Here is a 1017086-nt window from a genome sequence, read left to right as displayed (position 1 = left end):
CAAATCATTAAAAATATCGAGAAATGACAGTGCAAGATAGAAGCAGTTGGAATATTATTTCATGCAAGACGGAATTAAGAGTAGAAAGAGATATGCCATGAAAACCTCAGAAAGACGAGAGCGAGAATGCAAATTTTCATTAAAATGGCGTTATTGATTTTGTAAATGTCTCGCAACCCATGGTTATTTTATTATTTTTAAGCATTTAGATTTGTAAAATAAATAAGCTAACTGCATAGACGTTCTCGAAACTTCAAAATAAACTCTAAATTAGTATTTAGCTTGAGTCACTTTTTCTTGCAGCAAGAGCCACTTCTCCAATATTTATCACAGAGCCACGCTGACCAATAATTGAGATTCCCAGAACACAATCATTAAAGAAACTTTGAACTGCCTTCACAATAAGGGAAGAGATTTTTTGTAAAGAAGCTAGCGGGAGCAGCGATCGACCAGATAGAGTGCAAGGAGGGCAAGGAGAATAGAAATATATATTATGTGACCTGTGCAGCACATCTGTTGTTTTTCACGCACGACAAAAATCCTTCTAGGTGAAGAAAATGTTAACAATAAATTATGCAGTAATAATTTCTAACGACGGGAAAGGAATGTCAAAATACACCAATTAAAAAACATCATACCTGGACCCGAATTGTATTGCAAAAACTTTGTTTTTTGTGTTGATGAAAAGGCTCAATCACTTACATTAAAATAAAACAGCGTTAAAAGTTATTAGAGGAAGAAAGAGATTCTTTGGAATTATCTATTTCGACAGTTGTCCTCCACCTGCAACAAGCGTCGAGAAAAAATTTAACATATATCTTCATCGTAATTTGTAGTAAAAAAGGAATTCGATTTTTTTGCACTTCACGTGTTTATCTTAATAATTATCAATTATTTTTCAGATATTTTTGTTTCGCATATATATAGGGCATTTATAATTCTGTGAAATTGGCTAAAATATTTTTAATGTCGTTATAGTGTGAGAGTATTAGCTCCGCCGTAATACAATATCCCGCCTGTGAGGTAAGGTGGATCTGCCCTCTGGATTGAAACGTCGCAATTTCCAGCAGCACCACCTGTAGCATTGCTGCGACCTGGCGTCGAGCGAGAAAATCTCGACGTCGTGGCTAATAAATTCTGATTCACTCCTTTACCTCTGGCGCTTTACATTCTACACATACCAACGAGTCATAAAATGAATACAAAATATTATATTTTATTAAATTAGTTACACCACGTTTCCTATCAGAGTAGCATAAATTAAAATTGGTCAAGTTGTGAGAATTATTGCTCACAAAATTTAATTTTAAACCATTTTATTCATTGATCAATTAATAAAAACAGAATTTGCAACACAGGCATATCTGCTAATAAACGTGTCTTCTAATTATCTTATACACTCTGTTGGGAAAAAAGTTTGTTATCCAAGTGGCGTGTAATTAAAAAGGAAGAAGAATACAAGCCCCAGCGGCAGCGCCTTAATGATGCGCTGAGGAATGTTTGCCACGGCGCGTCGTGTTTCAATGAAGGAGAAAATAAGCGCGGCGGCGGGGGTCAGGTGCGTAATATACGTGAGAGTGAGCCTTTCTGATTCACGGCGGCTTTGGCCGCAGCAGCACAGGACACACAAAAAGAGTTTCTCGTCGCAAGAGAGCGAGGAGAAAAGAACAGAAAAACCTCCTTCGCTAGCTCCCCTTTGGTCCCCAAAACGCGACCTTGGTTCACGAGCCACCTTATAAATATAATGACGTGTGTGTGTGTGTGTGTGTGTGCTTCTTTGGACGAAATCCAGCTTTTGCCGGAGAAGTGATCCATCCACCTGGGGGGTTTCACGGAAAATAGAATTGGAAAACCACAAATAGTATTTTTTTTCTGCTCCCTGGCAAGGTTCCTTTCATCTTAATCTTTTATAGACTACGCCGTCCTTCCTGCACCCAAAAGACGGAACTATTAGGTTTGAATCCGGAGTCAATGAACTTCTGAGAGACGTACTTGTGCATGAAGTGCGCATATATTTTATATTCTGTAAAGTTGCGGCAAGGGAAGGTCTGTTACAGGTGGGCGGATTTTCAAGTTGTTTGAATTTCACGATCAGAATTGATTTCACGTTACAAAAATACCAGGAAAAATTGAGGAAAGGTAAAAATGTCTTTGATTTTATTTGCTTTGATCACATCTCAACGTTCTTCAAAAGCATAAAACACGATGCGACTTTTTTGTGATACAACAGGATACCTTTCACTGACTATACCATTCAATGTAAAAAATATCCTTGAAAAATGAGATGTTTGCTCCAAAAAGTCGAATCTGTGGGAAACCAAATATATGTGTAAGCAGATAACTTGTGTGCACCTCTCATTGATTTCTTTTCCAAGAGGAAATTAATATGGCGCATGAGGAAAATTGTAAAAATTTCATCATATTCCTCGAGTCGCTTTGCGGGTATTGATTAGGTTTTTTCTCATCGCTAAAAAGGCTGATTTATTTTTAAAAGCAATTTTCTATTTCCAAATATTGCTCACTCGAGAGAAAAATTAATGAGCATGTAGCTTTTATTCGTTATTATTTTTTTAGGAAACGTGGATTGGAAGTCAATATCATTTTCGTTATTTTTTTTATTTTCTTGGTAAATATCACAAACAAGCCATTTTTTCGTCAAAATGAAAATTTAAATCATATTAGTAGAGTTAAGAATTTTAGATATTGGACGATCAAATGAACTCGAATTATTCATTTTTAAGACGTTTACAAACACTTAAACCATCTAAAATTGTTTTTTTCATAAAACGCTTATTCAAATGAAGTCTGATCCGATTTGATATCTTCATTAGATGCCAGAATATGGTTAATTTTTATTTTGGTTCGAAAGTTTTACCAAACGCTACCAAAACATGAGAAAATTCAAACAAAAAGATGTAATTTTTACTAACGAGTTATAAGGAGTGCCATTTTAATCGAAAAACGTGTAAATTTGGCTAAAATTATGCGTCAAAAACCAAATAAATCCGTCTAAAATTCACAGCCCCACCCATCAAACTCCTTGAGCTGATTTTTTTAATCTCTCTAATGATGCATGGAAAAAATAACGTTAAATTTTAATTCTATTTTTAAAATGTCTTATTATCTTTCATGTTCCTCTGTTTAATTAAGGACATTATTAGCCGAAGAAAACCATCAGCCTTCTTCGAAACTAAAACACCATAAGAATAGAAAACAATGAAGCTGGTGCGCAATTAGCAGCGCATTCGCCGCTTCATTAGCCTGGATTCTGCGACACTGCCGCGACGATCGCGTCTCGCGCACCAGGATACAATACAAAACGAATTTCACTGCAAAGAGAGAATGCATTCAGCGGGCCAAAAATTTGCTTGTGAGAATAGGAGGAACCTTGATAACAAAGGAGGCACACAAAAAAATGGTACACTATATAGAGGCGTGAAGCACACAACTTTATTTTTATTTCCCATTGAGGAGATGCAGTATAGGGAAAAAATATATTTTCTCGGCTGTGTGTTGTTGTGTGCGGAGAGCATAGTTTCGTTTCGTAATCGCTGTATTCTCGGCAGGCAGGCAGGCAGGCAGGTAGGCACGCACATAATACCTGCGATCCCCTCCCTTGGTCCACCTGTTGAGGGGCTGGCAGTCTGCCTACCTGTTGGCGGCGACCGCTGCAGGCCCTTTTCACGAAATTCTACTCTGTGTGAGTGAGCTTGGGCTTGCAGTGCTGGAGTGATCGTGTTCGAGTGCAGTGTCAGTGTTGCGCGCCGGGAAATGCGGCGCGAGTGCTGAGACCGCTGAAAGCTCCGACGACGCGATGGGCCGCCCGTGGGCCGCTCAGGGCCCGCTGCTGCTGCTGGCCGCGCAGGCCGTCGCAGCACAGCAGCAGGAGTGCTTCACCGGCGGCGACATCGTCGGCGCCGTCGTCGGCACGGTCGTCGCGCTGGCGTTGCTCGCCGCCGCTGCCTACTTTTTCTGGAAGTACTATTGGACCAGGAGACAGGACGGTGCGTTTAATTATTCGACAAAAAGGGGAAAATTGATTCTGAGAAAAACGCGTCGATCAAAAGCAAGCTAAGGGCTTCCTCGTTTTCGATGCGGCGCGGATAGAGCGGAGGAGATCTCGTCGGGAACACATATTTATATAAAGAGAGGCGTGCGAGGACCGGCTTACCTTGAACAAAATCATTACATGCCTCTTATACATATACGTGTATTCTCTCAGCGGCAGCAGCCATCTCCGATCGCGAGAGAGAAGAAAACGTCTCTTTCGCTTCCACCGGGTGTTCGTAAAACGAGCAATTTCCGCCCTAGATTAAATGTCAATCGCAGTTTCACTGATGAAAAATCGATACATCATGGTCAAAAAGAACCTCATTTAGTTTTCAGACATTTTTCTCGACAGAAAATATTTTCAGGACCGAAGATAACAATTTAACTAGTTCATCATTAAAGAATAAAAAATGTTTTGATATTAATGCTGTATAAGCTGCTTTTGCTAATGGGCTTATATGTAAAATGTAGCGAAAAGGAAAGATTTACAAAAGAAATCCCAAATGCGCATTTTGACTATGATTATATATTTCATCTCTTTCCTTTCATAAATAGTAAGGATAGCAAATTCCTTTGAAAATTGATGATGATGACTTAAATATTAAACTTGTATTAAAAAATATAATGACAACAGCAGACACTTTAAAGAGCGACAAGTGGGCTCGAAAGAGTCCCTGAGCGCCTTTTTCCCACCATAAGAACGATATTATAAATGGCTCTCGTAGATCTGCTCTCGATTGTTTGGTGTCTACTTGCAGCTGAAGAGACGGTCTATCGATTTTTAATTCCAGAAACACATTAAAAGTGGATTTAAATCGATTTAATAAGACGCAAATCGGAGAAATCAGTAAAAGCCCTGCTCGGGAAATCCTCCATGCTGATTCGCTGACGCAACGCGCATGTCAGCAGCTCCCGCGCGATTTACAACACTTGTGAGCTGCATTGAGTGCATTGGTGAGGTTAAGGAGCTGCTGATATGCGCGTTGCGTCAGCCAATCAACGTCAAGGATGTACCGAATTAGTTTAGACCAACTTTTTATTAATTTCTGCGATTATCGATGGACCGACTCTTTAGCTGAAAGTAGGCACCAAACAATCAGTTTTAGTTTTTATCAATAGCAGAACTGCAAGCAATTTACCAGAGGAATTTAACACGGATAAATTTCCTTTATCTGAAAGCAAAACGACGTTATCTCTCTCTATAAAGGTCTCTAGGCAACGGGGAAGATGTATATATTCTCTTTCCGAAAAGCGCCCGTTGAACAATTAATGACGACGGTAATTCCCTTGACTGTTGATAGCTACGCAATTTGTTTAAATCATAATAGGCAGGAAAATTAGCCGCGAGAGACAAACCAGTCTTTTGAGAGCAGCACAGCTAGTATACGAATTGCGATCAAGTCTGCTGACATCGTTACTGTGGAAACCAAATCCTCGCATCAAAGCGAGTTGCCAGTAATGAACATGGAGTGTGCTCTTTTCCTCTTCTTTCTCTCTCTCTCTCTCTCTCTTTCTCTATCTCTCTCGTCGACTAAAAGATCAGAGGCACACATTCAACAACTACGCGTCCAACACTTTACCTAAATTTCCCTCTAGAGCAAATTGGAATAAACACGTCTGGAAATAAAATAAAATTTTCAGCTCCGTTCACGGAAAATACAATTATGCCACTCTCACACGGAATTCAGTGTTTTGTTCGCTTATCTCGCGCTGATAAGAGCGATCCTTTCGTTGCAATGCTACGCTCGTTGGGCAGGAAGCCTTGCACCGTTTTCACGGGCGAAAAATCGACTGACGAGCCGCATCGGAAATCGCAGCTAGCGCGCTAAACGGCGTTCCCCCTTTGGTGCTAATTGGAAATGCATATTTGCGCGCGACGACAAGATATTTTCGCCTTTGGGGAAGCGGCCAAATATGTCAGCCAACCTGTGCGATTCGAAAGGCAACTAAATAGTGTATGCAGCTCACAAAACACACGTCGCGCCTACAGCATTGTGTACCCATAGGGTGTGCGGTGCGCTGGCACAAACTACGCCTTATTTGCGCTTTCATTATTTCGATTCGATCATTATGTGTGACTACCTCTCTGTTGCCATTGTGAGTTGCTATATGAGACTAAAATAAATTCAAACACTTGTCTCGTTCGGAATCAATTATTTTGTGGATTTTGTGATGTTTTAGTGCTTTTAATCATTTCTGGCAATTAACGAGGCATTAAAACATCTGTCGTCGTGATGGTAGAAATGTTATTTTTAAAATCAATATGATTGGATGGTTTATTTGCAAACGCGCATGCAATTAAAATCTTTTTGCCGGATAGTTCTTCTGGTCCGTTTAATAGTCTGCGATGCCGAGTGGTGCTGCCCGTGTAATTTTTCATCAATTTTGCACTGAACTTTTTGTCTGACCGCACCCCATGGTTTGCTCTTCACTTTGAAGCACTTCAAAGGAACCTATTTGATAGCAATTCAAATAAAAACACGTCCTTTGGGAAGCCAATATTTTTATTTATAGTTTTCACGTGTGACTGTTCAAAACATCATTTCTCTTGCCTTTCCCGAGCTTGGTCAAATCAATCACGCAAATTAAAGAGTTTAGCTTGTGTAGCAATTTATGAGCGTAAACCTGTCCGCGGCAAAACAAATATTGACAGAAAAAAACGATATTAGCCAAAATTGCAGCATTTAGATTTGGAGTAAAAATTTAAATCCATTTTTCCTTTATCTCACATGTTCTTTTGTAATTTTATTACAAAACCATCAAATTAATTGCCTATATATGTTTTCGCTGTCAGAAGAATTGATTGGGGAAGTTCAAAGAGACGCGGAAGTGGTTTCCAAAGTTACTTTTGGGGTGCACAATCTTAACAACAACAGAGTTGTTTATTCAGTGTCAGTTTACGTACTACGTTTTCTGTTATGTGTGGGGGTTTTAAGGAGCGTGAGAGAAATATCAACTGTTCTAGAACAAATAAATTAGCAGTGTAAAACAAATATTGATGCCAAAAACATCTTCATCTTTTTGTACTTTTCCTGTTCTTCCCTAAAAACATCAAAACAATTAAGGAACATAAATTTTAATAGCTTGAGCAGAAATCTATAGTTATATAAGATATAAAATTGGAATTCATGTGCTTGAGCAAAATTTTTCACGCAGTCCTATCAATATATAAAAACAATTAATAAAAATTGCTGTTTCTATATCATTTGAATTTTTGTTTTTGCAAAACGTCTTATACATAAGAATGAAACTCTATGAGCTGCCGAGTTGATAATAATTATGACTGATTGCATTGGATCAAAAAAATCGAAACTCACTTGCAACAGACAATGCCAAATTAACAGGTATTTAAATCTTTGTGTATTTTTTGCTCCAGGTAAAACGCTGACCCTTGTTACTAATGACCCAGAGGCAGGCCTGACTGACGACCACTACGCCTTCGATAATCCTGGCTTCCTCACGGAAGACAATTCACCCCAGAAGAAAACACCTCTAAAGACATCTTCAAATGGTTTGTATTTTTGCAGTTTATCTAAATTTATTTGTAAATTTATTGTCCCTGTACATTTTTTATATTGTTTCTTTAGAAATATCGGAGTAGTTGCAGGTGAATTTATACTGCAATGGGAGGAGAATTTTTTTATCGATTTTACTTTAAATCTCCTACCTATGACTATTGTATTGCTTAAAGGTGGGAAAATTCCACGATTGAAGCCTGGGAGTAGCTTTGGTTATTTCAGAAACTTCCTATAATAAAATAGCGTAACCTTTAATTGAGTCGATGAGGTATCATGTTAAAATGTTTGACACCCAACCTCCTTTTTGATCCTGAACAACTATTTAATTAATAAAAGAGTCACAGTGGTCAAAGGACAAGGTCACTTTTTTTAGGATATTCGATTCGTCAGGGCGATAGCCTCCTTTAATTTTTTTAACTTGTGGCCAAAATGTAGCCCGTGAAATTCTGCACTATCACACCAGTTTCTTGGTGGCGTAATCTTAGTTTGAAGTTGAAAAACCATTTTGAAATCGCTTTGTTGTGTATATTTGAGATTTAAAATGTGCATATCTAACGTTGATGAAATCAAAATTTTCATGTACTATTTTTAAAGCACTCTCGGGGTAACCATATTAAACCTTTTAGGGGAATTAAAACCTTCAGGGTCAGACCCTGACGTAACCTTGAGGGTAAAAACATAAAAACAGCCCTAAAGTCACCAGGTTTGGCGTCAATTAATGAGTTTTCGACCCTGTGGAGATCTAATTTAGTTTCAAAGTAATCTTTATTATGGTTCTGCAGGGCTATTTTGCCCCATACATTGCCATATCCAGACAAAATAATATCAGTTTGAACATAATTGTATAAAAGAGAGGTGATTCAATATTTCTTGAGGTACTGTTCTTTTAATTTAGAGTCAGAAATCCAACAAGAAATCCTATGGACACCGAATTTTTAGCAAGTCGGGAATAATTTTTTGAATTATTTTTTATCCAAAATGTATTTATGGTTGCAACTTATTCTGGGATGATTTATTTTATCACTCGCAATTGATTCTTCCAAGCGGGACGACAGTAATTATGGCGTCTGGGTAATTACTCATCGCCAATCAGCAACGATGCGAATGCCATTTTGAATCTGCAAGTGCAATTATGTAAATTATCCAGGTTCATTAGCTTACTGAAACTCGTGTTTCCAGTAGTTGCTGCACTGCTCTCAATTTAGCTGAGTGAGCCCGTAAAAAGGCATTCCCCCGAGAATGGATAAAGCGAGTAAACCAGAGAAGGAAACAAAGAAATCTAACGTTGCATGTCAAGAAATGGAGAACCAATATAATATATTTAAATCCAAAAGGAAGAAGTGCCGGTGCTGCTGGCAATTTATTTGATTTGGGTGCGCCGCTTGGAATGTGTTCCGAGTGGCGGAGGCGCGCGCTGGCCACAAAAAGAGCGGGGTCAAGGGCACCGCCGCGGCTCTGCGAGCGAAAAGCACATGTCGGTGCCGTATTGTTCATTTAGCTCCCAGCAGCGTAACGAGCATTGTTGCTGTTTCCTTTTGTTGCAAAAAATATGGTCTCTGCAATACGCAGCTCATGCGTTTGCTTCATAAAACGTTGCATGGCATTTTTTACTGCGGCCGTCTGTTGTCATTGTACTAATTTATTCACTCTAAAACAAAGAGAGGTTGTGATAAGAACGCGGCTCGCCCAGATTGCCACGGATTTTCAAAGCCTGAATGACTCTGGCAGAAGGAATTGTTTCGGGGATTGATATGAGTGAAATTTAAGTAGCGAAGATGAAACGTGGCTAATAAAAATTTCTCGCTTTGTTAGAATGTCATATATTTAGTTTGAATTTAAGGTAGCTTAAACCCTTAAATTTAATGTAAAAGAAATAGATCAAGCAGAACAAAAATAAAATTATACAGAAGCTATTTTTGAATTACATTTCATTCTACAGAAAACAAATACAATTAAATTAGTTTCTCACTCAAAATATTTCAATCAAATCTAGGCTAATTTATTACAAAATAATAATCTTCCTTTAAGGACAATTACCTCTGTGTGTGCTTATTTTTAAAAACCAATTAGACTAGTCGTAATAGATTTCCTCTTATAAATTTAAAAAATAATAATTAGAACTTGATTTTGTTCCAGATGGTAGATCGACAATTGAAAGAAATAACATCAACTCTGATAATAAGGTAAACTTAAAATAAACTCATGCTTCAAAACTTCATGTCTAGGCAGGGTTTGTAGACATTAATGAATTTTTTAAATGAAAAAAAATGGCATTGAGAAAATCCCTGATAAAAATTTCAAAACTCGGTATTCAAGTGCCCTTAAACCCGATAATGTGGCAATGTTGGGGGATTTCTCACTAGCGTTTAGTTTTTAATAAAAATTTACATCAAGACCTTCAGATATCAGACCCCTGCCAGATTGATGTACTTTTCCTGTACATATAGGCTCCAGTTAAATTGCCCTCTCTTGATGCTCATCAAATAATTGTTGGAGATAAGGATCAAATAAATTTATGTTTATATATTTTATTTTACCTATCTTTTATATCAACCCAAAACAGGCTAACAGAAATAAAATAGAGCCTCCAACAAAAAATTTCGACTTAATATATGTCATATAGTTAATTAATGTGAATGAACACTTTTCATTAATTTAAGTGAATGAGGGTAGTACTTAATAATACATCACAAGTAGAGAGAATCTGTAAATTGGAGAATTATTTAGATCAATATTGATGGCCAAACATGGAGAAGAGCAGTTGTAATTAATTTCTGTATTGATTCATTCATTATGATTTCTCTCTCGACCCCTTTTAGTCAATTTTATTCAATTACACGATTAAAAAATGACTAAAATTTTCAGAAGGGCGGAAAAGTTCAAGGAAAATGGCAAGCGTGGGCTCCGTTCTCGGCTTTCGTCGGCGGCAGCAGCGGAAAGGGGAAACACAACTCCTTCAAAGCAATGGACGACTCGTTTGTTGGAGTAAGTTTTAATCTTTTTCAATCTCACGCTGTTTTTACTATGAGAAAAACGTCTCTTTACTTAGGAGCCAGAGCGAGATTTCGTTCCTCTCAGGGGCCACGATTTTACCGGGCTGGGATTTAATATTTGCGGCAACATGCGAGAGGGAATTTACGTTCGAGACGTTCTGCACCGCGGCCCGGCCTCTGAGTCAGGACGAATTGCAGCAGGTTGGCCTTTTTTATTTATATTTTTACGTCTGTAATTAAAATGTTGTGTCATCAGGGGACAGAATCGTTAGCATCAGTATATCGCTGCGGCACATGGTGTTCGAGGACGCGCTTACGATTCTCAGTTACGCCTCGCCCTACGACGTTCAGCTTGAAATCGAAAAGCGGCCGCATGGGAGGACGATCAGAGAATCTGGCAGCGGCAAAAGGTCGCCGTCGGTTGGGCCTCCTGACAGGTTGTGCCATCCGTTCTACCGTAGCCAATCCATTGATGACCTCAATAAAGTAAGTACAAATATGAGATTTTAAAATGTATACAAACATTTTTTTATAAATTATTGCTTTTAGGAAACGGGTATAATATTATTTAAAGTAAATTTAAGACGATTTTTGTCCCAAAATAGACGATTTTTGTCCCAAAATAGACGATTTTAGATTAATTCTGAGCTGATTTTTGGCATAGAATTTTAGCCAGATTTACACGATTTTCAAATATAACGGCACTCATTTGGAAAATCTTGCGTTTGACGGAATTTAAATGTATATGTCCTTTTTAAGGATCAAATAAATCAAAGTCACAAACATAAATACTTTCAAAAGAGAAATTACAAAAAAAAACAAGATTTAAGCATAATATTAGGTGTTACCTGGTCACCCTGATGGCCTCCAAAGGGTCAAATTGCTCATACGCTAATTAAAATGTTTAAAATATATATTGCCATGTTATAGTACCAAGAATTTCATGGACGCGCGCTAAAAATAAGTACTATATGCTATATAGAGAGAAAAATAGCTTCACTTTTATCGCATTTTATTTTCCTGCGGCATTAAACTTTTAACAAACCAGAAATTAAATTGCGGTTGACAATTTGAGCCCCAAACAAACAAAAAAGAGAGTAATGCCATTCCTATCGATTTTACTTTCAGATGAGGATGTCAAGCATGGGTGCCCGGCAGGCCAAATTGAAAAAGTCTGAAAATCCAGCATCGACAACAAGCGTTGTGAGCACCATGGACCGCAAAGAAACGGCAAAGCTGGAGAGGGAAGCGGCACCAGCAACCAAGTCAAATGTGTCCATGCAGAAGCCTGAACGGTCTAAAAAGCCAACTACTTCAACGACGTCTCTTGGGTCCGAGAAGAAGCCGCCGACGTCGGCAGAGAAAATGGCCAAGTTCGGCGTCAAGGTTCTGCCCTTCAATCTGACGAGTGAATTGGGTCAGAAACTGGAGCCGAAGGCAGCCACCGAGATGAGCCAAAACGAGCAGAACAAGAAAATAGAGGAGGAGGAGGAGGAGGAGGAGGAGGAGGAAGTTGTGCACGAGATGGCCGTGGACGTGCCGGACAAAATGATCCAGGTTGTCAACGAAATGAAGCACAAGGTCGAGCAGGAGAAGCACAACATCCCGACGGAAATGCCTGAGGAGATGAGGCTGGCGGCTCAGGCGGCCGTCAGCCACAGAAAGAGTCTGAAAGAAATCCCGGCGATGGCGGCGGAGGATGCCGAGCAGCAGATTTCCATCGAGGAGAACGACAGGAAGAAGAGGCGTGCTCCGCCACCTCCAGTGGCGACTGCGTTCTCGGACATGCAGCTGAAATTCGAGGAGAATATGTCCAAGGCCGAGGAGGTCCTGGACGCGGAGCAGGACAAGCCGGTGACCATCGAGCTGGGGTCGTCGCAGGTGACCATCCACCAGGCCGGCAAGGAGGAGCAGCAGCCGGAGGTGGCCAGTCCTGGCAAGGGGAGGGAGCGAAAGGCTGCCTCCCTGGGTGACCTGTCCCGCTTCGACACGGACCAGCCGATGAGCATCCCCCTGGAGAGGGCCGTGTCGCTGGACATGGTGGACGTGAACGAGGTGGAGCGGAAGCAGCAGGTGGCGCCGGTCGTCTCGGAGACGGCCATGACGGACACGAGCATCGAGGAGGAGGACGATGACGAGTTGACGCCGACCAACACGCCGCTGCAGCGCAAGGAGCCGCTGACGGTGACGGACGTGCTAGCGGGCGCGTCGGACACGTTCAACCGCAGGCTGAAGAAGTCGTCGCAGTGGGGCACCCTGGAGGAGGCCCTTAGCATCGAGAAGCAGCATGAGCTGAAGACGGTGATCGCCGTGGATGAGGAGTCGTCCGGTCCGGCCAGCATCACCTACATCACGCCTGACGACGCGCCCGCCGCGCCACCCAGCCCGCCCACGTCCCCTCCGCCGACGGTCACCTTCGTTAGCACAGCCTCCCCCACAGTGCAGCACGTCACCGAGATCCAGGTGCTGTCTATGGGCGACAACGCCATCGACTTCCCCTCGTCCACCACCATCAGACACGGCACCAGCGGCGGCAGCCTCCTTGTCGTCCAGTCGAGGGATCCGCCAGACGAGGCGCCGTTCACCAACAACCACCACGACGGGGAGGCCGACGACAACGAAAAGTTTGAATCCGACACTGACGTCCAGGTGATGGCGACCAACGTGACCGTCACTCCGGTCAACCTGGAGAAGGAGGTGATGCAGATTTCGGCCGCTGAGCTGGACGACATCATGATGTCGCACTCGAGCTACCTCAAGACGGCCGACAACCAGTTCAACACGTTTGAGCAGTGGGTTTTCCTCGAACCGCCGACCTCAGACGAGAACAGTAAAAACGAAATCATCCCCCCGGTTGTGAATCACGAAACGAACCACAAGGAATTTCAATCAAAATAACCGTGCTCTTCCATCTTAATTGTTGATTTGTGAGACAAATTTTGCTCAAGCCCTGCGACGGCTTATAATATTTGTAAATAATTTATTTTTTTGTGTATTAATCAAACGCCAGAATAATTATAATTATATTATACAAAATGACACTAATTTTATTCAGAGATCACAATATATTTTAGTAAGAAATCTGATAATCTATTTACATGAGTCACCGCAGCGCCATCTCAAAGGAGTCTTGCATCTCAGATTCTCGATTCCAGAGAGCCCCACTGCGACCACTTCATCAGCCTTGAGCAGGTGTCTGGGTGTGGATGGCTATCTTCATAGCACAGTCATGAACTTCTGCACCGCATCAATCAGCAGCACCAAAGTCTTTCAAGTTCAACGGTTTGGATTTAGTAGTGAAGTCCACCTTGACTTCTGCATTCGAGGTGTCCCACGTTGGTGGATTACTGCTATTTGTTTGATCGCCGAAAATTCTTAGCAAGCGCCTTGCCAAACGAGCAGAAGAACCACCATCTTACACCGCTGACTGCTTATAGTTTTTGGTGTCGATGATTTTCTTTCCGCACATCGCGCAGATGCCCTTTTTGTAGGCACATGACTGAAACAATGAAAATAAAATTTAACATTATATAGTTATACACACATTAATAAACGAAAATAAATTATCACTTCGTCCACACGTGTTTCAAAAAGCGTCATACCTGGCAATAATACGCTCCCTGCTGATGAATTTTCGACCTGCAGATCCTACATTTCTCGAACTTAGTGCCGCCGTAGGGGTTGGAACGTGCCCTGGAAGACAGAGCTTTATTCTCGTTGATTTTTCGGCCGCCGCCTTCGGTGGTGTTCCTCGCTCCTGTCTTCCAAGGGTCGGGCGTGATGACCTTGCCGACCTTCGCTTCGCACTTAGCGCAAACCATGATGAGGATAAATTCAGCTAATCAATCCTGAAGGAAAAGAGCATTCAAATTCACTATCGACTTAAGCGTAAAAGCATTGCATACAGATTTAAAATGGAGGAACGTTTATGATTAAAATGTAAGCGATGCGGCGCTCGCAAAATTAAAAAGGGATATCGAGCATTAAAGTTTCATGATAAATATCATACACACCTTGCAAAGCCGTGAAAGGACTTGGAAAAGCCGGGAAAGTCACTCAAATATTGCCACAGCAAAGGAGTGTGCGTGATCTTTTTGTTAGACGATATCGATAAAGCTCACACTAGTTGGCCAGACACTTCGGACAATGATGTGATGTTTCCTTTCGTAGAGCAGTGGGCGTCAGCTGTTAGTTCATTATGAGTTGATAAGATGGCAGTGCGAGCGCTCTGCATCTACTGATTGCCACAAAGGGCTTGCAGGTAAGCCATTTAATAAAAATTATGACGCATCCCTTTATCCTTTTTTATGGACGTCACAATCGTTTACAAGGCCCGTGGAGTGGGCGCGTTTTCCCCAAACGTAAAAATAAAATGGTGCATTCGCTTGGTTTCACTCACAATCAGTTTTATTGTCCTATCTTGCTGCTTGGCGCTCTGTTTACAAAATAACAACCCACATGGTCAGGGCCGGGTCTAGAATAGGAACACTGCAACATATATCATAGTACATAATTGAAAAGGTTTGAATGGTATATACAGACATAATATTACTCATTTGATTATTGTCCTTAAATAATATGTTAAAATTACAGTTCTCGCCACCCATACTTTTATGTGGGATTCTCGTAAGAAATTTATTGGCAAGATGTGTAGTGTAGCCCGGCAGAAACTGTAACTTTACCAAAATAGATACAACGATTTACGTGTAATTTTTGTTTACACAATATATTTTGCCAGCAAGTTTTTTCATGTCAATCAATCAATCAATTTGTTTTAAACAAGTTGTGTACAATAGATTATAAAATACGTCATATAATATTTGGACAGTCATTTAGCTGGCAATTTTTGCATTTGTGTGCATGTATATATGTATCTATTTCTAGAATAATAAATTATATTATTCATTTGGATTTCACATAAAAAACAATTCATGTATTTTTTTAGTGCTAATATTCTGAGGAGAGCCACGAAAACGCTAAAAAGAAATGGCCACACTCGTTCATTGCCTTCGTCTGTCGACGAAATTTGCTCTTCGGGGATTCCACTGTAGTGTTGTGTGCCCTGCAAGAGGAAATCGCACCCCACGGCTCCCAGTCGAGTTCATTGAAAATAGAAAACATGAACAAATTGCCGTCGGAGCGCCAGTTACTGCCCCCATCGATGAATGTGAAGCACCTGTAATTGAACTGAGCAAAGAGGAAGTGATTCGTGAGATCGAGAGCAAAAAAGAGCAGCAACTCCTATCGCAAGAAGCGAATGAAGGTCTTCCTCCCTTTCAGAGGCTAACAGACGCTGACAAAACTTTGAGGTAGATAGGTTGATTTTTTGTTAACATACATACATAATTCATGACTTGAATTAATTTTAGTGTTGCGATGCAGAAAACGATGAATATTAAGAGTTCGAAAACTAACAAGAAATTCATTGCTGTCGAGGGAAGGCGTTTAATCGAGGATGCCATTCATGCTGGGATAAAATTCGAAAGTATTTTCTTTAGCCAAAAAGACACAATTCGAGGGATCCAGCTTCCAGAAAGTAGTCTAACCAGGTGCTACAAGGTTCCGTACTCAAATCTGAAGATTTGGTCTACCTTGACTACTTGTCCTGGGATAACCGGTAGAAATTATTTAAAAGAAATTTAATTCAAAATTATTTTATTTTAACTTCGCTACAGGGATTTTCAGTCAGCCAAAATCTCAAATGCTGAAGTCTTTGAAACCTGGGGAAGATAGGAGTGAAGACATCCTCCCTCTGAATTTGGTTTGTGATCAAGTGCGTGACCCTGGAAATATGGGAGCTATTCTCAGGGTAGCAGCTGCTGTTGGATGCAACCAAGTCATCACGACGAAAGGTAGGCTCAGTCATTTTCACAATATTAAAAGTTAAATAACAATATTTCCACTATGTTTTAAAACACTGAATGTAGAATGGTAATAATAGGGTTTTCCCTAAATCTTAAAATAGTTGATAATTTTGATGAGTCTTATTTCTAGCACAAAATAAATAATAATTATATCCGAGGAGAGTAGTCGGTTTAAATTTTAAAATTGGGCTTAAAAGTCCAGCATTTTATTTATCTGGCACATTGTATTATTATAATTGATGCTTATATTTATATCATAAGTGGAATAGCCGTGTGTTTCTTTGCAACTTAAAAGCCAAATGATTGATTTCTACGAATTAACCGTTGGTAAAATTTTGACCTAATTTTCTGAGAATGTTGCAATTTTTTATCGGAAAAAACACGTTTACCTGCAGCTGCCACTGTAAGAGGGCGTAAATCGCGGAAATTTAGAGTTGGCGGCGTGGTTTTCCTGAAATGTATAACAGAAGGCGTTGTATGTGTTGTCAAGTTCGGGAAAATCAGAAAAATTGACATTTTACGTGAATTTTCAGCTAAAATCCTTATTTAACTTTCGATTTTTCTGGTTTTGGAGAAATAATGCATTTTAAAAATAAGTCAATATGCTTTGCGCTTATTTGATGGCCTGAAAGGTTTTACGCTTAGTTTTTTTACATGGAAAAAGTCAGATTGATCTTTGTACATATGGATTTAAGTTCTTAGAAAAAAAATTGAAAAATACTTTGTAAAGTCAATTCAGATTTCAGAGAAAATATAAAAAAAACTATTTATACAGTATAATCGCCTTTTTTCTGTGTGGGTAGGTATGGGCAGATCTGCTGGCTCAAAATATTAAACAGTTTTTAACCTGAAGCTCTTATGTGTGGGATTCTAATGGTGGGTTGCTTTTTTGTTCCATTGACAGTAAAAATTACAGTCAAGATATTAATTTTATGTGGGTAACCTTTTTTAAATAGTGACATAATCGCATAATTTGTACTCTTTACCAAAAAACGGCATTTGAAGAAATAATAATTATTTTTTGTTTTTCCCCAAAAAGAAACATTTTAAGCCTTAACCCCATATAACTCCCGAAATATGAAGTATATTTTTGGCATCAGACATGTAAACTTTCATAATAAAAGAAAATAAAAAGTTTCTATCCATAGCACGAAATTTGAGCTATGGATGCAAATCTGGGTATGGAGTCCTATGCGGCGATTTCCATGATAATTATTTTAAAAAAAATCGGCAAATTTTATCCAGTCGTTGTGAAATTTGGTATGCAGAATTTCCTTGTCAAGACAAATCAATTGAAATTTTGACCTTTCATCGATTTTTTTTTTTAATTTATGTAGTATTTTATTTCAGAAAATATGAATGAATATATAATGGAAAATTTACATAAATAAAAATCGCAACATTTTTTCAAATTTCAATATTTTTAAGTTTTTGGTGTAACTTTTTTGTCCAGGAGTGACCTCAATGTAAAAATTAAGTGTTTTTTCAGTGATTCAAAATGACGGACCAAAAATCATCGCGATTGAATAAAAATTGGATTTTTAAATGTATTTTTAAGGTTTTCCAAAAAAAAATATGTCCAGTACATACCTATTAAGTATTCAGTTTAAAAATAAAAATGATTTTTTGTCAGATTTAAGAGCTCAAGAATTTAAAAATGACCGTCATAGTATTTATTTATATATTTGTTTTTGAAATAGTAGCTGAATGTATAAGGCTCTTTAAAAGTTAATTACCACCTTTTGCACCTCTTGTTTGAAGCGTTGAGACCTTGTGCCACATTCATTTTGTATCTCTGTTTGTTCCTTTCTGCTTTTGATTGACTTGCTGGAAACTAAAACTCATCATGCCACTTAATTGCGCTGGCAGTTTGCTATTAAAAAAAATTGTTTGCTTTGAATTAATCGAGGTCATCTGCATATTTAGTGCGTGGGTAGCCTGTAACAACTTAATTAGCATTACTCAGTTCGCAAGCCGCTTAACGCGGGTGTTTATCTAAGATTTGCGGTGGCTCCAGCTAGGTATGAATAATGCTCGACTGATATTCAGGCTAAACTTCCATATTTTAAATTTACTTTTCCGCCTTCCTTGTATACCAAGAAATATGCGATTTAGCATTGCGAAAGAGCGATTATTTGCCACCGTGCCACCAAACGAGTTGCAAATTAAGGGCTCTTGTGGGCGTTAATAGGCGAAACGTGTAAGCGCGCCCACACAGTGACGACTAGCAGCGTTTTGCTTACCAAGACGAATATGTCAATACACCAAAGGGATTGAATTTGGTCATCCGTAAATTTTCCCCTATTGGTTCAAAGCTAAATATAATTCAAAGCGGACATGTGACTCCATAGTAATGTGACTTCATGTGATAGTAATCTATATACAATTTTGCCAACAGGTTGCGTGAATATTTGGGACCCTAAAGTGGTGCGAGCGAGCATGGGATCTGTTTTCCGTGTTCCGGTCATTCAACAACCTAGCTGGGACGAACTTGGAACCTTGATCACTTCAGAAAACGCTTCCCTGTACCTTGCCGACCATAGAGAATTCTTGGCCAAAGGTCCCCGAGATTACACAGACGTTTCGTTCAGTGTCGCGAGCGGTCCTATTGTGTTGGTCGTGGGTGGCGAAACTCACGGACTCAGTGCGCGCGCCACTGACATTGCCAAGGCAACCAGAATTCGTATTCCATTAGCGTGTGGGGTAGAAAGTCTTAACGTAGGCACAGCCGTTGCCGTGCTCGTGTATGAAATTCGTAGGCAAATATCGCATAGTGCTGTGTAGATGACAATAACTAATGTGGATGAGATTAAAAAATACCAATTTATTTGAGAAACAGATTCTTTTTATTCATAAACACCCCACTTATAAATTTACAAGATACGACACAAAAATAACCTCCATTTTATTGATCCACGTAATGTAATCAACCACTAACAATAAGAAGTAACACTTTTTATTTCAGCTGCGTCCAATTAGTAAAACTTTTTGCTGCTAACACTCCTGCTTTGTCAATATTTATTCATTTCTCAACCTTCCGATAGTTGGAACACATTGGCCGTTTGTTTTTTTTTACACTTTTTGTGAGATCCGTTCATTACGATTTTTGGTTACAAAGAGATAGCATAACAGTTAGACATCTTTCTTATACAAGAGCGCTTTCAGGAATGTTTTCCTTATTCAATAACAGGGTTATCAGAAATCACTCTGAGAGGTCTCACAATCAGCCAGCCGGCTAATGTCATGTGGTCAGCATCCAAATGCCGTGAATGTGGCTAAGCTGCACCAGCCGCCTGTCAAAAAAAATAAAAAAATGCCGGAGAAAAAATCGACCTTTGGACGGTCAAGCACTTGTCAAACTTCTTTTTTTGAAGGGCCACGCCAGCCGCCGGCTATTATGTTCTGTTGCCGGCCCAAAATTCAGATGCAGCCAGTTCAGCGAGCCGCCGCCAAAAATTACGCTGCCGAGACCTCTATATTCATTATTCTCCGCATTGGGTTGGTGAAAAAGCGTTTCAACGTAACAAACGGATTTTTATTATCAATCCTGCGTTTTGGCGTTGATAATTACAAAATTTATTTGATACACTGAATGAAGAACGTCAAGTTTGCTGATTAAATTATTTACTCCATTTGGCTCCCTGTATTAGTACATTATAGATATAAAGATGTGGAAAAGTTACAACATAGGAGAAGTAGAGTTCCTCCAATGGAAAAGAAAGCTAGTGGTGAAGTGTCTTTCACCGCAGTCGGAAAATTGATATCTGCGGACTTTTTCCTGAAGGCAATGTACGCCCGTCCTTTATTTTGTGCTTGTGACAATAGTTCCGGTGTGCTACCAAAGCTCTCTACTTCATAAGACAAAACGAACAATCATATAATAACAAAAACTCATTCCATTATAGTATTACGTTCTATTTATTGTATGATTGCTTTTTCGGGGTGGTTTGTCTAGAGAAGAAGAGGCTGGGAGAGGAGATCCTCTCTGGAAGAAAAAAAATGAAGGGCACAATATTCTCCATGATGCAAGTAAATCCTTGAAATCAAGAATTTTCATCTAAACCAACGTTTTATGGAAATAAAAATACATGTTGAGAAGTTTCTAATGTGCTAAAAACTTATTTTATGGTCCTTTGATAAAAATTAAAAACTCTACCGAATTTTGCAGGAGGGTAATTTCAAACAAATTTGCTTACGCTTCGAGCACTTTTTCGAGTGCCATATTAGTTATTACCTAAAAAGCTCGGTTTTTTACGCACTTGCGATTACATCGACATCGCAATTTCCGTCGCAAGAGCTGAATTAAACAACGCCGAAATGTAGCGCCGTAAAATGAATAGAGCAAAAAGTTAATGCTGAAGTTAGTGTAAAAGAGCAGCATGCAAAATTGCTGTACGCACCAGAGATTTGATGGCGCCGCCGCCTCCCAGATGGAATAAAACAGGAAAATGTACAGCCTAATGACATAGCTGGAAAAACACGAATGGAAATAACGGTTTTTAAACTTTCGATCTTTGCATAAAAAGAATTGGGAATCGGGGAAACATGTACATACGTTTTGCAGTCTTTTATTTTGAAATTAGGTGTTGAACTGAACGAGCTTACCTTGGCATATTGAAAACGAGAAAGATGGTTGAGGTGAGTAGCAACATTTTTGTCACACTTCTCTGCGTTTTCGTTACCAAAATGCTGTGAGGCGAGGGACGAACCAGATTCTGACAGTCTGTGACAGAGCGTAATATACACATCATCAAATTCAGCGAGAGCAAAGAGACGTGTGAATGCGAATAGTTTCTAACTACACAACAAAAAGCGCACAGCATGACAAGAGCTCAAGTGAAATTGCACAATATAAACCGATCAAAGTATAAAATTTCATTCAACGAGTATGATACTCGTCCGTGTTTAAAATCAAATTGAACAAGGAAAGTGTTGCAACACTAAATTGAGTATACATAGAAGGATATTAGAGATTGGGATCCGAATATGGGCCAAAAATCCTCTTGCCCAATAAGACTTATATTACAGGATTGTCGGATCCTAATCTCCACCATCCTTTAGTATACACAAGTAAAGTGTTACTTACTTGATAGGTTAAGACAAAACCTTTCTTTGATTGGGAGCACGTACTTTGTCCGGAAAGAAATCGTCTGAAAAGGGTTATCCGGAACTTTTCGGAACGAATCGGAAATTGTCCGAATGAATGGAAATAGTTTGAAAGGATTTTATTTGAGGACAGAAATGGAGTTTGTCCAAAAATAATTGTGTGTCCGTTAATTTGATTTTTATTATAAACAAAACAACAGATGATACCTAATGAATGAAAGCGATTCTACTGAGGATGACAAATTATTCATGGTAGGCTACTGCACTAATCAGGAGCAGGCTGTGAATCTTGGGCAGAGACTGATGCTTAATGAGCTGTCAGAAATGTACATTCATGTTTTCATGTTGGCACATTGATATGCCCCGCGTGTTGCCTAGGAACACCAGCGATTAGACCACTTTTGATTAATACAATTTCTTGAGAGAGACTATATATTATATAATATAAAAACTCTAAGATTTGGATACCGCTCGATCATTGATATTTTTTAAATTAGATTTTTCATGCTCTATATTCTGCTTTCTTCAAAAACTTACAAAATTATATTTGAAGTATTTCGCTTCCTAAAGTTTAAAGTAGTTCTCATTACTCAATACTGACTTTAAATTGGCGGACGCCTCTGACTGGCTGCCCCCTAAAATCCGCGATCAGCCTAGCATTATGCGTATATTAACGCTGACGGTAACAAATATCTAATTTTCGCGTGCGCTTGCCTTGCTTATTATATATTTTTATGATATATACGACACCAGAAAGAAACTTGATAACCACCTACCTTTTGGCGGTCCAGAAAGATTGGTTGACGTGTGACGCAAATTATCTGCGGTGTTAGAGGTCAAATTTTGAGGACGAGAAGTCCCTTGCAGATTTGCCTGAAATCATTTGAAATTGAATCTTATTAATTAAACCCTCCAATTTAAAAGAAAATTTTGTTTTGTAATACGTACACTTTAAAATCAACGTACCATGGGAATACTATTTGAGGGCGATGATTCGTCATTCTCAACAACGCCAAGTTTGAACTGGTTGCGGAATTTAATGAGACAGTGCAGAATGACCGTGTTCATCACACCAATGAGCACAGACGGGATGATCAGAGTCATCACGCTGTCGGCCACCGTGATCACCTTCAAGACGTCCCGAAAGTGTGGCTTCACGTCGCACGACTCCAGTCCGTTGCTGCGGCGCACCACTCCGGCCGTGAATATTCCGTACGAGTTGAGCAGCAAAGAGACGAGAACCAAGCCGAGAACAACCATCTGAATCAAATGATTTGAATTTTTATTTCGAGGCCTATTTCAGTTCCGGACGGCAACGTTTTATAAACTAATTACTTTTGATATTGTGAGGTGTTTTTCCAGTAGTTAAAACCAAACAATTAAAATGGAGCAAGGATGCATAAAATGCTTTTCAAAATTATTTTCCTTTTGTGAAAAGGGTGTACAAAAAAAGTGAATTTCACTGTAAATGAGAAACGAGATTTTTCGATGACAATTATCGAGAGTACCCATTTTAAATAAAATAGATGTGTTGGCCCTTTTAATCGCTGTGGGTTGTATTCAGAATAAAAAAATCCTTGTTTGTTCAATCCCTTCTCTTTTTGTAAATACCTATAATCAACCCCTACGGGGCAGTTACAGGTGAAGTTGGGAGGTAAAGGGCGAATTTTTGGCGTGTAAATTTTTTTAGTAACACAATTCGCCTAATTGCCATGATGTATGGAAATTAAAAGTTTGAAGTACGGGAAAAGGAGCGTTTCCATTGTTTGATTTGAGAGGTTTAAGTTAAAATGATGATATTAAACCATCATAGATGGGTTCTAACCATCAACCATGAATACATAAGCTACAAAGCGATTTAAAAAGTCTTCCAAAATTTCGCTATATTTAGTCTAGGATAACTTTTGACATTTATGGAACTAAATTTGAACTACACAAGATCCAAACCTAATGTAATGACACCAAACTCAATGATTTAGGACAATTTTCGTGTTCTGTTACTTACAGTCACGTCAGGGTTGGACCCTGAAGGTAGGAATTGACCTTATATGGTCCAATTTGGTTACTCTTTAGTATGATACAAGTAAATTGGACAAGGAAAATTTGATTTTATTAACGCGCGTTAGGCATATTTTCAATTTATGGGTCACATATGCAAGGCAAAGCGGCATATTGAGCCGGTTTTAAAACTTCAAACGAAGATTGCCACTTAACTATCGCAATAAAAAATTACTTTATGGCCCTTTGATAAAAATTAAAAATTCTGCTGAATTTTGCAGGAGAGTAATTTATTTCAAATTAGCTTACGCTTTGAGCACTTTTGCGAGTGCCATATTAGTTCGCGGCTACTGAAACTTAGTGTACTTGTGCAGATTTTCTTGAGCTACATTTTGGCCACAAACCGAAAATACTGGAAGGGGCTATCACAAAATAAAAATTGAATAACTTGAAAAAGGTCGCTACTATGGTTCTTGACCTAAGGCGAGCGATTTTTTTGTAAATTAAGAAGTGGTTTATGGTCAAAACGTAGGTTGGACGGAGAAATTTTCAAGATGATATCTCAGCTAAGAAAATGACATCCCTGCTCTAATTCTATAGTCTTTCTTTTTCGAGATGCTCCGCCACTGTAAATTTCTCTTGAGTTTTCCCATAAACTGCTGATTAACCTTTGATGCGTAGCATTTTAATTAAACGTACGCGGGAAAATTATTCACAAAGTTTTCCCTTTGAAAACTTTATCGCTAGCTAAAAATAGCTTTGATCTTTTGTCCATCGCACCAGATAAAAGTTTTACCTTCGCCTTGGCCACGGTGCAAATGTGCGATTTCAGCAGCGGATAGCGGACGGCAACGAATCGCTCGGCGGTGAAGCCGACGGTCAGCCAGACGCTGAGGAAGCTGGACGTGGTGCTCAGGTAAACTACACTCTGGCACCAGCCGTTTTTGTTGAAGGTGTCGACCTCGAAGGTGTCACCGACCCAGATGAGGCCGAGGGTGACGAGGAAGCAGGCGTCCGACAGGGACAGCGCTGCCAGGTAGTAACTGGAGCTGCGCCTCCTCAGGTACGTGCTCTTGAAGACAACCAGGTTGAGCATGTTGCAAAACACACCAACGAGCACGATGCTCGGTATGAAGTAGATGTGCAGCAGGTCAAAAAAGTCGATCAGGCGGTCGCACAGGGACACGTCGGGATGATCTTTAGTCGTTGACATCGCGGCTTATTCTTATTTAACTCAATCCAGAAGGGAAAAAAGCACGCGTCATCGAATTCTGAACACTGACATCGCTAACCAACGTCATTCTCCACTGGCAGACGCTTTGCGAATGCGACGGGTGCGATCGCTCAAACGCGGAAAGGGTAGGCGGTGCGCGTCGGCATGCGCACTTTTGTTTTATTTGGGTCTTTTTGGCTCAATGGACAAACAAGCAAGGTTTGATCAGATAATTTTTAAGTGAAAAGTTGCGGCCTCTTATGACTTATAAATGAAATTGGTTCAGGGAAAAGCAATCATAGTGGCTATCAATCCCTCTCGTCGGTAAACGTTTTAGTTGGCTATTTATCAACAACAAGTTCCATACAGTACATAGGAGATTGCAAAAAGTTTCTCTATTGAGCAACAGAATCAGTGAGGTTACTCGTTTTAGTTTTTTTGCCTTTGACATAGTTTGATGCAGCTTGTTCTTGTTTACTTCTGAATGAATGATGCGTATTAAAGTATCAATTTATTCAGATTAACCCTCTTTTAAAAATAACAACTAGAATTCAAATTTTTGGCCTGAATTTTTCATTAAAAAGACAACACGCTAGACAAACATAAGAAAATTGTTGCTGGTTTAACGATTTTACGCTGCTTCAAAAATAAAGTTTCGACCACCCGTGTAGAATTGCTTGTTATACGGTTTCTGAGTCGATTTAGATGTTTTTTGTGATATCATTTTAGCCCAGATACCACGTTTTTTGCTACTAAAATTTTTATTTCGGAAAATCTTGCGTGTTTGTCTTGAGATCAAGAAAGTTATTTTTAAAGGCAAATTTTGCAAAATTCAAGAACCTCAAAAAAAAAATATTTAAAACAATTTTTCCATGCTTTCTGTTTTTTACCAACACGCGCGAAAAAAAAGAGAACACGCACTGTGATTATTTTTAGCATAAGTTAATCGCTTTCTGTTAAAAATTACAATCTTAACTTAGCTTTTTAAAATATTACTTGCATTACCATCAAATGAACAAAGCTTAAATTTTACTATGAAAATTTATGAAAAGAAAATTAACTTTCATTGAAGTTCAACCTGTATTTTAGGAGGGAAAAATAACATTATAAAAATTTATAGTTGAAAAAAACGTAAAAGAAATTCGCAGAGAATATTGTTGAATAGTAAAAGTAATAAAATTTACAGTAAAAAATGGAAATCGGGAGAACCATTTTGGCCAGGATTTTTTGGTTCTTTTTTCAGGAAGTCGGAATAAATAATGAATTGCAATGCAATACCATCCCGTTTTTGTTGTTTAAAATACATGTACATAATATAAATCTTGTTTAGGAAATACACTCTAGTTAAAAAAGCGCCTGCTCGTTGACATGCTGCAATGTGCTCCACGCCAGCGACGAGCAGGTTGCATAAAACAACGCTTTTTCAAATTTAAAAATAATAACGCCCATATATGGCTAATTTTTTGCTCTGGATCTGGATGATGCGAGGAAAATTTAGAAATTGAAGTGCAAAATTGTCTTGCACAGCAGTTGTGCCTCCTTGCCTTTTCTTTCAAAAATTCACCAGCAGAATATTCCATCCATTCAAAAAAGCAATTTAAAAGATGTAGCATCAGCATACAATTTGCATTTATTTAGAGTTAACTTTATTTATTTCGTAAAGGGCTGAGGACTACTCAGAGAGAATTATTTGGTGGCTTTCTCTTAAGCAATATATCAGTTAAAGCTCTTGAGAGGATTTCTGTTTTTAACCATCTAAAACATTTTGAATAATGAATTAAGTCCCATCTTTTTTCCTTACATTACAAATATCTCTATTTTAGTGACTTCATTCAGTCATTCATGTTTGTCTCTTCAAAGAGGGACAAGCGCGGACTATAAAAAAGTCGCTTAAAGTGGATTTATACCGATTTAATTGCGAATGAAGAGGCGCAAATCGGAGAAAGCAGCAAAGAATCTGCTCGAAAAATCCTCGACGCTGATAAGCTAACACAAATTAACGCATATTATGTCTGCAGCTCCTGCCTGATTTTCAACTAGTATGACCTGCATTGCTAACGTTTATGAGCTGGTGGCATGCGCGATAAGTCAGCCAATCAGCGTTGAGGAGATCTCGAACAGAATTCGCGAGTAAATCGGTTTAAATAATGTTTTTTCGTAATTATAAATCGATAGATGACTCTTCATTTGCAATTCAAGAGACCAAAAAATCGGGTTTCCGCTCATCTCGGTATAGCAGAATAATGGCAAGAGATTTTCCCTAGGCATTTAACATGGATTATATCTGGGAGCAAAAACACGTTTGGCGACTTGTCTCTTGCCTCTATCCCATTGTTTTCCTTAAACATTTTCAATAAAAATCAATATTTCATTATCATTTATCATTCAATTTGTTGGATTCAAATGAGTTCGTAAAGGAAAATAGAATTATACATTAATATCATAAAATGATTATTAAAATTTATGTGGCACTTTATTTGATAATGTTCTACGTTCAAAGGGAACAATTAAATTGATGAGTTACGCTGCCATAATTCGAACGTCGATATTTCCCCATTGCATTGTTTTTCATTTTCTATGAAACGAACTTAACGGACCCGTCACTTTCAGCGTGTGGGCGAGTTGAAAATACTATGTAATATAGCACAATACTACTTCAGCAAAACTGATACTCTCGCTACATGAGAATACTTTTGTAATGTGCTCTCGCTACATGAGAATATGTGTACTTTGGTTGTAATTTTAGACGTTCATCAAGGGAAGCCAAATCACAAACATGGTGTTCATCGCAACAAAAAGACGGCTTGTTTCGCAACCCACACAAATGGCTCGCATTGCAGTGCGGTCATGCAAAAGCCACGCTGAAGAGCTTATTGTTAGACTTTCAAAGATTTTTTCAGCTTAACTTCAACAATTTACCTCGGAGTTTTTTTGCATTGCGGCTTTCATGCGGGGCTTAATTTTTGCTTTGATGCATTGTTTGTTGTAAAATTAAAAATTATCACTATATGGCGTTTACATAGAGACATTTAAAGTAAGACTGATGCAGGGCAATAATTAAAATTAATTTGTTGACTGCGATTAGCAGATCTCAACTTGCATGCAACTATCATATTTTTAATGTACCAAAGTATTCGAAAAATTAATGGGTTATTCGTCAATGATTTTTCGCTTTATTTTATTCCCCACGTCGCGATCTATCCAATGGTGTGTGAATTATGAGCAAAGTAACCCTCCTGACGAAATACATCGTTTACAATAGGGAGATAGTGATCACCGTTTTACTAGCATGCAAACTTTGGGGCTATTTTTCAGAAATTTAATGGTAACACCAGGTTAAATTTTACCTCTCTCCCAATTTTTTGAGAGGCAATTGAAGGCAGAAATTATTTCCCAGTGTAATATATTTCACTTCATATTATTTTTTACAGTAAATCAGGACTGAATATATCCACGTTCCATATTATATATTTGTAGAAAGGTATAAGGAAAATGAATTATATAATAATAGTTTTTAAAGCGTTTGTTTTGTCTGTTTCAGGTATGGAAGACTCGCACTCTACGCTAGGTTAGGGCATTAACATTGTTTAATTCCATGTTTCCAATAGATCGAGAAGTGTGTGAGTGATCTGAAAACGAGAGTCCCCCATAAATAATGCAAATTTCATCCGCGTAATATCAAGAAGTTACGTAACAACCACCAAAATAGTCGAGGCATGCTTCTTTCCTGTTCCTCTGGCTTTTATTCACTTGCGGTTGTTTTGAGGAGCATTGATCTTTTGTCAGCCACTTATTCCAAATGAAAGCAAAGTAAACCAACCCAAACAAGTAACAAGCGCGAAACTCCTCTCCCGGCTACCGATTATCACGACTCTCTGCTCCGCTCTCGCTCTGATCGTCTGCTCTCTGTTTTACTGGCAATGAGCTGCGAGTTGCAAGCTGGCCAAGCCGCAAAAGCAACACAGAAACACGCAGCGTTACAACTCCGCCCGGGGTCCCCCGGTACCTACCGCTCTCCATCCCCTTCACTGCTTCTGTTTGTTTATAGCTTTCACTGAAACATCAGTTATTAGCTTTCTCGGTTTATTTTCCGCATCAACTTGTCGAGAACGATGACATGTTTGTCTTCAAGCTTCGAGTGAGTTTGTCTAAGTCAAAAGTGCGATATTATAATGCAAGGCAAAACAACAAACGAAACGGAGTAGATTTAGTGAGACTGCGAGTATAATCATTGCCTGGTTTGAGTGGTTCGGTTGTTCGATCTGGTTAGTTTCTTCTTTAAATTATATTTATTTTTAAATTTATTGCGATCTTCAATGCACATAATAATGATACATTTTTATTATTATGTATCTCACATCTCACATTACTGATGAGCTGATGTGAGATCAGGGACATTCCAGACATTGCATACATACATGCATTGTTTAACATGAATTTATTATTCCTGCTGCTACATATATAACTATACGACATTACGACATAACAGCAAGAGCAATGCATTTTTCCAGCATGCTAGAATGATTAGATTTGTGTTTGACGGATTGGTCAGTGGTTCAATACTGCCCTAAGGAAAACGCCTTCTGAACTACGAACCATGAAACCTTGTCAACCAAAATAATTATTATTGGCCTTTGAATGTACAGTGTGCTAACCAGGTGCTAACTGCTTAATTTACAATTATTATTTTTGTATTGCATTGTGTGATTCTCCTCACTATTAACTTCTATCTATTTTGAAATATGTATTATGGTAAAGTTTAAGTTTCTGCTGGGTTACATATATATATATATATATATATATATATATATATATATATAAATGTGTGTATATTATCTCGCCAGTTCTTTGAAAATCCCATTGAAAAGTAGGGGTGGCGAAAACTGACTTTTCCATACATCTATTCCTAATTATTTTAAGTTTTTAATTTGAAGCGGAATTAGGGATGACCGAAAGTGGATTGAAATTAATCAAATGAGGACTGAGTAAAATTTTTATTTCAGATATTGCCAAATTGCTCGAAAAATTAAACGGTGCTATTGTCATTAAAATTATCTCTTGATTTCGACTCCTCCCCTCGCGACCTGCATATCTAACGGGTGTGTGCGATTAATTGAGTTGAATTCCCCCCTTAACAAATTAAATCGTGATTTTGCTATGAGACAGTGCTTAATTTACATGCACACTTTGGAGCCTATTTTAACTGAAATTTAAATGGCAATCTGGGGGTGAATTTGAGCTCTTTCCTAATTTTCAGAGCAAGGTATAAACTAGAGTTAATGTAGCAATACATAATATGTCCACTTTCAGATCTTTGATTAAAAAATTCTAGGAGGGAAATATTCAAGTGCATTAATTAAAAATTTATTAGTGCTAATAAATTTTCAATTAAATTGCGATCGTTTTGTTTTAATACCACTTTTCCAATCTCCTATTGCTGACAACAGAATTAAATGGAGTGTGTTCATAAATATAATTTGATGTTACAAAACAAAATTATTTCTCAAATTCGCTTCTATTTGCTCGGCGGAACATTGTACATGGCATAAATTCGCAAAAGCCTCTCTAATTTATTATATTACAGGTGCAATTAGCTTTTTGAAATGGATTACCACAACAGGCGGGTGGTTCAACACGCGGCATCGCAGCCCTGGGTGCGTGGCTTTCGACTGGATGAGATCGACTACAACAATGAAGCCTATCAATGGATTTACGATAAAATGCACAACTCCATCGCTATCCACAATGGCGTCAAAGTTTCAAAGTACCACATTGTCAAGGTAAATGAGAGAATTGGTGATTGCAGAGTGCTTATTGATTTATAATTTTGTTCAGATTTACCAGGTGAAGAATTCTTTTCTGTGGTCAAAGTACACTGCAAGGCGGAGCGAGGTCGCTCGAGATTTTCCAAGAGGCCAACTTGTGCCGGAGATCAGACTTTTCCATGGCACCTGTCATGCAGACGTCATTGTTCGGAATGGGTTCAACGTCAAGTACTCCAATGAGCTAAGCATGTTTGGCAAAGGTAAATGGATGCTCGGATTAATTTGAATCAAAGCTGGTTTCATGTGGGCCATTTGATGATTAATTCTTTATGGCCAAAAGATGAGGATCAAAATATTTATCAGTTGCTCTCCAACAAACAAGAGAAAAATTTTAGGAATAATGATCAGCAATGTATTAGTTTTATTGATGTCATATTGTAGTATCCAATGAGTTTTGACGGAGTTTGCAAATTCTTGACGGGTAGACAGTACTTTATAAGACAAATCGATCGATTGGGTTCCGGAAAAGTAACTAATTTTTTAACTTTAGCAGAGAAATTTACTAATTGCTCATTAACTCTTTGATATATCATTTTCAAACTTTTAGAGCTGACTGTTAGATCATTTAGTTTCATTTTTGTCAAAAATAAAAAAATTATTTTCATAAATATTTTCCAGAGCCTAACATACATTCATGCTATAGAAATAAAAATTGTTCCAATAAAATTTTCTGAAAATGAAAATATTTGGCATTTTTTCAGTTTTCAGGTTATATTAAGTTTTTCTGCTCTAGGATCAATTATTAAAAACTTACCAAGTCCAGAACTAACCATTGTGCGATTGTAGCTGTTTTTTAGGAACGTAAAAAATAACCCATTATCTTTGGTCTCATCACACCAATCACCATTAATAAATTAATTTTGTATTTCTGGAACATTTTCCGACCATAATAATGTTTTTAGGAATTTATTTTTCTGATGTGTCTTCTAAGTGCAACCAGTACACCTTCGAGGCTGGGGGCAGTGGTGCCTGCAAACTCCACAGATGTGTCCACTGCACGCTCTGCAAAAGAAAGATGCTTGTGTGCAAGGTCACTTTGGGGAGAAATTTCAGAGCTTACACGCCAATGAACGGAATTCTGCGCCCTCCTCAGGGCTGCCATAGCGTTGTCGGCTACCCTGCCCCCAATTTCCTCAAATACCCAGAGTATGTGATTTACAACAATTACCAGGTAATGTGAACAACTGAAGGCATTTCTTTATTTTTAATGTCTCCTCTATAGGCTTTCCCTAGCTACATGATTGAGTACAAAATTTCGATATGAGTGTCCAGCGCCGCTTTGAGGATTTAAGCAACTTATTATATGGAAACATTCATTCCAGGCCTTGAAAGTACATTGTCAAATTTTCCGAAAGATTTTGATGATACTGTGTTCATTAATAATTAAATTCAGATTTTTTGTTATCACAAAAATTCGAAAGACAATAAACGTGATTTAAAATAAAATGTAACTTTCTGTCGTTATGATTTCCCCGTTTAAACTTCTCTGATACAATCCTAAAGAAGTGTGAAATGAACAAAAATCATCTTATTAAAACAAAACGCTATATAACTGCCCCTAAAATCAATGCGATTTTGTTGTGTATTCTTGTTTTACATTTAAAACTGAAATATATCCACACCCATACTCCAGACTAATCAGAAAGTTAATTACTAAACTAATCACATTTTCATCACTGCTCTGTCTCTTCTACATTCAGATTAAAGAGTCCTAGACTCTTAAATAATGCCGTGAAGTGGATTTTGATGAACAAAGTACAACATCTTGCGACACAAAAGAGCCCGCGGTCTTTAAACCATATCAGGTTTTCAGCGCCATCTGTGCAAGGTACCTTGAAGTACTTGACTTAAAGTTAAAGTGGGCGTTGCAGGAGGACTGGGAGTTTATTTTCCGCTCATTGACAGATTTTGTGTCTTCGTCATCGGGTATGATTTTTTTATTATTTTAAAGATATTTCGCCAACCCCTACACCAATGTTCTCATGCAAACTTTATCTGATATTTAAGCTTCGATTTCCTCCTTTCCAAAATTTCACTACTTGTAGTCTAATTTGTCAGTTTCAAATCAAACATGATCTGCCCCCAAACCCAACCTTAATCTGATAAGTTGTAAAAAAATTCAGAATCCAGGGACCCTAAATTGCTCATTGCCTCACCTGTCATCCTAGCCGTCTTCTTATTTGCTCTGATAAAATAGAGATGAAAACGGGAGATGGCTGGGATAAATGGGTTAAGAGGAATAAATGCACTACATAACTTGTTGTTTGCCACTCATTTGTTATTCTTTGAACGAAGTTTCTTCTTCAGTAAATGAATAGGAACTAAGTTTTGTGTTTAAAATGTACATGAAGGAATTGACGTGGATAACTCTCTAGTATATTTTATACAAATCTTCTAGGGAGATGATCGATTTAGTGATACTTGAAACTAAAAGCGGTACTTTATTGTTAGTCAAAATCGAACTTGTTTCTTCTTGTGCTACATGATCATGAAACCACCCATGCTCCATTTTGAACAGTTCCGTTATTATTACCTAAACTGTTCTAATAGTAGTTATAAATCAATTAACATAAAAGGTTAACAAAGGGTAAAACAAGAAAATGTTAAGAAAACACTTAAATTTAATTTAAATTGCTTATTAAAGTCTGACTGAACAGAGTTCATTTAATCAAAATCTGCTATCATTCTGATTTAATTGATGATTTTTACATTAAATTCAGATTATCATGGATGCTTTTGGTGATGACGATTTTGGTGGATCAACTGAGGTTGATCCCGCAGCTGAGTTCCTGGCCAGAGAACAGGGCCAGTTGGCTGGACTCGAAGATGAAATTGAGCCAATCGCTGCAGCAGCCGACCCTGTGATTGAAGGTATGTTACAATTATTATTAGATAAAAACTCTTCATGTATTATATAAAACTATAGACTCATGCAGTTGCTATATTTCTTTATTTCTCTTTTCCTTCTTTTTTGATGAATGAATTTAATATTTTAACGCATGTTTTGTTGAGTCAGTTGAGAGCTGTAAAATTTAAGGTACAATTGTATATAGAAGGCACAAAATAAATTTAAGCATCATCTGATTTAAGTACACAATTAGTTATGAGAGTTAAATTTTTTCTCTCGTCTCTTTTGGTACCTTGGGAATGCCTTTTGATAATTTTGCATGCAGACCTTCCTCGAACAAACGAATGGGAGGTAGAGACACCCAAAGAAAACACTGCACCAAACGAGGAAAGCTTTGAGTTTGTTGAAAACTCCAATGAACTCGATTATTTTGGTGAGTACAGCGACTGTGGTGTTCGTTGTGTCCTTGCCACTCCGCCAAAAGCAGAAATCCTCACCTGCACCCTCATTCCAATTAGAATGTGGCTTTTTCCAAAGAATGAACGTGCATTTCACCTGGCTGCTTGCAAAATAACCTGCTTCTCTAGCAAAATAAATAATCGTTGCTTTACTTGTAACAAACACTTGCTTTGTTTTCTCAGAATCTGAGCTCCAGACTCAAAATGATGATACTAACGATGCATATGAAGGTATAACTAACATCTTCTAAAGGGTCACCCAGCAGATTATGAACCTTGAACTTGGTGCTCGAATTTCAGAGCCAGCAGTATCTTCTGCTCCCAAGGTGATGAAAGAGGAACCTGAGAAGATTCGCAAGTGGCGCGAGGAGCAGAAGCAGCGTCTCGAGGAAAAAGGTGAGCAGTTTGACATCGATATTTCGCTCTCCTTGAACTCACACTGGTCATAATTAGACGCGGCCGAGGCTGAGGCGATTGAAAAGCTGCGCCTGCAGGCCAAGGAGGAGTTGGACGAGTGGTACAAAAATCACAATGAAGCCAAGACCAAAACCAAGGCATCCAACAGGTAACCTCTTTTTCTCTTTTTTTAGGGCGGGAGATTTACATTTTAAAGAAAATAGGACAAACTAAAGGGCTCTTGAAAGTTGTAAATGGCATCATTAGGTTTGGGATTAATTATGACCATTAAGTTATCTTTTTTAATTGATATTTTGGAACCAATTAAGTAGGGCCTGGTTTGAATGGTCATTCTAACAAGGAAACTCTTAGGATTCGACGTTTTAGTTTTTTGTGAACTAATTAAATCCATGTAGCCCTTCCTGACATGATGTATTATGGTGGTGTAAATTATTTGTTTCGACGATTTGAGCTATTTTTTTGGATTTTGAGAAAATGATGGAATTTATATCTTACTTCACATTAATATTCTTAAAGACGATGATAAGTCATGGCTTATTTATTGCGTCATATTTATTACTTAAATATTACGTTAAATGATAAAATTAAAATAAAGTGAATTAAAAATATTTTTGATTTTTATGGACAAAAAATAGAGCTAAATGATCTCACACCATTAGCCCAAAACAAGTCTAAAATCAAGGGACTTCTCCAAAAAGTAAAAAGTGATCCACCGATCGTTTTGTCTTGTCAAGAAGAGTCTACTTACACAATATCACCTTGATTAAACTAAAACTTACTTAACAATTCGAATTTCAATGATTTCACTTGATAAATTCCTTTAAAGCTTCATAACTCGCAAACTCCTTCAAAACAAAGATTTTCCCCTGGTGATACCTCTGAACTTGTTGGATATTTCACAAATTCAATAGTTAGGCCTGATAAGCCTCCGAAAACTCAAACGTCGAAAAATTCAATTATTTTCGTATTATGAGTTTCATAATTACTTCTTTCAAGCTCATGACTTATTTAGAGGATGAAAAATCATTATAGGTCAGAAAATACTTTGTTTTCTACGTCTAAATCTTTCATTACATCGAAAATAAACCGACTGCTTGGGAAGGAAATCAAGATTTCACCAAAAATAATTATTAAACCGCAGTCATTTAAATCAATCAATGACAATCAGAACAGTTGATAACTGGATTATATAATAAGGAATGGATAAGGTCTTTGGGTCGGAATAAAATGTGTTTACACGTATTACCTACATTATGCCACTATTTGCATTACCTTAAACAACTTCGCTTTCGCTTTTATGCATTTTTTTAGAAACAATTTCTTTTATTTTAACACAAAAATTAATCCTTGAAGGACATTTAAGGTGCAAAATTAGAAACACTTTTTATGATATTTTTAATGGCGTTGGAAACGATCGCTAGAAATTGCATAGCCAAGTCATCTATCCCAATCATCAGAGTTTTAAATCTTTACTTGTATTATCTTGTAGCAACAATTATTACCATTTTGAAGGGAGAATATACATCCTCTCTATTTGTCTAGAATTGCAATCACACTTCATGTAAACATGCTGGACGAAATAATCCATTAAAGCTCAAGAACTCGCATTAAACTTCGTAACTAGGCTTACGTAAATCCCTACTCTTGTTGCTCCAACTCCACTTTTTACTTGCAACCTTCAGTAATGTTTTGTCCTTCAGGTTTGGGGATAGAGAATATTTAAAAATGCACCAATGCAAATTTTTGTTGATGGAACTTGATTAAAAAATTAACAAATCGATAATTCTATTACTCAAATGCTCTCTCAGGGAGTCAGCAGTGTAAGTAAACGTCCGCTTTCTTTTTATGTGTGTTGTAATGTAGGTAACTTAGATTGTCGGTATTTAGAAGACGCAAAACTTTGAAGATTTGCACTCACTGCTTGTGTTTTCCGACTCATTAAGCCAGGAGAGCAAAGTCTTAAGTCAGCGCAACTTTCAGGAATGCCGAGAAGCAGTTTGTCGCCTCAACCGATGAAATCGAGCCTGGAACTGAGTGGGAGCGAATTGCCAAGCTGTGTGATTTCAACCCCAAGTCTAGCAAGGGCTCCAAGGATGTGACCCGCATGCGCTCCATCATTCTGCAGCTCAAGCAGACGCCCTTGCCCGTCACCAAAAGCTAAGTCTTCTCTTCCGATCCAGTGATTAGAATGAAAAATATATTTATTCTCAAGTGTTATATCACCAGGGAAAAAACCCTGCAGCTTTTTCATAACACATTCCTTGTATATGTTTAGGCCAGGAATATATATTGATTTTGTTGTCATTTCGCTATTATTGAAAATAAAATAGACCATATTGAATACAGACCATACCACTTAGTTGTATGATTTAATTCAGACAACACAAATGAAACAATTAACACAGTTTTATTTTAAAAATAAGTTGATTCACAACAACACCGTCACTTGACTACAAACTTATTTTTTCTGGTGAACAACTCTCAGCTATATTACAGTTTTCAATATCAACAGTGTATATAATACGTAACACTAAAATTTACAACAAACAATTTACACGCCTTGTGCTGAAATCAACCAAGGGAATGGAAAACTTAACTCTTAAACAATATTTGCACATTTTTCTCAATAAAGTAATAACAGTTTCAAATGAGGTAGAGAATTCAATATAATTGCAATAATTGGATTTAATTTTCCAAAGGGTAGCCCCTGTTATGAAAAAATTGAAAGTCAAATAATTTTTGTTCCCTAATTGGACCTTACATCGTGAATTTCCCAACTGCGAAAATGCAGCCCATTTTTTAGATTAACCATATCACCATTGAATAATGACGAAATGTCACGGGTCGCAGGACAAAATTGGCATGCTGTCAAGCAAACCCATCGAAAATTATACTAGAAATAAGTCATTGCTTCTAGCAGATTGCGTCATGAAGGTACTTTGACAAAATATTGTGCTTTGGATTCCTCTTGCCAAGCCCGATCGAATTAACATCAAATTTGATTTCCTAGATCAAGGTCAAACTGCTAATTTTGGTTTCCAACTAAAATTTTTGAAGTGAGTTCGGTATTTTAGAATTTTAAAAAATTGTGAATTTCAATTGTCCCATCTATGACGTATGTGAACATTTTAGAGTGGTTTTATTTCATGTTAGTAAAATTTTCCACAGTTGTCCTGCAAAACTTAATTTATTTTGTCGCCAAATATTTATGATGATATCTTCTAGAAATTAATGATTACTGGTGTCAATTTCTTTAATTTTGCTCGACCTCATGCCAATTTCGTCGTCCAACACGTGACATTTCGTCTAATATCAAAATGCCAAATAAATATATTCACGCATCGCACGCATCGTTAGAAACCAGAATGAAACAGTAGCTATATTATGTATATATTGTTCCTTCTTTGGTGTAGTTGCTCCGCAATAGTGCAAACCGTCCTACTCGAGGAGCATTTTTTTGGAATTATTGAAAAGCATCTCTGTTATTTCCCTTCAAAAGCCGGAGGAGTCGTACGTCTGTGGTCCTGCGGTGTTCTGCTAATTTAATTTGGGATTCTCAGGCTTAGAGCAGCTGGCACGTGTTGCTGGTGACGCGCTGCTTGCCGGCGCCGCCGCAGCAGTGGTGCTGGCAGTGGTGGCACGTGGTTGACTGTCCGGCGCTCGTCCGCGCTGCCGGCCGGTCGGCGTGCCGCACGCTCACCTCTGAAGTGGCCGTCGAGGCCATCTGCCGCCGCTTGGCCTTGTTGCGCTTGTGCGCGTTGTCCCACACCTGCGTCCACTCGGGCGACGCCAGCGGCCGCGCCTCGCTCTCTACTTTCATCTACAAATACCTCTGAACAGTCAATAGGCCCCGGTGTCGGCCTCGATTCAAACTGCCCAAAACCCTCTGATCGCTGCATTTTTTCTTGATTTTTTGATATTGTTATTTCCTGATCTTTTCGTCATTGCCTATGTTTTATTTTGATTGGTAGAGTGAATCAATTGCGGATTTAATTCTACCCTGAAGAATCGATTGGCAAAGTCAAAAATGGAATTCCAGAGCTACTTCAAAGTTTCGGTTTCAATCAAATGCAGCTTCCTTGGTATGCAATTAGCGGTATATATTTTTCCATTTTACTACAGAAATTTCCTGTTCAACTATTATAGGCCACTGGGTGCTGTCCTAATTGATGAGTTTTAATTAGAGTTTGGCAATAAATTTTCATGCAATAACTTCAAATCAGCATGGTTTCTAAAACTACGTATTGTATATTTGAATAGACGTCGATGTGAAATTAATTTATGGAAATTTATAATCAAAAGTAATTGAATCTCATATTCCATTCCAGCTCATGAATTAGGGATGCAAACTACTGCAAAAACTAGACGAGCAGGAAATTTCAGCAGAAATTAATACACCGAGGAAGCTTAAATATTTTTTTGGCAACTGCAAAAAATGTTCAACCTAAAAAAAGAGGATTATTATTAGCCCTCTGGATTCGTGCAGTTTTTACTCAATCGTCAGGTATTGGAAAAAATTCAGAGCCAATTACAAATCGACGGGGAAAATTTTTAGAAAAAAATCGTGGTTATCCGTTTTACCGAAATTGAACAGAAAATGAATGATTTATTGAAAAATGTTTCCTGTTTCCCCTAAACCTAGGTGGATTATTCAATCAGACGAAATAAATTGAGAAAATCAAAATGTGAAACAAGTGGCATTGAAAACTTTATTGCTCAAATGGGGCAATAAAAATAATCTCTATAACCTTAAAGCAGCACAGTAGAAAATAAAATTCCGGCCTTAACAATTTTTTTTAATTATTTGAGGTCTATTTTAAATTATCTTGTAAGATACTAATTTTCCTAGTTTAAGACATCCATTCAATAACCTATTTCCGGGATTTTTACTGTCACGAGATAGAAATTTGCGAAAGGAAATTTATTCGTTATTGGCGGGTTTCAAGTTATGCGCGCTACGTTCATATCTTGAATGATGGAGACTTTACGGCTCTAAAAGCTAAAAGGCTCTGAAAAATATCATAAACTTTTGCCAAAGTATGCAACTGGCACATCATTTAATTCGTCTCACAGATAGTGAGCACATTTTAAAAAATGTGACGTTTCTTGAAATCCGATTGATTTTCAAGAGATAATGATAGTGTGGAATTTGAAAAAATTAACTATTTAATTAGAGAGGTGTGGATCTGGTGATACATTCCTTTAGCAAATTTTCATCTTTAATCAAACACTGTCGATTGGTAGCAAAAACACCATATAATTTTCAGATTGAAAGGTGCGATTATCAAAAGAGTCATGGCCATAAATTGTTTTATATAAAAGTTATTTTTATCTTTTCACTAATCCTCGTTGTCGTTATCAATTTGTGGTTTCTTTCTTCATAGTTAATGCTTTGATTGCAAAGAAAAGAGTGTTGACAATGTTCTCACTTGAATGACTTCCCCAAAATGTGTTGCGGCGATCAGTGGGGTTTCGGGCAAACGTTCAATCAAAACTCATTAGGCAGCTCACCCGATTGAGAGGCACTCCAACTGGAATTGGTGGTGACTGCGGTGGAGACCCTCCCGGAGATCCTGGCGGCAACTTGACCGAGAGACCAACTTCTATGGGGTCTTTGAACACACTGCTCGGTCTCCTGCTCTGCACTTTTTCTGCGTCGACGGGGATGATCACGTTCGGCGTGACAATAGTCGGAGGAGCAACAGGCGCGGCCAACGAATCTGGTTTCAAGTGTAGTTTAAAATCATTCGCAAATAGCGACCCTATGTTAACGAAAAGTACATAATTCTGGCAGTGGTCTTGATGATTTTTTTTACTGAAACTAAGCCTTATTTGACCGATATTACAATTGGGAAATCCCAGACTTTACCACATTTTGCGGGTTTCACGGGCATGACTTGAATTTCGAGTTGTGGAATTTTAGAGCTTTCTTGAAATCGGTTCAAATTGGTCTTATAATATAAATTCGGACACCGTTGAACTTGTCTCATCAAGTGGAACAACTTTCCTTGGGATCTCAAATTTGTAGGTCAAAGGTCAAGGTTACCAAAATTCAATATTGAAAATGGAACTTAAATTTAAAAATGGTTTATTAAAAATTATTTTGATGTTGCCAAAAAATGAGCGTAAAAAATTAAGTACAGGTGGATCGAAATCTGGAATGGTGTTTTGTCTTATTTTTTTTTATTAAATAACAAAAACTACTAATTTGTTGCTTTTACACGCCCAAATCTTAGCTTCTATTTGTAATTTGTTTTATTGTCAAGAACCGCACATCACTAGACTAGTCTCAACCTTCCCTAGATTGCCAGAATAGTCTAAGGGCAAAATTACTTCAGTACATCATACATGGGACATGAATTCGAGTCGAGTAGTGCGCAGTTGTAATTCTGAGAGGCTAAGATTTGGTTAAAAATATTTTTCTAAGGCCTGCTTTACCAAAATATGTCAACTAAATCTCAGGTTTCATGAGTCGCATTTTCTCGCAAAATGAAATTCGACTACAGCACTGTGGCCAAATTTCCCTGTGTAAGAAGCATCTTTAGAAAGTGTACAGAAGACTCAACTCTTTCTGTTTCGGCTCAGTGCGCCAAGAGATTACTTTTAGAATCGTTTTTTTTAGCAAAACAAATATTCTCTCTTAAAAAAATAGCTTTTACGCACTGCGAGATTAAAGAAGTAGGAAATAAATCGCTCATAGTGTTTGCTACGGGCATAATCCTTTGAGTTTGAAAACTCAACCGTAAAGAAAAGCACTTTCATTCCAAAAATAGAAAGAAAATGATTTGGCCGAAATATCATCGTTGTATTCTTACGTCCTTTTTACCTTTTCGCAATGAAGACTTTGCGGGCGAATTATTGGCTGATTTGTTGACGACGTCGGCGTGGGTGACCGGCGAATATCCGCGATCGACTGGAGTCGGCGACATTTGTGCCCTGGTGTTGACGAGTATCACGGTGGTCTCGTCGTGCTCCAACGGCAGCCTACCCTCTTTGCTCTCGAGCCAGTAGGTCTTCATATCGCCTGGGAAATGTCATTTCTACAAATTGCGTGCGCTGTCGTGGAAAGTATTAAGAAATACCTTTCCCTTTGACCGTAATCATGCCGCGCTTCTCGGTTTTATATATATCAGGAAGTAAGTCCTTTGTGCCCTGCGATATGTGGATTTTCATCGCGGAGCTCGTGGATTCCATTCTCGACGCTTTCGTGCGGCAGCAGAGTTAGTTAACGAGCGTTAGCATGAATTACAAGCCGGAAAACTCACCTGTATTCACAGAGTCACCAAACAAACAGTACCTCGGCATTTTGAGTCCCACGATTCCGGCAACGACGGCCCCGGAATGCACACCTACCCTAATCTGCAAGTGGCTCCCTGCACATCGGACGAACAAAATCGTTAGGGGGTTTGATTTAAGCATTGTCCTACACTCTCCGTTGGCATGAGCTCTCAGATTTGGATGAAATTTGCTGGGGGTGCTGTTCTAGTAGTTCTAAATCGCGCCCCAAAATATTAGGCCAAAATTTCAAATATTGCCAAAGGTTAAAAGTGTGCTGTTTTTATAAAAGGTTTTTTTTTCAGTGCATATATTAACTTTTACCTGGATTGGGGGAGATTATAGAAATTGTTAAGAAAAATAATAAGTTCTACATTTGACACCAAAAAAGTTGCAATTTTCAGAAAATTATAGTCAAATTTTAAAAAACTTGATATTTAGGATGCACTATATTAAACACGTTTTCTCAACTTTGACATCGATTTCCTCAAAAAGGATAAATATGCATACTGTAACCCATTTTTTAATAGGTTCGTACCACATGTAGAGGCTATTTTGGATTTTCGAAATTTTATATTATTAGGGTATGCTATAAATTTTTGAATAATTCAAACTGATTTTAGTGACTGTAATATTTGACCTACGAAGTTGGTCACCATAGGCCAGTTGTTTGGCGTCAAATTGAGAACAAGGCAAATTTTATTATTTTCTGAAAAAAATCGCCTTTTAAAAGTAATTAACTTTTATCCCCGCTTTTATGAAATTTGGCCCGTTATTTTAGGTTGCGACAAAGGCCTCCTCCAGCAAATTTCGTCCAAACCTGAGGACCCATGCCAACAATCTTTATTTCAAACCTTACTAAAGTCGCGGGCCACGTTATCAGGCTAGAATTCGGGCAAAAATAAAAAGACCATCAAACGAGTTAAGCGCGGCGGCCCGCTGCTACATTAATTTTTCTATGGCCTCGAGTAAATTGACCAAGTGCTGCCAAATTGCAACTAAAAATGAATAGCTCTCTCTCTACTCGGTTAATGCCAGAAAGTTTCCGTTGTAAAACACTAAGAATTTCTGGATGTAAATATCCTTAAGATTTTTTAGGGATGATTGATGTTCTTTTTGTAATATCACATCACGGCCGTGCAACGCAGAATGAAAAATTGCGGAATGAGGCCATAGATCAATACGGCAAGATTGATTGCCTTTTTCAGTTCGGCTTGCAAAGGAAAGAGCAAAATTCAAATTACCGGTTGATGGATCCTTCAGGTCGGTGATTGCGTCCACCATGTCTAGCGCCATATTGCAAACCAGCTCTGCGTGTTTGGGGTTCTTTTCCGGCGCACCTGACACAACCATATAAGCGTCGCCTATTGTTTCAACCTGAATGACAAAAATTAATAAACAATGTAGCCGATTTTTTCAAGGGCTTTGACGTCAAAAAATTGTATCTGTTCTGATGGAATTTTTTGAATATGTCGATGCGTTAGACAAAGAGAGCGGCCGCTGTATGTGTGCAACGTGACGTCAATACCGCCTCGGGCAGCAAAGTTAAGATAAGGATGCGCCGACAGCTACAGCGATTGTTGAGCTGACAGTTCTCCTTTTTTACCCTGTTTTTTTACCAAACAATCGACCAGGACCAAAATCAGGGCAACAGGAGGTGTATATTCTTATATCTTTACCATCCTTTGAAGAGGATCTCTTAGCTCTTGCAAGTGGCTCATTGAATTCTATTGTTTGTGGAATTCAGCAACAATTATTGATCTCTGTTCTGTGTGAAATAATCAAAGTACGACTAAGCAACAGTTAAATTTAAAATTTTGCCAAATTTCTCAATAATATTAACGGATTTTCATTGAATTTTTTCTTGACTTCGAGTCCTTTGGTCGCGATCTATTCAACAGTGTGTAAGTTATGTATGGTAAATTTCTTTCCCTAATGAAATAAATCGATCGATTTCCTCATGCAACCTGGGAAAATTTAAACTCGTTCCAACTTTTTAGAGTATTTTGGGCCAAGATAGGGTTTTAAACAACTTTTTATAAGCTTATCTGATCACGTCGTGATATACTGACCACTCTTGTCCTTATGCGTGGCATTCTGATTTTCAGTTATTTATTTTTTGCCTAATTTACAATAGTTTTCTACGTCAATGCCCTTTAATATCAACTCACGTACCTTATAAACCCCGTTCTTCTCTGTCAGGGTGTCGAAAATTGAGTACATAGCGTTGAGCATTGAGACCACCTCCATGGGAGTGATTCTGCTGCAAATTTCAGTGAACGTGACCACGTCAGAAAAAAGTACGGACACAACGTCGAATATCTAGATGGGAAAGAGTGTGAGGAATCGAACAGATTAAAATGTTGAACATTTTACCTGGCACGTGTCTATCGGATTTTCGCCCTTGCGAAGACGGTCTGCCACTTGTTTTGGAATCATTTGGTAGAGGAGCTCGTCGGTGCGTCTCATCTCCTCGTCCAGCTTTTTCATCGATTCCTCCAACTTCTTTGATTTTTGCTGCTCCTGGTCCAAAGCCAATTTCAGCTCCACAGACTGCTGCGTGCCGGCGAGCATGAGGTCTCTACGGAAAATAAGTAGCTTTTTTATCTTTTCCTCGAAACTTTCAACAATACGACGTGTCCTATTAGAGAAGGAAACGCACCTACCTGCTGAAATCGTGCATCGAGAGGTCGTTTATAAATAAGCCGGTGCAAATGAGACTGTTGAGATCAGGCATAACAGGGGTTCCCAGGTACATAATCAGTTGCCAGTCCTCCATGTACACCATTTGGCCTAATTATTTTAAAGTTTTTTTATATATATAAAATTCTCAAGATGGCCCACTTCTTGGCATGGGTTTTCAGATTTCTATGCATTTTGGTGGACCCTACAAAGGGCAAAATCTCTAATTTTTTTGCTTCAAAAGGGCTCAAAGTTTGGGATTTTCACCTGATTTTTATCAAAGGTGAAATTATTGTCCTGTTGTGAGTGAGGTAAATTGAAAAATTTTGGGTCCACTTTAGACGAGCACAACAACTTGACCAGGTTTACCAACTTCTAAGGTCAGAGGTCAAGGTCACCTACTTAAAACTCACAACAGAGGTTACAGCCCTCTGAAATGTACTGCTTTGTTAAAAATCACGCAGCATCTGTAAAATAGGTTATTTTGGTATTTAGGCTAAATATTTTACGGTCTACAAGGGCAACCTCTCCACCAAATTTCATTGAAATCTGGAGATCCATACCAAGAGGTGAGCGATCTAATTTTTGGTCTTGAAGAAAGAAAAACCTTTTAAGTGTAGGTGCTTGTCATTAACGTCTTCAGGCTCTTCAGAAAACATGGCATTTTCCAGTCGCTGCTTCTCCTCCATTCCTTTTTCAGTCATAATCGGCTCGACGGTTACAAGTTCAAAAATATTATTAGAGCGGTTCAGTATCTAAAAGAGGAACGTCAGGGTGTTTTCTCATATCCGCTTTTTGTTCTAAAAAGATCTCACCGTTGTAAATCTGAACTCTATTAACGGTCTCACCAGGTCGAACCAATCTGTGATTTTTTTGCCAATCAATTCAGGTACGATTTGCGTTAAAGAGTTGCCGATGCTTTTGACTTTGAGGTCGGAGCCAAAAACAATGCTAAACGGGAAAATCTCGAAGAGGAGATTGGCGTTGACACTGGGCAAGTGCTTCTCGTCTCTGAAGAGCACCAGAGTGGACTCGCCGAAAGCGCGATTGTCGAACGTGAGCTGAAAGGTGACGTGCAGTGTGTCGAAAACCATTTCCTCCTTCATCAGTTCGATCTGCATCTCTTTGCCGTAGAAGTGCCTAGAAACCTGCGATAGAGAGGAAGGACGCAATGAACCTTGACCTTATTTTGATCGTAAGTGCGGGTTAATAGCCTATCCGACCTCTCTTATTTGGCCCATGGTGTAGTAAACGAAGCCCCTTCTTTTGCTTCGATAGTGGACGGTCATTCCCTGCCGGCTTTCGTTCTCGCAAATGAAGGACGGAGCGCGCATTCGTGGATACGAGAATTTGAGGTACTCGTGTAGATTGTCTAGGCCTGAAGCAGAACATTAATAATTCAAACATGCAGATAAACTATATGCTTCCGTCTGCAGTGGAGTCGGAAAATTTTGTTCAGTTTCATTCGTCAAAAATTCGACAAAAATACTATTCGGTTCTGTGTTATCATCCATCGTATTTGATACAATTGATATTATCGTCGGATTTGTTTTTAATTTTTGTAGAGCACTTCTCCAATTTTTAGTAAATTTTTGGAATGGTATAGGGGTGTTGAAATAACGACGTTTGACTGAAAAATATGAGGCTGTTTCCCCGGAAAATCAAAGCAAAATCTGGGAAAATTAGCCTCTCGAAGATTACGAAATTATGATTAACTTGAGTTTTAATGAAGCTAAAACGAATTAACCTTTAAGCCAAAAGATGCCTAAGACGGCAAACAACAAGAATACAAGATAAAAATACAGTAAATTGGAGTAATTCCAATTATCTGGAAAATTATTGCAGTTTTTTATTCAACACAAAAAACTATTTTTATATAAAAAATTAGGTTAATTGCGGAGTTGCAATGAATTAATAAGATATTAACTGTAAAAAGTGGAAAATACGTCGGTTGGGAAATACACATTTACTAAATTTTTGTTTGAATAAATTTGAGTTCTCGTATATGCTCGAATTCGGCAACAAATTGCTCTACAGCACATGACTTAACAGCTCTAATTTAATGCCGACACTTATGCAAATTTTTCCTGGTAATAGAGACACGTAAAGTGCTCTCCGAGATTCCATGGTTACAAAAAGAAGTTTGACATCCGCATAATTTGCGCGTAAATTATTATATTCCAACTGCCGCGCTGAAAATTGTTCGTAAAACTCAAAACTAGGGCCCGAATAGGGAGGAAAGTTTGCTGCATAGATGCAAAATTAAATTCTCAGCGGCAGCGCTGCTCCATCTAAATTACTCTCTCTAAGGGGAGGGTAGAATTTCGTGCAATTCTCGACAAATTATTAAAGAAATGCAATTTTCTCCTCAATGGTTTGAACTTTTTTGAAATGAAAATTCCAAGAACAGGGGAAATTGCTGTGGCAGGGCTCGTACTACAAAGGTTTCCACGTCACACCATGAAACGCTCCGAGAAAGTTGCAATTTGTGTGTTAACTCGAAGGCTTTCGGTGTAGTTTGCAAAGCGAAACGCAGTCGTCGCAAATGAAGGGCATCGGAAGCAACTCTCTCTCTCTCTCTCTCTCTCTCTCACACACACACACTCACCGTTTAAGAAGTCTCGCATGTGCCTGCCAAGGACGGAGAGCACTCTGTCGTAGCCGTACTGACCGACAAAGCGCACAAAGTAAACACCCATTCCGTCGTAGAATTCTCTCTCGCTTATGCCCAGCACCTGCAATCACAAAAGATTCGTTCCAGCGGTTAGCTTCTCCCTTTCGTCTCTCGTCACACGTAGGCTATATGTGTTTAGCGAACCTGCATAGCCTTTTTCGCCAGTTTCGGCACCATGCTCTCCGGGTACACCTGGTGCACGCTGAAGCTGGGCTGCTCGACATTGCATAGCCGCCTGATCTCCTCCCATTTATCCTCGCCGTAAACGAACTTTATGAATTCGGAGAGGTTCTCCAGGAGTAGCCCGTACATGTCTGAAACACACGCAGAGAATAAGAAGTAAGTCTGTGTGCGTCGACCAGAGCGCCTGCAAAGGGGAGAGTTATGCAACCGGTTGTGCTCGCGTGTGCTCGCGACAGCCTATGTTGTCACAATGCAGGCGCTCGTAAAATGTCTCCAGTATTACCCTTTTAACAAATTAGTTCGAAAGTTACTAAAGAAGAACAGATTTTACGGTTGCCTCGTCTAATCTACAGCGTATATATTTGACGCCGGATTGGAGAGAGAGAGAGAAAAGCAGAATTTTATTGATCTCAAAAGTGTGCAACAGACAGCTTGATTGAGAGTTGGGAGTGATTTACTTTAAGACAAAGTTAGATTTGTTTATAACGTTAAATAACAGTTGAGAGAACTTCACACAGATTTTTTATGTCTCGCAAGGAAACGAATCGTTCTATGGGTAATTTACTATTTTCCAGAGTAGTCCTTTTGCCTAGAAATTTTCAAATAGCTCATCAACGGTTCAAGATAATGTTTTCACAATTCCTGAGCTGACTGCCAGGTCACGTAGCTGCATTTGTTTTCAATTTACTTTATTTTTATATATTAAATAAACAAAATTTTCCGAAAATAAATAAAAAATGATGCAAGAAAGTTTGATCCACAAGTGAAAAAACCATGGTGGGCAATTTTTAATTTCTTACTGGAACGTAAAAAATGGTTCAACGTTGGATTTGTCTTATTGGACAGTTTTTACAAACTAAAATTCAGCTCAGATGATTTAAAAACTGCTTTTTTTATTAATTTGTAAATTTTGCACCAAATGTTGCTATAATTGTCCAATCGAAAAAGTTACACCCCTATGTACGTGGTTCACATCAGGAAAGGCTACACGAATTCAATGGTTTCGTCATAAACTAAAACTCCGAATCCTTAGAGTTTCCTTTGCCAGGATGTTTGTAAACACGATCCTCAGTCGCATCGCATGAGGTTTTGGTGAGGTTTCAATTTTTAATTATTAAAAAAAACTCGCCCCGTGAAGTTTTGTCTGTTACCAATATTGGTTCAACGTAGCAGAGGTGTCAAAAAACTCTGAGCCAATTTCAGGGGCTTTTTATAGTGCTTAGCTATGGATCAAAGCGAAAGTCACGTGTCGTTGGATTTTCAAGCAAAAGTTATGGAATGAACACAAGTTATCAGTCTACATGACATGTTTGTTCTAGTGTGTTTATAGTAGCATTATTTTCTATGAAAAGCAAGAGTTGGTGCATTTTAAAAATATTATGTGCTTTAGGGTTCCTCTCCTTAAGTCTGATTAAATGAAAACCAAATTTAAGGTCATTATCCTCGATTATTTTGATGTGATTTTCGTAACTTTTAAATCCAGAGCATTTTTTTTAATCTGAAGCTACTCTAGAAAAGTCATAATTTTTATTATGCCCATATCCAATAGAAAACACGTTTTTCATCAATTCTTAGCTACTTTACCATCATATTTACAAAAACTGAACATCGTTCGACTCGTCAAGATTTCCCCGAAACAGCTGAAGCAGTCAAAGAGTATCCATCCCATTTCAACCCCACGAAGAATGGAAATTTGTATTTTAAATTAAATACAGCCTCCTCTCAGTGTGTGGGATGCACATTTTTCCGTTTAACAGAGGGAGAGGAAATTTCTGTAGAAATACGAGAATATAAAAAGCTTGCTATACATCGAGGAGGCCAAAAAACCTTTTCACAACTTTTTTTTCAAATATTGTTACTGCCCAATCTCAACATCAAACAGCTAAAAATGTAAAACCCGAGCACCAATCTACTCGTATTTTTCGAGGTTCCCAACCACATCCACAGCAAAAATTTTAAAAACGAGAATGTCCAAAATAGTATATTTGAATTTCAGCAAACCAGCCGGCTGTTGGCACAAGTTTTGGAATTCGATTTAAAATCATTCCGCTGCTCTGCACACTAACTGTTTGTGAAGCACTGGAAAAGAAGAATTACACACGTAATAAGATCATTCCGTTGGCAAGTTTGCTAGGAGAGATTTGCATTTATGTCTGTGGGATTTAGTAGCGGGCGGTGGATCGAAATAAGCCATGTTTTGATGTTATTCAAAGGAAAGGAACTCGTCTGCGTTGATCCAGACTGCTTAAAGGTCCTGTGTGCAGATAACGCGCGTTTGCCCTGCGAAATTCTCTATTTTGCCCAAGCCTATATAATAGAATACAGAGAGTTGTGTTCCGCTCCCCCGCTTGAACCTGCGCCCGAGATTTATCTGCCAATAAAATTTCGGAGAACGCAGCAAACTTGGGTAAGTAAGTTCATTCATTTTATTTTCTCGGACTTGTGAGTGGTTTGCTGAAATTGCCTTGCTTTCTGCATAAATATTGATTCAGCTGTTGAGAAAGACGGCGGGGGACGCGCGCGAGGAGCAAGAAAAAGAGGTGTAAGCGTAAAAAAGAAATGGAAGGCCCGGCGCGTTGGATGGCACAGAGAAGTGTCGAGTGACTCCGCCGCGTGAGTGATATTGTTGAGTGTGATCGGAGATGGGTCAAAATTTATGCGCCCGCCCCTAATAGCAAATCTTGTTTTCGGGCGCTGTGCGATTTTTCACTTTTCGCCCGCCAGCACAATGACACACGGTGGTGATCCTCCTTTTCTCAATTTTGATCAAGTCCCCTTTCTCCTCCAATATCGCAGTGCAAGAAGGCTCCGGAGTTGATAATCCCGGGTCCAGATAAGCTCCTTTCCGTCGATTCTTTTTCCAATCCTCTTGCCGCCAATTTCTTTTTTACGTGGAATGAGCGGCAAGACACTTCTTGCGATATTCATGTGTGACGTTAATGCTCGTTAGAGGGATATAAAAAGCGCCAGGAGAATTATTTCAAAGGAATGGGGATAATTAAATATTGTCAAAAAGTGGGTTTGTATATTTGATTAAATACACCCACACCTAAAAATTAATTGGTAGTTAGCTCTACAAAGCTTATGACATTTACCCACGTCTGTCACGATGCTTACTATTTAATTAGTAAAAAGTATCCACCGCTCCGGCGTTCCAATGCTTATGCTGTTACACATATAAATTTAAAAAAAAACTCTTGCCAAAAAATAATGAAAATATTCTAGTCATTTTTAACTGTTCCCAAATTTTAGTCTAATTTCCGGAAAAACTGCCGTATTTTTCAGTAAAAAAAACTGCTCCAACATCTCTATACCACCTTAACTGCTAAAAATAAAATAATGAAAAATTGCAGACCATATAATCATTAAATAGCGTGGAAACGCTATTTTATTTTCTCCTTTCTCAATGCGTTTAATTGCCCGTCAAAGAGAAAATGTCAAAAACAATAAATTACGTTCCAACACAGAAGATAGTCTTCCTCGGGCTTTGTTTGAATGCCAACATCAGGTACAGAGATTACGCCTGAATAAATGTTTGACCCCCAGCAACTTGGAGCTGTGGAATGCGGCTGAGGGGTTATGCGGGCGTGGGTTTATAAGCATCCAAACAGGCCCTAACTGTATTTACAGCGAACTACCTCCGTCGATGAAATTTATATGGAGAGACCGAAAGCTCTAATCTGAGGGAACCCCTCAAAGAAAAATGACGCCATAAAACTCACCACTTGCAGAAGTTTATAGCACATTAAATAATCGTATTATGCCCGACGAGCACGTTCACCAATATGCACAGGAACATCGTGTCGATTTTCTGTTCCAGAAGGAGGCAGAAATCTCCGCGAGTACAAACTTGGAATTTGATATTTCTTTTCTTTCTCATTGAGCGGAAAAAGATTCTTTTCGCTGCCAGCACAGCTGCAGGAACCTACTTTATTCGCGAGAGGGAAAACACATATGACGGCATGCTGAGCGCGAACAACGGAGTTCAACAGTTCTTTACGTTAAATAAATTTTTTGCTCCGCTTAAGGTTTTACATCACTTACTTTATATACGTTTCGCCACTGATGAAACTTTCAAAATACCTAGCAAAATTGGTTGCTTCATATAAAGCTTTGTTTTATGGCAAAGAAGAGGACATAAAAATGATGCAAAAATTGGAAAATAGTTTCTTTTCGTGTTGCTCTCGAGTGGGAAGCATTTTTGTATTACGAAATTTTTCTCGCGGGAAAAGTTTGAGCTTCAATTTTGCGGAAAGCGCAGTAATGGAAAAAGGCAATTTTAATTTCCGTAAAGGGAGTGAGTTTTGAAAGTCTAGTTTTGCGCGGTGCGAAAGCGAGCGGAAAAATTAGTCACAAATGGAAATCTTGGAGCTGATCCGCGCGAGAAAGAGCCTTTTGTGCGAGGCGCCGGGCCGACTTGGCAAACATTTGGCTTTTCAAAAGTTTGAAAAAGACGTGCTGTTGAAAGCTGCTCCTGCACTGTCGACCGACACACATCTGTTTGTTGTTCGCGTCAAGTCGTCGAGACATTGTTTTGCTCGGCGGCGTGGCAGCAATACCCAGAGAGCGTCTTGTCGCCTGAGGTTCTCACATACACACACACACACACCCGGTGGGTGACAAGGGACGCGAGCGCCCCCGCGGTTAATTAGCCGCTATTCATGTGTCACACACGTATCAATTTCTGGCCTCATCAAAAACTGAGCTCGGAAATGGAAAAGCCGTCGCCACGACAGGAAATAAAAGGAAGCAAGCGCTGGTCGCCGACTCAATTGTGACACGGCAGTCTACCCCGAAAAAAATGCTGTTTGTGGAATTGGAAACATTGTTAAATACTTAAAGTTGATATGTCTTGAATAATTCTGAGGAAAAGTATCTCTGCATTAATTCTCTGTGAAAATTAGGAAAATTTTTAAATTTACAAATTGTTTAAATTTTTAGAAAAAAATCGCGTCCTAATAAAGCGGTAAGCACTATCTTTCTATTGAAAATCACGATTTATTTCGCCAGAAGGGGATTTACCTCTTAATTCGTACATCATTGGATAGATCGCGACGAGGGGAATAGAAATCAAGTGAAAAAAATCATTGACAAAACCTTTATTTCGAGAAATTTGGTAAATTCTGAAATTCGACTTGTTACTCGGTTCTAATTAAGGAGAGCTTTACTCTCTTTAGTTCTAATTTGGTCATCGCATATTATTGAGATTGTTATTCAAATAACAATTTGCTTTACAATGTACAATAATCAAGTCCTTGCAAAAGTTAAATTCAAATGTCCGAAATTTACAACGTTTGACAATATTTTCTTGACATATGTAATTATTTCGATTCCTCTCGTCGAGAACTGTCCAACGGTGCATTCAACGTTTTGAGGAATCTTTTGTTGTGAAATAAAATAGGATCGTGATTTTTTATGTCACATAGTGTATGCTATGAAAAAATCCACATTTCGTCCTGTTGCCGGTAAATTGCGCATTGCTCAACAAACGAAGCTCAATTTTCCTTGTTGCAAGAAAAGGGCTGCAACCATTTCAACAATTAAAATTTGAGTGTTTGTTGAGCGAAGCGCCAATTTTACCGACAAAGGACGAATTCAAGCATAATTTTTACGGGCACTCCATTTTTAACCATTTCCGGAACTCCGCAACTTCGGGGTTAAACATTAGTACCTGCCTGAAACAGTTATTAAAACTTGTGCTCTGAGTTTCGTTTGAAGACGCTTTCGGTTTCCTCGGCGACCAGGTCACCTTAGAAGTGTGCATTCATAATTTAGAGCGGCTGCAAACGAGACTTTTCGCGCATTAATTGCACGCCCGCACTACGCTCGAGTTTCTGTTTTGCGTGGAGCTACGCAACACACCGCCTTTTTCTCTCACTTTTCCGGGCTTTTTTCTTCTTAATTAGCAAAGCTCTCAATTATGTCATATCTGATTACGCTGTCGGCGGCACCACCGCTGCTGCTGCTTCTTATGATGACTAAGTCGCACATAGCAAAAACAGCTCTTGTTTAGCACACAAAGGGTGCCCGCGCGCGCGACCATCGATTTTCTCATCAAACGATTTGCGCGAGATGATTTAATTAAAAGTTGGAAACCTGTAGAAACGGCACGTCAATTAAAACGTATTCACCGCCACGGCTTTTACTGAATTTCCTCTCTCCCCCTTTATTAAGAATTTGAAAACAGCCATATTGCCGGGAAGGTGCACTGCACACACCTGTTCCTGGTAATTTAAGTTCCTGGTAAAGTCCACGCATACTTCCTGCTGAATTTTAATTACTTTTGGCAAAGCGAACGGCAGGTGAAACAAGTGATATTGTCATTTTGGAACCATCTGCCACTGGTTCCATATACAATCATGAAATGCTGCCATGGCAACTTTCAGCCCAAGAAATCCCAGAATTATGACCCAGGCGCTGCTTTGACAATCAAAACCCACTTAATTAGCTAAAAAGCGTGGATTAACACCGATTCGGTGAAATTCGAACATCACAGCTTTGCTGCTTTGTGAAAGCCAACACGCTGCACGCAGAGCTAGAAATCGGCACGTCTCTGCTATTCTCAGCTAATGAGATTTTCCAGCGGAGTAAAATTTCTCTCTCGTAATCTTCAATTCAAAGCATATTAGTTTTCCTGCAAATGTAAGTTACAAATTATATACGATCAAACTCTTTCTACCAATCAGCGTTGATAAAGGAAAATATCGATTAATTTTCAAAGTGACCTTTACTTAGCTGCTCTGTAGAGCAGCTCTGACCTACACATCCGCGCAGCAAAATTAGCAAATACAAACAACATGATAGCAAATAAAAATGTCCACTAATAGCTATCCGTCCTGATATTAACTCTACACAAAGTAAAATTTTGTATACATTTTTTACAGATTCAAAGTCATAGGAAAATGTTTCATGCTACTTTTCCCTTTTAATTCTTTTGATAGGGAAAAAGTGGGTACACGGAATTTTGACGTTCTAGATTTATTGTGATAAAAGGAAGCAGTTTCTCTCTCTTTGAAACAGCGTCGAAAATAATATGAAATTTTGTGCTTATAAAATGTTGGAGGAGAGTTTCGTCAGAGGCGAAGAACAAGATTTCAAAAGAAATCACCACCCGTCCCTCGACAAGAGCTTTCAAAATATATGTATTTTAACCCTTTAGGAAACACCCTGATGTGCCAAAATATCTCTTGGGCTATAAATTTGAAATTCTTTTGAAAGTAGCTACACATTAAAAAAATATTCTGTAACTTTAGTTTTATCTGGCGTAACAACTGACAATTCATAGCATTACCTTCACCCATATTGCTGTGAAAGAATTATTTGATTGAAATCATTAAAGAGCGCCATAAGAGATGATCCCAGATCCAGGTCGAGGAGACCTGTCGTAGCGGAAAGAAGATCGCCGAAGTTCAAAACTTAAGATGGCTCGAATTGGCGAGCGACGGAGATTGCGAGGAATCCTAAAGTAAGCTGGCAATTGCCGAGAAAATAGGTTCAAAATTCTTAATATGTTATTTGCGAGCACGCTCTGCTCTCCGAATAAAGAGGAAAATTTGCCTCTGCTGTTGGTTAGATCGCACGTTGAGAAGAATTGTAGTGTTGCCGCGCTCATCGAGGTCGTCAACAAGTAGCATCCGCGAAAACATGCTTCATATATATGCATTATCAATTTTTAGAGAAAAATAGTTTAATCTTGACTTTGATTGTGGTTTGTATCAATTTTGATGTCTGTACAAAGCAGTCATAAATTTTAGAGCTATTTATTTATTTTTTGTTAACTTATTGACTATCATGTGTAAGTGCTTAATTGCTCTGGAAAATTAGAATAAAAGATCAACTAATCTCCTTGGACGGAGGAGACTAATGACAGCGCATTGTCGGCTTTTCAAATGCAGCAAGTGCAATTAATCCGTGCGCTAATACTGGCTGACAATAAACACAACGCGCGCCGTCAATTAGCCGGTGCTATTTTCCAGAGCGGTTTCTGTGCCGTTGCCCTTAAGGGGCTTAAGGGGCAATTGACGGCCTCCCCCAGTCGGCACGATAATTCCCAACTTTTGCTGCTTTGGTGCTGAATAATGAAATTTGGAGATCGAATAAGGAGCGAGCGCAAGAACGGCCCCGTCCCCAACGAGCGATCGTGTCTACGTTTGCGTCGAGACTACGCAATTCGATCAAGGATGAATTCGCTCTCGTGCTTAGCAAACGTTGAATCAAGGCTTTGCAAACTCGCTCGAACACTTGATTTGATTTTCCGTCCTATTGGGAGCTCGCCCTCGTCATTATAAGGTGTTCAGTGCTAATGTATACACTTACTCCTGCTCAAGTTTTGATTTTCAAAGTCCTCGATCGCTCTGATTGGGCTCCAGTTACCTTCAAAACTAATTGCGCGATGTAGCAAGCAGGATTGCTCTCCTTTGAAATCCTTCTCAAAATTTGGATGTAATCCGTGGGGCTTGTGAATTTTTGCATGGAGGGAGAGCTGGCGACATTCATGAAATTCGTCTCTTGTTTCTCTCTTTGATTCCATTGAGCAGTCAATCGTTTCCAACTAACGGCGAAGCAAAATCCTCTGCAAAATTGCTGCAGTGTGGATATTTTATTAATACAGCATGCGGTAGCTGTCAAGGGTGAATGGATTCAAGAATCTGACTTTATGTTTAAATGTGACAATGTTCATAGGAATTTCTTGGACGAATTCCCTTTTTCGACCTAAATGCAAAAGGGTAAAACAGTTTTCGAGCTATGAAAATTTTTATGTTCAGCATGTTCCAATCTAAACTTTCCTTTCAATGCTCGAGTGAATCATGAAGCCTTTATCTTGAGGCAATAAGATTACATTTCAATAGCCGCAATCCTCTGCTCGATATAAATTTCATTATCTATACAGTAGTCAGGTGATATGTGACGTCAGATTAACGCAGGAGCTAACTAAAATGAAGCTAGGGATAAACCGGATAAACGAGCAAATCCTTATCTTTCTCTTATAACTATCTCGCTTCAAAAATGCTCTGATGAATCAACCAAGTATTGATCGACGTAATTCATTAATAACAAAACGCACTTTGAGCAAAGAACAGAAAAGAGCCATGTGATCTTCGCCGAGGCACAAGAGGGAACTCATTTTCATATTTGTACGCAAAAATGGATCGTTCAGATAAAGCAATAGCTGTTGCTCTCTGCACTATATTGTTTGTAAGTATATTACTTAATTGCTAAAATTAATTTAAATATTTTGAAAACTTTTTATCAAGGCATTTGCGATTATTGATATACGCATCACAGCAGTGGTTTATGGAACTAGATCCCTGGATATTTTCTTACCACTTAAAGTAATGTGTTATAATTATTACTATTCTCATATCATTTTTATGCAAATTTAAAAAAACGCAGAATCTGCCAGAAATTATGATCCTCTTGATGACTTCCGGTGTTTTTGCGATTATTTGCTCTGCTATCGGTGCAGCAGGCTTCGTCAAAAATAACAAAAAGATATTTCTTGTGGTGAGTGTCAAACACTGTAAATATTAAATAGGACATGGTTTGATTCTGCCATTAAATTTCCAGTTCATTGTTGCGGCTTGTGCGAACAGTATTTTGCAAGTTGTGGGTTTCAAAGCGGCTTTATCTACCGACGTTTTATCTGATGCATTTGATCTTCTCAAAAGACTGAGAAATCTTTACGACCCTTCTGAGCCAAACGTGCAACGGATGTGGGATGACATGCAAGAAAGGGTAAATAAATGTACACATTAATTGCATTCAATTAATGAAAAAAATCAAATAGCTTCATTGTTGTGGGTTTTTTGGCCCAGCGGAATGGGGAACTAATTATCCAGATTCGTGCTGTGTGGATGGAAACTGCTCGACGCAAAATGCCTATAAAGACGGCTGTTTATCTGTTGCTGAGTTCTACTTCTCTTTTTTGGTCAATGCAGTGTTAGCTGGATTCTCCGCTGCAATAACGTTCCTACAGGTTAGATCTTGTGATTTTCTTCTATGTGCATTGACCACAAAACATCTGGTAATTTTGCAGCTCATCCTCTGTGTATTCGCATATAAAGAGTTGCGCCAAGATGTCAATGAATATATACGTTTTTGATGGTATTTATTTAACAATTTATAATAAAAATGGTGAGAGCAAACGACTAATAAAATCAATAAAACATTTTAAGTTTAAATAAAAATGTTATTGTAAGAAAATAAAAAAACTACATTAAGGCTTGACTTTCCTCGCATATTTCGAAGAAGAAAATCCACTTCCTCTTATCGTACCGCCACTGTTTTGAGCCCTATAAAGACTCATCAAAACAAATTTTAAAGCCACAGAATAAACTGTAGGGGATTCTGAAACACCGACTGTTTGAAACGATAAATTGCACTCCTGGCTAAACACAATCTAAAAATGATCAAAAAGGAAATTTGGCGAAACCCTGCTGCCTAAATAACTTTTTAAATAACGAAAAATCTGTACCGCACCTGTAAGGTTGCCCAATCAAAACGGATTTTGTGACAAATGAAATTTTTTCTTTCCGACAGAAAAATTCACATGTAACTTTCCTTTTCAGTTTTCAGTGTTTAAAAAGAAGAATTCCCCCCTTAGTTATAAAAAGCTTCAAAAATGGATGCAATTTGGAGCTTGTGAAGTTGTGCGAGAGGATTTTTGTCGCAGCAGGGAGGGTGAGTGTGGCGATGACATTCATGGAATTCGTCCCTACTTGTCCTCTTTTCGATTGCATTCGCAGCTGTCAATCGTTTCCAACGGATGCAATCAGGTTAAATCCTCTGCAAATTGTGTGGATTTTGTTTTGCGTGTGATGAGTGTCAATTATTCAGCTGCTGTCTAATACTAGAAATATATTTTTCTCTTTTGCTGCTCATCCGAAATTTTAGCTGTTTTTTGTATTAAGAATTTTACTTGTTATAATATTCATCTACGGTCTCGATCTTAGGCCAGAGGTAAGCGCAAATCCGAGAACCGGTCCCTTCCCTGATTGGTCGCCTGTGACACTTTTGTTGTTTTGTTACATTTTAATAGATTCAGACCAAAAACTGCCAAAAGTATCGGTTTTAACCTTTCCAACGATTTTCGGCACGTCAAGTTATTCGGCTGCCTAACCTAATTCTATACCTTCAGGAATTTATTAGCACTGAGAAAAATAAAATTCCAGTGTGAACTTAAACTTTACTCTGTTGCTTCAAATCCAAAATTTTAAAAGCCGATTTTATAATTTGATTTTCAGAAATTTGATATTTCCAATCTTGTTTTTACGAAGGGTGGAAAATTGTTTGGGCTGAACGCGCGCACTCACGTCATGTGTCTTCCTCATGCTAGAGTGGCATTTTCGTCCGCTGGCAGTCATAAAGATCGGCCTGCAGCGAGCGATCGAGGAGACTTTAGCGTTCGTGGAAAGGGGTCAGCGCCTTTTATAGATTAAGAGCACTTAATTTTATTAACAGTTGCCAAACACGATTAAACTAATAGCCGATGAGATCAATTTGTAAATTTCACCGGCAATTAATGACATCCGCGCGCACTGACGAATAATGCCGGCGCAGCCAAGGTCGTCTGCCCTATGCGCGTAGCGAATTCATAATCGCTTTTTAATTGCACCAACGCGACTGATATTGTGATATTGCAACGTGATTTGCTGCTATTGCCAACGTGCAGAGCGCAAATATTGAGCACTCGGCTGCAAAATAATAATTTACAACCAGCGCAGCTGCCAAGAGGGAGAAAATGATTTGGCCGGCGGTTTAATTGGCGGGCGTTTTGCTTAGAAATTCGCTGAAAATGAAGGAAGCGAGTCTAATGAGGGAAAATTTTTACGAGACGAGGCATGTGAATAAATTGAGGGGGCGATTTGTCTGACAGCCAAAACGCTCGCTGCAAATCCAGGAAGTTCGGCCGCAGCAAACGGACTCTCTAATTAGCAAGAGCCCCTGCGCGTCGATCTACAGGGTGAAATGGGTTTTGTTACATGCTAATTAATTCTGCCACTGGCTCCTTCGTTTATATAAATAAATACTCGAGAGCTGTTGTGAGCAGCATGGTAACAAGGGGTTACATCGCAATTAACGAGAATTCGGTCTGAATAAATAAATATTATTCAACCATTTTGCACGCTTACTTTGTTTTATAATCAAGTTTGAATTATTCCTACATTTGACGCCAAGGCGCATGTTTTTGTTTTGATCATGCACGACCGATAATTTGCTGGGTGGAGATTTTGCGTCTAATGAAGAGGAGAGCACTTGAGCGTAAGACGAAATTCAAAATTCGTGTCTTTGACAGAGTGATGAGCGATTTCAATTAATTTAGCAAAGAGCAAACAACGGAGAGAATAACAAATCTCAAAATATAAATGAGAAAAGATGGCGAGGTGAGTTAAACTTCAGAGGAGCAGACTTAATTCAATTTTTAATCAAAAAGGAAATCTTGTTTCCGTTTCGTTTCAGAACTTGACAAATAATAATTTACTGTGGCCCTTTGTTAATTTTTTGCTCTTCTTCCACATTTTAGAGTTCTTTCAAGCTTGAAAAATCACACAATCAATACATTTTTATATCATCAAAATACACATCCGACGGAAATATTTGGCGAAGAGAGATAAAAAAATGATTTGAATATCCATAGTTGACAGCACAACCTTTGGACTTCTCTTTGATGAATGAACATACACATCCAGCAGACTCTTGGCCCTTAATTTTCCCCCTAGTGCACTTCAGAAGCAATTTTCAGTGCAAAGCAGAAATTTGCTGCAGCCCCTTGAGGCTTGACTCGTGCGAGCTCTTAATGATACTGAAAGTTAGCTGCAAATTACACTGCCAGAAATGCTACGTGCATATTAGAAATTGGTATCAACATCATGAACTAACGAAAGCAAATTGTCGTTTCCTTTTTCAGCACTTTCTTTCGTATGAAATTCTCATTAAAATTAGAATTGCAGAGGTTAGAATTTAGAGAGGTTCTCTTTTTTCTGAGCCTCCAATCACCAATGGCCCATAAAATGAGCACGAATCGCTTTGCATAATATTAAAATGCCATTTGAACCTCATTGGTATCCTTTAAAACCATTTCAAAATCGTGAAAAAACTCCTACTTAAACTTTGGTTAGTACTATATCGGGTTAATTTGAGATCAATAATTCGGGTTTGATCGGTTTTCCAGTCCGGACTTTTTAAAGACCCACTAGGTTTTCAATGTAATGCAACAATTATGTCCAAACGCACCAGAAAAACATTAACCAAAAAAGTGTTCAGAAAATGCTACAATTCTCAAAACAAAGTGTGAGGAAAATAAATAAAATAATATCATATTTTTGCTACTCGTTCCAATTTTGCAGCAGGGTCGAAATATGTTCAAAAACTGGAAAATCATTTGATAGTTTCACCTGTTAAAAAATTAAAACCTAAAAATGTTTAGCCATACTATTGGTAAGAAAATAACACTACTTTAAACATACTTAGCCGTTTGGCTCGTATTGTTGCTTCGCATATGCACTTGAATTTTTAAATCCGAGTGAAGTTTGAGGGCTCCATATATTTATGCACTTACATTCGACTCTCTTGCATTATAATGACGAGTCCATTCGTATTTGGGAGGATTACTTTTGGAAGTCCGACTCACTACTTGCTAGTTTGCACCTTTACAGCATGCATAAATGAATTTCACGGGGGCGAAAGTCTAGCGTTTCAATAAAAGATCCCGGTGCAGGGACAGGAATACGAGCTGGTTCTCTTCTGGACTGGACTTTAAAGAGTATGATAAAAAAATCTAAATCGACTGAGAACCAGTCGAAAACCATCTCACGAGCAATAATTTAAGTTCCACTCGAAAAAGTCGAAAAAATAGTTTGCCAGTTTATTTCCCCAAAAACCATCTATTCCCAGTCCTGTGCGCGGATTTGGAAATGTGGCCAGTTGATTTCCATCAGCAGCACGGAAAATGTGGAAAATTGGAATTTATGTGTCAAAATGTAGCGGCACACGTGTTGATTTCCCCACTGCAGGGGCTCCAGATATGTATTATGAATGAATGCTCCTATATGACGCTTTACTATCTCCACCATGTGAGTGTGAGTGTGAGAGAGTGCGGCACATTGCGGGCAACAGCTTTAAAGGCATTATTAATTTAGTATAGCCTCCGCGCACTCTGCACAAAGGGTGCTCTGATTGCATTTGCATAATTGTTATTCATGACACTAACAGGCCCACTTACAATTAGTTAGCAACAACACCGGAGAGTCAAACACCAAAATGACGATAATGACGAGAGGGCAGGCAGGAGAACAACACAGGCTTTCGCAATGCATCTTCTCTTTTCCAACACGAAAGGCATTGAATTGATTCATTTCGGAAGCCGGTCGATCCGAGCAAAGCGATGATATAATAGCCGCCGTGCGAACGTAAACTCTTTCCTCGCGTCCGCCGGCGCAGTAATATACGAGCTTTTTACCCCGGGGGTACTTTCCATAGGGACGGGGTTCGCGGCGGAAGACACATCTCTGACGTGAGCTGAACACCAAAAGAGCAGGAAAAAAGAGGGTTGTTGCTTGTTTATTTGCGGCTGGCCATTTCTCTCTGCGAGCTCGCAAATAATTCTGTTGCCGTCATGCACACACACACACACGCAGCCGCGCTCTCCAAATGTATGCATGTATGTACGAATACGTATGCAACAGGCGCAAAGAGTCGCGTAATGCACATCATCCTAGTTTTCTACGCGCTTTGACAAACAAATTTGGTCGAGGGGGGAATTTTACACTTTCATATAAAAAAAGATTTAGAATAATTTAGACTATTATTTTCAAGCAGAATGGTTGAATTTAGACTGCTTCAGACAGAAATTACCATTCCTATATACGAAGTTCAAAGCTATGATACGGATATTATATTCAAGAAAAGTTTCATTTCCAGAAGCCAACTTTTATTTCATCCCAGACAATCTTACTAATTTTTACTTTTATTTTAATTATATAAGAAATGTTCAAAATTTTTATAAATTTCACCGATAGAGGAGGAAAATTAAATCATTATAAATTTATTCCTTTAGCAGTGAGAAGCAATAAGCATCTAAAAGTTGTGAAATTATACGTATTTTAGGGTGCAAAAAGGGGATTGAGGAGTTGGCAGCCTTATAGGACTACTTTGGCTGTCTAGGGGAGGCAGAGAATAGTTTAACAGTGAGTGGTTTTTGAAAATCTGGCAGTTAGAAGCTGAGATTTGGGTGTGAAAACTTTTCTTAAAAACCCAGAAAAAACAATTTTTTTATATTTTTGAATTAAAAATCATGGGAAAATGCCATTCCAGATTTTGACTTAAATTGCCTCTTTTTTGCGCTCTACATGTCAGCTCAATCAAAATTAAAAATTTCAATAAATTTTATTTTTTGAGTTCATTATTACAAAAATTCAATTTTAGTTCTATTGACCTTTGAGGTTTACTGGAAAGTGTTTTCCCTTGACGAGACTAGTACAACGGTGTACAAATTTTTATTTTCCGAACAATTTGATAAGATTTGAGATAACTCTAGTATATTGAAAAACTCGATATCCAATAAGTGCCCGTAAACCCACAAAAGTGGGAAAGTCGAGGTGTTCTCAACAGTGTTTTTTAGTAAAAAAAATATAAATAACTATAATTAATATTAAAATAATCAAGATGCTAGCCAGGACTATGCACCTCTCCTGGATATAGGCTCATTTGTGGTAATAGCAAAAATATTTTTCATAATTTAGCAGTAAACATCCACTTTAATATGATTTGAATAAAGTAAGGCTCATTTGGTGGTCCCATGGTGATAGGAAAATCAGCAAAAATAATCGACCACTTAATATCACAACACTTTTGTGAAACAAAAGCATTTCTGCTAAAGATGTGGAGCAAACTGCGCATATTAAAAATTATACACCCACTCGCAGAACCTAATTAAATACATGTTTAATTAAGGAAAATTGCCATATTTTTCCTTCCAGAGAAAACTGGCATTTCGTCAGCAGGGAATTTTCAATATATGCGTAAAACGCGCGTTGGTTGCGAGTTTCAACTGGATTATTCCCTGGAAAGTAATCGTTGAAATTGAGGCACACACACATATGTACATCTGTCTGCCAACCATTCATCGGGGAAAACAAAACTCGGCCTAATGCATTCACGTACGGTTTTAATTTGAACGCGAGAGCTCGCTGCCTTTGTCTAAAACGCACTGCAAAACACTGACCTATAATTTCATGCCAGCACGGGCCGTCATTACTTTTTACGAGAGCAGTGAAAAGAAAAGATGTAACACCGGCACTGGCAACTGGCACTAATGTTGCGCGCACTCCTTGAAAAAGAAAACAAATCGTGGCAAAAATTCTTCAGCTCAGCAACAGTGTGGCGAGAGGGTGATAATAATCAAAACTTGCCGGCAAGTCAAAAACAGTTTTAACCCTATTACCCAGCGGCCTTTTTTGCGGGTTGCAACTTTGACAGAGTGGGTGGTTCGGCAAACGTGCAGCCTGAAAGCGGTTCAAAGTGTGTTACATGAAAGGCAGATCTCTCAGGGGAGACTGGGGTGAAAAAAGGCTGCTGTCTGTTGAAAAGTGCTCTTTTAGCCGAAACCAAAGCTTGGTGTAATATAGATGGAAGGAGCGCGGGTCCAAATTAATTAGGAGTTAGTTGCGTACAAAAGAGTGCAATCAACTCACCTAGCGCGCTGGTCGTCCGTCAAGAGCTAGAGCGAGCCGTGGACGCGCGCAGATGTGATCCCTGCCTGTGAAAGCGGCCGACTGGTTCGCCGCCACAGCCTGAGAAATGAGCGAGAGGGAGGCTGCGGGGAGGTGCACCCTCTGCGCTGCTTCCCTCTGCCCACCGTCGCCTCCGCCACCGTGTGTTTCTTCTGAATCGCCGCGGACCCGTCCCGCATTTGTACCAATTAACGACAGATTCGAGAGCTTTTCACTCTTTCTCTCTCTTCGCCCTTTTTTATAAAAAGGCCGTAAATTGCGGGATTGTCCTCGGCTCTTTGCGGAACCAGCGGACCGCACGACACTGCGCCAAAGTAAGAAAATTGTGATTCAACTATCTCGGTTGGCGCAGTTTTATTTTTATCCACGCGAGTCTTTTGTTCAGATTTGATTCTACTTCTCAAGAGCGACACTTCTAAAATTAAATTCCGATCTCCAATGGGACCGTCCCCGAGGAGCGGGAGGAGGCAGGCAGGCGGATTTCGTGTTGCTGCAAGTTGCATAATCAAATCGGTGAAGCGCGCGGCATTCCACTACAATACAGATATTGATCAAAGGGAAGGGACGACACGAAACACACACACACACACACTTCAAAGAAAAATGAACAAAATTTCTACGAACAAACGCCTTTTTCTTTCCTGAAACAAAGCAGATCGAGGAAAAAGGGATGAAATTTCATAGTCGCATCAATTTTTACTAAATATGAAGATGTGAGGACTTAAATAAAAAATCTGATCCAAAGTAAAATTTTATAGTGAATTCGAAAGTCAAATTCTTACACGCGCAGCTACAAAATTATTCAACTTCTTGATATTTCTCACCAATTGATTAATTCGGCATTGAAGCGCTGTGACAACTTTTAACTCTAGAAAGTTTTAAATCGCAATAATTTAAAAAAATGTATGTCAGTCGATTAAATAATGAAAAGTTTAATGCCTTCGGTATATAAACTAGACCCAACTGATTACTTTGTATATTATGATCTAAAAACAAAATTCTCGCTCCCTTCTACAGATGCACACAGCAATTTTGTATCTAATATAATATGTGAACATAAAAGCAGATTCAATTGATTGTAAATTTTACATTACGCCAGCAACGTTGAAAGATCTTGGAAACAAGCAAATTTCCTGTGTTGCAAATAATTTTAGCTGACAGTGCAACGAGAAATATTTATTTAGGCATTTAATTTTATTTTAATTTCCTGAGTTGGTAATAATATAGGTAGGCAAAACATTAGGCAGTGATGAGAATTTTGACAATATTATTGTTTCACATTCTTTTCAAAACTAACCTATAGGACAGACAACTAAATCTCGGTTTCCAAGAGGCGTATTTACCAAATTTGCATACTGTTTTCACATTCTATGATGTACTTTTAGTAGTTTCAGGGTGACAAACAAAAAAGTTATTTTCAAATTTCAGTTCCATTTTGAAAGTTCAATATTAAGTGACTTTGACCATTGACCTGCCGCTTTGAGGTCAACAGTAAAGTTGTTTAATATGACAACACTAGCTCAATGATGTCTTATTTTTTACCCAATGACCAATTAGAACCGATATGGAGAAAACTCTAAATTTTAAAAAAGTGCCCGTACAACTCGCATTATATGTGGGAAAGTAGGGTTGGCCAAATCAGTAAAAAATTACACCAAGATCTTCAGACTCCTCAGAGGCCTCTATATCAGAACCATAATTTTACTTTCCTGGAATCGAGCTCAAAAAGGATTTTTATTGATTAAATTGAAAAAAAAATATCTGAAATAGATTGTTTTGGCCTATAAATATCCCTCTTAATTGGTTGAATGCGGTCTAACCTTCGTCATATAGAAGTGCGAATAAGGCGAAAATATTGTTTGTGAAAAGGAAAGGAGCAAACCGTTTGCCGCAAAAATCTGTCCAATCTGCATTTTTAGTACCACGCGAGCCTGCAAAAAAATTGCTTGTACATCTTTTATCACAAGGGACGGACATCTGCCTGAGTCGGCCGCTTTTTATAATTGCATCACCTTGTTTCAGCAAACCAATTAACTACTGTGAAGCGTGTCAGGTGTTTGTTCCCTAAAAAGAGCTGACATTTTCACTTGGCGCAGAGGAGCATTTTGCTCATTAAGAGGGGGAAAATCGATTTTAATCACCAGAGCTAGTCTTTCGCAAAATTAATTTCTGCGCCTGCTGACCATTCTCGCAATTCGTATCAAAGAGTAGGGAAATCGTATTGTGCGTTGTTGTAATATACGCCAACATGATTCGTCGGACAGCTTTTGGTCAAACGTATAATAATATACAATACAGTCATATGTACTATTATATTATTATTATGCAAGCGCCGCACGTTCCTGCGTGCGACCTTTCTGCTTCGACCGCCACAGCTTTGTGGATATTGCGTACATATGAACAAAAAACAATACGAACAGCTAGCACTGCTATAGAATTGTATTCCGGAAGGGCTGTGTTGATATATAAGCCTTCTAGGTGCTAAAAGCCATACCGCTGGATTGTCGATCTTTACCAAAAAGCGGTCTCTTTCCCTATTTATTTCCCAAAATCTGGGCTCCCCAGGGAAATTAGCTAGTCCGTCCGCCCTCTGAATATGCGATCCAATAACAATATAAGCAATCTCTCAAAATCATTCTTAATATTGCGTGATCGTCGTCTATCCCACTGGCAACTGCGAGTTATGCAACACACTGCGTCCTACAACACAATCATTATATATACACACTGACGTTCATTCAACTTCTGACTCTCTGATTGGAGGCATTTTATTATATCTCAAACGCAAAACTGCAATTATCTTTAAAATTTAAAAGAAAATATTTTTTACAAAAATTTCCAGTCCAGCCAATATAGATAAATTATCGGCTGGTTATATATAATAATATAAAATAATTTCTCTGTTAAGATGGCCTGCATTTAGCAAATATGAAAAGCATACAAGAGAGGTCGTGATTTAATTCTCATTTTCTAATCTTCAACTGATGTTTCTTTCTTAATACACCGTTCGAAGTCTCATTAGTTTCCTACTACTCCATGCTTTTGAAATATTTTCAATTTTTTTAGCGTTTCCAGTTGATCTTAGAACCATACAAAAGAGGAGAGCATTAGTGTCAAATGATCCAAAATCATTAAATCTACCAACAGAACTGTGTTTCCGGGCGTTGAGGGAAGTGGTGTTCAAATATAATATTTCACAAAATTTTATAAAGATCATACTTTATTTCCTTCACTAGGTAAACGGATTGCATATTATAATGAAGTATGACGTATGATTAAAATAAAAAAATGCGTGTTTTGATGAATTTTGTACCCGTCCGGGAAGTTAAAAATTAAACTTGTGATTCAGTGGTCAGATCTCCACAAATGCAACGGCAAGCTTACAGAGCTTGCCTCATATTTTATCTCGGCGTCAGAGGTCCTCACACAGATTTCCAAAATCAATCAATAAATGCACTATTTCGAATACAACCTATTGAGAAACAATCGCAGTAATTATTTATCAAAATGGTAGTGCGCCGAAGGAGACCGTGTCTGACCACTGTCTGTTATACTGTAAGAATTCAACAGGCTTATCTTCATTGGCAGCATGCTTTGTTCCTGAATATAAAACTATTCTAGTCCTCATCGCTGGAAGAACTGCCGTCCTCGTCTTCTGAGCCACTGTTGTCTGAAGAGGAAGAGGAGGAGGACGACGACGATGACTCCTTGGAAGACTAAATACCGGTTATTAATTTAACGCTTTTCGAGTGATTCACGCTTTGCTTACATCGCTATCGTCATCCTCGTCATTGTCATGATCATCTTCTTCGTCTTCCTCGCCATCGCTTTTAGCTTCAGCCTTAATTTTCTTAGCATTAGTCTTCATGATAGAGTACTCCTTCAACTGCTCTTGGGTAAGACTCTGAAAATTAAAATGCTTTAATGGATATCGCTTGAAAGACGACTAGTTGTACCTTCAAAAAGTTTTCGTATTTGCTGATGTATTTGGTCTTGGCGTCCTGCAACTTTTTGCGCCACTTGGACCTATCAGTTTCAGTCATCTGGTTCCAAAAAGCGTGCGAATCTTTGACGCGATTGGCTTCTGGAATTTTCTTAGCACTGACCAGAAATTCATTTTGGAATAGCTTGAATGCAGAGCTGTGAATGTGAAAGCATGAGCCAATTATTGGAAAATGACGAAATGTCACAAGATTGAGGACAAAAGTGGCACGAGATCAAGCAAACTCAACAAGAATAATTATTAGTCTTTGCTAGGTGATTGCATAAAAAAGTTGGACAAAATATTTATATTATAGGACAATTTTGGAAAACTTGGAGTTGGTCAGTTTGGTTTCTAATTTAAAGTTTGGAGTTTAACTCTGGACTTTGGAAATCTGAAAATGTGCTCAAAAGTGGTCCCATGACATCCGTGAAATACAAAGACACGTTCACTTACGGTGGAGGTGCTTCTGGCTCTCCCTTGAAAAGCTCAACTTTCTCCTCTACAGGATAGCTTGAAGATGACTTGGAAGTCCTCACTGGATCATCCTCATCGTCGTCATCATCGTCTGAGTTGTGTGCCGCCGCCTTCTTGGGCTTGTCAACAATTTTCTTTTTCTTGCCTGACAAGACATCAGCCTTGCGACGAGTGCCTGCCTTCCGCAGTGCTTCTTCCTTCTGTTCAGGGGTGAGAGTCTCTAGGTAAGTGGCGAAGTCCATCTTGTACTGCTCTAGCATCTATAATGCAACAACAAATTATTATTATTTTTTATTTAACTTAAATTTTCTAACGGTTAAATAGAAGACTTCCGTGAAATTAGAAGAAAATGACCACCAAGTGAAATGATTATAGCACCAAAGGTGTACTATGGACATACGTCTATGTAGATTTCCATATTATTTTTAAAATACAAAATGGTTTAATCCAATCACAGTATGGTGCACTCTCCTTGACGAGACAAATCGATAAGTAAATTTTACGAATTTTTTAAAATTTTCGTATGCTCGCTCAGAAAAAAGCTGACAACTTGCCAACAGATTGAAATATTTCAAAATAAAAAATCTGCAAGTAGTAATTTTTAAGAGTTAAAGAATTCAACTATCTAAATTTTTTTTTAATTTACTTTCAGCAAATATTTATCAGTTCTTAGAATTTAATAATGTTGTTAGGGTCAATTATTAGTAATTTTTATAACATTTAATAGGGCCAATGTAAAAATGTGTTTCCAAAAAGTAAAAATTACCCACCAATCTAGTAGACTTGTCAAGAAGAATCTTTACACCAAAATTCATAATTCAACTAAAATCTGATTTTAAAATTGATTTTTAAGTATTCAAAAAATATTCTAATGGTTGTAAATTGAAAGCAATGCTAAATAGAAAAAATTTGCCTGGTGGTTCATGTTTAGATCACAAAAGTGGATGTTTTAATGGGAAAAAATTTGTTAGGGGTGGAAGGACTGTGGCGTTGCCTTTTCTATTAACTTTAAAAAGCAACCAACCTGCTGCACTTTGTCATGGTACTTCCGCTTGTCTTTGGGAGACAGGTTTTTCCACATGGACGAAATTTGAGTCATCCTATCCTTATGGTTGATATTTTTAATTTCTTCACTGCTGAGCATGATTCTTGAGAAGAGGCTGTAGCCTGAGTTGGGAGGCTTCTCTGGCTTTCCTATAGACTTTTCGTACAACGCCCGTTCTTCCTTATTTAGCACAGACTTATGAAGCTGATCCGCAAAGCCTGGATTTGCATCTTTGAACTGGGCAAGCTCCATCTATCATCAACAATGTCACGAGTTCTGCGGTTGAAGTTATGAAATTAAACTTACTTTATATCTCTCTTCGTCCTCCAAGGCCATTTTTATCCAGTGGATCCTCTTTTTGTCACTAAGTTCCTTCCACGCTAGTTTGTACTGATCATTCAGTTTCTGGCGCTCACTCTCCGGTTCATTGCTGTGCTTTTCCATCTTATCCTTCAAATAGTGCGTGATTGGGGTGGAAGGTTTGCGCGGCCCTGGGTATTCCTTGGCAGACTTGGTCCTTTTCGTCTTGGTTGGTTTCAGCTCTGGGAACTCTTCACTGCAATTAGACCACAGGGTTTGATTGATAGCTACAGACACTCAATTCTGATCTCACTAGAATTGCTCCATTTTCCGCGTGTACTCTTCCCTCTGCACCTGAGCCTTGTCAACATATTTCTTTTTCTGCTTTTCGGGCAGGACTTTGTACATTTCAGCTATGATCTTCGAGAGTTGCGTCTAAAAATATTAAAAACCTTGATTATTTTAAAAATAAACTAATTTGATTAAAATACCATTTCAATATTGGGCCTTTCTTTAGCAACCTTGTCTTTCTTCTCCATATAAAAGAGCATGTAGGTTGACAGAGGTCTCTTGGGCATTTTTGGATGCCGGTTTGTCTTCTGACTCCTGTAAAAGTTGGTCCAGGGCTTGTACACCCATTCTTTGGCATCATCCAACAGCTCCTTCAGCAGGCGATAGCGCCTCAGCCGAAGGGACACGGCCGCCCACTTCAATTTGCAGTCAGCCGCCGAGAAATTGTCGAAGGCAATCTGCAAAAAATCGTTTTAAATTGTAATTTTTACCTCAGGTATTTCAGCTCACATCATTCCAGTCTAGTTTCGCAGCGCAGCTTTCAAACTTGCTCTTGTCCCTCTCAGGTATGTGCACTTCCATTCGACTGAATAGCTTCAAGAGGTCTGCTTGCGTCCAACCCTTGCCGTCATCATCATCTGAATTTTATCATAAGTATCGATTTGGTCGTTTGCGTTCAAAATAATACCAAAGTCTTCCACTTCCTCCAATTCTTCTTCCTCCAGGTCCTCCTCAACTGGCTTGACAGCGACTTTTTCCTTTTTAGTTGACTTGGTCTTAGCCTTCTTGGTCACTGGCAGCTCATCTTCTGACGACTGGACTGGAGGAGCTTCGTTGTCACTCTCAGTTGCTGTTCTCTTTTTGCTTCTCCCCATTGCTGCAAAAATTTTACTCTTCTAAACTTCATATTTTTCGTGCGGCATACAAAAATATATTTTAAGCAATGAATTACTGTTACTGACGATTACCAAAACTAAACTTATTTTGAATGAGTGTTTCGATGCATTGGCACGTGCCAGGCAAATATAGTTGAAAAATAATTTGAAATGTCTGGACCAAAAAATATATAATTATTATTTTTTTCTATGGTATTTGACTCTAAAGATGGAACAAGTTTTCTTCTTTTTTACATTCGTAAAACACGCGAGAAATTAAAGAATTATCTTTAGAGATCTCAACCAGCCTCACTGCGCCAGCCGGCTAATTCTGGGTCAGCCACCAGCCGCCCCTTTGAGCCGTTAAGCACTATAAAACTAAACTTTTGAAATTTTGTTAGCCGCGAGAGCCGCCAGCAAAAATGCTAAGCCGCCGCCAAGCCAAAATTCGTCTGAAGCTTGCCCAGCCAGCCTCCACTTAAAATTGCCTCTATTTAACCATCAAAATATTTTAATTGATCTTAATTAAACGCCTTCTAGGCTGGTGAAAGTGGCGAAGGATTATATATTAATTGTGCTGCTCAGAAAATGAAAGGCTAAAGAGAAAGAATGATTACAGTTCATGACTTGCTGAAGAAATATAAGTCTAGTGTCTCACTCTATCAAAGTGTCATCACTTTTCCCCGTTCACAAATCCCTTCAGAATAAAAAACGATGAGGTCTCATTGTCAGCTAGCCGCCAGCAAATATTGGACCACGTGATCAGCCATTAGCCGCCGTGACTTTGGCCAAGCTACATCGGCAGGCAGTCAAAAAGTAGGCAAAAATCGACTAGATGTCTCACAATCAGCCGCGTAATTTTAGGCGGCGGCTGGCTGAACCGGCTGCGGCCGAATTTTGGTCCGACGGCGGCTGGATTTTTTTTAAGCCAAAGGGCAGGAGCCCAATTATTTTTCCGGCACTTTTCGATAGTAATTTAACGATGCCAGGTGCACCATAATGGCCAAACTCACAGCGGCTGGTTACGTGACCCAAAATTTGCCGGTCTCTGGTCGTCAAGCACTATCAAACTTCGCTTGCTCACTTTTAAAATTTATTCAGTTGCACCAGGCCGGCCGCTAGCAAAAACCATCGGGCCAAATTTCGGCTGAAGCCGGTTCAGCCATCCGCCGCCAAAAATTACGCGGCTGAGACCTTCACTCTTTCCTTCAGACCGCAGCTGGTTTAAAGTTAATGAATTTAGAATTTTAAGTTATGAGGAGTTAAAAAACAAATCAAACTTGATCAATACCATCTTTGATAATTATATCACAACGGTAAACATTGAGATTGGTAATTGGATCAAGCCCAATTCTTTTAAAATTTAATAACAGGCATATTGATTAAAAGATCATTTGAGTCCAGGCTGTCCATGGCTCTAATGAAAACGGCGCTAGACGGCGACATCGTATCAAAAAGTGGCATCCCATCGGAACGGTTGCAAGTGCGGTCGAGGCGGCGGGAATGATGCGCGTCTGCCACTGTCGGCCGCCGCCCTACCGTCAGCCCGGCGAGCTCTCAGCGGCGGGGTCGTTGACGGCGATCGCCTACGTGCGACTCGTTGACGAAACCCGTTTTTCGCCGCTGATAACGCATATGCCGCTACAGAACCTTTACTCATTGCATCTACGCTCTGAAGGGCGAAATCAGTAGGAGGGTAAAGGTTGGCGGAGGGCGCAGAGAGACCAAAATTAAAGAAATCGTACAGAAGGGCGCCTCACGCAAACCCGGTTGTCGGCCATCGCTTAAGCGACAGCGGAGAGCGGCCATATTGTTCGCTCTCGGTTCAGCAACTAGCTCCCAGCATGCATTTTGCCGATTTAAAGCCAATACGGAATAAAATTCGGGCATAGGCATTTTTCATTAAATTGTAACGATTAAGGTAAATGAAAAAATATGCTAGGATTTACCAGTGTAGAGTTTCTTGGCGTCCAAATCTTCAAAAACCTTACTCGCGTGCACTGTAAAGCCTCAGAGCCGATCCGAGCCAAACAACATTCTCACTGCCGGCGTGCCGCGCACTAAGTTAAAATTATCGGTAGCGCTATATTAACCGGTTATTTTTTCAAAGCACTTGCAAAAAATTTACTTTGTGTTTCCGTTTGTGATTCATGTTTTTCAGAAGTTTTAAATACTTTTCTAAAGAGAATGTCTTTATTTTTCATCTAGCTATCCGGGTAAACGTTTGAACTCTGAAATTGAGTAATTCATTATTAAGTTATGGTCGTAATTTCTTCACCGGTAAATATTTTACTGACAATTTTGCCAACCACGTAAATTATTTCTGCAGCAATGTTAAGCCAAAATTTATTTTCAAGGGAATTAAGATTGAGAAAATAAATTTTTATTTTTAATTTAATGCGTATGATGCACTCAATTTTACGCAGAGAGGAGAAACCCTTTTATTTTTACGGTGATTTTCTCTTTATCATGTTGGTGCTTCGTAGAACGAACGAAAACATAAACAAACAAACAAAATTTCTATGCGGGTTTTTGCAAAGGAAAATCCAATTCTATAAATTATCATTACCATTTCAACCAAATCCCAGTCTTTTTCTTTTAAACATTTTGCATTCCAACAGCCATCTAAGCTGTCATTTAAAAATGGAACGAAATGTTGAAATCAAAGCTCGAGTTCACGATCTTGAGGACCTGTTGACTCGTGCAAAATCAGTCAGCGGCGGCAAAGCGGAGGAAATCTTGAATCAAGTTGATGTCTTTTTCCCATCGAAAAATGGCAGGTTAAAACTTCGTGATGAGGTAGGCAAGTTTAATTTAACCCTATTGTGCAAAATTAAACTACACAGCAATCCATGAAAGTCAAAAAATGAAATTTAGCCTTAAAGCCGGGAGAAATTATGTATGTACATACATACATAATAGATACATAAATATATAGAATAGATATATGTATTATGATAATGTGTGTTACACTGGTCGTTCATATGTATTAATTATATTTTCCTTGATATCTCAGGAAATCGGAGGCAACAAAGAAGCTTGGCTGATATATTACGACCGACCGGACACCAAAGGACCCAAGCTAAGCACCTACAAAAAGAGTTCAGTCGGCTCATCCGGAAGTGAGCTACGTGCCGTCTTGGCGGCTTCCTTGGGTGAGAGACTGGTTGTCCAGAAGAAAAGACATCTTTTCATGGTTGACCAAACCAGGATCCACGTTGACGAGGTCAAGGGCCTGGGAAATTTCATGGAACTGGAGGTAAATTTTCTAACAGTTTTAATGGTCTCTTTGTACTTTAAAGTGCTGATTTAAGGTCACGATTTTAATTTTATGTATACGTTTTGAAGGTTGGATTGCGAGAAGATCAAACTGTCGAAGAAGGAAATGAAATCGCTCAAAGTTTGATGGCAAAGTTGAATATTGCTGAATCTGACCTTTTAGATGTTGCTTATGCTGACTTGTTAGAAAAGGATCTTTAAGATTGATTTTTTTACGCAATAAAGGTACGAAATAATAATGAAGGTCACTTTATTTTTTTAAATTTATTTATCCAGTTCAACTCATAACATTGCGCGAACAACTGCTAAAAATATATGGTATTAAGTTTATTGTTAGAAGCAATATCGGGTTATTTAGTATATTTGATTGTTCCCCCAGAAAACCTGGCTACAATTAATTAACAAATGAATACTCAACAATAATTTAAATATGTACAAATCGATAAATACATAGTGGAGCTAAATATTTGGCATGGAGCTCTTCGCTCAGATTATAACTATCTTTTTGAAATTTCCGTCTGGAATGTTTGGACTTTTAAAAACAATTGACATGGTAAATAATTTAAGTAAGTCTTATATAAAGTCAAGTCACAATTTTGTGACCTCTAGAGTTTCTGACTGTTCAACTAAAGGCACGATTTCTTCTGTCATTTCTACATTCTCATTGGTTGCTTCTGCAGCATTTGCCAAATGCAAAACTGGAATGATGGGTTGAGTGGGTTTTTCCCCACTCCCGTCGTTCTTAGATTCCTGGCTTTCAGGAGGCTTTTCTTGACTCACGTTCAGATAAATTGGATCTTGATTTTCCCCAGGAGAATTCTGTTCCGCGCTTTTCTCAATTACGGTGGCCACCTCGTCTTTAGCATGATTTTTTATTAAATCAATGTCAGTAGGCTTTTGTTGACCAAAGTCAGACGAAAAATCGACACCGACGGCAACCTTGTCCTTCACTTCATTTACCTCTATTTTAATGCTACGGGGCCTTTCTTTGTTCACGTTTTGGTAAATTTGGTCCTGTGTACCCTCAGTCGAATTCCCCTCTGCGCTTTTCTCGATCTCGGAGTCCACCTCGTCGTCGATTTCATTGATCTCTGTTATGATGCTCACAGATTTTTCTTTGTTTAAGTTCTGGTAGATTGGGTCTTGTTTGTTTGCTCCGCCATTTCCAATTGCAAACCATTGTCCTAAAAAATCCAGAATCAGAATTCCAAATTTACTGGCAATTTGATTCTTTACCATTTTTCTTCTCCTCTTCGATTGCGTCCCGCACACACTCGTGAATGAACTTGTACTGCGCCTGTGGTTTAATTATTCCAACTTTTTAAATATTCATCAATCATACTCTAATCTTACCTCAGTTTGCACCATGTTAATTCGGTGGTATCGCATTTGCAAAATGGTGTCGAAAATGTTGAATGAGGTGCTCACTCTGATCTGTTGGAGCAGTATGTCTAGCGCTATTAGAGTTCCGGTGCGGCCAACCCCAGCACTGCAGATTTTAAATTAGTTTTAATGATCATTAAAAGTGTACAAATTTTTATCTTACTAGCTCGAAACAGGCTAGTTTAATTAATTTTAACGAAAGCGAATAATAAAAAGCTCACCCGTTCGAGCGGGAATGATGCATAATAATATATCGTTCGAGAATAATGTAAAAAATATAAGTTGAAAAAATCTTTTTTTAGAGGTGCAAAAATCTTCTATTTTCTCTCAGGTCGGGGAATTACAAATTTAAATGACTCTTATCCAAAATTAAAAATATTTTCAACCATCCCCAGACATTTTTGGCGCTTTCCAAACTTTCAGAAATTGAGTAATAATAATTGAGCAAGATACATTTAAAATTAGTCCAGTTTGGAATTTCTGATGGCCTTAAACATATTGTGCCCTCATATACAGTGTCCAACAGGGTCCACACTAGGGCAGCACCACCATCAAATTGTATCAAAAATATTCTCCAACTAACTTGCTACCCGTGCTCACAATTCAAATTTATTTTTATCTATCGCATTGAATCTGTCAAAAAAATAATTTTCGGGAGAGAGATTACTTTTTATTTAGATCAAACTAATTACGTTTAAGTCGTTACTCACCTGCAGTGCACCAGCATTAACCCTCCCTTATGCTCATTCGCGGCCTCTCTCACGTTTTTGGTATAATTCAAGAGCAAATCGGTCGTTTCAGGACATCCAAAGTCAGGCCACTCTTTGAAGTGGAGGTGGATCACGGTTTTCAAGAGAACTCCCTATCGATTAAGGTTGGCATTAACAGATCTTTGCTATTAATTTACAAAAACTTACGTTGGTCTCTTGGACCAAAAAGGTTCTTCTGGTAAAGACAGGAAAATCCGCTTGCAAAACACACTTGACTGCTACCATTTCGTATCGAATCGTCTCTCTCATGTCTGGAAAGTATTTGTGGCACTTTTCCTGGAAATTGCAGTGGTTTTACAAAAATATCTAGTCATACAGTGCTATTCAGTAGCCACTTACTTTTCCCTTCTCCTCCAAGTGGGTGACCATGGCTATTACGCAGACGTCTTTTTCGAAAACCATCCGCCAAAAATCCTCGGCCGTGTCGGCACGTGGGCCTTGGCAAGCAATATACTCCGTTTCACCGCTGAAACCCTTGATTTTGAAAATAGTTAAAATCTGCTTATTATAATTTTAAAATTGTCCTACTTTCACGTATGATGCGTTGATGTAGTCCGATTCCGGGTCATTGGGGCTGATCTGCTTGAGCACAACGCGCGTGCTGTCATCTAAAATAAGTTGCAGTTAGAATACAGTTTATTCTGCCGAAAATTCAAGTCTTGCATGGCAAAATGTTGATGTATCGATTTTTGTGCTTGTTATACTGGATCATCGCCGCCGAATAGTTTTCAGGATGCGTCGAAGGCGGGGGTGGGCTTAGCAGAGCGAGTTGTTTGAACTGCTCGGCGAGCTCGTTTGTCTCCTCGTTTTCATCAATATTCAACAACTCTTCCAAGTATTTGGAAAACTCATCCTTCGGAATGGCTTTGCTGACAAGTGGTCTCTTTTCTTGCATTTCCAAAATTGGATCCCGAGACTGTCTCAGGGGTCTGAGATATATCATGGCTTTTTGTATGCTGGACAGATTGCTCAGTGAATTATCGTGTTAAACAATTTATGCTTTTTACCATCTTGGATGATTCCTCCTGGTGTAGTACAATCCAAACATTACCACTCCAGCTATGGCGATGAACAAAATGGAAACTACAATTTGGCTCGCCACCCCCGTGTACTCTCCTGTTTCAACAGACAGTGCACGTGAGTCCCTGAAACCAATTTTGCTGAAGCCCCTGATTTTGTATGTGTATTTTGTGTTTGGGTTGAGAAGTCCGTTGCAGTAGTCTTTTTCATTATTGCACTCCTCAGTGCCCACCACCAGGAAATATTTCCCTCCTGTAGCAAATATTTTAATTTCAAAAATCCTCTGCATTATTTTACACACACCTTCTTCTTTAGGCTTCCAGTCGTCTTTTGTAGGCCTGTAAAACCCTTTTTGGCCCTGGGTAAATTCAATCCATTTGAGTGGCTTTTTTGCATTAACTTCATATCCCCCTGTCTCAGCTTCGCTGTCTGCAACCGAGCTGTTTTGTATCAGTACTTCCCATCGAACAATTTCTTTCGATCCAAAGAGATTTTTAGGCCAGCTAATAACCACTTGTCTTGACGGTTTTGACGCGTCAGCGGATCCAGTTATATTTGCTTGAGCACTATCGGAGGGCTCTGGCGGAACTGTTGATTTAATGGTATTTTAGTTTGGTCGCAAAATAAAAACCACAGTTCACTACTTACTGTCGTCCTTTTTGGTAAAATTTACTTCTGCTGGCTCGCCAGCTTTGTCGCTACTGTCAAGAGGTGTGACCACTGCTGTCGCATTTTCCTGGATCTCTATTACGTTCTCATCCACACGAAACTCTAGCGAGCCTTCTTTGGTGTTATAGGTTTTATTACCATTGATTTTAACCTAGAAAAATGTTTTAGAATACATACTAATCTTACTCTTTGGATACATACTTCGTAATTTTTCACTGAGCCACAAATAGTTTCTGGTTTTTCCCACGACAGTAAATTTTTTGAATCGTTAAATTTGAGATTTCGCACTGCACTGGTTCCTGTTTATAACAAACATCACAAAAATGATTCAAGATAAGTAATGCGAGGATGTTGTACTTACCGTTATCATAGATTTCTGATTCACCGACAGGTATTGTTACTGACTTGTTGTTGGTAAAGCTAAGTTTTATAATTGCTCGCTCCTTGAGTTGGAGGTCTGCGTACTCCACTGTTGCCGTTCCAGAAGTCGCCTGTCAGCATCCATTTCATGTGATATGAAATTATGTTTCATTATATACATTGAAACCTACGTTTATTTTTTTAGTCTTGGTCATGGATATTATTTCTATGTCAGCAACCTCTTCGGATTCTGGAATCCATGAAAGATTCCATCTGCATTCTGCTTTTATTTTCTCCACTTTTAATTCAGCATTATGTTCTAAAAGAACAGTGACAAAGAAAATAAATCGCTTCTTTATAACCATGTTTTTTACTTCTTAGACTCGTTGATTCTGATGTAACAATCATTGCATCATTGGTCGCATCATTCAAGAGACGAGCGGCCACACTGAACGTGTAATTGCAATCGCCCCTCAAACCAGTGTCGAAGATCATGCTCGTTTCGTTTGTATTTTTGGTTTGCGGGTCAGCAGGATTTAAGCAAGTCTCATTCTTAGTGATCTAAGTAGTTCGGTTGCTTAAAAATAATTTGATGATTTTGATAAACCAAGATTTTACCGAAAATGTGTACTCTTTCCCTTTGCATGGTGATTCCCAGCTTACTATAATCTTCCATGTTTCACTAGATGTGTTCAAGTTTTGAACCAACTTGGAAACGCATGTTGTGTTGTTTTCAGTGGCTGTCAAAAAAATTCAGTAATTTTTACTGGTTAAGTGACCAAAGCAATAATCTTACTATCTCCGAAAACGGCTGTCGTTGTTGGAGCGTTGTCAGTACTTGTATCAATTGAATTCGTGGATAGAGAGGATGCATATCCATCACTGGTAGTCGGTCGTGGATCCAACATTCTTACTGTTAAAATAAATGATAGCATAAGAACAGTAGCTTTTATCGGGACCACAATTTGTATGCAGATTTTTTTTGATCGGTTTATCTCTTGAGAAATGATAGCGAACAACTCGCGAAAGCTCCGCGTCCCAATAACATTGCGAACGAATAACCAGGGCGCACAAGACTCATTGGAGGAAGCCCAGTGTCCAGAAAAGGACCAGTGACTTCCCCGCAATTGGGTCTTTTATTGAAACGCTAGATACTGTATTCGTCCCATGAAATTAATTCACGTATGCTGGGAAGGTGCGAACCAGCAATTTCGTAACCCTCCCAAATTGAACGGAATCATCATTGCAATGCAAAAGAGAATCTAATTTAGGCGCAAGTCAGCCCGCACTCGATCCCCCAAACATCGCTCGGATTCTCACAGTGCGAGTGCACGCAAATCACGTAATAAACGATGCAAGCCAACGGCTTGGTAATTTGCTCGTCTAATCAATAATAACACAAAATGAGTTCAAAATTACGATTGGGCACCAACATTTTGGCTTATAAAGACTATAATTCTGATGGAACTGGAGGAGTGCTAAATAATGTTACTTGTCTCATCTTCGCTTGCTGTAGAGGATTTCTCTGTGGTCTGTGCTGGTCGGGCAGAACTTCCATTTATTTCGCCATTGTTGGTCCCGACTGTACTTGTCTTCTCAGTTGAGGCAGCATCTAAAATATTAAATTAAAAATTGAATCAACCCAATACACAACTATTTGCAATCAAACTTTTTGATGTTGTGCGTGCTGGTAATAATGCCACAATAAACAAATTGTTGCATCAGAGATTTCTACCGCTTTAAGCGAATTTTAACATCAAGGAAAGAGGAGCTAAAATGAAAAAATCCCCTATTTACCATTTGCATTATTTTTTTGGGTGGATCTTGCGGAAGTCCTGTCAGTTGTCGTTGGATCAGATTTGGCCGCCTTGTTAGTTGTTGCAGATAAGTCGTCTGCATTAACGGCTTGCGGTGAGGGTAGAAGTTCACCTGGAGTCATGGATTCAGTCAAAAGTGTAGAGCTTCGCGGTTTTTCATCAGCAGTTGTGGCCGTACTGAACTTAGTGTTTTCTTTGGTGCCTGTAAATAACCATTGGAAAACTGTAATCAGTATAACCGCTTCTTTGGAAGTATTGTGCATGGAGAGAAGGCTTAACATAATAATCTTACTTGTTGGTCGGGTTTCTGTGATGTCGGGAGAAGCTGGCTCTTTGCTGGAGTCGGTGGAGGGAATTCCAGCGCCAGATGCGCTACTGTCAGTGTTTTCCGTTGATGTTTGGCTCTCAGATCTGATAGAAGCAGTATTTTCCTCAATTTTTGAGTTTTCATCTTGGGATGTAATTAGTGTTGAAGAGACTTCTTCTGTAGCCGTAATTAGAGTACTTGTTGATGGAATCGGGGTTGTTGATGACACAATAGATTTGTTGGTAGACAAGGGTCCATTTGAAGGAGCAGAACTTTGCTTTGTCATGACCGCTCTAGGTTTTGACGTGCTTCCCATTACAATTGTTGTTAGAGTGATCGTTGATGGAAATGCAGATGTTGACGCATTGATTTGTTGGGTAGTCGGGGGTCCATTTATAGGAGCAAAGCTACTGGCCGAAGTTTGCTCATTTCCTGTCGTTACTCCTATAAAATTGAAAATCACATCAAAATCAATGTATTGAGGAGTAAGATACTGTACCTGCTGGCTGTCTAACTCCCAGTGTTGTTGAAGAAGTTGACCACTGGCTGGTAGAGACTGGTTGAGTGACTTTTGATGCAAGCGATGTGTTTTTCGTTGCTGGTGTTGTCACAGGGGCTTCTTCAGTAGGATCTGAACTGGATAGATTTGAGCTCAAAGAATCATTTGATTTATCCAAAGCTTTTGGTCCATTATTTTTGCCTGTAAATTGTGTAGCTTGGTATCATAGGGGAAATGTTATAATAAAATATATCCCTCTCACCTTCTATGGATTTATCAGCGTTAGCCTCCGTTGACACATTGTTCCCTTTCTAAAATTATTTAAAATTATATTATAATACTTTTGCGCATTTTTTTGCTACTCACTCCTCCTTGGATTAGCACAAGAAGAAAAAGAACCAATGCAACCTCCCTCAGCTTCATTTTACACATTGCCACACCTAGAAACATACGCGGAACTTGTTCAAAAAAATACGCAGCGATATAAACCCTTGCATGATTTTAACAAAACGTATTTTTTCCTATTTAAATAATTAAATATAGAAGAGAAAAATTTGACTGGTGCTTCTTGTGCCGTATAGGGTCTACAAAAAATGTAACCCAAGATAAAATATTCCCAACTGACTCGACGAGACGCATAACTTAATCACAAAATTTGATAGGTAAACATTTCTCTAAAACTCAAAACCACTCAAACCTCTTCATTATCACCAACGCAAATCGCCTACGCGCATAATCTCTCATAGTATTTGCACTCGAATTAAAATCAAACAATGTCTTTGATATAAATGCAAAAAATGTTTGATTAAGTGATAAAGAGCACAACGAATCAATCTTGAGAAAACTCCGTAATGAGTGACTATAGTGACATGGTCACATTGTTTTCAACCGAAATTTGAATAGCTTAATTGAAATAAAATTAAAGACTCACATAGTGCAGATGAAGCGTGAGTGGTTGAGGCTAGAAATCGGCCCAAGTGTACACTCGAATGTATGAACCAGGAATAAATGCACGATTGTGGTCAGCGCGGCTTATCACTGTGGGCCTCACGCCACTTCCCCGCTGAACTTTTCCTTGTAGAAGTATAAATTTGGATTTGAAAAATAAACCAAAATTTGTTTCACTTCTCGCACACGTCAAACTGCTTTCAACTTGGCTGGCACACTGCTCTCGTAATAATAATTAAGAAGCACATGGCTCAGCCAGGTTTTGTTATAGATAACCCCCAAGCAGGCGACACTCGAGCGCCAAAACGCCTCCCGCGACGAATGTGATGCTCTGCGCTCGCTAGACTGTGCGCCCGGACGTTTGTTTAATACACACACACACTCACACAAGCTCTCGTTTTGAAAATGTACATCTTTTATAATACACACACTGTCGCAACTGGGTGTATTATAATCATTTCCTGTTTCCGAGCACTTTTAACATGGAATTGATAAGCAGCTAGTTTAATCGTTTTTATGTTCTTTGAGAAATATTTTTCATTTGAAGTTGGTTGCATTATTGAGAGGTTGATGATATTATATTCGAATAAAACTTTATAAAACCTCATTAATTTCAGAGTTATTTATTTGACGGACCAGTTTCAGCGAATTTAATCCGCCCCATTTCACAACATAAAAATGCAGTCTTTCATATTTCTTGGTTTAGAGTTTGGAAATAAAATAAAATGATAAATAAAACGAGCTTTTGTGAGAGGCCTGACAGGGATATTTCACAGTCCCGCAATAGTTTGTTTTTATTTTAAAGTGTAGTGTAGAGGAAAGATGTTGATCAAAATTTTTGTTGATTGTATTCCTTTTTACCCCCCTCCCAACTGAAATGAACTATCAATAACTGTAAATTCCACATAGCCAAGAAAGATAAATTAATTAACTTATTTTCCAGGAATTCTAAGTCAATAACTAGTATCGAGTAAAATCTGTTTTGTGTTTACAAAACCCACACACACAAAAATCGTCTTGAGGAAGTTGAATTTCTGTCTTGTTTATAGGTTGGGGTTGCAAAGGGGTTGTTTAGAGGTGGTATGACCGAAATATGAACAACCCGCCCAGATGAAAATAAAACGAAGTTGATTGAGACTTAAATGAACTGCCACCCTAGTAAGTTTATCATCGTATTTCACATTTTAGAAGCAGAAAAAGTCGCAAGCGGTGGGTCATACTTGCATTTTAATTGGCATACCCTCATACACACCGCATGAAAATTTCATGGCGATTTTACAACAACTAATTATGGCTCCAGTGAGAAAGCAATCTATATGCTGCCAAAAATATAACCAATATGAAATTTTTTAAAGTAGCACTTCCATGAAGCAATTTAAAAAAACATACATTTTTGTCTGAGGAACACGCGGCCGCGCCGCACGCGAAAGGAGGGCGAGCTCTCGCGGGTCCCTCGGCCGCCAGGGCCCTGGAAACCGGGGGTTTCGACTTCCACGTGTGCTTATGAATTAATTCGTCGTGGGCTCTCGGACTCCGGAGGTATTGGGTGCGCTGTATGTCTCTCGGGAATGCCTCATTTGGGCTAAGGGGGTGCGAGCAGGGAAAGGAAAACAGAGCAGTATTACCTTACGTAATGTTTATTGCGTGTCGGTCTGCTACATTTCGGCTGCTCAGGGCTGCGAGGAGGGAGAGAGAGGGCTCGACTGCTTGCGCTGGTGGTTCGACTTCGTCTCTTCTCTTCTGCAGTCTCTCCTCGACTGTTATAACTTTCCTCCCCCTCGTGCACCCTGAGCGCCACGACGTCGATACATTCAGTTATATGTTACAGTAATATTGCTCGGAGGCTTCCGTCCTGACCACTTTTCAAATATTTTATTAAATATTTAACAGAGTAATGTTAGTCACTATAAAACAAAGAGAGATTGATAGGAAAAATATTGATCTAATTCTTGAGGCTAATTTTATCCCATCAAAGATAATAAAATGCTCTCACCTTTACAACACGAAGTCGACAGGTTCCTCCGGTCATTTTCTGAATAATTAATAATTAAATTTCAGACGTAAACACCGAATATCACACGTCTAATCCGTCTTGAAGCACGTGGGCGACTAATGGTAGAGAGAAGTGCGGTGCTGCTGACCAACTCTCGCTCCCATCCCGAAACAATTACGCCATAAATTTTCATTGACAGCTCTTCTGTTGCTTCTTGCGATACAAAGAAATATTTGGAGGTGCAGGAAAGCGATGAGCCAGCGGCAAGTTCATTGCAACAACTAAAGGCAGCGCACTTGCTGCACCCCGCCCGAGGCATTCAGTATAATATTCGTCTCTTCTCAATATAGAACAAACTGATTGATAAACCGCATAAAAAGGGAATCAAAATTAAATGACAGTTTTAATTTGTTGGCGTACCAAGCGCGGTGTACAAAGTCGAATGCTCATTAAACAATCCTAAATATTATCATTGTTTGTTCATAAACTATAAATGTTGAAAACGAAAATTATTTGAGCAAGCTTGTATGAGCGATCGCGGGCTCGCCATATTTTGTTTTCTCCAAGCATTTCCCTCCCCCGTTTCATTCACCCCTGACTTGAAGACCTGCTGTGCTGAACATACAAAACAAATAAGAGGCTCTGTTTTTCCAAGGCCAGTTTCACCAGATTTACGAAATGTCACCCGCACTAAAGAGTATAATATTTTACAGCAAGAGAGGAGCTTTAAACAACAACAACTGTACCCTCTGAATTCATTTCTCCACACACGAGTCACCCCCCGAATCAGTTTAGGTTGCACAAGTTACAGTAATCTGTTAGCGCTTCATGAACCCAAATTTTTTTTAAATTTATCACGCAATATTGCATACAAATTGAACAATTTCATTAACAAATTTGGAAGTTGATCTTTGCAATCACATTGCTTTTCAGAGGATGAATTCTCCTTATTATTATTTTTATAACTATATAAGGAGTAAAGATATTAGTTTGCTGCTAATGTTCGAGCACATGCTCCGATGTTTGCGACCAAAATTTTATCATAAATGACGCAATGTACCATTCAAAAAATTTCCAAGGTGTCGTTAATGAGCAAAATTTGTACATAATATGAAAAATAGGTACTCAATTGCACAATATATTGAAAAATTTTAACCTTAATTTAGTGACCTAACAAAATCTTTAAGGTAAGTTAATACATTTTGAAATAGGCGACCACTCGAGGTTGTTTTCATGTTGAGAAAAAATAAAACCAGGCTTCATCCTCGTCGTCCGACGTTGAAACTGGCCGAGAATTAAAACGACGAAATTAAAAAAAAGCGAGGATGAAGCCTGGTTTTAATTTTTTTCAACGTTAAGTTAATAAGCTACACAGAAAGGCGGATATGTCACCCCGATATCTTAACTAACGACCGAGATATCCTGCATTATGACGAGTGTTTCAATTACCGGGGAATAACTATTTTTCCCATAAGCTTAAGCCTATTTGTATTCAACAACTAATGTGAAAAACATAATGGCAATTTTCCATCAATAGTGTTTAAAATAGTTCCTGAACTCACTCTATTGTAAATTGAAATAAAAATATAACAATTAATTTAATTATTTTAATGAAATTTTATTCAAAAATCTAAATGTTAGATTACAATATTATTTGATCTTCTGGCGGGCTTTCTGCTGAATATTCTCGACACCTTCTTTCTGCAACTGTTCTAGAGTCAAAAGTGAAATTCCCAGCTGATCCTCTCTTGTGAATGGCTGGGCCATCTGCTTCAGCCATCTCTTCGCACACTAAAATATTTTTACAGTGTTATTTATCAAATTCCTTCATGTCTTTTTTCTCAATTTAACCTGAATCGATTCTTCAGTCGATAAGTTGACAAGGTTGTCAGTAAGATATTCTTGTATCCATCTAGGTAGTTTCGACCTTTTGTCTTCACTCGAAAACCGCTATTAAAAATATTTTAAAAAATATACGATCTATTCACTTAAACAATACCTTATCAGCAAATATCATAATGCCATAATCAGTTTTGCCTCTGATAGCTCTTCCAACGCACTGAGCGGCGTGTCTCATAGCGTCAAACGTCAGAAAATCATTCTCCCTAATCTAAAATGCACAGAGTAAATATTTGTTTAAAAAATATATGCAATTCAAAGGCCAAACCTGAAATGTGTCCCTCAAATACTCGAGGCGGGCTTTGAGAATCCTCGACTGCGTGTACACATACGGGATTCCAATCATGACCACGGCCCTGCCGAGGTGGTGGTCGAAGTCAACTCCCTCGCTGACCTTTCCTCGCGCCACCGACAGCAAAATCGCGCCCCTGCCGCGTTCACAGGCTTTGATGTAATTGAGCAATGCCAGGCTTGTCTCTGCAGGGTCTTGAGTCTCAATGAACAGCAGTTTGTGCCTCTGCAGGGTGGTCACGATGCCCTGATCGTACCACGCGGCCACCACGCTCTCAAGGTACAGGTAGGAAGTGAAGAAGCAAACCACACCGTCTGGCACAATCTTGACGATCTCCACCAGCAGCTGGCCGTAGTTTCGAACCACGGATTGGTCCTCTCGACTCTCGAACTTTGACGAAATCGCCACTTGATCGTTGCCTTTGGATACAATCTGGTAATAGAAAGAATATACTTTAAGGGTTGCGATCTTTTAGTTGGAAACAACATCAAGAACGCTCAGTTCTGACAAAGATAGCTTTACTCAAATTCAGCCTATGGGGAAACCAAATTTGTGTCAGTCGCTTGAAAGCTGCACAAAAATTGACCTGTTATCAAATATGTAGAACACTCTTGTCAAATATTTTATCTACCTCAATACAAGCAAATGTGAATTTCTGAAAGAAATCGCCTTTTCAAAATACCGCAAAATTTGAGGACCTAGACAACAGGGTGTCAAGTGTTTTTTCTAATACCTTTTTATCCGTATCTGAAGCACGATATTCTTCAGGAATATGAATCATCTTAAAATAAGGACAAAAATGTTCTATATGTATCATTAAAGAGAAATTAAATATTGTTAAAAATGTTTGGAAATCCCTCCAAACCAATAAATAAATCAACCGACAAAATCTAATTATTTTGCTTTGAATCCCATACTTTTTAAATCCTAATTGCTATTTACCATTGGCAGTAAGCAGGGTCTGGCCAAAGTCATTGAGAAGGACGTCATGACTTTAGGTTGGAAATCCAGGATTTTTGGGTACATGTCCAGAGGAGAGAGTGTGCCTGAGGTAATGACGACAGTTTGAAACCGATCAAAAATTGGTTTCACCGCAATGGACGCATCTAGACAGCTGTAACAAGTTTTCAATGAATCAGAAATACATTCAAAATTTAACCCTACCGGAAATGGAGGATTGGATTTGGAATGTTTGGCGTTTTATCCTCAAATGGTTCGACAATGATGATGAAGCCTTTAGTGTATGTTGACACCAGAGTAGCTAAATGGGACACAACCACTAATGCTGAAAAGTCAGTCTGGTCAGCGATTTCGAGGGTTTTCAAGAGTGACGCCAGACGCTCAGCTGCAAATCTGATGTAAATTTTAAGTAATGTTTCTAAAAATCATAGCAAATCGCACCTCAGTGGCTTTCTGTCAATGCAAACTTTCTGCATTATATCTTTTAGAAACCCAGCTGGGCTCTCTTGCACGACAAACTGCACTCTAAGCCTAATCTTCAAATACTCGACAAATCTGCGTAGGAATCCAACAAAATGCTCAGCATCTCGGATGTTTCCGGGGATCGCCTCTGCAGATGTTCATAAATTAAAATTCAAAGTGTTATTTTAATTGTAATAGTATACCTTGTAGAATTTGGTCAGGTAAAACAGGGTTGGCCAACACCATATCTGTTTCTCGCGCCTGCTGCGTTTCTCTAAGACCATCTACCATCCTCTGATATTCTTCTGTCAGCCTTCTTGGACCAACTTCTTTCATGCTAAATAAAGTCAACATAGTGGCTAGCGAAATATTTTTAAAAGATCTTACTGTCTGATGGTTTTTGCCAAGTCCAGTAGATTAGCAGAAGCTCTTTCAATAATCCTCTTTGTGATTTTCACGCTCATAGAATCAATGCAAACATTGTCTGAAAAATAAAATCCATAATTAGGAGAACAATAAGATACAGGAGGGTATTTCCAAGAGATTTATCCTGGTCTGCAATTTTTATTTTCTGTTACTACCATCCTGAATTTTTGGCATTAAAGTGTCGAAATAACCATAACCATGTTTGCTGAAAAATTCTACAGCAGTATATTTTCTTATTTTCCGAAATTCTGGTGAAATGGGCCTTTTGGCGTTCTTGAAAATGAGAATATCTCGAGTTCTAATGGGGCTAGAACATTGAACTTGTGCCAAAAATGCCTCTAAACTTTTAAATTTAACCCACTATTTATGGAATTTACCAAATTTGAATGATATTCAATTTTTAAGGATGGGATTAAATGTTGCCCCAAGTGAACGTAACATGGCTAGAAATTTTCACAATCTTAGGGCAAAATTTTATCCCATTATCAGTAAATATAAAATGCTATTTTTTTAGTTTTCAAAAATTAAAAATATAGCCAAGTATTACTCAGGTTTCAGAAAAAAAGTGGTTAGTTGTGGGCTGTTATAATAGGCATCTCTTGGCACAAAATTTGATATTCTTGGACCATTAGAGCTTGTGACATATTTGTGAACGGCAATTTTCTCCATATTTCACTGAGATCCTCAAGAAAAACTGTATAACAAATTTCTGGAAAATTTGGTAATATCGACAGCTCTTTTTAGCACCCTAACACCATACCAAAAAAAATCTGGATGGTAGTAGGAAAAATTAAATTGCGTTTTGAAATCTGTCTAAATTTCATAATTAACATCATTAAATACCAATATTGTGAGCCTCGTCAAAAACAACAACAGAGTTTTTCGGAATGTCCTTAGATACGATCTCGGCAATTTTTGGGTCAAGCAGGTAATGGTAACTGTAAACCACAATGTTCGCATATGAAACCTGCAAAATCCAGAATATAAATTTACATTCAAACTGGGATAATAAAAAGATCTCACAGCGTGTCTGGCGATGAAGTAAGGGCACCAGCCTTTCTTAGCACCGTAGCTTTTCAAATCATCAAGGGTGTAGACGCCTGGTTCGAGATAACTTTCATTTCCGTAGTCCTCAAAATCCTCAAAGTAGGTGCAGACAGGGACTGAGTCGTCAGTCAAGTGACGCTCGCGCACGTGCGACGCTGTCAGGTTGTGGCACCTGCCGTCCACGATCTTGCCATCCTTCTCCTGACGCACGTCCTTGTGGATGCACAGGTTTTTCCTCGAGCTGAGCACTACGCCCGTGATTGGAATCTTTTCTTTAAACTGCTCCTCGTAGTACTGCAGTAGCCGACGCAGTTCCTCCAGCACCTTCTCGATTTCAGGCACAGTTCGAGAGCAGTAGACCAGTTTGCAGAGTTCACTGGGATACTGCCTCATGTAGGCCACGATCAACGCGAGAAGAGATACTGTCTTTCCAGTGCCTGAAGGCATTTCCAGCAAGCAGTGACCCTGTGAGGAGCAAGAGTTTATTTTAACCAAAATAAAAGTCACGTGGAACACAACCTTTGCATCGATCGCCCTTTTCAGCTCAACCATGTAAGAATACTGCTCAGGGTAGATATACTCGTAGGGAAAGTGCACGATAAGGCCTTCAATGTCGAGTCTGAAATTGACCAAAATTGCAGATTTACATAACATATATTATGATTTATCCATTTGTTTTCATGTTTCGAACGGAACAAAGAGTACAAACTATCGAGAATGACGACTCATCTTGAAAGTGTCAATAAAAAATAAACGAGAGCAGTGTGTTACTCGTCTTCCTGTACTTACCTCATTTTCGCGTCCAAATTTTCTTGCTCCGTGGGAAACTAACAGACACCGGGGAGGATGGTCTTATTCAGTCTTATTTGCAGCAAACTGTAGACATCCTTTTCAATCAAGTAATATAGATGCTTAATAGCTTTGCAGTTCCCTGAACCTTCAATTTTCTTGAGTAGAAAAGGTAGGAATGATAAAAGCACATGGGCCGTAAGCAAGCACACGCACATCAACGTTTTGTTGTGTTTTGCTTTCGCCGGCTGGTGGGCGGTGAGCTGGTGTATAAAAAGGAAGGGAGGGGAATCATGTGCTCTGACCCCCACTGCTCTGGCAGACTACTACTCTTCTTGCTACGCTTTCACGTTCATTCAATAGAGAAATATGAGATGATCTTCTGCACATGCTAATTAAAATCCTTAATCGGCGACAGACGAAAATGTCTATTGGGCTGCGAATTTTAGGCTGTTGAATATTTTTTTCTGAGCTTCTAACTGTCATGGCATGATCAACAAGTGAACATAATTTATGCTACTTAATTTTTATTTATTCTCCACTTTACTCCTTAAATGCTTAAAACCATCCAATATAATCTATAATAAATTAAGAATCATCAGTAAAATTTATATAAAATGGCCCGATAATTTTTATTTATTGTACAAGGTCAATACAAAAAACGCTCATACATTTATATAAAATAAATTAAATATTTTGATGCGCGCGTTTAATTCTGCAAGTCGCATTTGTAATGGTTGCAGTTGCCACCTGCAGCTCCGTGTTTTACCGCCTTCTCCAAACCCTCGACAATGCCTTCGTAACGTGGACTCACCGGCATAATTCTGCAGAAAATCACAATTAAATTAAAAAAAACTTTAAGAATAAAAAATTGGGACTTACGGGCTTATAACCCTTGCCCCCTTGAGCAGCATGCGCGCAGCCTCGAGGTACCTGGGCGCCTTGCCGTCAGGGTCCTCGCAGGCCACCATGTTGAGGCACTCGTAGTTGCCGAAGGCCTCCCCTCGCAGGTAGCTGAGCACCAGCAGGGTTTCGCGCTCGGCGCCGTACGCGTCGGACCGGTCGAGGGTGCGCGGCTGCGAGTCGATGGGCGGCATGTAGGGGCCCGAGCGGCCCAGCAGGCCTCCGAACGGCCGCCCACCCGTACTATACTGGCTGATTGCGAAAAGCACTGCCTTGATCAGCAACAAGATGAGCACATTGCTCAGGTTCAAGCTCAGCACCTGAAATTTCGATTGTTCCAAATTTATTTTCCTGTTAAATGTGAAGGGAACTGAATTCTTAAATTAACAAGGAAACCTTGCATAAATTAAGTTTGAAGCAAAATTTAAATCTGCAGTGTTATCACCTGGCTGTTAGAGTACGACTTGGTGATCAGTTCCCTGGCCATATTGGCGATCATTGTTGTGGGAGACCCATGCAGGTCAATCTGCTTCCCATCTCGTGCCGGCTCCACGTCATTTTGATGAGTAGCGCCAACAACCACCAAATAGCCGAGCACCACCGCCAACACGCTCTGTCCAAGAGCCCGCGCCATCACTATTGTGAGTAAAATTTTTGTTATTTTTTTTTAAATTAATAGAGTCTGCTTAGAATAAGTATAAACCAAGTTAAATAAAACTTATTTCAAGAGCTCTACGGTAATTAATTTTATTCATAAAAAATGTTGGTTAAAAATAGCTATTAATGGAGATCCACTTTACTCCTGTCACTTCCATACGTGTTTAAAATAATCTTCCAGGAATTTTCACATTCATCAAGATATTAAAAAAAACTCACCTTTTGGTGTATGGCAGCCGCGACAGTCGCGAACGGAGTCTGAGACAGCACTGTAGACGTTGAGGAGGGCGCGAGTCACTTTAAAGACTCAGCCGGTCGCGCCTCACGTCCTTGCAACAATGCGTCCATTGTGAGGACACGCAAAAAAGCAAAAGTTTTAGACTTGTCTCCGGCACTCTTTGGAGCAACGCATGCACTCACGGAACGGTTTTGCGTGCGCAAATAATGTCGCATTCGAGCTATTGTTTTATCTGCCGCATGTCACAATGTCCAATTTTTGCTGAATGCATTGTGCGAGAGCATCTTCAAACTTCCTTTTCGCGTCATGAACACTTTCATTTCTTAACACGTGCATAATGTGAATTGGGATTATGCAAAAATTTGCTCAAGCAGGCGTACGTCTCACACTCACATTACTGCATGAGGGGAAATTATTTTATTAATGTGGATATTAGTAGTGAAAAACTCTGAAAGAAAATTTTTATCCTAAATATTCTGTGAAAATTGGGAAATAGCTAAAATTTCCCCAGGATGCCGATTAAATTTCTGAGAAAATCGGCTCTAAAGTGTGCATGCATTAGTAATCACGATTTATTTTGCCTAAAGTGAAATCTACCCCATAATTCGCACACTGTTGGATTTTTGATGTAAATTTCCAAGAAAATCGTCTCCAAGCAGTTTCCGATAAAGGAGGATGATCCCTCACAGCTACACCACTCACCAAAATATAATTTGAAATTGGCACGAACCAGAGAACACAAACGTTTTTGCTACAAATCACTCGGCGCACCTATAATTTGCGAGTATTTTTAAGTGAAGTTTTTCAGTGCCATTTTTCATTTTTAGGAAAGGATTGGCAATTTTTTAACTCTTTAACCGGCAGCTGGCGTGGCAGGCGCAGCAGTAATTAATTATCTCCATGCGATGAGAGGCTATCCACGCGATCTAAAAATTTCCCTGTGGCACGGCGCGCAATGTGGCGGCTGGCTGACAGTGAAATATCAAAAAATGCCTATTTGGTTCACCTTCTGTTTTGAGCAAGCAAAAAAACGCTTGGCTCAAAAGACTCCGAGTAATAAAAAGGTGTGATGGTAGACGGTGCATAACTTTTGACCACCTGGAAATTGGTTAAAACACAAACTTCTTCTTTTGAAATTGGAAAAAAATATTAACAATTTGTCTTGGATTGGAAATAACAATAATAATTGTGTTTTGCAAAACAATTAGTTTATTAATTAATAATCTTAACAGTGTGAAATAAATCAGGACCAAGTACAATAGTTCAATTTCAGAAATACCCGATTTTTTTTTTAAAAAAAAGAGTACTGTCATTAATATTTTTGCTTGATTTCGATTCCTCTTGTCGCAATTTATCCAAAGATGTGCAAAGTATGCGTGCTAAATTTCCCTCCTAGCAAAATAAATCGTGATTTTACAATTTTACAACAAGGAGGCAGTGCTCGTAGCTTGATTTGCATCAAAACTTTGGAGCCGATTTTCTCAGAAATTGAACCTTCAAAACTGGAAATTTTTAGTAGATTTTTCCAATATCCCCAATATTAAAAATTATTTTTCAGTACTGATTAATTTTTTCTCACAATCAGTTCCCTATGCAGCAAAAATTATTTTTTAGCTGAAATATCATTTTATATAATATGGTGTGTAGACAAGTTTATCCCGCGAACGGGGTTAAATTTTTTGTAATAAAACACTCGGATCTCTCCACATCTTATAAAATTTTATTAAAAATTGTTCAGAGTAGATGTTGGGTAGCTATTATGTACAAACTTAACAATAAAAAACACTCACTCGATTCATACAAATACATTAGCCCACGTTTGTGATAGTAAAACTCAATCACACTTTTCCAGTTCCTGTTTGCTTATGAGCATAACGCTTGGCACCTCAAGAAAATGCTTATTTTAAACTGTTCTGGGTTCATTATAGTTTACATAGTATAAATATCGTGATCTGTAACTTTCCTCTATAAATGCACATGTAGATGTGTACCTGATGGTTTGAATAGTTTTTCCAAAACATTTTTAAGTAACAATAATAATTGTAGTTGTGCAGCAGCTGGAATTTTTCGAATTTTCCCCTCGACGGGACGGCGGTTTACATTCATAACGCAATCCTTCGCAAGGTGCGTTTCATGCGCTCGTGCACTGACTCTTTCGATACACATATTTTCTTTATCTGGGGCCTGCAACCGCTGCCCTGGGCTGGAAGGCAAACTCGCTCACGCCGACGCCCATACGTCGCCTTCTCGATTCAGCCTCGCAGGTGAATTGAGAGCAGTCCTGCCTCCGGACGGCGTCCATCACGTCGTTCATGTGGTTCGAAAGCATTCGCGCCACGCTCGGGTTGACACTGAAACAATATCAGTATTTTAGATCTCATAGACTTGAAATGGATGTTTGAAACTGGAACTGGAAAAATCACGAGTTTATTAAATTCTAGCTATAGTAAAGGTTTAAGAAATATACATAATGTGAAGAATAAAGTTTGGCACAGCAAAACATATGCACGTTTCGGCAAGGCTTGGTTTTCGTTTATGACCTTAAAGAGAGACAAGAGGACTTAAAAAAGTTGCCAAACACATTTTTCCCAAAAATTGTTTTTCAATCCTATTATAATTTTGGGTGGTATGTAATATCCCGCATCTCCATAAGAAAGCTACATTATATTTACGACAGCGGGATTCTTACTCATTGTGTATTGTTAACATGGAAATAAATGCAAAAACTTCCAGCTGTAAATTTCAAAAGAACCAAATCCGATGCGCATATTTGGTTGTTTGTATAAACAACAATTACCCCAATGTAGATTTATGACCATAAGCTAACTCTTCAGCTACAAGTAGACGCCAAAAAATCGGGTTTCCACTTATCGGTAGCAGAATGGCAAAAGTGATTTACTAAAGGAATTTCTCTAGTTTTGGTAAAAAAAATGGTGTCACATGATATTAATTTCATTGAAAAAATTAAATTCCTATTTTATTTGGCCAATGCCTTTTGAGTAATTAAAAATATATGCAAATTACTCAAATAAATGATTTGCTAATTTAATTTTCATAATTTGAATTTAATTTTGCTACCAAGCTAGAGGAGGCAACTATGAGTCACTGTTTAATTTAATTAGAAAAGGGAAGAGTTAAACCATCGATCCCCTCCAAAAATCCTCTTATATTTAAGTTTCTACGATAGAGAGTTGAGTGAGTACTTTGCTAAAAATTCAACAGGTTGCACGCACGCAGCTTAGGAATCTGCCGGCTAAATAAATGGCAATGAATGTGAAAGTGCGCGCGACGGGATTAGCCTGTTTTGAGAGAGGGCTTTCACCTCTCGCTCGCGAGAAGAGCCAGCACGCGCATTTCTCACATGCACATTTTAGAAAAGGATGGAATACTTCAGATGAAATCAAAAGTCGTATTAATGTATTCAACTCACAAGGATAGGAATGTGCCCATTTTCTTCTCCATGAGGATGATCGAGTCGCCTGACTGTTGCGTCATGACATCGCAGAAAATGCGCTTGGCGCACGGCGTGTCTTCGCTCCAGCTGTTGTGGCCGTATTTTGAGAGTTGAGCAAGGAAGCTGTCCGGCTGCTGTCCCTGCATGGCGTTAACCATGTTGGAGAACATGACATCTTCTTCATTGCTGTTACGGTTCTGTAATTTCCAAAATTGGGTATCATTCGTAATTTGTCACACATGCGCGTGTTTTTAAACGACAAAACCTAATAGAAGATACAATAAAATTCATTTCATTTAAATTAATTTCCCTGTGGGTTGCATTTAATGAAAAAAAATAAAAAAAATGTAAGATATGTTTAAAATCTTTTAAATGCCCCCTGAATTTAACAGTTGACGCAATTTTATGGTAAAAAATTGATTAAATTGTTATTAAACATTTTTTTATTGATAAAAATGAACTCTATCTTTCAATAAAGGGCTTTTATGATAGAGATAATGTGCAATTGCCTATTTTTTTCGAAAAAAATTTGCTTTTTAAGAATGCATGAAAATAAAATTACCTGGAAGTTGATGAGAGGCGACCCTCCAGTGACGAGCGATCTCCTCGACCTGCTTTTTCCATAATCGACCTGTGTGGTCTCGAGCATCCTAGAGATGGCAGCGGCTCCGAGTCCAAGGGCGGCACCGCCGGCCACGAGTCCGATGGCGGGGGCGAACGCAACGGGTCCAGCGAGCAGGGGTGCAGCGACTCCAACCTTCTCCTGGGCCCGTTTGCCAGGGAAGCCGAGGTTGGCACCGATGGACTGCGTGGCGGACATGATCGGCTCGACCATTGGACGCGCAAACTCGGTCATCCTTATGTAGCCGGTCTGCACGTTGTCGCGGATCAGGTCGCCGAAGCGCAGCCAGAAAGGTCGCGAGTCGTCCACAGGAGAATAGTAGGTCGCGTAGCTTCCGCTGCTCTGCTCTGGCACGTACTTGTAGCCCTTGTTCTTGTAGCGGTACTTGTACACGTCCAGGCCGTCATCGTTGAACTGGTAGGGCAGAGTCTTCTTCGGAGCCTTGTTGGCCGCGAATTTGGGCAGGTCGTACGGCTTGGCGGCTTCGTAGGCTGGTTCGTACGAGTAGGGGCTGTGGTCGTTGTGGATGTCCTAAAATAAAGGGTTGAAAAGATTAATTAAAAATATCGTGAAAAATTCTGTGAGGAGTAAAACAACAATATTTTGGAAAGGAACTTTATGGAAAACTTAAGTTTTTGTAGAGATTAAAATATTCTTGATCAAAATGTCCAACTGATTATGCCCAACAACTTTACTACGGTTCAAGCTCACAACATTTCGAGTTAATATTTTAAAAAATTTCCTCATATCGGAGAACAAAAATTTTTAAATTTGAGATATCAAAAATTTGCGTCTTTTAATATTAAAATAGAAAAATGTGCTATGTTTTTCGTCCTTCTTGAGATAATCGCGGTCAAAGTTGGAAAAACGTGAAATTTTTGCCAGGCAAGTTGATGGTTCGAGTAAATTTCCCCAATTTTAAGTCAAATTTTATCTCAGCTAGATTCATTGCAATTATTTTATGCTTAATCTAGGTGGTAAATGGTGATGGAGATCTGCATTTCCCCTCAAAAGCCCCGAGTGTGAGCTTTTAAGCTAATTAAACTAAAACAAAATTTGGCGTTTTTGAGGTTGATTCAGAAGTTTTCTCAGTCACCAGGAACTCAAATCTGGAGTTCATTTTTACAAATAATATTGATCTTCATGCTAAATTTAATCTCGTTTTTCTGCTCTCTTCTTCTGCTTGAAATTTGCTCTAATTTTACCTGAGGATTATCCTTAGCGAAGTAAACAGGCGCCTGGTCCACCTGTTTAGCGACGTCAGCTTCGCGGGCCATGAACGTAACCTGCTGGGCGCCGAGTTCTGGGTGAGCGTACTGCAGGATGGGGGCTCTCACGGCCGTTGGTCCCTGGTCCAGCACCGTCGGCCTGATGGCGTTGGCGTCCAGGTCGCTGGTCTTGCGCGCACGGCGCTGCTGCTGCTGCTGTTGCTGCTGAGGGGCGTCGTAGGGCACCAACATGTTCTTGATGACGCGCGCGTTGCGGTAGGTGTGCGTGCGGTCATGCTCGTCATCCGGCACGCGCACACCCGTGATCACGGGGATGCCATCAGAGTCGATGGTCATCTGGCGGCCAGACCGGCTGCTCGCGGCGGCGCTCGCCTCGTCCTTGATATTGAGCAGTCGCGAGGTCACTTGGACCGGTTTCGGCACGGCCTCCTTTTTAAACGATTCCGGCGCTCTCGAGCGCTTCACCACCAGGGTGGCGCCATGCAGTTTGTACTCCTCCGTCTCCTCACCGTTCTCAGCAACTGTTTTTATTTAAGTTAGTAATTTTCACATAAAAAATAAACGCAGTTGATTATTAATTCGTAATAACTCTATTTTAATTAGAATCAATAAAAATTAGATTAATAAAAAGCCCTCTCTGTCTATATTCAAGAAATCTAGGCTCCTTTCACACTTTAGTTTTTAAAATATGCCAAAAACATGCTAATTTTTTGTCACCCCTGCAATGGTTGACCTGTACTAGAAGCCGCCCTCCTCATAAACAAATCAAAACTGAACCACGAGGGAAATATTTATACTTTGAAGGTTTTTTTCTTAAATCGAAAGGAACTCACTGGTCAAAAGTTTGGGGACCTTAACTTCCTGCTGCAGGGCCCTTGCGATGGTCAGTGCGGCCGCAGATAAGGCCTTATCCTCTTTGGGCTGTTCCGTGTTGGACGCAGCAGCAACCGTAAAGAGCACAATTACCACTCCTATTATTTTCTTAAACCTGAAACCAACGAGATAGGGTATTTCAATTTGATGCACTTTTTTACAGCTAGAATGTGAATGAGAAGAAAATATGCGTCAATGAGTCGTCGCTAACGAGACATAGCAGGTGCATCCACTTTCCTTTCATAATTAACGACCAATATGATAAACACATAGATTGGAATTCCGAGACGTTTTACTTTCAACGCACCAGCTAAACCACTTTTCATGCTCCTTTTAGTAATTGAGAAGCGGAAAATGCGTAGATGATCGTTTGACTTCCATAATCACGCTCTGCTTTTGAAGGGCAAGAGCAGGAAATAAATATTGTTGGAGCGGCACGGCTGCTGATGATAATTGATAATCCGTGCTTTGGCCTATACATCCACTTCCTCCTAACACACATTTTCTGCTCGCTGCAGTATCTGACCTATGCGGTTGCAGCTCTATTAGAATTCGTTCGATGCAAAAGCGCTGAGAAAGTAAATCGGATATGTATGAAAGGTTCAAAGGGCGCCCACACCTTCCTCACTCATGGCGTCGATTTCATTTATTCCTTTTTAATGAGCGCGCGACCGGCCGGCCGGCTGCAGAGTTCGAGAAAGTTACTCTTTCGGTGGCAAAGGTAAACAAATCCTTTTCCTCACTCGCGGGAGTGATATTCAAAATTAACGCGGTCACAGAACTCGCGGTAACAAGGGCATAGAGAAATAATTTGCGCGCCTGACGCGGCGCTATTAATAGTGCGTGTCATCCATCCATGGCCCGGCCGCGATGACAAGAGTGCTGCACGGAAAGCGCACAAGAAAGTAAAACTGGAGTGAGTCTGATTTCCATCCAAATTCGTCGCCGCGGTGCTCGGTGAATCGGATTAACCGAGAGTAAAGAAAACAAAACAAGAGGGAAAATCGAGGCGTGCTGCGAAACCATTCGTTATTCGCTTTGCCTCTCCGATTTCTAGACCGAAAAGGAAGAGGCGACTGCCGCGCGTGTTAAGTGTACATTCGTAAGCGACACAGATTTTCGTTCGCCTCTGCTCTCTCATTAGCTCTGCCGATTTTAACCCAATTGGGAAATTCTATATTTACGGATGATAAACCAATCACGTTTTTTTCCATGAAGTAAATTATCTTTTAACCAGCTAAATAACGCTCTTAAAAGTAGCCCGGGGATTAAATTTTTGACCGTTCCAATCGATTCCTGGGGGTTGAATTAGTTTCAGCAGCCGGATAACCCTATTGAGAATTCGACAAGATGTGCAATGTAAAAACCATTGCTTTGGCGGTTTTCGGTCTGAACCTTGCAAATTGAGCAATATGAATTCCGGCAATCCATTTTTTCTGATATGGAAGTCTATACAATTTCACGAATTGATTGTGAGGGGAACAAACCGCCAGCCGCAGAACAATGGAAATAATAATAATTATTGTTCTATTTTGGAATGTATTACATTACATTATGTTCTTGCAACAGCACATTCTCACACATTAAAAGAAATGAGTTTTTTTTATTAATTTCCTCTATGCTCTGCTTTCATACCACAAAAGAGAAGAGAAAATTTGATTTCCAGCATATAGCAGCTGCTGCTGAGCGAGCAGCATGTGTGTAGAGGAACTCTCAGCGCGTTTGGCTGAAGGCCAGAGAAAGTTTTATAGGGATACTCTCATTATCGATATACAGTGGGTCGGCAGAAAAGAAGGTGATGAGACACCGTGAAAAAACGTATGTGCAAGAACGCTCTTCCAGGTGCGACTCGATCTCGTCGTTGTTATGTGCGTTGTTTCCCTTTCTCATCAAACTCACGCCGACACGAATTTCAGTCACAATTGTAACACTTTTCATTCATAAATTTCACGAAACTACCGTTTGAGAACGTTTTGTTGCCGGCTTTTAAATATTTTCGTTTTGTTCACGTGCAAGAAAGGGTTTGGAAAGTTTCATAACGGTATGTGCAGCTGATTGTCAAATTTTACCTGGAAAAGGGTTTAAAGGAATTCCATGAATTTTTCTATAGGATTTTAGCGTTATTTAATTTTAAAAAATTATCCAAATAAACATATCAACGTGTGAACGAAAATGTGTCAAATGTTCGCGCTTAAAGCTAAGTGAGGAGGATCTTTTCTAGCAAATTATTTGCAAATGCATATAGACAAACTAAGTTTATCTTTTCCACTACAACGAGCTGAAAGAGCACGTGCGTCCAGGCCGCACAGAAATTACTGGCTGGTCTGAAAATCATTACACATTTTAAATTTGGAAATCTTGGGGGTCTTCGGGTTCACCGACTTTCTGAACGATTGCTCTAGGGCATAAACCACTCATCTCTATAGCGTGAACGATTTCAACAGGCTTGAGCGATTCAGATTTTTCCCTTTTTCACAATATTTAACATAAGAATAAAAAAGCTTAATTATTAGGCCCCAAATTTATATCCGTTTATCAAGCCAATAAATTTGAATTAAAAAACTGCTCACGAACTGCAACTCACATATTTTTTGGTACTCTCTTTTGATAAAACTGACTAATATCCTGTAATTAAGTGCAACTCACCTGACATCCGTAGGGTCCGTCATGTTTGGCAAGTTTAGTGCGCTCGCACAACCTCACTTCGTCTGCTTACCCGACTGACTGACTGTCTAAACGAAACTCGCGCAAGGAGGAGCATCTCAGCTGTGCCGGCTCTCTCTTTCCAGCCCACTTTTCCTGACCCACTATTCCTCTCATAAAGCTTCTTCGGTGTGGACGGATGAGACAACGAACTGTACAACCCTTTGGCTAAACAATCTCCCCGCTGGTATGCGTCAAAATGCGTGCGTTTGGTATGATCGGCTTCATTAATTTCCTTCAAACTGCACCACGCGTTTCATGCTAATCCGTGCGCGGCACTAATTAAGAAAAGCAAGGCGCTCAAACTGGAATAATTTCACCTCCTGATTGCTTATGCAATTCAACGAAAATGAGTCGACTTTTAACGCACTTGACTCTCTCCGCGCGTTCCAAATATGTAGACGCGCGCACTCGATTGTCAATTATCAGAATTTATGTCTAGCGGTCCGGGCCATTACCCGTGCCGACGTTTATGTCTCCAACGTCCTTTATAAATAATGGAAACAAAAATGGCACCGGGTCCTTCAAGATTTGCCAACGCAGCTCCGGATATATATATATAAGGAAAATGGACCAGATTTAAAAGTGCCGAGTGGAGCATCTGAAAAGAAAATCTGCGCGCGTCCACCTTGACCAGTGACGCCTACTCGATCGCATTATTTTCGGCCCAATTGTAATTTACGGTCGGCCGTGCTGTCCGCACCGGATTACCACGCAAATAATAAAAATACTTGCTCTTTTTTGCTTTCTAAATAATCGCCAACGATGAATAACTATTTTGAATATTTAGATAAAATGTGACGGATTGGAGTGTTAAATTTTCATGAGGCCTAGCAAACTCATGAAATTTATAGCAGAAATCAGTCTTGCAGAATGCGTCATAAATATTAATTTTTACGGATTTTACGGGGCAGTTTTGGAAAACTTTGAGACCTCAGTATTTTATCTTCCCCTGGTCCAATTTAAAAAAATATAAATTTTGGATTCCTCTCGCCGAGTCTGATGGAACTATCACCTAATTCAAAGTCCTAGATCAAGGTAAAAACTTTAAATTTGAGTTTAAAATAGATATTTTGGAAATTAGAAAGTTTTTTCGATTTTTTTCTGTTTTGGAAAAATCATGTCAACTCCAACCACCTTCTAACCAACAGAATTGCAATAAACTGAACACCGTTGAACTCGTCTTGACCTCCCAAGACCAGCCGAAGGGTTTTAAGGGTGCTTTCCACAATCACCAACCCCCTTAAAAAAGTAAAACAATAATTTATAAGGCTGCATTTAACTTAAGTATTTTACTGTTTTAATATTTAAATACAGAATATGGGGTTTGTAATATATCCCTATGCTATTTTAGCATAAGTATAAAATAAATTTTCGCAATTACTAGTGGAATGGATAGGTAATTATAATTAAGTTGATTAGAAGGCAACGAGGAGAATCCAAACTCAATTTGTGCAGTGAATAATGAACAACCGGGGCGACCAGATTTATAAATAAAATAGCACAAATTGGTCGGCCAGAAGGAAATTATTTATTTTGAAAATGTCAAAAGACCGTGAGAAAAAGTCAAACGACAGTTTCTCAGGGAGCATCCCTTAAAGAAAGATCTATTATATTTAGTTTCAAAGTTTTCTTTATTATATGGTTCTTCAGAGCTATTTTGCCCCATACATTGTCATATCCAAACAAATATATTTAGGACAGCGGGGCGTTACTCATTTTCATTGTTAACATGGAAGCAAGGAAACTATGCATTTCAAAGAACCTAATACGACGCGCACATCTGGTTGTTTGTATAAAAAGTTTTGGATACTTCAAAATATTTTTGAAGCTCTGAGGAAGCATGGAAAATTGAGCATATTTTCATTAAAATTATAGCAGCGGGGTTGGAAGGGCTATAGGGACAAGCATTCCCTAAACTCTTCAGCTGGCCAGGGTATAGGTCGAGATGAGTCTAACGGTGTGCAATTTTTCAATTCTGATGGTATGAACCAGAGATTTGGATTTGACAATATTTGCTAACGTGAAAAACAATCGTATTTTCGAGTTTTGAAATTCAAAAAGAAAATCCACTTTCATACAACAAATTTATTCCAAAATATCAGTTTCTAATGTTTCTATCTAGCGCAGGAATAATGTAATTCATTTTTATTGTATTTTTATTTTTTAAATTTACTTTAAGCTATGTGGGAAATATTACTGCTACTAGAAACAGTTTAGGACAAGGCTTTTAACCATAGTATATAGTCACCTACATTGCTGACAGCAATGAAGGTGGAAAAATATCCTTTACGCCGTGAAGGGGAAAATTCTTACTGCTCAATAAACCAATCCACTTTAAATTCTTTAGTTTCTCTGTTCAATTAGGATTTCGCAGTTCTCTTTTTCCTTTTGGAACTAACTTAAACGCTCATATATGTTCAAAACTGTCATTTTTCCAAAATAATATATGTTTCTAATTTAAATGTGAAATTTTCTTGGAAAATAAAAATTTGTTTAGTAGGCGCTACTGCGCCCAGTACTAGTGCCTCATTATGAAGTGAAGTATTAATGCAAAAAATTACTGTGACGTTTTAAGTTTAAAATTTAAAATGTGAAAAGTAACTCTGACTTTCGATCTCATTAAAACGTGTAACGCAAAAAAGTTGGTAAAGGAATTATTAATGCCAACACGGATGAATAAATTATGGAAAATTTTAGTTTTTCGCTGCAGTTATTTCTGATTTTATTGTTAAATATAGCCAAGCTCCACTAACACAACAAGATGATTCAGCAGCCTTCTAAGTGATTTTGAGTGTTTATCAATAATTTTTTTATAAAATTTAACAGTACATAAACAATTTATCGATATTTCCATGGCCTGATTTTTCGGCTATCATGACTGTCTAGTTTATTAATAAACATTTCCCTGAAAATTGTTACTTTTCTACTGCTTCTTATAAATATGACGTGTTTGATCAAAAAAAATCGTCATTCCTGAACATCCTTGAAAAAATATTATTGCGCATCCTTCTGTGACTTAATACACTAAATATATTGTTTAATGATTGATGCCTGTCACGTGTACTTCATTGATGTATGTTAATGAAAGCATTGCTTCCAAGAACAAACTCTAGTGCAGACAATGAAACAGGACGCAGCCAAAAACCAAAATAGCCATCGTCACCTGACGACAGGCGTTGTTTCATTTTTACTTTCCACTCGCATTCCACCAGTTAAAAGAAAAAAACGCCAAAAAAGAGAATAATCGCGGCGCTTCCCAAGAACCAAGAAGCACGACTGCCGCTGTAAAAGTGTATTTAATTCTAAGGATAAGGATGCCCCCTGCGTGCTGCATTCGAGTGTTATCAAACAAAAATTGGCCTTGGCCGCAAAGCAGCTGGTGGGGGCGTAGGGGAGGGGGAGCGAAAACAGGTAGGTAGGCACCGCTGCTGCTGCCGCCGCCGTCCTATGCTCTGTCGGCGAGTTCGCGAGTCGCGAGTCAACACCGCGGAGACAGCGAGCGAGCTGGCGTGTTTGTCTCGCCAGGTAGGTCAGACAGCGTCCGAATCAGTGGACGTGGCCTTGCGAAACCCGCGGCCGCAGACGCCCAAGCCACCCTGCGGAGGCCATTTCAGCGGCGTCAGGTGCCAGGTGCCAGGCAGCTTCCCCTCAAAGCAGTGCAGTGCGTCTAGCTCTCGTCAACAACAGGTCAGTGCCGCTCGCCGCTCGCGTCATTACGAGCGAATTAATATTATTGCAGTATTGTGTGGAGTCAGTGCGTAATTGCACCCGCTTTTATGGCCCGGCAGGCGACAATTTTGGCCTACTGCTCAAATTGTGATGTGTGAGTGTGTGCTCTTATAAGCCAAGGACGGCGCCTCGCGCCCGCGGCGATTGTAATTGCGACGGGATGCACGGCACACAATCCGCTCCTCGCAGGCGAATAACGTGTGTGTGCATTTTTAATTCGCTTGAGTGTGACGCTGGAATTCCTGATCTGCCTACGAGAGGATGTGCTGCTAGCCTGCCGGTTTTTGAAACATTGAAACGTTTTAGTCAACCCCCACAAATCTAGTCTATTTAAAGTGATAATTTTTCGAAGAGAGCAAGAGTAAACTTTGATTTCGAAAATACTAGTTTTCTTATGATTCATCAGAGCGCTACGGAGCCTGCCTTATTTAAAAAATATTAATGCAGTGCGCCTTCTGCAATTTGCTACCCACACTATTGTTGTACTTGTTGTCTTCAACAAGTTTCTTTAATAGGACGGTAACCATCATCATTATAATGGAAATTTGAATTAACAACTCATGCAAGGAAATTCAGTCCATTTCAGGTAATATAAGTTTGAGCTGATTGCGTGGGACCCTGATCTGACAGCAAATTAAATCAATGATCATCTAATCAGAAAAAAAATAAAAAGCGCGAAGCAATCTTTGAGTGGACTGATACTGGATAAATCCATAAGCTATATTTTTAACTAATATTAATGTTATTTATAAAAAATTTGACCCAGTTGAAGTATTTTTTGCATTATTTTAAGGGGCAAGCGCTGTCAATCCCTACCGAAAATCATGACTCAACGAGAATATTCCTCGCGAGACACAGAAAACAGCGAGAGAAATGATATGAGACGCAGAAGTACCGAGAAATTTAAAAAAACTGGACCTTGAATTGTTTTCCTGTTGTATAAATTCTTTCCAAATATTAGGATAGTTCCGGATTATCGTGAGCGTCGTCAATATTCACAAAATATAAAGTAAATTAAGAAGTTAACATAAACATTTTAATCTTCTGTGAATATCACCCTTCCTGATTAATATGACTGACAGGCCCGGCCATCTTCAAAATCTATTTACGCTTTAATTGGAATTGCCATAACAAGCACCAGTGTTGCTATACTTAAATTTTAATCGGCTTTATAGACGTAATCTGATAAAGTCCCTTATTCCTTATCTCATCAACAAATCCCATCCATTCGCGAACAATAATTTCGGCGTCTGCAATAGTCTTGGGTTCCAACCTGTTCCGCCATGCATGAATGCAAATTTTTGTCATCACTATCGTTGGTTTAAGTGAAATGAGATCTGCTCTGAAAACGGCGCTCCCTGAAATTAATCTATCCGTCCTCGTCGTGCATTTATTCGCCGCTGCGAGGCAAAGTCACGCTTGTGATGCTTTGTTTCTCATTCCGCCCTTCCTGTGCGATGCTGCGCCCACCAAACGTCCGTCAATCCACCTCGAGAAACGAAGTTTGTTTTATTTTTAATACCGCCTTGACAACAGAAGCCAGTGCGCCCGGCCATTAATAACTTTTCTATTTTTAAGAGAATAAACGTGATGAATGAAAAGCGCTAAAGAGCCGGAAGAAAATTCAAAGGCGTGTTTCAATTAACTTGGATTGTTATTGTGCCAATAAAACGTGATATACAACTGCAATAATTACTCCAGGTTTGAAAATTAACACTGTCGACACTCTATTAATACGGGTCCTCAGATTTTGACGAAATTTACTGGATAGGTTGCTATCTCGCACCCTAAAATATTGGGCTAAAATTCACTTTTTACAGTGGCTTTAAGTGTGTCGTTTTTTGAAAAGGCGCTTTTTTCATAAGAATAACTTTTGAGGAAGATCATGAAATTGGTGTCAAAAATGTTCTAAATTTGACGCCAAACATATTGCACTTGGTGACCAATCTCTTAGGTCAATTTTCAAGGTCACAAAAAATTAGGTCAAATTAGCAAAAAAAAAATCTGGCATACGTTGGCGCATAAAATTTCAAAAGTCGAAAATAGCCCAAATGTGGCCCATTTGCGTGGCAACAACTTTTTACAAAAAAGGTGTTATGCTTTCTTCTTTATTTTGAGAAAATCTTAGTCAAAGTTGAAAAATCGTAATTTTTAGTTTTTTTCTACCCTGAATAGTTAATTTTAGCTTTTCGAGGTCATGGTCGGGTGTTGTCGTTTCACATGTTTTTTCGCCACAAGAAACTCAATTCAAGAGTTAATAATATAATCGTATCTCATTCCCTTTGGTCGTAATACCAATACAATTAATATATGTACATGAAGTGTTAGTTGCAGTGGAGTTTTATTTTTAACTCTCGACAAAACTCGTCAAAATTATGCTTTTTTGTTTGCAGAATATGAACATATCGAACTTATGATCCAAGGAGCTGCAATGAGGATTAAAGGGGACGATGCAGGTCCCTCATCTCCATCAGCGACCTCGTCAGTTGAATTTGGTGAGTACGCCAATTAAATCGTGTGGTTTTTGGTGGGGAATTATTCAACGTAAATGCAAAAATTTTATAGCAAAATAATGAGAGAGAAAATATGTCTTTAAAAGGGCCTCTCAAATTGTCATTATTCATCTAAAACAATTAAGTCGTTAGGTTTTTTTTGGTAATTTCAAGTTTTCTCAGGATGGAGTATTAAAAATTAAGATTTTTATCGCTGTGAAATTAACGAGGCTGTCATATACATTTCAATTTTTTAACTTACGATAAATATGTTGCAACACTTGTGATCAACAAACGAAATTTAAAACGCTAGAAATGTGTGTCAATGATATTCAATAAAAATAAGAGCTTTTTAACAAGGAAAGTCTCGAATGTTCTTTTATTTCGATCGTTGTGCTGAACTTCTTTTTCATCTCGACAAATCGTCTATATTTTAAAATTCCACATTTTTTATCTTGACTCGGCAATTAGATGCTGACTAAGCGGAACAGGGATGATTGGTGCATTGCAAATAATGGTATTGTCTCGCCTGTTTGTCCAAATGGCGCGAACATGAGTGTTTTGACTTCCCCTGGAAGGCAGCAGTAAACTTTGTTATCTTATCTAGTTTTCTAGCTTAGCCGCTTCAAGCGCGGATCCTTATCGGCAGCGAATGCCAATTCCCGACGCTACTTTATTGTGGTGACACAACTGTAGTCTGCTGCATATTTTTTTTCAATTGGAGTGAAAAATAACGAAATATCACATTTAATCCTGAACGCTGGGCACGCCCAGCCCCCGCGTTCTATTGTGCGGCGATAAATTAAGCTGTTTTATTCACGGCCTCCTGGTTAAGAACATTAGTGCCCACCGTTTTGTCAATGAATTTGCATGAATTGTGTCGGCAATTCCAGCCCAACTTGAATGGACTTAATGTAAAAAACAGGCCGTAAAACCACTGAAGCGAATACATTAACTCCGCCGCCACTCAGCAGACCTCTGAATCCGCGTCGTTGCAATGTGAAAAAAAAATGAAAGACACTTGTTATTGGATTGAAAGCTAGAAAACAAAGTGTTTGTTGGCAAATGCGAGGCACCGCGAGAACGCATACGTGGTCTCTCTCACAATCAGCGGCGGCTTATGGCAATAATGAACTCGCACTCGTGACCTCCGGCCGCTTGCTTTCTCCTGCTGACTGACAAAAATGTGCGACTTGTCGGCCTGCCAAATCGCAGCAAAATTAGACCTGGTCACTCGCGAACGGACGTTATTATCTCCACTGCCCGATTACAAAGTCACGACGTGCGAATTAAAAGGAAGGTTGCAGGAGCGAGCAGCCAAGGAACAGCTGCGCTGCCGATTTGACCGTTCTGACTCAACAGGTTCGGATTAGGCAACCATAAAAATGCTGGCTAAGTTTGGTATTAGCTGCGCATATGGTAATCCGCGTGAGCGAGCGAGCGAGACAAAGGGCCGCCCGCCGATTGTGAACGGCTATTTTGTATCGATGAGAGAAAATCAAACCCATTGTCGTCTTATACGCTGCTGCGTTCCAGGAGAGGATTTATTTTGAAAGCCGATCACTTTCCTAGAATGGGTTTGTTTACTAGCGCCTTTTCCTTTCAATGAAATTAACTGTGACACTCAGCAATATAAAAAATTGATGCAGTCTAAAGAAGTGTCAATCAATGTAGACAACAGAGTTAGCTCACTAGGGCTGTGAAATTTAGGTACGTTTTTTACTGGAATTCATCAGGCGAGTTTTGGGGACAAAATATGCAGCTGAGTTCGGGCGTTTCTAGGAGATATTGAAGATGGTCTGGAATTTTCAATGTTTGTCGTTTCTTAATTTTAATTTTTTGATATGTTTGTGAGGTGTCGTAATCACCAGGTGTTGTGAAAAAATTTAAGGTACCTTTCGGAAAATCAGGGTGAAATTTAAAAAAAAAATGGGCCGGGTGGAGTTCACAAAATCATGAATATTTCGGATTTTAATGAACCACAACCTTTGCACTGAGTTATGCCTTAATTAGATGTAACACAACTTTTATCTAGTCAAAATTTTTTCATTTGAAAATCCAAATTCAAGTAATTTTTCAAATTCTTCTTTTCACAAGTAAGGAATCTGCAGACTTTTTCGCAGTATGGGACAAAATGTTACGCCTAGTGTGCATAACGTTCCTTTAAAAAATGGGATGGAGAAATTAGGTAGTTTTTGAGATGCGGCGGTTCAAAGGTTTAAAAGGGCATTTTTATTTTTCGAGTTCAGGCAGTTACTAAATAAAAATTTTACAATCGGTCGATTTTTTCCTTGGAACATACTTTGGGTCAGACATATTATATGACCATCAGAACCAGTAATAAGTCGAACCCTGGCTTCAGGGTAGCCCTCGAGGATCGATATTCTTAAATTCATGCGTATATATAGCCACTTTTTAACGACGCCATAGAATTGCACACCGTTGGAACGGCCAAGTCACGCGCTTTCAGAATTTAATATGTGCAACTCTATCCTTTTGGAAGCTACCAGGGTGCTCGCTAAACGCCCTGATGAGATCACAACCTCTTTACCGAGTTCCCTTCAGGTGTGCCAAGGGTCAAATCAGGGTCGCTGGAAAATTCTGACAAACTTCTCTCTAGAACGTGTGTTTGTGAAGAAAGAATAAGGCGCTCCATCAAAAAATCCTGGATAAATTTGGAAGAAAGCTTCTATAGCCGTAACAGTCTTATAATTTTTTAGACACACAAATAATATATCGAATTTTTGCCGGATTGATTGCTGCATCGCGTTTTTTGTCTCCAAAACGGTTCATACGCATGATAACCACATTCTTGTGTTTAAATGCCCAATCATTGGCATTCCTAACTGCAAGCAGCGGTTACTGTCGAGCGCAGAATTTGCATAACTGCTGGAGCTCCGTCATTTCCTATATAATATCAGAGACTATTTTGCATTTTCCCATCAGCGGCGATTGGCTAAGCGAGGGTCACCTTTGTACTTATTTGTGCAATTATTATAGCACCCATCAGCAGCAGCAGCGTCGCAGGAATTGCTCTGGCCGAGCCGAGCGTGAAGGGGAAACAATAAGTCAGTTTGTGTGCGTTTGCCGCGGCGGCTGTCGCGTTTTTCAGCCGCGCCGCGTCCCGCCAGCTGCGAGCACGCATGCACCAAATGTCGAGATGCGCACTCAGCTGACTGCGAGGGGGTGTTATCGCTGCCGATTTGCGGGGCTGCTTCCCGTCTGCTCTGCTCGCTCGAGGCCAGTCGATAAAACAACGGCGTCAGCTGCCGTGAATGGCCCGTGAAGCGGCCGTGGCCGCTAGATGACATGGACCCGGTCAAGTCCAGGGACCACACCATGGCCGCCGTCGAAGAGGCCTGGAGTGAGTATATCTCGAGTGTCCGTCCATTCGCCAACGCACGCCGCTCGATCGGCATGCTAATCAGCAGAAATCAGCTGACGCCGAGCGGCGAGAGTGCTTCAAATTAGTTTTGCACTCATTAAAACTAATTTTATTAGTTTGATTCAAATTTTTTTCTCATCTGAGAGGCTTTTGATTAATTTTATTCCCTCGTTGGGAATAGTGTAGTGTTAACTTGTTTTTGTTCTGCCGCAACACACGGATTGCTGTTTGTTTTTGCACTTTTGATTCTTTATAATTAAAGAGCTGTGGGTAAATGCAATTGTGGCTGATGGCTGACGTGTGTGCAAGAGAACGAAAGAATGAGTTTGCAATTATGGCGTTTTTGTGCCTCGTTAAATTTTCTGACTAGTGAGGTCGGCGGAGGTTGACTCTGTGGCCACCGCAGCGAAGGAAAAAAACCATTGTTCGCCCAGTAATTGTAACTAATAGCGTGTCTATTACTTCCACCGGCTTATTGATTTTCGCCGTCGTGACAGACACCGGTAATATGGGCCAATATGTTTCAATAAAGTTCAATGATATATCACGCACGAAGGTCCAGGGTAAAAAGTTAAAATTAAATTTCAATTCATTCATGGCAATTTGCCACCAAAGTCCACTTTGATCGGATTACTATGCTGTGACCTTTACAAGGGAGACACCGAATAATAATTTTCATTCGATAGTCAGGATTTTTCTCTTTCGATTTTGAAAAATAGATAATATTTTGGGCTTGTAAATTTCGTAAGAGAGTGGGGCATTTTTGTCTCTTTTGTCCCACTCAGCATTCAATCGTTTTCCATGGCTGCGTCGATGCAAAATCCTCTGCAGTGTGCTGCAGTGTTGGTTTTTTGCTGCTGATGAGGCGTGGAGGTCCTAAACAGCTGCTTCCCATCCTGTTACGAGAAAAATATTATGGCCCTTATTCTCTGCACTGTAGGATGAGCGCCTATTTGTGTATTTTTTCATTATTCTGTGTGAAATGGATATGAACTGCAAATTTATGAAAAGTAATTTTACCTTTACTTTAAATGTTCTCTCAGGTTTTGCCTTTTAAATTTCTGAGAAAATCGACTCCGAAGTTTGCATGTTAATGCGCTGAGCACTGTCTCCTTATTGCGAAATCGTGATTTATTTCGTCAGAACATAATTTAGCTCATAATTTGCACACCGTTGTATAGATTGTGACGAGACGAGGAATCGAAATGAAACGACAAATCATTGACAAACTGTTTAATTTTTGACAAATTTAGAAAAACCTTAAATTTAACTGTTACTTGTTCTTATTTGTTTATTGCAGACATTTCAGCATAATTCTAACTAACAATTTGATGCTCGTGTGTTGTGTATCAACCCATTTTAAAACAAAAACTCACTTCAAATCTTCAACCACCTTTTTTAATTTGTAATTGAGAGGACTCGGTATATTAACGTTATATTTTCTAAAAAAGTAAAAGCCTTCTAATTTGCTAAACCTTTGTTGTGAAATTTTATTTCTATTAGTAAGAAACGCAACAAATCTGCTGAGTCGAAGCATTCGGATGGAACGCCGCTAATTAAACTCGACGCAACACACATTTATAATAGGCGTAATTTCCACAGCTCAATCACTCACTGACCAAAAGCGGCCTGGTCGAAGGGAAACCTGGAATCGCGGCGCAAAATCGATCAGAATAAGTGGCAAGATGCTCGCGTGCCTGCTTGTTTAGGTGTTTATTTCTGTTTTAAAGGCTTGCACCCTCGCGCTGCGCTGAAAATAAGCCTACCAATGAGCGATTAATTCGCGAGACGTGCTCGCACTGCACGGACACAACCTCCTGTTCCGCGGCACGCATATTAAACCTATCAATCAAAACAACAAACTTGCCTACTTCTTCCGAGCAATTTGCGAGCGGCTGAATGAATGGGACGTGAACTTAATCTCCATTATGTGGGATGAACACGGCGGTGATTGATGTCTCGATAGGCTCTAGGCGTTCGCTCACATAATTTTAGACCTGATGCCGATAATCACAATGTTTTCACGCCCAATTCCCAGCCTATTATAATTTTCATTCAATCCTACTCATTCAGACCTTGTTAACGTTTCTCTAGGATTTCATATTTGACCGTGCCAATCGATTCCCAAAAAGATTAAATTAGGTTAGGCAGCCAAATCGATTGATCGACAATTCGACACGACGTGCTGAAATTCGTCGAATACGTAAAAAAACATTAATTTAGCGATTTTTGGTCTGCACCAAGAACGACGGCGACCAATCAAAGAAGAGAGTGGTTCTCGGATTGGCTCTTTGATTAGCGCTAGCAGAATAATATCGAGACAAAAGCGCCACCGCGACAGCCAGCACAAGCGACACAAATGCTGTCTATACAGGCTTTGTCGCTTCCTCTGGCTGCTGTCTCGATTTAAGTCCAATATATCAGAGAACAGATTCCTTCACTGATTGTCACAGGTCGGATTCACACCAAAAACCATTAAAGTATCGGTTTTAAAGGTTTCCGCCGATTTTCGACAAGTCGTGTCGTGAGAATAGGCTGCCCAACCTCATTGGGCTCTGTAACAAATGAAATTCCTACGCTATTTCAAGCAAACTGATGAAAAGGGGCTGTATATGTATCTTATCTGGCGTTGCCCTATTTTTTACTTTTTAAGGTATTTGTAGCTCTCTAGCTCTCTCGTAAAACAGGCCCTAAACTAGTTGAGCTCGAACGAAATAAACATCTACAATGAGGTCATGTCCGTTTTTCCTCTCCTAAACTGATAATTACAATACCTCGTTTCAACGGCACTGTTTGAACTAATTAAATGCACACACCTAGATGTTTGAAAAGCTGCTGTCATACTTGAAAGAAGAAACAGCAATTATTATCATGCAGAGAGGCTTATTTGCGGCTTGCCTCGCCGCCGATACGAGGAAAACACAACAAGAAGTAAAATTTTGTTCCTTTTTTTCGCAGATGAGATGATGGAGGCTGACAACGAGTCTCTGCGAGAGAGGGTGGCCGCTCTGGAGCAGAAGGCGCTGACGCAGACTGACGAGATCGTGTGCCTGCGATCAACGCTGGCCGACGTGCTGCGTCGCGTCAACTTGCTCGAGGGCCAGCTGGCCTCCGCCGGCGGCAGCCTACCCTTTCGATTGCAGCCCCAGGTGCAGACCGGCGCGGCCAGAAATGGACCAGTCAGAGGTAGGATGGCACAATGAGTTAGTTGTTGTAAACAAGTTATGTGCAAAAGCCGTGTTATCACGGCAAACGAAGGGTACTGTACGTGCATGACCCAAAATATGTACATGCTCGGTGAAAGGCATGAATTGCGTTACTTATGCTTATCTCACGGAGTTTGCCAAACAGTTTTTGTTTCATTTTTTACAGGGAGTAGACATATCTGGAAAAAAATACCAACACAGTATTTTAACATTTTTGCGTAAAAATATTTTGTCTTGTAATTAAATAGATGCAATAATTGTTTATTTGTATTTTAAGAAATATTTTTTTGCCCTAAACCAGTTATTTATAAATATTTATGTGTAAATTGTAGTTTTGGTGCAGTATAGTTTTTGCACTCGATGAATTTAAATTAAACTTCTTTGCCAATTTTACTTAATTAAAAGGCCTAGAAAAATCAGCTCATTTATGGTTCAATAAAATGTGGGGAGGTGTGGAGCAAAGTTGCTCCGCTGATCCGCAATAAAATCACTTTGAATCTAAAATTCAAACTAAAATTTGGCGCTTTTACACGTTTTCAAAATCCCAAAAATTTCAAACATTAAATTCAAGTACCCTTCAAACCCACTAATGTAAAAAGTAGGATTTTTCTCAATAGCGTTTTCCATGAAATAGGGCCTAGATACAGAGAAAATTTTTACCAAGATCCTTATACTCCTTATCTTTGACTAAAAATTAACTCGAACGACCCTAAAAACTGAAAAAATATACTTTAAAAATTACATGTTTACATTTTTAATTTTTATTCTTGATGAAAAGTTGTCTCATTTATTATTTTTTGAATTTAACACGCACAAACATAACACATTAGGCAGTCGTCATTACATAAATTAAATATAAGTGACAGTTTGTAAATTAGGATACTGAAAAAGGACTATAATGACTGAACAACAGCATAAATTGACTTCGACAGTGTTAAATATTTTTAATATTTATTGCTTGCTCTGAAACAGATTCTCCAGTACTAGCTCATTTGTCATGAACGGTCCCTGTGACATTTCAGTGTCTGTGAGCGGCCCGAAGGAGAGCCCAGGGCCGCGTCTGCGTCCGCAGCCGGGCATGCGGTTGCCGTCGCAGCTGCCGCAGCGGCGCGCCGTCCACTACCAGAGCACCGGCTCTCTGCACTCGGACTCGCCGTCCTCAGCGTCCGGCGGCGGTTCTCCGTCGCCGTCGCCCACGCACACGCCGCAGCAGAGTGCGTCGCCGGCGCCCCCTTCGCGCTCATCGGGCCCGACCCCCACGCCGCAGTCTCCGGGCCACCGCGCGGCCGCCCTCTCCAGCCTCAGCCTAGCCAAGCGCTGGAGTTCAACGGGCGACTTCAACGGAAGCAGTGCTTGCTCGCCGCTCACCTCGCCGCACAGTCCGATGGCTGCCGCCTCCAGGTCAGACGCGGCCTCCCGAGTCCCTGATTTTGCCATAAATTTTTGTCTATTTTTCCAGGTTTTAAAATTTGATTTTAACTCATGTTTGAGACATGCTAATTTAAAAAAAAAAATCGTTTTTAATTGAACTGTCATACATGTTATACATTTTAAAAATAATGCTGTCTTTTTGTTAGAGCTTTCTGTGTTTACCTAAACTTAATTTACGTGTATTGATATTAACTGCATTCCCTATAACTTGTAAGAATTCGAGCACGTTTTGTATGTTTCCATAAATTTTTTATGGTCTGTAGATTAGCGACCAAGTCCTTGTTTAACCTGTACATGAAGCCAGCCAATCCACAACAGTACAATCACAACAACACTTACAAGCATGGGTATGATTAATGACACTCGTCACTTTTTCAGTTACATCTTCATTTATTTCTATCTAAAAGGCTGTGAATTTTAGACGTGATTTTTCTGGATTTTTGTGCATAAAGATATTTTTGCAACCCATTTCGTCTGGATTTATCTAGATTCTTTTTTATTTATTTTTTCGTAAAGACAAGTAACTCCACTAAAACTGGAGAAAAATTTGTTCAATTTTTATATCTTATTTTGAAACAAAGAAATCATAGTGGGATTTTTCAACCATTTAAGCATTAGTTATCAGAACAATATTTTTTCCCAAAGGAAATGCACATTTCGACCTACAAAAACCGATCGAAATATATTTTTGAACAGATCAGGATTTCTAAAGACAAAAATATGCGTTTTTCCAAGGTGTAAGTTCTTTTTAAATTTCATAATCCGGGTTGGAAGCTCAGAAAAAGTCTAAATTTCACATCCTCCTTATTATTACTCTTTACTGCACAAATGTGAATCGTCTGTCTCTTTTGTGATCTCTTCCCCATTTGTCTCGCACCGCTCAGCACAAAACGCTAGTACATATAATTTGCACAATTTGCACTGCAAACAAACTGCGCTCGTTCAAACACGGCTGACTTGCAGAAGCTGCTTCTGTGCGTGCTAATCTCTTTATTTGCATTCTACAGATTTAAATCTAAACAGTTTCATAATTATTATTTGTCCGCCGCCCGCATAAGATGCGTGTCGGAGGCACGCAAGTGGGCACTTCTCCTCACGGCCGCGCCGTATACGGCATTAATATCAAAGGCCAAGGCTGCCCTCGCATTGTTAAAGCCAAATTGTTGTTAACACTCTCGACAAAATGCGCACACTCCCTAAAAGAAGCATATTTCACGGAATGGAGGTGGAAAGAGATGGATTTGGGATGCCGCAGTTTGAAAAATTGGACGGCTCTTTTCACGCCCTCTTTTTTCCGCAAGCCGGCTGTTGTACTATTAAATTTTATCGTGTTAATTCAAAACCTCGGTGATTAGCGAGAGTCACGTGAAGTTAATTAATTTCACGCGTGATGATAAACCATTTTAAACGAAAGCCATAAATTTTAATCAGAAAACGAGCCCGCCTTTGCCATTCCCATTTGTGCCTTTCACACTCGAATTATCACTCATTACGCCAGCTGCTGCGATGAGTGCCCAATTTAAAACCATTTCTCGTCAATTAGCGTGCGCGACGCGATTTACAACGAGGAGGATGGCTACGTGCGCATGTTCCTCCGCGGCCGTCCCGTCATCCTGCACGCACCCTCGGACGTGGCCCCCTCGTTCGAGATCACCAAGGTGGCCACGGCGCCGCAGCAACGCCTCAAACTCGAATGGGTGTATCCTTTTCCGCGAAAATACCCATAATCTCGTGTGCCAAACGCGGAGTCTGTTATTAAAATTAGCTTTTTGGGCAAATGCGATTATTTTCCTTAGCTGGCCGTGCACAGATATGGCTACAGGGGCCGCGACTGCCGTTCCAACGTGTTTATGCTGCCCACGGGCGAAGTGGTGTACTTCATCGCGGCCGCCGTCGTGCTGCTCAACATTGACGAGCAGTCCCAGCGGCACTACCTGGGACACACGGACGACGTGAAAAGGTAGGTGAAGACACGCTTGTTAACTCGTCAAATGGGCGGGTTCGGAATTTTTCTCGTCTTATTAAAATGCCTATGGCTTGACAACAATTAATGTGGAATTTTTACAGTTTGGCCATCCACCCTAACAAGTTGCTCGTCGCCAGCGGCCAGACGGCAGGCCACGACAGAAAAGATGGCAGGGTGAGTTGATTATTTTTTACGACAAATACGCAGCATCAAAGTAGAGTAGCGTAGTGAGAACAGATTAATCTCAAACTGAAGTTGTGGGGGGAGTGCTTCGTTGTACAAAACGATCAGCTTCCTGCACAGCACCGCCACTTAAACCTCAGTTAAAAAAGCGAATGTATTTTCACCCCCCAGTCTTGGAGGTTGAATCCGCCCCCGGACATTACTGCGCCAGAGGCAGACTACTGGGTATGTCGAAGCGCTCTGTGTGTTCCGCAATCATTGTGTTGCTGGCCCTGTGTTGCGAACAGACGACTCTACCGATTTTACCGCTGCTAATTAACCGCACTCACACGCACAAACTGCTTTGACTAACCAAATCCCAGCTTGTTCATTAAATTTGTTGCATCGTTTTGTAATTAACATGCAAAGTTATTTGTGTTCAGCTTTACCTCTTCAGTTTTTTATACGTTTTTAACGTAAAAGACTTTCGATCTTGTCGGTAATATATTTCCAAATCAGTTAACAATGTTCTGCTTCATTAATGAATTATTTATCTCCCAAAAATTCAACATTTCTGGACGCATTTGCAGCCTCACGTCCGCATCTGGAACTCCGTGAGTCTTCAAACTCTGCACGTTATTGGTATCGGCGACTTTGAGCGGTCAATTTGCTGCCTGAGTTTTTCAAAAACCGTAAGCATAATTTCAAATACTTGAATTTAATTTTTGACCCTGACGATCGATTCCTGAGGGTTGGATTAGGTTAGACGGCTGAACCATTCGGCACTGTGTCTAATTTTGGACCGAGTGTTTAATTTGACCCTAAGGAATCGATTGGCACTGTCAAAAATGAAATTTAGTCATAAAATTTAAATCTTAACAATCGAATCTATTCAGGACGGAGGCGCTTTGCTGTGTGCTGTTGACGAAGCGCCAGACCACAACATTTCAGTCTGGGACTGGCAAAAAGGAGAGAGAGGTCACAAAATCTCAGAAACCAAGGTAACCTTTATCTGTATGTGCAATTCTTCATTTCAAAACGACTCGTTGCAGTGTTCAAATGATACTGTCGTTGCTGCCGAGTGGCACCCCGTCGACCGGGGCGTCATTGTAACGTGTGGGAAGTCGCACATTGCCTTCTGGACGCACGAGCTCGGCGGAACGCTGATAAAGAGGAACGGAATCTTTGAGGGCCGCGAAAAGCCCAAATACGTCACTTGCCTCGCTTTCTCCCAAAACGGAGAGGTACTTTCTGGCGACTCCAACGGACACATTATCGTTTGGGTTCGAGGTCAGTTAAATTATTATTATTTCATTCCTTACATCAGTTAGTGGAGTTGTGCAACTCCAAAGATTATAAATCCTGATGGGATTTAACATGGAAATAATGTTTCTAAATCGAATTTTGGAGTCAGTAGTGACATTTTGACTATCACACAAATTCTTTAGATTTTAGATTTCTGTTCGGAAATTGGCTCATTAACGGGTTGAGATTATTTGTGAACTCATTACCACAGGTCACGCAGATTAATTTTTGTCGGTAAGAAATATTCCAAGAAATTGTGCAATTAAACTTAATTTTTACATCTATAACTGACATAATTTTTACGGTTATATAGGAAATTTCACCAGCTTTCAGAATATTAATTTTTTGCTCTATGATCGACCATTAAAAACTTACAAATTCCAGAACGAACCCTTGAGGGAAAGTTTTAATAGTTTCCGGAACGTAAAAAGACCCCTGATTGATTTGTTTCATTTAACAATGTCTACAAGCCAATTTTCAGTTATTTTTCATCAATTTTGAAATATTTGGCAATTTTCTTAATATTTCCAGAAATCTCTAAACTTGTGGAATCAAAAAGTTTCCACCACTTTAGATGGTTTACATCAGGAAAGGCCACACAAATTCAATGGTTTTGCCATGAACTAGACGCCAAATCCAAAGAGTTTTTTTGTCAGTTGTAATTTATGTTTTTATTGCATCTATTTTTCAGGAGGCAACACGGTGTCCAAGGTGGTGAGAGGCGTGCACGAAGGCTCAGTATTCTGTTTGGCCGTGACTAACGAGGGCCAGGTGATATCGGGAGGAGGCAAAGACCGGCGGATCGTGCAGCTGGACCACTCGCTGAGCTCGAGCGGCGCCAGCGCGCAGCTGTCGGACGAGCTGGGTGGTGTGCGCGCCGTGGCCGTGGGCCGTGGCGGCCGCCTCGTCGTCGGCACGACCAAGAACTGCCTGGCGGCCGGCTCGCTGGCCTCTGGTATGGCGGCCGTCGCGATCGGCCACACGGAGGAGGTGTGGGCGCTGGCCGCGCACCCATCGCTGCCGCAGTTTGTGTCCGGAGGGCATGACTGCTGCGTCCGCCTCTGGGACAGCCAGTCGCGGTCCGTCGTGTGGAGCTCAGACCTGCCTGAGCGGCTGCAGTCGGCCGCCTTTTCGCCCGATGGCACGGTGCTCGTGCTCGGACTCTGCAGTGGCCGCTGGCTCGTGCTACACGCTGAAACCAGAGAGCTGCTGGTCCAGATGGTCGATGGGAATGAGCCTATCCAGGTGCGCTAATTTTTTTTCGTCTCCTATTATGCTAAAACTTGTTGATGATTTTTCTATATGACGAAATGTCCCGGGTCGAAGAAAAAAATTGGCATGCGTCATAAAATCAAATCAAATACACATTTTTATGGGTTATAACGTTGAAACCTCACTATCTCATCTTACCGTGTTGCAAGTTTATATACACAAGGCATTCTTTGTATTTCACACAAGCTCAAAAAATTACCACTCGAAATAAAAAGAACGCTGAGAAACAATTGATAAGCAGAAAGGAATTTTGAAAGGACAGTTGAATGTTTAAATGAACAGTTAAAATATTACGAATTGTCTCTCATTCTCTTCGCGGAACTGACCAAGAATGAGCGGCTAAATGTGTGAAATTTTAAGGAGAATAAATTGAACAGTCGCGCTGTACGGTTTACATGCTTTGGAATTATATGTTTCTTCTCAAAATGACGCCAAGAGCCTCCCATCTTTAATTCCGCTCAGTGAATTTCTTTGTTTGTTTCTGTTTCGAAACTTGAGTTTTTCTTTGAACACAAATTAGGGTTAATAGCTACGTGTTAAATTATAAGATTACTTTTCTGCATCATTTCATGCTTGTGTGACGGAATCAGTCAGTTGCCGAGCAGTTATAAACTCTGCAAATACAAATGTGTGCAAAATATTTAGCTTTTCAAATATTTTAACCTTTTTGCACTTGATTAAACAATCTTTTGTGTTCACAGGTGGTAAAGTTTTCACCAAACGGCAAACTCTGCGCGCTTGGCTCCAGGGATAACAACATTTACGTGTACCAGGCCAGCGATGAGTATAGGAAGTTTGAGCGAATAGGTCGTTGTGTGGTAAGTACATTTCGTCACATCTCTTTATTAGCCGTAATTAAAATTCAGACCACTCAGAATACTGTTCATGTCACGGTAAAATCTTTTCAAGCGCACCAAATAGAACCAAAATGCAAAATTTCATGACTTATAATATCACTTTACTATTGGAAAATGTGTAATAATTTCTCCTTTCATCAGCCTGAACGAAAGCGCAAGCGAAGCGCCTCTCTTCTAGCGTTGCTGGTATGTCGAGAGTGCTTTTTGGTCGTGTAGAAGTATCAGTTGTTTACTAGTTCTCTAAAATAAACCCTAATTTTATTCTACTGACTGAGTTGTGAGTTGGAAATTAGTTTAACTGTGTCCTTTGAAGGTTTTTGCACGGTTTTATGCAGTTAATTTATATTCACCCTTAATTTTTGTTCCAGCAAAGCATTGGTGAGATTCATTAATTTATTTTATTTTCAGGGTCACTCAAGTTTCATCACACATCTTGACTGGTCCGAAGACGGCTGCTATCTCCAGAGCAACTCTGGCGACTATGAGCTCCTCTATTGTGAGTGTTTTAAATCGCAGCTGAACATATATCAATGGAATTCCGCTCTTGCAGGGAACGCAAGTACCTGTAGACAGGTGACCCACAGCAGCGATATGCGCGACGTGTCCTGGGCCACTCTAAGCTGTCCTCTCAACTTCTCGACCCTGGGCGTTTGGCCCGAAGGTGCGGACGGCACTGACGTCAACAGTTGCGAACGCTCACACAGCGGGAAGCTGCTCGCGACTGCTGACGACTTTGGCAAAGTCAAACTCTACGCGTACCCAGCTTGCCAGCCAAGAGTGAGTATTTTTATTTTGATTTAGAAAAGAAGAAACTCAATTTTGCTGGCTGGAATTATTTCTTGCTTCATTAAAACCTTAAAAATAGACAAGCGGTCTCAAAAAAGTCGCTGAACGTCTGTTAATAAATTAAAAATGCAGCTCACACGTGTTGTAAATCGCGCGAGAGCTGCTGACAAACGCGTTGCGTCAGTCAAGCAGCATCGAGGATTTTCTGATCAGATTTCCCCTCTTTTAAAATTTACCACTTACATGGCTTGTCCCATTGTCCATCTGGAACTGACTCAAATTTGGAATGGTCTAATTGATTTGTATGAAACTGTGGCATGTTAACTGCCGCTAGAAAGGCCGGTGATATATTATTTTCCTGTAATCCAAAAATTACCTCACTTACAGGGGCACAGTTTTTTTAAATATGATTATCTTAGTTACCATAGAAGTGCAAAATGAACAAACTCAACGCCATTTAAAAGCTAGTTAAAATCGGTAAAGGTCTCTCAAATCTGTCCGATTTCTTTAAATCGCCACCAGATATCGAAGGCCCGAATTTTTTGACGCAATACACAAAAAATACAGCGATGTAAAAATTTGAAATCAGTTTTCCATCCCTCGGGGCGTCTCTGATGTGATTTTTGGGCCGCAGTAAACTCTCGCCGAAATAAAGTAGCGTTTTTCTTTGTATCGTTTCTATGTAGTTTCCCATCAAAATCAGAAGCTCGGATCTATTTAAGGCAGGGTCGTATTTGCTCATGATCACTCCCCGGTTGAATTTTTCCATTTTCCCCCTGCTAAAAATCTAAAATTTGCGATCGTACTGGTCAAAATTTCCTCTACTGTGCAGATTTTTTTCTTTTAAATTGCCATTTGCTGCCTCAATTTCTCCAAAAACTTATCTCCGATAATTTTTCAAGTTGAGGTCATGAGCAAATAATTACAAAATTAATGAAAACTGGGGTTCAAATATTGCCTGCAAGATACTGGTAAAAATTGATTAACCCTGTTTTAAACCACTTGATTGCATTTTTTTAATGCGGGGTTTTTGCAACCCTGATTAAAGGTCATATTACATCAAATGAGTGACCATTTTGATTTGATTTTTAGTCCTTGTGCCACACTTACGGCGGCCACAGCAGTCACGTCACAGCTGTCCGTTTCCTGAACGAAGACTCGAGGCTCATCTCAACTGGAGGCAACGACAACAGCATCATGCAGTGGATGGTGTGCTGAAGCAATCTCTGCGATGGGTCAGACGCTGAGTGATCTAAATCTTTAGTGTTGGTGATTTTTTAAACTATGAGTTGCTGTGCTACCTGAGGCAGCACGCGAAGAGTTAAGATTTTTCTATTAATTTTGAGCTGTATTGAGTTGATTGGTGACCTCAAGTTATTTATTCTATTAATAACCAAATATATTGTTAACATAATTTGTAGTTCTTGAGCCGAAAATCACTGAAATGAACTAAGAAAACTTAATACAGTAATGGGCTGTAGAGGGACTGCTGCTAAATTATTTTCACTGGGAGTTTGTGCTAATGAAACACGTCCTTTTTCGTGTAGCTACGTAATTACGTACCCATGGAGAATGCGATACCGTATTGTATTATGATGCTTGTTGGTGTGCATTTTTTGACAATATAATAGCGCATCATCATTGTGAAGGTATTCTGAAAATACGAATAAATTCGAATTTTGAATATTCTCACTCGTTTTACTTTTATTTGGTGTAAACAGACGCACGCGTTAATACGCTCTCGTATTTTATTCTGCTCCAAGTGCAAACACAATGTGGCTCTTATATCTTGCTGCACGTCAAATGACGTTAAGTTTCACGTTAAATGCACATAAATACTGCTTATTTGCCACACAGAACGTGCTTGTTTTGGCTTATCGTGGAGCATTCTGAATAAGAAGGCTTCTTTAATGTTAATATTTTTACAAAAAGATTGACGTGCGAACGCAGCTTAACTTCCTCCCTGCGCAGCATTGAGGTTCACTCTGCGTCCAACAACGGAGGTCGTTAGTTGGAATTTAGAATTTTCATTAAGATGAAGACTAGATTAATGATTTCAAAATTTTTACTGGTCCTGTCGTGGTCGAGATATTTTTCCAGCGTTAGAACAGCTCCAATCTCCGATTTAACAACAGGTGAGATGGATTTCACTTGCCTATTTCAGCCTTGTACTAAATTGCAAAAAATAGATTTTAAATTTTGGAATGACACTGATACCTGGGTCAAAGACACTGTTGAACCCGTGGAATACTTTCCCAAAGACGAAGGCTTCATTGAGATGCCCAAAGAGGCAAGCATCGTCACCACGACGAAACCTACAACGACGACGACGACCACTACTACCACTACTACTACAACCACCACAACTCCTACTGGTAATTCTCATAACAAACAGCATCCCTACTCTTTTGATATTTTTACTACTTCACTCTAATCTACCTTTGATTATTGATAGGGAAAATTAAAATTGACTACTAAGAGCCATGGCAAAATTTTAACTGGGTGTCCTAGGGATATAGTGTTCTGAACGAAAAATCATACAAAGTCCTCACGTACATGTCCTAAATAGGTTCCTCCAAAAATGTCCTAAAAATAATGTTCTAAACAAAGGAATCCGACAATATCCTAAATTAGTCAAATTCAACTGCTAATTCAGTGAAAATTTAACTGTCATAACAAAATGAATTAAGAAATGTGCCGTATTTTCCTTTTTCATTAAAATAAATATGTATACAAATTTAATTTCAAATTATATACATTTCACATTTCCACCAATTTATATGATCACGTAAATAATTGAATTATCCAAAAATTAGCAAGTGAGTATTATGAGAAGTATCCAAAATCCAGGTATTTTAGGACATTTTATTCGTTAGGAATAATGTGCGCGTTAGAAAATTATGTATTAACAGCACCTAATTTTTACAATATCCCGTTCTATTTTTCACAGACTACTCAAATCTCAGTGGTGTAGTAGGACGGAAATTACTCAGTTTTACGCTCCAAGAGGATTTTGGGGAAAGCAATTTGTAAGCGACCCTCGATTAAATTTTTATAGAGACAATTTAAAGTTCATGGTTTAAATTGTATAGGCCCATCGTGAGAAGAAAGCGCGGCATTCCTGCTTCGCGCCGAGGCAGAGCAGCATATAGCCAAACTGCATTTTCGGCTGCACACGACAGATCTGATTATTCTTCTTCAGAAGAAAAAGAAGAGGTAAAAAATGAAGCAACAACCAAAAAGCCAAATCAGCAAAGGACGGCCAAAAAACTTACAACGATGATGACACCAGCACCAACTCTCCTGAGTAAAACAACAGTGACGACGCAGATCACGAAAAAAACACTCGCAAATCAAAATCAAAAACCTACAACCACCTCAATACCAGTCACAACGACAGCAATGCCGACAACGACAGCAAAACCGACAACGACAGCAAAAACGACAACGACAACAACCAAAATGCCGCAACCTACTAAACCAAGTCAGACAACAACCTCAACTACCGAAAAAACCCATCCTCCTCACCCCACTTCCCCCTTTCACCCAACAAAACCAGCAAAGCCTTGTAAAACCCCGAAAAAGACAAAAAGTGAAAAATCTTCATCCAGAGAGGTGATTGGAGTGGGCAGTGACGAAGGGTCAAGTGAAGAAGAAGAGTGTTCAGAGGATGGTAACCTTGTAACGACACCAGCACCAACCACAACAAAAGCGACAACGACAGCAACACCGACAACGACAGCAAAACCGACAACGACAGCAATGCCGACAACGACAGCAAAACCGACAACGACAGCAAAACCGACAACGACAGCAAAACCGACAACGACAACAATGCCGACAACGACAGCAATGCCGACAACGACAGAAAAAACGACAACGACAACAACCAAAATGCCGCAACCTACTAAACCAAGTCAGACAACAACCTCAACTACCGAAAAACCTCATCCCACTCACCCCGTTCACCCAACAAAACCTACGAAGCCTTGTAAAAACCCTAAAAAGACTCGAAGCAAGAAATCTTCATCCAAAGAGGTGATTGGAGAGGGAAGTGACGAAGAGTCAAGTGAAGAAGAAGAGTGTTCAGAGGATGGTAACCTCGTAACGACACCAGCACCAACCACAACGAAAGCGACAACAACCAAAATGCCGCAACCTACGAAACCAAGTCAGACAACAACCTCAACGACCGTAAAACCCCATCCCACTCACCCTATTCACCCAACAAAACCTACAAAGCCCTGTAAAAACCCGAAAAAAATAATTGGAAGCAGTGCTGAGAATTCATCCGAGGAGGGAGGTGGAGAAGGTAGTGGCCTCGGGTCAAGTGAAGAAGATTGCTCAGATGAGAATGATGATATGGAAACACTCCCGTTGATTCCTGAAGACTTTTGATATTGCAAAAAAAACAGTTTGTTGGCTTTAATGAATTAATAAATCTCTGTTATATATAAAACCTTCATTTTAAATTCTAGATCAAATTAATTACCCAAATAAAAATTTAAAAAAAGTGAATTGACTAATTGTTAGTTTCTCATGCACAATAAACTCTGTGAGAGCATAACATAACAAAAGCGCCGCTCTCTTAAAATCAAAAGTGAAACGGTTTGAACAAAAACAATAGCCAGTTAAGAATAAAGATTTATAATTTTCATTACGCGACTAGCACAAAAGATATGCAATTTGAAGCGCTAGAGAGCTGCGAGTCTGATGTCAAAGGAGAATCGAGAGCTCTGCAAAACGCACTGTCGCAGAGAGAGTAGTGCGAAAGTGAATTAAAAACGGCACTCAGCAAGGGAACAATATGTGTGTGTGTGCACGCGCTCAAGATAAATTTTGGTCCTTCGTCCGTAACCTGACAGACGCAACGAGCTTCAAAAAAAGTATTTAAACCAGCAGTGACGCACAAAGCGTGACAGTCGCACACAGAATGCTGAAGGTAAGTGCACGTCAGCGCAGTTTCCTCCAAAAATTATTTGCTTGGAAAGTGAACAGATAAATTTTAAATTTTGAACTTATTTTTAGCGTTCCCTATGTTAGTTCAGTTTAAACGGAAAGGTTAAAATATCGGCAAATATTCAATATAAAATTTTTTTTCGCTGACCCAAGAGTAAATTGGAAAAATCCCCTATTTTTCGAATGAAAACGTTTTTAGTCTTCGAAACATTCCCATTGTACACGGTGAAAAAGTTATTGATATTCAGAGGTTTCAGGTATTTTCATTTGTCAGCCTCATGGCCCTGGTGACGTCAGGCGCGGTGCTGAACGAGCCGCGGCCGACGTCCAACCCCATCAAGTTCACTGACAACTCGCAGTCTGCCGAGGAGAAGGTGATGAGCACGTACGGCACCAGTGGCGCGCACACTCCGCACATGATGGTCTACAAGCCCGTCAAATTCGACGGCGCCTCTGGAGGCTCCGCCGCCGCTGCGTCGGCGCCTCATCCCTACACATACGAGGCGGCGCCATCCGGCAGCTTTGCTGTCCCAGCGTACGAGGAGCCGCCCTACCCTTACGGTGGAAAAACCGCTCACGTCTCGCCGCACAAGTTCGGTTTCGGCAAACTCGATCTTCACAAGTAAGCTTGGCACTTTTTTCTTTAGTTCGTTTTTTGAGACCACAGAAAAAATATTTTTTCAGGCTTTCTCTGAATGATCATCTCTAAATTTTTAAATGAAATCTATTGAAAAATGGGGAAAACATCCTTAGCTGGACAAATAACTTTTTTAAGTTGATTGATTTTAGTTTCATTTTCTGCCTAAAATGGTTGTATTTAGAGATGAATGGGGGCGATTTTTATGATTTTCTGGGAAGTTAAAATTGCTCATTAATGAAGCTTTATCAAAAATTAGTCCAACATGGTGTGCAATTTTTGCAATTATGTTTGAACAATCCGATAATTAGACTGGAAAAAATATGAAAAACAAAAAATCGAAATAATTGTTGTTTTCCCGAGATTTGAAGTGGAATTATTTCCCTAAAACGAAAATGAACACCACTCTGAAAATTTCACAAAAGTGCACACATGTCGTGGAACAGCTTTTAAGTACATTTTCAACATTCTTAAATTCTGAGCCCATTTCCAAAATTTTAATTAGAAACTAAAAATTAATAGAAGTGGCCTTTGACCTAGGAAATAAAATTTGATTTGGATCGGCGAAAGAAAACCAAAGCACACTTTTTTTTAATTTCCAATAAGGCGAAGATGAGATATTATACTGATATAGGTATCAAAGTTGTCCAATATTTTCCCGTAAAACCCGTGAAATTATTTTTTCGAATCTGATTCTACTATAGCAAAGACTAATTAATTTCTGGTGCTAATTTCGTCGAGTATGCTTGACGTCATGCAAATTTTGTCTTTCGACCCGTGGCATTTCGTCTTTTCAGAGTCAGAGCGTATTATATAATTGTATATATTTTTAATTATTTCAGTTCACTTTTCCGTCACGATGGCAGCCCGTGGAAGAAAATTGTGAAGATTCTGACAGCAGCAATCCCAATTGGACTTTTCCTCGCCGCCCTCCCACCAAACGTTGTGCACATCAATGCAACCCAGTAAGCCCGTAAATTTTATGAATATTTCCAAATTTAATTAAATCTGCCCATTTTAGAACCGTCAAGCCCTTGGGAACGGTGCAAAAACAGCGCTCCACGGAAGACGGGCCAGTGATTGAGAGCTTCCCTGTGTTGGAAATGATCGAAAAGCATGGTGGCTTCAAGGCTCTCAACAAGGACGAGTGCGACGCATTTTTGTTCTGCCAAATCGCTAGGCTGGGCAAAGAAGCTAGCGCCAACTCCGTGCAGCAGGGATTCTGGGCTGTGGCTCACGAGTGAGTTTCGATCGCAAACGACACTACTGCAAAAAATTCAATTTTTTTTTGTTTCAGGACGCCCGCCCCATTGGCCGAGCTCCTCAACGTCGGAACACTGTTCAAGGCAGTGAGGGACGACGCTTGTAACTTTTATAACTGTCCTGCTGTGTCGAAGGAGGAATAGAGCAACAAAAATAGATCAATAATGTTTTATATGAAAATATAGTCAATGAATTAAAATAACTTATTCCCAATTTAAGACGAATTTTTTTATTTAATTGCAAAGACCCTCAGTCGGTACGAGTGCAAGGCGATTTGTTATACAATAATTATGAACTTTGGGAGTTGTAAAAATTAACATTGGATTTAATATCCTTGCTCAAAATGAAAAAAAAAACGAATTCCGCTCAACATAGTGCCCATGACGAGAGATGACTAGCTTCCCGTTGTTGTGCGCAGAATCTGATTGGCACAGTTGAACAGAAATTTTAACAAAACGTATTTTTGCTGATGGAGAGAGGTGATCACACGAAAATTTGATACGCCTGGTGGAGGCAATATATCCATATGATAATTCTAGGAATGGCCTACATAGTAAGACATACCATTTGAAACTATCTGAAAAATTATATTCACAAGTTTTTGTAAATTCAGCAAGTCGTTGTGCGAATTTGGATAGCAATCACAGTATTATGGGTACCTGTGCGTTCACAAGAAACGACGTCGACGCTCTCAGAGGATTCTCAAATGACAACTCATGGAGCGATAAATGCCGCACAAGAAGCAGGGGATTACTCACTAACGACGCCGCAAGTTTTCAACCCTTTCGGCTCAGAGTTTGATGGCCAATCAACAACTCGGTACCCGCTGGACGGCGAGCAAGAACCTTTCAACCCAGACCAAGAGCTTCCCTCCGACTATCCAGAGGGCGAAGATACCACCTTCTCTGGCTGGACGTCTTTGACCGTGGCTTGGACGGGCAGGTCGACCACATCCAAATCTCCGTGGGCCAGCAACAGAAACAAGCGGAGGCGTATAAACAATGTGGACCAGTCTAGAACCCAAAACAGAAATCGATGGCCTACTCAAACTAATAATGGTCAAAAGAGCAATGACGCAAATAGAGATACATTTCTGAGAGCCATGGCGCCTGCAGAAAAGTGGAACCGCAATTCGCTGATTAAGTCTGGCGATTAGAATCTTATTAAAATAAATTTTGTAACAATCGTGAATAAAAGTTTTAGCGTTTTAGCCCAAAAATTTTGTTTAAATAATTTAAAACCATATCATAAAATATATCATCCGAGTTTATTTAAAATTGAGCGACTTAAAATTTCATCTTTGGTTGAAAGCTTGGAAAAATTAAAGAAATAAAAATGCAGATGATGAGTAACGTCAGTCAATTTTTAAGGTGCCTGGGCTACAGTCACATCGAATAGAACTTTTGATATGTATTTTTTATTACTGTGCCTGGCGGGATGAAACATGGCTGCGAAATTTCCTGTGACGTAGACGAACGGAAAAGCTGATCATATGATATGAGGGAAACGTGATGGAAATTGTGTCAGTCTGCAATGTAACCGAGAAAATGTAAAATGGAGCGTTCGTTTTTAGTGAGCATTTTAATTTTTCATTATTCCAAATTTCCATCTTAAATTTTCCAGATACTTGTCATGGCCAGTTTAATAGCCATGGAGTTGGGGGTGCACGCTGGAAAAAGTGATGGGCGGTGGAAATACATCAAGAAGCCAGCGTCCAAGAACAAAGTCAAAACCAGCAGTGAGGTAACAACTACGAGCTCAGATGACCAAGACGAGAAAAGAGCCGAGGATATGTTGGACGAAAACGAAGAATCCCCACAGCCGGAATCTGGCGATGGAGATATAGGAGGTGAAAATTCTGGAAATGCAGTGGGAGAGCCAGTGGAAAACCCAGCATCGGGTATTGAAACTGCAGTTTCAGGAGATGAAAATGGAAATTCAGAGAACAAGGACCCAGCTTCAGGAGACGAAAATACAGTGTCAGTAGCATCAGGTGATGAAAACCCAGCTCCGGTAAATGGAAATGCAGCGTCGGGGGATGAAAATCCAGCGTCAGGGGATGAAGCTGCAGTAGATTCGTCTGCCGATGGACAAGCTGATCATGGTGCTAGTAATAATCCCGATTCAAATAGGGAAAGTGATAATAATGGAGGCGAAAATCCAGAGGGAGGTGCGTTATCATGAATAAATTTTTAAAATCGTCGCCATTTCATGCAATTCTAAAAAAAAACGCTTTTATTGTTTCCCATAACTTTGTAGGAAAATGTTAATTTACGTTCTATCCTTCAGACAATCCCCACTCAGCATCGACCAAGTTTTCGTTGACTGACGAAGAAGAGCCCATAGGAAGCACGACGCCAAAACTGACGGCTCTTTATACAAATGAACTAGGAGAACCAGTAACAAACTATAAGCCTACTCCAAAGATATACAAAATGCGGAGAACCTCGACCACCATCATCAATGGCAGAAGAATCAAAATCGTGAACAACAGGCGAGGCTGGAATAGACAGACCATTTTACATTCAGGAGATTGAAAGAGTCTGTTTCAACTTGCAATAAAATAATTCAAAATTAGTAAACAATCAGACTGAATTATTTTATTTGAACTCCTCACAAGCACAATGGACTTTACGAAAACATTTCCTCTCGTTTAGGCAAAGTAATAACTGGGCTTTCATCGTCGCTAAAATCTTCCAGCGCTTGGTTAGAATCCTCAATTGGATAGTCCCAACTGAAAAAGTCGAAGTAGCTGTAGTCGTCCTCCTCTTCCTCAGTGTCAGGCGAGTCATCGTCGTCTGTGTTTTCCGAAGAAGACTCTGACGACTTAGAATCAAGCAGCCGCTTCCGAGTGAGCAATTTCGTCTGCTCAATGTGAAGATTGTAGGGGTTGTATGGGCGCCGCAGGAGCCTGGCCATCCCCACGCGCGGCACCCACAGCCCCCTACCCTTCGCTGCGCCCATTCCCGCCACCAGAATGAAAACTAAACACCTACAAGAGCGGCGACAAAAGAGACACTTAAAGTTTTCACCGTGCAAAGGTATAGCGTACCAATAGTTCTTGAAAGCTAACATGTTACTCTTCTCTTCCTTTTTTTTTTAATTATAACTAATTAAAACACGTAGCAAATAATACCCAAATTATGGCAGTGCGAGATTCACCGCAGAGGTTTGAAATGGGAGTGGAACTAACTATTACGTAGCTACAACTGAGCGCTTTGGTTTTATGCTCACTAACCTGCAGGTTGGCAAATCCCCACCACAAACTTAACGATTGTTCTATTTCCCGTTATATAACAATATCATTATCAATTTTGCTGACATTTCATAGGTTTCGACCCTGTAGAGTTCAAATTTGAAGTATAAATTACTGTATTAATCTTCCTAGATAAAGTTCAACCATAACTAATTTAGTTAAAATCCACGACTGAATCTTTTTCTTAAGTTTCGACTTTCAAATGTACTTAAAGGGGCTAATTGTAAACTAACTAAAATTGTGGCGTCAAGGATTCCTTGGTAACTTATCTGTCGCAGTTTGAAATCTGCAGGGTTGAAAGCCTAAGAAATGATACCACTCGATAATAAAAAATTTGACGCCAAAAACTTGCGTCCAAATTCACCTGAAACTGCTTACGAATAAAATTAATTAGGGATCGTGCGTTTCAGTATTCAAATTTGCAGTTAATGTAGGCATTAAAAATCCAGTAACTTTATTTGAATTTCAATTACCCATTACAAAATTTCATCTATAATTACAGTACTCGCTGAGCAAAATAAACAATGTGCAAAGAAACAAAACTCCAACTGACGAATGAAACGCTTGCTTGGACATTGAAAATTAGTCAATTTGAACATCTCCATGACCGGTCGAAGAGAATGAAAATTTGCAAAAAGAACTGTTAAATTACACGGAATAATAACATAGAATAATTAAAACAAAATTTGCGAATGTTGTGGAAATTTATCGTCACAGTAGAGGCAGGCAGCATGAAATGCAATGCGCAGTGCTGGGTCAGGCTGAGAATCAATAGCCGTAACGCTCCTGCAACATTTTTTAGTTTTTGAGTATCGCGGCGTAATGAAAAAAACTGGCGCTAAAAAGGATTGTTCAGTTACCTGCAAATTGGAAACGACGCGGTTCTAGAAATAAAAAAGCTTCGTGAACAACGAGCGTGTCTAACATGCCTTAAACTAAACAAACAATTTTATTGGGGAATTGTGGGAAAAATATTTTACTTTGCGAACTATTCCACATGAACAGGGAATGGGATGCAGACGAGGTATTCTCTGCCGTGAAATTTATATATGCACAAGAGACCATAAAGAGATTGAAGTGGACTCGAAAAAGTTGCTGACACGCCTTTTTGCTCCCATAATAACACCATATTAAATGCCACTGGTAGGTAAATCGATTGCCATTCTGCTACCAATAAGCGGAAACCGATTCTTTATTGGTACCTAATCGTAGCTAAAGAGTTGGTCCATTGATTCATTATCGCATAATCACATTCAAAGTTTGAGTTCATTGCGAATGAACAGTCACAAATCAGAGAAAGCAACAAAAGCTATGCTTGGGTAATTTTTCTGAGATTATGAATCGATGGATTAACTCTTCAGTTGGAAATAGAAACCTTACATTCAATTTTATGCTCATTGGAAGCATGGGGCTCTAATGGGAGCAAAAAGGCGTTTGGCGACGTTATCAAGTCTACTTGCCTCTCTTTGTGTTCTCTAATTTGCTCTGCACATATGAACGTGGCAAAGGATTTTGTCAACAAACGCCAGTATAAAAACATCTTTTGGTCTTCAAGCAAATCAGTGTAAATGGGAGAAATGCACAGGAACCAAAAAAATTGCTCCTTCAATAAAGAAACCGTATATTCTTCATCATTGATTTGCATATTTGAGTGGAACGAATCCAGGGAACACTACTTACTACTGATTTTAATTTAAATTTTATATTGGAGTATTGGAGGAAAAAATTAAATTTTTAGAAATGCTAATTGGCAGGGTGTTAAACTGTTAAATCCCACAGTATACAGTAAAAATTTAAAAATAGTTTGGACTGACCTGGAATGAGTTCATCACCCCGTTGGCCAAGTTACTCAGCTTGCCAGCCACTTTAGTCACTCCTTGTCTCACACTCTCACGAACATCTTCCAAATCGGGTGAGTTGTAAGAAGCGGAGGCGGCATTACTCGGACGGCTGGAGCCATCGCCAAAGTAATCAGCCGATGATATGCTTGACGATCCCTCGAAGCGCTGCAAATTTGCTTTTCTCTCCCACTAAACAACAACAGAGTGTGAGAAATCAGCATCAGGACAGCAAAATAAACCTACGTTATTTGCGTCGGAATCCTGGAAGAACTGGTCCGATGATATGGCCTTGGCGCCTCCGAACTTCTTCTGGGCCTCGTTCCCATCGGCAGAGGCGGCTCCGGCAGTGCTCCTTGGCTGGCTTGGCGGCTTCACGGGCTCTGGATCCGACCACTTTTTGCTGTTGTTCTGGCTGGAGCTATTGGACGCTGGCTCGGCGTCGTCAAAAGTGCCCCAGGCACTGCCGGTGCTCTTGGGCTCGCTGTTCTTGTACATGGAGAAGCCCGACTGAAACTCTTCAAAAAAGTCCGATTCAAACGTGGACCGCGAACTAGGAACAGAAGACTGCTTCTTCTTCTCCACCACTCCCTCCTGCTCTATGGCCTGCATGTCAGTGAGGGCCGAGTGGCTGATGCCTCTGTGAGAATTCGATTTAGAAAGAAGTAAGGCTTACATTATTGGGAATGAATTACGATCTGCTGGCGAAACCCATGCCGAGACGCTCCACCTGCTGGGCTTTGTTTTTGTCAATGTGTTTCAGGCGTTCTTCCTCCCTCTTCTGTTTCACGCTCAAATCTTGATAGGCCAGCCTCATTGAGGACATCTGACAGCGCAAAATAAATGTTGATAAGAGAACAGTAATAAATATGCGCGGTAACTAACCTGTTTCTCTTCTTCCTCTTGAGTTGGTTTAATCACTTCTTCCACTGCCTTGGTCTTGATTTCGTCGTTCATCTGAGCCTCACGTTCTATCTCTTCAAAATTCGCTTTCACGCGCTGAGCACCAAGGCCTCTTTTAGCACCAAGCTGCATCAAACACAAATTTTAGAATTTATAGAAATGCACTTAAATTATTGGTTTTCCATTTGTCATTTAAACTGTTCAAGCCAAGACACCAATAAAATGGTGATTTAAAATAGAAATAATCACATTTTACAAGGTTTCAGGGAGAATAATATCTAAAAATAATTTCGTTGAATTTGCTTGATCTCATGCTCATTTTGTCTTTTTAAAGTTCTAGAAACTGAAACCCCCAAAAGAAATGAACGTAGATTTTAGAGAAAAAAACGCTCTCGACTCACTCCACTTTTCGCAGCAGGCTTCCTGGCTCCAATTGTCGATTTCCTGGGTTCTGGAGCATGTGCAACAGGAGTGGAAACGCTTTCTATTGTGCTCACACTTGGTTCTCTCTCTCCAGGCTGACTTATCCTCTGAGGCACTGGTTTCTGAAGGAAGAAAATAATGTAAATTTGCTCTAAGTGGATGGTTTTTTAGTAGTACCGAAACAGGCGTTGGGATTTCTGTTATAGGCTGACTGATTGGAGCCATTTGAGATGAAATGTTCTCAAAAAAGTCGATTTCCTCCTCTTCCTTTTTAGTTGCCGTAAGATCTTGAGAAACATCCAAATGGACCTGTGAATAAATGTTACTTGTTAGAACAGATCAAAATTAATTTTCAACTTGGTTAGTTCACTCGTAAAAAATCAACATAGTTAGTTATTTTCCTGGCCTTGAGGAGTTTAAAAAAAGTGCCACAAACAGTAAAACAAAAAACACAAATAAACAACCCTGAGATTTTCTCACCAAACGTTGTCCAGAAGCTTTCAAGGTTTCTTTCAGGTTTATCTGATAACCATTGAATTAAGCAGTTAGAAAATATGGCCTTTAGTTAAAATTATTAAAAAAATAATCCTGATGGCGAATTTAGCAAACCTAGAAACAACAATGTTATTAACCTTGGTGCCGTGAATCCTCATTGCCTGGATGGCCGACTGGTGCAGCTTCTCCCTGTACAGATGGGCCGCTCTAGAATTATACTTTTGCTGGGCATCATTAGCGTTTAAGTTGTGTTGGCGGAAAAACGTGCTCTGCAAACACAACAAGCATGATTGAGATTTAGAAAAACTTCCCATCTCACAAAATGCTTACAGCATTAGAGTTTCCTCCCAGCTGCATTTGCCGGAGCTGAATCCAGGTCCAGTTGGTATCTAGCTGGGTGGACCGCACAAACGTGAGATGCACCCCAAGGCCGCGGTGAACAGCTGAGCAGTCGATGCAAATGAACACCCCGTAAGTTACACTTGACCATGTCGGATTTTTGGCGTTGCAATCAAAGCAAACCTGGAATTGATACAACATGTGATAAAGTCGTTATGTACAAAATATAAAATATTGTTATGTTAAATTTGAATGTTTGTAATTTGTACACCCTGGCATGAGTCATTATTTTTACACGTTATCATTTTTCATTTTAGGTCTAGGTCAGGTGTTTGGTGTTACTCTTAACCGCTCTTAACTGACTGGTTTTATAATGAAACAAACTGGAAGCGTATTAAACCCTCATGCAGGCTGAGAAATAATTACACCTCCAGTTTGAGTAATGATACAATAGATTACATACAACGATTCATGGGTAATATCGGTGATATAAAACATTACAAAATGTTATGGTGTGTAGAATTGAGCCTGGGAAAATGCTTGTGGGGAATTTTACGATCCCTTTATTAGCAACAGGTGCGAAATCCGTGGAAAATCCGGTTAGTTAAAATTAGAAAAGAGATGATGTGGTAAAGCAACAAGAAGGAAAATTTCCAAAACGATGACAACAAATCTGTGTTGTCGATGGCGATGATCAATCATAGGAAAACAGAAAACAGGGACACTCAAGTTTGATAAAATCTTCGCAAATTGTCAGGAAACTAGCGACGCTTACCTTGTTGGCTGGTAAATTCCTCAATTGCTTGAAAACCGCAGTAATGTCACTTTTATTCGGGCCAGATTCAGCCATGATTGCTGCTTTGGCTGGTGGCTCACAAGGCAATGTTCCAGCTCGAGGTTCAAAGAGAGGCCACTCGACAACTCACCATTCGCCGGCCAATCACCGCCACCCTTAAATGCACGGATGATTTGGATACAAACCGCGCGAAATGTTGTGTGCACCAAAACCTCGCTTGCGCGCATAACTCACAACGCCAGAATAGACTGTGAATAATTTGTGTGATGAAGTGCACCATCCGTTTATAACAATTCAATCATGTATTTAGCCTATTTAGCAGTTCTGTTTGACATTTAAGTCCCTTGAAAGATTACGAAATTTTTCGGTCCATATTGCTATTTATCACCGCCTTGCTCAAGTCGTTTATTGTTTCGGTATTTTAATTATATAGATTTTCTTAATCTCGTTCCTCTTCGATAAAACGATTGCATTATTTCAAGAATTTTCTAATGAACAGATGATGTTTTTTTAATTCCGTTTAGAGAAGACCCATTCCTAATAGTCACTATATATAATTATGTTTAGTCTCTATTTAGGTTTTATACGTGATTCCAAGAATGATAGCCGTAGTAAGTTTTGGTCTAATTTTTATTTCAATTAAAATCACAAATAATGGCACTCTCAATCACAAACAACAAGATAGTAACAAGAGAAATGTGTATAATATAGCAGTTTGTGTATACTGTAGAATAAATAAACCGGGTATAACAGTGCAGTGAAATGCATCTCTCGCGGACATGAATCAACAGTTTAATATCACTTTCATGACGAGCAACACAACCAAAATAAATTCCATTAAAAAATCAACATTGCACCAAAAAAGATTTCTTTGAGTGTGTATACAGTGACGCTACATTGTCAACTTCTATCATTAAAGTAGACGATGAAAATCGCACCCAGATGTAAATGCAAAGAGTTAAATTATCGGCTATTTTGATCTGAGATGTAATTGTATTGAAGTGGATTGCAGAAAAATTATTCTAGTCTATAGCTTTTTCCTATTGAAACAAAAGGTTGGCGAAAGCAAGTTCATTTATCAATTTCTCGTTAGAGTGAATTAACCAAATTCTTTATTCGTGATTATTTCAAAGCACTTGCTTACAATGAGTAATTATTCACCAACCTTGCATAACAATAACATTTTTAACAGCGATGAGATAAATGCACTTGATAATTTTTTAAATTGTATCATGACCGAGTCTACAACTCGAAGATAGTGACCTAAAGTAGTTATTGTACCTTATTGATTGATATAATATTCACCAGAAACTCTAGTTGGGAACCCACTCGGTAACTGCTTTGCAAACTTCGCATTTATAAATCTATGTTTACTGGACCAAAAAGCTTTAGAAAAGCCAATCTCACTAAATTTTAACCTTTTAAAGACAACGAAGTAAAAGCTAGTTCTGCTTACGAATAAAACTAGAATAATGGGTTTTGAAAAAGTCTAGATTATGTCATGGTTTCGAAATGTTTAATCACAACAGATTGATCACGGAAAAAAATGGATGGTCCAAACGATAAAACCCTGCTGATGCAATATTATGTTCCGACTATAAAGCATGCAGCAATAATTTTCAGTGTAACTGAAGTGCTTTAAATTCGGCAAGTAAAGTCTTCTACTGCAATGTTATAGGATCATGGTATACTCTTTGAATATAAGATAGTATTTTGATGCCATTATCTAATTAACAAAGGCTATAAACTGTGGTGATTTCATGGATTTAGGAGTAACGTTATATGAATTCTGACTATTCAACCTGCTATCAATTTAAAAAGATACTTCACTGATTGTTAATATACTCCACTGATTGTTAATATACTCCAAACAAATTTAGAATCAGGATCCTCTATAACATTCCTGCCTTTTACATTGCAAGAAGAGCCTATCATGTCAGGTAAAATCACAAAAAACAGTTTAAACAACTCAATCTACACCTCAGGCTTCCCTTTCTTCATCACAGCCTCTACATATTGGACAAAAACCCTGCACATGTAATCCTCACCAGGTCTCAGCGCATCCATGAATCCAATGTGTCCTCCGCGAGCTGTAATTAAAATCGCCACATGCTCCGACTTGTGAGCGGCATCAACAGGAATAGCTGGAAAAAAATTAATTGAAATAATTTATTTACTATAGGATTTTTTTCTGGCCATACCATCCAGTGGTTGGAATGGGTCATCAGCGGCACTAAGACACAGAGTTGGTACTTTTATACGATCCAGTTTTGTGTGTAAAGTGGCGGCAGAGTAGTATTCATCGACATCAGTGTACCCAAATTGCTTGCAGGTGAATCGCGAGTCAAACTGGCGCACAGTTGTACTCTAAAATTCAGATTTTAAAACTGCAGGAATACTCTTTTGAGATGAATCACCTTTAAAGCCTCTTCAACGTCCCAAGGCATGTGATGTTTAACCCTGTCAATATTAAATTTGTAATTTCAAATCATGCAGAGAGCATGTGAAAAATTACCTATCTAGAGTTTTGACTAGACTTGTAGCAAGGTGATAATTCAGAAGGCGGTTCAGGCCAAACTGCTCGATACTCTCAGTGGCCTTAAAAACGTCCCATGGTACGGAAATGATCATTCCAGCGTCAATCTTGTCCTTTGCCTCTTCTCCGTGAGCAGCAAGGTAGTTTCCCAACATGAGCCTGCGCAAATTTTGTTTAGCTAAATTAAATACAAAAAATGGAATTACATTGTTGACAAATTTTTTGACCAATCCATTGCTGAGGGCAGCGAAATCACTCGATTGAATATTCAACAAAACGAGCCAAAAACCGGCGGAAAGGTAAAAACTGATACTTTAGCGGTTCATGGTCTGAACCTAGTAAAAATCGCCACAAGAACGCCTGCGACCAATCAGAGATGGGGGCGGTTCTTTGATTGATCATCAGCGTTCTTGGAATCGATTAACACTAGCTGTCAATAATGAAATTCAAGTGATACTCTTAAATCAAACAAATTTACCCTCCCATTGATATTCCAACAACAATTAGCGGGGTGTTCTTGGCGCAGTCTGTCTCTCTCAGGTGGTCAACAACCTCGCCCAAATCCTCAGAGTTGGACGCACAATAAGTTCTAGGAGTCTGTGGGAAAAATCGGAATAAGCATCACTGTGCAGATGAAGATGGATTCTATTTCTACTTTGAGATCAACGCCACCGAGGCCTCTGTTGTTAAGCACAACGCATCTGAATCCCTGAGCTTGAGCAGCCCTCATTAGACTTTTGATGTATTCAGCTTGACTGTTGCCAGTGAGTCCTGGAAGCACCAAAACTAGAGGATCCTTCATCGAGCTATCATCAGGGCCCAGCCAGTCCAACGCAAGTTCGCCTCCATCTTTCAGCCGGAAAATTTGCCTGCATTGATCCAGTTACATAATTGAATAATATAGGACACTCCAAAGAATTATCTCAAATAGTGGATGAATCAGCAAATTACGTATCTCACAATCAGATTAGGAGTAGGCTTGACGTTTTATCAGAACACCGCCCATGTGAGTCAAGAATAATAAAATTTTGCATTCAGAGAAACATTATCTAAGAAAATGAAAAAATCTCATTGAACTGAATGCAATTTGAAGTGCATGGCGAGACAAGTACGATTAGTTAAAAACTTTGGCATAAAGGCACGGTGAAATTATTTGAAATTAAATGTCTCATGCTCAATGAGGCCGTTGGCTCTTGAGCGACATCCTCTTTTGATACTCAATGAGAAGTCTGATTGAATTTACCGTCTGTATTCTATATCAGGCAGCGTGTGTTGGCGAAGAACGCTGGCAAACACCGTCTGCAGTCTCGACTCGAAGCACCACACGGTCGGCCAGAACTTTTCGCGTATCACAGGAACATGATTTTCCAGAAATTCGCGGAATTTGCTATTTTGTGAGCAGGCAAGCGTCGGCAGCTGAAACATAATTATGAAATTTTCATTTGAAATTGTTTGGAGTTTACTGGCTTAAAAATTGTACCTGAATAAAACAGTGAAAATTTAATTATAGTGGAAAGATACTGCAAAATTTTTATTATTTTCCTATATTCTCTGAAAGTTGGGAAAATGCTAAAATTATCTCACGTTGCTGTTAAAATTTCAAAGAAAATAGGCTCTAAAGTTTGCATGCTAATCGAGCGGTGAGCACTGCTCCATAATTGAAAATAAGGATTTACTTCACCACGAGGTAAATTTTTCCTCACACCGTTGGATAGATTGCGACGATAGGGATCAAAATCAAGCAAATGATAGTATTTTTTTATATATCTGGCAAACTCTGCAATATAACTAACTGCGATATCGGTTCTCATTTGATTATTGCACATAGTTCAAAGTAACAATTATTTGATCGACCGTTAACTATCCAAATTCATTAAAATGAATTTTGTCCTCATTAATCTACTTACACACAAAATTGACTTCGGAGCCGTTCAACAAGCACAATCTAAAATGGGGAACGGAGCACCAGCAGTTAGACGCGTGATCGCTTGAATTGGAAAAATAAATAAAACCAGAAAAGATTTTGACAAGTTAAGTCCATTATTTTTATCATCCTAAAAATAAGAAAACGATCGCTATTAGCTAAGATACAAGGTCTAAAATAGAAAAATCTATCAATTTTTACTTGATCACATTTACAAAGGTCATCCAGACTCGTCGACCTCGTGGTTTCCCTAATCGCTTTATTTCCCTCCATACTGGATGTGGATTCTGTTTTACGGCCAACGACACCAATGTCCCCAGTTATTGTGAGTTACATTAATTATCTTAATCAGTTCAATCAGTGAAGGCCAATTTTTTTACAGTATGCGCGCGTGTGTGGAAAGTTAAAGCAAAAAAGGCAACGAAAAATGCCCTTCTTGCATAATAACTTTACGTAATCATAAACATAGAAAAACCACAAGCAAAAATCTGTTTATGTGCTATTGTTAGCACAAATAATTCAGCCTTTCCTGTTTTTCGCTCGATAAACCAAGTAAATTTCTGTTCATGAAATAGGGCTTCGGGTGTCGGGCAGTAGCCAAAACAAGTTGAGCGTAATGAAGGCGATATAGCTTCGAGAAAAATGTCCAGCATTTGTATCCAATTTAATTTAAAGAACTAATCCTAATAAAAGCAAAGAAAGAGTCAACGCGCGTATCGTGTTTGTAGTTTGTGCCGCTTAGTTGAGCGAAAATGCAATTGGTTAAAGGTCGTCGAGGTAAGCATTTTGAGAGTGTGCGCGCGGTCAATAAAAAAGTGCGGCAAGAGCGCCGTTCGAAATAATCAATGAAACACGGAAGCTGCTAAAGGCGGCTCTCGCATTACCATCGGACTCATGCAAATATGCCTGGTATAATATTATCGATAGTCCCCTGTGACTCTGGCTAACAATAAGTAGCCAAAAATACATGCCCGATTCAGGGGACATATCAGCTAGTCACAATCAGCAACAAAGACCGTGTATTATGCAATGCGCTATGCAGAGAATAATGGGCCTATAGTTCAATGGGTCTTTCGAGATCGATTTTCTCGGATATTTCTACTTCGTAAACGTGCATTTTTAAATCCAGTTTACAATCATGGTAAAAACTAATTTCCCCCTCATACCAAACAAATAAAAACATGAAAGTAAAAATGGCTGTTCTTTTACGAAATTTATAAAATGACACAGCATTTCTGTTGGCCTTTTAAGTTTTGCGACTTTTTTAAAGCTTAGTAAGGCCCAAAATATTATTTTTTAACTTACAGTAATTAATTATGTCAACTCTTACTACCATTTGTGCAATATGTAAGAGCAAAAGGATTTCAGTACATCATATTTATGGTTTCAGTTTTTGATATCCAACATACATAATAATATACATTTCAAAAATCAGGCTGAAAATGGGTCATTGGACTATTTTGTCGAACAGTTCTGCACAACATCCTGTTGCAAAGAACGTGTCAACTACTGTATAGTGGAAAGTGTATTATATTTTACGAAAATAATGGTTGATACAATAAATACACCTCTAAATTGATCTGAACTACCTCTGAACGAAAACAATTTAAGCCCTTTAAAAGGTTATTCCAGCAAACATTGGTTTAATAAGATAAATTTAATAATTATGGTGAACAGCAGCGGCTTGTTCTCACTGCCGCAAAATTGATGTGAGCATTATTGGAGTATCAAATTTGTACGTGGTGTATAATAGACAGCTTAGGTGACGACGAAATAACAAGATAACAGTGCATTGGGTATTGGGTCAACCTCTCTACTTGTGTTCATACACCTATTAAAGCACCCGAATTTTGGCACGTTTATAGATAAGGGAACTATAGAACTACTGGCAAAGGCCATAGTCCTCAAAAGCTTTGAATTTTATTCCTATAAACGTTATTTTTAGTCGTGATAAACAGTTTTCCAAAAAAAACGTGCAAAATTAAATATTTTATTAATAATTATATAACATTAAGAAAAAAGAATAAAGCGACCTTGAAATAATTTTATCGTGAGCAGATTGTTATATAAACATTTTCAGCTCTCATTTGAAATATTATTTAAGAAATCCACCCTATAGAATAACCATTATTTCTGCAACATGAATGGAAAAGAAATATAAATAAATTTTCAGAGTCAATTTATTAAGTGATAATTTCCATTCCATACAATTGTGAAGAAAATTTTCGATCACTTTTGTTAATATTGATACGGACCTTAACTGCTTCGTATAAGTAGTAGGTGACGAAACCCGTCCCCAGCAAAAGTCCCATCGACCAGCGAGGGATTTCAGGGAAGCCTTCAAGAGACCTCGGTAACGTAGACGTCAGCCAATCCATAACGATAAATTTTGAGCTGGATTCCAGGAAAAACGGGAAAGAAGGCGAAAATTAAATAAAACTATTGAATGAACTTTCCCGGCGCAGCGAGACTCGTCCACTGCAGACAACATGCAGTAATCGTGTTGTTTTCCATTGGACGAGGGTGGGAGTGCCGGCGTAAAGCCTGGTAAAGCCGCAGAGGGGGACTAGCCCTCTTGTTAGAAGGGGGCTACTATTTGCACATTAAGCCCAGTTCAAGGGTCCATGAAAGAATATTCCGAAATAGGCTTATTTTAAAGGCTTAAACATCTAATCATAATGTTTTTAATTTTTTGTTTGATGTAGATACACCGAGTGTCTAAATATCATGGTGTGTATATTTAATTTGCTATTTACACGAGCACTATTTACACCATAGCCCTGTGCGGCGTGCGCACACCATTATAATGACGTCATGAAGGTGTCGTTAGGCTTAAGTATGGCGGCATGTTTGTTATGGATCTGATACTGTCATTTAATTTGTGTTATGGGTTTACCTCTTTAGCTTATTAGTATCATTCCATCGAGCAACTGCCGATGGGCAATGAAGACTCAAACTTTCTAAAAACATATCAAGAATTGCTGGAAAATGTGGCACGAAGCAAGAAAGCAGGAGAAGAAAATCCGCGGCATGATAGTCGACTACAAAAAGAGGGCGGAACGTCGACGAGAATTTTATGAAAAGACGGTAACAATTATTGTGCAATTTTGCTCCATGTTCTTTGAAACCACAAATACTTATGGCATGTTTAAATGATAATCAATACATACATACTTATATTTCAGAAAGCGGACCCAACGCAATTTTTGCAACTTCACGGCCGTAAATGCCGCATTTATATCGACCCGGCAATTGCTCAAGCTGCTGACAGTAAAGTTAGCATGTAAGTTGAGCTTATTTTGCTTTATATTGAAAAATTACAGTTTCTTCCGGGTTATGAACACGTCTCGCCAGTTCTTATGAGAATATTATATAAAAGTAAAGGTGACGAAAACTAAGTCGCGGCGAAAAGTGTAATTTTTTCCATAGCATTAGAAAGTTAGATTTATGATTAAGCAAAAAGCAAACACGCCTTACAATTTTTACACATATTTTCTAGGATGCCATGGCTAGGCCAAGCTGACAATCTTATTGATCGTTTTGACGTGAGGGCCCATTTGGACCATATTCCTGAAGTTCCTGCCAGTGTGGAAACAAAGCTGTCCAAAGAGGAAAATTTAGAGGAACGTCAGGCTAACTACGAGAGATACAGGATACTTGTTCAAAACGAGTTTTTAGGAAGTGAGTCTTGCCCGATTGACAAAATGTCTCGATGTAGAACTGATTTTTTTCCTTCCAGATCTGGAAGAAAAGTTCTTGCATCAGATCCATATTGAGGAGCAGTTTGGATCAATTGGCGCTAATAATGCTAAATCTAAAGAAGAGGAGAAAAAGAAATTAGCAGAGAAAAAAGCAGCCATTGGCTACGTGTATGAAGATTCCACGCCCCAAGTTGCAAGCAGACAATCGTTTGCTAGCAATGAAGAATCTGAAGATGACGATGACAATGAAGACATCGATTTTGGTACAGCTCAAACAGCTTAACAGCAACAGATGTAATAATACTAGCTATAACTTGTAGATTTGAATGTGGATATCAACCAGCTTGGTCCAACCCAAGCGAATGAAATGAACAAATTTGCTCACAAATTTGGCCTCGTGGGAAATGACTTTTATAGTATGCTTACTAAAGATGTTGAAGAACAGGAAGCTCTAAGAGCAGCACGAGAACAAGAAGAGGAAAAAGCTCTTTATTCAGTGGGAATCTAACTTATTAAGAGGAGTGCAATTTTAACTTCATTGAATTTTTAGGGAAGGAAGTCTCGCCGAGAGAGGCGTGCTTTTCGTGAAAAACGCTTGTTGGGCCGGAAAATAAGCCCACCTAGGTAAAGCACATCTCCCTGTCATTGCTCTCACGTGCTGATTTTAAATCATTTCAGCTACGCTGCAAAAGAAAGTCCAAGCAACAATAGACAATCAACCTCCAAATCACGATCCCGTTCACATTCGCCAGTGAATTCTGGCCAGATCACTTACATCACGAGCTTTGGGGGTGATGAATCTGACAATGAACCTCAGGCTGCAGTCCAAGGACCCTCGCTGCCGCTCTCTTTGTCTAGTAAATCACCAACAAAGAACAAAAGTTCTAAGCAGTCGAGCCGGTCCGTAGTCAAAAAGTTCTTTTTCTCCATAAAAGGGCTTCTTTAAATGACAATGACGGGACTAACTCGTCGAAAATGGTATTTCCAGACCGGCAACAAGTCCTAAACGAAATTTTCGGTCAAGTAGAAGGAGCTCATCATCTAGCTCCAGATCGAGAGAACGGAAATCCAGCAGGAGCAGAGGCCGCCGCAGATCAAGCAGCTCGAGGTCGAGAAGGCGGCACAAAAGCAACTCACCCAGGTAAAAGATTTTACTAAGATTTGAATAAAATTATCAGGAAACTAACCCTTTTACCTCTTAGGATTGACATTTTAGTTATTTGCAAAGATAATATATAGTGGTGGATATTTATCAGTTCCACAATTTTAGAGACTTTTTGGAGATTTTTTATACTATGACCTGATATTTAAAAATTCATTTTTTGCTCTATTTTGCTGAAATTGGCCCGTAAACTTTGTTCAGTGCGACAAATTGATTGGTGGGTGAATTTTGACGTCCCAAAATAAACTTTCCATAACAATTTGTACTAAGCTTTGTAATGATCAAATAACTCCTAGTGTCAAAAACTAAACATTCTGAAAGCTGATAATTATTAATGTTCTTTATGCAGAAAAAAATTTCTTGCTTCATCATTGATATCTGAAAAAAAAATTGTAAATACGAAATTAGGCAAATCAGTTTTTTTAAATGACGATGAACTCAGAAATTAAAAACAAACAGTGTGGACTGGAATTGGATCCACTAAAACTATTCGAGATTAGTTAAAACCAATCTGGAATGAAATAGGATGAAGAAGTCGTGCTTTTCATTTTCTTCCTGAAGAAAGCCATAAATGCCATCCAGTCTTCATTGAGATTGTTACAAAGAGTGAAAAACTGCGTATGATGTTTTTACAATTTTTCCATCCTTAGGAGAAGCTTTTAAGAAATCTGTTTTGAAGAGTTAATTTAAATCATGGTTTTTAGCCGGAGGAGGAGAAGCAGTTCCAGTTCATCTTCCTCTTCGCGCTCCAGAAAAAGAAGTAGCAGCCACTCAAGCAGCAGCAGCAGCAGCTTGAGGTCACGCAGGAGTCGTAGGCGAGTGTCCTCATCCTCATCGTCATCTTCTTCAGCCAAGCACCATTCCAGAAAAACGTCAAGGTCAAAGTCCAAGTCGCCAGCAATGGATGTTTCCCCCAAAAGTCTGCCTGCACCTCCGGTCAAGCGATATTACGGGAGAAAAAAAGAAGACTTGTCCTCTGATTCCAATATAGAAGTAGATTCTGACGAAGGGAATGACAAATCCAATGCTAGCTCTAGCAATAAGTATGCATGCCAATTTATTTTAAATTTACAATGGTTAATTTGTGTATTTCAGGAATGATGAAAGATCGACCTCTGGTAATTCGGGTGCTGCACGCAAAGTCAGTAAGAATAATAGAAATCATAGAATAAAGGCTAGGATTTATAAATTGCTCTTTTGCGACACAGTTTGTAAACTAAATCGTAGTGTATGCCTAGTCCCAAGAGAACAGTCTAACAATCCATCTTCATGGTTCACAAACGCGCTCTTAGTAGCTTTTTATTTGGTTTAATATTTATTTATTTTTCGGAATGAATATCTGACTATTTGCTTAATTTAGCTTGTCTTTCCAAGATTAAACACCCCATCACTACTTAGAAATAAATCCAAGTGTCTGACATCTATTTTGCCTTGTAGCAATCGTCCAGCAGTTCTCGGCAGGAGCTGCTTAAGAAGAGGATGCAAGTACTACTCAACAGGCAATGTAAAACGACGCCCAATTATTTTGAAACCAATCCACTGATGAACTTTTTGCATTCAGATCGTGCGGACAAGCGAGCCGAGAAAGAGCGACAGGAAAAGGCTGAACAAGAGCGAGTGGATAGAGAGGAGGAGCTCAGAGAAATGTCCATAAAACTACGACGACGGATGCTGTAAGGAATAGATGATATCTTAAAATTTCTTCTCTAAATATGGTTGTTCTTCAGGGAAAGAGAGCGGCTGATGCATCAAGACTCTGACGAAGACAACTTCAGTCTGTCTGGTTCAATTTCTCTGTCTCCAAACTCTGCGATTCATCAGGCCGGAGGGCGGGGGAGGAGCAAGAGCAACTCCCCCAAGGGCAGGAGGTCACCAAAAAGGAGAGAGCGCTCTCCTGCCAGACGCCGCAGGACTTCATCGCCCAGTCCAAGACGCAGCAGAAGGCGGTCTCGTAGCCGGTCCAGGTCGAGATCCAGAAGAGACAGGTAAAATTCTGTTTCCAAAATCTTAACTGCTTTTCATACATTTATTTATTTTTGCAGCCGAGGCAGGTATGACAGAGGGGGTAGATCATATCGTAGAAACCGAAGTCGCAGCAGGAGTAGAAGCCCTTATCATAGACACAGATAAATATTTTTTTCTTTAGTTTTGGTATTTCTTTAAGGGATGGTTCAATGACTTGTTATTTTTTTCATTCCTGTGTACATCCACAGAACATCAACATTGTATGTTCCTACTGCATGGGGTGTTCACAACATGAGTTTCCATGCATATAATTTTGGTTACGTTAATTTTTTGTGTTCATGAAGGTTTGACTGTATCATATTAAGGTTAATGCCGTCTCATCTAAAATGTAAAAAGTCTAGAGAACACACACGCAAGCAATTTTATGAAATTTAAACTGTCGAAGTCTTTCAAGCTCTGGTTATTTACTATGTCAGACAGCTAGCAAAATTCTAAGAGGAAAAATGCCTCTCGTTCTCGACAGTTTTAATTTCATAAACGAATACATTTTAGTTATGTTCTTAGTTAAATAAAATATTTTGAACGACGTTCTGACAATTTGATCTAATCAAATAAAACCCATACTCTGTATAACCGTTTTGTAGATAAATAAAATAAAGGGAACTCTTATAGGAAAACACCTAGTTATGATAATTTCGAAAATACCCCTTTTGAGATTGAGTACATACGCCAAAATGTTAATTTCAGTAATTTCGCTAAATGAGTTTTGAAAATTAGATTTGCCGAAGCGGAGCCAGTTGATTTGCGCTCAGTTAAGACCTAAAAATAGAAAGCAGACAAAAATATCCCCTAACGCTATTTTCCTCCCATAAAGAACCCTAAATGCCTCTATATAGTTCTAGTAAATCGCTTTTGCCATTCTGCTACCAATGAGCGGTAAACCCATTGTTTGGTCTCTACTTGCAGCCAAAGAGTTTGTCCATCCATTAATAATTTCATAAACACAATAAAAGTTAATATTTAACCGTTTAAATTGCAATTATAAAATCGTTAAGTGGGAGAGGCGCCACTTGCTGGTTATCGCACCTTTTCAGAGGCTTTAAGGGACAAATTTCTGGCGTTTCAATCGAATGAATGTATACATTCAGCAAAATGCTATACAAGTAGAAATGATTTGTCCTGAACGTGCGATTTTGATTACAGTTTAATTAAACAATTTTATAACACTTTCTTCAACTAACAATAAAACCAACCGCACAGCACACGCAGAGATCTCTTCCGTGTCCTTTTTGGTTGGCCATGCATTGTCAAATATCTGAGAAGCTCAAGATTATCCAAGAAAATATATCAGCCCGGTCGGCACAAGTAGTCCTTTTTTACGGGTAAAGGGCAAAGATAAATCGACTCTTGTGATCCTTTTCGAAGGAGGGCGTAGTAGAGGAAGGACTAAAGGAAAAAAGAGGATTTCGAATGGGGAAATTTATTGTTGTGCAGACCAGTAGTTCAATCAAGCAACCCTAGCGGTAGCTCTTTATCCTAGCATCGTCTCTCTTTATTCAGCTCCTTCCTTTATGGCCGAGCGTGGTATATGTGTCTGGGGAAATTGGGATCAATGGCTGCTCCTCCTTATTTTCAATTGCGGACGTATTACATAATTATGAGGCCGTGTTGCAAACAACACTCGTTCTCGTCGGTTGGGGCGGAAAAATTGACCCTGTTAGATTGAGGATTATGACTTTGAAATTGAGAGCTGAAGGGGCATCAGTGGCATCACGTATTCCACCTGCTGGCATTTAGAAATGTTGTGCTAATACCAGTAGTTGAGGGGGAGAATAATACCCTCAGACCAGAATGCTGCGATAGGTTTTGCATAATCATCCAAATCTCCAAATGCGAAACTAAGACCCTCGCAACACAATTAAGATTTTTAGACAGCATAATATACATACATTTATCGAACTCTAAATGTTATTCACAAACTCAAATAATATAAGGCTGTTATAAATATTTAGACGATCGATTAGTTTTTTCGGTTTTTTCTCAGCTTGAAATCGTCTAAAAGCGATTATAATTGATTAAAGAACGTGTCCAATTTATACAGTTTAGCATGGAACCTGTCTTCAAACAATCGAATGTTTAGGAAGTTCGACGAGTGAAGAACGCGCGCACAAACCGTTTCTTAAACTTACTAGCAAGGTAGCAAGACGTCTGGAAGTTTTCAGCATACAGAGAGAGGGAAGTCAGTCACACCACAAATATCAGTCTAAATAGCAGAACTAGAAATTTCATCGTATTTATGCTGATATTCTTTTTATTGCGGTGGTAGAAAAAGACGAATTGGAGATGGTGACAATCACACTTGAAACCCATAGGCTATAGAGAAGGTCAAGACGAGTTAGAAACGGTGCTCAGTAATTGTAATTCTGATTGCTCAAACCCAATTTTTGGCGAAGAAAAAATGTTGGCAATAATTGAAAATCTAAATTTTGGTAATATTGCCCAGGCCTAATCATTGTGCTTGATTAGTCGGTCCATTAAAACATAATTATCTTACTAAGCTTTCAATAATTTTTATTATAATTTAAACGAATCCCAATCATTGTATTAACTATTTCTATACGTCTGTTAACGCACAGACTCTAAAAAAGCGCAAGGAATAGTGTTTCCATAAATATTAATTTCTTCACTATGACGCTCATTTTACAAAAAAGTTGCTCCAAAAACAGCCTAAAAGTAGTCGAATATTTTAAATATGAAATAACAACCCTAGATTGATTAATCTCGTATATTAATTAATTAATCGTTTATTCCTCTACCAATATCATCTTACTATACAAAAAGAGTGAAAATAAGGCAAATGCACAAAGTGATCAAGTCACTACTGAAACGTCTATGTCTATTCAATAAAAACAATCGAGTTACGTGATCCGAATCTTTAGTAAACAATTGTAACGAATGATTTAGAATGCTCTATACTGTAGAGGTCTCAGCCTCAGCCAGCCGCGCTGCGCCGCGCGAGTCGGTAAATTTTGGGTCTCGTGGGCAGCCGCCAGTTGCCGTGAATCTGGCAAAATGTAAGCTGCGCCAGCCGCTGGTGAAAATGGCCAGCCACCGCCGGTCCCGCCAGCCGCCGCCTTACATCTCGCGGCTGAGACCTCTTTCTTAACAGTTGACTGCGCTTCTCATGACCGAACGCCTGCTGAAAGATAACTTTATGCAACCTGCTCGTCTCCTTTATGCAGCGCTCTGCATAAGCAACGCGAACGAGTCGCTCTCGTTCGGACTGCGGTAAGCTGGCAGAGGATATCTGGCGCAGAATCTATTTTGTTGTTTCGTTCATGGGACTAGCAATAAGAGTGGTGCGAGTACACCTGCACGTGGGTCTTTTCTTTTTGATGCTGCAGGACGAGCGGTAATTGGATCTCGGGAGACTTGTTATCCGCCCAGAGAGTGAATATATGGAGCGGAGAGAGAAAAACAATAGGAATTCAGCGAGAGGAGAGAAAGAGCGCGGCGGCGGCAGCACACTGAGCAATATCATAACCTATACACAGTTATAATAATAACAACGGATGGAAAAACAGCAGCAGCCATGGCCCTCGGCCATCATCCGCCCGCCCGCCCGTTTTTTCTACCTTTTCCTTTTTCTCGGAGAATATTATGTGCACGTCTGTCCGCTTTTTCCACCACTCTGTTATTGTTGTGATAAATGTGCGCGCAGCAGCCCATTAGTTTGCCTTTTGTGAATAAACATCCTGCTACGCTCCGAGAGCTGGAAGAGAGAGAGAGAGAGAGAGAGAGAGAGCCGGCGACTCGCCGTTTCGAGCGACAGGAAAATTTTTGCAACACACTGCCACATGGGTTGCGAAACTGAGAGGGGAAGAATTATCATTTGATTTTTATTTCTTTGTGTATTATTACCGGTTCAAAACGACTTAAAGAGGATCATTGATACCGCAAAATCCTGGAATATCCTTGTTGCCATTGCATGAACTCATCCCTTTAAGGATTGAGTTGAAGCCAAAATTGACATAAGTATATAGCACTGTAAATATTTTGGAAAAAATCTGCAAAGTTTCCATGATTTTCAAATGGTGAGAGAGGGACTGTCTCATAATTTGAAATCCTATTTTATTTCACAGCAAAGAGTTTTCCTAAAAGGTTTCATGACCTGTTGGACAGATGTCGAGGAGAGGAATCGAAATCTGCCATGAAAATGTGGTCAAATGCTGTACATTTTGGAGAAAATTGTAAAAATTGTAATTTTTACTTGTAGCAAGGTTCCTTTTTTATTATTGCAAATTGTAGAACAAATTGTTTATCGATCAACTGCTTATTGCATCCAACAATTCAAAGTATGTCTTGTTGCCCTGTATCGATCCACTTGAAGGATGGAAAAACATCTTTAAAATGATACATATATTTTCGTTCCTTATGTGTAAAAAATTGTTAATATTCAACAATGACAACAAATGGTATGTATTGATATTAAATTGGTCATTCTTCAATAACTGACTTTTAAAAATGGAAAGAGTCAAAACATAGGTATTTCCAAGCATAATAAATCTCGCTTTGTGTAGCGAGAAGAACTAGAGAGGTCAAAGACTCAAATTTAACCTTTTTGTTGAACACTTTTTTATCTATGGTATGTTTTCAGGGTGCTAAAGAGACAAGCTGTTTTTTTTTTCGAGAGATTTCCAGATTATGTTACAATTTGACCCTTTGGAAGCCTCCAGCGGGCTCAGGATACTCCCTGATGTCGTCATACTGTGTTAAACTTGATATTATATTGATTATTTTTAGTGTTGTTCGCCTTACTGTTAGTGTCTTTCCTAAATTGTTTACTCCTGAAAAGATCCAAGTTTGTTAATGACTAACGCACGCACCGGAGTTTTCCAAATCGACGGGAAATATGCATCGATAACTTAACTCGCCAGAGCTGCTTTGCTTCTTGTTCAAAACTTGTAGTCTTGATGGTTTGCAGTAAACAGAGCATAACACAGCACTTTAATTAATTTAAAACTAAAATAGTGCTGCAACGAAGTGATTTTCTCTTGAGCTAGCAAGTGAGCGAGGCTCGCTTCTGGGCAGAGACGAAAATAGTGCTCATCGCCACTTACCGGTTGATTCAATCAAGCGGCAATTCGTACTGATGAGGCTTTCAACAAGAACATGCAGCGACTGGCTGTAGTGAAATGTGATTAGGGCAACAATTTGAATGCGGCCGCAATAAAGTGAGTGAGCTGGTGTTAGCCAGTCGGCGGCACTTGGCATGCAGCCCCCGTGCCGGCGGTGCACGCAGAGCGCGGTGGAGAGATATAGAAAAGCAAGCGCAACATCACGGCTCATCAGTATGGAGGCCGACGCACCGGCCAAATGTCCGGCCGGCACTGCGGGCGGAGCTGCCATGCAGCGGCTGAGCGCGGGTAGTTCCCTATCTTTTTTCTCGCCAAAGAAGAATGCCCCATTGGTATTCCACACGCCAGCTTTCCAATTTTGTCCTTTTTCTGCTGAGCACGCGCTGCTTTTCTTCACAGCGACCCCTCGCGCTTTGTTGCAGCCTGAATTTCTCAGCTCACTCACCCAGCAAATCTGCAGATAATTTTTATCCGAGTTTTGTTTAGAGTTTCCACAATCACGCCAAAAAACGTTGGAAAAAGTGCGTAATCAAATACTCCAGCGCTAAGGGATGTGAAACACCGATCATTTATTATTTTTTGTGAGAATTACGTTTCTCGTCTGTCATATGAGTGCAAATAATTACTTTTCAAGTCACTGGATTAGTCACACATAAAATTCTTTGCAATAATTTTACGCAAAACCAATTAATTGTTTATTTTGTTTTGGTTTCACAAAAATATTCAAATTTCTTTGGGTTTTCGCTCCTGCCACACGCCCTCTTCAAGATATTTGGGAACCATAATATACCCATTTAAAATTCGCACATTTAAAGTTACGCCCCCTCCAAAGGTCACTTTTAAGAGCCAATGTATGGTGCGTTCGTGAGAAAATTTCAAAACGTGCACAGATTTTTGACAAATTACTTTATTTAGAAAGTAAAACGACCTCATGTTATTAATAGCCAGAGTAAAACCACCAAAAATTAAACGAATGGAAGAACGTTAATTTTCATGCAAAAAAAAACAATTTTCAAAGATATAGGAAACTAATTATTTGCTTTTAAATTGATTGTAAAAAAAGAATGTTTTCCTGTGTTGAGGAACAAAATATAATAATCGATTATTTAAAGTTAAATTCTAAATATTTTTGCAAATCCCTAACGATTGCGTACAGCGAGCGTTTTATATAAAAAGAATGGCGAACGACTAAATCCGCCGACGACCCCGGCAGCATGAGAAAATCCTTCTTACGGCAAATTGAAGTCCGTATAGCAGTCGGGAGAGATCTTTAAGAGCCATCACATGACGTTTCTCGTTGATACAGAGAGAGAGAGAGAGAGAGAGAGAGAGAGAGAGAGAGAGAGAGGCCGTGAGCGGCTCAGGATGTCATTTTCTTATTTCCCCTGCATAAAATAAGCCTCCGTTCGCCCATCATATTATGACCGACCATTCTTTGTAGCCAGGGCTCTCCCTCATTTTTTATACAACACTGCATGAAGAAGCAAAAACCCTCCAGGGAATCAGCTTGAAAAAGTTCGGAACGATTATTCATGTCACCTTTGCTGCCTGACCATCTTATCTGTATGAGGCTAGTTGCAAAAAAATACAAGGAATTTTTGTTTGGTTTCTTTTATTATTTTGAGACTATAGAAACAAATTTGACTTATCTGCTGTCACAAAATTGGCCAAAATTACAGCAGTTATCACTCATGCAAGAGGATTTTAATTGTCTTTCTACTTCCAAATTAAAATAATAGGCGTCAGGAATTTAAGACATTATTTTACGAAAAAGATAGGCACATGGGTTAAATAAAATAGGAGAAAATATGATAGCCGACCACTCCGTTCAAAAGCCTTTTTAGAAGTCGATGGTGGACGAAGGGCACAAATCTAGTTGATAAAAAATGAAAATATATGTGTATAAAATGAAGGGATGACCAGGAAAATATTTTGTTTATGAAAATCGAACAAAAATTTTCCATTTTCTCAAGGACTCCGCAAGTTTTGCCTTGAAGCTCAAAACCTTTGGGCCGAAGACCGTAAAAAATCATTGTAAAAATTTGCAAGACTTTTCCTAGCATGTCAAATTCTTTTATTTTTGAAATGACCAAAGTAGATTTGAAAAAGTCGCCTGTAAAAAATCAACGTATTTGCACAAGCCAATAACCATTCCAAGCGTAACTAAAATATTTTTATTCACTACATATGCAAAGAAAAGGATGTCTGGAGTTGAAATCTACAATGGATAATTATTTGACGATTACATTTTCTGTTCCGTATGACCCCCTTTTTGTAATTACTATTACACGCATGAAATGAGTGTAAAGAACATTGAGAAAAACCGGAATGCACTAAAGGGGTCGCCGCCTTGCGTTGCGCGCGTGTAACGTGTGTTCTTGGCTCGCTGAGCCAGCACGTGTCCCGTGTTTTACAGGTTTCTTCACAAGGTAATATTTTCCTATAGCCAACAGTAATATATGTGATGCGGCAGTAAAGAAAGAAAGGGAGTCACCCCGGGCTGCCGTGGCGTCGTTGCGCCGAGGTGAGCGCACGGGATGGGCAACACAGAAACACCGGCGCTAGCTTTCTTGATTATCCTTTTATGTATCAAGATGGAAACACATTGTAAACATGTTGGACACTGGGTGTTGCGGCGGTGCGACCCCCGGAGAACTCCTTGGGCGGCTGTTCGTCGAGCAGGAGGATCGGCGTGGCTGGCGCCGCAGAGTGCTCCGGCGTCTCGCCTCAAACTTTATAGAACCTAATGTGGAAAGATGCTCACGCGCGCACTGCATTGATGTTGTTCGGGGACTTGCGTCTTTTGGGATCTTTACACCTTCCAGCGGCGACGCCACACGCTGCTGCAGTCTTATAAAGTTGACAAATTTTATTGGCGAATTTTACGCCCTTCCGCTTAACGACTGCTTTTCCTTTTTACGCGCCGCCCTTTGCCGGCCGGAGAGCGCGCAAAAGGGCAAATTGTTTTACATATCTCGCCGCGCGTCTGCAGCCCGACTGTCCGCCCGCCCGCCAGCAAGAGGCAGTAAAAATGAAATTCTCTCTCTCTCTCTCTTCGCGTCTAATTTATGAAATCCATACCCGCACGTCTTGCTTTCAAAATGCCGTCATCGCATTTGAAACTCAATACTTTTATGTGTTCCACGCAAAAATCCCGGCACAAAGCGCAATCATGCCGTCAGAAGACAACAAAATTTGATCTCGCCAGCGCGTCGCGCATCCCTTTCATTATAAATATCCAATGGCAGTCTTGCGTCATGTAATCACAAATTGGAAGGCTCGCCGTCTATTTTGACATCGTGAAACGACGAGATCGGTTCGCCGTTGTTGAAAACCCCCTTCGAGATGCAATAATGGAATGAGAAAAATGAAGCCATTAAAGTAATTTGTGATTTCCTATGAGCTTCCCCCGCGCAAGCATATACGCATGTATATACCCGGTTGAAAATTCAATCGAAGTCGGTCCATTCATCTAAACAATTGAGCGCACGCCAGTTGAGAGATGCAATTTCCACAAGCTTTTATTTTGCAGAGCAGATGAGCTATTATCGATAATTTCAGAGATAGCAACAAATATGTACTGCAAGAAAGCATCAATGGTCGAATTTAATATTTTCCTGAAAGATTTTCAATATTTGCTGCTGCTGGGCTCAACGACCTTTAACAACAATTCCCTTCTTAGACCCTGATGTGCGTGGATTTTAATAATGTTGATTTTTCCTCTCTCCGAAGAGACAATAATTATCCGAGCTAATGCGCTGTCGGGAGCTGCTTTAATTGCGTTTTAGAGAGCTTAATGAATCCACGCGTGGCTGCCGAGATGCGGAGCGATAAGTCCACGGTGGATTTTTTCAAGAACTAAGTAAGCACACTTAGAGCGCGCGTCCTATACATCTCGCGGCGGCCGCATCGCTGCACGAGTGGAGAAATTTCCTTATTGCGCCGTCACTCAAGAGCTTAATTACGCAAATGGAAAATTTTCATTAAATGGCTTTTAAAATGTTAGGTGCGGCATAAATTGAAGAAGCTGATGTTTGCAGCGAGAAGCATTTTTTTCACCACCGCACCGAATATCGCTGCCGCCGTAATTCGACACTTTTATGCAATCGCGTGGCTTGCGGCCAAGAAAAGCGCGTCCCTCGCATAAATTTCCACTCAATGAGCTTCTATCTGTGTCCCCTCGTGCCTTTCGGCCGGACTCGCGCGCGGCAATTGAAAATAAGTGCGAGTCTAATTGAATGTCACTCCCTCTGGGTGTATAATGGCGAAATGATTAATGCTCCGGCCAGGATTAGGCGCGCCTCGGAATAAAGGTCCGTCATTAACAAAAGCAAGGGGTTCTCTCTTACAATTTAAGCGCTGACCCTTGAAAGCTGCTGGTCGATAGGCGTGCCGGACTTAAGCCGAGGGTGCCACCGACCAAACACACACCCCCGCACCGACCGACCGGCCTTCCGTCTTGTGTAACTTAGAGCTTTTCTCTCGGTGCACCCTTTCGCACCCGGCAGCGCCCTTGAGCAGATAGATCCACCCTCGCCCCCCTTGTGTACACTCTTGCTCTCGCTCTCCTTACTTTGCAATTCCTTATCTTAAGAGATTGTGGCGAGTTTGAGCTGCTAAACTGGCTGCTGCTGTGCTTTTCTTCATATTTCACCCGCCGCCACCCAAAGGAGCAGAATTAGCGCCGCCGATTTCAGAAGACGGGGCTACAGTGAGGAATATGAGCACCTCATATTTCATATTTTCTTTTATATTCGTATTCATATTCACAAGGAACATGTCAGATGCTAACATTTTCGTTTGGAGTGAATAATTATATTCGTGTGCACTTCTTCATCGATCTGAGCTACTAAAAGTAGAATTTCATATTTGATCTGAGCGTCGATATGGATGATCTGAGGCAGTTGAATCACTCGGTCGAAAATTTGAATTCAAGAAACTTTTTAAGTATCGAATTTAGAGGCCAGGACGGAAAAGCCGGAATGATTTTAGATTAATAAAAACATGATAAATATCATAATTTAAATCTTTTGTATCGCCTACCTACGCCTTGTAGTGGGAGGGAAGCCATGCCGCCGAACAGTCTGTCAGTGCGGGTTGCATATCTGACTTTTTTCGGGTCAGGCCAAGACTTTATCTTGTCGGACTGTGCCCTTATTGGTAATGCAGAAGGAATTAATGTTGGATATAATTAAAACCAGACTTCATCCTCGTTGTCAATAAAAGAGAATCCAACATGAAAACAACCTCGAGTGATCGCATTTTTCAAATACAGAAGGAATTAATTTCATTAAAATGTGATGTACACAATTTTTTGCTAAATAAAATTTCGTTTAATAACTGTCCTGAATATTTGCATGATATCAATTATTTGTTAAGCAGGTCGCGGGCGCATCGAATGCGCCTTCTGGCCCCCTTAGTAAGTGTAACAGTGCCTGAGCAGTGCTATCGTCTATGGAACAACTTGTCGCCGAATCTGTGCATGAACGAAAGCTCGAGTGCATGCAAACAAAAAGTTAGCCAGATATTTTTTACAGATAGACTTATTATTTTCCCTCTGTTACAAATTAAATATATGTTATTTTTGTTTTAATTGTTCTGAATGTGGGGATGTCCGGGGCATTGTTGCTCTGCTGATCCGCAGTAATATTACTTTTCAATCTAAATTGATAGGAAACCAAAATCAATTAAAATGAACACTTACTAGGATCAGAGTTTTAATATAATTAGCAATTTTGCAGAGCTGCGTACATTTTCGAACAATAACCACCGAATAGACTCAATATATTTCCCACGTCTTCACCTTTTTTCATAGGTATACAAAGAGCAATGCTAATGATGAGGGGCTAAAACAAGCTGACCAGTGTGAGATAATTTTTATATAACTCAAATTGTTCCCTTTTGCTACCCATTCAGAATGTAAGTCGCACAGTCATACTATACATTCTGATGGTTGCGAACAATCGGTGCACGCGTGAGGGATGTAAATTGACCGAGGACCTAATAGAAAATTGAGGCGGGCAGAAGTTTATCTCCCCCGGCCGTGTTTGTCCATCGGTCCAAAAAGGCACTTTATACTACTTTCCCTTTTCATCCAGGCGTATACTGCACAAGACCGGGGCTGAAAAAAGAGGCGCAAGACCGCACCACTTTGGAAGTTTGCGACAAGCAAGCCCGCCCGCATCGGCAGCGGGGCGCAGGGTGTGTGGACCTTTCTCTTCATCGCTCTTTGACAACTTGTGCGTTTGTCACAACAAAAAGGGCCGCGCCGACCAAACTAACTTCTTGCTGCAGGACAAGGGCGGATAAAGTTAAGGCCTCGCCGCAGCCGCCCGGCGAGAGGAATAAGAAAAGGCGGCTGTCAAAAATATGTTGAGCCACGCCGATGACAAATTATCGAAAGGAGAGAGGAAATCAAGTTTGACATCTGCATGCACCACTTTTCCTGCGGCGCACACAGTCCACTTTGTAGCTGGGCGACTGAGCGCATTGTCGGCTGGCTGGCGGGCGGACGGACGGACGCAGGAAAGGAGGAAAATTGATTTCGGAGACGCATGAAAGAGTGAGCGAAGAGAGGTCGACGACGGACCGCTCTTCGGTTCCGCTTGCTTGACAGAAAGGCCAGAGACGTGTTCCTCTATTATTTATTCATATTTCGCACCATTATATATCACACACACACGCCTCCTTTTGTCGTCCTTTGTGAGGCGGAAGTCGGCTCGAGTGCAAACCATGCGAACCTCAAGATGCGAAAGGATCGCAGTCATTTTGCAAAGAAACTGGGAAGTTGTCAATGTTTTTAGCTTACAAGAAGAAGAAAAGAAAAACGTTTGGAAGTTTTTAGCAACAGCTCACGAAAGTATAGCGCTGAAATGTTAAAAATTAAATTATTTGATTTTCTTAAAGTGGATCTGTATTGCAGAATCATGAAAAATCATTTTACCTATGATACTCTTATAAATTTATGCGCAATTGGGGATGAGAAAATTGGCTCTCGACAAGATAGAAATCAAGCGAAATACGTGCTGGACATACTGGTAATTGTTTCGAGAAAGAAAGCATAATGTGAAACATAATTGTCATTCGGTCAATATGGAACACTTTCTTGATTGCTTGATTTAAATTTATTTACTTGAAAGCCCCCATCTCAATTTAATATAATATGATCTAATTTTAACAGCCATCATTAAAAGGAAAAAAGATTGCAGTGATCCATTCTCATCCCCTATACAGTGTATCTTTCAGAGTTCTTCTTTCAGAAAGATTTGCTTCACGAGATTGATTCCATTTCAGCACTATGTATTTCTGCCTTACTAGAAAAAAGCGCACATATTTTAGAATTTAAGTGCGAGAGAAGCTATAGCACATCAGAGTAATTTTTCACGTTTTATGGCGCGAAACTGTCCTCTCGCAAACGAACACGGATGAAAAAGTGCAGCCCGCGTGCCCGAATAATAGCCATGAAATTGCCACTTTTAGGGTGGCGTGAACATTTCCACCAAATCCTCATCACATATGACAAAATACTCACGGATGATTACATTTTTATGGTAATGCCGCCCACGAGCGAGTGCTTCCGCATAATTCAGACGCGCGCGCCCGTCTCCACCAATCTCTCCGTGCCAACACAAAAGTTGAAAAAGCCAGAGCCGAGTCGTCGGACTTTGTGTCGCGCAACACGACTGCTCGCCGCTTTTCTAATGGCATCCTTTCTAATACGGCATGCGAGCCACGAAACGCAGAAATAGTCGCAAGGGGGAGAAATGAGAAAATAACCGCACACATGCACAGATACATTTACAATAAATAGCTCTACAGAAAAACACGCATCAACCAACACACTTGCAAAGCGGTCGTCGTGTCAAATTGGCAGATTTTTTTTCAAAATTGTTCCTAACTCAGATTAATTTGTTTTTTTGACAGTGCAAATCAATTCCTGAGGGTGGAATTAGGTCTTAATGCCAAATCATTCGGTCGAAAATTCGACACGTCGTGCCGAAAAAATGACTTTCCCTGCAAACGTTGAATTAAAACATTGATGATTACCATAAAAATGTAATCATCCGTGAGTATTTTGTCATATGTGATGAGGATTTGGTGGAAATGTTCACGCCACCCTGGCCTCTTTTCACGTAAACGTGATTAACCCATATATAGAGAAGCCGATACCTTTTCTTTTTGATCGAGCCCAACTCAAATTTAGTCGGAGCGAACACTAATAATGCAGAAGCAAAACACGCAGCTCTCGCTCGAGTCGGTCAAAATTCCGAGCCAGCGGTGGTGGTGCGGAGCGTCGGCCGGCCTGGCTCGCTCGCTACACCTTGAGGAGACGACACATCTATTATTTTTTATACATGGGGATGTAAAAAGATGCACCCCCCTTAAAGCCCATCTCTATTCCGGGATAGTTTTTCGCAACCCCTGGCTACTTTTATCCCCATCTGAAAGCCCACCCCTGGCAGGACAGAAGTTAGAGGGTGGAAGCCATCCAAACATGCATGATTCATGCCACTCACCCTCTCCCTGCGTGTGCCCGGCCGGACATGTGGGCGCTACCATTGGCCCTGCTGGCATAAAAGTAGCCAATAGAAATGTAACTTTTTCCACTTTTTCTCGGATATTTCCCCAACTTTACGTCTGTGTGTTTGTGGGTGATATGCTCCGGCCGCCGCATTTATTTGCATTGCTCGCGGACAAGAAGTTAGCGGCCGACTATTTATATATGATGTCACCGCCCGTGTTTGCGCCGTCTTGACTGCATTTAATTTATGATGCAAACAAAACATTGGTGTTTTTTTTTAATTGAACGTCATTAAAAAGATATTTTTTTATTCGTTTTCACCTTTGGTAGACTAAAAAGTAAATGCGTTAACTTTGCTGAAATTGTTCGTTATTGGATCTTAAATGAACGTTCTTCATTGTTGACTCAAGCAGGTGGTTCATTGAATCAATTTCTAGTGGTAACTGCCAAACATTTATCTCTAATTATTATTAAATTAATAATTTTGATCGTTAAAGAGCTACTATGATAGATTTCGATTTCTCGCCTGTCATTCTGATTGTTTTTATATCTTACCTCAGGGGTGACTCAAGCATAATGTTTTCCCTGGTAAAAATCAACCGATCGTGCAATACTGATTTTCTATCACCTAAAAACACACACACCCGTTTTTCAACTTTTGCTCTTCTGTGTGTCTCAAAAACTAAAAATTTCAACCTATGAATATTTCTAGGCATGGCTCCCTGATTTTGATTTTCCCAGATTTTGCCCTGATTTTCCGGAAAAACGGGCTCACATTTTTGCGTCTGGTTCTTATAGCACCTACTCAAAGTGCCCTTAGCAGCATACAAAAATAAAACAAGTGCTAAAAAAGATGGGAAATGGCGAATCTCTCGTGGAAACACCCTTTAATTAGTTAATCTTTTGTACCTTTTACTATTTAATAATATACTGGTTACATATTTTTAGAGAACGTTCACGGTGTCGAAATCTCTATCTTATTGCAGTGAACGATTATTTGCCTTTTAGAATTCACCGTGGCCACTTGAGTCATACACGTCGAAAAGAATCCGTGGACCACGCTCTAATTAATAAAATAATTTGTTAATTAGCGCTTTTATCGAGGGGCTGCTGCAGTTGGAGTGGAGATGAACAGACGCTTTGGGCCATTCAGTGGCACTGCTTGCGCGGTGCGGTGCTAATTAGCACCCTCTGTGCAACTCATACGAACGTATTTACGCACTCTTCGTACGCGCACGCTTCTTTCAATGCGTTTAATTGGCTGCGTGCCGCCTGGACTGAAAAAATACAAAAAAGAAAACACATTTTGCACTGCGCGTATAAGAGCTTTTTCTTTTCAAAACCACGCTGCAAGAAGCTTGAGCGGCGGCCGTGATGAAAATTTTCATTTTCAGACACTTTTCTCTCACCCTTTTCCATTAAAAGTCGCGTGTACAGCGTGCGTATTAATTGAACTGATGCTGTGATGACACTTATTTCAAATAAAAGCGTCCTTTGTGTGAAATTTGCGAAGCACACGCAGTCTCAAACAAAATGAGAGCCCATAATTAACACTTTTCTGGCGTGGAAGTGCCACATATATATAATAATCAAAATATGTTAAAAAAAAGAAACAATAAAAGCATGAATTCACACAATAAATTGAAGTTTGTAACACTCAGTTCGATATATATTGCTTTTAACCGTCACGAAAAGAGTGCTGCGTGCTCTTTTTATCCTCTCTCGTGCGTTGTTGTATTCGAATCTCCTTTACAAAACGAAAATTTTGCTAACCTCTGACCCTAACGCAGTATTTTACAGTGCCTGTCAATCCGGCTGATACTTGTGTACAGATTGAATAAAGGGGTGTGTTATTTGAGCATGGTTGCATTTTGTTACAAAAAAACGACCGAGATTTTTTATGTGAGTGCTGTTTTAATATTTCGATCAACATTCTGGATTTTTTGCTAACGAATCTCTAGTTGAATAAAATAAATAAAACTATTAGCAAATTTATTTTTCCTTCTTTTAATTAATACAATTGAGTTTATATATGTGCTGAAAATCGGTCTGATTTGAAAAAAAAATTGACCAGCGAATAATATATTTTTTGGTTGTTGACGCGCATGAATGAAGCGTTTGAACGAGTTCGTTCCAAATAAAATGGATCAAAGTTTAATGCATTAAAAAGTCTGGCGCTGTCTGGCCGTCCCTTTTCTTTTTTCGAGGGTCGCCCCTCGCTCATCCGGACTAGCGGCGCGGCAGTTTTTTATGCCGCACCCTAAAGCGTGAGACGCATTAAACTTTTGTTGTAATCCATGACAGAAGAGAGTTCAATTTAAAATTTATTGGCGATCGGCAGCAGGACTCTGGCCGCGGACGCATCACCGATATGAATCGTCCTGGGGTGCAGGCTTTCCTTTTGAATCTTCCGTGCGATATTGACACTGGCTGCTGCTATGCACGCGGGTGATCCACATTATGCTTTTGTGCCACATGTGTGTGTTGCTGTGTATTCAGTGCAGTATTATGGCTTGTTCGAGTAAACCCAATCACATGTCATCCATTACCATAAATAAAGGCGAGAGAGACGCACACGGCTTGTGCATTTTTCATAAGACTGCTCTGCCATGTGCCAGAATTGGACGCTCTGCAATTTATTTCCCCACTGGCGTAAAAACCTGCAGCAATTTCGACTTGTAATCATGTCATCAAATCATATAGTGCTTCCAGTCGAGTGCGACAAGAGTTTCACTCTTGCGCGCCTTATCTTGATGAACAAGGTGAACAAAGCAAAGCAAAGAATGGTACATCGACAGCTTGCCCTTTATTCAAAACAAGCTGCAGTTTAAATGCAACCAGCTGCATATGCGATGAGATTATCTAGTCAAGCAATTCAAGGTGATTCCGAACACTAAAACCAGCAGAAAAAATAATTAAAATGAGTTCCAAATATTCATATTAGCTTAAAGAATATTGGTACACGGGCGTCGAACTATATATACAAAAAACGAAACGCCACCCCCCGAGCAACCCTCTCCGCGTTCCATCTGAACCCTTCTCTCTGAATGCATATTTCGCACAATCATGCCAAGAGAAACCAACGCATTTGACTATGAATATATCGCCACTCGGCTGGGGTCCAGCTGTTCACAAAAAAAGATGCCCTCGCAACTCTTTCCGATGCACAACGGGTGCATGCACGCACAAAAAACTAACCGAAAGCGCGGTCGCAATTGAAAGAGGGATTTGCCGCGTGAGGACCCGAACTTAATATACGTATAAGCTGCTTTTTGACTAGGAATCCAGAATAAATTGTGTGCAAGCAGCGGGAAATTTCTTAATGAGGCGTTTGGATAAGCCTGATTTGCGACGGTCTAATGAACGAAAAAATTATTCTGAACAATAATGAGATTTTAACTTGCCACCCTGACCCACTAATTTGAAAAATTCTAGTGTCATTACTAGAGGTCTTAGCCGAGAGATTAAAGGCGGCGGCTGACCATTTTCACCGGTGGTTGGCGCAGCTGACAATTTTAAACGTGCGAAGTTTGAACAGCGCTTATAACGCCCCGCGGATCGCGGATGATATTTTTACTCCTGCACTTTTTTTAATTTTTAACCCTTTTTCACCGGCGGCTGGCGCAGGTTAGCCAGATTCACGGCGGCTGGCAGTCATTACCAAATTATAGTCTTATATAAAAGGGCTAATTTTTGGCCAGTTTCAACTTTTCAGGTCGATATATAATCTCTTTTTGTGTATTAGCTTTATTGTATAGTATCCAACAAAAATTACTAAATTTAAATAAGAGAAAAGGTATCTAAATTGTTCGTTTTTGAGAAACAAAATGCTCAGCATTGGGGCCCTTAAAGAGAGACAAGTGGACTAAAAAAATCATCTTTTTCATCCCTATATATGTTAACTGCCTATTAAATCGCTTACTTTACTGCTATACTATATACAAATGAGCGGAAAATCGATCGTTTGGTATCTATTTGCAAGTAAAGAGTTGAAATATCAATTTACGATTGCAGTAACCCATTAAAAGTTGATTTTAATCGATTTAATTACGGATAATAACACTTAAATAGGAGAAAGACGATAAAACGCGTGTGAGCTGCATTCCTTAGATCGAGAAACTGCTGACATGCGCGTTACGTCAGCCAATCAGTGTCAATGATTTCTCGAACATATATATAGATATATATTAGAGCCTTTTTATGCCGCTCTCTCCGATTTGCATGCTTTCGTTCGGAATTAAATCAATTTAAATAGATTTAATGAGTTTCTGCTTAGGGCTGCCAACCGAACCTTGTTAATTTGAATTTTTGCAATGAGAAACGGTCAGAGACATTTGTTATTTGACCTAGAGCAGGTGAGCCATAGCGAAATGTTTTCTTTCACGCCGCACCCTATGCGCACGGAAACTCGTTATTCGAGCGACCCGCTCATAAAAAATGGAAGCCGCTCGCTCTCAAATGGTCAGCATGAATAAATTATCATCAGGCTGGGCATCATTGCCAACGAGAGAATGGGCGTTTGGAAAAAAAGCTGTGAGCAGAATTATGGCGGGCCAACCCCCGGCATCTTATGTCCGGCCCGGGAAGTTTTGCCTTCTAAAGACGTGATAAAAGAGAAAAGCCGCGGGGATAGCAAGTAGCCACCTGGGAAAAGCATCCCCTACACAAATAATCAAGCAGCGGCGGAGGGGGCGCGAAAAAACGGACTCGGGGCCGCTTTTTGTGCTGGCTGGCATTTACGGCCGGCCGGTTCTATTGGTCAGCGGGTGAGTGTTTTATTTCCGACAACTCCACCCCGCGCCCATAAAATAAAAGCTGCTCTCTGTGTGTTGAAGCGACGTAAAAAAAAGAAACCAGCCCCGGAACAAGTGGAGCAGCAGGCAGGGGACATCGCGCGGAGCAGCGAGGGTCTCTCACTAAATTGACAAGCTGGTCGCGTCATGGCTACTTTTATGCAAACGGACTGCAGGGGCTGAGAGCAAAAAATACACTCACTATCCGCCTATGTGTACTCGTACATACATAAAATAGAGAAATAAAACACAAGGAGAGCTGCCTGCCGTGATCCCTTGGGGTAGTAAAAGCTGCTGCCGCCGCCACTGCATGTGAGAATGAGGCCCCGGCACTGCCGACCGGACGAGAGAAAAAGCTTTTCCGAGTCTCGCCAATGCCACCGAGCTGCTAGCTGCTGGGCGAAAAATAAATTCATAAAAAATACATTTAGCACAACACGGGATGGGCGATGTGCGTCGGTTAAAATTGTATGACCCCTTTGTCCTTGCATCCAGCAAACCCGCAGGCGAGAAGCGAGAAGTATGCTCGGACGTCACGCACAATGAAAATATGCGTATACAGACAAACGCCACGCAGCAACTCTCATTGTTTAACTTGCAAATCATTTCACGCCGCTGGCTACATTGTTGGAATTTTAAAATTTTAAATGGTATATGAATTCTTTCTACTTTAAAAGAATGCTTTAAAAATGATTCAAGATGGTCTGTCTAATTTCATCAATAAAAAGAGACAAAGCGGAGTGAAGACAGTCGCGAAACGCCTTTTTGCTCCCTCAAGAACCCTGTTGCCTTTAGTATAGGTATTTTTTTAAGTAAGTCATATTATATTTAACTTCCCAGGTCCAGCAGAGTCCGGAGAATTATTGGCTGGTGCTTTATTCGGCTGCACAGGGCATACATTCAAGTGTTAATTAAAAGTAATAGAAATTAAAATTCAGCGTGTGGATGGTAAACAGAATCAGTCATATTCACAATCCAATTTTTAATTTTGTAATGTACTATAATATGCTATTTTAGCAAGTATAACATAAATTTCGCTATAAAAATTGAAATCAAATAGGTAATTAAATCGAAGGAAATAAACCAATAATAAATTAAATTCAATTTTTGTCTAATGATAAATTATCCTTGGCGAACAGGGATAAAAACACGTTTCATTTTGCATCATTTCATTTCCCTATTGGTATCATATTATGTTATACACTCTATAGGCAAAGTTTTTTTACACCCAAGACGTTTTGCAAAAATATTAATCTTCAAACATTTTAGTTTGACAACAGGATCAGATACAACAATCGCTTGCAATTCTGCTAACTGATGAGCAGATGGTATTTTCTTACAGTTGTAGAATTATTAATATATTTTTTTTTTAAACAGCAGGATCAGCATTTAAATTCATCAATTAATTGATTTTACGCTTTCACTCTGATCAAAGACCATTTAAAAGAAAAACCATATTTATAAACCGATTAAGACATCATTTAAGATTAAGGTTTTTCTCTCACAGCATAAATAAACTTAATTATTTTATCATTTAGTATATCCAGTTCCAATTTCAGTGGGTGAAGCTCCGCTGGCTGCCGGAGTGGGATGTTCTCCTGGCACCGTGATTAAGATTAGAACTGCAATAATTCCTCCATTATGAATAATAACAGAAGGGAATGCCTCGGAGAGATTGCTTTGCGAGGCGAGCGAGGGCCGGGTTTTGTCTGCCACCGCGGCGCTTCACCTTTCCCTTTTCCTCTCTGGCTCTCTCTCTTGTAATAATAAGCAGGCACAGCCAAGCAAACCCTGCGCTTCCAGCGGCGGCACATACATCCCCATAATACACGCTGCTGTGTGTGTACCACCTATACATAGAAGCAAAGAAGTCTCGTCGAATAAGCCGCGGCAAGACCCACGGGGAAACGCTAAGGAATCTTAACTATTTCAAAATGAAACTGTCTTTCTTTATTTCGCGTAGCAGTGAATATGCAACAAGCAAAATACCCCTGCCCACATACACACACACACACACACACACACACACACACACGGCATCAACGGAACGGAGCGCGCACGGCAGTCCCACTTTTACACCACAGCCACACTCGCTCGCTCGCCTGCATTACTGTATTATTAACCAAGTTGGCAGTCCCCGTATAGTCGTCCGCACTTCTGTGTGTAGGCATTTCTGCATTTCCACGGCACGAGGTAGCTGCCAGGAAGGCTCACTCGCTGCCGAGAGCGCGCAGCCCCCAAAGTATTTTCTTATTGTTTTACGCTCGCAAAAAGAGCGGTCTGGAATTTGCACCTCTAATCATTGCGCGCTGCATGGAATATGTACGCCCAGGAATTTTTATTTCATCACAGATTTGCATTCAAGAGCATGAAAAAGTTTTTATTTCTTATTACAATCTGTAATCAGGATTATTGTCACCTAATTTTTTTTCAGATTTAAAGAAAAATATTATAACGTAACAATAAAAAATGGCAATAATCGTTATTATTAAAATCTAACAAAATAAGCGATTAACTCAGCCCATAGAATCGACCCTTTAAATGAATTTAAGTTGCTGGTGTATGTAAAAATTACAAATCAAACAATTATTGTAGAAAAATTATTGGTGTAGTCGGAGTCGACGATGTCGAACGGTGACGCTCATTAGAGCAGAGGACGTTTCCGATGCCGAAGTCGTGTGTATTAGGCTATATAGGGAGCCAGAGTCCTATACAAAGTATCTCCTTAAGCTGCCGACCACTTTGCAGTGTGAAGGGTGCCGACCTAAACGACTGTAATGGTACACCAACAGACAGGGTCGCACCAGGGGTTACGAGGAAGGGGTTACCTGAGGGACACATGCGTAAAGTCGACGCACCAATATAAAATTAAAATGAGTATTCAAAAGGTTGCTCAAATTTTAAGTCACCCAGAAGTATTGTTTGAATAAGTTAAAAAAATACTATACCCGCAAGACAGCGAGCTTCAGTTGGAGCCATCCTGTCAACGGACTAAACGTTTGCCGGAACCTTTCTAGAGAAACCATTATAAAGGTCGGCGGACAAGAGGTTATTAGGCGACTGACTGATTCCGAGCAAAATATCCTCTGAAGACTGCCTTAAAAAATGTGATTTTTTAGCCTGCTGAGCTCTCATGGACGGTTTGTTTCTTTTTGGCTTGCACTGCCGCTTTGGTAGCATAAAGAGAAAAGGCAATTTTACATGTTATTTTTTCCAAATATATAGCATGCGAATATAAAGAGCGACGCACCCTTGGTCGGAGCCGAAATCTTGTACACGTAAAGCCGAGCGGGGCGATTCGTGCAAAAGAAAACAGCAAATCTGCTCGATGGCAAAACGCAAGCACTTTTAGATATAAATGTTGCGAGATAGAAGGAAAACGCATCATCCGTATTATGTACGCGACAAGATTTGAATTTCAAATCTATCTTTTTCCGCTTTTTCCGATATGTGACATTACTCGCCGCTGCCGCTGCCGCACTTTTCCGCATTTAGTCTGCGTGAGACGCAATGACGCTCGGGTTCTATAGACGAATAAGGCGAAAAAGCTGGGACAATCAAGAAATCTCGTCTAAAATTTGCATTACGACGGTGGGGAAAAAACAGCCATTGAGCTGAGCAGAAAATCGGCCATTACATCTCGAGGCTAACCACCTAGCTTGCACGCCGACCTGACCCATATACGACCTCACCTACCCCTAGATGTCATAACTCTCTCACTGCTCTCCCATTTCTACATGCACCCGGACCAACGAGCTGCCAGTAATGTACACCACTCTGCTCGCTCAATTTGCATAATTGGACTGAAATTGCACTAGAGAATTATATAAGCAACGCTCGTCCCTCGAAGCTCAGCACAATGTATTCGCTCAAATACCAAATAATACAATATATATATATATATATATATATATGAGCCACATTCCGTCAAAGCAACAAATTTCTGTCCGGGGGTCGATGGATTTTGATGAATTTTTTTTGCGGTAATTTGGCCCTAATTGTACTACAATACAATTGAGAAAACTCCGACTTTCCAATTTTTGCGGGTTTTGCGGGCGTTAAAGGGTCAAAATCTGGGAATTTTGAGTACTTCATAACTTTGCTCAGGGTGGTCCTAGAACAAAAATTAAAAAACCCGCAAACTCGTCTTAACAAGACAAACAACTTTTACATTGACCTCAAAGTGGTAGGTCAAAGGTCAAGGTCATAAAAATTGATTTTTTTATTTTGAACTCAAATTTGAAAATGAATATATCGAAATTTTTTATTTTTTTCATGACCAATTTGTAGAGCATAAAAAATTGAGTTAAAAACGTTAAAATTTGGAATGGCGTTTTGCCTCATTTTTTTAATAAAAAATGAAAACTTCGAAAACCCTTGTTTTTCGAGGTTGGTAAAAAACGATGATTGACCAAATCTCGACTTCTAGTCATCCGAATTTAAAAAACCGCATACCGTTAGACTCCTCTCGACGTCCCTAAGTGCATTAAAGGGGTATGAGACCCACCAACCCCCAACCCCCTTTTAACCCCCTAAATAACGTGAAATTTAGAATTTTTCGTCCGTTTCAACACCTTATCATGACGTTGACGAGTAATTGTCTTCTTCAAACCAATTCATTAACTTAGTTCACTCAAAGACGAGTCAAATGGAACTTATTTTTTGTAAATAGGACCACCACAACCTGAGATTCGGGTGCACAAAGATTTTTTTCCCAACGCGATGCAATAAAATTCTGGATGATCGACCAAATCTCGACTTCTAATCATCTGATTTTGAAAAACCGCATACCGTTAGACTCGTCTTGACATCCCCAAGTGTACTAAAGGGGTATGAGACCCACCAACCCCCAACCCCCATTTCGCCCCCTTAATAATGTGAAATTTAGCATTTTTTCGGTCGTTTCAACACCTTATCATGACGTTGACGAGTAATTATCTTCTTCAAACCAATTCATTTACTTAGTTCACTTCAAAACGATTCAAACGATACTTAATTTTTGAAAATAGGACCACAACAACCTGATATTTGTGTGGCACAAAGTTTTTTATTAAGACGCGGATGCATTAAAATGCTCGGTGAGCACCAAATCTCGAACAAAACACAAAAAGGTGGTCCTATTTACAAAAATTAAGTACCGTTTGACTCGTATTGAAGTGAACTAAGTAACTAAATTGGTTTAAAGAAGACAATTACTCGTCAACGTCGTGCTAAGGTGTTGAAACGGACGAAAGAATGCTAAATTTCCCGTTATTAAGGGGATTAAATGGGGGTTGGGGATTGGTGGGTCTCATACCCCTTTAGTACACTTGGGGATGTCAAGACGAGTCTAACGGTATGCGGTTTTTCAAAATAAGATGATTAGAAGTCGAGATTTGGTCGATCATCCAGAATTTTATTGCTTTGCGTTTGGAAAAAAATCTTTGTGCACCCGAATCTCAGGTTGTGGTGGTCCTATTTACAAAAAATAAGTTCCATTTGACTCATCTTTGAGTGAACTAAGTAGCTGAATTGGTTTGAAGAAGACAATTACTCGTCAACGTCAAGATAAAGGTGTTGAAACGACCGAAAAAATGCTAAATTTCACATTTATTAAGGGGGCGAAATGGGGGTTGGGGGTTGGTGGGTCTCATACCCCTTTAGTACACTTGGGGATGTCAAGACGAGTCTAACGGTATGCGGTTTTTCAAAATCAGATGATTAGAAGTCGAGATTTGGTCGATCATCCAGAATTTTATTGCATCGCGTTTGGAAAAAAATCTTTGTGCACCCGAATCTCAGGTTGTGGTGGTCCTATTTACAAAAAATAAGTTCCATTTGACTCGTCTTTGAGTGAACTAAGTTAATGAATTGGTTTGAAGAAGACAATTACTCGTCAACGTCATGATAAGGTGTTGAAACGGACGAAAAATTCTAAATTTCACGTTATTTAGGGGGTTAAAAGGGGGTTGGGGGTTGGTGGGTCTCATACCCCTTTAATGCACTTAGGGACGTCGAGAGGAGTCTAACGGTATGCGGTTTTTTAAATTCGGATGACTAGAAGTCGAGATTTGGTCAATCATCGTTTTTTACCAACCTCGAAAAACAAGGGTTTTCGAAGTTTTCATTTTTTATTAAAAAAATGAGGCAAAACGCCATTCCAAATTTTAACGTTTTTAACTCAATTTTTTATGCTCTACAAATTGGTCATGAAAAAAATAAAAAATTTCGATATATTCATTTTCAAATTTGAGTTCAAAATAAAAAAAATCAATTTTTATGACCTTGACCTTTGACCTACCACTTTGAGGTCAATGTAAAAGTTGTTTGTCTTGTTAAGACGAGTTTGCGGGTTTTTTAATTTTTGTTCTAGGACCACCCTGAGCAAAGTTATGAAGTACTCAAAATTCCCAGATTTTGACCCTTTAACGCCCGCAAAACCCGCAAAAATTGGAAAGTCGGAGTTTTCTCAATTGTATTGTAGTACAATTAGGGCCAAATTACCGCAAAAAAAAATTCATCAAAATCCATCGACCCCCGGACAGAAATTTGTTGCTTTGACGGAATGTGGCTCATATATGTTTTTTTGTTACACAGAAGCGACTGTCTTTTTAATATTAAAATTTTGATTGCTTTAATGTTTGATTTGACTTTAATAGCCATCGCATCAAAAACATATTTTGTTTTAAAATATTAAAACACTCCATCGCCTTGACTTTATTTCATTAATAAAGATTTAAAGCTGTGGTGCTGGCTGGCCATTTTCTCCAGCGGCTGTTGGCTGTCGCGGCTGACAATAATTTAATAATTTAAACGTGAAGTTTGATAGTGCTTAGCGGCCCAATGGTTTAGAAGATATTTTATCTTCTGCGCACTATTTAATTTTTGACTATTTTTACCGGCGGCTGGCGTGGCTGGCGCAAGTTAGCCAGATTCACGGCGGCTGGTGACCCAAAATTTGCCGCCTGGCGCGGCGCAGCGCGGCTGGCTGAGACCTCTATTCATTAATATACAGCACGGATATTTTAAATATTTTTTTTCAACACTTACCAATTAAAATTTTTGGAGCTGAGCAGTTATTTGCGAGATTGGAGGTCGATTGGACGCGATTTTTCAGCGTGGAAATTTTTAGGTGGCAGTCATATTTGCTTAAAGTACTTGTTAATAGATGGTGAAATTCCAAATTTGAAGCTCGGGAATGGGGGCGTTCCCTATTTTTTCGGTATCTCAAAAATACCCAAAAAACGAATTGTGTTAATGAATTCTAAACTGCAACTCTTGACTGCATTGAGGTATCACCTTAAAATTTTCACTGCCCAACCTAGTTTTTGATCCTGAACAACTTTTGCATTTACAAAAAATTCGCAGGTCGAAGGTCAAGGTCACCTTTTGCGACCTTTTTTTGAAAATTCAAAATTAAGGGATGATAGCACCCTACGATTTTTTTGGGGTTCAGGGCTGAAATGTAGCCCGTGAAATTCTGCACAAGTACACCAAGTTTCATAGGTGCAATCGCGATAGTTTTGCTGCAATTCGAATATGAAGTTTGAAAACCTGCTCGAGGCCGCTTGACCGCCCATGCACTTTGAGCGGCGAGTTTGCCTCTCGTTCTTCAAGTTGATTTTTTCGCATTTCACTTGCTTAGAAACACCAAGAGGGCCTAGGGTAGACCAAGGAAGGTCAAAATCGACCTTCAGGGTCTGTCCCTGACGTGACCCTGAGATATAAAATTTCAAAAATTTCCAATTTCATCGAACTTGGTGTCTTTTTATAGGTTTTCACCACTGTACAGCTCAAATATACAGCCAAAACTGCCGAATGAAAATCCTGAAACCGGTTCTTGAAGTAATTGTGGTAGACATTCATCCAGACGTGATGTGCAAAATGGTCAGGTTTCAGGATTTTCATTCGGCAGTTTTGGCTGTATATTTGAGCTGTACAGTGGTGAAAACTTACAAAAAGACACCAAGTTCGATGAAATTGGAAATTTTTGAAATTTTGTATCTCAGGGTCACGTCAGGGACAGACCCTGAAGGTCGATTTTGACCTTCCTTGGTCTACCCTAGGCCCTCTTGGTGTTTCTAAGCAAGTGAAATGCGAAAAAAATCAACTTGAAGAACGAGAGGCAAACTCGCCGCTCAAAGTGCATGGGCGGTCAAGCGGCCTCGAGCAGGTTTTCAAACTTCATATTCGAATTGCAGCAAAACTATCGCGATTGCACCTATGAAACTTGGTGTACTTGTGCAGAATTTCACGGGCTACATTTCAGCCCTGAACCCCAAAAAAATCGTAGGGGGCTATCATCCCTTAATTTTGAATTTTCAAAAAAAGGTCGCAAAAGGTGACCTTGACCTTCGACCTGCGAATTTTTTGTAAATGCAAAAGTTGTTCAGGATCAAAAACTAGGTTGGGCAGTGAAAATTTTAAGGTGATACCTCAATGCAGTCAAGAGTTGCAGTTTAGAATTCATTTACACAATTTGTTTTCGGGTATTTTTGAGAAACCGAAAAAATAGGGAACGCCCCCATTCCCGAGCTTCAAATTTGGAATTTCACCATCTATTAACAAGTACTTTAAGCAAATATGACTGCCACCTAAAAATTTCCACGCTGAAAAATCGCGTCCAATCGACCTCCAATCTCGCAAATAACTGCTCAGCTTTTTTCGTGTTAAATAGTAGTTACTCAAGATCAAACATTGCAAATTGTTTTGAATTATGAGTCCTTTTAAAGAAAATAGGTTACATAAATATTGCCTAAAGCAAATTTGAAGAGATCATTCGATTATAGCTAATATCCTGATGATGAAGAAATAATAAGACTTTTCCTCGTTGATGAAGCTGAGATTTTTGTGCCTGAAAAGTGACCCTCATGACCGTGGGAGTTAAAATGACGAGAAAAAAAATATATAATTCAATCGATGGGGACAAGCCCGGTCACCAAAATTGCCTTGATCCAGTGAAAACTTCAAATCTTTTTTGTATTTCAGGTGCCCTTGTCTTTCACGTGATTGATGAGTTTTTTACGCATCTTGACAACAAGAAGCAGTGACTTTCGAAAAACATAAAGAGAGAATTACCAGCCTTTTGGTAATTTTCAAACAGTTCTCAGGAAAAATCACATTTGTCTTAAAAAATAATATGCTAAGCAAAATTCATTTCATGAAATATGTGATGGATGTGTGTGTGTGTGTGTGTGTGTTTATATATAAATATGAGTGTGTCTAATTCATCAATCAAATACCGCCAAAGTGAAAGGGGCTGGTCAGTCCTTACACCATCTCATATTTTTTGTTGCCCGATAGAAAGCCTGCTTCCTTAACAACCTCTCGTGCAAACAGGTAAAATTTTGGAACAATAATTTCAATCTAATATATCATAATAATTTATTGAACAACTTGCTAAAACTCATTATTAAAATACTGGCACATTCTACCACTGTTCGATTTATTGGAATATTGCAGTCCACAGAATGAAATCAAATGAACCGAGGTCTGTGCAAGGAGGAATAAGTTTGTGCCCGCCGTCCACCTTTTTATAAGTAGTATATGTTCTGTTTGTCTATTTGGTTTGGGTAACGAGAAGTTTATTAACGCTTTAAAATTTAAAGTATAGGTACACCGCCCGGCGTCAATAACTTTAAATATGTCATTGATATATATATATATATATATATATATATATATATATATATATATATACACACACACAAGGGAACAGTTTGAACACACATTTATTTAATTAATAAAGTCTTACACACTAAAATTCAAAATAAAAATCGTCTCATCTATTCAATGTGTTTATTGTATTGACCATTGCAAGAATAAACAAGAATATCATAAATAATAATACTTTAAATTGTCTTAAGCTCGTATAGGAAACATGATTTCTTCAATGACTTATCACAGGCCTATCAGTCTCATTTGTGCAAGAAGATTATTCAAGGAACCATCAAATAAAATATAAAAGCTAATATGGCACTTACATGAAGTGAAATTAGGCACTCAGCACGTGCATTGATCGCCTATATTGAATCTATGTAATTCAAAATAATCTTGTTCAATTTTCTGAGTATTTTCGCATTAATATATAGTGCTTTCCGGTATTAGCCGAAATAACTGGATGGATAAAACTTAACAAACAGTAGCCTGCATGAATCAAGGTACCGCCAGCCTCGTTTCCAGTATTTTCTGTTAATTTTGCGATTCAATACAATACATAAGATAATATATTAATTACATTTCAGTATCCTGGCTATAGAATCTTGGAAATAAACACCTCATATTAAGATAAAATGTTTCCTACCAAACACTGTAAAACATTATTGCAACATAATCAAAATATTTGAATAAAACATATATATCTCAAAAATTTATTTACATTTCTTACTTCCATGGGTGAGCTACATCAAGGTTTCCTGTCTCAAAGCATTGAGATTCTCAGGAACCTAAAAACCAAGGAACATATTGATATGCGCGCGCACCCCAACCAACTGCAGCGACCATAACCGTATGGCATATGTATATGCTAAACTTTGTATAATCAAATTCCGATAACGATTCGTAATGTGGAACAAGAGGATTTTGAAAGAAAGCTCAAATCATTTATGTATATACCTGATCAAATTTTACAAGATGAATGAATTTAAAAATGCTAAATGAGATGATGTTATTTATTAATACTATGTGATTTATTTATGTATTTGTTATTGACATGTATGCAAATGTTCGGACAGCAATAGATGATATTATACAACGTTGTATCGAAGATAAATGAAAATAAATACAATTCCAATCCCAACGTACCGTGCGCTTCCAGGTTTCTTTTCCTTTGTGAAATACTCGTTGAAAAAATCACGAAAAGTGGCTCCGGGACCGATTTCATGGTGCGGTTATCCAACGCACAATATCCGCGGATCTTGCGCCTTACTGGCTTGCGCCCAACGCACCGTGCACAATTTTATGCTTCGGGACGTTTGTTAGAAGGACCAGCTTCATCAGGGAGGTCATTCTCATCTTGATTTGGTGTATTGGTGGATGGATCATCGGCATTGGAAATTTCCGCAAAGTGTTGAATTGCACCATCGTAATTTTGGTAATTTGCAATATCTTCATTATTCGGAGGTCCATACACATATCTAATTTCATCAACATTGGACAAATTGCTTTCGGGCAACGGCTGCGGCTCGTTGCAATCATTACAAAAACCATGATTTCCGTGTATTGTACAATAGTTTGGCGGATACTGTTCAAAAGTACCATCTTCCTGCGAGTAGATATTAGGTGCCGATGAAAAGTACTGCTGCTCCATAGGTGGATTTTGCAGCGGTGCCATCTGTAGATACTCCTGCTGTTGAAAGGGCATTCCGGGTTGCGTCATTGGTATCTGTCTCTGCCCTGGCAACTCTGATATTAAATGATTCTGCATTGGCATCTGCTCTCGTGGAGGTTGAATTTGCTGCGCGTATATTCCGGGAGGTTGCGGAGGTTGCTGATAATTCATTTCTCCACCACCATTGTTGAAATGTGAATTTGGGTAGTATGCGTTGTTTTCATAGTGCGGCAGTTGATTCTGGATTCCAAAGTTGTTTCCGACAGATGTCTGCGTTGATCTAGGGATGACTATGTCCTCTGGAGGTGGATAGCAGTTCCGTGGAACTCTCTGTGGGTTGCTCATCTGCACTGTGCGTGATCGAGAAACTGGATTAGGTTCGCCTTTTTTTCCGCGCTTCTTCTCGGGGTTGGTGCCCCGCTTGCGGTTACTCTTTCCACTCATTTCGTTAAAGTTTATGCTCCACCAAGAGGACTTGCTGGAATTCTCGTTGTGCGTGCGTTGAAAGCGATTATGCAGCGATAGATTGTGTCTGATAGAATTCTTCCAACCTGCAGAGGCAGACGGGCTACTCCTCTCAGCGAAGTACGGAATCGTTCTGATCAAATAGTCATAAATTTCTGAAAGAGTGAGTCGTTGGTCTTCCGAAGATAATATGGCCTTAGTTATCAATTCCGCGTAACTCAAGTTGCCCCATCCGTTCCTCCGGCTTGTGTTCTTCGTCACTTTTCCCAACTTCTTGTTAGCTTCATTGTGCTGCTGCTGCTGCGGTCGCTGTTGATTGTAAGATGGTTGCTTCACTGGTGCAGATCGGTCCTGATGACAAAAAATAGTGGTCAAGGTCAGTACGTATGGAAAAGAGTTAAAATTGTATTAGAGTTGAGTTTTCATGTTTCAAACACACTTGAATATGGAACCCGTTCCCAGTGAAAATATTGCCCCGAGCTATAAAAAATATTCAAAGCTAGGGCGTGAGATTTCCGGCTGATAGAACGCCGGACACCTACGAGATCAGATTATACATCAAACATTTTTCTTATATATATTCAAGTCTGATTGGAAAACAATTTACACAATTCTGCACTGTTTTAGCTCTAGCACTTGGTCCTTTGAATCTCCAGGGACAGGTACATACAATTCATAGGTTTAATCATAATTCATTACGAGCTCCCTAATTGGTCAAAAATTGGCATTGATATTAATTGATAGTGAAAATAAAATGTAAATTTTTTTTGCATTCGACATGGTAGAGAGTTGACGCGTATTCCTTAAATACCGTCTGACGAAGTTTCTGAGCACACCAATCGCTTCTTGAGGGTCGAATTATGTAAAGTGGATATTTTTCCGACCAAATAGTTTCGCCCCACCAGCATAATGTGTCAGAGCTCGTCAGCCGCCCCACCAGTTCTGACGCATACGCAGTTATCGCATATAGGTTCATATTGTTTTGGCGGTAAAAAAGTTCTTCTTGTGCGCTACGCACGTCACGCTGGACTTTTTGGTCGGAAAAAATATTCACTTTACCTAATTCTACCTTCAAAAATCGATTGGTGTGCTCATAAATTTCGTTAAAGACGGTATTTAACAAGATCGTTGTTGTATGTTGTATATTTTTTTTATTCCTTTTTTACCTTTCTTAACAGATAAATTATAAGTTTATATTAGAGGTCTCAGCCAGGCAAATTTCGGGTCAAAAATTAAAAATTGAGGAGAAAAGACGTCTTTACACTGTCAAACCACACGTTTATTATTGTTTTCAGTTATTTTTGTTTACACAGCAGTTTTTGACAGTGAAGACGTTTTTTCTCCAAAATTTTTTATTCCTGACCCGAAATTTGCCTGGCTGAGACCTCTAATATATAAACTTATAATTTATATATTGGCTAAACTGATCCCGGCAGCCACCACCTTACTTCTAGCGGCTGAGACCTCTACTTTATATTTGTGTGCTCCAAAATAATTTCTAATAGCTTTGGAAAATGTGCAAAACAAATAAAAATTATATAGATTAACAATAATATACGTGGGGGCTAATCGGTACCCGTAATGAAAAACAAGAACATATATAACCATTCACTATATTGGAATAATTTGTTGAATTAATTACCTGATAAGAAGTAGATGGTTCCGCATTTGAGTGACTTGGTGGCTGTGTACGACGTTCATTCCTTTCTTGGGGGTCTGCCGTTGGAGGTGGTTGCTGTTCATCTCCTTTGTGCATTGCCTCAGAATGTTGATTATTGGAACCGTGATTACCTTCAGGCTTTACCATCGTGTGTGAACTATGGTATCGTACGAAAAATAGTTCAGGCTGTAAACACTGCCACGAAGAAAAAATAGCTCAGGCTGTAAACATTATCACAACAACACTTCAACTTTCTTTAATAAAGTATGTTGCTGCCATGGACTTATATATATATTGTTATGATCAGTGGCTATATTGTAAAGAGGGGAGGGGTAGAGGGGAAGAAAAAAGATGGGGATTACTTTTTGAACTTATCCTTGAGGATGAACTAAAACTACACCCGCTATGAGATCTGATAATTATATTTTTAACTTTCAGAGCTGTATAAAACGCAAAATACGTATTGATTTGATTATCTGCCTCTAAGGAAAACTCGTTGCTTACTCCACGATTATTTCAATAAATTTGGAAAAAATCTAAAACGTCGAAACCTAAGAGTTTTTCTGTTAGTATAGTTCATGTTCTTTAAATGCTGTAATTGAAAGACCACCTGTTAACAATTTATCTGTCACCAAACCCAAAATTAATAATGTAATTTTTAGAACCTCTGCTCAACACTTCGCATAGGCTATGAGCCTCACCATGTGAATGACGCAAAGGGCCGTAGTGACTGTAGAGGATCTCGAGCCCATTGAACTTTGAGCATTTTGAGTCACTTTCATTAATCACCTTTTGTCATCTCAAATTAGCCACGTATAATAATAAATTTAAGACACGTCTAAGGATTTGAATCAATCTTTTTCCGGTTTATGACTGCCGCACTTTTCCAGCATTGATCAGAGTCTACTCGCTCAATTTGCATAATTGGACTGAAGCAGCTCTGCACAATGTACTCGCCCAAATATATACATATATATATATATATATATATATATATATATATATATATATATATATATATATATATATATATATATTAATGCTATAAAGTTTGATTCGACTTTAATAGCATCGAATTGAAAACATGTTTTGACTTGAAATATTAATAACACCACTCTTGATATTATTTAATTAATATATAAACGGACATTTAATACGATATACTTTATTTTCCAAACTGACCGCAATTTTAATTTTTGGAGCATATTTCGTATTAAACGTGTAAACAGAAGACGCAATAATATGTTACTGCAAATTGTTTTAAATTGAGTAATTTTAAAGAAGTTAAGTAACATTTCACCCAAAACAAATCAGAAGAGATCATTTAGCTAATATCCTGTTGATGAAGAAATATTCATGGTATTTAGCCCAGTCATCAAAAATACCTTTTTTCCAGTGGAAACTTCAAATCTTTTGTATTTTAGGTGAGAACTAGGGGAGGAAGAGCCGGTCAGCCCTTTTGAACCGGCTTATATTTTTTGCCTCCTCAAAGTCTGCTTGCTAAAGGTTTATTCCTTTCCTCCCTGAGCGGCCACCCCACATGTTATTCAACTTGTCTCTGCCAGTGTTTAATAAAGCTTTTAATTCTCATTATGCTGGCAACCTCCCGCATGTAAAGGTTAAATTGGAATATTATTTTCAAATTCAACATCAATTTATTTGAACAACTTGCTGAAACTCATTATTAAAATACTGGCAAAATTTACCACTGTGTTCACCTGTGCACAGTGAAAACAAATATGAACTGAGGTCAGTGCGAGGAAAATGTTTGTGCTTGCTGTCCGTCTTCTCATTGTTCTGCCTCTTTCCATTATGTAATGAATAGAGAAATTAGGGATCGATATGTGAAGTTTATAATATGAATTTGAGTAATGAATCAGTAGAAATACAGAGAAAAATAAATGAATCGGGCTAGTCGAAGTCACAATAAGATTTTTCCGAAGGCGAGAAGGGGCACCGGTTCGCGTTTTCTTTCTCTTTTTTTTTTGTTGTCAGGGCAGGGGCACTGTCTGCGAGCTTTGGCGCTTGCCACCAGCAGCTGACGCCTCTCCCATATAATTTTTTAGAGCGCCTTTTTCCTCTTCTTGATATGTCCGATGCAAGTTGTTTGCTGTGCAAAAGAAAAATAACCCCTGGAGGCAGCGAGCGCGCGCGGCACTGCTCTTTTCAGAGTGGAGAGCGCTGATTTGTTTTCGCTTCGATTTTTCATTTCGAAAAGTTTGTTTTTTGTACGTGAGCCGAGCGAGAGAAAGCACAGGGCAGGCAAACGAGATGCGCTTTCTCAGTGCTTTTGCTGCCCTCTTCTCTCTCCCCGCGCCGCGCACTCTTCGCCAACATTAAACTCCCTTTTCATCAGAAGCAGCAGCAGGCGCAGCAGCATCGGCAATGAATGCTCTGGCAGCCAAGTCTCCACGTCCCGTCATCATCATTTCTTTTGTGTGTTTCTGATACACGTCATTAATACCTGCACACATTCATCAGCAGCGTGCCTTTTTCTAGAATCAGCCAGCCTTGCAGCTCAAAGGCTTCAAAAGTGCTGTGGAATATTGCATTTTGATCTTTGACACCGATCTTTTTAAAAAAATTGAATATTTAAATTTTACTTCGACTGTTACTATGCACTTTAAACCTATCGATATTTAATTAAGGTTTTAACCAGAAGGATATATCAAATTTAATTATTTTATAATTATTTTTGAATGTTCAGCGCACTTTGGAAAGGTAATATTCTTTTCGAGGGACCACTGACTCCAATATTAGTTTTTAACATATATGTTAAAAACTAATTGCATGAAAATGACCATCACACCGGCTTTAATTGTCTCACATTCTAGAAGTAAAACTTCAACAACATTGTTCTAATCAACTTAAATTGACCCTTTAAAAATTAAATTCTTAAGAAAAATTATAACGTCTTTAGTGTCGGTTTCTATTTAAGAACCAGTTTTTTTGTTTCAATTTTTTTGGCCCGCAACTTGTCAGTCCTTTCAATTTTGGAATTCAAAGGTACACACTGCGTATGTACATAATATATTAAAGAGAACAATTTTAATTTCATAATACAAATTTTCACGTTATGAAATCAGTGACAAAACAAACACACCGCTAACTTATAAATATAAATATCCATCGAAAAGACTTTTAATAAATTTATCTGCTGGTCGCATCAGCAAACTCTCCATTGAGCGAGCTAATCTCCCCATTCTATGGGAATGCTGCGAGGTGCTATGGGAAAAGGGTGCGATATTAGATAAAATACCATCATTCACCTCTCCCCTTGGTTCATAACAAGAAAATAGAAGCAAAACGATATTTTTTTCCTGGTAAAAAGTCTCAATTTACACAATTCTATACTTCCCATTGTATCCCTTTTTGACTTGTGTGTGTTGCGCGACATCCCCCATACCCATTGAACGATCGTTTGCACTCTTCTCTATTTGTTATTGCTGCTTCCCAAATTGGTGGAAAAATCGATGCATTGTTAACATGCGGCTGCACCCTTTTACCGACAAAAAACGAAAATAGGATTTCAAGGGTGAAAAGGCAGTGAATTGATTACTCTTGACCTGCTCCTGTGTGTAATTTTATTGTTATAGATCATGAGTGCGCATAACATACCGAAAGCGGTCCTCAATTGTCGAAGTAGCTCAAAAGTAATTTCACAGCTACGAAAATGCATAGGAGATATATTTTACAAATAAAAAAATGAGACAATGACTCGATTGAAGAAACTGACACGGATGCAATTTTATTTATTGATTTTACTTAACTCTTTTTGCGAAAGTGACTCTATTACAGTTGTCCGAGCTTACAATTTTTTGAATTTTATACTTATAGAAACTTCAAGAAGTTAACGAGTAAAATTGAAATTTAAAGCAAAAATGACAGGAATAAGTGATTTTAAATTACGATGATTTTACATTTTGGAGGTATAACAGAAATCTCATTACAAAAGCATCGACTGAGGCCAAATGTGTTGCACTTAAGAGATCTTATCAATCAAGCAATTATCATCATTTTAACAGCTTTGCCGTGATAATTTTATTATATTTTTCTGTTAAGTCAATGGATTCTAACAAAGACAACAGATAAGATTTTCTCCTTCGTATTTGTTGGCGACGGCTTTTTTATTCAACTTCAAGCTCGGCAAGTTTGTTTTTTTGTTCAAGGTATGTAGAGATAAAAGCCAAACCTTTCGGTAAGTACATGAAAATATGATTGCTATATTAGCAGCATACCAAAATTTGGAAGAAAACGATGCTTATATTTTAAATCCTATAACGAGAGTGGTGCAGGAGGCAAAGCTTTATGAGCACCGTCGACTCTGCAGAGGCAGAGATCAATTGGTAGCGCCACAATTTGATCCAAAACTCATTATTGCCCGCCGCCCGGCATCCTCTTCGTAAATTGGTTTGACCTGCAGCCGGATATTATTGCAGATGTTGAATATTGATAGAATTTCATCTCCACAAATAGCAGTGGGCTCGGCTCGCCCAGAGTGAGTGTGGATGTGGATCAATCATGCCTCTCCACCTTCAAGTAGCATTTGCCCATCATCTCGCTCATAATCGCATTCGCCCCACCAAGATGTGTGCTCTATATAAGGGTGGATGACGTGACGTCACAAATAGAATTATGCCCCTATGTGATAAAAGGAAGCAGGTTCTCGAAAACCGATGATGTTAAACTTCTTTATTTTCCTTCTAAAGCTTCTGGGCTTTAATTGCTTTTCAGCAATAATGGCTAGTAAGATTTAGTGTGAGCTCATAATTAAGTTTTAATCACTTTAAAAATGCTTTTAAACACTCATTCGTTTTTTTATTACTTTTTTTATGTCCATGAATTTAAGTTTATATTAATGACGCCTATTTTTTTCGAAATTCCAAGTAAGGCCATACAAATATACAATCAAATGTGAAACATACAAGAAGAAAAAACGATTGACGTCAGAATAACGCACCTCCCGCAACATAGCTTACTACGTGCTTTAGCAAGAACTTTCCTAATATGAGGTGTAAAGGCAGATAAATTAATGTAGTTTAAACTAGAATCGACCCGGTGGACACAAAATATAAAAAATTGACTTCTTTAAGGGGCTGCCTACTTTAAATTAAAAATTTAAAAAAAGGAGAATTTCTCCCGCAGTTTTTCTGTCGTTAAGCATAATATATAGTATTCTCAGTATTCTAGAATGTATATTTTTACTGACCCTTACAGAATAGTTTTACAAAACACATTGAATTGAAACTAAATTCAGTTTCATTCTACACATTAACGATGCATTCCTTACAAAGCAAAAAATTTGGTCACGCAGCTCTTTCTTTATATTAAGAGCATTCGTTCCAGCAAAAATTTGGCCTTGTTCACCTCCTGGAGGGCATTATTAGCAATTAAAGAGGATTGCACTCTCAATAACTCGCAGTACACAAGTAAATCCTGTTTGGTGCCAATATTTAAACCAATAACCCTATAAAAGATTCAGTGAAAATGTCAAAATTGACCAATGTTGCACTTGAAATTTTCGAGAAAAGTATAGCTGGCAAAGTTTCCCATGCTTTTCAAATGGAGAGGTTGTTATTTGTTATAATAATTTTCAATTGTTGACCTTGCGTCAATCAACTTTAAAAAGTACTACAATGTTTCAGAAAGATCTAGTGGACTCATCCCTATATTCCTGCAGCTGCGAAAACGCGTGTATTAATTCCAAATTAACGACTCTCTTTAAGCATTCCGAGAGAAAGTCCAGCGCGCGTCGTGTCCTATATAGTGATAGCAGCATATATATTGTATGAAACTGAATCTGCCAGGCTGCTGTTTGAGCTGGTGGCTGGTGTAACTTTTCTGCTTGGCAAATACGGCCGCTCTTTTGTTTGCCGTGCGCGCTGCGAGAGTGCTACCAAGCGCCGCAACCCGGCAACCCTTTCTTAACAAGGGTGCTAAAATTCCCAAATAAATTTGCGCCGACGGCACTCTGTGCGAGGCTCTGCGCGCACTCTGACTAAATCTTAAGTGGATCTATTGAATATGCAAATGGCCAGCCGCTTGGACACTAATAGGATCAGGCAGCGGTTTATGCTGCATTTGCACTTCTCAGCGCGGCGAGAGAAACTTCGCAATGCTTAAGTGAAAGAAGCCAGCAACCGCAGTTAAGAAAAAATGGACGGAAAAGTCATTTGCATATGTGGAGCAAACGTATTGAGAAAGAGAGAGAGAGAGAGAGAGAGAGAGAGAGAGAGAGAGAGAGAGAGAGAGAGAGAGAGTGGCTGCGTCTCTTCTTTGACATAAAATAGACCCCAATTTCAGTCGCAAATCCTCCCTAAAAAGGACATAAAAGTCCACCAAATCCTCCACCCGCCCGGCACAAGCAAATCAGCTTTGGAAGGGAGAAGGGCAGCAACGATAATGCACGCGCGCCAGTCATTGACAAATGTGACAGAAAACTGGCGTAATTTATATCAAAATAGCAGCAGCAGAAGAAGCGGCGGCGGCATTATGTTTTTATTACGCCACTATTTGAAGTTAATGGGCTATGTCACTAGATGGCTTGCTCCCAGTCATTGTCACTTGGCGAATAAATTTAAATTGTTTAAGCGGTGGCAAAAAAGCTATAGCCCGCGCCCCTGCAGTCGCCATCAGCCGTCCGTCAAGTCGCATCTTGCCGACGACTACTTGTCGTGTGTTGCTTCCTGATGCTTCCAAGGAAAACACCCAACATGTTCTCTCTCTCTCTCTCTCTCTCTCTCTCTCTCTCTCTCTCTCTCTCTCTCTCTCTCTCTCATTTTTTCAATCCTTTGAAAAACAAATGATATTTTTATTTTGGGGATGAGGCAATAAAATTTCTTTTGTTGATACGTTGATAGATGCTTAAATGTAGGCAGTACGAGGATGTCATAATTTTTTCTGTTGAAATACAAAATGTGGTTTCCTCAAAGTCGCGAGCTGTGTTTTCGTAGAAATTTCCTGCTCAGTGTTTGACTGCTGTAGTTAGAACCTCCCATGAAATTTTCCTATACCGGTTGTTTTTGAAAGATATACTTGATGTTTTCATTTGATGGAAATGTATATCCGGTTAATTCAATTTTCTGATACTGCTCTGACTAGGCATATCATCATTAAAAACTTAATAACATTATATACGCACAAAAACAGATTGCTGTTGAAATTTCTATGGAAGGATCTAAATCAAGTGACACCCCCCTTGGCAAGTGGTCTTCAGATTTTGATAAAATTCGGTGGAGATGTTGCCCTAGGGGACCTAAGTTGAACCCTAAAATATTAGGTGAAAATTCCAAAAATTGCCCATTTTACGGGGGTTCAAAATTTGAGATTTTTGAAAAAGGTGATGTTTTCGGCGATTTGTAACTTTGACTCTGTTTGTGGTAAACACAAAAATTTAGTATCCAAAATAATCTACGTTTAATGCCAAACAACTTCCCCACGACGACCAACTTCGTAGGTCAAAGGTCAAGGTCACTAAATTCGGGTCAAATTTTTCAAAAAAATCCCACATACCCTAGTACATAAAATTTTGAAAATTCAAAATAGCCAAAATGTGCCTCATATTCATGGTAACAACATATAAAAAATTGGCGAGACTTATTTTTTTCTTTTTCGAGATATTTTGAATTGAGTGTTAAAAACCGGTGTTTTCCGGGTCTTCTGATCGCAAATAAAAACACGTTTTCCGCTTAATCTCAGCTTCTATGGGTCCGATTTAGAAAAACCGCACACCATTTGATACGTAATGACCTCCCCTAGGTAATGCAAGGGATCATAAGGGTGCCCACCCCTTTCAAACCCTTAACCACCCCCTGGAAATCCGAAATTTTTTTTTTCAAATATTTACTCTCTAACTCGATTAATTAAGCAAAATACTAATCAAACATGATTTAAAATAATTAAAATGTATAATATTTTCATTTACTTTGTAGAAAAATAACTTTAAAAAAGTAAAATTGCTATTAATAAAATAATTTAAGTTTATTTTAAATATATAATTATTTTGGGTTTTTGTTTATTCAAAATAGCTGATTTTTTTATTTTTTTTTTAAGAATTTTAGAATATGTTTTATATTCTAGAGTGTTCTTTTATTATAATAAATAAATGCAACCATTAATATTTGTTAAACCATAAGCATTTGGTAAAAATTGTGTGCTTAACAAATTATTGGTATTGGTTGCATTTCTTTATATTTATAAAGAAACACTGTAAAATATAAAAAAATTTTAAAATTCTTAAAAAAAAAAAAAATAAATCAGCTATTTTGAATAAACAAAAACCCAAAATAATTATATATTTAAAATAAACTTAAATTATTTTATTAATAGCAATTTTACTTTTTCAAAGTTATTTTTCTACAAAGTAAATGAAAATATTATACATTTTAATTATTTTAAATCATGTTTGATTAGTATTTTGCTTAATTAATCGAGTTAGAGAGTAAATATTTGAAAAAAAAAATTTTCGGATTTCCAGGGGGTGGTTAAGGGTTTGAAAGGGGTGGGCACCCTTATGATCCCTTGCATTACCTAGGGGAGGTCATTACGTATCAAATGGTGTGCGGTTTTTCTAAATCGGACCCATAGAAGCTGAGATTAAGCGGAAAACGTGTTTTTATTTGCGATCAGAAGACCCGGAAAACACCGGTTTTTAACACTCAATTCAAAATATCTCGAAAAAGAAAAAAATAAGTCTCGCCAATTTTTTATATGTTGTTACCATGAATATGAGGCACATTTTGGCTATTTTGAATTTTCAAAATTTTATGTACTAGGGTATGTGGGATTTTTTTGAAAAATTTGACCCGAATTTAGTGACCTTGACCTTTGACCTACGAAGTTGGTCGTCGTGGGGAAGTTGTTTGGCATTAAACGTAGATTATTTTGGATACTAAATTTTTGTGTTTACCACAAACAGAGTCAAAGTTACAAATCGCCGAAAACATCACCTTTTTCAAAAATCTCAAATTTTGAACCCCCGTAAAATGGGCAATTTTTGGAATTTTCACCTAATATTTTAGGGTTCAACTTAGGTCCCCTAGGGCAACATCTCCACCGAATTTTATCAAAATCTGAAGACCACTTGCCAAGGGGGGTGTCACTTGATTTAGATCCTTCCCTATGTTTTCAAATTTCCTTATTTTCGTTAAATTGGTCAACATTCGCCTTGACTGGGGTGCGTATAAAGAATTTGTCAAGTGAAAAAAATGAAAACAAATATAAAGGCGGGAAATTTCCATTGCAGTTATAAATTCGATAAACAATAAATATCTAAGATGGTAAATTTATAAAGAAATTTTCATCAAGTGCACTACAACCAGAATATGTACTATATATCTATGTGGCATTGAGGAAAGACAATTCTGGACAATTAATAATTATTTTTCGAAGCTAAAGTAGAGGTTTTCAGTCGATTTCGAGTGATTCGTACAGTTGTGTAACCTAAGGAATCGATTTTGGCTCTGTCAAAAATGAAATGCCATTGTTACTTTAAAAAATACGGCATAAATTGATTTTCAGCGTGCATTTTTTTTCGAGCGGGGACGAAAAAGAAATGATAAAATTATGAAGCAGCAACACTTGGCGTCATATTCCCCAGGCCTTGTGCTCGGTTTTGTCGTCGCCTGCTTTCTCAGCCAGATTTGCCGGGCGAGAATGAGGGGTCTTTTTGCAGCCTTTTCTGACGCCACGCTGTCCTTTGCCAAACTGATTCATAAATAATAAAGGAGCGGCGCAGGAGCCAGGCAATAAATTTCCATGTTATCAGTTCTTTTAAAAACATATTACCGACCCCGACGCCGCATCAGCTTCCGAAGCCAGCAGCAGCAGCAGCAGAATAGCAGCCGCACTGCACTATTTGTTGTGCTTCCAAATAGGCTCCCGCAGGAATTGCCCCCGGCATTCGAGATTAAAATTTGATCAAAGTTAACCATAAGGGAAATAACGACGGAGTGGGTGGGTGGCCGGGTGGATGCTGCAGCGCGTAGCTCGCATCGAGGGGCGATCTGCCATCAATCTAGATCCACACCGTGCCCGCCCCCAGAGGATGAGAAGCCTGATAGCACTGCTATTGCTGCGCTGCTGATGGTGTTTATGTGGTCAGCTCCCTGCAGAAGATGGACGCCCACTCATCAATTCAAACGCTGACCACACCGGCAACTAATGGAGAGCATGCTACTGCTCTGGGGAGATTTATTATAGCATGTCTACACCGAGCTGTTGGATTTGTGCCATTTCTATTGTTGCCTAATCTGTTACTCGAAGAAAATGAGACGTAATAAAATTTAATCTTCCAATACATTAAAAGGGGCAACAATTTAAATTCATTTTAATTTTTATACTTCAATTAGTGGTCGCTCAAATTGCTAGTTTGAATGTTAATCTGTTTTATATATGTGCAAGAATGAAATCAGTACCAAGTTAACAATTTATTTTCACGAAATTTCTCGAAAAATTAAACAGGGTTTCAGTGATTTTTCGCTTGATTACGATGCCTATCGTCGCGATCTATACAACGGTGTGCGAAATAATGAGCTAAATTTCCCTGTGGAAATAAATATCTTATTTACAACAAGGACACACACTGCTCGCCGCCTGAATAGCACGCAAACTTTTGAGCTAATTTACTCAAAAATGTATATAGACTGCAATGTGGGAAACATTACAGACATAAGAAAAAATAAAAAACTTATTTGCAAAAAATCCACTGTCAAACCTGCTATTCTGCTCAGTTATAATTTGTATTTTACATGATCGATAGGCATATAAAAATAAAAACTCATTCAAAGAGTAAATCAGATGCAAATTGATATACTAACAACACTGATGAAAATTTCAAGGATCAACAGACAACAAAAAGCAATATCCCTTTTCAATTTCACGGGCCTCACATTAATTCGAAGAAGCATCCCTTTTCTTCCCGTACCCCATCATTACCCTTTTTTGCACCTTCTTTTTTCAATGCGGACATCCAACTGCGCGCGGCTAATATTTATTAGGTGAGCAATAGCAGATGTTAAGCGCGCCGCGCGCACCTCACATGTGAAAATCGGGATGCTCGGCACATCTCGCTGCTTTCATGCACAGATGACTTGCTGTTGGACCGCTAGCCAAACCCTTTCGCCATTCGGTTCAATCGACCTACTCGTCCCAGCAGCACACCGTGCGATGCATCTTTCCCATTAAGCGCACAATGGCCTCTATTATCAATAATAACAAAACGACGGCGGCCGCTCCAGGCCGCCGCCACCAGAATATGAAGGGGATGCTTTTTAAATTACACCCTGCGCGCGTTGGTTAAATAATAATGAAAAGTGGAGCATGCTGTAACGGTAAATGTTTAAAAATTGCCTGGTTTAGATTGTTATAACACATAATATTCCTTAATCAACCCGTTACTTCGCTGCAAAGGAAGCACGCTTTAAAGTAAAGCTGCAAAGAAAATGTCTCAGAATATGCTATTGCCTATATTGTAAGTCTTTTGTGAACATTCAGAATATAAATACATATATTCGCAGCCAAACTTTTGAACACTGTATTATTGTGTATGCAGGGCGTGAAATTGAAAATGTAAAATGCTTTTATTGTTTACTGTTTTTACAACCTTGCATGCAGTATGTTGACAGTTTCTTTTGGGTCATTCGGTCCTAAAGTTTTTGTGTGTCCGATATATATAATCTCAGTCAGAGTTGACCAATTACAGCAATCAGTATATAATTGATTGCTCTCAATTGCACTCTCAATCAAGCCCGTTGGCTCGCATTGTTAGGGAATTCTCAGGAGTGTCAAAGCAGTAGTGAGAGATATTTGAGCAGTTAAGGGAATATAATACTGGCTGCCCAATGTCAGAGATGGCAAAAGGTGGTTATAGTTTAGTGACTCGAATGGCTTAAATAACCCAACGGACTGGGAGGCGCACCGGCGTCGACTCGCCACTTGCTGGTTTTCGCACCTTACCAGCGTCTTTAGAAACAAATGTCTGGCATTTCAATCAAAGACCTCGGTGCGGGGAGGTGAAAAAGATGGCCACATTGGGCCCGAGCTCCTCTGCAGCCATTCGGGCCGCAATAATATATGTTATCCGCTCGGCGGTGTTATTGGGACCTGGTGAGCTCATAGCCTACGGGAAGTGCTGAACAGAGGTTAAAAAAATCGATTGGATTCTTCGAAGCAAACAGGTTCACGACAAACTTCAATTAAAAAATGATTAATCATTTGTCAATCTACACATTACTTTCAATTAATTACCAATTAATTTCTCATAGGTTTCATCAAAGCATCGAGTTTCGTGTTTGTGCATATTTATTGGCTTGTGGTGCGTACTGTACGCATAAAGTTGTACGCAAAACGGGGGGTGGGTCGGTCGGTGGGTGGCTGGGAGGAGGGTGTTCGCCCTCGCTCAGCGTCCGCGCACGCAAAGAGCTAGGGTCCATCTTAACATTTTTCTCTCTTGATCCTGGCGCGCGGCGAGGCGAGGATGCTCAGCAAAAACTTTGCCAGATCAGCGAAAAGGGGCAGCAGGCGTTTTATATGCATATTATACACACGCGCAAGGCCGAGAGATATAAAAGTGCTGAGACAACTAATCTAGCGATATTATGTTTACCCTGCCGCTCGCAAAAGTGAGAGCACGCAGCTTCCCGCGCCACACGCGCGCAGATCCCTTCTTTTTTATACACGCGTTATTTTACGACCGGCCGCGCGCAATTTACCTAATTGGCAGGCTGACTTTCTTCCGAACTGGCCGAGAGACCGTTTTGTCGATATAAAAGTTAACGAGGTTTGAAAGTATTAGGGTGTTTATGCGAAGGCGCTGGCTGCGTGCGTAAGTACGGCAGAGAGCATAATACATCGTGCATGCTTACATAATTTCGCTTGGATCTGCAAGTTTGACCTGCTTTTATGGTGCCGCCACCGTCAACCCCGCAGCAGCAGCACCTTCTCTTTTTATTCTCGGGACGCGAAGTCTTTTCCGAACCACTGATCTTTATGAATCGGGTGACCCAAAGCTCAATGTATTACGCACGCACGCCGCGTATTATAATATTCTTGGCTGCTGCGTGTTGTGCTATATCTAAGTTCGGCACCCGGCACATTATTTCTGCCGTATTGGAAAATGATGGGTAAAAATGATCAAAGGAAGAAGTGCGTATCACGAGAATACGAAAAAGCTTCATACTGATGGGAGGAGAAGAGAGCAGCTTTTTGAGTACACTTTCGTTCTGCACTACCACAGATTATTATTTTTCATGTGACGTTCTTCAAAATAAAAAATATCAATAATAAGGATCCTAGACAAAGTTAAAAACAACATCTCGATTATTAAATTTATACTTTGTTATCGCCCATGAAACCTGAAAATAACATTTTAATGAAATTAACATGACAAGATAAAAATTTTGTTTTTAATATTTTATACTATCAAAACAAGCTATAAGATAAATGGGCACAATTTTCTGGTTGAAATGTTCCTTAAATTTTTGGTTTGGTGTTGGTTTCGTAGTAAGCAATGGAGTAATTAAATTTACATTTATGTCATTAAATTTTATTCAACATTTTTTCGTATATTCTGCCTTATACGGAGAAATTTGGCTCGTTTGGTTTCTCAGTTTTAAATCTGACAACACAGCGTCGATTTCCAACCGCTATCACCGGCTTAAATATTACAATTCGACATTTGAGACATTGTAATATGCACATCTAACCCTTCAACGTACGCACCCCACTTATTTTTTACGCGACGTGCATCGAGAGTTGAATAGGTGCGCGCTTGCATTTGAATAGTCGCGAAAAGAGAAATCGGCTGCGGCAGCGGCGGCGATATCTGCCCTTGCGTAAAAAAGAAGCGTTGAAAAAAGCTGCCCTCCCGGCCGGTTGTAGGGACACTTTCGATTCATATTCTAATTAGATTTGCCCCCCGTCCTGGAGTTTTTCAATACCTGCTCCGTTTTTTATGCTACCTGCGACAATAGAATTATGTACGGCCCTACCCCTTTGCTCTCTCACTCTCTCCGCATATGCTCCTGCCTATGCTTTATACATGCCATCAGGTCCCGCGCCGAAGAACAAGATAAAAAAATTATTGTGTAGAAAATTCGGAAGGGGTATCAAGGTGTGGGAAAGGTTGGTTGGTAGGTATACGGCGTTGTTAGTTTTAATTCAGCCTCCATTATCGGCGGAACATCTTTCCGAAGCTGCTGCTGCTGTGCTGCTTCCACTCGTGCCGCCCCGAGCATATTGAGTGCATCTTCTCGGCCGTGATCAAAGCGAGTGACGCGAGGTGCGAAAATCACTGTTACACTCGTCTTGACACACTTTTCCTTCCGCCAAGATGCATCCTCAAGTCGCAGAAATTGTGCCGTGCAAAAGTGACTCGCGATGCAATGAGTGCTCGCGACATTATCCTGCAGCGCGGAAAAAATCATTACCAATGGAGGTGTTAAAACAATAACCAAGAGGTGAGTGAACTGCTTGAAAAAAATTTAACCTTCCATCGGAAAAAATCGTTAAAACAAGAATTGGAAAATTAGGGAAATTAATAGATTTTCAAGCGAATCAGTATTGAAAATTTAAAAAAAAATGTTTATTATTTTCAAACATTTTACAAGTCCAGCGCAAATTCACATGAATTATCGGATGGTGTCCAGTGCGATCAACTGCTAATCGCAGGTATTTCACAACAAAAAAGTACAGTGTCCACACAAAAATAATATCGTGACAAGAAAAATAATTGATAAACTACAAGAGAAGACATTTTTTTCATTCTCTGTTTCACCTGGATTTTTTGTCTCTGAGCTCGTGATATTGGGGATGAGCTATAAAAATCTACTAAAGTTACCATTTTAGTTTCTGTTAAAATTTGGCTCCAAAGTTTGAATTCTAATTAAGCGGCGAGCACTGCTTATAATTGTCTCCTTATTGGAAATCATGAGATTTATTTCGCCAGAAGGGACATTTAGCTCGTAGTATGCACACACTATTGAGTAGATTACGACGAGACGGATCGAAATCAAGCGAAAAATCGTTTACAATAACCGTTTAATTTTTCGGAAAATTTGACAAAATCCAAAATTAAACTGTTATTACTAAAGGTCCTAATTTAATTATTTTAGTCACTGCGTAGAGGTATGATTAAAGCAACAACATGGTCATCGTCTGCTAATTAAAGCCAAAAATTATAATTATATCATCACTGTATCAAAATACACTTTAATTTAGTCTTGAACTTTTACTCAGCGTGCTCAAAGACGTTAAAAAATTTCAAGTACAACCTGACCAAATTGCCAAGTTGAAACAGCACCGCAACGATTTCTCAACAACGCGTTAATGTGTGTGACTGTGTTATATGTAGAGGTATATTAAAATTTCCTGCCGGCGTGTGTGTGCGAGCTGTATGTCTTGTGTGCATTTCCTTTGTAAATTTTATAAACCTTGTGGGTATTAAGAGCAGTTACTCAAGTTAATTACCCCCAAAGTGACTCCTTATAATACTTAAAACTTTTTATTCGCTCCGTACAAAGCAGCAGCGCGGCAGTGGCAAAAAGCGCCTAATGCAAGTTTTCGCTCGCTCTCTCGCAAAACTCACTCGCTGCCGCCACCGACGCCGCCACCTTATGCTGAAACGATTATTCTTTTATTCGCGCCAATTTCATGAGGACTAATTAACAACTTTTAATTGCACTTTACAAGGGAATTGTTGTGAATAAAATATGAGCGCAGACGGCAAACCTCAAACAGAAATTACACCGACAAGAAGAGTTATTACTCTACGGCGCCTAGTGCTTTTTTATTTCCCTTTCAAATCTCGACACATGTAAAGCACGCGGTAACTTTAATATCATACAAGGCACAATCTCTCTGCTTTTGCGATAAAACGAGTGTATTTTCCACACGAGGATTGCAGAATTAAGAAAAATAAAATAAATATTTAATTTTATCAATTACTTTTGCTGTCTTAATAATACTGCCGCCCTTATTCGTTTCAACGGCTTTAATTTTAATGACTTTCCATTCTTTTGAGGTGTATAGAGCATATATATGTAACCAGGAAATATTCAATGCTCTATCAAACTATTATTTCAACTAATGCGTGGCCTCAAAAAAATATTTTGTAACACACATTAGAAAATTACAAAATACAGAATTTTTTTAACGCATTGAAAGTCGATTGAAGCATACTCGTGAGCATTTTTTTAATAAATCATGCGTCTATTTTGGTTTGTGAAAGAGGTATTGTATATATATTCCCAGTGTGTTTTTTTACTATAACGATGAAATGACAGTGTCAGAGGGCGAAGAAAACTCAACGAAATTGACATTAGAAATCAGTCTTTAAACTATAGTCGATTGGTTCTTACAACTTTTCGACAAAATATTCATTTTCACGTGTTTTATTTTAGAAAACTTTGAGACGTCAATATCTCATCTCTCTTCTGTGCTATTTTTTCGCAAAAAAGATGTGTGCTTTGGATCCCTCTCGCCAGCATATATACGAAATGTCACCAAATTTGACTTGTTTTTGGCAGAGAAATTAAAATTTAAAAAGACATTATAGGATGAATCCTGGCGTATTTTGTATTATTTTGTCGTAAACCAACTATAACCCTCACAGGGTGAGATTAAACATTTTGGCTAGACGCCCAGACAGATATTCTTGTTGGTCAGTTCTCTTTTTTCAAGTGTTACATTTTTTTATTCACCGTTAAATATTAATTTTGACTCATGGGTTCAAAATTTTTGTCAAACCACTTTTGCTCGCGGCCATGTTTGCTCGGCCGGCCGCGTTTAAATGCAGGGAAGACGCTAAAAATGTGCCATCAGCTCGGCTAAAAGTGCACGCGGGTGGGATTTAGGTTGATGGACTTCATTAGGGGCGCAGCGTTGGGGGAGGAAATACGCGACGCGCGCTATGTACGCATTTTTGGCGTGGCGAGCGAGAGTGGTAGGGGTGGAAAAAAGCAGCTCTGCGCGCTACCGCCGTGTCCACCCTTGTTGTCATGCGATAAAATGGCAAAATGGTCGGTCGGGCCGGCGAGCGGGCGGGCGGCCGGTCCATCAAAGCAAAAAGCGGCGCGAGGCGCGCGCGTAATTACCAGAGCCGCTTTTAATAGTGCATTTTGCGATCCTGCGAGCGAGCGTTGCAATTAGCCAAATTGAGGGACAAAAAGCCGCCACGATTGGACTCTCAAGAGATGCAAATGCGATCTTTATGTTTATGGCTGCTGGCACGCAAACAAACTAACACGCTTTCCCCGTTTTTCCTACGCGGGGCGCCTGGCTACCCTCAAAAGGTCAGAGGTAGTTATTTCTTATTACTCCGGCCGTTAGCACCAGCGTATAATTTGGCAGCACACAAACACACGCCGAGCGCATATTAGAATAGGAAACTGTCTGCAGCTATTAGTGAATTTCATTAGGAACATCATAATATACACCTCCTAAGTGTGAAATTAAGACGATTATCTCAATATCTGAGACGCTTATTTCTTTTAAATAAAAAGTTTCGAATTATTGCAAAAGTTGCGTCTTCAATTTTAATTTAATTTTCAACTGATGATGAAAAACTGGCGAGAAAAGAAAGCCAGAGCGCGGCGTGAGCGCCGAGCGTTCTGCTGGGTGCCGGTAGGAAAAAAGGTTGTCTGATTATTGATCAAGTCCAGTAGAGTGGATATTCCTGGTGCTCTCTCTCTCTCTCTCTCGCTCTCTGTGGATGGAGGTGAGGCCAGCCAGTGGTATATGGTAATGCGCAGGTCAACCCTTTTGCTTTATCCAGTAGTAGCGGCAGCGGCTCTGTTGTATCCACTCCCGCGTCATCAGCACTTTTATTCTTTCACGTGGCTCCTACACTCCGCAGTGCTCATCGCCGGCACTATATCCGCCGTGCTCAGCAAAAGAGTTAAAATTAAATAATTGCATTAACCATTATTTCCTCAAGATATTTTCCTGGAAATGTAACAGTCATACTAATTTTAGTTCGCTTTTATTGTATAAAATATAGGAAAAAATTACTTTTCGCACGTTTTCAAAATTAATCTGCAAACAAAATTTTGCTCGATTAATTTGAAGACGATTTCGCCTCACAAGAGCGCCTGCATTTCAGTTGCTGAAAGTGAAATAAATTGAGTTGTATAAGAAAGCCATGAAGAAATATAACTATTTGAAAATGTCAAAGTTGTTTTTCTTCATCCAAATTTAACGAAATAAAGTCTCAATGAAAAATTTCCATTAAAAGTGTTTTCCAGGTAAAAGTCTTACTTAGTATTTTTACCTTCAAAATATGAAAACATTTAGAAAGTGAAAAATCGTAAACAATAAGACTGCTATCGCTTTAAATAACATGGCCAAGGTGTTTTCCCTTGGAAAGAAATATGCTGGTTGTCAATCGAAAGTGTTCCCTATGTCTCGTGACAGGCGAAGAAAAGTGCACTATAATGCTGAACTGGTTGCAATCATAATAATTCTCTCAGTCAGAGAGTGAGTGCATCCCTGCTGAATGTGTGTACACGTATATACAGGGGCGGATGAGTAAGTGCACTGATGACGCGTCACTATTTCGACACACACCTCATTTTTCAGCCAAGCTCCACACCGCCCGGCAGCAGCCCATTTGTTGCAATCCCGCCCGTTTGGCCGAGGTTATATGCAGTGTGTGAAATAAAATATGAAACGGCAAAAATGAGAAAGAGAGAAAAAGTGGAGAGCAAGCCTCTTTCTCGCCAGCCACACACCGCATACATTAATCATGATTTTTTTACTTCGCATTCGCACCCCCGGCCGGTTGCGTAAAAAACGAGCAAGGGAAATCTGGGTGCCTCTGTGCAGATGCAAAAACGCATTTTCACACTCGGATTTTGCTGACTCACAAATGGACAGCGCACGTTGAAATCAGACTCTATTAAAATGAAATGTGCATGCAACCCCTTTCAAACGGAAGACACATAAGTTTATTTCTTAAAATTGAGAAACATTCAGTTTTATAATGCATGCAGCTAATTTTTCGAATATTTTATGACTTTTCCTGGCGCTGAAACAGGGAGTATGTATAAGGGGTGCTGCGTGTGGATTCAATCAGCAATTTGTGTTTACAACCAAAACACAAAACAAAAATCAGGAAAATACTCACATTTTTTCCTAACACTACTGAGTTTAATTCAAAGCGTCTTTTTATCAAAAACTTCTGTGGATATCAAAATAAAATTTTTAAATAAAAAATTAGAATAGAATATTTATTCAACGCCAACGGCGTAAACTATTTCCAGCATTTATATGAGGCAGCTTTGGTTAAAGTCAAAGGTTTCAGAGGACAATCAAGAATATGGTACATACTATACAGATCAGCATTACAATAACTACATTTACATTTGTCAGTAACATCCAGGTGAAAACAAGAATTTGTGCAAATAAGAAAATGATATCCATGAAAAGAATATCTGGTTAACATGGAACGATCCTTACAATTCGTTTTCTTCCAATCAGTATTTAACATTGCGGGAGTATAATAGAATTTTGGATCAATATTTTGCTTTTTGATATTCACATTACTTACAAACTTGACAAAAGCTTCGGAACAAGTGAGAGAGAATTTTGATTTTAGTTCATTAACGAATAGGTCGGTCTGTACAAGTTCATAAACCAATCTAGAACGCATTCGTTTATCAACTCCTAGCGCCTTTTTTTAAAAAAAAAAAATTAAAATTAAAAAATTTGTACACATACTTTATATTTATCTTAAATGTGATTTTCTTGATTTTTTAAATTTTTATAAATGCTTCATAGTGGAGCCCTTCCTGAATGTGTTTGTTAACTCTGTGATAAGATCATGCATGGACTTCTACCATTTTCTGAGCTGTGACAGAACTCAGATGAGTCTGACCCAAGCTGCAAAATTGCCAGCTAAATGACTGTGCAAATATTATTATATATAATCTGTTGTAAATGCACAACTTGTGTTTAAATAAATTGATTGATTGATAAATGCTTGATTATGGTGATTTGTGGTGGATAAATAAATAACCGAATTAAAATTCCTTAAGAAAAATTAAAAATTGAGAGTAATAATTATATGACAAAATGCGAAATTTATGAAATCTAAATTTTTTGTATATTTCAATTTAAAATTTGTGATTACTTTTGTTTTGGAACAAAAATTGAGAAATATACATGAGTACTACCTAAGTGCTCTCATATGTTTTAATTTACTTAATTCAAAATAAACTTATTTAATCTTAAAAATAAAAAATTAAACATAACAGAAATAACTCTGATCGCTTTAAGAGAAGCTTTACTTTTTTATGAGTAATTGGCCCATTGCTCAACAAAAACGAGCATGATGAAAATAACGAGCAGTGTGTGTAGTCATTTTTTTACAAAAGAAGATAATTTCAAACCCCCAAAAAATAAATAAATAAATAATAATAATAAACACATATGTTTCATGTTAACAAGATAATAACGATTAAAATGTTAATATTGATCAATCATGTTTTTTTAAATTCGTCTTTGGTGTTCTCACACGATAGGATTTATTGGTCGAAAAGTGTATGCCTGAATTTAAAAATATATTTTGAAATCGAGAAGTTTAACCACAAAGACATATAATATATTTAACACCTTGGTATTTTTTTATGTTATACTAAGTTGAACGACCGCCGCAATTTTATTTTATCACGTGAACCTATAGTGATTGAGAATCTAGAGTTCTTTTCTTTCAAAAAGTAGAATTTTTTACAATAGTGCTTCAGTTGCCTTCGCAGCGACACCCTCTCTCCATTTCCCGGATAAAAAATTGAGATTGCAGAGGCAGCGAGCGAGCGAAGGAGCAGATTTGATGTGTTCCCAATGTCCATTGATACATTATGCAAGCACGAGTGGAATAAAAGTAGTCGGTCGGACGGGCGGGCAGGCGGTCGGTCGGTCTGCGCAATATTGAACCGTCTGCTGGTGGGCAGGCACGTCTATTTCCTAGCCGAGGACCAGTCATTTTTCATGCAAACCCAAATGTCGGGATGTGACACTGCGTATAAAATAAGCTGGGGGATGTTTAAGGCATGATACGGCAGGGGTGCGTGTGCCGAATGGATGCTGCTGACCTCGCAGGATATGCAAAGTATATTATATGTGCTTGTCCAGCAAGATTTTTCAGGGGCCACCCTCTCTACTTTTGCTCCATGTGCCAGAACGACCAGAAAGAAAAAGAGCACGACTTTTATTCAAGCAGGGGAGCAAAACAACTTGCGCTGAGGGTTCTGTGTCGCTAGAGATAAGACGACCAGCGTTTTGCACACTGCCTGCACGCATCAAACATTGGAGAAAATGTATTTCTTTTAAAATTATTAAATATATATATTTTCGTATTTGTCGTGGTTTTTTTATTGCAAGTCACTTTGTTTGCGAGGAACTAAAATTATTTTTTAATTGATATTTTATCTCGTTTTTTCTTTATCGTGCAAGCGTTTTAGTTATATTTTATCTAAATTGTTCTTTCTCGCAGCTCTATACAAAAAACAACCTCTCAGATCCCAAATAAAAAAATTTAATCCCTCTTAACAACACCAAAATCTTAGGCTGCAAAGTGCGAAGAAAGAACCATAGATTTTCGATTTCGATCGCATACTTTATTCGAGAGGAACTAGATTTTGGGCACATCAGGGCGTTGCCGAGCGCCCTATCAATGATTGCTTCCAACGGGTCAAATTTAACAAATTCTGAAAGCTGTCTTGAATTAGTCGTTCCAACTGTGTGCTGATCTTGCAAATCTAAACAATGCAGAGGCCGTCAGGCGTCGGTAAAGGGGCCACACACGTGAATTTAATTATATTATCAATCTCTCAAAGGCTATCCAAACGTTCTATAAATTTAAAAAAGTTAATAAATCGAAAATTTTCAGCTTAATAGTCTTCTCGCGGCAGGCTACACGATTTGATTGCTTTGTAAACAATTTCCTTTTAAAATTTCAATGCAATTTTCGAAAACACCTGCAGATTTATATTGTTGAGAGAGCCAACAGTTCAATTGCACGTACACGATCCATGCAGCATGAACGTATATAATCAGAGACAAAAGGCCATAAATTCATTATTCGCGTAGTTCGCTGGGGCAAATAATAATAAAGCCGTGCCGACTGGTGTGACAGAAAACGAACTGCAGAGGTTTGGAGAAACAATCGCTCCTTGTCCCGTCGCCGTCCTTGTCGTCGTCGGCACAACAAGCGAGCGATTCTCGCTCGACAAGGAAGTAGAATTTATGTGTAGTGCGGCGACGAATACGGACACGAAAGCTGCGCTCTATTCAGTCACTTGTGCACCACTCCATTATGGAGAAGGTATCCCGAGCGCAGAGCAGGCAGACAGGTCATACTATGCGTACACACAGGGCACGAATAGCGCGTCTAGCCTACAATCGGGCCGCATTAATCCTGACCCGAGACAAAACCCCTTCGCCTTTGTCAACGCGTTCAGCTATTTTTCGCTGCTCCCCGAATGCACACGTGAGGGCAGGATATCTGGAATTACTTCCGCGGTGTGAGTCTCAATGATACACGCCACTTATGTTGACACTCGACGTTGACAATAAAAGAAAATTAGTCAAAGCTTTAAGCGGATTTAAGTTCAAACAGGAAGAATAAGAAACAAGAAAGGGTTTACAAAATAAGTTAAAGAAATGCTGTCCACAGAAAATTGAAACAATAAATTGTTTTCAATAAATTTCAATCCATTATTTTATTGAAAACGAATATTTTGGACCACATATAATCATCATTAAGTTCCTAAATGGCTGGGTGAATAAACTGCTGATCCAAAGGAAAAGAGTTTTAGACTGCTTTTTAATCTTAAATAGAAGTGTAAAATCAAAGTTTTAGGATTTTAAATAGACGTTGAAATATTTTTTAAGAATTAAAATGTGGAGTTGGTTTATCTAATCCAGAAGAAAATAATTTTTATTGCTAATCAGTTTCAAGAATCGTTTTTTTATTGGTTTTATACATAATGTCATTGTCTTATAGTGCATAATCCATTTGAATGCCAAAAATAGAACTTGCGTAAAATAGTATCCATTTAAATATAAAATTTCGTTATCATTGGCAGCTGCCAAGTCAAATTTCCTCTCTGAATTTCCCAATCATATTAAGGCATAATACACGCGGCGGTCTTGGCTCCACTCTCGCATTGCAGAAGGGGGAAATGAATATCTGGCAAACAACTCGGATGCAAAGCGAAGCGAAGGCTGTTTTCAATTTGGTCGGACTTTATGCAGCAGCACCGGCCAACCAATTCCCCAAAGAGAGAATTTATTTATTTTGTGACCAATATCGACTTCTTGCTTTGCCCAATGTATTAGCGTGCCGAGTGGGTGGGTGGGTTGCATATCTGCTTTTGCCGTGAGTGTGTGGCAGGCTGGCTGCAACGCGCGGTTTGTAGTGGCTCGGAAAAGCAAATATTGACCGGAGTGCTATTGGCAGAAAAAGAAATGAGTGCTGGCTGCTGTGCCGCTGATGCTCCGCTACATAATCGTACAGCCACACACACACACATATACGCGCGCGCTGAGCACAATACCAAGCAGAGCGTTTTTTATATTTATTTTTTGCTCTGCGTCCAGAGAGCTGGCTGCCTCTGAAAAATGAAACTAAGTTTGTGCTTGGTGTGCCCCTCTATGGTAAGAAGTTCTTTTCCTTCAAGGGGAGTTTTTCCCGAATGAATCTGACGGTGCGCTACTGGGTATAATATATTTACATTTGATGGTCACTGAGCCTGCTTGCTGAGATTTATAATGGCTTCTGGGGTCCGACGTGTATACCGCTTCCGGCACAAAAGTCTGCGAATGATTGCTGCCTTTTGCCCCTCCGGTTTTTAGACATCACAATGATGCAAAATTTGGCGTGAGAAGAGACACACAGCACACAGGGTGTGTTTTTGTTGGAATTTTCGGCAGATTTTATTAAAAAAGCACTGGGATTTTATTTATGAGCGTCCAGAAGGTTGAATTATTAGCTTTGGCAGCCAAATTACTCGGTTAACAATTCACAACAGTGTGCGTCCCAAAAATGGGAGGAAACGTCATTTATCGGCTTTTGGACTTAACTAAAAGCCTGAAGTACGCCGTGACCAATCATAGAATAAGGGATTTAGCGCTGGTCTTATTGAGATAGATGCGAAAAGGTCTGGCCTGCCTTGTTGCCGGTGTTCTTGTAGAAATTTTTAAACCAAAAAGAGCCAAAATAACGATTTTTTCGTTTCTGCCGATTTGCCAAACCTAATTCAACAATCATTTTGGCAATGTCAATAATAAAATTCCAATGTTAATTCAAAGAAAATGAATCAATATGCTTATTAATTTATGAGCCTGAAAGTTCCTTTAAAAAATATTCAGTGAGTGTTTCATTTCAAGAGAGTTAGGGCAGTGGCAAGAAATGAAAATGAGAGATACTGCAGGGCCGATTAGAATGAATTTATGCCCGTGCGGCTAGCTGCTTATAATGAGCACAGGCGAGAAGGGTTTGTTTTTAAGCACGCGCGCCCCGGCTGGCTGGTCGTGGTGGACGCCGCATCTTCTCATAAATAATGGTTTTATCTAGCTGCCGGCCGAGCAAGCGGCAAGCGAGCGAAAGAAAGGGCTGCTCGAGCAGGAGGCGGCACGCGCGCGTTTTGCGTTGTGGTCAAGTGAAGAATGACCAGGCGGCGTAATAAGCAGGGATGAGGCTGTTCTTAACACGTTTAATGGAGGGTCGATATTTATTGCGTCCCCTCGTACTCTCGGCTTCTTCTTCATTCTCTCTCTCTCTCTTGTGTATATAAATGCCCCCGATTATATTTTATGCACAAGAAAAAGCAGCGGGCGCACGCGCTTCCTCCCGGCCCTCTTTGTCCGGTCCAGTCGCACGCTTATCTCTGCTGCCTCAGAGCGTACGCTTCGAATTAGGGGCGATATTTGTTTTGCATTCGCCGCTTTGATGGCCGCCAATCACGCAATCAGTCGTTTAAATCTCGAAGCTGCTGGGAATTAAAGCAGGCGTCCAAGTCGTTTAGATTTTCCACGGCTCATTAAGTAGAATTGCATTAAGTCAAACATGGTTTACTCATTCAATTCAAATTGCTAAGGTTGTGATGATCACAAGAATTTGACACACAAACATTGTATACCGCAAATGAAAAATGCTATTGACAGGGATGGAATTCAACAAATCACTAAAATCATGATTTTAATCAGGAAAATGCGCTCTATAACTTGAAAATTTTTGTTTAACCTTGATTTTTATTTACGCAGTAATTAATTAACGACATACCCTTTTATTTATAATTTGAACAAGCTCAGCAAGATCGTATCTCTTCCGCAATGTTATTGCCGAGGCACATGACTGAAGTGCGAGAGAGCAAGTCGCGTGGAGGGATGTTATCTGAGTTGAATGTGTGGCACAACTGCCTTATTCACCCCGCAAGAGCACTACCGCGCGCGGCTATTATCATTATTAACCAGCATCATTTTTTGCTCCGTCCCACTTTTTTACTGCGCACCTTTCGTTCACACTCAGCAGCACCATGCAAGCTCATGAGTGTGAGCAACTGTTTGCTCGGATTAAAAAAGATTAGAGTGACGTAAAAGCGATTAAGCAAAGTCGTAAGTCGTAAACACAGAAATATTATTGCAAAGTGCTCCGAAATGAAGAATTAAAAGAATACGGATAATTGATTTATAATTATTTTATTTTATTTTCTAAAGTAGTCTAATTTGAGATTCGTCAATTTGAAAGTCATGAGACAAAAAATCGGCTCCCATTTTGTCCACCCTTGATCAATATACCACCCCCTTTTATAATCTACAGTGGCCATTATAGGGGGAGTGCGCGCGATTAAACGCACATTGCCGTCCATGCCAACGGTTTAAAAATATCTCTCAAAGCAAAAACCTTTTTTTCTTTTTTTTCCAGATTCATCCGATGATTGCTTCAACCTGGGTGTGATATGCGAGGTAAGCAGCATCTCCGTGCAAAATATTGCGTGCAGAGCAGAAGGCGTTGATTTCGCTATTGGATTATGCAGATGCGCCGAAACTCGTGCCCCTGTCTGCTAAATAATACGCCCTGGGGCTGTCCGCAAGTCACTCCTCGGCGTCTGGAGGAGAGGATGGCCGTCGGGATCCGCAGGTGAAGTCAACTTGAAATGCAATTTGCGATCGTTACCGAGAATAAAAAGTGGAAAACCACAGCCGTGGGGGCTGTAGAGGGCGCTGACCGAGCAAGCGAGAGAGCGAACGAGCACACAGCTTGGCAAAGTTGCGGAGCCGGCGCCTCGGGCCTAAGGCTGATTTCAATTCTAAATTAAAAAAATGGGACAAATGGATATAGAGGGTTTGAGATATTTTCCACGTGAAAAATACTATCTTGCGTAAATACGGCAAATACAAAATTTTGACGTAATTGTAGCGAAGCTTAAAAATACGCTGCTTTTATTTAAACTTAATTAGATACTCCTCAAAAAGTGGAATGAAATAGGTAATTAAAGTCGATTGGAAAACCACTAACAATCTTAGATGAAGTTATATGAAAAACATGTGACTTACCATTAATCTAATATGAAAACACTTCCTACAGAAAATTTTAAATGCAATTCATAATTTTATTGAAAATGAAGATTTTGAACTGTCGTTGGTAACCATGAGCACAAAGTATAAAGGCAAAAATTAAAAAAAGTAAAATCAGTATATAGATACGAATTCTGGACCAGAGTCATTTATTTTTATTTTGGAGGAAGCAAAAATATGCAAAAACCAGGAGCTGTTGCTGAAGGAAAAGTGGCGCGCTTCCGAATGGCTCTCGGCGAGTATTGGGCCGCGCACATCGGCTTCTGGGAAACACACCAATAACTCAAGTTCCTTCCTGGGCGTCCTCTGGGGCTGGGTGTGCAGGCAGGATGAGGTCCTGCACGAGAGGATGCTCCTCGGGCGATCACTCCATCACTCCCCTCCGCAAAATTCCTTTGAGACTCACCTGCTCTGAGCAATGACTCCTGCCGGACCCACCTATTACTCGGCACACGCAAACTTTTCTCCTAAACTTATTAAACTTGAATTAATTATAATTAAAAGTTTATCATCGCCCGTTATTGCATTACTGACTCCACCGCTCTGCAGGCGCATTTCGCAAGCAGATAAGCATAGCGAGAATTTCCCTTCGGCCAACTTTCCGAACGGAAAAGCCACAGCCGGCCGACGGCAGGCAGCCAGGCCCTCGCACTTTATACGCCGGCCTTTTCTTTCGTTTCTCGTTTTCCCATTCCGGTCGCGCGCGCCTGCTGCGAGCTCTTTTCCTCTCTGCAGCCAGGTCTCGCGGGCATTATTTATCACACCTCCTGGACATCTAATTTCGTGTGTTTGTGCGTAGCCAGCGCGTGCCCAGATCGATGAATTATGCGGTATTGGGTAACACAATATGCCCAGTGCGTGGATTTATGACCTTCTTTTGCAATGCGCACTGACACGCCGCGCCAGCCGCCCCGCACGGCTTTGAAAAGTGAGCAGCAGCCGCCGCCGCCGCCGACATCCCACTGAAAATAAAATAAAAAAATCCATTCCGAGCGCGCCGCCGAGCACTGTGCGGACATGGAAATAGATTATTCAATTTGTCTCCCGCTGAAACGGATACTCCTGTGTGTGCTGTGCGCGCAAAAATCCCTCCTGATTTCATTTTTGGAAAATGCTAATGCGTGCCGCTCATCGACAAAAGAGGAGGAAGATCAATCGTGCGGTCGATGTGGCTATAAATTATTTGATTTGTTTCTTTTATCAGCCATGTATATAAAAGCTCATTTCTTTTTTTAACATGCGCTCCACAGTTCCTTTGAAATTGAAAATATCTATTATATTTGGTATAGTGAATGCCGATAGCTCTTTGATCAATGGAATATAATTTGTTATTGAAAAATTAATAAATTTTAACTTGAAACGAAATTATTTGTTACCAGCGGTGTAACATGATCCTCTCACATTCCCACGCGCATTTCCTCGTTAAATAAACGTTGTTTATTGTTCACAGCTCCAACTATAGTGAGATATTTTTTAAAATATATAAGTCAAAAATACAAATATGTGTTAACAAACGAGGACAAAGGTCTGACGAGTGTCATTTTACACTGCAGCGTGAACACGTTAAGAAATAGTCTTACCTGTTTTATTATATAAAGAAATATCTGGAAGAAGAGTGAAAAGTTCAGATTGCCTGCTTTGTTTTTTACTTCAAGTCGTTTCCATGACTCGGGTACACACGTGTTTTTCCTTTAAATTGTAATATGTAACAGCTGTTATTGTATTTCTCTTCATGAGCTTGCATATATATAGTTGGAAAATAAAAGTGTTTATTGCATATTTTTCTCTAAGTTTTGTTTGTAATGAATATTTCCTGAATAGTTTTCCTTCAAAACAAAAACCTTAACACTGTTATGATGACAAGAAAAAACGCGGGAATCTTTTTTTCTATAACAGTATTATTTATTGTACAGGCGCTTTTAGAACTATAGTAAATTAACACATAACTTTCAAGCACTGGAAATTCATAATTTTGCAGTGCCAAATCGATTCCTGAGGGTCGAGACAACCAGCAGCAAGACTTGTCGCTTGACCGCTGGCTATCGATGTGACGCTGCTGTCTCGATCTTACAAATAATATAGATGAACACTTACATCCATTCTAGAGAACATATGCAGCTCGATCCTTTCTCTGAATAGTATGCCAAATTAACCTTTTACAATACGTTGTGACGATTTTTCGACCGAGAGATTCGGCACTCTCTATTCTAATATTTGAATATAAGGAATCGATTAATGTTGTCGAAAATTTACATCAAATGCTACTTTTAATTCAAGGAAGTTATTAACTCCGAAGTGGCTATTCTGCATATATAGATTGTGAAGATGGTCCTCTCATATGCATTTATTTGTATTTCTATCATTTTCTGTTTTTAAATTTATAAAACTCTAAAAACCTAAAAATAATGCTCGTCTTTTAGAAAGCATACAGTTATTATAACTAATTTGGGGTATATTTTTTAAGAAATTATTTTGGTCTGAGGCTGCAGCTAGCTACAAAGGGTAAGATTGTATTTTTTTTTTAATAAAAAATTTAGATTTGCCTTTTTGTAGGCTGGGCTCTTTTGACATTCGCAGTCATTGAACTCCTTGATGCACACACACAGCACCGTGCGCTTCTGCTGACAATGATTGCGATGAGTCAAACACACTCCAGAGGCGCGAGGCGTGACAAAACGATGTGCCCGTCAAGAGCCGAGGCCTGCCGCTGCTTCTTCTCGCACTCGAGTGGCGCGCGGACCAATTAACCTCAGCTGGCGCGTTTCGCAATTCCGCCAATTGACCAGGACGCATGACCTTTTCGACCCCTGGCGCATTACGCGTGAATTTCCAGCAGTGCGTCGAGGATGTGCGAAAAGATGCGTCATTTGGCCAGGAGGATCACCCCTTTCCTGCTCTGCATGCGCCCTCATCGCCGCGTCTGCTGCATGCTTAATTATGAGAGTCCATTTCTTGTGTGATTATTCTCACTCGGAAAACGCCTCCATACTTCAACTAAATTAGCCCTTACAGCGTCACACTCTCTCCATTACACGACAGAGCACACTCTCCGGCCGGCGCAGCGCTACTGCCTGTTATAATGACCATCATCATTTCGCAGCCGCGCCGCGCCGCTTCTTCTATCAACCAACCCTTCGGTGCCGCCGGCTCCGCTGCTGCCAACGTCGTTCGCTCCAATTTTTAGCCATCAGAGCAGTGTGCAGTGATAAAAAGCTGATGCTTTTTGCCTTTTTCTTTCCGGGGGACCCGACTTTGCTGCGGGGGAAGGACACACCCCGGAAAAACTTCTGTGGAATCGTTTTCACACTTGACGAATCAGTCAAAATTCTTCAAAGCTCGAATACACGCGTGTACACATTTGGAACGGGAGTTAAGAATATAAACAAAGGTTAACAATTCATAGAATGGTGCAATTTTTAATTAAAAAGTGGAAAGTTTGGGTAAAATTTAGGCTGATCTAAATTTTGTTGACAACACACCTTTTTCATTCATTCATTCATTCATTCATTCAATGCGCTCATAAAATTTCAGCAAGATAAAATTTAAAATTACTCTCATGACGCAAAAGGCATTCAGAGTAACATAAACTTTGAGGAATCAACAAACATTTTTAACAAAATTTAATTTTAAATAGGGTGATTTATTTATAGATGATATTTATGAAGTAACCTGATTTCTAAAATATTGTTCTATATTTATGTTCTCAAGCAACAAGGACTTTTCAAAGTTTTTTTCTGCATTCCTGTGTAAATCTGCAACGCACTCTTTTCAAATTGTTTAGATCAAAGCAGTCCATGATAAAAAACGAACCAAATAAATAAGAACGAAAAGAATTTCCGCATGGTGTATTGCTCGAAATGAATATGCGCCCGTTGGAGTGCCAAATTCGCTAATAAAAGCTACCTTTGCGACATTCGGTAGCATCTTCCCAGGCTAAAAGATTTCCAACATCTGCTTTCCAATTTTCCGCTTCACATTGTCCATCTCGTAAATTTTCACACGCTGCGTTTGTCTCCGAGAGTGCGTATACCCCTTTTTATGGGTAGGAAAATGCACCAGCAGCAGCATCCGCACTCACCCCGATATATATTTTTCATGCCGCGCGCGCAGACGAGAACACGGCAACCCTTATGGATGACTAACTTGCTTTCTCATTTCCTTTTGTCCATCGTGCAACCCTTTTTGTAGGAAAACATACCTGCGCGAGCGACCCTCTCTCTTTTTCATCTCATTCCTAGACAGATCATATTTTGCGTCACTTTTTTACCCCGTACGAGATGGATCGAGCGCGTTTGCACCCCTCTAGTTGATCGAGAGGGTGCAGAGGGTGCGCAGGGCTGAATTTAACGGTTAATTTTAATTGTTCTGCTCTTGAAATGTTTGTGCAGACGAGTTAGGCTATATGTCGAACAGAGCTATCAGGCGGCGCAGCATATGTTTTCGGGGAGTCTAGCTCGTTCACCTTTCGGCCGTTGCTCTCTCCAAAAGATCAGGGGATAGCTATTAAAGCGTATGGTATCGATCTGTCATTTAGGTTAAGGACCAGTTCCCCCTTGAGGTGTGTACTATATTTAGAATAAATTATGGATGGTTCAACTCTTTGAAGGTCGTCACTCTTTTTAATTTAAAGTAACACGGGCGTTAGAATTTTGAGACAGAATCTCAATTAATACCTTGCGGGTTGATTTCGGTTAAACAGTCGAATCACTAATAAATCAATCAAATATTCAAGTTTTGCATGATTTATTATTGTCGTTAGTTAATTTATTTTCATGGATTTAATAATTAAACAAAGTCTTTTACTTTGCTTTTTTATAATATTTCACTTTTGATTTTCCTGATTTTTTGATATATCTTATTGTTGCTGCATAATTATTTAGGAATGACTCGATTAAATGGGTCGCGTGGGTTTGTCGAGCTCTAAACGTTGTAATTTAATTCTCAGAAGAGGCTATTCAGTCTCTCGCTGCTCCTAAGAGCTCTGCACCGGCGCACCCTTAATAAACGCACACACGCACCGGCGAGTATTCTTTTTCTCGCACAACATTTGCATTTACGGAAGAGACAGACGCGAGAGCGCGTGGTGCGCACACAATGATATTTGCCTTTATTCTTAAGCAAATAAATTTCGCCTCTTATTATTTTATCCCCGAGTTAGAGGGAGTTTTTGTGTTGTTAGAATATTTTCTTAGCTCTCCATTGAGCTGGCTACTGCCGCGAGCGGCCTCGCTATACTCTTTCTGCGCTCCTGTTTATTTTTAATTTTTTGTTCCTTGCGTACGCGCTTGTTAAAGAGCACACCGGTGTGCTGTTTTCATTTGTTTATTTACCTCGTTGCCGACAAGATCGATTTTTCTCGGCGTGGAAAGTTATTCTGAGATGAGAGGGTGGTTTGATGGAGAGCTGCTTGCAAAAGCACGTGACAAAATATCGGACTCTTAATTATTTAAAGACATTCTTTGACGAAATGCCACAGGGCGGAGGACATAATTGGCTTGAGGTCAAAGCAAAGTCCACCACGTGACCCAAAATTATCAGACAAGCGGCTGGATGAGAACTCTTTATGATTACGATGGACTTTTTATGTTTGCACAATATTGACAAAAAATATGAAAATTACTTTAATGTTTATTTATCTATGGTATTCATTTCAAAATAAATACACACAAATTCAAATTGTTTTTTTTTTAACAAATGATTGACAAATATTTTTAAGGGAACAAGGTTTAACACACTATTATTAAACTAAGGCTTCAACCCTGTAACTAAAAGTAAAAATCGTCTCCAAAATACTATAATTTGTCTTAATACATATACGTATAGGAAAAATGGTTCCTTCGATGTCTTCAAACAGATATGTTCAGTCTCACTTGTTCAAGAAGATTATTATATACACTCTAGGAACCATCAAATCAAATATATGGCTCTTACATGAAGTTAAATTACATACTCAACTAACGCTTTGATCAGTCTTCTTCGCTTATTGAAACTGTGATTCACTATGCATATAGTCTTGTCGAGTTTTTTCACATTAATATATCACGCTCTCCTTTACCGAAAAAACTTATCGCACAGTGGCACGAATCAATGTACCAGCCTCGTGTCCAGTATTTTCTGTTCTTCACCAATGCTGTCATTTTAGGCGATACAATATAACACATAGAATATGATATATTAATTACATTTCTGTTTCTTAGCTACACAATCTTGGAAAATACCTCATATCCATATTAAGGTAAAATGTTTCCTACTAAACACTGTATAATGCTATAATATTTGAAATACAATTAATTTACAATGGCTACTGCCACTGGCACATTGGTGAACTTCAAGGTTTCCATGCTCAAAGAAATGAAATGTATGTATTTTCCCGTATCTCCAGTCTGGTCTACAGCTGGACCATTTTATCACAGTAAATATATCAAATATTATAAAAGAAGTTTCTTATTTGATGTGGGCTCACTTTTTTGGTAAGGCCGTTTTGATTTGACTATCAAACACTTCCAGGAAGCTGCAGATGTAGATTTGTTGAAAATATGTTCATTGGTTAAATTTCTTCCTGAGGTATTCCGACAGCCCAAGTTATAAACTAGTTTTTAAAAAATTATTGGCTGTTACATGCAAGTTAAGGTCTGTTAGAAGGACCAGCTTCATCAGGGAGGTGCTCTTGATTCGGAATAATGGGTTTTTCATCGGCATTCGAAATATCAAAGATCCAAAATCTTCAAATTATGTTAGTCCATCCTCATTCAAAATCTTCCATGTATTTTGCCAGTTCTTCATCATTCAAAGTCACAAGAAAAGAAGGTTCAAGCTGAATTTCATCACTAATGGGCAAAGTGCTTTCGGGCAGAGGCAGCGGCTTGTTGCGATCAACCAAACTTTGGCTTTTGTGTGCTGCACAAAAATCTTGCAGATACTGTCCAAAAGAACAATTTTCCTGCAAGTATATATCAGATGCCGATGGAACGTACTGCTGCCCCACAGGTGAATTTTGCAGCGGTGCAATCTGTTGATACTGCTGCTGTTGAAGGGGCATTGCTGATTGCAAAATTGGTATCTGTTGCATTTGCAGATTCTGTCCTGGCATCTGCTCTCGTGGTGATTGAATTGGCTGAAAGTTCTGTGTGTACAATCTGGGAGGTTGCTGATAGTTAATTTCTTCACCTCCACAATTGAAAATTGGATTTGAGCAGAACTGTGCATTGTTCTGATAGTGCGACAGTTGTTGCTGCTGGGTTCCAGAGCTGTTTTCGTTGGACTGCTGCGTTAACCACTGGAGGTCTGTGTCCTGCGGAGAAGAATAGAAGTTTCGTTGATCTTGCTGTGGGTAGCTCTGAATCGGTGGAACATGATATGGTTCAACCCTTTTTTTGCGCCTGGACTTCTTCTCAGTGCCGGTTCTCCTCTTGCGGGTATTCTTTTCAAGCATTAATATATCATAGTCTATGCTCCACCAGGATGTCTTAGCGGGATTCTCATTTGGCGTGCGTTTAAAGAAATTATGCAGCGATAGATTGTGCCTGATGGAATTCTGCCAACCATTATCTCGTTCAGCACTCTTTCCAGCAAAGTACGGAACGTTTGTGATCAAATAGTCATAAATGTCTGACAGAGTGAGTCGTTTGTCTGGCGAAGATAATATAGCTTCAGTTATCAATTCCGCGTAGCTCTTGTTGCCCCATTCGTTATTACGACTTGTGTTCCTTTTCTTATGGCCAGTGGCAATGGGCACATGGGCGTCGTCGACCTCCTGGATAACCTTCTCGTTAACTTCCTGCTGCTGTTGGTGCTGCTGCTGCTCATGTGGCTGCTCATGCGGCTGCTGTTGGTGCTGGTGCTGGGGCTGCTGTTGGTGCTGCGGCTGCTGCTTCTCATGCGGCTGCTGTTGGTGCTGCTGTTGTTGATGCAGCTGCCTCCCTTGTTGATGGTAAGATGGTTGCTCCTCTGGTGCAAATTGGTCCTGATAGCAAATAAAAAAAATATGAAATCGTTTTCAAGGTAAGCGTATATGTATGGAAGAGTTAAAATTGTTTTAGAGCTAAATTTTAAAAACACACTAGAATATAGGACTGTTCTCTTCGGCCAACACGACCCCACCAACCCTCGTTCTCCTCCACTTCTCTCACCGAGAACGGTGGGAATGGGCAGCGGGAGCGCGCGAATGACAAGTGGCACGAGATGGAAAAAGAAACTTGAAAACCCCTGTCGGACCTTGCTTTCGGGGCGCGGGAACGACCCGGGTAAGACGCAAGAACTCCGTGCGATAGAAAGCGCTTGGAACTAAAACTCGAAAATACCGCTCGGCCTCGAAACGACGCCTCTCGGGCTTGCTGCGCCCACGACAGGACAATGGTCATTTGGCGCCTTCCATCCTGCGGGCACCTGACTGTCGAGACAATCCCGCTGCAAGGGATCGTACTTTGCTTATTTTCCATTTAGCGTGACTCATATTGAAAAAAGTCCGTAAAATCCCGAGCGGAAGTTGAGAATCTTGAAAAAGTTGGCAAAGTGTCAAAATGGTCGGTGGCTTTGGAAAAATCGTGAAAAGTTGATCTGGTACTGATCTATCAGAATGCGTTACCTTGAAAAAGGTCATCAGGGTGGGTGGTGTAGAATTTGGCCTAGCATGGCTTAACTGTGCTCGAAATCAATGAAAAAGCATAAAAAACCGGCCGTGGAGAGGATCTCAGGTTGGGGTTCCCTTAAAAAGGTCGTTAGGGCATCTCAGTTAAACGTCGAAAAAAGACCTATCCGATGAGGGGTCTTGGTCGACAATACGATGAGTGGTCGGATGTAAATAGAAAGAAAACAATTTTCGCGTGCACATCACATGACGCGAAAGCCGGCAGCGAAGATCAATCTAGGGGTGTAAATTGCGCAAACCGACCATAAGAAAGGCCGTGTGCACGTTGCACATCTCCACGAGTGCAAAACCGAAAAAAATCGTAAAAAAATGCATTTTAGATAAGGCACAGTGGCCCAGCTCGAGATTTCAGTTATGGTTATCTCCCCAGGGATGATTCAATCGCATAAAGGGAAGGTTATCCAGGAGGTCGACGGCGCCCATGTGCCCATTTTCGATGGTCTGTGGCCATAAGAACGCGCGATAAACTTTCAGCTATGATAATAACAGCGGGCCCTGAGCTCAGGTGGCGCAACCTGGCGAGGTCACCTGCAAATGATTATTCGCGATAGGGCCCAGGAGGATCACCAAGTAGCCGGAGGCTATGCCATCCCGTTGGAATAACTTGTTGAATAATTAAATACACATACCTGATAAAAATTAGATGGTTCCGCTTCCAACTGAATTTGCGGCTGTGTTAGATGTTCATTCCTTTCTTGAGGATTTGCCGTTGGAGGTGGTTGCTGTACATCTCCATTGGTCATTGCCTCAAAATGTTGATTTTTGGAATCGTGATTGACTTCAGGCTGTACCATCGCGTATATGAAGTAAAGTCACCGTGAAATTCAATTTAATATGATGCTAGCTCATATTAACAACACTCCGTAGTTCAGAAATAATAATAGCTCAGGTGTAAACACTATGCAAGAGTAGTTTAACTTTCTTTGAGAAGGGACGAACTGTCACCAAAAACTTATTATACTATATATATATTATGCTGTTCAGTAGCCATAGTAAAAAGAAGGGGGGGGGGGCGTGAATAACAGAAGTAATCCGATCGGAAACTAATCATGTTATACCAGAACTGAAATTGTTTTAACAACAATAAATGACAAATTCTTTTACTAACTGACGGTCGAACTCACCCCTTTGAATCGGGCTCTGATCTATTAAACGACCCGCGAATACTATTCATCTAATTTTTGAAATCATTTCTCTACTCTTAAGCAATAATGAAAAATTGAAAAACAAATAAAAATTAAAAAAGTATTTACACAATTTTTGGCTCACGAAAATGGGGAAGGCCAGCGCTCCTGAACCGCTACATATAACTAAATACCTGAATTGAAAGCACACCGGTTAACAATTAATTTTTTGCCGAACCCAAAATTAATATGTGTATAATTAAGTAAATTTTAGAACCTCTGCTCAGCACTTCACATTATGAGCTTACCGGTGGGTTCGCCACGTGCAGATGACTGGGGCCCGCTGTAGAAGGAGCTCGAGCCCCTTGAAACTATTTGAGCATTTTGAGTCACTTTAATTAACCACCTTTTGCCATTTCTGACATTAGCCAGTCCATAATAAATGCCAGAAATATTAAAAGATTTGAATTTCAAATCTATATTTTTCCGATGTATGACACACATATAACTCGCAGTCGCACGTTTTCCGCATTTAGTCTGCTTGAGACGCAATGACGCTTAGGGTTGTAAACGAAAAAGAGCGCAAGAGATAGGCCAATCAGGCAATCTCGTCTAAAATTTGCATTACGACGGTGGTAAAAGCAGCCAGAGAGTTGGACAGAAAATCATCCATTCCATCGAGGCAGACTTGCACGCTGACCTGACCTACCTCACCTATCCCAAGATGTCATAATAACTCACTCGCTGCTCTCTCCTCTATTTCTGCATGCACCCGGTCCAACGAGCTGCCAGTAATGTACACCACTCAGCTCGCTCAATTTGCATAATTGGACTGAAATTTCTCGCAGCTCTGCTCAATGTACTCGCCCAAATACCAATTAATCTAATTATGTCTGTTGTGTTACAAAAAAGCAGCTTGCTTTAATGTTCAAATTTTTATTTCATTCTATAAGATTGGGAAACAATATCTTTAGATACCCATGCTAAATGCTATAAAGTTTGATTTCACTTTAATATAGCATCGAATTGAAAATATGTTTTGCCTTGAAATATAAATAACACCTATTTATCTTGATATTATTTCATTATTGTACACGGATATTAATAATACTTAACTTTCCAAACTGACCGGAATTTCAATTTTTGGAGCATATTTCGTATTAAACGTGTAAGAAGTAGTTACGCAATAATAAATTATTTCAAATTGTTTTAAATTTAACAATTAAAAATAAATTAAGTTGCATATCGGCACAATCAAATTTAGAGATACCATTTAGCTAATATGCTGATGATGAAGAAATTTTCATACTTTTCAGCTTTTATTAATTATTAATTAGTTATTTTAATATCACCATCGGCGTACGACTTAATTACATTTTTGTTTCTTATAGCAGGCAGTTTGGATGATGATATAGGTTTTGTGATACAGTCGAGTAAAATGATGCTTTCTAGTATAACCGAAGAATCACAACAGATATACATTTACAATTTACAGTAACTTTCAAGATGAAAACATTTATAAGAACAGATGAGGAAAAGATAGCCACACAAGAAAGGAAGATCTTGTTAACATTATATGTATATATAGCCCCTCTTTACAATTTTTGTTGGTCCTTTCAAATTCAGACATAGCAGGGGTTTCATACAACTAGTGGACTGTCGTTTGTACAACGGATTGTCGTTTTGCAAAAATTGCCAACCCCAAATCTCGGGTTCTAATTATCAGAATGACAAAAATTACACACCAAATCAATTTCCTATGATCAGCTAAAGGGTTTAGAGGGTTATTATTACAGTCTCATTTAGCAAGCAAACCTTCTTGGACTTCGTTAATGGAAAATAGCCAATTTTGAATTATGAGTCGTGTGCTATCTATGAAAGGCACGAAACTTTGAGTTCCCACACAGAAATGTACACCGCATTATAGCAACCTGTCAAAAGCGTCACTTGGTCATAAATCAATATTTGAGTCTCCTATTATTTTCTATAAGCAAACACAAGTGCACATCGAATCGGTCTTACCTGATTCGGTCTGTCACTTATTAATATGTCAACTAAGAATGATTGCATATACAGGGAGTGACCATTTCTCATCTATACCGAGAAAAATAAATTTCTTTTAGCCGTCAAAGCAGTGTTTTGTATCCCTATGGTCAAGTGGTCACCAATGATGATTTATCATTGAGCAAAAGTATTGAATTTCGTTAAATTTATTGTTTTCCATTAAATTCAATTACCACTTTTATTCCACTATATTCTCATTATGAAATAATTTATCTTATACTTCATAAAAAAGCATAGGTTTACAGGGTGTCGCATACAAAGAAATTAATTTAAGTTTTGAAATGATTTTAAAATTTATTTAACTACATCGAGGTATGGATGCTATTAAAACAATTTTGAAAATCAATTCATCACCCGAAATTGCCTGCTGGCATTTCTCATTTTCGTTTAGCTGCGAAAGGCGACCGCAGGCAGGCAAACAAAACAGCAGAGAGGGATTGGGTTGTTCCTATAGCACCCACACGCACGCACATACCTTGTCCAACAGCAGGCTGCAAATGCGAGAGGATTGATGGAGATTTGGACTGGCAGCCGAGATTTTTGCGGCCGCTTTTGTGTCGCTCCTTATTAGCGGCAGCCGCGGGTGATCGATGGCTTTAAAGCCACAATGCACTCTCGTGCTGTTAATCCTTTCTCCGCGTTGCCGAGGTTTCGAGCACGCACGCACCTTTCACTCACTTGCTCGTAATTACACGCCGGATAAAAATATTTTGGCCGTCACCGGAACGAATTTTCAGGAAAGACTGACGCTTTTCAAAAATCAAACACACAACCCCCTGCATGTCACCTATGCGTGGCGATTGAAAAGGGTTGAATTCGTTTGGCGCGGGCCGATCGGCACACTCGTCGCGCGAGTATCGGTGGCGTCACTTCAAACCAGTTTTCTATACTATAAAAGGAAAATGCAAATAGGTTTGCAATGGACAGAATGAGAAATGAGTCGCCCTCGATTAGATTATAATCTGAAATTCCTTGCAAATATACTGGCTTTGAAAAATGCTACAAAACGATTTATTGAATTTTAATTTCTCCATAATGAGAAAATCAATCAATTTAAAACACAGATAACAGTATTCTTGCCACAGGCAATTAAATCATGATTAAAAAATGATTTTGGTAATTTAAATTTTAGCGAAAATATTTTTCACGTTTTACCGAGCTTTTGAAACTTCTTGTAGCATATATTTTCGGCGTGGTTTTGTATTCAAAAGAGTTGCATAATTAAGGTGCCAGGTGTTGCAGCTGCGTCGGAGCAAAATAAAAATGCGGAATTCGACTCGCCTCCCTCGCCAAAGCGCGAATTAATGAGAAAAGGGGTTGGAGGGCGTGGACTGGTATGACCAATCCCTGTTGTTTTGAACGGCGACAGCTGCTGGACACACGGTCCGAACGCACCCTCGAGCGCGAGCCGAATGGGGGAAACGAGCCGCTCTTACATTTTCATATCAAATGGGGGAAATCCAGCAAGTCAGCTGCTTGCCTCGTTTACTTATTCACGTTTCAAACGCCGTTTAGCAGCCACACGCGACTCTTTCAACGCGTGTTTCTCGAGACAGCTAGAGCTGAATAGAGGAATATGGAAGCAAATATATTTAGTTTTTCAAAAAGGGTTCTAGCATGATGTATGCAAATTTATTTGTTTCACTTCATTTAAATGTGATTCAAATTTTTGCATTTTTTTATGCTTTCTTCGATATAAAATCAAACATAATCTTAAAAGTGTGGCTTAATCATAACAAGAGATTGATAAGTGATCTATTTACGGTTATTTTAGCATTCAGTTAATAACGTATAATGTTTGAAAAATTTAATTTAATTTAAACCGACTTTACTTTAGAATTAGTTATTGATATTACTTGACTTCAGACAAAAAGTAAAAATAAGAGTCGTTTTAAATATAAATAGCGACGAGGAGGAAATTAAAAAAAAAATTGCCAGAGTGGATTTTATTCAAATGTAGCTGGCACTTTTCTTATATGAACCTCACCTTCTTTTTCTTTCTAACGTGGAACATCTCTTTTCGTTTTATTCCCTTTCACCGGAAAGTCAAACCGAAAAAGTAATGGCTACTGGCAGTCGCAGTTGTGTTGTTAGAATATATCACGAAGAATGTGATGACGGCCGCCGCCACGGCATACGCACGGCGGCGTTTTTTCCTCCGCGGTGCAAGAGGGCCGAGACCTTTGGCATGCCGGAGCGCAATATTGGCTTATAACAAGTTTCCTGGCTGCTCCTTGGGGAAGCATTCAGACGGAAATTGAAACGACTGCTGCTGCCAATACGGCAATATTATTGCGTAAAATGCAACATGTGCGTCACATCAAAATGCAAAGCTCCGTAAAACGCGCGTCTGTCCGTGACTTAAGCAAATTTCAAAAGGAATTATGCAGCCGGTGACAGAGTGTTGTCTGGATATTAATTTTAATGTTTGGAATTTTTAGTATCCGAGGAATTCCAGCTTTCTCGTGATTTTGGGATTAGTGAGCGGCGCACTGGAGTGACAGGAACGAGAGAGATCTGTTCTGCTCTCTCGCTGGGCGAGGGAGCAGCATTAAAAGGGGGAGCTGCAGGACTTTGCCGAGCACGGAGAAGGACTTTAGAGCCTTGGGTTATTTGGGCAATAGAGAGGTGCTTAGGAAGGAAGGGACAGATAGACCTGCTGTTGAGCACGGCTTGCTAAGGCTCGGGGCGAGCGGCGCTCAAAGAGGGCCAGCACCATCTCTAGTACCTTTGTAATTTGCAAACGTGACCTTGGCATGATGCAAGTCTCGTTACACCCAACGAGACGCCGCCCCCATTGAGTGCGCTCGTTAAGTTTGCACTCGAAGGAAAGACTCATCAGCACTCGTCGCGGATTTCGAAACAATTTGGAGAGAGAGCGACATACGAAAGAGCCGGCATGGTGCTGAGGTTTGAAATGAAAATAACCACGTGTTGTAGTGAGAGTCACCCCGTGCAATTAAAATTAATACTCCAAATGGTCGCCAGTAAGCCGCAGTCGCGCGAGAAACAAAATGGAAAAATGGGTGACTCAACGAGAGAATGATATAAAATAATCAAGTTTTATACGGTAAAGTTTCAACTATAGTGATTCTCCATTAGCGAAAAGCCCTTGGCGTTCGAAGCCGCCAATAGATGGCACCAGCAGTTACCTTAGATTGTAGTGTACATCCGCTGTGATTTAATAAGACTCAATACTGCTGCTGTGCATTCAGCCCCCGAAATTATTTCATTTGATGTGCTCAAACCCAAATTGGTTCGGCCAATCAATGACAAACGCAATTATCGACTTTTTAAAATAAAAAATCTTTGCTGACGTTTCTACGGCCATTGGCTGCACTAATTATTTGTCTAAAATCGTAAACAGCCAGTGGCACAAAATCGCGTTTAACAATAATTATTATTGTTGTGCGTTTCAACCAAAGTTTTATCAACATAAAAATGAAGGAAAAGAGAAAATTTCCGTTTGAAATGAACCAATTTATTATCCACGTAATAAAACACGGAGTTAAGAATTGCAAAGGCTACGTCGTCGTCGGAGCATCTAACAGTGCAGCCGGCGGAGAAGGAAACCCATTAGGCGGACAGAGAGAGATTTATCGGCTGCGCGTCGGATTAGCAATTTAATAAAAATGAATGAATAGCCAGTGCGTAATTTATTCGTCAACACGACGACGACGACGACTGATACTGCTGCTGGCGAGCGGGGCCATTAGTTGGCCCTCTCTACACACAGATAAATATTTTTTGCGAGGGCGCAAAAAAGGCGGGCTGTGCGGCGGGCTGCAGCAGCAGCAGGCGCCCTCTCACTCAACCCACCGCCACCCCTGCCGCGCGTCCGAACCGCTCGCAGCTTAAAATGCAAGCTTTAATTGGCTACTACCCCTGCTGGCTAGTCGGCACAGCGGCCTTTTTACTCTCGGCCTTATTGATTTTCTCGGCGAGCCCGCTCTCTCACTCCGTGAGTGCGAATGGACCCTCGCCGACGAGCACACACACACACACACAAGAGAAACTTTTGTGCCGTCGCCGACTTAAATTCTAACCAGCCACCCCCCGGAGGATCTGACCGTAGCACCCACCCTGAAGATTCATTTGCATATTGCAGGGGAGAATGAGAGAGAGAGAGAGAGAAAACGGGAGGGATGAAAAAACATCAGCAGCCCCGAAGGAAAGGCAGCCGATGCGCCACTCATTCTCTCGCTAGCTCGCTGCGCTGCTGCTTTTTGCTCTGTGACATACACACACGTGTATTTTAATTACTAAAAATCCATTTGCTTTATTATACTGGGAGAAGCAGACGGAAAAAAGCAGCATGGCTGCTGACCAATTATGCCGAACGAAGCCGGTGCTGCTGGCGGCTTTTGTTCGCGGATGAAAAAACTTTTCGCTCTCCCGACGGATTGATCGGCAGTCGGAGCGAGAGAGACACTCGTCGTTCGCGGCATTAATTAATTATTTAATTAGTCAATCGCTTCAGCGTGGCGAAAAAGACGAAAAGCGCGCGCCGCGGCAGTACATCAATTAATTTAATTAGCAAATGTTTGGCCGGGAAAGGCTTCAAAAGATTGCTGCTGGAGGCAGAAGTGGTCTCAAATTTCCGAATCGAATACGCGTCCCGCACCCCATCCGCACATACACACGGACCAAAAGACTAGTTTGGCCGGTGAAGCGGTGAAGGATCACCCTCAGCTGCTTTTCCACTTTTTCTGCGCCACCATGGCCGGCCGATTCAATTTCACCGGTCATTTGTCATAAAAAATGGCCAAACCTGTTTCCTGTCCAACGTGCAGCTTTTCCATTTTTTTCTCTCCGCGCGCCGACTCGCCAAACAGCAGGGGTGACCGGCGCGCGAGAGTGGGCGAAGGGGTGCTTTTTGCCACAACAGGGGCTGCTTGAACGGTGGTGCTGCGTAGCGGGAAAAGCTTGAACTCTTAACGTGATCCCTGCTGACTTCTGTTACATTTTGATATTACTGTTTCTGTAAGACGAGACTTGGACAGTAAATAAAAATCTCGATCAGAATTATAAAAATAAATTTTTATTGAAAATAGAAAATAGTCAAATTTCCCCTAATCTTAATTAGAACTAGCAGACTGCTTTCTTGGGAGAAGCGAAATTCACGTTTTAACTCTTGATGTGATTAAGTTTCGACCGTGTCTTGAATATATCGCTTTTCGCTGTCAGTGCACCTTCCTTCGCTTCTATCTCTCTCGTCTCTCGCCTGACGGCATCGTGTACACACGCACACAGTTGATGGGGCATACATGACTACTGACTTAATAAGACGCGACGCAAGCCTCGCCCGAATGAAGATTAATGACTGTCAAATTTCTTGCCTACCTGACATAATTATATCGCATTCGCGAAACCACACGAGACCTGGGCCGCAGCACGTAGAAAGGATTGAACGGCCTCTCAACTTCTCCGACTGGAAAGTAATTTCGCCTCAGCACTAACAGCTCGGTTCACAGGAGCGTTAATAATTTAGAAAATTAATTTTCACGAAATTTGTTAATGGGCTCCGAAGGAATTAATTGCCATTCTTCAAATTCAAGATAATTTGTGTTAAATAAATTTAAATATATTGAGTGAGTTAAATTTTAATTATCTGGCTTGTTAACAACCAATTAGCAAGCTTGCGATTTGCTCGACAATCATGCACACCACATGATGTGCATATTTTATAAAAACTGAACGCGTTCTTGAACGGGGAACGGCGGCGACGGTGGCAACTCGAGCGTTATGAGACAACACACGGCTGAATATTACTCTCTGTGTGCACTCTAATACCTGAGCGAGATTTTCCCTTTTCTTTTATCACCAGGCAACACAGGCGGCTTATGCAAAACGCGCGGAGACGAGAGCGGGAGAGAGTTTGGTTTGCGAGAAGGGGGACCGCGATATTAAAAATACGTCGCCGTGTATTATAGATTGATTCACCTGCATAACAACGAGACTCAGGCTGGTAGGCAACCTGCGTTTCCGTGCTCCTCCACCTCAGCACAGCGAGAGGCTGAATCAATATATTAAAACCAGTGCTGATTTTAGTTTCAAAAGTTCCCAACTGAAATGATTTCGTTTCTAAATTTTTAAGACAAAATACTTTATTCAGCGAGACAAAACACTGTATCATGATGAAGTAGGCGGTTATGACATTCTAACAAAAATGAATATTATTCGATTGTGCTGGATGGATATATTGGGCTGTGTGAATTTGGGATAATCGACAATATTTTCTCAGCTTTCCAATCGTCACTGGACTATTTATCATGCTATTTTAAAGTCGTTTGAACCATCCTTAAAATCGTATTAATCCTGATATTTCAACGCTCTAATGTGCCCAAAATCTCGTTCCTGAGCACCCTGATGATTTCCTTTCCTCCTGAAAGCTCTTGACTTGGCTACTCTGCTAACGGTGCGCAGATCTTGCAAATCGAACCCTTACAGAACCCGCCGGCGTCGGTTATTAATTAGCCTGCCACGCACATGCAAAAATTAAAATTATATCGATCCCTCGAGGGCCACCCTGACGCCTGGGTTCGATTTCGCTGTTTTTGTGGTCTTGTCTGGCCTCTGGAGTAACAAACCAGCATGTTCTGAGGGTAAAATCAATTGATCGTACAATTTTGATTTTCAGTCATTTAGCTGAACTAAAAAGTTCACTTTTTTCAACCTTTTGACGTTTGACCCTATCTGTATCTTCCAAACCAAATGAGTTTCACCTTCCTGTAAACTTTTGTACGTGTTACACACTTTGGGCAGCATTTATTCCATAATAAGTAAAATAATTTACAAAATGCCGTTATTAAGACATTCAAAATATTACAGTTCACATTCAAAAATTCAAAAGATATTGATTGAATTTAAAAGTTGTGCTGTCTAAATAGGCATCTTTTGGAACTAAGTTCAATGTAAAACAGCACCATTAGACTCGATCAATACGAGCACAATCTCATTTTGCAAACGCCAAAAGGTCTGCTGTTTCTCCAGCTCTCCGCCCGATTTTCTGGAAAAGTACTTTAAAATTTTACGGCAAACTTGGATATTTCGACATTGTTATTCCACCCTAACAGACGTCAAACAATCAGGATGGTGCTCTTAAAAAATTAAAAATATTTCGGATCATATATATCGAATCTCTTGTGGAAACACCCAATAATGAATATGTTTCATCACTGGAAATGAATAAAACACACTTAAGCCTAAATTTTAATGACAAATTTAGTAGGATATATTTCGCCATCGCAGGTGTGCCTGCAACAGAATTTTATCAAATTTTGAAACTCAAATTCAAAAAGATAACCCAGAGGTTTGTAAAAAAGCTCATGTAACGCGTATAAAGATATTTTCTGAAAAAAGCGGGTCTCTCTCTCTCTCTCTCTCTCTCTCCTAATTTAAGCTTGACAAGGATCAGCGGACGTGGACCCTCCTTCTCCACCCCTTTCATCTTCGCCTTGGTCCCTTCAATGGCCCTTTCCTCTTTGTTGTTCTCTCTCCAACTGCAGTGGCTGCGGCACGGACAGAGAGAGTGGGCCGAAAGGGCGAAACGCATGCGCCCCCGTCCACCCCCGCGCGCGCCAGCGAGGGTAAACAGGAAAATTTATTTTTCATCATCATCGTCGTCAGCACCCCTCTCGCTTTTGTGCTGGTCAGCCATATTAAATGATGCTGCGCCATTCTATTTATAACCTGCGCTCGCTCTGCGCGCTGCGCGTTATTATTTCATGCGGACACCGCACGCGGTCCTCTCGCGCTCAACCCTTTCTGCTCGGCAGATAAGCAGCGGCAGGGGCATCATAATAGAATTTTGTATGAGCACGATAATATCTATCTCGCTCGCTCGCTTGCTCTCTGCCCTGCTGGCTACAGCACGACGAGATGAATTTATTCACCAGCCCCCGACTGAACGGGCACATACACACTGCTCTTATGCATCTTCTTAAATTATTATTCTATTTAACAATCAAGCAGTTGAACCTGTGCCTTTAATTAAGTGCCGTATCGCCCCTCGCAATCGTTTAGATTGCGTCCCTCTCTTTGAAGCTTTCATCTGGCTACAATTTTCGGAGTGGAAATGAACATTTAACCTTGTAAGTATTCTATGAGATATATTTTTACTCTGGATTATTTTTATTAACAATTTTATATTAGCTATAAAAATATTAAAGATGAAAATAGCTAATATTTGAGGTTAAAATAATGAGAGATTATCACTGTAACTACACTGTAAAAGTTGGTATCTTCTGAATGCTTTCTCTTTTAGATACATAATGCTACGCAATAATACAAATATGCAGTTTTAATTCAGAGCCAATATCGATTTCTGAGATTTGAATCAGGGTAGGCATAGCTGAATCTCACGGTAGAAAATGCGACCTGATATGCAAAAAATCGGTGGAAACGTGAAAATAGTTACGCTGGAGGTCTGAACCTAAATAGCAAAAAGTGCCACATTATAGAACGCTATGGTGATCAATCAGAGAAGGCTCTCTGATTGGGCGAAGAGCTGGCCTACGACCGAGACTGCAACTCCACACCGACAGTCAACAACGCATAATTAAGCGAAAAGGCTGGCTGCTATGGCTACCTGCGCTATTGCTGTCTAATTGGCCACCAGCACTTTATGTGACACGTGTTTTACCCAAGGCTGTGTTTTTTTATGTATTGGATTTTACGTTTCCCTTTTGATTTTCGGCACGTTTTGTGTCTATATAGTTAATTTATTCGGCTGCTCGTCTATATTTTTTTTTATTTATTTCACTGATCACCAATGATACAAAATTGAAAAAGGCGCACATGTAAAAAAGCGAATAGGTTGCTGAAACGTCGGCAAATCAAAAGATAGTCGAGTCGGACCATATGCCTATAAACACGCTAAAATTTAATTTGACCCTCAGGATTTGATTGGCATAATTAAAAATGAAATTTCTAGTGCTAGTCTTACTTTGTTTAATTTACCATAAATATCTCTTGCACAAGAATTTTTTAATTATTAAAATAATTCACATATTAACTATTGAAAGAAAATAAAGTTTTCATCAATTTAAAAATACGAAATTTTGTAGAATAATTTGTCCTCTCTTCCATGAACTGATGCTGTGGTGATTGACGCAAAGTGGAATATTGCATATTACGTCAGGCTGTAGAGGCAGCAGGCAGAGGCCGCAAAGCATTTGTGCGTGCAGCTGCAGAAAGCAAGCGAAATATAGGCGCAGAGCCAGGCATACACACATATACACACAATTAACAATACCTTTTGCGAGTTGGCGCAGCATTCAAAGGGGCGCCGCTCAAAGTCCAGAGAACTACACAAAACTCTTTTATGTACAAACTGCCTGTAAGTTCTGGCTGCGCGCGATGTGGTTTGTTGGAAGTTGGGCGCACAAAGAGAGAGGCCAAAAGTTTGCACCAATGGACCGCCGTCCGCCGGGCCGGAATCTGGCTCAGCCTGCCTCGCTCATCATCATCTTTCTGACCGGGCTGCTTCAATTAAAACAAGTGTTTACCAAGGGTCTGTCCTCCTGCCGCCGCCGCCGCTTTTGATGCTTGCGCTCGCTCGCTCTCGCTAGCTTTGCGGACCCACCCTGCAGTTATTAGGACCAAACCGACCATGCTCCCGGCTCTCTCTCTCTCTCTCTCTCACTCTCTCTCTCTCTCTCTCTCTCTCTCTCTCGTTCTTCCTGGCTTTGTTGGCAGACCAAAGGGCACGCTGCCGCTACTCTCGCCTTCAAAAGCAACCAAGTTTGTGCAGCATTCAAGTGTATAATATGTTTTATGATGATGTTTTGATATTATTAGGAGGCTTGCTCACTCGCTCTCTATCTTGTCTGCTTGGAATTACATGCGCCTGTTTTGATGTGGTGTAGCACTCGATTTTCCTCATTACACCGTGCTCCCGAAGTCGGTAGCAAATGTGTATTATTTGCGAAAATTGCTTGAGTTGCGAGCAAGTGGTGCTGCAGGCTGTTAATGGTTTTTTGCTCTCCTATCGATACCATCGTCTTAAGTGAACTTTGCGAACAAAGGTGGTTAGTTTTGTACGCACATACTTTTTAAGTAAAATAAAGATAAAGATTTGGACAACATGCTTTATTAAAAGAGGAATTTTTAAAGATATAAACGAATTCTGTTAGGCTTAGGTATTTTGGTATCACCTTTCATTTTTTAAATAAAAAAATTACTCAGTGACATTCTTTCCAAACACCTAATTAAATTTTCAGACTGCTATAATATATACTTACTGTAAATCTCTAAAATTGCAGCCGTAAAAAGAGAAGTTCCTTTGTAACATGCAATAATAATAAGTTTGAAGGGTTTGTAGATTAAACCATAAAATGTTCTCAAAAGAAGAACAAGAGTGTACAGTGGTGGCGCTGCTGCCTCTCTGAAGTAGCTAGGGCTGTTCGTCTTTAACCCGAGAGGGAGCAAATAAATTTTTTCCCTGTCGCGCACAATAGAATTCGCGTCTGGTGCCTCTGCCGCTGGTTTAACAAGACGAGCAGATAAATAAAATCAACGACGCTGGCTGCCGCGCCGCTACTGCTGCTGCTGCTTCGTCTCTACATTGTTGGCAGTGACAACCCTCTCGTCCCTCATTTCGAGCGGATTGTGTGGGCACATTGATTAAAAAGCCGGCTGCCTGTGCAATCGAAGAAGCTGCTGCCGAGCGCGCGAGAGAGAGAGCTACAATGCGGAGTGCGGACTCGGCCGACGAGGAGCTTTTGCATTGTGTGCCGCGGCGCACTCTACGCCAGAGGTGTCAAAACTAACCCGCACTTTTATTTCGAGCACATTGTTGTGCAGTAATACGTGATTGATGCTGCGGATCAAGTGCATCCCCGCGCGCCATCAGCTTTTGTTGCTGCATGCACGCCGGCCAGAGAGGCGTGAGAGCACGGAGGAAAAAAGATGCTGATGAAGGATCGAACACCATTGCCATACAACTTGAGGTCAATAAACACATACATGCACATACAATCCTCACTGGGGTGCGATTAATAAGTCTCTTTAAAGAAAAAAAGAAAAACAAAAAATTGATTTAATTGTAAGAAGGGCGCATTCTCAAGAAACTGCACAAACACAATGTGAGATTTTATAAAATCATGACGCACAAATAGACGTAGTATTTTGAACGTTTTAGTCTTGTTATCGAGCAACACCTGTGCAGTGTTATTAAACATGACCGGATGTTTTCTTGAAATTCAACTCCTTGCTCAATAATAGCAGTCTGAAATAACATTAACTGTGAAAAACAATTTACCTTTTGAGAAAACAGTTATTGAAGAAATTCTTCAACAGGAAGTGACCTCTGTAATTAGTTTAATAATGACCTATAAAAATAAAACACATTAGTGGCTGCATAAATATTCTTATCAATAACAACTCAAACATCCCAAAACATTTTATTTATGTTTTTAGTTAAAATCAAAATAAATAATGAAATGTGCTCATGTGGCAACGATGTAAAACTAATCAAGATCAAAGGTGACAATATATGTTTTGATAATCGATATTGAGCTATTTTGAGCTAACTGAGACCAAAAGAAAAATTAAAATTTTCGGAGAGAATTTAAAACTCTATTAAAATTGGTAAAACGTAAATAAATCAAATGCCATCAAAATGTTATGCAGTTTTTTGCCCTATGATCAACACTTCATAAAATTAGCTAGAACAGAGCCCGATATAAAACCACTGTGGATTTTTTTGAAGCGCAAAAACTTGGCAATATTGATCAGATGTTTTCTTGCTCCTGCAAATTACCAGTACATATTATTTTTATTTCAGTTTTGAAATGTATGACGAAATATATATTTGACCGTTTTTTCAAAGCTCTTCACAAATAAAAAACCATTTCTTTTTACATCAGGCTACACACGAATCCAAAATCCCCACTGGCAAATGAAAAATCTTTAAATTACTTTGTGAGAACAATATAACCAATAGTCGATTGTCTCGCAATTTTCTTGCGTGAACTTGCAATATGAAACTCAGAGCGATGTTTGGCGGTCGCATGCGAGCTGATTTGAGCCTACATTTTACTCCCTCGCTACTTGCTGGTTCGCACCTTTCCAGCATGCGTGAATTAAATTTACGGGAAGAATATCTAGCGTTTCAATAAAAGACCCCGTTGCGAGGGCAGTAACATAATATGAGCAGGTCCTTTCCTGGACTGAGCTTCCTCCAATGAGGCCCTCGTGCCAATGCAATAATTCACCCGCAATGTTGTTGGGACACGCAGTTTTCGCGAGTTGTTCACTATATCAGGAGGTCTCCCATCTCAAAAGTGGCAAAAAAATAGAAAAGTCAATCGAAACAAATCAGTCAATATGCAAGAATTCTCTAAATCCTAAATAGAACGAGATTTTGCACGGCACTGATTACGAAATACGACTTATGCAACCCGCAGAAACAAGCAGACCTGCCGGTTGCCTGCACCGGTCTGGAGTTTGAAGAAGTTGGGCTCACGCGGCAACTCAAGTTCGCCGGCAGCAAGCACTTCTTGCCAATTTAAAGCTGCGGCCCGTTTTAACGATCCATTCAAACACATTATCCGGTCCACCATTTTAATATTCAATGGCGCAGCGTGGAAAAGAGAGGAGAGAATGAGCGAGCAAGGCCCGGCAGCGAGCAGCCAGACCAGAGCAGCCAGCCAGGCACAGGCCTGCTCTCTTTATTTATAGGCAGTCAGTGCGAGTGACGTCCCCGAGCATTGTTTCAATGGTCTTAGGGGCTATTTATTCCAAAGTTGGTTAACTACCGACCAGAGAGGAGAACGAGCGGACCCGGAATATAATAGAATTTCATGCTGCCGGTTTGCTTGCGTGTTGCAGCGCCGGCAGTTTAGTTATGTATGGGTGCCAACCAGCCAGCCTCTCTCTCTCTCTCTCTCTCTCTCTCTCTCTCTCTCTCTCTCTCTCTCTCGCATTGTCATTTAAAGCAGGGTTCGCGCGAAGAAGAAGTAACTGACAAACTAACTTGGCAATAAGAGCCTCCGATTTGAGTTAAATGAGAACCAAAGTCTCGCCTGTGGCTGAGAACCAACAATTTAACGCCGGCGCGAACTATACGCTGCTTTACACGTGCACGTGAGTCCGTCCGCGCGCGCAGACAATGAAGATCTCCAGTCTCGCTGGCTGCTCGCTCTCGGGAAGAACGAAAATGAATGAGAGCTGCTGTAATAGCGCTAGGAATTCCTCCGCGCCGGCTCTAAATGATTGCGTGCAATTAAAAGTTTTGGATTCTTTGCATTCTCCACTCTATGTGCATTAATTTTCGTCGGTATTTGCATTTCCTAGAGAGCTATTTGACCTATTTCATGCGATGCAACCGACACACTCCACCAAACCATAAACGCGAAATGCAATTTGCTTGATATACAGAAAGATCGTTTAATCATTGCAAGAATTTCTTAACCAATTAGGGCAAATCCTACTTGCTCACAATCTGTGTTATAATCAAAATAAAAGTAAAAATCATGCACAAATACCACCTGCGTTTCTCGACACCCCATAGCTTTGGCCAACTATTTGCCGTCTTGTTTTATATATGTAACAGAAAAAAATGTTTTTAAGATGCGTTAGCCACAATGTTAATCGTTATATTTTATTAGTACAATGATTTTCAAATTCAGAACATAAGTAATGGGAACTGTAATTTAATCACATAATTGGTCACAACCAAAAATTAATTTCTGGCATTAAAATTTTCTTAGCATATGTCCACATGATGAAGCTGCAAAAGGAAAATGAATGTTTGGAACAGATTCAAATTTTTGATGGTACCCAAAATCGAGAATGAGTGCGCGTATTAAACTTTTCTAAAATTTTAAGTGTTCTAAAAACTAAAAACAACAAAATTTAAAATTAGTTTGATCTCCTTGCAACAGGTGATCAGGTTTTGTCCAAGCACTTCAGCTCTCTTTCAGGTTAAAACTAAAATCACGGGAAGTTAATTTTGATCCACACATTTTTACCTTGTGCAAACACTGAGAGCGACGGCGGAACACTGCGAAATTCGCGAACGGAAGTGCCTGTGGCAGCAACAAGGCAATTTTCGCGCCGCGAGCTGGGCAAACTTCTCCCTCTTTTTCATATAAACGCGCCCGGCGTCGCCTCCACCAACATCTTCGTCTTCTTTTTGCTCTAATTGACGCCACCGTTAAGAGGCGCTGATGACGTAATCGCATTAAAAATTCTCTCGCGCCACAAAACGCGCGCGGCTGAGAGCGGGCGAGTGCGCGCGCGAGTGAGTGAGAGAGAGTGAAGAGAGAGAGAGAGGAACGCGCGCCGAAATGAAGACAATAAGGCGAAAAAGTTTTGTCTTCCGCGTTGTCGGAGGTCGCGGTCCTTTTACATTTTTGAGCGCGCGCCGCGTACGCACACTCGCCGCGCGCAGCTTTTCCTCTAACGTCATTAAAAGTTCAAGATTCGCTAAAAAATACACACGCCGGCGTCTCGCGCCCGTCGCCGCTGACGAAAGCAATATTCGCGCTCGAGGAACAACGCAATGAAGACAAATAAGCTCGGTGCGTCGACTGTTTCGGTGCGAATAAAAATTTCAATTTGTCAAAACAGAGCTGGCACGGGGGAGATGCGCGCATTCTTCATTTCGCAAAATTAAATCTTTGCTGTGAAAATGAGAAAAAGGAGAAACAAATTATGCTTGTCAAGCTTTAATAGAATCAAAATTGGCCTTATTTGTTCTCGCGCAGAGCAAAAGCGACAGTGACGGAAATTTGACCGAAATTCGGAGCTCGTTTTTTGAGTTTGGAAAAATTTCAAATGAAAATAATATTTCACTTGTCAGTTGTGTAAAGTTTAAAAAGTAAACTGTTAGATTTTGGGTCGTTATATTCTCACCGATCGAATAACAATACCAATAACGCCTTTTTCGAATGATTATGTGGCGCCTTCTCGCCACTACTGTCCGAATAACTACTTTGCATTTAACCTATATCGCCAGGTGGCAGTATTAAGGTGTGCGACAAGCAGAGCACCCTTACTGCACCTTATCCCCCACTGCACAATCAGGCTCGCACCAAAGCAATCACAGCAAACGAACTCTCTCCAGCTAGGATGAGATTTGGTCCGAGAAAATTCCATAAAAAACTATTTCTTATTAGACCCGAACTACGGGGTAAGTTGTAATAATTGTTTGTATTTCGAATGTGATACTTTTACTATTTGTAAATGTGATTTTTGATTATTCATGTAATTTCGCAGTCTTGATTTTGATTACTGATACCTCAACTACGAGACATGAATAAAGGACTTAAGCTATTAAACGACGCATTTCTGTCACGGCTTCCACGTACCCATAATTATATATATTTTATAAGCTTTTAAAGCACACAGATTTTTTAATCTGAAAAGTGTAGTATACCAAAAGGCATTTCTGACCTTATTTGAAATTCCGAGAACTTGATCATCCTTCAGCCGCCGTGACTTTTTCTAATCAGCGCCATAAATGCAGTCACGCCAGCCGTTTTAGTCGAAAGATCGAAAAGCTCTCTGGTCCTTTGGTCCATGTATATAGCTCTCAGGGGTCAGCCGCCTTAAAATTCGGCTGAAGTTGGGCAGCCAGCAGCCGCCTCAAAATTGTGCGGCTAAGATAGATTTTACCTGACGAAGTTTTAAATGTTATCGGTCAACCATATCGTTCTTTCTAGTATATTTAAAAATGAAAAATGGAAAATGCCTTATTTAATATATCAAATATTTCATATTCATACACATTCAATTTTTAAAAAAATGTAGCGAATAAGAAATAATCAAAATATGAGCCCACTGTAATTGCAGATTGATATGATTATGCTACCGCACTGTTGAAATATTAAAAACCATATATGGCGTGCAATCATATTTGTCACTGTTTTGATTTATTTATAAAAAATCGAGGAGAAATAATGAACGACTGGTTGCTTCCAATAAACACGACCGCTCCACTTTGAATATTAGGGTGCGGCTGTGTTTTTTTATTCGTGCACCCTCGTGCATTGTTCTAGAGCCGGGCTGTCTGTGCTCCGTGATTAAAATTCGAACGAGCGATTTTTCTGCGACGCTCGAGTGAGAAGAGGTGCGTCGTGTACAGGCATATTTATGAAAAGAGGCTAATATGGATGTGTGCGTACGCGAGGCCAAATCAAGTACGCTTCAGGGGAAAGGCAGGCGCAGGCGGCGGCGGTGGCAGCTCCTTGCAGAACACACTCACATCTGCACCACAATAAAATGGAAATAAGTTGAAATTTGAGCGTGCAGCAGGGGCGTTTTGCTGTTTGACTGCAAATAAAGAAAGGATTGAGAGCACGCCGAGTAAGCGAGAGAGAGAGAGAGAGAGAGAGAGAGAGCGAGCGAGCGAGAGCGCGCGAGCGACTTTAATTGGATTCAAAGGCAAGCAGAGCGTGCGAAGAAACAGCGGCAGGCAACTCCATGTCTCATTACAGCAGCCACTCAGGCAGAAGCTGATTTAACGCGAAAATTGATGCTTTTCAAATTAAGTAATAATCGTCGGCGTCTGCTTGGCTGGTGATATATAAATATGCGTTTAATTAAAATGAGCAAACTGCTCGGCGCGCGCGTCGTGTCTCCGCGCTCGCGGGCATTCTTCGGCGTAATTATTTTGCCCCAACGTTTACATTTTAAACATAAACACACGGCTGACGCGGTAAATAAACTCTCTCGGCGCACACATAAAGGAGAAAAATTGTTAATTTTGCGTGCGTGAACGCGTTGCAAGCAGCCAGCACGTTTCCTGCTCACCGCTCTGTGAAATAAAATGAAATATATGTCTCGGCGATTGTTCTTGTTCACGCTGGCGGCTGCCGCACTGCTGCTGAATACATAATCAACTGCAGACCCGAATCACGAGACTGCAATGAATGACCGAAATGTTGTCCAACACGCGTTTAACAGATCATATTTCATTTTGGCGAGGAGTCAAAGTAAACAGAGGGAAATTCTGCCCAAATAGCATTAAAGTTTGCCCCAAAAAATTCTGCTAAATATTTAATGGAAACGAATTCCCATTTGTAATCAATTAGAATCCCAATTTGGGCTCGGGAACGTTTCCAACGACTAAAATCGAAATTCGAAAATTATCCCTTATAGAGCCGCCTTGTCGAGAGTGGTGTCATCCCCTCGTTGATATGTGTTGAAAAGGGGTGTAATACAGGTTTGTATCAGCTTGCACGTTGACCCAAGAGGTCAGATCGGCGGCCGAGCATTTAGTAGCGATTAAGGTCAGTCGCGCACCTGGCCACACGTGCTGCTTCCGCCGACGGGCCGCTCGGCCGGCCAACCGCCCTCGCCGCACGCATGTGGGGGGTACGTGGCTGCACGGCACGTAGGGGATGGTTGGCCGGCAGTGTCCGCCAATAAAAGGGCGAGCACAAAACACGCTGGCTGGCGATTTCAACACCATGCTGCCCCTTCACAACGCCTTTCGAGTGCTCTCAAGCGGTCTACTTTATGAGGTGCTAAAACGCAAATTTTTACGACACGTGAAATACGATTAGAAAGATATAGTCCCGTCATAAATTCCCCGTCTACTTTGTTTGCAGGAGCAGCGAATTTACTGGCTGATTTAATTTCCAACTCCTCGTCACAGGGTAAGTTCAGAGATTTCAAGTTTGGAACCAGCTTATAATTCTGTAAAGTTTGGCTCTTTGTCCTTGGCTTGGTCTTGCATGGCTTTTCTTTCTCTTTTAACACAACAACAAGCAAGATCCATATATTCCTCGTCACTCTGAGGGGCCGAGCGTGCCTTTGACGTCTGCGAACCTAGCACAAATGCAGATCCCTTTCTCTGCTCTCGTTCGCTCTCGCTCGCATGGCACACACAAGCACACACACTTTTCGCTGCAACAACCGACTCTGTTGGTTGTTGGTAAATCGCAGCGTGTGATAAAAGAGCCAGAAGGCCATGCCATTAGTTGGTTCTTATTGATGTCGCCTGCACGGCACAGCCAGCCTTCAACTTATCAGTTTCAAACAATGCCCTCCTTATTCTCAACGGCCTCTGTTTTGTGTCACCGTCGTCGGGCTGAAATTAATTGAGAGAAACCCTTTCTTATTCATCCTGATCGGGTTTCTCTCTCCAGAGCACACTCACACGCATGTACCACACATATCCGAGCGCCGTTCGCCAACATAATACATTGCATCTCACGCACATGTTTACTTGATCCACTTTTCTGCAAAAAGTGCTTTCGCAGCTGCCAGGTTTAATTTGCTTCGCGGAAAATGTCATGTGGGACTCCATATCAAATTTGCAGAAATTTGTTTCCTTCGTTGACTTATATTTTTTATCCTTTCTTGTGAACAACCAACGCGATATAATAGATTACATGTTAAATTAATAATGATACTATTCAAACCTAAATTGCTAAACTTCAACCCCCTAGAAAAAAACAAAAAAATGTAGCGTCTTACAGTTAGGGGTGGAGGGTAAACACCCCTAAACCTTTCAGCTGGTCAGGGAAGGTCGAGACGAGTCCAACGGTGGGTAGTTTTTGCAATTCTGATGGTTAGAACCCGAGATTTGAGATTTACAAAAATATCAAAATTTGAAATATTTATATTTTATTTTCGCGCGCCGCTATTACTTGAAAAGTTTGAAACCAAAACAAAATTTAAGCACACCACTAGAAAGCTCGTTTATTCTTCTAGGTAATCATATGCATAACATGTGGGTTACATATCAAATTCCGACGTAAATTACGAAAGTAAAATCGCCGGATGATATTGTCGTCGTGCCGGACGCCCGACACGAATCCTTAAATTCAAAATATTTCGCGATCTATCAGAGTCTCCATCGATTTCTCTTCACCATTCGATTCTACAAATTCAGGGCTACATTTTTTACGTTTTCATGAAAAAAATCCGAGGGGGCGTATTTTGCGATATTTTTAATTGAACATTTTGCACGCGAATTTGTGACCTTGACCTTTGACCTATAAATTTTTGACCAATGGAAAATTTGTTCTACTGAAAAAGTTACGTGTGGAAGTGAAAAAACTATATCGAAATTCCAATCTGGACCGAAGATACCTTGATATTTCGGATTTACTATCTGAAATTTTCCGTTTTCGAAAATCGCGATTTCCCAACAAAAGCCCCCGAATTTTTTGCTCAAAATTTCAGGTTACACACTATGAAACACCCCTAACAACATATGTAAAATTCAGGATGGAGAAATAAAGTCGGTAAAATTGACAATTACACTTAAAAGACTCCTGAACACACACGGCTGCCTAATATCAAGAGAGAATGGCAAAAGATGATGTTTAGTTAAAATAAGTGACTTGAAATGCTCAAAATATATAGCTCAACGGGCTGCCGACTCGCCACTTGCTGGTTTTTGCACCCTTTCCAGCGGCTTTATGGACAAATGTCTTTTGCGTTTCAATCAAAGAACTCGGTGCGGGGAGGCGAAAAGATGGCCACATTGGGCCCAAGCTCCTCTGCGGCCGCTGGGGCCCCATGTTATCCGCTCGGCGGTGTTATTGGGACCCGGTGAGCTCATAGCCCATGGGATGTGCTGGGCATGAGAGTTTTAAAAGGATAAATAATTTATTTGACATTTGGCATGAATGAAAATGATACATTTATAAATATCAAATTCCTTCAACCAATTAAAAAAACAAAAACAATACACTTTTTACTCGATCTTATAGAGACCTAAAAAGCTACACGTTCAATCAGAAAAAACCACTCCTTTTCCTATGATTCTTTGTAGCAGTCCTTCTGAAGTAACGGTTTTTACGTTTCTGCCGATTTGCGGCACTTTGTGTCGAATTGTCGACCGAGTGATTAGGCTGCCTAAAACCTATTCAACACTCAGGAATTGAATGACATTGTTAAAAATTAAATTCCAGTGCCGTATATTTTAATTTTTTCTCCGATGATCCTGAAACCCTTAAAATTCCACGTAATGTTTTCAATGAGGAAACGCACGTGTTGAAAACTCGTAACATTTTGGGGGGTGAAAAGTCGTCATTCAATTTTCGTGGGCGGCAGGTCTGTCTTTCACCGTTCCTTAAGAGCTCAACCGAGCCGCTGCCTGTGTGTTATTTTTATTCCCCTCAGACGGGCGTGCAAAAAATGAATGATGGCGCGAAAGAAAGAAAGTGAAAGATTGATTGATTTTTGCTCCGCAACGCTGGTGGAGGGCTGCGAGAAAAAGGAAGCAGGGCTTTACGCACTTTTCTCGACAGCGGCGCAAGGGTGGAGCTTTCTTTCCCGTTTTTCAGAAATAATAATGCACTCACACGCGCGGCGAGCGACCCAAGGGCACACATGAGAGCTGCATTGGCTCTCGATAAATCTATGCAGCCGACCAATCCCGCGGCCAGGTCGGCTCGGCCCAAACTTTTGATCCTCAGCTCGCTCGCTGCCGCACAATCCTCTCAGGGACGCCCGTTGAGCGAGCTACCCCTTCTTTGTTGTTATCTCCGATAGCGCAGGTTACTTGATACTCTTGCACCAACTTCAGCCAGCAGCACTAATTTTTGAGCGCGAAATGATGTGAGGGATTTTAATCCCAGCAGCAGCAGCTTTGACGGCGGCTCTTGCGCCGGCCTTTTAGTTAGACGAGCCGGCAGATTTCTCATTTCGAGTAATTATTATGCATCAGTTAAATTAAAATACACACACGCACACACTCACCGGGAAGCAGGGGAAGCTGCTAAGAGAGTGGTTAATATTCATAATGGAGAGCTCCCAAGCTTGCTGTTCGAATCAGTTGCTCGCCGCGTAGACGGCCGCATTGTTTTTGCTCACTTGGCGTTTTGGCGAAAAATCGTCCCGCACCGGCTAGTCTATTGCTGTGCTAATCTATCACGTCTCGTATAATTGCTGCGCTGGGGGGACGCGAAAAGGCGACGGTTTTGCAATTTTCTTTCTTATTCTCACTGTGAGAACAAGGCCGTTGATGTGAAATTTAAAACGAGTCCCTTAAAAATTAATTAATTTGATCCTATAACGAAAGATAAAGGGTCACCTTGAGAAAAAATCAAGCATCTTTAAACAAAGGCAAACTTGAGTGTTGATCTTGGCTTTCAAAATGTTTTCACACAGGTCCAAAAATTAATCTGATGAAGATTTCTCAATTTATTAATTTAGTTTATAATATGAAGTATGATTCAAAATGCTCGAATTGCTGGTTTTGCACCTTTCCAGCAGCTTTAGGGACAAAATGTCTGACGTGTCAATAGAATACACATATCGATGCGGAGGCAAATTATTGGGACCCGGTGAGCCGCTTAGCCCACGCACGGAATGTTGCTGAGCAGTTCTAAAAACCAGATGATATACATATGTATTTACCTCAAGCATGCAAAGGAATTAATTAAAAAAAAGTAATTTTATTGCCTAATACGGTTCAGAGACAAAATAATCCGAAATTAAAAAATATTTTTTTTATATAAGAATATTTATCATCCTTCCTCATTCTCGATTGTGCCAGATTAAAAGAAAAACCTGGCGAGATGTTTGCCAGGAATGGTGCCTTTTCTCACTATGTACTTTCTATTTTTTTTTTTAATTTTTGTCAAACTGTTTTTAACATGTATGTACATTTTTCTTGGTGAGAATAAACAAGCAATAATAATAATAATAAAAATAAAATCAACGGAGCTTTCAATTTGATATTCTTGTGCTGTTTTTTTTTAACCTCGACATTTCACGTCAACCAAAAATTACAACATTTTAACAACTAAACGAAGGGGTATATTAGAGTGAGTCAAGTAGCAAAATCCTTTGAGGTCAAAAGGCAGCGACCGCTTGGCTGCAAGCAAGGAACCCCCGGACGGCGCACTTTTATTCCTTTCGCTCGGGGTGGCAGCAATGAAACTAGTTTAATTTCCAGCCATTGTCATTTGCTCCTGGGTCGCACGTGAAACGAGTGGAATTCTCATCAACTCTTTAATAGACGGCGGTCGGGCGCCATAAAAGCAGCGGAGGGCAGACCGTAAAGAACACGCACGCACACTGCCGGACACCTAAAAATGCAATTTAAGGACCCTTCCTTCCTTCCTTCGTTATTCTCAGCCAGATGAAACGAAAGTTGGCTACGCGCTGTCGCAATTAAACGCGGCTGACTGAGGGAAAACGACCGCCGTCGCACGAGACTCCATTGGCTACTCTCGGGCGTCCAACCAATCGACTCTCCCCTAAAAGCACCCTCGGCTGCTGCAGCTAGCCGTCCGGGGGCGAGCCAGACAGCCACCCCCGAAGGCGAAATATCATTTCCCTTGGAAAAATTTATGACTTCTGGAAGCTTCTTATTTCACTTATATAAGTCACAATTTAATTTAGTTATACAGAATTTATGGCGGTGCAGAAGGAGCAAAAGAGCTTAACTCTCTGCGCGCGCGACGAGTGTGTTTGCTTGCTTGCTCGTGCAGTGCCGATTTTAAAACACGCAGCAACGGGCGGAAGAGGACCTCTGCCCTTAAGGAAAACCGGCTGGGCCATTGCGCAAATATTTGTTGCGCGAGGGGCTTGCTTTTCATTTCGACCCCGAGGCGATGTTTGGGATAAAACTATTTGGAGAAGAAATGCTTAGTTAAATACAGATTTTGTTGGTTGGCAAAAAAGCACTTTAGAATCTGCACACATCCAGACAAAAAATTATGGGAGGAAATGAAATGATCACAGTTATGCGCATTTTAGACGGCAAAGAAAGCTGGAATGGAGGAATTTTTAAATGTTTTACTTGAGCAAGCCAGTGCAGTTGAAAACTGAATTTTCAAATTAATATCCAGTGATAGCAAAATTTTAATCAATGTGTCTACTAAGCAATTATTATTTTATAGAGCCAGGTTCAAAAATAAATTTGAAAGGAAAGACAAAAAACATTTTTTTCAATTCAAAATTATATTTCTGATTAACAAACAACGAAAAAAATTTTTTTTCACAGTTTCCACATTGAATTATTCCTATTCCTTAATTTTTTTTTTTTTTTTGGAAACTAATACAGCGGTGAAATTTTAAATTTGGACTCAAAAAAACGTTGTCAGGTTCCTCTTCATATTTAACTTTATATTTCCCTGCGGCCCCTTTAAAGTAGCTCATTGTAGCTTTATTCTCTCTCGCTCGGTGTGCATCACAAGTGCCGATTTTCAGCGAAATCCGCCTCTCAAATCAGTTCAAGCGTGAATTTTAAATTTGGCGCGCGCCGCCCGATACAATATAAATTTATTACGCAGAAAGAAGGGACACTCGTCTCGCATGCGACGCGCTGTCGGCTCCTTATTCATCTCTCTCGCGGGCTCTCTCTCTCTCTCTCTCTCTGCATATTGTTATTATTATCATGATTCTCATACGCTCGCTTCTTCTTCTTCTTATATCTCTTTTCAAGAGGAAAATAATAATAACGTCTTCGCTACTGCTGGTGCTGGTGCCGCTGCTGGAAAAAGGAGGAAAATGCCACTGTTATATTGCCAAGCTGCTCCACGGGCGCGTACTTTAGATATAATATTTTCTTCCTCATCGTTTCCTTGTCAACTCCACTGCCTGCCTGCTCTATCATCATAGAGAGGGTGGTATGAGGAGGGTTGCCTGCCTACCAGGCGCTGGCTCGGCTGGCTCTGCTACATGATATCTCCTTGTACACGTGCGCCCACCTCACCGTGGACCAAATATCTACTGCTCCTTCTTCTGACGACACACGGCATTCTTCTTCTTGTAAATCTGCACACTTCAAAGGAAAATAACTGCCTGAGCACGCCGCGTGGCAGAGCCAACCTCTCTCTTTTCTTGCGCCAGCGACACAAAATACGAGCCGGCGCGTCTTCGATCATTATTTGCTGAATATTGCTCGCACCGGCTGGGTGCTTGATCCTACCTTTTGCTCGCGCATATTTTTGTTCCGCTTGTGCCCTTTGTTGTGGGAGGCTCATCGACACGATGCCAGCAGCCCCCAGCCACCAAGCAAACGTGCTCCGCGTTTTCGGGGAAAAATATCGCTCCTTCAGCCTACCTCCTCCGCAGATATTGCACGGATGATTATATACGCCAAGAAAGATTTTCTTGGAATAAATCATCGGATTCCAACTTCTGAGGAAAGGCTATGATTTGTAGCAACATTTAATAAATCAAGCTCAGACTGTTGTTAACGTCTTCGTGAAGTGAGGAAATGATCGGAAATCATTTAAAAGAGCTTTTATGTCCAGGAAAGGTACATTAATAATGGTTCTGGCACGGGTATAAATATTTTGATCATTTTATTTTACGAAAACTAGGCCCTATTTGACCAAAAACTCCCAGATTTACTATATTTGTAGGTTTTACTTGAATTTCAAAGTTTGGAATTTTAGAGTTTTCAAATTGGTCTCATGGTTCATATCAATGAAAATCTTTTCTTATCTCTAGAATGAGAGTGCTTTGACCTACCCAAAATCAGTTTTAATTAGAAAATTACCGTTTTTCAACAAAATTAGCAAGCATTTATCAATTTTCGATGGGGTTGAAAAAGGGTTGATGACCTTCGACTATATAGGTGAGGATGAGATTAGTCTAATAATGTGCGACTTTCGTAAATCCAACCCTTATCGCATTTTAACATTTTAAATTCATTTTTCCTTTTTCTTTTGAAATATAACTCTCAGCAATCTCTCATAATGCAAATCTAAGAACTTGTAACCTAACTCTGAAAGGTTAAAAATAATCCAGCCAGTCGTTTGTATCAAGTTCTCTTGCGTAATAATTTTAAATAATTACATACTGCGCTGCAAAGGAATGCTATTTCAAAACATATCCTTTTGGTTTCGCAAGGGTTGTGAGAGCATTTGAAGAGAACGTTTGCTGTCACACATGCACCGACGAGAGATGAAAATATAATATTATATTCTCGACGCCCCAACAGTGCAGGCGGGGGCACTCGCAAAAAGTGTATGAATGTTTACCCTCTGATGTCCCGTCAGCTCGAATTAGAAATAAAAGGTTCTTTGAAGACGCCCGCGGCTCGGCTCGGCGATGACTGCTGATGCAGACACACAGAGTGTATTTAATTCCTCCCTTTCCGCCAGGTAAGAGCCACCATTGAAGCGCTTTATCAATTTATAATCAAGTCTGGCCTCGCGTATATGCATGTTGATAAAGGCTACTCGCTCCAGCCCATAGGGTTTGAGTAAACACACCGCGCGCACTCGTGAATACCTGCCTGCCTTTTAAATGCAGCGCAGCCCTCGGACAGAAATGCGAGTGTGTTTGCTGCTCCGGACGACGACGACGAGGAAAGAAAAGAGAGACCTGCAGCCGCCAGCACGCGTTTTAAGTGTTTTACCGAGCCGTTGCCGTCGCCACCGCCAACGCCAACGCTGCTGGGGTTTTAATCATTCAGCCGAATGGAAATGAGAGAGGAGAAAATTCTGTTTTAATCTGAATATTGCTCTGCGATAAGGTGGAACCGCTCTCGCTCTGCTGCGCTGCTATTTTGCCGGCGCGCACGCCAATCTCCCTCGAGGCTCACTCGACCGCTCGTTCATTTTCGCATTATTTTTTCCAAAGCGTGTAAGTTTTATTTTCCCTCCCTTCGCTAGCTATATAATATTTGTGTATGGAAAGGGTGCATTGCTCAAGGCTCTCATTAAAGCCGTATTTTTGTTCGAGAAATATATATATATATATATATATATATATATATATATATATATATATATATATATATATATATATATATATATATATTCCAATGCTTAATACACTGCTATGGGTTTTATTTAGTTGATATAATTATTTTAAATTAGTTTTAATAAAATTTGTAAGTAAAGTTAAATCTGTAAGTGAAAAATATAATATTTATATACCATTACTTTAATTATACTTTGAAAATTGGGCAAAAGCTTAAGTTTTGCCCAATTGTCCCGTTGTCGTTTAAATTAATTAAAATTTACATAGTTGATGTATTTATTGTATTTCACCCTAGCTAGAATAAACAAGAATATATTTAAGTTACTAAGAAACTTGACTGAAATGTTAATTTAGCAGCTAGCAATATATAGACTTCGTGATCCTTTATTTAGCAAAAATCGTTAAATTTATTACGACAGAAAATTTCTCATAATCCGCACACCGTTGGATAGATCGCGACGAGAGGAATCGAAATTAAGCAAAAAAATCACTAACAAACTATTGAGTTAGTAAATTCTGAAATTTAACTGTTCCTTGGTCCTGATTTAATTATTATCACACACTGTTGAGATAAATATTCAAACTGGTACATAAATAATAACAATCTATTAATTGTAGTAAGCAATTCTAATTCATTCAAATTGTTAAATTTCATCAAACATATTAATTTATACCATTTTGGATCTGTGAAAATTATTTATAAAAAGATGATCGACCAATCATTAATTTAATTAAAAATATTAATTACTTACGCATAGCTTTTATAGGAGCTGCTTGTTTTTTATTGTTACACAAAGAGGGTGTTTTTTTGTTTGAAAATAAAAATGGATTGTGTAATATTTAATTTGAATGGTGATGATGACTTTCCGAAGCGCAGCTAATAGGCAAGGTACTTGGAATATGAATCGAGGAATCGAACGTGAGCAATGAAGGCGAACTAATTAGTCTGATCAAAGGCCCCGAGCAGCCAAGTGAGCACTACTTGCGTCGTCCTTCTCCGCCTATTTGCAAATTGCGCCTAGAGTACACAAGTCATATAGCCCTGATGACTGGCGTCCGTGTTTCCATAAACAAATTTTTGTCAAAAGCTCTCGAAACCGCACTCTCGTTTTTATATATAGCTTTCCAAGAAATTTGTATATTCACTATTTCCGGCCGTAGGGAAAATTGCTTTTTATTTCGCAGTGGGTGGATGCGAGAGAGCGTGCAACTGCGCGGAGGGGCTTCTTGAAATTAATTGGAAATAGAGAGGGAGCAGCATTGCATGCAGGTGCACGCAGAAATTTATGTACAAACACGAAGTCGAAAAGGATATTATTACGATAATGACGGTGAAGGTTCCCCAAGTATGCTTATACAATGGGCGAATGCTCCGTTTGCGATCCGAAGACGGAGTATGCCTCCAAGTTGTATTAATATGTGTGTGAGTGGGCGATGGGGAACAAGAAGGACGAGGAAGTCGGTCCTCTCTTCTCCACAATGAAGGCAATAATGGACCATTTCATGTTTGAGTTTTTTCCGCCAGTCAATTAATTCTGCCGGGCTCTCAGTACCAAGTTTGTTGTTGAAAATTTTCAGGAAAGTTAGTTAGCTTTTATGTGTTTATATATTTTGATTGATTTTAATGCGAACAAGAAGAAATTTCACGGGTCGGAGGACAAATTTGGGCATGAGGTAAAGCAAATTCAACGAAATATACACCTGAAATCCAACCTCCAGTATCCATATCCACGTAGTATATTGTACAATTTAAAAAATATATTGTGCTTTGGATTCCTCTCGCTGAGTCCAATCGAACTAACGCTAAATTTGATGTTATAAGGTCAAAAAGGTAATAACGTTTATTTCGTTCTCATTAAAATTTTGGAAACGAACTGATGATTTTGGAATTTACAAACGTGCTTAAAAGTTGTTCCAAGGTGTATGTGAACTTGTGTGATAATTTCAGATTGGTAATTATTTCGTTTTAAATAAAACGAACTGCTTCATGACTATAGGAAAAACATTTTTTTATGTTTTGCTTGTTTTGAAAATTTTGTCAACTCTAAAATTTCGGAATCCAACAATCAGAATTGCAAAAACTCTGCACACCGTTAGACTTGTCTCGACTTCCCCTGACCGGCTGAATGGTTTAGGGAATGGGAATGCTTTACCTCCATTCCTTTCAACCCACTGGTAAAATTTTAATTCCAAAAATGTACTTCTAGATGGATGACACATTAAGCAAAAGCAATAAAAATTAGACACTATTTTTTAAGACATTTTTTCTGGAATTTTCCTAGCCTCAAAAAATAAAAAAAATTCGCCAAATAATGTTCTACTTAAGAAAAGATAAATTATTTCTGCGAATTAGTCATGTCCGACGCCAGAGGAGTGAGCTTCCGTTTGCACGGCCGGCGCTCCATTTTAATACACCCATCACATAAAGCAAGGCTTGTTGGTCCCTCGGGAGTCGTCTACTCAAAAAGATGGACGACGCTCTAACTAATAGCAAATAAGCAGCAAACTTTGAGCCTCAGTGCTCATTAGCCAGCAGCAGGCGAAATTTAACTAGCGCTGCCAACCCTTTCCAGACGCACGCATAAATAAATAAATATACACACGCAGGAGAGAGAGAGAGAGAGAGAGGGATAAACACACACCCAAGCGGACATGCACATAAATTTCACTTCAATTTGCGCACGGCTCAAACGGGGCAAAGAAACGCAAACGGGGGTGAAATTGAAAACAAAAACCAGTTCAGGAATTAGCGTCAAGCGCAGACAGGAAGCCCTCTCGTTTCGCGTCGACACTCGCGCGTTTTGACTCGCCGGCCGCCGGTCAGACCGTCTAAAGGGGTGCGAATACTCACCCCTCCGGCACAATGTCCACTAATAGTGGTCAATTTTATTGCTAAGCTCGCGTGCTGACAGCCCCCTAGTCGGGGGGTGCGACAGCGGAACTGGACTTCATTAATCTGATGAAAAGGGATGTTTAGGGTGGAAAATTAAACATTTTTTCGTTCGTGTAGCGCGGCTGCTTTCATATAAAAGCGAACGCGCGCTCGTTTTGTTCGCGAGCCGCTTCTGGTGAATGGGCCTGTTCAGCACTTGCTTATTTTTATTATGATAATGTAATTCGACTGCCGGCGCGGGGAAATGAGTTTGAATAGTGTTTTTTGTGAATGTGTGGCTGCGAGAGTGGAATGATACCGCCAACGCCGCGGCTGACGCGATGAAAACAATTCTGTAAAATGATATATGGCTTTTGTCATAATCGGTAAATTTGTTTGCCGACTCAAAACAAGCAACCTTTTATGCATATTATTAATTTTTTTCGAGCTATTAAAACAGGGGAATTTTATATATTGATTTTTATGTTGAAATTACTTTAAGATCCACAAAATGAAGAAATTTAACGTGTGCGAATGTAAAAATCGAGGAGGGAAAATTTAATTAATTTTAATCTTTAATGTGCCTGCAAAACCTCCTGTAAACCCCAGTGAGAAATGTTATGCTTCACTGACTGATCAAAATAAAATTATTGTACAATTTGACTAGTCATAAATTTTGCGAATCGTATCGCTCTACCTCCAGACACTTCTGATTGTGTATTTTGCAAGTCTATTTAACTTTAATAAATTAAACCTATTATTAATAGAATGGAATACATGAAAAAGCATTTTTTTTAAATTATGTAGTTCTATTAAAAAATACAAAAGTTCTGGTTGCGTATCGTTTCTTATTGCTGTCGAAGTGCTCCTACACGGATCATTAAATTAGCAACAGCCATCGCACATTAGGACGCGTTGGTACACCTGCGGAGAGACGGGCCACCGAGTAATTTAGCTCTAGGTTGGCGTGGCCATTACTGGGCGCAAACTTTGAAGCCTGGCGTTCTCGGCGGGCGGGCGGCAGCCATAATTCTTGAAAGGGGCTGCTGGTGCAACTCTTAGATTACGCTCCGAATAATTAATTAGCAAATGGTCAAAAGTTTTGCGCACGAGTTATAAAGTGTCCCGTCCATTTTAGTGCCGTTATTCATGTATTATTGATCAGAAAGTTGGTGGCAAAGTATTATTATTATTAGAGAACGGGCCAGGGAGTTAGCGAGCGAACGAACGGGCGAGAGAGAGAGGAAAACTGTAATGTGCGCGCGAGGGTTTGCGGGCGGGCGAGCGAGCGAGTGAGAGGGCAAGAGAGCTGCTGCTATATAATAGCTAGCTGCACTAATGGGACCTGGGTCGGCCATGTTGGCTGCCACAGCCACTCGAGTATCCACAGCAGCCAGTAATGGATGCAAAATAAGAGGCGAGAAATAGTACGGAAGCAGTGCCGGTAAATGAGAGCCCGCCGTCGCCCGACGACTAGACATGCACACGGTGTATTTCACTCGCCGCCCTCAGCACTGCCGCGCCGCCCTGATGATGTTTTGGTCGACGCTTTCCCAATCATTTGAGAGCGGAAAAGCAGCCACACCGCTGTGGCGGCAGATCTCTAAATTCATGCCTGCATTTAGTATTTAATATTCGTCGACAGAGTGATTCGGTTGTTATGAATGAATGAATTTATTATTAAACGCATATATGCGTGCGACACTAATCCTATACAATCAATTCTTACAAGTCTTCGCTGCTGTTCTTAAACAAATATTGTCATTATCTTATATTCAAATATATTTTTTTTGTAATAATTCACAGTGATTTTTTAAATTTACAAATCATTTTTTTTAAATTTCAAGAAAATCAACCCTTTTGGTATTCTATGGAAATGGCATCCCCAAGGCAGCAGAATAACACCCTTCACATGCACATCCTACGCGTATATCGAGCGGATTCCGGATGTGCGCGACTGCTTTTCCGCTCTCCGCTAATAATCAGAAAACGCTAATGGCAAAAAGCCTATACGCGCGCGCGGACGGTGCTCTCCATCCATGTTGTATCCATATTAAAACCTGGCTCGGCGTCTGCTAGCAGCTCTCTCTCTCTCTCTCTCTCTCTCTCTCTCTCTCTCTCACTCTCTCGCAGCCACATGAAAATTTCAGCAGCGTGCTGGATAATTAGTAAACGGGAAATTATCTTGGCTGCTGATATTACAAGCGATCATCACCTCGCTTGCCATTGGCTCTTTATTTATCCGCCGCGGCGCTAATCGCATCTCCGCACCCAGTGCAATAATTGGTTTTCGCCCGCGCGCCCGGCCAAATTAGCTCGGCCGCCATCGCGGTGGCAACACGCGAAAAACTATTGCAACGTCGTGCCCTTGGACCTGGCCTCCGCAGCTCACGTCCGAACACACGCTCGCAATTTCAGTCGGGCAATTGAATTTATGGCCCGGCCAGATTAATATCCGGCGCCCTGCAGAAGGAATTAAAGTTTATACACTAGCTTAGTCGCCGGAAAATAAATGTACCTTTCGCTCCGCACCCGCCCGAATAGAAGTTGCAGCTAGAGCGGGGGCCACCCCTTTCGCTTGATACTCACTGGAATTAATTTTGATCTTCTTTATGGGCGCTGGATTAAATTAAGTCTTTTTCTGTTTAAGCCACTGAAAGTGTCATATGCGGGAGAGTGCGTCCTGATTAAACATCAGAAAAGCATTTCAAAGATGATTAATTTTTGTAGTTTCATTAATTTTTATAGTAGATGCTATAATTTATAGAACAAAAATTTTGGCAATGTATTGTGACAGTGAATTGTTTATTTGAATTGATGGCAAGTTGGAAAAACGTGCAAAATTTGTGCCAAACGATACAATGTTACACTGTATAAAAGTCAAATAAAGATTATTATTATTATTAATACATATATTTAATTAACAAATGAAGAAAACACCGCAGTGAGCATTCAGGAATTGTTTTAAAAACTGTTGATAATCATGTTTAGCAAATACCAAACCAGGTAGAAATCAACTTGCTCGCGTCGATTTTGTGTTTTTTGGGTTATAAGCACAAAATTGATTACATATATCCCTTCATCCCCTTACACATATGTTTTCATCCCCTAACTGCACGATGACAAATTGGTCTATGTTAATAAATAAAAGAGGGAAGATTGAAGTAAAAGTTTTTACATAACATTTATCTCATCTTTTATTTGGTGAAATTAAAAAAAAAACTATAGGCATATACTTTGGATCCTTCTCGTCAATTTAATTTCGTCATCGATTTTTTTTAATCCTTTTCAGCACTGGAGTGGACATCAAATTAAATCATTGAAGGTAGAAAAGAAGATATATAGTGCCACTCTCAAAACACATGTCATTTGCATGCAAGAAAAGTTTTTGCCTTTTGTACAAATCGTTTCTGGTCGTCATTTGAACGAATGCGGCCAACTGCTGCGATTGCGGCTTCGGCGAGGCTGCAGGAGGGCTCGACTGGAATGAAGTTGTCGCGTAAAACAAAAGTTTCCTGCTGCTGCGCCGCTTCTGTATGTGGTGACGATGGGGTCAACCTAGCTATCTGCCGGCGAGCAAGGGTGTGAAGATTGCAAGCTCGCAACCCCTTTCGCCAGTGAGAGAGAGAGAGAGAAGAGAGAGAGAGAGAGAGAGAGAGAGGCAGAAGGGATGTCCGTTCCGGAGCCATGTTCGGAGGAAGTCATATACCATGATAAGGGGAGGAAAATGGTGGGTGGGTGGGTTGGTTGGGTGGGTGGATGGCGAGGCCAAGGGCTAGTGGAAGAGAGGCGAGGTAGCGGCGGCACAGAGGACGACCACGAAAAGTTTATGTCAGTGCCATGATAATGACGGTAGCCACACTGCTGACAGTGAGAGAGCGAGCAAAATAAAGAGCAGGCAGACGAGGGCGAAAGTTCTCTCTGCCATAATTACGCTAATTAAAGCTGCGTCGCTGTCAAAAATGAATGCCATTCTCGAGTGCTGAATGCGAGTGGCTCACATTTGTCTCGTTTCAATTGCAAAGGTTTTTGTCAGTTTCAAAACTGTTAGGGCGCTGAAAATTGTTGCTTAACTTTGCCTATGAAAGGGGAGCAGCAAAAAAATTATAAAAAAATTACTGCGGCCTGGATTTATATCCTCTGGATAGACGGTTAAAATGAAAAATGGAAGAGGAAAATTGCATCGTAAATAATATAAACAGTCTCTGAATTCGTTCCTCAAGCTTCATCAGCAGATCTTCACCTGAAATCCAAAATGAAGACAACACCATAATCAAAGACAGAAACAAATCAAAGGATGGAACAATCTTGTTAAATTCCCTGCAACACAACTTCCTCTTTTAAAGAGGAAAATTCTGCTTCATTACAAAAAAAATCTATATAGGATATTTTTGTAATTTAAAAAAATGCCTGTCAGAAAGGATTATGTGGCAAATTTACAAATTAAACCATCAGAGAAGTCAATTTTGAATTAAATCTGAAATACAACACGCACAGGATGTAGTGAAAAAGCTGAATTATAATTTTCTTCCATGTGTTCTCAGATCCGGCAACGAGGCGAACAGAGGTGCAGAGCGGATAGCCTATCTTATCTACACTGTGCGTTGGCGAAACAAAACGGAGATGCCCGCTCGAGTTTCTCAAAGGGCAAGGCGCGTGTAATTCCGCTGGCATTCCTTGGCGAGAGGTAATATTTTAGATCTCGGCCCCATTGGATGGAATTTCAATCTGACCCCTAGCCCTTGCCTTCTGCGTGCCGCTCGCAAATAACACACCTCAATCCTTTGAACTCACGCCAGCAAGAGAGGCATACAAACAAAAGTTCTTTCCCCAAAGCAGATTTTTGAACTCCTCTTCAGCCATGTTTGCAGACGAGCATTTTGTTTCGAGTTCCAGCATTCTTGGAATGCTTTGAAGTCAGGTCCAAAAAGCACTTCTTACTTGTTTGATAACACCAGAGAGTTAAATAGTCTCGTAATTTAGAAATAAATTTTTAAAAACGTTACCCTCATTTCTCAATTTTGAGTAATAAAACAATGGATTAGAAGAAATTGATTTCCTTTGATTTAAAAACAAGTATGAAATCCAGATGTTTCTTAATATATTATTTTTGAGGCAAAATGGACACCTTGTGCGCGCAGCCGTAAGATTACATTTTAAATAGATTGAAAACGGTCACATAAGTGGCACAGATAACAGCTATGACTATACCTATATATACCTTCAAATATTTTTTTCATGATTCAAATTGATTTACAAACGCAAAATTGGTAGAAAGAGGATCTCCCCTTAAAAAAACTGTCTTTAATTTTCAAGTCAATCGACATTTTATGCATAAAAATTTTCTTAGAAGCCTAAGAAATTATGTAAAATTTCTACCTCTTAACAAGAATACTGAAACTTCAGTTATGGTCAGTTTTGAAACGGTTTTAGAACTTTTTTTTAGTTAAATACGAACGGCTTGAAATTGCTTAATTCATTCTCTTTGATTATGTTCCTGACAATTGGAAGCTTAGCAAACAACAGTTGATCGTCGATCTGCATTTCACACTGAGCCCTATCCAAAACCTTTCACGCCCCTCTCTTTCAGAGGCTTTTTCCAAGCTCGCCATATTGAAACGAGCTCTCTCGCGTTTCGTACGTACGATGCGTGAAACGAGCTGCTGCGTTGGTGCTATTTCTAGTGTGAAATGTATTGTGCAAAACTAATCCCGCAACAAAGCAGCAGCGTGCGCGAGCTCGAGCAACGTCTACCTGTCTTGAAACGCGCGCATTTCACCAGGAATTCCATATTCAAAACATTTGCTCTCTCCGTCTTGCTCGCTCGTGCGCGCGTGTATGTGTGTGCTTGGCGAAAACGCTACTCTTAATACCAACTCGAGCGGAACAAAGCTCCTCGAGACGTTTTGCAACATAATAAAATTTTTATTTATTCCCAAACTCGCCTCGAGCGAAACAATATTAATGCTCACGCACTGTTGTGTGTGTGTGTGTTTTCGCCGGGACCTGGCGGGCGACGGCGTCGTCGTTACCATGGCAGTTAAACCTTCCGATATATTTGCACACCACAATTGATATCGCCACGAGACATTTATTTTCAGCACTTTCTTCTCTCTCTCTCTCTCACGTGCTCACTCTTCCAGTACTTGCTGCGTATTTATTTTAAAGCCCAGCCTTCGTCGTCGTTGTTCATATTTCCCTTCGACTCTCTGCTGTGTTTCTCCTTTGTCTTTTGCCAGACGTGCGAAAACTCCTTGCCTGTTTATTTCCCATCCAGAATAACTGTATTTCAACGCTTGGAGAAGCTTTGGAGCCAGCTTTTAATGTGCTGATTAAGGGCAATATTCGCGTCGGGGCCATTTTGCGCGCAGAATCCATTTGCTGGATGAAAAATGAAAAAATCGCACTGCTAGAGCGCGGAGGCGGCACATCAGAGGCCTCCACACACGCATGCACAAGAGCGGCAACCCTCAACACACACACACGCATGATAGATGGGAAGACGGAAATAATAAAAAGGGCAGAAAAAGAAAAAGAGAGGATGATGAACGCTTGCTCCTTGGCTCCCGCCCGCCGCCGCCTCCGTTGATATTAAAGTGAAAAAATACTCGGAGCGAATTTTAATATATATTTTTCCGGCTGCAATATCTGCTACCTCTCTTCTATCTCATCACTCTTCCTTTCTCTTTTGTCAAGCTCTCGCATATTGGTGGTGATGTATGTGAGCAGGTTTCTTTCTTTTCAATCCGCACCGAGCTATTATGTGCTCTCGCATCGCATCAGCTCCATGTGAACAACAACCGGCGTCCACGACCTCGCGCATTCAAGAGAATTGGAACGTTTGAAAAAGAGCTTATAGCGATCTCCTTTGATTCATGGTAGTTTCTGTGGCTGAAAATTTCCAATTCGATTCAAGGAGTTCATATAATACAAAATACGCAGTGACCATTTTTTAAAAACTGATTTATAAAAGTGCAGTTTCCGTCAAATTTTTGCAAAATTTGCATAGTAAAAATATTTGATGAGAAAATCGATCGATGGGGCATATTTTTTGGAGTTCACGGAAAAGAAATCCAACATTTTTTAGTCAATAAAACTTAACGCTTTGAATTTGCCCCATGACAGGCGTGAATTGTGTGAAAACTTCAATGTTTTTTTCCTAAGAAATATATACCACTTTAAACCCCGAAAAAGCACATTCTAATTTTGTGTGTCCGATCCAAATCACGGGTTCTATCAATGAGTATTGCAAAACCTTAACACTGTTAGACTCGTCCTTACCACCTCCACCCCAAATTGCTATAATATATTTCCCCTCGAAAAATTAAAAGCTTTTACAACACTGGGATTTCGTATTTTTTGCATTTAATTTAAAATAAACTTTTAATGATGCAATAAGGTATGGGGGCAGTGTGAGATTTTTAGATAATTTAAAATTTTAGTAGTAAGGAAGAATGCTTTTACATATTTGTTACTATAACTTTAGCAGGGGATTGAAAGGGGGCTTTCTCGAGCTTTTAATGTAATAAATAAATCTAAAAGGCCAGATAATTGAAAATAAATTCCGTACAAATTAACCTTAAAAATCTGTTTTTTTGAGCTAACCTTTTCTGACTCATCTGACTCATGAATTAGTGAGCACTTAAGAAGCTGAAACTGATCGAGTTATTAAATTTTTTTTAAAACAATGAGAGTGGAAGTCTCTTGTTATTCCTTTCCCAGCGCACAATATCTTTCAAATAGTATATAGGAGTGCTCTGAAAACAAAATAAATAAATTGTGTTTTCTGTATGGAAATAAACATGCTTGATCAGATGAAAAAATTTTAATGGCCACCTTTTAAATTGTTCCGAGAAAAGGCGGATATTCAACCCTCTTCCTCTCATTTTAATTGAAACAATCGCCGACAGTCTTAAGCTATTAGCAGAAAAAAGCATGACGCGTTGCAATAAATCAAAGCCAGCCGCTGTACCGCTTTCATTAATTCTCGTCAATTTTCTCGCCATGGCTGCGTAAAACAAGACAAAAGGATGGCGGAGGGACGCGGGACAAAGCAAAGATCATCAGCGCCGCCGTCGCCGAATCGCGCTATTCCGCAATGAATAATTGCCCGCGAGCAGTGCACGCATGCTGAGAAGAAGAAGAAGAAGAAGCATGCAGTGTGTCACACACGCAGAAACGGAAGAGAGAATTAAGGGACAGCAGCAGCAGGAGCTTTGGAACGCACGTCGGATTTTGGCAAAACACGCGCGCGCGCATGTGATGCATGACTCGCGACACAATGCCCGTCCGACGTCGAGTGATCTTATTACCATCAATTAATTAATTCCCCCTTCAGTGCGATGGCACCGAGTGACAGCCGATGTCTTAAACAGCCACCGAGCGGATCTTGTCTAATAGGCGTCACGCCATTATACGTGTTATTAAGGCGCATTCGCTCTCCCGAAGTGCTCCAGCCAGCTGATTTGAAAGCACTCGCTTATATAATATACATCTCAAGAGTTGAGTGATGAAATTTTATGATTAATTTAGTCAAATTTTCTATGCTTAAATTGTGAAATATTAGCACAAAATAAGAGTAAATTGATTATTTATAAGATATTGTTAAATGAAATTTTCTTAATTATATATTTCATGGAACCAATTATCCCATCGTAATAATTTTATTTTTTTGACAAAATGTTTATACATTTTTTACAATTTTTACAGAAAGTATATGTGATTTCTGTTTTTCCACTAACGAGCGTCATGAAGACTCGTTTCATGCTGGCTGAGGATATTTTCCTATTTAAATAAATGCAAAATGCAATCAAATTGGCTGTCCGTGGAGTGGCAGTTAATTAGGTGAAGTTTTCAAGAGGCTCATTCACCCGTGTACAAAAGGTTTTTCGAACAAAAAGTGCGCAAGTGGGATGCGTTGGGGAGAGAGCAGAAATGTTTTTTAAGCATTAGGACTAATTAGTTGGTTTCTGCGCAAAGGCAAAAGAGAGAAAGAGGCAAAGAGAGACGACGAGTGAGTGAGCGAGAGAGAGAGAGAGAGAGAGAGAGCGCGGTGGGCGCGCAGGACGAGCTCGCACAGAGAGAGCAGAATTCATCAGCTCCAGCTAACTATGAACTAAACACGCGCTCTCAGCCAGCTTTTTTCTATGCAGGTTTTTTTTTCATTGTGCCGCGCGCGTGAGTCCCTCACTCGACTGGCTAAATGAAAAGCGCGGCGGCTGCAACTCGCGTTTTTCTTCCTTTTGTGATCAAAAGTACAGCGAGAGCATAAATGTAAATTAATTTCTGGCAAAAGTTGCTGCCATTCATAATTGCAAACCAGTGCTTTTCTGGATAATGCATCCACTGAGATTGGTACTTCACATGTTTCAAAATCACAAACTTTTTTGCTGAGCACTAGTTGTTTATATGGTAAATGGATGAATGGAAGTGGAAAAGAGCAAAAAAAATAATGTACAATAATATATCCATTGCATAGCTGCAACGGCTGTGAGATTATTTCTGTAAAAATCATTTTAAATTGATAAAATATAAATACCATGATCACATATGTGTAACTGCACAAATGCGACAAATTTCAATGGTTTTCAACAAGTTTAATTGTAAAGCAAATAATAAATTTTCTGCGCAATGGAGTTTATAGCGTGATTTTATCACCCTGAAACTACTGAAATAAAGTATCATAGGACGTCGTGAATATCCGTCATACGGTATTCAGTTTTCGCACATGCGATTATTCTTGAAACCCGAGATTTAGTTGTCACCACTACTTATTTTTTATTATTCCGCCCTTCGAAAAAAAAACGTTTTCACTAAATCTTTTTATCACTAGATTAAGATTTACAACAACTGCACACCGTTTGACTCTTCATAATCTCCCCTAAAGGTTAGCTGAAGCAGTCAGAGGGTGGAAATCCCCCTTTTCATCCCTATGAAGGTTAACTCCAAAAGTGCAAAAAAATTATTAAATTTTTCGTTTTTAAGGTAAAAAAGGGGGTTGAAGCGTTGGTACTACAAATTACTTTGACTATCTAGGGGAGGAAGAGACTTAGTCTTTTACAATTAGTTTCATCAAGATCCTCATTCACCTCTGCCATCACTGTACTTTATGGACCTAGGCTCAAAAATATATTTTTATCGATTTGTTGGAGATGCATTAAATTAAAGTCTGGTGCGCCCATATTATCCGTTCACGGTGTTATTGGGACCCGGGTTTCAGCATTCGTACTCTAGTACAGTGCGCGCCCCCTTCCCGGTTCTCGGACAGGGATAAAAAGAAAAAAATCATTTTTAATTAATAAATATATAGCCACTACAGGTTCTGGTTTGCAATCAAGAAAGAAATTAAAATAAGCGCAATTGATCTGGAAAAGCTGACAATTAGTGCACCCTCCCCATGCACACTCGTGGCGAAAGCGACGTTTTAAATGCATATACGCAGATCTAAAAGTTTCAAGAGTGGTGCTGAATCAAGAATGCGTGAAAAAACTAGGCAGCCCCTCGACAATTTCATTAATTTGCTGGCCTCGCTGCTGCTGCAGTGGTGGTGACTCGAATGTATGTGTGTCTCCTTGAAACTCTGTGCCGAGTTAGAATATGTATAAATGCGTACACAGTTATTCGCTCTTCGCTTCACACACAGCGCAGAGTTGAATGCGAAAACGGCCTTTAATTAGTCGGTACATACATGAGTAATGAGCAGGTCCGTGGCGCATGCATTTCAAGGCGCCTGCCAGAGAATCCACCCGCCACTGCTTCAGTGTATTCATTCATTTTGCGCGGTTTCGTGCATAAAACCAGCAACCCCCATGCGCGCGTGGTTTTTATTCTGCCCTCTCGGCAGGAGCGAGCGAGAGAGAGAGAGGGATGCTCATCCCTATTTATAAAACCTGCTCGTGCTCATCGCCGTAAACAGCAGCGCCGCTTCATTTTAATTGTTAATTAACTGTAATTAGGACGTAATAATTCACACTCGCACGAATTTGAATCGCATGAATTTGACGGGCGACTGGTGTCGTCGACGCTGTCAGCCGCGAGACACCCCAGACTCGAGACCATATAGCCACTCGCCTCCTCCAAAATTAAACTCTGAATTCCATTTGAGTAAATATATATATATATATGTGTACATTTGGCAAGGGAAGATATTTATTTGTGCTTGAACGACTGGAAACATTTAATCTCCTAGAGAATTGAAAATTTATTGTAAAAATGGTTTATCTGAGACAAATAGCGCGTGCGGAATATAAAGAAAAATAGCAATTATATTTCTCTTATTTTTACTGGCAACTTGGAACAAATTTGGTTCGATACAGGTGGAAAAGGAATAGATTATTTACAAATGTAGGCCATGTTCCTACTGGAGTGAAGGCAAATTTTAAACAAATCAAATGAAAAAATGCGACTGCGCTGTATGTGTGTTTTATTGTCAGAAAATTTAAAATTATCCAATGTAGGTATAACGTATAATATATGCGGAGTGGTTAAAAGAGCATTAACACTACTGGGAGGAAATTAGGAAAAGAAATGATTTTTACAAAATATTTGTGTTTTTTAATCTGGGGAATGAAATTCAGCTGTTATGTAATTATAATTACATATTCAATTAATTTATGATTTTAAATTGTTTCAGACTTGGGAATTCCACATCGACCGCCAACATCGAAACGTGACAGCAACATTGAGAAAATTTATATGTATTTGTATAATGAGAAGCTATAAATAAATTATGCGTTCAAGTATTATTAGCAAGCATATAATGATTTCATTGTGTGCAAAAGTTACAAAATTATCTGCTATTTAACATCATTGGTCGCAGATAAAATATTGTTGTTATTATCTGATAATTTCATTGATGTAATAAAAGGCATGATTGTGTGCTGACAACAATATCAGACCTCTTGGTCTTCAATAAAATATTATTATATTTTGAGTTTATTTTATTTATCAAGTGTCCCAGATTTTTCTCTCATATTCTTCAGCAATGAGACCTCAGGTCCTATACTATCAAGCATATAATCACCCAAATGATTTCTTTTAATTATCATTTTCGTTAAATTGTTAATAATTTAGAAAGTTAAATTATGAATTCATTATAACTAAGATAACAGCACCATTGAAACTCAAGAGCTTATGAAAAAGATATATCGAATGATAATAATGAGCTCTTCAATTTTACAGTAAAAATAATTTCAAATTAAAAATGAGCTGCCCAATTATTTCACAAAATAGTCATCATCTATTTTCGTAATGTTTCTTATCGCAGCATAATAACAGATGGTTTTAAACGATATGTCTACGCTGATTACTTAACTACCACTACTGGAAAAAACATTTATTTACTGGAAAAAAAAATTAAAAATGCCGAAAAATAAATTGCGAGGATAATCTCACGCGAAGACACTTTCTTCTGATTTTGAGGCGATTTAGATGGTTTTTGCAGTTTTATTTGAATTTAGATTATTTTAAAGTGCGGTCAAAATTTTAATAGTTTTAAAATAAAATTGCATGTTTTGCGCACATTTGATCGTCCGAAGGTCAGAAAAAATAGTCGGGATCATCCAGATTCACAGCCCTTTTGAAGTTCAGTTTTGTGCGCTACGCGCTTTTAATTGGATTGTAAATCAATCTCCATTTAATTCAAATTTTACAAATAGTGAAGTGATATACAACAACAAGCATATCTTTTTTTATTATTTTAACATATTTTTTACAAAAATATAACTGCTAAAAAGTTATTTGATTTTTTTGGTGCGTATAAAGATAAATTTTATATAATATAAATTATGTAACAGATCATTATGAAAAAATTACCCCTGAATCTCATTTACATCAGCATATAGCAGGTAGGTGGAAATAAACGATGATAAAGTGTAGCAGCGATTGAGAGCGGCTTAAAAATGCTGTAGCTCGACATTTGATTAATTGATACCGGTCTCTCTCTCCAGTGGCAAACCTGTTTAATGCAACACACACCGCAGCCCACACCGGCAGATGACAATGCAAAGCACATGTTTCGGCGTGTACGTATATAGTGTTAACAGTCGCGGAGAGCAAACGCCAATAAATGTAAACTCGGCGGGGGCAACAAGTATACGAGTGAGTGCAAGTGTAAGAGAGAGAGAGAGAGAGGAGCGTTTTATGCAAATGAGAGGCGACGAGATCCGAGCTGTGCAGGTAGAGCGTGGTAACGCGGCGGCGAGCCAGTGCATGGCCAGTGCCCGACGAGTGGCGGGCAGTGCGCGCGCAATAAAACTCACCCCGGCCCCGCCGAGGGTTGGTCCAGCCGGCCCGGATCAGCTGTGGCCGCGACCAATCGGCGCCTCGGATCGATCCCCGCCCCCCTCTTTCTAATAAAAATCACATCAAAAGCAGCGGCGACCGCTGGCTGCCTCCGCACCCCCGAGTTTTTTCCTTTAACAAGAGCGAGCGCGAGCACCTGGTGACTCAGCTGGCGGAGGGGCAGTTTTTCATCGCTCCAACGGTGTTGTTTTCTCTCTAATGAGCGCGCCGGCCGTGCTGGCGATAACTCACCCGGCCGTTGAGCCGAGAGTAATAGAGCTGAGAGCAGCAAGGAGGAAAAAATAATCGCTCTGCATTGACTTGGTGCGATGAGACATCTCTTCATCCACTGACTCGTTCATTTTTTTAGAATATAACCGTCTTCACGTCTTGTTATGATTTTTGATATTATTTATAGCTATTACAAGAAAGCCAACCAGATAGTTTCTTAGAGCGGAAATTTTAAAATACAAAAATGTAAAGTATGAGGAGCAAGCTATAAATTTAAAAAAATTATAAATTAATCTTTGTTATTTTCAAATTAAAATACATCAGATCTTTATGTAGTCAAATTCGTCAAATTTATTATAACTATTTTTTAACTTTTTAAATTTTTTTTTTGCAATTACTTAAATATTTAATTGAATTTTTAACTGTATATGATGAAAATTATTATTTTATGAATTTATGTACAAAGACTTTATATAATAATTAAATTCAATCTATTTAGATAAATCTTCGTATGACTTAATGTCCTACTGTCATCCTAAATTTTTAAACTGATTAATTATTATTATAGACATCTAATGCCAGCATTTTTCTAATAGAGTTCACAGTTTGCATAGATAGCAATATTTTTATGCTTATTGGTCATAAATATATCACATATACCTGCTAAGGCGTTTTAAATAAGTTGCAAAAAAGTTCTTAAATGGACAAGTAAATTATGATGAAAATATAGCTAACATTTAGGGCCGTTAATTTTAAGACGATCGACTTTTTCAGAGCTTCCAACCTTCATGATGTTATCAACTTTGCATAAAGTATATATATAGTCTTTAAAAATGATTATATACTCTTTAAAAATTTAAATAATGAGCCTCGTGTGTGAGTTTGCGTGGCCTTAACTCGAGATTTGGAGATGAAATAGAAAGTCTTAATTTTTGGTAATATTGCTTTGGCCAAATACTCTCTTTTAAGAATTCGGCATCCCAACCTGGTTCCCGAAAACTCAAGAAAAATCGTCAATAGGCTGGAGAAAGTGCACTTTATTTATGGACAAAATCCAACCACCAGGCCAAGAGAAAAACAATATATGCTGTTTCCCAGCCGCTGAAATGACGTGAACTTTTTTAAAAAGTGTGAGTGCGGAGAAACGAACTTAGCGCGTGCGAGAATCATTGAAGGTCGAGTAATGAGAGGCGATAGCAGCCAGCACCCCCGCCTCCAGCCATCCCCAACCCGAAAGTGTGTTCTCTTTCAGGGCTGTGAAACCCTGGAACGATTTGCCGACGGCGCTCAAAGATTGCCGTGCAATTCCACGCTCTCCTCAAGCAGCAGTTTGAAGTATTGTGACGTCAAGATTATTTTTAGTGATTTTCAACGGGTGCATGATTAATTACGATGACTACAATCTGTTTATCGGTTATCCGCTTAGCTTTTTGTAGCCTTTTCTCATCTTAATTTATATATATTTTTTGTATATATATACTATAAAATATAAATATTATATACTATTTTTGTTTCATCACCATACTTTTAACTTGAATGGGTAAACATGGACATCATTGTTGTTGATTAGTCGGTTCAATACATCATTTTTATCTTACTATAAGCTAGCTATAGCACAGCTTTGCCCTTATAGATTGCGCAGCAGATGGCATATTATCCCCTTTTGACCATCTTTAACAGCTAATGTTGACAAATTAATTAAGAAATGGTTAACCGTTGTTGATCCAGAAGTCAATTGTATTGGATGACCTCTGGATGAATTGTCTGACAACCTGGAGACGTTACTCGTACAACGGTTTGCTGTCAGAAAGACACCTAGGGGATGTCGTTTGATAGTCAAAATGGAGATATCGTTTAATGTTGTCTATTTGTATAATATGCGCTTTACTTTTGCTGTTCAAGATTTTTCATAGTATTTTACTTCAATTTTTTTTATTTTTAAAATGCAAAAGAATCTCAATAACTAATCCTAAGCTCCTCTGCGGCCACTTTGGACCCATGTATATCCGCTCGGCGGTGTTAGTGGAACCCGGTGAGCTCATTTTAATCACACGGGAATTTATGGTACTTTATGAAGATTATAGAACAGAATTGAAATTTTAAGGTGTTTAAGTAATGTTTGCATTTGAAAAATATAAATAAAATATAAAAAAGAATGAAATCAATTTTGAAATTCATTAAGGGACAAAATTAATTACAGAGGGTCGCTTTCTACGCGAATTCGCCCACTTTTTGCGGCTTCAATATCTGGGAGGCGCTCATCCCTATTCATACAGAAACTAATGCCTGCGACGTGCTGTGTTTACATAATTAATTTAAATATTCGTGATTAATTTAGCGCAAAGTTTGGCCCGCTGCCGCTAACTTGTTCCTTTCGCCATGAGGGCGGCGGTCGGGGGTGGCAGAGGTGCGGTTGCGCTGCTTTTTAGCGCGCTCTCGCTCATGAAAAGTTGCTTCTCAGCCGCACACCAAGGGTGATCGCCCGCTCTCTGCTCCTTCGCGTCACTCTGGGTGACATGAACCGCGCGTTCGCTAATAAGTTTGTTACTTTTCTTGTACGGCCCCCGATACTCGCTCGCCACATGCTCCCCAGCACCCTCGCAGGGAAATTTACTAATCAACTCGACGAAGAAACGCGGAGAAAAACACTCTGGAAAGTGGCCAAAAACGATTCTAATCGTTGTATGGGACAAAACTGAGATGCATGAAAATCATAATAAAGGTTATCTTTCGAGATTATAAACCTACAAATTTTATATTTATAAAGATAATTTTTATTAAGGAACAGCAGTTCCGGTGATCAAATTTTTATTTTTGATAATGTTTTTTTGCAAGATTAGTTATAGAACACTGATGACAAATTTAAGAATTAATATAATTACTACAACAGGCAAGTTTTTTGCTAACTCCTGTCTAAAATTAACATTATTAGGGGAAAAGGGGGTTGAAGGGTTGGCTTTAGCTCTAGGGAAGGTTGAGACTATAATCTTGCAGTGTGCGCTTTTTTGAAAATCTGACAATTAGAAGCTGAGTTTTGGCGTGTAAATATTTTTCAAAACCCCGAAAAGCAAAAAAATTTTAGTTTTTATTTTGTAATAAAAACTTAAGGCAAAATTCCACTCCTAATTTAAGACTTAACAAACCTATTTTTTGCGCCCTGGAAGATAAAAATATTAAACTTTTAAATAACATATCCAGTATACAAATGTTCAAATTTAAGTTGACCCACCACTTTGAAGTCCGGAGGAGAGTGTTTCAACTTGGCGAGACAGGGTTATAACGGTGTCCGAATTCTTGTTCTACGACCAACTTTATCCGAATGAAATAAAAACAGAATTGCCTTTAAAAATCAATATAAATATGTAGAAGCAGAAATTTCCTGTAGAATTTGGCCATTGTCCCTCTTGGTTCTGTGCAGTGCAGCCAATTTATAAATAAATTACAATTTTTTGCAGCAAATAAAAAGCTCTGCTGGCAGCAACAACGACGACCGCATACTCGCCTTCCCGCAGTCTCTGGCCGCGCACGCATAATTCATTTGTCTTTGTCTCTCCCGCTCGTGGTCTTGGCATGAGTCTGCAAAATTTTCGATCTGATAGCCAGCAGGGCGCCACTTCATCAATGGCCGTGGACGCGACAGGCGGACGCACAACCGCAAACCATTCCCAAGCACAAACAACACAAACCCAGTGAGCCGCTCCCCTTTTCAAAATGCTGTCAACCGCAGCCTGCCTGAACGCGAGAGTATAGAAGGCGCGGAAAAAATGAGAAATCACCTACTGAAACCAGCTTTAATTACGATTGCACTTGAAAGAGCACAAGGGTGAATTCGTGCTCACCTGCTACGTAGGCAACGCCCGTATACACGTGGACTATGCAGGTTGCATAACTTTACGTGAATTAGTATGCTAATTGACGATATAATGTCACGGGTCGCATGACGTAATTGGCCTGAGCACAAGCAAATTCAAAGAAATTTACAGTAGAAATCAGTCATTTTAGTATTTTGCATTTTAAAAGTTTTCGACAGAATATTCATTTTTACGGGATTAACGAGAGAATTTTAATAGAGAAATTTGGAATCTTCCTATGGTTCAATTTTAAAAATAAGGTCTTCTTTGGATTCCTTTTGCCAAATCCGATCGAACCAACACTAAATAAAAATATCCTTGGTCAACGTCAAAGGTCCTGCTGGAATATTTTATTCTTTTGCATTTTATTTCAATATATCATACATCATACTGTTTTAATCGTGAAAGAAGGTGTGGGGTAGTAATTTAAAGTGAGTTTTTGATAATTTAAAATATTTTTAATTAATTAAGGAAGCATGCTTGGAGGAGTGGAGTTGAAGGGAGTCCAATATTTAATTTCATTGATCAAATTAAGAGTGCTCGCACTTTCAAATCAAAAATCATTTTTTCTATTTTCTTGCATATTTCCCTGTTAGATTTTAAACAATACAAAACATTTATGCAGCATTTGCTAAAATTTCACTATTTTCAGCAGCAGATGAGCTATCATCTTCATCAATCAGATGCTGTCATTTAGCTGCGAACACAAATTGAGTCAATGCAAAAGAAATCTAATAACAGAAAAATAAAATTTGGATCATCTTTGTTTACCCTAGAAACTCTGTGGTCATTGCATAAATTCAGAAGTGTCGTCGTGGTGAAATTCGGTGTCAGGCGATCTTAAATATGAAAGGCTTAATCAAAAGTTTGGTGTCGCAACCGCAAAATCCCGGCGTGGCGGGCGACGCATTAGGAGCAGGGCAGCGACTTTTCTGGTGCACTTGTGCGTCCGCCCGCGAACTCTCCGCCGCACACACATATATTTTTAATGAGAACAGCGTGCAGGCAGGCGGCAAACGGCCGAGAAGTGTAACGAGGCGCTATTTTTGCCACGCGGGGCGACGCTTAAACACGAGAGAGCGAGCCAGAGAGGCTACTTAGTTATTGCCGTCGAGTCTTATCTGGTATTCCATTAAAATCTAAGACCTCGCTGGCTGGCTCGGCTCGGCTCGCCGCGCGCGCTCTTTCACTCGGCACACACAGAGGCTGATGGCGAAAAGAAGCGCAGAAAGAAGAAGTTAGACCCCTAAAACTTTATCACCGCCGTCTTATCTGAGTCATAAGTTGCCTGCGAAGAAGGAAACAGAGCCACAGCATGCATTATGTACATGCGGCGGCAGCGCGGCCTTTATCTTTTAAGTGTAACAACTTTTATACCAAAAGAGCCGCCGTCGCCGCTTCGCTGTTGTTGTTATACGCTTTGAATAACCAAAAAGATAATCATAAACATCCAGCCGAGCTGAGCGTGCGTGCGTGTGGGCTGCATAGCTCGCCGGATGACACGGACGCGGGGCACGACGCTGCATGCGGGATAAATTCACTTTATCAGCCGCTTTCAGACCAAATGGAGATGAATCCAAATTAGCTGCGCCTCCAAACTCGGCCGAGTGTAAATTAGCAGAATCCGCAGCCACAACAACCCATCGCTTTTAATATGTATCAAATTTATTCAATAACTCATTAATTTTGAGAAGTCAAGCATATTGATAGCGACAAACATTGCATACGCCGACAGGTGGCCCCCAAGCGATATATTGCAGAAATAAGATTGAGCGTTGATTTCTCCTGACCATGGCTGTAATTTTTAGATGGTTAATTTCGACAAAATAGTTTAGACTTGTTTGGAGCAATTTAGTTGTTTTGAGATGGTTTTTAGTCAATTTAAATGGTTTCTATTATTATCAAATGTTTGTGATTTGAAAATTTTATTTTTTGATGGAAAAATATTTCAAACGCAATTTCCAGAGTCTTTGCGCTTACAGGTGTATAGAAATAGTTCAGCGAATGGTTATAGTTATTGGGATAAAATAGCATTTTGAATGAATAATAATTTTACTACTGCTTACAATAAGGGAACACTAGTTAGTTAGTATGTTCCGCTGTAACATGCAATTTTTACCTTTAACTTTTAATATTTTGTGGGATAGTGGGTTCGAGCCAAAAGGAAATGCATCTGGTTCCTTTGGAGACGTAGATTTAATCCATAATTAAGACTGTAAAGTTTTACATAATAAATATTCACAATAAAATCTCAAAGGAAAGTCAATATATAAACAATTAATTAACGCATATCAACATGCGAGTCGAGAACATAACAATCAATATCACAGTTAAATACAATGCTTACCCCGGTATTATCTTCGGGTCTATAAGTTATTATCAGCGTCAAATATGCGCACGACATTATACTCCCGGCCGGAGAGGTAAATGTGACATGACCGTATGCGTGCGTAGGTGAGCGGTCAGTGAAGGTGTATTATACAGGGTAAATGAGAAAAGCTTATCATACAGTTACAAGTGACATCTAAAGGTTACAAACTAAGTTAACGCCAATAAGCGGGAACCGCTACAATTTGATAAATTAGAAGAAATTTACCAATAAATACCTTCAATCTATATGTGGCAGCAGACCAAGAATGCAGAATATGGACTGGTGCTCTAAACTCACTTTCAAGAACGACCCCGGCTTTTCTGATTTTTTCCAAGCGCCATTGCATTGTGTTTTTCCATGACATAAGTATTGAATATAATATAAGAATCAGTAAGCCTTAATTAGGTGGTGGAAACACAGAGATAACATAAGAATAAAGTTAAAAGATAAAATAGAGAATTGGAAATTCATTAACCCACGCTGCGGTCGCCTAAGTATGAATAGAGTTAATCGAGGCTGTATGCTTTCAGGCAACATGAATGCAGAGACCACGTACGTCGCGGGAGCACCACACGACAGAAGAAGCACCGCACCGCGTCGAACGTATAGGAAATAGTATAATTTAATTTGTAACGGAATTTGTGTATTTTTATTGTATATAAAAGGCTGTAGGAATTTTTCTTTGATTTTAAATTGATTTTACCATAAAATAGGGCACTACTATGATGCCAAAACTTGTCGGAAGAATAAAGAAGGAGGTTTTTTGACTGCAGCGAGGTTGAATTCCGTTTCAACCGACTAATCAATCACAATTATTAGGTTTTAAAAATAATAATACTTGAAAATGTCAAGTTTTGCCAACGTTATTGTCATCGCCATATCTCGGATTTAAGCCATCAGAATTACAAAAACTGCGCACACCACTTCATCTCGTCTTAACTTCCTCTAGAGAGGCTACGGGTTGGGGGGAAGGGGGTTGCTTACCAACCCCAATTTCCTTTGTTCTATACCTTCGTTGTAAAAATTGTTTATTACAAATTTCTGTTTCTAAACTATTTAAATTTTTATTTTTAGCCTTTTAACTCTCTATTAAGGGTAAAAAGGTGGTTTTTTTGGGGGAAGATTTTTATTAATTTTAGCGAGTTGTGATCTGTGAATAACTTGCTTAAGTGAAAGCAACACGATTTTAATCGTAACTGCAAAATGCATGGGGGTGGAAGGGGCATGAGGGTTTATCAAAAAGGTTTACTAAAAAACTTCGAAAACTAGGGGATGTTTAAGATGAGTCGAACGGTATTCAGGTCCGCAATTCTGACGGTTAGAACCCAGGACTTGGTAATGTCAATATTAGTAAAACGCATTTATTTTCACATTTTATTGTAAAATATTTAACATTTGTCACAGTTGTCACAGTCTCACCTACAAAATCCAATGATTATTCGTTCATTCCTTTGCGCTGTAAAACACGCTTTTGGCAGTTGGCAGTCACTGTTGGCTGCGGCAGGAAAAGTTTGCTGTCAGCCCTGGAGAGTGCCAAGCGAGTGAGCAAGCAACTCGGTTATCTCAATTACGCGTTTTTGGTGCGAACAATTAAAGCCGGTGGCGATTCAACAATGGCCGCGGGCGGAGATGCAGCCAAGGAAGCGCAAGAGAGCGACGCGGATTCCAGCGCAGGGTTGCTATTCGAGCCAACTTCTGGCGCCGGCGACAATAATAGCTGGGTGTGCATGAGGGTCTTCTCGCGTGTGCTTCGCCATGTGTGTTGCGCCGAGATAAGAAGAGCCGGCTAAAACTAGACCAAAAGTTGCTTGCTCCCTGCATAAAAGCAGCCGGCACCTCACAAAGAAGGCTAAAACAATTGTCACAAGTCGTTGCTTACCCTGTATCGCATTATCTCGCTCTCTTGGCTTCCCTCTTGCATGCGCGCCGCAGCATTCTCCCTCCATCCCTCGCCAGCCGCTGCTGGAATTTTGATTGCAACCAGGAATTCGACCGTTGTTGTTTCTGCTCGCTCACTCTTCCTCTCTTTCTGCCATCCGCGGGAATTCCAGAGAAACGAGCAGAGCGAGCACTGAGCCGTGCGCTGGCGGACAGGTGAACTGCAAGGTAGGCAACTGGCTCAACAGCCTCGCGCACCCGGCTGCATACCACGGATGTGCCAAGGTGTATTTCATTCATTTCTTCGTTTAATTTATAAATTTGAATCAACGACTAGAATTTAATTCGAGAGATCAGAATATTAAGCGAAATCTTAAGGTTTGGTTCCTGAGAATTTTGAATACATATCTCTTTTTATGTTCTTCTCACAACATAAAAAATAATTTTATGTGAAAGCGCGGCTATGAATTATGCATTTAAAATAAACAAATTGTGAAATGACAATGAATTTTAACATTTTAATTCAAATTCAACAAAACAATCAAACCAGCGATTTGGCTCGCCTCATTTTTTTAGCTTAACTTTAATGAAAAATGTCTAATTTTTAAATTAATAATATATTTTAGCATCAAGTGAAAGGTAAAGCATATCTTCTTATATTTCCACCTTTGCAATAAATACGAGAAATATGAGACTCATGACAATTAAATAAAAAGAGAAATATTTATCCTGATTAGACCTATACAAAAAATTCTAACTTAAATTTTTTCGTGTATATTATTTTTTAAGAAATTGCTCGGGATGTGAAAACTCGATTATCTATCGAATATTGTTCTCAAATTATTTTTGCACTATACGCTGATAAAAATAACCGAATATGCACAAGTAAAAAATTGATTTTTTACATATCCCTAAAAATTATGTGCGTCAAAAATACTCTCAGACACATATGTCCGCTAAAATAAAAAATAAAATATGAAGTACACGACGGACATTTATTTAAAAAAAAAAACATCGTTCACCACGCTGTGGAATTTCCTTTTTTGAAATTAATTTAAAATAAAAAAGGATATCATTTTAAGGCTTGTGATTCCTTTTTTAAGGACAGTTTTCAATATAAACAGCGATATTGCTGCTTGTTTTCATTTTTACTTGTGCTCAATGCTTTGGTATTTTGAGCAAAGTCAAAATCATTTTCATCGCATGACAATTACAAATTTAATCCTCTTCCTGATTGATTTTTCTGAATAAATTACTGGTCTGAAACTGAGTAACCACCAGTACGATAATTTTCATTGTTTAAAGAAAATTATTTTAACTTTTTCGCTCACAATAAATAGCATAAAGTTACAAAATAAATCTAATCTAATTTAACTTTCCAAATGGCTCAGTACTAAACTAATTATTAACAACTAACATGAGAGAAAAAATCTATAAACCACAGTCATGGTGTCTATATATAAATATACATATTATACATTTCACACACACTGAAAATATCTCCCAGCGATATGCTGAAAAAAGTGATTGGTGCTGATGTTTGCTTGTGGACGAGCGTTCGGCACAGCCCACGTTTTTGACGCAGGACCATTAATTATTCGCGGTGATGGCGGTTTTTTTCCTTCTGAACGGTTCTACGCGCAGACAATGGTTTTGCACGGCTTGTTCAATATGGCTGCTGCTGCTGCTTTGCAGACCTGCACTTTCTTACGCGGCGCGGTTTTGAATAATGCTGGGCGTTTCCTGCCTCCTCATTCATGCGTGCGGGCAAGAAAACTTGTCTTGCACAGGATGACGATGGAGCCAAGAAGTTTAAGTGCCAGTGCAACACAGGACTAGGCGCGAGGAAACAACACTACTGGCTTTTGTCCCTTCCGCGAGAGCAGCAGCAAGGGCCGTCCGAGGAGCAGCGCATAAAGGGCTCGCGTTGCGGTGACACATTGAGTTATTACACCGCACGCCAGTGACACCCTTCATTCAGGGATATACACTACACTTTTTGCTCACAGCCAACTGTCGTTGCGTTGGGCGGGCGCACGTTCGCTTTAATTATTGTCCCCTTCGTAGGGCAATAAATCATGTTGTGCAGACGCGACAGGAAAAAATGAGCTCGTGAAAAAATATTATTTTATTACATTGGCCACCATCATGTCCAAATTTAAACATTTTGCTCCTGTTGATTTTAGAGTGCAACAATTGAAATTAATTAATTTGACCACAAGCGCAGCAGTAACAGTTGAATTTCAAAATTTGCTAAAATGTTTGAGAAAAGTATGGCTGCAAAGTTATTAGCAAGTTTTTCAAATGGTAAGCACTCTCTCCCTACTTGACATCTGATTTTATTTCACACCAAAGAGTTTCGCCAAAAAGTGTCACACTGTTGAATATATCTTGACGAGAGGAATCGGAATCTGCAACAAAAATTTGGTCAAGAACTATATTTTTTTTTTAAATTTTGAATTTGTACTGTAGAAATGTCCTTTATTACTATTGAAAATTACAGAACAAATTTTTTTATCATTGAACTGCTTATTGCATCCAACTATTCAAATAATTTTCAATTATCGTCCTGTATTGATCCTATTTAAACGAATTGTCAATTATTTTTTGCTTGATTTTTGTCCTGATTTTTGCAAACGATGAAATTTCAATGTTTTTATTCTATTGGATTTGGCCCAGGCTAGGAATTTCTTAACTTTTACCTAAATCAAAGATCCAGAAATAAACTAATTTAACTATTGATTCTAGATTTGGCTTAATTAAACCAAATTTTTTCACGAAATGTCATTCCAGAGGAATTCTCTCCCGTCCCCGATAAAATTTTGTCCAAAAGGTTCCAGTTTCCATAATACTGTAACATGTTTGCTAAATTAAATGTTGTTTGTATAAGCTGAAGTGTGACGAGTGGTCGAATTAGCAGCAAATTTTGTTGCTAAATTGATCGTGAGGTTCAGCGAGTTGATCGCTGTAATACTATACTAAAACCTATAATATTTCTCTAAAATGTGAATGTGGTGTATTTATCAATTTTAAATTACTTATTAACTGTTTGGAGAAATTGAATTGAATGTTAGAAAGAAACAAACCGATTGACAAAGTTTTTTATCTATTTATTTCAGAATATTAGCATTATAAATAAAATCTTCCTCGGTGCACCTTTGAATCATCATGTTGAAGATAAAATCTTCTACCGCTTCTCGATATCATAGTTCAGCCTTTCTGCAACAGATGGCGCCGTCGGTGAGGTCCGGTGGTATGCAACTCGCAAAGCACGCTCGCCTGTGTGCTGCGAGGGGCCCGCCGAGCATTCTCCCCCCACAGGTTGCCTAAGCAGCAGGCAGTTCATATTCCAGCTCTGTTTTTCTCTTAATTTACTTTTTTCCTTTTAAACAAATTTTTATTTAAATAAGGGTTTGACTAAGTTAGGAATTAAATTCAGTTCGATACTTTTTTCATCTTCTCTATTAAAGAAGCCTTTAATAAAAACAAACTGGTTTTTGACAATCATTATAATTACACATATTAATCGTCGTCATTCTTGATTTAATCAGCTACCACTTACTTAAATGCCTATTATACTTTTCATACAATTTAGAGATGATGTCTCCGTTTCTCTCGGAAGTACATTACATGTACAATACACATCGTCCGTCAAACAGCGGCATTTTAAATCTTTCTTTTTGTGAGTGTGTGTGACAACAGAAGAGTTTGGTTTCAACGTCGAAAACATTTTATTCCACATCGGAGAGACAAAATGAATGAGAAGTTTTTGCTGCGCTATTGGCATGACGATGAGATACAGTCACACGAAACAATCAGTGGGTCGGCTATATTTTTGTTCACCAATTGTGTGATTATTTCTTCCTCTTTTTAAGCTTACATAGTCTCACATTCAGGGCCGTTCGAATATCAAACGGCGCGTCTTAACGTTATTTGATGACAAAAATCTGAGAGTTGGCGATGCAGTCGACGCCCCCGGTAAGTACAAAAGGTTCCTCCAACGGGACCGAGGGCGCAGAGGCGTCTGGTACACACTAAGTAACCGCATGTTTAATTATAATTAATCAGTTTGATGACTTCTTTTCATTTATACATTTTTCCGGGGGTGATATAAACATTATTTCCGCGGGGAGATAATTCCGTTCGCTCTTTTCTCGCTATTTTACCCTGTAAGAAATACAAATAGCTATGCTGCTAGTGATTTTCCGATTCTTCCATCAGTAATCGCGATTACAATTAACACTTTTTATAAAGATCTGTGTGATTGGATGTGGAGTTTGCACCGCGGTCTGGCGCCCGAGAAGGTATATTTGTTTGGAAAAATAATTATTTATCAGCTATCAGGGAGTGTATGTCGTGTGTGCGTTTAAGAGGGGTGGGCGGGCGGGGGAGCAAATTACAAACTATGTGGTAGAGAATGACGTGTCCCTATGATTTACATTACAACGAGAAAATGCCGTGTGTACATCGCGTCTTTAATTAATTATTAAATAACATTTACTTCGCCACGCACAATCACTCTCGCTTTATAGGAAATATACTGTAGTCGATTCTTGTCGAAACAAGTGTAAGTAAGAAACTAATACTTTTTGGTAAAATCGCGTGCCTTCGACTTTTAAGTCAGAACTATAAATTAGGAAATCAAATTAACTTTGGATTCTGATAACGATCCACTTACTTAGGTCAAGGGAAGATTTAATAAATTTCAATCACACGATACATATCAATTATTTTTGAGAAGTGGTGGGTGCGACCATCTTAAACGCAGGAATTGAAGGAAGAAGTTTGCAATTATAATAATAATTCAACACGTACTCTTACGCAGAAATTCTTGTCTGTATTATTTACACAATGTCGATACTGTAAACGTCGAGAAAAAGTATTTTGAGCCATTCATTGTAGGAATTCAAATGCTGACGGAACATTAAAGTTACGTTCCTCATGCGGGTATTTCGTTTGAAAATTCGTACACACGGAAAAATAAATCATCGTATAAAGAACAGTCTTCCGAAAAGGAATTATGTATTTGACGGTGTATTTTGAACGAAATTTTCACTTGATGCGTCGTGGTGCTTTTTCGTCACAAAAAAGCAATTAAAAGGAATGTGCGTTGTGAGTGAGAGAGAATTCAAATATATGGTATCAAAAGCAGATTCATAAACTAAAACGCGGCTTGCGTGGATTTTTAAAAGAGGAGAGAAATGTGTATGCTGGAGCTTTGTGGACAGGCAAAAGATGAACACAAACAAAAAGACAGCAGATTCTCATCAAATAGGAACCAATTCGTTTTTTAAAATACCTTTGGTCTTTCTCTAATATAAATTATAATACTAATTGATAAAAACAAATTCTACGTCCTACACAGAAAAGTAATCAAAGAGTTTTAAGTCTGGAAAAAGATGTGAATGATAATAATTTAAAATATAATACAAATTGTGAATATGTGAACATTTTTGTGATTACAGGTTTCCTCGAAGTTGAGATGCTCAAAATTTGTGAGTCTTTCGATTTATTTTTGTAGTCGCGTTGAAAACAAACAAACAATTCACAAGTGTCTGCGTGCGTCCACCAACTTTTCATTTGTTGCACTTTTTGAAAAGTGTCCAGGCCGGTCAACCCGGTCGGGCTGAGGCCGGCGGGAAGAATTGACTCGGGTGACGCGGATTCCGCCAAGGGAGGGGCACGGGCAGCGGAGGTAGATACATGGGGGGCTGCAGGAGGGGCGGCGGGAAGACGGCGGGGGCCGACCGTCAGTAAATGCTCTGCGGCGGAGGTGGCGGGGGCGGATGGCGGAAGCCTCCCCACGGGAAGAGTCATGTGGTGTCCTTGGAGGCGGATGCGCTCGAGTCGCCAGTGTCGTCGCCGGCCGCAATCATCGAGGCCATCAGGCCGCTCGCGTTGGCCGCCGCGGCCGCCTTGTTGTTCTGGTTCACCACGCACTTGCGCATGTGCTTCTCCAGGGTGGACGGCACCGAGAAGGGCATCTCGCAGAAGCGGCACCGGTATACGTCTTTGCCGAGCCTGCCGTGCGTCTTCATGTGCCTCGTCAGCTTGCTGGACTGCGCGCAGGCGTAGCTGCACAGCTCGCATTTGTATGGTTTCTCGCCAGTGTGCGACCGCCGGTGCACCGTAAGATTGCTACAGTTTTTGAACACTTTGCCGCAGTACTCGCACGTGTCGTTGCGACGGCTCTCCTTGCGGCCGGGCACCCCGCCCACGCCGGAGCCCAATCCGAGGTTGAGGCCGGCGGCCACGGCGGCCGCGGTCATCGCCGACGGGCCGGCCTTGGACATGTCTCGTGACGACTTGTCGTGCGATGACTTGCGTCCACCCAGGAGGTCGAAGTTGGGGTGGTCCACTCCAAAGAGGTCACGCGGCGTCGGGGCCATCGTGGGCAGCCACGAGAGGCCGGCGTAGATATCTCGCTCGTTGCGTGGGTGGTTTTCCAGGTCCAGCTTGAGGCGCTTGGTCGCGTCGAACGGCAAGTCGAAAGGGTTGAACATGTCCATCGGTGGCTGGAGGATTCGAACCTTTCGCATATCTTCGTGGAGCTTTTCCAGTCCGTTCTCGTGCCGCTTCTTCATCAGGCTGTGAGGGATGTTGTTGTTGTCTCTGATACGCTCGTTGTTGTTGCCGTGAAGCGGCTTGTCGTCGTTGCTTAACATACGACTGCTGGACTCTTGCAGAGCCTGTTTGTAAGCCTCGTTGTACTGCTGGATGTCGGTCAGGCCGTACTTGCTCATCAGCTCGCTGACCAGCGAACTGGCTGCAGGCAGAGAGGGGTGCGTTAGCTTGATGCGATCGTGCTCGCCCTTGTTCGTGTTCTGTGTTGGTGTGGAAGTGGCGCTCGACGAGGACTTTGTCGTTAGGTCCTCGGGAGCGTCGCCCACCACATCTTCGTCTGATCCTTCTCCTTCATCCTCATCCTCCTCCTCCTCGAGGTCCATCTCCTCCAACTCATCCTCGTCGTCGGTCTTGTCTTCGTCCGAGTCCAAGGTTTCGATGGATCCGCCTAACGAGTCGGTCTCACCCGATTCAGGCGTGGAAGTGGTGCTGCCGTTATGGGCACCGCCGTTCTTCTTGGTCATGCGGTGGATTTTCATGTGCCTCTTCAGCTTGCTGGCCTGCGAGCACGTGTGGCTGCAAATGTGGCAGCGGTAGGGCTTCTCACCGGTGTGCAAGCTACGGTGGACCTCCAGGCTGGAGGTGGACTTGAATCGCTTGCCGCAGAACTCGCACGATTTGATATTATTGTGGGGGAAAGAAGTGAGGTCGGTGGCCACCTCGGCCGCGGCCGCGCCTGCCACCTTGCTGGGGTCTGGCGGGGTTGACTGGGCCCGCGGAGTACTGGGCAAGGGTGTCAAGTCCGACTCGTGTGGCTCGGAGGTAGGCCGTAAGGAGCTCAAGGGTTGCGAGGGCGGCCGCATCTGTGGAGGACTCAGAGACGCCCGCCCCACACTCCCGTTTCCCGACGACGACGAGTTGTTGAGGGACTGAGATAGAAGGGACGAAGAGGAGCCCGACGTCGACGGCTGGCCGGCCTTGTGAGAGGCCGACGAGCCGGCGGTCGGCGGCGTCGTCTCCTGTTGAGACGACCGCGGCGCCGAGTTGTTATTTGGGCTTGTAAAAGGGGGAGTGAGGATCGGTTTTCGGCTCGACGGGCTGGATCCTCCGCCAGGGCTGGTAGTACCTGCCAACTGACGCAGCCGCTGCGAGTAAAAATCCAGCTGCGGCTCGAGATTGAGTGCTCCGAGAGCGGTGGCCGTCGCCGTGGGCGGCGGTGGGGGCGGCACCGGGGCGGAGGAGGGTGCGCCCGATGAGGATGTGCTTCTGGTGCTCGGCGGTCTTTCGAACGGGTCCGTCGCGAAGTGCGGTGGCCTGGCCTGCTCGAGGGCGGCGGCCAGGTTGAGGCCGTGGGAGTTGAGACGGAACTGTTCCGAGACTAGTTGCTCCATGCGAAAGTCGTGACTAGAAGGAGGAGGTCTCGCAAACGGGTTGAGCGCGGCGGCGGCCGCGGCGGCCAGCGAGCTGTTGCTGAAGTTGCGATCGCCGCTCATGCGAAGAATGTTGAAAGGATTGTGAGGGTCCAGTGCCGACGGCAGCGGCGGCTGGATCGGGGGAATGGAAGAACGCGGAGGCAGTTCGTGGAGGCGGCTGACCACGGGCGGCGCCAGCGGAGCCATGGACGGCGCCGAGGTGATCGGTGGAGGGGTGCTGTTCGCCTCGAGGTCGATGTAGATCTTGATGCCATGACCCTCTTGCACGTGCTTCATCAACGTCCAGGCCGACTGGAAACGTTGCTTGCAGGTGGAGCAAACGTAATTGCTGGGCTCTGCAACAGAAAGGAGAGAAACGGAACATTAGCGCTGGAAGCAAATGACAGCCCAGGCGGGCAGTGAAATGAAAACCGATCATTACGAGAGCGAGACACACACACACGTTTGCAGCGCACCGAGAGGCAATGTGAAATGTGCAGGGGGACGCAGTTGAATCAAAAATGAAAAGATTAGTCGTAGCGGAAGAAAATGTCGATGACAGTTTTTTAGCCGCGACAATGCTCCTGCCGCGGCTGCTGCTCACGTGAGCTGCTTTTTAATAAAACTGGCTCTGCGCGACCTTTCGCTTTTATTTTTGCTCTCTTCTCCTCCACCCACGGCAAGAACAATGAGCTTGTCTCGAAAAAGGGTCCACTCGGCTGCGGCCTTTTATATAATCGTGATATTGCATCACCAGCCCGTCCAAACCCACCCCCTGGCTGCAATATTTTAATGAGTTTTCATTTCCTCATCTGTCCTCTTTGTGTCGCCTCGAGTTCGAGGACATTTTTATTCGATTGACGAAATGCAGTTGAGCGTGATTCCTAATCGCTCTCACAGCGCAGCGACTCAAGTGGCCAAATGTCCGCGCGCACGCTTTCATTATGCTCTTTACGACACATTGTGTTATTGACTATCGTGAATTTTATTTAGCGACACAATCAATTAAATGGGGGCTCCGCATGTGCACGTACGCGCGCTATTTGCCAATCAAGTGCTCGTCGCTGTTTGATACCGCGACGTGGTGCAACGAAAGTGTTGAACTTTTCCATTAGCGCCGCTTGAGTAGTGCCGATGAGTCGGCAGAAAACGCGACAAAAACGCGCAGCAGAGAAAATACAGTGTTTTTTCTGACATTCACTCACACTTTGGCAAATATTGAACGCGCGCTTATTTTTAGCAAACGCGTTTATTTCCCTGTCGCTGCATTGGCAGAGCGCAGCTCTCTGCTTCTCTCGGTTCTTTTATGACCTTTCCACCACGCATTATGCACGCTATATATGGTGGTTTTAGTGTCCAGTAAAATTGACATTAAGACGATACAGAAATATGGCCCTAAGTAGCCCGGCCAGAGTGCTTTTTTACTCTGCGTGCATCTACATTTTTTACTCAAGACGCAATGTGTCCAGCTAGCACGCCGGCCTAATGCACGCACAGTTTGCATCTTCTTACGCTGATGGCTGCTAACACCCTCATCACTTTTATAACGCGCCCCCGCTTCTTATGCGCGCAAAAGGGATGACGAGATGGATGTGAGCATCGAGAGATTTTACCACATGCAGATTATCAGCACCAAGGGGAGAAAATATAATGGATTTTGTCCGGCTCAAAGATTATATTAAAGGGAAATGCGGAGGCAAGAATTTCGAAGATGAAAAATACTCGCGTGATTCAATCAAGAAATAATCTAAGCTCTTTGATCTCGTCGGTGGATAGTATTAATTTTAATGTCACTCGCCGAATTTGGTCGGCACGGTTATTTTCTATAGCGAATGCTTTTGTTCGAAATATAATGATGTCATCGCGGCCACGCGCAGTATTGTTTTTGCATGTAGCTGAACAGCTGCAAAATTAATGAATTAACAAAAAGGCCGATTGATGAACACATCACGCGAGCAACAAGACAATGCACCTTAGCAGGACACCACTCGTCAAAACAGTTTATTGTTTTTGACCTGTTTACAACGAAAAAGGCATGCCGCGCAGAGAGAGCTAGCAGGCAAAACTTTTCGCTATATAGCTGCGCTGCTACTGCTGCTTTTATTCCGCATCCATTTCTGAGGGCGAAGGGAGCCGGCTGCTTGGGCGTTTGCGCGGGTCATGCTGCGAGGTCACGTAGTGTCCAAAAAGTAACATTGGCGACGCAGCTGGGGTCCTTATGGCTCAACTCACTTAGCAAACACTCTCTGCAGAGAAAGAGGAGCTACTCGCAAGGGGTTGAGGAAAGACGGCGAGAGAGAGAACGAAAGAAAGTGGATGAGATTCGGAGCAGCACCGACTGACACGCGGTGGCGGATCGAATAGGGTGGAAAATATGCAAAAACACCGCCACCGTAATCCCTCGAAACAGCGCAATCCATTATGCGCGGCGGTGGGAGAAACTTTTTCAAATACTCAAATCCCGCTTTATTATTAGCCATCAGAGCAAGTTTAATACTTTTGACAATGATGCATTCGAGTTTTACGAGTAGGTAAGAAAAATAAACCCTGAGAGATGCACTCAGCCACGCCGGCTTTGCATTTGCGTTTGCCATACACATAATAAAAGCTCATAATGCAACGGGAAACAAACATTGCGAGAAAGCTGAGCGGCGTTTCCTGCCCAAAAGTGGCCCACTCGACGCATGTGAATTTAAACAGTGGCCAATCGACTCGCGTAAGTAACAATCGTGATTGCCCTCTCGAGGAGTATAGAATCAAGGAGCCGCGCGATTTCCGTTTAATTCGATCTGCAGCTGCGTGCTTTAACTATTCGACTGGCCTGGCTGCTGTGCAAAAAAGAAAACACAGAGCGCCCCTCTCGCGGATTCCTTTATCATTTTTCTAATCAAAGCGCGATTAAGCCATAAAAGTGCCGGCGGGAGAGTAGTGTTCAGCACATGATGCTGAGCCGCCGCCACCGCCGCGTGTGCAGGTGCTTTTGATTATGTTTATCACGTTCCGAATTTAATTAGCGCGGGATTTAGCCTTAATGGCGGCGTGCACGATGCTTTTTTTAATTGTGCCGCGCTGCTATTAAGGTCCTGCGGGACCAGCACCGAACTAATTGCACGCCGAATGCCGCTGCCGCGCCGCCGCGTGTTTCTCCATTAAGGTTAATCATCCCGGTAATAAATGTAATGAATAAATTACACCGCGTAAACCACGTGACAAAAACGCGCCATCATTTTTCACGGCTGCCTGAAATTAATTATTAAGACGTCAAGAGACAGAACGAGTTTAGTCTCGGCCGCTGAATGATTATTTTCAATTATGAGTGCGCGTCGAAGGCGATTTTCAATTTGCGGGCAGCGGGGCAAAAATCTTTTCGCGCAATAATTGCTGCGAGAGAGAGCACAGCACACGCCCTTCAACTGTACATTTCGAGAGGTCCGCTGACTGTTTTGAATGCCGGCTGCTCGCATAGAGTCCTATTAATCTTCTTGCGGCCTGTCAGGACTTAATACACACGTAAAAAGATAAAAAGGAGAGGCCCGCGGCGATATAAAGTGTGCATGCGTCGCGCACGATATCATGCACACATCAAAGAAAGAGAGAAGCTGCCCCTTGACCGAATGACCAAACTAGCTCGTTATCCCCTTATTCAATCAACAATAATATTTACGAGCTTTTTATCGCTGAATTTTTAAGCAGGAAAGCGGCTCGAGCTGGCCCAGGAAGGGGATCATTCAAACGTTTGATTTACGAGGGGTCGACGCTTCTGTGCGTGCGAGAGAGCAGTGCTGAATAAACTGCTCTTCAGACGAGCCAGCCGTCTTGACCAGCAGAATATTTTTTATCTCCCTCCGCCGTCGCCGCTAGGGATGCCCGCCCGTCCGGCCCCGTCGAGTGAAAGTGGCGCGTTTATCGCGGCGGATGCTTCATCTGCGACAATATTGTGACAAGGGCGGCCGGCAGCTTTTTCGTAAAATATGAAAAAGCGGCTGACAATTGAGCTGAGGGTCAAAAGCAAACTCGGTGCTTTCAGCAATAAGGGGGAGAAAAAGCTCGTGGAAAGGAAAGTTTGCAAGCTCGTGCAGATGCACGATAATTCGCACTATCAGCAAAAATCGCCGATATTAATAATGTGCCAATTAGCTCGGGTTAAGAGCTCGGCAGGTATTGATTGCTCGCGAGTGATACAGCAGCTGGCAGGTCGTGCGTATGGTTTTAATTCAGTGAAGGAGAGAGCGAGGAAGCCCGTCTTAAAGTGGACTGACCACATCCCTTATCTGCAGATGGGGAGAGGGCTCTGTGGTTTTGGCAAAGCTTTTAGGGGCATAAACGCAGAGTGGTGTCCACAACGCACGCACTTCTTGTGTGTTCTGTGTGCTCTTAAGGCTGGGCAATGTAATTATTACGAGTGGAGTCCGTCTGCGTGTGGCGGGCATTCTTTCGCCGCGCGGCAAGGGACCTTTGCTCCTTTGGTTTAATTTCTTGGCTGCCGACCGCAAGCCTCAAACCGGGGGCTTATTAGGTTAGTTGCAGGAAAAGCAGCGCCAGGGACAGAATTTTCAAAGTGCTCCCAATATGTTGAGATCTGAGAGTGAAAAGAAGATAAGTCCGTCAAACACGTGTTCTCGTATATAGCTTCTCGAAAGGCCAGCAGCGGCAAGTTTGCAAATCGGAGCAAGCATCTAGCCGGCTTCTTGTTGGCGCAGGAATGAGAAGATTTTGGCGCTGACCGCACACTCGGCAATGCTTTATCGCGCGGGTTTTGTTTAACCGACGCGCCTAATTTGATGCCCGCGAGCGCACACTGAAATTACGCAAAATTACTTTTTGCGTGCTGCAGGTTAATGTCTTCACTACCAAGAGAAATGTCAACACCGGTCGGCCCGCAATATAAAAAAGGTATCAACGAATATTCAGCCGCAGCAGCAGGAGAACAATTTAATTCCATGATAATTACTGCCAAAGATAAGCACCGAGGCCTATAATTTTATTTGTATTTAATATTATCCCGCGGGCCCCGGACGCGCAGAGAGCGGCATCATGATCGCCAGGCTCCTGTGAGAGGGCGAATTACGAATGCACGCCGCGGGCTATATCGAAAAATGAAATTCCACCGATACATACATGAACGTGAACATGCCCTGCTGTCAGAAAATAATAACAAAACGCAAGCAACCTATGATTTGCGCTTGATATCGAGTTCCATCAAATAATAAAGTTGTTCCAGCTGCACATTTAGCTCGCGATCTATATCATTAGTTATGAAAATTAGCGTCACTCTGGGAGTGACCACCGAGCAGGACGGTTGAAAAAGTTGCAAAAAATCGCATTGCCTTTTTGATGGGCAGAGTCAATAAAAAATGTGGACTGAAAATCGCCAATAAATTCATTAATAAAAGCCGCCGGCTCGCCCTCGTCCCTCCACTTTGATGTGCCACGCGGATTTTATGGAATTTGTTCCGACGCGCACATTGCGTTTTAAATTATGCGAGCCGCTCTTGGGTCCACATACAGCATATTGTCGGAAATTGCAGACGAAAATCAATAAAAAATGTGTCAACAGTATGTTACCTCGCGGACTCGAACGCGCAAGGGGGTGCCGTGATGGATGCACCTCGTGCGGGCCAGCCTGTTTGGTCATTTTACTCTTGCGGCCGCGCACGTGGTTCGGGTGTTAAGTTTGAGATTATGGTGCATGCAAATGCGAATATTGACCAGCCAGCTGTGCAGCACCTCCTTCATCGCTGATGTCTTTGATAAAAGCAGGGGATTCGACTCGGCGGAGGGGATTTTTTCAGCAGGCTCGTGAGGAGCGAGAAAAATAATCGAATTTCAAATCCGTACCGTTGTAATTTGAGAATTGGATTTCTATCAATAAATGACCGCAAGGCACTTTCTCCACAGCGAAGCAAATTCAATTTGGTCCTTTATTATTTCCATCTCTGGGCCACGCGTGAAATTCGTCCGCGTTTCGCCAGCAGGGGTGGCTGATTTTTCACATTAAGCCCCCGGAGGGACCCGCAGTCTCGTGATCACCCTTACATTGTAATATTCGCATTTCGACGAAACGAGTTGTGGCAGCTGTCAACCGATTCGTTTCCAAAACAAGCACATAAATTTGGACCCAAGTGATAAAACCAGTCGAAATCGACGCCATTAATCGAGGAGTGAATTTAAAATTGGTCTGTCCAATAAAATATAAAAGACTCCGTCGTAAAAGTAGATCAATCCATTCGTAGAATATAATGGCGCCGGCAAAATTTATGGGCAAGCTCATTAATAATCGTGAATGAGTGTATAAATTCGGGCGTAATTACAAAACGCGCGCGCCCGCCAAGCGCTCGTGTGCATATTGATTGTGATAATGGCGATTATATTCCGCGAGCAGCTGATCAAAATTGGAACGCTCAGCATGACGCCGTGGCTGATTATGGATCAGCACTGCGGCTCATTTCGGCTCGTTATTAATAATTTCGGTAACAAATTGGCACGGCAAAGTTTAGGCCTGGCGCGTGGTGCACGCAGAAACGGAAAAGAATGTACACGCTTTTTGCAGCAAGTGTTAACTTTCACGCTGGCAAAGATAAGAATGAATAAATTACGCACCAAACGGCTGCCAAGCAAGGAAAATATTAGCCTCCTCTGGTTATAACATTCAAAATTCGCTTCATAACTTGGGCACCTGCGCTCTCGATATCAGCATGTCGCCTAGCGCAGCTTGATTTTTTCCCCAACACCATTATTATGATGAGTTTCACTTCATATCGCGAGCGAGCCACCCGTCTGTCCGTCTCCTCTCCATTATGACCCTTTATCACCTCCTTACATCACCGAAAGGTGTAGGATTGCTGCTGCACATTAGCTTTGTAGAAGAGTTCTAACGCACCACCTGCTATGCATTATTAGAAACACACGGGAGCATCAAGCTAATGTTCATCGTATACGCGCATATAATCACATTCAAGTTCAACAAACTGCGTCTCCTAAATAACGAATTTTCTTCTCAATTTATATCGTTTTACCAGGCAAACGTGTCGTGTGTCCGGTTTGCTCGCTTGTTTCCCCGGCCGCTAATTATTGCTCCACGATGTCTAACCTTGAATTCCAAAGTAGCCCCTTGAGGTGCTTGTGTGATTATCGAGTCTGGACACTCGGGCTAATGGCGGCGGTCATCACACATAAATACTTGGATAGTTAAGATGAGTTGAGAGCGAGCCGGACACCCCGAGGATAAAACCACTTGGAATTTTCAAAGTCGTGAAGCAGCCCAGCGCACGGCATATGCAAATTCAAATATTTCCATTTAAAATGTTCGAACCTCGTGCATTAGTGCGGAGCTAATGATCGATCTGCAGATTTAAAAAAAAACCTTTTAATGAGGTGTCATGCTGCTTTCGAAGAAAAAAGGGATAATAATTGGTAATGATTCTGCACTAAATTTAAAACGTTTACAAGTGCCAAAAGACCGAGGAAATTAATTACTAGAGCTATAAAAATTCGCTTTACGGGAAGCGGCGCAATTTATGTTTTATGCGTTCTGGTATCCCTTGGCGTGTTGAAACTTGTTGCGATAATAAATGGACATAGGTTGTAATGAGATTTTTTGACACCTATGAACATGCAAGGGTCACAGGTGGATATTCCGGCTGGATGTATCATTTGTCATGGCCACTCTGCGGCTTATCTGCACAAGCATCGGCTGCTCTCGCAACATTTGACACGCGGTGCTGTCCAGTTTGAAGCGAAAAAAGCGCAGCCTCTGTCTGTCCGCCCCTCCAGCGCGCCGGAATAGTTAATTTCCAACTCGAGCGCAGCACCTGCTGCTTCTGCGCTCAACCCTTTGCCGCACCAGCCGAACGATTTGGAACTGATTAAGGAGCCGCGCATATCAATTAGTGAAACCGGCGGTGTATTCTAATTTTTATCAATAAACGTCGTCCCTCCAAATCGTTGACCGCCCATCTTGGAATGTTAATCTGCCAAATGAGTAATGGGTATTTCTGATTCTAGAATGAACAGATGCCTCTTTTGGAAGGAAGGGGAAATATTTGGTAGTTTTCGTAAATAATTAATAATACGAGCCTCAAGAGATAATTTTGAGCGGCTGTTTATTCAAATATGATGAGTTGGCGCTTTTCATCCATTCTCTCTTCGGATCTATCTAGCCGCGTGAAAATTTGCTACCGGGAAGGATTAAGATTACACTCTTCTCTCGCAACGCAATTACCGGCACCTTCATTTTTTTATTTCGCTGATTGCAGCAGCAGCACCCGTGGACAACACAGTCGCGCCTTCGCTTTTTCACTCGGCGTCCAATTTAAATTATTGTTGCGGCCGTTCGTACGAATGATTAAATGATAATCTCATCAAATTACAAATGGAATATTGTGTTTTCGCAGCTGAGGGCTGGCACTACAAATGAGATTCATTATTAATCCTGATTGAATCACAATAATAACGACAGGCAGCAGCGACGGTCGAGGTGTTAATACCCATCAGGGCAGACTTGTTCTATTTGTCCATTTCACTCCGCGCGAGTTGCCGTTTGTACAAGCAGATGCCACGTAACGACCGTTTTGGAAACTGTGTGCAATAAATTTCGTGTCTTTTATACATTACTGCGTGCCATAGCAGTAATTATATAAGTTTTTTTAGGTTAAAGCGCTCTCGTGTTAATTAACTCCCGCGGAATTTGCTTCTGTAAATGCGTGTTGATAGAAATCATATTATTGCAAAATTAATTTCCGAAATTCCAGCTGTCGCGCAAACCGGACCCGCCTGCAAGTTAATTGCGACGCGTGCGTTTTAATGCCGCAGAAATTAAGTATATTCTACTTTCCTCTCGGCTGGAGAAAAAGGTGGTGATATTAACGACATAATAAATTAAATTGGGAAGGCAACAAAGGAAGAAACAGACCGTTCTCCAGCCGTATGATGGAAATGGGAGCCGGCTCTATTTATATTTTCGCAATCGAGTTTTGCGAATCCGCGTGTCTTGCGGTCACGTCTAGGTGGAAATTTAGTGCTGCAGGTCCTGGCCGGCAAAAAATATATGGAGCGAAGAAATAACTCGGCAACACCTGCTCTCTTGGGCGTCGAATGGACTAGGATACTCTCCTAGCCAATACATACAAGGCAAAAAAAGGCTGCAGGTGCCCATCGCCCTCTCTCTAAATAATTTTCGCATTTAATCGCTAATTAATAGGGCTGGGCTCGTAGCAGAGACTGCTGCTTAAGTATATAATCTTGTTATTTTAACAGGACGCAAACTCGGGTGGGCTGCCCGTTTTAATTGCAAAACAATCGCACCTGCCAATTGCTGCATGGTCAAAACATGAACTATTATTGTTAATCGTCGCAGCGGGTACTTAAGCAAGGTTTGGTAACGCTCAGTGTGTCTTTGCGACAGAAGGCGAGTTAAGATTGAGGAATCAAATATTTGCCAGGGATTAAGAAATTAAAATGCAAATTAACGGGGGCCGATGCGAAAAGGCACTTTAAGACGAGGAGTAAATATTTACGACTCGAGATTGGCCCGTCCATCTCGCGGCTGCCGAGAGGAGCGAGCGAATATTCAAATTGATCCGCGAGCCCCTTTCCAAAGCACGACCGACGTCTCCAATTACTCGCACATCGCGCACAGCCAGAGAAAGAAAAGCCGTCGACGACGACGGGACGGACTAACTTCTCGGTTTCTTTCTTAATCTACAGCGGCGCGGCAAAACTCATTTGAATCGATGAATCATTCATTGTTCGGTGCACGGTGCACGGCGCACGCACGATTTCTCAACTCAACATCCCAATTGACCAAATTTGATCCTTTCTGCTTTCTTAATATGGCGGTGGCGCTTGTAAATATGACGATTTTGTCCCTTAAGTGCCGTGCATGCGCCGCCAGACGCACGCAGACTGCAACTTTTTCAGTGTGCGACTCACGTCCGCCTTAATTCACGTGCCTTTTTGTCCTGAAATATCACGGCGGCGAGTGCTCATTGAATATTTTACTTCCTTATTAGGAAGCTGGCTTCTCGAGGCGCGCGATCGAGTTTCATTGAAAGCGAGCGAGTGAATAAAACGCCGGAGCAAATATTTTTAATGACCGCGCCGGCCAGAGACGTGGTCGACATTCCGAAAGAAAAGTCGCGCGCAATTTGTTTGGCTTGGCGCGGGGGAGAAAATTTGATTTTTTTCACGCCACGCGTGCATCAGGCGTTGGCGATCTTTTTATTTTTCCATTATGTGGTCACATAATGGGTGAAAAAGTTCCGCTTCGAGGGATGCCAAAGAGGATTTTCACGAGCTGGTCTTCATAGAGGAATATAATGCGCGCGGCTGCATGACTTTCAAGGGCCGAGTGGACCAGTGAATGTGAGAGAGTGTATGCAACCCTCTTAACCACTTGGCGCTTCTCGCCTTTTCATCCCTTTCATGACCAAATAAAAAGAGAAGTTACCAGCGGGGTATGTGTGCATGTATAATATCCACAGAGGTGGCCGCTGAAGCACTGCCAGCCTCTCTCATTAAAGGTTTCACACAGAGCTGGAAAGGAACGAGGCGCGCAGAGGCCTATACTGAATAAAGACTGAACGAGACACGCACTAATTGTGTTAATTGTGTTTTGCGTTCGCCCTCAATTGGGGATGATTTTTCAATTGCCCACAGCGTGAGCCGCACCGCAGTCGTCGCGCCGCGCCAGCCGCGGAAAAAACTCCCCGGCCTCGTTCTCGTCCGGCTGTGCATTTGCGCCGCCGATTTGCTCGCCGGCGCGGCGCTAATGATTGCCTTGTTTGTATTTGCGGTGCCGAGTTGCTCGCTTTCCGTGTCCATCTGGGGATAATTGAAACTGAATCCGCGAGCCAGCCGCCGCGAAAACGTGACGAAACCGGTGCAGCTAGCAAATCAAACGCCGAAATGCAGAGAAAAACAATAAGCGCCACACAGACGCGACCTGAGATGCATTTCCAATGAGCTGCTCGCGAGGCAATCGAATATTTCAGGTGTAATGAAGAGAAACCCGAGCAGATGCATGCAAAGACTTAATTGGATCAGATTGATTTGAAACATTGTAATGGACTGAGAGCGTGTGCTCAACTAGAGGCAAAAATCTTAATGATGAATTAAATGAAATTACACGCTCAGGGAATTTAAATTAACTCTAAATGGCTTTCGAGCGTGCTGATTCATTAGCAAGAACGAGAGGGTATACTTGTAGAAATTTTAAGAACAAAATTATGGAATTTAAGTAACTGCGTAATTTCCATTTACATTAATAAAAGGTGCTAAAGAATTTTGTGACAAATAGCCACCCATTCTGTTTAAAAATCTGCCCAGTGTTCTGTCAATGGCTAATTTGTATTAGAATAATCTTACAATCAAATTTTAGCCTGGTTCGCAATATTAGAACACAAGCCAAAAGTGCGTAAAGATTTTGGGAAAAATAATGGCTTGATTCACCAGGTCCAAAACCGAACACCTGCTCACAAAGTGTCGACAAGAACGAGATAAAATCCTGCACATAAATACTTAATCGTCGCCTGCAACGTCAGATGTGCCAATTAAAACGATGATTTATGGGCGGTTCGGATCAATAGACCGCTGTTAAGTTTAATTTTGTAATTATAGGGTTGCCGGCCGGACATCCAAATTTTCGCCTCGTCGCGAACAAGCAGCTTCCGCGGCAAAACGCGTTTTTTCATGCAAATGCAAATTCTTACCAGAAACAATCGTGTTGGATCCAGCGTCGGCAACATCAGGTGAACGAGAGGCTCGCGACCTCTCGATGTCGGATTCCTGTTTGATGTGCTGTGGCTTGAAGTCCCTCTCGGACAGCTGGTGGGCTCTGGAAGCCGGACGACTGTCCATGCCAGAGGCGGAGAGGAGGGCGTCGTGCGAGGACGAGGCGCCAGGGTGCTGCGGCGAGGGTGGCGGCGCTGTCACGCCAAGTCGTTCTTCGAGCCGCGAGGAGGCATCTAGCAGGGAGGAGGGCGCTAATGCAGCAGCCTGCGGGCCCTGCTTTTTGCCCGAAATCGGCGCGGAGATGCTCGGCCGGCGTGAGTTTACGCTCACTGCCTGAGCGCCATCGTCGCTGTCCTCGTTCACGTCCTGGTCGGTTCCAGTGAAGCTGCATGAGTAGTTCTCCTTGTTGCACGTTTGGCTCTTGTGGCCGATGAATTTGCAGATTTCAGATAGCGGATACGATTTCTGGCAACCTCCGCAAGTTAAGGTGTCCTGGACTATTTCTGCGTCAGCTGCAATGAGAGGAAAGGATTTTTGTTGTAATATTATTTCAAATTTAGATCAGTTTAGAATCACATTCTACATTTTTATAGTTATTTAAAATTATTAATAAAATCCCCGTAGGGCAATATGTAGTCACCGAGTTTTAGAAGCTCCTTAAACGTCTTAAAATTTATACGACGGAAAAATGATGAAGCAAAGAAGCAGTCCATTTATCTGATTATAGCGTATGCACTGTCCTAACATTTTATTCAACAATGTTTGGATTTCAAATCTGCCATTTCCTATCATACTAAAACATAAATAGAGAGGAGTATAAAATAGACTTAAAAGTTATGTAGCAAAACAAAGAAAATGACAAATATTCATGTTAAAATTAAAATATATTGCCATAAATTAAAACGTTCAGCATATTGTTGATTAATGTTTTTCTGCGTCTAAAAAAATATTTCGGTCTCTCGAGTCACCCCTTAGTGGCCATCGGGAATCAATGAGCGGGGCCGTGCGTGGGCGGCCAGACCCTCCCAGGTGATCGACATTTGCGAGCACTGACCAGTGGCCAGCCAATGAGGACGAGCCCCATTTTTCCGCGATCGACTGTGCGCAGCTGCCGCCGGACCCGGGGCAGCACCCCACGATTAATTTCTGCCCAGATTGATCCGAGTGGCCACACCCTGCTCGGACTCGATTCGAACGGGAAAAAAAGAAGTCGGGAGGTGAGCGAGCGGCGGAAAGGAGGTGCCGGCGGCCGGGTAATGAAAAAGAAAGAATAAAGAAAGGAGCCAGGCGGCGAGTGGTGCTGCTGGGGCCAGCGGCTGGTGCATGCGGTCGTCTTTTGTAAATATTGATCGCGCGCGCCGCGGTGGCCATAAGCAGGTGTGGTCTACCGCTTCTTTTACTGCAGTAATCTATAACATCTCGGTTGGACAAGAAGCCAACAAGCCACCATCAAGCAAGGACGGACCTTTCTTTTTTATTAGTTGGAGCAGCAGTGACTTTTCTCTTATATTGCACACGCTCTCGGAATATATCTGCCGCGCCGGCCATACGTGAGCGGAATCGGCAAGCTCGCGCCGCGAGTGCTTGCTCGCTTTTTACGCGCCGGGCCGACCGACCGGCCGGCCGGCCGGCGCTCGCCTCGCTCGCTTGCTTCTTATTGAATGACAAAATTGTATTAATGCGCGAGTGTACGCGCCGCCGCCGTCGCGTATCCATCCGACAATTATTATCCGCCACCGGACGCCACCGGCCGCCGAGCACTCTTTAAAACCAGTTTCGCGGCTGCTTTTTGTCCGCGTCTTGTGTGCTGCGCTGATTTTTCAAATCTCGAGCACGCATCTATGCACGAATTTCGGCGGCGAAACCGCAAAACTGAGAGTCAGCACGTTTGCTCGCGCCCCGCACCCCGGAATAATAATAAGGAAGGGGTGGTCCAGAGAGGGTGGACAACATAAGGGATGCCAAATTAAAGCGTAGGGGTGAGAGCAGGGGGCTGTTGTTACACACGGCTGGAAGGACAATAGAGGTGAATATGTGGAGCAGCAGCACGATCGGAAACGAAAGGTGCGATTTATGTGTGAAGCAGCCATATTGCACATAATTTTTTTGTGACAAAACCAACCGATATTTTTTTACAAAAAGCAGTTCCTTGCGGAATATTTTGCGCGCACAAAAGCCCAGCGGGAGGGTTGTCGGCGCGCACACATGACCAGTCGATCGAATTTGCATACATCAACCCTTTCGATGCCGCGCTGACTGCCCCACATACATAATGCTTTATCCGAGACACGTCAGATGGTCGAACGTGGGAGTGAACCGTCGTCGCCAGTGTTTGATTATTTATCGCCCCAGCCAGCCGGCTAGAGCAGTGATTGAAGTCTCGTTTAATTTTTTTACAATGTCCACCCAAGTGCACTTTTCAGCAGTCATTATATCCGCGGGCACAAAGGAAAGGGCCGAGCTCACCCCCTTGTATTAAATGCATCGACGGGGGCTGAAAGCCGTTTTAAAATCACTCAGGCACGCAAGAAGTAAAAGTGACGACGTTGCTGCCGCTGGGAAAAGAACAGTAAGCTACTGCTGAGATATGAAAAATTTCCTCCGTTAAAGTTTGTCTTCCGCCGAGTTGTTTATTAGAAAAACTAGAGTTGAAAAGGGCTCGTTTAATAATGACCCCTACTTACATCAGACACTCCACTGGTAAATTAAGAGCACTCAATTTGCATATCAAATGCTCGCCCTTTTAATTTAGAGAAATCTCCACCGAGCAGCAGGGCAGCCGTTTTTTCGCACATGTGCGGACACCGCGGGGCATTGAAGAGAGAAGTCAGCGCGGCACCCCTTGCGTATTCACACCCCCATGTGAATCATCCCAGCAATTGTCCGGCAGTTTGTCGGCGATGAATGTAAAATTCGCTCTCGAGATAAAAATCCAAACCCTTTCCCAGGCACTCGAAGTGGCGGACGCCCCGTGGCGATCGGCAATGGATGGAAAATATTTCAGCGCGTCCTCGAGCAGCCAGTCAAGCGGACACATCATCTTGAATAAATGCGCGCGGTGCGCGTTGCCTGCCTGCCGCTGGTCAATAAATTAATTAATCAATCAGGCACTGCGCAATATGACGACGACGGCGGTGGCAGCGACTCTTGATTGCCCCGGGGGCGCGGAAAAAGAGAAAAGAGGGCGAAGAGCGAGCGAGCAAGCAAGATAACTTTTCGGGCTGCTGATGCTGCTTGCCTGCTATATTGCAGATGGACATATTGCGAGAGAGGGCGGGAAAGTTGTGTTTGTTGTGGTTGCATATGTATGGACTGAGGCAATCTCGCGGGCGATATATCAGCGCGGAGCAATTTGACGAGAGAAATAAATACGCGGGCCAATTTACACATAAATATCCTGCTTACAGCCGCAGATAAAGCGCCGCAATCAAAAAACATAACCAATAAAAGCAGCGAGGCGGCGTGGCAGATTTTGTCTCTCTCTTTCTCTCTGCGAACAGCTTTTCCATTTCGATAATTGGAAAAATATACAGTCGCGTATAGCAACTTTTGCTGCGTAGAATAATCCCTTTGAATCCATGCTATGCGGTCTCCAATGAAATTATATTAATTTGCGAAATTTCGTACGTGCGGAGGCGTATGCTATGGTTGTTGTACGGATTCAGAGCTGCGTCGGCGACGACGGCAGCAGAGGCAGTCGGTGACCCTTTTTAGCATTCGATATATATACATATAATTTTGTTTGTAAGGGTTGCTGGACAAAAAGAGCACAGCATCGAGTATAATACACACCAAACAGCTATAGCGCTAACCAATGACAAAAGAAATATATTCGTCGTCTGATGGTTGTGTGTGTTTGCCTCTTTGAGCACAAATAACGTATATGGAGTGTATTTTTCCATTTGGAAGCTGCAGCAATCCGAATTGCGCGCGCGACCCCTTTTCTTCTTTTCTGGCTCGCCGCTCTTTTCCCTTCAAAGCTCAATGAGGCTTAAAATTTGTTATGTGTAACAAATTTTCGGCGTATCTCGTCGACACTTGGATGGCCAAGAGGGAATAAATAATATTATGTGCTGCATGCATATACGTGTGTGGAGTGTCTATGGCGCGAGAGCGCCGAGCGAGAGAGCACATTGCTTTCCTTTTTTATATTGGAGGCAATCTAATGCATCTGCCACAATCGTTAAAGTGACATGACCACCAAATCCACGCCGAACACAGCGTGGCGTAACGCGCCAAATTTTTATTCGTGCACAAAACACATATCAGATATTCAATAACAACACACACGCGCGCGCGCTTGCCCGGCTTGCCGTCCTCCCTTGATGGCGAGGAGTGTAAAAAAAGCTGCGACTAGAGAAAACGAAAATATCATTTTTCTTGTCGTGGAAAAGGCCAGCCAACTCCCTCTGCTCTTTTGACAAAAGTTGTTGTGCCCGCGGACGAATGGAAGGAAACAAGGCGTGCAATATTGATTAATAAAAATTCAAACGTCGCACTTTTCCTTTCTTTTCCAGCGCCTTTTGTGCGCGCCAGCCGCTTGGGGAACCGACTTCTCGATGATTAAAAGAGAGGAGAAAAACAGAAAAGCGTTTCCTGTGAAGTCTCTCGCCCCGCTGATGCGTGCTGAATATTCTCAAGCGGGGGGATTTCTAGCGCCGGATTAAGATAAATCGACGCACAATTAATCCCAAAGAAACGCTAATGGCCAATAAAAGGAAAATTATTCGAGCACGCGCGTGAGCGAGCGAGCGAAAGGTGTTTTCTCAGTGCAGCAGAAATCCAAAGGGGTGTGTTTTTTTGGATATTTTTTATTCATCCATCAACCCCTATCTGGGTTAGACAATCGATTAATTGACGAGCGAACGCGCTGAAAGGGGTTATAGATTATGAAAAGATGCGCCTGGCGCACGAATGGGCGCAAAAAACTCAGTGAGTCACCCCCGTGACAAAGAAATTTCAACAAAAATCAACACCATAACACTGCTCGGGGGAGGGTCAGTTTTCGACGGTCTGGCCGGTCTGGCTCGTGTCTGGCTGCTTTTTTAATAAGTGCACCCCTTTGAATCCAACGACCCTGATCTGACTCACTGGTGTGCCGCGCTTTAACGGACACTGCCGTCGGGATTAAGTAAGCTGCTTTTTGTGCACGCGGCTGCGTTTCAGCAGCTCGTGCTGCTCATTACACCTAATGTAAAAAATGGCCTTGAGCGTTCGCTGCTGCTGCTGCTGCACCTTTTAAGGTTTATTAAAAATATCAAATGAACGCGTATTAAGCTGCTGCCGCCCCTTCACTGCGCACGTCCGCCTGCGTGTGACCATTAAAATTTTAACCAAATTAATTTCAACATAATGAGCCGTCCGCATTCAGACCAGAATTTTACTTTATTTGCCGACTGCAAACATGTCCCAATTCCCTGCGGGAGAAAGTGACATGCATTGCGCCAAGCAGCTGGGCTAATTTTTATATCAATTGATAAGAGAGGGATGATGTTGTGTCTCGGAGCTGCCCCCGAGCGTGCTTCACTCCTGTGATTAGATTAGCAGTGAGTGAAAGATTGGCACAAAGGCCAGCCGGAGAGTGCGGGCGTCCAACTTTTGTTTTCTGCCTCCTTGTGCGCGAGGGGGCAGGGGGGACACTAATAGAATCAACCTATATTGAAATAGTAGAAGTGTGCAGCCAGGAGCTTTTCTGCCGAGAGGTGACCTTTCCTTGTTTTACACGAGGTCCGCCGCTGCTCACCGACAAACAACGCGCACAAACCGGCGTCCGCGCTCGGCCCCCAGGGATTTGTGATGAGGCGAATGGCAAAAAAGAGGAGAAAGAGAGGAAAAGTGAGTGAAGCGGCGCAAGCAAGAGTGCCAAGAGCTGACTGTCGCTTATTTGATGATGTCAATCAGGCGGGGAGCAAAAAATGCTGAGACGCAGGCGACGCGCTTATTCCTAATGAGATTGTTTGGATGTGCCGCATGGTGGAAAATACATAAATATTGTGTTTCTGGCAATGATTATGGCCAGTTATCAGAATTAAAAGGAAAAATGAGGTTGAATATAGACATTAAAATTGTTGACTATTTTCATCTTGCTCATTTTCATCCATAGCATATGTATATCTACACTTTTAAAAAGCAATGATGATGCAAAACTGCAATAAAAACTACAAAATGCCAAAAAAGGCAAGGTAAGTCACGAACCATAATCGGCGGTCAAATGTTTTGCTAATTTTTTGCCGCAGGTAAAGCGTATGGTAGAGATTTATCTGCCGTAATATAAGACCAAGCGCAATCAATGCCCGCAAAGAAATTATTTAATAACCAATTAGCCCAGCAGATGCTCGTTTACAGTAATAACTTGACGACTAATTACCATGCATATTATACTATTGAGCTTATATTTTGTTTTAAAAATTCTCAGAAAAAAATTGTGTGGTTGGGCTAGAGGAAAAAATCTGCAAGTGATGCTTATCACTTTGGGCTGGCGGTGCGTATATTTATGCAAGTACATGTGCGCAAGCAGCGTAATTACGTTTAATTCCTGCGTCTGCGGTGGCCAATTAAGTGTGGCAACACCTGCGTTGGCCGGTGTCCATAGCCGCAAAAGATCTGCTTGCGCAATTGTTGGACTCTCACTTATTTACAAAAAACATATCGTCACCTGCCAATTAAATGGGCTACATTCACCACGTGAAAACCCTTAGTGTTTGAAGCCGCTAACAGATGGTGACACCTTATATAGTTCCAATTTGAAGCCACCTCCGTTGCGTTTCAGACTCAATTAACCACAGACCAATTTAACGTAAAGCTACTTGTATTAATTTTGCTTGCCACAATAAATCATCGATAGTTCATTTTCAATTAAACCCGCAGCTCACTAAAAATTCAAAACGAACTTTTAATCAATATAAAGAATAGAATTTTGTGTTTAAATCTCACAGCGCAAAGGATTTTTTTGGCTAGAGCAAGGTTAACCTTTGTTGGTCCATTTGTAGTGCAGATGGCTAATAGGCTTTAAAATATTTTCTCATCACTCTATGTGTCGAAATTAAACTAACAATTTTGCCAATAGCGAGGCCCTAGTGCGAGAGTTTCCGATTCCCGATCAGTCCAATAAGCCTTCTCGGCCTTCTCTTGAACAGTTTTCCATTTGGCGCGTCTTATTTGACTTTATGTGGGGGACAAGCTAACTTTTGCCATAAATTCATTGCAGTCTAAGGTGATTCACACCCCTTACAAAAATCAACACAATAGTGACCATTACACAACAATGCCCAGGAAGGTGAGCAGGTGAAAAATTGAATAGGCTTGGTAAGTGGGATGCTGACCAGGACTGCGGGGAGAAATGAACGTGGAATGTGTTGTTCTGTTTTTCATCATCGCTATGGACTATATGGACGCTATGTTGTTCTCTCTCCTCTCGCAACCCCTAAGGAGGTGTGGGGGTGAACGTCGCTTGTTCGCTGGTTGTTCGCCCCCACCCCTTCCCCTCTTTTGGTGACTCTGGCTGTTTATTCGCATCTCCTACCTTTACTCTCCTTAGCAACCCCATCCTCCTTTAGGTGATAGGTTATGCGGTGGTTCGTGGACTCTACCGGTAATTTACAGAGTACCAATATAGCACCGGATAAATAAATGATACCGGTATCCGGTATTTGACTCGTTCAAGCCGGTAAAAAGCAAATAGTACCGATACCATTACTGCTAGTAACCGGTACTTTTATAGTTAAATTTTTTTTGAAGTACCAATTATTAATCTTTAATTGATCAATTTTGATATTTTAAGAGTGTTTCAGGGGCAAATTTTCGTGTGAGATTTCGTATGAAGCCCCCCAATAACCGCACAAGGCATCGATTTCTAAGAAGGCACACTAAGAGTCGGTATAAAAGCAATGCATGGGCACGTGTTCATTCCATCCCATTCCAGAATCTCTCTCATTTTTTGGAATTATGCTTCTATTTCCTGGCTGCAAAATCTCGGAAAAATGTCTCATGCCATCTTAAATATTAAACAAAATGCTTAAATTTTAACAACTTACAAACAATGCGTGCAAAGAAATCTCACCTAACGCCTCTTCAGTTCCTTCTCAAATTTCGTAAAGTATATATTGGAGCGATGTGATCTCTGCGACATTCGACCAACGAATAAGGCTACTGCTACTTCACCTTTATTATGGTACCTGGCTCCTTTTGAGGGGAGGGGAAGGATGACCATAAGGTCCAAATATGTGTTGTTCGGATTCTTCTTTGATTCCCAGGGTGTTTTTCCCCTGTTATTTCGAACTTTTGTTATCGTTCACAGTGGGTAAAATGACCGACTGGATACTACATGATAAATTGAATTCGGATTTGATATGAAAAATGACCCTTCGCTACGCTTCTCTTTTTGTAAGAACGATTTCACGGGTTCCTGCCAGCAAGATTTTGCACAAAAACAAGGTTTTTAAGCAACCTTTGAACTATTTATATACATGTGTGTGTGTATGTGTTGTAGCCACCTTTCTCCCTCTTATAACCTGTAGAACGCGACCCCTCTGTGGAGGGAGGAGGATTAAGGAGAGTAAAGGTACTACTGTCCTTAAGGAGGATCATTGTAACCTAGGCCGTTGCGTGCGGCGGTCATCTCTTTGCATTTGGCGCATATTGCAGAGCAACATTTGGCTCGGACAGTGTTCAAATAATGAAGACTTACGAATTAAACAAATTGTTTCAAGTAAGCTTACTATTCTGCTCCGGGATTTTGCAGAAATATTTTAAAAAATTTCTGGGGATGCTTTTAGAGTAACAATCTAGATTTATGCTTCAAAATGTTTCTTAAAATATTTTTTCTTAAAACTTTAATTATAATTTTAATAATTTTTCTAGAAAATTAGTTGCTGTTATAATTTTTACCAAATCCCCAAATCCAAAGATATCAGAAATCTCATTGGTTTAAAAAAAATATACAGATTTTTAATCCTAGTTAAATTTTAATAATTTTGACAGGAGCAAACGTGAACACCGTTATAAGTTTTCAAATATTTCGAAAAACACTTGAAACTACATCTTTAACATATATTTTTAACACCCAAAAATGTTAGTTTCATGTTTTTAAAACTATAAAAATCTTACAATTTTAAGAAGTTTCGCTTATTTGATCTTGAAATTTTTAAAAATTGTTTTCAGATGTGATATATTATCCACGTTGATAATTAAGCAATATCGAAAAAATACAGGGCATAAAGATATGCCTATAATAACATCCCGTTGCAATCTGCTCAGGTTTGTGGGTACGTGGAAGCCGTGACAGAAATGCGTATTTCTCATTGTAGTAATTCGTCTTTTATTCATGTCTCGTGGTTTAGCAATTAAGATCAAGATCAAGACCGAGACTGTGAAATTACATAAATAATCAAAAATCACAAATACAATAAACAATTATAACAATTAAAATATCACTTTCGAAATACAAATAATTGTTACAGCTTACCCCGTAGTGCGGGTCTTATTAATTCGAGATCAAAGTTTCTAGAACATCCTCGCACGAAAACTCATCCTAGCCTGAGAGAGAATATTGTGTTGCGACTGCTGTCGTGCGAGGCTTAAGGTGCAGTGGGGGAGAAGGTGCAGTAAGGGTGCACTCCTTGTCGCACACCTTTGTACTGCCACCTGGCGATACAGGTTAAATGCAAAGAAGTAGGACAGTAGTGGCGAGAAGGCGCCACAGGTTGAATCAGCGCTGTGGCACTGTGGGTTCAAAAATTGTATTAAAAGATTTTTATATATTGTAGATGGAAAGAACCACTGAGATTCAAAAAAGCTTTTTTTCTTGTTCAACTGCTGCTTTTGTGGTCAGTTGTTTGTAATGGCTTGTTATTTTAACTTGATATAGGTTCTGGAATTTGATTGACGTATTGACGGTTTCGAGAGGTACAGTTTTAGACTGTCATTACTAAAAGATTTATTTTTTCCGCTCGGGGCTGGGCACAAATAGGTAGCTGTGGCTGTTTACGCACCATGGTCAACACAGGCCATAAGGTCCATTCAGATGATGTACAGAATTGTATCTTTTACAATTCTCATCTCACTGCGCGGATAGCAGATGCGAATGCAAGATTGGAGCTCATGTGTAAAATGATAAATGGCGAGCTGTTTTGTGAGTGAGGCGCATAGATTCCAAATCCCTATTCAACCCAAAATTTTCTCACACTCTAGGCACAGGCCGGGCTATAACTCGAAAGGGTTCGTTATATAAATGAAAAGGCACACACGCGTCTGTGGATGCTGAATTGGCGCCCTCCAAGCAATTTCCCTGGCCATAACGTTACATTTCTGATTTTTATCCTATTCACGAATAAAATTTTCCCAGGATCGGTCGAGGGTCCACAAAAGGCGACCTGTTATAATTCATTATTAGCGACAAGAAAACAGGAAAAGACTCTCGTCAATAGATGAGCAAACTGACATTTCGACCAGAAAAACAACTTTTATCAGTTCATATTTCATTCGGGAGGTGGTCTGCGTATAAAAAGGCCTCCCTTACATTTTCTGTCAGGTCGGTGCGGACGCGGACCAGCGATAAAATTTATCATCCGCCGTTAAACTACCACCAGCTATAAATCTCTTGAGAATAATTAGCTGTACGCACAGCAGCAGCCTACAATTTTGTTTTAAAAATATTCGCATAATTAACGCACTCACACGCACATTTCAAGAGCCAAAAGGATCATCGAGAGCGCGTTCTCAACGTAAACTCTTATCACATGTTGGTTTTCTCGGGAAAAATGCAATGACGGTGGCACAAGAGAAATTAAGTACAAATTTCTCGCCGGCAAGAGGTCACTGCAGGTCACAACAACGCTCTGGTGACAAAATCAGCTCCGCCACTGGGAAAATCCCATTGTTCTCGGCGAGCAATTATAAAATGTCTAACTGCAGATTTCGTATAAGATGCGTGTCCGTAAATTAGAAATTTCGCGATGCTCTTTAATTTTATTAACCCTGTTGCTCCGCGTTGTCGTCACACAGCGCGCGGCAATTAACACGCATCTTTTCATACGAGTGTTTAACTCGCGTCACGCTTGCTGGACTCACGACACGCTTTTTGGAAACCACATGGTTCAAGCGAAAAAAAAATATAACAACCTGTGCATCCCACGTGTGGCGAAATATCAGGGGAGTGATCAGGGGTTGCGTGTGTGGCGACGAGATTGAATGCGCTGAATGGACTGACATGTGTAATTGGACAAGCACACGTCACGTTTGTCACTCAACACATTTTGAAAATTTAAAAGTTATATATTGTCACTTGTATAGAAAACTTGACATGAAAAGAATTAAATGTTTAAAAAATGGCAGTTAGGACACTACGACATGGGGAGAGTCAAACAAAATTCCCGCAATAAGGCAAATACATGATCAAAGTAACGCGCTAGCTCGCTCGGTTAACGTACTGACCTTGGTTATCAAGGATGACTGTTGAACTCTTCAAAAGTGCACTTAGCAAAACATATTTAACTCCTCAAATTAAATTCTCTTAATTGTCATTTTTTTAATTTTGTTAGAGTACCATCCTGATTGTTTGGTATATATGTTGTTAGGGTACTAAACAGACGTCAAAATAAGTCTGGGATGAAATGTTGTCGTAAGTGGGTGCAGCAAGCCTAGTTAATTTTCAGGATGGTGAAATTATCAGTTTTTGAGATGCAGTTGGCCAAAGATGGAAGAAATGGTGTTTTTGAGTAGAGGGGAATTTTGAGGAAATTAAAATTGCACAGTTGGTTTTTTACCATCGGAAAATGCTTTGGATCACCCCTTAATGTAAACCATTGTAACGGTCAAGTCAAGAACTCTCAGATTTAGACCCTTCGAAAATTATATAAGTGCTCAGGTATTAACGCTCTGATGTGCCCAAAATCTTGTGCCTGAGGACCCTTTGGGCGCGTGGAGGATCAAATTACGGCACAAATGCACAAGCTTTGAAATGACTTAATATTAACAAAAATTTAGCTGGTGATTGTGATGGTGTGCAAAAGGCGTGTCTTTTAAGTTCGCACTGCAGGACAAGTACCCCGGCCGGTAGTGCACATCTATCAGCAGAAATGCGCCTAATGGGCGGATACTTGAGCATCATCATCATCATCAGCAGCGGCGACAAGAACACACATCGATGCCGGGACATGCACGCGCACGACGGCAGCGGCTCAAGAAATTTGTTTTTCGACGTTACGCTCACACGAGTATGATTCCTGCGGGATATTATTAAGAGAGTGACACACAGGACAGACATGGTGCACGCAACGCTGTCACCTCGACTAATGACATGGTCATACGCCCGTGGTTAAGAGACGCGCAGGACGGCTCGTTAGGTGGTGATCTCGAGGAGAACAAACAGAACGAACGCGAACGCATGCACGTACGAATCGCGGCCGCCGCGGCAAAAAATTGGGCGAGATTTTTAACTCACGAACCAATTTGACAAAAACATGCAGGCGGCTTTTCTGTTTATGGTTTTCCGCGCGACCCTGAGCACACTTCGGCTTTTGATCCAATTATCGCCGATTTAATAAAGGCACACGCTTCTTGGAAATAGTCTGCCCAAATAAAGCAGATATATTTTTTGGTTCGAAACTGCAGACACAATGCAGCTCGCCTTTGCTGTCATTCCCACAATGATACACAATCGCATTCAGGCGCTATCGTTCCACGCTTACCTGAACAGCAAATAAAAGTATCGCACGGCCGAGATTCCCTAAGATAAAATAAATCCCTCAAAAATGGTCACTCAACAAAACAATTTGGGTCCCTTTCCCACACAATTCTGCGCAACGCACTGACGGAGCATGACTCGGGAGATCATCGCATTGTTTGAGAAAATAAACGCACACACGAGGGGCAGAAAAAAAATTAAATCGCGCATCAGAGAGCACGTCGCCGGGCGTCTCGCGCCGAGAGCATGTGAAGGGGTTATTATTTTCATATTACAAAAGGACGCGGGTAACTTTAATAGAGTGGCACGCGCGAGCTGTGTGTGTTTGCAACAAGAAGTTGCATTTTACATATACACACACGATGAGTGTAGAAGAATGTGTCACGCTTTGTTTGCGTGCTCATTGGCGGCGGCGCTGGCGGACAGAAGACAATTAGATTTAATTTTTTCACCAAGAAAGAAGTCACCTCGTTGGCGGAAAAGCTAACTCAGGACATTGATCTCGCGAGGACGCGGAGATGGCCCAGTCAGGCCGAGGGACAGCGCTCGTGAGAACTGATTAAGATATCCAGCAAACGGCGCTGAGAAACAAAGCAGGAAATCTCACACTTTTCGGACTGTAGAGTGAAAAAACGCGCGTGGTTTATCTCTCGAGTTTGTAAATTAATTTGTAACGGGTCCGCGCAAGTTGCCGCGGCACCGAGGTTAGGCAGCACGCACGACAGCGCAGCGAAACTGATTGTATAATCCAGAAGCGATTTTTTTGCTCCGCTGCCGGCCATTTGGCGGCCAAAGGGGCAAATTTTGCGCGAATTATGTAGCAATCTAAATATCTTACTCGGCCGGGGCGGATGCAGCGGCCGAAATAAATAAAATAAATGTGTCGTTTCTCGTGTTTTTATTTGCCCCGGCAGACCGACCAAAACGAGCGACCCTTCCTTTTTCGCTGCTCTTTTATATTCACTCGCTGGAAGTTATCCAGAAACGAAAATAGAATTTCTCAGTGGTATATGGCTTTTTGGAATGGACCCTCTCGTTTGGATGTAGCCAGAGAGTGACATTAATTCTTTTTGTCTGTTCCCGCCGCTAAGAAAGTGGAAATAGACTCGTCTAGCGACTGAAAAAGCGAGCTGTCCACCGATAGAGTATGTTTACGTAAAAACCAGAGAAAGCAAGTAACGGGTTAACGAGGGGAGCAGACCCTTATTGACGCGACGACGAGATCAAAATCAGCAGAAAAGACTGAATTTCGAAACGCCTGTTGTTGATCTCGCTCTAACAATTATTTGTACGTGGCCTGCACTTGCGAGTTGCATGCTGATTTGTCACTCGAGAATCCAGCCACGAATTAGGTTGCAGTGTGCAACTCGACCCAAGGCTGACCCAGAATTATGAAATTTATCTCGTGTTTGTGCAGCAGCAAATACGCGTTAGCTCGGTGCTCGCCGCGGCGATTGCAGCCGCAACAGCAGCAGCCAGTTATAAATTATCCGAGCGCCGCGCACCGCAAGGAAAAATTTATTAAAACAAACGAGACAGCGGCCGAGGAAAGAAAAAAGTAATAAATGGCGTCCACGGCAAATTACACAATAAATCACGCGCTAAGAGGAATTGTCTTCGCCCAAAGATTTATTTATTTGCTGCTAAACACCCAGCAAATTTTGAGTAGGATTTCTCGCTCGAGTTATTTATTGTCTAGGCCGAACCGTCGGCAGACTTTTCAAGTAGTTTTTGCCTTATTTTTTATTATGTCCAGAAATGAATTTAATGAAATAAATCTGCCCGTGCGTGCCAAAGTTTTATTCCCCATGTCTAATGCCTTTATTGCATTGCCATAAAAAAATGAAGAGGCTCGTATTTTACTCAGCCAAACACATTTCAAGTTGCAGCGGCCTTGGCAGAATGCTGCACCTGCTTGGTAAGCGCCCAAAGGTTTCAAAGGGGAGAAAAACTTGCGCTCAACTCTGACCAAGAGTGCTTCCTTTCTGGGAATGTCCGTATACTGCGTGTGGAAAAAATCCAGACGCTCTGCTACAAAGGTCCAGCCGCCTGCAATCTTGATTGCTGCAATTACAAACTTCCGCTCTCACATGTGGCTTTTTCTGTAATTGCGGAAAAATACAGAATCGAGCTCGTCAAGATAAATTTGATACTTCACTTGAAGCGTCCAGACCGATTTATATATTCACTACATCTGCTATTTTTTCATTCTTTTAAAAATCCGAACTTTCTCACACTTGGCGTTCCCACGGCTTAAAAAACTTTTCTAGATTTTTTTAGATTGAGAAAAAATTTCCACAATCTTTACATTATTTGGAGAATGTTGCATTTTTTATAAGTGCTCTGTTAAAAATCGCACCCTCGTTTCCGAATATGAAAATGCGTCTGCTTGTATATCGCAACTATATATCAATATCCACGCCAGCCGCGTGGGGTGAAAATGGGGAGTAAATCAGCAGTTGGGGGAGCAGAAATTTCGGCATCGCCGCTGCCACTGCGCGCTGATGAATAACAAAAACACTCGGACGCCGCATAAAAAATAACTGTGCCCATTCCGGCTACACAATGATTTTACGCGGTGATTTACTTTTATTTATACTTGGCTGGCTCATAGCTGGGGCAGCAGATAATTTTACGATGTCCATAACCGCAGAGAGCGAACCGAGAGGTTGCCGCTTTGACCTTTCTCAGGATAAGATCAGAACACATCAATAATGTGCGCAACTTTTCATCATGCATGTGAGAGGAAGAAAAAGGAAAGATGTGGTCACCACCAACTCGCTGACCGACAAAAAGAGGCGAAGGCGAGAATTCCATTAGAATGGCAAAAATGCTTTCAAGTGCGTGGCCAATTAATAAAGCGCTGCCTGCTATCGTAAATTCCGTCCGAATCTAACGAGGCAGATGGTCAGTGAGCGAGCGAGCAAAATCAAAGGTATAACCGACTATTTTTTTTTTTTTTTTCGAGAAAGAGACGATGATTTTATGTAATTCAGCCACGGTTGCGTCTACAAAAAGGTGTCTAGTGTAAACAGGTAGGCAATCAGCAGCTCGCCCGTTCGTGTGTGATAACTGACCACTCGACTGCTGCTTTTATGGATATCTCTCGTCGACACGCCATATGGCTTACGTAAACGTTGTGGAGCGGCGAGACGCGCTTAATTCAGAGAAAGATATCGCATTGAAGCATTGGTAAATATCGCCTCGCCCGTTCCCAACCGAAAAAGTATCATACGCGCGGGATTAGCAGCTCGGCAAAGTGTCACTCCCGTTTTTCGCATTCGAGCACCGTTGAAGGGGCGTTTGCGATTCCTAGAAATTTATAATTGAGTGGTTCAAAACTGTCAAACATATAAATCTGGTTGAAATCCCATCTATCTGTGATTTTCATTAATGTGTCTGAAAATCGACCTTATTATCAGAGCATGCAAAATTAATGATTTTCTGAAAGGCAAAAAATTTAAAAAATTTTGCTCGTGTTCCCGGAATTTCTTGGGCAAGAATAAAATTCTTCTCGTCGCGTTGCTTCAAAAAATGTGACTTGTGAAGAAGATACTCCTTTACCATGAAAGACGATTTTCTTTCTGCTTGAAAAATCTGATTTTATCGAAAATCTAAACAAAAGCAGGGCAGATTTTAATTTAACTTTCATGGGATTTGCAACAAAAGTAGAAATGATCGATAAAAAGTTTAAATTATTTCCGAGTATAATTTCTAATTAATTTGAAACAGTAAAACAGAGTACAAAATTAACGCCACACAATACAAAGAAGTTATTTGGTTTCGATTTGAAACTACTGCATATAGCTTCAGCCTGGCTACAAATTGAGTTTTACGTCTCAATCGGAAACAATTTTGCGCTCGAATAGCTGCAGGCGAAATTAGCTAATTAGCGGTGTTCTGACGTGCCGGTGATTTATGGGGGTCCAATTACACGCGGCGGCGAGAACAAAATATTTATGCAGCCTCTCTCTCTCTCTCTCTCTCTCTCTCTCTCTCTGTGAATGGGATCTTCTCTGCGCCTTCGCACATGATGTTTGTGAGAGCCACTTTGAGAACTACTCTCTGCTTACTTATGCTGCATACACATAGTGTATAAATTCTATGCACAAACACACGGCGTATATTAAGGGACGCTCGGCGGCGGAGAAGTGAATGTGCGCGCGGCGTGTTTCACGTGAATTATTATTTCTCTAAACATGCACTGGTGTGTGTACAAGAAAGATATCGCCATACAACCGGCGAGTAGTCAGTTGCATTATTAGAGAGAGGGAGCAAGCAACCCGCCGAGAATCGCGGGTTCTCACGACTCTCGCCAAGAATAAACACTGCAAATTTTGTCGGCAGATAGTTTTTTAGGCTCAATCCGCCCTGGATTCTGGAGAGGACGATCTTATCTATTTTATTATCATGTTATATACTTTCGAAAGTCTTTAAAATGTACGTCCCGCGGCCACAAAAAATGTGTTTGAATACATTATACATCGAGCAAGTTATTACCCACGGGTGGCTTTTTTGTAATTCCAACAAATTTAGTGATATCTGCTCGGGTTACGTGCATATTATTTTATTGCGCGCGGCATTGCGCAAGTACTTACAACTCAATTATTTCACCAATGCTGGCGAGCAATAAAGCAATTTGGTCGCGCCACCGGTGAATTTATAGAATGAATCCCGGGGCGGCTGGCTGCAGCGATTGTAATTGTTTTTGACCAGCTGTTTTCGAATGCATGATTTGCATCTGCCTGGAAAGAGGAGCGACAACCGAAGGCTCATTATATGCAGGCGATTTGGTGTGCAGAGAGGTAATTTCCATGCGGCGGTTTTAGTGCTGGACACCGGCATAAAATTTTAATGTTCTTTTCCAAAGGTCTGTCTTTCTCAGCTCCGGCACGAAGACAATGCTGCATATAATTCACGCAGGCTGCTTGAAAAAATCGCGCCGCTGAGTAAAAATAATGAACGCTCAGGTCATAAATGCGACTGCGACGGATATTATTATGAGAGCAATTATCAAGACGGCAGCATCTGCTCTCGTTGTGCATTTTTCATTCTCCGCGACTGAAAAAGTCGAGGAGAGCCAGTGGTTATTTTTGTACAAGTTCAAACGCGACGTGGATTTTTCTCATGCGGCTACTTATTCTGCAAACGCACTCGACGCTGCGTTTTTTTCTGCTAAACAGGATGCTGACGTCTTAAAACTTTTGTGTCTCACACACAATCGCCGCTTATTTAGTTAAGAATCGCTCTCTTGTGAACGACGTGAGAGAGAGCCAGAAAAGGATTCGCAAAAAGAGATGATTTTGCAGAGATTTTACCGCCGCAATTAATAAATTACCTACATATAAAAAGTCTGCAGGCATTTTGAGCACGCGGTCTTGTCGCGGAGACAAAAGGAGCCCTTTTAGCGTTTCCCTGCTTTTTCTTTCTCTTCAAAGAAGAGGAAGTGAAGGAGGTGTGCAAGTATCATGAACTCTCTTAGCGTTTTATACTCAATTAGGGTTAATTTTTAATAACACACTCTCAAAATCCCGGCGCCGCCTTTCTGAACGTTGCAGAATCGCGGAAAATTGTAAATTGGCTTACCTGCTCTGCGCGGCAGAGAGCATTTAATTCGGCATGAAAATCGGCACTCACCTAAAACAAAGAGAATGGAGGAAATTAAGTCATGTGGCTGCGAAAATTGCTCGGACTCGAAAATCAAGTCACGGCGATATATGCATTTATATTCAAATCGCGGCGAAAATCGCGTCCAATGAGACTGCGGATCGAATGGTGATTGGTCATAAGGCCGAGAAAGGAAGCTGAAAACGCGTGCTGGCGACAAAAACGAGTAAAAAGTGGTCCAGGGGGTACTCCTTTGTGCGCCGAGCCAGTTTTTCGCAGGAGGGGCGTGGTGTGTCAACGGTTATGACCAGAAGGACCAGTCCTGACGCGCGAAGCTGACCCTGTGCGAGTCGCGCGCGCGACTCAAAAGAAACAACAGGTCAGCCGGCTTCTCGCCCGATGGCCAAAGTGCGAGGCCAGAAAGACCACTTTTTTGGCCGGCGCACGCGATTTTGCTGCCAGGGCTCGTGTCAAAAACAAGACAGACACACACACTTAATGGTTATTAATCAGAGAAGAGCGCGCGTCTTGAAAAGAAAAACCGGAAATCGGCACGCTGCGATAAAGTCGAGTTTGCAATAAAATTAACTTGTAGATGGTTTCTAAAGTGTTGAGTGGAATTATTTAACAGAGAAAATGAATGCCTATGGGATCACGGAAAATGTCGTTAAAATTAGTGAAAATCTGCTCCACGCTTCCCCCATAACGTTTTGCTTTCTATATTATGATAATGGATTTCATTTCGATCCCTCTCTCCACAAACACACATGGCCTTTTCACGATTTTCGGCCACCATCTTTTTTCGCTCATGCACTCACGTATGAAAATTGAGCATCAGGAAAATGCAAATAGAATCCGAGAATCGCGCTGCGCAAATCCCGTTACGAGATTGCAAAGCTCGCGTTTCTTTTTATATTTCTCACACACATACACACACTCGAAAGAAAAACTCTTTTGCTAAATCACTGCTGATGGCTCTTCTCTCGTCACGTTTGTTTTCCTTCGGTGCCTTTTTTACGGAGGAGTTCAGAGGTCGTGACACCGATGCGCCAGCGGAGAAGGAGAAAAAATTACACACGCGCGCCCGAGCTGGCGTCCAAATAAGAGAGGCGCGGGTGTGACCCCTCGCTTGCGCGGACCACGAATATTTATTTTCATTCAGGGTGTGGTGGGACTGTCCACCGATCATTAATAATACTCGGTGTGTATGCGGACGGACGTCTGTGCATTAGGCGCAGCAGCCAAATACGTTCCACTCGACCTGCTCTGCCTGTGTTCCGTCGATAAATTTATTCCTTTATGCGCACGGTGGTCTCCCTTTTGCCTTGGGACGCGGCTAGCGATTCTTAAAAGTTTGAGGGAAAAGTCTCGAGTCATCAGAAGGTAGAGCAAAACGATTTTGATTTCAAGTACGTTCGTGGAAATAAACGGCTCGTTAGGATATTCAATCAACATCCTCGGCAAATCGCGACTCCTCTCGTTTGGTTTTGTTCATTGCGCGCGCTGCTGGCTGTTCTCCGTGAAGAATGAAGTCACCGGATGGCGAAGGCAGGAGACGCCCTGCCTAGGCACAAAAGTCTGCACTCTGCCTGCTTTTCTTGCGCCCGTCCGGCGCGAAAAAAGAGAGGAATTGAATAATCATCTCGCTCTGGTCCACCCTGTCTAATTCCGTTGGCCGTCCTGCCGAGCCGCGTGTTTAGTCATGCATTGTCTTAGCCGGAAAGGATATGGGGAAGACAAAGGAGACAGGATTTTCTTTGCTCACGTTAGATTCGATCCAACGGATTTCTCAGTCTGCCCTGCCTGCCTGCCTGGCTGACTGCTGGCTATATAGCTGCGCGGCCTGGCTGGAAATAAATATTTTCGCTCTCCGCGCTGGAGCTTAAAAGCTGCTTGCTACACATTATATAACCTCTCTTTGGAAATAATTACCGCGTGCTCTCTGCGAGCAGAAGTAATTCACACCGCCACTTTAATAGCCAACAAGCTGCTCGAAAGGCAATTGCATTTAGCGAACGACCAATTATTTTTAATCTGATACTTGCGCCGCGTTGAACACCGAATGCGAATAAAAGAGGCGAACAAGAACACACTTTCTGAAAATGTTCTCCTCTCGTGCTGTTGGTTGTTTAAATAAAGCAAGGCAGCTCTGGTGTGCCATCCGCCCGCCGATAAACAGGCAAAAAGTGTAATGAGCTATAATTTAAAATGGACTGTCGGCGTAATTACAATTCAGCGCGCGGCGTTTGATGCAAAAGTCGTGATCTGCCGATTTGCCCGCTGAGCTAAAAACAGCACCACTCTCACTCGGTGTGTCTTTACCGCTTTTGCTTCTCCTGGTGACCGAATAACGAAATTTTGAACACCTCAGCCAGCATAGCACTCTCAGCGCGTCTTGCCGGGGATTGTTTCCTGCCACTTGCGCTCTCTGTTCGCGCTTGCAGCAGGGCATGCATCAATAAAATGCTGGTGTGTCTGCCGACCTGTTGTATTGTCACTCGCGCAAAGTGTGAAAACGTGACTTTCGACCGGGTACAGCACAAAATAAAAGCAGAGAGTCCTCGCAGAGATGCAATACGGATTTTCTGGCCCGCCGATGTGAAATAAAAATACGAATCAACGGCGTTGTGTTTGAATTTATAATGCTGCTAGTTTGATTTTGCTCTCCAGGATTAAATCTATACAATATTTCAGTTTGGAACGGTACGAGGGTCTGCTGCTGCACAGCTTCTTGAAAAGGTGTTGGGAATAAACGCCTTTGCCTGTTTTGTTCGCTGCAACAGAGATGCAAGTTCTTAACGCCCCGCACTTAAATTATTACCCTATCGTGCACTTGGGTTTATTTATTTTCACGCTAAATGCAGCAGAAGCATTGTGTTTGTGAGAGATGTGGCTGCCAGCATCTGACAAATACATGTTCCGAGCGGAACGGGGAGAAGAGATGCTCTCGGATAAAATATTGGGATGCTTCTAATTTCGCCGGCGATGGTACGGAGCTAAAAGAAAATCAGTTTGGAGCGCAGCCAATCACGATAAAATCCCAGTTTGTGCCGAGAAAAGTCGGTACGGTTTCGAATTAAATAAAACTTCCGCCGCGAATTAATGACGGTGTTAATGCGAACCCGATATTTTCCCGAGCCCGAGCGGCGAGCCAATACAGGTTAATGGCTTGGGTCCGAGATTAAAAATGCAAATTCTGGCGACGCCGATTCTTTTCACCGGGCGAGAGAGTTTGCAATAAAAGCAGAAAAGCGCGCGCGAGGAGCGAGGGGGAACATCTGCGAAAAAGAAAAGGTCGAAAGAAAGAAAAGAAAGAAATAAAAAAACGGCGTGGAGACTCGTGCTTTTCAGCCGCAGCCAAACACACACACATACACACACACTCTCACATCAGCAGTAGCAGTTATAATAATGTATTACGAGCAGGGCCGGCCATCTTGGCCGCGCGCAAAGATGTCATTATGCAAACTAGCAGAGCGCATGGAAAGATGAAGAAGTAAAAAGGAGTATAACTCATCTCTCAGCAGTTTAAGACATCGACCTGCTTTTATATGTATAAAACCCAGCAGCAGCAGCAGCAGCAGGGAAGACGCGCTGTCCGATGCCCCTTCGCTGCTCTTTAGGTATATTATATGGTGCACGGTCGCCGAGAGAGAGAGCACGATGGATATTTCTTCTTCTCTCCGCGGCTCTATCGATTAGTCCGGCTCCTTGGAAGCGGCGAGACAAAAATACCCACAAAAGAAGCATTTCAAACCTGCGATTGCTCTGGAGCGACGCAAGAGAAGGAAAATGTAACACAAAAACGAATTTCTCCGCAAATAGAAATGATCATTGCACGCGTTTGTCGCCCAGGCATGTCGATCGAAGTAACTTCTCAAATGTACAGTTACGCCAGCAAGAGAGTGATTAATGCTGCTCTTTTCATGAGAGCTTTGGTGTAAATTGATTGCTTCTCACCGAAATTAATGGATGTTGGTTAACAGAGTGAGGAGTGGGAGTCGGAAAAAATCAGGAAATACAAACAGAGAAACGTGTGTTTGCCGAGAGAGCACTGGTCAAGCGTTTTAGCCGAACCGTGACAGTGATTGTGTCAAATGACTGCAGCAGCGCGCACGGTTTTTCGACGTCGTCGCGCTTTTAACTCTTGGCTTTCTCTGACTTCTTTTCGGTCGTGTCTGTCGTAGGTGTGTCCACTTTAATGTGAAACGCCAGAAAACCAGTTATGTTGTTTGCTCAAGAAATTCGTCATAAAATTTTTTATGCACGCAACAAATCATCGCACTCACGTCGTACCCTGGCCCCTTAAAAGGCAGAAAACCGCGACTCTGCGCGGCGCGATACCAATCGCACACACATAGTCGGAGGAAATCGAGCGTGCCTTCCCTAAGATTTTGTCTTTCAAATGCCAATTAATTTTGATTTGCAAGTATATTGACACATCTCGTGATTTTGCAAGGTTAAAGAATGTGGTGCTGATGAGTCGGGGCGAATCGGAGCGGAGGCAGCGTGGTGTCCGATTCTCCTGAGCTTGCTGAAACGCCCAGTCACCAGCAGAGCAGATGAGGGTATCGTCTCCATTCGCAAAGAGAGTGTTTGCTTTCCAGCCTCAGCCTGGCTGGTCAACAAATTATGCATTTTGTGTGTGTGCAAGCATTAATTTTCTCACGTCTATCCAGATTTAATAACACACGCTCGCGTTCACAAGAGGGGGAGAAGAAGTGTTCCCGACTGAGAACATGCAGATCTCGAAAGAGGAGAGTGAGAGAGAGAGAGAGAGAGAGAGAGAGAGAGGCGGCTTTTAGCGCAGCATGAAATATGCAAATATTGAATTTGCAAATTAACTCGTGACCAATGAGCGATTTAGAAAACGTGACCTAACGGCGCAATTTGCATTTTTCCAATTGCTGGCTGGCGTTTCGAATGAGTCGTAAAAACAAAGAGATCTGTACACGGCGCCACCGTCAGCCAATGGAGCATCTCCTCTCTTGCGATTGATTTGCATTCGGTTAAACAATGCCCTCTCTGTGGCGAAGCAGCTTCCTGTCCGTGCCCGTCCATCCAGATCTTTACGTGCAGCCGCCGCGGAGCAATTTCATCATTAGTCCCGGCTCTTGTGCCGAGCAGATGGATCGATTGATCATTTGTATTTTCTCCTTGGACGCCGCCGCCGCCGCCGCCGTTTTCAAATAATAATACGTGACCAGTTTGCGGCGATCTCATGCTGAATGTAAAACAGCACTTGCCAGCATCGGCGGCGGACGAACAAAGCTACGCTGCTGCTGCTGCTGATGCGCGCGGCTGCCGGGACGCGCGAGCGGGATGGAACACATTTTATTGCGCTAATAACGCGCTGCTAAAAGCTTTCACCGATCACGAAAATTGATTTTACCATTGCTGTGTATAGCTGATCGTTTCGTGCTGCTGATTAATGAATCCACTCTCTGCCTTAATTTTTAGAATTCCAACGCATTAGAGGACGGATAATTTTTATTTTAAATAAATGTTTAAGAATTTCAAAGGAATACGATGGAACTAAACATTTTATCTCTAAATTGAAAGGAAGACGATTGAGGCGCTACAGTGAGGGATTGTGACATCGTGGGGCGATAAAACAATAAAACGTGATCGCCTTGGATTACAATGCACTGACTGAGAGCAGAGAAATAATAAGTCGTATGACTCCATCGCTCTTTCCCAACGGACGCGGGAATTTTAATAAAGTTGTGTGCGGAGCCATGACTTTTGCCGAGCGGAAAACATTTCAATTCGGAAAGGCACTAAGTGCACGCACTGCGCGGGTTTGACGTTTTTAAGTCAATTAAGAAATGAAACGATTGTTTAGCGATGCAAGATTGATTGTCTCCGCGCTTGCTGCTTGTAAATCAATAAAAACAAACATACGGTTGCTCTCTTACGTCTTATACGCACACGGCTGATGGGATTACATCCTCCGCCGAGAGGAGCGACAGCAGCAGATGAGATGAGCGAGCGACTCTCCATCGCGGAAAGCCTCTCTGATTGCCGCGCGATAAATAATTACGCAGCGCGAATGTGTGTTTTGAATGTTAATTATCAATTAAAATAACTTAATGCGAAGTCCGGCGGTAAATTTCCGCTTAAGTGCTGCACGCGTTATGAAACATTTTGCATATCAGACGGAATAACTCAGGAATTCCTGCCGTTTTTTTTCGGCGCACTCGACACACAATTATTTATACCACGAGTTGATCCCGCTGACAGAATATAAAAGAGCATCTCTCCTCACGCAAGGAGAAATTTTTGAAAGAGCTGGATATTCGTGCCCGTGTGTGTCGGTGTCGTCGAGCAGAGTTTTCTTGTTTTGTTCCGCAGACTGGCGCCGGCGTGTACATATACGAGTGCAGCTCTCTTTCTTTTCTTATTATGGCATGTGGACACAAGGTTTTTCTCATTTTATTACACCACTCATCAAAGCGCAGTGGAGAGCGCACAATATGACTGCTCTGCACCTTTTTGGCGGCGACTGCCCTCTTGAGCCGCCCCCAGCCTCTTGAATTATGGCCGCCTTATTTGTCGACCGCGCGCGTCCATAAAACAAGAGGCTCCCTTATCATCAAACACCGAGTTGCTGACCCGAGAGTATGCACATTAATACGACGCGAGATGCCTTATCAAAGACAAACTCTGGGCTGCTCACCTCCGCCGCCGTCGGTGCTGCTGCTGGTCAAACGAAAAAGCAGTGCACTCTTTGAAGACACACAAAAAATATGCTGCTCGGGCCCGCCGCCGCATGTGCACATTGTGAATCGGAACAAAGGCTCGTTTTGCATTATATGTATATATACGAGCTGCGCGGCGCGGGTCGGCGGAATTTGATTGAATTTCGCGGCCAAGCCGACGTGATAACTTTGCTAATAGTGGCATGACGCACGCCACAAGACCCCATTGTTCGCACGAGCACTAATTCATGCGTAATTGCATCAAGTAAGCGTCTTGTAAACAACACAGAAGGTGACAAATAACGAACGTACGTCCTAAAAGGTCCGGTGGTGCTCAAAAGGTGCCAAAAGTAAATCTCGGCGCGTCGACCTGGCTAAAAGGTTCTTTTGTGCCAGGCGGTCAGCCTATTTTGGTGGGTATATATATGCGTGATTAAAAAAGATTTACCGTAAAATTCTCACCATTAAACGCAAAAAATGCACCGCAGACTGTTTTGCAACTTGATGGGCCGGCACGAACTGTCGACGCGCGGATTCGACCGGTAAGGCACGTACGAGAAAATGCCGCAATCAAAGTTGTAAGTTGATTTTCTTTGTGAGTCTCGCGTGGCTGATTAAAAGGCAAAATGTGTCACGATAAATAAGACGCACTGCAACGATCCCTTATGCTGCAGCAGCTGCAATTTAAATGCAAATTCGAGTTTAACTTTAGTAACATGCGTCGGGATTGAAAATTAATTCGCTGATTTAATAAGCTCGCTTTTCTCATTCTTCTCGTGCGTGTTGCAACTCGTTATTTTTTAATTTGACTCGCTTTCGATGCCAATCAGCGGGCAATCAGGCACACAAACATCATCTTTTTTACGATTCGCGAGCCAAGCCAATGGAGTAAAGAGATACACAAATAAGAAAAGCCGCGAATTCGAATGAATGACAGCCAAAGCACACACAAAGACGGCAGGCTCAACAATGAAAGGGTCGATGACCACGGAGTAGGCAACCTTTTTTCGAGCCAACGCCGTGCTCCAGCAGAGCACCATAATAATAATGATGGTGCTGATTTTCGGTGTTTATTGACGTTTGCAGTCAGGCCCAAATCAATAAATAACCCGCGTAATTGCCGCAGCTCAATAATAAATTCGGAACATCAGGCTGATGGTAATTAGGGGTCAAAAGGTCGGCCTAAGAGAGCTCCATAAAAATATTTCTCGTTCCTAACTGTCAGGAACTTTGCAAATTTCATTAAGTTGAGTATTGAAACGGGTTTGGAAAGTATAGCTATGCGAGAGAGAAAGAGACGCTTTTCGCCGGTTAGCGAATAAATCATTGGTTTTTTGCTCCAATTTCCATGATTTACGAGATTATTAGCCGCATGCAGTAATGAGGATAAAAATTAATTACTCGCGTTGGCTTAATGGAACGAACATACCACACACGCATCTCAAATATAATGCCGTCGTCCTTGCTGCGGCCATGCAGCTGCGGGCAATGAAACGGATCGCCCGGGGCGCTCGCTAGCTCGCTGCACATGCGGATCGTGTGACCAGTGCAATCGAAGAATCGTCGCCGAGATCACATGAAAAAGTTAGTGTACGATGGCCATAACTAATCTGCAGCCGCGAGAATGGTAAATATTTTCTGAGCGCGCGGTGCAAGCAATATGCACGGACGGCTTGCTGCTCGCCGAGCGGCGGCTACCTGTTGTAATCAATCTGACGGCTGCGCTGCAACCGCGCTTTAGAATAACCAACCAGCTCGCTCACTTTGCTTTCTTTTATTACTTCCAAGCGACTGCGCTTGTGACTCTGCGTCTGTCCGGCTGTCCGACTCGGTTATTACCAATTCTGAGTCGCCAAGATACGATCTGGAGACATCCGTCACTCTCCTCCAGATCGCATTCAGATTCGTGCATTGAAATCTCTGATGCATTCCGGATGCAACTGCGCGATGCACCGCGTCCGAATTAAAAGAAGGGTATTTCGCCCTGCCTTGCTCGTGTATGTGTATAATTAAATTAATACCCGTCTCATTACTTTGTAATTTATGGGCGCGCACTTTCCATGGCATATCAAAAGCGTAATCATTTGCTGAAGAGTGGTGTTCATCAAGAAGTATAGCAAAAGTCGTGCACGCGGGTGAAAAAAAGAGAGTTCACTAGATCAAAGTCAAATTACAGTCTGCGCTCGCTCCTAGCAGGCAATAATTTGATTATAGACTCGATTACTCGCCGCGTAAATGCACTTTAGCCGACAGAAAAATACAAGGTGCACTTGTAAACTCCGCAAGAACTCTCTAGAGCCACGCAATTATTAATTTCCCTGCTACCCAGCGATCACCTTTTAAAATCCAATAAATTTCTCAAACGTTTGGCCGGAGAGCGATAAATTAACAAGCTCCGGCTCGTTTGAATAATATATTATTGAGAAAAGAAATGACCAGGTGGAGAATTTATAACTTAATTGTCTCGCAAGTGGCTCGTAAAAAGCCAGAAGTGGGTCCGGCGTGTCGTAATTCAATTTAATTAAATTTGGAAGAGTGTGTAATTACTCTCCATGCAGTAATAATTGCGGTTGGTAAATTAAAAATCCACACAGCAGTGGGCCGTCCGTTCGCACCTTGCTGGCGAGAAAAAGGGAAACCGTGTGTGCTTCTGACGAGAGTGCGAGAGAGAGAGAGAAACGTACACCTGAGCAGCAAATGTAAAGAAAGATTTCTGATTTGGTTTGTGTTGCTGTTGGCTGACCACATTGAAAAAAGAACCTGACCGCTCGTTCGCCTTCAGTCTACCGTGTTTTTTTGCACGCGGCGCGGCAATCGGCAGCGGAGATGAATAAATTATGACGGCCAATATTCAATTCGCTGCTCGCTGAAAAATTAATTTCCAACCGAGTGCTCAGATATGTAATTAAGATTGTCTACCGCGCGTAATAGGGGCTTAGCCACTGTCCTGCTTTCTTTGCGCTCTTGACTGATGTTTGTAATATTACAAATCTGAGAAAAAGTGACACGCGTTCATTAATCGCTATCAAGCTGCCTTTTGCAGTCATGTGTGTGTTATGATTGTTATTGAGTAACATGTCAGAAGCATCGCTCTCAGCCACTCCGCTCTCATCGTCTAAAAACCAACGAGTTAATTTAAGAGAAAGAGACCTTTTGCCAACCATCAATCATAAAACGTTCCTGCCCGCTAACTGGTGAGAACGGTTTTTAAAAGCTGGACCAAAAGTGTATACGCGTAGTTTCCCGGCATAATATTGATTAATTTTCAGCTCAAAATTAGATCTTGGATTTGAAAACCTTGTCTTGGCAGGTTTGTGCGTGGAGAGTGGAACAAAATAAGGCTGTTGAAAGTTTTTGGTGGGGAGGGAGTGTCTCAATTCAAATAACAGATAGTTAACCACTGATTGATGCTGTGAAATTTAATCACTTCTCTCCGCTGTCTTTTGCGGTTATCCGTATATAAAGTGCAAATAATAATCCACCCTGATGACAGAGTGTAGATGAAAAAAAATCACGTTTGTCCTTTCTCTCACTTTGTAAGAACATAATAAAAATGACTTTATTGCCAACAGATGCCGCGAGTTCAAACGAGGAGGACAATAAAAATTTGCCACATTTATTAAAACAAATTTTGTCCGTCGTAAAAAGTACACCGCCGCGTCGGCCAATTTGTAAATTTCGTACGTGCAATTTTCCCATGGAAAACCGGCTTCGGCGTGCAGGTAATTGGACTGGAAATTAAGTATATATCGCGAATTCCTGTGGCCAGCGCCGTGATTTGATGACCATTTCGCGACCGCCGCGTACAAGTTTCATTTCATTAAATTCCATTTATCACTGTCAGTGCCGATAGAATCGCCGCGCGGCTCTCAAATCGAGCGGATTATTTCTTAACAGCTATAGCACATATTCGTTTTATTGGTTTTATTGCCGGTGAGCGCACAGCACTTCTCTTTTTTCGGCATTTTCGACGGATGACCACAACATTAGCACGAGCAAAAAGGATGCTGCGCGCGATTGTAAATGGATCCGCCGGCCGTTCGCCGCGCGAAATGTATAAAATTCATTAAAGGACAAGTCACGATTGTATCAAAAGTCTCGACTCGGCACGCCGTCTTGGATTTCACGGCGCGACCATTCTGGCTGGTCTCTTGCTCTCGCGGAAATATTGCGCGACGGCGGCGGCGGTGGCGGGCGTTATTTTCATGGGCCGCAAATTTGTTTAGAATGGTCAAGTGGCGGCATTAAAAATGAGTCATGGTCAGAGCGAATTTCACGCCAGGCGCCGATTTGAATAATTTCGCGCCTCCGAAACCGGCTCCGGTCGCGGAAACACGTAGAAGCCAGATTTTGTGCAAATCATCACAACCATTTAGCGACGCGATATCGATTTTGCCCGTCACATATTTTTCCTTTTCCACACCAACAAGCATATCAGAGGTGGCTGAACTTTTCCTTCAATACCAGCTGATTGTTGGCCGTGCATGCACGCTTTATTGTTAAAAGCGAATGTATGCTGTGTGCTTTCGTAATGAAACGCGCAAATAGCACCGCAGGAATAACTGTGACGAGCTAGCGTGCTGTAAAAAATGGTCAAAAAATCGCTGCCTGCTTCTCAAAGGAAGGTGAGAATTAAGCGACCAGCCTTTGAGAAATTATTTTCGAGGCCAGCGTGTACCGCTCGTGTGGGAGATTGATTGTTAGCTTCTATGTATAGAAAATAAAAAAAAAAAATCGTCAGCTAATTCTTTCGCAACCCTCGATGGAAAGCAGAGGGTCTTTCTATAAGGCACCCTCCAATAAAATTTACGACGGTCCAGAGTAAAAAAGTCGCTAAAATATTGGTCTTTAGTTTTACTGTCTTATTCACTTGGTTATGAATTTTTCTCGGAGGTGCACTTCAGCGAGGGTGTGATAAATTTAGGATTTTTGGGGCGAATGTATACCTGCTGACATAGTAACGGACACTATATTACATTAAAGGTCAGTCACCGTCGCTGGTCGCATAGCAGTAAAAATGCATGCATATTTATGGTAGGATATCTTTGGAAATTGTCTCATAAAAAATCAGCCTTGCCGTCCGACGGTTTTTTTTTTGTTAGAGCGACGACGCAAGAGTCAGTTTATTATTATATATTTCGTTAATATGAACGCGAACACAAATCGGGTTGGCTGCCGGGCGCAACAATGAGGTGTTGTTTTCGAGTAGGCGGCTGAAATAACGAGGCGCAGGAAAGCGTACTTTTCTCTTTGAGTTACGAGCGATACATCTCGCCGATAAGACGGAAATTACTATGTTAATTTTATGCCAGCATCCATTGTTGACTGCAGTCGCGGCGGCATCTGTCACACCAACAATTTTCCGCCTCGATTAAATATGCACGCGCGCGCGTCCGTCGCAACTAAAACAATTAGCAGGCCCAACAGCTAGCTCGCGATATTCAATTGAGATACGATAACTGGAGTGAGCAGAGCGGATAAACACCAGCTTGTGCGCTGCGTTTCTACTTCTGGTGGGTCCGAAAAATACATTGTGAATTTATTATAACGCGGTACTACATTAGCGACCGCGCGAGCAGAAGAGAGAGTATATAATTTTTAAATTACCCGGCTTAATGTTATGTTATTACTGACCAAATAATAAAAAAGCAGGGCTGCGCGCGGATACGAATCGGCGCACTGCTCCCGAAGGCGTTTTTCTCGGTGAAAATATCGAGCAGCTGTCAGGAAAAGGGTTATAACGTGTGTTCGTTGGGCGCTAAAATTTGGTACGCTCACGCGCGAAATTCATTCGAATGCTGCATGGCATGTATTATGACACGTAATAAAACTATTGTGCGCGCTCAAGATAAAAGCAGGCGAAAGAGGAATAAATCAGCAGCGAGGGCCGAGAGCGCGCGGGGGTAATAAAATTAAAGGAGCAGCCAAAAAGCAAAAGGCCGGGTCATTAAAACGCGCGCGGCTACCGCTTTTCGCTGGACGCGACACCTTTCGTATTTCCTTTCGCGCGGCCCGAAAGGAAAAGAAAAATCACGCAATATTTGCTCGGCAAACACGCCCGAGCTGTAATTTCTGGTGAAAAATGAAGGTTTCTCTTTTCGTGGGGCAACGAAAATGATCGCCTTTGGTCAATATTTAGCCAGATAACCTTCGCGTCCGACCTTTTTTTCAATTTCTTGCTGTTTACGAGCGAACTCACGGGCAATATAATATTGTTCACAAAGAGGGTCTTTTCATTCTCAAATACAGATGTGTTATTTGTTCGTTAAAATTGACGCAAACATTCCTTCGCAGCCTCTCTGATCCATTTCGGCCCACACCTCTTAGCAGGTCCGATAAAATTTCTGAATACGAAATGAGGTGACCAGCCAATTAAATCATTTTTAATACATCAAATCGTTTGACAGTTTCTTTTCACTGTCCGTTCGCGATGCGATCAATTTCAAGCGCAATTAACACCTTAATAGGGCCAGTTTCGCGGAAATCGGCCAGCCAATCAATTTAATTTCGCCGCGCAATTAATTAATCGGCGCAAAGAGAGGTTATTTTCCGCTGACCAACCGAAATGAAAGCGTCCTTTGATTGGGCTCACGGAGCCGATGTGCCGAGTCATCCTAATCAACGCCTAGCTCACTTCGAAATAACAAAACACGCGTTGTTTGGCAAAATGCATAATTGTCGGCGCGGCGGCTAAATTGAAAATGATCAATAGAGCGGCGTGAAATAATGATGTGATACCTCCAGTGTTGTTTCTTTTATTTTATTACGGCGGCGACGACCGCTTTGGCGGCCCCTAGATTTGGACAATGCGTAATTAGAAAGATGGATTTCTATCTTGCGGTGTGAATTAAGAAAGTAACGGTGTCTTGCTTATCATCGATCGGCGGCGGCGGCTGGTGACGATAATTATTCGCAAAGACGGCAGGAATTGATTTTGTTTTCCGACGCGTCGTCGTGTGATTTGCATCTCAAAAACTCGAGCACGACAAATATTTGCCGGCGAGCACAACCGCAATCAAGGTGTCAAAGTGAAATTTGCATGCCATTTTCGATTTCACAAACGCTGATCAAAAGTGATTTTTGTTGCGAGATGCAAAGGCATTTTTCGATTTGTGTGGGTACAGGTTTGATTGACTGTCAAACGAAGAGAAGGAAAATTACGCATTGCGAAAGGCGCATAATGAGCGATGGCTGACGCAGGCAGCGTCCCTGTATATATTGCTTCCTCTCGCTGGCGCTTATTAAGGATTTCTCTGTGCTTCTTCTTCTGTTACGACAACGCAGAAAAAATGCACCGGTATTGCAGCGAGCAGACCAAACTCCCGCCGAGAGTGCGAGAGAGAATGTGTAAACACAAGTGGAAAACATGTGCAATACGATCTTTTGATGCAAGCTGACCACGATTTGAACCCTGCTGCTGGAGTCGATTGCAAGAAATGTGTTTTTACCATGGGTAGAGATTTTGCTGTCAAATCTCGCGCGGTTTCTAATTTATTTCCGCCCAGATGCTAAATGAATTTTTCCATTCATTTCGGGAAAAGAAACAAAACCTTAAAGGCGGCGCGTGCATTCAATGGCAACGAAAACATTTCCCTTAAAGTAATCGACGAGGAACGAATTCTTTTCAAGTCTCTCGAGCACTGCTTCCCTCTCCCAACCCCTTCTCATCCCCTCGCCGAGCGAGCGAGGGTGAGAGTTTCGGCAGCAAACTCCCACATCCTACACTCTGCTGCCATCTTCAGGTGAGCCGCGCAGTCAGCCCCCCGCACAATGAGGCCGCCGGAACGAAAGTCGCACTTTTCCACCTACGAATGCGGCCAAGTTTTCAAAGGCGACCGTCGCTCGTTTTATTGCCAGATATGGATTTTATGGTCGCGGCGGCGAGGATTAAATACCTGCGGCCACACTCTTATCTTTCGGCGAATTCATCTCTTTTTGTTTGGACAGCAGCGGTCATTAATGTGCGATTAACACGATAATCCCACCCAATCGCTGATTAATGAGAAGAATGAGTTGCTCTCGGGAAACAATGTGTACGTGTGCGTTGGTCAGAGGAGATGACGAGACCATTGGTGGATTATGCGAGAGAATTTCGAGCAGTTGCGTGACGAGGAACACAGTACAATGCAGTTGATAATAAAAAGTCAACAGATTAATAATTCCCTTCTATTCTCCGTTTCTCACGCAGTCAATTTCCTACGGATTAGCAGGCGATAAAAGTTGCGCGGAATGATCCGAGCAATTTGTCGAGTGCAATTACTAGGTAGGTGCCTTATATGTTTCGCCATACCGAATTTCAACATGCGCGAATCTTACTTTTACGAGCAGAAAAGCTGCTAAAAACTCCATCGATAATTATTGGTTGCCGAGCAAAGGTGAGCGGGGGGCAATTAATTTTATTTTTATATCGAATCATCTCGCCGGTCGGGCCTGTATAATGAAGCAGAAAAGTAGTTTAACCTCGGTGGCCCTTCGCATTTTAGCGGCTAATTATCCTCAAAAGAAGTACAAACGCGCGGAGGGTTGTGCGCTCGATCATAAACACACACCGTTCGCAAAAAACTCAGTCGGCGCGAGCTGCACCTTTTAATTTCTCTAAGCGGACGGACGAGAGCGTGCGAGCGAAATGAAAATAACGCAAAAAAACAACGACACGACCCTTTAAAACTGGCCTTTGTCCCGCACCGGCCGAGCGAGCGCGGACCGTGGCCGAGCCAAAGACAAAAGCAAATGCAAATGCGACGGACGGGTTTGAAAAGCTGCCGGACGGGGTGGACAAAGCAGAGGGGTTGAGATGCATCAGGTCTGACCTCACTTCGAGCACACGTTTTTTGACCTTCGGCCCCGAAGCACGCGACTAGTTCGTTTTGATTTTTTGCCCTCGCCGCACCAAGCGTGTAATCCGAATCCAAATACAAAGTAACCGAGCCAAAAATCTGTTTGGGAAAATCAAAGTTGCGCGACCGTGAGGCAGGGGCATGAAGGCGCGCATTTTTATCGGCACTCGTCCTGTCACCGTGGGAGGACGACGGGATTTGCGGGCGGCGCTAAACAGGCAGGAAATTTCAGAGGAATTCTCACAAAACGGATGTGCTCTGACGAGATTTCAAACTCTGGCTTAGTTTGCGTGTGACTTTTTATCAGCATTTATGAGGAAAAGAACTAATCTTTGAAAATTGGCTGGAGTAGGCAAATTAAAATATTTGCGAAAAAAATAATAATCTCAAAGTTTGCTTTCACGTAATCTGATATAAAGATTGATAAATATTTAAACATTGGATTAGCTTCTAGTGAAAGGATTATAATTTAAGAAATGACATTGACAGATTTGACTAAGTCCTGAAATTCGCAAAACAGGATAAAATTTTAAAAAACACGAAAATGCAATAATCCTACCTTGCGCAATGCGCATAGCCGGCATTTTTATCCTCATCTTGACGTTTTCTACCGCAAAACAGTCCAATGCAGCGTTGAAAATTCACAGTTTGGGAAAATCAAACTTGGGCTGGCACGCACCAAGTAGTGTCAAAACTCCCGGAATTGCAGCTCTGGGAAAGAATAAAAACGTGTTCGGGCACTGTCACTCTACACGCAACTTCTGCGACGGAACTTGCTGCTTTTCCTTTTGTTCTTCATGGTTGTCGGAAAAACAGCGACGAGCTGCTGCGGCCCTCTGTTGTGCGGGTGGAAGCGGCTCGGCGAGAGCGGCGGTCGCAGTGCGTTTGGTCTGGGGGAGCGCACAGGCCACACTGAGTGATCCCACTCGGCCTGCCGGCTACTCGGTGAGCGCGGGCGCTGGCGACAACGAGCGACTGTCTAACTTACAGGAGAGAGAGAAGAGAGCGAGCCGGCAGGGGCGATCTGCGCCGTGGAAGGCCACCTATCCACCGGTACAGCATGGCTAGCGAGAGAGAGAGAGAGAAGGCCCCACCGCGCATGAGGAGAGCACGGCACCCTCGGAAAAAAAACACCTCTACCCCACAGCCAGCGTGTGTGTATGTGTTGTGCGTAACTTCCCCTCGACCGTCTTACTGATTCGGCACACGCATATTATCTGAGCCAAAAACAACAATAATTTTCATCCTTGATTATTTAAAATTCCGTTGGTTCTGCTATTACAGCTTTTTTAATAAGTAGTTCTCCTCATTAAAAACCCATTTCAGCCAAAAATTTATCTTAACATATTATTGCTTTGTACAAAAAAGATAAATTTAAGTTACTTGAAGATTAAACAATTTTTATAATTTTCGACACTTACGTCTGATTTATCGGTTTTCTGCTACATTTGTAGCGTTTTTCACGTCTAATTTTAAATATTTTACAAAGTACAATACGTAGTTTGACATGGGAGAGAATCGACATTCATAAATAAATCAGCATTATTTACAAGAATTTTGTTTGTTCTATTTTTACATTTTTAACTCCAAAATAAATATTTTTGACAAGCAATTTCTATTATTTATTTATTTTTACAACAAATTCAATGTTTAAATTTAAAATTTTATCTTTGCTCTTAATTTTATTATAATTTACCAACAAAACCCGTTCTCCCTGGCTGCTGAGCGAGCCGTTGGAAGGGGTAAGTATTGTGTGTTGCATATGCCGTTAGGGGTAGTAGCACACACGCTGGCTCGGCCGAGGGTGGGGATGGTCCGGCTGGCGGCGCGCAGGCTGGTCGCGAGCGCCATCCTCCTCGCCTGCGCCACGTGTGTGCCGGGATTTCATCTCAGCCAACCGCACGGAAAGGAGACACGCGAGTGACCACTGCCGGCCAACCGCTTCGCCACTGCCCACTCACCCCCAGCATGCGCCTTTCAACCCTATCACGTCCACTCTCGGCTACTCCCCCGCGCCACTAGCCATTTTGCTCTCGCGACACAAAAGAAATAGGCTACTCCTTTTCAACAAAAGAGGCTGAGCCTCCAGAGTTTATTTTAAAAGGGGGTTTCCGAGAAAAACATCAATAACTGTTATTAAAGACACCATTTATTTATTATGAAATATTTGTTACCATCAGAGCAGTTGGAAAATGGAAAACACATCTATTAATCTTTACTAATTATGAAATATAGTCTGACACAAGAATATTGCATTTAGGATGTGGCTTCCTGTTTTTGTTGAACGGCCCAATCAACACCTAAAAAGCATTTCCAGTTTTATTCTATTTCCCTTTACAATCGTATCGTCTTACTCTCTGTATTGCGCGCCAGCACAAATGATATTACTCCAGTGATAAGCTGAAATTAAACTTTTTGAGGTGCGATTAGAGCGGAATTTCTGGCAGACGAACCTGTATGATGGCCATTGACACAGATAGAGCAGCCGCGCCAAGGGTGAAGTCGGAAGCGTACCAAATGATTGCATTAAAGCAGCCAGTTGTGTAGTATGACTTTGGGCCACAGTTTTTCGTAACTTTCATATCGCAAATACACAATTGTTCTTGTTTGCCGGCCCCTAATTCGTCCGGTCCGGTGACACCGCAACAAGACAACTAAAGAAAATAATTAATTTGACCAAAATTCATCATAAGATCATTTCTTATATTTACACTTTGCTGCATTTTCCACCACGAGGATTCAACAAATGTTTTGTCATCTTTGCTTTTGATCTCCGCAAACGCGTCGGTGAGGTACTTCACCAAGTTGCTGGAGACTGAGTGAAATGCCGTGCTAAAGCCAGCCACTTGCAGAATGAAAATGACGACGCTGATGGCCAAATACTGGAAGGAAATTTCGGTTGAAAAACAAAGTTAAAATTTGATAAGAGGCTGGAGATTTCTCACAACGAACAGTATCCATCTCATATGTAGTTTTAATCCAAAAATTCCGAACGCAGAACAGAGAAGACTGAGCACTCCAGCGGTCATTAAAATTATCATAGCCGATGCGTTCTGGAAAATGCTCATGTAAACACGGAGTACGTTGTATTAAGAAATTGTACAAGTTTATACCAGCAGAGAGGAGAGCATGTCCAAGGCGTACACTCTGCCGTAAATTACTGCCGCGATCACAATCTCTATTATTGCGCAGGCCTTGCAGTGAATAGTAATGAGTTAAAATTGCTAATATTGCATAAATGAAATTAACGCCGTAGAGACTTACAAATAATATGGAGTTTAAAACAACGAAGCACACTTTGTTCACTGACTTGCAGGCCATCCTGCGCCTCTGAAAAGAACGTCTGGACTAAAGGGCTGGCGATAAAAGACTAAGATTTTTATGCGTACACACATTTTATAACGCGACTTATGACACAGATTTGCTTTGTCATGCGCTAAGTAAATTTAGGATAGTGTAAGATAAGGCATTAATGCGCTAGCTTGGCTCATTTCTTCCCAGCGTATATGCAAATATCGTAAATGCCCAAGGATGAGTGAGCGCGTGAGTCACACATCTTGGTGCTATGAGTTAATTTGTGTCTCCAACTTATTTCATATTATTTAGGTAAAAAAACGGAGTAAGTACAACAAATCTTTATAGGTACAGAGCAAATTTATTTTTGCACCTAAAATAATATATATCTTCTTCATTCCATTCCTCGTTATTTCTGTATCTTAAGAAACAAATATTAAACAAGGTGAAGTCATCCACATAAAAAAGGGCATGTAAAAAAACAACACTGAGACGTTAAAAATAACAATTAATCTTAATACAATAGAAAACAAAACAAAAAATTTGAAAAAATATACTATCAGTAAGAGGTCAGAATATTCCATTTAGTTCTGCGAAAACGCATGGCCCGCGCAGGTTATAAATTAAGCGCGCCAGCGTACTGCAGCCGAGCGCACACTTCATAAAACGCGATAAGTTTTATTCGCGGTGGCGTTCTCGCTAGCTCGACACAGCTGCTGATAGGGCTGCGATGATAAACGCCCGCATAATTCTCAAAGTTTTCATCTTTCCCTGCAGCGCACGGCATTTATAAATCCGGCCCCAACCCATAGCAAGAAGAGCAACTTTCGAGGCTAATTTTATCCGCTAACTTGCGGCCTCATCAGCATGAGAGCAGCAGGCGCCAACAGGTTTCAATACGCTCTCGCGAGAGAGCATTATAGTGCCTCTCTCTCATATCAGCTCATATTTTATTATTTTATTAAAAAACAGAACTCAAGTTCATTTGTTAGCGCAAAATAATGCAACAATTCCGCGCACATCTTGTTTGTTTGCGACGACCGATCCATCAAGAGCGCGCACGTGAGGTTGAGAAACGAGCGTATGGCACGGCTTCACGAGAAATAATTAACGTAATTTGTTCAAACGTGCGGCTTTTGCTTGATTTATGCTCAGAAATGGCCGGTGACACCGCGAGTGCATTGTGTTCGAGCCTATAGCAGTGCGCCGAGTGAGAGAAAAAGAGGCGTGCTTGCACCAGCCGCGCGCGGTGATTAAATTATGGATCGGCGTTAAAAATACAAAACGACCGGGCACGCATTGTGCACTGAGAGAATGAGAGGGAATTAATCATGACGGGCATTGGGAATGCCATCGATGGATATTAATTATACAATTAGGTATGCATGCACAGCACAGAGCTTCGAAGAAACCAACACGGTATTTGCTATTTAAATTTCTATCTCGCAGGCGCACTCAATACCGAAACTCTTATAGACATTGTGTGTTTTATTGTGAGAATTATTATTGTCTTGATCGTATGGCATGCTACCGCGAATCGCGCGTTTCCACCCGTTCGAGATGCACCCATTAGCAAGACCGTCAATCGTGTAAATGCCTCGCCACCGAGGTCTTTCAATTGAAACGCCGTGCATTAGCCTCATGCCTGAGAGTCTCAGGATGCCCAGGCAGGAAAGGTATCGGCGGTGAGCCCATGCAGATTGCTCCACGTACATCTTCCTATGCATGAGTCCAAGAGCTAGAAGTCGCTTGGCTGGAACTCATGCTGACTGAGCATTTAATTAATAAGCCAGCAATGCATAAGCATTACATAAACTGCACTCTGCCACACTTACAAAAATAATAGTTTATGTTATACCCTTTTGGCAATACCTTTGGTCTTAAACTATATAATATTTTTGCAATATTTAAATATTTTAAAGTGAAAATTGCAATATTTTGCACTTAAAAAAATATATATGAATAATCTCGAACAGCAAAAAGTAAAGTGCATTAAACAAATAGAAGGTCTATAACGATTGAAAGGCAGTTGAACAACAAGACAATCAAACGACAGTACCTATAAACTGTCCCTATGCTGTCCATAAACTGTCCATCGGGACAACAACCCATGGACGAGCTTGTCTCCCAGAAGTCAGACAGTTGATCCATGGGCCATCCATGCCAAATGACCTCAGTTTATCGCATAGTGACGCCGAAAATTAATCCCAAGGATATCTTTGGCGATTGTACCGGGATGACAGAAAATGTTGTCTGCAGTGTAGTCTGGGGCCTAAGCAATGCTGGCTGGGAAATTTGGTGATAGTTCGAATGGGCTCGTCGATACGAATTCAAAGCACACTGTATTTATATTAAATTGCACCACGGGGAGATGACTTACCGAAGTTTCAAAATTTTACCGTTAAACCTATACAAAACTGAATATTTTGTCGGTAAATTTTTATGGTGCAATCAACCAGTAAAGACTAGTTTCTAGTAAAAATTTCGTTGAGTGTGCTTGACTTCATGCCAATTTTGTCCTTTAACTCGTGACATTGAGATTAATACTATAATTATAATAAGTTCTGAAAAAACATATCCAAAAAAAATAAGTAAAAAATATATATCACAGACATTTCCGAGTAAATTAATTGATATGCATCCCTCGTACACGCTTATTCTCACATGCTAAATATTGAACACTTCATATTTACGTATATCATTGTCACACGTTTTTCCGCGCAATTACGTGCATTTTGCACTCTTGGCGCGCGACTTAATGAGTGCAATACTCGGAGCACAATCCGGCGCCGAGTGCATCAGCACGCACACAATGTGTGATAATAATTACTCTCTCCGCGCCCCTTTCTTTTGCGCTGCCGTACATATAGCGAGCGGGAGTGTGTGTGCATGTGCGAGGCCGTTCTAATTACTTTTTACCCTCGGATGAGCATAATTTGCGCGCGACGCGTCCGCCACCGCCGCCGCCGCCGCTGAATTCGCAAGAGCAGCGCGTATTCTTTGCATTATGTTTTTTATTACAGCCACACATACACACATCCACACCACGCCGCACACATATCATATCAAAAATCTCTCGCCACGAAATGTGCCTTAGGTGATAATTTTTCTCTTATGCTTTTTATATTGTGTTATGCTGTTGGAAAACGGCACAAGCATCTTGATGGTAGCGGAAATATCACTGACACTTCTTGTGCTATCATTTGAAATTTATTTATTGAGCAACTTGATAGCAATATGCATCTAAAAGTAAACAATAATACTTTATTTAAATGAATTGTGTTAAAAATGGAAAATCTATAAAATCAGAAAATATGGACAAATTAATATTTAGTGCATAACTATAGGTTTAAGTCTGTATAGTGTCTGGTCATAAATTTATTTTTTGTCTTCGCTTTTGAGATATTCAAAAATTGAAAATGTAGTGAATAAATCAAATTTGAAAAAATTACAAAAAATGCAATTTAAGTTTAAATTTTGTGAGCTGTTTTATTATAGGCATCTTTTCATCTTTTGTCACAAAGTTTAATGTTCTGACATTATTATAGAACTTGAAACGTGTTTGCAAACGCAAAGAGGCAGAGAGTCTTCAGATTTTATTCAAATTTTCCGGGTAATGGGCATTAAATTTACCGGCACACTTTGATATTTCAACACCTCTAACAACATTTTATAAAAATCAGGTCGGTACTCGAACGCAAATTAAATAATTGCAAACCATATCAAAAACATCTCTTAGAAACACGTACCAAGCATTTTTTGAGCAAATAAAAAATTGAATAAAAATTGAATAATTAATAAAAATAAATTCATACCAAAAACTATAATTTACTGATTCCACTTATTTTACGCTTAGAAAGTTGCTGGAAAATTACTCACCAACTTTGTTTATTCGCATACTAATATGTTTGGAACATATGAGTATAGGACAAAAATCCGCAGCTTTGAAGCTGTCGGCAGCAAGCAGTAATTAAACAATGCGCACATATAGTGGAAGAGAGAGAGAAAGAGACATCCAACACAGCACGCAAACAGAGAGAAAGGCTCATATTGTAATTATTATCGTATATGTCCCATTCTTTTGTGCATGCAGCCAGCGCAGTCGGAGGAAAGGGTAGAAAGAGGGAAAGAGAAAAAAGTGACACTCGTGATAATATGCATAGGAGTGATGCTTTGTGCAATGATGATGTGCTATTCTGGCCCGAGGGTCGCCAGTACAAATATTAACACCACGTCCCGGCGTGTGTGTGTTATGTGTTGTGTATGTGTCTTTTATTCGCCAGCGAGTGTTGCATGCGGTCCACGGACCTCTCTCATGTCCTGGCGAATTGCAAAAAGGGAAAAACATGCAGCCAACAATGCTGAAATATGGCTGACGAATTGAACGTAAAGGAACTAAATAATAAGGGTTTGCCCTGAAGGTTGGGTTGTGGATTTGAAGTTTAAAACTCTAATTCAATAAAAAACTTCAACAAAATATTTAAGAAAACACACATGCGCGTTGATGAAAATAGGAATGATATTATTAATTTCACTTATCTCGTATATATCTCTTATAATATTTGTATTAAAATTATAAATACAAATTTGGTATTATATGTTCCGATGTTCCTGGTAGATTACAATATTTTAAATGATTGCGAAGAAATTCTTATATGCACAAATCAGATTATTAGCTAAGATGAGTTGTCTTAGCTGATCCAAGATATTGTGGAAATTTCTCACTAAAATACAGTTCTGAAAAGTTTTGATCTTATTCCATTGAAGTTTTTAAGTTTCCACCGATTTTTGACTGCTCAACTCAACTCGACCTTCAGGAATCGATTAGCTTTGTCATAACTCATATTCTGGTGCTACTTAATTCAATTCGCTAATTAGAAATTTTCTCTGAGACTATGCTTGGTTGGACAGATCACCACGAGAGAAATCGTAATCAGGAATCAGTTAGTGTAAGTTTTCATGGAAATTTTCAAAATCCAAGAACTGATTGATTTTTTGCTTTTAAACTTTGTTTGAGTTAAACCTTTGCTAGTTTACTCAATCTAATGATTCAATTGTAATTTAATTCCTATCCAATTAAAGTAAATATATTTTTTAATTGATAGAACTGCATTAAATACGACTGTTATTTATGCAATAATCCTTTCTATGCTCAATCAAAGTATGCAACCCGGCGGGTGGACAGTTTCTTTCGAGTCCGCATGCCACACACATGTACAAACGATACAGTTCATAATAACAAACTCACCAGAAGGCATTGTATGCATGTTCGTATATAAATCACATCGTATACATTTTTCACATTAGCACACGGGCGACAGCAGTGGAGTAAAGGGTATTGTGCGCCGTGCTCGGCAGGCTGATTGTCTACATATATATGCTTTGAGTATTAGGCCGAGTGTAACGAAAAATATTTATTGTGAGGCATTTCTCCAGCGCGCGGTGAATAGATGAAAGCCCGCGGGGAGAGAATAGGCCGCTGTCTGTCGACGCTAGTCATTTTATTTTGTCTTTCTCTGCTCTCTCTGCCGCGATATGACGGGACGCGCCTGTCCTGCGAGCATGTTAACATCAGCCGTTGCTGCCACGCAACTCTCCACACGCGGACATCTTCCAACAAAGAACCAGCTCGACACACCAGCCAGTGTGTTAATTTTTCTTTATGCGACTTAACACCCAAAGCGTATTTAATATTGCATTGTTTGCCAGTGATCTCATTGTGAAAGTGAAATGCCTTTGGGCGGAAATCTACAGTTGGCTTCATTCATTGATTCACATATGGCGACAACTGCAACAGTTAGGAGTTGGAGATTTGCAGCTCAAATAGACAGAGAGTTCAGAGGATTAAATAATTAATTAAGTTGATTTTTATTAAAAAAAATTGCTGGATGCAATTGCTGATAATTTTCGCAATTTTCTGAAAGGTGAGAATTTGATGTAAAATAAACTAGCAGACTTAATCCTTTGCAAAACCTTTACTCTGCTGCAGTAAATTTTTATAGCCACTTTATTTTGTATTTTATTGTTAACAGTGCTTTTTATATGATCCTTGAATTTACTCGCGTACTCTTTTTTTCTAAGAACAAGGATTTTATTATTTTAGGTGGAATCTAGGAAAATCACCTATCAATGGTTTTGATCCCAACAGTAAATTTCCTCGTGTATTAAAGGTCACAGTTTAATTCATAAAAGAACATCTGCGTGCATACCCAAGGAGGTCCGCGTTCTGCTGCAGTCGACGTGGTTGCATTTGCGGCCTTTCCGAGAACACTGCATTTTCCGCAAGAAAGCAAAAGAAATATATGTGCCTCTCATGTTCTATTAAGATAAAGAATCTAATTTATTTTTAACTCGAGTCGAAAGAACATCTCTCATCCTCTTGCATGCGATTTGTTCCCATAGCAGCAGTGGAGCACGCCGCGATTGCGAGGAATAAAAAGTATTTAAAGGCGCTACCAGGCTGGAAAGCAGTTGAAGAGGAACGCGAAAGAAGAGCAGCAGATAATCAGCAGTCATCGACATCCCATATGGTACAGTTACCGCCACGTAAAAAATCATTGTCAGAGACAAGAAAGGAGTATGGGATGTGGTGGAGCTTCTACTGGATTTATCACAAGATTATCTCAACTTAAAATTAAATATAATGCTGTAGATTTAAAGTATATGGGGCTGTGATTTCTTATAGCTTTCAAATGACGAATTATGCAATATAATGAAATTTGATCATAACAACAGACTAACCATAAAATTTGTGTATTTTTCTATAAGATTAATTTTAAGTTGAGCTCAAAAATAAAATAAAATTGCTTTCCTGAAAACCAGCCTGTTGGCTCGCATTTTTTGGAATTTCTGGGAGTGGTACAGTAAGGCAATATGAGATATTTGAGCATTTCGGGGTTGGCTGCTCATGTTAGAGATGGCAATAGGTGGTTAATTAAGTGACTCAAAATGCTCAAATAGCTCAACGGGCTGGGAGGCACACCAGCGCCGAAACGCCACTTGCTGGTTTTCGCACCTTTTCAGCGGCCTTAGGGACAAATATGTCTGGCGTTTCAGTAAAAAGACCTTGGTGCGAGGAGGCAAACAAATGGCCACAATGGGCCCAAACTCCTCTGCGGTCACTTTGGCACAAAATTATCCGCTCGGTGGTGTTATTGGGACCAGGTGAACTCATAGGGGATGTGCTAAGTAGAGGTTCAAGAAAAAGGGAAGAAGTGTAATAATTACAATTTTAGAATATTCGTTCTTGCAGGGATATAAATTTTTACAAGTCTTGTGTTTATCGAATAATTCTCTTTTTAATGAATTGAAATTTACAGGTCATTTTCTACACTACAAAATTGGGAAGACTATAAACTCGCTTTACTTTGGAGCTCATTTTTTACTGAAATTTCCACAGTAGCTCTTGGATATTTTTTGACCCAGTTTTTATATTTTAGGCAAAACAAAAATTAATTAATCTCCCTAAGCTATGTTGCATTATTGAATTATTGAATCGAACTATACAAAACTATTTCCAAAGTGTCTTCAAGATATGAAATGTTGCGCACCAAGTGTTTGTATTATTTGTATTGTACAATAATATCATTTGGTTGTAGCGTGCAGAGAGCACATTACTTCTCAGCCATAGTCCTGACTGAAAATAATGCACTCTTCGCCTTATATGTGTTTATTGCATTTCTCATTCACGGACGGACGGACGGATGTATGGATGCGAGGCACAGCGCGGTGCAATATAATAACAAACGGCAATTAATTTCTCAATTTCCAGTCGGACTACACCCTTTATTGCTTGCTTAGCCGACGCGTCCATCAAGCAAACGACCAACTCTGATGGGCCATGCAAGATCATGTTTTTCTTTTGTTTCGCTTGCTCGCTCGCACACCGCAGAAAATTTATGCTTTACGACTTCGCGTGAATTAACTTAATTGACGCGCATATAAATGACGAAATTATTAAATGGGTTGTGGCTCTCGTTATTAATATGTAGAAAAAAATAATACTTCGTCGTTAACCCTTGCATAGTTTCCCACTTTCACGCTCAGTGTTTGGTTTCGCTGGTAATTAATTTACGCTCTGCAGGTCGTGTAATTAGCCTTTAAGTGTTGTTTTTCGTACAAAACTGAATTCATCAGGCGCACAGCAGAAAGTCCGGCCGAAACTTGACTCCTCGTTAATTTCGGTGAGTCGCGTCGTAAACAATTTTTGGCCAATTAGAAGTGACGCTAATCTGGTCCAAAACAAACACGGCGAGAGAGCGATAGGCGGCGGATTGGGCAAAATGAATTATTGAACGCGCTCTCAGCATCCACAGGTCGCGAGTGCCGTAATTTTTGATTGCCGTTTGTTATGTAAATTTTATAGCCTCCCCTGCAGGAGATCCGCGCTCGCGCGCGCGAAAGAAATAGGTTCGCCTTAATTTTCCGCCAAAAATCTCAGCCAATTTTGCGTGCGGCGATTAACCGTGGGCACGTATTATGCAAATGGATTGTCTATAGAATGTACACAGAAATGAAGAATCGCCAACGATCATTAAATTTTACACAATAAAACGATGGATACATTCCAAAAGCTGTTGGTACGTCTCCACAGGGTTGTGAAAAACAGTCGTTTACTTTTATAAGCGTATCACATTATTGGATATTAATGACCTGAAATTATGGTTAGCAAAACTACTAATTTCAAATTTTGGCATAAATTTTACTGACAAAAAATTGAGTACGAGTCAATTTCCTAATTTTAATTATGCAAAGAGGAATACATGACACGAGACACTTAACGAAACTTGCATAAACAATAAGATCCTTGAAAATTTATGAGTTGATGCTCAAAATATCAACCAGGCAGCTGATAACTTATTAAGGAAATTGCATTGGCTTTTCCAAAAGTTCTGAGCACCACCTCCTTACTTTAATTCTTATTTTATTTCGCATCATTCGGTGAATTAATTTCCTGTGAGCTGAGTTATTTTTCTTCTTCTATAATAATCTTTGAACTTGCATGCAAAAAAATTAACAATAAAAGTTGATGACATGTCTGCAAATATTTCAGGCTTCTCTTTCACGTCCCTGCTGTGTTGTTACGTCCAATAAATGAAAAATGAGTGGTGCCACCATTGCCACGAGAGAAGTATTATTTTATGCATGTGTGTGTTGGGAGCCGCGCGTAATGATGATTTTCTTGCACACGCGGTGGGCGTTCGAATCATCCAAGCCCTGGCTGCCTCGCTCATTCAAACTGCTGCGTCGACTCTGCGGGTTGGGTCATCTTGGCAATGATAGGGTCGGGCGTCGTCACCGCGCGAGCAGTCACAAAAGGATGGTGCTCACTCACCCCTGACCCCTACCCCACCCTGAATAATAAGGCGGCATGCGAGCGGTCTTGTTTCATTATTCATCACTGGCGCGAGGATTTCGCCAGGCAAAAGAAACGACTCGATTTCCATCTGTCCATTTTTCACCAAAATTTGGTTAATTCTTTACAAAGAGGAGGGTAGCCAAAAAATCCAGCAGAAATAAATTTACGTTACTTTTTTAGCTGAATTATTGCAGGTAAATGAAATTATATTATTAAAATTCATTTTTATTTGCCATGTAAAAAGTTGAAAATTTGATTTTTGGCAACAGAAGAAAAATCTAATAAAGTTTTACTATACTATACAAGAGTTTTTGTGTGCAATGGAAAAAAGACCTGATAATTTTTGCTTTATATGTATAAAGCCACGGATATGAAATATGAACATAAACAATTTGAGAAATGCAAATATGCTGGCTGGATCCGTCCCAAGCGGTGCCAGCATGAAAGAAATTACACAACTCGGCGTGCACTCAGCACAATGTAATAATTGTCACACATAAAATTACGCGGTGCGTGTGTGCGCTTTTAAAAAGCAGCACACACTCACAATATGTGCATACAGCTATATAATATAATAAGTCGGCGCTGACTCTTTTCGAGCTGTTATTTATTTCGTCACAATAAGCTGCCCATATACAATATTAATACGCGCATTCTCGGCCTTATTTCGTCTCGGCCGCTGCCGCCGCCGCGAAGGCTTGGTGATGGACAATTCCATTCTATGTAAATGGCCGGCCACATCACCATTACACACTTTTCGAAACTGGCTCTGGCTGGCTGCTGTTTTATTTCTTCGCGCGCGCCACACCTCTTTCACATTCAAATTATTCGAGAGTCAGCGCGCTGCACGACTGGCCATTATTGTATTTGTCCTCCTCGCCCATAATATTGTCATCTGGAGGTCAGAGATGCGATCATTAAATTTTATAAATGATTCAAGGGCCACGCTGATCCATTTTTGGACGTGACGTTTTCAATATCCATCGGCAGTTCAGAGGGAAATATTGAAATATAAAAATTTGGTCGCTCTCCTTTTATAATTCCTTGGAATTCAATCAATTTTTTTATTTTAACAAGAAATTATTTTTCATTTCAGCTTAATTCTGGAAATACGGGCGTTCCCCATCTCAGACCTATTTTTTTAATTATAATTTATAGTTTTTTTTTTTAAGAAAACCTCTTCTTGGGCATGAACAACTTGTATCAGAGCCATTCTTTTGAAATATCATCTTGAGAATGCAATGAACTACTTAAATTTAAATATTTGTTTTCAAAAGGGTATGTTAATGGTTGTTTAATATTGAAAATGAAACAGATATCAATTACTCAACCTTGCTCTTTCGTCCATAAATTAATGTTATAATTGCAAATAAAATATCACACTTAGTATTTTTAATTCTAGATGATATTTCTCAGCACACTATGAATTATTAATAATTATACATGTATTTCCCCTGCAGGTTGCGATAAAAGTGGCGTCAACCAACAATTTGCTTTCCATGATTATGGTCACTTTAAAGATCATCCAACGCACATTTTTATGAGTGGCACGTCCTCAACGCAGCTCGATATTGCGAAAGAGTCCAGCCGGCTTTCTCTGCTGTTGGCATTCGGTGTACGCTTGTTCGCATAAATGCACTTTAAGTTGGCGCGCTCCAGAGAGCAGATGAATGTTAATAACAATGCGATGATGTGCAGCAGGGCAAGAAATGTGCGGCTTCGACGGCGTTTATGCGACGAGCCGAGAGGTTCCCCGCTGCGGACGAGACTGCATCAAATCTCCGAGCCCGTGCAATGAAACGCAACTCCTTTTATGGCTCTTGATGAATGTTGCGTTTTATTTATGTCCGAGAAATATGTGTATTTCTCGACCGCAGTCGCATATCATCAATATTCATCTTTGTGTTCCAGTTAAAAATGCAGGAAATTAGTGCATGCACCTCTAAATATTTTTCATTTAGTGTGGAAAATATAGAGTTTATATAATTTTTTATAATCCTCCAGCAGCAGAACTTCAATTAAATATTTCCGCAAGGAGTACATCAATCAAGCTAAATCATAGCCGTTTACCTGACACCCACGGCAAAGACTGATTAATAATAATTCTTGACTCGCAATCGCACACATTTATAAAAGTAGCACTCGAGAAACTGCTCGCAGCTCTGCTCTTAATGTTGGGAATGATGTTTAACAGCTTGTGGCCCTCTCGCTGTGATGAATACGCGCCGATTTATTGCACACGCTGATCGTTACCGTGCACAAGTGTTCAATAATTCGCTCGCACGAAATTATGCACCTCAAAGGGTGGTAAATGTAATATAAACCTTTTTTCTGTCTTCCTTTATTATTACCCGAGATGATACTTACATGCAGTACAAAGAATTCAAATATATTTATGCAATGCAATTTTTTTAATTTGATAATTTTGTCAGGAAAATTGTTTCATTTAGACATTCTAGTAAATTTGAAAGCCGTTTTGATTTTCTGAAAAATAAATCTATTTTAAAGAGTAAAACTCGGTTTGGTTTCAAATCCACCAGATTTCAATTTTTGGCCACGACAGAAACCCTCTTTAACCTTCAGCTGGTCAGGGGAGGTCCAGACGAGTCTAATGGTGGGTAGCTTTTGCAATACTGATCGTTACAACTCGAGATTTGGAGTTGGCAATATTTGTAAAACAAAACAAAGTCGTAAAACACTTTGAAATTTTCCCACAAGGTCAAACATGTCAATAGAACAACTTAAGAGCACATTTTTAAAATTCTAAATCCGCTAAATCCTTAGCTTATTTTCACAATGTTATTAAGAATTCAAAATTAACATTTACCTTGACCCAGAACAAACAATTTTGTGTTAGGTGTTATTGTCCCCAAAAAACTCGTAAAATTAATATTTTGATGAAAATGTTATGTCGCGATCTATAGGTGAAAACTGATTTTTGGCATAAATTGTGTTGAGTTTGATTTTTGTTCTCCAACCCATGGCATTTTGTCATTTATAATTATTACATCTATACTTTATATTTGTTGTTTGTAAATCTCCATATATATATAAGCTTTGTGAAATCTGAGGAAACGTCTCCATCGCGCAACCTGAACGCACAACCTTAGCTAATTGAGCAATGCATAATTTAATTGGCCGCGACAGCAATGAGAGCAGTGTTGTCCATAAATTATCATCAAGCGTGTCCGACGATGGCCGCGATGAGACTCTCGCACGCTCATCACACACTCATGATGCGCGAGTGCTGATAAAGCCGCACCGTGCGTAGTTCCCAGAAAAGTGGTTAGTGGTTATTTCTGCCGTGTCCTCAGATTTCCGCGCGCGACTCCCAGCAGCAGCAGCAGCATTTCACCTGCCGATGTGCATGCATGTGTGCTCTTGATGGTGCCGCTGATGCTCCTCTGCTGTCACCTGTGCGAGACTAACCTCGAGCCAAGCCAAGTTTGAAAGGCAAAGACCTTTGCCGCGACGGTTCACCAATTGCTCTCGAGCGCAAAACTGCCGTCTGCCGCGTTTGCACGCAATTTTTACCCATTTCAATCAAATGCTTCCGTTCGAGCGGCTGCCGGTGGAAGGGGGTGCGATTATACAGTTCTTTACGAGGACAGTTATTACGCACTCGCTTGATTATTGCCTATAAATAACTCGATTATTAATTTGCCCACCGCGCGTTCTAATCAAGATTTTGGCCGGACACCTCAAAGCAGCAATTTGCAATTCAATTGAGCAGCGCGTGGCGTCTGATTAGACTTGCGCTGTGTTATTAAAAATATGAAGGGTTACATTGTGTCTTTTGCTATTAGCAGGCGAAGCAGTTGTTCTCTCTATTTACGCGTGGCTCATACATACAGGGATATGGGAGAACAGGTTTGCTAGATTCTCGTGCAAATTAACAAGGTGTAGTTTTGACCTAACTTCGTTAATGTGAACGAATCATGACAGCTGAGTGAGTTTGTTCCAGTAGATGTAGCGTGCTAAAAAATTTATTAAATCAAAATAGGAAGGTTAGGACATGAAAACTGAAAAATAATGTGCGCCCAATCCGTTCACGGTGTTATTGGAACCAGGGTTTCAGCATTCGTGCTAGTGCAGTGCATGCCCTTCCCGGAGAGGGATAAAAAGTAAAAAAAATTATTCACCCAACTACTAGTTATGCTATTATTTGTTTAGAAATATGATTTTGGTACGTCCATTCAAAAACTAAATAAAAGTTTACTGCAATTATCTGTTGTTAAAGTCCTAAAATTTGAATTTCATCATCATAATAACTTTTATTTTCCCACATTGAATTAGCAGGTCCAATTTTATTTAATTTTTTAATTTCAGAAAAGTGGCATTTCCTTATTTGAAGGTGTTTACAGACCTATAACCGGGTCTCTTCTGGAAATTTCCTAGAAGATCCTTTAGATAATCTGTATTTTGCCAAACCCTGGTCTTTAAACTCTTCACCTCTTTTTCAGAATGAAATAAAAGCTGGGGGACGGATTTAGCACCAGGCTGTCAAAATAACAAATCGAATGTGCATGCAAAAGGACACGGACAAGTTTGCACGTGCTATTCAATATTTTTTGCTCGCCAATCCCTGTTCTGAATATGAATGGTGCGGTTTTCGCTCATTATTCACACACGCCGGAGCGAAAGGCAAAGGGCCGACGAATGGAGAATGGACACGACGCCGCCGGACGACCGGCAAAAGGCCGCCGAGAGGGCACAGGCTGAAAGGAGCTATTTTGAATTTCACATAATGAAGTCGCGGCGGCTTGACTCGTTCGGCCGGCGAGCGCGAGAGCAGCTCACGCCGCTTGAATAAAAAGGCTAATTGACTGGTCATAACGCGGACGACTTTGTGTTGAAGCGCGCGAGAAGGTGCATTAAAGGAAGAGAACGAGCAGATCTCTTGTATGTGTGCATTATTTTGTACGTACGCGCCGTGCCGCCGAGTGAGAGAGTAGTGTCACGCTGATTTATATGAAGACGTTGTTTTGCCACGGATTGACGGGTCAACGTGACTTGTTACTCCGAGATAATGAGCGCAAAAAATGCGCAGTGTGATAAAGCAGAGCGGAAAATAAAAGAGCGGTGGCGGCGGCGACTTCAAATCGAGCATGGGAAAATTGCCGCTGAGAGAGTGGCTCATTAGCCTGATTTCAAAGGGCGCCACGAGGTGTAAATTGGATCGTTATCGTTAAATGAACTCGTGTTCCTCTCGTAACAAAGCTGGTAAAAACGGGAAATTTTCAGGCCAATCACTTTTAATTGTTAATTCGTATTGCTTGCTTCACCGACTTACTTTCTTCATACATCATATTTCGTCCCCAAACTTATTCGCATTGTGAAAAAAAAGATCAGGTCCCATCCAGTAACGATTTTCTTACATTAGAGAATCAAAAGATTTTCATTGTTGAAGCAAAGATCAGAAAAATAAATATTTTAAATAATATTTTGAATAAAAAATTAACGTAGTTTTTAGTTGAATATAATATATGATCTCTCTCGCCAGAAAGAAAATTTTCAAAGTGAACTGCTCACCCTTGGATTTAGAATGCGAAGAAGAGGAACCTAAATCAAGAGAAATAAAGTGTTTAAATTATTCGAGATAATTGGTGAAATCTGGATCATATTTATTGCAAGATCTAGCCATTGGTTAAGTAATTTTTCTTTCTTGCTAAAGCCAAGCAATTGAAAAATTGTATTTTCAATTGTCCTGTATGAATATGAATCCTGTTATATATGGTGACAATTTTGCTCTTCATGAGGCCCAAAAACATTTGTTTTGACAGATAAAATACAGTTAAATTGCCGAGAGCATCCTATATAGTTCAAGGCCGTGAGGGACCTGAAATCAGGGTACATAGAGCAAGTCCTTGACCTGGTTTCCTTCGCCCAGCGTCCAACACCCGTCGTTTTGAGGGAAGCAAACGACGTGTAAAGTAATCTGATGCTCATTCTCCAATAAAATTGATCCACATGCCGTTATTGTCGACTCGTCTCAGGCGAAAAGAGCATCTTTGACGGGCTCTCACAATAAATAATTGTGCATCGCGCATAAAGGTGTAGTGTTGCCCATTATGAAAGACCACCTTCAGAGCTAGAGCGTTTTCGCAGTGATTAACGAAGGAGGGTGAGTTTTCCCCAAAAAACGGCGCTGCATGGTAACACAGCACCATATATAGAATGACCCTCGCGGCTGATGGATTATGTATCGCTGCTGCTGCCTTTGTCGTAAAAGGCCTATTTTGACAAGATTTCCATCTAGGGGGCCGTAAAAGAATAAACGCTCGCGGAATTTGGCAGATGAAAAGAGAATGATTTTCAGAATTTAATTAAAGCTCAGGTGTTTTCGTTTTAATAGCTCAATCCCGCTGTGGCCACAAGACGCGCACGTTTCTTCTTTTGTCACTGCGGCGTAAAAAAGGCCAAAAAGCCACCGCCGTGCGCGCGGCGGCGCAGGTATGATAACAAAGATGTTCCAACACCATAGTCTAGACCGTTTTTCTGCGGCCTTTATCGTGGCGGGACGAGTCAGAGGTGATTTTATTGCTTTCTATGAAAAACACCGTCAGCCAGCAATGATCATTCCTCACATTCTCTTGTCATCAATTTTTGACATTGGCCTCCTGCTGGTCATGGAACAGGTGTCTCGGAAAGTGGAAAATTATTCAACTTTTATCTCCGGCAGCTCTTTTGACGGCTTGTAATAATAGAGTGATTCTGCAAAACAGTTTTGGCCCAAAGAAGATTTTTAAATGTTAATATAGACTTTCTTGGAACTTGCATTACTGAATGCATCTTGTATGAAATAATTTTAATGCAACTCACGCATGATTTTAATTGTTGAGTGCACCAAAAATATAATCAGGAGCAAATTAGTTGAACTCTTTCTAGGTTTACAATCCAAAAATGAAATCATTACAAGGAACAATTTGATTCAGCAGCAGTTTCAGCCTTCGTTCAGGTACATAGTGATAATTTCCTATACTTGACGTTTTGTGAATAAGAAGCAGAATTTCTTTACGTTTCAAAACTTGAAAATATTATTTATTTATTGGACACCATCGGCGTACGACTGAAAACTTTAAAATAAAGAATAAATTATTACCTTTCAATCCACTTTACGTAAAAAAATAATTTTTATTGTTGTCCAAAAACATTTTAACTAAACGGTATTTGAAGCAAAATATGGCGGAGATGTTTTCAATAATAACTTGAAACTTCTTAATCAGCTTACTATTGGTAGAAAATGTGGTGGTAAATTTTTTACACCTCTCACTAATCCAATTACGAGTAGTACATTTTGCAAAAAATATTTTATAGTGTTACGTTCGCACCCTAATAGCAGTAAGACTACATTAGTAGTTGTTTATTGCATGCCAATTCCCACCTTGTGAACGGACTAGAAAAACGTGTGGACCTTAAGTAAAAAAGGAAATAATGCAATTTCCGAGAATCGCAGCCGCGCCAATAATTACCTCGGTGCGCCCGGCTAGCGTTGGTTCTCCGCTGCAGGTGTCTCCTGCCTGCCACTCGTTCTCATCAGCAGGCAAGAATCCACAGGCTTTTCTTCACTTCTTGATTCTCGTTTTTTGTGAGTGCTGGAAACGGCAGCAATGCGCAGTTGACCACAAACCTGCCCGATGCGAACGAACACCGCGAGGCCGAAAACCTCGCTCCATTCGTACATACGTATACACACAAACATCAAACGCTGCTAATTATGATTGAGCGGCGGGCGATTCGTGATTGCTCGCACGGTATGACCCTGCGCGCTTCTCCTCGACGTAATAACAAGCAAAAGGTTCGTTCAATCAGCGCCTTTGTCTGTCGTAAAAAAAGCGGGCGGCGGAAACGAATTTCAAACTGCGCTCGGGCGATAATTCGACCGATCGCGTGCAATAAGCAATTGGCCGGCCGGGCGTCGTTAAATGAGCAAAGGAAACCAACCTTTTATTACCCTGGCCGCTTTAAAAGCAAACGCGCGCACTTCGGCGGTCATTTTTTTTATGCACGCCACTTTGATGGACGCGGACGGATGGGTGGGTTCCATAATTTGCCGGTACACACCATTTTTCGGAAAGGTCCCTTCCTTGAAGATGCTGGCTGGCGTCGCCGCTTGGCCGCCGGCGCCTGCATATGCGGCGGCGGTTTCGTTTGCAGTGCTAATTAGAAGCAGGCTGGACCAACCCCTTTTGAAATTCTGGAGCCGGGGAGGGTCCTTCCCTGCGCCAAATTGCCGTGTGTTTGTTCGGCAAGCCTTTCCAGACGCCCGACGACTCTTCAGGGAAACGAGAATTACTAATGCAGTTGTACATTTATCCCTTTTAACCGCACACTGCCTCAAATTGTAGTAATAAAATAATAATGAATAATGCACAAAGCTGCCAGTTTGGTAATTGGAAAATAGCAGAGGGTTTCTATTATTTTAAAGATCAAATATTTGTTTTCTTGCCTGTAGTTCGAGAGATCAATTTCAAAAAGCAACAAAATTTTCTCTTATACAGAGAAAAAAGGCAAAATATCCAGAGCAGCATTTTCTGCACTGCCAGAAGGGCACAGACCGACAAGATATCGTCTCGGTCTGACCCAAAAATGAATTTCCAAAGTAAACATACAAATTTTGTCCTGCATCACTCATGACAAAAATCTGGACTGAACATGTCCCGATTTTTTATAGAAAGAGTTTAAATATTTATTCAAAATTATTCCATTCACAAAATCTTTAAAAATTAGCACTTTTTAACGAGCATCGTTTAATAGCATTGTCATTGAGTTTTAGAATATGGAATAAGAGTATATTGAACACGTAGATGGGCATCCGCAATTCAATTAGAACCTTTTTTTAAATGAACCGCATCATTCACTCATAGACTTGACGTAAGCCATTCCCTTTTCTCGCGTCTGCCATTGAGGGGAGATAAAGGTGAAAAATTGACCACCCTTAATTTAAAAGTCCGAGAAAGGCCACACAAACGGAGGAGATTCCCATCGCGTAAGGTGATTATAAGGGTTAACACACACACGCAGACAGACAGACGGACCAAAATAACTGTATGCGTTGCTGGCCAAGTGGAAAGCTGTGTGTGCAGTAAAATGGAGGGGTCTCATCAAAGAAATCGAGAGGGAGGACTGCGTCCACACAAAGCCGAATCTAACAGGCCAGGGAAGATTTCTTTAAAGTGATTTGAAAAGATGCAACATGTGGATAAGAGGACGCTTGGAATTTCTCATCCCTAACGTGCAGGGCATGGGGGAGCTCTGGCGGATCTGTTGAATAAAATATAAACGAATAAGAAGAAAAGGACATTCCAGTGAGTGGGCATTGCATTTCAGCCTGCATCAACTTGAGAAGACGCAGGCAGGCAGCTCTCTCCAGATTGACCTACCCCAGGCCATGTGATGTTGGCCCGAGAACAACTCTCCAATTTTTTGAAGCAGCAGAAAACACTCGGCAGAGCGAGTAAAACACCGGCACTTGGACCAAAAACATCCACTCTAATGTGCAGTTGGGACTTTCGTGCAGGACCTTCTCAAGTGGAAAATTTGGCCGAGAGCACTTAAAATGCAGCAGTCTGGAAATTTTCGCTCACACGTACTCAGAGTAAAGTTGAATCTTGGAAATATGTTTGATTAGAATTAATTTTTAAAATTTACCGTGTGCGGCAAGACTGCAACAAAGAAAAGAAAGAAACCACTCAATGTAGTCTTTGCAGGCGACGCTCCGAGAGTCACACATAATTTTTTGTGCAGCCGCACGTCTTTTATGCGGCAAGACAAATGGCTGACAAGTGTTTGGCTTAAATAAAAGTAGAGCGCGTGTGTTTGGTGTATATTTTATGCGCGCTCACTCGCGCTCCGGCAGTCCAAATAACAGCCCTCATGTGCAGCAAACAAACACACACACACAGCGTAACTCACCCCCGCATGACTTTTTCAGCATCAGCTCTTATGCACCCCTGCCTCTCTGCGCCAGTGTGTTTATGGAGATGCAGAGTGGAAAGAGAGTAAAGTGAATGTGTAACCGCATAACGCGTGTCCGCCGCAACCACCCTCTGAGGAGGCGAAATCGTAAAAAGCGGTTGTCACCTTAAAATAAAGCCGCGTCCGTTGCAAGGACAGGTGCAGTGCTGCGTGACATTTATTCTTGCAAAAGAAACAAGAATTTTAAGCGTGAACTATAGTCTTTTATTAAACTTGAACATTATAATAATTTTCCTATACATTCAATTAGAATCAGGTTTAGACACAGAAGAGGAATTTTGGCGTGACGCTATAACAGCAATCCCACCGAGGATGAGCTGCAAAGTTATCAGATAATAATTTAAAATTATCAGTACATGCTTAAGCTAATTCAATCCCAACTCACCTGCAAGATAGTCATTGCAGCGGAGAGTCCAGCCACTCCCTGGGTCAAATCAAAGAAGTAGAACTCCGTAACAGTGAGACAGGAGTCTGAAAATACGGTTTGTGCTGTGCAATCTCCATCCAAGCAGCAAGAATCTGGATAGGAGTTCCATTCCGATGGGTCAACGAATCCACAACATTGAAGCTATTTGAATCATATTTTTAATTTTTATTCAATTAAAATTTATGAAGATTTACACTCTTTTGCATATCGTCCCACAAACGCACCACAGTCGGCTCATTGAAGTCGTAAAGAACTCTTAGTCTGACGAGAAGTCCAGCAGCTTCGGAAATAACGTTGGAATGGAAAGCGACACTGAATCCTGCAACTTGCAAAATGATGCTGGCACAAGCCACAGCAATGTACTAGAAATTTTGGGAAGGTAATATATTTCTTCTTGCCAGTGAATATATATCATACTCACCACAAGAAGTAGCTTTCTGTTCTTCATGAAACCTACAATGCCGATGGCCGAGCAAATAAGGGTAAGGACACCAGAAGTCATCAAGACTATCAATGCTGCCCGATTCTAAATTATTTGGATTTTTTACATAAATGATAATAGGATATTTTGGATGCAGAAAATACTCCTTTACCTCAAGTGGCTCGAAAATCTCTAGGGAGTACATGGTTCCAAAAGCCACTGCTCCGATGACTATTTCAATAATCGCACACGCCTGGTGAAAATGACTCGATATAATCACTGTTATAATTTACCATGATAAAATTCATTTTACTTACACTCAATACTACGCAGAGAGCGAGTGGAACTGATTTTGGCAAAGCCTTCATGGTATATGAGTTAGACAAGTGACAAATTTCAAAAAGAGTTCCCTCCGACAAGTTTCTGCGGCAAATGACTCCTGCTCTGCGCGCTCAAAATATTATATGGCCAGCGTTGAGTTTTGTTATCAGTGATTAACGTGCGTTTGCGTATTTCGTTGATGCATCAGTGTATGTGTAAGCAAAAATCATAAAGGGGCAAGATTAGAGATGCCTCTTTATCCTTTAGCTTATGTTCGATATTGTTGCGTCATTTTTGTTCCTGTTAATCCAAACGAAATCCTCAAAAATTGATATCATAAAGAACTTGCTGCTGTTGTAACGTGTTTATTTGTCTCGAAAAAAAAAGAAATCACGTGACCTTGAAAGGACAGAAGAGATTGCTGCATTTCTTGCCAACAAATTTTTATATCTTTTTATCGCATACTTTTTTTTAAACCTGTGAACGTTAAAAATCAAATTATTGTATAATTTTTGGGCCATTCCAATCACCATTATCTGAAAAAATTATATAAATCTCTTTCAACACAAGATTTCCAAGATTCGTCCCTGAAAGTGCCGCGCACTGCATGTGTGCAAACACATCACGAGTGATGCTGCATTTTGTCGGCAAACACTTTTGAAATTGACACCATAAGTGCAATAAGCGGGATGCTTTTATGTGTCAAATATAGACCAAACGCAGCTCAAGAGGGTTGTCAACACACGTTGTTTGCACCAGATTTGAGGCATGCAAGAATTTTTTGCCATTTATTTATTTAAAAATAAAGTTGATTAATATTTTCATGAAGCTGCAGGCATGCGAATATAAATTTACAAGAATTTATCTTTATTTCTTCAGGTATTGGTGAAGATAAAAAATTAATTCCTGCATGCGCCTGTGAGTATATTAAAAGCTCGTATATTTCTCATTTTTACTATCAGGGCCGAAGAAAAAGGTTGCGGTGTCGAGGCATATAATTTTGAGTCGCCTAGAGGTACAGACTGACAGGACCGAGCTTCCAACTTCTTTTCTCCGCTCCGCACATTTATTTTCTCTCCTTTCCTCCAAACGCGTCTTGGACCTAAGCAGACGCGATTTTATATCAAAATCTGTTGTATATTTCATGAAGTTCTTCATAAAAGGATCTTTATCCGGTTCACTCCTCTATAATCACAGCAGCTCGGCTCTCGGCTAGTTTTTTCTCCATCTCCCACGACCTTTTGAAAGAGCTGCGCTGCATCTATGGCGATTGCAAAAGTCTCATGTGACCTGTTTGTTGTGCGCGGTGAAAAAATTCTAATTCAAGCCTATACTCGCGATCCCTGATAGAGAAAAAACCCTCTCGCGCTCACGCAGCAGCATCAGACAATTTCCTTTCATCCCCTATCCCCTTCTTATTTTTTACCCTTGTCTTTTGACAATGTCCAAATTTTTTATGCCGCTAGTCCACCTTTTGGCTAACGTGTCCTACCCCAAGCGGCATTCCCTGATGCTTCACCAGCCCCTTTGATAAGTGTGGAGAAACCTTCTGTGAATAAAAAAAACCGATGCAAAGGTAGGCAGGCACACAAGAAATCCCCTAGTCTCTTTTGATCGAGCGAGATGAAAAAAGTACCCATCCATGAAAGGAAAGAGAGAGAGAGGCTAAAAAACTGTAGGTAGGGGTGAGAGCGGCAGTCGAGCGTCTCTAAAAAATGTTTTATATAAAAAGTGATTGGGGTAAAGAGCTGCAGCGCGCAGATGCTGTTGCCGCTGCTTTTAGCGGTCACCCGCTGTGGGTCACAGGGAAAAAATTCGCTTCGGACAAAGGAGAGTCGAGCTAAAGAGCTGAGTGAGGCGGATGAGGAGGCGGCGGCCTCGCCAATGAAAATTCGAAATTCCACCTCTTCCGCTCCAACTTTTCTTATTGCGTAGCTGTAAGGATTTAGGATTGATATTTTGTTGTGCGATGAAGGAACAGCTCTTAAATCCAAGCATCTATTTGTACTATAATACCCTTTAAAAAAGACTGTTAAAAAAAACATTTGGATCAACTTGTCAAATAATGAGGTGAATGTTTCATTTCATTTCTATTTATTTTATATTAAAAATCATGCAGGACAAAAATACTGGCATAAATTTAATTTTCAATTTTTTTAATCCATACAAGCCCCAACCAATTTAGAAGAGTATCGTGTACAGGTGCTTTGAAAATTTAATTTTAAAATTGTTGCCTGTATAATACGAGTTGAGCAAATTATTAGTTTTAATCATTTTCCACATTTTGTAATAATCAAAATAGGACTTTGATACATAAAATTCAAATTTTGCCAGTTTACTCCAAAATGTACAGCTCTTGACCTATTTTCTTAGTTAGATTTCAATTTCTCTCGTCGAGATCTATCTAACGGTGCATGACTCTTTTTGGGAGAACCTCTATTGCAGCGAAATAAAATAAGATTTCAAATGGGATACGGTCCTCACCATTTGTAAAGAATGCTTACTTTTTGCAGCAACCTTTCTCGAACATTTTCAGTGCTATATAGACCTAAGGGAAAATTTTGCCTAAACCGAACTATGCATTAGCAACCACGATTTTCCAAAGTTTGACGGTCTTCTTTAACTAATCGTACTAATTTGGTTTACATTAATTTTATTACTGTTTTCGTGGCTTGATTTTCACTTCAATTTGCTATTCAGGTAATTCAAACAGAAATGTGGCTATGTTAATTTTAAGGACCTTTTTCTTCCTGAATTTTCCTTTAAGACTTTGTCTGATTTCAACCAATTTAAAATATTTTTTAGCCGAAAATCTGTAAAGGTAATTAAAAAAATAAACATTTGATTGTCCTTTACAAATAATTGGTGCTCATTTATTTATTATTTCCCCCTAAAATCCAAAGCTATAAGCTAACGAAAGCTGCCAGTGAAATGCAATCTCTGAAAAACGGCAGGCTGCAATGATAAAGAGTTTGCAGGAATAAAAGAAACCCTCTCTTGCATCAGTAGCAATTCTCTCTGGCAGCCGCGCGAACGTTTGAAGGAGATGATGCTACATCATTTCTCATTTATCAGTTTCGCCGCTAATTTCACTCGCCTTTTTTTAATTCGGTCCTATCACAATCCCGCGGCCGGGAACACGAGAAAGGTGTTAAATTGATGGTGCACAGCGCACAAGGGGCCGTGTGCTGCGCTGGGAATAAAAAGGATAAGACGCGAAATGGCATGGGTCTCGTCTCGGTGGGTAATACAAAAGGTGATTTTGCGTGCAAGTCCATTAAAAAGCCGCCGACCTGGTCGCTGCATTAAAAAATTAATGATTCCCCCGCGCACAGCTTGTGTGTGTGAAGAGAAGAGAAATTTATCTCTAATAATTTTCCCAAGTGCAGCCGCACGCTGCTGCTGGGCAGACAAATGCTTCTCGCGCCGTCTAATAAGCTAACCAGCAGAAGCCAGCCACACACACTCGATCAAAAGGGTCGCAGATTAATCAACTTTCAGCCAGCAGCAGCACACGCTCGCTGCGCTAATTAGAAATTTTCACGCGCACACATATAAACACACTCGCTGCCCTGGGGAAGAAAAATTACAATGTGTGCACATTTTAATATTTAAATAATTATTGGTGTTGGCTAATATTCATTAAAACATAAAGAGTTCTAAAAGCTGTAATTATCCAATATACAAACAAGAGACTGATTGGCAGGTTTTAAATTGTATTTTTAATTTAAATATTAATCAACGCGTGAGCTACATTAACTATTTGAAAGTTTTAAATTAAGAACAATCAATAACATCTGGAATTTTAAGAAATGTTTTTATTCCATTTAAAAAAGGTCAAAAAATTAATCACGAACAATAAACATTGACGTCAGAATTTTTTGTCAGGTCATTGCTGCTCAGCGTGGTCCATTTCACGGGTTTTTTAGTAAGCGAATCCATTATGGAACATCCCTTTGCGTCTCGTATTGCGTTCGTATGACGCACAAACGGCACTCACGAGCTTTAGCGTATGGCACTGAACATTCGCTAACGCTCTTGAGTAAACGTTTGCAACAACAATAAGTGATTCATGCTCGTTATCAGAGTAGGAAGGAAGCTGTAAATCAAAAGATTATTCAACAATGGTTTCTATCGCATGCAACGTTCAGTTTTTTGACGGAAAACCGCCTTTTCTGGTATGTAAAAAAAATATACGATTTTTTTAATCACCATATGATCGTTTTCTGCATATATACAAAATCAGGGAGCTTTTTTGGCATTTCACGAATATCTTTTGCATTTTAAGCTGGAAAACTTTCTCACGCATTTTTTCTGCATATCTAGGGAGAGTTTTTATGCATTTGTCAATGGACGCAGCAGCCAGATTTTTTTACCGACTAAAAAAGCGAACAAGCTACATCAGTGCGGGATAAAAAACCGCAAGAACTTCCCCTGACCAATCACGCAGACAACAGGTATGGCGGGGTGAATTGGAGGGTGCTTTTGATGCTGCCAGTTCTCATCATCTCTGAGGTTAAGGTTCGGACACGCAAAGCATTGAGGAAATATCGCGATGAATACACGAAAAAGTAGGGAAGCTAACTGTAAAATGCTATTGATTTTTGAATTGCGCAAGGATGAGGATGCACTTTTCTACAGTTGGCGCTCTAGTTTTTTTATCATGATTATTTTTTTTACTGATTTTTATCTGATTTTTTATTTTAAAGTTAAATTTAATATCGCTTGCTTATACGTGTATAAAAGTTATGCAACTTGTTAGGAAAATATTAAAATGTTTAAATACGAAAATAAATGTTTTGACGGAGTCAAAAATCTTGAACGATCCAGTATTCGAAAAAATTATTGAACTGATAATCTCAGCTCATTTAATCTAGAGATTTATTTACTTTTCTAATGTTCTTCAAAAGTTTTACTGTCTAATGTTTCTTCCATAGATTCGTTTGCGGGCTATGATCGGAAATTTTACATCATTTAAAAAGATAATTATATAAAAACCACTAATTTTTTCACAGATATTTTTCACCTCTATTTAATTAAATAACTCCTTGATGCAACGAGGTTTTTTATACTTAAAAGACAATAAATTTCACTCGGCGGTGTTATCGGATGAGCTCATAGACCACTGGATGTGCTGAGCGGATGGTTAAAAAATGGAAAAAATTAATGAATGTTTTTATGAACAAAACGGCTAGTTATTTTCAGCAGTAAAAACGTGAGATAATATAAAACAAATTTGTCAACTGACTATAAAAAAGTGAAATCTGCGGATACCTCTCACAATCACTGAATGATCGATTGCATTAAATTTGTTAGATCGATCGCACTCTCCAGCACTCACTTCAAAGGCATGCATTTAAAGCGAACAATGCTATTGAATAAGTGCTGCTCCTGCCCCAAATCGCCGACTGTGGACCCCACGGGGGACACAGATTACGCATAATTCACTTATAAAAAGCAAAGCAGCGGCGGCGATAGCCTTTCCTGCGTGACCCCTGCGCTCGCTCTCCACACTTGATGTAATATAATGGGCAGATTTTTTATCGCGCCGCCGACATAAAAAATGGAGTTCTCACGGCGTTTTTTACGCGCGTTAATGCATGCGTCAAGGAAAAGTGACCCCACACGCACACATGTATATTTATTATAAGCGCGAGAGAGAGAAGGGAGGACGCGGCGAGCTCACACACACACAGATGCATAGTGGAATAACAACCGACACAAAAAAGTCATCCAGCCGGGCTTCATTATGATTGTGCGACGTGAAAAAGTGGCATTGTCGGCCAGGGGATCGGAAAAAACCGTCCTGCGTGGATCTATATGGGTGCGCGAGCGGTACAAAGAATTAGTGCAGCGTGTGTAATATTGGAGGATCATGTTCTGGCCATCAATAAGCAGGGAAAAAGAGATACGCACGTATTTTCACAGCGAGCTGCTCGCGCAACACAAAAAGGGGATATTTATTGGAGCACAAAAAGATATAACTGTTTGGAAATTGTTCCATTATTGACCGACACCTTTATCTCTTTTGTTGGAACCTTCTTAACCTTGTAAAATTGAACTACGAGTCCATAAAATTGATTCAAAATTTATTTTAAGCGGATTTATCTAGAGATATAGAAAACGCAAGTATAATAAAAGACTGTCATGAACAAAATAGCAACTAAACCACAAGGCTTGACAAAAGAGTTTCCTCGGGAGAGTTGTGAAACCATATAGATGTATGAGCACAATATATAATAAGTAATTTCAAGCAAAATTTAATATCATATAGAATAAACACTTTTAAACCTGCAAAAACCTTTCTTTAAATATGAAGTGGGCTAAAACCCTCAGAAATTCGTATTTTTAAACGTCTTTCCCCAAAAGGTTGACCTTTTGGTTGAAATTTGTTAATCAAAATTACTACCAGTCTCAGTTTATTTATCAAACTCTATATCGACGAGTATTCAGATTTATTGTTTGTACCCCCTTAACTCTTCAGCTGGTCAGGGTTGATAGAGACGCGAGTCTAACGAAGTGTATTTTTTGCATATTTGATGGTTTCTACCTGAAATTTGGAGTTAACATTTGTAAAACACGATAAAAGTAATAGTAAAATTGTGTTTTGAAGTTTCGAAGTGAAAAATTTAAATACAATTAAGAACCCCTCTAAATTTTCACACAATAAGTCCAAGCTCATTTCTAAATTGTTAATTAGAAACGAAAATTAATAGTTGGCCTGTGACCTTGACCTAGGACATCAAATTTGTTTTTATAATTTGATCGGGCTTGGCGAGGGGAATCCAAAACACAGCTTATTTATGAAATTGCACCACGGAGAAAAGAAACTGGGGTTTCAAGGTTTTCCAAAATATTTCAGTAAAAACCACAAAATTAATATTTTGGCGGGGTCTATGACGCAATCCAATTGTAAAGACTGATTTCTGGTGTAAATTTCGTTGAGTTTGCTTGACCTTAATGCCAATTTAGTGCTCTGACCAGTTATATTCGGCCATAATTACAATTATATTTGATTTTTGTTACTAAACAAATAAAAACAAAAGCCGAGAGATCTCTTCTTCAGCGCTATACCCTTATCACTAAACATATTTTTGGGATTTATTCTATATTTATGCGATGTGAAATTAATAGTGGCCACCGCGTGTTGAAGTTGAGCCGGAAAGGTTGCAGAGCTTTTCGGAAAAGTCCACGCCGTGTTATCAGTATCGCTGTATGTATATGTATGCTTTTTGGGGGCGAGTGGGAGATATCAGGGTGAGATTCGGTCCATGCGCGCAGCTGTCAGCTGCTCGTCAGCCAACTCTTTCTGCCCGCGCGCTTATCTGCGCCGCACATTTGTACGTACCAAGGCAAGAACAATAGCCGGCTCGTAATGGGATAAAAATGCGGATGGCAGTGTCTAATTATTAAAAAGTCTCGGCGCCGCCGTGATAACCAACGCACCGTGTCTCTGTCCTCTGCATGCGTCTACCTGGCGCTTTGTGCCGCTTTTGTTCTCGCAAACAAAAACAGAAAACAGCCCAGCGAACATCACCAACGAGCAAGCAAGCGGAGCCGCCACAAGCATTATTATTATTATGAAATAATATGCAAATTCCTCTTTTTATTAAAACGTTAATCAATCAATTTATGACAACTGCAATGATTAGAAAATATAACTGATGAATCAACGCAGTTATTTCTCAACTTTCGTTTGGAATAAAAAATAGGCAACTCTCTGTTCAAATACAATAATGGCGAAATGTGAAACGTTCGGGAGGAGAATACGGGAAATGCCTGATTGTATTGGCCATTTTGGAGATTTCCAAATGACATTACACGGGATGAACAGGCTGCTGCTAGGGAATTAGAAAGTCGGCGGGATCAGATTAGACAGGAGGACGTGTCTGATGGAATGCCGGCCGAGTGCTGTTTTTTCAAGTGATAATATAAATGGGGCAGCAGCTGCAGAACCGCGCGCCGGCATATTATATTATTACGAGGGAGTATCCATCCATAGAGATCACGACTGGCGTAACGGATTTTTTATGTCTCAGCCAGCAACATAATGCAATCCATCCGTTTAGCCACGCTTGATCAGAATTTGTGCTGCATCATTTCTGCACACAACACCGCACGCCGAGTTTTGCTGTGAAAACACACACACACACACACACACACACACACACACACACACACACACACACACACACACAGCAAACCAACAGCGCCCGAGTGATGGACGATTCTCGCTTTTTCATCCGCTCGATGCATTTTCTTATTCGCTTACCGATTCAAGTGAGGCAGCGGTCGTGGGGCGACACGTTTAGTTAGTAATGGTCACTTTTGGGACTCATCAATCACTGCAAATAAAAGTTCACTGTTGGTATGTCAATTCTTGCGTGTTTGGCAAAGGTGAGAGGTGAGCGGTTCAACGACTTGCAGCCGGGAAACTGTAAAATCTTCAGACTCCGTTGCAAAAATCCGGTGTAAAATATTTGAAATTCAAACATGACAAGACAAAAATAGAGCCCGGAGTGCTGGTTTATAAAAAAGACGGCTCAATATTTAAATTTATTTTAAATTTTTCCTCCCGATGAGATGTATAAAACCTTAAGTAAATTTGAGCTTCAAAAGAGCTTATTTCGAACATGAATTATATCTTTAATCTGGGCGCTTAAATTCTAACGATGAAAAATAAAAAATAAAATCGATAATTTAAATACAAAAAATCATCAACCGTCTCGTGATGTCCAAATAACTCATAGTTGTCAGGATAGTAAAATACATCTTGAAATGAAAAGTAAGAGCCCGAGTGCAAACCACTACTCGTCTAAATTGTAATCAGAGGTGGGTGGAGGAGCCAACTACTGCTTAAACACCGCGCTCATCTTATCCCCTGTGTACTCGAGTTGTGCATGAAAAGATAAGCAGCATCGGCGAGGCGGCTGTTCCAGCATCAAGAGAGACAGCAGCAGAGCAAAAGCACAAAGACGGCTCAGAAGAATGGGTTTTCTTCTTTCTCTCTCGCTCTCGCTGCTAACTCTTTAATATTATTGCACACAAAGCTGAGGGAGAGGACGAGAGAGACTGTGCGAGAAGAGAGAGAAGGCTAGTAATTAACTCTACATCATAATCATCTTAAGCAGCAGAATTACCACCATGATGCTGCAGCCAAGAAAACAAAACTTCTCTCATTTGATCTTGCGGCGCATTGAGGAAATAATGCACAAGAGCGAACAACAATAAATATTAAATATGCTCGCCGCGCAGAGATAAATTAGATTTGCACATTGTTCGTTTTAAACCAACATCATGATCGTTAACCATGCTACTTTATATCTGTGTTTGCTGTGCCCGCTGCCAGATGGTCGCGTGCGTATATTTGAGAACTATGGCGGAAAGATTTACTGTTTATTGTTTCGTTCATATATGAATATTTCCTCAATGGTAATTTTTGATTTAAAAACATTCTAGCCTTTATATATGCTCAACAGTCTATGGAAAGCAACGGAATTTTTCTGCTGAATATTTAAGATGCACGAGAAACGGAATGGACGTGAAGATATAACTTTTAACTGCAATGAATAATTTAAAAAAATTATTTTATATGAAATATTTTTCTGATTCGAATCCTGTCCTTCCATTGAAAAAAGTCGCTAGCAGGGATGCGCCTTTTGGCTTATTTTTTAAACAGAGTTTTTCTATCTTTATAAAGAACTAAAAATTCATCTGTATTTTTAGTGTGTTAGTAACTTTTGATTGCACTACTGAATTTGATTAAATGATATTTAAAAGTAGTATACATAATATACAATTGGCCACTTCGGCTTTGCTCTCCTTGTCAGTAAATTTCAATCACGCTGTTTGCCAGAAGCGGTGCTTTTATTCACTGTTTTATTATTATTTTTTAAAGTGGGAATAAACATGATTGTTAAATATAATTAAACATAAGAAAAACTGAATGGATCTACTCTCCGTGGAAAATTAATTCTGGGTGGCTATTTTCAGGTGGTATTGGGGATATCCAAACTGTTTCAAATATGTTTCGACGCTCTTAAAATGCTCAGTATTAGGTGTTTAGATGGGAGGAAAATGAGATGAACTGAGAAGATTGCTATAAAACCTATCAGATTGAGAAAATCTATTGCGCAATTAATTACTTATTAATACTCAACCCTGTAGAATTGTTGCATTTTAAACTGCACGTCAACAAACCTGTTTTGAAGCAATTTGCAAGTCTAAAATAAAAATGAAAGGGGGAAAAGCTAATTCGGACTGCACCTCAAGGATACAAGTGTGATTATTTTTGCTCTGTTGGGTGAGTTGTGTGTGTACTCCTCCTTGGGCTTCATAAAAGCTGACCCAGGTCACGGCACACCTCGTTTGATTCTTCCTACTCAATGTACGCGCGGCACACAAAAGTGAATAGAGAGAAAGAAGTGACTCGCCCGTCATATACACGCAGGCAGGCACACACACGCTGCTGCGCTGCACTCTCATTATTGTATTATTTCGCCGGTCCGTTTCCATTGTTTCCAGCGCCCATATCGAGAAAACGCCGGCCGTGGATAGTCTCATTAAGCCCACTTCTTCTCGGTACTCTGTCATTAAACAATTTATACACACACTAGACGCAGAATGGAAATTCACCTTTAATTAGCTGAGGTGTGACTCGCCCGTCGATGCGGACGCGGAGGGTCAGCAATTATTTTATGTCCTGCACGCGCGCAAACGACATTCCGAGACGCTGAACTGTCACTCCAACGACCCAATTTCCCTTTCATTCTTAGGAATCATTTAAGTTAAATTTTTCATATGTAGAGATGCTCATTAGGGATATGCCAAAATTAATAAATTATTTATTTTTTCAGCGTCTGCTAATATGATGTTCAGACCATAAAACAAGTACAAATCGTGATATACATGTCTGTTGTACACCTTTATGGTGTCTAATAGATATTTTCATTCACAAATCGTGAGAATTTAAGTAACTTTATAGTCGATCGTTATCAACTTATTCTCTGTAAAACCAGAACGTCGGTATTTGAATCAAGAAATTGCATGAAAATCTTTATAAAAAAAGTCGTCGAGATTTACAAATTCTTTGCGGCAAATGCCATGCATATTATTAAAAATTATTATAAAGTTTAAAAAATTATTTTAGTTTAAAATCAAACGTTTTAAAATAATTATTAAATCAAAAATTTATATTTTTTATTTTACTATAAAAAAGACCAGATGTATTTCTAGTTCTTGCATGTTACAAGGTAATTATGTATATTTGATCGCTTTGAATCGTTGTAAACTTGCATGTTCAGCCTTTGGGATCACTTTTTTGTGGCGAGGAAAGGTGCGTGCGGTGGCTCGAAGAAAATGCGATGACATGCCGATTTGATCAGGTGCAGAATGTCAAAATTATATACCGTTTAACTAATATGATATGTGTATCAAAGACATTTGCATGAATCGAGTGAAAGGAAGCAACTGTCTGTCGATTCAAAAGACGCACATTTGCCGCGAATTTCGAGAAAAACAAAATTAACAAACTGGCTGCACCAGTTTTTCGCCAAGGATATCCTACGCTTTTATTCCTCAAATATTGGACGCTCCAGTTTCCCAGAAGTGGCCGTTAATGAACACTATTGCCGATTTTACGGCCGTTTTCCGTCTCCTGTGCGAGATCGTTTTAAGCAAAAAACGCAATTTCCTGCCAACCAATTTGACGCCAAACGCGTGCTTGGATGACCCGGGGCGATCGACCGCGCGTTTCAGCACAAAATTCGAACCTGCAAGGAAACCTGAGAGAAGGATATCAAAAACATTAATATCTTATGTTTTCTCGAGACACTTTGTTTTTATTTTACAGCCGCCTGATGAATTATACTGTAGTGTCAGATGCTAAAAATGGAGCGCCAAAACGGCAATAAAAAATTTATGCTTCCACGCGCTCGTCCGCTCTCTGCGGAGAAAAATGCTCGAAAAGCTTTTGTGTATATTTTGCGCTCGCGGATTTCATGATTTTCTGAACAGGTGAAAGAAGACAGCACGCCGCGGCGAAAAATACACGTATAAATTTTTGATGGATGACTGCCGCCGAGATACACAACACACACACTGAGAGGTGAGCAGCGGTTTGTTGGCAAGCAAACAAATTTCGCTGCTGATAGGCCGCAGATAAAACAACAGAAGGAGCTGGAGGGAATTATGCAAATTCGGGTCGGACGAATTAAGCCGAGAAAAGTTGCACCTTAAGTCTCTTCTCGCCGCGGTCAAGCGAAAGATATCCTACGAGCCAAACCGCAGCGTGGGCATGTAATTAATTCACTCTAAGGTTTCATATTCAGGCGGCTGATGTCTAAAATTTTCGCTTAAAAGGTGTCGCGGTAACAGGCGTGCCAGAAGCAGGCTGCCTTTTTCAATTAAACTGCCAAAACGTGGAATTGCTAAAATACGCATGAGTCAGGCTTTTTGTCAGTAAATCACGATGTTCCATTGAAATAATGATGTTCGCAGAAGAAAACCGGGAGAAATTTATTCAGCTGATGTGCACTCCACGATTTTCAGCCGTGTTGAAAAGTTTGGTTTCTGGTAATTGGTTTATGATCTTGTGCCGTTGCGTTCGCAATTTAAAACTGCAAAATAGTTAAATTTTCGAGCAGCATAAAAACTATAAATGATTTTTTAAGTTAATATATGGAAAAAGGGAGATTAGAAGAAACATTTAGGAAATAACACAGATTGCTATGCAAATTGACTACTCTCTAGTTATATACTTCTCATTTTAATAATAATAATCAAATAAATTCAGTCCTCTAGAAGTAACTCAAGAGCTTTTCAACACCCCGGGCCTGCGCTAAGATCAATCAAAATTGAAAAGTAAAAGTTGGAAGAAAAAGTTCGCAATCCATGATGGGGATGTCCGATTTTACAATTTGATTATATAATTTGTGAGAAAGGGATGCTGATTTTAATCCTTTTCAAGGACATAAAACAAGAATTTCCCTTTTCACCGACCAGGTCAGTTTTATTATAGCACTGCTCCTCATATTTTATTGACTCTGGACCTTTCAAATGGGGAATTCTTGAAATTAATACGCAGGGAGGATTTAATTATATCAATTCTGATCATGTGTGGACCATGAATGCAGTTAAGCAAATTGCTAGATAATAGATTCCAATAATGTTCTTAAATGTGATTAAAATCCATGTTTCAATCCAAAAATTAATGTAATTTAAAATGTCTGTCCTCAAAATGAATTTCATCAAACGATCACGCTGTTTAAATCAGACGTCAAAGTGAACAAAAAAACTAGGTCTTCATTTTATCTCGACCCTGGCAGAATGTCCATCAGCATCATCATTTGAGGCGTCAACACTCGACCTCATGTGCTCGCTTGGTGCAGCACAAACACGGACGAATTTTATTACTCCACGTTAGCTCAAACCATCCGCCGGACGTTGCAAAAAGATGCAGGCAGAAATAGTGGCGGGCAAGCTGAAATTCAATCTATTTTTAAGAACTCCAGCTTTACGAATAAAATTAATCAATGTATATAAGCGTGAGCACGCTTTTCCCGGGGAAGGGCCAAAAATTGAGATTCTGCGGTTCCCAAAGAAAGATTTGGCCACGGGCGCTGAATCTTTCTCAGTAACCTCGTGTAAATGTGCACGAGCGTCCGGATGACGGACAGAGGATAGCGTGAGGGCCGTATTTACATTCATACGCTCGCCGCCTGTGTCTTGTGTTGAGGAGCTGCTGGTCCTCATAAAGTGGGGGAGTCTGTATGTGTGTGTGTGTCGTGGGAATGCCGAACCAAACGGCAAGTCTGCTGCTTTGATTTTTCTTCTTGGGGTAGCAGGAGATGCGCGCAGACCTTGCTTGGTGGGCCCAACATGTGTGCAATATTATATCATCTCGTGTCGAGATTGCGTTGCTGGGGAGGCCTGCAAATGAAAATGGTCCAGCAAAATGTGTAACCAGACTCCCGGGCACCGCATATGCCGCGTTTTTTGGTCGAAAATCGCCGATCGAATTTTCCAGCCCGCCTCTACATTACGCTTACTTTCGCCAGCTTGTTATATATATAAAATGATGTGTTTACGTATTTCGGGCTTAACACCTGTCCATGTGTGCACGCTGTATTCAAATTACATGCCCGGCAACTGCGTGTGCATGCTTGTGTGTTTAACTAGGGCTCGATTTCTGTGTGAAATTTGCGTGTCTGGAGCAAAAATGCCAAGCGTGTTTCGCATGAGTTAGCGGCTGATTCACCAAGTTATAATTCTTTTTATACCTCTTCAAATTATTCAATTGCAAAAGGAAAATTCACTTGAGCCATTCATTTAATTTACAATTAGCTCAATTAGCACTTAAAAGCTCTTAATCTGTGTCAATATACTTCAATCAGTTTATTTTTTACCTTAAGTAGCAGCCCAAACCCAAGAATTAAAAATCATAATAAACACTTACTTAACCAGAATGTAATATAATAATCGTTCAAAGGAGAAAATCCAGTTTTTCAAAGTATATATATATTCAAAAGCTGTTATCTGTAATTTTAAAAAGCTCAGCAATTTTCATTTACTCTCACTATATTTTTAATTACACTTCTAATTTACATAAAGGTATTTCTGGTACTGACATCAATTAAAACCGTTAGATAATTGAACAAATATTTAATTAATTAAAAAACAAATATGAAATTTGTTTGTGTATCTATTTTACTTTTAACAGACATTTTAATTTGGGCTGTATACAACTTTTAATGACTAATTTTAAAAAAAAAGTCTTAAGCTTTTGCGCCCAGACAGAGACAAATCTAGGAGGTCACCTTTCGCGGGTGATCCCGGAGCTAAAATTGTCTCCGTGTCGGACGGGGGAGATTTTTTCGGGGGTGAGTGCGTGCTTGCAAGTGTTTTCCAAGCGAAGACCAGTCAGTTAGCTCTGCCTTCCAGATGTGCAGCAGACACAGTAAAAATAATGCGCTCGGGCTGAACCCATTCGGTGGCGGCGCGGTGTAATGTTTGGATGCGCGCGCGGTGATTATGCTGACGGGACGGGGAGGGCGGACGGGCGGCGGCGGCAGCGGCCCTCTCATTTTACACCCACAGACAGATAAAGTACTCCACGTACGCGTAATTAGGCTCAGCGTCTTGAAAAAATCGGCGCAGTAAAGGGAGCTGCATGACGATGAGACGGCTGCGCGACTCATGGCATATTATACAACAGTCTGTGAGACGACTCTGAAAATTCTCTTGGCAGCTCTACACTCTCCTGTTTCCAACATTAAAGTAGACTTGTACTGACAAATTCTGAAAAGTATTGTTTCTTTAAATATTTTCTAAAAATTTTCCCAGGATGCCGTTTAAATTTCCGAGGAAATAGGCTCTAAAGTTTTCTTGCTAATCATACGGCAAATAACTGTCTCTTTATTATAAATTTACAATTTATTTCGCTAGGAGGGAAATTTATCTCATAATTCGCATCAATAGATTGCGACAAGAGAAATCAAAACCAAGCGGAAAATCATTGGAAAACCATTAAATTTTGCAAAAAATTTGATCAATCGCTTTGGCAGTGCCTTTCCCATTATCCTTTGGAAAAGGGTTGGTTTTTTATCAATTGTTCAGCGAATTTTGCAAAACTCAAATTTGTGTTTCATTGTGAGAAGTTACTGCTTGGGAAAGGCGCTGTCAAAGCGAAATTTCTGAAATTAAACTGTCACTTGGTCCTGATATGATTGTTGCACAATGAAGAGAGTTATTCAAAACTAACTGCTATAAATGTAGTCAACAAATCAAAATTAATTTCAATTGTTGATCTGTAAAAATCTACTTTAAATGATGAAGATATGTATTTATAATGATTTATCAGCTTTTGAAAGTGCAACAACTCTGTTTCTTCTTCTTTTTTAGCAATCCTGCACCAGTGAAACGTATTAAGAAAAATTTTCCTTTGCGGTCAAGCCTATTTACAGTTTTGATAGATTTAATATTCCTGCTCATTACGAGAACTAATTGAAATAATTTAGGGAGAGGACGCAAATTGTTGGCAGCAAATCTTTTTTTGTATAAATGCTCCATATATATCCGCAAGATTTATTTCTCGAATTATATGTAAAGTAGCAAGTTCAATATAATAAGCTTGAAATTAGCAAAAATTGCGAATACCCAGCGAAAAGGACACATATCGGTGCGGCGCAAACGCCTTTGGCTGGAATTGCCAATTAGGCAGATCGTGGTCTGTGCCTTTAATTAGCATATATACGTTGCTACGCGTTCGTTCGGCGTGCAGACGCGAAAAGCACGAGCGTGTCTCATCGTTTTTCTTGACCATCCGCCGCCGCGCGCAGTCGTTTTGTTTTATGTGTGTTCGCCGCCCGTGAGTGTCCCTTGGGTATTTATGGCTCGCAATAAACAGCTCCTCAAATCATTAGCACGCTACCTCCTCCTCCAACTTGACTGACATTCGCTCGCTCTCTCTGTGCCCATGCGTTATTTCATTTATTGCTCTCGTCGGCTCGCCATCCATTGTAATCTCGGCTCTGCAGATTCACACGGCATTCTCAATGGCATTTCTAGGAAATTTTAAATTGCTGCCCGACGTTTTTGCACTATAAATAATTGACAGGATGGAGAGGTGCGCGCGCGACGAGTGAGTCTTGCCGCTTTTTTATTGTTTTCTTATTTATTATTTGCCTCTTTTTGCTTTTACTGAATGAATTTTTATTCATGGATATATTCGGTGAGTGCACTATACCCCTCAATCAACGTGTTCTCACATCAAAAATCAGAAACTTGCTTAATCGCTATATTTTTACCCGTCATTCATTTTGAGACAGAGAATTGGGTATAATTTCGTGCTAAGTTCATGTTGGTGTTAAAGAACAGATAAATATGTGAGAAACAGAGGGAGCTTCATATTGATGTTTCAATTTTAGAACGATGCGTATCAAAAGGAAAATAACGTGTTAAACCTGTTTGGTATTATTTTTCCGTCATTTCATTTGTCAACAAATTTCAGTCAGAATATATATTGTATAGTCAACCTGATTAAAGAAGCACTGGAATTGTTTTTATCGTGCCAATAATTTATTCAAGGTCGCATTAGGCTTGGCAGCCGAATCACTAGGTCGAAAACTCGACACGACGAAAATCGGCGGAGTGGTAAATCCATTAATTTAGCGATTTTTTTTGCAAAAAGTGACACACAAGAACGCCGGAGACCAATCAGAGAGATGGAAGCTGTTCTCTGATTGGCTTTTTGACATAGCGAAATGAATGAAACACGACAAAGAAGATTTTTATCCTAAAAAATATGGCCTGGACTCTATAATCAGTGCGCGTAAGCAGCCAACGATCGCAAAAAATGTTTGTGCAAACCTCCAAATTGGCAGGCATGCTTCCTGCTGGCAAAAGTTTAAAATATGCTATTCATCATTCTTTAATCACTAATACGCACAAAATGATATTATTTATAGCGTTGATGAGTATCGATAGTAATCTCGAAACTTTGTAATTTCCATCCAAAATTTACCTCTCCCAAGCCACTTTTTTGACAGTTATAAAAAATTTTCCTCTGCTGATCGCTCCGATATCTGTTTTCCGATCGTGTGCGTGATATCAGCTCAGGCCAACGAAAAGTAAACAACAATATGTGAAGAAACCCTTTCCGTCGGATTTTTTAATATTCATCACGAGCCGCCAAAAGGGAACGCCAGCGAGAAATGCACCTTTCGTGGGCAAAACGCACTCTTAAGGAGAGAGGATTTATAGCCGCGCACAGCTAATTATCCTTGGCCAGCGCATTTTTCTCATTTCACATCGATTACCAATAAATTACACACGAGTTGACTGCATTTAGCCCGTTGCATCACGCATATCAGAAAAATATGCGCGAAACAATGTGTTATTACGATTTGAGATTCATCTCCCAGGGTCGCGCCAGCCAAGCAGAGGTCAGTGGCGGGTGAAATTGCTGATGATTGTGGGTAATTCCTTGTTACTCGGTGGCCAGCCGAGCTTTTTATCTGTGAGTGCGCGCAAGCGGTTATTTTACTACCGCAACAAATTGGCGTTTCTCTTTCTCTGAGCATTTCATTCAGATTTATTGGCTGTAAGAGCAGCGCGACTATGTGCTTTTCCGAAGCCAATTGTGAAACGAATATTAAATGGAATTTTAAGAGCCAATATTCATAATTGAATATAACGATGTTTAAAGATTTTTTTGTGTTGAAGTTATTTCAAACAGTTGATAATTGAAATATTTATAATGATTGCTATTAGAATTTAAAGGAGATTGATTCTATGGGCAAAAATTTTAATTTCTGTGATGCTACTTAATTTTAAATCTAAAACTATATAGTACAAACTCTTCAAAGAAAAATGCAGGAATTATAATACTTATTTCCATACAGTAATGCTAAAGAAATAAAGTAAAAATAAGGGCAGTGCAACTTCGCAGTGACATCAGCACAAAATTTGAAGGAACATTTTTATTTTTTACAAATAATCGATGATATCAATTTTCTAGCATATATGTTCATTTGTTCAGACTCAGACAAACTTTCACTTCAAAAAATCATTACTGCTAGGAAAAGTTAAAATTTCACGGGTTGAGGTATAGATTGCTTCCTATCAGTGGTGGTGGCCGAACAGGCCCATTTGACCCATCGGAGCCATAGGGCGCATATGCATCATAGGACCCATTGGTCCCATAGGTGGCCTCATTCCCGGCATCATTGGAGGCATTCCAGGGGCCATCATCGCGGCAGGCGGCATCCCGGAGCCCATCGGGCAAGGTGCCATTGGGCGTCCTGGTCTCCCGGAGGAAGCATTTCTGGGTGAAACATCGGGGGACGCTGGTCCATAAGTGGAGGGATCTTCGTGTTAGGTGTTGGGATGGCTGCATCAATGCTACATAGCAGCGAAAAGGTTATTACTCTGCTGTGGTTACGTCGATCAGATGTGCTTGCTCTTCCAACCAATTTTGATAGTAAAATTTCACATTATCTTTGTGTTTTTGGCCTTGGCAGTGCGTTTTTCTCACTGATGGCGAATTATTTTTGTTAGTATCACAGAAGTCACAATAATTTTTATTTTTCCGAATTGGCATGTTGATCTTCTCTCTAACTTACGGCTTATTGGTAAGAATAGCTTTAGCAAATATAATTGACTTGATAATCCCGTGTTGGGTTGCAGGGTAAAAGCAAACTCCAATCAATTCCTCACAAGGCATAGTGTACTTGAAGCAATTTAACTGTAAAAATTCCAACAATAAATATTTCACATTTCAAACACGTAAGTTTTAATGTAAAATAATCAAAAGGAACACAGGATACGACAATCGATTTGAAGTCTATATAGTTACTTTGCTATTGTTCGCAAATAGCGAGTGACTAGGAACCAAGTCAACTGTCGTATCCTGTGGGTATCATCCTTAGACTTTGCAGTGAAAATTCAAAACTATCCACAGCGATTGAATAAACATTTTCTTGGTATATATATATATATATATATATATTCCTCACATTGAAATCTATCCAAATTTTTGGGGGAAACTCTTTGTTGTGAAATAAAATATAATATCAAGCAGGGAGGCAGTCCTCGCCATTTGAAATGCATACTTGCTTTTCTGCCATTTTTTTTATCCCTGTCCTCTCGGACCGGGAGGGGTGCGCACTGCACTAGCACGAGTGCTGAAACCCAGGTCCCAATAACACCGCGAACGGATAACATGGGCGCACCAGGCCGCACAGGGACCCAGCCTACTCAAGGGCCACTTGCCTCCGCACCGAGGACTGCATTGAAACGCTAGACATTTGTCCCGTGAAGCCAAATCACGCATGCTGGAAGCCCGTTGAGCAATTTGAGCATTTCGAGTCACTAAACTAACCACTTTTTGCCATTTCTGACATTGGGTAGCCAGTATTAGAACTCCGAATTGCTCAAATACCTCCCATTGCTTTGACACTCCTGAGAGTGCCTTAACAATGCAAGCCAACGGGCTGGTTAAAATTTTCTAAAAAAATAAAAAATTACTGTGATACCAATAGGTAAATTTTAGCTTTAACTGTAACCTTAATAACTAACCCCCAAATATATTAGGCATTGGCAACAAGGATTTTTCGAAGTATTGCGTTATCAATCTTCTTTAATTTATAAGAGAGGATGAATATTTATCAAACATTGGGATTATTTTCTTTATCACATCCTGTTTGCTAGAACAAAGTCAAATTTCGAAAATACGCCATAACGCAGAAATGTAAATTTGGTAGCGAAGGAACTGCAACAGCAGAATATTAATTTCGATTTTCAGCGCGTCGTGTTTATTTCCAATCAAAAATGAAAAATTCAACCCAACGCTTCAGCTTTGATTTGCATGTTTCTGAGTGCACTTTGAAAGGAGTGGCACCTCAATTCTTTTGTTGACCCTCAATAAAAGATGTGATGTCATTCGCTATCCACGCAGTTTCCTATGCAGGATGCACTCATCTTATTTGCATGTGTCGACGTGATACGCCTGGTCGCGGCATGTGCGACCATTTCCTCGAAAATAATGCATTGTTCCTAGCGTCACGCAGCAAATTAAATTATTTAATCTGGGATTTGGCCTTGCCCTTCGCTAGATTTTTTCGCTTTCAATGCAGTGCTGACTTGAGTTTTAATTCTTTTCATTTTTTTAGAATTCCTAAACCGATCAAACATGGCAGGCTCTTTTTAAAAAATAAGGTGTCAATAAAGACCATAAAGGTGTTATTTATTTCACTGTCGAGAAGATTCGCTTTCAACGTAAAAGCGCAGGGAGCAGCAGATGAGCCAACGCAACAGGGGTCTTTTTCAAACAAGCTCTAGTTGCGAACACGTCGCTGACAACACAAAACATATTGATGGGGGGAGTCTTTTCATGTGTGTTGAAAAGCGGGCTGACCATGACCAGTGTCCATAGATCAGCTTCCCTGCTGGCGCGACTTGATTCAAGTGTCAATAAAATTTACTCTCCGTTTTGTGAGTAGTATCCAAACAAATTATTAAATAAAGCGGCGAGCGAGTTTGTGATGCAACTGCTGTTCTGTAAATATTTTACGACTTATTGTGTGTTTGATTTTGTTTGGATTTGTGTCAGAGCAACATAAATTTTGGAATAAATGCTTCCGTGGGGGTGGCTTCAAAAGATATCTTTTAGCTTTTTCTGTTCGCGAGATAGTTCCCTGGGTTTTTTGACCAGCCGATTGCAAATGGGTTAATTGCCCTTTGTGCACGAATCACCGTGACAGGTAATTAACGCTAATCTTGATGAAGGGCCGCAATAACAATCGGAGACCGAAATTTTCACATGCCCTACGCTGCAATTTATCGCACACACCGTAGCCACTGAATCACTTTTGAGCTCAATGAAGATGCCGTGCGACCGAGCAAGCGGACTTTGACTCGCCTAATGGTGGAATTAATGAATGAATTAACGAGGAAATATATATGTAGCAGTCCCAACGCGATGATGAATTACAAATTCAAAATCTGTGGGAACCGAGCGGCGTATATATATGTGATATAATTATTCAATCCCGAGCCTGCTAATTTGCGGGCAAACACACGCAGACCACGCAATTATAAGTTAAAATTAAAAAAAAACTTTCAAATCATTTGCATGTATTTATGACATCTTTGTCTCGTCCGTTGACACAGGCTTCTCAAAACCATGTCTCTCGACGACGAGCCAAGGGCGCGACTAACTCAATAAGCGTTTAATTTTTGCCTATTCGAATAGCAATATAAACTTTTACGACTCCTACGCTCCCAGCGGCAGTCCTTTATTGTTATTAATGGACGAAGAGTTTAATGAACGAGCTGTGAATGAACACCACAAGATGCTTTCTTTTGATGCGCGCCACATTTTCATATCGTAAAATGATAGTAAAAAGGAACATGAAAATGTCGTGCTGCGAATATATGGGAGCTGCGCGGCGAGATAAAATAATGCCGCCGCTGCCGCAGTGCCGCGCGGATAATGTCCGTTCACATCATTGTTTCGAACAACTGGGCACAAACGTGATGATGAGCGAACGCGCTCATAGTAATGAAGGAAGTGGAGCGGCGGCGGTGCCATCAACAATGAATTAAAATTTTACCCACCAGCTAGACCACCACGTTTGCACGGCACTAACTATATCCAACTTTTGCAATCTCCCGTTGGAGCCAGAGAGAATAAAAAAGGCAATTAGGAAAGCTTCTCTTTTACTGACTAACTTCAATACCCAAAGAATATTAAAGATGGAAATTAGAAAAAATACTCATTCAAGGAATTACATAAAATTAAACCTGTAAAAAGTTATTAACATAATTAGATTGGGGGACAATAAAATCGTAAATTTGAAAAAAAACAGCATATTCAAGTATATAGGACAAGCAGCTGTATCAGTCTCAGAAACATTCATATGCTGTACTTAAATATCCGAAACAAAATCTATTAATAAAAAATATTAAATAATGCGGAAGATCTGATTTGAAAACAAAATGGGTCATGGGTCGGAGGACAAAATTGGCATGACGTCAAGCAAACTCTACAAAATTAACACCAGATACAAATTCGGAGTGGTATTCTGGTTTGTTCACTTCAAAGCTCGGAAAAAGCATGATTTTGTAACATATAATTTTTTCAAACATTGTCCCAACTCCAAATCGTGGGTTCTAACCATCAGGAATTCAAAAATTTCACACTGTTAATAGACTCATCTCAACCTCCCCTGATCAAGCCGAAGGGTTTTAAGGTAAATGCTATGCTATAGAGTGCTGCAACTCTTTCCTATGAAACTAAAAATATTTTGAGCCCATAAGTTTCTCTTTTGCTACCTTGTACTATCCTCTCAGTGTTAAAGATTTAAAGGTTAACTAACTAGTTTATTTTAAAATTTAAATACTACCAATTAGCTAGAGCAAGACTTCGGTCCTTTATTGTGCAATGCAAAAAAAATACGGCTGATCATTACAAAATAAAACCGAAAGTGCTCTGGCAGCGCGCCAGAGAAGAAATAAAGAAAGGCTAACGGAAATCGCGAAACCTATCCGGCGCACACAAAGTTCCCAGCCAGATGATCCGAGTGGATTATTTTTTGCTCACCAACACGCGTAAATAATGAAAGAAGGAGGCCGACTTTATGCGCAGCGTGGTCCATACCGTTCACTCCGTCCTTAATGATTCCGGGAATGCGCGCGAGTAACGCTCTTCAACATTTCCTTTAATTTGCTGTGGCACATCAAACGCGCGGGAATGAGCATAGCACGACTGCAATGAAATGACCACACAGATTCAATTGAACAAAAAAGCGCGCCAAATATAATTAAATTCAATTAGTGCATAAATCAATTTTCATTGTTGCGGCGCGATAAGCTTTTTTACAGAGCGTGGCGAAAAGTGGCGGCTGCAAATGATGTCCAATAAGTAGCAGCGCACGGCTCGGCAAATGAGCGGGATTATAATGAGTGGTTTATTTTTAACAGATGATGGACTTTTCCTTTATGGAGATGACATCAATCTGAGCCACCAGTTCCTTGAGCGCACATGTGCGCACCACGAGAGCGGCAAAAAAGACGAAGGGGTTTGAAAAAATGTCACATTCCGAATAATATATAAGGCGGCGCTGGGGCCGCGCTGAGGCCTCTTGGAAAGAATGTCCCCTGCACGTGGACCTCGCCGCTTCCTCTGGCCTGAGAAAACGGATAGCGTCCCGCCATTAATTAAATTTTCTTCACTCAACAGACGCCAATTTGGGTTTGGTGAGCTGACAGTGTCTCCTATACACGAGGCCCCCAAAGATTAAAAAGATTTTGTTTTTGATTGATTGCTTCATGAATTACTGTCAGGGATGTAATGATATTAAAGTGGATTGATACAGATATATGATTCAAAATTATTTTATTTCGTCTTGGTAGCACTGAAATTTCGCAGCGCTCAACAAACACCCAAATTTTTACTGTCGAATGGAATATTTTTTATGCCCTTTTCTTGCAACAAGAAATTTCGCATTTGATTTGAGCTTTTGTGTGCATTTCCCGCTACCTAGATGAAATGTTGGCTTCAGAGTGCGGACATTTGAATTTGATCGTTCGGTACATTAATGCAATGCAATAAAAAATAATAATTTTTAAGACAGATTTTGCCTATTTTCTTAATAACTTCCTTTTTGGAAGATTCGATTCCTTTCGATAGACGCATTATCCCAACACTTTACTTTTCTACAAAATTTGCTGTGCTGCCTGTTTCAATTTTAGCTTCTATAGTCATCAAGGATTTTCTCGTGCACTGACAATAATAACCTTTTTCTGGTTTTCTAAATCATTGCTCTTTAAATTTAATACATTTATAGCCGTGATTTCGTTTATCCTCGTTCACAAATCCGATTGATGGAAACTGTACACGCTGTTCTTTGTCTTATTCTCGTCGTACAAGGATCACTTTCCTCCAGCCGTCTGTCTGAAATATATTCAACATAAAAAGTAACGACTCTAATAGCATCCATGAGCATCTCAATAAATTGTTATCTGTTGTCCAGCATGTAAACGATTCCTTTGATCAGTGCGTAGCAAAAAACGCAATCAGCCAATTCAAATTTGCTGTAGGGACACTGATTTATTTTCAATGTGCGTGGCCGGCGAGGCTCAGGCAACCTGCCTGGCAAGCGAAACCTGATCCAAATAGCAATTTTTCACGTTTTGCAGTCGGAGCGACATGTTTTGAGCCTGGTGGTCATGCTAGCCGATCGTAAAAATGTTGCGATGTGATTAGAGCAGGTTGTGGCCTTTTTTGAATACCGCGTGTCCGTCGTTCGGCCACACAAGACGTTGTCCATCAATAACACCGCCGGACAATTTTTCTCCTCTCGCATTTGGGAAAGAAGTCGAACAAGACAGATCGATTACAAATCACTATAATGAAGCGATTTTTAACAAGCTGCCGCACCAGCTTATTATTATGCAAATGCGGCTGACGAGTAATTTCCTTATTTATGTGGTCAGCTGCTGTCATTTTTTATCTGTGCGTTGTGTTCGGTGTAATTATTGTCAGGCTATTCAATTTTGGTTCGAGATCGGTGATATTAATTGGATATTGAAATTGAGACAGATGTCCCGTCGAGCAGTGGTATATATATACACGCAAAAACCCGAAATGTCTGTTTTAATCGGTGTAATTGGCATGTTACTCACTTTGGCGTAATTAAAACCGAAGTTGATTGAACGATTTTGATCACCTTTTGCCGCGATATTCGCGTCTATAAACGCCGAGCAACATCGTAAACATGCCACAGTGTAAAATAAATAATTGCTTAAACGTTTGATTTCAAATATATTGGAGGAATATTTTAAAGAGAGTCGTTGGAAAAGCCTTTGGGACATACTTAATTGCTTCTGTTGTTGCTTCGTTGGACAGCAGGAAGAGTAATTAAAATAAACAATAAAACAACGTGTTGGGCCAATAATTTCAACGCGGCGACGGACGCGTGCATACAAAAAAGTTGGTCACTGCTGTGCTCTTTCTGCTATAAATGGAACCAGGAGCAGCTGCTTCTCAGACGCAATTTGAACGAATTTTAATCGCTCCCAATCCAGATGACATATTTTTCAGGCCGAAACGAAAATTTACGTTCTCTCTGCATTTGCTTATCAGGAGGAAGGCGTGCGCGCACGTTCAAGGTTTTTTGCTGCTCGCGGGGGGTAACAACTGTTGTCATTTCAGCCGGACGATAAATATTCTAAAGGGTTGACCCGCGACGTACTGATATCAAACATGCTAAATCGGCTAATTTGTCGTAATTAAGTCACGACCAGTGATACATAACTAATGAAGGAAAAGGAAAAGTGCAATTTGTGACCGGCACGCGACATGTGTGCGGGACCCACCGCACCGTGCGCGAATGCAACTGGACAACTGCGGACAACTGCAGGGACATCCTGCAGACGGTTATGAAATTTAAATTTCGAGATAACACTGTGATCCATCTTTTACCAACTCGGTGCTTATAGCAAAATGATTAATAGCCTTCGAGCGAACAACAAAGTTACATTATTTATATCGTCGTAAGATCAGTTTTATTATTTACTTTTATATTTTTACCTTGTAAATGAAACTTTTATGCAGCGTGAATGTCTAGATATACTTTCCATTAAACGAGAAGCTCCACTAATAAAAGGGATATACAGCGTTGGATGGAAATGAAAGCAAAACGACTGCTGCTCTCTGGTACTAAACAAACCAGTCACTCTTTTTATAATCGCGCTGGCTGACGTCGCAGTTGGCTGCAGCCGCTGCAAAAATCGCACTTCTTGCCTAATTAAAGATAAGTAATCGGCGCTGTGAGCAGTCTAATGTCAGTGGCAGCGCAATTACAGCACGGACAGCACATTCTCAGGATCAATTAACTCGCTCAGCTCCGATATTGACAAATACATGGACTAATTAATTAAAAACCTCAATATATTTCATTGGCTGTCGTCTGTTTTATTCGTTCTCCGCGGCGGCTGCCAATTATTTATGAATCGTTTCAGTTTGTTTATACCGGCGCAGACCTGCTGTCCCCAGGCGAACGCTGCGCTTATTTAGAAAGGAACTCGATGTCCTAGAGTGTCCATCACGCACATAAATACAAATTTATTTACACAAACTGAGGGAAACTGTGAAAATTAATGATATTGACGACTTATAAATAGAACGCTTGCTCCAACCTTGCGCAGTGGGATTGTAAATTGCGTTATTTACACTTTTTATTTGAATTCGTTAATGGATGAGTAGAGGCACTTTAAAAGGCTAACAACTTGCAAACACATTTCAAGCTTTATCGCATCAATTGGCGCATAGTTTATGACATACTTAACTGCCCGCTGCAAGATAACAAATATATAGATGATTAAATTAATTGAAGAACACGATAAGTAAGTGACTATGTTTGAATTAACTATAAGTTTGAAATAATACAGAATATGCAAAATCGGCTTTAAAGAATAGATTTCAATTTTTTCTGCAGCTTTCAGATAGTTTATAATAACTATAACAGAAAAGAAATAGGCTCCATTTTAAAGTTTTACTGAAATTTCATAATAAAACGTGCCAATCGGTACCTGTCAGTCTAATTAGGTTAAACAACCGAATAATTAAGTCAACAATTCAACACGACGTGCCGAAATCGCCTAAACCTAAAAACTGTTGAAGTTTCAGGGATTTTATTTAAGTACTGCAAAAAAAAGAAACTCAGCATCTGCAGCTCACATTCGGCAGGGCTTTTAAATTTAAATTAAGAGAGTGCATTGGCTTACTCAAGCGCAATTAAGTCGCACAGCGAGTTGAGCGAAAATCGCGTGAGAAGCGCATCAGATTGCACGCAGAGGTCACCCAGCGGGAGGATCTGTGGAGATGATCGCGTCGCCTCCGTCATTATATAGCGGCGTGAATGTGTGTGTGTGCCTCTGCTCTCGACGTTTTCAAAAAATATGACAACAATAATGTAAAAGGAGAGCTCGCCTTTCTGCTGCCTCTCATCCATTATCGCCATAATTATCTCTTTTTAATTGCCGGGCACAGAAAATTAAAAGCGTTGTCGCATGTCGCTGCTGCTGTGTATGAAATTCAGCGCTCGTATGTTTTCGGTTCAGGTCAGTGCGTCGGCTGAATGCAACTATATCACAAGAAAGGAGCAGTAATTTGATTGCCTGGGCGTCGCGCACATTTAATTCCTCGCCTCTGCACTCAAATTGCACTCTACTGTCGCGCTCTCCGCACCACGGCCACGCGCTTTTTGCCGCCGCAGGCTTTTGTCGCAAGACCGCTCTTTGGACACTAATTGCCGCGAAATACACCTCTCGGGTTCATGACAAGTCGTGCGCCATACCCTGGTCTACTTCAAGGCCATGCACTCAGGCAAATTCTAGAAAGACTGGAAAACCTAATTTTTAAGGGAATTTATTGGGAATTTGCTATAATAATTGACTTTACAAACCTTTCTATAAAGAGAGTAAAATTGTATATTTGTAATGAATATAATTTGTAAAAAACATTAATCCAGCTTCGAAACGTTTAAACCCTATTAATTTTGCAAATGAACGATATGGCTCTCGAAAATTGTAAAATTTCAGCGTGCTTTTCACGAAACGATACAAGGCCATTTGACACATGCGTTTTGGGCAGCTATTAATTCTTGGTATATTGTGTAATAATAGACCATAATATATACACTATTGAAAAACACGTCTACCGGATTCGCTGCAGGTCGTGGGCATTTCAAAATTAGGAGTGTGTGTGTGTCCATATATAACGAAGTGCCCTTACCTAAGATAAAAATATGATTTTTTTTCACAATTTTCTCGGCCATGGTCAAGTATAAACACTAGCATAGTTTTGTTATTAATCGTTTTTACCAGAAAGATAAGGAAAGTGATTGGTTTTGTAGGCAGAATTAAAAATAAATCAATTTAAAAATGCTTATAACAATGTTTACTAATATTCAGTAATCGTATAGAAAAAAAATAGTCGGTTTTGCACTTATAGCTATATAGAAATAGACTGAATTCAGGAAGATGCTAATTTCGAGAAACACTTTTGATTTATGGATATTTGCATCATTGAATGGCCGTTTTCACCATTCTTCTGAGTGATGATTTCACGAGGCATGAGGGAAATTTGCAAGGAAGCAAATCACCTCTTTAGCATCCAATTTTTGTAATTTTACGATCAACATTTCAAAATCCCTTATTCATTTGTGTTGAGTTGTGCAGTGTGCCCGCTCCACTCGAATTGAATTTTCCATTCTAATTTGCAAGATCGTGTCCGCGTTGTTTAGCAAAGGAGTCGTATCATTTTCCTTTCTCATCATCATCGTGCTGCTCGAAACAAGGCATAAAAGTTATTCCTTTTTTATTGCAGGCTCACATCATCTATTTTTCTATCGGCACACGTTTCGTCCTTCCACACACACAACACATCGTGCGCTCCATCAAAGAAAAATGAGTGCATGCGCTACCTGTTTTATTTGCCTTTGTATATGTAGTGTGACTGGATTGTCATTGAGAAAGCAGCGAGTTCGATCGAGCGGGCTGACGCGTGATTTATTGATTGATCGGCCGCGCAAGCTCCTCTCGTGTAAAATCTTAACACATTCTTCATTGAATCAGAGATAAGTTGACTAAGAATTTCTGTAGGCTGATTTAATATCTAGAGAAAATCTAGAAAAAATTAAAACATTGATATTAATTATTCAATCAATCAGATCGAACCATCATGATCTACTGTGCTATTTAATCATGTAACTCAAAACTCCACGCCTGATTCGGCGTGGACAAAAAAGGGGTTAGGTGGTCGCGAGCCATTGACGAAGGCAGCCGCCGCGTGCTCATTTTTTTGTGCCATGGTGGTGTGGGCGACCAGAGTGCAAGGTGTGTGGGTTGATGCCTTTTAAAAAATATATACAGGTGCACCTGCCTGCGAGTAATTATATGGGCAGATGACCCGCGCGTGCCCGTCGCTCCATATAAATTACACTATTTCGAGAGTGCAGCTCGCCAGCACCGGAACAAGTTTGTGTGTGTGCACCACTATGCGGGGCGCCAATTATATATTTCTGCTTTTACGAAACTTATATGCGTATGTGCTGAGATAATTGCTGAACGCGTACCACTATATTTACGCCGCGGCGATAAGTGTGGACGCCGGTCGTAATTGTTTGATGATAAATTTATTATTGACTATTCAAATCGCTCGGAATGCCAAGAATGTTTTCTCTCCATAAATTTAATGTGAATCTACCTATATAGACTTTATTTCATTTAATTAGCTTCGTGTAATTTTCTTAACGTAGTTTTGTTCCGCTAAAATATTAATGCATCTCATTTATTTGTTTAATAGACTATAGAGTTTTATTTTATTAGCAATATTATGGAAAAGCACTCAATTCGAGTCTCGCGGCGCATGGTCTGGTGCACAGGCAGCCTGCTGTATGTCGAAGTGGGGTCACTCAGGCTATCATTTCATTCCCGCTTGTTTATGTACCTATCAAGAGAGCAGAAAGGAGAGGCGCACAATTCACTTTTTATAGTCACCTGTGGGCAGGTGCTACGTTTTTGCTGTGACAGCAGTACCAGCATGGCAAAGGCTTGATTAGTGGGTGGCACGAACCAGCACTTTGCATTCGCTATCAGCTAGCAAAACAAAACGCCACACGCGACTAATCACGGACACCAGCCGCACACTCGCTCCGCATACTGATATCGGCAGCCAACCCGATGAACCGCATTAATCAAACCCAAGCACTTGTAGCCTCTCTCCTTCTACCTATGCTGTGGTCATTCTTTTGCTTAAAAATAAAATATTCCATAGCTCTTTGAACTATTTAGATTATATATTTCATAATTATAGTGGATGTCTTACAGTTGAACAGAAATAAATTTAAAAATTAACAACAAAAACCCTCTTTTCCTTGTAGCATTTTAATATTATTTTGTAAAACAAGGAATACTCGGTCAACTGGTTTGATATACGAGTGATCGCAAGGTTTTTTAATTTCTTATTATTTCTTTTTTTTATAACTTTACAAGACATGAGAAAAAGAAAGCAATACACAGGTAATTCATCCTAAAACATTTTCCATCCAGAGTAGAGCTGTTAAGTCCATTAAAATTTTAAAGGCATATATTTGTTTGGAAATTTTCAGCGAAAAGGACGACTATTTTCAAAGGAAAATTGTTAAAGGTATCCCTGCAATAAAATTGTTTGGTTGTTTAAGCTTTCTAGGGTGTTTTAAAGCTTTGCAGGAAATTGTTATGGTTTTTAACCGTTGTTTTTTTATGGATTTGGGCCTTCGAGACGGTTTGAGATGGTTGTAGGTGTGTTTCAATCCTTCTAATTACGTGATTCATGTTTGAAAATAATTCGGATCACACAGTCAAAAATTGTTGATCTTTTAACCCTTTTTACATCTGTTAGAAAAATTATTTGTATTTTTACATCACAAAAAATAATAAATAATCTTTGAACATAGAGAAATGTTGATAAAAGACCCGTTCTCTGCATTTCGAAGGAAATTGTCGATCTCACATAAAAACCTTCTTGCAGGCCAAATACAGCGCAACAATGAGGCTATGTGTTTTATTGTTGGCTCGACTCTTCCAGTGTGGCGTGTTGTATGCACAATGCGCCGCTCTCATGGAACATAGTGGTTAGTATAAGGCGAGCACACAGGCAGCCACATTGTGTCCTGATGATGATCCTCTGCTTTTCTTTGTACAACCAGCAGCGGTCATCTCGTGAAAACATGAGCGTGAGAAATAAAATCTGGCGAGCTGGCTGCCTTCCAGTATGTGTGCAGAGTGTGTATATATATATATATAAATAAGAAGATAATTTTATCACACAAAAAGAGCGGAATGGACTCTCGCTCGGTGATTGCGACTAATAAAATTTATATATCACGCCGAGACTAACGCCTCGTGATGAATTGGCTGATTTCTCCTCGGCTGCCCGGCTACCCGCGAATATCCTCCCTATTTACACACAAAAATAACCACACACTCCGTTTGTTTCAGGCAATTTCAACAGGTTCCTGCGGATGATTTCCGAGCGTGTAATGCGATATTAAAGATGCAGTGGCAGCAAATTAATGGCCATTTGCAAAATTCTCTCAGACCTGCTTACACCAGTGAAGATAAGTCAGATTTCCGCAGCACCGTAACCTAGCATTATAAATTTTCTTTGGCGAGTATGTGTGTGCAAACTGCGAGAGATGCTCCTTACGAGATAAATGCATCTGGCTCGTACATCACCAGCATGTTTTTTCGCATGCACGGTATATTTGCCTTGTTATTGCGAAAGCAGCCGCGCCAAGCAATTGTTAACTGAGCTGCACGTACAGTTAGCCAAAATTTGTACTTTTTATCTGGAAAATGTGAAATCGCTGCTGTTGAGGGATTTTCACCAAAAGCGATTGCAATCACGCCTTTCCCCGCAAAAATTCTGCTCGCTGCATTTTTCCTGAGAGGCCAAATACCAAAAAAATGTACAGCACAGTTATCAAAAGAAAACATCTCTATTAGGAACAATAATTTAATGCTTAAGAAGCCTATATATCGGAAATAGGCTTTGGAGAGCGTTCCGGAAGGTTTTTACGTTCCTGTACTGTCTTGTTACGGAAAAAAGCAAATCCTGAATTTTCCTTTCTTGTTCAGGTATCAAAATTTCCGGAATTTTCCGGTTGGAATTGTTTTTAATCACATTAGGAAGTTAAACATTATTAGAATTCCTTTCTTGTCTTGTATACCGGTAAAATATTTCTTGTCCTACCGGATTTTCAGGAACAGTCCAGAAATCCGGTTCCTGGTTCCAATTTCTTGTCCTGAAATACTCCCTAGCCGGATTCCTATGGCGAGCGTTTGAAAAAAAAACACCATATATTTAGTAGATATTTTTAACGTATCATTTTTCGTAATCTTATGTCGATTTTAATAATTTTTCATATGATTCATATTTCAAGATCCTACGCATCGTTAAAGGCCAGTTGCCTCAAATGACACAAAAGGCTGATGTGTCCGATTGTGCCTGCGCGATTAGAATCAATAAGGAGGCTCGGCGGCGCACATCATTTGCGGAGATCAATCGATTTGTAAAGGCGCTCTCACTCAAGAACGCAATTGAGATCGCTGCCGCCGCGTTGTTAAATTGAGTCTTAAATAATTTATCACTCGATCAAAGGCTTCATTTTATTCAGTGCGGCGAGTGTGTATGTGATTGTGGAATGAAACATCTTATTACCGGCTGCCGCGCGCTCTATACCGGAGTTGGTTGGCTCCTTTATTTGATTCTGCCGAGATGGAAGAAAGAAAGAGAGAAAAGATGAACAACCTACGACTCTTCTCTCCCATTGAGTAGCTTTTTGCATTATTCGATCTGGCGATTAGGTGAGCATGCTCGCGAATCACTGTTAGTTCCAGCCTAAGTGGGACAACCAAATGCATGAGGGGAATGGTCGGTTTTTAACTCCTTTCGTTAGAAATTCTTTTAAATATTTTGGATTAGATCTTTCCTTTTTACACAAATCTGGGATTAAGCTGGTGCATGTTGACTATATTCTCGTCTCCCAAATTTTTAGCCTCTTTTCTGATTATAGGGCCTTTTTATATTCTCAAGTTTCTTATGTTGGTTTTACTTTCCTTAAAAGGGCTTACCTTTATGATGAAAACTATTATCAAATATAAAATACTGAAGCTGTCACAAATTTATTGACTTAATGTAAGTTTTGAATGCTCAAAAATCGTTTTTTGGGGAAAAACAGGCATTCTAATTTTACAGTTTTTAACTATAAATAAATTTAGAAATCACGATACAAAAAAGTAAAAAATATTTTGCACAAGAAAATAAATTTCGCGTATACAAGAAAAAAAATAATGTTGCAACATGAAATACGATTTTACGTTAGTGATTCAGTGATTCATGTAATGAAACAAAAAAAATTAGTATAATGTTTTCACTAGATTAAAAATCACGTTCGCGTCAAACTGCGATGTCACGAAAATACCAGAATTCCCCCCCCCCCCCCTAATATTTTTTAATTAAAGTTTGACATTTTTGATCAAGCGATGTTCTTATTTATTTTCTTCTGAAACTACTTGCATTAACTGAAAGTCATTTTGACTACCTAATTAGCCCAAATTAACTCCATGATTTTTTCTAAAATTTAGGAGTCATTATATAAAAATTAAATTTACTAAACTTATTGGGTTTCTTAGCTCGTGAATGCATTTCCTAACGTAGGTACGAGTAAATTCAAATTTTATTTGATGATAATCACACAACATTATCCTACACACTACTCAAGCTTAATTCATGGGCCTATTTCGGATTTACTCTCGCACGAGTGAAGTTTTAACACGGGTGATTACCAGAGGTGAGAGGTGTCATTTTTATGGGATGCAATTGAATTAATTAGTTCATTTCACTGAATCAGAATAATATGTACATTATTGATAGTCGAAAAAGTGAAAATGGCACAATACAAAAGCGGCCAAGTCGCTGAAATGTCAGCAAATCAAAAGGTAGTCGAGTCTTACACGGCCTATATGCTATATGAAAACACATTCACACATACACGCACGCTAAAATTACTATACCACAATTGATTTTCGAGTTCAGACAGGAAAAATCGACACGGATTTCTTGAAGGGGGGTTCTTTCCTTATGTGATTTGTATACTTTAACAAAAACTTATTTGTAAAATATAATTGCACTAAAATGCTTTCTACAGTTTAAAATTTCTGAGCTTTGTCATGAATCGATTGAGTTCAAATGGTGATTATCTTCTCGCTGTTGAAGATTTCATACAAAATGCAATGCATTAAGAAAATAAGTATCTCTAGGCGTGTGCACGTATTAACAAAACCAAACAAACAAACAAGTATATACAGTACAGTCAAGGAGGCCCCGCATGCACAATGGTGCAAACACGCACAGCAAAACAATCAAATTATTTGGGCGCAGTTATTATAGCTGCGATTGTGAAGAGGATTACAAGTTGCTGGCTAGAGATCTTGTTTTCTCAGCCGCGCGTTGGATGCATTTTAGCTCTCTTCCTCGTCATGACTCTTCTCCAAATATGAAATTTAAGCGCATTGTGCTTTTCGACTGCTCGGTTGGCGCAGAAGTACTGATCATTAACATGTCATTGCTCCGCGCGGCAGACTCGGCGCCGTGTGGGAAAGACTTGGACTCGTACTTTTCGATTTAATTCAGCGACTTCACGAATTTCATTCATTGGATGTACACCGCGAAACATGAGCGAAAACCCGCCTAACGTGCAGTGATTGTATATAGCAACTTGAATGAACTGTTGACTTACTAATCACGTGCTCATACATGAAATCGTATATAGATCGTTTCCGTTTCCCGCTGAAAATTTAAACTTTCATTGAGTCTTTTGTTATCAAAGAAGCACCGCGCAGGATACAATTAAAAAGACTTCTGCAGTTGTATTTTAAACAGATATGGCAAATATTTTCGGCAATGTTAAACGTATAAATGTTGTATTATTTTAACTACATACATTTTAATAAAAATTGTGACTGATAATTTGTCTCGTGAAATTTAATAGAGCTGCGGCGAGCTCCTTTTAGCTTGATGAGAAATCTGGGTCAATATCAGAGAAATGAAAATATTTACCAGGCAAATAAAATACCATGACTATATTACCATTTCAATTTATTCTTTAGTGACTCCCAGTTAGACGATTATCCTGAACATTAAAAATTTAATTCTTTGTTATAAGTTGATGATTAAACTTAAACTATTTAAAAAAATCTAAACAGTCCGATAGTTTTTATCATATAGAAAATGTCCGAATCCGGACAGGAGTCAGCTCTTTTCAGGCAAACAACAGCCAATCAGCTTAAATCAAGTGCAGATTTGCGATGGTGGGCACTGATGTGAATTATCTGAGCGGATCCGCTCGTTTTTATTGTTTGCTCGTCTGTTAATTTGCGGTGTTTGCCCACGGCGTGCCACTTCCCGATGCGCCTCGCCAGCCGCAGCGTCTCTCTCTCGCTCAGCATCACACGTCCGAAAACAAATGGATTGTGTATGCACGGGGCGCGCGCGAGAGAGGCCGCGCGGAGAGATATTTCACGAAATTATTCGGTTGATCGGGCAAGTGATGAGTGCCGCGAGTGAGCGAGCGAGCGAGAGAGAGAGAGAGAGAGAGAGAGAGAGAGAGAGAGAGAGAGAGAGAGAGAGAGAGAGAGAGAGAGAGAGAGAGAGAGAGAGAGAGAGAGAGAGAGATGGAGAAATGTGTGCTCCGCGGAGACGGGCTGTGGGAAGCAGCGATAGCGGCCACGCGGGACCGCCGCCGCGCGAGAGGATGAGCGCCTGACCTCGCGCCGTGCTCGCCCGCGTGACCTTTGACCCTGGGATTCTCTCGTTCCGTGACTGCTCGTCCCACGCAAAACCACTTGCGCCGTCTTTCTCCCTTAATAATCAAACCACAAAATAATATAATCTAATATGATTCACTGCCGCCGCGAAAAGTATTTATTGCTTTTGAGCGAAAGGCCGCACCGCGCGCGGATATAAATGAGGGGAAACAAAAAAGTGGAGCTGCCTTGATTGACACGCGGTTGTCGTGCAAAAACGAACCACATGACAGGCTCGTACAAAATCATTAATTTTCTCAACTTGAACTGATTGAAATCATGTAAAAAAAAATCCACTCCCACATTTTCTATTTGAAGTTGAAATTTTTTTATTATTTGGTTAAAGCAAATCCAGATTTATGAATTGAACATAGCTTCTGCCATGTTTTTATTTTACCTATTTTGAGTGGACCCCTTTACAGTGAACAATTTCGTGTCCCAGTAACATTATGCGAACGAATAACAGAGTGGCGTGTTGGGCCTCATTGAAGGAAGACCAGTCCAGAAAAGGACCAGTTCGTGTTGTCCCCGTACTGCTGGTGTAATTCATTGAAACGCTAGACACTCGTCCCGTGACATTAAATGCACACATGCTGGAGAGGTGCAAATTATTGTTGAAAGTTTTCGCAACCCTCCCAACGGACTCTCATTGCAATATTTGTTTATTTATTCTTGTTTATATCATTACAAAGAGAGTCAAACTTGGGAGCGAATCATCCTATATATACACTTGTCGACCCCTAAGCCCTAAACATCGTTCGGATTCTCGCATTGCAAGTGCTCAACAATGCGATCCAACGGCCTATAATTGCAGACATATAAATTGATCAGCCTCTTATGTTAGTTTCAAATGTGTTATGTATTAAAATATTTCTTAAATATATCTATAAAATAATTTATGCCTTCAAACAAGTTTTAATGTAAATGGCTGTATACTCATCTTGCGCACTCGCTCTAAAAGACACATGACAGCAAATTTAGTTGTACAGATTCACCAAAGATAAGGTTTTTCAAAAAGATGATTAAAGAACCTTTGCAGGCCTGTACCTGTCAAGCCTGGTAGCCCTTCACCTGAGAAATCTGACCTCAAAGGTTGAAAACTGGGCAATTAACTGTTGCCCAGAGTAATTAATATTGGACATGGGTGGCCTGCGGAGACGACACAGCGGCAATAATCAATGAAAGATCACTCCTTGACCCCTGGCGGGTCAAATCGCAAGACATACACACTCTGACACACGAGATTGTGTGTGCATGTGAGTTGCTGCAGCGCTCTTCGCGTGCGTGCCTCGCCGACAATGAGATGAGAAAGCGTGCGTTTACTACAATATTACAAACGTGCGCCTCTTCTCTACGATCTGGACACGCATACTAATTTTCTTTCGCTGTGTGCAACAATACAAAACCCTTTGCATCACCGAAATGACCACGATGAACTAGAAACTTTGGAATGTCAGGAAAGCTCTCTAGGTTTGGTCCATGTTACCAGGCGAAGATACAATATTCCTCTTACGGCTTCACCTTTGATCTTTGAACAGGGATGTGAAAGTGTGAAGCGTGTATTTTTGCAACTTTTCCTTGTTGTGATCATTTGGGGGTTGGTATTTTTATGTCCCATAATTTTTTTAACCGGAGAGAAAACTCTTGTGAAGGACAGGTATTTGATTGTTTTTATCTACTATAGGTATTTAATTATTTGCATAATAAGTTTAATCTTCAAATTTAAGTTCTTCAAAAATTCATTAACTTTAAATTTAAATTGAACATTTGGATCGTGATTGTGAATTGTTATGTAAACAAGTCAGTTGTGATTGTATCGTATATTAAAAAATATTAATGAGCAAACGTGTAATTTTGAAAAGGGAACAAATAACATCAAAAAATTATGAAGTTTGTTATTACTTTTGTTGGATTATGATAAAGTTTTCGAACTTTTACATAAAGAGTTCTTCAAGACAACTAATGAGTGATGTTTTTAATCAGTTTTTAAAGTGATCAATTAATTACGCTCAATTAACAGAGTCGGCAGTAAAATGCCTTGTACAGAGTGACTTATGGAAATGATGCGAACACCTGTTGGTTTTTATCGGCGATGAATTCATTTGTGCATGCGGTGTTCATCTGTCTCTCTTTCTCTCCTGCGATCCGTGTGCGCGCGGAATGAAGGAGTGTGCGTAATTATTAGAAGCGAGTGACACTCGTGCATAAATCAGCACGCGGCGGCGGCGACGCGAGGCCGAGAGCGAGGAAGATGCACTTGGCGGCGCTACAGTGCAGGCGACGCCCGTTTTTATTGTCATTCTGTGGACAATAAGAAACGGTATTAGCAGCGTTGTTTTCATTAAATGTCACGTTATGTGCGTTCGCGCTTAATCCCGACAAGGAGGACAACTTATCAGGACCAAAGGGAAGTGACACAATTAAATGTATACTCGCAACTTTGAATAGATATCCATTGTTATATACGCACATACAGTACAAAATTGACTCTTTTCTATTTTCATAAACCCTTTTTAGTTTGCCATCTTACAAGGAAAACCCCGTGGTCTGACCACCACAGCATATATTTTTTGTTTCATCAAACGTGTACACATTTATTTTTGCTCTTTTTATCCCTGTCCGAGGACCGGGAAGGGCGCGCATTGCACTAGCACGAATGCTGAAACCCGGGTCCCAATAACATCGCGAACGGATAACATGGGCGCACCAGGCCGCACAGGGACCCAGCCCACTCAAGGGCCACTTGCCTCCGCACCGAGGATTGCAATGAAACGCTAGACATTCGTCCAGTGAAGCCAAATCACGCATGCTGGAAAGGTGCAAACCAGCAAGTAGCGAAATTTTGTGATGCAATAAGCATGAGCCAACATTCCAAATTTTTCTATCTAGCTGTGCTTTCGAATTACGGACTGACAATATTTTGGATTTTTTTTTCAATCAAGATATTTTGGATTTAATGGATCTTCTTGACGAGACAAATCGATTGGTGGTGTTTTTTTACAGTATATGAAATGAAATATTAATTAAATAAATAATATAAAAAACAATATTTTTCAATTTGATGGTGAGATATTCCTATAACCTATTAAAAATTACAACAAGTAGTTTTTCAAATATTTCAATCTGTTTGCAGGTCACCAACTTTTTACTATGAGATAACTATGAGACAACAAAACAAGTATCGTAAAAATTTGAAAAATAAATAAGGAAATGTTCAAAATACAAAAGTTAAAAATCGAATAAGAAGTGTCTGCATATCATAATTTTCACAATGATTGGACAAGAATTATTATTTAAACATCAACATGACATTTCCTATGACTCCCATACTGCACTGTTATAACGTTTGCCTCCATAGCTCACTGCCTTTTTTGTCAATTTTTTTACGCAAGCTGAAATAAAAGCTGTCTCCTAGGAACCGTGACTCAAAGCTAAAAATATCATTTCCTCGTTTAATAACATGGTCTGTAATTAAATTTTTATCAGTAACACAATGAATCATGTGCTGTTGGAATCCCGATTGCAACTCATACGACAATGTTGAATAATGACAGATGTATTAGTTCAATGTTCTACTAGGTGTGACTCGTTTCCCTTCGTATGTTAAGTATGGTGTGAAAGTGTTGATTTGATCAAACTATATTCTCACACTGCCCGTCTCATAAATAATTGATCCGTAGAGAATCACTCCTTCTCAATAGATATCCAACGAGGATCATTTTTCACGCTAAACGCCAACTCGCTTAATTGAATTGCATGAGCTGAGTTATGGAAAGTTGCAATGCAAATATTAGCAATGACCAACATCGCATTAGCTTTGCTTTATTATTACTGCTAGAGACGAAGGGACAATTTGCATTTTTCTGAGGACGCCACTTCGGTCAAATAAATAAATAATCGCAATTAATTGCAACAGCAATAAAGGTGTGTAAGTTGACAATCGACGCGCGGCGTGCGTGATTGCGCCGAAGAGAATAAGTTGTTGGTTATTATTGTTACTTTAATGGCTTTCAGAGCCTTCTAACTCATTGGATCTGCAGCTCGAGTGTCGCCAACGTGCGGCAGTGCAAATGCAAATGCAAACACGCCCATTTGCACTTGCCGTGACGTTCCCTTTACGAGCACGTTACGTGTATATTGATATCAATGTTGTCCTTTCCACGCAGGAATTTTATTCAAGCACGCACACACACGCACTCCTCGCTCGTCATAATCTAAGCTTGCGATCTGTCGCTGCAGATACGATTTATATCGTTCTGCAATTGCTTCCACGGAATTCATATATACTTTATATACTTTATTATGTGTGCAGTTACCTTTCAGCACTCCATATGTGATTCATTGGAATTCCCTAACGAGGCGTGTATAACTTTTTATCTCAATTCAATTAAATCCTTCGATGCGATTGTAAATGCGAAATTATGTGCACAAATAGACACATTCTAATTTTGTAATCCAATAGTAGAAAACGCTCGAATGACTTGGAACCAGAAATTTAAATTTTTAATTCAAAGAGACTGATATTGCGATAAAAACTTGTCACTTTTATTTCAACAGCCATTTAGAATAAATTCTTATGAAACGCTTATGATGTAAACTGTGGTGTTCAATTAAAGGATTCGATCATTAAAAAGAATTGACTATAATTATTCATAAAAATTTCCATTGTTTATCGATGTAAACGAAGGCTGCACACGAGGTCGTCATAATTCGTCAGAAATTAAATGCAGATTCTTTGGTTCAAGTCGGGACGTCTTTGGAAATAAAGAAAAATAAACAGCTCAACATACATCGAGGAAGCTGCATTTTAATTCCAATGAAAAATAAAATTATTTCCTTAACAAAAGTTCCGAATAAGATTCCATTTGAGTTAGGAAAAGTGTAAAAACCACATTCTTTATACAAAAGGAATTTAGTCGAATCATTTGGAGCCACCAAAGTGGTTGAAACTTCGATTTAAATGATACAATAACCTTTTGAGCCTCCGCGCGCGCCTCTAATGAAAAATAGATGCACCTTTTAAAAGTCCATTACGCACGCTGACCGACGTTAATCATTCGGTCCAAGAAATGGATTATTTTCTGTCATCGTGGCAGCACAAATGTTTTAATACCTCTCGGCTCGCGGCTGTTGATAACAATTTCACTACGGTACATTAGGGATTTAAACTGTTTTCCAGCCAGCCCGACGAGCAACTGATACACTATTTCGACCTTCAATCTGGAACAAGGAATTGTAATTTGGACCTGACGACGGAGGCGGCGCGAGCACGGGGCATCGAGATCAAAACGCGCTGAGCTCTAAATCGTTTATAATGCTCTCTCGGCCAACTGGTTCATTAAATCGTAAACCACAATATATCATTTATAGAGTGCTGGAATGAGATGAGGAGATTTATTCGTGCCTGAATTAAAATGAGTAACAGAGAAATTGAACCAGAGAGCGAGGAGGGAATGACCGATATTATATATTTCCAGTGACCAAAGCCTTAGATTTCCGATTCAATTAATTTTATAGTGTGCAAACGGTCCATACAAACGCGCTTAAAAAAGTCTCTATACTCTTGGATTATCAGTAAATTGCTTTTGAAAGTGCACTAGTAGATTAATTTAGGAAAGAAAAAATGTTCACCGTCAGCATGTGATGAAGCTATTATAATCCCGTGTAGCGAATTATATTGGGCCAATCGAACAAGCTGCTGAGAAAGTTGATTGCCGCGCGGCTTTACATGTATAAAAAAGTAGTGCACCCACCGACCGAACACGACCTCTGATATCTCTGTTATTAAAACACAGCAGCCGTGGACCGACAGCATAATTCTCATCATCAGTCGATTTTCTCACATGCTCGCGCACACGGTAGCTCATTATACATGTATGGAAAAAAGAAAGAGAGGTAAAAATTGATCATTATACTATGTGTGTGTGTGTGCCAGCGTTCTTACACATATACATAGAAAGACATAATGTAATAACTAGGTCGAAAAGTATGCGGCTCGAAATCATATGCGAATAACGTGCGCGCGGCGGATCGCCTCTCTCGCGCTCCTTCTGCACGCCTCATTTAATCCTAATCTTGCAAGCGAGAGGGCAATTAAAATTAGTGTGCGAGGTGGGAACTTAGATGATCGCGAGATTTGATCTTGACATTGTGGTGCGTGCTAGAAAATTCGCAAATTTTTACAACTACTAATTTAGAGTGAGTTTAGGATAATTTTAAATGCTTTTTAAGCCCTGAGAAAGCATGAGTAGTAGAGCATTTCTACTATTAAGATTGTTGCAGGGAGGTTAAAAATCAAAATTAACAGTAGTGATATTACATTTGACATCAAAATTGATGTTAGATTTATAGAGTTCGGTGTGAGGAATCCAAAGCACACTTTATTTTTGAAATTGCACCATGGACTGATGAGAATAGTTAATGAGGTCTAAAAGTTTTCCAAAACTGTCCCGTAAAAGCCATAAAAATGTATATTATTTTAAACAAACATTTTAACAACGCAATCTTGGTTAAAAACTGATTTGCTTGATTTCAAACCAATTTCACCGTCCAACCTCATAAATTATGTTTTTAATTTTTAATTGATAATTGGTATTAATAATATATATAAAATATTAAATTCAAGTTTTATTTACAGCAATATATTTATTTCATGTTAGTCTTTAGATAAAAAGACAAATAAATAAAAAGTCCTTTGTTAAAGGTTTCCTCAAAGCTACTTCCAAAAACAAGAGGCAGTTTAATTTTCGTCTGACGCCGGTTTGAAATTACGAGCAGTTGACCTGGGTGCTCCAGACAGAAAGTCATTACTGCACGCGTATAATAAATATTGGTATTGTGTGGCCGGCGTGCGATTACGCCGGGACAGCTTTTTCAGATTAAAAAGGTTGAACCACAGGGTCGAACCCTGACCAAGGCAAATAACAAGTCTCGCTCCAGGAAAAGAGGTGTTTTGTGTCCTTTTTGCTGGCGCCTAAACACCACCTTGCTCGATTTTTCTCCCCAAAACCGCAGAATCGGAATTGAGTTTGCACCGGACCTCTTATTACCGTTAATTCACTATCTCCTCGGAAGGAGACTTTCAAATATTGTATCTTTTGCCACTGAGCCCGTGCAGGGTCGGAAAATAAATGAATTGAGGCGTCTGCCTGCTTCAAAGGGGCCGAACACGGCTGGATTAGTTTTTGGACGGCTCCATTCACAACAAGAGAGACGGGAAACGGTCAAGAGCGGTCACTTTTGTGATGGATCGCCTGTCGGACACACCTCTTACTGTTGAATCATTTTTACACCTGTTTTCTGACGAATCACATCAAAAGGTGCTGTTATTTACCCCAATATTAAAAAAATCCGGTTCATATTTTACCTGTGTTTGAGATTTCAAATAGTTTCTGTTTCTAAATTTATCCTGTGGCCGTTAAAGCTTTTACTCTTGCTGCGGGACAAACGAAATATAAAAAGAACTCGTGTGATTATTAATGCAAACGGCAGCTGTTGCCTCTTCAAATGTCATATTTGTATGCCACGAGACCGGCCATATAATACCGTGTATATCATGCAAAATATTAAAATGTCATCTCGTCCGGCCGAGAAATATCATAAAATGCTTGGCTTGACGTGCTGCCTGCGTCCTCTCGCAAGCCTCTGCAAAATCGCCAATACCTTTCCCAACTTAATTGCGGCTATCAAGAAGTCTCTGTGCCGCGCGTAAATCATATTTCCCGGCGACGGCAGGCACACAAGTAAATCGTGATCGCATAAGTAGATAATTAGCTTCAGGTGTCGTCTATCAGTCCACTGCTGTTGCTCGCTCATGGTCAAGGCACGCCGCCTCTCTCGTTTTCCTAATTGCCGACATAATTCAATTTTACATCAAGGTGGATTGGAATGTGGTTCGCAGTCTGGACAAAAAACCTGGCGAATTTTATTATTTATAGAAAAGTCAAAGTAGGGCAGCTGTGCTGTCAACACAAACAAATCAAATGTTTATATAAAAGCAGCTTGTACTGTCTGCCATTTATTTGCTAATTATACCAGCACCATTAATATTGGGCTGACTTGCAAAAAAACGAATAAATTATCGGTCTGCAAACATGCAAAAATTATTTTAGCAAGAGAATTCCTGCCTTTGTGTACCCACGCAGGAACGTAAACGCAATCTTAAGCGTATATATTTATAAACACTGAGAATGAGAGATATGTGCTATGCATCTTTTATGTGCAACCTGCAGTCGTAAAAGTTTAACCACCCTCTGAGAGGTGATGGAGGAGAATGCATTCATTATACTGTTGCGTGGCGATTCTTCTCGGCAAGGTTATCGTAGAAAATGACACTGTCCCCAGTGAATCACAGTCTTGGCGGTGTAAACTCCTTCAAGATTTCATTCTTATTATAAACCACTGGACTTTCCCGCTTGAGTTGTTGCTTGTTGAGTATAAAAGTTAGCACAATATGTATAAATATTGCTTCTTACATTTTAATTACTTTTGCAGAATGGAGTGTCTTGTAAATAAACTATTTTATCCCATTCTGTTGAGTGCCATATGGATTTTCTTATTAAATTTATTCATAACTCTATTTTAGTAAAATTTATTGCTGACCGATATTTATTTAACAACACAATTCAATCAAAAATAATGTATCTGTTAATTGAAGGAAAAATTTAGATTGCAAAATTAAATTATTTTCCGAGGCCGATTTAATCATTTATTTAAAATTCAAAGCACTTGTAATTGTATTGCTGGGAACGCCCTGTGAAAACTGCAACTTTTGCGCTCTTCACGAGTGTTGCAACCCCGCGCCCGCTGTGAATAATAAAAAGGCAAACCGGACCATTCTGAGCTCTCGGGGAACAACATAATAGCGAAAATAAATTGAAGACGGACATTATCTGGCGAGATGCACTCGTTGAGTGCTGATGACATTTTAATCATATTTCACGCTGTTTCCACGTCTTCATATTTATAGCGTCGTCATCCACGCCGAATGAATAATATTCATCGTGTGTACGTGTTCATGAGAGGCTGAAAGAACGAGTTGATCCTTCCTTTGCCGGGCTGCGCCAGTAAAACGAAATGCTTCTGCAATTTTTTCCTGTTCGCGGAAAAGCATTTCTCTCGTACGCACACACGGCTCGTGCAGTGCATATGCATACATTGTGCTATTTCTTGTGTAACCCCCGTGCAGCGACTGACATCACTCTCGGCACCAGGTTAATTACTTATCCGCATAGCAAGTGCACTTACTGCTCCTCGCTCGCAATTAACAATTGAAATTTTAATGCACATCTTGACCTCCTCTCGCCACTAACTTCGACGGGGAATAATGAAATGTGTGCTTCCTTTATTGGCACGAACAGTATGGGTACAAAATGTCAATGAACGCTCTTGGCTGTATCAGCACTACGTATATGATTCAACCACTGTTGTGAGAAAATTGTAGGAACAATAAAAAGTGAATTTTTTGTTTAAATAAGAGGGTGTATAAGTATTGAAATGATCTAGACCTCCTGATCAAGTTGGAAATGAATGGATTTTTCTTTAAATTTTAATACCCATAATATATTATTTTATCAGGTATAAAAATAAATTTTCGCATTTAATAATGGAATAGGTAATTTAATTATTTATTAGAAGGCAACAATGAAAAACCAAACTCAAGACTTGTGCAATGACTAATGAACATCCGTGACGACCAGAGATATATCAAATAATACAACTTTTGGTCAGCCAGAAGAAGGTCATTTATCTTGGAAATGTGAAAGACTGTGAGAAAAGGTCAAACGATAATTTCTCAAGGGGAATTCCTTAAGAAGATGTATTTATTTAGGATTGCGGGTTTTTGCTCATTTTTATTGTTAATATAGAAATAAATAACGGACCTGTAAAATTAAAATAAACCGTATCCGACGCGCACATCTGGTTGTTTGAACAAACAGCAATTAAAGAATTTTATCAACCAATTTTTGATATGGTCGTAGCACTTCTTTCATTCTATAGGGATAAGTTGAAAGCATGATTTATTAAATTAATTTTTGGGGCTTCAAACTGTTTACATGCTCGATTAGGACGATTCTTTGCGTCGGTCAGTTTCTTTTAACTGACAAAAAACATTTCCCATTAGTGATGGGGTTAAAATATTGTTGCTGTTTTTGCACATGTTTGGACGTTTGGAAGTGAAAAAAGTGTCGAGGAGGCTGTCGTGATAATAAACAAGTTTGACAGCTCGGGTTCTTAAAACTAAATTTACAAAAATTGAAAATTATTCCAGCAGCAACTTTATACTGTTTCGGCTATATCAAAGGGGAAGCTGAGACAAGTCTAGCGGTGTGCGGTTTTTGAAATTCAGACTGCTACAGGCTGAGATTTGGGTATGAGAACATTTTTTTAATCAAAAAGCAGATGTTTGTCGATTTTATTTTTAAGTTAAAATTCAGGCAAAATTCCATTCCAGAATTGTAATTGCCTTGACCTTTAAATTTGACCCACGACTTGGAGGTCAACAGTAAAGTTTTTAATATGTCAACACGAGTTCAACGTTTTCCAAATTTCTGTTCTACAACCAACCTGAACAAAGAATTATATTATTTAAAATTAACCTTTGGACGCCCATTAAATCCGTAAAAATAGGAATTTAGGGGTGTTCTGGATAATTATGCCGGTCAAATGAGGCCGATCTTAGGCAAAAAATTACCAAAAAACCCGGACCCCAGGCCAGAACTTTGTTGCTTTCAGAGATTCTCAATTATTTTTCAGAAATTTCTAAAATAAACTCTTTATAGGCTTTGAAAAAAATTGATTTAATTCTTTCTTTGATTTATATTTAGTTTATTTATGGCTGAGGAAAAAACGATATATCAGCAGTTTGAAATCCAGCTCTCACTCTCCTCTTGCTGGATGAGGTTGCAATTTAATTAGGCGCGTTCGCATCACGATGGAGCGTGAAATGAAGACGACACCCAGAGTGATAAGGTCACTTGCCCGGGTGATTTATAGGAAACACTGAACGTCGCTTTCCTTTCTCACTCGGGCGGCGTGCGGGGGTCAGTAGGCGATCTTTTTCATGCCTGACCTTTGGCTCACCGCGCAAATGTAAAAAATACATGTTACTTTTGTATTCCGATTTTGAAAAGGATCTTCACCGCATACTGCGGTGCAAATGAAAGCTTGAATTCGCAATATAAAAGTCTTTTCAGTGCAAGCTGGCCAATGCTGCACCATACTGTATGGATCCATTATTCAAATGCAAATTTCGCTGCTTGCGTGATGAACGTATCAAAGCTATTGCGTTTTGCGTACTGCATAACTATCATATTTCTTCAAAATTCATAGCTGTTTTTAGTTTTTGATTCATATTATTTTCATATCTTTTAGCTAGAGCGCAACAAAGAAGTTAGCTCCGAGGAAAATTCGCAATTTCGATTCAACATGAAGCAATTGACTTTGTTTAAGGATTAGGGAAGTGAATTAACTGTCCCAAAAATTTGATTTTTTTCAACCAGACGATAGTTTCCCTGAAGCTTCCTATTACCTTTCCAAGGCAAAATTCCAATTTTGAGTGGTCACGGTGTTATGAGGCGTCGCAAAAAGCGATCAAATTTCACGCAGCGAGAGATTATATACGGACGTTCTAATTGACCGGAACAACATTGTTGGTTGAAATAAATTTAAATTTTTAGGGAAAATTCGTGCGTTTCCCTTGTTAAACACATTAAATTTAAAACTGCGAGACGATATGTGGTAATATAATTAATTTATATTAATTCTTGCATATTGCAATCCCTTCTGTTTCCTTGCACTCAACCACTTATCACCTTATAATTATCCGCAAAGTCAACAGAGACTATGCATTCGCATTTTACGCAATCAGAGGAAGCGAAATGCTAATTTATTACAATTTAACGCTCTATAGCTCTGATTCAGCATCGTTGCATGTTCGGACGTGAGCTGGACTCGGGTGAGAAGCTAATTAATTACAAAATTACACAGGATGAAATGAAAAATGTGAGCTTTTCTTGAGAAACGGCCGAGTGGCGGCGCATCTCTCTCATGACGTGATAATTAAATAGCCATTTGGCGGCGTATTTAAAACTATCAGCTAAGCCATAATTAATAACAGCAACAACTTAATAACGCCGAACACAAACGGGGATAAATGGGTAATCTCGGCGGAAAAGAGAGGTGTTGCATTACACACGCATTATTTCATTTTCTCCGAGGCAGCGAGCGAGCGCCGCCGAACGAACGAGATGATTAATGTTGCCAGCAGGAGCAGAGAAAGAAAAGGCGCGCACGCCGACACCTCGCTCTCTCGGCGCTGGGCAGGAAAAAATAATTATTAATAATCCTTTTCTTGCGCCAGATCGGCGGCGATATTGCGTCACATACAGTGACACATTTTTGCGGGGTGTGCGGGGTGCGGAAAGAGACGAGATAGCAGTGGCCTGGCGAATTAAAAGGGTGCGAACGGCTGCCAGCTCTGCATGGTGTTTTCCTCCTCTCGCCAGTGTGTCGCGCCGAACGCGTCGCTGTTCCGCTCTTTTGTTCTCACCCCCGTGTTCTGAGTGACCCGCCACTATCTGCGATAACCAGTTTGACGGACAGCTTAAACCTGCGGCATTCATTCTTTGCAAATTTGCACAGCAAACACTTCATCTAGATCAATAATTATTACAAATATCCAAAATTTTAAATGATAAAAATGGAGAGCATAATTGGCATGAGGTCAAGCATACTTAACGAAATTTAAGCCACAAATCACACCCTGTATAGATTGCGTCATAAAAATATGTTTGGGATTTTACAAAATTTTCAAGTGGAATTTTTCAAAAACAGAAGAGAAAATATACAACAATATCCTAATTGTATGGCAAGTATTATTAGAAAAAGCCTTTTCGAAAGTATTTTCTACTAAAATCCCTCGTTTAATCACTCCCTCATTGTGCATTAACTTGCGATTGACCAATAGTGAGTACTGCTGGATTAAACTCTGGTGCGATGCTTAATAAAAACAGAGCCGACTGTTTCCAAGCACAACAATCGTGTCTCGAACAATAGCCTTTTATGATGCATGCCTCAAGTTCATCGTCACAGTGAGTGTACGGACGCATATATGCGCACACTTGAATCAGGCCATGAAGAGGCAAATAATGCAACTTTTCGCCTTAAATCACTCTCTCGAGCGTTTTCCTACCACACAACAGCACACGGTGTGCATGTGAATCCACTTAAACACGCCATATCGCCTCCCACTCACTGGACATTATTGTTGTTTTTATTTTTTCATATTTATAATATAAAAGGCTCTCGAGGGATAAGCCGGCGTGCGTGTGTGGTCTCTCTCGGCCTTTCGCTCTTTTATTGCTCTAGCTGTCCGCTCCGGCTGGAAACACAATAAAAACGCGCATAATTCTCGCGCAGCAATGTGTGTGTGTGTCTTCGTGTGTGTGTTTATGATCTGGGGACATTACTCAATGTGATAATTGAATGCTGGCCAGCACTTTCAGCCACACACCGTCGCTTGTTTATATTATTAATAGCATAATTTTCCACAGTAGCGGGCAAGGCGATTTACGATTTTCTCTATAAATTTTATGTAGGAATAAAACACCGCCGAGCTGCATTTTTTCGAGGCAATAAATCGAACCCTTCGCACGTTGGTGTTAAAACGGCAGCAACAGCTCTTTTATCTTAATAGGTTGAGTGTGTGTGTGAGTGGCAGCGCCAGCGAAAATAACACTTGCATGCGTTTGTTTTTGTACCGAGTGTCAGCTATGCTTCTCTACCTCTTCATCCTGCTCTCGGGCCACACAGGGCGAGAAAGGAATCGATTGGATGCATTTGCCTTTTACGGGATCGCACGCACAACAGAGCCAACCGAGCAGGAATCAATCAACCTTTTCTGCCAATCATTCGTTAACTTTGGAAAATAAAATTGCTCGGAATTGCCTTTATAGAGTTCACGTAGATTTTTAAAATAAACTGACTGAGATGTCAATTTCTGATGTTATAAATTCTATATAAAGAAAATTTATTATTTGCCACTGAAAATCAAGCTCAATTGATAAGTTTTTAAGTTAACCTAAAAATTCAGGTTGATGTATAACATTTTTAAGTACGTTGCTCTCCAAAGTTGCAACACCGCAGAGAATTGAATTTAAAAAATTCATGTCTGATCAAGAGTTATTTGACAAAGGTTTAGAAAACTCTTAAAAACGGGTGTAATTGGGTTAGGAGGTTACTGTAGCCGGGAATGTTATTTGTTTTGTGTTTTCAATCAAAACACAAACAAAATAAACGCGAGAAAGTCAAATTTTTAAATGGTTGTGTGTTTAGGGGGTTGTGAATGGCTCTTTTGGAGGTGTTACGGTCAAAATAAGAACATACCCTGATGAAAATAAAACTGGAAGATGATTTCGACTCAAATCAACTACTTTCATGTTTCTCAAATATGCGAAATATCGGAAATTCATAAGTTAGGAGGATGGAAAAATCGTAAGAGGTGGGTTAAGGGTTAGTTTAGAAATTTAATTTAAATACCCTCAAACACATCCCCTGTAAATTTCATAGCGATATGACAACTATTAAGATTGCAGTGAAAAAGCAAAACCATGCCAAGCAAACGTCCGCTATTGTTCGAGCAACGCGCTATACAAATGGTAACTATTCATGAACAATTTCCTCAAATAATTTCTGAACGCACACAAAAAATTAAATGTTAGTCAGAATGAAAAATATTAAAGTCGTTTGTATTTATGACTGAAATATTTTTGTGTGCAAATTGTTGTAGGTTTTCGTGCTCAAAAGAATCGAGCCCTCCTATTTTACTATGCTTGACTGCTTTGCAAGGGCCGCATTATTTGTTTCGATTTCCAATCGCTGCAGCAGCAGTGCTGAAAAATTTACATTCGAATCGAATTTCCTCACAACACTATAGCTTGGGTCGTCACTGTGGCCCGCACGTCCGTGCTAGTCTGTGCTCGGACCGAACGAACCACTCTCCGTTCCGGCAGCGCGACTTTCCTTTTGCACAACAATTTCCGAATGACCGATATTATTTCCGCTGAGTCTTTAACGCCGCAGAGAATCGAATCACCAGCCCCAGCAGCAGTCGCCGGTCCAAGGGACAGGAGATGAGCTTGTCTCTCTCTCTCTCTCTCTCTCTCTCTCTCTCTCTCTCTCTCGACGTTAAAAAGGCAACCGGACGGTCGAATTCGCTCTCACCAGCTCATCTCTAGGCGGCGGACGACGAGTCATCGTTTTTTCCCAGTGAACAAGAGAGCAGAGGCAGTTTCCTCTTTGGTCACTCGCTCGTCAGTGCGAAAATGAGATGAGAGCAGGTGCCCTCTCGGCTGATGGAGGTCAATCGATTATCGTTGGCACGATTTTTGCTTCGCTCAACCTCGAATAATTGCAGGGGTGGAGGATGCGAGAGCGGCAGAGAGCGTATATGGTTATTTATAACCAACGCAGCATGAAATTTTCCTCGTCAATGAAACGAATTAAATTCGAAGAATTCGAGACTTTTATCCTTCAATGAAAGAGCAGTTTTGCAAATTATTTCTTTATAGAGATTAGAAGGGGCAAAGAACAGAGGAAGACGAGTGTTGATTGTTTGCAGATCCTTTTGAAGAAATAAAAGAGGCACTTTGGTGTGTGTTAAGCGGTTTCATTTAATTTTAAAGTGGATGTTTCATTCATAAGTCGCGGAAAAGAATATGCACACTCTTTTAACTGTACGCGCGGAGGAATTTCATGCAAATTAGTCGTCGTTTAAATCAAGCAGCAGACAAGCGAGCAGGCGAGTCTTTAAAGAGAGACGTGCGCCTCTTTATTCTTTCTCTGCTCTTTTCCACCGCCACGAGAGAAGAAAATACGCCGCTCGCGCGCGAGTGCGAGAGACCAACTCTCTCTCGCTCGCTGGCTCATTGAATTTATGCGACGAAAACAACGTGTACAATGTCAAAGTTTCATTTTTGCTAAATTTATCGGCGTCACAGACCTCGCAAGTGCTCTTTTGCGTGCCGACGAGTGAGACGTAAAACTATTTGCGCGCTGTTCAAAGACCAAAGCAATTAATTGCCCGTTTTATTGTTTTGCTCCTTAGTGGATCGTTGTCATTCCTCTCCTAGATTTACGACAGATGAGCATGCTAAAAACGAGACAGCCATCGCGATAAATACTATTAATTTGAAATTAATGTCACGTGCCTCACACTTTTTACATTAAATTATAAAATTCTATGAGTTAGTCATCGGCGTTGATTTCACTCAATTTTTATTTAAATAACGTAGTCGTTTCTGGAAAAATAAGCAATATTTAAATTAGGGAATAATAAATATTTCTGTTTTGTAACATCAAAAAATAAACATTTTCAGACTTCAAAGAAACATACATATTTTGACACCCCATTTATGTAAGAAAATATTTCTTCTTCAAAGCTGCCTTTTCTTCCCTCTTATAAAATATGAGGCATAACGAGCGTGGTTTTAAAAAAACCAGAATCAGGGCATTTTCAACCCTAAGAGGTGTGAAAAATTGCTATTGATAGACATATTTTTTGGCATCATTTTTCAATTTCTTCCTTAAAAATTGTGGACCTCTCACTTAAGGGGAAAATTTTACATATGAAATCCGATATGCAATTAGTTTTCAAGCTGCGGTTTAATTTATTTATTTTCTCATTGAGACATACCGTTTAAAAGGGTAAGGATCGGCTTGTCTCTTTCCCAGTCAACGCTTCTCAGATAATAATCAGCGGGACACTTGTCGACAAACCGCTTTTCGATGCTGTGTTTGTGCCTCCATTAATTGGAGGCACCTTTCTAATTAAGCGGGCTCTCGCTGGAGATAAAATGCGAGAAACTTTTTTTATTTTTCTTTCTTGCTGCGAGTCAGTTGGTTAATCCAGCAATTCATCATTCGGCGGAGACGCAGGCGAAAATCCGCCACGGCGGAGGCGGGAGAGCATCCAGATGAGCTCAATTTGCAGCGCGTTCTCGTATCCCGGAAGTTCCAGCAGGGCGCGGGAGACCAGCAGTCTTACAACATCCCCCAAATAATGAATCTCGAGGACAGATTTTTATTTATATAGGGGAGATGCTCGATGCAGCTTGCATATTTCACCCCCGCGCGTCGAGGAAGGTGTAAAAAGATCTTGTCCGGTTGTTCAACGTCTCGCAAGACGATCCGTTATACACTTTTTTACTTGAAAATGGTAAAAAATATGAATCACACGTGCAGAAAGTTTTTTTAAAACCTCATATTTCACTCTTCCCGGACCGTTTTGAATACAAAATTTCTACTGCCGCACAATGCCTCAGCGCAGCAGTAGCAATTATTTTCACTGCTGCAGCCACCTTTCAATTGGATGCATTTCCTCTCGATCCAATTAGTAGCCGCAAATAAATCAGAGCTGATTTTGTGATATTGCGTTCGCCCGTGCGTGATTTATGATATCAGGATGTGAACATCAAGCCACTCAGATTAGAAGTTCTCACGCCGGTCATCCTCTCATCCGAATATAACAAATGCAAAACTTTCTATCTCATCCAGAGCGCACGAGAGAAGTAGATTAGTCGCGTACGATCGTGTTGCACAAATTTCCATATTTTTTTTTTCAATATGTGGTCCAGGTGAAACACGTGCGTTTGCAACTTCCAAAGATCTGCTCCGTTGGGACAGGGTCTTGACCTTTCTGTTTGGTTGGTTTTCCGATTGTATCACTTCATAAAACGGCGAATTTATGCGGAATTCTGTGAAATGCGATGATATAAAATTTAGCAATTTGGATACGATTGCCTCAAAGATTAGAAACGGATTTCAAGGTGTTAAATGTCTCGAAGAAGATTGATTTCATATTATTTAGGAAAACAGTTTAAAATTGACGGAATTACAGAGTAATAAGTTTAAACTTTATTCAGAATCATTCAAAGAAAAAATTGTTGCCTTAAAGCTGTAAATTTGAGATATTATATCTTAAAATTTTCACCATCCGAAAAATATTTTTATCAAAAACAAATATTTTAAATTTAAAAAGTAGTAGCAGGTCAATCAATTTTCGCTACTTTTTTCAGAAAATCTATTTTTCTAAGTAAAATTTTTGTGGCTAAAACAGAGCCATAATGAAGTCCGTGAAGTTCTGCACAAGTACACAAAGTTTCATAACACTTGGCAATCGCCATAGACAAGTTTGATAGACTTAGTTTGAAGGTTTTAAATCCAGTTTGAAGCCTCTTTATCGTGCATTACCCTTAAAATTAAAAGTGCATAACGTTGATGAAATCAAAATATTCGTGTCAAATTTATTGCAGCGCACTAATGATAACCAAATTGAAACATTTGAGGTCTAGTATTAACCTTCAGGGTACGATCCTGATGTGATCCTGAGAGTTTCGAAACGCACAAAGCTGTCCTATATATCATTGAGAAAATTCCCAAAATTTGCTCAGGTTGCGTATTTATTTTAAAGCATGCAGGCTACTAAATTTGTCTGTTTTTTATGACGAGGCTTTACACCTTCCATATATCTCTGAGCATTTTAAAACAAGGAGTTTACATCGCCAAAATGCATACTTATCTTTCACGCATTTCCAAAAAAATGGACAAAGTCTGACATTTTACTCTTACTTGCTCGTATTATAGTATTTAACTTCGATAAGATTATATCAGTTAAGACTTTTTACTTCGCAGGCACCAATAAAATTAATTTTTTAGTGTTCTCCTGTTTCAATCCTCTTATGTAAAACAGAGCGTGCCTTTCTAGCAGGTCAAAGGGTTGAGGGTCACCCGCTTTTGAATGTGATTAAGTGTCGCGGCCGATGTGACACGCGGCTCACGCGGTTCACTTGTTACAGTTAGCTGCTATTTGCGTTATATAGGTACGCTACACCCGCGGCTCGCTAACTCAAATCCAAGCGCCGTATATCTGTGTGTGAGTGTGCTATTGTAACACCTGCTCCGCAGCCAGCGAGTTGTGTGTGTGTGTGTGTGTGTGTGCGCCGGGGCCCACAGCATTATTTAAAACCACCATTACTATCTGCCGGGGCGCGCGCTCCGCTAAAGAGATGTACAGTGAAATATTGCACCACGGCAGAGATAATAATTTATGGCCCCGAATGACTCACTGAGAGCAGCGGCAGTGGCGGCGGCAGGCGATTTTATGCTAATCTCAGGCGCTGCTCTGGATATTTTGAATTTATAAAGCCCAACACACGGCCTGCTGTGCATGTGTATACACGTCTATTTGTGATATGTCAAGGCTGCACACCTCGCGAGCAAAAGAAAACAATGGCGATTAAAATCATCTCGTACATACGTATAATACCCGATGGCCTGCTCTCCAATGGAGCTGCTGCTGCGCCGATGATGAAATCAGCGAGATGCTTTATCAGCAGAAGGACGGGGAAAAATTGTCACGTTATTCCGCGCGGCGCAACGTTCGCTCGCAGCCGCAATCAGATGATGTTTCTCCTCATAAATCTCAGGAAATAGTTAACTGCTATACAAGTTTTGGGTTTCATAGTGAGTTGCATGACTTCAGATGGATTGTACTTATTATTCCATGAATATTTCAACAAATTAAAAGCAGGTACTTGAGAGAGAGAAAATATTTGAGGTCCGGTCAGAGTAATTAATCTGTCTGAAAATCTCCACTAATGAATCACATTTTATCCAAGAGAGGGTATTTTTATATTAAATTTTCGTTGTCATTGAGGCGGAGCACTGCAATTAATCGTCCGCATTTTTGCTACGTTTGTCAGCATAGCAGAGTGGCCAGACACTGGGAATTTTTGCTGGCCGAAAAAACCGTGAGTCAGAAGTTCCATTTCGGTCGGGTTACATAAATTGAGTTTGTATATAAGGTGGGGTCGTCACACACACAATTCGGACGATTTTCGGCTGGGTGTTTCGTCGTAGCGATAAATGCCGCGTGAATGCTAATCAGACAGTTTCTCGGGAGATACGTGGACCAGCGCGTTTAATAGGAAAATTATATTGTGACATTGTCGTGTGATGGCTATCTAGCTCTACAAGAAGAGCGGTCCCTGCGTTAAAATGCGCCCAGCAAACGTGATCGCGGCCGCTCTTTTGAAATTTCGAATGGGAAATGCCAAGTGCATGAGATGATGTGAGAAGTGAAAGGGTCGAACGTGAGAAATTTTAAGTATGCAAAATGCACTTACTATATGATTCGGACTAACAAATTTTTGTTTTAAAATTCTCAGCGAAATTTATCGCAGAAATTTTTATAAATTTTGCATCAAACAGTGGATCAGGTGCTATTCATGTTCTAATTTTTACTGTGCTCAGCAATTAAGTACTCAGTCAATCGTTTCCCTCGATTGATGAGGCAAAATCCTCTATGCATAGCCTTGATTTTGTTTGCAGGGAGAAGAGGACTGTTATAGTGTGGAAAAAAGCTGCTGGTCGATCATTATACGAAAGCGTGCAAGGCTATTTTTCTTTTCAAATTTTCTCGTGTGTTACCCATTCATTGAAAAACGATTTTTTAAAAAAACATTTGAACACTTTTATTTTGGCTCCTATATTCTTTTTTTAATTTGTCTGCCAAGTTCCGTGTATATTCTACGCTTGATTTTTTCTCATGCCGGCTTTAAATAATTTGACATCTATCTGGCTACAAGAGGCGCTTTAGATCCAATCGCGCCGAAAACCTGGCAACATTATTTGATTACATTTTCTTTGCCTTTGCTTTTGCCCACTCGCTTTTATACATATTGAAATAGGCCACTAGTCAAGCTGTCTGCTTATTTTCGCTTGAACGTAATTGATGCCCAGCTTATCAGTCCATTAATGCGCTGATTTGAATTCTTGACCAGCGGCTGCTGCTGGAAAACGATTTGCCTTAATCCTGCAAAAGATACCGCGCATTCGAATCGCACGACGTTCGAACAGGTCGACACAAAACCTGAACTTGCGGATGTAACATTATATAAGCAGTTTTAAAAAAGCTTTATAAACGTATTAGTAAATTCATCCTCCATACACAGTTTCTCATGCTGTATGAAATTCGATAAATTATAAATATTCAGTTCCGTGTCATCAGATAGAACGTCGCAGTTAAAATATTTGCAGAAATAATTAAATCACCGGGCATATTCAAATTTTTGGCGTATTTCTCAGCATGCAAATGAGACAAAACCAAGCATGAGACTAATTGCGTCCAATTCGGAGAAATGATAACTTTTCACGTGTGTCTGCCGGTGCGTCGTGTGCCGATAGCATCTCCGCCTGCTTTTCTCCGACTCGTCTCTGCGGAGAAACACACAGAAAATGACAAGTGCACAAGGTGCGGCTGCCGTTTTCTCTTGGAAAACTAGCTACTCTCAGTCAGTCGAGCCAGCCAAACACACATTTCTTCTTGTATTTTTTCGGCTACGTGGTGGAATGAACCTGAGGTGGTAGCAGAGGTCACCGCCAGATAACATCAAATGGTCAGCCGCGCCATTTATTTATGACGCGCGGCGGAGGCGAGAGTGTGGGATGATGCGAGAGCATGAGAATAAACCCAAAAGAGGTGCCGTTTTGTTGTTGTCGTGTTTGCTCGCGGGCTCTCAAGCATCAAGAACCAACCGAGTGCTGAAAATGCCTGAGCATTTTTGCTGACCGTGCAAAGGATCGGATTTCAATAATGCTTATGATAGCTATCAAGAAACACGTTGAAATGATTATTGTGAGACAATAAAGGCATCCATGAAAAAAGGATTTAAAATTCAATTATTATTTCATATTCAGACCAGGAAATTCAATGCAAAAATATAAATATTTTTTACGCCTGCATGATACCAAAATTGTAAGTTTCACTGGGTTTGCAATTTTGACAGTGCCAATCGATTCTTAAGGTTGGGATTCACTATTTGTTCAAAGCCACCAACGCAGCGCTGCGTCACAGAAAGCCAATCAGAGAACCTTCTCTGACTGGTCACTGGCGTCTTGTGAAACGCTTTGCTAGCTTCAGACTAAAATCCGCCAAAGCAACGGTTGTTATACGTTTCCACCAACTTTCAGCACGTTGCGTTGAATTTTTCCTAATTTGACCCTCAAGAATCGACAAAAATGAAATTCCAGTAATGCAAAAGAAATTAATAAAGTTAGCAAACTATTAAAATTTTACAAAAGCAAAACAAATCTTAGTTAAATTATTAATATCATTAATTATCCTATTGTTTTATACGATGGTGAAGTATGTTCTAATATTTTTAATGTGTAGTTCCTTAAAACTTCTATATGTGTTCACCGAAAGAAATAATTCATGATGTATTTACATCGCTAGTCAGAAAGAAGTCGACAAATGAAATAATTAAATTTTGATATCGACGTCCGCGTGCAAAATTAGCGCGAATAAATAGAGGCGAGAGCAGAGAGACGAGTAATTACACGCCAGGCTCAGCGAGGAAATTAATTACGAGCACCGCTCGCTCGTTCGCTCTCGACCGCGAGAGCAAGAAGAAAGAGAGAAGAGAGAAAGAAGGAGCTGCTTATTACTCACATAATTTATAATTAGTTGGCGCGACCTCGGTGCGAAAGAATTGCAGCGAGCTCGAACACAATGACCAGCAGCCGGCAAAAAGCGAGCGGCTGGCCGAATAAATATTTTCCCATCATCTGCCGCTGCTGGCCGTAAATTCGCTCTCTTAAATTATGATTGCCAAGCGCGATTTCCTTTCCTGCTCGCCGCGTCCACGACTTATCAATTCTGGAATGCCACTCTCGACGGCAATTATAATCGCGCGCGGCGCGAACAATGTGCTCTTCCCATGGGCTTCTCTCTCTCGCGAACGAGCTCGCGGAAGATGGAAATTTCGCCGCTTTATTGCCGTGTTCGGGTGCCAACAGGTTTACGCCAATTATTCAGTCATTAGCACCTTCTTTCTCTCTCACTCGCATCCGGGCCGCACCGCAGTCGATTCGCGCACTAGCTTTGACCCTTTAGTCAGTATAAGTCTCTCACGTTAGCAAACGCACTGAGCACACGTATAGAGGAAGTAGATGATCCCACAATACCACTATTCATTTCATGTGAGCTGCACGGCTATGATACCGATATCGCATTTTCTCTTGGTGTTATTTACTAGGAAACTCCGCATAACAATTTTTTAATTTAATTTCTTTCATCAGAAATTTTGACTTTCGTGAAATAAGTGGAAAATGACCAATGGAAAGTTTCTATCTATAGCACTATATATGTGTGTGAGCTATGGAGTATATGAGGGTACACCTTATAGTAAGTATAAATGGTTTTTTGTGTAATTTTTATCACGTTTTAAAGGTCCAAAGTGACCTCAATGTAAAAATTAAGTTGATTTTTAGAAAGTCAAAATTGACCTACCATTCGATTTTTCTCTTCAAGAAGAATCTATGCGCCAAAATTAATCGCGATTGAACAAAAATTTGATTTTTTTAATTTTTTACCACAAATTTTGTACAGTATGTTAGAGAAAAAATTGACTGATGACTCATGTTTACATCTCACAAGTGTATACGTTTGATACAAAATATAACTATTGTTGGCAGTGACCAAAAGAGAGGGACGGCTGGTAGAAAAATTGATCGACGAGCGTGCGTGCGTGCGGTAAACGCATTATCGGGTGGGCAGAGGGATTTTTATTTGTGTCGCAACTCTTGCTGTTATTTACGCGATGAAAGGGGGCGAATTACGCGAGCGACGCAAAAAGAACAGGAGCCAAATATATGCACAAAGCATGTCCGAATAAATCCCTTTCTGTGAGTTTGGGGAGAAAAAAACAGATGGTCAGTCGTCCGGATTCACTGCTGCTCGCATTGTGCCTGCCAACAACGCGCATATTGGACCTTTTACCCTCTTGCGTAACGTCCCGCCGACACCCCTTTCACCTACTTTTTCTGCTTTAATTGGCCCCTATTGTTCAAGTGGGACGCGTTTTTTCAAGTGCATGTGTTGGCCGCTTGAATATTAAACGTCCCGGCAGATTTCAACATTTCTAGAGCGGCCGGTGCTCTGCTGTATAGTGAGATCATTGACGGCTCAATGTTATTTATTTTAATGTGGATTGCGTGATGCTGGGTGAACAATAAAATCACGAGCAATTAGCGACCAATCAAAGAGCATAATGAGATTTCAGAGCAACGAACCGGAGTTAACTGCTGCACGACGGAAGTTAAAAAACCGATAGCAGAGAAAAACGACAGAGAAAGCTTAATTAAAGAGTGTGATCATCGCGGCTCTTTTATTTTTTATTTTAAGAAAATAAACCTGTAAACGTGTGGCTTGGAGAGGAAGTCGGCGTAAAAGCGATTTAAAGGGATTCGAAATTGGTCATTTACAGTCTCACCGCTGCTCTTTCTCTCACACGAAGCCCATTTTGCGTGCGTCGTGTCGTGCCGTCGCGAGATGATCTCTTTTCATCTGAATGCGGGACGCCAGAGAATGACGGGTCGTGAACTCTGGCGCGTTATTTGGTGCTCGCTTGATTGCACCTTGGCCGTAACGGTGCACTATGGCTCGCTTGAAAAGCGCAGGAGAAAATGTGAGAGGAGCAGTCGAGAGACACACACTGCTCAAAGGTCGAAACGCGAGTTGCATATATGCTCTCTAGAGACAAACAATCAGCTGGTCAACAAAGGGACGAGAGCCGAAATTATGCAAAACACGGCGAAACACAATGGAAAGTCTGAGAAACGGATTTTCTCGAATTTAATTGAAAACGCTCGCTGCTTGATTATCATGAAAACCGATTCTACGCGTACACGGGTGTCACCATAAATCAAACTGCTTGCGGCCGAGAGGCTAAGTGGCACAACACAAAGAAGTGACCAATTACGAAAAGCCATATTGAGAGCAGCGGAATTTATATGCATGAGATGAAGTTGTATTCCGACGGCCGCGTCCAGCTCGTTGCCGCACGCGAGAATAAATCAAATTTGAATTGAATAATGATTAAAATTAAAATGCCGCCGCCGCGGCTTTGGAGCACGTGTGTGGGCAGTCGGGGCTTTGATGGATGGGATGTGACAGCGCGTGCGGCCTGAGGAAATGCCCACGAGTTCTTGTTTGCCTCCAAGCCAGGCTTATCAAACGTCCGGCGATTCGCCGTTATCGAACAAACGTCGAGTTGTTGGTCGACGGGATGCTGACGCGTGTCCCAATCCACGCTGCCAGATTACTTCACTTACAAACCAACTGCATCCTGTACCACTCTGATAGCCCTTGTCCCAAATGATTAGTAGGAGGAAAATTTGTGACCTTTTTTCAATCTTTTCGGTCTAAAAAAGCAAATTTCCTCAAAAATCTACTCTACGTCACAAATTTAATATACCAAAAACCTCAAGTGTAACTTTATTTTTAAGGCCTCCACAATTACTTTCTTTGTATTCAGCTCTCATTTCATGTATTCAAAAAATATTGGTCTCTCAGGGAAATATTTAGATCGTTACAATTTGACACACAGAAATAATTCACCCCGAGTTTGGTTATTTAACGTATAGCGCATGTTATGGGATTCATTTATATTTTGCCTACAAAAAATTTGCAATCGTTGGACCTATGAGTGATAAAGAGGTCATATTATTATTCATTATTGTTTTGATAAACATTCAGATAATTATTGCAGTCACAATTTTAAATGTGTTCCAGCAATTTTTTATATTTTTATTAAATTACGTTTGAGAGTTAAAAATGGGCACAAGAAGAATAATAATTTACATTAATTAGCCAAGGATGATTTTTAAATAAGTACATCAGTCTCAGTACATTGAAAATTTTGATAGCATAGTTGACTGAAAAATGTTTCACCTTCTGCTAATTTGTTTAAAAGCCTGATATTTTTTACGTTTGAAAGAAATAGAATATGGTCACTTGGAGAATTTATATTTCAACGTTAGATTTGGATTGATCCCCCACTATTTTAAAACATAAATAATTAAAAGCTGATCAATTAGAAAAAGAGTCGTGTAGTCGGCTGATTGTGAGTGCCGAGTGTCACTAAAGTTCATCGCTTGAGGAGGAATGAACGGACGCTACTCCACCGAGGAAAGAAATTCACATCCTGCGCAGTTAAACCGTGAAAATCTCGTTTCTTATCCTGTCATTAAAACAGGACCACGTCGTCTTGGTGAGCCTCCTGATGCCCGGGCTGCGGGGTGTGCAGGAAGCATAATTCACACGGCAAAGTGCTGCACTGCTAAAATGGCTTTTTATTATTGTTATGACCAGCGCAGCGGCGGCGGCGGCGACGGCGGCGGATCATGGCAGCGGCAGCTAGTTTTACAGTGGCAGCCAGCGGCGTTCACAAGGCAGTTAAATGTAATGAGCCGATTCCCAGCATCCATCTCGTAACGATCATCCTGTTGGACTCTGAGCACGAGGGACATGATGATCCCGGTCGCCCCTCAGAGTGACCGTGCCCTCCTATTGCGCACCAGCGTCCTTAATTAGCTCCAAGTCATGAACGCGCGCCGCACACACACACACACACAACCAACTGCTCTCTCTGATGAGGAACTGCTGCGCGCTGATACAGGAAGCACTTGTAGCTGCTGCCACGAATAAATCTCTGATTCCCTATTGTTTACACAGTCCACGCGCTGAAATTGCTTCTTTCTCTGCTGCCTACGAACGAGAGGCGTAATTACTGCAGCCTGGAAATTCTCAAAGAACGACTTTGATGCCTGGAGAGTATGCAACCGGTGCATCTGCACTTGAAAGCCTTAAAAAGTCATGAAATATTATGCTTTGGTTTTAAATTATAAATTATGTTCTTTGTCAATACTTTAATTATTTCCTAAACTTTCCAGCTAAAAGTAAAGCTACCAGATTATTTTTTTTAAATTTAAATCTTTATTTTTAAATTCAAACCAAATTTGTAATTGAAAGCTTGCTAAGATAGTTACTGTATACAAACAAAAATATTTTTACAATGCATACGGGGAAAAATAAAATAGTTAAATGTTCCCTGTATGCGTCACTGCCCGTAATCCCTTCCGTGTTTTGTGACATTTATTTTATCACAGTTAAGAAAGTTGAAGTAAGAATCGCTCAAATTGATTATTTGCTTTTCACAAATTAATCGCAATCACAGTCTTTCTGGTACTTGAGGAGCGTAATACAGCTTTTTTCCAAAATGGATGATTTTGTGTGTGGTTAAAGACCTTGTTTTAAGTTCCTGAATAGGAACACCTCCCATGGTGAAAAGAACGTTAGAAATCCGGTCCGTCCACATTGCGAGCTTAAATTTTTTAGCCCTTTTAAACGGCACTCATGTGTGAAACGTTTGAAATCGCCAACGTCCCCCGCCGCCCGCGTCTGATCACATCAGAAATAATTAGCAAGCATTGTTTGCACTTGAAACGAACGGCTCGGTCCAAACCAGATCTGTCCATATCTGGACCTCACTTCTTTTGTGGACGAGCGACAGATGAAAGGGTTGCACGCGTTCCCAGCCACCCCTGCCCAGCTCGGCTGCTGCCTGTCTGGCCAGCATCCCCCACACGCTTGCTTTCCAAATAGAGGAATATTCGTGAGCCGCGCGCGTCGAATATGTTAGCTGTGTACCGGCTGCGGCGCAATCTTTTCCTTTTTGGTCAGCTGTGAATGACGGGCATTACGCAATAAATAGGGTGGAATTTTGACGTGCTCACTCGCTAGCTGCGTGACATTTAAGAAAGAAATGAATAGATAAGGCACCCGTTCTCTCCTCTGCGTCCGTGTTTTATATTTTAGATTGGATTATTTCCCATGCACAACATCTATGTTTGTTACGTGGTTCTGCGTTTCAACGGCTCAGCAATGATTGGCACAACCCTTGCGTGCTTTTCAATTTCAATCTCCAGCTGAATTCGCTTGCGATACAGAGGAAAACTATATTGTTTCAAGCATTAAATTTCAGTATGAAACATAAATGCATGAATTTTACAAAGAAAGCAATAATTTTCAGCTGTTTTCTTAAATTTCCATTTCTATACTTGCAAAAAGCACCTACAACCAATGATTTAGTGGTTTTTCATGCATCACTTTTGCGGCAAAGTTTTTCTTGTACGTATTTTGCTACTATTGTTTTTCTATCAAGATTAAAAAAAAGGATAACCAATTTCCCCGTAGTACTTCAATAAGGACCAATTTTGCCATAATTTCAAATAAGTATCGTTTTCTTGTTTTGTATCCATTAAAGGAATCCAAAAGTTAAAGGGGTGTAAACAGTTCCCTCGACGAGTTTTGGTCCGTATAACATGCAGGAAGCCTCTTGAGGGGTTTCGAATTTCACACTTTGGACCGCCTACCTTGAGAAAAATCAGTTGACAAAGAGTGTGGCTTCATAAATTTCCAATTACGAGAGCATCGACTTTTATTATTTGCGAAGGGCGATGCAGTGTGATTTTCCAATAGTGAAAAAAACAGCCCTTGCACAACCCTTTTTCAAAATCTTTTGCTCTTCAATTACCAATCACACACGCACATATAAAAACCTCTCAAATTACGCAGCAGTCTGTTCGATTATTTCGAGGACCCTCTCTCGCGACATGATACTAATTGCGTGCGCGCCGCTCACAAAACTCGCTTTATAGTTTGACGATTTGTACGGCGAGTTGGACGCATCGGTGAATATGGGAATAAATCGACCAGCGCGGCAACTTCCCCTCGGAATCGGACGTGAAAAGCTTTTGCTTTGCTGCTGGAGGTGATGCAACCCCTTTGGCCGGCTGTGTGTAGTTGCTGATTTTATATTGCGTCGACAACTCTGCACTTGCATATCGACCCGATCAAGAGCTTTTGAAACGCTGACCTAAAATTTCAAACACACTTCTTACTCACAAAACAGAACAGCTGAGCAAAGATCAGTAAATCATAAAATGAAATAAAATAAATTCTTAATTAAATAAGGTTTGTATTGTTTTTAATAAATTATATATTGTGTCTTCCATCTCTTTCTTCAACTTTTCATTTTAAGCAAAGAGTTCGCAATGGATATATACTTTGATATATTTATTGAGAATTATGGATGGGTAATGGGCAGTAATAGTGAACTATCGAAGAAAAATTTCGGACGCCCTGCACTGCTTTCGTCTAACAACAGCATTTTTCCAAAAAAATATATATGACTTTATTAGAGAAGACTCTAAAGAACCGGCTGATCAAACGATTGACCCAAATCTTTTCAAACTCCCAAAGCTATACTTCCTACTATATACAATAATTCCAAATTTCCATCCTCATTTATTTTTAACATTTTGCAATGAGCACTTTGAAAAAATTAATAAAGATAAATTTCTCATGAAAATAACTTATGCATGTAAAATAAATGAGAAAATTTGAAATCAGCTGTTTTTGTACGTCAACATGGCAGCTCTGTGTGAGCCGAGGAAAGTGACAGAATGATGCATTTTCATGAAAAGTCGCATTTCAAATTGACAATATACAAACAAGCGAGAGTATAGTCGAAACGTTATAATTGGAGCCGTCAATCGCGGGCGCTGACAGAGGTTAGCCGCATAGAGGCCGGTGTAACTTGCAGCGCGCACAGCTAGTTGCACACAAAGCGAGCGTAATAAGGAATCGACAAGGATTTAATTGAGTGATTGCTCTCGAGATACGCGCTCGGAGACAATCAGCCCGCGAGTGTCATTTTATTTATCACGGTTTGCATCTCGCCTTGAGTGCGTTTGTTGTTTTATTTGCATCCGAGCTACTGGATGAAATAATTCATTGTGCGCAGCCAGTTTATTTCTCATTAGCATATCCATTATTATTTTGCTTTTAATTTCAGTTTTTTGCTGCCCGACGCAGCTACAAATCTTGCTGGCTGCAGCGACGTGACATTGTTTTTCTGCGTGGCGCACACGTGATGCCACCGCCGCTTTTTGCCTCCAAACAATAATGCCTGCAACTCTTTTTTTACGCTTTTTTGTCCGTGTGTGCGTGTCCCGCTTTTCACATGCATTATGTGGGCATTAGAAAAAATCATGTGGGGCAGGACTGGTTTTTTCTGTTAATTACTAGACAAGAATGCGATATTTCAAGTAGCACCAGATAGAGCGAAGTATAATATTTTAGAAATATTTTGGGCTTCGTGCGTGTTCCAAATATTGCAGAAGACTTTTAAAATGCTATAAGGTAAAGTATGTTACCTAAGTAAAATTTTACCATAAAGTTAAATAAGCCGCATTTAAATTAAAATCATGCCAGGCTATTTTTATAAATCATGCAAATAGTCCACAGATAATTTTACAGAATTTAGTTTATTTCTATATATGATAAAATAATTAAGCAAATATTAAAAACAGAAATGTCCCCGTCGGTACAAGCTATAACAGATAAATGCAGTCACGCATCGGTGCAGCAACGAAAGTAAAACCCGAAACTTGCATAATTGCATCCTGATTTTTTCCGGTGCAACACAACGGCAGACGACGAGATAGAAAAAATCATCAAATGCAAGCAAACACAGTGGCTTGGCTGCATGGTGATGCTGGGAAGAGAGAAAACCGGACCCAGATGAGAGAGCAGGAAGCTGTGCCAAACAACCAAGCGTTTTTATCAACACGCTCAGCATCTCATGCAGGTATGCGTTTTTTGGACGCGCTACGAAAAAAGAGGCAGCGAGGGGTGCATGATATTTGGTCACTGCATAAAAAACCAACCCCTATCGCAACGGCAGCAGTTAAAAAATTGACACACACGCAGGCACGGATGGAATAATGAAAGACGTCGGGGAAAATTAAAAAACACGTCGCAGGGTCACACAAAGACTGCTGCATAAATTTCGGGCCAGCAACGGCCGCTCGAAAAAACTACTGCTTCTTTTCTAATTTCAATAAGGGTGATTTTTTATCATTACTATGCGCACGTATGAATAAAAAAATCGATGCTAAATGCGTTGCCAAGCAGTGAGCGGGATGACGAGAGATGCTGCGCGAGGAGCACGAATGCGGCGTCCTTAAAAGTAACGAATATCTGACAATTGTGTTCACAGATTTTGCGTCGCAGATAAGGTGATTCAAAAGCAAATTCGCGGTGGGCAATAACAATAATAAGAGCAACCATCAAGAGGCTTCTTTTTACAAGCAATGAGAACTTTGTCAGGAATTCCTGTGGCAATAGAATCGATACAATGCTCTTTTGTAATACTTTTTGACGGTTAAAAATATGAAAAATACTTCACCTGCATAAAAATTGAATATTTTATGGATTTAATTTATAGCTGAATTTTGATTGAATTTTTAGACATTTACTTATCTAATTTTTTTCAGTATAAAATTTGAACCAAATTATTGGCTGGCGAAATCATTATTTTAAGTTGCTCAAGAGAGGACTGGACTTGAAGTGCAATTTCTCCACATTATTTCAATAATTTTATGCATGGAAAACATGAGCAGATTATTTCAGCTTATCTGGATTGCATCTGCTTTTCAATCACTCACAAATGACATTAATACATCTCGTGTGCAGTTATCCGAGTAATTTTACTCAAGCTTGTGATACAAACTAAGAATAACTACCCGATTGAGGATTTATTAGCTACTTATCCATCAGGTCAGGCAGCTTTATTTACAAAGGCTTGAGAAGAAGCTGTGAAAATTTCAACAATAATTACGCCTGTAAATTACCTTGCCTTGTGAAACATCATTGTGTGCAATCTAATTGCAAGCGGCACAGGTAATTACGTTCGCTGGACTGAGCGTATGCGAGCTCGTTTGTAAATGCGTGTGTATGACACTCGAAGTCAGCGACCAACATTCCGCTGGATCATGATGGAATACTTTTAATTTATGCGCTGGTCAAATTGTAAATTACTTACACACAGAGAGCTCGCCGACTCATGCTCCTCCTTTGCCAGTGTGCTATGTGTGATGTGGCAACTTGTGCTGCACGGATATATAAATTTCCAACGCGTTTACACCTTTGCAGCGGATAAAAGTCGTGTAAGTGCGTCTGTAAGTTTTCTTAATACGTATACGTTCAGAGCAAGAGTGTAAACACTATTAGAATATGTGAATAAAATACACAGAAAGGAGCTGCGACAGTAAATCACTGCGCTGGACTCGGAAAAATTATTGCTGCCTGCAAGAAGCAGCAAGACAGTTAAAAACGTTAAGGATTGTTGCAGTGAGCTAATAAAAGAAATTTTATGGTATTAGGATTAAATTTTTTGCTGGGCTCCAAAAGTGAAAGGTGAAATGAAATCCTCTAATTCATAATAAATTTGATAATGAATTTGCATCACCAGCAAAAAATACGATTAACTATACAATTTGAGTTGCTCAATGCAATCAGATCGGCAAAAATTGATTTTCATGATTTTCACCACTCACCCTCTCAATGGGACAACATGTTTTGAACAAATATACTATAGGTGAAAATATTATTTGAATGAATCAGTATATGGCCTATGCTCATATGGGGGTTTTAGGGTGTCTTCAAATCCTGTTTCTCAAGGCTCGCAGGCAGAAGTTGACCTTTGTACACAGGAAAAATGGCTTAATGGGTTTAAGGGAAAGAATCCAGTGCTCTTTCTGGCAGGGCGGGTGTAAAACGCATCACTCTGTAGCCAGCAGCGTGCGGCTGGTCTAGATTTGCCACGTTACTCGCACGGCCGTGGTGGTGGTCGGTGCCTTTGAAGTCGTTTCTTCCTCCTGAGCTAGGGGACCCAACAAAACTCTGATCTTTTATAACACCCCAGCAATGCATCAGCACCCTCGCCACGCCGCATTTTGATATGGTTACTCTTTCAGTTGGGAGAAAATCTCATTAAAAGTAAAACTTGCTTCGAATTTCTGCGCACTCTGGACAAACACTGCAAGCCGTGTGACTTATCTCCGTATAATTTTTTTCTGACCGTAATCCAGTGACGTGCAAACAAATTTTCATGCGTCAACACAACCTGGATAAAATTTACTGCGTTTGCGGCAATTTTATGCCTGATTGGTAAGCGGTGAACACGAGCCGGCAATTAGTGGCGGAGAAATTTAGTGCCGCGATAGTGGCCCTTAGTCAGCGGCAGGAAACCAGATAGCGAGGCGGGCGGGCGGCGGACGAGACACAAGGATTGCCTTTGTCCAGATGGATTGCACCTTTTGTGTACTCACACCAGCCATAAAACGATGCATGCAATCTGCGACACCTTGGCATCGCACATACACACACGCAGGCTCTTTCTCCGCGCGACATGTTATTCATTCCGCCTTATCACTCTTCTGAGAACATCCACACAGGCCCCAAGCATTGTTCGGCCACTGCTCATGTGTGCGAGTGCTGGAAAACAAACAGTCAGCAGAGCCGCCGGCCGACACTGGCGATGGGCAAATGAGAGACGACGAGGGCGATAAAGTTGCGAAAGCTTCGGCGGCATTCTTTCATATGCCGAATCACTCTGTCAATCCTTTCATTAATTTTTTTCTTACAAAGAACTCATCCTGATTTGTTGGTCAACAAAACAATTGGCTACCAATTAAGAATCCAAGGTGGTCTCCTTGCAATTCCAACCATTCGCATAGTTTTAATTCATCGGTAATTCAGTCTGACTCAAACAGGACGACGTCCATAAATTCAATATACAACTTGTATCTATTTACCTCTGAGTGAGTAAAGTCTGCTGGGCAGGAATCTTTGTAGAGCGCGGACGTGGGAATGCGAGCAAAAGAGGAACAGGGTAATAAACTAATATGACGGGCAGACTCGAAAATTTCTACTCTGGTAGAATTTCGGCGGCGCCTGACCTGAGAAAAAAAGTCACCCTGTTAACAGGGGGCGTTTTTTTAACGTTACACAGGAGAGAATTCATATATGTGCTAGTGTGTTTTATGAGGTTCGAGATAACAAAGAAGGCTATTATCAAATATTGAGCTGTAAAAAGCAGCGAAAGCCAGCCAGGCAAGGTGAAAAAGGCGAGCTAGCAGCTCACAGGACACATAGCAAAGCGGCAGTCCGTACAATAAAATAACAAGGCGGGCGGGCGGCTGGGCGGCGGCGGCATCTTTTCACAAGGGGCTGTCTTTCCCCGCACTGCCTGCCGTGGGTGACGCGCGGAACTTTGTTATAGAGGCTTGGGCAAATATCATAAAACGCACGACGCTCATATCGCCTAATAACCAGGCCACCTGCAATAAACGGCCGACAGACCGGCTCTCGCGGCTAGCCCAACGCACTTGCCCTTATCAGGCGGATGGCAATCCAGCAAGCACCAGGGGCCGCTCGGTTTTTAACAGGACACTGGAGGGTTAGTCATCGTTGTAGAAATTTCTATTTCGAAGCATCATACACGGGAGAGGAAGTTGAAAAATTTATCCTGATATTCATTTGGACAAGTGACAGTAATATCAAGTATTGCATTTTTCGACTCTCTAACTTGGCTTAATTAATATTTCCTAAATATATTAAAATTAATATTTCAGTAAACTTGATTCTAAATTCATAAAATCCTAGCTAGCTTACTCGAGCTAATTTTTGAACTGTGATCAAAATTCTGAAGCTTTACGTGAAGCCACCAATGTGAAATTGTGAACGCCTGTATTTATTATTTTTGAACATATCTGTTGTAAATTTTTGTGTTAAGTAAACTGAAAATTGAACAGTCATATATGGTTCATAGATTAGTGACCATTCAGGACCCAGATCTAAATAAAAACACAAACAGCAAGGTGTTGCACGCCTATAGCGTGCGCTCTTGATCTCTGATGCTTCCGCATAACTGCGCCCTGCTGCGGTGCCTCCGCAGACCGCGAGAAAGTCGAGCACTTGCGATGTTTCAGATAACAAATCCAAATTTAGGTGCGGCTACAAAGCTCGCATAGGTTATCCATCAATGTATAAGCACTCGTTCACTACTTTGTAAGTCAGATGGACACTTTTATCTCATTACATGCCAATAAGATTTGTTCCACATCAAATACGTACGTGTATCCTTGAAAAGTAATCGTGATTAGAAAATAAAAATATATTTGTTGTTTGCTCAATGTGTCGATATACTTCCTTTTTTGCAACTGCAGACAAGCAATAAGTGTGCATATGTAGCCATTTGTTCAAGTCGCAATAACAGGATTGTGGCTGGACTCCAGCGCTCATTATTCATGCAAATTATTGTGCGGCGAGTTGATATCAATTTTCATTTAAACAGAGCTTTTACAGGAAACCGAATGCTTGCAGGCATGCATGCAAACTTTCAATCAATTCTTTTTACCTTAAACAATCAATGAAATCGTTACACTTGCGCTTGAAAGTCAAAAGTGGCAATTTTATTTAAATGCTATTAACAAGCCCTTTAACAAGCTCGCATTATTGAGAGCATGCTACATATTGCGTTCACTTGCAGTGTGAGAATCCGAATGATGTTTGGGGCAGCGCTGGTGAGAAAGAATTATTAAGTTTCCTAAAAACAAATGGGTACATTCTTAATAATATTATGTAAAAAATTATGCAACAAAAAAGGTTAAAACTCTTGTTTGATATCTTAAAAAAATGTTTTTTGGTGAAAACCTTCACCACATTTTATATGTTTCAAAAGCGCACAGCTGCCAACACATTTCATTTTCATAGAGTGTGCGGTTAACAAGGAGGGTCAACTTTTCCTCCAGCGGCATCGAATCGGTCCTGGGATTGTTGAGCCAGCAGTCGGGTAAAGAATAATAATGAGCGTGCGGCTATTTCGTCAACATCGGCATTAGCATGATTATTAAAGCGACACTCCTCGGCGCACAATCTTTGACCGTAATCTCTTTTTTTCGGGCGCAGAACGACAACGGCGACTCGCGCGCGCACATTGAGATTGAGGGAACGACGAGAGAGTCAACGCCCAAAATATTACACCCGAGCAGAGCGCTATATAGCGAGAAAGAATTTTTAAGTGACGCAGAGTGGCGACTGCTGCTGCCTTACATTGCCACAGGTCCAAAACAACTGATCCGATTACGAGAACTCTTTCCGTAGGTCATTCCAGCTGCGACAGATAAAAAATGTTCGCTCGCTCGGCCATCGCACGGGAGTAATAATCGCGCGCCAGCTAATCCGCTACCGTGTCTCGTTTTTTAAGAGAGGCGAGCTCGCTTGATTCAAATAAGCGATATCATTCTATTCAAATTGAAGCAGACAGGCCATAAAAATAACCAATGACTCAATATGAAGTTTTAAACAGACACTATCTTGACGCTACGCCTGACGAGTTGGGACAAATTGACAAAAGCAGCAGAGGCGCGACTTCGACGGCGGCCGCGGTCACCCGCTGATGCGAGATGAGGCCATGGATTGTTGATGTCAATGTTTGGAATTGTTGTAATTGCAAGCATATAAAAACAAATCTTACGGTTCAATCAATTTAAGTTGATCTTGACCGCATATGTTTCCGCTCAAAAAATTTTGGACTTGGCAAAAAACTCGATCAGATTAAAAATTGAAAATTTTGTTTTTTTTTCACAAAGTACTTAAAATGGACAGAGCTGCAGTTAAATATACATTTAATAAACTTTGAGAACTAACAGGCATAAAAACAACGCTTAAATTGAACTCCTGATGAAAGATCATACAAACACACGCACCAGAAATGAAGACATGGTTTTAATTGTGGTTAAAAAGTCCTGAAATTGCGTGATGCGTGCTAATTTGGTGTCAGATATTGAATCACATAAGCACAGAAAAAATGGCCAACTGTCTTCAATTCCCAACTTTACTCTTTATCCTTTAATAAAATGAGGCTGCCACTGCCCTGGGAGTATAGTTTTTCCCGCAGACCCAGCATAATAAACACTCTATAGATTATACAACAATATATTTTGTCCGCTGAAAATGCCGCTGCACTCAAGATTCTCTGAGGAGAGCACCCCCAAAGCGCGTAATTCTTGCGCCCGCTTGCGTTTCATCTCTGGTCCTTTGTCAAAAGGACTAGAGGGTCGTCGTCTCTCTTATTTTCTTCGAGAATCTTTCTCATGATTAGAATTTAAATGAGGCTACTTTGCAGCTCACCGGACCGCTCTCTCGCCGGTCTGATAATGACGTGGCTCAAGAACAAGGAAGAAAGTTGCGTCCGCTCGCTCCCCTCAAGTCGGTCGAAATTAGCTGCAAAGTGACCACCGGCCCGATTTATTCCCCCGTGGCCTCGACACAATCGTGCAGCAGCAGCAGCGAAGACCCGCTAATGTCCTCTCCAGAGATATCGCCGCCGCCACCGTTGTGCTGGCCCTCTCGCAAAATCTGGCCGTCACTTTATTGATTAAAACAAACGAACCAATGCCCACTACACCGAGGGCAGCAGCTCTTTTGTGCCTTGCACTGCCATTTGTGTGTCTCGCCGGCTTCTGCCGCCGGGAAATTGGGTGGCGTGAGTGGAAATAAATTATTGGCGGCGCTGCGAAATTGGACGGGCGAGTTTTATTTTACGGCCGGGGCGGGTGGCCGTCGCTGAATTTGTGACTTTGTCCTACCGACACACAGAGAGCAGTGCACGAGGGCCTCTCACTGGCGTGCGGCCTGCTTTTTGCTTACCTCGCTGACATTCGGCGTTGTTTATCGAGCAGCCGTTTCAATGAGCTGTAAAACATGACAAGGGAAAAAAGCTGAGAGTTACAATGTTTGCGTTGAAGACTGCAGAAACCTCCGCTAACCTAAATTATCAAAAACGAGATATTGCGTAAAATGCCGAAGTCAAAATGAAAAGCTCATATATAAATCAACAAATGTTTTCGAATTGTATGATGTTCCATTTAATTTAATGTATCAAATTGAGGCTTATATTCCAATTTCATCCATTCGCGCAGGATTGTTTTGAATGCTACCTAGCTAGACCTAATGAGAATTTGATTGTACTTTTGTTTTAACAACTTTTAAATATCAAGAATTGAAGGCGCATGCAACAGAATAATTTATTTTGATCAAATTGAAATATTAGGGTTGAATCCAAAGTATATGGCAAAACCAGCAAAAAATTAAACTAATTTTCAAGAGTTAATACACTTGTCTGTCTTAAAATTAAATGGAGAATATTCCTGACACGCCACGCTGTTTGACAGGTCGTGATGAGATTAATTAATATTGGAAACACGAATGGTCAATCTGTGCCATATATATTATCGAGAAAAAAACGACGGAATCTCATTTTGATTGTTGTTTGGTCCTAAAATCATTCTTGCTCTTTGTAGAAATTCCACTCCAGTAAACAGACTCTTACAAATTATTAAGAAAACTAAATAACTGTAAGCAAAGTTAAATTAATCTATATCTTGTAAAATATGTTACCAAAATAAAATCACAATTTAAATAAATTAGCCATACGATGTGGCAATTTATAGCTGCTCTTTTATCGCTCACAATTTAAATTTTAATGCTTTTTGTCATGGTATATATAAGGACCGACTGGCTAAACACAAAACTGGCCAAAATAGGCCGCGTGAGTGCGAGAGATCTAATTTGAAGGTGTCTTTCAAATCGCAGGCTCATCGGGATCAACTACAACTTATTTTTCATCACTCGCTGACCTCGCCCATTGATGAACAATGGAAGCAACAACAATGGACAAGCAAGGCCCTTTTAATTTGCATACTGGACCTTATAGACAGCGCGCACCCTACACTGCATGCTGTGCCGCGTATAATGAGAGAGCGAGAGAGAAAACGCCGTACGCGCTCGCTGTCCGCCTAAAGGGCCGAGCAGCCGAGAGGAAAATATTAAAAAAACTATACATATAACGCTGCCCGAGATGGGTTTTTGAAAGAGTGACTCCACCTTGTGACGAATCTGTTCGGGCCGTGATGCAGCACTTTTGTGGCGAAACGGACCAGGTCCTGCCCAGAACGCTAAGCCATTACAGCTCAAGAATCGGTGTGTGGTCGAGCGGTTCTGACAGATTCACAAAATATTGCTCTTTTAATAATTTCTTAAATATGCTAATTTAATTACCAGAGTTAATAAACAAACATATTGGTGCTTAGCATTGTTTATACACACAACGTAAAAAAACAATATCTGTAATTCAATAATGTTAATTACGATTTTACTTTTAGAGCTTTTCATTAAATTTTAAATTTAAAGGTTTTAAATCAATTTTAATATTTTTAATTATCAAAGCAAATTAAAAATTATATATTTTTCTAAGCTAATAAAAACATAAGAAAATGTTGCTTATTAATGTTAAACAAAATGGTATGGTATAAATAAATACTCTAGTTCTCAATGATTGGAAACGATTGTAACAATACCTTGTACGAAATGATATTCTTATTTTCTTTTTATATCCAATGATATAGAAAATTTATCACTCATCTTCATGACGCTTTCATTAATACACTTATAACTTGTTATCGAAACCAATGATAAAAATTTATTTCAAGCTTGAGAAACTTCCATTAATGAAACAACAACAACAATTTGAACCGTTGCCTATTGATGAAAATCAAATTCTTGAAATTTAAATTCTGAGAGTAAATATGGCTAGAATTTTATTTCTCTAAAGGTAACAATAATTTCTCTCCAATATCGACAACCTAATTTTTTAAACAAATATTTATTGCTGACGTAAAATTTTGACAGCTTTCCGACCTAGTTTATGTGACTTTTAATGATGATATTTTTATAGCAATGCGTTCAAAATCATGAGCGATAAACAGCAATCTAGTTTCTACAGGTAAAATTGGTACAAGACAGTGCCAAAAATATCTAGAAAGCTGTCGTGTGCGAGCGCCTGCAGGGTATGCAACACGGCCAGGCACAGCAGCGGCAGCGGCGTGTCGCGGGTCGCGAGCTGAAATAATACCGCGGCAGCGTGGCTGTCTGCCTGCCTGCGCGTCCTCTGGCCGTGATATATACTGCAAAGCACAGTCTCTGTTGGCGACAGCCGCAGATAAGATAAGGGACACACGGTGTCGTTTTTATTTAGCTTTCTTCCCGGCCAACGCAGAGCCAGCTTCCAGGCTGCAGGGCTTTAATAGTGCGAGCAGTTGTTGTCGTCCGTCGTCGCGGGGCTGGTATTTAGCCGCGCGGCTGCAGCCAGATGAGGATGCACTCATTATTTCATAAATTTTATTATATAAACACGCATAGCAAAGCCGCTGCAGGGGAAGGAAAGTCCCACTATAGAGGCCGGCTTATCACTTCGTGAATTAAAACGTCTTTCCGGGCAAGCGTGTGATCCTCGGGAGCCGAGAAATTGTTGTAAACTGGAGCGCAGAAATAGGAGGAAGGCCGTGTGTCTGTTGGCGTTTTGTGTTTGCGCTGCTTGACTGAACTCCCGGCACATGACGACCACAACAAAAGCAACTAGCCAGGCATTAAATGACCTCAAGTTAGTCAAGCAAACGAGCGAGCGAGCGCGCCGACCAAACCGAAAGGAGACGGCGCGTGCCCCTTTTGACGGAGATGAATCGGAGTAATTGGGCATAATGGGATTGTTGTCCACTTGCAAGCAGAAACCGCCGTCTTCATTTGACCACTCGCTTGCATGAATGTTAACAAAGTTTAATTCATCCTATGCGCGGGCCAAAAATGTCAGTCCAAGTTTAAACTGGCAATGACTTGTAAAAAATTTGCTCCTCTAATTCTAATAAGCCAGTTCGCAAGATGCTATACACACGTTTTATTTAATGCTGAATAAAGACCTTAAAGAGAGACAAGCAGACTCTAAGAAGTCGCCGGACACCTTTTTGCTCTAAAGAACCCCCCATGTTAAATGCTTTCCTTTTTTCTGCTACGATAAGAGGAAAAGCATTTTTTGGAATTTATATACTTGCAGCGAAATAGTTGGTCTATCGATTTATTAGTCACAGAAACAACTTAAAAGTTGATTTAAACCGATTTTATTGTGAATGAAAAGACGCAGATCAAAGGAAGAATCAAAAATATTTTTTTGAAGCTCCAGGTTTGCCTTTGGTAAAAAATAAATCAATTTGATTTTGCTACAAACTTGTTTTTACCAAAAAAATCAGAAGAAATATAAACTGCCTAAAAAACTGCAACCATGCTTTAATCGGCATGAAAACTATAAGAAGTTTTATGCAGGTTTCTCTCAACGGTTACAAAAGTTTAAGATCCTTAAAAATACTCATGAAAATATTTTAGAATTTCCGGCACGTGTGAAAATAACCTATTAAATTGTGTAATAGCCTTAATTGCCAAAACACTGACAAAACTTTTGTGTAAATATTTTGCAATTTTTCTAAATCTATTAAAAATTTTAATTACAGTGTTTCGGTCAGGTTATACGATAAGCCCACTATGTCAAAACATAGAATCCTGAAGATTTTCCTTTCAAGCGTTAAGTGTTTTTTGATGTTTAAAAGGGAATTCCATACCCCTAGCCAGACAACATATTTGTTGTTTACATTTGAACAGAAAAACGGTGTCTGCTCTTGAAACGGTCAGCCTGAAAACCCCCTTTCGCTTTCAAAAGCGCACGCACAAGTAAGAAGAAGCGAGCATTCTGAATACAAGGACCGCCGTCCATGAGCACTTGAAATGATATAATAATAGGAGAGGGTTGAAGCGGATCAGATGATTGAGCGGGCGGACGAGCGAGCAGTCTCAAGAGGGTCAGGGAAGACTAAAAAGAACTTGTCCGTCTCACGTCCACCGAAGAGCTAGGGGCCCTCCTAATGCCGCCCCGGCCGGTTATTCAATAGCTCGAAAAATCTCATGGAAATTCGATCTGAAATAATGTGGGTGGTTTTATGCAATGTGGAGGAAAAAATTCAGCAGTGGAGAGCTGCTGGAGCAGGCCTTTTGTGCGTGTAATCCTTTGTCCTGTCACGCTTCTTGGCCTTTGCGCGCTTAATGAAAAGACGCGGCTGCTCTCGTAAACAACGTTTTAATTCCTCAACGTTCAATTTCTAAACCGTTGATTTTGCGTGATCAAAAAGATGATATTATTGGAAGGGAAATTCGCGACACACATGCGGATGCGCAGAACATCTTATCCGTCACATTCAGCGCCTTTCAGTAAGTTTAGTGTCCTCGACGCGAAAAAAATGTGCGCGTCGTGGGAAGGACGCGCGTCTCCTTGGAGGCGATTGGAAGCATTTCTTAAGCAGCGCTGGCTCATCAGCCATCACTAGCAGCTGGCCCTCACTACTCACCCGCCAAACCAGGCTAACTTAATTTTCATGCATGTCTTCTTCCCTCATCTCCCTCGCTTCTATGCCAGCAACTTGGAACACGTGCTGCCGCTCGGACGGGAAAAACGATCGCTGCCATGAGACTAGACACCGGGCCGACACGATTATGCAAACAGCAGGCAGATTAAATATTTAAAAAGTAATCACTTAGAATATTTTAAATTAAATTGTTGGAATTGGGTTTCATAATTTATGCCGTAGGAAACTAGAGCGAAATTTCTGCATAAATACACTTAACCAGACGAAATGTCACGGGTCGGAGGATAAAATTGGCATGAGGTCTAGCATGCTCTACGAAATTTACATTATAATTCAGTCATTGCTAGTATAGATTGAGTCATAATAAAGATGTGCAAGGTCAAGGTCAAAAGTCACTATACTATAAATATTCGTTTTTATTTTAAATTTTTGAAATAAGCATTATGATTTTGTAATTTTGAAAATGTTTCTATACGCTGTCCCTTACTATGCGTGAAATGGTGTAAAAATTTCAGAATTTTATTTATTTTCATGAAATTCTAATTTAAAACTCGTACTACACGATTTTTTTCGACTATTGTGTGTTTGTAAAATATCAACTCCAAATCTCGGGTTTTAATCATCAAAATTTTAAAATTTTGTTATAGACTTGTTTTGGCCTCTCCCGACAAGCTGAAGAGTTTAGGTGGTGAGGTGAGGAATTCTAGCTGACCAAAAAGATCAAAGAAATTACTGAATTAATATTTGTAGATATCACACCAAGCGTTGCATTAAAAGGGGAGATTCAAACCGGTCAGCTCTGACTAAATTTGCACACAAATATCACCTCTTGCATAAAATTTCAACTAATCTCGTCGGCTCAATTTGAATATAAACAACGAGGAATCATTGACCAAAGCCGGCGAGGCACACAGTGCAAAACAAACACGAGTGCAGTGTCCACCAGACTCTGCAAAATGCAAAGTGTCAATATGTGCCGTGCGCGCTGCAAACAGCGATTTGCACGCTCCTCTGCAAAATCTGCGGCTTCGACCTGCACAGCAAACACACTCGTTGGCAACACCTGATCCGCGCAAGCGGTGCGAGTAAGAGGCGATAATTCAGAAAAGAAAAAAGCGACGAGTAACCGGACGAGCGAGAGCGGCTGGCTGGCTGGCTGGCTGGCTTAATCAGCGCAGACGGGGCGGCGAGCCATTGTGGGGGCGAAACGAATTTTATGTCTGGCTGGTGTTGACCTCCCTCTTGATTAGCTGGCAGCTAAATAGCGACTATAAAAGAGCCAAGAGTGCCGTGTGTCCGACAGTTAGAGGCAGTTATCCGTGATACACTGCCCGGCGAGCTACTTAACCGCCGCTGGCGCGCGACACAGGGGGCTGGAAAAGGATTAAGAAGCGAGGACCACAGCCAACCAAGAGCACTCGTAATGAATCAATCTTTGCTGTCTTTTGTGCAGACCGCAGTTCCAATGGCGAATTGGACGAAAAATTTGCTGAAACTGCAAGATCAAATCGAAGAAAGACCTTACAATGACAAAATTTTCGTATCAAATAAAGTAAAATAGTTATGGGATTAATTTTGATTCCTGTTTCAAATAACTACAAATTTTCGAAATCATATTTCCGTTTAATTTTCATCGGGGATTATGTTCCAATTCTGGTCAAACACCTCCAAACCCCCATACACAAGCAAATACCAAACAAAATATATAAAACTTCAACTTGCTCTCAACGATTTTTTTGTGTTTAGTTTTTAAGCACAAAAATGATTAAATCCCCGACTAAAGGAACCCCTCTCATCCCTTTAACTCCTGGTTTTACCCCTAATCGCTTGAAATTAATTATAAAAATTGAGGCATTTATTTTGTTAGTGGAAATTGATTAACAGATTTCATCCTCGTTGAATTCAGAGTTAGCTTGTGTTAGATTTTTCAACTTTAATTGGCCTAATGCACATTTGCTGTCTCGCCAGTAAGAGAGCTTATACTCTATATTGTTCCAAAAATAGTGTGCGTCTCGTGGCGTTCTCTGCTTTATTGACATCACCCACGGGGAGGCTCTCAAGGGCAAATGGATACCATCCAAAATAAATCCGTCTGTCGCGCGCGATGTTTCAATTTGGAGGGCCCAGGCTGCTGGTGCAACGGTCTGTCTAATAAAGCACCGTTTTCGTCACGTCTAGCGCGGCGCGAGAGGACCCAAGAGGAAGTTCGGTGTTAAAGGGCAGTTTTTGTCCGCGCTATATTTAGAAGGCGAGAGCCGCTGCTCCGCGTCTTAGTATAGGGAAAGAAAATCAAAGCCCGAGAGCCAGACTAAAACTCTCCCACAGTTCTGTTACAATTTTTTTTATCTCGATCGGTCTGCAGTTGTCCAAACATTTGTTGCCGGCCGATATGCCATCTAATTAATCGAAACGTCTGGGCACCCTCCGCGCACTATTAGCCAAAAACAGTTGCCGAGCCAAAAAGATAAAATCCCCCAAAGCCAAAAAATGCTGCATAACAAAGCCCGGCGGCGTAACAATGGCCGAGAGAGTCCCCTCGCCGATGCAATTCTTTTATTGTGTCCAGCGTGCATCATATATGCAACGCTGTGGCCTGTCCAGACGAGCCACCCCTTGCTGCGCAGGCAGGGGTGATTGCATTTGTTTGTGGACTGTCCCGCCGGTTGCATACATTAGAGGGAGCGACTAATCTGCCGAATCAAATTAGCAGCGCCGACCTGCGTGCATTTGTTAATCTTAATTATAGATATTCTCTCACAAACGGACACACACAAATAATGCACTGATGCGCCGAGTTCGAGTTCAGTATAAAAATATGTTGAGTGTCCAACGTGCTTCCCTCTTTTCAAAGGTGTAAGCAAACCAGTTTTTCAATCCCATCGAGAGGGTGATTATAAAAGGAGATTATTTATTAACTGTTGATTTGAATGAGTGTGTATACTGCACGTGAATTAGAAATTAATCTGGTCGGCCAGCTCAATGAATGGCACTAACCACTGGTCAATCGAGGGGTATATTAAATTTATTATTATTTCTGTCAATAAGTAAATAAAGGGCGAGTGGAATCATTAATATTTTATAAATATTATCTCCCTATTATATCACATTCTTGATTTTCATATATGATGGTGGTGTTGTCCCAAAGAATATTCAGTAAAATTTTCGAACCAAAATTTTGATTTTTTTTAAGAGCACAAAATCGACCATTTCTTGGAATCTATTGAAGACATCAATTTGAACCAAACTTCACACCATTTAATTCGTCTTGATGCCCTCTGACGAGCCATAAAGGTTTCAGGGTGGTAATCTCCACCCCTTTTGATCCCTCCTCCACCTTCTTCTGTAAGGAATTATTTCATTTTTTCAGCTCTAATTCAGCTCTAGTTCAACAATAGCTGACTCAAAATATTTGAAATCATTTTAAAACTTCATTAACACATCTTCCCTCATCAACCCATTACTCAAACCTTCAAAAACTGCCGTGTGGATATACAACTTGTACTCTCTCATTGATAGTATTTTCTTAGTTCCTTAGCTAATCATTTATTTTTTTAAACATAAATAAAACAATTGAATACATATATATTTGAAAAAATTAATGTCGCCAAAACTTTCCACTGGTGCTTTAAAAACAAAACGAAAAATTTTCGAATACCAAAGAAATTTGAAATTACAATTTTTATAAAGGTTTGAAAAGCTTTTATTTCACAAATTTAATAATTTGATTTAAATTGAAGATTTTGGTTTTTTTCTTTAAAATTCGAGAATGAAAATAAAAAATGGAAAATTTTAGTCTGGCGTGTGTAAAGAGTTTTTCATGAATGCTTTAATCGTTATTCCCCATTTTCATTTTAAAAATTTAGCCTACTGACCAGTATATTGATGGAATTGCTTCATTTACTTCACTTTTATATTTTCAGAATACAAAAACAGAGGCATACAATGTTAAGTAAATTTTATCAGCGAATAATTTCAAGATTTTGTAGTTTTATGCCACAATAACTGCGCAGAAGCCTTGGTTTGGCAGAGGGCCGTAAAATTAACTGTTCATTACATGCTACCCTGCCATAATGACCAGAACCCAAAAACAGCCATTACTTAAGGCGGAGGCAGGCAGAAAAGCTCTTCATATATTTCGGCGTTGCGGCGGCGGCGTCGCGCGCGATCCGGCGAGCAGAGCACATTACCGAACGTAAAAAATCGCACAAAGAACGATGGAGAGGTCAAAAAGTTAGCGGATACTATAAATGTAATAAACAAGTATGGTCACGAGAGAGAGAGAGAAGGGAATAGACTTATGGTCCAGCAACGTAATCTGCGCGCGGAGCTCGTAAAGCAGTCCTCTCCTCTTCTTTTCCACCTATATATGTTTAATAGCTAATGATGATGAGGCCGTTCTCTCGTATGGATGGGAAAATAATAATTGGATTATGATGCTTTAATTACCGGGCCGTAATTTATTTTCCCCCGGGGAGGATGGCTGTGTGTCCGTTCGAATCTGCGCCTCCTTCTTTTATTATTTCGCTCTCTCAACCAGTCAATCACGACTGTGAGTGTATATGCACACTCGTCCCTAATATACGTATTGGAGGCTAAGAAAAGTTGCCTGCTTGCTTGTTTTATAATGAGCAGTTGTGCAGGCGCTATTATTATTTCTCTGCTGACCGCTAATAATCAAAATGATAATTTATTATCTCGTGTGATTGAAAATCACGAACTGTCAAAAATGAGGCACGACTTTTTCACATACACACTCATCGAGAGCATAAGTCGCACGTTAAAGTTTGCTGTGTGTGAGAGAGAGTTAGATCCCGAAATTTTCTCGTACCTTCAAGTGCACACAAAATTAAAAATAACATATTTATTTCAAATAGTGTTGCTTTTTCATATTTACCCCCTTTTGCCTGTATTATTTGTACAATTGATCATACAAAAGGAGTTTCCTTGATAGTTTATTTTTAGATTTTAGACGACAGGAAGCAACAAGTCGCCACCGATGATGCAGGTGTGTTGAATCGTTTTTTCCCACAGTTTGCTGTTTTCCCTTTAACTTTATATAACCTCTCCCTCCTGTCGACCTGCCACACTTAAGGTGTTTTATTCACCTGGATAACTGGAAAAGGTCAGTTTTTCTCACACATATCTATGAAAAGGACCGACCCACATAATGGAAAATATTTCCTCTGATATGCCTAAGGAATGAAAAGCACAATCTGATAAATAGGTTCTTTCTGATCCCTTTTCTACTCATCTGATGGGTGGAACGAAATCCGTGAGCGATCCTGCAGCCCGATTGATGTGGTCCAGGGGATGAAAGATGAGGGGGAGAGGAGCTATGAGAATACCTAGCCGCTGATGACCTTTGGCTTTTCTGTGCCTCGAATCTGGCACTGTGTGGAACCCAAGATATCAATAAATCATTAGTCAAAATAAATTTTTAACTTGAATGTGTAGGACAATAATGTGCCAAAATGAATAATTCACCTGCGGAACGAAATTTACTTTTCATGCGTTGCGGAAGGCAATGTTGAAATCACAGCGTTTAGCGAATTAATTTGCTGATTAAAAAATACCTCGATAAGACCCAAAACGCTAGACTATAGTCTTAATATTCCCTATAAGATAGTCAAAGTAGTATAAGGGTTTCAACCCTTCGACTCCATTTTTGCAGCCTTAAAAAACGTAAAAATAATGCACAATAATTATTTTGTTGTTTGCACATCACCACGCAATGAATTTAGAGTTGATTTAAATTTAAAATGAAAAATTTCATAACACTTGCAGCCATTTATGAATAAAGAAGTGCTTGAAATTTTATTTTTGCGTGCCCTGCAATTGACCCCCGACACTCGATTACTGGCCATTAGCACTTTGCGGGGTCAGTGCATCGGAAGATTGGGAAGGAGAGCATCTCTCGCGGCGTGATGTTCCCAGCGTGTCACGCCGGCCTCATCAGCAGCAGCTGATCCAATCCTTTCTTTGCGAGAGGCGAAAAGGTCCGTGAGAGAGCCGCGCGCGAGTTGTAGCCATCAGCCGCTATCGAAAGGTCATTCTCTTGGTCACGAGTTACGAGGTCACGGGTCATAACATGCTGGTAACGTTCCTCCAAAACACTGAAAGCAGCATCCAGCCGATCAGAGCTGCTGATGGCAGGACCTTTCTTTCTTTCTTTTGTGCGCGGCGTGGACAATGCACCTCCGCAACCGGCCGCTAGACACATCAGCATTATGCATTTTGTCGAGGCAACGTGGTGAAAATTGCGGTGAAAGTTGCGTTTCTGCTCGCCGTGTTAACAGATCAGCTTTGCGATCGTGATCTTACATTTTTTATGCAAAATTATGAGAAAAATTCAGCCCGCGCTTCTATTCACCGATAACTCTCTTATGAAAGATTCCCTGAACAATACATTATTGTAGGAAGAGTATTTTTCTGGGAAACTATGGTCAGTTACACACTCAAGGTTTTCCAGCTTAAAAAGCTTTTACACACAATAAAAATAAAAGGTGTTAGTTTTACATAAGACACCTTTCGTCACGCAATTTTTTTATCTTTTGGGTGCTGGTCACCTCGAAAGTTAGAATCATTGTTTCTTAACAAGAGGGTAAAAATTATGACATGAAATACCATAAAACTTAACATAATTGAACAATAGCACACGGTTCGTAAGCAGCATTTTCTCGAAACTTGGTCATTTGTCCACCTGACAAGTATATATACGCTCAAATAAATTTTTATGGTATAGACACACAAAACAATTTTTAACAAAGAATGTCAGATTTTCAAAATTTCATATTAGAAAATCCTCGAGTGCTACTTCCAATGACATAAGGACATTTATATTAAAAGAACAGATTCGTGTATTTTAAACTTTTTTAAATACAAAAATCGTGGAATGAATGTGACATTTATAAAAATTTGAATGAATTGACGAGCAGACGCCGTCCGGCGTGTGTCTGTCGAAGGCTGCTGGCAACTGTCGTTCCTCCTGCCAAGGTGTCAAAGGTCAAATCATATTTCCCCGCTTTATTGTAAACACGCAGAAAAAGTGCAGCTGGACACACGCGCTCGCTCCATTATGCGCATTACGCATTTATGTGTACTTTATGCGCTTTGTAGGAAAGAAAGAATACACATTCATTGCATTCATTTGCGTACATTCGGTCACTCGGCCATCAAAAGCACTCCGACGGCGATCGAATAAAAAAAGCAGGGGAGCAATCATTATTATGATTATTGATTATGATGAATGCGCGTCCGTGCATTTCATGACAGGGTGGCGGCGGCTGCCAGGGGGTGCAAGGTCCACCGTTTCCTCTTTTATTCCGCGCGGACGCAACGCATTATTCATACGCTAACAGAAGTGCATATGCAAAAAGTGGCCGTTTTGTCCACTTTTTCCGCACGGGAAGTGACGAAATCCTAATATTAAACATTGTGCGGGGGGACGGCCGCCCCACGTGAGAGTAAAAAAAAATAAAGCTTTAACGCAAATATCTGCAAACACTCGTTTCGTGGGAGTTGAAACAGAAGACTCGAAATTGCTGGATGAATAAATGGATTTGAATGAATGAATTTAATATTAAACGCATATATGCGTGCGACACTAATCCTATATATACAATCAATTCTTACACAAGTCTTTGCTGTTTTTCTTAAACTAATTCTTTGTACTACACATTTCAAAATATGATATTTTTCACACTGTTCCCCACAAAATCTCATTTACAAATCTCCTGAGGTTCATAATGGTACATCTGAGTTGAACAGAACAAATAGTGATATCCATGGCATGCAAATCGAGTAAATACATGTCTATCCTCAAAATTCGGCACCCTCCAATTCCCATTCAACATTGATTGAGTTTCATAAAATGCATCACAAATCAAGCGTCTATTTATAATCTTCATGTTAACAAACTTCTTATAATTATCAGTTTCAGGGAGATCATATTTCATTTTTAGATCTGTAGCAAAAAAGTTTAAATCTTTGGCCACTAGTTCATAAACGTAACGCGATCTATTGTATTTAGAGATCCCCAGCACTTTCTTTAGGTATCGGGTTTTGAATCGCTCTAATGTTTCAATTTCAAAATCATTAATAGTAAGATAAGGCCAAATAACTTCTATGTAATAAATGAATTTGGTGGAAGTTTTCTCTGGGATTCCTTATTGCCTTAGCCACTGTATGCGCATTTTCTTTGTCAGTGCCATGCACGAGGGCGCGGCCGTGTGTACGAAGCAAAATCGACATTCCATCCTCTGCAACACAAAAGTCACACTGCCCATTGAAATCACAAAAGGCCGCTATGACTGGCAAATTTTTCTCTTTGCGGCTCGCCAGCTTTTACGCCGCAATAACGTCCAATCTCATCTGCCCTTACATATTGCGCGCGTGAATGCTGCCGAAAAACAGTAAATTCTTTTCTTGGCCGGCCCGCAACGTCAGAGGTCATTAAAATATGGAGCTCGGACCAATTTCGGAAAGTAATTTGGTAATTTTATTCACACACGACCACTCCATTAACGCATGGAAGCGTTAGTGAGAGCACATGCAAATTCGTGGCGGTCGAAGCGAATCGTGCAGGGGCGCCTCTGCGTTGCTGCGATGCTGCGGTCGAAGTGATGGCAATAAAGGATAATAACTCTATTACAGGTAATTGCGAAAATGCGAATTAGCGTCGACCTTTTCCTGTAACAACAGTTTACTTGACTAGTGATTTGCATTAATTCTTCGTAAATCAATTTCACAGCTCGAACAAGGCAATTAGAATAAATTGATCACGGTTAATTCCTCCTCTAGAATTGTTAAATTAAAAATATTTTAATATTGGACGAAAAGTGATATCTTAAGAGGCCACACATCCGGTGTTGCGGCAATTCAGCTTTCTGCTCGCAAGATGACAATTAATATGCAGCATCGGATGCGTGTGAGCCGACGATAATGTGCACCAGCAGAAATTGTTTAGAAAAAATCTCCCCCGCCTCAGCAAAATATATATAGCTGCCGGTGTCCGCTTGCACTTTTTTAGTTTTTTCTGCTTCAACACGAGAGCCGAAAGCCGGCGTTTTGGGATATTAAATTGTCCTCGAGAGCCAGCAGCCCTTCTCATCTTTCGGGCCCATCTGGAGCCGAAAATCCAAACACTCACGGGCGTTTAGCACCACCATTCGTCTTGTGGTCATGCTACTCTTTTTCCTTGCTCGCAGACAGTTGGCTTTTGATAATAAACAAACTACGCTCGTCAGCTTCAACATTCCCTTTTAATAAAGTTTCGGAATGGTTAGAAATGCTTTCGAAAAGTGTTACGCAACACTTGCCTTTTCATACAATGCTGTGAGTTTAACATAGCATTCATCGATCTGCAATAAATACGTCACCTGTTTCCGTGTGTATAAACACTTCATGTTTAAAGCAAATAGAAATTTCAAATGTGACCTTTAGATATCACGGGGGTGGGCTGTGGAATTTACGATTTGTATTGTTGGTTTGACAGTAGGGTTGACGTTTTTGAAAAGTCTGCGGCTGCAAGTATAACGTTATATTTGGCATTATTGCGTAAAAAATACGGGAAGGAGTGCTGCGTACAAAGAAAGACGACAAAAGGATAAAATACACCCTGCTTCTTTGCCGTCGACGGGCAGCTGCTGTTCCCGATCTTCTGCACTCGCCCACCGACTTATAAAATACATACGTGACGATTTCTATGACCACAGGATTAATTGGCGGCCGCAATATCCTAATTTATGGCAGCGCCTTTTTATGTAATTTACGACCGACCGCAGCAGAAGCAGCAGCAACAGCGGGTGGCTTCCAGACAGGGGCGATATCACCCCCTGCGTATGTTGTGACCAAATCATGCGTTTTTTACTACTACCGTTATGTCGATTGGATTAAAGCGAAACCAAAGGGATTTATTGAATTTTTACGAAAAATTTTAGCTGCTGAATATCATGGGGCATCATCGCTTTGCCGTTGTGTAGAAAAAAAGGCAATTTTCAAACCAAGTGCAAACATCTCAAGGCTACATCGACAAATGGGTCTCTCCGCTAGCTTTTTATCGCATCCTGCTGGTCAAAAATCCCGCGGCTAATGTCTCAATTACTCCTCAGAAGCCGCACACATCCGAAATGAGCCGGGCATTATACAAAAGTTGAGCGATGACGACTGCGATAGTTGCAAGCCGCTGGATGCTGAATCATTATGCAGACGCGAGCGAGATAGAGACCACACGCTCTCATCACCAAATTTTTTTCCTCCGCGCACACTGCTTCTTCAGAATCCGAATCTCGGGAAGCAATCAGCCGCTTTTGTATAATGAAATTACTAATACTATAGCTGGGGTCTCCTTTATTGCTTCATCTCACTCGCTGGACGCGGAAAGCTCGCTTGATTTGCGCTGCTGGACCTTTATTACGACAAAAACGCCGGCTTCAAACAGATTTAGTTTTTAGCAGAGTGAGCTTCTCCCTCTGGTAGTAATACCAATAGTTAACGCAGTCTCCGTGCTCCAGGTTTTTATAATGTCAAAAATAAGAACAGGACAAATGTATATTTTAAGGTCCATTCATAAATTTTATTTCGTTTTGGTTAGTTAATTTTATCATCACTATTTCTCTTGTCCTTAAGGGCCTGCCAATTTGTTGCCAACATATTTCGGATAATTAAACATTAAAAAGATATCAACTTCTTCGTCATTGAAATAATCAAATGGCAGAAAATAATTAAATTCAGCCAAAATAATTGTTTTGTTCTCGCAAGCTTGGTGTCCACGTCCCGGTCAGCGTACCCTGCGCAAAATCCCCACCTTGGCTTTCGACTGTTGTGAATAATGAGTCGAGGGGCCGTTGTATATATAGCCTGGTCATTTGTGATAGTTCGCCGCCACGACCTTGCGGCGATTTCCCACAAGAAAGAGAGATGCATCTTCTCTGCCCTTCCTCTCTTGGAGCAATCATCACGTCGTGCTCGCTCGCCGCTAACTTCAGTGAGCTCAGACCACCTCTAGGTTTTCAGGTTCTAGAAGCGAGCCTCATCTTTCAAAAAAATATTCGTGGTCTTTTTGCGGGTTGGAGTCGAATTGAATAATTTTCGCACACAATCGGGAACAGTTAGCCTTTGGTCACCTTACCGCCGCTCTTCACTCTCGAAACTCCCACGCTCGTCGCGAGCGTGAATCTCCTCTCCTCCTAGAGATCACGCAGATTTGATAACAGATGCACCGTTCACTTCCTCCCAGCATTCCTTTCTTCGCTTTAGTGAAATCCATCTCGCACCGGACAATCTTGCCATTGAATTGATTCTTTTTATGCACCAGACTCTATTCAAAATGTTCCTCCTGTTGAAAGAGATACTGTGCAGATTTCACTTTAAGTAATGGGATTTGCAGCATTATACAAGTTTAGAAATATTTGGATCCGCTTTTATGCCAACATATTATTTACCTTCAATAATACTAAGTTGATGCCATATCTAACACGTAGCTTGATATGTATGATACATATAATTATTTGACTTTAAATTTCTTAATTTAATAATAAGTTGGCGAAATGACATATTATTATCTTGTAGAAATGTTCTGATATGAATAGTACTTATGGGTCTACGCATTTTCAGATCTATTAATTAATTAATAATTTATTTAACTCTATCATACAAATAAATGAAAATCAAGAAAATTTATTAAATAAACTAAATCTAAGTCAAAAATTATTTTGACAAATAAATATACAGGATGTGAACTCTATCTTGAATTTAATTTAAAACAAAATAAGATATATTTATTTACAAGAAAATCAACACCAAGACTTTATATATACTTATTGATTTTAACTAACTCAATCAGTTTTGGTGATTTCAGTTCGTCATCTATTTCATGAGTATGCATGCCACATAAAAATCTTTTGAATCAAAATTAAAAACAAAGCTATTTGGAAATGTTACAAATTAAATTTACATTTTACTTCATTCAAGGAACTAAAATTCGTAAAAAATATACTTACTTACTACCAGCAAAATTCTAACTTTCTTGAGTGCCCCTCTCCACACTCTCAAAACCGTCCCTTTGCTGCGCTCACATCAGGAGGAGAATGAAGAGGAGCAATTAACATCAATAAGTAACAGTTGCATGCAATTTAGAAGCTCAACAAGATGCTGCGTGCAAAACAAAGGAAAAGTCTCCTCTTACCAAGGCCCTTTTCTGCTCAAATTATTCTCTTCAGCAAAATACTGCTTTTGAAAAGTAAGAGGAGCGCGCAAAAACAACACCGGTTACCGCTGGGGACTTTTTTATTGCGTAAAAAATGAATGGGGTTTTAAGCACGGGTGCAGTTTCATCAAGGAGCAGAGGAGCCCATACGCACTGAAAAAGCTTAAGGTTGCATAATACATCCTCAATTAAGTGCGTGAATGAGAGGAAGCAGCGAAGGTTGCTGTCAAACAGATTTTTTTTTAATATGTACCATTTCTTGCCTGCTACCTGGCTTGTATAGGATAAAAGGAAAAAATTGTGTTGACCTATCCCAAGAAAAGATATATCGTTCCAGTTTACCTTGAGCACAACCTTGAGAATGAATTTCTCTACCTTAGCAAGCAAAATAATTTTTGTCTGGTTAGAAATAAAAATTACTAATTTTAAAAATAATCTTAAGTTGAAAAATTCATTGTTCTGACTTTATGTCGAATTTTTCCATCATATATCAAATTTAGTTACTTTGTTTTCACCTCCAGACATGGGTGTAGAAGCTGTGAACAAAATTGAGATCTGGTCCAGATGTTGCCAGGTGATCCAAACGTCTCTCACACTTCTTTTGATCTATAGCTAATAATTTTTTTTTGGCCCGATGGTTCTCTGTTGTTCTTGGGTAGCAGGGTGTCCACTTTTTCCTTCGCCGGCGGCAAAAAACTGATGGATTCTAATGCAAAAACTGGACCCTCGCCTGATTTAGTGAGCGCGGGCTTCCGTTTTTTGTCCTCTCACCGAGGGGATCAATCTAATAATATTTGAGCAAGCCACTTTTTGTTTTAATCGCGCGCAGCGGCCTATTCATGTAGGTATAATAGATGCGCAGGCATATATGCAGACAACTTGCTTGTGCCGCTTTTCACCCAGACCATTTTTTAGAGGCGCGTGCATAAAAAGGTGCAGATGTATTAAGCTTTTTAGTCTTTAATGCCGCTAATCCATCTTTCTCACAGATCGCAGAGGCTGATGAGAGGATGCAGCAAAAAATTTATTGCCGCAGATGATCATCAAATACAACAGTTTAATTTTCTTCAATGCTAAAGATTTTGCAATATTTTTAATGCGTAATTAATTAAGCTTTACAGGTCAACAATTAAGAACATTTTAAATTGTTGACTTTTGCAAGTGGTTAATTGAGTATATTATTTGTAATTTTGGTATATTTTAATAAATGTTTGTTTCTACAGTGCGCGTTAATAAAATCGGGTCAAACAACAGTTAAATTTCAGATTTAAATTTCAAATTTCACGAAAAATTAAATGCTGAGTATTCATTTTTTTTTTATTTCAATTCCTCGTAATGATCTACCCAACGGTGTGCGAATTATGAGCTAATTTTTACTTCAGGTTAAATTAATCATGCTATTCGATAGAGATTAGTACTCACAGATTGATTATCATGAAAATTTGGAGCCAACGACAACATGTGAAATTTTTGGTTTCTTGATTTTCAGACTACTAAAAGCAAATGTAAAAAATTCACATTTTTTCTGCACAACTTCACTTAACGGGAAAATTTCCTTTCAAGAAAATTATTCGACAGCGAAGAAGCAATTTTTCTTGCTTAAAAATTATGTATTATATAAACTGACAAAGACTGCAGCAAACAATGGTCTTCTAAGAATGGAGTGCAATAAAATCAAAAGAAAGGTTTCCATGAAGCTTCGGAGTACGAAACAATGCGTCCACGCACAATATGATATCCCAGAAGAGACTGCTATCTGATGCAGACGGATCAATATAAAATTGCTTAAACACAAAATGTTTGCAGTCGTATTAGATCTGCTTGTTCTTCGCTGCCAGCAGCAGCCTCAAAAGAGGGAGAAAAGAGCTGAGAGTGGCTGCCGGGCTCACAGATGTCCGTCATCTCTCTAGGTGAAATAGGGCTGCATTCAACAGATGGGCCCTCGATCAACAACCAGATGTGCAGGCCAGGTAAGTTTCCTACGTGCACGGGGGATATCAAGATTAGCGATCCCTCGTCTCATTTTTATGTATAAAATACACTCCATGCCGCAACACACACACACATACATTCTCGGCCCGCCGGAGGAAAAAAATCAGAGTGAAAATAACACAAAAGGGAGACAATCGTGCGGTCGGTCATGCAACCTGCGTGTAATTTCGCTGGCTGGAATGTCCAGCATGGGAAAAAACGGGCAGCGGCAGGTACTCACATAGATTTTATAAAAGCACACCGCGCCGCTTTTTGCGTGCACCTGCTTTTCTTACCTCTCCACTTGTTCGAGTCCTTAAAGAGTAATTACACCTGTTTAATCGGAGCCTGCATCGCGCCGCGGTGACCAAAGCAGGATCCGCCTGCTTGAAATTATTTCTTGTCGCCGCTGCCGCGCGAGTGTGATTTTTTCGCTGAGAACCAACTCGCATTGTTCCATAAAATCCGCTATGGAAATTATCGGAGGTTGTTCAGCCAATGTGTACAGTGATTTAGTTTTTAATTGTAGCGCCGAAAATTTAACAGAATCTCATTCTCAGTAATTCAACCCATTGTTCCGTTTATTCTGGGCACATTTCAATTCTTTGTCAAATAATTTATTTGGACAGGGGATTACTTTGTTGAAACGCATTCTTTGAGTTATCACTTTATGTTAATACACTCCGCGATGATAATCAACAGCGAGTTTAAAAATGAAATGTATTGCTCCATAGATCGAGCGCGCAACGCATGCATCCCGCCTTTGAAATTATAAATCAGAGCGCAGGCTGCGATCACAATCGCGGCAGTCCGTGCTCATAACTGCATCTTTGTCCATTTGTGTCAAGAGGCGGCGGTGCATTAATTCAAATCAAGAAGGCAAAAGGTCCGCTCGCAGGACCCTTTCCGTGCATCCCTTTTATTTTCTGCTCATTGAATTTCAGCCCGCAGCACACGAGGGTCACTTTAGCCTGGAAATTTCTCGTAAGATAAGCTGCTTTTTAGCGCGAGGGGGTGACTCGAGTGCACATAAATAATTTCCATCCCCGAGCCGCCGCGGTGGACCTTGAAGATGCTGCTTGCTTTTTATTATGATTAACAAACAGGCACAATGGGGACCCTTTTTTATATCACACAGGGTCAGCGCAGCTTTTTTTATATTTATTTAGCATCCATCCATCGGCTGCGTTTTTTAAACACAAGACAGACCGTGGGACGTTTTTTAAGCAGCATCTCTTCTTGCCCCTCACGGCTTTCTGTTTGGCCAGCCAGATCCGATGCCGTTTTTTTTACAGCAACCGCCCTATAGCCAGCAGCAGACCCATTTACCAGGAGCGCACATAATACAAAGGAAGTTAAAGAATAAAAAATGAAAATCTACACTTCCACAGCCAGATTTCTTCATCCCCTCTCGCACATTTCATTCGTGCCGTGTGTGCGCTATAATAACCTAATGTTTGCCGCCGTTCATGGCCATTCCTTTCTCTGCTCTTTCTTCCCTTTTCACGTGCATGTGCGTGAATTTCGAAGACCTTCGACACAGAGGAAAGCTGGAGTTTTTGAGCGACGTGCTCAGCTTCTTTTATGCTCGCGAAATCTCTCTGAAACGAGTGGAAACTCCGCGATGCATTCTCACGTGGAAAGTTAACGACTGGTTTTGGATTACATGATGTGCGCTATACTCCCGTATCAAAAAGCAGCGCGCCGCGCTCTTTCCTTAAGAACACACTCACTAAAAGGGCGATTTTCGCAGAAGACTATTATTGCCGCACATACAAATTTGGTACAGAAACGTGAAGAGAAACAGTAGCAGTTGCTATTTTTGAAAAGGGATCATTTGGCAATTTCATCCGAAGCCAAAAATACTTATAGCAACAGTGTTTGCAAAAATTGGTGTTGAGACAAGTTCTTTTTTTGCCTGCATGATTTTGTCGATCTACGAATCAATTTTTAACGAGGAACGTTGTAACAGTTTTACTCATACACTTTTTGTAATGTTCCAATCCGTATTTGAAACATCAAGTTATAATTTTTAATTAAATAGAAAATAATCGTTTTGATTTTTTCGTGTAGGATAAATATGTCTATGACTATGGACAAGTAGCGCCACTTTGCCCCTTACCATATAGACAACAGTTTCTTGAAATTGGATTTAATTATCTTTTTGACAAGACAAAACAACCAACGTGTAATTTTTAAGTCCCGAAAAATACCCTGAATTTAAGAACTGGGCATAATTGGGCTGGGAAAACTCGCAATTTATTGAAAAATTTATAAACATTTTAGGACCAACAATATAGCAAGTTTATATTTATTATGATTTGAGATCATTGGTCCAAATTTTCTCTACTGATAAACAGGTAAACGAACAATTTTTGCTCTATGTAACAAACAATCTAAATTGCTATCTGAACAATATTTACAAAGCAAACAACTTTTTAAAATAGGGCCATTTCATCCTTAAACTGTAAAAATCAAGAAATCTCAACCACAGGTCAATGTGGTTCAAATCATGACAGGCTTCATGAGATTGCTTTTAAGACGTGAATTCTAAACATTTTTTGTTCAATGGAGACTCATTCATTGATTCGCTTATATGCGGAAAAAACGCCGTTTAAAATATGGTAATTGATGCTGCCTTAAGTGTTGACAATTTAATTTCACACTTGACAAGCAGCGTATGCGTGTTTCTTTCGCTAAAAGTGCGAGTTTGCCCTTTGAACCTGCGTTAATCCGTCCTAATTCCGCATACTTATCGGACGACAATCGCTCCTAACGAGTCTGCGAGAAAAGGCGCGCGGCAGCCGCGCGAATTCTTCCATAAATCACGGAAGAACAGGCGCACACAGCCTGTTTTTCGACCTTTCCCTTTTTAAGCAGGACACTTTTGCACACCCAGGTCTTTGGCATTTAATCGCGCACATACAAAAAAAGCGAGCGAGCGAGCCAACCAGCCACCTGCCGGGCGGCAGACATGCACACTTTATGCTCTCTCGTGCACAGTACAAATCGCCGCGGCTGACCCGCTAGGCTGGGGTGACGTGACCCTGGCAGCACCACAAGGCACCGTGACCCAGCCCCGTTCTCTGCCGCTGGCCACCCGACTCACCTAATTGTCTCCTTTGCCGCATGAATTACTCCTTCCTGTTTGTGCTCAGTAGGCGTATATATACGTGTGTCACGTTAGATTTCCGAATGATGTAAAAAGTTTGCTCTGATTTTCCTGTTCTCCACCATGCTCCAACCCAAAATGGTAAAACTCAGTTAAGCTAATACAACTTAAGAGATTTCTTTCATTTTAAAAATTTCAAACAGCCCAAATGCCCCAAATGTCCTATTTTCAAATAATGCAGACAAGGCCGAGTTCTAGTTGGCACCGTTAAAGATTTTTAGAAGTAGTTATGAAATTTAATTTTTGACCGTGCCAATTGGTTTCCGAGGGTTTTGCTGCTAATAAATCATTCGGTCGACAGTTTTTCACGTAGAGCTAAAAATCCATGGAAACGTAAAAAACGTTACTACTACGGTTTTAAGCTTCCGCCGATTTTCAGCACGTCATGTTGAATTGCATGCTGACCAAGTAATTGGCTACCAAGCCTATAATGCGACCTTAATAATCAATTGGTACGGTCAAAAATGAAATTTCTGTGCTAATTTAGTATTTATGCATACGTCAAAACAAACATTTCTTAGTTAATTATATTTTTAATTACGTTTTAGTAAGATGCTAATTCACCAATTTTAGTATCAAGGATATTTATCAAGTAGTCAGAAATCAGTGCTATTTCATAGTTCTGTTTTTACCTCCTCTTCAAATTTTATTTTAACAACTTTCACTCTGCGGCCATTCGATCAAATAGAAAATTGAGGAAATTTCCAATTCCATCTTGAATTTTCTTTTCAATTGTTTAAGTACCTACATTTTTGCTGTCCATTTCTTGCAACTCTTAACAAGTGAGAAAAATACTTAACAATTAATCGTTTCAGCCTTCCTCCCAGCTCTGCTTGGCCGCCTTTGTTGCTATTAGCGTCCAATTTAAAGATTTTTTTCAAACGGAAGAATTCTACGGATATACGTTAGTAACACAGAGCCATATTTAAATAATTGCTAATGTTTAAATATGAGAAGTTTTTTAAGCCGATAAAATGACTTATACGATATGTTAACATTTAGGCTGATTTTTGCATCTCCTACGCATGTAAGAGGCGCAAAATTTTATCTTCACGGCGAGTGCAAATCCGTTTAAGCGCAGCGAGAACCTTTCACAGTCAATTAATCGGTTGAAAACTTTTTAATTAGCGGCAAGACGGATGACGTCATTTTCAGGGCTCTCCTCGAGCGGCGGAAAAGATACATATATAGGCGTTTTCATCAGGCAGACGGCTCGTCAGCGGCGGTAGCAACAAGTAGTTGGAAATATAAATTTTCGGCGTTTAAAGTGTGGAGCGCTATCAATTTAAAAATAAGCGAGAGTGAGGAGCTCGTTTCGAATGAATAATTGTGCGCAGCTATTCTTTATGTAAAACAGCGCGGCAGCGGAGCAAATTTTAAAGAAGAACGACTGTTTGGCTTGCTTCCTTCGAAACGAACTCCTTCATTTCCCTCCTCACACTTTACTATTTGTGTTTGTGGAAATTTTGTGCGCCATTGAAAATGAATAAACCCTTAAAAAATGGATTTTTGACTGCCAATTTCGATTTTAGAGAAAAGCTTTTCAAATTATAATTTGACATGTATCAATCCAGATTTTTGCATTGCATCTTCCCCAGCTGTTTTAAAAAGTTATGTGTGCTCTATTGACGCTCCTTTATCCGTGAATTCATTTTCTCTTCTCAAGTAAAAGTTCAGCCTGGACAGATGTCCACTGCGCATTATGCAATCGATTTTGCCAAATCATTTCTGTTTGTCCGAACGCAGCGTGGTGTAAGACCCCAGGACGCGCAGCGTGGCGCAACTAGACAATAATCGGCCACTTCCTCGCATGTGTTTGTGTATCTGTGACACTAGCGGCGCTGACCATTAATCTTGCGACTCAGATTGAATGACTGATGATGTGTCACACGTCCCGATGACTTTTGCCAGCCGAGAAATCAATGAGCTTTGCTGGCTGGCCCCTCGTCATCGAATCAGAACTATCCCCGGAAGAAAAATATAATTCACAATGAATAAATCATGCATGTGTTACAGTTCAGGTTTTCCTCGAATGCATTTTCTGAATCGCTGATTTTCCTATGCATATGCCCAGCACGCTCGTAAAACTCGAGGAGATTATTTTTCAAGCACAGCACACGCGTAATTCAAGCAGTGATTTGATAAATGTACATAGCTCCAGCATTTCATTTTTTTCCTCTCTGTCAAAGTTTATCTATGTGTCTGGATTATTTTTGTCTGAAACCTGTTCTCGAGCAAAAGAATTCTTTTTTGATTGTAACGTGAGCTACGTGTGAGTGCGGCAATTACATGTATGGTTAAATATTTTAAAAAGTGCTTTTAAGAAGTAGTGAGAGCCCTTTCATTTATTCGGGCATGAAAAGTCGCTTCAACACTCTCTTACGTCAACAGCGATAAGTGAACTGGCAAAAGTTGGTCAAAATATTTTATTAGTGCTCAAGTCTCTTTATTCAGCCGCGTAAATTATTACAGCTGCCGGATTGAGCAAGCCGCAGCGACAAGCCATTAAGATGGAAATGCCTCTCAATAACTGTCCGCTCGACGAATGCTGTTTAAATCGCCGCTCTCCACTCATCGAATTTTACAAGTCAAAAAGCGATCGTCTCTGTTTTCCGCAAATAATTTGCATTTAATGAGAATTTATGCACGAAATTCGACTCCCGCGCGCTTTCGTCGTGGCCTTTTCTCCCACTGAAATCGGACACTGGCGGGCACGACGCCGCAATTTATTCGTTTCGCACGAAGCAGCTTTTGATCTCCGGCTGGCCCAGCATCCGCATTGCGAGAAATGTCGCTGATCAGATATTTGTCAAACCGATGTCTTATGAAATTTTTCAAATCATATTTTCCACTCAACTTATAAACCAAACAATATATTATATTATATGGAAAACTTGGAGTGTTGATACAAAATTTAATGAAACTATAGCTGAAATTTTTATTTCATGGGAGAAAGGGGTGAAAACAGGATTTAGAGGGTTGAGGGGGTCTCTATAGTCGGGGATGTAATGAGTTTACAATCCGAACAAGACATGAGCATGATGAATTTCTATACCTGGTCTGGTGTTTGCGGGTAATTGCTTGTGTTTTTTTGATTGTAAAGAGGCGGTTTGGTGGTGGTATGGCCAGAATAAGAAGAAAATCTGATGAAAAATAAATCCGGGGATGATTTCGACTCAGATTAACTTTCCGTGTTTCCCAAATATCAAAATTTCATATTTTTGGGTGTAGTAAATCGCATGGTGTGAGTAAGTGGTTGAATTAGTAATGCACTTTAATATTAAAATATATACCCTCATACACATCTCCTGTCGCTCGATTTGAGCTATTAAATAAGCTTCAGTGAGAAGGGAACCGAATGTGTTTGCCTAGCACGCGCTCCGATCTTTGCAGAGAATTTTCTCGAAAACGACGCAATGTACCAATCCAAAATTTTCAGGATGGTTAATCGTCTTATTGAGCAAAACTTTTACTGTGCATGACAATATATGATATTCAGAAGGCACATTTTTGGTAAATTTAATTTAAATTAGTGTCCTTAAAATACTGACTTTGACCATTGGCCAATACTAAAATATTTCCTTGGGGTAAGTTGTCAAGTTTAAAAAGTTATAAAGATAATTTTATCCCAATATCTTAAGTAACAACCTCTATATCCTGCAATTTGAGTTTTTTAAAAACCCCGTAAAATACTTAAAAGTTTTCCCAAACTCTTTTGGGTTAAATCAAAGAGAATTTATAAATATATCGTAAATGAAAACCAGAATGGTAAATATTCATCATTTTCACCAACGATTTGTTTTTATAATTCCTGGACGCACTTTTCACAGTGGAGTTTAAAAAACCTTTTTTGATGACATTCCAAATTTAAAAAAAAAATAAACTTAGATGGTTTTATAGTAAAATAATCAAACGATTTGCAATGCTTGCTCAAAATTCGCTCTCATACTCGCTGTTGTGAATGAAGACATTTATTCGTTATTAATTCACATCACCTCCTTTGCGAAATGATTTAGGATAAATTTATTGAATTCAGAGCAACACCCTGCTGGACAATCTGATTCTACCTGCGTACATGAAGAGGCGGATGGACTCAACATTTTGTGTAATATTTATAAAAATAAATCTGAGAATAAATTTTACGAGCGATTTTTAGGGCACACGGTTTATGAAATTATTGCTATAAAAGGAAAAAATTGAAGGAAGTAAATTAAGCTAAAATTAACTCATGGCCAGCGGACATTTAATTTTGATTCGTCTTCCTCTGGGCGAGCTCTTTATTTGAATTGCTGAAATAGTACGCGGCAGGCTGAAACCCATTCTTACACGCGCTGCTTTTCGCAAACCTGTTCGAAAACGGTACGTCTGTGCAAATAGGCATAAATTACGTCGCCGCGCAGATTTATTTTTAATAATGTGCTTCTTTATTTTTCGCGTCGGCTGTCGCAATCGCCAGCAGTCGCAATTTCTCATCTCTCGTTAATTTAAAGTACTAAATAATCGGGCAATTACAAGCAGAGGTATGCCGCAAATTACAGGATTCCACCTCCTTTTGGCTGATTCACGGCGACGGACCGTGTTATTTTTGCTTTATTTGCACGCTTCTGTGGAGCTGTCGTGTCGGACGCATGTGAAATGAAGTGGCCAGCCGGCAAAGCGCGTCTAGCGACCGAGACTTGCTCGTAACTTTCAGGCGGATTTAGCTTTCGGTATAAGTATGGCATGCAGGTCATGACCCTTATTTCAGATACAATGTATAGAAGCGGGGAAATTAACTAATGGAAATGTTTTATTTCTCTTTTAATCATCTCATCACATATTAAAATAATTTCTCAAGAGAAAATCAAACACAAGAATTGATACAATTTACGATTTTTAGGGTGCAAAAAGAGGGTGGAAGGGTTAGACTTCATCGGCTTTCTAGGGAAGGCTAAGACTATATAGCGCTGTGCGGTTTTTGTAAACCTGGCCATTATATACTATAGCTGAGATTTGGGCGTGTTTGACATTTTTTGAAAACCAGAAAAGCACCTTTTTATTGTTTTGTTATTTATTTAATTCATTTCTGTGAATCATAAACAGTGTACAAGCGATCAATTCGATGCATTTTTTTTTTAATAAAAAAATATCAAGGCAATTTAATTTCAATTAAGTACTTTAAATGTCAGTCACTAAATAAAATCCATTTTATTTTTACATCCAGTGTTTATGAGTTTTGTCTTTACCACTCTTCTTCCTTCCCTCAAACATATGCGAAGCCTTTGTTTCCAAAGTGCAAGTGTCCCCTTTTTCCCATCGCATCGATAAGATAGGTTTTTGTGTGTACGGCACGGGTATTTTAAATACCACGCGAGATCGCGCGCACCCGCTGAATAATGGCGTGTGTCTCGTGTAAAATATGACGAGTGACTAATGGCTAGCACGGCGGCTAAAGGCCGCCGACTCGATCCGTGGAATAAAATAAAAGATTGGTGCAATGCAGCGACTGGTGGTGCCGGGGATTTTTTGTCGGGGCCGCGCGTGTGTGGCCTGCCGGCGCTGGACACAGGCCAGACACTGGCTGGTACCCACATTGACCCGGCCACCGCGAGCGTGACGTGATAATGGGCACCGGGGTGAGCCAGCCAAATAAAGCAAGGTAAGCAGCTACCGCCTTCGCGCTGGACGGGGTCACCCTTTTCGCTTTACGTGTTGATTTCTTTGACCTCAAAATGGACTATTTTAGGACAGAGAATCGGAATTCGCGTTGTTTTCTCAGTGTTTCTTTTTTTCCTTTTGTTATCCGTTCACATGGGTAACCCCCTGATATCGAACATCTCGCGAAAACTCCGTGTCCTAATAACATCGCAAACGAATGACATGGCGCACGGGCCTCATTGGAGGAAGCCCAGGCCAGAAAAGGACCAGCTCGTGTTACTGTCCCCTTAGCGGGATCTTTTATTCAAACGCTAGACATTGTGAAATTAATTCACGCCTGGTACAAAGTTGCACACCAGCAAGCAGCGAGTCGGAAAGCTTTCGCAATCCTCTCAAATCCGAATAGACAAGTAATTGCAATGCAAGAGAGTCAAACGTAGGTGCAAATTAGCCCGCACTCGACCTCCTAAACATCGCTCGAATACTCACATTGCAAACGTAATAAAGCATGCGCGCTCCACAATGTAACCAAATGCTTTGTTTAATTTATTTACATTACAATCATCAAAATATGAAGAAAAAAGCTAATATGTTCTGATTTCATGCTGAATTCTCGTTTTCTTCTGTAACTAATATTTAATTTAAATTCCTGATAGTAAAATTAAACACACATCTTCAAACCAATTGTGCGCTTCTAAATCATGTTTATTCTAATTTGAGGCAAAATAAGGCTAATAAGAATATTTCCAATAGATCTCAAGACAAATGAACTTCTTTTAATATTAGATTATTTTTCTTGACTCTGATCTCGTCTTTTTTCATTATGTGAAATTTTCAATAGGTCTATTGAAATCCCATTTTAAACAATTTCTCCGGGATGATTTTTAAACCCTGCAGTATGTGGAGCACTTTTTCGAGAGAGCTTATGTATTTTAGACTCTCATCTTCAAAGACGGACATAATGGTCCAAAAAGCACGAAATTCCGGCGCAATGTTGTGTCTATCCGCGAAGAGAGGGCGGAAAAAGGAGTCAGCTGCGTGCGTCTGTGGGGTGTCTTTCATCCTTTTTCTGGAGCGAAGCAAAGCAACCCTTGTCGTCTTCCGCCGTGCGGTTCGTACAAATACATATATATCCTAGTCGCCCCCTCGTAATGACTTTGCTAAGACGCGCGCAGTCCAGTTTTAGACTCAACAAACCCTTGTTTCAGAGCAGCGCATTTCTATGTTTAGAGGAGTGCACGCGCAGCCCCCAAGAAGAACTCCAAATGGCTCCTCGTGGACGCCAAACTATAAACAGTCAAGTTCGGGATGATTTTCCACTGCCCGGCGAAATCGATATAGGTGCGTTTATTGATCATTTTACACACGCTTGCACAAGAGAGAGCGGCGTTATTTTGACCGGAAGTTTGCATGCAGCTCACGTGAAGAACGACCAGTGTCCAAGTGCGAGTGTTTGATTTCACTGACGGTGCAGCCGACTCGAATTTCAAGCCCGACATGCGGGAGGATGCACGCATTTTGCTCAAACTCATGCTGTGGGGGTGCATCACGCAAGCAGCACGTTTATATCCCTGCTGTGACAGGCTTTTGGATTTTTCCTGCGCGTGAACCACAACTAAATAGACCGTTAATCTTTAAACAATGTGAGGGATAAATTTAATTTTATGAATGATATAAGTGTAAGAAATCTTAGATAGTTAAAAATAATTATTGGAAGTGCTGATGAAGCATGCGTAAGTAGTTCACTGAGCTATTAAAAATCTATCTGGGGGTTGAAAGGGTGGAAGGTAAGGACCCCCTAAGGCCTCTAAACCCTACAACTGGTCAGGGGAAGTCAATTAAAGTCTAAAGATGTGTATGGTTTCTAAAATTCTAATTGTTATATCCCAAGATTTGGAGTTTATGCAATTTACAAGAAACATTAAAAAGTAGAAAAAAAATCATGTTTCGAATTTTGAAGTTGAATCACTCAAAGCCAAAAAAAAACACATTCTGCAATTTTCACACTTTTCATGAGACAGAGACAACCTTAAAGCATATTTTCAAAATTCCAAAATTTTAAGCTCTTCTCCATAATTTTTAATTAGAAATGGGGGGTTGAGACGGGACAGGAAGCTCATGAATTATGGCTACAACCCTGCAGTACCCGAAAGAAATGTGGAAGTAAAAATCTCGCCGCACACCGAGGAAACTTTTGACATTATGGTAAACACACGTGCTTCTGCCGTCATTGGTATCTACAACAAGTTTTCCAACATTGTCTCTTAAAACCCCCGGAAAAAATAGCACATTCATCAATTTTAACCTTACATATGAAAATAGTATAAGATGGCGTAACAAGACAAAGATCCATCCAAAATAATTTGAGATAAAAACATTAAAAAAAATCGCTGCAGACACAGACATCGCACAAATGAAATTAGATACAGTTATGATTTTTTCATCACACGCATTGTTAGCATTGGGCAGTGAAAGAGCACGAGAAAAGTCATCGCGCAGTTCCTATCAATCGTCCATGCAGCTAATGGCGAAATCGCGGCCTGTTCGTGCGCTAATTTTCTTTGTGCGTGGTTCGTATCCGACGCAGTTATGTGATTTTCGGCGATGTTTGTATTTTCTCATGATGATTCACGCAGCATACATATTTGAGATGGTATCACAACGCGGACGTTGCAATTGACCTGACGAGCGTTTCTCCACTTAAAAGCAAAAAGGTTTCTGCTATTCAGTCATAATCCAAGTGAGTTGATTTTTCAATGACTCGAGCGCAGTGTGTGAAGTTGATTGTAACAGAATTTGTCTCAGAGCTTCAGACATTCTTAATTCCTTGATGCTGTCACAGTGATTTTATTTTGATATGAAAGGGTAATCAAGTTGAATGAAAACCTCAGATTTTCATCGTCGGGTGTGCAATAATTAACCTAAGGGGATAATCCGTCTTTACTTTAGCGCGGGCAAATTGCCTGTTGGCTTCTCCGCTTTAAAAATTACGTACCGCGTGCTTCAAAAGATAATCTGCTCATCTAGAAATTTATTTCTCTCCTCGCGAGTGAGCGAGTGAGCGAGCAGACGCGCGCGCGGGGTTGGCTTGCGCGCAGCAAAAAGAAAGAAAGCCAAGTGTAATACGCGCCGCTTTTAATATCCTGCTCTTTTTCAATTCATCCCTTTGATATGGGGAAATTATGAAAGGAGCGAGCGAGAGACGCCGCACGCTCCGGCAACCAAGACGGGATAACTCGCTCATTTCTTCGGGCGCCTCGGATTTTTTCCTTCCCTCTCTGCGCGGCGGCGGCGGCAGTGGCGGCGGCGGGTAATATGCTACTCGCATGCACTCGGCTGGAAATGCACGCGGAAATAACTTTGTCAGTCTATTTGTTGCGAAAAGGAGTGCCGCGCGCAAAGGCAAAGGGGAATATTGGCTCAAAGTAGGCTGCGAGCGCAAAAACGCTCGCTTGCTCGTCAACCAGTGCATCCCTAAGACCTTTTAAGAAATATTGCAATTGCACTCTTTCGCGCTCGAGCGAAATGGTCTTTACCGTTTCGTTCCCTCCCGTTAGCACGAAGAAAGAGCCGCTGCACGTTTGTGCCACCCCCGTCCAGGTGGCAGCACCGGGCGGCTGCAGCTGCACCCCCAGACGACAAATAGACGACCCGCGCTACTTGCATGAATTAAAATCCGATGAAATAATCCATAAATTGAGATAATTTGAAGAAAAATAGTTGTATTATTTTTATAATTTACTTTGTAATATTTAGTTGTCAACAGCATTTTTTGCCGACGGATGGCGAAAATCAATTCAACATTTTCATTTTAAAATTTCTTAAAAAAATTGTTTGGCTCTCTGGTTAATTTTAAATATCAGATTGTTTGCTCGAGAAAAAAATAATTAATTTAAAATTTAGAACAACTTGAAAAGTTTTTAGAATCTCTCGCAAAAAATGAACCTAAAGAATGCATGTTAGTCAGCACAGAAAATTTGAATCCAGCTCAGAGTTTTAGTGCTTCTAGAACAGAAAATTAGCCAGGAACCTGGGTTTGGGACAAATACAAATTTAAAAAAAATACATATATCCGGGGTCATTTTCATTGGTTTGAACATTGTCGACGCCCTGTTGGAAAGGTTCCTTCGATTTTGAAAAAATTGCTAGAAGTGTTGCCCTTAGTAGTATTATGTATCGCCCTGAAATATTGGGCCAAAATTGAGCCCAAAATTGCTTATTTTGCAGGGGCTCAAAGTTTGCCGTTTTTTGGAAAGGTGATTTTTCAGAAAATAATTTACTTTTTCCTCGATTGAGGAAGAACTCAATTCTGGAATTGATTGATATATCTCACTTCCTTTGGTCAGTAATTAATGGTAACGCCATCTTCGAGCACCAGGTTGTGCTTCGAAATAAGGAGGTGGATTTTACCTTTAGCATTTGAAATTATTCTTATGACATTAAATATTTTTGAAAGATTTACTTGCCAAACTCCTCAGTGTTTGTTGTCAGTGATTGATATATACAGCTTTCATAGAATCAAATTTTCGGCTTCAATATCAAATTACGAGATTTTCCACTCCTAACTACAGGGGCTTGGAAGCTTTTAACGTGATCAATAAATTATGCAGCAAAATTAACTCACCCCGGCAAATTGAGCAAAAGAAAAGTTTCGCCAGGCGTCGCGAGTTGGTTTTTAAACCGCGGCCTGATTTAATTTCCCTCTGTTAAAAATTATCATGCCATTGAGGCACCTCTTGCTCGCAGTCTCGGTGCGTTTCCTCTCCGGTCATTAGCATAATTTGCTCAGTCTCGTTAAAAAGTGAGTTGACGGCGCGCGCGGCGGCGGCGGCGAAGGCGGCGGGTGAACGAGCGGGTGGCATCAACACTCACTTCACCCGCTCTCTGCTTCTTTTAAACTCTCTTTCCACCGCCGCCCAACTTTCAAGAGGAAAAATTGTGTAAACTGATACTCAATGGTTGTATCTCGCAAGAGAACGAGCAAACTTGCTCTTGCGCGCTCTCGCTTTTTCCTCGCGCGCGAATCTTTCCCGCCACTTGTTCCTCGACAAAATCTTTCGGTGTGAATGAGGCGGAAATTAATTCATAATAATTTTCCACCCAAAGAGGTTCAATGGGAACTTTTATTGCAATTCAATGTGCTAAGAGCATAGGCAACCTGCTCAACGCGCGGATGCAGCGGGTTACATAACTTCCCAGCATCTGCACGTTTTTCACACTCCGTTCGCTATGTCTGATTTGCATGCGTCTCTATCACACGTTGAGCTTCGAGCTTTTGTCTGGAGAGGCAATATCGCACTAAAGCTTTGAGCACTATACATATTTGTACATTTCAAACTAATAGAAACGGTGAGGTTGGTCTTCAAATTTTCACCGATTTTTCAGAGGTAAAATTAGTGTTTTCGACTTTTGCGCAACACCGCAGGCTACAGAAAAATTCACCTAGATTCCATATGATGCACCTCATTTTTTGAGAAAATTCCTGGAAAATCTGAAATTTAAGCCAGACCAATTTTCAATAATTAGCCCTTCTGAAAAAATTGCCATTTTAAATTAAAAAATAATTCCATATTTGGATTCTGCGTTTGTAATAAAATGAACCCTTTGAAACAAATTTGGAATTCGCTTGACACCTAGAGATAATGTCACTTTACAACTATGTAATGCATGACGCTTCCTCAACTACCTTAAATCTAAAACTATACGTTTTTGTTGACTTTCTATAAGCAAAAAAGCTACCGCTAAAGTAGAAATTTTCAGCCTGCAGCAGAGCCAAGTAACAAAGAGCACGGCCATTATTTGTGCAAATCAAGTGCGCTCTGGCAGTTCATGAAGCGCGTCGCTCGTCGCTAATAAGAACAATAAGTCTAATTGCGCGCAAATATATACCTAAGACGACGGCGGAGGAAGCCTGGGAGGAGGAGAGAGGAGCTCGTCGGTTCCGGAGCAGGCTCTGCAGGGAGATAAAGGGGCAGAAGAGGCGATCTGTCACCCTGGCGCTGGCGAGGATTAATCACCCCAGCAGAGGCAGCCGAGCCGGAGCGAACACCCCAACCGCCCCAGCAGCCTTTGCTGGCTCTTATCCGCGAATAACAAATGAACCACACAATCCTCGGCTACATCTTGACACGTCCTATGGTAACTCGAGCTGCCGACGAAAAATCCTATTATCTAAAGTAACGCCACCGCCCGCGCACCGGAGACTGCTCTGATCAATACTAGGTGAACTTTGTCCAAAATTTGATTAAAACCCATCACACAATTATTGGATGAAAAACAAATCACTTTTTAAGAGTGAAATATAATTTTAGCTGATCATAATCTAGTGGACAACAATATTTTGTCGTATGGGAACAGAAAAATTGTAAAAAAACAAAAAATGCTGTAGAAGTTGTATATTTTGGAAAGGGGAAGTTGTTGCGTAGTTTTTTTCTCAAGATTTCATTGATTTTGCTCAGAAATTAGTTTAGTCAACGGCCAGTGAATAAGAATACTTTGGAGTATGGATTTTGTTTTGCTGATGAGGTCTGGAGCTGGTGAGCCGAAACACCTGCTGTTCAGTACAGGAACGTGTAAGATAATTTCTCTCTTCGATTTTTCTCTTAAGCCGTCTTTCACTGCTATAAAAATCCACTAAGAGTAGCCATAAATTTATTAATTTTTCTTCTTAATTAAAAAAATGTCTCTATGGAAATTTTATTACTTAACAGATTTTGGTTTTCACCAAGTCAGACAAAACATTTTCACATCAAGAATTCAGAGTAGCAGGATTAGATCTATAGTGTCCTATAAACCCGCGAAAGAACAGTGGTGCTGTTTGTAGACGGCTTTGAGTACAATAAAAATACTGCTAATAGAAAGTTAAAAAAAATCCTGATAGTCACATTTTCCCATCTTCCCGCCAAAACCCCCAGAGAAATGTGGATCTAATGCAGTGTCCGCATTGTCCGCAAGCAATTGCTTCAACGAAGGTTGGCAAACTCAAACTGAATTTGCATGGAATCTTTTATTCAGGCACGGGCGGCAATTTCCCGGCCGCCGGTGATGCGTTGCCCGCGCCAGTAAAGAAGATTGATGAGCGCCCAGCAGTATTATTTATCCGCCCAGCAGCAGAGCAAAGCACCCGATATGAAAGTTGGCCCAATGGAGGGTGCTCGCTGCTGCTTAAACTTTCATATTTGCGTTCGCTCACAACGAACGGCTGCCGCGTTTTTTGCTCCTCTTTGAAGCATTATCAATAGTTTTTAAAATTCATCATCCGCCTTTGCTTGACTGGCTAAATGTTGCGTGGCAAAAACAACTCGGCAGAGAGGCAAAAGCAGACGAGCGTGCATTTTTGAAGGTTATTTATGACCGCGACTGCGAGCTTTGCCCAGCACTTGATTTATGGCAACGCATCAATTTGCATCACACGCCGAGGCAAAGAAAACTACTGACGTCCTGTCCAATGGCAAGATTTCAAAGATGTGTGGATGTGAGTGGAATTGCGATAGTTAATCTCAACAATTTGATTTAGCAGACGCAGACTTGCTTTCTTAAGATTTTCACTTTCAAAGCCCACTATGGTGAACTCTTTTCGCAATTTGGAAATTGAAACAAAGTGTTGAAAAACCCTATGTACCTGTTGGAATCAAAAGTTCACCTCAGAGGGCTTTCAAGAGATCGATGGCTCGTCAGTCTTTTAAAGTCTTTTAAATCGACCCAGATAACTTCAACACCCCTGCCATAGTAAAATGTTAAATGAGAGGCACATGTTTACAAGATATGCCTGTCCAATTAGCCGAGACCCAAGACCGACAATCACATTTACACAAAAGTTTGACAGTGAAAAAGGAGGCGAAAGGTCTTGAGCATCACGTGAATACCGGGAAACGAAGACAGCTCTATGGCGATCACGTGAAAAACAGCTTTTGACATTCGTCGCAATTTTCTCCTTCTGCTTTCTGGGCATCCCCATTAAGGTTAAACTCTCCAGAAAACAACCTGCAGTAGTCTTTTATTTCTTATTTGGAAAACAGAATAATTTTAGCCAATGCAGTAAGAACAACCTTATCGATTAAAAAGGATTTATACCGCAAAAGTAAGGAAAATCCTTGTTGCCAATGCATGAACTCATCCCTTAGGATTAAGTAAAAATTGACCTAATTGTAAGAAGCGGCATTATACATTTTTTAGATAAGTGGCTGCAAAGTTAACATGCTTTTCAAATGGTTAAGATTGACTCCCTACTTGAAATCTGATTTAATTTAAAAACAAAGAGTTTCCTCAAAAATTTTCGTACAATGCTAGACAGAGAGGAATCGAAATCTGCCATGAAAATGAGGTCAAGCACTGTAAATTTTGGAGAAAATTTGAATTTTTACTGTAGCAAGGTCATTTTTTATTATTGCAAATTGTAGAGAAATTGTTTATCGATCTACTGCTTACTGCACGCAACAATTAAAATAATTTTCAATTGTCGCCCTGTATCAATCCACTTGAGCCACTACTTTCCGCCAGTGCGTAACCAGGCGAGTGGAAAATTAAAAGAGGCAGGAAATTATGAGTAAAATTCATTAGATAAAACTCATCTTGGCGGACTCGTCGTTCCTTTTGTCGTGTCCCAGTGCATGCGGGGAAGAAAGGAGTGTGACCAATTATTTCAGTAATGGCTGCTGGCGTAACTGAGTTTGCGAGCGCATAATATTGCTGCGAGAGGGACACAAAGGGGGACATTATGGCTGGCTGGCTGCTCGCTCGGCAGGCGCAGGAAACATATATATGTATATGTATAGATACACGCGGCGGCGGCGGCGGCGGGCGGCGAAGGAGGCAGGCAGGCAGCGAAAGCACCTTGCAGCTCGGTGGCCCGGGAAACAACTGGTCACATTCAATGCCCATGCGCGCATATCCTCCGCCCTATCCAGCGAGTATCGATCCAGTGACCATTGGCGAATCAACTAGCGAGCGAAAGATCACCGAAAACCATTCGGCTCAAATTGCTGGCGAAGCGGGCGGGCGAACTCGCAGGCGGCGAGTAAAGAGGAGAGAATGACGCTGATGACGCGCAAAAATTCAGCAATAATTGGGCCCGACCATCATATCTCCTTTAAAGCGAAAAAATGAAGCGGAGCAGCGACGAGAGACGCGAGTGCTTGAAAAGAAAGTTTTGCCGGTGAAAAATAAATAAACACCATCTCCGAGGGGATGGATGCTCCTTGAGAGTCCTGCGATCGATTAGCCAAATTACTCGGCGCTTTTTCGCGGCTCCCCGCCAGCGGGCCAAATTTACAGCCAAATTCGCTTATCAAAGTTGGGCAAGCGTTCTCTAGTGTTCGTTTATTTTGGTGCAGACAACCTCCACTCACGCAAACACTAAAGTGTATGTTGTCCGTCGTGCACAGCTATTCACCGGGTTGCCTAACCAGACAGTCACTTTTCTATCCTTACGTTGTTGCGGATCAGAAACAAGTTTTTGTCGTTGTTCGTGTACATAAATCATTGAACGTAGTTTAAAATTTGAAGGTTTAGATTTCCAACATGTGCAATATTGTTTTAAATCTCCGTTGTTCAGAGTTTTCGATGCTTATAAATTGGAAAACTAGCTAATTCTTTTGATAGTAAACTACTCACTTATATTAAAAGTACAAAACTTACTTTGCTTCAAAAATGTTCGAAACGTTTTAGTGCAATTGTTTTCATTTAACAAAAAGGCTTAAATTTAATTTTATCGCAATAATTAACACATTGATTTATATGGATGATAGCTTTAAAGATTTACTAATGATTAATATTTGTTTCTCAAGTTGTATTTGCACTTGCCATTTCCAATCTAAAACGTTTTGATAAAAAATATTTCTCGACACACTGTTCAGTGTGCGTAGAATTAAAGGATTTAGAGAACTTGATGTCAAATGTCTCGCCTTCTGCTTTTCCATCTCATGCTCATTCCGGTACTTTCTGGTCAAATTTTCAATGGATGTTTCAGTGAGTTATCGGCATGACTATGTAAAATAATAATTCCCTGGGATATTAGCACATAAATTTACAAAATATAATTTAAGTCCATGGATCAAACTATACTCAACACATTATCAGTATAGTTTCAAGCGAGATACAGTTGACAAGGCAAACAAGGTGTTGCAACGAGATATTTAAATTATATCGCAAACACGAAACAATGGTTTATGCAGAGCTGGCTGAAAACGGTTTCATTTCGCAAGCAGAAATTCACGCCAATTTCCAGCGAATCAGGCGAGAAAGCTCGTAACGCAATTAGACTCTTTCTGACAGACATAAAAAAAAGAAGAAGGTTGTCAGCGTTGCGTCCTCGACAGGGTTTATGTCTCTCAAAGTTCTGCTTTAAAAACATGCACCATCATGCACGTACCCAGACATACGAATGTACAAAAGTGAACGGGGCGGGCGCGTGTAAAAAAGATTTATCTCGCGCATTATATTTCGCAGGAATGAAAAGTTGTAGCCATAAAAATAAGAGAGCAATAAAGTATGAGGCAAGAGCGGAAGATGAGAGAGAGAGCGAGAAGGAGCAGTCATCTCTCGCTCTCTCGTGCACCGAGTGAAAGATCAGGTGTTAAACTGGCAATAAAAAAGTAACTCTTGATCCTCAATTTTATCCTCTCTCGCACGCACCCTGGCTGCTGCGAGCGAGAGAGCGAGCACTTCTTTTTATTATGCACGTTCCCGTGTATGCTACCCACTTGGCACAGCAATCGGGCGGCAAGCATAAGTTGCAGATTTACAGCAGCGGCGAACTTGTTTTCACTTTTGTCTCAAGTTCCCGCGATACCAAGAGCCAGGAAATGAATCAGAAAAGAACAACGGCATATTTTGGAATTTTTTGCACTGCCTGATATTTTTCCTCTTCCAGCTTGCCGAAACGCATGAGGTAAGGATAACGCGTGGAACCCGTACTTCAAATCCACGAGGCCACTTCTTGACAACGCAATTTCCACGAGAGCCAATTTCCATCGGCGCTACGCGAGGGACCATCCGACGGAGCGCAATTTTATTTTCCCTTTATCACTCCCACGCCGGCTGCCTTAAATTGAATAAAAATTGCTCGTAAATCAAAATACTCCTCGGCGCTCGCCTCAAAAGGGAGCGAGAGAGAGAGAGAGAGAGAGAGAGAGAGAGAGAGAGAGAGAGAGAGAGAGAGAGAGAGAGAGAGAGAGAGAGAGAGAGAGAGAGAAATCTATAATATTTGGACTGCAGGCCTTAACGAGGGGGTGAGCGAGCGAGGGGGTGAGATGTCCTTCTTGGTCCAACGAGATGTGGCTGGGGTCTCTCACCCAGGGGTCCATATCTGCGCATGTCACGTGCTCAACCCTTATGTGTAGAGGGGGCAGTTACCATGGAAGCTAGCCACCATGTTGCGATGGGGCGGCTGGGGGATGAGAGATCTTGTAAAACTGACTGCTGCTGCTGCTGCCGAGGGGGCGTGCGGGGGTGAATATATTACCAGGGGCGCCCACCGCACTCCGCCTGACGCTCAATCTATACTCACCACCGCCGACATGCTTGCTCCAGGCGCACATGCTGTACACACACACACTTGTGCCCTTTCGCATTAGTTTGCACGAGACCCTTTCCTTTTAACGCTGCGGAGGAGGAGGAGGAGGCGGCCAGGAATAACAGTCTTTAGCAACTATATCAGTAGCGTTTTTAAATAAACCGACCAGTGCTGTCAATATTTTTTAAAGACTGCTGAAACTAAAAACTAAAAATGTTTAAATGACAAAAAATACCTATAGTGCGTTTCATAAAACAAGAAAAGAAACAACTATTAAGTTCATTGGCTCATATAGGTTTTTCTATATTCTTCCATTAGAAATTGGTAATTTTTCTATTTTATAGGTGTTTCTCAGAATCAGAAATGGGTGCAGTTTGACGTTTGTAACGACCTAAAATGGTTTAGAAATGTCTGCATCTCACGTCGTAGTATGAATTCTCGTTTTGAAAGTTTTGCAGCGAGCCACACAATACAAGAATGTGTGACATTATTTTCTTTGCAATTAATTTCACTCCGAGCCACCAAGTTCTTATTTGTTTGCTTATATTTAAGAATGTTGTAAATTATTTTCTAAATCCAGATTCGCTAATTTAGATCGAGGAGTAAAAATTTTAGGGTGAGGGTAACAAGAAAAATGATTGCCTTCCAAATTTTTCTCTCTGGCTGGCAGCTTTTGTTTAAAGGAACTTGAATCGCCTGAACTCAGCACTTCAAAGTGCCTGTGGGTCCGGAGCCATTAACTTCCTGAAAAGGAAAATCCGCCTGTGATGCGTGCTCATAAAAAACCACCACCCTTTTCATTCAGAAACAATTTCGCCGACGCCCCGAAAGATACACGCGTTGCTTTTCCTGCAGCGGAAGGGGCCGAAAAGAATCGTTCCGTGCGCGTAACCCCTTCTTGGCTTTTCATTTGGCGTGCCGTTTTATTTTTAAGACGCTCGCGAGTATTTTGTAAACCCATTAGGGCGGGTGGCGGTGGCGGCGGCTCCGGCGGGGGATGATGAGTAGAAAAAGATAGCAGCGAGTGAGCAAACAGCGAGCAAGGAAATTAGGATTAAACTGGAGAGCTGCCGGCGAGAGATAGACCAGGCAGGGTGTGCGTGTGCACTTTCATATTCGGCCTTAAAAACTCGCCTCCTACCCCCTGCAAATTACTTTTGCGTGCAACCCCCGGTGTGTACCTTGTTCTCGGCGCGAAATTCCGAGACCGCTGCGCGTGCCGAGAAGAAGAGGAACAGCCGACGATTTATGAACGTCCTGGGAGCGCCCAATATCGCTCAGCAAAAAATGAGTCTGCAGCAAAGCAACGCGGCTACGGCAGAAGGGGTGGATTTTTTAGACCCTTGCGCTGCCGAGGCCACTCTCTTCCTCTACGCAAAAAGAGAGTGTGAAGTTTCTCCCCGCAGATTAATTCATTTTACGACGCCGAGAAAACCCCTTCACTGTATTTTCATTTATTATACGCGCACACCGTACCTTGCTCGCTCGCCTTCGTCTTGCAGCCGCAACCCTTGCGTATTCATAAATTAAACCCTTACCTGCCTACCCGCGCGCCAATCTATACACACAAATATTTCCCTTGTGGTGCACGCGAATGAAGAATTGTTGCCAAGTGCGGGGTCAGACCTTAAAACTTTTTTCACTTGTTTTGCTTGAATTTCGTCAGGCCAAACACGTTGCAAAGCTTCCTCTTCAACTTTCACTACAGCTGGCACGCAGCCATATACTATAATCAAGCAGAGGAAAATATTTTATCTCAACTTTTGTGTGCGGAGGAACGCTTCTAAGTAATTATTTAAATACATTTAATGTATTTAACATTTAAATAATAAACATTTAAATAACATTTAAATAAACATTTTAAATACATTTAATGTATTTAACGCAGTTTACTAAGACGTGACTCCAAGCGGCTCACAATATTTCCTTACCGAATATAAATGTTATCTTTCAAACGAACCAAATTAAACCCATGAAAATGCAAGAAAATTGTGCTTTAAAAATAAAAGCAAAATTATTTCAAAAATAATAACGCCTGGAAAGAAGAGAAAAAATAGGCTAGAGAAGAAATGTGTCTTTTCGAAAGGATTGAATAAAAATTATTCTCGTTTTACGTACTGCTCTCTAGAAATCAACGGAAAGCTCTATGATTTCAGTTGAAATCTGACAATTTTTGTTGAACCTCTGAAAAATAAAATAGGCTGATATAAATCAGACAAGTTTGAAATATTGAAAACATTTTGTCCTTTGTAGGATATAAGTAACTAATCAATCCTCTCATTGCAATATCAGATGAAACCTTCCCCAAATATTATTGAACCAAGCGAGAATCGCATATCTTAAGGAAATAATTCACAGCAAAGAATCTTCGCTGAAAGGGAAGTAAACGGTACTCGACGGAAATTAAAAATTCTGCTACGCAGAGGGTGATTATTAAAATTAAATTTTAGGAGGGTCGCCGCCGAGTCTCATTGCAGTTCATTTTTACACCCTGTTTAGTGAATAATTTAGTGCGGCTCGAAAGAAGCTGAAGAAAAGTGAGCAGTTTACTGGCTGAGTAATTATTTAAAAATTCATGAATATGCATCGCTTGTCTGGCTGCCGTACCTCTTACTCACTCTCACACTCTCTCATTGTCTTTTTGCCTCGGCATATTAAAGAGTGAGCACGCACTCATTTTTATCTTTATTGCTACTTTTATCACGCCCTTGTTTTAACACCCTTTATTAGTGAAATGGAAAATCCCACTGTGTAAATTCAATCAGTAAATTAGCTTTGAAAAATCTGTTTGAAAGATCTGTCATGCATGGAACTAATATATACTTACAGATATTAATCAGATGAGGAGTTCAAACTTACGTTTTGTCTCCTTCATTGAAAATTTTTCCAAACAACGAAATTCTATTTTTGGAAATTTAGATATCTCTTTCAAATTTTGCGATAAAGTTTTAGATTTTCTTTGCAATGCAGTTGACAAAAAGAACATATAATTTAACTCTTCTAAATGATTCGTCTGCTCGCATTCATATTGAGCGATCAGACGTGCTTCTTTAAAGGCAGCAAACTTGATTTACAATTCACCCTTAGCCAATAATCATCGGACCCCGTCGCAGCATGGCGGCCGCTGCGCTGTGCGGATATTTAATTGCTCCGACTGGCAGGCGAGTGCAATTTTCAGTTGCTGCTGCCGGCGTTTTTCAACTTTGCTGCGCTGCTTAATAAGCAAGCGACAGCCAGCTTCACCACCAGCAGCTCCTCTGATTCACCATTTAGCAGGACTTTGCTCCAATTTTCCTGTAATTTCCTGCTTGCTGATTAACAAATGAGGTTTGCTCTTAATAAAATAAAAAGGCAATCTGGCGGATAGTTAACCGTCTGATTTTCCAAGTCTGCCACGTCACTCTAGACTGCGGCCTCAATGGGGTCTATTCAAAATGTGATATCTTTTTCCCAGAAAGCAAATGACATCAGAAATCAAATCGAGTTTTTCGTGTTTTTAATAAAACTGATTGCAATTTTTAGAGTTTCACAAAATTAAGATGTCCCGATTGCTAAATAGCCGCTAAAATGAAACCCCATACACAAGAATGAATGAATACCAGCGTCATTAAAATAAATATCATCATTTGTGTTAATTAATATTTATTTATATGCCATCAATGAATCGTTCAATAGCGTCTTATTGAAATCTTAATGAACACCGGGAGTGTCGACTTCACTGAACAAAGAGCATTATTTCTTTAAACGCTCGAATCCTTTTGTTTAAGTGGTGCAAATAATATGATGGTAGACGCGACGACACTGGCAAAATAATGGCAATAAGAACACAGCACGCCAGCAGAATTCCGCTCTTCCCTCTCTCATCAAGCGATCTGCATAGAGACGTCTTAAGTATAAATAAAGAGCTGGTTGCTCGCCCCGTCTACTTTTCTTCCTCCGTCGCCTCACTCTCGCTCGCTCTCTCGCGAGCGCTCCTCCACTTTTCTTCTCTCTCGCTCTTCTTAATTCAACAGCCAGCCCACGACTCTCTTTATTATGCAAACAAACTTTTCCTCTTTAAAAAGAGACTTTTAACTTTCTTAACGAATCGATTTTAATTGGCCTTGACATTGAAGCGAAAAACTAGGCTAACCTTTTAAAGAGTGTCTCGTCTCGTGCAATTTCCCTTCTTTCTCCGCGCTGCTCGACTTGAATTGGATCATGGATTTATTAAACTAACGCAACGCTTTCCACACAAAGAGTTGAGAGTGTCAAAATACACCATTTTTATAGATTTTTAATTTGGTGGAAATTTTAGTCATGTAGAAAGCACTTTCAAAATGTCCAGTTTTCGGTCTGGCGACAGAGGGGAATTTCAAAATGTAGTTTTGCCGGGGTCCGCTCTGCTCGCTCCTCTCGCGTTTGGCGGCAGCAGCTTCCAATTCCGGTGCTTCTTCGTTCGCAGCATCCACCTTGGGAGCTGGGGTGCCTCGAAATATCCACCGATATGGATCGAGCGCGCGGCGTGTTCTGCTGCCGCTTCCACAGACGCGGAGGCATCATTAATAAATTGCATTACTCAGCCAGCAGAAACTTGACGGACGAAGAATGAATTAGATTACAGACAGTTGACGTTGCATTGAGTGAGCGAGAGCAGCGAGTGCCTTTATATAATGTATGCAGGGCCTATAGCTCGCTGCTCTCGTGCGGTTCTCTTTTAGCCGAACTACTCTCTGCATCGTACATATATACATACGTGCTTCTATGTATTGGACGTACGTACATACTCTGAACGTTAATACATTTTAGCAAGGCGCACTTTTGTGCGGCTGCCACGAGACACTATTGGTCCTTTCCGAAGCATACCCCTGCGCTGCCCTGAGCTGTATCGACCACTGCTCTGTGCGCTGTGAGTGATTATAATGCTCTCGTTGCACTCACCAGCAAACTATTGCTTTTAATCAAGCTTTTCATCTTCTCTTCGACAAATAATTCGATTTCGTTCTGAAAAAAAGATGCCATCATAATTTATTTATGATTGTATGATTCACCGTTGTGCTTTTCATTTATCATAAAAGATTTCATGAGGTTCGAAAATATATTTCCTTCGCAAAGTCAAGTTTAAAGATACAAAATTTAATGAATTTTGAATTAAGGACATCCCACCTTTCATCCCGCCTCCAACTTTTTGAGGCATTAGCCAGATCTAAATTGTAGTAAATAATATTTTAAACAAATTAACTCATTACAAAAATATGATTATATTATTTTTTAATACAACTATGTTAGTATGGTGGCTGCCGAAAGGTGGCGCTCTCTCCTACCCTGGCTGCCTGAGTATATCCGTGTTAACCTGATAAGGAGTTATTCTAAACTCGACGATAAACGTGTGCGGTAGCAGCAAATATTGCTCCCTCGGCCGCACATTTTAGGAGTTCGTTAACCTTGAGCACATAGCTCCCTTTTACGAACCCTATAATTGACGAATAATTGAACTACCCTGTTTGTATATTGCCAATCTCTGACAACTCCCTTTTAGGGACTAAATTACGGCAAATACAATAAAGGCATTGCAACAATTTGTGGGGTTTGACTTATCTCGACCATTCCCCATATTAGTATAAAACTTTATTTTAAATGACATGTAGTACATTTTACGTAAACTTTTTATTCAATTTAAGTTCGTTTAAGGTAGAAAAAAGATTCCATTGTATAAATACCAAAAAATTAATATATTTGTGTAGAACAACCGTTAAGTCCATGAAATTTAATTCATTTTACAATGGTTACGGTCTATTGAAGACATTGTCTGTTTTTAAATTACAGTTACTGATAATTCTAAAGTGATATAATGATTTTTACTGAAAGTTCCACAAAATTTCCAAAATTTTTTTGAATCTATGACGTGGCACAGAACGAGAACCATCGGAAGCATTTTACTCTTGTGAAAATAAAGATAATCGGATTTCTGCTTGAGGCCCCCTTTTTCCTGCGCCTCTAGCAAACGAATGGAGCGCATGGAAATGAGCCGCATTGTCGCGGTGCATCTAATTTTTTTCGACGCGCCGCACCCATCATGCAAGACTCAAATATAAATAACCCTTGTACGTGTAGTGCCATTGTCATCTGGAGAGCATTTTTATTCCATTTCCCGAGATAAGATCTCGGCACTCTGGCCGAGAGCGATTGAATAAAGAGAATGCATGTGCAGCGTACGCGAAAGGTGCGATTTGCACTTAACTTCCCCTCGCACTCAGCAGCCTGTCGTACATTTGCATTTTCCAATTACATCATTTTCCGCTCATCAACCGACAATGAAGGGTTCTGCGTTGCACCGCATGCGGATCTTTTCCCGGATTATTTCGCTTGTGCAGAACAGAGCAGGGCGATGTGTGAGCGCGGCTCGCCGGCAATCGAAGCACACATTGCGGAACGGAGGGACCTTTGCATACGCCCCCAACATATCATTCGCCCCGCGTGCGCTGCGCAAACTAGAAAAAAACAAATTTTCAGAGCCTTTGCAATTTTTGCTGTAAATTCTTCTCCAATAATATATTTTAATTTTGAGTATTTATAATTTTTGCTATAACAATAATTTGTGATAACAGCTGTTGGGGGTAAAAATTATAGGGAATAATAAGATTTTCTTATTTTCAATTTACATTTGCTTATCTCAGAGCAATTTTGTTAACCTGAAATTCAACGTGCGCTGCTTTAATTAAGCAAAGATATTTTAAAATTCCTTAAAGTGAAATTAGATACTGAGGTTTCAAAAATTTCCCTATAGTTATCCTGTAAAACCCGTAAGAATGAAAATTTAGTAAAAAAAAATTTACGCGATCTATATAAAGATTGATTTCTGCTGCAAATATCGTAGAGCTTTCCTTACCACAGGTCAATGTTGTCCTTCGACCCGTGACTTTTCATCATTATTTACTGCTCTTTACTTGGAAAAAGAACATAATAAGAATTATATAATTAAACTTATAATTGCGATTCAATGTCTTTTATGATTAGAAATTTTCGTAGAAAAATTAAATCAAATTAAGTTAGATAAATCCATTAAAATTCAGTTTGAAACTTCCATTTCTTATTCCATAGTTTTTTCTACGTGAGTTTAAAAACCAGTGAAAAATAAGGGTGTGAGAGCGCATCTACGTGAGCGCCGAGGGCCCGTCGTCGCCCCCACCGCGCTTGCGGCCCAAGTCCAAAAACGGAAATGAATGTTTGGCAATAAGTGTCACGTCCAAGTGATGCATGCATAATGCAAGATTTAATGCACAAAAAGGTTGCCCGGCGCTGTCAAAATGCTCGTTAGGACACGCAGCGCGCGTGCAGGCCTGGAAATCAACAAAAGCGGCGCAGGCAGACCTCCCTCACCGACAGACAGACACTTTTTTGTGCTCGTACACATTGTACGTACGCCGAGCAGATATTTGAATAAAAAATCAAAACCCTTCCTTTTGTTATGCGAGCGCTCTGTAAAAATCAAGTTCGATTTTCACGCGACGAGCGCACAAAAAACACGCTGCTTGTCAATGCGCCCGCGTTTAAAATGATAATGCGCGCCGGGGAGAGCGAGAGGAGGAGGACCGACCAGCCGAACAACGCCAAATCACAATAATAAGCATAAATCAAACAGAATCAATCAGATATGTATGCGTTTTGTATGTCGGCGTGTTACTCGACCTGAATGACTCGCAAACGAACACCCATTGTGCCCGCGCGTCGCGTGAATTACGAGTTTAAAATGCAAAATGCAAAATGAGATGCGCTTAACGGCCTCGATTTGAATTTCCAAGCGACGGAAAAAGAGCAAAGAGGCATTTTTAAATCGGTCATTACGACACTTTAAAGAAGTGCTGCACGTCTTATCGAATGGTTGACCGAATAATTCTGATACCTGAGATAGACCTATACCGACCCTTAGAAATCGATTTTGGCACTCTCAATAATGAAATACTATAGTGCTACTACATAAAGAAAAAATACTATGACTTATAGATTGCAAAAATTATTTTATAAGGTATATTATAATTTAACACTTGTCACTTGAAATTCCTAAATATTTTTGCATATTTATTGACTTAACCTCGAATTTAATCTCAAATCTTTATGAAAGAAAATAAATAATTGAATGCATAAAATTGCCGTCAAACCCAATTATTTCTATGAAATTTTCAAAATATAATTGCTAAACAATCATAATAGAATTTAAAAAAATAATTACCTACACTCGCGGGATATTTTATGGTATCAAAATTAAAAAGTCATTATTCAGTACGAGAACGTGGCATTGAATTGTTTGATCCTCTCAAAATATACTATTCATTATAGCCTTATATAGCTATCCATCATATTAGTAAACTGATCCGTGTTTAGAGAAGAGCCACATAATCAGTTCAAATTTTAAATAGTTCAAAACCTTACCCTTTGGCTTCTCCAGTTGAAACCGTTAACAAAATAATCTAAACGCATTCTACTCGAATCAATCAAGCAATTCCAGATGCAAAGCACTTTCTCACGGAGTTTATAGGGAGTGAAAAGTATCCGTTTGGCGATATCGTAATATGTATCTACAAATAATACCAATCAGCCAAATAACGCATTCAAAACGAGAGCAGGTAGGAGGAAAAAATCGAGAAAAGGGTTGCCGTCGAGGGGTTGATTTTATTCACACTTGTATGGAGCAAGAGAAAGGGGATTCTGGCTCCTTTGCATGCTCTCACAATTATGCAACGCATGCAAAACACAATGAATGCACTCGCAGAGATCTCGGAGGCGCAGGTAAAAAATGCACGCGGAAGGGTTAAAGCCGTGTGAGAATTTTTTCTGCGAGGAAGGGGGTTAGAAATTACGCACACGGACCCGGAGGTGGCGAAGGGGGAGGTACGTGCACACTCGAATCTACCTTCTCTTGTCACTTTACCCAGATGTCCTCATGAATAGGCATCGGGACGGGCGTGGTTAGCGCAAAAAAATTATATATGTGGATCGCGCGCTCTCTCTCTCTCACTCTCTCTATTATATGTATATGCATGCAACGGGTACAAAAAATCACACGCTGCATATATACGTACACGCATACATTAACCCTTTTCCGATTTTTTGCTCGGCCCTAGCCAGCCAGCAGCCAGCATTCACGTTCGCGGCCTTGCAGTATCTCTTTGAATCATGCAAAGGTGACATCGGAGTGAATGTGCGCAGGAGGAAGCAGAACTAAATTGGATCCGAGGTAATTTACCAGCAGGCAGTATATCGGTTCCTCATCTGTAGGCTATTTGGGTTTGGGCTGTATCAGTGAAAGTTAAACAATTTTTTAGCTTTTATTAAGTAACTTGAAATCGGCTTAAGGTTAAATTAAAAAAATTCTAATTTCATAAACAAAAATATAAATTTGAAGCAAAAACTTAAATTAAGGTCAGGGTGTTACGTTTCAGTTGGTAGCGAAAGCGATAAATTTTATAGGCTCCATTATTGCTTGCAAAGAAAATGTCCACAATTTTAACCTATATATTATTATCCAATAAATTAATTTTTTAAAACTGCAAATAATTACACTCGATATTTAAAAAAGATAAATATAATCAGTTTTTAGAGCACTTGGAGCATATGTAGATTATTTCTCGGTCATTCTAAGTTGGTGGGCAACTGGCGTCGCGTTCAGACAGCCGAAAGTGAATTTTCATAAGACAATCCAGTTTTGTTCACCGAAAGCAGAAGTCCGGAAAATCTTGCAAAAGACCGATAATTTAATTAGGTCGAAATAGCATGAGACCGAAAAACGCCGAGTGGCACTCCTATGGAAACCTAAACGTGTCGAGAGAAGGTTTAAATATTTTAAAAACTATGCCAGGACAAGACTCTTCTGCGTGACAAAAGATGATGTAACTGAAAAGTTGGACAGTGGTAATATTGGTATAGAGTCATTCTTGTACTATGTTTCAAACAATTGTATTGGTTGCGTAACAAGAAAGAGACCAAAGACCACAAAAACTCACAGAAAAAGAGGTGGACAAAAACTCAACACTCAGCTTAAAATGACTCACTCGGCACAATGATAAACACTGATAAAAAATTGTAGTATAAATAATTAAATTTATGCATAATCTTCAATATCATTCTTTCGGTCTTGTGAAAATAGAGCATAATTTTTAAGCCTCCCGCTAGGAGAGCATTTTTATTCAGCCCTATGATTTTTTTGTAAAATAAATGTCGGCCCCCTGAATTTTGGAACTGCGAAACCCAACTATATGAAGGTGGGTGGTCTCAGAGTCGGTAAAATTTTTAATTATACAGAAGTTTTAGAGCTGAGACAAAATCTTTATTAAAATATTTTTAAATTTTAAACTAAAACCTTTAATCAATTTGTCTAAAAAAAATTTATTAACTAATAACCAGATGCATAAAAAATTTTGATTCAATTAAAAGGGCTTGGGGTGTGTGTGACTGAAAAGTTGCCGTTGCTGTTAGCGGTTTTCCATTTTTCCCCCGGCTTTCTGAGAATTATTGGCCCGTCGGTAGTATACCTTGGAGAGGTTACACAACGTGACTTGACTCGAAAGGCTGGTGCTTTATGATGTCTGCGAGCGCGCGAGTGGTGGTGTTGAGTTATAAAGAATCACGTCATCCTCGAGTGCCAATTGATTCTTTTTTACACACTGGAATGACGGAGTGACATTTTTATGTGCGCAACGCACCAATCCTGCTGGGAACAGTGCCGTCACGACTTAAAAACGCCGCTGCATGCGCAAAAGCCAAATTGAAATTTTAATCAAATCAAAATGAGGAATTGATTTGCGGTGAGAACTGCGGGGGAAATCTCGGTCAAGTGGCAAAAAGAGTTTCTCTTTCTTTCTTTCTTTCCCCTTTTTGCTGCAAAAACCCACCGGCTTCTTTTACGGATTTTTCTCGGCGAACGCTCCAGAGAGTTGGCCCTTGATGAGTCCATAAAACGAGAAAGTGCGGAAGGCGAGAAAAAGTTACTTTTCCGCAGAGAGAAATGCTGTGCCGCCGCTCTCGCCAGCGTGTGTATATTTATTTATGCCGACCGAGTACATAATAACGGCGTACTTGCGAAAGAATAAATTACTTAAGAGCGGGAAATATGGGCTATTAAGTGGTCTAGCAAAACGCCGCGAAAATTGCGTTGCTGCGGGCGTATATTTAGGCGCAATCTTTCCGTGCGGCTTCCAACTTTGCTCTATTCTTAAATAGAAAGGAGAGATGAACAGGGGGCTAGAGCAGAAACTGTAAAAATCAACAATAGCACTTCACTATTTTAATTTTTTTACAACAATAAAATTAATAACATTGCAATAATGGCTTTTAGAATTCTTAGAAACAAAAATTATTTTGAACCGTCCATTCTTGTGAGATCAAAGCTCCGCGCGTGAGATATTTTTCTCGTTTCGCGTTGAATCTAAGATGGACTCGCACGTCAAGAAATTCCTGATGTACATATCTGTTGCGTTGGCCGCCATTTGGTCCTTCAGGGTCACCCTGGACCTTCTGCAGAGCGTCGTCCAACTGGTGCTGATTGCCCTGCTGCTGTACATCGTGTGCCTGTATCTTGGTGGACGTGGGATCACCTGGGGAGAATTGCAAAGGGCGATAAAAGATGGACTTGGATGCGCAGTTGACTTCTTCAATTATATTCGTAACTTTTTCACCGAGTGAATATAATTAAATTGCCTATTCAGGCGCTTGCGTTTTATCAAAAAATAGTTTTTATCATCATCATTCAGAAAATGTTTGATCCCCTTTTTTAATTTCTATGTTCAGCTAGGATTTTTGAGCAGATATAGGGATGTTTTAACTTTCAATCTCTGTGAATTATAAATTTAGACATTGGAAAGATTTTAAGATCGATTTTATGCTTATGCTGGAGGAGAAACATCATACCTTTTTTCCTTCAAATACACTTGTTTTTACGGAGTTTTCTAACTTTCACATTCCGTCTAGTTTTAAATTCCCCTATGACAGTTATCAACAATTCAAAAGCGTTTCTCTGATTTTCAAGTGCTACGTGTTAAATGTCAATTTTTTCTTTCCAGAAAATCTCCTATATTTTAGACTATTGTTAGCCAATGTTTTCAAAATATCTGTCACGTCAAGTAGCTAAATTTTAGTCGCTAAGAAAAAAGAAATTATGCATTTTTTCTTATTTTACATTTTCAATTAGCAAAATAAAACATGATGCTAAATTGTGCAAAAACCGTATTTTTAAATTCATTTCAAAGTTTTGGACCATTTTTATGAAATTTCAAAAAGTCACTAAAATTTCGAAAATGATCGAAATATTTCCACCACTTTACGAAGTTCACATTAGAAAAGGGCGACACGAATTTAAAATGGATTCGTCAAAAAATTATAGAACGTCAAATCCTAATGTATTTTCCGTGTCAGAAATTGTGTTTTCCTAAATTCCGATATATATTCAGAAAAAAGACAAAGGAGTATGTTTGTTTTCCAATCGTTGTGCATTAGCAATGTAGGCACATTGTGGTCAATATATTTGCCGACATGTGAACACGGCCAGAGTCAATTAATAAATCACCCGGCCGAGCCGCGTGACTGGACATTAACACGCGTGGCGTCATTATTTATGTTTGTGCGTGTGTGCACACACTTTGCGCGCACTTTCTTGGCGCGGTAAATTGAGTCTGACTTTGCGATGGGGTGCGCGTTTGTGGACGCGTGGAAGCACAAACAAATAAGTGGTCAAACTGGTATGAAAAATGATTCGGGGGTCGTCGATCAGCGCGTTCGCCCCCTCGTCTCGCCAAGGGGCGATTCGAACGAACCCCTTTGATTTGTGCCATTTATTGGCTCGCGCGCGCTGGACACGTCGGCCGACCGGTTCCTCCGCCGCCCCACGCGTGCAGCCCTGTGACCAGGCAATTAACTCGCGTCCACCACTTTATTTAAGTCAATTGGTCAGTTTGGCTGCTTTCAACCCGCCTGCTCGAGCGAAAGTAACGACTCACTCAATATGTCTTTTTCATTTACTTTATTTGGAGTGCGGAAAGCCGACAACTGTGATTTATGAATTGAAGCTTATTATTTAGAGATGACATGATGTTGCTGCAAATGCAGAATAGGAGAAAATTAGGACATTAAAATTCTCCAAAGTCTATTATAGTTAAGGCATAAATTAAAAGATTGACTATATATATTTTCAAAGAGAAATATCCGATTTTTTCTTGTTCCATTCAACAAACAATTGGAACACGCTTTTTTAATTTTTGATGTATGTATGTGATTGGATTTAGTGGGATCATCCAAGAATGCTCAGTATATCTATCTCTTCAAGGCCAAAACTCATCTTGGATCAGAAAATATTTTATTTTATTAGCATAATATAATTTTTAAAGCACAAAAATACTGACAGCTCAAGAGGAAAATTTACGTTTCTTGTAGAGTTAAAATTGCTTTTTCTGCATTTTATGCAATTAAGATGGTAAATTCAACAGTTATTTTTAAACAAAAAGTCTGCTTCGTATAACTAAAGCAGAATTTCATAATTTGTAAAGATATTACAGATATGTTTTCAGTTGCCAAATGCAGAATTTACAAAATAGTCAATCAACTAATTTTCCAAAGTTGCTTGCTTTTCTCGCTCGTTATCTAGCCTCTTTCCAGACCTATAGAGCCATATAAAGATCTAAAATCAATAAACAGCATAAAAAAATCAGAATGCCCCAATTCAATAATTTGAAAGTTTCAGTAATATATTCATCCAAACAAACTCCACCCTCAAAAACCAATTAATCATAAAATGTAATGCAGTCAATCAATCAACGTTCTTTCCCGTCAAACAAAGATACAAAATGGCCTCATATATTTAATGGATTTGCTGCATAAGAGAACTTCCCCTCGCAGTTAGCTGATTGTAAGAAATAATAATCGAAATGCAATTATCGTGGTGGGAAAATTGATTTGGCGCAGCCTGTTCGACACTATCTCTCATCCACTGACTTAATCCCGTTAACAAAATCAAAGTATTTATACATCGTGCGGCGGGGGCTCCTCTGCAGAAATGCGAACGCGGCTCGGCGCGAAGGGAACACAATTATTTCCGGATTATAATAACTCGGGGCAGACGAGGGACGGTTCGCTTAGTTCAAAGGACAGGCTAATTGCAATTAGCGTCGGGATTAAGGTGCTCGAGTAGAACTGCGCCATAGGCTTGGTCGCAGCTCGCGGAAAGAGGGACGCATACGCGCGGCTCTGGTTAATAGAGGCGCGGCCCTGGTCGGCTCGATCGGCTCAGCAGGCAAGCCTTGGAATACACCTCATTAGATCTCTAGAGATGTACGTTAATAACTATTTTGATTGGACGCCCGCACAAGGCGGCCCAGCTACCAATGAGAGGTAAATGCCGCCGCCGTCGTTTTCCTCCTCTTCATGTGCCCGTGTTTGTGCCGGGCTTAATAATAATCGCGGTGAATTAATAGAATTCCGTGCTGCGTGCGCGTCCCGGCCCAGCGAGCGAGCGAGCGTCAAAAGCCTCTTACAATTGAAACAATCCGCCCGACGACGGCTCTATTCATCCCATAGCTAGGAATCGTCGAGCACGCTGCTGTGTTTTGTTTGTTCAAACGTCGTGGAGAAATCAAAATCATTTCGCTGTTTCGGCAGCCGCCCTCGCAAATTCCACCGCAGCAATACAAAAGGCCGCGGAACTAACTGCTGATGCGCGAGGGGTGCGTTCACTCTTGATTTGTTAAGATTTGATTCGGTTCGGATGGGGTGCTCTATGTTCACGTTTACAGAGCATTGGGTGCGCGATGTGAGAAACGGGCCAATTTTCATCAAAAGTCATTGAATTCCGTCTCAAGATCAAAGCTTCTTGCCAAAATAGCACCTATGCGAAAATCCGCTCAACATAAATTCATTACAGCAAAAATATAATTAAATGTAAGATATGAAGGAAATTAATCATTTTCATTTTATTCTGTTCTCTCTAATATGAAAATACTTCTCGACACTGTGCCATAAAATCCTTTCGATTGAGCAGCAGTTCCAGATTAAAAAGAAGCAAAACATCACTTTTTGAAATAGTTAAAATTTAAGAATGGCCTGTAAATTTTAGGGAGTTTGGTCTAAGGGAAGGTGAGAGCCAAGTTTGCACGAGCATTATTTTCAGCTAAATTAATAAATTGTTAATTGAAAGGAATTTTATGTTGCAAGCAGTGCTGCTGCTGGACCCGAAGAGCAAAAACATCTGGACATACATATTTAATATGAGAGATAATATTTTTTCTTTTACAAATTTTAATCCTTAGAAATCCACACAAAAAAATAGTGTTTTTAAATCCTTTTAATAAAAAAATACAATTTTTACATTAGCAGTTCGTCAACATCCACTGGCCATCTGGCAAAATTTTTCGATCAATTAACCTTCTCCGCCTGGCACTGGTAAGAAAAATAAATGACCGGTCGCGGCAGCGGCAGCCTCGGCGCGTTAATTCACTTTTCGTCTCGTTCTTTTTCACTCCCCCCGCTAGAGGTGATAAAGATGCGCGTTGGCGGTGCGGTAATTAAAAAAAGTATGCCAACTTTTCACCCCATTTTCTGATGACACGCCGCCGAGAGTCCTTTATTTAATTTTCATTTGGGAGTTAATTTTTCTCCATTATAGCAGCTGCCGCCGCCGAGGGCTTTTAATGCGCGGGAGCGAATTCTTTCTCCGCGCGCTGCTCATGTCGTCGCTCTGCTCTTATTTTAAAAACAGTGCAGAGCAGCATTTCTGGCGCACGCCACGCTGATGAGTTTACCAAACAGAAAGAGAGCGACGGCGACGACGACGACGGATTTTAAAGCGGTGGCGGCGGCGGAGACAGCCGCCTAATGACACTTTCTTCCCTTCTCATTTCGCGGCGTTTTAACTGCTCGCCGTCTTTTGTTGCTTGATCTTTTCACTCGAGGGGTGATTAAACGGTGTACTTATCAGATTTCGCGCTCTCTTCTTTGATGCCGCACGCGATTAACTTTCGTTCAGCCAATTGGAAAAGAAATTGTTTGTTTGTTCCTCTGCAAACTTTTTTTAAAACCGAAGCATGTCACTTTTTGCTTTCGTAAAAATTTCGCAACGAAGGAACAAAGTTAAAAACTCGACGCAATAGCAGTGTTGGAAAAATGCAACACATTTCACCCCTTGAACTGCCGCTCACTCTGAAAGAAAATTATTTCTTCAAAGGGCAAAAGGCAACGCGCGCGGTCTTTTATTTCAAACCAGCTAGGTTGCAAGTTGCACGCGTTTCTTAATTAGCCGTCACTTTGCCGATTTCACATGTGCGTCTCTTTCAAATAAACACTCTGAGTGTGAAACGTGCACGCTAGGGACAAAAGGCACAAATCGCAGCCGACAAATCACGCCAGGCTGACTCGTCAAGGCGACGGTAGGTTCAAAAACGGCTAATTTGCATTATGGTCCTTACGTGGTGCATGCCCAGGTTCTTGCTACATGTGAATGAAAGCGGCAGTGGCAGCGCCAACGAATGTAACTTTTTAGCCGCTTTGAAGTGCACGCATGTAGAAATTCGCGCAGCGCTGGTTGACGTCGTTCGCTTCGTTTTATGTCGCTTATCACCGCGTGCGCGTTTCGCAAAGTGCCCTCTGGAAAGCATCAGTTTTCACAGTTTTAAAAAGCCACGTAATTACACGCCGGCGATGTGGCGGCAAAGAGAAAAGCCCCTCTTTTCCACTGCTCTCTTTCACTCTTGTGCAGACGCGCGCGCGCGCCAGTTTCGCCCGAGAATGAGCGAAAACTTTTCAAACGCACGCCGTGCCGAGGATTAAAAGGCCAACCAACTCTTTTGCCCGTCACTTGCGCTTCTTCACCTCCAGCCGAGTGGAAAGAAAGGATTGAAATTGCTTGTTATCTCAACACCCACCTCTAAAAACTTGTTAATCGGTTTATTTTAACATTAAAAAGGCAAATTGCGGCTAATTATCTTTTATTGAATATCGCTTTTAAAACTTCTAACATTTCCCCAGAGTATTTTAACTCCCCAGTGATACAGACTCATGTTTAAGAGTCACGCCTGTTACAATTTTATTTATTATATGTAGCACTGATACTTAATTTTTGTCAGTGGTGATTCCTGCGGGTGTCGAATTAGGCGAGGCATCCAAAGTATACAAAATATTACAAAAATGAGCCCCAATATAATACATTTGGCTTTATGAATATATGAATTTTTATGGTGTTCTAATTAGAAAGAAAAATTTAATACCAATTCAAGTCTTTGTGAGTTCATTTCCAACGTGCTGGTTGTCGCACATCACGTTAAGAAATAAAACTAATTGTTTTGACAGCGTTTTCCTGCTTCTCAAGCCACATATTCGCGACAGCAAAAATTGCTCTTGCACCGGCATGCTCCATTCTTCGCTCTTCCCTTGCTCCGCGCTGCTTCTCTCTCTTCTTTTTCACGCTAGGTTGGGGATTCAAGAAAATAGAGTTTATTGAAGCATTCATGCATAATTTCTGCTTGTCTCCATAAAGGATAGACGCGATGACATGTAGAATATAAGAAGAAGAAGAAGAAGAAGGGCAGGAAAGGTTCTATATTTGAGAAAGCTGCACAGATGACAGAGACGCCGCGTGTGTTCCCGCTGTTATTTTACCTCCCGCATGCACACGCTCATACGTATGACACATGTCGTCCTTTCAAAAGAGCACACGACATGTAGATTGCACCGAGCTGTGTACTTGTTTGCTGATCTAATTCCAACGCCTTATTCGAGATGAAAAGAGAGGAACGAAACGGCTCGCATCTCCTATCAAAGTTTTTTGCATGGCAATCTTCGTTTACTACTTGGGAGGTGTGCTTTTTGTTATTGGTTGAGGCAATTAAAGGGCATTTACTGTGGAAAAATATTCTAATTATGTCGCAAATCTGACTAGGAACATATATGTGAGGTTGCTATATATTTATTCAGTTGTGAATTCAATGAATTCCTGTTTGTTTCAACGATGTAAAATAAGGTTAATAGTTTAGAAAGAACTGCTGTTGGAATGATAAATTGATTCATTCGACCGTATTTTAACTTAAAAAAAAATTATTTAAACTACCGTACAAATTGTAAGAAAAAAATCCGGTTCTTTTAACGCGAGCCGTCTTAATTACCGCTGGTAATAAAGGCGCCCGCCCTCGCATTTTCAGCTGTCTGGGCGCAATTTCAATGATGGCGGCTGCTTATTATGTACATCTAATATTTCTTGCGACGCTTTCGCTCCTCTACGTGTGTGTACATTAATATACACACATGTATATATGCACGTACGTATATCGCTCGCTATGTGTATGCGCACGGAACAAGAAGCAAGTTGAGAGCGCGAGCGAGAACCACAAGCATGTCTCGCGGCTTCACTTTGCCGTTCTCTGTGCGCGCTCCTATTCCTCCCTCACTGCGCGCTTAACCCACCCCCGTTTATACATCTTTCCATACATATTCTCTTCTCTAACTTGGCTGATACTAGCTAGTGAGTGTACCAAGTTCTAACCCAACTTCTCCTCCTCTTCTTTCACTTTGCTATCAAGCGAACTGGCATGAGAGAGAGAGAGAGAGAGAGAGAGAGAGAGAGAGAGAGAGAGAGAGAGAACCGCCGCCTCTGTGTGTGTTAAGATTTTCCTCAAGGAAAGGCAGCCATACATGCAAAGTTCGAGCTGCAAAAAATACACACACAGCCAGCCAACCAACCCCAGCACACACGCGCGCGCCAGGATGCTGCTGAGGGGCTGAGGAGCAGCTCTGCGCGTCTTGAGCTTGCTTGCTCGCTCGCTCAAACTAATACAACGACTTTGAAAGACAGTGCATGTTACGAAAAGACTTAGAACCAGCCCAGCCACCCTTTATTATACAAATCCCACCCACCCACCCGACCACCCCCCGCCCGCTCGAACGGCGTGGGCTGCTCGCTATCTCGCGCATCACATACGCACACGCATGTATATACATCAGCCAGGCCGGGTGAATTTGGGGAAATGGTTCTCGATCTTGTCGTTTGATCCTTCAAAAGACGCTACAACTCTTCTCTGATGCGCCATCCAGGAAAAAATATACAATTGGAAAATATTCGGCGTTTATTTATGGAAAACTTTGAGACCCATTTTCTCAAACGGTTGTTTCTTTTATTGCTTTTATTGAAAAATTTGTTGCTGCTACAATTTATTTGGAAAATTGATTTTGTTGAGTAAACCTTCCCTACCCTAATTTCATTTGAAACTTTTAGAGAGGAATGATGCTGCGAAATTGACAATAATTATTTTTGCCCTTGCATAACTCATTCCTTGAGGATTGAGCTATATTCTCAAACTTTTTACCTCCCTAATATCTTTAAACTGTATGTATTATTTCAGTTAATAATAAAATTAGCTTTGTCTTTTAGTTTGGAAGTTGAGCATTGTTGTTCAACAAATTAATCGACCGCTTGCCCAACAATTAAAATCGAAATGAGTGTAGTTCAGAAAACCAATCCACTTTGAGGAATTCAAACTTCTTCCTTATGAGGTACATTGGATAAAATTAGTGCATAACAAGGAAGTAGGGAAAGTGAAGACAAGCGTGTCTGATAATGAAAAAGCATGAACGCGGAACTTGACATTATTCATCGGGAAATCCAGCAAGTGCTCATTCCAACGTAACTCTTTGGTTGTATTACGAGCCAAAAAGTGGCGGAAGCGGTGCTTGAGCAAAAGTTGCGCGGCGCAGCAGCAGCGGCGGTGGCAGTGGGAAAGCTGTTGAAGAAGTATTATATTTAAAAACGCGCGACGCCGGGCGGGTGAACTTTTCTACTCGTTGAAAGTAATAAAAATTCCGACGAGTTAGGCACCAGTTGCATCATCAAGCAACTTGTAGCACTTTTTGCCTATATCTCCTGTTACCCCTTTGGCCGTGCCCCGCTCCAGAGACGTACATATACAAAAGTGCTTGCTGCGCTGGCGGCGCGCGCGGAAAAGAGAAGTGTGAAGATGTATAATAAGAAGAATGAATGATATCATGAATTATTTATCAGCTCGGCAAGCAGCAGTATTATAAAAAGCAAAAGCAAGCAAGCGCTTTCGCCTGCTCCGACGTCGACGCGCCAACTCATTCATTTAGTCATTTACACCGCCAAATCGTTCTTGTTTGTTTCCATTTATATAACAAAAGAGGAATGATAGACTGCAAACCCCAGAATTATGATCGCATAAAACAATCCAGATGCCAAAATTTACTCTAGAGGTAGAGTAATTATTTTTAGAATATCGGCTACAAAGTTTGAGTGGTTTTTAAATGGCGAGCTCCCCACTGCTGGATATCTTATTTAATTATATATATAACCAGGAGTTTTCCCATCGTAAGGCTAGCACCATGAATGAATCTCGTAGAGTGGATCTGAAATTTGCCATTAAAAATGCCTTTAATTATTTTAGAAAATTGCCATAATCTAAATTTCTACCGTCGAGTTCCTGTTTTCATCCTTAATGATTCAAAATAAATTAAAACGACCACTTATCAAATTTGACATTGTCTCAATCTTTTACTTATAAATATTTTTCAACGCATATTCCACAAGCACGTCCTTCGCTTGTCCCCTAAGTTCACTGATTAACTTTGTTTAAGGTAACAAAGCAATTACTCCAGGTTACCGCCCACCTCGTTCATCCCATGCCTTTATGAGTAATCACCTAAGACAGAGCCGAAATTTCGGTACTCGCTGTGTAATTTCACTCGCTAGAGGGAGGTGCGTGTGCCTTCTCTTCTTTATAATGAATTAGTGCCATTACGCTTTCCAAAGTTATCATTATCACAAGTAAAGAGATGCCTTCGCATTATTACAAACCTTAACTCACGACGGTGTCTTTTGATGATGCAAAATAGGCTCTTAAGAGGGAACGGAACGTCTTCAGTTTCTCCGCGCGCGCCTCGCTCTTTTGTAATTTTGATGCCTGCTGTTGTACCGTGGTTATTATTTTACACACACAGCCATAAGTCACAAAGTCGGCGGCACATAGCCTTTGTTGTTATAGTTAGTCACATTCACCTTCTTGGGAACAAGCTCGTCTTGTAATGTGGAACTATGCACTGGCTTAATTTTCTTTTAAGCTTATTTGCTTGAAGGGCAGCAGAAATATTTGGAAGCTCCCTACTGACATAAATATAAATATAGTTCCAGCCAAAAACTCGGCAACAAAAATGGGGTTAATATTAGAGTATAATTTAACACACTGCATGCATAGATTACGTATTAAAAATAACCCATATCATTAATTTATATCGCAGACTCACTGCTTTGAAATTTTTTGATCTGGCAATCAAGTTAATTAGAGGATTTAAGTAACCTAGAATGACTAAAATCAAAATTTTTTAAGAAAGCACTCTGCCTCTCAAAATTCATGAAATATGTCCCGTCAAAAGGATTTGGCACCCTCACTAGATCTTAAATCAACATTTTTGTTGGTATTATTTTCTAAGCAAACAAGGTTGTGCATGTTGAAATGTTGAATCGCGGTCTTGCAGCCTGATTTACGGTCTATCAGTTGTCTGATATTTTGCTAAAAATACAAGGCTAATTGTGTTCCGGGAAACAGTATTATTGTGCATGCCTATTTCACCTAGAGTGGTTATTTTGACATTTTAATTATTTCAAGTCACACTAAAAATTTTGCGGGTAAACTCTAGGGGCAGCCATCACGCGCGACCCGTGATAGAGAGTTTAATAATTGGATATCGAGAGCGCCTGCAAGTTGGGCTGTTAGGCTTTTTGCTGAGCACCCGTGTCTGGCCTGCTGCATGCATATGCTTGTGCGGGTCTTGTAAAATTCTTACCCTAAATTCTGCTGCTGCAAATTCAAAACCATAGCACCTGAGTTTCCGCAATCGAGAGACTTCTGTGGAGGCCTAATTCATTCTTCCGCTTGGTGGTTTTTCATAATGCTGGCGCGGCGCGGCGGGGCTCGGCTCGCGTTCGCGGCGCGAGAAAAAGAAAAAAACGCGGGCGCTCGCATGCTCGCTCTCTCCTGCCCGTGCAGCTCTTATTCAATTCCGCTTAAGTATGTATCCGAAAGAGAAGGGAAAAGGACTTAGGGCTAAAAAGGAAAATACGGAGAATCGATTCTTTATTCCGCCGCACATACACATAAGAGCTTTACATTTTATGCGTGTGTTCGACGACGACGGCGGCGGCAACGGCGGAGGTTTGTGTTGGAGAGCGCAGCGCGAGTGTGTATGTATGTAAACTTTCCTTTCTGTATATCCACCATCTCGCCAGGCAGGCAAACCACCCTCCTACTCACTCACCCACCCAGCCAGCCACCCACATTTTACTTCCACCCCTATAGTTTCCTGCGAGAGAGCCTCAGGACTTTTGCAAGCTTCCCCCGCACTCCCCCTGCTCTGTGTATGTGTGTGTGTGTGTGTGTGCTCGGCTGCTACTCCAGGCCACCCCCATCTATACATGTTGATGAAGGTGAACACATACAAGTGAAAACCAAACACAGGCCACGCCCTTGCCGGTCTGCCCCGGCTCGCCTGCTCACTCGCTCGCTGCTCTCGCCCGTTCGCATATGTGTGTGTGTATGTGTATGTGCCTGCATGCATGCTGCAGTAAAAGAGCTAATTACCGCGCCGCCGACTTCAAAGGCTCCGCTCGCCATTTTAGCTATTTACACAGTAAATTTGAGCAAATATGAAAATTACTAGGCGGGTACCACCCTTCTAGCTGAGCGAGTGCATGCTGATTATGCACTCCACGAGTTATCGTCCACTTCCCCTAATTATAAGTGTGACGGTGACTACCGCTCAAGCCATTTTCTTAAATTGATATCGAGCATTACGCCAGGGAGAAGCTATTCTATTTGTATTTTAAAGGGGTAAGATAAGATAAAACTTGAGTTTCCAAAGTAATTATCCTATGATGATTACACCTATTGTTATATAGGAAGGAATTATGATGCGCAGTGGTATCCTATATTAAGAATTTTATTAAAGCTGTTGTTGTGGGCTGCGTGTGTGGACTGCGACTTGTGGTAGATGGGACGACATCGGAAATATGTAGACTGGGCTGCGTGGCTGAATATATGTGGTAGTGAGGCTCGGAGAGTGGGACGGAATAAAGACTCGGGACGTGTCCGAGTGGGTTCGTCAGGGACTTCGGTGAAGCGTGGCGCAGCATCCGAAGTGTGGTACCGCTTAAGCCCAGGCGTGCGATCAACAACATCGGGGACGGAAGCTACATCGTCCTGCTGCGATGGCGATCTTTACGTCTTACAGGGTCCTCGTCCAGTTTGTCCTCAGGGTTGGTCCGGTCGTCTAGGCTGCTGCAGGAATTCTCTCTTTTTGAATTGCGTCGCGTCGGTTTATATATGCTCGTCAAACAATGTGATTAGTCTGTTGTGTGAATTTGTGTGTTGCAGAATGGTCATTGTTTGACGGAATGTAGGTACCCTACAGTTATTATAATTTTATTTAGAATTTAAAGTTAGGTCCTAAACAACATTTTTTTTTGTATAAATTTTATAGCGGTTTCTTATACATTTGCTGAAAAAATAATGCGAGAATTAAAGTGGTAAAATCTTAGAAAATAAATATTTAAAGATTTAGTGCTATTTTATGGTGGGATCTTAGCAAATATTTTAATGTGCTGAAAAAAGGACTAACAAAAAGCACCGCCCGAATCAATGTGCTAATTTTCTCAAACAATTGCACGGCTTAACCACGATTTCTTTTCGGATTTTCATTATTCTTATCGATCTTACCAAAGATGTGTGGCTCGTTAGAGAAAATCACAATTTAAAAAAAAATCAGCAGAACTTTCCAAAGCATGTTTAAGTCCAGAGTAGATTTTTTCCACCAAACTGTTAGCATATTTTGACATTGAACCACTTTTTCATGCTATGAGGTCTCAAATCCTTTATGTTGTTTTCTCAAGCATTTTAGTTTAAAAAAGGAGTTGATGTTTGTTTCAAGCAGTAATTTGCATATCTTTTTGAACAAAGGACCGTCGGCATAGAATTGTGGTGAATGTGTGCACCACGTACTTTTGCTGCGGCGTCAGTTCCTCAGGAAACATGAATCTGTCGGGGCCCGGTCCTGGCTAGATAACCCCGGGCACAGCAGTGGCACAAACTCCACCACATTGGAAGAGAGAGAGAGAGAGAGAGCTAACTCCTCAGAGACCCATGCATAATATCGCGCACACACTCGCCGCCGCCTACGCTTCCTACGTTCAAATAGCACAAACACACACACACACCACTCTCTCGCGTTATAGACTCCGCTATTTGTGCTCGAATCCCACAGGAAACACTCTTGCAGAGTGACTCTATCAAAAGTCATCTTGAAACGGCACAAAAAAATCACCTGCTTCGCCGGTTTGGCGCGTGTTTCCCTCTCGCCTGTGTATGGAATTCGTAGCGCACGGCACACAGGAGGCGAGTGAATTGAAATGAGCCCGCATTGAGAACGGTTGACAAGAATGTAAAGCGATGTGCCAAGGATATAATTTTCTGTTTTTGATTCCAAATTTGTTGCAACAAAAATCTAAATCCTCTAGAGGACACATTATATACTTATGCTGCAGACAAATATTTTTTGTTGTATTTTCTTCAAATAGATTTAATTAATTAAAGCCAAAATTTACTATCTGTATGTTTTATAAATGCAGAGCTGCAATTTGTATGGATTTTTAAATATAAATTAATGTGCCTCTACTATCTCTCTAATCTATTTTTTCTCTAACAATTGCATAACTCGTCAATAGCCGTTCACTGTTTGATAAATTTTGTGTCTATATTAGAGGAATCTAAATCTGCCACAAAATGAATTGGTTAAGCCCAAAATCATAGGAGAAATTTAGAACATACGAATTTTTGTTTCGGTTTAGTTCTCTTTTTTATAATTGCGCTCTGATAGGTTCATTTTGTTAATATTTTTTTCTTTTTTTGTCCAGTTTAAATCCACCATTCCAATTTTTGACGCCTTATTCTTATTTTTTGAAGCTATTAATAATTTATTTCTCATATTGTTAATAATTTGAAAATACTCTGACAGGTATATCGCATTGCTGGAAATATCACACTCTGCGTAAAACTTATGTTGGGGAAATTAATCTTCAAACAAACAGTTTCGCAGCCTCTGCACAAACTTTCGCGTAATCCGATGACGCGGAGCAAATCATAATAAGTATACCTACACTTATATCTCGATCGATTAGACAACGCATGGTTGGCAAAGACGGGTTTCGTGGGGCTTAATGAGCGAGTGCATTATTGATAAACAATTTATAATGCATACCGAATCAAAGGCATGCAGATTATGATGAACTGCCGAGCAGGCGAGCGCCAGAGGTATTTGATTAATACCGCACTGGATTAAATATTCCATCATCTCTACTTATTAGTCTTCGTATACACCTACACGCTTTTGCCCGAGCGATGTGGTACCGCATACGCATAACTCGCTCTCGCGCTCGCAAATTCCACCTCCGTGATTACGCTGATTAGGCGCAGAAACAATCATTAAAGTCGTGTTTATGCTGCCACCGCCATGCTGCTCCAAGTTTATCAATTATCTATAGAGCGCAGAGAGTGTGTGCGTGTGAGAGAAAGAGAGAGAGAGAGAGAGAGAGAGAGAGAGAGAGAGAGAGAGAGAGAGAGAGAGAGAGAGAGAGAGAGCAACTCGCGCCTATTCGCCGCGCCCATAATTATAAAACCACTGAGAGAGGTTTTGCGCCTCAGTGGCAGGCAGAGTCGACAGTGAATTCGCAATTCTTAACAATAAATGAGCCAAAGTCGTCGAACCGAGAGTGGGAACTGATTAAAATCGACGGCTCCAAGAGACTTCGCAACTAATAACGTTCGAGTGAGCCATTGGGAGTTGTGTAATGAGTTCAACAATTGACGCGAAACTTGGCAAAGAGAAGCGGACAATGAAAAGGAAGAAAGTACCAAACAAAGATTTTTCGCCACAAAAGATTCATTGCTTTTGGAGATATTCTTAAAGCCCTAAAATATTATCCACTTCATATATGTTCTTCACTTTTTCTCTTCCCCATAAAATGGATTTCATGGTTTTGATTTAGTGGAATAAGTGATTTTGTGATTTATTAGTGCATAGAGTCGTGGCACGCCTAGAATAAACACTCTCATTTAATTAGCACTGGAATTTTAATTAAAATTTAATTTAATTGCACAAGAAAATAAATTCATTTTGCCACAAGAAATTCGATTTATGATAATGGTTCAAGTAAAGAAACAAGAAATTTATTTTCTTGTTTACGCTAGATCAAAAATCACGTTCACGCTAAATGGAGATGTCACGAAAATACACGAATTTTCTACCCTGAAATTTTTTAGAGTGATATATGATTATCATTTAATTAGCACTGGTATTTTAATTTTGACAGTGTCAATAAATACCTGAGAGATGGGCGCATTAGGTTGAGCAGACGAATCTTAGTCTAAAATCCGACACACAACATGTCGAAAATCGGTTAAGGTTAAAAACCATTGCAATCGCGCGCTCTTAAGTCTAAATCTAGCAAAAAGTGCTAAAAGAACGCCATATAAGATCAAGACAGTAGCCTTGTTGCTTGCGTTGGTTGTCGCTGTGGCGGTGCTGTCTCGATTTGAAGAACAGCGTTCTTGTGGCACTTTTTGCTAGATTCAGACCAAAAACTGCAAAGTAATTGATTTTATTTTCCGCTGATTTTCGGCACATGTTGTCCAATTGTCGACCAGTTGGCACTGTCAAAGATGAAATTCCAAAGCCTCTTTCATTAGAATTATTTTTCCTTTGAGAAACAAATTCCTAACCTTTTCCAACAGAATAGGAAAAATTATACAACAAAAACCATCTTCAATGCACCATTTTTTAATTCAGCCAATAACAAAATATTGCTGTTTAAATAATTCCTAGCCTGTTTCTATTTTCACTGATGAGACGTAAACTAAAAGTACCACAATTTTCATTTATAGAACGATGTTTTCTGAGAGGTTATGCGCTGTTTAATCATTAATTTCCCATGTAGATATGCACTTAAACGAACAAACAGCTCGGCCAGATTTAAGCACAGGTGCCTGAGTGCGTGTGTAGCCGCGCAGCAAGTAAATAAGAAACAATCTGCTTAATACAAGGTGCCGTGTTCCCAGAGGTAGCAGAATGAGATGCGACTCGATGGCACATTCGAGTCGTTTTCTGCAGCTGTTTCTTAACAATATGCTTAATGTGTCGCGCCGTGCGAGAGACTCACCGCAGCTTTAATGCCGACACAGACTTTATTACGGAATTTCATGCCTTGTTTTGCACACTAAATTCTGCAATAAACTCGCAGGCTACAGTGTTCCCAGATATAGCAGTGAGGCGAAATCTCTCCAACAGCTTTCGCTTGGAAATTTCAATGGAATTTTAATCACGCGAGTTTGTACGTTGCGATGAGGTATTTTTAGCAGGGTGGCAGAGAGGCTGCGACACACACGCCACCTTTCACGGTAAAACGGCGTTAATTCATCCTTAAAATATAGCTAGCTTTGAAACCTGATATTAATTTTAAATCAATTGTTTTTTGACATCTTGGTGACTTAATGAACATTTCAAATATGCATATATATAAAACTAACAAAATATAAATTATTTGAATTCATTATATTACAAGTTCCTTCTTTATATAATTCAACATAAATTAAAAAGCAACACAAAGAAAGTAACACTTCGTAGCTGTTAATTAAAATTTACATCGCATATTCCTCCCCTATAAAGAGCAGCCGCTCTAATTTTCAGGGCACCGTATTAAAATTATTATCAATTATCGCGCTTATTAGCTCCAGGAAAAAAATGCACCCTCAGCAGCAAAAAAAAATTAGGATCGTCATAAAAAGCGGCTGCAGCAGCGCAAAAGGTCCATTATTAATACACCGATGCACTTGCTGTGCGTGCCTTTTCCTCCTCGCGCCAGCTTTTTCATCCCCCGCGCGCTTTCTTTGTGCATGCATAATCTCGCCAGGCCGGGCCGGGCGGCGTCCCTTCCTCGCACGGGGGCGAGATTAGCGGACCCCAGCAGCAATATTCCGGCGCGCTGATATGCAAAGCGGCGGGCGACGAGCTGCTGGCCAACTTTCATTAAGTTCAATGAGGCGTCATTCTCGAAAGAGACCGTTTGTGCAATAAAGGAAGAAGAAAGATCGCCCGTCCCTCCTCAGGGGTGTTTTTGTGCGATGGGGGTGCACCGTTCGTGTGAGTCAAGTGCCCAAGCGCTTGCTGCACGCGCTTCCAAAAGGAAATTCATGCATTACGCTTTTGCTGCAGATGCAGAATTATTGGAGGTAAAAACTGATTCAAGAGAACTTTGCAGGATATTATATTAAATTAAATTATATGCACTGAAATGCCTGGAAAAAATGCAGATAGTTCGTCTCATATAGGATTTTTAAAGACGCTTTTTTATAATCTTTTCAAAACTGCAATTTCAAACAAGCAGTTTACATTTGGACCAATCGCACTACTTTTGATATAGCTTTTTTGTCCAAGATGATTTTATTTCTCAAACGGTCTCGTATTTCTTTTAAGAGCATAGAATAGAAAATTTATTGATTACATCGAGTGTTACTATATATACAGCACAGAAATAATATCATTTTTAATATCGATTGACGAGATATTCATAATTTCAGCGTTTTTTGCTTGGCCGGGATTTTTTTAATTTAATTCCCAACTAAATTGAACTGACCTGGAAAATATTAATTAAATTGGCCTGCATGGATAAAAAATATAGAATTTATCTTTATCTCTTTAAAGAAAACTTTGTCGTGACCGAACTATAGCAAGATTGAAAATAGTATACAGAAAATTGCCTCTGCATCAATTTTCGAGGGAAGGGCCACAGATTTGATATTTGCCCTTTTTACTGCATATGAAATTTGTCTGGTAATTATTTATGTTCTTTCAAATTTCTATAGTCATGCAAAATTCGGTTTTAAAAATAACCCTTAAAAATCAATAGTATCAGGTTTCTGTTGAAGTTTGATTCCTCTTTTAAAGGCTGCGGATAAGTTCAGCTAAATTCTATTAAAAGAGGTAGAAAATACTCGCACCAAAAACCAGTCTCATTTATCAAATTGAAAATTTTGTAAACAAATTTAGTGGAGAACCTGAGAACTGTAATCTTATGCAGAGTTTGTGTATAGAAGGTATCAACTTGTGAAACGTATTCACAACTACCAGCAGAGATAAACACAACCCTCACGTTACGTCAATTTCTAGGCTTAAAAGTAATGTTAGCTCGTATCAAAACTCCAGTTTTATTTCGTTTAAATTTGACCACTGCTGTTAAGAGCCGCCGCTATGAAGTTTGAACCCAAAAATTAGAAAGAAAAGCGCCATTGCAGTGCAGCAGCCATGGGAGAGGCGGTGAATTTTATTTTTCGATCGTGGGTCGCATGCATGCATGTGGCAGTTGGCTGTGGGGCTGCACGGGGTGGTCTGAATTAGGGTGAGTGGGCGGCAGGGGTGATTTCGCCCGTCTAAAGGACTGCTGGCTGGCGTGCGGCATAATGGTTCTCAGGCAGGGGTGGTCGGGGGGAGAAAATGCCATCTTATGGGGCGGGCAGGCAGGCAGGCACACACACACTCACACAGGAAGAGTATAGTCAAGGCGAAATGAAATCCTATAAAACTACCCGGGACCAAACCCCCTGAAAGCTTCATTTTCTAACGCGCGCAGCAGCGGCGACGGCATTACAGTGGTCTTATATGTCTGTCACATACACGTGGGTTTTAAAATTATTACCATAGTAAGTAGAGAGAGGGCGAATGTAAATTCCAGCCCTCTCTTATTCGCGTGTGTGTGTATGTGAGCAGCTAGCCTATAATACAGAGAAGCCGGGCGGGCGGGCGGGCGGCTGGCATTCCTACCGCTTAAAATGTGACCCACCCTGCGTCTCTAAAAACCTAATATATTATCCCGGAGATGTTGACTTTTAAGGGTTGCTTGCGCCAGCAGCCAGCCAGCCAGCGTTTGTTACGATCTTGGCCTGGGCAAAAACGCCCCTCGTGCGCGCCGAAATAAAGTGCACATACCGATGGCAGCCACTCATGCACACCAAGCCCAGAAGCGGCCCACCACATATGCACGCATGACTCACCCTTCATTCGCGCCAATTTGGCTTTGAAATCGCAGTCCTGATTTTCCCTTTTATGACCGGAAAAACCAGAACGACCTCAAAAGTATGAGCGCCTGGGCGAATGAAGGAATGTCAACCAGGAGACCTCAATTTTCAACAAAAGGGCTGACCGCAGCAATAATTATATCTTAATCCTGCAAGGATTTTATTTCTACGCCGTCTTATAAAATCAGATATTTTTCAGAGATTATTTGCTAATCATGTATTTTTACTTGATTCAAAAGTTCGAAAATCTGCTTTTCAATTTTACAAAATTCTCCCCATTAACCATATGAATTATTATAATATCGGTTTTCCTAGGCTATCAATGAGTTGTTCATTTAATGTTGTAATAAAAAGGTATGAAAAAATAGCTTAAAAAGTTTGTATACTTTTTTCAAATTGAAAAAGGCACTTCCCACTGAAAATGGTGAATTTATATTTCAAAATAAAAGTTTTTATCACGGCACACAAAAAGTTGAATTTAAACAGATAATTTTAATTCGTATGAGTAAATTTGGATCTCGTTTTGATTGCTTTTAAAGCTATCATTTCATTTTATATAGTTCTCAGGAAAAGTCATTTAATATTATTTTGAATTAGCGGAATTCAGAATAAATAATAAAGGAGAGTCAGAAGATACGACTTTATTCCTGATTTTTTCCATTTTTTCCCCATTGAACGGTTATAGCAAAAGAAATCTTAAAAAAATTCACACTCTTAGATGTAACTTTGACAGGGGAACGTCAATAAGCAATATAAACAAATGCACGCGAAACAACAGCTCACCCGGCGCGCACTCCGTCTTTATCTTTTTGCGCTTTTTGTGCGATGCATCGCTAATGCGCTGATCTCCAGTAAGTGCTTTGCGTGAAAAATAAATCCTCGCGGCCGTAAATAAAAAATAAACAAGCTTTTGCTCCGGCGAAACACTTTTCCGCTCGTTCGCTCTGCTCGCGTGTGGATGAAGAAGCGCTGTCTGCGTGAAATATTCGCTCGTTTCTCTCAATCAAATGTCACGCCTTTTAAAGAAACTCGCGCTCTGCTTTTTTTCTGAGCGGCGACGTCGGCGGCGGAGGCGTCTAGGGAATAAATTGCGGGTAACAAGTTTTCGTTCGAATACTCGCTGTGCGTCTTAAGACACACACTCACAACAGTAGGCAATCTCGATCCAATAATCCAGCCGGCAGACGAGCAATCAAAACATTCATTGCTGAAAAAGTCGCGCGCGCGGCAGAGCATAAGCAGTACACGGCGCACGCACACGTCAGCCTCCTCAAGGGAGTCGAAAGTAATGCCGCGGCGGTGTGTTTTGCTCTTAACTTGGCGAATGCAGCGAGTGTGTAAATCTCCTTTTTGCTTGTATCAGATTGGATTGATTCTGCTAATGCAAAAGCTGTGCTCGAAAACCTGCTAAATAAAAATAAGGGTGATCTTTCTCGGTGAACTCACTCTCACCACAATTTGAATATCATATTTGACCTTGCATTATTTTTAGATTGTCATTTTTGTTTTTAAAAAAACATTGCAATTAAAAATGACCCAAAAGGAACAAAAATATGTTAAAAAATAAGAAAATTTTGATATCAAAAGGGCTGGACAAACATTCTAACCAAAATATAAAATATTATATAAAAAATTATATATATTATATATATATTAAAATCAAACACCCGTTGCATGATTCTGAATATGATATTTTTGTATAGCCACGTCCAGATCAGTCCTCTCGTGAGAAATTCGCCACCTCAAATTCGCACACTGCTTGAGAGCACTATAAACTTTGAAGCGACTCCATTTGCAAAAAGCCCATATATGCGTGCGAGTGTGTGTGTTCTGTGCCTGGCAGTGAATGAATTCCTTCGGGCGGGAACGAACGGGCCGAAGCAGTAAAAGTTGCTTCGACGAATTCCTCTGAAAATGAACTGGCAGCGAATTGCCACGGGCGAGTCGTCAAGTGTGCATTTTGCATGGGCGGAAGAGCAAAAGCAAAGCACTCGCTATCTGCATAGCCTCTCTCCTTCGCCTGCTCGCTCGCTCGCTCGGTCATAAATATTAAAGGTTTCCTTTTCTCGAGAGGTTTGCAACTACAGCGAGAGATTGTCGTAATGGCTGTTTGGACCCTTCAAATAGCGGCTGCAGGCGCAGGCAGGGGAGCCCGGCTACATTTTCTACATATACATACGACGCATAGAAGCAGCACAAGCAAGAGCGAGGGTGTTTTCCTCTCTTTCTCTCCCCCGAGGGGGATGAAGCCGCCGCTGCTTCTGCAGGGGAGAGTATCGGAAAAAATGACCACCGCATTACAGAGGGGGATAAATACGCCTGCGTATACAGTCCACTCTCTCGCCGCTCTCTCTCTCTCTCTCTCTCTCTCTCTCTCTCTCTCTCTCTCTCTCTCTCTCTCTCTCTCTCTCTCTCTCTCTCTCTCTCTCTCTCTCTCTCTCTCTCTCTCTCTCTCTCTCTCTCTCGTGTGTGGGATGGGGCTGCCTGCTCCGCTGTACCTCTCCCTTATGGTCGGCCTTAATGTCTGCACGTACACCCCCGTAATGCCAAAATGGCGACTGGATCTTTCCCCGGCCACTCGTCGCCCTTGCTTTGCCATTTTGAATCGAAAATTCCGGTATCGCCTTTGTTTCACGGGAAAGATTTCCGCACGTGATACTTGACCAAGCGTGACAATTTTTCTCTCCATCCAGCATCTCGTAAAAAAGTATTAAGTGAAGTATATATATGGGATAAAAAACCATTTAATTGCTTGCATCAATAAAATTTAGATTTAACTCCTTTTAAACCTGTAAAGATGGATCAAAATTATAAAACTACAAAAACGAAAGCAAAAATGTTATTATTTCAGGATTTTTATTAAAAAATTTGTGGCCTAGTGAATTTTAGTAACCATCCAAATTGATTTAATTCTCAGTTATTAATTATTTGAAATGATTCGATATTAATCGATAAATAATCCAAAAATTGATTTTAAATTTAGCTAATAATTAACTAAAGCGCTATAAAAGCTTAAAACGCTCAAAAAAGAATAGGAACACTGGTATGTATTTTTTATTTCCTTGATCACAGATATATAGATAAATAAATAAAAAATAAGCTTATTTTCAGCTCCCTTTTGCATATCCGTGTTGGTAAAACCGCTCTCTCAATAATTTGATTTGCACCCTATCCATTTGTATATTGACAAGGACAGTAAATTTTTAGAGTAATTAAATTATGTCTCTGCATGTTAGGAACCTATACATCTGACACACACTCTCCTCTTTACGCAGTATATACATGCATTTTGGATTTGTGCCCCCCATGCTTATATTTCAAAGTCAATTTATACAAAATATACAAAGATGGTCCAAGCACATACATTTTGATAATAATGGAATTGGAGTGTCAGTTTACGAAGGCATCATTGAGTAGATTAAATAAAAAAAGTCTCTGTGTCCTATAACTCCTTTACATTTATTTTAATTCAGAACTCTCATCAACGTAATTTTTATGTTATATAGGAAAAATAAATTTTAGATATATATGTTGTTGATTAATTATTAAGATCAGACCGAACTTGAAAATATGAACTCTAAGATATAAAATGCTTTTCAGGATTCGCAAAGAGATTTGCACGGGCAAAAGTAGTGGAAAATCTGCACACACACATGCTCGCGAATAAATCGCAGGCTTAAAATCGTGTGCTCAGCAAATATTGACAAGGCATAATATGAAACCTATAACATCCGCAAACACAAATATTACATGTGAGTGTGTGTGTGGAAAGAGAGCTCCCCAGTGCGCGACATATAAAAAGAGATGAGGTGCATGCATGTATATGCGAGTGAGAGCGGCAAACACTGAAGCTTTATATACATCCTTTTAAACGCGGATCCTAATCTCTTGTAAATATCTCAAGCGCAATTTAAAAAGGTGTCTGCGCTCAGCTTGTTCGTCCCGGCCGCGAATTTATGTACGTGCTCTCGTGTGTATGTTATAGCAGGCTAGGAAATATTTCTCGCGAGCGCCGCTGCAAGAATAAATTTTATTTTTACGGCTAAGCCAACACTATTATCTCACCTCGGCACTCGTGTTTTCGCACATATTTCAGCTGCAAGGCATGCTGGTGCTCCGGCGCAATCTGGTATAGGAGGAAATGTGGTCAGATAGACCACTCTTTAACAGTTTTAGCACCACCCAGTCGATATTGCTTTGCTCCCAAAATATTTTGCTTGCGGAGATGATTTTAGATCAAAGACATCCGTTATTTTCAGTTCAATGTTACAATCCGCCGTGTTTAGTCAATTTAAAATTATTGCGTCAGTTTAATTCCTATTTTATCAGAAAATTTTATGTATTGACAAGACCAGTTTGGATAAATTATTAAAATATTTGTTTTCTTAACGGAACGGCAATCATATATATGGCTATAGGCATTAAATTTGCATTGATGAAGTTTGAGAAAGTTTTCCTATGTAGGCACAATTTTCACTAGATTGAAACCAACTGCATATTATTTTATTCAATAAATTTAACCTAAATTAAAATACTATCCGAAAATTAGATCAATAATAATTTCAAATTTACTCGGGTAGCTGAATACGTTTTCGGGAAATTTAATTCAAAAGTTTCATGCTTTGCAAAAGGTGAACAGGAAAAACTCTCTGTCCACTGAAAATTGTGATTAATTTCGTCAAAATCGCAAGTCACACACCGCATAGCCAATTGATTTCGACGAGAGATTTTAAATAAGAAAAAACGCTATTATGTTGTGTACTCTTTGGAAAATTGCCAAATTCTGACTTTCTGATTATATTAATAGATATAAAATCTACATTTTAAAAATGTATTGGGGTTTTATAAGCAACCTTATTTTCATGCCATCAAGAGCATCTCAAGAGTGTTATGGCTGATGAGCTTGTAAAATTAAATAAATAAATATTATCTTAAAAAAGGAATGCCTTCCCTGGAAGAATCACAAAGGACACAAATTGATTTATTGTGGGGAAAATTAAATTTCTAAAACTTAATAACCTCCCTCTCGGGCCATTACAAGTGATCGAGGGTGCATTGTGTGTTGCCCGCTCTCCTTTGGCTCAACCCTTTGCTGCAACAATTTCGCATACCTGCTGCAGTATCAAATTGTAGAAAGTGCAAGAAGGGTTTTTTGTGACTCATTCATTTGGCTGTTGAGCACATAACGGGCGTCACAAAAGAAAGCGGAGCGGCGATATCCTTTCTCCGCGGCTGCAACAATGAGACCCTTCTCAAATTTATCGCCCGAGACGCGCAGCTTTGTGCCAATACTTTTCCTATCTATTTCGCCGAAGGGGTTGCTGTTTCGTGCAGCAGGGGCGAGAGGAACCGCAGCAACACAGCACTATTCACAAGCGGACAGATTTGTATGCGCCTATGTAATATTTTCACGCGCGCAGCATCCTTTCTTTCCCTTCCGCGCGTATCAAATATCCCATGATGCTTGTGACAAGAATGAAATTTATTTCAAATGTGCATGTGTGCGCCGTGAAGCGCAAAAAAATTATATATATTTCCGTGCATCGATTCATTATTGGCAAGTTAACCATTTCCCACACACGGCCAACTCATTGAATATTTATACCGAACACGTCTGATGGAAAAGAGTGTCCCATATAATATTTTCATTGTCATCCTCTTCCGATTTCTTTGTATATGCCGCTGTCACCTGGTGCAATTGAATGACGTACGTTTTGTCCAGGTATATACTACATTATGCTCGCTCTGCAAAGGATTACACACGGTTGAACTGCACTTCACGTGTTATTTTGATAGCAAAATTTTTCATTGTCTCTTTCTTTGGTATCCAATCCAAGTGAACTTAAACTTTTCCATGCTATAATATACAATTTAGGAAACCCCGCATCCCGACCGAAATTAAAAGTTTTTTGCGTCAGACATATATACGTAGGAGAAAATGACCCTTAAAAAGTTTATTATATCTATTAGCTTATAGTATATAGAGGAATTCCACCTGAATTTTTAAAAAGTGGTCAGTTGTCATCCAATCATTGTTAAATTTAATATGCAGACTTTCCATCTGATGAGACGATATATCGAAAAGCTATATTAGTAATTTTGACTAATTCTGGAATTTTTAATTAATTGTTCAGGAATAAATTAAATTAACTGAAGAAAATTATATAGTATTCTATAATTTGTGCAGAATTAATTTCAGGATGAGGAACCATGAGTGAAATTTTAAGAGAATGTTGATAAGGCTCGGTGTGTTAGGTTTTGGGTGATTTGTTTATTCTTGCTATATATGGTCAATATACAATATATAGATATACATTTAATATGAATATTTAAAAGCGTGGAATGGTGAACAGCACTATAGCCTAATTTTCAAAACTATTTCTGCCTCGATATTTAACTCTTATTCAAAACTCTCGCTCTGGTTAACCATATTATTATTCAAATCTAGAAGTTTTTAAATAAAAAGTACAAGAGAGCGGGAGTGTGCTTTCATAAACTGTTATGAAATGCTCCTAGGCATATGCACAATTTGTTATCACACTCAACGTGAACTCGTGTTGGTATTCAGTTCCAGTATTATTGCAAAGATTTGAAACACACGGGGGTATAGGTTGTGCATGACGCGGAGCCGCCGCAGGAGAAAGATAAAAACATTCGCGGGAGAGGAACAACATTGCGAGTTGAACGGGAGAGAAAAAGAGCTCTGATGCGTCTCTCTTTTGGCAACATCTCGTGTGTGTGCTGCTCCGAGAGAGGTTCTAATATATATATTGGAGATATGCCCATATGACTTCTTTCAGCAGCGGAGGAATTTTTATTATTGCTGCTTGACGTCTGTGTCTCATCTCTGGGCGCTGCTGCTGCTTTTTTCCTTTCTCTTCTCTCTCTCACCAGCATAGATATTGCCTTGTGATGTGTGATGGCGTTCAATTTATAAAGCGTAATGTATGTGAGGGTGGAAATATTGCCAGGGGTGGCACCTATGGGAAAAATTTTATTATTCCTGGCCGGGGACGCGAACGAATATTGAGCTGAGAAATGTCTCGTGAAATGCTTATTGTTTTCTGATGCAATGCGAGGGGGTATCTCAGACTGAAAACACTGTATTGGAAACTTTGAAACAAATCATCAAATTGTATATAGACGTTTTATACGCACAATCTTTTGGTAGATTTGAGAAAGAGAAAATTAGCCAAAACAATCGATATTAAACAACTTTTTCGATACTGGATGTCTCAAGTTTCTCGTAGGAGTTTCAATTAGGCCTCTCTTGAGAGTTTATAATTTTTTCACCTGCAAGAAATCCACTGTTTGCTTTCGTGGAAAAGCTCAGGGTTGACACATTGATGGAGTGCTGTTGGCAGAGTGCGTGGGAGACGTGCTTTTTCAGCAGCACAGAGCAGTGACCCATCGCAAAAGACGCCAGAGGAAGGAGACAAATAAACTTCTTTAAAAATTGATTCCACGTTAGAATTTATTTTGAGTCTCCAAGGAGTACACGGAAAGTGCTTTTTCGAGAGGGAGCAGGATTTCGATTCTCTCTCCCGCTCTTTTTTTCTGTTCATTTCGCTTCCATGGTCTCGTCTCTTTTCTTTCGCGTGTTTTTTCCCTCGCCTGTGTTCAGAAAGCAGCCCGGGTCCAATAAGAAACAGTGTATATATCGAGCGATTCCAATTGATGATAACTCTTATTGATTCGGTGAATGTTTCGGCGGAGGCACACAAGAGAGCGAGGGCGAGAATAAGAAAGCAGCAAGCAAAAGGACGGCAAATAAGTAGAAGAAGTGTAGTCGGAGGGGATTAGGCGCGTGGCGCAGATAAAAAGCAGGGAAAAATGGATTCGCCGCTGCCGCCACTACCGCCGCGCAGTGTCCTTCTTGGTTCGTTTGCTCTCTTCTTTCGCGTCGTGACCCCGCTGCCTTTGTTGGAAGCGCGCGCGTGCCCCCCGACGCCCATTCGCTCTCACAGATAAAAAGGATAAAAAGCAGGAATATATCTGGCATGCAAATACGCGCCGTCGCTGCGACTGATGTGTATGTGCATGCCCTCAGACTTCATTAGTCAGCCCTGCCAGCACAGGGGCACAAACATCAAAAATGCCACTCCGCATTTTAAGTCCGCGCTCCTTTGTACTTTTTTAATGCTATTTGCCCACGGCTCCCCGCTCGCATTCGGAGATGTAGCAGATGCCAGCGTCTTATTTAATTACGAATCTTTATTGAGATATAAATAAAAATTTCTGTAAAATAATCGACTGCATTATTGCTGCGAGTAAAATTCTTATTATTCACCTCGATATCTCTTTTGTTGCAGGCATGCCCTAAGAAAAGTACCATCATCACGGTCTAGTTTTAATCCACCGTCGAGAGTGCGGCTCATCCTATGCAACCTATTTGTGTCATGTCAAGGAGCGCTTCAAATGTTGCATCGTCAAGGCTTATTGTGAGAGGGGCTCACTGCAAAAGTGTCTTCTCTTGCTCGAAAGAATAGGACTCTCTTCATTTTAAAACATATTGTCTTTACGCTCTGGAATGGTTTATAAAAATATATACTTAATAAAGAAGATATAATATTTAAATTTGTACCTGAAGTTATCTCCAACAGTTGATTTAAAACTAAAAAATCTTTCTAGGAAACATTTGAATTTACTAAAAAAATCACCCCTCCCCAAAATTTGAATATTTTTCAAGTTGTTAGCTGAAATTTGTGATTTATGTAGTTAAAAAATTCTAAAAATGAATATTTCCTTCAGAAACCACTCACACAGTTGTGGATAGCGGCAAAAAGAGTAAAAATTTGCATTTAGGCCGTAATTAAAAAAAATGACCAAATCATAGCTATGAATGTCAATCTCAATTTCATCTGGATTTATCGTTGCTAGATTCCAAATATATAATTTATTTGACTATGTCCACTATAAACTTGTTAAATTTATCTTATATACTATAATCTTATATAGTACGGTTGTTAATATGTTTCGTTCTGTTGTCTGTTGTAGCCTGCCGTTCTTTGAAAATTTTTGTTAAATAAATTTTACAAATTTTACGTCAGGGATTATTTTCTCCCAACTTTACTGCCCATCAGGATACATAATCCAACAAAACTGTTTTACTAGATTTTAATAAATGATTATCTGAAGTGAAGAACAACATTTTTTTCAACCACCAAGTGTCAGCATTTATTCGCGTCGTTCCTATTTCCGTCGGTTGCTTCGACCTGATGAGCTTGGGCCGCTGCAGGGTGCAATGGAGTGGCCACTCAAGGGCTGAGGACTGGGGCGTGGTCTGGTCTGGAGGCTGATTGCGGGGCACGCGCGGTTCTCCCCTCGCCGGCCCGCTCACCCGCTCGCTCGCTCGCTCGCACGCCGCAAAGAGAATGTATGCACAAACACATACACCGGCTGGCTGGCTGGCGCGAGCAGAGAGTACAGTGGGAATGTGGTCAGACATGTACAGCATCCCCCACACATACATTATATGCAAGCGGCTACACCCACCCCTGGGCACGCCCACCCCTACCGCGACGCAAGCGGCTCGCCATTGGCTCGTTTTATTACCTTATTGAAACTAAATATGCTAGCAAATGTATTTAAAATCAACTAAAATGTGTACACATAATCAATAAAGTTGTCAGGGGGCCTGGCGAGCCTGGTGCTCCTCAAAGCGCTCAGCCAGCCACCCAGCACACCGGCGAAACTTTTGATGAGGAAAATTATTAGTGTGTGCGTATTAAATTCCGAGTGAGCGCGCCCGCGCCCCCCGATTAATGCTAAGACAGGTACTGGGAGGAAGGGCTCGTATCAAAGAGTTAATAATTCTCGCTGGCGGGTGGGTGGGCGGATGCGGTTTCTCTCTCTCTCTCTCTCTCTCTCTCTCTCTCTCTCTCTCTCTCTCTCTCTCTCTCTCGTACATACACACATATGTGCGTCAGCGAAGCGTAGAACGAGAACAAGAGAACGCGAGCAGGCCCTCTAATTGAAACCGTCGCTCTGCGAGTTCATTAGGAATTGAGCTGGATTTTGAAATTCCATACCTGTGCTGGCTCATTGTTTGGCTTTCCAATCATCGACCCCGATGCGTAAAAGCGATAATTGGCGACGGCAGCGCGAGCACGTGCTCTGTGAATAAACGCATAAAAAAGACCTTGGCCTGGTTTCGGAAGAAAAAGAAGGAGGTGGGAGGAGAGAGAGGAAGCGTAAAACTTTTCTCTTCCTTTTACTCTACTTTCTACGTAGGAATTTTAAGAAGAGCATTTAAAACATCGCGTGCCGCGACCTAGCCCAATAAAAGTTCTTTATACCCCTTTTTTAAAGACAAAAACGCGCGCGGGGCGCGATGAAGAAAGAAAGTGGGGAGGCACGCGCCCGCCGCGCCGCAAAGGGCGGCAAAAAGTGAGTGCGCGGCGCCTGTGCCGGCGTCGTTCTTTTAAAAGGCGCGCGATGAGTGCGAGAATCAATATCGTCATCAGGCGAGATGTTGCTCGCGGCGTTTTAAAACAACGAATGCTAATCAGCGCGCCGCCGCCTCCTCCGCCACCGCCGCACGTGACGGTCGGGGAAATATATATTAGCTCCACAGCGAAGGGCTGAATGAAAAAACAGCTGAGAGCAAAAGAGAGAGAGAGAAGCTTGTTGATTGGACCGGCGCCGAGTTAATAAGACAGAAAAATAGAAACTTGCTTAAAGCAGCAGACAGACATCTTCCCCACCGACGGCGGCGCGATGATGATGATGATAATGACATTACGACGCCGCGCAATGAAAAGAAAAGTGGCGGCGCGGCCTCGAAAGGGGTGGAAGCAAGCGGGTGAATTAAAGAAGAAGCCTCCGCCGTCTGCTCTGCTGCTTTCATTCATAAACTTTTTGCGCTTACAACTCTTTCACACACACACACTCACTCACTCGCACAGCCAGAATGAACGCTCATGCTGCTGCATAAAAGTAAAGGAACCGCCGCGTCGTATTGTAGCATGTTATGGCTACTGAATTATTTCTTGAAAACGATGAGAGTGATGGAATTTGAGAATGTGCGTTTTAAGAGGTCAGGCAATTTGCCTGGTAGGCGAGACGCGCCGGTTGCATAACAGCGCTACTATTCAGGCGTTACTAGGACAGTCAGTAGTTTTTATTAGCTATTTGACAGCAAACGGATTATTTACTCCATAAAAATTCTTTAAACCATGATAAATAGAAAAAGTGAATCACTTGACGAGGGGAGTATCTCGCATGCAGAAATTTTCGTACAGTGTCCTTGTAGACGCTAAATAAAAATGTATTTTTATATGTTTACCGTTTACAAAAGTTAAAACGCGCGAATTGCGTTCTGCGAATGCAACATTTTCGCATTTTGGACATGAGCTCATGATTTTGGAATTTCTAGCATGTGCCTGAGAGCTGTTCTATGACATCAGGGAACTTGTGTGAAAATTTCAGATTAGTGATCTTTTTATAGTTTTCGAGAAATTCCACTCCAAAACTACAAAAACATGATTTTTCAACTTTTTATGTTTTTCAAATATTTTCAACACCAAATCTCTGATTATATCCCTCAGAATTTAAAATATCACCCACCGTTCGACTCATCTCGACCTCCCTTGACCATTATATGGTTTTGGGGGTGCTTATCCCTATCCATTTCAACCACTTTGCTATACAATTTAAATAGCACAAATTTACTACGAGGAATAATATGCTTCCTCGGGTGCTTAAAAATATTTTAAACTACTCAAAACTCACTCTCAATTACCACCATATTCTAATGTAAAAATTAAAACAGCAAATATGTAAATTAAATATTGCAAAATAGTGTAAAATTCCAGTTTTGTTTAAGTTTTTACTCTTTTTAAGGGGCTCGAAATATGCCTATTTGGGTGAGGAGGGACCCCTAAACCCTTTAGCTGGCCAGGGAAGGTCGAGACGAGTCTATAACAGAGGATAGTTTTTGCAAATCGGATGGTTACAACCCGATATTTGGAGTTGACAATAATGTATACAAAAACAGGGAAAGTAATAAAATTCTTTGTTTTAAGTTTTGAAGTGGAATTTCTCTTAAATTAAAAAAAGAACGCAAGTCTAAAACTTTCACAAAAGTTCACTCATGTCATGGGACAGCTTTTAAACACACTTTCGAAATTCCAAAATTATGAGCATATTTCCTAAATTGTCATTAGAAATAGAAATTGACCCTTAACCTTGACTTAAAATACCCACTTTGGTGTTAGTTCCATCGCGTTTGACAAGAGGAATCCAAACTTATTTTTGAAGTTTCACCGCGGGGATATGAGAGATACTGATGATATAATAATAATAATCTTATTTGACTTTTGGCATGCACATAATTCATCACAATAAATGTACAAAATTATATACATCCAATTACAAAATACAAAAAAAAATATACACAATCATCCAAGATGAAAAAAGTAGTTGCTACAATTACCGTACAAAAAAAATTGTTCAGCACAGTAAAATTGATTCTCACGAACAAATTCACAAATTTTTCAAAATTGTCCAAAATTTCCCATAAAAACCCGTAAAAATGCATATCTTCTCGAGTTTGAAGTTATGCTTTTAGCTAATACAATATTTTATATTCGTCTGCTCTGGCTTTAAGTTAGTACTAAATTTATTCATCTTTGAAATTTATCCATCCATTATCAATTTTCGCATAGAAGCAAATAAATCTTGCGGAACAAAACACGCGGCAGTAGGTGGTATCACGCGGATTTTATACAATTTTTTTCTTTTTCAGCATCCGCCAGAATGAAAAATGATCAGCAGATGATTCTGCGTGGCAAGGCCGATAAATGCACGCGCTCGCTCGTACACGCGGGCACACACTCTGCTGCATCACGCACTGCTTTTGATTTATTTATCACTGCCGGCATCTCCGCCGAGCACGCGCTCGCGCTTGTTTATCTTGGGCGAAAAGTGTGCTGCGTTGGCTTTTTCCACCGGCAGCGGTGGCGGCGCTGAAATGGCGTTATAAAATTTTCCCATCAATTTCGCTAACAAAAGAAAAATTTATGACTTTAATCAAAAGAGTGATCCCGGCCTGGATATTGAAAATGTGTACACCCAGTTGAGAGGACATTAATTTTTGAGTGCGCCTCTCCGCGCAGCGCCGAGCCGAAAAAAACCTAGTAACAAAGCGCCGAGATGATGCGAAAACATAAAAGTTTAATGCCGAGCAGAAAGGTGGGCTGGGCCACTTCGCCACTCGTTCGCTCACTGATATATCATGGTGATCTTTATTACTATTATTATATATAGAAAGCAGAAGCAGCAACAGCAGCAGCCGCGCCGCGGAGCTAGAGAGGAAAAGACATGAAAAGTGACTTTATACATCAGCGAGCGGCGAAGCCTGGGGATATCCCATCATCATCTCAGTATCAGATGGCGACAAAAGTCAACTTCTATTGCATCACGTTCTTTTTCTCTCGCGCGCTCCTTTGTGTGTGCATGCATATGTGTGTGTTTGAAGCACCTGAAGGGCGGGCGGGAGCGGCCTGGAGGGCGAGTGGGTGGCTGGCTCAGCCAATATCGCTGATGCAAGCCAGAAAAGAAATCAGCAGAGCGGCCCCACGCCCCTTGGCTTGACGCAAACAGAGCAAAAAAAAGGAGAGCCAACCGACCTTTCTTTGAGGAGCGCGCGCGTATTTACGAGCGAAATTTCTCTCTTTGCGCCGTGAGAAATGGTACGTGTAGTATGCCGAGCAATAGCTCCCGGCGTAGAGAGGTCCTATTTTTCAAGTTGCACTAAAGATAGCGACGCGCGGGCGGACACCTTTTCGCCCTGCCCTTTTGTGATGTGCATTCCAGGAAGTTTGCTATTTATCTCAAATATTTTCTGCGGGCGATGCTGCTGCGCGAGGGCGTGCGGAATATTATCGCGTGCCACACTTCCAGTGAGGTGGAAGCAAGGCCTTCGAGCTAAAAACAGAAAGCCATCGCGACCTTTGGCTTGAACTCCATACACGGCAGTTTTGTCTGTTCGTGTTTTTTCAGGGTCTGTTTGGTATTTTCAGGGAAAACAGCAAGAAAATTCCAGGTAGCACTGGAATTTCATTTTTATAGAAATCGATTCCTAGTGGTCAAATTAGGTAATACAGCCGAATCACTCGGTCGAAAATTTGACAAGACGTGAAATCGTCAATTAGATTTGTTTAAGAAATACCCACTTTCAAAAATGATTACGGGCTCCAAACGAGGAAAAGTGTGATTCCTGTTTTTTATTATTCCAAAACCTGATGTTAAAATTAGTGTTTTCCGGAAATTTCCAGTAATGTATACCAAGACTGCAGACGATCTATTTCGCTAAAAATAAGCTTTCTCGTCAAACCATGATATACATGGAGCCGGGATTGATTTTGCTCGGATCTATAAATGCTTGATGAGAAGAAATTTGAGCTGAGCAAACCGTATAGCTTTAGCGTCTCTACGGGGGCGAAATGATAATTAAAAGCCTCCATCATAATAACATCCCATCCTGCGCTGCTGCTGCTGCTACTTTTTCAGCGCACACAACAAACTAAGAAAGACCAGCAGCTCTGGGCGGCGTGGGTCTGTATATAGTGAAACACGCTCTCTCGGTTTTTCGTTATCTGGCTTCTCTTTGCAGCGCTCTCTCTTTGGCCTCTGTAATTAAATTAAATGTAAACAAACTTCTTGTGTGAGAGAGAGAGCGAACGAGCGGCTCGGTAGTGTGTACCGAAAACCCAACACGGCCGCTCGCTCTTTCCGAGAGCTGCTTCTTTGCGGCTGTATCTTCCGCGCACACCACCTTTTCAGCAGTCCCCGACGAAAACTTCGCCTTCTGCGCGCGTGTCAAATAAATTTCAGCAGCCCCCAATTTCAACCCATTAGCCTCTCGCGCTGGGCTCTTTTATTATACGCGGACATTTTTCGTCGCGCAACTTTGTTATTAGGTTATTTATATTGTCTCACCTGTCGCCGGCACGAAACTCGGCGCAGCCTTTTTCAAAATGAAAGCCTGCCTGCTGGAAGGAAGTTCTGCGCAGCGTGTTTTTGTTTGTTTTATATTTAATGGGGAATTATGCTAATTAACCTCGCGCAAAATGGGAAAGTTTGTTTGCGTACGCGGCAATTTGAGTATGCGTTTGTAATGAGACCGCACGGTGAAATTTGCAAAAATGTATGAGCCTCGAGTGAACTTCCCTGTTTTCCGGTGTTGTAAAACAATTAAAATCCTCGGCAGCATTTTTAAAATATACGTAAACGTGCAGTTTACACGTCATTTTGCATTTGAAATAGTTGGAGTGAAAGCTTTGAGCAAATACGTGCCACTGGCATTCGCGCATTGACGCTACTTGTCACGCAGTGCACGCCGAATTTTAATAAAATCCAATTTCCAGCGCACATCCCTCAACCGCACATTCACGCTCAAGACAAAATCGCCCCCAGAACACGGCGCGCTCACACACACACACACACACACACACAATGCATACATTTTCTTAATACTTGACAGAATGACACGTCCCTGTCCTAAAGTTTTAGCCGGAGCGGCATTCCGTGGCACAGCGAATATTCCGCACATTTTGTAACCATAAGTTAGAAGGGTTGTCAAGCCAAGTGAAGCATGAATTTCGCTACGTTTTGCCATCGTGATGCTCGAGCTCCCCAGCTGCTAGGGGCGTATTCAGATCTCTGTAGACTTAACCCTGCCGAGGGATTGGGCTCCTTTGGGGCAAAAATTACCAGAACCTCTGATGTTTCAAGCCAGCGCAGATCAGCAAATTATATTTTGCATTTTAATGAGAATATATATAATAACAAATTTAATCAATGACCTTTTTTCATGAACTTGAATTTTAAAAATAAAATCGAATGACAAAGAAAAAATTAATCGATTCTGTGCAGATTCAAAAGGTAATAAGAGAGAAAAAATATCGAGAGAAAATATCTCGTATATCAGTGTACAACGGATAGCCACTGTTTTGGCTCATCAGCAGTGATTTCGCATGCAAAATCCATACCACGCGACACGGCATTATAACAGCAGAGTATTTTGAAATACCATACCATTTTGAAAACGGATCGACTATATAATAAACTCATTGCTGATTTGGATCATAACCACATCAAGAGAAGCAAATACAGAATATATCGTGAATCCCAGCACTAATCGCCAAAACCCACTCTTAAGAAAGATTCTCGAACCTAAAATTCCGCATCATTAATTTTTTTTGCCTAACTGAAGACCGACGAAGATTTTGTGGCGAAGTGCCTGCAAATGATTTGCCAATTTGAGAAGTTTATTTCAATGAAATATAACAAATTTGCAAAGAGTTGAGACATTCAATGATTTCTTTTTATTAAATTTTAATTTTGGTTAAGAAAAATGAGTAATAACTATCAAACATTAGATTCGTACGGACACCAAAGTTGAATTATCGACTGTACTGACTCTTATTAAAATGGTGCAAAAAAATCCTTTCATTGGATTTACTGTCAAAATTTACAACTTAAAATTTCCAGCCAAATCGTTGTTTTTCAATAATTCAACTTCAGAAAAAAATTCCATTATGCGGTGTATGACAAAGGAATGAGTCTCTCTTTTGCATATTCCAACCCCCAATTAAATTTTCATCCTCTCTTGATAAAGCTTCTTGTTTTTTACTCAGCATAGCCAATTTTTTGGGCAAATTTTCTCGAAACAAATTTTAAATGTATATTATGAAGTAGACCTCGCCCAAATAAACATAACCCTTAAACAGCCCCTATAACCCTTTATTTACCATATATATACTCAAACTTTATTTTGAACAAAAATTTACTCAATTTTCTTGCTGTTTCTTTCTATACTCTCTCTGATAGTTAGTTTAAAGTAAAAAAACATCACAGATTTCATTCACCTCAACTTTCAACCCTATATCATCCCCCTGAAATGTGCAAAACTGACATTTTTACTTTTTTCAGTATAATTAATAATTATATCGGCCAATATGGTGTAGTTTTACACATAATAAAAACATACCTAACAACTCCAATCAGTGCTTGTTGTTTCATTAAATTAAACAACTCTTAAAACATTAAGTATGGTGATAAAAATAGAAAACAAGAAACAGTATGTGCTGAGCCAATTTCAGCGTGGAAAAATGATAGGCAAGCATTTGCAAAAGCAATTTTCTCTCGTCATTTGTCCTGCTATTTGCAAAGCCGAGCTCTGGAGCTTTCCAACCGAGGCGGAGCGAAATTCGGGGGAATACGGAGTCTAATGGCGAAATTAGCCCCACAGGCCCCTCTACGTGCAGACGCGCCCCTGCCTGCTTGTAACGCAGAGTGGGAAAGCACATAGCAGCTCGCCCGGCGTCTGCCAGCGTGGCCCGAGATTTTCTTGCACATCAAGTTTGCGATGCTGTACTCGACTTTGTTTGTCTTGTGGTTGGCTGATGAGCTTTCATCAAGCAAAGTTTGCTCTCTGCTCACACACATACACATTCGGAGCTCGCCGGGTAATATATGCACACAGCGAGAGAGAGAGAGAGAGAGAGAGAGAGAGAGAGAGAGAGAGAGAGAGAGAGAGAGAGAGAGAGAGAGAGAGAGAGAGGCAGCGGGTAATATGGCGCAGATTCATCTCGCTCTCCTGGACAAACAAACTCGCTCAGTTTGCTCTCGGGTGCTCATTTGCCTACCTTAATAAACCGATGAGTCTGCCGCCGCCGCCGCCAGTGCTCGAGGTGCCAGCTAGATTGGCTGGCTTTGGTTGACGAGCCGCACCACTCGGCCGAATCCCTCCGCTTCCTGACGCCTAATCAGCATAAATTTGCAACCTGCCGTACTTCGGCAAATCAATCCGCGTGACTCGCACGCAAATTCTGACCAAACTTTCCTAGGCAAACTTCTGTGGAGATTCCTTAAAATGAACTACCCTCTACCAATGAAATAAAAACTTTTCTCCAAACTCAATTTCCGTCGTAAGTTTTTTATCTGTGAAACCAAAATCAAAAACTAATTTTTACCTGACTAAATTAAATACATTAAATTTTCAGTATTTTCTTTGCCAAGTGAAATTTTACATCAGATCTGCACCTGATCTTTTTAGAGTAAATCCAAATTTCTATCTTCGGTAAGTTTTTTTTAGAGTGGAGAATTTGGTAATAATTAAGGGCATCGAATGATCATTTTCTTAATTATCAAATTTTATTCACTTTTCCTAGGTTTTTACTTCTGGTTAAAAACATTTTTCCTATAGTTCTGTAATTGTTAGAAGATCTCTTCTTGATCTTTTGATTAAATGGGTACTAAATATGATAATTTTAAAATATAAAATTTATAAATTCAGAATTATCACTTCAACTCGTTCCCGACTATCTGGAAGCTTTTATAAATTCAAAAGTTTAGATATTAAAAAATGAATAGCAACTCGCATTGACCTTACCTACATATAAGTGAAACAAATTTAGTTATACTCGATAAAGCATTATCACATTTTTAAATTTTCCGACTGCGAAGTGCAAGAGCAGTGCCGCGACAGATGCGAGAGAGCATCCTAGGCGTGAGGGAAGCCGCCGTGAATGAGTCTGCTTCTCTCTGTGTATATTTTTACCACACGGAGGGGACAAAAAGGGTTAAAAAAATGCATCGAGGGACGAAAAGGCGGGCCAGCATCGACAGCATCTGCATAGAAAAACTTTTAACTGCTGATGAAGCGACTGCATGCATGCATACGCTGCTTTTATTATGCAACTGTCTCTCCTTTTATTTTGCGCGCGGCACAAAAAATGCACGCACAAACGATCGTGCAGCCAGAGAGGAGCGGCCCCGCAGAAGATTAGCAAAATAATGCAAACTAGCTGTTTGATGGATAATACTCGCGGCTCTGCAGCTTTTTATTAATAACGTGCATCCCGCAAACTGGCATAAAAAATTAACCCCTTGCTCTCGCTCAGCAGAATCTACATATACCGATGCGAGGACTGGAAATTAAGAGCACGCTGCTGCAGCAGCGCGCGCTCAGCTAATTTGAATAATGATTTGCTTACAGTCTAATTTAGAGTCGCATTAAATCTGCAGCACCTGCGAATTTTTTGTCACAAATTCGACCCTCGCCCTGTTTTTACCCAACTGTTTAAAGGTAAATTATGTACTCGTTGGATTTACATAAGTGTGGTTAAGTAAAAAAAGGAAAATTTAGCTGAGGCCACATTGGAGAGGTGATTATGCTTATAAGTTGCACCAAATTTAAAAAAAAATAGGATTGAAGTTTGACTATATTTGATGCATAATGAAAAATAATGGGAAAACCCTTCCAATTTTTTTTTATCAATTTGCTAATCTGACATGAATTTTACGAGGGCGAAAATAAATCGATTTTTACTTGAACTCTTGAGCATATCCTGCTGCACTCTGGAAGAAAAAATGCCCTCTGTTTTTTGTTAGTCTTTTTGAGTTTTATAACGTAGTTTATCATATATTCTGTGAACTTCGTTATTAACGCATCAACATTGTTTCCTCCTCAAGCTTCCCAGATATGTATAATGCATTTGCGTTAGAAGTCAAGTACACGATTTCGATTCAGTTCGCGACCGCGCGCGGTGCTATCGCCTTTGGCTTGCACGCCCGACCGCCCAGACCGACGCAAACATTAAGCTAAACTGCCAACGGTGCGATTTTTGGGGTTAACTGCCGGCAATTTTGCGAGTGCATATTCAGCGGCAATTTGGGAAACAGGCCGTGTCATGTGTGCTCGCGCTCAATCTGCTGTTGGAGCACTTTCCACGGGTAAACCCTCGCTCTCTCGTCACACGCAAACATGCCCTGAACGTGTGAGGCGCTAAAATGAGTCGCGACGTGAATACTGCAACTGAGAATAATTATGCTTAACGTCCCTTTACTCTGGATGACGTGTAGCGTCTGCCTCTTTTGCTTAAGAGTAAATTGTTGTTTAATTTTAAATGAGTTAATGGTTAAAAATTGTTAATTATAATTACCAACAAATGAACCAAATATACATCCATTGGTGTCCCATTAGTCAACGACCACAGCTTCGACCTTCAAGCTCGACATATGCGCTGGATAGCAAATTGCAGCACAGATGATGAAAGTTGGTGGAATTTGAAGTTTTCTTGTGTGTTAAAATTTTCAAGCTCATTTACCACTTTTATGCAAGGGAAATTAATTCTTCATTCAAAACGTTTGCATAACAATTCTGGCATTTTCATTTTTTAAACTTTTTCGAGAGAGCTTAGGTAAAAAATAGTTATTTGATAATATTTCCAGAAAAAAATTAAAAATTTCGCACTAACCATAACTTTTTCTTTTAAGTGCTCATTTGCAAAAAGTAATATCTCAACTTTAATAAAAATTACAAAATTGGACACTCTTGGACTCGTCATGAAAAGCTGCTACTAAAAATATTTGGTTTTCAAAAATCAGATCATATTTCAAAAGTTGAAGTTTGTAGTGTTTTCAAGAACGAAAATTTCCCAGAAAAGTACCTAAAAATTCCTAAATAACTGAAAACGCGTTCTAATTTCCGAATTAATTCTCATTTCTATTAACAAATAAAAACTATATCCTAATCATTTTTTTTACTATAACAATTATCTTAATTACGCTATTTAAATTGATAACAAAGGCTACTTTTTGTAAAGATATTAATTTTATTACTATGATATAGTGAACTAAAACCACTATGGTAATGAAACCCCTCGTTTCAAACAAATTTTACAATATCTAGGGGAGCAACCTTACAAAAGAGGGCGTCAGACAATAAAAGTCACCGTCGCACGCGAGTTTCCCCCATAACACAAATTTCAAGAGGGTGCGAAAAATGCACGCGCCACCCCCGGCCCATGGCTCGGCACCCTCTCCGCTGACCACTGTCCAGTCTTGAAATTCGAGAAACCCCGCGTGCCAGGGGAACAAAATAAAGCGTGTGTATCGGGGATGCGCTTTAACAAATAATGCAGTGTATTGGGTCCCTTGCGCGAGCCTCCTTCCACCCTTTCTAAAAGCGAGGGGTCACCGAACAAGGAGCCACAAGTCTCACCTCTGACACGAAAGCAATTTATTCGACACGTTTAACATTTGGACAGGCCGGTTGAAAGTAAAAGAAGAAATCATTTCAGTAGTATTAATTTTTCATATGTTCGAGGTTTGAAAATTTTAGGTTTGAAGAACAATAATTAATGGTAAGTTTCAAATGCTATAAATTTGTAATTGAATGTGAAATAACCACAAGTGCAATAAATAATGGAAAATTTGACAGGATGTTTGATTTAGCTTAAAACCCAGATCAAATTTAATTAATACATTACTAATCAATACTCTTTACTTAAGCGAGTATATAGAATTAAAAAGTTAAGTTAAATATTGATAATTATTATGTATATTATAGAAATTTTAGTTAGAATCGAAGTAACAAATCTCAGCATTGATCATCTAATTTCCACAAAACGACGCATCATTAGTCGAATTCCTTGAGGGAAAGGTTAAAATACGAATTTACTGACCACACTCGAAATTAATAAATCAACCGTTCCTGCGGCGGCACAATCGGACTGTCAAATTCTCGCCGTGCACATACACAACTGATTTGAATGGGGCAATCACGCGACAATAATTTTATTACTTGAGTCCGCAAGCAGTGGTCATAGCAGCTTTTTCAGCCATTCAACTCACCCGACGCTCAATCAAAAGGCATTCACCAGCCTGCTGGTGCGTACGCGGCACAAATCCGCTTTCCTTTTCCTCCGCGCGCACTCCATCATAATTCAATAAAAAATTATTCCATCAAACAATTTTCCTCCTTTGTGCGCGTCTTGTTTTGAATCGGACACAATAAAAAGTTGCGTCCCGCTTTCGAAACAGTGCGTAAATCAACTATTAAACTCAAACCCCCTCTGGCTACTGTTGCACACGGGGTGGACGCACATTGTGCATTCGATGAAAAACTCAGTCGGCCCTGCCGACGAAAAAAGTGGTCAGTCCTCTTAAGCATGTGGCACGCAGAACAGGCCGCGTTTTTTGCAGGGGCCGAGTGGGCCACACAACGGTTGTTGACCAAAAGCAGTCCACCCCAGCGGTGGCGTCGGACGCGGTCACCCCTTCATCCCTTGGAGGGGCTACAAAAAAAATGGAGCAAACGCTGGTCAGCAGCGGCGGATGCGACGGCCGGCGAGCAACTTCATCGAGCTTGTTCTCTTCCACAATGGGAATTAAGCACGCTTTAAAATTTATTTGAAGCAGATGTTGCCCAGCTTTATCAATCAGTAAAAGGACTGCTTCAGTTATTTTGTTCAAATTATGTCTTGTGGTTTTAATTAATTATTTAAAAATTGAATTGTCGCACTAGCTAGAATAAATAAGTATTACGAACATTGACAGAAAGAAATACTCACGCAGGAAATAATGACTTAGTTGATCTCCGCGTGTAATTCAGGATATGTTTCTCTAACAGAGAATTTTTTCCTTTGAAACGCGGAGTTTATAGCCATATTCGTTAATTTTAGTCAAGCACTCCAGCCTCAGAGAGAAGCCATGCTGGTTAAAAATTTTAATTATTATGATGTTAATTTTACAATTATATTTTAAGCTGCAAAGTTGTAGGGGAACATAAAACATATTTTTTGGCCGCAACCGCATCTCTCTAGCATATAATATGCATAGAACCGAAATAATTACTATCAATTTTCGTATTTTCGTACTAAAATCTCCAAAACAGAAAATGATTGGTTTGAATTCTGGAATATTGCACACCTCATTCCACCCTCAACAACCTTCGAGAGTGTCCAAATGATGCAACAATGAAAATTTGCTCATGCCAGATCATAACAAAAATAGTATGGAGATGACGGCTTAGTCTTTTTAAGGTCACAGCAATCCTTACACCACAATTTTGGGAAAATCTTTACTTTTTGTTCATTAAAATAGCTTGTTTCATGTGGAACCCCTATTGAAATAAAATTAGCATCCCCGATTATGCCGTGTCTCGGATACTTGGAACAACAAGAAGCGTCACTTTGTATTCATGATTCATAGTCCCCAAATACGACCCCTGCAGCACATGCCATGGCAACCAAACGCAAGATGTTAATTAAATTTGAAAAAATGGACAGCGCCCCGCCAGTGGGGATCGGCTGACAACCATTTTCTGCTTTAATTAAAACTGCCATGATGCATTAGTGCGATATTGTTTGTTGCTTTAGATAAGGGTGAATTACTGCACAAAATGCATTATTTCCTCTGGCACTCTCAGGGGGCTATGCTGTTACTGCCAACTCATTTTAATTGCATAGAGCACATTGGTATGCTTAAATTGTGAAATAAACACGTATTTTGGAATTAAAAATATTTTTATTTTAAAAAATACCTCAGGAAAATCATTGATTAACTTGTTTTGTTGTGTTTGTTTCAAGCTCCTGCTCCCGTTCTTCTCCAGATTTCTATCAACAAATGAAAATTATTTTAAAAACTTGAATGAGCCATCTGAAATGAAGACAAACCTCAGCTTCTTCATCACTGCCACTTTCACTCGAATCATCTCTGTCAATGTCTGCAGGCAGTGGCTCTGAGCTCTCATCGGTTTCGCTCTGGCTCTGTTTCCAAGCCCTAGCTGCTGCCAGAATGCCAGACGGTCCAGCAGCCTCAGATTCGGTTTCACTGCTGCTAGCTTCCATTTGCTTTTGCTTCCAGGCCTTAGCAGCGGCCAGCAACTTGAGGTTTGGCTTAGAAGCCTCATCCTCAGGGAAGAGATAGTCGTAAAATTCTTCCCAGCCAGCATCACTCTTCATGATACAAACGTAATATTAAAATGACGATTATTCTTAACTCAAAAAATTATTTACCCCATCATCCGCTTGGACTCTCTGCCTTCTTTTAATCCTCTTGGGCAGTTTAGATTTGAGCTTTTCTCTGCTCTCTTCATCTCCCTGTTCCGCTTCAAACTCTTTCCAAGCTTCGAGCAGCAGCACTCGTTCATCCTTCTCCATTGCCTGCCTCAACGTGGTGTTGGCCCTGTCGTACACGTTTCTTGCCTTCTCCACATTGCCATCATCTCCACCAGACTGCAGCTCAAACTGAGCAAAACTCATCCATACCTGGAATGTGTTAGCATTCAGTGGTAAAAAAATTAATAACAATAAATTAAGTTAAATCAATTTATACACCGTTGGAGTTTGTCAATAAATTATATTATATTCTAGATCAATTATAAATTAAGTTAAAGAGCGCCAATAATTTTGGACCAACGTGGAAATAATTATCATGGGATTTATTTACCTTGACATGAGAAGTTCTCTCAAGCAACCTCTCATACAGTTGCCGAGCATTGTCAGTCTGCTCTTGGCCCACTTCAAAATCAATGTAGGCCTTCCACAAGAGCTCTGGCATGTCTAGGCGAGTCTGATTTATTGCCAGCTCGTAGATAGCTCTTGCACGGTCAGCATCACCTAGCAATGTCTCCAGCTCTGCAAACTAAATGACAAGGGTTGTAATTATATTCTCGCTTACTTTTTATTAATTATAGAAGTCAATTTTTCAAGTTTTATTTTTAAGTTTTCAACTTACCCGCATCCAAGTGATGCAATTTTCAGGTCCAAATTCTAGGAATTTTTGGTACAAGATTCGGCACCGTTCAAACTCTCTCAGCTGGATTTCAATATCAATGTAGCCCCTGAAGAGCTTGTCCTTAGGGCAAAGACCAATTGCCATACCCTGAAAGACTTGATTAAAGGCATGTTTTCATTCAAAACTTAAAACTTACCAAGTATTTTCTAGCAGTGGATAAGTTTTTGTTTCTTATTTCAAAATTTGCGTAGTAAAGCCACATTTTGCTAAAGGTGAAAATCTTATGAGGGAGTAGCTGAAGGCAAGCCTTGTAAACTTGACGAGTTCTTTCTTCGTCTCTCATTTCCAGTTCTTCAAAGAGAGCGTAATTCACCCAAAGGTAAATGTACCGTCTCCAATACGTTTTTTCCTGAAATTGTGTTTCAATTACACTATCACATTATCACATTAGATTAAAAACTCAAATAAAGCATTTGACTAAAGTAAAAAAGGTGTCTAAACATCTGAAGTTTTCTTTAAAATGATTATACAATGGCTAAGTTTTTCGTTGTGAAGAGAAAAATGTATGAATGATTAATACACATTTGAACAGAACCTGAAGCAAAATTACCTTGGTGGGAGGGACGTTAGAAATGGCTCTTTCATAGGTTTCCCTGATTGTATCAGGATTTCCCTCACTCTCAACTAGTCGCAAGTAGTCAAACCAGGCATCATAGTTCGAAGGATTGGCCTTCACCTCTTCCTCATACTGGAATTTCCTCTTGCTGACAATAACGTCTTCAATGCCGGTTCTGTCCCCATATTTCTTCTCGTGGATGGTGTAGTTTTTGTAAAGGTCTTGAGCCCTCTCTTTAGGAATATGCTCCAGTGCGTATTTGTAGATGGCTCTAGCACGGTCATGCTGATGAGGATTATTCAATTAGATTTATTTAAAATGGATAATGCGTCGCATGCCTCTCTCTGATTTTCTTCAAATCTGGCAAAGGCAATGTAGAGCTTTTCATCCATGTCTTCATCGCCGAAAAATTCCACTGCTCTTTGGTACACATTTCTTGAGCTGTTAATGAATGCATGTTGCTCCTCAAACCTGAGAATTGTTCAGAAAAATCTTTAAAAATTCATAAATGAATAGAGGAGATTTACATTTAGAAACCAAGAAAGAACAAGATGGAATAAATTCATCAAACATCTCACCTGGCAAACTTGATCCAGTGCTTGACCTCGGGGTGGACCATGACAAATCTCTCATAGATCGCTCTGGCACGGTCAATCTCCTTGTAGCGAAGCTCAAAATTGATATATGTTTGCCACGCCTGCTCATCTGGTTCCCACTCCATCCACCTCTCAAATACCTGCCGACAGCCTGGACCAAAAATATGATTTCTGCAGTAGAATTATAATGAAGCCTGTTACCTGCAATATTGCCAACCATTTCTTCCATGTACGAGTACTTGTACCAAAACTGATTTGCACGAGGAAGAATCGTGACAGCTCTGTCCCACAAATTTCTAGCATGGTTGATCTGTCGGTTGCGCATTTCCATCTCGGTGTACTTGAGATATAGTGTGATGTTTCTGTGGTCCACGTCCAAAGCTCTCTCAAAAATAGACCGGGCCCTGAGCGAAAAACGTATTAAAACACTCCTGTGCATGTTTAAGGTTATTATACCTTTGGAGCTCTTTCTGGCTTTCTTCCCACTTGGCATACTTGATCCAGTTCGTAATAACAGTCCTATTTTTGCGCAGTTCATCTTCAAACGCTTTTCGTTTCCTTAGCTGGTAGTCAGCTAACTCTTCCTTATCAGAGATTTTTTGTTTCGGAGGCTAAAATAGAAGAACATGTAATTAAACTTGAAGCGCGCTACACCTTCAACTCACCGGAGGTTGAATTTCCAGATCTCGCTCTTTGGCCTCACGAAGGAGTTGCTCAGCAGTGATTTGAATCTCCGCCGGTGCTTTATTTTTCACCTGGAATAAATCAAATTTAATTTAAACCTTGCGTGAACAACAGTCAAACTAATACGAATTCGATATCATCCTAAAACAATGTCGAGAAGTTTTGACTTTATCATACCTTTGCCACCTTGGGCATTTTTTGAGGCTTAGGATCCATCCTAAATATTTGCAGGAACTTGCGTTTCAGAAAAAACTCGGATTTCGATGCAAAATTCTAACAAGATATTAAAGAAAGTGCAAAAAGCTGTTGAGAAGTATTCCTAGTCCGCTTCCCGGCTTGTTTACAATGCTTGCTTTCCCTTGATCGATGATTCGTTGACACCCTAATGATGGAAAATATCATAGTACCAACATAACAAAATTTTTCTTATCTCATAATCAAATTTTGAATGTTTAAAGCTTTTAACTTTTAATATTTTGAAATAAATTGGTACTTTTAAGGTGATTTGATTATATTGATATTAGATCTGAACTTTTATGGATACAAATCAAATTGAAATATATTTAAATCACGTTGGCCATTTTAATCTGCACTTAAGGAGGAGCGCGAAACTCTCAAATGTTTTGTTTTTCTCTAACCTGATGCTAACCATGTGTTTGTGATTCGAAATTTGAAATATGTAATTGATATCGTCACAAAGGTATGCATTATCACCGCATAAATCTACAACGTCATGTTTGTTATAATTTTGTTCATAAATTTTAGGCCACTCATCATGAATTTTGGTTGGAGAACAGCGTCAAGAATTCCATTCACCCTAAGACTACTAACAAGGCTTTCCGCAAATCCCAAATATCAATTGCGCTCATGTACAGGAAAGTCACAGGCCGAAAACTTGGAAGATTTTGAGATCGATGAGAGCACTGCAAACTTAGAACCACCAGGACATTCAAGAACACTCTTTGCAATGAATTTTTTGCAAAGTAAAATCCAGGAAAGAAGACCAAAGGAAAACAAAGAATGGGATGAAATACTAGAGAAAACACTGGAACTCCCTAATTATTCATCAAACATCAACAAAGTTAGCATAAATGGAGTTGTCATGACTTTATGCTTGCAGGAAAAAAATTTTGATCTTGCTCTTCAATTTTTAAAATATTTGGAAGACAAGGGCGAGGAAATCAATCACGGAACACTTTCTGTGTTCATGAAACTTTGCTACAGTTGTTGGCCAGATTCGTCAGAGGAAATAATCTTGAAATACTATGACATCTTAAGAAAGCGGCTGACCATCATTGACACTTTCACAGCTGAAAATTGCACACTCGCAATTTCATTGACCTCTAGATGGATGGAGTATACAGAGCTCCTTGAGCATGTTAAACTCTCAGGCTCTATCGGAAGGAACCTGTACACTGTGTTGGTGTCAACAGCCTTCAGAAACAAGCAACCAAACCTAGGATGGTCGTTGCTTCATCAAGCCGCAACGGAAGGGAAAACTGTTACCTCGGCAGCTTATTCAGCATGGTTTGAATACTGTGCGGAAAACAATCCAACAGTACAAGGCGCAGAGACCCTTTTAAAGTTTTCTCACGAGTGGAATATTGGTCTTGATGAAGTGACTGCTGATGATATTCAGCAATACTTTGAGCAAATTGTTAAACCTGCTTGGAAAGTAGAGCATACATCCATCAAGCATAGGTATTGTAATTTTGCTCAAACCCATTAATGCATTTGCAAACAAGACGTTTTTACTTCTAGTGGGACCTGCATGGCCTGCAGACGAAAATTGCCAACGATTTTCATAACAAAGGAAGAGTTTAAAAAATTGAGTGAATCCTTCTTGGAGAAAGTTGTTATCGGAAAAGATGTTTTTACTAAATCAACACCTGAGGAAGTGAATCGCTTCAGTCAGTTCTTGGATAGAAGTCTCCCTTATGATGTTGTCATTGATGGGCTCAACGTTGCTCTCGCCCTGGGCAGCAGAAGCTCTGTAGCCCCAATTGATTTTGTAGGTTTGATTTAAACTGATAGTACGCATGTTCAATAAAATCAAATTGCAGCTGATTGATGTTGTGAACTATTTCCTGGACCGCGATATGAAGATAATGATCATTGGGAGAATACACATGTTGAAATGGCCAAAGCAAAAGTTTGACTACATTCAGAAGAATTGCAAAGTTTTCCTTGCGCAAAATATGTATTATCCTCTATTAAAATATACTGACAGTGTATTGAGTAATTTATCGAATTTCAGATCGCAAGATGATCCTCTCCTCCTTTATGCAGCCATGCGAGGTGGACTAAGCACATACTTTGTGTCCAGAGACTTTATGAGAGGCCACAAACACAGGCTGCAAGATTTTGAGATGCAGCAACTGTTCAGACGGTGGCAACTGGCTCGACAGTACTCAGCTTTTGCATCTGCTGCCAAAAGGAAATCGCTAGTTTTTGTAAGTTAGTATTTGAAAATTGAGAATTTACAAATTCATTGTGCTTAATGTTATTCAGCCTCCTTCATCGTATTTGCCTTTTGCTCAGAAGACTGGAGATTCTTGGCATGTACCCTACTCAGAAGATAAGCCTGAAGGTGTAGCACCACTATTTCACACTCCCAAAAACTGGCTTTGTATTAAAAAATAAAAAATGCATCAGTTGATTTTAATTTAACGTGGCTTTAATTATATGGATTTCAAATGATTAAATAATCGTTCTTCAGGAGATGTGATATTATGCTAAATAACTGGTCTCAGCGGTGAAACTTCAAGCTGGTGGCTGGCTGCATCTACGCTTAGCTAAATTTTTGGGAGAAATTTTTTTGGTGGCTTCTAAGGCCGAAATATTTTTAAGAATTAAGCTTTGACAGTGCCTAAGGGCCCAGATCTTTTTCTCCGGCACTTTTATTTGATTTTTCGGCTTTTGTCTGAGGCCTGGCTTTGCTTGCGAAGCTAAGCGTAGAAAATTAAATTGTAAACATCTTATATTTTTCAGAAGAGAGGGTTGTGTATTTAATTAATAATAGTATTTAGATATATAAATCTCATTGAACTTCGCGCCACGAGAAAACAAACGCGCATCGCATAAAATATTTCAATAATTCAACTTATTATGGGTTGAATGTTTAAAATTTTACTATTCAAATATGAAAATATTGACTGTTCAACACTAAACCTGGTTTTTAATATCTAAATAAAGGATTTCACCAGAAAATGTTATTTCAATATGCCCCTCCCATTTCAAGTCATTCTCTCCCTCGTGCGCAGCGCAGCAATTTCACGTTCACCATTCTGCAGCCAGCTTTTTCTGTCTTTGGTGGCTACGTATTTGTGTTGTGCAGGTATGTACGTAGATGCGGTTCCCTTTGCCCTAGAAGTTCTGAATTTCCATTTTCGCCTCGCAATCAGTCCGTAGGAACTTTTTAGAAGCGATAAATTGAGTTGGGAAATTCGTATCACGCTAGTGATTGTCCCGTGTGGGTCGGTGGGTCAAACATGGATTCCTACGAATCTTGCCTGGCATTATTATTTCATCTCGATACCCAAAGGCAGTAAAGTTACAAAATTTTAACTCTTGTCTGTTATGTTTTGCAGTACACGAAGCGACGTCTCGTTTTCTTCGGAGTCAAATCACCAAACAATTGGGCCTGCTTCTTTTTGTTTGCTTGCCGTCTCCCGTCCCAAGGGCGTAACTGCATTTTATATGACTTTTCATCGCCATTTCGGTAAGTGATCATGGAAACACCAACCCGCTTTACACGTTCCTCATAAACTTTGCCTTAACGAGCAAATTAGACGAAAACAAATGATATTAGAGGGTATTCACCGTTCTTGAATTACTAGACAATAATACTGAGCAATGAAACGAAGCCATACATAGATGTCTAATAGCAACGTGCGTCACAACGTGATATGATTTTATAGTGTTTTTCCGAACTCATTATCTCTACTAATGCGTTTACGCTTTCCTCAAATTGTCTTCTGAACACTGTCAAAATATGTTGCTTTAATGCAGTGCTGCAATATAAATATGATAAATATATTTTTAAAATCCGGGCTGATAATAATTAATACATTGTACTGCAAAGTTAGGGAGGGGGAAATTAACGAGAAATACACGTTTAAATAGTTAAATTAAGCAATGCCCTTAGATTTGTTCAATTATCAAGTGTAGTTAACATTTGGAATCATCATGAATGAATATATTTATGATGATGAGTTAAACATACATAGTTGTATTTTGTGGGTTACGTTTTGGCACACTCGGCAAGGTGAGAGAGATGGAGCAAAACACTCGCTCTGCTAGCACAGACTGACCTAGATCACACATATATAGAAATTGGAATTTTACTTTATAATATGAAATTGTGTGGAATTTATAACGATACAAAATATATTCTCGCTTTTATAATTCATTCAAGGCCAATCTTATCGTTAAAGCAGCAGTGATTGAAAATATTTGGTCACCTTATCTGGAAGCTGTGGTTATCTTTCATTATCTTATGACAGAGGTGCACTTCCCTCTTGAGAAAGTCTTCTGATTATTAACTTAAATTGCTGCAAGCTAAATTTCCAACAAGAAGAATCACGTCATTTATTGAAATTCCTCTCTTCCTCTGGTACATACAGTTTTTTTTGTATGATGAAATAAAATACAGCAACTGCTATCAAGATAATAAAAGAGGCCGTAAATTTGTTAAAACATTTTCAATTTCAAAAGAATCTGTGTGGCAAGTGATTTAAAAATGGAAACTTACATAATAAATTGTCTATCAGATTACCCGAGCAATGCAGGTTCAACTGCATCAAATTCAATGTGTAACAATCTTTCGTTGTTCATGTTCACATATTATGGTGAAGCACCAATTTTCACAGGACCCCTTGGAAAGTGTAGATCTAATTTAACTGCACTGTGCGAGAAATATCTGCATTGCGCTAGGATTGCATAAGTTCAAGGCCGACAGCTATTTTCCACCCTTTGTGCTCCGGGGCTCAACAATGCAGTGTGCCAGATGGTGGAGGCAAATGGCTGCTGCACCATTTGCGATACGGAAAGCATGCTTTAGTGAAGAGGCTCGGCAACGGCAATCTAAGCCGGCAGCAGCTTTATTTAAGACTCCTTAACATGCAAGCCCGACATGGGCTGTGTGACCTACATGTTTCAAGCGGCTGCATCGCAGCAAAAACGCAGTGCATTTTTGTCATCTCTGCGCGCGCGGACGTGTCAAAATGTGGCAAAATGATTGTGTCTGCCGGAGGGAGCAGCGAGAGCGAGACGAACCACATCATTGATCTGTCTGCCGCAGACTGGTGCCCACGGCCGTTGCGCCCAAACTACCCCTTTAACGCCACTCTCGCACATATTGAATCTTCCCAGCGAGCAAAGTCTCTCAAGTTGCGTTCGGCCAGCATTTCCCAACCCAAGCGTATTTTCGTATTGTAAAAAATTCCACTCATCATATACAACAGTTAAATTTTAGTTGAAGTTTCAATGAATTCAACACAAATTTTAAAATAGTCTAAAATCCAGTCACTACTCTTTGTGCTATTATTGGCTTTAAAGATATCCTTGGTTATTTTCGGTTGACCTCTCAACGTGCCAATAATATTTTAGAGATGCACTTCCTGCTGAATTAAACTACCAATTTTCGTTCTGCAATAACTCAAACGCTTGACTGAATCCAAGCGGAGCATTGAAGGCCAAAAGGTAGCGATTCTTTTCAAAGTGCTCGCGTTGCAAAAGCACGAGGCTAGCCGCGTTGCAGATAAAACAAGGAAACTCGACGTGTGTTTTTGCAATTATTTGCATGCCCGCGCTCACGAAATGTTGCCTAGCGCCTTTCTTTCTCGATGAGGAAACGAAAGAGTTCATTAGCTCCTCGACCCGCCGCTCTCGGTTAGTTGGTCGTTCTTTCACTTTCACTGCTCGCCCAGCGCACACACAATGCTGGCGACAACGTTGCCTGCATATTATTCAACCGTGTGCCGGCACTATCACACTTTTACCGTCTGACGGAGACCAGGGCCTCCCTTGGAAGGCAGTCCACGTCGACGGACGATAATCAATATTGCGCCGGCCACTGCAGTCGCGCTCGCATCTGTGCCGGATTTCAAGGACTGGCCCAGTTCATTATCACGGTACCCTCGACGCTCTGCTCTGCGGTTTTGCCAAACGGCTCCTACCACTTAGAAGTGGGATACATGGGAGCGTAGAGTTTGGCCACTTTCATCGACCCTTCTTGTGTAAATTTCTCAACTTTATTTTATAATCTTTCTAGAAGATGATTTTACTGTGGAAACTAGAGTCAATACCAGCTCATGATGTGACGAATTAGTGGTGCCCGACTTGCCGAGATTGATTTTGCAGCCACCTATAAGCAATTAAAATTTTTGCAAGCGACGTGTGTTGCCCAACGCGCGTCTGTTCGTCGCGGCCGGTAAATATTGGAACTCGCATGTACAGTGCTGAGCATGATTGCTGCTGGTGTGCAGAGGCAGGCGCCGCCGATCGACCTTGCCCGACTCGCAGCTTATTACGACGACTACAATTATAACTCAATTGCCCAGCGCCACCCAGTCTCCCAGCCGACGATGTACCATAAAAGTTCCTCCTTATGTCAGCAGAAGTCGCAAAATGCTGCAAAACAAACCCATAGTCTGTACTTGGTGCCTACCGTACATAATTGTTAAGATGTAGGAAAGGGTAGGTTATTATTAGTCTTGATTCGTTTGGATGTGTAAGCTTTTAATAGTAACCGAAACTGATCTTGGGCGATCGACTTCATTGCATCTCCTGTGGGTATATGGGAACATAAAATGTCGGCTGATGCATTCATCTCCGCACTGCACCCGCAAAGAAAGGTGTGACGTCAATCGTGCCTCTTGCCATGCAAAATCACCGCGCACAAGGCAGGAATGGAATAATGGCACGGTGGTGAGGCAGGCACCTCTCATCATATTCAATTGCAATAAGTTTGCGCACACTCCATGCCTGCGCTCCGCCTCGACAGGAGCATTTTCACAGACCGAGATCAATATGTTGGTGCCGCCGAGGTCGATTCAGCCACCTCGGCATTGCTGAACCTGCTCTGCGAATCAACCTATTTTTAAATGGCGTTAAATTTTTAAATCGCCTTCCTACCGTTAACATGGCGATTTTTTAAACGTTCCCGATAAATTCTCACTGCTCGCGTGTGAAACTAATAAAAGAGCAATTTTTCAGCTCACGCCATAATTTCGCCAGCACGGAGTCAACAATAAAGTTGTTAAAACATAGCGAGCTGTTGACTTACACCGCTGCACACAATGGCACACTAATTGGCGCGCCTCTAACTTCGGCTCTCTCGTTTCCCCTTTCTAAATATAAAAGCACGCGGTGCGAATCCTCGTCCCTTTTGTTTCTCGCGTTCTCGTGACGATGAACCTGTGCGATGAGCATACGCGACGAGCATACGCGACGTAGCGTTCGGGTCAAAGGTCAAGCGGCTGCAAGCCGAAAAAGAGTCTGGTGCCAAGGAGTGCCTCTCGTTCGATCTGATTAAAGAATTGGTGCTTCACCGGCGAAGTCCTTATCTCGAAATTAACAACTGCCTCTGTGCAATTAGCACACTTTAACGACTTAAACATGCATTCCGCGAATGTAGCACCCTCGCCAGCTAATGAGATCAAACGTCCAAGTTTTGTTTCCTTAGTCTGAGCCTCGAAGAAGGCGATCGATTCATCTGTCGTAAAATTTGCACCTGGAATGGTGCATTTTAAAAATAGCTTTGTTTTGCGGATCGAAGCATGGCATGATATTACCGATCTTGGATTCTTTCGCGTTGCCGATCGCGCGACGGGAGTGAACGACTCGAAAGCGCACTCGCTGCGATTCCGACCGACCGACCCACCGACCGACTCCCACCCCGGGAGGTGTGCACTCGAGTTTGTTCGCCGTCGTCGGTGTGGAGCACACCAACGTACAACACCCTCACTCAGTCTTCGTTCCATTTTCGCGATTAAAACATATGCTGCTGACAGGCGAAGGTATTTTTGGTGTTCGTATGTCCCCTGTATGCATTCCTTATTTTGATTCGACTAAATTCGCCCGCATGGATCAAGCGCGTGCTCTTCTATATTTGTAATGCGCTCCATGCTGCTCTATTGATTTTCACCTCTCCCCAGCAGGCTGCTTGCCAGTCGTGTCGGTCGGCAGCCGGTGATTCCCATTTTTCCGTCTGCTCCTAGCTCCGTTGGGAGTCTGCGGCCGGCCGCTGATATTGTGGTTGTCCATTTTGAAACTCTGTTTCGAATCGAAATTCCGCCTCTGCTATCTGAACCATCGTCAAATGGTGCTGTGGCAACGCTACACCACTTCAGACCTTGGGAGTGGTGACGGCATCCGTACTGACGCGAACTCAGAGATCTGATCCCGGCGGTCGGGAAAGCGGAAATATTTTGCGAGCATGAGGTGCTGGATCGGAATTCACTATATTATGCGCCCCGGCCATTCTGCGTACTAATGTGCATTCTCTGTTGTCTGATTACAGAAATATCACAATCCAGAGGAAAATCTGGGCGTTTACACATAGCCCTCGAGCCAATTTTTGGCCTAGACCCTAGGTGTATGATTTCAACTACGTGGGAGAACCCCATCAGTTGTAGGTGAGTCTTCATTAATGGGATTCAACTGGTCATATAGTCGCCTCGCTAGGGCTTCTGCGGCGCATGCTTTCGTCGCTAACCGTTCACCGGCCGAGTCTCAGTCTCCGTAACAAACCGCTCGTTTTATGTTCGCAGGACTTCAAAATTTTCAAGTAATAGGCACCGAAAATTGCAGCCATTCAGAGAAACGTGACTCGACCAAGGTCGCCACCTAGTCTCCATAAACAGCAAACTGATTTGAGTTAAAGATTGAAATTCTATCATTTAAGTCTATTTTACTGTTAACCACCACCGACACGAGTACATCACCCTGAATCTGAAAAACGAGAGCACCACTTCCAGCCCAAACACGCGCTCCCAACATCTAGCTCGCACTGCTGAGCAGTTCGGCACCACCTGCGGCCACGTCTCTTGATCACACGCGCACCACCAACCGTCAAGATGTCTGTCAACGTCAACAGAAACAATCCGGACCCTTTCTACCGGTACAAGATGCCTCGCATCGTGGCCAAGGTCGAAGGCAAGGGAAACGGCATACGCACCGTCATTGTCAACATGAGTGACGTTGCCAAGGCCCTGGCCCGTCCTGCGACCTGTGAGTGATGCTAGTGTGTTGCATGTTGTGTTTTCATAACCCCAATCCCGAAATTTTCAGATCCAACCAAGTTCTTTGGCTGCAAGCTCGGAGCGCAGACCCAGGTCGACTTCAAGAACGACCGTTACATCGTCAACGGTGCTCATGAGGCATCCAAGTTGCAAGACCTACTTGACGGCTTCATCAAAAAGTACGTCCTCTGCCCATCCTGTGACAACCCGGAGACCGTTCTCCTTGTGAAGAGCAGCATCATCAACCAGACCTGCAAAGCTTGCAGTCACTACGGTGCCATCAAGGTTGACTATGGCATCAACACGTACATCATCAAGAACCCACCTGGTAAGAGAGTTCATTATAAGGCTGCTCTGAAATTTTATTCATCAGCGTCCATAATTTCCTCATGTTGTCTATTTATTCTTTTTAATATTATGTCGTTAACAGAAGCCTCTAATCCATTTTCAGAGGTCAACCCTGCCAGCCAAGGTAAATCCTTGACTGAGGGCAAACGCGGAAGACGCTCCAAGAGGCAACAAGATGACTCTGACGACAAAAATGGGCGTTCATCACCCCCTGAAGGCGACGAATCGGTAAGTTCTTTTCCATGAAATGTACAAGATTTTGGCAAGGTTCAACCGAGCATTGTTTCTGACATGGACACTCTTGGGATTCGATGTTTTAGTTTCAGCTGGAATTATTCTAATCATGTGGTATCCAAAGAGTTAAGGGATATTACCAGGGGAAAATTTTTGATTTGACAGAGTTTCTGAGTTATGGAGCTCTGACAGTAAGTTATAAATAATCCTTATGGGATGTAACATAAGGCCAAAAATTCGTTGGAGTTTGAGACTGCATTAAACTTTTATTTCACTTATCTGAATGGCAAAACATTAATGTTTTAGTTCATTGATGATGAAGACGATGTGGGGGACGACTACTGGGACAGCATTGCAGAGGAACCTTCTGTTCTGAAAGAAGAGCTCACCGAGACGCTCAGGAACCTCACTATGAACGAAGATTGTGAGCTGAGCGAGAAGGAACGCATGGATCTGTTCTACGAGGAGGTGAAGAAATTCCGCGACGCAGGCACTCTAGGAACAAAACACAAGGAACTTGAATCGATGGCCGACCGACTTGAAATCCGTGCCAAGGTCCCTCTGATCCTGGTCGAGTTGCTGTGCGATGAGAATCTTCTGAGCCAAGCAGGAAAACACCGCTTGCTATTCAGGCGCTTCACCGACGACAACCCCAAGGCTCAGAAGTATGTCATTGGCGGGCTTGAGCAGATCATCGCTCTCCACAAAAACGTTTTGATGCCCAAGGTCGCCCACATCTTGAAGGTAGTGCATTTAATACTTGGATGTCCATACCTAAATTACTTTTCCTACAGCTGTTTTACGACAATGATATTCTCGACGAAAAGGTCATCCTGGAGTGGGCTGCCAAAGTCAGCAAGAAGTATGTCAGCAAGGAGCTAAGCGAGGAGATGCACCAGAAGGCTGAAGTATTTGTCAAGTGGCTGCGCGAAGCTGAGGAGGAGGAGAGCGAGTCTGAGGAGGAGGACGAAGACGATGATGATGATGTAGAGGTAAAATTCATCTTAATTTTAACAGCCTTAACTACTGCTTTTAAACAATGATTATTGTACTTCGACAGAATTATATTGTTGAAATTAAGTATAAGGCAGACTCTGAGTTATAAAAATAAAAATCTTAAAATTTTTTACTTTTTTACCAGAATTAACAAGTCCCTATTTATTGTGCTTCACAGATTGAATACAATGATCGTGTAAGCTCGACCCAGCTGACCAAGGTGCAGCAGCCACCCGCAAAGAAGCCTGCAGCAGCCGAGGATGGCATAGACGACATTGACATTGACGCCATCTAGGTCCGCTTGATTATCAGTAGCAGATTTTTTCCATCCACACGACCCTCCTTTCTACGCATCAGTCCGTTTCTGCAACTTCCACACCCTCTTGGCACATGAGATCCAACCAATACAAATCAAAGCATTTTTCTCTTTCAAATCGAAAGATGATGATGATGTCTGTCGGTGTTAACTGATTTCATTGTGATCTTAATTATGGTAATTTGTTTCCTCGCTGGTTTCTTTTGCACAATGTCGGTTGAAGTTGAAACAGTTGAAGTATTGTAGCATTTATGATTACTCATGTGCCATTTATTGGATTAAAAACAATGATTTGGCAATCTTATGATCACAGTTAATTGGCAGTTAGCATTAATTCGGTGTATATCTAAAGCTATCATTCTTACAAATTTGCAGTTTTTAACAGATACGTTGTAGACATAAACCAGCAAAACTTGATTCAAAAGTTTTAGTAATCACTAATCACTTCCGCCAACTTCGCAACCTATTATTGATGTAATTACCTGTGGTTGTATTGAGTTGTTTGGCAAAATATTAAATGGTTTATTTCAGCACTTATAGTATTTCATTAACTCCTTGGATATATAAATCAAATATTTCACTGCAATCTGACCCGATATTAAGTGGGTCTCATGTCAGATGCCAAAATTGATTCTCTCTTGTTCTGTAAAAACTAGTTATATTACATTGAAAACGCACTATAAATACTTAAACAGCGGATTTTCTTAGTCAAGCATTTTGAGGACAGTAGACATGATGAAATGGAAGAAACACTAATTTAAATCAAAAGAGCATGATATAAGCTGTGCTGCAATTTTTATTCTTTAAATTTGCGCATTGTTTAAATTTTAGAACATAGTTTCACTCAGCTGCTTGCTGGGATATGCCAGAGTCATTCTCTTCCACCCAGGACATAATGCCAGGAGCTTTATTCTCAATAAGAGTGGCCTCTGCACCATTTGAGTTCAATATTAAAATTGGCTGCCTTGGCAGGATAAGTTGATTCGCCTTATTGGCAGCAGCAAGCGAGTCCAGAAAGTTTTTAGAGCTTGGAGCAGGCACGTCAACTATGCTAATGTGAAAAACTTCTTCTTTGGGGACACCGCACGTTTTCACTTTGGTCACGGTGGCTTGATTATTGATGGGTAAGGTTTGCTCACTGTAAGCATCTTCGATGGATACTTCGACAAAAAGATCTGCTCGGTGTATCGGTTGATTGAAGAACGGTTTGCTGGAGGGGATAGGCGTTAATTATTTGATCATATAAGTTCTTAAAAGGAAGCTCTTAGGATTCAACGTTTTAGTTTTTGGCCAAATTATTGAACTCGTTTGGTATTCAATGAGTTAAGAGATATCACAAGGGGAATTTTTTTCAAGATTCGCCAGATTTTTTTGATTCTGGAGATCTTATGGTTTTTAACATGGGATATATATATACTTCAAAATCGATTTTTAAAGCCAGTTTGCATTTAATCAAGATGATAATAATTCCTAAATAGACTCTACTTAAAAAAGACGAATCAATTGGTTCATTTTTTATTTTCCGGAAAGGTCCCCAGATTTTAGGCTTTTGCTGAGGAATTTGCAAATAGCCATTCAACGATTTGAGATGGCGTTTTCAATCTTTCTGAGCAAACTACCAGCTCACGAAGCTTCATTTTAGTCATGAAAAACTTTTTTGACTTAATTTACACATTTTGAACCTGCCTATTTTTAATTTGGAAAAAAAATCAAGAAAATAATTGTTCACGAGGGAAAAAAGATTCACCTTTCAGATTATGTATGGCATTTGGTTTGTATTTAAAAACTTAAAAATAACTGCAATTGACCCTAAAACTGGAATTTTTTAATTTATCCCGGAAAATAAATAATTTTTTGCCGGTTGATTTCTCTCATCTAATAGTGTCTACAACCACCACTGCACGTGGTTAAAGTCAGGAAAAGATGCACGAATTCAATGGTTTGTCATTAGCAAAAGCATCAACACCTAAGAGTTCCTTGTTAAAACAACTATCATACCACGGAGTGATTTTTTCATGCATTTGTAGGTCTGCTTTGGTTTCAAAACTTTCGCCACACAAACAGGCGAACTGGCTCTTCTGGTGACCAACCATGTGCTGTTTCAAGACATCTTCAGTTTTGCATTGAAGTCCACATAAGGAGCAACTGAAAGAACCAAAAATGTGGCGCAGAACATGACCCTTTAAACTCTTTTTTCTGCCGAATTCCTCGTTGCAAAAATCACAAGTAATACGATGCAGTGGGTCTAAAGCGTGCGTCTTTTCGTGTTCTCGCATTTCCATAATAGACGCGTGTTGAGAATCACAGACCTACACAGTGAAAAATGACATTATTTTGCTCTTTGACAAAAGTAGTCATTCTGTTACTACCTTGCAAATGTACATTTTTTTTACATTGTGGGCCTCTACAATGTGCTGACGCAGTTCCTCGCCTTCCTTGTTAAGACCGCACATATTACAGCAGTTTTTCACAGGGTGTAATTGCTTGAGATGCGACTCGAGATTGACTTTCCACCAAAACGTGAGCGCGCAGAAAGGGCAGCGGTAACGATGCTCAGATTTAATGTGTGTGCGCAGTTCCTTTTGCGGCATCGCAGGAGCTGTAAAAAGTATCAAATATTACCAAATTGCCTTTACTTCATTTTAATGTTTTACCTTTGCAGAATAGACAGAGAAATTTATCTGGAATTGGAGTCGTATGGAAGTCCTTGTGTATTTCTTTGTCTTCAGTGCGGTTGCACAGTTCGCCACAAATTTCACAGTTATGTTTGGTATGTCCCTTTAGCGTGGAGACAACGCTCAAAGGTTTCTTCACATCGTCTTTACTAGGCGGCTTCAAGAAGACCTTTTTTAAGCCGGGTTTCTGCTTAACTTCAACTGGAATTAATTTTGCAAGAGCCGCCTTTGCTTCTATGGCTTTTTTATGGAAAAGATTCATGTGACTCTTGTAAGCCGACGCTCTTTTGAATTTCAGCTTGCACTCCGAGCACTGCAACTCCTCTATGTCGTGTTTGTAAACAACATGTTTCTTCAAGCTGTCCTCATTGTTGAACCTGGCAGGGCAAAATTTGCATGGTACTACTTCAGAAGCGGCACTTTTCGATACAAGTGTGGAGCCTTTGGGCCTGCCTCTTTTCTTAACAGGGCTTTCCACAGCTGGTTTGTCTTTTAAGGACGCCGCAGAGACTGGTTTCGGTTCCATTACAGGTACAACAATTTCATCAATTTTTTCTTGGGTAATTCCCGTCATGTGAGATTTTTTCTCATGCTCCTTCAAAGCTTCTTTGTCACTGCAGAAAGTGTGGCACGTTTTGCAAACCAGGGTTTGGTGTTCCTCTTCCAGATGCATGATGAAATTAGTCCAGTTTGAATAAACTTCACAGCAGTAGGGGCAAAGCTGGTTTTCGTTTTGCTCTGCAGTTTCAGGTACATTGTGGACGCAAACAGAATGCTCGCTCAATTCATCCTGAGAGAGGAAAATCAAACTGCATGCTCGGCACGGGTAAAATGTTGAACTGAAGTCTTCCGAGTGTGCAATGTTCACATGCTGCTGCATTTTTTCCAACGAATTGAACTGAAGTTCACAATAGTCACAAATGATATCATTCCTCTTGTAAGACTTTTGCTTGGGTACATCAGTAAAACTTTCGTCCTCCTCGTTGGTAGGAATTAAAGGTTTCTCAACCTTGATGCACTTCGGCGGGGACACGCTTTCTGCAAGGTTGGGACTTTTCAAATGCTGGGGAATGAATGTGATGTTGACCGGATCAGTTTGGCTGCTGACATCAGTTTTGTGCGTGTTAAATACACAGTCTCGTATTTGCTGAAAGATTCCAAAATATTATAGCCGACAATCTATATTTTTTATAATAAAATATAAAATACCTGAGCTTCATTTGCCACTAAATGGAGCTGGTCACAAAATTTTATGTAAGATTCTTGACTAATTGTGTTAAAGCATTCATATTTGAAAGACTGAATCTTTAAAATGTTGCACTGCATCATCTAGAAAATAAACAGTCCATTCAAAATATAGATAATATATTCAACCTAAATATGGCAGACTCACCGTTTTCGCCCAACTCTCACTTCTCGCTAGGATAGGGATTAACATTGAATCTTCCCATCAGAGCGAGAAGTGTGAGTGAGCGGAAAGTGTGAGTCCCCCATAATATTTATAAATGCTCTCATTAATTCAAAGATTAATTTGAAAATAAAGCATTGACAACTTCTTAAAAGTGTTTGAATAAAACGCAGCATATATCATACAAGTAACAATAACTAGTTTTTGCATATTAGAAACGTCATTAGGATTACAAACCTTAATATAAAATTGGTCCATCATTTTCAAAGCTCTGGCAATCGCGTCTCCCGGATCAAATGCCATGATGGTGGGCGGGGCCGCGCCTTGGTATCAAGCTGAGTTGTCAAATTTACGCTGCGTAGAGGGCCTAAAACTTTTAAAATCTCTCGATATGTCTTCAATACGATATTCCAAAAATCTTATGTAACACCAAAATTAATCTTTAGTTTCCCCCGCTCATTGTCCCTATGTTTTTGGGTCATTTCAAAGCAAAACTCTTACCGAAATAAATTAAAATCGGCTGTAACACTCGAGACGCGGCGATGCCTGCTAGAAAATCTCGCAGCTGCTGTCTGCAATAAAAAACAAATGAGCATCGTAATTGGAGGAGAGGCATCAAAATCATTTCGGGTAAGTCAAGTGTTATCGCCGCTTTTCCAGGAATTTTACACATTTTCTGCACTGTTTTCGTAGAGTTACGAACCATTTGACTGTTACATATAATACTCTCAAACCAATCATTGGCGTCTGAAATAGTTTGCTATCCACGTTTTATTTGTGAAATTTCAACATCTCGCCATTTTCTGGGCTCTTATAACCTGAAGAGGGTAAGATATGATTCGTTTTTAAATTTGGACTCTTTGCGTTCTCAAAGTGAGAGAAATATTGATTTTGATAACTTTATTTGTATTCTGATGATGTTGTGGAACTGAACCCGTGCTTACATCGGGTCGATAAAGCTGTTAAAGTCAACTCAAAACTTTTTATTTTGAAAAGTGGGAGTGTTCTTCTCTAACTACATAATTGTAAGCAAGCATTAATCATATTTACGAAGACTTTTTGTCACTTTTTATTCATTGTTTAATCAATTCTCCTTAGTTTACATGACTTCCCATAATTTATCCTCTTTGAATTTATCATCTTAACATCTCAATTGACGAAATTCATGTCAAGAGGGTGTGAGTTTAACTCATCGTCTCTGTAAACAAAGACACGACTGGCAAATTTGAGATAAAAATATCAAGTGAGCTCATCGTCCACTCTGGATTTAAATTAAAACTTCCTATGTTGCTCTCGATATCATACAAAGTGTTTATTGATTATTTAATTTCTTTTTTTCTCAGATGGTGCTTTTCAAATTGTGAATAACTCAAGGTTGGAACTGCTGTCGACCAAATAGCTAAGCCTCATATGGTGTCCTCCGTCTGCGCCATGGATGGGAAGCCCGGGTCGTAAGTAGAAGTTTTACTCTATTTAAAACAAATTAATCAAATTATGTTTGCGAAATACATACATAAATAGTCTAAAATTTATTTCATCAACGTTGGGACGGCTTTCTGATTGAAGCCTAAACCTTGAATAATAATCTTCTGTTCATATTGAGACGCGAGCTGATTGATCCTGTTTTATCTCAGAAACATTTAGAGGAAAAGGCTGATAGAAGTTCATGCTTCTTTTCTTAAAATGTTAAAATACTGATTATGTTTTATCAATGGCCGTGAAATTTATTTCAAATGAAAGAGGTGCACATGCTAGAGGACAGACAAAACGAGATTTAAAAAAGGAATAATATTTTTCTAATTCATGAAAATGGTGAGACTGACAAGAAAGCTACTTTTGAAACCAATAGTATGTAAAAGCCTCTGTTAATGGAGCTTGTCGGAGGGAATGCTTGATAAATTTCACTGTGAATGAACAAAAACACTACTTAAATAATTTGTTATCATCTAAGTTTGTTTCTGCCCCTTTTTTTGTATCCATTTCATGTGAAAGGAATTATCAGACTTATATAGTGTGCTCTCAGCCATTGCTTATCCTCAAAAACATATATTTTGAACGTTATTTTCGCCTTCCTCATAAATTAGACGAGTAGCAACATGGCAGAGAAAGAAAATTCGCGCAAAACTGTGAGATCATTGAGCCTCATTCCATGGCGATGATGGAATTCCGCGTCAATCGATGATAAAAAAGCGCGTCAACCTGATATCAGGTTGCCTCTCGCAACTGGCAACCTTGCTCCCTTCCTACAGGCGGCAGGGTACCCTGCCGCTGGCCGATGACTCACCTGACGTGAGCGAGCGAAAAGCAGCCAGCCAGTCAGTCAGTGGTGAGGAGCTCCGGCAGCCAGTGCTGTCGCCGTTTTTTTCGTACCTGCACTCCTGAGTGTTAGTACGTACGCGCTTGTTATGAATTTGCATACTAATCCGTGCACCGCCTTTCCATTGTGTAAGTACTTTTGCAATCCAATCCTTTTTCATCAAGAATGTGCATTTCCGCGACTTGAAAAACCTGTCGGCGCTTGTAAACACAGACATTAATACACACGAGCAATTTGATATTTCATCCACTCCTGTTGTCTTTTGTTCAGAGTAAAACACACGGCTTTGAAAAGGATTTCACACGTTTTGAGCGGAAACCGCATTATTTTCCAAATTACGCCACGCCCAGTTGTGAGCATTAAGGTGAAATGCACACATTTCGTGCAGTCTTACCAAATATGGCTAGCGAAATATCGTTGTGCCGGCTGTTGTTTGTTTCCTTCTCTTTTTTTTCATTGCGAGCAGCGGCTTTTCGCGGTTTTATTTATCACAATGTTCAGTCTTGTGGGCGAATGAAAGGGAATTTTGCGTAGGCAAACAGGAACTAGGGCGGATTTTGCGCATCTCTTTAATATTACTTAATTTATCGATACACCGGTTTATTGCATAGAAAAAAATTTGTTTTAATTTAATTACCGCTGTAACCTTCAAACGGTTCATGAAAAACATCGACTTGGCTTCTTTTTTCAACGTGAATATTTTGCGACCGCAATGCTAGAAAATAGCAAACGCTCTCAGGTTACTCGCACAGTTTCAAATAACAGATTTTGCGTGTGTTGTGTGTATCGATTGGCCGAAACCACGGAGAAATGAAAGAAGGCAAAAAGGAAAAGCTATTCTCACTCAGTTGTGGAGCAGGTGTTCAGACTTCATGCTCTGGTGCACTGGATAAAAAAGCTGAAACTGGAGCCGTTGTGCTGTTCCGCTTGCAATTAAATTGCCGCTGACCAGGTTCGCCACCTACAAATATAAATAATCGCTTTTCGGTGGCCCGCGAATGAAACTATGTTCAGTTATTGTTACCAGAGATAGGCAGAGCCAAAAACGCTCTTACGCCTATGGAGCTTGTGGAAAGTGCATTAACTCTGAGGGCGTCACGCCTCTTGCCACAGAGTTTAACCGCAGAAAAGCAGCCAACAGTGGCCGATGGTCTGGCCGCCCGGCATTGTGTTCACTTTTTGTGCCTGCTGTACAATTTGCGTTTCCAATGAACACCTCTCTGGTGTTCGATATTGTTGAAATGCAGTTAGAAAAGCCTCAGGAATTTCCCTGATCATAAGTGGCCTTATCCTCCGACAATTTTCTATGCTAAAAACCTTTCATATATGAAAATCATGTTGTTTCCATGCAACTGGGCATGAATGGATATCTAGAGCGAAAAAATAGTTTGGCGAGCGCCTCAAATAGCCTAGCATTGAGCAAGACAGCAAGCTAAACCAATCCCTAGGGTGCTTTTTGCAGAGGCGCACCGCAATAATTGAAAGCTTGGATTTACACAGGTTAAGCTGCTGCTAGTCCGTGTACTGTATATTGCAGTAACTCTGCGACTGTGAAAGCAAACAGCCAAAGGTCTCTGCAGTACATACAGAGCTGCCTCGCTTTGCTCAAGATAAAAATTGCTCTCTCGTCCAAGTCTTTTGCGGATTTTTGCTTTATCAGAAAGAACGCGCGCGTGGCGTGCGAGATGCCAATTTGCTGACAGGGCGTAGTGCATTTTGAATGCCATTTCCCGTCTTGTTGCGGCAATTAGGAGATGCTCAACTCGATTTTAACTGGTTCTCTATTGCGTGCACTCTCAATGAGGCGTAGAAACATTGAATTAACATCCGTTTCACTAATCTACAATAAATTCCCATTTCTTTATTTCTTTGCGATTTTAAGCAGGATTACTTAATTTTACAGATTTATAACATTGCTTGCTCCCATTCTCGCAGAATTGCTTTTGCAAATTTCCTCTTCCTCTCATTCCAATTATGTGGTAAAAGTCTCGGGTCAGTAGCATCTTCTTTCTATCCTTTAGTCGGCCGCATCCTTTCTTAAGACGCTGGAAAGGTTGCCGAAAATTGTGCACAATCACCAGTCTCTTTTACAGAAGCGATACAAAGGGCACCAAAGTGAATCGCGCTCAGCAAGCTGTGGAGAGTGGGTTCTCAAACCGGAGCAATTCGCGTGACTAATCCTCGCTCATGACTGACGCCGAGTGAGAACAACGAGCAAAGTAGTCATAATGAGCGGCCGCTCGTTCTTTCCGATTCAGGCACAATTCGCCTCCGCCGCACTCAAGGCATTCTTTCCGCAGCAAAAACGCGGTCTGAATTTCAATTCTCGGCAGAGATGCTGAAAATAGACGGCGACACACAAGCCGCTATTGACGCCGAACCGGCGCGGTGACGCTGGCGAAAAGTCCACTTTTGATTTTCATTTTAGCCTCAAGGTTTAAATTTATTCCCAAGAAGGGTAACGCGAGCCACTGTGCTGCTTTACAAAAAGTGGAAGTTGCAGAGAAACGAGTTGCGCGCGCGGAATCATCAAGCCGTGCAACGTGCATTTCAGTCTGTTGCAGACACAAAAAAGGGGGAAATAAAATAATTCGAGTGACGCTGGGTGAAGGTACTCGAGTAGTTGGTAGGCAATTCTCTCAAGAACTTGAATTTCCTCAGGAATAAAATCATTACGAAATTCAATCCGTTTTATCGTCTTTAGACGCTATGAGAAAGACGATACCTTTTCTTCTAGCAGAGCTAGTTTCGGCTTTGGCCTTTTGTTTGTTCAGACGGCGGGGGTTGGATGACGGTTCTCATCACTCTCTGATTGCTCTATTAACGCAAGCGTTTGGAGGAGCGATTATCCGGTCAATCCTGCCGGTTCTAGGAGAGACGAACGGACGGCTCATTTGCCCCAAGGCGTGACAGACAGATGCGTCACAAAATCCTACACTCCCTCGACGAGTCGCATTAGTAGTCAACTTTAAACAACATATGGTTGGCATCACGTGCTCTTTAATAAACCGGCTGGATTGAAGAGCAAAGAAATGTGTGCCATGAGGAGGCTGAAAAAAGTTTGATTTGAATCAACGCAAATGAATTCGAATGGCGTAAGCTTTAATCAGCAACACTATAGAACAATGACGTTTTGTTCACTATACTGTTCTCAGGTTCTCACTTAGGCATCAATCAAAAATATTTAAGATGTGTCAACGCATCGAGGCCTTATAGAATAAAGCGGTTACGGGACAGTTTACCTCCCATGGAGAACCAAAGCCCGATTTGTGCATGTGCCGGTGGCACTCACTTCCGTTTTTGCGCGATGTTTGATGCATTGTTGCCACCTCGGCAATAGCAATGGTTCATTGGCCACAGTGTGGGATGATGCCATCCAGTCTCGTGTTGGCACAGAGTCACGCTTATTTGCGAGTAGACCTAGCAGGCATTTGAGTGAAAAGGAAAACAATAATATAAAGACGGTGTTGTTATAAAGGAACAGAAACACAAAAATGCACCACAGAACAGCAGGTTCTTTGGCAAGTGAAAAAATTTGGCACAGAACCTAAATAAGGCGATCCTTAAATAAATCATCAGTTGACGCCAGTCAGACAAATTTAAAAAGTGAATGAACATTTTAAAAATTGTTTGGAGACTTTTGAAACACAGCAGTGCCGCTTGCCGGCCAGCACGAAATTGGCCGACTAGCTTGTGGCTGATTGGGGTGCTTCGTTTTCAAGAGTTGCAATACGAACCGCGAGGCAGCACATGCAGTGCGAGTCGGTGAGGGGCGCACCCCAACTCGCCCCTCTGCTGACTCAGTCGGTTGGGGGTTGCTGCTGGCACGTCCGCCCGCCGAGGGAGGCAGTTGCGAAGTAGACAAGTGCATGCGTAGCCCCTACGCTAAGTGGGTGTGTCTGAGTCGTTCGCCGACTCGAACTCGCTGTTCTGGACCTGAATCCGGCCCCGATGAGTCCAAATTCGGCCCCCCGGCACCCCGTAGGTTGATCCGGCCGCTGCAATGTCGAAGACCATCATCGCCTACAGAGTGTAGGTATCACCTCTGGTCCGCTGCAAATTGAATTTCGTTCCGTGTACGCGGATTACTTGTGGGGCTTTACGGCTGAACTTAGTAATCGGGAGCAGCCAAGTGGAAAATTTGCAATCCGCCCAAGCGAAGTGATTTCCGCACTTAGAAAAATCGTTGGGTTTGTAACGGTGGTTTGTTAACCACTTGGTTGAAATGCAAAATCTCTACGTTGATTACGCATAATCCTGATTTGTTTATGAATATACGCTGCAGTTGATGGCTTCCCTTGAATAAATTTCAGTAGGCTTTGGAAGCGGCAAAAATGTAGATTATTCAAAATGATCATCGTGGGGGTTTCTAACTTGGATTTTAAACTGCATCTCGCTTGATAAAATAATGTAAATATATCACCTCGATCGTTCGTATGAAATAGGTCATTTTCTTGCCTCGGCTTTTGTGCAGCGAGAGAGACAATTTGGCTCGTGTGCGTGTTTATCGTTTTTCTCTACTTCGCCATTGTTTCTTCTATATCTAGATATGAAAATTAAATTTTATCTTGATGCAAAATTTAGTTTTCACTTCTAAGCGCCCCTCAATTGGATACCGGCACCGGCCCTTAATAAAATCATCCCGATCCAATTTTTTGTTAAGTCGTTGCCGTTAGAGTAATCGATGGTCCGCCGCTTCAAATCTGTCTCTTTTCCAAGTAGCATCACGTTCTTTTGGCGCAACGTCGATTCATCTCTCTCGCCTTTTCCCTCGGCCCGAATGCCTTTTAGTTAATATCAAAGCCACAAGCCACGCTTGGACCGCTCCCTCGGCGCATTAAGAGTTACAACACACAAAAAAATCACCGATGGGTTTTCTCTCTGTCGCCTTTTTAGGAATTAATCTTTCGTCAAAACCTGCGGCGCGCGAATTAATTAGTGAAAAGCTTTCGAGTAGACTTTTAAGCCAAATTAAGAGAAATTGACATTGTCAATTTTTCCTTCAATGGCCGGAGAGCAAATTGATGGTGAGTGTTATGTAAAAACATTGTTAACAAGTTCATCTCAATGTTTATTGTGTGAGGTCAGCAAAGCAAGAATGTATATTTGAGGTGATGCCATTCTAATAAATATGCGTGCAGGAATTAAATCGGCATGAAAAAGGAAAAAACATCTTGCCTTGTGCACTTTGAGATGAAATAAAACTCCCTGCCTGGATTTACTGGTAGGATTTAAAAGGAAATTTAATTTCTCCATGCACGTCAAAAAAATGTTCCATACAGACCGATTTTCCTTTTTTGTATATCACAGTCTTTGTCGATCGCATGACCAGAATGTCGATCATAACAACGGCATTGGTTCTCATTTGCATGCATGCGTAATGAGTTGACTTTACCTGACCGAACAGCACTAGTTCGTGAATGGAATGGCCAGAAAAGTATCGATTTTGTGTATCGAAGCCGGGTGACCGCAAACTGTGGCACATCATTGCAACGGGGTCGTCGAGTTAAACCGCGCACGCCGTTTCAATTTCACGAGGACCATCCCCTCGTAGAGACCTTCAACTGCACTTGCTTGCCTCCACCGCGGCCAAAGATCTAGTGCGGTATTGAGTTTCTTTCAAAATGCTCTATTTATTGAGAAACGTTCTGTTGGGATTTTACGGGAATATTTGTTAATACTTATTTACTTTTATGCCAATTTGATGTTTTTTTTTTCGAATTTGTAACGTGTTATGGGACTTAACTTAATTAATCGCGGAAAGAGAATTTTAATTTAAGTCAACTGTTTCGCAGATTAACGAACGAAGAATACGATAATATATACTATATTTAGAGCAAATATCCGTCATAAATTCTGCAACGGCCCTTAAAACCATTTTCAAAATCAATTTTTGTTGTCATTCGAAACTCAATATTTTATGTTGGTATATCCACGAGTTGTACCGCTGCGTGGCGAAAACTATGTTCATTTGTCAGAAGCACATAATGCAGCTATTTATGTGCACCTGCTCGCACCCATTCGCCCTTGACCACAATAGCTGCTGCTCATAGCTGAACGAAAGGATGACAGACTATTGCACTGGAAAAATGTGAAAGAAAATGGAAAATGATCCTTGCTTGGCACAGTAGTAGGACCCATTCAATAAAAATGAATAGCCAGACGGTTAAGAACTTTTGCGCAGACGATGAGAGGCAAATTTAAAGCGCCCGCTCGCTCTCATTCGGGGCATCAATCACAAGCAGCTTCAGAATTTTGCCTGCGCAGTTAAACTCTCGTGTGCTAAGGTAATTTGCATTCAATGGCGGCGGTTAATGATCGAATCACTGAATTCTGACGTCTTTTAAAAATGAATGTGGATTGAGTGTCTGATTTGTTATAACAGTTATGTTTGGAAGTCGAACAAAACTTATTTGCAATTTTGCGGTAGGATATTTTTCATGACTAGGCCAGCCAGTCGACTGGTATTACAAAACACAGTTAAGAAACCATTAATTGTTGCTATTAATTTCACCTCATCGACGACTCATCCCTTCAGAAAAGTTGCGCCCAAAATTGTAAGTGCAGCACGCAGAAATAGAGTGCGCGTGGCTCGGAATAGTCACGAGAAGGCGGCTCACAAGCACACATGCATTAGTCAGACGGAGTGGCTGGCCCACGGAATTATTGATCCAGTGCAGTCTCCGTCGTTTGACTGAGACTGAATGTGGGTCTGCCAGCCTGCCGTTGGCTGCTGCTGGCGTCGGCACTGACAACCGACCCGAGATATTCGCCACCGCAGCCAACTCCGCCCTTTCGGCCGAACAGGTCTGACGTTTGAGCTCTGTTTGCGTTTGCCGAGAGTGTCGCACTAACTGGGCCGACGGGAGGGTTGCTTTCGGCGTGCGGGGGCGAGGCAGCCTGACGCCGGCAACCGCCAACATGCACGACTTGCACACGGCACTTTCACTGCAGTAAGTCCCGATAGATAGATAACCATCGGTCTTGCCGTATTTTCCTACTTGTTTTTGTCTGGGTGTTTATTATCGCCCTGACACGACTGATAAAGATTCGCTGGCACCGTCGTGAAAATTTTGGATTGGTTTTGTTTGTAAATTTTAAGAAATATTTTCAGGATATAAAATATTTCTAAGAGGAGGCCTAATTATAAAATATGAAATTCGGCTTTACTAGTTCAGATTTGACAAGCACAAACCATACGTTATTGTTTTTTTACACGGATATGTGTTTATGCAAGTAGAGCATGGTGTTCACATATGTTGTACTGACACCGTTCGATAAATAAAAATGGCGCCTCTCTAAAACTACCCCGAAACTTTTGTGTGTGCCTGTCATGTCTGGCTACAAATCAATTCTTTGAGAAACGTGCTCACCACTGGCTTGGTTAGTAAAATTCATTTCGTAATGTTGGCTCTGCGATTGACGACTTAATCATAAGTTCGTACATGCGAACAAAATAACCTTCATTGCTTTGCAGCGCAAAAAGCACTGGGCAGCCTTTTAATTAAGAGCCGCCAAAGCTCTATTCAAAGTAATCTCTATGCACCGGAACGAAACGAATGCACTTGAAAGTGTAGCGCCTTCTCAGTTCTAAAATTAAGCCAATCGAGTTATTCCCCTTTTTTATTTTTAGACCAATTTCAGAAGAAATTTTCCTGGGCGCTCTTTCTTGTACGACCTTTGGTCTCCGGCGTCTCGGCGCCTATTGATTTTGTACACGAACGTAATATTCTAAAGTTTGGCGCCTGTCACGCACGTACCGGTCATATTTTTCTTTCCATTACCAGCTCAACAGAATTTGCCGACTGAATGCCATGCGAGCAACAGCTCACAAAGTTTAGTTGGCTTTCTAATGGCTTCCAGGCTGCTGGAATTCTTTCGAAGGTAAATCTTCCTTGCAGCCTGGCAAATGAGTGGTTAATTATCCAGTGATTTATGGTGCAAGGCGGAGTCCCAATGAACAATGTCCACATTCTTCAGTATTTTTCACAATGCGTTATTACACAAAGCAAGTCATTTTCAACCTTTAATTTCTGCCTTGCTGTCAGCGGAAGCAGCAACGGCGCAAGGCTAGAGTTATCATTATTATCGGAGTAGGCCTGGTTGTTCATTGACTCGAATCTGTGCTCTCGAGTCGAGCTCTCGTAATTACCTGGTGTGTGAACCAGCAGCTCCAAATTGTTTCTTTAGAGCCTTTGAGAGCCGCTCCGCCTCGAGGGTTGCATGCATCTTTTTTCAAGAGACATGCACCATTACACGGGAAGAGAGAAAGAATTCCGTCTTGAGACGGGATAGATGAGTTGCTTTGAGTTTTGTTGACTCTCGCGGTGGCGAGTGAAAAGGCGTCTCTCTCTCGCTTGGTAAAAATCAACAAGCCTGCTGAGCATATGTAGAGAAATGAAGCTCTCTCAGCAGCACATAAAAGTTCTTGTGCGCGTTTTTTTAACTGGCTAGGATTTAAATTAAAAAATTTATAAACAACACGAAGCTGATTGTTTCCCCTCTTGTTACAGGAAAAAGATAGAGAGTATTGGCAGGATGACGCAGATGACGCAGGATGAAATCATCACCAACACCAAAACGGTGATGCAGGGCCTCGAGGCCCTGAAGAACGAGCACAACTCGATACTGCATGGTATCGACGGCACCACCGGCTCGCAGCCTTCCTCGCTGCAGTCGGAACAGAATGCGGTTGAGGAGAAGTCCACCCTCGTCCAGAAGTCGCTTGAGATGATCGAGCTAGGTCTCGGCGAAGCTCAAGTAAGATTTATCCTGCATTACAGTTCATCGTCTGATAAACTTAACTGTCGCAGGTGATGATGGCACTCGCATCCCATTTGCAAATGGTTGAGGCGGAAAAGCAGAAGTTACGAACACAAGTTCGAAGGCTGTGTCAGGAAAACGCTTGGCTGAGAGATGAATTAGCGAACACACAACAAAAGCTGCAGGCTTCTGAGCAGGCTGTGGCCCAGCTCGAGGAGGACAAAAGGCATCTTGAGTTTATGGCGTCCATCAAGAAGTATGATCAGGATATTCAAGTAAGTCCAGTCAATTTATCTTCTGTATCTCTCAAGTCGATGATTATTGTACTGACTCTCTGACTTTCAATGATTTCATTTATAGTATAAGGCAGACTATGAGGCAAATCCTACAGAAACTGTATATTTCATTTCCTACGTCATCATGATTACTAACCATTTTATTTTCTTCAGAACGACGAGTCAACAACTGATAAGATGGACAAGCCCAAGCAAGATGATCCTGTAGTTGACCTTTTCCCTGATGAGGAGAATGACGATAGAACAAGTAATAATTCCTTCATGAAACCGAGGATGCAAAAAATAACTAAAATTCGTTTTAGACATGTCGCCAACCCCCCAAAGCCACTTTGCACAGCAAGTGAACGCTGGCTACGAAATTCCTGCGCGTCTTCGTACTTTGCACAACCTGGTGATCCAGTACGCGTCGCAGGGCAGGTACGAGGTCGCCGTACCATTGTGCAAGCAGGCCCTTGAAGACTTGGAGAAGACGAGCGGACACGACCACCCTGACGTAGCAACCATGCTCAACATCCTCGCCCTCGTCTACCGAGACCAAAACAAGTACAAAGAGGCTGCTAATTTGCTGAATGACGCTCTTGCGATTCGGGAAAAAACTCTAGGCGAGAACCATCCAGCGGTAGGTTTTTTATTTTAATTCGCTCCTTGGAATATTACCATTTTCCCGATCCATATTTGGGATATCGATTAACTGATAAGGCCATGAGATTCTTGGTGCTGAATGATTTCTTAATTTTTTTCTGCAGGTGGCTGCCACTTTGAACAATCTGGCTGTTCTTTACGGAAAGAGAGGAAAGTACAAGGAGGCTGAGCCTTTGTGCAAGCGTGCTCTCGAGATCCGGGAAAAGGTCCTTGGAAAAGATCACCCAGACGTTGCCAAGCAGCTCAACAACCTTGCCCTTCTCTGCCAAAACCAGGTGAGTCAGTCAGTCCTCGATGCGCAATGTGTGCAATGCCATTGACATTTAAATCTATTATTTTGTCACGTGATAGCAAAATAAAGCCCTGCTCACAACTAGCACAATTAATTTACCTGCACTGGTGAGACTTATGAACTTTTGTTTGTTCACCTCATCCGCAATTGTGTCTTGTTTCTCCCTCACGCGCCATTTAGTCAAGAAGATTGTTGCTCAATCCAAATTATTCTCTCCTCTCCGCAGGGCAAGTACGAAGAGGTCGAGAGGTACTATCAGCGTGCTCTGGAAATCTACGAGTGCAAGCTCGGCCCTGACGACCCGAACGTTGCCAAGACCAAGAACAACCTTGCTTCCTGCTATTTGAAACAGGGCAAATACAAAGAGGCTGAGATCCTGTACAAGCAGGTGTTGACCCGTGCTCACGAGAGGGAGTTTGGCGCCATTGACGGTGAGTACCCGACTCAAGTTCTTATTTTTTGACAATAACGAGATCTTCGAAATAGGTGCTCTAACCCTTGAATCAAATAGCGAAACGGGGTAAATAATCTCGTTCTAGCTTCTGGCTAATTAATTCAAAATTTTCGTCATTTAGCCAAGTTTACCTCTGTGTTTGTTTTTCTTAATACGGAGAAGGGTTACATGTGCTGTATTTTGAGGACTCCCGACGACCAATTGTGCTGCTTTTAAAAGCATTTAAAAATGCTGCATGCCTCTTTACTGTTAGTTAAAGTAAACCAGCCACAAAAATAGATCTAATAGAGCTGTGAAAGAAAACTGCTTCAGCCATTTCTAAATTTTGGGGCTGCCGTTCTGTTTGAGCTTTGTATATAATTACCTACTTTTCTATCTCTATCTCGCTCATATGATTGCATAATTTGCCGGTGGTGCTAAAATTAATGAGATGGCTGCATGCGTTTTCAAGCAGGAGAGTTAACTAGCTTGAAAATTGTATTCATTTTGCAGTCAACAGCCCAAAGTATGTGGGTTTAGGTCGCGAACAGACATGATATTGTCTGCTGCTGGACCACCCTTGCATTCACCAACCCTGCGGCTGTCTTACCTTTCCACACCAATAGCTTGTGTTACTATTCATTTGGTAGAAGACGTAAATTGATAGTTAGTGATGATGAAGACTATTTTGTTTCGTAATTATCTGATACACACAATATGAACTTACTTATGTACAAATTCCACAAGTTCTCATTATCTAATTTGTAAGTCAACCCCAATGTAATGAGCAAGCTATCATTATCATTTTTAATTTATGTTCTCAGTTGTTTGTTCCTGACTTAAAATATACTATAATTTTTTACAATCAAACTTTGTGTTCTTTGTTTTATTTGAAACCTTTAATCCAATCGCCAGTACCGCTTGTCTCAAAACAGCAGACTGCACAGTTTTCTCGCACTCTCTATGCTTTTCACCCTGTATCATTGTTCGAATTTGTGGCTGGTTCGTCATGTTGCTTTGTGTGCTGCATCTTGCTGGTAAAATTTGGTGCAAATCTCTGTGAAACCTCACTCGGCCAGCCAGTGGAAATGCATGTAAACATTTTCCAAATACTCTTAAAAGTGGCACTGTACCGATTGATCAATCCTTGTCGGAATGCGGGGTGAAAGCTGACAGTGTTCAAAGTTTCAGCCAGCCGGTTATAACCGGCATGGCTAAAACCGGTTTTTGCCAGAACGTTTTAGCCGGTTTTAACCGGCACTTTCCGGTTTTTTCCAATTTAAAAAAAAATTACCTTAGTTTGTCACCGTTCACGGTATTGACGGCACATTATGTGACGACAACGGTGTGCTAAATACATTGTTGTGAGACAAAAATTAACAATTTTTAGGAGTCCGGAATCGTCCGGTTACAACCGGTTAAAACCGGTTTTAACCACTGGCATGTCATTTTCCGGAAAAAGACGGCATTTTGCGAACACTGAAAGCTGACGACTTGTTTGCTCTGTTGGTGCACTAGGTGATAACAAACCCATCTGGCAAGTGGCCGAGGAGCGCGAAGAGAACAAGCACCGCAACAAGGAAAACGTTCCTTACGGCGAGTACGGCGGCTGGCACAAGGCAGCCAAAGTGGACTCGCCCACAGTCACCACCACCCTCAAAAACCTGGGCGCCCTCTACAGGCGACAGGGCAAATACGAGGCAGCTGAGACGCTCGAGGACTGCGCGCTCAGGTCGAGGAAAGAGGTCAGTATCGGCTTTTAGAACGTTGCGTTGCCGCGCGCCGCTGTAAATACTTGCGTGAAGTGGTGAATTTGCAAGTGAAACTCATTCTAGGCTCTCGACATTGTGAAACAGGCCAAGGTCGCGCAGATCCTCGGAGGAGAGACCGTCGCAGAGAAGAGACGCAGCTCGGGCGCCTCACTCAGCAGCAGCATGACCAGCTCGATGGGCCACCGGCGGAGGGGGTCGCGGGAGAGTCTGGAAGCTGTACAGTTTGACGCTGCTTCCGAAGAGGTGAGTCGGACCAAAGGTTTTTACTCGGCACTTTCTTCAATTGGCAGCTTCATTATTTGATTAGAGTCGTTCTTTTACTTATTAGTTTTGGCACAACTGAATTTTATTTAGAACTAGCATATTTTGTTAACTCTATTAGTTTGATTGATTTTACAAAAATCTTTTGCATTATATTTGTGTCTTACGAATTCAAAGCTGCAGCTTTCTATTACAAAGTCAGTTCTTGTATGATCGATTTATGGCGTTGAGGTGTTGCCAATTGGTGCGCTGAATTTGCTCTTATCCCTCGAACTCCGCGATGGATAAAACTGCAGCAGTCGTTTTCCTCTGTCTCGGAATTTTCGTGAGTTTAGGAGTTTACGAGGACTGAAATTGTTTTCCAGCAGCAGCAGCAGTCCAATGTAAGCGGCACTAGGAATGTTGCAGAGTCACCGAGCTTGGAAAGAGCGGGAATTAAATCCAAACTCTTTCATGTCCTTGGCATCAATCGAGAGTTCAACCCTTAAGTCTCTTTTCACAATTAAGCTCCGTTCGTTTAATTTTCACTCCTTTTCATGTCAGACAGAAACAGTTGTATTATTTTCATCATTCCAAATTTCAGACAAGCTCGCAAAGTTGGATCTGGCATTGCAAAAAGTCTAGATTGCATTTATTTATACTCAAAGACAATATTAATTGATTTGAACAAAATTTGCATTTTTTTAACCTGGCGAATCATGATTCAAAACGCCCCCTCATCGTCATACATATATTTGTTTCTTTCTAATTTATTGAACATCACAGATTCCCATGTAATTTTGTATGCTATATCTAAAGCTATATACTGTATTGAATTTCCTTGTAGTCTCACGGGTTGTAAATATTTTTGCAAAATAGTTTTGTCAATAAGTTAATCATCATTACACTGTTTTTGAGGAGCCATTAATTTACGCGTTTGGTGAGTGGCTGTGAAATTCAATATGATGTTTAAAAACCATTACATTTGGAGCATATTTTATTATTGTCTTGAATCGAAAAGTTGGAAAAATCTTGTTTATGTTATAATATTTGTTGAAAATAGAGTAAACAAAAATTTTGATCCACAGTTTCCAATATTTTATATTACTAATGATGGCTAATTACATACGTGTAAAAATCACAAGTGTTGTAATGTTGTAATAAATTTTATTTATTTGAATTTACAACCTCCGTTTGATTTCTTTTGTTTTTCAATTGTTTCGCAATTACACGTTGCCGAATTTGGGCAAACACGCATGTGAAATTAATTCGTATCCACTGGCTGCTGCAGTTTTCTCTCTGTCTTTAACAATGCCTCTCTCCTTGGTCTGTTGACTGATCTTGCTCTAATTTTTCAGACTACTTGTGGTGACTAAGCAATCCTTTCGTGTCGTTAACATGTGTTTTTGCCACTAATTTTCCAAACTTCTACAGGTGTCGGGAGCCACTTACTAGGCTTTCTTCTTTGTTTCTGTCTTGCTGCTACCTTATTTCCAGCATGCCCAATCGGCTAGTGTGTGCCGTTGACCAAAGCTTGTGCTTTCCCATTGCATTCAATCTGCTTCACGAGTATTGCTATAAATCGTTAAGAAAGAATTCGGACTTTGAGCGGTGTGAAACCATTGCCACAATGCGTAATAATTTTAGTACGGCAACCTGAAGAGGAGCGCCTCCTTCTCTAAGCTGCGTGCCTCTATCCGGAGGAGCAGTGCCAAACTGATGCAGAGGTTCACAAACAGATCCGTCGACTACAAAGACTCAATAGAAAATTATAACAACAGGTACGTGCTCCCTGAATTTTGATTTTGATTCTATTTTGATAATGCATGCATAATTTTTAAACTTAATAATCCACAATTTATGTTTTTCCTTATTATTTGCTAGTATTTTAATTTTATTTTAGATCTTTCACATATTTCAAATAAATCCAACACCACCTTTTGCTCAGCACTGTGCATAAATTGCGTTGAGCATATCAAATTAATGTAATTGTACATTCTCTTTAGACACCAATCCTATCTCTATCAGTAATAATTGGCTACTTCTTTCTCTCGCTCAAAGTTTCTTTCAAACTTGACGTTTAAAGTAAAGGTAAGGATGACGTAATAAACTTGTAGTTTGACAAGAAATCTACTTCAATTATCTAACTTTGTAGTTTTGTGAACTTCCAGGCAATGAATGCACTCGTGTCACGGTGCAAGAAAGCGGTTTTTCAATAATTACATCTCAATTTTTCAGTCGGTTTATTCTGCTGAGGTGCTGTTGAATTTAGATAATTTAAGTAATTACTAATCACTAAATAAACAACATTTTCCCTTGAAAAAAAACTTGACTCAATTTGTTCTATTTTTTCAGCATGAAACGCGCAAGTTCCCTGTCCGTTCTTAGTAATCAGTTGGCTGATCAGGTCAGTACAAAAATTAATAATTATAATCTTGTATAGTTATAATTAAATTACTGAACACAAATGATTGGTCGGATGCCTACCAACAGCAATTTTGATAATTTATTTTTATGTTCACAAAAATAACTTAAATGGATATCTCAAATGATAAGGACTCTGACTCGGCCCTTTTTTAAAAATTATAAAAAGTTCAGGATAAAAAATTAGGTTGGATGGCGAAAATATCAAGATGTTATCTTAATCAAAAGCTACACTCTAGCTTTCATTTTTATGGTCTTTCATATTTTGAGGAGTTTTAAGGTAACCAAAAATAGGGTACGCCCCCTCTCCTGTTCTTCAAATTTGAAATTTTCCCACCCACAACAGTACAAGTAAATCAATTACTATCACTTCAAAATTTTGCGTTCAATTTCTATCCAATAATTAACCTTGAACGGCCCACTTACTAACTTGAATTGTTTGAATCAATTATAAAAAGCTTATATGTATTAACTGGAGCCTAGAAGCTTTTAATTGGAAATTAATATTGACAAATTGGCTTCCAATCATTGTTGCAGAGGCCTGGCGTGAAGGATATTTCGCCTGTCAGTTTAAGGGGTAGGACGGCCAGCTCCGAATACCTGAGAAGACTTCAGGATCCATCATAGCAACTAAAATTTGAGCAGCTCTCATCATAAGCAGCAGTCTTGGAACTATTCTCCCGCTCTTGATCACTCGAGACCCTCTCAGCCTGAATGGATTATTTATTTATAAAGAAAAAATGTATTTAGTAACAACTTTTAACTCAATATATGCTTCTTGCCGAATTAATTTGCTATTGAGAAGACTGGAAATTTTAAATTTTGAGAAAATTCAGGCTTGTCTTTTTTGTTTTTGTTGTCAAGACGCAGATCAAATTTATCAAGGCTGTATGTGCCATCGTAAAAATGTGTGGACAAGAAAGTTTATGTGCGTTTTGTAAATGTAAGGAAGAGTGATTGGGCCAGAATGAGAACTGTCAATATGGTAATGGGTTAGGAAATATCGAGAGTAACACTATGCCTTAATTTGCAACATGATTTTAGCACCGTCGCGAGAGAAAAGAACAAATGATGGTTATTGTTTCAAAGCAAACACATGCGCCGCCGCCTTTTGCTTTTGCACCACATTTGCTTGTCTCTTGTGCTTGAACAAAGAGGAATAATTATTCATTCAGGCTCTGCAGTGATAGACAAAATCTCATAATTTAAGTTGTGGGTTCACACACACTCTGTAAAATGCACACATACAAACAGGATTATTTGAATCAAGAGTATTTAAGTTAGTTCATAGCTCCTTAACATGTAATCTTGTGTACTTAAATTGTTTAAGTTCCTTTTAAGAAGAAAAGTAGATTCCCAAAGTTTGTTGATTTGTGATACTTTTGTTTAGTTGCATCTTTTTATCCAACAAATGACCGATTTTACAAAACAAACCCTTATAACCTACTCACAGCATGTTCTCGTGTCGGACGTGCCTGTGTTTTAGGAGAAAATACTATAGCAGTCGTGATTAAGATATTTGCGTTGATTCTGTTGATGCGGAAGATGAATATTTTCCAACTTTGGAAAGCATCGTGCTTTGAATAAATATGGCTATCAATGGCTACAAGTGCTAAGCTTCAATAAATTTGTGAAACCAGTATTTTCCTGACTTTATCTAAAACGATTGAAAACCACCAACAAGTAAATTATTTGATATCTTCTGAATGCATTTAATTACATATCTGATTTAACTAAGTTGTTTGCTCCAATTTTTGACCACCATGTTTTGCGTGTACTTGCAATGTGAAAATCCGCTGATTTGTATCTAATTTAAAATCTCTAGCATTGCATGGACGAGTCCATTCAGATTTGGGAGAATTGCGAAAGCTATCCGTCTCGCTACTTGCTGGATTGCACCTATGCTGGAATTAATGTGATGGGACGTCTAGGGGTATTAAATAAAATACCCCGGTGTGGGGGCAGTAACATGAACTGGTCATTTCCTGGACTGGACTACTTCCTTCATTTTGGCCCTTGCGCCTATGTTTTAAAAAGCCCAAAATTATTTACGCCGATTATACAGAGAATCCGACGCTGACTAATGCACAATGCGTAATAAAAAAGATGATACGTCTGCGGAGTCAAGGCTCAGGACCTTTGCGTCGCGTTTCCAGCCAGGTGTATACAAATAATTAGGAGGCGGGCGCACAATCTGATATAATATTCCTCTCCGATCGCAAACGCCGGCATTCGTTCCCTGGCATTTGCTGAAGATGCAGCAACACGCGATACTTGTCCTCCTCTCGTCGCTTGTCATTGCTGGACTTGAGGCACGGGGTGTCCCAGCCGTCCTGCGCCCCTCGGACAGAACCCTCTACATCAGGAGTATCCCAGAGGTCAAAGGGTACAACAGCCAGATCTATGAGGTTCTCATGACACCCTTTTCCAGAAAGGTATAATATTATATCGCACTCATATGTTCAGGCAATTTTGAAGCAAAATTATTTTGACTTATGCATTTTTATCTTTGTTGATGTAGATATAAAATATAAAATAAGTGTCTTAGAAACATTAATTTGTGTGCCCCCAGTTTGAAATATAAAACCAGAGTGTAAATGTTTATTTATCGTGATCAAAAGATTCTATTTGTACAGGTAGTCATTTTAATTAGAAATAAATTATTTTGGATAAATGATGTCATTTCAAGGATATTGTTGAAATTTAAGGGATTTAAACTATCAAATTATTTTTCTGCACATTCAGATTTATTTTTAGACACTAAATCAGCCAGGATCGGCTTGTTCCATCTTTGAGATCGTTTAGAGAGCTCAAACCATTTAAAATATACGTTAAAAACCTTTAATTTGTCTGATTTTTCTAATCAAAAAATAATATACTCTGTGCGTTAGTTAATAATTGAAAAGATGCTCTTTGAAATATCTATTAGATTATATAGAAAAAGGGAAAAAATTTCGAATCATATTTCCCCATTTTTTTACGAAAATTAGGCCTTAACTCAATTTTGTTTGGTTTTTTTTTATCCAAAACAAGCACAAGAGTGAATAATTTTTTTGTACAATTTTAAAGATTTTTTTATCTAAATTGGTAAATTTTTCTTAAAACAAATCCGCAATTATAAATTTTATTTATTGAAAACGAAAAAAAATACCTGGTACACTAACTAATTGACTAAATCTCTTTTTTTAAACGTATAAAATCATGTTAAAAAGAATACAACCCGAATTTTGAAAAATGGGCAAGAAACCCGCGAATACCCAAATGGGTAAAAACACTAAAAAAAATCTACATTATTCTACATTGGTCCCCATTTTTTTTTTAATTAAAGCCCAAACCTTCCACATAAAATTTTCTTCATTTTCATAAAAAAATGTTTAAAATTCCTATCTGGCGTATTAGGAACAATAATCGTTAATTCGTGATGCACGCACTTAACTAAAGTTAAAAGCGTTGAATATATTGGATTTGCAGGAATTATTTAATAACCAATTTTAAGCGTGACATCATTAAGCATTAATGCACACACACACCGATGCTGCCATCAGGAAATTTATTTGCTCGTTTGAGGCTGTGGCCATGAGCAGGGTATTCTTTCTCAGCGGCGGCAAAGATGTTCCAATATAAAAGAGAATAAGCTGCGAGATGACATCATGCTGTAGCATCATCTCGCTTTTATCGAGACAAAGTCGTTTTTCCTTGACAGACAACAAGACGCTCGTTCGTCCAGCACCGACAAAAAATTAAAGAGGAACGTGCGCGCTCAATTTTCTTATTTGCACTCGACCAATGCCAAAGTTAATTATACACGTGGTTCTGTGAAAAATTGTTCAGGCGGACGCGGAATCGGCGGTAGGCAAAAAAGCCGTGGCGGTGCTAAGATCCCTAGAAGACAAATTGCACGGCGAAATCATCGTCAAGGAAGATGCCGGCGGCGCGAAGATGCAACTGCGCGCTGAGCTGCACGGACTCCCTTCTGGGCTCAACCTTGGCCTCTCGGTACACGAAAATGGCGATTGCAGGAAGCTGGGTCCTGTCTTCAAGCCCGACCAGGTAACATATAGTCACGTCTAAAATTCAATAATCATTATTAAATTCCATATTTCAATCTGGCTTATTTGTTCTATATGTTAATGGTAAGAATTTTGCACTTGTTATATAAGCCCTAAAAATGAGGCCAAGAGTCGGGCAATGGCATGATTTAAATTTTTTAAAGGATTTTTTGGAAAAATTTAAAGTTTTTATTAAAACCATATTTTTTAAAAAATGGTCTGATTTTCAAAAAGCAAACATTTCTGGAACCAGCAAAAGTCAAGCTGAGTTGCTTTGAATGAAATTTTCCCATTTTGAAATTTACAGCCGGCCAATTCGATACCGAGCCCTGAAATACCCGCCGGCTACCTGGGTTCCTTCCAGGTGGATGACGAAGGAAAGCTATTGGTGGAGATGACTCTGGGCCCAAAGCTGGCCTTCAGCGGACATCGAAGCGTTTTAGCCCGCGGAATCGCGTTCCACGATATGAGCAAAAAAGAGTCAACCTCTGTTGCTTGTGGGATATTGGGGAGATCGGCGCCTTCAGCGGAAGAGAGCGCCGCTGCGAGGAGAAGAAGGCACCACTTTGGACACAAATAATAACAATGTAATGACACCGTCTTAGCCAAAAGTTTAATACATATTATTTGTATGAATTCAGTATATCAATACTCTGAGCAATTGTTTATTAAATAAAGCACTCAAAACTATAGCGCTGTCCTGTTTTTTTTACATATTTTCCTAGACTGAGAGGCAGGTGATGAATATTTTGTACGATGTTTGAGAAATAAAAGCTCAAAAACAAAATAAGCTAAGGCTATGAATCGTAAAAACGCATCTGATTTTACTTATTTTAAATTCGTAAAAATAAATAAGAACCCGCGCCCTTGTGGTGGATTTCACTAAAAATTAATTCGACAGTGGCTACTGACATACAAAATTAATAAGAAATAATGGAAGGCTGAACATTTGAAAAATTGAAAAAAAAAAATTGCGAAAAATAATGGAAAAGAGGGAAACAATCGAGATTCGGTATTAACATTGAAACATTGACAACCCCGCAACTCGCATAATTATAAATTACCTCCCTGTGATAAAAATTCAAAATCCCCTCTTAATATAAATCAACAAAACAAAAAATATGCCAAATATTTCGTTTTTATTTAAGCTGAAGTCTGCGGCCACCTCTTTACTCCTGAAAATCACAATTATTTAAAGAATTGCTCGTGCTTTCGCGCGCAAACGAAACGACTTCCAAGCAGGTTGTAGTTGTAGATGTCTCTGCCGTCGAATGCTGCTAGGTTAGTTTTGTTGTGATCTTATATCTTATCCTCCGTGGTCTAGCAGAATTTTAGAAATCACACGAGCTTGGTCCTTTACTTTGTTTAGTAGTTTGAGTCGGAACTGTGTCGAATTTCGCTGATTTCGCTGTTGTTAAGTTGTCACAAAATTCTGCGAAAGTCGCTGAAACCAAGGGGATCGCCTATCAGTTGCCTGTAATGTTTAGCTGCTTCTGAAAACTGCAGCGCACGCCGGTGAGATAATTGCACGTTAACATTTTGGATTGACTATAATGACGCAACTTTAAGGCTTTCTTAGCCTTTTTAAATCACTATTGATTTCAGTTTTAAACGAGCTATTAATAACATTGCATTTAATTTTTTAGAATCGGAGGAAAGTGAGCAAAACGAAATCAAGATGATAACGCTGACCAAAATGCTCAACAATGATGGCAGAAATAGCAGAAGGGCCTCCGTCAGAGACAAATTATTAATCAAAGAGGTTTGTTTGTACGCAGCTTCAATTTGCAATATTTTCAGTGGCAATGATAAGACTGAATAATACTTAAAAGAATTGTTAATCGAGTATGTACATACCATTGTGTGTTATTTTCTTTTGCAACCGTTCTAAATTTATTTCGTCGCTTGATAAAAACTGTACAATGCACACAGTATAATATTATGAATATTATTTAAAAAGGATAAGTGCACTTATAACAAATATTGCCCTTTTGAAAGATATTTTGAGAATTTGAGGTTTTGTGACTTAAACTTGTAAGCACAACCAAATCTAATTAGAGCCATAATCAGTCAAAGCAACAAATTTCTGTCCAGGGGTCGATGGATTTTGATGAAATTTTTTTGCGTTAATTTTGCCCTAATTGACCGACAAAACAGTTGAGAAAACTCGGCCTTTCCAATTTTTGCGGGTTTTGCAGGCGCTCAAATGTCAAAATCTGGGAATTTTGAGTACTTCATAACTTTGCTCAGGGTAGTCCTAGAACAAAAATTAAAAAACCCGTAAACACGTCTCAACAAGGCAAACAACTTTTATATTGACCTCAAAGTGTTAAGTCAAAGGTCAAGATCATAAAAATTAATTTTTTTGATTTTAAACTCAAATTTGAAAATGAATGTATTGATTTTTTTATTTTTTTCATAGCCATTTTGTAGAGCACAAAAAATTAAGCTAATAACGTTAAAATTTGGAATGGCGATTTTTCCTATTTTTTTTTTTTTTTAATTAAAAATGAAAACTTCAAAAATCCTTGTTTTTCGAGGTTGGTAAAAAACGATGATTGGCCAAATCTCGACTTCTAGTCATCCGAATTTCAAAAACCGCATACAGTTAGACTCCTCTCGACGCTCCTAAGTGCACTAAAGGGGTATGAGACCCACCAACCCCCAACCCCCTTTAAACCCCCCAAATAACGTGAAATTTAGAATTTTTCGTCCGTTTCAACACCTTAGCATGACGTTGACGAGTAATTGTCTTCAAACCAATTCTGTTACTTAGTTCACTTTAAATCGAGTCAAACGGTTCTTAATTTTTGTAAATAGGACCACCACAACCTGAGTGCACAAAGTTTTTTTTTTATCGAGACCGATGCAATAAAATGCTTGATGAGCACCAAATCTCGAATTCTACACTCTCGGAAGTGATTAAATTACACTTTTCCGCTCAAAAATGATTACAAAAAAAAAGCGCGCTTGGGATGGGGTGTGTAGTAGGGGTTGAATGGGATTGCACCCTTTAATCCCGAAAGGGATGTCAGGACAATTTGAGTGGTGTGCTGTTTATTTATTTTATAATTTGCGTCGAGATTTTTAGTGCACAATTCGAGATTTGGTGCTCATCAAGCATTCTATTGCATCCGCCTCGATTAAAAAAAAAACTTTGTGCACCCGAATCTCGGGTTGTGGTGGTCCTATTAACAAAAATTAAGTTAATGTAAAAGTTGTTTGCCTTGTTGAGACGAGTTTACGAGTTTTTTTAATTTTTGTTCTAGGACTACCCTGAGCAAAGTTATGAAGTACTCTAAATTCCCAGATTTTGACATTTGAACGCCCGCAAAACCCGCAAAAATTGGAAAGTCGGAGTTTTCTCAACTGTTTTGTCGGTCAATTAGGGCAAAATTAACGCAAAAAAATTTCATCAAAATCCATTGACCCCTGGACAGAAATTTGTTGCTTTGACTGATTATGGCTCAATAACAGTTTTGTAAAATTATGAACCGCAAAGAAATATGTCGCTATTCTCGCTCAGTGTAAAGTCGAACCCTTACTATATCGCTAATTCATTTTAATTTTTTTACAGAATGTTGATATTAATTAGAATTTATCTTTCTCAGGTCCAAGAAATGGAAGCGGAGCTGCCACCCACGTGCAGTACTTTCTTTGAAGATACTCATAAACTGCATGAATTTTTCCTGACAGTGACCCCAGACGAGGGCTACTGGTATGAGGGTCACTTCAAATTCCACATATATGTTCCAGAGGAATACAACATGGCAGTAAGTAAAGAAGCCAATTTCGGTGCCTTCTCACAGTGCGTCTCGAATTTTCAGCCGCCAAAAGTCAGATGTTTAACCAAGTTGTGGCATCCCAATATTAGTGTTGATGGAGAAATTTGTTTGAGTTTGCTTCGACAGAGTTCTATAGACGGACTTGGCTGGGCACCCACTCGCAGATTAAAAGACGTTGTGTGGGGCCTGAACTCTCTCTTTACAGTAAGTCATTAAAAAACATCCTCAAGTTTTATAAAAACTGACTGGCTTAGGTGAATTGAGCCCTGGCGTCAAGGTAGCCTTTGAGCGATCGATTTAATTCAATGCACATGTGTAGCCACTTAACTAACTCCTGTTAGGATCTGTATTGGTTTGATTTTCAATGTCAACGGCCTAGACAAAAGCTTTCATGTTAATATTCACCTCAATTGGACCCTCTATGTGTCTACATGGTGCTCTGGAATGAGATTGCTCGCATATCAGGGCATTTCCTGAGCTCCATGACGACTTCCTAAGGGTCAAACTGCACATATTCTGAAAGATTTTGACTTTGCCATTACAACAGTGTGCAGATCTTGCTAATTGAACAAATACTATGCCCGTCAGGCGTCGGTTAAGTGGCTTAAATGGGAATTTCATGAAATCGATTGCTCAAGGACAACCTTAACGACAATGGGTTCAATTTCTTTCCTATTTTGATGGTCATGTCTGACCTGATGCTAAAAAAACGGTTAAAATTTTGAAGTTGAAGGCTGTCTAAGTGGGCATCTTTTGGCACAAAATTTGATGTTCCTAGCATCATTATAATACAAAAATAATTTTAACGCAGATGACCGTTTCACCAGGTTTTCCCTATCTATTTTCTAGAAAACGTTTTTTACATTTTACTGACAAATTTACTTATTTTGACACCTGTGTATTACCCTAAAAAATACTTAAAAATCAGGATAGTGCTCGAACAAAAATTTAAAATTTGTAGATCATTGAAGATCTCTTTCGGAAATACCCTACTGCGGACTGTTATAATAACACTCCACAAAAATTGTGTTGTGTGAGAGACAATTTGAATTACTTCACATGCAAATCAAAGAAAGGCTATTTTTATTATAATTATTATTTCAACTGTCCAAGGTTTATTGAAGTAGTGAACAATTTTCAGATTTTATTCTAATGACTTTGTAATTTAAGATAAGCTGCATGGAGACTGCGCTGCACATAAATCGATTTTTCAATTATTTCTTGTTTCAGGACTTGTTGAACTTTGAGGATCCGTTGAATATTGAAGCAGCAGATATGTATCAAAAAGACAAGGAAGCTTTCAAAGTTAAGGCCAGAGAGTATGTTGTTAACTTCGCCCGTCGGTAATTTGTTCCCCATAATAAAGACAGGCAAGACTTAAATTATTATGCTGCCAAGGTTGCAAGTGCCGGTGAAGTGATTTTTTTTATATTTCCATGGTTTACAAATTACTGCACGCGTCCTCATTTGCTTAATTATCAAACTTCGCCTGTGTTTTGCAATTTGTAACAATTTTATGTGAAGTATATTCTTATTAAATCGATTGATGCGATTTTAAATTACAAAACCAGTTGTTTATCATTGTTTGCGTACCATTTCGTTTCCATTTTTTCGCGTGTTAGAGATAATAAGGATGAAAGTCGATTAAATTTATCAAAGCTTTGGCGCGCGTGTGGTTTGTTTTGGAGATCATCACGCCATTCTCGGGTAAAAAGGAAATGCCTCAATCAGTAGTTTGATGTGGTTCCCAAGTTCATGTCAAGTCCACCAATTGTCTTGCTGCCCCAGTCAAGGTGATAACGACACAGGGCCAAAGGGTTATCATCTATGATTTGACTGCTCTCGGGCTAGACAGATCCCAACTCTCACTATATCTGAAGCAGCCGCAGGGAAAGCCGACTCAAAATGTTCTCACTCGTTAGAGGAGTAAGAAAAGCAAACATACGTGTTAAATATGGTGGTGTTAAAAAACTTTTTTCTCTCCGTTAGGTTACCCGGACAGGTTTCTGTTGCGTCAAAAACTCGCGACTTTTGACAACTGTGACGCCGCCAAGGGATCGTTCTCGAGAGCAGGTTCTTTTTTAAACTCGTCCCTCCAGCGAGTATTAGTGATTTTTTTTATTAAGTTTCAATTCAGAATTTTGAAAACCAACTTTCTCAACCAATTTAAAGCTGGGAGCACAGTTGAAATCTGTTATGTACCTACAAGGAAACTCTTAAGATTCAACGTTTAGTTTTCGGCGAAACCATTGAATTCGTGAAGCTTTTCCTGATGTTAAGAATCACATTCAGTGTGGAAGTTTATCGATTTGATGATTTTAGCGATTTTTAAATATATTAAGAACATGGCTCAAAATTTCAAAATTAACCTAACAATAATTTTTGCTCAATTTAGCTGAAATTTCGTTTTCATACACTGTTTGATGATACAAATCAATTGGTATAGGCCATTTTAAGCTCTTAATGGTTAATAATAGAGCAAAAAACTAATATCCTGAAAGCTGAAACGATTTCGTAATTTATACATGTCTATAAAAACTTATATTCCTTTTTATTTAAAAAATAGATTTTATACAAAGATTGTAATTATAAAGAAAATATCAAGATATTTTTCTTATTGACAAACAAGAAGCACGACGTGGTTTTCATCTCAGAAATTTTTAAATTAAATTAAACCATTAATGAGCCACTGACAAATTTTCTGGTAAAAGTTAAAAAATCGGGGTTTCCGGAAAAAATTACCCTTACATCGATTTGTCTTGTCAAGTAAAGTCTACCTATAAAATATCACGATCGAATGAAAATTAGCTTCACAATACATACGATTTTTGAATCATTCTCCCTTAATTAAATCTCATATATGGGTTTTCACCAATATCTCGCAAACTTCATCAAATTGAAAATGTATTCCTACAGATATCTCATTACTCATTGAATACAACACGATTTCAATAATTTCTCCAAAAACTAAAATGTCGAAGTTGAATCCTAAGAGTTTCCGTGTTAGCAAGTCCAGGAACAGCAGCAAAGAAATGCTGAGGCTGGTCACCTCACAGAACTTGTCCGCGACTTCCTCGACCCTGGAGAGTTCTACCAGGCTGTCCGAGACATTGGAATCGACTTTTTCTGCGGGGTGCCGGACTCATTGCTCAAAGGTAACTGAAGTTCCCGAAGGGTAATTGACGTCAAGCATCCCCATTTGCAGATTTCTGTGCTTTCGTGACGAGCAACGTGCCAGCTTCGAACCACATCATCGCCTCGAACGAAGGCAATGCCGTGAGTATTGCGGCCGGATACCACCTGGCCACCAACAAATCCGCTCTTGTTTATTTGCAAAATTCTGGCTTGGGGAACACAGTGAATCCACTTGTTTCAATGACCTCGCGGGAGGTGTACAGCATGCCGCTGTTGCTGTTGGTCGGTTGGCGCGGTGAGCCAGGCAAGAGGGATGAACCACAGCACCTGCTGCAGGGCCAGGTTACCCCTGGCTTGCTGGGTAAACACAGCAAACATTTTTAAATCAAACGCAATCTAATGGGACCACCGTGGACTATATCTGAAACATGGTTTTGGAAATTGTCCGTATGCCTAGAATTATTCTGAATCGGAGTTTGTCCTATGATAGTTTACACTACACACCTAAAATTTAAAATTTCGGAGTTTACCTGAACTTAATACATTTTCGGACAAATTCCAGTCTGGTTTTTGGATAAGTTTACAGTTCCCGAATCCCAATTTCGGACAGAGTAAATCACCCAAATCTAATCAGTAAAAATTCAGCTGCACTGGGAATCCCCTTCCAGTCTCTGCCGGACTACTTCGAGGGCGCCAGGGATGCGTTGTACACGGCCAAGAAGCACATGCAGCACAATAACAGCGCCTACTGCCTGCTTGTCAAGAGGCAGACCTTCTTGCCCCACGTGCTGCCACCCCCGCCTGCCAAGTATAAATTATAATTTCAGCAGTCTTTGTGACAAAACCAATCAATGTAATCGCTAGGTGTCCTCTAAAGAGAGAGGACGCTGTGAAGCTGGTCGTGGCCAACCTCAAGGACCGCGACGTCGTCGTCTCCACCACCGGCATGTTGTCCAGGGAGCTTTTTGAGTACAGGAAGTCAGTCAGTCAGGGTCACGAGCGCGACTTCCTGACGGTGGGCTCGATGGGACACGCGTCCAGCATTGCGCTGGGCATTGCGATTCAAAGACCAAAGAGACAGGTACCAGTCTAAATCAATTTTTTGAGACAAATGCCACGAGTCGGGGAACAAAATTAGCACGAGGGTCAAGCATACCCGAGGAAATTTACTTCTGAAATCAGAGACAAGTCCTACGATGTGCAGCGTTTGCTATCTGATGGTTAGAACCCGAGATTTGGAGTCAACTAAATTTGCAAAGCACGAAAAATTCGTGGTTCGAATTTTTAAGCTTATTTCCTTGATAACAAAATAGAAACAGACTGAAATTTTCACGCAAGTCATGGGACAACATTTAAAAAATTTCAAAACTGGCATGAGCCCATTATTTCTAAAATGTTACTTAGAAAAAAAAATCATTTAGACTTTGACCGAGAACATCAAATTTGGTGTTAGTTCGATCGGGCTTGGCGAGAGGAAACCATATAAAACATACCTTATTTTATAAATCACTTAACAGGGAGATTAAATACAGAGATCTAAAAGTTTTTCAAAATTATCCAGAAAATCCTAGACGAAATTATCTGGTGACGCAATCTATGAATAGAGACTGCTATTAATTTCGATGAATTTTCTTGACTTCTCATGCCAATTTTATCCGCCAACCCGTGAAATTTCGTCATAAGTGAACAACAATTTGCTCTAAATTCTCCAGATATTTTGCATCGACGGTGACGGGAGCGTGATCATGCACATGGGAGCGCTTGCAGTCATTGGACAAACAGAGCCGCAGAATTTCAAACACATTATCATCAACAATGGAACCCACGACTCAGTCGGGGGCCAGCCATCAGCAGCACTCGACGAGAACAAATTCCAGCTCGTGAAAATTGCTTTGGCTTGCGGCTATAAAGAGGTATCAAGTTAAAACTATAAGAAAAATTGATGTTTTAAATCAAAATGCTTATTTCCAGGCCCGATCCGCAACAACGCTTGAGGAAATTAAAGCGGGAGTGGAATGGATGCACTCAACCAAGGGACCAATAGCGCTTGAGATCAAAGTGTCACCTGGAAGCAGGAAGAATCTGGGCCGGCCAACTAGAACGCCGATTCAGAACAAAAAAGACTTCATGCACTTCTTGGCGCTGAGTTAGTTGCATAAATAACTACCCTTGAACAGGATATGCCATCAGACTCCACGGTGCAATAATTTCTGTGATGCCACTAACATATTGTTTCAGCAGCGTATTAATTACTTGTTAAGGCCGCACCTATTGCCCTGGTTTGTGCGCACGTCGTCAAATGAATAAAACCAATTTTCTTTTGCAAATCTCCATCTAGTGGTTTTTATTTTGAATAAAAAGAATTGCAATGGAAACGTGAGCGAAAAATATTAAAATATCTTTGATATGCCCTTACCTTTATAGATAAACCGTCAACAATTTTTAATGCAAATTCAGAGTAAAATTATTTTTTAACAGATTTTTAAACATACTTTGCAGATAAAACGCTAAAAATGAGTATCAAGGCAACTTGAAGGTGTAAGTACATTGTTCTAGTCTTAAAAACAACATCCTTACTTGCTAAGTGTGCTTGCAGTAGATGAAACAAGGGACTGATGAGGCTGAGTGGGCTCCACGGTCAGCACAGAGTAAAAGTCGTTCATCCTGAGATAATCACACAGATCTTGCAGATCGCTCTGGTATCCTCTAGATGCTAATTTAGACAGATTTTTCGCCAGTAAATTGGTCCTTTCGTGGTACTTCTTGTATGCGAGAGACAGATTCTTAAACTGCGGGTGCTCATATACATCATCCTACAAAAATAAAAATTAAATAGATCACTAATTTGAATTTAATTTAAAATAAATTCAAATCGAAGAATTCAAGTAAATTAGGTATATCATCAAAAACTAATTATTAAAAAATTCAAAGGAAGCTACCATGCGATTTCAATAATGAAATAACTAACTAACTGGAAAGTTTTATTTATAATTTGGTTCTTCCGAAAATTTTCAATTCACTCCTAAATTTATTAAATATTTGTGCTTAACCTACCTTCAACTCCCATTCGTGAGCGATGACCAGAGTGTAGAAACGCAGCACAGGCCTGATTGTGGCCCCGAGCAGCTCTTGGATTTTGACGGCCTCCTTACGCAGCAGACAACGGTAGATGACGCTTCGGACGAACATCTTGTGGTGCACTTCATACAGTCCATCCAGGCTGGTCACCTTCTTGATGGCCTCCTCGCACTTGGGCCACTGCTGCACTATGGCCACGTTCAGGATGTACGAGTGGAAGGCGCGGAAAAAGGCGCTCATTTCAAAGTGGTGCTGACACAGCGTCCTGTGCTGCGGGCTGTTGTTCAAGATCTTTTTTACCACGCCGGAGTCGCAGGTCTTTAGGTGGCGGAAGGTTTGATCCAGTACCCAAATGACCCTGCGCAGACTCAGCACGAACGTAAACAGCAGGTCGTAGTACTGAAGGATGTGTCTGGTGAGCACGCTGTTCAGGGGCCAACTCACTTCGTACTGCAGCTGAATGCACTCCAGCAGGTTTGAGTCAGACACGTTGAATTTGTTTGGAATAGAGCGGAAACTCAGCGAGAGCCGCTCTTTGTTAGGATCTTCGGAGCCAACAAGAGCATTCTGCAGAATCAAATTCATCGCCGTGAAGTTGAGCAGGTTGCCCGGCCTGTCCTGGAAATGCTCTATTTCGGTGCAGAGCTGCGACGTGAGCCGAGTGGCGAACTCTCCGTCGAGAAGGAGGAAGTACTTGCGGAGAGACTTAAAGTGGCTCAGAATGGACTGGTCGTGCAGGAAGACGTGCAGCACGTACTGGTTGGCCAGCTGCACCTGCGTGTTCAGAACAACCGACACGGTGTGCTGCAAAAAGCTGTTTTTGATGTGGTTGCTGCAGTCAAAGCTGTTCTCCTTGATGGACAGGTTGACGCTTTCCTTGCTGGTGACCGACTGCCAACGCAGCGGCTCAGAAATCGTCGACATGATGCTGCTCACTGAAAAGCTGCTGGCTGAGGCTGGGAACGGTTTCACAGGCATATCCAGCGGGGTTCCGCACTTGCTCTCCTCAGAGCTGATGGACATCGCGGACGGCTGAGTTTCCGTGTCTGGCGTCTCCAGAGGTTCGCAATTCTCGGTGTCTGTGGAGGCGAACATTTCCACGGGCGTTGCTAATTCTTCCATTGGGGACGCGTCCGCAGTTTTGTTGTCCAAAAGCTCCTTGGCATTGTCTAGCTGATCGAAATCAGAGAAAAACTCGTGATTCATTACGCGGGCCTTGTTGCGAGCTGCCTCGTCAGCTCTGAGTTTGAACATCTCACTCAACTGCTGATTATCTTGCAACGTTGATGGCTTTTTTGCTACTCTATCTGAATCACATTCGTCGTAGTTTTGGATAAGGTTGTACTCGTGACTTAACACTTTGGCTTTGTTCTTCGCAGCCTCAATCGCAGCAGTATTGTCTATTGTGGACAAATCCCCTTCGTTGCGGTCCAATTTTATAGGCAAAGAGGTCGGCACTTTCCTAGGACTAAGATTGGCGTTGTCATCTTGACCCTCGGCAGCGACAGGATTCTTGTTTTCATCCTCATTGGCTGGCAGGTTGTCATTCACCATGCTCTGTTGACTGATACTGCTGCCGTCACATTCATCTTCTTCTGCAACTATGGATTTTCCAGTCAAAAAATCGAGTTCTTCTCTGAGACTTTGGATTTCAGCTTCAGCATTGGCAAGTTTATCCTCAGGCTCTTTGCTGTTCATATCATAGTGGCGCCGCATTCGCTCCCTACAATAATAGATAAGTATTTGGAGCCGGTGTTAAATTCCACACTCTTACTTTTCCTCTTCCAGCAGTTTAAGCTGTTTTTCCTGCAACTCCTTCAGCTCCTGCACGAATTTCTCCTCCTCTTCCTGCTCCTTCTTCAGCTGGGCGGCTTTACGTGCTTTCACCTCTTCAATCTGATTAGCCAGCTCCTCTTTCAACTTTCTTGCCCTTTCAGCCTTCAGCTTTCTTTCTTTCTCCAAAGCAGCTGATATTACCAGCCAATTAGTGCCATTCAAATGGGCGATAAATTAAGTTTACCTCTGATTTCAATTAGTCTTTCCTCTCGAACCCTGGTCACCATGGCCAAGAAGGCTTGTTGCTGCTCTTGATTGATTTCCAGCTGCTCTGCTGCCGTCACAGGAGGCCCACAAAGTTCTGCAGCCTCTTGCTCATACATAACGCATTGCGCTTTCAAACGGTCCAACTCAGCATCATTCAAGCAGCAGACAACTGGTGGTCTGTTTTTCAGTTTCAAAAGTGGATGCTGGAAAGATAATGCATATATTTAGTATTCTCCTTGCGCTATTGATTTAATTAAATTTCCATTTTATTAATGTCTGTGGGCTCTTTATTGGTTTAATCTGCACACCATTGGAATGGCTTCATTAGTACCCAAATAATTTCTAAACGTTTAAGCTCTAAGAGGCTTATCTTCCCAGATTTTACCCTGGTTTTCTGGGAAAACGGCCAATTTTTCCGTTAAACTTGGTTATATAGACAACCCTGTGAACCCTGACAACATGCTAAAATATCAAAATGGTGTTCAACAAAAAGTTACAAAATTTTAGACAGTAATATATCAAAGCCCTTGTATTGACCCCCCACTTATTAATTCAATTCAGTTTAGAAATGTGATGTTCTTCTGAATTTCCCACACTAAGCAGAATTACAAAATTGGATGTCTTACATTTTTCTGACACAATTTTAGGAACGATATCGCTATTCCACACTCCTTGACAGATTCCTCTAGCCCTTTCATGAAGCTGGGCACTCGAGTTTCAAGAATGACAAACGAGTCAGCCCAGAAAGCTCGGTCACGGCGGCTTAGCATGCCTGGTTGTGGCTGGATCATGAACTCTGCCTTTTTGCCTTCCGGTAGTTCTCCTTCAAAAATCCACTCCCAGAGTATTCTGTGAAAATTGCATTTTAGCACTCAATTGCGCCTATAGGTGACCAACTTACCTCAAATAGGCTTCAGCTGCAGCCTTGAGCAAGGAATAGAACACACTGGCCATGCGGCCTGGAATGATTTCAGAGCAAATTTTGCTCAACTCCTCCAAAGCTGTCAACCCTTTCAGTCTTTTGCCAGTGGCAGGACAGCAAAATGCAGAAACAGCAACTATTGGAGGTCCAATCCAATGCATAGCGCTCACCAGAGCCAATACTCTGTCCCTGTGGTGGGCGATTAAATTTTGAACAGACTTTCTGTGCACAAGCAGCAACTTTTCCACAGCTTTTTGGATGGCCTAGATATATAATGTTCATTATTGCAATACTCATCATAAATGCGTACATGAATGGTCAAACCTGTAAAATCCTGCTTCTCTCGTGGCGGTTCTCAACAAATTTGGAAAGCATCACATGACTAGATCCGCAAGCAATCATTGGCTTGACCATTTCCGCGACTGCTTGCTGGCTGATTCCCACAACTTGCACATCTTTGGCAAGATAGAAAGACTTTCTCTCCTAAAAATTAACAATTAAATGCAGTTCAAAAGTTAAATAATCATGCACAGTACCTCGCAATAAAGAAAACTATCAGACTGGACTCCAATCAGCATGTATCCCAAGCGAGTCATGAACTCAGTCCTGCTAATTTGATTTGTGTGCGTCTTGATCACAGCAGTGTCTGTCAGCAGTGGCTTTTCTGTGGTGGCAGCGATCTGGCCGAGTTGCTCCCAGGTTCTGTGCCGCGGTGGTGGACCCATATGTGACACTGCGACCCAGTCAATTTCAGATTCTTCACTGGAGCTGTAGCCTTGGTCTTTGCGCTCTGGCTGTTGTTGCCTTGACTTTTTGGAATCCCTGCTTAAGACAACACTTTGATCAAAATGATTTGCGATTGGACAGCTTATGACCATACTTATTGTTTTTTTGAAAGAACTTTGAGCACTGTGGAAGGTTTGTGCCAGGTTCGGCATCAAAACTGAAACTTGTGCGGTAAAAATCCTTAGCCTTCTGATGGGGCAGTTCAGCAAAACGTGAGCCATCAAGCATTTCGGCTGGACAATGAAATATGCCAACGTTCCTGGCTCTGGGAACGTCAATTTGGTTCTCAGGGTTCTTCTGCTTCTTACTCCCCATGAGAGCCAGGAACTGAATGATTTCCCTGCCTCTTTCAACATTTGAGAGTTGTGCGATCAGTTTTAACAGTCGGTTGGTTGTTTGTGCGTCGTGATCTGCGTTTTTTATGCATAGGGACAAAATCTCATCACCGTCAGGATCTGGAAAAATCACAAATAATAGTATGAACAGACCAGCAAAAGAACCAGTTTTATCTTTTACCCGGGCTACTTCGTTTTGACAACAGTCCTTCGTAAATCTTGAGATGAGTGACTTTGCCAGCCTGACCATTTCTTGCCCTGTTCAAAGAGCTGGCTAGTTTTTTCGTAAGTAAAAGAATGCTGTCTTCGGACAAAATCTCCAGAATCTCCCTCGTCTCATCTTGCTCCTCACTCGTTGACATTTTGCACTCTACTGCTCTTTCTGGCGTTTCCACTCAGCGGTCACAGCATATATTTTGTTACACGCAGACCCCATTGCTACGATGCAGTCGTAAACAAGAACAAAAGGCGCGATGTGATAAAGCAAACACCTCAATTGTTAGACCAAAATAAAAAAATATTCACTCTGCTGTGCAAGTCGCAGCAATTTCTATTTTGGAGCCAAAATCAATTTTGAACCAAGTCCAAGTCCAGAGGGCACTGGCGAGGCGACAGAATATGGGCGTGGCAGCCGGAACATAACATCAATGAAAACAAAATTTTGACAGAAGAAAAATGCAGTGGCCGTGGCAGTACGATTTTCCTCCCTTTTTCACGTAAGAAATTATAATTAGTTTGTTAATATTGGAGGTGGTGGTCTTCCTTTCTTTCTTAAAAAGAGAGTGAAATAAATAAAATCTTGCTGTTTTTAAAAACAGGCTACATGGTTACGTTATGATGTCATAAAACATGGGTGTATGAAGTTAAAATTTAATAAACACCTTTACAATTTAAGCTTTATAGATTATATTATTATTCGTGTTCTATGCATATCACTGAAAATTATTTGTCTATTCCAGCTTGCAACCTCACGCAGAAACGAGGGCTAAGCAGCTCTTGGCGTGGCGAAGTATTGTCCTGGATTATTACAAGCATACAAAAGAAAGCACATTGGACGTGAGAGAGGCGCAAAGCAGTCCTCTTTTCTTCAATTCCACGATCAACCGAAAGTTGTCTCAAGAGGGTATTTTATTAATCCTGGAGAACTTGCAAAAGACTGGAAATGCAGAGCCTTTGGACAAAACAAAAAATAGGCACGCTTAAGTTTGGTCACTTCATAATTGGCTTTTTGCTTAATTGCTTTTCTTCACAGGTGGCTTATATTTTGGAAGTCTCCTGAAGAGTGGGGCAAGTTGCTTTACAACTGGGCACAAGCTAGAGGGATGACCAACTCAGTATGCACGTTATTTGAGCTCGTGTCTGGGGATGACACAACTGATGAAGGTATGAAATTAATGCAATAAATATTGTTTCTTTTTTTAATTTTTTCAACTCAAAATTATTGCTTTTTAAGAATTTTATGGTTTGGACACCGAGATCATCATTCGAGCAATCCGCACCTTGGAAGTTGAGAGAAAGGCTGAAATGATGATGTACGACGATAACCAGGGCGTCAAGTTTTTCTGAACTATAAATTAATATCCTGTGATTTAATTGTGCTATTACCAAATTTTTGGTTATAAAATATAATTATTATAAAATATCCAAGTCTGTTATTGTAAATTATTCTCCATAGCTGAAATTTCTAATTGCTTGAAATCTAAATTTTTATTAATGAAAAAATCTCTTTGAGTTTGGTTGAGAGAAATTAAATCCAAGTTAGGCTTTACTCTGCTACTGATTATTTACACAAATTTGTACACAGGCAACCTGAAAACAATTTTGATGCAACAGCCGCAAAAAAGTTTCCTTCTAGTCAAAAGGCGGATTAACACAACAGAAATAACCATCAGAAAAAAGGAATTATTGTTGTGTGAGTGAAATAACAGATAATTAGGTCTATCTGACTGCATATTCATTACAACTCATATTAAAATCTGCTTACAAGAAGTATATTTGATTACTGAAATAGCAATGAAATCCACTAAAGTATCATAAATCAAGAGAAAAAAATAATAATTGATTCAGGTCAAGTCGACATACAATTAAGCATTGTTACAAAAAAAATCTAAATTGGAGCACTGGAGTGATACCCAAAAATGACTGGATGTTGATTATTGGTAAAGTTGTTGGCAAATGCGAATTCCAAAGACAATCCCCACAGATTACTATTAGATGGTAACATCTGATTATTTGCTGATAGGCACTCGCAGTACTAACAATGCCAAATGGTTATGTCAGGCTGTCCTGATCAATTACAATTTCAGCGCTGGCATCTGCTTCCACGACAGGCACAATTCCATTCTGGGTCAGTTGCGTGTGCAGGGCCAGCTTCTCCCGACGCAGCTCGTCGTTCTGCTGCCGCAACGCCTCCAACTGCATCACAAGTCTCTCATTCTCCTTCATGTTTTCGCCCATCCGTTGATTAAGGGTCCGCAATTCTGTGATGTATTCGCAGGCTTTGGCCAAGATGCCTCCCTTACTCTGTGAAAGAGGGTTGAGTTATTATTTACCTCCTTATTTAATGAGCTTGATATTCTACATGTTCTACTTACTACAGAAGATACGAGTAATGTTAAGTCTTTATAAATTTATATTTATGGTGATGTTTTAAGTAAATCATTTTGACTGACATGTTTTAGATTTTAGCGAACCAATCGAATTCGTGTAGCTTTTCCTGATACTGTGGTGGAACATTTTCGATTTAACGATTTTAGCAATATTTTAGATTTTCAGAAAATTGTCATTTCTTTAAAATTTATTCTTAGCTCAATATTCCTACATGGAATATTTATGTTAATTTTATATTATTTTTCCTAGTAAAAAAAAACAATGAAACAATAATATAAGCTGGCAGTCAGCACAGAAATTTAAAAAAATTATCTTAACCACTTGATGAGCCATCACAAAATTTTCCGGCAAAAGTATATAAACTTAGAACTGTCTGGAATTATAAAAAATTGACCCATCGGTCGATACATTTTAATGAGTGTTCCAATAGAAAATCATCGGGATTGAATGACTGGATTCACAATTTAATTTAAAAATATTTCCCGTGTTTAATATCGTAAGGATTTTAAATATTTGGAAATTCATAGCTCGCAAAATCTAAAAGATAAAATTTCCCCTAGTGATATCTCTGAACTCTTTGGATGCTATGCAATACTAATAATTTTACCAAAAACTAAAACGTCAAATCACAAGATTTTCCTTGTGAGAATTCAAAAAACTAATAACCATGCACTTCCTAAACTAACTTCATGAACTAAACTAGTAGTAAGTTATTAAATACAAATATTCATGCGTTTGAGTATATTGGTAATTCCAAACAAAACCAAAATGCAGTCCAACCATTTTCTGAAGAGCATTCCTAGAACTTAAACTTTTAGTCACCTGCCCCTCAAAATTAACCTGTCCTTGCTTTCCGCCTTCGTTCCCGCAATCAGGGATAATTTTTCCAAGTTTCATGATCCAGCTATTAATCTTGTCTCTCCTTCTTCTTTCCACCTCGTTGTGGGTGGCTCGTCTTCTTTCATCACGTCTCTGAAAAAAGAGTTTTAACATAAAATGACTTTACACGATACGACTATGACGGTTTTGGTAGTTAAAAATTTCAACCGAGGTCTTTCAAATGAAACGCCGATAATTGAAATGCCTGAAAGTCTCAGGATTCCTGGCAGGAAAGGTGGAAACCTGCTGGGGGTGAGTCAATGCACATTTCTTTGCATCTCCTGGAGTCCGAGGGCTAGTCGGAATTATTCCGCCTCCAAGCACGACTTCTTGGAATTACTTGTAAGTACAAACGATTTTCTTACCGTTGTCCCTCTCACAGTTTCACTTTGGTTTCTTGGCGCAATGTTTCTGGTGTTGGTTCCTGTGAACACTTCTTGAGGAGAGCCAATCACATAAAACTGGCCGTTGATTGGTGAAGTGAGCACAGCCTGCACCCCTGAGGCTGTCGCCCCAGTGGTGAAGTTGGTCGTCGGGTGGATTATTTGGGAAATGCCGTCCATTTCATCAGTCACAGATCCTGTCCCGGGAGCGGATACCTGGACCACCCTGTAGGTGACGGTGTTGCCCGTGTCTGCGAAAATAGAAAGATTGGAAACACGCAACGATAGGGAAATCAAGAACAAGAGTCATGCTTTCGTTAGAAAAGAGGTTTGTGCAAAGAGCTTTGGACCTGCTTCTGAAGTTGAGGAATATCAGAGAGCAAATCCTGCATCATTGAAGGAGTAACGCAACCAAACGTTCCCTACAAAACAACCCAAAAACAGCTACCTTTTTCTGAGACAAGCCTTGCTGATAACGAAACTGTTTAAAGAACAGAAAACTTTGGTGAGCACTACGGCCAACTGGTTCAAAAACACAACATTTGGAGTTGCAGATATTAGATCTTTACTAAGATTGTGAATTATAGACGAACGACTATTTTTTTAGTTTCAATTCTTCAAGAGACCGTGAAATGTGCACCTTGTAAACAAACGTTATTAAAAATACCTTATATGCAACTTTTTGTTTCCAAAAATTTTCATCAACAAAAAATATTGAATTCTAGAACAATTGATACATAGTCTTAATAGATATGGAATGGCAAGTAAGAAAAAATTGGCCATTGAGGTGCTGAGTTCACCTGAGTAGTGCTCACTCAACATCTACTTGCAAATTACGCCAGACGCGTCTGACGAGTCCAAAGCAAACTGAATCCACCAAAGCTAAAACAAATTAGGGTGTTCGAGAAAATGAGAGAGAGAGGAAAAGAGGGGGAATCGACGGACCTCCAACCGATTCGAAAGGGTCAGTTTCTACGAGGGTGGCGTTTTCCATGGTCGCCTGTTGCAGAATAACATTTCTGCGATTCTGACGCGGCCGCTTGGTGCCGGCGGCCACCACGACGGGCTGGTGCCGCTGAATGACGGCCGCCGCCGGCACCTCCTCCTGCTCTTCTGACACTATGTTCAGATCACCGTCCACCACTAAGCAAGTCTCGGCGGCCACCATCGCGGCCGCCTCTGGCGATTCACACTCACCATCTTTCTGGTCTTGTCTGAAACATTCAAACGGGAATCAAAATTTAATTGATAAAATCAGTTTGGAATTCAAAAAGGTACAAAAATACAATTTTTATCGTTTTAAACCAAATTTACTATTTTTTAATTATTAACAAAAAACACATAATATTGTGTATCATAATTGATCTTAACTTAAAGCAGACAGTCAACTATGTATTTAAAAAATTTATTTCAACACGTGTAAGGTTTCTTTTAGCCCCCATTGTCAAACATGGCTATAGCACCACATTTCAGAGTCGATATATATGTAAATGCATTTAAGGCAGACAAACCAAAGAAAAATAAAATTTCTATGAAGTGTGAAGCCCAATTTGGCACACGCCACGGGATGTCCACCCACTAATAGTGCATGTACATAGATAGACACCCTAAGGGACAAATTAGTCGAACGTGCAGAAGGGTCTATCGCTGATCTCAGACCGAGAGACACGTTTAGGGAGGGCCATTAGAGGCCGCGGGCTAGATTTCGGGGTCACTCACCCGGTCTCCAGCGGATCCATCATGTCCATGGCTGCGGGAACTTTTAGCGAATTTTGAATTTGCCAGGGAACCTGCTCAAGTGATCACGGGGACAAACAACAGGTCATGTGAGCTGGTGCGACGTAATGGCTGGTTGAGCTGGATTTCGGGGAGAGGGAGGAAGGAGGGGCCAGTTGTGCCCTTAACGCTGGCGCCCGCTGTGTCCTCAGTGGCCTCGCGTCCACGGTTGGTCACCCTAAGCTACCCGCAGTCACTTGTAGGCTCCTCTGAGGGCTGGAAAGGGCCAAGAAACTCGAATTCTAGCTGGAGGTCAGCTGAATGTGAAGAATCAACGCCCCCAGTTGCGTAGCCTCGAGTGTAGATGGCGCACGCAAACTTAGTGGCGCGAAAATATTACGATAACATCAAAGTTAGGGGTGGAATACTGAAATAATGTAATGTGGGAATTTTGATGAGAGTGCGAGTTAAAATTATCGACCCGCTTAAATTTTCACCACCCAAATTTTTATACATTAAGCTAATATTGAAATACAGTACATACGACAATATTATTGTCGATTTAATTCATTTATCTTTGAAATTAATCAAAATATTTATTTTAGCATTACTTTGAAGTGAATTTGAACGGCATTAATTGATGCAAATTTTTGACGTTTAAATTTTCGAAAAGCACTTTAATTGTTTTAGAGATGGGGAAATTCCAATTTTGAATGTTTGAAGATTGGGAAAAGAAGTATTCCCGATTTTAGTTATCTAAAAAACATCCGAAAATGAAAGACTTAAGATAGTTAGATTATATATGGACTGCAACTTTTGACAGAGTAAAAGATATCAAACTTAATCTATATACTTTCTGATCCTGAACAATTATTTAATTTTCCTAATTTTCATATATATGCCCTTTGATCAAACAGTGAATAAATCAATTTTTTGTATTAAATTTTCTGAATCACACTAATTATGGTAACCAAATCTTACCATTTGAGGTTGAATGCAGCCTCCATGCTCCAACCCTGACGTGGCCCTGAGTACCGAAACACTAAAAATCGTCTTAAATCATTGAGTTTGGCGTCATTTCAAAAGGTTTCCGTCGACTTGCTTTTCCAATATTATCCCTTTTTTCGGAAAATATTTAGCATTAAATATAGGAAAAGTGAATAAATATTCAATTGATTTTTGTTCTTAAAATTTTTCCAATAAAAATTTTTTCAAGAAATCGACCGTAAATTCCAACTTAAATTATTTACTATTTCGCTTTCTTTAATTAGAGGTATATTATTAATTATGAAGAAAACGCCACAAGTGCTTAAATATTTTGTCTATATTATATCAGTTATGAAAAAAACCAGTAAAGTTGTCAATACACGTTTCAAAATCAGAGCTTTTCTCATTGTTATGCAGTTAAAGCAAAAATACATATATACTTATTTAATATCAATCGAGAACAACTTAGGAATGCTCGCAGTTGCAAGAACTGTGTGTGTGTGTGTGTTTTTTTTTAGCTTATTACAAGTCGTACCTTAACATATAAATTTACCGAGTTACACAATTGGTAATATCAAAATCTCCCGCACATGGGCCTAAACCACTTTTAAATCGAAATGTCCTTCATTGTTTTAGCACTTTTTGTAATTCATTGTTATTTTCTTTCCTTTAAAATTTACAGCCTGGTTTGTATGTTATGTGCCTTGAGCGCTGACAGCAGCCATTGGTTTGGACATTATTTGCTGGCTTCTTGGGTGCTGGCGATTTGCTTGTCGCTGCTACTGGACTATCAGTGGCCGAGGGCTATGCGGTGTCTGTCGAAGCTGTCATGTTAAAGTGCTGGCCTCGCGAGTTGGTGCCGCAGTGCGACATGGTGCCCACGGCGCGCGACCTCTGCGACCGGTGCGAGCCGTGCCGGGTCAGAGAGCTAGTCTGTGGCGTTCCAGGCAGCGTTTGGCCTAAGGCATTCATGTAGTCGGCTATCAGCAGAGTCACCTCCAGAATCTGCAAAATGAGGGGAGAGGGTATTCATGTTAGAAAATAGTTTGGGGTTGAAAGCGGAATTCTAACGAATAGCTAAAAATTAAAAAGTATACGAAAAATAACTTAAATCTTGGACGGATAAAAAATTAAAAAATTATATAATATTCGTTATAATTCTACACAACTGTGAGCAAAATCAAAACTAGCAAACTGCATAGGATTTTGTACTCGCAAGGAAACTTAGGAATTGAGTTTTTGAGTCTTCGGCGAAATTATTAAAATCGTGTAGTATTAAATGCTAAAAGAGATATCTATAACAGAGGCATATATTTTATTTGACTTTGCGAGCTATGCAGCCCTGAAGGTTAAAATGGCCCTGGATGGAATTTAACATAGGAAATGATTCAAAATCGATTTTTAAAAAAAAAACAATGCGACCCACCTTTGCTTGGCTCAAAGCAAACAGCAGTCTTTGGGACGTGCCCTTGCCCTCTGCCTCCCTACTGACCACCAGCATGAAGTCATCTTGGCAACCGCCAAAGGTGACCACGCTGGTGTATGCATATCGCGCCTTCAGCGCCATTGTGCCCAGCTCAAGAATTGTCACAGCATCCTCGCCCACAGACATCCACACAACACCTTTTTCTGGACCTGAGCACATCTGAAATTGACAGTTGATTTTCATTACTCTTTGAGGTCAATTATTGCTAAGTCTAATTCATTATTCAGTTTCAAAAGATTTGATTCATAATTATATTTCTTTATTTAAAAATATTTTAACTATCATTAAATACATAGCAAAAGTGGAATATTTAATATAATTTTGAAATCAATTGAACCTTTATATAATTAATCAACAGAATCGGTTAAAATCTTTTTAAATTTGAAGCGAAAAAAAATGATTCTTGCTGGTTTTTGTCAATACAAAAGTATATGGATATCAAAATTATAATTGCAAAGGAAAATGTCTGAATTTTTGATAACTTACTTTGGCTTGGTAAAGTGAAGTTCCAAAATATGACCACTTTCTGACGCACGTCAAATAAATTCTAACACAATCAATCACACTCCTTCCACGTAAGGCGATCCACTTCTCAGCCAAATTATCATGCAGCTCGCTGTAAAATCATAAATAAAAATATTTAGAAGACTTTTAATTGCAATTTAGACTATCCTCCTACGTGAGCTGTTGGGGCGTAGCGTTGTCTCTGTACCTTGCGGGCAGGAATTTGTCCATTGCTGACTGCAGCTGCTGCGCGAGGAAGTGCGGATTGCCCGGCGGCGCCTTCTCAGGGTACTCGCCCATGTCGATCTGGGCCATCAGGGCGGCCAGCTCGAGCGCGAGCGACTTGTTGAGGGGCATGCGGCCTCTGGCCGCCTGCTGGGAGCACTGGTAACACAAAAGCAGCCGCTCCTTGTCCGTCTCGCGCTTGGTGTTGTGCCGCCACCAAAGACGCGACTTGAAGCTCAGCTTGATAGCCCGTGAGTTCTCAAACTTGCCCGAGCCCTTCTCCCTCAAGGCCACTTCCCACTTGGAAATCACATCACAGACTTTCGCCGAGTGCGCTACGTAGTGCTCTAAATCACGGTCAATGGGGTCATCGCTGGACAGGGTGAAGCCCGACTGGGTCACGTCCCGGCACCCGATCTCCTGCACTAAAGACGCCAGAAGCTCCTCCACAATCGTTGAGCCGTCGAAACTCACAACCTAGCAAAGGATTGCGTATTAATATTTTCATTGGTTATTTCTTTAACATTCTTACCTGGTAGGTTCCGTTTAGCATGTGGACTGGGATAGCATGGGGAAGTGAGTGGTGGTAGGGGTTCTTTAGAAGGATGGACAGCACCTCCATTCTTGACGGTCTCGCTTCTCTAGCTCCATTTGCCAGGGTTCTCTCCAATGCTCTTTGGCAGTACGCGGCATACTTTCCGCATTCCGTTCTAAAAATAAAAGACCGTTTATTTAGCACCAATAAAGAGTATTAAAATTTCGAATATTTTGTGAAAAACCGTCTGAAATTCGCTACTTTAGTGATAAATAGCTCATTAATTAGGCTTTTCAATGCAGAATGCTTATCACGGGGGTTACGCATCTCACAGAAGAGACAAAAGTCGGTCGAAAAAATGTTGCGTTAAGACAAACGCAAATTTCGCAGAGTTAATGGGACTACTCACTTGGAGTCTGCATTTCTGGCGAGGTGCAGGCGCAGGAACCAGAGGAGCCGGCTGTTCCTGGGGAGGAAGAGGGAGACAGCGAGCGCAAGCAGCTGCCAGCCCTGGATGAAGACGAAGCTCGGCGGGTTGGCCTTGCAGTCGAGAGGCAGCACGTTGTTGCCTCCAGCCGTGGAGGCGGCGCCCGTGGCACCGGCCCCAGTGGGTCCGGCGCCACCGATGGCGCCGCCGGGTGCAGACTGTTGCGAGGTCGGAGATGCCTTCTGTTGAGCGTTTGCGGCGTCACATAAGAATAACGATTGCGTGGCGCACAGCAGCAACTGCTGGAATGGAATGGGGACACACGAGGGTGGATACGTCAATCCCTTTGCTTGCCAAGTATTCCGTACTGTCGTTGATTTTTAAATTTTCTTAAAATTTTCCTCTTACCAGCTTAGCCGCGATTGCCGATGCCTTGCTAAACTGAATTTAATTTCTCAACGAAAAACACAAATTTTGCATTGCCATAGTGAACTAATAAGTAAAATCAGAAATAAGCGAAATTGTACACCAAGAAAACAGTGTTCAAAATTACATTGATCTTGAATAACCGACTATTCTAAATATATATAGCTAATGTCTTGCATTGTGGACACCAAAGAGAAACAATTAAGATAATTTGTTTTTTCTTTACACCGAAGATATATAATTATATGCTTGAAATTATAAATTGAAGAAGCAAACAAAGAGATAAATATCTGGGTGTGGGAAATCGTGTCTTCTGTGGGCCTCCTTTACGTCCTTCCCAAGGATAAAATTTCGTTTTTAGGGAAATAGGATCCAGGGTTGCATTTTGATTACAATTTATATATAAATAATGCTTTCATCGTAAACATTCCATTCCAGAGCTGACATAAATATAGATCATGTATAAACTTAGTACACATAAATGTAATCAGGCAGTGAGAGAACATTCAATGCCAGTGCAACGAGCCTCAACTTTAGACAGTGCATTGTAGCTCTTGACTGTTCTCTATGCAGTGTGCAGTGTGAAAATCCGAATGTATTTCAGTTGACTATGGAAAAAGATTCTTTTCTGTGACCATAAGAAAAAGAGAAATGCATTTGGACCTCAACCTTAATGAAAGTCCTAGTATGGATGATTAATTATTTAGTGAGAAATTTTAACAATTTGATAATTTGCTAAAAGCTGAATAAGCTCATGCATTTGAGAAGCATTTTTGCGTTACTAAAATACATTGCACGTGTAATCATGGATAGTCTTTAATTGAATATATTCTCTTGACAACAAAAGCGATTTCATGCTATAAACACGCGTGCATTGAATTTGAACATAAAATATAAATGAAAATGGGAAAAATGCATTCAGGATAGTATCTGACGATTTGGGTTAATTTTTCCATTCCAGATGAATAAAATTTACGCTCTTGTTAGACCTTGAAAATGTAGAGGCAGAGAGTATTCACTTAAAGGGTAAAGTGTTAGAGGGTATGTGTGTGAGTGATTTGCAAATAAAAAACAACAACAAAACTTACGCGGCGCTTTGAGTGCCTAAGCTTGTCGGAGAGCAGCAGGCGAGGGTTTACCTGCACTCCAATCTTGTGTTGGAGGTGCCTGGATGTTTGCTTCATCAATCCACACAGCAGTTCTGCTTGCAATTCCGGGGACGTGAGACACTGTTGCAGTGCGTTCTGCGCCAGCACCACGTGGTAGTCGATGCCTGCAGCGTCCAGTGGTACCGACATGAAGAGTTGACAGGACTGTAATCAAGGTTAATTTTTTTTCAATAGGTGCGCCTTCTATTGAAATTCGAGAAGCTTTACCTTGAAGAGTTTTAGGGCTTCCGCTTGCAGTTCTTCTCTAGGCAGAGTAGTCAAGGGTGAAGTAATGCTATCTTTGGTGTGTAAGAGTAGTGGATGCCTCCAAAGAACGCAAGCTGTGAAGGTTAAATGCTTCAGCATCAATTGTGAATGGAGGATTAATTTAATAATTACTTGGGTCGCCATCAACTTCCATCAATCGCTGCACCAACTGTTCATATTGAGTGCCAGCATTTGAGCCTCCCCCTGACACAACCGTCAGGTGGTACATCCACGTATCCTGAAGAAACAGAAAATATATATAAAAAATAGAGGAAAATGCAGGTAAAGAAATGTAAACAGAGAGGCCATTGGATTTGTCAATGGTCACTTATCTGGGTGTGACGTTTCAATCGTTGGGTATTTCTTTCTCAAGGCACTTAATAAATAAAGAAAGAAAAGCAATTTTTGCCACCTTTAACTTTAATTCTCTAAAAATCATCTACCAGTATAGTCTTAAAATTATTCGATTTAGCCATTGGATCTATTGTCAGCTACGGCAATCAAGCCATCTGGACATGCTTCAATCCAAACGATTTTCAAAAATTAGAATAAGTTAAATCCATTTTTAAGGCATTTGTCTATTTATTGAAATTCATGAAATCCAGGCTTTCATTCAAGTTAGCTGACTAGAGCTTTTTGAGCATGATCATCAAATTACATTTTCTCTCTCTTGTCCAGAATATTATGAAAAGTTCATACAGAAGTAGATTTTTAAAATGTTTCTAACAGATCCTGAATATTTTTGTCACCCACCAGAACTTGAAATCGACCTTGTATATTTGTCTGTTGTGCGATTTTGTGTTAAATAATTTATGGATTAACAAGCAAATTCACCATCTATACCTTATCCTGCTTTGTTGGCATTATCAGGTACGTGGGCCCCTGGTGCGAGGGGTGGAGCACAATGGTGAGGTCTGAAGAGTGCAGGTGGATGCGATCGCCGTCGTGCTCCTCTGCGCTATCTGAGTCTGAGACGTGGTCGACCTCCTCGACTCTCGCGTCTCTCATATTGATTTGTCCAAGTGGAGTCTGCAGGGACCGAATTACTCAACTAATTCAAAGGTCGAAGGAAACACTCACATTGTCTGTAGGCCCTTTGAAGTACATGAACATTTTTCCGATTAGCACGCACCAGCACCTTCTCGTGTGTCCGTTTTTGACTTTGGTCAGCCAGCCCTGGATGGTCGGCTTGTGCTCTTCCTTGTGCAGGAGCAGCTTGGTCGCGTTTCTCCGCTGCACGTTTTGCAACACTCTAATCCAGTCCTCCATCGCGGCGATTGAGTCTGCTGTCAGGTAGTACGTCTTTTTACCAGTTGAGATCTCAAACGTGGCTGCGCCTTCCGCTCTCGTGACCCTGCACAGGTCATCGAGCTCGATGTGGCCTTGCGGCTTTCTGCTCACGTCATTCTGAAACAATTTTTCACAAATGAAGAAAAATCCAGTATTTTAAGATTTAAAATATATACCTGCGATTTCCAGTACATGATTACGCCGTTTTTAAGAACGAACCACCGCTTCCGCCAGGTTTTCAGCTTGCCACCCAGTTTGGTGAGGTAGCCTTGCTTCTCCAAACTCTCCCTGTTGCCCGTGCTGTTGGCTGAGTGCACAGGCGTGACGTGCACATCCATCATGCATGAATTGGAGCGGCCGGCTACCAAGGAGGGCATTGAAGACTCAATGCTTGTCGATTCGCAGCACGACAGCGCATCTGGTGGAATGGCGTAATCCTCGCTGGTAGCTGACTCCATTGAGCAGTTTTCTATCAAAATGAGTTTGTGTAAAATTTTATCAACAGGAAATTTTCCATTTTTTACTCACCTCTTTTAATCTTTGACGGAGATGAGCTGCTATTTGTTGCATTGAGTTTGGCTGCAGGTGAGAGTGTGAGGCCCTGCATGGACGTCCTTAAACTCTTGCTTGGATTAGATCCCGTGTCCCCTGAAGACTGGTCCGTGGTGTCGCCGCCACTGCTGGTCCTGCTCACGCCACGAAGGGTGTTTTCTTGGCTGGCCGTGTTATGGCCATCTTCGCCGTCAGAGGAGTCGGAAGAATCGCCAGTGAAGGGCATGGACCGGATCTGGCTGGCTCTCTGTTGGGAAAAATTTATTTACTTTGAGAAAATATTGCAACGTGCGATTCTTACCCCCTTCACGGTAGCGTACACGGGTACGCTAATGTCCCCAATATAGCCTCCAGGTTTTGGTCCCCTGAGGGAGCCGGTGTTGTTGTTTGTAGAGTCACTCTTCATTGTCGAAGTGCCGTTTACAATGCTAGGAAGCTGGAAGCCTGTTGAGGAGTCATAAATTCGTGAGTACACAGAGCGATAAACTATGAATTATTTCTACCTTCGTCCGCTACTTGGTAAATTTTCGACTCCCAAGAGGGGAATCTATGAAGCGGGGGTGTCGGCGGTCTGGAGTCGTCGATGCAGCTGCAGGAGGCTTGGGAATGGTCTGCTCTTTGGTCACTGCCGCCGCTGCTGCTGCCTCCTGAGCTTTCCCTGCAGGTTCCAGCAGCGCCCCAGGAGCCTGTAACGCTCTCTTTGCTTGGCGTGTATATTTCAGCGTAATCGTGTTGGCCGTCATCAACTGTGCATTGAGTGCAAATTAAATTTTCAGTTGTCATTTAAAAATTAAAAGGACAACGAACCTTGGAAAGCAGGGAGGGATGGCGTGCTAGAAGGGGCGCAGGGACTTGTGCGCGACGCCGCCGGCAGGTGAACAAGGCTCGCCACAGCAGCGTGTATATCACGGGTCAAATTGCTTGGGCCAGGACTGAAATAAAATTATTTTTAAATTATTCAATCCCTGAATAACCTTCAAGTACCTAAGTCTTTGGTGTCTCGATCGTCTCCTTCCCCCACCGTGGTCTGCGTCCAGGTACATTGGTTCCGGAGAGCAAGAGCCCAGGCTGTCTGAGCGGCGGTGTCCTAGGGAAGAACCGTGAGTGGACGACAGCCCGAGAGAAGAGGAAGAGGCTGAGGCAGGACGAGCTGGAAGATCTGGGGGCAGGGAGGCTGGGGGCGGTGACTGGTCAGCCTCCGCAAGGCTGGCTCTGGACGTCTGCGCGAGGATGCAATTAAAAAATGAGGAGCTTGTCGTTTTAAAAAATGGATCTGTTACATGTCTGTCTTTGCTGGATCCTCGTCTCTGTCGGCCCAGTTGCGTCAGGTGGTTTCGCAAGAGGTCGAGCTGCTCGGTGCACTTTTGATTCTGCTCCCTCAATTGTTGATTCTGCTCCTCCAACTGTAAAATTGTGCATCAGCACTTGTGTCGGGTGGGCAGAAAAAGTGAACAAACCTCTCTAAGTTTATTGGTAACCCACTCCTTGATTTTAGCTGCTTTCGCTTCAACTTGTTTGGCATCTTGCAGGCGGAGCAGCCGCTGCAAACGACAAAATAATATCAAACACACCGACATGATGACGAAAAACGGCGAGACAGTAATAGGTCTTCCCCGCAGCAGCACTCACCTGTTCTTCTACCTGAGACTCTAGCCGCGAGATTTCCTTTTCCTTTCCGTGAATCTCGACGCCGCCACCGCTGGGGGTGGGTGACCAGTCGGCCGGGTTTTCCGCGGCCAATCTCTGCTCCATGCTCCTGACCTGCGGCAAGAAATTTCCCGGCTTGAATTAGCACTTGAGTCACCCACGCGTCGAATAGGTTGGAATAGGTCGTCGGGGGAAAAGGCGCCAGAGTGGGAAGTGGCGCACATGACAATCAGATGGGACATTAAAGTAAAGTGAAAAGAATCGGGGTCACCGTGCAATCGTAATATTTCCGAAGAGGCACGTGAGAAAGCAGAATAAATTACAAAGCCAGATCAATATCGACTGCAGCACTCGAATTTTGTGTTTAAAATAAAGTCGCGGTAAATATGAATCAGCGCGGCGGGGTCCCGTCAGCCCGCCGCACCTGTCGCGAGGCGCGCGTCCGAACCAAAACAACGTCAGTCTCTCAGCTACGCTACTCACGATGGCCGTGAGTCTCGACGAGCCAGCGAATCTTCTGGGCGCGGGAACGGGGCTCACATGGACGGGCGCGCAGCCCCCGTTGCTGGAAACGCTGGTCGGCTCCATGATCGCGTCCTTGGAGCAGGCGAGGGGGCATTTGCGGCCCTCGCGGGTCACCATCCGCCGGGGTCGGGCTCGGGATGCCGCGCTAGGCGATCAAAAGCAGCGCCCTCGCTGCCATGTATGCAGGCAGTGAGTGTACGCGGCGGCGGCGGCGGACGCTCTCTCGCTCGTTGGCTAGTTTGTGAGAGAGAGAGAGCGGGCGCTCGCAAAAATCAATGACACCATACCACTAGCGCTCCCATACCAACCACCACGCTGGGGGGAAGAAGAAATGCATGTAGTGGAGCAGCGACCCCGTGCTACGTACTCTCGTACCGAGCCAGAGAGACAGAGAGTAACTATGGTAACCGGTGAAGAGGAAACTCCGCTCCCAAGTAAGACTCGGGCCCACGGTGCAAAAGTGAAAACCGACGTCTCGGACCGTCGCCACGCAGTCTAGCTGCTGCGACCTTGGGTGGCGGGGGCGGAGGCGCGGCTCGGGGCGGAACAGCCAGATTTCGTTTGGCGTTTGATTAATTGCGCCGGCTCGGCACAAATATTTGGAGTAGAAATAATCGCGCACTGAATGAAAGCGTTTGCGACTTTACGCAATTAAAACTTTGCGATTTCCAACCAGTTTTTTGCTGAGAGAGTTGCGCAAGGACCAACTTTGTGTGCAAACGGCAACTAACCGCACACATTAGTCGTCAAGCATTCAAGTCAGTCCCAGCTGGCAGCTTTCTTCCTTTTGTGCCCGCAAGCCGACGGCGCAAGGCGAGCAATTTGCTAGAATCTGTCGCTGACATAAGGACAGTGGCAAAGAGCGTGAATGAATTCGCCGCCTCTTCATTAGAGCGCACGTTAGCTTCTTGGCTGCGCTTCAAGAGATTAATGCTAGTGGAAAAGTCGCGTATCGTGACTTGACTTAAATAAATCAATTTCGCCTCAAGCGACGAAAGTTCTCAGCACTTTTAAACAGCAATTTGTGTAAATTACTTCCACTCAACCGAACTCAAGTGTTGATAAACTTCAACAAATTTTAAGTCAAAGTTCGTCTCGGTTTGCCAGAGAGTAAATGAAACTTTGAGCTTGAAAGTGGGAAACTTTTAGTGGGACATAATTCAGAGCTATGCAAGCCCGCTAGCCAATGAAGTTAAGCCGGTTGCATATTTTTCAAATCAGCAGGCGCGGTCAAATCATTATCGAGACTAATTTTCCTGTTTTTCCTATGAGACGATGAACCTTTTTTATCGTATTATGATAAAAACAGTGTATTTGTTTTGAAAGGATATTTAATTAAAATTAACAAATTGATCAGATAACCGAAGCAAGCTCAGATAAAATATTTTCTGTGAGCACGGGCGTATGCTGAGGCACAAGTCAAATCCATTTACGGCCACGTCACGCTATTAATAATCGGCTTAGTTTTGTGTTTTTATGGGCTTTGCTCAGGGGGTGGCTATGTGGGCGCGCAGAAAAAACTCCGAACATCTGTTCCACAAACTCTGCTTTGGCTGCAGCGTCACGCAAAATGATCGATTTTCAATTCTGATCCATAATTTCTCCAAGAACGACGTGACGCCCGTTTATTTCACCGGCAAATAAGTTAAGTCATGTTGCAAGGATTAGTGCGGCTCCTCTCTCGCCAGGCGTACGAAGATTAATTTTAATTTGTTTGCTTTTAGCGTCAGACCACAAAGTAAAAGTGTTCTCCAGCGTCTGCCGCGCCAGGTAGACGCACACAACAAATTGCCCGACATCCAGTTCCTTCGCCGGGAGCGTCATAAAAATAAAACCCAGTAAAATTAAACTATAAAATTAAATAATTTATTGCACCGCGCGGAAAAAGGCCGATGGGAGCGGATAGTTTTCCCGCGTGTCTCTTGGCCGCAAATAAAACGCACCGCCGCCACGTTTCGACCGCCCGCCCGCCAGGCATGGCAAATGTTTTACAACTTGACCAACAAACACTTTTCCGTGAAGCTTTTGCTTTGATATCAGCCGAGTAATAAAAAGCTGCCCATTCAGCGCGCCAGACCGGCCGCTGTACTCCACGCGAAAAAATGATCCGAGATTCGCAAACAGTGCACGACCGCAAAACAAACAAGCTAATTGAGGCGTGCCACTGGCAATCCAGCGGAAATTGCGGTCGGCTCATCCTCACTATCATCATACTCGTTTAAAAATAATATTTTATTTGCAATTAGGCTTGTTTGCCTTTAGTATGGATACAAAAATTAATTCACAATCAGTCTTTTATATTCATCAAAGTGTGGTTATAAAGCCACCCCTAATGATGCGCAGCCTCATTTTCACCAGTTTTTTTAAAAATCAATTTAAAGAAAATTTGGGAAGGGGTTTCTCAATGATGTTTTCAATAAAATAGGGCATAATTTCAGAACAAAAATCATCCATATCCTCAGACCCCTGCCAGAGCTAGGTAACTTTCTTAGACATAGGCTCTTCGATATTTTATGCCTTGGAACATTTTGATATCGACTCTAATTTTAGATTAAAATTTACCCATCAATAAAAATGATTTATTGTTAAGCACACTATTAACTCCAATTTTTTCTTTTTAAAAATGTGTTAGTAACTTTTTTACGTCGCTGAACAGCAAATATTTATAAAAAAAAACACTAAAATTGAAATTTCCAAAAATATACAACTGTCAACAATATTCCGCATTTTATCTCTCATTTGGTTTCACTGGTTTCAACCTTTCATAAAACCATTTCAATACTATTCTTCCCCCTCAAAAACGACAGTGTATTTTAAAAGGGAACTTTTGTGCACACATGTGGTTCTGCGGTAGTGCATGTTTTTAATTCATTTAGTATACATTGTTTGCTCAACAGGGAGTGGGATGAATAGGAAACGGCTGGTAAAAGTAATGCAGCTCCACGAGAGGCTGTGTGCAGCGGCCGGAGGACGACAACAAATAATAATAATAATAATGCTGGCGTGGCTTGGCGCGGCGTCAGCACAATGGAGCGCATCTACATGCATGTATCACACGTCACGTACATAGGCAAACAGCCGTTCTGCAGTGGCCGGACGAGAGTGCTCTACTCGAGATTTATGGAGTATTTTATATCAGGCATGTGAGCGCTAATCTGCAAGCACATCAGTCCTCTTCTCCGGCGAAAAGCCGAGATCGATACCGGACTTGTATATACGGCCGCGGTTTGTAAGTCGTTCAGGGAGAGAGCCGCCGCCACTACCGCCGCGTGTCAAGTTTTTAACTGTTAGCCCGGCCGCCCACCTGCCTGGTCGGAGGTCACGCCGCTGAACTGGTGTGCAGTCCCACTTGAATCGATGTCGCCCCATTCACCCCCCGGCCGCTGCTTTGATGCGAGAGAACGTGCAAGTTGCAGGCAAACACGGCCAGTTTTACGACTCTCTGTTGTACCTATGCAGCATGTACTTTTTTAACTTTTAAATGGGCACTGTCAGCATATTTCAAGTCGGGGTGTATTGCATGAAAGTGAAAATACCCGTTTACGTGAAAAGTTTTTACGTTTTAAATCGTTAAAAACTTTGACGTTGTGGTTTTCACGATATTGTCCTATGCTAATTAAAATGTACCCACAAAAAGCAAGGGGCCGACAGGTTTTTGTCCCATTACACTTCTGTTGAGGCAGATTTTGAGAAAAAAATAGAAGGGCAAAAAAGAAACTTCGTGAGCTATCTTAAAGGCTGCTAACTGCCACGCAATCAAGAGGATTTGAATGGCCAAGTGCTGTGAAAATTTATTTTCTTTCATTTGGAAACAAGCTTTGAAACTTTATAAATGTAAAAAGGAGGAACAATAATTTGGAGTGAATTTAATAGTAAAATTAATTTTACAATGGCTACTCCTAAAAGCAAACAAAAAGGAATAAAAGGGTAAAAAAACAAAATAAAATGAATAAAGCAAAAACAATGTCATGAATTAAACTCACCCCAAACGGCTTTTCGTTTTTTACATTTATAAGTTCAAAAACATATTCATAGTATTATAGCAATTTTGTTTACATCTTCGGGGCATATCCTTCTTTTAAACGAAAATATTTTTGACTCCAAAATTCAACCCGTGTATTACTTTGATCAAATATTCATTAGTTATCTTTTTGTTGGTTTCTACTTTTAAAGCATATAAGATGGTGTAAGGAGTAATGATACCATTTAACCAGGAACTGTATGACCGCGCAAATCGCAAAGCTGTTCATAAAGCTGCTAGGACGGTGAGCACAAAACGCGGCAAGCAGCGCCCGCGGAGCTGCTCCTTATATATCGTTCATTCTGCTTTTGCAGGCGGAGCACGGTACATTTATTCTTGTTTCAAAATTACGTGACAGCTTCATTTTATCAGGTGGATTTTATATAGAAGCAAAGAGCAGAAGAGACGTTCTGCATTACGTGGTCCACACTGCGCCACTTTTCTTCCCGGGGCGACAAGAGTGAAAAACGAGTGCTGCAGTGACAAATGGTCGATCACGGCGAAAAAGGTGACTCGGATCGCGAAAGTGGATATATACTTACTTTATCCTCGGCTTCATCGGCCCTGCTCTCAGCTTCCAACAGACGAGATTCCAACTCGGCCAGCTGAAACATGACAACGCATAGGGTTAGTGAATAAAATTTAATTTACAAGTCTAATTGGCAACAGGAAAGAGCTTTGAGCACATGTCGCTAAAAAAAGAGGCGGGAAACCCTTAAAACGCACCGTGCTGAGAGGAGATGCGAGAGAAGAGCCCTGGAGCCAAGAGGCTTTTATTTCGAAACCACGCGGATCACTGAAGGGTTTCGCGAGGGAGCAAGACTCCATTCATCGTATGCGCTCCGGCGTGGACGAGGGGGTGGGTGGGCGGGCAGTCGGCCGTCGGGCGAAGGACACTGCACTCCCGATGACTCATCGTTTGGACGCGCGTATTGAGTCATTTTTAATATGTACATTGCTCTCTAATCCACCCCCTCGTGGCTCACATTTCATGGCCACTCTTTGTTGTGGGCGCTAGCGTTTTATGCGCTGCTGACTTTTGGAAACCTGATCTCAGATACTTTTAGCCTCTAAATTGGAAATGCCAATCTAAGGGAAGATAAATATAAGTCTATTGATCTCGAGCGTGGTTGTTGTCACCATCTTTTAATGATTTAAAAAAAATATTCAATTTAACTGCAATTGATTTATTTGAGAATTCATTGAATTGGAGCTTCCTAAAGTCCCTCATAAAATTAACAATTACTACCTATGTAATAAATCAAATAAAAATAAGTTGCTTTGTAAGTACCGATTTTTTAAATACCTATGGCTCAAATTTTTATCAAAATGGTCCATGAAATCGATAAAAATTTGTTACCAAAGTCTAATGGCAATATATTCCGTTCTTTTTAATTGTATTTGGTCTGCAACGAGAAAAATGAAGTTATAGAGGTGGAACTTTGCGTAGAAATGCAAAATATTAAACAGCTCGCTATGCAACGATGATGCTACATGGTATTTAATTTCAAATAAAAATATATAGAATCTTATCTCATTACTGGAAATAAAGGGAATTTATTCATTGATATATGTTGATAGCATTACTTTTCAATAAAAAACATCTAGATCATTAAAATAATCTGATGAAGAAAATCCTATTTCCCGCTCATACGCGGACTTTATTCCAATCAGTGCCTGAGTCACGCATACCGTGATTGTTTCTCATTTTGCAGAAGCATAAAAGGCTTTGAGAGTAAGAGAGGAATCGATTCTTCGGTGCATAAAAAGCAAAGCAAAGCAGTGAGTCACATCATGCATTAGACAAAACAAATTCGCGACTCCGCTTCCTGGGGTGTCAGCTGCACTTGCCGCTTCTACCCTCCCCTTTCACCACCCCTTTCTACGCGGAGCTGATAATTATATGCACAATATGCACGCGGCTGGTGTCGTTTGGCGCCGTGTTCGGCCGGCGAGCGAACCCTGCGGGGGTGGCCACCCCTGCGAAAGCGTTCCTCGCGCCATCTGCGAACCACCCTCGGCGCTCGCTCCATGCAGGGGTGCAGCGTTTCCACCCTAGGTGGCAGCAGCGGCCGGAAAAGCGCGTGGCAGCTGGGAAAATTTATAAATTGAAGTAAGTGGGGCACGGGGTAGCGCCTTTGGGAATTACATCAGCGAAAGCGGCGCACGCCAGAATTACGCCTGGCGATAAATAAGCGCACGCCGAGGCAGAATCAAAGCAGCACGCCGACCGGGCCCAAGTTATTATGCGCGCATTAAACGCTACTTTACACCTGAGAGCAATGCCGTAATTTAATTTGGCGGGCGCAATTTATGTTGCGGCTTTTCGCTTGTTATGCGGAAATCAATGCCGCGTGAGAGTGCTCCTCTCCGCCACTGCGAGCCCAACGCTGTCCTTCTACCCGCGGCTTCGCGACCTTTCGCCTTCCATCAGGCCTCGCTCACCCTGGGTGCTAATTTTAAAGAAGGACAAAAGGAGACTTAGAATTTCGTACAGAGAAAATATTAACGCTACTTTTAAAAGGCCCGGAAATTACGCAAAAATTAATGGCATAATCCTTCAATCAACCGCAATCAACTATCAGCCAAATTAACATAAATAATATAGTTTGAAAATGGTCAAAGTTTAAAAAACCTGGATCAGGGGGAAAAGTTTCTCAAGCGTAATAAATTTTAATTTGATGTCTACGACGGGTTATCGCAGAAGTAAAACGATTAATTTACGAGTTTCCAGCCTTTGCAATAAAGTACCGGAGCAAAAAGTGTAAGTTTTCTTTATACAGCTTATTTTCTTTCACGTTTGTTGCAGCGGAAAAATCTTTACGACGTGCAGCAAGAGCGATAAAAACAGAAGTAATTCAACACGACTTAGCTGGTTGGCTGTCGGATTTGTCATCGTGGACGGAAAATTTTTGATGTGACACCTACTTAAGTCCATAATTTCAGCGGGAGGCCGAGCGTAAATTAATAATTCAGCAAGCGACAACTGGCAGCGCGTGAATAATGCAAAAGGCCGAATTTTCTGTCCGTACAACAGTTTGAGGAATCTAGCTGTCTGTCCTCTTTGTGAAATTGCTTTCTTCTCTCTTTTTCGGTTGGTGGAAAACGAATTTTGATTAAAAGCACCAGCCTATCCGGCCGGGCGGAGAACTTATTTCGCCACGCTGTCGGAGGGAAAAAGGAACAGAATTCCTTTGAACTTTGTGTGACAGGCGAAAGGGGCGAAGCAGCAGTTGCACGACGAAAAGCGCAGCAGTTCTCGACGGGATATTGGGTAGACAATTTTTGATAATTTATTTTCTCTCAGCTCGCAAAAAACAACAAAGGGCCCACGCATCGACCTTTCAGGCAAATTGCTCGCCGAAGGAAATATATATTTATGTACAAAGGTCGACGAGTTTGTGTGTGGAAAACTCTTGAGCACGTTCGCATGTCCCACGAGCATTTCCAATTATCTTGTAAAACGTAGCAAACAGCAGTGAAAAAATTCAACTTTTTACTTTAATAATCCTTCTCTGGACTGAACTTCTGCCGCTTTACAGAGCTTAAAAAGCCCTCCATTAAAAGTGCCGACGCTGATGGAAGAAAAAATCGCTTTTTAAGTGTCAAAGTAGCGATCTTCTCGCTCTCACCACAATGATCAAATTCCGCAGGAGCCATTAGACGGATTTTTTTATACTTTTCCGAATTCGGCTGGTGTGCAGCGGCGGCAGTAAGATGCACCCGCCGCCCATCCGCCATCAAAAACATCTATTCCAGGCGAAGAAGCGTGTTCGCTTTCGCTCGTTCCATTTCGGTTAGCATTTTTACGAGCATTTTTCCTCTGTGATCGGAATAACGCGCAGGGGAGCTTGCAGAAAACCTCCCTAATGTATCACCACGTAGCCCGCAGGACCGATTGCACCGCGAGGAAAAGGGAGCGGCGCCTTGCACTCGCGCGCGTCGGCTGCACCGCGCTGAGCCAGGATAAAAGCAAGCCCTAAAGCGCGTTTTATGGACCCACGGGGCCGGCTCGAGATGAACAGCTGCCACGACCGGACCATTCTTCTCGATTGAATCTGGCCCTCAGTGGGTCGGGCTTGTTAATCAAAATTTTACGAGCACACGATTGCACCGCGGAGACGAACGGAAACCACTTGAAAAATGATGTTATCTGCCAATCCTTGTCATTTTTGGATTCGAAATTTACTATAGGTGACTGCGGAAGAACATTTTTTATCAAAGAATGTGACGGAATGTAATTGTTATTGTAATTTGATATACAATAAATAATTTGAATTCGTAAGTTCACCCTTCTGGTTAAAGTAGATGGATTCTGGGATTGCTGGGCAACAATAAAAATGATTTGACCATGTTTTTGCTGAAGTGAGTGATGCTTTGGGCAAATTTCATTTCATTTCTGCAACGAAGTGTTATAATAAATAACGGGACCAATGAAAAAATTACAATTTTTCCTGAAATATTTTGCGGAAAATTTCATTCCTCTCGTTGAGATCTTCCAACAGTGATAGAAAACTCCACGTTACAAAATAAAATATAGTTCTCCAAAAGGAAGACGGAACTCTCCATCAGTAACCAACTTTTATAAAAAAATTATAGAGCAACACCAGGCAATTTTCGCTTTAACTCGATCTAGTTTACGCTCTAGAAAGAAGGATTTTTTATTTCTCTTAAATAAAACCATTTTACTTAGCAATGAAGAAAAAAATCGACATCAACACCCAACTAAATTATTTTGAGCAATTCGCATGAATCGCTTGTGAGGGTAACGGGTTGTATGGTCGTTGCTAAACAAAAGAAATGAGGCGGCTGGCGGTTGACAATCCCATTTCAGCGTTATCGGTGACAAATTCCAGACGTAAAGCAGGCCATGAGCATTCATCGCTTATTTTTTTTTGCCGTGCGCCACTCGGCGCAAGAGAGGCAATTCCAGAGATGGAAAAGTTGAGATGAAATTTTCAAGTGATATTAAGTGTCGCACGCGGCGGTGGCTGTGCGTCTTTAGCGGCACATTCATCCAGCAGCTGCTCGCTCTCTCTCGGCTCGGCTATCATGGCTGCAAATTTGATTACGTTTGACGTGCGCCGCACTCGGCGGAATGAAAATGAAGTCGGCGGCGGCCTCCTTGTTTTTGGTCGAGCAGCAAGCCGCGTAATAAAACATTCAGGCAGCTCATCATTTTCTTGCTCTCCATAAACACCGAGCGGCCGACCTGCCGAGGGACATTAGCACGCCTGGCACTTTATTAGCTACACCGGAGGGTCAGCTGGACGCGCTTTAATTCGTCTTTTACGAGCCCAAATCCGTGCCCGCTGGATTTACGACTTCTTCAATGCCTCTTTTCAAACTCAATTTTGATTATTGCCGAGATTGCCTCGCCCCGGAGGCGGCGGACACGCTGCCTTCTTCCTCCGAGCAGAAACGCTCTTTACGAGTTACGTGTGAAACAGGGCAAATGTTAGTTCCGATTAGATTTGCCCTGCTGAAATGCTATTTCTGGAAATTCCACCCAATTATTATTAAAACCATTGACGTAACACGAAATATGTCTAATTTTTGAGCTCGTTTTTAGTACCAAAACGATGAATTCCTGCAGGCATTGACAATTAAAATTTTTGCAGAGCGCAAAAAATGCGACAGTATTTTGATTTCTACCCTCTCATTTTTACCAGGCTTGCAATGCAAAGTGTCCTGACGGAACCAGCCCCTGAAGCGTATTATGACAAATGATGAATAATTAATAAGCGAGATATGGCTGCGTGTGGCGCAAGAAGGAATCCGGGGGCCGCTCGGTGCTGGAAAACGCATGCATAAACAGCACACGCAGGCGAGTGATGTTTCTTCTGCAGCCACTAAAAGCAGTTCATTACTATCTGATGGTTACCATAGCAGCAATGGGGATGGATATTATATGTCAATAAAGAGCAGCCCAGTAATAAAGCCATTCGGCCTGCTGCGCCGCTGGGCTTGCCGGCAGACCGGTCTTTTTCGCAAAGTTTGCATCCTCCCACTGGGAGAAAGCGAGCGCACATTCATATTTTGCTGACTCCATTGGCCCCATGTTGCGAGGAGAGAAGCGATGATCTGCTGACGATCCGCTATTTAATGACGCCATTCATCTCAAGTCCTTGCTCTAAAAACGGACTCGATTGGGTGAGGAGAGACGGGATTTCAGGTCAGAATTGAGTTGTGTAGCGTCAACCTTGGAATGGAAAATGATTGCATCCATTCTATGGATAAAAATCGGAATAAACTTGAAAGACTTCTAACTACTATGTAATTTGCAGCTAGGGACACACCGTCAGCCTGAAGTGTGTTTTTTTAATGGCGATGAGTGAGCATTATAATCCGAAAATTATTTTCAACCCTCGTGTGCTCTGACGACGATTAATATTTGTCAGCTCGGGTTACCACACAGAAAGACAAGAAAATCGAATTTCTCCTCTGGAAAAGCGCACCCTCCAGGCCCCAGCATAGTCGGAATTAATCCCCGAATTTATGCCATGAGTAAACAAAAATTCAGGATTAAAAACCACGCGAGTCATCGTGAGAAATTCACATTAGGCCGCGGAAAAGCTTCGAATAAACCATTTTCCCCTGATGATTTATCGCTGCCTCCACGCAACTAGTTTTTATGCTATTTATCACCACAAATAACGAAAATATCATTTAGGGCAAGCTCGGCGCGAGAAAGAAATTAAGAGTGCTGAAAGTTGTACAAGCCAATTAGGCGAGAGAAAATGCGTTCGCAGACTCGGGAAAGTCGTGCGGGCCGGCATAATGAGCACGTGTTTGGATAGGTGGCGTGCTCGAGTGTGCAATTAAGTCAATTAAAATATTAAAATATCCCGGGGTAAGTTGGTGGTCGGTGGGGCGAATCAAAAACAAGCCCTCTGCAATTTATCAGGAAAAGGTGCTTGCGTGATCTGGCGTGGAGGAATGCCGTTTGTCAAAAATGCTGCCAGGCACATGCACGCACGCACACACGCACGTCCATGCACATTAGCTTGCCTTTTTAAGCACATTTTTTTCTTTGCTTATTTCAAAGTGAGTCCTTGAAGTTATTTTTAAGTAGCACTGGAATTTATTTTTTGAACATGCCAATCTTTCCATGAGGGTCGAATTTTGTCAAAAATTTCGGTCAAAAATTTGATACGACGTGCCGAAAATCGTCAAAAACTTTGCCAGCCTTGTCGCTAACGCTGGATGTTGGTGAGGCGCTGCTGTCTCGATTTTAGGTAAGCTCAACGTTTAAGAAAACCACTCCATCTGATTTTTCGCCGGCGTTTTTGTAGCACTTTCTGCGACATTTGCACCAGAAACCACCAAAGTAACTTTTTTATGTTTTTGACGATTTTCAGCACGTCGTGTCGAATTTTCATTCGATTAATTCAGCTGTCTAACTTGATTCGACCCTCAGGAGCAAAATGATATTCCAGTGCCAGTTTAAATGATTTTTTTTTTCATTCCAGTTGCAGATCGACCAAACTCAAAAGTCCAATGCAACGTCTTCATAGCTAATCATAGCTGCATTAGTTTGGAGCACCGCTTTCTCTCGGTGGCTGCAGCAGCTGCCTGCACTCCAAGAATAATAATTCATATCAGAAATCTTTCAATTCGAAGAAGAAAACGCCATAAATCAAGGCAGGAGCACCGCCTCAGCTCCTCCGCCCTTACTCACATAAATAATGAAATTTCTTCCGCTCTATTTTCCACGGCGTGCTGCCAAGGAAGAAAAACTTTGGAAAACTGGATCTGTTAGCGTGAGAGAGATAAAAAAAGACGTGAATTCAGGCTGAATGAACCGCGGAGGAATAATTCCAGCCGAAAAGACTCGTTAGCCGTGTTTCTAATTACGAGAGATGTGGATAATGACGCGAGTCGAAGGAAAAAGTTCTCTCATTTGAGTGGCAAAACAAGCTTTCACGGAAGAGTAGTCCATCAATGCCAGAGTTAAGAGCCCTGAGAATTGCACGTGCCACCGCTTGAATAAAATACACGCACAGGCGCCCCGCCTGCTGCTGCTGCTGCTCGGCGTATTTTTTTCGTGAGTGCGCAAACAGCAAAGTTGGATGATGAAGTTACTTCGCAGTGTGCTAATTTATTAATTAGAACCGTGTTCATTAAAATTTATAACAACAAGGCAGAGCAAGCCTGTTCCGTGAGTATAAAGAAGAGTGCAAGAATTGCGAAAGTTGCTGAATAAATAATAATTTGGCTTTTAATGAAGCATGACTGGAGAGAAATAACAAATGCACGTCGCAGCGCCGAAGGGTGAGCGAGTCGAGTTTACTGCTCGTTGAGCCAGGCGAGTGCTTTTGTGTAATGGAATTTATTTGGTAAAATGCTTGCTTTCTGGGCCGCCCTTTGTAAAAGAATCCGCAGCCGCTTGTCTTTTGTTTCGAGCACTCGCATTTTGCGTTTTCTCTGCTTCCTTTTGCGGCGCACGGCAAGAGAATACGCTCAACCTGCCAGTAGGCGTGTTTGCAAGCATTATGAGCATGCCCCTTCCGCTCAAAGGGAAGATTGAATTTCGATGGCACGCAGAGAGCAAGCAGATATCACATTATTTCAGCCTCCCAACCTTTGCCTTCTCTGTCAATTCCGTTTTCCCTTGAAGCAACAAACTCAAAATTCTCTCGCATCAAATGACGAGCCAAATTAAACGTACCTAAAATAATATTATAGAGCCAAAGTCTCCCAAAGCAGAGGAAAGTTATCCTGGGGTTCGGTCATTTGCATTTTTTTATTAGATAAATTGGCTTTTTTACAAAATATGGATAAACTCCGAATTTGCCATTTTTTCGGGTTTTACGGGCAGTCTATATTAAAATTTCGGGTTTTTGAGTGTAACGTAACTTTGTTCAGGATGGCCGTACCAAAAAAAAAAAAAAAAAAAAATCGGAGAACCAATCGTCATTTCAAACAACTTTTCTCCTTTGCCCTCGATGTGATAGGTCAAAGGTCAAGGTCGCAAAATCAATGCCGCAAAGTTTTTAACATAGAGCAGGTTAAATTTGAAACAATTGACGCGACTAATTGAGCAAGTTCTAAACCTACATAGTTTTCTTGTAAGCAATTCATAAAAACACCCCAAATTGAATCATGTGAAAAGTGTAACTTCTTTCCACCTTTTTTCAAATATTAATGTTTTAAAATATTGATTATAAGACACGAGCTTTAGCTTTCTACGTAATTAGAATAATTTTTGTTTCCCCTGACTTCTAAGTTTTCAATTTGTTCTGTTGCCTAGAACGCATGCCTCTGTTTTTGCTCAATATTTATTAGCGACCGTTTGCCCAAGATAAGAATTCGCAAGGATTATGTGCTGCGAATTAGCAGGTTTCACCTCATCAGCTGGCAGTTGTTAAAAAACCGCGCACGGTCGCCTCGGTAGCAGCCAGAGAGCCACCGGCAATTTCTGCTATTGATTTGGCGCGAGCGCGGCGATGGAAAACGCCGCGCGGTTTAATGTTTTTAATTATCGCCGACCCTTTGTGTTTGATTAAAATTCACAGCCACCACCACGCTCTCCGGTCGGCGTGCAGAACGAGGATATGGTCGTGTGCACGAGACCGAGCAGCTTAATGTTCTCGCTGAAACACGAGATGAAATTCAAATTCAACGACACGAAATCTGATCAGCAGTAAAGAGCCGACGAGTTCGGCTGCAAGCTAGGAATTTACGACGCAGAATTCTAAATTAAGTTTAAATTCATTGAGTTCAGTTTCGGTTTGAAGATACAATCGATTGGATTTTCCGGTTCAGTGCCCTCGTTTTGCTTTTTCCAGGAGTACATTTTTTTAGATGGAAAATTGAATTTTCCGGCTGTCTGTCTTCCTAGGCAGGGATTGAATTAGAATTTCCTTTTTCTGGACTGCAGGTGCTCGAGAAGCCAGCAGCTCGGAACGCGAAATAACGCCGCCACCGCCACTACTCGCAACCCTTGATGGTTTTTGCTCATCCCTTTTCATATAATGAGCGGAACGCGAGGGTGGGAATTGAGAAGTTGCGACGACGAGCCGCTTTGAAAAGCAAGCAAGCGGCTTTCGAGGAAAAACACAAGGAGCTGCCGGCTGCACGGCCTGCCGATGAAATCCACGTACACACACTCATATTGTATGGATGGGAAGAGAGCGAGCGAGCGAGCAAGAAGCCCGCCGGCTCAATTTTTAGCAAATCATCCCCTCCCGATGCGCGAGATAATCCCTTAATTCTCATGCAACCCGCAAGACGCAGCCTGCCGGAAAAATCGGCGCTCTCGCTGATGATTAAGTAAATGAATAGAGTTATTCACGCGGGAGCACTTGCCAAGGTTAGCAACATGAGCCGAGCACATGCGATCTGTGCTGTGTACGTGCCATGCGAATCAGTTTCCTTTTCTTTTATGCATGTACATCTTGCGTGGAGAGGCGAAATAACTAACTCTCAACTTCGCTGCTAAAATTCTTGATCGATACTTTCCATGACTTTATTTCTCCGTCACGCCAGCAGCATTTTTGCAGATTTTAGTGGAACAATATTCGGAAGAGACGCGAGTGATCGATCACCGCAAGTGTCAAAGTTCATTTTTCGTTACTTATTTTCAAATATAAATCAATACACGTGTTCACGTCAGGGGAGTTTTCATCCCGTAAAAGCACAGCACGAGGGATATGCCATAAAACAAATTGAAACTTTTAATGCGGATGAAAAACTTTAGTGCCTCGGCTGCGGCTGCTCACGTGAAATATGGCAATAATCCTGACAGGCAGGGCATCAATCACGACACCACTCCAGTTTCTCGGCCGATTCGGCAATTTTGCAAATTACGTGCGAAAATGACGCAAATCCTCTCCTGCGTCGGTGGCGTGCCGATAAATCTGGCCGAACAAATGAGCAGCGATTTATCTGGGGAAAAACAACAGGATTTGGTCCGTTTGGGTGGGTGCCCGTCGTGCAAAACAGGCTCCGACAAGAACATGCGAATTTATGCTGAGAGAGTTGGTGGCGAGGGCGAGGAGGAGGTGGAGAATGAGCAGCAGCAAAGACTGACGCACGTTGCGGTGTGCATCCGTCAACGGCGGTAAGCCCTCTCCAGTAAACAAACAGCCCTGATCTCCACCCAACTCGAGATTTTAATCGTTTGTGTACGCCTCCAGATTTTTTTTTTAATTTTCAAGACGGGGAATCGAGATAATGAGATCTCAAAGTTGTCCAAAATTGTCCCGTAAAGCTCGTTAAAATGTATATTTCGTAGAAAATTTTCTAAGACGCAAACTACAAGCAAAAGTATAATTCCGAGTTACTTGACTTCATAATAATTTTGTCCTCCGACCCATCACACCACGTTAAAAATAAAAATGCAGCGCTTTTGTTTCGATAAAAGTTTGGAATAAGCCCCGAATTTTTCTTCTTTCATCCGACGTAATGCATTCAAAATCTCATTTTCACAGCCATACCAATTTGGAGCGATCGCGGAGGGAAAATCTCGGCGAACCGTGTCAGTGTGGCAGAACGGCAGTATTTAACTTCTGCATTGCGGAAACTTTTCAGCAGAGCAGAAACGAAGGAAAACATGCACCGCAAACAGCGAGGAGTTTGTAGCGGCGTTTTGTGTGTGTTTGTACGTAACGAAGGTACGTTTGTGCATTACGGGGCCGGCGGAATTAATAATTCCACCGCACAAGGTCTACGGGCAATAAAAATTCTTATCCGGCGCTCGCACACACATAAATTAATATGATCCTGCGAGCGAGGCAAGTCGCCCTGAAAATGTGTGCTCTGCAAGCCCAACCGAGTGTTACTGCTGTTTGCTCGCGGAGCTGCTCGAAAAATTTAATATAAAATTCCCGGCAGAAATTTAATAACAAGGTTGCCGGTGGTGCGAGTTTAGCAGTGGCAAAGAGGCGCCATGTGCGCGCGACGAACTCGCAGTTTGGACGATTTAATTTAGCTGCACGCAACGCTACTCACGTAATCCAGTTCTAAGTCCGCGATTTCGTCTGAATTGGCATTTGTGGGACATACCTGAAACAGAAAAATATTTTTTAGTTTTTTTTTCACGATTTTATTATCACAATTATCATTAGCACAAATTATAATTACAAAACAATATTTACATAAAAAGGCATTAGAAATAGTTTTATGGCATGGAATAAAATACAAAAAATGGCTTTACGCTGCGCAGAATGACTGAGAATGGGTGATTTAAAATGAAATTTCACAGAGAGTTCTCATATTTTGGCCTCTTCAGTCGTTGGATCAGCGGAACATAGCCTGTGAAACAGTATTAGATGCAGGAAATTTTGAATTGAATTACTATTCGTTGAATTCAATAATTTGCTTAAAATTAGCAAAAAAAAAATAATGAAAAAAGTGACAAAAACCCCACCACTCACCCACCTTTCAACACAACACTCCTTTACAAAAAATTTAATTCAAAAGGTTAAAAATTTCTTCATTTATTTGGAGGCTGCTTAACAATTTCGAACCTTAAAATTCTGCAACATATTTCACGAAAAATCATGACCAGAAAATTCAAATAATTTTCATTCGAAGCCACGAATGACGGGCAATAAGCACAAACGCATATAATATTCATTTTACATGCTGCATTAGTTGTGAAAAATCATGCGAATTGCGAAATCAGAGGACTGAGCAAGTTGCAGACACACATACATATGCTAATTAAGTGCTTCATGCAAACAAGCCAGGGCTCAGAGTACAGAGCTGGCAGCGCAAAGGTTCCTGCTTCCACCGAGACTGCGGCGACGGCTGCGTCCCGAAAGGTCAATTTATGCCATTTCCAGCACAAAATGCAAAGTAGCGAAGTGACGAGCAGCCCACTCGCTTGCTTGCTTACTCCTTTCTGCATAATATTTACAAAAGAGGCTGCGGATCGAGTGCGAGCCGTCGGAAATGGCCTTTTCTCTTGTGCCTCCGCTGAAAGGTCTTTTCACTTGCGTTTCCCCAGCAGACGTCTCGAGTGTTAAAACTTGCTGCTGCGTTTTCTGCCCCAAGTTTTTAACACTTTGGCGACGCTTTGCGAATAAAATGTATGCGCGCTCGACCCTTCCTCTTCGTCTCTCGTGAGAAAGGAAACCTTACGCACAGTTTTTTGCGGCTATTTTACAACTTTGGATGGATAGCGAGTGTGCCGTAATGCTTTTAGCACCTACTCGCCACCGTCACACGCTTTTTCTTCGCCCCTAACTTGTGAGCATTATTGGAATGTTGCGGACGGTTGTAAAACTATTAAACTCGATTTTTTTATCGGCAAGGGACCAAGTTGTTTGTTATTAGAGCGTGAGAAGTTTCCACCGCAAACTATTCCATTTTTTTGGCGAAAAGGAGTACTGAAATTGATAATTAAATCTAATGCGAGAAGTTTCGCTTGTACAACGTAAATTTGGAAGAAAAGTAGCACAACCACCTCTCGCACACGTTTTTCAAACGAGCCTTTGCGAGATTTCCTTTTTCCTCTTGCGCACAATTTTTCACAACCTGTTTCGTGTTATATCGTCCTGCACGGTGGCTTGTTAGAATAATTGTGATGCTGGCAAGTCCTCAACACACTCGCACAACACGACAAGCACTCCGGCCGACAACCGCTTGTGTGCATAATGAGCAGAACCATTAGCCAGCCACCGAGAAAGTAGCGAATAATGCAAAGGTCACCGCAAAGTTGCGAGGTCGACGCTGCCGAAGCACAAAGGGCGCCTATTAGCCTCTTTTTGCATTGGTCAACTCGGCAATATTTTTCACGGTTACTGCACACAAAATTGCTCGGTTAATGAGGCAAGGAAAACAGTTTTCTAAAGGCTACCACTAACGTTGAAAATGAAAGAAACTGCGTTAAATTCTGAACTTCGATGGTTAAAAAATGAATATGAAATTGAAGATCTGAGAAGCGTTCAAACTTTTTAAGAAATTCACGGTGGAGTACATTTTGACCTAGTTTTTGAGAATTAGCATACAAAGTTATCAATCCACGAAATACCAAAAATTTATTATATATCTTAGCTACGACTTTCATGAATATTCTCGCAGCTTAAGGTGAAAAAAATCAGAGTTCACATCGCCTCGTGAATTTTGGTGCAATGCCAGGCGTCATGTGTCTAAAAGGCGGGGGCATTAGATTGGAAAGAGTCAGAGCTGCGAGGAAGAAAAGTGGTGAATCGATCTGCTTCTGGCAAAAACCGCATACATACGTTTGGCGAGCGAGATCAGATTCGCGCAACTCGCGCCAGATTTATGTGGCTTTCCAAGTAATGTGCTCACTCGGCCGCTGATGAAAACGTTTGCCGGCATCGACCCGCGGCGAGAAAGAGACGCTTTCACTTTTTCCTGGTTGCGCGCTCTGATTTAGTCACCAAATAAAAAAGGCACACAGCCTTTTCGAGATACATTTGCCGGCAAGAAGCGATTCTTGTGTCGTTTGAGAGGAAAAAGACGGCCTCTCTTTGGTATTCAGCGTTGATGCCGTGCATAAAAATGGATTTTATGTGGCCGCTGGCAACAAATGAAAATTTTTATCACCTCCGCCATCTCCCTCTTGTCTCTGCTAGCTCGCGCAATCCATTTTATTGTGTCCGTCTTGATATTCTGTGCGGTACACTTTTATTGGCTCCGACGATATTTTGTTTATATAAACGTCATGTCCAGAAAAGATATAGATGTGATGCATCCCCGTGGAGCCGACCGAAATACAATAAAAGCTATCGAAAGCAATATTTCGTCGGGCGGCGCCGCCAAGTTATGTGAACAAACATCTTGCCAGCGCAGCGGAGACTCATAAATTTGAATGGACGCCGAGCGGCCGCCCGCCCAGCCGTCCGGCAGCGCAAAAAAGACGATTCTTCGCACGAAACTTTTCCATCCGGGGGTAAAAATTTTACGCTGCTTCTTAATGGAAAATAAAAGCGGAATCACCGTCCTTTATTAGCCGGCATAAAAGCAGACGACGGATTAATCAATGCCGGTATCCAATTAAAAGACGCCCGACATTAAGGTGCGGGGGCGGCACACACTCTCTCGAACACACACACGCTGCGAAACGATTCTGTCAGGCCGAAATTGGCGGGCTGATTGGCGTCGAATGCGTCGGCCCTCTTGCCGGGCCAAAGCCACGCGACACAGCAAAGCTGTTGTGTGTCGAACGTGCCTGGAATTCAGCGGGATGACTGCGAATGAATGACTGCTGCTCATGCTATCGGCATCCCGCACACCGCCAGCCGGTATTAAAATGAGCTCTTATCTCTCCTCCCAGCACTGGGCGAAAAGAGTGGCACGGCGATTAATTTGAAAATGCGTGCGGACGGGGAAGGTGTAAGATCCACGCATTATCAGTTATCCCTGGAACGCAGTGGGGTCGGAGGACGCTGTAAAATGGCCCTTTTGGTTGTGCAAAATATTCACTAATGTAATTTAAATCGAAAATTTGTATTGTTCCCTATTCCCTGCAGAATACGTCGGACACCATGGCATTGCATTGCTTGATGATTTAGATTTTGCAGCTCTAAATTCCATTTATATTATATTTATATCAAATAAACAAGAATCATGCAATTTTAATATGGCTCTCAACTATGCAGGGAACTAAAGGGTAGCTAAACATATCAGATGAAAGATTTGTTTATTTCTCTTTTGTATATGGAGGAAATTTCGGTAGGCTCGTTACCCTATTGTTACACAACTAAAACGGGGAAGTGAAAGGAGAAAATAGAGCCTCTACATACACACAGACATTCCAATTTACTTTTGTAGCTGTGCTGGTGGAAACAAGCACTTTGCATAATTCAGAACTGGACCGAGAAGCACAATTCCACGAGTCAGCTCAGGGAGAGAGAAGAGAGGGCGAGTGGGCAAATAATTCGATTCAAAGGCTGGCGCGGTAGGCGAGTCTACGCTATTTAGCGAAATTCCTTCTCCTCGCCGCGAAAGTGCTGGCTTTTACGCCGCACTCTATTCACGGCGGGCACGCATCAAAAGCTAATAAAAAGGTTTCTTTCACCTTTGGCTTTTCGGCAAGCCTTTCAGCAGGCGCCGTCGCGCTTTTATTCCGCCAGAAACTACTACTTTCAATTCGCGTGGCAGCGAGGAATGGGAAAGAAGAGGGTGATTCGTTTCCGTTCGCAGCTCTCATCACGTAGAATTTTAAATTCCATCGCGCTGAGCGAAAGGGCATAATTGAAAATGAGCGTCTCGTCGAGTCCCACTAATTAAACTGCCTGCACGAATCCGTACTAATGCTCCCTTTGTGCGTGAAATTCGCGTTCCGGGCCAGATTTCGCACTGCGTGTGCGTGGGCATTATTAATTAGGCGGTACTTGCGTTCAAACGCCTCGCAGATAATTAAAAGCAGGTCCGTTATTATTCGCGAAAGTTTGCCGCGCGCGTCGAAGTTTTCCAATAAAAAGGGACCAAAAATTTGATTTGCCTCTCTGTGCCGGCAGGGCGGGCTGGCTTGCGAACGAACGAGCGGCGTAATTAATGGCGGGCTTGCGTCGCAGCCCCGGCGGAGAGGTGCGGCTGCTCATTCAATATGGCTGATTAAACACGGGTCGTATTGAAAGTTGGCCAAGCAGCAGTAACAGTTCGACTGACAGACACAGCAGCCCAACTTTGCGAATAATTCGAACGGCGTCTTGTTGTTGTTTATCTTGCTGCCTGATGAAGCAGGCAGAACAGCCTCCCTCCAGCGGCCGCCGGCTGATTAAACTCAAAGAGCAAACTATGCAACCGGTTTGTCTCTAAAGCACAGCGTGGTTGCATAACCACGCCGGACGCCAGGCTGAAGAGCGGGCCTCGAGTCGCCGCAGGCAGGCATCGTGAGCAAAATTCTAATTGGCCATCGTCTTGCCACATAATTTGACCCCAATTGCCACGTTAGAAAACAGCTTATCTCGATTATAAGTGCTGTAATGAGAATGCTTTTCGTGAAAAGATAAATTATTAATCAAAAGGGGATATTTTCTGAATGAAAAATTAAATTGTAGATTTTGCATTGCTGCAAATTGAGCTCGTTGCTCGTTGAAAATTGCAAAATATTCTGATTAACAAGTAACGAGATTGGATTTAGAATTCATTTTTAACAATGCGATCTGATTTAAAATCAATTGACAATACATTTTTTAAATTTATTGGTGAATTTGTGATTGAACGAATTGATTAATAGATAATTTTTAACACATGAAAAAATAAAATTGGTAATTTCCGGACTCTATATAATTCTAATGAGACTTAATTAGAGAAAAAAATACAAATATTCTGAAAGGTTTCTTTCTACATTAGACTAAATTTTTAGAAATTTCACTATTTCAAAAAACCTCCTGTCCAATAATAGAATATTTCCACTATCAACTCATAAATTTTACCTGTGTGTGTTATCATATATAAATTTCCGCGTGAAAGGATAAAATTTGAATAAAAGTAACTAAAATGTACTTTTACGAGCACAAAATAATATTGAGAAGCAGAGTGTAGGACGAATGGGAGCATATCAATTGTTGGCTTCGATCCCAGACGCTTTATGACGGCGCGTGTTTCATTTCTGCTGAAAAGCAAACTATAAATGAGGCGGATGAGCAGTGGTCTCACAAGTGGAGCGGGTAAATCACCGATAAATTGTTCTGCAGGTTCACCGTTCGCCACACCACACACAGAACCACATTCGCTTTTTCAGCCCTCTCGCTAGCTGGCTGCTGCACAGCGCGGCGCGAAATAAGCCACACGATATTGCGCTCGTCAGCACTTCTGCTCGACGTTCATGTTCATACACTGCCTCTCCACTTAATGCAATATTTGATCCCGCATGAACGAGAGAAAACCTATGCATTTCGGTTTCTATGGCACACGTTCTGCCGACGTAATCGCTTTCTTCCAGCTAGCCAATTCCAAACGGCTGCAGCTGTGCACTGGGGAATGTGGCGCAATTAGATTACAAATTGCAAGTTAGGTACTTGGAAAAACTCATAAACAGCGCAATAAATTCCAATCTCATTGCAGCTGTTCACTTTTCGCTCAATTTTGTGAACAGGACATTTTCCAATCAGCGAGCCGACTCTCGTAAATAATAATTTACGACCGCTGCAGTCGCCCATTCGCAACAGTTTGCGCTGCGAGTTTCAATTCGCTCTTTTCTCCGTTGCGCTGTTATGTTCGCCATGTGTGACCCGATTCCCGCGATTATTTATTTTCACCAAGCATATTCCCGCCACGATGCAAACAGATATTTATGTGCTGTAGCAAACTGCACTCAGCCACGAAAGGCACAATCTTACTTAGATAAATATGGACTCTTTCATTGCTGCTTCTCCGCACACTCCATTATTTATAAGCCTGGTAGAAATGAACCCACTGTGGCGGCAAAATCTGATGGAGCTGCGCGAAATATTAAACATTTAAAGCAGGAAAATTAAATAATAGAGGCAGTTCTAGTTTAACGAAATTTAAAAACAGAGATTAATTCCACGTGGTTCTTGATCTGGATCATCAAAGAGAAAATAAACCTCTCACTCCAATGGAAAACAGCAGTTTCGTACCCTCATCATAAGTAGACCATTGAAAAACGATTGACTGCACTCAGATGCCGAAGCAAGCAGCACAAATCAAAAAGATAATTAATGATGAAATTCTGTGAGTGTCAACCCTCCTTAGCGAAAACACAATTCCGAAATTTCTTTGAATCTTCTTCGAAGAGTGAAATTCATGCTTCCTATGAAATTTCCAAACGTTAAAAATGTGTTGAGTGGTGCAGCATGACTTAATCATTTTTAATAATTATATCCAGACCCCAGAAGCAATTACCAATTTAAAATTTTAATCAAATTCACTTTTAATCTAGGATTTTGCAGAATTCCCTTATAAAATTTTCAGAATTAAATTACTGCCATTAGCACAGATGAGTTTTCCTATTAAAATTAAAAAAGAGACAGTTGATCGTCTTCTACGGGCTTGGTTTTGCGAATTAGTTGATCTGTCCTGTATATTAAGCTGAAATAAGGTTTCTCTCATTTGTTGGAGAGATCAAATGCACGACGGAATAATTGCCAGAGAGTAATAAAGTTAACAGCCGTGCTCGAAGATTGGCAAAAAGCTGCATTGGACGCGAATAAAGCGGGCATTACTCTGGCGGGCAAACGACGATAAATGGCGAGTGTGAGTACATGAAAGTACACATGTAGATACACATTGGCGCACATAAATAGAGTAGCATGAGCGCGGGCGAGAGAGGGCGGGCGGGCGAGCGAATAACAAACCTTTATGATGGGTAATAATAAGGATGTGGCCGTAAATTGTGTTAATGGCGGCGGGGCATAACTTTAAGCAAGCAACGTTTTACGCATTCAAATTCGGACCGGCGCAATTCTCGGCATTTTTATCAGGCGACGAATTTTACGGCGCGCACTAGCATAATCTAAATTATAAATCGGCAGTCGTAAAATGGGATTTCTCTCTCGGTCGCGGAAAAAACGGGCACTCGGAATTCATAAAGCGCCGTAAAATTTTCGACCGAATTGTTGCTCTTTATCGTGCGCGCGCGATTTAAACGGCCGTAAAATTGCACTCAAGTGCACCGTTTTATGACGTTTGTGTGACTGCCGCTGAATCTCTCTTTCTGCTGCTGCCATGATTCCCATCTAATGCTCATTCATTCATTTTTGCGCTCGGGACGGATGAGAGATACGAATATCTCGCGAGTTACGCCCGCCTAATGTGCCATTAAATTTTTTACGACCAAAATAATGTAATATACCTGTGCGACACAACAGCACAGTGAAAACATGGGGCCTACAATTCCTAGCTATTTCTAACAAATATATATGTACAAGGCGTGTAACACAGAAAATTTAGTCACTTGTGGAAATTAGAGACCTTAAAGAGACTAGCGGACTCGAAAATGCCGCTGAACACCTCTTTCCTCCCGTAAGAAGCCAATATAAAATCCCACGCAGAAACGCATCAAAAGCTGACTTAAATCGATTTAATTGAGAATGAAAAAACGCAAATTAGAGAAAGAAGCAAAGGCTCGCTGCTCGGAAATTCTCGATGCTGATTGACTGAAGCAACGTCATTTCATGTCAGCAGCTTCTTGACATAAGCAATGCAACTCCCATGAGTTGTAAATCGCAGGGGATATGCTGACATGAGCGTTGCGTAAGCTAATCGCATTGAAGATTTTTATGAGCAGATCATTTGCTACTTTCTCCGATTTACGTCTTTTCATTCGCATTTAAATAGGTTAAAATAAATTTTTAATGTGTTTATGAGATAACAAATCGATATACCGGCTCTTCAGCTGTAAGCAAACACGAACAAATCGATTTTCGCTCATCGGCAGCAGAGTGGAAAGTGATATACCAGAGTCATTTAACATGGAGTTCTGACAGGAGGAAAAGGCGTTCAGCGACTTATTCGAGTACGCTTTGCATCTCTTTGAGGTCTCTAGTATAGATCATATCACGTTCCAAAATTTCTAACTCTGCTCAAAGTAGCTCATCGATTTGATTCAATCAAAAGTGTTATTTTCCGCCGACCCATTTTTCTTGTGAACCAATTTCCACCCTAGTTAAATAACGGCACTAATGATAGCCACTGCTTGTCCTTTAGCGTCAGCCCTCTGGCACCGACGATAAATCACCTGCACTTGACGTGCATTTTTCAACCCAAGCTGTCCGTCCGAATTTGGCACGGCAATCAAATCGTTCGTGCTCTCAAATGTCACGACAAACCAGTCGCTTGTTCATTCCATTCTTCTAATTTCGCCCCCGCGATGATTTTTCATCCAAGGCCCCGTTGTTTGCACCCGCCGCGAGCCATCAGTCGCAGCGAAATAAAATATGGTTTTGTGTGTTGCTCCGGCTGGGATACCATCATCAATCTTATTACATGACTCGCGCGCATTGTCTACGGCACACGCTCATATGGTAATAATGCCCTCGCCCGCCTCACTGGTTATCAATTTTTTATGACTTTTCCAGCAGCGAAAAAACACCACTTTCCTACGAAATATGTGCGAATGCTTCGTGCACATGAGAGCAGGCGCTAATAGATCAAACTGGGAAAATGGAAAGTTGGGTCGGAAGACATTCCCCGTTTACTTATTGATGAGTTTTTGCCCGTCCAGCAGCGCGGTCGGGCGATAAATTTTGTACAACGTTGAGTTTGGAGGCCACGGAAAGATAATTGAAAGTTAAAAATTCAAGGCCAAAATATAGTGCCCCGAGAGGATTTTTGACTGGTCTCTTAAAAGAATTATTTTCAATAACCCTCAAACGGATGACCAGAAATTAAAAGAAGGCCTTCTTGCTAAATAACGAGTCACACCTGTAAAAAATTTCCATTTTGTAATATTTAAAAAACTGATAAAAAATGTGTTACGGCAGTGTTGAAAATTCTGTGACAAATTGTCTTACCATTTTGAAATGTAATACAATGAATTAACTTTGTCTGAAGCCACACATTCGCGCAGAATCTTAATATGACTGTTGTGCACTTGTTGGGCTCAACAAATTATAGCCATCCTTATTTTTCTACATCTCAACTATAAATTCCTATCCTGCAAAAAAATTAATTTCCCGCACAAGACTTTTCTTGAGGATGCTGGAAGCAGATCCTTCAGGCTGTTGCGAGCTCTTGAGTATGTATGAAGCTGCACGAGCCCAACACACTATTTTTAAAAGCAGTTATTGCATATTCACGGAAAGTGTGTCAGAGTTGCTATTTCGCAATTTGCAAGAAGGGTTAAAATTGCTCAAGTCAGATCGTTGCACAACTTGCATCTCGTCCAACGCAATTTTCTCACGCGAGTGCACAATCAAGAGACAGGCTGAGATGTCGCTTGCATGTCGCAGGCGTTTCTGCAAGCCAGTTTATTATCCTCACCGGACGACTTTCTAAATTGGAGGAGCGACATTCGTTCGTGTGCTCGTTGCAGCCATCATGCATTTTAACCTTGCAGGGCTGCGAAATGAATGCACCGGTTCTGCTCCGGCGATCTCATTAGGCCGCGCGGCGCTGGCGAAATTGGGACGAGAGCTGCTACGGATATTCTGCTTGAGAATCAGGTCACACGCGGATTTTATTTTAAACAGGCCAGATTGATTTGCATAACTTGCACATGCAGTGCAGGGTGGTGGCGCGCGGAAAAATCAAACGACCCGCTTCCCGTTTTCGCTGCAAATGAATAAACACACGACACGGCCGGAATGAATTTGGCTCGGAGAAAACACCTGTGACGTGTAATCGAATTCTGATCGCAAGGTTTCCAATTTTCCGCGCTCGTGCTATTGATTCTCGCGTCAAGGAGGGCCTTTTGACGTGACGGCAGGTGTTTCTTTTCAGTCGGCAGTCTCGGGCAATTGGTAATTTCTTTCCGCCCCGCCTCAGAAATAATGAAGCTCGAGCTTGGCGCTGCGTCTAACGATATCATCATTAAAATCGATTCCGATCTAGTTTCATCTTTCCTAACAATGAACGGCCGGAAAATGAAATGAAAACGCTTCGTGCACACTAGCAATTTTTCCTCTTGTACCTGTTCATCCGTCGGATAAAGTATTCAAACTTTGTGTTGTTTTTTGCTTCGGGCCGTCAAAAATTTCCGAGAATTTCGGCCAAGCAAACGAGAGACGAAAACAACAATCCTGCGTGTGGAAGAGAACAAAACAAACCGATGGTCGCGTGCATCTGTTGCCCTCCGCCTGCTCTTTCCTTTTGTTAGCTGTGAAAACAAAGGGGCCCCCGCTTTTCTCTGCCTGCCAACATTTTTCAATAACGCCCCAGCCAGGCAGCGATTTTCGGGCCTGATGTTTCGATTTCAGTCATGTGATCACTCGCAATGGTTGGCGCCGCCATGCATACGCTTTAATTGGCCGGGTTTGTCACCGTGCCCGATGCGGATTTCATTAAATCGTAATTGAAAATGGGCGGCAGTCGTATGCTCGCCTTCTAATTGCCGTTTAACGACACCAGGAATTCGCATGTTTACAAACAACGCGGCCGGGCGGGTGGCCTACCTGCTGCTTTTACGGCGGCTCGCAGGTGCGGCCAGAGCGAGATTATCACGAGTGCGGGCCAGAATGTTTGATCAAAGCAGTAGGAGCGCCACGTTTTCTTACCAGCCGGCTCGCTCAGTAATTACCACTTGAGTGAAGGAGGCGGGGGCAAATTTCGAAGATCGTTGTCAGATTTAATTAATTTGTACATGTACACACGACTCGAGTAGCGCGCGAGAAATGGTGCAGTTGGGCCGCCGAGCCAGTGAGCGAGAGAGTTCCACTAAGTTAATTAGCTGAAACCGCCACCGATATTGATTGCTACGGCTCTTCCGGGAAGTGTTAAGCGTCGAGAGCAACAAACCAGGCGATTTGTGATCCCATTCGCCGGAAAATGCGATGCGTAATCCAATGCGAAGCGCTAATTGGGAAACTCTAAGCCAGGCGCATTAACATAGCTATGATTAATTTCTCAGCATTGGACGATTTTCCGATATGAAAATAAACATCAGCAAGGAAGACGCGGAACGGTGCCAACCCGAAAACCCGCAAAACGTGTTGGGTGTTGGGGGCGGCGAAAAGCGCGCCAAAGCCTACCTTCTTGACAAGTTCCTCGAGCGTCTCGACACTTGAGGTCGTGTCGCCTCCGCCACCAGCACACTGCTGCGTACTCTGCACCATGTTGTCGGCTGCTTTTGCCGCCACGGCGAAAAGGGTTGCTTGTCAGCGCGGCCCGAAAAGCAGGAGGAGCGGCCCTCGACCCGCGAGGAATCACAGAGCCCTCGGAAGGCGCGCGGTGGCCCACTTGACGTGTTCCTCCGACGACGGACGCGCGGGTGTGACGAGCGAGGGCGTGCGGCGCGAGCGGTGTGTGCCTACCGACTGTTGGATATATCACACAAACCCCTGTAGCTCTCTCGCTCTCGAGTTCGCCAACATCGACCGCCGGCGCACCACGCTCCGAGCCGAGCCAGCCAGCCAGCAAGCAAGGGGGATGGAAAATCGAGCTGCGCTTTAACTTTTCCCAGCTTTTCCCGACCGTTTTGCGCGCACTCGCCGGCCGAATCGCGCCGAAATCGTGACAGCTCGGTCAAAAAGTGATTTTGATTCGGGATTTTCGACCTTCTGTTCGTTCTCGGCCGTTCTGGAACCGACGGTTGCCGCAGCACCGGAGAGGGTGGCGCGCAGCCCCCGCCGCCGACGTTTTTTGCCGCTCTCTGTATAGCGCGCTCTTTCATCTCTCTGCAGATCATGACAATACATATTTATGATTCGTTGTCATAAATATAAAATCCATCTGTAAGTTGTGATTGCCTTTGCCACTTCTCTGGGCGCCAGTGGGGAACGCACCGAATCTGTTGACAATAACCGAGAGAGCGCCAGTATTCAGCGGGGAAATGTCGCGATGGAGCGAATAAAAAGCAGCATCCGTTCTTTGTTTCTGAGAAAAACGTAAATTGAGTTCGTCCCGAGGCTCGAGGATAGCGATCAGAAACACAACGACAAATGACTGACGACCTTGGCAGGACGGGAAGCAAGGGAAGCCGTCCAAGGACTATTAAGAAGCATTTATCATCCCTAAACGGCCGCGTTAAACTCGCTTTTTTGCTGCACGAAAAACCGGAGCAAATTAGAGAGGCGGGAAACAAAAAGTTTGCGTTACGGAGCGGAGCAAAAAGCAGCAGTGAGAAATCTAAACCAATCAATTCGAGCCGGTAGCAGAAGGATTTACCGCCGGTGGAACTGGACAAAAAAGTGCGCTGCTTCTTTTACGCTCGTTCGTCTCGATCTGGCTGGCGAAGGCAATTTCGTATTAAATTAGATTGAATGGGCGTAACTGGCAGCTTTGTGCGAATAAAAACAATAATCCTCGAACCAACTACGCTCATAAAGCAAATAAAAGGAGAGCAGCGCTAGACTGTTTGGTGTTAGGATAATATTGAAACGGCAGCAGGCACTGGCTAAGTTATGATCTCATGTTCGGGGGCAATACAAAGTCGACGTCGCCGCGGTGGTGGACACTACAAAGAGGAAAAGATGAGGCACAAAGGACACGGGCGACGAGTAAATCTTAGGCTAGGCGAGGAGGAGGGACGAACGTAGAGAAAGGAGATAGTAGTGCTGAATAATGGAGGTCTCTCTCTCTCTCTCTCTCTCTCTCGGCGGGGCAGCTTTCATGAATACGGGAAAAGAAGCAGTGACTAAAAAGCTTTTAACTCAGGAACAGATAAAAAACACGAATTTCTGTTACGCTTCTTGCCTGCTCTAGGAAGAAAAATATGTGCCGGAGCTTTGGGACACAATATTTTTATTTACAAAGGGAATTACTTATCATACTTTCGGTGCTTTTGTGAATACGCGTTTCAACGACAAATGGATCGAGACACAAGTGCATCCAATTGTTCAGTTCTCAGGAGGTTGAGGAAAAATGCTCTCTTTATTTCTCTAAAAATTTGCATGAGAAGTTAACGACGGAAAGCTCTCTCGGCCTTTCGTGCTCGGAGGGACGCAAAAGGCAATTACTCGAGTTGACAAAGTGAAAAGTAACTCATACCGACCAAACACAATCCCCGACGCAGATCTAATTACCACTAACGGGGGTTAATGGCGGAAATTGCATCGAGAGTCAAGCTGGTCGGAGCAGGTCGGCTGCGGCCAGGAATTGCACGTTGACACAAGAGGTGGACGTGGATGTGCGTGCGTGTGTATCCCTCGCCGGCCGACCCTGCTAATGCACCCCCGGCCGCTGCCTGCTGACCATTTGGCCACAACTCTCATCCCTGATGAGGCGCTATATTAAGTAAGGGGTGGCTCCATCACAGATTTCCTGCTAAACTACACCGCAGAGAGTCCCCTCGTCGTTGCAGCCGCTGCTGCGAAAAGGAAAAAAAGGAAGAGAGCAGGCAGCAGGCCCGATAATCATCTAAAATAATATCGGGCAGCACACACTGCAACACTTTATGCTTTTCTCATGCTTTTTCTCCGCCAACGGCGGGCGGTTTCATTATTTTCCCGGCCGCTTTTCGCTCTATCTTCACGCAACTTATTGCTGCTAATAATATCGGGCGAAATTTATCGGCTCTTGGAATTGCACGAGGCAAATAAACACCGGCTGGTCGCTCGCCCGGCCCCCTGACGAGCGCAAAGAAAAAGTTGCCGGGCCAAATTATCGCAGAGTTTGTATTAAAAAAAGAGCGGCCGTGTGCCAGCGAGCGGACGTGCTCCAGAGTTTTTAACGGAATGAATACGGAAACACCATTGGGAAATTCGCACAGGCGAAGGTTAAGCGCTGACAAAAACACGTTTGCAAAAACACACGCACACAAAGCGGCCGTCGGCGGCTAATTGATTTTCGCGTGGGTGCCGCAGCATTTTTCAACAAAAGGACGTGTGCTTTAGCTGGTGCGGCGCAGTTTTGACTGCAAGCGGCGCTTGTGCGGCTCAAACACTGCTTTTGTGCGCAAAGCAACGCTCGTATCGACAACAAGTCATTACACAGGCAGGCGCGCCTAGATCAAAAGTTTGGCGTGCGCGAGAAAGGAATGGACTGACTGACGGCTAACAACGAGCACAAGAAGCATTGCCTGGCCTACAAAGTTGGCGGCGAGATTATATGTACTTTGCGCGCGAGGATTGATAGAGCCGGCTGGCGTGCGGGTCGAGATTATATTCCTTTCTTTTTTAGGATTACGCACGCACCAAACGCGGAAAACAAACAAACAAACAGACAAAAACACAAAAGCACGGCCTAAGAGTCGGAGAAATACGCAAATGCAGTCAGCTAAAGGAGGATTACACACCGGGATTAAGGAAAAGTTATTCCTTAGATTGCAGGCCTAAATTTTGGGCGGATTTTGTCTGAATCATGAGTACGAGGTGCAAGGGATCTTTCCATCAGGTTTTTTACCATAGCAATTAAATAATTCTTTAGTATAGAGACTTTATAAACTCTACCAACACTGAGACTGAGAGATGCTTTTCTAAGAGCACCATTGGCTTTGCCAATTTCCGCCAGCCCCCTATAGTTTTTCTGTCAACATAACTGATTCATTTCTAACGCAGGCCCGAGATCCTCTAGCAGGAAGACATTTTCGTTTGATCCGCAACTACAAGGTCCAATACACGAATTAGAAGGGAAAATAAATTGGATCCGCTTAGCCGCATCGTCCTCTCCTGCAGTGCCAAATCCATCACGGCCTGTCTCTCGAGCGCAACCCTCGCCGCCAGATGAATTTTCATTTCTGCAGAGTGCGTGAGGAGCTGTGAATTACGCCCACCACCCGGGCTTGTTTGGTTTGATGCTCCACAAAGGGCTGCTGCGTTTTCCAAGCACAAAGACTTGCAACATTCGCAGCTGCCAAGCTGCCTGCCGTGAGCGAATGAACGAACGGCGTTGCTGCTACCGCAACTTTAATTAAAGGTCAGCAGGCGTATGAAAAGAAAGGAGCTGGCAATGATATCAAGAGCCGCTGTTTGCTCCTTCCCCAGAGGCTGGCTGCTGTGCTACATTCGAGTCAGCCTGCCTGGCGAAAGGGTGCAGAGCGGCTGGTTGACTGAAGCCTGCCGCCGGGATTACTTCTCTAACGAGGTGGGCGGAAAATTGAATTCGAATAAAATGCGAGAGGGCGAGCTCTTGTGACCTGCGGTCGTCTGCAGCGGAAAAACTGTCGAATGATGAGTGCTCAGAGCACCTTAAGGTAAGATTTCCGTTGTTCAGCACGTAATTGGGACAAACGAGTTAGAGCGATTTTCAACTTGTATAATTATTGGAAAGCAAGATCATATTAATCAAAATCTGATGTAATGAAACACGTTTAAAGCATGGAGAGAGAAGCTGCAAAACGAATGACTAATTAAATCACGAGGCAGCGCATTTTCCATTTCAACTTTGCTGCAGTGTTTGCCTGCAATTTACGTGTCCAATTAAGCACCGCGCGAGACTTCATCCCTGCACTTTTTGAAATCATGCAGCACCCAATTTACAATGCGCAATTAGCTGGTGTAAAGTGTGGAGTGCATTCAGCGATTATCTTTCGCAGATTAGCTCGCGAATTCGTGGCGTAATGGTGTTTGTTTTGCGCACAAAACGCGCGACGGCTGGCCGAAAGCGGCAGACAAAAAAGGGGCTAGCATAAAGCGCGCAGATTGCTCCGCCATAAACTTGTTAAAAACCGCATGCCGCTGCGCCGCGAGAATTTTTGCGCTAATTGTCGAGCAGCACGCGGGCTTATCTCAGCCTGCCGCTTTTAATTATGCAAACAAATAATTATTATCAGCGCGCGGACAAAAATCGTCATCGCTTTTTATGATCATATCGCGTGCCGCCGCATTAACGAGCCGCCGACTCTGGTGTAATTCGAATGCACCGCGAATAAATTCCAACTTTCGCTGCCGCCGCTGCTGCTAACTGTGAAAAAGGGTTGCAATTTCATCGGCGCGCTGCAAATAAATTCAAATTCCCCGTTGGCCCGTAAATAACAACAAGGCCTGCATTTTGTCATACGCGCGTCGAGTACATGTTTCGCGGGCGAATGTAAATGTCACAGATGAACATATTGCACGCCTAATGCTCTTTTCATACAGAGTAACACGCGCTCGCTCGCGAGTCCCACTCGAGAACATTTCCCGCAAATGGAGAGGCGCTCTCGCTGCAGGGGAGGCCGTGGGGGGGGGGGGGGGGCGGCAGCACGCGCTTTGTGTTCCGACGCAAAGAAGGATTGGCTAAATGGATTCGTTTGACTGGCCTCGCTCCGTCACTTTCATTTCTTGCCCGAAATTACGCACATCAATCAGAACGCATATTAATTTCCACGGCTCTCTTTTGTAAAATCCTGTTATTATGGAAACCCTCTGTTTGGAAAATGGTGTTCGTTTTTGCCACTGTCAAAATCAAGTGTCGATCAAACCTCAAGTTCTAAGCGTTTTAAATGCAAAAACTGAACATCGTTCGAAGAATCTTATCATAGTTTAGTTAATTGAAATAGTTAGAGCATGATTTACATTCAACCCCTTAGGGCAGAATGCTAAAAAAATTACAAAATAAAAAAATGTTTGCAAAAGGTGACAACTGCCTTAATACCATTTTGGTTCCTAGAAGACTTCAAGACGAGTTGAACAGAGCTCAATTTTAATATTTCCGAAACTCAGAAATCAAGATTAGATTGAAAATTTTATTTTTAACAATTGCGATTGAAAACAAATAATACACATTTGAGAAAGCCTGTCATCCATCTCCCTCAAAAACAAAACAACAATGAATAATTTTTAGCTCTGTATAAATTTGAAATTTTGTCACACAATAAGGTCAAGATGTCAAGACGAGTTGAGAAGAATGAATATTTCGTATATTTGTGACGAACAAAACCTCTGACAAAACGCTGCTGCCTTTTGCAAATGCCCGCGTAGTAAGAGTGCCTCGTGCGGACTCTCTGTTAGAAAAATAATGTTCATCAACAAGCATTTAGAGCAGCAAAAGCGTCGTCTCTGACAACCCGAGCCATTGGCTCTGCTCGCAACCTTTCCGGCCGTAAAATTTTAACGCAAAATTCATACTGAACCTGTGGACAGTTCTGCGGTCAAAGCCCGAGGACTCGCTTTTATGTAGAGGGTGGGCGGCTTGTTCCAGCGCAAATTAAATAGATTTCGGCCGACGGGCATTAGCACAGGTGATGTGGAAACAACGGTGGATTACAACGTGCAATACACACATTCCGCCCTTCAATTATAATCATCGGCGCAGTTACTCTTTATTGCGCGGCCTGGCCCTGCGCCGGAGCAAATAATACGCGCGTAAAGTTAATTACAATGGCTGTTGCGGCCGTTCAAGTGTCGTTACAGATTTTTCGCCCTCTGATGCCCGCCTTGATGATGTCGATGAAGAGATTTTATAACAGATTTACATGTTTGAATTATTCATGATCTGCGAGCCGCCATTTATCTCCGATCGTACCTTTTGCTATTGAGAGGCGCCCACGAAAAGCCCTCTCGTTCGCACCCCTCCGATTCGCTGGTGGAAATGAGCAGAAGCGCTGAATCGGCTTACCTGCAACACAGGAAAAAGAGAAAATCAGATAATGCCGAATTTGAAAAGGGTAATTCATTCGAACGGTTTAAACACACATACATATTTTCATGTAGGAGAGGGTGACAAGGACTATATAGAGCTAGTGAAATGTAATTAGTCTCATCCTTTTTCCCATAAATCTCATGAGATTCGTTAGCCAGCTTAGAGCACAGAGCACACACGTTCTTTGTGAGTAGAGGACTGTTGGATTCTCTTTCTGAGCTTGAATATGCATTATCCAGAATGTGTGAGTACATCCCATACATAAAGGTGCTTGCTTTCAGAGCACACCGCTCGCTGCCGACATGCACGGCAGAGTAAAATAAATTCAATTTTCATTCATTAAAGTGAAGAGCCGCAGCTCGGTGGGCGAAAGAGCATAATTACCACGAGCGTGCAGCCTTCATTCCAGCACATCAGCAAAGTGAAAAATGAGGATAATTTAGAGACGATTCAGCGAGCATTTTGTTCCAGAGCGGAGAACGCGAGTCAGCAAAATAGAGGGCGGAGAGCAAAGCCGCGCGGTAATTAAAAATAGAGAGAGAGAGAGAGAGAGAGAGAAAGAACGCCGCAATAGTAATTATGTGGAATTAAATACAAGTGAGGCCATGTCGGCCATGCAAATTAGGAAAAATGCTCTCGTGCTTGAGTGAAGACGCCGGGAAAGTTTGCTGCTTGGCATGCGTTTGTTGCTCATGTTCAAAATGAGTTTTTGTTTTTAAAAATGTTTTTTTTTCTCAGAAAATTGTGATGTTTATTTCAACAAATAGCCAAAGTGTACAACAGACTTGTATGCTTTTCCATTTGAGGTAAAGTAAGATGGTTTTTGCATTGCTGTTTTAAAATTAAAGAATTAAATTACATGGTAATTTGATTTATTAGGAGGCCTGTCTCTGGCTAGATTTCAAAGTCATTTCAAATCAGAAGTGAAAACCTAGCAAGACAAATTGTGCTTGCCAATTTTCTTTCGATTTTACACGTTTATACAAGTATGAAAATCAGGTCGCTGGGCAAATTGGACAATCAGTTAGCGTCAGCACAACTGCAAACAGCCGTTGTGGCATTTGGAGGCACGCCGTGTGAGTATGACATTGTCAGTCACAACGGCTGGCGTGACCTCAATCTTGGGCAGACGCGTCCCCTGGCGAAAGGCCGACCGCGAGCAGCTTGTTCTCGCTCTCTCTCCGTGCACTTGGCAAGTAGTGCCGGCCCGGCAGCTTGCACTCAGCCAATATTGCAGCCCTTGGATGAATAATGAAAAATTCAATTAGGAATAAAGTGGAGCGGCCGGGTGGATATTGTAGTCGTAAATCAGGGAGCCTGCTGCTCGAATATTAATAAGCGCCGTTTATTCGGCGGCAGCCACGTCGAATATTATGAATGTGAACGCAGTCTGGCCGGGCTGGGCTGGCGTTGCTTTCTAGTCTGCTGATGAGAAACAATTTTATTTGTTTGCTCTTTGCCGGCGAGCGGCGGTCTCATTGGCTGACGGAATATTATCTTGCACGGCCAGCGTTCAAAGCCCGGCGCGCAGGCAGGCTTTAAAACGCAGCGAGCTTCACTTTTGCCGTGCAGCAATCCTAACTTTTCAGTCGAATCGCTCCTGCTGCGAATTTACGTCCGCCCGGATAGTTCAACAACTTAACTTTATTGCTCCCTTTGTTTTTGAGTGCAATGGGAATTCTCGGAATTTCATTTGAAGTCTCGGTTGATATGCAGTGCCTTTGGGATTTGATGAGCATTAACAATTTTAATCAAGTTAGCAGACGTATGCATTGCATTTATACAAAAACCTGGATCCTTTATTGCTGCCTGCTTTTTATCTCTCAGTGAGAAAAAAAAATAACAAACAAGCATTAACTTTTGCTGACTTTGTTTTTTTCCTCAAAGGAGGAATTTTGGACGCATTTAGATGGAATTTAAGCTGAAGTAATTACACCAAGAAGTGCGTCTTGGGCCTGGCTTCGCTTCTGCACGCTGCGCAAAAATGCCTTGGCGGAGTTTTTCCGCCTCTTTCCTTTCAATTTATTTGCTCAACCATTTTTCCTCGTGTTTGCGCAGGCCAAATTAAATTACGGTAATCAAAGAAGATTAGTTCTCTATCTGTTACATTAATATTTACCCGGTGAAATGGAAAGTGAAAGAAGCACAAAGTTTGCGGCAAAGCCCTGCAAAAAGACGAGAGAAAGAAAGTTTGCTCTGGGCGAATCCGCGCCGAGTTAGGGTTATGCAGCCGTCCGCGCACGCCGGCTTAGCACGTTGCATACTCTGGTAAATGCGCAGGGGCTAGTCAAACATGTCCACGTGACGCACGAAAACTCGATATTTAACGGAGTGAGCGGAATGCCTAATTAAGCACCTTTCTCGCGTCTACATTGAACATTCAGTTTAATAACAAACTTTTATTTCCCTGCTCAGCTCTTCGGAGAGTAAGCAGAAACTTGCAAATTAGAAGAGCAGAACGCTGTAACATATCAATTTCGCAACCGAGTGCTGGGAGTTGAACTGCACGCCGGCGTTTTTCACATTGCAAAGTAAGCCGTCGCAATAGCGTGTGTATATAAAGCTTTGTCTAGACCACTTGCGCATTTCAAACTTTGAGCGTGCAACTGAGGTAAACTTGTTCCAGAGTTCAGAGGTTGCCTAGCTGCAAATTGCCAGTTTTGTGTGGGCTTTGAGCGATGATGTGGAGCCAGGAATAATGGAAGCGCGGTTTGGGTGAAGCGGCCGGAATGAAAGTTACCTAGGGCCATGCGTTGGCTGGATTATCTAAACCAACAATGATTAATTATTGTTGTTGCATTAGGGGGACACACACAGAGTGGAGGCCGCATCGCGCCACGCAAGCACACGCTTAAATTTAAATTGAAAATGAGGATATTTTTGGTTAGCGTCCCCTGGTGCATATCAGCCGCAGGAAATTCCAAATGTGACAAAACGGTGTTTCTCGATACGGACAAATTTGCCGGACACAAAAGGAAATGGCCGAGGTTGCATGCCATTGGATTGTTTTGTAATGTATTCCACTCGACAAACACTGCCCTAATAAATACCCAATAAAAATTATTTTACGAGCAACAAACATAACGACCGCAAAACGGAGCCACCTACATTTATAGGTGAATTCTAAACAGCCTGCTAAATATTCGAGGACAAATTTTACAGCCCGCTCCGCTATCGTTGGTTGAAACTTTTTATGGACCGCTTCCACGGATTCTCGATACGCTCCAATTCACCCTGGTTTATCGCAAACATTTATTGTTTTGCCATGAGTGATACTCGGCGGTTCGTGCGCGATTTGATTTACGCTCGGACACCGGTGAATGATAAACAAATCGGATCAGCAGCTAAATACGTCGGACGCTATTAATTTGGGAGTAAAGCGGCTTAAATTCCGCACATTTTCTCAGTCAGTTCCGTGCGTCACAGCGAAGGGCTGTTAAAAGTTTTATTACGCCTGCGTGTCACCTTAGATTACGATGCACAAACCTAATGGAATTTTGATGCCATTGCATATTCAATAAAGCTCCCTTTTAATCCCAATTTATATCTCAGCAAATTACCTCGTCATAAATTTTCCCCCAGGAGAGCAGAAGCTGGTGTCCCTGAGAAATAAAAGAAAAAGGCACGGAAGATAAGCAAGCGCGGGAGCGGCTAATAAATGGCTACTGATCGTGATTGATACGGCGAATAAAGACCAAAGCAATCACACTGCTCCACGGGGCGTGCATAATGCGCGTCAGGCGGACCGCAATCGAGATGGAGCGCGAGTAAATAAACGCAGGACGTTGATCTACTGACACTACATCCATCTAACAGCGCTGCTATCTCTCATTGATTTTCCCAAGCCTAGGGAAAACACAGTCTGTGTTCCTAGATGGCAAGAATCAATCCCTCAAAACAGATTTGCGGATGGAGCATTGAGCACTAATACAGACAGACACACGTCAAGCTGAAATTAAAAGCCTCTGACCAATGGTATGAAGCATGAAAATTTAATAAGGGTTTGTACACAGACGTTAAAATTAAACTAGAAACTGTCTGAACAAAGTACGCTTTCATTTGAATTGCAAAATCGAATTAGAGCGTCGTCGTTGTCAGCTCAATTAGCGATCGTCTCTTGCATGTGTAATGCAAATTAAACTGTTGCGTGGCGCTGCGACTAATTTGCCTTCGTCTTTGCAGCGACGAATCTCTCTTTCGGTGTCGACTCCCTAAGTGCACATCAGCCACTTGAGCATCACACACGCTCTCATCTAGTTAGTTATCGTCAAAGAGCACTCACTTTACGCGCCCATCTACATACACACAGGCTGCGCAACGAAATTAATTTTCAATTCAACGGCACCCCTCGTGTATGAACAGTACAGAGGCTCTCTGTTGAATTCTTGTGCACGTGCATAATTTGAGTATTAGCCCTGCCACGACGCACGCGCGCCAATCCCTTTTCCAAACGCGTGTAGCGACACAGCACAATCTAATTACATTGCCTACGAGAGAGACGAGAGAATGTGTTAAGATATAAATAATTGTCCCTGAATGCAAACATCTGCATTGCTGGAAAAGGGTGTTGTAGTAGAGGAATGGCCTGATCTTATTATTCTCGTTTTTTCTTGCTAGGGTCAGTACATTAAATATATAAGGTAGAAATAAATTTTGTCACCGCAGAGACAAAAATTTGTGAATCGATGTCAAATAAAGATCACAGGTCAACAACTCTTAAAATTCGATATTTTCACTCATTCGACATTATGAACATACATGACATTTTCATAAATTAAAAACGAGGAAAGTACACATAAATATTTGCCCGAAAATTTGGATAATTTCGGCATTTTCGCAACTATTTCTATACCCTTTCAGAGGGTGTCACAATCATTTCGGAGAACCAGACATATTTCTGCTGAGTCATGCTGCGAGCGTGCTCGTCTTGCCTCGGCTCTGATTTGTGAACGCTGCGCATCTGCGGCCCGGCCGGCCTGGGCGCACAGAATGCAACACTCGGTGTGCGGCTGCTGTCCGCCGGGTAATTATTGCATATCCGTATTCCGAAGCACGCTCGAACCAAAGCGTCGTTGTTTTGCCCGCGTGTACTATGCTGTGTACCTAGCGGCAGCCGGGCTAAATGAATAGAGAGGACGCAGCAGGCACAAAATAGCAGAGAGGACGGCCGGAGAGTGCTTTTCGTGTCCGGCGGGCCGGCAGTACTTAACGTGGGATTAAAGCCGGCTGTGTGTGCAGCCTGCATGAATATTAAGCTCGTTTGCCGTTGCAGCCACCGAGCAATCTGAAGCGCACAGTGCACGTGCAGATTAATTACTCGCGTTTGCTTATTAGCCGCTTTTCTTTGAGTCCCGGATTTAGCAAAAAAGGAGAACGTCCGCCAAATCAATGCCGAACTGCTTAATTCGCGCTCGTAGAGGGGAACGAATTTTAATCCAATGCTAATTGGCCAAGATTAAACGCCCGCTCGCCGGGATGAATCAATTAATTGGAGTCGTGCGGCGCGCCAGCTTGATTAACGACACTCCCGATTATTCGCAGCCTTTTTTGGAAGCGGGAGGCGAGTTGGCCCAATACAAACACCGTACTCTAAAACATACATTAAATACACAGCACGTTCCTCCTTTGACGTAAAAAGGAAATATTTTTCATGAAGTCCTAGAGTGGACTTTTGAATGGATTCAGGAATTATTAGAAAAAATTGATAATGAAAACGTGCTGTAGAAATATTTTTAGGTCAAAGGCCAAAGTCACTAAATTAAGGTCAAATTTTTCAATTAAGTGTACCAAAAATGTGCTCCTCACGTACCATATTTTGTCTTGTACGTGTTACATGATATTAGTCCATTAGAGTAGAAATCGAGTAGCAGTTTAGTTTTCATCATGGGTTTTATACATAAAAAATAGCAATTATTCTCCATATATCTAGCAATGCATATGCACATTAATCAACGTAGTCTATGCGTGAAAATATTAATCAAATTTAGAGCGAGAATTACCTAAAAAAAAATCTAAAAGGCTGCTAGATTTTTGCCTGCTTCTGAGTAGAAAATCTACATTTGTTCGCCTTTCACCATCAAAGGTGTGTTATTATGTGGGGGAAAAAGGCCTCTCACAAAAGAAATTGCAATTGTGCAGCACGGCCAAGCCCTTTCACCACGTTTTTTCGCGGGAAGCACCTTGAGCGATAAATCTCGCTTTTCTTAAGAATCAGACACAAAAGACTGGGCAGGCCGACCACCGCACGGGATGATAATTAGTGCCCCCTGTGGGGGTAGGTTCGCGCGGCTATATTTCTATATTACGTCCACTTAGAGGCCGGGTCGCGAGCACGTCATACATCACTCTCTCGCGCAAACACACAAGATGGGGCGAAAATCCGAGCAATGATGCGCGTGTTGCCACAATTCCGACGGTATTATTGGCCAAATCCCCACTGGGTGATTCCCTAAATAATACATGAAAGCAGCGAAGGCGCTTTTAAACGTTATTAGTTATTATATGGGGTGCCATGTACATAAACTCGGCTTCTCTCAAGCGTATTTCTTTCCTCTCGCGCGAGCCGGCAAAGGGAAAACGCAGGGGCCGGCTGGCCAGGTTTTCCCTCCGAGCGAAGAAAAATGTTTCAGGCGTAAGTGAATTTATGAGACTTCCCGGTTAATCTTCAAGAGTGGTCTTGCTTTTGGGAGCCGCTATATATTGTGCGCGAGGGGCAACAATTTTGTGCAAGAGAGAGCGGAAATAGAATAACACGTGAGTCGGTCTTTTAATTGGTTTGCGCTGGAGTAGCGCAGATTTCACCTTTATTGTTTTAGACCCTCTTGATGGAACCAATTTCGAGCATGCAATTTATTGCTACCAATGTCTTGAGGCGAGCTCCTGGATGAAAGTCTTAATTTAAACCTTGGTCTTTTTTAATTTTCTCATCCTCATACAGAAAATAGAGCCAGATTAGGCGTTTCCTTTTTTTCAAACTAATCACTTCAAGAATATTTTAAGGTCGTAACTAAACTGAACGTGGAACTCTGCACGTGAGAAATGTGCAAAAAATGAACATTCTCCATCCCTTATTCTGCGTGACGGAGCGTTGCCCCGCAAAAAGTCAAAGTAAGATATCAATTTCCCTGGCGTCAGTGTGCATATTTCACGTCCTTTTTTGTCGCTCGGCGTCATCTTTCACGACAAAAATAATTTAACAGCGCAATTTTCGCACCTTGTCTTTTATACGCGCCTGGCGGATAATGTAGCGCTGGAGACACGGTGGCAGAAGTGTGTGTATGTATGAAATATGCCGGCACGGTGTGAGTAGGAGTTGTCACTTTAAAACGGGCCATTCTATCATGCTGGAAGACGAGGCGAAGAGGAAAGCACTTAGCTGCAAACGAGTATCATCCTAAGCACCTTGTCTAATGGCTCCTGAGAGAGGAAACAACGTACGCGACTGACTGCACGCACGCGGCCGTAACTCAAAGCCTGGCCACGAGACACTTATCGGGCAAACAACACACAAGCGAGCGAGCCATTCCTGTTCATAAATGCCCAAAGTTATAGTTGCCTACTCGGCCGTGGGCCGCGCGATAAAGAAAAAGCGAGAAAATGGCTGTGAAGCGCCGGAACTCGCAACAAGAAGTGCATTACGATAATGTCACCCGTACTCTGCGTGCCGATCGTTACGGAGATTCGCATCCTATCGCTCATGGGCCAGCACAAGGGCCTTTAGTTCATGTGCTCGTCTTATCACCTGTGCTGACAGAACGTCAATATTCTCATGTCTGGAGACGAAATGACAATTATTTTCCTAAAATGGTCCGGCCAGTTTTAAATCATTTTTAGAATTCATTTCATCAATCATGAATTGTGCCTAATAAATTTTCTGACCAGCTTAATCATACAAGTAAATATTTATTTTCTTCCGTAGATTCCCCAATATGCAAATGCAACAAATTTTTATTTATTGTTTGCAAAGAAGGTTTTTTTTATAAATGTAATGCTTTACTGTGAGGTCTCTGCTACTAAAAACAGCATATTTTATTGAATTTCCGCTATAGCTCTATAAGACGGAGGTTTTTTATAAAAGCAAAGTGCTGAAACGTTTGAGCTAATGAATTTGAAAGAGAGCTCGCACAAGAAGCAAAAAGCAGCAGAATAGTATATGCCGTGCTGAATAAAGACGTCTTCATCTCGGCGGCAAAGTTCTTAACAAAGGAGCCAGGAGAGATGTTCTCCTGTCATTTTTTTATCATCAAAGTTTGTCATGAGAGGGGTGGCTGGGGGTGGAGGGCGGGTGGGTGGGGCTTGGCTGCCTGGTTGGCGGACTGCCTTATTCAAATTATACACAAAGACGCCACTGCGAGTAATTGAAAACGCGCTCGGCCGCTTTTGAGGCGCAGACACCCCCATTATTCCAGCAATTATCGCGAAATAATTAATTATTTCATTAAAAGTTGCTAACTGAGTGCGACGCAGAGAGAGTGATTATAATGTAATGGGTAAACAAAAGGCTATGAAAGTCATTTGGTTGGTGCGCATTACGTGGAACCAATTCAAATAGACTTCACGTGTTTACTTTGAGACGAGGGAAATTTATTGTTTCATTTGCAAATAAATAATTTTAATTAATTTGACAACCAGAATGCAATATTTACATGAATTTCTTTGAAATCATTGTATTTATTGGGTTAGTACTAGAAGTCTCATTGTCAGTCGCGAGACGGCGGCTGGCGAGACCAGATTGGCAGAATTTTTTGCCCGGTGGCAGGCCATTTGTATGGCTGGTGCGGCTGACCATATTTTAAACGTGAAATTTAGTAGTGCTTAATGGCCCAAAGAGCCGGAAGGTATTTTTTCCTGCACTTTTTAATTTTTGGCCCTTTTCACCGGCGGCTGGCGTGGCTGGCGCAGCTTAGCCAGATTCACGGCGGCTGGGCTGCCCACGTGACTCAAAATAATGTTAGGCATCTGAATTTCCACCGATTAAAAGCACAGTTTTGTAAAAATCAGATCATTTAGATTTTTATTAGTAAATTGTTAAGGCTTTGAAGGTCAAATCTTCTTGAAAAGGAGATCCAATTCTGGACTTGCAACTTATCTTTTGTTTGGAAAAGTGATATTACATCTTCATTGTATTAATGTTAAGAATCCACTTTCAAACATTTCAAACTCGTTAAAATCTGCCAGAACAAACCTTTTCCTCACCATTTAAACATATATATTTTTTTTAATTATTCAAGCTCGTTCCAAATTAATAGAGCAAAATAACAGGCTCAACAGCCACACATAAATCTTGGCAGCAAACAAATTTATGCGCCAGTTGTAATCAGGTTTGGCTGGAAACGTGCTAATCTGCAAACGCGATCAACCCCATCAATAGCTATTAATTCAAAGCCACGGAGCGGGTGTCGTAAAATGCAACTGCGAGCCATCCCTCCGGCTATCCCCGTTGCAGCATTGGACGGGCGGGCGCATCTCAACACGTGGCCGTGCATGCACTGTGTAATAATAATATGATAAATTCTTGCCGAGCCAGCGGCGGAGGAGCTAGAGCGGCGGGAGTACTTTTGTTGTAATCATAAATGATGACACTGCAGTGCAAAAGTAGTTAATTCACGCGGCGGGGGCCGGGGTAGGGCGGGCGAAGTAATGCGCAAAACTTGTTTTGCATGCATGTATGCCAGGCCTAAATAATAAATAATCGCGGTTCATTGCGACATTAGCACCGCCGCGTGCGTGGCGATAATTTTGGTGAACAAACGCCGCCGCGCCCCGGGCCGAGGCCTGCGGGGGGCGGCCGGGGGGTGGGGGTGGCCACCGCCGCCGCCGGGGGACGGGTGTGGGTTGCCAAGGAATTCGAAAGCGAAAGGGACCATCAACAAACACCGGCGCGGTGGTGGCACACCTAGAGCTGCGGGGGTGCAAAGGGGTAAGAAGATTAATGTGAAGACACGTAGGGCGAATTGCCGCATGGGAATCGTGGGCGCAAAGAGCGCGCCAACCACGCCTTTCTTTCAGGCCCAACTTTCCGAAGGCAACCCTTTTCTTCTTATTAAGCTGCGCCGAGTACGAAAGGCTGCTTCACCTCCTCGCAGATTATATAAAATACGGATGGAGCAAAAATTCCCTCTCACTCTATTATGAGGATGAAAACAAACTCGATTACGACGTGGGAATATGAGTGCGTGCGCGCGAATTTAGAATTGTACGCATGGGGGCGGTGGTGCGAGCCAGCTAGCGAGGATCAAGAAGAGAGAGCGAAAAAGAAAGAGTGCTGACTGCTGCTTCTCACCAATGCTGGAAAGATAATGCAGCTTGATGGCGAGCAGCAATTCTGCCGCCGCTCTCGACTCTGCCGCAGGATCATCGCCGGGAATATGAATTTTTATTTAACCCTTGAATTCGCTGTTGAATGAATTATGACTGAAGGAAGAAAGAGAATAGGGGGCGATTCGGTTCGATGGTAAAAAAAGACTTGTGGCGCCACGAAGGCCAACGAAATGAACTGCCCTCCTTCGAAAGAATCTTTAGAATCCATACAACTATATAATGGAGATATTCGTATGACTTCATTGAAGTAGATTATTGGTTAAAGTAAGTGGATCGATTGAACAATTTGCCTGTGGAACTTTGAAATATGCATATTCAGCAATTTAATACGTGTCAGTGACGCGATCCAACGTCCAACGCCGAATTTGCACGGGACAGGCAATAATTAGAGCCTGACTGGAAACCAGATCTAATTACCACGCACTCGCGGGCGCACGAAAAGTCATTTCACACAGGTCGAGCGAGCGCTGCATCGATCAGCCGTACGCCGATGATTAATTAAATCCCAATGTGTCAGTGCCGCGTGGCGTGATTAAAATTGGTATTATTTTTGAAATGATTAGTCGCGGACGCGGCGGTGAGGTCATCATTCACGCCGCGAGGCCGTAATTCAGCATAATGAAGTAATAACCGCGCGCGCGGTGCAGGCCTGCGGAATATCGACGTGCGCGGATCAAACGCAATGCATGCTCTCCTATCTGCCGCGGTTTGTTTGCCCCGCTGCCATCAATAACGTTAAACACAGACAGAGACGCGCGCACCGGCCAGCCCGGCGGTGTGTAATGCTGCAGATCCTCTCACACATTACGCCTAAGCTGATCAGATTATACTTAATAAACTGCGCGTCGTTCGTTATGATGCAGAGGATGGTTGGCGCGAGCGCAAGCGGCAGGACGAAATTCATTATGCGACCGTCGGTACCGGGGAAATTAGCAATGTCGTTTAGCGCTGCAACGAGACAATTGAGTGGCCAGCCTAGTTTATGAGAAGGGATGTGCGAAAATATTAATATTTTGCAGAATATAGATGGGTATATTATCGATTTTGGGGAGATGAATCGAAAAAACAGAGTTCCAAGAATTAAAAATTCCATCGCTTTTGCAACTCACCACTGGTATTCTGCATCAGTTAAATTTCGGGCAATATATTTTCGACTTCAATGAGAAAATATTCTGAAGTGGATAAGTGTAGAGTTCCCTAAAAATTCAAAAAGAGGATCGTGCCAAACTCCATAACAAGCTGGAAAATCAGAAAATGGAGGTTTTACTGAAATTTTCCAGCAAATTCGTTAGGAACATTTTCAGTTAATCCACTATACCAGAAATATTTTAGATAAAATTGGCTTTACAGAACAGAAACAATCAAGAATTATCGATTTTAAAATTTGGTGAGAATTAAAAAAATCACGATACTCGCTCATGGTCCGAACATCATTAATATACAAACCAGTGTTGTAGATCCCTCAATTATAAGGTTAGAAAAGCCTAGCCATCAGTGATTTTTCAAGTGCTGGTTGCATGTGCATTTCAAAAGGCCAAAAGCACTACACATATTTCCTCCACACTTTCTTTGAATGAACACGACACGCCTGCCGTTTCATCATCGCACCGCTTTGTGTGGTGCTTTGTGGAATTTCTCCGCGTCTGTGATGCATTTAAATCGCAAATTTATATGCAATAAACGTAGGAGGAGCACAAAAGGGAGGCAGCTAGGCGTTAATACCGGCTGGCGCGTATGCACAGGGATAGACGCGCCAGTTGCCACGTTTAATTTGCGAAAAGCAGACGTAAAAGGAGGTATTATTCTGCGTCGCGCGCGCTCCAAGAATGCATTTCCCCGGATAATATTAGACATGATAAATCATGCCGATGCCTGGTGCTTGGCTTTCCTTCAGCCCCCACTCTCGTGAGTAAAAAATTCTTTACGGCTTATAAAGAAAATTTGCTGGGCGGTGTTATAAACAACTTGGAACATTACACCTGACAAGTACAGTGATGAATCGTGCGCCATTACGCCTGTTATTACGTATTCATGACCCGATGGCAATCTGTAGATTGATTTTTGCCTTGTATGGTGTGTGTGGCTTGGCATTTGAGTGAGAGTGGCACGTCATGTGAGTGTCATGACTGGCAAAATTTTACCATAACGTCAGTCTCCACGAGTTTAGATTGCTTCTCATTGTTCGGCGGTATCGCCACCAAATTGATTTAGGGCATTGTAAATATTTTCGCGTATGGCTTTTAATCTTGCATCGAAAAGCTTAGAGCAAAGCGCAGAGTCCATTATTTAATGGGTATTCGCCGCAAAATCGAATTTCTGCCGGCTCATAAATTTGCGCAGCACCCAGCAACTTGGCGCCAGAGAGAAAGAACCCTGTTGATTTCACGCCGAGCAGGAAATTAAGAGCAGCCAAGCAAGTGTGCAGCGCGACAAAGGCGGCCGGCGTGCCTCCGTCGCCTCCCCGCACACGCCGACATAAATTAACTGCTAAATGGCAATTCCCTGGCAATTACGTCACCGGGCAAAATAATAATCTGGCAATTTACGCGCCCAAAATAATCAGCGGCAAGACGGGGAGCAGTGCATTTAACGAAACGTCCTCGGCCGGGCAGAAAAAGCAGCAGCGCCGAGAGAGTGGGTCCATTACAGGTCCTGGATGGAAGCAAAAAGGGCCGTCACCCTGGTGCCTGCCTCCCCCGAGATAGCAGCCAAGATATGTCTGTCGTTCGGCCTTAAACGAGCTCGACTAATTAACCTCGCGTAATGAGCGCAGACGAAGAAGCAAGAAAGCAAGCAACTCTGCCAGAAATGATCCCCTCTCAGAAAAACGCATTTGAATGGCCTTCCAGACGAGAGCTCATGAATGCTTGGGGATGCATGCTCCATACCCTTGCGTGTCAAATTATTTTGGGAGATATTTTGAATTCAAAATATTTCATTCAACAAAATATAAAACGAGTTATTTAATTAACAACGTTAAAATGTATTTGGGGAAAATGGAATGAGCAGCCCTAAATTTCAAATATGACGCATTTCTGTCAATAATTAAATAACAAGGAATATAATGGCGTGGAGTTTTTTCTGCAAACAACAACACATTTTACACATTTAAAGTGCCCTGCAGGTATGGTTGCTCCGTTCATCGAAAGCGAATTCAATAACGTAACACAAATTTCAAACAGGTTCTCTCAACCGAAACAGTCAACAATTTGAACGTAGAATTCATTTTTAACCAGCACAATAAAATTCAATTATTATTTTGTATTCGCTATCGAACCAGGCCTGCGGCTAAACAAGCATTCATCCATTGAATAGCTAAATTTTTGTATCAATACACTAACGCTGATCCTGGAGGCGGACGCAAATAGTGACACGCAAAAACGGATCAGCTTGTCAGTCAGTCAGCACCCATCGGAATTTCCCTCAACGATTGCGTTTTTCCAGCCGAACGAAGCAAGCGAGCGAGCCGGAGCGCAGTTAGCCGAACGCTTTATTCCGTGCTTACACGCGTTGCGCGCACTGGATCGAGCAGAAAATATTTCAATGCAGCAGGGCCTGCGTCGAGTGGCGGCGCGCGAAAATGCAGCCGAATAAATCACACGCAGGGTACACGAGCGGTCGCCGCGCCACATTATTTATGGCCGCTTGTACACGCAAATCCCCCGATTTCCCTTATTTTCCGGAGCGTGTGTGCTCGAAATAAATAAGTCATATTCGTCTCTCGCATATACTACCAGCGGCTCTTCTATTTTATTTCAATTGCAAAGATTGCCCACCTTCTGTTGGATGGGAAAGAATGGGCGTTTGCATCTTGCAAAGTGCACTCTCATAAATTACAGAGACGACGGCGCTCGCTCGGGCAGGGTTCTCTGCGGCCACCAGAAAGGGGCACAGGGGACTTAAACTATTTTTCTACCTCGAAAACTTTTTCCCTGCCTTTAAAATTACGCAAAACCTTGAAGTATAAGCAGTTGGTGATATATTTTTTTATTTAATAAATCTCGATTCTGTGTATCATATAGCCAAATTAAATTACGAAAGAAATTTCCATTCGTTTTTATTGGGTCGAAATCATTTTTTGGCTTCACTGTCTGCATAATTGCATGAAAGTAGATCAGTTGGAAAATTGACGTCTGAACCAGAAAAGACTCATCTCCATCATGATATGCGTCCTCGTTCATGCTTTATCTCTCGTGAACAAGAGACAGCAAACAAGAGCCGCACTGAGTCAGACGGCGATGCGCACAATGAATTTTCGGGGGGTTTCCACACAAGGGCTTGAATTGCCACCCTGCGGCGACAGAAAGGCGCCTCGTCGTTCCGAGATATGATGCTTTTTAAGCACGGCCTTGTTCAAGCGCGACGCAGACAAAATTTTGAAGCCACCGAGTTGCGTTTGTTTTGTCTCTCAAAACTAGCTACACGCAGAAGAAGTAGTATGTATGCAACCGGGCGGGCGTGGCAGTTCCGCGGGCAGCCAGCTCTCTCGATTCTAAGCTTTTTCCGATGGAGCGGACAAGCGAGCAATTAAAATTAGCGGCGTGTTACTGCGCTCGCCGAGTGCAGGCGATATATTTTATTTTCCCCGCAGGTCGGTGCGCGCGACGAGCATTTGCCATCTGAGTCACGTCCACCGGGCGTTTCATACGTGGAAAAATAGAGCCGAGGGTGAATTGAAACGTACAAGTGAGTTTCAATTGAAAAAGGATTGTAATTTATAGCCAGTGGCAGCGTCAGCGCCAGGAAATGAAGCCACTCGCTGAAAATAAAGGCTTTCTTTCATTTTTAATTTCCGCACTGGACTTTTTTCGTGAGATAATAAGAGAGTGAGATTTACGCCACGTTTTCGTCTCCACGATTGCAAAAGCCTCCCGCCGTGGTGTTTGTCTAGCCGGGAGTAATTGCTTTCGAAATTTATATATAGAGCAGTGCACCGCTTTCTTGGAAAAGTCTTTTGTTTGCAACGCTCGCTGCAGAACGGATTCGCAAAGTCACCAAGTCCACATGACGGCTCCCGGATTAGACGCAGCGTCGGAGGGATATTTAATTGTAACACTTGAAGCTCGTTCTGTTGTTTGATGCGAGGGCTTAAGAAGTTGGGAGGACCCAACGTTATTAGCAGGCAAACTTCTCCTCTACGGCTGCTTCAAGTCAGACGTTGAAGCAGCGGTCTCCTTAAAACCCTATAGGAGATAAGGATTTATATTTCTCCGCCGCGCACCCCATGCATCTATACACATCGAGCGCACTGGCTTTTTGGGCGATATATGAGGAGGAGCTGGCCATTCTTGCCTGGATAAATTAATCCGCTTACATTCCGCCCCGGAACGCAGCGGCCAAACGCACTCTTCGGCGCTCAATTACTGCTCGAGTTGTTCTTTTTTTAATTACAAAGCGCTGCATTCCGCTCGGTCGGGCTGCCTAATAAAGTTTTCCAAATGGATTAGATTTTTTGCTCAACGCAGCCTAATCTTAATTGAATCAAAGAACATTAAGCGGCGTTTCCTTCACAATTGTTTTCCACAAGAAAAAAACGCTTAACGAAATTTATTCCAGATAAAAGCGCTTGCTGGAAGAAAAGGGAAAGAAACCTTTTCTTCCTCCGCAGCCACGCTACACGGGGAATCCACACAATAAAATGCGTCTCCTTTTACTAAAGTGTACGCCCAGGCTTTGGCAAGATAAATTTCGTTCCCTCTCGCAGTCATTTTATTTTCTCAGTCAGTTAAACAATATTTAAAAGCATCCCGCGCGCGGCACACGCGAAACGGGGTGAATAAGAAAAAGGGTGCCGTGCCGTGTTTACCCGCAGACGACATTCGCATTCATCTAGCTCCGGATTTTATTTACTCCAGCAGATCATGCCGCTCGGGACAAAGGGAGAGAAGGCAATTTTCAAAATCACTGGCTGTTTACCCGCTAGAAACTCACTCATCTAGCCGAGCACTTGAAAGAGTTCCAACTTTCCTGTGCAAGAGCGTTTGAGACGAAGTTTGCAAAAAAGTTGAAAAAAGGTTGCGCGGATCTGAAAGAGCTTTTAACCATAAGGCTTGTTCGCGAGCTTGTCCGCCGCCACTTTAGAAATTGAATAGACTGCGCTTCGGGATTCTTCTTTTTTACTCACACACACTCCTTGGTTCTGTTGCTGAAAGTTCTTTGCTTTGTTTCTCGACCGCTTTTGTGGCGTTGTTAGAAAAGCACGTTTTTAATTATCCCTTTGAAGGCCTGCAATTCCACAGTAAACATGAATTGATTTCTGCATGAAAAAATTCAGGGATGTTTGTGCATTTTGATTTAGTTTTCCTGGAAAAGCATATTTGTTTTCCTTCCACTTTGCGGGTCCCAACTAAAGAGGACAAAGCGACACGTCGTCAACAGAGCAGAAATTCAAATTCAATGCAGGCCTGAAAATTTAATTCTTTTTGCGATGTGATTTAATGAGCAGCCACGGCCGCCGTCAGCGTTTAATTAAATGTACGCTAAGCCATTGTGTCAAAGGGCCTTTTTCATATTTATGAAAGCCAACTGGCAGGACAAAAGGGGCGTATACTCGCGTCCAGCTAGCTTGTTTGCCCGATCCCGGCCAAAATTAATCCTGTGATCGGTCATCGGTAATGAGTGCAAACAAAATGCGCCAAAAGAGAACAATGGCGGCTGCTCCTCCGTTCCAGCTCACGCCGCCGCACACGGTGTATAAAGAGTTGAGAGTAAAAGTGTGCGTGTCAGTTGTTTCGCGCACGAGTTGCTCTCTCGCCTGCTCGCTCCCGTACTTACAGATTCGCCTGCTCATTCGCACAAAGTTCCATTCCACCAGGATGGGCTTGACATGTCAAACCAAACGTTATTTTTTAGCCCCCCGTAAAAGAGAGCGAGAGGAAGACTACCCGGGCAGGGTGGAAATGCGTGCGTATAGAAAGCTGGTGCGAGCCGTGCGAGTGAGTGATGTTATGTCATCGCGCTGCACAAAGAGAGACGCACCGAAGGAAGAGCAAAACCCGCCCGCCGCTTTTCAACCGACACGTCGAAACCTTCGCAAATTTGCTCACGTGTGCCAAGTCAAATGATTCCAGCCAGCGCTGGTGACGTCAGCGTTTGCATAAACAGCGCTTTGCTAAAATTTCCCTTTATCTAGGCCTGCTTCAAAGGGAGCGGGTTATTATTAGAAAGGTCAGTGGTGTTTACCTTGCATTAGGCTTGTTCAAAAATTCCCTTTGTAAACGCGTTTGAGCGCCTCCTGTGAGGATAAATCGGGCGAAAGACGAGACTAACTCTTGTGTTAACAAACTACGGGTGCTAAAAAAGCTAAATAATAGCGTGAAAATTCTTAAAGATAGAACACACCAGCATAATGGTTTGTGTAAATTTTCAAAAACCTTTTTGCTTTCATTTCAATACTTTAAAAAATAAAATGGTTTTTCCCGTTATGCCCCTCAAAATGATTTGAATTTAAATTATAGATTGCAATTAAATGGTAAATTTTGCGTTCGCTGTATGGCTTCCATCTCCAATTAACAAATTCGTAAGGCCGGATTTCATGCAGGGACGATCTTCACATCTTTTGCACCAGTTCATTAAACAGCCATCGCATTTAAACGCCGCTTTTAGACTCGTCGTTCCGCGTCCCCTTGCCACTGTCAACTTTTGGGCACATGAGCCCCGGGGACGAAATTATGAGGCCGTTGAGAGTAACGACCCGGCTTGATTAATCCAGCGGCACTCTCTCCGACGGAGCAGCGGAATGCTTTATTCTTCTTTCGCCATTCGAATGCGAGTGCGGTGCACATTAATGATTATTGCCTGCACACCGATCGCTATAAAGTCGCTCGTGCGAGCACTGTACTTTACTCCACCCGGCCTCACACACCCTGTCAGCGTTACTTTGCGGACCGACGTCTAATGAGTTGTCAGTTGAATGGATATCTGCAATTGCCTTTCCACTCAAATACGAGGCAATTAAAACGGGAAAGATAGCTTCCAGCCAAATGGACCCTCCTAGCTCTAATTTCGCTTAGTATTTTTTCCCTTGGAATTTAGTAAACTTACAACTAAAAAGCAATTCAATTAAAACAAACCTGATTTTCCTGATAGACATATTTTTGCAAGATTTGCTTGTCATGGCTATCACTATATTATCTGTAATAATGTAACGTTTCACTATGAGCCTAATTATGAAGTAATGTAAGTTCTGTGGCGAGATTTGTGAAAAATATCATATCCAAAAGTGTACAGCAAGAAAACTTACTTTGAGAGAAGCAGCGAAAATGTGTAAAAATTGAATTAACCTTTAGATGTAGAGTGTTGCACGCATATTTTGCGTTTAATAAACCATTAATTAATTAAAACAAACCAATAAAACCTCTGCATGGGCCCCATAAAATTCGAAAGGAGCATTTTTAGAGACACAATTTACAATATTAAATTTCCATGAGCGATTATTTACTTTTACCTGCTCATGCGAATTCCAATGAGTGTTCGGGCGATTTCCAATTCATTCGGGAAACGACAGAAAGCATTTGGGCAAAATGCTTTCGAAATTTGGGCAAAATTCTTTCGGGTATCTTCATTCTGGGAATTTCTGGTAGCGCACATTTTGGCCAAATAAATTTGGGCTAATTATGGCGACCCAAATATTCATTATCAAACTTCAAAACCTCTTTCATGCATGTAAATTTTTGTCTGATGCTTTATTACTATGGATGTATAATTTGCTTGAACATCAGATTTTTAAACTCTTCAAATACGGAAATTCCTGATAAACGCACCTGTTATTTTTTTACAAAAACGAGGGTTCTTTTATTGATTTAGTATCAAGAAAAAGAACAACGCAACATGATAGAGGCGGACTTATCCCAAATTGCCGCTGCTCTGATTCAATAATGTCAGCAGTCCAACTGACGCGGCGAACATGAAGTCTGACTGCAGCTGTGCGCGAATTGTTGTTTTTTATATTGTTATTATTTTAACGCAGTGACACTCGAAGCCACGCGGCGCGCGTCAGCGTGGATTGACACCAATTGATTTTGCACGGAATATGGAGCTCTCTCATCGCTATGCCCCGGCCGTCTGTGCCTGTGCGTGTTTGCGTTTCATGCCGACTGAAATGCCAAACGCTCGCTCCATAAATAAATGTATGTGTGCGTATAAAATACACACTCACTCTCGCTGGCTGCCGCACAGCCGAACATAACGCAAACACACACGCTCGCATTTGCACGGGGGCGAAAGCCATTGTAATGCGACGGGATGAGTTAAATGAATCGGCGAAAATCTCATTAGTGTGCATGTAGAAATATTCTCTTTGTGTCTCCCAGCCTGGTAATTTTATTCGGCCTGCGCAGAAAATTGGGTTAAAACGAAATTTTTGTTGGAATAAGTGTGATTGTTTAATACCATTTCCCTGAAAAACAACTCCCTGCACAATCAACTCAACAGGGAGTTTAAATTTAAACTAGTAGTACTAGCAAACAATTTGTTTGTATATGTGTCATAATCACATAAGCAGAGTGTAGCTGATTTTTAAAATTCAAAATATTTTAGTAAATTTTATCAAATTAATATTTCAACTGACAGTCCTTTGGTTACCACTTGCTCATCACTCTCTTAAATATCACGTTTTGAATTCAGGAAATAATTGTTCTTAATTCAGTCAAGATTGTAACAATTAAATCTAAACCCCGCCTCTTCAAAAAGATGCTATTTTTGTGAGTGGATAGTCAGATTTAACAAATTCCTCTAAAAGCTTCCGAGATTAAAGACTCTGGAGTTCTCGCTGGTTCTAACACTGCACTAATTAATGTGAAAAATGTCAAACGCACGCCGAAATGTCCGATCAAGTAGCGCGTTCGCTGAGAGCCCCTCTCAGCGTCAAGTGCACCGAGTGGCGACCGTGTCTGTCTGCCCCCGACACACAATTATTCGCGCCGAATGCAAAATAGCCGATACGTGCACGGCCGGTTGAATTCACCGTCCGACGGGTGCCATAAATCAGAAATTAACACGAACGTGTGAGCTTATTCACTCTCCGCGGGAGGTAATTAATTCGACTTTCCCATTTCGTTTGTATCGCACCGACCTCACGTGTGGTATTGACGTCGATTTAATTGAGATATACTGAGCGGCACGCAGATAAATGAAAATGGCGGACGTTCTCATGCAAATTTTTCTCCACGAGTCGCGACGAAACTTTGCCTGTCCTAGTCTTCCATTAAGAACTATTGTATTTAGTCAAAAGATGTCATTTTCTCCTCCCTTCATTTACTGTCTATTCACTCAGAGTCTAAGGACTGTGTTGAATGCTTCATTTGAATGTGCTTTTTATAAATTTTTATTGCAAGGTAAAAATGGAACGCTTCAAATCCTGAATATGTGATGACAGGACAGGCGAGTTTGATCATCCATAAATAAAAATCGTACTGACAAATCAGCTTTGACGTTCATCAAGCTGGAAATTTCGTATTTGCATTTTCAATTACGGCATCAGAATGAATTTTTAACTCGATATTCGATTCCGCATGGTGAGCAGCATCCATTAATTCGAGTAAGCCATAAAAACGAAGTCCGGTTCCATTTGAAATGGAAAAAAGTGCGCAAATCCTTTGATGTACTAGTCAGTTGCAATCAAAGAGCCGACAAGATATGAGCTGATTGAATTCGTCGATGATTTTTCCAATATCCACTCGCTATCAGCGAGATGAATTCCAATCCGAACTGGCTGTAATTAATATCAAATTTCGCACGAGGCTAAAAGCTCCAGCACTTTTTATCTGATCTTCTCTACGCGCATATGAGAGAGAACCACATATGCGGCACTGCAGCAAAAAATGCCGCCAGCATAAATATCAGCAGTAATAGCCACCAAGTGCGAACGTGCGTGAAAATTTGGTGCGTATATACATTTATGAATAGTGTGAGAGAGGGCAGCTTTTTTAAGTTGCTCCCTTTCACCGCAAGATATTTTATTCCCAGCCATTGTGATTGTGTATGGGAAACGTCATCAGCACTTGCGAGTCAGCAGCACCGTAAAAACGACGTTTACGTCTTCACCGGCGGTCCTGGCTCGCAAGGTGACACACGCAAGCAGGAAGGAATACGTCTCGTGGTAACAATGGCCGCCAGCAGTAAATAATGCACACATCCCATTTCAAAGCCGCAAAATGCGCCTCCAGTCGCGACTGAACTATGTCAAAAACAGCCACAGGCAGTTTCGGATGCACCCCTTTTGCGACGCCAACTTAATTATTCACGATTGAGCAGATTGCGGCATTCCTTCGCTGCAAAAGAGTTTTTTTTTTGGTTTTGAATAAGAGATAAAACGTGCACATCGTGACATTTAGTTCCATTTTATTTTAAGTTATTTTCAAAGAGGATAATTCTGATTCTCATATCAAGAAATAACAAACAAGAGGGGGAAAATACAGTGAAGGCTGCTAATTGCCGAGAAATAATATCAGAATGTTTCAAATTTAAATCTTAGGCCCCCTTTTTTAAACTAGTTTACTTTGTGCGTATTTTCCTTTTCCCGTTATCTGTTTCATTTTTATCTTTTGTATTTGTAAGTTACTTCTAATTTAATAACTAAACAAAAAATATTACGTTTCCGGCAAGAAAAACTGCTTTTTATTCTGGTTTTGTATCTTTTATGACCTCTATAAATTGGACACGATAATAAAATTAAAATTGGATCGATTCTACTGATTCCGATTGAAGTGTTTCCACCAGAAGTTTGTGTTAGCATGCAAAATTTGGAGCTGATTTTTTCCAAATTCAGATGGCACTTTCCCAATTTTCCAAAGTTTTTGGAGTGTTCCAAGTAGGACTCATAACAATTTATATTATGTACAGCTAAACTTTAAAAATCGTCGTTGTTAAAAAAGCATTGCGATGGAGTATTGTGCAAAGCAGCGTCAACTCATCTCCCCCGACAGCGGCTGCTGTTTGCAGTCTGGCGAATTTCCGCCTCGCACAAAAAAAGCGAGCGCAATTTCAATAATAAATGCATGTCAGCGACAATGACAAGGAGCGGCAGTCGGCGGTGTGTTGTGGACGGTCGGTTGGAGCAGCTGATGGAACACCCGCCTCTTCATATTGATCCGCAAAGTGAGCCAAGCACCAAGCAGCCTCTCCGGCCGTGTGCATGAGCACCAGTCGGTGCGAGAGCGGGTTGCCGAGCGTACAGGCGCGCCGCCCGTCGACATCAGCAGCGGCAGCGGCGGCGGAGGCTGCGGGGCCGAGCGAGCAAATCAATGCCCCATTCATCACGGCACCGTCTCATTTGCTCCCCGGAGACGCGTTGCCGCCGCCCCGCACGACAACACCCGATCATTTCCATTTCGCATGACATTACCAGACCCGAACCGATAGACACATTCTATTATTTGTGCACAAGATGGGGCTGGCCGCTCGCTCGCTCGCTCGGCCGCGACGTGCGCACCACGCAAACAATTGTCTCAGAAATGTCCTTTGATTTGTAGAGCCGCGCCCGGAATGCAAATGCCACCAAAGGAGCGAATTACTATTCTCGGTGTGGTCAATTGAATGCCATTGAGCCATTAGCACAGATTGAGCTATTTGAAATTACAATTGACCGACAGTATTCTGTTGTACATGACCATCAGAATAGAGGAAGCATAGGATATACGTGTTTTGTTTGTTTAATTGCTGTAATTTTTATTGCTTCATTTGAACTTGTGAATAAAAGAAATTGAAACCCACGGTTAGGGTTACGTACGCTCCTTATTTCTAGGTAAAAAGGACTGAGCTTATGAACTTACGTAGATTTATACAAAACGAAATTAGAGGCCCCTAATAGAGAACCTTTTTACACTATTTTGTAATTAAAACAAATTGTTGAGCTAGATAATTGAGCAAAAACTGCTTGTTGGAATTATTGGCAATTAATAACATAGTGCTGTGAATTTTAGAATTATTGTTCAAGAAAAAGCCAAATATTTTTAAATTATTACAAGGTTTCTGGGCCGATTTAGACGGTTTTCCAAGACATCTTTTCAGCCTAATTAACATTACATGTGTGTGCAAAATTGTCAAAATTGAGTAATTTACTAAAAAAAATTAACGTGTTTGTTCAAATGTCAAGATAATCAAACTTTTAAGGATAACTGCACCAAATGTAAAAACAAAACAAAAAATACAGAAAAATATTTTATTTTAAATATTTTTGGTCATTTGTTTTTTCCATCTTGACTGAAAAGTACTAACAAATCAATTTTTTAACCATTAGCAATATTTTGGCCTCTTTTTAAACTTCTTGCAATGAAATGGTTGTGTTCATGATTTGGAAATGTTTAAAATAAATTTTTTTGGCGCTTAAAATGTAAATTAAAACTGTTTAAAAAAATTATAATTTAAAACGCGTTAAGTCCAATACAGATGTACATACTTTCACGTGTAAACCACTGATTTGATTTAAAGATTAATATAAAATTGTTAAACTGAAATATATTCCGCTAAATATAATGACTAGAAAAATTTTCAAGCAGCACGAGGCAAAAATTATGCATTTTTTTCTTGCTCTTTAGCAAAATAAGACATTTTTTTAAGCTACCAATTAAACGGTTTTGGCAAATTTTGACGGTTTTAAGTATGGTTCAAATGGCTTAAAATTGCATGATTTGTGCTCATTTGATGGACCCACTCATTGAAAGAGTAATTATTGCAGTTTCCTTGTCAAGAAAAACTTAACATTCTGCACTGGGGTTGAGAATTTTCATTGTTTCGAGCGAAAATTCTTCGCTCATTAGAAGTCAAAATGTTTGTAACGGAAAATATATTCATCCGTGACCCGTCTATAGTTTCCAGCCCTACCCGATCTGGACCTCTTCTAAGCATAAATCAAAAGAATTTTTTCTGTCATCATCAAACCACCCAACTAGAAAATTATAAAAAAATGCAAAGCATAAATTTAAAAATTCTAATTTTGCAGCACGTGAAAAAGTTTCAAAGTAAGGCAATTTGAAGCTGCTGTTGGCTGCTGGTTAAAATTCAAATGAGACCCTGTTGGAGGACCCAGGTCGAGAGGGCCGGCTCTGTAATAAGTAAGTGTAACGTCTCATCCATCCAAGTTACGCGCATCAACAAGTGGCCGGGTTCATGCATTTCAAAACTCGAGTATGTATTTCATCCAACTCGTCAGCAGCACCTCGAACGAACCAGGCGGGCTCGGCGCACATTTTTAAAGCCGCTTTGTTTGGACAGCTGATAAGCGCGAAGGCAAAGGGTAAGAGTTGGTGAACAAAGGAGGCTAAGCGAATCAAGCACCGCACTGAAAGTGTACTCTCGGCGAGAGAACGAGTCGAGGGGTGCCACCCTAACATTTGAATTGATCCAAAAACAAGCAGATTTATTGAATGATTCTTTTTTTCTTAGATGAATGATTTTTTGATAAAAAAAATTATTGAAACGGTAACAAAATACAAATTACGCCATGAGTATATCATAGGCCTGATTTATTCTTCTGTATCAAATAAGCTTTTTACTCGAAATATTACAACATTTCTTTTAACATATATAGTAGTATTGTTCTAATTTAAAATTTCATTAGAATAAGTCACCACAGGAATTTTTGGTTTGCCAAATAACAAATTTTAGCCGAGCACCACAATCCAATCTTTTTTACCCAATGGAATGGTGACAAATTTGTTTAGGGATAAATCAGCGGAGAGTGCGCAAAGTTTGGCACGAATTTCCCACAGCGGAAAGAGCGGTGATTTACAATTCACCGAATGAATTACGCGGTATTGTTCCAGCGAGAATTGGCCTCGGCCGGGCCAGCCTCCTCTCGTCGCTGCTTTATGGACTCAATCTGCATTCGCACATCTGCGAAACACGCCTCGCACCGCGCGACTCAATGCAAGAGAGCATGCTGAAATATATTTATCGACGCTGGGGATTTGTCCTGTGTGACGAGCTTCCCTTTTTTTATTCTAGCGGAAAACAAAAATTCAGCGCTGGAGTCACGCGGAGCGTAAAACTCGGCGCGGCCCATTTATTATTTCGTTTTATGTGCATGCAGTGGGTTATTTTACACGCCTCTGCATGTTTGTTTTCATTCAAATAAATGGAGTCCGATATAAAAATATGGATGTGGATTTTACTGCACAATAATTTCGTTAGGGGAGTCGCTGGACCGTTCGCATGACACGTGCGCAATAAACTCGAAAGGATTTACGACTGCAATAATGGACTCTCAAAAGAGCCACAGTGCGAAACATTTTGATCTTCTCAATAGTTTAGCTAAGGAATAGGACCTAAGGAGATAATGAGAAAAGCGTTGTACGCTCCAGATTTAATTTTTAATTACTTCGAATTTTTATTAAAGTTAAAAATAATTTATTTTGCAACGGCTTTTTAAATTAAAAACAAAAATCATAAGTCCTAAAAGTTAACATTTGTTAATATTACAGGTTTGAAAAATCCACCTAACCAAAAGGGGGATCAGCCCACTATGTGCATGCGCAGAATGTGTTTAGTTTGTTTGTTCCTTTGAAGTTCGTTTTTCAATTACCACAAGCTTCAGACACGATTAATCTTGTTTTGAAGCGCACCGTTTTGCAATCGGCAAACAAGAAAGAGCGCATATCAAAGAGAAATGGCAGCAACTCCTGCCTGTTCTTGTTGCGGAGTGACCCATTTATTGTGCACAAACACACTTTGTGCGGTAGCTTCGTTTGAGCACATATGCAAGGCGCGCAGATGTTATCGGTTGGGCATAAATAAAATATATACTGCACTCCCCGCACTGCATCCATCTTGCAGGCTGCTAGCTGGGAACTCGCGCTCCAGCCAGAGATAAATTTGCATCTCGTTTTCAATTGACTGCTGCACATAAAAGAAGCGGATGCAAGAGCACCGCGTGGAGATGCATTTTGAAATTTCGCCTCCACGTGATAGACAACTCTCCAATAGTTTCGCATTTGCATTGGATATTTTATCTCGGTGAGCGCTTCTCTCGCTCTCGTACTGCGCGAATTGTGGAGCTAGGCATTTGTAAAAAGAATAAAATCTATGGAAAATTTCCAATTTTACCCGCAGGAGTACTGGGGCTGAATAAATTTTGTTGACTGTCTATCTCACTTCCATTGAGTTTTAGAATTATGTTTTAATTTCCTGACCATTCAACTTGGAAAAAATATCCCACCCCTTATATTTCCCATTGAACATCTTAAAGAATCAAACAAAGGAACAAAATCTTCTGCAACTTTAATTTTCAACTGCACGATCTAAATAGACCCCGACCTGGAGCTAATCACAGGGTGAATTTGCATGGAAAGCGTGGCTCTCCTGGTCTATCTCGCCACCGTCTTGACTTTCGAGTCGAACAACACCTTTTGGTTGGCAGGACGGCAGGCTCTTGGCATCCGCTGGCTGCTTTATTGGACCGGCTGCATTCTTGGCGGCCGTGCTTATCTATTACTTGGTTCTGGCAGATCTGGTGCCCGCCTAATGTGCGTTTAGGGAAATGCGACCGGCAGCAGGGGTGAGCACACTCGAAATTATGGTCTAGGGATTTCTTCTCGTTCGCAATCGAGATTGCGCACGCCAGAGTTCAGAAGCTCTTTATGTAAAATTCTATCGCATTTCTCAACCAGAGCGGAATACTACTCCTTCTTTTATTTGCCGAATACGTTCCATTCGCTTCCACAGTGTGTCTGCTATCTCCGCGGGAGCGAGTTAAAAGCTCCATATTTCCACTTGGAAAAATAGCATTTTTAATCCCGCGAAGACTTGTAAAAATATTTCCAGATGCAGTTGCCAGGCGCTGTTTGCCGAGTGGAATAAAAAGAGCCATTATTCTCGCGAGACCAACGAAAGTCCTCAGTCGTCCATAAAGAAACTCATTATCTATGCAGACTGCCGGGCTAATAGCACAGCACTGAGTGCACTCTTAAATCCAAAGAGCGCTGCTACGAGCGTAAAATGCACACTTTTGCGAATTTGCCGGTTGGAAGTGGCGGCAGACACCATCCATAAAAGCAAGCGGAATTCGCCTGCTCAGCTATTCAGCCGGCCGGATTTGATAGATTTTCGCTTCTCGACGCCGGCAGCTTCTTTCCCGCGATGATGGAAAAGCGTAAGGCAGAGCGCGCGTAAAGTTACGCTTCATGGATTCCAAAACTAATCTTTTCCCCGTAATCTAGATGAATTGCAGCCAGACGTTTAATGCAAGCCAGCGAACAAAAAGGACAAGGGAGTGTTTTACGGAAACCACTGTTCAGGGGACTATTATAAAGGTAAATGTGAAGCTAGAGAATTTCAGGGCATTTTAACTTCAATGAAATATATTGGCAATTTATCTTAGTTCAAAACAAGTGGGAAAGAAAGATTAAAAGGAGGAAGTTTAAAAGCAACAAAGTTCTTTGTAATTATAATATCTTGATAATTGATATTGAGCATGTTTTCGCGAAACTTAGTAAAATTCAATTTTTATTAGAATTTTAGATTCTATTTGACTTCTATTGGAAAAATACTGAGCAGTGTAATGCAAAAATGCTTTAAATAACACCCACAGCTTTAGGAAAATGCAGTTGCCAACGTCCCCGAATCAACAGCATAAGTTAAATTGGACACAAATCTAAAATTTCTGAAAAATTCTGTACGGTAAATTTTCAATTTTTATTATCCAGCGCAGCGGTGAATTGAAACGCTTTTTCGCAGTGAAAGGTTTATCATTTTGTAAATTATGAAGCAAAAGTTTCCTAAAAAATGGAACCTCGGTGCGGGCCACGTGTTAGTGCGGCACTCAGGCGCAGTAATTAAAAATCGCTCGTTGGCGTTAACGGGCGCGCTCGACTAACGGATATATCGGGGGTTGCATTGAGCAGAGCACCACTTCCACCACCATTGTTCCCCGCTAATGACGTTCTGTTGTTGATGATGACAACACAGCAGCAGCAGCGCCATCGCCCGAGCGTGCTCAGCTTATTGTTTATTGAGAAATATTGGAAAATTAAAGGCGACGTCGCCGCCGCGAGGGCTTTTGCGAGTAAGCGGGCGAGCGGACCTGCTCGACGAAAAAAAGAGGAACTGCTGCTGGCGAAAATTGCGTAAAATCCCACCGCAAATTCTCTCAAGAAACACTCCTTCTCGAGCTGAATATTGATTTTAAAGAGCGATGTCTTCCTGATAGCTTTTTAAAGTGAATAATTGATGAGCAACAGAAAAAGGTTTCACGTGGGAACTGTGATTTAATTATCATACATTTTGAATGCTCTATTTTCGTTTAAATTCCTTACAAGGCAACCAGCTGAACGAGGTGTCATAAAAATGACGTTACTGTTTTGCCGGTCACAAAAGAAAATTTATTTTCAATTAAAAAAATTGTGGCTCCAAGCACATTTTTTGTCTTGAGTTTTATCTAAATGGAGCTGCAAAATTGGGTTTGAAATTTGTTTTGTGAGGTGGAGCCAAGTTGGAGGACAATGGAGGGAAGTTAATCAGAGAGGTACAATGCCCTGTCTGCCTGGACCGTGTGCACCATTTATTTCGTCGCGTTCGTCCCCCCTGTGTTTGTTGTATGCGAATGCGTTAGAGCACACAACACACACGCATCCATCGAGAATGCATCAAAGCGTTGGATTGATGTGGATGTTCGGCACCAACGACAACAACAATGGACCAAAACAAGAGGGAAGAAGAAGCAGTGTTTTAGCAGGAAACATCGTCTAAGAGCAGCGGCCCCCTCGTGCATGACTCAAGGATAAGGAAAAGGGAACAATGGCAGCTGTGATAAATGACACACCCAAGCGACACTTCTGATTAGTGCTATTATCACTCAAATTTATTTTCAAGAAGCGACAAAGAAGTTGCGGGCATAATGTAATTTCAAAGTTTTCGAGGCCACAGTTATCTATTTTTAGTATCTAAAGCATTTTCAATAGAAATAACGAAATGAATTCAGTCAATGCATCCATTGAATGGAGATCTAGACTTCAACATATTGCAGTTTTAGTGGAAGGTAATTGTTGAAAAGGTAAAATTTCATATTATATTTAAGTAAGTAATAATTTTTTTTCAATAATATTTAATACAATTCAGGATGACAAAAATATATAAGCATCCTTTGAATACATTTTTATCATAAGAAGACACGATGAAAGATCGTCATTATCGCCGAGTGGAGTGTAACCTCATCATCTTCGTGACTGAGCGTTAATGATGCTGTTAGCTACATTTTATCAGAGTCGGGACTGACTCTGCAATGATGATGATCTCGAAATACTGACTGTGCAATTATTCCACTCATCACTGCCATACTTCCAATTGGCGTTCCAATTATCACTAACCAATGAAAAAACGAAGAGATCGCCCTTAAAGTAAGAAGGGTGCTACTGAAAAGATGCGTCAGAGAAGTTAGCTATTTTTTGAGATCCCACTCGTTTTGGTGGGTGTTTGAATTTAATTCTTTCTGATACTGGATTCTAATTCAACCAAATTTTTGCACAACTCACTGAACATAAACACTATTTTTTAACAAGACTACATCCTCGTTCATTTCAGAGTTATTTACTTAAACAGCTCGACCAGTTTTGGCGAATCCAGTGAACTATTTTCTCAAGAAATATTACAAAGTTCTATTTGCACGCCGCTCCATCTACTTTGGCTTTTCGTTCCCTTCAATAAAAAAAAAACAAGCGTCAACTCGCTGTGCTGGCCAGGCCAAGCGCTATAATCATAAGCGAGAGTAGATAAAACAGTTGGGGCGTTAATACAGCTGCGTGAGTTTGCTTTTGCCAGAAGTTTCACATTTGCAATAGGCAACAAGCATCAGTGAAGATGTTTTTAAAATATAATCGGTTCGATTTTTCCAACTTCCCGTGGTATTTTGTCATTTTGCTGCTGCTGCACTCATCGATGGCTAGTGGAGAAAAAGCAGAAACTAAACTCAGGAATTTACTTTTGAAGGACTACGTCCCAGAATTACTTCCCGAGACAAACGCCAACGGTTCGGTTGATGTCCTGATAACTACATTTGTGCGTACCATGGAGCCGCAATTGCAAAACTTTGTGAACTTGAAAGCAGTGCTTTTATTTCAATGGAATGATTCACGGCTGAGGTATGAAGATCAAAATCCAGAAAATATCAAGAAACTCTCGTTGCAAGGCGATGAAATTTGGGTATGAAATGTTCACGGGTTTTTATGTCTAAAAATATTAAATATTGATTTCAGGTACCAGATTTGACAGTATACAATATGCACACGTCGCAAAAATTGCTAGATCACTCGACGCGTTGTTCAGTTAATCCAACTGGACTACTGAGGTGCTCTCAGAAAGTATCCTTGTACTTGTATTGCGAATTGAACTACACTGACTGGCCGCACGACACGCAACTTTGCAGTCTCCACATAGGAACTTGGATAGAAGAAAAAGTACATTTGAAACCTTGGCTGAAAAGTGATGGTATTATCATGACCGCAGGGAAGAAAACCCCCAAATGGATTTTGAAGGAAATTATCTACATACCCGAAGAAGTCTCTGGACCTGTCACGTCTATGGAGTACTCGTTCAAGATTCAGAGAGTAGACAAGGGCCACTTTGCCCAGTTCATTGTACCGGCAAATGGTGAGGAGATCAAAAAATACAAATATTTAAATTAAAAATTTTAATTGTAGTTGTAGCTACTCTATCACTCTGTGCATTTTGGATGCCGCGCGACAAGGGTATGGTGCGCGTAGGCTTTTCGCTGGCTGTTTTGATGCTGAACGCACTTTTCATACAAGATCTCGGGTTCATATTTTGGTTATCAGGAGGAGATTTTTTGCCTAAAATATGCAAGTATTTTGCAAATTTTCTTATCTGGTAGTTATAACTTTATAAACAGTTCAACAGGAACAATAATAATTGTGTTGTTCTAATTTTTATTATAGGCCAATAATGTGCATCATTTAATTAGAGACATATTGTTACAGGTCTTTTCTACAGAGATGGAATATACGTGAATATTTACACGCTCACAGTTTCGGTGCTTCTGCGGTTCATGTGTACGAGGAGCGCGGAAATTCCTTCCTACCTGGCCAGCACCTCTACTTTTCTGAACTCATCGCCGACTTCACGCACCTTGCTCGGCCTACCTGCAAAAGCATCGCCTTGGCATCCATTAGCTGCATTGTTGGACAGAGCTGCTTTCTTTTCAGTTCTCTTTTTCAACATTTATGCTTTGGCAAATCTGGTGCCAAAATAACTCGCATTCGAATTATGAAAACCATATATTGTAATCGATTATTTAGTCCAGCAACTAGTTTATTTGTGGCCTCTACTTAAAATGGCAAACTCTTATGTTACTGTGTTTAATCAATAACAAGCAATCAAAATTATTTAAGAATTTCATTTACACACGAAAAATCAAAGCTAATGAATGATTCAGCATACTGTGCCAAATTTTTTTTTCTTTAGAGTTTACACAATCAACACTCATTCATAAATGGGTGTAAATCCATTATCGCAACGACGAGTGGGCGTAATACTCATAGTCAAATTTACGATCTTCTTCCTCATCGCATTTCAATATGTTTGGCCCAGTGATGAGCCCGTGGCAGCTGTTGTGTAATTTTTCTTTTTTGCTTTTGTGCATTCATATGTGCGCAGTCAGAGGCGAAAAAGCAGAGACGATTCTCAGGAGAAGATTATTTGAGAGCTACAACAAGGAAGATGTTCCCAGGAAAATGAGCAATGACAGCGTTGAAATTTTGATGCATTTTGATTTTAAGAGAATCGAACCACATCCAAATTTCATGATTTCCGTAACAGGATCTGTCTTTTGCGTATGGCGGGACCATTCACTCAGATATCGCGAACTAAATGCAGAGAACCTCACATCTCTTCCAGTTACTGCAGATGAAATATGGGTGAGTGTTTAGTAATAGCAACAGTTGCTGAAATTTTCTCTCTAGGTGCCTGACATTTCAGTTTTTAGTGTTGAAGCGACGCGCAAACTGCTGAATCCATCGGCGAAATGTGACGTGTCTGATAACGGGCGGGTGACCTGCGTTTGTCCATTCGTCATTGGCATCTACTGCAAAATGAATTTCAACGAATGGCCACACGACACCCAAGTGTGCTCAGTGGATTTCTACACGAGGCACAACTCCCAGCTGAAAATTACACTGCTCAAGAACTCAGTTGAAAATGTCAGACGCAATCCACGATGGCGGTTCGATAATATCTCAACCACCTCCCCGGTTAGAGATGAAAATTCTGATTGGATGAACATGGGCTACCAGATTGTTATGAAACGGAAGGACATGGCGCATTATCAACGGTTTATTACTCCAGCAATGAGTGAGTGTACCTCTATTATGTCGTCATTAAAGATGCACGTCGAAATAATCTTTTTTATGGCTGACCTATTTTTTTCTTAACATAAATAAGCAGATGTGAATACAGGTGTAAAAAGCCAATTGTTATAAAATGCACTGATCTTTTACTGCTTTTTTATTAAGCATCTTCAAAGGAAAACCATTGATTGGTGTTGTTTCTTTTTTTAATACAACCATCTTTAATTTTAATATTATTTTGGGAGGGAATCACGTTTAAATGAGCAAAATTAATAACAAATGCTTTGCAGCAATTGCAGCTATGGCGCTTTCCGTCTTCTGGATGCCACGCGATCACTGCATTGTGCGAATTTTCGTATCATCAGTCGTATTCTTGCTGAATTTACAATTTCTGCTGGATGTTGGGAATGAATTGAAAGGATGGTCTGGTGACTCAGTACCAAAAATAGGCAAGCAACATTTAATTTCAGAGGGATATTCAATATAAAACAATAATTACTGCTCACAGTTCGATTCTACCGAGATGGCCTGTATTTGAATTTCACCTCTGTATTGGTTTCATCAATTATCTGCCAAGTGAGCAGTTCAAAATCAGATCTTCCACCGTACTTGACTCGTTTCTCGTCCTTCGTGGGCTCAAATTCTACGAGCCGAACTTTGCTCGGGGTGCCTCCAAAAGCGGGCCCTTGGCATTCCATTGCTGCATTGTTGGACCGGGTTTCTTTATTGATTGCCACCTACGTCTACTTTTGGGTCATGGCAGATTTGATCCCATCTTAAATTAAATTACGAAAATATGCGATGCTTTATTTATGTAAGCTGGAAGTGTTTCAATAAATAATTTTGGCTGATCTCGAAAAAGGAAACTCTGTGACGTGCCAGAAAAGGGAAACACGATTTGCGGAAGGGTGTAGATAAAAAAGAAAGCGTTGAAAACTTCCTCCCGATCAGTATGCGCTGCAATATCGTGTGCGGATTTTACACTTGAGCGGAGAGACAGATAAACTTGCTCCACGAGAAAAATAAATATCCGCGAGCTGAGAGGAAATATTTATTCCATCAATTTGTATTGAAATGAGCTGACTAAGGGATTTTTCATGCAAAATGCATTTCGCGAGCGTTGATAAGTCTGTCGTTAGGCGAGAAAGATATGCCCCTGCGAGCGTTGGGTGCCGAGCGGAAGAGCATTTGCATAATATCATCACAAATTCCGTCTCCTTCTTATTCAATCAGCCTGCGCGCCGGATTCAAACGGCATCAAGTGCTGCTCCTCTTGTTAGCAATTCATGGATTGAATTAGCCGCTGCTCGAGTTGTGCCCGGAAATTGTCCTTCTTTTCCCGCCTTATTCCCTATTTATCGTGGGGCGGGTGGATTTTCAATTCATTCAAGTGCCGGCGACCAAGCGTATTTGATTAAACTCGACATCCCTTGCGAAATAGAAAAAGTTTCGGGCCTGTCGATTGCAGCAGATCTCCATCTCTGCGCCCTCACATTTCTGCCGGACTCTTACATAGCACAATATTTAAATTCTATCAGCTTCGACAAGAAGCGTTCGAGAGCAAACCGTGCGTCGACGACGAGACGAGAAATCTGCAGGGCAATTCAAAGAAACGACCAGATTAGGCTGCAGTCACCGTAAAAATATAAATAAATTGCCAGGAGTGCTACGTGCACTTTATCCGGCTTCACGCACCTCTTCATTTCAAGGGCAGCGCGCGCCAATCACGGCCGGATCAAATTTTTACGAGCTCGCTCACTCGCCAGTGCTTATTACTCGATCCCTGGCTGGCTGCTCGCTTTTTTATTGCTGATCAAATTTCACTTTCGGTTTCGGGTTCGCCTGGCCTGCCGAAAATAATTGTAACAAGCGCGACACCGGCCGGTCATTATTCCTGCTTTACGACGGTCGTTGACCCAGATTTCCCGCACCTTCGGTCATCACAATAACAATCCATTAGGGCAATTGCGGACGGCAGTTTTTCGTAACTAGCCGAAATTGAGTTAAAAGAGCGGCACAACTTCCTCTTTCAAGGGGAAACAATACTCACTAATGGCCCTTTTGGTGGAATCATGTGGCTCAAATGGAACCCTTAATTGAAGTGCATCAACTAGCTCTTAATGACCAGCATATTGCAGCTTAACTCGACTCAATTTGGCCAGAAAATATTCGGGGAATCGTGTCCTACCTTATCTCGTAGAAGATCACGCACCCTTCCAGCTTGCATGCGGAATTGATGAAGTTCCAGCTCCAGTTCGACGCACCGTTGCTGCCAGTCGACCGAGGCCGGCGGGGGCCCTGGTGGAGGCCTTCCAGAGGCTGCCCAGTACGCCAGCAAAAGGGCTGGCGAACTGACGTCTGCCGCCCCGGCCGCCTCCAGCAGTTCAAGGTCGGCGAGCAGGCGTTGTTGTGCATTTGGCCGCGGCTCATCTGCTGGGCCTGGTCCATACGAGACTAGAATAATATAATTTGAACGATTTTTCAATCGGAATTGACTGCTGAAACTTTCATTTAAATTCAAGAAATATTTAGCTCATCCATCCGTTATATAGCTTAAATGTGGCAAATAGTACGATTTTTCAAATAAAATAGTTGTTCATATGTATATTAAAAATTCAAATGTGAAGATGTCCACATAGCAATATTTTGTTGTATCTCAGATTGAGATGAAAATATTTCAAATGATACAGAAGAACTTCTCTGTAGTTGATGCTGACCGAAATAATTTTATTATAAGAATAAATTGCCCTGCTGATCTGCAATAAATAATATCTGAATGTAAATTAAAATAGTGATTTTCATATTTTTAAGTTCTCTTCAAATTAAAAAACGATTTTATTGCAATTTACTTTTTAAATATATTTTAATTTAAAAACAATAAAATTAAAAAATTAAAATTCAACTGAAATATTAATATTATCTAACTAGATCATTAAACTATTACTGCTCTTACCAAAAACGTTTGCGGAATAATCGCAAAAATAAAGATCAACAATTGCGAAAACATTTACTGTTTGGTGGTGACAGCGGGGCCCTAGCTCTTCGAGGCAATAGCCTCGGGCTGCCTTGTTGTTGTTGTTGTTGCTGCTGCTGCTGCTGTTGCAAATTGTGCGTGAGCTCTGTCAGATGGGAAAGTCGATCAAAGAGCTGCGACAGCCGTGGCTCAGGCGCTGGCGGAGGAGGCGAAGTGCGCGGAGGCGATGGGGGCAGCTCATGCTCCTCTTCCTCTGCTTCCGGGGGCAGCCGCCGGTGGCGAGGATGCGGCTGTGGAGGCATCCTCTGCCCACCTAATGAATCATACACCATCACGGTTAAAAATAAAATTACGAATAGATGTTTTTAGGAGAAACGATTTCACCGAGTGAAGTGTGATAGACATTTAAGAAAATTAATTTCAGTGCAGGTACACATCTGGGGACCGAATGTTCTTCTTTATCTATGTTTCTTTTATTTTGTTATAAAAAAAACAAGTGTGCTGTCAATAAAATTAATGTAAAATGCCAAAAATCAGTGTGGTATATTGATTTGGGATGTTAGCCCTTTCTATCATTACGTAGCACATTGCATCTACTTTGCATAAATTATATTAAAAATAAAGACATTATTAAATCCATTGTGCCTCAAATTTAATTCACTCAAAAAGTACAAAAACAGTTGTTTTGATTATTTTGGAAATTATTCAAATTAATATTTTAATGACGGTTAACTTCCATTAGTCTCCTCATCGAAAATTAAACATTTGAAAATCGGGAGAAATCATCACAATGTATTATTATCTTTGAAAATTCAAAGCTTCCTGGGGAAATGTAAGTATGCAACCTGGCGGACATTTGTGTCGGCCCAGCTGCCTACCCTGACACGTGGCTCACCTGACTGTCGCGATGGACTGCCCCTCGCGCTGGCCTCCTCGGCCATGGTCCTCCTGTGCTAGGCAGGCGACGTGGTGGGAGCGTTTACCGAGTTGCGGAGTCTGCACGATCTCCTGTCCGCCATGTCTGTGAACAAAAAATCCGAATATTAAGAGCTTGTTGAGAAGGATTTTTAAGTGCGTGCCCCCTTTGAACAAAATTCAAGTTTAACTATAAATAAGCTTGATGCAAGTATGCGTGTTGTCTGCGGAGCAACTAATTCGGCTACGTAAGCAGCGGTTGCACCAACTTTAATCCCTGTTTAACCACGCTGCTAAGATTTATGCTTGGAATTCCCAAGAAGTTGTAGACTAAACTGAGCAACTGAATTTGGCTACCTAGCTGGAGAAGGATTCTGTGGGTTGTTCTGATGAAGGGAACTTATAAAAAGCTCCACTTATTAGTCTCTTTTCAAATTACCGCCAAAAAATCTAGTCAATGAAATAGATTGTGGAATAAAAAACCATTTTATTTAATTTATATTGTGTTGATCCTCTGGAGACAGGGTTCGAAAATTATTAGGAAAGTGACCAAAAACAACATTTACAACGGATGTGTTAACCATCTCTTGAGCCCAAAAATGAATATTTTGGTGAAAATGGCAACACTATAGAATGCAGAAGGAACATGAGTGTCGTCGTGTTTTCGCATTTTCGCTCCGAGATGAGAAACTGCGAGTGGCGCGTGCCCAAATCTCACTAGTTCCCAACGGATATGGATGGTTTATTTACAAGCAAAGTGATGGATGACCATTTATTACGTTCGCGCCGTTGGCTGGGTCGAGAAGTTGGGCACCATCCATCTATTATGTTTGCAGTGCACATATTTATCAATAAAGCAAACGACAAACAGACCCAAAAGAGGCGGCGGCGGCAGTGGAAAGTCCCGCTGCGAAATGAATGCGGTCGCCCGCCCGCAGACAAGGCGCGTTCGTCAACCCTCTTTATAACTTGATCAGCAGCGGCGAAATGCAATAAAGCACACAATATAAAAGTGTCTCGGCACACATCCACCCACGAAAGTTGGCTCCGGCCGACTTTCCGCTCGACATGAATTTCGTTTTACGCGGCCAAATGCCATGTTTAGTCGGCCCTTCGGCTATCGGGCAGAACATCTCGTAATGACTTCTCTGTCGAGTCGGCCGCCGGCCAAAAATGTCCGCCGACCCGCACCATTTGCTCTGTTTGGGAACAAGAATGGCCAGGTAAATCGCACGGCACCGCTCGCAACTGATATTGATTGCTACCTCGGGCCGACTATCAATTTGAGAAGGAGAAGAAGCAACAGCCGGCCGGCAGCGTGTCCTGCCTGCCGTTCCATCACACGGCTGGCTGGCCGTTTCGCAAACGAGACTCCGCTGCAGGAAACGGCAAACGAATTGGCCCGTGCCAATAGCACAAAATTGCTCTGCACCGGAATCCGTCTCCAAAAAGCTGTGTCTGTGTCTGAGTCCGTCTGGAGCAATTCAACACGATTGAAGGGAAAGCCGCTGTCGCAGCAGCCGCCGAAAGGTCGGCTGTAACACTCGTCTCCGCTGATGACAAAACACGGTGGGATGTGAGGAGAGTAACTTAGGGTTCAAGAGTGACATAAATGAAGAACAAAATTATTCCTATTCAAATCCAAACGTCGCTGTGCTGCACGGTTTATTTAACTTCTATAAGGTCACATTATTTTGCAAGGGAAAAAACAAGACATTTCACATTCAGATCTGATTGCGACTCTGCACACAGCTTGTTTGCATGATTTGACAGCAGGTGCTGCCAGGTGAGAGAAAAAAATGTGACACAACGTTGGAATAATCACACTCCACTGCGGCGCCGCCGTTTAGATAATAACACGAGCCCAAATGGAAAATGTATGCTGCTGTCTGTTCCCGAGTTGCAGAGCGAAGCAAAAAACTGCGCCAGCCTTGTTACGATATGCAAATAAATCAGATTATTTGCGAGTTCAGCTCGGAAAAGATGTTAGACGAGATTGGCTGCGGCGGAAAAATAGCTCTGTTAACGTCAGCCAAGTGTGTATTTTGCTCAAACTTTCTTCAAAACCACCAATTCAAATGTTTGAGGAGAGCAAACGACCCCGAAATTGGCTGGTGACCTGCACTCCCTCGATGATTTCTTGGCGGACTGTTTATTCTGAAGCTGTAGGCCTTCTCTTTGGACGTCCCCTAGGAAATTAACTAAAATTAGCAGCCCGGCGGAATTGCAGATTTGCTCCATTTTCCAAAGCTACAGCTAGCGAGCAGCACTTTTAATCCACTGCATTATCTGCAACGTACCTCTGGAGACGAGAACTCGAGGCGGATTGCGGTTGTTTTTAATTTCTCGCTCTCTGAGGTTCCGTGTGTTTGAGCTATTTTCTTGTCTCAGACAGCCACCTTTCTAGCTTGCATGTTTGCTGCAGCGCATAAATAACCGAATTAATGTAGTTGATCACACGAGAATTTTACGAAAGCGTGTTCAGGGAAAATAAGTAACAATTTAAACCGGAAGCTGCCGCTGCTGCGCATTTAAGTTTAGTGCCTTACAACGTAAATTGTTATGTTATCAAAACAGTACAGCATAATGTGTTAAAATGGGATTATTCCGATATGAAAATGTTTCAACATTGCTGAGAGTTTTAAATTTAATCTCTTTGTAATTTTATCACTCACGTTACACTTCAAGCAACAAAAATACAAATATCAGGGACAGATTCCCATTTAGTGTTCAAAGACTTACTAGATAGAAAAGTGCGGATCTTTCCCCCAGCCCCTATCAGTCAAAGCAGTATTAAATGTGACTCAGACGCTGCAATAATCGATTGAGCAAAGATTTCAGTACACTTATGGGCACAATGCAGGCGAAAGAGACGGACCAGCCGCCGAGAGAGAAACGGTGTAAAATTTTATTTGCTTTTGGCACATAAAATCGATCTGTAGCCATGGCAGCGACAAGAAGAGTTGAGAGCTTCGTCGGCAAAGCAACGGTGGCGAGGAAGCATCATCATCAGATTTTCTCGCTCGCTCGCAGTCATGTGTAAAACTTTCTTCTCTATACCCAGCAGCCGGTACTATCATCAGATAAATAATTCTTTTGTGTAGCGGCACTCGAGAGGTGCGAGACCGAGTCGCTGAGTCACGTCACAAATCTGACCGCACACAAACGCTGCACCCCAGTTCGCAAAGAAAGGGAAAACATTGGTGGTGCGGAAAAGAAAAACGGCAGTGGCAATGCTTGCAATGCAGTGGCTAATTTGACGAACAGGACATTTTTTCAACAACCAGATTGAATTGACTTTCTGCTTTTCAAAGATTAATTGCTTTTTTGAAAGAAAAAATATATATGGTGAATCATTTTTGTGCGATAATTTACAATTCGCGGACATGGTATACAGTTTAAAGAACACATGCTTCACGTGAAAAATTCAAAACAATTACGAAGCTCCCCCTTTAAGAGAACGTCACTCGAAACTTGTAAACACAAAGCTGCTCATACGCTCTGCAGCCAGCGCACTCGTCTTCCCGTTCGCTTTATATCCCTTTTTCTCTTCAGAAACAAAGCCAGAAGGGGGAATTTTAATATCATTCGACCGAATCTGTGAAATCGCATATACCTGCTGCGGCAGCGTCGTTTTCGCGGATATTTGCTCCGCTCTTTTCCCCATATCCGGCACCCACACGCGCGCACAGCCTATCTCCTCGTATTCCTTTGACTCGATTTTTCGGCTCTGCTGATGCGAGGGCGCATTTTTGAAACTGCTCTCGTTATTAATACTGCGGGCGAAAGGCTGCGAATTACAAGGAAACGAGAAATTCGCGCACGCCTCTCTCTCTCTCTCTCTCTCTCTCTCTCTCTCTCTCTCTCTCTCTCTCTCTCTCTCTCTCTCTCTCTCTCTCTCTCTCTCTCTCTCTCTCTCTCTCTCTCTCTCTCTCTCTCTCTCTCTCTCTCTCTCTCTCTCCAACGCAGCATCGTTCTCTGTGCATAATTAAGCGGCTCCAGGCGTTTTTTGCTCAACAGCCCGAGTTCTGTTGCCAAGCTTAAAATTAATGAACAGCGGCGCTCGCCCTGTTGTGTTGGTTGCAATGCGTGCCATGTAGCGCTTTGTAACATGCACGCTCGATTCATTCGGTTGGGCTTTTCACTGGACTGCTCTTCATACAAGTCTATGTTGCTTTTAATGAAATGGACATCAGTCTGTTTTAAACTCACGTATGAGTATTTTACAGTAACCCGTTTAGAACGTCATTCAAATTTAATATAACCGCGCATCGTATTTTTATTTATATTTTAAATTTCCTAAAACAATGTTGTTGTTGTTTTAGCTTTGAAAGAATAAATTTTTAACACATGTGTTAAAAATTTATTTTAAAACGGTTAAGAGTACCATAAACAATCTTTTAAGTTACTCACAACAGTTGTTTTATCCATTTCTGAATCAAAATTCGGAAAACTGACTGCGTAAGGGCCGATCACTGAATGCCGCGTGAGTGTTTTAGGTGCACTGTCTGGCCGACGAATGATCACTCACTCACTTGAACCGCACACACGTTTCCGAGTGTGAGTTGGATTCGACAAATTTAACTGCTCATCCTGCGCTCTCCCCTCGGCACGCGTTTTTCCTGACTGCCGAGGCGGGGGAGTCCGCTATGAGGACGGATTTGAGGTCGGAAGGATCGGAAAAAGGCGTGAAAAGATCTGGCACACTCCGCTGCTTATTTTAGCATTAATTTCCTTCCAGTGTGGATGCACGTGTTTGACGTATGCTCCCGTTTGCGGCGGAGGGGAAAAAACTAACCCTCTTCAAAGAAAGAGTTGTCTGAGTGGGTGCGTGTGTGTGTGTGTGTGTGTTTCTATTTCGGAAGAAGAAAGTTGCTGCCGCCCTTCTTAACTGCTGAGTCTAGAATTATTTTTTGTTTCCTCTCTAAGCAGAAAAAGCGAGCGGGTGGCAAGGGGGCCCTCTCTCATTCTAGAACACACATCTCTCTGACGGCGTGGAGGGCTTTTTTAAAAAACAAACCGGCTAGGCTGCAACTACAGAGTAAAAGGAACTATCATCACCACTCATTCTGAAACAGGAAAACCCGCACAGAAATAAACACACTTCGCTCCTGCTCATTGGGAATCTCGAGTTCCGAGAGGAGAGAGGGTGGCAAATATTGAGTTATATAAACATCCTGCATTTCAAACTTTACATCTGAAGTAGACCCTCTTGAAGAAATTGATAGTCTTGGATTTTTTGTATCCCACTGATGAATTTCATGATGAAAATATCTTTATTAGAAAAAACTATTAACAAGGCTCAGAGAGAAAAAACATAAAAACTTTATTTAATTACCCTTTCTCTCTGGAATTTCTGGGGGGGAAAGAAATCATTAACATCTACAACGCTTGTTTATACAAACTGTATTTAAAACAATTAATGAGCAGTTATTTGCGAGATTGGAGGTCGATTGGACGCGATTTTTCAGCGTTGAAATTTTTAGGTGGCAGTCATATTTGCTTAAAGTACTTGTTAATAGAAGGTGATATTCCAAATTTGAAGCTCGGGAATGGGGGCGTTCCCTATTTTTTCGGTATCTCAAAAATACCCAAAAAACGAATTCTGTTAATGAACTCTAAACTGCAACTCTTGACTGCGTTGAGGTATCACCTTAAAATTTTCACCACCTTACCTAGTTTTTAATCCTGAACAACTTTTGCATTAACAAAAAATTCGCAGGTCGAAGGTCAAGGTCACCTTTCGTGACCTTTTTTTGAAGATTAAAAATTAAGGGATGATAGCCCCCTACCATTTTTTGGGGTTCAGGGCTAAAATGTAGCCCGTGAAATTCTGCACAAGCCCACCAAGTTTCATAGGTGCAATCGCGATAGTTTTGCTGCAATTCGAATTTGAAGTTTGAAAACCTGCTCGAGGCCGCTTGACCGCGCATGGACTTTGAGCAGCAAGTTCGCCTCTCGTTCTTCAAGTTGATTTTTTTCGCACTTCACTTGCTTAGAAACACCAAGAGGGCCTAGGGTAGACCAAGGAAGGTTGAAATCGACCTTCAGGGTCTGTCCCTGACGTGACCCTGAGATATAAAATTTCGAAAATTTCCAATTTCATCGAACTTGGTGTCTTTTTATAGGTTTTCACCACTGTACAGCTCAAATATGCAGCCAAAACTGCAAATTACAATCCTGAAACCGGTTCTTGAAGTAATTGTAGTAGCAATTCATCCAGACTTGATGTGCAAAATGGACAAATTTTTAAAATCTTAAATTTATGAGATGCTTCTATTTTGCACACATGAAGTTCATACTATGTTTTGATAATAAAGGTTTTGATAATAAAGGATTGTAATTTTGGCTGCATATTTGAGCTCTACGGTGGTGAAAACCTATTAAAGGACACCAAGTTCGATCAAATTGGAAATTTTCGAAATTTTGTATCTCAGGGTCACGTCAGGGACAGACCCTGAAGGTCGATTTCAACCTTCCTTGGTCTACCCTAGGCCCTCTTGGTGTTTCTAAGCAAGTGAAGTGCGAAAAAAATCAACTTGAAGAACGAGAGGCGAACTTGCTGCTCAAAGTCCATGCGCGGTCAAGCGGCCTCGAGCAGGTTTTCAAACTTCAAATTCGAATTGCAGCAAAACTATCGCGATTGCACCTATGAAACTTGGTGGGCTTGTGCAGAATTTCACGGGCTACATTTTAGCCCTGAACCCCAAAAAATGGTAGGGGGCTATCATCCCTTAATTTTTAATCTTCAAAAAAAGGTCACGAAAGGTGACCTTGACCTTCGACCTGCGAATTTTTTGTTAATGCAAAAGTTGTTCAGGATTAAAAACTAGGTAAGGTGGTGAAAATTTTAAGGTGATACCTCAACGCAGTCAAGAGTTGCAGTTTAGAGTTCATTAACAGAATTCGTTTTTTGGGTATTTTTGAGATACCGAAAAAATAGGGAACGCCCCCATTCCCGAGCTTCAAATTTGGAATATCACCTTCTATTAACAAGTACTTTAAGCAAATATGACTGCCACCTAAAAATTTCAACGCTGAAAAATCGCGTCCAATCGACCTCCAATCTCGCAAATAACTGCTCTAATAGGTTTTCTAAATTTTTTTCGATCAAACAACAATTAATTCCGTCATTTCCAAGTGGCCGAGGGAATTCTTGGCTGTCATACGAGCACGTATTTCGTATATCCAGACAAATGCCACAATACTGTAAACGTACTTTCTTGTGTGTTTGCAAGGAAACCACTCTATTCCGGCAAATTTCCAACGCCTTCTCACGTCCTTCAGCTCGACTCACATCTGGGGGCGAGTAGTAGGAAGTTATTATTCTAGCTGCAGGCGGATCGATATGCTATTGTATCCCGCTTTTGCTGTATAGGAAGGTGCACTGCACACACATTCATGCAGCCCTGGAGGCAGCCAGCCAGCAGTGGATTATCTCTGCCGCCGGTGGAAAGCAATTCCTGCTTATTGCAAGTGTATGATTGCATTTGAGCGCTTCGCTCGCAATTTCCTCTCTACGCGCGATTCTCGTTCGTGCAGTTGCCCATGAAGCACCCACCTTGGTGCAGCGCGCATTTAATTGTTTCAATCTCTCACGTGTGTGTTGCCTGCAGATATTGCATTGCGCTATTATTATTGCCACTTGGCTTTTTTTACGACGCTATGTGCTGAAGAGTAGATTGCACGCGCGCAACAGTTTTAGTTAGATCGCACCAGCTGATATGCAGCAACGGGAGGAAATGCGTTGCCTTTGCTGCACTCAGGACTTCTGAATGCAGGAGTCCTGTTTATAGTAAAAACAGTGTGCAATGTAGATTTAGCAGAAAAAAAAAATAAAAGGATGCCTCATGTTAAATACAAAATGGATTATTTAACACGTTATGGCTAAAATTAACCTGAAATATTTACAAACTTCAAAAATGATCAGATTGGTTTAGAAAAAAACCTTAATAAATAGTAGAAAGTAATGCAAAAATATTTTGAAGTTATGAACTACATATTGAAGAATACAATTCTAGAATTTTTAAGAAATTTCAATTTATGTATTGCAGGCTTTTTAATATTTAAAGTGGAATGTTTACAATTGCAAATGCTGTTTAAGACAACCCTGAGATGATTATGTGTATTACACCCCGTAACCATAATCGGCACACTTGGCGTTTTACTTTCTTGTCTTAATGCCTCGTTGGTGTTGCTCTGCGTGTGTGCATGCACGCACCGGCTTCTCGGTGGCATCTCTCTCCGCTTAACTACTCTTTCATTTTATTTTTCCCCTCGCTGCAGCTTTATAGCCTCTTTTTAATTAAACGTCTAGAGAAAATAAAGTAGTCCTGCCCGCCTACTCGTGCGGCAGGGCAGCAGCATTTCCTGTGTGTGCGTTATGCAATTTCTCTGCATGCGCCCGTGAGTTATGCATCCAACTTTTATTATTCCCAGCCGTCGGCCTCTGGATAAATTAGCCGCCCTTAGAGTTTCCCAATTAAGCCGTAAGCATCGGGTAGTTTGCTGCTTTTTAAAGCGGCTTTCTTTATTTTTTAATTAAACCCTCCAAATCGAACCAATTTCAGCGCAAGATGAATCGGGAACGTTTATCCCGAGTGAAAAATGCAGCGGGAAAGTTTACGCCTTGGGGGAGAATAGAGGCTGTTGGTTATTGCATGGAGAAGGAACAAGGGGAAATAAAGACTGCTATATTGATGGTCAAGCAGCTACTTGGGATGGATTTTTAAGAGGCGCACAAACTTGGCGCGCGCTGGCAATTTTTCCTATGGGAATGCAGCCGGGAATTTTATTTGCCGTCCAATTTATAAGAGTGTCGTCTGCTCGTCCTCACTCTCGCACGCCCGGCCAATAATACACCGAGGCTATGATACGTCTAGCTCGAAGAGAATTTATTTTATATGCTGCTAAAACCTTTATCAAAATCGCAAGCGGCGCCCTCGTAAATAAAAAGGCGCTTATTGGGCGCGGTCGTTTTTCAGCACAAAAGGCTGCTGCTGCTGCTGCCGGGAGAAAGGAGTAGCGGACAATATTATCGCGGACGGCTCACTGGGAATATTAATATGGCATAAATTAAATTTGACCTCATATTTGCACTTTATTAAAGCGGGTCTGCTGCTGTGGGACCGAAACGACGGAATATATGTATGCGGCTGCTGACGTTTTGGGGGGATTTGCGCCGAAACGTGCATTTGCCAGAGCGAAACGCGTTGACCGGGGATTTCCTGGCTTATTTAGGCTTATCTTGTGCTGCGAGTTTGCTTTTTTCATTAAATAATTTCAACGGGGTATGGCCAACAGAATTTTAAAACATTTTGTTCAGTATGTTTTGCTAAAAGAACATGCCTGCATTTTCTAATAAAATTGGCGTGTTTTTATCAATAATAACACACAAAAAATCGCAAATACATTCATTGATTTTCAAACCACATTATTTGAGTAGATCCTCAAAGTTTTTCTATAACACATATTTTATGCATCCATTAATATTTTAACTTTGAACAACCAAGCCGTTGAGCGCATGGATTTGGGAGGGTTGCGAAAGCTTTCCAACTCGCTACTTGCTGGTTCGCACCTTTCCAGCATGCGTGAATTAATTTCACGGGACAAATGTCTTGCGTTTTAATAAAAGACCCCGTTGCGGGGGCAGTAACATATGAGCTGGTCCTTTCCTGGACTGAGCTTCCTCCAATGAGGCCCGTGCGCCTATGTTATTCGTTCGCGATGTTATTGGGACGCGGTTTTTTTCGAGTTGTTCGCTATCAGGAGGTCAACCATCTCGAAAGAGGTTAACTGATAAAAATAAGACAATTTTTTAATGATCTGAAATCTAGAACATTGACAAAAAAATCGGGTAAGAGGAAGTGAATAAAAATTGACTGGTGCACTACTGCACACTTATTCGGCCAAATGGCACTTGCACAATAATGACGTCAAAATTCCAAAACAGGAACAATGAAACAGTCCATTAGCTCGAGCCATTATCGCAAATTAAGCCTTGGCAAGTGCCCTGGCGTGGGAAGACCCCGGGGGAACGGAATGGCATCTCATGACAAAGGGGGCGGAGGCGGGGGTCTTGTTATTCACAGATTAAATTTCAGGCGGCGCAGTGCTGCATGGTGCGAGAGCGCGTTTCCATAAATAAAACAAATTGCCCGCCGCATTAACCCTCAATTCTGGCACCATAAAGTGCGAATCTGTTTAGCATAGAGGAGAAAGCGGAGTAGCAGAGGCTGCTGCGGAGAGCAAAAGGGCGGCGCGTCCATAATTTCCAGCTCATCTTTATTCAATGTACACGCGTGCATGGCGCTTGAATGTCTAATGCTGGGTGCAGCGCGGGTTGCAGTGAGCGGTTGACTTTATCTGTAAAAGGCTCGACCGCCCCCGTCGGACGCAATAACCGTTTAAGACGTGTATTTATTCGCAACAGCCCTTGAGAGAGTCGTTGCATTTAAACGTCCCCTGACCACGTAAAGTCATTGCGCCGGCAATAATCGTCTTTTTATTTTACAACTCCGCCTAGATTTGCTTTTTAGTGCATCCAGTTCTGACCCCACTTCGCTGCGTTTCGTTTGGAATGGTCGCAAAAAGTATGGAGAGCACCGCAAAAGCGCATCCTGCACGCAAGATAAAAAGGGCACTAGATGAGAAAGAATGCGACTCTTAAATAAAGGAATTTAATTTTCCACTAACTCTGAATAAGACCCACCGGTTGTAAAAATAAATTTGTTACTCCAAAGTAGTGCAAGATTGCATCCAAAAAATAAACAAAGAAAAATCTCGTGGAACAATAGCTCAAAACAAAATTGTGCACGCCAAACAAATAAACTCTGATTAAATTCGAAAATACTCTGTAGCAATTATAGACATAATATATATGCATTTATTTTCAAATAAGTGAGTATGATTAAAACCCACTACTGGTAAAGATATAATAATTCTATTTTAAAATTAATTGAAAATCAACGTGTCATTTATAATAATTACTATATTGTTGAAACCGTTTAAATTATTTAAATATTCCTCTATGAGGCCATCAAGACTAATTTGAAATCAATGTCTCTTCTGCAAAAAAATTAATTCAACAGCTATTATATGATTACTAGCAGAAAGCACCGTTAACTAGTTGACGCATAATTTATTTGCTTTACAGGCTCCAGAGCTCTTTTTTGTAGCCACCAAAATGCTCTACACAACAGAGCACGGGCAAAAACATGATTGCCCACACAGAGGGGCGCAGAGACAAATAAATTGGAACTCATGTTTATGCGATCCAATCGAGTTTAACGTGATAATGAACGCGTCCGCAGGCGACGCAGCACTTAGCTAAGTAATTCCATATTAAATAATTGTGTCCAGCGAGCTTTGGTTGTGCCGTGTCGCGATAATTGCGTGCGATAGCGACCGACGAATAGCAGTGGCCGCTTGTTGGCAGGAAAGCACAAGCCAGAGTAGGAAAATAATCACAAGCTTTTCTCTGATTTTCCAGTTTGCATTTTCCCGGTCTAGCAAACATACAGCTGTAAATTCAAACTCGAATCAGATTTTATAGTTCGATTTTACTGCATAGAAGATTGAAGTTATCTCCATTTTCCTGATTGCTTGGAGAGGTTTTATAACAAAAACTCTTTATTTTCTTTTGTAAAGTTTTCATTTTCAATCACAAAAAAATGGTTTCGACCACGATGTGAATCACAGTGTTGGGATAAATTTTGCAGTAGCTCCTTGCAGTTGTGATTTGGATGCAAACACCAGGATGGAAATTTTATTAAACCCGGATCGCAAATTCCACTGGAGCACACTTGACGCAAGCTGCGGAGGCGAGAAAAATACAGCAGCGGTGGAAAAGTGTCACGAGAACTGCCAGGTGTTTCATCAAAAATAAATTGTTTCAGCTCCCCCAAGGAAGGGAAACGAGAAATATATGCAAAAAGCTCGTAGCAGCGGAGTGGTGGTGTGTGGTGTTGCTCTTGAGAGTGCGCGCGCGAGAGGAAAAATTGCATCGCGCCGAGACGACGAAGAAGAATCGAGATTGAGTGATGGAATTTATTTTGTTGGCTAGAGCGACTCGAGGACGAAGGGGACGGCATCCAAATTTATTTCAATTTCCACGCAGACCCTTTTGACGCACTTGGCGAAATTAAATCTGAACGAGCGACACGCTCAATTACTTTTAATCTAAAAGTGAGCGTGAAATCGCAGGAAATCAAATCGTACACGCTGCCGCGGAGACAAGCTAGTGGGCGTGCGAGATCAAAGAAGGAGACGAGACAACTGACTAACACGACTTGACAAAAGACGACTTTTACGCAGAGCAGGAGGGAAGAAAATCTGACTTAGTCTTTATTTGGAAAACACGCTCTCTCCCCGATTTGGAACAGCAGAGGAAAACGTCCCTCAGGCTGGTGCAAATTGGGGCGTGGCACTTTCATAATAAAATTCCGCCAGGCTGCGTGACAGTTTAAATTCTTCTCGCCAGATACACGCACTTTTGCTTTAATTAAATTAATTATGCACCATTACTGCGGTGAGGGGGAGAGGAAAATTTGCATTTCGAACCGCACAAGAGATATTTCAAAGTTGGTTTTCTCCAGGCGAATTAAAAGTTTCTTGCATGCGATTGAGGGCGTCCATCTGCTTGCTTGACGGCGGCTCGGCTCAAAAGCGAGAGCCTCTTTTTTGCACTCATTAGCGCCAGACTGTTGGAGCATACGTTTGATTCGCCCGCCGCCGCGTCTGTGTCTCCACATTTTATCCGCAGACGGTCTGCCAGTCATTAAGATGCGCAAATGAAACTCGCCACGGAAACGCTTGTATCCGGCGTGTCGCGCAGACGTGACGTCGCTTGTTGGTTAGGTGTGTGCAGATTCGCCGCCGCGCACCAATCTGCCCACACCATCTTTCTGATGTCCTTTTCTGGAACGAATTTTTGTTTTCGCACCAGCGCACTTCCATAACTTGTTGCAAATACCAAGTGAATTCAAGCGAAAGGATGAAACTCACGAATTCATGGAAATTTTACACTTTTATATTTTTTTCAATCCCTTTTATCAACTCCGTATAGGGTTAGCTCAACCCTCGGCTTTTGCAGAGCCTGCAGATAGATTTTAAATTAATGCCAAACGAAATAGAACTTCCAAAGAATCAAGCCTGATCCAAGTATCATTTGCAATTTTTGTGCGAAACTTTTTTTTTTGCACCCTGCAGCATATATCACGAACTAAACTAATATAGAACTTGGTATGCAAGACTTGATTTGAAGAGATAAAAAAATGCATGCATAAATTTACAACTTATCTTCTTTGAATGCCTTTTTCGTATTTACAAAGTTATTCTATGCAAATGGCTTGCACGTTTATTTCTCCGGTTTGTTTCAATTATTTCAACTTAAAGATTGAACGTCCCGCGCCGCGCCGTGTCTGGTGCTAAATCAATGCACCTATAAAAACCCTCGCATCACAGCTATAAAGTGTGTATTTTTACACCAAGAGGAAGGAATTTTCCATTGCAAAAAAAAAAGAACAATTCGTTCTCCCGGGGCTTGCACTTGCATTTTATTAAAATGGCTGGTGCTGTACGTAATCTCTGTTCAGGCCATTTGTTTTAACTGCTCGTGGCTGAAATTTTAAAAAGAACCGCTCCAGACGACCGGCGTGTTCCTCAAATCTCGGCAGTAAATCAAGCCCTCTGAAACAATTGACCGACATTTCGTGTTCGCCATATTCACGTTGGAAACAAATAAAAGGCACATACTGGCTGGCTGGCAGTTGGTCGGCACACTCATACACATTCACATGGGGTAATCAATTGTGGATAATGCCCAGCCGCTCTTGTGCACAGCACAGCGCACGGCACCGTTGCATGGCGAACGAACGGCGGGCGGGTTTTACGAGAGCAGCTCCATAAAGGGATGGATAAAAAACAAGAGTGCTTTTAGCATAATGACGAAACACAACAATGAAGGGGCTGAAAAATAATGGAAACAAACTTAATGGTGCCACGGTCCAATATCGACCTGCCACTCCAAGCTGCATGATGATTATGTAGGGGTAAAATTTGTAAAAAAATCAATCAGTGCCATTTTAAACTAGAAGGCTTGGAATTCAGATTTTTTGTTAAACCAATCAAACAAAGCGAATTTTCTTGCAGCGTCAGCTTTTAATTAAGACTTTCTGGAGGCAGTTTCATGTAATTCAAAACGTGAAGAATGACACTCATTAAAAACCCTTGTCTACATTTTTCAGAGAATAAAGGAGCCTAAAGAAAAACGCGTTCCGCCATAATTCATGCTTATACTTCTGGAGTCAACGAGCACAAGCAAATTTGCAAACCAGCTGCAAAACGAGCCGTGGAAATAAATCCATGTAAAGAGGCTTTCCTCCAGCCACAGCCGCGTCATCTCGAGATCTGCAGCGTCTTAAATTCCATAATACTTTTCATAATTGAATTCAACGCCAAGCAGGGAGCAATTTAATTTGCACGCGGTGGAGTGTAATTTGATCGGCTCACGTTATTATAATTTCGCTGCTGCGCGCTGCATGACGTGCGTAGAGCTCGGGTAAAAACTTTTCATTTCCTGTGAATGAAAGTGATAACTTGCTGAGAGAGGTCTATCACAGATATACACCAATCTCACTTTCTTTGAGGCTGATAATTATTATTTAAGTGGTAGTGCTTGAACTATTTCCAATTTTGAGTGGCTAAACCTATAAGTAATTACAAATTAAAATATAATTTTTTATAAACAACACGGCGGAACAGAGATTAAACGACAAAAAATTATATTAAAGTTTTTAACAGTCCCTCAATAAAACTTTCCATATTTTCATGCAAATAGCAACACCCAACTTAAAACAAACAAGTTGCCATACGCGTTCTCCCACTATATTTGGAAATTTTGGCCGGTAAACGACCGTCCTTTGCCCTGACAAATTGCCTCTGAATACATTTCCAAGCGAAATTAGTCGTTGGCAACCTTGGGTAATTGAACTCAATTGTCATTTAACAAGTTTGGAAGGCTGCTGCTTCTCGTGACGCTGCGACGTAGCCGCGGCCAGTGTGGAGAGTGTAATATCCTCTTCGCCGCTCCTCTGACCACTGTCGCTCTGAGTTAGCGCAGGAGGCTGTGTCAGCAGTCGGAATGCCGGGGCTGACACATTAGCGAAAGGGGTTGCAATCTCGGTGGAGCGGCTCCGTGCTAATTGCGAACCTGACCCCGCCGAACGAGCGAGCCGGCCAAACGGGGGGGATGACGAGGGGCCATTACTTTATCTGTCAGACGCAGTAATGAATGAAATTAGCCCGCTAACATGCACGTCTGGTGCAATGATTACGATAGCACTTTGGTTTGCGGAAGGGGGAGTCCGTCATATTATGAACTTCTTGATTGGATAGACTGTCTGCGACAGGGGGACGTCGGTAAAATACCACTAGACCGGAACACGTGCTTCTTTTGATCAAAAAAATATTACTTCATTTGCTGAATGCGGAATCTTTTTTGATGATCCTAATTTACTATCTCCTATCTCTTGCAGAAAATTATGCAAAAATTTTAAAGAACCAATTTCGAAAAATCCCAGATAGATTGGAGTGTTAAGGAAATGGGAAATATTTAACAAAAGGTGGTTAATTTAACAACTCGAAAGGCTCAAATATAGCTCAATGAACTGGAAGGACTCGCCACTTGCTGATTTCAAGTCGATTTCGGGACAAATGTGTGATGTTTCAATAAAAGATCGCGGTGCGATGAGGTGCAAAGATGGCCACATTGGGCCCAAGCTCATCTACGGCCACTCGAGCCCAATGTTTTCCGCTTGGCGATGTTATTGGGACCTACGGGAAGTGCTGAGCAGATATTCAAGAAAAGAAGCTCATAGATCGATAATTTTTTCAACCCCGTCATGGTTGACCACAACTCGAAATCAGAATGTTCACATAAAAATATGTTTTTATTTGCCATTTACGGCCTTCATGTTTAGCAAATTGTTTATGCACTTAAAATTATATTAACAAAGGAGGCGTTGCATTTGGAAAAGAGAGTTCACGGATAAAAATCTTCATTAAATTTTTCTTTAGTATCATCAAAATGTCTCGGTGCAGATGGGGGTTGGAAGAATTCATGTGCCATTTTGGTAAATAAAAAAATTTACACACGATCTTGTGATTGATTCTGAAGCAAATTCCATTATTTCCAGCGTTTTGATGATTTGGCCGTCTCCCTTGCAAAATTTTACGATCGACTCGGTTCTCTCGCGCGCGACAAACCAAGTTCGTGGAAGCAATATCCCCGGCTGGAAGCGGGCGATCTGAAGTGGACACCCATAAAAGTCGGGAGCATAATAATTTTATTGCCTTCGCCAGGCACCCAGGATCTCTCTGGCTCTTTCAGGCTTGAGTGACGCGGGCACAACGGGCCGAAATGGCTGCGCTGCTGGGCCCTCTGTTGGGCGAATAAGGCGAGGGTGTTTTAATGCAGTGATGATGTCCAACCAGGCAGAAAATTAAGGATAACCTCGAGGAGCAATGTAACTTTGCTCTCCTTGAGCGGTCGGGGTGAAACCGCAAGCGAAATTAAATTGGCGCGTGTTTGCCTTCGGCGGAAAAAATAATACCCGCGCCGTCGTCCGTGTTTTCCAAGGTTGGCAGTGTAAAGTACGCAACACACCACCGCGGTACTCACGAGTCGGACTATTTATAAACTTCACCCACCGGGAACAATAGCGCTGGAATATAATTAAACGAATGAGAACGGGCTAAAATTAAGGCCGTTTTTATTTTCAGAACGCATACATTTTTTGCACAACGATTTTCATGTTTGCGCAGAAATATAAATGACCATTGTTCGGCGCGCACGAGTGGAATCGTAGCTGGAACTGTTCCAGTTTGTGTGATTACGGTTCAGGAGGCATCATTCGAATGACAGCCATCATTGACGGCGTGCACCAGTTTGATTGGATTCACCACACCGAGGGAGGACAATAACAAATTGAAAACTAGGACAATACATCATTAGTTCATTTGCGAAATGTATGCACGCGCCATTTGAATTCCGATGAGACCGCAATCAATATTTGCACGGCCGGCACGGTAGTTACGCTGCCGAACGCGAACAGTAAATATACCAAATGTATATGCACAGCACACACCCGCAACAGCAGCATGACAACACGAACACTAGCAGCTCAACTGGAGCATCAAATCTGACGGTAAATTTCAGTTGATGCTACGGCAATGCTGTAAAATATAGATCAGCTTCTGATCCGTGTCTACAAATTTCGAGGGCACCCATTGGAAACCATGCGAATGAATTATATAAACAGATGTATCGATTGCATTGGTCAGGACAAATTTTCCTCTTATGAATTTACGATGCAAGTGAATAAAATAATTTAGTCACTAAGCTCACTGTCAGTTTGGTATCTCGTTAATTATACAATTAGTATTTTAAAAGAGCTCGCCTCTGGAGCGTTGATACTTGACTAGTACGTGGCGAAAAAGAACAAAAATTACTCAGAACTAAATTAGCTATTATCAGACTAAATGGAATGTGCGAAGGAGCTATGACACCACTGTAGGTATTCGGCACACGCCAAATTCAGCAGCCATTTACGGCTTTAAATGAAGTTCAAGCACCATTGTTTACGCACCGAGAGAGAGAGCTGACCGCCGAAATTGCGCACTTGGGTCAGAGTGCTGAGAGTGAGGGTGCGTGTTCAGCACCTTCGAAAGCGGAAATGTGCGTGGCGGGCCCAGTGTTTGCGGTACATTTATGCAAATCGCGGTTCGAGGCTGCCATGAGCAATGGTGAAAGGCTCTTTTCTCTTTTCAATAATGGACGGCGGCCATTTTGGGTGTAGCAGCGGCAAAAGGAGGTTGACGGCGCGGGGACTGCAAACAAGCCCCTCGCCGCGCCCATTCAGCGCAGATCTTTGGCTGCTGCAAATTTAATATTAAAGGTAGTAGTCGTGGCGGCGGCGGCGGTGGTGATGCCGGCTGAGGGAAATATTTTATGGCTCGCCGGCGGCAGCGGCCGCCGAGCCATGGGCAAACTTTTTTCATTCCGCCAGGCGACAGCATTTCGGCAGAGCAGGCAGATATCAATTCCTTGTAACTCTTCAGCATGCAGGCGGCTAGTGCGATTGAAAATTGAATATTCATACGCACGCGGCCGGCAGCTTTCTGCGCGCACCGCCACAATAAATTTTGTGACCGTTTTGGGGCTGCCCCGCCGAATAAGGCCTCAATAATTCAAATATGGCTAGATTCCGTTTTTGTGCGCGTACTAGAGGGGTGAGCCTGCGAAAAGGCCGTTTTTCTAATGTCAGACAAGCACGGAAAGTGCACCAGAGGGGCTGTGCATTACGAGCTGCACCTGCTGGGTTTCATATCGAACTGCAAGTTTCAATTTATTGCATTTGCATAATTTCTATTTCATATGAGTCGAAGTCTTAAAATTATGCCTTACGAACCCACTGTCGTACTTGCGAAATTAAATAAGTAATATATTATGCATTAAGTGGATTGGTACAGGGTTACAATTGACATTAATGTGAATTGTTGTCTAAAATTATAAGTAAATCAAAATTAAAGTTTGAAACATAATCTCTACAATATGCAATGGTCAAATTAGGACCAAGGAAGAGTTAAATATCAGAATTTGACGAATTTCTCGATAAATTGTAAGCCTCTCCTCTATGACAGTAAACTTCAAAAGGCATGCTATTTCTCTTCAGAAGAAACCTAATTACTCTATATAGGTTCAAGATGAAAATTACTCTTTGATTTAATAAATTTAATTAAGCGAGGCATGCCAGCTGATGTAAGTAAGCGTTGATGTTTATAAAGGGGGAGAGCAAGCCATTTATAATAATAAAATGGGCGTGGAGCAAAAAAATAAAGATGAATTACATTAGAGCACGCACGTAAACACGGAAATTTGCTAAGCACCGGCAAAAAAAGTCAGAGGGTCGTTTTCCTACTCTCTAATTCTAAGTCCCTTACAATTAAAATTGCAGAATGCCGTGTTCTCAAGACTTACAAAAAATATTATAACAGCTGATCTCTAATGATGTTCTCTGTGAGACGAGATAAAATAGTTTCATAACGGTGTCAACGCTAATTTCTTTTGCGTGTCTGATGGAAGACAGAAATCCAATTCCAGTTGACTCAATCATCTCGTCATTAGAATTTCCTTAATACAGACATCACTGTAGGAATTTTATGCGAGCGGCTTTGATATTATTACAAGCTATCAGACACGGGTGTAGCTTTTGTGTATAATGATAGTGCGCGCACTCGCTGGCTTGCACACAAACACAGCACACGGCATGAATTATTATTTCTGAGAGGGCCGTGCATGGCGTGTGTGTGCTTTACCTTTGGGGATCAAAGTGTATAAATATACACGTACGCTGGCTACGTGGACGCTCGCCGACGCGAATGCTGAATAAGTGATACCACGCCGAATGCCACATAGGCCGGCTCTTTAGATCGGCCAGGGTGATATTGCGCTTAGATTTATTTTAGGCTGGCATGAAATTTTCAAACAGCTTTCTATGCTGGGTAATAAGCGAGAGATTAACTTGTGCTTTACGGCGACAGTTAAAGTGGAGTTTTATTCTGAACTCAATCCCAACAAATAAGTCAAAAGTGCTGAAATATGGGAGACGTTTAGCCTCGATTCAAGCAGCGCACGTGAGCTGGGAAAGTCAACGTTCGGCATTTTCCGACATAAGTTAAAAAAGCTAAAAAATTCTACACGGGCCCAATTTTAATTAAGTGCGAAAAAATAATTTAAATGCAAATTTGGTACGACGGACGTAGCTGGTGCCAATTAAAATTTGAAACAAAACGCATTACACCACGGTACCGCACAGATGAAAACTTTGCTCATAAATTTTTCTAATGACCCTCGGGAGGGTTGCATAATAAAATGCAGTGGCTCGCTCGCCAACTCTCTCAGTCAGCATTGTGGCGTATTTATTAGCGGGGGACACATGTGTAGGTGTAATAATAAAGCCGCACTCGTTACCCTGCCTGCCGCCGCCGTCGCTGCCCGAGCTGGAACAGGCACATTAGCTACGAATGCAGGGCGTGATAAACATCTGTATGCACCATTTTTGCCGTTTTTACGACGCCGCCGCATATTTAATGCTAATTGCATTGTGTTATTCGCGCTGTAAATTACCAGCAGGACGTCGGCCAGGTGCGACTGCTGGATTCATTTGCATTAATGAACCGCCATATCGGTATGTGCGGAGTGCGAATTTATCTTGCAGCACGAAATCACGCAGCGGCCGATCACATTTTGCCCCTGGCCATTTCCGAAATTGGTCCGAAATGATGCTGGTTTGCAAAAGTGCAACAGGCGGTATGGGAAATACTTTTGCAGTGAAACTGTATTTGGTTTCGTCAAAGGACTTTTTAAAAAGGAATATATATTAATATAAAAAATAGTAATTAGATTAACGTAGTTGATTTGCATAATACTCAGCAGTTAAATACAAATTTAGAATGAGGTGGTGTATTTTTTCGACAGCATATAATAATTAATAAAAATGTCTATTTGATATTTTCACTTAATTTACCGGTCTAAGTTATGACAAGCTTATGTTCAGCTTTGACTACTGCTGTTTCGCAGCCACGGCGATGGTCTCGATCTACCTTGGGTTGAGAGCAACAAAAGGATCGGTGCGTGGAACGCTCATAAATTCGGCGGGTTGCCGTCGGTTGCCCATTTTATCTGCGAATTGCGTGCCGCATAACAAGAAGCACACGAGGGGCAGTAAAATTAAACAGGGATTATTCGAATAAGCAGAGCGGGTCATGTGTTCTGGGAACAAACAGCACGGAGAGAGAGGTATAAGCGCAATAAAAGCGGGGATTAAAGGGCCAGCGTAGGTAAACAAGCAGCTTCCCTGCGATTTAACTTCAATTTGCATCAGCACGATGTGATTGCAACTCAAAGCAAGTGAAAAAAAGAGCCGCTCCTCTGCTTTGGATTTACGACAGCCCGAGCGTGTGTGCGAATGCGGGTAAAAGGGGTTTGAATATTTTATTAGACCCTTTCTTGCCGAGCGAAAGACGCTTTAAATGCTTCTTTTATTCGCCGACTTCGGGTGCTTCATTTTAAATTAACCAAGCGGCGGCGGCGGCAGCGACCGGCAAGCACACCTTTACCGCTGTGAATGCTCTCGTTTTTAAAGGCGACGAAAAACCCTCTTGGGTCACATGTGCCGGCGACAAACCGCACCAAATGCACCGAGCCAGACTATTTCAAGCCGGATTTTTCTCCAGATGGGGCAAACTTTCTTCCGCTCGTTTGAACTTCTTGAGAGTAATTTAAATTTGGAAATAAATGTGGTAGCTCTTTCACCCTACAATAATCATTAATAGCGCGGGGTTCACTGCAAACTTGAAATCAAGTAGAGCTAACTTAAATCTTGTCTCAAAAACTTGTTACTTGCTGGATTATAAATTTTCAATTTATTCCTATTTCTTGATTTGTATGGGGACAAATCCTCTAAAAGCACTATTATTATAGACTCTTTCATTTGATTTCATAATAATAAATATTCAGTTTATTCAAATTTGAAGTAAAAAATCTGCAACTCTATTCTTCTGCAGTTGCGGTGGTCTTTGGCAGCAAAAAGCGAAAGCACAAGCTTGCCAAATATCTGCCCAGAGAGTGAATTTTTGGCCGGCACTTGCACAAAAACAACCACCAAACAGACGCCCGCTCCGTTCCTGAGGAGCAAGCACATAATTATCAGAATGTATGTCGGCTAATTTTGGCAAGCATCCATTCTTCGAGCGAATTTCCGCCAATGCTGACGGTTTTTGCTATAGGAACGGCGTTGGCGGTCTTTTCCCGGGAGACATTTTCGGGCAGCCGCCGCAACTGCTGATGTACAAGCTGACATGCAGTGCGCAACCACACTGCGGCATTTCTCATTCCTTGGATTATGAAAAGGGATGAAGTGTCCTCTCCACAATAGGCACCAGATAATGAATTTTCTTATCAGCATTCTAGGAAGCCCTGAGCGGGACACAAAACTTTAAAAGTTACAAAATGGTGCCGTAAATTTCACTTAATTGGTCACATTGACAAACTATCGAGTTTTAGGAGTGTTGCGAACTTTGCAACAATCGCAAGCGCTAAAGTGCGGAGAAGTTTCGATGGACCACTGGATTCGCAGCGAGAGGATGCAGCCGTCGGCAGCGTGCTCGACTCAGGAAGCAGTTGCGAAATGAATACGACTCGACCGAAAAGTTACTTCTCTGCCCAGAAGTCCTCAGGCTAGAGCATCCTTTCGGAAAGTTGCCGAGCAAAAAATATAGTTTTTTCGAGAGCAGCTAGCTCGTTTTCTGTGTTAAAACCGTGCCCGGGCTCTTTATTCTGTATTTTGCAGAGAGAATAGTTCATTTTCCCACATGAGTTTCTAGCCGAGGGCTACCTTTGTTCTCAGAGTATCAAAGAAAATGACTGCGGCAGGGTCATCTCCCTCAAAATATATGTCCCTTGGAGTCTGGAAATGACAATTTTGCGGGTAAAGCTGGCATAAAAGTAGCATGTATAGTGGATGTGGAAGTGGACAAAAGAATTTTCTAAACCTTTAAATTGCTTTAGTCCTTGTCTGACTATCAGCAACGTGAAATTTAGGCTATCCACAAAATCGACCTTGTGCAATCACTTTCGATTTCAGTGCGTGAGGATTTAAACTAATTATATATGCGGCGAGAGACATCGCTGATTGAGGAACTATCGGACCTGACGTGCCGTTTCGCATACGTAAACATCAGTTCTGGTTGCGCAATTGGATTTTCGTCTGCACCGTCGAGGAGAGATTGAAATCTGGCGTGCAAAGGTAAAAGACGTAAAAGACAAACACGCGTCATTGTCTGCTGCTCACGCCGAGAGACGAGATTTTAATAACACTCGGCACAAAGCTCTACCATGCGTGATGACTATAATAGGTCAAGTTGTGTTTCTCTCTCGTCTGCCAGTTCGACCCACGGAGGACGCGCGCGCGAAACGATGACTATGGTGCACACAAGCGGAAGATTCTCCGCTCAAGCAGCACGAGTCAAATGAATCACAACAACCATGCTAAAAGTCGGCTTTCTTTATTTCTTTCTTAATACCTCGCTACATTCAGCGTGTCACTCTTTTTTCAAAAGACATTATGCAAATGTTTCCACGTTCGTGTTAACTTTGCCATTTTTGCTGCAACTGTTCCTGCTGATTCATTATTCTACTATGAATTCATAAAGCCTTATTTGTAATGTCACAATGTAATAAAACATAAATTATTTTGTTTAGCTATCTAATCTTAGTTTTTTTTTTTAAATAATCCCGACTATTTAGATTACTTTAAAGCTTAAACTTTCAGAGCTGCACCTGTGTTTAATAACTACATCATTGGAGAGTTAAATTAAAATCACAAAGCAATCTATCAGGAGTCATGATGAAATACCTTTCTAGAGGAAAAATAACAAATTTGCTAATTCTGTGTTGAAAACGCTTAACGCTGTACAGGGCGGAAGAACCAAATGATGATTTAGTGCTGCTGCAGAGCTAAATTGCCGAGCGGCTGTTACATCGTGACCTTGTCAAGGGTGGAGCTCGTTTGTCAGTGAGGCAGCAGCCGAACTGGTGCTGCTCACTCGCGCTTCGCTCATTATTCAAATGCCAGGCAAATGAGAGGGATCTTTCCAATGCTGTTGGCCAACCTGAACAGCTCAGCTTTATTAATGCTTCTAAACTGTGTTCGTCCGTAATTTTAAATGCAGATGCCCTTACGTATAAGATTTTGTAATTTAAAATTATGCTAATTTACATTTTTCCACTCTGAAACGATATTAAATTTTTGAAAGTCATCGTGCTTGACGTATACAGCAGTTTGTAGAGCATTTTGTTGTCACTTTGCGCCACCGTCTCTTGTTGAGCTCAATGGCTCTTGACGATAATTATCAGTCGTGCACCCTTCAGCCAGCAATAAGTAACCACGGCTGCGAAAAATAAGCGCGGCATCTGCAACTCGCCGCCTCGCGCTGCTCCATAAAATAACAGTAACAGTGCCTTTTAATGAATACGGCCGCCGAGTTTGCCCATTAGGCGAATGAATGTGTGGCAAAAATGCTCGTTTGAAATAATTTTGCACGAGCCGACCAATAGATTCCTTCCTTTTCTGCAACGTGCCTGCTTGCGTTTGACAAGAACCTGCACATAATGCTAAAGAGAGTGGAAGAAAAAAGGGCTTCGCTCTCAGACTGAATGAAGAGGTCGTTATTGTTTTGCCGTCTGGCGCTTCTAGGAAAATGATGATAAAAGAGCAAACAAACAATGAAAGAAACCCGTCGTCGTCTGCAAATGAAAAATGGTTCCATGAAGATGTGGAGAACTGCTGGCTGATTGTTTTCGCTTTTGATATTTGACATAGAACACCGTGCTGCTTTGTTTGTTGGAACATGGGCAGAGTGCGCGAGAAAATCCAAATTGAAACGAACCAGAGGAGACTTATTTCTGATTGTGAGGGCAAAAATATGAGATTGCTGCTATATTACGACACTGTGGTTAAAAAAAAGATTCTCTTGAACTTCCTTGTGCACAAAACTTTCCTGGTATTTTTAGCACTTTCGTTTTTGTCTTTGACACTACATCCCACAAGATAATCCTTCATGAACATTTTCCTCCTCTCGCCCACTCTTAAATCATCACTCGAGGACAACGAGTTTGGTCTGTTTCTGATGAATTGGACCATCACCATGTGCTAGCCCGGGATAACTAAAAGCACCGCCTCCGCTGATAGAGAAACAGAGCAAACGCAAATGTTTTGATTTCATTTCGGCTCCCTATTATTTCGTTGCTGTGTGGAGCTCTTTGTTTGTCCGGCATATGGAGCTGAAAGTACGACTATAGTGTGTTTAAATTCGGAATGGGCGATGAAGTAATGTGTTTGCTCTGAAAATAGCAGAATAATATGAAGAATGATTCTGGCAAATAAAACGCAAATGAATGATATGAATTTCAACTGCGATTTACTCGAGCAAAAGAGAAACAATAAACGGAATGAAATTCCCGCGCCATTCAGGCAACCATTTCATCAGTGTGGTAATCAAATTCCCGAGTAATCCAAAAGCTGCCGCACCGCTTTTTACAAATTGGTCCGCAACACTGTCGAGATTTCTCTCTCTCTCTCTCTCTCTCTCTCTCTCTCTCTCTCTCTCTCTCTCTCTCTCTCTCCAGTTCCCGGCAGCTGCAGCGGCTGCACATTTCCAAGGCAATTCCAGCCAGCATAGTCATACAAGCATAAAACACACACACACAGTCTCTTCCTCTAGCGAAAAAGGCAGCGAGCGAGCGCGTGAGAGAAAAAGGCGAGGGTCGCGCGCGGCGAAAAAAAGCGGAGCAGCATCTCATAATAATATGGAGTGGATAACTTTTCCCCTGTGCATGCTAAAGCAGTAGCACATCGTTGGTTGCAGAATAATAATACAAGTACTCGGGGCTTATTCGGGGCCGCCTTGTTACTAATTCAAGCTAATGCCGCGCGCCGCTTCCTTCCTCGCTCTCTTCTTTCCCACACGCGCGCCACGATCCGAGCAGGGGGACCCTTTATTGCCGAGAGCTCAGGTGCCTGTTCACAAAATATTAGCTCCGCTCCCGAACAGGATAATACCACTCATAATGCAACGTGGCAACTGTTCTTTGTTCAAATTTTAATCTTGAGAAACGGACCCCATACGTCCAATGCTCGGAATCGACGTGTACAAAATTTTATTTTCTCGCTATTGTTCCTCTATTAAATTCTAACAAATAATTTGCAGTAAATGGGTTTTAATAATTTTTTTATCAGTAAAGGTTGGAAATAATAATGTTTTAATTTTTTTATTCAATAAAATCTTGGTAAAAAATGTATGACCCACTGACTGAGTGTTTGTGTCGGCGCATTGCTCAACAAGTTTTTCATTTCTACGGCCCCATGGCTCTCTTTGATTGAATTACGCTGGTCGAGCACGCATGATACAGGCAGAAACTTTTGCTAAAAGCCAACAAAGTTGACCATTTTGCGTGCAAGGGGTGTTCCGGCGCAACAGATGCGCGCTCTGGCAGTGCAGCCCCATGAGTGACAAGCCAACAACCGGCGTAAATTTCAGGATGGGCCTGCATTAAAACTTGTGTGCAGCTTATCAGGCGAAAGAGTTATTAGCGAAAAGCTGTCTGCCTCAGTCCCTCCGAGGCGTCGTGTGAGTTGGAATTCATTAAAGGCGGCATTGCAGATTAGCGAGCGCGTGCTTCAGCAAGAAATTGAACAGCTGTGTTCGGTGACAATTTATCACTGTCCTCTCAGCTTGCCGAATTTGTTGCCAGTGTTTAATTTTAATTGGAAAATTATGGATACGAGACAGACGGATGATGAAGAGGGATGATTGCGCAGGCGGGATTGTCGTTTCAAAGCAGTAAAATTGAAAATAATATATATCCCTTCATGTTTACTTGCAGAATTGGACAGGGATATTGTGTAAGGTAGGAAATTTTCAACAGTAAAAATTGTTAAGGATTGTGCATTTTTGTAAGGGTAAATTTAGTGACTTGCATCTCTTGTAAATAAATTTTCAACGGGAGGTGATTCAGAAGCCTTTGCAGCAAAATCTGTAGTTTGGGTTTGTCTTGCTGAAGAGGTCTGAGGGGCAAAAACAGTTGCAAGATAATTTTTTCTTCACTTGTTCACTTTTATCAACTCATCCTGGACCCAACAGATCATTTTCTGTCTCATATTTGTCGTAGCATAAATCTTGGTCTCCTCATCGTCAGTCAGCGACGTCAGCGTTGGCAATTGTAACCCTGCAGAAGCTCGAGTGGCATTGGAAAATATTATCTTCCCTAGAGCGAATTTCTCCAGCATCAGGCAGATAAATAGCGAGACGCAAAACTGCCACCGCGTGAGTTGAATGAGAGCGATAACCGCACACGGCGCACGAGCCAAACTTTTCGAGATGTGCTCATGCAAATGAGTCGGACAGGCGCCGAGTGAAATGGAGACAGGCATAATCATGTCGGCTGGCAACACCCTTATCTGCGTTTGACAGAACGAAATATCGACGCCCGCTCGCTCGCATCCTGTGGGCAACGCGCTCTTTACTTATGCAACCACCATGGCGGGCGAGCGTTTATTACGAGAAACCACTTTTGCTGCTGCGGATGGTGCATTATGAAAGGCCCTCTTCCACGCCGGGCCGTAAACCTGCTCCAAGCCAGATCAAGCGTGAATGTGAAGAGTGAAATTCAGAAGGTGAATAGATTTGTCAACGGTCTACATGATAAACCAAAAACGAATAAGTTTTATTAATCCAATTGAGAAGAAAGCAATATTGAAAAATAAAAGCAAGAGATACGTTTTCTAAGCGGGCATTTTAATAAAATATTGCAGTACAGAGATTTACATTAATTTACATTCGATACGTCATTTAACAAAAGCAATAAAATAAATTCGATAAATACACTCTTGTTCTGTTCGAACTCTTTGCATTAGTGAGTGGGAGGAATCCGATATGCTTGACATACGAGTCCAGCGACACTCGACTATTAATTATGTGCATTTGCAGCATGAGGCCGACTATATTCCTAATTGGAATGCTGGTAATCCTACACTTTGTTGATTGTCTCTGTGTAGGATTTCGAAATTGCGAGTACGAAAGGCGAGCTGCTCGCGACAGATTAATGAACGGATTGGATTATCACAGGAGGTATTTTATTGGGAAATGTTTGTTTCATGTTTGTGTCTGTCTGATGGGTTTCGTTTGAACGCACCGTGTTGTAATAAAAAGAAATAGATAGAAACACTAAAAGTTGCTTTCATAGTAGCATTTAAAGATTGATAAACGCAACAAACTATCATCCTTTTAAACCTGCTCAAAGCACCAGAAAACGATACACATGCTATAGGCTTTTAAAGTATATTAGGAAAGATGTATTATTAAATTACATTTAAGGAAAGTCACGAACATACACAGGACTATAATTAAATACTTAAGAGTCTTATTGATTTTGAGGCAACAGTATTATTTTTTAGTCTAACAGCTCACCAGTTACACTTACAAAAATAAAATATTCTAGCTAATCTGGGATCTTCGAATAACGAGAAATCGCTGGGGCTGCATGCAACAAATTATGACGCGGTGCAGAGAACCATCAAAGTTCCAAGAACTTGACACCGTACGTGTCTGCACGCATTGGGTTGAGTTGGTGAACAGGCTAAAGGTCAAGGATGGCCCAATTTTCAGGCTGTCGCTGCCGGCAGACCGGAGAAATTACTCGAGAGTGCAAGTTTTACGCCTTCTTCGCGGTGGTTTCGTCAGAAAATAAAACATGCTAATCAACGCGGCGGCTCCCACATGAAAAGAGTTGAGCTTGGCCACTGGGGGCAGCGCTCTCCTTTCAGCGATTCGTGCAACCCACTCTGCTTGCGGCTCAATAAAATGAAAATGCGGGTATTCTCCAACCTGGTTTGCCCACATGCTAATGTGCCTGCGAAATTTACGAAACGATGGATTCGAATAGAATAACCAAATTGGAATTAAATGCACGAGTGACTTCGGCAGTCAGCAAAGGATCTGCCTCAAGGGTTTCTGTTCTGAATGACTGCTTCACGTGCAAAACTGATGTTCACGATTGTAGAAATCCTTTGGTATATCTGAAAATTCTCATTTTCAGTCCGATTTCAAGATTTTAACGGGTATGCCAAAATCAATGGTGTGAAACTCTTGAAAATGAATTATTAATTAAAGAGGGCAATGTCATGACATTTTATTACTTTATCGCTGCAGTTATTTACAAAGGCTTTTCATTTGAAATGTTAACAAGCCGTCTTGCATGCAACAATCGCAAGAAAAGCGACTTTTCACATCAGCAGGGAGTGACGAGCAATTAATTCCCACGCTATAGCCGTCGGCAAAAGAAAAAAAAGCGTGCGAACCGTCTCGAAATCAATAATTAGTGCAGCCGAAATTCGCAAAATGCCCGCATGACACGCGTCACAGTCCCCAATCGGCGACAGCGACGTGGAAAACGGTCACGGAAAAGTCGAAGCGGAAAATGCAGCATCGAGTGGGTCGGCGAACAAGGGCGGTGTTTTCGAGACCGCCCAAAGATCTGGTGGCTGCCTGCTTTTTCGAGGTTAACGATCGTCGCGGACTGTACTTACGTTTAGCCGCCGACTCGACGGTGTCTTGGACTCGCAGTTCGCGTCAGCCGACGGCTCCGACACCCGATTATTGATAAGGATTCAAGCGGCTGACTAATCACGGTCACCAAACAAGACTTCTTCACTCGATTCACGAGAGGACTGCAACAGCTGCGGGCCCCACTTCCGGCAGATCGGCGATGCACGAATCAGATGGATTTTTACGCCAGTTCAAATCACGCGCCACGCGTATCGACCAATCCCTGCGTCGTCAAACTCATGCGTGAGAACTCGTAGTAAATTTGGGAGTGTAAACTTGTTGAAACACGTTGGCACGGCTACGCCATCTGCAGCCCTACCGGCCAATCATGGAGCGCGCCTCAAGAACGAGGTGAATTGCAACGCCATCTTTGCGCGCACCAGCAGAGTCTTCCGGCTGTCTAGTACACACATCTTCACTATTACACCGATGGCGAAGTGTTGGTTCTATTATACTCAGTTAGATTAATAGAAAAATCATTTGAATCAAAATGCGAAACAAAAATATCAGAAAAAAAACAGATTAAAAATACCCGGTCATTAAAAGGTTAAAAAGTTCGACCTGCAATTTATCGTTTTGTTATAGAGTAAAATTATCAGAATCCGCGCACTATTATTCACCCTTTAAAACACAGGATTTTTCACAAGCAAAAATTACTTATTGTCTTTTTATTTAGAAATTAAAATATTTGTACCTTTAATTGTTTGGCAAGCAGCAACTGCAAAAAAATCTTGAAACACAATTTTATGAGTGTGACTAAAAATTGAGTATGGCTTGTTTTATTTTCATTTATCGCGTGCTAACTTATTTTATTTTTAGTTCAAATTAAAAGCTCAGCTTCCTCGGTGATTAGTTAGCTGTTTCTATAGAAATTTCCTGCTCATCTGAAGTAAAATGGAGAAATAAACAACTTGATATCACTGAGGAAGCTGCATTTAATTTCAACTGAAAATTTTTATAATAAAATTTAATTTTTTTAAACGTTTGATTGATTGAAGGTTGGTATGATGTTACATTAAAATAAATCACAATGAATGCCCATGCTCACCTCAGAAACGACAGAGTTGAAAATCTCAGACAACGAGACAACCTATTAGGTAATTACAGGTGAAGTAAATATCGTAAAAATATTATAGATGTGTGAAAGAACTAGCCATTGCACAGCGAAAGATATATATAGTTCAATAAAAATAAATCGTCCAATTTATTTTCAAGTTAAAATGGGTTAAGAAAGTAGCAGCTGTTGTCTATATATTATGCCAATAAGGCAGATGCACTTTTAACTTGATGGTAGTCAATAGTTTATTTTATTAAAAAACTTGTTAATATCACAATTTTTGTTTTAATTATTTCAAAAGAAATAAAATAACATTTAAATATTTTTATATCCCTACGTAAATTGAAATAAAATAAATGATGATAAATAATTTAACAAACAATTCTATTGCTATACTAAAAGTGCATCTTATATTTTTTTTATTTTGCTTACATTAGTAATTTTTATGTTATAAATTCATTATTTAAATTATGTATTACTGAAAAATAATGTTTAACTTTATTTCAATTATTATCTAGAAATTTGGAAATAACGTATATTTACTCGCGTTGCCGTTTAATTTTCGCGGAAAATCGGTTTCAAAGATTTCATGCAAACCAAACGGCGAGCACTTTCTCCTTATTGAAAATCATGATTTATTTCGACAGAAGGCAAATATTTGCCAATATTCAAGATGAAAGATATTGAAATCAAGTGAAAAATCATTGACGAACAAAAGTTTTCAAAAAATTCAGCAAAATCTGAAATCGAACTGTTACATTAATAATTATTCAAACTAACAATACATATGATAATCATCTGCTAATTTGTAGTCAACAATTCAAATTGATTTCAATTCTTGCCTTTTATCAATCCACTTAAAAACACTTAAAAACCTATTTTTCTCCCGCAATAAATATTTTTATTTTTAATAAAGAGCTCTTGCGTAACAGAGGAGCACCCTGCGATAAATCTTTGAACTTGACTGAAATTATTGGTTGGTGTGGTTTGATAGCAGGTATTTTAATAAAAAAAAGAACTTTAAATTTGTTACAAATATCTAACTTAAAACTATTTCACATTGCTGGCAGAATCACCAGAAACGTTCAACTTTGCTCATCCTTCTGAGGAAGGTCTTTGTCACACGGTATTTGTCATAAATGCTTCCTCACTTTTCTCTTGACAGTCATTTTTGTGATGGTTATTGTGATATTTTCCCATTTTTTTAAATTCAGAATCAATATTTTTTAAAATAGGTGACCACTCGAGGTTGAGTTCATAATGGCAATAAACATGACAGGAATTTTAGGCCTTACGGAGCTCAACCGTAAAATACATTGATTTTTCGTTAATTAGGAAATAATAATCTCGGATGGCATTTAAAGTTCACCAAGCTGAAAGAGTCGAAATGAGTCAGTCGATTATTCTGGCTATCTCGTCATTCGTATTTTTGCGTTTGACAGGGCTAAATTTAGCGTGTTCAAAGCAATGAGCGGCGTGGGCAGCGAGGAATCTGCAAAAGTGCTAAAAACGTAAATGGGCCTGACAATGAGGAAAGCAGGCGCACCAGTGTGTGGTGTGGTCACATAAACTGCACGTGAGCGATGTAAACAAGCGGGGGGCACGCACTCTGCTTAAATATACGAAACGCGCGGCCCGAGAGCCAGAGAGAATATCCGACTAAAGGTATAAAGGTAAGAAAGATCGCGCGCGCAAAGGAGCGAATAGTGGGGACTCGCGGTGTGCAAATGGAAATAAAAAGAGAGAGAAAGTGAGCAGAGCTGCTGGCCGCCTGTTTTAGCGGGTGGGCCTCTCAGCCAGCCGCGTGTGTGGAGCTGCTGGAGGCGGGAAAAGTCCACGGCGTGGCGGAATTATTATCACACTGCAACACACACTAAACTTGATGCAGTCGGCGAGATCCGAGTCGCGAGCGCGGTCGACGCGACTGTGACTGTGGTGCGTGAGTGAGCAGTGAACGTGACAAAGTGTTTTGTTGACTTCTGCTGACGCCGGACAAAAGTGTTCGTTCGCTTCGCCCAGTGAATTTCAATAGGATTCAACACAAGCCTGGATTTCGCCATCTGAATCACAGGTGTGTAGCAGCTTGCAAAAAATAAATGAAATTTATTTTAGAAAAAAAAATCTCCTCAAGACTAGGTACTTTGAAGCACTTTGGTGACGTTAAAATTTTAAATTTTAAAGGAGGAATTTTATATAACTACCAATGCTTGGGGCTATAAAGACAAACAAGAATCAATTAAAATGGTAAATTAGTACATTGCGACTGTTCAAAATCAAAAGAAATCAGTTATTATATAACTATAAATTTCTAAGGTTCCATAGTTTCACCTGATTGAATTGCCTGGAGTTGTAATTCAATTCATCAGCGATCTAGTAGATGACCTTAAAAATAGAACCACTAATTTTATAATTATTGCAGCATAATTTGTAATTTCACTCTTCACGTGCCCAACCATGGCTGGTTCGAATCGTTTTTCTAGCGAAAACCGCAAATCATCATTAGGCCAAACCCAAATTGCAAAATTAGTGGTCAAATATCGCTATTGCAGAATCGTCGTGTCTATTTTTTTTTGTGAGGTAAAGAGCTGAGAGCAGCTTTCGCAGAAACTCAATACGTTTGGGTGTCAGCGGAGAGGACACATCAAAGTTGCTGCGACGAGAACAGGTTCAATGAGCAACGCGCGCCGCGCATTATTTCTGCTGCCCAAGTAAAATAATTTTTCAGGGGAGCCAGCAGAATGAGAGAGAGCGAGAAATGCTGTGTGCAAATTTTTGTGCCGTCGCCTCTTGAAGCAGAGCCAGTCAGCCGACTCGAAGGCCACTCCGACACTTTTTATTCCGCGTGCACACGCTGCTCAAATATTTGCGCTTCTGAGCTGCGCAAACTGTCAAAGCGCCCAAAATATTCTCAGTGTGCTAGGTCTTTCAGTTTCTCAGTACTGATCAGTATTCACACTTAGCACACTTTAGTAAGAGTTTCATTTATCATTTAGACGATGGATTTACTGAAACTTTCAAATCGTGTACGTTTGGAGAGGTATTTAACTGAAAATTTAAAAATTAATTTATACATCTAGTTCAGATTTGCGACTGATGATCATCAAAAAAATTTTTTTTCGGAAACTAGGCTGCTAGCTACAACTACGCATTTACATTTTAAATTTCAATCACATTCTCAATAATCAATTTGTTGATGTACAATATTTATATGCGCATGAGACAAAAATAGAATAATTCAATGTATTATATAATGTTAAAAAACCTTTTTCATTATTTAAATCAAATCAATTGATCAGACGTAATTAGTTTTCATTCATATTAGTTTGAATTATTATCTTAAAAACACAGCAGCTATTTTATCTTTGTTGTTCTTGATAAACATTTATTTATACAGAAGACACAAACTAAAAAATTTGTATCATTATTCAATATTCAACATGATAAATCAATATTAATTAGCAGTTAATTAACGATGTATATTAGATGTATAAAATAATATATGTTTCTAACGCCTGAAGGGATTATAAAGTAACTAAAGTAATAATAATTAATTTGCTTGTAATATAAATATTGAAATAAAACAACAGGAAATTCTTTCTCCCTAACTGTCATTCAAGAAGGTGGAAACAAATTTTATTATAATCGAAATGCTTGGTGCACATGAGCAAAGGGAGCAGTGTTCGTATCAATTTCTCATTGTTTTTTTCCTGAATGCGCTTTTCAATGCTGTCTCACTACTAGAGTTTCACGTCACGCGTTTTGCATTCACGTTTAAAGGGTTTCTCTGTGACAGTCTAGTGGGCAAGACACACGAGACCTTTCTACGGTTCCACCAGACCGAGGGGTGCATAAACTGGTATTTGTATTTTCAAGGATTCGCTCGGCCTGTGCAAGCACGGTGCTAAAGGATTGAAAGAACCTTGGCCAAGCAGATCAAAACTGAGTGAGGAAGAAAAAACGCGGCGCTTTCAATTGGCGCATTCCATTCACGGAGATAAGTAACGCACGTTGCAAACAAAGAGATGCGAATTTTAATAGGATGCTACACACCGGCTTCGTCTAACAAAAGACGCGCACATTCCTAGTCGCGTTTTTCACAGGCGCAAAAAGCCGGCAAAGAATGTGTTCTTTGAAGTGGCTATAAAAATGACACACTCTGAATTTTGTTCGGCGAATTTCTTCCGAGAGCGGTCCGGTGGAATCTGCGGATGCAAAGGCACACGCAGCCTTGAACTCGTTGCCACTTCCAAGACGTGCCCGCCCTTAATACAAAGCGCTGACTTACTCGTCGCGAAATTTATTAATGGGTTTCGTTGTCTGCTGCTGACAAGCTCTCGTCAAAATTCAAGCCGCAATTTGCGTCGCTGTGCCTGCGTAAAAGCCTTTTTTGTGTCGTCCTGTGCCTTTTGGCCACCCTTCGGCAGGGATTAGCTTTTTATTTAACTCGCGAATACGCTCAGCCGGATTATGAGAAACCTCGTTCTTGTTTCGTTTTTCGTCTGGTGGACGGTCATAAAGTCTTTATTATCCTGGTTAACGAGGCTCTATATACGACTTTCTTCGCAATTTTTGCAAATTTTATTCGTGAAATAAAATATTTCTGTTGAACGCGAGCCCATCAAAACATTTTTAATTTCTTCAGCACGTCCACAAGGACTGCAGATAAACACACACAAAATGAGACGGGTCGTCGTAAATTCGTTCTCCCGCCTGAGGCAATTCATTAAAAAGCCTAATTTCCTTAAGTGTCCACGCTGATCTCATTTAATGCTGAAATGATAGAGCTGGAATTAAATAATTCGAAATTTACTGCCAAGAATGCTACACCAAATTCACTTTTATGGCTATATTTTGTGACCGTCATAGATTTTTTCCAAATTTCTAGAGAAACACTTTTTGTATATCAATTACTGAAATACGTCCGTACCTTGACCTTGCTACTACGCATTTGAAACCAAAACTTCTTTCATGCATATGCGCGCCAAAATTTATCTGCGTAGTCCTTTATTTATTCCGAGTCGGTCTGTGAGCACCAGTCGTTATTTTATGGCACATGGTGGTATGTACGTTTGAGCAGGAAAGAAGTATTTGGCAACCAGAGCCATGCATCCATAGTGGTAATGTGACCTTCGGCTTAAACAGACTTTGCTCTTTGCTAAGTACTTTTTTACTTATGCTCTCAGCCCGTCAGACTGGTCCTCCTTAAAATTTGCCGCTCAATCTTTTTTATGACGGTTTTAGTAAATAATTCAATTCGTCGTCTCCCACCAGTTACCAAACACACTTTACGGCAAATAAAGTGCCAAGAGGCATTTAATTCCGTCGCCGAATTCCTTTCTCACACTGCTGCTCTCAAACGTTCCTCAAGTTAATTGCCTTGTGTTTGTGTTATGGATTGCTTGTCCGGCGTTACTTGAGCAAGACAAATGAATGGTGCCTTGGCTTGCATGAATTATGGCCAATAAGCAAACCATAAACGTGCAATTAAGTAAATAGTGCAGCTTAACATTGCCGGCGTGCGAGTCTATATTTTTTAGTGATGCTTGCAACTTCATGTTAGGCTTTAAATGTGGAGCACCACATCCGCTTTTATTTTCTAACAATTAAACTCCTCATTATGACTCCTAATCAGTTCCACAATATTTATTTTTATTCTTACCGTATTAAAAATTAATTGTAGAAGTTCATTATTTTGCTTAAGTGATCTGCAGAAAGAGCAACCTTAAATCTGTATAGAGTATCCAAGATAATAATACAAAGAGCCAAGAGCGGAACACTAAAAGTTGTAACTTTTTAAGAGAGCTTGTAGATGCTTAAACTTTATTTTTAAAGTATCGTTAAGATCAGCGATGTATCTCAAAGCATAGAGGCAATAATCAATAGGCAGAAATGAAATGTGGAGTTGTCGTTGAAAAGTGGCACATAGCGCTGACTCCCTTATTACACGGGCACGCAGCAAGATGGATAAATTACGCTCACATATTGTGTTGTTGTTTCAACACACACATTTACGACCACACACTGCTATTTTAGCTCGCTGAGTGGAAATAATATATAGGCGTGCACTTTTGAAAAGCAACACTTTTTCTCGACGCTTGCTTTTTATACATTCTCGTGTGTGTGATGTGCGAGGCATGATGCAAGCAAGGATTTGCAGCCGATTAAAGCTGCGCTTTTTACGACTTGATTTACACACTTTTGGTTTTTGTGGAGGAAGAAAGTGGTGCCCAACAAAAGCGTGATTTTGTAACGCAAGACGCCTCGGCAGTCGGCGCAGCTGTGTTGTAAAAAAGATGAGGATCGTAAAATTTCCTCAAATAATAATATGCAAAAAATGTGCAAGCCACGCAGATCACGCTGATCACGTTGGAAGCTTCAAAATTATTTGCTTCAGACGTACTGGGAGTGACATCATTAAAGCACCATTAATTGAGTAACTCTCTATTATCAGAGTCGTAAAAGGCTACTAAACGACGACTAGACCGTCAATAGCTGTGTGTAAAACAATTTTTCTAGCACATTTCCTCGCAATAAAAATAAACCGTCGTCTCCCACGCGCGCCTTTCCTATATGTGCATGGTGCGAGTCATGAGCTGCGTATCCCACATGAAAATTTTCTCGCAGAGCAACAACTGAGAGCGAGAGGCGAGTCTTTGACAAAACACAGCTGTGACGATCATCTTTCTCCGCACTCCAACTTTTCGAAACAACAAATATGAGGGTGTGTGCAACGCAACACGCTTTTAACTTCTGAAAGTCGAGCGAGATGGTATAAAATTACACTGCTTTCAAGAATAATTCAAAAGTTTTCTCTTACGATTTGAATTTTAAATAATTCTTTGGAACTTAACTTGTCTGCAAAATTGCTTCTATGCAACTCTGTTTAGTTTTGAAACAAAGCAAATAATGATGTGCACCCAGGTGACGCGTCACATCATTACTATCTAATCTCTAGCGTGATATGTATTTGTATTAAGAGGCGTTGGCTTCTGGATTTTGTCACTGGTCTGGAGAGCTCCGTAAAGCTTTATAATGTTTCTAAAAACTTAATGCTTTTTGACGTTCATAAATTTAATTGATATTGTCACTGTAATTCATCGCTGTAAAGATTTATTCCGTGAAAAAATGGTTCTTTAACAAATTCCCATTTAAAAACGGGATGATTGAATCAAATTCTAGAAAATTAAAATTTTGTTTGGTTATAGTTTTTCTAATTACTTAATAGATGTGTCGAAATGTCATGGATCAGAGGAAAAAATTGTCATGACGAGAAACTAAACTTTTACCTTGACAATTTGGTGACAGTTCGATCGGGCTCGTTGATTGGAATCTAAAAAGCATATCTTTTTTTTAAATTGAGCCACAGGGAGATGGAATACTGAGGTCTCAAAGATTTTCAAAGTTGTCCTGCAATACCCATAAAAAGGATAATTTTGTCGCAATTGTGTATGACGTAATTCAAAAGTACAGACTGATTTCTGGCTTTTCTTTTTTGAGTTTGATTGACCTCGTGCCAATTTTGTCCTCCGACCCGTGACATTTTGTTATATAGTGAAATTTTTAAGCTTGCTGCAAATGAATTCCTCCTGTCTCAGTTGCTCAATATGTGATATAAAAACACAATTTTAAATCTGTTTGAATCGATTGCATTTTATGCCGAGGTCCAATTGGATGACAGCCGCAATTAACCATTTGCATAATGCTGGGAGATAAGGTTGTTATTAAATTTCCAATGCATATTTCTTGTTTGCCTCTCACGCAGCGGGTAATCCACACGCGCAGAGAGGGACTGATAAATAAATTACCAAGTGCCGCCACTGCTGCTTGTTCAACATGAATGAGGATATTTTTTGCTCTCGCATGCTAATAATGTTTTTGAATGAGTCCATTACTGTCCCGTGAAGCAATTGACCTTTACGTAATATCACCACGCCAGAGGCTTTACACTTTACTCAGCCGCAAAAGTCACGCGAGATAATGAATGATGCTGCCTACACAAATATTGCTATCTTGAAATCTCGGGTCAGGCGGCGTGTGCATTAGGAAATTTTATGGAAAAGAGACTTTACTTTCATCTTATTTGGATGCAGCGTTGCGTGTCACTGCGCCTACTACAAAATTGCCGCTCCACCGACTAATTAGTCAACTGTCGTTGTTGAAATTAAACAACACTTTTCCACACTCTGCTTTTGATTAAATTGCGCTCTCAACTGCGTTAATGATATTAATTTTCAATCCAATTCAAGTGAACCATTGTTTTCTTGAAAAGCATCCTTTTTATCTCTACAGTTACTTGTTAGTTGGCACGCAATGGTTTTGCTGGCATCTAGATCGAAGCACTGCAGGGAAACCGACTGGGAATTAGCACGCTTGGCGTCGAAGAGAGGCCAAAGGTAATCACGGGAGGCGTGAATCCAGAGAGAGTGAAACAGATTGACAGCCGCAGAAAAATCGGCTGCGTGCAGTCGAGAGAAGAAATAACAACTTTGCAAAGTGTGTCGTGGTGCGGTCGTTAAACTCTCCCGGCGCGTAAAATTGCATTTGATTCAAGCCAAGGGAATTTCATTTCATTTGATTCGCAGTCTTGCACAAGAAGAAAAGCTTTCCAATTTGGTAAATCTGTCCGCAGATTATTTCAAAATACGTGACAGTCTATAACTGGAGAATTCAGTTGTGCTGTGGAATGTGCAGTAAAAAAATATCTGAAGCATTATCAGCAAATGACGGCACAGTATCTTTTTTGCTGCTCTCGGAGGATTGGAGGCCCGCGTAGGATATTTCTTAAGAAAATTGCCGTTTCCCCAGATAATCGAGCATATCACGTTTGTTTTTTTGCGCTTTTGCGAGTAAGTCATCACATTCGGCGGGAGAAAACATAAAATTTCTATGGAAAGTTCATTTCGACGTATCATTCGCGCAGATGGTGGCGGTGAAGAAGAAGTAAGAAATTGCAGAATGAAAAGTGTATTTTCGCGAAACACAATGGAGTCATGCTTTAATCGCTGCCGCATTATGTGCCTGAGGGAGCGTGCAAAAAGCAAACAAATTGTTGGCTGTAATTATTTTCACGTTGGCTATCAGCAGCAACCAAATAACACGCTCCGCGTCCATTGTGTGCTTTTGAAATTATTGAAATAGTTGTGATTGAGTTGCTGCTCGACTGACACTTGAGGCACACAATACTGTCTGAGCTGAAAAATGCAGACAATCGCGTGCACTCTGGATGAGAGAGATGCATGAACCTAACAAAGAGCGTCTAACCTTCAGGCGAGATTAAATGCTGCCTATTTGAATTACACTTAATTCAATTGCTACAATTACACCATTAAGTGTGTGTGTGTGCGCGCGCGCTAACACAATAGTAATAATCCAATTTTACGCCAGAGTGGTTTAGACATAATTAAACACTTTCCACCTTTGATTGCTCTGACGATTTAATTTAGTATACAACAAAACCAGAGCTGCTACATTTGAATAAAATGCGAGAGGCTTTCCGGACTACTGGCTTGTCTTGCACGTTGTAAAACACGCTAAAATGAAAATTTATACATTACATTGCGGCTCGACAGGAATTTTATTCAGCAAAGCATGAACTAAGGACGAGGAGTGAAAGAAATGCGATATGGGAAGCAGCCTTGATCAAGGCTTTATCTCCAGCTGTGTGAAAATACATACACACACGAATCCAGCTCCATCGTTTTCGACCGTGCGCGGCTTACCTTGATTCTTACAGTCCGGAACCGACTAATTAATCCTCCTCATAATGAAAAAGAAATGAGGCGCGAAGCCCGCACCACTGTAGGTGCCTAATTAGGCCTATTGTTGCCATTGCTTTGAGAATCGTCATTAGGGTGCTTTAATTGGGAAAATAGCGTGGTTGTTTATTGAAAGAAATCCTCTTAGCGATGGAGATTTTCACTCTTTAATCCGACAGTTCAAAAGGAATTTGGTTGATTTGCGTATTTTGATAAATAATCTCCTATAATTTTCTGTTTACGGCTGTATTTTAAAAATACCAAAAGCTACATTAAAGATTGAAAAACACTGGCTCTAATTCTTCTACGCAACTTGATTGCTGATCCCTGGTTTCGATCCGGCCTCGTTTTGATGATCGCCATTCGTCATTTATCGCCCGATCATTTTTCTTTGTCGCAAACGCGTTCGCTGGTAAAAGGAAATAGAGATGAGAGTGGCCGAATTCCTAGGAGTGCTGATGATCATCTAGCTGACTAGATGATTCCATGGCGAAATAAAATCTTGCAAACAGGTTTGGCCGCGCGCCTGCTTTTCACCTTGATGCCCATTATCATATCTTTTGTGATGAATTTGTGTCCCATTGTGCGCTTTCCTCGCCTGCATAATTGGCCAATGGTGCGGTGATTGTGATTGACTGAACAAAACGCGTGTTGATGTTGCAGATTCTCGCCAGCCGCGGCGGCCCCGGAGCAACGCAGAGAGAGGGCCAAATGCCGACTTTCTTAATATTCATCTGCATTGATCACGCTGCTGGGAACAACCACAAGGCCGCGAGCTGGTGATTAACATCCTAAAAATGCAGCCCGCGATCATTCCGGTAAGCTTTCGCATTGGCGCTTTTGTATTGTCGTCCTCCCACATGTAGGCCCCACATGCTCGTCACAACTCACAAGAAAAAATCACACGCACACACGTGACTCGCGCTGAGCGCGGGCTTTTAGAGTTTTTGTTGTGTTTGTTAATGCCTGACGCAGATTTAATTGGTTTTAGATCTAGATCAAAGTGGCCGAGTTGAGCTGTAATAAATTAGCTAGCCTTCAGTGTTCTGGCAGCAGTCACACACGTTTTAAAAGCAACTCAGCGTGTGCGAGGAGCAGAGCAGAGAATTTTGAATATTGTTAATGTAATTGTGAAGGAATTATTTATAATTATCTCTCCCCTCGCCGTTCTTATATTTTTATGTTGTCTATCGCTAGGCAATTCAGCGCAATTCAGTCTATAAACAATATTTGCGCATAGCAGAGTGATTTGAAATCAGAGAACAAATCGATTTGATTTCTCAATACTAATGAGATTTGAAGTATGTTTTTTTCAATGATATACATGTTTCAAAATTACTGATCCTATATATTAAATAACAAACTGTTATAAATTGAGCAAAATGAAAATAATAATAATACGAAATTAGATCAACAATAAAATTCTTTAAATTATTTATTTAAACACTTAACCGCTGACTCTCTCATTTTCAATGGCTTTCACATTAAGTCTTAAAAAAATATAATAAAAAACTGTCAGTTTTATGATTAAACAGAGGGAGATATAATGAAATTGATTCCATAATTAAGTTCCTAGAAAATTGAGAGGCGAAAAATATAAAAAATAACTCCAAGAATGCTTCCAACCAAGTTGATTTGATTAAAAAATGACCTCCAGGTACGGGGTGGTTCGCATCCCAACCCTCGAAAAGTCATAATAAACTATTTTAAATCCAATGTGGGTTAAAGCCGCTTGAAATTTTCATAATGAATATCAACATTTCCAAAAATCCCATCTTTTTAACTTTGACTTCGATTGTCTCAAAAAAGGAATAAAATGAGTCACCAGCAATGACAGGTGTGCATTGCGACTACGCTACGGCGATTTTCAAAATTTTATGTTTTTAAAAATATTTAAAAAAAATCGACCAGATTTACAGACCCTGACCTATGAAGTTGCTTATCATCGACAAGTAGTTGGGCATCAAACGTAGAACATTATCGACTCCATTTTTTTACTTTTCCAAATCTGAGCAAAAGTAAAAATTCTCAGAAAAATACCTTAATAAAAAATAGCAAAACTTTGATTCACTGTAAAAAGGCAATAATAGGTATTTTGACCTAAATAAAAAATTGGTCCAATAGGAAAACACCTACTCTAAATTTCTTTAGGATCTGAATATATACTCATGCCAAGATTCCAAGGGAAGTGCGAGTCTATTTATTTTATGCCTTATATATGCTTAATACCAATAACTTTCATCAATAAAATAAAAAACAAACATTAATTTTTTTTAGGTTGATCTGATTTTGAAAGCAATTTAATTTTTATTTAATTATCTATTTATAGCATCCTCTCTCCCTTCTCCCTTCCCCAAGCTTGCAGTACTGTGGTACTTTACCAAATTTTTGATGGTCGTCTGCAGTGATATTAACACACTCAGGCAGCAACAACATCACTCAAGAGCAAGACTTATCAGCAAGCAGTTGTCCCAACACTGCACCGGAACAGATAGAAGCAGCCCTACGCAGCATCTAAACCACATTGTCTCTGCCTCACAGCAAGAGCAATATTTTAAGCAAAAAAAGAGCATCAGCAACTTCATTTTAGCAGTGGTTGTGAGTTGTGCCCTTGTGTCTTTCGAGAGTTATTATTTGAATTCGGTTTTGCATCAAGTCGTAAATTTTGTCAGCTGTTGTTTGCACTGCCATCACGGCATTGAATTTTCAGCACAGTGACTACTATTGCTATGCGTAAGTATATCGTTGCGATTTAATTATATAGATTTCCTTAAATCAGCGCAATATGTTGTAGTGCCTGCCAATAAACGCGAAATAGATAATGATATTTTTAATCTTACAATAATTATGCTACCCCTTTGTACGTGTAGCTCTTGAAAGGGACCCCACAATGAGTCAGTTCTCTAATTCGTTGCTATTGCACATCATCAAGAAACGAATGGAAGGATTTGGAACTCCTGCGTTTGAAGGTGAATTGATGTTAATCATTAACTTTTATTATAGTAATTTTCAACTTTTTGCATTGTTTCAACAATTATAGCCAATTGTACATAATTAATTAATATCCTTTCGGTGTGATATGATATATTTGTATATGATTGGCTTGAACTTAAATATAGCCGTAAAATTCATTTACAATCTCTGACTAAATGTCGCTTTGGCATGCTGTCAAGCAAACTGAAATACACCAAAAATCAATCTTTGCTATTTCGACTCTTGAATTTTTGAAAACACAAAAAACAATTATTTCTACGCTTTTCTTGAGACAAGTTATTATAACTTTGTATCCTCAGTATATCTTATCTCTTGAAGATTAAATTAAAAATAAGGTGTGATAAGAATTCCTTTCGCAGAGCTCGCTAAACTAAAACCCAATTTGATTATCCTTGGTTGCGGTCAAAGGTTATCACGTTATTTTGGTGTCTAATTAAAATTTTGGAAATGCAGCTCAGCATTTGAAATATTTAAATGGTGAAAACTGTTAAAAAATGTTTCCTCAAAGCACGTATAAACATGTGTGAAAATTTCAGAGTGATGTTTTTTCCTGGGAATTAAACTTAAAAACTCTAAAAACCACGATTTTTTTTAATCTTTCGTGTATATAAAATGCACTCAACTTCAAATCCCGGGTTCTAACTATTATAATTCCAGGACCTCGACGTGGCCCAATATGGGTATGCGTCGAGATAATTCAAACCCCCGTGATTAGGTCCCTATAAAAGGGAGCTGTTATAAAATTGTAACAGATGGTTGAAAGAGGTAGGAATAATGCATTCCCTTAACCCATCAGTTGGCCAGGAGAGGTCGTATTTTCGTGTTTTTAGTCTTTTGAAAAAATTATCCAACTCCAAATCTCGGCTTCCAGCCATCAGAACTGAAAAAACTAACCACTGTTAGACTCATTTTGACCACCCCTGACAAGATGAAGAGTTTAGGGGTGCTTTCTCCCCACTCCTCTCAAACATCTGCCACGATCTTAACATGAAAAATGTTCTTCTAAGCATACTTCCTGAGTTTTAAAATATATTTATAATCATCCAAAATTCTTTAGTAAAAATGGTAAAAATTCATACTGAATAACACACAACGATATTTTCAGTTGAATTCACAGCCAATGCCTACAATTATTTACTCCAGCTGTTAACTGCCTCGAAAAAAGTAGCATTGAAAGATATGGCAAATAAACTAAATGATTATCCTGGACTTGATGATGAGCTTCTTGCAAAGTATGCGAATAAATATCGTTATTTATGTAGAGATAACTATATTTTTTTTACTAATTTCAAGGTGCCTGATGAAATTGACCGAATACTCCCTATTCGAATTACTTGAGAATCAACTGATTGCATTGGTAGGACGGCTTTCGCAAAACCCCACAAGGTCTGATTTAGTAGTGATGATGGCTGTTTGGGCACCGGTGTGCTTGAAATCCTCCTCACAAGAAAGGGTTGTGAGATTTCTAGCAAGAGTCTGCAAAGAAACCAAGAAATTTGGGACATTCTACCTATTCTTCTGCAACCTTGTGTGCCTCAAAGGCTGTCAAGCCGGACCTCTCGTCCTGAACACTTTTCGCTGGTTGAGCAAAGAGTTATTACGGAGCGGAAGCATTCTGTCAAGAAGTTTGTGTTACTACTGCAACTTCATCGTCCAGAAATTTCAATTAGAAGTACCTGATCAATTGAAGGTAAATCATAAATTTTGCCACTCCCCCCCCCCTCCACCCAATAGATCACTAGAGATTTTCCACGTTTAATGGATTTCAGAATTGGCTCGCAGCTTGCCCTGCTCTGAATGGTATTACCAAAAGTCCTTAAGGCGCCAAATGTTGGCTGATGACCGATACTCACGATATGCATGCTTCTTGATTGCCTCGACGTCTCATGAAGCCCTGCTAACAGTTGTGGATCAAGTTCTCCTTCCTTTTGCAAAGCGTTTTTATTGCAATATGGAACTAGCAAAATTTGCCGTTGCTTCTATTGGATTGATGGGAGATTTGTATGTTGATGCCAACAAGCCTTTGCAAAATCACATCTGGGAAACCCTGAAGAAGATTGCTCATCTTAAAAACGTTCCAAGTGAGCTTGTTGATGATTGCGTGTCTTCGCTGTTAATTTCCTGCGAAAATCTGAGCAACCTAGAGGCCTTCATCTTAGGCACTTGCGACGATAAGATTTTGAAAGCGACTGAAAAATGGGCCCTGAGTAATTTTCCTTCTTGGGTAGCTACATCAAAATTTTGTATCTTACTCAAACTGAAATTGTCAAATTATAGGAACAGGACCTAGTGAAAATCAGTGATGAGGCCCCGTCAAGATCTGAGAGTAGAGAAATCCATTTCAAACCAATTGGTGTATACAAAAGGGATTTCCTTTCCTTGCAACCCGTTGCTAACGAAGCCAAGGTAGATTTATAATCACTTCTGAAGATCAATAACGTTCATGAATGAACTTACAGGCTGGACCAGCAAAGAAGAAAAAGAAATCTGCGAAAACTGCAAAACAGGTTGATGCGGGGAAGAAAAAGAAAATGGTCAAGAGTACACCGAAAGTTCAAATTTTGTACGTATCTGATGAAAATGACTCTGAGGAAGAAATTGGGTTTGATGTGGTTACTCATCGGCTGTGTGAGATTGAAGAGGGCAAGATGAAGAAAATGCCTCTCTTAAAGAGAACCATAAATAAGCTTACTAGTGATTTAAATGCAGACAGAGGAGCTGATTATGACTATACCTCTAGATCAAAATGAGTTTCTTCCGTAGTGTCATTGACAGCCAGCTTTAACTTGTAAAGTCCTTCAAATTTTATCTCTGGAGAAGTTTCTCAAATGCCTTTTTTGCTCTATCATGATACTATTTCATTTCACATGAATTTATACGAAGGAAGCTCTAAAAATATCTTAGCTATGAAGTGAAGCTTCAATGATATTGTAGAATTTTCGAATATTAGAATAGTAGTTGGGAACAAACCAAGACTTTAGATGTGTCCGTCCTTTAACTCGAAACTTTGATGTATTTGACCGATTGAGAATAAAAATCTATGAGGTTAGTATTTGCTATTTTCCTATTTTTTCTGTTTTAATAAATTATCTAGTGCATAATTATGGTGCTTAAATAAGATAAATTTTAATGCCAATTGTTATCCTCCGTTTTTAACTAGTGAAATATTACTTGAAAACCCCAAAGTAAAACGAGGATCTCATTACTATACTGCAGTGTACTCAGCAATAGCAAACCTGTTGTATGATAGGGCTCAGATAATATAGAATGAAATAATAAATGCACCGATTTTACTCCATTTGAAGTGTGTGAAACACCAGCCGCAATGTCCAAGAGAGCGAGCACCTGTTTACCAGGAATGATTGTGCTTGACCGAACATAAATTGATTTCTCTTTTGCTTCATTCAACTCGACTCGCATCCTGCGATGGAGCACGCACTGCGCGCTTTGCATATTACATTGATAGAGTCGACAAACAGAGTGATTGCTCCAAGGCGGCGAACACGCCCAACTTGTTACTCGTTTGTGCCGGGAAAGGAAGACAGTGTTTACCGCGCGGGCTGCTTATCTTGATAGCAGAGTGTACACACGCCTTTTTATCATCATTAGTAGCGAAAAGTCGAGTTTATGATTGCATTTGCGGCGTCAGAAAATTGTGAAATTAAATAAATCAAACACTGCCGGGAAAATCAAGCAAGGCGTTTGTGTCATTCCATTACGAGTGATATTAGATATACCATAGTTCTCTTAGAGGTGGAACCCATCCAATTTTCTATTCGAGTGACATAATGATGATATTTATACAAAATAATTTGCTTTTTTTCTAGCGTCACTCGAACACAGTTTTCAATTCAACTCTCCAAATAATCTCAGCCTCTGTATTAGCTATTTTCAGGTATTTCAGTAATTGAATGTGATCAAGTATGCTTAACGGAGTGCGAAACATCAGCGTCATTATTCTGCAGATGGTGATTACGCGCTATAACAATGATTAAGAAATAATTCGATGGCTTTGATAGTAGCCTTGAGGCGCATATTTCATTAAATGGAATTACGCGCTTGGAAATATTGAATCAAAGAACACACTCTGCTTATTTCTCATAGGATTTTCTCAGCGCAGTCAAATTAAAAAAATGCAATTGGAAGGAAATGCGAAGAATAATGTTCAATTTCCTTTGGGAAAAATGAATTCTATGGGTAATTTGTTTCATTCAATATATGCACGCAGAGCAAATTTTATTTCATTGCAAGGCTGACATGCGAGAGGAAAATTCTCTTGCTGAAGTGAAAAATTACTTTTTTGCGTGTATATGAAGGTAATTAGCATTTATAAACTCTATCGTCCTTGGTTTATGCACGGCTACTTGTACCGCTTGAGCTTGATCACTAATGCCTCAGCAAAAACAAAATAGAAAATAGAATTAAGCTATTTCGCGCGCATTTTTTACATTTTGACATATATTTAAAATTAAACATAAATTTTATCCTTAAAATATCAGGACAAAATTTGACTTTGAGTTGCAGTCAGTCAGTTTAAACTGAAATAGCTTTTTAGGCCCGACGTAACAGTAATATTCCTACTCAAACAGCATTTGAAGAACAATGAGCATTACGCATTGTTTAAATTTTATTCCCGCACTCTATTGAGCATTGCGAACCAGTTTTAATCAGCCTACGTACTTCCAAGTATCGCACTTATGTCAGAGAAAAATCGATTGTGGTCAAAGTTCTGATCGGAGGTATGAATCAAGTGACGGGCTGCATCGAAAGAGACTTTTTGCTAGCGTGTTCATAACCATCTCTTGTGCGGTTGTTTTCACAAAAGGAAAGTTCAAATCGCGCGACTGCCGCAACGGCGTGCTCGAGATGGAATAAGAAAGGTACCACAAAGTTGCATCGAGTGCGCGCGCGGAGGGAAATAAACTCACTACTTGCCTTTGTCCGCGCCGCGCTCGCTGCAATCGCAAAGCCTGTTTCCTGGATTTGCAGCTGCATTGTGGAGCGAAAATTTTATTCTTTCTCTTCTAAACCGCTGTAGAAACAATCGCTTTACTTTTTTCCCAGCGCGTCTCCATTCATGGGGAGTGGACGCACAAACCAGTTTTTGTTTTCAGCATCATTTTCAATTGCTGTACTTGCACGGGGGCAATCACTCTTCACAGATCGATCGTGAACTCACCGCCGGTGATGCCGACGCCTCTTGAGCTGCAATTTGTAATTTCTGTCAATTAATTAAGGATTGCGGCGAGTGCGCGCGGCATAAAGGAATGATATAGAAAGCAAATTCGTCGAGGTCGTAGTTCGTAGTTTGAGCCACGACCCAAAGAGGGAAGCAGATAGATCGCCAATGGTGCAAGCCAGCCCAGGCTTCTCTTAAAGCTTTTGAATGCCCGTGCCCGTAGAGCATCTAGATCGAAGGTTATTTTTTTAGTCTGATCAATCAATCTTTAAAATCAAATATAACAAATACTAATAAAAAGAAAAGATGTAAATAAGTCCATTCATACAGGTTCGGAATTGGTTTGAAAATTTTAATCATTTTCGCTCACTTAATATTCGCATTTGCAGGTTTTTCTACGATTAAGATGGCCATTAAAATTGAAGGTTTGCCAAAAACTTGCGATTTTTTACTGTAATTAAGCGTTGATAATAGTTTTGCTGTTGCAAAAAAATGTGATAAAAATACGAAAAATAACTACAAAATCGGTACAGTTGATTTTAATTATATTAACTTTTTTTCAGGTAATCATCAGAGTGTTCGGTGAAGGCGGAACAGCAACGGACGTTCCTGTGACACCAGAAACCACATGCCGTGATCTTGTTGAGTGCACCAGAGACCCAGGGGACGAAGACTGCTGTTTAGTGGAGCTCTGGCGTGATTGCGGTGAGTGCAATTTCATCTGTAAACCTATTCGCTATTGCAACAGCTCGTTTAGCTCAAATTAAATTTTTGAAAAATGTCATACTCAAAAACGTTCCAATGACAACATAGGCGAAACATAAAGACACATGAACGCCTTACGGAGGGTGCGAAACTGTGACGCAGAACAGCTATTCAGTGCGGGTTGCCTAACATTCCACTCAATTCAGCCGCAAAATTATAGTTATAATGAATATATAAAGTTCCAATTTTACCGCATGTAATTATGACTTGACAGGTGCTAAAATTTTCAAGATGATAAATATAGAGATAATTAGTTTTTCCCCTATTAAATTGTACGTTCAGCATTGAAAGTAAAATAATCGATCGGGAAAAAAGAATGACGTCCCAAACATTCATTTCTTCTTTTTAAGGCTAATTTCAAATGAATATGTAATGAGAAATGAGGGCAGTCCTCTTCATGTCCCACGCAGCACACAGGTGACAAATGAAGAGATCGATGACTCAGACAGATCGTTTTAATGGCGCACATACATACTTACACACATGCTCCCTTGTAACAAGTTCCCAAGCGTAAGGCGAGTTGGTAGCAAACGAGCGAGCGGTCATTAATTTGCGTGCCTGCCGCAAGGGTCACTCGCTCGTTTCTCGCTTCATTCTCGTTGCCAGGGTGACTTTTACATGGCCGCACACCTGTGCTTGAGTAATTATGCACGAGTTGTCATTGCAATGTGCTGGACCGCTGTCACAAATAGTTCGGCCTCATTTTCTTCTCTCGGTCCGACGCTTCGTAGGTCCGTGGGGAGCAGACGTGGCATACGCACTCTGCGGGATGAAAATTTAGTTGGAGAGTTTAGAAATTAAATTTTAGAGATACTACATGATCTTGTAGTTGTAAACTGCGGTTTCTGATGCCGTATATTTTCACAAAATTGTATCAAATGATCAGGCAGCAAGCAAACAAATAAATCTCTTTGAAACGAGATAACAGCACTTGATACAGTGCAAAGCGAAACATAAAACTCACCAACGTGGCTGACTGAGGAGATTGTTGTGACATTGCTGAAAACCACACTGTTTGGCGAATCCTCTCAGACGCGTACTGCGAAAACATTTTGATCCCGGTACTTGAGCTAAACTATGTGAGCCGAGGAGATTTTTTTCAAGCAATTTCTGCTCAACGCCGGCAAAAAACGAGCAAAACGCAAGGCTTTAAGCGCAGAGAAGTTTTGAGCCGGCTGGCTAAAAGGCAGGCTTTTCACGCTCTGCTAGGCAAAATGGGAGGCTGCGTAAGCGATAGGCTCTGCCGCAGGTGTGGTTTGCCCACATGCAATTTGATGACTAGAGCTTGTCCAGAGAGACATGTGGAGAGCCCTTTTGTGGATTAGCCCCCATTGTACTCTGGATACCCAACTCGACAGCTCACTTGTTTTCTGCGAAGGCGATTACACTGAGGTCCAATGTGACACAAATTAGAAAGATAAGGGTGGCGCTTGATTCTAAATATGAACTAGCGCAGTTCCCGGCTGCCATGCCTTTATCAAAGAGTTTGTTGGCAGCATTTCCCATTGCTCCTGAGAGCAGATCAAATTCCAGAAGACCCAAAATTAACAAATTCAAGACTATTAAATTAAAACGGATCTGTACAGTAAAATTGTGATAAATTCATCATATTTTTAAAAAATTTCTGCTGTTAAACAATAATGCAAAATTACAATAATTCAAACCGCAGACAATTGTCCACTGCCAAGAAAAGGGCAAGACCGTGCTCCTGAACAGCTGCATTATCTTTGCCTGGATTACTGTCGAAATGTAGGGAATCAGCTAACATTTTCCCTCGTTTTGCAGAATGAATTTCCGAAAAAAAATTGCTCCAAAGTTTGCATGCTTATAAATTAGCAATGAGCACTGTCTACTTATTAAAAATCTTGATATATTTTGCCAGAAGGTAAATTTAGCTCATGGCAATCGAATTGGATCCTAGTTACTTTGCTATTGATTTTAAATGGCGAATAATGAGTAACAAGGATCAAAATCCATATTGTCATATCCTGTTTCTTCCGCACTTAATTCAAACTAGCAATATCACCTGAATTTCGTAGCTAGTCTACAATTCAAATAAATTTCAAACTGTTTTTCTGTATCAATCCACTTTAAAACGTGTTCATTAATTAGTCATACCTTTTTTAAATCATATATAAACTATCCCACAATGTTTCAATATTTCGAAGACCGTGTTTTAAATAATATAGAACTTTGTCGAACAAATTAAAATTAATTATATCAAGCGTGGCAGTTCGCAATCAAAAGCCTTTTGAGCGGAGACAAAGGATATACAAATTCATTCCGCGAATGTCGGTTTAGCGTGTTTGCTGTGCCCCGTATCCATTTGCTAAAGTACTTTAAGTAAACACATTCACACCAGCTTATACATATTATAATAATAAACGTTTGCTACTTTGTTTGTGTACGTTTTGCGCAAACAAGAGAGATGTATAATTATTGCAAGAACTACTCAAGCGAACTAAGAGACGGAGGCAATTGAAGATGAAAGAAGCACATGGAGAAGAGAGTTGCAAAAGTTTGGTTGCGAGGAAAGTTTGCTCAAATACTGCACAAGACGAGACGCGCTCTGCTTGTGTCCTCTGGGATAATTTGTTTGTTTCGTAACTGTTGCGACCGCAAAAACTTTTAAATGGCGGCTCTTAAGCAGCTTTTTAAGGAGGATGATGAAGAAATGGAGTGCAAGTTTGCCAGCTCTGGATGAGATATGAAAGTGAATTGTACGCGTGAGAACTTTTTCTCAAATGAGCGGTGCTTTCGTTTTCCTGATAGAAGTTTTTCATATGATTTAGTTGAAGTTATGGAACCATTAGAGGTTAATAATGGGAATTTTCTTAAAATTAATTGTAAGTCGTCTGTATATAAGACGAACTTGTTGAATTTAGACGGTTTTATATCGGGGATTTGAACGCTTTCTGCTTAAATAGACATTTTACAGAAAAAATATTTATTTATAGTTATATTACTAGGAAGTTCACTTTTAAAGATTGTTTCTCTGCAGGCATGATTTAAAAATAAATAGAATTTAACCTACATAAAACCCACAGTTTTTACAATGATTAAATCATTTATTTTAAATTCAATCTGCAACCTCAAATGACACATAGTAAATTTTTTTAATACTTATATGTGCATATTTTTGTAAACCACCAAAAAATGGAAGGAATTTTGAATGATTTATTTGCCTGGATTTTTGCTCGACTAATTGGATAAATTCAATAAAAAAGAGTTGAAACTGTTTGAAAGGTTAAGAAAGATGTTTTGAAAATTGAAAAACATATATTCGTAGTTGGAGAAACATTCATTCTATATAAAAAGGCTAGAGCAATCGTGTGTTTCCCAAGACCTATACTGACTTTTGGATGTTTTAGAGTTTTAAACGATTTGAAAGGGATTTAAAAATGAATTTTTGAGCTCATTTGATGACCCCAAAGCTCAGAAAAAATAGTCAACTGTCTTGAATCCTAAAAATAAAATCTAAATAAGAACCGATTTCCATAGCTAAATTGGGTTTGAATTGCCTATGCAGCCATGATTTAATGGCTATAGTTTATTTTTATTTCATACCAAATCGACCAGAATCGTGAATGAACCGAACGAATATGTGTCTGGTCTCACGATAGCACAATTCCAAACAGTATGGCGAAACACAAAGCAGTCAATACATGCTTTAGCATCGCGTGCAGTTTTTCCAGGCAGTCAGTCAGTCGACCATCAGGGCCGGCGCTCGTTCAGCTCTGCAGACAGTCTTACGCCGGCTGACTCGCGTGACATAATGTTCGGATCGATCCGGCCTACATATGTATGCGCACACGAACACCGTGCTCCACCTTAAGTAATGCGCCCAAATATACACGAATAACAGAGCAACACACAGTAGCGGGGGTAGGGGTGCATTTTATTAATATTAACAGCGCACCGCGCTGAGTCCACTCCCCCTAATTCAGAGTCGATTTCGCCGCCGCTGAAGGTGTATTGCTGGCCGCCAGTGGAAATCACGGCCGCGGCACCAATCGACGTCGATTTCCTATGAAAAATGCATTTCAGTGAGTACCCAATTCAAAATTCACGGAAAGTGAAGGCACTTTACGACGGCACTTGCATTTTAATGCCTTTTTCCTGCCTCTCTCTCTCTCTCTCTCTCTCTCTCTCTCTCTCTCTCTTTTTTCTCTCTCTCTCTCTGATTGTCATTTCGAGGCTGGCTTGTTTTGCAGTTCATTGTTTAGTCGCGCGCACCATTAAGGCAACGGGTTGGGCCTCTGCTGAAAATGACAGCGATTGTTTAAAAAAATAATGCAGCACTCGGAGCATTTCGCCAGGCCAGCGCGGCGACGGGCGGCAATTACTCTTGCCAGAATTGATGGAAGTAATGGCTCGTCTCTTAAATTTAACCGTCGACGATTTTGTTTTGTGCGTGTACTTAGTCGGATCTGCGCCAAGTTTATATCCCAACTGCGTCAGAGGAAAGCAATAATGCCAACAGTTTTCATTTTCCTAGCTTTTTCCATTTCGCTTCAATAAGGCAGATAAAACGTTCGACGTGAAGTGAACTTTTTTATGCCCAACGCGACTTGCATAGATAAATTCCCTAGAAATTTTTATTTATTTAGACGAAATGACATTTCCCTTATATTTTCGGTATTTTAAAATAATACCTAGCTCTTTTTTTGGTGACGAGGGGGGATTTTCAGACGGTTTTTACTCTTGATTTAGACTGATTTGTGTGACAGCGTTAACCATCATAGTAAACCCAGTAAACTTCTTGTGTCTCTGCAATGGAAGCACGATTATGATTTTTTACGGGGTTTTGACTGATTTAGACGTTCGGACGAATTCATCATTATCATACGGTTTGAAACATTGTTCAGATCACTTTTAGAATCGATTTTATTGGATCCCATAACGATTGGATGTTGGAAAAAAGAATCCGCTCTTTTAAATTCTAGGCCTCGATTCTAAAAAATGGCATTTTAGAATTATTTTGCACTATGTATAAGCTTACGATTTCCAAACATGTTTTATTGCTCATTTGGAATGACGTATCGATTAGGTGGTTAAGTGGCAAGCGGTGGGGTCCATTTAAGAGTGTTATTATCAGCAAAGGATCGCTGCTAGGCCAGACCTGATCCCTACCGCTGAATCCGAAGCCTGCTATTATCAGTGACGACGGGTGCTGCGTTTTGAGCTGACTGAGCAGTGTGATGGCCTTTTTATGCTCGCAAGGGCTAAGCTGAATAATACATAGCAGGGGTAAAATGACGGGGAAAGGTGCGATACGACGAGTGCTGAGCCTGTCTGAATGGCGAATGATCGAGTTTTAATGTACTGGCGTTGTGGATGGGTTGAAAAAGGTGATAAGGCTCCAGCGTGGAAGTTTTTCCAGGAGGATGGGGATTGGCCAACATTAAAAATCGAAAATTTTCCATTCCCGCTTTGCTAGCAGGCCGTAAAATCTTCCGAGCATGCCTGAAATCTAAGCCTTTTATAAATTTAATGAGAGCAACTCGACCTGCTCACTTCCTCTGAGCTAAACGGAAAAGTTTATTCCCTTGCGTGGATAAAGAAAATGTGCACATTTTACGACTTGAGAGAGGCGCATGCCACCGTGGAAATATTTCGCATCAATAATTCGTCTCTCAAAGTCGATACAAACAGAACTGCGAGAGTTCTCAAAGGCAGGATACTCCCCGGTGACAGCCGGGGCGTCGCTTTGCTGCTCGCGGCCCGATATCGGCAAAATGCTGATGACCTTAATTCTGCGACTCTTCGTGTTTGCTCACCAGCACAAACGCAATAATAAAGCGAATTTTGCGTCGTGATGTTGCAGAGCGCACGCTGCGTGAGGATGACAGGCCCCTGGAGATTTTGCAGGAATGGGGCTGCCACAGGGACGAAGTCAAGTTTGTTCTCCGCTACACCGTCGCACCACCACCAGCGCCCAAGGCCCCCAGGAAAGTCACCTTGCGCAGCAGGAAACGGGGTGAGTACCAGAACAATCCGATCATAATTTAAATTTGCAATGCAACATTTTTTTGCTCGACGAATTTTGCGGCTCAGTGCGGCGAGAAATTACTCTTCTTGTGATTTATCATTTTTGCTAGACCTATATTACTTTTTCCTGCTTTTATTTGCTGACTATAAGCAAGAATAAATAAGTTTATAATCGGGAAATAAATCTTGAATCGGATGTTGTCAATCGAGATTTACGTCCACTCTGCGCAATTATTTAGATGCTCAAAGGTTTCCCTTTTGAGATTACCAATTCTGTTTGCGCCTTGTTTGAAACAACAGGCTCTGTCGCTCTTTCAATCACTGTTGGCACCGGCCAAATAAATATTTCATGAACACGCCTATTCACAGGCATTCTGCCGGAATTTTATGAGCAACGCTTCGTGCCAGGCACTGATTTCTCTCTAGTTCGCACAGCTAGCCCATTTCGTACCTGCCAACTTTGAATAAATTTCGCCGTGTGTTCTGATTTGGCGTGTGCAACGCGTCCGCATTGCCTGCTGCTGTGCAGCAAAATTCCTCTGCTTTTCTTGTTGGGAAGTTGGTTGCCACTTGACTCCTAAACAGGGCAGTAGTGGGAAAATATTTGCCAAAAAGCCAACTATTAAACCCAGAAGGCATCAGGCTTGGACGCCCCATAACTTTTAATTTTTTCTCAGCATGGCACCACGTCTCCCCAGAGGATGGTCTCGTTTGGCAGGGCCTGGCAACCCTAGCCGTGGGCATTTACCTCTTCGTACGTGGCGTGCTGCTTGAGGATAGAAAGACGGCACGTTTTTTCCTCGCACGAACCTTACCTCGGCAGACGGCGATATGACCAGGTCTAACAATAATAATAACATGAGAGCGATTGTCCCGTTGCGAGCTGTGCGGTGTATATTTGCGCAGGAGAGAGAAAGGGAGAAAGGTTGGATGGGCCACCCTCCCGCCTACAGATAAAGCAATTCCGAATCATTAGAGCGAGATCAAATCTCTTTCAGCGTTGTAACTGATGCGCGGTTCATTTTCTGCTCCAGCTTGTCCGGCATGATCGGATTTCTATATTGGAAATCGTTAGCGTGCTAAAAGCTACACGGCAGCAATCATATTAGGAGCTGTTGCGAACGAGCCAGATGGATTGATAGCGGCGGTGTAGATCGCAACTCAATTCTAAATGTATTGCAAATTAGTTTTGTACACTGATCAGATTTTATTTGCTCTGCAACAGCATTAAATTTGTAGCAGCGCTTTGATGATATTAATTATCGTTTAACATTTAAATATGATAAACAGATTGGGCAGTAATATGACTGGAAATTTAATTATTAATGAAGCGAAATTAGTATGACCATCTTTATTTTATAAAATTGTTTGTTATCCAGTAAATAAAATAATTATTAATATTAATTCATCTCACCATCTGCAATGCAATAAAATCATTAATAAAACAACCTCAAAATAAATTTGACAACTGATTAATTAAAACTCAAACCGACATTTTAATTCAAACCAATTAGGGCCATTATTTTCATTTTGAATGTGACGGATTGTGAGGTGCCGACAGCCAATTATCACGTAAGATTGAAATTCAGTGACAATAGTAGTGCTGGGGTAATTTTCATGCAAATTTCCCCATCGAGCGTGCTGTGCGTGGTAGAAATTGTCGTGTATTCAGCTTAAAGCTTAAAATTGGCAGACACACACGTTCCGTAACAGAGGTTTGCCGTCAGCACCGAAAGCTGGAGCTAAACTGGCAAATTGGGCGACGCTCGCGACTGTGACTGCTGCCTTTCGCTCGGCTATCAACCTTCTCGGGGCGCGTCAGGCAGAGTGTGGTGCGATTTACCGCCAGCACACTTGATTAGCGAGAAAATTCGTGGGTGTGCTGGCGCTGTGGCACTCTTGCGTTCATTGCGGTTGAATACAGCGTTTCAAATGTAATTTTGGTAGAACCCATTTCTCTAGACATTTTCACCGTTTCCTGTTATGACCTACTGAATCAAGCAAATTTATATTATAATCATTCCTAATGGTAAAGAGCACCAAAAAATTAAGCAATATGAACGGATCTCTCTTTTACGTCCACAGATTCTTGAGATATATGTTTTAGTGTTTTTTTTTAACAATCACGACAATCACTAATAATTGGTCAGAATTGCAAGAAATTCGGAAATATTTTCACCCGAGACTCGACATCACAAAATTTCGATTTTTATTGCACGCTAGAAAAGTCGCAGGTAATTTTCCTTTCGTGGTTCACCTCTTTCGGCCTTTTATATGTCAAAAGCGTCAGATTCTGCACGCTCAGAGAGCCATTGTCTTTTGGCAAAAAGGAAAGGATCCCGCCGCCAACTGGGCACGTCGCACTTCGTTGACCAACTGAGTGACTTTGCCTCTAACCGCACCTTCCTCTCAATTTCCGGCAGCGCGACCAAGCTTCATACCTCTGCAACTCTTGAGAGTGGCACTTTGTCAATAAATCACCGAGAAGGGTGCTCGTATTCGTTTCTGCTCGAGGGTTACAATAATTGCTAGAGAAAATAATTGAACGAAAAAATGCAACCAATATTAATTGTGTGGAAAAAACATTTTGCCGCTCCAGCACGCCTTGCTGCTAGATATATATGCAACCTGTTTCACAGACGCGACACAACAGTTGCCTACCTAGTCTGCTGTTAAATTACGAATGGCAACGTCAGCGTTTGGGCTCTCTGCACATATTCGATCCGACGGTTGCATGTGAGTTGGAAGAGGAAGAAAGAGCAGCATACCATGAATCATCGTACAAATCGCGACAGAGAAAGAATGAACAATGTAAAATGTTCCTCTAGGGAAGTGTCATGCAATCACGACGCACACCACGCTCGTATATAGTGGAATAATCGTGTGCTAGCCTGACGCCATAATATAAAAAGCAGAGGAATTTGCGCAGCGAGTTGATTTAGCTGCTCAGCGTGGCGTGAAAAAGGACTGTGTGGGCTTTTCTGATTTCAGCATGCAAATTAAAAAATCTTTGCACGCAACTTTTTTGCCGTTTGTTTTCAACACGTGCGAAATACACACAGGCTCCAAAGTTTATTTCCGAGCCATCCAGAAATCACCTGGGATACTTGTCTTTGTCCTAAAACTGAATTTATATGCCCCTCCTCAGCGGCGCATAAATTTAAATATACAAAGATGGAATTTTTCTCTCCAAAAGATTCGAATATAAATTCTAATGCTAACGGGGAAAAATCTGCACGCGTTTTGTTCGAGAATTCTCCTCTCTCTGGGTAGAAAAATACCTTCTTTTCACTGCTCTTGAGGAAAACGGCCACTCCAACCCTTTGTGCACGTGAATTAATCGGCGAGTAATTAATTAATTATGACACTGCACCTGTACCCACCCGAGCTGGGGTGATTTCGAGTCCAAAGCGCGAGCGAGTATATTTTCTCACCTCATCCACACGAGTGCGTACACTCAAAAGAATAATTCCAGATTATTTTAAGTCAAGCAAGCAAGCACTCGGCCGAGAAAGAGAGTAAAGAGCCCTTCTGACAGCGCCACTTGTGAGAGAGAGCATAGCGAGTCGTTCCTCGTTCTCATTATTCATCTCTTTGGTGCTGTCGCGCGCGCGTTGCTGCCCCCCGACCCTAGTCCCAGCCCCACACCACCCACCCACCGCTTTTTATTATTCCAACTGGGCCGTCTCATGAGCCCGCGAAATAATGAGCACTGGAGGAGCTCCGTGCATGCATGCAGGGTGGATGGATACATTCCGCTCTCGTCAACCCTTTCTCTCATTTCTGCACCACGCTCCACTGACATGCATTCCAGCCACCTCCTTGTTATTTTTCCGCCCTAATCTATGCTCGCGTGCTCATTTAAAATCCAAATAATACGCCCTTCAACCCGAATTGTCTGCTGCGAGCACGAGAGACAACTTTGTTTCGCAACCCGACGCTCCCCTGCTGCGTTCTCTGCATTATTTTAACTCAGTAGAATGTTTGGAAATTCCCGTAATTCCCGGATGAGATATTAACTTAATTTACTGAATGAAAATATGTATTTCCAAACTTTCACATGTGGATTTGATTTAGTTTAAGGATGGGCCTCATTTCGATCGTTTTTTTAAATTTAGTTTCACCTTTTTTCTATTAATGAATTAAAAATTGTGCAATTTTTCTATATTTAAATGCAGTTTTTTAGCTTCAAGAAATGACTTAATTATTTCTATGGTCTTTTATGAATTAAACTGCACGTTTGCTGTATCATTCTTTTCGCGAATTTCATTTATAGTGCGCTGGATTTTAAAACAAATGAAGAGGAATCGCTTCGTCTCGTTACGATGCTATGCAGGATTTATTTGGTTTCTTAAACTGAATGAAAGCTATATTAAATTTTGTATTTTAATTCCTGCCTTCCGGCTTCATATAGCATAGAAAATATACAATGCTGTACACACCGAAATCAAACTAGCAGTGTTTACAACAACATTTTGCTGAATATCATTTAAAATTAATTACATAAATGAGGAAACTGAAACATGAAAATTCATGTATACTAATGCACAGCCCTTTAGATCCCAACCGATTTTCTGCACCTTTTTTGACTCGCGATGGTGCGATGTAAAATGATAAATTTGATCTTAGAGCGTGTTAAGTAAGGAAATTCACCGAGAGGTAGAAGTGTGCGTAGGAGGGAGGGGAATTTCTCGCTTCTGCTGCTGCGGTGCGGTTGACTCAAATTAAGGCAGCCCAGGAGCGCAATTGATATGCACGGTGAAAAACACAAACACCCTTTTCGACGGCATTAATTAGCTCAGCCTCGATTCTGCTTGATTAAAGGCGGGCTTTGATCACGCACGCGAATATACCCGAGCTCCATCGCAGCGGCAACCAGCCCAGAGGCGGAAAATTAGTTTTAATGGGGAGTGGGATTAGCGAGCTGGATTGGAAATTTATATTGAGCGATTAAGCCGAAATGCAAGTATAGTGCTCCCACGTCGTTTCGTCCTTCGAGGTTTCAAATCGAGTAAAGGGGTCCATATTAACCAGTCTGTTTGTATCATTTATTGGAACACTTTAACTTTGAAGAATCCGTTTTTGAGTGAATTTCATGGAACTGCTTTTTCAGTTGACTTAAGAAATACAAATTCATGACGCGTTTAATTTACTCTCCAACTTCATGTAAATATACTCATGATTAATTTTGGCTATTTTTTGTCACTCATCTATGTTAATGAATTGAAAGCATATATATAGATGATGCTCTGTAATATTTCATCATCTCTATATTTAAAATGAATTTTACGCCCAACGAATCAAATTAAAATCAACCATTTCTGAGCCTCCCAAGGAAATATAATTTATCTACTTTCGTTATCAGTTTTCGGTGGAGTTACAAAGAAAAAAGGACAAATAAACGAGAGAGTTGGCTTCAAGTTTGCTTTCTTCACTAAACTGTCTCTGGATCGCTGGCGTTGGTTTAATCTGCTGGCTGAACAATATAGCCAGACGCCGAAGTGCGAGACATAAATCCAACCACCATGCATATAAAATCCAATAAAGCCGATGTTTGCCTTCCTCATTTCGTTATTTATTGGAGTTGCCAAACAATATCATTTGTACAGTCCCCACCGACGACCCAAAAGGTGCTGGCTGCTAGATCTGCGGAGACTAAACTTCGCGCTGGGGAAATCTTCTATTAATAGTTCTGTTCTCTCGACCACGCATGGTCGCACCTTGAAATTAAATTCTACGCCTGACTCAACTCGGTTTTAACAAATTAAGCCTTTTCCGTGCAGCAGCCAAAAAGCAAAACGTATACCAAGTAGAAGCCACTCTTGAACAAAAAGGAATGAAGGTTGGTTCAAAGTAAAAACTGCTTTTTCTCTGCTCTTGTGCGCCAAAGGTAAAAAGGATTTCCGTAAAGCTTGACAGTGTGGAGCAAACGTTCTTGGTTTTAATCAACACACGCACGTTGCTCGTAAAACCTAACACATTTTGTCTGTTTTTGCCACTTGCCTTGTGCACACCTCGCTTTTATATCTTTGGAACCACTATAGGTGCTTCTTTTAGCAATGATATTTTATGATAAATTTTAAAATATGATTTGATTTGTTTCGAATACTAAATCACGTACATTATTTTTTTTCTTCTTCTTCACGTGCGTTAAAGCCAGATTCGCTTGACGCACTGGAATATGGTGTCGGCTGGGGTGCAGCGCTTGGAAATGGGCAAATGAAAATGTGGCAAAGAAGCGAGTTTTCGTTGACATTGTGATATAATTTGCATTACACGAATTAATTACGCCGATTGGATCGAAAAATACGCTCGCGACCATCACAGAAGAAACATGAACAAATCACTTTATTAAGCTATTTCAAGGAATCTTTTTTGACTGTTGGTGGAATATCCAGGATATAGGAAGGTAATGTAAAATGCTAAACTTTTAATTGAACTGACATGTATTCTTCCTGAATAAAGCACAATCGTGTGTATGGCATCAAAAGCGTTCCCAGCGGAGAAAAGAATTTAAGAGAATCACTTACCAAGAATTACCATTATTTCGAGTCATGTCACGGACACTGTTTTGTTTATGTGTGGTTTTCATCCGTCGAGGCAGCGCGAGAGGCAATTGTTATGTCACTTAAATACGGAACCGACCAATGCTGCGAGCCGAGCGTGTATAATGACAATTGCGAGAATCTCAACTGCTTTATTACATCCCTTTTGTTTTCTTCTTCCGAAATTGCTGCTGCTCTTATGAATTTGAAAGTGAACAAGACAAAAGAACGCCGCTCTTAAAAGTCACCTTGGAATTGGGAATTAGGCTTTTCCATGAAACATCGTAAATTTCTTCTCTGAACTCAATGTCAGTTTCCTCTTTGTCAGAAATATTACGATTAACCCTCGGAGGAATGTTTTTATAATGCGTAATTTCAATATATTTATGTGTAGCAAAGTGCCGCGTTCGTAACTTTATTTCAAGAATAAATGTGATTCCATTTAATAACAGTGATAAAAAGCAGACCGTTTGGTAGAAAGAAACACTTCTTCCAGCAGCCCATTAATTTAGTGTCTGCTCTATGTACAAAAAGCCGCTATTCAGTAAAATGCGTCTCGTAAAGATAATGCTCGCAGTAATATTCTTCTTCTTCCTTTCAGGGAGCTTCCCTAAAGCAGGAATTCACCTCTAGAACCAAAAGTTAAACATCGCCTATATTTTACGCCGGGGAATTTCGTGGCATTTCATTTCTCTCCTTTCACGGAGCACAGCCGCTTTTCCTCTCCTTCCACGAATAAAAATGTGGCAGCACACACAAAAGCCCAAGAAGCGCTTATCCATAAAAAACTTATATATAGTACTTAAATCCGACTTGACTTTTTAGGATGAATAAAAGTAGAATGTCCATTTTTAACGGGTGCTGCTCGTTTTTTGGTGGCACAGTGCCTTATTGCAATGAAAGCGTTGGCTTCAACACTAAATACGTTGTGGAAGAAAACAGTCATTTCCGTGCGCGCGAGTAAGAGGATTCATCGACGTAAACGTTTACCTTATTTAAGAGAGAAATTCTGTCTTGTATTATTTAACGAGAGGATTTCCTTGCCTGTCTTTGAAATGCATTTTCTCACCAGACGTCGGCTCAGGCTTGAAATAAAATGTAGGAAAAGCAATTTCAAAGCATGTCTGCCATCTCTGCAGAGATACATAGAGTGCACTTATTTGAGCACAGCGGGTGTATGAAATGTGCACACAAGAGAGTGTACGCTCTCTTTCGAGATAAGTGCAGAGAAGCACGGTTTTCATTTTGCTTCAGCAAAGAGTGCACATGCATGAAATAACTTTTCCACAAGAATCGCATGCAGAGGAGAAAAAAGCAAGTTCTTTCCCTGGAAACCACCGTTTAAAATATTTTAAATAAATGCGCGTCTTGTCTTTCACAGCGTCACATTTTTAATGTATAAAATCTTTATCCACTTTTTGCTGCATCCGCAATTCGTCGCCCTGAAGGATTTGCTTTAGGCGCTGCACATATTAAAAACAACCGCATATGTTGAGGCGCAGAGGGAGAAACTGCGCACACACAGGAAACACCCGCTTGACCCAATAGAACCGAAGCAGGAAAATGATTCGGCAGCACTCTCAAGGGAAATGCATGTGGTGCACTTTCGCGTTTTTTGGAATAGGCTGCTGCTGACTCAGAAATACATGCTGAAGGGGTGAAAAGTTGTCGCTGGGGGAATATGCTGCATCAAGACGCTGTAAGCTCGTGGTATTTCATTTGGGCGATGGAAACTGTTTTCCTCCCCATAAAAAATGTTTTCCTCCCCTTAAAATGAATTTGTAATCGGGTACACAATTTGTAAAAGTTTAATAGAGTACACAAAAAATGCGTTAAAAATCGAAAATAATGTAGTTTTATCTTTTATGACAGAAAATGGACTTATGAATTGCTGGAGGGCAAAGTTAGTTGACAAAGGAAGAGTAAAAGAACAAAGTGTGTTTTATATCTTTCCTGGCGCCTCTTGAATATGCAGCTGAATGCTGCGGGGGGCTTCCCTCCACAGGAAGTGCGACCTTGTCGGAGAAGGGGAGGAAATATGTTTTGTGCGTCTGATTGTGTATTGGAAAGAATAAATGAAGTGTAGCTCAGCGAGTGGCTGCTGGCTGCTCATTCATTCACATGAAAGAAACGCGTCAAGTCAAAGGACACAATAGAGGGATGGTGCTATTTTAGATGCCTATCTACACAAAGAACAAAGTTAATGCTCTAGCTTTCAGGCCCACTGAATGACATTCCATTTTTTTGTTTTTGCTTTTCATATAGATATGAAAGAGTAACAGACGCAGAAAAATATTTTCTCTTTACTTTGGCCACCCGTTGAATTTTAAATTTTCATCAATGAAAAGAATCACTGAACCACATAATTGCTAAACAAAGTCGGGAAACTGAGCCATAAAATCCAGCCGATTCAATTTTTAGAGCCCGCTGTAAAAATTCTCCCCAAACGAAATTGTTCCAACGTCGCGCTAGTCTCATATAGAATTCGAATACGTTTTATCGAGGCGACTCGCTGCGCCCCTATTACGCGCCAAACATTTGTGCTTCTCCCCAGAGAGAGTTTAAAAATGATAGTCCATTTATATCGAAAGAATTTCAGCAGAGGAATGTACGAAGGGTAGGTCAGTGCAGAATCAATATGGTGCTGCCTCGTTTTCCTCTCGCACCTGGGGACAAAATTATGCGTTAAAGCACCTTCCAGTGAGTCGTAAAATTCCACACGTTTTTCGTTTTGCTCACCCGCTGCTCAAAAATTATGATGTGCTACAAAAAGGCGTGATTTAGGGTGTTAGGGGCCTTCCATTTTTATGAACTCAACCGCGCAGAATGGTTTATTGACTCTCGACCCGCGCTGGATGGTCGCCCAAAATTAGACAGACAGCAAAGATAAATTGTGACCGCATTTGACATGCAGAACCATTCTCGATGCCCGCCTGCTCGCGGTCGCAATCTGGCCACAATTTTTTAAGCCGCCCACAAATTAATCCCATTCGCTTTCTAAAGTTTCGTTTTTCGACATGTTTTGGTGTTGGATTTCAAAAGTTTCAAAAACATAGAGCGTGGGAATTACATCCAATCATTAACCTCAATCATCTTACGCGACTGAGAATTTATTTGAAGGCACTCAACCACTGAAAGCACCGAAAGAATAATTTAGAGAAAAAAATTGTTCCCTGTATTTATCTGCAGTATGTCCTATATTTTTTAAATTAAATTTCATGAAATTTACATGCTGCTTTTCTAACCCATTGATAATCTTATAATTATTGTTTGAAGAGAATTTAAATGGCAGTGTAGGCTTCCATTAACCGCAGGTGGATTTGGGAAATCAAAGTTTTATTTCAAGGAATACATTTCGTGTTGAAATGAAGCAGTCCATTCAGAATTCAGATCAACGGAGATAACATCTCATCCATCCGCATCGTTAGTCTGGAATGTGCTCTTGTTTTCTAACAACACATCAAACACTAGTCTTCTGCTCAGCTTGTTGTGTAATTTAGCTTGGACGCACAAGCACGATCAGGGTCACATCAAGCGGTCTAATCACGGTATTATTTCCACCCAAGGATTGATAATTCTTGCATCGCCAGCGCCGACGTTTTTGTCGGCTTAAACACTGTTAGCATTGGATCAAGAAAGTATTGAATCAGAGGATGATGGAACCCCTCGCATGTCAAAGATTTCGTTCTGCAACATTGCGTAGCAGGTATTCTTCTCACCCACACAGCTGCGTATATAATATATGATAAAGGATGGGAGAGAAGGTGTCTCAAAATAAATATAAATAACGATGAATACAATTCGTGTGGCGTGATAGTATTTGATACGCTCAGATGAAAGGAAAATCGTGAATTTAGCCATTGGTTATTTCTTCTTCATATTTTAAAAAGCAATTTGTAGGAATGAAGGTTATTCAACTTTTCATCAATGAGCTATTTTATAGCCTCGTCGATCTTGGGCTGCAGGTCGTTTTTTTATTTAAAAATCAGCAAGTCAATAAGAAATTATCTTCTCTAACTATTGATAGAAAAAATCAATTGCCCTGGGAAATACAAAATTTTTAATTTCGTCTCATTAATTTTTTGATATAGCGTATGTCCAGGAAATGAACATAGTTCTGGCAGGGATCTAAGGATCTATATTTAATTTTTAACTGAAATCGGGCCAATTTGTAAAACTAGGGGATTGAAGGGTTTGCATTCTTAATGACTACTTCGGCTAACAAGAGGAGGTTAAAACTAGTTTAACGGTGTGCGGCTTTTGGAAATCTGATCAGATCATTTTATAATCTGAGATTTGAGCGTGTAAACATTTTTTTTAAAATCCACCAATTTTTATGATAAAAATTAAGGCAAAACGCCACACCAGATTTTGACGTTCCTGATTAATTTTTTTGCGCTCTGCAAGATTGCATTATCACAATTAAAAATAAAATGAATTTTAGTTTTCAAATCAGTTTAATTTTGAAAATTTGATTTTAGTGGCCTTGATTTTTGACTTATCACTTTGAGGTTGTAGCGGTTCCCGCTCACACTCGCGTTAACTCAGTTTGTAACCTATAGATGTCGCTATTCTTTGTGATAAGCTTTTCTCATTTGCCCTGTATAATTTACCTTCACTGACCGCTCACCTACGCACGCATACGGTCATGTCGCATTTACCTCTCCGGCCGGGAGTATAATGTCGTGCGCATATATGACGCTTGTAATAACTTATAGACCCGAAGATTATACCGGGGTAAGCATTGTATTTAACTGTGATAATAATTATTGTTATTCTCGACTCGCATATTGATGCGTTAATTAATTGTTTATATATTGACTTTCCTTTGAGATTTTATCGTGAATATTTATTATGTAAAACTTTACAGTCTTAATTATGGATTAAATCTACGTCTACAAAGGAACCAGATGCATTTCCTTTTGGCTCAACCCAGTACCCCACAAGGTCAATAAAAGAGACGAGTTCAAATGGTGTCCTATTGTTGTTCTACGGCCCATTTGAACCAATTTGGAGAAAACATAAAATTCAAGTGCCCGTAATACTAGAAAATGTGCAAAAGTCGGCGTGTGAGATAGAATTGCGCTATCGGTCAAATAAGGCCTAGTTTTATTAAATAATTTCCATCAAGATCCTCAGACCACTGATAGAACTATTTGTGCCTTTCCTGAAAATTTGATATAACGATCAGATTTTTTTTCTTACTTTTTAAATAAAATTCCAATGAAAATCAAGTAAACTTTAACTATTTAATCAGAGTTTACCAGCATGAAAAAACGGCAGTTTGAAAGGTCTGCAAGATAAAACGAATAAAAATGTTAACAATACAAAGAGGCGCCAACCAGAGTCAATGCACCCTGATAGTATTACTACAGAAATTCATAAAGTTGTTTGTTTATGGTTAGCGCAAAGGCAATCAAGGGTTAGGAAAATCCTATACGTGCTTAATCCCAAAAAGTAATATTTCGAATGTAATTTGAAACTGTTTATTAACTTAAGTAAGAAGCAATAAAAACAATATTTACAAAATTCTGATGAAACTAAAATATCTTTCTCAATTTATGGCACGTAGAGCGCATTTTCTTAGAGCGCGAAAATCTAGAGATTCTTTTTTTCTATTTAACATCTTGCAATTTTTAATATCGGTCAGGTTTTTTCAATAAATTCACTCCTGGGTAAAATTGAAATAAATTTAACTTTATTGAAATAATTCAAAATTCACTTCATTTATCCCACATTTTCATAAAAAATATACAGCTTTACTGTTGAAACTAGCTGTTAATTACAAGATAGATGACCACCTCTAATACAAGATCTCGTTCAGTCGTGAAAAAACCGTAACAACGCAATTAAAGTGAAAAAAATCGTTCAGACAGAATCAATTCCAGTTTTTGCAGCTCGGCCAGCAAAACAACCAGCGTGGCATGCATAATAGATTTCCTGAAAGAAATTTAAGAGCAAAAAGCTAGCAGAGGGTCAGTAATTTGAATGCGCGGGAAACATGAGGCAGCGAGGAGGATCGTCGGCGCAGCGGAGCAGCGAGCGTGGCCGCCTTTGTAACTGAAAAAAGTAAAAAACCGAGTCGCGGCCTGATGGAATTCGATAGTTTGGCAACGCCGCTTACCTGCCAAAGGTGGAAGGTACGCGCAGCAGCGAGCGAGCGAGCGAGTGAGCTCGTCCAACAGGTTAGTCAGTCTTTTGTCCGTTTCCACGACGCTCGCCCGGCGTTGTGCTCGCCGCTCGCCGAGTAACCGTCATTTCGGCCACCGAGTCGCCCTTTCCGCGCCCCCACGAAGCCCCCTACGTCGACTGAGGGTGTAGGCTGTGCTTTTCCGACGATTCGACCGCCCATTGAGTGAGTTTGGTGCGTTTAGTGCAGTGATTAATCGCGAATTACGCCGCGCCCGCATTGCTGTGCCGTTTTTTCACCGCTGCGAGATTGGATACACCTGCAAGCATAACACGACACACGAACGATACAGGTAAATATTTTAGTACCGTGTTACGAAAAAGGCGACAAGTGATAACCAAAATTAGTGCCAAGGTGCGACCGGCGAGAAAATGTGTCGTAATTCCCCCGATTTCTTAACATGGTAAATGTAATCGTCCCTAAAAAACACAGCCATTTAAGCAATATGTTTTGGAAACGGAAGAGAAGAGTTTTTTAAGCGGGCCTTTGTATCGATTCACAAGCTCATAGCCTTGGTTTGCTTGAAACCTAAATCATGATGAAAAGGAGGCAGTTAACATACCAAAACGCAGCAATTAACTAGAGATAAAAATCAACAATAGCTATGGTGGTGTGGTGAATTCTAATTTGCAAATGGAATTAGCTGAAGCCAATCAACCGGTCGACAGCACACTGGCCGTGATAAATTCGCAAACAAAGCCGAGCGTGTGTGACATTGAATTCTGGAAATTGCACTTGGCGAAGGCCACAACCTGGCTGCCTTTTTACAGCCTCCCTCGCTGCCTGGCTGGCTAGCAGGCAGCAGCAGAAGCAACCGAAAAATCGACAATGGCTGTGTAGTTGAAGGTGCTCAGCTCCTTTTTTACTTTCTGATTCACGCCATATGAGTCACATAAAAATAAAGCCGCAGGAAATTTTTAAGGTAGTCGTGACCAGTTTAAACTCTTTCCCAAAAAGCGAGATAAAGCAGAGAAAGAAAAAAAGCATAATTGTTCAACACAATAGGAGACACGCACCGGCAATAATCGTGCCAGCGTCGATTTTGGAGATGTTTCGTGATTGAAAAATGAGGAAATGATAATGGTATGCTAATTCTAGCTTGCCTGAAAATTCAGCTTCCAGGTATCGCGATCCAGGCGTCTGCTCACCCACTTTTATGCTGCTTTTGGCCCAAAAAGAGAGAACAAAAAACGTGCTCGCACATGCAAGGCACCTGCTGGGATTTATCACTTGAGCTGCTAAATTATGCATTCGGAAATCGTATGAGCACTCTCGTTGTAATGGATTTCGGGGGAACGGTCACTAAAAGGAGAATTCCCAATCTCCACTTTGCAGGATATTCTCATGCACGTGGCAATGAAAGATGGAAATGACGCCCCTCTGGACTATCGCAGAGAAAGAATTACCAAAGCTAACAATTTACAATTGAATTGTAGCCAACACAATGAAACGGGAAGCTCCATCAGCTCAGTATCACGGCTGAGGGGTGAAGGGCGATATCAGTATATAGAATCAATGAAAATATCTAATATTTCATTGTGAAGATATTAATATCCCTAATTAAAATTTAGTCATACTTGACCAAAATGCCAACCACAACAATGTATTTTTCACAATCAAACATCAACGCACAAGTTGGAATTTCCCTAACAAAAGTAACAGCGCAGAAAAAAATTTACATAATTTTTAAAATTTGATAAACTAGAACAATTGAGCAAAAATAAACCAAAATTTTTAAATGGCTTGCCTTTGTGTGTATTTTTTAACAGGATGGATGACGGAATACGTTTCTCTCGAGTCAGTTAAAAAAAATGCTAAAAATAATGTCAAAATTATCACGGGCTATTGCCAAACGAATTAAACCTTTTGGCAGAACCATATACCATTCGTGAATTTTATCCGAGCTCTCTTTTCAATTGAGTCAGCAGAAAAAGATATCTCCCACGCGCAAAGCACAGCAAAAAATCTAGAAATACTGCAATCTTTGACCAACATCTGCTTTTTCACTCAAAAACAGAGCAGTGCTCTGGCACACAAACAGAAATCCACGCACTCCAGCACTTTATCAGTAGCCACAGAATTTAATGAAAAGGACCGCAATTGAATTTTATCAGAGGAGCTAGCGGTCTGTGTGAATACACAAAAGAGGCAGGCCCCCAGAGATATCCGGCGCGTTGTCGTTCGTGCCGCGTTTAAATTGAACACATACTCACTTAATACAAACGCTTGCTCTCGGCTCATTCTTGCTTGCTGTGTGATAAAATGATGGAAGTAGGCCGCGTAACGGCTAGAACGCTCGTTCCTCTCGCACCAAAGCAGCAAGCAACACATTTACGTTCGGCTTGGTCTCCTTTTCACCTCTGGCTGGAAGCATCCTCTAAGTGACCCGCCGCGCTGGGATGCTGTTTTCCTCCTTGTCGTCCCACTTGACGATCGTCCGCCGCCTATTATTATTTATTGACTTTATGAAGCGAAGCGCTCGCTGGCCAAATTCTCTCGCACGAGACTAGACTTTCATTCGATTCCTACTTTCCGCCCGATTTTGATTTGTCCTCTTCTCTCAAATCCTTTTGCACAATTCCGACAAATTTTGGGCGTTATTTTAGTCGAAAGTAGTCCAACGCCGTCAGAGTGCTGGAATTCGTGACAGTTAAATGCTTTAATTTGAGCAGAGGAGAAATTAAAGGACTGCGACCGTGTTTATAGTTGACGCCGAAATCAACAGAAGTAATTCATCTTGCCGCAATTAAACGATATAACCCGGTTCGTCTTGATTTCTAAACGATTAAATTAATTAGAAGCTGCACGTGTTTCCATGAAAGATGCATTGCTGGTTTTCTCTCGGCACTTGTTTTGCATTCGCAGGAAATGACCATTTGGATCGGATGCAAGTTTTTATTTACACTTGCAGTTCAATGCCTCGCACGCCTCAAAAGTAAAAGTTGCGCCAGCTGACTTTGAATTGAATTACCTCCGCTCTGCTCGATTACTTTATTTGGAGCACGCAAATCGCTTTCTCTGCCTCGATTAATGACACCGACCGAGTGCGGTGCGCGGTTCGATTTCTATACAAAGACGGGGGCAAAAATGCTCGGAATTTCGGCTGCAGGAGAAAGGCCATGTTCATTGTAGTCACCGCACAGTAATGAAGCCACTGTTATGGCCATCGCTTCTCAAATTCGATTCCAAATTACATTAGTGGCAGTGTACGAGTATAATTCACACATCACGTGTCATATTCATTCATAGAATGGATGGTGCGATGTTCAAACAGCACCGGCAGACGGGTTATTATTCACCTGTGACATTTTAATACCGCCGCGCAGAGAGGGAGGCAAGCGCAGATTTGAAATGCAGATGAGACGTGTGCATATCAAACTGGCCCGTAAGTGCGTTGTTTGATAATCTGGTGCGGATCCATTTTGTTCGTACCATGCTGTTTGGGTTGGGCCCGAGTTTTGAGAGCACCCAAGAGTGAGCATAGTATTGTTCCCGAAACTATTTTACCAACACTTGGTATGCAAAACAGTTCAACCATATCACGGACGAACAGATAGAGAAAAACAAAGGAAATTTCATCTGCGTCGCAAATGAGAAGGAAAAATGCGTGATTCGACTACGAGATCGCGATTCGTCGCGGTCCAGGAGAGAGTTGCTCGGTCAAAACGCGTGCAGCTGCGTTTACTTTCAGAAGAATAATTGTTGTTTGATGTGCAACGCTTTTTGTCTGTGGAAATTCAATTAGGGAATTAATTATAAATGAACGATTCGTTTCCATTGTCTGAATTTCGGTTCGTATTCCAAGCAGGAATCGGTGGAAAGTTTCGTTCGAACAGTTCCTTCACCTCCATCGCCACAAGATTGTGACGTAGGTGTGTTAATCGCTAATTAGCGAACAAATTGGCCACTTTAGACGTTACACTTTTGTAACTGTATACGCCGCCCATTTTCTCAGAATATACAAATTAAATGTCTCGGATGTGTAGCGCCGCGCATATTTTTTAAGTTATTTTCTTCCGTTTGGCACGATTCTAATTATATGTAGGCCACACGATGGACGAGACATGCGCCGGCTCGACACCGTTTAATTAAGTAAAAAGCACTCTGCTGCGTATTATATATGCACACAAACAAACTCGCGCAAAAAGGCAGCGAAACACGAAACTGGCAAATTACATGAAACGATCGGAATCGAATTTTGACGGTGGGATGAGCTCTCGAAACGTCAAGGGGATTCTCGCAAAGCCAATCACTCAGCTGCCACTCTTGAGATTCGCGTGTCTGCGCCTGATCTTCTCCGAAACTGCCGACGCGGGTGTGAGGAACAATATATAAAGCAGCGTAATAACAGCTCGCGAGGCTCAATGCAAATTGGCGTGCGTGAGGATGCATAAGTCGCGGCCGGCTGGCCGACGGACGTCCGTCCGTCACGTACGTCCATCAACCCTGCGCACAGATAGCGATCACGAAGAATCGGAGCGATTGCAAATGAATTGAATCAATTGCTGCATTATTTATGAGGCACAAATGAGTGGTTTTGTCTTTTAATTAATTTCCCTGGTTGGAACGCGCGTGTGTAATAATACATACATATAAATAAAAGCCTCTTTATCTGTCGTGTCTGAGCAATAACATGAGTGATAGCAAGCAAAACACGAGACGGCGTGCTCTATAAATTGAGATTTCTGCGCGCTCGGCTGCTCATGTGCTGCTTCATTAAGGGCCGGAGAGACAAAGGCATGAAATCGATCTGCGTGTTTTCATTAAATCTCGTTGCTTGCTCCGGCTCGCCTCGGCGGAATGCTCGATAATTGTATCAACGACCTTTTATCGCTGCTTGGCGCGCGCGTTATTACAACGCCAGATTGGCATCTCTCCTCTCTCATTTAATCGCGATTAATGCTCTATTTTGTAGTAGTAACGCACCGCAATATCGCTCTGTGCTGCAGACACGAGAGTTTGTTGCCTAACTAATGAGTGAAGGCTGAAAAACATCGTTATCAAAATGAATATTTCAGAAGCTCGGTTCGTGCCGTTGGAGGAAAAGTCTGGAAAACAATAAATGCTCACTGTTGAAAGATACATTTTTTTAAATAGCTCTTTTATTTTTATTTAGCATTTTTAGGTTTATATTATTGTGAGTTCATTCTTCACTTACAAATACTATAGCACATACATACATTTTTAATTTTGTATTAAAATGACTTTTTGACGAAAATTTGTTAATTTTCACGAAATATTCATAATTAGAAATTTTTATAAAAAAAATTAATCTAAATTCAAAAAAATTTACTCAAGTGTCTTTGTTTTGCCCTTAATCTATTTTTTATTTCTAGAGATATCTCTAGATTTTTGATTGAAGAGCGAAATTTGGATTGAACAATTCTCATTCATTTCAAAGAAAGCAGTGGAGCAAACATGGACAGTTCGGTTATTTTAGTACTCTGAAAATTACTTACAGTTTCGACCTTAGCTTGTAATTATCTTTGGCCCGTTATTGTCTTGTTATCTATTTATTTAAAATTTTAATCATTTTCTGTGTACTTTTTCTGAGGTGAAGCAATACCATTTATTTGTAACAAAGCAATATATTAGATTTTTTAATATCTTGGTCAAAGGTGGTTAGTTAAAAGAATATAAACAAGTCTTCGGTCGAGAGTTGGAATCAAAAAATTTAAATTGAATTAACTCTTCAACTTCTGAAAATTGGCCAACTGAACAAAGTCTGAATACTGCATGTTCAAAATTATAGTAGACATTATCATATCATTTCTATATTTTATAACAATTTATAATGCGTGCGAGTTGATGGGTTAATATGTGTATGGTCAAGCATTTTGCAAAGCGCGCATTATTTGTGCAGTCCCCTGCCACAGATCTCTTACCTTTTTCCCTGCGCACAGAGCGTGGCTGCTGGGAACAGTGTCTCGTGTGCGAGTACATGAGCCTAGCACTCTATACTTCCCTCTGATTCCCATGGGAACCACCTGTGCTCTCGCCGGGCTCTTTTGCACCCGGCGAAGAGGATGTTGCGGCTGCAGCAGCCCCAGACTCGCCGCCCAGACCGGCACCCTAATTGCATTACGCCTTTAACACTTTTCGTCTCGCGATAAGAATACTAATGCACTCCCCCGCGCGAGCGTTCACGTCCGTCTGCAGAGGGAACTAGTGAATTAGGCCGTTTGCCTTGCTGCCGTTAGGGCTGCTGCGTAAAAATTCATGGCCGGCACCGTCTGCCGACTGAGTGACAATAAACTTATATGTTGAACGCTGCCTTTCAAGGCAGATGAGCGTTGCCACTGTGATTAGATTGCACGCCGGCTGATTTAATTTTGGCCGCTGATGGAGTTCCAGCAGCTCTTAACGTGTTCTAACTCGCAAATTTGATTTGAGACTTTTTGTTTTTACTTGGGAAACACAAGAGGAGGAGGAGGAAAGTCGTTTTGCTGAAAGTTTATCGTGTTTTTGCGTTCACACCACCCGCTGTTTGAGTTGATCATTGTTCCAGGACGCCTTTTCCTTCTAAAATTCTTAACTTTGTTTGGTTCAATTTAGAGGTACGATCTATTTTGCCTTTCAAGTAAAACAAAGCACTCCTGTACGAATTTCACTTTTCCATGAAACTAGTTAACTTGCTTCCTACGTGTCAAGTAGAATTCAAAATAATAGCGCAATTAGCGTGTTAATTACCGCAGAGGTAAAATCAGGAATGCTCGTCGTAACGTGGAACGAGATCGCTGCTCTAATTAAACGTCCTCAGTCGAACGACAAGTTTTTGCCACCTAACGCAAGGAGCTATTCGGCGGCGGAGCGCAGTTTCAATTATTGTTATGTGAGTCGCTTGCTCGCTTCGCAGAATTGCTTTTGTCATAATTGCCGGCTAGGCCGTGAGCATGTTATTAAACACGCCACCAGTTGTGCAGATCACGTAGATTAGAACAAGTAAAACCGCATTGCACAGAGATCATGCACTCTGCTACAGCGGTGATTGCACCTTTCGCGCATCTGTCTCTCCTAAATCATCTCTCGCTTCATTAGAACAAAACACCGCCTTTGATTCGATTCTGGCTGTTTCTGGAATAAATTTAAAAAAAAATTTCTTGCCACGGCACAATTTCACTTAAAATTTATGCTTCTTGAGTGCATCGAGGGAGAAGGCTAATAAATTTCGAGTGTCTATAAAAAATTGATATTATATGGGTGCAACCGAAAGGAATGTGATTATGCATGCTTGTAGGTGTTCGTGTACGGGTGTAGTTAAGGTAACACGTGTACATTTTCCAGGGCGTTGTCGTCTGTGGTTTTCAATTTAATTCACTTTTATCACACCCAGATGTGTTATGAAAGAGTAAATAAATACCTTTGTTTATTTATTTTAATGTCACGTCACGAAAGCAATTTCGGTGCATTTCCATTGTGGCAGTCACCAAAAGGTATATATTTACACTCGTGGAGTTTTTAAACTCGAGCGTCTGCTGGTTTAAATCCCGGACAAAAAGCTTGCGTAAATAATTACTGTTTTTCAGTCTGGTTGGTTTTATGACACGCGATGCACTATTATTTTGGAAAGATCAAGGATGATCGTGCTTGTAAGCTAGTGAAAGGGAACCACAGACGCTGCATGATAACTTCCACAGTCACGACTGTCTCATCACGGGGCTGCTTTTAAGGTATACTCAACAGCAGACAGAAACACATTTTTCTCAGTTCTTCAAAGTAAAAAGTGCATGGAAACCACAGCAATGATGTGTATTCATTGAGTACAATACAGCAGAGAGTAAAATTCTTGACCATAAACACTTAACAATCAGACCTTGCCATTTGAGCCGGACTTTGCTTTTTTCGCACAGAATCTCAGATCAATTTTGCTAATATAATGATGCGTAAAATTTTCTGATAGAACCTTTTAGGATCGCACAGTGTATACGTGTTTATCACCACGGACCGCAATTTGAATAAATTGCAAGCAGAATAGAAAAGTTTATGGCTCATAACGAGCGTCGGCACGAAAACGATGAGAATGTTCGCGTTGCGCAACACCCGACGAGAATGACTGGGCAAATGCGCGGAAGCAAAAGGTCGTTGTTTTTTGCGCGTGCGAAAAATTTAATGGCCCTGAAATGACATTCGCTTGCATCCTGAAGTCATTACTACGGTCGTCACTGCAGCAAATGCAATTACACTCAACAGAAGCTGCTCGGTCGTTACATCACTATAAAGAGCAAGAGGAAGAGCAAGCACGGTAAAACTAAACCTGCAACGGGAATCCAAATCCGCGCTCGCACTTCTTGCCATGTGCGGTACCCAAGACAACAAAAGCCGAATCAAGCGTGCCGCGGGCGAACGGGGAACGCAGGAGAGGAGCACGGCCGCAGATCCATTCTCCAGCGAAGAGAGAAGAGGAAATAATAGGCCGAGAAAGCGCCGCTTTTTGCCAGCGATTTTCACGTGAAAGGAAAAGACGGGGCCGAATGGTTGCCGGCCACCCAGGCTCGAATACGTGTATATCCGTGAAAGCACCGACGAGTGGTAATTGCGGCGCATGATTTCGTTCTTTTTTCGTGGATGCTACTGCTGGACCGGCTAAATAACTCATCCGGCCTCTGACGCAGCAAGCGAGCTCCATTCCACAGCAATTTTTCCCATCAAGGTCACTCTTTTTATCTTTTATCCACCTCTAGAACTATCGAGAGTGAAGGCTCAAAGTAAATAATGAAAGATGCATTGTTAAATCACGTGGTGCAGCGTTGCCGTGGATAGAAAAATAATCATTTTTTTTAAGAATTTGCTTCTTAAGAGAGTGAGAAATGGATTTACAGAAGAAACCTCTGCAATCGCGAAAGCTAACAATTTTTGTCCAGGAAAGTTTTCGCGACTTATTAAGCAAGTTTCAGGTACAAACTCCTCCTTTCTCTGCAAAAACGGCCATAAAGTTAGCAACATTGGCATTGACACTTTTTCGGCGAGCGAAATGCCAGCAGATAATAAAAATTTACACTCCTTAAAGCCCTCGGGACGTTTGCCGGTGTGCTAAAAAAATGACAAGAATCCGCAAGGGTTAATGCTTTGGCGTTTATTACTCACCATAAAAAGCAAGCTGGACGATCGATTAAAGCGGGCAATCCGTATGCATAATACATTGCGCGCGGCAGTGGAAATGGATGCTGGGAATCAAAGGCCGCGATCGGAGGAACAATGGTCTTTGTGGGAAAAGAATTCGGCCAATTTGTCTGTTGTTGAGCGAAATTTATGTGCGACTATTTTGGCGCACGTAGCCTTGAATGAGAGGCGAATTCGCTGCAATTTTTTCTCGCGCACCTGACGCAAGCGAGAGTGAATGAATTTAATGGCGCACCGGGCACAGGTGCTGGCTGGATTATTTTCCAAAGGTCAGAGCAACGCGTCGACAAGGTTCCGCACACGGAATATTATTCAGTCGGGAAAACTGCCTCACAGCGTATAAAATGGGATCAAGATCGCATCTGGGTGGTCCTGTCTGCATTCTCCGCGCAGCGTCGCCGGATAACTCTGAATGCGTTACCTTTGTGGCTCCTCCACGACACGCAAATGACATTTTTGATATGAAAGAGCTACCTTGGGATTATAAAGGCGCTAGGCAGGCATTTCGGGAGGCTTCACTCACCCACTGCTTTTGATAGCAATACGTTCGCCCCATCCACCGTGGAAGCAAACACTATGGCGGATCAAAGTGAAAATCGAAAGAGAGAGAGAGAGAGAGAGAGAGAGAGAGAGAGAGAGAGAGAGAGAGAGAGAGAGAGAGAGAGGCTCAATTCCCATCAACCCTGAAAGTATTAATATTTGTTTATAATTATTTGCCGTGGCAAATGCGGTGGCTTACTTTGTAGCGCCCGCCCTTCCATTCAGAGTAGTGTAAACAAGGCTTTGATTGACATTCCATCCCCGCATCAGTATAAAATGCAGGTCCGCATTTCCACATTGACAAGAAAAAAAGAATTCTAGAACAAAACCGATCTTTGTTGCCGGCCGATGTGAGCTCCGCTCGTGTTTCCGTCCTGACGCCGAGAGAGCCAGATTGATTAAACTGCGAGCCGCTCTGCGAACCAATCAAAATCTCATTCTGGAGAGATCGTGCTGAAAAGATTAAAGGGCCTCAGCACGGGTCCCTGATCCCTTCAAGTCTCCCGCAGTCTTGCTAGAGAAACACGTATTAGTGTCGCAATTCGTCTCAGATTATCTGCGTGTTTCTTTGCCCGGATAGCGTTTTAATTTTATGAGATATTTGATCATTCTTGCAAAATCAAAGAACATAAAATAAAGATGAATTTAATAGAAAATAATAAAGATAAGGGCATCAAAAAAGGGGAAAAATTGCAAAAACGATTGCTCTGAGCTGCAATAAAAAACTATTCAAATCAATGATCACCACAAGTTTTTTTTCGATTAAATTAAAGTCCTAAATTTATTTTTAAGAATTTGCCTCGCGAAGGCGCCAGCACAATTTAAATCCGGCATTAGGTCTAAAAGTATAAATTGGAACGCAACTGAAAACAAGGTTGCAAGCAACAGCAGGTCAGCGTTTTCCTTGGCTCACAATACATTCTGCTTTTATGTTCGCATCGGTGTGCACACGGTTTTGAACCCCGCCCCGGCTCAGGGAAACCGGATCCGCAAATCTCGGCGTGCGTTTTTCGCACGACTACGAAAGAGAGAGAATAATCTCGCAGGCTGTGTACACACAGATTCCACCAACTCGCCCCTACTATCGAGATTCGCACACACTCACCCATCTATTGTGCGCAATAAAAAAACGAAGATGAAAACACCTTCACCGCATTCTTCGCAGCCTGGTTTCGTGCAACTTGTGGTTGCTGTATAGACCACTTTCGCAGGGGAGATCAACATCGACGCCCAGAACGCATGAGAAACGTTTGCTCGTTGAATTTTATTACACGACAATTTAATCAGGAAATTTTCTGAACACTTTAATTTAATTTTTGGAACGTGCGATGATCTGTTTTTTGTGCAAGGTTTTCAGCGAATCCCACCCTTGTTATAGAATTAAGCAGACAACACCGCAGCGGCAGCAGCCGCTGATAAAATTAGAAAAGCACTCTACCGCGTGCAGAAATCAAATTCTCACGCGAATTGAAACTCGACCTGAGTGCTTTTAGAAATGCGCGTGCCGTCGCTCCTTAGGATAAGTGTGGGCTACAAGGCGTCAGTCGTTTGACGCGGTGACTCTTTCGACAGCTGGGATCAAATCATTAGCTAATGAATGTCGACGTGCTAAAAGATCCATGCTCCCAAGATAAACCACGCCGTTCGCCCACTGCGCCCGTTGTGATAAAGCACGTGCACAATGACTTGCCCCCACTAATTTCTGCACTACCGCCCGCTGCCACCACCGATTTTTTCGCCAACTTATCACCTTCAGTGTCTTGCAAAGGGGCTTCCAGTGGCCAGCTGAATTTTACTTCGCTGTTTTTACTGCACATTCTGTGATTAGCTCAATTTTAAATTGTTTTATAGGCGTTCTGAAAAAATATTACGTACTTTGTAATAGTTTCTAACCTTTAATGATTATCAAAAATATTCGAAGTAAAATAGTATCAATATTTTCCCAATTTTTAACCAAGAAAATAAACAATAACATTTTCCCTGAAGTTATGAAATATAAAACATGATTATAGCAAGATATGATCTCTTCCTGATTGCATAATAGTTTCCCGAAAGAACACGGAACAATAAAAAAAACCAACATGAATATTTCCATTTCTTTGAGGTTTATATGCGCCTGCTAGATTGCCTGTGAGAACGCCAAGAGTGCGCACCGGCCCCTTGGCCGTGAATGCAGGCAATGAACGGTCTTGAAAAGGTAACGCACGATGCACGCCGATAGATACGTACATATATACGAATAAAAATTATGAATCCTGTGCGGCGGTGTGAATACCAAAGAAGCAGCGTTGCCAAGCGAATTTCTACTTAGAGCTGCTTTGAATAAAATAAATCCGCTTTTCATTAAATTCTCAGAAGAGCTGCATTCTTGTTTCCCAACCATTTAAACGGTTTGCAATTAACTCAACAAATAATCGATCACGGAACGATCGAATTATGTCAACCCTTTTTGCCCCTGCTAAGTGGAAGTTCTTGTCCTTCCTGAGCCGACTGACTGAGTGAGTTGCATGTAATTGAAGTAGGCGATTTATTGGTAAAATGATAAAGCGGCTTGGTCGCCGAATGCACCGCCTTTCTATCTCCTTTTAACTAAATTGAGATTCACGGTCGTGCATGTGAAAAAAAAAGTAAAACCCCTGAAGCGTGGATTAACTGAAGCTTGCTGTACAGTGAATAATGCACCTTAGATCCATTTATGCTCACTTTTTTCCCATCGGCGATGCATCACGTTCTCCGTACGCCAAAGACGAGAGTAATTCACCTGGAACCCACTGATCACAAAGCTTTTCCCCTCGCAGCCAAGCAAAAGTGCATTCGCTTTTTTATCTGGGAGATGCGAGCGAGCAGACTGCAAAGTGAATAAGCTCGTCATCACCTTGACAACGTTCCATTTTTTACTGCAGCTCTTTCTCGAGGTACATTTTTTTCTCAGACGTGGAGTTAGAGCAGAGTGAAATGGAGTGAAAAAGCTATACGAGTGCATCCCGTTTTGCTTGCTTTTTTAACTCCCGAGTAATTTCAGCTGGAGAATGTTTTATGACTGTGTATTTGTTATCCATAAAATTCAGTGAGCCTTCATGAATTCATATCTCTTTTATTTTACGCGCGCTGACGCTGGCCACATTGCACTATTTCCGTCTCAAAATTTATTGCAGCTTTTATTATTTCCGCGGCTGTTGTCTCGACTTTTATTTGCACTCGGTGCATTTGCTTTGCTTTTTTTTGGAGGTCACGAAATTTCCTCCAATCGCCTTCGCGGCGTCGAGCTCATTCACTTTATAAAGCCACTGGCTGTGGGTGCAATGAAATAAAAATCTCGGATAATAAAGTGGTAGCAGTTCCGTCCGACGTTAATGCGATGACCGTTATGACCATAATATGTAATCGAGTCTCGAGTAATGCATGAGAAAATATCCCACAACATTTTACGACACGTTTCATTTCTTGCTGCAGAGTGTGGCGAGAAAAATTCTGTGGTGTGTTGGAATTATGATTCCATCCCGTTATAAACGGAAGTCAAAATTGAGTTTTCATTTTACTATGCTAATTTTAAACCATTATAACCGTTCTCTCTTTTTCAGGCGCTCGGAATAATTCACCGAGCAATGGTGGAATGAAGGAACCCGGACCTCTCTGTGATTTGGTGAGTAGAGCGAACGATTTTGTTTTAAAAAAAGGGACAAAACGCTACAAAAATAACCTGACACGCAAGAGCGGACCGTAAAGTCAGAATCAAAGTGGAACATCAAAGCGCACTGAATCAATTTTACTTGAGCTAGGCTTTTGTCACTTTACAGCGAGTTCAAATCGTAATTTGCTTTGAAAATAACTACTGCAGCTGCAATAAATAACGTTCTCTTTGTGACCTCTCGCGCTTGGTGTGAGATATATGGGACTCGACTATTTGCATACAATGGACGCAGCTTTTGCGTCGCTTTGGCGGTGAAAACATTTTAATTGTTACCGCTGATGGGTCGTACTGATACTGCACCGACTTCTATTTGTTGCTTTGAGAGCTGTCAACCAAAGGCACACTTATATGCATACCGTCGGTCAAATTGAGGGTGGGAAAACCACATGCTGAATCGTGTTTTCACGCCTCCGTCTTGATCGAGCAAAGAGAGAAAAGTAGCGCGCAAATTTCCCACGATCGGACCAAAATTGTGGATTTTAAATTGCCTTTGAGCCCGCAATTTCCCCAGAGTGGCTTTTTTGCAGTTTCATGGTGATTCTAATTGGCCGTAAAAACGAAAAGGAAAAAATCCAGTGTCAAAAACCAATTTGGAATGGGCCCTGCTGTGTGCGGTTACGTTGCGTCCGCGTCCGCACGGAGCGTATTTCATCCAGAATAACTATGGCCCGGAGCAATTAAAGGGTGTTTTTCCGGGCGGAAGGACAAAAGTGCGGTGTGGAGCTGCCGTAGTAGCTCAGTGCGGTTCAAATTTGGAGCACTTTGCGGCAGTGCGCTCGCGTTATTAAAATAGTTGAGCAGGGTGTGTTAAACCCCCTGGCCTCGGCGACTATGATGATGATGATAATATCACACACACACAAGTGTGTGTGCAGATTAGTTTCTAAATGAAGAGAAACGTTTTGCGCGCGAGGAACAGCGCCGGCCGAGGGTTTTAGCAAGCTGGTTTTTGTCCGTGGCGACAATGGGATGCGCTGCTGCTGCTGGGATTATCTCGAATGGAATTGTGGCGAGGCTGAGAGCCGAGCCTAAGTACGATGACACAACGTTTTACTTGCACTGCTTGCTAATGTAATAGGTAAACAACGCCGTGTACGCGACGAGGCAATTATCGCTCTAGAGCACCGTTGAAACTGGGCTAACCTGCTATATGACTGTTATAAAAACAAAAGCGATTGCTCTTTAATTCTGATAATCGAGAGTCAAGAGTGTTTCTTAACTAATTGCATATCAAGTTAAGATCTAATTTTCTGCTTCTGTAGAAACTAATTATGCTTTATTATGTGGCAATTTGTTACAAAAATTCGAATACGAAATAATGCGGCATATGGCAGCTAAGGAGTAAATGAACTTGGTGTAAAAATTATGAACAAAAAATTGGCAGGCAGAAAAAAAACTTAAATTCATTTTCCACTCTGTTGCCTGGAGGACGTTGCACTTTTCCACCAGCCTCCTCTGCGTGTGCTTAGCGCCAGCCGGTGGAGAGTGATAAATTATTCGCATCGCACAGCTTTTCTTGTCCCTATGTATGTATGTATGTACTTTGCTCGCGTTCGTGTGTTGTCTTTTCTTTGGGCACATATACAAACCGATGAGAGAGAAAGAGAGAGAGAGAGATAGAGAGAGAGAGAGAGAGAGAGAGAGCCAAGCACATGTGCTGCGGGAAACGAGGAGATTAATGCAGAAGATTAGCCATTTGTCCGCCGAGCTCGGGGACGTAGCCTTTGAGGGAAATTAATGTTGCGTGTATTTTATTTAATTCGCGACAAGTTGCTGTGGAAATTGAGAGACAAAAACGTGTGAATTAGTGCCAGTCGCGTTGCCGCTCACGTTTTTGTCATACGACCCTAAAATTCAGTCACACGATACAGCCTCCATTTACACTATTTGCTCAGTCGGGAAATTTTCACAATTATTGCTAGGCTTGGATCAATGAAAACAATTTATTAGAGAGTGGATCAGAAAGCCTGTCGCTGTCGATAAAAGTTTTTCAATGCACGAGAAAAAGGAATCTGCACTGGCAGTCTTAAGTTTTTTACTATCACTCCCTTTATATATCAGCGAGTTCAAAAGAAAAGTTTGTGTTACTTACTAATTTGATACAGCACCGCTTTTTGCCTCGCGGCCAGAAGGCGAAGGGTTAACTTCCTTTGGGCTGTGCTCGGGTCGCCAGCTTTGCCATGACCTGACTGACTGGCTGACTTTGCTACACACGCATTCTATCTCAACTTCCGTCCCTAAAGGACGACCTCTAGAGGCTTTGATCGGGAAAATATCGGCCACGGCAAGTAGGAGCGATTCAAAGCGAGTGAATTCTTTCTCAATAAAACAGCCTTTGTGACATGAAATAAAAATCGAGCAGCACTGCAGATAACTTTTCCTTATTGCGGGTCAGAAGCAAAAGTGAATCCGAAAAAAAGAATGAACGAAGATATAGAGACCGGTCTCAGTAGCCACGTTCCTATTATTATTCATGAAACGTGCCTTTAGCGCAGAGGAATGAAGAAAAAGGTAGTTTATCTCTAATTGCAAGACTGCAGGTCAGCAACCAGCTATTGCACCAATTATCCTCAGCGGCGAGTGCTTTTGATTGTTTTATTGTATCGGTGCGGCCGATCTGGAAAAGAAGAGAGGGTAAAAATAGAACCGTAAACATTTATGGGGGACAACAGTCGCCCGCCAATCACACCCGGTCGTAAACGGTTTTTACTATTAGTTTTAAGGTCGAATTTTTGCCTCAAATTACCAAGAGCGCCTTAGCAAGTTGCGAGCTGCTCTGAAATGCATCATTTTGTTTTTATGAATGTGATATTGTTCCATGACATAATTTTCAATGTAATAAAATTTAAAACCAGCCATAAAGCAGACGCATTTTACGGCTATACCATTGGCCCTTATTTCCCTGACGGCCCTACATTTAATCACGGCTTTATTTGATACCTGCCCGCCGCGCCGTGGTCCCAACACCAGTAGCATTTTCCCGCAGAATCCGATGTTTCATTTTTCTCTGCGTGCAGGCGTTATCACGGAACTATGAAAAGCTTTTAGCCTTAAATAGCCGAGAGTTCCTTTTGTGCTCCTGCGATGGAGGCTGAGCAGCTTATTTATTTGTAATTAAGTAGGCAACGCCACCAACACCCATCCATTAACGAATTTGAGATTTGGTCGACGAGCGAGTCACACAAATCTCGCGCCGATGGGCATTTTGGTGCATCGTATTTTATCAGCTAACCACGGCCTCGCCCATCCCCGCGAGACATTTATTGGAATGTTGCAGCGAGAGTGGGTGGGCGGGCCTACCTCTATCAATTCGTTTTATTTTTCATATTGCCAAGCATCTCTCACGATTGAAAATTGAATTTTTGATGCAAAGAGCAGATAGATATAACGGATCACATACCTTTGGAAAAAAATTCCACTGCCCAGGAATAAAATCAGCAGCTCCAATATTTTAGTAGAAGTATGTAACAGTGAGAGGAAAATGGATCTATTTGAAAGTTCTAAAAGGCCTTTGTTACAACTTGATTTTTCTCAAATTTTTAGCACTTCAATCAAGTTTTTGCACTTATTTAATAAAAATAATTCGGGAAATCCCCTCTGACAAATCAAAACTTGCCAATATTCTGGATAAATATAAATAAACCAAATATTTCGTAGGATTTTAATTCTTAAATTAAAGCAATTATTTTTAACCCTAAAAATGTGAGTATTCGAGTGATGTTTTGTGGTTGATTGCAAACTGATGCGCTGACATTCGATTCTCTTTCATTGCAATGACAAGCTCATTAGGTTTTGAGAGGATCGCAAACGCTTCCGACTCGCTAATCTCAGGTTTGCACCTTTCCATAGCATGCGTGAAATAATTTTTCGGGATGAGTGTCTACAGCGTTTCAATAAGAAGACCCTGTTTCGGGGGCAGTAACACGAGCTTGTCCTTTTCTCCGACGAGGCCCATGTTATTCGTTCGTTTGTTTGGACACGAAGTTCCCGCGAGTTTTCACCTATCTCAAAAGAGATTAACCAATAAAAAAAGGGAACAGAAAAATCCAATTTTTAACAACTAAAAACCAGCTGTCTCGAGAGGAATAGGTGTCTTACGTAACGGGAACGGTCGTGAGATTAGTTTTCCCCCTAAGGTCTGGAGCAGTAGGGAAATTTTTAGATAAGACGCTCTACCCAAAGTGCATCTATCCACCTGTACAGATACGAGCAGCGAGCGCATACCGAGCTTTTCACGAGCAGGGGGAGACTCGTGGCCTATACAAGAAAAGATTGCCTCATCCTTTAGAGCACACTCATCATACCTGAGCCTAATAACTTGTATCTATCCAAGACTTAAGAAGAGAGCGAGAGAGAGCGGCGGGACAGAGAGAGATGAAGGCGCAAGAGCAGGTGGATCTCTCTCTCTCTCTCTCTCTCTCTCGCGGGTCGTTGGTGATCCATTTGAGAGCGGCAGGCATCTTGAGACTGGCGCGATGAGCGCAAGATGATGTATATCACGGCAGGTTAATGGCTTTCTTGATTGCTGCAAAGAATAATGAATCTCTGTTCGCCGCGCGCGGTGTGCCAAGAGCAACCCCGCCCGGCCGCCCTCTCGCTCGCCGGTGCTGTCCTGTGCAAATGCATCACGGTTACACCACCACCGCCGCCGCTGCCACCGCCCAAATCTGTCTCACAGGCCAAAGTGGATTTTAACAGCCTCTCCCGGAGCGGAGAGAGTTAGTTTCCCGGCACCTAGCGAGGGGGACAAACAGACACATGCACACGCCACTCGCACACATCTCAGATGATGATTGATGCGTTTGATAATTTGCCACACATTCAATATTTTTTGGGGGTTTTCTTGACAGGAACTATTCCTCTGGGAAATCCCCCGTCATTAAAGTTGGATATTTTAAGGCCCAAGAATTTTAAGCTTTGTCCTTAGGGACTCGTTGATGTTTTGTACGTTTAAATTTGAAACTGGGAACCGCACTTAGATGAGCAAATATATATGTGGGAAGCAGTAGCTACTGCAAAGAGCAGTGTTCCAAGACGGTTTTGCATGCGGTGGGAAACTTTCTAGGTGCGAAGATTGTGATTTACGGCTTATAAAAAGAGCAGGCAAAAAGGTCAGCGCGATCCAGCTATTCCAGGCGTGCACACTCTGAACGGGCAGCTGGGCGGGCGAGCGGAATTGCAGGTTGCTTTTTGCGCGCTCTTCCCACCAGAGAGCATTGTTTCGCTCGTGTGATGGAATGGTGCCCACGCGCGCAAGGGAACGCGGCCGTGACCTGTTGCAGTCTCGGGATCAAAACGGCTCCACAGGCTCCCTCCTGAGCATTCCTATTCACTTTTACTCGGTTATACTAGTTAGTTTCTTCGCGGTGTTAAAACTCGCTCGCTCGCACTCTCGCGCATAATATATCGCATTAAAGGGCACACGCGCTGCTGGATAGGGGCGAGCCGGCCAAGTTTGGCACTAAATTTGCAATGCAAACCACGCCGCTGGCGAAAGCTTCTTTGCGCACGCCTCAGCTCCGCAAGAAGGTAGAATTGTCTTCCTCCTGCCGGCATGCAAATTTTCACTTACACTCGAGCAAACTTTGTAGCAACGCCTCCTTAGCCGTGAACTTGCCGGCAATTTATTTCGATAGGAAATTACATTTCGTGCTAGGGCGACCTAATTTTTGTCTGCGGAAGCAAATAAAGGGGCTCATCCTCGTGCTGCTGAGACGAGAAACGGAGAATAAAGCGCAGGATTAACGCTCTCAATTAATAAGTGTTGAAAATCTTAAGGTCATGGAATACTGATTTAATAACGTATCCAAGACCTAACAGGCAAACGCTAAAAAATCTAAGATTAAATTTTCAAAAAAATTAAAGCACCAAAATTGTTTGAGTATATATTTAACTGAAATCCTCATTTTGTTTTTATTTGCATGGTTAATTCCACAAACAATTTGTACAATCGACATCTTGCTGAAGCAAAATGTAGCTCAATGTTGCCAAATAAACATATCCTCTTTCACGTTGCTTTAACTTCCGAAAAAGGCCTCGGAAGTTTTCTTGTATTTTTATATTAATTTTTTCGCCAAGTACTCGTGGCACAAACGAATTTGTGCGTGCAAAGCTGGCGACGAGGAAATTGCCTGCAACCTTGTTAACGTTTTGAGCACCACTCGCCGAAGGGCGCTGTTTGTTTGCATGGCTTATGTACGCGCACACACACGCAGAGTATTATTTTGATGTGCCCTTTGAAGATCACATGAAGCGTGCAGCAGCCAGCCAGCCAGCATCAGGCACGCTTTTCATCATCCATCTATTTATCAAACGGGCCAGTAGTTTTCATAATTTTTCATCCCCGTGCGTGCACGCGTGCGTGCGTTTGAAAAGAGAGACTCTCATCGATGCGGATTGTGCCTGCTGATAAATGTTGCTGCCCAGCTCTCGCCGTAATTCATCGCACCACCGACGGTGAGGTCTCTTTTATTCACTCCACACAACGTCTTGCGTCTTGCGAAATAACTTGGCCGAGTTTCAAGAAGTGCAGCGAACAACTTGGCCGCCGGTGCTGCGTTGGTGAACGAGTAAAGTGGTGGTAGAAGTTGTCGGTGACGATGAGAGAATTTAATTCGTTGCAGGCATTTTTCATTTGTAGTTGCAGTTTTTCTTACAGGAAATGTGCAACTGAGTATGTTTTCCTGCGCACACTACCCCCTAATGACGTTGCTGATGCTGACAGCAGTGGCGTGACATTTTTTAGCAAAGTAGGTCGCGCACTCCCGCACCCCCTGAAGTGCACTTTGAGTGGAAGAGCACGAGGTGCACTCGAATCGTCCCTTTCAGACCTGGCGGACTCGCTGCAAATCGCGAATGGCTGTGCTCTGCAGGGGTCTCGCATCAGTGCAAACGCCGGGGAGCTGCATTCTTTGACTCGCGAAGATGCTCTATTCACACTATTCACAGAGGCGCGTGCTTGGTGCTTCACTAGCAATTACTTTAGCCGAAGGAAAAAATTTTCATTTCAAGCTCGTCTGACATAATTGGCACATTCCCTTGCTGCATTCTCTGTCGAGGGCTACTTGGTTTTATTTCCATTTGCATCAAAGATTTCTGCAAGCGGAAGAGAAGAATTTATATTGTGAAATAGCCTCCAAGCGATAAATAATGCAGTCCGTGGGAGGGCTGTCGGCGTTATTAGCGTCACCGATTTGCAAAAACAGGCAAATATGACGTGTTTCGCGCGCCCGCATCGTCGTTTCCATTATTAAATTGCGCCCATAAACACACCACGCTAAAATTAATTGAAAACAGTGGATCGCAGCGGCGCTCATTTTACGCCGGGCGCAAAATCGCCGTTTTTCCCCGTCGACGGCTTAATTTGAAAGCGCGTCCAATCAATAAAAATCAAAGCGGCGGTTTGGCGACCACGGAGATGAGTGAGCGTGCGTGTGTGTTTTATCACTTTCTGTCATCTCGACGGTTCTCCAAAGCGGCCAAATTAACGCCGGCGAACGACCAAACGACCAGTGCCGACTGCAATTACGCGCCGAGAGTGGCGCGCGTACATATTTTAAACTTTCATTACAACTCGTGCTCGCTTGTCACCGGCAGCCAGCCGAGTGCGGAATTAACCGACCGGTGTCCTTTCAACTTTTGTGCGCCGTTAAGCCCCCTTGGAAGTGTTAATTGACTACTGCTCGACTTTAATTAAATTTCCAGTTGCTAGAGGGCAAAAATTCCCCTCAATTAACCACCACCCGCCACCACCGCGAAAAGCTGAATTTTTTGCGCTCCGCGTGAAAGGGCAAAATTCTGGCTTTCCAGACGAGCGAGTTCGGCCACTTTTTGCCCCGACCAAATTAGAGGGCGCAATCCGAAATGTTGACTTAACAAACCACATCAGCGGCCGGGCACAAACTTGGTCTCCGCCGACTTTCCCAAGCGAGCTTGCGTTTCTTCTAGGCGGCGGTGTTTGCTGGCCTGTGCCTAATCTTTCATCAATACAAATAGTTAGTCGTGTTAGCAGCCAGATTCTCTCGTTTCTCGTCTCAGCCCGAGACGTGGGAGGTGTCAAATCAATAACACGACACGAGGGGCTGCTTTTGTAAACAGTCTCAAAGTGGCTGTCTGCTTTTTATTTATCTCTTCTTTCGTCGAGTGATATTTTAGAGACAATTTTTCCGACTTCGCAATCAGAGAAAATCGCGTCTCGGCGAGAAAGATGGGAATTCTGCCGTTGAAAGGTTAATGAGAAATGCCAATCGACCAGCGTACAAGCGACGACAGGTAAGCGCAAAAATCTAATCCTGAGCACGAAGAGCTAAATCCGTTTGAGCTGCGGCAAGAATCGTTCCTTTTCCCAGCCGTTCCAGCTCATATGCGAGGAGAAAATAAGAGGCATTACACGCGCAGACACACATTGTGAGAGATAGCACGTCTGGCTGATGCCGCGCAGGCAGACAATTTTCTTGCCTGCTTCCACAATCTTCGGGAAAGGAAAAATAATGGTGCTGGAGAGGAAATGATATTGATACATCGGGAGGAGAGCCGAATTGCTGCTGCAATAATAACATGGCACGCTGGTCTCCAGTCTCCAATCTCCTTTCTGCGCGCGCTCGCGATTTTTCTTTCCCTATTGCCACTCGCAAGGGCAAACAAAAGTGCTCTCCTTTTCAATTACTTCATGATCGCTTTCTTCTTCGTTTCGTTTTCCAGCGCTACGAACTCTTCCCGGGAAAGAACACATTTGAGTGGGTAAACAAGTCTACCGAGTCTCAAAAGAAGAACGACCAAGGTCATGACTATTGAGCAGAAATGGTGGTACGTTTTTAGCCCAGTTTAAACATCATCGATTAGTTTGACGTCATAAAGACTATTAATTGAGTTCTTCATCAGAGCTGATGCAACTTTTTAAGTATTGTGCAAGCGCTCCAGTTCGACTACAAAGCCGAAAGATTGAATCGCAGATCGATTGGCATGACTAGTTATACAAAGGAGTGCTACCTTGCACTAGTGCATTAATCCTCTCGTTATAATTATAATCGATAGAACAAACACGGTGGTGCCTGCCCACCCACCTCGACGTCAGCAGCGTTTAATCCGCAATCAATGACATCATCAAACCCGGTCGGCGTAGCAATAACAATTATTTCAACTACTGTCGCAGCACAAGCAGAATCTGCTGCAGCTGCTGCTGCGATTGCTGTGTTCAAGAGGGTATCAGAAAGAAAATAGAGTCCCTCCCTACTCTGGTGCGAGGAGAAGAGGAGCCCCTAACTGACGGGCAGATTCACTTATTCACCAGAGTGCGTTAAAGCAGAGGCTAAAATTAGCTCGGCCGACGTATGTAGTGTGCACGCACGCCACGCCGGAGTAGGCACTGTCCTCTTCAGCGTGACTGTGATCAGTGGCTTCAGGCGGTTAGTTAAAAAGCGGGTGGCCTGCGAGCAGCATCTCGCGCCCACCGCCCGCCGAAATGCGAGCGTGACGTACCGGTTGCATAAATTCGCACTCTCGGCAGAGATGCGTGATTATTTGTCTCGGGTCTGATTTGATTGTGTCCCGCGATGGCGGAGGCCAAAGAGGGCAGCGTGTGCAACAACAGCGACGACGACGGGTCGGTCGCTTCCACCGTCTCCATCAGCGTCAAGATGACAAAGGCGGCAGTCCTCCAACGCACTCTCAAGTGGGCAGGCTACAAACAGGTAAATGGACCGCACTGCCTAAAAGCTAACGGCCAGGGGAGGAAAATTGAGACACTTGTTTGCTTTTAGCTGACTCTTTGATAAATTGACACGAAATTTGCACGGAATTCATGAGGAAGCTATGCTAAAGAGCGTCCTTGAAAATTTATTTTGTTTTGGCACATGCAAAGAAAAATCTGTTTTCGACTGAAGCAGCTTGCTGTTTTTATCTAAACAGCTGTTTAGGCTTACTAGGTCGCTCTATACGCCCCCTCAATAGAGCCGTCCTTTGTTCCGTGTTGTGCGAGTTTGTCTCCCAGCTGTGCACAACACATATTCAAGACAAGTCTCTTTTATTCTTTATATCAGTTTGAGCAAACAATTGCTCAATTTGCCATCACTGCTGCAAGCGAGTGCCAATTGTGCCTGGAATTTCTGCAAGGTTGCTTCCCGAGTTTCTTTCCTCTTTTCCGCTGACATCAGAAACTTTTCTTTTCCTTTTATTCCGTCGTTAAAATTGTTGAATCAGTTCGTTAGTGCGTTATTATCGACAGAGAGGGACGCAAGAGTGGAAAAGAAGAATTCTTTGCGACTCCCAGTCTAATTATAAAGGTCGATGAGTAATTTGAATTCTTAACGAGCGCCTGTTTTCTTATGCGTTAGTTAAAATAAAGACCCGCAGCTAATTAAGGCGCGCGTCACACGCAGCACCGGCGCAGGAAGGGTTGTTTTCATTGTCTTAAAAGCGCGACGACCGTACTGTGGAGGATATTGTGTATTTATTTTCGGAATTCCGGTACCAGCGGCTGAACTGCTTTTCACTGCCTGCTGGGACGGAAAGCGCACACCGATTTGTGCATTTGCCCCGATCGTCAAAGCCTTTGTCATCGGCCGAAAATAATGTGTCTCTCGCACTCCAACACCGGCATGCACAATGTAGCGATCAATTTCCGAACGAGAAGGTAATGCCGCGCAAAAAAGCCAAGTTATCGCGCGCGCTGGTATGCAAATTGGTGCCGGCCAGCCAGTGACTCCTATTTTTAAGTAAAACAAACTGCCACGGTTTGCAAAAATAAAAACCGCGGCAAATTTCCATAATAATCTGCAACGAGCGTATGAGCGATACTGCCAACTTTGGGGCGAAATTTATGGCCGTTCCAGCATTATTTACGTGAAAGCGGTATCGGCTTTCAGGGTGTCACCGCAGGCCAAAAAACTGCGTCGATCGTGCTTGTACGCGCAAGTTGACGATTTTATTTTGAGCGGCCGTAATCAAGATAAATAGGCCTGCGCGCAGGTGCTGTTTGAAGAAGCGGCAAAACACCCACTTCATTTGGCCCTTGCACAGCCACATGCGCGCGTGTCGGAATATTCCGCGAGTTTTGCCGTCTAATTTAACTCGCGGAGAGCCGTTCTGCATGAAACGAATTTAATTACGCCACGCACGTTCTCCTCTGATTCAAAGCAGCTCGCAGCGTAATTCGAGCCGACGGGCCGACTGATCTGTTTATTCCTCTCGTGCATTTGCATGTGAACTCGGTGAAATTAACATTAGCCTCGCAATGCTCGCTCTCTCTCAGCAATAGCAACAGCAGCGCTGCGGAATTCGTTCGCGCCAAAAACTGAGAGAGCAAATGTTTGCCGCCGTGCTTGCTGCGTTTAGCAAGCTCTGCTGGTTTTAAACCTCCAAAGAATAATTAGAATTGACATTTTGCGGCGAATGGAGCTGTATACTAATAAGGAATTTAAATCTCGTCAGCTTTTATACGTCTTTCGGTTGAGTGTGTTCATAAGCCCCTAATGAGCTTTACACATTTACAACGGTGGAATCCGAGCCGAAACAGCTGGATATGAGAGCGAATTTGATCGATTTATCTCTTAAATAATGTAGAATTCAATAAGCTCGGCTCGTCTACAAATCCAAGTTGTAAATGGATCGTGATGAAATCACACGCTGGGAGTAGCTCAAAAGTTGCCCGAGCTGGGGAGTTATTACGAGAGGGTCCAACTTTGCTATTCTCTGGCGCATGCTGCTGCCGCTTTCCTCAATTGGAAGTCAAATGTTTGCACTGCCAGGAGCAGTCGGCGGAATATTTTCCTGTTCACCTATTCTCGAGCGCCTGCTGCTTGCGTCTCTCTTTCCTAAACGATCTCGAATCACAACTTTTGCATTATAAAGCGCAGCAGCGCGATGTTATAAAGTTGGGGAGCAAGCGACACGACGCAGCCCTCGCTCCCTCCCGCACACACACCTATAAATGTATGCATGAGGCAATATGTAACTCTCTTACTTATACAAGAGCTCCTCTCGCTATAGCACACAACGGCGAACGAATCCCCAACAATATGACAAAGGACTGAACTCGGCACTAGGCAATATGATGCAGAAGCGGCTGCTGGAGAGATAGAAAAAAGTGTGTAGCAGACAGATAAAATGAAATGGAAAACGGCCTCTCACTCCGGTCTCTTCACAGTCGATATCGCACTCGCATAATGCGGCCCTGAACGTTGATACCGCTCTCTCTTGCGACAAGAAATTTCGGACTGCACCTGCTCACCTGCCGCTCGGCACCAGCCTCTCAAGATACCTCAGCGCCGGAAGAAACTCTTTGTGGTGCACTAGAAAAGCTGGGTAATGAGACGACCGTGCCAAAGTCACCTTTGAACTCAATTCTCCGGTGTCGTGTGGAGTTGCTGATGCCGTGATTTAAAACTGCTCTCTGCTGGAAATTATCTTAATGATGTAATTCCACCCGCGTCGTGCAGCTAGGCAACGCCGCGCTTATTAGAGAGCCTTCGTCGACGAGATTTGTTACGGATACTAACTTGGATGTGGGAATGCAGTTAATGAATTTTACTCCGAGGAAAATTCTCCGTGCTGAAAGGCAGGCCTTGGTGGGAAACTTTTCCGCGGCACCATTATTGAATTAAATATTATGTAGTGAAGCAGACTAGGAAAATTATTTTCTGCTTGAAGGCAGTAAGGTGCCTTGATATAATCGAATTCTTCTCTTAATGTTGTTTCGCTTCTTTAAGTTTTGTTTTATCGAGCGGGACGAGTGTAGCATGTCTCACTGAAATTTCAGTGCTTGATTTAATTTTGCTGCATGCTCTGGCGACGTGGCTAAACACTTTAGCAAGAAGCTCAATTGGATTATTCCATTTATATGCAGTGCGTATGCATCCAGATTTACGCGAATTTCCACTAGCGCGCCAAAGCGGTCTGTCGGCTTTCCGCCAAGAAATGATACCGAGAACAGTTCCTTCGTTAACAGAGTTGCCGAGTTTATGCATTAATGATGAGTTCAAAGCTGTTTTTGCATAAATTACACCTCGCCATCGCTTGAAATATTCAAGAGTCTCGGCTCCTTTCGTAATGACGACTGCCTCTTACAAGCAAGTTTTGGCGCCGAAAGTGCAATGCTCGTGCATAATTTAGCCTGGAGAGCTGGCCAATAAAAATTCGATTACGGACCCCGTTAAAAGCCTCGCCGAAACTTTTTAATTATCTGCGCTGCTTTTGTTCTGCTATAGAGGAAAGTTGAGCCTAAATTGAATCGCGAGTGCTGATGATTCGGACGCCGGTCGCGAACAAAAACGGCTCTTTCTTGCACGACACGCCAAACTGCGTCTGGCAACCCGAGTTGTGATGCAACACAAGCTATCAAATTATAGCCAACTGCAAACACGTGCAAAAACCAGTGTCGTATCATAAAAGTAATCAGAGCCGCACAGCGCGCACTCATTGGACTCTATACAGCAGCAGCAGCAGCTCGATGCGAATTCGCGCGCGGTTGTTGCCAAGTAGAATGTTCATAAATTAATTACACCTACCGCGTGCTCCCCGCCCACACACAGCTCCGACCGAGCAATAATTATCGTCAGAATGCATAAACATCGAGCAGCCGCCCTCTCATCCCGCATCTGCGTCGTGCAAAATTGCACCCTAGCGAGCAGGCCGCGCGCGGCCAGATTGGTAGCATTGTATTAATTGTATGTGCGTTTGAACACATATTTACTTCTGAGTCCACAATTGTTTCCCTTTGCTTCCGCTTACACACTCAAAATGGAATGCTTACTGTCGCGGCGTTTTAATTCCGCTTGTTTGTCAAAGTGACAGAAAAGCTAATAGTTAATGTTGCACAACTTTGTTTCAATCCCTCGTGAATGAAACAAATAAATATTTGAAGAAGGGATTCAAATAAAATTATACGAAGTGCTTTCACCACTCATTTTTTAGTTAAAATAGCTTTAAAATTATTCAAACTATGAGAAGAACAAATTTATTCTCTATGCTTTATTTGAACGGTTGCTCTAAATTTTAGAAACGATATTTACCAGCTGTAATTACAAAGCTGTAAGCTGCCATAATTATTTATCAAATGGACCTTATTGTAGTAAACAAGCGAGTACGCTTTATTGAAATATTTGTGTGTTTGTCAAACAAATGATTGGGCTTGCGTGCGTTGCTGGTCGAATTTTCCCGCTAATAAAATTGATTACCAGGCACAAAATTAATCCGCTTACGCCAGAAAACAACTGGCTGAGCGAGTGAGCGGCCATCTGTATTTGCGCGGATAATCAAGCAGCAGCAGACCGCACCATCGCAATGAGTGTCATTTCGCTGAAAATAGAATCGAGCTGATTGATGGCGTAATCAAATACACCGGCGTATACGGAGTAATTCGATTTCGGACTCATGCGCGCAGATTCAATCGCACAAACCTTTCGAGCATATAAAAAACAGCGATTGAAAGGAAAGCCGGTCATTCCGACAGGCGGCCAGAACGTGGCTGGAATTCGTGTCATTAGGCGAGGTGGCTGGATGCTGGGGCTGGACCGGGCGGGCAGCAGCAACATTTTGGTTCTCCGAAGTGCCAGGCCCGCTCGGACGGGCATTGCATCACGCGCGTGTGTATTTCACCCGAAAGATAAGGCCGGCCGAACTAACTGATGTGCCTGGCTTGCGTTTGAGGCAATCAAGAGAGCGGTTTGCTCAACATTTCACCCGTCTGGCCGCCTGAGGAGAGAGCGACTGGGCCGGGGTGTCAGAGCGATGGTCCAGCGCGTGCTTTGTGGTTGCGGCTGATGAATCCGCCGCGAACAAAGCTCGATGTCCGTGTTAGCGACCCTCGTTTAATCATCATAATAATGTATATTTGGGATCCTATCACACCCAATGAAGCATCACGCGCCATGGGTTAAAATTTGAGTTAACACGTTTGATATAATTTTTCTGCCGCCATTTTCGTTGAAATAGCACTTCGTAATTCATTTTCGCAAACCCCCATCTTACAAGACGTGTGCCCCATCAAAGCCCTGCTGGAAAGCTTTTTCATGCGGAAAAATTCTTCCGAGTGGCTGTAATCCGCCCATTGAGACCACTTTTCATTGTTTCTTCGCCACGTTCGCGTGCAGCATGTTGTTGGCCAAACACTTTCGAGTGCGTTTTTTCGCCCTGACGATTTCACTCGTCGCACCGCAGCTTTGTTTCCGCCTCCTCACGGTACTTTTCGTTCCATCAGTTCGCATCCATCTATCAATCAAAGGCAGAAACAAAGGAAGAAAGGCTGGAAATAAACAAGCCAGAAGTAACAACCCAAGTGAGTGCAGCCTCACGACCGGCACGCAATTATTCCGCACACGATCATGCGGCCACGTATTTTGCCATCAACTGAATGCAATTTCAAATGATAATTTTCATCGTGACTGCTATTATCCATCCGCAAGTGAGCGTGAGCCTGACACTGCTTTACTGCAATAAATAGCTAATTTGCAATTTGGAAATGTGATGCAAGTGCCTCTCGCAATTTGTTTCAACTATCGTCGCGTGAATCTAAGAATTTCTGTCAAAATCATGCTTTAGTTGGCTTTCACTTTCTCTTTAGAGATGCCATGTGGTCATTTAATGCACTTCAAAGGCAACGTTAAATTATTTGGGGAGAGGAAAATAGCCGTACAAAAGGAATTTCAGCTAATTTGACAACAATGAGCAGAATCCACCTGATTCGTTTTTATCTACCTCTGGTCTGCATTCTTTGCAAATTGCCGGCAAATCAATCCATCAATTCAACCAGCCGCGCCGCTGGCTTTATTTATCGTCAGCATTTCCACCTGCTCGTCAGCAATCCTCTCGGCGGGTGCGCGAAAAAGAACGCAGTCATTTGCAGGCGGCTCGTCAAGCCACGGCGAGCGCGTTTTTGCACTCTGCATTCGGGGGCGAAACAAGAAAAGTGCTGCGTTGTGTTGCTCCATTGTGCCAACCAGCGCGGCCATTTATCAGTCAACGCGGCCCGAGTAATTTAATCCCTGCTTTTTCTCTTCCGCGCTCTCTGTTGTTTATTTTTTCGGAAAACAGTTAGGCTCCGTCAGCGTAGAATTGAATTACATACGCCCTGTCTCACGTCATCGCTGCCTGCACCGCCCATTCGCGAATTATTTATTCAATTGATGTAGCATGTTTGTTTCGCACACGCGACTTGCGAGCCGTGCCGGCGAAGAAGCTGCTGCAACGAGAGTGAAAAGTTTGCCGGCGGTACATACAGAATTGCAAAGGAGGAACACACACGGTGGCGATGAGCGTCTGCCTCCAAAGTAGTTTATTCGCCGTGAGGTTCTGCGAAAATTTCCCTTCCTGTTTTCGCAAGTCTCACACACAACATGATGTCATTAGCTCTTCAAACTCGCGGACAAAGAAATTCCGTGTATTTTTCTTTGGAGTGTTAGTCAACGACCTATAATTAACCATGGCAATGCCGCTTTGAGAATCTATAATTTAAATTTACAAAAGTCAAATATAAAGATAATAATGTATAGTTCCCTGTCAATTTATAACGGATGTCATGGGAATGCTCTGGTAAACTAAATGTTTTGCCCAACTTTGAGGATTATTCGTCGGCTTTTACGTAATCGGGTGAATTAATCTAACAGCTCTAACTTCAAAAGCAAAGACTATTTGATCCTACGCAATAATTCCCAAACACTTTGAAATTCCATCAGACGGTGAGCTAAGCGAGCCGCAGGGAATGCGACTGGTAAATGAGGCGTAAAAATTAATTCGTTCTCCATCCTGTCCAAAAACAAAGCCCCTTTCTTAGATGAAACAACAAACGGTGGCCCTGTACGCGGAACCAGACGGGCTGCCGTGGAAGTGCAAGATTAATGAAGCAGACGCTCACGGAGAGAATGCCACTTAAGTTTAGTACAGTCACTCTAACTCGTCGCCAATTCTCATCGCCAGGTAATATTCCGAGTGCGTTTCCACGCACAGGAAATTGCTTGCGCGCATCATCAAACGAACGCTAGACGCGCCTCACTGACTCGCGAGAGTGACAATTTAAATTAACCCTGCGTCATGCCGTTTACCTACGCCTGTGCAAATCGAGAACTTTGGACGGGGTGAGATGATATGAGGTATCGCGGTGGCTCGTTTGGCTGATCAAATATTATCGCCTTCACCCCCTCTTGTAATTCCATTGTGCTCGAAGACAGCACGCGAGCTGACTGTTTATTTAGACCCCGGCGGGATTTGGCCCGTCGTAATTCCTAATTAAAGAGCTGGAATGAAGACAGTCTCTTTTGCCCCTGTTTCGTTGATGCTAATTTGGTTGGATGGGACCCGGTCTGATATTTAAATTAATTAAAGAGATCGAGGAGGTTTACTGCTCTTGTGCGTCGACTTCTGTTAATGAGCGGAACTATCTTTTCAAATAAGTGGAGGAACGTTTATAGTCCTATTATTGTCAATGCTACACGGATTTAGAAACACACTAATTATTTTTTAGCCAGCACAGACAGTTAAATCTTTTTATCCCAAGCAATTTTGAATGGAAGAAATGTGGAAACGATTGGTCTATCCGTTCGAAGGCACTTTGAAAATTTGCTTCTGCGTTGCAGCTTTACCAAGAGGAGGAGTCGAGTCAGCTAGATTATGAATTAATACGGTTTCAAACTCTCCAATCGGTTGGCAATGATCCAGCTCACAAAAATTGCAAAAGCCCGTTGATTCCGATAAGCCTCTTAGGAGTGAGAGAGCTACATAAGTGTCAGAAGTCGCGAAACTTGCCCCTTTTCAAGTTACGTTTGCAGTAAGAAGCGCGAGTGCCGCCGGCCGCCGTCATATTTCAAGTGTAATTACTTCACATGAGGCGAAATCGTCTCGCTGCTGGCTGTCCCAGCGTCATTAAAGATGGATGAAGTGGAGTGGGAAAGAAAGGGTGTCTGCTTTCTATGTATCCTCAGCCGTCCGCCCCGCCCGTCCGTTGAGAAGAGCTAGAGCAGACCCCGTGTGTGCCACGGCCGGATTGACGTGCTCGTTCGCTTGGTTTAATCTCGAGAGGCTATATTATTACCCCCAGCCCGAAGACGCGGGGCGGCAGCGGCGGCGGCGACGTCGGTGGGTCAATGAAAAAGCCTTTTGGATAATTTCCTTTTACGTCCGAGAGTTTGGTGCTCCTTAAGTCCGTGCACCGGGTCGAATCAGTGCGACTCGCATTCGCTGAATTCAAATTGCCTGCTCTCGCATCCCGATCCGAGGAGTGACCCTTGCTCAGCAAATGTAGCGTGAAAGAAAGCATGCAGGCACAGCTGCTGGGATGAAATTGGACCGGAGCGAAAGCTGGTCGATTCAAAAGACGCTTTTATTTGTAATTAAATCGCCTGATTCAGGCTGAGAATCAGGCTCTTCAGGGAAAGGTACAAAGTGCTTTGTCTGCGCAGCGTTTTAGCTTGATTGGTGCTTGATAGATTTGGAAGCTGAGCTTAAACAAGAGCACAAGATTCGAAATCCAGGGTCTGATTTCATTACATAGTCAAATTGCAACATCTTCTCTGTAATTTGATTCCCTTATCTTTTGGAATGAAGCTTGTGCTCAAGGCTGTAGAAGCTCGCTTGGGAGTTTAAATTAAATTATAAAATAACAGCAAAATATTTCATCAACTCAGACCCTCGTTTCAAAATTCATTAATTATTTTCCAATTTAAAATATGTCGCTGTAAATCCATATTACCTATCATTTGCACTGGTAAATCTCAATACCAAGTTTGATTTGTGTCATGCTAGCTTTCATATCCCCGTGGAGCAATAAACTGATTATTTCCACATTTACCCCGGGGCTCCAAATTTCACAGTGGATCAATAAAACGTGTACCCACAAATCAAAGCCGCTCATGGTTAGCGAAAATTAGTCCGCGACCAGTTCAAAGACTGCTGCTGTTTGTGCACGTTCATAGCAGCAGTTCAATCGTTAGCTGCGGAGCGGATATCAAACTTTGACGGCGCAGCCCAAGCAGAATAAATAAACACGCTCGTGAGTAAAAGTACCGCTGCTTTAATTATCAATTTGCTCGGCTCTGCGGGAAATAATGCGATTCGCTGCTGGGAAAGACAACGTGCTGTCTCCCGCGGTAGTCAGATTTTCCGGCGTAGCGAGCACGTACTCGTTTAGCGAAATAATAAATGCATTGTTGTGCTTGTAAACAAATCGCAGGCGTTCTGTGTCGGGAAATGAATGCAAAGGAGACGGGAATTTGGAGCAATCCACCGCCGCACGTCTTTGTTTGCGTGCATAATGCAGACATCAATCAGATTTAAAATCTGCTGCGTGTGCGCCCAGCTTGAATCTCATTTCCCTCGCTCTGTCGGTTGGTTGCTCTACCGCCGAATGAAGAGAGCACCGGCTTTTATTATATCGAGCCAACAGAGAGCTAGGCAAAGACGCGAGGAATGAGTTTTCCCATCTTTTTTATCACCAGCACACGGTACCGTGTAGTAAACAAAACATCCCATAACCGTAAATACTTACGTGCAAAACAGCCCTTCTTTTCAGGCGCACACTCGGCACCACATATACGTATCTGGCGAACGCAAATCATCAAGTTTGCTATAAAGCTGTGCGCGTTAATGGTCTTCCGCTCCATTTTTGGAGGAATATAGTTCCCCCGAAAACCTTCCTCAGTCACAAACTAGAGATTGAACCTCTTCCAAATTGTTAAATTTGCACTTGTTTTTTCTTTTAAATTATTAAAATGTCATAAGGAATTGCCTATAATTATTTTTTAGCACAAGTATTTTGCAGAAATGTCGTTGCTTCGTGTAAGTGATTCCATGGAATCTAAACATTGAATGATTCAAGCCTGAATTCCCAGCCGTTTAGAAATTCAAAAGCAAAAGGAACCATTGAAGTTCTCATAAATGTTTCACACAAAGAGCTCCAATTAGTGAATTCCCAGATAAGGAGGGAGCGTTCGGCACTCAGCTGTTTTCAAAGCGCACACACATTCAGGCCGATATTTCAGTTTTTGTCTGATATGTGCTTCGCCTGGATGAATATTTTCACTCGGCTGCACTTCAAACGCCCGCCACTTATACAGACCCGCCTAACTGCACCAAAGACGCGCGCGTTTTAGGGTATTGATGGAAAGTTTTGCACGACTTGCTTTCTTTTGAAGCCGCATACGTTGGTGAAATATATTCTGCCTCATCTGCGTCATCGCGGGGCCGCGTGTGTGCCCGCTTTAAGCAGGCAAACACAGTGTCGGATTGAATTCCAGCGCACGCGGCCCCTTTCTTTTGCGTGCTCACGAAAGTCGGAATGCGATCGTGTGCTGCCGTCTGCATACACTCTCAGGGCCATATTATCGGAGTGCGTGGCGGGTTGCCTATCTGGAATAATATCGGTTATGGCAGCAGCAAAAAATTGCCCACGGAGGGTTTGATGATGCGCCCCTGCAGCGTGCCAGCCCGCCCGATGATGCAAATATGGCTGCGGTTGCTTTGTGTACTCACGAGATTACGCCGGCGCGCTCGCGAAAGCGGCTTATTTCCCATTCCGTCGCTAAATTGTTTGCCTGACTAATTCGGCTCAGGGCCACTCCGGCCCTCCGAGAGGCGTTCTTTTTGTTTATTCGAAATCAGGGACCCATTTTAGCTTTTTGCCCAGAGAAAACAAGGGCGGCTTGATCAACAGCCTTGTCTGCACGATGGTTTCGTAGTTTGTCGGGGCTAATACGGCTCCGCCTACTGTAATTGCCATTGGGGGAAAACCATGCGTCAGTGGAGCATAAGTATAAGTTCCCTCAATGTGAATCACATTTTTATTAATAGAAAAAACTTGAAGAGTATTAGTACACGATGCACGTTTTTTATTTGTCTTGGAGAAACAAAGTTGACCGTGTGCATGAGACAACCGCACAAAAGTATACGCCCGCAGCCGGTGCTTCTCACTTTGATGAGACAATGCATACTGCATGCGGCGGTGACTCTCTCGTGACAGCTCATTAGTGCACGCGGGGAACAATTGCGCGAATTTCGCAAAAGCACTTGTACACACACACAAACATGCACGTGTAACGAGGCCACACGGGGTTTTGTTCGGAGGCGAAAAGTTTGCGAGAGCGCCCTTAATGTCCTCATGCGGAATGAAAGCGCTGCTGGTGCTTTGGTGCTTCTTGTCGTCGTTTTGCCCGAGCCACTCACGCCGAAAATAACAGCTTTCTTCTTCCACAATCGACACACGCTTTTCCTCGCGATGGGCGAGAGAGTGTCCGTCAGTGGTCGCTTTCGGGAAAGCTACGGCCGAGCCGGACCCACCCCGCACGGCGCGTTAACTCGGGCAAACTCGTTTATGGCATGCTGTGTGCTTGCTTGCTTGCTTTGTCGCCCAAATGGACTAATGGCACTGCCTCGTGCATGGCACTTTTTGCCGCGCGAAATAATGACGCCTGCTCTCTTCCATTACTCTTAATGAGCAAATGCTTTCTGAAACTTCAAAGTTACACTTGCCCTTTTTGTTGCTCGGCCGTTCGTCGCAAAAATAATGGCTACTGCTCGACGAAAAGGAGCAAATAATGAGCGTGGAGAGCGATTCAGGGATGTGGAAAATAGGAACCGTGCTTGTGAAACCAGAGCAAACTCGAGAGTCAAAAACGTTTGTGGGATTCTTGCGGCTTCTCAGGCTTCACCAGAAAGCATCCAGCCCACGACACAGAATTTTCGGGAAACGTATATAAGAGGAAGAGGGGACAGCACTTCGTTGCTAAATATAATTTGAAAACGCTTTCCATCAAAAATCATTGCATAAAAAATAAAACTTCAACTTCACAATTTTAACTGCTCACGAATGAATTCAACTCAGTCATTATTCTGCAATTGAATGAAAACTCAGAACCCCTGAAATCGATGATAGCTCCGACAACAGGTGCAAAAGGGTGTGTTTTCGTCTTGCTGTCTGTCGACTTGCCTGGCACGAGGAAGAGCTGTCATGTGCTCTAGAAACGCCTAAGTTATACGGCACGGCATGTCTGCCAGAATCTCGGGCACCTTAATACCACTGCTGCGCGCCATTTGGGATTCGCTGTCGTAAATATCATAAGCGAGACGGACGAGGAATTTGTCACACCGCTGACGAGCTATTAATTTGCTCGTAGAAATGGCTGCAACGAACTTCGCTCGGCTTGCCAACATTTGTTCATTTTGCTTTTCTGTTTGTTTCAGGTATGTTGACACGACTTTTATGATCTTGTCCACGAGTCCCCACTTGGTTGTTATAGTAAGTAAGAGCAAATTTGTTAATGAGGACGCAGAGCAGTATTTTGTCAAACCACAGGCATTAATTTAATTCCTCCAGAGGAGAAAACATCTGTGGGTCTTGCTCCAACGTTCTTTTTCTAGACTTTCTGAGAAAAAAAACGCTGCTCTTATTCATAAAATTAAAGCAACGCAGCACTTCCGCCGAATTTCGTACACACAGTCCGCTCTTGTCTTTCCCCACTTCTGTTAATTCATCGCTCTCTCGGCCTTTATTCCTTCGTCCGCCCGCCCCGCCGAGCTGTGTGCATGTAGTTAGCAACGTTCGCCCCTGTTGCTCGTTGGCTCGCTCTTTCATTTCCTATGTACGACGCGGTGTACCTGCTGCCGTCGCCGCCGCAAAACGACGAGAGCCGCACCTGGCGCGTCAGAGCGCATTTCGTGTTGTAGTGTAGTCCGTTATTATTTTAGTCCACTCGCGCGTCCCGCGACATAAACACGCATTTCCACTAACTAGTCGTCCCGCTTCAACGTTCCAAACGAATTGGATAGTCAAGAATTTGCCTTTTCATGACGTCTGTGTTCCATTTCAAAAGGTTCGTGCTGTTTTTCTATTTAAATTGTCCAGTTCGGGATATTTTCCTATTTGCTTGCGTGAATTGCCAAAACTTCCGCACAAACACAGCGATATTTCAAGCCCATCGGCGTTTAATTTCACATTTTCGTTCCGTTGACAATGCATTTATTTCGCCGCGAAGCACAAACATTTATTATGAAAACACAAAGTTTTCCATGTCACCGCGCGTCAGCTGTGTGACAGTGTAAAATTCACGAGCTGGCATTGTCATCAAGCATCTCTTTTCGTGCTCCATCAACCCGCTGTCGTCGGTTCAATTTCTGGGCTGACCTCATTTCAATATTCCACGAATAGATCGCGCTTTGTGTGAGAAAGAAAAATATAAAAGCAGGCCGGTGCTTTCATATATTCCGCAGCAGCAGCAGCATCGTTTCGAAACCCAAGCGGGGGCCGTGCACTCCGTCATTAGGGTGACCCTAACCTTTCCCACCGTTGGCCCCGTCAAACGACGATAACCGAGAGCATGGGCGTCGTTCTGCCTCTCTGCATGGGGAAATTTGACACCAGTAAGAGGCTCTCTGGCTCGCTCGCGGCCCCAAACGCCACCCACTGCGCGCCCAAGGCATCTTCTTGCACTTGCATTATTACTCATCTGATAGAGAAGAGACGCCGAGGGCACAGCATCCCTGCCACTTCGCGCGCGTAAAAACAGGAAATTGGAATTTGGCTTGTGTTTCACTAAGGGTGCCGAGTTACATGTGTACTTGAGACAAATGTTACGCCTGAAAAAGCAGTGGACGCACTGGAGAATTTTTATTTATTTCCTAGTCTGAAATTTAAGTTATCTTCTTAATTGCAATTGAAGTTTATCATAAATAAAGTAAAATGTTTTGAAGAGAAGGTATAAATAAATTCCCCCGAAATTTTCAATTAAATTTCATTCGATATTTAAAAAGAGCAGTTAGGAAAGGTGGGAAAAGAGGGAAGAAACGAAGAATCGCCACAAGGATGAAGTTTCTGAAAGGCAAAAAATTAGGAAATATCTTAAATGTTTAATGTCATTATTTTTGTAAAATTTGATATTATAACAATTATTATTTGTAGGCTATGAATATTTATAATATCGCTTCTCGCACCGATTTTACTTTAGATTGCACGCGTTAAATTAAGAAGATCAAAGTGATCGTCTACTTTTAATATCCTACTGCTTATCAGGCTTTCAAAATTCATCAGTAATGCAGAATCCCGAGGGAGCTTTAAAAATGAACAAAGCAAAAACGATGCGAACGCTTCGCAGACCATAAACCGCCGCGTGTGAGCACCAGGAGCAAAAAGATCTAATGTTTTGATTGCTAAACAAAAGAAAGGTGTTGCCGTTTGGTCTGCCTGCAACTTTTATGAACGCTGCGTTGCAGCAGGGCAGCCGGAAAACAAAAGGAGCAGCATTTTTTGCGCGAAACTTTTCCCATTATCTGGTGCTCTCGTTCGCCCTTGGGTGCGAGCCGAGTTAAGTGGTGGTACTTTATAGTAGTTGTTGTTCCTCCGTGTAACAGCATCATCCTTATAAACTCCGTGACTCAATATGGATCATGTAGCACACTCGCAGATCTCTTGCTCGCTGTCTGATGGGGCGCTGCTTGTTTTTGTGTCGGTTCCTAGGCGGCTGCGATAAATTGCTGCGTCGAGCCTTTTTTCACCCGCCCGCGGCCAACTCAGGGGAGGATTGAATGTCGGCAGAAGCGAGAGTGAAACTTCTACTGAAATGAGAGCCTCCGATACCGCAAAACCACCTCTCTGATGCTCCTGCTGCTCCACTTGCCGCCGCTGCTGCAATAATGTGGCAGAAATCACGAGCTGCTGCTCTTTGAGAGCAGAAAAGGGTTGTCTAAATGAACGCACCGGCTCATCGTCAGATGTTTGGAAATGCTCCGAGCCCACGCGTAGCAGGTGACGAAATTTGACTGGTGTTGTCAAAAGCTGTCTCCTTTGAGTTCTCCGTCAGCTCCAGCGGCACATAATTATGTCACTTAGCCACTCTTTGGCGGAAAGAAAACAAATATATACATAAATCCGAGTGTTGCGTTAAGACTAAAACTAGCACGCAGACACAACTGATTTGCCTAGGGTTCTCTCTCTCTCTCTCTCTCTCTCTCGCTCGCTCTCTTTCTCTCTCTCTGGTAGAACAAATGTTTATCTTGGTGTAAAACGCTGAAACAACATTCACATACACGGCTGCTGTATCAGCGACTCTATTTCTCGCCTAGAGCAGTGAATATTCATGTCGTCAGGAGCAACCGCGATTTACAATTTGGGACAGTCTTCTGCTTGAAAGTGCCGTCCCTGGTTTAATAACGTGCACCACAGGATTATTGCTCGCGGCTCTGTTGTTTTCACAGAGGATTATTTTTACGCTGCACCTAGGCATTAGGCACAAACTCGGCGTCGTGCTGTTTAACTCCTCATATACAAGCAGCCGCGTGTTATGAGTAATTGCTGAGATTCAACTGTGTGCTGCTGCTTGTTTTATGTTGATTCAAGAGCTTCACAGCACCGACTTCACTTCTTGCATATAATTTCACGCTCCACACAGCATCTCGGAATTACGTCGTATATAGCTGGTCACTGCAGTCGCTTTAATAATCAGACGAGAGAAATTGAAATTATGAGAACGTAGAAGAAGATTTGTCGAGAGCAAAAACCGCTTCGCAAATGTGTAGCATCTTGTCTAGAAATATTTTTGGTGTCAGTGTTTCCTGTCAGGATCAGGGGCCATAAATATGCCGGCTTGGCCCATTCCATTCTCTGTCACGCCGCAGTTGCGAAACATATTCCACGCTTTTATGAAAATTCAATCTTCCCGCGGGACACCGCGCGGCAATAAATTCGAGCCTCTCCTCAGGAATACACTCAGCTGCATCTCGGCGCGACCACTTTGTTTGTTTATTTTATTGCCAAGATACTGCGTCTCGCCACGCTTATTGGTTCCTCCCCGAGCAACAGCAAAATGCTATGCCCGGCTATGCCGAAGAATTTATGCACCAGCCACTTGTCAGGGGCGGTCTAAAAAAGCTTTGGCAATCGTGATTTATACCACGTATGCTGCTGGCAATAAAAAGTCCCAGAAATGATAATAAAAAGTCGGCACAGATGTTTGCGAGCATCATCATATGGAACGCGGTGTGTTTTTTCTGTGCCCCCCATCATGAAATTGCAAAAATCCCGGCAGCTGTAAATTTGAAACATTACGCGTGTTCGCTGCCAACTCTCCATTAAAAATTCCATTTTGTCCTGCGAAACGAAATCCACGCGATTTTTTTCCCTCGAAATCGTGTGAGTGTTGGCCGAACGGCGGTTGCGCTGAGTCCCGACCAGGCGTCGCTCGGCACATAAAACAACACATAATCCACGTCGCTTGCTTCTTCTAATTAAATGACTCACTTTTACTGCCCTGTTCATAACCATAATCCGGCTGGAAGTAATGAAATCCGCCCGGCTAGCAGCGACGGAGCCAACGAGCGGGGCGTAGTTTATTCAAACAAGGGGCAAAAAATTATAAGCTCTGCTTGAATTATTCGCAGACTCCGCGTGTTAGCCGAGAGAAGAATGAGGGCTTTTCGCTCCAAATGTTATCCGCTCTCTTTTAACGCATTTCCACTCTTGAGACCGACGCTTAAATTTAATCAGCGGACGAGGGAGGGAATTCTGGCTCAAAAATTAACGCTCGCTTCGTCTTACACTGAGAGTGGGACGGAAACGAAAATCTCTCCACACTGCGCGGGAGAAATGACGAATGCTCGCTTTAATTAAATCTTGGATATGCTGCAACGTAAACTATAAATTTCAGAGTATATTAAACTCGAAACAGAGGAATTTCTGCTTATATTCTTAGGAGCAGTATTGATATTTTTCGCCTGAATTAAAGAAAATACTTTTAGTTGAGCATCCTCCTTCGGGAAACTTTTTGTTGTGTGCACAAAAACAAAAACAAAATGACAATCTCCTGCTTTTTGTTGACACAAGCCCAATTTAACACAAAACTTTCTGCCAAGCCTGTTTGTCTTGACGTGGACGAAGTGGTGTAGCGTCTCTCACACCTTTCTTGCAGTGTGGTGCGAGTTTAATTCCGTTTTTCGGCTCCCACGAGAGGAAGGCGTAAAAGCGCCTGGCAGTACTGCAACCTGCTTGACCCGCAGGCGCCGCTGATCAATTCCGAAGATGGTGTATATCCTAAAGCTGCCCCTGCCGCTGCCACTATTAATTGGCGCAAAGTTTATGAATCTTTTAGCCGTCGGCCGGGACTTTTCAGTTTCCATGCGGCGCCGTGGACGTAATTGGCACCGTTTTCCTCGGCTATAATTGCATAATTTATAAGACTAGTTTCGTTGTGGAAGATGAAGAAGTGGCTCGAGGAATGATTCATTAATTAAGCCGCTTGATGCGCGCGGGGAGGTAAATATAGTGCGTTACGGTATGCAAACTGGTGCGAATCCGGTGCCTGCCCCGTTGCTGTGTTTCTCCTCAGTTAATTTAACGTGTCACTTTTTATGCTGCTCGCCATGGCCGGATGAAATATTAAGTTTTCGCATGATGAATCGAGCGAGTTGCGCCAGCACGCTGCTCTTTTTCCACTGCCAGCTTAATTAGAGTTGGATGCGGGGGTGGGCAAAGAGAGATTGTCCTGCCAATTAATTTTAATTAACAATTTATCACTTGGTGCGGATGTATGCGCGGAGCCATCTCGAGCAATCAGAGATAAAAAGGAATTGATTTGATGCGAAAATTGAAAAATGGTTTTAGTTCGGAGGGAAAATAAAAGAGTTGTACGACGGATCACCATTAAATGTAGCTAATTAGTCGCGAAGTGTCAGCACAAAGTATTCCTATTTGAAGGAATGAATTCCAGAAGCTAATTTATGAAGTTCTATCGTCTTACAACCTATTATCGTTCGTTCTCATTTGCTTGCAAAGGGATTTTTGTTAGCTCGGCGGAAGCTGATCAAGATTAATTTATGAAATTTCACGACGAGATGAGAAGCTTGGGATGGAAAATTAATCCAGAGTTAGTTTGAGACGTCTCCTTTTACAAAGCTTTAGCCGCATTATACAAGAGGATGTGTAACGCGGCAAATTCGCTCACGAAGACTGATCTTTCCCGAGATCAGAAACTTTGCACATTCTCTTTGCGCAATTACGCCTTCACAGGCCAAGTTTCGGAGCGGTGCATCGCCGCAGCAAAGACGAGTGAGCATCCAAACCACCCGGCTCCAGCTTAATGCAGTGAATTAATCAAATATTAATTACCCGCTGGTGCAGCCACCCCCTTGGTTTGCGGGCCGTAAATCATGCGGTCGGTCACCCGAGCTTTTAGCACAGCTCGGCAATAATTATTTCTCCAGAAATTATGCAATAATATTTAAGTTGTTTTGTTGACAAAAGGAAGAGAAAGGGTCGGGCAGGGTGGAGGCGAGCTCAGGCTAGGCCTCGCTTTGCCTGTGTTTACCCTCTTGGAGTCGGCGGTGAATGTCTAGTTGCGTCCTTTGTTGGGTGTTTCCTACGGGCTGTTTCCTTTTATATCATCAAAACCCTTTGGTCATATTACATCCCTGAGGATATCACCACCGCCGACGCCGCCGCCATCCACTCACTCTCGCTTTTATGTATCTCCACAAGCCCTGCCAACACGAGGGTGGAAATTCAGTCCAAAATGGACCGTCTGAGCGCCGGAGCAGCTGCCTGCCTGCCAGCCAGCAGGATTTGGAAGCGCAAAAACTACTCTCGGCCAGGCTGCAGGTGGAGGTGTATGCAAAGTAAATACGCCTAATCTCGAGAGATTTTCGCACCCCCAAATGATTCGCCTGCGAGGCTCTTTTTTGCCTGCCGCTGCCGCCGCCACCAGCACCGCATACGTAAATTTTATGTTTGCTGCAGTGCTCGTAATTCTCCGAGCCGCTTTTATTATCTAATTATCCAACCTGCGAATGCAGCGCAATTCCCGCCAAAAAAGTTTTCGCTAATTTACACTCGCGAGAGTTAGTTCTGTTCCACGTTCGGAAAGGCTGCGAAAAAAACGCCTTTTTTGACGCCGAAGCGAAGTAATGAAAATACTCAGCCGCCTGTGAGTAAACAGCCGCAATCTGCTGCCGCTCTGAAAACGTATAGAACAAAGTGGCAAATGTCAAAGGTTGCCATTTGGCGAGTGTGCCGCCGTTTTCCCCGAGTGAAGTGAACTATTAAGATTATTAATGGACGTCGCTCGCTTTAAGGACCGAGCAGCAGTGAAAGTGGGGCGGGAATTTATTTGCCCAGTCGGCAGCAGCCGGCGAATGGGTAATAATATAGCATCATCGGCGAATATTGTTATCAGCGGCGCAGTATTTTATTTTCGGGCCGCTAGCTGCTGCTGATGGCCCACTCGAGGAGGCCAAAACGCGTCGGTGGCAATTAAGCCCTACAAGGACTGCTGCACGAGAGGCGGAGTGATCTTTTCGGCCGATTTTCATCTCCCAAATCATATCATACCACACAGGAGGGGGCTTATTTTTGCCACCGCCGTCGCGATATCATTATAGGGCACACGCGTATAACGTTCGCCCGCCGCCCGATATTATGTATTCGATCCGAATTGGAGCCAAATTCAATAATCAAGTTGCGTCGTCGTCGTCGTCGTCGTAGGGTGAACGTGGTGGAACAGAAATTGGTGGTTAGAAGTATATTTCCGAGAGCGGTGGAATCGGTAGAGCTGAGCCGCCGTTCCAATGATCCTGCAGCTGCCGAAATTTATTGTATTTCGTTCTGATTGAGTTTCCGCTGCACCCACTCGCTGCTGCCAGCCGATCAGAATAAATAGCGGGATGAAAATAGCCGCGAATCGTGTGATTGACGTCGTTTTGCTGAATTTAAAATGCAAATCCCGACGTCGTGTGCTGTGCGCGGTTATGCGCGGCGAAAAATTGCCCCGCTGAACCTATTTCATGCTCAATTTTCTCTCAAAAACACGCGCTAAACGATTGAGGTTGCTGAGTCTCGTGTTTTCATAAAGTGATATTCGCGATGAAAGCAAATTGCGTGTTTGCAACGTGATTGCTATTCACAGAAAAGTTTTGTACATGCGGGAACGACCAAAAATATAAAAACACGTTGTAGGTCTTTACTCCAACGCAATAACGATGGCGAACAGAATTTGATGAAAAGCAGCTAGTTGTTGAAATAAAAACGACCAATTAAAAATACAATTTACAGGCTACAGTTTCGCAGAAATTGAACTTTCAGTGATTCTCGGAAAGCAAGAATTAGAACATTGTGTCAAATGCCTTTACTTTTACTAATACACGCGATGTTCAACCTCATTGTTAATTAATTGCTTGTTTATTCTCACCAAAAGATATGTACATACATGTTAAAAAACAATTGTCAAAAACTAAAAATATATAAATCACAGTGAGAAAAGGCACCATTCCTGGCAAACATCTCGCTAAAACTCTACCCAGGATGGCAGAGCCGGAATGGGCCTTGAAAGGAGGAGAATTAAGCTGCACTAGAAACACGCACTCACATACGCCTTACACTTGGAAGGAAACTGTGCCGCTGAACAGTCTTTCAATGCAGGTGGTGCAGCATTCCAAAAAGCGATGACTCGAAAATCAAACACACACTGGCCGAGTTCGGTGCGCGCTGGTGGCTGTTGCAGCCGCGGATGCAGCGGGTCGTCGCCGCGGTGCACGCGGCCCTCGGTGATGCGCGCCATTGCGTCGTAATCTGTGAGGCCACAAAGACTCTTCTTGAAAAATAGCAGGTCGTTGTAGCCAAGTTGGGCCGGCACGGACAGCATGTTCTGCTTCTCAGGTGGCGGGACGTGGCGACCGTGGATGAAATGGAGGGCTCTGTTCTGGGTTTTAACCATCTTCCCGATGTTTGCCTTGGTCCAGGGGTGCCACGCCGGAGTCCCGTAAAACAACTTGGGCTTCACGAGAGTCAGGTACGCCATCCTTTTCACTCTCTGCGTGCAGCCACGCAAATTGCGGGCCACGAATCCAAGAGTACGCGCTGCTTTCTTTCGCTGGACGTCGACATGGTGGTTCCAGCGCAGATCTCTCGAGATATGGACGCCAAGGAGGCGCAGTAGGAACAAATGTTCCTACTGCATTTTTAATCAAGAATGAAATTTAACAATGAGAGTACAAAATAGGTTGTGATTTTTGCTATTTATTGACGCATAGATATTTAAAAAGTTAAATACATGCAAGAGACTACGGAGCACATAAATGAAAAAAATAAAGAAAAAATGTTTGTAAACGTGTATCCGTTAAAAGAAATTCGCGTTTCCTGTCGCGTCCGCCGCGCGTCAGATGCTAATTTGATAATGAAACCGTTTCCACGTTAATTCCCCCTTCGTGCTCGCGGATAAAAGCTTGGCGGAGGAAGGAAGGTGCTGGGCGTGTGCGGGCGCTACAATTTCACGCGATGTGCGTCCGCATGCACGTGCGTGCCCCGAGATACATCCTAAATCTCGCGCCACGCTCCTTTGTATTCGCCGGTGGTGCCCACTCGAGCCCATCTGCATATGCAGATCAATGCTGGTCTCAATCTTTTTTTCGGCGAGCAGACAAACACAGAGACGGGCGGAATGCGGCTCCAGCGTGCAGTCAGTCGACAAGGAAAAAAGGAAAGGGCTCTTGTTTCCAGCAGCTATATGTATCGCTGTGCACTCGTATTCAAAAGCAGCCCGGCCGCCGTACTTATCACATCGCACTGAAACAAACGCTTCAGACAAGAGTGCTCGCAGGATGAGAATATGTCGCTTCAAATCGCGATTTGAATCACTCTTCTTTGGCGTTTTTATTTTATTGAGAAAAATGAACACAGCAACAACAAAACGTAATTGCTATTCAAACTGATTAAGTGTTAATTTAAAAGATAAATGAAATCAGATCCTCACAATTCCATGTTGGTGGTCGTTCACTCGAAAGATACTTTTTATTTTAACAAATTTAAATTAAGTATAAACCACTGATATTGCTCTGTTTGTTTCTAGTTAGGGAATGACAAAATTCTAGGTCTATATTTGAAAGTTTTTTCAAACGCACACTAAAAGAAGTTTTTGTGATTTTCTGCGCATGGTAGAAATTTAGTTTAGTGCAGGCATGGTATTTTGCTGTGAGGTGAAGAGGGCTGAATTGGTATGTTCTAAATAAGACCGGTTCAATTTTTACACACTCACAATTATTCAGTTATTACATGAGTGATCCACCTGACAACTCATGAAGGACGCTTGAATGTTACTGGCTGCAAAATGGGAGCGCTCCACTCGCTTATGAATTAATGCGAAGTGCTGCTACACCGCTCGTGATTGATGCCTGCGAATCAATTTTGCTCTGGAGCATCTTATTGATGCCGGCCATTTATCATCTGGCAACTGCTTCGGAGTCATTTCCCATCTCTCTCTCTCTCTCTCTCTCTCTCTCTCTCTCTCTCTCTCTCTCTCTCTCTCTCTCTCTCTCTCTCTCTCTCTCTCTCTCTCTCTCTCTCTCTCTCTCTCTCTCTCTCTCGGATGGGATGGTCGGCTCGGTGCAACAAGGCCCTACGCTCTCTTCCGGCACTCTGAAAGGCCGAGGAAGAATAAAAATGTTGGCGAGTGTGTGTATGCGCCTCCGCAGATCTATATTTGCGATGAGCACAAAAGCATCTCGCGCTCAGATGGTGGTCCCATATGGTGTTCTCGCCGCCGCTAACTTTCTTCTATTGATTTCATACCGACCAATACTACAAAACGCGAGCGTGTGTGCCCGCCGCCTCTTATTTTTAAGTGCTTTCGGTTTTCGGTGGAGGGCTGTTGCTGGCAGATTGGCTTTCCGAGACAAGCAGCAATAATTAGTTTTACGAGCGGCGGCTCTTCGCGGAGACTTTGGATTATTTTGTCCATCCCTCTGTTGTTTATGACATGCACATCGCGCAACTATGGCAAGATCGGCGAAAACGCGGTCTTTATGAGCAGATAAACTTCTTCTTCTTCTTCTTCTTCGTTCTGTGTGCGGGCTGATCCTCTGCCACAGAAGCACAAGAGAAGCACTCTCCTAACAGCACAGTGCATACACGAACCGCGAACATCACTTTGCGAAAGCTATCTGCGCAGAGTTTACAGCTGAGGCTTTAAAAGCCCGCTTGTGAATTCATGAATTGCTTGCTTAATTATGCCACTTACGATAATTCGAGTGGACGTGCTGATGGATTAGTTACGTAGTTGAGGCAGACCATTTAATTGTTCTTTTAGTTTCTCTGATTCAAAGCTCAAACGTAGAATTACAAAGTAGCTGAAAAGTTGTGCACCCTTCCTGGAAAGGACGACGCACTGCTCTGGATTTTTCCAAACAAAGCGAAACTCTCGGCAAAAGGCACACGAAACAGAGACGAAATAAGGCAGGCTTGTTACACGCCTTTCTACAACGGTCGCTCTTTGTTCTCATTTGATGAGACAGGAGTGAAATTTGTGTATGTGCAGCATATAGGCCCGTATATATGGCGGTGCTTGCTGCTCCTGTTCTCTCCTGCACCCCGACATGCATCATTAAGGAAGTTAATGCGCTAAGATAGAGGGAGGAGATACGCAAATAAAGCAGCCCTTGCCCTTAGATGAAGCAACGCATCCGGCGCCGCGCTGGTGATAGCGCGAAATAAAGTGCACCTCATACAGCAGCAGCGTCTTCGCAGCTCCGCGCGGCACCTCCACTGCTCGTTAGCGAGAGCGGGACGCATTTTTTATATGACAAGGCTGTGCGAGCTGCTGGTGTGCGTCGTCAAAAGCCGCTCTCGGTTGTAAATGCGCGGCTAGATCACAGACAAACTCGTGGATTCTGCGAATACGAGAATTCCGCTAGAAGGGCTCTCTCTTGTTTTACAATTTTGCCTAACGAGCAGCGATTTTAAAATGGGTACTCTCATTTATTACAAACGACATGTCTGTCGATTCTTTCCGTCAGTAATATCTACTGCTGCGTTAGATGCAAATGACTCTGCTTGTTACTAAGAATTTTTATTTTACATAAATAAACACCCCCGAAGAAAAAATATGTTGCAACTTTATGTTAAACGAAGTATAAACGTTGACATTTTAATCAAATAAATATTTCTAGCCTTTTTCAGGCTTGATTAAAACCTTATTTATACATTTTAAACCTTAACCTAAGGGTTGGGAACTAAAGACGACCGAATATTTTCTCTACTTTTAATTCACATCTTTGCATCTATTAAGCACGAATCACGCAATTCCACGACTTTTGAGCAACTTTTATATTCAACTAACGGTATTTTCTGGACAAAAACGTCTACCGTATACCGTCAAAAGCCGTCTAAATAATTTGAGACATTTCATTTGACGCATTTTAAACTATGCATCAATGATTTTCTAGAAAAATTCTACTTTTCGGCATATTATTAAAAGAAGTTTTTGAAATTTGCCAATAAATCCATCTGTATTTGACCTAGAATATCTTGAAAAATTGCAAAATTAGTGTTATTGGTTACAAAAAGCTTAAAAAAACAGACAAAGTCCATCTAAATTGGTATCGTAACCATCTGACCGTAGCTATCATTCTAACGAAGTTTTATAAAGGAATTAAAATATCAAAAAAAGCTCTTTGAGCTGAATATTTTTTTTAAATTATAGATAATGAAATGAAAAGAATGAAAATCGAATTGCATTTAACCTAGAGTTCCGATGAAATTCGCGTTGAAATTGACCAAAAGGCAATTTAAATAATAATATGACTGGTATCAGACATGATTGTCCATACGTGCTAAATTCAACCACGAGCGTATGCGTGTCAATTGCAATACGGGAAAGCTAGAAAAAAATTCAAGTGGAAGTGATTAATCACGAGTGATCCCACAAGCGCCACCTTTTTAACCGGGTAGAGGGGGCAGGCTGTGAAAAACACCAAAAATCACTTTCGACAGACACGGTGGAAAAGAGCCGCGTGTAGCGTTGCGCGAGGCGCACATACAAACAAAAATAGTGGGAACAAAAGCAGGGTGGTGCGCGACTGTTGCGAGCAACGACGAGGGCCAAACACGGCCGGCATCCTCGGCGGGCGGGCGGACGTCGGCCGGCCGGAAGGGGGCGAAGACCGTGCAGAGGGTGTCTCGCTTGCGCTTGCGTTGAGCGTGCGGCGGCTGGCTGGCTCACTCGGGCGACGGCTCGGCACAACAGTCAGTCGCTGAAGAGCAGCCGGCACGCCGCGTGCGTCGACACCCTCGATGAGTGACGTGTGAAGCAGGCAGCGAGATGCTCGCGTGCGTCTGTCACCCGCCCGACACTCGACTCTTCTCCGGCAGGGCCAAGAAGGGCAAGGGCGCCGAGTTCAACAACAACTCGGTGCTGCCCAACAGCTCGCTGCACGCCCTGTTGATCAAGTCCGGCGCCGCGATCACTCATCTGCCCAGTAGGCCGGAGAAATGCAAAAAGCAGTCGGCCGACAACGCCGCCTTCACGCAGTCTCAACAGGTATACAACAAGGTGGCTGAGTGTCGATACACTTCAAAAGACAGCGATATCAATATTCACGATGATTTGTTTTAATTATTTTATTGTATTTATCTTCAATTAGTCGTGGCAAACATTCCACTTGAATATTTATCCTGAGGCTCTATTAAGTATAGAAATTGGCATATTCTCTTTCTACTGGTTTTCCTCGTTTTTGTTTTCCATCACGTGCGCGATTTTAACGTTATGTCTCTACATTAATGAGCGTTATTTACATTTCTAAACAACAAGATCCTTAAGCTATTCAAATTCGAGCCTTGAAAAAAACTAAAAAGCTGGAAGCCCCTGGAGGAATACGTAGAATAACAAAATCCCGAAGAAAAACTTCCTCCGCAGCCAACAATGCAGCGTGCTTGAAAAGGAAAAAAATGGGGCGAACTTTATTAATGGGCTTTAAAGCTGTTGTCATCATCTTCCACCCACTTTCGTTGCCTCTGAAATTTGCGAATCATCGCCGAGAAAGAGTGCTGCGAGTTTTATTCTCGTTCAGAAATTTGGATTGATGATTCCATCAAGCGATGTAGGCGCTTTTGTAGTCTGTAAAACGACCGTGAGTTTGCGGAGTTTTTGTTAATTAACAATCCGCTCTGCACAACACCTGCGCGCAAGTTAGTAATGCATGTAATTTTACTAGCCAGCCTATAAAAATGAAATTAGTTTAAAACTAGAGATGGTCTGGCTTGCGATGAAAATATTCCCAAGTCCCTTAAGAACACGTCTCTGCTTTGCTGAAATTTAATTTTCACTGCTCGGAGCTAATTAAATCTGCGCTAAGCTTCATGGTGTTTATTAATATATTTCGTAAATTAGCAAAGGCTCTGCCGACTAATCTAAATTTGTTTGCGTTGCTAACGGAAACTCTAAACAAATTTGTTTGCGCTATACAAACGTGCGGCATTTGATATTCGTGCATGCCCGATCGTGCCGCGAAAAGATTATCCCCTTTAGGAGATTCACGAACGCAAGTCGCCCCTTTAAAATAAAAGATCTTGGCCAGGGGCGCCCATTAAAATCTGTCTCTGTTCGTGGGTCTTACGCAGACTGCTGCTGCTGCTGCTGCTGCTGGAGAAATGATTGATATCGAAACGGGCAAATTTCTCACCCTGTCGGCGACGATGTGCCAGACTAAAACCAGTTTGCCAGCCAGCCAGCCAGCTATATCACAGGCAAAAGGGGTGACCGGGGAGGGGTGGCATTTTCCAGATCACTCTCCGTTCACAAGGTCTGCGAGTGATTATTATTACGTGCTATAGTAGTGTGGCGTCTGCTGATAACAATGATACAGCCTCCTGGAGCGAGAGAGCATCTGCTCGCAGCCTTCTGCATATAATACGTGTCGCACCCCGTCGACGTAATAGGTTCGTTGCGCTCTTTGCTCTCTCTTACTCGCGTTCTCTCACTCCAGAGAGTCGCTCGCTGTGTGCATGCCCAGACGGCGGACGGAGCAAAGTGGCAGTTTTCACAACTTTCTGGCCAACAGTTTAACCAGCAGCACGCACCTCTTGTGTGGCTTTCGCCGCGGTTATGTTCAGACGGAAGAGATGATTCGCCCATAATGGCAGAAAGCGAAATAAGAGAGCTCAAAATTGCTGTCTCGATGCGCCTTTTGCGATATCTGGAACCGCTTTAAACCGTGTTTTTATTTGCCAGTTTATGCTTTACGATTTGAGATTGATGATCTTCTTTTACGTTTGAATATCTTTATTGGCCAAAATAAAAGCGCTCCCCTTCTGTAACGTACAACTGAGAGCGACACAAAAGGAACATTTTGCTGACTCGCTTAACTACCTCCCTCTCCTGCAAAATACGCTGAAATTTTCGCTGCATTGTTTTTTTAATTCTCTGACGGTCTTCATTGTGTTAATAACAGCACGGGCAACGTCGAACGTTTTCGAAAAATTATCTGGAGATAAGCCTCTGGCAGCACACACAGAGGCCTTTCACGTCAAAGGGTTTAAGACGCTTACGGAGGTATTAATTTGCATCCCGTGGACTTCCAGCACGGACAAACACAAACACGACCGCCGTATGCACGCTGTTTGCTTTATCCAGTTAAAGCAAAAGCAGGCGAGCAAACGAACGTTTGTCATTAATCAAAAAGGCATTGACGGACGGTCAAGTCGGTTGGGGCAGAATAAAAAAAATGGGTCAGCCCAGTGCTCTTTCACGAGTTTTGACATTTTGTGCCAAAGGACAACAGGCCCTAATCCGACGGCATTTGCGAGGCGATTAATGCGCTCACCTCACTTTGAGCCGGCGCCGAGAGGAGCCGCAGCTACGTCGCCCCAATAAGCAGACACACAGAAAGAGTTGGACGTCGTTTGATTAAAGAGCTTTGCTCGTTCGACACACGACTGCTGCAGGCGCAGGGGCGAAAAACTTTTCACCAACTTGTGTTTGGACCCGCTCCGGTGCCTGGCCTGCGATAAACCTCGAATTAAATTAATTAAATTTCAAAGCCGCACTGCTGAGCAGAAAACTCGGCGCTCATGTTGAAATCCTAGCGGCTTTTGATTTGGCATTCAGCGGCCAGAGAGCTCGGTGCTGCTGCCGCTGCTTTTTCGATCCGAGCTTTAAATCATTTGCGCCGCACACTTGCGAGTTTCTTGTTTTTCGTGTTGGACCGCAGTAGAAACGCTCTCCGCAGCATGAATGTATGGAATCCAGTAAAACGTTGAGCGTTTTTTGGCGGCGAATCGATATGTGTGAGCGCGGCTAATGAAATTATATTATTTTGTCCAGCCAAGCTGCCAGCGGTTGATTGAATAAAAATATCGAGAGCAGCCAAGCTCTATTGGATTTGGCTGACAATCCGCCACACGCGGCGCCGCCTTTCAGCCTCATTATTCAGTCATCGTGGTTTTCAGCCACTAGCACTTTGGCTATACAAATGACCGTTTTCGCCAATGCATGATGAACTGCAGCGTCGCATGTTGAGAAAAAAAATCGTTGGATGCGGCGGTTGATTAGTGAAAAGTGCAGTCATGGTGGGCTGTGTGGCATTAACTAATTAATCACTTCTGCACACCAGCAAAGAGGAATAGGCTTTCATTATGCTCGTACGTTCGGTACGCTAGAATTATTTTCGACATAACAGCACATCAGCCATTTCCAGTTCAAATTATTCACACATTCAGACCTTCAGTCGTGGAAATATCGCTTTCCTGAAACTTTTTACGTCCATGGAGACGCCAAAATTTTAGACTCAGTAATTTTACTGCATTTTTGCACACCATATAAAATATATACGCTCGTATTCTGCTCCACGCGACGAAAATAAAACTCTTTCCGCTGTTTAGGAAAATTTCATATCCGTCAACAGTATAATTACCGCGGCAGGCAGAGGAAAAAATGGAACACAACAGTGCATTTGTATGAATTTAGCATGTAAGGAGAACATATACATATAATAGGACTGTTTGAATGTTGCACAGCGACGACTTTAAAGCAGTACAATACTGACAAGAGTATGTACGAGAGTTAATAAAAACCCTATATGGTACAGAGACAAAGACAGCCGGCTTTATTTTCAGCCGTCTTTTCGGTGCACAACTGCGTGTAAATTTAATTAATGAAACGCTCCCGCAGATACTCTGAATGCATGTGAGATCTCAGGCTAAAGAATTTTGTTGCCGTAAAGAGTAAAATGATATAAATTTCCATCAGAGAGGGCTTATTAAAGGCGTAACTCTATTTGGATTTAGTCATGCACATATCCTGGCCAAAAAGAGCCGTGGGTGGGTTGAATTATGCATTATACAGTGCCGTGAGTGAGTATATGCACGCGTTCAGTAGTTAAAAATCGATGCGCAGGAAACTTCATTATTAAAATGCAAACTTTCCTGGCCAGAGGCCGTTGGAAATGCACACAAAACTTTTTTCATTTCTCCCTCTTGGCGTTTTGTGCTGAAATTCGCGCGTGAACCAACCCAAAATGAGCAAAACTTTAGAGTTGTAAAGGAGATGGGAATCCTGTTTTTAATCGCTACATCCTTTTGATCCGCAGTGTTACAGCAGCAATTAGATTGAGAGCAGCTACTGGAAATTTACGATACTCATAAATCTTTTTTATAGGACAAGGAAAATGACTCTGCACTGCATTCAGTACTTTTCTTTCTAATGGCCCTTGTGTTTCTTTCTCTAATGAAACTTAATGCACCCTTGAAAATAACCAAATTTCTAATTCGATTTCAGCTGCCGGAGGGGGCAGGATTGACGCTGAGCGAGCTGCGCGAGATGGCAGGTCGACAGCAGCGTCAGATCGACTCGCAGCGGCAGTTGCTGGCCGCCAAGGAGCAGAGGTTGCTCTACCTGAAGCAGCAGGACGTGCGCAGTCACGCAGCCGCCGCTGAGCAGGAGCGTCTGCGTCGCCTGCGCGCAAAGGTCGAGGCGCAGGAGCTCAAGTTGCGCAAGCTACGCATCCTTCGCGGCCAGGTGGATCAGAATCGCGTCTCCAACAGCGCACTCAGTGAGTACTTTTCTATTATTTCTTTGCGACCCTCGCTTCACGGCCCCTCCTTAAAAGCCGATGGAAGCGACTCTTGTTTTTTGGCAATAACGTCGCTGACACGCTTTGTTTTTTCCGGCTGACTCTGCGAGAGAATGACAGGCAGACGAGCAAAAATTTAATATTGTACGCATGCAAAGCGACAGAATCATCTGCTGCGTGTTTTCCAACTTGGCCTTATCGTCGAGCTAGCAAACAAGCAAGCTCGGCGGTCCGTCGTGGGTCGAATCGAATATATAAGAGGGCGTCTAGCCACTGGCCGGGAAACGCGCGCGCGTCCCTTTTCCGATAAAATGCAAATCTTGACGAGGAGCAGGAAAGAAATGAAAACCGCTCCGTGCACTCGGATCGTGGAAGAGGAAGTGTAATTATTGAAGATGGCATGTTTGCTCGAGAGATGCTGAAAAATTTGTTCCGAAAGACGTGAGTGACACGCGAGGGATGTGCCGAGGCAGGCTGGGCCCTCCATGAGCCCGCTGGAGCTGCTGCATAACATCGGAAACCTCATTTCTCTTTCTCCGTGGAAGGGAAGAAAGTTCTATGCTCTGCAACAACGGACCACAGATACCAATCAATATACGTTAAACCGGCAATTTATTTTGTTCCCGCCGCCGCTGCCGTTTGCGACCGGAAAGGCCAGAACGTCTAATTAAAATCTATTAGGGTCGAGTTGCGTGAAATATTATTACGAAAATGGAATGCTAAGTCGATTTGTAGAGTCACCGGCTCAAGTTGCGTATCGATTCTCGCTTTATTAAGTCGGCACGCACGAGCCCACAAACTTGTTCAGCTAATAGAATACTATGCACGCCGTCGAGCCTACCAAGGGCAAATTGGTTTGCCGGTGGTGCGGAAGAACACTGCGTTTGCAGCACAATCAAAAAATCAATATAGCGACAATGAAGTCGTTGCACTTTTTTAATAAACCACACATCCCCTCTGGAAAATTCCCTTTTCGCAAGAGCTAATTGGGAAGCCCCGTGTTCGTGTGGATTATATGAACTCGTTTAAATGCAAATCTGTGTGCAGTGCACACAAAAATAACTCATTTTTCTTCGCATTACGCTCAATTCGGCTCATTCCACTTTTTCTCGCTGTCGGGTAATATAATGAATTTGCTTGCTTGCTAGCAAGCCAGCGAGCTGGTTTTATGTGAGACAGTTGTTGTGTATTTTGCAGTGGCACCCCCGTACGTGACTGGACAGCACAGGGTCATTGCCGCACTATCCTACGACACACACACACGCACACAAGGAAATAATAAGAGAAAAGCTAGCTGGCCTAGCTGCTGTGGGACTGGGCGGGTGCTTTGTATTCCGCCTCCAGCTTTCTCCACATTTCTACTCCTCAGTGGCGCCTCTTTTCCGTTTTTTGCCTCTGTCGCACGCGCTTCACTCTCTCTTGTGTACATGCCGGCCGCGCTGTTTTGACCGCCGAATCTCATGCAAATGAATGCGAAAATTTGAATTTTTGGGTACATTTTTTCCCGGAACCATCCGGAAGGAGAAGCGGAAATTCGCGAAATCTGGGGGAGAGTGCTTTCAAATCAGAAAGCAAAGTTTAAAGCCTTTCAGAGTCGAGGACAAAAAGCACACTGGGTAAACCCTGGGCTTAGCTTGGATACAAAATTTGACATTGGCACATCGACAGATAAGAGAAATTTTGCGGAAAATATATTGTGAGTATTCAGCAGAAGAGTTTCGTTTATTTCCATTCTTTTAAATAGGAAATAAAAATTTAATTTTCCTCAATTGCGTTGGAAATTAGATAATTCTACATATGTTAACAGCTGAAAAATGTGAAGCACCCCATAAATTCCTCTGTTTGCTGGCATAAATTTGAAATGTACGAAGAAAAATATTGTAAAATATTCAGCACGTTCCTCATCACGGAATGAAAAATTCCAGAACAATGGCAGGACGAGTGAAACACAAAAAACCGTGTAAGAGTGGAAAGAGTGTGCAGTGCTCTCACTAATCTCCCGCTCTCCAGCTCACTCTCGCGCGTTATTCACGTTCCAGCAGACGCAAATAGGAAGGCAGCCAACAATTTTGATGATCATCACCATTTTAACAAGAACGACCAGCGGGGAAAACGGGAAAGCCGTGTTTTGCGTCGGTGCGAGCTGCAAAGTTGAAAAATTAAAATATATGCCAGTGTATGGCGGCTTAACATTGCTAAAAATATGGCCGCATGCTCCACAGAGAGTTATTCGGCGCGGTGTTGGTTGGTGTTTTTTTCCATCCGCACGCGCTCCCTCCAGTACATCACCGCGTCGGCCTGGAGGTGAGGGATTAAATTAACCTTTTCGCTCGCAGACGCAGATATCGCAATAATAGGCCGCGAAATGAGCAATGCACGCGGCGCTGGCGGAATCATCGTGGGTCTCGTGTGTAACAAAGGACGAGAACCCGAGGCTTTGAAAAACTAGGCGGAAAAGCCGGGGACCAGACGGAAGCACAAAAGAACCGCATATTACACTGGAAAGGTAGATTCCCACCTTTTGTCGGCCGATTTTCCGACGCATAAAACAGGAAACCCTTTATTATTTATTCAAACATCCGCGTGACAAACGCGCGCGCTCGGGGCGTCGCGCCACCGCATTTTGTTGGTTAAACATGCCGATGGTGCGCACCGCGCGTTAGGCGATATCGAAAAAATTGCCCAGCCATGCGTTCAGCGTCCTTTGTGCCGCTGGAAATGATCCATTTGGCGAAGCTTTTAGCCCCAGCCAGCGTGGGAGTGATTTATGGCGGTTGCAAAGATGATCGCTAAATGATAGTTTGCGTGTGTTTTATCAAAGCAAACGGTCGGGTTAATTAAGCGATGGAGCGTGCGAAAAACCCTCTGCAATCGACATGTGAAGTGTTCATTTCGTGGTTCGTGTTTATTTGTTTCCCTTTTAGTTTGTTTATTCATAGATGGTTTCTTGCTTTTAGTAAGCCAACTGGCACACATCCGTAATTTCGAAGAATAAAACCTCTATTTCGATGGCAATGTGGTATCGTTAAAATTAAACTTAATCATTGCTGTGAAAATACACCTGCCTTTTTCTCTCTAAAATATTTAAAAAAATGGTTCTTTGATGCCTATGAAGGCAGATGCACTCTCGGATGCCAAAATGTTTCAGTTGAAATTAAATCCAGCTTCCTATGTGTATAGCTAGCTGTTTATTTTCCATATTTCCAACGCAACTCCTTGCTTAGCTAGTTTTTGTTTACTGGTTGAAGGCCCCATAGCATAATTTAATCTTTTTTAAACTGGTCTGATTCAATTCATGCCGAATCTTGATTAAAAAAACGTCACAAAACTGGATGAGCATTGCAGTCCTACGACAGGTTCGTGAAAACTGGTCAACCCTCTACAGCTCTATAGTAAAAGGGGAACGATGCTTGTTGCAAGCTGCCAATTTAGTTTGCATTTATTTGCAACTCGTCTATTACACGGCTAGAGAAATACAAAGAGAGCATAACGAGTAGAAACAAAAAGAGGCCTCTTCTCATGGTGCAGTCTGCAGCACTCGGCTCCGACACAGTGGCACTCTGTTATTGTGTTCTCGAGTGTTCTGTGCAACTTGCACAGCCTTTAATTACTTTTTTGTGCAACGATACGGAGGAGAATATTATTTTGCCAATACGAATTGCGCCCTCACGACGACGGAGCACAAAAGCATCTGCGACTCGCACTGCGAATTTATGAAAATTGTTGTTGTAGCCACTTTTGCCCGCAGCGAGAGCGTGTGCAGAACACCGTGTATGTTTTAATCCCGCAAATGTCAGCAACAATGGGACGACGTTAAAAGCGAACAGTTGGGTGTTGTTTGTAATTTCAGCACCAGTATACGCCGGGCTGAATATTATAATAACAATACTCGGCCAGATGAAATATTTGCGCGCATATGAAACCGGGGGTTGCGGAGGAGTTAATTAACAGTGCGTCTCATGAGCTGCACGCGTAGAATTAAGGAGGGCTGACACCAGGGAGAAGGTGTTGCTTGCCTTGGTCTCGTTTCAGCAGTTTTGTGGAATTCGCTGCAAAAAAACGAGTGAGTGAAATGTGACTTCTTTCTGCTCCATGGGACTTCACATATAAAATAAGGACGTGTTTTAACAAATTAAACACATTTCCTTAAAAAGAAGAAAAACGTCAAATGTTTTAAATTTAGTTTTTTTTCATTGTTAAAGGTTTTTTTTTATTATTTCTATTATTTCTTGCATAAGAATGCCTTCCCTAGTAGATGCGAGTTAATTCAGATATATATTTTTTAAACTTATTTTGAAACAAATGATAGGGGGAGTGATAATTTTCAAAATCATCGTTTAGGGAAAAAAGTTCGTGACTTGTACATTTTTTCACTGTCAAACGACACAAAATTTTAATGAAACTCGGCAATGTTGAAACCTCTATTCAAACTACAAACGAACAAAGCTTTTCCTAACACCTAGGGCACAAAAAGTCGACTCCAGTTTAATCCAAACGATCCAAACAAATGCTGTGACCAGTTGTTGAAGCGGCAGAACACGGTGTCGATTCGCTCACTCATTAATTAAACACGCTTCGAATTTGCATGTGCAGGCGTGAAAATAGCCGGCGCAAAACAAACGATCCATCATGCTCGCTGTGTGAACTTTTCACGCAGCGACAAGCGCACCTGTACTCACAGACTTGCGCTGGTTTTGTTGGACAAGCAAGCTGCGGCAGCGCGATGTTTTTGCAGCCAAATATGTACGTGACGGTCTCTCGGAAAAGTGATAGTGTTGCGTTTATGGCTTCTTTATTAACTATAAACCGGAATGGCACCCCGTTAATTAAAATTGGTATGACAACGATTACTCAACACTCCCACACGCCATCAGGGGGCATTCAATAATTACGCTCGCACTGTACCGAAATAATAACTAATTAAGAATGAAAGCTTTATTAAATATTAAAATTGTACAATATAGACTAGATGAACATGGAAATCACCATTCACTGCTCGTTGTTGCTTTAGCGGCTTGAGACAGGGTCAAATTGTCGAGGAAATGGTAGAAGCTAATTGGTTTATCACAGAAATTATAATTACAGTCCTCACTCACGCTGTTTGCTTCTCAGCATCCCTCTTCCTAAATTCCATAGCTTGAGAATGCTGCATTTTGAACAATTGAGTTCGAGCTTTTGATCACCTAGATATTCTATGAAATTGGCTATGAAATTTTGTGGCTCCTCCAAGTAGTCTGAGAACAGAACGAGTGCATCGGCAAACACGATTAATTTTGTATTTCTTTAGGATCTTTGGAAAATTCTGCAAAAGTTGATTGATATCATAAATGGACAATAATAACTAATTTCGCTTGTGATATTTCATATGCCATGCAGAAAACAAATCATTAATTATTTAAACAGATTTTCACTCGATGTTCATTTTATTTGTGAAAACAATAACCTCAAATGATGAGTGTGTTGATCAAGTAAGTGAAAGATCACTGTATATATTTTAACTAACAGGAGAAAGAAATATGGTGAAACTGCAACCATTCGTTTCCAAGAGAAATACAACTCAGCAGAAGTGCTCTGTTGTTACATTATCATATTCATTTCAAAGTTCATAGAATCTTGCAGAGACATGACGCAAAAAGAGAGCAATCCCAAGAATTGGAGCCGCGCCGCAAGTTAACCCAGACTGGAGGCTGGCTGCTTTACGTCTGGTATGTGATTCGATATCGGAGAATGCGCGCTTCGAGGGCAATCACTCCTCAATCGAGCCGTTCGATGCAAATCAATGTGTTTCACAAACATTCGTGCTCGAATAATTGAACGGGTATGAAAACAAATTCCCCATTCAATGACGGCGTCGTGCATTACAATTTGCTAATCATTATACGGTGCAGTGCTGTTTAGCTCTCGCAAAACTGCACGTGACGAACAATGAAAATAACGTCGGCGGAGGCGGAGGCGGTGGCGGGCTCTAACAATCGTCGTTAATTTTTCATGAACCAACAGCATAGAATGGAGGTGAAATTTTTGAATTTATTATATGTTGACGCTTGATAAAGCATCATTACATACTCGCTCAGCACTCTCGGCAGGGTAGCTTTTCCCGATAGAGAACGCTTGCGGCAGCGATCCGGATTTATCGGCGGACGCTGTGCGGTCGTTCTGCCCTCTTGTTAATTATCAAAAACCCTATGCCGGCTAATTACCTGCAGCGCCGACTCGATGATGTGTATTTGGACGCGGCCGCGAATCAATAGCGCAAAACGGCGGCCAATGGCAGATGCACACAGATGCTGGCTCCGGCTGGATTTGCGACAAAGGTCGTCCGTCGCTGGAGCCCTTTGCTGCAACTGCGATTTATCGTCGGCAATTATACGGAAAGGCAAAACAAGCTGCTCCCCGTCCCTCCTTCCCTCCGTCACACCTCCACGCAAAGTAACTTTCCCTCCGTCTAATTTGCACAAGTCATATTCACTACGGTGGCAGCGACAGCCTCGTCGTCACCCGCCTCCCCGAAAAGTTTTTGTCCCCGCCGATTGCATATTGATCCCCGCGAGTACTAAACTCTCTCTTCGACCGAATGAACGAGGGTACGGGCGTTATGGATAAGTCTTCTTGCGGCTCACTCAGCACTCCTTCGATGACAGGGTTGATGCTGGTGCCTTCTCCGGCTGTTGTTCATTCGCTCTCCACCCACCCTCTCCTCTGTTGTTGCTCTATAATTATTTTCTGCCAGCCTGGAGAGATAATGCACACCGAGGAACACGGCAGTAAAATTGCTCTAATCCAAGTAAAAATACGGAGCTGTTAAACTTAAGAGGAGTTTTGCAATTCCAGAGATTAGTGCGGGAGTACCGGCTGCAAAAAATATCGAGCTTTGCTAACCAAGAAAGAAAATACCGTGTCTTGCAACTCCTTCTTTCTTCCCTCAGCTGAGCGACGGAAACCAGTTTTCCAGTTTGAGAATGCAAATGGAAAGTGGCGTGTTCAGCTCGCAGCATTAAGAGTCATCAGTGCACCCTCAGGCCGGATATAACCTCTCTCCTCTCGAGTACTACTTTTTCCACCGGCTTTCCTCTTCTTTTCAGCTTCCATCTCATTTCCACCGGGCCCAAAATGTCATATCCACTTCGGCGCGGGTGACGAGCCCATTTCTTCCCTTGTCAATGCAGGGATGCGGTGTCCGCTTATGACACCATATCGCACGCACATATTCGACCCCGGCAAACAACTTTTTCTGCTCGCATCAGTCGGGGGATAGGCCCGGGTATTCTTTTGGTCCTATGCAAATGAGAGCAATTTCGACCGCCACTTGTTTTGCCGCGCGCGCGGTGGGAACGCCGGCTGACCAGAGAGCAGCAGGTGAGTCGGCAAAACAGGTGAACGAACGCTGCCTTGAGCGGGTTAAAGACGAACCAAAGTAAGTACTGTACAAACAGCGCGATGCCAGATAAGCGTTATGAATACGAATAAATCTAGCAGTGGGCAAGTGGATCGATCCTCCGTTGTGTTATACACAGAGTTTTTTTTTCTGCAAACGCATTTTTAAATTCTCCTGAGAGGGCTGCATTCCGCGTAGGCACAAAGGCTTTGTCAAATTCGACATACTTTGGCCTGCCTGCCTGCCTGCCTGCCTGCTTCCTTATCATCGCCGACATCGCAGCCTCAGCAGCCGCATCTTCAGAGGCAGAGCGAACAAAAGCCTGGGGCGCCGAAATGTTACGTCAGGACGACGCACTGTTGCCGAGCGTGTTCCCACACCAATTACACTCGAGGATCGCCTCCGTCCGCACCACCGACGACGACGAGAGACCGCACAAAAGGGCCACTGGACGTCCGTTATCGCGCGCGCGATCAGGAAATTCGCCGGGCTGCTGATGTGAGGCCATTTATTGCACCTGGCACCGCCTCAGTGGCACGACTTGGACCGCAGATTAGCCGCGCCGTAATTGGGCACATCGGCCGATTTGGCGAATCGCACCAGTAGCCGTTAAAAGGTCGCCGACGAACGTGACGGAAACAAGGGTATTCAAATCGAATTTCCGCCTTTGCGAATCATCGGGTGATAAAATGCCTTTCTGGAGCTGCCAAAGCAGAAAACAGTTTTGAGCCCGCTGCTAAACTCATTACGCCGGCAGTCAGCGGAAAAAACGGCCGGCTCATCCGTAATGCGCAGCAAACTTTTCGAATTAAAAAGTTGGCTGCAAGTTTGGTAGCTGCCAAGGTAAACTTTAAAGCCACCTCGTGTATTTTGGCCGAGAAAGATTGTCACGAGAAAAATGCTGCCGAAACCGAGCCGAGAGCCGTGTGTGTGTGGCTGTTTTCATTAAATCCGAATGGAACTAACTTCGTCCTCGAGGACGAAAGGTGCTGGAGGATTATCGAATTCGAGGTACAGCCGAGGAGTTACTGTCACACATCCTTTTCCAAGAAACTCCAGGCCTCGGAGTCGTGTGTGTGTGTGTGCTCGCACTACTTTCAAAGTAATGTTCCAGCAGCCGCCTTCCTGATTTATTGCACCGGAATTCCTTATTCTTCTACAGGCGTGTGCGAGGGCGCGATTCTCGGCAGCTCGCCGGCGCACTTCCTACTTGATGCTGCGCTGACGGCAAAAACAGCCCTCTAATATCCTCTTCTTTCGGGCGCCGCCGGCAATCAACGGGACACGGAGGCGCAATTTATCGCACTTTCGCGCACCCCGACCGAGAAGAGAAGAGAGAGCTATGTTGCGAATCTTATTCTCCTCGGACAGATAAATAATTAGTTGGCGTTTGTAACTTGAGACCCTTTCCGCCCCGCGAGGAAGGAAAACACCTCATAAGTCACATTTCCAGACTCGTTTCACCTGCTTCCTTGGAAAACTTTTTAGTGGGCGAAAAAAAATAAAGAAAAGTTATCAGGAGCGACGAACCTGAAATGCCAAAGGGGAGCTTCATTCAAGCAGTTTGTTCAATGTTTAAAGGCTCCGATTATGATTGAATGTTTTTTAAACACTAAGAGGGTACAAAAAAGGTCAAATAAGAAGATCAGCGTTCATTGCGCACTTGCTTCGCTTCAAAGTTTTAACATTCTTATCACCGTCGAGTAATTGGTAAAAGTTAATTCGTTAATTATAATATTTGCACTCAAAGTCCTCACTCGCGCATGAGGTCGATTTTTTGCAATCTGTGAAAAATTGTAACAAGAGTGTTTCATGAACATATGTCTGCAAAAAAACCCCTTCAAAGGCTGCAGTTATAACAATTTTAAAAATTATAAAAGGAAAAAGAGCATGGATGGCTAAAAAAGTGACCAATTGAAGAGAACAAATATTTTACTTGTGCTCGTGCTGTACACAGCAGCCCTTCAGCAATCAGCAAAACCAATTCTTTGCCCACAAATTTAACTGCAGATGATTCTGAACTCTTGCGGATAAAAAAATCGTCTGTTTGGATAGTTTGATTTTCATTCTGTGCACAGAATGAGAATGTTAAAACACAAAAACAAAATGATATTCATGCCTGCGGCGTCACGAAAAGGCTGGATTTTTGTGCTGCTTTTTAATAGCAATCAAACGATTGTCGTGCTTTGTGGTTTGCGCTGTCAGCCGCAGAATGTCCCTTGCTCTTTGAGGACCGATTTCATTCTTTCTCGTCGGGTTCGTCCTCCGAGCGAATATAAGCAAAGTGGTTTAACCGTGGGTCACGTAAAAATACCATAACTCCACGATTGGATGCTGCACGTAACGATGCCCTGCTCGGCCATCAAACGTGCTCTCGGAGACGCGCAATTTCACTCGTTCCGTGAGTTGCGTCATTAGACGAGACAGCGCCGCCGTTTTCCCACGGAAGTGCGATTAAGAGTGCGGCGAAAATTCGCATCTCACCGCAAACAAATTAATGCGCGCCTGTGTGTGAGAGAAGATTGTGGGGAAATTCCTTTCAACTGATAAGCGCGGCTTTCTTGAGAATGTCGCTGCCGCAGATGCATCTCAAAGTCTTTTCTTCTTCTCTCTTTCTCCTCCACCTTGTAAGCAAATTGCGAAATTATCAGTTGGAGCATCTGTTTAGCCTGCTACAACGGCGCGGTGACAAATTGTACGAATTGCTCTTCGCTGAAATGCGACAGTTTGTATTCAGCTTTCGTTTTTCACCCGAAAACGATCTAGCGCACAAATCTTCTGAGACAGCAGAAATTTGCAGAGCGCAAACAGAAAGGAGAGCCGCACTCTAGGTTTGTGCGCATAAATTTATCCTGCGCTGCGCGCTTGGAAATCCACACACACCAGCTATAATCTTGCTCGTGGGGATAAAAAAGATGGATATATCCTAATGGAAATGCAACCGTTGCAAAAGGGAATTATTTTGATTGGATAGCGCAAGATGGCGAGTTATTTTGATGCAAATTCCTCATTGATTTCTAGCCTGGCTGCAAAATTAAACGACGCGGGAGCTCACTTTTCACTCAGACCCGTGCTCCGCCACTCGGATTTCAATCCGCCGGCGGAGAGTCTAATAGGGTGGCTTTTGTATTTTTTAATCAAGCCAGCCAGCTCCGGCCCCGACCGACCGACTTCAAGAGAGCGAGTGAGAGAGAGCGCACACAGCTTTGCATATAAATGAACTTTTGACTTTTCTCCTGGCATCGGTTCTTTAATTCACAGAGAGCTGCTCCTCATCCTGCCAGCCAGCCGCCGCCACTTTGCCTACCGCTTTTTTTGCTCCCGCGATTTTTAATTACAAAAATATTTGAAGCCGCCACGTGTCTCGGCAGGCGGTTGGATGCAGCCGCTTAATTTGCATAATAAAGGCGCGTACACGTTGCGGGATGCTGTGTGCGAATGAATCTTCTTGTGCCTCTCTGCTCCGAATGAAGAGCGCCGCCGCCGCTGCCGCGAGTAAATAAAGAGGCAATTTGCAAGGAAATTAAAATTTCGTCGGCGCGCGCGTGACGAGCCGCTGCGAGTTTGTTGCTTTCTATTAGCCATTCCATTAACCAAATCCAAGTAACTCGTGCCACAAAAGTCGGTGTTTCCTGAATGAACATGTATTTGCTGAAATCGCGCTAACGCTATGTTTGCTTGCCGAATCAGAGAGGGCGAACAAGCGCTGAAGACACCAGCAAGATGGTACATAAACTTTGGAAGAGTCTTTCGTTTTCGCCCTCTCGCGAAGATTAATCTGCGCGAACCGAGGGGCTAAAAGTCATTTTCCTTTACCTTCCAAGCAATTTAACGCGCCGAATATATATTGAATTCAAAGCAGAATCGAAATTTAATTACGCCCTCAATTTATGGCCCAATTTCCTGCTGACGAGCATCTTGCAGCACACCGCGGGAGCTCTAGATCGGTAATTAAATGCACTATTATACTGCGGGGGAAGCGCAACACACATTCACAGCGCTTAGCGTTTGTCCAACATAATTTTCATTTCGACCCTGCTGCTCCTGCAATAATAACCAAAGTGCTGCAATATTCCTTTTTAATGGTCCACTTTATTAGCCTGTTAACTTTTGTGGCGTAGATGACGCTTGAAAACTACTGGCAACAGTGTTTGTGTGGCAAAACATAATTACCCTTGCGTCTCTCTTCTCTTGAAGAACAACAATGTGTAAATTTTTGTTACACAAGTTTAATTAGAGATTTACTGCATCCTTGCCAGTTTATTTTGGATAATGAAAAACAAACAAAGTTTTTCCTCGTCTGGTATAAAAGCGTTAGGGGAAAACCTTATAAAGCTATTTCCCATTACCTATCGATCTTAACTCCAACTAAACGACCGGGCTCACGTGAGGGATTTTATTCCGGGTCATACCCCTTAATTTAAATTTAAAGAGATTTGCAATCGTGATAGCTATGAAGCCGATGGAAAAATCAATTAAAACGGCGACGGAATAAGAACGAAGAACGCCTCCACGCAGGGCCCCAAATTTCATTCGGAATACTCGATTACCCGTCCGCCCTCGAGCCGCTCGAGCCAATAAAATTTTCACTCGGTAATGCCAAACGACAAGTGCAGCTGCCTGAAACAAGCAATTTCGTCTCGGCAACCCACTTGTGTCAATCGATAAAAAGCGGCGTCTTGAGCGGTAATTGATTTGCAATTAGTGTTGTTTGCAAAAACGTGCTAGTACTGCAAAAACTGGGCCGTACGCGAGAGTGGGGCAATCAATTTATTTATGAGATTATTCTCGGGACTGATCCGTTCAGGCCAAATACCGCCCGTGGGATACAGGCGTGCATGCTGCGTCCGTTGTTTATGGCTGCATCGCCCACCGTCTCTGTGCGAACGCTGAACAGCACCAGCCGAGTGAGATGAAACGCGAATCTTATCTACATTTGCCAGACATCTCGCAGCGCGCTGCCTGGCACGCCTGGCACCGACAATATTCCCTGGATAAAACTGAAAACTACCGGCTGACGAGCCGGCCTGCCTTCGTGCGTGCGTGCTTGTGTGTGTGCTATTGAATTTATGTGTTTGCACACTTTCCAGCTCGCTGCCGTCCCGCCAGACGGCTAATCCCACGTCCGACTATGCATTTGCATGCAGCCAAGCGAGTGGCTGGCTCTCACCGGTTCTGCGCCAGAAGTCAAGCACCGTGTTGTTTGGCGATATTTGCAGAGGTGGATGCTGCTTCCACGATTACTTTGGAGGAGTCTTTGGGCATGCTGCTGCATAATATGCTGGTTTAAAAATGTCCTTAATTTTTTTATGTTGGAGCTAGTGATCGATGCGCCACAATTTCAATTCAAGACAGCAACTATAGGGATCAAAAATAATATTTCAGTGTAATTTAACATTATTCAACCTTTATATTTCTAAACTCAACTCTTATATGGGGAAATATTTCACGATTACACGTCACCTTGCCATAAAATCATTTAGTTTGGTAGTAGGCACACGGATTGTTCGCCCCTCCCCCTGAATTCTAAATAACTGAAGAAAAATGTCTCACTTTGACATATTTCAAATAAAGGATTAATCTTTGGGTTCTTGAATTTTGGTAAGAGGAAGTTTGTCGCAATGAGAGCAAGTGACACAAAATTTAATCTCTAGTTTTTCTATTTGATTGTGCTCGGCAAAGAATGCAGTTGATTGATTTTCAACGACTTTTTTTTGCAAGGGTGAGAAAATCTCATCCCACCGCATGTCACTATGCCTGTGAAGTCAAAGGTGAGTTTTTTTGCACCACACAGCAGTGACATCCGGCGGAGTGAGATTTCCTGACTTGCAGTGTAGTAATTTAAAATGTCCTGCACTTATGAATTTTGTTTAATTGGTAAAGTATTGTTGATATAGACTGATTGCCTTCCAAAAATAGAATAAAAATTTCAATTTCGTAGTGAGTTGCGCTGTGTAAACCACTGCAATTTCCCTTTTTAACGAGTTTGACTATTTATCGTTGGTTGTCTCAATCCTATTGATTTGATGACATTCTAAATTTGAATAGAGCTGCGTTGCCGAGCTGCTTTGTTGGAAGAGTATTTCAATTAGACTGCGCTAACAGGAAATTACACAGAGTTATCAAAGGTTTCATCTCATTTTATTGCCACAAGTTGATTGCCGGACCAAGTTATCGCACGAACGGAGAGCAATATATTTATTCTGTGCAGTATATATTGCGGTAGCCAATACCTCTTGGGCACACAATAGTGAGGAATTTAGCATTGGCTTGCTGGGCGCCTGGCGTTTGTTTGTTTCTATTTTGGTGGATTGCCAGAATTGGGCCAGCAGAGTAGCAATTTCCCTCTGTGCCCACAATGGGAAGGAACCCCACCAATTGCTCGTACTGGAATCCTATTCACCGCGAAATATAATCTCTATGTAACAAGAAGGAAGATGCCATTTCGCCATCCGCATTGTTTTGGCCGGAATAAATCTGAGCCCTTTCCAGCGCTGGCGTTATTAATTCTATCGCAATTAACATGGCAATTTGGCCCTCGGCTTGTTGCATACCTGTTTTCCACCGCTCCTCCATCGAGGATTATGCTTATTTGCATTCTGCGGTATGGATGAGGCCACTCCCGCCGGGCGGAAAAGTGTTTTCGGACAGACCATTGTGTATATAAGCCGGTGGAGTGCAAACTAGCGGACGAGGAAGGAATAGGAAATGTCACTTTTAAATTTATCATGCGTGGAACAGAATTCAGCCACGCATATATCAATTACTTGCTAATTTGAAGCTTTCGAAACTCAGACTTTGCTGGTGTACCAAATGTAAACAAACTGAGCCAACAGTTTTTGCATCAACCAATTAATCCGCTCAGTCTGTGTGTTCGCCTTTTGGGTCCAAGCAAAGCTAACTCGCTTTCAAGACTTTGAGGTAACTGTGGAATATATTCCCGCTCCCACACAAAAAAAATCAACCGTCAAAACGACGAAATCGTCAGAGGATTGACGTGCTTTTACGCGCGTATTCTGCCTATAGTGATGTATCAATTTCCGCGCTCTAATTATGTCAGCTAATTGGACTCAATTCTACCCCATAATGCCATTGTCACAGATTCAAACCAGTTTTGGCTAAATTGAGCTCATAGCTCCCATGCACGACAGTCTACTTAGTCACGCGGTACGATGTTTATTGCGTCAAGAGCACACTCGAAATGTGATGGTCCTCCGCTTTGATCCCTTCGGCACTTGAACCTCGAAGGCAGCGTCCGCGCCCTCAGAAATTCTACGGCGAACGCACTTGCCTGGCTTTATTGTTAATTAATCCCTGCGTGCAGTGCTGCAAATCGGGTTGCATTTACGAATAAACCACCCACCTGATTACCCCAGCTTTACCTTTTTTCCCGCTGGTAATTACCGAGCAGCCGTAAAAACAGCCGACGCAATTACACGTGTGCGTCGTAAACGGAAATGTTATGGGTTTTGATTTTAGCATTTGACGAACACTTAATTGGCTTTTTTACCGCACCCCTTTGCCTTTAATTAATAGGATTATGCCCTTTTGTTTCAGCCTCCGACTTGGACTCGATACGAGCCTTATTCAATGAGAAGGAAAAGGAGCTTTGCATGGCCGTGGCCAAAGTGGAGGAGTTGACCCGTCAGCTGGAGGAGGTCAAGAGGGGCCGAGCCGCCTCCACCGGAGCTAATAACGCTAATAATGGGCCCTCTGTAGCAGCGTTGGAGCTTGAAAAGCTTCGCCGAGAACTGATGGTGACTAAATAATCTGTTTTCCGATATTTTTTGTTTTCGCTACACTTTTTGACGAGGGGAAATGAAATTTTTATATCACTCAACGGGGAAATTTGATATTTAAATAAAAAAATTATTGGTACTAAGACGGGTCCATTGATTTAGATGCTCGCGGCTTGTAATAGTCGGTCCGGATACAATTTATTGTGTTCCATCTCATTTGCATGTCGGTGGTGCCGGTTGCACGTTCGGCCATAAAAATTCAACATGGCCAATAAATTCACTTTAAATGGTTGCCGACTTTGGGCTTAATATAAATTGCTGCGCGCGGCCAAGGGTTGGTCTGGGTAAATAAGTCAGTGGCTGAGAGCTATTTGGCCAAACAACATTCTGCACTTGAACGCAGAACGAGCGTATATTTTGTCAAAGTTACGGCACCAATAAAGAGTGAAAAAGTCGAGTTTTCACCCCTCGGCTCCACCTAGTTTTCCTTCTGGCGTCGTCTCATTTATTTCGTTCGCGCGGCAGACTTAATAAACGTGATGTATCGGCAAAAAAGAAACATAAAACGGCAGCAGAAAAGAAAGAAAGAGAGCGAGCAAGAGAGATAAAGGCGCGCATTGTGCTGCGCGTGAATTCCCTTTGTGGAACAGTTGGCGAAAAAAAGTGCCGGCGAAAGAGAGGCGGGCGCCGTCAAATGAAAAGGGCGGTGGTTCATCGATATACGCTTTTTGCCTGTGCTTTATTTGCACTGCTAAATTAAATTAAACTTTGCCTTTTCGATTCTCGATAGAGCCTGCAGACTGTGCTGTTTGTATGGTCGCTCTCTGTCGCATCTGCATTTATTTCCCTTCTATGAACGGGGAATCTCGTTGCTTTAATTAAAACTCCGTGAATTGCGCGCCACCCACGGATCAAAGTATGTTAGTATGCGCTCGTTTCGGTTTCTTGTTTGTCTTCTCGGCAAGCACTCAAGTTGATTGGCCATTTAAGACTGGCTCGAGTGATCAAATTAAATGAGGAGAAAGTAATATCAATAAAAAAATGGAAACTAACCGATTTTCTGTGTGCGGAACGTAATGGATTGGTTTGTTGTTGAATTGCAAGATGGGACTGATTTGTTTCTTCAGCAACTGAATAAGGGTTCTTACCAGTTTTGTTACTGTTGCAGTACCGCAACAAACTGAATGAGCAACAGAGTCAAAAGCTGAGTCAACAGCGGGACGCGATCACGGCGCGCCACGAAGAAATGGCTCGGATAGACGCGCGAATCTCGGAGCTGCAGGAGCGGCTTCACCGCAAACGCGTGCTAAACCAGCAACTGGCCTCGCAGCTGTCCCAGCAGCAGTCGACGGGCGGTCCCAATTTTAACGCGGTGCCGCGCAACTCGAGCAGGCCCAACATCGCGGCCGTGGAGCCGTTCATCCGGAGACGGAATCCCCCGATGGCGCCGGAGGCCCCACCGCCGCAGCTCAGCAAAAGCGACCCCAAGTACCAGACGTTGCCATACAACACCAAGTTCGCGGCCTCGCTGGCCGCCAGCAGGGCGGCCAGCAAGGCGGCTGAGCAGCAGAACCAGGACCTCCAGCCCAACATGAATAATAATAACAACAACGTGAACAATAACAACAATTACAATAATATGGTCAACCTGGTGCACAGCGCCCCGACCGTTGCCAACGCCAAAAAGGGATTGGCGATTGGTGTGAGTCAGGAGCAGCAGGAGCAAAACGCAAATCAACCCTCTCAACAACAGCAAAGGTCAGCTTGGTTTATTGTCTTCAAATATTTTTTTTAACTATAATTGCTGTGTATCAGTTCTCAGTCAAAAATAACAAAAATGGAATGAACTTTACGAAATGAGCAATTTTCTGCACTGATCTTAATGAAGATGGGGACTGATTTTTTTTAGGATAGAAAAATATTTTTTACCATATAGATTTCGTGATAGAAGCAAAATGTTAACTCTTTAAAATTGCTTCAGAATGAAGGTTGGAATTTCAGGCTTGTGAATTTTTGTGAGGGAATACTAAATAGCAGGGGGGATGATTAGCAGGGTTGACAAGATTTCACTATTCTTTTCGTTTGTGATCAGTAAACACTGCAGTTGGATTTTTCAACGACAATTGATTCAGAATTTTCTGCAACTGATATTGGGGTGTTAATTTTGTTTGGAAGCAAAGTAACGCTGATGGGGCTTGTTGGGTCGAAACAGCAAGCTTTACAGTATGGAAATGTGGCATTTATTTTATCTCCTCAAATTTTTCAATAACCGTCCTTTTCCTTATTGGGATCTGTTCAGTTGGCTATTTCGTAATTTATTTTATGCTTTTTGTGCAGAACAAAAAATGACCAAATTTTAAGTGCGTAGTTGAAAAAATACTGTTCATGAACGTGGGGAATTAAATATATCTCTAACTGTAATCAAAAAGAAAATTTTTAAAGCACTTCCTAAAAAGAAACTACTAGAAACAGTTTAAAACTTGTCTTATTGTTATAAAAATCTAAACAAAACCTTTTTACACTTAGTTCCTTTTTGTGTCTTGCCTGAATATAAAGAGGAAATTTGTCGACATTCATTTAAATTTTAGTCTCTTTACTTCCACTCATTAATTCCTTTGTGGGGTCTTAATTATATTTCCATTTTCAGACTACAAAGTGGTCCTGCGTACGTGCCCCCACCACCACCTCCGGCCCCTGCTGGTTCCAGGGGCCAACCGGTCGGCGGTGCCAGCAATGGGGTCCGCTCGCACAGGCTGAGCGGCTCGGAATTGGCCCAAAATGTGGCCTCCATGGTGCAACAGGTGGCAGGCGCCAGTCACTTGCCCCATGCAGGTCAGCAGCAACAAGAGCCGGTGACCTCTGCCCCCAGCACCCCGCTCTCCACGCAACAGGTTGTGCGTTATTTTAATTATTAAATAGTAAAGGCATTTGGAATTGTTTTTTTGGCCGCAGCATACCATTGTGACCACTTTGTTCTGTGGCCACAGTTGTGCTCTAGGGATTTTTTACTCCGATAGAGACACAGGCACTTTTATAACTTATTGATTTTTGTGATTGTAGCGCCCAGTGAGCAGTGTGGCTCCATCCGTGGTTTCTACGCCCAACCAACAGCAGACGCCTGCGATGCCACCTCCTGCACAAAAGCCTTCCCCCATCTACCAGGGTAAAAGCCAAAACTCTGGAGCTGTCTTGCAAGTGAGCCAAGTTTTGAATTAAATTTGTATTACTTCATTTATTGAAATAGTGGCTGTAATTCCATCATATGAATTTTGTTGTAGTTAGATATTTAAAAATTGTAATTAAAATATTTTAATTCAAAATAATCATTTCAGAACCTCACCTTGTCCCCGCCTCAAAGTACCTCAACTCCTCTTGGCACTCCCGATGGCCACTCAGAAGGCGCCACGACCACAAAAACGCGGCCTGCTTTGCCACCAAAGCCCGCGCCACCACCTCGCCTACTCCAACAGCTCTTGCAACAACAGCAGCAACAGAACTCGCAGCAAAATTCTCCGAATGAGGAGGCGGGTTCGCCCGTGCCGCCGCCTCCACCCGTGACGGACCCCCCATCGGACGAGCCGCAGACTTCACCGGGTCAGCAGCAGAGGAGCAACAGTGAGTTGCCCATTAAGGCTCGCCCTTTGGTGCTCAAAAAACCTTTGATGGCAGTCGAGCAGCCCAAGCTGAAGGCCTCAGTCGCCAGCAACAGGCGAATCGAAATGCCGCCAGCCTTCCTGTTCCCCGAGAACGAACCGCCACCGGCTGACCTCAGCCCGCACTTGTCTGACCCTCCCTTGAAGGAGACCTCGGTGGACGAGCCGGACAGGGTGATGTCCAACGAGGAGAAGCTGGACAATGTCGACCTCATGAATAACATCAATCAGGAGCATTTGTGTAAGGAATGATTTTGTGGAGAAATACTGTTCGCTTGATTTGACTGAAAGATTTCAAAATTGTATTTACAAGCTTGGATGAAAATTAAATCATGTGTTATAATTGAGAAATTTTCTATTTTTCTAGCTGGAGAGCAGCTAGCCAAGAGAGCAAGAAAAGGTGGCCTTAAAATCAAGGGAGCTTCCAAAGCACAGGTAATTTTTGTCAACTTAAAAAAAATCCACATGGGGGAAATTTTTACTAAATTGGCTTTATAATGTCTACTCCCATTAGTGATTAATAATGAATGAGAGGCAAAACAATTTATATTAAAAAAGAAACGTAACAGCACACGTCGTGCTGCTGTACTGTACAGCAGCTGTTTTGGCCCCGCAGGTCTCATCAGCAGCACTTAACCACCAAAAAATATTCATATTAGCTGCAGATAATTTTGAATCAGCGATCGTTGAAAACCCATTTTGAGTTAAAACGAAAACAGTAAAGAGTAACGAAATTGACAACCCCGCAACTCGCATCTCCCTATAATAGAGTTATTTCATATAACCCAAAAAATTCCATCCTTTCTGCTCCTAAAATCACGAAAAATATATAAAAGAGAAAATAAAAGTTTCGTGTACCTTCCTGAAAGATGCTTGTGTGTAATACTATTTTTTTGCAACTATGTATATATGACATTTTAGTAGCCTTCCATTCATTGTTTTGGCAGTGGCCATTGTAAAATCAATTATTTAATCATTTTTCAATCCTACTACTTCCTGCAGATTTTAAAATTCGATTTGAATCCACAGGCTGCTATGAGAAGAGTGAGCTTTGATCCTCTCGCCCTCCTGCTCGACGCTTCCCTCGAAGGTGAACTCGAGCTGGTGAAGAGGACGGCGGGGCAGGTGACGAACCCCAGTGCCGCCAACGACGAGGGCATCACGGCGCTCCACAACGCAATCTGTGCTGGCCACTTTGAGATAGTCAAGTTTCTAGTGCAGTTTGGTTGTGATGTCAATGCCCAAGACAGTGATGGATGGTATGTCCGCTAGGCTCTTTTCAAAGTGTGGCGTGCAGCTGACACGTGTGTTTTCTTTCAGGACTCCGCTCCACTGCGCGGCCTCTTGCAATAATCTTGCCATGGTCAAGTTCCTCGTGGAGCATGGCGCCTGCATTTTCGCCACGACTCATTCCGATACTGAAACAGCGGCTGAAAAATGCGAGGAGGACGAGGAAGGTTTCGACGGCTGCTCCGAGTACCTGTACAGTAAGTGAAGATTTTAAAGTTGTTGTAGGCCGTAACGATACATCTTGTTATTTTCATCCAGGTGTGCAAGAGAAATTGGGTATCCTGAATCAAGGAGTAGTCTACGCCGTCTATGACTATGAAGCCCACAACAGTGATGAGCTGAGCTTCAATGATGGCGAGCAGCTTGTTGTTCTCAGAAAAGGAGACGAGCTTGAACGAGAATGGTGGTGGTCGAAGATAAATAACAAGGAAGGATACGTCCCTCGGAATCTTCTGGGAGTAAGTTCCTTAATTAATCTTTAGAGTTTTTGAAATATTAATAATTTCATTTCCTCTCAGTTGTATCCTCGGGTGAAACCCAACAAGCAAGAATGACAAAAAGTGAGGACACGACGCGAGGGCCGCCACTACATCATGTGAACAGAACAGTTAGTTGTTTTTAAAATGCCGATCTGCAGCCTGGGACCAGTCCAAGTATACAAATGAACTAGTGGGATTCAAATCTGAGTCTAGGAATCGTGCCTTCAAATGTAATGGGAGTGAGGATAGCTGACGGCCAAGTCATTGAATTTAAAAGAGCTGGCGTGTCGGGATACAACGTGTGTATAGAGGCAGACTCTAAATGTACATGAAGTTGAATATTTGTTGTTGTATCATATATATGAAAAGGAACACTATTACATATATCAAATAAACAAATGGAAATATTTTATATATACAACGGATATTATGATAATGCTCTAGCCTATAAAATCATGTTTATAAGCTAGTCATGCATGCATGATTTGAGATATCGTCGGACAAGAATTCTCGGCACTTACCACACTCCCCCGCCTATTTCTTTCCCCACTTGCCCTCTTATAGTGAGTGTTTGTAACAATTGTTACTGTTGAAAATTTCTACGCAAAAGCCAGATGTTCATCCTTTCACGAAATTTTGCCTTACATGAACGAAACCCTCTTAGAATGTCTGTGCCCTTCAGCTTGAAAGAGTAAGAATTGTACTTATACTTATTAACAGCAAGTTGTGACCAAAGTATATCATCAGCAAATGGAGGATCGATCACTTTGAAATGTTTAGTTTCATTTTTATAATTTAAGAGTAACATCAAGAGTCACATATCAATGGATTTGCTAATTTTATCTCAATTTAGAAAACATGCAAAGTGTATGAAATCATTTTTGATTCCTTTGAAAAATTGTGAAAAATCATTACCATTTCTGTAAATTACACGACATCACTCTTTTATATAAATGTGACAATGTATCTTCAATAAAAACAGTGATCATTGCATAAAGAAAATTATGCTCTAATTTTATGCAAACGATACCTAGAATAAAAAAATCTTTATGGAGATCTCAGCCAGCCGGTTTGCGCCGCGCCTGCCAGCTCATTTTGGGTCACGTGGTCCAGCCGCTGGTTTAACAGTGGAATAAATCGAAAATTGTTGGAGAAACAATAAGTCTCTGAATCGAACTTCATTTTTAAAATTTTGTCAGTTGCACACCAGTTACCAATCGCTGGTTAAAATGCTCATCCGCCAACGGGCCACAATTTGGCTGTAGCCTGTTCCGTCAGCCGCCGCCTTCAACTACACAGATGAGACCTCTTCAACTCAAAAATTTGTTGACCTTTTTGGCAGGACGAGAGCGCACAGAATAAAACTACTGGCCCCGTTTGTAAATGTTGAAGTGTCCAAAAACTGCTTTCAAGTTGAGTGCTACCGCCTATGGAACAATCTCCCACCAAACCTTCGCGTCTGAATGAAAACTTAACAGCAGTTCTTCAAGAGCTAACGAACCAACATCTCACCCTCTTTTTAATAATCATGATATTTCCATATATATTTGTCTGGGTATGGTAATTTATTGGGCAAAATAGCCCTACAGCTGAACCATAATAAAAATCAAATTGAAACCAAATTTTCCCCGGATATTAAAAAATTATTTGAAATGTAAATTTTCAATATGGTTTCTCTGTTTTCCGTGAAAAGGTGGAATTTTACCTTTACAAAGATATTAAAAATCCACCAAACGCCTGTCGTTTCCTTTTCCCCAATACATTTTTAATTATATTTCAGGAAAATGTACACTTAATTTTAATTTATTTAGATCTTTTGACGTTACTGTACCCTTGTGACACTATCAATCATTCCTTAAAAGCAGTGTTGCTGACAGTTTATCTTAAGTGCAATATAGCCTTTATCTTATTCTTTTTTTACTCTCGAAAAAATCCGTCTCAGATGGTAAATCAGATTCACATAAAGATCTCATCATGGACAATGATATATACATATTCTTACAAAAAGAATTAAGCAAAAAATACAAAGAAAAAGGACCGAGATGGCAGGGAAATAAACAATCTAAGATTTTCTTTCGTATTCTTCAAGTCCATGCTTTTCTCCTCGTCAGTCGTTTGTTAGAAACATCTCGCGCACAATAAAATAGGCTGCGTAAGCAAGCAAGTTTAAGGAGCGAAGTACAAGCTGGCAGAAGCTCTTTTTGAAAACGACGAGTGCGTGATTTATTATTTGCAGCTATAGGCTTCTTTTACAAAAAAAGCCGCTCTCATATATTTTGATATGCAATAAAAATATCGTCATCGCATGCATATCCTTTTTCTGAAGCATTTTCCATTTTCCGGTATTCAGTCCACACACACACACTCATACATATCACGAGAGCGAGCAACCCCACCCTTCATTATTAATGATTCCAGAGTGACAGATTTATGAGAAATGTACTCGAGTGAAAAAATACCCCTGCGTGCGTGACCCACGCGACACTTTGCCCTTCGTATCTGGGCAAGAAGGGAAAATTTATTCGAACGCTAAAAAAAGTTCAAAATTTACTTGTCTGAAAGATTTTTATTTCGCACAAAGTCCAGTTTTACAAAAAACGATGCCAATTCATTTTATCTTAAACTTTAAATGCATGAAGTGGAACAGTATAATTAACATTCAGACTATTGTTTCGTGATTCGGGGAAAGAGGAAATAGAACGTTCTTTTTAATAATTCGAGAGAAAGAAAAACAGTAGTAACACACAGCTTTTCTCTTTAGTTCAGAAATATTTCCTCGCTCTCTTTCACTGCACATTTGCACTATACATAACTTGTTCCATACACCCCACTGCTGAAATTTTGATCTCCAAAATTTTATTTCTATTAAACGTCTACGCTAATGCTTTACTGTGTAATAATACTTATGCGGTAAGCTGTTTACAAATATAGCACATTGATACAAGTAACGGCAAATAGGGCCTATTATAATACCTCTTCGCCTCTTACAATCAGCGTTAATATTTATTTTACACTTATCAAAAAGTTCGACAGGTTAATTTCTGGGACCAATGTCTGACAGTGTTGTCGAAATCATCAATTGAAAGCCTGAGCAGAGATGAAGAAGCAATCAAAGGTTTTTGGTCTTTAAAAAACTATGGTTTAAACTTTAAATTACATTTAAAGAAATCTGAATGTTCTAAGCTCTGTTTCAAAAATCAGAATAGAGAGGGCCTGTCTAAAATCACACAGATTAGGTTTTTGGCCAAGCGATTCGAATTCTAAACGAGTTTTATAAATCACGGATGATCTAGAGTCTGTCAATGGCCCATTAAAAGTGTACACAAACACGAGTTTTATTTACCTTAATATAGTCTAAATTTTGTCTGAACCTTTCAAATCCAGGTTCCATCTTTCCTCTTTATTTGCCTCAAGTCCATGGGTTTCCAATTCCGCTTACAAAACTAGTGTTGTATTGACTGCCACTCTTTGTGATTCTGGAATATCATTTTTTGCGAGATGCAAAGCTTTTTTTTTGTATACAAAACGAGTGCCATACAACCCCCGTTTGAATTGCGACAATGTGTGACAAGTTGGAGGAGAAAAACGCCAAAAAATATATAAACAGAACCTTCCCCTCACAGATTCCTCTCCTTAATTACAGACCTACGCTGCTTAAAACCTAAGAGTGATTCATAAATAACCTCTTATTATGACACGCCGAATTCGTTATATGCAATGTAGGGGTGAGGTGTGTGAAATTAACAGGACATAATGGGGTCTAACCGCCATGTCTACTAAAGCAATGATTGCTATCCACCTCGGAACGAACGCCTGCCTCGAAGGCTGGGCCGACAGAATCAGCCTCCGAGCTGCGTGTCTTGCATTACTGGAAACAACACAATGGAGCATAATTATATCAGAATGCACACAGAGCTGGTGCACACACACACAATTATACGTGTGCAAGGCTCTGCCAACAAAGGAGAGACAAAGGGCCCGGCTGCTGGAGAGAGAGAGAGAGAGAGAGAGCGAGAGAACTCGGTGATATTACAATGGCAAAGTGAATGCTAATGAGATCGCCAAGAGACATTTGATGTCAATAGCATCATTTTCACAGCGCCTACGCGCTCAATATTAATAATGAAGGGCGAATTAAATAAACTGGAGCTAACCTCTTGGCTATGGCAATAATTGTTGCACTAGCTGCGTGAACAAAGGGGCAATTTACAGCTCAGAATGGGACAAACGCACACGCTTCGAGTTCTCTCGCGCCGACAGCCAGTTGTTTTAGGTTCGAAAGTTGAAAAAAAATCGGTGTGATTTAGGAAAAGCTTGCGAAAGCGGCGGGCCGGCTGGTGAATCACGAGATCAGTCTGGCCAGCACGAGGGCGGCGAGGGTAGACAGCAGCAGCGGCTGCACAGCCAGGGCATCGCTCGACAGGATCGGGTAGTACAGGTTGAAGTCGACGGGTGACGACTGTGGCGGTGGGGCGGTGCGTTGAGACGGGCATGGCAGCAGGTCTGACGGGATTTCCAGCAGGTGGCGGGTCACGGGGCCGCTCGGCGAGGCCACGGGCTTTGCCGCCGGAGGGTAGTTGTGCGTCTCAGTATCCTATCGAATTAGCAAAGTGATAAGTTGCAAAAATAGCAGAGTCACCCCCATCAAAGTTTGATATATATAATAAACGGAAGCATTCTAATAACAGTAAAACCCTCTCGAAATGGACTAAATTTTCGGTACAATTGTGATGTTTCTAGGAAACGATCATTCTTTCTGGTGACTATTAAGACTTTTACTCAAAGATATTCAATTAAAATCACGAAAATACAAGAATTTTTCTAATTTTCCTGTTTTGTATATGTATTGTCAACTCCAAATCTCGCGTTCTAACCATCAGAATTGCAAAAACTGAACACCCTTACACTCATCTCGATCTCCCCCCGGTAAGCTGAAGTGTTTAGGATATGTTTACCATCGATCCACCCTCAAATTGCTTTATTTCAACCCCCTCAAAATTAATATAAACATTTTTAATGTTAAACTATTTTATTCATTTGTGCTTGATTTAAATAAATTACGATTTAATTTTGAAATAAGGTATTTTGATGGTAATTTAGAGTGAGCTTTGGATAATTTAAAATATATTTTATGCCGGGGTCTTGATGGTGTTGAAAGATATACCACCCGCACTGAATGACTGTTCGGCGGCACAGTTTCCCTCCCTCTACAAGGCGTACGTGAGAGCAAGCTTTTACAGAGTGATTCATGATGCCTTTATTATTATTTACTGGTCTGGGCTCACTTCATCGTTAGTTCACTTGTTTACCTGAAGTATCACTCTTTCTCACATGATTTTTATTGTGATTGTTTTAGGTTGATTTGTTTTGACTTGACTGAGAATAAACATCTAAATATAAGCCGAAAAATCAAGAAGCCACCTCTACCTGCAGGTGCTCATCATCGTAGTCCTCCTCATATTCAGAATTCCTGGAACGCACTGGCTGCACCGCCTTGCTCTTCTCCAGCTCAAGAAGGGCGTTGGGAATGTCACCGGAGCTCAAGTTGCACGTCAGCTCCTCCAAAAAGCTGCGAACAACCTCGCTGTTGGTCTCGTTGTGCAGAGCGTGCACCCAGTTCATCCTGCAGTCGCACTCGAAGAAGTTTCCTGCGAAAAAATGGAGAATTTTTAAATTATATAACATTAAAAACAACAGTGCTGCGAAAGAATAATAAAAGAGGAAAATTTCGGGTAAAATTAATAATTATGAAATGGTTAAAACTGCCGGAGGGTATGGTAAAAAAAACTCTCCTGTCGGTTCTCTTTATTTTTTAAACAATCCATCTAGTGACAGACTCTGCTGCTGCCTTCCCGATAGTGTTTGAACTCGTGCGGTTTCAATTATTCATGTTTGTTCTATGACGCTTTGAAATTATTATTTTAACTACGCTGATGAACCCGGCGTCGACAGACACGCGGGTGGGTGAGTGCGACGAGCGTGTAGCCTGCTGCTCTTGTTCGTTTTGCGACTCGAATTAAACGGCGCCGGCGAACTAACTGCACATACGCCGGTTTGTTTTGAATTGCTTGTTAAAATATGTAATGTACGTATGTCGATGCTCTCCATTCCGACGCGGGAGCAGCAAGCGCACTCATTTGGGCGTATTTGTGTTGACACGAATTGTTTGCACCCGATGCGGGTTTTGCCAAATGCTCATATAGATCATGCTTTCGGGACGCCTCGCAAGTAATGAAATATTGATAGATCATCAGCGCAATGGGTGTGCTCCGACTAACACAACATTGCGAAGGGTGCTGATCGTGTGGATAATTATATTTTTTGTTTGTGCCGTGCAATGTGTTTGCGCCGGTAAATAACGAACTCGCGTGTTTGTGCTCACTCAGCAGAGCAGAGGCTCGCTGTTGTGCAATTTAATTGCGATAGTTGTTCTTTGCAATTGCACGAAATTGATTGGGAAATTGATCTAAATACATCCCATCGGGTGTTTGCTTGATTGGCTTCATTTGTTGCGGATAATGGTGTTAATGTGAAAATGCGAAGTGAGTGTGTATTTTCGACATGTGTTTTTCAAATTTTGTGTCATTTGTACATCAAATACTCTCATCAAAATAAATTATATGATAAAATTAAAAACATAGGAAACAAACAACAATAGTATTTGCTACAACTTTCTTGTCCGCGCGTTGATTGTGATGCAAAAAAGGTTTCAATCTAATTTTGGAAAAAAAATCAAGCACATACACGATGAACACATTTCTAAGTGGATTGATACAGGGCAACAATTGAATTATAATTATTGTTGGCTTCAATGAGCAGTTTATCAAGTAAGATAAGGACCGTGGAAAATAAAGTCTCTCAATACAACAACACTTTCTATAAACGAAAGATCGCAAAATAAAGACCGTTCCTTAGGACCAATCAATAATCAAATTCAGGCGTTGCACTTACTCTCTAAAATTTACTCAGCTCAGCCAAATTTTTATAGCAATTTATTCAATACGGAGTCTGGCTTGTGAGGGTAATTTTTCTCTTAGCAAAATAAATCACGATTTTCAGGAGGCTCTGTAAAAGGCATAAAAAGAGTGAGAGTCGATTTTCTCGGAAATTCCCACAGCAACAGAGGCAAATTTTAGCTTGATATAACAGACATATTTTTGGGGTATATATGTGTTGTATAATTCAGGGTTGGAATTTTTTATCACTTTTATGACGTAAATAGATAATTTATAAATGTGCGGTGCTTAACCCAGCAATCTAAGCAATTTTCGTTCCTACAAAATCACATTTTCAGGGGGCGTTTTTATGGTCTATAGTTATATGCCTTTTTTAAGCCTAGTAGCTTAGAAATTTTTGACAAATTTTCAAATTTCTATTTAAAAATGGTATCTTATAAACATCTAAAACAGCATTATTTAGTCCTAGTATATGAACCATCTTGTACTGCAAGAATAACCAACGTCTTAAATTCCTGACAATTTGAGGCCTTGTAAGTAATTTTGTATTTTAATTTAAGTATTAAAGCCAGCTTAAATTACAATAAAAAATTTCTACACACGTAAAATGTGATGATTTAACATCCTCTTTCATTGGAAAATCTCAATCAACTGTCGAGCATTTTCAGTGAAAATATCAGATGGAAAATTTTTTTATTTCTCTCAACTATTTGATGTATAAAAAGCAGACTGAAATTATTGAAACCTTTTTCAACCCTTAAGCTGGCCAGTTCATTGCTCTAGGAATGCGCGTGTTTAGCAATAATAAATACATCAAAGTGCTATGAGTTTCTTAGAATCACTATTACGATTTCTCGGTCGGAAAAGCTGGCGTCTGACTGTTTTCGCGACACTGTTTTAACGTGCAGAATGCAACTGCCGTTTTCCAAGAAGCAAAAGCACGCCGACGCGCCCGTAAAGCGTAATGTTATTACACTCATATTGGTTATAAATGCAGACATAAAAACAAACTCGGCTCACACACACACTGTCGGCTATAAATACACTCAACAACGCAACACATTTCTTGCATGAATTACGAGCCCATAAAGAATTTATGTGGCGCGCATACATTTGGATATGGCGTGCAGCGCGCTCTCCCAAGAAGCAAAAACTGCGAATTATACAAAGGTGCACGAGCGGACTTCAAAGGATTTGCTGTTTTGTGTGTGACGCGACGAGTCCCGAGAGTAATTTCATTCCAAATGAGACCGCATGCTCGCTTCTCTCGTCAAAACTTCTCTGGCGAATTCAAGAAAAGTGCCCAGCCGGCCGACGTCGCTGTGTGTTGCATTAATTTACTCTCGTCGCCGCGCGGTGCACACGCCCGCCTCTCAAATGCAAATGTTCAGTCTAATATACACATTCTTGGGCGCTCATAACGAATGTTGCGAATAAAGTGCTCACTTACGTTGCTCTCTTCCGTCAGAGCGCTGCGCACAAGCCTCTTTCTCGCCGGCCTGACGCGAACGGGATTAATGCGAGGATATGGTGCAAAACTGGCTTTTATCAGACTACGTACGCGTGTCGACGCAGGGAATTTGAAATTTTAATACAACGTATGTGTGCTCAGACAAAATAGGTCTGTTCTGCGCTTTGCAGCTGCAAAATGCGAACAGCGGAAAATTTTGGCGCACCAAAATGAGACTCTAGCCTTGGGGATCTTCGCAGCAACTGTTGAAAAAAATTCTGCAAGCGTGTCGAAGGAAATGGCTTTGCTCTGCTGTCACCCGTGGGCCTTAACAGTTTGTGTTTAATTTTGTTCTTACTTGTCCAGTGGAAAGTTCCAAGAAAACTCCATTATCTCAGCAATAATATCACAAATATTAATATTAGTTTTTGGCTTCTATTTGTGTTCAATCTAAAAGATAGAAAAGAAGTTGAATTTAGATAAAAATTCCATATTATCTGTAAAAGAATATAAATAAGCTGAAAAAATTGACTGCACTTTTTACCTAATTATTAAAACTACTGGAACAAAGATATATTTTATAATTACTTAAATTGAAATATTTGTCTAGCTAACATGCAACTCTTGTTGCACGCAAACTAGTGTTGTAATTAAACGAGATTACGGCCTTGGCTGTTCAGGTACGATATGAGAGTGGCCTTAGAGAGTATATTTTGGTTATTTGTGAGAGTCAGCTTGCAAGGAAGCAATATTGATAGTCCCCAAAAATGACAAAAGATCATACACCAATTAGAAGTGGAAGTTTGGTTTTAAAAAACTCCAAATTAAAGGAATTTTAAATTTTTGATGACTTTGATGTCAACATTTAAGTTGTTGGTCATATTAAGTTACATTATGTACTGAAAAAATGGTGTATCGCCACTAGGCTTAATGTTTTAGCAGCAAGCACCTCTCTTACACCGCAGATGAAATACGCTAAAAGATTAAGGTTTCGCAAAAAAAAAACAATAATTTAAGACACTAGACAATATTTAGTGATACCCATTTATTTGTAAGCCTGTGTAAGCCAAAGTTATTTGCACGAATTACCAACTTTCTCATTTGCGAATCGCACAAATTCGATGAGTTAACAACCCAGCAACAAACGCAGCAGATAATTTCGATCCTGTAGCTGCTGATAACGAGCTCGCACGAAAAGGCTGATCCAAGCAATGCTGAGCGAGGATGGCAGCCAAAAACACAAATATAAACCCAATCAGCGTGCGCACAGCATTTAATCCGAGCCGAATCAATTAAACAGCAGACACATTCACCCGTTACTCGAGCGCATGATGCAAACAACAAGGACGCGATTATCAGACGGCCGTAAATTCTGCTCGCCTGTCAGACTTCGTCATGCAGAAATTAACGCCAGCAATTCGATTAGCTGGCCGGCCCGCTCAGGGATTACTGGAGCCACCGGGTCATCATCGGAATTTCCACCCGCTCCTGTCCAGCGGCACACGGCAGAACATATGAATCGAATTTCGATGCTCTCACTGTGCGAGTGTGCACGAGATCGGCATAATCTAATCACCTGGTTAACGAGCGAATGAAGGCCACTTCCGCAAAATGTTATGACACGCTCTCACAGAAGTTAGCCAGGTGCATCTAATGCATGGGGTTTTATGCATTTAATCTCTCTGTGCAGTGAATCATTGCAATGAGGTCGACGTCACAAACAGTAATAAAGGGATGAAGATCGGTCTCACATTGCTCGATTTTGAAATTGGCACACAAGCAGTTCAACATGAGAAGTGTATTTTCCACGTGCTGTGTTGCAATAAATATATTGAAGTGGATGAAATCCGTGAGTGAAAGATATGAATTTAAGTTATCTCTATATCTAACCACCGACACCTAAACTAGAACACCCGTTTAAGCCAATTCAGGCTTCATCAGCTTGTCTTGGTGCTTAATAATGCATTCACCTACACAGAGCTTGCAATTTCTAACACTAATAAATCAATTGGCTATTAGACCGACAGCTGGCCTACATTCGCTACATTACATAATGGTTGAAGTGTTTGGCCAGACTGATGTTGGTCTTGACTTATTATCAATGCAAATACCCTATTTACTACAGAATTTGATATTTTCCAAAGCTAAAATGCTCGCTTATATTAAGGGCTGTAAAACGAAAATGTATGTTTTAGAAACAAGGCTTGCTAAACCTGCTTGTAATAACAAAATATCGCACTTTTTCATTTTGCAGACTTATGCTTTAATCATCCCATTACTTAAATTGGTCTGTTGAACGTGTAAAATGACAAAGCTTTGTGTTTTTACTCTGTATTTAAAATAAAACCTTTTACATTCTGTGGGTCTCGTTAAATTATAACGAGTAAACTATCAAGGACAGCGACAAACAAGATCCTTCTGCATGTATTTCGATCTACAAGTGTGCAGTTCACCTGGTTTGGCATCGAAATCAAACAAATTCCGCACTTAAAGTGCACGAATTTCGAAATGGCTGACATCGGGATCCAATTAGATTGGTACGTTGTTTGTGTTATACAACAGCTCCAAAATCGAACTCTCGTCTACACAGTAAACCAAACATTAAATTCGTCGCCCAAACACGGCTGCTCGCGCTTTTCTCGCGCAGATGACATGAAAGCGAGAATATGGGACTTGTCGCTGGGCAAATATTGGATTTGCGCCCCACTCGCAAATTGTGCGCGGCTCAAACGAAGCAACCCTTTTCTGTCAAGCCCAGACACCTTCGCACGTGAATAAGCAATTGGACGCCTCTTTCCGATTGACATGTGCTGAGCGGTAATTGAGCCCTTTTCGCCCACCCACGCCAGCCCGCCGCCCCGCAAGCAGTTAATTTGGCTTTATAACTCGCGCAGTCCATGACGTTGTAAAGGTATTGACTCAACAACTTTGTGTCTCCCGTGCGTGCGTCGTGTTTGGCCGGAGATGAAAGGGCTCTTCTGTGTGCTTTCGTAAATTGTTTGCCCCGCAAATTATCGAGTAAACCGCATATAAACTGGATCCCTTTTACCGCACACGGACAAATTCACTCTTTTTGCAGGCGAATAACTCTGCAAAATCGTCACTCGGCTCATTAACCGGGTTTTCGGGAATACAGTAATGCTTTGACATTTGGCTTTGTGACAAAATCGAAGCTTGCTATACTGGAAGTGTTTTTGGTGGCTCAGCAACACCATCTCCAAAGCTGTTGCACGTGTTGCATACTCAAATTGGTTCCCAAGCATTGAACAAAGGTTAAGTCAGCGTCATAATTTTAAGCCACTGTCAAGTCAGCAATACTAGCACATTTTTTTTACTTTCATCAAACATTTATAAATTGTTTTTGAAATAACAATTCTATAATTTCTTTTATTCCTCTAAATTGCTCGTGTATGCGATAGTTCAGAAGTGTTTGCAGCATGGAATATCATCTCAGGTCTTAATAGATGAAAATTTAAAACAATATTATCCTCTCTCGCAAATAAAACTTATTGAACATAGTTCAATTTAAGATTTTTGGTTTTTGTTTCTTCGTGTGTGAGAAGAAATTCCAACTATTGATGAAAAATTTCATAATTGAATTTAAAATAAAAAATTCAATGTGTAACACTGGCAACTTATCAATATCAATCGGACTGGATGATTAAAAAAAGTTATCTCAAGACTGGAGCTTCTCATGAAAGATCGCGAAAAGTCTTGTTCTATTTACTTGCCGAGGATAAAAGATTTTCCTCTAATTTCGTAAAAATTTCGATTATTTACTCCAGCTTTTCCATCTGGTAAATAGATAAATTAAACAGCAAACAGTTTCGATCCATTCTTTTTAAAGATGGATTATTAAAAAATAATACTGCTTTTCTATGAAATCAGATCTTGGAATTTAAGAATAATAGTAGAAATGAAAATCTAGCCGTATGAAAAAAATTAATTTCAGTGTGATTATTTACCAGTAAGTAGTGTCTCCTTTATTTTGTCGTAAAATTCAGGCAATTGATCTCTCTCTCTCTCTCTCTCTCTCTCTCTCTCTCTCTCTCTCTCTCTCTTCGCTGGTAGTCGTGCATCGCCTACACCGCAGTGCTGGAAATCAATTTCTCAAAACGAGAAAGAGCCATCAATTCTCTCGTTTTTTATCTCATCTTTGCCTCCGGAGGATAAATTTTTGTGTTTGGGCTTCTGCTGCTGCGGCGCGCACACACACACATCTTTCTTCTCAATTTTCCACGTCCCGTTGGCGCGCCGGAGCTCAAGAAGGAAAGAGGCAAAAAGAGAGCGGATCACAATTTGATTAAAATTCCAGGCAGCCGCGCGACTGTTTTCTTCGCCCGATGCCGCTTTTCGGGAAACAATTGTTGGATGAGGAAGGAAGAGAGCGAGTGAGAGAGAGAGAGAGAGAGAGAGAGAGAGAGAGAGAGCACGTATCTCTCAATCGAAATCGAGAGGGTTGCTGATTTTGTTTGTCTCCGTCTCGGCAATGATGATTTGGCTATTAACTCAAGGGGCGGGGCGGACCCTGCTGATGAGACGAACGCCGCTCGGGGCACGCGATCGGGGGTGGAAAATTTGAATTGATCAGCCGGCGCACGTGAGTGGAAAGGAACGCTTCTGCCGCTCGCATGGCAAAAAGCGAGCGAGCGTACGCCATGCATGCAAACAATTTACGGCCTTTGCTTTTTATTGTGGAATAAAATATTCAATTAGGGCTTGTTGCATATCTCTCAGTCAGTCCGGGGCGGCGGCGGCCTGCGGGGGTAATTGGAAAATGCTAATTTGTTCAATAACCGCCGGGGCAGACGCGCGCACACACGACTTTATGATGCCGCCAACTGAGTTTATATTCGAGCTACCTTGGCTTTGAGTTATGCGCCGCCGGACCCTCCTCACCAGAAAGAGAAAGAGGAAGCTAGACCGCCGAGTTAATCCCAGCTGAATATACGTGGCACGTATGTGCTTTTGCTGCTGGAGAATATCGCATGTGAAGATGAGAGAGGCTGAATCCGCAGCAGCGGTAATGAAAATTTATAATCATAATCCGCGGTGATGCACCCCGCGGACCAAATCCCAGGAGGCCCTTGATTTTTAATTTCGGCGGAAATTACCTCAGCCTTACTTTTGCAATTCGAATATGAAAGGCAAAATGCGCTACTTGCGGATCGCACTTTTTACCGTGTTTCAGCTCTTCATTTAAAAAAAGTATTTATTAGCACTAGCATTTTTGGTCCTGTTTGAAGTAGATCTTTTGAGAGCAGATTCTGATCAAAAGCGATATAAATTATTAATAGAATCTCCTTTTGTGGACGCCATCCAAGTTGATGCCTCGCTAATCAAAGCTGCCGCGTCGATTTTGGCCGAAAGCAAATTCTCATCTGCATATAATCTCATCTTCTGCGTCTGGGGCACGGCACAAAATGAAATTCGCCAGCAGTGGCTTTATCGTCCGAAATCAATTTCCAAAAAAGGTCGTAAAACGGTGCTCTCGGGTAGGATTTTGCGGTGCCTGTGGCTGCCTTTTGTGAATAATGAGACCAGAGGTGACTCTTTCTCTCTTTCCGGAGCTACCCGCTCGAGCCACTCCAACTATGGTCCAATGAACAAATTGGCTCCAAGGCTATACACAAATTTTATTGCTCCCTTTTTTATTGTTTTCAACAAGCTGCCTGCCTGGATTTTGTAATTCTCAATAATAAAATTTGAGCAGCTCCTTTTTACGGCCGCAAGCGCTTCTGCATGGTAAAACGGCTGGTGGAGTTGGGCCAGATCATCTCTTATATGTATGTATTCTTGCGGCGAGTCCGTTGCTGCTCGTCTGGTCTGCCACCCACATTCAATTATTCATACGCACGTTTGGAAATTAAAATTTTTATTGCAGCCGGCGTATCCTCTCGTTAGTGGAAATATAATCACACGCCCACTTGTGCGTGGAAAAATGACGGAACGTTTCTCAGAACATTAAAAGATACAACAAAAACTAACAGCTCAATGCTTCATTTAACATTTTCTCTATTCATCTGCATGTTAAAAATTTTCAGGCAGTTTTTGAAACCTGTTTGTTCTGCATATATAAAGAGTAATCGTAAATATTTTTAACTCTCTTAGGTTCAATTTAATTAAAAAATATTCATTAGTTACTTGTCGTCTTTTATCTCTTAATCACGATTGCAATACATCCCACCAGTAAAATGATGGCTACTTCTAGTTTGATCAAAATATTTGGTGTTTTAAGATACAATGATCATGATCATTTTTATTCAGTAATCAAATTTTGCAGTGCTAGAGAAGTTGAAACTATGAAAAATCGGTAATAAAACCATTTTTTAGTTGATTGATAATATTTTAGATCCAAAAAACAACATTCTTTATGTGTTGTATCCTGAAACATAAAAAGCTTTTCTTAAAACTACTATGCAACCCATCAAAACATGATTATTTCGGTAAGAAACCCGTATAATTTGTTTCAGCTCTAAAATTAGTCCTCTTCGTAAAAAACGAATAAAATTCTTGATCCTACAGCTCTTTATTGCCTTTAGATAAACTAAATTGGAAGACTGATTAATTAAATAAAAAAACTTGGATATGAACCGCATTCCAAGGCATGGCTCAAGGTTGTAAACTTTTTAATTTCCTTAACGATGATTTGTAGAGCTCCATTCATAGCGTGGGCGACTGGATTCAAACCAAAATTTAGATTCAAATTTTTCAAAATTTATCTCGATCTGTCAGTTTCTTTGTGGACTTGAATATGTATGCATACAGTGCTCACATTTTGCTTTCAAAATCAAAAGTTGGATCAAATGGTCTAGATGCGGAAGCAAAAGTAAAAATAATCACCAAAACGAAGCGTTCCGTCACTCTGCGAATAATCGAAGCGTAAGCTTATTTCCAACACCCGCCCCGGCTGTTCGGCTCTTTGTTGGTGACGCTGCCGAGCTGCTCTCATTATAAAAATTATTCGACGGCGAGGGAATTTGCGGCTGACGGCCTCTTTTGCTCTTTCGCCTCGTTCGTTCGTTCAGTCTCTCTCTCTCTCTCTCTCTCTCTCTCTCTCTCTCTCTCTCTCTCTCTCTCTCTCTCTCTCTCTCTCTCTCTCTCTCTCTCTCTCTCTCTCTCTCTCTCTCTCTCTCTCTCTCTCTCTCTCTCTCTCATTGCGACTCGCTCTCCGGCGCCGTCATTAAACGAGCACCCACCCAGTCAGCCAGCTAGCCAGCCAGCCACGCGGAGCGCATTTCAATTTTATTATTTCCACAATAAAAAGCGACTGGAAATGCATTTTGCTGCGCCTAGATGGATGTTATTAGAGCTAGCAATAAAATTTGACAATCGAGCACGAAGCGATAAAATTTTGTTCGCTATTTTTCGCATGGCCGCTCCGCCGAGAGCGGACGGAGAAAATATCGTAGAGGAATTAGTGGAGGAGGAGAGTGACTCATGCCCAATCATCGGAGCAAAAAAGCAGACGAAGACATTTATGAACCATAACTTAGCGAGCAACCCCCGGTCGAAAACAAGGAAGAGAGTGAGATCCGCTTATGGCCGTGATCAGAGCGAGCAAAATACACCCTTGCTGCGTTCGCTCTCGGAGGATGCGACTGATGACAGTTATTGATATTATTGCCGGGACAGACTATTCCCTGATGGTGAGTGCGGCCTCAGAGAGTATGGCTTATTTAACCAAATTTAATGACTGTTTTTGCAATCAATCACAATGGCACCATTGTCAAAGTTTCCCCTTCTGTCAGCAGTTAATTAATTTCATGTCCGATATTCCAACACTGGAAAAAATTAAAATGTCAATGGAGTCAATCAAGTTACAATTTATTTATAATCTGACCAGTGCATTCGTGAAATCAAATAAAAACTTATGCAGTGAAAACTAATTTAATTAGCTAAATAGACGCTAAGGTTTTTTGCTGTGAATTCTCATTGTTGGAAAAATGAAATTAAGAAAAAAGAATTACTTAAATGCTGGGTATAGCTTTCTCGTGCTGGACAACCACTCTTTCGGAACCTCAGGCTTTATCAGCAGCAACTTTAAAAATAATTATCTCTGCAGGAAATTTTGAAACTCTTCTCAAACACAATCGACTGTACTGATCACGATAAAAAATATCGATGCTAGTGATGAAATCTCTTTTAAAAAGGCCAAATAAATTCGCATCCTTATAGGAAGCTATTTAAAAGACCCGAAAATCAGCGTCAGCATCACGAATAATATAGGAGGGAAAATTCCGTACTCCACCCTGAATGTTGCCTCTGTTGACCAATTTAATGAAAAGACTTTCTTGACTAAAACTGTCGATAAATATTTACCCATTGAAGGATGGAGTTTTTAACCAGCAAAATATTAAAAAAACAAGCTGGAAAATGTATTAAAAATGAAAAGTAAATGGCCGTACACAGTTGCCCCGGTTCCCCTTTTTTGAACCTAACAGAAGAATCGACTGTTTCATTTCGCGAAAGAGGTTGCTTCCCACGTTAGCACACACTGCACGTACCCTACGCGTCCCCGAATTGCCGTCTGCGCAGCATAAATTAGCAAATCAATAGCAAACAGAGCCAATTCAATCAATTTGTCGAAAATTCTATTCCCTCGTGGCCACAGGATGCCCGGCGGAGTAGATCATCTCCGGCCGGAGCTGAAGATTATTTACAGCGTTTCGCCGAAGCCAGAGCAGTTGAGAGAGACGGAGGGGTCGGAAAGAAACTGGCTGGTCGCGGTGCTATAATATTTTGGCTGGGGCGCCTGCTCGACCACAATCACTTGATTAAAAATCTGCCCCACGCACAGTCGGGAAGAGTGCGAAAAGCGGGCAACGACAAAAACAAACAAACGGGGATATTTCGCCGCCAGAAGCGGCACACGGACATAAATCACGCTGGGGAGAGAAGAACAAAAAGCGAAATTTGTGCTGATTGCGAAGAAAAGTTGCTCTTTTTTTGCGACTCCCGCGCACGTTATCACCAGACAGCACGCAATGTTTCATATGTACACAATTTTCTGACACTTATATTGGATCGCTTTCACTTGAGGCTGTCGCATTACTACCCGCGGACAGTCTCTCGGGGGACAAATAATAAAATGTACACACTCAGTACGGCAGAGCCGACACACACAGTGACAGCCTTTGTCATCGCGTCGCTCAACGCTCGCTCTTTCTCTTTCGCTCCCGTCGCCCTTTGTACATGTATGCAAACCCGCCGAGCACGATATAATGAATCAAAGCAGAGCGGGAAGAGTGCAATTTATACTACATGCATGCCTTCGGACATCTAGATAAAGATAAACGCGCGGGAAATTGCAGCATTTTGTGTTTGCACCCGCCGCCGGCCATCAAAAGAGATTTATGTAGCCATTGTGCAGTTCGGAACAGGGCCGAGTGTCCGTCTGCACACGACTTGAAATATGTATACCATTTTGTTAATTTCATCTGATAAGCCTGGGGAATAATTGATGAGCTTTTGTATTTCCACTCGCATGTAATCAGGTTGTTTGTTTTATTGCGTGTCACTCGCAACACCTTGTCGCTGCCGAGATTTTCTTATTTACTGAGCACAGAACTCGAAATTACATATAAAAAACACCACGTTTTTATAGCAGCATTAGATTTTCATTTGTTACCGTGCCCATTGATTCCTATGAGGGTTGAATTGTTAGACAGCCGAATCACTCGGCCCAAAAATTCAACACGACGTGCCGAATAACTGCGGAAGCGTAAAAATGGTTAATTTTGTGGTTTTTGGTTTGAACCTAGCAAAAAAACCCACAAGATCTGAATATCTTATTTTGACATGGTGCTAACGTAGCAGCTAAAGACCACATAGAGACGGTAGCGCCACAGTGACAGCCAGCTCAGGTATTTAGCGGCCTACCCTGTCGCTTAATCGCTTGCTTTCGCTTCGGCGTTCTTGTGGCACTTTATGTAAGGTTCAGACAAAAACTACCAAAGAGATTTTTACGTGTTTCATGTTTATTTCAATTTTCGCTCAACATGTCGTGTCGAGTGGTTGTCCAGGAGATCCGGCTGCCTAACCTCTCAAAAATAAATACCAGTGCTACTTTAATTAGAAAAGGACTAAGAGAGGGAGATGAAAAAGTTATTTTATCATGCACGACGCCTTTGCTTCGAGTTTCCTAATCTCGCGTCGGATTAATCGCTAGGATTAGCCCAGATTCGCGGATAGCTTGAAGCTCCCTGGTTGGCGAACGCGCTTTAATTATCAATTAGCCAAACGTCCTCATCCATCCCCCAGCCAAGGGGCTTCGCTGGATTCTATTATAAAATTTCCAAGACAAAAACTTGAAATAGAATTCCAAACAAAGGCGGCTTCTGTGCGAGACATCTTGACGTGCATCCACTCCCTCAAGAGTGCACAAAGAGCGCGTGTTCGCTCTCGTCTCCGCCACACCACGGTACACTGTCATAATTAATTTTCCACCCCTGCGTCTATCATAATAATATGGTAATTAGAGTATGTGATACTGCATAAAGCGTGTGCACCACCTCGCGGCCATCGCTAGGCTGCCATGCCGCAAAGTATGCAAAAACGCGATATCGCCACAGTTTCCAATATCCTGTCGCAATACTTGCCGCCGGGAGAGAAAAGAAAGGATGTGCATCACCTAGCGTCGAAGAAAGGGGGCGAAAAAAGATGACGCCATGCACCCACGCGCCGCTTAATGGAATATTGTTATGCAGTTATGCACAAGTGTCTGCATGCAGATAGGGATATCGCTGCTGCATCTCGATCCACCCCTATAACGTCAGTCGAGCCGAACGCTCAACGCAATGAGGGGTTGTGAAAAATGGATTTTTCATTAGAAGTGTTTGTTTTAAATGGAAATCAACCCATGAAATATAATTGAAAGCTAAAAATGCATTTTAGGGGAGGGGGCTTCCGATCCCTAATTTTTTACTGATTTGAATGCAAATGAAAATTTTGAGCTGAGAAGCTACGTATACCCTCAAATTAAAAAATTGGGTTGGTAGAAGTTGCCAAATCAAAGTTTCACTGATTCTCACAATTGGTCAAAATACATTCATGTTATTAAAAACTCGTCAAAAATAAAAATCATGTGAGAAAAGGCAATTCTTGGTAAACAACTCCCTAAAACTCTATCCAAGAGGGCAAAGCTGGAATGGGCCCGATAAAAATAAGAAATTTTGATTAAGCCAATTACAGTCTTGTAAACACGATTTTTTTTCTGTCTCAAACATCTCTCCCTTCTAGATTGTCGAAGAGAGTACATTGTGACGTCTGCTAGAGACTATGATGCATTAAAAGAAAATCTTGTCTAAATTATTTCAAAATTAAGTCTCTGAAAGCGACCCAAAATTCGTCATTCCTGCTGTGGAATGGACTTCACACGACACAGGTTTACAAAACACGACTCCTTTCACGTTCTTTTGTATTTGATATGCATAAACCTGACCTATCGCCTATCGCTCTAGCACGAATCAATATTCATCTCTTTTCTATCATTTTCTCGTGATTTTTAAAAATCATCTAAATTGTCTCAAATAGTGAATGTTTAAGTCCCCTTGGAATGCACGGACTTCACCATTTTAAATTCAACCCAATTTTACTGTCAGGAAGCCCAAATTTGAATAAATTAAATATTTGTATATTTAAAAATTAATGTTATAATTTTTTGTTCTAAATGGGGGCTTTAATTGATAGTATATGTACGTGAGCAATGAACACGGAACTCGGTGTTTCATCAACATTTTAAAACTTAAATTTTGCGTTTAATGAATTTCATGAAGTGGAAGACGAACATTTAGAATCAGAGTCTCATTTTGCACATCCCCAACAGTGCATCGATTCGGCCGTGAGCGAAAAAAGGCACGGAGGAACTCATGGGCGAGGTGCAGAGATCATAGCTAAGTGCCGCTGGTCACGGCATGGTGCTGCATTGCCCCCGCACGATGCGGACAAGGGCAAGGGCCCTCGTCTCTCACTAACTCACGCCAAAATACATGACGCACTCTGCCGCACGTACGTGGTGTGTGTATAAGTCTAGACAATATAAAACGGACGCCACCAAGTTAGCATAACACGTCCGCGATGGATTCGGGGTCGGTTGGGGGAAAATGCGATACGCCATCACATTTCTTTGAATCAACCGTGCACTGTTATTATTGTTATAGCTTGTACTTACAACAAGCGGGGATAAAATGTATTACACGACAGGCGGAATTAATTGCCGAAAGCTGTTGCGCTCCTTGTTTGTTTTACGGGGAGCACGTCACGTCAAGCAAGATTCGTCAAAATTTTAATTTTATGGCATGTTTCGTGCAGGCTATCATCACCATTATTTCACTCGTTAATGAGTCTGCTCTGTGTAATGGAGGGTTCGAGAGCTGTTTTATTCATCAATTCGACTGAATTGAATATAGCATGTAGCGAGCGCTATACTTTACTGCAGGTTATTAATTTGATTTAAAATTTTATGGCTTTGACCCTAAAAATCTCCAAGTACGTGTGTAAAGTCCCAATAATAAAAACAAAACACGCGGGAAACTAACATCAGAAAACAGGTTTTTAAATGATTTTTTAGATGTTATAATATTTCCATTTCGTCTTTTGTTCACAAGGTGAAAATAGCTATAATAACATTGCAGAACAGATAAAAGGGTGCTGATTGTTGATGAAAGCATCGTCTAAACAAATGTTTACACTTAATCAATAAATATTAATTCTTCTCTGTTAAAATTGTTTACAGAAATATATATTGCGCTGTGTGTTCTCATAAATTGTTGTTTACCAAGAGAAAAATTCAATTCAATTCTACTCAATTAAAGCTCGCAAAAGAGCCGACACTGTGCCACTCCGTTAGGAGCGCAGAGATTTCCTTCAACTAACAAGACGAGCTTCCTCGTTTATTTTTCAAATCAAAGAAGAGACAGTCTCCCGCTCCTCGCTTCTGACGAGAAATTGAATTTAATTTCGCACGCGTCGGCGAGTGTTGAAAAAACAAGCGCACGACACTTTGTGTGCGCAGCAACAGCGGTGAATAGGTTTTTCTCTCGGCGGGGGTCTCCTGTCCTGCGAGGAGGGGGTGGACGCACGGGGCAAATTGCCGCCCATTCATCTGCTCGCCGACGACGGCGTTTTGCATAATTTCCACCCTGCCGCAAAACGCACACGGAGCAATGTTTGCAGCCGCGCCATAAGTTATATTTTTCGTACGCTACATATTATTTTAAAACGCGCGCCGAGGCGGCGTAGTCATTAAAAGCAGGGGGTTGACGGGGGATGGGGTGCATAACTCTTTGCCTGGCAGTCGCTTAATGAGGTTTTCATCGTATTTTATCGATGCATTTATGCTTCAACTGTGCCGGCGCCTTCAAGTAATCGCAAATATCTTTTCCGAATTTTTCTGCTCGGCTTCATTTTCCCCCCGATGGTATAAGTTGTTGCTGCCGGCTGCTTGCTAAATAAAAACTTTATTTATTACTTTGGATGGAAAGTTTGGACACTTTCCACACCAAAGCCAGCCAAAAGATTTAATTTGCGAGCAGTAATTTATCGATTTTACAGCACGCTGCGCGTCTAGGCGCGAATTCAACGCGAAAAGTGTGCAAGAGAGCAGGCGAGAGGTCGCGAAAAATCTGCTCCGATCTTGCTCCTTTGGCCTTCCCTATCTAAATATCTGGATCTTTTATTGTTTATTTTACGGTACGGCGTCCAGAAAGTCAGCGTTTTCCTCGCCTCTAACATCCTCAGCTAGCAGGTAATTCTTTTCTTCTATCTCTCGGGCCTGCTCTGTTATTACTACACGGGCATTTTTTATCTGGGATGACCTGCTCGACGACACAGCCGGAATCGCGTGAAGGGCGCTTGCTTCTCCTCCGCTGATGATGTGATATTTCGGGTGCATTCCGCTCTTCTCGCTCCAGATCAGCACACGTGTCGTTTGTGTTTTGCAGTTGGCGGAGCGCGTTTCACCCTCGAGAGGCATCTCAAACGCGCCAGATAATAGTGTGTACATTTGAAGTCTGCGACTCTGACAAAAATAGCCTCGTTTGCTGAAAATTCACTATAAATGAAATTCAGAAAAAGGAATTTGGGTGTTTCCACGAATAAATAAACGCAAATTGTTACAGATTTATCTATAAATCACCCCATCGTGATTTTCAGATATGTTGCTAGGGTAAAACGGGTGGAGAGGGTCCAATACATCAATTTTAAAGCCACAATTTTGCACTGCTTTTTCCGGCAAAACGGGATTAAAAAAAACTGCAGTAAACTTTAATATCTCGGCTCTTAGTGGAGATACACAATAGGATATGTAACTTTATTTGCCAAACAACTTTGCTTTTGACACGAAAATCGTCAAACATTTCAGATTTCTCATATTATATTGAATTTTCAAAAATAAATAATAGCAAAAGCTAAATTATCTTTTTGGATAGACACATAAAATGCCTAGATAATTATCAGTGGAGTCCTTCGTTGTTTTTGAGACATCTGCCTCTGAAACTAGAAAAACACAATATTTTCCACCTCGAGAAACCTCTTATATGATGTAGCTGACTTCTACTCGTCCTACTGTTGGAATTGTCTTTTCAACCCGAGCGAAAAGACTTGTGTTAAATCTCATTTTCAAATATTCTCCATTTTAGAGTTTACTCTTGAAAATAGAAACATTATCACATAGAGAATCATAAGAATACTTTAATATGCGTGTGTTACAATGAACAGTCGAAAAGCAAACAACTGCCATTTTATTTGATTGCTGGGAATGTGGTAACTATTTCAGTCTGATGTTGCTTGTAAGATTCTTGTAAATCCCACAGTTGCATAATGTAAGTTATTGTTAATAGGAGGACTCAAACTCAAATTATTGAATATGTATTTACAAATTAACCTCCGCGAGCACAATTGCGCCGTGCAACAAATTAATCCCTACAGCACGCTGGAGAAGATTTAATTCCGACCGCGTCCTCCGCAGCTTCAGTCTGCATTAATGCAAATGAACAGTGCCTAATGAGCTATAGATCTGGCGCCGTGGTTGCGGCTGCCGCAAAAACCCTGATTATTGTGTGTGTTGGAGCTAGCTATATAGCTTCGTTCTCGCGCGTGTGTGCTCGCTTCTTATTATTAGTTCACGTTGTGCACGCGCGCACATCGGTTTTTGCACTTTCGCAATTTTGCCGCTCGCCTGCTCTTTTGTTGCTTGTGCAGTGTGTTGTCCAAACATACGCGCGCTCAAACAAAGTTGCGATGAATAATTAGCGTAATTACACAGGCACATACTGCACGCTAAGCGTTATTTATTTGGAATATAACGGAGTTTGGCGAGCCGAACGGGTATCGCAGGAGAAACTCTGGCCATAATTCGCGTATCCAGCTCCTGTGGGACGCCATAAGTTATGATTAAATAAACAGACCGAGAGCGTTCCGACGATGCTCTAGAGGGGAGTGCATTTATTTTCCAGCAAAGCTTATTCCGATGAATATTTCAAATCTCAATGATGCACACCGCCCTGAACGGCCAATAAAATATGCATATTTTTGCATCGATATTGCATTGGCACGGAAAAAGGAGCGACCACTTTATTCCACCGAGTTTCTAACGCTGATGGTCAATTTAGAGGGTTACGCTTTGTCAGCGGGATTTAAAACGACCAGAGCAAATATTTAAAAAGGCTTTAATTTGGCAGTTAGCAATTCCTGCAAGAATTGTGGACGATCTTTTCCTTACAGTGAAACGTGCTGAATAGACAGAGGGAAGTTCATAAGTACGTCATTATGTAAAAATTTGGATAAAACTCTCGCTTTTTGCTAAGCTTATATTTTGGCGTGAATTATTGTTTTAAAAGTCGACATAATGGGCGCGATGTATAAATTGACGTAATCTTATATAATATTCCGGAATATTCTCAGAGATTTGAACTCGAAGCAATTATCCGCTGCGTTTTCTGCTGATATATGACTCTGCAAGAAAAAAAACTACCAAGTTTTCCGATTAGAACCACCAAAGGGACTTTGGATTACCGTACGCGTGCAGAAAGCATTTGGTCTCAAGCTGAGAATTTATTATACCTGACGTCTAACGCTGAAGCAAAAAAGAAGCGGCGTCGGATTCATCTGCGTGAGTGCAATGCCATCGTCGTCGTCTTCTGACAAATGACTGGCGTGCGATCGTAATTTCCCAAAGTCGCAGACAGCAGCAGCACGAACTTATTAAAAATTAAAGCTATTACCGGCATAATAAAAAAGAGGCAAGGACGTGATTAATCCCAGCCAACAAGCCCCTTATAACCCCGCGGCGCGGCGGCGTCGAATGACAAAAAGTAACGGAGCAGCTACTCTCATTTTTTAATCGCTCTGCGTGAGCCTGCCGACCGGCAGTTTAATCTTTTGAGCTCGCCCGCCGAATTTTCTGCATGGTCCACGTGGGACGGTGGCGGCGAAAAGCGTGCGCGGGAATTTCTTCCTACGTAAATTTATTACAAAAAGCAGAGAGAGAGAAAGAGAAAGCAAGCGTATGTGAAGCGGCGTAAAAATTGGCCGCGGAATATAAATGTTTGGCGAGAATTTATAAAGCTGGCTGGCTCGCGTGCGGCAGATAGCATTTTCGCGTGCGTCGGAGCAGAGAGTGCAATGCCAAAGCCAACCAACCAACCCTTTTCTGCCGACACACAATTTCGCAATGCTGTGTGAAACCGCACAACAAAAGGAAGCGAGAAGAGCGGCTGGCGGTCGGAATTTTTTTTAATTCCAATGCCAGAGCCGCGCCCGCTCGCCCGCTCCACCTTAATAAATATGTGAGGGGTTGAAATGCGAAGTGAGCACGGAAGACCGACCTGCGCTGATGAAGAGATCGCACGATGAGAGAGAGAGAGAGAGAGAGAGAGAGAGAGAGAGAGAGAGAGAGAGAGAGAGAGAGAGAGAGAGAGAGAGAGAGAGAGAGAGAGAGAGAGGCGTAGCCCACGTCATTTTTTTTACCTCGGATCCAGCGTTGGCTTGTGCATCATAGTTTTTTGATTTATATAATGATCCCGATCCTCCGCGTAAAAAGGCAGTTCCGTGCGAATTATGGCTTTGTGTGCAAAAGATTTACCTGAGGGTGATAAATTCTTGAAATCGTGCAGAAAGTCAGAAAACGAGTTCGCAGTGTTGTCTAAAGTCATCAATCAAATGAAGGCCAAATATTTTACTAGCGTAAGGTAATGACAAACTTGGGTTCATTACCTTGCATATCTAATGACGTCTCGCGTGCTATTTTAACTTATTAAACTTAGAAGGTAAGTTTTGCTGTTCCTGCTTTTAAAGACCTTTCTCTGCTACACGAGCAAACATTTTCTAAATAAAAAATGTGCCTGCTGTTAATTAAATTCCCGGTGTACACTTCATAATTCATCCCTGGGCGGCAAAAAGTGTTTTCCCGTCTCGAGCCGCTCTTTTTCCGCGCAGCAACACATTCTCCCTGAGTATACTGCTTGGCGGTGGGTCGGTACACAGGGACAAGCAGCCGGCTGTATGTAAATGTATTGCGCGGCGCCGGGCTGGTATAATAAGCTCGCATGAATTCGGAGCGTGTGCTCCTCCGTCGTCTGAAGTAACAGAGTCACGTTTAGCATTATTTGGCATTGTGTGCGCTGTTTAAGTGTGAGCACCGAGTGTATCAGGTTTCATAAAGCTGGCAGTGTTATCTTGCCGTGAACAGACCAAAACAAAACACACCAGGGTATGGCGGGACGTAACCCTTGTAACAAAAACAAAATTTTATTGGTAGAAGTTGGTTCTCTCGCTTGAAAGAAATTTTTAGTATTTCTTTACGCTTCCATGAAATGACTCTATTACACGAGCAGCAAATAATGATTTTTTGATTGAACTATATTGTGAAAAATATGTGAGATGAAACTGGCATCAACAGTTCATTGTGTACTACTCCCTTTGGCATAAACAAGTTCATCCTGCCGACAATAGCGAATTCCATGAAAGAGATAAAACGCTAAAGTCAGTCCCCTGCAAAGTGCAATGTACACACCTCCTCCTTTCACGCAGCGCAAATCCCCGGCATAGCTGGAACATCATCGTCTCCTCTATACTCTCCCGTTTGTAAAATTTCTTTTCCCTCAAGGGTCGTTAACGAAAATTCGAGTCTAAACTTACATTGGCATTAACGATTTTAGCAACACACGCGCCCTTTACTCCTTTCTTTTGACGCACACACTAACTCACTTTCGGCAAAGTTCAGACCCCTAGCTGAAAGCAAGAGCGATGGAACGAACGCCGCTTTCGCGTGTGCAAAACTATCTTCTTAAATAAAAGGCAATGTTGGCACGGCGTGCGCAAAGATAAATGTGTGTCACGCTGATAAAAGTTTAACGCTCAAGGGACGGGAAAAGATTTGTTTTCTCGCATGTAGGTGCTGCATTATTTGTACTTGGCCGGATTAAAATTGATTAGAATCGCACAAGGAGAGTGCACGAAACACTTGATTTTCCCATTGATTCGACAGATTAATTTTATTATATAGAGCATTTCAATTGACATGCAGTCCTATTAAAAATAACTGTTCGCTCGTTAAAACTTGAATACTCTATGATAAATGACCATGATTAATAATTCCGAACGGAAAGAACGTTCGCGCAGCAATTATTTCCATTTCCATTGTTATTGATTTCCATTTTTCACACTGCAAACGAAGGGAGGGCTGAAGTGCGGTGTTGCAAGCGCAGATGTGCTCCTCTTTGCCGTCGATAAGTGCCGACACGCTACTGCAGTTTAATAATAAATGCATGTATTGATAGATCGCGAGAGCACTCACTTTATTACACAAAAGCGCGTACCCGGCGCGAGTGTGTATATGTACATTTGATATATAACCGCAATTATCGGTGGACAAAAACGCTCATCGACTGGTTACACACTCGCGCTTATTTTCACAGCAGCAGCGTGCTCCTTTCATACATTCGTTTTAATAAGGTAGAACATGAATCACACGGCCTCTGTTATTGTTCAAAGAGGACTCGTACCGATAATAAAAAAAGCAAAGAGAAGGACGAATAATGAAAAAGGGGTGTAATGTTGATTTAAATATTAACTGACTCTCCGAGGCGCTCTTTTTTCCCGGCCCGTTCTTTCTATTCTTTGTACGACCCTCGGAGCGTTCAAACGCGAAAATATTCGAATTGAAACGTTTAATGCTATCCTCGACGGTATCACATCCTCCACTCGCGTTTCCTTCCTCTCCGCCTTGTGCTGTGTGTTAACTCAACCCTTGCATGCGAAACGCGGCCCTGACACATACATGTTTTCTTTCTTTACTCAAACTGATACCAAGGCGATGTTTGTAGTGGGGATCAGGATGGAAAACGTCAACTGTACACAAATGTCTCACTTTAAGACAAATGGAACCAGAAAAAACCATGATATCAGTATATGAATTGCAAGTAGTACTAGGAAAATGTTTGAAAAAAAAATACCTTTTAAAGTGATTAAATAAGGTTTTCTTTTTGATCTCTTTCTATGACGAATACATTTTATCTGAAATTCTTATTCCTATTTTTCTGTTACTTCAACTCAAGTCGGGCAAACCATAAAAAATATTTCCTTTTTCATCAGAGAAATTTTCATCCATTTCCGTATAACCAGGGGAGGGTTTTTCATTTCCAGCACACAGAGAATGCCAGTGACTTTTCATGGCGCGCGAGAGCGATTCCTATATGCACTTACTGCCTGCATGTAACGTGTATAACCTTTCCTTTGGGGAAAGCCGAGTTGCAGTTCCGTGTTTTCGCTCCGTTTCACCCATATACGTGCAGCACACCCCTCGCGCAGTCTTCATGAATGTATGTAGTGACGCACATACACCATGCGGCGCAAGTTGGGGCTTTTTTCATTTCGTGTGCGGTGATCCTATCCGCATGTGCAATCTCTCTCCCAATTGAGTCGTGGTTTCAACTCAAGCAGAAACCGCGCGCCTGCAAAAAACGCAGTCGCCCGCTGCGATTCTCTTAGCCTCTAATTCTTTTACGCCGGCTGAATCTTCCTGCTGTATTTCATTCGCACCGTGTTTATAGCTAATATACGCGAAGAGGGTTGTTCTCAATTATTACGAGATGTATACGCTACCGCTTCCCTTATCTGCAGATTGCTTTTTAGAGCTATATGAAACTTTGAGGTCTAAATATGATGTGAGGATTGCAGTGCCATGTTTATGCTCATGGGGGGTTCAAACTCGGAAAGCACTAAATTGATGGGGGATTCGTCTGTAATCCAGTGAGCTATGCGATGATATTGACAATGGATTGCTGCAATTTTGTTGGATTAAGGAAGAGCTCGAAATGCTCATTAAGACGGTATATTGAAATTCCTCCTGCTAGCTGTTCTGATTTTGAGGTGTTGCCATCCGTACATTTAAAACTTTCCATTTCCCTGAGACTGTTCCAACTCTGAAGCGGCGAAAAGTGCAGTTCGGAGCAAAAAACAACCCCTCCAACACAGAGACAAGCGGAGGATAAAATTCCCAGCGGCTCTGCTTTTTTCGGTGTAAATCGATGGGGTTGACCAAATTGAATGCGTGTCCGGAAAAAAGAGACGCTGCAGATGATGTTACCCCTGATTGCTATCATTAAATAGAGACGCAGCAGATGATAGACAATTAAGATTCAACGGCGTGTGCTCAGAACAAGCGGCGGCCGTTTTCTGCTGGTCCCCCAACGTGGTCCGCGTGCGTGAGAGAGATGATCCCCAAATGCGATAACTCAGAATGCAATTCCCTTAATATTGTTAATACTACCTTGGCTGCATATTATCTCCAGCGGCCGAGAAATATGGTTCAATTACCAGCAGGCAGAACATAAAAGATGAAAATTAACATAAACTCGCGTGTAATATCCTGTAGGGTGAGCGTTATTAAGAGACAAGAACAATATACAGTCAAGGGCCCCATCTGCGGCCTATTGTGAACGTTAAAAGCACTCTTTTCCGAACAGGCCACAAGACTTCTTCTCATTTCCGACACTTCCTTGTTTATTAAAAAACTCGTTTCACAAAAAAGAATTCATTAAAAAATAAGTTAGGCTCTGACTTTCAGGAAGAACTCATGAAAGTTTAAGATGCAAAAGCTTGTGGGGAGTGATAATAGATCTGGAATGCAAACGAGCGTGTCGTTCAACTCAGCAAGCAGCTAATAAGCTACATAATTTTCTGGAACACTGAAAATTGGCATATAACATGAAGAAACTCACATTGAAGGTTTTAAATTCCGATAGAGTTAAAATAACATTATGAAATGTTTTGAACAATATTACAACATATTTTGTACTAAGATGTAATGTTTTGATTATTATGTTCATTCTCAAGTTATATTTAGTGCAGAGCGGCTCAGTGCGGCAAGTGTATTTATTTGTTGTTGTTGTTTTCACTGTTGTGCTTATTCTATTCGTACCCTCTTTCATTTGTGTTCTTTTAATTATTATATATGTATTTTATATTTATTGATTGTCAAATGATAGCAAAGTTTTCCTATTAAGAAATAAAATTTAGTGTTAATGTGGTAAAAGTTAGAAATCCAAAATAATATCTTAAGCTTCGCACAGGTTCAATCACTTATTAAACACCAAAAAGAGGTTTGTTGCCTTTGATGTCACATAAAATATCAAAGTTGATAATATGATGCATATTTTTCTATTTCTTCCCAAACTTTCGTTCGTGGAAACAGTAAATCCGATACAATACACTCCTTTTCTCAATCGAGGAAGTGAAAAAGTCTGATAGGTCCGCGGATTAAAGCGATAAATCACCACCAGGCTTATAATTGATCAGAAGAAAAGCGATTCGGAAGGGCGACTAACTGCACACCATTTATCGCGCGACAATTTGAGCGTGAAATCGTTTTTATTATTATATTTTCGTCTGCGCTTTGCCGGCTGAGGAAGGGAGTACATTCGAAGAGAAAATAAAGAGTTTTGTGCGGCGCGCTGGAGGCAATCCATTTGTTTAATACCCCTTATCACCAGCAGTTAAAAAGCCGGAGGATTACGAATAATTGATTTCTCGCTCGCGCGCGCCGCCGGCACCACCGCCAGCGGCCGACTAACTTCTTGAATAAAACCAGCAGAGCAGAGAACAGACCGACGCTTCTCGAAATAATATAAAAGCCGTCTTATTCAAACACGCTACGCTGCTAGATTTCTCCAGCGGCCGCGAGTTAATTAAAGCGTCTTACCTGTCAGCAGCAAGTAGGCGGATCGGTTCGTCAGCTGGTTCATCATCGGTTGGATGGTCTCGCGCGTCAGGGTGCGAAGCTCGTTCTCGCGCAGGTCGAGCACGCTGAGCGATGGCGATCCCTGCAAACCGTACGTGTCGAAGACGGTCAACTGGTTGCCACCCAGCGAGAGCCGCTCCAGCCGCGGCAGTCCGGCGAAGGCGTAGGTGCCGATCTTTTGAATCGCGTTCCTGTGCCGACGAAAACCAATCAATTAGTTAACTCTAGTTAAAAGAGAAAAAATGTATTAAATTGGTCATTGTTTGCAATTTCATGATCAAATATGATACATATGGAGTCTCTCTTTTTCAAATTTTCTATTGAAAGCTTTTGGCTTCTCAAACTAGATTAAGAGCAAAGGTTTTTGTTTCTCTATAGTATTGTTGCTGTATCATATTTTTCTCCATATATCACAAAATAGTGGAGTTTCCTTTTTATAGGTCTTAAATATTCAATAGAAAAGAGTGTATTTGTGGAAATTTCCTGAAAAAGCTTGCCTTTGATAATCGTGTTGTCAGTTGTCCACCCTTTTTGTTAAACCCAAAAATTTACATACCCTATCGAAACCGAGAAAATGAGCTTGAATGAGATGAGCATTTCAAAACAAAGGTAAAATAGTTGATCGTGTATGTGCTGAAGACAAGCTGAAAATTTTTTAGTGTTCAACTTTTATTATTTTTCTGGAAAATAATGTATGAAACGAATCATTCTGCAGAGCCACGAGGCAAAAAGCAACAAATATGTGAAAGGAATCCAAGGGCTGTAAAAATTGCGCCACAGAAAACGTTTTCAATCCTCTAACTCTGACTATTAAATCATAGTAAAAATGTTGGGTGTATTATAGGTGCAGTAAACATTCTCCCATTCAGTTATATTTAAATGTTTATGAACATAGCACCAATAAAAGTCCTATCAAAATTACAAGTTTATAGTTGTACCAAAGCAGAGTAAATATTAATTCCGGGCCATTGTAGCACTCTAAATTCCTCTGATATTCGGATCAATTACAGAACTTTTCGTGTTCTCCATTCTCGACTGACCACAAGGCATCTCGGCTCTTCGATGCTCTGATTGCGATAACACGCGTCAATCTCCCTCGCTGCCCCCTTTACGATCAATTAACAAATTTACGAGCGACACTCTCGACCCGACGCAGATAAAAACACGGAGAAAAATCGCTTGCAGCAGCGTGATTTACATCACTTAAAAGCACCAGATCGTCCAACAACATAAATAATTCCGATATGCAAATGTTATCTAATTGTGGCGTGACCACAAAATAAATAAAATTCTCTGGGCGCGCGCAGTTGACTGCCAGCAGCGTAAAATTAATCCGCAATTAGCATATCATCAAAAGCAACCGTCGAAGCAAATTAGCGTGGGGCCTGGAATGATATACGCATAAGTGGACGGCACCCACCTGTCAAGATCGATTTCGCGCAGGTTGGACATCTCAGAGAAGACCATGTCGGGCAGCTCCGTCAACTGGTTCTCACTCAGCTCGAGCTGCTCCAGACGCATGAGGCCGCGGAAGACGCGGTCCGAGATTTTCTGCAGGTTGTTCATCGTGAGGCCCAACACTTCCAGGTGTTTGAGCAGCTCGAAGGTGCCCTCTTCGATTTTGGTGATGTTGTTCTGGTTGATGTAGAGGTGCGTGAGATGCGGCACGCCCGTGAAGGTGCCCACTTGCAGCGACGAGATTCGGTTCTCCTCCAGCTTCAGCTGCTTCAAGCGTGGCAAGTAGGCAAACGCGTTCGGCTTGACCTTTTGAATTTGGTTTCTATTTGGCACAGAATTGAAAATATATCTTTAATACCAAATTTACTGATAAATTTTTTGTATTGACTAAAGCAAAAAGCGGCTAATCTACTAAAATTCAAGTGAGTATAGGCCACAAAAGAATATTATAGGAAAAATTATCTTTTTATTTGCATTTGACAACAGCCTAAAGCCTCATCAGCACTATTTTACGAGGCATTATGTACTCTTTTGGTTGCTAAAAATGTTTTCTAGTACTCAGATTTCGGTCGCTCATAAAAAGGAGTGAAAAATGCTGCAAATTAATTATTTAAAAAAAATACTTGCTGTGCTTTATGTATTTTTAATTATAATGGGCTGCTGAAAACGAAACATTGAGGAGAAAATTATCTCTCGCGTGCTCTGATTGTATACAATTAATTTTTTCTCTTCCTTTTTTTAACCGCCTATCCTGATCAAATACACATAAGCGTGGGGCTATTAAATACAATTTTTTTTAATCGCTATACATAGCTTGTTTAAACTGTAAATTTGGATGATAACATGAAAACACAGTTTCCAGAACCGGTAAATTATTTTGTACTGTTGATTTGTGAATCTAAATTTGATTTTATCAAAACGAATGAAAAGGTAGTAATAATGTTGGAATAAATTAGAGTTTTTGCAGAAAAAACCAAACTTTTTAATGCTATTTTCATGTTTTAAGAGTCTAAATTTGCCACTAAAACTTCTTTAGATTTAAAATAGCCTGCAGACGTTAAAATTAATTTTAATTTCTTAGTTTCAGTGCGTTTTTCGTATTTTGTTTTACACTTTAGTTGAATGCCAATTAGACCTCTACAGATATCAAAATACGTTCAAAAATATCCGTCTAAATCAACACTGCGAGTAAAACTAATATCCAAATTCATTTTGAGTACAGAACCGAATGCTTCAGTGGAAGCACTCCTCTTACCTTGTGAGGAAGAGCTCCTCCAGTTTGCTTAGGTTGGCAAATGCGTGTGGGTGGATGGTCGGAATGGCTGCGTACTGGATGTCAATACTCTTGGCGTGGTGTAAGTGTTTGATCGCGTCCGTCGGCACGTAGTCAAGGTTGCCCTGCGGCCGCACCAGCAGCTTGAACTTGACCAGCTCGTTCTGCGACGAGAACAGTTCCCACGTGGGGTCGTCGCGCTTAATCTCGTTGAAGACCCAGCAGGATGCGTCTCTGGCCATCATGCGTTCGTTGTTGTCGCAGTAGCAGAACACCTGGCCGTCCGATGGCAGGTCGCATGCGTTTGGGTTGTGCTTGCGTTCCTCGGAGGATTTTGATCGACTCCGGGAGCGTGATCCGTTGGTCAGCTCGGGATTTAGCACCAGCAACAGGGTGCAAACGAGTGCGGTCAATTTTACTGCCATCCTGGAACAAAAACAAAATCTGATTATATTTCTGCAAAAAGTTATATCACCAATTATTAAATAAAAAAATTATATCATCTGTGTAAGCGCAGATAAAAAAATTATACGACTATATTAATTTTGATAAATAATCTATCAAAAAGTGGAAACTTCTAGACTAAATATCTCCGGAAATTCACCATATATTTTAGTCTGAAATTTTTGACCGCGATAACCTCTTATCTAATCAAACTATCATACTGAAATCCGAAAAGTTGCTATAAATTTGTTGTCTTATTTATTTATCCTCGGTTATAAATGTACCTGAACTCACATTCAGCTCATAGAGGTTCATTTTCTAATAACAAGATATTTGCGGTGTTATGTAAAGCTTCAAAATCAAGGGGAATAAGTTAAATGCTGAAAATATTCTTAAAATTAGTCTCAAGAAACGTATAGACTTGTGTAAGAATTCCGGAATAATTTTTGTTTCGATAAATTTTGCTTTTGAACTTTGAATTTTTGCTAATAATTTGTCAGAAATGCAAAAGCTGCGTGAGCCGTTCGACACATCTTGATCCCTCTCAGTGTATTCTGAAGGGTTTTGGGGTGTCCAACCAAAGTCAAAACTGAACGGTCTTAAAATAAAGGAACTTCAAATTTAAATTTCTTTTCATTGAGAACAAAAAATGAGATTTTGATGTTCAACAATACTGCAAAAATTTGTTCGACCTTCGTGTAAAAATAAGCTGTAAAATTTTTTTCCAAACGTTGTTGCGTGAAAGAAAAAGAAATTAAATTTTGAGAATGAAATGTGAATTTTTTTTATCGATGACCTATTTCCTTTGATGATTTGCCAGGTTTCATTAGTGCATGGACTTTTAAACCGATTGTGCGATAGCAAAGAGAGAGTTAAAAAGCTCTGTTCGCTAAAAAGTCTAATCACCGAATGCTTTGCGAGCTTGATTAAAATCTCGATCGGCCGAGTGCACAATTGCAGCAGGCCAGGCGAATTCAATTACCAGTGAGGAGATTGCGTGTGTATAATTGAATGGGTGGAAATGGAAATCGAGGAGTGCGCGTAGAGCTCACAGGATAATGCGCCGCTCGCACCCAACTGGTCAAATAACGAGAGACGCAGTACCTCTACGCGGCGGCAAATAAATCTGACAGCGAACTAAAAATAGGTGTGGTTATTCCGACCGTATAAATTTCAGCACGATACAAACCGGCGACGGGCAGGAGGTAGTGCTGCACCAGAGGGATTAATTGTTCGGAGACGAATAAAATATAAGGGCATAATGGCTACACGCGCTGCGAGTGAACGCTTTTTAATTAGCCCCGTGTCTGAATAATTAATAGGCTCCCTGCTTAAATCTCCCTGTCTCTCTGCACGGGCTGAATAACTCGCAAGTGCGTGAACTCCTGTGACCATAAATAATTCTGGGCACTCAAGACGCGCACGCTTGCAAATTTTCAGAAATTACGCGACTCAAATTTGGCACGGGCTCGGTTAAATTTAATTCGTGCCGGCCGCGCGATGCTCATTAAATATGCTCTGCGCTCTGTGAATGGGGCCCTGAGCGCGTTGTAAATATTTCAGGCGCGCGGTGTGCTCCACCCCAAAGACTAATATTTACACGTTCAGAGCACCCACCATCGTGGGAGCTTAACATTATCTATTTTGTTCACACTGAGAAATCACGCGGGCATAATTTTGGCTCTTATACAGCAGAGAGATAGAACGTCTACTTTTCCGTCATTTTCAGTTAAGCTTTTTATGATTTACTATTAAGTTAGTTTATTTTCTTTGTAATGCAGTTTGAATTTTTACTTGTGTGATTAATGTAATTGAAAGTAAAAAATAAAACCAGGCTTCATCCTCGTTTTTTCAATTTCTTCGTTTTAATTCTCGACCAGTTTCGACGTCATCAAGTACGCCCTAATCATGAAGCTTGGTTTTATTTTTCCTTAACATGAAAACAACCTCGAGTGGTTGCCTGTTTCAAAATTAATTAAGATGTAATGCAAAAAAATCAATTTTTAAGAAAAGAAAATATACAGCAATTCATGAAATTAAAAATTATCAAAATGGCTAAAAATAAGCTCTACGTGGATTAATTCAAGATGGTCGATGATAATTTTTACCTAGTTACTTTAAATATTCTCTGAAAATTTGGAAACTGTTAAATTTTACCGGGTTTGTGGTAAAATTAGCTCTAAAGTTTGCAGCAAGCACTGTCTCTTGATTGAAAATCATGATATATTTTGTTAGAAGGGAAATTTAGCTCATAATTCGCACACCGTTGGATAGACCGCGACGAGAGGAATCGAAATCCAGCTAAAATATAATTGTCAAAGCATTGAATTGGTCGAGAAATTGGGCAAAAATTGAAATTTCACTGTTTCCCGGTCCTCATTGGACACTGAATAGATTATTCAAATTAACAATTTGATCAACTGTTTATCGTAGCGAATAATATATAAATTAATTTCAATTGTAGCCCTGCATCAATCCACTCTAGTAAAACATCGCTTATTATTTACGCAATGCAAGTATACAGTGAGTGTTTGGTTGTTTCATAGGAAATTTTAACGAAATGACTTATTTTTAGGCAATCAATATTTTATTAGCCTCATAAAATACAAATTTTAATCACAATATTCACAAAGTTAAACAAACGTTCACTGTTGTTTACTGTATATATAAGAGAATAGATCTTTCATGCAATTTCCACCCTGCTCTAATGTAAAATTGCATAGACATAGCAAAAAGTCATTGTTCAGCCTTTGAAAGCGCCTAGCCAACGCACACAATGAACGGATCACCTCCCGTGCAGTGTGTTGTGTTACGCAACAAAGAATATTTCCAAACATGGCAGAGCCTGCATGCAAACTCTCTGGGAGCCTATTGTGAGTTTTGCTGTATGTCGTCGTGATTTATATCGGACACATTCCACACCCGTTAACTGGAATTATAGAGCGCGGGCGTGAATATATTTATCAGCAAGAGTCCTCACCGCTCTATTATGAGTTATGGCTTGCTCGGGCTTGCTGTACTCTCGATATTTTTTCGACCGCGAGTGTCAGCGTATTAAACACACTCAAAAAGTGGACGTCTGTCGTGTGGCTTTTAAACAAACAGCCGATGAATGCGATTGGAGCCGACAGTTTATGCTGTTAATCTGTTGGAGAGAAAACAACGAAAAATAAATCCGTTTCATTCCAATGATTCTCATGCATCATTACTCGCTCATTGTTTTTAATCAACTGAAGTTTATACGTATTGTTTTGTAATTTGAACAAATGATGAGCTCGGTGCAGATAGTTCGTTGCAAGTGTTTTCATTTCTCTATGCAGGAATCATGCAGAATCATATTTTAAATTTTCATCAGTGGACGGTAAATTAAATTGAGATTAATTAAAAGAATACCTACAAATGAATTTAGTGGCAAAAACTGTGCTCGTCATTCTTGCACATCAAAGTAACTCAATAAATGCATCCCATTGTTGAACGCCTTAGTTGAACGCAAAATGCAATTACCCGCAGCATATATACGATCGAGGTATGCGGTCTGATTGAATAACAAAAGGCAATATAAGCTTACTTTTCAAGAGCCTGATTGTGAGTGGCATGAAGGCAGAGGAAAAAGCCATTTTTCTCTTTACTCTGACAGCCACAATGATCCACTCGTATTGTTGTTGTGCAACAATCAACAGAGCAAGTCGATATTTGTGCGGTGAAGTGGCGAAGTGGCTTATATGGCTCCAGGAGCGCTTTTGTCAGCAGAGCAAGGTTTAATAGGGAAACCTCTTTAGTTTTCTCCTGCAAACCAATATTTAACGCAAAATAGCTGCAAATTTCACCTTTGTGGCTTTCCACGTGATCGATGGATATAAAATTTTATATAGTAATTTTAAATCGATCAAGCTTTTCCTGGAATATAATTCCGCTCTATAAGATTTTGAATCAAAAGACGAGGAGAAAATTAAATCTGGATATTCCCGGAGAATGAGAAATTCATTCAGCAGCATTATAAATTCAATTAAGTGGGCCTGAGTCGACTCCGTGAATAACAAGGTGTTTGGTGCTGGTTAGAACAAGTATTTAATGCGATTATCTGATCTAAAGGACGGCTTTTATGCTTGCTGCACGTTGATCCTCGGTGTTGAGAGCGACAGATATTATTACGCTGCTAGATGTTATGCTGGAGAGGCGTGCGGTATTGATTCGGAGGCTGATAAGTACATGCCAATGGACCGTGCCTTGTCGTCTTTGTGCGGGTACGTGTGTGCACACGGCAGGAGCATAGAGACACACACACAAACAACCGCACCAGACTTCAAGTACCTCCACATAACTTTGGAGGTATAATGTTTGGGGTCAAAGTATAGGTTAAGCATATAAAATAGCAAGGAGCGAGAAGCGGCTGGCTGGAGAGGAGGAGTGCCATTACGTCGGAAAGGGAAGCTTGTGGCTTGTTGACAAGATGCTTGACATTGTTTGTTTGCATTCGAAATAAATTGGAAAGTTCTCCATTACCGGTGCTGGCCTGGCGCTTGGCCACCACGTCTCCTTTGTTCCGCGCCGATTCAGAGCGGGGTGGCGGTGCATTATTGAAATTCGAAAAGTTCTGCATTAATTACGGTCTCTCATTTATGTATGAGAGCAGCAGAACAGAAAGTGCTGAGTGTGTGGTCGTCGAGCAAGTGCATTTTGCCACGACGATGGAGAATCAATACTCTGTTTCTTGGGTGCTGCGGTGCAAACGCTGCTTCGCGAATAGTGCAAAATTAATGAACACGACACAGCATTACACCAATCTAATTTAGAAAGAGCGAATGAATGGTGAAATATTAATTAAGGGTGCGAAAGTATGACAAAGCACGTCGTAGATCAGCGGAGGATTTCCGCCTTGAGCCGAATCTCACACCTCAAAAGAGAGCTCTTTGATTTCATCGCCGTGGCTAAGGAGCTCAGCCCTCGAGGCAAACATTTTTCTTTTGCAGCCGTCCGTAGCTTTCCGGCCATTAGCAGAATTAGTCACGAATTTCGAAACATCTCAGGCAGCAGCTCAGCAGTCCGCACAACTTTGGGAAGAAAGTAAAATGTTAACGGCCTTTTCCCAGGGGAGAAAAACTTCAAAAATTTATCTCCAGTTCATATCGCGGCTCAGAAATTCAAAATAACATCGCTCTGCCGCACTTCGTCTTATCCCTAACGCAAGGTGGAAAGTTTTTATTGCCTAATTTAAGCGCTCTCTGTAGTTTTGCAGCTCACCAAACACTAAGCAACGTCGTAAAAAACTGCGGCTTGGCCAAATTGGTTAATTAAAACTACACGAGCGCAATAAATTAACTTCAGGTGGGCAGACGGACTCATATCCCATACGATTTGACGCGCAGATAACAATGTGGGGCGCCAGGCAAACGCATTTATACGCTTCTTTAACACCTTTTCACACCGCGCTGGGCTAAGTACACGCATATTTTGCTACGATTTAGAACGGCACGACTTAACAACCTGCGGCAGAAAGAGACGGATGAATATCATTACGCGCTGGACATGGCCAGGCGCTCAATTATTTTGTTGGAATGAAACCGCGCCGGCATAACACGCATCAGCAGCAGATGAAATGGGCGGACAGCAAATGTGCAAATTATTATAGAGCTGTGGAAGAAATAAGTTTGTTGCAACGTCAAAAGCAGTCTAAATTGATGGCAGCAGGGTTCGCCTTTCGTGCTACAACGTCTCTGCAGATGTCAAGTCTTCCTTACATTCATATTTGTACTTTTACATGGCAATCTTGAGACTGGTTTTTACTCTTTAAAAGTGAGATATCTACAGGATCAATCTAATTTATTCTAAAATAATGTAAATTAACAACATGGTACAAGATATGTGTATCATTAAAATATATATTGACCGAGGAGAGAAAAAATAAGAAAGAAAAGGTTAACGTATTTATTTACTATTTAAATAAACTCTTCCTGATTCTGAGCTACAAACTAGATAAATTGAAATACATCATGGGACTAAAAAGAAATTGAATTTTACGACCTTCCAGAGCGATTTTCCTATTTCATCGCGGCGATGAAATGAAACAATTTATGCGTGACTCACGTATGCGGGCGCAATTTTAAAAAGGCCTCACCCCGAACCTGACCATTGCTTTTGGTTTTAAATTTATTCGGAATGAAGTGAAATTTATGATCACCAGTCGCTCTTGAGCGTCGTGCAGGCCCTTTTGGTGCCGCCGCGAGATAAAGCACGGCGACGAGGATCAGATGGTGTTTGCTCAAAATAATGTATGTATGATAAAGTTGTCGTTCATAAATTCATATTCTGATCGGGCTGGCGGTGGAAGAGAGCCAGCCAGCCAGCCGCACACGTCTCAAAGCCATCGTCACTGAATAAATATCTTTCTCCGAGTGTGCCCGAGCGCAACGTGCTGCACTATTATGGAACCAAGACTTATTGTATGTAATAAAATACACAGAGTGGAGAGTGCTGGCTCGGCTGCCGAGAGAGCTTATATTTCAGATTCGGATAACTTTTTGCCGCACTCACAGGTATATCTCCCGCTATTTCCATCACCTATGCCAGCGCAGAGAATAGAAGAAGCCGTCTTTTGCTTAGTGGGGCGACTGATCGAAAAGCTACTGGTTTCCCGTTGCAGCAGTGCGCTTATCTGCCGTCATTTCATTTGAACTTTTTTTAGCCGTGTTTTGCAGATCATTTGTTCGGCACCGATAGAATTGCAGAAAAAGATGATTGAAAGCAAACTATTTGCTCATTATTTTCTGAACGCATTTTCCTCTGTGAAAAAAGAAAATCGAAATCGACATCGGCAGCCTGTTGGACACCATTGTTAAGCACATTGCATACCTCGTCACCGGGACGCGAGTGGATGATTATCCATCCAGCACATTTCCAAGTAACGACTCTTCGTGAATTATTGAAAAGCTGCATTTCTTGCATTTTTTATCTGTGAGGAATTGATATATCTTTGTGAAACGGGCATAATATTTCAGGATTAAGGGAATGCAGAGGATCCACTTTTTCATATCTAATTTTTGTGTTTTCTCTCGTCTCTAGTTGTGACAGCTATACCAAATTTTATTAAGGAAAATGCAAAAGGAAAAATGCGTTCCGCACTCGTCAACCGGCGCCCGCCTGCATCAGCCGCCACAAGCGGCTCTTAAGTATGGTTTTCACGGCGGTGGCGGCGGCATCTGACTTGAGAGAAGCATTATGAAGTCATTTCGCGTCGCTTTATGAAAAATACACACACACACTGGCGAAATAAAAAGAGACCGCTCGCGCGCGCGTTCTTGCCAACAAAGGAGCAAATGATGAATAAATCAGCCAGAAAAATATTCCCATGATGCTGGCGGGCGACGTTTTCCCAAAAGAGACCGTGCCGCGCACGCACGCACACAGCACGCTCGTCAATCAAACACGCACTGTCAAAGGGGCCGCTTTTGTTTCTGCGCTCGTAAACACAATTAAAATTTAATTCGGCCCGGCCACGTGCCACTCCACGCCAGCAACATAAACAAATTTACAACAGATGAAGAGAGGAGAGAAAGTTCATGTAGCAGCAAGTGCATCGACGCTCCCCTGTGATACATGGCCGGGTATTATCATGCTATGTTGAACTAATCGGCGCTCCATCCACCCTGTACTCGCTCGCTAGCTAGCTCACTCTGCGAATAATATTTTTCGTGCCGAGCCGCAGCGCTGCTGGTGTTGTTAAATCGGGCGAAGAATAAACTGGCATGGCCCTTTAATGGGGATCCAGATTCCCGACATGCTACTGCTGCTCTCGTTACCGCCAATCACGTCACCGCAGCCCTTAACGCGGAATAAGCCAGCTCATTGGTCAAACCCTCAGGGAAAACTCGCGAGCGACGAGCGGTTTCTTCTAGCAGAAATTTCGCCTGCTCGCTGCTCTCATAATCGTCGCCAAACATGATCTAATTTCCTGCAGCAGCGAATTCGGTGTCAGGGCACGAGGGGCGTGCGTAAATTGCACCCACTTTAGCCAGCGCGATTAGTTCAGAGAGATGTGCATAATGCGCTGGGATAAGGGAACGTTCGTTTGCGCGCCGGCAAAAAGCAGGTTGCTACGTCAATTATTGCGTCTGCTGGCAATTTGAGCTGCCGCACTTAATGGATTTAAGGCGTCTTCCTTCTCGTGCAAGCGGCTCTAATTTGTTCAAGTGCTGCTCCGGCCTGTACAAGGATAGTTACTCCAGAGGTGTTGAAAACTACATTGTCTGCACACGAGGCATTTTACTAATCGTTCTGAAACGTCAGGTCGGAGAAACTTAAAGCAGTTGTAATTTTCCCTTCAAAACAGGCTGCTTAAGTGTTTTTCTTTTCAAGAGTGGCATGCAATTTCAACACGTTTTTTTTTCAACAAATGAGTAAATAATATTAAATACGAAAATTGATTCGTTGTCTTTCCAATTTCCATACTGTAGCACGGTAAATTTAATTTTAAAACAAAACTTAAAACACAATGATAAAGTTCAAAATAAAATTGAGGAAAAATTGTTGTTTTGGAATTGGCAATTTTTCATTTTCTTGCTCAATCAGGAATTGAAAATTGAAATAAAAAGGGTTAATTATACTTTATTGTTGTTTATTCTCAAAATTTCCGAATGCAAAAGATTATACATATTAAATTTTCAATTCCTGTGGTCTTCCGGCTAAGGAATTTTTTCTCAATTTGATATTAACATCATTCTTAACTGGTCCAGGCACCACTCCATAAATTCCCGCGAGATCGGGTTAAAATAGAATATCATTTTAAACATAAAAAATATTTGACACGGAGCGTAAAAATAATATCCACCTTTGCAAAATATATTATATGCGAGTTGAGCACAAAAACCTTTGAATGTAAAAAAAATGTTTTTTTTTATTTCACTCTTTTCAAGTTATATCAGTTGATGGCTTCGGTTGAACAAAAGTACGTCTCATGCTCCATCTATCAGCTTTTATGGCTTTTTACGGTGGGAAGAAAGGTAAGAACTCATCATTTCAGAAGTATGATATGCAATCGGCTTTAAATCCGCGGTGAATTGCACCATTCTTCTCCAAACACAAAGTCAGCAAAACGGTAGCAATCGAACAAGGAATAAACAGCTAAATTAAAAATTCCGAGTCCCCCTCATCGGCATATTATTCTGGCTCGCATGCAACGTATTGCTCGCGAAAATAATAAAAAAGAGGGATTTTCACCGAGCGGAAAGCTTCAGCATACGGAGTGCGTGTCGTTGTCGACGGCGGCCGTTTTTCAGAGCATTTTCCCGGCGGTCTCCCCTCTAATCACGCAGAAAAAAGCGGGCGACGTCCTCTCAAAAGGTACACGTCTCGTCGGAGCAAGGCAATATTAACTGCCACTGCACTCAAACAAACCCAGCCGACCAAACAAGCAATGTCCCGGGCATCGGCTTCTGCATTCCAATGGTGGAGAGCGCAGAATTCAACGTCTCTGATACAAACGGCCCGTCCGTCGACACACCGGGCAAGAGGCAAAAGAATCCTTGGCGCAAAGTTCCGCAAACAGGCGTAAATCATCTCAAGAGCCGGAATTTCGCAGAGCAATATTTCGGCCGGAGGAATGCTCTGCGTCTCGACTTTTTCCATCCAAAAATGACAAAGAGGGATCAATACCGCACGCGGCACTTATAACAGGGCGAAATAAACGCTAAAACGCGCAGCGTGTTCCGTCGTTCGGGTCATTATTTTCGCCGCGCAATTTACGCGAGTGGATTTATTTTTTTAAATAAAACATTCAATTTTATTGCGCCGGCTAATGTTGCAGAGCAAGGGTCGGTCGTCGGTCGGTGGGTCGGTCCGTTGGGCGAGAGAGAGGGAACGTGCAGCCGCGAGTGAGTGACCAGCAAAGCTGCTACATGGAGAGCCGGCCAAATTCCGCTCAATTTAATTCAACATATAGTATACGTTCGTAGCAGCAGCTCTCCGCTCTCTGTGCTGGGTTATTTATGTGTTGGGCCCAAGTGGGTGCGTGTAGAAAGCAAAGGACGCGCAAAAATTTCCCGAACCGGGATTTTATTTAACTCGAAGGACCACTTTGCTCGCTCTTCAGGCGTCCAGCGAGAGGAGATGCTGGTTTCAGTTCGCCATCTCGCGATGAAAAGAAGGGAAAAGTGGAAATCCTACGAATGGAGAGCAGAGCAAAACACACGTTTGAGAGTGGAAAACGGGAATATAAAGTATTGATAAACCTGGAGGTTTGAAAGCTGTTTTCCTCGCCTGGTTGCCGAGTGTATTTTTGGTCCAAAACTATTCTATTTTTCACAATTTGCGGTCTGCATGGGCACAAAAAAAATAAAAGCTCCCGTCTTGATTTCATTTCCAACTCCATTTCAGCGCTTTTAATCTTTTGGTCTGATTTTCACTCGTATGGAGTCTAGTTTTGGCTTCAATCTGAAAAAATTCACTGCTACCGCATTTTAAAAATACATATACATAAAGCACTAACGGCTTTTTTACTGTATCAATCCGAAAGCACTTTAGAGTGCGATGTCAGGTATTTAACTCTGACATTTTAATGCGATTAAAAATAATATTTTGGCTTTTGGCTCTCGCCCGCATTGGCGCACATTTTTATTTTTATTGTTGCCGGGGCCATCAAAGCGACAGAGAGTGACTGCTGAAAATGACAATTGCCATCCCCTGCATTATGTGCGATTGGTGCGCCGTGACGCAGCATATTCGATTCAATCCATAAGCGGCGTATGGCCAAGTAAATCGTTTGAATCTATTAACCGGCGATCACGCCTGTCACACTTAATAAAGTGTGTAAAAATAAAAAAATGCATCAGGCACCGGTTGGCTGATCCGTGAAAAACGTCAATTATGCAAACTGCGTCTCACTCGTGCCAATCAGGGATTTCATTGATCCCTCGAGCACCAGTGGCGTCAGTCTTCTCTTTGAGTCGTCAGTTGGAAAAATCGATCCGATTGGAATGACTGTATTTTTCATTACCGCACGCAGAACCGAAGCTAATGGCGCATTATTATAACTTTTGTGCCAAAAGCGAAAACGTCGGTGGTCGACGAGCGTCAAAGGCAAAGCGGGAAAAATCACACTGAGCGCTGACAGTGATGGCTGGCGAAATTGGTGCGCATTACACGCAGGATGTTTGGCCATCATGACTTTTTGATGCTAAATACCAACACGGCAATTTCCGAGGGACTCTCCGCGCGCCGACACGCCCCTCGTAATGAGGTTTGATAAGGTGTGCATAATGTCTCCGCCTGCCCCCAATCACCCCTCACCTTTGCGCCATTACGCGCTCGTAAATATTGCGCAGAAATTGCCTCTCGGCACAAGTCGAACGGAGAGAAAAAGTTTTCCGAAGCGAAGCTGGAAGTTTTCCCGGTTGCAGCAGAGGAAAACACAAAAATTCGCTTCTGTTCTTTCTCTCGCAGACGTTGTAAGTCTTCTAATTAGTGATTTCTGCGAGTAGGGAGTATTGATTTTGGAGGGGAAAACGCTGTATTGAATTATTTCCTCTTATCGTCCACACTCTGATTAAAAATGTTCCCGTATCAAACTACTTTATCATATTTCTTTCACTTTTGATTTAATTTTGTATTGCTTCAGATTGAATGGTTGATATTTATTTATTTATGATTTAAAGATTAGTAGAAATATATCGAATCTCACAGACTTTCACAATGGTTCAGTATACAAACTGTTGAACACAGAACAATGAAAACATCATTTATGGATCAGATCTTTGCTCAATATTTCGAGGGCTGATTGTGAGATAAAATTTTTATAAAATAAATACAAACTTTGCAAATTTCTAATAAATACAAAAAGAGTTTTTTATGATTTCATATACTCACAAACACAATGAATAATAATAATCTAAATAATATCGCGCGGATACAACCGACTACAAACTAATTTGTAAAATTGTAATTTTAACCTTTATTTGCCAACATCTATGTTGTTTGAAATACTCGAGTCCACAAACAATTATTCCAGTTAGGGGAGGCAGACAAACGTTTTATTAAATTCAGAGACCTTTGCTCCGTTCAGGGCCGAATTTCGTGTGCGCCCTTGTTATTTTGTCCTCCGCACCGACGTGCTGATGGAGAATTTCCATATTTGGCAATGTGCAAACTTTCCCAATGAAATTAAGTCGTATTTCTTCGGGGGGCACCGGGAGCGCGTGCGGCAATTCAAACTTCCGAATGTATCCAGCGAGTAATACACAGTTCATAGGAGCGAGCGAACTAGCTGCGCGCGAAATTAGTTTTCAGGAATTCGCAGGCGTCGAATGAATGGCGGCAGCAGGTACGAATTCAGTCCGTCGAACAGCCACATAATTTAATAACTCTCTGCTACACAATTTGAGGCGAGGATTCCGCAAATTTACCTCTCTCAGGAGCTGAAAATACTCTGGTGAGTGCCGGCGAATATTAAATAGCTGAGCCGAAGCGAATTCGGCGCCTTGCAAATGGCGTATCACTCAGCCATCCGCATAAATTCGCCAAGCTGTTCTCGGGCGGAACAAGCCCGTGCATGCACATATTCAGGGGTATGGCCTGGCCAGTGAGAGCAGGGTAGGTTAATATGCATGTCGGCCGCGTGTGACTGCTGCGCAGATAAACAGGACGGTGTGGCGTCGAGGGACACGACTTTTGGACGCGCGTTATATGCTGTGTGTGCACAGCCGGTTAACTGGCCTTACGGACAGATTGCTCTCGCATGCACCGCCAGCCGACGTGACATCTCGCAGAGCAGCTATGCAGCAAATTGAGCAGAGAGCTGATTCTTGGAAATTCAAATCAGATGCATTAGGCAAATTACGAGCGTCTGATAAGAGTCGAGAGAACTCTCAGACCCCCCAGTTGCGTACTTAAACTTCACAAACATCTAATAAGCGTTCCAATCCAGAGATTATTTCTTGGAACTTGCCATTTAATTAAATGGCTTTTGCGGAACAGGAAAATATTTTCTCCTTTCATAAAATGAAAAATTGCACAAACATGACTGAAATAAAAAAAAACAATTTTTTGTCGTTAACTTCACTCACCTTTAAATTGTAATGGATACTTCTGCTTTCAGACACCAATCTGAAACAAAGAGGAGTTGCTTTTAATATTAATGATGAACCTCAACCGAGATAGAGCCGATCTCTAAATAATTTATGGCGTCGTTTTCTTCGTAAAAGCACATCAAGCCCGCATTTAGAACATTTACGCCTACTACGTGTCTAATCTGGGCAGCCAGTAAAACTTTTAGTTACAGTTTCTCTTATCGCCGCTCTTTCATTATACACGACACCTTTATAAATGCTGACCAACATACGCCTGCTCTCAAGACGTATAGGTCTACTCGTAAAACCTTGGCCGGGTCTATAAAATTTAACACGTGCAACCCTTGGCGGCCAAAATGCGGACAGCAGTCTTCATCATGCAAAGCAGAGAAGGCTAGGTGTGCAATAACGGCCGTGTCTACCGTGGATGAAACTTTTATAACAAACCCCAAAGTTGGCAATTCTCTCGGGCCGTGGGTGTTATTTGATACACTTATGCAGCGAGTTGGCTGGCTGGCTGGCCTTCCGTAATAAAATTTTTCCATTTCCAAAAGTTCTCCAGCTCTCGAGTGTGTGCCGCTTTATGAAATATTCAATTGTGAAATACGACACTCAAGGCTTTATCTCCGCAAATAGCCGCGCAGCCTCTTTGCAATTATTTCACGTCTGCGAGCCCGTCGGCTGCAACTTTGCCCGAAAGGAAAGCACCGGGCACATTATTGCGTTTGCTCGAGACGGACGAGACGGCCGGCAATATTTCACGTGGGATTTATTTACTCGCATGTCCGGATCGACCGTTCTAAAGGCATATTTCGAGTAGCAAACTTTGTCTCAATCTCCCATTTGGATTTGTTTGCCGAGGATATGAACGTCGGCAGGCCACCGACCGTGATTCTCGGTGCTCTCACTGCAAAGTGGACAAGACTGCCTTGCGACACACGATTCGCTGCTGAATATTTTAATGTGCACGTTCTGAGAGATGGCACCCGGTGCTTTTCATCGTGCAAAGGACGGCCCGGAAAAAGCAGCCAAGCAGTTTACGCCAGCTTTCCTCTTCCTCCGCCGACTTGATAAATTTGAATATAAATGACTGCTCGCTCCTTTCTCGCGCGTGAAAAGTGAGAAAATGCCTCTCGCAGGCATTTTTTCATCATCATCATCTCCGACCGACCTGGCGTGAGCGAGCGAGCGAGTGGCTGAATCATCAGAGCGCCCCTTATTATTGTCGTGTGTGTGTGTGTGTGTTTTTCCTTGCGCGGAGCAGCGAAAAAAGCACCCCCTTATATGTCAATTGAAGCAGCCGAGAGTCACGCCGCCGACGCCACACTTTAAACGGAGAAACACAGTCTCCAGGTCCACCTCTTCGCTGCCTTAATTGCCTTATCAATTTTTCATTTGCTTCCCTAATTAAAATTGTAAATTGGAACATTGCAAAGCGATAAACTCGGAATATCCGGGAATATCGAATCTGAATGAAAATTTATCATTTAAAATATGATTTTCGTGGAAAGGAATTAAATCCCAACCGCATCAATTTTAGGACGTTCCTCCCTGCATAAATTTTTAGCGGAAAAATGCTGGATAAAAATCTTTTTTACTTGCGACGATCTTTTAATTTCGCGCATCTCCCTTTGCGTCCCCTCTTTGACACCACCCTGCCGATGAGATCCGAAATAAAAAGATGAGGGTGCGCGCGTGTGCACACGCCTCGAAGAGGGAAAAAGCGGAGAAGAAACGCGAGCAGATTTTGTTTGACTTCACGCCTGATGGATCACAACGGCAAAGGGCAGCGTGACATTTGTACTGTCGGCGCGACATGTAAACATACACAACGGCAGCAATCTCGTCACTTTCTTTCCATTGCCCGGGCCTGAGCGGTGCAAGCAATTACGCGGGATAAAAGCCCGCTCGACTGGGCTTTTTCCGCGGGCACAAAGCACTCGCCGGACCACAAAACACGCGGCAAGGTGCTTTCTTCACAGACTCCACGTGCCAGCCGCTTTTGTCCATGGCGACTGCGCTGCTTTTGGTCTTCTTCCAATTTTTATAAAGGGCGACACGCAAGACACACGCGGAGGGGAAGCAGGAAGGAAGAGCTGTCTCTACTGCCTTTCCTGAAAAGGGAAAATCCACTTGGGCATATGTAGCGACTGCTGTTGTGCCGACGCGCTTTCTGCAGATATTTGTTAGGGTTCCAATCCGGGGGTTCAGGCCCCCTAGCGTTTTATTTGCCATTTCCCAGCAGTTGAACTTTCCCGAGCTGCGACTGCTGGGCGTTCTAAAATATTTTGCAAGTGCATAAAGCACAGCAATCTGGTGAGAAACACTCCAGATCATAAGAAAGTATCAGCTAACATCGAGCCAGTATGTGCATATAAATATAAAGTATCAAATTCCCGTCTAGAGAAAAGACGCTGCTCCCTCAGCCCAAGACTCAACCCTTTTCCTTTGCCTTTTACATCCACGACGATAAATGATGGTTGTGCACTCAAGTAAGAGGCTTACTACAAAGTGTACGAGTAAAATGCAAACGAGACGGAAAAGATTGGAAGGCAACCCGCACCGCCGGCTGCACATGGTCCGTCGCAACGGGAAGATATCACTTTCCGGGCGACCCCTCGTCATTATTAAGGCACATTATGCATCAGCTGCTGAGTCAATGCAGGCTTGATTGTTCAATGGGTGCCGCCAGTCAGGCCCACGACTCACTCAATAATGCACGCATTAAATCTCCGTTTTTGTCGATCGAGCGCCGTGAGAAATGCGCTTCTGCTGCTGGCTCGAAAAACATTAAAGACGATCAGCGGGCGCATTATTCAAAACAGCTGGTGGAAGCACACAATCGCATTTAACAGTGATTGACACACAATGATGTGAGTCAATTGATTTCCATCGTTGCTCCAGGCGACAAAAGCTGCGGCGCTTGTAAGTGTAAAGTGACGGGAATTAAATATCTACGGATAAGGCGTAATGGAAATAATTTTTCTTCCGTGATGAATGGAGTGTGAAATTGCTTCTCAGAAATAAAACCTGAAATTTTGGGCTTGTAAATTTGTTGTGAGGCAGGAAAGTGACATTCATAGAATTCGTTACTCGTTCTTCCTTTTTTCATTCACGGTTTATCAAAAAGGGCTGATAATTTATCATACGACTGTCCAGTGGTTTTCCGGCATATACCACCCTTTATAGCCATTTTCAAGAGCATTCCACCTTTCTGCAATGGAAAAAAAACATAAAAAACTACTACTTATTAATTTGATTCCAAAATTAAATTTTAATCATTTTTGTTTCTCAAAATATGAAAGAACAAATACTTTATATAGTTAACACTCAAGTGGAATAATTAATTGAATTGGGAGCATTAAAACATCCGATTTCTTCGATTTAGGAGACCAATAACTTCAACAGTTCCAAAATGTTTCAAGGCATTTTCGTATCAATTATTTAATAATTTTGTGTGCTTTGAAACAAAAAATCATATTGGTTATTTTATTCACTTCTCCATAAATTTCAGTAATCCGCACATTTTTCTTTGCAAAAAATTACTTTTTCATTGCTAGCCATCAAGAATTTAAGTTTGGAAAGAATTAAAGCGTAGGTCGTTTCTTGTTCTTTTGATCTTGTACGCTTTTTCCTAATACTATGGATGAAATATTTTGACGGCCAAATCGCTCCTCTCATAAATACCAAAACCATATAATAATCGAACGAAAACGTTTGCAAGCCCTTAATCAGTTTGGTTCGACTGATTTTGTTTAATAGAGATCAATTAAGCAGATAAAGCAGATACGGCCTGAGGGGTCAGAGCTCACGATACTCGGTCTGAAGCACACATCAAAGGAATAAGGTTGCACAATGCATTCCGACAGAGCTATGCTCGCCATCTCCGGCGTTGCGCTAGTTTCTAAGCACACAAAGAAATATGAAACTAATACCACGTGTATATGCGCGCATTCTGCAGATGAATTCCATTTGTCGGCTCTGGTTTGGGAATATAATTCATCGCATGCAGATTTACTCTGCGGAAAAGGATTCGTTTGTGCTTATTTGTTGTGAGCGCATGCTGCAAAAGGGTAATATGAATTCCAGCCGTGCCGCTGGATTCAAACGGATCACCGCCGCATGCCGTGCGAAAATTGGTACAGGAGCGTGTGCGGGGGCACGTGATTTAATTCGAACGAAGAACAATGAGCCTGACGCAAACAAAACGCTCTCATTAGTGCTCGGCAGGCACTTTGTTGCTCGATCATCGGCCAACCGGACCGGTGACAGTCCAGCTCACATATGCAGAATTACCTCAGCTCTCCGGGTTTAATCAGTGAGAATCCAGTTTGTGCGCACGGGTTTTGTTCGGCAGACCCGAGATATGCATTTTCTGAGGGATGCGCACTCTGAATGTGAAATAATAATAACATGCACGCTTAGAATGCCAACCAGCGCCGGGCGGCTGATGGATGACAATACAGCTGGAAAGATACTGAAGCCTCGCTCGTGTTGGCAAACACGTTCGTTTTGCATTCCGTTTCGTATTATCTTTTTTTTAATACCTGCGAGAGTATGGACCTGGAATGAGATACGCGCGCGCTGTGGTTGACGGCAAAATTCGCTGCCTGCACTGGTAATTTTATGCACTTGTCCGCGGTCGATTTTGTCGTGTCGCGGCTGCGTCAGGCATGAATAATGGCGCTATCGCGGTTGCATTTTTTATCTTCCACACGTAAAACATATATTTCGTATCGACCGCATCGAATGTGAATGCATTATTTATAATCTTTGATGTTGAGCTTTTTGTTCTCGGTGCTTCAATTAGTTTGTTTGTTTGTTTTCGTATCAAGTTCATGCCAATTAGTCATCGTGCAGCTAGAAATAATCCAATGGATTAGCGAGTGTAACAATAGTTGCTGCAACTGTTTAAATTACAATAAAAGCAGTAGCACTATATGGTAGATTTTATGAAAGTAGAGCATACATGAGCGCATTATATTGCTTAACGAGATTTTAAAGCAAGATCTAAATATTAAAGGTATGAATTTAAAGCAAAAAGTAGGCATTAAGTTAAAATTTTTGAAGCTCTTAAGGGTAGTTAGATGTTTTTCTTGTGGAATGTAGCGACAGTTTAATATCAAAAAATGACAAAACGATAATTTCTCGATTTGTATTTCAATTATTGTATATTTGTCTGTCAAACGGTGTTTGGCTTGATGAGATGAATCGATATTTTCATGAGAAAAGGCAGATTTTGAACTATTGCGAAAGAGCATGAAAACAATCTTTCAAAATGTTCACGTAAAAACTCTAAAAACGAATATTCTGTCAATAACGCTTCACGACGCAATTTACTATTAATATCTGATTTCTAGTGTAAATTTCGTTGAGTTTGCTTGACCTCATGCTAATTTCGTCCTATGACCCGTGTCATTGTGTTAATATTTTATTGAATGTCTAAAATTTTTTCTTGAATTATTGTATCAATCTTTTTTAAGGATCAAACGAATTGGGATACAACAAAATGTATCCATTTGTAGGTCACCTTGAACATTTGCCCACTGTTTCCCTCCGACACCAGTGTGACAACCGCGTTCCCAGTTTGAATTTTTGCGTGGAACCAAAAAATAAAGCAGCGGCATTCCCAATGCACTTGTGAATTTTTCATCCGGCCATGCCTTTGCAGCTATGGAGCGAGCTATTAAAAATGCCGTGCTTTGCCTTTTTCCACGGCAGCAGCAACGACAACAAAGCGAAGCGACTCCACTGAACGAGCGCCTGGCGTTTGTGTAGTATGCAACCTGAATAGCAGATCCACCACAATGGCAGCATAAATATTGAATGCGGCGCGCTAAAGGCTCCACCGTTGCAAGAAAGTAAAACAAAACGAACGGAACGGGGATGGGTGGGTGACAGTCAGCCGGCAGGACGGGCAGTCGGCAGAGGCAGAGGGGCCTCGTGTTTGCTTTCACTTTGCTCACACCACACCCAACTTCTGGCGAGATAATTAGTTCTGGCTGGCGCGAAATCACTTCTCGCCTGCACAATGGATATGCGGGCCCTCGAAATAAATATCGCACTGTCGGGACAAGGTGCCAGGGGGGCGCCGCGCTTGATTGGATCGGCTAATATGGCCGTAAGAGCCTTTTCTGTTATCTAGCCGGAGTAATTCGGACGTTGATTTCCAGGAAATTAGCTCCGAAATAAGGCGGGAGCATCAACCCAAAAGAGATAAGACCGGCTTTAAAGAGGCCCTTGCATGCAAGTTGTTCGATTGTTTGCCTGCCTCGGTGGTTTCGCAACAAATTAACGGCAGGATAAGGTTTTAATTAGGCCCGGCACTCCCTTGTGTGTTTGGCTTGTTAGCTTAGATGCTAAAACGTAATATCGCTAGTGGATCTTTAAAAAATTTAGCTCGCGCTGGCAGGAAGTGAGTGTGTTCCTATAGTTTGGGAAAATGTTTGTCTCGCGTCCGTACTAAAACTTTATGGTGCAGCCCGCCGTTATTAGATGGCAAAGGTTGTTCTGTTGTAAACATATTTCTGGGTTAAAAATTCTGGTCCATAGCTGATAAGACTGAGTTGGTTACAAATAAATCTAGAGCAAATCAAGCTTTTCTATTTATTCGAGTTGCAACCTCTTGCAAAGAGTCATGTGATCGAGCTTCTCACTTAACTTCATTAGTTTCATTCTCGGTTCGTTTAATAACCTCGCAGTAATCTGAGAGTGCACACACGCTAAATTGATCAAGTGGCAGAGGCGAAGGCTCGCGAATTGCGAAATACAGCTGATCAGCTGTAAAGAAAACTCGGAGTCAGCGCTTCTTCTTTTCTCTTTCGTTCGTTCGTTCGTTCTCTTTTTTCAATCATCGGGACGGCGAGTCGATAACAAATTTGACCTTCCAGAGGCTGACGAGCGAGCTGCTGAATGAGCACGCAGCAACGAACGGCGTCGGAGCACCGTGTAATTCGCCGCGTTTGAGTGTAAAGCAAGAACGCCATTGATTTGCTGCCACCGTCGTTGCTGATCAAAAGAACTTATTTGTGACATTTGCTCTCCGGGACGAACCTTGCAGAGAAACACACACCAGCTTGCTCCATCGCATACATTCAAAGTGGAAACTCTCATCAAACGTTACTCCATCCACATTACTAAATCCTGAGAGGAGTGCTATAGAAATATTTGCTAATTGAGCAGCGACGCGAAATCATTAACGTTCAAGAGCAACTCAAATTTTCTCGTATTTTTTTTTAATTTTATAGTTTCAAATTAATCTTCATTATGGTTAAGCAAGGCAATTTTGCTCCATACATTGTCATTGCCCCTTAAAATTTTGAGTTAAAAAGTTTTGGGAGCTGACATTGTTGATTTTGCTGTTGGATCAATAGAAGTTTGGGGAACAGGGAATCAGGGAAACTAGGCCGCGGGTGCGAATTATGTCAATCTCGCCCATCAATTCGCTTTTAAGTGGATCCCTTCCGTTTAAAAAATATCAATGCCATACAAACAAATGCATATATCAACACAAACATTACAAAGAGGTAATAACTCTTGAAGAACTGTTCATTTAAAAGTGTTTGGATTGCACCAAGTTTTCATTGAGACACAGATTTGATGGAAGATTGTTCCACAGGCGGTAACACTGAACTTTCAAGCAAATTTCAGGCACTTCAACACTTTTACAAAAGGAGCGAGCAGTTTCATTCTGTAAGCTCTCATCCTGCCAAACAAATTAGCATCATGCACTGTGGCTACAAAGGAGCTGCACTGTTTTTATACAAAAATACGTGTGTCTACACCAACAATGTAAATTTCTCACACCTATAGTACATTCTTGGCACTTTTTTAATTACCTCGAAAATAAGTAGTGGATTTGCGATTATTATGATCAAAATAAATGTTCCAAATATCTTTCAAATCATCAAAAATGTCATACAAAAAACAGGAATTCAAATAATTGAAGCTGAAATCTAACGTATTGCAAATTTGATGTGGCTGTTTCATCAACATAAATTGTGCAGACACTTTTAGCTTTAACATTTTTCGCTTGTTCAATTTGACTCTATGAACGGTATAAAATTACAAGAACTTTTTGCTCATACAATGCAAGTGACTTTCAGTATATGTATGATTTAGAATAAGGGAAAACTGTAACGTACTTAGAGCTTGGTTCGGTGAGAAGGTCGTTTGCTTTTTTGGCTTCAAAAACATAATTGAAAATGAAAACGAGATGAAAAAGCAAGTCTCCATAAAAAGCACTCTTCCGTTGATCGTCTGCGGTGCGGAAAATGGGGAAAGCAAACGCATGTTGCGTCATTTGTCTCGCTCAGATCCGAGCGTTGATTTGCAAGTGTGCGTTCGTTGGGTCGTTTTGTTGTTTTAGCCCGCGGTTCACCGGCACAGAGTGTACACATGCATGCACAGCAAAATGAAAATAAACGCTGCCAGCTTTTTTGTTGATTTTTCGCTCTGGGATCTCTGTCGCTGCTAAATGGATTTCAGCATTAGCTGTGTTCAAAAACATTTGACCACATTTTGACCTCAGCGCGTTCGCTGTGTTTGATTGGAACTGGACCGGTGTGTGAATTGGATAGGCAAAAAATTAGCTTTGTTTTAGTCTCGCAGGCATATATAGCATTCCATTGTGGACCAAGGGAGGTAAAATCCCCTGGTTGAATTTCTGCTGGAAAGAATTTTATTCGATCAGAATGCACTTACTTACATTGAACATTGATGAATTTATTTAAAAAAGCTACAGCATCTTTCGGACACAAGAAAATATCCAAGATATTTAAATTAAACAATTGCTTCTGCTTTTGATTGAAGCTTTGAAAGGCTATGAGATGGTATATATTAATGTACCAGAGGACCAAAGGGAATTTATGATTTAACTGTCAGATCCTTCCGCAGAACAATCCAGCTGGGATTTGCTTGACAGAAGCAAAATTTATGCAGTGTGAAACTAAGCTACATTTCAATGATTTCAGGGAAGAGCATTTTCACTGCGTGCGAAAGTCATCAGCCGCCGGAATGAAAGGAGCAAATCCTCATAATCCAGCCAGGCGGTGACTCGGTGTTATGTAGCGTCAAGTATTTCGCCATTAAAAAGCACTCGTCTCGCCCACAACCCTTTCTTCCCTAACAAAACAAACTTTGCGACTGGTGGAAAGGCACTTTTTGGCCATCTGTTTATTCGTCACGCAGAACCAGAGGAATGTTCCGAGAAGTGCAAATATAAAATCAAAAACGTCAGACAGCAACGCATATTTTCGTTTCGTTTTCAGCGCTTCTCTGAGCGAGCGAGCAGCTCGAGACTTTTTATTGAGCCTTCGGCAAAGTCTTGTTCATTAAAAGAAGCCTTCCTCTATTCGGCGTCGGCGCCTTCGATCAAAAGTGGAGAGGAAGCCGCGAATATTGCAGCTTCAGGGGTGCGTCTTGAAACTGTCATATTTCGCGTGGCGGGGTGGAGCTGCGGGGGTGGCGGCATATCGCCGTCTAAGTGATATTAAGGCATGCCTCAGGTGGGTTTAATCCTTCCCTCCCCATTACGACATAAAGTTTGCTTCATTATTCCAACGCCGGCTCAGCCAGCCGCTCCGATCCGGGAAAGTGCGTTGGAATTAAATTGGCCCGACTCTCTCCATCCTGCAAATCGTGTCGTCAAAATGAACGCAAATCGTCTACATGCTCAAGCAGCGTCTTCGGTCAAGCGATGCCCTGCACAAAAACTGATTAGATCGGTCCCATAACTGTGGAAGGGGTTGTTGGAACAGGCAACCCTAGCCCTCGCTCCTTGGCCGTCACAAAGCTTTCGACAATAATGAGCACTATCTCCCTGTCCTGGTGAGCAGACACGCAAACACAAACATCGTTCATACAGCCCGGGCCGCCCAGCAGTCGGCATTATTTCATTACGTGAGGGAGCGAGTGCTGTGGTTGCACGCAAGGCGGCTAACTGCCTCGTCAGTGTGTATGGGATGCTGTCATCCCGCTAAATAGCCTTCTAAATGTGGTCCACGCCTGCGGTCGTTTCGAGAAACGGCGGAAATCCACGCTCGACAATTGAATGGAATTGGTCAAAGTGAATCTGTGCAGTTGAACCTAAATGTGATTAGCTAGACAATACCTCATTATCGAGACCTTTAAAGAAATCCAATTTACTCCTCGTTTTCACTCTTCTTAGCTCGTAATTTTGGCTTGACTATGCCAAAAAATGGCAAGATTTGAAATTTCGAATAGATAAAAATGGTAAAAGATGAATAGAATTATATAAGACGAAAGTATCTTTTTAATACTATAAAAATTCATTCAACGTCAACGAAGAGCTCGTTTAGCTTGGAAAATAAAAGATGTGCTTAGAGAACCAAATTTCCTTCAAATGTGATTGAATGAACAGAAAAAAAATAATAGAGAAAAATTAATCTGACTGAAACATGAACCTGATAATTTTTTTTCTAGCCATCTGTGCGCGTATCCAATTTGCCAGATTGCACTATATGTTGATCCTGAACGTGACCAAATATTGGCTAACGAGATTTCGCCGCTGTCATTACGTAATTACGTTTATCTTGAGGCTTAAGTTTCCACGCGCGCAAAACTAATTTATCATTCAACGCGTTGACTGCGAGTGCCGGCTGGACCCCAAATTTGAGTACAGCGGTGGATACGATAATCGTGAGCGGGCGCTCTTCCAATTAGATTATTTGCAACAACAAGTGAGCTCGACAATCAATCTAATCGTCTGACACGCATTTCGGCGATGCTAGCCCGGCTTTTTTGCCAATATCGTTGCTCGCTATTATTATCGACATAAAGCGTACAACTGGGAATCCATATACATACAAAATTAATTAATGTGTGGCAACAGAAGCCACTAATCGAATTGGAATATGTGACTCCTGAAATCGAATTCAATTAATTTGGCTTAACTAATTCGCAGTTGCACTACAAATGAGGATCATTAAAAATTCCCGGGAGTAGCACTTTCGATTTTTAGGTGTAGAAATTCGTATTTCGAAACATATTATTGTATTCTTTTTGAGCAAACAAGTGGTCTGAATGACAAAGTGGCACATTTCAATACACTCGTTCTGAAGTAATCCCCAGCAGGCTTTCAATAGAGCGAGGCATTTTTCGCAAAATAGCTGCGATAAGCAGAACGGTCGTTTTTTCGTGCGTCCCCTTGCTGGAAAACAGATTTAACCGCGCAGCTCAGCGAGAGCTGTATTTGAAAAGGATTACTCAACGGCGGAGGAGGAGGCTGAAGCGTAGAGAGGTTCCCAGGCGCATCCTTTTTTTTCTTACTCTATCAGCCAGCAGAGCAAACTTTTTGCAGTCACATAGAGTCCGCCAGCGAGGGTATTAAAACGGCCGTGTGTGTGTGTGTTTCTGCTCTTTTACAGCTCCATCATTAAAATTGCCCGCTGTAAAAAAGTTAATTTCCTGCTTTTGACAAGTCGAAATGATTTCGCCGACTTCTCCCTTTGACTCGTGATTGCATGAATCAACCTGTCATTCCGTTTGAATGAGCGCTGCTCTTACTATTTACCCAGCAGTTGAACCACACAGGTTGAAAGGCAAGCTCCGTGCTCCGCGTGCACACCGATGAAACATATTAATACCTTATAATTTTGACATTCGACTCGGTCTGCCTAATAATTATAGTAAACATCGCGTCAGGTTTGCAATCGAAACGCTGGCCACGAAATGCTCTTGCAATACCTTATACGGTCTTTGTATGGCTCACGTTACAACACGTTTTTTTTTTCAGGATCATCGGCAAGAGTGTAAAATCAAAATTTTGGCTCAGGGTCCATGAAACTAATTTTGTTAAATGGTGCCTTTATATTTTAAAAAATGTATTTTGAGTGCTGTGAGTTGTAAAAACATCCCACATTCATTCATAAATATAGCTTATCCTACTCCAAAAATATGATCGCACGACACGTTTGTAGTAGCTTAAAATCGTTGAAATCATTAGCTCTTTGGTGCATGTTAAAAAGATAGATCTAAATTAACAACGGATTAAAAACCGCTAAACTGAATTCGGAATATTTATGGACCCGAATTAGCAGAGAGAAATAAAGCCATAAAAATGATGTGCAACAAATCTTTTGCGCTTTCCATTTTGCAGGAGCGATAAAAAAAACGTATCCGCCTGAAAAGAGCCACAAGTTAGCAAGCAGTAAACTCGGCTATTTATACATATGAGCGAGTACAGCCAGAGTCTACCGCGTGTGTTTGTTGTGAATATAGCGGCGATAAAAACACAGACTTTATGCTGCATCTTTTATTGCCTCGACAATTTTATTGTTATTATATTCCGCGCGTCCACAAAATAAATAATTACATTATAAAGTGAAGTTAGCACTCCATATCGCACGCGCGCTTGCTCCATTTTCGCAGCGTGTGCTAATCGCGGCTCGGCTCTAGCTCTTTCTGATCTGCTCACATAACTTTCCTCTTTTTTTCCTCTCTCGCTCTACTTATATTCCATTTAGAACGCAGAGAAACCAACAAAGCGCCGGGAATAAAGTTTTAGTGTGCATTTTTACAGGCGCAGATAGAACCGGACGAATGAACGATTGCATTTGCTGCGTCCGGGAAGAATACTAGCTTGGACTGCGCATAAAAGTGTTTTGTAGTCACAGGAAGTCGACTGGAGAAATTATTGTATGCTTAGAGCACTTTTCTGCTAAGACACTAAACGTTTTTACTGCTCCAACATTTTGGCCGGCGCCGGCACTTTCTTCCTTCTTTTTTATTGAGGGATTTTTGCGGCAGCTCGTTCCTAACTCCTCGCACACTGTGCTTGTCTTCATTTGTCATTTCCCAGCCGGCCATTAAATATTTTAGAGCGAATCTGCTTGTCGCTTCCGCAAAAAAGCCCCGTTGCTCGCTGGAATGGCAAATGATGCTTTCTATATACGAGCATAAGTAGCTACGACGACATCCACCGCATCAAATTTGCACGAGTCGTGTGCAAAGGGTGCACTTGTATATAATTCCGATGAAATAGAATGGTGTCAGCACGCTATATTCCAACAGAAAGATTTTCTTTTTAATTCCGGTCGGCATCGATTTTTTATGCAAATGGCGCGTAAATCTGTGACAGGTGTCACGACACTCGAGTGAGGAATTAATCCCGCTGCCGATTATTATGTTCATCTTGGAAATAAATTGTATGGAAACACCGTTCACATTATTCACAGGCCGGTGGACGCGATGAATCAACCTCCTAATGGCCCGTTTGTCTGGCTAATCTGCCTTTTATATCAGTTTGGAGACACATGCACAGCACAAAGTCGACCAAATACGGTCACAAGAATCCAAAGCACGCTGCTCCGGCGGGCCATCTCTGCCACTTTGTGCCGCTAAATAATTATATCAAACGGCCATGTATGACATAATTGCTTTAGGACCGACGCAGCATCAATGGTGGCCGACCACCAAGTCTCAGCTGTAATTTCGTCCGACCTTCTCCCGGGAAAAATATGCTTTTGATTAAAAAGCGGAATGCTAAATCGTAAGGTTGGGAGTTAATCGACGGAAATGGGCAATCATGTGCAGGTTTAGATCGAGCAAATTAATAAAAGGTTTATGGATGTAGCTATTTTAACGTTCGTTAATTTTGGACAAACTTGCTTTTACACAAAGAGAGGAATTTTACATTGAAAGAAATGTTTAATTTTTATTTACTTTTCTTTGAAGGATGCGCTCACATTTTTTAATTTTTAGCTGGGCTTACGATTTTATTTTTAAGTTGTTCCATAACAATGATATTGAAATATGAGATGCATCTGGAGTTGTATTAATCCCTTTGTAAATGTTTTTCAATACATACCATTTAAAATATAAAACCTGATGAATGGGTGCAACAAAGCACGCTCACAATGCATTAATCTCTTTATTTGGATATTTTGGCAGCTTTTCATAAACATATTTTCCACACTCTGGTAAAAATGATGTTTAGGGGCCGGCAACATGGCATTGTCGATTTATCACGTTCGCAATGATAATTCCAGCTGTGAAATTTATGCATAGCTGTTGCCTCCGCGTGCAAAAACTTGCATTTTTAATGTGCATCTGCCATTCAACAGATTTAATTAGATTTCATTTGCATCAAAAAGCGAGGTGGCGAGATAGGGGAGCTTTTGTGCTCGCTGACCACCGGCGTATCCATAAAGCGCCATTGTTTTCGCTGCTGCTCGCATTAATACGCGCCTTTTATTCACAGGTACGCCGTGCAGCGCTATATGAGTCGGAATTACATTCGGACTATATTACACGCAGTCCGAGTAAAAAAACATTGTTTGCTTTCTGCTAAAAAGAGGGCAAAGAAGCGCTTTTCCATGTTGATTAGATTGCTGGTATGCATAGCTGTGGGGGGCTGCTTCGTCAAAAGTATAATTATGCGAGAGAGAATAAAAGTTACTTTGTTAACTGGACCGGATATTGTGTTGCACTAAAAAAATGAATGCGTTGCTCTGTTGTAAAAACTAAATTTTATCGGAATGGCGCTGTATGAATTTTAGCACGATGAAAACTCTCATATTTTATCATACTGCTTTTGGTATTTTAACCCTGTCTGCTCGTTTCACGTATTTTTAAAAACTGTCTCGCTTTTATTGAAAAATTTATTCACCCATATTCCTTTTTTATTACGGCTGGCGTCATTAAAACTACGAACTCTCATCCACAATGGAACACATAATCTTGAGGTGCGGAGAGATACGCTCACGACTCGCTCTATCTCCCGAATCTTTTCAATTTGACGCACAAAAGTATATATTGTGATTTGACATGGCTGGATCAAAAGAAATATAAGACATCGCGCTCTCCAGCATATTCAAGTTGCTCGTGCAGCAGGAACAAGTTGTCTCCTCGCCAGCCTCGATACATTTTTATGTATGTCGATCTCCAATTTTTTCCTGTGCCAGCCGATTTACATTTGAATACATCGAGCCCGACGCAGCAGCTCGCTCATTTTCCATTACAAGCAGCAGCAGCAGGGCAAAAAGACGAGCTCGTCCATAAAAGGACCCAAGTGTAAGGTGGAGCAAGCGAGACACCTTCTATTCATTACAATGCTCTCTCGTCGTGAGTTGTCATCCGCGCTGCGGTGAAAATCACGTACGTTCACATACTTGGATCCACTTTGTGGTCTGCTGGGTCAACTTACACGCGCAGCTACCAATCCCAATATTATTACAACCTCTCTCGCTCTCTCTCTCTCTCTCTCTCTCTCTCTCTCTCTCTCTCTCTCTCTCTCTCTCTCTCTCTCTCTCTCTCTTCTCTCTCTTTCTCTGTGTATTGAGAGAGACCGCCACCGCCGCCGCGTATGCACAAGCGACGGTCTACTTCAGAAAATACTCCAGGTTTGCTTTGAAATGGGAATCGCCTAAGGCAACAAAGACTGATTCGTGAAATAAGCTACATGATATTAATTTGCGTCTCTGTTGAACAAGTTTCAAATACGATGAACTCAGAGGCGTATTTGGTTGCGTGAGTTTATTTTGAAATACTAGGGATTAATAATAATCTTTATTTTACCAAATTCATTGGATTTTTTATTTCCAATTCATCATTCGCGAAATCCATAAGTGTTCTATGCTGCCATCGTATTGCTTCGATTTTAATTTACTTCCGCTGTGATTTAAGATTTCAATCTGCTGCTGTACATTCATTCCTTAAAAATTGTTTCTTTTGATGTTCTTATAAAAACAAAATCGGTTCAGCCAATCACTGTAGAAACGTGAAAAACAATTACAAAACTTTCCCGACGATTTTACCGCAATTGGCTAGAATGATTTTTGTTTTCAACCCATCAAATTAAATCATTTTAGGAGTAGAATGCGTGACAGTAGGATTGAGTCTTAAATCTCAGCGAAAGTCCATTAAAATCGGAAGTAACCGCTATATAGCACCACCTATATAGAGATTAATTCCACCTCATCAATATTGTAGTGACTTGCCATAAGATAAGAAATGATTTTATTTGAAATTTGCGGTTTCAAACACTACGTGGTTTTTGCAAATGTGGTGTGGATTTTTTTTTAAAAGAGGAATAATATTGCAGGATAATCCTAGTTTCAACTAGTTCTTGTGAATTGAGATAAACCTAAAATTGTTCACTAAAACTTGGTTAGGCCTTCCAAATGGTGAATATTGTCTCCCCACAGAAGAAATTTAACATCCTTTTATTTTATATACCACACAAGGAATTTCACCATCACAACCTACCATGAAAAAATGGGCAGGCGCTGTACATTTACAAGAGAACTAGTCAGCTTTGAATTTAAAAACAATTAATCAACTAACTCAATCAATTACAAATACGAACAATGCAAATAATTGATAATGGTTGCCCTGAATTAATTTACTTTACACGCCGGAATTCGCACGGCATGTGTGGAAAAAACAGTTTTCACTGATGAAATTACCCCCATTAATTAATATTATGTGTCCCCCTAGCTTCCTATAATCAGCAAACTATCGATTCAGATTAGTGTAAAAGCTGATGATGAATTCATAATGAGCAAAACCAATTTTCAACACGGCAGGAGCGAAATTCATTATTCAGTCTGTTTCTCGGTGCGGCCAAAAAAATCACTTACCGCCAATATATCATGCATGCGAGCTCCATCTTGTACCAGGCGAAAATTTAATTTGCAAACGCTCTCCCGCACACTTTCCTATTATATATACGCGTGATGCACGAGTTGGTAGTTTTTTATCCTTCGGCAAGAGCATCGCAACAACGGGCGCATAAACTGGGTCTGCCGAGTGGTTTTTTGAGCTGCGGTTTCGCAATACAAGCCGCAGCAGCGGCAGTGATTAAAAAAGTTTCTCGCCTATCTCGAATTATAATATACATGTGCCGCGAAAGGGAATTTTTAAGGCACCATGCCGAGTTTTGAGTATGTGTACGCGCGAGAGAAGAACGAGTTGTGTGCACGTTGGAAGAAATTTAATTCGGCCCTCCTGCACCCAGCCACCACCAGGCTGCCTAATAAATTGGGAGAGCTCGTCGCCATTTAATATGCACACCGTGAGCTGGTGATTCATCAGTGGCTGATCGCTTCTGGTCCAGAACAACGACATGCGGCGCGCCTGCTTGGCAACTCTGCCAAAATTTTTCCACCAAAGGATTATATGACAATCAGCAGCACGTTTCCCACTCATAACCGTCTGTCTAGACCGGAAAATGCGTTCCATTCGTAATTTAGGCTCGCAAAAAGAGAGTTTGAATAAAATCCCTTTTTCAGTACTGAATTTAATTGTTATTGCTGCAAGCTTTTAATTTAACAGATTTTTTATCGTACCTTATATTTGAGGCAAAATGTTGGTCAGATAAAATTTTTTGCACATCAGGCATCATTTGTTCCTTATTATCATAGCTGTTGAGGTTTCGGAGTCCATGTAAAATCATTTTTAGTCAAGAGATACACTAGCAAAGAGAAGGAAGCGAAAATGGTGTTGATCCTATTTAATAAAAACGTATTTCGAGCCAGAATGTTGCTCTATCCCAACGAGAGTGTTCTTGAGGCCAAAAGCCGTTCAATTATAGGCGAAATGCGGCGAATTCAATTGTTCCACCCCGTGGATTTGGCGTCTGGCTGAATTGCGCACACACCTGACACTCACGGATCACCGAACAGCGCCAGTGGTCGGCGTTTTAGTGTCTGACGCCGGTTTGAGGAGGCGATTACCTCTGCACATGGATGAGAGCCCGCAGGGGGCGCCGCCGATGGCAAAAAGTGTACATACACGTGCGGCTCTCTGTTGCTCCTCTCGGCCACAAAGCCGGATCGGCGAAAGCAGCAAAACTCCTCCGAGAATTTCATTGATAGTTGCCTGCGCAGCGTCAGCGGTGTGATTGCCAGCCGGTCTGGCGAAATATCGCTTCAATTCCAGCCCAACACTCGTGCCACGCGCATACAAAACGAAAATCGCAAACAGCTCTCGATGGCGAAAGACCAGTCGGCCGGCCGTCTTTCGCAAACCTCGTCTCCACTGCCTTTCCCATTTTCCTCCCGCCGCGTTGGCGAGAAAGCATAATTGAAATGTATAGATAGATTGATCCGAGTTTTCAACAGACGTGCTTCCACGCCAGCGGCTTTTTCCATTTCTGCTTGATGTAAATTCATTTCTTGCTTTTATCACTGTGCCATGCTTTTCCGAGAGATTAATTTTCCGCGATGTTTTAGCTGCGTGTAAAATTATTCAAAAGTCGAGAAGTTCTTTGCCGGTTTTATTTGAACGGGAGTGCAAGTGGTGTAATGCTGCAGCATAATACCCTTGAGCGCGGTGCCTCCCTCGGAAGACATCATTGCAGTGCACTTTATGGAATGGCGCGCAGATAAGTAAAATTGATCTTTCGAAAAGAGAAAAAGTCTGCGGGTGCATTTCTTATGTGTGCACTTCCCTCGAGGAGAGGAGATGGGAAGCGTCGGGGCGCGGTTAGCGCTTCCACTCTATTTGCATTTCCAGCTCTGTCGGCTCGAGTCTCATTGCGACAAAATTGATTCCTTGTAGCAAACATTCCATTCCAAAGGAAAGAATTAAATTAGCATGGCAAACATGGATAATGTGATTGGCTCCTTTGAAAAGGATTGTGAATTGTTTTGGAAAATACGAAAATCCCATTTCGAGCCTGGATTGTGTAGCAGAATTGTCGTTACAACTGCTTTCCTTGCTCGCTCGCCACGAAGTTGATAAATTCTGTATTTTTATGAGCGCACAGCAGCACATAAAATAGATTGTGATTTAAGAGCCTACAAGACATTGCGTCATCACTGTAACTGGATTTCTCATAGAGGCGAAGAGAAAAATAACAAGTCCGCACTTCCAACAACACCCAGCTTTGGTGCGAGTCTGCGTGTCTTTCACCCCACATCTCGCTCAGCGCGTAAAAGCCACATACACATTTGTGTATAATATATTTATCTAGCGACTCGGCTCCCCCTAATAATACCAAAAACAATAATGTGAAATATTTATTCACCCCGGCTCATGTGCGGTGTGTACTCACAGATATATGTGCGAGCACACTTCTGAACGACCAGAAAACATTTCTGCGGCAAACTTCCCCTGCTACACGTGAAATCTTATTTAAAATTTTTCCACCTTTCCAATAAAGCCAGCAATTTATTGCATCGGAATGTGTCTGGTGCGCGGATTAAGGGAGTAACTTTATTCGGCTCTAGCAGCAGGGGTTGGAAATTTTCACACAAATGCAGCCGGCAAGCTATACATAGCGCGCGACTCGCTTTTTGTCCGCTTAATCTGCGCCTCCCGCTCGTGAATATAAATGGTCAGACGAAAAACTTTTTAATCACGCGGCAAAAAAGGGAGGAAAATAACACAATTGTTACCAAAGTTGGGTGATTTATCATTAAAAATGAACTGCTAGTGAGCTGCTGCTCCTGTCACTGCGCTGTGTGCTTTTTAAAAAGAGGATGGTGTGTGTGATAATAATTGCTGAACGCTCACTTTTTGTAGGCAAAAGTTTTTCATTAACTCCGTCGTATCTAGATTCATCTAGAGGAATGAGTTAAACGAGTTTCATCTTTTTGCCGAGGCCAAGGAAATGGTATTTAAAACTAATGTGAAACTGTTTGGCATTTTATTCTTGGGGCTACATATCTCCGTCCGATGCACACAGGACAACAGATTGAACAGTAAACAAGTAGCGGTCGGCAAGAGGCGAAATTTATGTGAAAATCGTCAGAAACATCTGCCGCTGTGCAAGATTTAGTGCGGCTTGCTATGCGTGCGTGCTGAGCAACCCTCTCTTTCACTTTCTCCCTCGGAATGCTCTCTCTTCTCCTTTGTTTTAATAGTCGTCTTCTTTGCTGAAACTTGTTCAGCCTCTCAGGATCGAACCCGCTCTCTGAGGGGCAATTAATTTGGTATCATAGATTTGTTATTAACTGCCGTTTAATTAATTTGCAGCCAGAGAGTTTTGATCGAGAGGATGCTTTGCGTCGGCCGCGCTCGGCGCCGATAAGGCAGCACGAGCCTTCCATATTAGAGCCAGTCGAGCGTGCACAAGTTTTTATCATTAATTAATGAGCGTCTTCAGCTCGGGCGGCTGGAGGATTCATCAAAAATCCCGGACGAGATTCACGTGCTGAGCCGAATAAGGGGCTCAAGAGGCTTCAAAGCTGTCACTTTTTCCGAGCAGCAGATAAATCTTGATGGAAGGGCAGAGCAGTTGGCTGAGAGTTTTTAAATTTCCAAACTTCATTGAGCCGTAAATATTTGATTAACGCCAGCTTTGTTTTTTTTTAACTCGCAATCAACTGAACGTTTCTCACATTTTGCAGTGATTTCTGCGGGACGGCCAAGTTGGCAGTTTCGCAATTCGCAACACACTCTCGCAGACTCGGCGGAGATGTTTGTTTTGAAGTTGCTCTTTTTCTCACGCAATTCCAGCGTCTCTTGACGTCTCAACCCTTCAATTTGTTTCCTTTCGCAAACAGGGCGGGTGCGTTTTTGTATTCAAAAAGCTTGTGTAGTCTGAGAGCTGCACAAGGCAGAATTCAGCCGAGGCGCACCATTCGTGCCGTTTGCGAAAACATAGTGTGCGAGCTGCGGTGCGTGTGGCCAAGAAAATTGTTTTTCCTCGCGCCTGCTTTATTCATAATTAAGTGAGCCAAGGGAGAAAGCACTCAGCCACCAGTTTTCAGCAAAAGAGAAATAGCACCCGGCAGCAATTTTTGCAGAGTTCGAACCACCTTTTTCTCATTCTCCTCTTATTTGGCGTCTGCAAAGGAAATAGGACTAGAGAGAGAAGTAGACTGAGAAAAACTCAGCACGTTTCGCTTGTAAAACACTCACGTAATTTACACCTTGGAAATAATTTGCCGTTTTCAGTCGTCGGGTCGCTGCTGCTTTGGCCGCTCGACGGTAGTAAAACACACACACAAGTAGCTCCCTTTCGCTGCCAAGCGTGTGTACCAAGCAGGCTGGGAAAAAGAAAGATTTTCCTCACATACACACACCGACAAGAGAAGAGAACAAATAAATACCGGGCGTCTGCTAAAAATAAACAGCGCGAACGGAATAATAACAAAATAACACTTTCAGCAGAGTGCACGGCAAGAGAGCGAGGCGAATAATACCTGCTTCAAGTGGCACCACGCGACTCTCGAGCGAGCAAAAACTTCGAGCATAGTTTCAGAAATTAGTATTGTTTGCTCCGAGAGCGCAAAACTTGTAATTTGCATTATGCGCCGCGTGAGAAGATTGCTTTGTGTAGCGTGCAAAATATGAAATGTTTTGGATAACTTCTCTGCATGGCATACAGTTTCTGTCTTTGAACAGCTTCCACCATAGTTGCACCAGCGGATTGCTATTTAAATCGAAAGCAGTCCAGAGTGCAATGGTACGATTGGTTGAACGATGGTTAAACTTTGAAAGGAACTTTTCATTACACAGAATAATTGCAGCTGCATAGTGTACGTGGAGAAATGTTGGATTAGATCCTTTTAGGCGTGTTTGGTTTAACCCCATACAATTTAAAGTTTTAATTAGTACGAATTCAGAATTGAGATTTATGTAAAAATGAAGTTAACTGGTGGATGTTTTAATAGCCAGGTTTGGGATCAGCCGATATTACAACACAAAACTGCTTGAACTTATTCTGGGATTCACCTCCTTGCGCAATTTTTATATTTCACTTCCTGACTTTAAAAGCAATTTGAAATTTTTCAAAACAGTCCTGGAAATTTCTCTCCAGTTGTTTTAACATCTTTTTCAAACATATATATATATATATATGTTCTTACAAATATTAATTTTCACAGCAAAGCGTTGACCTTTCGTTGCTTTTGGATGGTGAAACCACCAAACCAGTTTTTCTTTTTTAATTGCTTATCAATTAAGCATTTGATCCGAATGGAAACCACAGTAACTCCCACAGCGAAGTGTTTATGAAAGGCATAGCTACTAAAATATACCAAATATACGACCATAGATAGGAGAAAAAAGCAATTTCGGGCAAAACTTCACACAAGCGTCCGCGAAATGCCTGTTGTGTGTGCCAGTCAGAGAAAATTTATGTGCCCCTGCGCGTTGTTTCGCAGCAACGCCAAAACATTCCCGGCTGGCCAGGCAGCGAGAACGGACAAATATAGAGCAGGAGCAGTCCTGTGGCGTTCATCATATTCATCATTTTTATTTTGCATGCAGACTATGGCTGGCAGCAACACGAAATCCAATTGCCTTTCATCACCGAGTGTCCACGAGCACTCGCACACGGTAATAAAGTTGGCGAAAACCGCCGACGGCTGTTTCAGCTGCGAGTTTTTCTACCCTCGGTACGGAGGAACATGTTTGTGTCGTGTTTTTCATTTAGCCGGCCAGCGTGCCCGAGGCCGCAGCAACGAGCGAGCGAGAGAGGTCATCCATATTCGCGGATGGAAAAGTGCTGCAGATCAAATGTCATCCATTTGCAGGCCGAGTGGGATGAGAAAAATCCCTCTCATCGTCCTTTTCGAATGCAGAGAGATTTTCTTTTATTCATCGCAAGAGGAAGCGCGGCAGAAGAAAGGGTGCTTTGCGAGATTAAAAGCGAGCGGCCTGGCTTTTATTCTTATGGGCTAACTCGTCATCGATGCTCTTGTTGAAAATTGATCTCAAAGAGCAGGAAATTTGATTTTGCCTCTCCTCAGGGCAAAAGTTTCCTAATCAGATTATTGATTACGGCGACGAGGTGCGTTCCGCATGCCCCTTTCGCGCAAAAAGCTATTTCCATGTCTAATAATGGACGTCTGTGATTTCAAAGAATGCTTTCACTTCGAACACAGTTACCTAATTATGAATGAAATCTTTATAAAACACAAAGGGTGTACAGCATACAAAGAAAAACTATAGATATCACCGTTCTCTCACTGCTCTTTTTTGCTTTGGCAGCTTGAGACAGGGTCAAATTGTTCTTATCACAGTCAAGGTACTGATGGAAATTAATTGGTTTATCTATCACAGAATTTGCACTCATAGTCCTCACTCGCGCAGGAGTGATAGGTCACGTTCTTACAGATTAATAAGTGAAATCCGTAACAATTGTGTCTCGTGAACATGTGTCTGTCAACAAAAAAGACTCCCTTCCAATTTTGGTTGACCATAGCCGGGGTAACGAAAAACTCTGGGTCGATTTCAGAGGCCTTAAAAACTGGTTAGCCATCAATTTCTTAAATTAATCAGTCTTTTAAGCATCTCTTAGAAAAAAGTCAGTGTCTGCTAATTTGTACGTCAGCCTGGATTTCATTAATTTAGACACGGAAAGAGCTCTTATGAATATTGATCATTGATTTGGAGGATTCTAAATTATGTATCTCCTTATTATAAAATGGCTAAATCATCTTTAATTCATAGCTCGCGATCGGAGCTACTGCTAGATTTAAAAGTTTTAAAGCTGTGCTGATGAATGATCTGGGAAGAGTTAGCTAATTCAATAGTAGTATTTAATGATTATTTCTTTTTAATATCCTTTTGTTAAAAGGTTTGTAATTTTTAGGTCATATGCAAAACCGAATTGATAATGTTTTTATTGGACCATCAAATGGTCTCATATAATAAATATTTTTGAATTCTCACAGAATTCGAAGAGATCTACAAAGCCCACTACAAAATTTTCAGATCATATCTTAATAATAAAAAAACTATGAGTTAAATGGCATAATCATGCGTTTTATGCAATTTATCACATCCTTTACTATATATCTTACCCATCGGAACCGCTCCCCTCTCCCTTTCGATTTTAACCCTCATCCAGTGGCCATTAAAATGGCTGAAATTGCGTAATATGCCAATAAGGCTTTACATGTTTCTGATTGAAACGATGGAAATGAATTTTTTATGGTTAGTAGCGGGAACATATAATGTCAGATTGTTCCTGATGTAGAAAAAAACAATTAATACTTTTGAAACAGATTTTTGTCAAAAATTGATTATTTTTGCTCAACCCTGTGAGCTATATTTTGAGGTTTTACTGCATCAGAGTATAGGAAATTTATACATTGAAGAACTCTGTCCACGAAAGCATTGGATTCGTTGTTAACAATACAGAATTATTTGTAATTTGAAGCTGCGTAATCTGATTTTGCGTCAGGGAGAATTTATTTTATTGGCAAGAGAACAAGACCGGCATTTTCACGCATTCTAAAATCAGATCTCGTCTGAACCGCTATTTAATAATAGCGTTCACGTCTCACTCTGACCTCCCGCCGCCGCTCCGAAAAATTATGGATCTTGTTCCGACTGCCGGGAGAGTGAGTCATTTGATATCTTTTCGCGATTGTTTGCACACCCTCTATATCCAGGCAAGGCCATAAATTATTTAAACGCCGCACGCGAAATTCGAATACACACACAAAGTGAGCTCCTTGTACCTTATCTTGTGAAATAAATTCGTGCCTGCCAAATGTGGAAATATATTAGCGTGTGCGCTCGGCTCGGATGCATTCCTTAGGCGAGCCGAAATTGCCGATTGTGCGCTCCTCGCAAGAGGGAATATCGCGAAATTTAGCCACGACAGCTTTCAAAGCACACATTGTTAGTATCGGAGAGGCGGGGTCGGTTTCTCCCCCTTGTCCGAGAGTGAGTTAAACTGCACCAGCAAAACGTCTCGTGCTGTCCAGATTTATGCGCCGTCGATTGCTGCAGGAAAACAATAGACATTTTTTGAATTCCTAATTTTCCTCCGCTATCAGCGAATGAATTACCAGCGGGGCACGTTCGGTGTTCATTGCGGCTTCCGTTTCTCCCCACGAGAAGTGGACAAATCAATAGAGCTGTGCTATTTTGTACACAGCGGCGACAGCAGCAAGGGCAGAGAGAGACTTTTGGCATTAAGTGGCCGCAAGTTTGTTTCCAAGATCAATTTAAGTGACCCGAGCCGTAATATTCTAGCATTAACGTTCCTCGTCCGTCCGCCTCGCTCCCTCCGCCTTGACTATTAGTTCTCTGTTGTAGCAAATGCGAAACGTGCACGGACAGGGGTGAGAGAGAAACGCCGGAGAAAAATCAGCCCTCCGGAGCGAGCTGCACTTTTGAGCCCTTAATGCTCACTATTGAAACGGTCATAGTTTATTTTGATGCCAGATTCCGAGATTAAAAAATAATTTACTCGCATTCTGGGTGCCAGTACGTCTGATGTAGCGAAAGATAAATAATGTTTCCCGAGTCTTACATGACAAACGGGTGCTATTAAAATGTAGTTATGCAACACGCAGTTCACCTACGCCAAGCTGTGTGCATACACAATTAAGCGACTCCGCAATCCCCGAGGCTTCAACGTCTGAATCTCCTATTAAATCAGGATCCAGCTTTTGCTTTGGATTAACTATCTGCAAAATGACAATTGAGCAGCAGCAGTGAGTACAGCAAAAGTTTGGCGGTTCCGTTCAGAGAGCAGCAGCAGTACATGGCAGAAAGTTGGGAAACTTTCGACTGCGCTTCAATGTGGCCGCTTGTCTCTCGACCACGCAGAGACACATCAAGCGCAAATGCCCTTTTCCTGCTGCCATGATGCTGTGGTATAATGGCTCCTTTAGTTGGTAAGACGTGACAAATAGTGGCTCTGATTAAAAGAGTCCGCTGCATTTACACACAGCAGCAGCAACGAGGCCGGCCGGCCGGCGGGCGGGCAGCCGCAGAACGACATTAGCGAGGGAGACCGAGAGAGATTGAGGCACAAGTCCGAGTGCAAGTCCATTCGGCCCTTTTTACTTCGTCTAACTTCACTGAGCCCGAGCGCAATTTTGACGTCACGCGCCGCCTATTTGCCGATGAAACGGTCCGTGAAAAAATTGCGAAGCCAAATCTATTATCGCTGTCATCGCGTTTCTTTGCAAGCTACCGACCTACTGCTTGACATAGCTTGGAATGATTTATTTATTACACATTTTTTTGCCCGGCTGAGCGTCCGACGGCTCACGTGATAAGATTTTCCGCTACAATTTTTTCACCGCACTTCTAGAGGAGACATGGGGAAAACAGCAGCGTATCAGCACAACAGCTGGCTCGCCCGATGTGTATTTATTCAATTCAGGCGGAGAGAGAGGCGTGTTTAGATACAATGAGGCAGCAGTTGTTTAAGCACGCGATCGCACGGTCGCAAAAAATCAGAAAGCCATCAGAACAAGCCAGCAGTGGAAGGTATAGTCGGCACATTGAAATTCGATCTGAAGAACTAAATTTATTCATCAGCAAAATGTTGATTAACAATCCATCAATTTGAATATTTCGAATTTAATTTAAAAATACTACAATATTAGCTCTTGAAAAATACCACTCTTTGCATGCGTTTTCAGAACCGGCTCTAACTCTAAAATAAATTTCAAGAATATCAGATATTCTGTTTGTTCTTGTGTTACTGCTGATTCATCATGGTCCGTTTTTTATTTTTATCTTGAGTGAAATTATAATGCTTCAATGCTGACACTAGTAAAAATTTGAAATGCAAACACCATTTAAGACCCTGGTATCTTAATTAAGTAACAAACTACTTGCCATAATCTTAGCAAGATTTGCATAAAATTGCTGAGAGCAGAACTTGATGAACTCCAACAAAACATGGTACACCTAATGAATACAGTTTCCATCGTAGCTACTAATTATTGCTCAACCCAACTTGCAAACTAAAGATTCTCTTCAGGACAATTCTGTCGGTGCCCAAACTAGAAGAGATAAATTCATTAGTCATTCGCATTGGCGGAAACGTCTCGTCGCAGCAGCACGCGTCGTTTGAAAGGCCCAGCGAGCAAGACTTGACAGGATTAGCTGCTAAATTCAGGGCTTACTGCAAAGTTGCCGAGGCTTTTGAGCGGGACCTGACCGGCGGCACACCGCACAGCCCCGGCGAGGAATGAATGGACGTGCGATCCCGGCCCAGCGACACACTCGCACTGTCAAATAATGAACCGATGAATTGAACAGTTTGCCTGCCTTTCCAGGCATGCAATAAAACAGTGGCGCGCACAACACCCAGGAGTCGCCTATCGCGATTTACATTTCGACGGCTTTGTTAGCAGCGTTGGAGGACGGACCGGCAGCCGCAGATCTGCGGTCTGGTGCGCCGTGCACAAAGAGCCGCCCGCTTTTATTCAGTTTCGCGCTGCCAGAGAGGGAATTCGCCCGACTGTGCTCCATATATTGGTCGCCTCATTACCATGTCGTCGCGTCGGCAGGAAGACCGCCGCGCGCGTTTTTCCAAGATGGCCTGGGAGGCTCCGTGATGCCATTATTTCTGCACGGATACATACATGCAGACTAGGGTGGCTGCAGCAGCTTTTAATTAAAAACGCGAGCACTTCGCATCACAATCACCACGACTGTCCTTTGTGACAAACGAATTGCTTTCTAACTCATCTAAAACGGGAAAGAAAGGTGTAATTAAATTATGCGCTGCAGTGCACTTCTGTGAAAGGAAAACACCGGACGGCGATGCTTTTGTCGGATTAAAAGATGGCTATGCAAAACCTCATCCAACAGAATCATCGAAAGGCAATGGTGCACATTCTGTTTTCCCATTTGATAAATACGTCTACTTGAACAAAGCACTTTACCTCGAGAGTTTATTTTAAAAAAGCTATTGCTGGATTTTTGTTATCCGCACGAATAAATAATGATGTTTTCGAGGAAAGGGATTCAGCTCAATGGAAATTTTGTGGAGTGCTGCGGCAAATGGCTGCTTTTATGACAAATGCCGGCAAAAATTGAGCGTGAAGCTGTGCTTCGTGCAAACAAACTTTTTCCGGCAACTATTTTCCTACTGTCTTCTGACTGAGCCGAAATTCTCCGGGCCCCAGTCGAGCACGGGCAAATGGAAATTGTGCCAGGACGAGAAGAGCAACTTCGCCCCCGAATCGTCCTGCTTATTCAGGCCAAAAATTGCATCCCTCACGTAAGAAAACATGCACAAAAAGCAGGTCTTTCTTTTTATTTTTCTTCCTCGTCTTTTTCCCCAATTTTACTTTCCAAGACAAGAATTCGCACACGCAGACGAGAGAGAAAGAAAGAGAGACTTACAAAAACTCCCCAGCTGTGTGCCGCGCGGAGTCGAGTCTCGTGTATTCGGTTATACAGGGAGGCAGCAAAGCGGAGGAGGGACGCAAACAGATAAATTACTTTTTCCACCACGTCGACTAGCAACATGAAAGCCATAGGGAAAAATCATCGGCAAGTTTTCCGGTCAATCCCCCTACACATCTGCGGGGCACGAGCAAACAGCGCTTTTAAACAGATTATTGTACCTAATGAAAGCGCGCGTGGCGTTTCCATCAAACCTCGCGAGCAAACGCATCAGCTGCTGGAGGAGAAACAAATTAATGACCTCAGTCCGTTTCCTTGTTGTAATTATTATTGATTGGTGGAGGAAGCCGAGTCGTTTGTTTTAACAAATCCTCCCCTCGTTCTATTAAACAAGCCGGCCATTATCGGTATTGGAATATCTGGCGGGTGCGGCATGCATCATTGCACTCATTCCCGACTGCTTTTTTCCAAATTAATTGCACACTTCGCCTGCACGGCCACTGATAGGATGAATTTATTATTCAATCAATGCCCACGCCGCTAAAATCTAGCAAGAGACGCCGCTACTCCACCGTCGTCCGTGATAAATTATTTTAAACGGCACGCGGGGCGGCCTTAATTTTCCATTTGGGCAAATAACGAGCCGGAACGGATTTTCCATTCAAAACGTGCAAAATGAACCGAAACGACTTCATCCCTCTCCGACTCCCCATCCAAACGAACCAAATATATCGTTCAGTAGCTGCAATTTTTGGCTCGCTCGCATATTAATCGGCTTTGGTACGACCAGTGAAACGGAGCGGGCAAAAGTAATGTGATTTTCCTAATTTCATTCCGGGATCTCGTCAGCTTTTTATCTTTGCTGCGTTGATTACACAACGAGTTTCCTGCGAATTCGGGCCGGAGCTCGTGTTTGCGAATTTCTTATCACTCGTTACTTATCTTTCCAATTAATTTCCCTTGTTAAAGCCCTTCTGAGAGCAGATTAAATCTCGCACACACGCTCTTTGCATTAAATAGGTGCCATTAATAAACCAGATTTTTGCTCGCGATCACTAAACCCCAGCGAAAATACAACTCTCGTCCTGGAGCGGAATTTTCCAAGCCGAAACTTTATCTGCTTCTCATTTGCGTTTTAAAAAGATGCTGATGAAAGGGAGAAAAGTGGTAAACAGCGGCTCAAGTGAGAGATCGCGTTCTTTTTGCTTATTTTTCGCAGCTCCCAAGCAGCAGACGAGATTTTACTCTTCTGGTTCATTGATCTTTCGCGTCTCTCACTCACTCTCCCGCTAGCTCTCTTCTCTCTCTCTCTCTCTCTCCGGCCCTTAAGATTGCAAATAAGATTACGAGACACTCTCGCTCGTCTTGTGAATGTATGAGCATTCCTCCGCTCCAGCAGCGGCTTAAGTAACCCGAAAACATGTAGTGCTTTAAAAGCAGCGGCACTTGAGGTTTTGTTGTGACTACACACACAGCGGCAAAGCAGCGCACTCGCTCGCTCTCTGCTTGCCCTAATTTTAGAAAAATGACGGGAGGGCAGGTCGAGAAATTACTCACCACTCTGGAGCAAACGAGACGCCACTCGAGATACCCATCAGCGTTGCCTCATTTTTCACTAAAAGATTATATAACTTTGCTTTTAGTCGACCCGACTCCAGAAATTACTGCGTCATTGGCATTTTCGATAATCGGATTGTACGTCAGGGAGCTAGAATGCCAAATGTATTACCCATACTACCTTTGACCGTTGGTCCGCAGTCGGTTTCCGTCTCATTTTGCAATTATATTCCCATTTGACGTTATTTGATCAAAACACGGTAGAGCACAGTACAAAGCGGAAACAGCAGATCTCCATCAAAAGAACAACTTCACACCATTAGTTTCTGATGGTGCCGCTTTCTATATGCGTATGGCTTCCTCTTGTATCGGAGAACAAAAAGGAAAACTGATTTCCATGATGGGCACCAAGAGCGCTCTCCGTTTCATAAAGGGAGAGAATTTATTTCCCGGCCCTCACTGGGAGAACGATATTTGTATTTCCATTCGAAACTTTTTGCATCGAATCCATATTGGTCTGTCCGTTGGTACATCTAATTTCCTGGCGCACGAAAAAGGGCGGCGACAAAAAGCGCGAAACACGATGTGTACATTTGTATTCATCACGGTCAGCAGATTTACATTGAGTTGATGGAAACTTGCCACGGTTTTTAAAGCACGGAATAAGAGAGCCTCTTGCTTTTTGCTACAATAATATCACGGGAAAACAAAATTAACTAGCGGCTAGAGGTATTCCGTGCATGATGGCTGCTCTCCAGAGTGCGGAAAAAAGTTTGAAGCGACCTCATCATGCGTGATATGAGGAGTTTAATATTTATAAAGCTATATCTGGCTTGTGCTCCGAAGTTTCGAATTTCTGCTGCGAGATGCTTCTTTACTTAGTCTGCTGCTGGTGTGCGAATAGAGTTTAAAAAGGAGGCCAAAAAAAAGAGGTTGGGGTAGCAGCCTAAAGAGAGTTAAAACTCGCCGGAAAATTATGATGGGGAGAGCTACATACATAGATGAACTTGATATTTCTGGTGCGCTGCAAAAAGTCGGCGCAAGTTTGTTTGACTTTCAAATGTTCAACGCGTAACTTGTGCGTTTTTCACCTGAATCACTTCGTTTGCATGAAATTGTGAAGCTTGTCCGTATTTGCATAAGTCGTGTGAATTTCTTAATTCTTGAACATCATCTATTAATTATCAAGATTATATTTTACGCAGAAGTATTGTAAGTTCATGGTAACATTCATTATAATACATATCAAGCATGTTTCATCTTAAGAGATGTTATAAGAATAACACAGAAAATATAATAAACGTTTCAACGTTTCAGAATGACTTGGAAGCCATTATGAATATTTAAAAATTAAAATGTTACTTTGATCATAACCATGCAGTCGTAAAATTCAATATTTAAACCGTTTAAACTTATAACGTGTGTGATATATTTCTTCACAATTGCTACTCCCACAAGCTGCAAAAAGAATGCGTGGCATAAATATGTTCATTTTTCTTTTCTATTCAGTCTCTAACAAATTCCAAAAAGTTATGGTGATTTGAGCCTAAAATTCCATTTAGTCGAAGAAAAAGTGTGAGATTCTCGCACGCATACTGAAAAAACGTCCACAGATTTTATATTATTTCAGTATGGTTTGTGTTGCTTGAGAATGCCTTCCTTTGTAAATGCAGGAATCTTAAATTTATTTTGATTTTAAAAGTTTTGGTTACTTTTTATTGCAAATAAAATTTGATGTGAGGGCAGAGCACGAAGTGCAAGAAATTCATACATAAAAAGTTTTGTTTTCCCACCATAGCTGCGTGCGTATATATTGCGAACAGGTTACGTTGATGATATCCGCTTGGAACTTGGGCAAGTTAGATTGTCACTCTGAAAGCAATCATTGTGGAAAGTGGGGCAAAGTAAACGTCGCGCACGTGTTTTCCAAAGAATGCAGCTTTTAATAAGAAAAAGAGGGAGGCTGCTGCCACATTTTTCAATTAAAATTCTAAACGAGGCGTGCATAATACCTCCAGTTGATTTATGAAACGAGTCGTCGTCAAGCGTTGACGGCGGCTCGTCCCCGTGCGCGCGCGAAAAGAAGGAGTGCGGCGGTGTGGGAATTAACGCGCTTCACCTTTGGCCTTCTTTTAACAAGGGGCTGCGAGCGGCCGGAGAGGAAGATGATGATTATTAATATGTATAATAAGGCCTCTCGACGTTCGCGCGCGCCTGCAGCAATAAAAAGGGAGTCTTATCGTCATCTGCGCGTATCATTTCACATTTAACAGGCGGCCAATCTGACCGAGTTGCCACGCCGGTCACGTGTGCGCCATCATCACTTCTTTATTTTCGCTCAGCGCAGATGTTAGACCAAATTTAGATCGCAAATTAGATGAAACCGTTTTTCATTGAATGTGCTGCCGCTCGCTGAAAAAGGAATCACGTACTGAGCAAGGATTTGGAAACTTTTGGCCAAAGCCTCAGCGCCGCTTCTTGCTGCACATAAATTTTCATGGAGGGCAGAATCGAATGTCCGGCGGGATTTGCTGCCGTGGCCTCTGTACACGACTACACCACCACATTTGGGAAACAAGCTCTAATTTTGTGTTGGCATTGGGTTTTTCTATGCTTTTTATACTCTTCTTTACTAGAGAAAGTAAAACTAACATTTCATAACAAAAACATCAGTGGTAAAAATTCTCATTATTTGTCCAATAACTTCGTAGAAAAGAGACAATCGTCATTTCAATTATTAGTGGCTTGGTGACAAAAAATATTTTAAACTGCCTTCTACTTCTGTCTGAAATATGGTGTAAAAGCAGAAATTGAATGCGTATAGTTGCTATTTTAACTTCCTTACTCTAGTAATCAATAATTAGCAAAAAGCAACTATAGACATTTCTATTTCAATTTACCATTTCTGTGAAATCTTTCCCATTTGCAGTCGGGAGTTTCCCAGAGCCGAGAATTTGTCGTGTATGAAATTGTGCGGAGATCTAAATTTACAGAACAATGCGACGTCTCGCGCGTCCCACTTTCACAACTCGGCTCATACGCTGTGTATATTTTCTCTTGCTTATCTTTGCTCAGCAGTTCCAAGTCGAAATAAAGAGCAATTTTGCTGCCCGAAACTTGGATATCGCGTACCCAAGTGGCACAAAAGTTGGGCGAAGTGCGATTCACAGCAAGCGCAATCACGCTCGCCCGAAATTGTGGAAAATTCGCTAAAAATTTGCGTCGTTCGTTTTTACCAAGACAATAAGACGTCAGAAATTCGAATGTAATTACAATGAGAAACGCGATTTACATTACAGCGGCTGCTTGAAAAGAGCGTAAAAAAGGAAAAAGTTATTGTTATTATTACAGTCGGAAAAGTGGCAATTTTCAGCTTGGGAGAAAATGTGCAAGCGACCTTAGAAAAAAGTCATTTCTGTTTCCACCCCAAATAGAGACATGAATATCTCATGCTTGCACAGCTGCCGTGCGTTTCTTTGACTCTTTTTCACCCTTTCTCGCAGCAAAAGTAAATTGCATATTTATAAAGTTTGCAGTCACTTTGGCTGTTATTTACGGCCAATAAAGCTTTGATAATGGCCGCCGACTCAGCAACAACGAGGTTGTGGATGGCGGAATTGTGTTTGTTCACGTGCTGCTAGAGGTGAGCAATATTGGCTTACCTTAATTACGTGGCCACGACGATCCAACAGCGAGAAGTGGATTCACCACGGATAATCTGCAACAAGAATAATTGCGATCGATTGAAATAATAGCTACTACTAGTTGAAAGCTTTATGCCGTTAATTGACTGTTTGCGTCATAAACCACGGCCAAATTTAGCATCATGTACATTTAAGTGGCAAATATTGATATTGAAGCACCTCATTAATTTTGGTAAAATGCGTTGGTGTTACCAGGTAAGCGGTTGTTGCCTAACAAGTTAAAGATTGGAGCTTAAAGTAGCAATGGAAACGTAAAAACCGTCAATTTAGCAATTTTTGTTCTGAACCTAGAAAGAATTCCCACAAGAATCTAATTCGAAATTCAGGAATAAATTGGCTTTTTCAGAAACGAAATTCCAGTGCTACTTCGAGTGGTGTGATTTTTTTTTATTCTGTTTTGTTTTCTAGTACAGATCGATAAACCAATTTTTGTTCTTATGGTAAGCAAAACGGAAAAAGCGTATTTTTCTTGATTTACTTCCACGCCGTTGCATTCTTCCGCACTGAAAACTTTAATTATATACACGGAGCTGCGGCAAAGAGAGGGTGCGGAGCGGATGGGCGACGAGATCCGACCCCAGGCAGTTTTGCTAATTTATAATTCACATTCCTGGCCGCAATTATCATCGTCGCCACTTTGATTCAAGTTTAATTTGCGTCCCGCGTCTGCATCGCCGCACACTCTGGCTAATTAATCAGAGTGCAGCACATAAAATAAATGACGACGCGCGTGGCTACATGAAGTGTGTACATGCATATTATACGTATATGTACGGAGCCAAAGTGTACTCTTACACACGGTACCGGCGCGCAAAACACTCTCCAGCGCCGACGAGCAACTTTCAAAGTGCACACAGCATATTTCTGGTCTCCCATGCAAGTTCACAAGTTCAGACACCCTTTCCTTGTAAACGCTCCCCCTGCCACAAGTAAAACGGGTGACTGGATGGATATGTACCTACTCGATTAACTGCGCTCCAGCTGCAGAATGCATGCACTTCAAATACAGTATTTATTTATTTTGTTGAGCGAGACTCCATTACAGTTTGTTATGAACTAATAAATCATCCCAACAACGGGAACAACGTCAAAAGTTCTTGCTGAGAGAAATACAATTGATTTTTATATCTAGATCGATGACAAAATTTTTGAAACGTAGACTATATAACTAAAATATTGTGAATGTGGATGATGATATTTCTTTGTTGAAACATCATGTGGATTACGTCATTTTTATGTTTCTCTGTATATAGCCGGCTCGTTATCGAAATTGGTCGTCTACGTCTTCTTTTGTCTGTTTAGACATGTAATGAAAGGAATAAACAATATTAACAAGCCTTTTGAAACTGAAGCCATCTATTTTTGTTATAACCGCCTGTGCTAATGCGAATAAAAGCATAACTCACAGTTGAATCATATGTTAGCATATATACTTGCCCCATTTAAAACACAAAACACTTTTGTCCAATCAAAAGCACAAATTAAATTATCATCCAGCAGAAGTGTTGAATTTCTTTTATAAAAATCAATTATATTGGTTGCACGATTTGAGAAATTGAACTACCATCAACGGATCAGGTATTTACGATTTGTTTTTAATCATATTCTTGAATTCAATAAAAAATTGAAGAAATTTTGAACAAAATCTGCTGTAATAGTGGTGTGCATCGTTCAGAACGTAAAATGTGCGTTAAGCATCTTTTTTAATTCAAACCATTATTACCATCAGCAAATCCTGGTTTTTGCGAAAATTACTAAGAGCCCGGAGTTTACGGTCTGTTTGTCTGATAATCACGCTCGGACCTTTCATAGGAGCGTCTGCTTATTCATTACAAGACTAAGCGGCAAAGCGGCGAAAAAAACGCTTTTCGGATACACCCGCCGTCTACTTTTTGTGTGTGTTTACGCCGGCGAGAGTTGCTACGTGAAAGAACGGCACGAGGTTGCATAAGGTATTTATAACGAGAGAATAACGCATCTCTCTCCAGATTTATTAGAAATTCTCCTTTGTGCGCCTCACCCTCGGTGCTCATTATCTCGGCTACAATTGAGCGGGAGCAATAAATAATCGCTGCAATATTGTAATTCTCCTGTCTTATTTGTATTATGAACATGAATAAAGCAAGCGAGCGCAGGAGAGCCACACCGACACACTGGCGCTGCTGCTACTGATAAACTGAATGAAACGCTCCCGCAGCACAGCGCAAAACAGAGCAAATTGCAGTCGGGGTGAAAGCTGCGGAGGAGGGTGGCGGAAAACAAATGCGTTGTCGGGCACCCCGCAAGGGCAGACACATAAAATTTGCCAAAATTATGAATATCTCCTTGTCTTCCCAGAAATAACTCACAATTGTAATCTCTGCGTGTTGTTTCCAGGTCAAGAGGGAGAAAAGGGGGCCCTATGAAACTACGATGCGGAGAAAAGAGTTGCAAACTAGAATGGCGGCGTGTGCGCAATCCGAAATTCGATTATTTTTTCATGTTTGCAGCGAGGGAATGAATTTCAGCAGAGGACGAGATGAAGGTGTGCATGAATCTGATTTCCGTTTCAGTGCAGTGGGTGTGAGCGAGGGGAGCGAGAGGGGCACTTATCAGTTCTGGACCAGACAGATTTCATTATTCGCATTATGAGACGCGCGCGGCAGCTCGAGTGCGCCATCAGTTGAGAGAGTAAATTACGGCGCGGACGAACCCGAGTGTGAGCAACTTCTCTCTGGTCCCTGCGCTCTCGCTCAGTCACTGCGTCTCTTTCGGATTTTCCAGACCCGAGTTTAATTCGTAACAACTGGATTAACACGATCTCTGTTCATTAAGGGCAACTGCCTGGAACGAAGTTAAAATGTGTCGCAGATTTTCTGAGAATTGTTGATCCACTCTCCTGAGCCACTACATATTTTTAGCGAAATTAACAAAACAAATACTTAAAAGGAACCAGTTACGTTGCATTAGTAGTTAAATCATTTATTTAATGAATGTTTTCAATTAAACTTTAAAATTCAATGGATTTAGCGAGTTATTGAGGCCCGGATAGAGGATTTAACGTGTGAATCAGTGTGAATTGGTTTAATTTGGAATTTGGAAGCCATTTAATCATGGTGATTTTATTTAGGTATAGACTGAGTTTTACGAGACAAATTGTGCGTGGCATTTTTTTAGGCAAATTAATCCCTAAGTTTTAGATAAACAGCGAAATATTTCTTGAGCTAACTTATAAAAATTTATTTTGCTAATTCTCAAGGTAACCTCAAACTCCATTTTCGCTTAGAGCTCGAAATAAAATAATGACTATTTTGCAAGAGTTTGTGAGTAATTTTATCGGTCGCGGAGGCAGTTTTCAGGCCGCGCTCCACTGGCCGACGTTCCAGTGCGTCAGACTCACTTAACCCCATTTATCACGGGCGGGCAGACACAGGAAAATTACCGGCCGCTGAATGACCAGTAATTTGGATTGTTAGCTGACTCGGTGTGGCAACTCTTTGGAGCGCGCGCAGTCATAATTTTGCTTAAGCTGGAGGTGTTTTAGTGAGTGTCACTTAAATGGAGCCTCCCAGCACATTTCTTCGCTCGTCGGGTGCGCGTGAAATGAAAAAGCCGCCCGTCCAAAAATGCGGGGGCGACGCTGAGAAAAACGCCGGAGAAAAAAGAGTCGCGTCCGCTTTTCTGCGGCCGACTATTTGTCTAATCAAATTATAGCCATTTATCCTGCCTACTCTATTTATTCCCGGCGATTGCCGATAAGAGCAAAAAGAGCTGAGCGATTTTTCTGCGGGCGGCCGGCGTGGACGTTCAATCTTGCGTCATGTTTACATCAACAGCAGCAGCAGCAAGGCAGGCGCAGGCGAGCCTTAACAAGAAACAATAAAAAATGACCTAGCCGGGCTGGAAGCTGGACGCGGCAGCGCCAACAGGCTGCGAGCATTAAATAAGCATCGTAATTTATCACCAGCGGGCAATAAAAGATCGCCGAGCAAGAAGTCGTGCCTCCTCTCCGTGTCGCCCTTGCCGAAACTTTTTTCTCGCTCGCCACACTCTCGGGAGCAGTCTCTCTTGATTTTGCTTTGTCTCTAACTGGGAGCGTCTCTGATGGTACTCGTCGCCTCCTTAACCTCTGCACATGAGCTAAATGGCAGTGAAGGCTATGGAGATGAACTCTTATCTCCAGCTGTAGGTATTCAATTGCCATTTGATCGATTTCGCCTGCGTTACATTATATATTAAAAGAATTCTGATATCGACGACATTCACGTTGCTCAAGTTTGTAGAGGGAAATTCAGTTTTAATATCGGGCAAAATTTATAATATAAAACCAGGAAAGTTTTGTTTATAAATTTGATTTTATATTTATGCCGTAAGCTGTAACTTCCAGATTACTTTTTCGCTGAAGTTTCATTTTAAGTTTTATGTGTACGTTATGATCCACACGATTTTCGTGTATATTTCTGTAATTTGATTTTACTTGGAGAACAGAACTGTAAAAATCATTCTAATTTATACTGACTGAAACAATTTTTTAACAAGAAAAGAGCCAAGTATAATGTAATAATTTGCGCTTCGATAAATTACAGACAATATTCAACATGTCATGAGCACAGAAATTTGCTCAGATCCTGTTGGAAAGGTACCGAGCTTAATTTACATTTTATTGTTTTACGAACACACACGTCTTTGCACTCTGAAATCGAATTCCAATGGCACAACTAAATATCCGAGCCGCGTCTTGCCAACTTCAAATATTTACCCCGCCATCGAGCACGTGATTCGAATCGTGATTTCGGCCTGCATAGGGCCGGTCGTCCAGGCGTCGCTCAGGCGTGCACATAACTCTTCTAGTGCGAAGGAAAGTAAGTGATTCATTAGAGGCACAAAAGGTGAGGGCGGCCGAGAGGAGAATCATTGTCTTGCCACTCGGAATAAATAACGATCTGGCCCTGCTGCTGGGCTCTAGACAAAAACAAACGCAGCCACTGGTGGATGGATCAAATTTAAGAGAGGCACCGCCGCGCCTTCAATTCGCGTATATATGACACGCGGTGAGGACGTGGACGTGTGATTAATTAAGGGCCATTTATCACGACGATACCAATCGTGAAGGACTCGCGTTGCCCGGCACAATATTGAAATCGGGCCTGCCCGCGCTCGTCTGGTTTATAATGCACCGGTGACAAAATATTGATGGGTTAATCTCGCTGTGACAGCGTTATGGATGGACGCCCGATCGGGGTGAATCATCCATTTGTGCGCTGTGCGATCGCTGTTTTTGCACGCGCACAACACTGCAAATTGAAAAACCGTCACGGACGAGTCAGACATCGGTGCAAATAACTCTGGCTGCTGTCGCTTCCGTCCGGTGCCCCGTGCACGAGCGCAAGAAATTTCGATGAAGAAATATTTTTGCTGCGGGGCTTTCAGTTTCCAGAACGCTTCTTGTCAGTTTACCAGTCAAGCGGCAAATTGAGTGTTGTTTTTGGGCGTAGCTAAATGGTGTGCAGAACATTAAAGAGTAGCTTCAACGCGTAAAAAAACATTTGGATGACAAGAGCGTTCGGCGCTGTGTTGATGGTTTTATAAATAGCAACTTTCGTGCTAAAATGAATTTACTGTTGAGATTAATCTTGGTGAAAATGGACACCCACCTGTGTTAAATTCCTTTTGTTTGCACGCTATATAAATTCTAGCAATTTAAGGGCGAAACATATACATCTAAATTAGATAGAAAGTTCAAAATTTCAAAGTTCTTCCAACAAGAAACATTTGAAACTTTTTCATGTAAAGTAAATAGAAACTCTGTTCGTCAACATTCACAATAAATTGTATTCTGTTTACGTTGCTGAGTAACTATATGACGCAAAGTTCAAAAATATTTGGCAAGACCCTGTAAAAGTTAAAGAGTAAACAACCACCTTTCGGTATTGACCTCGGTTTTGCCAGCACACAATTCACCTTTATTGCCACTCTCATTATCCTGCGGCAGCAAAACAAAAACCGAGCCAGCGCTCCACTTGGTGATTTACGACAGATATCGCACAGCGACGACGTCTGAAAGGGCGTGTGCGTGGGTGGTGGCGCGCTAGTTTGCTCTCCGCTCCGACGAACGAATTATTCCACGGGCTAATCTATTGTTTGTCATAACAGGCAGCCAACAAGCACCGAGATTCTGCAGTTTGCGCCGGGTGACAAAAGTGGCTGCCGGCCTGACACGCGGAGCCGAAGGAAACGTCACGGCCACACCCGGCGCGTTAGTGCTTTTTTATTCAGCGCCACCGCGAAGTGCGACTCTCCTTCCCGGGCAGCAGGCGAATCGACCAAATATAGCAAATGAGCGGGCAATTATTTTCCTTTTTGTTTGACGAGCGCGAAGGCAAAGTTTTGTGCAAGCCAGTGCGGCAGCTAATGACCCACGTGTGCCGCGCGCGCGCTCATTATCAACACTCTCGCTCACTCCCTTGTTGTTAATTACATGCAAAAAGTGGCTCGCTTGATAAAGTGGATCCAAATGCGCACAGCAGCCCGGCGAAAACGCGGTGGATAAGGCGCAATAATTGCTGAGCTGCTTTTTGAGAACCTGTTCCAAAGTTAGGCTTGGAGATTTTGAGCGCCTGCCGACCGTTTGAATGCAAATCGCGTAATTAGTGTCCTTGCAAAACGCGCGCGTTGCTCGGCTGCTCGGTGATTCTGTTAATACCCCTGACGACGTCAACCAAGCTTGCCTGCCGTACATTGTTGCTAAATTTTCCAGATTTTATCCAGCCTTGTGATTTAATTACTACTGTTGTCTTGCCCCATTCTCATTACTTTAATATAGGCATTTGTACGATTTTTCAGCATTTTATCACAGAAAAAATTTAAAAGAAGCAAAAAAAGATACTTTCAAAATTTACACTTTTGTACGCTTTATTCAAAATAAAAAATAATAATAAATAAACGAGCTATTTATTGGCTCGCACTGTTGAACGCATGCTTTTGGGTGCACTATGGCAATGTGAGAATCCGCGAGCGATATTTGGGGTTCGTGTGCGGGCCGGTTTGAGCCTATGTTTGATTCTCTTGCTTTGCGATGACGAGTCCATTCGGATTTAGATGGATTGCAAAAACTTTCCGACTCGCTACTTGTCTTGCTGATTTACACCTTTCTAGCATGCGTGAATTATTTTCACTGGGCAAATATCTAGCGTTTCAATGAAAGACCCCAGTGCGCGGGGCAGTAACACGAGGTGGTCTTTTTCTGGAACGGGCTTTCAATGAGGCCCGTGCGCCCATGTTATTCGTTCGCGTAGGATGCGGAGTTCTCACGAGCGTTTCACCCATCTCAAAAGAGACGAATCGATTAAAAAAAATATGAAATTTGAAAAAGCTCAGACAGCCTTAAGGATCCAGTTTTCAGCTAAAAATAAGTTCGATTCAAAGGCCTCTTTTTATGAACCTCCTACATGAAGAGTTTGCCAAAACCATCTAAATGGAAAATATTTCGCAAAACGAAGGCGAAACAGAAAAGACGATCACTGACATGAGGGACTGGTCGCAGAGGCAGTCGCTAAAGCTGCTTTTCGCGGAAATTTCTCCAGCCGGGAACATATAATGGCCGGCGGACGACAGGATTATTTTTATTTCAAGCGACGATACAACAAGTAAAAGCCGACTTTGACACCTACGCCGTCTGCAAGTGCGTTGCCATAACCACCCCCTGCGTAGCTCATGGGATCCACTCCTTAAATACACTTTTAGACAGGGAAAAGAACAATGTTTTTTGGTCTCTCGACATCAAGTAGCTTTTCCTGCTCGTAGTTAGGAACCACGCAGATCAAAATTGGAAATTGTAAGAGAATTTATTAGTAGAGACTAATGTACTGTAGCAGACGTATTACTCCAATTTTATTGTACTCCACTCCATCTCCCAGCGAAATAAAACGAGAACACTCGTTCAGCTGGCTGACCACCAAATAATCCTGGCTGCCTTTATAGCCTTATAAAAATATAGCGCGTGCTAGGCTAATGACACGATAAATCAGGCCTGTTCTCTGCTACGCACTAAGCAAGAATATGGATAATCCGTTATTACGTTAATCTGCAATGTAAATTCCAAATCGAGAATCCGGTCACTTCTCTCTGCGCTGAGTGGCTTAAAGCAGGATCTATCGACAGGAAGGCGAACATTTGGGTCCATTTTCGAGGCAACCAGTTGCAGGACAGTTTTGACACTAAGAAGCCTGCTTTTTCCATTACAAGCGTTGTAATGTACGACGGCGGTCATGGGTAAGCTGATTTGCCTTGTCAAAGTAACGACCCTTAACGTGGCTAATTGTCCACAAACTTTACAATTGAGTAGAATTTGCTAACATCAACCGCTCTCATTTGATTCTTTTTTAGTAGATTAAGGTCTAATGAACAATTAAACAACCAGCATGGAAAGCAAATTTGTTCCCTTGCCTTTCCGTTCCAATGAATTGGTTTTTTGGTATGAAAAAGTAATGAACACGGAATATCCAATTTAGCAACAGCAAATGTTTGCTTTGGCAATGAATTTTTCGCCACCCTCTCAAAAATTCATGCACTCCCCTTTGTAACGAGGGCGCGTTAGTGTGTTTCGAAATTCATGCCAGCGCTCTCTTTTATATCGGGCTCATCAACTTACTTCATTAAGGCATCCAAGCGATGCACTTTTCTCGAAAAAATACACAGGATTAAAATTAGATCAGAATGGAAAGGAGACGCGTGGCGTCGAAAAAGAGCTTTCATCTCGTGCGGAGAAGTACACACCCTAGTAGCTGCTAGCTGCGCTAATATTTCCTTGATTTCCCCTTATATATCTTTTGCTGGGTGCACTTTGTAACAAGATATCTTGCTGACTCCGGGAATATATTTTATTTCCCTGCTGCTGCTCTCCCTTGCTCACCGATATTAAAGAAAGGAGGCGAATTCTCTTATCTTTCAGTCGCGCACAGAGATATATATTAATTTCCAATGATAGTATTGAAATGACGCTTCCATGCATTAACCCCCCGCTGGCTGTCTGGCGGGTTTCGTCTGTAAAGTGCCGGCAAGTGAAAGGGAAGTGGCGTCGACAAAGAGACTTCAAAAAGTTTCTTACTGCCGCCGAACGTTTTATTGTCTGCTGATTATTTTGCGCGCATCGTTCTCGCCAACAAAAGAGAAATCAGCGTCCCATCAACCCTTTTTGGATTTCATTCAACACAAAACTTTCGGCCCAATTTGTTTACGCCTTATTAGCATGTAAATTATAGGCTATTTTCCTTCGTGTGCTCTTTTGTTCGCTGAACGTTGGCGAAGTTTGTGCTTGGGGACACGAGCGTTTGCTAAACTTTATTTCGGCTGAGAGCTCCCACTGGATTTTAAAGATTACGGCGCGTGCCTCGCTCAGGAAATGCTTGAAAGATGAACTAATGAGATGCCAGAGTAATTTTAGAAGCATTTACTGCTAATGATGACAGTTTATGCTTTGTTTATAAAAAGCATGGCTGACTAGCATTCTTTGTTTCATTTTAATCTTTGATCAAATTATAAATGCAAAACTTAATTTCTACCAAACGATAAAAATGCCGGTAACATTAAACTTTGCACTTTATAGCATTCGACCCAGCAGTGGAAAATATTTACGCAGTTGAAGGGTGCATTAAAACTTTCCCGGTTGAGATGGTAAGTTTTTTGAGCCCGCAAAACATGCATTTTGCATTTAATATAAACGAGAAAAATCTCCTCGGCTCAGCAATCTCGCCTGTGGCTGTGCAGCAGGAAAAATTTTAATTACTCGGATTCTTTTTCAGATGAAAAAAACGACTGCACTTTCTGTTTAACCATATATACCGCTTGCCCCGTGTGTATACATAGTTTTGCATATTTCCACTGCCTTCGTTTTAATTACCGCCTGCGGCCACAATGCAAAATCCCCCTAGCGAGTCTCTCTGCTTTCGCCTCTTTTCAGCACGGCGCACACACAAACCGCGCGGTGGCGGTGCGTTTGCATGTGCGTTCGTCGGGTGAAAAGACACGCTCTCGTCGCTCTCGCACTCTCTGCAAAACCAGCAGCTCCCCTGGTTATTTTTCTTGCATCAGATTCTCTGACGAGCGCACACGTTTAAAACAAATGAACTTTAATTAAAATCAAAAGTTTGGCGCCCTAGCCGGAGCTCGACTAACGCGGGATTAACGAGGATCAAACAGTGGCATGTGGACGCGCCGGAGCGACAGCAGCTCATCAAAAAAGCGACTAGGTCCCGGACGGCCTTTTAAAGCAGTCAGTCGGACCTCATTGCAAGGGCAGCCCGTGTGATTAGTTCCGCCCTTTAATGAGAAAGGAGGAGTCGCAGCACAGCCACCGCTTTTCGTCCAACGCTAGAACGGAGCGGCGTGTCATCTGTAAATGAGGCACCCCTTTCTCCTATTTCTTTGCGACCCTTGTATGCTCTCTTTCTTCTGCCTTTCTCTCTCGCTCTGCTCACATACATTCACTCTCGCTTCCCAATGCCATGTGCAGTTAACTGCAAGTAAATACGCAGAACAAAGTGCTTGCGACGCGCTCTTAATTGGATTCATTGCAGGCACGGTTTGTCTCTAACTCTGTGAGCTCACAGCAAAAACTGGCAAAGCCCACGCAGCTTTCAAGTTGTTTCAAAGTTCGTGGGGAAAGGGTTGCTAAAATTACGCTGGCCGTCAGGAAATTGTTTACCTTATGACGACGGGTACTAAAAGGTAATCACGCAATTTTCAGGAACGAAATTTTGCGTGGAAATATGCTAAATTTAGCCAAACATCAGCAATTTTTCCCCCATTGAAAAAGCTTTACCATAGAATTAGCAGAAGGTTCTCAATCTCCAGCCTTGAAAAAAATGTATCCCACTCATTGCTGAACATGATATTTTAAATGAAATTGATTGACCAAATTTTGTGAAACCCAGTCCGCCACTCACCGTCCATTCGATAAGCCTCCTTCATAAAAATCTTCACCACACTAAAATTTAATCTTTTGATTTTGAAGCTAAGAAGAAGATTCCGTGTACCCTATTTTAATTAATTTCTCAAAGAGAAAAAGTATTTTAGAAGCGAAAAAATAACCATAAAACTGTGGGTGGATTATAAAAAACTAATATCACTGATGTTCAATTTTCTCTCTTTTGCTTCGAACAAAATTACAACAAAGTAAAGCTGGTGCAGTTTCACTGATGAATTAATATTCAGAGCGCTGGGAGCTTAGTTAGCAAAATAGAACCGAGTTGGGCGGCACGGTATCTCCACAGGCGCTTTGCTCTCCATATGCTCGCACACAGTCAGTCGCATGCACACTTTTTAATCACGCGTGGCGAGCATTAAACACTGGAGCGAGCGAGAAAACGAGCTGGGAGTTCACACCAGTTCTCTCACGTGAATATTTACGTTTATTATCCTAGCACTAGCACTGCTCCGCCGGGCGGCGCGGAATTACATCGCCATTGTGTGCAATTAAACTGTAATTTTAAAGGCTGCCAGCGCCGCAACGGCATTTCAGCCGCCGAGAATCTGGTCTAGGTGCAGCTGCTGCTGTTGCGCATTCAGTTCAGCCACCGTCGACGACGACGAGAGGAAATCAGAGTCGTCGGCGTGTCACTTTGTGTCAGACAGTCTTATTGCACACGAGTGTGCGGCCGTTTTGCATAATTAATTTGCGACAGCTGAATGCAAACGCGCTCGAGGTTCAATTAATCTGCTCAACCCCGGCAATCATTGGGTGCAACTGCTCTCTTGTGCCGTTCGTATATACACGGCGGGTGAATGATTATGTTACTCTATAGCTCTCTCTATATAGCTGGAGGTGCAGAGTGCAGTGTGGCAAAACGCTTCAAGCCGGGATTGATGGGGTTGAGCGGCTTAGAAACTTCTTATCAGCAAATTAACTGCTGGCAGAATTCAGCCGACCTCACTAAGATGCATAAAAATTTCGATAAAGCTCTCCTTAATCCAACAAATTCCAACCCTATTTGGGATCAGCTACGTTCATATCAAAACTTAATTCGTTTGTGGAATGCAATATCTTACGAATTTACCCTCTTTGAATACGCAAGAATCCAAACAATGGAATGTGCCGCCAACGCAGGTTTAGGTGTGGATTCTGAGCAGGAGTTATTTTTGTGTGACATCGTGGAAAGGCAAACTGGCCTAACGGGACACTTCTTCAAAACTAGTCAATTAATTTAATTATTTATCTCCTAGATATATACGTGTCAAAATATTACATTGACCTGACGATGCTGAATCAAAGATTTTAACATAGTCTATGTTTAGTCAAATAATTTACTTTCGTGCGGAGCTATCCAGACTCTGCAAGTTCCAAAAAATGTCTTATTAAAGGTTTTTTCTCTCGTGTGCCAGAAAATATAAAATTTTATTTAGAAGCAGCACGTGAATGTTATTTTACAAAAAATAATGTTAAATTCTTTAAAAAAAACACGATTTAAAAACGCATCGCGTGCAAAAAAGTTTTAATGATGAATGGTTTCTCGGATTTTTACTATACCTGAAACCAAGGCAATAATTAAAAGTCAAGTTTATACTATTGGCCTTACCTCCCCCCTTAAGGATCAGTTCATACAAAATGGCAACAAAAAAATTTTCAGTTGCATTCCTCTTTTAGTGTGCAGATCAAGTTAAGCTTTCAGCAATCTGCTCAAGTTAATTAATCACTTTAATAATCGGATAGGATAATTAAGATGCAGAAAAGTGCTGCTTGCTCTCGACGAGGAACTCTTTTATACGTTTGAATACTCTTGTTACATTCAACACGCTCACGGGCTCAAAGTAACAAAAGCTGACTAAGCAAGAGAGCGGATGAATTGTTGATAAGAAGCCCACAACTCGTTGTATGCAAATTGCACCTTCAACCGCGCGCGCGGGAGAGAGCGAACGAGTCATAATAAAGCGAAAAACTGGTTGCTCTCGTCGTCGCCGCGCTTTGCATTCGAAACAAGTTAACCTCCGAGCGAATCTCACTTTCAGAGGAAGCACAAAATCATCTCACGTTAGGAGTTACGCAACAAGGGAAATAAATTGCGATTGGAAAACAAGATGGGGGTGAGAAAGTGGGGAAAGAAACGAGACCTGCGCGCAACAACAGCAGACGAGTTATTTCGTTAATTTGATTACAAATAAAATAATTAGTTTCCTTTCGTTTAATTCGATTTCAAAGTAAAACGCTAGCGCGCACCCCAAACTCTGCTCCGACTTTTGACGGTGGCTGTCTCGTGTTTTCAATTACCGCGCCGATGAAATGTCTTGCAGGCACACTGCACGCAAGGCGGCTGAAGGCTGAGCCGCTCTTCCTCCGCGCGCGCAAATTAATAATTAAGATTTAGGATTTCTGCCGCGTTGATTTGCCGCCGGTGAGAATAAAGAAAATCTTGCCGAGAGCGAATCTCTAGCTGGCAAGCGATTTCACCGAAAATAATTTATTCCCTCGACGACCACGTCTTCCCCCTATGCGTTGAAAGGACGAGATTTACAGAGGGCTAAATACCTGCGCCGCCGCCGACGCCGCCGCCTGCCATTGTTTTTCGCAAATTTATGTGCGGCTCATCGATTACTCGTCTATTCATTTCAGCGCTTCCAGCTTTCGCCTTCTCGTTTAATACCGATTTCCCAGCGAATTCCTCGCATCTTACAGCTCCTCCAAAAAAGGAGATCCAAGAAGCGGAAGGAGCAGAAAATTTATTACAATTGTTTTCCACCTTTATTTCTATAATGCTTGATAAAAATGACCATTAATTTCTGACAAAACCATGTAAGTACTCAATGGTTGAAATTAATAAGTGTAGGAAAAATGTGTATATTTTGATGGAAATCCAGATTCACCATTAGCATAAATGAAATACTTAGTAAAGTATTAGGTAAAATTAAATCAGTTAAGATGCAGATAGATGCAATCGAGAACGTCTTCAGTTGAAATTAAATGTGGATGTGCATAGCAATTTAACTGAAACAGTATTAAATTCTGCAATTGATGATAAGGGATAACACACACAACGTGGTTTTTAATACGTGTTAATGTGGATATTATTGTATGGAAATTTATGAACAAACTTTAATTGTAACTCACGCCCCATTCTAGTTCATTAATTAGGACTATAAAAAGAATCTGAAACTAGTTGGGCAGGAAATTTCTGCGGAAACACAGAAAAGTAAACAGCTCGCGATTCACTCTGGAAGCTGCATTATTTTTGTTTCAAATAAAACATGATTAAGTTGATTGGACCTTATAGCACTCAGGGAAAATAGGTACGCTTAATATAATCTGTTTTCATTCTTTACAAGAATATACATGACTTCATCCTAGTTGATGAAAAGAGTTCTTAAATAAATCTTATAGGAATTAATCTATTGATTTACAGGTTGCCTAGATTGCGGTATCTACTTCTTCGCGAGATAAAGCTCTCAATCGAAATTTTAAATCAAGCTGAAAAAATATTAAATTTTCTCTGTCAAGAAGAAAACAGATTTTACTGTCTATTTACAAGGGAGAGTATATTCTTTTGCTCTGGCAAATGAATTCCTATTATATATTGCTACCGCAGATTATATTTCTCATATATCGAATATCACATGCCATTTTTATGCGTTATGTGTCCTTACTTGGCTATATAAACTATAGTCTTAAAAGAAAAACCACTAGCACCCCATGTTAATTGGCTAGACTTGTTACCGGCTAGACTATTTCGGGACAAAAAAACATGTATACTTGGATTCTAAACCCAAAGGGAAAAAAGATAAAATGTTTTGTAAGTAAGCCTTAGGATGATTTTATGTAGTTGTCAGTTTATATCGTTCGACAATACGTAAATATTCATTATAAAAGCTGTTTTCCATCGGCAAATAGAACTTTGATGGAGCAGAGGGTGCAAAAACTGCCAAAAGACAGGTAAGGGAATTAATTCACGCAATAATAAGGAAAAGCCTTTCATCAAAAGGGGTTTATTATTATATTGCTCTCTGTGAATTTCGCTTAACGCCAGAGGCTGCAGATCGTCATTCTGTGTTCACAAAATATCGATCGCGTATTAGCTTGCCTGGAGCTGTCTCCTTTATTGTTAAAACATAATTAGCCATTGTCTGTTTACTCATCAAAAATGTATATATTTAATCCATCTAAACAAGAACGGCGCGTTCGAGCGAGTTTTCGAGGCAAAGCAATTGTTTTGCGAGCATTTTTGTGAGGAAAGTTTTCTCTTTTGATCCAAAGAATGAGCAAAAATCCTCCAATAATCTTTCTTCCAGCGTTCTTTTTGCAAGGGGTTTGCCAACATTGCGAAATGTTTGTGTAGCCAAAGAGAACACATTTTAATGGAAAGGAACGTTTTTTATTTTGACATAAATGCTATGTTTTGAAATTTAGAACAAACAATGCCCTGTTTCGCATATTGATGAGAAGAGAATATTGAAATTCCGATTTTATAATAAACATGAGTTCCCTGGGGATGTGATGACTGGCTTCAACTCGTTTCGCGTTTTCAATGGCGTTACATGAATTCAGCGGAAAATTGCGAAACATAAACCAGAGTGTGTTGCTTATTACAAAAAGGACGCACGCAAAGTCATTACTGACGATTCCATGATATACGCACACATCAAAAAACAACGATTTTGCTGCGAAACGAGCAGCGCCCGTCGACTGCTGGGATTCGCATTATGGGGGTGCACGCAAAAGGCGTGAAAAATATTTACAAAGCGCGAGCTGTTCTGTTTCCTCGCGCATGACGTCGACTGGCAGGCAGTGACAAAAACAATGTAATATACGGTATGGTGCTTCACTTGCCATAGAGGAACGTTTTCGCAGCAGCCGGCAAACAGAGAGAGTGGAAGCGCTGGCGTGAAATATGAATCTCATGTTTATCAATCACTTATTTCTCAGACGGCTTTTGCAAGTTATTGATTTTTCAATTTAACAGCTTCAAAATGGTGCACTGTCAGCTCCTCCTCGCGTAGAAACGACCTGCTAAATAAATATGTGTGCATTTTCCTTAATTTAGATCAAATTAAAGATGCGTTGTGTTCCTGCTCGATTGACTTTCAAAGCGCCCTCAGAGATAACATTAGATTCGCCCCGATCATCAATAAAGCCATTGAATTGCTGTTAATATGCATTCACAAGGATAAATTTAAGTCCACGCAGTCTCGGAATGTCCCGTGAGTAATAAATTTCGGGACATTAGTTGCCATAAAATCGGAATGATCGCAATATCCCACGGCATCTGATGGCTCACAATGGCCACGAAACCTATTCAGCGCGATAAAATCAATCGATAGCAGCGGTGAAATACGAGAGATCCTGCATGAATAAAACCGCTGATCCCCAGCGTGCAGCGAGCTGCGTCCCCACGTTAACATTACATAAACTCTCGCTCTCGGAAACGCGTAACATTTTAATAAAAGCCACCCATCTCGCGCGCGCATACGGAGGGGTCAAAATCAGCGTGTGTGTAGTCGAATTTCCATACATGAATAGGTAATGCTGGCTAATGGAGAATAATGAATGTGTCATTTTTACCCCCAATTTGTGCGTCGAACGTGCAAAATACAGAGCGATTCTGGAAAGAGCCAGTAGCTAGTCGACCGGCCGGCTGGGCTTTTGTCAAGAGGCATAGGTCCGTCAGTAATCTTCTTTTCTACTCTAACACAGCGGACGCGGCGGGGCTCTCGAAAAGTTGCGTCGTCCCAACGCATTGCATCGACGCGGGCACAATAAAAGCATTCAGTGCATTCGCACACACACATCAACTTTGACACCAGGCTAACATTTATTTATTTTCCTCCGCACTCTCAGGAGAGGAATTAGACAGATTGATCTTGCAAGGGAGAACCAACGAACGAGCGGAGCACACAAACACACACATGAAAAGTTGTACGGGGCTTTTCTCGCCCACCGGAAACCAAGGAGGCCACTTCAGCCTGTTCTTTGTGTTATTGAATAATGATCGCCCTGTGCATAATAATATGCCGAGCTTGAATGAGCTGCTCGAGGAGACCTAAGTTGTTTGGTTTGGTGGCCTATTTCATGCGGAAGTTGTATGTAGCTGTGAAGCTACAAGATCTTGATCGGTTGGTCTTTGGGATTTAAGACGAAAAATATGGTTTTGAATCCTTAATACGAGTTATTTTTTGTTCTTTACATAGAATTTCTTTCAAATTTGTACATTATCAGGGGGGATACAATTGTTTCAAGCCATTTTTAAAAAAAAAATAGTTAGACTTTGTCCGCAATATTTTTTAAGATCAACATGTTCAAATGTCTTATTTTAAATTGTGGGATTCATGCCCATTTGGTCTCATGAAGAGAATCAGGCACACGTCTTTAATTAAAAACGTCTTTATACTTTTCAATAAATTCAATATCCTCGTGTTTCCAAGGAGAATATATAAAAATCAAGATTGAGTAAGAGTGTCTTCACTTTTAGTAAAAGTGCTAGAAAAATGGTGCACAATGATTACCTGTAGGATAAATTAAAATTCCATGAATTCAATGCATCCACTTATCAAATATCGAAAAAGATGGTTCAAATTTTTTGAAAATTTAACATTAAAAACGACTCTTGAAAGGAAAATGAATGGCAGGACTTTGTGGGCGCTTCCGCCACTACAAGATGGGATAAGCATTGTTTATAACTGTGATAATAAATGGTTTAACTTCATCCTCCTAGATTTCAGTGCTATTATTTGATGAAACTCAACCAGCTTCGGCATATCTAGTCCACCCTATTTCATAATGAGATAAAAATAAAAATCAATGTAGAAAATACTACAGTATTTGCCACGGATAGAAATATACTATTCAATAAGCCTTTTTCAAGAGTATGCCACAGCTGGGCTCCACAAAATCAAATCAACAAGATGAGATCAACGAGAATGAAGTCTTGTCATTAATTTTTCTCTCAAGAATGCAACCAATCTCGAGGGAATTTTTACTCAAGAAGAATATAAACAACCTTTAAAAAGTCTTTTGCATTATATGGGTTAAAATATTGAAAAAAATTGCATATTAATTTAACAACGTGCTTCAAAGTTATTGCATGAGCAAAAACTATACACAGGAACCCGTTCCAAATCTGTTTTACAGCCTCTAAACTGTGTATTTAAATTTTAAATGGTACAGACATCAGGCTGCATCCATCAGCATGAGGAATGATAAGTTCTGTAACATTAAATGAAATCAATTCGACTGTATTTCACTTTGTAAGTGTCAAAGTGTCTGTCAGCCAAGGCGGCGTCATACACAAAGGCTGCCGAGCGTAGCAGTGACGAGGGTTGCCCATGGATGTTTTTTACTCGCGTGGATAGCCTTATCTGCGCTCACTCTCGGAATGCCGCACACAAAGCGCGCGTCTTCATCGCCTCGGCTAATGCAGCACAAATCGTTTATCCAATTTTTTGTCTGCAGAGACACCATGCCGGCGCACGAATTAATTTCACGCTTGTTTTGCTGCCTGCCCTCCCCGCTTTCGCTCATTCCGCGAGTTCGTTATGAAATTTGTATTATTAAAAGGGTTAAGCGGCGGCGGCAGCAGCAGGAATGGTGCGCCTGTTCGTTCAAGCGCGACGGGTAAATCCAATCGAGTTATACCATTTACAAAGTAAATAGTTTGAGGGCATCTAGCCGACGAGAGTGCATAAAGGAGTGAATCATTCATGAGGCCTGTTGGCAACAGGGGAGTCGGCGGCCGAAAGCACACACACACACGCACACACGAGCTGAGGTAGCACCAAACTGCGTGCGTCTGTTCTGCTGCCATCCTAATGGCAGAGTTTGCACACTCGCTCGTCATGTCTGAGTTTTGCCAGTTTGTTCCGTGAATTAAGCCCTCACAAACAGCATCATCGCATGAAACTCGATTTTCGCGCTGCTTGTTTTGAATCGAAAACAGCCGACGCGGCGCCGCGCCGCTGCCAAGATTCCAGTTTTGCAGCAAAGTTAATTAAACAGTCACGAGCTGATGTTTGCACCCAAAGCTGGAGGATTACTGGCAGGATTTTCCTGTGCTTTTTGTTGATTGCGAGAGCAAACATCAAAGCAAAGAGAAGTGGATGATTTCATGTCCAACTTTAGCTTCAAAAAGGCATATCTACCCGTCCAAAGCAATTTTAAACTGAGCTTAGCATGATATCAACATTACTTTTTTCGATATTTCGTTATCTTTTTTTTTTAAAATCACACAGAATCAAATATAGATTACGAATTCCTTTTATTGGCAACAATTTCACCCAGGGATTTCCTGATATTGCACAAAATGTAATAAAGGTAAAATTCACTAGTCTTTTTCCGATTTTCTAGCCACCAAATTTTAGGCGTGCTCTGTTGATCTAATTACCTTTGAAGGAAAATATGGCGCGCTCGGTGAAATAAAAAGTTTTGCCGCAATATCGCGGCAGGCAGCAGAGTTTCCAGCACTTCCTGTCCTGAAATCTGCGCGTAACATGTGACGACATTGGCAAACGTTGCGCGCTGCTAATTAATGAATGAGTAGCAAGTCACTCTTGCGTTCGAGGGAGAACACACGTAACAATGCGCGAACAAATTTCGAGGTACAGCTGCTGCCAGTAGCAATCCGTGCATACGCGAACAGAACTCGCTTTCTTGCAGCCGGAGCAAACAATGCAACTATTGCCGGTGAATAATATGTATGTGTTGCCGGTGGAGCAATTCTCCGCCGCTTATTAAACGATCCATAATTTAATAAGCAATTTATTCAGCGCTCGGCTGTGTGTACAACACTCGGAATACATCGCAGCCCCCCTAGACGGCGAGTGTATGTGTATAGATTGTTCGGCCGTAAATAAATAAATAGTTGGTGCGTATCGATTGGATGCGGGGGCCACCCAGCAGGTGCGCCAAAAACGACGCCAACCTTTTATTTTCATTTAATGGTCAATCACTCAGTCCGCGGAGATAATCGTCGATTATTTATTCACGGCAGCGTTTTGTTTCCACCGCGTGTGTTTGTATTCCTCCTTTCGGCATGCTATTACCAACGGTGATTTTTCGTTCCATCCCCTTTCCGTCGCCGCCGCTGCTGCAAATACAATTATAATTGGGCGACGGCCAGGGCAGCGGCAGAAACAAACAAAACACTTGTGCGTTCGGAGGACGAACGAATTCAATTATAATTCGGTAACAAGCAAGCCATCGAGTAGCTGTTTGCGCACTAATACGTAATACGGTTGCCGAAATAAAATTTCCTGCTGCTGGAGAGGCACGCACAAAGGTTACCGATTTTTCATTAAAAAACATAAAAGGCTGAGGCAGGTAGCCGAGATTTTGGTATGCATGCACGCGCCACGAGCTGTTGGAGAAAGATGAATGAGAGAGAGCTGCGGATGGCAAGTTGCTGTGCATGTCACCCTCTCTCGCGATATGCGCGCCTACCCCCAGCATCCCTTTGATTTATATGCAACACCTTTTCGGCAGCAGGGATTTATCAAAGTTTTCTGCCGAGATTGCACCGAAAATGCATAAGCTTGGCGGGGCGATAGAAACTTTGGGGAACAAGTTTATCCGTCGCCGCGCGCTGTACAGGCACCGCACTGCTCTATAGGTATGGTAAGGGATCAATATATTATGTATTTTCACCCCGCGTGGACCTGCTGCGAGGGAATAAAGGGGAAACTTACAATATTTTCTTATCGGACGTCGCCTCTGCTGGGAAGTGAACGACCCTCTGGGCACTCTCACTGAAGCAGTGCATATTTTCCCGGATACTGCCAAATTTATGCTCGTGCTGACATATTGCCGCACTCTAAAATGGCCATATTGAAAATTTCCCCGGTCAAATCTGTAAATTATTCGATAACCAAATAGAGAATATAGGAAAAGAATTATGTATTTGACACTTCAATATCTTAAAATGCACGGAAATAATAAATTACTCTCTGCACAAGGTCAGTATACTCTGTGCCCCTGCAACGTTTCATTTTTCACCCAGCGTGCGCTTCAAAGAGACGCAACTGCTGTGTTTAAAAGCGAAAAGTGACTCATCAGGAAAGTTTCCAGAGAATATGATAAATTCTCTCCGAATATGGCAGTTACGTCTTTTTACTCCGACATATTATATTCCGTTTCACGCATGTATGCCACTGCATTGATCATAACTAAAATGTCTCTGGGAGCTATTAAATATGGTGTAGGTCTCATTTCAAAACAAAATATCACATTTATAACATGACTTCACGAGTGGAGTGTCAGCTACTCATCCTCACTTGAATAGTGATGCTCCGCGTTCTAAAGTTATGCTAGTCAGCAGTGCTCGTGCAGATAAAAGCGGCCTCATTCATTGCGTTTCATTCAAAAAGGCGAAAAAATGGAAAGTTTTTACGGTCTCACAAAAATTAAAAAAAAAATACGATATCATTCCACATTAATATGCTGCAGCTTTTGCCTTTGACGAATGGATAAATCTGACATGCTATTCGGTAATGGAAATTGATTTCGCCGAACCATTTCGTTTTGGCTACAATGGCCAAACAATGCGTTTTGTCGAGCGGCGTGGCCTTTGTAGCGACGACGACGCAAATTGTTTTGTGCAGATTCAAAGCGTTGATATCGAACGCGACCCCATCCGTGGAGCGCTTTAGATGTAATTTAGCCAGAGGGTAAATAAACTCTTACGACTTATTATAAAATCTGAATGATCTCGCTGCGTGTGTCCCGAACACCCGCTGGCTGTGCACTCGCTCTCGCCCTGTGAAGTTGCTTTTACCAAGCGTTGCCCACGCCGTATGCACAATTGTATATCTCGCTTTGCGACAATGTAAGTGGCAGTCAATAACGCAAAACGAGGGAAGAGAGAGAATAAACCGCCTCTGGACGCAGCAGTATTTCGAGAGGCCACTCCGCTTAGGCCAGTCATTCTGCCAGCGCTAGATCTCAATCAGGAATAAGTTAATAACAAATACACAGAATGCACGATGATGCAGGGATTTTGAGACAAAAACTAACTCTCAGCTGGATGGCGGCACTAATGTGATGTGAAATGAACGTAACGCGCGTGTGTTTGAAAAGGGGTAATTTTATATCGCTACATACATCATTCGTAGTTTGCAGTGTGTGCCTGTTTGTCGTGTTTGTAAGTGAGATTTATGTCGATCGCACAAACATTTTCAGCTCACAGTAAATTGGCACGTTTCTATTGGAGCTCCAATGCAATTCAAATTGTAATTAAAGTAACTGGTGGTTCGAGTCAGACTATCAAAAGCAGTTTCAGGTTTCATTCTCAAAATTTTGCTTCATACAGGATAAGCTCGATTTAGGGAGATTTGACTTAAAGGACCACTAGAATTTTATTTTTGACAGTGCCGATGGTAAAGGAGCTGAATCACTTGGTCAACTATCAGACGCGATGAGCTGAAAAAAGGTGGAAACGTGAAAAGAATTATGACTGTAATTTGGTGTTTATTTTTACTGATCCTAACAAAAAGTGCAAGAACGATCAGAGAAAGGAGATATTACTGTGGATGATATTTTTACTGTGAGCCGGCTCAAAATATGAAAAATAATTACGTATTTTAGAGTTTGCAAATAATTTGACTTTAAAAATAATATACAAATATTCTCTGCTATAAGCTTCAACATGAAACACACTCATCATGCTCTATTTTGGCATTTGGCAACGCGGGGATTTGTTAACAAAGAACCCACGCATAAATTTGATACTATATATGTGCGCGTCAAGCAAATAGGCTTCGGATGTAAATTTCACTTGTGGCACCAAACTTTGAGGACTTGTGGGTTTCTAATAATCTGGCATTCATCGACGCATTTGCGAATTGAGGTGGAGATTAAATTAAACGAGCGAGTAAGTCATTTCGCCGCAGTCACGTTATACGCTCGTCACACCGACTGCACTGGGCACGTTCGCCATGTGTTTGTATCAAGTGTCCAGCGGGCATCGGCTGGTCGGTAATAATTGAAATCCCAAAAGTGGTTTGCAATAGACAGCGTGATTGAGTTAGTTATTCATCTGGCACCGTGCGTTCGTCAAATGGCTGCTGCCGTCCAAACAATTGGGAATCACGCGAAATGCGCCGCCACCGCACACAGTCTGCGACTCCCACGCGGAAATAACAATGCATAATACACACGCTCGTGCCCGCGGTGCCGGAGGCTGTCGGGTGCCGCGAATAATGTAACACGTGCCACCAGCAAACGAGCCCAAAAAATCCGTATGTGCTCGAAAAGCAAAGGCTGATTTTTTTATTGCAGTTTCGCGCATGCACGCCGCTTTGTTTCAATTACCCAGCCGGCTGGCTGCTCGCTCTGTTTGGACGCCGTGCGACGCGCGTGCTGCTTTTGTTTGCATGCACTTTATTTGCAATTTTATATAAAAGTATACATGCATATTCCACCGGCGTGGTGCTACGTCTGGCAAATAAACGAGCTTCGCTGTGGCTATGTGTGAGGAATAATTGGATTTTTTGGCGACTGTTCCATTAAAAGCAAATTAGCTGTGCCGGCTGAATTATTTTTCACGTGTTGTTGGGCGCTGCGGTGAATATTTTATAGCAGAGGCTGTTGAAGCAACATTAATTATCAAGGTTTATTTGTTTTGAGTCTAACACAAAAATGTGGTTAAATCCCAAATTTTAATTCTGAGTACACAAGCAAAGTAAAACAAACCTCAGTTATGGGGAAAATATTATAGAGCGTGGTTTTCAAATTTGAAAGCTTTGTCCGCTTTTTCTCTGATTATGGTAAGTAGTTAAAAATTTTATTAATGCTAGAAATTATCAACTACATATCAAGATTTAGTAATTCAGGAGAAGATAACATTGATTTTTTCTTTTAGTAATTTTCAAAGGAATTGTTAACTATGCATGAATTTTTATTTCTTCTTTGTTGCCAAATTTAGATATCAACAGGTCTTAAAATATTCTATAGATATATATTCATATACATAAATGTCTGATTCGATTTACAAACAGCTGGAACGCAACGACAACAAAAAGCCGATGTGATCACACTTTAAAATAACTCAAGTTGCCACTTTTCAATCGACGATCTCAAACACAGCAGTTTATATGCCTTTTTTAAGTGCCGCCGCGTTTCATTCTAAGCGGGCGGCGAGAGAGACGCGATTGAAGTTTCCGATATATAGGAGCTCGGCGCAGGCCACTTTTAGCGCGCGAACTTTATCCGTCGTGCGTCTCTTAGAAGCGTTCGCTCGCACGATCTCCTTTTGCATTATTTCAATAAGCCGGTTCACAAGTAGCTCCTCTCTTCGCCGTTTTTGCACTCTCGTCGGATGACTTTTATTTAGCGTTTCGCGCCGAAAGAAGAGTGCTTTTTCTGACGCTGGGTGTGAATGTGCTTTGCGTGTAATTTTGCTCGGCAGCGCACACACACACATGCAGCGCACAGCCACGACAGGCCTCCCTCCACATTAGTATGAATCTGATATGGAGAGCATGCCAACACAAAGGAGCGGCGCCGAAGGAGATGCGATCGTTTTGCTAAATGTGTTGTGCCCAGCGCATAGTTGAATTTTCAGAATGGCTGCGGTTTCCTCAAGCGAAAAAAAAGCGTTTTAAAGGCCAGGCATAAGCTGAATGGGCAAAAAATTCGCGTGTGCACGGTACATTGTGTGTTTAAACACGAGAGCTAGGCAAGACATCACAAATTAATTTTTCATTTCAAATATTCCACTACTTGCATTATTTACAGTCTTAACTTGTAGAAATGGGCATACAAATACCAGCAAAATAAAGCAAAAACTATTAATTACAAGGTAATCTTTCTTCTGCTGCTAATTTCCATTATTTAAAAAATTATTTAAATGGCAAACATGTAATTCTCTTTTACGATCGTTATCTGAAGTCTAGTCTTTGTGACACTGTCGTTCTCAGCACACAAAAAAAAGGAATTCCCATTCCGCAAGCTGGTATATAGGATACTTCATATATATTTCCCCCTTTTTTTAATTTATTAAATCAGATAATGCAGAAAATAATAGAAGCATTCAGCAGCAGCAGTACCCACCGCTTCTGGCAATAACAATAACATCATCGCAGTGTGTGTGCTCTTCGCCATGAGAGAGTGTTTGTTTGTGTGTGTGTGCGCGCTTGCTTTCAGCTGTTTGATTGTATCCCTTGGTACCTGCACTGGTGCACAAAGAGTATTTGCTCTGCGGTTAATTTCGGCGCTGCTCGCTTTTTGTTCACTACCAAATGTGCCATTGTTTCCCGAACGGTCCTCCTTTGCCGCTCTGCTTTATCGCTTTTTCGAATCCGCCGCCCCGCCCCACGGCATTTGCATTCTTCGTCCCGAAAACACGTATTGAGAGTCGTTTGTTGCCAAAGTGCACGGGGCACAACGACCGCGTAAAGTGAGATCTTGTTCGTAGATACAGATCCACGATTCGTTTGCTATTCACTCACACCGTCGTCATCGCAGCAGTCAGACATCTGCGCGTTGCCGCCCTCTCTCTGCTCGCTCTCGCGCTTCATTTATCTCACCTCTGGCTACAATATTGCGCACAAAGACTCGTGCTCCAGCGAGCACGGCAACTTGGAATCTCGTCTTTTCACAGGCCACCTCCAGGCAAAAGGAGTAGTGAGATATCTCTGTGACATTAGGGCCGAGATTTGATTGTTGTTGACATCGAGCGGAGAAACGGAGCAGAATTCGAAACTGCCAGGCCAACAGTTCAAAGGATTCTCTTTTTGTTATAAAGATTTTTGCACGATAAAAAGAGAAAAGAGCTCAGCTGCAACTACAAGGAAAAGGAACTCGTCGGTTTTATTTCTCCAGCTTCACCCCACATGAAAATGTGCTTACAAGTCCCATGACATAATTATTGTGCGAACTTGTGTGAGAGTTTCAGAGTGGTGTTCTTTTTTGTTTTCGAGAAATTCTACTAAAAAATCAAGATTCTTTTCGACTTGACGTCAACTCCAAATCTCGGTTTCCATTTCCATAACCATTAGAATTGCAAAATCTACACATTGTTAATAGACTCTATATTGACCTACCCTGACCGGCTAAAATGTTTTGGGGAAGAAAATATGAAAAAAATCACACGTTTCCGTAATTTAATGCTCGTGTGACCCTCTTTCCTATAACCAATTCCATTTTTGCCAACCATGGATCACCTTGAATTCACCAACGATTTCTCTGATAATTGTGACGAAGCCAAAATCTATCCAGTTGTTCTTATATGTAAATTATCTAAATATTGGCATCAAAATTTTTTGATTTAAAAAAGGTCGTGAGCATTATTCTTTTTTAATAAAATATAGTTTTATCCTTCACAAGGCCCACACGATTTTGGATACACCGTAGCTACAGGAAAACATGGACAAAAGCAGTGAAATCTGCCAGGAAATGCGCTAAATCCAGATTTAAATTGTTGATTGGTTTTGATCAGGTTTTTTAATTATACACATTTTTAAGAGAAGAGTCGGTGTGTAATATTCCTCATCCATTACATTTGGATCAACCGACCTCACAGTTTTTGGGTAATTGTTAAAAATCAATTTCGTGATGGAAAAACGCAAGAAAACTCCCATAAACATGCAGGCATCGATGTTAAAAAGTTAGCAAGAAACAAAAAAGACAAACAATTTTGAGTGCTTCGCATCAAAGACCACGAGTGAAAGTTGAGTGGAGATTGAGAAACTGTGCAGGCACAAAAGCATCTTTGGGAGTTTCTCGCCTCGACACAGCAGGCCTGGGCCAGGCCAAACTTTTTGAGTAATGCGATAAAGAGCTGGAGTAAGCTAGTGGCGAGCGGCGGCGAACAATTTGGCATGCACAAAACCTTCAGGTGGCCGGCGAAATATCGCTGCGAGAAAGGTAAAGGGCCCCATTATTGTCGGGCAAGTCGTCGAGGCGCACAAAAAGCCAAACTATTCATGCAAAAGGTAAACTGGCAGCGGGGCAAGCACTTTGGCGAAGGCCAAAATCGTGTGCGTGTATATTTGTGTGTACCTTGCGCAAACAAGTCGAATCTTTTCCACGGCGGGCGCGCAGGATATTATGCTGTCTGATATAGTAAGTGCAGCTTGCAAGTGGAGTGCTTTCCAGCAGTCTCGACGTCTCTGGCGGAACCCTATATATAGGTCCACTTCTGGCCGATGCACGCACAATGTTTGCACAGCGAGTAAATTATTACGCGTGTAGCACTGGGAGGGACGGCCACAAAACAATGTTTGCCGTACGCGCAGTAAGTGTGTATTCTATCGAGTGTGCCGAGTCATCAGAATTTCGTAGGCTGAAATTCCCACCGTGAGTTTTAAAAATGCAACCGCGCCGTCCGCATACATTACAATTTATTGCGCGGTGAAAAAGTTTTTAGCGCTGGCCAGTTTTACATTTATTTAAGCCGCCGCTCGCAACTTTGTGCGCTCTTGCTCACTTTTCACTGAGTGGGACGCTTTTTTGCGCGCTCCTCTTTATTATTTTCCAGCCCAAGAGATTTATTCATTCCACGCATACACCACACAGCGAGGCGCACGCGGCAACAGTGCTCTGACTGTTTGTTTCCTCTTTTTTTCTTGCGAAAACTCCTCGTCGCTCATCATTCGGCGTAGCTCGTGTTCTTAAAGTGTGTATACAAGTGTACGTATAATTTAGAATTCCTGCCGTCCCGTAAGCTCTTGAGACTGCACTATGAGGAGCGCACAGCACTTTCATTAAAACTGCCTCTGCGCGACACTTTTTTCAGCTGCAACTCTTTGTGCCTGGGCATTTTGTGCTTTTCAAACGTTTTTAAATAATTGCACTCGGCTGTTTGCACAAATGTATTCCCTTTGTCGCGCTCGACAACGCGCCCCTGAGATAAAATTTACGAGAGAGGGCGAACGGAGCGCCTCCGACGGCCGCCGCTCGTCGCTATGGAGAATTGCCAAAATAGATTAGGCCGCTTCTCTGAAAAATCCTTCTCGTCACTAAATCACGCCGGACGAATATTTATTTCGCTCGTCCGCCGGATAAAATACTAATTGTGCGCTGATGGAGTTGTTATTCCCAGCTGGCAGTCACTGATCTTTTTTTCCCCAACGGGTGTTGATGTTTATTTCATTCGGACGCGATCGTTTATCATTTTTGCCGAACGTGTGCGTTTGGCGGTGCGCTGAAGCGAAACAAAGGAAAATCAAATTTGCTTTAAAATCCCACGCACGTGCCTGTCTGCCACGGCAGATTAATTGGTGCCAATGGCGCTCCTTAAGATCCTTAAATTTGATTGTCAGAATGCTAAGTGGATGGGAATTAATAAAGGCGCTCGCTGTACTCACGTTCCTCTCTGCGCTGTGATTGAAAGGGCGCGTTCTCCACCTGCAACAAAATTTAATTTCTCCTTGTAATTCACATCATTTATATGATTGATTAACCTGTTGAGCATTAAATATAATTTTATGTTGTTGTTGATTGATATGTATTGAATTGGTTGATTTGTTCTCTTCCTGCCTATAGCACTAATTCTTTGAAACTGTTTAGAAAATACAGGTGATCTAGAGATGAAATTGCTGACATTTTAATTACAAGTAGTGTGTAAAACAAGTATTGAAACATTAATAGGTGTTGTGTTTCGCAATGTTTTAACAATTCCATTGCTCAAAGCCATTTGCCAAATATCTCGTTTTTATAGTATGCCACATCCAATTACAAAGCATGGTTCAAACAACCATTCCCAACAACACTCTTGTCAATCATCATGGTGATTAAAATGGGACTCTGTTACAAAAAATCCCAATTCTGTGCCCGCCAATCTCTCATATGTGCTCATAGTAAATGTTGAATTTTTCATCAATAATTGGAAACAACATGAGTTGATGAACTGTGTATAGAGGAATATATTCTGATAGCTCTTGATATGGAGCATATATTTAAATTTTCTTCCTAAACTGATAAAATTGAAAAAAGTTTAGTAGCATCCCTATATAGAAATGTATGGTGTATATTTCGCTCTTCCTCAAGGCATTCAATGATTTAATATAAATTGTTCCCATCCGATAGTCAAGGAAATGCCCTGGGCAGGCAATCAATTCAAAACTCTCGATCTAATGAGCTTTTTCCTTTCCCCATGTTCCATCCAATTAAAAAGGCTGCAACTAGAGTTTGCCGCATGCCGGCTGCGGTCAGTGGCGCTCTCGAATCTAGTTGAAATCGCGGCGCCAGTGTATAGAAAAACCGACAGCGGAAAGACAGCCATTGATGAGGTCGGCCGGCCGGCAGCAGAGTAAAAACGGACCGGGAATGCAGCAGGTCCGCGCGCACGGAGAGCAGAATAATAATAAATCTGCTGCTCCTTGTGCAGCGAAGAAAGAAAAGAAAGGCGAGCGGGAGTCTTTTGAAGTCGAGCCAGCAAATAAACTCTAGGGTTGCTTTGATAAAAGTAATAGTGTTAGCACATGAACGAAACTCTTGTTCAGCATTTCGAAGGGATTTGCGGCACTCCGAGAGCGCGGGTGGGTGCAAGTGTTTTTATGGCTGATGTCGAGACGAGGCCGTGTATAGTTCAACGAGACGTCACAAAATTGGATGAAAATGCATCTCTTCCCGCACGGAAAACTGCGCTAAATAACATTCTCTCCGCCCTCTTTTCACTTCTGGCGGCGGCAATAGTGGCATAGTCGAGATTTTATTCCGCGGAAAACGCATATATCCGCGTACAAAGCTTTTTCTCTCTCGTCTCCAAGATTATATTATCAGGCGAGGTAAAAACTGACTCGCGCACTTTGAATTCCCTTCCTCGGAATGAAGCATTTTTCGTCGTCGGCGTTTCCACTTATTTTCCTCTCGCTCACTCTATTATACAAACTTTTGCGTGCATAAAGCTTTTCACCGCTCGAGTTCATTTTAAATATTTTGCGTGTTTTTTCTAGAGAGTGCATGAATTAATGCCGGAGAACCTATGATGAAAATAAATAAAATATAATTCCTTTCCTTGTATAACAAGGTTTTCAAACCTTTAGCTTCATTTTTGTATGTTTGGCGTCTCAATTCTGTGACAAATTTAAAGTGACTCTGAGACAAGTCCTTCCCCATGGGAAGAATCAAATTTTCAGACAGATAATATACGAGAAGTTCTCTCCAGTGCGCCGAAACATCGCCTTTTCTTTTCGTCCCAGGTTGTAAATTTATGCCGCAAGATAAAGCCACCTGCGAGAGTGGTCCCCGGCTCGCAATTTGGCTTGCTGAGCCACAGAGCGAGTCGTGACTTCACGTGGTCGGCATTTTCAGAGACGTAAGGCACCAAGAGCTGACCTTTCGTAGAACCCTGCTGCGATTCTCGAAGGGCTGCCTCACGTTAATATTCTCCGCACTAAAATTCAGTTTTCACTAATGACTGTGAAATGAAGTCATTAATATTCGCTTTCGGCCCCACGAGTACATAATCGACGAGCAGACAAAAAGAATTCATTATTAAGAGCGAGTGGCGGAGGACACGAAGCATTTCAATCAACGAATCTACACGGCATGGCCCACCAAGGTGGTGCACGAATTTTTATTTCCATCCATCTTATTCCTCTAGGACAATATCGTGACGCGAAAAAAACTATTGACACAAGAACGCATTCATTAAGAGCAAATAAATTTTAATTGTTGTTATGTTCACAGCGCTATTCTTTGCCGATGGGAGAAACTGAAAGGTCTGATAGAAAATATATATAGTAATAAAACTGTCCTCCTACTCCCCAAACAGTCAATTTGTTAAACAGTAGTTAACTACAGTGATTTACACAAAGTCCAGGATTTATTTGAATGGGCTCATTGTTTCCTAGCATGAGGATAAGGACAACACTCTTCAACTAATCCTCCGTCCTCAATGTGTTCAATGTCGACTCTCTGGCGTGGTGGGTGCTTTATTAAGCATATTTACACAAACACGCAAGGGTAAAAAGGAAAAAGTTTTCTGAAAAATAAACGTAGGTAATTCCATTGAGGATAGCCTTGAAATGAATCAAATTATGCTTGGTGGAAAACAAAAACTCCCCCCTTTTTAAAATTTCGCGCATAAATTCCATTTGAAGCTGACAAACGCCGAGAGGCACGAGCGCAATTTCCCCCTTTTTGAAGCGGCTAATAACCCTTCAAAGCAACCTATACGTTTAAAAAATTGCTCCTCGGCGGCAGACGGTGGCGACGCTGGGCAGAAAAGCCCTCTCGATTCAAAGCGGATAAATTATGCGCTCGCCGGCGGTGTGCGACGCGAGAATTGATAAACAGGCCGCGGCTCAGCGTCGAGAGCAGTCGGGGTTGAGGGCGCTCAACTGGTGAAATGCAAAAGTTTACTTTTCACCTCATAAATCTGGCCGGGTTAATTCGACTGCACATTGCATATAATGCCCCTGGCAGCTAGGCAATCTGCTCCATAGCGGCAGTGGCGGCGGCGGTGACACTCAACCGGCATTGCAAATTGCACTTTACATGCATTAAAACTGGTTGCCACCGTGACACCCACGGCTGCTTTTTTTAATTTGAAATTTATGCCGGGGTGTGGCTGACTTTTCTCCCTTGTGGAGTTGCTGGCTGAATGGATCTATTTTTATCAATGTTTATCCTCATCTTATCCGTGCTTCTCTACTGTGACAGGGAAATGCACAACTCCATTTTTTCAAGATTTGCTACACTTTCTTGTCCATTATTTTAGTTTCAAAGTTATCTTTATTATGGTTCTGCAGGGCTATTTTAAATCCTGCAATTGCTTACATTAGGTTTCATGTTTCAAATTCATAATTTGGGAGCGCATGTAAGTATCTGGAAAGGATTTGTCTGAAATGTTTAAGCTTTTCAGGCAACTTCTGTTTAAGATTAATTCCTTTTGAAAAACTTCTGTTTCGGACAGCCACCACAAAATATCACTGTGCATAATTAAATTTTTTTTTCAAATAATTCCATTCAAATCGAGAATCACGCAAGAAGGAATGAGGTTAAGAAAGCACAGTGTCGAGTCGGCAGTGGTACATGTTTGGAAATATTAGGAAATCATTCCCGAATTTTACAATTTCCCCATTGAATTTATTGAACTTCTCTTGAATTTTTGCTGAAATTAAAATACCATCTTGAATAATTTCTTTAATTCACTAAACATACAAAACGGCTGTCACCAAGTCTATAACAAATCAATCATTATATTTTTCTTATTTTTTCAGTCTGATTTCCATGTAAAAACCGAATTGTGGGCAGATTTTTTTTACTGTAAAACAAAATCGTACGTGCTCACTCACGTATTTTGCTCAATTCCAAACCGAGCCGCCGGTTGACACGTAATTTATAATTGCATCATTGGCGGGGAGCAACGGCAAAGCGACAATGGCCGTCATATCAGCGTCCGTTAGCCGACACACACACTCAACCACCCCCGCAACCCCGTGCCACCCCGTTGATGAATGATCGTGAGTGTGTGTGTGTGTGTGTGTGTGCGAGTTCGGTCAGTTGCTCTCTCGGCTCTGGCAAGGGGATGATGTGTTTTATATTCGCGTGGTCACTTGAGCATTATGCCCATTATAAATCATGACAAAACTCATATAAGGAGGCGCTGTTGTAATTAATGGGTTCATACAGCGCGCGCAGCACCGACTAATGGTGGTCGTTCTTTGGCCCATTCATTCCCTCTCATTCATTTACATCGCACTCGGATTTGCATAATGTGCGTTACTGTGTTCGCCTTTTCAGTCGGCGCCGTCAAACGGGCAAAAAGAGCCCTTTTTATCGTCGAATTTACCTCGGGAAACGTCGTTGGTTATTACTCTGCGGTGTTGAGCTCTTGGGCCAGATAAAAATAATATCCTTATTTCAAATGAGCTCGAACCACTTAAGAAATTTGCATTTAGCGCGGACGAAAGAAATTGGCGTCTACTCGCTGAATATTTAGAGTTGTAAAAAGACCAGTCAGGCGTAATAATTTGTTTCAATTTTGACCTCTTCACCAGCGGAGAATATCAGCAATAAAAAACAAAAGCTTGGTAAAAATGTTAATTTCAAGAATATCAAACTTTCTCTAACAATAAGCCAAAAATTTTCAATACGACGATATATTTTGGTTTAAGTGGTCAATTTGAACGATTGATAGTTTTTTCTGCGGTTGTAACCGGGATGGGAGCTTCAAATAAGGTTTATAAACCCACACACAATATTGACTAAAATCTTCTATAAATGCTAAAAATTGTCTAAGAACAGATTGAGCCTGTCTATATCATGCGAATTTGTGATGGGCAAGTTAATAGCAAAGGACCGATAGTTTTTCACATCGCGCCTGTCTTCTTCCTTATGCAACGATATTATTATTGATTTTTCATTTGAGACGGGCAAACGCCAGTCGTAAACGAACAATTGACAATATCAGCTAAAGGAACCGCTGTTTGCTGTGCCACACACTCTACTATAAATATCGAAACATCATCATATCCAACTTAGCGTTTTGATGATATTAAAATCTATCCTGAAATTGTCAGATTTGTTAAACAAAATAAAGACGGAGACGTATCTATCAAGGGAATGAATCAGCAAATTTCTGTAATCTTAAATCGCCATAAAATTCTCCTGCAGTTAAAAAAAACTGATTAGCCGCATCAATCTGTCATAAAAACTTACTATGCACATTTCTTTACAAAAGTGATGCTAAATCCCCCTTCTAGAGGCTTATAAAGGGAACCTTTTCAGCATACAAAAATCTTAGACCCTCCCTTGATTACCTGGGGCGTGGATTTGAAAGTCAGCAACATTTCTCTCGCACCGCCGGAACAGAGAGATCGAATCGAAAGCAATTTGCCACCTTTATACGTGTGATATAAAAAAATGCATCGGGAGATTCACCTCTCTTCCGCCCCATCAAGGTAAGACTTTTGTCTATCTATCTGTGTGCGCGGCGTTTTATTCCGCGGATAAAAATACTCCCCCTCGCAACTTCCGAAAATTCTTATTTCCCCAAAAGGCCCGTGGACTTCCTATCGCGCCCTTTTATGACTCACGCGCGGCAACGCCAGCGAAATAATGGTAATCATATCTCGAGTTTGTTGTCTTTTCAAAGGCGAAAAACGTGTTGGTTTGGGCCTCGGTGCGCGCATTAATAATTACGTCCTCGGGGCGCGAGCCGAGAATAAAAAGCAACCCCGCCCGGTGTTTATCATATTTTTCGACGAGCGCTGCACTTTTCCGCGTGCACAAACACATCCCCGCGACCCTAAAAACTTTTTTTCCAGCCCGACTAGCATATTCTCTCCTGGCCCGTGCGATATTATTACACGGAACAACACACTCCTTCTCTGGTGGAAGGGTATTGTTCGTTCATTCGGTGGTACACACGCGGAGAGCCATTATTATACTGCACGGAAGGCAGCAGACCTACACCTTAATGCAAGACAAACAATCTACCCTTGCTTCTTCTTCGTTTTTTCGTCATTTTTTCGTTACACGCCCCTAAAGCATATAACAATAATAGCTAGTGGTGGAAGTGGTATAAAGCCATTCAAATATGCCGCCGCCACCGCCTCCTCGCTCTAATGTTTGCCTTTGCCATGATATTATTGCGTGCTTGAGGGAGATATCATGAGAGAGCAAAGACTGGAAGGGTCTCGCTCTTGAAAACAGCTTTTCCCTATACCGTCAAATCTGAGGAAATCATTTTCATTTGTTAGAAAGCCCTCGCTAATAATAAAAAACTTCTTGCGCAAACTTGTAAAGATGAAAGCAAATGATTCCGTGGAAAATTTAATCGATCCAAAGAGCAACAAAAGTGTTTTTATAATAGGGGTTCTGTAGAGTACACAAGTTTTACTTGTTATACGGATATATTTTAACAGCTGAATATAGCCATGAACATAAGAATTGAAAGGGGCTATATACACTTCAGTTTCTGATCAGATTCAATTTAAATTTCAAAATAATTAAAAATGTATTTGATCATTGACTCTATTTGTTAATTATTTTACAAGATAAATTAGCGCTTTAAAGATATAAAACTGTACAAAATGGCTGGTATTGGAATAATCCAACAAACTGCGCATTATAAAGGAAATCGACCACTTCCAGAAATGATATTTTGTGCTGGATCAAATTCGTTTAATTTCTTTCTGTACATTTTTCTTTAATTAACTCAATACTCTGGCTTTATTTTATTTAAAAAATAATCATTCCATCTAAAAATTGTTTATACGAGTCTAGTTTTAATTCCATCAATTCCCTTAGAATTTGAAATTGGAGCATAATAATTAACGTGTTGCCATGCAGTGGCAGAGGGCAAGACTATATAGATTTTCAGGAGTGCCTCGCGCGACGGTAGCTCAGTTTTGGCGATAAAACCGCAAGCAACTTGATGATATTCATAAAGGAAATTGTATTTATGCAAAGCGCATCTCTCTCGCGTGATAGCGCGCGCGTATTATGCTCTGCCACTATCGCCACCCTTTCTCAAGACTGTTTCCTCCGCGTTCCCTTTCCTCTCGGCAATTCCGCATTCATCCGCACTTAGGGTGTCATTATGCTCTATTAAATGCACCTGCGTGCACATAAATGCAAGCGAACAATTTTTTTAATCGAACCTAGCCCCCGCAATATTGTGTAGTACGAATGAATTTCTTTGAAAATCGAGTCGGATAATGCGAGACACTGTGTGCTGGAAAGCGAGCGTTCTCCCGAAGCATGCGAGTTAGAGTGTGGTATAATAAAAGTACACGTAATTACCGTTTCGATGGTAATCTCTCTCACTCTGGCGGTGTAATAATAACACAAAGCGCGAGACTTATCATTCCGTGTCGTGATATGTGCTTGGAAAAGTTTCTGCTTTCGCCACGCCAGAGTTAAGGGCAAGTTTGGAGGCTTTAGGGGTGATCACCCTGTTATTACATTCAAAATTGTTTCGCGGCGTCAAATGCGTGCAATTAATCCCATCGTTTTTATCCGCGACATGCTGCGTAAATTGCACTGAAATTAATTTTAATTAAGAGGCACGGCATGCATCGGCGGCACCTAAATTAGGGGGTGTTTGCGAGTCACGCCGTGTCATTCAATCCAAGGGTGTTTCGGCCTCCAACCCGCTCGAGTTACTTATTTCAGCCAAATATTGATTTTGGGCACTTTACGCGGCACGTCCTTAGTTTTTACGCTCACGAGTTTTCCCCGCTAATCTTCAGTTTTCGCATTAGAGAAGCGGAAGGAAGTCTTCTAATAAATTACATGGAAAAGCTCTCCGCTAAATTTATTTGAATAGCGCGCAGCAGATTGCCAGGCAGCTCGAACTGAAGTACTCTCTTTCACACTCTCGATCAAATAATTTTTTATCTCTGCCCTATCAATGCAGAGGTAAATAAAACTGATTCGATTTTGGCATCCAATCCATCAAAACCTATTAATATTGCAACATTTTTTCTCATGAGAATTGAAATATATTTGCATTCATGTGTGGATAACGATGACAATTTTTTTAATTGCTTCAAAAACAAACTATTTGAGTGCTAAGGATGATATTTGATGCATCAGGAATGGGCCAAAGTAGTATGCTTTAGAAGTAAAAAGCTTATTATGTTATTCATTGTTTCCATCAGACAAAACAATTCATTTTTTAACAGTTTTAAAATAAAATTGGGACGTGGTTATGCACATCCCGATGTATCATATTTTTATGGCAGCATTTTTACTACATTATTATTGTTGTTAATTCTTCCACTTCAAGTCATACATTTAAGGAATATTAGAAATATTAAAAGAGTATTAGATAAAATAAAAAAGTCCCTAACACGGACACATTTCACATAGTAAGATTGAATCATTAGTGGCTTGAATAAATTATATTTTTGGAGTTTATATAAAACCAAGAAATTATCGAAATATGGATTTTCGTGATATTTTCCCTGTTGAGGATATTTTCCAGCTTTATGATTACAATTCTTCCATTATGAATTAATCATGGGTGTGTGGTAAATGAGGAAAACTTTCCTTGTAGTGAAATTTAATCACGATTTTCAGAGGGCAGACTGTGCTTTTTGCTTGAAAAGCATATAAGCTTTGGAGCAGATCTTCCCAGAAATTTCCTCTGCAGCCAGGATAAATTTTAGCTTTGAACTTGAAGAGAATGTTTTAGTTACAAAGCTCAAATTGATCTTTTATGCGGTATACACCGCTCTGGTATATTTTTCCAAAAGATCAAACCTTTAATTCGAAATTAAAAAAGTTCTCGCGTGATTTTTCAATCTCTGACCCATTATGTCAGCCAGCGATATAATAAAAGTATAGTGTGCCCTTCTGCTGGAAAACTTTTTGTTTTCCTCTCGCGGGTTTGACAGCAGTCGCTGTCTGCGCAAGTGGCGCATAACAATAAAATTTCCCCCGTCTCATTTAGCGCAGTAAGTTTTTTTCGCATGCAAAAAGGCGGAAAAGAAGGAAGTTGTTAAACCAACTTGGTTCGAACAGACAGTTCTCGTTTCACAGCACTAGCAAAGGTCTTTCAATTTATTATTATGAAGGCACCTGCGTCGTGAAATACTGTTGTCGTATAAGAAGTGAGCCGCGGCACTTACCAGCAGTGGAATAAGTTTCGCCACCGAGACGAGAGAAATTTCCCCTGCTTGCCCTTCCAGACAGGCTCGTTCTCTCTTCTTTAGTGTTATTATTTCATGCTGTGCCTTGTTCTCCGACCCGGCGTGCTCCATATATTTTCATTTGAATTAATTCCGAAATGGTTTATTTTAGCCCATTTGAATTTCCCCACGTGCTTCTAATAAAACTCGAGGCATCATAAAGCACAAAAATGTCACCGCGCATTCCTCGCTCGCGCAGCTCGTGAATTTCAAATTGCGGGGACGGTATATATAAGAAAATGGAAAATTCCGTCCCGCCGGCTAATTCTGCCATGGAAAAGTTTCCTCTTTCATCATATCGTCGCTGCACACTCTTGGCCTTTTTGCCGTTTTCTGCGTATTTTCGGCACTCTACCAGAGGCTGCTGACTGAGCTGCTCCGAGCTTTGGCAATTACACCACGAGCTGAACGAAACTCCATACACGCGGAGAGCAATTTATTTTTTGCCGCCTCGATGATTTCAGCAAGAAATCTGGAAATCGCAATTGCTCCGTCTTGGTTTTCTCGGTCTTATTCGCAAAATTACAAAAGTTAAATTATCTTTCACGGAAACGATCTGACATACGTATAGCGAAAAGACTTTCCTTGTTTGCTTTCAAGCCACAAATCTAAAGCGACTTCATGAAGTGATTTGAAATTTATAAATAAAGGAAAGTCTCACGTTGGAGATCTGAAGACTTGTTTAATATGTATTTTTGCTTGAAAGTAAGGGCAAGGTGCTATTCAGTCTTGATTATTGACTCGCATATGCATTGCGTGCACTGGCAATGTGAGAAATCTGAGCAATGTTTGTGGGTCAAGTGCTGGCTGATTTGCGCCAATATTATTTGACTCGTTGCATTGCATGCGGATTTGGGAGGACTGCAATCGTTTTCCGACACTCTCTTGCTGGTTCACAGCTTTGCAGCGTGCGTGAATTAATTTCACGGGGCAAATGTCTAGCGGGGGCAGTAGCAAGAGGTGGTCCTTTTCTGGAATGGGCTTCCTCCAATGAGGTCCTTGAGCCCATGTTATTCGCTCGCGATGTTATTGGAGTTTTCGCGAGTTGTTCGCTATCAGGGGGTCACCCATCTGGAATAAGGTGAACCAATAAAAAATCTAGAAATAAATAACTTTATTTTTACAAGTTGTTTTGTTTTTGTAATCTTCACAACCTACAAACTCTTTTTTAGAAAATAATTTTCACATGCTAGAGGAAATTTATGTTTTGTAATAACTGACTCTTTTCAAATTGCGTGACGGGAGTCGGCTACTAAATTACTCTACCTCACCATGTGGATCATCAGAGGCGAAAAGTGATCAAACGTAATGGCGGGGAAAGGGTTGCAGCATAAATGTAGCCAAACAGTTCATTTGAAGTGACAGAAACAGCACTGCGTCGCTAACAGCTCTCTCGACTGCACGGGCGTAGCAATTGCAATGACAAATAACACTTCAGCAACAGCAGCCATGCAGTTTAAAAGAGACCCGCCACTTGCTGCTTTTTCAAACAACTGGGAAAAGGGGTTGAACGAGGCATTTAGCGTCACACTCTAATTTTATTACGCGCCGCCTCAAATAAAACACAAAAACGGCCGTCCTCGCGAATTTATTTTATGCTCGGCCATTTCTTTCCCACACCACGCGCGCCGAAATTTTTTTCGCGTGCATAAAAACGTTTATGGCACATAATCGCTAGTAAATTGGTACCGCCGACGGACATTCTCGGTTATAATTAGATGCAGCGCAGCAACCAGAGTAGCGCATCTAACGCGAATTAGCATGAGGCTTGATGCGTGTACGTGCCGGCGATGTTGTTATGGAAATTGAGACGACCGGTGGAATGGTCATTAAATAATTAAGCACAACTCGCTAATTAATACAACTACAAGCGGCGGAAACTTTGTATAAATCGACAGAAGTGCTACAAATGTGATGGAATAATTCTAGGTAGGGAAATTATATGGGAAGCAATCCTTGGTCGCAATAGATCAATCACTCGTTTTTTTAGTAAGTCTCTTAGCACTTGCAGCGTGCTGTTTCTCATTTTTTCTGTTCAAGCAATGATCATCAAGTTTGTTTGAAAGAACGAGCCTTTGAGTGTCGACATAGTAACTTTGATGAAAACTCTTAGAATTTTTTTTATTATTTCTTCAGCTTTAAATTGCCTAAGTTTCATTAATCATGTGAATTCCGTATAGCAGTTTTAACAGTTCTTTGGCTGTGCCCTTGCTTTGCTAGGCAGTCGTAAAATATTTTATGAGATGTAAACAACAAATAATAATCTTTGACCAAAAGAACAGTCGGACCTCAGCACAACAGTTTCTAAATGACAAAAATTTAACTTTAAGTGCGTTCAAGAATGAAATTTTTGCGTGGTAAATTAGGAGTTACAAATTGTTTGGCTCAACTTCATTGAAGAAGCAGTCTGTAGCTTTCGTGTGAAACAGACAATGCAAATAAAAGGAAGTGCCCTTTCTAAATTCCATTCCATCAGTCCAAAAGCCATTTTTATAATGCTGTCCCAGATGGTGATGAAATATCGGTCCAATTACCGATAATTACCTTTCTTTGTTTGCCTGTCGGTCGGGCTGTGCCTTTGATTCATTAAAATCATCACCATGACTGGTGCGGAGAGATAGATGGAAAAGAAATGAGCAGCATTTGGAATAATCAATGAGAGCCGAGCTGCGGAAGATGGATTTTTCGTTCGCTGCTCACCGACTCGCCGCTGAAAGGACGGGCTGGAAGCGGATGAGAGACAAGAAAGTTTTTTCCATCTCTGTCGGTAATAAATTCTGCGGAGCAACTGCGGCCATATAGCGGCGCACCAGTTGATATAAAAAGGGCTTCTCGCAGTCGGCGAGCGTGAAATAGGGGACCTGCCTACCTAATGGATTAAAACTATCGATGGCGGTGCTTGGGCTGAGTAAATTATTTCCAATGGTGACGATATGCCACCAGCCGGGCGCGAGAACGAGCGAGCGGTGAAAGGGTGTGCGAATATAAAAGCGGGTATCAAAGCCGGGCCTGCTGCTGCGAGCGCGTGAAAATCTATCACCCGCCGCTGACAGGATGACTGAAAAGGGTGCTCTCATCTCATAATTAAGACTTCTCATTTCACTCTGTGAAGAGCTACTTTCAGCTTTCGCTTTCACAGCAAAGAAGCTTCAGCTGGACGAATTTCACAGACAGTGTCAAACGGAGCACACGACGTTTTAAATTAAAACTTATTACTTCTTTAGTTTAGACTAACAAAGCCCACAAATTATTCTAACAGAACATGTAGACAAGTGAATGTAATTTGTTGGAAACATAACTTTGCACAGGGCGCTTTTTTGTTTAAACTCTGATATGCGGAATTTAGTGGCAATCCATAATCTCCATAAATTCCCCTCATGAGCTTTGTTAATATTTTAACAAGTAAATTTTCAGTTTCTTTACAAACAATTAACCGAACCATTTTAAATTACGCTTTCCAACGGGAATTTTTTTTAATTATTTGAAAAAATTACTGTTTGCTTATAAGTTAATTGTGCCAAGTCAAATTAATTTAAAGCTAATTTTAAAATAAATATGATTGAGGACAAAACCATTCTCCACATAAATATTCATGATTCAATGAGAGCATCCTCTTAAAGTGCTCTTCCTTCACTCTAAATCACTTTTCAAATTTCTCCGGTAACTGTAACCCTATAATCAAGCTGAAATTGGCTGCTGGACTTGGACCATAAATCATGGACGCTCTCTTATTTACATAAATACGTGCCGCCGACCCCCCTAATGGCTGCGGCATTTCGACTCATCCTTCGCACCTGCATTTTCCCACTTTTCCTGTTTTCGCACTATAGAGCTCGGAGGCTGTTATTTCCAGATGTTTTTACGCAAAAGCTTAGGTGAAATATCCTCCTTGCTAATATGTACAAACGACGCTCAAGGTAAAAGCCGGCATAAATTATTCGCGCTCCTTTAGTTAAAACGAGGCTCTCCAATTACTGTGTAAACATGCACAGTTGTTAAAATAAATAATGATTCTTTTAGCAGGTATACGGCATGCAGAGCGCCGTCGTAAAATACCTCTGGCTCACTCAGCAGCAGCAAGCAGCAACGTGGAGTAAAATGCAAAAGGGATTCGACGAGATGTGGCCGAGAGCGCATCTGCGCGCGTCCGATTCGACGCAATCCAATCGAGATAAACGGGAATTTTAAATGCCCATATTGACTCCATTTTCGAACTCTCTCCGAAAGCACTCTCCAGCAGCGAATCTATTAAAACAACACCCACTCTCTGCCGTCGCGCCGATCTGCATAAATAAAAGCGTAATCACCGCGTCGGCAGCCTCTTTTGTTTACTTAAAAGGCTGCCGACAAGAGACGTCAGCGCGGAGACTCTCTGTTCCATTCCCGCGTTCAGCACTGGTGAAGTTTTCATCCGATTCACCCTGGGAATTAATATTAAGTGAGGAAGAGCAGAGCACGAACATTCATAAAAATTTATCTTCTTCTATATGGAATATTAAAAAAGGAGTTGAAATGAAATGCAGAGAAGACGGCCGGTTGTTTGCTCAACGGCAAAGCAACGTAATAAAGTGATTAAAATTGCTGATGCTCATCGCGATCAAAACGCTGTAAAACTGCAGTCTGAATATTTATAAAAGCAAACACCGCTTGCCTTCATCGTAATCAAATCAACTCTGTGCGGTGGCGAATTCGGTGCAGCTTTTTGTTTCAATTTTAATTTGCTAAAAGCTCTGCTCCGCGCGCTTTGACTTGTGCGCCTCTTTACTTCGTTTCACTTTGTACACACCTCGGAGCAGAGCAGAAGCGATGGATGGCGCGTCTCGTGCGTTTTGCAAAAGGAGCCACTGCTGCTACTGCTGCTTTTTAATTATGCGCACAGGAATTCCCTCGCCTCTGCACAGGGTGGAACGGGGTCCTCCACGCCCGGTCGCAATCGCACTCTCGGCGCATGAATAATTTATGCTCGTAATTGAAAGCGAATATTCATATATAAATCTCGAGGCCGAGCGCCCTATGATAAATCATCGGCGCCGAGAAAACAATAAATTACGCGCGGTTGAGCAATCAGTGTTGCTTTCAATTAAGCTCGCCATTATTTGGCACTTTGTCGTGGCGGAAATAATCTTCGCCTCGCAGTTGAATTATAATGTATACATTTTCCAGCCGGCTCGTTACCATTTTTCCATTTCTCTCTCTTCACCGCCCTCATCTGCATTAACTTTTTGCGATGGCGAGAAAAAAAATTGAAAGTTTGCCAAGAGCAGCGGTGGTGGAGGAGGACGGAACAAGTGATTCCGCCTGGTTAGCTCCGTGATGCATATGTTTGCAGAAGAACTCGCCAAGTCGTTTGTTTTTGTCAAAATACTGAGATGCATTTTCAGCAAAGTAAATCATTTTTTCATAACCCTGCGAATTTTTTCATCACTTAATTGTTCGACAGCATTTTTGTGAACCATAAAAAAGCAATTTTGAATCTCGGCCTGCCTTGGCTCGACTTTATATATTTTATTTTTTTAACTAGGGCACTCACGTGGAAAACAACTTCAGGCGCTGTTCCGCCTTCACGGCCAACGCCACGCCGTTCAATCTCCTCCACTACTTCGTATGTATTGACCGGCAAGCCGTGTAAGTGTTTTGCGGAACACAATTTCATGCACATTTCATATTCCGCGCGCAGCGGCAGCATCCACAAGGCCCCAAAGTTTTTGTATGTGTGCACGCAGCAGGTGATAAGCTTTTTTATTCATCGCACACGGCCGGCCAGGCAAATTTGATTATTATAATAACAGGCGGCAATTGAATAATATTTCCATTAGGGCCAGCGAAATCCCCCGCGCAGCAGAGAATAAGAGGTGCTGCTCTCCACTTTAATAACATACACACGCACACTTTAGCGAGCGCATATTGCTGTCAAGCTCATCTGGCTGAATGGAATCCGAGCTGGCTGGCGGGCTGCATTTGAAATTCAAATTGTTTGGGCGGATAACACCGCAGGGCTCTTTTATTGTGTGTTTTAACTTCCAGATAGTGTGCGAGATACACCAGGAAAATATTATAGAAGAGGGCACTCGCGCAGGAGGAGCGCGCTGTCGATGCTTTTCACCCGCCACCCTGTCGGGGTGAAAAGTGCCAGTGCGCATTGTGTCTGTTTCTATATCTGAAAATGGGCGTCAATCGACGGCCCATTGTCACGTTAATGCAGCACCGGCAGTTGTTGTAACGCGCTTGGTTCTGATTTGTTGATTCGATCTGAATCGGCTTTTCAACACTAAAACGAACTGTATTTCGACAAAAGCACTAAGCATATTCCTATCAAAACACTTGATTGACATTGTAATTATTTTTAACCGTTATAATTTTAAGACTTGCGAGTGTTAATCGATTGACCATTTTCCCTGTGCTTTGTAAATGCCTCCTGACAACATACTTTTTGGAGTGTTTAATTTGAAATTTGAAAAATGATGTCGTGAAATCGACTTATAATTGCCTCAATAAAAAATATGAATGTTACGTTCTTCCATCCCGAATCCCGAGATCTACAAATTGTTGATTCAGAGACGTTTCTGTAGCTCAAAAATTAATTTTGAGCTCCTTCTTGGTAATACATGGTAATTCTTGGAAATTAAGCAATTCATGAGAAAAAGTTGCAAATAAAGTGCATGTCTTTACTACTAACTGAATTTTCATACCGATATTATTGACCGAAAAATCAATTAAAAAATAGACACTTTGGTAGAAAAACAACTCACATTCCCATGTTTAATTTCTTATAAGAGGGGATTAAACATGCAAACTAATTTTTAGTATTCCAACTTGTAAGAAATTTTTTACTTTAAATTTTGCTAATTTTTTCCTTGCGATTTATCTTTAAATATTGCGTTATGTTACGAAACGATTATAAATATTTTGTTCCATTTTTCACGAGGCAATTCTCTTTGCAAGTTAAGCTTTTAAAAAAGCAAGTTTATAAGCAGACAGCAGACAGTTGGCGCAGCAATTTTCCGACAGACGTTCCACGGCTGCAAGCAAAGGAGCTTTTTTGTTTTCGCATGGGACGCCGCAGGCATTCATTAAAACGTGTGCAAAAAGTAGAGATACGTGACACACGGATGCTCTCTCTAGCTCTTAATAAAAATGTTCATTTTGCAGGTGAGAAATGAACAGACGGAATGTTTTAGTGTATTTCACTGCGTAAAAAGCAGGCAACGCAGCTTTTTGCCGAGCGAGTGTCTTGCTCACGCCTTTCGCGAGAAGTGCCTCGAAAAATTGCGTCATGCGCCCGAACAAACAGTCTCTGCGTTTTCTTTATTCGCATCAAAGAAGGAAGCATAGCCGCAATGTCTTCATCAAATGAATGAATCGAGGATGATTTCACGTGTTTATTATGACAACAAGTTTTTTATTTGCCTTCTTATCGCCAATTATAACGCGAGCCTCTGCGGTTGCGGCTCGGCAAACACGCGTATAGTCTAAAGGTTCCTGAGATAAAACTCGAGAGAAGTGTCATTCAGAGAAATATGAAAATCAAGCACTCTTCCATTAGCCCGTGTCTCGATTTAATGAATCCTACCGAGTTACGACGACGATGACGTTAGGAAAAACGCCATCAAGTCAAGCTCTAATTGAATTATACTAAAGCACACGCCAGTAACATTCTGGCAGGGTGGGTGTGCTGCTTTCTGCAGAAAGAGCGTGTGTGCGAGATGTTAGAAAACCGCATTCGCGTCATGAACTTGCTGCTTGTGAAGTTGCTTTTCAGCAGCGTGCAAGCAAAGAAGCGAAATGAATTGTGTGGCGCGAAACTTTGGTCGGCGGCCGCACGTTCCTAGGGACTAACTTCTCATTTAAATTAACTTTCAACCATGAGCTCTGAATAATTGAATGAAAGAAAACTAATTGAAATTCAAAGCGTCGAAGCTGACTCGAGGGATGGAAATTGTTTACAACACCTTTGCGCTGCACCGACTTTTGCTCGAGAACTTTGGAATTCCCATTTGTCACAACAGGATTGAATTTGAACTCTGTGACGTTTTAAAAGCGCATCCACTCCCGCAGCATATTAATACTTCTGTTTATTGTAGTTAAGGAGAGCGTCTTGTTATTACAGCACTCTAGAATTATTCGAGAGTAAAGAGCTACTAATGTGGCAATGGAAACAGCTGTTTGTTAGAGAGAACTTTGATGTTTTTTTCTAATTTATCTCTTCACTAGAATTTGATTGTAATTAATTCCATATTATGAATCTACCTCAGCTTTTAACTGCGAAATAAGCACTTTGAATTGCAAACGTTCTAGACTTAAAAAATAAAACTTCAAAAGCACGATCAAAGTTTTAGCATTTACCACAATATGTATTACAAAGCCGCATCCGGCCGTCTCACACTTTGTCACCACAAAGCCTTATGTACATATTGCAGCACCAACGGCTCAAATTAGCACACAGAATGCGATTCCGCAGTGTACATAGCTATAGTGTGCGGCCCGAATTGCCATCTTGACCTTTCGCTGCGGCGGCTTTGAGTCAGCAGGCGAGGATTCGGCCCGGCTGCATGTACAAGAGACGTCGTTGGCCCGCCGCTCAAGCCGGCTGATTAACTCGCCAGAGAAAACAAGCATTGTCGACGGCAGCTCGCTCGCTCACTCACTCACCCAGCCAAGCAGTCAGTCAGTAAGTGAGATTTGCAATTAGCGCATGCATGCGTGTGTGTGCCGCCGCCGCCTCCGTCAAAGCTGCCGTCGCTGCCGCTCCTCTGATAGGCAGCAAAACCATACTCGAGCGCGTGCAGCCCTGCGTTTTGACTGACAGAAACAATTTGAGGCGCGGCCTAATTAATTTTAGCCTGGCTATTATTAAGGATACACACAGTCAAGTGTGTTCTTACAACAGCCACCATCTCGTCTTGTTTCACAGCTTCTGAAGTGTGTGATTTTACATTAATTTGCCTCGAAATGTGTGCATGCTCATAATTTTGGTTAAACAACATAAACTCTATCAACGTTGTATTTTGACTGATTGTGTGAATAAACATCTCGGTCTGACTAATACTTTTCTTGAATTTGGATGTTATAGTGACATTTTGAAGAGCATGATAAAAGAGGTATTTTAGCCCACTTTTTGCAAAATTTACTTTAATTGATATACGGAAAAATAAAGCCAGTAAACCTGTACCAGTCGCAGTTTTTACATTTTTTCAAAAACAAAAATATTAATAATTTTATTAATGTGCTACACGAAGACAATGATTATTATTGTAAAAAAATACATTTAAAAATTTAAATAAACCTCCCGTTCGTCTAACAACCATGCGAGATAATAATCGTGACAAATAATGCAACCACTCTTTGTGTCATTTGGCCAATTTTTCTCCGTGCTGCCGTCAAACATCAAACACGACTGCCGAATCAGAATTGCAGCGGCGCGTGCTTTTGAAAGGCTGGCGCGATAAAGAGCATGGTGTCGTAACCCCGGCGTTGGAGGCGGTCGTAAAATCAGCCGAAGCAACACGCAAAACGGCCACAATTTTCCGAAAGCCTCTGCGCTTTTATCGCTGCGACGCATTCAAATATTCCGTCGAAAAATCTCGAGTGCTACTTACACGCTATAATTATGCCACTTTCCGACCATAAATAATAAAATTATTTCATTAATTTGACTTACACAGCTTGCGAGTTTGTATGGATACACGCGTGCAGGGCACTATTTTTTATTAAAGCGTCGCCTACTCGATAGTATCAGGTCTATTCGAATCGAAACATGCTTAAATTATACACTCCCCCGGTTTGTGTGTAGGAGAGAAAATATTGCAATTTGCCGCCGCTTTTCGTGTTCTGCGATAATAAACTCAAAGCACATATGCTAATTAGTTGCTTCTCTCTCTCTCTCTCTCTCTCTCTCTCTCTCTCTCTCTCTCTCTCTCTCTCTCTCTCGCTGTATTGATTGCCTCGTTTTTTCCGGAAAACACAACAAATTTTTCATACACAAATATTGTCTGCTTTTGAAGCGTTGGCGTCAGCAGGTTTATCGGTGTATTTACACTTGATTTGCGGCAAAACACCGAGCTTGGCCTAAAAATGATTGGTTTAGACGCGTGCATATCGGGTGTGTGGAGTAAATCAATTGCCATTTGCCGATATAATGCTGTTTCAGCGATTATAGGTCCGGCAAACTCTGATGGCCATCAACTTTCCACCACACTCCTTTGCGTGGTTTTGCCAGGCTGGAAACATAAACACTGTTTGTGTGCACGTCGGTTTCAGCAAAATATTCAATTATGAGTGTGTGAGGATGAGATAAATCGAAATCCGTATAACGTGATAGAGGAAAAACAGTTTGTAATCTCCCTGGAGCTGGACGCTAACAAAATCATTTGAATCTAGTTTTTACGCACGCAGAATTTAATTACTGGCAAATAGCGATATTTTTCAGCTCTTCAAAAAACAAAATTGTTTTCTAAATCGAGAGGCATTAACAGGAACAAATATTTACAGTGCGGATGTGGCCGGGCGTAGCACTAATTAAAACGAATCATCCTTTGATGCTAACAAGGGAACCCTGGGTATGTTCCGCCCGGCGAATCGGAATACTCGCCGCCAATTTTTAGTTTACGAATAAGATAGATGCAAAGTGTCCACGTGATAAAACCAAAATATTATCGAAAGTGTCCAAAAATGGTCGAATGCACATTTTTAGAATCGGCATGAAGTGTAGATTCCAAAAATGTTTGGTTTTTTTTAAATCCGAGCATTTTTCGAAAAGTAACACCATTTTTAAAAAGTTAATATTTTCATATCTTTAAAATTCAGGAACGTACACCGTATGAGTGTGTTTAGCCATATTCTTTATTCGTTTGTTTCGCAAAAATGAACATGCAAACAAGAAAAAGATGGCTTTATTTATTTAGTGAGAAGCATACAGGAAATATTTCCCGTTTTTATCAAAACTCTTTCGCTCATGCTTTACTCCAATCGTTTTATCCCGTAAAAAGTATTGCTCACAATAATTCTATTTTTACCAACAAAATCAATAAAAATGTAGACTGAACGAATAACAAGACTGACATTGTCGGTAAAGCAGAGATAAAAAAGTATACACGGTGAAAATATGAATCTGGCCTGTCGTAATTCACGCTAATTTGCACGGCTGTCGGTAATAGAGGCATCAGCGTGTTGATAATCCACTGCTGCTGCGAAGGGGTTAGCATGGGAGCGAAAGATCAAAAATGCACGCGCCACTGAGCAACCAAATCGGCGCAATGCTGTGGCAGGTACGCGCGGGGAAAAGAGCGAAAAGCGTCGATTTCTCACGCCGGTGGAGTGAGAGAGATGATCCCTTCCTCTTTCCACGATACAATCGCATTTATTCCGACTCGCAGCAACATCTGCTGTCTTCGCCGCTGGACCAAAAACGCGCGAGCGTGCGCGCGTGTGTGTGTGTGAGTGTGTACAACCAGCTGGGGATATAAATTTCCAGCTATCTCTGCCTACAAGCTTGAATGAATGCGTACTCGTCCAGAACGGCACACAAGCAGGCAAAGGAGCAGCAGCAGCAATAAAATACACATACACTGCATTCATGTGCGCGCGACCCCATTATTGCGCGTCGCAGACAACAAACCGAGTAGGAAAGGAACAATAAAGCGCCCGCCGACCCTCGGCTCCATCAATGCGCCCAAACTTTTGCTCCCGGCTGCGATTAATCATCGATTGAGGTTATCGAGAAGTGCATTAATCGTGCGGGAAAAAGGGCAGGTCAAGAGATGCATTTCTGCCGTCGGTCGCGTGTCCTGAGTGATTTCCGAACGGCCGGCCGGACAAAAAGCATAAAGGAGAGAGAGAGAGAGAGAGAGAGAGAGAGAGAGAGAGAGAGAGAGAGAGAGAGAGAGAGAGAGAGAGAGAGAGAGAGCCGTTACGCTTGTCACTTTTTGTGTTTTTTCCGCCCGAATATGGATTTGCACTTTTGTTTCGCGTTCTTTCTCTTTTCTCTCGTGCTTTGTGTATGCAATGCATCTCCCGCCGCTCCGTTGGTAATGGATTTCATGCCGTAATGGATTCATTCAATGATAAATTTCGTCTTTCACCGCCGACGAGTGACTGGTGGTGCAGCAAATGTTTCACGCGCGCTCGCCCACCCCAAAGATTTCTCATTTTTCGCCGCGCGGCGTGCGAAAGTGCTGAGCCGGAGGAGAGATTTGTGAGCTGCAAAACTGCAGGAGCGGCTCATTTTTCGTCGAATGATGGATTCGTTTGCTGCAACAGATGCATTTGAAAAGCAATTCCTCAAATTGGACGCGACGAGCACCAGCAGCATTTCAAAACATGAGTGCACACAGGGGTTGGAAATGGAAAACCTTAACTCGTTAGAGCCCTGCACATACATTTTGGGCCCTGTGTATTTTCCAATTTATATCATGACTTTAAGTCTTAACTGTGGAAACGAATTAATTTAAATAATATAAAAACTTATTTTTAATTTTCACTATCGAATTAGTCCATGTTTAGAAATCTAAAATTTACACATCACTCACGAAATAAATTTTCGCCTCTAGCTTAAAATATTCCCTAAAAATTAGTCGGTAAGAAAATCGGCTTTTAAACCTGTGAGCACTTTCATTTCCACTTTCAGTCCACTGAAAATCTAGATTTATTGCGCTAAAAGCAAAATTCACCTGCTCACGCTAAGCCAAAAACCATTAAGATCGCGGAGAGAAGAATCGCATCAACCGCACAAAAAATGGTAAGCCGAGTAACTTCGTCAGAAATTTTGTATTGATGTATTTAATTGTTTACACGAAATTTTTCCTAATTTTATCTAACAATTTATTCAATCAACTTGTACGCTGGAAGCGTATAAATTGCTCACTGATCAACAAACATCCAAATTTTCATTGTCAATTTGATTCTTGATGGTAATTTGTTTTTTTTTTCGAGCAAATTCTAAGCCGTATAGACGACTTGCTTAAGTCAGCAAATGACACCAGGCAGCGATTGAAAATAATTTGATATTTTTTTAGCGCTTGACCATTTTCCCCGGCTAAATTACTCGTGACAGGATGAAATCCCTTGTTTTAAAATAGGGATCTATAGTTTAAGTAGCGAGCGATTTAACAATCATTCAAACTAAGGAGCTAATTTTCTAAAAAAAAAATTGAGAGTAAGTTTAGCTTAGTCAATGAGAGATTCGTTTATGCAATAGCAACAAGGATTTTTCTCGGTTTCGCTGCATCATTACTTCGAAAAAAATAGCTGGAAGCTCAGCCTCAAATGAAGTTTGCATACGCAATGCGCACACGTTTCTTGCCACTTAATCTAGTTACTAATCTTCTCCAAATTTTACGTCTTCTGCAAATTATGAATTCTCCAGGCTGAATCATCGCTTAAGTGGCGTGTGATATCAAAAGCTCTCAAGCGCCCAACCAAGTTTGAACGTCTTGTCAACAACACACATTACTCGCGCGCGCGTATAATTTGCGGAGCCTCGGCAAGAGTTGGAGCTGTTGACGTCACGCTGTCTATCTTGAGGCGTCCGTCAATCTTAACCGAACCGCGAGCAGTTTCATGGCTCTCGTTAAAGTTTGTTTCGACAAGCTTTTTAGCACTTTTGTGCTAATAATTCGTGCCCAAAGCCGCTAGAACGAAAAAGAGGCTGGAAATATTTTAACAAGCTGGCGCCCGAGGCAAATTATCTTTGCGCTCGGCCAGAGCGCTCGCTTGAGGCTCGCAGCTTGTAACGTGCGAAATATGCTACTGCTCGACGCTAATTGCTCTTAATTACGCCCGCAACTCCATTTGCCCGCCATTTCAACTAGAATGAGAATGTGGCTGCCTCAATATAAAGCTACTTACAATTATTTCTCTGACAACGAGAATCCTTAGTCTTCAAGTTCAGTCAGTGAATGGGTGATAATATTTTCTCCCGAGAAACGATCAATTTCGCCCTTCCAAAGCGGTGCGCAATTTATAAAAGTGTTGACATCGCGACATCGTTAGAATAAATATAAACCGCAAGAATGAATGGGTGAGTGGATGGCCCGACGGCCAAATTGCGAGTTGGCATGAAAACGATTCGTTAGCGGGTGCAAGAAAAATTTCCTGCCCGTCGCGCAGTCCACATTATTTCTCGTTCGCTCCAAATACATACAAAGTGCGCTGTGCGGGAAATGTACACACACACACACACACACACACACACGTCGCGCTCATTTGTAGCAAGAAGCACGTAATTTTATTATTATTTTGCTCCGCCCGAGGCAATATTTTCCGACGTGTCTCTAGCATGTGCCCAATGGGACAAGCAAAAGTCTCGGCAATAATTTTCCGTCATGTCACCTAATTGCAACCTAATGTAAATGCTTTATTCAAAGCACCGGCGTAGATTTGCTTAACGTTGCAGGGTAAATTATTGTTACTCTTTGAAGTCGATTTTTTTATAGCTTGGAATTAATCGAGTCTAGCTATACAATGTCAATTAAACTTAGGAACAAAATTCACTGACTAAATATACTGTTTGACGCTTGTAGAACGTGAGATTTTTAATTCAAATTTATTTATGATGTTATCCAGAGAGTAATTTAGCATGTCATTTTAATTGAATTTGTCGGAAAAGTGGCCGTCAGTGTTCAATCACTGCCCCTTGTCGGCTGCATCACGCAATGCACCGACGTAATTCGACTCACTTTCAGGAAACAGTCCTGGCTGCGTGTTGACACAGTAATGAGTCACGCGAAGCTACTGTGCGCCTTTGTAATTATGCGTGAGCGTACATCACCTGCTGAAATGTCAAAAAATTCCATTTAATCGCTCTCTCCTGGCCGCATTCTAATTAGCACACAACCAGATTAATTCAGACTAAAAAGTAGCTGACTGCACGCACTTTCCCCGCAGCACTCACTTGGCTGCATCTTTTCCCCCGAAAGGGAAGTGCATGGTTAATGATGTAAAATGATAATTGATGGTGTTTCCTCGGCCACAGAAACCAACGCACGCAAATTGAAAGTTCCGCGTGTGGGTCCCACCGCACACTGTCCGCGGGAAACGAAAGATTTATCATGATTTTTCTCCGCTACGTCTCGTCTCCTTTTGACTTTTTCCCCGCGCGCGCGACGAGATTAAAAAGCTCAGAGGATATGACTACATTCGACAGAATTGATGATGTTGTTGGCTTCAGAATTATTAATAATGACTCATACTTCGTCGTCAACTTGCAGAAAGTGAATACATTAGGGCGTGGTTTGAAAAAAATGTGAATCCATAAATTTAACCGCAGGCTCTCCGTCACTGTGTGCGTGCGATTGATGATTGCGTGAAGAGCCTATTTTTGCAACTTATCGAATTGTTATTCCTCAAAATATTTTTTCAAATAGATCAAGACACAAAAATAGCAAAAAAGAGCTGAAGATTTTTTTAAATATAATACCAATAAAATCAGTTACACTACGAAATCATTTATACCGAATTTTGTGACAACGCTGGAGATTACTTAGCAGTTGTTAGTACTTTACTAATTGCGTATGGTGATACAAAATATTTTAATTCAATCTTGAACGTTTATAATCATATAACAATATTGACAATGCTGTGGATATAATATTTTTCCTTCAAATTTAAAACGAGTCTATTTGTAAATTTTGCTAACGACCAGATTTGCAAAATCTGCCCGGCCTTTGATTGTATTTCTCCAGCATAAATCATTTTCGACAATATGAGTCTATTCACGCCTTATCATATCTTTGCTGCACAAAGTCTCTTTCCGCAGAAAGTGTCACCGTTGACAGCTGCAAATCTTATCCTAGCTTGACGAGAAGCGCAGATATTTATTGATGCGAAATTGTTTCCTACCTGTTGGACCGAAGTAATCCTCGACGTAGCCGAAAGCGCGCACGGCGAACAAGAGCACTCACGGCCGGTGCGTCTCGAGAGGAGCCGACTGTGGATGTGAGCCGGCCTCAGCTGCAGCACATCTCGCGCCGCTTTTGCCGCCTCTCGCCGCTCTTTGCGCGTAGTGTGCCCATCAAACAGGAGGGAGAGCACTTTTCGAAAACCGGTTCGAGCTGCCAGAGTCCTCTGTTTGCTTCACTCGATACTCGGTCCCCATAGGGGTGGCCGAGGGTGAACTGCCCTGCGAATATCATTGGAAAAAGGGTTGCTTTTTTACTGTATTTTAATAAGGAAATGTTCACGCTTTGGTGACACGCATAATTTTAATTTAAGGCTTGATATATTATAATTAATTTATCTCGCTTGGACTCTTTTTATTGAAAATTTTTATTAAATAAAATTTTTTATTAAATAAAAAAATCTAAATAATCAATTTTAGGAGTGTTTATTTTTCATCCAAATAAGAAATAACTTATTTTTACTTTAACTTGGGAATCATCACTTCACAATCGTCGTCATCTTATGTCAAAATTAATGTTACTTAATCATACCCAAAATGATTAGTACTTCTTCACGCAATTGAAGTAGTTTTAGCCATTTTTAAACTAATGTGGATTAGAAAAAGTTGGATGCTATAATTTATTGGTTTCGTTGTAACAATATATTGTAGATTGTGCAGCATAGAATTTGCAGAGAAATGTAAATTAGAAAAATGATCGATTTATTCATTATTATTATTATTTTAAACAATCCGACGTAAAGGAAAATTTTCCTAAGAGTTTAGCCTGGTTTCTTGTCACCCGATTTCTGTAATTATGAATTTGGGAAGCTTTGGTCGGAGTGGAGATATTAAAATTTTGAGGTCAAAATTTATTGTATAGTGCAATATTTTAATGTTCAAATATTTGTGCTTTTTTGGATAACTTGTTTTCAAAGTAATAAGTACATTGTATGATCAGAACCAAAGAGGTCGTCTCAAAATCAAAGGCGGGGTGTTTAAGAATAATTTTTATTCTTACAATTTAAACAATCTTATAATGTGTGATGTTTTTTGCTACAAACAAAGCTACAAATACACGGAATATATAATATATTACGCATATTTTGAACTCGCACATCATGACCTGCTCTCACTTTTTGTAATGCTCAGACCCAATCAAATCAAAGCGTGTGTCGTGTGATGGTTCAAAAATATCAACAGCCGACGCGGCGGACCTCTGTTTTAAGTATGCGCGCTACCTCGATGCGAGAACACATTTCAGAACTTGATCATCGTCTAGGATTACAACTCGCCACTCTCACTCTTTCTCTCTCGCTTGTGTAGTTTTCTAAACCAAGTATGCGCGCCTTTCCATCACATTTCTAAAATTGCGTTCGTCCGACACATGCATTCATTGCAAACATACTAATACACGCACGTATTCCGATGAATGAAACAATTAACGTATAATTATTTCATGAACAAATGTCAGTTTGACACTCCTTGAGGCCTCTAATGTAGCATGAATTTATAACTGGCCAATCGGAAATTTGGTGATAATTTTCATATCTAGTTTGATCGTGTATATTTTATTCGTTTTTACTATTACTTTGGGGCAAATTGTTCAGATTTTAGGATCGATGATATTAAATTTGATAATCAATACACGTGCAATACTTGTGCAGTAACTGTTGAACATTTTATCGCTTAAAGATAATGGTAATTTAATATCAAATTTCTTGTTCTCGCTACTACCTTGTATAATTTTCAGCGTGAAATGTATTTTTTTTTTCATAATCAGACAGTTTTCACAGTAAATGCTTCTTTTTTATTTTATTTTTTCCTCTATAACACTCAGTGTTACACATCATCTGCTTTTTGTAACATATTATTAATTATTTCGTAAGTGGCTATATCTTCTCAATGCAACATAATGGCCATCACTTTTGATGAACGCTTTTGCATTTATTCACGCTAAAGGGGCCACGAGAGAAAAGAGTGTAAATTTTTTTGAGTCGGGAAAATGTGAGAGAGAATAGAGATTTCAAATTTTATATATATATTATTTTCAAGATGCTTAATTGTGTGAGAATATTTTGTTCTTTTAACTAGTCGCAAAGTCTCTTTTCGTGAAGTTTTTAACAACTCTTTATTCATAGGCCAGTGGGAAAGTGTTCTTTGGAATGTTTTGCTTTTCAATCCTTGCTTTTCATTCGATTAGGGCTTTGAGATGTTATTCGAGTGAATTATACTATCATGTCATATTTAAGGTTTTCTTTTTCTTGATATTTATATTGTCTTTTATTGTAGATACTACTTTGCAATTGGTATTTTCAAGTAGCCCATTATGATATCAATTTCTATCACTCAATCTTTTCACATACTGAATTACCGCCGATCGTTTCATTAAACCCATTTAATTTTAACTTGCTTATGGACAGTTGGTTTTTCTGTTTTTGTGTCTTTTATATACGCTGCATCTAACATTGTTCCATTTGAAGGTAAACATCAAATCTGCGTCTTTTTCACAAAAATCTATAGTCTAGAGAAACAGTTATGTTTACTTGATGTTCATCAATTCTCTTTTTCTTCTGCATGGCAAACGAAATGTAGGTCTAGAAAATGAATCGGTAAAGGAATTTTCAGCCCTGTAATCGTCCAACAGTTTCGTGTGTATGTATTTTTTGTCCATTTCACAGTGCCTAATCTTACGTATAAATTATCCCCAACATGACACGAAATTCTTCGGTTCAGCAGCAGTAGTTTTTGTTGTTTGTTGTTCACCCTAAATATACATATTGTGCTAGTTTTTGCTTGATTTCTAAAAGATGAATTACAGAAAATTATTATTATCAGTTCGTTTTGCTCTACACTGCGTCGTCATGTTCATTCGCGAACTTCACTTTGTTAAAAACTGAAAGTGGAATGCAAAACGCATTTCTGCACCACCAATGTCCTTTTCGCGATGCACAAAAACGTTTCTCTTCCGCTTTGGGGGCGTGCACACGCGTCTTCGGTCAGTTTCAGCTTTTCACTCGCCTGCAGTGTACTGCGTGTGCGTATTGCTTCGACATATATATCTTATATCAATTAAACCCATTCAAACAGCCTGCCAAATCTGACCAAAAATCGAGGCAGAAGCTCTCCTGCGCGAGAACGGCGTTGGAGAGCCTCGGCCAGATTTTTACAACTTCCACTTTTGTCGTGCATTCCGTGAACTACATTTCTGCGTATAACAATGGTATTGAACGTACTTTATTTGAAATTTCTAACGACCACGCTGGCACCCTGCCAAATAAATTAAATGCTCGTTTGCTTTTGGCTCGTTTTCCACTCACGGAGCAAGTGCTGTGGAGGCTCTGGTACACGCACACTTATTCGCTATAGTATGCAGTCCGCTAGGGGGCGGCTTGCGTTTTTCGAATATTGTTATGATGCACACGCGTGCACACTCAACACCAAACACTGAATGCGATACGTGAGATAAATTCACGGTTACGTACTCCGCCGCGACGGTCGACAACTCTTGATTTTCAATGATTCGCGCACTCGTCCGTCCTCACCCGTCGAACGGAGTATTATTTTCAAGCTTTATTAGATATAAATATGTATGAATGTGAGATTGCGTGTATAATATTCACGGTTAGAGTATAACATCGAGAGATTGAATAGTGCTCGTCATAATACACAATTGGATAAAATTGCGTGATATTCGTGACATTGATTATAATATATTTAGAATAGTTTAAGTATTATACTTTTACGAGTAATTCCTGCGTCCGTCGCCACAGCATTTGCTCCACCGATCCGGTTTGAAAATCGGCGTAATTCGCATAATGCGGTTTTCTGCTGAGAGCTCATTTATCAGGCCGGAGACGAGGGCTTCGGGGTGCAAGTGGATTCAGATTACTCGCCTGTTGTCAAGTGCACTGCAAAGGGCTCAGAGAAAGCAGCGTCTGCCCGCAGCAGGGAGCAAAAAGCGCCAACACCAAGCCCGCGTCTACGAGTGTCAGCAGTGGTTTTTCCAAGGCAAAGTGCCGTTTTTCGCTTGAAATTTAAACTTGCTTTAGAAATGCATTTCATGAAATTCAGTCCGATAATTTGAGATCTACACACATGCCAGCAAGATTCCCTGGTTACCCCCCAACATGTCGAGCATTCCGAATACGCTAAAGTTTGTGGAAAAGCTGAAACTGTCGAGGTGCTGTCCTCCTCCCGCAGATTTCAGATGAGCCACCGACTTCGCGAAGTGACAGATCGGTGGCCTGCAAATGGCTATAGGTAGCCGAGAGTTGAATATGTCTTGACGTAATTGGTGTCAACATTGCACGCCTCTCTGAAAGCAAAAGTCAGTTCAAGTCGCTTTGCCATTCTCGTGCGGGTCGGACGAGCCAAATTTCATGTGTGTATGTGTGTCTCGGACGTTAATTGGCATGCAGAGTTTTTGCTTTTGGGATGATATACACTTACAAACCAAGTCTCAATTAACAAACGAATCGAACGAAAAAAACAGTGAAGACGAAAACTGGTGAAAATAAATAATTGAGGTTTTTATTTTCGGACGATAGAGGATTTCAGAGGAGGATGAGGTTTAAAATCACACGAGCTACATGTCGCCATAAATTTGAAGCACCTGTTTTTTTAAAGTCCACCAGGTGCATTGGGATTTTTACAGAGAGTCTAAATGCATTGTGCGTTTTCTACAAAATGCCGAGGGCTTTAAGAAAGCGAATCAAAAGATTTAGAATAGCACACTGGGGGTTTGAAAAGGTCATGAACTTCGAATGTAAAATAACCCGTCTTCTTTCCCTAGCGGACGCTCTGTTACTGTTGTAATGTGCTATGAATGCAGAGATCAGCTAACAATAAGACGATCTAATTGCTAAGGCCGCGATCGAATGAAAGGGACAAATAGACGGCGAAGACCGCAACATAATAACACTGATATGCACGGCTCAAGAAGGGTGAAACGAAAAATAACCAGGGAAGGATTGAGAATTTGGAAACAGACATCAGCAGCTTATATCATCCACAATACTTATTCTTACTTTTCGTGTACTCACTCGTCCTCCCAAGGGCAAACTTCGTTGCTCTTCTCGCCCGCAATGGCCGCCTTCTTGGCCGAAGTCGGCTCGGCACTCGTTGAAGCTCTCTGGTCCGCAGTCTTTGATGTCTTGTGGTGGTGCGGAGGCGCCGACGACGACGACGCCACCTCCGCCGCAGCTTTGCCGCCCCTCGGCTCCGTCTTTTCTTCTCTCTCTTTGCCTTGCTCGAACTCAGCCGCCTGCAACGGCTCCTGCTGCACGCCCTTCTTCAGCTCGACGGCCACGATGACCGGCTTGACCGCCTCCTGCTGCTTCAGCGCCTCCGGCGTCTCCTCGTCGATGCTGCTGACCGAGTGAACGCGGATCTCCGGCACCATCGACACCGTCGGCTGCGATGTGATCACCACCGGCACCAGCTTCACCGGCACCGGCACTGGCGGCAGCACCGCCGAGCTAGTCGGCGCCGACGAGGACAGCTTGCCGACGGCTGCCTCCATGGCTGTCGCCCCCGCCGCCGTCTCCTCGCTGCTGGTACGCGGCAGGGGCGCGTGCTGGCTGCTACTGGTCGTCGGCACGTCGTCCCACGGACACACGTCGTCGCGCGCTGCCAACTCGGACGGCGTCGCCGACTTGACGTCCCAGGGGCACACGTTACTGTCGTCGGCCGCCTCCTTCGAGTTCGACCGCAACTCCCTGCAATCGATAAACGCTCGTCAGTGCGGGTGACTTGTGCGCTTTGCGGGTCTGGTCGAAACTCTCGGAATTGGGGAAATTTAGAGCCACCTAACGAGACGAGGTATATTCAAATCTTAAAGTACAGAATCAGTTACTTTAGTTAAAGAGTTTTACTTTGAACAAATATTTAAAATTCTACTTTTTTCTCTCTAATTCAAGTTTATGGGATAATTAGATAGTTTTTACTAAGTCGTTAATACTCATGCGGTTTAGAACGGGCCACAACTAGATTTAAAAAGATGTTTGCATGCACAAGCCTTAGCAAGCAGAGGTCTTGTATATGAGAACACATTTATCAACTCTTCTACTCTACAATTTATTTTTGCTGATTTAATGCACCATTTATTATTTAAATTTAAAATTCAAAACCGACATTTGAACCACAAGTGTTGGTATTATGCGAATGTAATAAGACTCATTTCAGAGCAGCTCTCACCGAGCCAAATAAAACCTACAAAAGAGCGTAATATTCTCTCCAGTAATTAGTGGGCTTTAACTATGTATTAATAATAAAAGGCAATTCCAGCAACGCAGCGACCCGCACTCACGTTTCACGCAACTGCGCGCAACTTCAAAGTGGGTCGCCGCAAGAAATCAATTTTCCACGTGCTTTTCCATGGAGCCAATTAGCAACTCTGTTTTTGCAGGAGCCCCGCTTTTAATTGAAAATGGGTTTGATGGAACTTGCCTTGCACAGTGTGTGTGAGAGAGAGAAGGGAGTGCAAAACATATATAGCCACTTAAAAAGGAGAGATAATACCTGCTGAATAAACACATAATACAAAACGAGTGCGAATTAATATTATTCTTTCAGCACAGAGAAGTGCTCCAGAGAGCACAGCCGACCGGAGAGAGAATTAGTTTTCGTTTAACAGCAAAGGAAGAGACAACTAGATCCACAACTAGATGTTCGAAAATACGAGAAAGGCGGTAAATTAAAAGAGTGTACGTGTTTGAATAAATATTTCTGACGACCAACTGCAAATCAGCGCAACTGCAAAAGGTACACGGAGCTTTACATTATCAAGAGCAATCAACACACATAGAGCGTCTTGCTGAAATGCGGGCAGGAAGAGAAAACAAACACATGGAGTATATGTAATGTTCATTAAACACCAGGCACGAACGGCAAAAAACCGTCCCTCCAAGTCATTCTCAGCAGCAGTGGCGGATCTCAATGGAAAAGAACAAGCGAGCGGCCTCTACGGGAAAATTTGAATTTCAAATGCTCGCCGCACAAAGTTTTCTTTTGCAACAAACGTCGTTACACTTCTGTAATTCTCAAAACCGCGCGCGCCTCACCCGAGGCCACGGGTGCGTGTACAAATCCGCAACTGCTCTCAAGCATTTCTTTCTTTTTCTAAAAAAACGTGCTTCCACGTGTAAGACCAAAAGAGTGGCATATAATGAGAGTTTGGTGGCAGTGGTGGTGGTGGTGGCGGTGCTTTAAGGGGGTGCGACTTACACTGCACTACTAGGCAGTCTGACATTACTTATACTGGGCGTCAGTGCTGGCAGATCTCCCCTGCGAAAGAGCGGCCCTTGTTAGTGAGTGAATGAGTGAGTGTGCTGAGGAGCCTTCTCTCGTTTCGGCGTTTTGGGCGGTGTGTATGCGTGTGTGGTGTGTGCGGACTGGGGTTGTCGAGACGAGCGAGAGGGTGGTGTTCCGGGTGGGGGGCGGGCGGGGGCGGGAGGCATCATCAACCATTAGCACGCATTTGGGTTTGCCGCGCGTCTAATGAGGCACGCCGCCGCGCTGGCATGGGCTGCGGCCAAGCAGGTGCCGCCGCACACGAGCGTGATTATTTTTAAAATTAGGTCCTGCCGCATGAATAGCTCGTTTTCGAATCACACACAAAGCGACTGCGATTGAAGCTCGTAATTATAGTCGGGGCAGAAAACGCCATCCATCGATTCGTTTGCTCTACTTCACACGCGGTCAAAGGGTGCAAACATCAAACTAACCAGCCAAGAGCCGGCAGAGACTGACTCCGCGGCCCCGGCAGCTCTGATTAAATTGTGAAATGAAAAGTTTTGGGATGCTAGTCTGGGTGAAATCCAAACTTTCACCATCATACCTCGAGCTAATAAAAAAAAATTGCGGCCGGACCTGGGAAAGTTGTGCAAATTGAGTTTGAACTGTGCTTTGCTCGCAAAAACATCATGCCAAAACCTCAAACGCGATGGGAGGCCGACGCGCACGGAACTCGAAATTTGGCCTACTCACCTGTACGGAGTTTCACAGCGCATTTCCGCAGTCACATTTGTATGGCTCAGCGAGCCGGGGAGGCCGTGGGGGCGTGTGGGGGGTGTAAGGACGTCGCCTCCAGCCGCCGCCGAGGCAGCGTTGGCCGCCGTCGCGGCCACAGCGGCTGTGGCGGCCGGACCACGCGCCAGGTCGTGCGAGGAACCCCGCACTGCAAAAATATTGTGGTTAGGCAGTCCCGCTCGACTTGCCCGTCGTGCGGCGAGTATGCTTCGCGAAACGGCAGGCGCTCTCGTTTTCTACTGACCTGTGGTTGCTTGCTGTGAATTTGTACCCGCATTAACATTGTTGGCACCACCGTTGGAAGCGCCGCTAGTGGACGTCTTCTTCTTGGTGGGACCGCCAAAATTGAAGAAACTGCGGGCACGCACGGACGCCGTCAGGCATCGGACTGGCATGGGGTAGTTAATTAAATACCGTTTTTTATGTGAAGGTTGCACTCCGGCGGCTAGCAAGGCCTTAAAGTGCTCTGAGCGAATGAAGCGAGGGTAGCAGTCCTTTTTTAACAACAGGGTGTACACATGATCACTGGCATAGTCAAAGGCGAATCTAGACGGTGTTTTCAGCTCGGACTGCGTCTTTTCCATTGTTTTGCCATCGATGTTTACCTCACACGGCGCTCCAGCTGCCAGAAACTCGCTGCAAAAATTGAATGCCATCAATGATGACCCTCCAGCAACATAAGTTTCGAGCCTCATCTCCCCAGTTTCCCCGCCCACCGATAACGCGCCCAACTGACAACAAGCAAAAACTTACGCGTAGATTTCCTTGACTTTGTTTTGAATCTGAGACTGCGAACTTCGCCTCAAGTCATTGACGGCCGTCCAGAACCTGATATTCTCGTGGCTATACTCTTTTCTGAGGTAATTCGTGAACTCTTGCAATCCTACAACAATTCAGGCGTTTGGAAATAATGTTATTGCACAACTCGTCCCAAACATTGATGGGAAAGTAGAAATGCGAATGAGTGTAATAAATCGCTCACCTGTGGGGTCTGAAACAAGTTCCTCCATTGATAGTCCCCACCTCCTAACTCTCCTTTCCGTTGGAACTTCCACTCTTTTGAACGCAACGTCAGAGTTAGTAAACTGCTGTGAGTGTTTTTTTTTGTTACTTACAAGATGCTGTTAATTTGCCAAAAAGTGGGGTCGTCCGAGTGCCACGGATTTGAAGGCTGCACCGGCGTAAGAAAAGGATCGTACTCGAGATAAGTGTTGGCGCATTGGACGAGACTATCGAGGGCTACAGACGTTTTGACGCGCGTTCTATCCGAAGAAGACTGAAGAAATTGGACCTGCGGCAGAGAAAAATTCACACTTATTGACTGCTAGCTTCGAAAATAGATAGTCACGTCGTCGTCGCTGGCGTTCGCTCATCCGCCGCCGCCACCGATGGAATGTGTGTATACGCTGCGAGCGAAAAGACGATTTTTCCCGTGTGGGAATTCCTCCCTCACGGCGGCTTGATGGAAAAAGGCAGAAAGAGAAAAGAGCGACCGCAATACGAGAGTCGTGAGTGTGTGGGTGCCACTGCTCATTCGCCGTATTGATTTCCACTACTCAAATCGCGCTTTCACAAAAGTGGAGGAGAAAATTTTAAGATACGGCGCACTCGCTCGAAGAATCGGAAAAGTGTCACTCGGAGGAATCGGAGCAGCGATGTCTCGAATAGTTTCGCAGCAGCTCCAATAACTTTTCCGGAGGTTCTAATGATCTGCCTTCTGCACAGACCCTCATCAAGCCGCGCGAAGGAGAGAGAGAGAGAGAGAGAGAGAGAGAGAGAGAGAGAGAGAGAGAGAGAGAGAGAGAGAGAGAGAGAGAGAGAGAGAGAGAGAGAGAGAGAGAGAGAGAGAGAGGCCCTGTATCGGCCCGAGCAGAAAACTTTTACAACTTTGCCGTCCGTGCAGCGTATCGTGAGCGATAGGCAGACGGTGTTGATTCATTTTTAATGATCGCGACTCTGTGATCTCCGAGCCAATATTGCGGCTATAAAACTGGTCGGATATACTCGCCTCTTTCTTAGCATCAGCCACGGTTTTGCCTCTGGCCGCCACCTTCTGCTGTCTCTCCAGTCGACACGCGGCCAGCGGAAGTGGTAGGATTTCGAGGGTTAAACAGCCAGGTGGTGGACGGTAGACTCGCCAGTAGGCCCGTTCTTGAGAGTCGGTCACGATCTTGTCTCCTTTCTTGCGATCTTTGGCCAGCCTGACCTGCTCTTCAGCCTGCATGATGACAAAGTCCCACTTGTTTTGCAGAGTCTTTTTGAGGTTGTTGAGGGCCTCCTGCGAACACAAGCAGCATTGTTTCAATTTATTTTTCATTTTCAATGTAAAATTCGGCTAGCTTACGAGTTCATAGTCCTCGAGGCCATGGCGCTGCTTGTTCCGGAGGCTTCTTTTTGCCAAGTAGATTGCATATTCCAGGTTATCCGGGCTGTGTCCGTGGGCTGCAGAACTGGGCCAGTAGTAAGGAGTCTGGAAATCGATTTCTTTTTATAGACGTACTCAACATGCGGTGACAAATTTAAATTATCACCAACAGAAACAATTTAAGCGTGGTATTTTTTTTATTACAACTGGGAAAAAGCGAATAAATGCCTGTTTCATGTTAAATATCTAAATTGGCTTAGCGTGCGTCTATTGTGCTCTCGCATTTCCCCCAATCGAGTCACACTGCTCGCGTTTTGTGGTGATTCTGTGCCCAAAATCTGGGGCAAAAGCAGCCCGCGCGGCATTTCGTGTTTCCCAGCAGGTGGCGCTCGAATAATTTATACATGTCAGCGGTTTACGACGCTGGGTTACACGAGTCAAAAGGGTTGCTCTGGACTTGATTTGTGGTCACCGCCTCTCTAAAGGCCACTTTCAATCGCAATTTATAATATGTCAACCGAGCTAATCCGCATATCCAAGAGCAATCACTTTGATGTGCGTCGAGAAAAGTTCAGCAGGACGTTGAAAGCGAAATCAAGCGATTTCCGTAAACACAGAAACGAAAACACAATTATTTAGAACAATGACTCCGTTCAGATCAATATTCCCGGTCCATTAGTAGGGGTGGCATTTATATCGCTATACGCATCCACCTACGTTTAAAAGGAAAATGGATATACTCACTTGAAAGCGGTACAGAGAGCTGTCATCTTTGACCGTGAGCGTTTTGTTGTCCGTGACGGGGAAGAAATAGCCGCTTTGACACAAAAGGTTGGCCAAATGTACCGCCTCCGCTGTAACACCAAACACGTCGTGAAATTACGACGATCCGAAGACGCTGCTGCCTCTCGCTCCTGTCTTTTTCCACATCCACAAAAAGCGAGATGTGCGAAATTGACACAGAGCTCCACCTCCGCAGCAAATTTGTGTCGTGAAAGAAAATATAGATTGTTAAACGTAAAAGCCGAGTGCAGGATTTTATCGCTGTCATATAAATTTTATGGCTTCCTCCAAACAGGCAGCACGAATTATTAAATCACAATACACGCAGTTTTTCGTACTCACATGAGTCCTCTATGGATAGTCGCTCCATAAGCCATTCTATCAGATCGTAACCTGAAAACAGACGCAGAGAGACAGTCCATTAGAGCAGGCTGAGAGTGGCGTTAATGCATGCGTATGTATATTAATGGCGGCCAGTGTGCAGATAAGCTTCGCATTTGGCTGCCACCAGCCGAGCCAGATTTGCATCTTCCGCGAGCGCATAATTTGATTGGAGCCGAATTTCGGCGAGTGACACTCGCGGTGATAAAACGCAGCGTAAACATGGAAATTAAATATCCAATTTTAAGCCCATAATTCCTCCCGCAGTAAATTAGTCTTCTGAATTAATAAAATAATCGCCACCAGCATCTCGATGTGTTGCAGTGTGTGTCGTGTCCGATAAACTAGAATGCCGCATGAGAATTTATTTTTAAACTCAACAAAAATGAAATAACAAATCACAAGGAAAATGAGTGAAACTCTATAATGAGGAATTATTTCACAGCACGTTGCCATAAAATCATCTTGATTGGCTGAAACATGTAAGGTAAAAGGGATTTTCTTTCTAGAATTTTCGTCACATTTTAAACCTGAAATTATCGGTGGAATGTCGGGCCTGTGAGCTGTATTACAGGGAGAGCGTGTGCAGGGATTTCAATTGCTCTAATTATGATTTTTTTCCAGTCAGCAATGAGTGCAGTAGATTGATTTCATTAAACAATAATTCAAAATTTCCTGCGGGTAGGATTCTTTTGTGCAGGTTGATGAGGCCTGAGGGGCTGAAACAATGGATGTCCAGTGCAAGAACGTGGTCGATAATTTTTCTATTCAAAATGTCAGCCGCTCACTCTTATTATAGAATTCTACACTGAGTAGAATTTATAAAATACCTTTATTTTTAAACAAGTAAAAACCAATATTCAATTTTAAGGACCACTCCATTCTCAGTGTAAACTGCGTAGGCCCGTTCCACGATCTAATAATAATTTAAACTCCCTTGAAAACAAACACCTAGCTCGTCGATTCGATTATTGAGTCTTTCTCTTTCCCTAACATCAACAAAATCAAGCACTTGATATTAAAGTTGAGTTGCGGTGGCGCCACTCGAAACGGCCTACCTTTCTGCTCGTCGCATGCCCTTGCCTTTGAGAACGGAAAACTATTGTTTCGCCTCTGAGAGTACACTCAGTATACGCTCAGTATACAGTCAGCCGTCTAAAACAAGGGGATGGAAATTAGAGCGGTGGCGGCAGCAACGTGTGGGCACGAATAAAGGAAATTTTTGGCTTTTGTGAATGCGATATGCGGAATTTATTAACGCACGCAATCCCTTTCAACCTTTCACCTGTGGCAGAGGCAAAAACGTGCACACATTCGTGGTCCACGAGATGAAATTTTCAACGAGGTGCAAGCCATGTGCAGTTTGCTACCCGTGCGGGAATCAAAGGGCTTCTTGCCTATCTGGAGCAACACATCTGCCACCCTCACCAACGAAGACGAAAAGCAAACACCGACACCGCGAAAAGCAAGAGCGAATGCAGACACGGCTGCACTTCATCCGCGGCCGCCGCCGGCACGGGAGCGTTCAAAGGGCACCCAGGTATTGGTTTTCGACCGCAACACGGGAAATGGCAAGTTGTGAGATGAGGTTAAGCCGCTGGCTGACGAGCGACTGACGTGAACTGTTCAACAGAAAAGTTCGCACGGACGTGTGCGAGAAAGTGGTTCTTATATCGCGTATTCTCGTTTCAATATGAAGCTACGGTGTGATGTAAATGGGATTTTAAGAGGAAAAATATTCTGTTTGGTACAAGAATGTTAATTAATCCCAAATCATTGAAATTAAACTGTTAACTTAGCCAAAGTCTCCCAAAGCAGAAATAAGTTGTCCTGGAATCCGACAATTTTTATGATTTTTAGTGACCGAAAATTCCATTGGAAATTCCCCCCCCCCCCCATATTTCCCATATTTGTATGTTGCACAAGTTGGAAACCACCATTTACGCTACTAATTGAGCGATTAAACAAGCCAAAATTCCTCAAATTTAATTTGAACAATCATCCCTCTATCTAACTCCTTGAAAGAAAGTGCTTAGAACGTACCAAGATTAATTTTAATTATAAAATTAATGTTTTAGCGTGATCCAGCATCAGTTTAGCCCTTTTCAGCGTGATCAGGGGGTCAAGAAAGCTAATAAATACTGCAATATCAAAAAGCAGTTAAGACAAAATTGCCTTAAAAATCCCCACTTGTGAATAATTTTTAGATATAATTGTGATAAATCACGAGTGATGTTTTGTTTTTTAACTGAAACCACTTTCAGTAGCATCCCTTGGACAGCGTGAAATTAATGTGTTTGCTGACAACGAGCAACTCGGACCGAGTCAAGTAATCTGTTCCGGACAAATCCGAGCCCGAGCAATAAATCAAACTCATTAAGCGATTCTCCAGTAGCGTTTCTCCCACGCGCGTTTTTTTGCACGCGATGCAGGACTGGTGAGCTGCGTTGTGCAGAATGCGGGCAGCTCCCCGCGCCAGAGTTGGATGACGCGCTTGCTGAGGTCAGTAGTGCGCGTGGGTGGCTGCCGGTTGCTCGAGGCGAGGGTTCAAACACAAGCCCTTTCGCGACGCGCGCTTCACAAGGAAAAGCCTCGCGGTGGAAAACACTTATTATAGCCCCCACTTGGAGTGCGCGCCCGAAACACAGAGCCCAGAATTAATTTGCTTGCAAACTTGCCGCGTAAATAATTCACGGCGATGCTATCAAGGGGCATATTCCGCTCGTTATTAATAAACAGCAGCTGTAGAGCTCTGGAAAAGCAGGCGGCAGAGGAGAGATTGCTAGTGTAAATATTTAATTTTCGTGTCTACAAACAGGAAAATGTCAAAATACGAAAAAAAACCTGCAGATCATGGAAAACGGGCCAACGGGCGCAGGGTTGATGTGAAATGGTGCTTTGTGTTTGTGTGGCATTAATATTGCACGGCGAAAATTCACAGAATTACACTGTAAAAGAACGTTGCTCTCCACGGGCTGCATATAAAGTAACCAACGTTATGGCCTCTACATTTAGCAAGGCAAACAAGCTGTGCACACACAACACACTCTCAAAAGCCCTAATTGAAAATTCCGAGACTGCGGTGTGAAAATAAAAACGTTGCAAATCAGCTTGCAAAATCTCCTAGTTTTTTTTTAATTTCGTACTTCAATAACATAAACCAACACAATCAGACCACGCTTTAATTAAAAAAATTCTACTCCTCTATCGGTTGAGCGATATTTCCAGGGAAGAGCTAGTAACTACCGAAGTTTGCAATTTCCTGCACATCTAAAGGGACGGACGCCGTCGCTGCGAACGACTAGCATCGGCTAATTTGCTTCAAAGGCAAAATAATTATGAGGTGATAGCGTCGGTTAGGAGGGGAAAAAGTAATTGGAAGGGATTAGATGGTCGTTGACGTTGTGACAAGCGGCTCGGTTGGTGGCTGCCGAGAGCGGATTTCTCATCTGCTCGGCGCGCAGAACTGCAAACTCGGGTCATATCGTGCGGCCGCGCGGCCAGCTTCAGTCGTTCACTCACCCATGAATGCCGCTGGAATTGAGGTCAAGAAAAGCTTTTGGCTGCGAACAGGAACTCCGCTCTCTGGATCCTGCATCTCGCGAACCAAGCCCTCCATCTGAAACAAAATTTCAACCCTGTTATTGGGTTCAGCCAAAACGAAAGTGCACGATCCAATTTCCCGTTATTTTCCTCCGGGTGCACTCCTATTTTCAAGAATTATTCTTTTGACATCACAACCCAGAAGAGTCAGCATGAAATTGCATTTTTAAATAAATTGGACAGCAGCAAAATTGCGTTTTAAAAATTCAGCAAATATCGACTATGCGACTTCTTATAATGTTGTCGCATTGCACAGAAACTCCTATGAATACTATGTGCGCATCAGTGTGACATATTTTTTCATTTTTAATGGTTTCCAGACACTCGAAGACACAGAATTGCATATAGAAATGGCGTTGTTACAGCACTGAACGTTAAGCGAAAAAGCACGAGTGCAGAGAGAATTCCACTGATTTGTGATGGTATATCTCATTTATCATTTCAAATCCGGCAATTAATAACAGTGGAGGTGACAGTTCTTGCAGCTGTGTAGAAAATATGCTATTTTTAGCGAGTATCATGATGAAATAGATTAGTATATAGAGGCAACATGATCATAAAACTTGGCCTAACTTGGTTTAATATATAATTTAATTTATTTACTGTTTTCTACAGAGCGAAGCTGAAACATATCCCTGCGCTGAATATGCTTTCCAGGCAATGCAAACTAAAGCAAGAATTTAATTAACGCGCGACTCTGTTCCATAATCAACGAGACCAGCTGCATAAAAAAGCAGACTTATTCCTCGTTCCGCCATGGGACAAAAAACGAGGGCACGTTGCCAAGGAAATCCCACCCAAGCTAAGCTGCTAAAAATGTGGCGTTTTCGCACAATAAACATTTGGGAAAGACGATCACCGCCGTCAGAAGCTCTGCCTTTTTCCGTATAACGCAATAACCGTTTTTGGCCTCGATTTCGTGGCACACGCAGCATCTGTGGGCACGAGTGCGGTGACGGTCGGATTTCCCTCCGCCCGCACGCCGCCGCATCTTTTTGGTGGTGCGCGAATTCGGCTCAAGGTGGCGGCGTGGCTAGCAGGCAGCCGTCGTCGCCGACGGTATGAATTTTTAAGCATCACCGCAGTGTAATTAGAGAATAATGGTATGTGCGGCGAGGATGAAGCGTTGATTTCTCAGGAGGATATTTAACGGCAAAAAGCGGGCGGAACTCCCACCGCCGTCGCCCACACGGCTGAGCAGCAGCTGTGAAGGCACGACGATATTTTGGCAGCGTGCGTGTCGACAAAAGAGAGGCATCAATGCGGTAATCTTCTTTGAACAGGCCCGTGATTAAGAAAGGATATTTTTATCAAGCGAAGGAGAAGTAAGCCAGTCGGGTGCTCTCGAAATCCTCGTTCCCACCGTAAATTATTACTCGCTTGAGTGGAGGATGATACCGGCGTGAATAATTAACTCGGCCGGGAATCCAGAATCAAGAGTAGTTTAACAGTGTATACTCTAATTTATACGCACCGCCAGCCCTGATTTACAATGCAAATTATTCGCTTTTGTGCAGCGTTTTTCTGCTTGTAGCAAATTTTCTTCATGCATCGCCATCATCGTGGAACATAGCAAGCTCGGTTGCGCATAATATAACCAAGTTTCCTCAGAAGTGTGGTCTCTCAGCAGATGATGAAAAACGCATCGAGGGCGCTTGACGCAAAATGATTGTCTAGTCACCTCAATCATTCCCAATTATTTATATTTAAGTATCGATAATTAAATTTAGATTATATTGATTTTTACCCTGTTTGAAATAAAAGTAAATAATTTTGCAGATTGAAGAAGGAACTTATTTATTTTCTTGCAAGTAAACGTTAAAAAAATTAATCATACAATAATAAAGATCGATCATTTTTATGATACTTGGAAAATGTTTTTGACGTACTCAATAAATGCCAAATATTTGGGGTTTTCAAAACAAAAATTTATTTATAATCTCTTCAAAGTTTCTGTGCTTTTTAAACGGTGAATATACCGAGAAATAAAATTTCCCCCTCAAACAATACACCGGTACAGGGATTCCAATGAAAAATAGCGGAATGAGAATCATTTTCAAGACATTCAAATTTCTGAAATAAATGTAAAAGTCTTAATTTCAACATTCGCTTGTTCCTTTTTTTATAGGAACGTTTATTTATTCCCATAAAAATTAATCAACAAAATAGCACTCAAGAATTCGTTAATAGAAATCTGACATAACATATTGAAAAGTTGTCGTTTTATTTCAACCCACTAGTTCCGGCTGTCAGCTACAGCCCAATATCATGGGGAAAAATACAGATTGGATATTCATGCAGATTGATTTACATAAAATGCACATAAACTTCACAGGGACATATTTTTAATAACAGACAAATGATACAGTAAATTTAAGCAGTACAAATTAACATTTATAATTTAAACTTGCTGTATAAATTTTTAATTAAGTTTTCCTTGTAAATTTAACTTAATGATATGAACTAACTCTGCGTTTTTGTTTCCATAAAATAGGGTTGCAGTTGACAGCCGAAATTAACATAAATATATAATGACGACTTTTCAACGACTGATGTTTTTTCTTCGCAGTTAGTTAAATCGACCACTCGCTGAAGCCAAGAATTCACAGTTTAGTTGATTGCCATTCTGTAAAAGCTCTTTGATTGCTTAAAAAAGCCTTCCCTTTCACCAAAAGTGAGGAGCAAATAAAAAGTTTGATACTTGAAGCTGAAAAACTGACTCAGTTTGATAATGCATCGGCTGACGCTCATTTATTTGCCTGGTGTTGATGCCTCTCGGGTCCTTCTATTTAGCAAGTCATCGTGTGTTCGTTCGTTTGACACACATTCGCAACTTTGCGATATTGATTACAATTTCATTCACTTTCCGCTTGTCTCTTCATCTCGGTCCATTAATATTCATTAGCAGAGTAAACAGACCTCCAACCCTATCATATTGCGGCGGTGGCGGCACGCGAAATAGGCTCTGTCAACACAGCAGCCGGGCTGCTTGAAAAGCAGCTTTCTTTGTGGACGAAGAGGTAGAGAGAGAGAGGGAGTAGAAAAATCCGCGTTATGACGAATTCTAATTGTCCCCACCATGCACACGACGGCGCCGAAAGCCTTCACCTGCGACCCGTTCTGCGGTGCTCTCCGGCGTCGGACGCAGCGTGTTGGCGCGGCTGTGTTGCGAGTCATTAGCCCAATTAGCACCCCCGGCGGGCTCCGGCCGTCCATCTGGAGGATCAACAGGACCACTCGCGGGAGTGACGTCACCCCGATGAACATGCAATTTGCAGACAAGCGCGAGGGGGTGGCAGTCTGACGGACGGACGCGCGGGCGGGCTGGCGCGGTCACGTGACCGTGCAGATGGGGTGTGCCGGGGTGAGCCGCCGCTGCCACCCCTGCTGGAATGGTGGTGCTCGAATCGATAAGTATAGCCGGATGAGGCGGCCCCTTACAACATGCTCCACAATAGGCGGCTGACTCTCCGGCAGCAATAGCTCTGCTTCTGCTCCTTCTTTTTGCTACTTGATTTCGCCGACGCGATTCTTTCCTTCTTTCGTCCGACTGGCCGGCCGGCCGGCCGTGAGGTAGCCGGGGAATTTCATTTGGCCGGATGACCGGCAATTCTCAACGTGTGCTATATACGGCCGCGCGCTTGATGATGAAGTCGCCGCTCGAGTGGAATTAAAGCTTTCGCAGAGATGAGAGAGCAAAAGAGGAGAGTGATCGCCGCTCCGCATTCCAGTGGTTTTAATTAATTTTTGCCCCCGGCCTGCTGGCTGTGCATTTTCATGAACTTGACGCTCGAAAAATCTCATTCCGCTTATTGTTTTTATTTGCGCTGCGGGCTTTTACTTAAACTGCGGCGAAAATGGTTTGGCAAGCACGCTCCATTGAGAACTTAATAAACATCACATAAGCCTACATTTATTTCGTTGCAACTGTGCTATGTTTAAAAAGTAAATTACAGTTTCAGCTAAGCCATGCTTCTAAAAATAACAAATAAGAATTCCTGCTGAAAGCAATTTTCATGCTATTCCACCTTGCGTGTTGGAATGGCATTACTGCGTGCATGAGAATGAGATAATATAAAAGGGTATAAAAGCATTTTCACTGAGGCGTGGATGCGTGCGCCAAATTCAAATCACGTATTTAACTTAAGCCTAAAAAGATAGACCTGGAAATCCACGGTTTGGAACTGAATTACTTGGGGTAGCAAAATCTCTCTAAAAAAGGTGAAATCAATTCAAAATATTTATTTTTTTTATTTCCTGTGCAATCATTCATTGATTGATTCCTATGAAGAGTTTGCGTCATAATTGACACTGAGTTTACACTAGAGAAGAAATAGACTGTATAATCAGGAATTTGGCAATGGTGAAATTTATCAATGAGTGAGCGAGTTTTTTATATAGTAATCTGTTATCTGCAATTAATTATACCGACATAATATAGTGTAAACCATAGGTAAAATAAAAAGTCCGATTGGTCTGGCGTGGTGAACAAATTTCGCTTCCACCCATGGAAAGGCCGGCCAAATTTGCAGATGATTAAACAGGAAATTCCACTCTTCTGACTCTCCTACAGCTTTTGCTAGTTACGCAACGTTGCGCTGGCTGCATGCTTTTTTCTTTTCAATCGAATCGGCAATGCATGACGCAAGCCAATAAGCTGCTCTCTCTCTCTCTCTCTCTCTCTCTCTCTCTCTCTCTCTCTCTCTCTCTCTTTCACACACACACACTCACTCTATTTCTGTGCCCCTTTTCGCGAGTCGCCTAATTCAGAGCAGGCATGTGTGCGTGTATGTGTTGGCTCTCCGTGCTTGCAGCGAACACTTCCTTGCCAAGATCCTTTCCAGATCCAATTTGCATAAGCAACCAACACACAGCACAGGGACAAACCAGGCTGGCTGGCTGGCACTATGGGGTTGCTTTGCTTACTCTTTCTGGGCCGCGCGCGAGCGATGCAACACGGCACACAAAACTGGTTCGAGGGTTGCACGACGTGCAAATTGCGAGAGCTGCTCTTTAAGATTTGCATGAGGCGCAAAAGGTCTACGCGAATACTTTGCTTGCAACTCCCTTGTCGGCCAATTTGTCATTTGATATGTTTGAGTTCGCAATCAAGTATTCATGAAATCTGTCCTGCTCTTTGACATTTGAATTGTAACGACTTGATGCGCTACAAGCGGAGGACATTTGAAATGTAAGTGTGATCACCGTTGCCAGTGCCACCAAAAGGAATATCGACATAATAGTAAAATCACTTTGTTAGGAGGCTATCATTCAGACGACAGGTGGCTGCTTTGAATTTGAAAATAAATATCTTTGAAATTTTTAATAAATAAATATCTGAATATTTACTGTTGAAAGCAACTGATTGAAATAGTTAAAAGGGGATTCATGACATTTCCACATTTGACATTTAAAATTTTAATTTTTAAACACGAAAAAATACACGAACAGGAAATTTAAATAAAAAAGAAGTAAATACAAACTGCTATTTTCCACGCACAAATTGAGAAAGCAAGTTACAAAATCTCGTGAAATCTTGCCACTCGCCTCTATTCGCTACAAAAATCCCCCTTACAAAATTTGCAAGCCCCAATAGCCCATAATTTATATTTTGGAGGTTATTTCAAAGAGTAAAATTCTGCTTATTTTGTCCCGTCAATTGTGGATATAAAATTAAAACAAGAAAATTAAGCAAAAAAGTAAACGCGAGATTGTATTTAACAAATAAACAAGTGCTTTGTAAATATGTAAGAAGAAGCGTCAATTTTTGCAATTTTCTATATGTTAAAAGTTGCAGTTTCGGTTTGTGGAAATCTCTTATTGTCTCCATTTTTTCTTAAACTACCCAAGAAGGGAAACACTATACCTTTTACAGAAATCATCCCAATTCCCTTTTTTACAGTTTAAATCTAAATTTTCCTCTCATCAATGTGGATAAATCAAATGCACATAATAAAAATAATTGATGATTCTCAATGGAAGCATTAACGAATGCTACAATTACTAACAAGTAAAGTGAGAGCTTGTTTTGCACGCTCCGTCTAACAAAGCTATGCAGCATGTCGCACACCGGAGACGAGCGTGCTGCATAACCATCAATGTTGGATATCGGTCGCAATTAGAGGGTGTGAGAATGCGCCGGAGGCTGCGAAGCAAAAACGAAGGCAGCAGCATCTTTGCTTCCTGTGTGAACAAAGTCGAGCTTGCGCCTACAGGTTGTCAATACTTAAAAAGAAGCAAGCACGCCGCGAGTACTGTGTTGTCTTTAAAGGAATTGAAAGCTTAATGTGTGTCTCTCGGGATTATTTATTTTGCTCTTTCAAACAGACTCGAAGACATTTAATCCAATTAGAAAACAACTTTCTGATTGCGTTCCTCCATCAGCACTTTGCGGTCAGATTCGTTGCTGCAGTTCATCGATATCGGTGTATCAGTTTCAACACAAAAGTTTTTTACTTTTGACATATTTATTCCGAATGGAACCTGATACATTTATATGGTATTCTTCAGTGCCGAACGGTTTTTGATGAAGAAAAACAGCCGCCTGTATTTAAAATTATTAGTTTTTATGAATAGACACGCCGCTGCTCCATTGATTTCTGTTTTAATACCTTTCACGCAACAATTTACCCAAATCGATGCCTAATTCGCCTTGTATAGGAGCGCAACAAAAGCACCAAAGGGAGAGAATATTATTCTTTAATACCAAACACAACACATAATGTACATCCGCACACAAAGAAGCGGTGCCATAGAAAATTCCGACCACATTTTCGTGCAGGATGACATTCATCCAGCCCCCACGGTGCAGCTCCGAGGGAAATTCGTTTTCGGCTGGGTGTTTTCGGAGCAAAACCCGACGTGAAACACGATACGCACACGCGACAACGCAGCGTAAGCGCAGGTGATGTGGACGGATTGAGGAAATTGAAAGACGGAGGCATTTCTTTGCTCAGACGGCGCAGACGAGAAAAGGAAATAGTATCTGCGATAGACAGAGCCGTTCGAGCGATTTTCGCTCTGACAAATGGCGGCCTTTTCTTTACACTCAAATGGCATTCGGCGGCGCGCATGAGGTGGAGCGTTGTCGCTGCTCTGGCCTTTTCTGCCAGGCTCTTTCTCGCTCCTTCTCTATGAAGCTTTCAGTTAATTAATTTGGACGACCATTGTTGTTTGAGGGGCGGCGGATTTTCCCTCAGGGAGTCATCCCACGACTTTAAAAGCCCGCGCGCCGTCCGTCCCAGTCCGTCGTCTAAAATTTATACGCTGGCCGAAATAGCCTCGCTCAAATTAGTTGCCCGAAACTTGGCTGTTTTATCAACTCCCGCCGCACTGGGCACATTCGGCAAAATTTCGCCATTACACACAAACAGCGTTCAAGCGCTGTTCCCAGATTGCGAAACTTGCCATCCGTGTGTGTGAAACTCACCTTGGTGTAGACCTTGGGTCGGTTGGCGGTGTGCTCTGTGAGCTCAAAGTGCTCCATGTCGGTTGTTACAAGCAGCTGGCAGTTAAGAGTAGTGAAAGGTGAAGGTCGAGGGCACTAGCCCGGCTCCATGGGGCTGTGTGCCCTCCCCATGACTGCAGTCAAGGTGTTGCCGCCGCCCCTCACCACCCGCCGCCTCGAATGCACCCTGAAACAGAGGACAAAAACAGATTTGTAATAAATACCAAAACTAAAATAAATGCATCAAGGCAAGAAACTTTCGCTTAGACATGGCGGTGATTTGGGACTGTGAAATTCGTGAATTCTGCAGCAAGTGGTTTGTCTCGGAAAAGTAGGGATTCCCTCATTGTCAGCCGTCGTGTTGCTGCTAGCGAGCAAAGCGGGCAGTGGAGGGAGATTGTTAATCATAGAGCAAGCGAAATAACACGTTCTTGTCCCCCTCCACTCGCAGCGATAGAGGCACACGGTACACATTCTCAGCTTTCCACTGATTGGCTGCTCCCCAAATCTGCCTAAACAAAAGGGATTTGTGCAGATCTCATGCTCTTGAGCGCTTGGTTTGATACGCATCACACTTTTTTGATAATAAAGTTCTGTTATAGGCAAAAATTATGATCCCAGGTTTTATGTAATCCTTTTGCCTTCGTCTCTTTAGATTATACAATCCCATACTGTTTGTGGTTTTTAACTGTAGAACCCTCCCCAGTGTTTAAACAGCTGTTCGTGAAAGAAAGCTTATTTAATTAATTTGGTAAAAGAATATTCAGTATGACGTAATACCATTTAAATGTTTGTATCTTATAGAGATTAAATTAATGCAAGTTAGGACAATGCTATCTGCACTGCTGAAAGAGAACAAAACAGGAGCAGACTGACAACACATCTTCTTAAAATTAGTCTGATCCAAAATTAAAAGAATAATATTATTAAAAATAGGATAAAGTGGTTGGGATGGGATTATAATCAACCTCATCTATTTTTTATACCTTGAGTGATGGCTCAAATTAAAAAAAAAAATGACCAATTGCTTTAATCTGAGTAGGGTTTATAGTCATGTTGGGCTTCAAAATGTGAACATTTGAGTCCACATATTTTAACGCTTTAACAGGCTGTTGGTTGCATATATCTTTTGAGTCTTTGCCAAAAGATTTCATTCTAATTTTATCAATGCGAACTTCCTAAATTTCAAGATCATAGTTCTTCAAGCACGTCTTCGTTCTTCTATTAAAAATTCAATTGAACTCAGCGGAAAGGCTGAAAAAATTTGTTTATACCGCGATAATAAAACGGTTGAGCAAATTTAATGTAATTGAACTAGTTTCCCTTCATCCGTGCAGGAGCTCCTTGTGCCAAGACCACTGGAGCAGCGCGCCAACAGCGCGCGCTTTTTCATTTCTTTTGTTGATTCCGCGCACCCCAGGAAAAAGGGCTGAATTCTTACATCACGAGTTGGCTGCTGCCACTGGCACACGCGAGCGGCGTTGTGACACATGGAATGTCATTTGTTAAGTCTAGTATTGATTGGCTGCTGCTGCTTTTTTACCTCCTCTGTATGTTTGCTCACAAAGCAGCCGATATTCCCTTCAGAAGCAGCTCCAGTTTTCTCTATATAAGACGAGGAAAAATTAAATAATCTTTGGAGTGTTTCGTAAATTTCCAACTTTGCTAATAAGTACATGGGCCTTAGCCAGAACTTGTTTAATTATTAATTTGAGGAAATAATTGAATTAAAAAATCATCCCAGCTGGGAAAAGTGTCGAAAAGTCATGCGGTTGCTTCATTAAAACACATTAATCCGGTGCCACGAATTTCAAGGCACGTAAGAGACAGCATTTCAACAGAAAAGCCGTGAAACAGTAGTCTAGTTGGAGTCGAGAAGCAATTCATCAAAAGCGATATGACAATGACACCACAATTTTCTCCGAGCATGAACGCTAATGCTTCAGATTGTGCAGATAAGTGATTCATCCATCGTTCAATCCGCGCAACGTCTGTGTAAGTCAGACAAACAAAATTTAATGCATTTTTGAACCGTTTCCGCTGACGTCACATGCACGCGCGCTATGTCGCAGTGGCAATTAATATCCTTTTGCCCACCCACTTGCTCACCGCTCCGTGCACAAATAAACATACACTGGCCGCGATCATATTTATTCAGCAGCAGACCAGCCTGTGAATTCCAGAGCGAATGTGATGTGACCGCACTTTTACCATGAATTTTTTGCAAGTGCTTTTTGGCATCCACTTTTTTGCTGCCCACGTTCACCACATGATGAATTTTTAATTCGAAAATACACGGAAAAGGCAAACAAAATGTAACTTTTTAACGAATGCTTTATAATTAAATCATTTGGTAGTGTAATGTGCCAAAATCCGCTGTTCCAGTGACACTTGTCACATCCGTTGTTTTGGAGATTGGAAAGCAACTGCAATTTTTCAATACATACTGGTATTATGAAGGACTAGGGATTTGCCTGATGCAATAAATATATTATCCCCATGCGAAAGTTCATTTGCGATAAATATTTTCCTTTTTAGAGATTGAATTAACAATGGAACACTGGGTTCGTTCCTCTCTCTGATATGCAAAAAGTTTCCTCGAATGTGTTCACTTTTGTTTATGTACATGGACTACACCAGTCCGAAATTTTCAATCTAGAATTTTCGGGTTACCAACTGTATACGTTTTGTAGGAAAACCCTTATAAACAATTAAAAAAATACAATTTTTGTTCAATCGTAATGACTTTTGGTATATATCGACTACGATTGATGGGTTTGTTGACTTTTCAAATTTCTTTGGGGTTGCTCCATAGAAGTGACTTACTGTGCCTCTAACGTTTATATTTTATTAATTTAGTATGAAGCTACTCCTATATATATTCAAGATTACAAAATTTGCTATATTTTATAATTGATTTTTTTGTCATTTTTAATGTTTAATTATTTAAATTTAACATTGATTAATAATTATTCTTCCTGCAATTCATTTACAGTTTAAAACCAAACAAAACAATTTATTGTCTCTTATTAATTATTGAAGATTTAATAGTCTTAAAATAATTTGACAAAAATTTTATGTTTCGCCACAATATAACTAATTGTTTAAAAGTTACCACAACTAGTGTTTCTTTTTCAAAATATTTTAATTTTTTAAGGAGCTCTTACTTGTTACCATACGTATATAATCACAAAAAATCAGGGTTAAAAGTTATGTGTCAACCGTTTTCATCATGATTGGTTGAAAATTGCCCATTTTTAAATATTTAAAAAACTGCATGTTAGAACCCGTACCCCGGGTTCTCTTGTAAGTCTTAGGTATATAAAGCTAATGTGTACGTGTCATTTTTTTCACGAAGCTATATAATCGTCCAGTTTTCTTTACCACCGACGTTTTCCATTTCTTAATATTGCCACTGAGTCCTATTCTACAGTTGGAACAAAAGTTCCGTTGTCTCTGAGAGGCTCTTTTTGATTGACCAACGCAAGGAAATGCTTTTTTCTCATTGTTTCAGAAAACAAAAAAAGCAATGAGCCATCTCTTGGAGAAGAAGAACTAATTGAAAGAGGCAGCGGGAAAGGGTGAGACGCGCGCGCTGCGGATGGTGGCTGAAAAACTCCTCCAACCACTCACTTGCAGGGAATAAAAATGATGATTCCGCAATTCTGAAGGCTGCTTCTGGCGTTTTTGTGTCCCCGTCAGCAACAGAGCGGGCAGGCGGGACTACTCTGTATGTATGTGCTTGCTGCGATCATTATGCAAGGCAGTCACACTGCAAATCGATCGTATTGAGAGAGCAGAGCCAGCCATCCACCCTGCCAGCCGGTCGTGCACTCACCTAGCGCAGATCGAATCATAAGTGGCAGTTCATTACTCTAGCTGTGTAATAATTTCTACTCCGTGCGACTGACACTCGCTGGTTTTATTAGTCTGCTCTGGTGCAATGCAACTCTGGCGTCATTTGGAGAAATTTCAGAATTCATTTCGTGCCATGAGTCAGTCATATATGGTTTAATTAACCACACTCAAGTGCGAAAAACGGCAGCCAGTGAGAGGTATGCAACGTGCTGGGCGCGAATGCTCACCTGGTTGCCTACCCATTTTTGATGCAGGGGAACTGGGTTTTTGCCCAAATGTTCTATTTCTCCGATGTTCTCTTGTGAAAAGACATAAGGAAAATTTTAAAACTCTGTAAAGAATACAGAAATGTTAAACATTCCATAGAATAATGAATGATTTTAAATAAAATGCGTGGCACACAGCGGTGAACTTGAGAAAAAAATTTGTCGGTTCTCCAAGCATAAAAGCTAAGGAAAGAATTGCTAAATAGTCATTACAGAGAATGCTCTGCAGGCAGAAGAAAAACTTCTGAAAATGAATAAGTAATCAGCGTTTCAGCTCCTCCATTAAAGTTAAAAGGGGGAAGCTGTGAGCAATAATTATAAATTGAGTGATAAGAATCAGTTCAACAGAGGAACTAGTTATGCACAATCCACGAAAAACTTACATTTAATTCTCTGTTCCTAGAACCAAGCCGTTGTCTCGCATTGTTGAGCTCATGCTTTGCGTGCACTTGCTATGTGAGAATCCGAGCGATGTTTGTAGTTGAGTGCGGACTGATTTACATCTACATTTGACTCTTTTGCACTGCAATGACGATTCCATTTGGATTTGGGAAAAGCTTTCCGACTCGCTACTTGCAGGTTTGAACCTTTCCAGCATGCGTGAATTAATTTCACGGGGCGAATTTCTTGAGTTTCAATAAAAAAGACCCTGTTCCGGAAGCAATAACACGAGATGGTCTCTGTCTAGACTAAGCTTCCTCAAATGAGGCCCGTGCGCCCATGATATTCGTTTTCGCGAGCTGTTCGCTATCAGGAGGTCACCCATATCAAAAGAGGCTAACGAATCCAAAATAAAATTAAAAATAGAAACAAATTTAAAATATCCAACTTAAATAAAAAATACAAAAAGTCTATGAATTTTTTGTAATCATTAAGTGCGAACTCCTCTTATAAAACTGTTTAAAAAGTAATTTAAAAATTTTATCCAATTCTCCTTTTCTTTCTTTGCAAGCTTACTCACTCTAAAAAACCATGTGTTCACGCCAAATTTTGCTGCAAAAAAGCTATGGGCAAACCGATCCCTTTTTCGAATGAAAAAATGACTCTCATTCGTTTCATTGGGGAATAAGTAAAGCCTCCAATTGCCGGTGCTTTGGTAAAACCGCAGTCTCTGCAAAAAACGACGGGCGCGATCGAAGGTGCTGCAAAAAGCAAACGGATCGGCACAAACACACACTCACGCGCCCACCAGAGGTTTATAAACGAACACACGGCTTCGCTACATTTCGTAGTCGCCCCCGCTCCTGCCCGCCCGCCCGCCCGTTCTCATCTCCTGTGCATAAATGGCTCTTTGTCAGCGCTTAAGCCAGCAGGCGGTACGGCACTCCACCAGCCAGCCAGTGCGAAAGAGGAAAACGTAACAAATAGGAAATTGTCCTCTGAGGAAGCAAATTATTGAACGAGAGAGCGCTGCGTCGCCGACACGGAGGTTAAGCTCCTCTCGAATTTTTCTCCAGGCGCTGAGAGCGAAAAACGACTGCAGCTGACTTGGTCTTGTGTGCCGCCTAATCTCTGCCCGTGATGAGAAAAAACCGGCTGCACACGCTTCTGATTTTGATTGAATGACCGCCGATTCGAAGATGAATGACAGACAGGCTCGCGATAATCTTGTCTCTCGTCGTTTTGCAGTTTGATAGATTCTTGAAAGATGTGCGTACGGTTGAATTCGACTCGCTGAACGCTGCAAATGCGATTGCGGACGCGAACTTTTTTCATCCGTGTTTCACCCTTCAAAGCGGATAATGCACATCAAGCCACACCGCATAGGCGCGCGAAATTTACAATTAAAAATGTTGACTTTGATGATAGCATCACTATTGAACCGCGACATTGATCTTTAATCCGATTTGGTGGGGGTTTAAAAACATTAAACATCGCCAGTGAACAATGGCGCTTGGTAAATTTCGCAGCACTAAGTCGATAATACCTTTTTCGTAAAACAATTCAAACTTGCCCCTAGCGTCAAACAGATAAATTACTCGAGGAAGAAGTCGCTCGGATTTTTATCCGTTTGTTTTGTTCAGGGGATTAATAATGTAAGCCGTTCATGGGTGCGCACACTTTGCTAAGGGGAGCTTTGCTCTAACTACTGGTCTTTGCTCCGCGGGGAGCAACAAAAATTAATCAAGATAAATTGTCGCTTTCAATTTGTGTGACAATCCAGTTTCCTATCTGGAGGAGAACTTGAAATTTCGCTGCCTTCGGCCCATACAAAGCCCCGAATTAAAAATCTTCGCCTACGAAGTTCCGAACTTTGTGATGCAGCACGATGCTGAACGTAATTACCTTAATACTAGTCGAACTTGGGGCCCATGTGTGATTATCATGAAGGCATTAGGTGTGTGCGCGCTGCGAAAACGAGATGCTCTAGATGCAAACAACATTAGTGGAGGCGCAGGGATCTGTGCATATAACCGTATTGCTACGAAATTTGATGCGCAATTATTACAACCTCGATCTAGTAGCTGTAGTAATGCAATATAGAGCGAATCTCGAGGTTGCTCGCAGTCAAAGAGTGAGTGCCCGCTACGACGTTCATTCCATTACCTCAGCAGTGAACCGCTTTAAAGGAAGCCCACGTCTTGCGTTGGGGATTTTTTCCTGTCTGAAGAAACAAGAGAGAAGGGTGCTACAAAATAAGGGTTAAGAATGGGAAAAAGAAACTTCCTGGCGAGCATTTGAGCGAGGTCATGAAAGTGAGCGAAAAAGGTGTACATTATATTCTTGGAAATAGCCGTGACGTGTGAAATTCCACATTCCGCGAAATAGGCGTTTTGAAGGGAGAGTATCTTCGCCGTTCTTTATTCCATTTTTCCGCAGCACTCATGAAGCCCGCGCAGTTCAGCTAGGCAATTTAAAAAAGTGTTCTCGGCAATGTTGCGTTGCAAGCCGCACGCGGCTACACGTTTCATGTTCGTAGTAAAAAAAGCTAATAAACTAGTCTTATTTTGCGGGAAAGCGCTGCGCTGCGGCTCGGGAAATTTGGTACCGAGCATAACCTTTGCGTTTTAAAAGGGGAAATCAATGGGAGGGAGCGAGAAAAAGAGACACGAATCGGGCTCACCTATTTTCAATTCTCCTTGCATCTGTCCCGGGTGTCGTTTCACTGGCAGGAGGCAAATTAATGCATGTGCAGCACCCGGCAGGTTGCCACCTCCTCTTTTTGCATGCTGCGAAAACGTGTGGAGGAGCGCTCCTCGGGCAAAAAAAGGTGCAGCATTTCGCGTGTGTAGCAGAAGTAGGTCTAAAGAGCGACGCGGACTCGTCGTGTGTGCGTGCGTCTACTTGGCAGTCCGACTGCTCCAGCGGGCATCGTGGTCCTCGGGGGCCGCTCGGATCACAGGCCGGCGCGACTCTTCGAGGGGGGCACCGACCGTGCTCCGCCGCATCGCTGCCCGTCGACCCCAAGTGTCTCCTGGTCAGGGAGGCCGCCTCTCAACTAGCTGGTAGCGCCAGCCCAGCCTGCTGGTCACTGCTGCCTCGTCTCTTCCCCACGACCCTCACACTGAGGCAGGCTGCCTCTGCTCTGCTCTGCCCGCTCGTTCTCCGCTCCTGCTCACATTGATTCTGGATTTATCGATTTCCAGATGGCACCACCTGCCCACCGCCTCCTGAGAACGTCGGTCGGTGCAGAGTGCAGCCGACGGAGAACCAAGAGCAAGCCTCAGCCGGCAGCAGCACAGCGCGGAGCTCGCCTCTTTTGCTGGAAGGCCGCGCGCTCCTGCGGTGCATTTCTCTGTTATGCGCTTGATCATTAAACACACAGCGCGATCTTTCTCCCATCCTTCTGCAACCAGCAACAAAATACTGTTTGCCAAACAAGCTCATCGTATGACATCTTAGCCATTCAGAAATCACTATTTTGAATATTTTTTCTTATCCTAACAAACTGTTAGTTAATATGAATTTAAAACGAGTTGAACACCTCTTATGCCAACCCTAAATATTATTTTTTAAATTGATAATCGAAAAAATGATTTACGGTATTTGTTCTTATTAACCCCATTTATTCTAGTATTTCTACAGGGATGATAATAAATGATATCATAGGTTTAGTTTGATAAAAATGCAATTTATTGTATATTTAATGTTTTTTGAAATCAAAAGACAGAATGATAAATAAAAATATCATGTGAGCTTCTTGAAGAATAGCTTCAATTTCACAGCCTTCTTAAATTTTATTATCGTTGTATTAAAATGAGGTAGTTAATGCTTTTTGAACTTTCAAAATTAGAATATATCCTTGTAAGCTTTAAAGTTTGAAATATCACTGTAGCGACACTGACAGAGTATTTTGGTGAAGTGGCACACACTTTAGACATCAAATAAAACTGCTGGGCATAGGTGTAGCAAGCTGAGACAAGTTGCTGGGTTCGCTTTCGTAGAAGAAGATTGATTAATCACACGGTGCGTCACCAGCATTTAATGCTGGGGGCTCTTTTCGCCCAGCAACGTTATGGGCCCGAAACCCTCTCAACGTTGCGACCACTGTAGCAGCAAATAAATAGCAGAAATGAAGCTGACACACCTTGTTGAAGATCTCTATACCAAATAGTCAGCTGGCACTTGACGCATTGCTCCTGCTCATTTGATCAAACGCTCAAAAGTTCCATTGAAAATAAATTATGAACGCGTGCTTATTCCTCATTAGGTATATAGATACAAAAATATGCATGGAAATGCCAGCTGACTATTAAATATCACCAGCCATCCAGTAGTCTAAAGCGCCTCTTCGCAGGGATTTTGATTTTTTTAATGGCTTCTGACAAAGCCTTGTTCTTAATAACGCATTTATTGAATTTAATTCCTTGCTAAAAATTCTCAAAGCCACAGCAAATTCATCCGGAGCATATTTTGTCGAGTGGTTGCTTATTTACATCAAAATTTAAAGTAAAATAAAAATGAATGTAATTGACAAGGAATTGGTTTTAAAATGTATTCCAGAGGCCACTTCAGTTTAAAGAAGCAGGGTTATCAAAACTGGAGCTTAGCTGGGGGCCCGTGGACCCAACAGCAACCCTTCCGGGTAGCTGTGACATTATGGTGTAGTTTTACAGATGCAATGAATGCCTGAATGCTGCAATCATCCCCCACCACCATGCTTGCAGTAGAAATACTGGACTTGGTTACCTTTGCGTTCGGAGCTCGAGAATTGCGCGATGTTGACAACGTTATTTGGACAGTTCCTACCTTTGTAGTCAAACGAAAATTTCCAGACGCTGCGAAACCAACCAACCAACATGCACTTCCATTGAACCACTAAGTTTTAACAGTGTGCTTAGCCTGTTGTCAGAGAAAAATCATCAACGTCCAGTGATTCACCCTCTTCAATCAATTGGATACAAAGACAATCAGTGAATTAATGAAAAGCCATGAATGGTACTGCGATTATTATAAGAGGAGAGGATAGAGAGAGATATGAACTTGAACTACTGATCCCCACTCAAGGGAGGTTTATAGAGTGCGCTTACCTGGTACAAAAACGCCAAATTGCTTAGTTCGAGACATCTAAACTTTTATTCTTTTTTTCTGCATAAGAGTCAACGGATCTCAGCGAGAAGTTAATATTACGATTATTGATAACACACGTCAACTATTTGCTTTTTGCGAAGAGAGCAATCTATGGTGCTAGAGCGGGATCTCCAATTTCGCTGCGCCAAGCAATTGACGCGCCCCATTCTCCGGGGTAATGGCAGGCTCAACTTAATTGCGCTACTCGGTGCTGCCAAATTGGAGGCCCTCCGGGCTGATCACCATATTACAACTGGACAATACGGCCGTTCAAACCTTCCACGCGGACCTTACAAATTTTGCAGTACTTACTTTACTCTCATTAGTAGCCCCTGAGTTACAAATTAGACTGCCAAAGATTACATGGATAAAACATTTGTTTGCAATTATATGAACTCACACAGCAATTAATAATGAATGGAAAAAACAATCTGAGCTTTGGATTATTTATATCATGTGGATGCCCATTTCGAAAAGGGGGTCAACTCAAGAAATAATAAAAAATGTCAGCGGTTTGCGTGAGCCGTGCGTGCTCCCAGTGAGGGGATCGCTCGGCCAGTTAAGACGTGTGTTCGTGTGTGTGTAGCAGAGGCAACAGATTTGGTGGACAATATACAGAAAAGGGGTAGTACAAAATATTGACAATACCAAAACCCAAGGAGGAGGAAAATGAAAAGAAAAACTGCTTACCTTGAATTACTATGTATGTCAACAAACTGTTATGACAAAACCAAAACATACCAAAATTATTGCCTTTTGTGTGTGGAGTGGACCTTGCATCGTTTTCTCCATCGAGGTGCAAAAAGAGCAAAATGAAAAGAAAAACTTGCTGTCCTACACAGCTCAAAATCTAACATATTTTTAAAGGTTTGTACGTCAATATCATCAAACTGACTCATCTTTCTTCGAACTTAAAAATTGAAATAAAAAGAAAGTCCCACCTTGTTGTCATTGCTATTTTAACAGCTCCGAGTGCCAAACTACAACAAAACAGGCTGTTTCCCAGCTGGCCAGAGCCAGCCAGGAAGCACTGGTCCAAAGTTCACTTGACGGGTGCATACAATGAAAAATATTACGCCACCACTCAATAACGTCATATAGTAGTAGGGTAAATGATACTGAGAGTTGGATCACTCACCGAATTGCGGAGTTTTAAAACAGCAATGTTGTTGTTGCAGATGCATTAGGTTCTGTTGATAAATTGGAAAAGGTGTTTCAGTAATGGATTGGGGAGAGTTCCAAAGTTTCATTGCTCAAGGGTGCTATGATTAGGAGACTGTTTGTTGTTTGATGACAGCATGCTGCGTGCAAAGTGGCTGAAACTGCAAAGGCAGTTGCATATCAAAATTTACAAGTCTCAGCTACTTTGCAGCACTGGCAAAAGAAAGTCACCCCATTAGTACACAAAATGATCATTTTCAAGTTGTTCAAACTTTACAATTAGAGCAGCCCAACCTTTGTTTTTTAACGAAACTTTGCATTCTAAACAAGTATGTTTCCAGAAATGTTAATGTACAGAGGTTCATAGCAGACGGAAATTTAGAAATGAAACATTTTGCTCACAACGCTTTGCTTGAAGCTCTTGTCACAGTTCTACAGCAATTTGCACGTCTCTAACCATTAATGACACCGAGCTTGTAGCATTCAAACAGATGGATTAGAGTAAATTCAGTACAATATTAATCTATTGTTTTTCAGCGATCAAGAGACCAGTTTGAAAATGGGGCGAAAGTTCTCATACATTCGGAAAAGTTGGGCAGGGCATGAGTAGCACCGTTTCCCAAAGCAGACTTTGATGGCAGTATTAATTTGTTTAAAGAAAAGCTAGCATCCATCTATCACAGCATGCTAGATATGTACAATAATAACTCGCTATGATCATATGGTTAATATTTTTCCAAGTTCAGTGTTGCGTAGTCTTTAAATTGGAACACTTAATATTCGCGTTATTCATAATTATGAGCAACTGGTTTCCATAGGGGAAGAGAATCTATAACATTAATAACTTGCGCGTCGTTCCCGATTTTATTAAGTACGTGGCAAAAGTATGAAACAATTATTTATCTCTAATCAGAGGCGACTGTTTGTCAGCGGCTGAATTGACAGGATCAAGCTACTACGGAGCGAGAGACAAGAAAAAGCAACAACACAATTCCAGTAGTCAGTTTAGCATGCATCTACACATGAATCGTTTTAGCATGATCATCCACAACCGTGGTGTCAAATCCAACAAAAGAAATATGGTAAGATGCTCCCTCCACAGAGTGCAGTAAATATAAATATATATAATTTGGAACGCCACATTTACGAAAATTGCATGGGATAATCCAACATAATAGTCAAAATAAATAACAGACACACTTCAACGTTGTGTTTGTTCAAATTAACAGCATGCTGATGAGAAATTATTGGTTCAGCTCCATCGAGTTGATGAGTGCAAGTGTGATCAGGAAAAGTATGTATCAAAAGAAAAGATAAATACCGGATTGACTATACAACAGTGATCGGCAAGGGCGTGATTCTTTCTCTTGCTGCACCCGGCCAATTGGTCTAGTTGGGTCGAGGCTTCTGGGGCTGGTGAGTAGTGGGTGATCACCGTAAGAGGAGCCACACGCCGGCCAGAGGCCGGGGTGGCGCGGTAACTGTTGACACTGGGACAGGGAGAGCAGCCGCAGGAGGCGCTACCGGCATCGGCAAACCCGTCGACGACGCGCTCGGCGCCACTCCGCCTCCGATCACGTCCTCCCAGCCCAGCAAACCTGATCATCTGAAGCGCGGGTGCATCATCGGCGCTAGCATTGGTGGGCCGGGGAAGCCCATTGGTGCGCCTCCAAAGGGACCCATCGGACCACCGTGAGGTAGGCCATGTATCATACCTGCAAGGGCAACAATTAGTGGGGTTCTAATAACCTGGTATTTCATTAATTCTAATTTAATATGAAGTGTTTCAGATAGCGAAAAATGTTGAAATATAAAGCAATTTGTATATCTTTGGGCATGCATAGACCTTGGCTATTGCACAATATAATGATATTATTTAATAAATCAGGAATATTACTAATTGTGATTTGCTTGCCTTAGAAGAGAACCCTGGATTTTTTCCGCTCAGGCTTCCAATAAAATGTGCCAATTTTATTAGGTTTAGCATTTTTTGTTATGTTTACATGGACCACGAGTCTCCAGTTTTCAATCAAGCATGTTTTCACAGACTAGACTAAATACAAAGGAAATACTTTGAAATAATTTCTCAAGTTGTTAAATCGTGATGTTGTTTGATTATTGACTACAACTGACTGACGAACCAACTGATGGGTCATTTGTGAGTTTCCAAAATTCTCGGAGATTTTACCATAGAGAAGACGCCTCTGAGTAGTATTGTAATTAAAAAATAATATTAAATAATACATATTCGTAAGGATGAAATCTTACTATATTCAATATTTTGGAGAAAATTACGATGCTAATTATTAACTAAATAAAATTAAAGGGTTACAACAAATATTTCAGTGTTTTAATTTATTGAGGAATTAAAAGGCGTTAGTTTGTCCCATGCGTATTTTTCATCATTTTGTTACAAATTCAAAAATTAAATTTCAATTGAACTGTCTCAAATATAGTTACGATTAAGTAAAAATTGCTCCTTTTTATAAATAACAAACGAGGATCCAAATGAGGCGCAACACTAACGTTTGGCTTTGAAATTCGAAAATTTGGCTTGATTGAAAATTGGTCATTGATGAGAGTACATCCGTTTGAGACAAAATAATTGCATTTTAGAGCGGGACGTGTTCAGGGCTCTCTTCAAAATTCAGGCTAAATGTAATCCAGAATCCAGAGTTGCACAGAATATTTTAAACAATGCAACAGTGCCATGTCAAGAGGGCAAATCCTTGCTTACCTGGTGGCAGCCCCATGGGTGGCGGTCTTAGCATGTTACCTCCAGAAAGCATGGCCATATGATGGCCTGGGGGAGCTCCTGGAAACTGCCCTAATGCCACTGCAGCCATAGACGCTGCAGCTGCCATCGCTGCTGGATGCTGCTGCGCCCTAAGCATGGCGTTTGCTTGCGCATGATGGTTCATCATAGCCTGAACCGCTGCAAGAAAATAAGATTAGAGAAATAATGGCCCAACAAACTCACGACATTAGAAACACATTGATGCTATTTTGAACTTGAGACTGACCAGCAGCATTTGAAACTGTTTGACCTGCAACGCTGACCATCGGCCTGGCAGCCAGCATCATAGGCTGGGAGACGGTGGCGAGGGGGAGCATTCCATGGGACAAATGGGCACTGGTCTGGTAGCGAGACATCATGGCCCGTCTCTCTTCCTGAAAGTGGGGTAGTATATTTAACGAGGCGTATAACCGCGCTGGCATTTAACATTTTTCCTGAATGTGTTATACTGAATAATAATGTGAACACGTGATGAAGGTCGACAGTGATGATTTAAATCGTTTAAATTGTAAGTCGCTGTAAATAGAGATGGAGCAGAGAATTTGAAGAAAAACAGTTTAACAGGTTAGTTAGATCTACTAGCTTAAAACATACCCGAAAACTAACAGCGCAAATCCGGAAATAGATGACGTCACTCGCAAAGAATAATGTCAAATACACAGTAACCGTTGGAGATAATAAAATTGAAAATGCAAAAAACCAAGTCAACAGCACATTGAGGCAGAGATCATCTCACACAATGTTTCGAGAAAGAGATAGAGAGAGCAAATATAACATGTGTGTGTTCCAAATTGAAATCATATAAGTGATCAAACTAAATCAGTCAAGAGAAAGATAGAACATGTTAATTGTACATTCCGAGACTTACTTCAATCGCAGCTGCTGCTGCAGCAGCAGCCGCCATGGAGGATGCGAAAAGGGCCGCCGAGGGTGCTGGAGCAACAGCCGCCTCGTCAGCCGAAGAGACAGCAGCTAGTGGGGAGGAGAGCATACCAGGAGCCACCATCCCCGCAGGCATCATTCCACCAAGAGAAGCAGCACCAGCATTGGGTCGGTACTGGGGTAGTGTGGCCCTGCGTTCCTCCTGACCATCCAAACCACCCCCAAATTACCACACAGCACCCTCATTTGCATTAAACAGCACATTCTCAAGCATTAAAATGGTGATGTGACAATAATTGAATAGCATTGGCAATTGGTAGAATGTTAACCAAAGTCTACAGGTCAACATCGGAGCTTTGATATTGGAAATAGTTACCCAGGCAGCCTGAGAAATATTATTTGTCCTTAGTATTAATATGTTAATGAATGATACTGAAAATTGATGTCTAACGACAAAATTCAACCAACATTTAAGAAGAAGAATGCAAGACCAATTGCTGAACCAATCTACTCAAAAATTGCCAATTTGTTTAAAAAGCAAAGAGGAAATTATACGGAGATATAATAGTCTAGTAATGCAACAATGTCACACACACTTTTGCTTTGTGATATATAATTACAGAAATACATGCTCCAAGAGCAAACTTAATGGATTGTGGTACTCACCAGAGAGATATCCTCTGGAGGATGCATTATCCTACTTGTGGCACTTGTTGTGTTGATTAACGCTGGTGTTTTGGGCGTAGTGCTCGCTGCAGATCCTGTTGGAGTGTCGCTCCCACTGGGCGTAGAAGAGCTAGCAAATAGGCATAATAGCTTGATTACTACATGGAAATCCACTCAACGGACATGGATAGTGTTTAAAAAGGATTTTCAAACTGAATTAATTGTTCTAAGATGTCTTAAGAATCAATAAAATATTAAAATAGATAGAATGATTATATGAACTGTTAATAAATATTATAACATATGAACATTTCATGGTATTTTTGAAAAAGCAAATTTCTTACCCATAGGCTGGAAAGGCCGGTTTCATATGGTTTGTTGGACCCGCTGAGGTTGAAATGGGCTTAAAATCTGCCCCTACAAGAGTCGCTGACGAACTTGTACTTACAGCCTGGTTATAATTAAATGAACTTGAATTTTGACACATGCAGGGTCAAGAGTAGTTACTTACTGCTGCAGCAGCCGGGAAAAGCGGTTTGTTTTGAGCCTGTTGCATTTGAGGGTTGCCCATCATGGACGCCATGGGTCCCATCATGAATTGGGTCGCTCCCATCATGGGATGCATCATCATGGGGGCGCCCGGCATCCCTGTGGCCATCTGGGGCATGCCAGGAAGGGCCATCATTTGCGGTCCGTTAGTTGTCGTTGTACCTTGCATTACACCCCCTGTAAGATTGTCCTTGGCCTTCTTGGCTGCAGGTTCATCCTCGTCCCCGCTGTCTGGACTTTGTGGTCGCATGCCACCTGAACATTGGTCGATTATATCATAATTAAATATCCCGTTGTTTCAAAGCGATTACTAGTTACCTGCTCGTTGCTTTTCGTGTTCCTTGAGATCCACCTCTGGTATGCCTTCCATGCCATATATTTCAATTTCAATGTTAGATCTGTTCGGTAGTGAATTTGGAACTTTGTCTATAGTCTCTTTGTGCACTTGCATGCAGTGAATAGAAAGACCAGGTCCTGTATAAAGTTTTTTGTGGCAGATGTGGCATTTGAAGTGTTTCGCCTTCTGGTGTTGGATCAATATTTTCTCGTCGTCAAATTCCCTATTGCAGTACCTGAAGAGTGGTCAAGGAACATTCCAGCTGAGATACGTGACAACAATATTTCAATGAATTCAATAACGGACATGGGTATCTAATAGGAAGTATAGATAATATTAAGTAGGTATTAAAAATAATTATGTACCTGCATAAACTGACTGAGATACTCATATTAGCTATTACGTAAATAATAATATGTAATAATAATTATGATACACTACTAATTTTAATATTAAATTAAATAACAAAATATAAACGAATAAATTGCTCTAAAATTCACATCAAAGGCATCAAAGAGATTTTGTGTAAGATACATCATAGATAAATAAATATGCACGCCCATTGCAATAGCAAAAATTACCAGTCCCATCTTAGACCTTACTATTTATGTGCGCATCAAATGTTTCCAAAGTGTGATTACATACGTATAAAGTATACATACATACATATGTTTACAAATAAAAATAGGAAAATTAATATATCTATTGCAATTATATAAGCCTAATAAGATCGGAAAGGGCTTGAACCAGAGGAATTAAAATATTATTTCATTTCTGTGAGAAGGATACCAGCACCATGGCTTCGACTGCTTCTTCTTCTTACGTCCCATTTTCTCAAAATAGACTAGTCTAGGTGCAGAGAAAACTAGCAGAGCACTAACAAGATATTGTTTTCGCGACAAAAACAGGCAGGGAACACAGCAAAACTAAAAAATTATAGCTGATTTTGGTAAAAGCGTAATCCAGATGACCCCCAACACTGGATTCAAGATGTCTGTCGGGTCATCGGCACCAATGGAATCAGCTTGAAAGAATCAGCATACTACCGGATGATTTTGGTAGTGGCAACGTTGCTTTTTGTGTACCAACTGCGTAGCGTATTCAAAATGACGAGTATTTGAAAAGTACTATATTTTCTTGGAGATTTTAGAAGTATTAAAAAATAAAAAATGTTTAAATTAAATGAAGAAGTAATGAAATATTATTAGTAGTAAAATATAAACGAATACAAATAAAATTTTGGTCTGAAATAATAATTTCATGTTGGCAAAATTGTTCATACTTATCATCTGGCCTTCCAGCTTTCAGCAAGCGCGCCGCGGCCGCCGCGCTCCTTCAAACTTGCCGCTCATTCGTCAAATCCGCTAACAGCAACAGTCCCTGTCACTTCATCAACACAACAGAAAAATATTAAGAGTGATTCTACCCATTTTTCAGACAAATAACATTCATTCTTTGGAACAGCGACTGTTGCATCTTGCAAGTTTTAGCTGGAAGTCCAAGGTTCTTGGTTCGTACATAAATGTATTATAAATCTTCCTATCTTAAATTTAGAGTAAATTTTCTATTAATATATTTATTTATTAAATATACGGAGTTTGTTCTTTATAAAAATTTGATTTTTGCATAATGTTCTGATTTACATACATACCATACATATCTATGTATCATACATACACGTTATTGACATTGCAAATATTTTCCACAGGCACAATGAAGCGGACAGGATCTAAATCAACCCCAGCAAAAGCACCAATGGTATGTGTGACAAAATTTGTTAACAATTTGCCTACAATACCGTTATTTTTTTAGTTCTCCATAAAATCGATTATAAACCCGTAGAAATCACTGAATTTCAATACAAATTCTGCGTTCAAGCATGCATATCTATTATAATGTATATGATATTAAGTACATTTTGTATTTTATGAAATAAAAAACTTTCAAAAATCAATCTTCGTACAAAATCCGTAACTTGATTTAATTTCTTATTTCCAATTTAATTTTCAGTCTCCTGCTGCGAGGGTGCTTACCAATAGAGCATTAAACAGAAGCAGTCCTTGGAAAAGCCCCAAACAAAGTCTAGCTGCTCCTCAAGAACAAGTATATGGCGGCATTATGCATTATAGGATGTGACTATTATAAATAAAAACTTAAAAACTGTTTCAGTCGGATAGTGATAATTCTACGTACAGCCATGAAAAGCTGGTTGAAATGTTGGGGAGGCAAAGCTGGAAGCAAAATCTAAGAGAAAGTGTTGTGAATCCGACTTTTGAGCCTGGAAGAGAGTAAACGCAACAATTATTTAAAATCTCTTAAAACTGTCTATGATTAACTAGGTCAAATGAAAGATTATCTTCAGGAATCAAACAAAAATCGAAAAGAACGTCAACTCATAACCTGTCAACAAATCGGATTTTTCTAACTAATGCAGATTTATCGGAAGAAGAGGAATCGAATGATGACCCTAGGATAGCTGATGTAATGAACATTCGCATAAAAACTTCTAAAAATAGCATTTTGTAAGCAGGTTTCGGGCCGTCGTTCATCAAATGAGAGCTTTGGCGCATTCAAACCCTCCGGTCCTGTTCGCCATAGTGAGAGTGAAGACAGTGAGATTGAGATTCGCCGAACCAAACTACAGAGGAGTCCTCGCAAAGTGGGGGACAAAAGGTTAGAAGCTCTTCTGCCTGCGCCACCTGTGATGAAAACCAAACACATCCAAGAAGAAGTTGATAGTGGCCCTGAAAGCCCAATCAAAATTCGGCGCAAACGAAAAAAGTACTAATATACAAGCAGCACAACTGAGTATTAAATGTTCTTTTTATTTCAAGCTCAACTCTTGGCAATCAGACACGGCAGATAGACCTTCAACTGAATGCTACAGAATATTCAGTTCATCGAATTGCGAACTCTGAGTCTTCTGAAGTGGACAGTCCTGACTTGAAACTACAAAAACGCAAAAAATTCAAGAAGTGAGCCCCTTTACTTTAACATGGCCAGTTTTTAATTTTTTTTTCAGGTCCATGAAGGCAGATCAGAATAAGTATTTTGATTTGAGTCCATTGAGAACATCAGAGCCTCGGAAATCCAACATTCCCAGCAATAATGACACTGATAGTGATGTAGATATTCCACTAACCAGAAGAACTAGAGCTAAAAAGTATTATATTGGAAATTGGATTCAGAGCCAATTCTAACTGTACCATTTTAGGTCAACACGAGGCACAGAAATTGAAAATTTGAACCTTGTGCTTAGCCCATCTTACTCAGAGCGAGATGCTTCAATTGTTGAATCAAGTGAAGGTGAACAAGTTCGGCGGAAAACTAAAAAGACCAGAGAAGTAAAGAAGAGTGGATTAAAAATATCTCTACCTTCTCCCGACAAGGAAAACCAGGTTGCCCCAGATGACGACTCTGAAACAGATCTGAGTCATGATGATGTCAGGAAGCGTCGATCACAGCGCACCAAGGACAAGGCCAACACTGAAATCCAAGTAGTTCTTGTTATAAATTAAAATATACTTTTGAATTTCATACGTTATAATTTCACAGCTCCCTCAAATGACTCCAGAGAAAAGTTTTGCTCCTGAAAAGGTGGCATCTGATGTAGACGAATCACCACTACCTGTGCAGCGTAGACTCACTCGATCCTTTAAAGAAAACCTTGGGACCTCGCAACCTATCATTCTGTCTCCAGCTACACAGAGTGACTCTCTCAACAGAATTGGAATATTGTCTGACCAAGAGAGTCCAGTCAGAGTGACTAGATCAAGAGCTACGTTGCATAATTCAACCCTTATTGAAATGCCTGTTTTGGAAGAATCATACAAAGAACATGATGATGAAGAAGAGTCAAGCATTGATGAACCACTGAAAAGGAAAAGCAGGCGCTCTCAAAGGAAGTCGCCCAGGATTCTTGTGGATTTGCAATCATTGAACTCCCCTGACAAGGTAAATCAACATCTCCACACAGAAATTCACTCTTCAGATGATGAGGTGCCCTCTATCCAGCATAGACAGACTAAATCTAAAAATTCCAAAGGGCAACCTTCAGCAACAAACTTGTCTCCAGCTCACAATATTTCTGAAAACCAAGCATTATCAAGTGATGAATCTGAGGATATAGCTCCAAAGAAAAGAGCTTTGTCGCGAAAGAGTACTGGAGTTAATGTGATGAATCTTTCGCCATTGGGAAGCCCTGCCAAGCAAAGTGCAACCAAGGAAACTGATCAAAATCCTGAAGATAATGATGGTGAGCCAGTGGAAAGAAAGAGTAGGCAAAATCAGAGGAAGTCATCCAGCGCTCTTGTAGATTTGCCTTCATTTAACTCGCTTGAAATGGCAAATCAACGCGTCAAAATTGTAATTCAGTCTCCAAATGATGCGGGGCCTTCTATCCAGCATCGACAGACTAGATCTAAAACTCCAAAAGGTCAACCTGCAGCAACAAACTTGTCTCCAGCTCACAATAATTCTGGAGATCAAGCATCATCTAGTGATGAATCTGAGGATATCGCTCCAAAGAAAAGAGCTGTGTTGCGAAAGAGTTCTGGAGTTAATGTGATGAATCTTTCGCCATTGGGAAGCCCTGCCAAGCAAAGTGCAACCAAGGAAACTGATCAAAGTCCTGAAGATAATGATGGTGAGCCAGTGGAAAGAACGAGTAGGCAAAATCAAAGGAAGTCGCCCAGCGCTCTTGTGGATTTGCCTGCATTGAAATCGCCTGAAAAGGTGAAGCAATATCTCATCTCTCAGATCCATTCACCTGATGAAGATGGACCCACAAATATACACAGGCAGAAGAGTGCTAAAAGTACTAAGGAACAAGCAGCCACAATCAATTTGTCTCCAGCTCGCAATACAATCAGAAGTTCATCATCAAGTGACGAGTCCGAGGAGATAGCTTCAAGAAAAAGAGTGATTGCTCGAAAGAGTAGCAGAGCTACATCCATGAAGTTGTCGCCATTGAAGAGCTCTCCAAATATAAGTGAAGCGGACAAAAACAAAGTAACAGAACATCCTCCTGACAAAGCAACAGACAAACTGTCAAAATCTAGAGAGCAAATCGAGACCCTGGTTTTGGATGAAAATCTCTCAGAGGATGCTGATTCTGAGGAGGAGGCAATTGTTGAAAAGCAGGCTGAAGTACGAAAGAGCAACAAGGAAATGACGCTGGACTTACCAACACTAAAAGAAGCCCCCAGCAAGAAAACTCCTCTGGCTATCAGCAAAAGAAAAAGTATATGGAGTGCAAGCAAAGAGAAACCAACCCAATCCAACATGGCGTCCAGCAAAAATTTACCAAGGAAATCACATGCTGCAGTGCCTCAATCGCACACTGTAACAAGTCAAGACAAGGATGCTCACCAGCCCTCTGATGAGTCTGAGGAAGAGGTCATTGTATCCAGGAAGAAGCCTGCGGCCAGAGTGAGCAACAACGAAATGACCTTTGAGTTATCACCATTAGCAAGCACCACTTTAAACAGTAGAGTAAATTTGAGCAGCAAGAGTCTTAGTGAATCTGACCATTCAGCTGTTAGTAAACCAAAAACATTTTCCTTGAAAAAGACTAGCGTGGTGAGTGAGACATCAGGTGGTGAGTTACAACGCTCTAGAATCCCAATTGAAGGCAGGCCAGGCTATCCCCATTATCAATCTGGCCCAGTGGAAACTGCTCAAGAGAAAGCTCAACACAGCCTGCAGAAAAAAACTCCTGATACACATGTCGATGTTGGAAAAGAAAGCTCTGAAACCCACGAACACAACAATAATTCTGATGAATTAGACGAGGAAATTGATCTTTCTAGCCTGGAGAGGTCAAAAGAGTCAAAGGTGATGCGTCTGTCGTCAAGCCTTTTGAAGAATTCACAAATTGAGACTGGTACTCGCTCACAACACACTTTCAAGATGGGTAACGCTGATCAAGTCAATACTAGTAGATATCCAGTTGCTGCTACTGGTTCCGAACAAGCTCTCTCCGATATAGATTTCGACCATGACTGGGAAGAAGATCACAGCGACTTAAACAAAAATATCTCCATCTCCACTTTATCTAAGAACCACAACATTGGAATTGGTTCTGAAAAAGAATCTTTCATAGATGAAACAGCTGGCACTAGAGCTACTTCCAGAGCTATTGAACTAGACAAGAGTAGTGGTGTTGAAAGACAAGATCAAGGAGAAAATGTTGAGCATGATATGCATGAAGAGAGCGCTACTTTGTCTGATGAACCTTCGATCAATGCCAAGCGCACCAATCTTCGACAAAAAACTCCTAATAGAAGCACACCTTTCAAAAAATTCACTTTGTTTTCACCTGAGAAGTCGCAAAATGTTGCCAATGATTCAAGCGATGGCGAAGAAATTCAACCAAAGCGGCAGTTGAGAAAAAAGTCCGAGAGTAATTCTGTGGGACAAACCACCCACAGGCAAGCAGAGCCGACTCATGGTACAGATGGTTCGTCTGGATCCTCCAAGAGCGACAAAGTACGGATCATGGAAAATAATTCAGAACGTCTTGGAAAGACCAGTGGAAACGTGGAGAGTACACGTCAAACTCGCAAATTGTCTCTGTTTGCCTCAAAGCAACGAGCCCAGTCCTCACGGTTGATTGCAGGTGAAAATGATGTATATCCATAATATATCTCATTTATTCATCCTTTTGCTTTTTTACGCCATTTTCTCATAATTTATTACTATTCTCATAATTATTTTACTAACCCAGTTGGATGCAACTTTTCAACTTCAAATTGAAACAATAAGTTTACTGTAGCACTCAATGAATAATGACTTCAGTAGGTTCAAGAGTTTTATTTAATATTGTGGCATATTGAAGCTGTTTTCATGTTACCCTTCGTATTTTTTCATACATTCAGCTCTTTCCACTCTTAAAACACTACTCACAGCGTAATGTATGTTTTTGGCAGATCATTAATGCGTAAATTATCTCCAGATATTATTTCAAGAAATATTAGTCAATATGAGAAATGCATGATTTACTTGAACTGCTTAAAACTGGTTCCAGTACACTAAATTTTCAACTCAAATTTTCTTACCCAGATAAAAATATTTTCAAAATCAACAATTGAAAGCACTCAAAGAATTATTCCATGTTATACTCTCCCATTTATTTTCATGCCGAATTAAATTTGTTTGAAATGATCTCGGCATTTAAAACTAACTCAACTAAACTAATGTTGTAGAGACGGATGGAGAAGACGCAACCAAAGTAAAGCGAAAGGATACTTCAAACTTGCACGAGTCAAGCACCATGGAATTGGATTACTCCATACTTGAAGAAGAGTCTGATACACACTCGACTTCTAAGAGGTCCAACAAGGACGCAATAAGCATGTTTCTTGCATCAGACAAAGATGAGTCCAATGAATCCCATAATAGCGCCAATGTTGCGTCTACTGAGACTGCGGCTCAACAGAATGCTCCAAATAATACTGATTCAGACACTGAGAATGATGAAACACCTGTTGTATTCAAAAGGCGTAAGATCTTGTATAAAAAATCGAATGATCAGCCGGAACTGTCGCTCAAGCTTTCATTTCGTAAGTTTATTAGAAAATAAATTAAAACACGTTGCAATATATTAATATTTCAGAAAGCAGTGGAATAGGTGGCAAGTCGGCTGAACAGGTGGGAATGCCAAAACCTCCAGATGTTACTTCTTTAAATAGCGGGAAGACTTCAAGTTCTAAAGAGAAAGAAGTTTCTGAACGTAACATTCTTCAGTGTTAAAACTAATGTGAAATTTATAATTCTAAATTTCTAGAAACTTCCAGCAGAGATGAGATATCGTTAACTGATGAAAGAATGCAGCGCCACACAATGTTTCAGTACACTGGCGACTCAAATGTAAATGATATACTTCTCTCAGCTAAAAGAGTATCCGCCCTCTCTATTGATCCGCGACGTTCAGGCAAGACATCGCAGCAAAAGGGGGAATCTGCATCCTCTGCTACTAACGCCAATCAAAAGGTTGCTAACATTTCTTTTTAATAAACATTTTAATTGAAATAAATATTTTTAATTGCCCAAGAAGACTGGAATCATAAGGAAATCCCAATTTTCGCAAGAAACTGCAAAAAGAAATTTGCAAAAGCATTTGGAGCAAGCTGAAGAGGAATTTTCTCAGTCGCACGAACAGCCTGGAAAGGAAACTGAAGGTAAGTGAAATTTTCGGACTTGATTTTGCATTCAAAACTTTGCTCAACAGAGCCTAGAACGTCAACACCGGTTGGTGATGTATCCTTGACGGTGGAAGACGTGACAGATGCTGTAGATCTAATGGAAACCAATGGGGAGCAGAACAAAAACAGTTCAGAGGCTAGGTTGTACACTGCAGAAGATTTCAAGACTGCTATTTCTCGCTTCGTGCGGCCTCAGCAATGTGAGTTACTGACACAAATTTTCCTTTGCCAAAATCTACAACAGGCTAACTTTCAGCAACTAAATCTAAAAAGATATTCTCACTTGCTGACTTGGAAAGGGCGATGGTGGCTGTTCGTTCGCCTAGCATGATGATTGATTCAAGCAAACGAGACTCCATTCAAGGTGGCAAAAACTTATTCAGCCTTCAGGATTTCGAGCGAGCGTTGATGAAACTGAAGAACAAATCCGTGTTGGGGGCCAGATACAGCTTGATGGGGATGAATGAAATCAGCAATATCACATTGGCTCAAAGTGCTGCTGCCTCTAATCCAGCTCAAAGGCCCCAAATTAGTGAAACAGCAAATAGTATGCAACAAATAGAAACGTGTGAAATTTCAATGAAATATTAACCCCAGGTGCTGTGGAAGAGCAAGCAGAGTCTCGGACTATAGTGTTTGACACTCCAGAACAATTTGAGGACAAGGGGGAAAACCAGACAGTTTACGCGACGCCCTCTGACCCTGGAAGTGACAGTAATGATGACCAGAAGACAGAATCTGAGAGCCAACATACTGAGGAAGAAAGCGAGTCAGAGCACACAGAGGTTCAGGATTCAGACGAGAACACAGCCAGAACAATTGAAACTAGCCCAAGCGTCAACGCTGACAATAATTCAGATGGGCCAAGCATCAATGATGGAAACTTGGATGTGTCTGTTGCGCAAGAGGAAACTCAAACGCAAGAAAATGAGCCTGATGAATCAATGTTGCCGGGTCCAAGGTAGGTGATAATTTATTCTGTATCTGGTAACTTTTGCATTGCAATGCACCCACCGTAATATTGATGCTGTTGTGTTTAATTGTCTCTGAGAGACAAACCTGATAATAGCGTCTTGTTGAAGAGAAAAATACAAGATATTCCAATTTTTTTACAAATGTATTGTTTATGAAATAAGCAATAAATTGTCTTTACAATGTGCAAAAATCAAACCAGGGCTAAATAACAATTAAATTTGAGAATTTACCAAGCTGCATAATAATTGACACAGTTTTTCAATAATTTTTCGCCTCATTTTGATTCCTCCCATCGCGATATATCCATTGGTGTGCGAATTATGAGGTAAATCTCCCTTCTGGCGAAATAAAATCATGATTTTCAATTATTAGACAGTTCTCACCGCTTAATTAGCTTGCTAACTTTAGAGCCAATGTTCTTAAAAATTTATACAACTTATGAAAATTCATGCTCTTTCTCAAAAATTATAGAGTGTTTTAATCAATATAAAGTACACATTATCACTGTAAGCAGTGACACCATACTATCTAAATATTGTGACACTGTAGTTACCTTTCTAATGGTGCTAACGCTGGACACAAGATTTACCCATTTTTTAGGATTTAATAATAATTTTTTCTGTTGTAGCGGGGCTGATGAAATCAATGGCGATTCCTCTGAGGAAGAGATTGTTGCGGCAAAGCAGAGTAGCCAGAAGAAGAGTGGAAATTCCAGTGGTGCGCCATTACCCTTGCATCAAAGAATCCAGTCTATCGGAAAACACCAGTCCCTCATCACCTCTTTCCTCAGCCAAGCTTCTGCCTCCACCAGAACTTCAGTCAGAAGATCTATTCTTCAGTCAGGAGAAATTTCGCCTCCCCCTTGGCAACACATGCTAGGAGATCCTAACGAGTCTGGAGTTGCTTCCATGAAAGATAGAGAGGCAAGTAGTTGTATTCTATGGAACTAAGGCAATGAAAATAATAATAATTTGTTACAGCTAAAGAGAACGCTCTTTTTGAAGGAACATCAAGAGAGGAAGAAGCGAATTGAAGCCAAGCTTGCTACCAAAGAAAAAGAGTTCTCTACAGTGAAAAAACGTGTGCCACCCAGCAAGCCCACTGGTATAACAAAGAAGAAGACTGCTAGCAAGAATCCAACAAGGACCAATACTGGATTCACGCAACCTGATATCCTTAAAGAACTGAAGAGAGATCAGTGGGTGAATAAACGCCTGCTCAACAAGGTACAGAAATGATCAAAACATTGCATTGAACATTAATTTAACATTTTTTATCCACAGCTGGATAAATACTTCAAGAATGGTCCACCTAGAGTGAGGAATGACTTTCTCAGGACTCTCTCGGTGAACATCAACAGTGTGTTGAGACAGAAGAAGGTGAATGAAGCAAACGTAAGGAAGGTCATGAGGGCCTGCCATAAAGCAGGCGTGGCCAAGGATTTCAACGAGTTTGCCAGGTTTATGCGAGAGTACCTCCCTACCTCTTTCGAAACAAAAGCATTCACCGACAAACTCTTCCGTGAGGAATACTACTTTTTTGAATAGAGCAGGGCTGGCAGCAGGTCCAATAAATATTGCATTTTCCTTGTAAATATACCCAAACATTCAATACAGAAGTTTTGATTCACTCCCCCCTGTGTAAATTTTCCCTCTATCATCTCTATTCAAGACTAAATACCTCCTGTGAAGTGAAACACAACCAGAAACGTAAATCTATCTGTTTGCCAACAAATTTCAGTTGCTTAACTGTGTATTACATTTTCAAGTAGGATTATTTTGTATTTGTCAATAAATTTTGTTACTTTCTCAATAACATCATAAATATATCACTGAAAATAACCCTGACGGAATAAAATAACCCCGAAACCCCGATAATAGATAACGGAATTTTTTACTATTTAAGGAATTCTTATTTTCATAGCATTTTTCATTTCAATTTTAATTTAAAATATTGAAACAATTTAAGTTCAATCAATGAAGGATTCGGGATCGCAAATTTTCCTCTAATTTAACGATTGAAGCTAGGTGCCAAATAAAGGAAAGGAGGCGCGTCTCGTGTTCTTCGCGCCTAAATTTGAAGGGCTGTCAAACGGGCGGGAACTTGATATAAACATCATCTGGCTCCTGGCTCGGCGGCCGGCGCAAGGAATTCTTTCGAAATTTTTGCACTTTTATCGTTCGTAAAGATTGCTTGCATCCTTCTTGATTTGTAAAATTCGTTTTCATTTCGTGAATAATTTGTTACACGCAAGACGTTGTAGAGTTCAATTTACGTAACCAATTTTATAAGTGGTAGAATGTCCGACATTGAAAGTGATATGGAAGTTGTTGATGCTCCGGCTGATCCAAAGGAGAAGTCCAGCACGGCTCAAACGAGGAAATCTCATCTACCTTGGTAAAATATATCATTCAAATGCGTTATCAATTCGTTTGATACTCTCAATTTCTTTTTTCGATGCCAGGATCGAAAAATACAGGCCAACAAAATTTGAAGAAATTGTAGGGAATGAGGACACACTCCAAAGACTCAGTTATTTCGCACAGGCTGGAAACGTTCCAAACATCATCATTGCTGTAAATATTTATTTACATAATTACGAAGAAATAATACCGTGTAAACAATCAACTTGTAATTTTAAGGGTCCACCTGGCGTTGGAAAAACCACCACAATTCTATGTCTGGCGCGCATCCTGCTCGGGCCAGCATTTAAAGATGCTGTTCTCGAGTTGAACGCTTCCAACGAAAGAGGAATTGACGTGGTTCGTAACCAAATCAAGATGTTCGCCCAGCAAAAGGTGACCCTGCCCGCTGGCAGACATAAGATTGTCATCTTAGACGAGGCGGACAGCATGACTGACGGCGCTCAGCAGGCTCTGCGGCGCACCATGGAGATTTACTCACACTCGACGCGATTTGCTTTGGCTTGCAACAACAGCGAGAAGATTGTCGAACCTATCCAATCTCGCTGTGCCATGCTGCGCTACAGCCAGCTGTCAGACGCGCAAATTCTGGCTAAAGTCATGGATATTTGCGAAAAGGAGAATGTACGTTCATGTGCACTCAAATAAGCTGCAATTTTCTTTTTCTTTGTAACAATCACGATTGGGCATTTCAAATGGATTTTGTTGGTTTCTATGCAGACTTGTCTTAATAATTTTTTTAATCAAGCTAATTTAAGAGTATTTTTAGTCTGTAATATCGAATTTTGTTTCCAGGCTTCTCACACGAAGGAGGGTCTGGAAGCAATCGTCTTCACTGCCCAGGGAGATATGCGGCAAGCTTTGAACAACCTACAGTCGACCGTGAATGGATTCGGACATGTGGATGAAAAGAACGTCTTCAAAGTGTGTGACGAGCCTCACCCAATTCTAGTTAAGGAAATGTTGCAAAACTGTGTGAGCGGGGACATAGATGCTGCTTACAAAGTATGTAATGAACGAATTTTTGTCTAGGGCAAAAATATGTTCTCTCTTAATTCCTAGATTCTGGCACATTTGTGGAAGTTGGGATATGCTGCTGAAGATCTGATCCAGAACATCTTCAGAGTTTGTAAAACCATGGACACAATTGGAGAATTCTTGATGCTGGAGTTTTTGAAGGTGACTTTTTTATAGCAATTCTCATCTTGGGTTTAATTGACATTTGGTTAACAATTTTAGGAGATTGGGTTGACCCACATGAAAATTATTGAAGGCCTTGGCACCTTGCTTCAGCTCTCTTCCCTGTTGGCTAGACTATGCCAAGTCAGTGAGAATATTGAAACTTGATTAGTGTAACCTAAGTTGTAAATAAATTCAGTTTTAACTTGATGAAATTTGCGAGATTTTGGTACTTTAATTTCCACTACAAAAGCACGTTTTCAACATTACATAGTTCATGTAGCAGAGTAAAAGTTATATTTCTAGAGCCAAAAGTGGCCTCGGTCATTCTTTCAATTCATTCACACATCAATATGTGCACATCAATTATAAGGAGAAGACGATCAGGGCTGTATGGAAACAGCATCAATTGCTGCGAATCTGTTTTACAAGATTGTATTGCATTATTGCAATGCAAGCTTAAAAGATATTCTAGTTGGCAGAAATGCATTATTACTTGGTATGACTGCAGCATGGTATCATAAATATGTATTACTTCTTGCTGCTCTCATCGTCATCTCCCCAACCGGTGAGGTCGTACTTGGAAAGATCACCGTCATCACTATCTTCCTCTTCATCGTCTGACTCTTTCTTTTTGGAACGCTTCTTTTCGTGTTCACTCTCAGAACTGCTGCTGCTACTGCTTGAGTTTCTTCTCTTTTTTCTGTTGCTTGGTTTCCTGTCGTCATCACTTGAGTAAGACCGTTTTCGGTCTGCGGAAGAGCTTGACGCGCTATTTTTCTTTTTGCGCCGTCCAAATTCATCCCACTCGTCGTCAGATTCTTCTTTCCTCTCTTTGTACTCAACCACACCTCGGTCGTTGAAGCCTCCTCCGAATCCGGTTCGCTCTTCAACCTAGAAAATTGTTTTTAATGTAGACAGAAATTTAGAAGAAAAAAGTTTAGTTCAAGATTAACTTGAATGAGTAATGCTATAACTATTGTAAACACATCATTAGAGCTGTTTTTTCTTCAGAGACTGCTTTGGGCTCAAAACAACATTTTCCTATTTAGATAGGTTCTAATTTTTGTTGTAGCCCATTCTATGCTGAATTAAATGTTTTAAAAGCTTCCATAAATTATTGGTTAGTAATTTGTTCATTAGGTTCAATAATATTTAAGACTAAGGAGGGCAGGAGAAACATGTTTCAATTTTGAGTGCGTAAATCAGTTGTGTTTTGATCACATCTTACGAATATTAAAAAAAACTCACCAAATAGAGATCGGAAGAGTTCTACTTCAAAAAGATTTAATTTAAAAAATACCAAAATTATTATTTCCCTGAGCTACACGTGATTTTCTAACCCTTCAAATACATTTGCAAATTTTAGGAAAAACTTTGGGGTGCAGCTGTTTTTTATTGCTAAATGGATAATATTTCGTTCAGAGTTTGCCAATTTTGAGGGGTGAAAAATGCAACCCTGAATTATGCAAAAAAAGTAACCAGAACCTCCACAATTATCGACTTTTCCGCATTTTTTTCCTTTAAATTTTAACACAAAAATTATCACAATTTTGCGCTAAACTACACCGAGGGCACAAACAATAATTCTGTTGAATATTAAAAATCTATTCCTTGTGAAATACATGACATTAAAATTTACTCTTTAAAATTCATATTTTTGTCATCCAACATTAAATAAAAATTGTCCACTGTACAAATGCATGTATTTCGGAAGAAAAGCAAAACCCAAAATACAGTGTTTTTCCCCAAAAAGTACGGGTGAGGTCCTTAAATTTCAGCTAAAATAACTTAGTTAGTTTAAATTCATACCAACAAAACATGAATCACTAATACCACTTGAGTCCAATTTTTAATTTACCTCAACAATAGAAAACAAAAAAATATTCTTGTTAAGTATCCAAGGGAAGATATAATTTTCTTCAGTGAAAAATGAAGGTTCTGTTACGTAGCAAACTGACTGAGACAGTTTGAAGTGTGAGATTTAAATTTTCATTTTACTGTTGCAGAGATTTAAAGATATAATTTAAAATGACCGTCTATATAATTTGACAGCAATAATATGATCAGATTGGTTCAAATTAATAGTAGCAACTGCGTACTTAAATTTGAAAGGGCTATAAATAGCCAAAATAGAGCAACAACTATTGTTCATAAAATCACCTCTCCGTATCTTGGCGCGTTACAGACGTTGCACTGGTGCCGCCTTGCCCAGTTCACGTTTCCACACTTGCTGCACTGCCAGTCGTCGGCACTGAAGAGTCCCTTGCTCTTCTCTGCCATGGCCTTGCCAATTTCATGTCCCAGTTTCTTCTTTGAACTGCACACAATGAGACAAAGTGCCACAAATTTTAATCTGGACTTGATTGGCAAAACCGGAGATTTTGTAGGAAGTCGTTTGTAGAGTAGATAAAAAATCAGAGCTGACGCTAACTGACATGATACGGACCTGGCAAGGCAACTACCTGTTACTACTGGAGGACGCGTCTTCGCCAGGGGGCTTGGTGCCGCCGCACCGATTGCACGAAGTCCTCCATGCAAAATTCCAATTGGCGCAGTCGGCGTCCGGACACAACCAGTCGCTGTCTCCCTTGCGGTGGCTGCCGCGGTGTCCGCCTTCCTGGGGTTTTCCTGAACTGCTCTTGTGCATGTCTGGAGAGCGAGGGCGGATCACTGTCTGACAGCCGGCGATTGTCGCATCTGCAATGGCGCACTATGTGCGAGAATAAAAATTATCATCCAACATTCAGGCGCCGATCACGAATCTCACCCCTTTGAGAACTTGGGAGAAGACGCGAAGGCCGCTCCCAAAGGATGGTCCTGCGCGGGGAAGCGTCTGCACTGCCGAGTGTTCTGAACAGGGATTCGGTTCGGTGTCTTCAAAGCACTAGATATACATACTTAATTCCTTCAACAAAATTTACAGAGCAGCACGGGCACAGAGCACGCCTCTCGCCTCCTCTCTTGTGCGTATTATTTTTATTTCCCGTCAAGTGGAATGGACGGGAGCTGGGTACTTCGTGCTGCCGTCCAACGGACGCTCTGGGAAACACACCTGAGATTAAATTTTGGCGTTCAAGCGCGCGCGATTGCTTCAGATTTCTTGATTTTGGAATCAAATTCTTATCATCCTAAATAATTTATGTATCTACATACTCTTGATCGAAAACTTTACGTGAGAGTTAACAAAGTTTGAAGGATAGCGACAGGATCCTCGGGAGAAAGTAATTCAATTTTTAAATCAGGGCGAGGGTATGTGACCTGCATGTCTTAAATGCAAAGCGTGTTGCATACATTTACAAATTAGGGCGCTGGCGTAAGCTTTTGAATTTTAAAATTATTTCTGCGAGTGCCAAAAAATCGGGTTAAACCAAACTATTAATTTGTCACAGGAAATTTTCCCTGATGATTTTCCAGTTCAAAAGAAGTAAATAGGCCGGAATTCACGCCCTGCTCAACACGATAAAATGAGCACAATGGACTGCGGGAACCAAGTGGTCTCTCATCGCTTATTTCAGACAAAGCGTGTACTACACCAAAAATAAAACAACAAGAAGTGCGCGGGGGTGGATAAGGGGGTCGCTACGCAGGTACATTTAACCAGAGTGCCGGGGGAGCCGCGGCGCCGTCTGCTCACACGCTGGGGTGCAGGGTGGAATATCGACGTGCTCGGAGCGACAGCGGCGAGCGGATTCGCAACTTCGTTTCACAACACGGCTCCAGCTGCTGCGGCCAAGATTGAAATTCGCCGATCCCCGAGTCTTCCGGCAAATCGATTTGGAATTTCGGAAACGACAAAATCACCCTGGCTGGTGCGATGCCGCCCTTCTGATCTGCAGGTGCTGCGGAGCCGATCACACATATCACGGGCGGCCTATGCAAACGAGTATGTTTTCATATGTTTACCAGCTAGTGCATGCACTGCATGCACAGCACACAGCAACACAATCGATGCAATCAGAGTAGCCGATGCGCAAAAGTAATTATCTCTCCCTGCTCTAAGCCGGTTGCGTTCATGATAAACGTTGCTTAAATTGAATGATGTGAGTAATGCTCTGGACTCGTTTTACTTGTCACATTACTTTATTAATGACAGTTATTGTATAAATATTTTTAATAACAATAGAAATAAACTATTAATTATTTGCTCTAAATAAATTTAAGTGATATTTTAAGGTTTCAATATGCAACACAAAAGGCAATTGTTTTAAAAAAAGCCAGGTGGGCAATAATTAAATAAGTGTTGATATAAGAGTTTGTTTTGTTACTTTCTTTAAATTATTAAATGCACAAAAAACAATAATATTTACCGTATTTAGCTAGCGGGATATCTGAACATCTGCTTTTATGTTGCCTTAAATACTCACTGTGGAATAACGTTCAGGCATTGAAAATAGTCGTCGCTCATTTTCATGATAATAATAATAATTATTAATTAACTGGCGGAAGCTTCGTTTTGCGGTGGTAACAGCCTGGTAGCGCGACCTTTTAAGCAGTTGGCATGCCGGCTATGCGCAATGGGTGAAAGGAACAAGAATTTAATCAAAAACCGACATATCCAAAAATATTTAATTATTCTCATTGTGATATTCCGTCGCTGGCTGTCTTTTCTTCATACTCTGTGTGCGCGTAATATTCCGGCGAATTGAATTTGGCATGTGCTGCACACAGCAGCATTTGAAAATTCCGTCAGTTTCCGAGGTTTATCTTGCGTCGTTTGGTGAATACCACAGCGCTAGTTTTAATCTGGTTTGTGGGTTGTGGGATTTATCTAACTACATGTAGTAGAACCAACCTTCTGATCCGATTTTAAAACACAAAATTTTGGAAAATGCATTCAAGCCTCCAAACCACATAAATATATTCGATAGGATTATATGATAGGCACTATGTAGGCGTAAGAGTTTCCGATTTGGATGAAATTCGGTGGAAGTGTTGCCCTAGTACGACAGTACGACTCACCTGAAAATTTTCAGATCAAAATCTCAAAAGCACATCCCGTGGGCTATGAGCTCACCGGGTACCAATAACAACGCTCAGCGTATAACGAGGGACCGCAGAGTAGCTTGGGCCCAGTGTGGCCGTCTTTTCGCATTGAGATATTTTATTAAAAAATTTGTCCCTTAAGCCGCTGGAAAGGTGCGGAAACCAGCAAGGTCGAGTCAGACCCAATGCGCTTCCTAGCCTGATGAGTTATTTGAGCACTTCGATGAGTAAATTTTTTAATTAACCACCTTTTTGCCACCTCAGACATTAATAGATCCCCGCCGATATGCTCAAATACCTCCCATTGCCTTGACACTGCAACGATGTAAAACCAATGCGTGTCAATGGTTCGTCTCGAAATTTTTGACTCTTTTTTAAGAACAAACTGAAGGAACATAAACCTGAATCAATCTGACTTCTACTGACAAATCATCTCTAAAACTTCCCAACAGGCGGGTGATGTTCAGCTGGTCGGCCAGACTATGCGGCTGTCGCTTTTGGAGCCTCAGTGTGCTCGGCGTCATCCTGGTCACCTGCTGCAACGTGTTGCTCACCATTAGGCTGCTGCAGAATGCGCCTGACTGCGAAACACGCGTCCTGCCCGGCCTGACGGCGCCGCAGGCAGCTAAGCGTCTGGTCACTGCCCTGGCGCTGACGCCGCCGCCGCCACTCCGCGTGAACGGCAGCGCCGAAGACGTGGCCTCGTCGGCGGCTGACTTCACGCTGAACCTGCACCTGGGCCGCTGGGACTCGCGACGCCTGTACAAAATGTTCGACTGGACCAGCGTCGGCACCAAGTATGTCGAGCTATCGCAAAATTTCTGCGTCTGCTTGGCCACCCAGAGCTCGCTGGAACGGCTGTTCTCCCTGGTGCAAGTGGCCCACCAATGGGCTGGGCCCATTTCGGCCGCGCTTTTCCTCTCCTCGCCTGATGAGCTCAAAATCGCCAAACACTACATCAGATTCGTTCGACATTGCTACGCTACCGTGAAAGAAAGGGTGAGTTCATTTACTCTGGATAATTGATGAAATTTATTTGTTCATCACAAGAAAATTTTGGTATGAAGTTTGAAGAAATGTTGCCAAATTGTAAGAAATACTTCATAGGCATTTTGGTGTGCAACTATACCAAGCGGGTTGCATACTTTGCCTCCTTTTAATGTTGAGTTTGTTACAATTAATTGTAAATTGGTGTGCAAATGCAAAATTGGCAAAAACGGCAAAAACGTAGCTGTGTAATATAATTAATTTTTAAATTTTTTAAAACTAGTTTTATTTTAACGCAGATTAATTTAATTTTGAGTTTCGTTCATTTGCTCACCTAGCTCACTCACTTGCAAAAACAAGCGGTCATCATCTTTTTTCTCTGTAAATGTGTTTAAACCGCCCGAACAGTCTCGCACACAATTGACTTGAACGGAACTTCTACAAAAATAAAAATAAATTAATTATTTTACTCAGCTACGTTTTTGCCAATCTTGCCATTCCACACCGATTTACAATTCATTGTAACAAGTTCTTGGAGAAATACAACCAACTACACAAATTTCACAGTTCAGTTTTCAGTTCATAAACTATTTTAGGAAGTATACACCCGCAATTTTTATTTTCAAAACATCTAATTTTTTAGATAATTAGCTGTGATCGAGTATCAGCTAAATCCAATAATTAATCATTTGCTGAAAATGCATCTGTTTGCGCTTTCCCCTCGGACAGGTGACCTTCCACGTTGCCATTCCAAGAGACCACCCGAGCTTCACGTCCGAGGCGCGAATGTCGGCAGGCATGGAGAATGAGAAGCTGGACTGCTCAAAGCCTGAGGCGTCGCTGCGTTTGCTGATGCGTCATAGGAGGCCAGAGGCGGCGCGCTGGCGCGTCAAGCTGCCCTACCCGCAGAACCACATGCGCAACCTGGCGCGTAGGAACTGCCAGACGAGCTACGTGTTCGTAACGGACGTGGATATTGTGCCAAGCGGGCAGCAGGCCGAGAAGCTGGACGCGTTCCTGCGCAAGCAACACTGTCCGGACGGCCTCTGCGCCTTTGTGATCCCCACGTACGAACTGGACGAGCGCGTGCGCTTTCCGCAAAACAAGTCTGAGTTGGTGAGGCTCGCCAAAAAGGGCCTCGCGCGACCTTTTCACCAAAAAGTCTTCATTTATAATCAATTCGCTACAAATTTCACAAAGTAAAGGTTTACAAATGCAGGTTGTTCGAGTAAAACCCCCAGCTTCGTTCCATTTTTCAGATGGCAGTTGGCGCCAGACATTAATCCGGAGGTCCATGTCAGCCACAATGTAACCAACTTTGAGTTCTTGTACGAGCCTTTTTATGTGGCATCCGACACGGTACCTGCGCACGACGAACGTTTCATAGGTTACGGCTACACAAGAAACACTCAGGTTTGTAAAAAAATCTAATTAGTGAATCCTATGTAAATTACGGAGCTTTTTTCTGAGTTTGAATGATTACATATTCTTTTATTTATATTGTTTTTGAGCATTAAAATTTTTAGATAAACATACTAAAATTATTCACGTGTAAAATGCCAATTATTTTTACTCTAAAAATATGATTAACACTGCGTAATTCAGCCTTTGTAAGAAAATCTTACTGTTTTTGGATCAAATAAGTCTAATTTGGATGGATTCTTAGATTTGAAGATCGTCGTTTTCATTCAAATCGCACGGGTTTTATGCAAAAAAACAACAATTTCACCTATTATTCAATACTAAGAACACTAAGAGAGACTTTCTTTTTCAAAATATTAGCCAATTTCACGAAATTTTGGACTGGTTATGAATGGTTTTGGAATTTTTAGACGGTTTTTTATATAGTTTAGATAGCTTGAAATTTATTAATTCATATTTTCATATAATTTTCCCTTGACGATTGGAAAATAATACAAAAATTGTCAATCGTTTGAGTTTTACTCTGCTCTAGAAACATGATTTTTATGTTACAAAGAGATATTAATGGCAGAGATTTAATTTTGAGTTAATATCTGAACGCAATAATTCTTGAAACGCGTATAGCATGCTTGTTTTGCACACTTAAATCTCCTTCCCGCGACCAAGGCACTGCAACCCCTAATTTTATGCAAATGTGTAATTGCGGCAATTCCGCTTTAAGGGGAAACAATTTATTTGCCATTACAATGGGCAGATAATGGATAAAGTTAAGCGGCTTTTTGAATAAATTTCTCATTATGCGGCAACGGAAATATCCGAAACTGTGTTTAAAACTCTGAACGACGCAGTTAATTTGCGACGTCGCGAACTGACGCGAATGCAAAACGTAATTTGCGATTCCTGCTCACATTAATCAGACTCGCCGGCCGAGCAGATTGCCAACGAGCAAAAAACGGTGCACGAATAGCTGTTTGGCGAACGCGAGAGGGTTTGGCGCAGCAAAATTTACATCGACACACGAGCCGCTCGCTCTGCTCTCTCGTTAGTTTCATCAGTTTATCTGGCTGCAGATGCTGTTTTTCGGGTGTGGGGTGGAAATGTGTATTTTTGCTTTTACCGAAATGAACGCAGCTGCGCGCGTGGCGTCGAAAACAAAATAACGAATTGTGGTCACGTAGCTGTAATTCGGGCCGTAAATGTCCGCAGGTGTACGAAACGTTCGTCGCCGGCTTCCAGTTCCGCGTTCTCAGCCCCATTTTCACCGTGCACTGGGGCCTGCAGAACAAAAAGAGCCGGCCGGGATGGCGCGAGCGGCAGAACAGCCTCAACAGACGCAACTTCGAGATCTTCAAGAGGGAGGTGTTCGCGAGATACCAAAAGGACCCGCTGAGGATGCTGAACCCTCGAATCAAGCACAGTCCGGCGGCACGCAGCAGCCCCTGAATGCATGCATACTCCCTCTCCCCTTCTTTAATAATAAAGTCAACGTGTATTTAAGAAAAGTGGAGAGCCCGTCTTTCTTTGTGTATCCGGCAAACCCGGCGTTCTTCAAACAAAAAGCTCTTTAGCATGCTGCATTAACATATTTATTCTAGAGCGCACCGCACCGACCGGAGGCATGCGCTGAATTCGAAATGCTGGCTGCTATTTTAAAGAGATCAGCGGGCGAGCGGGGCGAGCGCCAAAGTAACGAACGCGAAAGCAATATTAGAGGCGGGCGGGTGGGCTGCTTTATTCAGGGGTGGCTTGCCAGCGACTGCAGTCAAGGGCGAGGGCGCATGCTCGCGGGCGGGCAGGGCGACTCGGCTCTTGGAAACGATAGTGGTTAGCGAGTGCTGGTTGCCGCAGTGTCGCCCGCTCGCCGACAGCCGCAGTGCAGTGCAGCACCGCAGCTCCGTCCACCGAGCGAGCGAGCGAGCAGCGCGCAATCAATGAGGCAGCCCGCCGAGCGACGCCGCACGCAGGTGGCCAGCGGCCACTCGGACCCTGCCGGCGGCCAAATCTACTTCTCGGTGGCGGCCATCGCGCTCAGCTGCTATGCCAACAGCCTCGGAGGTGACTTTGTGCACGACGACGTGCCCGCCGTGCTGCAGAACCGCGACGTGCTCGGCCTCACCGGCCTCTCCGAGCTCTTCGTCAACGACTTCTGGGGCACCAGGATGTCCGACCCTAACAGCCACAAGTCCTACAGGCCGCTCACGGTGCTGACCTTTAGGTAAACGACCCGACGACGCCTGGTGCGTCTCGCCAGCCGCGGCGTGCGTGGACCAATTACGCGAGCTGATCAAATTTCGTCTCCGCGGCGGCAGACGCGGCGCTCGTTAGATGCGAGCTGCTGATTAAGAGACTTTCACGACCAAATGGCATCGTTTGGCGCGCGCGATAATGTTGCTGAATTGATGCTCCGCTCGCCTTGGTCACGACACGCCCGACTTTAGGCATCCGCCTTCTCGCTCAACTGACCCAATTTGAAGAGTGCAGCTCTGAGCAATTAGCACCCTCGAGCCACTCCTTTCTGCACTTTTGCAATTCGGCCCCCCAGTTGAAACAATTCCCGAAAACAACACGACTGCGTTTTCCTCCTCCACTTTGTTTATTTTCGTGCAAGCATTTATTTTTTTGTCTTTATTGATTTTCTCGCGCAAATTAGCAGCCGAGTAAGCCATCAGGCATTGTCAACACCGAAAAAGCATTTGAATGTATTCGTGTAATTGCAACAGGGACGAAGATGGCTTGATTATTCCGACCAACTGCCACACTACACGCTAATCGCTTTTATGGACGGCCTTAATGATGTCAATCAAAATATATAGTGGGCAGTTTAAATATTTCAGGCTTCAAAGTAGAAATTAAATGCCGTTTGAAGTACAAATAAATTGTTGTTGTCTACATCTTTGTAACATCACAATCAAATTAAATAAATTGAGAACTGAATGAATTTTCAAGAGTGTTTATACACTAAATTAATTTTGCAGGCTTAATTTGAATATTTGAGTAACCAGGATTCAATTTGCATCATTGTGAGCCTTCGGAATTGACGCATAATAATAAAAGACCCATTTTATGTTTTAACAATTTCCGAGGAAAACGAGAAATCGACCGTGCACAGAAATAAATATTTGTTGTGACTCATTTTTGTGTGCCTGCTGTAATTTTCCGCAGAGCCAATTACATATTGAGCGGGCTGGAGCCGTACTGGTTCCACGCGTGGAACGTCGTGCTGCACACGATGGCTGCAGTGCTGTTCACCAGAGTGTGTGTCGTGGTGGCCGGTCTGCGGCCCCAATTTGCCGCCATCGCCGGCGCGCTTTTCGCCGCCCATCCCGTGCACACGGAGGCGGTGAGTCCTTGATTATTTTACTGCCCAGCTTTTGTGCCGCTGCCGCACGCGGCGACAGACGAAAAGCACACATACGTGACATTTAACATTTTGCTTCAGGTGTCAGGCATCGTGGGCCGGGCCGACGTGTTGGCGTGCGTCCTCTTCCTTTTGTCTTTCCTCGCCTATCACGGGTACGTATCGGCACGAAATGAAGATGGCATGTTTGTTTCCTTTGTGTGACTAGCAGTCGCCTTTTCCCGCATTTCATGGTCGATATTCGGGACCGCTAAAACTTCTGAAATGCCGACACATAAAAAGTTTTCCGTGGGCCAAATAAAAGATCCCGAGGAAACAATTCCAATTTTAAAAACTTTTTATTGAGTGAAAAGTCGATAAATCGTTGTCCCTCCCGCCTGCTCCTCCTCCTCCTCGCTGCAAGCGAAAATTCTCTTCTCGGCACTAAAGCGAAAGTTGTGTAAGAGAGCGATTATGAAGATAAAAAAAATCGGGGGGACGACCAGGGCTTTTAGTCGCCGTTCATTATGGACTATTAGAGTGTAAATTGCCAATATATTTCATCAAGTTTGAAAGGAATTCAAATGCAGCATAGTCCTCCTCTCGCGGAATTCATAAAGAGCGTCCGCTAACGAAAGAGGCAAACCGCTCTTCACTTAAGTTGCGCCGGTTGCATAACGACCCTCGCTTGCAGGCGCTCTTTGCTTTGCCAACAACTATTGTGTGTGCGTGCGTGTGACTCGACTCTCTCGCTCGCTCCCCGTGAGCCCTCTGAACTAGCAAATCTGTTATTTTCGTATTTCGTAATGCTTTGTGGGAATATATTATACGCGCGCCCTGTGCTGTGTTTCTAAGCGTTTTTATGCGCGTTGCAGGAAGCCAGAAATGGAAGATTGCCAAATCTCGACAGTGGGGCTGTGGACGAGCGTGTTTTTCGGAGCGCTGGCCATGTTGTCAAAAGAAATCGGTGTCACCGTAATTCTGGTGAATTTGCTCTACGATTTGTATCGCAGCTGGCCATTCGTCAAAAGGTACACACTTTTCCTCGCAAGCGCTCTTCCGCTCGCAGTCGTCTCTTGTTTCACGTGGGACGACGACGAGAGCAAGATAATGAGCGTCGCATTATTTAGCTCGAGCTGACATATGAAAAATTCACATCTTGCAGGTCGATATTTTGCCTTCAGTGGAACAAAGAAACTGTTCAATTCGCCAGACGAGCTGCTAGAATTTTAATATCAGTGAGTCGCCGGCCGACGACCCTGTCCGCCACTCAACTCTTTTTTGTAATTTCTCTTGTCTTTTTCCACAGCTATGCTTCCTTTTGGCCATACGACTCGCTCTGCTGCAGGGCACTTGGCCCCGCTTTTCGATCCAAGACAACCCAGCTGCCTTCCACCCGAGCAGACAAGTCAGGTAATTGCGCACTCCCCAATTGAAAAATTCAGTTTGAAAACGAGGAATTCCATCAGGTTTCTGACCTTCTGCTACTTGGCGGCATACAACTGCTGGCTCATTTTGTGCCCGTGGAGTTTGAGCCACGATTGGCAGATGGGCTCGCTACCCTTAATCACTTCAGTGGCCGATTCACGGAATTTGGCCACCATCTTACTGCTCGGCTTTTGCGTTGCTCTAATTTACAGGAGCATTTGCGATTTTGAGGTATGATCTGCTAGTTCTCGAGAAATTTCCTATTTGATTATCAACTTTAAAAATATTTCAGCAACAAAAGCAAACTCCGTTAATTTTGGGCTGCCTATTTTTGGTGATGCCGTTTTTGCCGGCGACCAATCTCATCATAACAGTGGGATTCGTTGTTGCTGAGAGAGTACTTTTCATCCCCAGGTGCGGTTAAGCTCAAATCCTATTTTACACTTTCCTTACACAACTCCGTTCGCAGTTTGGGCTTCCTAATATTAGTCGTGTATGGAGTGCAGCTTGTGTGGAGTTCATTGATCCGGCACCGGTGGCTGCTCATGAGCGGCGGCTGCCTGCTTTTGCTCATTTTCTGTGGGCGGACGGTCGTTCGCAACAACGACTGGACATCGAGAGAAGCTCTAATTAAGTGCGTTGCTACCTCAAAATTCAGACGTTCATATAATTGAAAATAGAAGTTAAAAAATGTTCAAAATGATCAAGGAGGGTTGGCTATTAATTAATAATTGAGGAGAAAGTTATCTCGCGCGCACATTCTCTTACTGGACGCAGCCACTGCTTCAGCCCCCTAAGGCCTCTTTGGCAGTAATTTACCTGTTTAAACGGAATTCCCGCAGCAGTATTTAGCTGCAATATATTCTGAATTACTGGCTGGGCACAATCAAAGACCAACTCTTGTGAAACTCCGTCAATCACCATCCTTGCTACAAAATCTTTCTAAAACCAAAACAAATTTCAGAAATCCGGTTTGGAATTTAATTGTTTCTCCATTTAAATTCATGCGTGTTTTTTTCTAACTTTTTACCGATTTCTAAGTTGAAATATTTTACTGAAATTAGGTCGGGTCTGAAAGCGGTGCCGCACAACGCCAAGATGCACTACAATCTGGCCAACCTCTTGAAGGACAAGGAGCAGTACGACGAGGCAGTCTTCCATTACCAGCAAGCACTTCGGTGAGTGGCTCGAACGACTCCAAAATTCGATTTATATACTCTGTCTGCTTGGCAGCTTGTGGCCGGCTTACGCCAGCGCGCACAACAATATGGGCACCCTCATGAGCATCCCGGAGCAAGCCAAAGTTCATTTTTTGGAGGCTATCAAGCACTCGCCCGACCACGTCCACGCCCATTACAACTTGGGGCAAATTTATAAGTGAGATCACATGGCATGATTTTTACTGCGTCCATAAAATTTCCCGGCCGTTAAAAATGGCACTTGTCCCGGTCTGAATTAGAAAACGCGCCGTAAAAAGCGTGCAGTTGTAAAAAGGAACAAGGCACGCGTAAAATTAAATCTGCCAACAGTCGCGTGGCGAATTTAGTGCGCGCCTTCACAAACTCGATTTTCGCAGGCTGGAGAATCGGACCGCGGACGCGGTGCAAATGCTGCGTCGGTGCGTCAAGTTGGTAAAGGAGCAGAGTAGCAAACACCACTCAAACGCGGTGGAAAACATCCTGCAGCACATCATGCGGCTGCAGCCGAAAAACCCAGACAACATCGTCGAGTTCGCGCGTTGGATGCACGTAATAGGTAATAAATCTAATTTGCATATTTAAGAGTGCCGCGTGTGTTATTGATCGTGCTCGCGTTCTCTCTACCGCAGGGCACGAGTGGAAGGCGCTCGTCAACCATCAGAACGTTCTGTCCATGATTCCGCACCACCGCGATTCGGTGATGGGTATCGCGATCGCTCTTCGCTCAAGAGGACATGCTGCCAGGGCGATACGGCTCGCACAAAGGTACCTGCCCGATCGATCAAACGCTTTCCATTACGTGTATTACTGCGAATGGCAGATAAGTCTGCCGTTTCGTGTTTGCAGCGCGTCCACTCTTCTTGATATTGATGGAATTTTATTTGCGAACTAAAATATAAATTGCTAACATGCTTCCAAGCTATTTTTTTAATTCTGCCTTTTCAACCGTTTGTTTCAAGTTTCTTTAGTAGAAAAATATTTTACTGAAATTTCTAACAGCTCCGCTAAGCTGTATGGTTTTACAACACAAATATTTTATCTCAAAATTTAAACATATTCAAACTATCCCCTATATTTAAGATTTAATTAAATAATTGTTCATTTATGTAGGTTGCTTGTCATTAACTTTTTCAATGAGCAGTTCTAGACAAATTGGAACGGTTTTTTTGCAATTGAAATTTTTAAGTTATGATGAATTTTGCTAAAAAGTATTAGCTAAGAGATGGGAAAATTCCGAGATTGAACTCCAGGAAAACGGACGTTCCCTATTTTTGGCTATCTCAAAAAACCCTTATAAATGAAAGATGTTAACTCTTGATCTGATCACGATTATGTATATCATTTTCAAACTTCTACTCTCCATTCTCATTTAATTTACGTTTTTGCAGAGTTGCTTTGAATCGTCGGGGCTCGAGTCGAGTGTGCAGCAAAGCGATGAAAGCCTGCTGACCCTATGCGAAGAATGGTTTGTGTCGATCGCGCCAAGAAATGTGTGCGTCAAATTCAACATTAAGTCAATTGACACTACTTTTCGTTCAAAGATCGCCGGACCAACGTACTTGATTTACGTGCGCTCTGCGACTTACTGGCATGACGCCTGTCTCTGTGATTTTTCTCTCAATTTGAAGAAATTTAAGACTGCTTGATTAAAGTGAGTGGATTTTCCAATACAGAAAAAATACAAGAAACTAATAAAAACACACAATAGCAACCTTTGTCCTACAACCCCAAGTTGAATTTAAAAATACGCAGTAGAAAAATAAATAAAACTATTGGACAAGCAGCCGGTATCAAACTCAACCTAGCAGTAGACAAAACTAATTTCCCAGTTTTCCTAATCGGCGATTTAAATTCTGTGTTGATTAATTAAAACCAAGCATACTCGTAACCATGTATATCCTTTTTAACAGTTCACGCTAAAATTGTAATGCAATAATTAATATAACCCACAGCATCTTACACTTTTTGAGGATATGTGACGGAAAAGTCAATTTGTTAAAAAATGCATTATAAAAGGTAGGCTAGTTCTGCAGCATTTATAACGCAAAATATGGTGTTAATTCCAAAAAAAAACTCGACTACATTGTCCTAACTATACTCTGATTGGAAACAACTAGCTAGTAGTTATTAAACTTATGAATCGCCACCCTCTATTGGAAAGCCAAAATTGACCTGGGCTCTACAGAAACGTTCGCTTGATTGTTTTAAAATTGTAACAACTATATTCATGCCAAAGTTTGTTTACTGAATGCAATTTGCAATAAATGATATTTAAAAGTAAAAAATTTTAAGTGTAAATTTATTTCTAATAATCATGTTGCGACGATCTATGGAAGAAATTACACACTCTAAGGATTTGACGTTTTATTTTTTGCCTAACCGTGTAGTGTCCAACGAGTTAAGAGTTAGAGTGTTTGATTTGATGGAGTTAGCGAATTATGGCGCACTGAAGTTAAAAAATCCTTATGGATTTCATCATGTGAAATGATTCAAATTGAAAATTGAAGCCATGTTTCATTCAATTGTGATATTTTATAGGTAGACTTAACTTGACATGACGAATCGATTGATTGGTCATTTTTTATTTTAAGAAATATTCTTTAGATTTTGGCCTTGAGCGAGGAAATTTGTTAATGGCTCATTTTTCTAATTTACAGTACAAGTAATTTAAAGAATTTATGAACTTGCAACCATGAATGTAAACTTCAGCTGAATAATTTTATATTGTTATATCATTTAATGAAAAACACAATTTAACCAAAGCAATTTTTAGATTTATTAGGACAAATACTTGCGGGAAAAAACTTATTTGTAGAACTCATGCTCAGACTCATCCTTCTTGATGTTATTCTTGTAGCCCTTTTCAAAATCTTTAGGCAGAACAATATATCGATTTTCTCGGACAGCATGCATGCCAGCCTGGAAAATAACCCATGTTTAAATATAAATATTCTACTTGAAGGAAAATGTAGAGATCGCACCTCTTGGCAAATAGCATTGATATCAGCGCCTGAGATGTGATCAGGTCGCGCCACATAGTCTTCAAGGTCTACTTCATCACTCAGGTTCATCTTGCTCGTAATGGTGGAGAAAATTAGACGCTTCTGCCGTCTGTCGGGAAGGGGGAACTCGATTTTCCTGTCCAGCCTACCAGGGCGGAGAAGAGCAGGGTCGAGGGTGTCGGCTCGGTTAGTTGCCATGATGACCTGGAACAGATTTTATAGAAAAAAATCAATCCAGATTGGATTTAGATTATTACCTTGACGTTGGTGGTCTGGTCGAAGCCGTCCATTTGGTTGAGCAGTTCCAGCAAAATTCGCTGCACCTCTCTGTCGGCGCCGGTCTGGGCGTCAAACCTCTTGGTTGCGATCGCGTCAATTTCATCAATGAAGATGATCGCGGGCGAGTTTTCCTTTGCCAACCTGAAGACGTCGCGGACCATGCGAGGTCCTTCACCCAAGTATTTCTGCACAAACTCGGAGCCAACCACTCGGATGAAAGCAGCTGTCGTGTGGTGGGCGACTGCCTTGGCCAGCATAGTCTTGCCGCAGCCAGGGGGGCCGTACATCAGAACTCCTCTCGGAGGGTCGATGCCGATCTGCTTGTAGAGCTCAAAGTGAGTCAAGGGCAACTCCACAGCCTCCCTAATTTCCTGCTTCTGCATGTCCATGCCTCCGATGTCTGCGTATTGGATGTCTGGCTTTTCATCTAGAAATAATATTAAATTAGCGTCAAACTCAAGTTTCAAAACTAAAACTACAAAATCTAAATTAACTATAATTTATTGAGATGAAAAAATTAAACGTATTGATATTCCTATGGATTTTTTTAAATATAAAAATAATTAACATTTAGTTGCGTTGCTCACCTGCTTGAAGCATGGAAATGGAGGAATCAGCCTCAGGAGGAAGTACATCCACGAGTGCATTGCTGTGTTTGTGCAGAGCAACGCTGGCTGAGGGCTTCAGCAACTCTCGGTCGATGGTGGACAAAATTCTTACATAGTAATTCGAGCCTTTAAAAGATGTTTAATTATTGTTAAATTCAAATTGCTATGGATTACTAGCGTTGTATTCTTACCCGTAGTACTTCCTACAATGCCAGTGTTCTGGTCAACTGCCTCCAGGAACTGACCAATGACCAGGGGCACACTCTGGATGCGCTTGACTTCCTCCTGGGCGTGCAGGTATTCATTCTTCAAATTCCTCTGCTCATCTTTAATATATTCCTCTTGGACAGCAAGGAATTCAAGTTGCATTTGCAGCTTCTACATTGCATAAATCGGATTAAATCAATGTTTTGAAAATTAATATTCCACTCAACGTGAAGTGAAAATCAATGGGGTATTATTATTGTATGATATTATTGTTTTCTAGTACGGTCTGGTACGGTCGTATCTATACCTTATATTTCGTGTAAAGATCCTCGTTGTCCAAATCATCATAAGAGGTCAGGGTTGTCAGAGGCGTTGGTTTAAAATCGGTATTAAATTCCTCCTGGAAAAAGAATTTAAATTACAACCAGACATTGACGAGAAGGTTCGTTGAAGAGGAAAAATTAATATCTATTAACACTGAAGAATAATATGTAGCAAATTAAAAATAATTTTCCCTGGTTTGAAAATTGATCTAGTCGCACCACTGGTTCTCGTGCAACAAAATTGAGCGAATATATACTGATTCTAATAGAAAAAGCTCACTTTTTCGGAAACGGTGACACTCATCTCCTCCATGTTTTCAGCAAATAATGACGGCTGATGGCCACAACAAAAACTTACAAGTCACGCAAGGCCGGGGCCAAACCCCGACGCCACTGGTCGCTCACAGCGATAGTAAAACCCGCGCCAATTTCAAATATTCCTAGAAGGGGGAGCAGCGGGAAAAGCGACAGTGACACTATGTACTACTTCTTCTTCACACTACTTGCACATTAAACAAGCTTCGTGTTCACGATGACGCCGGCAGCTGAAATAGCAGAAATGAGCAGGAATTGTTTGAAATATTGAAATGTGCAACATGCAAATGGCCGAAAATTATTAAAAGCGGATAGCGCGAAAATTAATATTAAATATGCCTGTGTGTTAAATATTTTAACTCTATTAATTCTATATAATTTTTCATTCACAAGTACAATATTTTATACCAAATTTTCTTTCCATCTAATAGAAAATCGCACACGAAATTAAAGCTGATGTAATTTTCTAGGTACCATGGATACCATAAATTTTAAATTAGGCTTATTCCTCGTTGATTTTAATGAAAGCACAACTTTTGTCCTTTTATTAAATTTTAAATTTGAGAAACAAATGTGAGAATTAAATTCCATGTCAAAATATTAAATAATATGATGTTAGTCATCTGCACTACTCAACACCTTGGCTAAATGTTTCGCGTGCATCAAAGCTTGGTGTCATGGGTTGTTTCAACACATAAAACTCAGTAAATTTAGCACAGCTAACTTTCATAGTTCATATTCTTAAAATTGACCATAAACAAAAAGACTTCATATTTGAATGGGTATGTCCTCTCTTAAACACACAAACAGTGAGCGCGAGTGACTGTCTCAAGCCAAAAGTCTGTTGAATCCTTTCAGTACCTGGTCATACAAATCAAAATAATATATTCCTCCTGAAAATTGGACGAAAGAAGATCAACAGTAATTTCTATAATTTTTTGGTTGGTGCCTAATTTTAACGATACACTTTGAAGCTGCCGCGTGGTTGTATTGATTTATATTATTTTTGTAAACAAAATCTCACGCAGCATTTATTAAAGTGATTTAAGCCCCTTTTAGAATATTATTCATTAAAGAAACGCAGATAGCCAAGATTCTGATAAGGTTGTAGTAAAAAAGTTGTAAATAAGTTTACACGACACCCGAATGATTCCATAAATTAATTTTTATCATGAGAACATTTATTTATTTGGTCTTTTGGTTCATTTTACTAAAAGTTTCCCTCGATGCAGAACAAAAAGTAAACCTGCTGAATTTTTATTTATGCAAAATGAAACGAAAATGGCTGCCTCTGAAGGTACTGTTTCCCACAAAGGCTGCTGGTTTCCTGAATTGATCGAACGGATCTACGTCATACATACGGTCTTTGTTTCATCATGCTTTTTACCACTGCGTGTGCTAGCTTGTACTTCCGTTTGGCCGTTTAGTGACAGATTTTGTAGTGGTTCTCGACCAAATAATTTATGCATTGACATGAAGTGGCTCAGCCTCTTCATCTTTTGCATAACTCTCATTATTGTGGTAAGTAATACAATGATATGAATTTTTCTAGATTATTGTATCTATAAACGCTTGCCTTTCATGACTGCAAAGCGAAGTGTGCTTCATCGTTTCAATTATCATGAAATCTGTTGATAAATGTTTCAGTGATAAACTTACAGTTTCACTTGTTTTTAATTAATAGCTGAAGTTTGCTGAAGGGTCAGCTTTTGAGCTTGATTAGAAACATACAATACACACCATGTTGGCGTTCTATTTACCAGATTCCCCAAGGACACGGCATCAAATCACGAGCCACGTTCGTAAAATAGGGAAAATCAGCAGCTCTTGCTGAGTATTCAATCCAAAATCGATCAAATTTTAAAAAAAGAGAAAGATGTGCGTTAATAAATATTAAATTTATGCTAAAAACTTGCACATAATATATGTAAATTTTAATTTTTGAAAACCGAATTAAAAAAAAGCTCAACAATATGCTCATTAGGTGGAAAAAAATTTTATAGAAGTTAAATATGTGTTTTACAGAGGATATTCGGGATAATCCCGTAATTCTGCTTGAAGCGTTGGAAAAAATATTGGATATGGATAGAGGATCAGGCGCACATTGGTCTTTTATACGGAATTTTATCCTCCGCCCATTATAAACTCGTTGATTTTGTCAAAAGAAGTTGAAACTTTTGAAGAGCAATAAAGATGACGTTTTGTCATTTCGAGGGTCCGGAATTTCAATTCTTATTAAAAGATTTTGTTCATAAGTTACTTTAATTACTAAGAATTTACGACGGTCGACTTTTTTCTTTGGCTGATTCACTTTTAGACAATGAGTATGTGGATCACTCAGTTTTATGAATTTCGAGCTACTAAACAACATCCAAAACCGTTTTCGGAGGCCAATCGCTAAAGAAATCGAAAAAACGTAAAAATGGTCGATTGAAGGTTAAATTTAAGATTTATCTACACAAATCATTCCGGCTGTTTTAGAATCTTAAACAAGTTCAATGTTATATTTCGAAGATTTTCATTCACCAGGGAAAAAATTGATTTAGACCTTAAAGCACAATTATTTTCGTTTTAGTTAACCTTGCGAAATAATTTGCTTTATACTTCCTCAAAATTTAATATTAAATGGGTAAAAATTTCGTTTGCAAGGAACAGTTAAAATAGTATAAAACCAACACAATCACTCCATAAAGCGTCTTAATGGAGCCAAGCTCAATTCAAAATTTGTTTGTAGAATTGTAGAATTCCTTCCCAACTCTGAAATTGTGTTAGTATTTCGGTTTCGGAAAATAGTTTAAGAACAAAACTGTCCAATTCGTGAATAAAATGTGTTAAAAATACATATCTGGTAACATTATTGGATGTATTTTATCTCATATATAAGACAAAAGGTATTTATAATAGCAGAGTGCGGATCTTTTTAAATTGATCAATTTTGAGCTATATACAGAGTTCAAAGTATTCTTAAAAATGGTTCGAAATTTGTAGACAATCACTTTGGTCGATGCTCAGAAGAAGACTAACCAAAAACCAAACACCAAAAGGGTCCAGAAAAATGGCAACGCGAAAAGTGTGAACACCGCTGCAAAGCTTAATAATGTGAACGGCGTTGCAAAAGCTTCTAACAAGCGCACAACAAAGAAGCCAACTACCAAAAGACGAAAAAAAACCACCACCAAACCAACAACAAAAAGGCGAAGAATGAGCACAGCATCAGCAATGACAACAGTATTTGACGGTAGGGAAATATTATTTCATATCTAAAATATGTAGATTCCGTCGTGGTGGCGAAAAAATGGCTCATAGCTCAACAACCAAAAGCGAATTTCCTTCTTGTAAGAAAAGGGCAAGCAGCAATGTAACAATTGACACTACTTGTGTGTTTGTTGAGCAATGCGCCACCACGACGAATCCAATTTTAAACTATTTTCTTACAACTCTGAGCTCGTTTTGTTCGATATGTTTAATTTTAATTTTTGGATTTTGTGATCCTTTTGCCGATCGCACTGACAGAAAATATTTTTGGTAATATTTTTTATGTAACATTATATGTACATATACAGCCAAGGCAATAGGAGATATTTGAGTATTTGTCAGATGAATTAAATGCTTGGTGTGAAGCGAGCTCTTTTTATTTGGGCTGGGAGCAGCAGGAGCACCGGCGCTAACTCGCTACTTGCTAGTTTTCGCATATCTTTCCAGCGGCCTTAGGGACAAATGTCTGGCGTTTCAATGAAAGACCTCGGTGCGTGAATCCGAAATGATTGCAACCTTGGGCCCACATTGCCCACAAACTCCTCTGCGGCCACTTGGGCACCAATGTTTTTCGCCCGGGTTTTTAAAAACCGGCTTTAAACAATTCGAACAATAATCACTTTTAAGTTATAGTCAAGGAAGTTATTAAATTCTTTATATTTTTCATGTATTGCAGAAAATGCTCCTGATATTGAGGCTGTAAGATATATCTTGTGTCATGCGTCAGTTGGATCGTTTAAATTTTGCACTTTTAGGGATCCGATTGCTATGATGCCTGCTACCCTAATGTAAATTATTTTCATTAATGTTTAGTTATTTATTTAAAACATATTTTTCCGTTTAAAATTTAAAATCTTGTTTTTAGTCGACTTTTTTGACCGCCAGTGGGTCTGTTAAGGGTGGGTTGGTCATGAAGGAGCAGGCCAAAAGGTGAATGCTTTATTATTTCAGATAAGGACCAGTATGGAACGTTTATAGAGTTCGGAGGCAAGACATATTTGCTAGGAATAATGGCAAGTCGAAAATACGCTCGAGTTTTTCTTATACAATAAACTATAAAACTGTCATTCAAACATCAGCCTATGAGCTGGAGAGAAAACTGGATGACTTGTTGCGCGATCGGCATGCAGCCAGTGATTTTCGCAGAGTCAAAGGAAGTGACCGATTTTACCGCCAACACACGTAATTAAGTGTATGATTTTATGAATTGCAATCAACGAGAAAATTTAGAGAACAATCCAGAAGTGAAATTCTGGACTGGTGGCTTCAAACACGAGCTTAATAACATGTGGTCATGGTGCACAAAAGACAGTCCTGAGCCCATCGACAACGACCTTATGACAGACGTGAGCAGCAACGGAGATAATAACGACCTCAACTGCATCATCATGACTGCTGGCGCTGGAATAAGTACTACTTTGACCAATGTTTTTTGCAACATCACCCAGACCAAAGACTCGGAGCCGCTTAATTTAGCGTGCGAATCGATCGATAAAACAACCAATGATCTGGTGGTTAGTGCTGCATTAAAAAAGCTCTAATGCAAAACGTGCAGCATTGCAACACTTTATTTAATTTTATTTTTAGATAGCAAATCCTAAATGTACTGCGAGATGCAACAACAACCGCCAGTGCAAAAGAAATGTAAAAAATTAGATTATTTTAAAAGCTCTTTGTTCATTGGCATTTGTTTCATTAGGAAACTTTATTCAAATTCAAATCGAGCGGCGAGCTGGTTTTAGAAAGTATATTATAATATTTGAGCTTACTGTGCATTAAATTTAATATTTTGCTTCCTTAGAGAGATATACTTATGGCAGATGGGTGTCTAAATGTGGCAGATATTTTCTTTTTTCGAACGGAACAGTGAGTACCATTGAACAGCATGCTATTATAACATTCATAAAACAGCTTAAAGCTTTCCATTATTTTAACCGTTTTGTTAAGCAGGACAGAAATTAAATCCTAATAATTAAAGTTATTTTATGAATCTGGGAATTGACGCGGCTCTATTGTTTGCCTATTTGAAAAATTGGGTTGATATCCTGTTATTTCCTAATTTTGCAGCAACGCCGACTGGACTGTGCTTCTCAAAGTTACTTATTTTTTGCTCCAATATTATAACCTCGTCCTTGTGGCAAATTTTCTTCTTTCCTTTCCACCCATTCAAAGTATTTATCTTTTCTTTTTTCGACAAAATTAAGTTATCTTTGATTTCTTTAAAACTTCACTATTTAATTAAACGAGTTGTTGACATTCATGATGTTAAAGAAATAAGAATATAAAATTTTAAATACAACTTGAAATCACGTCGCAGGCAACATTTGACGAGGCCCGTCAAAAGTGTTGCGCACTTGGCATGGAGCTGCTCTCCATCAAAACTGCAGCCAAGCGCAAGTGTCTGGCCAAACTCACGAGAGACTACAATGATATCTCTGGCGAGTTTTGGACATCTGGCACGGACATGGACTGCGAAGGCAATTACCGCTGGTGTTCCGTGGACAGAGCGTTCCTCAAGCACGAGATTAATTGGGCCGCTGGAGAACCAAACAGCAACAGAGGGCATTGCGTGACTACAAAAACAACCGGCCAAGCGACTTCGACTACTCTGCAGACATCAGAGTGTACCGCAAAAAAGAGATACATTTGCGAAGTAAGATAAATGTTACGTTGCGATTTCAGGTCGATCATAATTTTATAATTTAAGGTGCGTCAGTCTGGAACCACAGTTGAAGCTGTGCAGAAGGAGTGTATTGCCCTTATGGGTCTAAGCCCTCGTATATGTCAAAATTTTCAAGCTAAGCAAATTTAATTCTATTACTCTTATAGAGGAAGTTGATGGTCTCAACAATACAAATAATTACACCTACACGATGAAGGTTAAGACAAATTATCATAAATTTAAATTTTGCTAAACAAAATCCTATTTATATACAGTGTTACTTGAAATGCCTTGGAGACAATTTAGGAATGGTTGTTTTTTACATGTTACACCTCAAAATAAATATGAAAAACGAGTAATTAAATATATAGCTTATAAATGGAACACTGCAAGCAGGAAATGTGATGCGTCTTATGGAAAAATCTAACCAGCAAGCTGACATGGACAAGGGTTACAAAGCAATTGATGAGTGCAAAGCCAAATCAGGTGAATTTATATATTGATATTCATGAATTTCAGACGTAAAGATGATTTTTAAGATCCCAATGGTGATGAGTGCCAGAGCGCGTACAACATGTACAAGTGCGGGAAAGAAGAGGCACCTGTTGTGTTTGGCAAAATGGTCGTGTACAAAGAAGTCACATCTGAGGATGTAAAGAGCAACATTTCTCATATCTGTTCAAACTCTAATCTGATACATTTTAGAACAATTCTCCTATTGATTTTACAGCACCACGAACTTGTTACAACAACATGAACTTGAAGTGCACGTTGAATGTATTGATTTCTCACTTAAATATATGTGCATTTTATTTAAAAATTTATTGCCATAGACTACAGTCAAAGCGTTATTCGACAAGACTGGAGCGAGTGAGTCAATCAGAGTGAAATCATTTTGTACAAAATTTTAATAACACGTCAATCATTCATAAAAGCCAATGAAGGAGCATCTCTGGCAATCAATTCTTCTACAACATGGTACAAATCCAAGAGTGGAAATTACGTAATGAAATTTACTTTTCTTTTCATATTTGATTATTGTCACACTATCCCCAGACCTTTGCTGCTGCATATATCTATTGCTGCGCCCTGGGCATGCACCTACCTAATGCCAGAACGTACGATGAATTCAAAACTATTTACGACTTTATGGATGGTAGGATATACATAAATCAATTAAAACAGCAATGATCCTTTAAATTTTAAACGCAATAGGAAAGAATTTCGACAATTTCTTTGATGAGACATACACGGATCCGAACACGAACCAAGAAAAATGGTGCACCAATGATGTTATCCTCGATGAACGCATGTCTGATAACAGCTTTAAATTGGACAAAGAGAGCAGCTTTCTGATGTCTCGACAGGGTGCCGTGTACTCGATGTACAAACTGCGTTCTGTATCGTACTCACTGATGGACAGGACCACAGTTCCTTTCATTTACTGCCAGCCTGGTGAAATGTAATCAATTGAAATATAGGAAATTTATTGGTTTGTGTTTGAATAAACAATAATTTGGGAATGGTTTAACTTTTTGTTTGTGATAATTTGTTTACCCTATAAATCTAAACATACTTTTTTCATTGCTCGACTTTCCAGTTTTTGTCATTTGTAAAAGAATGCGAAATGAGCGAAATCGGAGAGGTACTCTTTATTGTTAGTTAGGAAACACCGCGTCATAAAACGCCTTTAAGGAGTGGAATACTGTGCCGCAGACCGGGTGTCCAGTGCGAGTGGTATAACAACCCAATAATGAAGAAACAGGCAATCAAGAAAAGTCTTGGAGCAGGAGCTAAGCAGTTTAAAATGTCTTTGAAATGCTCATCTCCGCATTGAAAGTTTTATTCTGTTTGAAACTATAGTTTTATTTTTATGATTTGAATAGATAAATAAATTCATTTAACATATTGTAATAATTCTAAATTTATTTTCGATATTTGGAAATCATTTACGGCAGGCTATATTGCAAGTTTCTGTTAAAAATTTCATCAATTTAAACTATTGCTGAGTGTTGTGGAAATCAAGTTGAAACGTTGCAAATGGCTGACAAGTTTCATCAGAAATGATAGGATATGGTACGGGACTGGTGATTTCCTGTAAAACATTTCAGTTTGGGCCTTGAATCCCGTGTTCTACGCGTGCACGTTTCAACATCCTGTGATATCTCTTTTTTACTTGTTTAACACTAGAGATGCGATAGAAGGAATTTGCTGGCAACTTCGACTGCTTTGGTCAGATCAGTTCTTGCGTGGACATGAGACCTCCCAGCGTCGTATCCTCATGCTTGATCCTCATTATAGTGGTATGAAGAGGCTAGTCAGTTTATTGCTTTCAAAATCAAATCCTTAAAAATTCTGACGTTTATTCATAAAAACCTTTCTCATGGTTTTGGCCAGATTTTTTAATCCTACTCTTTTATTATTTCGTCTTAACAAATAAGAAATTACTATTTTCATTGAACAAAATTTAATTTATTAATGCACTTTAAACCCTATTAAAATGAAATTTGCATTCATATATAATATCTAATAAATGAGAGCACACCTATGCTATGCACTCAATAGCATTTAATCAATTTTGACGTTTTCTCTTTACTGTTAATAAATAAATTTTGCAGACCATCACTCTCACTGATGCAAGTAATAAGGTCAATAAGGGGGCAGAAAAAAAGGGACAGTCGAATGGCAAATCTGGAAAGCTAAATAACGCTGGGAAAGTTATCAAACAAAAGACAACACCGGTTCCCAAAGGTAGAGAGAGAAAGAAAACCAGCACAACTGCTAAAATCATCAAAGTGACAAAGAAGAGACCTCAGCCCAAAGCAAAATCGGCACTTGACGGTGCGATATTTCTCTATAACTCGCATTGATCAATCAAACCATAATTGAAGACTTTACACCTGATGAAGTTCTAAATTAATTTATAATTTTATTTTATCAATTTCTTTTCAAATTTAATAGAACACCCCCCGTTAAAGTAGCAATATTGATAACAAGGATAATAACATGTATTTAATAATTATCTGTTTGAAAAGACATTGTAGAGAGCGCTCCTGATATTGAAGCCGTATGAAACAATTAATTAAATATTTTACTAGTTTATAAATAAATATGTATATTTAGGGAATTGATTGCTACGACGCTTGTTTTAAAAACGTAAAAAAATTATAGTAATTTCTTGTTGCTCGAGTTTTTAGTGTATATGTTTCTAATATCAAAAAAATCTGCAATAAATTTCGTCCGATATTTTCAGCTATCCCTTTTCGGCAGTGATGGAGCACTTCTGAGTATGTTAGGGAAATACTAAACCACCGAAAATGTTTACCTCATTTCATTAAAGACCCCAACAACTACGGAACGTATGCGATGATCAAAGACAAGACATTTTTACTGGGAGAGATGGCAAGTGGAGAAATAATAATATAAAGAGCTGATCAAAATTTAAGTTTAAAACTCAGCAATTATCCTGGGCAGACAACTGGAGAACATGTTGTTCAATTGGAATGCAGCCTGTGATTTTTCCACAAATAAAGGAAACATTTAGCACTATGACCAGTAATTTTTTCCTCAAACGGTGTTGGTCACAATAAATATTTCCGTATTTAGGAGACAAACCAGAAGTAATTTATTGGACTGGTGGCTTCAAACACGAGCTGAACGACATGTGGTCGTGGTGCAACAAAGATAGTCCTGAACCAATGGACTACGAAACAGACCTGCAAAGGAGTCAAGGGGAAGACGACTTCCACTGCGTTGCAATGGTGACCGGCGATCAAACGAGGACCTCCTTTATCAGCGTCTCGTGTGACAGCAATGAGACCTCTCAAAATACGCCTGTCTTTTTAGCCTGCGAATCAATGGACGTCAAGCCTATGGATATGATGGTTTGTCAAGTATCATTTTATTAGTCTATTTAATTTCCTTTCATAATTTTAGCAAAAATCAATAAAATTATATTTATATCGCTTATTTATTTCATGATAAGCGCAGTCTAAGAAAAGTTTCGATATAATTAAAACGTGTTGCGCTTTAATTCTTAAAATATACTGGCAATATATCTTGTGAGAAGACTGATTATGAATTGTTTTCATATATTTTTTTCAATATTAGGTGGGAAACCCTCGATGCACGAAGAAATGCAACAGCAACCATCAGTGCAAGAGAAACGTAAATTTTATACAACTATTTCATTTGCTGAAGACTCATGTACCGATACTTGACCAGGAAGTGCTTTCGAAATTCAACTCAAAAGGGGAAAATATATTAAAAGGTACACTATGAAGTAAGAGACAATCTGATTTGTGTTTTTCATCGATGAGTTTTAGACAGATATAGTAACAGTATATGGGCGTCGAAATGTGGCAGATACTTTATGTTTTCAAAACAATATGTGAGTACAGTGCGGCTATTCTTAAAGAGTTTTATTTTCCTGCATGAAATAAACTTTATTACGTTTTATGCTATAAATATTTCTTGAATTATTAAAAAGGCATCACTTAATTTGCATTAATTACAAAAATTTACTACCGCTTCAATTAATTTAAAAAACATTAAGGAAAATATGAATATAATCTTACTTGCTTTTTATACAGGAAACATATTACGACGCTCGCGAAAGATGTTGTGCACTCGGTATGAAGCTCCTCTCCATCAAAACTACAGCCAAGCGCAAGTGTCTGGCCAAACTCACGAGAGACTTCAGTGGCATCAGTGGCGAGTTTTGGACATCCGGCACTGATTTGGACTGCGAAGGCAATTACCGATGGTGTTCCGTGGACAGAGCGTTCCTCAAGCACGAAATCAATTGGGCCGCCGGTGAACCAAACAGTAAGAGGGGACATTGCGTGACGGTGAAAACAAGCGGCTACTCAGCTATGACTACTCTGCAGACAGCGATGTGCAAGGCCAAAAAGCGATACATTTGCGAGGTGAAATTGAAATCATGTCGGTGGTTGCTCACTAAACAAGCAAATTTAATCTTTAAAGGTGCGTCAGTCTGGCATTACAGTTGAAGCTGTGCAAAAGGAATGCATTTCCCTGATCGGTCTTAGCGATGGTTTGCTTCTTCTTTTTTTGAATTATATATATCTCAATTTCTTTTAAATTTTTTAATTTGCTTACAGATGAAGTAAATAAACTCTACAGTTCTAACGATTACACAGATCCGATGAAGGTTTGAGAAACAAAATGAATTTGCATAACCAATATCTTATTTAATAATAATACAATTTAGTGTTATTTGAAATGCCTCGGGGACAATTTAGGAATGGTTGCTACAAACAATTGAATTTTATAAGATATAAAAAGTTTATATAAAAAAACAGCTTGTAAATGGAACACTGCGAGAGGGAAATGTGTTTCGCCTTATTAGAAAATATGACGCAAGTTTAAACTTTGATAAGGGAACAAATGCTGTCATCAAATGCAAATCTGAGCAAGGTTAGGACAGATATGTTGAAGTATTTATAATTATAATGGTGGGAAGTCGAACACCTCTAACTATTTAAATATTTCTTAAGTTCCAACGGCTGATGAGTGCCAGAACGCGTACAACTTGTACAAATGCGTGAAAGAGAAGGCACCTGATGTATTTAGAAGGGTGATTGCTGTGCAAAAAGAGGATGATGCACCAGTTGACGAAAAAGTAACGACTTTATATATTCAACCACCACTTGATATTTGTCACATATTTCAGATTCCGGTACCCGTTGGTCGTATTTGTAAAAATAATCTGGAGTCCGAATGCAGGTTGAATGTAATGATTATATTGACAAATTGGAAATATTTTTTATGTGCAACACTCGCATTTATATAGACTTCGCGAAGAGCAACGTTTTTCAAAGAAGGAATGAGTCAGTTTCATATACATTAGATATTTTAATTAATAATTCAATTTAATTCTCACAATTAAAAAGCTGCTGAAGGAGGTTCAGCTGTGACTTACGCAAGAGAATCATGGTATAAATCTGAAAGAGGCGCGCATGTAAATGAAACACTAAATCAATAAAAGCAACGTTGTTATTAAAATATTTCAACAGAAATTCGCAGATGCTTTTAAATATTGTTGCTCTCTGGATATGCACTTGCCAGTTGTTCGGTACCAAGTGGAAATATCGGCCCTGGCCGATTGGATGGGAGGTAAAGTAATCAATACTTACTTGTTTAATAGATTAAATTATTTCATTGATACATTTCGACCATAATTTAAGGATTAGAAAATGATAATTTCTTTGATGAGACATATTCGCTGAATGATGAAGAGAAGTGGTGCAGCAATCATGATACTGTCGACCCACTGTTATCCGATGACGATTTACTGGTGAAATACGAAAGCACCGTCTATTACTTGCCCAAAGGTTTTCGGGGTCCTTTTGGTGTTGGCGTTTACAATTTGAAGTCAATACCATACGGCGAGATGGATGTTCTAACCGTTCCATACTTTTTTTGTCAGCCTAAAGCCGAAATATATGTCACATATTAGGGTTTTCATGAATATATTGAAGTATCAAGAGCACCATTTAAATCAAATTTAAATAAAATATTATTAATCATTTTTTTCTCAAGACTCACGATTGATTGTGGTGGTTTTAACTTGCATTCATTATTATTGAAAAATTTCGCAGTGGCAGCGGTGATTGCCATTTATTAAGCACAGGGTGTTTAAGGAATGAACGACCACTGTTCCCGGGGCTCTAGTTAGTGTCTCAAAATGAAATGCAAATTCGAGTATGCATTAGCAAAATCTTTCAACAATTGGACAAAAATTAAAAAAACTACCCTTAATGTGTCGAAGGTTAAAGGAAATTGCTGCTGCCAATTACATAATACACCTTAAAATTTTCCATTTATTTTGAAACTATTCTGCAGTGAGAAATTACAATAATTGATGTATGGTGGTGAAAAAAAATAAATCTCTAATAATTTATTGAGGAATTTTAAATTACCCTTTTGCGTTGGGGGGGGGGGTACAAAAGAAAATTGAAAGAGGAATGATAAAAAATATTATTAATTTTAATGAGGCCTACCATGCTGCAACAGCTGCTGTACTGGACGAGTACTGATTTGATATTATTATTATTTTTTGCAATTTTTCGACTTTTTAGCCTTACATTCCTTGTTAATTGCTTATGGGAACGTCCATTGTAAAACCAAATTAATTAAGAAAATGATATTCAATCAGCAAATTTTAATTCGCCACAAAAATAAATAAATTAATAATTGTAAGTGCTTAACAAAGCTTTGAAAGTTTTGAACGCAAATTTAGATGCCTGATGTAGAGTGTGCGAATAAATGAAAAATAACTAGAAAGTTGTCTGACAATGAGTTATGCACTTATTTTAATTATTATTTTCAATCTAAACGCACCTGTGATTTTCGCGCTTTACCGGCAAACTCAAAGGCAGAGGCGAATAGGATCGTTCCACAACTTTGAGTCGCTGCTATTGGTCGAGGATTGAAAACTTCAGCGTCGTCAGCTGGCCGCTTGAAGTCGGACCGAGAACTGACGTCGTGACGTTTTCGGACTGTTTCTGGACACCGGGAGGGTATGTGAGGACGGTATGGCGTACCAGACGTTCAGGCAGGAGTACCTGCAGATGCCCCCTGTCACCAGGGCGTACACCACAGCCTGCGTCGTCACCACTATAGCTGTTGTAAGTTTCAAAACTGCAGTCCCTATTCATTTTTTCGATTTCGTTAAAATAAAAAACACGAAAAACTCTAAAGTCATCGTTGGAAGAGCAGTTCTCTTCCGTGAAATCACGTCCTAGTTTGTCTAAAACACTCTGACCATTGAGGAAACCTCTGAATGAACTTCATCCAAATTGGAATTCAGTAATTTTTTGTTATTCAACATGTCATACATTTGTACACAACTCTTAACATAGTGTGTTTTCATAATTTGATCTGCGCTGGATAAAATGAATTGATTTACGATTGTAAATTTCCTACTTTTAATTTGCGTTTCTACTTTTTTTAGCAATTGGATCTGGTGTCCCCCTTTCAACTGTATTTCAACCCTATTCTCATAGTCAAACAATATCAGGTATGGAGCTTGAAAAATGATGTAATAATTTCATTTCATCAGCTTCGTGTCATATTTTCAGCTATGGAGACTTGTAACGACATTCTTGTTCTTCGGAACGATAGGATTCAATTTCTTCTTCAACATGATCTTCACGTACAGATACTGTCGGATGTTGGAGGAAGGTTCATTCCGAGGACGAACAGCTGATTTTGTCGTCATGTTCCTCTTCGGCGGCTTCTGGATGATTGTATGCTTCCCATTCAAATTGTATATTTTGGGCTATATCATTAACTTTTCTCAGTGTTGTGCGTTTTTCGTGAATTTACTGTTCCTGGGCCAGGCGTTCACCATTATGCTTGTTTACGTTTGGTCGAGAAGAAATCCCTACGTTCAGATGAACTTTTTCGGCCTGCTGAATTTCCACGTAAGCCATAATTCCACCAATCGTGCCAATGTTATTTATTATAATTTTTTTACCTCAAAATATTTTAGTTCTGATTCCTCTGAACATAATCAGAGAAAAAATAAAATAAATTTCAATCCCACAGGCTCCCTATCTGCCGTGGGTGCTGCTGGGCTTCTCGGTGCTGCTCGGCAACGCGTTCTCTGTCGACCTGATTGGCATGGCTGTCGGCCACCTCTACTACTTCCTTGAGGATGTCTTCCCGCAGCAGGAGGGTGGATTCAGGGTCCTGCGCACACCGCAGCTGCTCAAAGTCCTGCTGGATCCGCACCCTGAAGATGCCGACTATGCACCGCTGCCAGAAGAGCGACCAGGAGGCTTCAACTGGGGCAACCAGCAGCAGCAGCAACAGCAGGACCAAAGGAACCAGTGATTCTAGTTTTCTCTTTGCACCCTCAATTATTATGTAAAGTGTACCACGCGCAGATGTGTCTCATGTGTATTCTTTGTGCGATTTCAAATTGTAATGAAATAATAATTATTGCTATAATTTTCTTTACTAAAACTTGTTATTTATTTTAATTTCTGTTCCTCTACACTGATTTCAACATGACAGGAAAAACATTTTAGTTGTTTTTGTTTTTACAATATTTATTTATTAAATTATTCCCATCTTTGATTAACCATAACATATTATTGTTGATTATTTTGGTATTGCAATGATGGGAGCATAAATAAAAGCATTATTTACTAACGTAAAGGAACACACCTTAATTATATTACTATATGAATTACAGAGATAATAGTAATATGTCTTAAATCAATCCCTAATCATTTCCTTTTCACATGTTAAATTAATAAATTTTATTTTGAGAGAAGTTTTCGAAATAATATCAGTTATATGCATTTTTGCAATTTGTCAATGTCTACCCTTTTAAATGTATTCTCGCACCACGATCAACTTTTCAAGGTTGGCACCATTGATAGCAATTCAGCTGTCACACTGATACAGACGTTTCGCCTCTCTGTTGAAAGGTAGGTACGATTTTAGCTGAAATCTTAATATTTTCGCAGTAGAATTGAACATTTTGAATTGCATTAAGTATTTTTCGACGTTTATCACGCATTAGCAAACATTTTCGAACAGTTTCTTAATGCTCAGGGCTGAATTTGGCTGGAAATCTACCAAGCCGGCACACCCTTCGCTTTGGCCGGGTGATTCATTCTAAAACATTGTTTTATCTCGAAACTTTTCATTTCCTGTTAGCAAACCACTTGATTTGTGCCACAAAACCGCTTCCAACAAAATTTACTGTTATTTAGACAGGTATAGTTTTAAAGAATAATAATAATCTTCTTTTATACTTATTTACACCACAATAATTGACTGTGGGAAATGGGAACTGGCGTGCAATTTTATTACATAAATATTGTTATCTTGTGAATATTGGCCTGCAAAAATATTTGAGTATAAAGCAGAAACCTAAAATATAATTATAAGTACTACACATGAATGCTTTTAGCCTAATTTATTTTGAATAACTGGACCATGCCACCAGCAGTGGTGTATAATTGTGGCGAACAATATTACGCCAAGATTATGGCTTTTTGCCAGTGGCTATAATTGATCCGGCCGTGTTACACGTTCTAAAATTTATCGTGAATTTGAATTGTTCTATGTTTTAAAAAGGCGAAGAATGTTTAGAAATTTGAGTCATCGCCTAGAATTAATTAGTCATCCTCTAGCATTAATAAAAATGGGGTTTCTTAAAAATTTCCTTTAAAGTTCAAACTCTCTTAACTGCGATAGACACCATTACAAAAAAAAAAAAAAACTATCAGACTTAAGAGGATTCGTTTGTCAAATTTATTGTGAAAGCGCTAACTTAGTAATGCTAAATTTTTATACATGATGAGAGCATTAATGAGAATTGTGAACACTATGGTGCACGCGTGATAGTAAATTTAAAGTACATAAATTTTTAATATGAAGTCAGATGGTGCCTTAGCAAAAAAATAACGCAATATTACGCCAAGGCAATTTATTGCGTTTTATTTTATTCCATTAACATAATTAATCACTTAAAAATAAAAAGCAAACAATTCATCAACATAATATTATTTGCTGGAGCTTGAGATAGTTTAATAATGGTTTAATGAACAATAATTGCAATTTGTTATTTTCTTTCGTAAAAATATTTTTGCGATAATTTCGACAGTGGATAACATTTATTTTATTTGATGGCCGGTGTGTCTGCGATTCTTTCTTATCCTATAAATATTTTGCATATTTGGTTATCAAAATTTCCGTCTGGCGGCTCTGACGCTAGTAATTTGTGCACTGGCCCATCGAAAACTAAATGCAAAAATAAACTTGAAAAGCAGCGAGCCAGCATGCGCGCATCCGGCACCGAAGTTTACCGTTAAACTTCACCGCAGGCCGATTATTATTTCTGATCTCGCAGCACCCAGCGCAGTTTTAGCCATGACGTGATCTCTCTCGGCAGCGCATTTATTCCGGCAGCCGAAAATATTATGGCGAAGGGGGGTTGCTCTCTGTGAAGGGGGTGACTCATTTCGGGGGTGGTTCGTGCGCCGCGGTTGTTTGGTAAACCGGTTCTCGGCTGCGGTGGCGGCGGCGCTGCCGGTTCAGTGCGAGCAGCTCTTGGGGGCGTCGCACGTGGGGGCAGGCGATGTTGTGCTGCCGCCCCAAGAAGGCCCCCGACTCCCCGGAGCCCCCTGCCGAAGAGCCGCCCCCGGCGGCGGTTCCGGCACCCGCGCCCGTTGTGCAGAGGGCGCCGCCCTCGCCGCCTCCGGAGGCTGCACCCGCCGCCGCAGAGACAGAGAGTGTCGAGGAGCCGTCGCCGGGGGCGCGCGACCGCCTCCGCGAGAGCCGCCTCCGCTTCTTCAGGGAAGGTGAGCGACTGCTTATCTCGCCACCGAGTTTATCGGTCGAGAGGAATTTCCGCTCCGGCGATTTGAGGCCGAAACCGGCTTTTTTCCTGTTTGGGCGTGGCACGACCAACTGCGCTGCTTGCACTTTATTATGTTTCACGCTTTATCAAATTACAGAAACAATAATACGAAAAGCAGAAGTGAATTTTTTTCATGTCGCAGCATAGGGTAACTCGATCGGCTTGAATAAACGGGTTCACTCTAGTTCATATAACGACGTTAGTAACACTACTTATTATTTGTTTTGTCAGCTATTTACTTCAGTAATTATATCCTAAAGCGATTTTAAATATCGGATTTTTCGTTGAATAATATAATATGTAAATGCCATATTAAGGATGGTTACTCTTTCAATTTGTCACAAAGCGATAATTAATCTGATAAAAATGTCCTCATTACAAAATGCTCTTCATTGTCTTGTTTATTTCTCTTTTATCTCTACTTTGATTGTGTGGCAAAAACATGCAACACTTCTGATAAGTTCATTGTGTCAATCAGCCCATAGGAAAAACTATGAAATATCAGTAGTTCGACATTTCTTCCAAATATGAAAAATTTTAAGATATAGAATATTTGCGGTTTTGTTGATACTATATTTATCAATTTTCCTGCATTTAATGAACCCTCCATTTTTTCTGTTGAAGTTTAATTTTAAAATTTCTACCTAAAGTAACTATTTATCAAAATTATTCTAAATATCCAGTTAGGATTGAAGCCTCTGATTTCCTGACTGCATTCCCCTCTTGGCTTTGATCCAAGCGGCAGTGATAAATTAAAAAAATGAGATGCACTGTAAGATGCAGTTTGAATTTTGCTTCCACTTCTCCAGCTGACTGAAGTCTGAAACCGGTGTAGCCGGATTGAGAAAAATGTCTGAACTCTCGCGTCTTGTTCCTCCAGCAGAGAGGCTAAATTCGTCCCGCGCGCAACTGGCAATTATTAGTCTGCGGGAAACCTCTTGCGCGGATCGCACTAAAAACGCCAAACACCGTCGCTCATAATTTTGGATTTAAACGCACTCTATCTCGCTTCAGTTTTCTGGGAATTTGCTTTGGCAAATGGCCGATGCCGGCGTTTTGGAGGCGTTGGTGGGCCGGCTGGAGGCTGTTGCCACCCGCCTCGAGTCGATGCTGCCTCCGGGCCCCCAGCCCGCCCCTTTAGCCCCGACGGCGCCCCCGCGTAAGGCAGAGTGCACCCCTCGTTTGGTTTTGAGTGAGCCTTGCACTGCCCTTGAATGCCCTTGAAATTTCCCTGACTTTTCTGTCCGTGATTTTGATTTATTTGCTTGACTCGTCGTTTTCCTGTTCGACTCGCGATGATTTGCAACTAATTTTGGCTATGCTTTTGGTTTGCAGGTGGAATCTGCGCAATGAGTGCATCAGTGCAGGCTTTTGACGAAATCCTGCAAGGGCCACTGGCCGCGTACTTTGATGCCTCGACGAAAATCGGAGGGGATGTGGCTACTCACGCCGACCTGGTGCGAAAGGCATTCAGGTGAGCTTCATTCTAAAAAAAATATGCTAGAGGAAGAAGAGAGAATTGGCCATTCCTATTGAGAGTCGTGTTTTTTTTTATTTATGCCTGCTAATTTTGGATGTCAACTGTTGCCTTGTTTCGTGGAATAGTAAAAAAATAATAAATTCATACAGTCAAAACTACACAGAAAATAAGGAATAAATTCATGGCACAAACTTGCTTTGTTGGAGGAATAAAATGACAACTTTCAACAAGGGATGTCCATTTTTCTTCATATATTAAAAAATGGAATTATTAAGTTTATTATTGTGCTTGACATGAAGCTCATTATATATTTTTACAGCGTGCAGAGGGCATACTTGGAGATGGCCAGCACCAGTGCTGCACCTGCCGCAGCTCAGCTTCAGACCCTGCTGAAACCCACGTCTGACCAGATCTCGGCCATCCAGCAGTTCCGCGAGAAGAACCGCGCTTCCAAGCTGTTCAACCACTTGAGCGCCATCTCCGAGAGCATCCCCGCTCTCGGCTGGATTGCTGTGGTAAGTAAATTTTGTGATACAAGCAAAACGCGAGTTGCTATTTTAATATCTACAGTCACCGACGCCTGGACCTTATGTGAAGGAGATGAACGACGCCGGCCAGTTTTACACCAACAGAGTACTTAAGGAGTGGAAGGAAAAGTACGCATTTCTATGATAATATTTAGACACACCATTTTAACATCTCACCGGTATTGTAGGGATAAAGTGCACGTTGATTGGGTGCATGGATGGGTCCAAGCACTGACCGCGCTGCAGCAGTTCATCAAGCAGCACCACACCACCGGACTTGTGTGGGCTGGAAAGCAGCAGGCGACTGGTGGCGCTCCGCCACCGCCGCCACCTGGCTGTCCTCCGCCTCCCCCAGTCCTGGACATGAGCCAGCTGAACGTGTCCAACGGAGACGCCAGCAATGATCGCTCAGCACTTTTTGCAGAGATTAATAAGGGCGCCGATATTACCAGTGGTAAACCGAATATAATTTTTTTTGTACAATGATTCTAAAGTATATTTAATAAAGGACTCAAGAAGGTGACTGCTGACATGCAGACTCATAAGAACCCATCGCTCAGATCAGGACCTGCTCCGTTCAAGGCTCCCCCTGGAAGTGCTTCATCTGGAGGCAAAGCTGTGAGTGCGCCAGTCTCCAAACCGCCGCTCATGGCCAAGGAAGGAAAAAAGTGGATTGTGGTGAGTACAAACAATTTGATCTTTAAGTTCAAGAAAATCCATTTTGAATATGTTCACGAAAAATTGTTGCTCCACTTCCAAATACTATCTTTCAATAATTGATATAATGATTTGGATAATCTAAAATATATCTAAGCCCAAAATTTTTGCTATTAAAATTCTGACCGGGCTGAAAGGGGTAGGGGTAAGCACCCCTACACCCTTCATCTGGTCGGGAGAGGTCGAGAAGAGTCTAACGGTGTTCAGTTTGTGCAAAATTGATTGTTATAACTTGGAGTGGACTTTTGAAAAACATTTAAAAAAGTAAAAGAATGTGTTTGTTTAAGTTTTAAGTGGAAACTATTGCAAACAACAGAGAAAACCACTCTGAAACTTTCACAATAGTTTACACTTCATGTAACGGGAAAACGGTTAAACACATTTTCAAAATTCTAAAATCCTGAGGTCATTTCCAAAACTAAATTATAAAACTACTAATCAAATTAAACAGTAGCGACTTTTAACCATGACTTAGGACATCAAATTTGGTGTTATTTCTATTGGTTTTTGTGACAGTAATCTAAAGCACACCTTATTTTTTAAATTGCATTGAAATTATATTTATACTGCACTGGAGTCCTGTCTCTTAAAAGTTTTGTATTTGTGTAGGAATACCACAAGGGCCGCAAAGATTTGGTCATCGATCAGGTTGAGATGAACAACGTGGTCTACATGTTCAAATGCGAGGATTGCGTGCTCACCATCAAGGGAAAGCTCAACTCCGTGGTGATGGACTCGTGCAAAAAGTCTGCTGTAGTTTTTGACTCGCTTGTCTCGTCAGTTGAGTTTGTCAACTGCCAGTCTGTGCAGATGCAGGTTTGTTTTAAATCGGGGACCTCCTTTGGCTAAGTAACAATTCAAATTCTTCTCAGGTTTTGGGCACCGTTCCCACCGTTACAGTGGAAAAGACGGATGGCTGCCAAATGTACCTGAACGAGCAGTCTGTAAACGTGGAAATCATCTCGTCGAAGTCTTCTGAAATGAACATAATGATTCCTGACCAATCGGGCGACTATGTACGATATCTGCCAGTTGCAAATAGTTTTATTTTAAAAATTTTGTCCTTGTGTTTACAGATGGAGTATGCCGTGCCTGAGCAATTCAAGACTACCATCAATACTGGCCGAAAAGGCATCACTACAACTGCGGTCGAGAGCCTCGGTTAAAACATTTCTAAACGCAAACAAACAGAAGCCCTGCCACACTCTGTGGTGTCTCAATGCAACCTTATTGGGCTTGATGTTTCATATTTATTTTCTTTGCATTAAAACTAACAACTTGAAAGTATTGAAAATCTGTATGATTGGAGTGATCGCTTTTGTGTGATCTACAAAAACCACTGTCTTGTCATTTTTAAACTGATCAATTATTTTCATTTTTACTACTCTAAGCCGAGTATAAGCTCTTTCATGCTTAAGACTTTAGAATTGTAACCGATTGGTGTATTTTTAAGTCTTACAAATAAACTCGCTAATATTATGGACATACTGGAACTCTTTATCATACCTATCAACACATTTACGCTAAAAATTCGGATATTTCTTCTGAAGAATAATGTATCTACATCTGGTTATTTTCATGCTGAATGGTACAAAGACAATCATAAAATTAAAAACCCGTTGAAGATCAAAGGGCCAGCAAAACGTAGTGCGCAGAAAAATAGTTCTTTATTTCAAATCCCTTACGATGGAAAGCTGCTCTATTTAATTCTTGTCAAATGCTCAGGTAGTTGGGTATCAGCAGTATATTTTTATTTCTTTGAATCATGACTCATGAGCTATATGGTAATTAAGAATTTCACAAATTTTAAGTGCAGTTTGATTAAAAGTGAGTTGGCTAGCTTTTCTTCGTGGTCATGAGTGGGCCCTGTGCCGTTTAGGGTTTAATCATCTTGACTGGAAAAAGTT

General features: G+C 41.2%; 54 protein-coding genes and 1 long non-coding RNA gene across 116 annotated transcripts; 31 read left to right on the top strand and 24 right to left on the bottom strand.

Moving 5' to 3' along the window:
• The first annotated feature begins 3645 nt into the window (after positions 1-3645).
• Positions 3646-13597, top strand: LOC135941951 (uncharacterized). The gene is made up of 7 exons (XM_065487764.1): positions 3646-4004; positions 7427-7561; positions 9705-9751; positions 10434-10553; positions 10618-10762; positions 10818-11047; positions 11690-13597. The coding sequence occupies exons 1-7, from the start codon at positions 3815-3817 to the stop codon at positions 13457-13459; spliced, it is 2637 nt and encodes an 878-aa protein (XP_065343836.1). The 5' UTR covers positions 3646-3814; the 3' UTR covers positions 13460-13597.
• On the bottom strand, positions 13577-14713 carry LOC135941954 (cysteine-rich PDZ-binding protein). Its single transcript, XM_065487768.1, has 3 exons — positions 14575-14713; positions 14164-14409; positions 13577-14060 (listed from the first exon to the last, which is right to left on the bottom strand). Exons 2-3 carry the CDS (start codon positions 14380-14382, stop codon positions 13977-13979), a joined length of 303 nt encoding a protein of 100 aa, XP_065343840.1. The 5' UTR covers positions 14383-14409; positions 14575-14713; the 3' UTR covers positions 13577-13976.
• A 24-nt stretch (positions 14714-14737) lies between these two features.
• LOC135941953 (rRNA methyltransferase 3, mitochondrial) lies at positions 14738-19265 on the top strand. Its single transcript, XM_065487767.1, has 5 exons — positions 14738-14822; positions 15507-15870; positions 15931-16178; positions 16237-16413; positions 18824-19265. The coding sequence occupies exons 2-5, from the start codon at positions 15548-15550 to the stop codon at positions 19207-19209; spliced, it is 1134 nt and encodes a 377-aa protein (XP_065343839.1). The 5' UTR covers positions 14738-14822; positions 15507-15547; the 3' UTR covers positions 19210-19265.
• Positions 19266-19498: 233 nt separating this feature from the next.
• Positions 19499-24842, bottom strand: LOC135941952 (galanin-like G-protein coupled receptor npr-9). Of its 2 annotated transcripts, XM_065487765.1 has the most exons (5): positions 24326-24842; positions 22498-22791; positions 22308-22404; positions 21031-21148; positions 19499-20894 (listed from the first exon to the last, which is right to left on the bottom strand). In XM_065487765.1, exons 1-5 carry the CDS (start codon positions 24740-24742, stop codon positions 20660-20662), a joined length of 1161 nt encoding a protein of 386 aa, XP_065343837.1. In that variant the 5' UTR covers positions 24743-24842; the 3' UTR covers positions 19499-20659. The 2 variants fall into 2 exon arrangements, with proteins under 2 accessions (XP_065343837.1, XP_065343838.1); XM_065487766.1 differs by lacking the exon at positions 21031-21148.
• Positions 24843-28716: 3874 nt separating this feature from the next.
• Positions 28717-32018, top strand: LOC135944419 (poly [ADP-ribose] polymerase tankyrase-2-like). Of its 2 annotated transcripts, none has more exons than XM_065491346.1 (5): positions 28717-28880; positions 30327-30522; positions 30578-30767; positions 31470-31738; positions 31790-32018. In XM_065491346.1, the coding sequence occupies exons 2-5, from the start codon at positions 30346-30348 to the stop codon at positions 31829-31831; spliced, it is 678 nt and encodes a 225-aa protein (XP_065347418.1). In that variant the 5' UTR covers positions 28717-28880; positions 30327-30345; the 3' UTR covers positions 31832-32018. The 2 variants fall into 2 exon arrangements, with proteins under 2 accessions (XP_065347418.1, XP_065347417.1); XM_065491345.1 differs by having other exon boundaries at positions 28871-29007.
• A 378-nt stretch (positions 32019-32396) lies between these two features.
• On the top strand, positions 32397-36642 carry Clc (clathrin light chain). 5 transcript variants are annotated; one of them, XM_065491340.1, is made up of 8 exons: positions 32397-32493; positions 33288-33438; positions 33741-33848; positions 34057-34104; positions 34174-34269; positions 34327-34438; positions 36099-36110; positions 36271-36642. In XM_065491340.1, the coding sequence occupies exons 2-8, from the start codon at positions 33294-33296 to the stop codon at positions 36449-36451; spliced, it is 702 nt and encodes a 233-aa protein (XP_065347412.1). In that variant the 5' UTR covers positions 32397-32493; positions 33288-33293; the 3' UTR covers positions 36452-36642. The 5 variants fall into 5 exon arrangements, with proteins under 5 accessions (XP_065347412.1, XP_065347415.1, XP_065347414.1 ...); XM_065491343.1 differs by lacking the exon at positions 33741-33848; XM_065491342.1 differs by lacking the exon at positions 34057-34104.
• Positions 36643-36678: 36 nt separating this feature from the next.
• Positions 36679-64163, bottom strand: LOC135944413 (soluble guanylate cyclase 88E-like). 2 transcript variants are annotated; one of them, XM_065491334.1, is made up of 15 exons: positions 63796-64161; positions 47066-47235; positions 46856-46982; positions 45471-45625; positions 45063-45395; positions 44855-45002; positions 44232-44358; positions 43942-44146; positions 43741-43887; positions 42810-42942; positions 41556-41663; positions 41373-41492; positions 41117-41314; positions 39802-40010; positions 36679-38110 (listed from the first exon to the last, which is right to left on the bottom strand). In XM_065491334.1, the coding sequence occupies exons 2-15, from the start codon at positions 47231-47233 to the stop codon at positions 37853-37855; spliced, it is 2436 nt and encodes an 811-aa protein (XP_065347406.1). In that variant the 5' UTR covers positions 47234-47235; positions 63796-64161; the 3' UTR covers positions 36679-37852. The 2 variants fall into 2 exon arrangements, with proteins under 2 accessions (XP_065347406.1, XP_065347407.1); XM_065491335.1 differs by having other exon boundaries at positions 38017-38122; positions 63796-64163.
• LOC135943426 (23 kDa integral membrane protein-like) lies at positions 56151-57289 on the top strand. Its single transcript, XM_065489950.1, has 6 exons — positions 56151-56299; positions 56359-56436; positions 56498-56608; positions 56672-56839; positions 56892-57080; positions 57141-57289. The coding sequence occupies exons 1-6, from the start codon at positions 56249-56251 to the stop codon at positions 57204-57206; spliced, it is 663 nt and encodes a 220-aa protein (XP_065346022.1). The 5' UTR covers positions 56151-56248; the 3' UTR covers positions 57207-57289.
• Positions 64164-67036: 2873 nt separating the features above from the next.
• On the bottom strand, positions 67037-72853 carry LOC135944416 (nucleolar transcription factor 1-A-like). The gene is made up of 11 exons (XM_065491337.1): positions 72754-72853; positions 70618-70806; positions 70440-70567; positions 70130-70387; positions 69952-70073; positions 69645-69894; positions 69318-69590; positions 68273-68553; positions 67791-67974; positions 67604-67738; positions 67037-67550 (listed from the first exon to the last, which is right to left on the bottom strand). Exons 2-11 carry the CDS (start codon positions 70802-70804, stop codon positions 67452-67454), a joined length of 1917 nt encoding a protein of 638 aa, XP_065347409.1. The 5' UTR covers positions 70805-70806; positions 72754-72853; the 3' UTR covers positions 67037-67451.
• A 464-nt stretch (positions 72854-73317) lies between these two features.
• Positions 73318-74326, top strand: LOC135944417 (uncharacterized). Its single transcript, XM_065491338.1, has 3 exons — positions 73318-73603; positions 73821-74063; positions 74153-74326. Exons 1-3 carry the CDS (start codon positions 73448-73450, stop codon positions 74282-74284), a joined length of 531 nt encoding a protein of 176 aa, XP_065347410.1. The 5' UTR covers positions 73318-73447; the 3' UTR covers positions 74285-74326.
• Positions 74327-74332: 6 nt separating this feature from the next.
• Positions 74333-82379, bottom strand: LOC135944412 (receptor-type tyrosine-protein phosphatase eta-like). Of its 2 annotated transcripts, XM_065491332.1 has the most exons (25): positions 82034-82379; positions 81840-81982; positions 81275-81348; positions 81171-81219; positions 80909-81109; positions 80395-80853; positions 80083-80325; positions 79778-79897; positions 79082-79198; positions 78904-79025; positions 78660-78846; positions 78477-78604; positions 78287-78416; positions 78127-78224; positions 77905-78076; positions 77560-77844; positions 77244-77508; positions 76900-77192; positions 76765-76844; positions 76576-76710; positions 76384-76512; positions 76177-76328; positions 75437-75572; positions 75320-75380; positions 74333-75267 (listed from the first exon to the last, which is right to left on the bottom strand). In XM_065491332.1, the coding sequence occupies exons 3-25, from the start codon at positions 81338-81340 to the stop codon at positions 74672-74674; spliced, it is 4224 nt and encodes a 1407-aa protein (XP_065347404.1). In that variant the 5' UTR covers positions 81341-81348; positions 81840-81982; positions 82034-82379; the 3' UTR covers positions 74333-74671. The 2 variants fall into 2 exon arrangements, with proteins under 2 accessions (XP_065347404.1, XP_065347405.1); XM_065491333.1 differs by having other exon boundaries at positions 80083-80304; positions 81840-82379.
• A 3067-nt stretch (positions 82380-85446) lies between these two features.
• Positions 85447-89946, bottom strand: Xpd (general transcription and DNA repair factor IIH helicase subunit Xpd). The gene is made up of 13 exons (XM_065491336.1): positions 89725-89946; positions 89455-89554; positions 88912-89400; positions 88732-88855; positions 87850-87946; positions 87666-87799; positions 87442-87610; positions 87205-87393; positions 86983-87154; positions 86017-86472; positions 85849-85959; positions 85701-85799; positions 85447-85640 (listed from the first exon to the last, which is right to left on the bottom strand). Exons 1-13 carry the CDS (start codon positions 89727-89729, stop codon positions 85500-85502), a joined length of 2286 nt encoding a protein of 761 aa, XP_065347408.1. The 5' UTR covers positions 89730-89946; the 3' UTR covers positions 85447-85499.
• Positions 89947-90326: 380 nt separating this feature from the next.
• On the bottom strand, positions 90327-92269 carry LOC135942789 (uncharacterized). Its single transcript, XM_065489099.1, has 4 exons — positions 91504-92269; positions 91073-91263; positions 90607-90947; positions 90327-90548 (listed from the first exon to the last, which is right to left on the bottom strand). Exons 2-4 carry the CDS (start codon positions 91259-91261, stop codon positions 90434-90436), a joined length of 645 nt encoding a protein of 214 aa, XP_065345171.1. The 5' UTR covers positions 91262-91263; positions 91504-92269; the 3' UTR covers positions 90327-90433.
• A 951-nt stretch (positions 92270-93220) lies between these two features.
• On the bottom strand, positions 93221-100477 carry LOC135943053 (uncharacterized). The gene is made up of 6 exons (XM_065489444.1): positions 100347-100477; positions 97661-97815; positions 96804-97348; positions 95539-96129; positions 94953-95173; positions 93221-93873 (listed from the first exon to the last, which is right to left on the bottom strand). The coding sequence occupies exons 1-6, from the start codon at positions 100367-100369 to the stop codon at positions 93696-93698; spliced, it is 1713 nt and encodes a 570-aa protein (XP_065345516.1). The 5' UTR covers positions 100370-100477; the 3' UTR covers positions 93221-93695.
• Positions 100478-103842: 3365 nt separating this feature from the next.
• Positions 103843-122689, top strand: LOC135941910 (echinoderm microtubule-associated protein-like 2). Of its 6 annotated transcripts, XM_065487698.1 has the most exons (18): positions 103843-104093; positions 106529-106630; positions 112971-113198; positions 114241-114619; positions 114913-114996; positions 116193-116348; positions 116460-116609; positions 116717-116789; positions 116970-117023; positions 117368-117469; positions 117674-117778; positions 117830-118067; positions 118774-119327; positions 120056-120172; positions 120353-120397; positions 120620-120707; positions 120762-120988; positions 122090-122689. In XM_065487698.1, exons 2-18 carry the CDS (start codon positions 106549-106551, stop codon positions 122213-122215), a joined length of 2808 nt encoding a protein of 935 aa, XP_065343770.1. In that variant the 5' UTR covers positions 103843-104093; positions 106529-106548; the 3' UTR covers positions 122216-122689. The 6 variants fall into 6 exon arrangements, with proteins under 6 accessions (XP_065343770.1, XP_065343775.1, XP_065343774.1 ...); XM_065487703.1 differs by lacking the exon at positions 114913-114996; XM_065487702.1 differs by lacking the exon at positions 116970-117023.
• Positions 122690-122823: 134 nt separating this feature from the next.
• LOC135941911 (mucin-2-like) lies at positions 122824-125447 on the top strand. The gene is made up of 4 exons (XM_065487705.1): positions 122824-123132; positions 123187-123372; positions 123948-124026; positions 124090-125447. Exons 1-4 carry the CDS (start codon positions 123033-123035, stop codon positions 125393-125395), a joined length of 1671 nt encoding a protein of 556 aa, XP_065343777.1. The 5' UTR covers positions 122824-123032; the 3' UTR covers positions 125396-125447.
• A 364-nt stretch (positions 125448-125811) lies between these two features.
• On the top strand, positions 125812-128068 carry LOC135943104 (uncharacterized). Its single transcript, XM_065489513.1, has 5 exons — positions 125812-125939; positions 126214-126578; positions 127436-127558; positions 127615-127833; positions 127891-128068. The coding sequence occupies exons 1-5, from the start codon at positions 125931-125933 to the stop codon at positions 127997-127999; spliced, it is 825 nt and encodes a 274-aa protein (XP_065345585.1). The 5' UTR covers positions 125812-125930; the 3' UTR covers positions 128000-128068.
• Positions 128069-129357: 1289 nt separating this feature from the next.
• Positions 129358-130446, top strand: LOC135942576 (uncharacterized protein DDB_G0290685-like). 3 transcript variants are annotated; one of them, XM_065488755.1, is made up of 4 exons: positions 129358-129428; positions 129480-129705; positions 129778-130026; positions 130146-130446. In XM_065488755.1, the coding sequence occupies exons 1-4, from the start codon at positions 129411-129413 to the stop codon at positions 130391-130393; spliced, it is 741 nt and encodes a 246-aa protein (XP_065344827.1). In that variant the 5' UTR covers positions 129358-129410; the 3' UTR covers positions 130394-130446. The 3 variants fall into 3 exon arrangements, with proteins under 3 accessions (XP_065344827.1, XP_065344826.1, XP_065344825.1); XM_065488754.1 differs by having other exon boundaries at positions 129772-130026; XM_065488753.1 differs by having other exon boundaries at positions 129480-130026.
• Positions 130447-131543: 1097 nt separating this feature from the next.
• On the bottom strand, positions 131544-136038 carry ArfGAP3 (ADP-ribosylation factor GTPase activating protein 3). Of its 3 annotated transcripts, XM_065489371.1 has the most exons (12): positions 135886-136038; positions 135102-135293; positions 134909-135040; positions 134757-134798; positions 134454-134585; positions 134255-134398; positions 133836-133979; positions 133646-133776; positions 133197-133590; positions 132927-133142; positions 131973-131996; positions 131544-131898 (listed from the first exon to the last, which is right to left on the bottom strand). In XM_065489371.1, exons 1-12 carry the CDS (start codon positions 135958-135960, stop codon positions 131881-131883), a joined length of 1644 nt encoding a protein of 547 aa, XP_065345443.1. In that variant the 5' UTR covers positions 135961-136038; the 3' UTR covers positions 131544-131880. The 3 variants fall into 3 exon arrangements, with proteins under 3 accessions (XP_065345443.1, XP_065345444.1, XP_065345445.1); XM_065489372.1 differs by lacking the exon at positions 131973-131996; XM_065489373.1 differs by lacking the exon at positions 134757-134798.
• Positions 136039-136518: 480 nt separating this feature from the next.
• Positions 136519-142878, bottom strand: Hydr1 (phospholipase Hydr1). Its single transcript, XM_065489417.1, has 8 exons — positions 142622-142878; positions 139686-139858; positions 139098-139311; positions 138921-139039; positions 138422-138601; positions 138324-138366; positions 138108-138273; positions 136519-138050 (listed from the first exon to the last, which is right to left on the bottom strand). Exons 1-8 carry the CDS (start codon positions 142742-142744, stop codon positions 137881-137883), a joined length of 1188 nt encoding a protein of 395 aa, XP_065345489.1. The 5' UTR covers positions 142745-142878; the 3' UTR covers positions 136519-137880.
• Positions 142879-143192: 314 nt separating this feature from the next.
• Positions 143193-159241, top strand: LOC135942775 (CLK4-associating serine/arginine rich protein-like). Of its 2 annotated transcripts, XM_065489081.1 has the most exons (15): positions 143193-143453; positions 143552-143649; positions 143866-144047; positions 144106-144330; positions 144388-144563; positions 144618-144691; positions 144746-144967; positions 145056-145208; positions 145934-146272; positions 146325-146370; positions 146667-146733; positions 146791-146902; positions 146957-147214; positions 147272-147386; positions 159231-159241. In XM_065489081.1, the coding sequence occupies exons 1-14, from the start codon at positions 143355-143357 to the stop codon at positions 147357-147359; spliced, it is 2139 nt and encodes a 712-aa protein (XP_065345153.1). In that variant the 5' UTR covers positions 143193-143354; the 3' UTR covers positions 147360-147386; positions 159231-159241. The 2 variants fall into 2 exon arrangements, with proteins under 2 accessions (XP_065345153.1, XP_065345152.1); XM_065489080.1 differs by lacking the exon at positions 159231-159241 and having other exon boundaries at positions 147272-147871.
• Positions 159242-176582: 17341 nt separating this feature from the next.
• LOC135942388 (forkhead box protein O-like) lies at positions 176583-179175 on the bottom strand. Its single transcript, XM_065488482.1, has 2 exons — positions 179062-179175; positions 176583-177770 (listed from the first exon to the last, which is right to left on the bottom strand). Exons 1-2 carry the CDS (start codon positions 179173-179175, stop codon positions 176583-176585), a joined length of 1302 nt encoding a protein of 433 aa, XP_065344554.1.
• Positions 179176-193258: 14083 nt separating this feature from the next.
• Positions 193259-257800, top strand: LOC135944102 (uncharacterized). Its single transcript, XR_010575278.1, has 5 exons — positions 193259-193535; positions 205001-205041; positions 235050-235097; positions 250540-250682; positions 257628-257800. It is a non-coding gene; the product is annotated as an uncharacterized LOC135944102 (long non-coding RNA).
• Positions 257801-271051: 13251 nt separating this feature from the next.
• Positions 271052-322151, bottom strand: LOC135944716 (B-cell lymphoma/leukemia 11B-like). The gene is made up of 3 exons (XM_065491848.1): positions 321700-322151; positions 287292-287825; positions 271052-275939 (listed from the first exon to the last, which is right to left on the bottom strand). Exons 1-3 carry the CDS (start codon positions 321734-321736, stop codon positions 273421-273423), a joined length of 3090 nt encoding a protein of 1029 aa, XP_065347920.1. The 5' UTR covers positions 321737-322151; the 3' UTR covers positions 271052-273420.
• Positions 322152-323271: 1120 nt separating this feature from the next.
• LOC135942772 (23 kDa integral membrane protein-like) lies at positions 323272-324538 on the bottom strand. Its single transcript, XM_065489078.1, has 7 exons — positions 324405-324538; positions 324254-324334; positions 324086-324193; positions 323852-324022; positions 323594-323794; positions 323495-323540; positions 323272-323440 (listed from the first exon to the last, which is right to left on the bottom strand). Exons 1-7 carry the CDS (start codon positions 324459-324461, stop codon positions 323397-323399), a joined length of 708 nt encoding a protein of 235 aa, XP_065345150.1. The 5' UTR covers positions 324462-324538; the 3' UTR covers positions 323272-323396.
• Positions 324539-343951: 19413 nt separating this feature from the next.
• Positions 343952-345082, bottom strand: LOC135942685 (tetraspanin-9-like). The gene is made up of 6 exons (XM_065488944.1): positions 344936-345082; positions 344791-344871; positions 344619-344723; positions 344392-344559; positions 344156-344338; positions 343952-344087 (listed from the first exon to the last, which is right to left on the bottom strand). Exons 1-6 carry the CDS (start codon positions 344984-344986, stop codon positions 344013-344015), a joined length of 663 nt encoding a protein of 220 aa, XP_065345016.1. The 5' UTR covers positions 344987-345082; the 3' UTR covers positions 343952-344012.
• A 165757-nt stretch (positions 345083-510839) lies between these two features.
• crn (pre-mRNA splicing factor crn) lies at positions 510840-514316 on the bottom strand. The gene is made up of 13 exons (XM_065489512.1): positions 514145-514316; positions 513949-514038; positions 513740-513894; positions 513485-513687; positions 513266-513434; positions 513026-513158; positions 512682-512972; positions 512268-512480; positions 512072-512218; positions 511784-511978; positions 511351-511602; positions 511009-511290; positions 510840-510948 (listed from the first exon to the last, which is right to left on the bottom strand). The coding sequence occupies exons 1-13, from the start codon at positions 514181-514183 to the stop codon at positions 510886-510888; spliced, it is 2232 nt and encodes a 743-aa protein (XP_065345584.1). The 5' UTR covers positions 514184-514316; the 3' UTR covers positions 510840-510885.
• Positions 514317-514571: 255 nt separating this feature from the next.
• mldr (mitochondrial ribonuclease P catalytic subunit) lies at positions 514572-516632 on the top strand. The gene is made up of 6 exons (XM_065490099.1): positions 514572-514667; positions 514733-515668; positions 515729-515978; positions 516031-516167; positions 516225-516420; positions 516479-516632. The coding sequence occupies exons 2-6, from the start codon at positions 514743-514745 to the stop codon at positions 516608-516610; spliced, it is 1641 nt and encodes a 546-aa protein (XP_065346171.1). The 5' UTR covers positions 514572-514667; positions 514733-514742; the 3' UTR covers positions 516611-516632.
• Positions 516633-517155: 523 nt separating this feature from the next.
• On the top strand, positions 517156-525639 carry eIF5 (eukaryotic translation initiation factor 5). Of its 3 annotated transcripts, XM_065490133.1 has the most exons (9): positions 517156-517304; positions 517558-517688; positions 522492-522606; positions 522742-523201; positions 523262-523540; positions 523664-523788; positions 524101-524538; positions 524589-524786; positions 524969-525639. In XM_065490133.1, the coding sequence occupies exons 4-9, from the start codon at positions 523048-523050 to the stop codon at positions 525083-525085; spliced, it is 1311 nt and encodes a 436-aa protein (XP_065346205.1). In that variant the 5' UTR covers positions 517156-517304; positions 517558-517688; positions 522492-522606; positions 522742-523047; the 3' UTR covers positions 525086-525639. The 3 variants fall into 3 exon arrangements, with proteins under 3 accessions (XP_065346205.1, XP_065346207.1, XP_065346208.1); XM_065490135.1 differs by lacking the exons at positions 517156-517304; positions 517558-517688 and adding an exon at positions 521835-521988; XM_065490136.1 differs by lacking the exons at positions 517156-517304; positions 517558-517688 and adding an exon at positions 522389-522412.
• LOC135943547 (PR domain zinc finger protein 5-like) lies at positions 525504-529766 on the bottom strand. 2 transcript variants are annotated; one of them, XM_065490118.1, is made up of 7 exons: positions 529691-529766; positions 529427-529607; positions 528991-529110; positions 527761-528928; positions 527476-527705; positions 527105-527415; positions 525504-526316 (listed from the first exon to the last, which is right to left on the bottom strand). In XM_065490118.1, exons 2-7 carry the CDS (start codon positions 529490-529492, stop codon positions 525947-525949), a joined length of 2265 nt encoding a protein of 754 aa, XP_065346190.1. In that variant the 5' UTR covers positions 529493-529607; positions 529691-529766; the 3' UTR covers positions 525504-525946. The 2 variants fall into 2 exon arrangements, with proteins under 2 accessions (XP_065346190.1, XP_065346192.1); XM_065490120.1 differs by having other exon boundaries at positions 529427-529556; positions 529691-529755.
• On the top strand, positions 529684-548010 carry Klc (kinesin light chain). Of its 12 annotated transcripts, none has more exons than XM_065490126.1 (14): positions 529684-529819; positions 530533-530640; positions 540020-540266; positions 540320-540544; positions 540630-540665; positions 540719-540812; positions 540868-541184; positions 541312-541482; positions 541726-541930; positions 543451-543677; positions 543789-543947; positions 545592-545725; positions 546300-546351; positions 546906-548010. In XM_065490126.1, the coding sequence occupies exons 2-14, from the start codon at positions 530600-530602 to the stop codon at positions 546993-546995; spliced, it is 1998 nt and encodes a 665-aa protein (XP_065346198.1). In that variant the 5' UTR covers positions 529684-529819; positions 530533-530599; the 3' UTR covers positions 546996-548010. The 12 variants fall into 12 exon arrangements, with proteins under 12 accessions (XP_065346198.1, XP_065346193.1, XP_065346199.1 ...); XM_065490121.1 differs by having other exon boundaries at positions 543768-543947; XM_065490122.1 differs by lacking the exon at positions 529684-529819 and adding an exon at positions 529915-530016 and having other exon boundaries at positions 543768-543947.
• A 417-nt stretch (positions 548011-548427) lies between these two features.
• LOC135943932 (uncharacterized) lies at positions 548428-551109 on the top strand. Its single transcript, XM_065490602.1, has 3 exons — positions 548428-548803; positions 550200-550418; positions 550725-551109. The coding sequence occupies exons 1-3, from the start codon at positions 548624-548626 to the stop codon at positions 550995-550997; spliced, it is 672 nt and encodes a 223-aa protein (XP_065346674.1). The 5' UTR covers positions 548428-548623; the 3' UTR covers positions 550998-551109.
• A 607-nt stretch (positions 551110-551716) lies between these two features.
• LOC135944637 (NEDD8-conjugating enzyme UBE2F-like) lies at positions 551717-555769 on the top strand. Its single transcript, XM_065491728.1, has 5 exons — positions 551717-551932; positions 552064-552179; positions 554029-554190; positions 554245-554406; positions 555433-555769. The coding sequence occupies exons 2-5, from the start codon at positions 552096-552098 to the stop codon at positions 555547-555549; spliced, it is 525 nt and encodes a 174-aa protein (XP_065347800.1). The 5' UTR covers positions 551717-551932; positions 552064-552095; the 3' UTR covers positions 555550-555769.
• A 141-nt stretch (positions 555770-555910) lies between these two features.
• LOC135944635 (phosphonopyruvate decarboxylase-like) lies at positions 555911-559668 on the top strand. Its single transcript, XM_065491726.1, has 8 exons — positions 555911-556128; positions 556192-556275; positions 557210-557357; positions 557408-557698; positions 557983-558145; positions 558202-558418; positions 559050-559250; positions 559309-559668. Exons 1-8 carry the CDS (start codon positions 556108-556110, stop codon positions 559486-559488), a joined length of 1305 nt encoding a protein of 434 aa, XP_065347798.1. The 5' UTR covers positions 555911-556107; the 3' UTR covers positions 559489-559668.
• Positions 559669-559745: 77 nt separating this feature from the next.
• Grip163 (gamma-tubulin complex component 6) lies at positions 559746-565056 on the bottom strand. 2 transcript variants are annotated; one of them, XM_065491724.1, is made up of 10 exons: positions 564683-565056; positions 564261-564621; positions 563917-564217; positions 563705-563863; positions 563360-563643; positions 563085-563307; positions 562436-562661; positions 562190-562382; positions 560392-562138; positions 559746-560150 (listed from the first exon to the last, which is right to left on the bottom strand). In XM_065491724.1, the coding sequence occupies exons 1-10, from the start codon at positions 564861-564863 to the stop codon at positions 559911-559913; spliced, it is 3915 nt and encodes a 1304-aa protein (XP_065347796.1). In that variant the 5' UTR covers positions 564864-565056; the 3' UTR covers positions 559746-559910. The 2 variants fall into 2 exon arrangements, with proteins under 2 accessions (XP_065347796.1, XP_065347797.1); XM_065491725.1 differs by having other exon boundaries at positions 563917-564202.
• Positions 565057-565114: 58 nt separating this feature from the next.
• Positions 565115-566140, top strand: Vps25 (vacuolar protein sorting 25). Its single transcript, XM_065491730.1, has 4 exons — positions 565115-565217; positions 565461-565694; positions 565754-565884; positions 565955-566140. The coding sequence occupies exons 1-4, from the start codon at positions 565177-565179 to the stop codon at positions 566065-566067; spliced, it is 519 nt and encodes a 172-aa protein (XP_065347802.1). The 5' UTR covers positions 565115-565176; the 3' UTR covers positions 566068-566140.
• A 119-nt stretch (positions 566141-566259) lies between these two features.
• Positions 566260-570454, bottom strand: Usf. Its single transcript, XM_065491727.1, has 5 exons — positions 570093-570454; positions 569319-569587; positions 568356-568624; positions 567934-568083; positions 566260-567024 (listed from the first exon to the last, which is right to left on the bottom strand). Exons 1-5 carry the CDS (start codon positions 570119-570121, stop codon positions 566773-566775), a joined length of 969 nt encoding a protein of 322 aa, XP_065347799.1. The 5' UTR covers positions 570122-570454; the 3' UTR covers positions 566260-566772.
• Positions 570455-571395: 941 nt separating this feature from the next.
• Positions 571396-680070, bottom strand: LOC135944409 (uncharacterized protein CG43867). Of its 9 annotated transcripts, none has more exons than XM_065491318.1 (26): positions 679877-680070; positions 650650-650775; positions 649792-650067; positions 648969-649234; positions 596085-596138; positions 584672-584734; positions 579566-579697; positions 579394-579477; positions 579217-579339; positions 578921-579156; positions 578744-578868; positions 578440-578682; positions 578238-578380; positions 577913-578183; positions 577561-577853; positions 577175-577501; positions 576938-577123; positions 576227-576332; positions 576056-576168; positions 575768-575992; positions 574236-574555; positions 573824-574001; positions 573242-573768; positions 573049-573178; positions 572503-572721; positions 571396-572081 (listed from the first exon to the last, which is right to left on the bottom strand). In XM_065491318.1, the coding sequence occupies exons 2-26, from the start codon at positions 650693-650695 to the stop codon at positions 571881-571883; spliced, it is 4887 nt and encodes a 1628-aa protein (XP_065347390.1). In that variant the 5' UTR covers positions 650696-650775; positions 679877-680070; the 3' UTR covers positions 571396-571880. The 9 variants fall into 9 exon arrangements, with proteins under 9 accessions (XP_065347390.1, XP_065347394.1, XP_065347392.1 ...); XM_065491322.1 differs by having other exon boundaries at positions 574236-574495; positions 679877-680069; XM_065491320.1 differs by having other exon boundaries at positions 575819-575992; positions 679877-680069.
• Positions 644188-645309, top strand: LOC135942169 (acetylcholine receptor subunit alpha-like). The gene is made up of 3 exons (XM_065488153.1): positions 644188-644621; positions 644675-645068; positions 645119-645309. The coding sequence occupies exons 1-3, from the start codon at positions 644280-644282 to the stop codon at positions 645307-645309; spliced, it is 927 nt and encodes a 308-aa protein (XP_065344225.1). The 5' UTR covers positions 644188-644279.
• On the top strand, positions 645915-648119 carry LOC135944411 (neuronal acetylcholine receptor subunit beta-3-like). The gene is made up of 4 exons (XM_065491328.1): positions 645915-646351; positions 646397-646784; positions 647071-647229; positions 647289-648119. The coding sequence occupies exons 1-4, from the start codon at positions 646013-646015 to the stop codon at positions 647558-647560; spliced, it is 1158 nt and encodes a 385-aa protein (XP_065347400.1). The 5' UTR covers positions 645915-646012; the 3' UTR covers positions 647561-648119.
• A 2564-nt stretch (positions 680071-682634) lies between the features above and the next one.
• Positions 682635-793055, top strand: ASPP (Ankyrin-repeat, SH3-domain, and Proline-rich-region containing Protein). 9 transcript variants are annotated; one of them, XM_065489829.1, is made up of 17 exons: positions 682638-683023; positions 691371-691525; positions 699444-699585; positions 705473-705625; positions 731613-731674; positions 771223-771496; positions 786450-786649; positions 787800-788389; positions 789279-789522; positions 789692-789826; positions 789964-790246; positions 790301-790525; positions 790652-790719; positions 791314-791543; positions 791605-791771; positions 791833-792032; positions 792093-793055. In XM_065489829.1, exons 2-17 carry the CDS (start codon positions 691505-691507, stop codon positions 792126-792128), a joined length of 3030 nt encoding a protein of 1009 aa, XP_065345901.1. In that variant the 5' UTR covers positions 682638-683023; positions 691371-691504; the 3' UTR covers positions 792129-793055. The 9 variants fall into 9 exon arrangements, with proteins under 9 accessions (XP_065345900.1, XP_065345901.1, XP_065345902.1 ...); XM_065489828.1 differs by having other exon boundaries at positions 682635-683023; positions 789964-790525; XM_065489830.1 differs by lacking the exons at positions 682638-683023; positions 691371-691525; positions 699444-699585 and adding an exon at positions 703582-703691 and having other exon boundaries at positions 789964-790525.
• LOC135944150 (uncharacterized) lies at positions 693422-696746 on the top strand. Its single transcript, XM_065490930.1, has 7 exons — positions 693422-693440; positions 693578-693676; positions 694807-694933; positions 694995-695391; positions 695471-695925; positions 695979-696107; positions 696161-696746. Exons 1-5 carry the CDS (start codon positions 693437-693439, stop codon positions 695519-695521), a joined length of 678 nt encoding a protein of 225 aa, XP_065347002.1. The 5' UTR covers positions 693422-693436; the 3' UTR covers positions 695522-695925; positions 695979-696107; positions 696161-696746.
• Positions 793056-794599: 1544 nt separating the features above from the next.
• On the bottom strand, positions 794600-925722 carry LOC135942347 (connectin-like). Of its 3 annotated transcripts, none has more exons than XM_065488416.1 (10): positions 925587-925722; positions 900471-900510; positions 872175-872230; positions 859759-859886; positions 838927-838966; positions 825413-825856; positions 824120-824479; positions 822661-822890; positions 797481-797701; positions 794600-796647 (listed from the first exon to the last, which is right to left on the bottom strand). In XM_065488416.1, exons 6-10 carry the CDS (start codon positions 825853-825855, stop codon positions 796396-796398), a joined length of 1506 nt encoding a protein of 501 aa, XP_065344488.1. In that variant the 5' UTR covers position 825856; positions 838927-838966; positions 859759-859886; positions 872175-872230; positions 900471-900510; positions 925587-925722; the 3' UTR covers positions 794600-796395. The 3 variants fall into 3 exon arrangements, with proteins under 3 accessions (XP_065344488.1, XP_065344489.1, XP_065344487.1); XM_065488417.1 differs by having other exon boundaries at positions 859770-859886; XM_065488415.1 differs by lacking the exon at positions 859759-859886.
• Positions 925723-926620: 898 nt separating this feature from the next.
• Positions 926621-955891, bottom strand: LOC135943966 (regulator of G-protein signaling 7). Of its 3 annotated transcripts, none has more exons than XM_065490632.1 (16): positions 955422-955891; positions 948216-948420; positions 940706-940802; positions 937145-937195; positions 936764-936873; positions 935999-936124; positions 935663-935932; positions 934770-934945; positions 934637-934710; positions 934408-934537; positions 934069-934290; positions 933899-934008; positions 933613-933802; positions 932851-932910; positions 930654-931343; positions 926621-929941 (listed from the first exon to the last, which is right to left on the bottom strand). In XM_065490632.1, exons 2-15 carry the CDS (start codon positions 948270-948272, stop codon positions 930665-930667), a joined length of 2352 nt encoding a protein of 783 aa, XP_065346704.1. In that variant the 5' UTR covers positions 948273-948420; positions 955422-955891; the 3' UTR covers positions 926621-929941; positions 930654-930664. The 3 variants fall into 3 exon arrangements, with proteins under 3 accessions (XP_065346704.1, XP_065346702.1, XP_065346705.1); XM_065490630.1 differs by having other exon boundaries at positions 930669-931343; XM_065490633.1 differs by lacking the exon at positions 932851-932910 and having other exon boundaries at positions 930669-931343; positions 955422-955890.
• Positions 955892-957851: 1960 nt separating this feature from the next.
• On the bottom strand, positions 957852-965294 carry BuGZ (Bub3 interacting GLEBS and Zinc finger domain protein). Of its 3 annotated transcripts, XR_010575256.1 has the most exons (10): positions 965050-965294; positions 964242-964495; positions 963886-964178; positions 963719-963825; positions 963375-963504; positions 962695-962910; positions 962053-962200; positions 961767-961964; positions 960351-960744; positions 957852-959058 (listed from the first exon to the last, which is right to left on the bottom strand). XR_010575256.1 is itself a non-coding variant. In XM_065490634.1 (9 exons), the coding sequence occupies exons 1-9, from the start codon at positions 965088-965090 to the stop codon at positions 960632-960634; spliced, it is 1500 nt and encodes a 499-aa protein (XP_065346706.1). In that variant the 5' UTR covers positions 965091-965294; the 3' UTR covers positions 957852-960631. The 3 variants fall into 3 exon arrangements, 2 of the variants coding, with proteins under 2 accessions (XP_065346706.1, XP_065346707.1); XM_065490634.1 differs by having other exon boundaries at positions 957852-960744; XM_065490635.1 differs by lacking the exon at positions 962695-962910 and having other exon boundaries at positions 957852-960744; positions 965050-965293.
• Positions 965295-965624: 330 nt separating this feature from the next.
• Positions 965625-975256, top strand: LOC135942588 (uncharacterized). 3 transcript variants are annotated; one of them, XM_065488773.1, is made up of 20 exons: positions 965625-965770; positions 965969-966018; positions 966271-966363; positions 966430-966548; positions 966600-966741; positions 966791-967041; positions 967095-967235; positions 967283-967423; positions 967475-967757; positions 967816-970879; positions 971466-971822; positions 971876-971992; positions 972047-972252; positions 972317-972440; positions 972491-972664; positions 972721-973011; positions 973062-973425; positions 974068-974362; positions 974420-974665; positions 974723-975256. In XM_065488773.1, the coding sequence occupies exons 2-20, from the start codon at positions 965974-965976 to the stop codon at positions 974984-974986; spliced, it is 6717 nt and encodes a 2238-aa protein (XP_065344845.1). In that variant the 5' UTR covers positions 965625-965770; positions 965969-965973; the 3' UTR covers positions 974987-975256. The 3 variants fall into 3 exon arrangements, with proteins under 3 accessions (XP_065344845.1, XP_065344843.1, XP_065344844.1); XM_065488771.1 differs by having other exon boundaries at positions 972314-972440; XM_065488772.1 differs by having other exon boundaries at positions 965761-965784; positions 972314-972440.
• Positions 975257-975558: 302 nt separating this feature from the next.
• Positions 975559-977256, top strand: RfC4 (replication factor C subunit RfC4). Its single transcript, XM_065488202.1, has 6 exons — positions 975559-975836; positions 975904-976015; positions 976082-976486; positions 976658-976867; positions 976925-977041; positions 977102-977256. The coding sequence occupies exons 1-6, from the start codon at positions 975739-975741 to the stop codon at positions 977207-977209; spliced, it is 1050 nt and encodes a 349-aa protein (XP_065344274.1). The 5' UTR covers positions 975559-975738; the 3' UTR covers positions 977210-977256.
• LOC135942205 (zinc finger Ran-binding domain-containing protein 2) lies at positions 977241-980049 on the bottom strand. Its single transcript, XM_065488203.1, has 4 exons — positions 979812-980049; positions 979507-979754; positions 979205-979361; positions 977241-977935 (listed from the first exon to the last, which is right to left on the bottom strand). Exons 2-4 carry the CDS (start codon positions 979689-979691, stop codon positions 977573-977575), a joined length of 705 nt encoding a protein of 234 aa, XP_065344275.1. The 5' UTR covers positions 979692-979754; positions 979812-980049; the 3' UTR covers positions 977241-977572.
• Positions 980050-980650: 601 nt separating this feature from the next.
• LOC135942203 (beta-1,4-glucuronyltransferase 1) lies at positions 980651-985943 on the top strand. Its single transcript, XM_065488201.1, has 5 exons — positions 980651-980927; positions 982480-983026; positions 983744-984213; positions 984274-984427; positions 985643-985943. The coding sequence occupies exons 2-5, from the start codon at positions 982487-982489 to the stop codon at positions 985877-985879; spliced, it is 1401 nt and encodes a 466-aa protein (XP_065344273.1). The 5' UTR covers positions 980651-980927; positions 982480-982486; the 3' UTR covers positions 985880-985943.
• Positions 985944-986242: 299 nt separating this feature from the next.
• Positions 986243-992685, top strand: LOC135942202 (protein O-mannosyl-transferase TMTC1-like). The gene is made up of 14 exons (XM_065488199.1): positions 986243-986651; positions 987599-987776; positions 987876-987949; positions 988649-988804; positions 988939-989011; positions 989083-989186; positions 989243-989432; positions 989494-989615; positions 989671-989835; positions 990266-990379; positions 990435-990578; positions 990778-990956; positions 991030-991165; positions 991789-992685. The coding sequence occupies exons 1-14, from the start codon at positions 986368-986370 to the stop codon at positions 991847-991849; spliced, it is 1980 nt and encodes a 659-aa protein (XP_065344271.1). The 5' UTR covers positions 986243-986367; the 3' UTR covers positions 991850-992685.
• Positions 992686-993152: 467 nt separating this feature from the next.
• Positions 993153-995229, bottom strand: LOC135943443 (26S proteasome regulatory subunit 6B). Its single transcript, XM_065489975.1, has 7 exons — positions 995100-995229; positions 994804-994896; positions 994481-994667; positions 994269-994415; positions 993660-994108; positions 993382-993606; positions 993153-993319 (listed from the first exon to the last, which is right to left on the bottom strand). Exons 1-7 carry the CDS (start codon positions 995130-995132, stop codon positions 993206-993208), a joined length of 1248 nt encoding a protein of 415 aa, XP_065346047.1. The 5' UTR covers positions 995133-995229; the 3' UTR covers positions 993153-993205.
• A 1289-nt stretch (positions 995230-996518) lies between these two features.
• On the top strand, positions 996519-1002582 carry LOC135943983 (uncharacterized). The gene is made up of 22 exons (XM_065490654.1): positions 996519-996655; positions 998123-998372; positions 999066-999088; positions 999145-999177; positions 999255-999288; positions 999341-999402; positions 999469-999571; positions 999620-999903; positions 999977-1000033; positions 1000089-1000134; positions 1000191-1000255; positions 1000707-1001042; positions 1001097-1001166; positions 1001219-1001268; positions 1001327-1001362; positions 1001423-1001537; positions 1001591-1001703; positions 1001757-1001828; positions 1001885-1001921; positions 1001987-1002054; positions 1002108-1002207; positions 1002267-1002582. Exons 1-22 carry the CDS (start codon positions 996608-996610, stop codon positions 1002515-1002517), a joined length of 2253 nt encoding a protein of 750 aa, XP_065346726.1. The 5' UTR covers positions 996519-996607; the 3' UTR covers positions 1002518-1002582.
• Positions 1002583-1003175: 593 nt separating this feature from the next.
• On the top strand, positions 1003176-1007932 carry LOC135944149 (uncharacterized). The gene is made up of 22 exons (XM_065490929.1): positions 1003176-1003354; positions 1003670-1003892; positions 1004087-1004118; positions 1004175-1004207; positions 1004305-1004338; positions 1004392-1004453; positions 1004510-1004606; positions 1004658-1004935; positions 1005162-1005218; positions 1005276-1005321; positions 1005377-1005441; positions 1005644-1005979; positions 1006038-1006107; positions 1006175-1006224; positions 1006285-1006320; positions 1006376-1006490; positions 1006571-1006695; positions 1006747-1006806; positions 1006867-1006903; positions 1006967-1007034; positions 1007090-1007189; positions 1007261-1007932. Exons 1-22 carry the CDS (start codon positions 1003307-1003309, stop codon positions 1007530-1007532), a joined length of 2244 nt encoding a protein of 747 aa, XP_065347001.1. The 5' UTR covers positions 1003176-1003306; the 3' UTR covers positions 1007533-1007932.
• Positions 1007933-1008494: 562 nt separating this feature from the next.
• Positions 1008495-1010045, top strand: Der-2 (Derlin-2). The gene is made up of 5 exons (XM_065488379.1): positions 1008495-1008703; positions 1009030-1009095; positions 1009157-1009324; positions 1009379-1009501; positions 1009626-1010045. The coding sequence occupies exons 1-5, from the start codon at positions 1008611-1008613 to the stop codon at positions 1009911-1009913; spliced, it is 738 nt and encodes a 245-aa protein (XP_065344451.1). The 5' UTR covers positions 1008495-1008610; the 3' UTR covers positions 1009914-1010045.
• Positions 1010046-1010464: 419 nt separating this feature from the next.
• On the top strand, positions 1010465-1016662 carry capt (adenylyl cyclase-associated protein 1). 5 transcript variants are annotated; one of them, XM_065488374.1, is made up of 10 exons: positions 1012273-1012396; positions 1013470-1013647; positions 1013791-1013929; positions 1014255-1014450; positions 1014506-1014591; positions 1014651-1014916; positions 1014971-1015140; positions 1015789-1015995; positions 1016052-1016195; positions 1016256-1016662. In XM_065488374.1, the coding sequence occupies exons 2-10, from the start codon at positions 1013494-1013496 to the stop codon at positions 1016343-1016345; spliced, it is 1452 nt and encodes a 483-aa protein (XP_065344446.1). In that variant the 5' UTR covers positions 1012273-1012396; positions 1013470-1013493; the 3' UTR covers positions 1016346-1016662. The 5 variants fall into 5 exon arrangements, with proteins under 5 accessions (XP_065344449.1, XP_065344448.1, XP_065344445.1 ...); XM_065488377.1 differs by lacking the exons at positions 1012273-1012396; positions 1013470-1013647 and adding an exon at positions 1010465-1010515; XM_065488376.1 differs by lacking the exons at positions 1012273-1012396; positions 1013470-1013647 and adding an exon at positions 1010620-1010695.
• Positions 1016663-1017086: the final 424 nt, after the last annotated feature.

This window comes from Cloeon dipterum, chromosome 4 (assembly GCF_949628265.1).
Source record: "Cloeon dipterum chromosome 4, ieCloDipt1.1, whole genome shotgun sequence".
Taxonomy (NCBI): Eukaryota; Metazoa; Arthropoda; class Insecta; order Ephemeroptera; family Baetidae; genus Cloeon; species Cloeon dipterum.
Note: the sequence above shows the minus strand (reverse complement) of the source record. Positions and strands in the feature narration are given on the sequence as shown.

Bases quoted from the DNA above. Each gene is read 5' to 3' on its own strand.
- LOC135941951 (XM_065487764.1), top strand. From the start codon at position 3,815: ATGGGCCGCCCGTGGGCCGCTCAGGGCCCGCTGCTGCTGCTGGCCGCG. The intron at 4,005-7,426 runs GTGCGTTTAATT...TTTTTGCTCCAG, and splicing joins TTGGACCAGGAGACAGGACG to GTAAAACGCTGACCCTTGTT. The intron at 10,554-10,617 runs GTAAGTTTTAAT...CTCTTTACTTAG, and splicing joins TGGACGACTCGTTTGTTGGA to GAGCCAGAGCGAGATTTCGT.
- LOC135941954 (XM_065487768.1), bottom strand. From the start codon at position 14,382: ATGGTTTGCGCTAAGTGCGAAGCGAAGGTCGGCAAGGTCATCACGCCC. The intron at 14,061-14,163 runs GTATGACGCTTT...TCATTGTTTCAG, and splicing joins AGGGAGCGTATTATTGCCAG to TCATGTGCCTACAAAAAGGG.
- LOC135941953 (XM_065487767.1), top strand. From the start codon at position 15,548: ATGGCCACACTCGTTCATTGCCTTCGTCTGTCGACGAAATTTGCTCTT. The intron at 15,871-15,930 runs GTAGATAGGTTG...AATTAATTTTAG, and splicing joins GACGCTGACAAAACTTTGAG to TGTTGCGATGCAGAAAACGA. The intron at 16,414-18,823 runs GTAGGCTCAGTC...TTTTGCCAACAG, and splicing joins CCAAGTCATCACGACGAAAG to GTTGCGTGAATATTTGGGAC.
- LOC135941952 (XM_065487765.1), bottom strand. From the start codon at position 24,742: ATGTCAACGACTAAAGATCATCCCGACGTGTCCCTGTGCGACCGCCTG. The intron at 22,792-24,325 runs GTAAAACTTTTA...CATTTGATTCAG, and splicing joins GCACCGTGGCCAAGGCGAAG to ATGGTTGTTCTCGGCTTGGT. The intron at 22,405-22,497 runs GTACGTTGATTT...AAATGATTTCAG, and splicing joins CCTCAAATAGTATTCCCATG to GCAAATCTGCAAGGGACTTC.
- LOC135944419 (XM_065491346.1), top strand. From the start codon at position 30,346: ATGGATTACCACAACAGGCGGGTGGTTCAACACGCGGCATCGCAGCCC. The intron at 30,523-30,577 runs GTAAATGAGAGA...AATTTTGTTCAG, and splicing joins CAAAGTACCACATTGTCAAG to ATTTACCAGGTGAAGAATTC. The intron at 30,768-31,469 runs GTAAATGGATGC...TAATGTTTTTAG, and splicing joins GCTAAGCATGTTTGGCAAAG to GAATTTATTTTTCTGATGTG.
- Clc (XM_065491340.1), top strand. From the start codon at position 33,294: ATGGATGCTTTTGGTGATGACGATTTTGGTGGATCAACTGAGGTTGAT. The intron at 33,439-33,740 runs GTATGTTACAAT...TTTTGCATGCAG, and splicing joins AGCCGACCCTGTGATTGAAG to ACCTTCCTCGAACAAACGAA. The intron at 33,849-34,056 runs GTGAGTACAGCG...TTGTTTTCTCAG, and splicing joins CAATGAACTCGATTATTTTG to AATCTGAGCTCCAGACTCAA.
- LOC135944413 (XM_065491334.1), bottom strand. From the start codon at position 47,233: ATGTACGGGCTACTCCTGGAGAACCTCTCCGAATTCATAAAGTTCGTT. The intron at 45,626-46,855 runs GTGAGTGTGTGT...GTTCTGCTTCAG, and splicing joins CATGCGAGACTTCTTAAACG to GCCTAGACAATCTACACGAG. The intron at 45,396-45,470 runs GTCGGATAGGCT...TCTCTATCGCAG, and splicing joins CCATGGGCCAAATAAGAGAG to GTTTCTAGGCACTTCTACGG.
- LOC135943426 (XM_065489950.1), top strand. From the start codon at position 56,249: ATGGATCGTTCAGATAAAGCAATAGCTGTTGCTCTCTGCACTATATTG. The intron at 56,437-56,497 runs GTAATGTGTTAT...AAAAAAACGCAG, and splicing joins ATATTTTCTTACCACTTAAA to AATCTGCCAGAAATTATGAT. The intron at 57,081-57,140 runs GTTAGATCTTGT...GTAATTTTGCAG, and splicing joins CTGCAATAACGTTCCTACAG to CTCATCCTCTGTGTATTCGC.
- LOC135944416 (XM_065491337.1), bottom strand. From the start codon at position 70,804: ATGGGGAGAAGCAAAAAGAGAACAGCAACTGAGAGTGACAACGAAGCT. The intron at 70,568-70,617 runs GTATTATTTTGA...GATAAAATTCAG, and splicing joins GGAGGAAGTGGAAGACTTTG to ATGATGATGACGGCAAGGGT. The intron at 67,975-68,272 runs GTAAGTGAACGT...TCACATTCACAG, and splicing joins GAGCCAGAAGCACCTCCACC to CTCTGCATTCAAGCTATTCC.
- LOC135944417 (XM_065491338.1), top strand. From the start codon at position 73,448: ATGGAACGAAATGTTGAAATCAAAGCTCGAGTTCACGATCTTGAGGAC. The intron at 73,604-73,820 runs GTAGGCAAGTTT...TTGATATCTCAG, and splicing joins GGTTAAAACTTCGTGATGAG to GAAATCGGAGGCAACAAAGA. The intron at 74,064-74,152 runs GTAAATTTTCTA...TACGTTTTGAAG, and splicing joins GAAATTTCATGGAACTGGAG to GTTGGATTGCGAGAAGATCA.
- LOC135944412 (XM_065491332.1), bottom strand. From the start codon at position 81,340: ATGTGTAAAATGAAGCTGAGGGAGGTTGCATTGGTTCTTTTTCTTCTT. The intron at 78,417-78,476 runs GTAGGTTTCAAT...GGATGCTGACAG, and splicing joins CCAAGACTAAAAAAATAAAC to GCGACTTCTGGAACGGCAAC. The intron at 77,845-77,904 runs GTAAGTAGTGAA...TTAAATCAACAG, and splicing joins TTTTACCAAAAAGGACGACA to TTCCGCCAGAGCCCTCCGAT.
- Xpd (XM_065491336.1), bottom strand. The intron at 88,856-88,911 runs GTGAGATCTTTT...TGGATTTTGCAG, and splicing joins ACTTCATCGCCAGACACGCT to GTTTCATATGCGAACATTGT. The intron at 86,473-86,982 runs GTAAATAGCAAT...TTCTATTACCAG, and splicing joins GACCCTGCTTACTGCCAATG to ATTGTATCCAAAGGCAACGA.
- LOC135942789 (XM_065489099.1), bottom strand. From the start codon at position 91,261: ATGGCGCGGGCTCTTGGACAGAGCGTGTTGGCGGTGGTGCTCGGCTAT. The intron at 90,948-91,072 runs GTGATAACACTG...TCGAAATTTCAG, and splicing joins AGTCGTACTCTAACAGCCAG to GTGCTGAGCTTGAACCTGAG. The intron at 90,549-90,606 runs GTAAGTCCCAAT...GATTTTCTGCAG, and splicing joins GGGGCAAGGGTTATAAGCCC to AATTATGCCGGTGAGTCCAC.
- LOC135943053 (XM_065489444.1), bottom strand. From the start codon at position 100,369: ATGACGGACCCTACGGATGTCAG. The intron at 97,349-97,660 runs GTGAGTTCCTTT...AAATAAAAACAG, and splicing joins GGTCCCCAAACTTTTGACCA to TTGCTGAGAACGGTGAGGAG. The intron at 96,130-96,803 runs GTAAAATTAGAG...CCTTTATTTTAG, and splicing joins TCGCTAAGGATAATCCTCAG to GACATCCACAACGACCACAG.
- LOC135941910 (XM_065487698.1), top strand. From the start codon at position 106,549: ATGATCCAAGGAGCTGCAATGAGGATTAAAGGGGACGATGCAGGTCCC. The intron at 114,997-116,192 runs GTATGATTAATG...CTCGTCAATTAG, and splicing joins AACAACACTTACAAGCATGG to CGTGCGCGACGCGATTTACA. The intron at 118,068-118,773 runs GTCAGTTAAATT...TCTATTTTTCAG, and splicing joins CATTATCGTTTGGGTTCGAG to GAGGCAACACGGTGTCCAAG.
- LOC135941911 (XM_065487705.1), top strand. From the start codon at position 123,033: ATGAAGACTAGATTAATGATTTCAAAATTTTTACTGGTCCTGTCGTGG. The intron at 123,133-123,186 runs GTGAGATGGATT...TGCAAAAAATAG, and splicing joins AATCTCCGATTTAACAACAG to ATTTTAAATTTTGGAATGAC. The intron at 124,027-124,089 runs GTAAGCGACCCT...TAAATTGTATAG, and splicing joins GATTTTGGGGAAAGCAATTT to GCCCATCGTGAGAAGAAAGC.
- LOC135943104 (XM_065489513.1), top strand. The intron at 126,579-127,435 runs GTAAGCTTGGCA...TAATTATTTCAG, and splicing joins GGCAAACTCGATCTTCACAA to TTCACTTTTCCGTCACGATG. The intron at 127,834-127,890 runs GTGAGTTTCGAT...TTTTTGTTTCAG, and splicing joins TTCTGGGCTGTGGCTCACGA to GACGCCCGCCCCATTGGCCG.
- LOC135942576 (XM_065488753.1), top strand. The intron at 130,027-130,145 runs GTGCGTTATCAT...TCTATCCTTCAG, and splicing joins AGGCGAAAATCCAGAGGGAG to ACAATCCCCACTCAGCATCG.
- ArfGAP3 (XM_065489371.1), bottom strand. From the start codon at position 135,960: ATGGCTGAATCTGGCCCGAATAAAAGTGACATTACTGCGGTTTTCAAG. The intron at 133,777-133,835 runs GTTAGTTACCGC...TTGCGCTGTCAG, and splicing joins AAGAGGAAGAAGAGAAACAG to ATGTCCTCAATGAGGCTGGC. The intron at 133,143-133,196 runs GTAGGTTTATTT...GTTGTTGTTTAG, and splicing joins AGGATTCCGACGCAAATAAC to TGGGAGAGAAAAGCAAATTT.
- Hydr1 (XM_065489417.1), bottom strand. From the start codon at position 142,744: ATGGATTGGCTGACGTCTACGTTACCGAGGTCTCTTGAAGGCTTCCCT. The intron at 138,602-138,920 runs GTAAATTTGTTT...AAATTTGCGCAG, and splicing joins GTTGGAATATCAATGGGAGG to GCTCATGTTGGGAAACTACC. The intron at 138,051-138,107 runs GTATGGCCAGAA...ATTTTTTTCCAG, and splicing joins CCCATTCCAACCACTGGATG to CTATTCCTGTTGATGCCGCT.
- LOC135942775 (XM_065489081.1), top strand. From the start codon at position 143,355: ATGTGGCACGAAGCAAGAAAGCAGGAGAAGAAAATCCGCGGCATGATA. The intron at 146,734-146,790 runs GTAAAACGACGC...TTTTGCATTCAG, and splicing joins AGTACTACTCAACAGGCAAT to ATCGTGCGGACAAGCGAGCC. The intron at 146,903-146,956 runs GTAAGGAATAGA...GTTGTTCTTCAG, and splicing joins AAACTACGACGACGGATGCT to GGAAAGAGAGCGGCTGATGC.
- LOC135942388 (XM_065488482.1), bottom strand. From the start codon at position 179,175: ATGCACAAAGGAGATGAACAGCAACCACCTCCAACGGCAGACCCCCAA. The intron at 177,771-179,061 runs GTAATTAATTCA...TTTTGTCATCAG, and splicing joins AACCATCTACTTCTTATCAG to GACCGATCTGCACCAGTGAA.
- LOC135944716 (XM_065491848.1), bottom strand. From the start codon at position 321,736: ATGAGGATAAAAATGCCGGCTATGCGCATTGCGCAAG. The intron at 287,826-321,699 runs GTAGGATTATTG...CTCTCATTGCAG, and splicing joins GGCTATGCGCATTGCGCAAG to CTGACGCAGAAATAGTCCAG. The intron at 275,940-287,291 runs GTAAGAATTTGC...TTTCTGTTGCAG, and splicing joins ATCCAACACGATTGTTTCTG to AGCCCAGCAATTACGTTTGC.
- LOC135942772 (XM_065489078.1), bottom strand. From the start codon at position 324,461: ATGGCCTGCAAGTCAGTGAACAAAGTGTGCTTCGTTGTTTTAAACTCC. The intron at 324,335-324,404 runs GTAAGTCTCTAC...ATTCACTGCAAG, and splicing joins TTTTAAACTCCATATTATTT to GCCTGCGCAATAATAGAGAT. The intron at 323,795-323,851 runs GTAAATATAAGA...TATTTTCTTTAG, and splicing joins GGTGGAAAATGCAGCAAAGT to TTGTCTTGTTGCGGTGTCAC.
- LOC135942685 (XM_065488944.1), bottom strand. From the start codon at position 344,986: ATGAAGGCTTTGCCAAAATCAGTTCCACTCGCTCTCTGCGTAGTATTG. The intron at 344,872-344,935 runs GTAAGTAAAATG...CATTTTCACCAG, and splicing joins CTCTCTGCGTAGTATTGAGT to GCGTGTGCGATTATTGAAAT. The intron at 344,088-344,155 runs GTGAGTTGGGAT...ATAACTTTGCAG, and splicing joins CTGCAATGACTATCTTGCAG to CTCATCCTCGGTGGGATTGC.
- crn (XM_065489512.1), bottom strand. From the start codon at position 514,183: ATGGATCCTAAGCCTCAAAAAATGCCCAAGGTGGCAAAG. The intron at 513,895-513,948 runs GTGAGTTGAAGG...CTTCTATTTTAG, and splicing joins ATCTGGAAATTCAACCTCCG to CCTCCGAAACAAAAAATCTC. The intron at 510,949-511,008 runs GTTTGTCTTCAT...ATTTGTTGATAG, and splicing joins GCAGTGATGAAGAAGCTGAG to AAATCTGGAGAAGAACGGGA.
- mldr (XM_065490099.1), top strand. From the start codon at position 514,743: ATGAATTTTGGTTGGAGAACAGCGTCAAGAATTCCATTCACCCTAAGA. The intron at 516,168-516,224 runs GTATTATCCTCT...ATCGAATTTCAG, and splicing joins GTTTTCCTTGCGCAAAATAT to ATCGCAAGATGATCCTCTCC. The intron at 516,421-516,478 runs GTAAGTTAGTAT...AATGTTATTCAG, and splicing joins AAAGGAAATCGCTAGTTTTT to CCTCCTTCATCGTATTTGCC.
- eIF5 (XM_065490133.1), top strand. From the start codon at position 523,048: ATGTCTGTCAACGTCAACAGAAACAATCCGGACCCTTTCTACCGGTAC. The intron at 523,541-523,663 runs GTAAGAGAGTTC...ATCCATTTTCAG, and splicing joins CATCATCAAGAACCCACCTG to AGGTCAACCCTGCCAGCCAA. The intron at 523,789-524,100 runs GTAAGTTCTTTT...TTAATGTTTTAG, and splicing joins CCCCTGAAGGCGACGAATCG to TTCATTGATGATGAAGACGA.
- LOC135943547 (XM_065490118.1), bottom strand. From the start codon at position 529,492: ATGGCATTTGATCCGGGAGACGCGATTGCCAGAGCTTTGAAAATGATG. The intron at 527,706-527,760 runs GTAAAACATTAA...TACTTTTTACAG, and splicing joins TCTCTGTCTATTCTGCAAAG to CTCCTGCGATGCCGCAAAAG. The intron at 526,317-527,104 runs GTATGATAGTTG...TATCCCCTCCAG, and splicing joins CATGAAAAAATCACTCCGTG to CAAACCGTTCTTCAATCAAC.
- Klc (XM_065490121.1), top strand. From the start codon at position 530,600: ATGGTGTCCTCCGTCTGCGCCATGGATGGGAAGCCCGGGTC. The intron at 543,948-545,591 runs GTGAGTCGGACC...TAATAATTTTAG, and splicing joins TTGACGCTGCTTCCGAAGAG to TACGGCAACCTGAAGAGGAG. The intron at 546,352-546,905 runs GTCAGTACAAAA...TCATTGTTGCAG, and splicing joins GTAATCAGTTGGCTGATCAG to AGGCCTGGCGTGAAGGATAT.
- LOC135943932 (XM_065490602.1), top strand. From the start codon at position 548,624: ATGCAGCAACACGCGATACTTGTCCTCCTCTCGTCGCTTGTCATTGCT. The intron at 548,804-550,199 runs GTATAATATTAT...AAAATTGTTCAG, and splicing joins TGACACCCTTTTCCAGAAAG to GCGGACGCGGAATCGGCGGT. The intron at 550,419-550,724 runs GTAACATATAGT...TGAAATTTACAG, and splicing joins CTGTCTTCAAGCCCGACCAG to CCGGCCAATTCGATACCGAG.
- LOC135944637 (XM_065491728.1), top strand. From the start codon at position 552,096: ATGATAACGCTGACCAAAATGCTCAACAATGATGGCAGAAATAGCAGA. The intron at 552,180-554,028 runs GTTTGTTTGTAC...TATCTTTCTCAG, and splicing joins ACAAATTATTAATCAAAGAG to GTCCAAGAAATGGAAGCGGA. The intron at 554,407-555,432 runs GTAAGTCATTAA...TTCTTGTTTCAG, and splicing joins GCCTGAACTCTCTCTTTACA to GACTTGTTGAACTTTGAGGA.
- LOC135944635 (XM_065491726.1), top strand. From the start codon at position 556,108: ATGTTCTCACTCGTTAGAGGA. The intron at 556,276-557,209 runs GTTCTTTTTTAA...TTTCCGTGTTAG, and splicing joins GGGATCGTTCTCGAGAGCAG to CAAGTCCAGGAACAGCAGCA. The intron at 559,251-559,308 runs GTATCAAGTTAA...GCTTATTTCCAG, and splicing joins TGGCTTGCGGCTATAAAGAG to GCCCGATCCGCAACAACGCT.
- Grip163 (XM_065491724.1), bottom strand. From the start codon at position 564,863: ATGTCAACGAGTGAGGAGCAAGATGAGACGAGGGAGATTCTGGAGATT. The intron at 562,662-563,084 runs GTAAGACATCCA...TTATCTTTCCAG, and splicing joins TAAAATTGTGTCAGAAAAAT to CATCCACTTTTGAAACTGAA. The intron at 562,139-562,189 runs GTAAGAGTGTGG...CTATTATTGTAG, and splicing joins AAACTGCTGGAAGAGGAAAA to GGAGCGAATGCGGCGCCACT.
- Vps25 (XM_065491730.1), top strand. From the start codon at position 565,177: ATGCAGTGGCCGTGGCAGTACGATTTTCCTCCCTTTTTCAC. The intron at 565,218-565,460 runs GTAAGAAATTAT...TGTCTATTCCAG, and splicing joins GATTTTCCTCCCTTTTTCAC to CTTGCAACCTCACGCAGAAA. The intron at 565,885-565,954 runs GTATGAAATTAA...TTGCTTTTTAAG, and splicing joins GGATGACACAACTGATGAAG to AATTTTATGGTTTGGACACC.
- Usf (XM_065491727.1), bottom strand. From the start codon at position 570,121: ATGGACATGATGGATCCGCTGGAGACCGG. The intron at 568,625-569,318 runs GTCCGTCGATTC...CTATTTTCGCAG, and splicing joins CCCTTTCGAATCGGTTGGAG to ACACGGGCAACACCGTCACC. The intron at 567,025-567,933 runs GTGACTAAAAGT...CCTCTTTCACAG, and splicing joins AGGTTAATTTTGAGGGGCAG to AGTAAGGGAGGCATCTTGGC.
- LOC135942169 (XM_065488153.1), top strand. From the start codon at position 644,280: ATGTTTTTAAAATATAATCGGTTCGATTTTTCCAACTTCCCGTGGTAT. The intron at 644,622-644,674 runs GTATGAAATGTT...TATTGATTTCAG, and splicing joins TGCAAGGCGATGAAATTTGG to GTACCAGATTTGACAGTATA. The intron at 645,069-645,118 runs GTGAGGAGATCA...TTTTAATTGTAG, and splicing joins GTTCATTGTACCGGCAAATG to TTGTAGCTACTCTATCACTC.
- LOC135944411 (XM_065491328.1), top strand. From the start codon at position 646,013: ATGTTTGGCCCAGTGATGAGCCCGTGGCAGCTGTTGTGTAATTTTTCT. The intron at 646,785-647,070 runs GTGAGTGTACCT...AATGCTTTGCAG, and splicing joins GTTTATTACTCCAGCAATGA to CAATTGCAGCTATGGCGCTT. The intron at 647,230-647,288 runs GCAAGCAACATT...TACTGCTCACAG, and splicing joins TGACTCAGTACCAAAAATAG to TTCGATTCTACCGAGATGGC.
- LOC135944409 (XM_065491318.1), bottom strand. From the start codon at position 650,695: ATGGCCGAGGAGGCCAGCGCGAGGGGCAGTCCATCGCGACAGTCAG. The intron at 576,333-576,937 runs GTATAGATGGTG...CTGTTTCTTCAG, and splicing joins TGCCAACAAAGCAGGATAAG to GATACGTGGATGTACCACCT. The intron at 573,179-573,241 runs GTAGGAGGATAG...ATGATTTTACAG, and splicing joins GCTACGCCCCAACAGCTCAC to CGAGCTGCATGATAATTTGG.
- ASPP (XM_065489828.1), top strand. From the start codon at position 691,505: ATGCAGCCCGCGATCATTCCG. The intron at 771,497-786,449 runs GTGAGTACTTTT...CTTTTGTTTCAG, and splicing joins CGTCTCCAACAGCGCACTCA to CCTCCGACTTGGACTCGATA. The intron at 788,390-789,278 runs GTCAGCTTGGTT...TTCCATTTTCAG, and splicing joins CCCTCTCAACAACAGCAAAG to ACTACAAAGTGGTCCTGCGT.
- LOC135944150 (XM_065490930.1), top strand. The intron at 694,934-694,994 runs GTATGCGAATAA...ACTAATTTCAAG, and splicing joins GATGATGAGCTTCTTGCAAA to GTGCCTGATGAAATTGACCG. The intron at 695,392-695,470 runs GTAAATCATAAA...AATGGATTTCAG, and splicing joins AAGTACCTGATCAATTGAAG to AATTGGCTCGCAGCTTGCCC.
- LOC135942347 (XM_065488416.1), bottom strand. From the start codon at position 825,855: ATGGCAGTAAAATTGACCGCACTCGTTTGCACCCTGTTGCTGGTGCTA. The intron at 822,891-824,119 runs GTGGGTGCCGTC...TCGTCGGCACAG, and splicing joins CGCGAAATCGATCTTGACAG to GAACGCGATTCAAAAGATCG. The intron at 797,702-822,660 runs GTAAGACGCTTT...ATTTTTTCGCAG, and splicing joins CGCCTACTTGCTGCTGACAG to GAAACTTCTTCGAGTGCGAC.
- LOC135943966 (XM_065490630.1), bottom strand. From the start codon at position 948,272: ATGGAGCACTTTGAGCTCACAGAGCACACCGCCAACCGACCCAAGGTC. The intron at 935,933-935,998 runs GTAAGCTAGCCG...TTGTGTTCGCAG, and splicing joins GCCTCGAGGACTATGAACTC to GAGGCCCTCAACAACCTCAA. The intron at 933,803-933,898 runs GTCAGTAGAAAA...ATATTTTTGCAG, and splicing joins TTCACAGCAAGCAACCACAG to TGCGGGGTTCCTCGCACGAC.
- BuGZ (XM_065490634.1), bottom strand. From the start codon at position 965,090: ATGGGACGTAAGAAGAAGAAGCAGTCGAAGCCATGGTGCTG. The intron at 964,179-964,241 runs GTAACTAGTAAT...ACCAATGTTCAG, and splicing joins ACACGAAAAGCAACGAGCAG to GTGGCATGCGACCACAAAGT. The intron at 962,911-963,374 runs GTGAGTACCACA...TTGGATGGTCAG, and splicing joins CTCCAGAGGATATCTCTCTG to GAGGAACGCAGGGCCACACT.
- LOC135942588 (XM_065488771.1), top strand. From the start codon at position 965,974: ATGAAGCGGACAGGATCTAAATCAACCCCAGCAAAAGCACCAATG. The intron at 971,823-971,875 runs GTAAGTTTATTA...TTAATATTTCAG, and splicing joins GTCGCTCAAGCTTTCATTTC to AAAGCAGTGGAATAGGTGGC. The intron at 974,666-974,722 runs GTACAGAAATGA...TTTTATCCACAG, and splicing joins ATAAACGCCTGCTCAACAAG to CTGGATAAATACTTCAAGAA.
- RfC4 (XM_065488202.1), top strand. From the start codon at position 975,739: ATGTCCGACATTGAAAGTGATATGGAAGTTGTTGATGCTCCGGCTGAT. The intron at 976,487-976,657 runs GTACGTTCATGT...TTTTGTTTCCAG, and splicing joins ATATTTGCGAAAAGGAGAAT to GCTTCTCACACGAAGGAGGG. The intron at 976,868-976,924 runs GTATGTAATGAA...CTTAATTCCTAG, and splicing joins ACATAGATGCTGCTTACAAA to ATTCTGGCACATTTGTGGAA.
- LOC135942205 (XM_065488203.1), bottom strand. From the start codon at position 979,691: ATGCACAAGAGCAGTTCAGGAAAACCCCAGGAAGGCGGACACCGCGGC. The intron at 979,362-979,506 runs GTAGTTGCCTTG...CATTGTGTGCAG, and splicing joins GCGTCCTCCAGTAGTAACAG to TTCAAAGAAGAAACTGGGAC. The intron at 977,936-979,204 runs GTGATTTTATGA...ACAATTTTCTAG, and splicing joins ACGCGCCAAGATACGGAGAG to GTTGAAGAGCGAACCGGATT.
- LOC135942203 (XM_065488201.1), top strand. From the start codon at position 982,487: ATGTTCAGCTGGTCGGCCAGACTATGCGGCTGTCGCTTTTGGAGCCTC. The intron at 983,027-983,743 runs GTGAGTTCATTT...CCCCTCGGACAG, and splicing joins ACGCTACCGTGAAAGAAAGG to GTGACCTTCCACGTTGCCAT. The intron at 984,214-984,273 runs GTAAAGGTTTAC...TCCATTTTTCAG, and splicing joins TTCGCTACAAATTTCACAAA to ATGGCAGTTGGCGCCAGACA.
- LOC135942202 (XM_065488199.1), top strand. From the start codon at position 986,368: ATGAGGCAGCCCGCCGAGCGACGCCGCACGCAGGTGGCCAGCGGCCAC. The intron at 989,187-989,242 runs GTAATTGCGCAC...GAATTCCATCAG, and splicing joins CACCCGAGCAGACAAGTCAG to GTTTCTGACCTTCTGCTACT. The intron at 990,957-991,029 runs GTAATAAATCTA...TCTCTACCGCAG, and splicing joins GCGTTGGATGCACGTAATAG to GGCACGAGTGGAAGGCGCTC.
- LOC135943443 (XM_065489975.1), bottom strand. From the start codon at position 995,132: ATGGAGGAGATGAGTGTCACCGTTTCCGAAAAA. The intron at 994,109-994,268 runs GTGAGCAACGCA...TATTATTTCTAG, and splicing joins CATTTCCATGCTTCAAGCAG to ATGAAAAGCCAGACATCCAA. The intron at 993,607-993,659 runs GTAATAATCTAA...AATCTGTTCCAG, and splicing joins ACCAGACCACCAACGTCAAG to GTCATCATGGCAACTAACCG.
- LOC135943983 (XM_065490654.1), top strand. From the start codon at position 996,608: ATGAAGTGGCTCAGCCTCTTCATCTTTTGCATAACTCTCATTATTGTG. The intron at 999,403-999,468 runs GCAAGTCGAAAA...TTCAAACATCAG, and splicing joins CATATTTGCTAGGAATAATG to CCTATGAGCTGGAGAGAAAA. The intron at 1,001,043-1,001,096 runs GTAAGATAAATG...TTATAATTTAAG, and splicing joins AAAAGAGATACATTTGCGAA to GTGCGTCAGTCTGGAACCAC.
- LOC135944149 (XM_065490929.1), top strand. From the start codon at position 1,003,307: ATGAGACCTCCCAGCGTCGTATCCTCATGCTTGATCCTCATTATAGTG. The intron at 1,004,119-1,004,174 runs GTATGAAACAAT...ATGTATATTTAG, and splicing joins GCGCTCCTGATATTGAAGCC to GGAATTGATTGCTACGACGC. The intron at 1,006,696-1,006,746 runs GTAACGACTTTA...CACATATTTCAG, and splicing joins ATGCACCAGTTGACGAAAAA to ATTCCGGTACCCGTTGGTCG.
- Der-2 (XM_065488379.1), top strand. From the start codon at position 1,008,611: ATGGCGTACCAGACGTTCAGGCAGGAGTACCTGCAGATGCCCCCTGTC. The intron at 1,009,325-1,009,378 runs GTATGCTTCCCA...AACTTTTCTCAG, and splicing joins TCGGCGGCTTCTGGATGATT to TGTTGTGCGTTTTTCGTGAA. The intron at 1,009,502-1,009,625 runs GTAAGCCATAAT...TCAATCCCACAG, and splicing joins TCGGCCTGCTGAATTTCCAC to GCTCCCTATCTGCCGTGGGT.
- capt (XM_065488373.1), top strand. From the start codon at position 1,012,174: ATGTTGTGCTGCCGCCCCAAGAAGGCCCCCGACTCCCCGGAGCCCCCT. The intron at 1,014,451-1,014,505 runs GTAAGTAAATTT...TAATATCTACAG, and splicing joins CTCTCGGCTGGATTGCTGTG to TCACCGACGCCTGGACCTTA. The intron at 1,015,996-1,016,051 runs GTTTGTTTTAAA...AATTCTTCTCAG, and splicing joins GCCAGTCTGTGCAGATGCAG to GTTTTGGGCACCGTTCCCAC.